Here is a 1153433-nt window from a genome sequence, read left to right as displayed (position 1 = left end):
TGAACTTTGGGCGCCTGAGTCATATAAGCACCTAGGATTTTCATGGCTTAACAGCAGATAATCAAAGCCCGTTAAGGTCTCTATCCTTCCCCACACATTCCTTTTTCTCTCTCCTACCACACATTCATCATATCGGCTTACACAGGTTTCCTTCAAATCTTTTGGACTTTTTCACCAATTCCAGTTAGCTTTCATCTCTTGCTGGATCAAAAACCATGAGCATAAAACCAAACATGGCTGTAATCTGTTTGCACTGCATTTGTTTCAACATGCATTCAAATGTGTAGTCCCATCCACATTCCAGTATACCTTTTCACAGGTAAATGGCATCTTTGGGTGCAATTGGGGCTGATTTGCAGCACCTGCAACATTCTTTATAGTGAATGGTTGCTTGTTATCAGGTGGCAAATGGGCTCAACAGTGCATTAGAGGAATTTTGTTGTACCAGATTGTTAACAGGGTAGCTCTGGATCTCTGGCTGATGAAGTCTAATGTACCTAATATGTGAGTAGGGTTGCCAGTCTCCAGGTGGGGCCTTGAGATTTACCAGAATTATAACTGATCTTCAGACTACAGTAGTCAGTTTCCTTGGAGAAAATGGCTGGTTTGGAGAGCAAATTCTATGGTATACCTTAGATTCTAAGTGAAATCCTTCCTTCTATTTCTCCCTCCGCAAGCACCACCCCCAAATCTCCAGGAATTTTTCATCCTGAAGCTGGCAACCCTATATGTGAAGTTGTATCTTTACTTTCTTTCTACATGTGTATGTGTTTCTTATTGTCTGTAACTGTCATGATGTCAGACATTAGCCTGAGCCAAAGAGAGAAGGAAAGAGGAGTCCTGAAACAAAGGAGATTAATTATGATCTGAGACCTCTGATTGGCAGGATTCTGGCAGCAATTTATTTCATTCATTGATTTCATTCAGTATAGACTGGCTTATCTAAGGCAGGGGCCTCAGATGAGCCATAATTGTATGGATGCTGCTGGAAAGTGAACAAAAAATGGAACTAGAAATACTTTCTTCAGCTACACCACAAGTAATATCCAACCTACCTAGGAAACTGAGGAAAGAGTATATATAGAGAGAGTTGTCCATATTAAATTTATTTTATGAGAAATTGTTTAAATTAAGTAGTTTCCCACAAAATACATTTTATTTTGTGTTGTTTCTTTTTCATTTGGCTAAGATAGATAGCCCTGCAAGTGACCACCACTTCATAACTGCAGAGATTTGTTGACAAGCTAACTATTTTCTTGATATAAGTGGAAATCTTTTATCCACTCAGTGTAGGATATGGTGCAAGGGAACATTGATGGAAAATGTCAATGAGCTGTAACTTTTCTTGTGATTATAGCATGTTTGAGCATCCAGCATCACTTTCAAAGAGTCTGCTGTGGTGGTGAAGAGGTTGGTATAAAGAAGGTTCCAGTCTATATACAAATAAAGAACAAATTCCAGTGGTGTTCTTGTACTTCTTTCTCTGCATGTATTCTGAACATTTAATTGAATAAAACTAAAATATTATCTAGCGTTGCTTTTTAAAATCTATATTACTTAATAAAAGCAATAAAATGGCCGTCAATATTCCATTAAAGTCAAGTTGCAAACTCCCCTTTTATTGTTGTAGATTCCACATATAGAAAGGGGGAGATTTTTTTTCAAAACTGGAAAAAATCATTGGAATATTGTTGCAAACAAATAGCCTGCCATTTGTATCCTGTCTCTAATGGCTGTTTCACACATCACTGCTTCAAGGAGTATCTGCCAGGTCAGTGCTCATATACAGACAACATTTGTGTAAACTAAAATGCCACCTTTCTAAGTCTACCAAAGTCTACTTAGGCAGGTGCTGTCAATGCCTCTAAATTTGGACCATGGGCATGACTACTAAAATTTAGATAATGATCATGCAAATGATAACAGCCATGAAAACAACTTCAGATGAAGACATCTTTTTGTACACTGTCTCTATGAGAATGCTTCTTGGCAGTGTAACTAGTTGTCTCATATGTAAGCAGGGTTGCCAGGGCCCCTGGGGCCAAACTTGGGGTGGGGGCTCAGGGGGCAGCAGGCACATAACTGCAAAGTGTACATGCACTTGCCTGCAGTGGTGGAAAATGACATAATTGCCAGTGGGACACAGAAGCAATGTGTTGCAATATTCTCTAAAAATTGGCACAAAATAGTACCAATTTACTAAATCCCCCCCACCCCCGGTGTGGCCTATCACTTCCATATCCTGTTGGAAATGACATTATAATAACATATAATAATAACACTCGATTTATATACCACCCTTCAGGACGACTTAATACTCACTCAGAGCATTTTACAAAGTATATTATTATTATCCCTGCAACAAAACACCCTGTGAGGTGGGTGGGACTGAGAGAGCTCCCAGAAGCTGTGACTGACCCAAGGTCACCCAGCTGGCTTCAAGTGGAGGAGTGGGGAATCAAACCTGGTTCTCCAGATTAGAGTCCTGCACTCTTAAACACTACACAAAAACTAGCTCCCCACCCCTATTATTTTCTGGTGCTGCAGGCGAGCACACAGAAACTTTGCACGCATGCCTGAAGCCTTCCTCCAACATTTCCTGGTTCCACCCACCCACCAGCCAGGCGAGCAGCAGCAGGGGACAAAGGCTGGAGGAGGCTGTGGGCAGGGGACCTGGCAAGCCTGCACGTTTCAAGGGTGCTTGAATGAATGCTTCCAGCTGATATTAAGTGGTCAGTTTCAGAGGAAGTTTCTAGAGAATGATATAGATCAAGAAGTTACAAAGAGTTGAACTTCCAAAGCTGTTGAAGAGGATGCCATCACAAATGATTTCATCTCTTACAAAGAGATACTTCAGAAATAAAGTTCATGTACCACCATATCAGGGTCTTATTCAATGTAGCTCTAAAAAAGGGCCCTGGGAGTCTTACAATAGACCCGTCTTTGTTTTCTTTGTCAGTTATGTAGCTTACATTCTTTTTGTGGTATGACCTTGGAGTGTTGGTGCTTTTGCACATCCCAGCCCACATCATTTCAATGAAAAACAGCCATCATATAGTCCACCTGTAAGAAGCCAGAACTAAACTAACTGCAGTGTTGTTATCATTGTGTTAAGACTTCTTCTCCCCCCCCCCCCCGCCCCCAAGATTCTGGCTTATATTTAGCATCATGCTGTAGTATCAGTAAATGTCATAGAGAGACATTTTGTTTGCACTTGACCACTTCACCTGGCATACAAGGTCAATGTTTAACTAGACACTCTTCTACCTTATTAAGCCCAAACATTCCCAGCTGCTACCAACCATGGTCTTAGCAAACTTCACCCCATCTTGCTGTACAAAGGGATTATTAGACCACAGTTTAATAACTGTTTACTTGGCCACTTAAAGCCCCCAAAGCACTCCATTTCTCTCCTTTTAAATCCTTCCAGCAGACAATGAAACCCAGGTCAAAACCAACGTTAAATGTGTACTTTAAAAATCATAAGGTACCAACTAGAAGTGGGCATGGACTGGGAAAACTCCATAGACTACCGGCCTGTGGTCCATCAAGTTTCACAGACCAGGGACCACGAACTTTTAACAGACCAGCCCGTTCATGGACCAGTTTGTTGGTCCATGGTCCATCATTTCCATGGGCCCTGGCACTGCCCACTTCACACCCAGAGAGCCCAAACTCACAGCAAATCTTCATAAGCCTCTCCTCCAGCCACCCTCCAAGTTTGGTCAATATTGTATTTTGGACGTCTGCATTACAGACCCCCAAATTGGCTGCCTCCAGGAAACTTCCAGTAGATACTAGGAGTCGCAAATGCCAAGTGACTTGCATTGGCGTGCAGCACCAAAAAGTTGCAATGAAGCAAAATCAAACAGAAAAGGGTGGGGGAAGAGCCCCCTCACCATCACCACAAAGACACCTTCCCAACTATTGTCGAGGGAGTTAATTCTTGCTTCTTGCTCACATAGAGAAGAATGAGAGCTCTGTTGTTGGCAGGCAGAGCTGCCTATCAAGGTTTTGAGGGCTAAGATTGGCTGCAGAACATCCACACCTCCCTTGCAGAAGGGGAGCTCTCTGCCAGGCAGGCAGAGCCGCCTATCATGGTTTTGAGGGCTAGGATTGGTGTTCCCATAGCTGTAGAACATTCATCCCCTCTGTTGCCTAGGGAATTAATTCTTGTTCCTTGCTCACATAGAGAAGAATGAAAGCTCTCTGATTGGCAGGCAGAGCTGCCTATCATAGTTTTGAGGGCTAGGATTGGTGTTCCCATGGCTGCAGAACGTCCATCCCCTCCGTTGCCTAGGGAATTAATTCTTGCTCCTTGCCTGTATAGAGAAGAATGGGAGCTCTCTACTTGGCAGCCAGAGCTGCCTATCAAGTTTTTAAGGACTGCAGAAGGTTTGCGGACGTCCCCTCTGTTGCCTAGGGAATTGATAGATCAGCACCAGGATGTCTGGACTCACGGACCAAAGTTCATGAAAAACAGGAGTCCCATGAACCACATGTTTGCGAATGACAAACCAGGCCTGTCTGTTAAATTTAGGTCTATTTTCCAGTCCATGCCCACCTCTACTACCAACCATTCCAACCTCAATCATGAAATCAATAGTAAGGACAAGCACTTTGAATACTTGACCTGGGTTAAAAATTCCTAATCTTCCATTAGACCCACCATTGCAGGTGGGGCCATGGATCAATGGTAGAGCATTTGCATTCAATTCAGAATGTCCCAAGTTCAGTCCCAGGCATCTTCAATTAAAATGATCCGGTAATAGGTGATGTGAAAGACACACTGTCCTAGTTGCTCTCCAAGCAAGTCATGGCTTTTTAAGCAAAGACAGGTCAGAGTCAAGGTCTAATGGAACTGTTGATCCTACAATTGTGCAGGAAGGGCAAGTGTGTAGCTGTCAGAAGGCCAGAATTATGTAGGCACTTACAGTTGGACTTAGTCCAGCGTCCTGCAAAACCTCACAATAGTTCTGGATCATGACAAACTTCATGGGTGGACACCTGGGCACTCCACCACCAGAGTTGAAACTCTCTCAGTCTCCTCCATTCCAGGGGTTCTAGGGGTGCCTGTGGGATCCCTGGTGAAGGGAGGGTTTCAATGACAGCTTCTTCAGTACCCCCCGTGTTTCACTCATGTTCATGAGCCCTTTAGCTTTCTCATCCTATGGTCTCAAAGGGCCAGGAATTGCAGGGTCTTCCAAGATCTTGGTCCCTACAGGGTTAGTCACCACAACCTCCTTGTCTTCCAAGGACTCATCAGGAACATCTCTAATTCTTAATCTTATGCAGAGTTACTCCATTAATTTCAATGGGTTTTGCCTGGGATAACTGTACAAGATTGTATTGCTAAGAAAATCCTGTGTGTTACTGTCAGGCTCTGCCAGTAAGATCCCCAGATACTTCACTGTAGACACTCCAAGAGTCCAGTTAAAGTTTCTTTATTAGAGATCCATCAGTATCAGTGCCCTCAGACTACAGCATTGGCAGAAGTGACGAAAAAGGGGAAAGCAATGTTAGTTATAGGGCAAGGTTCCCGCCCTGGGATAAGGACCATTAGAATTTAGACGTACAGGGCCTAGAAGGGGGGAGGGGGAGGGGAAGAGGAGGATGAGCTCATTCCATGTTTCAGAGAGATATGGCTCAGACCGGCACTTCAAGGACACTTTCCCATGCCACCCGAGAAAGTGAAAGTAGCCATCTGCAAGATTCACAGCTACACAGTTACCCAGCTACACAGATATTCCTCCACACATTCTCAGAGGCCCAGAATATAACACAGAGTGCAATAGACATACATGGCAGATAAGCAGGGCGCATCTGACAGCTAGGTTATATGACAGATGACATGGATTCAGATGTATGAGAGTGGTAAGCAGCATTAATTCCACTGGAAGTACCTGAAAGCCTGATCTCTAGATCCACCTGCTCAACCTCTCTGTATTGTTGAATACTTTCACTTAGTATGTCCTCTGTTAATGACAATTCTCGTGTCTTTTTACAGTTTTTGTACTATTTTTGCTTAATCCTCTGATTATTCCCAAGTAATAAGTAAGAAGATGTAATATGTAAGAAGATGAGATCAAATGTAGCCAGATGATAAACCTGAACAGATTGTTGGTGGCTCGTTTCATTTTTCCGGTACTTTACAAATCCAGTGAAATACGACATTAGTGCAGGTTATAAATGCAAAACTTTTTGCATACAGGATTTTGTCTCCATAAATGCACTTCAGCACTATTTCAGACATGTTACATACAAGAATGACTGTAAAGGGATATGTTTCAAATTGTTTTTATTACAATGTTCTTTGGCCGCTCTTGCATGTAGTTTATTAGTCATTCTGCTTACACTAGCTGCAAATTACACAGGAAACGTTTGTATTAAAGCACAAGGAACATCTTAATATGAATGAGGGTTGCTAAAGCCAACAGCAAAATGTAGATTTTGAAAATACATATAAAAACAGTTACAATATTGTAGAAAAATGAATGTTTGGAATACCACCAGTTACTAGTTACTACCATCAGTTCTTTTTTATGCCAACACTCTCATTTTCTTTCTAGATAATCATAAGATCCCTGTTGTCTGAACATCATAGTACAACTCTGAAAATAATATTGTTGGGTAGAAAGTGAACATTTCTGTTTAATTATTTGTCTGATTTAACAGCAGCGCAAATTGCCATGAAATCAATTCTATACACGTCTATATCAGCTCTATTCAGATCAATATATATGATTAAAGAATAGACATGGGCATGAATCAAAATACAAATCAAATTTCATGACGAATCGGGACGATTCGTGTATTGTGAAACTGCATTTTGTGGGGCCACATTTTTCACAAAATCCATGACTTTTTTGGGCCAATTTGTTTGATTCGTGAATGCTTCGTGATGCCAGACAGGCTGGCACCAATCCATTGATGCCCTAGGCAACATAGGCCCAGAATATCTGTAGACCTTTTGTTGCTATGGAAACCCCAATCTTAGCCCACATAACCTTGATAGGCTGCTCTCCCTGCTAATCTGAGAGCTGAGCAATGTGGGTCTGCACAAATTTACCTGGGAACTGTAGTTGGAGACTCCTTCCCCTTTCTGTTTCTCTTCTCCATTTTTAAGAATGGGATGGTGGAGTAGTGGTAGTAGCAGCAGCCTCAGCAGCTCCTTCTGCTGCTGCTCACTGCTTGCCAGCTTTAGGAACCATTCCCTGACTCTCTGCCTCCTGCCTTCCTGCTGCTCTGACATGTATTCTCACCCATCCTGCCCCCAAGCTCCCCGGAACAGATCCTGAGCAGATCTGCTCTGCTCGGCTTTTCCTGCGAGAACTTGGAGGTGGGGGGAAGGCATGTCAGAGCAGCAGGAGGACAGGAAGGAAAAGCCAGCAAAGAGAACCTGAAGAAAGGAAAACCAAAGCAGATCCACTCCACTTGACTTTTCTTCCAGTAGCTACAGAAAGCAGGAGGCCAGGAGGACGGGAGGGGAAAGTCAGCAAAGAGAGCCTAAAGAGAGCTACTTGGAGGGTGGCTGGAGGAGAGCCTGCTGAAGTCCCTTTGCAAGTTTGGCATCTCTGGGTATGAAAGGGGGCCATTGAAGTGCCCTGGGTTCTGATGAATCACAAAACTAATGAATCGTATCATGAAACAGGACAATTTCGTGGAAGTTTGTGATTCGTGGAACGTGATAAAATGTGAAACTCATTTCATTTTTTTCCCATGTCATGCCCATCTCTATTAAAGAAGAGACTCTTAGATGTCTGACACTAACTTTTTACTTTGGATTATATTACATCAACATAAACTTGAGCATGTTAATAAAGGAATCACATAATTGACTTTGAAAAGCCTCTTCTTGGTCTGCTGTAGGCCCACCTATGCAAAATATCTGAATGTATACTCTCCTCAACAAAGAATAGTACTGGAGGAGAATTCATGAAAATTGAGAACATCTGGATAGTATAGGAAGGTATATATGAGTCTGTTGTCAAGTCTGTAGGAAAAAATAGGGGGAACTAATTTAATTCTGAAAAAGATACAAAATTGTAATTTTTATGGTGTGGACTTCCTACTCTCCCCCCAGTTCCTAGATCCAAACTGGTCAAGCTAGTCACCATTTAAAAGCTCATTCTTTCATTAACAAAATGGTACTAAACTTTATTTATTTATTTACATTATTTATAGTCTACTTCCCTCACTGAGAATCAAGGTGGATAGCACAGTGTAAGTCAATATGATCAACAGCTGGGACATTTAATGAACAATGCAATTATTTGTAAAAAATTGAAAATAAAGTCTGGTATAAAGTTGAAACAACACTGAAAAAAAGCATAAGTAATTAAACATGACATATTAAACAGTGTAGAAATTACCCAATAGAAAGATACTTACAGCAACAAACAGTAAACAGTATTGTACTTACCTGTAACTGTTGTTCATTGAGTGTCTTCTGTACAGACACACATTGGGACTGCACACAAGCAGGCCTGTTTTAGAGAGTGATTTCTAGCTCTAAAAGTCTCAAGGGGGTGCTCCCAGCCATAGTGCACATCCACAGTGTCCTCCTGCCCAAATGTGCACCGTAGTCCGGAGTGCTCCCTCGTCCCTCAGTTCTTCTTTTGCTGCCAGTGAGAGAGATTCTTTTCACTCTTTTTCTTTGCTCTTTTCCTTCGGAATACATTGGACAATCTGTATACTTACCATTTATACCTACAGTGAATACTTACTGTGTCAGCTTACCATGCCACAAAAAGCACTATTCAAGAAGTGCTCTAGGTGTGACATGAAGATGCTGCATACAGACGAGTACAGCCTATGCCTGCTGTGTCTGGGTAAATCACACAACGTAGCTGCCTGCCACCACTGCTAACGATTTACCCCAAAGGCATCCAGTGACTGGGCATCTCATTTGAAGGCTGTCCTATGGGAGATAGTCTTGTTGGACCAGCAGCCAAACCATTCACTGAGTGAAACCCAACTGCCCATTCTGAGACCTCAGCTCTGAAAGTGAGGCAACGCGACCATCCACAGCACAAATCGGCACCATTGACTGTGTCAGAACCAGCTGCAATAGGGACCGATACTCACCTGGAATGGAAGGTGAGCTCCTCAAAACAACATTCCTCAGACTTGATGAGATTGGAATGTACTTCATCAGAACTGGTTGCCAAAAAGGCCAAGTCTAAATCGAAGCACTTGAAGAGGCCTGCATCCCCGCCCTTCCATAGGGGCAAGCATCATTTGGCCTCCTCCACTCCGTCTCTTATCATCAAGGAGGAGATACTCCAACCTCCACCAACTCCATCTCCACCACCCACTCCCACCCTACAGCAGAGAGATGAGGGAGAGAGCACAGCCGAGGACCTGGAATGGGCATACATTTCAGCCCCCATTCTGAGACCAACACACACGGATCCAACATCCCCGACACCATCAGCATCAGTTCCAGTGCCAGGATCTGAAATGCAATTGATGCTGCCAACACAACTATTCAACCCATATTCTTGGATGCCATAGATGGATCCGTTGACCTTGAATCTGTTAGCTCCAGTGCAGTGGCCAGGCACACCCATATATCAGCCTCCGGATCCCAACTGGCAGGAGTTCATGGCATGGCTACAGTCAGCTCAACTCATGCCTCAAACTGCAAACTCTTTGGTTCCATCTCCACACTCGCCATCTGAGACACTGGCTTCATCCTTACATCATTTCCATTGAAATCAGCATTGGAAATGGAGGACGAGATGGACACTGTATCCCAGTCTGATAGGATCTTTGATCTGGCCTCCGACCCCTCACCCGAGGAAGTCGTGGGGGGATCCAGCTTCGTCTTTTCCTACTAAGGACTTTGGCTTTTCTCTGAGCAAATGCTCAGGATGGCCAGAGCACTGGAACTCAATGTCTCCTCCTCCACACCAAAACTTTTAGAGCTAGAAATCTCTCTCTGAAGGAGGCCTGCGCATGCACAGTCCCAATGTGGGGCTGTACAGAAGAACAAAGACTAATATAATAGTATAGTTTATATTGCCTATTCCTTTACTAATGCAGCTCTCTTTGAAGGACCAAGTGCTTTGTATATGATAGCCAATACTTTGAATTAAGCCTGGTAACTGATGGTATGCCAATGGAATGACTGCAGGAGTAATATTCATGCTCCAACTAGCTCCTACAAATGTAGAAAATAGAATATTTTAAAATGCTTTTTAAAAATAATTGTACTACTTACACACAGAGATGGATCGTATTCTAGGTAAACATATGATTTTTATCAATAGGAGTATGTTATAACAGTTAACAGTGGAAATGATGGGGCTAAATTATATATCAAGTCTTGTTGTGCTGTATGTGAACTTACTTTTACAGCATTTACTAGGATCACATAGGTCTCAGACTAGGGTACATGTGCCCTTTGTAATTTTTACGAGATAACAGACAATTATCTAGTGAGGAACTTCAGTTTTGTTTAACAGAATTTTTTTTTAGCAGTATCTGCAGCCCGTCCTTCATTTTCCACTCTTCTCTAAGTCTGTCCATCTTTGGAGTGTGGGTCCACAAAACCATTTTTGAGTTTCATACACTATGAAATTATATTTAGCTGAGCATAATATAGAAATATAGACAATAATTGTTCTTGGAACAATACATAAAAATGTGATGATAGAAGCTACTTTACCAATTACATGTATAGCAACAATGAAGTCATCAAGCCAGACCTATATGATGTGTAAGTACTTGAGCTGTAATAAGATATAAATGCTCCTACAGAAATGAACTGGCTTTATTCAGAGCATGAGTCATTTTCTTGCTCTGCAGAATACAGAACATCAGTGTTATTTCATTTTCCAATTTATTACAAGTGTACTTATCATGTTTTTCAATCAAGATACAACATGGTGCTTGGGTGGCCCACCCTGCAGTCTTTTCTGGTTGTTATAGCTTAGTACAACCAAAAATCCCAACGAGTGTTACATGTGTGAAACTCCTCTAAGAAATTTTGCTAGTCTTATCCAAACTCTTTAAGGGCATGCTCAGAATTTGTCAGATGTTTCATTTAAAGAGAAAGATGCAAATCAGCTTCAGATTTGCTTTTGGTAAAATTACAGTGTCAACTCATGAAGTCCTTTTTTTAGGGCTAATTATTATTTAGAACTCTGTATTACTAATGCCACAAAGCATTATCTGAGATTTGCAAATCAATTTACTACTTTAATAACTTCCTTCTCACCTGGTAATGCAATTTCCATGCTCATGCATGAACCATACAATGTTCCAGGGCTTTGCAAACTGACATAAACTAGTGACTTCTCACCCAGTTTGTTTGTGCTATAATAACAGAAGTTTGTATTTCCCTCTAAGCGTTTACTCCCAGAAACAGATCCATTTTCCTCAGGGGACATAAAATGGTCACCATGTGCCATAGACAATCTGACTCCCCCCAGCCAGTGGTGATAACCACTTAGGCCGAGGGCTGCCTTTGCCTCCCCAGGAGAGGAAATGACAAGACACTTCTTCCTGGCTATCTTTGAGCAGGGGACAGAACCCTACAGTAGGGGACAGAACCCTACAGAATGGCGGCTCCACCCTTCCTGATTAACCATTTGCCTCACGGCTTCCAGCTATGAGGGCAGACTGCCTGCTGGGATGGGGAGGGGGAATCTGACATTTTTTTACTCCCAATTAGATAGGGTCCTTCAGGTGATGAGGATTTCCTCAACCATTCTGACCTTTCAGATCAGTCGTCCTGAAGAAGTTCTTAATAGTGAGGAAAGAAAGAAAAAGAAAAAAAAGGTGGGCAGGGGGATTTGGAGGGTTGTTAATAATTTTCATTATGTGTTGTGGAAAGAACAAGAAAAATTCAATGATAAATATGTTTTTAATGATATCATTATTGTCAAAGAAGGTATTCTTCAGAATAACATCACAGTTTATGGTTTACATAGCTTACAGAAAGTTGGAGCAAAATGATCTAATAGTTCTGTTGATAAAATCATTCTGCTGATGTTCTTTTATATGAGATTGTTAATATGTTGTATACATAATGATTCAAAATGTAAACTCTCAGCTATAAAATAATCTCTGTCAATTGCAGAGGCTTAAATAATACAATCAAAGTTAAAAGAATAATGACTGCCTTAAATAGTTTATGACCGTTGATTTTATTTTTATAGGAAACCCATTTTAAAAAGCCAACAATCCCAATTTTTAGTTCAAATTGGTATGAGCAACAATATCAGGCCCCTGGCTCATCTAAATCATGGGGTGTAGCAATTTTGATATCTTAACACACCCAATTTTCTTTGACAGCTTCTATAAGAGATGCCAGAAGCAGACATTTATTTTTAAAAGGTAAGCTAGATAATGAACCAGTTATCCTGGCTTCTCTGTATGCCGGAAGTCAGGGCCAATTACAGTTTATTGAAGAAACAATGATGCAATTAAGCAATTTTTCTGAGGGTGAATTAATCATTGGAGGAGATTTTAATTCTGTTATGAACTCTGAATTAGATAGATCTTCAAGATAACAGTGCCACCAGCAGAAAAAAGTACCCCTGAAGTAGCAACTCTGATAAATAAAATTTGCACAATATCTGATGACTACAGCATCCTGGGGTATGAGTCTACACATTTCATTCACCCACCCACAAAGCACACACATGAATAGATTATATATTTCCATCTTCTAGATTATTAAACAAGTCTTCCTCTTCCCATATTGGAGATAAATTCTGGACAGACCATGCTTTGACTGAATGCACTTTGGTAAATGCGCTAACAAATAGGAAACGCTCAAATTGGGAACTTAATAAATCACTTTTATTACACAAATCAGTTTATTCAGAAATCTCTTCAGAAATCCAAAATTATTTTGATTTAAATTCTCAATATGGAGTTTCCCAGATGATAACTTGGGATGCAATGAAAGCAGTCATAAGAGAAAAGTTGATCTCTATTGCTACCTATTATAAGAAACAGGGAAATAAAATTAGAGAAGAAACTGTAGCTAAGATAAGCAAATTAGAAGTGGAACACAAAAGCAACTGTAGTAGAAAAACTTACAAACAACTGTTAATTGAAAGGAAATTACTAGAAAATTTAGAAACATATCAAATATGAAAAGATCTCTCATACACCAAACAAAAATTTTGGCATAGATCACTCAAATTATTGAAATACTTAGCCTTGAAAGTTAAGAAAAAATGTCATCTAGCTGTGTTAAATCTATGAAGGATAGACAAGGCAATCTTCAGACTAGTTCTGAAAAGATAGCGGAAGTTTTTGCAGAGTTCTATAACAACTTATACAAATCAGATAATCCAGACAGGAATCAAATCCAACAGTTCATAACATCACATGACTTTATATCCAAACCCTCACCAGAACATAAGCTCTACTTATATCAATTTATTACAACTCAAGAAGATAAAGATATTATAAAATCACTTAAATTAAATAAATCACCAGGTATAGATGGCTTTACAGTTGAATTTTATTAAAAAATTCTTAGATTTACTTCTAATTGTGTTGACAGCCACATGTAATTCAATATTGTTTGAGGGTAAAATTCCTCCTTCATGGGCCAAAGCTGATATTATTGTAATTCCAAAAAAAGGGTAGGGACATTAATAATCTAGGTTCATATCGTCCGCTCACTCTCTTCAAACCAAGATCAAAAAAATTTTCTGCAGTATTGGCCAAAAGACCAGCTAATTTAATCATGAACTATATAAACCCAGATCAGACTGGCTTTATGCTTTCAAAGAATCTGACTGACAACACCAGAAAAACTTTAAACTTAATCAATTATTGCAATATGAAAAAAAAATATCAGCATTCTTATTGGGTTTAGACGTAGAAAAAGCCTTTGACATATTGGAAATAACCCACTTAATCCCACTACTGCAAAATATGAGCTTTGGACAATACTTTTTAAATGCAATCAAAGCTCTGTATGCATCTTCAAAAACAAGAATGAAAGTCAACAGCTTTTGTTCAACCATTTTCAGCCATCTAGAGGCACGAGACAGGGATGACCTCTCTCCCCAATTTTGTTTGCCATAGCACTAGAACCACTAGCCTCTTGGATTAGACACCACCCTCAAATTAAAGGCATAACCCTCAAAGAACATACTTATAAGAGCAGTTTATTTGCTGATGATTTTACTTTATATATTTCAGACCCTAAAAACTCATTACTGACTCTAGAGGCATTATTACCTGAATTCAGCAAGATCTCAGGATTATTGGTCAATAACTCAGAGACAGAGCTGTACCCTATAAATCTATCACATGAAGATACCAACTACATTGTGAAAATATTCTCTTATGAGTGGATCACAAGCTGCTGGAAATACCTGGGAATAAACATACCATTAAAGCTTAAGGACCTAATGAAATATAAGCATTCAAAACTTTACCACAGTGCTATTCAGTCTGTAGGTAGCTGGGAAAATTTAAACCAGTCCTGGTTAGACAAAATTAATTTGGTCAAATCCCTTATTTCCCCTAAACTCTTGTTTTATTTTGGGGCTATACCTATTTATACCTCACCAAAATCACTAAAAAAGTGGCAAAATCTTTTCAATAATTTTATATGGAATGGGTTCAAAAGGAGCTTCAAAAGGAGGCTTGGGTCTCCCTGACATCAAACTTTATTATGAAGCCTCTAGACTTTCCTACATATTAATCATGCTAAGCAACACACATCAAGCTGATTGGCTACCTATAGAAAGTATGTACACTCATCCCAGGCCTTTACAAGAATCCTTATGGAACAATAAGCTGGAGCTCCCTCCAATTATCCAAAGCAATTTATTTTTACTCAACGTGCTACAAATACAGGATAAAAGAAGGCACAAATTGGCACCGCATGTTTCCCCACTTTCTTCTTTTGTATGCCAAAACTGGTTCACACGTGCCATTCATTATAACTCTTTCAACCTCTGGAGAGAAAACAATCTTATTTGTTTAATTCAGGGGTCATTTCATAGAAAAAGAACTGCAGGAACTTATTAGCACAACTCATTAGCATATTTTATTAGCATATGCCACACCCCCTGACATCACTGGAAGTGTGTCAGAAGGCAACACCCACTCCTCAGGCCCCTTTCCCCAAAAATCTCCAGGTATTTCCTGAAAATAAAGCAGAATGAGCTCAAAGCTGCTTACCCTCCAGTTGTAGCTCACTGATGATACGTTGGATGGGTTTGAGCTGGGAACTATAGGTGACAACCAGTGGTGTTCTGTTGTTAGTTCCTTTAGGTTTGCCCTGGAGCAGGCTGTTTCTGGGTACTAGTCTGGCCCTGTTGATTTGTTTCCTCACTTCATTTGGTGGGTACTGTAGTCCCAAAAATGCTTGTTGTAAATCTCTTAAGTGGGAGTCCCAATCAAGAGCATTGGAGCACATACGATTGTAACGTAAGGCTTGGCTGTAGACAATTGACAGAGTGGTATGTTTAGGGTGGTAGCTGGAGGCATGTAGATATGAGTATCGGTCTGTGGGTTTCCGGTATAATGTGGTATTTATCTGTATGCAGCTCAGGAACCTCCTGTTTTATTAAAAGGTTGATTAATTGGCATCTCTCCTTCCTTATCTTTCTTCACACTGTTTGTAACCCTATTCTCCTGTATGTCCTGTAAAATCTGTTGAGAGAAGAATATCGATATACAACAAAGGACTCACAGTCCTAAATAGATCACTTTTACAGTTTTATTACTTTGTACTCACTATGACTACATAACTCTGCATTCCGGTTCTGATGCTAACACTTTTAAAGAGGCTAAAAATGTAAGAAATCATTTGTAAAAACATGAAATGAAGTTTCTAAAGAGGATGTACAATGGTTTACAGATTGAATAAAATCTAACTAGATGATATTCTCTAGTACAACATTCACCTCTGGCCCTGCCATCTTCCTTCTTTCCCTCCCCGCCATTAACTGAAACCTGAGGTCTTCTTGAATGGCTCAATTTGTGAAGGAAATCAGGATTAGAAAGTTCTATTTCTACATTAGGGCAATTCCTTTAACTGTTTAGAAGCCTCTCAGACTGCTAGATGGACCATTACTGCAGTTAATTAGGTTGTGGCTTTATGTTTGCAAGCGCAAATATTATTTAGTTAAATGAGGCTAAATTGAAACATAGAGACATAGAGCTGGGAGGACCCCAAGGGTCATCTAGTCCAATCCCATGCACAGTGCAGGAAATTCACAGCTACACCACCCCCATTCCCCCCAGTGACCCCTGCTCTATTCCCAGAGGAAGGCAAAAAACCTCTGGGATCCTCAGCCAATCTGGCCTGGAGGAAAATTCCTTCCTGACCCCAAAGTTGTGTTCAGCGTTAACCTGGGTATATAAAAAGAGCCACAAGAGCCTGGCACCAGCTAATCCCTTCATGCACTCCCTTTTCTCCCATTCATATTGAGGCATAGAATTATCATTGCTATCAGGTGCCCATGTAACTTCTTCTTAAATACCTCCAAGTAAGGAGAGCCCATTACCTCCTGATATTCCATTGAGGAATCATTCTAATTGTACTGAGGTTCTTCCTAATGTTTAGCTAAAAATTGTTTTGCTTTAATTTTAACCCATTGGTTCTGGTCCAACCCTCTGAGGCAACTCCACTCCACCCTCTACGTGAAAGCCCTTCAAATACTTGAAGTGGCCTATCACATCACATCTTGATTGGACTGCATTGCTAATAATGTATCAATCAGTGGTCACATTTGAAGCTCGACCTGAACACTTAGACCGTTCGGACTCAGGGTGAGCCAGAGTTGTGTAGTAGTTAGAGAGCTGGATAATGATGTGTGAGCCCCAGGTTTGAATCCCATTTGTGCCAAGGAAGCCCAGTGGATGATCTTGGGCCCGTCACTGTGTCTCAACCTACTCTACCTCACAGTGTAATTGTTGTGAGGATAAAATGGAAGAAGGGAGAAGTAAGACATTTTAGGTCCCCATTGGGGAGAAAAGTGGAATATACATATCGAAATAAAATCCACTTCAGTGTAAATTAAGAAATCTGTAAGTATATCAGAGTTACCCAGATTTTTGTTGTTTCAAATTGGTTTATGATACCTCCCTTTTAGGCATTGGCCCTGAAAATTGGGATTTGGAGCTCACTGTCAGGACAGCAGATTGAAATTTCAGGGCCAATAGGAGTTCAGGGCAATGTTCCTTGGTTTCTCTTCCTTATTTCATACTCACAACAACCATGTCAATAGTGACACAGGATTCTTTGGGGCCAAATGAAGCTGTGAACACCAGTCTCTCTGGTCTCTTAGTCCAACATTCTAACCACTTCACTGGCCCTTGTTCTCAAGAATACTCTTGTTTGACTGTTGCTTTATTTGAGACGTAGATGATCTCATTTGGGTGTGGAGGGTCATGCAAAATGTCCTTCTCATGAATGGACATTTTATGACCAGTATTTATCTATATCAAGCTGTACCTCTTTCAATGTCTCTTTTTATTGTCATGTTGGTACCACACGGTTCAGAAGCCTTGACCTTGACAAGCAAAGAGGCTAAAAGAGCTGTCAAGAGGTTGTTAAATCTGAAGCTTAGATGATTTAAAGATGATAGATAATCTCATCCCTGTCAGAACATGGCTATGAGAGTTTCGAAAAAGACAAAAACTCTCACTTGTCATTCATTCTCAGCTTAAGATGTCAGGGAGAGAGTGTTTTTTTTAACTTGCAATGTGTTTGCCATAGCCTTTAATGGCTTGGCTACAGGGTCCTGTTTGGTAAATCTTTAGTATCAGAGAACTGAAAACATGATTAAATTTCAATGTCCTAAAACATAGCTTGTAATGTGACTGTTCTGGAAACAACTATGCACACACAACTTCAAAGTGGCTATGCATCCTTATTTTTGGTGCTTTGGCAATGCTGTAGCCAAGTTGGGGCTAATAGATGAATGACCCCTCCAAGAGCATTCATTTGCCAGTCTTAAGCAGTTTTCAGGTATATGATCCTTTACATTTCTACTATAACAACTTTAATTAAATAAGCAAACTGTTATTTTTACAAGAAATCCACATCACACACACACACCCCGGCCAAAATCAGTCCTCACTGGTGCTTGGTAGTGCTCCAAACTCCATCCACCTGCTGCTTCCAACTTTGCCAACCCAAGATTCCTCCAGACTCAAGGTGGATTTTTTAAAAGAGTAGTATCACAGCAGTATTTTAAGTGTTCGGGGGGGGATCTTTGAATGATGTGGCAATATGTATGGCAAAGTGCAGAAAATGGATAAAGGTAATTTAATAAAGGGATATTGAGTAACTTAATAAAGTTATTTCTTTAAGACATGTGTTCTTTATAGGCAGACAAAAGTCCGACTCCGAGTCCTGAGCTTAAAAATTAATCTAATTTCTGGTGCTAAGAAGATAATTTCATATTAAAATGACATTAAAATAGAGAGAGATACTTGATCTTGGTGCACAGGTTTTTTTTCCCCTACCAGTACAATATTGATATTGCTGGCCTACTAAAGAAGCAGATTCCATCTCTTTATTTAACCTTAATATTCTTCAGAACATGGTCTTACATGGTCTTAGCAGCTATAGTGGCAGAATGACTGACTCTCACAGTCAAATAGAAGGCATGGCTACTTCCAACGTAACTGCAGAACATAAGATATAAAGAATCTCTTCCATTAATTTTCAGTTCTTCAGCATTTGTCCTGTACCTGGTTGGATGATCTCCTCAGGAGTTGGTTGCTTGACCAGTTGGCCTGCAAGGGCGCTTGGAAGTTAGAACAGAAGACTTGCACAAAGTAAATTAGTTGATCCAGTACTGAAGCGCTGCCAAGCTTCAGCCTAAATAGGCTTGGGGAGATCTGGTTCAGCTGCATCTGCCAGCAGGAGTGGGGGCTCAGAGGGCTCTGCTCTGCCATGGTTCTGCAAGGATGCACAGCTGTCAGAGTTCTTGCCTGAGTCTGCAGGGAAATGCCCAGTCTTGCACTTCACCTCCTCTGTGCTATTTCTGTCTGGATCCTTTGCTGCCATTGCCCCTCAGCGTGGGAGGAGATCTGGAGGACTATGGGCCCCTGTTGGTATCCTGCCTGGCTGTGCCCTAGTGGTGGTCTCTCAACTTAGGACACATTTGCAGGCTCTGGCAGTGTGGCTTCTGGAGCATGATCTGTCGGTGCCTTTGTAGCACCAGGCCCCTTCTGGCCCTGCTGATCCTCAGGCTCTTCCTTTGAGCCCTCCAGATCTTAGTGGCTGGCCTGGTCAGAGAGCTGGTCAGAGGGGGGCATGACAGCATTTCACAAATGGCCAGTAGTGACTTCAGTCTTTTACATGTGAACTTCTTGCTGTGGTTTGGATTCCTAATGGCATCATTATCTGATTTCTGGCTTTCTGCAGTTTCCTCAAGATTTCTCCCTGCTTTCTCAAACCTCCTTTGATCCAATGTTTCCTGCAAATACACAAACAAATTGCCTTGCTTATAATTTCCTGCCCTGTACTATGAAGATTACCTATTTCCCCTTCCAAAGTATGCTGAGACCTAATTTGTTTCCCAATATTCTGAATGGGGATTAGAAATGATTCTGAGATTGCTACCTCTACTATTGCAGATCAGAAAGGGCTGCTGATATAGATTAAGGGCGTTTTCATGTATGAAGTTTAAGCTATAATGTGAATATAAAATCTACATTAAAAAGCAGTCTTCTGCTTTTTATTCTGTAACAGTCACCCATACATGGTACAAAACAGGATGAGAAAGGCTCAGAGTGCTTTGCCCTAATTTAAAGCAGTTAAGGGCATTCTGACTCTTGCCTTTTCCTCATTTTTGCTGATTCTTCTGATCATAAAATCCATGGATTTGATTTTAGCCGTCTTGCAGTTAACAAGTCTTAAAATATTATTTCTCATGCATCTTCTTCTTAATTATTTCCTTCCATTACAGTGAACATTTGAACAAAATAGTTCCTCCTGCATTAAGGAAGCTAGTCGTCCTTCCAGCTGAAACACACATCCATCTTATCTTGTAATGTTGCCACAGACGCTGTAGCAATAACAACAACACTATAATTTCTTCTGAAGATTAGGCTGGGAATCCTGGTGTGTGTGTGTGTGTGTGTGTGTGTGTATATATATATACTTTAACAAACTTGGGTTCTGGTCACTGTGACTCAGTCTATCCTATGCAATAAAAGAAATGGCAATGCTCCTTAATTGTAGGAATCCCTCTCAGTCAGTTTTAATGGTTCTGGTCAAACAATATCAGGAATTGGAGGTGGTGACCCTTCTCTGAAGAGAGTGGGCAAGTGTGTTTGTATATAAAAAGAAAACACAGATTTAAACGCTGGAATACATAGATAGGGAGAAGCAGGCAAGTGGCTGTAGCCCCTTGGGAGACAGGACCTCTCTCTTTCAGGATCTGATTTGAAGCAGTAGATATGTTGCTCTGTAGGAGTCTTTCTGTGCTTGTATTCTGTAAAGAAAGCAAATAAAAATGTTTTATTTTAGAAATTGCATACATTAATGAACAATAATAACAGTAACTATAAAGTTAAACAAAGAGAGAACTTGAGACGTTTCATGGTGCACATTTAATTAACCATATTCAATTAACCATATTCCAGATCTGAAATAAGAAGACATTGACCAATAGTGAAGAGAGCAGCAAAATAAGTATTCACATAATGAATGGGTCATGTAAGTAAAGCTTGTCATTTTTAACATTAACTTAGTCATATATTTAATAACTGGAAACCATTCTTCAAAAAAAAGATTGAAAAGTAGCTGATTCTGTTGTCTTGAGTTGATCAGTGATTTTTTTCCATCAGATAATGGTCCCAGATTTTATTATGCCACATTTTTAATGTTGGGGGTTGGGGGCTCTTTCAAACATTAGCTATAGTTGTTTTGGATGCAGCTAGCAGAATAGCAATTATTTTACTAGATTTTTTCGTCAAATCAAAGTCTGACCATAAGTTTAGTAAGATTGTTTCTGGGTTCATAGAGATAGTGTACCCAGTGATCTGTTCTATTCGAGATACTATATTCGAGATATTATATCACCAGCAGTGTATGAAAGAGCCAGTTTCTCCACATAATTTCTAGCATTTAGGAGAGATTCCTTTGTTGATATGGTGAAGCTTAGAGGAAGTAAGATAGTGTAGATGACTGGGGAAGGCAATGGCAAACCACCCCGTAAAAAGTCTGCCAAGAAAATGTTATGATGCAATGTCGTTCCCCCCCCCCCCCCATTGGTCAGCAATGACTCAGCATTTGCTCACCTTTAACTTTAGAGAGAGTAAGGTACCATATATTTAATAATTTGATGGATTGAAGTCTGACATTTATGGACTTCGATTTAAAGGTTGGAGTATTCCAAATTTTAGACCATTGTAAACTTGATATATTCAGATTACAGTCTAGATTCCAAGCTTTCATATTAATAAAGGATTTCGGATTATCAATAGAAAATAGTATGTTATATAATTTTGAAATAGCTCATTTATTAATTTTAGTATTTTTTTTAGAATGTTTTCATATTCCGCCAATTTGCATAGAAAAGTACTTTAAACCTCAAATTGGTTTATTAAATGGCCAACTTGGAGGTATTATCTGGAGATAAAGTCAAATGAAAAGCCACTTGTTTAATTTCTGTATGGATATTTGCAATGTATAATCATTTTGCACTGCTTAGCTGTTTTTATATTCAACTGTATGTATAATGGCAGTGAAGTATCCACACACTGGTAGATATTAAACAATTGAAATTATACCCATCCTGAATTATTCCATCCATGCAGAGAGCTGTTCTGATCATGATTGTGTCCCCTCCCACTGTTTACTGATATCAGCGGAGATTTTCTATTTATGACCTTCCTTTTAAAAAATGTGAGAAAGATTGCAACATATCCCTGTTCCCTTGTCCCTATACTACCATTAAGCAGCAAACTCACAAATCCTGTATCCAGCTCCCATGAGGCAATTTGTGTAATCTCTTCCTGAAAAATCTATTAAAGACAAAGGAGCAAGGCCTCAAAAAAGATTGGCACCTCAATCTTTATCAATGTAATGGCACTATTTTAAAGACTAGGCATTATCTAGATACAGTTATGGGGGCAATGCCCCTTAGGCATATGGAATGTTGCCTCTGCATTCCTAGCTTTCATTTTTAAAAAAACACAAAATATGTAGCCTTTTTTTAGAAATAAAAAGGAAATTGGTGATTTTGTCAGGTTACTTGGGAAGGAACAGGGGAGGGGAAATTGTAAAATGGTTTGATCTAAGTCAGTTAACTCCTTCTTGTACAAATTAATTCTCATTGGCTCTGTTCTATAACCTTTTCTGGCTGGGCCTTTTTCCTTTCTCTTGTTTGCTTATCCTCTCTTTAATAGCCACAATGGCAAATGCACACACTGGCAGAAAGTTGGAGTGAGCTTTATAGTATTTTGGCCTTGTTTTTTCTGCTTGCAATGGGGAAATTGAGTCAGGAGGCAGGACCATGTAATTGGGGCAGGAGCAAAAAAACAAACAAAACTAATTTCTCACTTCTGCTCAGCTCATATACCAGGTGTGTTTGTTGGTTAGGCGTCGGGCCTAGTGTTCCCAGAGGAAAACCATCATTTTCAATGGGAAATATTTTCAAGGGTATGGGCAGTTGCTCTAGGGTGCTTTGCGTTCTTTGCTTTGTTTATTCTGAATAAAGTTGAACTTTGTTTACTTAAGAAGACCATCAAACATATTCCTGACTAGTTGTGGAATGTTACAGAAAGAACATGCAGAAGTGGACCTTTCTTGCTTATCTCTTCTTTAGCAGCCTGCTGGGAAGCTGCAACTGAGTAGTGGAAGTCCCTCCTGAACTTGTGGCACTAGAAATGCAGCAAGGAGGAAGAAGCAGGTGGAATTGCTTTTGCAAGCTTTTGTGCAAGCTTTTCAATCACAGTGCTTACTCTATTCGCTCAAGAACTAGGAGTGATTTTACCCAATTTTAGGTTTCCCAATGGAGGGGGCAAGAATTTACAGTTGTGGGGGCAATAGGCATCCCTACCAGAAGAATGTCATGCAACCCAGAAGTGATATCATCATCACTGCAGGGATGATGCTCTGGCATTCACCCCAAACTCTATGGTTTAACTATAGAGAATACTAGAGAGTCACGCAACATGATGATGCCACTTCCCAATTGCACCAGAAGTGGCAGCATTGCATTGGGCACTGCAGATCATGCCCAGTATTTTCCCTAGCAATTTCTTCCCATTGCCGAGCTGAGTGATGATGGGCAAAAGCAGTTGGGGCTGGTAGGTCTCCTGCTATATTGGGAGACTGGGTAGTCCTCGTTGCCAACTTCCACGTGGGGCCTGGAGAACATGGAATTACAACAGCTCCCCAGACTATGGAGATCAGTTCCCCTGGAAGAAATGACTGCTTTAGAGGGTGAAATCTATGATATCATATCTTGCTGAGGTCCCTCCCCAGGTTCCACTCCTGAATCTTCAGAAATTTCTGAACCCGGAGTTGGCAACCGCGCCAATTGCCCTTCTTTGCCACAGCCCCACCAAACTCACAGCAACTTTTCACAATGCATAGCTGCTGCTGAGAAAAGAATGTGGGTAAGATCCACTTGCACAAACTCCTTCTGTTCACATGAGCTGGAGACAGCCCAACCCATGCGTTTGCTTTTCTGGATTTCAAGTTTTTAAAGTTGTTTATTTCCCCCCCTATTTTTATTATCATTGTTAAAAATATTGGAAAATTTTCAGTAGGCTATTTACTCCAAAAAAATCTGTGAACCCCAATTTGTAATCCAAAGTGATACAAACAGATAGAGCAACGGTGAATGGGCCATGATGTGAGATCATAAGAGTGGGACTATAAATCAACACTATTTGTTCTAAAAGTTAAGTTCTGTTTGGTAGATTTTCCTTATAAAAATATAGCTGAAATGTTCTCTTATAGTAAAAGTAAAGTTGCAAAAATGTTCAAAGAAACTAATGCAAACAAACTTCACTTTCCTCATATTAAATAAACCTGCAAGGGAAAAGACTCTATGAAGATACTGGGGAATATACCCAAACTGGAAAGTTTGTGAATGATAACACTGCATAGCTCTTAGCTTGAATAAATTCTAGGTTTGTCGTCATGCTAAAAGCCAAAGGTCATACTCTTGGGATTGCCACATTTTCCCAAGTGGGAGGAAAGGCAAAGCAAGTTTTGAAAAGCTTCCTAATTACATCAAAGAAGAAGGCGATTAGAGCTGATGAAAGATCACAAAGAAAACACACAGATATATTGCGTTCTAAATTTCCCAACCTAGCAAAGAAACCCCATAAAAGCTGCAACGGTTTCCATTATAAGAGGTAAAGACGAATAAAACCTTATGATTAAGGTGTCCAGGCAACAGCAACAAATTTAATCAACGGTTTTGTATTTTTCACACTGGAACACAGGGTCATAATAATGAAAAGGGCTCCCAACTCAGAGTGGGAGGATGGCCCATCCTCCATATTGGCCTCTATTTGTTATTGATTCTTCACTTATTCCTAGCTCTCTTTCACCCACCTAATAATTATTACATAAGAGGGCAGGAGGTTTTCTCAGGATTTTTCTTATCTGGATATGAAATGGGAGAAGCTCAGGCTCAGCTGAAAGGGACAGTATAGTGGCATTGAGGTGATGGATCAAGATCTAATAGAAATAGACCCACGTGAAAGAAAAACCAAACTGCTGTTTTTCTTAGGAAATCACTGTGGCAAGAGAGAGATTGAGAATAGAAACGAGTCTGTGTCCACTTAACCTTTCCCAGTTACCCTTTCCCTGATCCAAACTGCCTCCCTCTCAAATTGCTTCCTCTGCCTGTGGGGCTTGGAGATTCGGTTTTGCTCCACCTTGGCTTCCTTGAAAACCATGCTGCTGAAAGAGCAGCTAAATGATATCATCTTCTGTTCATCCTATTTCTGTGATTTCTTCTGCTTTGCTTTCATCCTTCCCAAACTGGGATTGATACAATCTTTTTGGGAAGATCTCGGTCAAAGCACCTTTGCACATTATGAGGACAGGAGGAGAGTTGGGTTGCACAAGGCTGATGTCTCTGATAACCAAATGAAGAAAATATTGAACACCCGATGAAAATAACCCCGCTATGATAAGCTAACTGGCCATGGCTAAAGTACATATTTACTTCCGTTGCCAAGACTTCTGGAGCTAAGAAATGTGGGAATCTTATAGCCACCATCCATTTTATAACATTGATCTGTAACTGTTGCTACAACATAGTGCTTGACACAAATTGACAGGTGCTGTTAATGGCACACTGTCTTGTAGTTAAAACCATGTACGTGGCAGCCTGGTGCTTTATTTTCAGGTTGACAAATCTACTACACATTACCCAGGACTTTTCAGTTATGTTTTATATATTAAGCAGTTTCACAAAGAGTGATATAATAAGTTGTTCATCTAAATTTGGCACCCAACCTCTTAGATAAGCCTGTATATTTATTAATTAAGTCGTTTTGAGAAACAAAAGAATGGGTGATTTTATAGAAACAAGACACTGTTCAGATCTTATTAACTGATGTTCTGTACTATTTGCTAATTGCTCCATGTGTTGTGTGTCCGTTGAACTCTTTGAAATACAATGAACATGCAGACGCAGCTCTACTGAATTAAAAGTTGGGGAAACGGAAATGTTGAGTTGCCCATACTTGAAGAAAAATACATTTAAATACAGCTTGTGTTATAAAATCCATTGCAGGCAATCCAGCTATTGCTTTCAAAAGTCTGTCCTGTTTCTAGGGTGGAAAGGTATGGTGAGCACTTGTGGCCCTCTCACCTCTGTCAAGCTCTAAATGAATCAGAGTAATAACCCAAGCTGTGCTTTCCATTGGATATCTTTGTGCCTGCACAGCAGTGAGCTAATGATCCAGTAGGTAATCCTTCTGAAAATCCATTTAGTTTGGATAAAAGAAGACCACTCAATTCCTCATCCTCCCCCAACTGGTACCAGCATCATGCTTCAACATCATTGTTATGGCCATCATTACAAGAGGCGCATTTTTAAAATGTTGAATATTTATACAATATGCAGTAAGGGCTGAGTTACAACATGATTGAGGCCCTAACCTATGTCAGCTTGAGAAGCTCTCTTGGATAAAAATAAAACTTTATTATTCTTATTAAAAGGAAACTAAAAATGTAAATGAAAGCTTTATTTTTCCCTGTATACAAAGGCAAGGGCATAAACAAAGTATCAACTTGCTTTTCATTTCTACCACAAAAAAAAATCTACTGATTTATTTGTGAACTAGGTTGGCTTCGGAAGTAGAACAGTGACTAAATATTTTTCAATGCAAGTACCTCATAGCTTCCACAACAGATTATGAATATAAAATTTTATATAATTCAAGCAATATAAGCCAAGTAATCACAGGGCCAAGCTACACATGACGAATGACACTTGAATGGCAAGTGTATTTCTCCCTGTTCACTTGCCCTCCACTCAATCCACTTGCCGTTCAAGTGTCATTCGTCATGTGTAGCTTGGCCCACAGTTTCAAACTCAGAGGTACTCTTGTGCTATTTTAAATAACATACCAGCAAAGAGGACCAACTAGTCAGTTTTCCACTGGCACAATCAGTTGTTCTCCCTTCTGGCCAGTTGCCAGATGAGGGTTTTTGTCATATAACGAATGGAATGGGAGAGATGTCAATTTTTAACTGTTTAGACTCTTTTAACACAAAAGCATATGCTATATCATGCATTTCAGTACTAAGACTTGCAGCCAGTATTCAGCTCAGGCGTTTCAAAAGGAGCTTCTATAAACACTGCAGCTGTCTTTGAGTACTTATTCTGTTTCCATTACCATCCTGATATCTCTCCAATCAGAAAGAGAGAGAGCTGTTTGCCTTCCATATTAGTATTTTTGTACTGATTTGCCCAGTACCCCCCTTGGCTCCACCCTTTGTCCTCTCATCTCTAACCTTGAGCTCTATCCTTTGACCTCACTGGATCCAGGGTGGGTTCTGAGTCTGGTTCTATCCATGGGTGGGGTCCATCCTTTGCCAGATTTGCACTTTCCAAGAATTTTCAGCCTTACCAGAAGGGCAGGCTGCAGCAGTGATCCTGTGGGGTTGCCTTTGAAAACAGTTTGGAAACTTCAACTGTTTCAAAAAGTAGCTTCCAGGCTACTGCTAGAGGTTGGTTAAAAGAACTGTATCACCTCTGTGTTGAAAGATTTGCACTGCTTTCCCATCTGTTTCTGGATACACAATTCATAGTGCTGCTAGTTTTTACTTTTAAGGCCCTAAACAGTTTGGGGCCTAAGTACCTGAAGGACCACTTCCTCCCTTAATATCCTGTCATCCAGTTAAGATCTGTCACTCAAGCCCTTTTCTCTTTGTCCCCACCTTCAGAGGTGAGGCAGGTGGCAACTAGAGAGGGGACATTTTCTGTGGTGGCACTTTACCTCTCCCTTGAGGCTTGCCTGGCACCTACTTTATTGCATTTTAGGTGCTAGGCCAGTACACATCTTTTTTTACTAAGGCTTTTAATTAGGAGGTTTAATGCTGCTTATGCCCAATGGCTTGTTTTTAATGGTTTGTTTTTAATATTGTGACTTGGTTGAATTGTAAGCCATCTTGAACAACCCAAATGGGCTCAATCAGCCCCATGCAAGCATGGGGACAGTTGTGCAGCTGGCATGGTAACATCACTTCTGGAAGTGACGTCACAAAGGGCGTGCGCACAAAGTGTGCATGCAAAGAAGGACCTCATGACCAACACAAGGTAAGTTCCAGGTTCCTTACCCTTCTGGCAGAAGGGGAGAGGGACCTGTCAACCTTAGGAGAAGGGGAATGGAGGGGAGAGTGAGTGGCCAATCCTTCTCTGGCCAATGGGATTCTCTGGAAGGAGAGTGCCTTTTTCAAATTGTCTGCAAGGAGTTAAATTAAGCAGGCTTGCCTTAAAGCAGCCTCCATATTGCTCTGGCCTGAAGATACTTTTTGGGTATCCTGAGAGGGTTGTGAAGTGAAACTTGAGGGGCGGGGGTTAGAGGACAGTTAGGAGTAGGAGATACCCTGCAAATTTAGTGAAATTTGGTCAAAAAATGACCTCTCCCCAGGCCACCAGATATAGCTAAATTAAGTTTCCCATAGGAAACAATGGCCAATTTTTACTGAATTTGCTTTATATTGCCAAAAGGAATGGAGAATGAATTCAGTATTTGGAGAATACTGATTTTTTTTCAAGTTTGGTATTACTGAACCCGAATGTACCAATTTTTTTCCTGTGCACACCCCTATACACATGTACAATTTTCATGTGTGCTGGCTTCAGTGCTGGCATTCACATGAGTGTGCACAAGAGGAGGTGAAACCCATACATATAATTGTGAGAAAAAGTTGGGGTTAGTATGCTTCTACTGCCCCTTTTATGTATGTTGGCTTGGCACTGAAAAGTCACATGTGCAGGGCTATATGGAACAATGTGTTAATTGATTCATTAAAGCTTCCCAAGCTCTTCTCCACAGAGAAGTCTGCCTTGTGCAGCTGTATCATTGTACGATGTGATTGGATCTTGATATTCAGTCCCTCTTAATGCAGAGATGAAACAGAATTTTATGGCCACAGATGATGCCCAGAACAGTGACTTGCAGGATGAGCTCTTCTCAGAGCATATAATCCTTACTCTTATTCATACAAAGTGCATCCTGCTAGATACAACAATGAAGTGTGTCTTCATTATTAGTTCAGCTCTCAGAAATATGCTGAACTCTGGAGTAGAGACTCTGTAAACCCCTATGGAATAAGAGAAGTTTTGTAAACACGTTTATAAGCCAGAAGCTGGACTAGGGAAGCCCAGTGCATCACTGCATACTTATAGCTGTAGGGATGGTCGTAATTATGAACAACAAACATCCATTTCTTAAAAGGAAAGGAGTGAGCAATCCATGACAATATCTGAACCAGGATGGTGTAGTAGCTAGAACTTGCTATGGAAGACTATGGAAAACTTGAACATGTTCCTTGCAGATATGAATCACGATGTTGGCATTGGGCCTATATATGAGTTTAAGCTAGTTTACAGGGCTCTTGTGAAGCTTTTTGGAGGAAGAATAGGCTAAAGATGTAATAAAGTAACATGTAAACTCCATTAATATTTTTAAAAGTTGCCACTAAACAGCTACAATTTTAGCACCCTATCCATTTTGTACAGTAAATGGAAAACCTGTTCCAGTCATCTTCCATTGTCTGATGTATCAGGCAGTATAGACCTGTTTTAGCTCACAAACAATTATTGCACATTTCTACAAAAAAACAGCATCAATTTTAATGGCAACATTCCTATCCAATTTTGTTAATATAGTCAGTGTGGAGAATCCAAAAAAGAAACTTTAGCTTCCCAATCAAACCACTGTTGTTATGAGTGTCCTTACTTCAAGTACACACTCTTTTTCATTCAGTGCATAAGACATTAGACTGGTCTAAACATAGAAGGCAAGTCTAGATCTGCAGTAGCTTAAGCTGTCACTCTACATTCAAACTACTCATCTGACAGACAATAGGCAAAGAGAGATTTAATTTACATTCCATTGATGTTCAGAAGCTAGCCTAAAATACCTTCCCAGATAGGGCTAGAGATGGCATGGGCTCTGTGAAAATGTGCATGCAGATATCTCTGTTGTACAATTTACTGTAATTCAATTAAAAGGTTCAAACTGCTTGAAAACAGCAAGCTGATCAGTGGACAATCAGTTTCCTGTTAATGACTGGAGAACAGATGGTGAGCCCAACTGCCAGGTGTTCAAGCATCCCTAGTAGGGTTGCCAGGTACCCCTCACCTCCACCATTGGGAGGGTAGAATCCCTGGCACTTACTTTGTGCTGAGCACGAGGTCAAAGAGCACGCATGCCCCAGAGCCAGTGCAATGACATTACTTCTGGAAGTGACATGACCACACTGGCTGCACATGTGCTCCCGTGCTCTGCACGGGGATGATTCAGTCTGTTTGGGGCCCAAATCAGCCCCAAATGAAGTGTGACAATGCTCCCACAGGTGGTGTGACAACATCACTTCCAGAAGTGACGTTGCTGCACTGGTTGGGAGCATGCACACAGTGCACTTCTGAAGTGCCTGCTGGTGGCTGGTTGTTGGTGGATGAGCAGGCAAATCCCTGGGAGTTTGCCTGCCACTGGAAGACACTTGGGAACCCTAATCCCTAGTGAGGACAAAGTATGCAAAAACACCTTTTCTCAGAGTATTTTAAAGCAAATGGTGAGGAACCTGGAAGAAAATATATATATAATTATCAAGCACATTTGTATCCCACTTTTCCTCCAAGGAAGACTTGAGGTGAAGTCTTCCTCCAGTGAAGACTTGAAACGACTACTGATGAAGGTTAAAGGAGAAAGTGCCAAAGCAGGATTACATCTGAACATCAAGAAGACAAAAGTAATGACTACTCAGGAATAACACAATTTTAAAGCTGACAATGAGGAAATTGAAATTGTTCAACATTTTCTATTCCTTGGCTCAATCATCAACCAAAAGGGAGACTGCAATGAAGAAATCAGAAGATAATTGAGTCTTGGAAAAGCAGCTGTGAGAGAGCTAGAGAAGATCCTTAAAGATAAAGATGTCTCTCTGGGAACCAAGATCAAGATAACTCAAACTATGGTATTCCATTACTATGTATGGATATGGAAGTTGGACAGCGAAGAAAGCTGACAGGAAGAAAATTGATTCCTTTGAAATGTGGTGCTGGAGAAGAGTTTTGTGGATACTATGGACAGCCAGAAAGACAAATAAGTGGGTAATAGATCAAATCAAGCATGAATTCTTCCTCGAAACTGAAATGACAAAACTGAGGCTATCATACTTTAGTCACATTAAGAGAAGACACAATGCTCTTGAAAAGTCAATAATGCTAGGAAAAGTGGCAGTAGGAAGAGGAAGACAAAAACAAGATGGGTTGACTCAGTAAAAGAAGCCTCGTCCTCCAGTTTGCAAGATCTGAGCAAGTCTGTTAATGATAGAATGTTTTAGAGGTCTTTCATTCATAGGTTCTCTACAAGTTGGAAGTGACTACAGCACATCCACACAGGTCCAGAGACCCCTGGATCACTTCCAGCTGTTGAGGCACATATCCATAATAAACATGTTAATAAAATGATAATAAAAGTGAAAAATGACAACATATGTTCCTCCCCACCAGGAACACATGTCTAAATATGAAACCTATTTGAGCTTTAGGGACCAGGCCAAATGGCCTCCCTTCTGCCCTGGTCTGGCCCTGCTCCCACTCCAAGTCAAATAATGTAACAACCACATCACATTGGCCTGAAGTATCAAGAGTAGTCACATAGCCATTCCTTTCCATTTACAGAAGGAGAAAAGTGACATGTCTGGGAGCTGGAGTTCTCCCGGATTAAAACTGATCTCACAACTACAGAGATCAGTTCTGGAAAAAATGTCAGCTTCAGAGAGTGGATTAAACTATACCACAGATTCTAAGAGAACCCTCACAAAACTCCCATCCCAATTACTGACACACACAGCCGGCAGACAGAGGTAGTCCCTAGACATCTGAGTTTATCCGAGTACAGTTCCAAGGTTCAGTCATGGTTTAGGCAACACTCTCAGCTTCTTATCCAAAGAGGTATTCCAGGATCAGATTTCTCAGTTGCAGGCTGAGGCCAGAGACAAGGAAATCAATGTGAAGCACAAGCAGTAAGATCAGTCACTTCCACACAGTGACTTCCTTCTCTGTTACTTTTAAGCCCCATGCTGTTTAACCAGCTGTGCTGCATCATGCACCTGCCTGCTGTCTCAGTCCTACTCCTGTAAGCACTCAGCATCGCTGTTGATGCTGGGCCAGTGTTGTGCTGCTAGACAGGCACTGCATCTTCTGATTTGGTTTCTCCTTATCCTCCTCCAAAGGTGTTCCCAAGACTCTGGTGATGAGGGGGGAGAATTGGCCGGTACCTGGCTCTCTGTTGCCAGCCCAGGGCTAGGAAGCTGCAGGGCCAATGTACTGCGTCCTGGCTGCAGATTTATATCTGACCTCTCAGCAACCACCTCCTCCTGCAGTGCCTGCCACTGGCTGTGGGTTTGGCTCAGGTTTGCTGGCTGCCTCTTCCTCAGAAGAGTCCTCTGCATCTCTTTGTTCTGCTGAGTTTGGCTGGTCCATGAATTCTCTATTCCTCAGGCACTGCCCCCCAAATCTCCAGGAGTTTCTCAGAATGGAGTTGGCAATTGTAATGCAAACACCTGATAGTGGCAGCAGTTAAATTTCTTCTTTTAGTTGGAGTTGTTGGTGTGACATGACACCACCAGGGCTTCTAGTGGGGCCTGCTGCCACCTCAACCCCCACCCAAATCCCTCTTCTGATTCCCGCTCTTCATCTACCCACTCACAAATGCTCCAGTACCTGCACTCCCAGCTAAACATGCTGTTCAGCATCATGGTGGAAAAGCATTCTGGTGCACAGCAGCAATGCTCCTTGCAGTCCTGGCAGCAGCACTCTCAGGTAAAGGGCTTGTGGGAAGGGGGAAGGAAGGATGCACAGGCAGGTGGGGTGACATGACAGACTGCAACTTTGGTGGGTATTGGACATTGGGAAGATCAGTCTGTAACCCCTCGAAGTAGCTTCCACCAGAGAGTCCCATTTTTGCCACTGTGGACAGAAAATGACAAGAAAGGGATCATGCCTTTTCCAGGGTGCAATCTCTCTGAAACTTGTGGGGTCTTTAGACAACAGTGAGGACTATGTCCTCTGCAAATTTGGTGGGTGTTAGACATTGGGAAGGTCAGTTTGTAACCCCTAAAAGTAGCTGTCTTCCAACAGGCAGTCCCGTTTTTGCCACTGTGAAGAAAAAATGTCAGCAAAGGAGGGGGAACACATGTATCATGCCTTTCCCAGGGTGCAATCTCTCTGAAACTTGGAGGGTCTTTGGAGGGCAGTGAGGACTATGTCCCCTGCAAATTTGGTGGGTATTGGACTTTGGGAAGGTCAGTTTGTGGGGTGTTTAAAGGGCCCTGCCCCTTGCACGTGGCAGGAAAGGGCCCTTTAAACTATCAGCTGGCAGGCAGCAGGGGGGAATTCCCCCTGCCGCCTGCCAGCTGATAGTTTAAAGGGATCTTTAAGGGGCAACAAACAATGAACATGTTTGTGAACAGGGTCATTTCCGTTTCTGTGCCCATTTTTCCAGCTTGCCTTCTCCTGGTGATCAGCTGGAAATTGACAGGCAGAAACATTAATAGTTTGGAGTTGCCCATCATAAGCTGGCACTTGGCAAAGCTAACCACTACACTACTCCTGATCTCAACAATAAGCCAGTATTTTGGTCTTACCACTTCAGACTGCAACTGGGGATACACACATGACTCCTCCACAAAAGGAAATGCTCAGCAGTTACAAGCTAAATGTCAGTGAGAAGGCTTAGCCTTCATATTAGTTGGTGAGATTAAAAAGACAGAAGAAAAGTTGCAGAGTTTAATATTAGTACATTTCATAGAATCATAGAGTTGGAAGGGGCCATACAGACCATCTAGTCCAACCCCCTGCCAAGTGCAGGATCAGCCTAAAGCATCTCTGACAAGTATTTCATTTGAAATAAGTAGACAGACTTGTGTGGTTTTAGCTCTAGAAAAATACTTTTACTACATATCAGGGAAAAGGGTACTTTTGGTAAGAAAATAAAGAACATCTAACTAGCTACATCTTGATGGTTAGAGAGAAAGACTGAGATTTAGACTTAGACACAGAACACTGAACTGAATTGAACAAAGAACAATAAACCCTTAGTATATGTTTCTAGTTAATTGCCCCCCAATAAACTGATTCATCCAATAGACAATCCTGGATTCCTTCTTTAAGACTAAAGACTTCCCTTTCTATGGAGGGAACTTTTACTCAAGGCCTGAATGTATGACACTTGCAAAAATCCCAACACTTCATCATGATATGCTAGCTTTCTATTTATAGGAATGATTTTTCTTTCATGGGGAAGCACTTCATCCTATGAGGCTCCACCTGTAGGTTGAAGCAGTGCAGTCCAATCACAGGTTTACAACCTCAGTGTAAACATCTGTTTTGATTTTAAAAAATCCCTACAATTTTGTGCTCAGTCTTTAAATAGTTAAATGAGCATCAAGATCATAACTCAGAACATCCTAAAGAGTTGGCTGAAATCATATAAACATATGTTGACTTCAATATACACAAAAAGGTTTTTTGAAGGGGAAAGAATACCATCAGCATGGTAAAATGTGATATATATTCTACAGGTGCCAGCTGTCGTATTAGGCATTTGAAGGTTTGGTTACTCAGACTTTAAGGATGATTTAGAAGAAAACAATACTCTGTCAGCTTCAGTCTTCAGCTGGCTTTTCAAACTGGCAAGTGATTTATTTTTGAAGTTTCCGGTATGAATCTGAGTTCTGGGCTTTGTCCAGTTGATTATAATCTGTGGCTATTTGAGTAAGTCATGTCTCAAGAGGCCGCACATGCTGGCTTACAGAAGCTGAGCTTATCCAACAGAAAGGTCAGTGTGCTGTAGAAGTCAGTAAACCAAGCTAATTCGAGCTGGGAAGTTGCTTGGAAACAGGGAAGAGAGAATATGTAAATGAGAGTTCCGCTTCCTAAATTATGCTTTTGCCAGTTTTCTAGATAATTAATTTCAACGCGTTATGGACATATTTTTTGCCAGACCTTCAAAATTTTCATATCAACTGTTCTACCCCCATTCATTTCCACTGAAAGTTAACCACCACACATGTCACTGACTAACATTCTCCATTGTTCCACTAAACTTCCATTAAACCATTTCCTAATTGAAGAGGCTGGGATTTCTTTGATGTTCGACACTCTAGGGTTATGCCCTGAGCTTTAGAAACACCAATCAGTGTGATGACATTAAGAAAATGTCAGCCAGCTGACCTGGTGAAATGTGCTCTTCACACCCAAACTTGAGCTTTGTCATTAATAGCAAATGTTACTATTCATGAACATTTGTTTTCATAATGACATAGTGCACCAAATACTGCAGTTTAATCCAAGTTATGTTTACACAGAAGTAGTCCCCATGAATTTCAGTGCAATTTACTTCCAAGAGAATATGCTTTGCATTACAGCTAAAGGATGTGATCCTGTGCACCTTTACCAAGGAGTAAGCCCCACTGAACTCAATGGAATTTATACGTGAGTAAATGTGGGTAGGATGGATCAGGCTGCATGGTTTCTTTCGATTTAAGTTGGTAGTGGCTTGAACAATGTGTGCAAAGAAAATGGAAATATAGTTAGCTTAACCTGGGAAACCAGTTGACCAAACATATATCTAGACATTTATGGAGATGTTTCTGAAGTCTCACTACATTATGTTGCACATGAGTGCAACCCCAATGGCTAATTTCTTCCTTGAAAAGCAGCCTTGAGAGGCAGCAGTTCAAAGTGGAGAAATTTAACCTTTCTCCCACTCACCACTTTCCCTCTCTCCTCCCTCAACTACTTCTCCCACCCCATAGACTTCCAGATGTATATTTGCTAAATAAATAATTAGCCATCTGGAAACTCAAAAGTAAAATCCCTTGTTGTGGAAACAGAAAAACAACACGTGTGTGTGTGTGGGGGGGGGTGGCTCCCTTGTCTGTCATTTCTCTGCTGCAAATTTTCTCATTCCACTACCACACTGAGTAGGAAGTTGGGTTGTCAGTGTTTCATTGCATGTTCTTAGGCTGCTTACATTTGCACAGGCCAGTGTGTCATCAAATCTTCTTCTAAACCTATTAGATTTGCCTTTTCAATATTCTTCTGGTTTATGAAATAATTGTGCTTTGGTTGCAGCTTGCAGTTAAAGCAATAAAGTGCCTGTGAACATTACATTTTATGTATATAATATTGGTGTCAATGATGGTATTCCTAAAGCCTGCATGTGGTCTTAACCACATCTTGATGGGAGAAAAAAAAGTGTGCCAGATGTAATGTAGGCTGGAAACACAAGTACATGCCCTCTTATTTCAGATTATTTAATTCCCCAAAGCTACCACTTTTTGGTCTGCACTAAGGGCTAATTCCACAGAAGTTGTGTCACTTCATCAGACTGGCATTTTTGGCTCATGTAGCCAGGGCCGGTGCCAGGCTTTCTGGTGCCTGAGGCTGGGGGCAGCTTCAGGGCTGTTGCCACCCCCACGCACATGCGCAAAGCGTGCACATGTGCACCCGGACAACATGATGACATCACTGCATGCCAGCCCCATTGGCATGGCGGGCAGATGGGATGGCATGCAGGTGGCCTCCCAGCCCTTCTGTTCAGTTGTCCCACACCGCCCTGACTGTCTGCCGCACGTGGCCTGCAACTGTGTGCTGGTGGCAGTGGTGGCAGCATGGGGCAACTAAGCAGGAGGGCTGGGAGGCTGCCCACTCAGACTGCCCCATGCTGCTGCCGCCACCAGCACACACTCCCGGCCAGGTATAGCAGCTGCGGGCCAGGCACAGCAGACAGCTGGGGTGGCATGGGGGGCAGCTTCCTAGCCCTTCCACTCAGCCACCAGCAGTGCCGCCACCAGCTCCACAGCGTGCGCCCCCACCCCCAGCACCCCCTCCAGCACCTCAGCACTCGAGGCGGCTGCCGGACCTGCCTCAATGGACACATCGGCCCTGCGTGTAGCAAGAAAACTCTTTCTTCAATAAGTCTTTGATAGAGCCATTAACACTATCAAGTAAGCATGTGATAATTGAAGTTATGATGTGAGTGCCAGGGTATTATCCGTCAAAATCACACACAAACTGGAAGAACCACACTGGCATTAGAAAACTCTTTGCTGAGTGTTTACATTTCACATGAAAGTAAAAAAACTAGTTCTAGAGCCCAGGTCAAATGTATATCCACAGGCAAATCATGTGGCCAAGGCCAATGATGTCCAGCCATGCAGGCCCACACGTCCTTTTATTCAAATGCATTCTCTGAAGCATGAGTTTGCACCATATAGAAGTTTTTCCATGCTGCAGTTGCATAGTCCCATGATGGAAATATGTGTAAAGAGAGTCCTATCATTGTTAAAAAGTAAGATGTCAATGTTAATTAATATTGAGTATGCATGCACACTTATGCTTATACAAAGGTACAATTTATGAGAACCAGTAGCATGGATCCAACCTTCTCTAAGGAGCTTTCCTCCAACTTAAATGGCTGTTGCAGTGGAAGAATAGTCAATTAACTTCGAGAAAGTGTCCTCGTGCTGGAAGAAGGCTTCAGACTTTGCTGAGTGGTAAGATATAGGTAGGATCCACTCCACTGTTCATATACATGAGCGCTATTTATGCTACCACTTCTTTTTAAGTAATTGCAGTGTATGTTTTTCAAATTAATTACAGTGACTGTTCAGGATTAGAGACTCCTTAAGAAATGAAACAGCCCAGACTTGCAGCAGCCCCTGCCAGCCAAACAGAGATGGCACACCTCTTGATCAAGGTCCCACAGCATCTCACCCAGTGGCAGGCCAGGAAGGATGCACATTCGGGTGCTCCTCAGACTGCAGAGAGAAGACCTGGAAGAAGAGGAGGAGGAACAAGGTGCAGTGAACTCCTTCACTTCTCCAAATCTGAGATCCTGCAAATCCCAGAAGGGGCAGAATGGGAAGCAGTGGAGGACAACTCAGGTGAGGGGCAGGTAATGGGACCACTTTAGCCCCACGGTAGCCATGCAATGAAGTACTGATACCCCTACCAAAAATTGTCCCTTTTCACAAGAAAAAACTGTGTGAGCCATTTGGACTGCAAGTAAATTGATGGACGCTTTACATGTGCATTGTATGCATCTGGAGGCATATGTTGTATAAATCTGCACTAACACCAATTCTAGCAATGAAGTGCATTGGAAAAGGGCAAAACACAAGGTAGGAGTTCCTTTCACCCAAGGTTTGCCTCTGTCCTTCAGGGTCATAAAATAATGTTTACCATCTGATGATTTCCCAACACTAAACAAAACCAATGATATTTGCAGTGATAATAAAATGTCTTTATTGTCTGCATATTTCATTGGTTACATTCATTTTGAAAAAATAGTAAAGTGTCTCCAGTTCTACTTTTTTATATATACTAGGAATACTTTCATCAGTAAAGGTATACAGAGTTCAAAGTAGAATAATTCTAGCATCAATTATTTTAGCACATAAAACAAATTAAGGGATAGAATTAATCTTCTAATATGCTTTGCCAACCATGGATTAAACAAAGTCCCTGTGGTATTTCATTACATGGAAAAGATACATACATATCTGACTATAGCTTACTTGATAGATTATGAGTTCCAATTTTACAGTAAAAGGCTTTATGAAAAATCCATCCAATGCCATTCCCTTTTACTTTAGTTAATGTCTTTCATAAAAATTTATGTAACTTGTATGGAATTAGTTCCTATTAAATACACATATGAAGTGCTCTGAAAAGGGATTAACACATCGACTCTTCTGATGTGTCAGTGTTATTAAAATAAAACGGACAGTTGTGGGGCATACATGTTAAATCACACCCGATCAATAAATTGATTAACAGCGTCATCCTAAACAAAATTGCATCCTTCTAAACTCATTAACTTCAATTGACTTAGAAATGTATGACTGTTTAGGATGTGACATGTCACTGTAAAACTGTCATTATTGATTTGTTGTTCACTACATGTGTGTACAACCCCCTTATGAATTTTCAGTCTCAATGAAATTCTTTGAAGTTTTCAGAAAATTATTAAAGACGTTTTCCCTAAGCAAGGCCCTTCAAATCCACTGTGAATTTTGCTTTAGGAAACATTCAGCAGAAATGTATGAGAACCACCTGACAAATTTTGAAAATCTTATTTAATTTTTTTATGTAATCCCTAGAAATTTCTACAAATATTTTGTCTTAGAAGGATCCTTGAAATTCTTCTGGAATATCACTTCAGGCAAAATGTGGCTACAATTATGATATGTGTGTGTTGTGTGTCAAGTTACTTTTGACTTACAATGACCCTATGAATTAATAACCTCCAAAACATCCTATTATTAACATCCTTGCTCAGGTCTTGCATACTGAAGGGTGGGACTTCCTTTATTGTGTCAAGCAACCTCATGTGGAGACTTCTATTGCTTTCAACGTTTCCTAGGATTACAGTCTTTTCCAGTGAGTGCTGTCTTCTCATGATATGACTAAAGAACGCTAGCCTCAATTTAGTCATTTTAGCTTCTTGGGAAAATTCACTTGATTTGATCTAGAACCCACTTATTGGGGGGGGGGGTGCTGTCCATGGTCAAATAACACTGGTAATATTTAAAGTTTATTTGTATGTATATACTACAAGGATGAGAACTCAGTTTTTACTAACTCCTTTACTACCCAAATAGTGAGTTAAAATGGTGGTTTAAGTAAGGGACAGTTCCTTTTGCAGTCATTGATTTTGTGTAAGCAGACATAAGCTGCAATTTAATGCACTTCACTATTGTGTGTAGTGTTCACCTTTCTTTGAAATGCAGTTATCAAAATAACAGATTTACAGCATAAGAGATCACAAGATTTGTATGAGTTGAACTAGCATACATATGTACAGCTTTAGGTAGATCACTCTAAAGTAATATTTACAGTGTAAACATCCACTTTTATTAAATTAGAAACAAAAATATCACAAATTTCACTTCACAATATATCTGTGTTGGTTTAAATAATGAAATCATTTCTTTGAAATACTATGAGGAACTCAAAAATAGTTTGATCTTGTCTTTATTTTTGTGGAGAAATTTTGAACTGAAGTGTCTTCAGAGGTTCTGGGGAAAACCAAAAATATTTGTATTAGAGACATTAATTTTAAGAAGCAATGACAACATTACTTCAAATGTTATGCGAAGATTGAAAAGGAATAAAATATACTTAAATATATACTTAATAAAATATACTTTAAAAGGAATAAATATACTTGGTGGAAATGAGTTGTGGATTCTGAATCTGCCTGTTGTAAAGCAACTGTTAATATGAAATTGCTATAGAGAATTGTTGGCATGGCACTCCAGAGAATCAGAAATACGGACTAGGAAGAAATACTTCTATTGACCCAACTTCTGGAAGTCAACAAAAATGTAAGCATCTCCACCCAGTTGACTTTCTTGCAAGCAGAACTGACGCCAATTTAGACAACATTTCTTGACACTAGATGCTCATAGTATTTTCATAAGTCCCCCTTTGTGCGAGAGGTTCACGTGATGGACATCAAACTTAGATATTTATTTTATTTATTTGTTTAAATTTGTATTCTGCCCTCCCTGCACTGGCAGGCTCAGGGTGGATCACATTTGTATACATTAAAATTACAACCACAGTTTAAAACATAATAGATACAGTATGAATATTTTTTAGAAGCCACAAGCAGCACAAACAGTTCATTAATCCATTTCTGACCATCACTGAGAAATAGTTTAAGAAGAAGGAAACTTTTTTTTTTGGAGGTTGATGTTCTAATAGGGAGGGCCCCGTTCTACCCTATTTCAGCTGGCAGGGGCCCTACCCAGCATCAACCAAACGCCTGGTGGAACAGCTCTGTCTTACAGGTCCAGCAGAATGATAACAAATCCCGCCGGGCCCACCAGGTTGGGGCAAGGACTGAAAAGGCCCTAGCTCTGGTCGATGCTAGGCAGGCCTCCCTGGGGCCAGGGATCATTAGTAGCTGTTTATCACTAGATCGAAGCATCGTCTGAGGCACATATGGGGAGAGGCGGTCCCAAAGATACACAGGTCCCAATCCGCATAGGGCTTTATAGGTTAATACCAAACCCTTGAATCTGATTCAGTACTCTACATGTAACCAATGCAGCTGGCGCAATACCAGTGCACTTCTCGGCATTCTGGTGATGACACACGCCACTGCATTTTGGATCAGCTGCAACTGCCGGATCAGATTCAAGGGAAGCCCTGCATAGAGCACATTACAGCAGTCTAACCTAGAGGAGATTGTTGCCTGAATCACTGTAGTTAAGTCGCAGGTTGAGAGATAAGGGGCAAGTCTGCCAAAGATGAAAGAAAGAAGACCAGGCAACCACAGCTACCTGAGCCTCTGTATTCAAGGAGGCATCCAGGATCATTCCCAGGCTTCTGACTCTCGGGGCTGGTACAAGTACCACCCCATCTAGAACAGGAAGCTGGGGTCCCAGATCCACGCACCCGCAACTCAAGTACAGGATCTCCATCTTTGTGGGATTTAATTTCAGCCGACTCTGTTTTAACCATCCAGCCATGGCTTCAAAAGCATGCTCCAGGACATCTGGGGCTGAGCCAGGCCGGCCACCCATTAACAGATATAACTGGGTGTCATCAGTGTATTGGTGACATCCAAGACTGAAGCTTCACACCAGCTGGGCGAGAGGGCGCATATAGATGTTAAACAATAAGGGGGGGGAGTATTGCCCCCTGCAGCACACTGCATACCAGTGGGTGGCGGGAGGACAATTTCTTCCCCAGTGCCACTTTCTGTCCCCAACCAACGGAGAAAAGAGACTAGCCGCTGTAGTGCTCTCTCCTGTATCCCCACATCGGCAAGGTGGTGGGTCAAAAGCTCGTAGTTGACCGTATCGAACTCTGCTGAAAGGTCTAATAATATCAGCAGCGCCGATCCACCTCGATCCAGGTGTCTGCACACTGCATACCAGCGGGTGGCGGGAGGACAATTTCTTCCCCAGTGCCACTTTCTGTCCCCAACCAACGGAGAAAAGAGACTAGCCGCTGTAGTGCTCTCTCCTGTATCCCCACATCGGCAAGGTGGTGGGTCAAAAGCTCGTAGTTGACCGTATCGAACTCTGCTGAAAGGTCTAATAATATCAGCAGCGCCGATCCACCTCGATCCAGGTGTCTGCGAAGATCATCCATGTGGGCAACCAGAATGACTCCATCCCGTGTACCAGGTGAAACCCCAACTGGAAGGGATCTAGGGCCAATAATTAATCTACATGTGGGGCCCATATACACGTAAAGTTTCCATACTCCTTAGAAGTACCGAACATTGAAGAATGGACAAGGAAGCTGTTGTACATGGCCGGAATGGACAAATTAACTAGAAATCTGAAAGAGCAAGATCCAGGAATTTTTCTGGAAGACTGGAAGAAGTTTAAGAAATATTTGGAAAAGAAATGCGATGTTAAAGGACAATTGTGGTCTTTGGAGGGATTTTAAATCTTATTAAGATTTTAACGAAGGGAATATATATAAGATCTCTACCATGGGTAACATAATATAATTGTATTATAGTGAAATAATAATCTCTATGAATAAACGGGGGGTTCGAGTGTTGTTGGAAGTCAATAGAGAAAAGGGGGAGGGGAGGGGGTTATATATTTAGAAAGGTTTAATTTGGATCAGTTGTATGTATTAACCAACTACTTTATATCGCCTCGTCCAATAAAATCTATTAAAAAAAAAAGTTTCCATACTCCTTTTTATGGCCCAGTGACACTGTAACCACATTATCCAATGCGTGGATTAAAAAGCTTTGCAATTTGCAATGACATGTCTCTGTGAGTAGCCATAACTGAAAATAGATGTCTGGGTGTTCTCCCCAGCCTCAGGATTCAGTTGCTGGAAGGCAGGTTTAGGGCTATGATTAAAATAAATTCCAGGGGCCTCATACTATCACTTATGTTGTATTCATAAATAAATTCCAGGGGCCTCATACTATCACTTATGTTTTACATCTCCAGTACTTTCTGCATCTAAAGAAGGTTTTCAAAGCTCAGCACATATAGTCGTCCTGCCTGGTTTACAAGGCTAGTTTTCATCCTCAGACTATGATCTAGCTATTGCAAACCCAGGATCCTTTCAAGTTCATACACTGTTAAAAGATTTTTTTGGCTGTGTTGCATGTGGTCAGGATCCAATATAAGTATGAAGGGAAAACACAAATATGGCACAAATGATACTGATATGGCACAAATGATACTGATATGCTGTCTTGGCATCTGGTATGAATAACTAAAATTAAGACTCATTAGCTGTGTTCTCCCTGCTGCTAACTCCATTTACATTGTTCTTACTGCTTTATCTTGTAAGTTTGCTTTGAGTACATCAGAATAAAGAGCAACACAGAATCTCTGTACACAAGAATGCTCAAGTATAGAGAGATGCAATGTTAGCCAGGAAGCATATTTTTAAAAGACAGAGAGCCAATGGCTCTGTCATTTTCACCTCCCCTTCGGGAGATGTAAAGAGTTCCGACTCTTTTAGAGCCTCTTCTGGGATTTAAAAGGCAACAGCTAAATCACTATCACTATCACCATTGCTTGTGTTCTCTTTAATATATTTACATACTCTGGGAAAAAGCCTCCTTCCCCTTTGTGGAAGGGGAGCAGCCCGATTCTTCCTGAAAACACAGGGGATGGGAGTTTCAGTAACTGGAAAGAAATTTGTGGGTCAGATGAAGCCACCAGGCAAAGGAGATGCGGGAGAAACTAATGTTTATTGCAAGCGACCTTACTGGGAGATCTGCGAAAACAGAGGTGTTGATTCTGGCTGAACCTTTTATGCTCCTTTTTCAAAGCTCAACTTCAGGAAACTTCTTACAGAAGAGGGGATGGAGCGGGGACATTTCTTTACAAAAATGGTGGGCACCTGTGAAGGCAGTTCTTCCTTTCCTGTATTCGATGGCAATTTTCTCTTCTGCCCAACTTCTTGGTAAAGATTTTGGATTTTGGTAAAGAATCTCACCCTCCTCATCCCATGACTGCTGATGTATCAAGAACAATTAGGAGTCTCTCCACACCCGTCAGTCTCATTCCATTTGATGTTTACCTGATGCTCTCGTCCCATCCCACTCAAATTACAACCACTATAGCTGAGCTTTGTAAGAAGCTTTCAGCTCTGTCTTTTTAAACTATTCCCAGCTAACATGGCATCTCCCTACACTTGAGCATTCTCGTGTAAGATGTCTCATGTAGAGAGACTCACATGCTTCTGCTGCTAAAGTCCTCACTGGGTGATTCCACACTAGTGGTTTTCCGTGCTTCAGCTTCCAAATGACCTCGATTTTTCTTTGTGTTTCCACACGTGGGAAGGCAATCCTAGCAGCAGCTTCAAAGTCTCTGCAGGTTTTGTCCATTTTTTTTCCATCCTGCTTTTCCCCGACTTATTTGTCCATTCGCAGCAAATTAGGGATTTTAATCATGCAAAATTCTTTATCCGATGTTCTCCCCACCCTTGCCCTTTTCTCTCGCCCTTCGAATCAACTTAATTTGATTGGCTAATCACGTTTTCTAAGCCACACCCACTACCTTTCCCTTCCCCTCTCGTTTTTTTTTTTTAAAAATTATAAAAAACGTTGCAACGTTTCTACAAGTCTATGCAGAAACATATCCTGTGTCATGTAACGGCAGCTGACCAATAATGGGTCCGTTTTTCAACATGCCAAATTTGTTACTTGTTGCTCGCTGACAGCTGACAGCTTCTGAGGCAGAGGGAAAGTGGGGTCATCGGTAACAATTCACCCTCCAAATGTCAATAACCAATACTCATCCCACGATATTGGCGGGAAATGCTCTGACCTAACAGATGTGTTTGTTTGATGCAATGTTTATATGTAGCATCGTTTTTTGGTGGGGGGAATTTTTAAAAAATGAAGAAGATGCACGTCTGTCGTCCCTTCCCCTGGAAAAAGCAATGAAGAATCGATTTTTATACTGCCAAATTCCGCACGATGGACTTTGAGCATGATGAAATGAAATGTCAATGCAAAACAAAAGCCTTAATGTGGAATCGGGGAGCGGTGGATTTGTAGGACACCACTGCAGCACGACTGCTCAGAAAGTCCGATCAAAATTGATCATGCGGAATCCCTCAGTGTCTGCCAACTGGAGAGGAGCCAACTAGCTCCTCTTTACTTGCCATTCCAATTCTTCTTACAGTTAGAGTTCAATTTGGTCTCTGCAGCTTCTGTGGGTCAAGAAATCACACAAAATCCACATAAAGGAACTAAAATACCTTACTCCTATCAAGGTCTTTTCCTGCCAGTTCCACTTGTTCACATCTCCCTACAGCAGTGGCATGGAGAACGTACACACCATTCTGTCATCCAAGCAATGCCTGGGGTTAGATAACTTGCTCTTGTACTAGGTGTCCCTGTAATCCTGTTACAAATAATAATGCCACTTGGCTGCTTTATTTTTGTTCATATTTGACTATCTTAATTCTACTGCATTCAAACCCTGGCAGTTGTGAGAAGCATCAAATATTGGGGACCACTTGTTTGAATCTACCCATAGTCTTAAGACCTTTCTACAATGCCTTTTTGACCCACTGGATACATATCAAGTTACCATTACCAACCCAGGATCTGAGAGTCATTTATAGAAACCAAAGATGTGGGCCTGCTCTGTCAGATTCAGGAGCAGCTTAAATTTTGGTTAAACAGAAAGATGTGTAGCAAAAGTTGTGGCAGACATTCTTTAACTTAAAAATGCTATTGTTTTTATCCTCAGGGACACGGTATTCACCATAATTAAATGAGTCAGTTCTAGTTTCATGCTTTGGTACACACAATCTATGACCCAAGTGAGCTGTGTGAATTAATGGTATCTTATGCTAATTTTCCTTAGGAATTCTTCACATAGCATTGTACTGTTATGTTAATAAAGCAATAATCTACCTAAGGTATCAGTCCTATGGAAATATCATATACTGCTCATGCGTTTAGAACTGTCTCTGCAAAACCTCTTATTGGGTCCAAGTTAAAAATATACATGTTTAAGGGTAAAGCGATTCTTTACTGATTCAGAAGAAATGTTGACTTACCAATGGGAGGTGGTTCAGCAGATCATCTACAGTGACATCATCATAGGTTTCCGAGAAAGCAGGTTCAAGGAATTCTGTTTCATCCTGAAGGTTGGCAGAGTTTAGTCCTTCTTGACTATTGCAGAGCAGGAACATAAATGTTTAATTCAGAGAAGGGCATTCAACTCAGTAACTTTTTTTTTCCAATTTATATACTGCCCATCCCCAGGGGCTCTTTTATTTCATGAAATAGCCTTTATTAAAATGATATTGCTATATAAAATTATATATAATATATAGTGCTTTTATAGAAATCAGTTTTACTTAAAGCACAATGATGAACGTTTTATTTAATGATTATAAAATTAGTGCTTCAGAACAAGTGGGCTGGTTTTCATATTCTTACTGAATCATGCCTTGCATACAAAGCGTGCAAAAATATGCCTGGATCATGATCCCTATTCTTTCTGAACAAAATTCCTGTTCTTTCAAGTTATTTTTATTATAAACGGTCCTCAATAGAAAGCCACTGGTAGAAAAAGTTGCTAGCGCTTTTCTGTATGTTAAAAGGAAAATTGTGTTAATAGCTCATTACTGCTCCAGACAATCTGTTTCTTTTGTGCATTTGGATGAAGCTCTTTCTTCCTACCTTCTTTTCCCAGCTAAAACAGAGTTCAAATATTTCTTTGCAGCCATTTGCTTTCGAAAGCGGCTATAGTTGTCAGTGAAGACAGCATCTGAGTGGCGCTTGACGGGCATCTGTTCTTCAAGGGGAGTGTTATTTCTTGAACATAAAAGACAATTGAAATTAATGCATCACGATGCAAATCAATCATAAGTATCAGAATTTAAAAATCCAAAATCTATATTTATTTAACTAGCTGGTAACAAGTTTATTCTCTTTTTTTTCTTTTTACAAGTCAAATGCTCCTTCCTCATTTTTTAACCTCTCTCTCTAATTAAATGCCGCTTATATTCCCTTGGAAAGGTCTGAATTCAAATCACCATGCAGACAGGAAGTTTCTTGGGTAATTCTTGGTCATTCACTCCTTTTCATCCTAATCAATCCCTCAGGAATGTTGAGAGAATAAAATAGGACAAAAGAAAAGTGTATAGTAATTTGAGTTTGTGGGAGGAAGGGCAGAGTAAAAATCAAACAATTCAATAAAAATACTCTGAAAGAAACTCAGATTTTGAGTATAAAAGCACTTCTGCCTGGACACTAAGGACCATTTTTTCATTGTAGTATCATTGCAGTCACAGAATCAACTCAAGGAAGTTCACTATGTTTCATCATGAAAGTAGTGTGATTAAAGCAAACATTATAACAAAGGAATTTTTTAAAATATGCATACTACTCACCCAACTCTTTTTCCAATAAGTGATTCCAGGTATTTTCTTGCAGACAGTTGACCCAAAAGTTTGCTGTAGCCACTTGTGAACAGTCCATCGGCATGTCTTGTGTTTCTGTAATGCAGATTTCTACTGTAAAATAGTGATCTACAGTCTTTGGATTACTTTTTATTTATTATTTAATTTATACCTTGCCTTTCTCCCGGCGGGGACCTAAAGTAGCTTTCATTGTTCTCCTCTCCTGCATTTTATCCTCGCAAAAATGCTATGAAGTAGGTTAGGCTGAGTCTCTGTGACTGGCCCAAGCTCACTCAATGAGCTACAATGGTAGAGCTGCAGCACAAACCAGGGCCTCCCAGGCCCTAGTCTGACACTCCACCCACTCCACCAGGCAGCTTGATAGTTACAATTAATCCAGGCATATCCACCCAGTCATTTTAGTTACAAGGTATAACACAGCTACCACATAGTTTCTAATGGGTAATTTCTAGTAACACAAACAGGGCTTGAAGTAAGAAAGGAGGAATGGTCAGAAATCTTCAATTTACCATCAACTCTCTCTCCCTTAATTAAACATGACAGACTTGTGAATTTGCAGTGGTTATTAGATATAAAACAAACTTACCTGTCCATAGCTCTGGAGACATCAAAATAGAATTTGTCATTATCTGGTAGAGTAGTTTGCAAAATGTCAGCCTCCGGTTTTAATGAGCCCAGAGCTTGATCTGATTCACTTGCTCCATCAAATGGCATTCTGTTTCCTAATCTGATTGGTGGAGGGAGGATAAAACAATGTTTATAAATGCCAAAGAATTCTGAGATTTAAGTTAAAAGAGTCAAAGCAGAGAAAGATTATTAACAGCAACATGTTCTAAAATAAGATGCATGTATTATATGCATATCTTTATTAAGAAACATTTATTTTACAACAAGTTCATGAAGAATGAAGGTACAGGCAAAGTGAAGTATTGTGTGCTGACAAGATAATATAGAACATGATCCAGACAAAGTGAAGTTCTATGGATTTCAATGGGAGAGATATTTACATGTGACTGATAGTACCATTCAAATCAGTAAGACTTAGAATTAGCTAACTTCTGGATCACATCCATACAAATTGACCTAAAACAGTATCAATATGAAATTGACATGATTATAAATGTACAAGCAGGGAACACCCACAGACTTATGGAAGCGGGTCACTTCATTTCCCCCTGCATCCCCTTCCCCACACTATTTCCTCTTTCTGCCCCCCTTGCAGCCCCCTTATCCCTTTTCCCTGCTTCCTTCTCTTCTTCAACCAATCTTTTTTTAAATATATGCCCACAGGCTTCAGTTTTATTTATTATTTATTTACTTCATTTATACTCCAACTTTCTCCTCAATGAGGACCTGAAGCAGCTCACATAATTCTGCTCTCCATTTTATCCTCATAACAATCCTATGAGGTAAATGAGAGAGAGTGTGACTGGCTCAAGATCACTCAGCATGTTTTTATTGCAGAATAGGGGTTTGAGGCTGGGTCTCCCTGATTCTAATCTGACACACTAACCACTACACCACATTGGCTCTCACATTTCCCTCATTTTCCTCCTTCTCCAGTAGCTTCTCCCTTGGAAAAGTCTGGCCAAGTTGCCAAAGTCATTTGGTAGAAAGTCAGATGAGTTGTGTGGTAGCTACTGCCTCTGGGACCAACCAAATCACACAAGTTGTGTGAAGGCTATCACTGGGCCCAGCTGAATTGTATGGGATCAAGTCATCTGGTAACCACTTCCCCACCTGGATGAGTTGCATAAATTGCATGGTATTCGTTGTATGATTATTGCTGCCTGGCCTGGCCCCAATGAGTTCTCTCTCAAAGACCAAAACACACACACCCACTCCCGTTTTTTACTGACAGAAACAAAGATTTGAAGCCTGGCAATATTGTTGTGGTTGCCTAGCAACAACCACTGAAGACATTCATTTCTTAAAGCTACAGGCATTGCTTTTATTATTTGGGGGAGGGGGTTAACCACACTACTGTATTTTTTTTTTAGATTTCAGATTTTTCTGCAAACTTGAGGCTTTTCTCAGATTTGTGGAAACATCTGTCTTGTCTATTCACAGCCCTACTCCCCAGATTTAAATATCCACCAATGTGGCCATGTTTAGAATTAGATGTATTGATGAACATGTAACCTTTATATAACATTTTCTCTCAGAACATGTAATAAACATAATACTGTACACCAATATTGTAATACTACATAAATGTCATGTGAAATGGCCTTGCAACTACTATAGCAGGGATTATATTCAAGTATAAAATAATAACGAAACTTTCCTCAAGCAGCAATTCTTTTCCGCACTAAATAAGAGAGCCTGATCCTAAGTAAGATTTCATACTGCTTTGGATCTTAGTCTCAGATAAATGTGCATAGGGTTGTAGTCATAATGAGCTCATGAACAGGACATGTGCAAATAAATATTTCTTGATATGAACACATGATTTTTTTAAATTAACCTTTGTTTTTAAGATTGTATTGCCAGGTAAAATAGCAGTGCATCACCATTCTGACCCTGCACTTCAAAAATGTAACTCAGACAGGATTAGCATTTCAAAGTTTGCCTGCCACATGTTGGGCACTATCAGCCATCACTGAATTGTGCCTGTGGTGTCCAAATATTTGGCTTATTTTTTCATGTGACTTAATTATGCTATTAAATGACAAATTAAAACAACACTTTAATTGCTAGAATTAGATCAAAACAGGACTTTGGAGCAAATCAAAGCATTAAATTATTAAACACAATGGGGCTGCATCCTACCACATTGTTCAGCTACAAGTATGGAGCCTTCCTTTAGTGCAAGCAGCCTGCACAGGCCAGTTCTTTTCATGTGCCATCTACACCCATAATACAATCAGTGTTCATTACCCCTTTCAGAGCCAGAACAGGAAGATCTTTGTCATATATATTTTAATAAGCTATTCTGTGGATTGGGCAATCATCCTTGATTTGGGACACTCGTTCAATAGTGTCCTCTGCTTCTTTGTACAGAAGAGGTGATAAAAAGGCATACTCATACATGGACCTGTTGAGTCTCTTTAAACCTTTTGATTTTGTGACTCACATTCTGTCCTGAATTGTCCAGTACAATTATGGTGCACTTAATACTTTGGCATGATACAAAATACTTTGTCTAGCCATTGTAACTCTTGCAAGTAAGGTGTTGTATTAAATTGTCATTTGAGAATTTAATTATGTTATGTGACCTAAAACTGTCATTCTCCAGCCCAGTGACAGTAATGAGATAAAATGTATGATATGCAAAACAGCACACAATTTCCTTAACCCTGGAAAATGACCACTTGCCAATACTCTTACTATGGATAAATGTCATCTTTTGGACTACTCAGAGGCATGAAGGGCTCGGATACAGAGTACTTGTGCAGCTGGAATCCTACCAAGTCATTTTTCTCCTAAAGCAGCCAAGCTTGTACAATATTATTATTTTGGGAATTCCTAATAGGGTGTTTTCTTCAAAATAATAAGTGTCTGCTGATGAACACTGGAAGGGTTGCTTCAAGGAAACTTGCCTTGTAGTAATAAAAACCTGTTTTCTCTTTTTAAAAAAAATTATAAAGAGTTGCTCAGTCCAGTGCTGTGAAGAGACAAAATGCACTCTATCCACTGCAAACAGTTTTCCCTTCTTAAATCTTAAGGTGCTATGTTGTCAAGGCAAGAAGATAGCCTTATTCTGTGTGTATTCATAACAATGCATATACTTTTTCCCAAACATAAGTTCATCGTTCACTTCACCCCTGCAAAAGTATTCCCAGGATTGGACCATAGGAGTTATGTTGGTGATATATCAGATGTTTATCTTATTTGTTGGTAGATCACTTGAAAATAAACTTAGAATGTTTTTCTTCTCTCTCTCCCTCTTTCTCTCTCTCTCTCTCTTTTTCCGTCTTTATAAAAAGAAAAAAGTCATGCAGCATGAGATTTCTACGCTGAGAAAGAGAGACAGACAGCCACATTACTCCCTAATCATTACTAGGAAAACGTTGATAAAAGATTGTAATATGATTTAACAGAATCTCTATATGCCTACAGGTATATTTGTTAAAGAAGAAATCATAGTTTTACTCTTAGAGTAAATACTGCAAGAGTTGGCAAACACACTGACTCTCCCACAGTAACATATAATCATATAACATATGATAAGCGCTTGAGAAAGGTTTTTTTTTAATCATTCATGATTTGCAATGGGTAGTTATGATCAAAATAGTCATTGCAGAAAGTCTGGAGCTAACTTTGTGTACAGCACTTTAGTTAAATCTCGCCATCTCTTTGAATGGAATTCCATTCTATCAGTCCTCATCTAATGATTATCATAACAATAATGGGAAGCCCTTTTTGAATGATCAAATTGTTTCAGATAAGCCAATAACATCATCTAAAGAGCAGCTGTACAAGAGCTCCTTTCATCTTACCCTGCCACTTCAGCACATATTAACAAGCCATCAGATGTTTTACACTCAACACTGTTAATGGCTGGAGCAGAGTTGGCACCCAAACTGATTTTTTTCAGTGCTGGTTCATGTTGCCCATGCAACCAATAACTGTGGTGTGGATCTAGATTTTTCTCCTTCTGCAATATTTTCATGTTGTGTTTTATATTAAAGATTTATAGCCCCTGCTGACATAATTTAAGGTTGACTTGAAGCTGAATGCTTTACACTTTTCTAGTAAAAAAGGAATACAGAGTTGTTAGAGTTGAGTCTTTTCAAGTACACAAGATCTTATATTTTCAGTTATAAGTGAAAGTTTTATTTTAGCTTGTGCTTCCACAGAAGCTAATTAGGAGTTGAAAAGAATTACTGTTTTAAGAAAAGCGACCTACTTACTGAAAAAGGCCCTTGAACATAGACGCTTGCTGCTAAAATCAATCAAGATTAACAGACATTTGCTAGATTTGGCCTATGGTTCATCTACCCTAGCTTAACCCAAGTTAATCAGAATTTATAAATGAAGCAGGGCCAGCCACGGTTAGTACTTGTATGTGAGACCACCAAGGAAAACTGGGATTGCTGTGTGGAGGAAGGCAGTGACCAGCCACTTCTGCTTATCTCTTGCCTGGAATGCCTCATGGGTGGGGTTGCCTTGAGTCAGTTGCAGCTGGAAAGCACATACTTCTACTTTATCTAATCCAGCATTGTATTTCCAGCAGTGGCCAATCAGCTGCTACAGGAAAATCCACAAGCAGGGAGAGCTGGCTTTCAACAACTATCCTCTGTACTAATTTTCAGATAAAACAAAAGAATCCTCTTCATCTGCAAAGATGCCCCACAACAAGACTGGAATATGTCTATAGTATAGATTGATATTTTCCTATACATTTAAGGATACATTCCTGTATCAAAGGAAGTATTTCAGCCACCTGTTTTATTCCTGGGGTAGATCACTTTGAAAAATAATAACAATGCAATCCTAAACAGAGTTACACCAGTCTAAGCCCATTGAAATCAATGGGCTTAGACTGGAGTAACTCTGTTTAGGATTTCACTGTAATTATCCCACTGTAAACACATTTGCAGGTTTGTTTTTCAAATCCAGGTTTGTTTTTCAAATGCATCAAACTTAATACTTTGATTAACAGTTTGGCCCATTGTTCATTAAATCAATGGATCTTATCCATTTTTCTCTCCCCCCCCCCCATTCAATGATCTGCTCCACACATAAAGATAAGTGCCAGTGACACAGACTCAATGTATATATCTATTTAAAGCCATATTAGATAAAAATATGACTTTCGCACCATGGCCAGCCATGAAAAAAGATTTTTTCAGCTCCCAAAATGCTTAGAAATGCAGCTCCCAAAATGTAGAATATATAGCCATCTGCAAAGCTAGAGGCTTTCTTCTCTTACAGTGTGACAAATTCAGAAACTTGTTTTATTGGGACAGTGACTGGTTTAGCTAGAGGAGCGCAATGAGAAGAGAGAAGTGCAAGAGAGAAGCCCTTACCTCATAGCTGAGTATGATCCCAAAGGAGGTAAAGCAAGAACTTGCGAGCAGAGGACACAAAGAAGTATAAGGGAAAGGAGAATCTGGGAACCACTTCTGTGTTCCATCTCTGGACCTGAATTGTCAAGGATGATACAAAGTTTACTTCCCAGTGTCTTGTATAAACCACAGTTTTAACAACAACAATGATGATGATGGTAGTGGTAGTGTCTTAAAAACATTGAGCTACTCTTTCCTACCTTTCAATTGTTTTCTGTTGTGAAACACAGTGTATTCGTTTCAGAGTAGATTGAACTGGATTTTAAACAAACCATCAGAAGTCAGTGGCTGAGGCAGAGATATAGATCAGCAGACACAGATGGAAATAGATGGGTGCAGAGATTGGCTGACAGACACCATTGTGCTTAAAATCACTTTGATCTCCACAGCCTGGTTGCTAGAATAACATTACAAAGCTTCTACGCTTCTGCTAGACTAAGGCTGTAATCCTCAGCACACTTACCAGAGAGTAAGCCCGCTAAGCAAAGTGGGACTTACTTCTGGCTAAGTATATTTAGGATTGCACAGCACCAGAGCAATCCTATGCAGAGTCCTTCCTGTCTAAATCCATGGAAATCAATAGGCTTAAACTGGAGCTCCTCTGCATAGACTTGAGCTGTAAAGTTAAACATACACAGGCTTAAATTCCTCACAGTTCCATCCTAAGAAGAGTTGCACTTTTCTTAGATGCTGCTGTCCATTTGCTTTGGACCATGATTACAAATAAAGGCAATTTGCCATTAAGGACAGCAGCTTTTTAACTGCAGAAATCTGTAAGAATTAGTCCAGGTTTTTAATATTCTGTAGATTTGGACAAGCACCCAGGTAATATGAGCTGGAGTTCTGTGATGCCTTCAGCTGTCATTATTTCATGGTCAAGCAAACAACATTGTCTTACTACACTGATCATGCACACGAACAGGGGAGGGGGGCAGCACACACAATTGTGGTAGAATGTAAAGAGCGTGGTCTAAAGGACTGTTGAAGGTAAAAACTATTGAAGGTAAACTAGAAATCAACATTCAGAGGAGCATCTGTGAAATGCTGGTTAGGAGCAAGAGGATGGAAGTTTTGACTGAAGCCAAGGAAAGCTTCAAAGAATTGGAAGATGAATAGCTAAAGAGTGCAAAGAATTCATTTTCAATCTGTATATAATAAACTACACACACTTTTTACATTCTACTTTGGAAATAGCTTGTATTTTTTACAGGAATCCACCCCCACCTCCCCCCAAAATTCAGCAAGATGTTTTTCTGATCTGAAGTCAGATTTGATAGGAGAAAGGGAAACTCAAACTTACTTACAAAGCAAAAGAGGAAGGCTCTTCTCTCCTTGGGAACGGGCAGTCGCTGGAGCGCAAGCTGCACTGGGAGCTCTCCTAAGTCCTGAATTGCTCCGCAACTGGTAGGCGCTCTGCAAGATCCTTCTCCGGCTACTGAAGGGGAATGCACAAAGAAAGGGTCTGGCGTGCTCCCTGAGACCGCTCCTGCTGGTCTGAAGTTTACCAGCTATCCTTCTTAGACTGATGCCTTTCCTCCCCTTCAGTGCATGTGAACAGCCTTTCAAGCTGCCTCAGTTTTATAGGGTTTATACACAGGACTTTTCTGCTTCAGAAACAGCAATCACGTTATGTTGAAGACGTCACTATTCCCAAGGGAATGAATGGAAAATCCACAATTGCTTTGTTCAGGACATTATGAGACAGGGGAAGTTGATATTTAATTCATGGGAAGCACTGGATCCTCCTCCCATTTGAAACTGATTTATAGCTATATTAATGAATGATTTAATATGAGTAACTTTGGACTGGCCAAAGCATCCCGTTTTTACAATTCATGCATGATCAAATACTGCCTTCAGTAACATGGAAGCAGCTGTATAAAATGTATTATTTAATGATATCAGATCTCTTTTTTTCCCTCTCTGAATCAATTAAAATAATGGGCCAGGAAGCCAGAAGCCACTTTTGCGTTGTTTCAAGGAATTTGGATCAGCAATAACCTTAGAAGGACTTGCATATGCCCCTCATTTCTAACGCTGTCCTCAAGAACAGCTGAGTTGGAGTACATGCATTTAAGATAATTTTTGCCTACTAACTTTGAGGCTAAGCCTAAAGCACTCTGACTTAAAATATTTGCAGCACAGAAAGCTTGCAATTATGTTACATACCATTTTTATGTAGTTCAGGGAAGAAAACTTGAGTATCTTGCTCAGTAGAGCCTTCTGCTTTTCTCTGTTAACACGGACACTACTTAGGTAGTGTCTTGTTCTTCATTATACTCAACAAGATTGGGATATAATCTTACAACGAGGATACATCGCCCCACACATATCTATCTTGGATGCATCCCAGGGGCCCTGCTTCATGTGCCCCACCATCAGAAGTTCTGTGAGAGGGCTACTTGGTGTAGGGCTATGCCAAAGGTCGCCAAAATTGTGGGAAATTTGCTCTTTCTCTGATGGCATTTAAGTGGCACTCTAGGAGAGCTTCTGAGATTCTTGGATTTATCACTTGCAATTCTCTGTTGCTCAGTTAGTTTCTGTGGTATTTTTTTCATGACAGGGTTATTTGGGATGCCTTTGGCTGCAATGCTAAGAACACTTTCTTGGGAGTAAGCCCTGTCATGGACTCTGATTTTAGTGGTATAGAAATGGAACAAAGTAGGCCTGAAAATTTGTTTTCTAGTTTATTTACTTCTTCAGATTTGTTCTCATTATCTTAACCTTCAGAAAAAACATTTTATACTTCATACCCAAAATAAATCCAGAACAAGCAGAACACAGTTTGAAACAAGTAGTCCTTGGTAAAGTGTCATTCTATGGTCAGAGGTGTCATACTTCATTTGTTCCCTTAAGAGGGAACAAATTAGATGGTTTAATAAAGTAACATGAAGTTCATATAACTGGGCCTATATAAGGTAGCCACACCCTAATACCCCTCCCTGACATGCAATCCTAAACAGAGTTACTTCAATGGGCTTAGACTGGAGTAACTCTTCTTAGGATTGCACTATGTATCTCTCAAATTTGGGTTGCAGTGAGACTATCTTTCTGAAAATGCTTCAGTAAGAATCTTAGAACTAGTTTTCACATAATTTCTTTTAGCTTATTTTTGAAAGATTTAAAAAATAACCATAGGGTGCCTTGCTTGGGTGAGATACATCTTTCAAAATCTGTATCATTAGGTATACCTTCAGGATAGACAAGAATATTTACCATCTTCTGTTCTCTCATTTTAAGTATGTTTGCCCACTTCAGCATTAGTCAAGACTTGTACCATTAAACTAAACCAAATAATGGCTGACATTTGACTGTCTAGTTTGTTTGCATTATTGATTCCCTAGTATTAGCTGGTTAAACATAGTGTAATGTAAAGGGGAAAACACAGAGAAAATTAAGCCAATTCTTGGTGTTAATCTCAGAAATGAAAAATCTCAGAAAGTCAACAATTAGCCTCAGAAAGATGAAAAGGCCGGTCATTCAATTTCAATGAAATTTCCAGCTTTTCACTACAGATGTGTTTATTCTGAGGTTCATTGGAGCCAAGGCCCAGATTCCATCCTGTAGTTCCAGTGCTCAGGCCTACAATATATGATGCATATAAGCTGCAGCTGACTGACTTACTGGTGGGCTGGTTTTCGGGGCCACAGGCTGAGAGCGAGCTGCAGAGGCTTGTAGCAGTGGCTTTGCCCAAGCAACTCTTGTTGGCTCCAGCACAACCAGACAGGAGCCTACCCCAGGGGAGGGCCTAGCTGGCCAATCAGGAGCAGCTGGCCCAGCTGGGGAGGGCATGCCCTGTGCACACTCAGCATGCAGCTGCCTGGGCCCCCTCATCATTTGCCACATTCATGTCACGGAGTCAGTCATTAAAATAGAAGAGCCAGTTTTCAGTTTGGCTTTCCAGTATCCAATGTTAGGATTTATTTGTGACAAGTTCTATGTCCTTTTTGCTAGTGCACCTTAGTGAATTGGGTGGGGTTTTGCTTGAAGGTAAACTGGAGAACTCTACACAGAGGCCATGTGTAGAGTTCCTTTTCCTCAACATTCAGTAGCCATGCCACCCACAATGGCAACTGAACGAGTCTCTCAGATCAGAGGGTATGGTTTTTAAGCCAGCTAAAATCCCAGATATTGTGACATTACAGCCTCCATTTTATACAAGGTGCCAAGGTGTTTTTAAACTGAAGCCAGTCAAAGAGATGCCATAGAGAAGCTGATACCCCCAGGGGATAGCCTTGTCCACAATTCAGTCATAGGGTACAGCAAGTGTCATTCCCTGAACCAGTGGCTTGCATGTTTAGGGTTGGAGGACCCCCTCAAAATTGGACTACACATGTTCATGGAGGAACTCCGCACTCTAGAGGCAAACAGTGGCGAGTTTCTTTCTCTCTCTCTCTTACACACACACACAGACACAGAGTACATGCAGAGGGAAAAATGCTTTCAGGCTTGCCACCAAATGATGCTGCCATTTGCTTACTTCCTCCCCCTTTGTCATATATCTGTTCTTCCTGCTTCTGGGCACAGAGATTAATCCTTTAAAAATAGATAGTTAATATAGTTTTTTTTTACAAGACCTAATAATATCCATGGCAAACCTGTAAAAAGCCCTGTAGTTCCACCATGATTTAGAATAAATCATGGTTCTTTATATCTTGCTAATACATTAATAAGAGAGGACACCAATTGCTTTGAAGTCACAGGGAAAGGAAATGTCTCTGAATTCACAGATTTTGCTCTTACAGGCAAACCAAATGGAGAAGTGTCAGCGTCATCATGACCCCTTCTGACTAGCCCTCTGAACAGACCAGTGACTCTAATTTGGTGAACTTGAGGAACCAAGGCCAGAGAACCAGGAGGATCAGCAGGGTCAGGGAGGGCCAGGTGCTGCAGAAGTGACTGCTGACCATGCTCCAGAAGTGCCAGAGACCAGCCTGCCAGGAAAGTGAGCCCTTACCACTGGTCCCTGAGATAACCACTAGACTCCTGCCAGGCAGGACACAAACCCAGCCCCCAGGACCCTCTCCCACTTCACAGGAACAGTGTAAACCCAGAGCAGAGCACTGAGAGTGGTAATTCCTCACAGGATCCTGACCAGAGCACAGCATGGCTGCAAGAGCCTCAGAACCAGCCAGCAGGTACAGCTGAGCCAGATTGCCCCTCAGCCTGTTTAGACTGAGACTTGAGAAGGCCGCATTGCTGGATCAAGTGGTCCACTAGGAGTAAGTCCTATGCTCCCAGGTCCTCTGCTGGTGTCCCTGCTCCAGAGGAGTCCAGACCTGGCCTGCCTGTAGAGTGCAGGACAGTCAGTATAACCGCGATAAGGTCTCAGTTCCTGTTAATTTGTACCTACGTATACTGTATTGTTCTGATTCATCTTGTGCATCAAAGCTAACAGGATGTGGATTTCCATCTTTTGAGGACTCACCCAGGATATCACATACCTTCAGAGTCCTATTACTCACACTTAAGGTGTCACATTAAGGGGATCTTCTAACCTCAGGTATCCAGACCTCTGTCTCCACACAATTTTTATGGTTAATCCATTATGTATCCCTTGTTTTTCTGCAGCACACTCAAGCAGCCCAACTTCCAAATTAACCCAAGATGCCCAACTGGCACAGAGATACATGCCAAGTGTCTGTGCCAATTAGTATCATTTACATGGTTTATAGATTGCCTGGTATAAAGGTAACCCCCAAAGGAACAGATTTTGCCTTGCTCTAAAGCGGAACTCTACATTACTTGGAAACAAATATTTGTGTATCCATCCACCTTCCAGGTCATTTTGGAGGCTTGCCCCACAGGAGTTCCAGTGAAGAGAATACCATCCATTCCCACTTCAGGACAGGTCATATGATTTCTTTTGCACTCACATTTAAACATACAGTAGGAAACTCACAACACCTAACCCCAGCTAAACTTAATATCACTAGTGTGTGGCATAACTAAATCTCTGCTGCCTATGCAATATGTGCAAATCAACATTCCTTTGTTTGCCTATGTTTTCTTCATTGTAGTCTTTCTGTTTTGGTCTCTATTCCCATGTTACTGTATGTACTTTTGACAAAGCCTCATGTTGGTTGTTAGGGAGTTTCAAGGTTTGCTTCTGTAACTGTTCAGTGTTATGGGAAGTGGGAAGTCTAATGTTTCTTGCTATAGTTCTGTGATCTTTGCCATTCTTTTTTTGATTGTCACATTGTTTATCTTGCTATAATAAATCCTTACTTTAAGTATTAAGTAACTTGGCTAGTTAATTCCCCTTTGTAATTGCTAAGGTCTTGGTAATACCCCATTAAGACTGGTTAGACATGGGAATGTTATGAAATCTCCCTTCCCTTTCAAGTTGTTTTTCCCCTATTCAGGTCTTTTTTTCTGGGAAAAGAGATGGTGGAACTCAGTGGGTTGCCAGCACAGGAGGCAACTCTCGGTGGGAGGTGGTGCCCCTGGTACCACATGTGTGCGTGCAAAGTGCACGCATGCTCCCAGGGCCAATTATGTCACTTTGGGTCAGCTGGAACAAGGGGGGGGGGTTAAAATTTTAAATCACCCTCAGCAAAAATGATCACATGGCTGGTGGCCCCGCCCCCTGATCTCTAGACAGTGGAGAGTTTAGATTGCTCTCCACACCACTGAAGCTTCAGCTGCATGGAGGGCAATCTAAACTCCCCTCTGTCTGGAGATCAGGGGGTGGGGCCACCAGCCATGTGACCATTTTCAAGAGGATCCAGAACTCCATTCCATGCATTCCAGCTGAAAAAAAGCCCTGTCCCTAGTAGTGAGAAATAGCACCTCTAGAGGACACTGGTATATGAGTAAAGAGTCCTCCACAAATTTTAGCTCCAGTGGTGCTAGTCTGCACTCTGGAATTGCTCTCTTGAGGCCAGGGGACAAATACTGGTAGCATTCGTGTAACAACATTTCCATGTAGATCATACCTTAATTTCCTCAAACAATTCACCTCCCATTGCTGCTTTTCATTTTAAACTGCTCCCCTATCCTGTATGTATTTTATATAGTTGTAACTTTCATTCAGACTCTCTGGTGCATATGTAAAATGAAATAGAAAGTGATGGAAGCTCTTTTCTTCCAAAATTCAAGTCTAGTATCACCTCAATGACCAACAAAATTTCCAGGGTATAAGCTTTCGAGAGTCAAAGCTTCTTTCATCAGGTATGATGAAAAGGAGCTTTGACTCTTGAATGCTTATACCTTGGAAATTTTGTTGGTGTTTAAGGTACTACTGGACTCAAATCTTGCTTTTCTACTGCAGACCAATATGGCTACCCACCTAAAACTATCTTCTAGTCCAAAAGCATTTGGTGCCATAGAGTTTGTAGCCAGTCATCTTCTCTCTACCAAAATCTTTGACACTGGGAAACAGAACAGTAAACCTGAATTATGGTGGAATTGGTATCATGTTAGAGTTTATCTGAGGTTAACAAGGGAAACTAAAATGCAGTGAGATTAATAATACATTTCTAATTTTATATGAATCCCCCCCAAATTCTGTTGTCCCAATTGGGTGAGATGTAAATAAGTTGGTTCTGTTTATAGTTTCAATAATGATGAACAACGTACATGCATGTGTGAACCAATCAAATGTGTAATAATTGATTAAAAACTGGTAGTGGGAGAGGGAGGAACTAAAAAAAAATAGTATTTGCTATTAAATTACTTTTTAATAACCAGAATGTTCTGAAACAAATGAGGAAGAGTTGCAAAATACGGGCATACTGCAGAAGCTTCTCTACAGTGAAAATTACATAAAGGAAGGGAAGGGACTTCCTTCACTCCACACCTCCACAAATTTTATGGCATTGATTTGTTTTATATATTAAGCATGGCAACACACTTTTTAAAAAGGCAGGCATAAGATACAGAATTATTTCAATGTTTTTCCTCCAGCCATTTTTTTCATTTATGTTTTAAATATAGATCCAAAGAAAAACCTGTGAAAATACTGTAGTTAAACACTAAAATATTATTGTACTATAAGCTATAATGCAGCCACAATTAAACATTTTTAACAGTCTCACAGATTCTAATGGGAGACCTAAACATTAATGTAACTTAGCAAGACTTAAATTAGGGTCCAGTAGCAACTTAGAGACCAACTAGATTTCCAGGGTATGAGCTTTCAAGAGTCAAAGCTCCCTTTATCATCTATTTGACTTTCAAAAGCTCATACCCTGGAAATCTAGTTGGTCTCTAAGGTGTTACTGAATGCAAATCTTGCTCTTCCACTACAGGCCAACACTGCTATCCACCTGACACTTTGCAAGACCTGACTTTGAGATGATTTTCAGTCATAGAAGTTCAAACCAAAACACACGTGAATATAAATAGATATATAGTTATAGACACACCATTAACAAATTCTGTTAATATTTGGCCTTAAGAGAACGGGTTTAGGCTCACATCCCCAAAGCATGACAGAAGCAGAACATTTCCTCTTCCTCCTAATAAGCTCTCCAACTTTCCTGTGTTTCATTTATTTGTGAGTTTATATAAACTTGAGCTTATACAGTGAATATTCAGTGATCCTTAATTATATTTGCTAATTCGCTTATATAAAAATTAAACGAATTAAGCCCCCCAAAATTGTCTGGAAATTTGTTTTCAGGATGACAGTTATGACTTAAACCAGAGTTCCTGAAAAGGACTAATTCCAGGAAGTTTGCTCCTTTTGTTACTATACAACCGGTTGGGAAACAAGCACTTGGCTTCTAAAAGGGCAGGAGGGGCATCAATCTCTTGACACCACCTAGCTCCTTGTTAACTTTGCAAAAGTGCTGCTGCCTGACTTTGTAGTTCCCAAAGGCATGCACAGAAAGAGGGATACAGAGAACAAAGTTCAGAATCCACTGGAAATTTGTTCTGCAAAGCCTCACTGAGGTGAACAGAAACAGTACAGTACAAAATCAAAAGTCCTCTTCAGCAGGTATCATTCCAAAGGGTCCTTCTCAACCAAGGTTCCATCAATGTCCTGTTTCCAACATGGCCAACTAGATATCTCTGTCAGATTTTGCCAGGGGTGTATGAGGCACCGGCATGCCTGACCTTGATCTTGGGAGGCCATCAGGGACTGTGCAGGTTCCCACTCTGTGAAAGAAGGGGGGTATACATCACCCTCACTCCCTCTCAGTCCACTCGCAGGCCTGCTCAACCTGACAGAGCCCCGGCTGCCTCCCCTTACTCCTTGCCTCCCAAAGCCTTCAGACTCACTCTTCTGCCTCTGCTTCATCTTCCTTACTCTTCCTCCTCCCAGCTTCTCTCTCTCACTCACCTAAACTCCACCACACTCCTACACAACCCACCCTGCCCTGTGGGTGTACTTTCCTTATATCCCTTTACCCATTCCTGGCTCCACCTGGCTCCACCAAGCCCCCCCCCCCCGCACTCTAGCCATGGCCCTGGCTGTCTTAGGCAGCCACATCTGGGGTTGCTCTGCTGGCTACTTTGGGCAGCCACAACTGTGCCTTCTTTGCTGGACGCTGGGCTTTCTTTGCTTATTGTCTCAGGCAGCCCCACCTGTGTTTGCTTTGCTCTCAGCCTCACCTGGTCCTGGCTAACCCCTTCTAGCCTGCCTGCAGGTTGGGGCATGGCCCTGTGCTGCCTTTGCTGTTTTTTCTCCACTGCTGGTAAGGTTTCTGGCTGGCTTGCTGCTGGCTGACTGTCCCTGCTTCCTGTGCCTTCCCCCTCTGGTCTGGTTCCCTCCTGGTGGTCCTCACTCTCCCTGCCTGGTCCTCTGGTCTCCCACCAGAGGGTGGGGCTAGCTGGCTTCCACCTGCCCCATCTGACCCTCTATGGCTTGGGTGCTTCTTTCCCCCCCTCTGTTGTCGGTACATTCAGGCCCTAGGTGTCTGTCAGGGTGACTGGGTAGCTGTCCCCCAGCTGCCTCCCATCCCCTCCTCCTGGTAAGTCCGCGGGCTGAGTCTCAGACCCTGGACAACCTCTAGAAAAAGTATAAACAAGGCATGAAAATGGGCTCTCCCCATTTTATGTCTCCAAGTAGGGTAGCCAACCATGGCACAGGAAATTCCTGGAGACTAAGGCAGTGTCTGGGGTGGGACTGAGTTTGAAGAGAGGAGGGAGCTCCTGTGATATCATGGAGTCTGCCCTCTGAAGCTGACATTTCCTCCTGAGGAACTGCTCCCTGTCCTCTGGAGATAAATTGTAATTCTGGGAGAACTTCAGGAACTGTCTAGAGATTGGCAATCCTAGTTTTGAGGTATACAGCCTCTGAAAATGGAGATTCCATTAGCTAACATTGTGTGTTTGTGTGTGTTTATTGAATTGTTTTTATGCTTCTTAATTTTTAAAAAAAGTTTAATGTTTTAATGTTTGCTGCCTTGGGGACCCTATTTGGGTAGAAAGATGGCATACAGATATTTTAATATAAATAATAATATTTGTAGATATAGACGGGATCTTCTATGTTCAGAAACAGTACAATTGTAAACACAGAAGTTCAATTTATTAATAGCTACTAGTCATTTAACATGAAGATTCCATTGGCTGTCCTGATCTTCATTTTATTGGGGCTTGAGCAAGAAAACCACTTCAAGATCCCAGAATGGGCTAGTAAGCAAGTTATAAACTTTTGAATGAATGTAAGAAAAGCTTCCTGATTGACTGTGCCTTATCTGCTCAGATACTGAAACAGTAAAAAATAAGAAGTTGCATGAGAAAAGGACAAAAGGTTAAAGGTTGTGAGAATAAAATGGAGGAGAGGAGAATGATATAAGACACTTTAGGTCCCCATTGGAGGATAAAGGTGGGGTATAAATACAATAAATGTGTGGTGGAAAGTGCCCTCAAGACATAGATGACTTACAACGACCCCTGCTGGGGTTTTCAGTGCAATAGACTAGCTGAGGTTGCCATTGCCTGCCTCTGCAACCCTGGTCTTCTTTGGAGGTCTCCCATCCAATTACTAAACAAGGGTGACCCAGCTTTGCATCCAAGATTTGATGAGATCAGGCTTGCCTGGGCTATCCAAATCAGGGCAAATACAGCAAATAAGTAAATAAATAAAAACAGGAAACCATTATTTTGGGGATCATGTAAACTACTCTGGGTCTAAGGATTTAGAGATATTCAAATATTTTGAATTGTTTTCAGTAACATGAAATGAGAACATGAATGAGAACCCAGTTTCCTGGGGGTAAAGTGTAGATGACTGAGGAAGGCAATGGCAAACCACCCTATAACAAAAGTCTGCCAAGAAAAAGTCATGATACGACGTCCCCCCATGGGTCAGTAATGACTTGGTGCTTGCACATACCTTTTTAAAAGTAACCTTTTACCTTTTTAAAAGTAACATGAAAACCTGCATACTGTTCATATCTTTATTCTGATAGTTCCATAGCAATCACACAAGCACCCCAAATTTAGAACCATACTTGCTAATTCCTTGGCTCAGCATGTCCTGTGACTGCCACCTAGTGGTTTAAAAGATTTTTATATAGCTTTTGATTTCATACAGCATAATTCCCAATGTCCGCAAATAGTAAATGTATATAATATAGTACTGCAGAAAAAACTCAAACAGCACAATGCTGACATTGTGCTGTTTGAGTACAGTACTATATTATATAGTACTGAGAGTCACCGAGACAGAGGTGGCTAGCCACTGATGCAGTTGTAGTACTGCAAGCCTGTTCCCTAAAGGGTTCCGGCAGAGGCTGGGACAGGGCAAAGAAGCTGGTAGATGGGTTGTACACATCACAACCACACTTGCATTGCTACAAATCATGCCATTGCACCCACAAGACATCACAATAGGGGTGTAACAGCAAGGCTCTATTGGATGGGAAACCAACCAGTCATGGGCTGGCAACCACAGGGACCCAGCCCAGTAGAAACACAAAGTGAGAGGCAGGAAGTTAGAGGGCCGTGTTCTGCAGGACCATGCCTGTGGCACACACCCAACCACCTAAAGGCACAGGGCCCTGCCAAACAGAGCAGGGGAAGCAGAGAAAAATAGAGGGCAGCAACCCCCCCCCCAAATCCACAGAAGAGCACACCCCCATATAAGGCAAAGTTGGGAAGCACCCAGGGAAGTGGCATGGGGTGAGCAGAAGAAGATCATGCCTGGTCACAGGTGCCTGGTGGTGACCAGCAATGGCACCTCCCTGCACCATGGCTATGATGCTGAGGGCAGCCACTGGGCAAGTACCAAGCTACTCTTGCTGCCTTGGGAGGGTGACAAAAGAGATGGGGGCCAGTGCAAGGCCATGGATCACCATCAAAGGTCCCCATGCGGCTCTTCAATGTGCACCAGCCTGCCCCTATTGTCCCTACTGAAAGCCACACCCACAGCGTAGGGGCCACTGCACCATTGCTGATCTCCATCACTTCTTGGCCCTCCTCTGCAGGAAAGGGGAGCAGTCTGCTGGAGTCTTGGCAGAGTAGCCCACAGGGATTTATGAGGGCTCTGCTATGGAGCAATGGGCATCTCCAGATCTTTGCCTGGCCCCATAATCCCTGAGCTCTCAGCTCCCTTCCTGTCCTTGGCACCCAACAGCCTAGCAACAGCATCACCACCAAATGACTCACCTGCAGGGAAGAAATGCAGGTGTGAGCATGCACCTACCCACATCCCACTGATGACCCAAGACCAGATACCCACTGGATAAGACCTTGAACAAGATCTTGATGCTGCAGCTGTCCACCAAGATGGGCCTCAGCTCCAGGCACACTTTCCACCACTGCCCAATCATATGGGATATCCTGAGCCATGAGACCATGCATAGACTTCTGAGCCGGCTCGAAGGAGTTATTCCACTGCTTCAGGGCAGACATCTCCAGCCAGGTGGCATGGCCCAGGGCAAAGACCCACTCCATTGCCATGCGCCAGAAGACATGGTGGTGAGTGATAGCAGAGCTGCCTCTGGCAGTGCTGAGGGTCACACTGGCCTGCTCTACCACAAGCCCATACATGAGCAGTTTCTTGGTCTCAGTCCAGTTAGGTTGGCAGTGAGAATCACCACCACCAGGGGCCAGTGCAGCCAGGGTACCTGCACACCGGAGAATGCAGAGGCGGGGCCAGCCACCATGGGAACCTCCAGAGCCTAGAATCAAGTGGCCTTGCTACCCAATACGGGATGGATGTGGGGTATCAGGATGACATAGCCCCTGGGGAAGGGGGTAGGGGCCAGGGACACAGCATATGGGGGGCCCTGGATGTTGGGGCTGGATGCAGAGAGCCCCCCAGTGCAACCCATGCTGCTAACCACCTCTCCATCCCCCCAGGCTCCAGGCAACCCACCCCTAGATAGTGTCTTTTACTATTGCCACTCCCCAGAGGTACACCTCATCCATCTCCTGTCAACATTGTGCATTTGGGGTGGTACATTGACGTCAGAGGAGGCACTGTGCCAGGAGGTACCCAGCAGAAATCAGTGTGCAGCAGCTCTCTTCAGGCACCTGCCTGGACCTGTTCTGCCTGGACAGAGTGGCCATCCATGCCCTGTGTACCAAGCTCAGATATCCTCTGGACCATCCCCATCCCACAGAAGGTGCTGTCCATTCATTTCCTAGCCAGTAATTCCTTTTAAGGGGCCATGGCCGAGGTCCTTGAGGTGTCCCAGTCATCAGTGAGGCATTGTCTCTGCAGCCATGCCACCTGCAGCAGCATATGTCCTTCCCATGGAGGAAGACAAAGTGGCACCCATCTGGGCCAGCTATGCCTCATTCGTAAGCTTCCTGAATGGGGGCTGCGGACTACACCCATTCACCATCACCTCCCCAAGACTACCAGAACTGTCACCACCTCCACAGTTTGAATGTCCAGGCCATGTGAGAGCACCTTGGCATCTTCAACAGACCTCATGGCCAAATTTCTGGGCAGTGTGCACAATGCACAGGTCTTCACCACTTCTGGCCTTGCTGAGAGGGAACCAGTGGGTTGGGCACTGATGTCTGCCTCTATACCCACTGCAAGTGACCGGAACTACCCACTGCTCTCATACTTGTTCACACTATATCCTAGATATGAGTCAGTGAGTCAAGCAACCTACAGCTAGGCTAACCATTAGATACTCATGGTCATCAAACGGGCCTTCAGCCAACTGAAGATACATTTCCTTTGCCTGAACAACACAGGCAGCCGCAGGGTCATGTATCCTCTGGCCATTGCCAAGCTCTTCACTGTATGCGCCATAGTCTGCAACATGGCCATCCACAACAGCTGCCACTGCCCCAAGCAAGGGAGGCTCCCTGAACCAGGGGCCTGGATGACAGGCTGCTGGAGCCCATAGTGGCAGCTCAGAATGTCAGGGGCACTGCTGAATGCAAGTGAATCCAGGAACATTTATGGTTCCAGGACCACTGAGTCCTCATGCACAAGGTGGTTGGTGCCCATACAGCTGAGGACTGTCTGTTGCTGCTCCCCTTTCTTCTAGCCAAGGCCTTCCTAGAGCTGGATGAGAGAAAGCTTGGAGGCAAGCACTCCATCTTCTATTGACAGAAATGTACCGCAGTATTCAAACTACAGCTTGTCCTCTACTAGAAAAGTGAATTTGCATCATCCCCCCTTAAAATCTGCATCAATGCCTCTTTATTCTTCTTGCACAAATGAAAAGACTAAACATGTTGCTGTGAATGAGCAATCAATATATTCCATATTATTAACTTGGCAGAAACTTGGTCAGTTATGTTTTACAGTTTAGAAATAAACCATACTGGAAACCCTGACTCCCGCAAATGTTTAAAACAGAAGACACCCCAATGCATTAATAAAGCACGCATGCCAAAATCATTAAAAGGAGTCTCATCTTTGTTCTTTTCATAAGTGTCTTCATATCTTCCTTTGGATAAATGTAAAGTGGTTTTGTATATTAACTAGTTAAACAGCCTATGACATTTCATGGGTGGCTTTTTCCTCCCCACCCCCATCCTGGTTATCTTTTTCATTCCCTCTTCTTTGATTCAGCCACTCTGCATCTTTAATTTCAAAAACGAATCCTCCCAACATTCAGTATCCTCACTCCCTTGCATCTTCTCCACTCCACTGAGAATCCCTACTCCCACCTTTTCCCAATTCAGCGACACAACTTCTATCCTCACTCTAATAATTAGAATAGTTCCAGAATGCAGAGGCAGTCTCACACTGCCTCATAAGAGCAGTAGTTGCTGATGTACTGGCACGTGTGAGGCTGGTGTTGCAGGGAAATAATTTACTTTCATGCATCAAATTGGGAGGAAAATGGGCCACAACTTTATTGATTGCAGCCATTGGAGCTTTGGTATGGCGTAGGGCATGGATCCCTGGCACTGACCGACCCATCTGCTATTTGATGGCCCACCTGGCTTGCCATTGAATATGGGATGGGAGGATGTGTAACGCCTGTCCCCAGACACAGCCTTGATAATTCCCTGCCACCCAGAGGGAAGCCTGCCATCAGCCCTCTTTGGCTTCTCCACAGATTCCTCAAGGGGACCCCGAAAGGGATGAAAGACTCAGCAGGTGAAAACTTTCCACAGTGGATCCAGCTCAATGCCCTGCAATCACCCAAAAGTTGTGACAGGCAGATGCTGGCACCACATGGTAGGAGGGGGTGAACATCTCATCACTAGCACCATGCAGAATGGCAACAAGACCCAGGAAAACCTACGGGGCAACAAGAAGTCTATCTACCCCCCCAATATCCAATGCCCTGATAGGGCACCTGGCAGAATGCAGGAGCTGGGGGGCCATCCTGCCCCACATGATGGTGGCTAGCACACCTCACCATGCAGCTGCAGCCTGGCCCTCTGGTAAGTCAGATGAGCTCCTTTTATTTTTTCTGATAAAAACCTAACATCCCCTAGGCAAAGAATTACTATGACTAGTTGTTTTCAAGTATACATGAATCTGCAGCAGTAGACAACTTATACGGGGAAGCTTGTAGAAGCAGCTACTAGGCAGGAACAAAATTGTAGTCATTTTTCAATATGGTATTCAATTCAAACTGTAAGCAAAACTATCAAGGTGATGGGAGGGAAGGTGGCATCGTATAGCCCGATCTTGGAAGCTAAGCAGGGCTATCCCATCCTTCCTTGGATGGGAGACTACCAAGGAAGACTGTAGAGGAAGGCAACAGTGAACTACCTCTGCTTCTCACTTGCCTTTAAAGCCACAGCTAGCATCACAATAAGTCAGTTGTGACTTGACAGCACTTTACACACACATCAAGGTGATATGAAAGTGCTGTCAAGTCATGGCCAACTTATGGAAAGCCCTGCTGGGGGTTTCAAAGCAAGAGACTAATGTAGGTGATTTCTCATTGCTTGCCTCAGCATAGCAAACCTGGTCTTCCTTGGCGGTCTCCTATCCAACTACTAACCAAGGTTGACCCTACTTAATTCCTGAGATCTGACAAGATCAGGCTAGCCTGAGCCATTCAGGTCAGGGCAGACTTAGAATTATGTTATATGCTTTTGTTTAGATTCAACTTGTCAGTTAGAGCAAAGTAAAAAAGTTTTTATGTAATGTAATTTATAATACTATGCAGTGCTTTTTTGAGGGGGAACACCCTGGAACAGCATTCCAGCAGCTCTGGAATCTGCCCATGTGATTCCTTCTTCCTTCAGCCCGCGGTCTCTGCACAGGAGGTTAAGCTGCTTTGAGTTCATTCCGCTTTCTTTTCATTCCTCTGTGTGTGTGTGTGTGTGTAAGAGAGAGAGAGAGAGAGAGAGAAAGAGAGAGCAGATACTGCTCAGGCCTGGTGCGGGCTCTGCAGAGGAGGTTAAGCTGCTTTGAGTTCATTCTGCTTTCTTTTCAGGGGGGGCTGTGTGTGTGTGCGCGCTGCTTTGAGTATATTCTTCTTTCTTTTCAGGGGGTGGGAGCTGTGTGTGTGTGTGTATGCTGCTTTGAGTTCATTCTGCTTTCTTTTCATGGGGGTGGGGCTGTGTGTGTGCACGCTGCTTTGAGTACATTCTGCTTTCTTTTCATGGGGTGGGAGCTGTGTATGTATGTGTGTGTATGCTGCTTTGAGTTCATTCTGCTTTCTTTTCATGGGGGGTGGGGCTATGTGTGTGTGTGTGTTTATGTGTGCTGCTTTGAGTTCATTCGGCTTTCTTTTCAGGGGGTGGGGCTGTGTGTGTGTGTGTGTGTGCTGCTTTGAGTTCATTCTGCTTTCTTTTCATGGGGGTGGGGCTGTGTGTGTGTGTGTGTGTTGCTTTCATTCTTTTGTTGACTGAAGTTAACATTGTTATGGTTCCCATACCTTTTAAATGCAGATTGGTTCTGTGTTAGTTAAATATATCAATTATGGTTATTTGTATTAGTTAAAATATCAGTTATGGCTATTCCATTTTTATGCTAGGAATGGCTAGCTGTGTCCAAGTCACAGAAGGCTTTCATCAATATATTCATCAGCATATAGGTGTTCTTATGTCTTAATAGCTGTAACTCAAATGGTCTTCCTCACCCTCAGCTGATTAACATCATTGAAATTGCAGCGGACATATGGGTGTTAAGGAAGTTTTTATGAATATTGTTTGTCTGGGACATTGGAATATTTATGAGCATTTTACAATGTCACAACAGCTTAGCCATTGGTAAGGTAGAGTTGGCAGGCAACAAAAAAAGCCATTTTAAACTAAGTATAAATCTAATGCAGCTAAAGTTGAGTATCTTCTGTTGAATTGCTCCAGTACATCAAAACCCTCCCTGGAAATTTGAAAATTCAATATTCATTAGATTAGGAATTTCAGACTCTGTGGAATTTTGAGAAAGAATTTTGGATTTTTCCCCCTATGTTGGCAGAGGGAATCTGTTAGAATTTAGATTTGTGAGATGGGTTTTGGATTTTTAGAGGCCCCCACCTTCTTGCATATTTTAAAATATAATTCCAAAGAAATGAAATGTTTGGGAAAGGGAATGGAAGATTTCACTTTTTGTAGAGGATACAGAAAGGGAAAAACCCTTTCTCATAATACTGTAATTTTCGAAGCTTACTAATATTTATCTCATCATAATGCATTGTGCTGGGTTCTGGGAAGCAGCATCACTTCTGCGAGTTATGTCACTTCCGGAAGTGATGTCATCACGCATTTCTGGGAGCGCACACGCGCTTTGCATGCACAAACGTAATAATAAAGAGTTCCACCACCTCTTTTCCCAGAAAAAAAGCCCTGCTACTATGCATGTTCCAATATTATAATGGACAAAAAAATAAACAGTGTATTAGTCATTTAATTTGTTTATTTTATTTATTTAAACATTTGTGTGCCACCTTTCCACACAAATCCAACATTCAAACCATTATAGTACACTGGCTTTCTAACAGTTAATCACAAGAAATTTAAATATCAATAATCTTCATTTCTAAGTTTCAGCATCTCAGACAGAGACACTGGTTTAGGAAAGGTTATAAGTTGGTTCTCTTCTGATTCTGTAATCTATTACTCCCTAGTATCTGAAGTGTATTTTGCTGACAAGATGTAAGAGATCCACACAAATTGCTAACCTTGAAAAGTCTTACATCACTGATAAATGAGCCTCTGAATGTTCATCAAGCCACCCAAACCTTCCATAAAGCCTTACTGCTTGTTTCTAAATCTTTTTTGAACATGCTCTATAGAATATGCCATTAAATCAATCTACAGTGTCATTGCTGAGCTCTACAGGAAAAGAAAGCACTTTTGTGATCCTAGTAAATGCATTTAAATGTACTTTATGACGCCAAAGATTAAGAGATGAAAGATATACATTAGAGTATTTCTTATGGCTCATGTGCCCCTTGTGCACTAAACAAAGGGACATGTCTACACCTGGATTCTGATAGATCACATTTTCTTTCATAGAGGCTGCAACCAAATAACATCATGAGAGAAGCACACACAAATCAATACACTGGAAAATAATAATACAGTTTAATTTGTCACTTGCAGTAAAAGGATATAATTTTTGGTCATTTCCTTTCAGAAGTTCAACTTTGGGCATCTTATAGATCCCAACACTTGTAACAGAACAATCTATACTTTGATGAATTTTGGTCTCCATTTTATAGTCAGAGGGCAGAGAGTCTGACAAAGATTTTGAGATTTTGCCCAAGTCATTCAACAGGGTTGTTGTGAGGATTTATTTTTATTTATTTAATTTAATTTATAGTCCATTCTTCTTGCAAGTAGGCTTCAGGCTAAACTGAAGAAGAGAGAACTATGTTCTCTAATGTGCTAGATTTGGACAAATGCCTTTAAAACTCATTACCCACTGTAACACTTACTATACTATGAACAAATGCAACTCACGAATGTTTAACAAATTATCATATGGTTTGTATGGACATCTGTGTTTGAAAAATATGTCCTCAGGCTAACTTACTTTTTCAAATAAGGTCCAGACATTCTGACTAATAATGTAATAAATTCCAATAAAGGCAAGATCATTAATGGATTACCATATGCACAATAATTACAAATATTTCAGTGATGTATTGGGAATCACAAACCCAAATATATACAGAAGTTCACTTAAACAGCTAGCTATAAGTTGAAAAAATCATTATACCAAACATTTATTACATTTCTATGACACATCAGCTCTCGATTTTGTGTTATACTATACCAGAAATACATTTCGTATTCTTTTTTTTTTACAGTGTAGAAATTTTATTTAAAAAGAAAAGATGTAACAGTAGAAAGTGCATTAAAATTTATACAAACACTACATTTGAAACTAAATTGAGACATATATGAACTTATATAAACACTACATTTGAAATTGGATTGAAACTTATACAGGCACTGCATTTAAAATTTAATTAAACTAACAGAAAAATATATTCAGAATTTGTCATAATTTAATTTGTCATAAATGCGGCACTTACCTGGCGTGCAGCAACGCTGCTGAAGCTGGGTGCCAGTTATTGCCGTGCTGGAAGGAGGGAGGCAGCACCATTCCCTTCCCCCCTTCTTCCATATATGGCCTTGCTGGGTGGGGCGGAGCAGGAGCCTAGCAGGTTGCGCTGCCCCACCCAGTCACAGTTGCTTGTTGTGCTCGGAGGGGAAGGACGTTCCAGCTCCGAGCGAGCAGTGCGGTAGCGGGCGAGCGGAGCGTCACGGAGACAGAGCGGCGCAGGGGCCTGCGGCGTCGGACGGTGTTCCATTAGGCGGCTGGGCTGTGGTGGCTTTGGCGGCGGGTCCTTCCCCCATGCGGTTGTGAGGCAGAGGCGTTGGTGCTGCGCAGTTTGCGCAGCTCTGCTTGGGCTTGCCGCGGCAGCGTCGGGGGGAAGTTTCTTGCCGCCGGCCAGGCAGTGTGTGTTTGCGGCCTGCCTGTTGTTTCCCCGCCAGGCAACCATTAGCTGGGGGAGGCTCGGGAAAGCGGGCTCCTGCAGCGCAGCGCGCTGGTGGGCGACCTGGTGGGAGCGGGGGCGGCAGGCACTGGAGTAAACCCTCTGGCTTGGGTGTGTGAGTGGGTGCCTGTAGGTTGGGCATCACTGTGATCCCCCCCCAGGGGTTTGGGCCCTTATACGTTCCCCCCCATCCAGTATACATTGGTGGGTTTAGGAGCGGCAGCCCTCTTGGTTGGGGCTTTGGCTGTTCTTGGGCTGGAGCCTGTGGGCTGGGGGAGAAGCGTTTTGTGTGGCCTGCTTAGTCCTGGTGGCCATTTTGTAGGCTACTGGTAGGTGGGCTGGGTGGCAGCCATTTTGGGAGGCCTTGTGGTAGCTCTCGGCGGCCATCTTGTTGGTGAGAAGGTGGTGTTAGGAGGGGATTGTGCCTTTGTTTGGGGGCTTGGGAAGTAGGAGTATGCCACCCAAGAAAGGGAAGCAGCCTGCAAAGAAGGCTGCAGCCAAACGGCCTCATGCAGCTTTATCTTCATCAGATGAGGAGGGGACTCCTATTAGCCAGCAGGACATATTGAGGCGCTTGTCTGCATTGGAGCAGGCAAGGGGCACCCCCAGTAGTTCATCTCAAAGTGGGGGTAGGTCTAGGCCTGTGCGTAGTGCGTCCAGGAATGCCACCAACAGGGAAATTTTACGCCGGTTGTCTCTTTTGGAGGGCGCAGGTGGAACATCAATGGGTGGAAGCAGCAGCACTCAGGCAGCCCCGATGATGGAGCTCCAGGAGACAGCAGTGGATGTGGACCAGGAGTTCCTGGAGGATGCACCTCCTGTTGCAGTGGCGGTTGAGCCGGTGGATACAAGAAGTAAGGACCCCACATCACAGATGGGTGCTCCGTGGCCTTGGGGCCCTTGGGGCCAGGCTGCGGCCTCTGCTTCAACAGGGTTACCACAAGGGCCTGTCTCACCTTGCTCCGGGCCTGCTGATGGGGGGAGCCAGGCAACTTGGTTAGGACAAGGATGGGGGTCTGCTTCCCAGCAGCACTCGTCGGCCTCTGCACTTTTGGGGGTACCTGGACCGGCTGCTTATATGGGTGTTCCTATGGGCTGGTCAGGGTTCCCCGGATCTCCTTGGGGCTTTGGCCCTTATCCATCTGTGGCTTATGGGCAGGTCCTCTTCAATGCTATATCATTTGGAGATACGGCTTTGCCGTTGGGGGACCACTTCACCCAGGCTACTAGGGATAAGATCCTTAAGGGTGAATATATTGACATATTTTCTCTTCTCTTTCGGGAGCTGGAAAAAAAGATAAGGAGGAAATGGATGACAGGGACAAGGAGCGCCTGAAAAGGAGGCGGGTGGATAGGACCTGGAACAATTGGTTGCCAGGGTTTTTGATTTATGCAGGGGTGATCGCTAGGGCCCAACCTCATCGGGCCCCTCAATTGTTTCAGTACCTTGACATCATTCTGAAAGGGTACACGGGCTTCTCGGGTGCTGCATGGATGCAGTATGACGAGGAGTTCCGGATGACAGCAGCGATGAACCCTAACTTGCCGTGGGATCGCATCCATCAGCAGCTATGGCTGCAGGTGATGTCCCCGGCCAAACCCAATTTGGGGGACAGGTCAGACAGTGGGCATGTAGTCCATCGTTCTTCGCAGGCCACCAGCACCTGCGGCAGTGCGGGGCAGCAGGTTCAACCCCGGCTGCTATGCTGGGAGTTCGCCTATAAGGGAACCTGCCTCAGGAAGCCTTGTCGCTTCAGGCATGAATGCCCCTCCTGTGCTGGCCCCCACTCCTATAACGCTTGCTCCAAGTCCAAGCAAGTTTGGGGTGGCAAGAAGTCAGGGGGGGCTGGTGGGCAAGGTCCCCTTGGTAAAGGGACCCAGCCCAGTAAAACTGAGGGTCCTTGAGGGGCTGTTGTCAGATTACCCAAGGCGAGAAGACGCAATTTATTTGTTTCAGGGGTTTAGGGATGGTTTTAGGATTCCGGCTCAGGGACCAAGGTCCCCTTTTATGGCCGATAATTTTCGTTCTGTGTTGGGGAAAGAGGACATAGTTAGGCAGAAAATTAGGAAAGAATGCGTGGAAGGCCGCGTTCTGGGGCCGTTTTCGGCCCCGCCAACACCTAATTTTAGGGTCTCCCCTTTGGGAGTGGTGCCTAAGAAGGTGGCTGGGGAGTTTCGCCTGATACACCACTTGTCGTTCCCAAAGGGGGGATCAGTAAGTGATGCTATACCAGAGCAATTATGCTCTGTCCGGTACACCTCCTTTGACCAAGCGGTCCAGGTGGTGCGCAATTGTGGATTGGATGCGGAAATGGTGAAATGCGACATCAAGTCTGCATTCCGTCTTCTTCCAGTGCACCCAGATGATTTCGAGCTAGTCGGGTTTTCTTTTGAAGGAGCGTATTATATGGATAGGGCCCTGCCAATGGGTTGCTCCATTTCCTGTGCAGCCTTTGAGAAGTTCAGCTGTTTTCTTGAATGGGAGGTGCAGCGCAGAGCGGCTTCCCGCCATACGGCTCATTATTTGGATGACTTTCTTTTCGTGGGGCCGGCGGGGTCTGGTCAGTGTGCTGGTCTCATGGCTACCTTCGTAGCACTCGCCAAAGAACTGGGCGTCCCATTGGCACAGGAAAAAACGGAGGGGCCAACACCGATTCTTACGTTCCTGGGGATTGAATTGGACACCATCAAGCAGGCAATGAGGTTGCCAATGGATAAAGTGGACGAGCTTAAGGCTCGTTTGCGCGAATTTGAAGGAAAGCACAAGGTTTCCCTTGTGGAAATTCAGCAGTTAGTAGGCTTCCTTAATTTTGCCTGCAAGGCAATAGTGCCTGGGCGGGCCTTTTTGCGTCGCTTATGTGATGCTATGGCCCACTTGCGCACCCCCCATAACCGATTGCGGGTTACAAAGGGCATGCAGGATGATCTGGCTGTTTGGGGGACTTTTCTGGCAGACTTTAATGGGGTCTCCTTGTGGCGTGATGAGTTGTTGCTTGAAGCTGAGCTGCAAGTGACATCGGATGTGTCCGGCTCCACTGGTTTCGGAGTGTATTTCCGTAGGCATTGGTGTGCTGAACAGTGGCCGCCGGACTGAAAGTCTTCTGACATATCTAGGGATCTGACATTTTTGGAATATTTTCCTATCCTGGTGGCAGTCCACCTGTGGGGTCGGGAATTGGCAAACCGCACGGTCCACTTTTGGTGTGACAATCAAGCGGTAGTGCAGGTAGTTAATTCATTGACTTCCAAGTCACCCAGGGTGATGAGGTTGGTTAGGGCTTTCACGCTGCTGTGCCTCTGGTTAAACATTTTGTTTAGGGCCAAGCATGTTCTTGGTGTCAATAATGGCGTGGCGGATGCTTTGTCTCGCCTTCAGATGGAGCGTTTTTGGCGGCTTGCACCGGAGGCCGATCGGCAGCCGGCGCGGATGCCCGTGGAGCTGTGGCGGCTTGGGAGGCCGAGGCGTTTCGGGCCATCCAGTTAGCCATCGTGCCCAGCACGCAGAGAGCATATCAGTGAGCGGTAGGCCAGTTGGCAGAGTTCAGGAAAACTGCGGGGTTGGGGGATGGTTGGCCGATCCCAGTGGAGCACATTATGCACTTCTGTGTATGGCAGAAGGGCAGGGGTATGGCAGTCAGGTGAATTAGGGGGCAGTTAGCCGCACTGGCTTTTGTTAGCAAGGCCTGGGGATTGCCTGAGGCCACGGGTGATTTCCGGATTAGGAAGATGCTCGAGGGCTGGGCTAGAGAGTCCCCTGTTTGTAAGGACAGTAGGGAACCCATTTCCCCGGCAGTGCTTAGGGGTCTCAATGCTGCTTGGGGGGATATATGTAGTTCCCGGTATGAGGCTGCCCTCTTTCATGCAGCGGCTCTCACGGCCTTTTTCGGGGCCCTTTGAGCGAGTGAGCTGGTGGTGCAGTCTGCTAGGGACACTTCTGGTCGTGCACTTAGGGCTACAGACTTGAAATTTGAACGGAACTGCTTTTCCCTTACAGTGCGGTGGTCTAAGACGGACCAGGGACGTAGGGGGGCGGTGGTTCAGTTGGGTTCCTGTGCTGAGGTGGAGTTATGCCCAGTCCAGGCATTGCGGAAGTATTGGAAATTGCGGGGCCCAGAGCAAGGTTGCCTGTTTCGGCACCAGAGTGGGGCTCCATTGACCCGTTACCAATTTTGGGTGGTGACGAAGCGTGCCCTATCCAAGCTTGGCTTGGATGGGGTTAATTTTGGCACCCATTCGTGGTCAGCCATGATTCCACAGCTGGTTTGGAGGGAGGCTGGTGGCCGCCAGGCCATTGAGCGGGCCAGGATGAAGGCCAACAGGGCAGTGCAAAAAGCGTTGGAAGGAGGGTTAGGTGTTTATCTGCCTCACCCCAGGATCAGGGCCGAAGTCCCCGGCCTGTACAGAGGTGATGGGGTGCATTTGTCGGTGGAGGGCAACAACATCTTTTTGGACTATCTGCGGCAAGGGCTCAGGTTAGCTTTAGACTATCAGTGGGGCGCCAGAGCCTAAGCAGAGGCTTGGCACTGGCGTTGCCAGGTTTGGGTTGAGATAAGGTGAGGGCCGGTGAGCACCCTTGGCGCTTCCCCATTAGTGGGAAGAGGGGCCTGCCCGAAGGCCTGGTACTGCTTTGACGGCTGCCAGTGGCAGAGGGCAGGCTGCCTTCGGGAACCCCCACTGGAGAGGCCTTACCTCACTGCTATACGGCTGAGGTTTTAGGAGCTCGAAAGGGGGGTAACCAAATTTGCCTGGCCAGCCGGATCCATACCATCCAGCGGATGGGTTGCACCCGGGGCTTCAGGGCTCGCCCAGACAGGTCAGGGCAGAGGTCCAGGGGGATCCCGTGGCCTGACCTGTACCGCTTTAGGTCCTTGGCGCTGTGTTTTATTGTTGTTGAACAGTTAATAAAGTGGCCCTTAGATCCAACTTGGTGTCTGCCTCTTCATTCCGACTAGGGCAGCAATGCGGCACTTACCTGGCGTGCAGCAACGCTGCTGAAGCTGGGTGCCGGTTATTGCCGTGCTGGAAGGAGGGAGGCAGCACCATTCCCTTCCCCCCTTCTTCCATATATGGCCTTGCTGGGTGGGGCGGAGCAGGAGCCTAGCAGGCTGTGCTGCCCCACCTAGTCACAGTTGCTTGTTGTGCTCGGCCCACCCTCCTCACCCTATACTTAGTGTAGGAATAGCTGGCTGCTGTTTACAGGGCCGGGTAGGAATTTTTTCCCCTCGGTCCGAATTGGCACGGGGACGGAGGGGTTTTTCACCTACCTTGGACCAAGTAGGGGTTTGAGATTATTGGCTCAGGGTGTGGCTTTTAGTCAAGCCATGGCAGGTTTGGGTTGAGATAAGGTGCGGGCCGGTGAGCACCCTTGGCGCTTCCCCATTAGTGGGAAGAGGGGCCTGCCCGAAGGCCTGGTACTGCTTTGACGGCTGCCAGTGGCAGGGGGCAGGCTGCCTTCGGGAACCCCCGCTGGAGAGGCCTTACCTCACTGCTATATGGCTGAGGTTTTAGGAGCTCGAAAGGGGGGTAACCAAATTTGCCTGGCCGGCCGGGTCCGCACCATCCAGCGGATGGGTCGCACCTGGGGCTTCGGAGCTCGCCCAGACAGGTCAGGGCGGAGGTACAGGGGGATCCCGTGGCCTGACCTGTACCGCTTTAGGTCCTTGGCGCTGTGTTTTATTGTTGTTGAACAGTTAATAAAGTGGCCCTTAGATCCAACTTGGTGTCTGCCTCTTCATTCCGACTAGGGCAGCAATTAACTGTATAATAGCTCTCCTGTTACTTATACAAACTATAATATTAACTTTTTAGTTAATCCTTTGTGTTTTATTTTCTTATCTTCATACTAAGTTACTTTAATTAATGTTAATTTTGCCTAAGTAGTAAAAGAAATCCTTCCGTGTTTCCCAAAATTCAGCAATTGGTCTGTTATGTAGATATGTAGTTAATTTGGCCATTGATGCATATTCATAAATCTTATCTATCCACTCTGACACATTAGGGCAACATTTCATATTCTTCTCTTTTTTATTCCTCTACAGAAGGAACTGCATCATTGGCATCTTCTAATTTAATAAAGTATCTATAGGTCAGGGATCTGGTGTGTGTCACTGTGGGTCTGAGAAGTCATTTCCAGTAAACGCAGCATTTGCCAGTTTTACACCTAAGAACAGATACCGAGATGAGTCAAAACATGTGCTCAATTGCTGGTAAACTTTAAAAATTTGATTTCACAAAAGCCTGGCACATTCAATATGACAACAGCAGAAGTAGTATCTTTCTGAATGGGCAGCTATGAGATCTTCACCAATGATAGGTCAACACTCCAGTAGCTGGAGATAAAACCTTAAGTAACATTAAATGTATGTCATCATGGCAAGAAAAGTGGATTCCTTTGAAGATGGTAATTTCTACCTGAAGGTATAAAACAGATCAGAGAGGTTGAAATGGCAACTTATTTATTTATTTGAGAAAATCATATGACACCTTGAGGTGGCTTACAAGTAAAACAATACCACAAAATCATAAAAACATCATAAATTATTAATATAAAACAAACCATACAAACAACATAAAACAACCACTGAGCACACCAAAGAAAGACCCATTAAAAGACTTCAAGCCAGAAACAGACCATAAAATCTTTTTTTTAAACCCTTAGTAAGATCTGATAAAGGCCTTACATGACTTGGAGGAGACCTGTGCCTCCATCTATTGGCCAGTATGCAGCTGCACCCCGAACAGTTAACTTGCGTCTTCAAGAGGAGTGCAACATCCTCCAGGACAGGCTGACTTTGCAGTCCTCAAGCAGCTTTGCCATTGACCAGCAGCACCTCCATCTTCTGTGGACTAACCGCCAATCTATTGGCTTTCATTCACCCCACTACCTTCTCTATGTACCTGTTCAGGACTTCCACAGACCCACTTGACTCAGCTATTAAGGAGAAGTAATGCTGAGTGTCATCCATATATTGGTGGCACCTCAACAGTGGTTTCATGTCGATGGAACTCTGTGGGACCCGGATAGCATAAATGCCATGGAAATGAATAGCAGTTTCCCAGCACTGCGTCTTGTTCTTCCCCTTTCCGCACCCCCCTCCTCCTCCAGAGCTATTGTTTCATGCATGTTCCTTGATCCCAGGAATGATCTTTCCAGGGATCAGAAAAAGTTCAGTAGGTATAACATTCAGAATTCTGAATGCTATCCATTTTCATGCTACCTTGCAAGTAGAGGTTTAGCTGGGGTATGCACTTGTGTCCAACATACCACTGTAGCAAGAGAATTGGTGTCACTGGTTTCCTTTCAGCTGATCAATGCTGATGAATTATCACATTCCCAGTCATTAACTGATGAGCCTTGAACAACCTCTTTTAACTATCTTAAAGCAGCATGACAGCCGTACAATTATATCAAGGCAATGTGCACAGATTATGTTTCAAATTTCAGATGAACAATAGTTCACACTCCCTGGACTGGAGACTCAGAGGACATCAGTTGGGTTAAACTAGATTTACTAAAAGGGTGATCGGCAGCAGCAATTTGAAAGTTACCTTATCTCTGCTTGAATTTGTGTAGGTTAAACCTGAGCAGTAGCCCATTAAAGGCTGTTTACATAGCAGCTCAAAACTCGACACAAATATTTGTTGTCTTTCTTCAGCTAGGTCTCATATTATGCTGCCCACCATGAAGATCCCAAAGATCCCCTGGCCACAACATCTAACAAATAGTTGCTTGGTGAACTCTCTTCATACTTACATACTCAGGGTACTTCGCAAATTTCTGTCAAGGTTTGATTAGCCCACTTTTCTGCCAATTCAGTTAGGGCTTAATCAGTCTCAAGATTAGGCTTAGGTAATCTAATACCCACCCAAGACAGAAAGTATAAAGCAGGGGAAATTTCTAGTGGACCCCCCCCCCCCGCCTCCACTGAGGTTTTCAAGGTAAGAAACTAACAGAGATGTGGAGCTGCAATCAATTACAGTGCCAAACTCCCACCCAGTTGGCTATTAAATGTGTATCAATAGTCAGGACCCCCCAATGTCTCATCCTCTTTTCCTTCAAAAAGGGCATACCCAACACTGCTCCCCACCCCACTACCATATGAGTTAGGGAATGGGATTTGCATCAGAACAACCTCTTTTTTCCTTCAGAACAAAAAGGTATTCTCAGAAGTGAGCAGAGACTGTAACATGATCGCCATCTGCTGGAAACATCAATGGTGAATCTTAAACATTGCAAACATCCTTGCAAAGCAAATACAAAATACATCATAGAATCATAGGGTTGGAAGGAATCTCCAGGATCATCTAGTCCAACCCCCTGCACAATGCAGGAAATTCACAACTACCTCCTCTTCCTCCAAGCACACCCAATGACCCTTGCTCCATGCCCAGAAGATGGCAAATTACTGTCAAGATCCCTAGCTGAACTGGCCTGGAGGAAATTGCTTCCTGAACTCTAGAGTTTAGAGTTCAATCATTCTACACGTGAAGCAAATGAAGAATAACAACAGGACAAAATTGAAAATCATCTCCACAACACCAGGAGCTCTCAAAGTAGCTACTAGTTTCCACCATAAACGTAGTAATGCAGGCTCTGATTTCAGGATCATGGGTACGTGGTAGGATAACTTCAATATGAATAATAATATAGTAACAAATGGGGGTACATATAAAACCTATGCTAGTATAATTCAGATATGCACCACTGTGCCTCTGTCAATCTCTTGCCTTGAAAACCCCAGCAGGGGTCACCATAAGTCAGTTGCAACTTGACAGCACTTTACACACACATCCTGAAGATACAGCAGCATATCTTGAGATATGCCAGGTAAATGCCCTGTCACACTGATAACCCCTGTGCCAGCATAAAGTTGGGTGACATCAGGGGTATGCTTGGCTTCCAAAGCTTCTTCAGTCCCAGAGACCAGTACAATGTTCCATTACTGAAAACCCTGCCATATCTCTCAACCATCCCATGTAAGGGGGTAACTCCTAATTCACCAACAGCCATCCATCTCACCCATCCCAACCACAAGTACTAGAGCAGCTTAGAACAACGAATAAGTCTGCAATTCATCACAGCTCTCCAAAGCACTATGTAAACTCCAACAAGCATAGTTGAGATGATAAGGCACACAGCATGGGACTATATTAATCTGACATCTTGTTGCACATATTTAGCATACAGAAGAGAGGAGACTTGAGTGATGGGAGCCCCACAAAATGAGCTCTGAGCACAAACAGCGAAGGGAGGAGTCAAATGCTTTCGTAGCATATGTCTAATACTATTCTGTAAGAATCTTTACAAGTACTGTAGCTTAGGACTAGAGGTGGGCACGATCCCCCCAAAAATACCGATCAAGCCGTTCGTGGATCCGGGCTGCCGCTGAACCCAGGTCACCGATTCTAACCGATCAAGTCCCATTTCCGATCCTGAATCGGGAATCAGGGAGGCCAAAGCGGGAGGTGCCCTGCTATTCTCAGCAGCGGCCGCCAGGCCCAGTGGGCACGGGGAGGCGGCAATGAGCCGCCTCCCCTCAGGGAGGGAGGGGACATTCACACACACACACACACACACTTAGAGCAGAGGGGGGGAGTTTTTAACCCGGCAACAAGCTGCCTCCCCTCAGGGAGGGGACATTCACACCAGGGCTGGATCTACGGTTGCCAGCACCAAGGGCAACTGTAGTCAGGCTCTTGCGCGCACACGCTCCTGGGTCCCCCCCCACCCATGCAGCAAACCGGCTGTCTCGGTGCACTGCAGAGCTGGCGGCAGTGTGAGTGGCTCTGAGGCTGCCCATGCCATTCAACTGCCCTGCAAGACAAGGGGCGGCCAGCTTGCCCCCACGCCCCTTGTCCTGGGGAAAGGCGAATGGCGCAGGCAGCCTCCCACGCTGCCTTTTGCCTTTCCTCAGGACAAGGGGCAGCCGGCTTGCCCGCACGTCCCTTGTCCTGGGGAAAGGCAAATGGTGCGGGCGGCCTCCCAGCCACCCGCGCTGCCTTTTGCCTTTCCCCAGGACAAGGGGTGGCTGGCTTGCCCGCGCACCCCTTGTCCTGGGGAAAAACGAATGGCGCGGGCGGCCTCACAGCAACCTGCGCTGCCTTTTGCTTTTCCCGCAGCCAGCCACCCCTTGTCCTGCAGGAAAGGCAAAAGGCAGCACGGGTGGCTGGGAGGCCGCCCGCACCATTCAACTTTCCCCAGGCGCGCTCCTGGGGCTGGCAACTGCGCCCGGCACCCCCTCTTTGGCAGCGCTGGGGGCAGACTACCCCCCCTCGTTGATCCGGCCCTGATTCACACACACACACACACACACACACACACACACTTAGAGCAGAGGGGGGGAAATCTATCCCTGCCTCTCCAAATAGAGAGAGACACCCCATCAACATGTTTCAGCTAGCTTTTAAAAAAAAGCAGGGACAGAATCCTCCGTTCCTCCCCACCCAATTTTAAAAGCAAGCAGCCAGTCTTCCAAAAGCATATTTTAAACACACACACAGAGCCGTGATTGAGGTTTTCCCACAAACTACAGTGTTTTAAAAGCAGGTTAAAAACAGAGACTGACAGACAGAAAAACAGCCATTCCTCCTACAAAGCCCCATTTTTTTAAAAAGCAAAAAACATTTGGAGTGCCCATGGCTATAGAACACCCTCTTCCCCCTCCCTCCCCTGGGTTGCTGCTCCGTGGTTGGAAGGAAGCCTGCTAATCAAGGAAAGCTGGGCTTCCATTTGGTTTTCTAGGGTGACAGAAGGAGGGCAAACACAGCCCAGGCATTCCCCTGGCTCCGTTGCTAGGGGAATAGATTATTGGCACCTGAGTGTCTGGCTCTCCGATTAGATCACGATGCCCCCCCCAATCAAGCCCCCCCCCCAACGCTGGATCGGTCACCATGGACGGAACTGATTAGCTGAGTCACGATGGCGCAAACGCCATTATTGGGTTTTTTCCCACATCGTGAGTCCGATCGTGCCCATCTCTACTTAGGACACAGACACCCAAAAAAAGAGAACTGGCAAATCATCAGACATGCTTTTAGTATTTTGTTGCTGTTCATCAAATGTATAGATTGCTGTCCTAATGTGTTTGTGTGTGACTGGAGTTCAATTGATAAGATTCAGTTCCCACTCCCTGCTTGTTAGAACCTCAGTTGCCTTTAAGTAGCTCACGGTGGGAGGGAGTGGAGAAGGTGGTCCAATGTGTGAACAAATCCTCTAACAAAGTAACAACATGTTGCAAACATAAAAAACATCATAAATCAATCAACAAGATGCATGCAAGATATGCAGATACAAAAACACACAGATCTGCCAACACAGTTATCCTCAACTAAATGTCCTTTCAACTATAAGCATCTCACCTTCTGTATTCTCCATAAATGGAATTAAGTGGATAGCTAAGTGGGCATTGTATCTCCTAATAAAAGTGGATGGGGGAAAACAATAGGGGATGCAAAGGTGCAAGAACCTTCTGCTCCCGCTCCCAATGACTGGAGTTACCACAGAAAAATCCCATGGCTTGACTGTGTCCAGATAGACAATCATGAAAAGGCACCACAAGGAGAAGAGTGCATGAAGAGCACCACTGAAATCTGAAGTATGCTGGGAGTTGAGGTTGATAACGGCCCTAGGCCATAAAGGCTTCAAAAGTAACAATCCTAACTTTGAACTGGCTTTGGAAGCAAATACGTAATCAATGCAATCTGATGCAACACTGAAGTTAAATGATCTAAACAACATGTCCGGAGCAGGGCCCTCCTGCTCCGGACTGGGCTCAGCCCGGCCCCGCCCCACCCTCCCCTGCGGCCCCAGCGGAGCCCGTCCTCCCGTCGAGATCCCCCAACTCACCCCACAACCAGGGAAGGAGGAGGCTGGCAGGCAAGAAGCCTCGAGTGAAAATGAAAGTATTACAGGATGCTAAAGAGTGAGGTGGAATGCAGCTGCCCAATTTAAGACTATATTATGAAGCAATCTGCTTGACTTGGATAAAAGAGTGGATGACGTTGAAGGATTGCAAGCTATTGGCTCTGGAGGGATACAAAAAAATATTCGGATGGCATGCATACCTGTGGTATGATAAAGTAAAAGCTGACTCTATGTTCTTACACCATTACATTCGGAGAAGCCTTTTTACTGTCTAGAAGAAGTATAAAAATTACCTGAAGGACGGAATTCCCCTGTGGGTGGTTCCGTTCGAGGTAATAGATCCAAGAACTGTCGAAAACGAACAACAGTGTTTAACATACAAGGAGATAACGTTATTGGAATCCTCTAAATTGAGAATAAAGACGGAAGAGGAGCTGTCCTCAAGTTATGGATGGTTTCAATATAGACAGATAAGGGATCTTTATAATTCGGACTGTATGAAAGGAGGACTAAGAATGGAGAATTCAGAATTAGAAGAGGTAATCTTTCAAGAGGGTAAAAAAGAAATTTCCAAGATCTATAAAGTACTTTTAAAATGGTACACAGAAGATGAGACAGTTAAAGTTCAAATGGTGAAGTGGGCGATAAATTTTCATAAAGAAATAACAATGGAGGCGTGGGAATACCTGTGGAAAACGACTTTGAAGATCACGACATGTACAAATATTAAAGAGAACGTTTATAAAATGATATATCGTTGGTACCTGACACCAAAGAAAATTGCGCTAGGAAATACTAATATGTCAAATAAATGCTGGAAATGTAAAAAGCATGAAGGATCTTTGTATCATATGTGGTGGACTTGCGAGGTAGCTAAGCAATACTGGGGAGGAATAATAGAAGTGATTAACGAGATTTTACAGTTTCAAGTTAATAGAAACCCAGAATTGCTGCTACTGAACTTGGGAATGGAAGATATTCCAGCACAACACAGAACATTGTTATTCTATATGACAACAGCGGCTAGACTTTTATATGCGCAGAAGTGGAAATTGCAAGAAGTACCAACTATTGAAGATTGGATTTACAAATTGCTGTACATGGCTGAGATGGACAAAATGACAAGGAAGCTGAGAGACCTTGATCCAGGACAGTTTAATATGGATTGGGGGAAACTGAAGCAATACTTGGAGAAAAAATGGGATGTGGAAGGGAAACTGTGGCAGTTCGAGAATTACTGAGACTCTATAAAATAAGAGAGAAGCGGCTTTACCGGGAAAGGGGGATTTAATTACTAAATTCTAAGCTATTATTAGGGTTAAGATGAAAATTTTGTTTTATTATTCACAGTATTAAATAATAGATGTATTATTATGAATATATATTATGAGTATATATGAGCATGCTAGCCAGGTATTTTTAATGTAGTTAAGTTTTTAGTATAACAGATATTTCGTATAATTAAAACCGATTGAGAATAAGAAATGTTTAAAGAAATATATAGAATATAAGTTAAATTGATTAACTTATATGGGGGAGAATAAAGAGATTAAGTAAGGGAATAGAAAATGGAGTTCTGCCTGAACTCCTGCTATTTCCCTGGAAACCCCAATCTAAGCCCAACTTAGCTTGATAGGCACGTCTTCCTTTCAAGTGTGGAGCTCCAAATTTGTTACAAGGAAGCAAAGAGCAGGGGGGAGGGGGGCTCTCAGCTCTGGTTTTGCAGACAGTGAGACAGCTGCTGTTGGCATTTTGAGAGAGAGACAGGGAGAGTGCGTTGGAGCTTAAATTTTCTTTGTGTGTGGTAGGATAGGGATCTACCTCTTCAAGTTCCAGGACTGCTACCAGGCTCTGGGCCAACCTATTATTCATTACTGGTACCTTTCCTGCTGCCTGCTCAGGTAAGGTTTCTGGGAGTGGTGCGGTAGAGATCTACCCCTTCAGGTTCCAGGGCTGCTGCCAGGCTCTGGGGCCAAGCTATTATTTATTATTGGTACATTTCCTGCTGCCTGCTCAGGTGGGGTTTCTGGGAGTGGTGTGGTAGGGATCTTGATGACTGGAGGAGGGCCTGCTGGCACCAATGAACAACAAACAGTTCGTGACAGGATCATGTTCATCAGTGTTTGTTGTTCATTGTTCGTGGATGGCAACGAACAACGAACACTATGCTTGGGTTTTTTTCTGTTCATGCCCATGTCTAATCCTGTACCAGATATTATTGATAGACATAATCATAAACATCATCTGAAAGCGGGATCTGTGTGTCCTAATATTAGTAAAAATTTGAAATGGAAGTATGGAACAGTGACTAGTACATACAGTAAGAAAATAGTAATTACTCAATAGTTATAGCTGGGAAATAGAGTTTGTAAAATTGGCATTATTATAACTTCAGAGGGATCAATGGGAACAAAACTACAATTACAAAGCATTGTGATACACAATGGTCCATTTCCCATTTTTAAAAGGTCCATTTCCCATTTTTAAAATAAACTCAATGGTAACAGAGAACCTTTCTGAGTTCTCAATTAGGATACTGATGAGATCCAAGCTTGGGCTTAGGTAAATCTTAGCAGTGTGGAATCATAAGATTTTGTCCATTCACTATAGAATTCAACTTCTCCCTCATGTATTTATCTGTCTACTTCTCCTACAAATGAAAACTCTGAAGATCGGGTGGGGGGGATCTTAGAAAAAATGTACTATATATATATTACAAAATATACAATAAAATAAGCTGAATATGATCATATTGCATGTAAATTATATATATGGAGAAATAACTGGATTTCAGTAAGCAGTTCTGTTAAGTGTTAAAGCAATTATGCTTAATTTATGGTATAAGTTCTTTCTTTTTCTAGTGGGCCAGATTGGAAAGGGAGAGAATCTTGTATCTGTGGATACGTTAGAGAATACTGTACTGGATGGGAAAGTACCATTCATTCAATTTTTGTGTTACGAGGAGGATTCTTTTGTAGCCAAAAGCTGCAGATGATATAAATTGTGATTTTTTTTTGGTTGTGATGCCCAACCAAATCTAAAGAATTCAGAGAGCACCCAAGACACATGATCTTTGGTTTGGCCTATAGTATGTAGTGTGTCAGCCATGTGTTGATTTCTATCCTTCATTTTAAGAATCAAGATTAATCAAGCAAAGAAAATGGTTAAGAAAATGGATGCTAGCACAGTCATGTTTACCTGGAAAAACCAAATAACATCCTATATCAGGAAAAGAGTTCCTGAACTAAGGAAGAGCCATGAAGAATACCTGTCCACGTCTCATAGTTATTAAAATGTAGCACACAGATGGTAGAGTTAAGAAAAGAGATACTTCTTGATCACCCCACTGTTTGGCTTGAAATGCTGTTCTCAGCATCATCAGGTAGGGAAGCTGTCACCCACCCCTTGGATAAGGCCTCAGTGGGTGTCCCCAAGCACAGCTCCTGTGACCAGGGCCTACCCAGGGTGGTAGGGGGGGCCACCTGGAGGCTGCGAAAATACCCCCCTGCCCCCATTCTTAAACATTTCTATTGCTAAACAGCAATCAGAATGTCTAAGGGCCTTGTGAAAACCATATTTGCAAAGATTTAGACATCTGATGGCACCAAGCAGAATCATTATGAGCCCTCAAAAATACATTATTTTAGGTATAGACTGGAAAGGTTATTTAAATAAAAAAGCACTTAAGATTTTTATATTTTTATTTAACCTCCTGAAGTTTCTACAATGCTTACAAAATATATATTCCAGCTATTTTTCCACTGAACAAATCATTATCAATGAACAAAAAGGCAAAACAACTCAATTATATATATATGTATGTATGTATGTATGTATGTATGTATGTATGTATGTATGTATGTATGTATGTATGTATGTGATAAAATCTTGTTTACCATTCTCTCCAGAGTAGACTGAACTTTGCATACTACAGAAGCAAAGTAGAAGCTCTCACTTTCATATTACCAAATGTACTGATGGCAATCATGACCTCAGATACTTTCTAAGCATTAGATTACATTAAAGTCTGCAGGGAATCTGAAATTATATGATTTAATAGCAATATGATGCACAAGACTGCCGCTTCATGAACTACTTCTATTTCTCCCCACACTTCCTTGTCTTGTGCTGTGAGGAGGAGATTCATGTTCCAGAAATCTTTGGGGAGATGAATGTTCCTTTCCCACATCAGGTAAACATCCATCTCCTATGGCGAAGGGGTATGTACACGTTTTGCTGTTGTATCTGACCTTTAAGCAGAGGACAGGGTGCTCCTGTCACACACCTGTTTCACTGGAACATCTGTAGCTGTTCAACATTGGAAGGTGGTCATATGAACATATGAAACTGCCATGAACTTAGTTGGCCCATTTGCAGTCTAGGTCAGTATTGTCTACTCCGATGGGCAGTGGCTTTCCAAGGTCTCAGAAACAAAAAGCTCTTTATATAGACTTGCTCCTTGAGATCTTTTAACCAAAGGTATCAAGACAAGAATGTATTTTAAGCAGGCACCCGAAGTGAAAACTGCATCAACTTTACTCAAAAGTAAAAGTGTATACATGCTGAGAAGCATGTGTTCTTCCACTGAGCCATGGCCTTCCCTGCATTGTTTGTATGTTTGTCATGTCTATTGATCTTGGTTTTCTGCAATAAAAATTTTCACACAGGCATGGGGGAGGGGATAACTCCAGACAGTATAGGGTTAGAATTGCTATGATGCTTTTTCTAACTGCACTTACCTGGATGTTAGTTCTATTGAGCTCTGTGAAACACTTTTGAGTAAATATGCATAGCTCCTACATAAATCTCTTAAAAATTACTGACCAAGAGAAAAGGATGGCGAACCAGAACAAAAATGGCCTGGCATTTTTTTTTACTTCTGTTCTAATCAGAAATTTAATCTGCTTGACAGAATATATTATCTGACATCACGTTCTCTGAATTCCCAGCTTTTTTTTCTTTTAAAAAAGTCTCTAGCCCCTTTGTTGCAGGGATATGCCTTCCCCTTTATCCACAGCAAAGGGGACATGAGACCTACTTTTAAAAAATGGGTGATGGGAATTCAGGGACCCAGATACGCAGATTGTAATAATGTTATAACAATATAATAATATTCAATTGCAATAAAAAAAATCTAAAAAGCCCTCACCAGTGGCAGATGGGGGGAAATTGCCACTGTAAGGACAGGAGCAGGGAAAATATCTGCTACATAGGCAGGACCAGGAAAATCCAGATTTTCCTATTCACATGGTAGCTATTCAGGCTTTGCTGCAATCTTTCCCAAAATTTCACAAGAAAACAGGTTTGGGAAAGATATGAGAAAAGCCAGGATACCTGGGAGGTGTACAAATTCTCCTCAATGCTGTAGGTAAGCAGGAAACAGCCCCTCCCCCGCTTCCCAGCAGCATGGAACCAGGCGCAAATAATTCACATGGAAATGGTCAGATTTCATATCTGGGTTCAGGTACAACCACCCAGCTCTGGCTCCACTTCCACAGTGAGGATGGCTACGAGAAAAAGATGTATTTATTTATTTAGAAAATATCACCTCTTCAGAGAACCTGCTCAAGGCAAGTTACCAAAAAAAAAAAAAGCATAATACAATAAATGTTCACAATTAAAAAGCCAATATTAAAAACTCACCCAGGATATAAAAACAGCATAAATCATTGAGCATCTTAAAAAGAGTCTCATTTAGTTCTGAGGATAAATGTAAACTATAAAATGATGCTAAAAGATCAACCCTAAAATATGCATTAAAAAGAAACGTTTTGGCCTGGTGCCTGAAAGCAAGTAGTGAAGACGTGTTGTGCTAGGTAAGCTCAGGGGCAAGGGCATTGCACAGTTGAGGCACCACTGATGAAAAATCTCTGGTTGCTACTCCTCTCCCTCCAAGTTCTGAGGGGTACAGCGTGCAAGAAAATCTTAGCTGGCAGACTGGACAGTACAGGAAGAGGCATTCCTTCAAGAAACATGGCCCTAAGCCTAGCCTGAATTGTTCTTGGAAACAGACAGGCAGACAGTGGAAATATCAGTATTTCTGTAGATGGGTGGATATTGGCAATGGCATCTTCTCATACAGGAGTACTGAATGCTGCAACATTTCACTTGTCTTTGCAGGTGAGAGTACATAATGTGTGGACATGCGTGCTTCACAGGGATATGTGTGTGCTTCCTTCCCCCAAATGTTTGGCTGAGCTGAGAGAGGTCAGATGAATGATGGCAGGGCATCCTGACAGTTGTGTGTGTTGTTCTCACATCCACATTCCATGCTCCCTGGCCTGCACAAAGCTCAGCCTCTGTCCCAGCCCAGGTAGCTGCATATTTTAAATCACAGGGTGGCAGTCTTATAAGGGACAAATGATCTAAAGCTAGACAATGCAAAAGGCTATGGTAGCAGTGAACTTCTTCATGCAAGCAATAAGGAAGAGCACCCCCTTATTCCATATGGTTGCTCCACATTCTTAGGAGCACTTAGAAATTTGGAAATGCACATTTTAAAATAGTCAATGCAATGAGGACAAGGTGGAGGGAATGAGTGGTAGAATGAAACTGAGGTTTGCCATGAAGTAAAGATAGATAGGAATATGATTACTCCTGGGTGTCTCCAGGTAAAGGATCTCAGCACAAAGTGCCCAAGATGTTACAGAGCTACTGTTAAAGTCTTTGTTATCTGGCACTTGATTATCCAGCTTGCTCGGTTAACTGGCTTTGCCGGGAACTTGATGCCCTCAGGGGCCTTCTCCCCCACTCAGCCTGCCTCAGGCAGCTTCAGGTTGAGGGCTCCTGTGCAGCTGGACTGTTTTTCTGCCTGCTGTGTCCTATGGATCCATGGCTTGGAGGGAAAGGAAGAGTCCTGCCTAGTTTAGGCTGCTGCTAGGGTTGTTGCAGATTCCTCTGTATAGACAGAGGGGCATGGCAATAAGCTGCAGTATCCAGCACATTTGATTAATGGGGAAACCCCCATTCCCCATGAATGCCAGATTACAAAGCTTTCCCCATACTTAGCTAAATGACCAATGCTCCAACTCTGTCTAAGGCAATTTCTTATAATAGAGCTTCACTTATGATGAGTTCCAACATTGTAATTCAAACAATGGTCTCCCCATTCTCGTTTTTAATTTTGTTAAATAAATATTATTCCATGGACTGCATTGTTCAAAGTTTTGTCCTTTTCATGAATGTATGTTTACATTCTTGTTTGCAGCAGACTACTGTGGCAGTTAATGCTGATTTCTTTGACACAGAAGGATGGTTGGAAGTACAAGAGAGAATTTACCACCCATCCCATCCCATCCGGGGTGGCAACCAGGAAGAAGAAACTATAAAACAAACCAGAAAAGCGAACCAGGAAAATGGGGGGATGGGGGGGGGGAGGAATTCCTTGAACCATTTGCAGGAGTAATTCTGGTAATTTACAGTATCATCATAAGCAGAGTTATACTCTTCTAATTCTATTGAAGTCAATAGGCTAAAATGCTTAGGATCGCATTGTTAATTATCTCCAATTTGATGGAAAGTATACCATCCCTGTTAGCTAACCAAATAGGACTGATTTTTTTCCAATGAGTATTGATATTTGTTGGCTATACAGAAAAATCCCATGCAGGCAACATACTTAAATTTTTGGATGTTTCCAAAAAATAGTTTTGCTATATAATGAATAGATTACAGGTTATAAAATTCTTATGACCCATTATTAATATTGAATTATCTTTGAAAACTAGTAGAAAAGAATAATTGTAAAGTAATAATTGATCTGTTGAAAGCCGTTAACATGAAAATTGCTCTTAATAGGGCAATTTCCCTCACCTTCTTGATAATCATTCCAGAGGGGTAGCCCTGTTAGCCTCTTATAGCAAAATTACACAGCAATTGGGCAGCACCATCAAGACTAACAACATTTAATTCTGCATCAGCTTTTAGTGAGTCTTTAAAGTGCTACCTGATTCCTGTGTACTTTTTCTCACCTCCTATTTTTTATAGCTGTATTGAATATGGGACATCACTAGAATGCCAAATATTTCATATATTATATGAGTCTAGGTAGGATGAATTATGTGAAATACATTTTCTTGGTAATAGGTTGTGTTAATATTATGTCGAATGACAAATTTCTTGGTGACCTTGAGCCTTTTGCACTTTTTTCATTGCTCAGGTAAGTTTATATCTTCTTATTAAATGCTATAATAATGGCATAAGTCTTATACCTAACTCCATTCAAGATTTTTATTTTGCTTATTGTATCTTTATTAGATTTTTGTGTTTTAAATATTTGACATATTTTGTACAATTAATTTTTAAAAGACAGGCAAACCATTCAACTGTCCCAAGTAGTTGCCTGACCTCTTAAAATTATTCCTAGCCAAAAGTTTAGATTTTCTTTTTTTTTAAGTTTTGAAGCTGTAGAAAGTGTTGTCGTTCATATTACATTCCTTGCGAATAAGTATGAAATCCTTAAGGGAATTAACATGTCTACTTTGTTGTTATTGTTGTTTAAAGTGCATGGTCTAATTTTGCTAAATCAGTATTTGGCTTGTTATTGCTTTAATCTAAAAGTCCTGTCATTCCTAAATATGGATTTTTTTAAAACGGCTGTAGGTAAAATCTGGTTATGATATAATGTCTTTCATGGGCTTGCTCCAAAGGGCAAGTGAAGTTTCCATTTGCTTGGGCCCCACAACCAGCAAAAGGCTCATTGCCATGACTTTATCACCATTCTCACTTTACACAGAGCACCTAGGTATGTGAGAGGCCCTTGAGAGAATTTGCAGTTTGCATGCCTCATTTGTTTTAGGTTTGGGGCCCCACTGCGGATGCCTTGTTAAATGCCCCCTAAAATCTAGAGCCAGCACTGATACCCACACAGACATTTGGTTTTGGCTCTATAAGACACTTCCTAATCTAACGGCACTTTGGATTTCTAAACTGATTCCTAAAAATGTAAGTCAACTATCCTAATCCTTGTAATGATGATAGCAATGCTACAATTATTTTAAATCATATCTGCTGAAGAATTCCTGAAGATCTTAAAGACACACATGATTGTTGCCAACTGATGAAAAAGTGATGGGAAGAAAACATTTGGAAAGAAAACCTCTTATCAGAAGAAAAATCTTATGAAAGGAATGACAATATTGTGTTTGCAGTTCATAGAAGGATTGCTATAAATCTTATGTATTCTTTGGTTTGTTTTTCCAAAGGTATCAGTTGGTAAAATGGCAAGTGAAACAGTGCAGATTTAAAAAATAAATACATATTGATGCTGCAGACCATTGTGAGCAAAGTGAGTAATGTGCATCCCTCTATCAAATTATCGGTGCATCCTTCTATCAAATCAGTGTCATTCATGTCTCATGCGATATGTCCTTTTTGCTATGAGAACCTTCACAGGAATCTTCAGAAGCTCCAGGAAATCATAGAACTAAGATTTTTTCTCAGATACTTATGAAATCAAAAATCCAACTCAAGAATCTGGAAAAGCCTTTATGATACTGTCATAGGCAGGAGGTGGTGTTTGTGTTGAATGGCAGACACGAAGACTGTTATTGGACCAGTGAAATTCAGGACGACTTGGGCTGTTGGTGGTGCTTCCAGTAACAGTTGTAGTCGTACTGGTAGGAACCAGTGTAATCAGCTGGCTGTCAGTTTCTACAGGAAGTGGAGGGGACTGAAGGAAAGGATGAAATGTGGAGGCACGGAAGCTTGATTTTCTTGGAAAGGAGTTTGCCTGCTCTAAGGAAGCTTGCCTTTGGAAAGTAAGGCTGGCCAAACTGAGGTTGCTACGCCGTTCACAACTGCTGTTGCGATAAAATCCTGGTCTGCTAGCAGCACTTCCATGGGAACCTCTGGAACGCCGGCTAGAGGATGAGGTGCTCCACTGGGAAATAGGTGCACTAGCTCTGCGACTAGATAGGCAAGTCAACAAAGCCCAGATTGTGCCTCCGATTAAAAGTCCAACGATCACAGAAACTGTAAATGCTATTATTATTTGATCTAAAAATGAAAAAGAGCAGTGTGATTAGTTATTATGTACTTCATGATATCTTTACAAAAACACAAAGGATAAAAGTTTTACTACATATTTCAATGGAGATTATATTCCACAGTCATGCACTAAAGTAGAAATCTACATCTACAAATAGTTCTCAAAGCAATGTCTATCACAGTACAATTCTGCATATCTTTAATGATTCTCTTCCATAACATGTGCCATCCAATTGACCTTTCCTTAGTATTATGTTTGTACTTTCTTTACAGCAATGTGTATTTAACGTGCCCAAAGGGTATGGTGAATGGCTACTGTTTATAACTTACCTAGTTAAAAATTGGCAACTATGCCTTAGCATTAGGCCTAATGTCACCAAGCTTGAGTTACATATGTATGTACCATCAAATCGTAATCAATTTATGGTGACCCCAGCAAGGGGCCTTCAAGACAAGTGAGAAGCACAGGTGGTTTGCCAGTGCCTTCCACTGCAGCCTTCCTTGGTGGTGTCCCATCCACATACTGACCCTGCTTAGCTTGTGAGATCTGACAAAAAACCATGATGACTTCTCTCCCTTAGCATGAATTACCCATGTAATAATATGTGTTGAAATTCATCATATATTGTTGAACCATTTGTAGCCATCCTTACTTCTCTATTCCTCTGTTATTACTTATGTACTGGAAAAATTTTTTCATGAAATGAGAGGGATTTTCTTAAAGCTGAACCTGTTTCATTCTGACTACAGTAGTTACCATGGCTTCATTGACACGGTTCATTAGACATTACAGTATTACACTATTCTAGTCAATTGCAATTGGGTTTTCCTGTGTGGACAAGACAAGCTAGGAGACAAATACTTGTCAAAGTGCAATGATAGCACAATATCCTATGAAGTGTGGAGGCAGCCAAAGTTACATTATGGCCAATATAAAAAGGATACAGTAGTAAACATTCATGGGTTAAAATTCCTAGGAAGCTTTTAATGAATGGATAGATGGTGCTTTTCATTGGTGGGCTGCACCATGATTCAGGAGGATCCTCAGAGCAGCTGCAATGTGAAAGAGTTCTTCCAGTGACTATATGGCATTGGTGAATGACTTTTCTTGCACAGATCAACTTTGTAAAAATATAAATACTAATACACTGTGGGACACTAAACTGTTCTGCTGAGTAGACATTTGGAATGGGGAAATCAAAAGCTTCCTTTTTCCTAAAGTGACATTTGAAGCAAATTTGAGGAGGATGCTACCGTCCAAGTGAAACATCTAAAGGATTTCAAAGGAAGCCAAAGGAGTTTTGGTCAGAATTTGTTTTGGCAAAATTTCTCAGGGTGGAGAGCAAGACAGTGTGAGGGTGAGTTACACATCCTTAGACCAATGCAGCAATGACATAATAAGCTGGAAATGTACATGAATAGATAAATCAACTTACGTATCACAGCTTTTAACAAAAAAACCCCACTCCAAACAGCCACTGAAAAGAGATCAGGAAGGTTCCATAGACATTCTAAAATATTTAGGAGAATGCTGAACCCTTTTATATTATTTTCACAACATACATGCATATCACAATATTCAATACTGTTGCTAAAATAATGTTTACTTAATATCAGCTAGGATGCCAGCTTTTATTACCAATTTCAGTCAGCCCTTAACAGTAGCTAGATGTCCAGACATTAACAGGAGATAATGCTCATATCTCCAAGCCATGAAAATTTCACCGTTTCCAGCATTTCAAGGCTCAGAGCAGGCCAGGCAAGATGCTACATGCTACATTTATATCCTGATTTTCTTTCATCAAACAACCCTAAGTGTTGTGCATCTGATTCCCAGGAGGTCTCCAGTCCAGGTACTGACCAGACTCAGACCTGCTTATTTTCAGCTACATTGTGTGATTTTGTTATCCAGAGCCCAATAAAGGTATAGAAGAGGAACCTTGTGGAGGTATTTCCTGAAAATCAATTTTCTACATAAATATTTGGAGTAGGACACCAGTTTTAACGAAGGACACTTGTTGGCACCTTGCCAAAGCAAAGCAGGCCTAAATGTCAGTCAATATCTGAGTGAAAGGCGTCCTGGCAACCCTGTTTATGCTGCAAGATGGAAGAAAGGCAGAATAGGAATAGAACAAATAGATTATTTTCACACTGTAGTTCCAAGTGGTGATATACCCTTTCAATGTACTTTTCACGGAAGTACCTTTCACTGAAACTGTCTTGGATGGAATGATAATTTCTTAGAATTTCAATAGATTCTTAAGAGAGAAGATATGAAACCTTCAAGATTGTTTCAAAAGAGCCACTACAAAAACAGCACGATTAGGTATTCAGTACATCCATATATACCAAGAAGTGCTTTATGAGAAGTCCTTCTAGTATTAAAGTGTGATAGAGAAGTGTGTGTGGCTGTTTTCTTAAACAATAGGAGGATAACATGCAATATAGCATATAATAATCACACAGTACCAGAAGGCACTTGGACAGGAAAGAAAGCACAATAACATCATCAAGGGCTAATTATCTCTCCTAAGAAAATGGTGCCATATTTCAATGGGTTTTGATTTATGACCTATACTCCAAATCATAGTTAAATTAGGTGGATGTTCCAGTTTCCTGCCGTTGTTGGGCAGCCACCGCTTTACGCAGCCATTGCAAAGCTGGCAAGTAGAATGCCTGATGTGGAGCTAGTGGCTTCAGGTGTTTCTTTGTTAGAAGGAAATTCAACAGAAGCAGCAATTAACAAAGTATCAGGCAATAACATTTGCAAAATACATTAGAAATTTGATAAACAGAGTCTTTCCAAATCACCCCGCCTTATGCATGGCTTTGTGAGTGATGTAGACAGAGCATGGGGGAAATATGGCTAAGAAGACAAGCTGTGCATTGGGAGGGAAATTATATCATAATTTCCATTTCCTGACATATATGAATCATGGTCTCCAGCACGTTCATAACAATGCTGATTTCTGCCTCAGTATAAATTACTGTCAGTCCAGTATTATTTTATCAATGGTATAAGAATGAAGCTGTTTGCCAGTTCTACCGCCGTTCTTCCCATTCTGGTTTGAATTCTTACTACTACTTCTTGTACCATCAAAAAACCCAAAAAATCCTAAGCTTGAAATCCTACGTACGCTTATCAGAAAAGAAAACACTGGACATAATGGACATACCTCTTAAAAGTATGTACAGAATTGCCAGTTGTAAAATTCTAGCAAACTCTTAAGTCACCTCATGAATTTTGTTTATTTTATAAAATTTATATCCCACCTTTTTGTCCTTACAGGGGCCACCAAGTCAGCTAACAAATTAAAATATACTTAATAAAAACACATTTTAAAACCATTAAAATAAACCAAAAAGAACATCAACATATCACTAAAAGAATTAAAAATAAGACATAAAACAACAAGGGAAGGAGGGATCACTGAGGGAATGCCAAATGAAACCAAAAAAAAATTACCCACTGATGGAAGATGGCAATAGGAGAAGACAAACAAATCTCCCTGAGGGGATATTTCCAGAGTTTTGGTGCCATGACCAAGAAGCTGTACTCCCAGGTTGTCACCTGCCTAATCCCAGAAGGTGAAGGAACCCAAAGAAGGGCACCCAAAGATGACCTTGGTGGCTGGGTAAATTCATAAGGGAGTAGGCTGTCCTTCAGGTATGTTGGTCTCAAACCATATGTGGCTTTAAAGTCAACGCCAGCACTTTGAATTGTTCCCTGAAACAAATTGGGAACTAGCATAAATGGGCCAAGACTGGAGTGAGATGGTCTCTATGACTCGCTGCAGTCAACATCCTGGTAGCAGCATTCTGCAACAATTGAAGTTTCTAAACACCTCTCAAGGGCAGCCCCATGTTAAACACGTTGCAATAATCTAATGTAGATGTAACCTGAGCATGTACCTCAGTGGCCACATCTTTTTTGCCTGGTAAAGACTACAGCTGGGTAACCAGTAAAAGCTGGTAAAAGGCACTCCTGGCCATAGCTACCACCTGCTTATCCAGCATAGGCCTGGGTCCAAGAGCACCCCCAAACTACTGATCTGTTCCTTCAGGGGGAGTACAAGCCCCTCTAAAACAGGTGAAACCTTAAGTCCCATGTTAGACCTTCCACTTACCAGTAGCACTTCTTTCTCATTAGGATTCATTTTATTAGCCCCCATCCATTCTAAAACTATCTCCAGGTACCAATCCAGGGTTTCTACAGCCTCCCTCAGAAAGCAAGAGAGCTGATTGTCATCTGCATATTGGTGACAACCCAGTCCAAATCTCTGGATGACCTCATCTAGTGGTTTCATATATGTGTTAAATAGCATTGAAATTAAGAAGGAACATTGTAGTTACCCACAGGCCGAAGGCCAAGGAATTCAGCAGCTGTCCCTCAGCACAACCTTCTGAAATCTACTCTCCAGAAAGGACTAGAGCCACTGCAGAACAGTGCCCTTCCAATCCCTACCCAGAAAGGCAGTCCCAGAAGGATAATAGGTAACCCAACTGTATAACAGAGAGAGAATTCAGAAAGAATATAGTATAGAAATTTTTCCTCTTTTACTTATTTTTTAAAAAAGAACATTCTATAAATACTTACTCCAGAAATTAGGTGGCAATGAACCCTCATAGCTAGTGCCGTTGGTATCCATCACATTCAAAACCATAAAAGTTTTAAAACTGGGAATTCACAGCAGAGCACTTGGTTTCTGACTTGGTTAGAGATTGGACTTGGGGAAAAAATGCCCTTACATATTCCCTCACATTGGTTTGTTAACATGAAAGGAAATCAGCGTGTCACATTTCCTGCTTTTATACTCAAATTAGCAACTGTTTGCTTTATCTTGGCTTGCCACATGGTTCCTGAGTCAGGAGGAACAATTTCCTCCCCGTCATTTCCCTGGCTAGACAGTGAATTGACCAAGAACAATACTCCATCCCCTTGTGTTCTGCTTGTTGTTGGATCCAACTCATCACTAAGGGAAGGAGAAGGATTCCTTTCCCTTCCCCAGAGCATTTCTGTGCACGGAAGGCCTCACCCTGCATTCCTGAACAAGCAAAATCGCACATCTGACCTCCTACTAAGGACTGTTTTGAAACTCTGAGTAGTGTTGCACTCTTTATTTCATTTTGGTTTTCCTGTGGGGTTTGCTTTTAGGTTTGTTTCTAAGCCCACAACAAGATTAGCTCTCACAGTGCAGTGTTGATATGTATGCCTACCATAAATAAAGCCCACTATGTTCAGTGTGGCTTACTTCTAGGAAAATGAGCATAAGACTACAGCCTTAGTATTAGTTTTATGGTGCCATCATAAGTAGAGTTACACCTTTCTAAGCCCAGGGTGTAACTTTGCTTCAAGCTGGTATTGGCAATCATTCTTACATAGAACAAATCAGGAAAAAATAGGACAGAAACCAGAATGAGAATGGCAGGTAAATATTCTAACATAATAGCTTTACACAGAGCAGACCAGTTAACAGTCTCCACACTTGTTATGTGTCATCTGATGCAGTGCAGATGGTGACACCTTCTGGCTCTCTATCAGAACTGCAGTAACAATTACAATGTTGATGAACAAAAGGGCCCTTCAAATATCTAGTAGAAGTATATATCTGCTGGTACCTGAACATGGTCTATAAAGAAAATCGTATTTCAGAAACTTCAAAAAAAATCCCCATTGGAATGAGTTGAACTGATCTTAGTACAGAAAAGTAGAAGCCATAAAATGATGTGGAGCCAAGATATTTGTAACTTTTTCAGATACTTTCTATTTACATCTTAAAGAAACAATTATATAATGGCAACATTTATTTTGTGTGGACATCTAAACAGCACACAGTTAGCATAAAGAAGTAAAAAAAGAAGACTAGATTTATCTATATGTGTTATGCTGCAGCACAAATATCTATATATATAAAGACAAGTGTCCTGACTGACTCATAGAATCATAGAGTTGGAAGGGGCCATACAGACCATCTAGTTCAACTCCCTGCCCAGTGCAGGATCAGCCTAAAGCATCTCTGACAAGTATTCATCCAGCCTCTTCTTGAAAACTGCCAGTGAAGGGGAGCTCACCACCTCCCTAGGCAGCTGATTCCACTTTTGAACTACTCTGACCAAGTTTTTCCTAATATCCAGCCGGTACCTTTGTGCATGGAGTTTTAGCCCATTGCTTCGCGTCCTACCCTCTGCTGCCAACTGGAACAGCTCTTTGCCCTCCTCCAAATGACAGCCTTTCAAATATTTAGAGAGCAATCATGTCCCCCTTCAACCTCCTCTTCTCCAAACTAAACATTCCCAAGGCCCTCAGCCTTTCCTCGTAGGGCTCAGTCTCCAGACCCCTGATCATCCTCGTCGCTCTCCTCTGCACCCTCTCGATTTTGTCCACATCCTTTTTGAAGTGAGGCCTCCAGAACTGCACACAATACTCCAGGTGCAGCCTGACCAAGGCAGTATAGAGAGGGGCTATGACCTTCTGAGATTTCGACGCTATGGCCCCTTTGATACAACCCAAGATTGAATTAGCCTTTTTTGCCACCGCATCACACTAACTGCTCATATTTAGTTTACAGTCCACTCTTACCTCAAGATCCCTTTCACATATACTACTGCCCAGAAGTGTATCCCCCATCCAGTATTTGTGCTTCCCCTTTTTGTGGCCCAGATGTAATACTGTGCACTTGTCTTTGTTGAATTGCATCCTATTCACAGCTGATGAAACACCATTGATCACCACTCTTTGGGTGCGGTCCTCTAACCAGTTCCCTATCCACCAAACTGTCCTAGTGTTCAGTCCACAGTCTTCCAGTTTGCCCATCAGAATGTCATGGGGGACCTTATCAAAAGCTTTACTGAAATCCAGATAAATCACATCAACAGAGTTCCCCCAATCCAGTAAGCTGGTCACTCGATCAAAGAAGGAAACCAGGTTGGTCTGGCAAGATCTGTTAGGAACAAAACCATGCTGACTTCCCCGGATTGCTGAGCGGTCCTTCAGATGCTTACAGATTGATCCCTTTAAAATCTGTTCTAATATCTTTCCAGCAACAGAAGTCAGATTGACTGGCCTGTAGTTTCCCGGGTCATCCTTCTTCCCTTTCTTAAAGATTGGGATAAATTTGCTCTTCTCCAATCTTGTGGCACGTTCCCAGACCTCCAGGAGGCCTTGAAGATGATAGACAGGGGTTCTGCAAGTTCGCTAGAAAGTTCTTTCAGCACTCTTGGGTGCACCCCATCTGGCCCAGGGGATTTGTATTCATCCAGTGCAGCCAGATGCCTCTCCACAACCTCTCTGTCAATGTCAATTAGCCACTCAGATGTCCTGCCACATTTTCTACTATCTCTAGATGTGCCTGAGTTCTTCAGGATGAAAACAGAGGCAAAAAAGTCATTAAGCCTGTCTGCTTTTTCTCTGTCCTGCATCAGAGTTTCTCCATCTACTCCTAACAGCAGTCCAATTGCCTCTTTTACCTTGTGTTTGCTTCTCACATATCTGTAGAAGTTTTTCTTATTGTAGCGAGACTCCTGGCCAGACCTAGCTCGTACTGAGCTTTGGCCTCTCTGATGGCTGATCTGCAGTACCTAGTAACCCTCATATACTCCTCTTTAGAGGTCTGTCCTTCTCTCCATTTCCTGAACATTTCCTTTTTCTCCCTTAGCTTATTCTGGAGCTCTCTGTACATCCACATCAGTTTCTTGGAGCCCTTACCATGTTTCCATCTTGCTGGGATAGTGAGGGCTTGAGCTTGCAAAAGCTTGTGTTTGAGAAGGGCCCGCCCTTCACTCGCTCCTTTCCCTTCCAGCACACTCCCCCACGGAATGACTCTCATCAAGCCCCTGAGTTCATTGAAGTTGGCCCTACAAAAATCTAACCTACGAGTCTGGCTATTAACTTCCTTGGCCCCCCACAGCAACTGGAATTCAAGGAGGACATGGTCACTTTCCCCTAAGGTCCCCACCACCTTCATCTCATCTACTAATTTTTCCCTGTTGGTTAATAACAAGGCTAGTATGGCCGAGCCCCTTGTAGCTTCCTCCACCTTTTGAAAAAGGAAGTTATCGGCCAGGCAGGTCAGGAAGTTGCGTGATTCATGACGCTTTGCTGAGCCTGTCTCCCAGCACACATTGGGGAAGTTGAAGTCACCCATAATTACAAGGTTCTGATGTCTGGATACTCTACCAATCTGTTCAAAGAGGGCAGCATCCATTTCTTCTCGCTGGTCAGGTGGTCTGTAGCAGACTCCAGCAATAATACCCTTTGTCCTTCCTCCCCTTATTTCTACCCATATGCTTTCCTCTGGGCTTTCATTAATGCCCAGCCCAAACCCGTGGACCTAGAAACACGGAATTTGGGGAGAACATTCTTTTCATGATGTAAAAACCCACTACGAAGGGATTTTAAGAAATTCACCCCCTAAGGGGGTAAAAAAGGGATAAAACGTGTTTTCCCAAGGGGATACAGCTTCCCTGTGTGGTTGGCAGGCTACTGCCTGCTTGCGCCCCCACACACTGCCAGCTCGGCCACTCTTTTCTGATTGGGCCAGCCTTTCAAGATCATTTGCATATGGGGCCTGATTGGTCCTCACCCCAACATTCTAAACAGTATGCAGTTGCTATTGGGAGTCATTGAATGTGTCCTGAGGTAAAATGCATCTCCTAGTTTTCTCCTACAAGTTCACTAGGGTTGCCAATCTCCCTGTGGGGCCTGGCTCCTGCCTGCTTGCACCCCCCTCTCTCTGACTGGTCAACTGTGGAACTCTGTTCTGAGGTAAAAATCAGGTCAAGGAGAATGCAGACAGTTGAAGAAAGATGATACAAGGCTCCTGAATAGGGATTTTATATAAAAAGTCAGTATGGCAACTGAGTTTTTAACTGTTCATGGGGAAATGGTGCACGACCTTTCTAGGGGCCATTTCGATGCAAACCTTTCACATGAACCTGCCAAAGTGCTCACCACACCACCCCTCCCTCAGTCCAACTCCACCTCACACCTTTCGCAGCCATCACCTCTTACTGCCCCCAAGAAGCCTCCTGGCAGACATCATGCAAGATACACCGATGCTAAAAGAAGGAAGCGACTTAGAGATGTGGCAAAGAAATATGCACATTGTACAAACCAAAAAATGTTACACACCCATAAGTATTTTAGCTGGATTTAAAGTAATTAAATACCATAGCAAAGCATGGGTATCAAGCTAGTCTTTCCATAAAGGAAAGGGTTTGATTGTCTGGAAATAATGGCGGAGGAAAGTGACAACCCAGCTGAAAGTGTCTGGGTGATGATAAGGGCAGAAAGGACAAGCTGTATTGTGGTTGGGGTCTGTTACAGACCGCCTGACCAAGGAGACGAGGTGGATTCTGCCCTCCATGAGCAGCTTAACAGGGATCCAAGAATCATAACCTCGTACTTATGAGAGTCTTTAACTTCCATGATGTGTGATGGGTACCAGAGAAATTATGGAGAAGCACCTCACTGCACTGGATGTGTACAAATCCCCTGGGCCAGATGGGGTACACCTGAGAGTACTTGAAGAACTTTCAGAACAGTTTGCAGACCCTTTGTTGATCATCTTCCAGGTCTCTTAGAGGACAGATGATGTGTCGGAAGACTGATGGAGAACAAATGTGATCCCAGTCTTCAAGAAAGGGAATAAGGACGATCCTAGGACTATAGGCCAGTCAGGGACGTTACTGGAACAGATATGAAAGGTATCAATCTGCAAACATCTGATGCACAACATGGTGATATGGAGAAGTCAGCATGGATTTGTTTCCAACAGGTCCTGCCAAACAAACCTCATCTCCTTCTGTGATTGAGTAACAGGCTTACTGGATCATGGGAATGGTGTTGATGTAGTTTGTCTGGATTTCAGTAAAGATTTCAAAAAGGTTCCTTATGATATTCTGATGGGACTGTGGACTGGACTCTAGGATGGTTAGATAGATAGGGAACTGGCTAGGTAACCACACTCAAAGAGTAGTTGTCCATGGCATCACGTCTGTTTGGAGCGAGGTGTCCAGTGGAATGCCACAGGGCTCACTTCAGGGTTCAGTGCTTTTCAATATTTTATCAATTATCTGGACAAGGATGTGAAGGGATTCCTCATTAAATTTGCAGATGACACCAAACTGGGAGGAGTAGCAAACAGCCTTAAAAATAGGGATAGAATTCAGAGATCTGAACGCACTGGCGAAGTGGACACATTTGAATAAGATGTGATTTAACATGGATGAGTGCCAGTTGCTCCACATGAGTAGCAAAAATGCAGTGTGTGTGAATAGAATCTTGGGATATGGGTGGATGGGAAGCTGTATGATGCAGCAGCAAAATGGTGAATGCAATCTTGGGGGTATATCTACAAAGGCATAACATCTAAATCACAGAATGTCATTGTCCCACTATATACTGCACAGGTCAGGCCCCACCTGGAGTATTGTGTGCAGTTCTGGAGGTCTCAATTCAAAAAAGATGTGGACAAATTGGAACGGGTGCAGAGGAGAGCAACCAGGATGATCAGGGGCCTGGAGACCAAGCCCTACAAGGAAAGACTAAAGGATGTGGGGATGTTCAGTTTGGAGAAGAGGAGGCTGAGGGGAGACATGATTGCTCTAAGTATTTAAAAAGCTGTCACTTAGAGGTGACAGCCTTAGTAAGCTATTATTTGCAGCAAGGATATTGGTAACAGAATATCAGAGGCGAACTAAGCTTCCAAAGGCAGGGTTATGGCTTTGGAAAGTTTGGTGTGTCATGACCATGGACAAAATTACAGTTTTCAAATGGTTATGTTACAGAAAGAGAGTTGCTCAAGAGGAATTTATAGGCTGATGGAAGCCCTTCATAAACTACTTAAATAGAATAGACCTTGTAAGAAATAAGGTGAAAGAAACAATTTTAGAGTATATTTAAAGATCTTGTCAATTAATTATTCAATGCAAGGCAAATTTGTTTCTTGGTTTTCTTGACTTTTGATCATTTGTTAAGTTTTTTTTAATCTCATCACTTTTTAGTGTTGTACTTCTATATAGGTGATGACAATAAAAGAGAGGGAAAAATCCCAAACTGGCTACACTTAAAAAGACCAATATGTGAGAAATAGCGACTGACAACAATTTCTCTTTAATGTGCTTTTTTATTATTGACCATTTAACAAATATAATGAATTGCCCCCAAAGGAGCTGTTCCATTGGTTTATTGACGGTTATGCCAGTAGAATGGTATTGGTAGAAGAGAAATTTTTGCAGATTCCCTGTGCCCATTGCAGACTCATACTTTTTGTCCTCTTCCTGTCTGTGAGGGTTCCCTGACAGTAAAAGTATAATTTTGAAGGGCTCAGTGGGCTCCAGCAGGAGACAGGAAAGTCCCATTTTATAGACTTCAACCAATTCACAGTTACTTGGATCCAATCCAATGAAAAGGGGGGGGAGGGTTCCCAATATGGATTAAGACTAGCATTTGCAAGTTTTAAAATCTTTGTGGCACTGATTAGGATCTGGGATATCCTGGTTCAAAAGCTTGCTGGGCGACTTTGGGCTAGTCACACACTCTTGGCCTAAATCAAAAAGAGTCCAGTAGCACCTTTAAGACTAACCAATTTTATTGTAGCATAAGCTTTCAAGAATCACGTTCTCTTCGTCAGATGGATAAATGCCACCTTATACCGGAAACCAACAGACCGATACTCATATCTACATGCCTCCAGCTACCACCCTAAACATACCACTCGGTCTATTGTCTACAGCCAAGCCTTACGTTACAACCGTATCTGCTCCAATGCTCTTGATCGAGACTCCCACTTAAGAGATTTACAACAAGCATTTTTGGGACTACAGTACCCACCAAATGAAGTGAGGAAACAAATCAACAGGGCCAGACTAGTACCCAGAAACAGCCTGCTCCAGGACAAACCTAAAGGAACTAACAACAGAACACTGCTGGTTGTCACCTATAGCTCCCAGCTCAAACCCATCCAACGTATCATCACTGAGCTACAACCCATCCTGGAAAATGATACCTCTCTCTCAGAAGCCCTGGGTGGAAGACCTTTCCTTGCCTACAGACAGCCCCCCAACCTTAAACAACTTCTCACTTACAATCATGAATCGGCTAGCAGAGTCACCAGCACAGGTACCAGGCCCTGCAACAGACCCAGATGCCAGCTCTGCCCCTATATCTACCCAGGGAATACAATTACAGGACCCAATGGCATCAACTACACTGTCTCTGGCTCTTACAGCTGCTCATCCTCCAATCTGATATATGCCCTCATGTGCCAACAATGTCCTTCTGCTCTGTACATTGGACAAACCAGCCAACCTCTACGCAAAAGAATAAATGGACATAAATCTGACATTAGAAATGGAAACGTCCAGAAACCAGTGGGAGAACACTTCAATCTACCAGGACATTCCACCAAAGACTTAAAGGTCGCTGTAGTTCAACAGAAACCTTTCAAAACCAAAATCCAACGGGAAGCTGCTGAATTGGAATTCATATGCAAATTTGACTCTGTCAAGCTGGGACTGAATAGGGACTATGAATGGTTATCTCATTATCACAGGTAACTGATTTCCTTTACAGAGGCGGGGTCAGGGGGAGTCCAGTGGCACCTGGCATGGGCTTTCGAGGACCACAGTTCTCTTTGTCAGATGCATCTGGCGGGGAGGACTGTGGTTATCGAGGGCTTGTGCTGCAGTGCTGCTGAACTCTTTTTGATTTTGCTACTACAGACTAACACGGCAAACTCCTTTGAATCTTTACACAAGCAAACTGATCCCCACACCAAAAGGAGCTGTCTGCATCTCCATATCAAAGGAGTTGTTTACATCCCCCCTCTCCTCCTTCCCCCCTTCCCCCACCCTCTCCTCCTCTATATTTGGCCAGTTTCCTTCTGCCCTCCATGCATCTGATGAAGAGAACGTGATTCTCGAAAGCTTATGCTACAATAAAATTGGTTAGTCTTAAAGGTGCTACTGGACTCTTTTTGATTTTGCTACTACAGACTAACACGGCTAACTCCTCTGGATCTATGACTCTTGGCCTAATCTACCTCAGAGGTTTGTTGTAAGGATACAGTGGAGGAGAGGAGAATGATGATATAAACACCTACATAGATTCTGTAACAGACGTTCGTTTTAAGGAAAGTTCTCTTCTTCAGATGATTTATGTTAGCAGGAAAACTTCTAGTTGGTTCCTGAATGCATCTGGAGGAAAGCTTCCAATTATATGTCCAAAGCATGCTGAGCCACCTATTCCATTAATGACCAACTTCTTCAACATGGTATGTTCAGCTGCTGAATACATTCACCAGTCTGTGCTAAATCTGTTTATAGTTCTGCTTGCACATCACTGGAAACAAGCTAATATTGATGTTGCTGGGATATATTGATGGGAACAAAAGCATTTGATCTTAAGTAAAAAAAAAGATTCATCATATTAGCCTGTTTGTAGTAATTGCTTGTACAAATAGAGGCATTCCTACGGATAGCAGGTTTGTTACCCCATATTAGATCTCAAAAACAAAGATCTTGCATCCTCCATTGTTACCTAGATGGGCCTCTTTGCAAGTAGGGAGAATTAGCAAACAAGGAGAAAATTGCAAGAGGTGGTAACAAGTGAGATCCTCCACCAATGTATACCAAGTCCCTTCCCTGAGGAAACTGACTAGATGGGTGTTTTCCAAAACAAATAATATTTTATTTAAAGGAGAAATTCATACACAGCAAGAGATAAATATATAAAAATCACAAGCACACAAGAATCCTAGGGAAAGTAGTGAGATAATGGGGAATAGTTGTAGGATTTGGGTAATAGTATTTATCAGAGGAGTAGAGAGGTCCATGAAAGAAGAAGGCTTGAACAACCAGCATTCCTTGCAGGGAGGCTCAGAGGATTCTAAGGGCATGGCACTTGGATCCAAGTAAGTGTGCATACTTTGGCTGGGGCGACGCCCAAACAATTATAGGGCAAAGGGGGCCTTGGGCTGGAAGGTGACTTCAGCCTGACAGACAATGGTTCTCTCCTGCGAAGCCTTGATTAGCATTCAGGGTGTGACAGTGAGAGATGGGGAGGTTTAGATTTGTCATTCCCTATGCTGGACAATGATACTGTAGTTTTAGTGAAGTGTCTCCAGGGTTGGATAAAGAACTTGGAGTTTAGATTAAGTGTTCCCAGGAAGAACTTAAACTTGTCAGAGATGATTGATGGCCCTTGATTGCTGAATAGGATTTGATCATTTGGAATTCCAACCAACTCTGAATATGAGAGAGGAGGCAGGAATGTCTGAGTGTTTGCTTTTAGGAAAATCCCTCAAGCACCTTTCTTGTCAGGAATCTCGCACATCTGCAGCAGGGAGGGCAGGAACCAACTACACCTAATCACTCAGCATTCCATTCGCATTTCACTCACATTCTAGTCTCCTGGGTGGGAGCCAGCAACGTCTTGCCCAGCCGGGCAGCTTGCTACTGCAGCTTGCAGCGCATTAGTTATAGGCCTTATGATTTTGCCAATCATAAGAGCATATTAAATGGTGGAGAGCTAGGCGGACTGCTCACACCATGTGCTTCAGCGAACTGACAGCAGTATTTCTCAATTTCTGTTTTTTCTCTTCCAGAGAAATCTAGTTGCTTCTTCACAAACATCAACCATCCTCCTTTCAGCTGAAAAGAGAAAGGTCACATCTTCCAAATCCTGATAGGGTTTTGACCACAGATATTTCTTAATCCATCTGTAGTAACAGGTTCTAGCTTCACCCAGCCATACCATATTAGACAAAGCCTGTAGGATTAGGGATGTTGTGATTTTCACTGCAAACAAGTTTGACACTCAAGCTTTCCCTTCTTGATAGTTGTGAAATGTGGCAGACTGATTGTTTGATTCAATGGTTTGCACATATGCTTAACAAACATCTTGAACTACTTGCAAGTCAGTTTGCAGCCTGTGTAGTATGCTTGCTATCTGTATTGTGTCTTGTGCCTTATTTTGCATATGTGCTCTACACTACTGTTATGCTTCCTACACACATTGATATTTTATCTGCTTTTGCACTTGTGAAATCGAAAAGAGTCTAGTAGCACCTTTAAGACTAACCAACTTTATTGTAGCATAAGCTTTCGAGAATCACAGTTCTCTTCATCAGATGCATGGAGGGTAAGAAGAAACTGGTCAGATATATAGGTGGGGAGTAGATGCAATCAGTAGCTTCTGATAATGGGATCAGTTGGCTTCAGTTGGCTTCTGATAATGAAATCAGTTACTTCTGATAATGAGATAACCATTCATAGTCTCTATTCAATCCAAGCCTGACTTAACCAAATTTACATATGAATTGCAATTCAGCAGCTTCCCGTTGGATTCTGTTTTTGAAAGTATGTAAGTATAACAGGATTTAAAGTAGTAAATACCGTAGCGAAGCACGAGCATCAAGCTAATATTTTTATATTTTCACCTGTGAGACAAATAGTTTAAATTTGGAAAACAGTGCAGAGGCAAAGATTAACTCCATCTCCAGCATCATGATTCCAGTCTGCTTCCCCCCCCCCCAAGCAGCTTTAACCTTTAAAAAAATGTGGGATATGATCATGAATTTCCTGCATATCATTTATCATGGCCGTTCTTAATTGTCTAGCTTTCCTATTTATTTTTGAAGAAGACTGCACTGGAAGCTATGAACTCAATAATGCCTGTACCAGTTGCCCTGCCCGCTTTTCTCTCTCGGAATTTCCTCTGAGCATCATAGCCAATTCTTGATAGGGAGGTGCATGTAGAAAATCCAAGCCAAATCCCATCTATTCTTTAATATCCTTAACAAACTTGATAGAAATAACTTTTCCCCCTCTCCAAAATACTTGAACCTAAAGCAAAAAGTAAGTAAAACACAATGAAGTTAATAGGCAGCAGAGTCAGGACAGACAAAAAGAAAATATTTTCCTCAAATGCATAATTATGCAATTAAAAGCAGCCATATCATTACCCTAATACAGTCTCATTCCCTGTCCTCTCCACTGAAGCCTCCATAAGCACCAATGTGAGAAAATGATAGACAACATCCTGTTCATTCTTGATCCCAGATTATTTACCAAATGGTTACCCTGCTTTGCCCCCTGACCTCTAGAGGTGTCCCTCTTGGAATAGGCGACTCAGCCTGCCTTTGGACACTGGGGGTGCTGCATATCTCTTTGAATGTAATGTGTAAGTCTAGCAATCTGCCACTCTCTTGTCTAAGGTGGGAACGCCTACTGACTCCTCCTCTCTTGCCTCTGTGCCTCTTGGGAAATTTCACACTTTCCCTCATGGTCTTCCAAAGAGAAAAGATGTAAAGCTACCATGCTCCTTATGGAGCCCTTCTTTTTGTCCACAGACCCACTTCCAGCCTCACTGCCTAGTTTCAGGCCATGGCATTAGACTAGGGAATGTAACTCTTTAGATTAGGATCTTTCCCTTCTTATTACCAGACGATATTGCTGTGGAAGAAATCTGCTACAATAAACTGTAAGTTCTATCTTTCTCTGATTTGGTCTGAGGATTAATTAATGCACATTTGTAAGGGTTTAAACGCTTCTGACTAAATTGCTCTGCTATGTTACTCTGCTAAGTTACTAAACTAAACCAAACTAAATATATAAATATATAATCGCAACACCTCTGAGCATATTTGAAGAGCAAACACAATGCCACTGAACGCTAAATAGGACCCAGTGGGCAGAGACTATCCCTTGTTATTGGAGGAAACACCACAAAACTTAGAAAGCAATCTGATGACTCTTTTCAGTTACATTCGAGCCTAACTTCACCTAGTTAACTTCAAAGTAATCACACCTCTTGAGGCGTAATCAAAAAATGTTAATTAGCTCAAAATAGACATAAATAGGAATGATAATGGATTTAATGACTACAATCCACACTAGCACTAGCACTGAACAGCAACAACGAAAGACAAAAGTACAGCTTCCCATTTACTAAGGCAGAAATAATCACCTTTGCCAGTCTTTAAGCTCTTATACGAGGCTTGGTCAGCAATACATTCAACATCAGATTAGTGAAGTTACTGCAGTTACGGCAGTTACTGAAGCAAAAAAGAAGTAAAACAGGACGAAGAAAATATAAGCGAAGACTATAACATTAATTTGAAAGCATTCCATGTATCAAACACCAATAACATTTGATTTATACACCATCCTTCAGGACAACTTAATGCCCACTCAGAGCAGTTTACAATGTTATTATTACCCTCATAACAATCACTCTGTGAGATGGGTGGGGCTGAAAGAGCTCCTGTCAGCATCTACCAATCACACAGCAGCTGCCACTGACAGCTCCATAAGTGACTGCTGCAGGATGCAATCTCTAGCAGAGAATGTAGCTACTGCCTCTCAATGCCAATCCCCCCGCCCCCAGAGTCAGAGGACAGGGTGGAAAGAACCTGCGACTCTGGCATTCTGACAAAAGCACTTTGTTACCCTAATTGGTGGGGGGGAGTCTTCTTGTGAACTGCAGAAATTAGCACTAAAGGAGTTGAAGCAACAGGGGGTAACTTAGGGATCTCCACCAACATATACCAGGATTGTTCTCTTAGAGAACTCTCAAATATACAGTCAGATGTTTAACAGGAAAGGTTTCTTTATTAACAGAGGAATTTGAGGCAGGTGTACAGAAAACACACACAGCATACACATAACGCTAACTAAGAAAACAGCGAGGAAATGGGAAAGCAGTTTCAGGGAAGGCTATAGTTACCAGTCTTGAAGAAGGAGAAGAGGTCTGTGGAGGAAAAGCAAAATGACCTGCGCTTCACAAAGAGAAGGGAGGGCTCAGACATAATCTGAGGGTGCATGGATGGGTCCCAGAACACACACTGCACATGATTGGTGGCAGACCATTTATAGAGTGAAATGTGCCCTGGGGCAAGGCTGACATCTTGCAATCAAACAATAGCTTGATCTCTGTCTCCAGAGGTGGACAATGGAATTGGGAGAAGTTTCCTAAAGTGGACTACAGATGTGAAAAGTGCTTGATGACCCTGCTATTACTAGATAGGAAGAGCTATCAGAGTTAAATAGCTCTGATTAGGAAGATAGGTGAAGGAAATATGGAAGGGTAAGGATGAATTAACTCAAGAGCTTCTTGGAAGACCTCATTGTTTCATTTAAGTTCTTCTCTGGGGCATGGAAGGGCAGCTAGTTGATCTGGCAATTTTCCAACTCCAGCCAGGGTTGGCATTCGTTCTGCCTTGCTAGGCAGTGTTTTGTACTTTCCATATTTATAAACTGTCCTTTCAGTGCAGCTGCTAACAACTTGGCTTGATAGGCCCCCTCCCCAGCCTGGAAAGGACACCTCCCCTCCAGTAGCAGACTGGGTGCCCACTCCATTGCCGGCAAGGGCCAGAATGGCAGCAAAAGTGCCAACCACTGACACCCCTGCTCTGAGCCACATACACCCTTCCCCCAGAAAAGTAAAAACAGAAAGGCAAAGGGACCAAAAAGACCTAGACCAGCCTTGATTTCACAGCCCCCTGACACTCAAGACCAGCCCTGTAATCCCAGGTCCAGGAGAGGAGGTTCCTAATAGACATGAAAGCAGGCACTAGACACCCCACTGCAACTTTGATATCACCACCAGCCACATGGGGACATGCAGAGAATATTGCACAGATTAGCATGGTTCAGTGGAAAGGCACTGGGATTGCATGCCTGGGACTCCTGGTTCAAACTCCACATGGGCAGAAGGAAAAGGCAGGCTAAAGCCCTGGGTTTGAATCCCCCCACCCCCACAAACTGCAAAAGATGGATCAGTATATCACGAGCACACAAACAGACAAGGAGAAAGGTTTTGAACAACCCAAACTTACTGCAAATCATGAAGGGGATTCCAGGACCCAGTGTGACAGACTGCACATTTTAAAGAAGCCTGGAAGTGCTGTACATACAGCTGCAGGAATATTAGGGTTAATCCTTCACAGAATCAGATAGCTTTGACTGACAGACTACTCCAAGGAATCTGATTGGGTAGCATGAGCTGGAAAGAGGAGGGTCTGTTTTCAGTCTTAGCAGAGAGAGAGATCAAGTGTGAAGATTTGGGAGAGGGAGTCCTAATGGAGACCAGTTTTTAACACCAGCAGGAGAACTAGGGAAAGTCAACAAGGAGGTTTGGGAAGTAGGAGCAGACTCCTAAACAGGCCAAAGAAAAGGGATAGATCTTCTAAGGAGAGGAGATTTTCCCAACCTAGTCAAACAGGGAGGTAGCTCTAGAGAGTGAAGAGATCCTTGGACTAGACATGGGAACGAACAGCATTACGATCAGAAAAACCCACGAACAGCCTAATCTGCTGTTCTCAAACAAGCTGTTTGTGAGGCCCCATCCTAAAAGAACAGGTGGTTGTTGCAAGCCTCCTTCGTTGCCTTCAGCAGCCATTCGGCAAGCCAGACAGTCTGGAGCCTGCTGCAATCAATCCCCTTCGCAACCGGAGGCAGGGAGGGACTGAACTCTGTCTGAACTCCTTCTGCCTTTCCTTCTGGCTTTAACCCTTCAAAGTACTTCCAGCATAGAGTCCCATTTTTGCCACTGTGAAGGGAAAATGACAGCCAATGGGGAGACCCATGGATCATGCCTTTCCTGGGGTGCAATCTCTCTGAAACTTGGGGGGTCTTCAGGGGACAGTGAGGACTATGTCCCCTGCAAATTTAGTGGGTATTGGACATTGGGAAGGTCAATTTGTGGGGTGTTTAAAGGGCTCTGCTCCTTGCATGTGGCAGGAAAGGGCCCTTTAAACTATCAGCTGGCAGGCAGCGGGGGGAATCCCCCCTGCCGCCTGCCAGCTGATGGTTTAAAGGGATCTTTAAAGGGCCAGGTAAGTGGGTTTGAAGAGGGGGAGTTAAGTGGGGTGGGGGTGGGGTGGGGGTGGGTTCTGGCCCCCACAAACAATGAACATGTCCAGGAAAAGTTCATGTTCGTCCATGTTTGTTGTTTGTTGTTCATGGATGGCACCGAACAACAAACAGGGTGTTTGGGGTTTTTTTTCTGTTCGTGCCCATGTCTACCTTGGACAAGTGGTGTTGGAAACTGCCTATGGAGACCTTCAGATTCTTCCATTAACAACTGAACAAAAGCACAGGTGTGTGAAGAGAAGGGGACTGGGGTACTAGAAAGTAGATACCAGCATTCCGAACTCCAAAAGAGAAAGAGAATAGGAAAATAAAGTATTCTAGAGTAATTAGGGACAAACGAGCACAAAAGCCTCAGAACATAAGTTTTTAAGTATCTGGGAAGAGCATAAGAACTAAAGTCTGTGCATGTTCTGATTTTACCTTATATATTTGTTTGTTTATTATATTTTTAACTTGCCCTCCCCGCAAGCGGGCTCAGGGTGAGGTACAACATTGATTAAAATACAACATAAAAACAATAATCACAGCATAAAAATCAATAAAACCATTCCAAGACAGGGCAGTCCTGCACTCCTGCCTGTCAGCATACAAAAAGGGGAGGTAGTAGTGGACAGACTACTGTACCCCTTTTGGGGGCAGCTAGCAGTGGACCCTCCATAACTCCTCACAGAGGGAGACCGGTGGAAGGCTTGGCACTGATGGACTAAAATTAGCCTCCACCATATGCCCGGTGGAACATCTGTCTTATAGGCCTGCCTAAATGATACAAGATCCTGGTGGACCCGAGTGTCCTCAGACACTGTTGAATTCCCTCAGAAATGTTCAACCCTGAACTTTCCCCTCTAAAGTAAATAAACTAGTTAGTTATTTTTGGAATTTTAAAAATACCTCTGGTGCCATTTCTGTTTTTTAAAGTTGAGGGAATGTCAGACCCAGGTTGCTAACTTGTAAAGGCAGGCTAAGCCATCCCTAGTGCTGCATGCTAATGAGCAAGGCAGAATCTCAGGTCAAACTGCTGCTTCAGGAAGGATGCTCCAGAAACCAAGCTGGAAATACAGTCTGAGCAGAGTGATGGGAACTGCAATGGCCATGCACGCAAGTCTCCTGGTGTGATTGCCACCTGCATGAAGGAAAAAAGAGTCATGTTTTGCATTGGTAAAGAGCACCATCTCGGTGTCAGTCATAGAGATGGGCACAAACAGCGATACAAACTAAAAAAACCCACGAACAGCCCAATCTGCTGTTTGCGAACAAGCTGTTTGTGAGGCCCCATTTTAAACTAACAGGTGGTCATTGCAAGCCTCATTCATTGCCGTTTGTTGCTGTTCATCAAGCCAGATGATCCAGTTTATAAATGGATGGACTTTGAGATTTTGAAATTGTGACGATTTTGATGTTCTATCGGATGGATCTTGTATTTTGTAAATGTATTTATGATGCATGTTAAACTCATTCAGCACTTTTGCACCTTGCACTTTGAAAAAATATATACAATTAATTTCTAGAATTGTGGTTCCCCGGTTTGTTGGTTTTTTCATCAAGCCAGACAGTCTGGCACCTGCAATCAATTCCCATGGCAACTCAGGCAGGGATTGTCTGAACTCTGTCTGAACTCCTGCTGTTGCCTTGGAAACCCCAATCTAAGCCCAATTTAGCTTGATAGGCAGGTCTTCCTTCCAAATGTGGACTGGAGCTCCAAATTTGTTACAAGAGGAAAAGACCAGGAGGGAGGGGGGCTCCCAGCTCTGGCTTTCAGGGAAAGACAGCTGCTGTTAGAGAGACAGGGTGAGTGCATTGGAGCTTGAATTTTCTTTGTGTGTGGTGGGATAGGGATCTACCCCTTCAGGCTCCAGGGCTGCTGCCAGGCTCTGGGGCCAAGCTATTATTTATTATTGGTAACTTTCCTGCTGCCTGCTCAAGTAGGGTTTCTGGGAGTGGTATGGTAGGGATCTACCCTGGCTGCTGCCAGGCTGTGGAGCCAAGCTATTATTTATTATTGGTACATTTCCTGCTGCCTGCTCAGGTAGGGTTTCTGGGAGTGGTGCAGTAGGGATCTTGATGGCTGGAGGAGAGCCTGCTGCCCCCCACGAACAACGAACAATGAACATGTTCATGAACAGGATCATGTTCCTCAATGTTCGTTGTTCGTGGATGGCAACAAACAACGAACACCATGTTCAGGTTTTTTTCTGTTCAGTCACAGCTAAGTCTGCAGTTCCCTGGGAGAAACTATAGCCCCATGCTGGGGCTGCAGAGCCAGGATACCCCACTGAGGCAGATGCTGCTGCTGTCCCTATGACACTTACTTATCAAGCATCCTGGAGATGGCTTTTTTGCTGCTGCTGTTGTTGTGTGGAGCTCTAATCCTGCAAGGGAATGAATCCCAGGATTGTTTGGCCACCTTATCAAGGGGGCACAGATGAGAAGCTCCCAGCCACCCTGACCCACAGTTGTGCCATGTCCTCTGCCCAAAGGGAGGGGGGAGTCCAGTTGAGGGAGTCTGAGAACAGCCCTATTTTGGGCTGCATGTAACCCCTGCTCCCACATCCAAGGCAGCTCTGTTGAGTATGGTTCCTTGGAAGCCTGCTCCATTGTTAGACATGGGCCATGGTGTCTAGAGGGCTAGGCTCTGCTCCTCATGCCGCTGGCATTGGTTGTGGGGGCCACCGTTGTGAGGGAGGCAACCGGCCTTGTGTGAGGGGAACAGGGTTGTTGTGAGAGCAAAAAGGAGGAGAGAAGAACAATGTAAGCCACTTTGGGTCCCCATTGGGAAGAAAGACGAGGTATAAATGAAGTATAAATAAATACATAAATAAATTCTTGGTAGCTGAATGTCTACATAATATTGCAGTAGCAGCCCATGTGTACCCACTATTTGTAAGCTTTCAGGGAAGAGCATCAAGCTCCAGCTACAGATTACAAAGTGTTTATGTCTATCGGGGAACAATTTAAGGACTTTTCATCTCATGTGCAATGGGAATTTTGTGCCTCCCAGATGCATACCAGTTTTAGCCTCTACACCCAGCTGCTTTAGTATTGGCAGTCTGCTCCATGGAGCTTCTATTGGCTCTGTTGTAAAAAAAAAAATACTTACCTGGCCACACATAATTTTCACAATGGAGCCAATTGTGCAAAAAAGCAGGAGGGAGAGGCTACAGCTGCTTCTCCCTGCCTACTTCGGAAAGGAGCTGGTGTGTGCCTGAGAGGCACAGAAATCCAATTTTGCACGTGATACAAAGTCCTTGTATTGTTCCCCAACAAATACGAGGACTTTGTAAAGCATATGGAACTTGAAACTCCTCTCACCTAGACAAGCAGTCTTTTGTGGCAGAAGCAGATAGTTCTCCAACAAACCAACAACAAACCACCACACAATTCACAACTGTATTTGAGTGGTAAAATTAAGTTAGTTTGTAAAATATAATAATATCAGGCCTAAACTGCAACTTTGTTTTCAAGAATTCGTACTTTTTTCCACTGCGACATTTGGAAAACAAAGGCAGCAGTGTTGTTCCCTTGATGCCTTAAAATAGCTTAGATTAAAAGCATAGATATTTCTAGGGAAAGGAGAGTTCTGTTAACATCAAAAGGGAGAAAAACTAAGTGAAATGAGGTTCAAATGGTATTAGTGACAGATTTCTGGCATAAAGAGTTCTCAAAGAGTTAGATGTGACTAGGAAATGTATCATTTATTTTTTTTAACCCAGTAGAATGTTCATCATTATGACAGGTAGAGGAGCTTTGGAAGAGCTTATTTATTGCATGGATCTTTAGGGGTGCATAAAGCCTCTCTGTGTGAGAGAGTACTCTGAATACAAGAAACACACTGTGCCCCTTTCTTGCCCTTCCCCTGAGAAGAACCCCTTTTACCAACCCTCCCGCTCTACCCAGGATGCTTAGTGTTTCCGTGACCCCCTGCCCTGAAAAGTTATTGCATAATGGCATCTTCAGTTATCTCCATGTTCTTATAATGTTTAGTGAGTACCAGCCCTCCTGTGCAAGACAGGCATTAGAATGAAAACTCAAACGTGCCTTTCCCCCAGGTAACTGTGACCCAAGCTGGGTCACAAATAAAAAAAATGACATGCTACATCTATCAGGGGCACACATGGCTAAGATATATATCCTATGTCCTTGCTGTAGCAAGGTACTTGCATTTGGAAACTCATCCGATCATGGTTTGGGTTTCTTAATCCTCAATTTAGACATGGGGAGAAGATTAACCTGTTTCTATATGAATAGCATTGACAGTTTTCTGCCCAAATGTCCAAGTTTGTGAATTTACCTGTTTTCTTGTATTCCTTCATAATATCCCAGTATTGTCAATCCTTAATAAAACCATTGTAGCATTTCAGGTATAGACTCTGTATGCATTACAAGATCCATGAACGATAGACAAGCAATACCTTACACTATTTCTTTCTTACATCTCCCTCAGGCTGCCACCCCCAGTGTAAGGGTTACGCTAGTGGTTTAGCACCCACTGTGAGACTGTCTCCATGCACAGGGTTCTTCTACCTGTTTACCAGGGAATAAAATTTCATATTAAGAAGCAAAGAGACACTGTTGAGAAGAGAGGCTAAACTTGTTCCCTGCCTCAATATGTTCAATATCTGGAACAGGAAGACATATTCTCCACAGCAACTGTTGAAAATGGAACTGATAGCTATTTGCATAGCTGTGCTCTTTCATCTGTATAGCTCCATCATGGGTCCTATTTCCTAGTTACGCTACAATGACAAACTGCACAGGACTTAGCAGAGTTACAGGGCACTCTTCTAAGTCCATTGACTGTTTAGGGCTGCACTGAAAGAACCTGAACCTAGGAACAGACTTTTGTATAAATGAGGATGGTAAATGGATTACTATTCTACAAAAACTAGAAAGCAGAAAGTAGAGTGTATAATTTCTCAAACATTATCTTTTCCACAAATTGATGGTTTGTCATTTATTTTATTAAAAGTCACAATATGGTTACAAACAAACAAATGGTTTTGAAAACAGTCGTAAATCTCAAATCAGCAACTTAAAAGTGTAATTTCACTTCTAGGACATTGGCTGGGTGACAGGAGGTTGGTTTAGAGGCAGCAGGAACATGAACCTCACAGGGTAATTATGCCCACTTCCATCCTGAGATCATCACATATAAACCTAGGGTGGCTGGAAGAAGAAAACAAGGCACTGCTGAACCTGAGCAGCACCAGCAATGGCTCCTGGCCCAGAGTACACTGAAGGTGGTTCAGTGTCTCCAATGCCAAAGGAGAAAGTAAGAGAAGAACATGCTTGATACCAGAAGGACTGGAATGTTTATTTATTTTTATTTTTATTCTACTTCATTTAAACCATGCCTTTCTCCCCGTTGGGAACCCAATGCAGCTTACAACATTCTCCTCCCCTCCATTTTTTCCTCATAACAAACCCTGTGTGGTAGGTTAGACTGAGAATTTGTGACTGGCTCAAGGTCACTCAGCAAGTTTCTATGGCAGAGCAGAGAATCACATCTGGGCTCTCAGGTCCTAGTCTTTTAGCTACTACATCACACTGGTTCTGTTGGTTCCATCTTTTGTTTAGTTGTATGAGTTTTGGAATTGTTTTTAATCTTTCAGTTCTAGAGTATGCATGCATGAAGCTGATGAAATATTTACCTTTTTAATGAATTTGCCTCTGACTACCCCTCCTAAAATATACAGCAGAGTGCTTGCTGAAGAAGTTGGCCATGTTACCAGAAGGTGGTAGTATGCAACTACTTTTTATTTAAATTCTCCAAATGGTTTGGGTTTTTTAGCACAAGTTTATTAAGCATTATGCAATAGTGGCTATTTTTAGCTGCTGATTTTGCTTGCTGTTTGTTTAGCGATAGGTGACAAGAAGTGTGATCCTAAACATGCTTACTTAGAGAAAAACTAGAGGTTATTTTTTTCACAAGTTTTCTATGGGGACTTTCACTATACTGCAGCTGCAAGTCCCCATGAAACTCATGTGTAAAAAGCACCGATGGGCCTGATTCTGGTTGGAACAGTGGCATAGGGGGAGGAAGGGCTTCTGTCCTCCCCTGAGAAATTTCTGCGGCTGAAACTACCGGGGGGATACCAGGGCAGGCATTATTCACTCCATCACGAGGCTGCTCATGCTCTGAATGCTTGAAATGTTAGCATCACTTTGGGGCAAATAACAATCCCACGTTTGTTTCAGCTACTGAAAAGGGGAGGGGGAGAGACAGCAGCCTCTTATCCCCTGCACCACTGTCTCTGTCAGAAATGGACCCATCTGTGCATGGGGCATTTTGTAGAAAAAGAGCTGCAGGAACTCATTAGCATAAATAATTAGCATATGCCATGCCCCTTGATTGGCCCCAAATGGCCAGGATTCAGCTGCTGCCAGAAGGGGGAGTGTTCCGATCAGGGCCATTTCGGTCCCAATCCAGGCTGAAACAGGCCCCAAAAGGCTCAAAATGGCAATTCTGGGCATGTTTTGGCTTGGATCAGGCCCAGAACAGCCCATATTGGGTAGGTGCTGGGCAGGGGAGGGATCCCCTGCCAGAGAACGACCCAATCCCACCCAAAAAATACAACAGATGCTACGATCAGCAAAAGACAGTAGAGACCCCCTCACCTCTGCAGGAGTATACCGTATACCCTGCAACTGTGGACAAGTTTACATCGGGACCACAAAGCGTAGCATCCAGACAAGAATAAAAGAACATGAAAGACACTGCAGACTTGGACAACCTGAAAAATCAGCAGTGGATGAACATAGCCTAACTCAAACAGGGCACAGTATCTTATTCCAGGACACCAAAATACTGGACAACACTTTCAACTACTTTGTCAGACTGCACAGGGAAGCCATTGAAATTCACAAGCATAAGCAAAACTTCAACAGGAAAGAAGAAACCTTAAGAATGAACAGAGCATGGTTTCCAGTTCTGAAAAACACCAGGCTAACAAAACACTCTATACTCGACAATAGCCCTGCAGAGAAGATTAGCACATCAAGCACCAATCCATATGCAAAAGAACCTCCTCAGGATACAGTGAAGCCTCCCGCCATTAGCATTCCACACCCTGGGAAACTCTTACAGGATGACTCAGCTCAACCCCACCCCTCCTGAGTAGATACAAATGACCTGCCAACATCTTTTCCACACTGTGACACTGAGAGATCTCTGTCTTTTGGTGCTACACCTCTGAAGATGCCAGCCACAGCTGCTGGCGAAACGTCAGGAACTACAATGCCAAGACCATGGCAAGACAGCCCGGAAAACCCACAACAACTATTTAAAATTAACATTATCACTACTGTCAGTAACTGGAAATTCCCAAAATCTAAATCAGTATAATATCATTTTCAATTACATTTTATATAAATGGCCACTTATACAATTTATTTATTATTTCTTTAACCCACTTTTCAGTTAAAAATTACTTCATAATAAAGATATATGATACATATAATGGCCCCGTATAACTAATCTTAGAAGTTTAATAAGGAATTTTAGAAGCAGGTTAATATGCCTAAACCCAATCTCACTGTTAATGAGTAAAGTTACTTAACTTGACTGCAGTTTTACCTTGAAAAAGAACATAATAAATTATATTTGCTAGTAAACACCACCAATACTATTTGTTGTTCAGTTTGTTCATACTAACAGAGGGAGGTATGATGTTGATGCCTCTTTATTGATACAATTATAATATTATCATACATCTCTCAGGAAATATGTTCGTAATAGCAGGAAGAACTTGAAAATGGCTGTATATATAAGAATTACATACCATTTAGGTATTGGGTATTTCTGGCATATAAGATTTACTTCCAAGTAAGTATGCATAGGGCTGTAGCTTTAATCTCTGAAGTAAGAGAACAGATAACAATCTAATGCTGTGTATTGCATAATCATAATTATGGTAATATAGGATCTTTACACTGGTTTAATAGTATTACAATGCCATCCTAAAAACATTTTCCTGGGAGTAAGCATCATTGATTATATCTCAGTAAGATTTTGAGTAGACCAGTTTAGGATTGCTCTCTTGATGTCTTTGATGTAACTGTTACCAGAACTGCTATTTTATGGGGAAATTAGCACACAGTCTGGGTTAAATTAGTGCGAATCTTAACCAATGTATACCAGAGTCCGTCTTCCAGATTACTCATGCAATAAAGAGGCAGTAACTAATCAGTATAAAGCGTGTTTACTAGAAATGTTGCGTATGCCTACAATAGCACATACAAGCAAGGAACGTACAAGAGCTAGGAAATACAGAGTAGAAAAATAGAGCCGTTTGCCTGAGCAGGGAGCCCACTTGAGATCGAAGAAGCGGGGCAATACATTACCTGATCACGGTGAGAAGCAGCAGCGAAGTGGGGTGATGCCTGCACTAGATACGCAGAGTGACGGTCGGGGTTCAGGAGAGGAATGGCGCACGCCTCATGGCAGGGAGAGCCTGCTTAAGTACCCAAAAACGTACCCTGAGGCAAGGGCCTTCCATGTGGTTCTCAGGAGGGGAAACAAAAGCTTGATGGTCTTACAACTGTCGCTAATGGGACACTTTAGGATCTGAATGTATGATTGTGACACCTCGGGAAGAGGGAACAAAGGAGGGGAGGGGAGTGCCGGGCAGGTTGATTGAATCTGCCAGGAAGCTGGAGTTGTCTTGATGGCATCTGCTCTGGAATGCGGTGGTTGTATTGACATGCGTCCATTAAGTGTTCTGGACAGCCAGCACGTAGCTTCCATTCTGGGGCGGCTTCCAGCGATATGCATAACAGGGTAAGGCTGGGCTCAGTGGACGTGACAGGAGCTGGGTCTTGCTATGGCAGCCTCAGAGCAAACTGTTTTTGCCGTCTGGGAACATGGCTTCTTCCTTGGTACGTCTCATGGGCTGGCTAACAGGCTGCCTAGTGGTGAGGGCAGACCCAGTGACCATCCTGCAAGGGGCTCCCTGCAGGAACTGACCAGGGGGTGCCTGGCCAGGCTCGTGGAGGGTCCCTCCAGCTGGCACTGTGTTGCTAGAGGCATGGCTCTGGGCCCAGGCAAGGTAGGTGTCCAAAGTAGCAGGAAACAAAGTCTCAAGCAGCGAGGCAGGAAACTGGCACAGTTCAGAGTAGTCTCCATAAGGGGAGGGGGGTGCCCCTGGCAACATAACTCTGTTTAGGATTGCACTGTGGAAGAGGAAATTCCCTCTTGATTTTAAGGCTTCTTGCCCATATCATCCCTCTTGAACTCTGATGTCCAGACTGCGTACATAATTTCCAGGTTTTTCTTGAACCTGTATGTATTCTGGTTATTTTTATTTCCATAACATTATTTGCAGTTATCTCATCATGCTGTTATTATGACCTATGGTATGGTTTTGTTTTTGTTTTATTTATGTCATTTATTGCCTGCCTTTCTCACAGAGATTCAAGGAAGATTAGAAAAAAACAGTTCAATTAGGCAGTAGAAGACATCCAATAAACAATACAACAGTACTAGGATTATAAAATTAGAAAATAGTGAAAACAAAAAAAAATCTAAGACATGGCATACCATACTATGTTGGGGATCCAATTCTGAGTAAAATAAAATACAAAAAGTGGGTCACAAAGGTAGAAAATACTGAAGTAGCAGCAAGGTGAGAAATATAATAAATATTGCTATATGCTACAGTCCTATTCCCTTAGAAAAACATCCTCCTTAGTTATACTATAGTTGTAATTTCTTTATAACAGTGACCATTTCTGTTTTGTATAGTCAGGTGTACAACATAAGCGAGCAGCTCCTTTAGTATAGGAGTGAGAGTCAGCAGTATTCAGGCTTGAAGCAGAAAGTGGGTCGCATTCACTCTGGTCTAGGATACACAGTGTGTATCCTATGTTATATCCTATGTGTCTAGGATATAAAAGTGACCCTGTCTGTTTTGTATAGTCTGTGAAATGGCAGAAGTGTGGAGGCCTTCCTGGCTTCTTCAGGCAGGCCATTCTGTAAGGTGAATTCCTTATAGAATGCACGTGTACAGGCAGCTGTCAATCTTACCCATTTGCATGCTGTCCTCTTCAGAAGGTTTTGCTCAGATGAGTACAGTGGAGCCTAGCAGTAGAGGCAGTCCTGCAGGTATGTGGGTCCAAGGCCATGAAGGGCTTTGTAAAAGATGACCAGTACCACAAGCTGAATCTTGTAACCGCTTGGTAACCAATGGAATGATTGCAGAATGGGTGTGATGTGCATGCTCCTTATCACCTAGCTCTCAGGGGCAACCAAGCTGCAGTATTTGTTATATTACAGCAAAGGTCACATCTTTTTCAAATTAAGAATTAAAAGACCTGCACCACATTGCAATGCACTCTACAAATTTGGGAATGCACTTTACTTCAGAGAATACACTGCCGCTATTGGGATGCAATCCTGCTTGCTCTGGACACAGAAAGCAGGTGCAGAGAAGCGGGATTTATTATCATTGTAGCTCTCCCCTCCCCTGCCAGAATTTGATGCTAATCCTCTGCTGTTTTCTATCTGTACCACCCTACAGCCATTGTAGCATTTCAAGGGAAAGGTTCCCACACCTCATGTTGAACCATTCAATGACCAGCTGTTCCCAAATTATAGGTGGTGCATTGAGGCTTGGGGAGATCAGGTTGTTACCATGTGTGGTCAGAAAATATGTGTATCCTAGACACATATCAGAGTGAATGGGGCCCACTTTCTGCTTCAGGCCTGAATTCTGCTGACTCTCACTCCTATACTAAAGGTGCTGCTCACATGTTGTACACCTGGCTTAAAGGAATGCCCCCTAATCTGGACATACCCATACAAACAGTTATAACAGATCTTTGGCAAGTGCTGCCTTTTTAGTCTTGAAAGGAATAATGAGATGTATATAGAATGAAACCAGAAACAAAGGTTATCGAGAGGAATAATACAAATATTTAGACTGGAGAATTAGTGCATATAAGCTGTCAAAATACTATGAATATAATACTAATACTAAAAACTTAACTAAATGAAGTCCAGTGTTCCAAACATCCATACACTACAAAAGTTATCTTCTCAAGTAGGGGAAGCAAGAGGCCGGGTGGAAATGGAGACACCTCAAATATGTCTAGAATGGGTACTTCCACAGCTATTTAGACAGGGTAGTTTGGTGCTAGCCAGAAGTGTGCACTTCACTGTACAGGGCAAGGCAGGGCACAATTAGGGAAAAGAGTCTCACTTCAAATATAGGGCAAAGGGCTTGAGTAAAAGCTTAACGTTGGGGAAGAGGGAAAGGGGCAAGGGAGTGAGCCAAGTATATTCTCTTACTGGAAAAAAAAGGGAGGAGGATTGGTTTGTTGTGCTTATGTGTCATAATTTGCAAAGACAGGGAGTAGAAAAGATTTGTAAAAAAGGATTTGTGGTGGAGAGTGGTGAGAAAGAGAGACAGCCAAATGGCGGCTTTTTGGCATCCCTTGAAGTGAATGTGCTGGCTGAGATGCAGTGCACTCATAGAACAGTGGTGGGTGGCACAAATGTGAAAGAAGGGCTATATTAGTCCCCAAATGAAGCTGCTCTTCACCCCACTAGAGGAAGGTCAAACAAGATGAGCCATACCGAATGTGGGCTCCTGTACTAAAGCAGGAAGATCTGTTACTTTATAAATTAAGACAACCTTTGTTACATGTGTGGTGCTTTATAACAAAGCTTACGACTCTTTTCGGGTATTCAAGAAGATGCTGCCCAATAAAAGAAGCCAGTGTGGTATGGTGGTTAGAGTGTTGGACTAGGATATGGGAGACCCAGTTCTAATCCCCACTATGCCATGGAAAGTTGGTGGATGACTTTGGACCAGTCACACACTCTCAGCCTAACCTACTTCACAGGGTTGTTGGGAGGATAAAATGGAGGAGGGGAGAATGATGTAAGCTACTTTGGGTCCTTACTGGGGAGAAAGGGGGTATAAATGAAGTTAAGAAAGAAAGAAAATACATAACTAGAATATGTATAGAAACATGATCTGGAGAGAGTGAATTCTTGTTCCCTGTTATTCACATGGAGACTCATGTTTACATTTCTAGCAGCATCTTCTGTAAGATTCTGCCCTGTGCTGCTTAATGTAATTTGCTCACTTTGTCTGTTGTTTCATACTTGGCCATATTTTCTTTTAGTGTACCAGCTCCCATATAAGATATACACTGTCACCATCAAGTCAACCACCTATGTGACAATAACCTTACCTTTGTAACATAGAACCATAGGGGTTCAGCGCCTGAACTGGTTTTCAGTGCTTAGCCTGCCTCTGGACATTTTGAAGAGATACTAAGAAAAGATATGCCCCTGATTAACTACAATTAATAATGACAACTAGATCACACCATCCTGGGAACAGAATGAGAAAGGACTTTTGGGGCATGGAACATGATTTCTGACCATACTGTTCAAACATCTCATTTGGAAAAGAAATTAAAAGTGGTTACTTGAAGGGGATACCTCTTTGTGGAAAACTTAAAGCATGGCTGTTCAGCTTTAACATAGTGTTTTCCTATTCTCTAATTATTTACAGTATAATACTTTGAACTTTCTTTAAAAGTTTTAAGAAGTGTTAAAATAAAATATTTGTATATACAGTTGCAGATCAAGACCTGTATTCTTAAAAAGGAAAGCTAGGTGACAATGAAACCAACCACTTCCTTTGCAAACTTCCTTTAGTGCAATAAAGATGGAGAAAGGCACAAGAGCAAAACCTGGGTGAGTGTGCATGTTTTAAACATGATAGTATTTTACCAAGATCTTGTCCTGTGTAGAAGAAAAATATTGTCTCCAGGACTTAATCACTGCTGTGTTGAAACAGAGTAAATTTTCTATATTCAGTATCCCTGGGTAGCCTCATTAAATGGAACAGTTTTCAGTACTTCATAGTGCAATCCTAATTATTGACTTCAATTGACTTAGAAAGGTGTAATTCTGTTTAGGATTGCAATGTTAATCACCTGCTACTTGGTAGTACTCAAGTTTCCTCATCACCCCCCTTCCAGATCTCCAATAACTTGTTGTTTGCTTGGAAGTCTTACTACTATTTCAAACTCAGTAAATCCAAGACTGAACTTCTCATTTTTTCCTTTCAAATCTTCCTCTTCTTGATTACTCTCAATGTCTAAACACTGTTTCTGTCATGGAAACTCAATCTCTAAACCCTGTTAAGTGATATTATCACATCTAATGTGTCCCATTGTTTTCAACAATAAATCGATGTAACTAAGGAGCCAGTTGGGTGTAACTGAGAGCCAGTTGGGTGTAGTAGTTAAGAGTGCGGACTTTATCTGGAGAACTGGGTTTGATTCCCCACTCTTCCACTTGAAGCCAGCTGGGTGACCTTGGGTCAGTCACAGCTCTCTGGAGCTCTCTCAGTCCCACCGACCTCACAGGGTGTTTTGTTGTGGGGATAATAATGACTTACTTTGTAAACTGCTCTGAGTGGGTGTTGTCATCCTGAAGGGTGGTACATAAATTGAATGTTGTTGTTGCTGCTGCTATTATTATTATTATTATTACTAAGGGCCAAACCATATGAGAAACTGGTATTCGATATGTTGCCAGGACCCCAGGGGCCAAACCAGAGGAGGCAGGACCTGGGGGTGGGGGGGGCAGTGGGGTACTTCCTTGTCACACTGGAAAATGATGTCATTTTCTGGCATGACAACAGAGCTAAAAGTTGCACTGAAGCTAGATTAATTAGAAATTGCCCATTTGGAGGCAATTTTTAATGAACTGGGCTTCAGAGCAACCTGCAGCTCCTCCATTGCACTGGAAAATGATGTCATTTTCCAGAATGACAGAGGAGTGCAGGAGCGAACGCATCTCCCCTGTTCCCCCCAGCTGACAAGGTGATTAGGGCCAGGGGTCAGAAAGTGGGAGTGGAGCAGGACGGGGAGCGCGCGGCAAGCTGGCCGCCCTCTCAGCTGGGCAGGTGAATGGCACGGAGGACTGGGCGGCCGCCCGTGTCATTCGCCTGTCCCGCAGGACAGGGAGTGCGTGGCAAGCTGGCCGCCCCCTCAGCAGGGCAGGCGAGTGGCGCGGGCAGCCTCCCAGCCCTCCATGCCATTTGCTTGCCCAGCTGAGAGGACAGCCAGCTTGCTGCACGTTCCCTGTCTTGCTGGGCAGGCAAATCGTGCAGGTGGTGGCTCAGCTGCCCGCGCTGCCGCCGGTGCGCTCCCAGCGTCTGGCAGCTGCGCCCGGCGCCCCCTCTTTGGCGGCGCTGGGGGCAGACTACCCCCCTGCCCCCCCCTCAATCTGGCCCTGACCGTGGCTGAATGTTTGCCTGTTTCCTGTACAGGTACTTATGGCCTGAGTGCAGCTGAGTACTTGTGGCATGTATTATGTAGTGGGTACGACAGTTCAATTGATTTCCAATAATTCTTTTATTAACAGGAACATCACCACTGAAAAGCACAAAACATCAAACAGCAGTTATAGAACACTCAACTCCCCACCCAAGACATGCCCCCAAGACAGAATTAACCAATAGCAGACATTCGGTATTCAGAAAGCCCATTGGCTAGTCCTCAGTCCACAGGAGTGTTCTGATTGGCCAACTCCATGAATCCAGCCAATCTGATTGCAGCTTCCAGAAGCCTCTCTGCAAAGGCTTGTTCACTTGAAGCTCCCAGTACACAACAGCATGAACCCAAGAGAGAGAGAGAGAGAGAGAGAATAGCTCAGTGGGGATGTGATGCAATAGAGTCCAATCTCTGAAGCTGCCATTTCCTTCAGAGGAACTGATTTTAGTAGTCTGGAGACTACTTGTAATTCCAGGAGATTGCCATGTCCCACCTTGGCATCCCCGAAGCCCATTGACTTTGTTAAAGATCGCACTGCTCGAGTCTTAAAATTGATGCCGCCTATGTCCACAGTCTTATTTTCCCACTGCCCAGTCACTATATTACTATCTAATACTCATCTCACACAATCTGTCAGGGTGTCAGTTCTTTAGCCTGAGTTACGCCATTTTAACTTGTGTTATAATCAGTAGTTGTCTAGTTTTCCTCCCTCTAGGCCCAGGTGTCGTCCAGGCCGCTCATACCCATGTAAGCGAAGAGTCCTTATCTATCCAGTCCAGCCAACGGCCTTGATTTCCTCGTCTTCCCATGCCTTCGCAGACAGGACTAGGGGGGGAGGCTGGGAATGGGGGGAGGCTGGGAATGGGTGTTTGAAGTATTGTAACGTTTGCATTGCATGCCATTCTAAACAAAGCTTTCGTCCAGCCAAGGGCCTCTAAAGCCTTTGGATTATGGACACCTGTATCCTGAGCATAGTCTTTCAATAAACCTTTTGGAACCAAGGAACTTTGTGCTTCTTGCAGAAGGGGGGAGACAAACTCTAGATAACTGGGATTCCATAGTCTGACACAATCACTGTTTTTTACTCTGTATCAACTTTAATATGTGGCTTAGTTTAATATGTGACCTAACTATATGTTGCCTTGTCCTGCTCTTGAAGACTGTCTGGAAGCTACAGTTGGTATAGAATGCTTTGGCCAGAATGCTGACTGATGTGGGTCATAAGGACCATATCGCTCCAGTCTTGTTCCATCTCTCATTCCTAGTTTGCTTCTGAGCCCAATTCAAGGTGCTAGTCTTAACCTTTAAAGCCCTATACAACTTGGGGCCAGCATACCTTAAGGACCACTTTATCCTGTACGAGCCTACCTATCTACTCTGATCATCTTCAGAGGCCCTGTTTCAGGTCCCCATGCCATCTGAGGCCAGATGGTCATAGCACTAAAAGACAGGAGGCAATTCTCAGAATGAACACTTACAAATATCCCTCAGTAAGGCCATTTTCACACACCCTAACCTGCCAGAAAATCGTGCAAAACTCACGGCATGAAGCGTCTTCCTAGTGCGATTTCCCGGCACGATCCCATTTAATGGTGATGGACCTGAGTTTGGTTCTATGAAAACCATAAAGGTATCCTGGTATAAGAAATGTGTTGATCAGTCTGTGAGAGGTCCAGACTGACCTCCATATGGAACTTGTTTTTTAACCAGAACCATGTAATGAAACTTTGTAGTTGATATATTGACAGGGCTTTGAAAAGTGAAGCTTTGTAGTTGACCTGAACAGTGAAGTGAAGCTTTGTAGTTGACCAGGGTGATGAAGCGAAACCTTGTTGTTGATGTATTGACAGAGCTTTGTAAACTGTATAGTTACTGCTGCAAAACAATAAAACAAAACTCTGTAGTTAAACTATTAACCACTGAATAAGAGAATCATGGAGTTAATGTATTAATGTAATGTATTAATGATCCAAAGCAATAGAACAATACTCTATTGTTGAATATCAACCATTGAATTAGAATTGTGTAATCATTACCTTCTCTGATGCTCTCCAGCAGAACCTCAAAACGTATATAAGCCTCGTTTGTAACCCAGCTTCTTGGGAGAACTTGGGATGGTTTCCCCCAGCTTTAATGCATTAAAGCTTTGCTTTTCATTCCAGACTTGGTTCCCTCATGTGTATTATTGGTTTGTACTTGTGAGGGTCCCTATGGGGCTAACAATGGCATCTTTTCTGACATCATAGCGCCATTAAAGGGGATCACACCGGGAAATCACGCTAGGAAGACGCTTCATGCCATGAGGTTATCTGTGTGTGTGAAAACGGCATAAATTCAATTTGTCATTTGCAACCAGGTCTTAAAGACTAGATGTCTAGGACATGGTTAATCTATAAGTAATGTTGGCCCAATGCTGAACTGTCCAGGCCAGCCATAAAAATTATGTCCGGTTTTTAGCTCTCCATGTTTGGTCTCATCTCATTTTTGCAGTTTGATAATCAAGTCACATGTTGGAATATCCACAAGACCACCTCAATACACCAGGAAATCACCTTGGAATTGCTTCATCATTTTAAAAATGAATGCATGAAATCATTTGTGATGGTGGAAATTAATGGCATGAAGGTTATTATCTCAAGAGGACTACCAATAGTTTTGTTTCAAGTAAGCTCCCAGTAAGATAATTAAATCTGTATTGATTAGGATGTGCATTTCATTTTTGTTCTGAATTGTGTCCTGCATTCATATGCAACAGACATACAAGTACAAAAGGCTTAAAATGAGATTCTTACAGCTCAAATTGAAATCAAAATAAATTTACTCAAAGTAAACACTATTGATTTCAATGAAACTTTCTTCCAATTGAGTGTGCATAGGACTGATGTTTTGCAGTCCCATCCTAAATTTATTACTCTGAATAATTTCAGCAGGATTTGTACTTAAGTGGGCATATGATCAGCCACAACTGTGAATCCTACTCCAAGGCATATTTTCTCAAATGTCAAGTGTCACAATGGGATTTATTGCCAAATAAGTGTGCACAGGATTGCATTTCTATTGCTATGTATGAAATAAGAACGAACAAATTGGAATAATCTCTTTAGTTCTGTATGCATACATACATAATTGCCAAAGAGTTGCCAGAAAAGGAACACTGACCTCGACAGGGCATAGGATGGAACAAGAGTAGTGGGGCTCTGCCTAATTGTAATATTTTCATGTTATGATTCACTCGATCCCTGTTCCCGAGTATGGGGGAAAATTTAATCCGCCCGAAAATGTCAGTTCCAAAGGAAGGAAATGTTTCAGCGCTGGCAGAGATTTTTTAACAAGACAAGTCGGCGGGGTTGTTGAAGCGATGCTCTTCGCTTCTGTAGCATCACGTGAGAGAATTTGTCCTTGAAAAATGGAGGACCTCCTAAGCAGAAGCGCTTCCTCCCACCTCCCAACAGCCCCCCCCCCCCGCCTTTCTTTGGCCACCGGACCGTAACTGAGGCTTGTTGCAACCGCTGGATGGCAAAATCCCTAAGCGGGAAAAAGAGGAGAACGCAATGGAAAAGCAGGAGCATTTCTTCCACACAAACTACCCACAACGCTGCCAACAAACGGCCGCGCAGCTGCTGTTACTGCCTGGGAAACCCCGTGAAATGATAGGCCGGCGAGTGCGCGCCCGCCCGCCCGCGTGGGGGGCTCTCGAGATTACTCGAGAAGGGAGAGCCCTGCCTCGCCCCCGCAGAGCCATTGGCGCGTGCACCCTCAGTCGCGAACATTACGGAGCGCGCGAGTCACCGAGCGACCCTCTCCCTCGTAACTCCTCACCGCAGCCGCGCGCGCGCACCTGCCTTGTTTCCCTCCCGCACAAACAAAATAAGACGCCTGGAGCGCAGCGAGGGCGGAGTCTCCTGAGCCCAGGCGTCCGCTGCTAGGTGCAGCAGTGCGTGTGTACGACGGTCGCTGGGGTGGGATTGTTGCTTTCGGTAACCAGGGAGCTCGGTTGTGGCTTCCTGTCAGCGCCGAAGCTCTGCGAGTAGCTGCGAGCGGCGCGGCGGAGGCGTCTTCAGAGAGGAGCGCGGAGGGGCAGCCGGGCGCTCAGGCAGCAGCAGCTATAGCTGCGAAGGGTCCCAGGCGAGGAGCCTGAAGGAGGTACAAACGGTATTCGGCTAATTGCAAAGGAAACGAAGCAGCGATATTGGCGGGCTCTCGGGCTCCGGCCCCCCCGCTCCGAGGAGATGCTTCTGCTTTCTGCGCTGTCATTTCCGTCTGAATAAGATCAGCGAGACAGGCAGGTTGGCAGAGGTGGCATTTCTGCCGCCCTTTGGGCTTCCAGCATTTGTAGGGCTTTTCTTGAAAGAAACACGCTCCTTCATTAGGAATAGAAAAGTGTCTGTTTTCCAGATAGCCTCCTTGTGCTTGGGAGCCATAAACTGGCGTAGAGTTGCATCCGAAAAGGTTTTAGTCTGTTGCCTTCAAGGGAATGGGGCAAAATCATTTTCAATTTAGAGCCTGGATGTGTGGATCTCAGTTTGTGCAAGGAAGGGCCAGCCCAGCTCCTAAAGGAAAATTGGAATGGAAAGAGAGGGGCTGAATGACTGTGGAAGGTTGGCTATAGGCTTTGGCTAAGCATCTGCAAGTGTAGATGTGCATGCCAATGTCAGCACTTAAAATTCAACACATGCAGCTCAAGGGACAATAAGTTTTGTCTAAGAAGAGATGGCTCACAATTGTCTGTTCCATGTGTTTTTATAAATGAAGAGCAGGTATCTACAATATATAAGATAATTGCAAAAAGAAGAGCTCTGGAGTTTGAGTGGCCTATGTATATTGCATGTGTACAAATTTTAAAGAGGAGCAACATTAAGAGCCAAAATTAATTGCTGAAATGCTGACCGTGGGAAAAAATCTGCAATTTTGCCCATGGTTCATGCAGTGCCATCATCTGGAGATGCTGTTGCTATTGAGTCTTTTGAGTCTCTTCTTGAGTCTAGGTTTCTGAAGAAGTACTGCACTGGACTTAACAAGCCACCCTGTTGATGTGCTTGGTGGTCTGTAAAGTTCAGACTTCGCCATGAGGCTTTTTCTTGTAATACATTATTGTGCAGCAAATTGTAATTCTGGTACCTACCTCTGCATGGTTCTTTTTATCTCTAAAGAGGTGGCACCCTTTTTTTCATGTAGGATGAGGATGCAACTATATTTTAGTTGTACACATGTTGCCTAAGGCTGCAATCCTAAGAATGCTTTAGTTGGAGGAAACCCTCCCAAAATGGACCTTACTTCTGAGTACATCTGTTTAGGATTGCTCCCTAAAGCACCTAACATTGGTACCAGTGTAAAGCTAAATAAATTCATTTATTGTGATATCAACATTGGTCAGGATTTTTGAACTGTGAATTATGTATTTTTTTCTAGTAGAGAAACAGAAGTATTTTAACATTTGGACAGATCTTATATCTGCAAAATAAATTGTTTTCCTGTAGTTTGAAAAAAAACAGTTAAATCTTTTATGATGAAAAATGTCTGGACTTGATAATAAATTGAAGAAATAATTACTTTTTGTTTAAAACAATTAAACCCCACCCATCCTATTTTCAGAGCAGATTGGAAAAGTATACAAACAAAACAATCAAGTAGAGCAACAGAAGTTAATCAAGAAATTAACTTTACCTCATCCAGATTTTATTTCTAAGTAGTATGTATAGGGTGCTTTTAATACAAATGATAAACTTAAGAGTTGAATCCTATGACTCTTTTTATGCGGTTTTTTTCTTCAAGGGCAAAAGACTTCTTCCAATGGAGAAAAATTATCTCTGATGGAAGGAAGGCTTTCTGTCTTCAACAAAGTCTGTGTTGGAAGAAGACTTGGTGGATGGAAGAAGGATCCAATCCTTACAGTGCAATCCTAAGCAAAGTTACTCCAGTCTAAGCTCATTGATTTCAGTGGGCTTAGACTGGAGTAACACTGCTTAGGATTGCTCTGTTAGTTTGTAATGGTAGCCAAGAAGACATTTCAGAGGGTTAGGACTGGAGCTGCCCAACTTTTCTTTGATGAGAGCTACTTCTGAGTAGTGAAAAATATCTAGAGCATGAAAGAAAAAAAAACATGGATCAGAAAGAGCACTAAAACTGAAGATACCAGCTAAGCAGCATGGAAGAAAATCCTGCGGAATAAAAGCTTTTTTCAAAAACAACAGCCTAGAGCAGATTCCCCCTCCCACACAATCTTTTCCTAGCTCTTCTAGGGGATGCACAGGCTACCTAACATAGAATAAATCAGTCCAGCTTCCTGAAGCTAAGCTGGCCTGTGTCGGTTCAGTGCCTGTATGACAAGCATCCTAGGAACTTTCAGTGCCATCTTATGCAGAGTGACTCCACTCTAAGCCCATTGAAGTCAATGCCACCTTTACTTCCATGTAGTATGAAATTAGTAAATTGTAAATAAACAGTGGGCAATGACAAGAGCAATAGTGTCTTGTGACACCTTAGAGGAGTGGTATGTCTTCATGCCTCTGACTAAAAAGGTTCTAGCCCATAAATGTTTATGCTGCAATAAATTTCTAAGTTTTGGAGGTGCCTTATTTTTTTTGTTGGTTTTAATATAAATTTATCCTCTACTGATTGAACTTTTTTAAAATTTTACAATGGCCTAATCATGAAAAGATTCTTGCACACAGGGCTGGTTTTGTGTGGAAGGTTATGTGGATTGGGGTAGTAATCCCACCGAGATATCTAAAGAAAAGAAGCAAATGAGCAGTGCAGCAGTTCTTTGCAAACTGAATGTCTTTCTCCCTCAGATCATGTTGGGGGTGATGAGACAGTGAGGGTGCAGTCATCTCCTCAAATCCGGTGTGGATTAGTGAGAATCCACTGCCAGAGGGTGTTGAGTCTACCCAGATCTTGACTGACAGGAGGAGAAGAAACCACCTGTCATGGAATTTCACACACACATTCACACCCAGATGACCCCCATCCCCTCCTCAAGAGGAGTCCACTGTACCATTTGAGAATAAGTTAACCTGAAGTAGTATAGAGGATACATTTACAGTACTTATCTATGTTTTTCCTGAATTTCTTTTCATTTGTGGTAAAGCTGAGCAGGGTTTCTTCCTTTGCTGTAGATCTGTCTAGTGACTGGCTTCCCCCTCTCCCGTTTTGTTACTTATTATAAAGTCCAGCAGGATGTACATTAATCTTTGAACTGTTCATACCATATGTGATGTAGTAATTGGTAGGATATGTTTCAAATGGAATGTGTACTTAAAGGGGTCTAAATAAGTTTAAAAATTAGAATGTATATTTCTGGAATGTTAAAAGTATATTTGAAACTTGAAGAATGAAGAGATTTTTAACTTTATGGCTAGATTTCCTGTTTCAGTAAATTGACCTGGCTCCACTGACTGTGATGAAGAGTATGATTTACACTTAATGATAGGAGCTCTGGTGTCTAAGAGAACCTCTTCTTTAACCAATAGGAGTTCACCCATCTTGGTAACCCAATTTTGTATGACTCTTGAGACTCAAAACCCCAGCCGCACAAAGAAATAATGGGTTACTTTATAAACACTGCAACACCTGCTGGGTTTCCTATGTGATAACAACAGTAAATGTATGGACTGACCCATCTGACTAAAATATATCAAAATGCCTGTATTTTCAGTTAATAACTTGTGATTCTAAGCAGAGTTAACTCTTTTAAGCCAATTGACTTCAATGAACTTAGAAGGGTATACCATAGTTTAGGGTTGCACTGATACTTGATAGAAATCCTATTGAACTCTGTGGTTTACTTTTGAGTAAACTCACATAAGATCACATTGGATTCATCATTACAAGGAGGTATATCCTAATGAGATTTTTAATGCATAAATATGTTCATTAAAATTAGAGTGCACATCTGTTGAGACTGCAATAATTAAGGGTTTTACCAGTGAATAGCAATACTGAGTACATTAGGCAGTTGGCGTCCTTAAAGTAGGAATGTACAAATCTGTCAATTATTGGTTACTTTTAGATTCTTTAGTGTTCAAGGAACTAAACTTCTTCATTCTGCAAGTTTACCCCTCTACTCTTTAAAAAAAACCCTGAATCCAGCTATTTTGCTTCTTTTCCATCTGTTTTCCATCTTTCGTTATAGTGTTTTATACAGTTGGTTATAATGAGTAGGATTCAAAGGTTATTTTCTATGCATACAATGTGCCTATCAGAAGAGGAGGGTGCCTCCCCTGCATTTCCCCTGTCCTAGCATTTTGGAGCACTTGTAAGTTGCAGCAGCAGCAGCGGAGGCAGCAAAGTTCTGTTCTGTCAATGGAGCTCTGCTAATGATATTTTGAATCCAGCCCAATGTGCATCAACAGTTAAATAATTAATGATTCAATCCTTTGAAAAAATACATGTAAAAAGTACAGGATGACTTCATATTTTCTTTCCTTTAAACCCAGCATATCCAAACTGTGAAGTGAAGCCTGGAGCTCTTATTTCCTAAATTCCAACTGAATAAATGTTAGCTTTCCCCCTTTTTAACATTATTATACCATGTTAATGTTATGTACCATTTTATGCCATTTTAACATCACCTATATATTCCATGTTTATACCATTTGTACACAATAGCTTGAATCCGCCAGAAGATTTCCAGATGTGTTAGGATCCTAGTGTACACAGAAAGAAAAACCCTCATGCTGGACCCTTGTGCTAACATAACCCAAGCCATTTTCCTGACTCTGCAACATATTGTACAGGAACATTTCTGGGCACTATAAGATATAGGAAGGAAAATGCTAGGTGTTATGGATGTTACACAGTCCATTTACATTTTGGCTTGAGCGTCACTGGATCCAAGTCAGTGAACAGACACGTTTCAATTTTACTGACACTATTTCTTTTGAATTTTTGTTAATATGGTTGGGGGGGGGGAACCATAGTTTCATCCTATGAAGAAACCATAAAAAACTGAACTTTTGAACTGAAGCAGATAATTCAACAGTGAAATTCAATAACATCCCTAATTGCTGTGAGGCCCTGATCTAGTTTCCCAAACACAAAGGAATGTCCATTTCCTTTTGAGAAACAAGGGACAAGGGTACCAAAAGCATCAGGGTTCTTTGATAGCAAAAGGCACACATTGTACCTTCAGTTGTAAATAGTGTATGTATATTTGAATGCACAGGTAGGGACCTCGTGTTAAATAGATGCAGCTTTTTCTGGTCCTAACTGCATTGTGCTAAGAGCAGTGAATTTGGCAAATTAGTCTAGCCATTCACAATGTGGGATGGTGGGGACAATGTCAGACCCCTTCTTGATACCCCATGGCATCACAGCCAGCATACAACAGGTCTATTGAGGCTGTTAATGCAGCTTGTAAAGATATACATGATAACCAGCTGGTCAGTGACAGATGGACCTTTAACAGCCAGAGGCCTGACAATCAGCTGTCTGGCAGCTCCACTTGGGAAAGGGGGGTGGCAAGAGAGAGGTTGTTCCCAGGGTGCTGTTGGTCTCTAATACACTTGGCCATGCCCCAGGCCTGGTGTAGGCCTTTAAATGTCTTGAGAGAAGAGGCTGAGAAGGACTTATCAGCTCTGGCTCCTAGCTAAGAAGAGAGTACAGCTGGGGAGAGGAGATGGAATGGGAGGAGGGGTGCTCAACCCCCTGCCCTTTTCTGTCTGAGGACCAAACTACAAGTGACAGCAGCCATGGGTCAATCCCATGGCCACCAATGCCATTTTAGAAGCATTTGTAGTTCTTTTAGAATTGCTGTGAGGTTCCAATTAAGAGTGCTCATGCAGTTTGGTGGCCACAGGAGTTCGTGTTTCTCCCTCTGCACCTTTTAAGGTGCCAACGCAGCAATGGGGAGGGGCTGTTTTGGCATCTGAAAATGTATGTGGGGTGGTTGCAGATAGAAGAACTCCTGGGGCTGCTATATATATACTCTGGGGCAATTTTGAAAGAACTACAAATGCTTCTAAAATGGTGTTGGTGGCCATGGGATGGACCCATGGCTGGTGTTACTTGCAGTTTAGCCCTTAGGGAGGATATTTCAGCCAAATTATACCCTTGGAGTTTCAACCAAACTCCTGGCTCCGAATTTACGTAGAGCCTTTTCTCTTGCCAGATTTAATGTTCTTCCTTCAGCCATTTTTTCTGGCAGATTTCATGGAATTCCTTATTATAGCAGGTGTTGTCCTTGTTTGATGGACTGTGTTGAAACTGTTTCCCATGTTCTTCTTCAGTGCTCTTTTTATCTGGTGCCACGCTGGGATCTTCTACATCCTATATTAGCCCAACTTTCAGAGTTTTCTGATTATTTTAAGGTTCAGTTTCTGCTTGACAACCTAGATGGGGAAATAACTGAAATAGTAGCAAAGTTTCTCTACAGTGCCATGGCTATATGCCCTGACAAGTAATATTCTATACTGGTTTTGCTGCACTGTTGCCCTGTTCCTATCTAAAATTTTAATCTCATTTTGTATGGAGTGTCTGCATTTAACATTTTATATATGCCAATAAAGGCTTGCTTGCTTGCTAAATACACACACACACACACACACCACCCACCCACCCCTGAACACAGTGACCCAAGACCTGATACTTGGCAAATGGCTGGTGGTGGCTTTAAATCTCTTAGTCCAATTCCGTTAAAACTTGATCTTTAGGAGAGAGGGAGGACTTGACACCCTGAAATTATTGTGCCATTTTGTTCTACAAACATCTTCTCCTGACTCCCCAGAAAACCCCCTAATTCCTCATAGGGAATAATGGAGCCTGGCATGGCTTTCTGTGAAGTCAGACCCCTTTGTTTAATCCCCTTCAAACTTGGGGGGTCTTGAGAGGACACGGTGGACAGTTACCTGCAAGTTTGGAGCCATTTGCTCTAAAAATACCTGTTCTAGATTCCCTATTCCACTCATTTTTTAATGTTGATTTTTTTTTCATTCTGTGAATACACAGGACTATTTGAAAAGGCAAGTTTTACCAAATAGTTTCCAGTGATTCCTAGAGCTACCCGTTATCCTAGAGCTACCTACTGGTGCAGAGGCCAGTTACATTTTTTTCTTTATTGTTCTCTCACCGCCTCTTGAAGCAGTGGTGGGCAATGGAGGTCTGGTAGCCCTAATATGTAAATTTTGGTATCAGATCTATTCTTTCATGATACATAAGTTGTAAAGATCGCTTCTATAAGAAGCAAGTTATTTTGAATCCCATGGCACCTAGCTGATCATGATTGGTTATACTCTTATAAATGACTGGCTCAGATAATTTAAAATAATTAAATTGTTAAAGTTGCAGTGCTGCTGTGAATACTTGCTGATTTTTCTGTACAAGGAGCAAATGTTTTGTATGACAGATTTTTTAACTCCAAGATGTGTTTAATGTTTGCAACACTAAAAAGTAGGATGATGTAAAAAAGATAAAGAAAGCCAATGCCTCCAGGTATAAATGTTTGCCTGTGAGAGCTTGGAAAACATATTATTTGTGAAACCTTCCATTGCTTCTATTCAGTATTTGCACCCTTGTTAACCATGGCAAATGTGGCTGCACACTTACTAATGCAATGGAAGTTGCCAAACATGACTTCATATATAAATTGGAAGTATTTGTTGAAAATATGCAAGAGTCACAAGAAGTTGGAAAATATGTTAAGCCTGAACAGTGGCACGAGGATTAATCAAGCTCTGTGATCTGAATACATAGCATTATTTAAGTAATGTTTCCCGATGTACTAGTGCTGATATTTTAAAATTTTGAAGACTTGTTTAGTTAGGGTGAGTTGAACAATAGATATTTTCTCTTCAGTCTTTCTACTTTATGCTTTTTTCTTTTTTTGAGGGGTAGGAAAATATTACTATAATTCTCCTGATATAAAGATGGCAGAGATGCAGTGTGGTATAGTGGTTATAATGTCAGACTAGGCCTGGGAAGGCTAGTTTATATGACCTGGAAAAAAGTGTCCTATCCCTTTAACAGATGCTTAAGTGAGTGTTATCTTCTAAGTGATGTTCTTACTTCTCTTCATGAAAAGCTTCTTGAAGAGAGAGCTTCTTCAGAAGTATGCTGCCATAGTGCCTTCATTTAAGCATGGTAATGCTTAAGTCATACATTGTTGTCATGATCCTGAAAAAACATCTCAACATTTTAATGAAAAACAATGTTTTAAAAGTTTTGGTTACCAAGGTAAAACATTCACTGATCCAAATTCAAGTACCTAGCCATGCAATACACAGAAGCCTTGTTTCAATAAAGTAATTATAGCAAGTTCTGTTTTGAAATCTCAAATGCTAAATGGTTATTCTGGAATGTCAGGAATGTAGGTTTGCATGAACAAAATATTTTGGTTTTGAAATAGCTGTAAGGTGGTAGTGTGTGTAGTTCTTTCTCCATTCTGCCATTCTTCTAGTCACATAACCCCGTCTTTATTATGCAGTGCATCCTGCCACCAGCATAAATCTTCAAGATGCAGTGTGGCCCTGGTACAGCAGTCCTTGTGCCTTATAGTGCTATTCTTTCAATGCAGTGCCTCATAGAATTAGGTCATTAGTCACCTGGGACAGAACCAGGCAACTGAATTTCCACATGACTTACGTTAGTGACAGTGGGTTGAAGTATTTTTATAACAACGACTGTAGGTGTTTTCTAAAGGCACACTCTCTTTCTCTCTTTTCAGACTTGAAGTCTCTAGAAAGAGAACAGTATTGTCATTTCTGAGAGCTGTCCTTTGGTTGGCTGAAAAATGACTGTGACTGCAACTAATGATGCTTTGTAAAAGGAAGTGATCAAAATCTGGACTCTTAAAGTAGAATCTGATTAAAATTTTACATACAGAAAGGTTTTTGCTACACAGCAACCATGGCTTCCTCAAAGCTAGTCGCAAGAACATCCCGGGACATTGCTGGTGTCATGCAAAGACTCCAAGGTAAGTGACAACAACTAATAAAAATAATAACAACTACGCTTATATACCACTCTTCTAGACAGATTAGTGATGAACCCAGAGCGGTGAACAAGTTAGTGTTGTTATTATCCCCACAATACAGCTGGGGAGCTGGGGCTGAGAGGAGTGGCTTACCCAAGGCCACACACTGAGCTCATGGCAGTAGTGGGATCTGAACCAGTAGAGTGCCTGTTCATAGCCAAACCACTTAACCACTGTGCTACAGCAACTCTCATGCTGCATTCTCTTTTTCTTACGCTATTCAAGTTCAGTATAGAACACAGATATTATTGGATTGGTTTGTAACTGTCCAATCCATAGAAAATTCTGGGGGCAAGTCTTGTTGAAATGAATGGGACATGTGCTGTTGCATTCATTAAGTCCATAGGAAATTACCTGTGACTTTTTATCTCCTGTTCCTAACTCATTAATAGTAAGCTTTTAATTAAGGTCATTTGGAAGTATATGAGAATAAACACAATATCATTTTGATAGGTACAGAGATAGAGTCAGAATATTGATTGTTGTATAAAACCTTAATTCAGCAATTTTCCCAATTAAAGGGACAGTATCTTCCCTTGGTTGTTGTGGATTTTCCAGGCTGTATAGCCATGGTCTTGGCATTGTAGTTCCTGACGTTTCACCAGCAGCTGTGGCTGGCATCTTCAGAGGTGTAGCACCAAAAGACAGAGATCTCTCACTATCTTCCCTTGTCTATGATATCTACCAAAGAAGAATTATGTTTATATATAGCCTTAAACATTTGAAATTTCTTGAACTTCCAAATTAATAGCTAAAAAGCATATGTTTACTTGTAAGAGAGGAAAAAATTATTCTACTTTTACTGAAGACTAATAAGTATTGCATGAGACCTCCAGCGAGACTTGATGAATATATTTGGAGGCATTATGCAGCCTCCAGTCATTTGCACAGAAAAAAAAGTTGCAGCTGTGGAATGCAATTGTTCTTTAATGAATCAAATTCACAGGCACAAATGTTAAAACATTTTCAAAATTGTAAATTTATTTTGGTACTGCAATATACCTTCATTATGGTTAAGGAATTAAATATCTTGAAAATGTGCCTAAGCAAAGATTTTATATATTTATTTAGAATATCTCTCTGATACCTCTTCGAAGTCCTGCTGAAGGTGACTTACACAATAAGAAATGTGAGAGCTAAGAGATGACTTGCTAATGCAAGCTGGTGAATCTGTGATAGGCTCTCAAAGACAGCCAGCCCTGCCAATCAGGTCAGACTCACAGAGCAGGGTAAAGACAGAGGTAAATATAAAACAGGGAGGGCAAACAAAGAGACTTGCTGTCTCTCCTTCTTTCAATGATGTATGCTAGGCAGGACAGTGATTTGGTGAGCTCACAGCTGCCTGGCTGGTTAGACCGTGCTGGTTGTGCCTACTGTCACTGGGCCCATTCTGCCATCCCCTGTGCTGAGGGCACTGCTACATTGCTGTTGCTCTGATCTGATGAATGTGATGGAGGCAGAATCCAACTCCTTTCAGCAACTGCCTTCTGTAAAATGCTGCTACCATGATGAGCCCCTTGCACAAAACCAGCCAGTTGGCAGCCTTACCTTAGGGCCAGGATACCAGTCTGTTCAAATCCAAGTAAAGTATCTGGTGAGTGTGTCAGAACTGGAGCCTTAATTTCCTGAAAGGGCAAGTTATTCAGTATACAAAAAGCTTGCTTCTTTTTGGATGGTCACTGTCGCTGCTTCAAAGGAAATTTCAGCTGTACTTCATACTTTTTTCCTGCATTAATTATTGGGATTTATCCGGGGGGGGGGGGAATTATCATCCTTGAGCAAAAGTTGAATGCTCACTTCTGGGTGTTTAAAGGAAAAGTTGATGGTGTACTACTATCTGTTGCTTAGAATTTTGAAGAAAAAGCGGGGGGGGGGGGTGGATTCTCTACCACTTTTTTAACATTGTGAAAGTTGTATATAGTTTTTCTGACTGAATCTGATGATCATGGAGAGAGTTGAGTAATATGTTTACAAGCTGGCTATTCCAATCATTCTGGAACTATGTATTTTTGATGATTCAATCTACTTCTGATTCAGACTTTAAAATACACATGGACATTTGAGAGACATCTAGATAAAAGAGAATCACTTAGCAGAAGGAAGGGGAAGGTAGTAAATTGGTATGTAAAGTAGCTTATTGATGTATTCAAAGCCTTTTAACCTGTTTGCTCATTTCCTAGCTTCTAAAATAAAGATACAATATGTATTGTCAGCAACTGGCTTCCCCTGCAGGATCAAGCTGTAATTAAATAAATATTTCACCTCTGCTGATCTTGAGCACAATTCTTTTTTTAGGCTGTAGTCCTGCATTATGGATGAGCAGACAATCTGCAGTGCGCTCTTTCTGGCCTTCATGAATTAAGAGTTTTGCCTCTAGCAGATACCAGACATAAATGAAATAAGGATTGCAAAGGGCCCTGTAAATATGAAAACACTGTAACTGGCTTACATAACTTGTGGCTTACTAGGTCAAACACAGCCCTCTTTAGGATCTGTCAGAGTAGAGATTTGAACCTGGGTCTCCCAGATCCTAGTCTTGGTTCCCCCCTCCCCCTCAAGCAGCCTTCCCTGATAAAAGTCTGGCCAAGCTGTAAAAAGTTGAGTGGTAGCAAGTCACTGAAGTAAGTTATGTTGTGGCCACTGCTGAGACTGGCCAACTCATTCAAGTTGTATGGAGGCTGCCATTGGACCCAAGTGATTTGTGTGGCAAGAAGTCATCCAATAGCCACTGCTGCACTTGAGTTTCATAAATTGCATTCTAACAAGTTGCCTGGTGGTTGCTTCTGGGTCTGGCACTGAATCTTTCATTCAAGTCCAGGGAAGTGGAGGAGGGCAAGTTGGGAGGCCAAAATAGCTCTAGAAAGGGCCTTCCTCCTGCCTTTCACTGACAGAAATTAAGGTTTGAAGGCTGGCAATGTTGTGGTTTTTTAAAAAAATGCAGAACAGCCACTGAGACCTGAGGGCATTCATTTCATCAAGGTACTGATGCTGCTTCTATGAGGGGGTGGGGAGTGTGTTAACCTGCAGTTTTTTTTTATTATTTCGGATTTTTCTGAAAATGGGGGCTTTTCTCGGTTTTGTAGAATGCTCTGTCTTTTCTGCTCATGGCTCCAATCTCTGAATTTAAGCATCCACAGATGGAGCCATGTTAAGAATTAGATATGTTGATAAGCAAGGGACCCACAAAAATTGGCAGGGGGCATCTAATTTCCCCTTCTACACTGTTTCCTTATTTTATTTCCTATAGGCCTCCATACCCTCTCCCCCTTTTCTGCTTTCTTTTCTTCTTCCCACCCACCAACCTTTATCTCCTGCCCTGCCTCCAGTTTTCCTCTTTCCCTATTCCTGGCAGCCTCTCCTTGGAAAAACTCAGTCAGTCACTGGACAGGGCCCAGTTGTGGGGAACCTGCTGGGACTTGTGGAGGGCATGTTACTTTCTCTTGTATCATCCTTCCTATACTATTTCCTCTTTTCCTCCTGGCAATCTCTGTGACTTCACCTTTCCTTACTCTTTCTCTTCTTCCCATCCACCCACCAACCTGCCTTATATCTTCCCCATTTTCAGCTATATTTATTATTTATTTACTTCATTTACATCCTGCCTTTCTCCACAGTGGGGACCTGGAACAGCTTACACCATTCTTTTAGCCTCCATTTTTACCTCGCAAGAGCTATGTGAGATAGGTAAGTCTGAAAATTTGCAACTGGCTCAAAATCATCCAGTGAGCTTCCACAGCAGAGTGATGATTTGAATCTTGGTATACCAGTTCCTAGTGTGAAACTCTAACTGCTAAACCAAACTGCCTTTTGTGGAGTGGCTGCTGTTGCACAGTTGCAAACCTAATGCAAAAAGTAGTAAGCCCACAGCTGCAGGGATAGAAATATCGCTAAGTCTATAGACAATATATATTTATCAATAACAAATTTTCAGTGTACAAAATGACTACGTGCTTATATAAATACTGATAAATATTTATTAGTATCCTTGGCCAGAGACTGTGGTGTGCCGAGACTGGCACTTGTAAAATATTTGTCTTTGGATTTGACAGAGTGTTGGTGGACCGGGTACGTGGCCCCTGAAGAAGTATACATATGAAACAAGCTTGATAAATAGCCAGCCCCTTGCGGGCCAGGGGTTGTCTACCCACACCCTTTGTCTGTGGATCCACCTGAAAAAGAAAAAAACAACAGGATTAGACACTGATCTTTTGCGTTCAAAACTTGAAGTAACAGTGTTCCCACTGGAGCATCCATCGTCTGCGCACCTAGAGAAAAAGAGACTGCATGATTCCCAAAATATTGGGGATTGATATTGAATGTATAATCATGGCTTGACAATCAGGGGTCATTGTTATTGAATCCACAAATGTGTATCTTGACTGTATCTTGACTGTAATGTGATAGTCTATACTTGGAATGTTGATTGATTTTTGTAAGAGTTTTAAAATATTTATCACTATTTATATAAGCACGTAGTCACTTTGTACACTGAAAATTTGTTACTGATAAATATATATTTAATATAGACATAAGTGATATTTCTATCCCAGTGGGTGTGGGCTTACCACTTTTTGCATTAGATCTGTATACTGGGGGAGCCTCTTTGGTGTGTGTTGAACAGTTGCAAGCAGCTGGACCTGGATGAATCATACAAATTGCATGTTATCAAGTTGCCCAGTACTTGCTGCCAGACCAAAATAGCCCTGGAAAGGGCCCTGCCCCCTGCCTTTTAATGACAAAAACCAAATCTGGAAGGCTAGCAATACTGCGAAGTTGCCTAGAAACCCTCATAATGACACTTAGTGGGTATTTGCTTCTTAAAGCTACAGGTGTTGCTTCTATTATTAACCCCTCAGTGTATTTTTTTAATTTAAATTTCACATTTTTATGCAGTCCTTGGGCTTTTTTCAGGGCTTTTTTCAGGTCTTGTCTGTTCATGGCTCCAGTCTCTCAAGTATCCACAGATTAGGCCATGTTAAGAATTAAATGTATTGATAGGTACTATGATCTTTCTTTCTTGCAGACTGAATGACAACTTAGCATGGAAGGCTGTTTAAATTATTATGACCTATTCAGAAGTATTATTGCCCATTTTCAAATTCAACATTTATGTCATCTTTGGGATGTTGGGGAAATAAAATCTGTCATACTATCGTGGGGTGATCATTTAAGTTCACGAATTATGCCTGTTGCTGTCTTGTTCTCAAAACATGTTGGTGTAACTTCCCACAATGTTGCTCCATGGTTTGTGAAATTTACTGGCACTAAGATCCATATGGTCAATTGCAAGCATTCATTTTTTGATGCAGTAAGGTTTTGGATGTTCCAAAAAATTATAACACAATGATAACACTGAAACAAAATTTATAGCACAAAATATGTAATGTTATGATTCTTAGCAAGAAAGTCAATGTTTAAGTTCTCAGTAAATTTACTAAAATTGGACCTGAGTAAACATATGTTCCTCAGAGACTGCATTGTAAGTATTAATCAGTACATATATTTTGATTTATATCCTTGCTTCCTTGTGTCACTATGGGGTTTGTTATGGTACATAGGGTTTAGTTAGAATTAGAGGATTACTTTGAAATTTGTGCACATTGCTTTAACTGCATAGGCAGTATTTGGCCAAGCTGTTGAAAGTAACACTGTTGATGCAAAAGAAAAAGTTAAGACATTTCAAACTAAAAATCTGCATAAAATCTAGAGTTCAGTTGGGGTTTTTCCCCCAAAACTGATACCAGCTCACTTAAAGCAAAGCAGTTAAAATTTCAATTGAAAATGCCTCTGTATCATTCAGATCTAGTTAAAAATAGGGTAAGCATTAGGAAACAATGGAGGCATATTTCTTTTTCATTTATTAATGTATGTGTACACGTACATTATACAAATATTCATTCCTGAACAAAATAACCGCCTAACACTCCTCACTTTGAGTTCAGTTGACCTGTTACAAATTTCTCAGTTCTGGCAGACCCCTTTTCTAAGTCTCTTATGTTTTATCTGTAGATTACCTTTTCACGATAAAGGGTCACAGCAAACAAGGATAACCAGCAGCACCAAGGCAGCTTCATCCCTGTGTAGCCACATCTAACATGGCATTAGTGTTGCTGCTACCTTGACAAAGTATATGTGTTGCATGATAGTTTTTGATTTTTTTGTCAAGAAAATCAAATAGTGGTGAAAGTTCAGGGAGGATCCTGTGACTAGGCAATGTGTGAGGTGATTAGCCTGAATTTTGTCAGCATTTGGATCATTCTTACTTAGAGCCAAGCCACAAGTGACGCCTGACACAGGTTGGACGCTTGTCTGCTTCCCTCAAGTTTTGATGGGAAATGTAGGCGTCCTGGTTTTACAGCTTGGCTCTCCATTACAGCTGCAAGACCAGGATGCCTACATTTCCCATCAAAACTTGAGGGAAGCAGACAAGTGTCCAACCTGTGTCAGGCATCACTTGTAGCTTGGCTCTTAGTCTCCGAGGTGCTCACCAGCATAGTGCCCAAGTTTATATGAATAAAACAAACCATGAAAAAAAATCCAGTGAGAATTCTTTGAGGCTACTGCCTCAAATGTCACAAAGGGAATTAATAGAATGGATAGGCAAAGGAAAAAGGACTGGCAGGGTGTTTGGAAAATATTTTTAAACAAGAGCTCAGGTTGATTTGGGATTGGGGACCAAATAAAAGTACCCATGAATGTGACCCACAAATATTTTATACATCACAGTAGGGAAGCATGTTCTGAAAAAGAGACAACTTCTGCCTATCAGCTATGAGTCAAAGTTAACAATGACGACAACAACGATAATAACTGCACTTATATATCACTCTTCTAGACAAATTAGTGCTCCAGTCAGAGTGGTAAACAGTGTTGTTATTGCAGCTGGGGAGCTGGGGCTGAGAGGAGTGGCTTACCCAAGGCCACCTACTGATCTAATGGCAATAGTGGAATTGGAACCAGCAGAGTGCTGCTTTACAACCAAACCACGTGACTTCTATGCTGTAGTTCTACTACATCTGCTCAGTTCTTGAGAAACCTAGCAGCTAAATTTGTGTTGTAAGGGTCATTGGAAAGTTCTATGCAGATAATTTTTTTCTGTCCTCTAAGAGTCATTCTGATCGGAACAGCTAAAGATCACATGATCAGTCTTGTAAGATGGCATTGAATACAGCTTATAAAGGTAAAGGTAAAGTCCCCTGTGCAAGCACAAAGTCATTACTGACCCATGGGGGGATGTCGCATCATGACATTTTCTTGGCAGATTTTTGTTACGGGGTGGTTTGCCATTGCCTTCCCCAGTCATCTACACTTTACCCCCAGGAAACTGGGTACTCTTTTTACTGACCTCAGAAGGATGGAAGGCTGAGTCAAATGAGCCGGCTACCTGAACCTGGTTTCCCCAAAGATCGAACTCAGGTTGTGAGCAGAGCTTGGGCTGCAGTACTGCAGCTTACCACTCTGCGCCACGGGGCTATTATCTGGAAAATATTTCTGGCTTAGTACACAGAGTATGAGAATTCGTTTTAATCTGGAACAGTATTGCTTCAAATCTCACCTCATCTGTAAACTTGCTTTTGAGGGCTATGCTATAGATGGACTCATATAGCTAGAGTCCCGTTTGTCTTTGTCTCTTGGACTTATGGATGTAACATCTTAAAGCCCTGCAGAATTTCAAGAACTGCCTGGAAGGGGCATCTGGATTAGGTTTGTAAGTTTCAAGTGTATTTTAGTTTAGCTATTGAGTCGCTATTTTGCTTCTCCTGTTTTACATACCTATATAATAACTGTGCTTATATACTGCTCTTCTAGACAGATTAGTGCCTCACCCAGAGCAGTGAACAAGTTAGTGTTATTGTTATCCCCACAATGCAGCTGGGGAGCTGAGGCTGAGAGGAGTAGCTTACCCAAGGCCAACTACTGAGCTCATGGCAGTAGTGGGATTCAAACCAGTAGAATGCTGATTCACAGCCCAACCACTTAACCACTGTGCTACAGCAGCTCTCTTATAACCTCTTATAATTGGCATATTGCATTGTAGAGTTATTGAAGGTTACTCCTTCAATCTGAATCCAATTTGCAGTAAGCTATCCCAGTAATTTGTTGTTTGGACTCATCCTGCAGGGTGCCTGCCTTACAAAGTTGATTTCTGTTTGGATAGTGCCCAAAGGGCTTGGGGATTACCTCTCAGTCTCAAGCTATGGGGTTGTTTGAGAAGCTGGTGGTGGCGTGCTACTCTGGAAAGTGAGGACTCCTGTTTTTTTTGTACTTTACTTTGTGACACCACTGGGGCAGACTGCAGCTTTTCCAGAGGATCCTGGATAGAGCTGCCCCCCTTTTCCCTTATGTCTGTTTGTCCTCTCAAAGAATACTTTTCAGTTCAGTGGTTTTAAGTATGTACATTATATGTTCTCTTCAATGAATATCATAAATAGTTGGGTTTTGAACAGAATATTATTTGCCCCAGAGCTATGTTCTAAATACAGTCAGTGGACAGCTAAGAGGTTCATGTTCATCAGCTTTGCCAAGAAACCACAGTGTGTGTGTATATCTATAGCTACAGATATCTATCTGTAGATATAAATATGCTACCAATTTGCTGTTTACTCGAAGAAAAAACTGAATTAATTTTCCCTGTTATGTGCTGCAGATTATGAGTAGGAGAATTTTACTGATGACAATCTAGTTAAATGATGCAGAGGAGTTAGCCGTGTTAGTCTGTGGTAGCAAAATCAAAAAGAGTCCAGTAGCACCTTTAAGACTAACCAATTTTATTGTAGCATAAGCTTTCGAGAATCAAGTTCTCTTCGTCAGATGCATGATACAGAGACTGGTCAAATACAGAAGAGGAGGGAGGAGAAGAGGAGGAGAGAGAAGAGGCAATTAGGGGGGGAGGGGGAGGGAGAAACCAAAACATTCCTTTGCTAGTATATGTAAACATCTCCTTTTAGTGTGTGTATCAGTTGGCTTCAAAGGAGTTTGCCCTGTTAGTTTGTAGCGGCCAAACAGCTAGACCATCCAATTCCAATGCAGTATGAGCCTTCGATAACCACAGCTCTCCCTGCCAGATGCATCTGACAAAGAGATCTGTGGTCCCCGAAAGCCCACGCCAGGTGCCACTGAGCTCCCCCAGACCCCACCTCAGTGGCACCTGGCGTGGGCTTTCGGGGACCACAGATCTCTTTGTCAGATGCATCTGGCAGGGAGAGCTGTGGTTATCGAAGGCTCATACTGCATTGGAATTGGATGGTCTAGCTGTTTGGCCGCTACAAACTAACAGGGCAAACTCCTTTGAAGCCAACTGATACACACACTAAAAGGAGATGTTTACATATACTAGCAAAGGAATGTTTTGGTTGCTCCCTCCCCCTCCCCCCCCAATTGCCTCTTCTCTCTCCTCCTCTTCTCCCTCCTCTTCTGTATTTGACCAGTCTCTGTATCATGCATCTGACGAAGAGAACTTGATTCTCGAAAGCTTATGCTACAATAAAATTGGTTAGTCTTAAAGGTGCTACTGGACTGTTTTTGATTAATCTCGTTAAATAAAAGTATATTTTAGTTTCATTGAAATCAATGCTTACCTGGGCTCTGGATTAAAGAAAAAGATTATAATCTACTAGTAAAATGTGCACCATAGCTACTGTAGCATTGTGGCTAAGAAGTGTGGTCTGTGGCTCAGACTTTGCCTTTTCACGCATTTATTATGTGGATTTAAACAAGCTGCTCGCTCTCATCTCCCCATCTGCAAAATAGGGTTACAACCTAGTTTCGTTGGGCTGTTGGGAGATTTTGAACCATACACGAAAAGCTTTGAATCTTGAAAGCAGTATAGTGTAGAAGTGCTAAATATTTTAGGTTCTAAAGCTGCCAATGAATAATCTGGAAACCTCAGATTAATCTGAGAGATTAGCTTGGCATTCTCAGAAGATCCTGAACCTATTGAAATCGACAATTAGCTCTCTATGTTTGTAGATACCTATCATATGAAAGACAAATACCTGTGTTTTTATAGTTTCCTCTCAAAAAGAGGAGAAGGTAAGTAAATTTCAGCAATCCTGTAGTGTGGGTTTATTGAAATACAGGGTTTTTTTTCCAAGATGGGAAACACATATTGGAACAGGGATTTGAACCCTATTTAGGTTTGGGATTACTCTACTGCAGTTTCATCATTTTATTGGTCATTATTATTTCTCATCCTTAAAAATTACTGCCAGCAGGGCCAGTACAAGATAGTAGACTGCTTTTAATTTTCCATGGGAGCGCCACAAAAAGCTTCCCAAAACTGGCATCATCCTTTTTATACTATTAAAACAATGGAGGATGAAGCAAAGGACCCCTGATATTACTAGTAATAAGAGTCCCCATATAATTTAAAATCTAGAAAATTAGTTTCTGAAGTGAAATAGGAAGACATTGAGCTTGGACCACCATCCAGACTGGTATTGAAAATGAGATATGCTATATTTTGTAAACACTTCTACCAAAACAGAGTTTGAGATATTTTCTTAATTATAAGATATTTTAAGATGAAAGTCATATGAACTATCTGCTTTAATTCCTCTTTTAAACAATGCAACTGAAGAGCAATCCAGTAGAGTCTCTGATCTAGAAATCTCAGCAAACCACATAGTAGATTTTAAGATACGTATGGAATATACACTGAAGAAGCTAGGCTTTACTCAGCAAGGAACTACTTAATAAGTAGTACTGAAAACTGAGGTGCAGAGAATTTAAAATGGGCTCAGAAGTGACAGACACCATTTCTCATTGGACTGTTAGAAAATGACCCTTGGAGCGGAATATTGAGTTGAGATGGGTCAGTAACATTACAGATCTTACCTAAAGGAAAGCCAAATTTCATAGTAGTGAAATTCCTGAATTTCTAAGATAACAAAGAGATTTTGGTGAAAAGTTCCAGTTTCAGGGAAATTAGATACAGAAGTCAACAAATCAGGGGCAAGCAGAATCAGGAATTCTCTCCAACTGAGTGTCTAGCCAGAACTCTCAAGCACACTATCTCTAATATATAAAAGGTGAGCCGTGTTGCCGACAACTCACCTTTTATCCTGGTGCAGGTGCATTGAAGGGCATGCAGGTGTGCCTGTGTCAGGCCTCTGAGAGACCACAGAGGTGGCAGGGAGGCCTGGCGCAGTGGTGTGACCATTCCAAGGCCCCGCAGCTGCTGCAGAGGCAGTGGGAAGGCCCAGAGCGCTGGCAGGGAGGCCAATTGCACCGTCCTGGCTGCCGTGCCAGGACTCCCTGCCATCTGCACCAGGCCTCTGAGAGGCTGTGGAAGCATCAGAGAGGCCCAGTGTGGCGGCATGACTCTCCCAAGGCCCAGCAGCAGCCATCAAGATGGTGGGAAGGTCCAGCACATTGGTGCAGCCCTCACAAGGCCCTGCAGTGGCTGCAGAGGTGGTGGAAAGGCCCAGCATGGTGGCATTGCCCTCACGATGCCCTGCAGTGGCTGCAGAGATGGCAGGGAGGCCAGACCTGGCAGTGCAGCCTTCAGCAGACCCCATGATGGTTGCAGAGGCAACAGCAGGGCTTGGCCAAGAGGCATGGCCTGGGAGGCCAATTGCTGCTGGGAGGGGACCCACCAAATCCGTTTTCTAGAGCCCATTGTATTTGTTCACACAACCCGCTTGGTTGCTAGTTAATTAACTAAGAAAGGTAAGAAACAAGTAAATAGGCCCCATTAAATAAAGTGAGACATCTGTCTATGAAAAAGTATTATATTGAAAAAAATTTACTAATCCCAAACAAAAAGAAAACTCACGGCAACATGAAGATGCTTAAATAGGGATGCAGGAGGAAGGTACAGGAATGTGGTGGTGGAGGTGGTGCTCCAGAGTGCATGAGAGTGCAGCATTGCATTCCTACACCTTCCCCCCCACTGGCCGGGTAAGAGGTGGGGGAGCAGAGGCTGGGGGTGGGGAATCCCTCATCCCCACCAGGGGACTGGCAAGCCTGTGACATTGCTGTGTGGCCAGTATGACTGCTCTGCAGTATTTGTAATATGCCGTGCTTCACTTTTCCAGTTGTGTGTTTGTGCAGGAAGGGGGGGAGTTAAACCCCAATTTTTAAAAAAGTTTGGGATTTTTCTGAGAATCTAATAGTTTCTCTGGTTTTACAGTGGAAAAACCTTTTTTTCCTTGGGCAGAGCCATTGTACAGATAGATGATGATGGTATAGTAGTTTAGGACTGTGACAGTCATGTTTAACAAATATGACAAATAAGAATAATTGATGTGGTGCTGTGTCTGCTCTCATAATTGAACTTTACACCTGGAACTGTAGCTAAATAAGGGATAATCCATCCTGCTAGTTTTATGTGTTACCAGAACTGCTCTTTATTATAATGGGGAATTAGCTTTAGCAGTCTGTAACTTAAATTAGCGCGGATCTTAACCTATGTCTACGGAGGTCCCGATCCCAGACACTCAAGTGAAAAAGAGGCAGACTACAAATAAGTTCCAAACACGTGTATTTAGTGTGGCGTAAGCCTAAACTTGCACAAGCATACAAAGAACACACAAGATCTAAGAAATACAGAGTAGGAAATACAGAGACGTTCTCATTAGCTGGTTCCCAACGATGGTGGGGAATACTCACTTATCCTGAAGCGAAGCAGAGACACGACAGCGAGGGTGGCCCAATGCCAGCACTGGGACCACAGACGGACAGCGAGGGGTTCTGGATAGGATGGCACGCGCCACGAACAGCAAGGGGGGGGTCCTGGATAGGAATGGCCTAAGCCACAGACAGCGAGGGGTTCTGGATGGGAATGGCCTAAGCACCGAGTGGTCTGAGAGACCAGCTTAAATACCCCAAAATGTACCCTGGGGCTGGTGCTGTACTTGGTGGTTCTCACAGATTAAAACAAAGGTTCTAATGGGCTACTGAATGGCTTGGATGGGCCACTTTGGTAATCTGATTGCGATAAGTGACACCTCAGGAAGAGGGGACAAAAGAGGGAGGGGGAAATCCAAGTGGGCTGAAAGGATGTTCCAGCGGACAGGGCTTGTCCTGATGTCATCAGCTCTGGAATGCGGAGGTTTCTTTGAGATGCATTCTCTAAGTGCTTGGGATGGTCGGCACTTAGTTCCTTCTCCTGGGCGGCTCCTAAGATATGCAGAGCGGGGCGAGGTACTCTCGCTGCGGACGTGGTGTGCCCGCTTCGCCGAAATGGCTTCCCAAAGCAGTCTCTTCCTCTGGGTCTTCTGGCTGCCTAAGTACATGGATGCCGGCTGGGCATAGCTGGGGCTGGATAGCAGGCTGCCCAGTAGCGAGGGCAAGCTCGGCGACCAGCCCGCGGGAGTCTCCAGGCGGGAACTGACCAGGGAGCGCCTAGCCAGGCTCGCTGGAGGTTTCCCCGGCAGGCGCCCGGCTGCTAGCAGCGGCTTGGGCCCATATGAGGCAGGCTTCCATGGAGGCAGGGGGAACAGCACTTTAAAACACAGTCCAAAGCAGGGAACAGGCACGGTCCGTGGCAGATGGCAATGCAGGCACAGGGCACATTTGTAATAAAGTCCAGACACACACTGGGAAGTCCAGATACAGGTCAGGGCAGGGCTGCCCAGAAAGAGAGTCCTTTGTGCAGTTATCCAAACATGGAGTCAGGGAACTACACAGTCTATTGCAGCAGTAAGGCAATTGACACGCAGGCAGGAAACTGACACGTGCACTAACACACACACGTGCAAGGCAGTCTTTGGTGTAGCAGTAAAACAGCAATGCAGGAAACTTTAACACAGTCCATGGCAGGCTTTAAAGCAGGGGAGGGGGCCTACTTGGCAACATATGTAAGAAGTAGATTACCCACGAGTTGATTACGATTTTCATGTCCCTAATTTATTAAAATTCCAGGTGATCGTGTTGGTGATCTTTTTCTTGTGCGTTTGAGACACACATAGTAATAAAAATGTCCTCACAAGAAGAAATTCTAGTCTCAAGAAGAGAGGGACAAACACAACGTGAATTCTGGAGTGATTTATTTTATTAGACACTTGAGGTTTTCATTGGCTTATACCTCACTATATTTATTAGAGCATAAAATGAGGGGAATAATATATGTTTTCCACATCTTTCAAGTCATAATTATGCCTTCCATAAGTTTGAATGGAAATGTACAGTACTGGAAAATCCAAAATGGTTTCCACTCTGTACAAATATGTTTTATATATCTGTTGAAGAGAAAAGTATTAACCCTTTAAAAAGGACACTGATAATTTGACAAGATGACTCTATTTCTATAATAAAATTATGTTTAAACTAAATAGTAAAGAGTCTAGTAGCATCTTTAAGACTCATCAATTTTACTGTAGCATAAGCTCTCGAGAACCACAGTTCTCTTTGTCAGATCTGACGGCTAACTCCTCTGGATCTATGTTTAAACTAAGACACATATGTGCCAAAATGAAAATCCAATATGTGCGAAGTTCAAAACTGAAAAGTAATTTTTAGAAACATTTACCTTTACTTCTCTTATTCAGCTCCAAGTATCAGATGTGGAATTTGGAGGATTTTCTCAGTGTGCAGTCATGCCCTGCATATACAGCTGTAAATCATATTTGTGCTGGTTCTAATGAGAAATGTGTTTAGTTCTAAATCAGTAGTAAAATAAAAAGTAGACAACAGCAAAAGTGTTGCAGCACAAATGGCTCTAGCATCCACCCTCCCCCCTTTCTCTCAGTTCTTGGTTTCTTTAAGGTCAAGGAAATTACATGCCACATTTGGAGAGCAATCCTGTGCTGGTCTTTTTCTTGGACCATGGGTTTGGTTGTTCAGAATGATAAGAACTATACGTGCATAACATTTTCCTGCTTGGAAACTTCTGGAAAATGTTGCTGTAGTTAGTGATCTGGTAAACTGGGGAGGATGGCTGTGATCATTTGGAGGAGGAAGAGTGTGGCTGTGTGTGTGTGTATGTGTGCGCACACACAAAGACAAGGTAAATGCACAGGTGTGCTGTTATGATGCACACTACATATGCTCACATGTACCTAGAGTTGCCAGTCCCCCCTGGAGGTGGAGGATCCCTCGCTGCCACCCTCCACCCCTGCCCTGCTTACCTGGTCAGCAGGGAGGGGGATGTGCCTCCTGGGACATACTCTCAGGTGGTGCAGTGCATTCCTGGGCAGCATGGCACACTCCTGTGCACTGCAGTGGCCCAATTCAGGTGCTCCCTGGGTGGCACGTAGCCTGCACGATTGTGTCATTTCCCAGAAGTGACATCATCATGTAGGCCAGGAGAGTGCACTTGAGAAGGACTACCCAAAGGTAGGTGCCAGGCCTCCAACCTCCCATTGGGGGTTGGGGGACTTGGCAACTCTATGTGTACCACATGCTCCTGTGGGAGCAGAAAGGGAGGGTAGAAATAATACTAAATAAATGAGCAGCACATACTTAATCTGCATTCATTGGCAACGCAATTCTACCAACTCCAAAATTACTAACTTCCTCTGTGAGTTCTTAATTTTTCTTAGGAGTACATGAAACTGTATGCAACATTTGCAGTGCAATCCTATGCAGAGTTATTCCTGTCTACATTCACAGTGTATTTAGGATGGTCTAACTCTCCATAGAATCGCACTGTCAATCTGTAGGTCATTAAAATGTAACAAGACTCTTCAGAGGGGGGTTAACTGCATATGTGCCACAGGCTCACATGTTCCCTCTTCCATTTCCCCTTTGTGTGATTTTGCCTCTCCATTCTTGATCATATTTTGTTGTTATATGGGAACAAGTCAAACTGCACTTTATGCAAATAATGTTTTGCCTGGAAACTAAATCCATAAAGCATGCTTTGATAATACTTCGTAGTTCTTGTTTTGGAGCAAATTATGTTTTCTGTTAAATTGTAGCGAGTCTGGTTTATGTTTAATGGCAGTTTATGGTTTGCCAAGACAAAGGAAGGAAATGAGGGAATTACATAAAAAGGGGTAGAAGCCATTTTAATGCAATAGATTAACATACTGCCCAGAGAGAATTAAACCACAAATCTACTGTAAATAACCATTTATCTTTATATCCAATTCTGAACATGGTCTTGGAGTGCAGATAAAAAATTATGCATAATGGAGTCATGTATAGACATGGAGGATTTTTTTTTGTAGAAAAATGTGATTTTTAAAAAATGGTAAGGAGGAACCCTTTCCAAACTGCAACATGGGAATTATTCGCATTCTTGAGGCATTTAACTGCAGAGGAATGTATAGCACCAGCAGAGATTCAATAAGAGGTCCACCTATGCTTAAGCCTTCTTTTGCTGCCATTCCCCCTTCCACTCCCACCAGCAGACGGTTTTAAAAATAAGCCTTTAGCTGTTTTTGTTGAACTATGGGCTGAATCCACACTCACTCACCATCCGCTTATGTTGCGCAGTCGTGGCAATCGGGTTCATTCCGCTACCGTGCTGTGGATCATCACATTCACCCTTCCAGTGCGTCTTCATGGCACAATCATTTCTCCACACACCACTGAGTAAAGCGTTACAGTGGGCGGTTCCATCCTCCGCCATCAGAATTGACGGCGCACGTCACTTCCCTTTTTTTTTTTTTTAAAAAAAGGTCAATTTTCTGGTATACTGATATTCCGACTTTTAAGAAATGGCAATGTACCCTCCCCCTCATCTTTGATTGGCTCATTTTTTCTCGTCACAGACCACTTTCTAACAATTGGCTGGTTGGTATGGCGGGCAAATTTGAAATTAGATTGTCACATTAAAGGCATTGTCTGGAAATTCTGCTGCTCAGAGTGGTTTTCTGCTTTTAGTAGTTAACAACATGGATGCTCAGAGTGTGATATTTGTGATGATGGCTCAGATTGTGGTTGGCATGCTTCGCAGCACAGCCACGCGACACTACGAGATGATGCATTCTGTCTTTCGCATATGGTAGAATCTCCCACCTGCATCCTAAGCTTTCAGGAATATATTTGTTTTCTGCACTTGCCGTTTACTGGAGACGATCATTGTGGGAAATACAGGATTGCTCGGCTTGGCTCCTCGCACTCTTAAAAATGGTGGGACACAGTAGGGAAACAGTCCCTGTGTGACATGCGCATGCTCCGGTGACCGTTTCTTTTCCCGCGCAAACCGCTTCTCACTACAGTTGGTTTACTGGTATACCGACCTTTCTGCACTGTGCAAAAAAAAAAAAGGTGGGGAGAAAACGGATTTCCACCACTATCACGTGGTTTGGAAAGAAGGCACAATTGTGGCGTGGTGATGGCAGGGAACATGCGGAATGGGAAAGCGTGTGAGTATCTGCATGAACAGCGTACCACTTGTGAAAAAGGCTCGGAAACAAAGAGGAAGTGTGGATTCGGCCATAGTAACATAGCAATTGCTGATTTAAAGGCTGATAAAGCCTTCCAGTGATGCTAGGGAAATGGTGGCCACAAGGGGGGGCTGAGGCAAGAAAAATGGTGCCAACATGGGATAAATCATAAAAACCCTGCACCTTCCTGTCCACATGCCATGCAAAGGCGCTCTGATATTTTTAGAAAGATGTATGAACCACATTTGGGAAAGATCACATCAAAGCAGGGGAAACCTGGAATGTGGACAATTTGGAGACAATGTTGTGTGGATGCTACAAAAGAAACAAAAATGCCAGTTTGTATGCCAGACTGGAGCAAAATCTACATGTGGAAGCATCCTCACAGAAGAGACATCTCATCTCGTAGTGCTACATTTTGGCAGTTGTGTAGTAACCCCAGTAAGCAATGCCTCAGGGTCCAGAAGCAATTCAAGTAGCTATTGATGGGGAAGATACTGGTGAAGAGGATCTGGAAGGAAGAAAGCAAAAGGGGGCAGCAGGACCTGGACCTGGGGAGGAGGAGGAGAAATAGGAGGTCATAGCCAGTCACATATGAGAAAGCAGCAGGAAGGGGAGGGGAGGTGGTGTGTGTGGGAAAAGAATGTAGAAGATGGTGGAGGCAGCGGCTGAGGAGGAGGCTGGAGGCAAGAGAATTGAGGAGCATGAAAGAGGTGGCAGGAGGAAAACACATAGGTGGAAGCTGTGATGCAAGTGGGTCAGGAGCCTGTGGGATGATGGGATTTCCCCACTCCTATGAGTTAGTCACAGGTCCCTTGCACAGGACTGTATGTATATTTAATCTAAAGTAGTGGTTATCAAACAATGTACTTGGGAATCCTAGAATTTCTTGGAAGTTTGTCAGTGGTTCTTGAGCACAAAGATCATCAACGGTCCTCAAGTCTGCCTGAAAGACAGTTCTGTAATCTTCTGCTCCAAAGCAAAGCTTAGGTTATAGTATCACTGCATGGGATGAAAGTAAGGATCAAGATGAGTTCTCCCTGTGAACTGACTGTCAGTGTAAAAACATGTCCTGGCATCCTCTGCAAAGCACACTGGTTGCATGGCACTAAAGATGGCACTAAATATGATGAAGAGATGGTATAAAAGTTTTAAAAATTAAATAAGTAAATAGACCCCCCCTCCCAAATCTTCAAAATATAAATTAGAAACTGACATGAAAATCACCCATGGAAAGGAAAGGGAGGGAGTGGCATGGAGCACAGGAAGCCCTTCCACTGACTGCCGCTCACAGGCATGGCCCGCAGCACCTCTGCCTCTTTGCTCCCTATCGAAGGGCATTCCTGGGAGGGCTTGGCTGGCCAGGCGGGTTCCCCACCACCTGTCCCCAACTATGCACCCCTGCCACTGAGAAACTCAGGTTGAGGGCCTGCACAGCCTGGCATGATGATGTCACTTCTGGAGATAATGTCAGCAAGCTGGGGCCAGGAGCATGAGAGAGCGCCATCACCACCACCACGCAGGGTCCAGTAATTTTCCAGAACCCATCTGGAAACCCTACCTGAGAAGGGTCAAATCCACATTCATCCATTACCCGCATGTTTATCGGATATCTTCCGTTTGCCTCCAATCCGCGATTTTTTCCTCTTCGTTCACATTCCTGCTTCCAATCCATCTTTCTCGCGCGTCCCTCCGGGCACATGGCCGCTCAAAAACCGCTTTTTTGGGCGGGACCTTTTTTTCCCGCCCATTTTTAAAAATTTTTTGAGCGCACTTTTCCATTATTTCGATCTTGCCTTATAAAGAAACATCATTGAAGATAATGATGCCTCTCTTTCTCCCACTGACAGCACTGATGGCTCTCTCCCATTTCTTTTTTGGAAATTTGGAAGCATGTGGGAAGCTTTCGTGGGCATTTCTTATGCAGGACAGTTCAGTGCCTGAGTTTTACTGAAGTTTCACTTCCTTGGAGTGTCATTATTTCGATATTTCGTAATTTCGATATTACAGTAATATAAAATAAAAAAAATAAAAAACAGTTAAAAAGGAAGTTTCGCAAGTCCGTTCTGAGGATGGATTCACCCCAAAATGATTTTTCAAACTACCAGATTTTATTCAGAAACAGCATAATCAATAGATCCAATGCTATGAAGTCAAAAACAGTCTTTTGCAGACTACAGAGCACTTGCAAGTTGAATCAGCCAATAGGAACTCTCGGAACGGCTGGAGAGACAGGAAAGGGGGTGGTTTTTAAAAAAACCACGTAAATTGTGCATTGGCCCGTTCACGGCCACCGTGAAACTCCCGTTGAAAACCTGTGACCACATATTCGGGAGAAATGCGAATGAAATGCGTCTGTTTAATGAGGCAATGTGACTGGCACTCGGGATTGCGTGGGGAATGCGGGGAACATGCGACTTAGAATGAGTAATATGGATTTGCCCAAGGTCAGGAAGTCTCCCACACTTCTTCCTGCTAAAGTGGAAGCTAGACAGGTGGCTTGTGGTGACTCAGCCTTCTTGTCAAACAAGCTGATTTGGAAATGAATTTCAAGTCAGAAAACTTGAAACTATTGATGTGCCTCACACATTTGCCCTAATACAGTGTATATTTTCTTAGTGACAGTGCAGGAAAGTTATTTATAAATTTAATTTGTATTAACACTATTACAAAGGTGCCTTATAAAGCTAGCAAAACCAATAAGAAAGCAAACATTTTAACTGTAAAACAATAAAGGACAAACCAGTAAATCTAAAACTATATGTAAAACACCCTTAAATTAGATCAAAGTAATGTCTTCAACATTCAATTTGTTGAATTATTTTTCTGAATTCTAAGCTAAATAGATCTTTTATTGCTATTTGTTTGTTTTCTACTATTAAAAACTGTTCTTCTCTGTCTTCTAAATGTTAAATTTGGCTGAAAACCACACTATAAAAACATACTGACATTTTCCACACTTACACAGAAGGAGGCCCAGTTGTTTTGTTTTACGAGGAACAGAAGATGAGGTCATAGCCATTTTTCCAGTCTCTGTGTCTCTCCACCCATCTACAGTGTTCCAGAAATGAAATCTGGACAGTAAAGAAAATGTAACTTAGATGATAATTTTGTGTTTCAGACAGTATTCTAGATATTAAATGATCTATATACTTTGTAAGGAAGAAATAAAAAGAATTCTTTCTTAAATAATTATTACTTTTATTGTTAACCAAAAGAGCAGCCTATTATTAGCTTTAATAACTTCATCTTTAAGAAAAGGTTTTTTATAGTAGAATTATTACTGTTGTCATCTCATAAATCTAAATATTGCTTAGCCCCAAATTTTGATGCCGTACATGCCATATTAAATAAATGAGGTTTGTTTGTAATTTTATATTGTTAAATTAGGTTAGAATTTTTTTGCTCTCTCTGTAGCTTGTCCTAGATCCAAAACTGTGTGTGAACAATCCAAAGTTGTGTGTGAATAGTGTTTTCTTAGAAGTATTTTTCATGCAAAAGTTCCCATACTGTTCTTGTCATCATGTACCTGTGATTTTGTTGAGTCATGGCTTTAGGTCTGTGAACTAATTTTACTTGCAATAAATGAAATGTTGAGGCAAGAATTCATATAATTCTTTAATACATGCAAACATTTCTGCTATGGCTGCCAGGTCTCACAGTGGGGACGAGGGAATCCTCTGCTCCCAGCCTCTGCCCCCTGTTACCACTCACCTGGTGGTAGGGGAGAAAAGGCAAGGAACAGGTCTTCCAGGGGTGTTCCTGGCGGGGCATGACAACGTGGCTCTCAAGAGCGACGTCCTCACGCAGGCCCTGGGAGTGCTCCCGTGCTTTGTGCCAGGCTGATTTGAGCCCCAAATGAGAGTGCTCCTAGGGCCTCTGCAATGACATCATTCCTGGGAGGAGAGAAGGAAGATGAGTGCTGGGTCCCCCCCCCCCCACCACCAGGAGAGTAGAGGGATGTGGCAATCCTAATTTCTTCACACCAGAACTTCTTTTTCTCACCCTCTCCCAACTCATTTGCATAGTATCAGAGACCACTCGCAAGTGTTTCCTGAGTATGATGAGTAGTTTGTGGAATGGTGCAATGTGGCTGCAGTCTGGCTATAGTCCAGGGTAAACAGGTCCTTGCAAAGACCTTTCGATCTAGGACATAACAGAGAAATCCACCTCACTGAAGTATATTTTTGCGTGTGAAATTTGCAGTGTGATCCTAAACAGTTATTAACTTGATTGAATTAAGACGGGCATGTGACTCTGTGTAGGATCATACTGTTAGGATGAACATAAATGCTTTTGTTTCAGATCTTCTTTTCAACCTATACTGATTTTTTGGACTTTTGTTTTAATCCTCCCCTGCACAGTTCTCCATCTGCTGTCCTACTGTGAACATTTCTTGAAAGTAATTTCTAGCAGTAATTGAATCAAGTATCTCTGTACTTGGCAAAACCAGCCGCTGTTGCCCTACTTACATATTCATTCATTAGATCTTACATTTTAGATAATTCTTTCTCAAAAGTCACTTATGTCAGTAAAGAGAGAGGGGGGGGGACTGTTCTTTTGACAAGAAACACCAGGGAAAGGGTGTGGAGTTTAATCAGTCAGGTTGATCTTCTTCTTTTGGTGTTCTTGCATGGATGAAAATGGTAGAATGATTTTATGGTCCTCCTTATTCCCCTGGTTTACCAGAGTGTCTTTTTTTTTTCTTTTACAGTCTTAGACAGTTCTTTTGGCCTGTTATAAGAATGATGAGATTTGATTAAATGCAGTCTTGAAAACTGGTGATGTAAATTAATCCTGTAATTTTTTACACATTATGAATACATTTGATTGTCCTATATCTATAATTTGATTAAAGGCCATTGATTGGCTAAAACGTTTTCTTTTAAAACTGGTCATCTTCCACACGTATACCATATCAACAACATCCATGAGTGATGCAAAATGTGTTATTTGTGTCACTTTTGAAACACCCTTATGTCTGAATACTTTACTATACATATAACAGCCATTAAATACACTTCCATGATAAATATTTTATTTGTAAAAACAGTTTAAAGTATAACTAATGGAAAGAAAGCTTGCAAAAGTCTGAACCATTGCTAATGAGGTACAAAGCCAAAGTGGGGTGGGGGGTGGAGATGAAAGAAGGATTCATTCTTTTCTCTGTATTCTGACCTGGTACAGGCAGCTGATGTGGACATTACTTTAACTGGGAAACTGGATAGGTATATAATTATATTGTAAATAGTGCCATCAGATCAGACAACAGTTGTAATCCATCACATTTATTTATAAGGCAGGTATTACAATGTACTGTGTTGGATGCAGACTAAATTTCTAACTGGCAGAACATGGATTTTCTTCATCTCCCTTCCCACTGCAGCCCTCTGATCTCAACAAAATTCTTCTCCAGGGGGACAGTGTACCCTGTGGAATGGCATGTTAAAGAGTCTGCAGTGAGAAGGGGGACTTGGTGGGAACTGCCAATTTAGTCTGGATCCAATCCATTGTTTTAATGGTCTGTCAAAATTTCCCTGCACTCATTTACTAAAACATTATTTATCAGATTGAGATTTTCTCTCTTTCTATAACAGTCTGATATATATGATATGCCAACATATTGTAGAAATGACTTTAAATAACTTCTCATCCACTTCTTAAATTGTTTCTTAGGTCAATTCTGTTAGCTGTTCATGTATCTATGTTTTTTAAATCTGGTTATTCCTCCTTCATTCTAAGGTTTATGATACTGTTACTGGCAAGGGCTACAGTGCTTTACTGTAGTAGCCTTCTGTGTGCTGGGCTTTGCCATCAGGAATAATTGCTTGTGCTTCTTGCAGTTGGCTGTTCTTCCTCATCAGCTGTTTATAAAAAGAATCACACCTGACAACCCCAGACTAATGAGTTTTACTGTTGATGCTTTTATTGATCTGGCCGTAAATAAAAAGACAAGCTCAAAAATCAAGGACACCTTCATTTTGTTATCTGCTGCAGATGGAGCATGTTTGTCATCTAATTGCCTGAAAATTAATCATAGCTCATTCAGTCAGCATAACATATGTGGAATTTCAACAAGCTGATAAGCTTGTGAGGTTTTACTAGCAATACCAAAACGCTTCCTAAAAAGCAAGGGCTATTAAAATTGAGGTTTTACCTCCCATGGTCAGACTTACACAGATGCTTAGTTGCTAACACTCAGAATTTATTGTAACTTTCACGCTTCTGTTTCCTAACACTCCAGTAATTTTAAATGATAAAAAAATCAGGTGATCTTCTAGTACCAGCTGTTTTGGACAAAGTGATAAAGCGGAGAGCAATAAAGTATATAATGAAAACACATTCATTGAACAATGTGTTTTGTACATTTTGATCCTTCATTTCCTCTAGGGCTCTCAATGTGCATATAATTCTCCCTTCTTCCATTTTAACCTTACACCATCCCTAGGAGGTAGGGTAGACTGAGGTGGGTGGTTACTGGTCCAAGTTTATCCATTGGGGTTTATAACTAGGGTTACTACCACCCCCAGCCTCTGCCACCCCCCTCCCCCCTCTCACCTGGTCAGTGTGGAAGGGGAAGGCATGGGAATGAGACTGGAAATTCTGGAGCACAGTCCTGTGTTATACTGGGAATGATAACAGTAGAAAAGAGCAAGAGTCTAGTAGCACCTATAAGACTAACAAAATTTGATGATAATGTCATTCCCATTGCCAGGGGCCGATTCAGTAAAAATTGGCCCTAAACACTAAATTTGGGGCTGATTTTTACTGAAGTGGCTCCTGGCATGACCCATTTTTTCCACGTTATGCTAGGAATGATATCACTCCTAGCATGACACACAAGTGTTCTGGAACATGGATGCATCCCTCCTAACGACTTCCTACATCCCCCCCTTTTTCAGTCCCAAGTAACCTGGCAACTCTGTTCATGGCACAATGGAGGATTTAAACGTCCTGTAAAAAGAACTGGGCTTTCATAGTCCAAACAAGTGCTTATCATGGCTGAAAGCTGTATATGTATACATATGCATAAAATACATAATGCAGGAAAGAAACAGTAGCCGTGACCAACTAACTAAGGCAAAATGAAAAACAAATCCAAAGAACCTGGAGAAAAAAATGTCCTGTCCCTCTAATAGAGGCTTAATGTGTAGAAATGGGTAAATGACGCTTTTGATGGCATTGAAGTAAGTAATATCACCTGGTAAATAACATCCCATTAAACCTCTTTTAAAGGGACAGGATCGAACTCAGGTCGTGACTCGTGAGCAGAGCTTGGACTGCAGTACTGCAGCTTACCACTTTGCGCCACAAGGCTGTTTACCTTTTCTTGGGTGTAAATATAAAAATATTTATTATGATAGTTTTCATTCCAGATGCAGGGTGGACTTTATTAATATCCCCTGATGAATTTGGTCCAATGAAGCAAGAAACTTATTAGCCAGCTCCTCGTTGGGATTGTGGAACTTGGTCCCTCCGGTTCCGGCTCCACCTGCAGCAAAAAGAAAAAATAATTAATAAGCACGCTTACTTTGGACGCTTACCTGTAGAAGTTCTTATTCCCTTTGGGATCCATTTTTGCTGTTGCACATGTAGAGAGAAAAAAATAATCAACTATAACGCTCTCTGCTGGATATCAGCTTCATATTACAGTCTATGGATTTTGTTGGCCGTACTATTGTATTGATTGGATTGTGGATATTTTGTATGCTTTTTAGCTGTTTGTTGTGTATGCATTTATTCTGTATTTATATGAATTTAGCACGAAGCATTTTGCACTTATTTAATTAATATAAAAATAATTTTGATTATTGTGTCTTAGTATCCACTCCTAGTTGTGAGTTTCCAGTACTAATTTTTGGTGGAGTACAAGGAGTGGCTTGTGTTATAAGAGAGAGAGTTGCTGCAGAAAAGTGGTGGGTGAAGGAAGCAAAGATATGGCCATTCTATGCTTTCTTAGTGCATTAAATTACCTTCTTCAGAAGCTCCATTGTCCTAATTAGAAGTGCCTGTTGGGATTTTCTTACACACATTTTTGTGAAAGAGGGAATTCTGTTCTGAGTTCCCCCATTCATTTGGTTAATAGCGTTCAGCCATGCATTAAGTCAGATGATTTGAGCATTTGATTAGGAAGGAAGGATAGGGCCTTCTGAAAACTAGAAATGCATCTTTTTAACACAATTCAGTCAAATTAAAGTACTTTTAATTTAAGCTGTTTGATTTCAGTCAGATAATGTAAGCATGCACTTACCCCAGAAATAAATGCAACATATAGCTTTAACTATGGCTTGGTGTGCAGTGTTAGTAATGCACTCCTTTGTTGTCTGCTTGCTTTTTAGATATTGGATGTAGCACCATTTTATATGATTAATGACCCGACATGAGAAATGGGACAAGGGGGAAATGATGTTTTTCCTTGCCATTTAATACATTTAGTTATTGAACGTGTGCGCAAATATGTAGTTGAAAATAGCTAAATGGGGTTGTGAAGAGATTTAAAAGAACATGTAAACAAGTATCAAGGTAGACATTTCCTCATGAAAGATAACACTGAATTTGAACTAATTTTATTATGTTTATGAAACAGTTGTGTCTTGATTAACTTAATCATTGACTGGCATTTCTCCTATTAGTGGCTTCACATTGCTGCAGAGCAACTGTCTAGTATGTTACACAGCATCACTACTGCAAAATGATAATATATTTGGGATGTTAGAACTTGCCTGTTTCAATTCATGGTGAATTTTTAAAATGTGAAACTTTCCCCTTCCTTTACAAATTTAAAATTAATTATTTATTATAAATAAAAAGTACAAAAAGACATCATTATGAAGTTATTCCTCCCCAGGGGCTGGTTCAAGGTATTTGTTGCCCCATTCAAGATACTCATTGTCTTTCCTACACCACTCCTGGCTGTTGGCAAGCTCAGCTGTACTGAGCTGGCAGTGATGTTGGCCCAGCAAGTGATGCCTGTTGTCTCTGACATCTCTGGAGGCTGGGAGCAAGCTGAGACCTTTGGTGCTTCAGCACCGTCCTCTCTGTGATGTCCCAAGCAGTGAGTTTGGGTGATTTGGCCAGAAAACCAGCCCTGTCCCTTCTGTCCCCTCTTGCCAATAAAACTCAAGCTATTTATCAAACTAATAATTAAGGATCCCAGTCAAAATGTCCTTCTGTAGACAGCCATTTTACAGGTGCCAAAATGTTGCAAGGTGACCTGCAGTGCAAGCCAAAGCACAGTTATATCCTTCTAACTATCTGACTTCAGTGGATTTTGAACTGCAGTACCAATAACTGAATTAGAGGTAAATTATAAGAATTGTGCTGATTGTCTCTTGGGAAATCTTAAGAAGGTGGTTTCGGGAGACCTTCTAAAATGTTTTATTTTTTAATATAACCTAATTAATTTATATCCTTATTTAGGTATTAAAGTTGCTGCTGCTTTTAGTGCTGCTATTGTAGTTTTGTTTTTAACCATTTGTTTACTTCATTTATACTCTATCTTTCTCTCCAATGGGAACCCAAAGTAGCTTACATCATTCTCCTGTCCTCCATTTTATCTTTACAACATCCCTGTGAAGTAAGTTAGGCCGAGAGGGTGTGACTGGCCCAAGGTCACCCAGTGAACTTCCACTGTAGAATGAAGATTCAATGCCGGACCTCTCGGATCCTAGTCCAACACTCCTACCACTACACCCCACTGGCCCTCAAACCTAACAAAGCTGATTTTAAATTCAGTGCTGTGGTCTTGTTTCAAACATATATTATTATACCTTACTGATTCGTCATTGTTTTAACGTTTCCTGTTAACTATCTCAGAAATTTGATTGAAAGCAGTGTATATAAATATTAAAAACAAAATATGTAATTTTTCAACTGTCATGGTTTCTAAATATTAGTATCATGTAATGCCTCCAGTAGAGGTATAACTGTTAATGCCATACCTGTGTTACTTTTCTAGCCATGTTCACAAATAGTTTCTTGTGTTGGTGCAGTAGTTGGTATATAGTATTGTTACCAGAACTGCTATTTTGTGGGGAAATTAGCTTGCAGTCTGGGTTTTAATTATTGCAGATCTTAACCAGCTATACCGGAGTCCCTCTTCCAGATTACTCGTGCAATAAAGAGGCGAGACTAATAAAGATAAAACGTGTTTTACTAATAGCGTTGCATATGCCTATAATAACACACACAAACAAGGTACATACAAGATACTAGGAAATAAAGAGTAGGAAAAATAGAGCCGTTTGCATTAGCAGGAGAACCCACTTGAGATCGAAGGAACTGGGTATACTCACCTGGTCACGGCGTGGAATAAAGATGTAGCAGCGAAGCGTGGCAGTATCTAATGCCTGCAGTAGACACGCAGAGTGACAGTAGAGGTTCAGGATAGGAATGGCACACGCGCCTCATGGCAGGGGAAGCCTGCTTAAGTACCCCAAAACGTACCCTGAGGCTAGTGCCTTCCATGTGGTTCTCAAAAGGGGAACAAAGGCTTAATGGGTCTACAACTATTCGTAATGGGCCACTTTAGTATCTGATTGTATGATTGTGACACCTCGAGAAGAGGGGACAAAGGAGGGGAGGGGAGTGCCGGGCGGGTTGATTGGATCTGCCAGGAAGCTGGCGTTGTCTTGATGGCATCAGCTCTGGAATGCGGCAGTGGCATTGAGATGCATCCATTAAGTGTCCTGGACAGCCGGCACATAGCTTCCATTCTGGGGTGGCTTCCGAGATAAGCATAGCAGGGCGAGGCTGGCTGCTGCGGACATGACCGGCTTGCTTTCACGAAATGGCAGCCTTGAAGTAGACTGTCCAGGCTGGCTCTTTACTGCTCGGGAACATGGCTTCTTCCTTGGCACGGCTTGGGCTTGCTATCAGGCTGCCCAGTGGTGAGGGCAGACTCAGTGACCGTCCTGCAGGGGCCTCTCCGCGGGAACTGACCAGGGGGTGCCTGGCCAGGCTCGTGGAAATCCCCTCCATCTGGCACTGTGCTGCTGGCAGCATGGCTCTGGGCCCAGGTGAGATAGGTGCCCAAGGAGGCAGGAAACAGACATAGATTGCACAGTCCATTGCAGCAGGGAGAACAGGAAATAGGCATGGGCAATGCTGCCTTTCAACAGAGTCCTTGGTAGATCTTAAGGTAATAACACAAGAAACTGACATAGTTCATGGCAGGCCCCATAATCGGAGGAGGGGGGTCCCTGGCAACAGTATATTAAGCATTTATTTGCTAAGGTGGGTCAAAATATATAGTTGCTGTGTATGGTGGTTGGTTGGAAGTGGAGGGAGACTGCCACCATTCAGTAAGATTCACACAGTATGAGTTATATTGTGCAGAAACTGGAAGGAAAGTGCAAAAGTTGAGCAGAAACCATATTCTTCTACTTAGGGGCTGGGAAAGAAACAAGGGCCTTTCCTTTTGTGAAATAACTGTTTACTTTCTCACATTGAACGTTTACATTTCAAAATCCACCCCTCCCCCCATACACACACCAGTGGTTTAGATGTAATACCATACGATGATTTATACTGATTTTAGTTTAGAACCCAAACCAATATTTCAGCTTCAAAATGTACTGGCAAAAATGTTGGCTTCCCACTTGCTCAGCACTCTTATTTCTAGTTGCAGTAGCCTCTGGATGAGGTAGGGGTACTGTAAATTTCACAGTGAACCTGATCGGCAGTTGAGGTTACCATACTCAATGCAACCAGACTGTCAGCCAATGAAGGATGTGTTTGGCTGCCCAATTTGACAACTCAAGGTCGGGAGAAGTTACCTTTCTCTTCTTCCCTATCCAAAACTAAAAGCTTGGGCTGCAGAAAACAGGAGAAAAGGGGAAGAAGAAAAGGGGAACCAGGTGGGCTTCTGATTACCTGCCTCCAATTTGTTGCATCTCAGTAAGTCTGGGACACAGCAAAGTTTACAGGGTGGGATTTAAAAAGCTTGACTGCCCCAAATCCCCGTGTTCATCTGTGAGTTGACTCTTGATTCTCTCTTACTTTTAAAAAATGATGGGTACAGAGCTTCTGGTGGCTGCAAATAGCCTTTTTCTGTAAATAGTTGTGAACAGATTGTGAATAGCCAAACAGCTGCCTGATTGCCTCTGGTGAACAGGATGTGAACTGAACTGGCAGGTGCTTCAACATTCTCCAGTGGTCCGGAGTGGGGCAGTCAAGACCTCTGGGTAGCTCCTCCTCCGTCTCTTACGCAGGGCCGGACAGATCTGCGATCCTAGGGGGAGGGGCTCCCAGGCAGCTCAGTTTTTTCCGGCCCTGCTCTGCAGGCAGACATAGTTTTCTTTGCTCCGTGGGAGCAGCGATCCTAGGAAGAAGAAAAGAGACGCAGGCTCGCTGGGGAAAGGAAGGAAGTATTCCTCCAACCCCTCCCCCCCTCTCCTGTTCCGAGTGCAAGGCTTGAAGGCCTCGGGAGCGAGCAGCAGAGCCGACGATCCTAGGAAGCTAGGACCCGGCTTCTGCGGAGGCGCCACTTTGCAAACGGCTGGAAACGCCGTAGAAAAGCCGCGGGAAGAGAAGGACGCCCGGCGCGGTTCCTGAGCGGCGGCGGCCTCGTATTTAGCGTCTTGCTCGTGAGTATTCCTATGGACCCCGTGGAGAGGCCTCGGAACCTCGAGGAAGCGGGGGGGGGAGGGGGAATCTACTTGTAAGCCCCTAAATGGCACGGGGACAGAAACGGCTATTAAAAAAAAAAAACCAAAAAAGAGAAAACCAGAGGTTTCTTTCCCTCGAGTTCCCCTTTCTTGGGCCCAGTCCAGTTAGTGGCAGCCTGATTGCCTTTGGCCCGAATGGTGCAAACTGCTCATTTTGTAGCCTTTGGAAGCTGAGGAGGGTCAATGCTTGTTTATTTTTCCCCTAATTCCTGCGGATTGAGGGATGTGGGGTTATTAGGCTCTGGCTGCATTGTAATGCCCGCCTACGCTTCTCTTCCATTTAGGCGGGAAGATTTGGTGGGAATGACATCACAGGCCAGTACAGCAGAGCAACAAGTGGCTGAATCCGCTTTAAGCAGCATGGAGCCCCCAAAGTTAACAAGGCAGCTACACCCTTCTCAAGGGGAAAGCCTGGGGGGCAGTGACCCTGATCTTGCAGGCCCAGATGCAAAGGCAAATATCTTAGCCTGGCTGCAAGCTGAGATTAAGAAAGGAATAGACAATGCAGTCAAGAATCTGAAGCCAGTTTCCCATAAGAAAGGCAAACAGCCAAGTACCTCCAAAGGGAAAAGGCGTGCAGAACCCACTACCCTAGTTAAAACCAAAAAGAGAAAACTAAGGGAGTGGGAGGATGAAGACTCCAGTGACTCAGATGTCTCCCTGGAAGATTCAGAATCATCCCACAAGTCCTCAGGGAGTGAAGAAGGGGAGCTATCTGAGGAGGAGGAGGTGGATACTAGCCAAATGCAATCTAGGCTTTTCCCTCCTGATATGTATTCTAAGTTGCTTTCAAAGGTATTAAGAACTCTGGAGATATCACAGTCTATTGCAGGCAAAGAGGATACGGAATCCTCCTACCCCCAAGGTCTGGAGAGAGCCTTACCTAAGATGGGGCCTAAACACTCAGGGGTGCCCTTACCTGCTATTTTCCACGACGTCTTGAAAATGGAATGGGATAATCCAGCAAAACCTAAGCTGTATCAATCAGTTTTTCACAAATTCTACTCCTGGAACCCAGAGGATGCCAGAAAGATCAAGCTGCCGATCGTGGATGACCCTGTTACCAGTCTAGCTACCACCTCGGTTCTGCCCATGGATGCTGAGGGCATGCCTAAGGACCCATCAGACAAGAAGATCGAACAGGCCCTGCGCAGGGACTTCGAGGCATCAGCAGCGTCTCTAAGATCCTCAGCAACTGGGTCCTTGTTCGCTAGGGCGGCCTATACCTGGGCCTCGGATCTGGCAGCGGCAGGCAGAGAAGTCCTTAAGGAAATTAAAAATGAAGTGAAGAAAATAGCCCTGGCAGTAGCATTCGCAGCAGACGCCACCTTGGACTCATTCCAAATGTCTTCTAGAGCCATGGGCTTCAACGTGGCGGCCCGTAGGAACACGTGGCTGAGGAGCTGGGATGTGGACCAACAAGCTCGTAGCAGGGTGGCAGCGATTCCGTACGCGGGTTCCAAACTTTTCGGTGAAGCCTTGGACAAATATTTAGTGGAAAACGCTGAAAAGAAGAAGGTGCTGCCATCCAAGAGAAAGGACACGAGCTATAAAGGAAGACACTCCTTTCGAGACTTCAGAAGAACATCCAGACAGAACTCCGAAAGACCTTTCAGGAACAGGTGGCAAACCAAGCCGAGATCGGATGCCAGACCGTTTGCCTTCAGGAAGTCAGTCACCCAATCCAAAGGACAGAAAAAGAACAATCAAGCATGACTATCCGTGTCAGGGGAAGTCAAACCAGATTGGAGGTCGTCTTCAAGCCTTTGCACCCCAATGGAGACGAACGGTATCCGACAGGTGGGTACTGGAGACGGTATCCAAGGGCTATTCCTTGGAATTCGAGGAGGTGCCAACCAGACGCTTCATTCAAGTGTTTCGCAGTCAGTCGCAACACAAACATCAGAAAATGAAACAGGCTATCAAGCACCTGTTGCAGATCGAGGCGATAGAACCAGTACCCACACAATTCAAGAGACAAGGGGTGTATTCTATTTTCTTCATCGTCCCGAAGAAGAACGGGGAGATCAGGGCCATTCTGGACCTCAAGTGGTTGAACCTTCACATAAAAGACAGAAAGTTCAAAATGGAAACGATGAAGTCCACCACCAGAGCCATACAGCAGGGGGACTTCCTGGCATCCATCGATTTGTCAGAGGCCTACTTACACATCCCTATGCGACCATCTCACAGGAGGTACTTACGTTTCGCCTACGACGGGGAACATTTCCAATACAGGGCTCTCCCCTTCGGCCTGAAATCTGCACCAAGGGTGTTCACCAAGGTGCTGGTAACGCTGGTGGCCTTCCTCAGAGTCCAGGGCATTGCCCTGTCCCCGTACCTCGACGACATCCTGATAAAGGCGCCATCCCTACAAGCAGCACAGACAGCGGTCACAAGGACCTTGGCTTGCCTGGAGGATCACGACTTTATTGTGAACCGGCAAAAGAGCATCTTGCTCCCTACTCAGAGGATCGTCCACTTGGGAGTTACAGTGGACACAGTATTGGACAAAGCCTTTGTATCGCCGGAGAGACAACAAAAAATTCTGTCCTTAATCAAGGTAGTGCAAGCGGGCAAACCAGTGGAGATAATGCAACTGGCCAAGCTGCAAGGCATGTTGGTGTCCTGCCAGGACACACTGCAATGGGCCAGATTCCACACCAGGCCACTGCAACGGTTCCTACGTCCATACCAACGCGTGATTTGCCACAAATGGCACAGGCTGGTGCAGATCCCTCAGTTGTTGTCCAGGGCATTGGACTGGTGGCTGGATGCGAGCAGATTTGTGGAAGGATCGCCGCTCAGGGAACCGAGCAGGATACCCATGACTACGGATGCAAGTCTGTTAGGCTGGGGAGCCCACATAAAGGGCAGAGTGGCTCAAGGAGAGTGGCTTCCCGAGGAGAAAGAAGCAAGTATAAATCTTCTGGAGCTCAAAGCCATAAGGAACGGGCTACTGGAGTTCGAAAACACCCTACAGGACAGTCACGTGATGGTACTCACCGACAACATGACGGCAAAGGCCTACATAAACTGGCAGGGAGGCACCAAGTCCAAGCTTCTGAACCAGGAGGCGGAGAGGATCTTCTCCTGGGCGGAAAGCAGAGTGCAGTCGATAAGAGCCAGTCATATCGCAGGACAACAGAACACCACGGCGGACTGGCTGAGTCGGAACAGACTCGACCAGTCGGAATGGGCTCTGAACAAACAAGTATTTGCGCTGATTTGCCAGAGGTTCGGCACCCCGGGAGTGGACCTCTTCGCTTCTGTGGAGAACAGGCAGGTGCCTCAGTTCTTCTCGAGGTACAGCGAGCCAGAAGCAATGGGAGTCGATGCGCTGACTCAGGAGTGGCCGTAATGCCTTCTTTACGCCTTTCCCCCTCCGAAGATAATACACAGGGTGCTTCAGAAGATCCTCGATCAGAAGGCGGACGTTGTTCTGATTACGCCATTCTGGCCATGGAGGCCATGGTTCCAGGACCTCAAGAGGATGGCTCGGGGGCAACCGTGGTCTCTGCCATGCAGGGAAGATCTTCTGACACAAGGGAAGATCCGGCACCCAGATCCTACATCTCTAAGGCTGACGGCTTGGAGATTGAACATGGTCAACTTCGGGATTTAGGATATTCAGAAAGGGTGATTTCCACGATGTTAGCTTCAAGGAAAGTATCTACTAACAAGAGCTATAATAAAACATGGCAAATTTTCAATGAATGGTGCATTAAGAATGACAAAGACCCCATGTCAGCTACAGTGAAACAGGTCCTCCTGTTCCTGCAAGATGGTTTGGACAAAGGACTCAGTACAAGCACGCTGAAGCGACAGGTGGCAGCGATCTCGGCCATTAGGGGAACCAAGTCCGGGACATCTCTGACTACACACCCCCACGTCAAGAGGTTCCTGAGAGGGACCACGTTGCTGAATCCACCTCAAGTGCATCGTTTTCCTACATGGAACTTGAACTTAGTGTTGAACGCACTCACTAGAGAGCCCTTTGAACCAATGGCAACTTGTTCTCTGAAGAATCTGACTCTTAAGACAGTCTTTCTGGTGGGTCTGACCTCAGCTAGAAGGGTATAAGAGATAGGGGCGCTTTCTGTAAACAGGGATCTATGTATTTTCCACCAGGATAAGGTAGTGTTGAGAACGGATCTTGCCTTTATTCCTAAGGTAAACTCCTCCTTCCATAGAGGGGAGGACATCGTTTTGCCCTCCTTTTGTACTAATTCCAAGCATGATAAGGAAAAGGAGTGGCACAGGCTAGACGTGAGAAGGGCTCTGAGCTTCTATATAGATAGGACTAAGCAATTTCGTAAAGGGGAGAGCATGTTTGTTTCATATAGGCGGAACTCCATGGGCGGAAAAGTAACGACTTCGACACTCAGTAGGTGGATCAGGGAGTGCATAGGGTTAGCGTACAAAGCCAGGAACCTTTCGCCCACGGAAGGCATCACGGCTCATTCCCTTAGAGGGACGGCCGCCTCAGCAGCGTATAGATCTTTTCCATCCTTGGAGAAGATATGTAAAGCTGCAACCTGGAAGTCAGTTCACACTTTCACTAGGCACTATAGAATAGATCAGATTGCGTCTTCCGATGCAGCCTTCGGCAGGAGGGTGCTACAGCACATACTAGACTCCTAAGTTACCTGCCCAAATGGAACACTGCTAAGCATACATCCCAGAGGTCTTGACTGCCCCACTCCGGACCACTGGAGAATGGAAGATTTTTTCACTTACCGTGAAGCTTCCTTTCTCGGTGGTCCAGGAGTGGGGCAGTCACAATCCCACCCAATCAGGAAAGGGGTTAGTTGAAGCAGTCATATAGGACACATGAGCAGACGGAGCAAGTTGTCAACTTGGTCTAGGTTACTCGCTGTGAGTGTGTGGTTTACACTGTTACGTTATTGGATAGTTCATCGGTTGTTGTTATAGTTTTTTGAAGCAGGTTGGTGGCAGCCTGGGAACGAACTGTATGGGGAGTCAACAAGGGCTTGAAAAGGAACTGAGCTGCCTGGGAGCCCCTCCCCCTAGGATCGCAGATCTGTCCGGCCCTGTGTAAGAGACGGAGGAGGAGCTACCCAGAGGTCTTGACTGCCCCACTCCTGGACCACCGAGAAAGGAAGCTTCACGGTAAGTGAAAAAATCTTCCATTCCTAAGAGGAGAGAGCAATGCAAATAAATAGTTTGGTTTGTCAACTGAGGCTTCATGCTAAATGTTAGCATAAACAGTGGTTTGACAAATTTGTGAACTATGGTTTATGCTAACTATGGTCTGACATAATAGTTTGAATTGACAAACCACAATTATAGTTCTTGCTGTCTTCAGAGACCACGGCAGCTAGAGATGGGAGAGCTAAGCAGATGGAAAAAGCAAGTAAGTACCTCAGAACTGTTGCCAGCCACCCCCTTCTGAATCATGGACTGTGTCACCAATGCCTGTCCTCTGCCTCCCTGGATTATGGACTCTCTCTTTCTTACCCTAAGACCCTTTGCATGCCTTATGCTGGGCATGAACTTTCCTTGGGCCAAGGACCTGGCAGCTAGCAACAACGCACAAGCAGGAAGGGTTCTCTGTGAGACAGACTAGGTGCCCCCTGGCCCGCTCCCACAGGAAAGCCACTGCAGGACAGCCCTGGGTCTGCCATACTACCCAGAGCAGCATGCTAGCGAGCCCATGGATGCGGACTATCAGTGAACCAGAGGAGAGCCATGTTCCCAGACAGCAGGCAGTTACTACGGACGGTTTTTCCTAAGTCTGCCATCTCACCGCAAGGCTTCTGTCATGTTCCGAGGTCATGCCTCGCCTTGATATGCAGATCGCTTGTGACAGCGCAGAGATGAAAGCGACGTGCTGACTGTACAGGACGAATAATGGACGCTTATCAATATGCCCATCAAGCATCGACATTCCGAGCCGATCTCAACAAGAGTAATCTGGCTTCCTGACAAATCCAGTCAACCCACCCGGCACTTCTTCCTTTCCTTTTGTCCCATCCCCAAGGGTGTCACAGTCACACAATTAGACTCTCAAGCGACCCATCAAATTCCTAACATTAACCCATCATATCTTTTGTTAAAACATCCCGAGAACCATCCAAGGCAGCCCTGAAGGGCCCCCACCTCGGGACATATTTTCGGCTATTTAAGAAGGCTCTGCCTGACACGAGGCACGCCTACCCTTCCCCAATCCAGATAGACCCTCTGTGTGTATAGTGCGGGCATTATACAACGCTCCCCCCCTCCTTGCTGCTGGAATCTCTGCTTCTATCTACTTCTGTGGAATGCCTTGATGCAGCAGTGTTTGATCTCAGTGATTATGTCACATTTCAATGGAAAGAATAGTTCTACAATATTGATTTAACATTTCATTTCAAGAAAGCTAAAAATAAATGCTGCTCAGAGGAATTATAACGCGGATGAGTATCCTGGAAGCTCAACTTCTTCTAGTCAGTCTTACTGATAACTTAGAAGGCAGACATTCCATTTAAAATTATTAAGCTTGCTTTCTTCTATAAAGATGTCTTTCTTTCTGTATTATCTCTAATTCTCATCCTTTTTGCTCATTTTGCTATCACTTGAAGGTAAAAACATCATATTAAAATAGATGATAATTTTTCTCATCCAAACCTTTTAAGGAATGTTCATAATAGTTAAAATGTAGTAGATGGTTTAACTTAAAGAAAAGAGAGGTCTAAGAAAACTTTCAAACCACTAATACTCTAATACTTTTTTCTCTATTGTGGTTTGCATTGCACTTTTTAAGTCTGCCATATCTACCTAGTCAGGACAGAAAGCAAAGTTTAGCTTGGTTTGAATGGTATGCCAGTTCAGCCCTAGAACAACCATAGTGTAAGATTACATGTGAAAGAGAAGCAAGGAGACCAGCCAGAGTAGCAGATACAGGGTTGCCAGGTCCCCTTATCCTCCTGTTGGTGGTGGTGGTGGGGACCCAACACTTACTTCTTAGAAAATCATTTGTGTGTGCTCTCCCGGTGCCAACATGATGTCACTTCTGGAATAGTGACACTTAAAGAGTAGACTTTGCACTGGGCCTATTCTTTAAGAATCAACTCATTTGTGGCCTAAATCAGCCCCAGACAAAGCAGGGAAACATTACTGTGGCTGATGCAATGATGTCACTCCTGGAAGTGACATCATTGTGCCCTGCCGGAAGCATGCCTAGTGTAGGCTTGCCCAGTAGATATTTTGTCTCCTGGGCCCATTTCCTGTGCCTCCCCGCCCCCCCCCCCCCAGGCAGAGGGACTGGCAATCCTAAGCAGGTAATAAGAGTGTGTTTCTGGGGAGACAGAGAGCTTCTACTGTTACCTATTGCAAGATAGAACAGAAGGCACAGGATAGAAAAGAAGAGGAATTTTAATCCATTTCCTTATAAATGCTATGCACTAACCCCAAATGGTAATGGATTTCAAGATGGCCCTCTGAAGGCTGATACCAATCAGACAAATGTATCTAGCTATTTGAAAATTAAGCTTCTTAAATAAATACAAGTTCCACTATACCCCAGTCCTTACTTATTCAAACTTATTCAATATTACTTATATTCGAACTGAATTCTCATTCTGCTTCATGCATTTGCTGAAGTACGCTATTACTTGTCATAAACCATTTTTTGCTCAAGTGCCACTGCCTTTCCTTGACTTTTGGAGATGCTGTGACAAAATTTGAGGGACTTTGGTTTGACCTTTCTCATACATGAATTTAAACTTTAATTTTCAAGAAAGAAAACATTATTATGATACGTAAATAAATTATTTATTCTTAAGCAGTAAGTCTTGACAGGAAAACTATGTATGACTTGACTGGAAAATCTGTGAGGGATAGAGTTCATATACTATATGCATGAAATACTGAGAGCACTGCCTGCTGTGGCACCATGTCCAGAAAGACATGCCTGGGCATGTTTGTTTGTTTGATGTTCTACCCATTGACAATAAGAAAGGGTGCTTTCCCATGTCAGTTAAATAATACTGAAAGAACAGTTTGTCTAATAACTACTACTGTATTTGGAAATGCCAACAACCGTCAAAAGATGTAGAGTAGTTAGCCAATACTTACCTCCCCGTTTGTTTGCCCCACTTCCCATGGCATGTGCTCTGTGCTACAAGGTTTATTTTTATTTGGCTAAGACAGCCCTGACCACTTTTAATTGTCTTTATAACACTTGCTTCATTTAAAATATATAAACAGAGCATATTGGAAGCAAAACTGACATTCCTTCAATTGGTAGCAAACCTACTGATGTTGCAGCAGGCTTCCAGACAGCAGCTATACCCCAGTTTAGCTAGGTCCACCTAAAACCATTCTGTTTTTTCATATTCTGTAGTCTCTTGTCCATAGTACACATAGTAGCTCATACTTTAGGCCATGCAAATGTTAAACATTTATGAACCATAGACCCATTTGGGTATAAACATTCATTTGATAAATGCCACAAGCTCATTGATTACCGTAGCAATTTAGCCTTTTGTAGTATCCAAAGCAATAGAGAAAGGTCAAGGTGTTCATTTTTGCCATTATCTAAATGAGCCGATGAGCTGAAGCTGGTGCAGGGTGAGTGAAGCTGACAGCCCCTTTCTCCTGCCCCTTGGGGGGGGGAGAGGAGAACAGGGATGCTAGTTTCACAGACCCCGCACTGGGTTCAGCCTATGGGATGACACCATTGCAGGGTAAGTGAAGCTGACAGCCCCATTCCCCTGTCCCTCAGAGGGCAGGAGAACAGGGCTGTCATTTCACAGACCCAGCGCTGTGTTCAGCCCATTGGCTGAACACAACACGGGGTCTGTGAAGCTGACAGCTCCTTTTTCCTGCCGCCCGAGCGGCAGGGGAACAGGGCTGTAAGCTTCACTGACCCCACACAAGGGGGCAGGAGAATGAAGCTGTCAGTTTCACTCACCGTGTGTGGTAATTAATAGATCAGCAGCACCAGCCTGTCTGGCTGCCGACAACTCTTACGAACCGGGTAAAAAAAAGCCGTTGAGTTTGTAGAAAACACGGCCGCACGAACCACGTTTTCACAAACCACGAATCGCCCCGTTTCGTGGGGTTTTTTGCTTCATATTGCGATTCGTGCCCACCTCTACACCCAAGTCATGAATTCCAGACTCAGCTTAAGTAAAATTACATTTGTTAGCTTTAAAGAGTGTTGCAAAGCATAAAGCACTCATATACAGGCAACGGACATGAAACAAGAAAGCCTTACTATTGCTATCTAATAGTCTGCTTATCTTAAACTTAAGATGTTGCTATGTTAAGCATCACTGGTTGGCATTCATTTCTTGTTAATCTTACCCATCTGATAGAATGTGTGCCCTCTCCATCTTTTCTAGAAGCCATCTTTTCTAGAACTCAGTGCATCACCCAGCATTCAAGAGCCAATCAGGGCCAAGCTGTTAATTAGTGTTACAGCTGTCAGAACATTCAGGGAGAACAGATAGAGACAGTCTCCTAAGGTTGAATCAGTAGGGAACTCAGAGACTGCTTGCAGGTGTTAATTGATCAGCTTAGCCAGCACATTTTAGGTTAGGCCAGAGCCTGCAAACACTCCCAACACTGGACCAAAGTTCAGCCATTCTTACTAGAATCCTGGCTTTAGCTGGCAACTTCCATATAGAGTGATAATTTTTTCTGCCTTTTCTGCCAGTACTGAGGAGGGAAAGAAATATTAGCATCTGAATGGGAGACTGATAAAGATTCAGTTTTCCGGAGATCAGCAAGTTTGAGTGATGAAGTTATATTAATATTGTAAAGGAGAGTTTTTCCTTGTTTGCATAAAGCAATATGAGCAAAATGAAAAAGTAAAAGACAGACAGACTAATGAAGCAAAATAAAAATGTGTTGCCTTGAGGAGGTTAGGGAAGATAAAATCATGGCTGCATGATTGATAGGATTAGGAAAGGGCAAGAATGTTCCTTCTCAGTCATTAAGATGTGGGGATGGGGACTGGTTGGAATCAGTCCATTGCTTATTGTTTTGGAAAACTTGGGTTGTTCATTAAGGTCAAATTGCTTAGGAAGGAGGCTGCAAAATCCTTGAGAAGATAGCCCTCTGGTATAGTCTCTCTTAGGATGGGCTTTGATGCATGAGTTGCCTTGCATTCCTGCTGTTTGATATTGGTTTGATGCAGACTCCGTCTTTTATTTCTAAGCCTATACTGAGACAAGATGAGGATCAAAATAGGGGTCCTCTTGAGGTAAGGATCCTGGGGTGATCTCTCACAAAGCCCAAGGATGTAAGGCGTGGGCCAAGAACTAAGGGCCATGAGCTTTTTGGCTCATGCCTCTAGCAATATTCAGGGTTAAATATCAGCAAAAGGAAAGAAACAGAAGCCTAGCCTGAGTCTGAAGCAGCTAGCAGATATGTTCCTAAGAGTTCTCTTGGTTGCTGTAAGTCATTTTTGTTTCATGTTGTCCTTTTTCATTCATACCAGTCCCTGTTCCCCAGTGTCAAAAGACAAGTTTGAATGACTGTTTGAATCTTGCAGGAACCAATCTTGTCTGCTCTGATATATGATATATACCTCAGCTTGTATCTTACAGGCCAACTCCATGCTATTGGGTAAAACTTGGTTTTTGAAAAGAATGTGTTTTCTCCCTTAATTAGTTGTAATTGAGTTGGTATTAATAGCTTCAAAATAATAGGAGGGAGTTGTTTCAGTAGCCTCATAGAAGATGGTGAAGCTATAAAAATAGCATTTTGAAGAGACTGGAAACAAACCACTGATCAAATTGCATCAAGAATTCAACCACCTTGGAAACAGTTTCAGTGCATTTCTAAGATGGGGGCGGGGTTCATATTGTTTGCTTAATAAGAAGGTCATTATTGTAAAGATCATTGGCACTGTGAATTACCAGGGCGAAGTGGCTCAAACTACTTAACATTCAGTTGAGCGCAAGCAAAAAAAGCAAATAGTTACATTCTGCAATAAAAATGTAGCATGGGTTGCATTCAGTTTCTCCTGTCTCTACCAGTTTTTTCCTACAGCCTATGCCAATACTGGGAATAAAGGACATACATTAATGGACTTTATGAAGCAGGATAATGTATGCATCTTTAGAGAAGCAGTAATATATATAGACCTTTATCTTTAGAAATTCGTATAGAGGAATATCTTTAGAAAGCAGACCTTGACAAATCAGAATACAGTGAGTGGGTTTAGAGGGCCTAGCTTTATGTAATTTATAGTCTGCATTTCTCACTGAGAGTCAAGGCAGATGACACAGAGTGAGTCAATACAATCAATAGGATGGGTCATTCTATAAACAATTAAATAGGATTTGTGTTGTAGAAATCTGGAACCACCCCGAAATTAAAAAAAAAAAGAGCTTAAGCAAAGCATATGTACTGACATGACATGTTAAGTGATGCAGTAATGACATAGTAGCATCCTACTTAAAGCAACAGAAAGTACAAATTATGTAAATAAACCACAGTCCTGACTCCTGAACCCTTTACCCAAGTAGCTTTCTGGACCATTTTGTTAGAGTACGGCCCTATTACCTGTGTAAAAAAGCCATACTGAATAATTCAGATTTGTATAGTTTATGGAAATTCTGGAAAGTGGGAATCTTCCAGAGAGCCAGTTTGGTGTAGTGGTTAAGAGCACGGGACTCTAATCTGGAGAGCCGGGTTTGATTCCCCACTCCTCCACGAAGCCAGCTGGGTGACCTTGGGCGAGTCACAGTTCTCTGGAGCTCTCTCAGCCCCACCCACCTCACAGGGTGATTGATGTGGGGTAATAATAACACTTTGTAAACCGCTCTGAGTGGGCATTAAGTTGTCCTGAAGGGTGGTATATAAATCGAATATTATTATTATTATTATTCATGATCTCTCTAGGCAGGACATTCTATAAGGCAGGGACCAAAACAGGTTATGCGTGTGTATGGGCAGTTGTTGATTTTGCCCATTTGCAGGGAGGCACCAGCAAAAGACCCTATTTAGATGAGATCTTCAGTAGAATGAAGTTGAATCCTGCGAACGCAGAGGTCCTGTACTTGGGCCATGGGGCGTTGGATGTGGGGATCCCACTCCCGGCCTTTGATGGGACACCACTTGTGCTCATTTCATCAGTCAGGAATCTTGGTGTGGCGCTGAACTCCTCTCTGTCAATGGAGGCCCAGGTTGTGCAGTTGCCTGGTCTGCTTTTTTCCACCTTCGGCGGGCCAGGCAGCTTTCCCCCTGTCTTTTGACCCATGACCTAACAACATTGATCCATGCAATGGTCACCTCCAGATTGGACTACTGTAACTCCCTCTATGCAGGGTTTCCCTTGGGTCTGATTAGGAAATTACACGCCATACAGGGCACATGTAACCCCAGTCTTGCAGCAACTACACTGGCTCCCCATGGAGTTCCGGATCAGGTTCAAGGTTCTGGTTTTAACCTATAAAGCTCTAAACGGACTGGAACAAGTATACCTGAGGGTCTGCCTCTCGCTGTATGTACCCTGAAAAGCACGTAGCTCAGCAGGTAAACACCTACTGGTGGTCCCTGGCCCCAGGGAGGCTTGACTGGCCTCAACCAGGACCAAGACCAGGACATTTTCAGTTCTGGCTCCAACCTGGTGGAACTCTCTGTCAGAGGATACTTGGGTCTGCCAAGATCTTGTATCCTTTCGGTGGGCCTGCAAGACAAAGATTTTCTGCCAGGCATATGGTTGAGGCCGGCATTAGATCCATCAAATAAGCCTCCCTGACAGTCTTCCACTAGTGGGGGGGGGGGACATAGTCATCTGCTCTCCATGCACGTGTAGTTACAGAATACTAGCTGACAACTCCACCCTTTTTTGTGTGGTGGGCAGGGAAGAGTGAAGGGGGCCCCATCTTAGGATACTGGAATTTATATCTGTTGAGATTTTGATTTATTGAAATGTATGCCTTGAGATTAGTGATTTTACTGTTTTATTTGTTGTATTTTACCTATTGCTGAAACCCGCTCTGAGCCTGCTTGTGGGGAGAGCAGGCTATAAATCAAATAATAACAATAGCAATAACAATAGCAATAACAAGAAAGTGAAAATGCTGTAGTGGAGCATAGGTAGTTCTGCAGATAATGAGGGACCAAGGCCATGAAGGATTTTGTATATGATTGCCAGTACCTTGAATTGAACCAGGTAACTGATGGGTAGCCAGTGGAATGACTGCAGAATGGAATTAATATGCATGCTTCACCTAGCTTTTGATAATAGTTGAGCTTCAGCTTCTGCACAAACTGGAGCCTCTGAGCTGACCTTGAAGGGATACCATTGTAGAGTGCATTACAGTAATCTAGTTTCTATGTTACTGAGTTGGAAGAAAGCAGTTTTTGCAGCTGCATTAACTTGCTTCTCTAGCAGTATAAGCCCAAGGCTCTTAACTGTGGGCAAATCCACATTACTCATTCTAAGTCGCATGTTCCCCGCATTCCCCATGCAATCCCGAGTGCCGGTCACGTTGCCTCATTAAACAGACGCATTTCATTCGCATTTCTCCCGAATATGTGGTCACAGGTTTTCAACGGGAGTTTCACGGTGGCCGTGAACGGGCCAATGTGCAATTTACGCGTTTTTTTTTAAAACCACCCCCCTTCCTGTCTCTCCGGCCGTTCCGAGAGTTCCTATTGGCTGATTCAACTTGCAAGTGCTCCGTAGTCTGCAAAAGACTGTTTTTGACTTCATAGCATTGGATTTATTGATTATGCTGTTTCTGAATCAAATCTGGTAGTTTGAAAAATCATTTTGGGGTGAATCCATCCTCAGAACGGACTTGCGAAACTTCCTTTTTAACTGTTTTTTTTAAATTTTATATTACTGTAATATCGAAATTATGAAATATCGAAATAATGACACTCCAAGGAAGTGAAACCAGTAAAATTCAGGCACTGAACTGTCCTGCATAGGAAATGCCCACGAAAGCTTCCCACATGCTTCCAAATTTCCAAGAAAGAAACGGGGAGAGAGCCATCAGTGCTGTCAGTGGGGGAAAGAGAGGCATCATTATCTTCAATGATGTTTCTTTATGAGGCAAGATCGAAATAACAGAAAAGTGCGCTCAAAAAAATAAAAAAAATGGGCGCGGAAAAAGGGTCCCGCCCAAAAAAGCGGTTTTCGAGCGGCCGTGTGACCAGAGGGACGCGGAAGAAAGATGGATTGGAAGCAGGAATGTGAATGAAGAGGAAAAAATCGCGGATTGGAGGCAAACGGAAGATATCCGATAAACATGCGGGTAATGGGTGAATGTGGATTTGACCTGTGTCAGTAAAGGTCACCTGAACCTCATTGAAAGTGGAGAGCACAATGACCTTCAAGATCTCTGCCTTCCCAACTAGTATTACCTCTGTATTTCCAGGGTTTCGTTTCAATTCATTCAGTCTTAGCCAACTTACCACAGCAGCTAGGCAGTGATCCAAGACCATTACCGCATCACTAGGAGATATTGGCTGAATCCACACTTACCGGCACAGTGCTAAGCAGGTGGAGTGAGAGCGTCTTTCTGGAGCAATATATGACGTCATCGCACCATGATGCCGCTCTCGTGGTGCGATGATATCATAAAACATGCCAGAAAGAGACTTCCGGTTCGGGGTAATGGAGAGACCGACGTGATTTGGAGCTCCGGATCATCCGAGGTGCTGTTTTTTGGGCTGGTGGGGCCTTCAGATCGCCCACAGCCCCCGGGTTTTAGTCAGTAATCCGGCAAAAACGCTTTTAGCCCTGAGAGTGAAGGCTCTCGGAGGGTGGGAGGCTCTGAATTAAGGGCTTCTCCCCTGAGCCTTGAGATCCTCCTCGGAGAAGGGCGGCCAAAATCTCTTCAGCAGCTTCAGGAGTCATTAAATTGACATAGGCTCTTTGTTCCCCGAGCCTCGGGAACGGATTTGAACAGATTTGGACGTTTGAAGCAGTGAGTACATCCCAAGAAGTTTGTATTGAGTTAAGATTACTATCTCCCCTAACGGACCGTTTTACTGAATAAAGACTTAAATTTTAAAAGAACTGAAGACTGAGTTACCAAGCTGAAAAAGTATATTAAAAGAATGAGCAATTTAATGGGAGTTTTGAGAATGAGAAAAAGTTAAAAAGAGTTAAGAAGAATATTGTTTTGCATACCTGTGGTTGGGGAGATAGCGACGCGGTGGGCGGATTGTGGGAATTGGAAGGCGTGCCGCGAGACAGGAAGTGGAGAACAATAGACGGAGAGGAGATAGAGAGAAAGAGCGGCGAGGGAGGTCAGGAAGAGCAGGAGGACCCACAAAGCTGGAAGAGGAAGTGAAGTACCCACCATTGAAACTAAGGGAAAGGAAACGGAAGTAGAGGATTCACCATTGAAAGTAAGGGAAGATCATCAGTGTGACTGTATTACCATAGAGAAAGATCGCCCAACATTTTGAACCATAGAAAAACATCGTCCGACATTTTAAGGGTAAGGGAAGCCTCAATTGCCATTTTAACTGTGGGCAAACGTCAAAATTTTTTGATATATAAAAATAGAGACTTGAATTAAAAAGAAGACGGAGCTAAGAAAGAGAGCTGATTCGTGGGGACCTAAGGCAAGTCCGATGGCCTCCAAAAAAGAAAAGGACTGGCAGGCTGCCATTGAAAATTTGGATAAGAAAATAACAGATGGAAATAAAGAGATTCGGGAGATGATACAAAAATTACAGCAAAATTTAATGATGGAAATGAAAGAAGCAATCAAATCGGAAATTATGGAAGTTAAAAAGGAGATGAAGGCAACAAAAACAGATTTACAGAATACCCAACAAAAGGTGCAAGAAACGCAGCAGTTGGTGCAGGATGGGGAGAAAAAAACAGAGGATTTACAGAATGAGACTATGGGTATGGGCGAAAGAATAGTGATGATGGAATGCAAAGCAATGGACAGACAGATTTGCATGAGGGCAGTTCCGGAAACAATGGATGGATCTGCCCTTAAACAAGTAGCTGAAATATTGGCAAAATTTTGGGGGCAAACAGAGGAGGAAATGATGACCCATTTGGATATCGCGTATAGAGTCAACTCAAAATATGCGGAACAAAAGAACTTACCAAGAGATATTATTGTCCAATTGACCACAAGGAGAATGAAGGAGGAAATTATTAGAAGACATTTTGAAACTCCATTGGAGGTAGCCGGGACACGGATTCGAATTATGAAAGAAGTACCACCTAAAGTACTCCAGGATCGGAAAAAGTACAGAGATTTAACACAAAAGCTAAGAGCAGCGGAAATTAGATATAGATGGGAGCTACCGGAAGGAGTGACTTTTGAATTTCAATCAGGGAGACAAGTGATCAAATCGAAATATGCAATGGATGTCTTTCTGATGGAAAATGGAAAAGACTTTCCTAGCTCATCCAGATTATAACTATGGAGTACAAATTAATTTCATGGAATGTTAATGGACTTAATTCACCCTCTAAACGTAAAGCTGTGTTACATTGGTTAGCTAAACAAGTAATTTGATTTGCCTACAAGAATATAATTGTTAACTCGGATGTAACCAAAAAGTTGGAAATAAGAAAAGGAACAAGACAAGGGTGCCCGCTCTCCCCACTTCTGTTTGTAATGGTACTGGAGATTTTACTTAGGCAAATAAGAGAAGACAATTCAATAAGAGGATTGAGGACTAAAGGATTTGAATACAAAGTAAGAGCGCTGATGACATAATGGTGATAGTGGAAGATCCAATAGAGTGCATGCCAAAATTGATGAAGAAAATGAAGGATTTTGGATACGTAGCGGGTTTTGTAATTAATAAGGTGAAGTCCAAAATATTGTGTAAAAATATGACTAAACAACAACAAAAGGAGTTGATGGATAAGGTGGAATGTGAAGTAGTGAACAAGGTTAAGTATTTGGGAGTGGAAGTGACAGTGAAGAATATTGACTTATATAAGAATAACTATGACAAGTTATGGCAACAAATAGATAAAGATATGATTAGATGGAATAAAATGAACTTGTCATGGTTAGGATGTATTGCAGTAATTAAGATGAATGTTCTTCCAAGAATGATGTTTTTACTACAGACAATACCTATTGTTAAAGACAGTAAGCAATTTGAGAAGTGGCAGAGAACAATGTTAAACTTTGTTTGGGCTGGAAAGAAACCCAGAGTTAAAATGAAAGTACTTTACGATGCAAAAGATAGAGGAGGACTACAATTACTGAATTTTAAACTATACCATGAAGCGATATGTCTGGACTGGATAAAGGAATGGATGACATTGAAGAATTTGAAGTTGTTAGCACTGGAAGGATATAATAAACTTTTTGGATGGCATGCATATCTATGGTATGACAAAGTAAAAGCAGACTCTATGTTTTTACATCATTATGTAAGAAGAAGCTTGTTTGCTGTATGGACTAAATATAAGAAATATATAGAAGAGACTATACCAATGTGGATTATCCCTGCGGAAGTAGTAAATCCAAGAACAGAATATGCAGGGGAAGACTGGTTGACATATAAAGAAATTCTTGAGATACAACAGAATAACTATATGCTTAAAGGTAATGAAGAATTGCCATTCCAATATGGATGGTTTCAATATATGCAGATAAAAGATCTATATGAGAAAGATAAAAGGAAAAATGGTTTTAGACTACAAAACTCTGAGATGGAGAATTGTTTGCTTCAGGGGGGGAAGAAAATAATTTCTAAAATATATAAGATATTACTGAAATGGTTTACAGAGGAGGAAGTTGTTAAAGTTCAGATGGTCAAATGGGCAATAAACTGTAATAAGGAAATTTCAGTGGAAGCTTGGGAAAAGGTATGGAAAAATGTAGTTAAGATTTCAGCATGTACCACTGTGCGTGAAAATGTATATAAAATATTGTATAGATGGTATTTAACACCGAAGAAGTTGGCCAATGGTAATAGCCAGATGTCTGATAAATGTTGGAAATGTAAACAGCATGAAGGTTCATTCTATCATATGTGGTGGACTTGTGATAAGGCTAAGCTGTTCTGGGGGGATATAGTTAAAGTTATGTCAGATATTTTACAAAGGAATATAAATAAAACCCTGGAATTGCTGTTATTATGTATGAACCTAGAAGATTTTGATAAAATGGACAGAGTTATGGTGTTTTATATGATTACGGCGGCCAGAATGTGTTATGCACAGATGTGGAAGACTCAGGAGATACCATCTATGGAAGATTGGATCTTGAAAGTTCTGAACATGGCAGAAATGGACAAACTAACAAGGAAATTGAAAGAACAAGAAGAGTTGGACTATACATTAAGTTGGGAAAAATTTAAGAAATATGTGGAGAAAAAGTGGGACATGAAGGGGAAACTGTGGTCTTTGGAGAAGTAGGGGAGATAGAAACTTACTTAAGGCTAAAAAGGGGTATATTTTACTGTATTTTATTGGATTAGTATAGTATATTTACAGGGGAGTATAATTATAAGTAATAAGGTTATAGGGAGTATATGTGAAATATAGATAATATAGTTAATTGGTATGTAAGGAATAGTATGTTACATATACATATGTAGTTTGTTTGTTTTTTAGTTAGTATATGTACCTATTGTTACTTATATAATTTTTATATTTTTAACTAAGATAAGCAATATAGTAAGTGTAGATTGTTAAGATAATTAAAGAGATTTGATAGGTATAATATAGATATATATTACATTATTACATTATTATTATAGACCTTAAGAATTTATATGATATACTTTTTAGATTAAGTTGGGTATGGAAAACTGCTGGGAGTCACCAGAAAAGCAGGGGTGGGGGGTGGGGAAGGATGGGGAAAATGCAATGGGGTGAATAATGATAATGATTTTTATATGTGTGTTTGTAAACCCATCCAATAAAAAAAATAAAATAAAACACGCCAGAAAGAAGCTCTCACTCCGCCTGCTTAGCGCTGTGCCGGGTAAGTGTGCATTCAGCCTTGGATAAAGACATATAGAGATGGGTATCAGTAGCAGCATATTGATGACAACCGACCTCAAAATTACAAAATGTTTGTTGCAAGGGCTTTACATGGAGATTAAAAAGTATGAGGGATAGGACGGCGACTTGTGGAACCTCACATGATAAGTACCAGATTGATGATATCTTGTCTCCAACGGTAACCCTTTGAGCCCAGTCTGTGAGGAATGATTAGAATTAGGCTAATGCACATCCCCTGATAGATACCTGCTTCTGCCTCCAACTGTCTCAATAAGATGGCATGGACCATTGTATCAAATCTGCAGATAAATCCAGTAGAAACAACAAAGAGACATGGCCTTGTTTACATTGAAAGGGTGGTTGTTAGGTACCTGTGGGACCGCCACTCCCAATATGTCCCCTGGAGGGCTTTATGCTCTGTGGGTAAGCAGTTATTGGTGGTTCCCAGCCTGAGGAACATTTGCCTTTTGTCTCGACCAGGGCTAGAGCCTTTTTGGCTCGGGCTCCAGCCTGGTGGAATGTGCTCACAATAAAGATCTAGGCCCTGCCGGATCTGTTGCAGTTCCCCAGGGCCTCCAAGATGGCAACATTCTGCCAGGCCATTGGTTGAGATGTTGGCAATCATTCCTCCTGGATGCTACACCCTATATCCTGCCACTCTGGATGTTTATAATTTTGGCCTGCAATCGATAGCTTTTTTAGGTCCAGATAGCAGACGGCTTGTGTTACTGCTGATTTTATATGTACCGTGTTTTCTGAGTCTTAGTGTATTTTAATCTGTATGGTTTTTATTGTTGTCACCTTTCCCTTAGACTCGGGACTTGCTGGTACTTGGCCACTGCTGCTTAGTGCACTGTAGGAGTACAATGTGCATATTTCTTTGCCGAATCTCTAACTTGCTTCCTCCTCTTAGCTTCGGTATATCTTGCACAATGTCTGCCAGGAGGCTTCTTGGGGGCAATAAGAGGTGATGGTTGAAAGAGGTGTGAGGTGGAGTTGGACTGAGGGAGGGGAGGTGTGGTGGGCACTTTGGCAGGTTCATGTGAGTGGTTCACATTGAAATATCCCCTAGAAATGTTGTGCACCATCTTCCCATGAACATTTAAAAACTCAGTTGCCATACTGACTTTTATATAAAATCCCTTTTCAGGAGTCTTGTGCTGTCTTTCTTCAACTGTCTACAGTTTCCTTTGCTTGATTTTTACCTCAGAACACAGAATTCCACAGCTGACCCATCAGCCTGCCAGCCACACAGAAAAGCCAGGCGCCACAAGGAGATTGGCATCCCCAGAGGGACAGACAGGGAGGTGTATTTTTACCTCAGGACACATTAAATGACTGGGAGTTGAGGGTTGAACATGTTGAGGAACTCCACAGGGTAGTGAACTGCATCATCCATTTGCACCATTTGCATCATCCATTTGCACCACTGAGTCTACTGATCTGTACTCCATTTCTGCCCCTTCGAGGGAGTTAAGTTGTGTTTCATTAATGATGGCAGCCTTGTCATTCTTGAGGGTCAGAATGGCACGCTTGCACAGCCTGTCCATGGACTACTCCCTGATAGTGGCGATTCCAGGGTATATTGTGGCTGTTAGGTCTGCTGGGGTCGTCACTGCTGTGCCCAGGCCTGCGGGAATGGTCACCTTTCTCTTGAACTCGGGACTTGCTGGTATTTGGCCACTGCTGCTCAGTGTACCGCAGGAGTACAATGTGCATATTTCTTTGCCGCATATCTAAGTTGTTTCCTCCTTTTAGCATGGGCAGGGGTCATTTCATAGAAAAAGAGCTGTAGGAACTCATTACCATATGCCACACCCCTTGACATCATTGGAAGTGTGTCATTAGCATACCTGATCTGCATGTGCCACACCCCCTGGCATCACCTATCCTGGCTGTTTTGGACCCAATCCTGGCCATTCAGGGCCAAAATTAGGCCCAAAATGGAAAAAAGGGGCTGAAAATGGCTGAAAAGGGGCCCAAAATGGTCAGGATCGAGCTGCTGCTGAGCGTGAGAGTGATCCACCACCCGTCAGAGGCCCGATCCGGGCCGTTTCGGCCCCAATCCAGGCTGAAATGGGCCCAAAATGGCCGAGAGTCAGGTGGGTGGGGCCACCTGACATGTGACCTCTTTGGGGAACTGACGGAACTGTGTTCCTGCGCGTTCCCCCTCGAAATGAGCCCTGAGCATGGGTATATCTTGCACAATGTCTGCCAGGAGGCTTCTTGGGGGCAGTAAGAGATGATGGCTGCAAGAGGTGTTCGGTGGAGTTGGACTGAGGGAAGGATGGTGTGGTGGGCACTTCGGCAGGTTCATGTGAGAGGTTCGCATTGAAATGGCCCCTAGAAAGGTTGTGCACCATCTTCCCATGAACATTTAAAAACTCAGTTACCATACTGATTTTTATATAAAATCCCTTTTCAGGAGTCTTGTACTGTCTTTCTTCAACTGTGTGCAATTTCCTTTACCTAATTTTTACCTCAGAACACAGAATTCCACAGCTGACCCATTACCCTGCCAGCCACACAGGAAAGCCAGGCCCCACAAGGAGATTGGCAACCCTAGACTGGGAGGTGTATTTTTACCTCAGGACACATTCAGTGACTCCCAATAGCAAGTATATACTCTTTAGCATGTTGGAGAAATGACCAATCAAGGCTGCATATGCAAATGACCTCAGGGAAGAGTGGCAGTTGGTGGGGGGGGGGACCCTGCCAGCCACACAGGGAAGCTGTATCCCTATGGGAAAACACATTTTACTCCCTTTTACCCCCTTAGGGGGCAAATTTCTTAAAATCCTTTCTTAGTGAGCCCCTACATCACAAAAGGAATGTCCTGCCCAAATTTCATGTTTCTAGGTCCAGGGGTTTGGGTTGGGCGTTGATGAGTCAGTCAGGACACTTGTCTTTATGTATGTATATACATAAAATAAATAAATAAAACCATCAAGGCCGTTGCTGTCCCTTAGCCTTGCCAGAAGACAGACTGAAAAGGTCCAGAGCAGATGAATTATCCAAGATGACCTGTGAAAATAAACTCATTTATTTAATTAGTTTCTTGTTCAGTTCAAACACTCCAAGCTTTTGGTCAAGCTATACATTTATTAGTCCTCAGGAAATAGTCTTTTTCTTTTGGGAGACTCAGGCTGGTTGGCACTTTCAGTTTCCAGCCAGATAAGAGAGGCCTTGCTATTGCAGTTGCCAAAATCTTAACATCTCTCAAGGACAAAGCTTGAGGGACGCTGGCACCACCCTTCTAGATTGTTAACGCATAGCATTGTGGGAGTGGAGTAATTACTTCTTCCCCCATCTGTGAAGACAGTCAACTGCAGAGTCTGCTGTCATAGGTTTGGTCCTTTGTAATTGGCTAAGTCGTTCAGGCCTGCTGCAGGCAGCTGACCTTTTAAAAATTTATCTTTTAGTCTCTCCTCCTCCCCCAGGGAACACTTCTTCTCAGGAGAACCTTTTTGCTCCTGTTTGAAACAAAATCTTGCTTCTGAAGCTGTTGCTGAAAGGTAACATCTAGAATAGGTTTGCAAGTGTATGTATTAGTCTAGCTAATTAGCTGTTGTTATTTTTGCTTTTCCTGTTTATATATTTTGTTTCTTTATTTGAATTTTCCATTTTCTTTAATAAATTTCCTTTACCTATGTTGCTGTGGAGTTATTAAGTGTTGTAGCTTTAATATGAATCCAGTACCATAAGCTACCTAATTATTTGTTTTCTGAATCAAGCCTATGATATGGCTACCTTGCAGGGTTGGTTTTGCCTGTTAGCACCCAGAAGATTTAAGGCTTGCCTCTCAGTCTCAAGGTGAGGGTTAGAAAAAGGTAGATGGCAGGTCACTCTCCTGGCTAGTGAGGCATCACTTGCCAGGCTTCTGGAATTTTGCTCTTTGACACTCTCTTAGGTGATTGACACCTGGGGATCCAGGCAGGCTTGTTGGAATTCCTTTACAACCTGGAGTTGGTCTGCTACTGATCTCTCAATCACTTTGCCCAGAAAGGGCAGATTAGAGACTAAGTGATAATTAGCCACATCATTTTTCTCTGGGGATGTTTTCTTAAGTGATGGGTGAATAACCACCTCTTTCAGAGGCTAAGGGAAGGTGCCGTGAGTTATCCTTACATGTGATCCTTACATGATTTTAGCAGCCAAGATGGGCAAGGATTGAAGAGCACAAGTAGTGGCCTTCACAGACCTGAGAATCTTGTCAACATCCATCAAGAAACTGGGTCAAAATGGTCCATAAATAGACCAGTTGGTGTACTAGGCATTTCTTTTCACAGACCCATGTTAAAATTCTAAAACCAAATTTTAAAAAAATGTGATATGAATACATTATCAGAAGAAAACCAGAGAAAGATGTCTAAGTTGCAGAGCATAATAGTATTATACTTTCTGTGTAGGATTATATTATGTGTAAAGCTCATTATATTGGTGACTTGCAATTCCTTGTGGGTCTCCAGCTTGTATTCTGTAATAGGACATCGATTCATCCTTGTGCTGATAGAGAAGCAGCACAATATGGCCAGGCACAAAGAGTAGTAAGGTCAATACATATGAGAGGGATGCTCCAAGTCTGGAGGAAAAAAAATTCCCTTGGGCCCTGATATTGGAGGAGGGGAATCCCCACAAAGAGCTTTAAAAGGGCTGAACATATGTTAGCACACTGCAACAGAAACTGGCCATTGTGATGGACAAATGCAAGCATCAGCCTTTTTACTATATAACATCGTATTGAGGGGCTGGGTGAGTGCCAAAGCCAGGCTTAGATCATAGAAGGAGGAAGTAGTTTTGCTGATGGGGAATATGAAGCACTTATGAAATCTTGCTGCTGCAACTAAAGACATCTTTACCCAAGCCTTGGCATCACCAGGCCTTGCTGCCAGCTGAGGCCACGAGTAACATCATGTGGGGCTTCTGAAGCAGTCAGGTTCTACTCAGTCTCCTCTGCTACCTTCATAGACCCAGAAGGAGAAGATTGAGAGAAAGCTACAGCTTGGTTGACTGAGTCATACTAAACAGGCTGAAGAGAGGAGAAAAGAATATAAGAAAATAAGAGCGGCTCTGATGGACCAGACCAAATGTCCATCTAATCTAGCACCCTGTTTCACACTGTAGCCAACTAGATGTACCTACAACACTGACAAACAGGGCACAGAGACCAAGGCCTCCTTCTGGTGTTGAACCCTAACACTAGTATTTAGAGGATTACTGCCTCTGAAGGTGCTTATAAATTTTAAATACATTTTGGGGGTAGAGATAAGGCTGAGTTGTCTCAGCCTCCTGCTATACCGAAAACAATTTTACTCAATGAAAACTTCTGGTTTTCTGGTGTTTCAAAAGTCAAGGCAAGCTTACTGTGTTCAGTGCACCTAAGCCCTGGAAGAGATAAGCTTAAGAAGCAGCTATGGGCATGGTGTTAACTTTCCTCAGACAGCAAAACTCCCTGCCCTAGAAAATTGTATTCTTTATTTATTTAACAGAAATGATACTCTGCCTTTCTGCAGTCATCAGGGCCATACATAAAATATACATAATAAAATCACAAAAATTATCAAAACAAAAATGAAACACATTAAAACAATTAAAATCAGAGCTAAAATACACACAAAAACATAAAAACAACAATTAAAACATGGGGCAGGAAAGAGGGGTCACTGAAGGTACGCTAAACAGAACAAAAAAGTCTTTACCTGCTGGCAGAACATGGCAGTAGAAAGGGAGAGAGTTCCAGAGTTTGGTGCCATGACAAAGACGATCCTCTCCTGGGTTTCCACCTGCCTAATCTCAAAAGGCAGGGTATCTGAAGCAGGGCCTCCAAAGGTCACCAAAGTTGTGACCAATGTCACCAATGATGTCCAGCCACCACCCGTTCAATCACTTTGCTCAAGAATGGAACATTTGAGACTGGTTGATAGTTGTTAAGATCTCCTGGGTCTGGAGTTGGCTTCTCTAAAAGTGGACATACCACAACCCGTTTCAAGGCTGAGGCAACCACTTCTTCTCTCATCTTCTATTCTGTTTTCCCTTTTTTCCCACCTGTGTCTGTACAAAAGCTATAGAGAAGACAAGTACATAACATAGATGAAAGAATTTTAGATCTTGAAAAGCCAACAGAACACACCATTACAAAGAGATGCATTTATCTATTTAACATCATTTATATCTCAACTTCATCCGCATTGGGATCTCAAAGCAGCTTTCATCATTCTCCTACGTTCGTCATGACAGGTTGTGAGGTAGGATACACTTAGTGTATCAGTCACCTAGCAAGCTTCCCTGGCAAAGTGGGGATTTGAACCTGGAACTCTCAGATCATAATCCGATAATCTAACCCACACGTCACACTGGTTCTCATTTATTGGGTTGGATCCTATAACTCCTTTCTGTCAAGTCTCCTTCCTTTTGCAACTAAAAACAAAACAGCCCAGTGCCATTTGACTTGGTGCGATTTCCTTTCAAAAAATTTCTCTCAATTAAGAAATGAAAGAGTAAATGTAAGTGAAGTGTTCAATATGAAATTGCAAGGAAGAACATTTGCAGTGGTGAATGGCCCAAGGTACATTTTTCAGTTCTAAGTGACATCTTTTTAGGTGATTTTATGGCAAGAAGTAGCTTGTCTGGTACTTTCCCTTGCCTTAATTGCCTCTTGGCACAATTCCTAGCAGTGCTGAAGATCCAACTAAAAAATTAGCAGGGCAGAATAAGAAGACTCTATTTTATAGAAAAATGAGAGAAATTAGAGCAACAAATCAATAAGGTTTTATTTTTGTTTTGCCTCCTAATGAGGGACAACTTATGTACTGATAGCTCTTGATATTTACCAGCCTCCAGATCAGAACTCTGTTATAGCTGGACTGTTATACAACAGTACTTCAGATTTCTGATTAGGATCCAAAGAACCCTTCAGCTAATTTCTTATGCCCAAGAGAGCTTTAGACTTACAATTCCCAAACAGCATGCCATTCTTGGTGCAGCCTGACAAAATGTTTTTGGAACTGAAAAGACTCTTGAAAGCATTTTCTGATATAATGAGGAGCGTTAAAAAAGAATCCTTCGGGTATACATAAGCCTTGGGTTTGCTTAAAGTAGCTTTTTCAGATCTCTACCTCTGAATCTACTCTTAATAATTTTAGTTTCAAACAACATCATTATGGGATTTCAGAATTAAGTCTGCTTTAAAAAATGTTTTTGTAAAACCACCTCAGTCTCTTGCCATGAAAACCCCTCAAGTGGTCGCCATAAGACAGTTATGACTTGAAGGCACTCTCCACCACCAAAATTCCCATACCTCTGAACCATTTATGCAGCCTTTATGTTCTCCAACTTCCTGCCACTCTCAGTATTTTCCAGCACTCATGCAATATTTCTGTGGGAAACTGTATTCTCTAGATCAGGGTCCCCCAGTCTTGTTGAAACTTTGGTCACTTTTGAAATGTTGAGAATAGGTAGTGGGCACCATAACAAAACTGCTGCCATAGAGGCTGGGTCCAGTCACAAAACACTGGGAGATCTAACAAAATGATAGGAAGTTCCAAGCCAAGTATCCTCCTATGATGGAGAGAGCTGTTTCCAAATGGTTGCTACTTGCAGAGAGAAAAGATGATGCCTCCTGAGCTTTTCTGAAACACTTCCTACTCCAGTGAAGTGGAAGAAACCAGAATTGGCTGTTTGCTTTGGAGGAGAAGCTTTGGGGAAGAAGCAAGTAGTCACCAGAAAACATATTGGTGGACATAATGGCACCCATTAGCTCCACACTGGAAATCTTTGATTTAGACGTCAGGACTAACTCCCTATATATGGGCTGCACAGTTCTCATCATCCAGCATGACCAATGCCTTGAGTGAAGCTATGAAAGATTATTTGTTTTGTATCGTCTAGTTTTTGTTAAATCTATACCTCCCAGGTTCCTGTCCAAAGCAAGTAAATAGACTGAGTTTAATACAGCAGTACAAGAAAATCATGATAATAATTATCTTCTAGTTTTATTAAGATTGTTTCTGGTTTCTTTTTTCCATAATGAAGGCTTATAAAAAGCTACTTGCCTGCCTGCTTACCTACGCCAAGTAAGAATCACTTTTAAGAGACCAAACATAAAATCTCTTTTAAATAGTTGCTTTACTTTTCCACTACAAATTATGAATATATCTCATATTCGGTGTTGCAAGCACTCATGATCTGATAAGTGATATTGTAATTTATTATGTGCAATTATTATTGGATGGGAACTGTTTGTATTATTAACTCTTGCCTATTTATTACTATTTATTGGTAACTGAGCACCCTGTACTTTATATATGTGTAGAAATATAAACTTTTGAAAGCTGTAATATTTGTTGGATGGTGCGTTTTAAGGGTACGAGGTTAGGATCATGTAGTGATCAAGTGTTTTGTTTTATTTAACCTGTCAGATGTAAGCTGCATTGTAGAGTTACACAGAATGACATTGTACACCTGTATCCTAAAGATCTGGACTAGTTTAGATCTGCGTGTAGTGCCAGAGCCGTGTATCAGGAACACCACTGTGATATCATGTTTTTGCTGTTGTTTTTTCAGATGAGCAAGAGTCTGTGCAAAAGAGGACTTTCACTAAATGGATCAACACTCATCTGGCCAAGGTAATATATATAGCTATCCTAACTAGGTGTACTCTAGGTTTGTCAACATTGATCCGGTAAGAGCTAGGAGATTTTGAGGGCAGTGCCTGGGAAGGGTGAAGTCTGGAGAGGATGTGACATTAACTTCTGGGCAATGTTTTAGGACTTTCTTCTCACTTCTTTGCTAAAGAAAATTCAGACATAGAGAAATTCCTAGAGCAGCACTATGGAGACCATTTTCCAGCCATTATTTTCTTCCCTTCCTCAGTTTTTCTGTTTGGTTGGCAGGAGGCCCAGGGGTCAAAGCAGGAGTGTTTCCCTTTTGTGCCAGAAAATGACATCATTTTATAGTGCAATGAAGAAGCTATGGGGCATGCTGAAGCCCAGTTGAGTAAAAATCGCCTTCAAAAGGACTATTTTTACTGAATTGGGTTTCAGCGCAACTCACGGCTCCTCTGTCATGTTGGAAAATGATATCATTTTCTGGTGTGACAGTGAGCTGTGGGTTGTGCTGAAGCCCAATTCAGTAAAAATCACCTGTTTGGAGACAATTTTTACTCAACTGGGCTTCAACATGCCCTATGGCTCCTCCATCACCAATGTGATGGGGGAGCATGGCAGCATGTTACATGCTTCTTTCCCCCCCTCACTGTGTCTTTCTGCCCCACTGGCAGTTGAGTGGGGTTGGGGGGCTTTCAGGTGGGGGCGGGGGATGTCAAGCCTGTTTTGTGGATGTGGATGGGGGATTGGGGCCAAGGACAGCGGTTTACCTGCTGCAGGAAAGAAAATGACAGGCCTAGTCTACTCAGGTATGTTTTATTTATCTGATGGATCCACTCCCAGGATTGTAGCCATGTTATTTGATTTTTTTACATAGTGAATTGTAATTCTGTAATAGTAGTCATATGAGAAAAGAAATCAGATCTGAGATGCATAAGACAGAATGTTTAGTTCTTTATGGTATGGCTTAATTCAGCTTTTTAAAAATGTAAAATAGATAATATTTTCCATACTTCAATGATCTAATGACCAAAATCTCCTTCATGATGAAAATTTGTATGACAGCAGCAATTGTTAACTATTATCAGTAATAACTTGTGTTTCCTCTGTTATTCTGAACAGGAAGATAAAAAGGAAAGGGGGAAATTAGATATAGTTCTTTTAAGGACTTTTATTTCCATTTCCCAAAATAAAAGAAAAACCTTTTAAATGTACCTTGTTATATTAAGTTTGACTGCATTCCACAAACAATATGTGAGATGTATTTCGAATGCATTCTATATACTTGATTTACACCAAAGTTATGAAGACAAAAATGAAATGAAGTGTAAATGCTGCCAGACTGGTTAACTGCCATTGTTCTGGAAGGAAGTTTCTCTTTCTTTCTTTCTTTCTTTCTTTCTTTCTTTCTTTCTTTCTTTCTTTCTTTCTTTCTTTCTTTCTTTCTTTCTTTCTTTCTTTCTTTCTTTCTTTCTTTCTTTCTTTCTTTCTTTCTTTCTTTCTTGTCTGTCTGTCTGTCTGTCTGTCTGTCTGTCTGTCTGTCTGTCTGTCTGCCTGAATTTGTAAATAAGGGACTGTGTTATTTTCTCTAGATAACCATTTTAGCATTGATACCAGGGTTGCAGAGGCGGCAATGATAAACCACCTCTGTTAATCTCTTGCCATGAAAACCCCACCAGGAGTCACTGTAAGTCAACTTTGACTTGAGGGCACTCTACCACACCACGTTTTCTGAGGACTTCTTTTCATGAGATTGCATCCAATGGCACTTTTCTGCTCCAACCCATTATTAAAATCAGTTAAATAAACTTTTTTTTTCCAATTTTTTTTCTTTTATTTTTTTAAACCAAACAAACAAACAAACAAACAAAAACAATGTACAGAAGTAAAATAGAACAACAACAAAGTCTTAGAGTTAAATAAACTTTTAACTGATTTTAGCATTCTCATAGTTTACAAAGAATGACAAAAACGAAGGACCTAGAGTATGGTAGTGGCCTGAAGCACAAACTCTGAGACTGAAGCCCCTCATTCAAATCTCTGCTTAAACACAAAGGCACATGAAAGTTTTGAAAAATCTCAGCCCTTATCTAAAATATGGAGAATGAAATTGGTTAATCCTAAACAGCTGGTCTGCAAATTATTGAGGTGACAGATTTGTAGGTTTGCCATGTCCCCTGTGGGAATGGGGGCTTGGGGGGTACACACACACTCCGGAGCACTACCTTGTCATGCTCAGAATGATGTCATTCCTGGCATGACAAGAAAGTGAAGCCCCCCTTCACTAGACTGGGGACCAGTTTTTATTAAATCAGCCCTGCACAGGGGGCTTCACTTGCTTGTTGTGCCAGGAATTTTGTCATTCTCAGTGCAACAAGGAAGTGCTCTGAAGCATGTAGGAGCATGCTGCATGGCTCCTGGGCCCATTCCCCATACCTTCCCCCCCTGCTGGCCAGGTGAGAGGTGGTGGGGTGCAGAGGCTGGTAGCAGGGGAACCCCCACCCCCACTGGGGGAATGAGATCCCTATGATATGTGAAGTGCTTTAAGCAACCAAGAAAAAAAGGACTAGTTTTATGATGTAGAAGGCTGCTGAAAGAAAAGAATCACAGATAAAATGAGGACTTCTAGATAGTTCGCTGATATGTGATTTTATTGATTGTCTCTATCATGCAAACATTTGCAGTCTGTGAAGTTGTGACCAGCCAAGTCAGGATGAGGCTTGAGTCTTTTTTATCTGCCCTCAATGTATGAAGTCTAGAATGGTCAGGAAGGTCTATGAAGGAAATTAAAGTATATTTAATCTCTGTTCCATTTTCCCCTTCACTAAAAAAGACAGTTTTCCAAGTATTCTGATTTAGAATGAGAATCAGATTTCTAGGTTTGTAGCTTCAAAGCCACCTGTAAGTTTTCTCTTTGGCAAAGCAATTAATTACACGTATTTAACTTTCATTCTAAGATAATTGTGGGATCTGTACACTAAATACAGGAGTGGGAAAATTCTTGAAAACTGGAAGTTCATTCGTTTGATAATTTTCATTAAAGCTAAATATAGATACCCTGTACTGTGTATGTTGATGGCCCACAAATGAAAATTGCACACTGATGATGTACAATTTCATTGGAAGACTTAGTTAGGAGTCTTGTTGGAACTTGGTCTCCTGCTGGAGAAACAGGTGAATATCACAACAACAAATACGGCTTTGTTTTCTAGCTACGTTAGGAAGCTATCAAGGTTGCCAACCTCCAGGAGGGACCTGGAGATCTCCTGGAATTACAAGTGATATCAGAGATCAGTTCCTTTGGAGAAAACAGCTGCCTTGAAGGGTGGACTCCATGGCACTGTGCCTCACTAAGGTTCCTTAATTCCCTAAATACCACCCTCCCTAGGCTTCACCCTCAAATTCTCCAGGAATTTCACAGTCTGGAGCTGGCAACTCTAAATGGACTGCAGTACTTGGTATTAGCTGAGGTTTCTGTATTGTCTTCAAGGGCAGACCCATGTAGTCTGCTTTACCATAATCTAGCCTTGAGGTTAATGAAATACGGATCAGTGTGGCCAAACTGGGCATCTGCAAATAAGGAGTCAACTTACAGTTGACAGCTTTAAAGGAGATTTGACAGAGACTTTATAAGGGGATTAGACTCACAGGATAAGTCTAGCAGAGGCTTAGCCATGGTGACTAAAGGGAATCTTAACATTCAGAGGCAGAGAGCCTCTGAATACTAGTGCAAGGAGGCAACTTCAGCAGAAGGCCTCAGCCTCTAGGCCCTGTTGTTTGCCCTCCATAGCTAGGGTTCCCAGGTCCCCTTACTCTCCAGGTGGGAAGTTGGAGAACTGGCACTCAGCTTAATGGCTTTGCCACTTCCAGAGCTACACGATGATGTCACTTCTGGGAAGTGATATCATTGTGCAGGCCATGTGCTGCCCTGGGAGCTCTCCCATGCTCTACAGCAGGCCAATTTCAGCCTGTTTGGGGCCAAATTAGGCCAGTTTCAGGCTGAAATCGGCCCACTGAAGCATGTGGGAGCACGCTGTGTCACCTGGGAGCACGCCTCAGGAGATGAGTTCCCCCACCTTTTCCCCTGTTAGCCAGGTAAGCAGGAGAGTGGGATGGAGGGTGGGAATGGGCATTCCCCCCAGTAGGGGACTGGCAACCCTATCCATAGCACCTGATTGGTCATTGTGTGAGACAGGATGCTGGACTAGATGAATCACTGGTCTGATCCAGTTGGGCTCTTCTTATGTTCTAGTTCAAATATAAAAGTTGTGAAAAGAAAAAAGCTCTGCATGTTTATATCAGTAGAGAGACAAGACTAAAACATATTTAGAGTCTGTATCACAGGACTTTTTTTTTGGTAACTAGTGATTAATAAATCAGTCATCACTGTGTGAGATCGGATGCTGGGCTAGATGGACCAATGGTCTGATCTGGCACAGCTCTTCTTATGCGCTTATGTTCATATGTTTCATTAGTAATCGGTTCTGAACAATCATATTTTATTAAATGAGCAGAATGCAGAAAGATAACGGACCATTTTAAAAAAATCTTCCCCTTGATTTTATGCCTCCTACTGTGTTCTTACGACGGCTTCTCACCAACAGTGTTGAACACTGTCAAACACCCTCTTAAATATCATACCTGCTAAAAGTAAAACCGCAAACTATATGTGCTTATGGAAAGGTTAGCTGTGATAGATCCTTAGCTGTCACACTATTGTGTTCTGGCATTTAGAAAGAAATAAGTATGCAACTCAAATTACCCATTAGCATAGATTAATGAATGTATATTATTTCAGAGTAAAATTTTCAACATCCAGGTGACTGGAAATCTTTAAACTGTTCCATAAATATTTCCACATATGACACAGTAGACACAAACATTAGTTCTGGCATACTTGCCCATAGAGCCATCATGCTTTTGTTATAGTGTCTCTGTAAGCATCCAGCCAAGGACTTAACCCCTTTTCTGGGGGGAGGGAGGGAGCAAAACATATGGTGCCCTCATCTTCTCAGGTACCTAGCTGCTCCCTAGTGCCTCAGGTTCAAATCAGTGGCTGGTTGGTGGAGCAGGGCCCTGGCTAACATATGTTGAGGATTAAGTCTGCCATCTGGACTGCATGCTGGGGTTAAATAGTGGAGCTGGCTAGGCATCCAGATTCTGCTCTTCAACTGGCTTCCCACTCATCCTACCCTTGTGTCTCTTGGATGTAGAGAATTCTATGCTGATGGTTGCTTTTGGATTGGCAGCACCTGGGATGATTGTGTTTTATGTGTTAGGCCATACTTGGGGATCTGCTGCAGGTATCTTGTGGGTGAGGCATTGGAGGGACAAGCCCATTTGGGAGCTGTTGGGGCATGCTCACTCCCAAGTGGGAGGTTTGCGCCCATGTGAATTCCAGAGTCTGTTATCCTGCGGTGCCCCCCTTCAGCAGTCAACCTGAAGGGGTGAGGGGTCATCAGCTGGCAGGTAGGTTGTCCAGTGATTGGCTCTGTGCCCTGTGCTGCGTTAAGGCTCCATAAACTGTAAACCAATAAAGTTGTGGCTTTTTTTAATCCAACAAGTTGTACCTGTGTCTTTGTGCCACATGCCCTTGCCCCCTCACCCATCAACGGTGGACCCACAGTATTAGGTTCTGTGATATTTTTTAATGCAGTCTTTAAACCATTTTGGTTTCTGATTAGGGTTGTCAAGTCCTCATATTCTCTTGGTGGGAAGGGGGGACCTGCCAGCATGGAGCTCTTTGTGCATGCATGAAGTTCACGCATACTCCCGGTGCCAATACAAGGACATCTATTTTGTGTGGGAATGCTCCTGCACTTTGCACAGGGTTGATTTCTTTTAGTACTGCCCCATTTGGGGCCATAATCAGGAATTAACGTCATTACATCTTGCTAGGTGTGCACTCAGCCTCCAAGTATGTGAAATGATGCTAAATTAAGGAGGTTATTGATACGTGCAAAATTATCACCAGGCATATAATCCAGTTGGTAGGAGTGCCAAGAAAGAGAATATGACTCCAGACTAACAAACCTGACGGCTGTCATTTTCACCAACAAATGATGACTGTTAGAATATAAAGGCTTCGTTCAGATGGTATACAAAACCATGATTTAATTAGAGTATCATCCGCACAAAGGACACTCCACTCTGTGGTTAGGATACATCAAACAAGAATTCGAAACCATGATTTGAAACTGGTTTATTAATTCCAATTAGTCTTAACTATGATTTATTATTATTTATTAACTACTAGCAACAAGACCCACTGTGTTTAACAATACAATGAGCTCTAGTGGGGCCTTGTGAGGGCATGCACTACCCCAGCAGTATTCCTGCACTCCACACTGGCCCGATTCAACCTCAAACTGGCAGAAATCAGGCTGATGCAGAGCATAGAAGCGCTCCAGGGCCTGTCACGCCACCCAGGCAGTGTTCCTGAGCCCCGCACCTGTTTGATTTGCCCTCAAACAGGTGGAAATCGGGCTGGTGCATTCAAGGCTGGTGGGGCAGTGCAGGCAAGCCAGGCATGCCTCTCCCTACCGATTGAGGCTGGGGGGCAGCGCAGGCGAGCCAGGCTTGCCCACCCCGGCGCTGCCCTGATTGCCACTGGGAACGGCTGCGAAGGTGTGCTCATCCTTGCCACTGCCAGCCCTGGCCTGATCGAGGCTGGAGAAGGCAGAGCCACCTGCTGCAGGCCCTTCTGAGGCTGCAGAGGCTTGAGAGGACTGCATCTGCACCAGGATAAAAGGTGAGTTGTTGCCAATATGGCTCAACTTTTATCAGGTAGTAGATTATTATTTATTAACTGGTTTATTCCCCAACATTGCCCTTGCCATGTTGAGTGACATGCCATTCAGGGCCAGGTTCAGATCTCTAATCGAGTGTGAAGGTCACTGGATGTCCTTGGGCCAGTGACACACTCACACCCTAACCTACCTTAAAGGGTTGTTGTGAGAATAAAATGGAAGAAAGGAGAATGATGTAAGCTGATCTGAGCTTGTAGGAAGGGCAGAATAAAAATATGCCAAAAAATAAGCGCAAAGGTTATGAAAATACCATTTGTTAAGGTAAACTAGGTTTTGGCTGTGGATTGGATTCTGGTTTCAAAATCAATCCCTAGTTAGGATAAACCATGATTTGATCTTATGTCTGAACCATTTCCAAGAATGCAAATCGGGCCCGTTGTAAAGTGAGGCATCAAAGGGAATTGCCTGAAGGCCTACCTCTATAGCAGAAGGCCCGGCGTCCTTATCTGTGTGCTGGCCTACGGTGAAGCACTCTAAGCCTTCTTCCATCCACATTTTATACTAACTTAGCCTGCTTAGTCATGCTTGTTATGTAGGGTTGCCAGCCTTCAGGTGGTGGCTGGAGATCTCCCAGAATTACAACTGATCTCCAGGCCACAGAGATCAGTTCTCCTATAGAAAATGGTTGCTTTGGAGGGTGGACTCTATGGAATTATGCTCTGCTAATGTCCCTCCCCTCATAAACTCTGCCCTATTCATGCCCCCCCCCCCAAATCTCCCAATCTGGAGCTGGCAACCCTATTGTCAGGTCTAATGATCAGTGACACCTAGTGTCATACTCTCCCTCCTCAAGAGGCTAAGAATAACAAAAGATATCCCTACTTACAGCTATATGCAATAGGCTTCATCAGCCTGAGGCAATTAATAAATATATTCCAGGGCCAGAACAACAGCCACCTAGCAACACCATTCCTAGGCCTCCTTTGGATTCTTGTGCATTTGCACTATAGGGGGTTGCCCTACATTCAGGACCATTTTCCTTTTGAGTATATACAGTATATTTCATAAGCTCATGAAATAGCTGCCTATATACATTAATAGATGGAATGATTGGGTTACTCATAATTATTCATGAGTAAGAACATTATTTGTATTTTATTGTAATAATTGGCATGGATTCAGCACAAAACATAACACACAGCAGCTAGGGTTGTGTGTGTGTAGAATCTTCTTTAAAAAGTAGTTGCAGTAGTTGTGGTTAGTCTTATTTGTGGTTAACATTGGTGCCATCTTAATATTTAATTGCATTTAAAGGAAGCAGAGGAAAGAACGATGTGTTCTTAAGCACAGAGGTGGTGGGTCAATAAGTGCAAATGGATTAGAATACGTCTGTATTAAAAGTCATAATAAAAATAGTTTCTTATATGTTGGAGAGTCCCAGGGAGTGCCAGCTTATCCAGTTGAATTTGCCATTTCCCACTCCTTTGAGATGGAAATGATATGGGTTAGTGGCTGGGAATAGAATAGATATGAACAACCAATGGTAGGGAAACAAAATGTAACAAAATGTAACCCAATTTTCACACTTGAATTCTTCCCACTTTTTCCTCCCAGCGCAATCCTCCCATGATAGTCAATGATCTATTTGAAGATATCAAAGATGGAGTAGTATTGATTGCCCTTTTGGAGGTTCTCTCAGGACAAAAATTGGTAAGGATTTTCCATTGAAATGTCCATTGTTTATGTTTCATTATTTGTCTGTATTATTATTGTTGTTTTTAATATTATTTTTCCATTGTGCTGACCTATATGTTTATTTAAGGTATTTAAATTTTCTCTGAGTATTTGTGAGTCAGAAATCTATATAAAAGACCAATAAAATGATCAAGTTTATAATACTCTACAAAAGTAACAGATATAAAAGGCACCAAGAACATCATAAAACAAATTAACAATAATATATCACTAATAAACAAAACATAAATGTGTCAGATCATTTTTCAGGGACCAACAATGAAACGATTTCATAGTAAGCCAGTATCAACAGATAAAAACTGAAGGAAAAAGAAGACAACCAAAACACTGGGAGAAACGAATAGGGTTCTCTTTGAACCTAAAACTAATGTATAAGGAAATAGTTGCTGGGAGAGGGGAGTTCTGGGGCTGGAATGCCAGCCTAGGACCTGTCTCTGGTCCATTCTGGACAACTTAGGGCCTCCCCCAACTTCCCATGCACTCGCTTGCACAGTCACACTTTAATTTGTTCCATGTGGATACATTCACATGCTTGATATCAGTTCCTTCTCAGCTGGTAAAAGTATCCCAGTTTTCCTCACATCCATTCCTTGAAATGCAGATCTTGACACTGTCTCACACCTTAAAGAAATGCAAATTGTCAAGTCAAAGTTGCCTATAGTACTTGTTCTTGCAGCAAAGGACTCACTTGCAGATGCAGTCAGTCAAAGGGAGCTCCCATAAAAGCTGCATTCATGCACGCCTGCACATGAATTGAGGACCACACATAAAATCCTACAATTGAGTGTTCCCAGGTAATTTGCAGTGTGTATTTCCACTCTAGTGTGCAGTGGCTCATTGGGAAATTTCATCCAAATAAAATGACCAGTTTGCTCCTGAACTGAAACTTTCAAACAGCCTCTGGAGGTAGCCTCATGTAGTCAGGTCATGCTGCTCATGGAAAAGTCATAGTTTGGTCAACTTTTCTGACAAATCCAAAGAAAGAGTTTTTGTTGGGTTCCCAGACATGAAACATCTGATGCAGCTGCAAGAGGCATGATTCGGATCAAGGCACAGCGCTGAGGAACATCAGGTTTAACTCTCTTCTCTCACTGCTTCCCAGTTGGTAGTGCTCCCTCCACTCCACTGCTTTAAGCCTCAGCAGGGATAAGTGACAAGCACAGTACATGTGCCTAATTTTCCCCCTGTACCCTGGCTAAAAGCAGTCCAGAGGGATAATTTCTGGCAAGGGAACTGAAGTAGGTCCCCTGGAGCTGCGGCTTCCTCCTTGCTACTTTTGGAAACTCAGTTTCATGCCTGGGGATCTAGACACAGATCACCAATGTCACATAGCTGCTTTTTTGGTTACTAAATGGCCCTGCTTTGTTAAATTTAATTATTATTATTTTTGATATTTTGATATGAACATACTCCCTCTTGTGGTAGAATATTACTAAATAAAGTTTGGTAGTTCCTTTCATCATGTTCAAAAATACAAACCTGTAGTCCCTATATTTGTAGGATGTAAAGAATGAGAGATATTCAAGAGGTTGTTTAATAGAACTACTAAGTTTCAAGGATGTTCTGTCAGATCTGGAGCTTACATGGATAAGCATGTAATCAAAGCAAACAGAAATGAAATTGGTTTATGTTGTGCCGTATTAGGGGTAAGTGCAGGTCACTTACCTGTTCTGAGAATAAAGAAGATTTATGAATAACTTACAGTAATTGAGTTATAGTTGAATTGCATGCACTTAGCAGGGGCTTTAAAAGGTCAGTAAAAATCAGCTTATATACCTGGGAACAAGTCTGATCACAAGCCTCAGAAAACATATTGGTACTATGTTCTGTACTTTCTTAATTGTCATTGTGATTTGTACTTTTTAAAGCCTTGTGAACAGGGGCGTAAAATGAAGAGAATTCATGGAGTAGCCAACATTGGTGTAGCCCTTAAGTTCCTGGAAGGACGACGGGTAAGTTCCACCTTGTGACATCCTGATATTTTGCCCCCTCCATGTATATTTCCTTAGAAAATGTCACATGCATTGCATTGCAAAATGGATCTCCAATCTATGTGTGGGAGGAGTGGATTAAGGGGAAAGGGGGAACAAAAACAGTTAGTATGAAATCTCAAACAGGGGGCATTCATATACACAGCACACTGTCATAATCCCATATTTGCGTCCTGCTGAAAATATATCATATGGATAGACATTAACCTGTCTAACAATGCAATCCTAAATAGAGTTACTCCAGTCTAAGCCCATTGATTTCTGTGGGCTTAGACTGGAGTAACTCTTCTTAGGATTGCATTGTTAGAGGCATATTCTGAACTGCAGTGGTTGCATGGCTACAGTATTCTGTACAGAAAATCGGTGGATGTTGTGCAACAGTGATACATTCATTCTCAGACATCACTCTAAAAATCACCAAAAATGGGAGGCATACAAACATACACAAACTCCACTTTGGTTTTGTTCTGTTGTTGTTATTGTTGTTATGTGATGTTACCACAGTCTACCAGATGTTCAAGATGGAATTTTTTGGTCCACTGCTTCGGATTTTATTCAAGAATCTAGGAGCCAGTGAGCTGTTACTGCCTTAGTATGTGGTTTGCAACAGTCCAGTTATTATCCTGTGTATGCCAATATTGCATAGATTTTTTGTTAGTCCTTTTGGAATTATTATTTCTTAAAACATGAGATGTGTAATATAAAGAATGGAATAAAAGTCAGCAAAACCATATCCATGGGCTTATGATAAGACACACAGAGAAAAGGAAAAGAAATAAATAAGGGGAAGTAATGGAGGAGGACATATACTGAGTTGAAATACCTTGTTTAATTACAAAAAGATTTATGTATATGTATTTGAGTGTGTGTGTGTGTGTGTGTGTGTGTTGTGCTGGTTCTTGAAGAGTAAGGACTATAGTAATGTCTGGGGGCAGTAATTCCCAAAGGTAAGGTACTGCCAAAGAAAATGGATGTATGCGTAAGATAATATATGTGATTTTTTAGTTTAACCAGCAGTGTCAGAGGAGAATAGGACTTGAGGAGAAGGAACATAACAAATAGAACAACAAAGTGCAAGTATACAGAAAAAAGATTTTATAACAATTCTGATAAAGAAAGGAAAATCATGATGAGGAGCATAGTTGAATTTTATGGGCAATAAAAATGAGAACAAGGTATAGAGGGTATCAGTAATTTTAGATGACATAAAGGAAGGCTAACAATGACAGCCTTGCAGTAATAATCTTAGATAAAATGAAATAAATGAACTAGAATCTTACATTATCTTCAAAGAAGGAACATGGTTTAGGAGGTTATTGATAATGCTAAGATTTTGGAAAGGCCCAAACATACAGTATAAAAGACAAAGATGAACTGAAAATCATTCCTAGATTCCTGGTTATCATGCCGGGGCGGGTCCGTGGGTGTGGTCGGCGGGGTAGAGGCCATGCTGGCTGCCCCTTCGGCAGGTCCGTCTCCTCAGCCTACCCAGAGGTCGCCCAGCTGGCGCCACTTTAAAGTTTCTCCTCCCCGGCCCTGGAACTTGGGTGGTGGGGGGGAGGGAGAGCGAAGGTTCCTCCCACAGACCTCAGAATGGGCACCTTCCTTGGGCTAGGCACCAGCGTTGGCCCCTAGGTCTCCCTCAGGTCCCGGCTGAGCCTGCCCTTGGCTTCAGGCTCAGGTCTCAGCCTCACACACACACTCCTCCTTGGGCTGGATCCCAGGGTGATTCCCAACACCTGAGCCAGGTGTGGCCATAGCTGGTGGCTCCACCTCGTGGTCATCCCTGAGAGGTTCTGGCCTCTGTCTCTCTCCCAGGGCCCCGCCCCCCTGCCGGCCCGGCCCAGGCCAATACGGCCCTGGGCGAATTTCCTGTGGCCGTCAGGTATTGGAGGGCGGGCCTATACAGGCTGCACGCCACTCGGCTTCTGGGGCGGCTGCACGTCCCCCTGGCTGGGCGCGGTGGGCCGGCCCTTGGCTGCTGGGCCGGCAGGGCTGCCTTCCCGCGGCCGGCATCAGCCCGCCCAGCTCTCCTGGCTGCTGGCTTGCCCCTGGGCCTGAGGGCATCCTCCGCGACCGAGCTCCAGCTCCATTGGCACATCGGCCCGGGTGCTCTCGGGCTGCGCTGCCACCCCGTGGGCCACCCCGCCGCTGCCGCATGTCTCTGGCGGCCGGCTGGCCCGGGCGGCGAAGAGCCCCAGCCTCCAGGTGAGTGCCTGTGGCGGCGAACAGGGCGTATGGGGCGGACTCAGGGTGGCTGCTCATCCGGGGAGCGACTGCGGGAGCCGGGGCCATCCCAGGACACAGGTGTATTGTGAAAGAGAAATAGGAATATCATCAAGAGATTAAAAATACAAACAGGACAAACCAAAGAAGCTAACAGTGTAGTCCTTTGCAGAATTTTTGTAGTCTAGGCCACAGGAATTAGTAAATTTAGAATGGAATTACTCTGCATAGGATTGTACCACAAAGGAGGAAACATTTTCTATTTTTACTCCTTTTACTGATTTAAAAATATAAAATGCATAATTTATAATTTACTTAGCATATAAGATTGTACTATTTTCATATTTATGGAATATAAAATTATAAATATCTTCATCTTCATAAAATTGAAAATATAACCACTATTTAAAAAACAGATGTAAACTGCTGCACCATATGTTGTCATAGCACATGTATCTTTAATTTTTGCTGTCTGAGACATAGGAAAAATCAGTGCTCCTGCAAATTTCCTTTTTTCCACTGGCAATATTAAGAAAACCTCAGACTTTTTTGTGTTGTATATTTTGGAAGACTGAAACGCTTTATAAGACAAGATTTTTCTCAGTGCTCCCACCCAATTTTTCCAATATTCCTGTTGGGGATTTTTTTAAAAAAGAATTTTAATAAATGAAAAATAGCAAATAACAGAGAAATAACAAAGAAAACGGAGAAAAACTATATAAACTAAAAAGAGGCTTCCAATTTTCTCTGAGACAAATATATGTTTAGTTACAAAGTTTTCTCTTACTCTGTTTCCAAAGAAAAACTTTCTTTTTTCTATTATCCAAATTTCTTATTCATCAAACCCAAAAATCATCAAATCATTATCCGTTTCATGCAAGAAGTCTACAAGAAGTTTCCAGTTAGCAATAAACAAACCTATTGTCTGGTTTTCACCTGGACATGCTGGTATTTTCTTGGATTGTCCAAACAAAATCGAATGAAAATACCAGACATGCTTCGCCTCCCTTCCTCCTAGCAGCCAGCCTCAGTGGCTGCTACTACTAAAAACAGCAAGTGTGACTGCCCAGGCCATCGAGGAAAGTGGGAGCTGATGCTTCTCCTCCCTGTGTCTGCCCCCCCACCCCGCTTCTAGCAGCCTGCCACCAAAGAAAGCAAGCACAGCTGCCCTGATTATCAAGGAGAGCAGGAGCTCCCACTCCACCTCCCTGCCTCCTCCCTCTTGTAGCTATCCTCTACAGCTGCTGCTGCTTCAGAAACTGATGTCATAATGCTGGAGCCAGGAGTGCACATTTTGCTCTTGCTGAAAGATCCTATCTTGGGTGAGTAGGGGGGCTATGGGGAGGAAATATGTTCAGTATTTTTGAAGGGCCCATTTGGCAACCCAAAGTGGAACAGCATGCATGAAGAAGTCAGGAAGGCTTCCACACAACTGACATTCTACATTTTAATAAAGATGATAGGCTATAGCATGGCTCAGAAGATGCGTCAAGAAAGGGGATGGGTCTGGATTTTACTACTGCGTGTGTGTGTGCGTGCGTGCGTGTGTGTATGTAAGGTATGTGTTATCTGTTATCTGTATCCATTATCTTGTTCTCAGTACATTTTAACATACTGCTTGTTTACGATTTATTCAGATTTCTGCAATTCCAGTCCTATTACATTGCTTATTGGATATCTCATCCTATTGATAGCATTGAATTGTGTGATCTACTTTGAATCTCAGTGAGAAAGGCAGATGATAAATAACATCAATAAATAATAAATAAATGGGATTTACTCCTAAGCAGGGCTTTTTTTCAGCTGGAATGTGGTGGAACGGAGTTCTGGAACCTCTTGAAAATGGTCACATGGCTGGTAGCCCCACCCCCTGATCTCCAGACAGAGAGGAGTTTAGATTGCCAATCTAAACTCCCCTCTGTTTGGAGATCAAGGGGCGGGGCCATCAGCCATGTGACCATTTTCTCTGAGGGCGATTTAAACTTTAAAAAACTCCCCCCTTGTTCCAGCTGACCCAAAGTGATGTCATTGTGCGGTCCTGGGAGCGTATGTGCACTTTGCGCACACGCATGTGGTACCGGGGCACCACCTCCTGCCAAGAATTGCCCCCTCTGCTGGCAACCCACTGAGTTCCACCACCTCTTTTCCCAGAAAAAAAGCCCTGCTCCTAAGTATATATAGAAAATGGAGAAAAATACAGTGGGTTGAGAAAGTCATGTGTTCAAAGCTCTACTTTAGCAGATGCTTCAAGAGCAAAGTGGGATTGCCCTTTTTGGTCCTAGATTGTACCCACTCTTTTTATATGGTAGACTTGTGTTCTCCTAGTAATATACGTAAGCAGTTTGATTCTTTAGGATCTTTACTGATTGCTGAAAAATTCACAAAACTTGTGGAAATCTAAATATCATATCTGGTAATATAACCATTTTCGTCTTGTCTCTTATTTTACCATCCCTATCCTAGTAATTAATTGGTCACATTTTATTTTTTTTTCATGCTAGTCCGTGTACAGAGGATCACCGGTTGGTACAGTGTTTGTATGAAATAATCATATAATGTGTTAATAAAATTAATAGTGTAACTTTAGCATAATCCTTAAGTGGAAATTAAATAGTGTAACTTTTGCACCCTGTTTTACTAAATATTCTATGTAGGGAGCAAAAACTGTGGGAAACTGGTGTTAGGAGAAGGATATGAAGGATAATCTAGGGTTACCAGTCCCTCAGTCAGAGTTAGGGATCCCCCACTCCCAGTCTCTGCCATCCCTACCACTCACCTGGCCAGCGGGGTGAGAGAAGAAATGCAGGGAATGGACCTAGCAGCTCCAGAGCATGTGAGAGCATACTCCAGAGCCCTTCCTTGTCATGCTGGGAATGACATCTCCCCATGGGGTCCGATTTTCATGCCAGGAATGATGTTATTCCTGACGTGACAAGGAAAAGCTCCAGATTGCATGCGCATAAAAAGCGCATGCATGAGGTAAGTTCCCCCCTGCACACACTCTGTGCCCCTCCCTCATCCCCCAGGTTGGACTCCAGTGGACCTGGCAACCCTAGGACTGGAGACTCACAGTGAATTTTTCCGTCAGCCTGTCTTTTATAACATCAAATCAAACATCAGTTCATATAGTCTATCTTCCCCTTCCTACCACTCCCTCACTTCCATTAAGTTGTTTACAAAGGACTGAGGGCATTTCCACATGGAGTTATTTTTATTTATTTTATTTTATTTATGTTCAATTTATATTCCGCCCTCCCCATATCAGCAGGCTCAGGGTGGAGTACAACCAAGTTTAAAATCATATTTTATAGTATATACAATTTAAAACCATAAAACATCTTAAATACATAGATTAAAATACATACATACATATATATGTATTTATATAAACACAGCAGCACACAATCTAGGCGACCACCATTTTAGCTATCTCCGGAGTATTTTGGCAAGGAAATATGAGAGATGGAGGTGTCACTAGTAGGGAGGGCATATCTGTACTCCCCCAGCTAGGGGGCACTGTCAGGCATCAACCATATGCCTGGCAGAACAACTCTTGTCTTACAGGCCCGGTGAAAAACTAATAAATCTTGCCGGGCCCTGGTCTCATTGGACAGAGCGTTCCACCAGGCTGGGGCCAGGACTGAAAAAGCCCTGGCCCTGGTCGATGCCAGGCGGACCTCCCTAGGGCTAGGTATCTTTAATAGATGCTTATCACTAGAGCAAAGAGTCCTCTGGGGTTCATATGTGGAGAGGCGGTCCCGCAGATCCACCGGTCCCAGTCTGTATAGGGCTTTATGGGTTAGTACCAAAACCTTGAACCTGATTCTGTACTCCACCAGCAACCAGTGCAGCTAACGCAATACCGGCATTATATGCATACGCATCAGCATTCCGGTGATGACCCACGCTGCTGCATTCTGTACCAGCTGTAACCGCCGGATCAGGTTCAGGTGAAGCCCAGCATAGAGCGCATTACAATAGTCCAGCCTAGAGGTGACCATTGCTTGGACCACTGTAGTCAAGTCGCGGGACGAAAGATAAGGGGAAAGCTGCCTGGTCTGTCGAAGATAACAAAAAGAAGACCGGGCAGTCGCAGTGACCTGATCCTCCATTGTGAAGGAGGGATCCAGGATCACCCCCAGGCTCCTAACTCTCGGAGCTAGTGTAAGCACTTCCCCATCGATTATAGGAAGCCAGGGTCCCAAGTCCACGTTTCTGCGACTCAAGTACAGGATCTCCGTCTTTGCAGGGTTTAATTTCAGCCATCTTTGCCTCAACCATCCAGCCACAGCTTCAAAAGCACGCTCCAGGACAGCCGAGGCCAATCCAGGCCGTCCGTCCAACAGCAGATACAGCTGGGTGTTGTCCGCATACTGGTGACACCCAAGCCTGAAACTTCACGCCAACTGGGCGAGGGGGCACATATAGATATTAAATAATAATGGGGAGAGTATCGCTCCCTGCAGCACACCGCATGTTAGTGGCCTACGGGATGATACCTTCTCCCGCAGTGCTACCCTCTTTCTCCGATTGTGGAGAAAAGAGACTAGCCACTGTAATGCTGTCCCCTGAATTCCCACATCGGTGAGGTGGTGAGTCAGAAGGTCATAATCGACCGTATTGAATGCTGCCGAAAGATCTAATAGAATCAGCAGCGCCGATCCGCTTCGGTCCAGATGTCTGCGAAGATTGTCTGTGAGGGCGACCAGCAATGTCTCCACCCTGTGTCCTGGATGGAAGCCGGACTGGAAGGGATCTAGGGCTGAGGTCTCCTTCAGGAAATTCTGCAGTTGTTTTTCCGCCGCCCGCTCAATCACCTTACCCAGAAACGGACCGGGCGGTAGTTGAGCTGGTCGGTGGGAACTAGTGATCGTTTCTTCAGAAGGGGCCGCACCACAGCCTCCTTTAACGCTCTGGGAAACACTCCAGAGCTCAAGGACAGGTTTACAATCACCTCCAAGGAACCCCGTAGTCCATTGACACTGGCTTTTACCAGCCATGACATACACGGGTCCAGGAGGTATGTGGTAGGCCTCACCACCTGCATAATCCTGTCCACCTCCTCCTCAGAAAGAGGGCTGAAATGATGAAATATCCACCCTGAAGACGGCCAAGGGGCCTCTAGTTCACATACTGTATCAACTATGGCTGGTAGGTCGTGGCGGAGAGACAAGATTTTATCAGCCAAAAAGCTCACAAAAGCCTCACAGCTTATCACCGAATTCAAATTTTGGCAGTCGCCACCTGAGTGAGAGACCAATGAATGCACCACATTAAACAATTTAGCCTGGTGAGAGCTAGCTGATGCAATGGAAGCTGCATAATGTTTCTTCTTCAAAGCTTTCACTGCCATCTCATAGGATTTCATAAGCAACCTATAAGATGTTCTTGTTTCTTCATCACGAGATCACCGCCACATGCGCTCAAGTCGTCTTAGTTCCTGTTTCTATCGCCGTAGCTCCTCTGTATACCAAAGTGCTTGGCAATTACGGGAACGAAGAAGATGACAGGGAGCAATTTCATTGAGGGCTTTGGAGAGCTGGACCTGCCAGTCCTCCACCAGGTCATCCAATGAACCGCTGTGGAGCATTGGTTCCCACAGAGCATTCTGGAAACCAATTGGATCCATGAGTCTCCAGGGGCGAGAATAAATTTGCTCACATACCCAACCGAGCCTCCAGAACTGCGTGGTCTGACCATGGCACTAACTCTATTGTATCATTTCTGGTCCAAAAGTACTGCAGTTTATACTGTGGCTTTCACATGTTATCTTTAGCCATTAGTTTTCACCGCACATTATTCCTATCTTGATTTTTTTCTGGTTCTTTTGGGACCACTTTAAGCCCGATCTTTTTCAAACAACCAGTTTTGAGTAGCATTTGTTCCTGTGATTTATTGGTTCTTCCCACCTCTTCCCCCACTTTCCACTAACTGAACTGCGACTGTGGGACAATCCCACCTTATTCTGTCCCCTCCTCATCTTGGTAATAGGGAATTTTTATCCCTTGTGTCAGTAAATTTTCTAGTATCTCTATAAAAAGGCACAGGGGCAATCAAGTCCTAATAGTGATATATCTCTAGTAGACATGCCTGTGCCTTGATATCTCGCCCCCTCTTACTGTCTTCATTTTTTGTGGGAATTTGACATGCTATAGGGAGTTTGTTATAACTTTCAATTCTGGTGAGGATTGTTGCAGAATGGCCCACTGGCATACTTCATTGTTCTTGCTTTACATGACTAAACATTAAGTATTGGCTGCTTGAAAGCAAGTGACTGTTCTGAAGGATGACTCAATATATATTTCTACACATGTGTAATTCTTGATATTTGACAAAAGCATATAATTTTGACATAGTTGTGATTTAAATGCTCTGTTAAATGATCTATCACATTTGATTGGTTAACTTAGTAAGTTTTGACAATTGTTTTTCTCTATTGGTAAGCATTCTACTCATGATACTCTGTTTGATTACAACTGGGAGAGCTATTAGATCAACAGCTAAGAAAATACAGGGAAAAGCCCTCATGTGGGAAAGTCCTGAGGACAGAATGTCTTTCTCACCTCTCCCCTCCAGCTCATGGTGGTACTCAATAGACTGTTCCTGGGGATCTTGGAACTCTCAGGAACAGCAGCGGATGCAATGTGAGGATCTGTACAGGGAGAGGAAAGGGCAAAAATCACTCTCATTCTTGGGAAGACACCTTTGGATCCAAGCTACTGTCTCCTCCTATTGTTCTTGCTCTACCCAGAGAAAATTAACAAACCGCACTGTAGCTGAGAACCTGTGATAGGAATTGCTTTCAAGAAGTTTTGTTCATTTTGTTCATCTAGTCAGGAAGAGGTAGAGAAGACAGCAATGAATGAGCAAGGAAGTGATAGAGAGGATAGGGAATGTATGTTTGTGAACTGAAATTGCAAACTCTATGCGTAGATGTTGACTTTCTTTTTATCTTTCTTCAGATTGTGGGATAATGATAGATTTAACTTTCATATCAAAAATATAAGCTGTAAATATTTTCTCTCAAACATATTACTTAAAAAAACCCTTCATCCCTAGAAACACTAACTAGCTGTTGCGGAGTTCTGTTGCAAATTATAACAATATTTTTCCCCCAATACAGATTAAGCTTGTAAACATTAACTCAACTGACATTGCGGATGGTAGACCATCTATTGTGCTTGGATTGTTGTGGACTATCATTTTGTATTTTCAGGTACTTTTTCCCTTTATTATTTTTAAAAAAACTGTTTAAAGTAAACTTCCAACAGTTTTATCAGTAATTCAGAGAGTGTACACTGGTGCATATTAGTAGTCTATGAAAGTACAGCATAGTTTGCTATGAGAAGTAAATTAGTTACATAATCGAATCTCTTGTGAACCTCATTGCATCCCTGCATGAGTGCCTGTTCAGGCTTGCTTCCTTCCACTTTAGGATTATGTTTCTCAGATGGCAGGTAATTTTTTATTTTAAGTGCCTCATACTTTGGAAAACTGAATTATACCATCCTATATAACATAAATGAATTATATCATATTTATAACAACATTTTACAACAGAAAGAGATGCATACTGTGTTATATAGTGTTCCACTAAGGAACAAACAAAGTCCAATTCTCAATATATTTGTTTGATAATTTGCAACCTTCATTAATTTCTCTAATTTGTTAGTTTCATTTGTGCTATTTGGTAGTTTTCTTAACCAGTTATAAGTATCAGGTTTCTCTCTCAGTGGGGATTTTTTCCAATTGGCTTTTCTTTTTCAAATATTTAAGTTGCTGGAGGAATGATAAATAATTTTTATCAGTAAATGTAATTTTCATAAGTAACTGTAATCAACTGTATCACACTTCCCATGTCTGCCTGTTTAATTCAGAAGAATGTCATGAGGGAAAAGTTCCTCTCTGTTAGAGTATAAGAAAAATGGACTGGTTGTGCAGTGTGATCAGAAGTACCACATTAAAAAAAAACATACCTGTATGTTTGGATCAGAAGAAGAGCTCAAATTATTCCCCTGCCCCCCCACCCCCCACCTCCCGTTAGCCCAACTGTATTATTTGCAAGAAAAATCAGTTATTGAAATTCCACCGTTTAGGGATTAGTACAGTTAGCAAAACAACAATAAGAAAAAGCTTTACACCAGTTCCAAATTTACATTAGAATTCTGAAATTACTTGTGAACGTTTAACATTGAGCACTAAGATAAAATAGACAGTTATTAAATGCTAAATGTGAAATTCAGTGATAGTTGGTGAATGTTTAAAACTTGAAAACTAAGCACCTTATCCTTCAATCCTAAACACAAATAGTTGAAATAAAACTGCATTCAAAATAAAAACAATTCACTTCTAAGTTAGAGACCCCCAACCAAGCCAAGTAAATCATCAACCATAATGGTGCTTTCCTCTCCTTGACTAAGAAAGTACTCAAACAGAGCAATCCTATGCTGAGTTACACCAGTTTAAGCCCATTGATCTCAAGGCACTTATATGGGCCGTATTTATTAAATCTGACTCAAGAGAAATCAATGTAGTATATGTGCTTTTAACCTACGTTGACTGACTTGAATAACTCAGTGTTGAAAAAAAATGAAAAATGATTGTGTGAAGCAGTCCCGGGATGGTGGTTACAATGTACAAACCTCTTGTTTTATGAATGTTCTATGAAACTGTTTAGTTTACACTTGCAAGCTTCTCTCACAAGTGCCTTGGGAGTATAAAGGGTTGCTTGTGGCCACATGGCTGTGCCACACTTATCTGGGGGTGAATTTATGTTAATTCATGCCTCATGTCAGGTACTACATGCAATTTATAGGATTGTAGTGGCTGAAAGATGTAAGACCACAGTCACATAAATCAAAAAACAGCATGCACAGCTATGTGGAGATGGTAGTTCAAACAAATAACACCTGTACATGAGAACAATCTGTCCAATAACATTGCATGGGCAGTAACTGACTTGTCTTACATTCTTTGTAGGATGAATTCTAAAATGTAGATTACAAGTAAAAAAAATTTTTTAATCGGGGCACTTTTTCATGTAGTGTGTACAGTTCAGACTATTAATGCAATGTAATAACTAACAGGGAAATGGACAATTGCTAAATTGTTCACTGCAGTTAACAGACTTTGTTCCATATACAGATTGAGGAACTTACAAGCAACCTCCCACAGCTGCAGTCATTATCCAACAGTACCTCATCTGTGGACAGTGTTGTCAGTTCAGAGGCTACCAGTCCACCATCTAAGCGAAAGGTGGTATCCAAAGTCAAAGGGAATGCAAAGAAGGCATTGCTAAAATGGGTTCAATACACAGCAGCAAAGTAAGTAATCTATGGATTTACTTGATTGTGGGTTAAAATAGGGCAACGCTATTTTGCATAAGCAAAGTAAGATTTATGACAAAGAGCAATGAAAACAGTAGAGAATTGTAAAAACGTGTGTAGACTTCTCTAAAAGGAGCCTGCAATTCTGGCACTTGAGACTCTTAACTGGTCCACTCCTCCCACCTAAGGTTGCCAGGTCCCTGGGGTGTCAAATTGGGGGATGGAGTGGGTGCAGTGAGAGTCACATGGGGGCACTTAACTCTAGAGCATCCTTGCATTGCACCAGGAACGATATTACGGAAGTAATGGGTTGTACAGGGGCCGATTGAGTAAAAATTGGCCTCAAACGCTAAATTGGGGGCTAATTTTTATTCAGTCTGCCTCCAGTGCAACTCATTAATTCTGCATCGCAATAGGAATGATGTTATTCCTGGTGCAACACAGGAGTGCACTTTGCCTTCCTCACTGTTCCCGAATTTGTTTTTCCCCTTTCAGCCAGGTGAGGGGGGCAGAGGCTGGAGGCAGGGCTGGAGGCAAGTTATCGGCCAGGCAGGTCAGACTCAGAAGTCTTCCAAGTGCACGTCTCAGCAGCAGGAATCACTCACTCTAAGATCTAGGCAGTCACAGTCCAAAGCAGGCCAACCAGAGTCCCAGCCCCAGCCCCAGAGACAGAGAGCCAAGCCAGCAGCAGCAGCAGCAGCTCTCTCAGTCTTCAGACGGCAACAAAATGGAGGCTGCTCTGAGGCAAGCCTCTTAATTTAACTCCTTGCAGCAGTTTAAAAAAGGCACTCTCCTTCTTGAGAATCCCATTGGCCAAAGAGAGAGCTACTGGAAGGACTGGCCACTCACACTTCCCCCTCCCTTCCTGCCTCTGCCTCACTTCCCCTCCCTTATCCACCCCCCATCGGTTTAAAAAAGGTGGGGAGCACTGTTTCTTTACTGTTCCAGCAAAGGAACAACGAGGAATAGCAAGGAACATCCCTGCTGCGATGCCTAAATTTTACCGAATTTTACAAAATGAATTCAGTTAGATTAAATGTGGTATTTATTTTACCGAGTTACCAAATTTATTTGGTAATACAAATTTAAGTTTGATAATACCGAAATTTTACTGGATCAGGTAAAATTTGGTATTTTTCCAAATACTGAATATAAATCGCCCATCCCTATAACAGATAGGCCCTCCTGAACACCATCATGGAGAGTTGTCATGTTTAAGAGCAGAAGAGAAATGATAAGAACTTGAACAAAAATGCTTTGATTGATGGATGTTCTGTATATGACTCAAGATCCTCTGCACAACTATATGCATACCAGACTTTAAGGAAATACATCTATTTAGACAGAGTAATAAGAGAATGAAAAGAATATGAATATCAGTGTGTTATGCAGTCATTTCAGGCAGCTAAATCCTTTTCCAAAATGTGTGTTTGTTGCAGTTATGCCATATTACTGTTATATGATATGCCAATATCCTCCTTTGTGGGGAGGGGGGGATGATTGATTTTAATTTTTCGAACCTGCTTACTGCCCTGTTTTTTACTGTTCAGTTGTTGGTGAATATTGCCAGCGACTGTTGCCATCTTGGAAACCTTTACATTATTGTCATGAGTGTGAATTTTATAATGTGTTTCAATGAAAATTTGACGGATATTGTTAATTATATGTATTGTTTTTAAATGTTGTGATTGTAGGCTCTTTTTTTCTGTTTTTTCTGTTTGGGTTCTTTTGTCCCAAAGTCATTCATCAGTTGCAGCATCCACTTCAGTTGTCTGCATGTCTCTGCTTCTGATACATATTCAGCTTCAGTCAAGGACAGAGCCAGAGTTTCTTGTTTTCGGCTGCTCCGGCTCACTGCTCCATTGCCATAAAAGGACAAATGTTCACTGGTAGATTTTCTGCCCTTGGTTTCTCCTGCTCAATCTGCATCCATATATCCCACCAACCTGGGATTATCTCTTGTTGGCAACTTCAGTTTCAGATGCATAGTCCCATTCAGGTATTTGGCCAGTCTCTTGACTGCATTCCAATCTCTTTTGCTTGGTGACTGAACCTTCCTGCACAACATGCCAACTGCTGCTGCTATATCTGAATGCATCAGGGTACTTACATACAGCAATTTTCCAATTGCTTCCCTGTACTGTTTATTGTTGGGCAGAAGTTCATCATTTCCCTGTTGCTTTAGGTAATTTACTTCCACAGGAGTATCTTCTGGCCTACAATTTTTCATTTGCATGTGTTCTAGAAACTCTAGGACTTCCTGGTTTTGGCTGAGAAGACCTTCCATCTTCTCTTTCTACTTGGACTCCTAGGTAATAGGTGATAACTCGTAACTCTTTCACTTCAACTTCTTGACTCAGATGTTGGACTATTTCATCATAGTCCTTCTTCTCTTCATAACACAAGATCTGATCATCGGTGTAAACCAGAATGAAAGTCCATCTATTGTCTTGGTACCTTGAGTAAAGACATTGTTCAGCTTTGACATGCTTAAAACCTTCTTTGGTCAACGTTTGGTATAGTTTTTCATTCCAACACCTTGCAGCTTGTTTCAGCCCATATAAGCTCTTTTGCAGTTTACACATGAGATGCCTGTTCTGGGATTGATCGAATTCTCGTGGCTCTTCCATGTCAACTTCCTCTTTTATTTCACCATGCAGAAAAGCTGTTTTTATGTCTAGATGCTTCATGTGCATCTTTTGCGCTGCAGCTATACTCAGGAGCACCCTTATTGAAGTGTGCCGCACCACTGGTGCGAAGGTCTCTTTATAGTCTTCACTGTATTTCTGAGTGTAGCCTTTGACAACCAATCTTGCCTTGTATCTTTGCACTTCACCTTCTGTATCACATTTGGTCTTGAAAATCCACTTGCCTCCCACTGTTCTCTTCCCTGGAAGGAGTTCTTCAAGGTTCCGTGTCTGGCTTTTTATGAGAGATTCAGTCTCTTCCTCTGCTGCCCTTTGCTTCTTTGGCAAGCATTTTTGTTATGTCTTCCCATGTGGAGGGTTCAGGCACAATTTCTGTCCTTGCCAGAAATTGGTGGTATGTTCGTGTTTACTCTCTCTCACCACCTGATATATGACTTTTCATTTTCTCTGTTGGTGCACTTTCACCAATGTCTACTATCTTCCTTACATTAACATAGACAATGTGGCAGATTTTTATTGTTTCAGTCTTTGGGTTAAGGATTCAGTATCATCTGCGTCCTTGTGCATATCCCACAACAATTCCTTCTTCTGCTCGGAGATCCATGTTAGACCTTTTTTCTTTAGGAACATAACTGTAGGCTTTTGATCCAAAGATCATGAGGTGATTCAGACTGGGTTTGTGCCCATATCATAGTTCATATGGGGTATTGTTTGCACCTTTGGTGGACAGTCTATTTTGCAGGTAGGTAGCAGTGTTAATTGCTTCCCCCTGAATTTCTCAGGTAGCCTTGCTTCGAGGAGCATGCACCTACTAATTTCAGTGAGAGAGTGATTCTTTCTCTCTGCTACTCTGTTCTGCCCTGGCATATATGGCACTGTAACTTGATGCTGAATCCCTTGTGTGGTCATAATTTTTCATTTCATGTCCTACATATTCACCTCCAATGTCAGTGCAGAGTGCCAAAGGCCCTCTCTGGAACCTGTTACTGACCGTTGCTACATAAGCTTTAAATTTTTCCAGCACTTGATTTTTCTTCCCGATCAAGTATGTTACAGTAAACTTGGAGAATGCATCAGTGAAGGTGAGAATATATTTGTTACCACTTGGTGTCACTATTCTTATTGGACTCCATAGGTCACTATATATTAAATCTAATGGCTGCCTTGCGTCATTTTCCTCAGCTCCTTTTCCTCTAAAGCTGGGTCGGACTGCCTTGTTTTTAATGCCGCATACACATTTTTCTTCAAAAACACACTTTGTAAATTGCATGACTTTTGTCAGATTATTGTTTTGAAGTTGGCTGATTGAATTTACATCTTGGTGCCCAAAACGCCGGTGCCAGATTAAAGACAATTTATGTCATTTGCAAAGTCTTTTGCATTTGCAAAGTCAGCTGCTTGCTGGCATGTTTCCAGGGCACATAGATCATTCCACTTCTTAGCTACAGCTATTGTTTCTCTGTCTTCCTTAATGAGACATTGTTTCCCAAAAAATACTTGCATGTTTTTCTCTGCAAGCAAGCTTACAGGAAGCCGGCTAGTTTCCAAAGTTGGCACATAGAAGCACTTTTTTAGCAAAATTTCCCAGGCCTGTTCATTTGGAAGTTTGCATCTTAATGTTCCAGACCCTCTGCCTGCTATTTCTACAAATCTGCCATCTGCTACATGCAACACCTCCCTTTTTTCTTCCTTTAGCGTTTCAGAGAAAGCTTTATTCCCTGTCAAGTAAGCTGTACATGCAGAGTCAATATACCAAAATTGCTCTTTAGGTTCTCTTTCTGCTCACATAAAGTATTTCTTTGCAGGTTTTGGTTTGTCACGTTGGAAATTCCTCACTGCCCTTCCCTTTCCTCTCCGGGAGGAATTCTTTTATTTGAAGAGATGGTAGTCCCTTTTGAAGTGCCCACTTTCCCCACATACATGACAAAATGCATCAGCTTTCTTGCTTAACTTTACAGCACCCATAGAACCTTCACAGTCCCTCAGTCCAGACCCTTTGTCTGAGTTCTGGAATTCCTTATTTCTATTATACTCCTCCAGCATGCTTATGGCTTGACTCAGAGTCAAATCTTTCTTAAGATTTGACTCTGATTGATGAAACTTTCATACTCTGGTTGCAGGCTGATCAGCAACAGTACTATGCGATTTTCATCAAGGAGATCTTTTCCAGCTCATCAAAGCTGCTGGACTAAAGCCAGAAAATCATCCAGGTGCTCATGCAAGCTCTGATGCTCTCCCATTCTAATACAGAACAACTTCCTTTGTAAAAACATTCTACCCTTAAGCAAAATGTCTGCATAAAGTCTTTGAACTTCTTTCCAGATATTTTTACCTTTATCAATATGAATCACCTGCAAAATATCCCAGTCCTCCAAACCTTTAAACAGGATCCCGTTGGCTTTGTCACTGTGTTCGTCCCATTTTCTTTGCTTTTCAGGTTCCTTATTTGCCACTCTTGGATCTTTAATTGCGTCCCAAACTCCTTGTTCCATGAAATGAGTCTGAATGTGGGCTTTCCAGATTACATTTCTTTCATTCAGCCTTTCTATCACTGCAACTTGCTGAATGCTATAGGCAGCCATTTTGTCCCTTGGGTCTCTCTTTCACAGAGCTTGTGAAGGGGGCCTCTGGTGAGTCTTAGTCCTTTAACTAGCGAGCAATCCACAAACCATCTTCTGCTACCATGTAGGCTTTGGTATATATTAGGAATGACCTTGAGTCTGATTAAGGAGTGAATGAAGAGAGTTTATTCAGGAATTACAACTTTCATAGAAAGCAGAGAAACAGAATAGATATTAACTACCTTACTGAGCTGGAAGAGAGGGACTTCTGGGAAGAAACAGGAAGTAGCCTAAGAATACCAATCTAGAGACATGCAAAAAGGATAGAAGAGAGGCAGAAAGAAGGATCGTATTTTGCTGCCCCCTGTAGGTATTCTGTGTCTTCTGCCTTCTGTGTACACAAAACATTGTATTTCCAACAGTGATCCTCCCTGAGTCCACTTTCGGGGAGGACGGAATAGAAGTGTAATAAAATAAATAAAATAAAATAACTGTAAACCTGGTAGCTGCAAAATAAACAATGTATCCTATGCAGCATGAGTGGAACTGCACTTGCGGTATAGAATTTTCTAACACCATCCTTCTTGTTGCAGCCCGCTCTCCTCCCTGAAATTCAGTTTCTTAGGTGTGGTGTATACCCTTTAGAACAGAATGGGATGTAGTGTGGTGGTCTGCAATGCACTCAAATGGCTTAGGATCCTACCCAGTGTAAATAATACCTCGGCCGTTTTTTTTTTCTTGAATCACCTTTTTTAATATAAAAGTAAGAGTGCTTGTACAGAATATCTTAAAGTATCTTATGCATTTAACTGTTGATGTCTCCTAAATGCTTGTTTCCTGAATTTCAGGGTTTTTAATATTGCAAATATTTCCCACAACAGAGCTCATAATATCAGAATCTGAGATTCTTCTAAAGCTGTGCCTTGGAACATTGAAGCAACAAAAACAAACACTCCCTTCAAAACTAACTTCTTCTGTGCCAAAGCATTATTGATATCTATCTGAATACCTACATTTATGTTTCTTAAAGTCATACTTTTTTTTTTACATTACAAAGGATGCAACATAAAAACACAAACAGAAAGGAAACCCCATCCAATCCCCATCCAAATAAAACTTTTTGTTTCCAATAAAACATATTTTAAAATGTTTTTGGCATACAAGCTTTGAAGGGACGTATTGTTTTCTTGTTTGTATGTTGTAGTCCAATGCATTTGAGTCCTTGTGGAACATATAAACGAAAGAAAAGAAAGATCATCTAAACTAACCCCTTTGTGTTCATGTAATTGTGTGATTCTGTAATGTAAAAACACAAAATGTAAATTGGCTGGGGATAGTTTGAAAAGTTTCCTTTGCAGAGGGAGTTGCTGAAAAATATAATGGCATTTAGCCACATAAAAACAAAGTAGAATAATAAACTAAAAATATTTTTGGCACACCACATATAGTTTATGTTGGGGTTTTATTTACATTATGTAGAAAGAAAAATAGTTACATAGTTTCACACCATAAAGTTTTAAAATAAAACTTCTAAAATATGTTCACATAGGGAAAAAGTGATCTTTTAAAATAACATTGTATAGCGTCACACATCTAGAAGCAGTGAGTGAAGTGGATTTACTTAAAAATTAAACTGCATTTCTAAGCAGAGTTCCACCTTTCTAATTTCATTGACTTCAGTGAACCTAGAAGGGTGAAAATTTGTTTAGGATTGCACTGCAGTTAATCCAATGACCTTGCTAGAAAAGAATAAATTCTATTTTAGAGACCTTTCAAAAATGTAACGCACTCTGGATTGATGGCAGAAGCGAAGAATTGAGGTTCAATGTTAAGAGTCTGAACAGTCTGTTACAAAATTATTTATTATTAAGGCAAGCTGGCGTTGAAGTCAAGGATTTTGGACAAAGCTGGAGGAGTGGTGTCGCGTTTCATTCAGTTATTCATGCTATTCGTCCAGAATTAGTGGATTTGGAAAAGCTGAAAACAAGATCAAACAGGGAAAATCTGGAAGAAGCCTTTACAATTGCAGAGTCAGAACTGGGAATCCCAAGACTTCTTGATCCTGAAGGTAGCGTAATCTTTAAATCATATTGTGCTCTGAGAGTATTCCTAAGCAGGACTACTCAGAATCCTGAGCAGAACTTTAAGTGGGGTTGTACTTCCTACCATTGAAGAAAAATGCTTGAGATTCTTGCTAAATGTTGATCTCTTGTTGGAGCTTGGTCCCAATTTGCAGGTGTCATGCTGATCCATGCTTCAGTAGCCTCGAGGTTATATTACTGTCACACCACTCTACTTTCACAAGATTGCAGTGCAAATAAAAGGGTGGAGAGGAGAATAATGTAAACTTCCTTGGATTCCCATTGAGGGTATATGTTAAGTAAATAAACGAACACATATATGCCCTTGAAGACAATCTGGAAACTGCAGCAGGTACAAAATGTGGCCACCGTTTATTTTCTGAAGGTGGCCAGTGGAACCCTGTTATTCCTATTCTGAGGTTCCTTCACTGGTTGCCATTTAGGTTCTGGGTCCAGTTCAGGGAGTTGAAGTTTACTGTTGATTACCTCATGACCTGGAGCCCAACTGCATGAATACCCCCCTCTCCCTGCATGTTCCCTTATGGCAGCTTTGTTCTTATCAGGATCTACTATCAGTACCTCCACCCCTTTTCCCAAGGTACTTTTAGCAACAGTCCAGACTCAGGCCTTTCCAGTGATTTCCCCATCACTCTGGGACAGCTTCTCAGAGGTCAGGGGAGGGTGCTCTTACCCTTACCCTCCTGGCTTTCCTGTGAGGCTGCAAAACAGAGCTCTTCCAGGGAGCTTTTGGGGCAGCCTTAGCCTGGGTTAAGGGAGAATACCCTTGCGTGGTTGGTGTAAGGTGATTTTAGACTGGTTTTAATGTTTTTATGCCCTGACCTGGATGGCCCAAGCTAGCCCAATCTAGTCAGATCTTGGAAGTGAAGCATGTTTAGCCCTGGTTAGTACTTAGATAGGAAATGACCAAGGAAGAACATGGTTTCTGTGCAGAGGCAGGCAATGGCAAACTTCCTTTGTTCGTCTCTTGCTTCAAAAACCCTCTGGCGTTGTCATAAGTTGGCTGCAACTTGCAAGCACTTTGCACACGTGCTTTTATATCTGTCAACTCATTTTTAGTGTTTGTTTTATAAAATTGTTTTTATATTTTTGTTACCGCCTTGAGTCTTGAAGTGCTCTGAAGAAGGGAGCATGTAAACATTTTAAATAAATAAATCCTATTCAGAATTATTCATTAGGCTTACTTCCAGAAAGGTGTTCTTGGGTTGCACTGTGAAAGTCATATTTAGGATGGAGCTTGTTTGTACTTTTAGCAAGTTTAAGCAATGTTTGTTCCAACACTTTCTGCAAATCAATTATGTGTGAACTTACTATCATCCTCATTCTTTCAGATGTGGATGTGGATAAGCCAGATGAAAAATCTGTCATGACCTATGTGGCACAGTTCCTGAAACTCTACCCTGATCTTCATAATGCAGCTAGTGAATCACAAGAGACTGACGTACGTTTCTAATTATAATTTATACAAGCTGTGGGGACCTGTAAGACTAACAGGGATGGAAATCCCTTTCCTCCATATAGGTCCCTGCTCCTTTATCTACATCCCTCTACTTCTATCTTCTTAAATTTCTCTCCAACCCACTTTTTCCCCACTCTCCCTTCCTAGACCTTTCTCCCTCCCCAGTTAGTTTCCCAGTTCTTTCTTTACTTTTCCTCCCTCATCCATTTCTTGTCTTTCTGTCCCTGCTCAACACTCTCTCTGCTTCTCTCTACTGCAATTGTCCCCTAATCTGCAGATATGAGTTGCCTGAACCCAAGTTTCAGAGGCTCAGTAGCTAGGCAACCACACAGTGTCGATAGTGATCTCATGTGATTTCACAAGAAGCATTCTCCATTTGGAGGGATTAACCCCCTTCCATTTGTTTTTTGTTAAATTTTGAGATTTTTATGCAAACCTGGGAGTTCTCCCTGGAATTTCAGAACCCCAACAGTACATGGCCCCAATTTGCAAGTCTTTTTAGATCCACACTTTATGGCCAGCATTTAGAATTAGATATTGATAGTCACCAATCAACAACAGCTGTCCATACATGTGCATTCTCTGTGGTGGCCCCCACCATATGGGATGGCCTACCTGAAGAAGTTAGGAAAGCTCCCACTCTCCTTGCTTTCTGCAAACTATGCAGACCTGAATTATTCAAGTGGGCTTTACTCTGATAGCAGGGCTATACTGTTAGAAAGTGGTCTCAGATTGCTTCAGTAGAGGGACAGTGACCATAGACTTTACTACTGTTATGCTAATGTTTGCTATCTGCTGCTGTTTGTATGATCCTACCAGGTAGTTTTAAGTTGTTTTATGTTGTTTAATGTATCATTCTTAGACTTATTTAAGCTCTGTTTCAGTATTTCTCTGTGTGGGATTTCTGCTGGTTTTAAATCCTTGCAAATTTGTATTCATAGACTCTAATACATTGTTTATTGAAATGAAACTGACTGTACTAATTCACATTGTGTAATCCTCCTTGAGTCTTAGTGAGAAAGGCAGACTATAAATAATGTAAATAAATAAAATAATGTGTGTATTGCCCTGTAATCTTATGCAGTTACTGCAATCTAATTGCTGTAAAATCAATGCATTTAGGAGTAACTCTCTATAGGATTGCACTGTAAGTCAAGTTGTTACTCCTATTTTCAAAATAATTTGGAATCTTTTTTTAAAAAAAAAAACTAACAGTTTGAAATAATGATCTGTTAGTTGGCAGAGGATCATTCAGCCAATTTAAGGACAGTTTCATGGAGCACTCGCAATAGCAATAGAGGGGCCTTTAATTGTGGCCCCGCCTCAAGGGAGATTTGAAATAGTTTAAAGAAACATGAGCTTTTCTATGTAGCTTTAAGGAGTACTGATGTCAGTAAACTTTTACAAACTTTTACAAACTTTGTATTCATTGGATTTCTTTGAACCTTTTAAGGTGTTAAGCATATTTTAGTGTACAGTGGACTTGTGGTGCAAACGGTTGACACAAGGAAGTAATGATCTGTTCTTATTAATGAATTTCTTAATCTATTTGGATTAGTAATTCTAGAAAACCTTTTTTTGTCTTGAAGATAGTTTCAGGAGTGTAGCTATGCTGATCTGCAATAGAAGAGCAAGATTCAGGTTCAGTAGCATTTCAGAGACCAACTAGATTTCCAGGGTATGAGCGTTTGGAAGTCAAAGCTCATACTCTGGAAATCTAGTTGGTCTTTAAGGTTCTACTGGGCCTGAATCTTGTTTTTGTCTTGTGTGTTTTCCTGTTGGACTGGCCTATCAGTAGTATTTTTATCAGCAAATAATCTTCATTTGCCTTCTAATCCTGATCATACAATCTTTTAATTGGCAAGAATATGAATGCTACTGTGAGACAATCTGTTCAGCTTTTCAAAATCAACACGATGGAGAAGAAGCACCTGGTGCTTCCCAGCAATAACTTTCAATTTCTGCCGGAGAAGAATGGAGACCTTCTGTCCATTCTGGTCTGAAACAGCAACCATGACACACTAAGTATGAAGGGCAAAGTGTTTATCTCATAACTTCTACTTATATTTAAAATGTATATCTTCCTGTCATATTTTATCGGAACAGCACAATTATTAATGTATTTGTTGATGAATGCAATGGCTAGATAATCACTTCATAACATAACTCTCATATGGGTCCATTAGGTGCATTTTTCTGCAATATTCTTTTTAGAGATATTTGAACATGTACATCACAGTTGCATTAGAAATAGCACAGGATGGGTTCGGTTTCGTTTTCTCCGCCATGTCGGACGCTCCTCTTCGCTGGCTCGAGAGGAAGCGGCCGAGCACCCTGTCCGGGCGGCTGATCTGCGAAGATTAGCCCCCAAAACTCCCAGTGAGGGAGGCTGGGTCCGGGACGCTGCGGGAAGAGCCCCCCGGAATCGATGCGGGGGGTTAATTGCCCGTTTGTCCCTACGGAGGCCGGCGGACGTGCGCGGCGCCTCGAGTGCTGCCGGGCCATGAGAAACGGCAAAGAGCAGAACTAGGCGAGAGCCTACAAGTAAGCGAATTCCTTCTGTTATTACAAGCGTACGTGAAGGAGAGGTGAGATCTGAAGCTAAGAAGGCTCACTCTTCCCCTTTGCTGAGTCTCAAAATTTGGTTGGTGCCCCCCCCCCCCAAAATGGCAACAAAAAAACAAAGTCCTGCCCTTGGCAAGTCAGTTTCGGCTGCCTTAAAGGGAGAATCGCTGGAGGAAATTGTACGGAGGGCAGTTGGTGAAGCTATAAAACCCTTTGTTGACAAGCTGAATGAAACAGATCAAAGGGTGGGCTTAATTGAGAGCGAAGTGAAAACCATCAAGGAAGCAGCGGGGGGGGGCAGAGAAGTCTGCTCGGGAAAGTGCGTCACTCGTGAAGGCTACGAATAAAGAGCTTAAACTGGTGGAGAATCAGTTGATCGGGCTACAAGTGGAACGAACACAGACAATTTTGCGCCTCCAGAATGTGAAAGAGGAGGAAAACGAGGACTTACGGGGTCTTGTCTCGGAACTATTGGCGATACCCGCGAGGGCAACTAAAGAAGAAGTTAAAAGCGCCATTTTGGAAGCCCGTCGGGCTACTTCAAAGTATGCAATGAAGCGTCAGTTGCCGCGCGAGATCATCATCGATTTTTCATCTAAGAGGATCCGGGACACTATCCTATACAATTCATATAATGCGGATTTGGACTTTTTGGGCAATAAAATTAAGATATTGAAAGACGTCCCATTTCTAGTCCGGAAAAGACGTTTTAAGTATAAAAAGTTCGCAGCTCTTCTGAGAGAACGTGGAATAAAGTACAAATGGTTATTTCCAGAAGGAATCTGGTTCACCCATAAAGATCAAGCCTTTAAGATATTATCAGAAGATCAACTAAGGGATTTTGAGGACAGGAACCCAGAATTCCAGTGCACCAAGCTAGACGAAAAGGAGAAGCCTGAGGGGGAGGGGGAGGAAACGAGCACTGCGGCTGCAGTTGCGCAGAGAGAACTCCGTCCGGGACCCAGGAGGGGAAGAAAAATCTAACTTGAAATTAAATTGTAATTTGCATTTAGTAAGGTCAACCACTCCATCAATATAATATAAAGCTTTAACTTTTGAATAATGGCAGTATGAAGGGAAAACAGAAATGTAGTGTTTAGTGTTTAGTGTTTGTAGGGTACCTTCCCCTTTTCTCCACCCCTCCCTCCCTCTCTCTTTTTTCTCTCTTCTTTCCTACCCCTTGTGCTATTGTAGTCTTTTGTAGTTACTGTTTTGTAGGGTATGTATGTAAAATTAAAAAAAAAAAAAAAAAAAAAAAAGAAATAGCACAGGATGAAACCAGCGCTAGTGTTGCAGTTACTGATTGAATTATGAAAAGGCTGATGCCCTAGTGGCAGTATGGTGTTAGTATAAGATCCTGTCTTGCAGCCCTCTGTTCCAGTATTTGAGCCCTGGCATTTGTTTTTGGCAATAAAATGCCATTTCCTCTCTACAGAATAGATGAATAAGAAGCATGAAATCATAGAATGCAGAACATATTCTGCCTCCAAGTTTATGAATTGAAAATGAAGATGGCTTTACAGATAAATATGTATATAGTACTTATGGGATTGTCAATGCTTTTGAGCAGTATGCCTCAGTCTGAAGTATGAAACAGTCTCTTTATATGTGTTCTATATTCATTCGTTCGTTTGTTTGTTCGTTTATTCATTCATGTCATTTATAGTCTGCCTTTCTCACTGAGACTCATGGCGGATTGCACAGTGTGCAATTAGTACAATCGATATTAAGGACATTTCCATAAAAAATCCATAGGGTAAATAAATACAAGTTTACAAAAACATAGCATTAGCAAGAATCCAATACAGAATTGAAGAAATGCTGGAGCAGAGCATAAGCAATTCTAGGACTGACATTAGACAACATATAACTACCCAGTAAGATCACACTTGAAGCACAGGTAGCACATAGGAGCACATACTTAAAGCAACAGTATATAAGGCAATGCAGTGGTGAACTCTATGGTCCTTAACTCATTAGCGAAGCATCTGAGCCCCCCTCCCTACAATACAGCCCTCCTATATGAGTAAAAAGCCCTTTTGAATAATTCAGTTTTGCATCATTTGTGGAAAGTCAGGAGAATAGGGGCTCTCCTGACCTCCTCAGGCAGGCCATTCCACAGGTGGATCCCTCTTATGGTTTTGGGCTGTTTTTTGGTTTTTGTCCCCATTCACACTAGCTTCCCCCTCTCCATTATTAACACTGTTGCCCATTCAATTCTTACTAAGAATCTAGACGACGTTTTCCTGGAAAATTTGCATTGCCATTGCATTCCTCTTTTCCCTGTTGTCACTTCATGTGTTGATTTGCTGCAGTTGCACCACAATTTCATCACAGCCCATTCAGGTATGAAATGATTGTAGTGTTGCTTCACCTGGTGTAGAGGAGAGATCTATGATGTGGTGACTGTTGGTGTTTAATCCCCCCTCTCCAGTCACAGTGAAACAATTCTCTTTCCCCTGCGGTCATCATGATTTCTTTAAAAAATATCACTGGTGTCATTAAAAAGCCTGGTGAAACATACAAGGCTTGTCAGTTTTACTGGAGTCCTCTCAACTTCAGGTCCTGATTGAGAGAACTGTTGTCAATTTCACCAATGCTTTTTAAAAAATTACTGTGTGCTCCAGCATTTACTGATGTTCCCCACTCATTTTTAAAGAAAAAAGCTCCCATTCATGCAGCTGCATACACGTGTTATGTGCCATCAAGTTGTTTCCAACTTATTGCAACCCTATGAATTAACAAACCATCTCAGTTTGGGTCTTCCTCTTTTCCTGCTGCCTTCCACCTTTCCTAGCCTTTTTGTCTTTTCCAGTGAGTCTTGTCTTTTCACGATATGAGCAAAGTATGATCGCCTCAATTTCATCATTTTAGCTTATAGAGAGAATACTGGCTTGATTTAATCTAGAACTCTTTTATTTGTCCATGGTATCCGCAAAACTCTCCTCCAGTTTCACATTTCAAATGAATCAATTGTCTTCCTGTCAGCTTTCTTAATTGTCCACTTTCACATCTGTACATAGTAATGGGGAATACTATAGTCTGGATTGTCTTGATCTTGGTCCCCAGAGAGACATCTTTATCTTTAAGGATCTTTTCTAGTTCCCTTACAGCTGCTCTTCCAAGTCTCAGTCTTCTTTCTTGGTTGCAGTCTCCCTATTGGTTGATGATTGAGCCAATTTCAATTTCTTCATTGTCAACCCTAAAACTGTGTAATTCTTCAATAGTTCTTCAATACTTTTGTCATGCAACCATGGGGACTAGGTAATGCATAATTACTAGTGAGTTGAACTAGTGCCAGTCTAATGTTTGAGAGTTCTCTTACTCTTTGGTTGTTGTCTGAAAACACACCTAGTCTACTGAGCTTGAATGCAACAATTCCTGACTCTGTACTAAAGCCAGGATGCCAGTGGTGATGGTCTGTAAAATCACAGAGAAATCTAGAAGAACCAAGAGGGATGTACTCCACCTGTTAGTAGACTGGTGTAGATCATCAAAAAGGTAGACCAGGGTGGTTTCAGTGTCATGCCCAGGATGGGGGCTAGACCAAAAAAGGATCTAGGTAGAGAATTGCATTCTCTGATCTAGCAAAATCCATTCAGAATATGTTTTTGTAATTTTTTGTTTATAATTTATGTAAATATATATTGATAACACTGAAGTTGTATCACCTTTTCCAGTCAAATTAACTTTCATTATCAGTTTACCAAATAAATGTGCATGATTTACATCAACTTGAATATTAGTTTAATTAAATAGCATCATATTGCATTAGTTTAATTTCACAGAATACCAGTTTTACAAATAAATTCATCTTTGGTAGGTTCATCTTCCAGATGTCTGTGCCATTGCCACTGTACAACTGAAAATCTGGAGTAAAGGCTTTTTGTGGATCTTTCATACAGCAGGACACCTCTGATCCACTTGCCTGAGACAGGCTTTCACTTTAGCTGTTAAGATTTCTCAACAAATGCCTTGGTTTGTACTGTAGCTGCTGACATTGAAGATAGGATCAAATTTTCCAGATCACCTAAACACACACACGCACATGCACACACACACACACACACAGAGAGGTTCAGGCCCGCACAAATGCACTCACACAGTGTTTTGAACAATCAGGTTCCTAAACAATAATTTCATATATATTTAATGTTTTTGAGATGAACTGTTTTATTTTGACTGTTTTTACCTCTCATAGAAAGAGGACAGACTAATATTCCGAGACCTGAAAATCTGGGTAGAACAATTTGAAAGGGACTTGACAAGAGCTCAAATGATGGAAGTAAGCTTGCAAGAGAAATACCAGGTAATATTATTCTGTTTGTTTGATCATTTACTAAGAAACTTTTTAATGTAATTTGTAAAACTGTTTGAAGAAAGGTTTGCAAATAGGATTGTGTGTAGCTTATGACTGGGCTCCCCAACTTTTTTTGAGTCTGCAGCCACATTTGGAATTTTCAGAGAAGTTGGTGTGCACAACCACAAAATACTACTGTGGGAGGTGGAGCCAGTCAGAAAATGGCTGCTGCAGGAGGTGAAGCCAATCACAAAATGTCAGGGAGTAAGGTTATGCATAACTCTGATAGTGGCTCTTGAACAGTTCAGGCAGAAGCTTTTTAAAATTAACATATTGTTTACACATATTTTCTGGCATGCATACAAATCAATTATACATATTGAGCTAGCTAAGAAACCCTCACCTAGCAGTCTTCATTTTGCAGGCATTTAACACACAACAGGGAAAGAGGGAAAATGCTTTTTCTGGCCTTTTACCTGCTTTAGATGAGCCCACCTCTCATGGGCCCAGCCATTTTTAACCTGCAGTATCACTTGTGACAATTACAATTAATGCTGAAGAGCTGGTGAGGGTTCTTTGCATATGTGTACAGTAAGAGAGGGATTCTGGCCTGATTTTCATAGGAACAGAAATGGTTTTTGAAAAGTGATCAAAATTTGATGTAGTTATGTTATTATCAGCTTCCATATGAAATAGAAAATATATCTGGGATTTGGGAAATGAAGCCATATGTTTACCAATCCTGCTAACTCTGACTTTCCCAAATAAAGCTGGAGAATCCAGGATCCAGGTAAATCTGGGAAATGTAGCTTCAACCTCTGGCTGGCTCCTTCCTGGACTTCTCCTGCTTTTTTCCCAAATGGGGAGGGAGGGGAGAGTGAGGCAGAGGCAGGAGGGAGGGAGAATGAGCCAGAGAGGGGAGAATGAGTGGCTAATCCCAATGTGGTAGAGGCAGAGGCAGGAGGGAGGGAGACTGAGCCAGAGAGGGGAGAATGAGTGGCTAATCCCTGCAGGAGCTCTTTTTGTCTTCCTGGCTTCTGAGAGTGACTCTGGTTCAGTTGGGCTAAGTTGCAACAGTGTCCTTTGCGCCAGTTTGGTTTGGGTGGAATTCTCTGTTTTGACATGATTCTCTGATTTGATGTTGGTCCTCTTGATTCACTTTGGTTTTGAGGGGTGGCAGCTATCCCCTTGCCACCGGCAGCCTTGCTTCTATGTGTTTCTGTCTGAGAGCCTGCTTGGAAATGTATCTCTATAGGAAACAACGGAGAGTGGGGGCTCCTTGTTCAGGGGCCCATAGAATTTGATCCAGAGACTAACCTTCCTGAAACTAAACTTGGGGGGGAAGGGTCTTTGGAAGACAGTCAGGAGTAGGTTCCCTACAAATTTGGGTGTGTTGCTTGAAAAATGACCCCACCCCAATCCCCTTGATAGCCCCCGAATAGTACCCAGATAGTTTTCCCCATAGGAAATAATGACTGAATAAATCTGGGATTCTCTGATCTGTCTTAAACAGATCAGAGAATCTTTCCTGTGTTTTTAGGAATCCTGCAGTTTCTGGGGATTCCTGAAACCCAGATTTCCTGGATTTTTGGGGGGGGGGATGCACACCACTAGAGCTGATGACTTTAGTAGAAGTTTTAGCCCTGCTGACTTACCGAGTTTCGTCAGAAGGTTTTTAGATTCTCACTCCGCTATTTGCACAGGTAAAGTACTTTACATAATGCCACTGTCAGCATTATACTATAAACATCAGAAACTAAAAAAAAAAACCTCTTGACACCACTCACTTTCTACAATCTCTTGGCAGATGCCAAGAAAGGTCTTGGTGGCACCCACAGGCACCATGTTGGGCACCCCTAGTTTATGATCTTGCCTAAGAGTATGGACTCTAATCTGGAGAGCCGGGTTTGATTCCCCACTCCTCCACTTGAAGCCAGCTGGGTGACCTTGGGCCAGTCACAGCTCTCTGGAGCTCTCTCAGCCCCACCCACCTCACAGGGTGTTTTGTTGCGGGGATAATGGTAACATACTTTGTAAACCTCTCTGAGTGGGTGTTAAGTCGTCCTGAAGGGTGGTATATAAATCAAATGTTATTATTATTATTTTTACTTTTCTCCCAAGTATGGAAGGAAGGCCTGAGTCAAAATTATGGAAGGCCTGACTGCTGCACACATAGTTGTTTTACACTGTTTGTCAAATTATCCTTCAGAGAAAAATTACAGATGAAAAGATAAGCTTAGCTTCTGTTATGTAAATATTCCAGCTTGGTATTTTCTGTCCAGAATTCCTCCATTCCCTCTCTGCACTGCAGGGAAGTTTTCTTCCTGAAACAAGCCAGTTTTATCTATGTTTGGGTAGAGGAGGAAGTGTTTTACACATTCAACCACACAAATGGGATTAGTTAAAACTGAATAAAACAATTTATAGGACAGGTGAATGCACTCAATTTCTTCCAAGAAGAATCAGACTAATTATTTGGATGTCTAGATATTTATCTGAATCTGCCAGGTAGTGGATTTAGTTCTCATGGTGCAAAAGTCCAAGATTCTGGGGGAAAGTGCAATGATGTAATTGAGGGTATGCCAAGATGAGGCTTCCAAGTCTCTTGGGCCCCTTTTAGTGTCAATGTGGTCCTCTCTACCATCCCATTTTATCTGGGTGACACAAACAGCATTCCAGAAATAGCAGGAGAAAGAGATATAGTAATGTTTTATAGCCTGAAGGCCAGGCTTCACACAGGCCATGGACAATTGTACTTGGGGTGTGTGAGTTATATGCTGTCAAGCCACTTTCGACTTATGGCAACCCTATGAATTAACAACCTGGCCTGTTTAATCATAATGGGAAGTACATTGTCTGCCCCCTCCTTTCCTTCCAGTATTGAGTGTGAAGAGGATCCTCACCAGGGCTTTTTTTCTGAGAAAAGAGGAGGTGGAACTCAGTGGGTACCATATGCGCATATGCGAAGCGTGTGTGCACTCCCAGGACCATGTGATGTCGTCACTTCTGGGAAGTGACATCATCACACAGAGTGTGGCCATGCCAGGAGGGCTCCCATGATTCATGTCCGCTTGCATCCCCACCCCAGGCCGTTTCAGGCCTGATCCTGGCTGTTTTGGGCCTGTTTTGGCCATTTTGGGCCCCTTTTGGCCCAAAGCGTTCTGCCATCTTGTCAGATGTCTGATCCTGGCCGTTTTGGGCCCAATCCTAACCATTTCAGGCTGGTTTTGGCCATCTTGAGCTCAAAACAGCCAGGATTGGGTTGCTGCCGGGTGGCCGGATGAGGGAATGTTCTCCCACCTGGCAGAGGCCCAATCCTGGCCATTTTGGGCCCACTTTGGGCCCATTTCAGTCCAATTCAGGCCTGAAACGGTCAGGATCGGGCCACTGCCGGGCGGGGGAGTGTTTCCCCCGCCTGACAGCAGCCTGTTCCAGCCTGATTCGGGTCTAATCTTGTATGTAAGAAAGAACAAGCCCACGGGGAATACAATGAAACAATGCTTCACAAAGTGTTAAATTTTTAAAGTGCCAGTGCTATATGATTCATACATTCATACATATTTGTGCAACTCTTTCAGGAACAAGAATAAATCCATCATACAAAAAGTGCATTCATGAATATTGCAACATGTCCGGGTGTAATAAAGTCGGTACAAATTCAAATCCTTGCATTGGTCTCTTTCCTTCTTTCTAGTGACCTTTCCATGCACAGAGCAAACGCAGAGGTGGGATGGATGTAGAAATCCTCCTCAGGCCCGATCTGGGGCCGGCTCCTCAGGCCCGATCTGGGGCCGGCCCTGGAATAGACGGCCGCCCAATCCGGTTGATGTAATGTGAGAATCTCCAAGCATATGGAACCAGAGGCAGTGCTCCCATAGAAGAGGACACGAAATCTGTGGTTTACAAGCCGGCCCCAGGTCGGGCCTGAGGAGGATTTCTACATCCATCCCACCTCTGCGTTTGCTCTGTGCATGGTAAGGTCACTAGAAAGAAGGAAAGAGACCAGTGCAAGGATTTGAATTTGTACTGACTTTATTACACCCGGACATGTTGCAATATTCATGAATGCACTTTTTGTATGATGGATTTATTCTTGTTTCTGAAAGAGTTGCACAAATATGTATGAATGTATGAATCATATAGCACTGGCACTTTAAAAATTTAACACTTTGTGAAGCATTGTTTCATTGTATTCCCCGTGGGCTTGTCCTTTCTTACATACCAGATTATAACGGGGTTTGCCATCCCTCCCCTTTTCAGTCGGGTCTAATCTTGGCTGTTTTAGTCCCGTTTCAGGCCCGAAATGGCCAGGAAAGGGGAGCAGTTTTGAGAACTGCTGGAACGCCATTCCAGAACGTTCTGGCAGAAAAGAGCCCTGGTCCTTACGGTATCTCATGTCTTTTTCTTTTTTGCTAGAAAAGATTTAGAAGGATTTACTAGCAGATCTTTATAAATATATTAAAACTGGTATCATTCTAGCCCATTTTTTCCTCAAAACCTTGTTATTTCTCTCATTTATTTCTGGCAGTCATTTAAACATTTTAGAGTTCAATATGAAATGAAGAAGAAACACATTGAACCTGCGATCCAGTCTGTAAGGAAGGATGGCAAACTGTCACTTGATCAAGCATTGGTGAAGCAGGCATGGGACAGAGTTTCTTCCCGGGTAAGTTATAAAAATATTGTGTGAACATTTAAGGCAAAGCAAAACTTTATTATATTTATTCATTTATAATGCTTTAGTTCTTGCCCTTCTTCTTTAAATGGTTTATAAGATGGTTTACATGGTTTACAAGAGAATAAATAATGTAAAGCAATAAACATATTTTAAACAATAAACATTAATAACATAGGGCACAACAATCAAAACGACTCCCCTATCCCCAAGTGCTACAGCAGTCAGAATAATAGAACTCAGATTCAGAACACCCAATAATACTAAAGAGCTAAAGTCAAAGCAAACCACAGAATAATGGTTGGAATAAACCAAGCCAATTTGGGCTAGTAAGCAGTGTTGCCTGGCTACATCCAAAAACCCCCTGGAGAATTTTAAGGCTTGGAGCTTGGTGCACTGAGCTGACATCACTTCCAGTGAAAAATGGAAGTGATGGCAGGAGATGGTCAACAGAATTTTCCTGTTACGTCACTTCCAGTTTTCCCCATAAGTGTTTTCAGCTTGCTGGCACAACACTGGTGTACCTCCCATTTCTTGAAGCATTGGTAGGTAAAATACTTGGTTGCCAAGAGGCCTCCCACTATAGCAAGAGACATGGTAATGCTACTAAGATTTAGCCTACTGTGAAGGCCCTCTGGAAAAGAATAACTTTTTACAAAACTCTGGAAGTCTATCACTATCAAAGAGGAGGAAGACTGTCACAGAGGAGACCAATTGGCTTTCCAAGAGTAAGAAGTTTCAAAGCTTGGTGGGCAGCAACAGAGAAAGTCCTCATCCACATTTCCACCAGTCTCACAATAATTTTGGGGACATTTTTATCCCCAGGCCACATTAGAAATTTTGCTTGGGTTTTTTTCACAGATTTGTTAGAGGGCTGGGCTTCATGTGGCTGTCATAATGTATAAACTGGCTACAATGAAGGCTGGTTTATCACTCGTGATAAATGTTGTAACCACATTTTGAATTTTCATGTGTTGATTATGCAATTCCAATAACAGTTAAAGAAAATACATCTATGGATATTTCACAGCTTTTATGATATAAGAAAAAAGGGCCAAAAAGTGTGTTGGGTAGGCACATGCTATCACTGTCGTCTCTAACACTAAGGCTCCTAAATAGGAAATAAACCTCGCTAAGGGCTTGCTTGTTTAGTATTAGACTGCTAACCCTTTTTCATCTCCCACAAAAATCTTTGCTTCCTAATAATAAATGTGGGCATTATTGGAATAGTGTCATTTTTGTAGTCTTTGTCATGATATCATATAAGTACTGGAGTTTCATAAAGTTATTGATAATTCTAAAAGGAGGAAGACATTGCTGAATACTTTGGATAATTTTAAACTTTTTAAACATAATGTGATCCATGTGAGTTTTGTTGATTGAATTCTATTCCTACCAATAAACTTGCTAAACAAGGGATATTAAATTGTAGTAAAGTTATTCTTAGAATTACTATCAAAATCTTTTCAGCCAGTACACACCAACATTCCATTATACATACTCATATTACAGCAGTGAGCTCCCTCCTGTGCCCCTGAAATTACTAGCCAGATTCCTCTCAGCCAGATCCCCCCCCCCCCGATTCTCCTCATGTTTCCTCAAATATGTGGCACGTAGGGAAATAAGACTGAAATTCAGTCACTCATTGTTTCTCCCACTTGTATAGCCCACTCCACAGGACATAAAAGCCACAGAATATGGCCATATTATGTAGAGAAAAGGAGGTAAGACATTGGAGCTGGGTGTGATTGAGCTTTGAGACATTTGGTAATGATAAGAATAGAGGGAAAGGCTGAGAATGGATGGGCCTGGATATTTTGGTGGAGGTGATGTATGAACTGGGAATGGGCAAGATAGTGTATATTAGAGATGGGCATGAAACGAACCATGGAACAATATTCTGGATGGAACAGCTGGTTCATAGTCAAAGAAACACATGTTCTGTGGGGCCGCGTTTTTATGAAACAAACAACTTTTTCCTACTGTTCCGTTGCCGGTTCAGGAAGCCAGACACTTCGGCACCATTCAATCCATCGCCCAGGCAACGGTGGCAGTCTTTTGGTTGCCCCCAATCTGAGGCCTCCACGCTTGATTGGCAGCTGTCCCTGCCAACTAGAGAGCTCCCATTCTGGCCCATCCAGCCAGGAAAAGGGGAGGAGGGTTAGAATCTCTAAGGCAACTGGGGAGATGGAGCCTTCAGTAGCCATGATAACACCAATCTCTTCCTCCCAAACCATGTTAATCAGGTCTTCCTGCCAACCAGAGTGATCCTGTGTTGCCCTGATCCCAGAGACTCTTGGCAGTAGAAGAAGGGTTTTTCTGACAGAGCCGGCTTGATCACCTTTGTCAGAAATCCCTTTTGGGAACTACCCTCCATGCTCATTCTTCCACCTCCCTTGGATTTGAAGTGAACTGCAGCTGACAGCTAAGCATGTGGTGTATAAATATTGAAATAAACTATTGGGGGAGAGGGGGAAGGTGGGGTGATATATGGAAACTAGGGGATGAGAGAAGGGAGGTGATAAAGAGGGGGGCGCAGTGTGGGGTGCTGCTCTGCTGGAGTGAAGGGGAAGCAGCATTGAGATCAGAGAATAGCAAGAGGGAGGGAGAACGAAAGGGAGAAGGGAGGAGGAAAGTAATAGAATTTAAAACAACAACTTTAAGCCCAACAACAGTGATTTGCTCCTACCTGTCGCACAGGGATTGAAATGGAATTGTGTGTGTCTCACCTCACTTCCTCCTTCCTCTGTGGCGGTGCACATACAACCAGCCACTCTTTCCACCAAGAGCAGCCCCCCCCCCCAAAAGCCTGAGGAAAGGTGAGAAGTAGCCAGGGAGGGGGAAAGGGATGTACTAAAAGGAATGACAGGATTGCCCATTGGAAATAATGGGAGATGTTTGAAGGCCCATTGGAGAAAATGGGGGCCAGGAATGCCAATTTACTTGCATGGGATCCATTGAAATGCATTACAACACAAAAAGAGAGCAAGAGTCCAGTAGTGAAGAATTGAGCTGTGGTTCATGAGAGCTCATACCCTACCACAAATTTTGCTAATCTTATAGGTGCTACTGGACTCTTGCTTTTTTCTACTGCTACAGACAAACACAGCTACCCATCTTGATCTATCAACACAGGCCCCAGAGTGGAATGACAGTCCCTGGAAGAAGAATCAGTGGTCTGAAACTGGAATGGCAGTGGGTATGGAATGACAGGGGGTGTCATTCCAGTCTCAGAGCCCTGACCCTATTCCCAAGAGCAGTCGTTCCACTCTTCGACCTGTCATTCCAGTCCCTGAGCACATGTTCTGTTCCTAGGGGCTGTCATTCCACTCTGCTGTCATTACAGTCCATGAACACTTCTGCTACTCCCAGGGGCTGTCATTCCATTGAGGTGTCTGTAATTCCACTCCAAGAATGCTTCTACCACTACCAGGAGCTGTCATTCCACTGTGCAACCTGTTATTCCTTCCCTGAGCACAAATTCTGCTCCGAGGGGCTGTCATTGCACTCTGGGAGTTGTCATTCCAGTCCCAGAACACTTCTGCTCCTCCCACGGTCTGTCATTCTAGTCTGGTGCCTGTCATTCCAGTCCCAGAACACTTCTTCTACTCCCAGGGGCTGTCATTGCACTGCACTCTGGGGGCTGTCCTTCCAGTCCCAGAGCACTGAGCCTATTCCAAGAACTGTCATTCCACTCTGCAACCTGTCCTTCTGGTCCCAAAGCACAAGCTCTATAGCTAGGGACCATCCCTGCACTCTGGGGGGCTGTCATTCCACTCCTAAAGTATTCTATCTGAAATCCATTCCGCATTTTCTTTGCAACTTTTTTTGTGTTGTGATGCATTTCAGTGGAGCCCAGGCAAGTAAATTGGCATCCCTGTCTCCCATTATCTCCAATGGGCCTTCAAGCCTCTCCTATTATTTCCAATGGGCAATCCTCCTGTCATTCCTTTTAGTACATGGGGGAGGGGGAAGCAAGAAAGAAAGGAGGGAGCAAGGGGAACAAAAAGTCAGACGGGAGTTCGCTGCTCCCCAGCCAGCTAGAGTGTTTCTTGCTTACTCCAGTGCAGAAGCTTCACCCGAGGCTTAAATTGAGAGAAAGAGAGAGAGAGAGGAGGAGGGGGGAAAGGGCAGAGAGAGAAATGTCCCCGCTGATGGGGCTGAACTCGAAGCTCCACTTTGGGCAGTTCACTGCCCTTGTGTCTGGTGGGAGGGCTGGAGAGTCAGGCAGGCACCGCCTTCTATCGTCTTCCTCCTCTCCTCAGGCACTGGCTGAGCGGGAAGGCAGGGCTGCCCTTCTGCGCTCCAGAAGCAATGCTCTGTGCCAAAAAGGAATTCCTGCACGAGCGCAGGAGAGCACACAAGGAACGCTGATCGTTGGGGGGCCAGCAGGGCTCCTCCTTCAGATTTCAGCACTCGAGGTGGCTGCCAGCACCACCTCAATGGACGCACTGGACTTGTCTGCACACCCCTTCAGTGCCCTTTACTTTTATTTTGAGCGCTTCTACAGCCAGTGCTGGCAGAGATGGCTCCAATTCTATCAAATGGGAATTTCCTGGGAGCACCAGCTTTGGGGCTGTATAACTCGGAGATCCGTATTGCAATCTTCACCAAACTTGGAGGGTGGCTGGAGGAGAGCTTGCTGAAAACTTCCTGCGAGTTTGGGCTCTCTGAGCATGACAGGACCTGTTCTGGGCTCTCTTGAACCACGAGCCAGTTCGTGAACCGGCTCAAGTTCAGCAAAGTTCGTGGTTTGTGTTCCGTGAAACTGAACGAACCACAAAGCACGCGGTTCGTTTTTTTCCTGGTTTGTGACCATGTCTAGTGTATATGATCATGTATATACTTGAATTGTATCTCTAGCCATTTGATTTTGTCTTAATTAACTTATATCTGCCATCTATTAGTTACACAACTGTCAGCTTATTCATGAATAATTTTGGGACTGCAATCTCAATTTTGAGGGTAAAGGCTGAATTATTTTTTTAACTTGTATTTCTAATATTCATATATTTTATATGTGTATGGGTCAGGGATCCATGGATTCGTAATTTTCACTTTTTTCAGTAAGATCAAGTATCAGACCATGTGTACATAAAATATATATATATATACATTTGTCTTTTCCAGTTATTAGAATGGCACCTGCAACTTGATAAATCTCTTCCTGCTCCTTTGGGCTCTATTGGTGCCTGGCTTTATAGGGCAGAGACTGCTCTTCGAGAAGAAATCCTTGTCCAGCAAGCTCATGAGGAAACGGCCAATATGATACATAGGAAGCTTGAACAGCATAAGGTTTGTATGCAGTATAATTTTTTTCAATGAGAATATAAAATCTTCTGAACTTAGGCACTGTAGAGTTAGGAAGATATGTTTATTGCAATAGAAGTTGCAAATAAAGAAAGAAGAGTGGAATATGTTACAACTTGCTGTTCTTTTCAATGGATAAAAGCAATCATGACCTGAACAAACATATGATTCTTCTTGATTAATGTTTTCAGGACAAGAGTCATAAACAGCGAGCCACTACCTACTAAAAGGGGAATATGCTTCTTTACTGTTTTGAGGACCTTAGGGGTGTGCACCCTGAAAATATTCAGGTTTCCCGCTTCAGGTTTACCCGAAGTGGGAAAAACATTCGGAAATACCCAAAACCTGAAGCGGCAAGCCACTTTGGATTCGGGTATTTGAATCGCTTCAGAATGCTCTGTAAAGATTTGGAGCATTCCAAAGTGATTCAGGGGGCTAGGCTTTCTCTCAGCACCCACACCCACACACCCCTTACCCCCCCTTAGCCCCCTGTCCCCTCCAACCCACTTACCTGGCCAGGTGGGGAAGGCCAGAACCACCACTGCTGCCTCCTCCGGGTCTGCAGGGCTGCGGGGAGGACTGGAGCCTCCGCTTCCTCCTTTGGGTCCGTAGCAGCCTGCAGGGCAGCTGGGAAGGCCAGATCCTGGGAAGGCCAGTTTATTTATTTTTTTGTTAACAATTTTTATTGGATGGGTCAATACAATCAAATTAAAATTCATGTACAATTCATTTAATTTCCCACAGCTATATTTCCCGAACCCCTCCCCTCCCCCTTTTCCATGTTGACTTCCAACAGCACTCCAATCCCCCCATTATTATTATCACATTATTTCTATACTATAGTTGTTCTTGTCTCGTTATTGGTAAAGATCTTAACTATATCTTATCTTACTTAATATCTTTAAAACCCTTCAAAATACCATAATTGTCCCTTAACATCCCATCTCTTTTCCATATATTTTTTTAGTTTTTTCCAATCTTCTAAAAACCTTTTCGGATTTTGATCTTCCAAATTTCTTGTTAACTTGTCCATTTCAGCCATGTACAACAATTTCCTTGTCCATTCTTCAATTTCAGGTATTTCTTCTTTCTTCCAGTATTGAGCATATAACATTCTTGCTGCTGTTATCATATAATATATCAATGTCTTATCATTTCTATTAACATCTTCTAAATGCAGAGATAATAACAACATTTCTGGGTTTTTAACAACATTATACTGGAGTAAGACATCTCAACACAAATTTTAGTCCAAAAGTCTCTATCAAGTCCACCACATGTCTATCAAGTCCACCACGTATGAAATAGAGAGCCCTCATGCTCCTTACATTTCCAACACTTATTGGATAGCTGTTTATTGGCTATGGCTAATTTTTTCGGTGTTAAATACCATCTATATATCATTTTATAGCCATTCTCTCTTATACTGGTACATGTTGATATTTTTAACGTGTTTTTCCACAATTGTTCCCATGCTTCCATCGTTATTTCATTATTACAATTTATTGCCCACTTTACCATCTGTACCTTGACTGTTTCATCTTCTGTGAACCACTTCAATAACAATTTATACATTTTTGAAATTGCTTTAGTATTTTCCTAACAAAAGTTCTTCAAATTCTGAGTTTTTAATTCTAAAACCTGTTTTCCTTTGATCTGAGTCAAATAAATCTTTTATCTGTCTGTATTGTAACCACCCATACTTAAAAGGCAACTCCTCATTTGGTTTAAGCTTTAGCTCCTTATCTGCTACTTCTGTTAAGTCCTTGAGGGTAAGTCATTCTTTTCCCTTATACTCTAGATTTGGGTTGATCACCTCAGCTGGTATAATCCACAGTGGTTTCTTCTGATCTATATATTTTTTGTACTTTAGCCAAGTCAACAATAAATTCCTTCTCAAATAGTGGTGCTGGAACATTGCATGCATTTTATACTTATCGTACCACATATATGCATGTCATCCAAAAAGCTTATTATAGCCTTCCAAGGTTAACTAATTATGATTGGTTAAAGACACCCATTCTTTTAACCAGACTAGGCATATTGCTTCATGGTAAAGTCGAAGATCAGGTAACTGCATTCCACCTCTTTCCTTCGCATCACAAAGTACTTTCATCTTTACTCTGGGTTTCTTTCCTGCCCACACAAACTCTGATATTTTCTTCTGCCATTTTTCCAATTGCTTTCTGTCTTTAATGATTGGTATTGTTTGCATTAAGAACATAATTCTGGGCAGCACATTCATTTTAACTGTGGCAATCCGACCAAACCACGATAAGTTTAATTTATTCCATTTTATCATGTCTCTTTCAATTTGTGACCAGAGCTTTTCATCATTATTCTTAAATAAATCAATGTTTTTAGCTGTCAGCTCTATTCCCAAATATTTAGGTTTGTGTACCACTTCACAGTTTGTAAGTTCACACAATTCCTGTTGCTTCTTCTTGGTCATGTTCTTAGTTACTATTTTTGATTTCTTTTTATTTATAAAAAATCCTGCTAAGTCTCCAAATTCTTTAATTTTATCCAGTAATCTTGACAAGGTTTGTATTGGGTCTTCTACTATAAACATCACATCATCTGCAAAAGCTCTTAACTTATAAGAAGATCCCTTTATTTTTATCCCTTTTATGTTGTCATCTTCTCTAATCTGCCTTAGTAATATTTCTAAGACCATAATGAAGAGCAAAGGTGATAGTGGACATCCTTGTCTTGTACCTTTCCTTATTTCAAACTTCTCTGTCAGGTCGTCATTGACACAGATTGTCGCTCTTTGTTCTTTATATATTGTTCTCACTGCTTCTATAAATTCTTTACCTAAATCCATCTTTTCCATTAATGCAAATATAAAATCCCAGTTCAAATTGTCAAAGGCCTTCTCTGCATCTGCAAAGAAAAAGCCAACTTCTTTGTCCGGTCATTTAAACTGGAAGGCCAGTTTAAACTTCAGCTGTCAGGTGAGGGAATCCCCCTGTCTGCCAGCTGAAGTTTAAAGAGACCTGCTGCTTGCAAGAGGCAGGGGAAAGGCCCTTTAAACTTGGGCCCCGAAGCTTCCCGAAGCAACTCAAATGCTTCAGGAAAGCTTTGATTCGGGATTTGATTCAGCATGCTGGCCCTGATTTGGGAATCCCGAATCTTTACAGATCATGTCCAATTTGGGTATTTTACCCAAATTCGAAACCCGAAGCTCACACCTCTAGTCATGCTATGATATTTGTAAAACCTGGCCCCAAATATATATGCTAGTCATTATATACCTACATTTTAAAAATCCTATAATCCAAAGTAAAACATTGCAAGAAATTTTCTAATTTAAATGCATTATATGGCAGTTTTCAAAATCGAATGTGTTCAGTGTGCCTAAGTTAACCAGTTTCAATTCACCTTGATTACCACATGAAAATTAGTTAAGTACATGCTTCTCCTCAAGTGAAGTCTGTGTGATTAAAAGTACTTATCTTTAGATGGGCAAACCGTAAGAATTGTTTTTGGTTTTCAGATTTTTAAGCATTCCAATTGGTTAATATATATATATAAAAGTCATTTTATCAATCACATCTGTATCTTTCCTCCAAGGAGCTCAGAAAGGTATAATGGTACTAGTGTACTTTATACTTGAACGCTTCTGTGAAACAGTTTAGGCTAGGAAATAGTATGTTACCTGGTAAATTTTAGAGCTGAGTGAGAATTTGAATGAAATGTTTTATACTCTAATAATGCTTTGTAATACTCTGTGTAGAACAGAGGATGGAAACTAGCAGCTTGCAGGTAGGGTTCATTTCTTGGAAGCCTGACATCTGACCCTGCAAGCTGCCAGTGTCCAGTTTCTGTTCTACAAGGGAGTAAACAAGTTGGGGGTTAATGCTCTCTTTTCTGTCACTGGCAGTTTAAATTAAACACTGCTGCAGCAGCCACCTTGGTTTCAATGTTCATATCAGCAGGCTTGTTAAAGGTTAAGCTGAATAGGGAAGAGGAGAAAAAAATTAAGGGAAACCATGTGTGGTGGCTGGGCAATGAAATAAGAGTGTGCTGTTGCTTCTGAATTAATACGAAGCATCCAGAAAGGCTTATGTGGTTACCAAGCAACCAAAAATGTGATTCCTCCGGTTTTGCCCTCCTCTGCTTTTCCAGATTAATCCTTACTAGCCTGTTCAATACAAATATGGATAGTAAACGAAGCAGCTGCTACCTTACCTTACTGTAAAATGGCAGGACCAGAGTCATTATCTCCAACTTTTGTACTTGGGAAGGAGCTTTGGTAGTGTCGGTTATGGTCAGTGATGGTAGAAGAGATGAGGGTGTGGAAAGGGAGGGGGTCGTTTGGCTTCTAGATGTGGTGTGACACTGAATTTGGCCTAACTGCCAGTTTCGTTGCTAACCACTGATGTAGAAAATAATTGATAAGCAGAAACTCAAGAATTATATTTTAATTACGCATTTATGTATGTACTTTACCCAGAGTGGTATATATGCTGTAATTGTGTTGTGCAAATGTAAAATTTGGCACCATGAAAATCTCATTTTGTAAAAAGCCAGTATTCAACCCTGAGGAAAATTGTACCATCAATGATTGATGAATTCTCAGAAAATGGAGGAGAGAAAGAGAGAGAGGAGAAACAGCATTTCAATGGTACACTTGCTTCTCACAACCTGACTAGCATAAGCAGAATAAATTATGCAAAAATTGGGAAACATTAGCTTTTCTTGGTGCAGAATACAGGTTACTCCTGCATATCTGAACTTTCTTTTTTAAAAACACAGAATATACACCACTCTGTTTATACAATTTCTGCAAAATTTCATTCAATTTCTTCCAATAATAGGAAATATTTTTCTATTTTCATGGCTAGGAGTGTATAATAAATAAAATAATGGCTGTAGAATTTCCAGCATCATAACAAACTGTGGTGAAAAACAGCGTGTTTTACATATACATGTATTCCCCCCCTATATCTTTCCTTCCAATAATAAACTTGATAGATGCATGCATGTCAGCTACCTACAGACAAAATAGGGGTTTCTGCATACTCAGGATAGTAACCAATTTACAGTATCTTAGAATGAAGGTGAATCTAGTGTCAGGATGCATGCCACAAGATATACTTTTCATAATTCCAGTTTCCTGTCCCAACTGTTCAATTCTAACTGGAGAGAGAAAGAGAAAACACTCCTGTTGACTTTTTATGCTTTAGTGCAAGTAGCATTCTCTTCACAAAGCTCATATTTGGCTAATATCTCACACAAATGTGAGATTAGTGACTATCCAATAGGTACCAAAATCTGTTGGGTTCTATGTTGGCTTCTTCAGGAATAATCGTACCACTTCTTTCAAAATTGTGAGGGGTTACTACTTACTACCTCCCTCAAGAATGTGTTAGTCATTTCCACTATACAACAGGATGGCTCCTTCCTGGGAAGTTTAATAAGCCAGGACAGGCTAGATTCCTAGTAGTGGGTCTCACTTCTCTAAGGATCCCTCCCACATCTTCATCCTTTGCAAAGAGAAAAGTGGAACAAGACAAGCAGAGTCCTTGGTGCCATCCGGAACTTAATGTGCCATCCAAGTCAGAAAGCAGTTCTATCTGCAATTAATTTAACAAACTGACCACATCTTATCTCAACTTACCCTGTGGCCAAAGATGTAACAGCCTCCTAACCATTTGGAACTCCTTCTATGAACAGCATGCTACAAATGGAGTGGTGGTAGAAAAGATATGCTTTCTTCAGCACTCTAACCAGCACAGTAGAGCTCTATTATGAACTCTAACTTATGCATGCCTGGATTCATTACAGAACTTCTGCCATTCTCAGGCCATTTTTTTTTGTCTTCAGGAGGTGACTGGGAAATGGTGACTAAGAGAGATCATGTCAATAACTCAGGCTATTTCCATATCCTGAGACTGACTAGTGCTTGGCAGGCTTCCAGCTGCACAAGTAGGAAAATGCTTTCAGAAAACCAGTTAGTTCCATCAGTTTCTGAAAGTCAACCATCTTACTCATGCCCCTACTCTGTGGAGTTTCAGTATTGCCCTAATTCTCTTACCGGGTCATAGTTTGCCAATGATAAGTAAATTATGTAAGGCTCTTCTGTCTCCATGACCAGAGCAAAACACCAGATCAAGAGGGTGTGGGAACAGATATATGGCTCAAAAAAGGCTATATAATTTTAAAGTAGAGCATATAAGGCCTTTACAGGAGTGTCAAAATCCCCAATAACAAATGCTTTGGACTTGCAACATTTTCAGTTTCATCAGCTCAAACAATAAATCCCAACCTATGATAAACATACCTCAAATTACATTTTAGTTTGAAATCCAAGTAAAATCTAAGCTACTAGAAGGGTTCATTCATATTTGGCACTTACACCAAAAGAGAGAAATTACTGTTCTCACCAAAAGTGTCTCCGGACATTCCCAGTGAATAGATAGAATATGGGGGTGGTCCTTATCCTTCACTCCTCCCTTTAAAGGTGGTCCAGAAGGATGATTCTCCATTGTTTTCACCTCTTGAGAAGACAATTCTTCTTGGCAACCATGAGCTTGATAATATGACGTTCAAACTGAGACAGGGGTTTTCTTACTAGACAAAGCTGTTTGATATCCAATCAAGCAAGGATTGTATAACTGACTAAATCTTCAGACTCTGGCAGTCTTCTAAAGACTCAGCATGTTTTATTTATGAATATTTCTTAGGTGATGGTTGCTAGTCATTCATTTTAGTAAGTTATCTCCAGTAAACCTTGCAAAGTGCTGTTGCTTAGATACTAGAGAAAAGAGATCCTATTATGAAGATTATTCTGGTTTGTATCTTATCGTTGCTGTATGGTTTAGAAGCTGCACTCTCTAACACAGAATACATAACCATTGAGTATTTAAATGCTATGTGCTAGAGGTCACTATACACTGAACACACAATGACCTTGTGAGATCGGATCTTCGGTTTTTTTGTGGAGGGGTGATGAATCTAGGTGCAGAAAACATTGAAACAAGGCAGTTAGTTGGGGGAGGGATTGCCGTTATAAAATATTACCAGTTGCAGAGCTATCATTTTCTCTCGAGAAAAATATGGATAGATAGCTCAGGCAACATGTTCCTTTAAAGCTCTGGATGTTTTAGGCAGTGCCAGAGTTGCCTATTTTAAAATATAAGGCACAATAAGGCACAAATATAAGGCATTTTAAATTACAAGGCACAATTTTAGTACAATATCTCAAAAGGCACTTTCCTTCTCTTGAAGCTCATGCTGCTGTAAATGCTTTTCCTCACATATAAATGTGACAGCATGATCCAAATGCTTAATGCATTGAGTCATCAGTGCAGCTTTTAAAAATTGTACCTTTTTGATTGCTTACTGTGTGCCTTTCCCCCCCTCACAAATCCAAATTAGGATGTGCTTAAAAATGTAGATGGCTGCAAAAAAACGTTCCAGGAGATCCACAGAGCTCAATCTGTCAATGGAGTTCCTGTTCCACCAGAGCAGCTAGATGATATGGCAGAGAGGTAAGTCTGATTTCATTCTTCGCGGATGCAGTGGGTAAAGGACCAGTTTGTTTTATGTTCTTTTCAGTTAAAAGTCAGTGTCTGTTAGCTTTCCAGTGGGTATTTCTGTGTTGTGGAAATAAAAAATATGCCATGCAGTATAGTAATTAACGACAAAAAAACTCTCTTGAAATTAAATGAGCTACAGATTCTGAAAGAGGTTTTTTGTTCAGACTGATTTATAGTTGCTACTTAGATAGATATAGAAGGAACATTGTGTAACAATATTTTCATAATTCTTATGGGAGAAGAGAGAAAGCGATCTACTTAATATCATTTGATAATGAAAGTTTCTTAGTCTGCAAGCCTAAGCTTATTTAATGGAAACTAAACTCTGCTGAGTTAAATAAGATCTGAGTAAGAATGCTTAGGATCTTATCTATAAATCGTGTTTTTCTTTGCTTAATAAATATAGTGATTAGTTTGCTGTTAATGAGCAATCGGAAGAGTAATAACAACAATACAAAATCAGATTTACCTTCAGGTTTTGCATTAGCAGCTTGAAAAACAGGTTTTCTACTTATTGTTTCACTGTTTTGATATAGCGTGGTTCTTACCTAGGTTTAATTTTGTTGCCTCTTCATCTGAGCTTCATCTGCTGAAAATGGAGTTCTTGGAATTGAAGTACCGTCTGCTATCGCTCTTGGTTCTAGCAGAGTCAAAATTAAAATCATGGATTATTAAATATGGAAGAAGGGAATCTGTTGAACTTCTGCTTCAAAACTATATGGTAAGTTTAAATTTTTAAACATGTTCTATAGACATAAAGAAAATGTAACACCCAAGGATGCAAGAGAATTATCTCATAAATTGCTTATTCTGAATGATACCTTTTTCAAACAATATCTCTCTAGACTGTACATTATTTTATACAAAAGAGAATTATAAGGAGATAGCTGAGGATGGAAACCTCCCACGTCATGGTGAGTCAAGGCACACACTCCTATATTGAGCATGTTCTTATTATGTAGGCATTGCAGAACACACACACATACTGACTAACCAACTAAGGGATAATGAACAGCGCTCAATATAATATGCATTTTTCATGAACAGAGGCAGAAATGTACACAGAATCTGGAAATACTGAAAATGTTCCACGTGTTGAGGTTATTGAAATTTGTGCTTATATATGTGATGTTAATGCTTCCCCCCTAGACAATGTATCTATTATTTTCTCCCATCAGTCCCTAGAAATAGTGCTACATTAATATACTGCTCTCTTGTATCCCAGTCTACTGGTAATCTTAAAGCAGTAGGAGTTTAGAGTAGCTTGACTTGCTAGACAGTATATAACTATGAGCACTTCTTCAGACCTTCATACTCTTTCCATTCTGGAATGAAAATTAAAAAGATATTGTGAAATTTCAATAAGCAAAGGATTAGGAATGCAAAGACCAGGATAGGATTTTTCCCCATGGCTTTTATTGAGTAATAATTAGCACTGCAATTACAGCAAAAAAAAAGGAGGGAAAGTCTATATTTCAAAATTACACGATGAATGCATAGGAATCCTCATACATTCGTTACTTGACCTTGGTTTGAACAAATTTACAAGTTTCAGATTTTTTAAGATCTTTATGCTATGTAACTATAGCTTGATTTCCTAGAGGCTACAGGGCCCAGAAATTTCTGTGGTTGTGAAATCATAATCTGATTTTTTTTTCTACTGACAATAATAGTTGACTTTATAAAATTCTGAAATTTCAGCTTTAATTATTTTAGCTTTCATTTCATTATTAAAGGGAAACTCAAAAGCTCTCAGGCTTTTGAACTTGAAAAAGTATGAGCCGCTTCTTCTTTTGAAATCTTAGACCGAGAGAAGGCTATTCCTGCATATCTTTCCTTAACTGTGGTGAGATGGAAAGGGGTTGGGTTTACTATAGCCTGTGGAAAGGAGGAGCAGTCAGTGATGGGTAGGAGAAGGCAAATTAAGGGACTATTCCTTCTGAATTCTATTTGAAGAATTTAGGCTTCCTAATTTTGTACAAAATTCAAAAATCATATTTATGTTGATAGGTTGTTCAGTTCCCAGTAAAAATAAAAAATAACAGTGAGAATAGGTCTTTTGTGCTATTTTGACATTTCTGGTTTGGCCATAAAAGATTAAATGAAAGCTGTCAATTTTTTTCAGATATAATTGGGTAGGCATGTTTCAGTTAATGTTTTATATGTATTGTATACATTGTCTATTGTGGTTTTGGGAATCTGTCCACAAAGATATTGCATATCAGTTGACAGATGCCTTTTGCAATGCTGCCTTTGTCGATAACTTGTAATTTGAAAAAATGAGCAGAAAATTAAATTAAGACAATAGGAAATTGTGAATACCAAATATTTTAAAACGGATATTTTTCATACAGTATAGGGAATATGTTTATGAGCAATAAAATATATAGGAAACAATACTGATGAAATAATATTTTGCTCTTAATTAGATGAGCAGTAATCTATTTTTAACCTAAGAAACAATTTAAAGGGTTTATTCAGCAAGTTGGTGAATAAGAATGTGAATTATTCATGTGTCTTTACCGCTAAAGTTTATACTGTGAAATCATGAACTAAAATGACAAAACAAGAACAGCAATGACTATAACTAGTGTTGATTGATGTCAGGTTCATCCTTCAGTACTACATTACAGTTGCCCTTTACATATTTTGGGGTAGATCAGAAGTGGAACTGCATCTTCAGAAGGGATCTTTTCCACTGCTGCTTCCTTTCTGCAACCATCTATGTCACTCTAAACCCACTCCTGAGGGTTGATGGGGGACCATTGACAACATAATAGGATGTGGAGCAGGTGAATGCAATAGGAAGGTGAAATGGAAGGAATTTGCCCCCATCCTTCCCTTGTATTACGCATATTCCTGTGTGAATGGAGCAACAGTTCATGAAAGACTTTGGGGGTTATCATTCCTGCCAGTCTCCCCTTCTCACTATACCCACCCATGCTGCATTTCACACTGTTTCTAAGGATTCCTAGACTCTCAAAGCTAAAACACACAAGATGAATTACACAAGGATGCTCAAGTGAAGGGAGATGCACTGTTAGCTGGGAAGCCAAGTTTTAAAAGACAGAACGGAAGGCTTTGTCAATTTCCTCGCTCTACAGAGCCACCAAGATCTTTCCTCAGAGGGTTTGTTTATTTCATCTTCCCCTCCTAGAAGGGGATGTGAAACTGACTGAGCCTTCTGGGAGGTGAAGATGAAATAAACAAACCCTCTGAGGAGTGATCTTGGTGCTCTGTAGAGAGAGGAAATTGACAAAGCCTTCCTTTCTGTCTTTTAAAACTTGGCTTCCTGGCTAACATTGCATCTCCCTTCGCTTGAGCATCCTCGTGTAATTCGTCTTGCGTGTTTTAGCTCTCAGGAATGACTTTGGAGGGAGACACAGAGGACTACAGAAAGACTGGAAAGGCAGGAAATGGAAGGCAAGACTGGAAAGCACTGCTCACAATAGTCTGCATTAAAGCCATTGTGTGGACAGACTTACCCTGGCATAACTGGATAATAAGTATCCAAAACATTTTTGTGTAGTTGTAGGTGACTCATCCAACTTCCTGTTAATTTTTCTTTTCAAGTCTTTTGGTTCCACTTAAAGCTTTATGCATGGATTCTGGTTAGCATCAAATAGTAGAGGTTATTTCTGTTGTAATGGTACCAGCCCACCTTTCAGTGTAGGTTCACATGCTGTCTTCCTGGTTAAGCCCCTAATACTAATCCAACATATTTGTGAGGGTATGCTGTTTCTGTATTTGCTGATGCAACTCATTATCAACATAGAGATAAGATCAAAGGATCATACCTTGAGAAACAAAAGACAGATGTCATATGATCCAGGCAGCGATTACTTCTGCATTCCTTTCAGAACAAACCTAAACAATTGCCCAGCTCTTTGGGCGCTCAGAAGTTTGTCCTCTACTTCAACATTCCAGACAACAGATATTATCCAAGCAAAGAGAAGTCCCACAGATACCAAATGCATTTTAACCCCTATCTTCCATTGAAATAGATGTGCTTAAAGTTTGTTAGATTTTGTCTTTTCAAAAAGAGATTCCCATCTCTAATTATGGCATTATTTTTAGTAAATAATAGATCTGTCACCGTCCAAGCACTTCGTCAAAATCTTTAAAAGTTTATAGCAGGTTCTTTGATCTCCATTCACATTTTCTGGGAGAAAGGGCACTTTATGGATGATGTGAAGCTTGTTACTATTCAATGACATTTTCACATATAGATTTATTAGTGCATGGAGAAGAATAATGATAGTGGACAAAACTGCTTAACATAATGGGATGTATAGAACATTACTATTTCCCCATAAACTTTGTTAATATCTTAAAATATCTTTTTATTTTGTTTTCAGACTGTTATAGAAAATAACAAATTTTTTGAGCAGTATGAAGTTACATACCAAATCCTGAAGAAGGCAGCTGAGATGTATGCCAAAGCTAATGGCTCAGGTAAGTAGTGATGTATTTCTTTTATCACTGGCACCACTAGAAAGTACTAGTTAGGATTCCATTTTTATTATGCAGTCAAGCTGAACAGTAGATGGTTGTTGTGGATTTTCTGGGCTGTATAGCCATGGTCTTGGCACTGTAGTTCCTGACGTTTTGCCAGCAGCTGTGGCTGGCATCTTCAGAGGTGTAGCACCAAAAGACAGAGATCTCTCAGTGTCACAGAGAGATCTCTGTCTTTTGGTGCTACACCTCAGAAGATGCCAGCCACAGCTGCTGGCGAAACGTCAGGAACTACAGTGCCAAGACCACGGCTATACAGCCCGGAAAATCCACAACAACCATCGTTCTCCGGCCGTGAAGGCCTTCGACAATATATTGAACTGTAGATGTTGCTAAGTGATTTGAAAAATGACAACATTAGAGTTCAAGTGTGTGAGATCAGGGGCATGGGCAACAAGATGAATACATTTTAGAGATGTACTTTTGCTAAGATACTAAGCAATCTATGTTTTTGTGGTGTATTCTTCTTATTGCATTGAAACATATAGAAGGAAAGGAATCAGTTAGGAACAGCAGCATTAGTTTGCAGCAGTGTTAGTTTGGATAACAGATTGGATCATGAATCCAAGTGGCAGGCATATCAAATTGGAGATAGCAGATGCTAAAGAAGGTATCCACAATTATTTATGGAAAAATAAATTATGTAAATCCATTCATAAACAAGATGAGACCCATATTATAAGGGATGGATTGTTTAAAATATGGTTCCAATGCAGAAATAGATTGAGCCCACCAATTTTTCCACTGATGTCATCAGTTAACGCCTACTACGATGCAGCAGTGAGAAACAGAATTGATCAACTCAGTTATGAATTAATGATAGACAAAGAAAGAAACATAAAAACTTGGCAAGAAATCCAGGCTCAAGGCAAAAACGTTCCATAGCTGACTTATCACCAAATAGTATCAAGATTGAAGGACCAAATTCTCAAGAAGGTGGAGGCTAAGAGCAAAAACACAATATGAATGATTAATTTCTGGAGACTTGTTGCATCTTTTGGGGAAGATTTATAAAATACTACTGCAATACCATACAAAAATGGAGCAAGTCAAGACTTGTATGATAAAATGGATGCAAAATTTTGAGGAAACTATTCTGATGGACTTGTGGGAAAATTTATGGACTAAGGACATAAAATTTACAGACTGTCAGTTATTGAGAGAAAATTGGAATAAAATTTTCTTTAGATGGTACATTACTCCCAAAGACATTGCGAGAATCAGTAAGGGCTACAGTAGACATTGTTGGAAATGTCAGAATATGGATGCAACATTTTACCATATGGGGTAGACTTGTAAAAACATGGAAATTGATGTCATTATAGTATTTCCACACAGGAAATTATATTGGCCTAAATTTTTCTATTGACATTTATCATGTAGCCAAAAAACATATGCACAGAATTGTATATTTGATCACTGCCTGAGACTGAATTAGAATAATCATTATAAAAGATTTATTTTTAAAAAAATAAAATATATTAATCTAGACCAGTGGAAGGGGATAAATAAAAATAGCCTGTAAAGTAATACTCTTATATAAGTTTATAGTACCACCATCTTTGGACAGTATGGTGGACAGTTCTGGTTGTCCCCTCTCAAAAGGGGATTGTAGAACTTAGAACAGTTCAGAAAATGGCAACCACAATGATCAAGAAGTTGGGGAAGCATCGTTATGAAGAAAGGTTACAGTGTTTGAGGTGACACAGAGAAATTAACAGACTCGGGATAAGCAAAAAAACCCTATATGACTCCATTACCAGTTTATGGAATTCACTGCCACAAGATGACTTGATAGCTACAAGCTTAAATGGCTTTAAATACTGGTTAGATAATTTCATTGATAGGTCTGGCAGTAGTCTTTAGCCAAGTTAGCTAAACAGAATCCCTAAGTTCAGTGACAGTATGCCATTAAATACTTTTGCTCATGGGACCAAAGTAGGAGAGCTGTTGTGGGCTTCCTGGATGTTTATGGCTGGCCACTGAAAACCAATGATAGATCGTCAGTTTAATCAAGTAGTGCTCATATTATTGTCAATGACTGGGAAGCACGCCTTACATGCACAGACATCTGTGTATCAATCTGTTCTTGGCATGGGAACTGCACAGTGCATCACTTCCAATTTATTCCTGCTAGAAGTTCTGCTTTCCCCTAAACCCTGGGCATATCTGTGTTTTTAACAGACATGAGATCTTGAAAAAGAGCAGATAGTGCCATGGAAACACAACAAATTCAAAATTCAAAAAATGGTTTCAGATTTTGGCTTGCCAGACATCAATTTGACTAACTACACCTTGTGATTATGCAGCACACTAACCGTAGTCAATTAATTAATTAATTAAACCATGTGTTTGTGAGATGTCTGAATAGAGCCAGTGTTTTTACAATTTGCTTAATTTCTTACTTTTAAATTGTAATGGTTGTAGGAGTGTGTTTTGAGATATGTTTCTTAATAAAAAAAACTAGACTTTGAAGCAAGCCACTATCTCTCAGCCTCCATCCCACATCTGAAATAATATTATTGACATCTTGCAGAGTCATTATAAGGATTGCTGAGAAGGTTCTCCCTCTCCCTCTCCTTCTCTTCCTCATTTCATCATCATTATCATCATCATCATGTTGGAATAATAATTTGTTTCAAGATTTATATTAATTCCTAGTATTATATTTCAGTGGAAGAAATAGAGTCTGTGGTGAAGTTCATGAATGAGACAACCACACAGTGGAGGCACTTGTCAGTAGAGGTGAGAAGCGTGAGGAGCATGTTAGAGGAAGTCATCACCAACTGGGATCGCTACAGCAGCACAGTGGCTAGTCTGCAGGCTTGGCTGGAGGATGCTGAAAAAATGCTGAATCAACCTGAACATGCCAAAAAGGTAAGGAGTGTTCTTTTCCATAATCTTGCAGCAGCTGTTTGCCACTGTTGTTCAACAGAGATTGAGAGGAACCAGTACTGGACATCTGTTTTGTATACAGAAGGTCCCTGGTTCAACCCCAGCACCAGTTAAAACACTCTGGTAGCTGGTGTCATGAAAGAATTCTGAGTACTGGAGATCTGGTGCTAGTCAGGGTAGACACTTCTGATCTGGATACACCAATAGTCTGACTCAGTGGAAAGCAGCTTCATGTGATGCACATCATTGAGAATCTGGGTGCATCTGCCCATTTATTAAATTGTTAGCTCTGTTAGCTTTAGTGGCATTGATCTTCTTTTGGAGTGGAAAAGTGAAAGCTGTTTTCATTCTTTTTACCATCAGCACCACTGAGCTAACTCGATGGCCTTGACTGGGCAGAAAGGCAGCGTGTAACTTTGTAAATAAAATAAATGAATCAAACAGGTAATTGGTATTGTCAGAGCTGATTACTCCAGTTGTCAGTTGGACACTGTGTGCACAGGCCTAATTCAACAATGTCAAATGCTTGAGAAGCATACTTTTGTTCATATGGTTCCTATTCTCAGTGAGGATTTGGTTGTCGCATAGATGCTTTTGTATCCATATCATCTTTGCTGGAGCAGAGCAAAAGAGTACAATTGTATAACTGATGAGCAGGGATTTGACATTATTATAATACCACAGTTATATTATGAATACTCTGTCTAAGGGTCAGAGTTCAGGAAATGTCAACAACATCAACTCTAAACATCAAAATAGAAATTGAAAATTCTGAACGAATGTAGAAATATATCTGCAATTTAATTTTTATGATTTTTGCATTTTTCAGTTATGTTTAATAATATCTGCTCATACTCTGTGTTTTAGCTGTACTATATCTATCTATCTAGATCTAGATCAAGATCTAGATTCTAGATCTAGATTCAAATTTGATAATATTTTAAATATAAGCTGTTGTTCAAGGCCTAGGATCATATATGAATTCGTTATCTAGATCTAGATAAGGAATTCATATATGATCCTAGGCCTTGAACAACAGCTTATATTTAAAATATTATCAAATTTGAATGAATCCCAAAGTCAGATGGAAAAGAAACATAGTGGGTTATTCCAGATAATGGGTGAGATCCTGCTAAACAGGAGTTTTGTGGCACCTCAAAGCTAACAGATTTATACTGGACTAGAACATCTCTGCTTGAGTAGTATGGAACCTCTATCACCATGGCAGTGAATAATTCTATGACTATTTTACAGAGAACCCAAACTGAAAATAAAACAGGGCTGAAGGTCAATGTCTTAAATCTCCATTTCTGCAGTAAAATTAGCTCATATCAAATGAAACTGAGCATTAATGGGCCTTTCCCTTCAGAAATAAGTAACAAACTTTTTACAGTTTGTAGAGCATATACTGAGTATTACAGCCCAAACTGCTTCCTGTCTTTGGATATTAAGCATGAATGAAAATCAGGAGAAACCGTGGGCACTAGCAACATTTTTATCATATGGTGTGACATGATTATAACGTTTTCAGCAATGCTAGATGTTTTCTTCCTAGGATTTCTTCCGGCATTTACCTCATTGGATACAACAGCACACTGCTATGAATGATGCTGGGAATTTTCTGATTGAGACTTGTGATGAAACCATTTCCAGAGATTTAAAACAACAGCTTCTACTGCTCAATGGACGGTGGAGGGAATTATTTATGCAAGTTAAGCAAGTATGTCCTTAACATTTTTTCTTCCACAGTTATTAATCAATTGATATGAAGTAAGCATATAAAATTAACTCATCCTTAATCTAATAAAGTTTTATATTTTACTTAACATAGTGTAAGTAAACCAAAATATATACCTTAAGGCAGTGATCTTTAAGGTTTCCAAACCTGGGACCTTTCTCTGGTAGGATGGAAACTACTGAGTGCCATGCACATGACAGGAACTCATGTAACATAGCAGCCAAGTGACATCAAGTCATATATCAGGAAAAGAAATGGCCAGAGTTACTACCTCAGCAGTTTCAAGGCCAGAACTGTGGATGACACACTATGATCTCAGGGCATAGGAAGCAAAAGCTGAGAAGATAAACTGTAGTGAGGAGTAAGCTAGAACAGGCAGGTTCCGCGATATCTCTTCTCCCCACAAGGGCTTTTCCTTGCCTTCTCTGTTTCTCCCCCTCTTAGCCCAACCACCCCTACCCTGTCAGTTATCAGATGCTCCTAGCCTGTGCTTGCAGTGCAGAGCCTCTCCATGATAATAACAACAACAACAACAGCAACATTCGATTTATATACCACCCTTCAGGACAACTTAATGCCCACTCAGAGCGGTTTACAAAGTATGCCGTTATTATCCCCACAACAAAGCACCCTGTGAGATCATCTTAGCAAGAGGGGGCTCTGCAAGGAAATGCACAGAGCGTTGGAGGTCCTGCCAGTGGTGGAATGGCCAGAATCTGCTAGGTGGGGGATAAGAGAAAAGGCAATGGAAAGCTTTTATAGAGAGGGGCAGTCAACCTGTCTATGCAAAAATTGAATCCTCTCTGCTGCTTAGTGACCCTGTTTTGCTAACCCTTGTGTTTGTGACCCTTGTGTTTTTTCAGCATTTGTGCAAACAGAGGCATGAGAAGTGGTATCCTTGCTCTCCACACACAGTCCTTCCAAAAACAATGAAAAGGGTGACACTGTATGGGTTTGTGAGACCCAGCAGGTGGCACTCATAACCCAACTGGGGTTCCAGTTGATGGCATGAGAAGCTATAATGAAATGTAAACACTTATTCCTGGAACAGTCAGAAGATGACTTTTCTTTTACGTTGACATTATCTTCTCTTTTTTAGTATGCTCGAGCAGATGAATTAGACAGAATGCAGAAGGAATATTTGGATGGTGTTGCTGTCTTGTCTGCTTTTACTGACGAAGCAAATAGGAAACTCTGTTTCCCTTTAGAAGTGTCCTTTTTAAACATGAAGATGTTTATCCAAGAAATGGAGGCAAGTTGCTTTTCCTTCTTTAGAAATTTTATTTTAGAGGATGATGGAGATTAATAACAGTACACAACTAGCAAAGAGTCCAGTAACACCTTTAAGACTAATCAACTTTATAGTAGCATAAGCTTTCAAGAGCCACATCTCTCTTCATCAGATGCATGAAGGGTATGAAGAAACTGGCCTGAGATATATAGGTGGTGAGGGGAGGGGAGAGAGAGGGTGCAGGGAGTAAGGGTCATATAAATGTAAATAAGTTCACAAAAGAGGTGGAATGCACAATACAGGCTGGAAGTGACCCCTCTCCTCCATGGCAGAATCTAAATGGAATACCTGAGGGCAGTTACTTTTGGTAATGAGATAACCATTCATAGTCTCTATTCAATCCAAGTTTGACTGAGTCAAATTTACATATGAATTCCAATTCAGCAGCTTCCCATTGGATTTTGTTTTTGAAATGTTTCTGTCAAACTATGGTGACCTTTAAGTCCTTGATGGAATGTCTTGGTAGATTGAAGTGTTCTCCTACTGGTTTCTGGATGTTGCCATTTTTAATATCAGATTTGTGTCCATTTATTCTTTTGCGTAGAGGTTGGCTGGTTTGTCCAATGTACAGAGCAGATGGACATTGTTGGCACATGAGGGCATATATCACATTGGAGGAAGAGAAGCTGGAAGAGCCAGAGATAGTGTAGTTGATGCCTTTGGGTCCTGTAATCATATTTTCTGGGTAGGTATGAGGGCAGAGTTGGCATCTGGGTCTGTTGCAGGGTCTGGTACCTGTGTTGGTGACTCTGTTACCTGGTTCATGGTTGTAAGTGAGAAGTCGTTTAAGGTTGGGGGGCTGTCTGTAGGCAAGGAGAGGTCTTCCACCCAGGGCTTCTGAGAGAGAGGCATCATTTTCCAGGATGGGTTGTAGATCACTGATTATACGTTGGATGGGTTTGAGCTGGGAGCTATAGGTGACAACCAGTGGTGTTCTGTTGTTAGTTCCCTTTGGTTTGTCCTGGAGCAGACTGTTTCTGGGTGCTAGTCTGGCCCTGTCGATTTGTTTCCTCGCCTTATTTGGTGGGTACTTTAGCCCCCAAAATGCTTGTTGTAAATCTCTTAAGTGAGAGCCCCAATCAAGAGCATTGGATCAGATACGGTTGTAACGTAAGGCTTGGCTGTAGACAATTGACTGAGTAGTATGTTTAGGGTGGTAGCTGGAGGCATGTAGATAAGAGTATTGGTCAGTGGGTCAGTATTAATCTGCTAACTTTGAGATTTGCCTTGCACAGAAAATAAAAACATTTTTCTTAAACGTGCTTCTACGTTGTATCTGGTGGTTTTTTTTCTGTATTATTTTGAGGACTTAGGAGAATAGAAACCTCCATGGTGCTCTGTGGCTTGTGGCATGCATTTTGAAAAGGGGCTGTCCAGCATGTGGGGTATACCAATGAGGGAGAAAGGAAGAAATCGGGGGTCCATAAAATTTTAAAACCCAAATAAGAGTCCTTGCAGTTTGAAAGTTTGAAAAGCATTTCCTTAGGGGGCTGGAGGGGCATGTTCTGGGTCTTACCCTCCTTCGAGTGCTGTGCCAAATGGGATTTAGAGAGGCTTTTTTCCTTGCACAGTTTGAACTTCTCTTGCTCCCCCACTCCGTGTATGCCAACCACTAGTAATGTGAACTAGGCTAACAGGGACATCACCCATCCCTTGCTAAACTACACTGGATTTTGGGAGCCCGTTGTATGTAGAATGTGTAACAATAATCCAACCACAATATTACAAAAGCATGGATTAGCATGGCAGTTTGGCTGAGTCAAAGAAAGGAAAGAGTTGGTGAACTAGATTCAGGATGGAAAGATAATTGATAAAACAATTATCACTGTTTTTTTAAAGAAAGTTAAGGCTTAAAAATGTTCTTGTAGTTAATTTGAATACTTGACTCAAAAGTGTGATGCTTTCCTTGCTTCTTTTCCAAGTGTTTTGAAGCAATGCCAATGGATTTTTCCAATGAGAAATCTTCACAAAATAGTTGCATAAAAATTGTTGTACAGACCTTGAATTCATATATAATTAATGTAATATGAAATCATGTGTATTGATGTGACTGAAGAAAAATCAGCTTTGTTAGTTGTTGGATGGTTCCTAGAGCTGGCATATGAACAAGCTAATATGCAAAAATTACACATATTTACATATTTATTGCAGGATATTAAACAAAAAGTGCCTGTGATGGAAGCTCAGTACAAGATGGTTACAAGAACAGCACAACTTATAACTAAGGAAATTCCTCAAGAAGACATCAATGAAATGCTTTCAACCATGTCAGGAATTAAAGTACATCTCAGCAAGGTCACTTGGGGTTTTTTTTGCTCACGTGACTGTTCCGTTCTTAGAAAGAGTCCAAAACCTAAGGCTACTGATATGGTTGGGCCTGAAAAGGGGAAGTTCAGACTCTGGATTTAGTAGATCCCCTCCATCCTCAATTTAGTGTCAAGTTCAGAACTCTAAATTGATTTATTTCAGATGCCTGGAGCCCTCCTATGCATTGAAAGTAAGAAATGGTCATGGAGAGATCTCCAAATATGCTAGGGACCTTTATCAGACCCAAGACACTGCTGTGAGAATGTGCAATGCTGTTAAGGGCACTTGGAAACTATGGGAAACATGGTTCCCAGCACTCCTTGGTGCTGCAATGATATTAAAACATGGATGACATTAAAACAGAAACTACTTTCCCCCATGGTTTTCATCGTCCTTGGGATTATCACATTTATTCATGGCAGCCTCTAGGGTCTAATAGTGGTCTTACTACAGCATCCTGTTTGAGGCCTCCCAATGATTTCCTTACATTCTCTTCACAATTTACTCATAAAAGCAACATATGCCTGTGAAACTTAATTAAATAACATTCAAAAAGGAAGAAAAACATAATCTGACTTGGCAATGGGAAAAGAGCTGAAGGCTGAAACTTTTGTGCTGAATGGTTAGATCTGGAACTGACTTTGAATGATTGCATACAAAGCAGCCCAAATTATCCCATGTCAGTTTAGGCCTCTATGTTTGTGTGTATGTGTGTGTGTTTCAAATCTGAATTCTGAGCTTTTAAACAAAGGAACCAAATATGTTGGTAAGTGCTTTCCCATAATGTTGGGGAGAAGATGTAATATGGTTTGTTATTTTGATATTTCATTTGCAAAGCTTTTGCATTATTTACAGGATATTCATGTGAAAGGGAGCAGAGTCAGGGCAATAAATTTAGAAAAAAGAAAAAGGATACTTAATACCGGGGCACAGGGGGATATGAAAACTCCTGTTTTAAGACAAAGAATAGTATCAAAAGGACATTTTGCAAGAATGTTAGAATGCTGGGAGAGAGAAAAAAATGAGTAAAAGTGAGGAGGAAAAAGCTGGAGCTGAGTCTGCAGGCTGTAGGAAGGGTGGAATACAAATTGAATAAAATAAATAGTTCTCTACGCAGATGTCCTAATGATATTTAATGACTATGTATTAAACCAATATTAAATTAGTAATACTGTACAGACCATCCTACTCTTTTAAGCCTTTTATGTTAGTGATAGCTTTTATATGAATATTTTATTAGAGCCAGATAATACATAACATAAATAATACACACACACCTGTGTATATTTGTGTATTTTCCTGTTTTGACACTTTGATGCAAGAATTTTAATATCTTTTTATTACCCACAGATTAATGAGACCTGCCCTATTCTGCTGTATGAATCTCAAAAAATGGTTCCTTCCCTTGAAGAATTGGAGAAGCAAATCACAAACTTTTATGAATCTCTTGAAAAAGTCAATGAAATTATTTCCGTCTTAGATCCTCAAGTACAGCCTGCAGATGTTTTTAAACAGCAACATCAGGTATGCCTTGCATGCATATTCAGTTCGTAAGATAGTATTCTTTCAGCAAATACAGGATTATTATTTCACCAAATACAGCATTGGAGATGCTGATGAATAAGACCATAATCATAAATAAATTGCAGAGATTCATTTCTAAAAAGCTTTGAAATCTAGAATTTTAAACAGTTTATATGCTTTTACTCTAGGTAATTGTTTTCCATGGAATAAGACTCCTGGAGACCCACAGTCTTCACACAAATACAAAAGTGCAAGAAGTAGTAATCATGGTTTTAAATGAGATCGTATTAATAAATATTTTATATTTATAATTTTTTTTGCTTAATTCACAGCAATTGCTTGTTCCATGATAAAAATCATGGTAAAAGTCAGGCATGTTCCCCATAATGTGGGTATTAGAGATGGGCATGAAATAAAATACGAACCAAAGTTCGTGATAAACTGGGTTGGTTCATGGTTGTGAACCGGCAGTTCGTCAGAGCCCATTTTAGATGAACCTCCACAAACTCTAGGCTGGTTTGTTTGGTTTGTTTTTTGGTTCGTCACTGCAGACAGCCTGGTGCCAATTAATCAGTCTCCTACGCAACAGGGGATGGACTTCCTGCAGACCTTCTGCTGACCCAGAAGTGGCCTTCTGCTGGCCTGTAAGTGACCTTCTGTTGACCCGGAAGTGACTATTTGCTGACCTGGCTGTGATGTTTTCACGAACCAAATGAACCGGTTTGCAAACCAGGGCAGGTTCACTGTTCGTGGTTCATGAAATGTGACAAATCACGAACCACACGGTTCATTTTTTTCCCAGTTCATGCCCATCTCTAGTGGGTATGGGACAAAGAAATATATTTGCATAGTGTTCTTGTAAATTTCTGTGGAATCTGTATTAAATATGGGTTTTTTTATTACAACGTTGCATTTGAAGAATAACAGCAGTCAAGTTTCATTGCAAACACTCAGCGTCTTTTGCAAGCAATAGGACTTAAATGCTCATACCTAAATATAGGATTGCTGCTTTAAAAAAGAAGTTTGTGAGATGATATTAACATCAAAATCCATTAATTTGTTTATAAAATAAAATTGAAAATCTCACTTGTAATTAGAGTATAGGAACCACACGGTGATGTCATTCTGCTTTAATTTCTCTTTCATTTTCTTTTAGGATCTAGTAGCTTATCAAGAAAATTGCAAAAAGGCTTTGTCACTAATTGAGAGAAATAGTCAGAGCATTGTGAAGTTTGTGGCCTCAAGTAAGGCATTACAACACCTCAATTTGTCAGTGATTCGAAAAAAAGTCACAGAAATTCAAGCTGCTTTTCAGGTAATTTGTCGGGTGTAAGGTCAGTGTATTTTGAAGAATATCCAGTGTGGCTGAAAAGAAAGCCAAAGTTACCCAAATATGTCAAATGAGCAGGTTCACATTTGATACAAATTCATAAAATTATATGAGCCATTCTTGAAAAGTATTAAAAATAATGTAAACAAGAATGTATTTTGAGGAACCTTTGTGAGGTGCTAGCAGAATGTGATACAGAAATATGAGTAAACAGAACTACACCCTTCTTGACTTCAGTGGACTCAGAAGAGTGTAATTCTGCTTAGGACTGCACTGATATCCACCAAACCATTTTTAAATAGAAAGGCAACTTTAGGAGGTAGGAATTTGGAATAAAGAATAAGTGGAGTGAGAGGTTACAATATATGACGTGAAACTGAACATAGACCTAATGTCATCTTTTTAAAAAGAAAAACAGCTTCAAAAGGCAAGAACTTGGAGCAGAAAAGCTGTAGGGAGGGAGGCCTTAACCTTTCCCTACCTGCACTACCAATCCTCCAGTGGCATTCCAATATGTTTGTCCTGAAAATTCATGTTCTGAACTTCACTGGGAGAACGGCTGGATAAAAGGCTGCAGGAAACCACTCATAGTCAAGAAGACTGCCTATAGTTACTCTTTCCTATACAGTGAATTTCCAACTGTTAGAGATGTTATAGAAATATATCCCCCTGAACATAGCTGAGGTAAAAGAACCAGTTACAGTTTAAACAGCTTGACGGAAGATATGGATAGTTAGATAAACACAGCTGGTGAGTCATTGGCACTGCATTATTTGGTACTGATCACTTAAGGTATTGCTTTTGAATTCGAAATTAATCTTTTTCTGTATAACAACAGAGGTGATATGTGACCATATATAATTATAGGTATATACCTACCTGCTTGGGTAGGTAACTTCATTTTATTGCAGAAGTCCTACCGTTGGTACATATTAAGTTCTTTCTCTACCTTTTGCACATTTTACTTTTTGGTGATGCTTCTATGATTGGGGGGCGGGGGAGCCTAACCGCTACTTCTCACTCAATTAGGAAACCTGGGCTGTATCTATTCAGATTACAGGTGGGGTTCTTATGATCGATTTTTCTCCATACAAATAGTCTGTCCGCACCGAAAACTATACCAAGGAGAAGAACCTTTGTCCTGACCTGCCCCTTTTCCTTGTACAACTCTCACTGTCAGCGTGACATGGTACTAAACTAAGCCTAATTTACTATTAACTATTTTATTTTGAAGTGTTACAAAAAGTCATTTGTTCTCAGCCTGATATCAAATAAATGATAAATCCTGTCTATACTGAAACAAACAAAATGTTTGTTTCAATAGATTAATAGATTAAGAAACTGAGATTTAAGCACCAAAGCTCTTAAAGATCTAATTTTCAGGCTACATTCAAATTAAAATTATCGAAATCTAATCTGATTCCATACAAGACAGATTATTTCAAAATTTCACCTGAAGAAATGCTGGCAAGGAAAGGAAACAACACCAGTTGGGGTTGACGCCATGATTCTGCACTGACCGTTACCAATATCCCGGCTTTTCCCTCTCCCTGGGAGCCATTTCAAAACTCAGGAAAGTTTGGAGTAGTAACCATATGGGTTGGGAGGTTGCACGGGGGAGTGGGAAAGGGTGAAATTGCTTCCTCCTGTAGCACCTTCCATAAGAGGAGCTCCACTGGTAGGAGGAGAAAGGGAACAATTTCCTACCACAGCCTCGCTGCATGGCTGTTACTCCATGTAGGCTCCATCATCCTGGGAATAAACTTTCCCAGGATCAGAAATGGCTGTTGGAGGAAGCAGAAAGCTGGGAAGATTGGTGATCCTTACATGCGTCTTGCACAGGATCTAACATTTTGTCACATTTCTTTTTTAATACCAAAACATAAAATGTTTGGCTACAACATTATTTCTTTTTCACTTATATATTAAGAATATGGTCAAGAAGACAAATGACTGGAAGAAAAATGTTGAGGCAAATAGCCGTTTGCTGAAGAAATTTGAAGAATCTAGATCAGAATTAGAAAATGTGCTACAGATTGCATATTGTTGTCTGAAGGAAAGTGGTAATCCTGAAGAACTTCTCAGGAAACATACTGTAAGTATAACTGAGATCTTTGGACAGCTTTCTGTTTAATTGTTAGCAGTGTGTATTTAGCATTAATGAATTAAACAATGTGGAACTACAATAAACTTCACTGCATCACAGAGAATTTTGGAGCACTGCACAGATATCCAACCCCTTTGACCCTGTAAACCTGATGTAGTGGCAGTTTTAACACATGCATCTGAAAACAGTGATCTGTGAAAGATCTTTTATTTGAGAACAGGAGCAAGCTTAGAATAAAAAAAATTCACAAAGTGACAGAAATGCACAGAGATACATATACACACACAAAATTTCACAGCTGTGGACTCACTGCTCTTACCAGCCTAAGAAGCTGACGGGTTGTCAGTGCCATACATATTTTCAGCACACATTAAATACCTTTGCAGACAAAAAACCCTCTGTTGTAAGGACAGTGATGAATCACATGGTTTTTCTTTACCTCTTGAACTCAGTTCAAAACTGCAAGTTCACTTGTTTGTCTAACTACATTATCTATCTGATTAGAAACTCTATGCCTCTTGTTTTGGACAGAACATGAGCTTTACAATCTCTGGTGTCATACGTGTCAAGCATTTTACAGGACAAAGAGCATGTTACAAAGAAAGAGAAATGGATTATAATAAACCGGCCACATCAATCCCTCCTTTGGCTCTAAAAGAGCCACATTTACACTTAAAACTTTATATTGATGAAGGCTAATACCTTGCCTTGATATGCGTGGTCTTGCTTAGAGCATTGGACAAGCTTTTTTAAGTCCAACGACTGTGTATAACTGTGAGTGGATATTTGTTCTGCCAAACACTGATGCAGCAATTAATCAACATAAAACTAGCATATAATCCCACCTCCCCAAAACAGATTTAAAAGTATTAGAACACAATGAAATATCTGGGCTGTTAGAGATCCCAAAAGTTACCCATCCAATCCCAGAGAACTCCATTTAGCATTGTTCTTGTGAAGTACATTTGCCACAGACTTTATGCTTCCTGCTTGGTCTTAAAATATTATCAGATTCATCTGGGACATGCACACAACGTTCTGAGCCTACCAGGCACACTCTCCCACCTTGCGTGCTTGCTGGTATGAGGCCAACAGCCATTTGGTTCTGGAAAATCATTTGCCTGGGGGTGGGGAGTGGGGAGGTGGCAGCAGTGTAATTTCTAACTGTTTCAAGGGAGGTTCAACTGGCTTTTACTTCTCTAAGACCAAGAGTTACTCCAAATCAAGGTAGTAACATTCCAGTATTTTCTGGACCCTATTTGAAAGACGAGGGAATCAGAAAAATTAAATTATGTTATAGAACAGAATAAACAAAGAATCAGCATTTCCATCTATGCCGCTGTCAGAATATGATTTTTCAAAATGTTCATTTTAAATTGGAGAATTATCCAGTTCCAGAACTATATGAAAGGGTATGATCCATGCAGCCTATTTCCCCTACTGAATCAAGTTCTGCCTATGGGAGAGGATCAGCATATTTTTCAGTCAAGAACTCTCTGCTCCCTTCCCTTCCCTTAGTTGTGTGTAAGTTTCAGTGCTTCAACCATTATTCATAGACTATGCATGTTCCTCAGAAATAAACAAACTGCAGTCCTCCAATATGTGGAAGTACAACTCATAGAAATAAATTAGAATCTCTTACAAATGAACATTGATTGTGGCTTTTTAAAAATTATAAACTTAACAATCATTATGTGTTTATGTATTATCTTGCTCTTACTACACTTTTTTACTTTTATAATTTCATTATTTATGTGTTATGACATCTCATGTCTGATTTTTTTTGCATTGTTACTAATCCTAGTCCTATTGCGTTGTTTTTGGTTGTCTCATACTATGTGACTGTAATGTCTTTTTTTTTAAAAAAAACCTTTTATACTGTGTAATCTGCCTTGAGTTTTAGCGAGAAAGGTAAGCTATAAATGAATAAAAATATATACATATAATTTACTGTCAACAGAGATGTGAAGAAGGGAGAAACTTGATTTTTGCTGCTATTGGAATAGTAAAATTGGGACCATTGCTATTGCCCTTTTATACCAATAACTGACTTGGCCATTGGCTACAAAAGAACTCAAACTCAAAACTCAAAAGAATTCAAAACTCCAAAATGGCCTTAGACCCTGGTGACATAAATTGAGGCGATATGGGCTTGGGGTATTCTGATTTAGATACCATTAATAAAACTAGCCTTAAGAGCAGAAATCTAAGCCCCCTGCATGTACAGTATCTGAGATTTTGAAGCCAGCTTTGTGTTTTCTGTAGTAACAACATTATGATTATGAATGTGGAACATTCTCTTTCAATATCAGGAGTTTTTCAGCCAGTTGGACCAGAGGGTGCTAAATGCTTTCCTGAAAGCTTGTGATGAACTTACTGACATCCTTCCTGAGCAAGAACAACACAGTCTCCAGGAAGCTGTTAGGAAGCTACATAAACAATGGAAGGTTAGTTTTTTTTGGAGTTTACTTATACAGAGTATAAGTGATTTACTTCAGAATCCATTTTTTCCATAAAAGAGGTCTTGACTTCAAATTGTTCTTCCAGGTTGACTTGCAGAGGCAAAAAATATGTTCATGAATTAGACATTTTAAAATTGACATGCTTTGTATTGACCTAACATTATGCAATAAACTATATTGATAAGTGATTTTTCATTCTCAAACACCTGATTGTTTGATAATCAGTAGTTCACACATTACAAATGGTGTTTTCTTCAAGATATTAAAGTTGGATGAAGTTATTTTATTTAATGATAGTGTAAGTGATAGCATAACATAAATGTGAATGTTGTTTTCATTAGAGGACCTAGCTTCTGGATAGCCCTCTTTCTAGAGACCGGCAAGGCAGCTAAGTTTTTCAAATGATATTTCCAATACACTTATTAGCCAAATTATGTTCTTAATGATGTTTTATGAGGCCTTGCTATCACTGATGAGAGCAAAATAAGGACGTGATATAAAACTCTTATCAGACTATTTTGAAATGGTGTTAATTGCGAAACTTTGCAGTACCTATTCACATACATCCGCTATGACCAAAGTCACCCATAAAAAACAGGAACAGTGTAAATTAATCAGTTTTCCTGCCCAGTCATCAATTGAGAAACCTGATGATTTAGAAGCATCTTGAATTTATTGTGCTTGAAGCTGATGATCAGATGTTAGCTGATCACTCAGAGTCTCTCTACACGAGACCTCTTACACAAGGACTCTCAAGTGCAGGGAGACACAATGTTATCCAGGAAGAGTAGTTTAAAAAGACAGAGGTGACAGAGATCACTCCTCGGAGGATTTGTTAATTTCATCGTTGCCACCCCCAAGGCTCTATAAATTTCACCTCCTCTTTGAAGAGGCAAAGATGAAATTAACAAATCCTCTGAGGAGCGATCTCCAGCTCTGTCTTTTTAAAACTATGCTTCCCAGCTAACATTGTGTCTCCTTATACTTGAGCATCTTCATGTAAGAGGTCTTGTGTAGAAAGACTCTGAGTCTGTTCATGGCAAGTAGCTGCAAATGGCTGCCAAATGAACTGGTTTGCATTAGGTTTTCTCAGAATGTTGCATGCTAAGATGCTACCAGTTCAAGCTGATTGGTGGACATTAGCATCATTAAGGACTACTTAGATGAACAGCAAAGGGCAGGATTTTATTGAGACACAACATTTATTGATTAGAGATGTATTTGTGAGTTATCTACTTGTCTTTTTAAACAACTGCTAGCTCAGGAAAGCTGTTCATGTAGGAAGGATGGGGAGAATAGTAGAACTCCATTGGGCTGTGTGTGAATGCTTATGCACAAAAAAAACAATTGTGCTGTATTGCATGATTAATAAAGACTATAGTGAAACAACCTTCTGAACACCTATAACCAGACTGATGAATTGTTGGACTGATCATCGAAAAATCAGGTCTCTGTTTACAACCAGCAAACAGGACACAAGCCAAATCTGCAGATGTTTGAGCATTCTTAATTTAAAGCTAACTTTCTTTTACATGAGCACACTAAATGCTTTAAGTGACATTTGTGAATTATTTTTGTAGAACTGTAGTTTTTTAATGATGTTCATATATTTATGATGTAGCCCGTTACAGAAAGTATGCATGATTATGTAGTTTTATATTTGGATATGATTTCCTTTACAATGTTTCACAAAGGATATTGACTACTTTTGTCAACAGTGCCATAAAATTGCTAGGACATGAAGATGGCATGGCAGACTCCAAGATAAGGAGCATTTAATACTTCATGTACTTTATTATCCCCCCACCCAAAAGCAGAAGACTTAGGCTTGGCTTTTCAGCAGTATGAGCAGAATCACGCTAGAGGAAAGTGGCTTCCCTGCCCCCCCTCCCCCTTCACTGCAGGCTTCTTTGACTCCCAAAATCATGCTTCTTCAGTGTGTCAGTAAATTCTGGCATCTACAGCGGGAGAGGGATTGACAAAAATTGCCTTCCCCTCCTCTATAAACAAAAAAGCCTTTCTCTTGGAGGATCTGCTGCTGTGCTGATGGAATCACACTGTAAGATCCTTGGCTGCACTGAATAAAATGGAGCCTACTTCTGAGTAGAATTGCTTGGGATTGCTCCCCAAATCTCTGATTTTTTTTTAAAAAGAGTAAAAGATATTTATGTTGATCAATGATCAAATCATACATAATTCATACAAAATTACGAGTAAGAAATATTAAAATTTCGAAAGACTTGATAATGGAGGGGAGTGGTAAATATCTGGATTGTCTGAGGAAGACTGGTACATATGCTGGCCTATATTCCCCTTGCTGTAGTGACCTGGTGTTACCCATATTCTAAAAGGTTATTTGCTTTCTAAATTAGTATCATATTAGTTTCCCCCTTTTCAACCTCTTGTGGAGTGCAGGATCTCCAGTCAGAAGCACCATACCATTTACTTCGCTTAAAGATTGAAGTGGAAAAGAACAAATTCCTAGGAACAGTGCAAGAATGTTATGGTGAATTAGCTCGACAGCAAGAGCTGGTGGCCAAGGAGAGCAGTGAGAAGATAATTAGAGAGCACAAGGTATGCCCTATAATAATCAAGAGGATACTTCTAGAAATTCATCCTCATGAAGGCATGTGACATGTTGAAAATTACCTCCATATGGTAATTATTTCAATTGTGTCCCTAATACTGGTATTTGAAAGTAAATCCTCTGTGAATCCAAGTTAAAGCTAATTCATATGACAAAAGTGTTGAGAGTGTAGACGAAGGAATTAGCATGTGATAAATCAATTGTGTGATTGCTTTACCACATGCTCAGCTCTTCCTAGTTTGTTGCATCACCACTCAATCCAATTTGGGGATTTCTACAGGCAATGTTTGTTCTGAAGCAGTAGGATCATTTTTGCCAATTTTGTATCAATGAATTAATATAAACAATGTTTAAAGTAGATTTGCAGGAGTAATAGTCTTGCTACAGAGAAAAGCTATTGTTTTAGAGTCAGGAAAACAAAGGTGATGTGCACAATGGTCAACAACCTCCTCTCCTTTGGGAATTAACACTTTGTGGGATGCATTTATTGTGCATATAGTGTACCCATTTAGCCAATGTTTACTCATCCATTTTAAGGATCTGCATCACAACTATGCCTGCAGTTTCTGCTGGGGCAGTGCTCTGATATTGCAAGGCAAGAGTACTTGGCTAGCAGTAGCAAAGCTTAGAGTGGAATTACTGTTAGTCACTAAGGAATGTGGTAATGCTCACTGTGTCCACCACCTCTGTGTTATACTAGTATGCCATTGCACTGACAGCCTGCAATGAAAAGCCCCCTTTTTACATGTGCACACGCTAGCAGCTATTGATGGAGAAAGGGTTAAAGCAGCATATAGGTACATGGGGGCATAGGGAAACATTTGCAGCAGTCACAGGTTGAGTCAAGGGATCACCCTTCCTTTGCTTACCTGTGTGGGGTTCATTATTCTTATATACCCATTTGGAGGAGTGAGGCTTCAGATTGGTGTTTGTATCTTGAAATGTAAGGGTTCTGAGCAGAGCAGTGAAAGAAATGTACAACGTAAGTGTTTATGCTCCTTCTTATCTATTTGTGCAAACTTTCCTTTCTCTAAAGTTCCCATCACCAAAGTTTTTGGTATGTGTTCAAATGTACCTGACATGAGGCTAGAGTGAGCCCCATGTCATACACCTTATTATCTGAACTATGGATGTCCCATTTTGAATTTGTATGGTACTTTAGAGAGCTGTGATTGGCTGCAGGATTGGTTGGTATCATAAGCTGTGCTGTGGAACATGGCAAGAGGTTTAGATTAGGCATTTGTATTTTCATTCTCCATGAGGTCTATGGAGCCTTTTCCAATTATGGCAAGGTCTCCACTAGAATAGCATTATGCTGGCATCAAGGCAAGAGTTAGCTAGAAGAGGCTTAAGACTCCAGCTAACCCCTGGTGCTCTCCCACAACACTCCTGATGCTGCATAATATTGCACAGTGCTGGGGTATACTAGTATCAGCATGGTGCTGGAATACCTTGCGGCCTGCATATCTTGGCATTCACATGTTGAAATGAATAGACCTTCTGAGTCAGCAACGTTAGTATGCCAATTTAACATTTGCAATGGCCCATAAGTGTTCCTAAAATTACTGACTTTATTTCTTTGATTTTAAATAACCATTGACATGACCTGAAGTTTGGGTTTTATAAGTTCATTTATATTAGTGCATTCATCAAGATGTTCATGCTCGTAATGGAAGATGTATTAGTTTTTGATCAGCAACATCAGCAGAATTTGCAGTCATTTCTCTTTTGTGCCCTCAGTTGTCCTTTGGTGATAAAGGACCCTTACAGCTATGCGAGAAGAGACTACTCCTGATTGAAGAGTTTTGCTTGAAACTACCGGAATGGGATCCCCTTAAAGCAACCTTTGAAAGTTGCAAGAATTCCCTTGGTGAACTTAAATCCCAGGTTGCCAATGCCTATATGAAGCTAATAGACCACCCAGATAAATGGAAAGACTACAAAAATAGGTACAATTTATGTAGACATGTTAAAGGTATGAAAGGAGATAATTAAAATAGCAATGGCAATCCCCATTGACATGTGGCCCAAGAAATATGCAGCATTATGTGTAAAATTGGATTATCTGAAAAAGAGGAAATTTTAAAACATCACATATATACAGAAGTTAGAAAATAAAGTTTGTCCTGAAGAGCTGAAAGATTAGAGAAATGTAGATAATGTTTCTGAAGTATATTTATCAATTTTATAGCAGCCATTTTTAAAAGTGGCAAAAGTACTGCCCGCAGTCAATCACAAATCTGCATTTTATTTAGTAATTTCAGAAATTCATTTGTGGGACCAGTTTAAAGGCTGAGGATGTTTGGGCAGGCAATAAACACGCATGAGACATTGCATGGAGAAAAGAGGCCACAACTTTATTGGTTACAGTGACAGGAGTGTTTGCTCAGCGTAGAGTATGGATCCCAGCATCGGCTGACCCACCTGCCAGCCGATGACCCCTCAACCCTTCAGCCTACCTGCTGAAAGGGGAACTGTGGGATGACAGTTAGTGAGATCCACACTGGATGGTAGCCTCTACGTGGTTCCCTGTCACCTGGAAGCAGGCATGCTCCGGAAACCCCCAAGCTGGGCTTGCCACTGCCCATGCCTGATCCAAGATCCCTTATGGGGATCCTCATCTATGAGGAAACTATGCACGCAGACCCCATTTTCCCCCAACGGGGATCTGTGCCCAACACCCAAACCGCCAACCAAAAGTTGTGACAAGTTAACAATACAGTAAAAACCCAATCCCAATACAGGCCCCCATGTTCATGACAAGTTAAAAATCACAATCACCCCAAAGTTGTGACAATAATTATAAGATTACCATAAACAGAACCTTGCGATATTTTTGTACCAAATTTAAACTTTACAAAAAAAACTTGCAGTAAAACTGTAAAAGAAGCAGTGGGTGGGAGGGATCGCTATTCAGAGCCCAACTGCCAAATGCCCCAGGCAGCTTTCCTTTAACTAGAGGGAGGGTGGACCTGAGAGGAAACTTCTCCTCTCAGGTTGGAGACTGAGCCTGCCCTCCCTCAACCCAGCCAGCTTCTCTGGTTGGCCAATTGAGATTTTAAACCTAGCAGCTCCATGCACTGCCCAGAGCTGTGCTAAGGGATTTGGCTGGGGCACTGAGAAGCTGGCCAGCCCCCACCTTTGCCTGAGGCCTGCAAACTCCAGCCCCATTAAGTTCGGAGCCAGTTGGCTTCCTTTAACTTTGATAAAATTTATGGAATTAATTTTATGTTCAGTGACTTGCTTGGTTATGTTTCAGGTTTTCTGAATTAGAAAGTTGGATTTCATCAAGGGAAACCCAGCTTAGGAAGATTAAGTACAGTGCCACTGATGCTGCAAAATATAAGCACTATAAAACATCAGCACAGGTATGTTTGGGATAATATCAGAAAAGATTGGGATGTATTATTTAGCCATGGTGGCAGAAATGGACAATCAAGACAACGATTTGTGTGTTAGAGTTGGACAAGTAACCTATAAAAATATAATAGACGTTTTATACATACAGTGAAATGTAACAGAATTCATACTTCCTGGACAGACAAAACCAAGAAGTGTGGCTGCTGGCTGGAAGTGGTCTTCTTTAGAAGGGAATACTGCATGTTATTAAAATGGAATACAGATTAATACAGCAGAATCTTGTGAATATAAATGACAGATTGCTAAGCATGATTATGCAGAGAAAGTAATTAGAGTGACCGTGATTAATAGCCCAAACAGATGTTATAAGAGAATGACAGATGTGGACAGTCTGTCATTCACTTATAAAATATATGTTTACAGTTTTTATATATATATATATAGAGAGAGAGAGAGAGAGAGAGAGAGAGAGAGAGAGAGAGAGAGAGAGAGAGAGAGAGAGAGAGAGAGAGAGAGAGAGAGAGAGAGACTAGAGTTAGGATGTGAGATACGCTGATTAAAATCCTTGGTCAAACACAGTTTAAAGGGTGGTTTGGGACACAATCTGTCAGCCTATTTCAGCCTGCAAATGGTAAATGAGGTAGGAATTGTAAATAATGGATAGCAAATAAAAGGAATCATGATAAAAAACCAGAGTATGCATATGAACCAGGAAAATTAATTATATAAAGTTGTCACTTCCCTCTGCATAATGCTTTCTAAACTATATGTATCATTCACTTCTATGTGGAGTAATGATGTTAATCCAGCTGAACTGGACACTGGGTTAGATCCAATGCTACTTTCCATTCATGGCAGTAGTTTGTTGTTCATAGAAGGAGGCTTTCTCTGAATGAAGAGGTGCTGTTGACATAATCCACTATTTAGAAGGGTTCAGCAAAGTTTGCCCATTTTCATCATCCACTCAAAAGAGGGAGACAGGCTTCTCCCCTTATCTGAAAAAGCAAACAAACCTATGTTCTTCAGTGCATCCTACAGTCAAAAATGGCAGGCACAGAGAAACCAAATATAATGAATAGAAGACACCATATGTACAGGATTGTAGTAAGTGGCACCATTGGATTTAGAGCAAATGCTGCAATTCTTTTAATACTTATTTTTGTTTGTTTGTTTGCTTATGTTATTTATAGCCTGCCTTTCTCACTAAGACTCAAGGTGGTTTTCACAGTGTGTAACTGTATGATCATCTTCAGAGATACTTCAATAAACAATATAATAGGGCACATAAATGCAAATTTGCAAATATTTTAAACAAGCAGAAATCCAATACAGAGTTGAAGAAATGTTGAAACAGAGCATAAGCAATGCTAAGACTGGTTAAACAACATAGAAACTGCTCAGTAGGATCATATTTACAACAATAGTACATAGTAGTAAAGTCTATAGTCCCTAGCTCTTTATTGATGCATCTCTTTGAAATCACTTCCTTACAGTACAGCTCTCCTGTCTGAGTAAAAAAGCCCTCTTGAATAATTCAGGTTTGCATAGTTTACAGAAAGCCAGGAGATTGAGCTTTCATGACCTCTTCAAATAAGTGGTTCCACAGAGTGGGGGCCACTACAGAGAATGCATGTTCATTGGCAGCTGTTGATTTTTCCTGTGTGTAAGGTGGCTTCTGCAGAAGGCCCTGTACAGATGAGCAAAGCTGCCATGGTTGAACATAGGGAGAGAGGTGGTCCCATACGATGCCTTTATACCATTTGTCTCAAAGCTATATAATCTGTCCAACCTTGCCATTTTAATGTTCACAAGAATATTAAGGCAGTATAATTAGGCAAGGATGATTCCTAAGACAAATATGCTTACTTAGAGCCCAACATATACATAGCATTAACAACAACAACAACAACAACAATAATAATAAATAAATAAAATCTGAAAGTGTATCCTAGAATTTGCCTTAAAATCCTCTTCAGCATGTATATGTTTTGGGATTCCTCAGCAAACAAATCAATGTGAAATGGTTTCCTAAAAAGAGGAAGTTTTAAACTCTCTATTCTGTAGAGTTCTAAACACTACGTATGTACTGTTCCATCTGTTGTTTTAAACAATAGATTGCAGGGAAGTCAGTAAGTTATAACTTTTAAAAATGGCATGAATAAATTGCATAGCGACATACAAGCATAATCCTCTGTTGGTAATGCCAACATGTGGATGGGGGTGGTCAAAGCACAGTGTTTCCTTGTTCACAGTGCAACCAGCAGGAGTCTCTTCAGCAATCAGAGGTTAGTGTGTATCATTTTTTGAAGAATTAGATCTTAGTGCAATTTGAAAATAAGATTATTAAGCAGCAGCATCTGACATTCGTATTTGATTTTAAATGTACACAGTATTTCACAATTCTTATTTTGTTATGTCCTCAAAACATCTCTGCAATAGATTGCTATAACACAGTTTCTACAGATGGGGATCAGAAACTGGGATTAAGGATCACTTAATATGTTTCCAAATTCAACTTGTATAGTACTTTAGAGAGCTTAGGTATTAGAATAAAAATGCACATCCATGTGTTCTCAATGTGTCTGCATGGAAAGAACTCTTACTGAAAAGATGTAACCATATGTGTTTTTTTTTAAATCACATATACATACACCGAGAAGCCACCCTCACCATTTACAATCTATAGATGGCTTTTATTGTATATGAAAATGCTTTCTGTGTAGGACTTATGTAACTTTGTGAAACTTCCCTTACTGACTCATCCATCTGTACTAGTTAGTTCACTACTGCTGTTCAGAATTGCTTGACTTGTAATTCTAATTTATATATTGATTCTGTTTCAGGAAATCAGGCAAGAAGCTTGCAAGCAAGAAGAAATTATCACTTGGTTGAAATCTAGGCTTTCAGCTCTGTCTGAGATTTCTTCTGAGGATGCAGTAAAAAAACAAGGGGATGAACTTTCTAAACTTTCTAGTGATTTCAAGAGGCTCTTAAGTTTGTTGACAGAGGTATAGTATAAGATCCTTCACTATAAGACCCTTCACCATTACTTTTTTGCATTGAGCAGCCAGATTACTGAACATTACTTATGTTCTGTCCTTGCTGTTCAGATTGTTAGAATAGTAGGTGACTTTGAGGTGGTAGGAAAGAGATGCAGAGCAGCACAGTGTAGACAGATAACATCTTAGGGCTAGCGGTAACAACATTCGATGTTCAAAGATTAAAGCAGAAATAATAGATTAAGGCTATAAATGCAGTTCATGCAAAAATCTATTTACATTATTAACTGTATTGTTTACTTGGAACCTTTCCAGTTTCTGAAAGTTCTAATATTGTGTCTAAATATAGACTGAGAAGACATTGGTTGCTGTCAGTGATTGTGTCCAGTACACAGAAGAAGTGAAAGACAACTTGGAAGAACTAATCACAAACTCGAAAGAAGTTCAGGAAGAGGCTGAGAAAATCTTAGATACAGGAAGTTTGCTACAAACTCAGCAACTTCTTCAACATCATTTGGTAGGACATTTGTCCACACATAAACCTTCATCTTTTTTCTGTAGTAGGCTGCTTATGCCTTTTGCTGCTAGCACCGATAGCTTTTCCTACAGTAAACTGTATCAACAGTTCTTTTAAAGTAATTCGACAACCACATGTTTACATAATTGCAGATGCAGTTTATGTAAATCTTGAGATTAATGTTAGGTAGCACGAGCAGTGCTGCTATGTGGAAGACATAGTAATCTTCTGTCATGTCAATCCTGAAAGATGCTTGATTTCTGCAATTGTACTTTGTGTTGTGAGTGACTGTTTGGTTTACTTTTATTAGACAGAATGTAACACAATTTATTTATTTATTTGAGTATTTTTATTCGACTTTTCTCTTGCAAAGCAAGACTCAAAGTGGCTTACAAAAACAAAAAAGCAACAATATAAAAAATCATAGTACCACAGAAACAGCAGCCAGGAGGTGGGGCTGAACAGCTGAAGGAACCAGCCCCTGATGGAACTGTCTCCCTTGGCAAGCAGCACAATAGTGCTTATTTCCATAGTGAATCAAGTAGTATCTACATCTACTTTTTAAATATTTGTTCATAGCAAAAGACAAAGAGGCTCCAGACAAAGAGGCAAGATGTGCAGCAACAAATTGCCCGAGGTAAGCAGCTACAGATTGAAGGTGGTCTGTCTCCCACTGTGCAAGAAGATTTATGGATGCTGGAAAGCACATTAGAAAACATGCAGCAATCTATGGATAAACGTGGCAATCAACTGCAGGTCAGTGTTCTTTTACAACTATAGAGATGCAGAAAACCTCCAATCTCATGTTTAAAATGAGTTACTATATATTAAGTTTTACCCTGATATGAAGTCAGTACATCCTGATTATTCTTGTTTGTAGAGACACAATACAAGAACTATATGGTTGGGGACAGCTGCATAATTTCTTCCCACTTGATCATCACGTTCAGTGATCAGATGTGAAGAAACCACATAACTGGCCCTGCTCACATGGTTCCAGTATCCAAATGCTTACTGCAGCATCCTAGTAAGATGTCATAGTAAAATTGCTCCCAGTGTTTTAGTGGGGAATGTAAACCTGAATGAAAGAGATGTTGTATTAAAGAATGGTAAGGCAGAGATGGGGAATCCTTTGCACTTCGTTCATTTTGGGGGAATAAAAGATGTCACAAAGCAGTAGCTTTAAGAAATTAATGCCCTCAATGGCCATTGTTAGGCAACTGCAACAGTATTACCATCCCTGAAACCTTGGTTTCTGTCAGTAAAAGGCAGGGGGAGAGGCAAAGCTCTTTTCAGGACTGTTTTGGCCTTTGAGAGAGGGTTTATTGGGACCAAGGGCCAGCAGCAACCACTAATAACTTGCTACCACCTGAATTGTGTAACTCACCCAGCCCTGGCTGCTTGCTGCTTTTGAACAGCAGGCACCCCAGAAAAGCCAGAGTGATAGAGGTTAGAGTTTCAGACTAGGTTCTAGAAGACTGAAGTTTGAATTCCCACTCTGCTGTGGAATCTCACCTTGGACCAGTCACACAGTTTCAGCCTAGTCTGGCTCATAGGATTGTTATGAAGATAAAATGGAGAAGAGAATGATGTAAGCCATTTTGGGTCTCCTCTATGGAGAAGGTAGGGTATAAATTAATTAAATATATAATAAATGTAGTTGAAGATGGGGAGCAGATAAAGGTAGGGTGGCTGGTGGGTGGGAAGAAGGAAGCAGTAAAGGGGAGAGGGTATGGGAGATTTCAGGGAAGGAAAAGAAGAGGGGAAAGTGAAGTTCCGCCTTCTCTGCTTGTCAATATATCTAATTCTCAATCTGGTCCCATCTGGGGATAATTCAATCCAGAGACTGGTGCTATAGGCAGACAAAACAGATCTTTCTATAAATCTGAAAAAAACCCTCCAGATTCGCAGAAAAATCTGAAACCTAAAAATTGCAGTCAGGGTTTAAAAAACAAACAAACATTAGAGCAGGAGTTAGAAGCCCACAAGTGATAAGAGGAGAACCTGTAACTTTAAAAAACTGATGCCCTCAGTGGCTGTTGCTAAGCAACCACAACCATATTGCCAGAATTCAAACCTTGATTTCTGTCAGTAAAAGGCAAGGGAAGAAGGCAAGGTCCTTTCCAGGGTTGTTTGAACCTTTGAGGGAGAATTCATTGGTCCCAGCCTGGCAGCAATCACCAGGTTCTTGCATGGCACACCAGGGCTGGCTGCTTGTTACTGTACAACGCTAGTTGAAATCCATGGAAGCCAGTGTTGTGTAGCGGTTAAAGTTTAGGACTAAAGGTTTGAATCTGCACTCTGCTGTAGACATGTTGATGTTGGGCCAGTCGCAAACTCTCAGCCTAACCTTCCTCATAGGTTGTTGTGAGGATAAAATGGAGGAAAGGAGATTGATGTAAGTTCCTTTGAATCCTCGTGATTGAAAGAGGCAGAGTATAAATGAAATAAGAAGTGTAGTTGAAGATGGAAGGGCATATAAAAGGTAAATGGTTGGTGAGTGGGAAGGAGAGAAGGAATCAGACAATGGTGAGGATATGGAGGCTGCTGGGAGGAGGGAAAGAGGGAATAGTGTAGGGAGGAGGTACAGGGGAAAGTGAGGTACCCCCACAAGTGTTTGCATGTTCCCCACCATACAACTGGTCCCAACTCAGCCAGCACCACTCAATTTGACCTTTGTTTTCCCTGGAAGAATCTGCCAGGGGGAGGGAGGGAGGGAAAGTTGAAGTACAGATAAAAGTGCATTGACTGGTGGATGGGAAGGAGAGAAAAAAGCAGGGAAAGAGGTGACACTGTGGGCTTCTAGGGAAGGGAAATAGTGTTGGAGGTTTAAATGAGGTGCCCTCCATAAGTCCTTGAAGGTCCCTACTTGTTATATATAACTCTGAAGATGGCCCTAAATTCAGATCATTAAATCTCCAAATCAGGGCCATCTACAGAGAAGGGAGATCTTTCTGCAAACTTGGGGGAAGCCACAAGGTTTGGGGAAAAAAACAGTGAAGAAAAAAGGTGAGGGGACTTTTAAAAATCCTTAAAACCTCTGCCTTACAGAGAAAAACCAGCTGCCATGTTCAAGTTGCATGTACTTACTTAGCAACCCCATAACTGAGCCTGGCTGCAGTAAAGGAAGGGGGAAGGCGCTGCTTCTTGTGGTATGCTAGCAAAGGAGCACATAAGGGATAGAAGAAGGAAGGTAGGAAAGAAAGGTGGCATGGATGACTGAGGCAAGAATGAGAGTGGGAAGGAAGGAGGAGGCAGCTGGGGGGGGGGGAAGATGCACTGTCAGGTAGGCAAGCAAGGAAAGGGAAGAAGAAGGCACAGATGAGTGAGGCATCTGGGACAGAAGGAGCAAGCAGTGGCATGGGGGCAAAATAAACACACTGCCAGGCAGCTGAGTGAGCAAGCGAGGTGGGAGAGCAGCAGTAGAGGCTCGTTAGGCAGCAGCAGTAGACATGGAGGAGAAGGACAGAAACAGGAAGGAGAAGGTGCAGGAGAGTGAGAAAGCTGGGGGGCAGAAAGCTGCAAGAGGAAGTGAGGACCAATGGGAATGGGTGGGATTTCCCCTTCTGTATCTTCATTCATTCTGATTAACTCTTTGAATATTGCCAGGATCTCTAACATGAAGGTTCATAAGCCACAGTCCAGCAACAACAGCAATAACAGACACTGTTTTGTTGATTTTATCCCTAATCAGAGCTTTTCAGTAATTATTAGCCATTCTGTTTTTCTTTAACTTACCTTTTTTTCCCCCTTACAGACCACTGTAAACACGTGGGAGCAGTTTGAAAGAGATAAAGAAACTGTTGTAAAGTATCTTAGTCAAGCGAGTTCTGCACTTGAACGCATCTTACATTTTAGCAGCTTAGAGAGTTTGTCATCAGAATTGGAAAAAACAAAAGTATGTGTATTATATAACTGGAAATGTTTTACAACATGTTTGAACCATAATTAGTTCCTTTAATGTTCTATTTGGGATTTTTAAAAAGTGGTGTAGTGATTTTCAAAATAAATAAATAAAATAGCAATACAATACAGGCTCCCAGGAGCTTGGCATCCAAGCATGGAGGATTCCAGTGGGTTCAACAGAGCCATAATTTTCCTTCCTTTCCTATCGGTGTATGCAGGAACTGCATCAGCTCATTACAGATGGTGGGAAAGGCAATGGACCTTCACATCCTGCCCTTGTCTTCTTAGTATAAGTTGCTTATAAATGGTATGCACATGCATAGCACTCCCGTTTCCAGAAGTGGCTTCTCATTCTGCTTATGCATTTTTTGTGTCATGTGTATGCTCTGAGGAGAGGTAAAGGTAGAAAACAGGTCTATATTTATGCAATGGAAATCTTCTATATGTGGATGCTGCATTTGGTATAGTGGTTAAGAGCAATGGGACTCTAATCTGGAGAACCAGGTTTGATTTCCTACTGCTCCACTTGAAGCCAGCTGGGTGACCTTGTGTCAGTCACAGCTCTCTCAGAGCTCTCAGCCCCACCCACCTGACAGGGTGATTGTTATGGGGATAATAACAACATACTTTGTAAACTGCTCTGAGTGGGTGTTAAGTTGTCCTGAAGGGCAATATATAAATTGATGATGATGATGATGATGATGATGATGATTATACAATGACTAAATCATATTAAATATTTAAGAATATTAGAAACACACTCATCAATTTGTTTAATCAGTGTCTTGAAATGTATGGACAGAAATTGATTAGACATTCTTGAAGCATTAATTTTGTAAAGCTTTTTGAGATTTATTTTATGTATGTTTTAAGTAAATATAATTTTCAGTCAAATATTAAATATTTCTGGAAACTATGATCAAACATTTTTTTAAATAACTGCATACTTTTACAGGAACTTTCTAGGCAGACAGTGGCTATGGCAATGGAAGCTGAGAATCTTGTCAAGAAATCCTTTGCAATACAGCTTGGTGCAAAGAGCAAGCAAAGCCTTCAGCAACAAGCCAAGTCAATCCAGGAACAAGTTAAAAATGTGGAAGCTACCCTTGAAGAAGAGTATGTTCTTAAAAAGTCATAGTATTTTCTCCCTGATGGCTCCTTTTGTTTTCCTATCAAAATGCACTGTTTAGTCCAAAACTTTGTAAACTTTAGTTTGTTATGGGAAAGTAATTTATAAACCTGAAAATACCACATTATTCAGATAGTGTGGTGGCTGTGGTGGTAGCTATGGGTATCCAATAATCAAAGCTAACAAGTCTAGAAAATAATGACAATCATAAACTCTTTACGCTTGGAAGTAAATTCTCATTTATTTAAGTGAGGCTTACTTCCATATAAGTGTCCTTAGAATTACCATGTTGGGCTGCAATTCTGAATCCAATTATATGTATTTAAGCCCATTAACTTCAATGCAACTGAGCACTATTAACTGGACAGATAACTAAAGTCTTACTAATATACAGTAGACAATTCCACTCAGGCTCAGATAATACTGCCATGTCCCAAAGTGCCTAGAGCCTTTAGAAAAATATCTCAGTCTACTTGCTGAAGTATTGACACTTTTTTTTCTGCTCTGTGCCCAAGAACATCAAAATGTGCCTTCTCTCATTGGAATTACATCCCAGTTTGGTTTTCCTGTTACTGCTATTTAAAATTATAAAAGGCATAGTTACCCATACTTTAGTACAATGTAGCAAAAGAGAAATATTTCTCACATTTTGCAGACTAGAACGGAATATTTCCTGCTGAAAATTTCTTTTAGAACATCAGCTTAGATAATATGTGCTCCCAATGGCATGAATATAATAATACTCAGTAAATAATATTATTGGATCAAGGACAGCAGTACAAGTTTTAGAAGTTTTAGGGACAGTTTGTAAGTTATGGTTTCGATAACTTCATTTATGAATAAAATCCCTCGTGTGACAGTCTTATGTTGTGGACATACTATTTACAACAGGCAATAAAATAAGACAATTAAGAAGGTTTTAGAAGTAATAAGTAAATAAGATATTAGCTTCAGCAGAATTTTGATAGGAGATTTCTGAACAAATCAATAATATTTTCAAAAGGCCTGAATTAGTACACTCGTCTCACAGTTTGTCATTATTGCTAACAAAAATCTTCAGACATTACTTAATTTCATGCTACTTTGATGGGATCAGAACAAGAACTGGTAATAGTCATGTAGGGAATATCTTGTATGGTCTAGAATCTTGACCAGTGCAGCTATTGCTTCTTGGACCCAATCACATTGTAGTGAAAGTGTTGAAACCCTAGGAAACATCCAAAAGAATGGTGTCTGTTTCTAAAACACTTTCCCGATTCATACATTGTTGGGATCAGATGCAGACCAAACTAAACGTGCGAAACAGAATATAATGTATAAAATATTTTAAAGAAAGGTTTATCTTCTCAGCATTTCTATAAGGTATGTCATTAATATTTCCATTTTACAGATAAGAACCTAAGGCTGTAACTTTCTCAAGGCAATTTCCTATCTGTGCAGAGAGTTAAGCCAGGTTCTCCTTGGTCTCACCCCAGTTCTCTGTTCCCAGGATCACTCTTCCTCCTGTAATGAACTTCACATGGTGATTCAAAACATACTACTGTATAATGACTATCCTATACATTGCTTGGATTTTCATCATATATAAAGACTTTGTTTCTTGAGAAGATGCATAGCATTTCTTAATTTTGTTTACGCCATTCATGTTGAATTTTAACAATTTTGAAGAAGAGTACATTTTAATATGACCATTTTGTCCTCAATATTAATCCTGAAACATGTAATACTATTTTTTCCTTGTTGATGGCTTTATTCTTTGCCGGCTATCTGTCCTGGTAATCTGTCTTTGCTGGCTATCTGTCCTATAATATGATATATTATAGTTTTGTTGAATGGCTAGGATTTCCATTAAAGGTAAAGGTAAAGGTAGTCCCCTGTGCAAGCACCAAGTCATTACTGACCCATGGGGAGACGTAGCATCACGACATTCTCTTGGCAAACTTTTTGTTATGGGGTGGTTTGCTATTGCTTTCCCCAGTCATCTACACTTTACCCTCAGGAAACTGGGTACTCATTTTACCGACTTCAGAAGGATGGAAGGCTGAGTCACCCTTGAACTGGCTACTTTAACCCGGCTTCCGCCAGGATCGAACTCAGGTTGTGAGCAGAACTTGGGCTGCAGTACTGCAGCTTACCACTCTGCGCCATGGGGCAGGAAATCCTCAGGATTTCCATTATATAGATTATTTAACAGGCATTTTTCTTTACTATACATAGAAAAGTTCTCTTCAGCATCCGGTGTCTTCTGCCAGTGACTTTTTAATGTTAATTTAAAACCAGCTAAACTAGCCATGGTCTTTTTCCAGTGCAAATTTTGAATAGATTTTTATTTGGATGTAAAGTAGTTTATCTGATAACCAGGTACGATCTCAATGAAGTTGCAAAATATCCATACTTATTTAAGCAACTGATTGAATTTCTCAGATACATTCTTGCACACAGATAAGTGGTCTGTAGGTATAGTTATATAATTAATATTGCACATGCATTCTTTGTAGCCAACATTTGCATCCGAAAGACTGACAAATTGCTTTGGAACTGGATGAGGCTAACTTTGAAATGCAGCACAACTATGAGTTCAAACCAAAGGATGCTGTGTCATTGGATCTTATGCCATCTTCAATGCACCGTTTGCTGTACAGCATTGTACCCTCTTCAAACATACATGTGGCACAAGCACAATAATACAGGGTTGTTTTTAATAAAGTATTTAAAATATATAGTAGAAAAGAATTGCAAAATCATAAACAATGACAAGTATGATGAAGCAAATGCATGAAGGTTTGGGGAAGTAAGGGGTAGGAGGTGTGGGGATTGTAGGGGAAAGAAATGAAATAGTAATAAAGTGGAAAATACAAGGAGCTGTGCTGGGCATGAAAGGCATATCTCCTGCCTGTACTTAAGATAGCACTGTGTGCACTGCAGTTCTGTACATACATGAAATATGTGAAGTCCTACCTTGAGTTTCAGAGAATAGATTAAATCGGCTTTTAATTATTGTGCTTGGAGCTTCAGGCCATTGCCGTTAAAAGTATACCTCTAAATCCTTCTACATTTTGGCCTGGTTTCATGGCCAACTGTCACATACATATGGAGAACAATTCACTGAATTCATAGACAAAGCTTGAATTGAATTTAATGGCTCAGCACTGAATTTGCAATGTTAAATTTAAAATTGTTAACATAATTTGGAATTAAAATCAAGTTATTAAGAACCTGCTCTTATATTGTCTTAGCTGAGCAGAAGCTGCTGTATCCAGCTCCAATAATGGAAAAGCCCTGAGACCATATGTGGGGAATTGATGATACGGCTACTTCTTGCACCAGCATTACCCCTTCGGTAAATGGTGCAACAATATTAGCTGGTAATGTTACCAATCAGCCCCAGTAGTGCTGGAGTAATATAAGAACAGGTCCATAAAATGCTATAGCAAACTCTGGTAAACTTAGAAACAGACATTTCAATCAGTTTTTCAAATAACACAACTTTTAAGGGTAATTATACAAACATTCTCATTAAATTATGTGTGTAAGATGATGGGCACAGTTACTCAGTAACAGACTGTTTATTTTTTCTACTAAATATGGTTGATTTTAGTATTAAAACCATGGAAATGGTGAAAAACAAGTGGGATCATTTTGGCAAAAAATTTGAAGCTTTGTCCATCTGGATCACTGAAAAAGAAAAAGAGCTGGATACCTTGGAAACATCCTCATCTTCCTTGGATATGCAAATCAACCAAATTAAGGTGATTGGTTCCCATTATATTTAGCATTAAAGCAGTCTTTTTTCTTTTCTCCATTAGAAAGCCACAGAGGAGAGGAAAAGGCGTTTAACTCATTTTCACATCTCCAGCAATGTACAAATATATCACACTTTGAGGCAAAAATACCAAGATGGAAGGTTTTGCAGGAGTTGAAATAAAATGTATATGTTGATTTCTTTCCCTATTTTTAATGTGCAATTTTCACTTCTACGTCCTTGATATGCAAGATGAACACACATCACAATTTCAATGAATAAATGTCTTTTCAGTTAAAATTCCTGGCCTGCAAAATATCCTCATGGTATGTTTTCACAGAGTGTAAAATGTTTTATATTGTAACATGTATGGCAGCTAGTAGTATTTTATTTCAGTATGGTAGATAATTTACATAAGATTTGTGTATCTTATTTCTCAATAATGCTGAAATAATAAAGAAACTACAATGCTCGGTAACATCTATATCCTTAGCCCTTTGTTACATATTTTGAATTCTTTTACGCAATAGATTCCAGTTTTTCCTGGTCCAATACTAAACCTCAGATACACAAGAGTTTCTTTCACGAAAAGAATTGTTCCCCAATATTCTTTTTTCTATTGCCACCTCATATGTACACATATTTTCAAAGTCTTTGGCCTCAGTCTCAAGAAGTTTACGTAAGGCAGAAAGCTATGCTGTCATATGCCAGGAGATCCTGCACCAAATAGATGGCCTATACTGTTAGATCTTTCAACACTGATCATCTGTTTAGTTGAAGGGGTTACTATATCCAACTAGCCCTAGCCACCTGATCAGTGCTGTCAAAGTAACAGTCTTGCGTTGCAGGATCACAGTGTCTACACTTTTGGAAGCGGAATACAGAGGGGGGTTTTCCACCTCCCCTACAATGTGCTAGGACAAATATGAAATTGGGTCTAGAAGGGTGCTTCTGCTAGATTGGGGCACACATGTCCATGGATGAAAATGTTTGCAATCAATTTCAAACTTGCAATATTGGACCCAGTAAGTGCCTTTTAAATTTTGTTAAAATCAGTTGGTCATAAGTTTTCATAAAAGGCACAAGATTTCAGACAACAGAAGAATACTTGCTGTATTTTAGTTAAATTGTATTTTAAAAGATGCAGAGAGATTAAAAAATATTTTAAAAGATCCCAAATCCTTTATGGGAATGGAGGGAGGTATACTTTTGATAGAGTTTTTGAAAATCCTATAAAACTAATTTGAGTACTCTGAGTACTGGTATAGAAAAGTAGTATAAATTTTTATTCATTAAGCGTTAATCAGATCCCCCATGTCTTAATTGCAGTAGAGTAAAATACTCTCTGAAATTACATCTAAATCTGAAGCAATTTCTGTCACAATTTTTTCCTGTCCTCCCTTCAAGGACTTCAGGGCAGCATGCATAGTTCTCTGCTCCAGTTTCTCCTAATTACTGCACAAATGTATGTCTCTGTCATTTATATCATATCATATATTTTTATTTGTAAAGAATGATGGAATAGATTTCATGTAAAATAATTCTATTAAATGAAAGTATCTGGATCACACACAATATTAATTCTGAATCGTGCATGCGCTTCGCCTTCCCTAAGTAGTTTATTATGGAGGGGATCGCACATACTCATCCACTTGATAGTGCACCATGCATGATCTGATAGAGGATTGAAGAACATTGCAGATTATAAGAAATCAGCAGAGTAAAAACTAGCGGGGGGGGGGTCTGTCCAAAAAAATTATAAATACATGAAATAGAGAAAGGTATTATTCATAGAAATAATATAACCACTTGTAAATGGGAAGATAACCATCCGGATCCACCTGTCCTTCATTCACAAACTGGCAGCTGTTGTCCTATGTAAGATTCCTGGAGCGAGAAGAGACTTGGACTGGTTTCACATGCATTAGATAATGCACTCTCAATACACTTCAGCAATCATTTGTAACTAGATTTTCCTGCATGAAACAGGAAAATCCACTTGCAAACAGTCATTAAAATGCATTGAAAGTGCATTATCCAGTATGTGTGAAAACAGCCTTAGTTCAGTTGTTTTAATCATCCACAGTTTGTTTATCTTGTTTACTGCTTCTCTCTGTGGCACAGCATGGGTTTAGTAATGTATTGGACCCTGTCATTGTTGGAAGAATAATCTCAGTCCTTTCAGGTACTGTGGGTTTAAAGAGAACTATTGGTTGACACAGGGATGAAATAATCTCATTTGATTTCTATGTACTTTACCAATACAAGTCCCACAGTTGAATCTTACAGTTACTCCAGTATAAACCCACTGATTTCAATAGGCTTCATTGGAGTAACTTTGAATAGGATTAAATTTCCTTCAACTTTCAGTGTAGGAAAACTAATATTGTTTTTAAAATATATAGAGGGAGAAAGAAAAAGATGACAATTGTATTTCTTTGGATGTTAGATAGTTCAAGCAATGACCAAGTGTATAAGCTTCCTAAGCCTTGTGTCCTGAGATGTTAAAAAGAAGGGGGAGCATATAAATATTTTAAACTGAATGAGAATAAAATAAATAATCTGCAACCCCCTTACTACTAAGTGGCAGAATCTTGCTTATTAGACTCTATCATCTGTAAAAAAAAAAGTTTCATTGTACTACAAGAAATTACTTCTTGCCTTGGCCCACTATTTGAAGAGCACTGTGGCCTCCAAGAATACAGACCATCACTAGTGATGTTAAAGCATATACTTCCAAATGCTTATCCTCTTCACCCACTCCCTTTTTTCAGAAATGCCAAAGCCTAAAATATAAGCATATTGCATCCATTCTGCAGGATAAGTGCAGATTTCTAATATATTTTTTTCTCTTTAAAATAAATGGAACTCCCAAGTGGGAATAGAACAACTCTCTTGCTTCCAGATATTTTAAAAAACAACATATCTGTATTTTATGCTTAAGTATCCTTATCTGAAGTCAAAATATCTTACAGGGGCAGCCTCAAGATTGAGGCTTGTCATTATAGAATAAAGTGGAGCTTTTCCTCAACTTTAACATAAGGTATATGTACATACATTGGAACAAAGTTTTAAATTTTTGTATATCAGAATGAAGCACATCAATTGTCTCTACATGTTTTTAACTGATTATATTAGTTTTATCCATAAAAACTAAAAGAGGACAATACGAAGGAGGAAAAAGCAAAATAAAAGATAATAGGTATACAAGAAATGTGTATGTAAGAATGTCTTGTTCTGCTGTAAGTCCAAAATCAAATATATTAAATACTAGATTTAATGTAAAGCTGAAAACAATTTTATTTATGTCATTTATAGTCCACCTTTCTCACTGAGACTCAAGGCGGATTACACAGTATGAGATTAGTACAGTCAATTTCAATGTCATTTCCATAAACAATGCCATAGGGTAAACAAACACAATTTTACAAAGACATAGCATTAGTAAGACTCCAATACAAAGTTGAAGATATGCTGAAACAGAACATAAACAATTCTAGGGCTCACTATCCAGGTCCCCTCAGGATGTAATTAACTGTAAATAAACTGTTATGTATTTCACACAGTCCCATGATAAAGAGAATTGTACTTCAAAATGTACTAGAAATTGACTGTATTTCTCTTCTCAGCATGCTTTGTTATAGTTTAGACATAGTGCAACTTAAAAATTTACACACTTCTCATGTAACTCTTTCCTTTGTCTTTTGTTTTATATTGTTTTATATTGTTATATTATCAGTTTATGTCATGTCTTCCCCCCAAAGAATTGTGGGAAGTGTATGAGTGAATGAACAAGTAATTTATTATGATCTTAGATCAGCATACGAAAATGGAACACTGGTTTAACTCACCAGCACAGAGACACCCTTCCTTGCCTGACGATCTTGTTTCTTTCAATGCAGTGCTTATTGTAAGAGTGCTTAGAACACATCCTTGCATTAATCTCTTGATAAATTTGATGAATGCAAAGGTGTATACTATGTATGCCTATTGAGAAAACCATAACACAACTTTTATGTTTTTTCTAACTTCAACAAAGGGCTATTTAAATAGTTCTGGAGAACAAGAAATAGATTATTGTAGTTCACAAACCCAGAGCTTCTCTTATGTAAATATAGTCACAAGGCTACATGAGGAGTAATTTTACGTTAGTCTGAAGGTTCACATAAGTCAACACCAGACAATAGTATTTGTCACAATAACAGGTGGTAGACAGCAGCTCCAAAGGATTCTGATCTCAGTAATCCCCCTACACTCCTAGCTAATTGTAAGATGATTAATGTGGGTGTAAATTTACATAATCACTACTTGCTTTACAGTATTTTGGCTACAGTAGTGGAAATCAGTGCCTTTCCACATGCAATAGTATTGAAAGGCAACAATAGCATATTATAATTTTAATTATTTCCAAATGCATATTGCAAACAAATTTAGAATAGGTGGCCATTTAATCACCTTATAGTTTCTGCAATATAATAACTATTTTGTTGTTTTGTTCATCTACTATACAGTTTGAAAAACCCAGTATTTTCTAGTAGCAAAATTAGCTAAAGTATATTACAGTTTTATCATTAGTAACACATTAAACCTATTAAATAGTTAATTATAATTCAGTGCCGTGATAAATATATATACTTAAAAATACCGTTTTAGTGTACTGTAGCCTCATCTGCAAAGAGAGTCGCCATGTTGGTAGATGCCATTTGGAGTGCTCTACAGTTTCTTTCAGGTGGTGGCTATATTGTATGCAGTAGTTCTAAGGGGGGGGGGGGGGGAGAGAGGGAGACTGACTTCTGATAAAGTACTAGTTCACAGGCAAATAGTTAATGGATACTGTCAGTTTTTATATACGAATTACTTTACGTTTTAGGTTATTTTTAAGGAACTAGATGGCAAGAAAAATGAAATCCCAAGTCTTGAAGAGGATACTCCCTCATTTTCTCAATATCTTACCTCTGGAGAATCAGCTCATATAAAAGCCAAGCTGACACAGATCAGAAGGTACTGGGAAGAACTCAGAGATCGTGCACAGCATCTTGAAGAAACAATTGCAGGGAAAGCATTGATACAGCAAAAATATGAAGAAAAATTCACAAAGGTAGACTCCGTAAACTCTTTCTAGAGAATTCAGTAGGTGACAACTATCTCTAGAATATACAGCAATCAATATACAGTGTCATCATGTGTTCTACAACAACTTAAAAGAATTGTACTTTTTGTTTATTCAAAGAGCTTCAATTCAATTTCAAACATCCATCCGAATAAGATTTTTTTTTTTACAGAACGGCTGCAATATATACCTATTCCTGAGAGTGAAAGTATAAAACTATGGAGAGTTATTGCAGTCTAAGCTAATTGAAATCACTGGCCTGGAATAACTTTGCATAGAGTTTCACTACAAGTCCCATTGAATTCATTAGAACTTAAGATCCTGAAATACAATTAAAAGCATTGTTATCTTTAACTGGCGTTACCCAGAAGATCCAGAGGGCCACCTCAGCCACTATACCCCTGCATCTTCAGGCATGTATGCCCCATTCCCACCTCTCCAGCTACCCATTTTGATGTCTCTGGCCATTGTTCGTCTTCTGGCAGCCCATGCTTCCAGCTGATATAATCTTCAGATGGCTTCTTCCCCCTCAGCCTGCCTCAAGTGGTAGGCAGCCAGCTGTTCTGGAGGACTCCCAGGCAACTCTCCTGCTTCTCTGTCTACTGAGTAGGATGGCTTAATGGCATGGGAGGGGGGAATGGTCCTGATGGAATGGGGGCTGTTGCCAGAGCATTCCCAGTTGGGTGGGGTTTGGTTCCCTTTCTCCATGAACATGGGATAACAAAACTTTTACTGTAATTACAGTGGAGAGATAGACTGGTGGCCAAGTTTACAATGCAATTCTAAGCGGAGTTGCTACTTTCTAAGGGTCAAACTACACAAGACAAAATACACTTGAATTAACACTTGAATTACACTCAAATTCACTCAAATTACAAAATACATTCAAATTATCCATATAATTAGCCATTTGAATTACCCATTTGAATTACACTCAAATATACTCGAATTACAAAATACATTCAAATTACCCATGTAATTCAAGTGTATTTTGTCTTGTGTGGTGAGACCCTAAGTCAATTGAAATCAATGGGTTTCGAAGGGTGTAACTGCTTCAACTAGTGAATGTTTAACCATATTTCTTTAAGCAACACAGCTAATGTATTACCAGCTGTAACAGAAAAAAAGAACCCCAACTCCAAATTGCTTTTTTTCAATGTAACAATGCTGTTGGCTGTACTGGTTAAACTGAAGCCTTTGAAAGTTTCTTACATTCACAGGCTGTCAGTTTTGCTGCTATGTGTCCACTTTTTCAGTGTCATGTCTATTCAGTTTCTTCTGTTCCTCTCCTCACTTGGGTCTCTCTTCAGCTTCTCCACTTTCTCCCTTTCTCTCTCCCAATTTCTTTCCCCTATCTTTTTATCTTCCAGACTTTCTGTCTCTCTTCCTTCACTTTCATTGTCTTCTGTAATGTCACAGGAGTCAGTATTACACTTACATTCAAGTGAACAATAACATACATGGAATTAGACTGCTTATCAGCCCATGGACATAAATGCACACAAATCCATCACTGCCATCCTGCTAGAACTGTGGGGACATTCATGATTATATGTCATATGATTAAGATTAGGACCCTTTTCACACAGCCTTTGTAAACTGGTTGCCAGTTACTAATTTTTACCATTTCAGGAAAAAAAAAACCACTAGTATCCCTTTGTATTGGTGGGTTCAGCCAGTTTTTCTGAAAACCCTTTTCTTCCATTTTCATGTGTTCTATGAGCTTCTGATTCACTACAGTTCACTGTTTGAAATGTCAGCGGTGCTTTCACCAGTACAGCCTTTTTATTTTCCTGCCCATTTCCAATGTACTGTATTTTATTACCAGATAGTGATTAGTCTACAGGCCTTTCCTTTGTGGAGATATAAAGGAAAGGTCATATCTCCACACAAGAAGAGGCTGGAGACTTACTTTAAAAAAAAGAAGAAGAAGAAAGAAAGCTGGGAATTCAGAGAACCTGCTACATATATCACTGCAATGCTATGGCGACAAATTTGTGCCATTTTTTAAAAAAAAATTGCAAAAGACCTGGTGGTCCAAGGGACAGGCCTGGGAGCCACTTCCAGCTTTAGAGCCAGCATTAGAGCCAATTTAGTGTAGTGGTTAAGAGTGCAGGACTGTAATCTGGAGAACTGGGTTTGATTCCCCACTCCTCCACTTGAAGCCAGCTGGGTGACCTTGGGTCAGTCACAGCTTCTAGGAGCTCTCTCAACCCCACCCACCTCACAGACTGATGGTCATGAGGATAAGTTGTCTTGAAGGGTGGTATATAAATTGAATGTTATTAATTATTATTATTATTACTATTAGAAAAAGTGGCACTGTTTGAAATGGCCACAGGGATTCACATACAATTCATAAACAGATGTTAATTCTGTTTGAAACTGCTTTCCCTACATCGCTTTACACAAAGTTAAGGCAGCAGCAGATAGCAACTGTGTTAAAGCAGAAATATGAAACGGGCATAGAATCTTTTGAATTGCTTAAATATTTGGATTTAAGAGTGTTAGAACTAAAAACCAAAACAAATAAAGAATAACAGAGTCATATAAGACTATAGCAATGCTAACAAACTAATAATAACAATAACAACATGCGATCTATATATGCCCTTCAGGACAACTTAACATTATTATCCTCATGACAATCACCCTGTGAGATAGATGGGGCTGAGAGAGCTCTGGGAGAGCTGTCAGCTACCTGGCTTCACCCAGATGGCTTCAAGTAAGAACACAAACCCTGCTCTCCAGATTAGAGTCCTGCCACTCTTAACCACTACACCAAACTATAGAAATAGCTGCTCCCTCAGGTCATAAAGTCTACAAAATGTTGCATAAGATTAATTCCTGAAATGTAGAAAGAATACATGATTATGTCAAAACTACAGTGTAATTGTTAAGCATCTTTGTTTTTATTTATTTAATTGGTTTAGATTCAACAGGACCTGTGTATATATGAATCCAAACTGGCAGAGCCAGATATTATATGCTCTTCATCAGCAGAAACTCACAAAGCTCTTCAGCTTCATATGGTAAGAATAGATAAAGGTTTGCCATTTGATTATATGTTTAATGTCTATTTATTTAGAGAATTTTTATGTCACCTCTTCTGGGAACCTGCCTGGGGCAGCTTAAAAAATAAAACATAATAAAAACATAAAATATTAAAAATGCTTAATTAAAACCCTTCACAAAACTATTAAGCAGAGCATAAAAACATAGATAAAATGAATACCAGTTACCAGCTTAAAATTTATATCAATTCTCAGGCTAAAAGATACTGTTAAAATGCAGGTAAAACATCAACCCCTTAATTCAAAGCCTGGGTAAACAGAAATATTTTGGCTTGATACCTATTGCTTTAGTAGGTGGAGTGGTGACTAGCAATAAATGGGTGGGGAAATTTTAAAGTCAAAAATAATTCTTCAGGATACAACCTGGCAATCCTAAGCATGAATAAGCTTTAAGAGAAGGCTTTCTGACAGAGCCTTCAATAGGCAGTGTACAACAGTAGACTAGCCTTCCTGCCTCCAGGAAAAAGCACAGAGGTAGAAGCAGCCTGATTGCCTTAGGAAATATACACAAGCCCAGGAATCCTCAGATAAGGTGGACATTCTTCATCTTTAAAAAACTTTGGCCAGCGCCTGGAAGAATGTCTGAGGGGAATCTTAAAGGGATCTAGGTTTGGGGGGGGGGGGGGACTGAGTGGGAAACAGCATGAAGTGCAGATGGTGATTGAACCAATTTGTTTTCCTGTTGGAGTGCATCCTCACTTCCAAACTGGCACTCCCTTCAAATGTAGAACAACCTTTTTCACAGGCAAGGAACTAAGTCATCATCTGGTATATGAAACTCCTCAGCTTTGGAACACCCCAAGAGTGTTTTATTCTCACCGGCCATGAGGAATAATAGTCCTTAAACTCGTGGATCCAGTGTTGTTATCCAGGCCTGGCAAATCAGAAGGTTTTTTTATAATGAACTTGAGAGGGGTCTCATAGGCCCAAAATCTATCATACATGAAGTCTGAAGACAAATTTTGTACAGACTTTCCTTAAGCAGAGAAGGATAAATAACCAAAGTCCTGTGCAGGAGTGGCAGTAGGTGGCCTTTTGAGTGAAAAAACTCAATTTACTTTCCTAGAGGTCTGCATTGGATGATCCAGTGAATAATGCTGTAATGCAGGAATGCCCAATGTAGTGCCCATGATTGCCATGACAGTAAGGTTGCCAACTCCCCTTATATCAAAGCAGGGGATGGGGGGTTGCTGAGTAGGAGAGGGCCCCAATTCCTCTTCCTCATGTGCCTGCTCTAGAGTCCCTGGTAACATCACTTCTGGTTTTCAACAGCTACAGGGTCTTGGCAGCGCCAAAATCATCCCCGAAACATATGATTTGGCCCCACCGAGACCCTGTAGCATCTGGTTTTCAACTGGAAATGTGTCATTAGGGCCTCTGGAGTGCATGCACACCTTTTTTCTATATGCTCCGGTGTCTCCTGGCTCACCTCTCCCTCCTTTCTGCCCCATCAGCCAGGTGAGTGGGGCTGGGGGGGTGGAAGGTAAGGGTGGGGGATTCCTCACTACCACTGGGGGCTGGCATCCCTGCATGGGCCCCATCAATATCTTTTCTGGCACCACCAAGTGTTTCTGGAAAATGAGTCGGCCCAGATGGAGCTTTTGAACAGTAGGGCTTTTGATTAGCTGTTCAATTTTTTAAATATGTTATAATGATCAACATTACATCATTGGTACGCCGAGTTATGGCAAATAGCTATGGCAGAAAAATTGACACATCAACTTAGAGTTGTTAAAGGTAATGCCAGAATGTCAGATTTTTATGAAACATGCAAGATTTAATTTTATGTACTAATCAGAACAGTGTCCAATACCAATATTTATCTGAACCTTTCCTCAAGTGATGGAAAAGAGATTAGATTCATAGTATATATAGAAATGTTTCAGAAAAAAATGCCATTAAATACTCTCTTATGTTTTTTATTGTGCAAGATAAATTTGAAAAGTCCTCCATTAACAGTTGGAGTCAACAATTACTGTTTTCTTTTTTAATCTTTTTTCTTTCTCTTTCATTTTTATTCCCTTTCTTATTTAATCCTTTTTTGTTGCATTATATGTTCCTTTCTTTATTCTTATATGTAATTTTGTATGTTATATTTGTGGTTTAGATGGTGTGATTTTTTGTTGTGTTGGAAAAAATTAATAAAAGCTATTTTAATTTTTTAAAAAAATGTTACTTTGGTGGCAGGTGCCACCACAGCACAAGAATCTTCACTGTGTAATGGAAAGTACACTGTGTTTACTGTAAAATAATATGTTAATTTTAAAAGGCATCCTGTTAAACAGAGTTTCTGCCTGAAATCATAGAGGGTTGCCAGCCTCCAGATGGGTCTGGATAGTGCCTGAAATTACAGCTGATCTCCAGACTACAGAAATCATTCCCTGCAGAAAATGGCTACTTTGGAGGTTGGCTTTTATGGCACTGTACCCTGCTGAGGTCTTTCTTTTTCTCAAACCCTGCCCTCCCCAGACTCCACCCCCAAATCTCCAGGGATTTCACAAGCCAGAGTTGGCTACCCTAAGTGTTGAGCATTTCCTATTTGAGTTGTGTATATATCTCCCTGCCATTTTGTGGTTGGTTCCACCTAGGGTTCCCACTGACCCACCAGTGGTTGGCGGGAGGTGGCAAGCTCTGAGTGATCGCCCACCACTGAGTGACCTCAGGAACATGCCGCATGCGTGCTCCCAACAGGCGTGGAGCCGTCACTTCCGGAAGTGATGTCATCACACTGGCCGTGGGAGCATTCTTGCACATCATATGGTGCCAATTTGGGCCCCAAACAAGCCAAATTGGCCCTGCACCGAGCACAAGAGCACTCTCATGGCCATAGGTTGCCATCCTCCAGGTGATGGCCAGAGATCTCCCAGAATTACAACTGATCTCCAGGCCATAGAGATCAGTTCCCCTGGAGAAAATGGCTGCTTTAGAGGGTGGACTCTATGGCATTTTACCTTGAGGAGGTCCCTCCCTTCACCATCCCCTGCCCTCTCCAGGCTCCACCCCCCAAATCTCCAGGAATTTCCCAAACTGGAGCTGAGAACCCTATGTGGCCAGCACAATGACATCACTTCCGGCAGTGATGTCATCGCACAGGCACCAGAGTGCACACACGAGGGCCTCGCTGCTGGCTCAAGGTAAGTGCTGGGTTCCCCCCTCCCAGCGTGAGGGTGTAGGGTCCTGGCAATCCTAGTTCCACCTCTTGTGGCAGCCATTTTGAGGTTGTACCCACCACCCTGTGTCAACATTCCAAAGGCACCCACAGGCTCAAAAAGGAATTTCTGAGAAGTTATATCTCCAAACAGCCCCTGTCTCTGAAACAGTTGCCTTTTCTTGAGGGGAGAAGGGAGAGGAAGAAAAAGGGAAGAACAGGGAGAGAGGCAATGTGAGAGAGAATTACTGCCAGGAACAGGCCTGTGAGAACAGAAGGGACACTTGGAATAAAGAACTTCTTGGAACCTTACTATAAGACTGAAGATCCAGGTACAGACCTTGTTTACATATGATCGGGCAGGGGACCCCTGGGGAGAAGGGCCTGTAAGTAGTGAACTTATTGCTTTACTGGCATGCACATAATGCCTAGGGTTGCCAGGTGGCCAGTATTCACCCAGACAGTCTGGTATTTGGGGGAATGTCTGGGGAAAATGCTCCCGAAATACCGGACACCTCTCTCTCCCCTGCCAATTTCCCAAATGAGGGCCTCATGCACGATGCTGGCAGGAGGGGCAAGTCAGCCTAGGCAGCCTCTGTGGTGCTCCTGCTGTCTTCCTGTGGCTGTACAACACCTCCCAGGAGTGACCAGCCAGCCCGGGTGCTCAGTGGGTCTCCTACAGCTGCACAGTGACAGCCTGCACCCTTCCCCCATCTGACTGCATTTTGTTTACCTGCTTCCTGCTACTTTGCTGCTTCCTGCTGATTGCCTTGTACTAGGTCAGTTTCCCCAGACCTTTTATTTGTTTATATTTGAATATCCCTGTTATCTTTCTGCTTAAAAGCAACTTGCCAATGAAGTGCTAAAGACACTAAAAATAATACAATGTCAATAAAACCAAAAGAGTAAGTCTAAAACATGACCTTTTGCAGCAAATATCAACTCTGATGAAAATAGTGATGCCCTTTACCTAATTTGCGAGAAAATTATTTGAAATAAAAATGTTTTTGCCTGCCAGCAAAAAATTTCCAGAGTGGGAACATGGTGGGCCTTATTGCAGATGGTGTTCCATTGTGTGGGTGCCATGGCTGTGCACACCACAGGTTTTCAGAGGGTCTGGAACAATGCCTGCTCTGACTGTGTTTATATGCTGTCTGAAATCACTGCAGTTGCACATGCATCAAATAAACAGCTGTTCAAACTAACTTCCAACTCTTTCTGAAGGCCGTGGTTTTCTGAGATGATGGTGGTAATTGCATTTTATTTGCTGCTTCTAATTGAACAGGATCTCTCTCAGGCCCTGGAAAAAATGAAACAAACATTGGCTTCTCTGTCATCTAGTGGGCGCAAAATTACAAACAAGGAAAATGCAGTTCAGGATGTTTTAATACTACAGCAAAGACATGAAAACATTATGAGCCAAGTTAAAGATAAACAAGCCTCACTAGAGACTCACCTAGCGCAGTGGCAGAAGTGAGTAAGCAATTGTGTGTTTTACTTGGTTTGAGAAACAACTGCAAACTTCATCCAGGGGTTTTTTTAATGGCATTTGGGTTATATTCCACTAGACAGGAGAAGGATCTGTCTACCTTCCTGGCATGGTTAGAAAGGTGTGAGGCTGCAGCCAAACCTTCAGAACAATATGTTTCTGCTGACAGAGTCAAACTGGAAAGTGAACTGCAGCTACTCAGAGTAAGTTTTTGACTTGGCTAATAAAACACTTCTGTATTTTTATAGATTGTTTGTATTTGCAAAGAAGGAAACTAGCTTACAGTATGATGGCAAAATCTGCTCACTCAGGTGAGCTTAGTATTTTACAGAAACAAACGTTTGTAGAATAATTGAATCTAGGCTGCTGCACCACATTGAGTTCAGAGATAGTGTCAAGATCCATGAGATCAGTACATGTCACTTACAGCTAGAAGGCTAAATATATTGATTTAAGCAATCCCCCATGTCTTCTCTACATTGACAAAATAATGAAAACAGGCTTTCATAGATTTCTTGACTCCACATTTCACTGTGCGTGCACTGCCATTCCTAAGGATGAGTAGCAAATATATACAAACCAAGCCTCCACAACGTGCTGCCCAAGTGCTTGATGGCCTATTTCTGCAGTTCCAAGAAGCCTGCAATGCCAGAGTCTTAATACAGCTTATTTTAAACATCCATACTTGGATGGTGAGTTGGAGTTGGTTGGGGGGGGAGGGGGGTTCACATTTTGTGCAGATAGAATAGTTGGATTCATTATTTCCAAGCTGATAACCTGAAGTTATCTCTTTGACACTGGTGACTTGCCAGAGGTATTAATCATATACTGACAAAAAAGTACTTTCTACATATGCCTTTTTAACAGTTTGTAGAGGAATGAAGAAATTCATCCTTTTTTTGGCAGCTTCACAGGGTGCCTAGTTCAGATCCGTACAGCTTATAATCTAATGCAGTGCACTCAGCAATCAAGAAATATCCTATTTTTGCTGCATCTCTAAGACTGCCAAAAGAGTGAAAGTGTATTTGATATAGGTGCATCACAAGTTGTGCATAGACAGGCTTGTAGCCAGAAATTTTATGAGAGGGATGAGGACCCTGAGGGGAGGGGTTATAATTGCCAAGTCCCGATCACCCTAAACCTCAAGGATCATTGGGTAGGGCCTGGTGATGTCAACTATATTAATAGTAGTACTTCCACACACTATGTACAAGGTATTTGTATAGTCATAATAATATGACTTTGAACACGCTGGCTATTTACCAGACAAAATAATACAAACTTACATGGAAATTGACTATGTATTAAATATGAAAGCAAGCATGTGTAGAAGTTTTAGAATATGCATCAAATTATGGTTGCAGCCCTCAGCGCAGCACACTCAGTAGAGAAGTAGAAGTTTTGAGATCACAGTGGGTTTTCATCTAAGAAACCTGGGCTAGGCTTAGGGTTGCCAGTCCCCCACCTCCTGCCCCTGCTTACCTGGCTGGTGTGGGGGAAAGGTGGGGGAACAAGCCTCCAGGCATGCTCCCATGTGGAATGGTGCACTCCTACGTGCTGCAACTGCCTGGATTGGACCCAAATGGGATTGGGCCTGAATCGGGCCACTGCAGAGAGCAGCAGCACTCCTGCACTCCGCAGCAGCCCAATTCAAGCCTAATCAGCCTGAACAGGGCCCAGACTAGCCCTCCGTGGAGCGCAGGAGCGTTCCCAGAGCAGCCTGCAGCCGGCTTGATGATGTCACTTCCCAGAAGTGATGTCATCGTGCAGGCTGGGAGTGTGCACACACGCAAAGAGGAGAAGGCAAGTTAGGTGCCAGGCCTCAAGCCTCCCGCCTAGGGGCTGTGGGGTCCTGGCAATCCTAGCTAGGCTGGAGCTGCCACAGAAGCCCAAAATCACAGTGGAGGAATTTGCAGTGGAAGTAGCTCCTATGTAGCCTTTCTCTTCCACAGCATTGACACCTCCCCCAGCCTATTCCCTTGGAAGGCCTCTTTTTCTTTCCTTGCATTCTTTCTTCATAGGTATCTCTGCTTGCTGCCATGGCTGATGGCCTGCTTAGTTTTGCCACCTGTCCTCCAGGACGGAGGCCAACCAGGAATTGTCCTGGTGAGATTAATGGCCAGTCTGCCCCTGATAAAATAGGAGATTCCTAAATTATACCGTCCTGCAAATTACTTCTACCAACCTATAGGAGATATAGGAGGTTGCCATGCTGATTATAGGCCTCAAATAACACAGCTGTTTATTGTTCCTAGTGTGTAATATTCCCATCTAATATCATTTCAAACGTTTTAATAAAAATTCTTTCATGTCTAGTCCTAGAATAGAGCAGTAGTCCAGTAGCACTTATAAGACTAACAAAATTTGTGGTGGGGTATGAGCTTTATAGGTGCTACTGAACACTTGCTCTTTTCTGCTGCTACAGACAGACTAACATGGCTAACCACCATGTCTAGTTCTGTAAGAATATCTGCTAGGAGTCTCTGTATTATTTTTAGCAACCTTTCTAGGATTTTTCATACACACAACATACTTTTCCTAGATATAGTTGCTTGTAAATGTTCATTTTAAGGTCTGCTTTTTTGTTTCTCAGGATTTACAAACCGATATTGCATCCCATGTATCATTGTATAACAGCCTATTGCTGTTAAGTGAGTCACTGTTTAAGTCAAGTTCCAAAGAACGTGCAGAAATAATGAAAGAAGATTTGGGAAAGCTAGACAGAAGATGGAAAGTTCTACCTCAGGAAGTTGGCAAAAGGTTTGGATTGTTGTTGCTTTTAGCTATGGAATAGTATTTAACTGGTATAGGAATGCTGATCAGTGAAGAATGCAGAATGCCACAAATTGAAGAAACTTTTCATTATGTGTCCATAAAAGCTTGGTCATATTGTTTAGGGAAAACGGGGGGGGGGGGGGGTGTTCTGAAGTAGAGAGAGTACAGGGATCTGAGAATTCTGGACACGTGCAATGACTGGCATTGCCTTCTTCTTTCTAAATGGAAAGCTTTCAGCTACAGGGTTCAGGATTGTTCTGGTCTGATCAACAGACCTGTCTGTAGAAGCTGTCTTTCACAATACCACTGAAAGCATGCTTACCTGCTCTGCTGCGCATCTGCACTGCTTCCAGTGGTTTGTTTGGTTTGCTTGTAGCAAAATAATATTGTACAAAAAAGAAACTTAAAAATATCACGAGAACATAAAATCACTGAATCAAACGGTTCATTTATAACATCTGCATTAATATTCTAAGCAAAACAAGCCTGCTTAGGGTGTTAGGTTTTAACAATCTTTCTAAAACTCATTAAAGAGTGAGGTTTGCAGAGTTCCTTAGAAAGAAAGTTCTGTAACAAAGGAGCAGCAACTGAGAAGGTCTGTCTTGCTCTGCTCATTGCAGAAAGCATGGAGACTTTTAAGAAAGACCTGCTCAAATGAGCTAAAGGAGGGATGATTGTAAAATATAATTAGATTGGATTTCACAGTCAGTCAGGGTCTCCCGTCCCTCTGACTTGTTAATTGGACCAAATCTTATTCCATGGGATTTCTAATCAATAGTGACATAGGAGTGCACTTGTGAGATCCTAAGATTTAGAGACCTTTGCAACTGTATTCCCATGTCTTTCCTAACACTAGAAAACTTTAGGGAAGTTACAGGAGTGGATTTATCAAGGTCTCTAAATTGTGAGTTGCACAAGTATACTTCTAAAGTACGGTAATCTCCCTGTACCAGGTCAGCAATCTCTGCAGACACTGTGGAAAAAGAAAAGAGGTGAGGAAAGGGGAGGTATGCTCTTTGCACACCTTGGGGTTCTGTTCTGTTAATGTTCACAGGCTTCAATGGAAAATCTCTAGATCAAACTTAGAACAGGACAGAATTGCAAGAATCAGTTCTTTTCTCATCTAAAGGCATCTGAAATTATATATGGGTGAAAAGTCCTTAAGTTTGTTGTAAAGATTACTAAGATAGTGTACATAGACTCTTTGAACACTTCTAATGCTAAATATTATATATTTCTTTATAATTTAATGTAAAAAACTAATGATGGACTTATCAGAAGTCCCTATTTAAACTCTGCTTGCAACAACTGTTGTTTTCATGCCATTATACTACATACTCTTGGCTAGAGGTGAATACAATCCCTGCCTCATCTATTTTCATTTCTTTTTCTAGGTTTAAGGTACCACCCACTGAGAAATACTCTCTTATAAATCCTACTGAAATGAATGAGAGATTTGCATGAAACTTTCTCAGTGGATTTTGCTGTTAACTTGGACATATTTTTTATTGGCTCACCTGTTGGAGATTTTAGAAAACTTTAAAAAATTAACTTTGTTGTCTTATAGAATCAGTTTGCTCCAAGCTGCAGTTGCTGAACACAGGCAGTTTGATGATCTCCTCCTAAGTTTTTCTGACTGGATTAAGCAATTCCTTGGTAAACTCCATGCTACGTCTGAGATAAATACAGCTGATCAACAGCCAGCTATATGTCACAACAAGGTAAAGTATGCTTTTAAAATAAAATATCCAAATTAAAACATTACATGCACAGAACTTTTCCAAGTTTCTATTTGCAGTGTAACATGATACTACGATCCATGAACAGGAGCAAGTTGAAATATAGTGCCCTTATAGTAATCTTGCCCTAACCTGGATAGCCCAGGCTAGCATCATCTCGTCAGATCTCAGAAGCTAAGCAGGGACAGCTTGGGTAGTATTGGATGGGAGACCACCAAGGAAGACCAGCATTGTTATGGCAAACCACCTCTGTCAGTCTCTTGCCTTGAAAACCCCAGCAGCGGTCACCATAATGGCACTTTCCATCATCATGATGATCTAAAGTGATGGAGATGCAGGGAGGAAAATAAGAAAAGAGTCCTTCAGTTCCTCATCCACCATTTTACCGAGGCCATAGCTGTTGATGGAGCAAAGGCCAGAGTGAGCCTTTGACTGATGTCTTAATGTTACAAAATAACCTCTAGAAAGAAGAACACAGACTGCTGCTTTGGACTGCACAAATGTAAAGCTTGAATTCTGAATTTGTAAAAAAGCATTTGGAATTTGGAAAAAAACACTGATCAATGTTTGGTGGCACCTTAATAACAAATTCTGCTGGCTTTCTGAGCAAGGCTTGTGTTAACAAAATGTGCTATATTTCACTTTTTAATGCGTTAAATACATTTATTCCTTATTGTTCATATTACAGGATCATGAAGCGGAAGTGAAAAATAAGTATAAAGACCTAAAGAGACTGAGGAGTCATGTTGAAAAGCTGTGCTCTTTCAGTTGGCCGGAGGACCATAGTCTGTTCCAGAATAAGGCTGAAGACTGTCTCCAGCTTTACCAAGAGGCCAGTCAAGTAATTAGTCGAAGGCAAGAGCTTCTGCCCCATCTCAAGGTCTTCCTAGAGCTTCGTGCTGCTGCATCAAAGGTACTCTCCCGCTTGAGACAGATGGTAGAAACCACTAGAAATATAGACAAGTCTAAATCTAAAATGCTGAAGAAAGAGCTGAGTGAAGTTATTCAGGATGTCAGCAAACTGGAATCTACTGCAAGCACTTTGGATGCATCCCTTACTAAAGCCCAGTATCATCTGAAACATGATGGTTCTGAGCAAAGGACCTCTTGCAGGAATATTGCTGACAATCTCTCCATAGAACTGGAATCTGTCCAGTCATTGCTGGGAACCAAACAAAATGAAGCAGAAGCCCTTGCTGCACTGCATAAGTCTGTCATGGAGCATAAAGAGCAGCTTTTAAAAAGCATTGAGGGCATTGAAGAAAGGGCCGACAAGGAAGGACTGAAAGAACCAAGTCTTCAAGAAATTCAGCAAAGGTAAAGAAAAAGAATGAGTGAGGATGGCTTTTCCATCCAGATGAAATTCAGGAAAGGTGGAATCTCCTTAATTCTGATTTAGCAGCTCCAACATTCAGTAATCAACACATTAAACAGTTTCAAGTCTTAGATGAGATACAGACTCCATTCTCACAGGAACGTCAGTTTTGCAAAGTACTGCTACACTCTGTGCACCATAAGTGAATTTTTCCACACTTTAATAAAGCAAAACAAGGATGTATTCAAGAAGCTAAGGGGATGCCTGTGTCCTATCACTCAGATTTTGAGCTGTCACAGTAATTTTGTCTCATTTATTTTATAAAATGTATATGCCGCCTCTCCAGAGACCTGCTGAAGGAGATGGCTGATAAAGTAAAAATAAAGCAATAGCAATACAATCTTGCTTCCATGTTACTAGCTCAGTCATTTTACACACACACACACACAGAGTGAGAGAGAGAGAGAGAGAGAGAGAGAGAGAACACCAAGATATGTATACATCTGTTACTTCCCATGACAATTTTAATTATTACATGACAAATTCTTTGTAGAAAACAGCAAACTTTTATTGAGCCCATTCATCAGCTATCAGAAAGAAGTCACTAACCTTTTTAACCATAAACAGTTGTTCAACAACATGAGCCAAGCTGGGAGGCAATATTTTTTTTTTCAACTGAAAGTGTGAACTTAACTGTCTTTCAACATCTTCAACTGCAGGCCAGCAGCCTATTTAAATTAAGCAAAAATATGTGCTGTACACTCATTGGATATAAAACATCAAATGTGATGATATACTTTAGACAAAGGTTAGCCTATATTTTTATTAAATATTTACGAGTACATTGTGTGACTGGAGTGGGTGGGGAAGCAATATTTACATGAAGATAGGATTATATCATTTTTTGTCAATTACATCTATATAAATCTGCAGCAGCGCCATGAATTTCAGATTGTTCTTGTAATACTGAAGCAGTCATTGTGCTATATTTTTATCTGTTGCTCTTATGTTGCAATGTATATAAATTTAACAAGTGAATTATTAATACATAATACAGATTTGTTAATTTGCAGATTAAGGGTTTTTAATCAGTTGGACGATGAACTGAATTCTCACCAACATGAACTTAAATGGCTAATGAGCAAAGCAAAGCAAATAGTTCAAAAAGATATAAACCTTGCTCCAGAAGTTGACAAAGAGATAAATTGTTTGGAACTTACTTGGGAGGATACTAAGAAACTAATCCTGGAAAAGTAAGTACATAGTTAAATGCAATGTTTAGATGTTGTTAGGGATGCATAAAAATCCACAAATTTGGATCATCATGACTTGATTGCCAGTTACAAACAGGCCGTTTCCACACTGCCTTATTTTAGCGTCACATTAGCACAATTCTACCGTTTTATTCACATTTGTCCACACTGTTTTGCAATCATGCCATGCACATGCCATTAACGTCCTACTATTCTTCTGCTTTAACTGCTAAAGCTCTTGTTCTGTTTTTTTCCATGTTGTGACAGGAATTTACTGCTATTTCCCCCATGCGTGAGAACGCATGACAACGCTTTTTCCCAAGTACCGCCACAAATGATTATTTGGCCACTCCCACTGTCACTGACTCTCATGGTCAAAACACACAAGACACATGGGCAAGTGTCAGATCCTGCAATGATCCCTGGGAATTGTAGTTAAAAAAAACCATCAGCTCAATGCGATTCTCAGCTGGGGAGGGAGGGAGAGTTTCACACACACACACACACACACACTCTTTCAAAAATTCTCTGAGAATTTAGGGGTGGGAAACAATGTAACAAGAGACAGGAAAAAAGCCGAGGTGTTTTGCAAGAGAGAGAGAGTCAGTCCCACCCATTCTTTTTCTTGTGGCAGGAAATCGCAGCTCAGATTCCCCCCACCCCACCCCCATCTCTGAGCTGTAAACCAGCTGAGTGGATTTGATGTGTAAAATATTTTCCAATTATTTGGTGGCTTGATCAATCATTCACTTAACTGTCCTTTTTCACTTCTTTTTTAAAAAAAATATTTTTGTAGGGTGTTATTGCACAAAACAATTGAGAAGATCATTCAATTTGCTTTTCTTGCTTTGTTGCCTGTTGGTCCCGTGCCTCTCTCTCAACTTCTGCCTACGTTCCAGGGCAACTCGGAAGCGGACATGGGTGTTACGCTTTCGCATGATGTGTAAGATATGCCAGGTACAGATGCATCGAGGTCTGGATCATGTGTAGAACCAATTGGGCAACCACAAGCAGTACTGCAGCATGCGGTGCCATGGTTGAGACTCTTTGAAGCTATGGATCTCCTGACAGAAAAGCTCTTCCAAATAGAAAAAAACTTTTAAGCAGTTCAAACCAAATCACCACAGAAAAGCACCGATTTTTTTTGTGGAAAGTGGCAGGCAAAGAGGCAGCCTATCATGTGAGTGATGGGTGGAGGTCTGAACTACTTTAAGTTCAATGAAAGGTCGATATAGCGCTATCCTGCCTTTAAGAAAGCAAAAAAAAAGGGGAGGCGTAACTTTGATTTCATCAGCGCTGATGAAACGGAATCCTCCAGAGCGCTGTTTCCCAAAGTATGGGTCGGGACCCACTGGTGGGTCGCGAGCGGATATTGGGTGGGCCCTGAAACTGATAGGGCAACAGTCGCAACACGTTGGCTGGGCCACAACTTATGTTGTGGAAGAGATGTATCAAGGAAGGCAAGTATGATTGTTTTGAAACATTTGAAACTTTCATTATAGAAAACGAAGTGCAGCCAGATATCAATGTAGTGTCTGCAATTTCCACTCATTTAACAGAGTTGGAAAATAACTTTGACGCCTACTTTGGGGAAGAGATGAAAAAGTTCAACATGATGAGCTGTATTTGTAACCCGTTTCAAGACAACATACCAACTGTAATGTCAACAAAAGCAAATGAAGAACTTATTGATTTATCAGAAGATACATCGCTGAAAAACACTTTTAATCGCAAGCAATTAACGAAATTCTGGCTTTCAGTTGCTGACACCTATCCCTGCCTGTTTGATGAAGCCATGAAAGTCCTCCTCCCCTTCACTACCTCATACTTATGTGAAGTGGGATTTTCAGCCATGGTTCATATTAAAACTAAATACCAAAATAAATTGGATGTAACTAATTCATTGCGATTAAAGGTGACTAAAATCGAAGTCGACGCTAAAGCTGTAATGGCAAGAAATAGGAAACAAATACATCCTTCTCATTGAAATATCACATCTTATATTTAGTAAGTAAAAATTTCAATTATAACTGGGTGTTTTTCTTTTTTTCTTAATTGAACAGTCCTTCACATAGTTACGATATGTATTAACGAGAAAATGCTGCAGCAGCAATATAACGCTGCTTCTTTTTCTTCATGTTAGGCACGGGTGCGTTATATATGGTTATTGTATTAGGTGGGTCCCGCACTTTGAATTTTTTTTTAAATGGGTCGCGGTCCAGACAACTTTGGGAAACACTGCTCTATATAGTTCACTGGTAGAGATGAGCACAAAATGGGGAAAAAACGAAATGAACATTTCATGTTTTGTCGCATTCCAGGAATCACGAAATTTCACAAAATTGTCCTGTTTTACAAAACGATTTGTTAGTTTTGTGATTGTCAGAACCCAGGGCACTTCAATGGCCCCCTTCATACCAAAGATGCCAAACTCACAGGGAGACTCCAGCAGGCTCTCCTCCACCCACCCTCACCCAACAAGCCAGGAAGAACAAATGCTCTAAATAAGAATATAAGCAACGAAAGTTAGGGGACTTCCGGTTTGGGATCATGGTGGTCTGACGCAGCTCAGGAGCGGAGCTGTCTGAGCCGCTGTTTGTGAGGGCTAGTGGGGTGCTCGATCGCCCGCGGCCCCCTGTTCTCAGGCGGAGAACAGGCATGAACGCTCAGGATCCAGAGGGTGCGTTGATCTCGGCTGTGGGGGGAGATCTGCGCAACGATAGCCCACCCAGCCTTGAGGTCCCGCTCTATGAAGGATGGCAAAGATCTCTGCAGCAGCTTTGGAGTAATTGAATTGACATAAGATCATCGTACCCAAGCTTCAGCAATTAATTTGGACCAATTTGGAACATTTTAAGCACTGAAACAGCGATTACGACCTGCAAGTAGAACTTTTAAGGTAAAGATTGCTATCTCTCTTTTCGAGAAGAATTTTGATAAGAGGAACTGAATTAATTCGGAAGATAAAAATTGCTAAGTTTTAAAAACTTACTGGCTATGTTCCAGCAAAGTGACTGAGTTAAAAAGAATTTATTTAGAAGAATTAGAGCGGAAAAGTGATTATTGTTTACATACCTGTGGTCTAAGAGAGACAGTGAACTGTGGGAAACTTGAAGAAACGCGAGAACTGCTGTGTGGCCATGATGGAGCAGGAAGTGCGTCAAAGCAATAGAGTAACGGGTTGGAAGCGGCGGCTAAAGGAAACCCGGAAAAGGAAGTGCGCCGTTTTGGAAAAGAGAAAGGGCAAGACCTCAACCTTAGCGGAAGTGGGCCTTCTTGGAGAAGGATAAGGGCAGAAGCTTCGAGCCAAAACCATAGAGAAAAGACGCCCGCCATTTTGGACACCGGAATTTTTTAACTGGAGAAGAATTTGTTTAAGATAGAGGACTTAACTTTGAAAATAATAAATTATCTTCGCCACAGAGTTGCGGAAGAGAGCGGACTCATGGGAGCGAGGTAAAGCTAGCCCCACGATGTCAAAGAAGGAGTGGCAGTCGGCGTTGGAGAGCCTGGATAAGAAAGTGGCAGATGGAAAGAAAGAGATTAAGAATATGATAAGGGATATGGCGAAAGACTTTAAAGAGACACTTAAATCGGAGGTGGCAGAAGTAGCCAAGAGTATTGATGAGGTCAAGAAGGAATTACAAACGACGCAGCTGAAAGTTAAAGTAATGGAAGATGAAGTTGATAAATTGTCTGCTTCTTTTAAGATAGAAACCAAGGGTTTGCAAGGAAGAATGGCCGTGATGGAATGTAAACACATGGAAAGACAACTCAGATTTCGCGGAGTCCCAGAAGTAGAAGGGAAATCAGCCCAAGAGCAGATATCAAAAATACTTGCAGAATTTTTGGACAAGGAAGTGGAAGAAGTGGCGGCTCTTCTGGATGTGGCTTACAGAATTAATTCAAAATATGCAGCTCAAAAAAATCTACCAAGAGATATGATAGTGCAATTTACAACAAAAAGAACAAGAGAAGATATTGTGAGTAAGCAGTTTAAAAACCCTTTGGAAATTGCTGGAAAAAGAGTGTGAATAATGAAAGAGCTACCTAGGGGAGTCTTGTTGGAAAGGAAGAAATACAGAGAATTGGTTCAAATGTTGAAGGATTTGAATATTAGATATAGATGGGAGATACCAGAGGGTTTGAGTTTTGAATACCAAGCAGTCAAGAAAACGATCAGGTCCAGGCATGAGATGGAGAGGTTTTTTATGGACAATGAAAAAGACTTACCTAAAAGATCCAGAATTTGATTATGGAGTGCAAAATCATATCTTGGAATGTAAATGGACTGAACTCACCTTCTAAACGTAAAACTATTTTCCATTGGCTATCTAAACAGAATTGCAATATAATTTCCTTACAGGAGACCCATATTAAGAAACAAGATGTGAAATATTTAAAAAATGCTAAATTGAAAAGGGAATTTGCAGCTACATCGAAGCAAAAAAAAAGAGAAGTCGTTTTATATATTAAAGACGAATTGCAACCTAAAATGATATTTAACGATGTGGAAGGCAGATACATAGCCGTGGAAATTATTTGGAATACGGAAAAGATTTTGCTGATTGGGATTTATGCACCTAATGGTGCTAAGGACAATTTCTTTAAGGATCTACAGAATCAATTGGATGGACTAACTTACTCACAAATAATTTTGGCAGGTGACTTCAACGGAGTTACGGCTTTAGACGTTGACAAAAAAACAAAGGGTGCACAAAAGAAAAGAGGACTATTGCCAAAATCCTTCTTTGCAATTAAGGATCAGGAGAATTTGGAGGATGTTTGGAGAAGGAATAATCCTAAGGTAAAGCAGTATACGTATTTTTTGCCAAGACATTTGACATTATCAAGAATTGATATGATCTGGGCCTCTAAGGACTTGGTTGTATGGACAAAGGATGTGGAGATAATGCCAAAAGTAGGCTCAGACCATAATCCAATTATGTGGAAGTTTGGAAAATGCACCAAAAGACGAGGATGGAGAATAAATGAGGATTTGCTGCAGCAAAAGGGCAATTTAGAATTGTTACAAAAAGAGACCAAATTCTTTATACAGTATAATTTGAATAACACCGTTCCAACCTACAAAGTTTGGGATACTTATAAAGCAGTTATTAGAGGAGTATTAATGGACTTAAATGCACGGGATAAAAAGAGAAAAGAGGAAAAAAAGAAAGAAATTGTGGAGAATATAAGAACTAAGGAGGTACAACTGAAGAAAAGGCCAGGGAAAAAGAAACTATATCAAGAAATTAAAATCTTGCAAGAGCAATTGAAAGCAATGGAGAACAAAGAGTTGGAATGGGAACTGAAGATATTAAACCAAAAGTCATTCGAAGGGGCAAATAAACCTGGGAAATATTTAGCGTGGCAGTTGAAAAAGAAAAAAGAAAAAAAGGTGATAACTAAGATTCAAGAAAATGGAATGACATTGATGGATCAACCAGCGATTAGTAGAGCATTTTTTAAGTTTTATGCAAAACTGTATCAAAGGAAAGAAGTAAATTTGGAAGCTATTGAACAATACTTAGATAAAATTAAATTGCCATTGATATCAGAAAAATGGAAGGAAAAGCTGAATGCGGAAATTACAGAGACAGAGAAAAGGAAGCTATTCAGTCGACTAAATTAGGCAAAGCACCAGGTCCAGATGGAATTACGGCCAAATTCTATAAATCATTGGCAAATGAATTGGTACCCTTTTTGAAGGTGGTAATGAATGAAATTTTAAGAGGACAAAAAGTTCCAGAATCTTGGAATGAGGCCATTATATCATTGATACCAAAGGAAGAACAGGACTTATGTAATGTTAAAAATTATCGACCTATTTCGTTGCTGAATAATGATTATAAAATCTTTGCAAGAATTTTGGCAGAGAGATTAAAGGAGGGGCTCGTGGAATTTATTGCAGAAGAACAAGCAGGTTTCCTTCCAAATAGACAAATTAAAGATAATTTGAGAACTGTTTTAAATGCGATAGAATATTATGACAAACACTGTGAGAAAGAAATTGGTTTCTTTTTTGTAGACGCAGAGAAAGCTTTTGATAATCTAAATTGGAGTTTTATGTTCGCCACAATGGAAAAACTGCAAATGGGAAAAGAGTTTATTCAAGCGGTAAGAGCGATTTATAAAGACCAATGTGCAGCAATTATAGTTAATAAGGATTTAACAAAAAAATTGGAAATCAGAAAGGGTACAAGGCAAGGTTGCCCATTATATCTATTGTTGTTTATCTTGATTTTGGAAATGCTATTGATTCAGATTTGAGAGGATGATGCTATAAGAGGCATAAAAAATAAAGATTTTATCTACAAAGTTAGAGCTTTTGCAGATGATGTGATGGTTATTGTGGAAGATCCAATACAAAATATGCCAAAGTTGCTAGATAAAATAAAGGAATTCGGAGATTTGGCTGGATTTTATCTGAACAAGAGAAAGTCGAAGATATTATGTAAGAATATGACCAAACAAAAACAACAAGAATTGACGGAAATTACAAATTGTGAAGTAACGCATAAAGTAAAATATTTAGGAATTGAGCTTACAGCGAAGAATATTGACTTGTTTAAGAACAATTATGAAAAGCTATGGCAGCAGATTGATTGAGTCTTGATTAAATGGAATAAATTAAATCTGTCATGGCTGGGAAGAATAGCGGCAGTCAAAATGAATGTGTTACCATGGATCATGTTTTTATTACAGAGAATTCCAATTATTAGAGACAGTAAGCAATTTGAAAAGTGTCAGAGGAAGATTTCTGATTTTGTATGGGCAGCCAAGAAACCCCGAGTAAAAATGAAAGTTTTGTGTGATGCCAAAGAGAGAGGTGGACTGCAGTTGCCGAATATCAGATTATACTATGAGGCAGTTTGTTTGGTCTGGCTTAAAGATTGGATGTCATTGGAGAACTGTAAGCTACTAACTTTGGAAGGCTATAAAAAATTGTTTGGATGGCATGCCTACTTGTGGCATGATAAATTGAAAGCTGATTCTATGTTTCTGCATCATTATGTTAGAAGAAGTCTCTTCACAATCTGGAAAAAATATAAAAGACATTTGGGTGAAGGTATCCCCTCGTGGGTGGTACCATTTGAAACTATCGACCCGAGAGCTATTTATAATAGAGACCAATGTCTGTCCTATAAAAGGATTCTTATCCAGGAACAAAATATGATAAGAATTAAAACAGATGAAGAGTTAGCTTTTTGTTATGGATGGTTTCAATATAGGCAGATAAAGGATTTATATAACTTGGATCGCTCAAAAGATGGAATTAAATGGAAAGACTCAGAATTGGAAGAAGCTATACTACAAGAAAGTAAGAAGAAAATTTCAAAAATTTATAAAATACTTTTGAAGTGGTATACAGAGGATGAAACTGTTAAAGTCCAGATGGTGAAGTGGGCTATAAATTGCCAAAGAGACATAACAATGGAAGCATGGGAGTATTTGTGGAAAAATACATTGAAGACTTCAATCTGTACCAGTATTAAGGAAAATGTTTTCAAGATGGCGTCAAATAGGTAGTATTTGACGCCAAAAAAAATAGCCTATGGAAATGCTAAGATGTCTGACAAGTGTTGGAAATGTAAAAGTCATGAAGGATCATTGTATCACATGTGGTGGACTTGTGAGGTAGCTAGGCAGTACTGGGGAGATATTTTAGAAACGATAAATGAGATTTTGCAGATTTCAATAATAAAGAACCCAGAACTCCTGCTACTGAACTTAAACATGGAAGATGTTCCTGTGCAGCATAGAACATTGTTATTTTATATGACAACAGCGGCAAGAATATTATATGCGCAGAAATGGAAAGTGCAAGAAATACCATCTATTGGAGAGTGGATACAAAAGTTGCTGTACATGGCAGAAATGGACAAAATGACAAGAAGGCTGAGAGACCAGAATTCTGAAGAATTTTTCAAGGACTGGGGGAGATTGAAGGAATATTTGGAGAAAAAGTGGGACGTGAAGGGGAAATTATGGCAATTTTAAAGTTATTAACTGGGAGAATTATTAGAGATAGGGATCTTTACCATTTAAAGTGAAGTTTTAATTATTGTTAAGTTTAAGTTTTGAATAGATCTGAATTTAATTGATACTATTAGTTTATTAAGGAAATACGGGATAATATTATATAGAGGGAATAGATAAGTAAGTAATAAAATAAGATATGGGTTGGAGAGCTGTTGGAAGTCTGAGGAAAAGGGGGGAGGGAAAGGGTGGGGGAAAATTGATATTTAGGTTTTTAAATAAAAAATTTATTTGTAATTTGTACTCACCTACTAAAAAAAATTCAAAAAAAAAATAAGCAAAGAAAGTTAAAGGAAAAAAAGTTAGGCCTCAGTCAAGCTAGACCCCAGAGCCAGGCAATGCCCTGAGACTGGGGTTGAGTGAAGTGGAGGAAAGAAGGCACCCTCACCCAATGACTTTCCCAGCAAGGCCAAGAGCTGAAAATAAGAGGCTTTTCAGTCTTTTTTTAAAGCAGCAGCAAACCCAGCCAAATACTCCCAATTCCACTCTCTCACTCCAAATCTCAGCAACAAATCCTCCCTCCCTCTCTCTCTCTACTGGAACTGAAAAGCACAAGGCAGAGAGCTGTGCCTTATATAAGAAATGCTCACGTAGAGCAGAACAGGTCTCTGGTTGGCAGACAGACCTTCCTAATATGGTTTGGAGGGATGAGATTGCTGTTCCCATGGCTACAGAAGGCCCATATCCTCAGTTGCCTAGGGGATTAACCCCCTCCCCCCTGCTCCTTGCTGTATAGGGCAGAATGGAAGCTCACCTGTTGGCAGGGAAAGCTGCCTATCAAGGTTATGTGGGCTAAGTTTGGGGTTTCCAATGGCAACAAAATGTCTGCAGACATTCCGGGCCTATGTTGCCTAGGGAATCAATGGATCGGTGCCAGCCTGTCTGGCATCATGAATCATTCATGAATCAAACAAATCAGCCCCAAAAGTTGTGAATTTCATGAAAACCGCAGCTCCACAAAATGCTTTTTGCAAAACACGAATCGGCCCGATTCATCACGAAATTTGATTCATATTTCAATTTGTGCCCGTCTATTCACTGGTTGGCCTTGGGCCAGTCATTCTCTCTCAGCCTAACCCAGCTCATGCGTTGTTGTGAGGGTAAAAGGGAGGAAGGGAGAACCATATAAGTCATCCTGAACTCTTTGGAGGAACGACAGGATAAGTATCTGATAGACATTATACCATGGGCCATTATACCATGGAGGTTAATATCTTGCTCTGTGTATCTATACCATTAGAAGTAAAGTTTAGAGAAGCATATGACACAGCCTTTTTAAAGGTTATAGAGCGCTTTCCCAGTGAGACATCTGTATGGATGTTTTTCTGTTGCTGTTCAAGAAACAACTGCAGGTCATTTTATTTTGACAGGTCTATGAAACTAGCTAAGCTTGATAGCAGTGGAACAGATAGTGGTGTTTTTATTTGGTACCGTGGATTATGGCATTAATTGACTGGCTTTGATTCACTTTGTAATTTCTTGACATTTTATTTTATTGTATTATTTTATAAATGTATATATCTATTTGTTTTAAGAGGTATGATATAAATACTTTAATTAATAAACATATATCATCACATCTCTTGACAGGCAGGAGCAGTGTTGTATCCTCATTGACCTCATGAGAGAATATCAGAGTCTGAAATCCATAGTAACTAAAGCCATAGAGGTTTCTAGCAATGTGACAATGATCAAAACCATATTAAAAGATCAAGAAGATGTGAAATGGTCCTTATCAAAGGTAATTTACATGTTAAAATAATGACAGAATTATTTATATAGTTAAACATTTTGTGCTTTTAATGAGATCATAAATTAGTCTTTATACCATAGGATAGATTTCTTTTCGCAGAGACATTCTGCTTTGTTGTTTCAGTTGAGTTGTGTAAAGACCTTCATATGTGCAGAAGCCCAAACACACTCCAATTTTCTGTCCTCTTTTTACTTTCTATCAGACAAAACAAGCATCTATCTTCCTTCATTTTTGGCTGGACAACTGGTAGGGCACTAGTCAAACATAGTCCACCAGTCATCTGATTTGGCAAGTGCTTGATAACTACATTCATTTGCAGTCTTAAGCACACAGTTTAAAAAAAACTGTCTTAAGCAGACAATTTAAATTCATCAAGCCCTTGTCAGGCTGCAGTACATATAATACTGAACTGTGGTGTGATATGTCACAAGTTCTGCAGGCCTAAAGGTAAAGGTAGTTCCCTGTGCAAGCACCGAGTCATTACTGACCCATGGGGTGACGTCACATCATGATTTTTCTTGGCAGACTCTGTTACGGGGTGGTTCCCCATTGCCTTCCCCAGTCATCTACACTTTACCCCCAGGAACCTGGGTGCTCATTTTACCGACCTTGAAGGATGGAAGGCTGAGTCAACCTTGAGTAGGCTACCTGAACCTGGCTTCTGCCAGGATCGAACTCAGGTCATGAGCAGCTTGGACTGCAGTACTGCAGCTTACCACTCTGCACCACTGGGCTCTTTTTCTTTTTCTGCAAGCCTACTGTCATGTAAATATGCTTTTGCTAACACATTAATAATTGTATTAATTATTTTTGTATTTAAATAGATTTGTTTGTCATGAATGGTTTCTTGATTGATATGTCTTGGCCCTGGTTTATGAATTGCAGCAATTAAAAATTTACTCTACAGGAATTTTAAATGATGAGCAGAAGCCACTAGGAACTGTTCTCTGTGATACTAAACCTGCAGTACTGTGCACCCTTTTGCTAAGCAGAAATTTCAGTGCCAGAATAGGACCTGGCTTTTCTGGTTTCTCGTCCCACATTAATAGCCAGGCTGCTGAACAAGCCTATTTCCTTGACTGGTCATCACTAGATGTAGTTATAAACAAGCCAAGCCTAAGATTATTAAGACTGCTGTCACTCTATCAGTCGCATATTCTCCATGACACAAGGTTTGATATCTCTGGCAGTATGTTTCCATTCTTATCCACCTGAGGAGTCAGTACAATAGATTACATAGCAGTATCATCCTCACTACTGCTCCAGACCCTTTATTTGGAAATTGGCTGCAGAACCAATAGTGATAACTGCCCATTAAGGCTTTTGCTTCCGTTTTAAAGGAATGTCTTGCTTAGTCCTGCCCATGATCCCCTAGAGAGATCTCACTCTTGTGTAAGGAGAATCAAATGGTCCCCACACAGCTGCACTCCAGCTTTGCTCAATCTCTGGTGAAGGGCGACCTCTGGTATCTGCGCCAAGAACTAATGCAGGATGGCTCTGATGCCAGTTCCTCAAACCTCTGCTTTCTGTCTGCAGACCCCCTAAAATTTGAACTCATTTTGGCAGAGGGTGGTTTGATCAGGAATGTAGAACTACCAGGAAAGAGCTAGCACACTATATTTGACAGATTCTTCATCATAAGAAAGGAACATCTATCAGTCATCTCATCTCTTTAAGGTCAGCTTATAAGAAGCTCCTTAGGCAGAAGAAGTTTGACTTTTCTAAATTGCAATGGCAGGAACTAGGTCTGGCAGCCCAAGAAAAGAGGGAGTCCTGGTTCTGGAACTTGCTTCCTTTAGCATAGGCAGATTCCCCCCTCCTCCCTCTCTGCTGGAGGCTTAAATCTCAGCAAAAGACTGGCAAGCTCACTACAGCCAGGTATTCATCCCCCACCCCTGCATTTGGGAGAAGGAGGTAGTGGGGCAGATATCAGATCTGTCCACCTCACCACAATGGTCTCCTGTTTGAAATAAGAGGCCTCACCTCTCTCTACTTTAGTCAGTTCCTTGGCGAGGACCTGTCCTGACTTGTTTAAATTCTTTCCTGATTGGTAGGTACCCACCTTTACCAAGTTGTTTACCTAGTTCAATCTAACTGGTGTTTTTCCTTCAGGGTGGAAACTAAGTATTGTAGCCCCGGTATTTAAAAAGGGCTGCAAATTGGTTTCCCCAAAGTATTGACCAATTAGCCTCCTGGACATAGCCTCCAAGTTGTACAGCAAATTTTTGCTGTACAAACTATAGGAGTGGGAGACTTCCAATCAAGTTATCCAGACTGAGCAAGCAGAGTTCAGGAAGGGGGTAGGCACTATTGAACACTGCCTGATTCTTTACCAGGTAGCTCAACAGAGTATTAAGGCCCCACCAAGGCAATATTCTTAGCATTTGTGGATCTAACTGCTGTGTTCAACTCTGTAGATTGGAACTGACTGTAGGTGAAACTAGCAGGCACTAATATCAATAAATGCCTATGGTTCCTGATTTGGGAATTACATTCCAATCTATTTGCAGAGGTAGACCCCACAGGTTCTTCAACAGAGGAGATCCCGATTTCTCAGAGGGGTCAAACGAGTGCATTTTGGCCCATTTGCTCTTCAATCTGCATTTAGATGACTGGTTCCAGGTTTGTCAGGCCCTGTATTCTTTCCACTATCCTGGGGTGGGGGGTGGGGGGTGGTCAGAAAGTATTGATTCTCCTATATGCAGATGACATGGTGGTGGTGTCCTTAACTTGTATTGGTTTAAGGAGGATGCTGAACAAACTGGGCAGTTTCTGTAAGGGTGAGGTTTTAAACATCAACTTTGCCAAGACGAAAGTAATGGTCTTGGGGAAGAAACTTACATGGGAGTACCACTGAACAAAGTAGAATTTACATCTTAACAAACTCCAGATACAGAAGGCTCAAGGTGAAGTGGATGAGAACAATTCTACTAAGCATAATTTAGATTTGTATTGGAAAAGTTTTCAGCAACTTGGAGCATAGTTGGCATGATCGAGAGGCAGAATTCCATACTCAGATCTGTAGAGGTACCACTATATGGGACAGAAACCCATATCCAGTAATGTAATACTGCATACAAGGTACCTGAGTAAACAAAAGAACTGCTGTGCTTGCAGTCTGCCGGATCATGGTTAATATATGTAGCATTATATCTATGTGATCCTAATTACAGTGTTAATTATGGATGTGTAAGTTAATGCAGTGATCCTGAGACAGGTTGTTGCACTTAAGTAACACTGAAATCAGTGGATTTTAAGTTAATCACAACAATTTCAATGATACTCCCATCTTAAAATTAGGTCTCTAGGTATGATTAAGCAGTGTATGGTGGACCTCTTTAAAACTGTGTGTAATAAGAATATATTTCTGTTCACAGCATGAAGCAGCTAGGAATGAGCTGAATGACAGACAGAAAGAACTGGATACCTTCACAAGCAAAGGAAAACACTTGCTAGCTGAGCTGAAAAAGATTCCAAATTGTGAGCCCGGGCCATTGAAAACAGATATGGACAATACTGTGGACAAATGGCTAGATGTAAGAAAAAGTATTAAATAGTCATGAAATCTTAAAAGCATAATTGCAGTGTAATGTTGGGCACATTAATTCATTAATTTCTAAGCAAATGAAAGATGGGGGGGGGGAAAGAACGGAAAACTACCCATTGATTGTGAAAGAAAAACTAATGGAAATCAAAACAAAATAATCCCATTTCAGTTCATTTCAGTGTGAAATTCATTTCTACCCATAAGGGAATTCTTGTGCAAGCAGGCCACAATCAGTCATTGAAGTAAACAAGAAGCAAATATGCAATCATTAAAATAATTTAGAATGGCTTGACCATAATACCAGAGGAAGCAGAATATTGTTTCTTTAGAATGTTTCCCTTAAAAAAACATTTGCATTTCACTCTTGAAATTTTTATCCTGCCCTTTGAAGGAGCTTCCATTACTGTACACTGGCCAATGAAAACATCTTTCTGTGCATCTTTGTCACGACTAGAGGTGGGCACGAACAGGAAAAAAATGCACACAATGTTCATTGTTGCCATCCACGAACAGGGAATAATGAACAACCACAAACATGACCCTGTTCACGAACATGTTCATGGTTGGCTGTTTGTGGAAGGAAGGGGGAGACTTGGAAGGGAAGAAAGTTCACTGCACCATTTGCAAACAGCGTGGGGAATCTCCTTCCCTTCAAAGTCTCCCTCCTTCCAGCCAGCTGGAGGGAAGGAGGGGAGACTCTGAAGGGAAGAAGGTCCCCCGTACCGTTTGCAAACAGCATGGGGAACCTCCTTCCCTTCAAAGTCTCCCTCCTTCCAGCTGGCTAGAGGGTGAGGGGGAGACTCTGAAAGGAAGAAGGTTCCCCATGCCATTTGCAAACGGCATGGGGAACCACCTTCCCTTCTAAGTCTCCCTCCTTCCAGCTGCCTAGAGGGAGGGAGGGGAGACTCTGAAAGGAAGAAGGTTCCCCATGCCATTTGCAAATGCCATGGGGAACCTCCTTCCCTTCAAAGTCTCCCTCCTTCCAGTCAGCTGGAGGGAGGGGGGAGACTTTGTCAGGAAACCCCGGACAAGCGGCTGTGTCGGGGGTGAAGTGTCCCTCTCCCTTCTGCTGTGCAGCAGCAGGGAGAAAGGCATTTCACCCCGGCAGGCTGCACTCAGCCGCTTGTCAGGGGTTTCCCTGACAAACAAGTGAGTGTGGGATTTAAATGTCCCTCTTCCTGCGCTGTGCAGCAGCAGGGGGAGGGAAATTTAAACCCTGGCAGGCTGCAATCAGCCCTTGTCAGGGTTTTCCCTGACAAGCAGCTGAGTCGGGGGTGAAGTGCCCCTGGGCTTAGATTGGGGTTTCCAGGGCAACAGGAGTTCAGACAGAGTTAAGCAAGACCATGCCTACTGTTGCCAAGGGAATTGATTGAAAGGCGCCAGACTGTCCGGCTTGACGAATGGCTGATGAACACCATGAACAGGGCTTGGAACAAACACGTTTGTCAGAAACGGGGCCTCATGAACAGCTTGCTCGCAAACAGCTCTTTGGGCTGTTCGTGGCTTTTTTTTGTTGGTATTGCTGTTCGTGCCCACCTCTAGTCATGACACATACATAGTGTGGTTTTAGTTGGTCTTAGAAAATATTGTTTTGCATAAATAGCTTCTTTTTGGCATTGAAAATTATTTCACACACTGACTTGGATCCAGGTGCAGCAGAAGGCTCTGCTGGATATGAATTTCCTCTCTGTTCCCATCTCCTTGCAGTCCCTTTTGACTCCTGGAAAGATAATTCCTGGAGTTGTATGACCTATGTGGATAACATGAGCCAGGGGATTGCAGTGAGGAGGGAGAAGCCCATCCTCCCTCCTTCATTAGCAGAGCTGAGTTTGTGAAGAAGGGAAGTGATTTTGTTTCCTTTCACCTTCTAATTAGAGCCCTAACTTCTATGGCTGTTTGTACATGAGGGTGTCATAACCCCTGGAATCATCTTTCTGGGGGTCAAAATAGAAGGGGGGATATAATGAAAATCTGTGCTCCTTCTGCTGGCATCACTGGATTCAAGCCATTTCTCAGATTTCTTGTAATGTCAGTAATTTGGTTCTAGGAAATGTACTGTAGGTACTGTTTTCTTTCATTGCAACAGGTATCAGAGAAGCTTGATGACAACATAGATAAGCTGACTGTTAGTGTATCACTATGGGAAGACGTGCTGGCAATTGGTGATGATATTGATAGTTGGTGTAGTAATTCTGTCTCACAGCTGAATGACATCATAAACAACTTGACTAGCTGTGAGGGAACTGAGGCCTTCCTGGAAGAATTTCAGGTACCACAACAATATATATACAGTATTATCAGATGACAGATGTTTTTGGAAAGGAGCTTGGCTTATGTGTAAAGCAGCAGTGGCAGCGGCAGCACAAGGCTGCTGCGACGGCCTGGGGCCTCCAGGCCATCGCAGCCTCGTGCCGCTGCCACAGCAGCGGCAGCAGCCCGCAGCACAGCTGACCCACCAGGTAAGGTAAGTGGATGGGGGGTGGAGGGGTTCCGCAGGGCGGTGGGGGGTGGAAGGGTTGCCCCATGGGGGGTGGGGGGTAGTAGGGGAGTTGCCCCCCTCGCTTCAGTATGCTCCGAATATTTACAGAGTATACCGAAGTGAGTAAAGTACCTTAATTCCGAAGCGGCATGCCGAAATTTCCAAAAAAAATTCCCATTTCGGGTAAACCCGAAGCGGGAAACCCGAATCAACCCCCTCCTGCACACCCCTAATCCCAAGTACAAGCTTTACTTTACCAAAGGAATGGATGGCCATGCTGGGTAAATGGAACTTGCAAGCTTTCATGTCTACCCACATGTGAGTGAGAAAGTCACTTAGCCAGCCCAGACCTCTTGTCCAGCCAGGCTTCCCTCTCTGTCTTCTCCTGAAATGTACACATACTCTTTTACTCTGTCTAAATGCTGCTGCTGCCAGCTAGTAATTTATTAGGGTACTTTTCTTCTGAGGACTAACATTAGGAGTCTGTCTACACAAGACATTTTACACGGGGTGCTCAAATGACTTACTTTCTGTGTGGTCTTATATGTACTCTGTCTCCCTAGCAGTGCATGTGTATCAACAGTGGGAGAACAAGTGTAAGATCTTTCACCTAAGTGTCCCTGTGTAAGATCTCTTGTGTAGAGAAACTCAGAAAACCCTATGTCTTGTTGTCACTTAGAGGCTCTGCCTTGGCTCTGTGCCGCTTCACTCATTCTGCAGGGACTAGCAACACTTTCTTGCATACACTAGGGATGAAGGAATCAACCATTGCCCCTCTTCTTAATACTCTTTGATAAGTGTGACTGATTAGGGCTTAATGTCATCACAGAGATCTGACTTGCAATATTCAGTTTACAAAACATTCTATAAGAAAATAAAAAGTGCACACATCATTCAGAAACATGACAGAATGAGAAAAGACAAAGGAACAGGTGATAAAACTGTTATCCTCTGACCCAAATTCTTACATATCTTATTTGATGAAATATTAGGATAGGATTCTTAAATTTGCGAAGAAATACTCCAGTAACTTAGTTCAGTGGTTCGGGATCTTCCCCTATGGTCTCAACAACATATTTTCAACATATGCTTTGCAGCCCAGATGGCCCAGAGTGGCTTGTCTAACAAAGCATGTTCACTGATTCCAAATGTACAGCATTACAGCATGAAAATGGAAAAATTGTGAGTTTAGGGAAGTGCTAGAAAAAACCTCTTATACTATAGGCATATACAATACTTTCAGAATTTTTTGTTTAAATGTAATAATTTCAGTAACAATTAATAAGCTATAATATGTTTAATTGAGGAGTTCAGTTTTCATGAAGTTAATATCCTAACATGTTGGCAGCCCTATGAGAGTTTTTATCCAAATAATATACTTTCTTTTGTTTACTATAACATTTGTTTTCTATCTTCTGCTTTTTTCCCCTTACCTCTCAGATGGCAAAAAATAAAGATACACAGAGCATTGTAGTATAGAGTGCAACAGTTTTCAAACCTTTCTCAAGTATTGGATATACTTGCAATTTTTCTTATAGAAAATGAAAATATTTATACTTTTAATTGAATAAATATGCCCAATAGTACAGTTTTGTATGCTAAGGTATAAATGATGTGTTTTATGCTATTCAATAACTAAAATAAGTTTGTTTGAAAAGAAAATAAGTATTTCATATATTTCTATTTTCCCCCAGATTTGTTTTCCCCTCCCAAAATGGCTTCAAAATTTCCAAAAATGTTACATCTTTATATAATCTCCCCTTTGCTTACCCCTTGTAGGTCATCTTTCTTTTCCTGTCCCAAAAGAAAGGTCTGTCCTTTCCCTTTTGGGCTCCTAGGCCCTTCGGCGTGACCCTAGCCTGGGTGTAAATGAGTCACCTCTTATCCTTCCCTGGCTTGGTCCATTTGCATTTCTGCTTTGTTGTATTTTCTTTCAACATTGTTTTAGCTTTGTATCAGATTTCCACTTGTTTTCAAATTCCTGCAATCTGTACCCTATTGTATTGGTGACTGATTGCCCCAGCTGTTGATTGTATTGAATTACACTGAGTAATCCACCTGGAGTCTCAGTGAGAAAGGCGGCCTGTAAATAATGTAAATAAATAAGGTACTTGATCCCCAGAAGGGGAGTCAGTCCCACTGTCCTTTCTCTGCTCCCTCTCCCAGCCAGAAAAGTCACTTTGTACCCTCTGAGCCTTTACACAGTGTAGACCCAGTTATGAGAAACCTTGATACCCGTTTTGGGGTGTGCAAATTCTGGGCTGTGAGGCATTTCACCAGAATCATTGTTTACTTACATGAGAGAAAGTAAAGGAGTATACTTGGGTGTACTACTAAGATGGAGATTGAAGTGTCCTCTTTTTAGTGACCTCAGACATGGAGAGTCAAGCCAGCTTCTGTCTGCAAGGCATGGTCCCATTTGTACTGTCACATCCTAATTCTTTTTCTTGCTCACACTAGACAGTGATGGAAGATACCTTTCTACACACTTAGGGCCAAACTAGAAGTGACGAATGACACAGGTTAGACACTTGTCAGCTTCCCTCAAGTTTTAATGGGAAATGTAGGCATCCTGGTCTTGCAGCTTGGCTCTCCAACTGCTGTCCAATGGACTTTTCAACTGTCACTTGTCCAACATTCCGCCAAGCTGCCTACATTTCCCATCAAAACTTGAGGGAAGCTGACAAGTGACCAACCTTTATCATTCGTCACTTGTAGCTTTGCCCTTAGACATCATGGTCTGAGACTTTTTTTGCATAACTCTTTGCATCAAGGATAAACTCTGAGGGAAACCTCACAAATTTTGGATGCAACTGTATTTCTGTGGAATAATGTGGATTGGATTCACCCTTTGATACAAAGAGAATGCAGAATTTTATATAGATTCATTTTTGCTTAGCAAACAATTGAACTGTCTCCAAAGAACAGCAAGATTTGAGTCCAGTGACACCTTGGAGAGCAACAAGATTTTCAGGATATATATCAAGGCTCCCTTCTTCAGATACCTGAAACTGTCTCCAAAGAGTTGGCATTAATGTATGCCATCTGCTGCCATCATTGGGACATATCTACTGCTATGCAGTTTTCACTTTAAGATATTTGTTGCATTCCCCCCCCCCCCATTTTACTTTTTCACCTATCATTTCATACCTCATATCATACCTCATCATGCCATGGAAATCTTTGGAAATCTAAGTATTTAAATAACTGCCAAATCAGCACTCACCTCTGACCTGCTGAGAGGGTAAAAAGGGTGTACATTGCACTGAATGGAATTCCATTCGCCTAATAGCTTTAATACCTTTCTTAACCTCTGACATATAGTATAGTTACTGCTGTCACCAAGACTGAAGTCCAGTAGCACCTTAAAGACCAATACATTTTTCAGGATATAAGCTTTTGAGAGTCAAGCTCCCATTGTCAGATATCTGATGTAGGAAGCTCAACTCTTGAAAGCTTATACTCTGGAAATCTTGTTGGTCTTTAAGGTGCTGCTAGCCTCGAATCTTACTGTTCTTCTGCAGATGAACATGGCTTCCCACTTGTAACTTAGATTTATCCAGTATTTTATCCACTCCTTAAAGATTCAAAAATTATTCTTTTATTTCAGTTAAATTAATCTTTGACCAGAAAAGAAAAAATGGGACTAATCTGAGGAAATGAGAAATGTAATGCTTTGTTGTTGTTGTTGTTTCTTAAAATAAGACAATTATGAATTTGTTCATTCTAAATTACTGCTAACCTCATTCACACTTGATATTTATGAAATAAATTTGTCCACATGCTCTTTTACAGGCTCAAATTAAGCACAAAGAGCAGAACTTGGAGCAACTCAGTCCAAAAATATGTGAACTTAAAGAACTAGTAAATACAGTACAACTTCCCACAAATCTTCAGGTAAAGTATTATTTTTAACACTTTGTACTTGAATGATCACAGAATCACAGAGTTGGAAGGGGCCATACAGACTTTCTAGTCCAACCCCCTGCCAAATGCAGGATGAGCCTAAAGCATCCATGACAAATATTCATCCAGACTCTTCTTGAAAACTGCCAGTGAGGGGGAGCTCACCACCTCTCTAGGTAGCTGATTCCACCTTTGAACTACTCTGACCGTGAAAAAGTTTTTCCTCATATCCAGCCGGTACCTTTTGGCATATAATTTAAGCCCGTTGCTTTGAGTCCTGTGCTCTGCTGCCAACTGGAACAGCTCCTTGCCCTCCTCCAAATGACAGTCTTTCAAATATTTAGAGAGCAATCATGTCCCCCCCCCGCCAATCTCCTCTTCTCCAAACTAAACATTCTCAAGACCCTCAGCCTTTCCTCGTAGGGCTCAGTCTCCACACCCTTGATCATTCTCTTCTCTCTCTTCTGCACCCTTTCGATTTTGTCCACATCCTTTTTGAAGTGAAGTCTTCAAAACTGCACACAGTACTCCAGGTGCAGCCTGACCAAGGCAGTATAGAGAGGGACTATGACTTCCTGCAATTTCGATGCAATGGCCCTTTTGATACAAACCAAGACTGAGTTTGCCTTTTTTGCCACTTCGTCACACTGACTGCTCATATTTAGTTTACAGTCCACTCTTACCCCAAAATCTCTTTTGCATACACTACTACCCAGAAGTGTATCCCCCATCCTGTATTTGTGCTTCACATTTGTGTGGCCCAGATGTAATACTGTGCACTTGTCTTTGTTGAATTGCATCCTGTTCATAACCACCCACTTCTCCAGAGTATTCAGGTCTTGTTGAATTTTAACTCTATCGTCTTGGGTGTTTGCCACTCCTCCCAATTTGGTATCATCAGCCAATTTAATGAGTAGCCCGTTTACCCCTTCATCTAGATCATTGATAAAAATATTGAAAAGTGCCAAGCCTAAAACCGAGCCCTGCGGCAGCCCACTGGACACTTCCCTCCAATCTGATGAAACACCATTGACCACCACTCTTTGGATGCGGTGCTCTAACCAGTTCCCTATCCACCGAACTGTCCTATAGTCCAGTCCACAGTCTTCTAGTTTACCCATTAGAATCTCATGGGGAACCTTAGCAAAAACTTTACTGAAATCCAGGTAAATCACGTCAACAGAGTTCCCATTATCCAGTAAGCTTGTCACTCGATCAAAGCAGGAAACCAGGTTGGTCTGACAAGATCTGTTGGGGACAAAACCATTTTGACTTCCCTGGATCACTAAGCGGTCCTTCAGATGCTTACAGATCGATCCCTTTAAAATCTGCTCTAATATCTTCCCAGCAACAGAAGTCAGACTGACTGGCCTGTAGTTTCCCAGGTCATCCTTCTTCCCTTTCTTAAAGATTGGGATAACATTTGCTCTTCTCCAATCTTGCTCCAATCCTCATCCAGGAGGACTTGAAGATCATGGACAGAGGCTCTGCAAGTTCTCTAGAAAGTTCTTTGAGCACTCTTGGGTGTACACCATCGGGCCCAGGGGATTTGTATTCTTCCAGTGCAGCCAGGTGCCTCTGCACCACCTCTCTTTCAATGTCAATTAGCCCCCCAGGCATCCTGTCATGTCTACTACCATCTCTAGATGGGCTCAAGTTCTTCAGGGAGAAAACGGAGGCAAAAAAATCATTAAACCTGTCTGCTTTTTCTCTGTCCTCCATCAGAGTTTCGCCTTCCACTCCCAACAGCGGTCCAATTGCCTCTTTCACCTTATGTTTACTTCTCACATATCTGTAGAAGTTTTTCTTATTGTAGCCAGCCCCCCCCCCCCCCGCTAATCCCAGCTCATACTGAGCTTTGGCTTCTCTGATGGCTGATCTGCAGTACCTAGTAATCCTCATATATTCCTCTTTAGAGGTCTGTCCTTCTCTCCTTTTCCTGAACATTTCCTTTTTCTCCCTTAGCTTATTCTGGAGCCCTCTGTTCATCCACATCGTTTTTTGGAGCCCTTACTATGTTTCTGTCTTGCTGGAATAGTGAGGGCTTGAGCTTGCAAAAGCTCATGTTTGAGAAGAGCCCACCCTTCACTTGATCCTTTCCCTTCCAGCACACTCCCCCATGGAATGACTCTCATCAAGCCTCTGAGTTATTTGAAGTCAGCCCTACGGAAATCTAACCTACGAGTCTGGCTATGAACTTTCTTAGCCCCCCAAAGCAACTGGAATTCAAGGAGAACATGGTCACTTCCCCCTAAGGTCCCTACCACCCCATCTACCAATTCATCCCGGTTGGTTAATATTTAGTATGGCTGAGCCCCTTGTAGCTTCCTCCACTATTTGAAAAAGGAAGTTATTGGCCAGGCAGGTCAGGAAGTTGCATGAGGCTTGTCGCTTTGCTGAGCTGATAAATAATATTCTAGAGAATTTCATAGAAGGAACCAAAATACAATCACCTCATCTCCTTTTAACTTCAATTATGCAATTTGTTTAAGATCAACAATTCAAAATGTTATCAATGTGTTGGATGCAGAAGGAACCTATTGGTATGAAAAGCATGCAGGCAGCCATAAGTCTGTAGGATACTGGATCTAACTGTAAAACTTTTTATTAAAGAATCCTAGTCCAAAATACAGAATGTGATAGCAGTTATGATGTAATGCATATTGAGTTTGAAGGAAACTGGAAGTTCTATACTGTAATCCACTATTGTAAAGCAGGACAATCCGCACTGGCAATTGCACAAAGATGCCACTGAATATCCCTACATTCAGAGAGCAAGTATATCTCTTAATCTTGTTTTTTATTTATTTAGAACCTTTTTGTGCTACTTCTCCAGAACATAGCTGCTTGAGTCAGCTCATAAAACAATATCCAACCATACAATTATCATTAATAATAATTAGTAATAATTAAAATAGTCAAACATCAGATGATGAAAAATAGCCAAACAGCCCAAACCAGTAAAAACACGCCCCCCTACAAATCAACAATAAAATGTCAATAAAAACATAAGCAAAGCCAGAGGCCACATCCTCTTACAAGCCTATATCTCTGCTTAACACAAATATGTTGGCATCAGTTTTAGCCAAACATCTTAATATGGTTTTAGGCCTGGATTTTGAAAGGCATTAGGAGATTGGCAAATAGATGTCATGGCACATTAAGAGATCTGATAAATCTGTTAAAAAAGCAGATTTTATTTTATTTATTGTCTGCCTTTCCCACTGAGATCCAAGGCAGATTACACAGTGCAAGTAAAATACAATACAATCAATAGTTAGGACATTCACCGAGCAAATACAATAATGAGCAACAGCTGGGACATTCCATGAAACATATACAATAGGGTACAGTAGCAGAGAATTTGAAAATAGCATAAAGTTGAGCATAGAGATGAAATCTTTCTGAAATTACTCATAACTAATTTACATGATATGTTAAGCAACATGGAAACTCCCTAGTGACACATACCTGCATCAACATACAGTATCCAATATCATGGCATATAGGCCTTGTCCCTATCAAAGCATCCCTCTAAGCTATTTCTCATGACACAGTCCTATAATCCAGGCAGAAAGCCCTCTGAATAATTCAGTTTTCATAGTTTGTGGAAAGCCAGGAGAATGGGATCTTTCCTGACCTCCTCAGGCATACAATTCCATAAGGTGGGGGCCAACACAGAGAAAGCACATGTGCAAGCAGCTGTTAATTTTGCCCAACTGCAGGGTAGTATCTGCAGAAGGCCCTGTTCAGATGAGCATAGCTGCCGTGGCAGAATATAGGAGGAGAGACAGTTACACAAATATGAGGGCCTAAAGCTCTGAAGGGCTTTGAAAGTGATCATCATGACCTCGAAACTGAGCCTGGTAAATGACAGGAAGCCAATGGAGTGACTGCAAAATCGAGGTGATAAGATTTTATTATACTGTTGCAGAAAAGGCATTTAAGTGAAAATGTATGAAAGAAAATTTAAGATTGTTTGGATTCAGTCCATTTTTTTATTAACTGGATTGATATTCTTTACCGTAAACCACAGACTGCAGTGAAAATAATATCTATCTTCATGGTTTGAAGTGCTGTATGCTGTCCGGTACGACTGCTCATTATCTCCCCTATTATTTAATATAGGAATTAAACTGCCACAGTATGATGGCATACAAGGAATCCCATGCCCAGATGGCACCACAAAGATTCTTCTGTACACAGATGGTGTGTTTAGTATTTATAGTATGTCAGCCTCACACTTCTTTCCTGAGATTAGTAAGACTCTTATAGGAATTTATTTTCTGCTTATAGAATCAACTTAAGAAAAGCATGACTCATGTTTCTAGATATATCAGAAATGCAACAAACAGGTGTTATTTTACTAACAGGCTCAAATGTCTGTGGGACCTGTATTTCTATAAATATAAAGAAAATCTGCAGTGTATATTGCCGAAGATAGAATCCGGTCTCAAAAAATTGGCAAAGTTTAATACATTGTGTCTTGAAAAAATAGCCCTTGTAAAGATAACAATATTACCCAGGATTGTATTTGCATTTCTTGATACCCCTCTCAACTGCCCTCTGAAATTTTCTGATAAAATCCGGGCAGTGATTAATAAATGTATTTGGAATTATAAACATCTGAGGACAGAAAATAAGGTGCATCAACTACCATTTTTTAAAAGAGGAACAGTAATACCAATGTGAGAGGGCAGCAAACAGCATATCCCGATGAGAGCCCCAAGAGGTGGGAGAGCCCAGGGAGGCATGCCTCTGCCTTGACTCGTAAGGAGTCAGCAGCAGTGTCAGAATGCCAAGCACAGGAGGGAGAGTGTTAAAGGGGAAGCCGGTTGCTGGGAGAAAGAAGCGGGAGCAAAACTTACTGAAACTCTCCCCCTCTTGCTAGCACCGACTCCAAAGGAGCCTAGGGACAGCCTCCTGACTCTCCTTGCCAACTCGAAAATAAAAACAGGCCAGCAGAAAGAGACAGGCAGTCGTCAATGGCTAGGGCTGAGGCAGATGTCAGCAGAGAGAACAGAGGGGAGAGACAGCAAGCTTGGCAGGAGGGAGCACCACTCTCTAGAGGAGGATTGAACAAGCTTTCTGCTCTGCAGAATGATGAGGGAGGAGAAGCAGGTTCCCAGCTTGGATGACAATGGATGCGGATACTGAAAGAGAAGGAAAGCCCAGAGCCTTTAGAAGTAGGCAACTCTCTGAAAGACACTAGGGAAGCAGCTCCAGTGTCAGAATCCAAAGTGGAGGGAGAGCTCGATTTGTGGCAAGCTCCTAGAGAGTTAAGTCTGTAAATGACTGCAGGAGGGTTTATCTGTGAAGTAACAGGAATATTTCTAATTATTTTATTTTATTGTATTTGTATTCCGCCCTCCCTGCAAGCAGGCTCAGGGCGGATGTGAACTACTACTAGCCAAACGTAAGGATCAGAAGTCTCCTTTGGTTGAAAATTACCTGGACATCTGGGAGATGTCTCATGAAGCCATTTTCTTCCTAGTATAAATAATAAAAGTTATCTTTGGCTCCATTTGTAACTCCAGTGTATCCAAGAACCCTCACAACCAAATGGTCCTATTATTATGGTTAAGCGAGAATTGAAGGCCTTATCATTATGGTTAGGGGGAGATAACTTGTGTATATCTTAAAATACCAAACAGGTGGGTGTTGATACTGTACTTTCACTTGGATGTGGTAGGAGAAAGGGGATAGAGAAGAATCTACATCCAATTTGATATGGGCTGAACTGATGACATTTCAGGATAAACATATACCACTTCTAATGTCACCATGGAACCAATTATTGGCCATAATTTCCAGGGAATCTGGCAACTTTTGTATATGGGAAAGACATAGCTTGACTAACTTAATACATTTTAGAGGTACCCATCTGATAATACATTTTGATGCAGTGCAAGAAATAGTTATCTGTACATGTAGTTAAGGAACTGTGCGAGTTTTGGATAAGAAGTTTGGTACATATAGAGAGGACTCACAAAATCTGGACAATTTTTTCCTCAAATTTCTATCACAAAAGGGGCTAATGAAAAGATTCTGGGGGGTCTTTATGGATCAGACCATGCCAGTATTTTAGGGATCATACCTCCATAAATACTAAGTAAATGTAGAATACTGATGCTAAATGTATTAGCAGGAGCAAAAATCTCAGTTTCTTAATTTTCGAGAAAAAATCGCCCCTATATGCATAAATGGCTTGGGAAAGTATGGTACATAATGTATATGGGGAAAGGAGCAGCTGTTAAGTACTCAAGAGAAAAGAAAAACTAGGCAAAAAATAAATGTTTACAGAACAATGGCATCTGTCTATTAATTACTGGAATCCAACACATAAATTAAATAATATTCAGCAAGAGATTTTACTAAGTACTTAATTCAGGTTATACATTTTGCTAGAATTCCTTTTTTTCACCTTTACAGGAATATATTGATTGTATTTATTTATGTAGTTACACATGTGGAAATTTATATATCATTTTAGTAAAACGGGGGGAAAACAAAGTCAGCACAAGCCAAATAAAACAGTCCAAAATGCCATTGGCATATATGCTGTAATATAAGCAACATTAACATGATGATAAAAACAAAATGGGCAGTGTAATTCTAAGCCTTGCCTCTCTGCCATCATGTGGTTGTCAGTGTAGAACCCTGGTGCTGCTCGTTCCTTCCCAGAGGACTTTCGCAAGCACACAATGCTGACATGGCAGGCTCGGCCAGGCACGGCCAGGTGAGAATGCTCCCTAGTTGTTCTAGCAACACTGGCAGAATCCACCAATTGCAAGGCAGCTGCAGTTGACAGTGTTGTAATTGGCAGGGAAAGGCGTAGTCACTCTGTAGGCTGAGCCACATTTGCCATTGCTGCTGCCAATGCTACCCCCTGCCTGCAAAGAGCAAGTGCACAGGATAGAAAGACTGCCAGGATTGGGCTTGCCGTACCCCAACAGAGGCACCTGTCCCAAGAGCAGCCCTGCCCTGCGGGGGAGAGGGAGTTACACTGAAGGTGCAGACAGGACGCCCACCTTCCACCCGCTCGCCCAACTCCCATTTCTGATAAGGGCCAGATGGGCAGGTGAAGCACTGCTCGCTAGCAAACTCTCCCTTTGCCACTGCTCCAAGAAACATGCACTGCCATCCAGAACAGTAAGACCAGAAAGGCAGTAGGACTCAGTGAGGGTTGTACCTGCAGTCCCTGGCACTTAGGATCAGCCCCCCCAATCTCAGAGAGGCTGCTCCTTAGAGATAAGCGGGCAGGTGTTCTGAAATGAATGATGGGAATGCCCATTGGAAACAATGGGACAGGCTTGAAGACCCATTGAATATGATGGGAGAATGCCCATTGACTTGCAGTGGCTCCATTGAAATACATTACTGCATTGGAAAGATGCATGGAAAATTTGGGATGATCCTTGAGAGTCATGCTCTGGTGCTGGGATGATGGCCCCCCCAGAGTGGAATGACAGCCCTTGCGACCAGAAAAACTGCTCTGGGGGCTGTCATCCCAGCACCAGAGCAAGATTCCCGAAGTCCATAGCTGCCTCCAGAAAGAGCAAAAGGGAGAGTGGTCTGGCCTTGTGGGGGAGGAGCCCTAGAGATCCCAGGACATCACTCCACATCCCACCCTCACATCCTGGCATCAACCTCACACACACACACACCCCACATGTAGCAGTCTTCTGTCTGGCTTATCAGACGCGAGTAGCGCTGTCGAAGAATGAGAGTCCTCCATGGTGCCCCCTTTTGCCAGACACAGATAAGCAACACTCCAAGTTCCACCCCGCTGCCTGCAGTGAATTTGAAGGAGGAAAGGGGAGAGGGAAGCTAAGTGGGACTGGAGCCTCCAAGGTGCATGCTCTTTTTGGCAGCAAAGCCACACAAAGGTGCAGAGGCATCTGGAGCCTCCTTTCCAGCCCAGATCCAGAGACCATCCTCCAGGATGTGTGAAAGGGGAAGTGAGAGGGGAAGCTACTGCTATCCACAGGCAAGCAAACAAGACAGGGAGGGAGCTGTTGTTCAACACGGACTTGATTGAACTGCCCAAAGTGTTGCCAACTTCCCTTACCCAGGAAGGAAGCTGTGCCTGTTTGCGCAGCAGTTGGAGCCAGGAGAGCCATTCCTTGTGCTGCTTTCTCAGGAGCAAGTTTGAATCGCAGGCTGCCTGGGAAACTGCTCCTGGGGCTGGGCTGGAAAGGCAATCAAGAAGGATTACTGGGGGCTGAACAGCCATGCGCCTCGACTCCCCGATGGCTTGCAACCTGCCTGAAAGGGAAACAGAAAAATGTGTGGCAAGTGGCCTGGCATCGCACAAGCCACAGCCAGGTCTGCCATGTCCTCAGAGAGTATCTGTGGCCAGGGGCGGTGGCAGCCAGCAACCAGATGATGAATGCCCCTCTGGTGAGAAATTGCTCCTTGACTGCATCAGGATGTTTGCACTGCTATCATGGTGGCTTGGAGCTCTGATCCTGTGAGGGAACCAGTCGAAGGGTTGCATGAACTCCCTCACAGGGGATTACAAGAGTGAGCACCCAGTCACCTTGATCCACAGCTGTGCTCTCTCTTCTGCATGAGGGGGGAGTGCAGCCAAGAGAGGCTGCACCAGTCCCAACATGGGCTGCTAGCATCCCCACCACCCCATCCAAGGAAGCTCTGTTGAGTGTGGTTCCCTGGGCGACTGCCTCTTTGGCAGGCATGGGCCATGATGCCTTGAGAGCAGGGGCTGCCCTACTGGCTGCCAGCCAGCCTCAACCATAGAGCCCTGCATTTGGAGAGGGGTGCTGGCCTGTGTGAGGGGAATGAGGAGAGCGAGCTGGGGCAGCCTGCTCCACAGCTCTTTCTCATCTGTCACAGGTAACCTGTAAGTGAACCTGTACAGAAGTTGTTAGTCAGACATTCTGGACTTAGCTCTCCTTCTCTGTGTGAGTGCAAAGTGCTCCCAAAATTTCACAAAGTGCCCCGTGTGCTCTTGCCCTACCATCGTGTTCTCTCTCTCCCTCCTCATGCTCTAAGTCCCCACAGCAGAGGGCTCCCAGGCAGAGCTTCATGCTATGCCCACACTTAATTGAGTTAACGAGTGCCCTGGTCAGACTTTATGTAGGGGGGCTGTGCTTGGGTGCCAGGATGAGGGCTCAGCCCCCTTAGGGGCACATGGATTGGTTGTGGCTCTAGTCAGCATCCTATGCCCCTCCATGTTGTTTGAGCAGGGCCAGGCATGGGGGGAGCTACTTTTCCTGCATAATGGGTGCCTATGGGCTATGCCATCATTTTTTGTGGCGTAACTTCCTGTCGCTGCAGGGGACATTCCCAAGCCCAAATCGGCTTAGAACACTGACTAACTTGCATCCCTTGAGTTAACTGTGTGGCCAGGTGCAGGGGGGAAACCCAGGTGCAATGGTGCCTAAGAGAACCAACCTAAGTCAGGTTTATGATGGCATAGTAGGCAGATACTCCATTGTGGGGGCTCATTGGCTTCCTGAGCTCTTTTGCCCCCCTCCCCCACATAGGATTGCACTGATGGTCAGGAAAAATTACTAACTCAGCCAAAAGCTCAGGAAAATAACAACATCCAATATCTAAAAGTCCAAATGGTAGGCACCAGGTGAGCTTCTGGGAGGATGCATTCTACAGCTAGAGTACCACTTCTGAAAAAGCCATGTGTCTGGTTGTCATCTGCTTCAGCTCAATTTGGGGATGCATAGAGCAGAGTTTGGGATAAAGATGGGAGGAGTATAAGATAGGATGTAAATACCCTTCAAATACCCTGATTCTAATCAATGTAGATAAGAAATAGAGACATACAAACAGCTACCGGTTCAGCTCATGCACTGTTTTCTAGTTGCGAACAGAGACATGATTTTTCGGTATCACTTCAATAGTTCATCAATCTGTTTGTGGGTGTTCTACAGGTTGTTTCAATGTATTCCTAACCATGCAGTACAGTGCAATTGGTTTTTCATGCATGTGGGTTCTCAAGCAGCCTGATTGAGGTCTACTGCCTTTCCATCCTTGCCACATAACTGCTTTGCTCAGCAGGCAATTTATTAAAAAGACAATTGTTTAAATGGACAATCACTCACAAATCATATACATCAGTCATTAATAAATGTGTTTCAATAAAATCCTACTCCTCAGTGCTCATCTAAATAGTCTTTAGAGGAGCTAATGACTGCTGATCAGTTTGAATCAGCAGCATCTTCGCACAGCTGAAGTCTTAGGAAAACCCAGTACAAACTACTTCAGCAGGCATTCACGGCTGCTGAAGTGATTAACTCACATCTGATTGCTACCTTCAGACAAGATAAGATATCTCCCTTTCTTAAGATATCTGCCTTTCATGACCACAGAAGGATTAGCATTTAGTATGGCAAGGAAAAAAGCTCTTAAAAAGCATAGAGTTGATAAGTGTATGATGGGAAGGGTCTTGGGGGAGGAATACTAAAGAACTGGAATTAGCAGGCGTGATGCACTCAAAACACTGTGTTGGCATAATCTCTTTAATAGTTTTTTATTACTGTAAAATCTTTTGATTTCCTGAATTAATTAATCATATCTGATGATAAGTCAATCAATGATAATTGATTGACCAAGAGCTTTTTGCCAGAAGGACCTGTAAGAATCTTGCTTCAAATGAGCTAAATGTCCATCTGGACTGAAAAGGAGTTTAAGCCATATCTTAAAAGCAAACAACCATGCCCTAGCTTCAAGAGACATTTGACCGAACACAGCACAGATAACAGCACCAGCAACGCACTGTGGAACATTTAGCAGCCTTCACAAAAATTGTAGGTGAAGTCAATCTATGGTCTCCTCAACTGAATTTATTCAAATGGCAGTAACTCATGTACTGACAGGAGTTAGGCAGAAGATGCATATTACTCCCACTCTGCAGTCACTCCACTGGCCCCTCATCAATTGCCAGGCTCAATTCAAGGTTTCGACTATCGCATACAAAGCCCTTCATGGGCTTGGCCATATCTGGAGGACCCCTTTCCCTATTCTCCACCGGGGCAGCTTCGCTCATCTGAACAAGGCGTTCTGCAGATAACCAACCCTTCAGTTGGGTAAAATCAGCAACTGCATGCACATACATTTTCTTGGTGGTACCTTATGGAATAGCCTGCCAGAGCTGGTAAGGAAAGCGCCCCCTCTCCTGGCTCTCCACAAACTATGCAAAACTTAATTATTCAGGAGGGCTTTTTAAAAGTAATAAGTCTGTGCTGTAAGAACTGGTTTGGAGAGGATGCCTTGGATAGGGACAGGGTCTGTTGACTATTCTACTGGGTAATGTTTGTTGATGTAGATACATTCCTACTGGATAGTTTCCAAACTGGTAAACATGTCATATTTAATTACTTACACTTTGTTTCAGCAATGCTTCATCTCTGGGTTTCTGATTTATGACCATTTCAAATTTCTTCATCCCATACCATATTGTATTTGTTCATTGAATGTTCTAACTATTGATCATATTGTGCTTGTTCACGGAATGCCGTAGTTGTTGTTCTTATTGACTTGCACTGTGTAATCCACTTTGGGTTTCAGTGAGGAAGGCAGACTGTAAATAAATTAAAGTTAAGTTCATTTGCAACAATGTCAGATAGCAGGAGAAAACTCAGTCTGAAATCTTTAGGCATCACTGCTGGTCATAGTACTGGAATAGACAAAGCAATTCCCTTATATGCTTCCCTTATATAAGTCTGCTTCCCTTATATGCAGCTTGTGTTTGAACCAAAGTAATACATTACATGTTCATTATTTTTTTTTACTTATTCCAGAGTTTGTGAGTAACAACCTATTTTAAAGATAGCAGTATTTTACGGTTTTGCCTAACTAGAATAAATCATGCCTATTCTTTTAAAAGTTTGTGTAACCATAGAAAGATAATTTCTAAGAGAAGAATTCTCCCAGAATTACCAAATTTCAAACTGAGGAGGTGGAACTTACAGGTTAATGCTGTCTCAAGACAGAGGACAAATCCAGTCATATTAAAACCTTACACGTTGGAGGCAGGCACTCAACTAGAACTTTTATCCCAGATATGCTAGCTTTCTAAATGATGGGAGATTTTTACATAGGAGAGTATTCAAAAATGTAGATTGAAGTGGTACAATATAGAAACTATTCTACCACAGGGTTTTGCCTAATTTTTTTGCTCAATTTGAATTCTTTCCAAATTGGAGATTGATTCGATTTGATTTGGCCTTTTCCTTTCCTTGTAGGGATTTAAAAAAAAAGTTTTAATGCAAAACTTAAAACCAACAGTACCTCTTATATGCAAATTCATATTTAGGCATAAGATTTAAAGGATTATTTTTCAGTTGAGTATAATGACAAAACTGATGATTGTTTAAAATTCATCTATATTTTAAAAGTTTTTAGAAGCAGATTTAAGGAAAAAGCTGATGCATACTAAAGAAATGAGTGAAATAGCAAAAGAAACAGTGAAAGATTTCAGCACTCAGAAGATACAGTTACAGAACTTCATTAATCAGATGGAAGATTGGCTTGCCAAAATGGAAGAATCACTTTTTGGCTGTGCTCATAGCCAGGATCCCTTAGGTCTAAGTACAATCAAGGTGGGTAGCACAAAAAGTATATATTTTGAGCTTCATGTTCCTTTCACTGATTCTATGATACTTACTCACTGCTTTCCTCAGCTTAACTCCCATCAAGGAGTTATTACAAGGATAAAATAGGGGAAAACAAACATGTAAGCTGCCCTGAGCTCCTTATGGGGGGAAGGAATTAGATAATTGTATATCTGACTCAGCCAGGACATTTGTTACAATGGTCTGATGATCACATATATCTTCTGTTTGTATCTAAATGTACAATAGCTTTTGCATGATGCAGATTGGAGGGATTTTCTACTCTGTTCAACTCAGTGACAAAACATTGAAAGTACAAATTAGTACCAGGCTTAAGCCATTTGAAATGTATATGAGGCTGCATGTATATTTCCAGAATTTGCAGTTCTTGCTCATTAACCTGCAGTTGAGTCATGAAAAAGGCTAGAATTGTAAAACCTCAGTATGCCTTTTTAGTGCCAGTAGTGCAACAGTCAATGGGGGAGGGGATTTAGAATTAAAATTTAAGAAACTTACAGTGCAGTCCTTTGGTGAGTTACTCCAGTCTACATCTATTGAAGTCAAGGGGCTTAGACTGGAGTAACTTACCACAGGATTGCACTGTTAATATAAGTTGGCATATATGTGGACACAATAAAAGTAACATCATGTGATATACTTAATGCCACACATTTGTTCTTTAGAAAATACAAAAGGAGCTCCAGCAACAGCAGAGCAACTTTGATTCCACACAGGAGACCCTCAATAGCCTCTGTCGTAAATATCCATCCATGGAACTGGCAACTCTTGGGAGCGCTGTCACCTCCCTGATTAAGAAGTATGATGCTGTGAATCAAATAAGTTTGAAAGCACAAAATTCCATGCAGGAGTCCCTGGAAAAACATTTTCTCTGTGAGTCCTCAAGATTGTTAATATGTTAGCCATTTAGATCACAGGAATGTGTGTGACTGCTTAAGATGATCATGTTGGAAAGTTTCCATTGACTTCACAGAATTGTTTTTGAGCACAAGCGTTTGTAAATCTGTTAGTGCCAAAAGCATGTTTTATTGACCTTGCCACGTAACCATTTTGTATGTATCAGGGCTTGTCGCTGCCACCGCTGGGCAGGGCGCCGGCTGGGCCAGCCCTGACATCAGAGGGGCACCAGGGATGCTGCAGGACCCTGCTCTGTGGAAAGAGGGGCGGTATACATCACCCAGACTCCCTCTCAGTCCACTCGCTGGCCTGCTCAACCTGGCCTGCTCGCCCCCTGCGTCCTCCATCATCTCCTCCTCCCAGAACTCTCCTCCAAGCCTCCACTCTCGCACTGCTCTGCTCTCACTCCACGCCATCACTCCTTACTCACACCCACCACCTCAGAGCTCTTCCTAGCCACCCTTTATAGGGTTTCCTTTCTCCACCCCGCCCTCCTTCCAGGCTTGTTCCCTCTCCTGACTTGGCCCAGCTGTGCCTCCCCTCAGGTGTTTCCCTCCTATCACTAATCCCTTCTAGGCTTCCTTGCCTTGCTGGCAGGGTGGGGTTGAATGCGAGTCATCCCCAGCTGAGGTCTCCTTGGCCTTGCTTACAAGGAGCTGCCCCAGTAGGCATTTGAGCTGCTGAGCTTGCCTGGCCTTGCTCACGAGGAGCTGCCCCAGCCAGCTTCTGTGCTGCTGAGCTTCCCTGGCCTTGCTTGCGAGGAATTGCCCTGGCCAGCTTCTGGGCTGCCTGCTCATTGATGCTTGGCGGGGCTACCCATCTCCTCCCCCAGAATGCCTGTGGCTGCTCCACCTGGAGGGGCTTGGCTCCTAGCCACTCCTGAGCCAGGCTGCTGTCCTCTAGCCAGGGTGTGGCTCTGGGCTGTAGTGGCTGCTTCTCCTCCTTGGCTGGTAAGGGCTCCGTTTGGGCTGCTGCTGGGTCCCTATTCCCCCTGCCTTGGCCCTTTTCCTCTGGCCTGCTTAGCCCCCTCTCCTCCCCCTGGAGGGTGGGACTAGCTGGTCTCTCCCTGCTCCCTCCAGCCCTCTGAGGCTTTGGCCTTTCGCCCCTTCCCCCTGGAGTAGGCAGGTTCTGGACCTGGCTGCTGGCTGGGGTGGCAGGGCCGCTGCCTCCCGGTTGCCTCCCACTGTTCCCTCCTGGCAAGTCTGGGGGCTTGGACTCAGACCCCGGACAGTATGTACTATCTTAAGATATTTGCTAATCCACTGGTCAGAATTCACTCCAGCGCTCCTCCTGCTTTCTAATAACACTAGATTGCAATGAGGTGGCACTGTTTTTATAACACAAAGTGTTTTCTCTTTGAGTTTCTTAGGTAATGGTTCAATCTTCCATTAGTGAATTAAAATCAATGCCCTTACTTTAGTGGCAGTGAGTACGGTATATAATTCCATGGTGGCAGCTGTTAAACAGTTAAGACAGTATTCTAACTGAACTTTGAGAACAGAAGGTCTAATGCAGCATTTTAATTATTTTTCTCTCTCCATTTCAAGCGTCAATGGGGGAATTCCAAAACTGGTATTCTAATTTGAAGACTGCTGTAAAAGATTTACACATTACTTCTGGTGACAGTAAATCCATAGATATAAAGCTCCATGAATTGAAGGTATGATTAGAAAAAAACCACTCTTATACATCCCTACAATCTTAAGTATCTTACAGTCTCTATCTGGAAATGAAACAGGACTTAGAGAGCTCACTACAGTAGGATTCCACCATCACCTCTACTTGCATTTTCCTTTCATTAATTTAGCAAGGTACAGGAGGGTAAAGAGAGCTCCAGGGAAGAATAGCTTGCATTAATATTTTGAGCTACCTCGGTCTGGAGAGGGAGCATACATATTTACTAACTAAATAAGTAAAATAATAAGTTCCCCATTGTTCATAGCATCTGTGGATGTCCTATTCATGTTCACAGTAAAACTCTACTTATGAAGACCAGGGCCCAAATAGTACAGTTTCCTACTACAGAAACCATCCCTGTTTCCTCCCCTGTATGTATATTTGGAAAGGGTAGCAGTTTGGATTCTTTGGAAGCCAGGCTACCATCTGTTATCTTTAATGCCAGCTATGGGCTCCCTGCTCTCTCACAGGAAGCAAGAGCAGTAAGACAGGGGAGAGAGGGAGAGAGAGCAAACATGCCTCATCTGATCTGTAACAATCAAGGCAAACCATTGAAAAAAATGGTTTTAAAGGTTCAAGGGCTAATGTGCCACAAACCAGCTGGAGACGAGGGGTGCTTCCTCTCTCTCCCCCCCCTCTCTCCTTACTCCTGTAGCCTCTGTGGGGAGGTATTTCTATTATCACTTACATTTCATTTCATAAGTCCAGAAAGGCATGGTTATCGTTTTTATGAAATTGGGATTATTCCAATATTCATTAAAGTCGAAATTTTCCCCAACATGACTGGTATGATAACAATACTCATGATTAGGGGTGTGCAATGCCAGGGTGATTTGGGTTTCCCGATTAGGTTTACCAGAATCGGAGAAAAATTCGGAATGAAGTGAATTCCGGAAGTGGCAAGCCTGGAATTCAATGCTTCGTAATGATTCGGCTGTTATTTTCAATGGAGAACATTCTCCTGGCTTTCCGGGAGCCTGAGGGAGGCATTTTCTTTACAAATCATACCATATTTGGTGGGAAGCTTCTCATAACTCTCCTCTAATGACCCCTCAAGTTTCAGAACGATTGGACTTCGGGGGAGCCATGTTATGGCCCCCCAAAGAAGATACCCCCATCCTCCTCCACTCTCTATTATTCCCTGTGGGGAAAAACAAGGGGGCTTTTAGGTGGCTTGGGGTGGACCTGCTCCTACCTGTCCTACCATGCCCTCCCCAAGTTTCAGGGAGATAGGGGGGAATGTTATGGCCCCTCAAAAGTTGTTCTCCCACCACACCATTTATTTCTACTGTGGGGAAGACTCCCACAGAATAGAAACACATGGATTGTGGCTGCCAATGGCCGCACCCACAGTCCAGCTACTACACACCCCAAGCAGCCCCTCAGAACTACACCTTTCCCCCCCAAAAAACTAACCATCCCTGCAGAAACTGGCCAGCTACTGTCTGTTGGTTCCTATTGTAGGAAAATACAGACTCCCACAGCAGGAACACATGGAATGTGGCATCCATGGCCACAGGCATAATCTCCCTTTCAATCTACCCCCCCAGCAGGCCCACAGACCCAAAGACACCCCCCAAATTCCCCCCCCCCAGAGCAGGCTGGCCAGCCACTCTCCATTGTTCTCTATGATGAGAACTTTTAAACTGTCTTTCTCAGGGCAATTATGCGCAGGCTAGGAGTGCCACAGTGGAGGGCACACTCCCAAGTGCAAGCTCATCCCTGGGAAAGCACACCTGAGCCACAGACACGCATCCCCAAATCCACCCCCCCCCCCAGAGCAGGCTGGCCAGCCACTCTCATTGTTCTCAATGAGGACAAACCTTCACAACAGAGAGTCACATACACATTGAATTAAGTTAAAAAAAATTATTTTTTCGCTTTCAGTTACAGCATTAAAGGCAAATGAGATTAGTATCACATCACAACAGTCTCCTAGATAGGACCACAGCTACCCTCAAACCAGAGAATCATAGACACATACACTGAATTACTTGAATTCCAATATGAATTCCAATTCAGCAGCCTCCCGTTGGATTTTGTTTTTGATTTTGTTTTCTACGCAAAAGAATAAATGGACACAAATCTGACATTAGAAATGGAAACGTCCAAAAACCAGTGGGAGAACACTTCAATCTACCAGGACATTCCACCAAAGACTTAAAGGTCGCTGTGGTTCAACAGAAACCTTTCAAAAACAAAATCCAACGGGAGGCTGCTGAATTGGAATTCATATGCAAATTTGACGCTGTCAAGCTGGGACTGAATAGAGACTATGAATGGTTATCACATTATCACAGGTAACAGATTTCCTTTACAGCGGCGTGGTCTGGGGGAGCCCAGTGACGCCTGGTGTGGGCTTTTGGGGACCACAGTTCTCTTTGTCAGATGCATCTGGCAGGGAGAGCTGTGGTTATCGAGGGCTTATACTACATAGAAATTGGATGCTTTTACTGCTGCAAACTAACATGGCAAACTGACTACACACCAAAAGGAGATGTTTACATTTACTAGCAAAGGAATGTTTTGGTTGCCTCCCCCCTAATTGCATCTTGTCCCTCCTCTCCTTCTCCCCCCTCTCCCCCCTCCTCTTCTGTATTTGACCAGTTTGTATCATGCATCTGACGAAGAGAACTTGATTCTCGAAAGCTTATGCTGCAATAAAATTGGTTAGTCTTAAAGGTGCTACTGGACTCACCTACCCAGCCATCCAATTCCCTCCTCAAGGAATCAAGCTGGCCCTATACCTCAAGTTAAGGGAAAGCCTATTACAAAAAATGTGCCAAGGGTGCCAGAGGTGGGCAGGGAAACCCTAGTTAAGGGACTACTATTGGGCAGCCTATTTATATTTGAACAGAACCTTAACTAACTCTTACTAATTCTTCTCCTACAGAAGCCTATTTAATGGGGAAAACTAGCCTTCGTTCCCTAAAATTTATTTTAGAGGGCAAATATTAATTAATGACAAAAGCCTACTACTAGCCTACCTCGCAAGTCCACTATTTAAATCTATCAGAATTTGAAACCCAAAGTCAACTAACCAAACACTGCTATAACTGCAAACACCACAACCACCCAACAACAACAACAGCAGCAGCAAACAACAAACCCACCAACAAAACACCAACACCAATTATTCTAAGAAACACCAACTATAAAATTTGCCAACCACCAAACACCAACAGTAAAAAAAACACCGACACCCCAAGCAAGCCCCCTCTGAATCCCACCTACAACTCCCTAACACACACACACAGCAAAAAAACAAAACCCAAATTAAAATGAAATTAAAAACTCAGGACCACCCACTTAAGCACAGCAATTTAAACAAGGACCCCCAAGCAAGCCTTCTCTGAATCTCACTCACAACTCCCAACAGACATACACAGACACTTACACACTCACAACAAAGTAGCAAAACCCAAATTAAAATGAAATTAAAAACTCAGGCCCACCCACTTAAGCACAGCAGTTAACATCAGAACCCCCAAGCAAGCCCCCACCTGAACCTTACCTACATCTCCCCAACACTCATACACACACACTTAAAAACAATACCAGTTCCCCACCACCACCACCAGCAGGAAAAACATGTAAACCCCCAACAGTAAACTTTTAAACAGCACAACAAGACAGGAACAGTCCCCCTCGCCAACACACACACCAGCAACTGGAAAAAAAAATTAAACCCCTCAACAGTAAACTTTTAAACCAAACAATTCAACAGGAACAGTGTCCTCCCCACTAACAGCTGGAAAAAATTTATACCCCCAACAGTGAATTTTAAAACAACACACACAACAGGAACGGTCCCCCCCCCCAACTTCTGGAAAAAAGTTAAACTCCCCAAAATTTAAAACTGGAAATAAAGACCAGCCTCCCCCCCCAAAACAAATGCCCCAGCCAGAAGCCGCTCACACCAAAAAAGGCCCTCTCACACACATACACGCACACGCGCACGCACACGCGTGCACGCACACGCACACGCACACACACACACACACAGGCAAGAGTCCACCCCCCCAAATGAAAGATTATTTTAAATAATTTTTTAAAAAATCCCTCCCCTTACCCCCCACCCACCCAGACAAGCAAAAAAAAATCCCCCCTGAGAGAAAACCCAGTGAGTCACTGACTCTCTCACCAGTCCTGAAGTCCAGCGGTGAATCAGGCAGGCGTCCTCCAGTTGAAGTCAGTCCAGCCAAAATGGAGACAGAGAGTCGCTACCAGCAGCAGTGGGAGTCTCTCTAGGCCAGGAACAGAATGGAAGCTAGCCCAAAGGCCAGCCTGTAATCTAAATCTCCTGCTGCATCTCCTTCCACAGAATCCATTGGCTGGAAGGAGGATGCAGCTGTGGGACTGGACACTCCTAACTCCCCCCTCCCTTCCCCGATCCTCCTCCCTCCTCCTCCTTGTACTCCTAGTCTAGTCACTCACCCCTCCTCACCCCTCCTATCCTGTAAATTAGGCAGGAATCTCTACAAACTTTGCTGGCTGCTTGCATTGCATTGCATTGCATTGCACTGCACTCAGCCAACAAAGTTCTGAGGCAAATTCAAGCTTCCTGCCTGTTTTTACAAAATGGGCGGGGGAAGGAGGAGGCTCCTTCTCCCCTTTCCCTCGTTTAAGTAAGTGTGGGAAGCTTGATTTTGCTTCAGAACTTCGCTGGCTGTTTGCAAATGCGGAAATACCGAATCCGAATCGGACCTGATTCAGGTTAAAAACCTGAATCGGATACCTAAAGTGCACACCCCTACTCATGATATTTAATGAAAACAATAAACTATGCCCTTCCTGACTTTCCAATGCAAAATTAAAATGATAATTTTTGAAGTGTGCACTTCTTGTTTTCTCAAAATTTCTCCTTTGGAGTTTTCTTTCTCAGCCTTATCCAGGACATAATATTTCAGAGTAACATTGTGGGTTTCCATGGCACTGTGTACCCTTTTACCCCGGTTTCCATCACTTCCACTCCTCGCCTGACCTGATCTGTACCCCCCTGTCTGTACTGAGAGCTGTTCCAGCTTCAGTTCCAACACAGCCCTAGTGTCACATTGAGCCTGTGCTGAATAGATTTTAGCAAGCCTTTCCTTTTACTTCCATAGGATCTCTGTACCATGTAATTAATCTGCCAATCTAGATTCCACTTTCAAAGTATTTGACTGAAGGGATGAAAGACACAGCCTTCCCTTCAGTTTCCTTTTCCTGCCTCTTTACCTATGTAAAAAACATGTTTGTTTCTCTTAGAAAGTGCTGGATTCTGTTGATGACGGTAGGAAGAAACTGGAGGCAGCTTCCCAGAAAGGAGAACATTTGTATGCTTATCTGCCAAAATCATCTGTGAGTGGCATTCAGGAACAGATAGCCAAAGCTCATCAGGACTTTGAGGGATTCCTGAAACAATGCTTGAAAGACAAACAAGTTTTGGAAGAATGTGTTGCAGAGCTTGAAAGGTAGGTGCATTGTCAAAATAGTTATATGAGCTGCCTACTCATATCACAGGTCCATCTCGCCCAGTACCGTTTACTGATTAGCAGTGTTTCACAGAGGACTTTCCTAGCCTGCTTGCCCAAGTTCTTTTAATTGGAAATGGCAGGAACTGAACTTGGGTCCTTACACATATTTATGTCCCATTGAGCAGTAGCCCTAATTAAAAAAACAGCTTGAAAAAGTGACATATAATTAAAAATAGTGATGTATAATTCAGTACTGTGAAATCATGGGTGATCATTTCAAGATAATTCTCTTTCTAGAGAGAAATAGTCTTTTTCCATTCAAATACTAACAGCTGCAGAAAAAAAGATAAATACTTGTTCGTATATATCTGCCAAGCAGTTTTTACAGTTTCCATTATTCAACTGGAAGTGAGATAGACTTGCTACCTCTTATCCTGGATGCAGCCTCGTAAAACACAAGTTGAAGCCTTTTCTCTCCTGAAATTTCTCACTTGCTGATTTCCCTCAACTGTTTTGTAAGTGGGTATCCAGGGCACCTCACAAGAGGTAAGGATGGACAGGTATATCAGGAGTCTGTTAGAGATTTATGGTATTTTATATATTTAGTTTAGTAACTTAGCAGAGTATCATAGAGCAGAGCAATTTAGTCAGAAGCATTTAAACCCTCACAAACGTGTATTAATTAATCCTCAGACAAAATTCATAGAAAGATAGAACTTACAGTTTATTGTAGCAGATTTCTCCATAGCAATATCTTCTGGTAATAACAAGGGAAAGATCCTATCTAAAGAGTTACATTCTCTAGGCTAATACCACGGCCTGAAACTAGGCTGCGAGGTTGTAGGTGCAGGTTTGTGGACAAAGAGAAGGGCTCCATGAGGAGCATGGTGGCTTTACATCTTTTTTCTTGGAAGAGCATGAGGGAAGGTGTGAAATCTCCCAAGAGGCATAGAGGCAAGAGAGGAGGAGTCAGTAGGCGTTCCCACCTTAGACAAGAGAGTGGCAGATTGCTAGACTTATACATTACATTCAAAGAGACATGCAGCGCCCCCCAGTGTCCAAAGGCAGGCTGAGTCTCCTATTCCAACAGAGTCAAGACGGATATGGGACAGAAGAGCTAAATTACTCCCCAGTGTACCTGGAGATTTAAAGGACTATCTGGTGTCCATGGTAAGAGGTGGTAGCTCTGATTCTGTGTGTTTGTGTGTATGCTAGCAGTCAGAGAACAACCGTGCAAACATTTGATATCTTGAATTACCATACAGAGAACAATACCATTGTCATCCATTTCCTCATTGCTTGAGATAAAAAAGAAGCTGTGCCATTTTAAAATTTGGAAAATTCCATTTGCACTGTAGTTTCCATGGACTTATTCAACATATTTAGATTCTTGTTGAGTATTTTTAGATTACTTGTCAGTGCAGAAGATATTTTTGTTCAACTCTCATTCACTAGATAATGAAACTGATATCCAGACAAATCTCTTACTTAGAGCTAGGCTACAAGAGACAAATTACATGAGGAAGAGCATGTGAAGAGAGTTACAATGTTAGCCGGGAAGTTGAGTTTTAAAAGTGATTGGAAGGCTTTGTCAATTTCCCCTCTACAGAGCCAGGGAGATCACTGCTCAGATGGTTTGTTTATTTCCTCTTTGCTTCTTAGAAGGGGAGCCAAAACTGACAGAGCAGTTGGGAGGCAAGGAGGAAATCAACAAACCCTCTGAGCAGCGATCTCCCTGGCTCTGTAGAGGGGAAATTGACAAAGCCTTCCAATCACTTTTAAAACTCAACTTCCCAGCTAACATTGCGACTCTCTCCACATGCTCCTCCTCGTGTAATTCGTCTCTTGTAGCTTGGCTCTCAGTGATGCTAACTATGTAAAAATTAGTGGATTGATTCTGGGCTTATCTAGAAACAACTGTTATTTTATAGTTATATTTTTCTTTTGTTGATAGTTTTAAAAATCTGTGCAAGAATCAGAGCCTGTGGCTTCGTGAAATGGAGGAGAGGATAAGTACAGAAGCTTTGGGAAAGACCAAACAGCACATTCCTGATAAGAAAAATGAGGTGCGGAAAGTGGAAGCATTTCTGGAAGAACTACTGGCTGCAAGGTATAAAACCAACTTCACTAAATGTTCCTTTTTAACCAATGTCTGTGATGATATTATAGGCCATTTTTTACACAGTCTTTGTAAACCATTTTGGCTACTAGTTGCTAAAGGGTTTTTCCCCCTTTTCAGACAAAGCCACTTGTGTCCCATTTGCAATGAGGGCTTGAGTCTTTTTTTTTTAATCCTGTTATTCCTGTTCTCAGGCTTTCAATGTACTTCCCATTCACCATGGAGTACAGCTTGAAATGTCTGTCACACTTCTGACAGTGCTGCCTTTTTATTTTTCCAACCAATTCTACCATGTTTTTTGAATTTATATAGATTACCACTATAGCATTGTAGCAATAGGTGTAGTAGGTTCTCTGAGTTCCCAGCTTTCATTTTTTTAAAAAAGCAAGCCTCTAGTCCCTTCCTTTGCAGAGATATGTTTTTTTCCTTATACCTCCGCAAAGGAAAGGGCTAGAGACTTACTTTTTTAAAAATAAAAGCTGGAAATTCAGAGAACTTGTTACACCTATTGTTACAATGCTATAACACAATAGAGATATTTTTGTGCAGATTTTTTTAAAATGAAAAGGCCATGGTGGCTCAGGGAAGGAGGGTAGCCACTTCCGATCCGATCCAAGCCACACAGTTGCGCCCGACCCTCGGCTACTCCGTAGATCGTCCCCCTCCAGGCCTGTCTGTCCTATAGCGCGTCAAGGGAGATCCTCAGAGTCTCGCAGTGAAGTTTTTACAGGATAGTTCACCATTGCTTTCCCCAACCCAACACACTTAGCCGTACGACAGCCATGAATGGTAAGTCATACATTGCCACCCCCTTGGCACTTTGAGCCGGTGTGGGATAAGGGGGGTAGCCACTTCCAGTGTTGGAAAAAGTGGTGCCACCAAAAGTGGTAACAATTATATTTTCAATTACTGTAATTTTGCTTGTGTATCTTTAAAAGAAACTGCTAGCATTCACCTCTGAATCATATTTAATTAGTCTTGCCAATTATATTGGCTGCCCATAGCTTCATATCTATATTTGAGTCCATCATTAATTTTCATCTTTGTTTTAGAGAATCTTTTGATAAATTTTCTCAGAAGACACAGGTTTTAAATGAGAAAGGATGTAGTGCTGGAAGAGAGAGCCGTCTGGCGGCTCAATATTTTGCTGCATATCAGACACTGGTCAAAGCAGTCAAAGAAAAGCTGAGGGCCTCTCGGGTAGCCTTTCAGGAGCACCAAGCTTTTGAAGAAGCTCTGCTGAACATGTGGACCTGGGTGAAAGATGTGCAAGAAAAGCTGGTCTCTGCAGAGGGCACCAGTGGAAACAAAATTACCTTAGAAAAACGTCTTTTGCAAATTCAGGTACTGTAACAAGATGATGGGAACTGTAGCTGTCAAAACTATTGCTATACATCAGAGGTTTTCAAGGTTTTCTGATGGGGTAGCCATGCTAGTCTACTGTAGCAAAATAAATCCAGTCCAAAGAAGATCCAAACAATCCTTCTTATTCAAGAATCCAGCCACCCATTGTTCAATCATCTTGCTGAAGAATGGTATATTTGAAGCTGGGCAGCACTTACTCAACTCTCCTAGGTCCACAGTAGGTTTCTTTAGGAATGGATGGACTACTTCCCACTTCAAGACAGGAGTGACTCCCTCATTTCCCAGACCGGTCCTCCAGCCCCCTTCTTGCAGGTAGAAGAGTCAAGGGTCATACTAGAAGGTGGAAGGTCTCAGACATCCACCTCATACTTTGAAGAATCCTGCCCACACCCTCAGAGTGGACTAGCTGAAAGATATCTACACATCTGGGCAAGCAACCTGGGCTTGTCCACTCCTGTAACTGCTAATGTTGAGTCCAAGTTGGAACAGATGCAAGAGATTTTATCCACTGTGCTTAGCAAAATTATCACAGTAGACTGCAGAGCAATCCACGTTGTGCTGTAGCCCAGAGCCCAATAGGCTCCAGACCACTCGGATGAGTTCTACAGGTTTACAGCCAACTGTGAGCCAGTTTGGTGTAGTGGTTAAGAGCACGGGACTGTAATCTGGAGAACCGGGTTTGATTCCCCACTCCTCCATGAAGCCAGCTGGGTGACCTTGGGCGAGTCACAGTTCTCTGGAGCTCTCTCAGCCCCACCCACCTCACAGGGTGATTGTTGTGGGGTAATAATAACACTTTGTAAACCACTCTGAGTGGGCATTAAGTTGTCCTGAAGGGCGGTATATAAATCAAATGTTATTATTATTACTATATTATTACATTGTATGAATGCAGTGGTGGTGGATAAATATTGTTTTTTGCCACTATAACCGCCACAGAGAGGGTTTAAAATGAGCCTTTCATCCCAAGTCCTTCTCCACTGTCACTCTAGCTGACTCCCTTGTCTTTGCAACATCTGCAGTCTCTTAGTAAACCAAGGGGCTGCCTGGGCTCTTAGATCAGAGAGGGGGCATCTAGGTGCAATCATGTCAATTGCCCAGGTTCATTTCCTTAAAGACTAATACGTTTTGTCATTTGAATACCCATGCTAGAAGGCAACATCAGGGGAATGCCTTGGCCTCTATTCCCAGTTTTTTGACCCTCCAGGGCATTTGGATGTGTGAAGCAGGATGCTGGATTAGATGGACCACTGGTTTCATCCTGCAGGGCTCTTCTTACATTCTAATGTAATGTAATTTTAAGGTAATAATATGTAAGAAGTAACCCAGAGAAATCTAGAATCCATGTCACAGTGTTGCCTGTCAAAAAGGCTATATGCATAACTCCTTCTGTTGATGAAGAAGTCTTAAATTGTAGTCTGATGTAGTCTTAAATTGTTGCAAAGTTTGATATGGGGCTATCTGAAAACTACTGAAATGAAAAAATAGAATAATTTTGCTTTCTAGGACATCATTTTAATGAAAGGAGAGGGAGAAGTCAAGTTAAACATGGCCTTTGGCAAAGGTGAACAAGCCCTTAAAAGTAGTAATGAGGAAGGGCAAAAAATGATACGGAATCAGCTACAAACATTAAAAGATGAGTGGAGTAGCATTATCAGAACTTCACTGAGCTATCAAAGGTATGTATATTCATTCCTGTTTGTTCTAAAATACAATAATTATTTAGTAATTACTTTAATTGAGAGCAACTAAATATTTTGTTCAATTAACTCACTCAGGGCTGTTTTTGCACAATAACTGTCAATATAACAGCAATTCATTGGGTACGTATTTCAGTGCTGAAATGAAAGTGTGGATCAGGCGCTACATTTTCTGTTCAATATATACGTATATGCTGTTGCAACTGACTTATGGCGCCCCCAACAAGGAGCTTTCAAGGCAAGTGAGAAACGGACGTGGTTTCCCGTTGCCGTCCCCTGCAGAGACTTCCTGGGTGGTCCTCCTTTCTTAGCTTCCAAAATTTGACAAGATCAGGCTATACCAAGCTGCCTTTCCTCCCCCTATTCAATACACAAGCCTGTAAATTACAGAACTGAAAACAAAAAAAACTTATTAATATAAGTTTGATCTAATAATGTATTTATTTGTGTATTTATTTATTTATAATGTTTGTATGCTGCCTTTCTATCCAAAATAAGGACCTCCCAAGGCAGCAAACATTAAAACTCCAACAAACAATTTAAAGTTTTAAAACATTTAAAACAGTATTTAAAATAATTAAATAAAAACACACAAACGCACAACACAAAAAATGGGGACAGGAGCCAATAATAGTTATGGGGGTGTGGCAGACAAACCCAAAGTTCTTCACCCTCTAGCAAAATATTGCAATAAAGGGGGGAGAAGAACCTAGCTGGGGACAGAGTTCTAAAGTTTTGGTGCTACGACTGAGAAGGCCCTTTCTCAGGTTGCCACCCATCTAGCGTCAAATGGCAGAGGCATCTGAAGTAGGGTCTCTGAAGATGATTGGAGTGAACGAGTAGGTTCAAATGGAAGAAAGTGGTCCTTAGGATATGCCTGTCCCAAGCCAAATAGAGCTTTAAACCCTATATGTATTGGGTCTGGAAGCAAATTGGGAGCCAGAGTAGATGGAACAAGACTGGACTGACATGGTCCTTGTGACCTACTCCAATCAGCATTCTGACCAAAGCATTCTGTACCAACTGTAGCTTCCAGACAGTCTTCAAAGGCAGCCTCATGAAGAGTGCATTGCAGTAGCTTAATCTTGATGTTACCAGGGCATGTACTGCAGTAGCAAAATCTTTCCTGTCCAGGAAGGGCCACAGCTGGCTCACAGCCAAAGCTGATAAAATGCACCCCTGGCAACCATTGCCTTCTATTTATCCAGCAGGAGGTCCGGGTCCAGGAGTACCCCCAAGCTATGAATCTGCTCCTTTAGGGGGAGTGCAATCCCATCTAGAACAGGAGATCATTCATTTCTTGAGCCAAATCTTCCCCCTACCAACCACCTCCATCTTGTTGGGATTAAGTTTAATCTTATCAGCCCTCATCCACCCCAAAACTGCCTCCAGGAATCTGTTGGTAGCACAAGATAGAGCTGAGTGTCATCCACATATTAATTTAATTTAATTTATTATATTTATATTCCGCCCTCCCCGCTTTCGCAGGCTCAGGGCGGATAACAAATACAAACATGTTTAAAAACATTTAAAAACATTAAATAATACATTTAAAAACATTAAATATAACAATTCATTATTAGTGGCAACTCACCCCAGATCTCCAGATCACCTCTCCCAGCAGCTTTACAAAGATGTTGAAAAAGGGGGACAAGATGGAACCTTGAGGTCAAAGGGCACAGCAGCAGCTCCCCGGCCCCAATTCTGAAACCTACCCTCAAAGTAGGACTAGAACCAATGCAGAACAGTGCCTCCCAGCCCCAATCTCGAAAGGCAGCCCATAATCGATGGTACCAAAAGCTATTGAGAAATCCAGGAGAATTAAGAGGGTCGCACTCCCCTGTCCATCTCCTGGTGCATGTCATCCCCCAGGTCAACCAAGGCTGTTTCAGTCCCATAATCAGGCCTGAAACCAGACTGGAATGGATCCAAATAATCTGCTTCCTTTAGGAATCCCTGGAGCTGGCTAGCTACCACTCATTCAGTCACCTTGCTCAAGAATGGCACATTTGAGACTGGACATTAGTTACTCAAATCTCCTGGACCAGAGTAGGTTTTTTTAGGAGTGGACACATCACTGCTCCCCCTGCCTTCTTTAAGGTAGGTGCAACCACCCCCTCTCTGAGGGAGGCAATTACATAATATACACAATATAAACAAATTCACCCTTGTTAAGTATATTTCAGTATACAACTGAAATAAAACTTAACCTTCAGTGGGAAAATTTCAAATATAATGAAGTTTACAAATCAATCAACTTTACAATCTGAAAATCATTCAATTTTAGAAGTCAGTTTAGTCTAATAAAAAACTCTAGTCCTGCTGAACGTGTTTTGTCTCCTTTCTTCAACAGTATTTATTGTATAGCATAAAGAACTTCATAAATTTTAATCTAGATTCTATTAATCAGAGTTTTTTCACTTGCATAAAGTAACAAAAGTCTGCTGAAATGAGGCTGTAAGTTCACTTGCTGAGAATGTGGTCTCATAGCATTGAGCATATGGTTCTGAGTCTGACTTTGTTCAGTAGATAACTTATTGTTTTGCTAAAAGGTCTGACCGTTTTTACTGGATCAAACTGACACCCATTACTGAATAAATTGTATTTAGTTTCTACTAAATGGCTATTATATTAAATATGGCTGATTAGATTGAATTTGTGAATCCATTAGACCAAGCTGTATTGTGAAAATAATAACACTGACTTTAGTCACTGCTCTGAGTGGGCATTAATCTGTCCAGAATAACACAGTTGTTGTTGTTGTCGTCGTCATCATCGTCATTATATTGTGCAGGATTTCTGCTTACGATGTCTTTCTTTAATATAAGCTTGCTGGAGTCTGTAATTAATCAGTGGAATGACTATCTGGAGAGGAAAGATCAGCTAGACCAATGGTTGGAGTCAGTAGAGTACAAAGTGGAACAGCCTTTGGAACTTCAGAATGGACTGAAAGAAAAATTTTTACAACTGGACTATTTCCAAGCAATTCTTTCAGAAATAGAAGATCATTCTAAAGACCTGCACCAACTCATAGAGAAAACCAGAGAACTGCATGAGAAAACAGAGGATGATTCATTCAAAGAAGCTGCTGAAGAGGAGTTGAAAACACAGCTCAGTGACATGACAATGGTGGTCAAGGTAAGACATGGCCCCATAGAGAAATTTCATAGTAAGGTCTTGCAGTTGAAACAATATGGTGCTAATCTTAACCAATGAACATGGTTACATGAAAAAAGCTTATGTCAGGTCCCATGAAAAGTAAAGTTTCTAAGCTGGGACAGAAATAGGATTCTGGGAAAGGAAGGCAAGTGATATTTTCAGTGTCATTTTAGCTGTGCAATCATTTGTTTATGTATTTGTTTATTCAATACAAACCTATATTAGTAGCCCTGCTGAACAACTTGCTATAACCTAGCTAGTATCTGAAGTTGCTGTAGCATAGTTGGGTTGTGAATCAGCACTAATGGTTCAAGTCCTGCTACTGCCATGAACTCTGTAGGTGGTGTTTTTCTACCTAAATGCAGAACTTTTATCTCTGTTGAATTTTATTTTGTAAATTTTAGCCTGGTTTTCCGTCTTATCAAGATTACCTTGAATCTTGCCTTTGTCTTCTGCAGTATTTGCAACCCCTCCCAATTTAGTATCATCTGCAAATTTAATGAGCATCCTCCCAATCTCTTCACCCAAATCATTTATAAAGATTTTGAACAATGAAGCACCCAGCACAGATTCCCTGAGGCACTCCACTTGTCACTCCTCTCCAAGAGGATAGGGAACCATTTACAAGCACTTTTTGAGTCTGATCTGTCAGCCAGTTACATATCCAGTAGTAGGATCAAAACTACATTTTACCAACTTGTCAACAAGAATATCATGTGAAACCATATAAAAATCCTTACTAAAATCAAGATAAATTATGTCCACAGCATTCCCCTGATCCACCAATGTAGTAACTCTCTCAAAAAAGCAAATAAATCTGCAGGGCTTTTTTTCTGGGAAAAGAGGTTGTGGAACTCAGTGGGTTGCCAGCACAGGGGGCAACTCTTGGCAGGAGTTGATGCCCCTGGTACTACATGTGCACGCCCAAAGTGCGCGCAATATCCCAGGGCCAATGACATCACTTTGGGTCAGCTGGAACAAGGGGGGAGTTTTTAAAAGTTTAAATTGCCCTTGGCAAAAATGGTCACATGGTTGGTGTCCCTGCCCCCTGATCTCCAGACAGAGGGGAGTTTAGATTGCCCTCCGTGCTGCTCCAGCAACGCGGAGGGCAGTCTAAACTCCCCTCTGTCTGGAGATCAGGGAGTGGGGCCACCAGCCATGTGACCATTTTCAAGAGATTCCGGAACTCCGTTCCACCGCGTTCCAGCTGAAAAAAAGTCCAGTAAGTCTGACAAGACTTGTTCTTGAGGAACCCGTGCTGGCTCTTAGTAATATCAGCTGTCTTTTCTAAATGCTCAAGGACTGACTGCTGATTTGTTCCAAAATCTATCCAGGTATGGACATCAAGCTGACAGGTCAATAGTTACCCGGATCCTCCTGTTTCCCCTTCTTGAAGATGGGGACAACCTTTGCCCACCTCCAGTCTTCTGGCATCTCACCTGTTCTCCAAGAACTCTCAAAAATTATAGACAGAGGCTCCACAATTACATCAGCAAGTTCTTTTAGTACCCTAGGATGCAATTCATCTGGCCCTGAGGACTTGATTTCATTTAAAGCAGCTGTTTGCGTATCACGCCTATGTCTACCTTAATCTGCAATTCCCTTCCTTCCTCATGTGTTCTCTTTTTGCCAGATTGAGCACAGTCCCCCTTGCAAGAGAAGACAGAGGCAAAGTAGAGATTGAGCAGTTCTGCCCTCACTTTATCAATCTCACTTTCCTCTTGCCACAGTGGGCCTATCACTTCCTTATTCTTTTTCCTGCTCCTGACATACCCAAAGATCCCCTTTTTGATTGAGATTTAGCCTTTCTAACACTCTCTCTAGAAACACTGGCAATTTGCTTATATTCATCCTTGGTTATACGGCCATCCTTCCATTTCTTAAATGTGTCTTTTTAAATTTTCAGATCATTAGAAAACTGTTTATGGAGCCACCCTGGCTTGTTTAGGCTCCTCCCATTTTTCCTTCTCATTGGATTCATTTGTGATTATGCCTTCAATATCTCGCTTTTTATTTATTTGTTTATTTATTTATTTATAGTCTGCCGTTCTCACTGAGACTCAAGGAGGATTACACGGTATGAGATTAGTACAATCAGTATCAAGTACATTTCAATACAGTATCAAGGACATTTCCATAAACAATTCCATTGGGTAAATGATGCAAGTTTAAAAGACATAGTATTAGCAAGAATCCAGTACAGAGTAGAAAAAAATACATAAGCAGAACATAATCAATTCTAGGACTAACATTAGACAACATGGAGCACTAGTGGTACATAAGAGTACATATTTAAAGCAGCAGATAATATGTACAGCAACATAGTGGTGAAGTCTACAGTCCCTGGCTCATTAGCGAAACGTCTGAGACCCCATCCCTACAATATAGCCCTCCCATTTGAGTAAAAAGCCTTTTTGAATAGTTCAGTTTTGCATCGTTTATGAAAAGCCAGGAGAGCGGGGGCTCTTCTGACTTCCTCAGGCAGGTCATTCCACAGGATAGGGGCCACCACAGAGAAAGCCCATGTACGTGCTCCTGTTGATTTCAACCATGTGCAGCTTGGCACCTGCAGGAGACCCTGTTCAGATGAGTGAAACTTCCATGCCGGAACATCGAATGGGAAGTGGTCCCGTAGGTATCCTGGACCAAGGCCATTAAGAGCTTTGTATGTAATAACCAATACCTTGAATTGAGCTTGGTAACTGATAGGTAGCCAATGGAGTGACTGTAGGATGGGAGTGATGTTCATGCTCCTGCTCTCTCCTGATAACAGTCTAGCTGCATCATTTCACACCAATTGGAGCCTCCTAGTTAACTTAGTTGCGAGACCTATGCATAGAGTGTTACTGTCATGAGCTGGGCCAGCCCAAGCAGGGTGGTTCAAGTCCAAACCTCAACACCAAGTCCAATGGGGAGTTCCAGGAGCAAGAGCCAAGTCAGAATGATGGTCAGAGCACAAGATAACACCAGGAGTGAGTCCAGAGTCCAAGAGCTAGGTCAGGTACAGTCCAAGGTTGGTTACCGATAGCATCAGGTCCAAAAGCAGGCACGAGCAAGGTACACGGAACACAGCGTGGTTGCAGGTAGTCGACACGTTGCTTCCACACCTGGCAGTTCCTCCAGACTGGCTTTTATAGCCAGGCATGGTTTTCAGTCAGCTGCTGGGGCTCCATCCTGACGCTACTCATCATCGCTCTCCAGCAGCTGGCGTTGGCTCAGGAGGTGAGCGCTGCGCCGTCTCTCCTGCAGTTCCAGTCTCTGGCGCTGTCTGCGGCGTTCTTTGGGCGTGGGTGAACCGGGGGGGGGGGGGGGGAGTGGAGGTCCTTGGCTGCGCTGCACCCGTAGCCTGGGATGTCTCTGGCTGAGCTTCCCCTTTGGTATTGGGGCTAGAGGGTGCTGGTGTCTCAGCTGCTGGCTGTAAGCTCTGATCAGCCAGCAGCTGTTGCTCCTGATTGCCGGCTTCTGCTGAGTCAGGGCTAGGGCTGGCTACACAGAACTCCTCTTCTGAGGAGTCCTGGCTAGCTACACGAGGCTCCTCTCCTCCAGAGGAGACCTCGCTCTCAGACTGGGCCACGACAATTACAATAGTCAAGCCTTGATGTTACCATAGCATGTATCCAAGTGACCAGGTCAGCCATGTCAAGATAAGAAGCCATCTTCCAGGCTAGAGTGAGGTTGTAGAAAGCATTTTTTGCAGCTTGTTTTTCTAGTAATAACACTGGATCCAGTATAACCCCTATATACTGGATGCAATGGTCAAATGAACTCCATTGAAAATGGGGAGTACAGTGTCCTTCAAGATCTTTGGCTTTCCAACAAGCGTCACTTCTGTCTTGTCTGGGTTCAATTTCAATTTGTTGTTTTTCAGCCATTTCACCACGGATGTCAGGCAGTAATCTAAGATTTCTACTGCATTCTGTGGGGACATGGATAGCAAGATACAGAGTTGGGTGTCATCTGCATATTGATGGCATGCAACTCCATAGCTGTGAATGAATTCTCCTAAAGGCTTTATGTAGAGGCTGAATAACATAGGAGATAAGATTGCACCTTGTGGAACCCCACAAGATCGTTCCCATTCTAGAGATTGCAGATCTCCAACAGCAACCCTTTGCGTCCACTCCAAGAGAAATGATTTAAACCAGTCGAGGGCACATCCTTTGATGCCCACTTCTGTTTCTAAATGGCTCAACAGATGGCATGGTCTACTGTATCAGAAGCTGCAGATAGATCCAATAGAAGCAATAAGGAGGCATAGCCTTTGTCAATATTCAGACAGAGATCATCCACTAATGCTACTAATGCTGTCTCTGTCCCATGCCCTGGTCTGAAACCTGACTGGAAAAGGTCCAGAACGCTAGAGTTTTCCAAGAAGGTCTGGAGTTAGTCAGCTACTGCTCTCTCAATCAGTTTGCCCAGAAAGGGCAGATTAGAGACTGGGCAATAACTGGCCACATCATTTTTGTCTAGGGATGGTTTTTTAAATAGTGGATGGATAACCACCTGTTTGAGCTGCTGGGGAAAGCTGCCCTGAGTTAGTGATTGATTTATAATAGACCTCAGTGGTTCACTTATGTGGTCCTTACTTGATGTTAACAGCCAGGATGGGCAAGGATCGAGTGTACAAATAGTGACTTTCATAGACATCAAGATCCTATTAAGAGCTGTCATTGTGATTGGTTCAAAGCAGTCCAAATATAAGCCAAATATTAAGCATTTCTTCTATCTCATTTGCATTGCAGCTAGCAGCTAGATCAGAGCGTTCCACACTCCTACAGCAGCTACCATGGGGCATGTGTCCGGGATTCTAAAATCCCCCAAGGCATTTTGGAATCTAGAAGGGTCCATGAGCCTTTGTGGGCAAATCATTTTAACTGGACCCCCAATTTTGTGGAAGTTAGGGCTATATTTACTTTTGCCTTCAGTAGATGATGGTCTGACCATGGTTCAGGTCAAACTTCCAATATAGAAACAAGGTTTTCTCTTAAAGGCTCAGTGCAAAATATTAAGTCTTAGGTGTGGCCTCTTTCATATATAGGGCCTGTCACAATTTGCGAGAGGCCCAGGGTTGCCAGGGAAGCTATAAATTCCTGAGCTGGACCTGACTTTGAACACTCATCATGGATGTCAAAGTCTCCCAGAATAATAAGTCCAGGTATCTCTAACACCATGTCTGCTAGCAGCTCTGCCAACTCAGTAAGGGTGCTTATGGAGGAGCTAGGTGGTCTATACACAAGAAGGATACCCAATCTATCTTTAATTCCCAGAGACAGGTACATGCAGTCAATACCAGCTTTAGCTTGCACTGGAGATCTACGGAAGTTGAAAGACTCATGAAGAATAATAGCAACCCCTCCTCCTCGGCTACTATGGAGAAGTTGGTGTAGGACCACATAACCAGGGGGAGTTTAAGAAACTTCCACCCATCTTGAACTCCATTCTCCTTGAGTATTTCTGACCATGGGATTCTACTCAGCGTAACTTTGAGCTTGTTAAAATGAGCTTTTCTAAAATCCAATCTATGTCTGACTACGTCCAGGTTTTCCCTTACCCAGGATCTTAAACTCCAAAATTACATGGTCACTGCTACCCAGGGTGCCCACTACTTTCACCTCTTCAACCAGTTCTTCCCTGTTAGTGAGAATCAAATCCAAAATAGCAGACCTCCTTGCTTCCTTCTGTACTTTCTGGAAGCTGAAGTTGTCAGTAAGTCAATTCAGGAATTTATTAGACCTTATAAATTCCTGTCTTGTCTTTCTGACAATTTATTGAGACTTATGCTCCTCCCTTCCAGTTAACTAGTTTGATGGTGCCTGGGTCAGTAGACTCAATGTGTGGTGGTTTCTGCTGCTGGAAAGGAGACAGAACCTGACTTCCAGAATTTCCAACTTGAGAGTCAATGTACCCTTTTAAAATAACATTTTCTTTTATCTTAAAAATGCAGTTTTTCACTTGTATTTTATATCAAGTAAATTATTCAGAAATAAGAGAAAACTTTTCCAAGTTCTGAGATGATATGGAAGATAGTGTTGCTTAGACATAAGATCCTGTCTACAGCCAAGAGGAGGAGGTACCTGCAGTTGCCATCAGAGATTGTCCCACCCAAGAAACTGAGAATGAAAATTCACACTAAATTCATTTTTCTCTCATTCCTCTAACAAAATTTGATAACAGTACATAGTGAGTGTTTTTAATATTACTTCAGTAATTCAAGAATTTTTTCAACAAACTGAAGAAATGTTCCCATGTGTTTTTTTAAATAAAGTTTTATTGCAGAACCATATACAACTAATTAATTACAATACAGAACCAAACAAAAATACATTTCAAGTCCTTATAGAGATTCTACAATACACACCCAACCTAACATGAAGTTAACATTAGATAGTGATAGCACAGTGCCATTGCTGGTCCTATATTTAAGGTATGTTCTTCTTTTTCCCTTACTTAACTTTGCAGCATTATCATTTCTACATGCTATGATACAATCAACAATTTCTAACTTCTCAGGTTCTTCAAGATCTTCTGTCTTCTTGTATTAAACCATATAATACAACTAATTATCAGACAGGTATATATACAGAGACTCGAAAAAACTGAGCAGGTCTAGGGAAGCCCAACTGATGGGCTGAGAAAGAAGACCAAAAAAAGAAATTCTGTTATGCCCATAGACCAGTTATGTGGGAGCACATACCTAATTGCTACCCATATTCCCTAGCTCCTTGCGTACAGAAAATTCAAGATTGTTACATATTCAGCTTACTAATTGAAGCATCTCCAGACTTTTCAGAGTTTAGTATTTAGAGTCTCTCTATTTCTATTTCTCCATCTTCTGCTTCTTCAGTAACAACACATTTGTTGCTTTTAGCTGAAGTCAGTGGAGATCGAGTCTTTCCTTTTCCAGCTCTAGTTCCCACTTGCTCTAAAGTAGACAGTCCCAGTGCACGTAGTAGAGCTGCTCCAGAAGCATGGTCATATGCAATATATTGAGCTTCGCTATACTCCACAAACATTTTGCCAGAGCGTAGCCAACGATACTTAACCCCAGCTGCCTGCAGTTTAGAAATAGTGGGTTTTAAGTCTCTGCAAATCTTGAGCATTTCTGAAGGGAGGTCAGGAAATACAGATATCTTACTTCCTTGGAATTCCAAGCCGTTCTGCTGGCGTGCTTCCATCAAGATTTTCTTCCTGGTCCAGTAATCAGCAAACTCCACCACCATATCCCTACTGGGAGAGGCTGCCTCAGAAATATTTGTTGTTTTGCCAAATCAGTAGGCTCTCACAATTAAAGGCATCACCCCCTCCTCCAGTTTTAGCCAAGTAGCTAACCAGGACACCATAAAAATAGTGAGTTCCGTTGCTGCTTCAGCGTTTGATGAAAACCCATGAAATTTTAAATTTTTATCTCTTAAACAAGAATCCAGTATCATGATTTTTTCTCTGGACCAGCCATCTTGAGAAGTTATTCCAATCTTTTTTTTCAAGCCAGCAACTTTCTTTAAAGCTTCTTATTTTTGAGTAGTTTGCTTATGCTGAGTCTCCAGTTCATCCATACAGTGAACTAAAGGAGTTGTCATGTCCATCATATCTTGTTTTAATTCTTGACACTGTTTCTCCAAGGCTTCTAATAAGAATGTTGTCGTTAGGAGCGAGCCTGCATTGTTTATATATCCATGACTCAATGACGCTATGGAGGTGCTGGCTGCTTCTGCTTTAGTTTCTGTTTAGCCTTCAAAGCCTTGGGTGGCATTTTCCAAGACTAATTTGCTTTATATTAATAGTAGAAAAGTTTATTGTATTCAGCCATAGGCCATTACAAGTCACAAACAACAAACAAAACAGAAACACAAGCTTGAATAAAATTGATGTGACATGGTCAAAGCATTAAAATTTAAAACTAGATACAACCATCAAACCATTTCTGGTTGTCAAATTCATATAGGACAATAAAAGTATACACAGTTATAACAGTAAAAACAGTAAAAATCCCCAGTGTTCAATGTTAATGTTATCCCTTAAGCACAGCATTAGCCTGTATTTTTTTTTGCAGCCAGGGCATATAAAGCCATTTTGTGGGATATGTTAGCATCAGAGTCGGCGAATAAAACTGCAATCTTCTCAGGATCTGAGTGGATACAAAGGTTGGACAACATCTCAGAAAGAAATTTAGTCCTAGGTTGGGCATATAACGGGCTATATTAATAAGTTATATTAAAAAGTTAAAGTTATTTTAAGAGTGAGAGACATAGGAGCAACAGATAATGGCTTCTGCATGGCATACCGTCAAAGCCACGCCCCCATGTGGTTTTAGTCATACCTATTAACTGCATGAATATATGGATGATCATCAGTGGTGAGCACCTGAAAAATATTCAGGTTTCTCACTTCGGGAAAATAATTCGGAATAACCCGAATTATTGGTTGTTTGAATCGCTTTGGTATGCTCCATAAAGATTCAGAGCACATCGGAGCTCAAAGCCACAATTTTTGTGCTGTAAGCAAGAGGCACAGCAAGAGGCGCTTTCAAACGCCCTGCTGCTGGCTTTACTCGATGTGAGGGGGAGCCTCCTCCCCCTCTCATCTGGTGAAGCAAGCGGCGGGGAAGGGGAGCTTTCCGTTTCAAATGCCCGGCTGCTGGCTTCATCCAATGCAAGGGGGAGCCTCCTCCCCCTCCCAGCTAGTGCAGCAAGCAACGGAGCATTTGAAAAATAATAATATCTAAATGTAAGGAAACTTCAGAAAACAGGGAATACATATTTAATAAAAATTATCATTAGGAAGAGGGTAGGACCTGTGACGTATATTATTCAGGGAAAGAAAAGAGTTACAGAGGCATGTGTCTACAGTCTATTTTGAGTCTGTCCTGTGGCTACAAGTAAAACCCCAGCATAATGAGTTCCAGGAGTAAATGTGGTTCATTTACCAGGAATTACTTATGGCACAGGGCAGTTATGAGGTGGGGAATTCCCACTCCCTCAGAAATTCACTTTTTAAAGATAAAGCCATTGATTTCTCTTATTTTTTTTCCTTTTAAGGTCAGAATTTATCTTTCCTTTATCTTTGAGCAATTTCATCCCTTGCAGTTGTTTTATGTTACACACCACAGGGTGGTGCTCTAGCAGGGAGATGGAAAGACATTGCCTGCCTCTGAGCATTTACAAAGTGAAATTCTGAATTTTTGCATAACCTCCCTTCCTGCCATTTCTTTAAATTCCTCTTTGTTGAAAAAGGAATTGATTAGAAATTCACTCCATATTCCTAAAAGAAGAAATGAAAAGGACTGTTGGATTTAAAGGAAAAACTGGATAAAGATGAGCTAAGAGAATTTCTCATAATATCCCTATTTTGGGGAGACAGGGAAACTCTAGAAAAACTGAGCATTTTTACCACCTTGGAATGTAGAAGTAGTCAGTGGAAGGAAAGCTGCAGCCATAAGCTATATGTTCAAAATTATTAGCCATGAAATCCTCAATATGATCTAAAATATCACATCTAAATATATCTCATGTTGTCTACAACATCGCACAGCCTTTATATCAGCCTCCTCCTGTTTCAACAGGTTAAAGCCCCAGTTTAGCTGAATTAATGTTTAGCCTGATACAGAACTATAGTTGTACAGTATTTCTGTCACCACAAACACTGACTCATCTATATACAGCAATAGCTTAGTCATAAGAAAAACCTTTACATACTCCCAAAATAGCAATTTCCTCTCTGACCTATTAGGCTAAGACTTTACAATAATGGGGAAGATGAACATCTTGTCCACTCCACAGAGTAATTCAAATTGCAATGAAAGATCACCATTTCACCAATACCCTGGTTTTGGAAGCTTTATATATAAGATCTATTCCAAAACCAAACTTAATGAAGATTGCTTTCAGAAATACCCAGGACATTCTTTCAAATGCTTTTTATTTTACACTTTCTGTTAACAACATAAAATACTAAGGGAATACCTTGTAACTTGACCAGATTAATAAATCTTTTCTTACTTCAGGATTATTGAGCCTTTAAAAGGCCTATTTGATAAAGTTATCTAGAATACTCTTTAATTGCTTTTCTAATACTGATTTAAGAATTTTGTAATCAGTAGTCAGCAGTGAGACTGGTCGATAAAATGCAAGTTTTCATGGATCCTTCCCTGGTTTAAAAGCACTGTCAGGTTTTCATCTGCCTTAGAATTAGATGGCAATCCATTTAACTGGAAATGTGCATACAATTTATACAAATAAAGCATCGGTTCCTCCCTTCAAATCTGGAAAAAACGTATTAATTAGACCATCAGGTTTGGACCTTATTATTTTTTAAATTTTCTATTTTTGTTCTCTAAATTGTCGAGGACAGCCAAAGTACAGTTCAGTACCATATCTGGATCAAAAGCCAAGGTGCCAAGCATCCAGAAACTGAATAGTGTCCAAATAGCCTGAAGCTTCACAGCAACCCACCCATTCAACAAGCTAATTCAAAAAGTGAAAATTGAAAATAATAAGAGAGCTGCCTGGGTTTTGAAAATTTGAGAATTATTAGTTTGGGCAGAGGCCAAGGCAAAACATCCAATGAACTGAGATCCAACTCTTTAGATTGTTGTTGCTGACCTACCTTGTTGACCACATTTTCTATGGTTTGCAGGAAAAAATGAGAAAAGCAGAAGACATTGTCAAGGATCATTTACTGTATCTTGATGCAGTACATGAATTTACGGACTGGCTCCATTCAGCAAAAGAGGAGCTTCATCGCTGGTCAGATGCATCGGGGGATTCATCCGCTATACAGAAAAAAGTGACCAAAATAAAAGTGAGAAATTCTCCAGCAGTAGCTTTATTAGCAATTGACAATATGCATTAAGATAGAGCATACTGATTAAGAATAAGGAAACACTTTTTAATTTTTACAAATTTCATCTGCAAGCATATATATACTAATTAAAATTTTAATCACAGGTATCTGAAATACTACAATTCTTTGGCTCACAAAGATAATTTTGACCCATGTACCTCAAATCTAGTAGAACTGGGTTATACAGATACAGAAAGAAGAATCAGAAATGTGACTTACTAATGGGATCAACATGTGTTCCACTGGCAGTTAGCTACTTTGTAATTCCTTGTGACTGTATATATCATGTCACCTTTACATATGATACCCAAAACAACAGGCGTAAGGCTCTAGTAAAAAGTGCTTCTTCCCACAGAAGAGGTAATATTTAAATGTGAGACCATGTTGCAAAGTAATATTTCTACATTGCCCATTGCTGACTTTATATCAACAAATTGATAAATCTTATAAAAGTCCATATGCTCTTCTAAGTTTAGTCAAATTTAACTTGTTTGCATTTTTGGGGCTTTCTGCTTTCTGCATATTTATTCTAACATTGTATTTAGTATGGGGCCAGTGTTCAGATTATATTTTTCATGAAACTGCTTCCTAGTTGGTGATCACTCATTTGGCAATCACTGCAACTGCTCTGCTGTCCACAGTTTGTAGGAAGTGTGCCATTATCCAGCTGAAGCAAATCACAGCCATTTCAGTTACCATGGTGATATTCCATTGCAGGAGTTGATAGATTCCAGGCAGACTGGTGAGAGTCGCCTAAGCAGAGTTCAGACGCTGGCTCCTGTGGTGAAAAAGAGCACAACTGTTCAGGGGCGCAAACACATAGACACTGAAATGCAGGCCCTCCAATCTGACTGGAAGCAGTGGGAGGAGAGTGTATGCCAAACTCGAAATGGCTTGGAGGAGTTGGTCAGTCAAATGGCCTTGTCAGAGCAGGAATTTACTACTCAGGCTGCTCAGTTGGAAGAGGCCCTGCAGCGTTTCAGCACACTTCTTGCAACCTGGTCAGAAAGACTGACCCCGCTGGATAGTAAGCACACAGACAAAGAAATAGTGGAATGCTGGCACCAAGAAAAGGTAAGCTGGTTTTTGTTTTTACTTTGGTGTTTTCTGTTGTTTTCTTTCTTTTCTTTCTTTTTTAAATTGTAAAAGTCAGGAAGAGACATGCTGCTTGAAAACAAGAGAATGTAGCATACTGTCCTTGGTAAACTGGAAATTTCAGAATGTACTTTTAACTGGGTAGGAAAACATTGAAAGAAATGGCAGTACTTAATGTTTAAAAAGTTGGAAGCTAGTCTCTCTCTCTCTCTCTCTCTCTCTCTCTCTCTCTCTCTCTCTCTCTCTCTCTCTCTGTGTGTGTGTGTGTGTGTGTGTGTGTAATGGCTCCATGGCCGCCTGTGCGCCCACATGGTTACATTAAACTTTCCAGTCTTTATAACAGTAAATGGAGCCTTTGAGCAGATGCTGTGAAACTTTTGTTTAATAACTTTTGTTGTTTTCCAAGATACTTCAATATATAATCATAACAAAGACTGTCTTAAACTGAAAAAATTTACTCAGAAAGTGGTTGTTGTTTCATTTGAGGGAAACTGCTTGGTCTCAATGGATTTAAATAGCAAACAGCCCCTAAAGACCTTGGATTAAAAGTTTTTCACTAAATTGCCTGCCTTTGTCAGAATGAATTTAAAGGAACAAAACTAAAATTTTTAGTTAGCAACTTAGACACTTTCAGCACAATCCTATGGAGAGTTACTCCAGTCTAAGCCTATTGAAGTCAATGGGACTAGACTGGAGTGACTCTCCAAAGGATTGCACTGTTTGTCTAATTTTGGGCCAAGGGTGTTCAAAATAATTATAATGGATCTATACTCTGTTTAAATATGGGTTGGATCTTGCAATCTGTTAACAAATGCACTGATGGGCGCAGGCCTTCTCCACTTTCTTCTCCCTGCAGCTGCCATTTCTGACCCCAGGAAAGTATATTATTGGTGTCCTGGGACCTGTATGAAGAAATAGCCTCATGGTTCAGGAGGTGGAAGCAAGGAAGGGGAAAGGACAAAATTGCTCCTTATCCCCTCTTTTGTGAGTGGAACTTTCCTGTCAGAACAGGAAGGAGGGAGAAATTTTGTCCTCCTTTCCCTCCCCACTGTATCTCCCAATCTGCTATCATTCTACATTGATCCCATAACACTGAGAATAACGTTCCTTGGGATACTTGTGCTGATTCCAACCCAATGCAAACAGGCAAAGCAAAATGTGTATTACATGCATTAAACATTTTTCTCAGAATTTACTTACAGATTAAATTGAAATGTAGCACCAAAATGTTCCCTTTTTGTCTTCCATCCGGTATAATGCAATAATTACTAGCATCTCTTATGAAGTAATGCTTTCTGGGGCAAAAATCACACCTCACCAGTACTTGCAGGACTGCCTCCTCCATAGTGTCCAGCCCATCAGATAAGATCCTCCTCACAGGCCCAGCTGCCTGTACTCTTGTCTGCAGAAGTAAGAAGAGTGGTGACATCTTGTCTGTGGAAGGCATTCCCCTTTGAGGCTTGCCTAGGGTTGCCAGTCCTCTGCTGGGGGCGAGGGATTCCCCCGCTCCCTCTTTCTTCCACTGCCCCACTTACCTGGCTGGTGGGGGAGGCATGGGCCTCCTGGGGGTGCTCTCCCACTCAGTGTACCCATGGAAACACTCCCACACTTTGCAGCAGCCCGATTCAGGGCCCCTGGAAGTGACATCATCACATGGACCCAGGAGAGCGTGCATGAGAAACAGAAGATAAGATAGGTGCTGGGTTCCCTGTCTCTTACTGGGAAGACAGAGGGACTTGGCAACCCTAGGCTTGCCTGATACAGGATTTTTATTGGCTGCATTTTTAATTATGGTTAATTTTAATGATTTTATGTCTGTATGATTTTACCTTGTTTTATTTTATGAACCTCTGACAAAATAAAAATACTGCTTTCTCCATCCACTCATGCAAACTACAAGGGGAAGATGATCTAGCAGTCTTGGAGGAGGATTTCAGTAAGCACAGCAGGAAGTATAAGATTGAAAAGCTTTGTTTAAGATCCAAACCAAGAGAATGATAGAGAACAGAGTACCACTCATGTATTACTTATGAATAGTCAGGCGTATATTATACTATATTTCAAGGGTATTTTGTTTCAATTAGGAAATGCTGGATGCTCTCACAAAGGCTGAAGATATGAGTGATAATATCAAGATTCAGTTAAATGATCTCTGTAGATTCTCCAAAGACTTGAGTATCTATTCTGAAAAGGTATCACAGTTAATTAAGGAATACAACAGGTAAGTTTCCATTGTACAGAACCCTAGATGTATGTGTATGCGTGTTGTGTGATTCAACATGAAATTGTTCTTTGAATTTTACTGGACATAGTAATTTAAAGTGTTGTGAAAGTGCCAGGAACTAAACTCCCCAAGATTCAAAACTGATATTTTCCTTCTGTTTTGCTGCATTCTTTGACAAACCTGTACAATTTTGTTATGTGAACATAATTATGTTAATTTGTGTGTCATTCTGGGGAAAAAAATCTTTACCTAATTCTAACATAATTTCAATCCATGTTTTCATTCAATTGGCATGCCACTCCAAAGTCTTTGTCTACAAGCTTCAAAGGGTTGCCAGAGTAAAGAGCAGGCCTTACAGCAAAGATTCCGAACAGTTTTCAGGGACTTCCAGCAATGGCTGGTCAGTTCAAAAATCACTACTGCCAAATGTTTTGATGTGCCTCAAAGTGTCAACGAAGCTGCAGCCAACCTACAGAAAATACAGGTAACTCCAACCATGTAAACTAAGCATTTTCAAAACATAACTAAAATACAAATAACTAGCTTGTGCAACTTTTTGTGTTTTAGTTGTACTTATAAATTTGAAATTGAAATCATATCCAGGTGTGTGGTTCTCAGCAAAGAGTTAGTTTTCAATATGTAAAAGACAATGAAAGGTAATACTGTATGCCAGAACTCTTGAAATAATGAAGGGTTTGAAATTTGTTCTTTGTTTGCGAGAAACCTAAATCTGTGAATAGAAAGATAATGCGGTTTGCAGCCCCAGCTGGAAGAAAGAGACAGACACAGGCTTGGATAAAAGAGCCATTTATTAAATTGACCATAAAGATAAAGCACGGCAAGAGCTAACTAAGCGGTACAGGTCAAGCGCTGGGGTCAGCTCCCTGACCACCGCCTTGTCTGTCTGGGCGAGCCCCAAAGGCCCCGGGTGTAGGCCATCTCACAAATGGCTGCAACCCGGCCAGCTAGGCCATAGGATCCCCACTCAAGCACCTGTTGCGCCCCAGCCGTCTAGCATGAGGTTAGGCCTTGTGCCAGGGGATCCCCTCAGGCGTCTCCCCCCCCCCGCCACAGGCATACCGCCCTAATGGCAGACCCTGTTCCCCAGCCTTGGGGAATGCCACAGGGGCTCACCGACCCGCACCCTATTCCCATAATCTCCTGCCAACAACTTAACTAGACAGCACCACCACCACAAAACTCAGAACACTGCCATTAGTGCAAGGTAGGCGAAAAACTCCCCTTCCCAAAGCCAATCAGGGAAGGGAGGAAAAAATTCCTATCTGGCTCTGGTCACAGCAGCCGGCTATTCTTGCACTAAAACAGGGTGAGGTGGGTGGGCTGAGCGATCTTCACAACTAAAGCTGGGAGAGCGGAGCCAATGCACAACGGCTCCAGGCTCCGCCCCCAGCTGTCTCCCTCACCGGGCGGGGCTGAAAAGGGGCGGCTCCGAGTCTGAGCGGCGTTATGCCGCGGCTGGGAGAGCCGTCTTCTTCCTGTTATAAAAATCAAGGCTAAAGGAATATTAGTGAAAGGAATAGCTATTTTGATTGAAGCTAAATTCCCATAGAACTTAATTAATCTTTTAACCTCTTTTTAAATTTTGTTATTATTTATTTTTATTGAATGTGTAGCCCGCTCTCCCTGCAAGTATTTGTACTTATTTTGTGCTGGTTTATGATTATTGAAGTGTCTTCTCTTTTGGATTAGGAATTCTTAGGTGAAACTGAAAATGGCCAGCATAAATTAAACATGGTGGTGTCCAAAGGAGAGCTGTTAAGTTCTATTCTTCTAAAAGAAAAAGCTAAATCTATCCAAGCTAAAGTTGCTACAGCTAAAGAGGATTGGAAAAAATTTATCTCCACCCTGCACCAGAAGGAATCAGTTTTGGAGGTATGAAACAAACCATAAAAGAAGGGGATTGAATAGAAACATTTACCTTGTTATTTCAGTTTAGGCATGCTTAGATTGTATTTAGTATAATAATATCTGTCAAATTTTTATCCCACTCTTCTTCAGAGATGCTCAGGACAGAGCACATGGTTCTCTCTGTGTGCTGTCTCTTTAAGATGCTAATACAGAAAGTCTCAGTGTAAGTAGGTTTTGTGTAAGAATAGGAGGAAAATAGCTTCATTTTGATTGCTGATAACCTGCAGGGTTGATGGACCAACTTAGGTGTTCAAAACCAGGCAGTTCTGTGTCTTGGTGCACAAGAGTCAGAAAAGTACATGGTTTAGTATTGTTACATTTTTTCCTTTAAGCCAAATTGTCAGTCCTGGATTTCTTGTTGTCATTCAAAATAAACCATTAAGTTAAAGGAAGTTGTTTGTTTAATATTGCTCCACTACACAATATTATTCTCCTTTATTTTATTCCCACAACAGCCTTGTGAGGTAGATTAGGTTGAGAGTATGTGACTGGCTCAAAGTCACCCAATAAGCTTCATGACCAAGTGGGACTTAGAGCATAGGTCTTCTAGGTCCTACTCCGGCAGTTTAACCACAACACTATATTGGCTCTGTAAAGAGCACAAGAAAAATTGTGAGTTTTTTTTTCTTTTATGTTGTAAAAATGTTTTCGTGAAAACTAATTTACTTACAGGGGACATACAAGTTCTGATTATTTTTAGTGACAGATGTAAATATCAGCAGACTTGGGTTTTATATTTCAAAGGAGAATGGCTTTTGTTTTCTTGTTCCAATGTGGAATATACTTGTGGAACCTAATCTAAATATACCATAAAGAGCTTCCTGATTTTCTGTCATAAAACTTCAATATACTGCAGACTGGGTAGTTACCACACCCTCTACCAGCAACATCTTTCTCATCCTCATTTTCTTTTTAAAATTCAAATCTGAGAGAGAATTCTGTGAAACTTGAAAACTAGCTCACTTTCTGGGGTCAGCTGCCCCATCCCTGCATTCCTGACCCTATGGAACCCAAGAGGAGCAGTGGCAGCAGCAGCAATGCAGAGGAGGTGGCAGCTGAACATAGCTGATAGCAGCAATGGCTGCAATTCCACCACCTTGCAGGAACAAGAGGGCGAGGCTCGGAGCACTGGGTAGAGTGCTACCTCCCACAGTGATGGCGCGGCACCTGACCTGGTAGAGGCTAAAGAAGCTGCTGGAGCAGACAGCCCTTCTTAAGGGCATGCAGCTGGGAAACCTGGCAAGCAAGCCCCAACGGGGAGGGGCCTATAAGAGGCATGGCTAGGGGAGGAACCCTCCCTGGGCCAACAACCACTGTCAGAGGAGGAAGACAGGAACAGGTAGGCAGGGACAGGCCAACCCCCAAAGGAAAGGCCTCATAGAGGGAAGCAGGGCAGGGGAGAACCATTCCCCCCTCCTTTTCAAGCCTCAGGGCACTTCGGGGGTGGGGGGCTGGTTCTGTGAGCCTGGGGTTGTTCTTCCATTAAATAGTCTGGCAGACAATGGCCAGGGAGAAAGAATATGGCTATACTATAAAGTTGCATGGACTGGCAGATAGCTGGAGAGAAATAGGGAACAGGGCAGAGGCAAAAAAAAACCCTTTCTCTCCCTTTTCTGAGGCCTCTTCCCCCATATCCAGGCTGGACAAGGGTGGGGGCAACTCTGGACTCTGGTCTCAGGTGTAACAGAGCCTGACACCACATTTTTGTGATTTTGAGTTAGTCCTAAGATTTCATGTTACCTGGTTTTGGGCGGGGGGCATATTTAAAGGGCTGTCAAACATGGTTATAGCCTTTGAACCAAAAAAAAAATTAAAGTAATATCTATGTTTCAAAGGGTACATCTGAAACATAAGGGATATATCTTTATATTTTCATTTAGTAATATATAAATATAGTAACTGTTCTACAAGGTAGCTGTAGCATAAATTTTTAAAAAACAATCATAAGAATTCTTACAGGAATGATCAAACTTAACTGCAGTTCAAACTTCTTGTCAACAGCAGCTGAGAGCTTGTTCTGTATGAGCTTTGGCAGTAAGCCCTGGCTTGCATGGTTCCCCCAAACCAGGTAGATCATTTTTCAGGAACAATGGCTTACATCAGGGGTGGGCAAATTGCGGGCCACATGCGGCCCGCTACAGAGTTTTTTGTGGCCCGCCAAGACAGTCAGAAAATCCGCCTTGAACCGAGATTTCCTTCCCGTGCGCGATATGAAATTAGCACAATAAATAAATTGAATAAAACTACCACTATTTTATTTAATTTATATTTACTGATTTTTATGATACAATTTATACCTTTTCTGAAATGCAAAGTTAACTAATGAATGCAATCATTTTAAAAGGTGCAGCCCTCCGCTAACCTCCGCTCCCACAAAGTGGCCCCCGAGCCAAAACAATTGCCCACCCCTGGCTTACATGTATACATTTCTGGACAACTTATCTAGACAAGAGGATACTTAGAAATATATTATTAAATTCAACCCACCATCATCAGTTATGACAAAATGGTGCTTATACTCCATTTTAATTCCTCTATTTTGCTTTAAACATAGCTGCAGTAATGTAAATCAAATGTGTCTTTCTTTCTTTCTTTCTTTCTTTCTTTCTTTCTTTCTTTCTTTCTTTCTTTCTTTCTTTCTTTCTTTCTTTCTTTCTTTCTTTCTTTCTTTCTTTCTTTCTTTCTTTCTTTCTTTCTTTCTTTCTTCAGAACTTAAAGATTCAGATGAGAGACTTTGAAGCCAGTTCTGAACCTCTTCAGGACTGGCTAACTGAAACCAGGAAAATGGTGCAAGAAAGCAGTAATCGTTTACATGATCTCCCAGCCAAAAAAAGAGAACAGCAGAAACTACAGGTTATTATGATAGATATGCATGTTTATACAGCTACATCTTCCCCAATTAGATATTTCTTGGATTCAGTTATTTTAGTGATTTTATTTGTGATTTATGTTTTATGCTATCTGTATTTGTCATGGTCTTTGGCTATTCACAATAAATGCTATTGTATCATACTTCTGCAGCTTCAGTCCTCTTAGAAATTTGTGTCATAATACTTCATTTATTTATCTCACAAACTGGCTATTCAGATGATCAATTCAAAGCACAGCCAAGTAGCATTTTATTCTTTGTAGAGTAGTCTGGCAAGTCCCAATTGAAAGTCAACAACACTATGCCCAGTTCTGTCTTTGACTGGGAACAGAAGTGTGCTGGAGAGGATGCTATTCATCTCTCAACTAAAACCTTTGATAAATATGGAGGAAGAGGGTGACATGAATATTGTTTACCAGTTCAACAATAACAGCAACACAACTGCTTCCATGCTTGGGTTGTACACCTGGGACTTTCACAGGGAAGTCTTAAGGACACTTTCATGAGAATAAGCCTCTCACTGTATATAACTGAGAATTCTGAGTGAGTCTGCTCTCTTAGTCACTAAAGCATTCGTAATGAATGGAACAAAGTTTAACAAATGGGTAGGAAGGGGATATTTCTCATCAATAGTGATGTCATACACATGGGATGGATTCAGTGGTGCGTTTCCATAGGCACAAGGACTACTGCCTATGCAAAATGACTTTTGCACGTCCCTCTCCAATGGCAGCACAAAATGAGCCCCCCCCTCCAATGACATTTGGGGCTGCTCCGATGGAAGAAGATGCAAAAGTCACACTCTTCAAGCAGAACTCTGTACTCACATAAATGGCCCATTGAATTCAACCCACTATCTCATAGATGTCAGTAACACTCATTAATTACATTTCTTGCAACATTTATAACAACAGAGGTAATACTGAGAGGGTGGAAGAAGAATGTTTGGATTTTCCCACGAAGTGGGAAAAAGTGATACCCCTTGAACAAGAGCTGTCCGTGGAGGAAGGAGGGCTGAATCCCCTCTCTAAACAAATGAGTGGCAATTACACATTTATCACATTATGACCTGATCATCTGCACGGCCTGTTGTGTCTAAGTACATTAACTGAACTTTTCTGCTGGCTGTCCTTTTAATTTCCTTGCTTCTTGCCTTCTTTATCACTTGCATCTATGCTTAACAGAAACATGCTTATGCTTTACAGTCTGTCCTTGAGGAAATAAGGTGTCATGAGCCTCAGCTCAACAGGCTTAAAGAAAAAGCTCAGCAGCTTTGGGAAGAACAAGCTGCCAGCAAAACCTTCATACACAGAGTATCTCAGCTCTCTTCTCAGTATCTTGCTCTGAGCAATATAACGAAGGTAATGCATCCACCTCTATGTGCTTTTATGCTGCTAACAAGTAAAAAAGGTGAATGTGCACTTTATGGAATTCTGCAATTCTGTTTGTGTAAAGTCTCCTGTCTGCTTAGGTTAAAGCAGATAGTCTCCTATCTGCATTAACCTAAGCAGACAGGAGACTTTACACAAACTATCTGCTCTTGCCTATCTGCTTTACCTCTGTTAACCTCTGTTTGGTCTTTACCTCTGTTAACAGAAGTAAAGACCAAACCCCCCACCCCCACTCTTAGCGAGAATACTTGCAAAAATCTACATACCGGTAGCAGAATATTCAATCCAGCACCGGAATCCTAGGTCAGATGCATGGGATCACCAGGAAAACAACCATTTCTTGAGTAATGTCTTAGCTGGTGTAGAAGTGTACCATAAGATTGTGGAAGTAATGGTCAAGGGCAGAGATGTTCACACTTAATAGTCCCTAACCATATTAAGAGTTTTTAGAAGAAAGTGGGACTGTACTGTTCCCTGTTGAGTATAACATTGTAGAGAAGAATCACTGTAGCCTTTTGAATTCACTGATGAATCAAGAGCATCACCCAACAGAAGTATGTGGTGCTCATGTAACAGTATGGTGTCTCAAATGATGATATAAGATTTTATGGTTAATCATCAATTAGTTAATCATACGTGGTATTCTCCTTCAGTGGGGGAAAGCATCTAATCTGGTTAGGTTATACCTCGTCTCGCTCCAGGCAGGATTATGCAAATTTTTATGTATGCCTTCTAGGATTGTGCGTGTGCATCGCTCCAGTTTGAATAGCTCTGCTGCTCCAGGAGGACACTAGAGCTTAGCTATAACTGTCTTGAGAAAAAATGCGTGGAAACTCAACCTCACAGATGGACAACAATGGAAAGTAATCCCTCCCAAAAGACCCAGGGCTCTGGGTATATAGAGAAGAGAGATCATGTGAAGGAAAAACCCTCCCTGTCTGAGGGCTTGGGCAAAGGGGATGGGCAAATGAGAGAGACTGGCTCCACTGCCATACAAGCTGACTGATCAGGAGTTTCAGACACTTCTGATCTCTCCTTGGTCAAATCTACTTACCCTTGCCGACAGCATGGGAAAGACGAGGAGGGTCAGCTTCTCTGTGACACGGAGGTTGCCAGGCTGAGCTGAAATACCTTCACACCAAGCATTAACAGTCCCATGGGTGGTGAGTTGTTGCCTCAAATGATGGCTCAATCCCCCCTCAGTCCCCTCCTGGTGGGCCAAGACCCCAGGATTGGAAGTTCTTTGGCAAGTTTCTTCCCCTTCTGGCAAGCTCAGATGGCCATTCAGGGGACACCGGCTACATCAGGAGCTATGAATATGGTGAGTGTGCAATTTCCCCCCGCTCTTTTTGGATCACCCCTTATTGAGTGGATGATGCAGGCTTGGAGCCTGGATGAACCCATCACAAGTTGTGGGACCCAATATTAACCTCATTCCCTCTTGATCAAGCAGGGGTCAACAGATCCACAATCTCCACAGCCCTGGAGTCCTCAGACTCTTCTGTCTTATGAACTCCGGAGAGAGTGCAGCCCAGGCATAAACATTTTAAGGAGTCAAATAAAAACACTAAGAGGGGAAGATCAGACAGAACCAAATTCCCATCCATTCCTCAGCCCGCAAAACATCACAGATGCACTCAGGAGCTCTTTCTCCCTAAGACAGGACTCTGGCACGGAGGATTCTGTGTCAATTAACCCTTCAGCTATCATGACATCAGATAGAGAGGAGGGAGAGTGGTCATGCTCGGAGTCGGATACAAAGGACAATTCAGCCAGGGTGTTCCAGCCAGAGCTCTTTCAGAGGCTGCTTTAAAAGGTGGTTACCGCTTTAAATTTTCCCAGCCAAGAAAAGACTTCAGAAACCAACCCACCCAGCCTGGACACTAGAGGGTTTAAAAAGCCACCCCAAAAGATGTCCAGCTGTTCTTTTCCTGAGAACTTTGATAAAGTCATATATTCAGAATGGTCCATTCCTGGCTATGGGTCTACTCTGCAATCAATTGCAAAGAGATTTTATACATTGCCTGATGAGACCATGGAGAATTTCAAAGTTCCCCAGTGGACGCTCCTGTAGTGGTACTATGCTCAAGCGCAGTGCTGTCAAAGAATGGGGATAATGTATTGAAGGGCCGAGTGGATAAAAAGAATGAATCTGTCCTCAGAAAGTCATATGAGGCAGGTTTGTTAGCAATAAGAGCTTCAGCAATCCTGTCCAATTTCACCTGTGCAATTGTAATATGGATGGATGGAGCAGATCCACTGGCTCTAAAAAGGTTTCTGCTAAAAATAAAGAGAGCTGCTCTGTTTGCCTCATATGTATCACAGGGCAGCATCCAATTTTGTGCCAGAGTCCAAGCAGCAAAGGTTGTTGTAAGAAGGAACGACTGGCTGAAAAAGTGGAAGGTAGACACCCTATCTAAGTCTAATCTATCGACTGAAAAATATTCTGGTCATTTGCTCTTCAGAAAAAGAGCATTTGACAAGGTCCTGGTTGAAACCAAGGAAAAGAGGAAGGCTATGCCGTCTACCTCTTCTAATAAAGAGAAGGACTGCAAATCAAAATCCTTTCAGTCCTTTTGTTCCTACAGGACACCAATCAGATCCTGAGACAACGGGGAATCAAGACCTGGAAGGCAATTTACTTACCAGTCCAGATTCCACGGAAGGCACTTCCCAAATACAAAACACTGGGACTTGAGTACTCCAAACAAAAAACTTTCAGCATTACTCCAGTATCAAGGGACGACTTTCGCTTTTCACCAACAATTGGGAAAAGACTTCCACAGATCATTGGGTCTTATCCATGGTGAAGATCAGCTACAAGATTTGTGATGCTTCCCCCATGTCGCTTCATACAGTCACCAGTACCCCTGGATACAGCCAAAGCAAACTTGATGCAAGAGGCAGTATAGCACCTGCTGGAAATTGGGGCCACAGAGCCTGTCCCCTTTCAACAATGTTTCCAAGGGGTGTATTCTATCCTCTTTTTAGTGCCCAAGAAATTGGAGTACTGGAGAGGTATTTTAAATTTAAAGGACATCAATCTCTGGGTGTTACGGCAGAAATTCAGAATGGAATCCCTGCAGTCCAATTTGCAATCAATACAACAGGGAGACTTCCTAATGCCTGAACAGTCAGATCATAGTCACAACGGATGCCAGCCTAATAAGTTGGGGAACCCAATGCCTGGACAAGGTAGTAAAAGGGAAATGGTCCCAAATGGAGAGAATGAACAGCATCAATTGGCTGGAGCTCAGAGCAATAACACTGGCATTACTGGCCTTCTAGAAGCAGATCAGAGAAAAGTCTGTGCTGGTAAGGATGGACAATATAACTGCCAAAACATACATAAACCATCAAGGAGGAACAAGAGCCCTCCCTCTGCACCAGGAAGCCATACAGATCTTCTAGTGGCCAGAGAAACACCTAAAAAGTCTTTGGGCCGGCTCAACATATCTAGGGAGCATTAAGCACACAGGTTGATTAGTTGAGTCAACAAGATGTGGACCAGGCAGAGTGGTCTCTGAACAACCAAATGTTTCAGGACATCACCAAATGTTATGGAACACCAGTGATCGACCTGTTTGTGGCTGTCGAGAACAGGAAAGTATTAAGATTCCTGTGCAGATTCAACAAGAGAAAGGCCGAAGGGATAGATGCCCTGTATTGGAATTGGCCTAAAGTCCTACTTTATGCCTTTCCACCACTGCCAATCATCACCAGAGTACTAGCAAAAATAAGGCAGGAAAAAGTGAACATCATTCCACTGGCCCCATATTGGCCAAGGAGAATGGGGTTCTCCGAACTGATACAGATGTGCATCAGGAGATCATGGAGACTTCCGATCAGGCATGACCTGCTGTCCCAGGGACCAATATATCACCCAGATCCATCCTGGATAAAATTGACGGCATGGAAGCTGACTCTCTAGGATACCTAGAGAGATCACAGACATTATGTTCCAAGCCAGATGACCGGCCACCAGGAAAATATACAACTATACATGGGCAACCTTCTATTCCTGGTCTATTAGCCAAAATAAGGACCCGTGGAACCTGTCTAGACAGGAGGCTATCTCCTTTCTATGAATGGGTTGGAAAAACGGTCTATGGCCCAATACATTGAAAAGACAAGTAGCAGCCATTGCTGTTGTGTGTAGCAACAGGAAATTAGGTAACTGAGCCTCTGATAAGAAAATCAGGCATTACATAAAGGCGACGATGCAACTAGCACCCCCTGTGCAACACAGATTTCCAGCATGGAGTCTGTCCAAGGTTTTGCAGGCCCTCACAAAGGCTCATTCAAATCCTTGCTTTCTGCAGAACTTAACATTCTGTCATGGAAGGTTGCCTTCCTAGTTGCCATTACCTCAGCAAGGAGGGTGTCTGAGCTAGATGCCCTTTCTATATGGAAGGAACTTTGTACCTTTCATAAGGATTCAGTGGTACTTAGAACTGATCCTTTTTTCATTCCAAAGGTACTCTCCCCCATCACATAAACCAGCAATTGGTACTACTTTCATTCTGCCCTAAACCCAAGAATCCTAAATGAGGTGCTATGAGGTGCTATAGTATAAATTAGACGTCAGGAGGGCACTTCGTATTCATATCAAAAGAACAGCCACTCTCAGACAATCTGATTCTCTCTTTGTGTCCCATGGAACACAAAATTTAGACAAAAAGGTTTCAAAGTCAACCATAGCCTACTGCATAAGAATGATCATTTGTAAGGCCTATGAGGTTCAAGGCCTTGGGGCACCCATGGATGTGACAGCTCATTCCACCAGGGCAAAAAGGAGGGAGGTGAATCCCACAGGGAACAAAAGAATCAATTTCATGCCACTTATAATACAATGAGTCAATTTATAAGTGCAATTGAAAGTGCAAAGTGCTGACAATTCATAAATATTCCCACAATATAACAAATTCATAAATATCCATTCACAAATGTCCATACAAGTCCATACAAGGCAACATTTCATATATGAGCATTCTCCAAATAGTCCATAACTTCCGGGTAAATCCTTGATGAAACAGTTTTTTACTTTCTTTCCAGATCTTCTTTCTTATACATTCATAAATATAAAGTAGAAAGGCTTTCCTGCCATGAGGTGAGTTATAAAAACCGCAGTCAACCTCACCCCTGGCATGGCATGAAATTGATTCTTTTGTTCCCTGTGGGATTTACCTCCCTCCTTTTTGCATCATAGTTTATTACAGGGACGGCCTAATTCTCTGTTCATTCCACCAGGGCGGCAGCTGCCTCTGCTGCTTTTTCTACCAGGGCTCCTTTAAAGGACTTGGTTGTCCTTTAACACCTTTGTAAGGCACTATAGAATTGTTTGGCAAAATTCTGTAGAGGCTGCATTTGGGAGAAGGGTGCTCCAAAGGGTGCTGGAACAGTAAATTAAGTATTTCCCACCTGAGCTGTGCTTGATTACATAGCCAGTTTGGATGCCTTCCCCCACTGAAGGAGAACGAAACATTGGAAAGACCTTACCTGAAGGTTTCTTCTCTTCAGTGGGGCAAAGGCATCCAATTCTCCCACCCATTTTTCAGTGTTGCTACTGTTGCAGTTATATTATATTACAGTAAAGTTAAAACTAAGACACTATTTGTTTTTGCTGTTCTTGGTTTTTAAAAAAAAGAAATTATTATAATGAAAGTTTGAATTACCCATCCTGCACTGGGCTATTTTATATCTGGAAGGACACACACATACACACAATGTCATAAGGCATACACAAAAATTTTCATAGCCCTGCTTGGAGTGAGAGGAGGTGTGACCTAACCAGTTTGGATGCCTTCATCCCACTGAAGAGAAGAAACCTTCAGGTAATGTCTTTCCAATGTTTCGTTCTACAAGAATGGGAGATAATGCATAGAAATGTATTAAAATGGTCAACTGTTAAATCATAATCTAGATTTCAGTAAACCTTTTGACAAAGCTCCTCATAATGTTCTGATGGGTAAACTGTTAGACTGTAGACTGGGCTCTAGGATGGCTAGATGGATAGGGAACTGGCTGGATAACTGCACCCACAAGAGTATTTGTCAATGGCGTCACATCTGATTGGGGGGAGGTGTCCTGTGGAGTTTAGTAGAGCTCGGTTCTGGATCCAGTGCTTTTCAATATGTTTATATATGATCTGGGAAAGGGGTGTGAAGGGATTGTTCATTAAATTTTCAGATGACACCAATCTGGGAGGAGTAGCAAATGCCCTTGAAGATAGGGATCGAATTCAGTGAAATCTGAAACACTGGAAAAGTGAGCAGATTTGAATAAGATGCTGTTTAACATAGATAAGTGCCAGGTTCTTCACCTGGGTAACAAAAATGCAAAGCATGCATACCGGATGAGGGATACACTTCTGGATAGCAGTGCATGTGAACAAGATCTTGGGTAGATGTGAACCTAAATATGAGTGGTCAGTGTAATGCAGCAGCAAAAAAAGTGAACACAATCTTGGGGTGTATCAATGAAGGTATAAAATCCAAATCACAGGATGTCATTGTCCCCATATATACTGCATTGGTCAGGCCCCACTGGAGTATTGTGTGCAGTTCTGGAGGCCTCACTTCAGGAGCCTGAAGACCAAGCCCTATGACAAAAGACTGAGGGTCCTAGAAATGTTCAGTTTGAAGAAGAGGATGTTGAGGAGACACATGATTGCTTTCTTTGAGTATTTAAAAGACTGTCACTTAGGGGAGGGAAGGGAGCTGTTCTTGTTGGCAACAGAAGATAGGACTCGAAACAATGGGTTTAAACTACAAGAGGGAACGTACCAGCTGGACATTAGGGAAAACTTCACATTAAGCGTAATTCAGCAGAGGAACTGGCTGCCTATGAATATGATGGGTTCCTGCTCGTTGGCAATCTTCAAGGCGTGGCTGGATGAATAATTGTCTGGAGTGCTTTAGGCTGTTCCAGCAATGGGCAGAGGGTTGGACTAGATGGTCTGTAAGACCCCTTCCAACTCTATGATTCTATGATTCATTAGCACCTGCTTGCACATTCAATGTATTTTGTAATTCTTGCAAAGTATAGATACTAATTTTAAAAAAAATGTGTACACATGCTGTGGAGAAGTGCTGTAGCTTATCCAGAATATGTACTTGGAGAGCAGATGGAACAAGAAAGAAAAAAGGAGAAGAAGTACATTACTGTCATGAGTACAAATCATAAACTTCTGTTTCCCAAAGTTGCAACTGATAAGTGTATCCCAATCAAAGATGTTGAAGGAAAAATGGGTCCAGTTGATTTTTCTAAATTTCTGCCAGTTAACTAATTGGAAGTCTGTCTTCTGAGATGGCACTGTGTGATTTTTGTTCACCTGTAGTGGAATAGTAGATTATCTGAATGATTAGTAATGTTAATGTCTGTGTGAATTTAAGGAAAAGGTCTCCAGAATGGACAGGATTGTAGCAGAGCACCAACAGTTCTCTCACGGTCTGAAAGAGCTTCAGGATTGGATGACAGATGCAATTCAGATGCTAGAATCTTATTGCCACCCCACAGCAGACAAAAGTGTCCTTGACAGTAGAATGGCTAAGCTGGAGGTAGGTAAATGAGGACACAAGGCAGATATTGAATAGGAAATATATTAACTCTTGAGATGTCATTTGATAGTAATACTACAGATTTTTGCATATGCCCAAAGTCTGTTTTTCAGCTTATTTTAAATTATAATACAAACAGTAAGTGATAGAGTATACAGTCAGAAATAAATCAAGCCAGGTGAGACACTCCTTAAAGTCCTTGCAAGATACTGGGTATCACTCAGTTTCTAAAACTGTATACTAAGACAAAGAAAACTGTGTACCAAATGAATAAAATCATGTTATAATAAAAAAATTCCATGCAATGTATATAAAGATCAGACTTTTAAAAATGAGGTTCTTTTTATGAATGTAGAGCTTAGGGATTTTATTTTTTATTATTCTTTGTTTTCTTCTGATTTTGAAACATTATGATTAGCATTTCTGGATTTTTTTTCATATTCACAAAGGCTACAATTTCTGGTATACGAAACAAGAGATATTATGAGCAGATTGCTGACCATTGTTTTCTTATGTAATCCAAAATTATTTCATTATTGCTCAACCTTTTAAAGTAGTCAGAGATGGACCATCACAACAGATGTAGTATGAAATAAGCTAGGTTGTAAGAAAACTCTTCCTGCAAACCAAATCAAGGCTTTTTTGCCATAATGCAGTGAGAACGATCTTGAAATCTGTTTAGTTAGATGTACACAGTCTACCGGTACCTCGAAGTGCAAGTAACTGTAGGCCAATGACCCCTTTCCCTTTGAAAATCCAATTTGGGATGAAACAATTAAGAGCTGCAAAATGGTAAGGGAGACGTTTAACCCTTTTCCCGGACTGACAATTTCCTGCTTAAATTGTGACTCATATTTTCAGTGCACAAGGAAATAGCAGGCACATAAAGGGTTAAGTGTTCCCCTCTCTACTTGCATTTGTCTTTTCCTTGAAAACCTGCTTCAGGAGTAAGTTACACATATTTGTATGTTACATGTAATTTGGTCCTATGAGTAGGATTGCAAAAGTGTCTCCTCTGCCCATAAAAATCACTTCTCAAAGCAGCAGAGTTAGTCCAGGAATGACTAGAGTGACTTCCAGGGGATTAATTTCTTTTCTGTTATTTTCTCTTATAGCAAATACAAACTGTTACATCTAGACTTTTTGACTGACAGTTTTTCTGAATAAAACAGAAATCCAGTAGCACCTTAAAGATTAACATTTATTCCAGCATTGGCTTTCTTGAGTTCGTACTCACTTCTTCTGATGTTATTCTGAGTGTGGGTGGGATGAGGAATATAATTCCCATTTGGTAATTTCTTCCTCTATTTGTGGAAGAGTAGGTGCATAATAAGAATGGAAACAAGATCTGTTTATTTTACAGGGACTGTTTTCAGTAAAGCAGGAGAAAGAAATCCAAATGAAAATGGTGCTGACAAGAGGGGAATCTGTTTTGCAAAATACATCTCAAGAAGGAATGTCTGTTATTGAACAGCAATTAACAACACTTAAGGATATGTGGTCTTCCCTTTTATCTGCTTGTATACACTGTAAAAGGTAAAATAATATATGGCTGTTGGAGGAGAAGTCATAGAATGCACCTGGGCTTACTACAGTTCCATCCTTTGAATAGGGAACAACTCAAATAAAATAACAGACTGCTACTCCATTATTGGAATGTGTCCATTGAACACTGAGGTAAGTGGCTGGTGTTCAACTCATACTCTCTGTCTTCAGGTGTGTTAGGGCCCTAGTAGACACCAGCTGCTAGGAACTCATTTCCTGAGTGCTACAGGGACCCAATACAGACTTCAGACCTCCTCACCATGCTGTTTTCCTTACTCAAAATGGCCCCAGGGGATGTTATTTGCCTCATTGGGGGATTGTTGTTCCCACTGTGAGATGGTTAGGAGAAAGTTGGGATTTACAAACATTTTAAAGAGTTTGTTCGTTCGTTTGTTCATTCAGCTGTGTAAATATTTGTATAAATTGCAGCCAGCTGGAAGGAGCACTGTCCAAATGGACAAGTTACCAGGATGATGTTCGACAATTTACTAGCTGGATGGACAAAGTGGAAGCAGTCATGAATTCTTCTGAAAGGCAGAGTGCTGAACTGCGGGAAAAAAATGCTTCACTCAGCAGAGCTAAGGTTTGTGCAGAAATCAGCCTCTGATAACTTATCATAGCACGCTCACCCACAACACGGAATATTTTGTTATTTTCATAAACTATTTCTAAAATGGGAGCAGCTGAATCAAATAATTTCTCAGGACTTGCATTATATTTCTATGTAAGTTAGCTCATTTTATTTGTTAAACATGTTCATATTCTTTAACACTGTTGAGTCACATGGCTGGAGTAATTGTATTCAAATGACATTTACATTGGTTTCTGTTAGGGATGTTGCCAAATTTTGTGACAACTATAGTTCAGTTTAAAGCTTCAGGTGTTGGTTGTAATTTCTTCACATCCTGTTTCCTTGGCATATTAATAAAATTTGGGAGAAATATTGGGCCTAAAATTGGCACCTTTTCTTCCATTAACTACATATAAATGACACTATAATGGCAAATGACATAAAATATGGTGTAAATATGTTGTAAAATGCTATAAACAGACCTCTGATAAAAACAGCAAATTTGCTGAAGAAAATAGGATCAAAATGGAACAAAACATTTAAATGGGGAAAAAATACAGAATTGTACACCTTTAGTTTCAGTGGCAAGCATTCCAACTATAGCCTTTTGTGCTTTCTTCTGACTGAAATGGAACTTTCAGGGTTAGAACACTTTACTCAAGAAATCTTCCCACATTCACAACTCAATTTGTGAAGAAACCCTGTAATAAAATTAGAGAGACTACAATTCATAATTGTCAGTTTCATTTACTCTGCTGTATTAGTCAAACTGTCAACGTTTTGTTTTTGTTCTGTAGTTACTTAAAGAAGAAGTGTTTAGTCACAGTGTGCTGCTGGACAAAATTGAAGTTAAAGGCATGAGCATGACTGAACATTATGTAACTCAGCTTGAACTTCAGGACCTTCAAGAAAGATACCAATTTCTCAAAGACAGGATAATGGTACTGCTTCCCTTGACAACACTACCATCTTTCTCCTTGTGTAAAATCATTCAGGACCTAACCAGATATGACCTGAGAAATCTATGATTGTAATCTTTCATGGTTTTTAGAAAGCTAACTAGCAGCTTTGACAATTGACAAATGTAGGAAAGGAGGGAGTGTTAACCTTTTCCTCCCAAATCTCTTCAAGTCCTTTATGACACCACTCTAAAGCTGCAGCTAGATCCCTGGGAGGAAGTACAGTTGCCTCCTGGCCTGGGGGAAAATATTCCCTGTCATTTTAATAGCAGCTTAATGTGTGGAAATGGACCATTGAAGATTTTTATGACATGAAGGTAAATAGCATCACTTGATAAATAACATCCCATTAAGCCTCCATTAAAGTGACAGGTCATTTGTTTTTCCTAGCAGTTGGCAATCCTAGAAGGAAAAAGTGATACCTCTATTTTGTTTCTCCTGTGAGCAAACTGCAGCTTCAGAGGAGAGATTCTCAGTGCAATCCTAAGAAGAGTTACTTCAGTCAATCAATCAATGGGCTTAGACTGGAGTAACACTTCTTAGGATTGTACTGTTAATTCTTTGGAGACAATTGGAGAAATAAATTCATCAGCGCCCTTTCCCAGAAACCCTTTATGCACTTGCATACAGCTGCTAATTTACTTTAAAAAAAAAAGTAAGTGATTCTTTTCATGGATCTTTTATGTCACATCAAGTTTGATTCCCAGAGGAGGTTTGGAGATGTGCATTTCATGCTAAGGAATTTTGAAATATATGTTTATGAATGATTAATTTTATCTTAAACTCTTAATTTTAGAAGGCAAATTTACATGGCAGATTCTCTGTTTGGGTTCGGTATATTAATCTCTCGGCTATTTCTTTCATATACACCCCAAACAATCCTCCACTTAAACTTCCTTATATTAGAAAATGAGATTCAGACATTACAGACTCAATATATTTCAATATTTTTTTCTCCCTCTTAAATACTAATAATAATATTTCTAATAATAGGAGGCAATAACTAAAGCTGAGGAATTTGTTCACTTGCATCATGAATATCAAAGAAATCTGAAGGCTTTTGAAACATGGCTAGAAAAAGAACAGGAAAAACTCAGCAGCTTATCACACCTTGAAGGGGATGCAGAGAGACATGAAGCAACACTCAGGGAGCTTCAGGTAAAGTTTCTTACATATTGAATCAAAAATAGTCTTCCATATAAAGACTATCGGAAACATATTTGAGTTGGGAATATTTGCAAAAGTATATGATGCATTGTGCTGTGTACGTTTATAGTGGTATTTACTTCCAAATTACCTTAAATATGTCTCCAGAAACTGCAGTGATTTGCTGTGTGTGTATATTGACTTAAAGCACTCAATTCTGATTTTATTACTGCACAGTACCTAAGGTATTTCAGAAGAGAATGAATAAATGAGTAATGCTAATATTTTGCATTTTCAGGAATTACAAGTACATTGTGCTGAGGGGCAAGCATTGCTTAACACAGCACTGCATTTTAGAGATGAAGTGATACCATGTGGTATACCACAGCTAGACGACAGATTATTAGAGTCTGTTCGTCAAGACTGGACTATCTATCAACAGAAGCTTTCTGAAGTCAGGACACAACTAAATACTACCCTAAGCAAACTGAGGCTGATGGAAGACAAATTTCTGAAAGTGGATAACTGGCTCAGAACTCTAGAGGAGAAAGTTAATTTCAGGACCAGCCGGCAGTCTGACAGAGCTACAAAGGAGATGCAGCTGCAACAGATGAAGGTAATAAGGTGATATAATTATGGGCCTTTACAGTGAGCAAATGTACGTAGATTCGGTACTAAATTTGTTCCTGTGGAACACTAATGAACATTCAGAGTGCTAAGAAATTAAAATCCCAAGTCACAGGACCTAGGAACAGAAGTGGATGTGTGCCACTGATGACAAAACGTACAGATATATGTGAAGGCAGTGGAGATTAGGTGTTCCGCTGCATACAGAAATAAGTACACTAGTGTTGGTACGTGTGCAAATATGGCTTGGATTTAGTGGTATAATTTCTATTGACAGACTTCTCCAATGCCTCTCTGCTGTTTTAGTCCAGAACACTACCTGAAATGTTCTTGGGACACAGGAGAACCCCAAGAACAGCATGGGGGTGAGGGTGGAGAGGGGTATCAGGACATCAGTGAAAATCACACATCTACCATCTAGTCATAAAAATCTTCCTCTGAATCTGAGCCTGTGACTTATCCTTGAGAGGAGATTACTCTCTGAATACGTAAAAATGAGAGAGGTGGATATTATGAGTGAAGAAGTCAAATAAGTGATGTGGGTATTATTTATTTATTTATTTATTTATTTAATTTAATTTATAGCTCGTCCTCCCTGCAAGCAGACTCAGGGAGGGTTACAACAGTATAATAATACAAAAATGGAACATTTAGATTCATTAAAATACATTCAAATTAGAATAATTGATATATACAATCAAATCCTAGATGGCAGCCACCCCCACTCTTCTTATCGTAGCATAAACAAGGGGGAGAGGGGGTACAACTGGTGTTATCACTGTGACTTCTCATATGAGGGGGCAGATGGTTATGTAGACCCTTCCCAGTAGGAGACCGGTCAGTAGGTATTCCCAAAGAAACCTTAGGCTGGCCTCAGCCATACGCCTGGTAGAACAGCTCTGTCTTACAGGCCCACTGAAAAAATATTAGGTCTTGACGGGCCGGGTGTCCTCCAACAGAGAGTTCCACCAGGTTGGGGCCCGGATTGAAAAGGCTCTGGCCCTGGTTGTGGTCAACCAAGCCACTCTGGGGCCAGGGACCACCAGTAGATGTTTTTCTGCTGATCAAAGCATTCTTTGGGGTACTTATGGGGAGAGATGGTCCCTTAGGTATGCTAGTCCCAGTCCATTTAGGGCTTTAAAGGTTAAAACGAAAACCTTGAACCTGATCTGGAACTCTACGGGGAGCCAGTGCAGCTGCTGCAAGATCGGTGTAATGTGTGCCCTGCATGGTATACCCATCAGGACATGTGCAGCGGCATTCTGGACTTGCTGTAATTTCCGGGTCAGACCCAAGGGAAGCCCTGTGTTGACCGAGTTACAGTAATCTACTCTGGAGGTGACCGTTGCATGGATCACTGTAGCTAGGTTGCGGGTCGACAGATAGGGCTCAAGCTTCCAGGCCTGCCGAAGATTAAAAAATGCAGTCTGGGCAACTGCTGCAACCTGGACCTCCATTGACAGAGAAGAGTCCAATGTCACTCCAAGACTCCTGACCAATGGAATGGGCACAAGCAGTGCCCCATCAAAGGTCGGGAGGCGGATTCCCAAGTCCAACGGCCTGTGGCCCAAGTACCTCTGTCTTCACCAGATTCCACCTCAGCCTATTTTGCTTTACCCATCCAGATGAGAGTGAGCAGATAATGGATACAAGTTGTTGCAAGCGAACAAACAAAAATAAATCCACAACAGTTTGTATTAATTAGGATCACCTTCCCTGGAGTTGTACCTCATTTGTTCAGTTTTTTTCTCCTCATTGAATAAAAAACTATTTTTTATGAAAGCAACATAATTAAAACTTTTTATTGTATAAGAGACATTTTCAGTTCTCTGTTTTTAAACCACACTTTATGTCACTCTGCAATGTTACAAGCATTATATTTATTTGCCTCAGAAGTGGCATGAAGAAATCATAGTCTATAAAGATGAAGTTGAAGAAGTTGGACTGTTGGCCCAGCAGATCCTAGAGGAGAGTCGTACTTCCAGTAGGATGGGAAGACAAGCAACACACCTCACCTCTCGGTATCAGGCTCTTATCCTTCATGTATTGGTGAGAAGTGAAACATTTTTAAAGATATCATTTCAGAATGTTAATGAAAAAGAACATTTTTTTTCATTAGCATAAGTGCCTCACAGATAAACAAAATTAGGCAATTATCTTAAAACTGCCTTTGATTTAATAGTGTGCTCCCAAAGACAACTTCGTTTGTATGGAGCAATATTAAAACACACAAGCACACAAAAATTACAGACAGTAAAGCGGCATTGCTTTCAATTTGTTTAAGTCATAAACAAAGTTAATCTAGGATACTGAATCCTTTCATTTCTTTTACTGTGGTTTTCAAGATAACTATTTTTCCTACAAAATAGATGCAAGTTATTGTCATGGGAAATTCTGAAAATAAGCATCTGTAATGAGATAAGAATCTTATGTCCCTATTCAGGCCAGGGGAGGGGACTGGGTCCATTGTTCTGAACTGGTTAACAAATTCTAGTTCAGCAACCTTGTGTTGTAATTTCCCTTTGAAGCTTCTCTGTAGGAGAACTGTCACTCTTAGGTAAGCAATAGAATGCTTTGGAAGATTATTATGTTCTCTTACTGGTTTCTGTGTATTGTGATTTTTATTGCCAGATATCTATTCATTTAGTCCTTTGTGTAGGGACTGGCCTGTTTGTCCAGTGTACAGTGTAGAAGGGTACTGTTGGCATTTGATGACATGTATCAGCAAGTTAATCCACTTGAGATAGTATGGCTGATGTTGGTAGGCACAAGGATTGTGGTATTGGAGTGAATATGGGGACAGAGTTTATCTTGGTTTATTACAGGCCATGGTCTGGAGTCCACATCCAGTTCAAGTAGAGCATTATTGTAAGTGAGAAATTATTTAAAGCTAGCAGACTGTCTGTGAGCAAAGGTCTGTCTCCTAGTGCCTGTGAGAAAGGAATATCATTATCTAGCATAGGTTATAGGCTAAAACCAGTTCAATGATGCATTGAACTGGTTTTAGCTGTGAACAGTATGTGTCTGCCAGTAATGTTCTATTGTTTTATTGGCCCTAACTTGGACCAGGTTATCCCTGGGTAGTGTTCTTGCTTTTTCAGCCTGTTTCTTGACTACATCTGGTGTCTTTTGTAATTCCAAATTGTAATTCCAAAAATGTCTGTTACAGATCCTTCATGTGAGAATCTCTGACAGAGCAACTGGGGCTGATGTGGCTATAACAGAGGCTGTATACAATGGATTGTTTATTGTGTTTAGAATGATTACTTAAGGCAGGTAGATATGTTTGGTGATCAGTTGGGTTTTGGTATAAAGTAGTGTTCATGCGTCTGTCATGTATTTGTACAGTAATGTCTAGGAAGTATACTTCGTCTGTCGATTGATTCATTCACAGTTAGGTTGATAGTGGGGTGAAAGTTGCTGAAGGCCTCCTGAGATTTCTCAAATGTTTGTTTCTTATGTGTCCAGATTAAAAACATTTCATCAGTAAATCTCAATTATCCGCCCTGAGCCCGCTGATGTGGGGAGGGCGGAATATAAATGTAATAAATTAAATTAAGTACGGAGAGACATTAAAGGGTAGGAGCCATGATAATGTTGCCATATTGTGGTGCTATGTGGATGCTAATACCTACAGCTGTGCCAGTGATATGAAGGAATAAATCACTACCAGATTTGAAATAGTTGTGAATCAAAGCTTGGTAGCAGGGTTAGTTGTAGTGTTGTCAGTGATAGCACTCCTAATGGCTTGTGCTTCGTCTCTGTGAGGGATGTTGGTATATGGAGGCTCTGCATCCTGGCCAAAATAGTGTTTTCTGGAAGATTGTCAATAGATTGCATTTTCCTTAGAAAGTCGGTGCTTGTGCACATTCAACGGGGGTATTAATGATATAGGGCCTGAGAATGAAGTTCATAATATCCCTACATAGTAGCTCAGCCAGAGACGACAGTGTGTCCTGGGTTGCTAGGCTTGTGTGTTTTGGGCAAATGATAGAAAATGCCTGGTTGAGGTTCCTGTGGTGTGCCTATATTGTTTTTTTCCTATGCATGTGTGTTTAAATCCTTTATAATAAATTTGGATGGAATATAGGGTTAGAGAGTAGATAAGCCTCTGGAGTTTTGATGACTTGTTTCCCAGTGTCAATGCATGTCTTGAAATTTCCTGATTCTGGAGATATCAGAGCAGCTAGATTATTTTCCTCATATTGGATTCAGATTAGAAGTCTTCCTGCAGAATCTTTCTTTCCCCCATTTCAGTGTAATGTGTACAAAGATGCCACCAAAAACAACCCCCCTGATCTGATTCTGACCATACTATTAAATAGGACTCATCCTGGGCAACATTGACATGCCCTCCCACCAGGACCCCCAGGAGCAAGGCAAGGCATGGTAGTGCCTCCCCTCTCCTGCACCATGGCAAGAAGTCACCCCTGGCCTTCTCCACAAACACCCTGGTGGTGAGGTGGTGAGGCACACTGCCTATCCCCCAACAGAGGGAGGGAAGGAGGGAGCAAAGGAGCAGTATTCCCACTATCCACCCACTGGGCCAGGAGCACTTCCCAGAACAGGCCTTGATGTCCTAGCTAGGCAGAGGGTGAGGGGACAACAGGGCTGGTTGGAACCCCTCCTCCACCGGCACCCTAGGCAATTGCCCAGGACTGTCTAGTGGACAGGGTGTCTCCTGTCTGACACTCGCTTTACTCCCTCATTCTTCCCAATCCTTCCTGTATATATAAATCTTTTCCCAACTAAGAGCTTGGGTTTGCTTCAGAAGGAACACAGGCTCAAAATACAGTGTAACTTACCATGAACCATAAGTGGAGCAGTGTTTGTGGGACACGACTTTCCCCCCTCCCACTGAAGCCCACTGAGCACCCTGAAATTTTGCTCATAAGGGCCAAGTGGGTCTGCAGTGAGAGGGGGAAACCAATGAAAACAATCCTGCTCCTTCACTTTGGAAGAGCCCTTCTGCTACTGAAAAAAAGCAGTTGGATGCAACCCCCAAAGTGTAAATGTGATCCAGTGAATTGTCCACTCAAAATTCTGAGCTATATTAATATGTCTGATGTTGAAAAACTGGATGAGCAGTGTTTTCTCAGAGAATCCTATTAATTGCCACGGCACCTATCATTGTTTCAGCTGAATACAGAATATAATGGAAGTATAACTATTATAATCTACAGAAGCAAAACAAAAACAATCCTAATATAGGTATTAACAGGGCTTTTTTTCAGCAGGAACGCGGGGGAACAAGTTCCAGAACCTCTTGAAAATGGTCCCATGGCTGGTGGCCCCACCCCCTGATCTCCAGACAGAGGGCAATCTGAACTCCCCTCTGTCTGGAGATCAGGGGGCGGGGCCACCAGCCATGTGATGATTTTCTCGGAGGGCAACCCACTGAGTTCCACCACCTCTTTTCCCAGAAAAAAAGCCCTGGGTATTAACTGATTTTATCAGGATATGAGCTTCATCAGATGGTTACGAGGATATAGAGTATGTGCAGGGAAACTGTGATCTAGTGGTAATAAAAAGTAGGTGTATCTCCTATAGTTTTACTTATTAAAAAAGCATTTATTCATAAAGATGTGGTTGTCATGAAACCAACAATATATAAGACAATATACAATTATCAGTGTCATTTTACATTTTGTTTGCAGGAACAAATAAAATTGATTGAAGAAGAAATTCGAAGTATGGAGGAATCAGAACTGGCTTTTAGTGCTTACCAAAACTGGTTTGGAGCTACTCTCAGGAATTTCAGAAAAGTAGCAACAAAATCTGATGTAGTTGATAAAGCAGCAATGGAGAAAAAAATGCAGAAACTTGAGGTACAGCATGCTGGCAGTCTTTGTATGTTGCTATGTAATTAACTTTCTGACACCCCTGCAATTCATTGTTTAAAACAATGGAACAGTTCGTAGTATTTAGAACTCTATAAAATAGAGAGTTTAAAATTCCCTCTTTTTAGGAAACCTTGATTTGTTTGCTGAGGAATCCTGAAACATCTACATGCTGCAGAGGATCTTAAGGCAAATTCTAGGATACACTTTCAGATTTTGTGTGTGTGTGTGTGTGTGTGTGTGTGTGTGTGTGTGTGTGTGTGTGTGTGTGTGTGTGTGTGCGCGCGCTATTTATATGGGCTCGGAGTAAGCATATTTGTCTTAGGAGTCACCCTTGCCTACTGTCTTGATACTCTTGTGAACATTAAAATGGCAAGGTTGGAAAGATTATATAGCTTTGGGAGAGATAGTATAGGGCATTGTATCTATGGGACCACCTCTCCCTATGTTCAATGATGGCAGCTTTGCTCATCTGAACAGGGCTGTCTACAGGTGCCACCTTGCAAAGGGGCAAAATCAATAGCTGTGTTTACATGATGTGCATTCTCTGTGGTAGCTCCAACCTTAGGGAATAACAACAACAACAACAACTACAACATTCGATTTATATACTGCCCTTCCAGACAAGTTAATGCCCACTCAGAGTGGTTTACAAAGTATGTCATTATTATCCCCACAACAAACACCCTGTGAGGTAGGTGGGGCTGAGCGAGCTTCTAGAAGCTGTGACTGACCCAAGATCACTCAGCTGGCCAAGTGGAGGAGTGGGGAATCAAACCTGGTTCTACAGATTAGAGTCCCATGTTCTTAACCACTACACCAAACTGGCTTACCTGAAGAGTTCAGGAAAACTCAATCTTCTGGCTTTCTGTAAACTGCAAACCTGAATTATTCAAGAGGACTTTTTTACTCAGATAGGAGAGCTGTACTGTAAGGAAGTGGTTTCAAAGAGATGCATCAGGAGAGGGGTAGGAACTATAGACTTTACTGCTATATACTGTCTGTTACTGTAAGTATGATCCTACTAGGTAGTTTCTATGTTATTTAATATGTCAGTCTTAGAATTGCTTATCCTCTGTTTCAGCATTTCTTCAACTCTGTATTGGATTTCTAGTGGTTTTAAATATTTGCAAGTTTGCATTTTTATACTGTATTACACTGTTTATTGCAATGTCTCTGAAACTGATTGTACTGACACACTGTGTAATCCACCTTGAGTCTTAGTGAGAAAGGCAGACTATAAATAATGTAAATAAATAAATAAACAAATAATGAAGCAGAATTCCCAGACTTACCCAGGACAGAGACTGGGATACAAGGAGTGTGGGGGTACAACCCCTTTCCCCTTCTTTGCCATCACAGCAGCTTTCAGCAAACCTCCTGGATGGGCTTCTCTGATATGCTGGAGGCCTTCAGAGCAGATTACCATGGCTGCAGTCAGGGTGCCCAATTGTAGGCTACCCTGGTGAGCTGGGGGTGGGGTGGGGGGTGGGAAGAGCAGGGTTTCTTGGGTCAACCGGACCAGAGGGATGAAATTTCCCCTCTGCTCTGCCTGGCTTCTTTAAAGCTGAAGTTCAGTCTGCCTTGGCTTCCTCACCTTCCTTCTCCTTATCTGTGTGTCACATGGGTATGATGCATGGTTACTTATTCTATTGGTTATATATTCTAGTCACAACCTTCTGGTGGGGACAGTGGGGCATTGGACTGGATCTGTTTGGAGGAGAGACAATGTCTGCATGCCATCTCCCCCATATTTTGAGATCCTCCTAAGGGATATTGGGGTAGAGTTGTTCAGGGACATGTCCAGCTTGGAGCGGGGGCAGTTGTCCTGCTTCAGTCTCTGGTAGCAGGGGAATCATCTAGTGGCTTTCGTCCAGGTGGGATCCCAGTACCTGCCATCTCTCAGGCAAGTTGTCCAATTCCTGGATCCATGCTGTATGGTATGCCAATGCTCCAGTGGCTTTAATCAATAAGGCTGTATTTTACTCACTGTGTGATGGTTGCATTTGTTCTCCTTTGCCTCCCACCTCCTCATTTGCTCCTGGGATTGCAATAACAGTTCTGTTCATAATAGAATAAATATGGTGTATTCTCTCTGACATTTCACATGGACAGTCTACCTGGAGACAGTCTACTATTTTACATTGGGCCATGTTTTTGAAAAGCCCAATGTAAAATGCCTGTTATATTCTCTAATCCAGTCGTTCTCAAATTTTTAGAAGTGGCACCTTCTATGTTACATTCCCCCTCCCCAACATAAAATGCAGGAATGTCATATCAGTTAATAGTGAACAAGTTTATAATTTTTTTAATTATTCATTAATGTATGTTATTGCTGAGTAACAGGCTATAAACCCATGTCTATTGTACACATTATACAGAGGCAAATCCAAATTTGCCATCAACCTTTTCCTAGTCACTCTCCTTCTGAACTCTCAGGTGCTCACCTGCAAGAGAATCATAGCCCACAGGGTGAGGCTCAAGACATTACTGTACATAGTGGTTAAGTGGCTGGGTTGTGAATCAGCACTCTGCTGGTTCGAATCCCACTACTGCCATGAGCACAGTAGGTGGCCTTGGGTAAGCCACTCCTCTCATCCCTGGCTCCCCTGCTGTATTGTGAGGATAATAATAACACTGACTTCATTCACCACTCTGAGTGGAGCACTGATCTGTCTAAAAGTGCGGTTTATAAGCAAAGTAGTAATCGCAATAGTAGTAGTTGTTATTAGAATGTCCTGGCCACAGTTTGAGAAAACACTGCTCTGGTCAATTTCAGGTTGCTTTATAGTAGTTTGTTTTTGTGACATTTTGAGCAATTTCAGGCAGATTCATAACCATTTACTTTTTATCAATTTTGCTATTTTACCATTATGCTTTTAAGGGACCAGTGGTGCAATCCTTTACAGAGTTTCTCCCATCTAGGCCCGCTGATTTTACTGGGATAACTCTCTGTAGGATTGCACTCTAAAACTAATAAGCAACATAAAGGAAACCACTTCAAATTAAAATCTTGTGCGTGCTGGGAGTAAAATTAAACCCATTTCCATATTCATGGATTTTTGAGCAATATTTTGGGGCTAAAGCAATTCTACAAAGCTCAGTGTGAAATGCATTTTTGTAATGCAAATATAATTTGACATTGGACTTTGGGAGTAATTCTTTTGATCTGCAGAAATGTAAAAGGTCAAGAAAATAAAGTCTACTGGTAGGAGAGCAGAGAAAATAATGAAGTGTCTGTTGGCTCATTGGTTAGGGGTTGAGAAGATTTCCATATTAGATTAGAATCATGAACTGTGTGGCTTCTTTTCCTTCCAGGTTTTTGGATGTTCCTGGGCATGCCACCCTTACAATAGAACTCTAGAAACCTCCCTTTAAATAGCATTCGCTTACCTGTTTCTGAATTACAACCAGATCCTTTTATTCAGACTATACGTAAACTAAGAGCAAATTTTGTATATATGCAGAAGCTCATTTTATACCATGGTCTAAATTAGAACTTTTTGTGGTTTGATGTTTGAATTGTAATGTGTAGTACCTATTTACACATTTTGCTAGCATCGCTGGTTTTGACAGCATACTACCAACTGTACTATTAGGTAGAAAATGTGAAGGTACATTATTTACATCCCTTGCTTCTAAATGTCAGCAGGATTTTGTGGTAGATATTAAATGGCTGTAAACAAGCTGTGCTTATATATGACCTTGAAAATTCTTGAACATTATGAAAGTGGTTTCTTTCACAAGAACAAAATTAGCTTAGAAACAAACTGAATTTGAACAAATTGAAATTAAGATCTAGTTCAATAAAGTAATGTCTCTGACATGGGAACATATCTAAATCTGTCTGAATTATTCAGTATTGTCCTCATTCATATAAACAATCTATATTTTCTGTTCACAGGATCTCATGAATGACATGGATGTTGGTAAAAATTTGCTGAAATCTGCCCGTGAGAAAGGAGAGAGAGCTATTAAATACATTGATGGAGATGAAGCTGAACAGTTAAAGAAAGAGATCAGTGATTGTGTGGAGAAACTTGAAGAGATAACCAGCTCTATCAGAAAGGAGCACACAACCTTAGCAAAATGTCTTCACTTAACAAAGGAATTTTTAGATAAGTACAAAGCACAGACTCAGTGGCTGTCAGAGTGTCAGATTATGTTTCACACTCCAGTTGATTCCAAAATGGAATTATATGAGAAAAAGGCACAGTTATCAAAATACAAGGTAAGCAGAATACTGGCAGCTACAAAATGAATAAATGCTTCAGTCAGAAAATATTGATAGCTAAAATTGGCATGTATGTGTGTTCGCACTTGTTTGCTAAATATCCATTCCTAAGATTCCATGTAAGGACAGAAATATGAAATAGGGATGCAATTTGTAAGCAGGCCTGAACAGCTTGTGACATAAGCAAAATACAGCCCATTCACCATATGTCATAGCCAACCAGTTGTTTAACTTCCCTGTTTTTTTTGTCAACCCCAGGAAATATAGTGAATCCATGTGACTGATTAGTTCTCTTCACACAATGGGTCACATATTGCATAGGCCTCATTAAAAGCCAGTTCTCCTTTAAAATGTATTTCAGTGAGCTCTTTTCTCTTTGATTAATGTTCAGATTGCAAATGAATAGAATTTCCATATCCTGTTTTTTAAATTGTGGCAATTAGGGTTAAAACTATGAGACTCCCAAAGATTCCCTGTGTTTGTTTCGTGTAAGTTCAAAGCAGTCAGAGAAGAAGGCCTTGGGGTGTTCTTTCTCCTGTGCTGTTTTCCAAATTAAAATTCATATGCATGTGTGCACGCACATACATGCAAAATTGCTTTTTGCTCCTGGGAGAATATGAGCAGCATACCATACAGGCCTCCTGTCTAGTTTGGTCCTGAATCAAACATCCCCTGTTTTGCTATATTTGCTTTTTTAACTCTTTCTTTTATCAAATGTCACAGCACATGCACATACTGTTAGATCTCTTTAGAAACTGCAAGAAGAACAGTCCCTTCTCTAAGGAAAGATAACTTCCATGTGAATAACTTTCTTAGCTTGTAGAAATAACCTCCAACCTGAATATTGGTTTCTCTCTTCTTTTCTGAATATCTTGAGGCCAACTGAGCTGAGCTTCTATAACTCACATTGGCTTTTAACGTCTTTTGATAAATTCCTGGTACATAACACAACTTGGGTCCACATAAGGAATCCAGAGGAGGTTGTGGGACAAAACTTTGTAAATTTTTCCTTTCTAACAAATTTGCATATGACGACTGCTGAGGTCAAAGGCTAGATTGCCCTTCATGTAGCCCTGAACCCGTACAGTCTAAATCTGTAGCACAATTGCTCTGATGGGCTAAGTGCTTTTCTTCTGCATTCCAGGTTATGATCTCAATCAGATCAATTCCCCTTGTGTTTTTTTTAACTGTCACTCAATTTTCCTCAGTATTCATAGCTCCTAGAGTAATTGAGCAAGCTTGGTGTTCATTGGGTGAATGGAAGGATTAATTTACAAACTGATATTTTCTACCTTCTTTAGAATTATTCTGAATATGTGGAAATCTCTACCTTTTATTTGGGGGGGGGGCTGTTTTTTGCCTTACCAATGGGTGCAAAAACATTGAGTTCAGAATTACAAAGAGTGATGCTGTCAGAGATTCCACATCCAGTGTTTCGCTGCAAGGCATTCTAAGTGGGAGCACTGGTTAAGGATGACATCACACATTGCTGATCAGTTCTTTCCCTCCCAAAACACAATGAAGAAGCAATTGTTTATGCTTTAGATGTAAGATATTTAATTTTTTAAAATTCATGTGAAAACATGTTTGACTGAATTTTTCATTTTAGTCATTCCAGCAGATGGTGCTGTCCCATGAACCATCAATAAAATCCGTGACTGAAAAAGGTGAATGCCTTCTTGAACTGGTGCATGATGTTAATTTAGCAGAGAACATTCAGAAACTTCAGACTGAATACCAGGAGCTCTGCAATACAACAAAGGTAAAACGAATGGTTCTTTAGAAAGGAACCCCCCCTCCCAATTAGCCATACAGGTAATTTTAGGCCTGCAACATAGAAGTTGTAAGTCAATGCACATAGAATGAGATATAAATTTCCTTCTTAATACAGCAGTTAATTAAATATTTAGATGAGAATCTTTTCAAATGATTGCATAATTTCTTCTTGAACCTTCAGTTTTTAAGAGAATTAATTTAAAATAACAAGGTAATTTTCCTAACAACCTGTTGCTCCAACACTAAAAAAAAAATCATTAAATTCTGAGTGCTCTCATCTCCCCTCAACTCCATCCCCTCAAAAGAAACCCAAGGTATGGTATAGTTGATAAGGTTTGAATTTGGACTGTGAGGATACTAGAGTTCCGGGCTCAGCTCATCATATATTCAGCTGGGTCACTAACTGGGCAGGTTGTTTCTATCAATAAAATGGTAAGAAAAGTGGAGTACTTTGCAGAGTTTTTAGATGAACTTTAAGTCATTTCACATATTAAAAATGAATTAAAACCACATACTATAATATGTGAGCATTGCTTCAAAAGTGAGCATTTATTCAAAATGAAACATGTCTCCTCCTTTGTACACAAAAAGAATACAGTTAGGGTTGATCTGTAAAGTGTATGGTTTTACACAAGACCTTTAGCCCACTTTTAATGATCTTACATAAAACGGGGGGAAAATATTTAGATTTCTAAAAGATTAGCAAGAATTCCTCGGTCTGTTCCTTTATTATTCTGGAATTTCTCAGAACTCTTTCTACTCATTCTTAATTCAAATTTAATTATGAGAATTTATAAAATCAACTTTGAAATTAGATCATGTATGGTTTAATACATACTTCAGTGCCTTTAGGAACAATTGTAAGTATGTCTGTTTAGAAGCTCCAAGTTATTCAATTGGTCTTACTCCTAAGAAATTCATATGCAAACTGATAAAATAATATAAAAACAGCATTTGTATGCTGTACATTTAATTGCATCAAAATTCTTTTTGTGCGATATTTTACTGGTGCACACATGCAGCTAAACTAAGCATTAGTAAAACACTACATTGACATAATCATCACACTAGGAATGCTTTCTTGCAGTTTTGTGAATATTCATGTGAACGTTGGTAACACAGAAAGGGTAGAAGACATATGAAAACCTTCATATGTCCTGAAAGTTGTAGCAAAATCTATATATGTACGGCTCCCTGAACAAAAATTGGAAATAAAATAAGGAAGGATGGAGAATTTCTAATGGATCACTTTCACTTTGGGAAAAAAGCCTTTCTGATAATTTGCACTTTTGTTAAGAAGGGGGCAGAGTTTTGCTTCAGATCATTTCTTTTTAAAGTGATATTATGCAAACATTTTTATATTAAATGTGATAATCCATTTTGATGAGTTTCACAGTCATTTCTTGTCTGTTGGCCAAGATGGGGAGGGTTTATGGTGTGCAACAAACTGCATATTAGCTCTTTTTAAAGTGACGAAAGGTTTCCAAACTGCAATTTTAAAGCAGTAGAAAAGAGCAAAAGTCCAATAGCACCTATAAGACTAACAAATTTTGTGTTAGTCTTATAGGTGCTAGTCTTATAGGTGTAACTGGACTCTTGCTCTTTTCTACTGCTATAGATAAACTAGCATGGCTACCCATCTTGCAGTTTTAAAGGAGGTGACATGTTCTCTCCCCCTCTGTCCTCAGTTTCAATTTTCCTTGCCTGGAGAGGAAAGTGCATCCCAGAAACTGTCATGCCTGTGCCCCATCCATGCCATTATTTGATGCTGACCTGTTACTCTGAACCAGTGTTTCATGCTGAACTTTGATGCCATATTGCCAATGCCATAACTGCTTTGCTTTCACAGGCTTACTGAAGTTGCAGGTGTCTTATGTAACGGCTTTGAAGCTTTCAGTGCTTCTGACCTTGTACACTGCCCGCTCCCATGAATTATTGTGTGTCAGCTTTAATCTCCTGCTTTCTCAGTGTCTAGACGTGATAGTTAAAATATGTGAGAAGTTCCCAAGATGGGTTCACACCAAAAGTTATGTTTTGCTGATGGGAGGGGGAAAAGGAGTAATTGTGTTCTTTAAGAGGAATGGTTTTTCCACATGTCATTCCTGTCAACCTGTTTTTACTGCTTATTTGCTTACCTTGCTTCTGAGTAATCTTATGTACATATCTGTGGAAATGATCTGATTCCTGAATAAAACCTTTTAACCAAGAGCCTGGATTCTTGCTGTAACGGTACAGGGGTCTATCTGCCATAGCCTGTCATCCATAGCCTGACAGAAACTTTATGTCAAACTGGGCTGTTATCTATCTGGTCGGGCCACACTTGATTTTTGACATAATCATACTCACAATATGAGACCGTGAGTTGCCAGGTCCCTAGCATGGCAAACTGAGGAATGGGAGGAGGGGGGAGTAGCGGAAGTAATGGGTCATGGAAGCCAATTGAGTGAAAATCAGCCCCAAACGCTAAATAGCATGTGGGTGGAGAGCACGCTTTGCCCCCAGTACAGCATTCTCACACCTTTCATCCCCCCCCCACCAGACAGGTAAAAGGTGGTGGGAGTAAGAGGTTGGGGGTGGGGGAATCCCCCACCCCCACCAAGGTAATGGCAAGCATAAGATTAACTGTTATCATTCCAGTATTTATTAGATGAGTAAATGGTGTTGAGGCAGCAGCCTAGGGAAACAGTGCTTGTAAAGAACTGAAAGCAAAGGCAAAATAAGATTAAAAAATTTCATCTGCTTTGAAATGTTTGAAGGTGAATATTCAGTGCAGTTAACTATAGCCATTTTCTGAAAAAATTTCTTCTCAAAATAAGCCAATCTGTTATTTTTCAAAATAATATTTATTCTTAAATAAGATTGCACACCTTGGTTATTAGTGAGACAAATGCAATGTAAATAATGCTGAGGCATTTTATGAAGGAGACAGTCACATTTGCAAAAAAATGCACCAAGAGATTATTGCAAATTATACTTCAAGATTATTGTAATATTGAAACTTTTTAAAGAGTAACTGTGGTTTTCTTGTGAAAACTCAGGCACGTGTTGCAAGTTTGGAGGTGAAAGTAAAACAACATGAAGTGTACAATAGCAACTTACAAGATGTGGAAAAGTGGTTGTTACAGATGTCGACCAGGCTGGTTACCCCTGACCTGATGGAGAACAGTAATCTAGAAGTTATAACACAACAATTAGCCAACCACAAAGTAAGTCTATAAGAACTACAAATGGCAGTTTTCAATAGAAAAAAAATGTCTCCAATTACGCTATATCTCCTTTATAGAATTATAGTTATTGTGTTAATAGTAAATATTTTTCCCTTCTTTGAAGAAACTTTTGCCTCTTAAGTGGAATTTTTGAGTGGAAAGTATCTTCAACTTAGGGAAAATTAAAAAAAAAAAACCTCTTACAGCGTCCTATTTTGTGTTATTAAAAAACTGCACAAATTTTGGTGAAATTCCATTTTTAAAAATCACAGCTTTCCAACATTTGGGGGTCTTTAGCCTCCTTTTTTGGGGAAAATCCCATGTTCAGTACAAATCTGACAATCAGAAATGTTCTAATTTCTTCAAAACTACAACTCCTGGTTTTTTTAAAAAATTGTTTTTGTATGTGTGTGTGTAAAGTGCAATAAAGTTGCAGGCAACCTATGCTGTTCCCATAGGGGTTTCAAAGCAAGAGACCAACAATTCGGCTCACCCAGCTACAGCGTAGCTGCATAAGCTGGGAGCCGGCCTTTGCAGCCCCGCCTGGAGGGAGAGACAGGCTCCCTTCCCAGACATACAGGGCTTTGGCCGGGGGCGGAGCCAGGAGCCTTTTACAGGCAGCTTCTCTTTCCCCGGCCACAGTTGCTTCGCATGCTCAGCCCGCCCACTTCACCCTGTCATAGTGCAGGATTAGCTGGCTGCTGTTTCCAGAGCCAGGTAGGAATTTTTTACCCTTTTCCCTGATTGGCTGTTGGGAAAGGGTTTTTTTTCACCTACCTTGTACTGCTGGCAGAGGTTTGATGTATTGGCCTAGGTGGTGCTGTTTTGGTTAGGTTTCTGGCAGGAGAGTTTTGGGAATAGGGCGTGGACTGGTGAGCACCCAGAAGCGCTTCCCCATGGATGGGGAACAGGGTCTGCCAACAGTGCGGTATGCTTGTCGATGGCTACCATAACATGGGCAGACACCTGCGGGGATTCCCAGGGACAAGGCCTTCCCTCATGCTGTACAGCTGAGGCGTTAGGTGCTTGATGGGTGGATCCATTTGCCTGGCTAGCCGGGTTGCAGCCATTCCAGGGATGGCCTACACCTGGGGCTGTTGGACTCGCCCAGACAGGTCAAGGCGGAGGTCCAAGGGTGACCCTGTGGCTTGACCTGTACCGCTTAGTTAGCCCTTGCCGTGGTTTATGTTTATGGTCATGTTAATAAATGGTCCTTAAGTTCCAAGCCTGTGTCTGTCTCTTCATTCTGGCTGGGGTTGCAAAGGTGGTTTGCTGTTGCCTGCCTCTGGATAGCAACCCTGGACTTCCTTCATGGTCTCCTATCCAAGTACTATTCAGGGCAAACCCAGCTTAGCTTCTGAGATCTGGGGAGATTGGGGTAGCCTGGGCCATCTAGGTCATTTTTTTCACATTATTGCTCATTATTTTCATTATTTATCATTATATAGGCAAATTATAAATATGGAAAATGTTCTCTTAATTTTTTAAAAAGCAAAGTTGTTGGAAACATTTTTTTCTGAAGTGTTGTGGCCTTTAAAATGCTCTTTTCTTTAGGCTGTGATGGAAGAGATTGCTGGCTTTGAAGATCGTCTGAACGGCCTTAAAAGAAAAGGAGATCTCTTGATCAATGAATGTGCAGATCATCTCCAAGCAAAATTTAAGCAAAATATAGAAACCCAACAACAGGGAACAAGGGACAGCTATTCTGCTATTTGCAGTACAGCTCAAAGAGTAAGTCTTTGTAATTCACTCATGTTTAATAGATAACACAACAAAGCAAAATGAGATAGCAAATAGGATTCAAAAAAGCACACACCACCATCCTGTCATTCCACTATATTGGAATAGTTTTATACACATATCTTAAAACAAGATAATATTCAGTGGAAAAGATACAAAATCTAATGTGTCTTATCTTTGCATTTGAAAAGTATTTGTGAAACAGAATGTTGGAAAGACAAATAGAAACAGAAAATACTATGAATTTAAAGAATTTTTTAAAATATTGATATAAACTGTTATGTTCTGCAGTTGTTCCAGCTGTGGGACCTTCTTCAGAATGATTAGGCATGTCCTTTTAGTTGCAGAGGTATTACTCAGAGCAGCAACAAGAGGGGCTTCCTCTTAGTGGCTCTGTCTACCTAACAGGCAAAAGGTCACAATGTGGCTCCACTTCCACTGGAATATTTAGAGCAGCAGTTTTTTCTTTCCCTCTTTCGCCTTTTCCTTTATTTAAGGTAGGGTGGTATTCCAGGTGACTCTTGCCAGGCTTGATTCATATGTAAACAAAAGAAAATAGAGGCACTTCTTCGGAGTGGAACCTAACAAAGGAAAAGGCAAAAAGCCTACTGGAGGGACAAAACTACATCTAAATGTATTAATTTTTAATATTTTAAAGATTTAGTAAAGTGCAATGTACCAAAAGTGCTCAGTGAATACAATAAATATTATAAATATAATGAATACAATAAATATAGAAAATCCAATAAATAAAGACTGTAGTGCACTATATGAAATCCTAGGAAAGGGTAAGTATGTCTATAGTAACCATGTACAATGCAAACCATATATACACCACTGGATACAGATGAATACTGTTTCACCACTGGATACAGAGGAATGCTGTTCCATTTCAAGAGTCTACTTTTTCCACCTGTAGACCGGCCAATGTTGTATATTTAATACAGTGCCCCTGTTTGAAATTGTATGTAGGAAGCACGTCAAGATCTTTAAAAATTAGAGTACGGGAGCATAGATCAAAGATCAAGAATGAAATCTTGGATGCCCCTTTGGTCTCCCATTTTATAGACTGCCATTTGGGCAACAATGTCTTTAAATTTACTGTGTTAACTGTTATTAAACCCGCAGATGGTATTGATTCCCCATGGAAATTATTGCAAAAAGAATCAGAATGGATTTCTAATTAAACTCACTTACCCCCAATGGTTTGAACAATGATATTGACTATTCATGTTTTTTATGAATGATCTGTCTTTTAAATGGATGGTGTATCTCTTTAAGTGGTGAATAGCTGTTTGTCTTAGCATGGCATGGTAAAAACATTTCTTTTCTTGAAGAATCCTGGCATTTCATCTGTCTGAAAAAAAAGAAACACTACATTAACAAAAAATGGAGATAAGTTTCTCACCTGTGGAGTGTATTCTGGAACATTTTTCCATTTATTGGATTGGACACTACACGTATCATTGCATCTTTTCTGAATTTATACAGCATTCCTCTGTATTCAGTGGTGTATATATGGTTTGCATTGTACATGATTACTACAGACATACTTACCCTTTCCTAGGATTTCATATAGTGCACTACAGTCTTTATTTATTGGATTTTCTATATTTCTTTTATTCATTATATTTATAATATTTATTGTATTCACTGAGCACTTTGGGCACATTGCACTTTACTAAATCTTTAAAATATTTTTAAAAATAATACATTTAGATGTAGTTTTGTCCCTCCAGTAGGCTTTTTGCCTTTTCCTTTGCTTGCCTTTAAGAAGCCGTATACTTTTAATTAGTGTTACTAATTTCAACAACTTTTTACTTGCTACTTTTAATAATAACAATGAATATCAGAAATAATGATTACAACTTTCTTGCAGACATTGAACCCTAGCCCATCTTTGAACTGTATCTTTCTTCTGTCTTTGGGTGAGCCATTCTCACTATTCTCAGACCTGGGCCTAACATGTAACTAAATAAGTATTGAATCTGCTGATATGATTCAAACTGTCTAGTCTTTTCTTCTGCCAGCCCTTCATCAGGAGGAGACATTGCAAAAGAAGACAATTCTGGAATTTATTGGAAAATCTTAGGTAGTTCAAATCCCATTTAATCTTTCAGCTTGTCATCTTAAGAAAGGATTTACTTGCATCAGAGATATTAATTGCTTGATTCATGTTTGGTTTGGTGTGGTTTTTGGTAGGTGTACCAGAGTTTGGAGCATGAACTACAGAAGCATGTTAACCACCAAGATACTCTTCAACAGTGCCAGGCTTGGTTCTCTGCTGTTCAGCCAGAGTTAAAGCCAAGTCCTCGACCGCCTTTCAGCCTAGCAGATGCTATTAAACAGGTAAAAAAAAAAAGAACTTGGGAAGAAATTGGAAAAAAATTGCTTATTTGTTCAAGTCAATTCCTGTATCATTATTAAGCCGGAATAAGTATGTTCCTCAAGATCTTGAAATACCTTACTGGCTGTTCAAACTTCAGAAAGGAAATGGGGTGCAGTACACAAAATTGGATGCAATGTATTGTAATCCTGACAGGAAATCATATGTTCCCATCTAGAGCCTGCTGCTAGCTATTGTACTGTGTATTAAAATCAATTTCTTTGTTTAAAAAGTGCCAAAACTTTTCTGCATAGTTTTTTATACGTCCAGAGTGTGTTTGTATGTTACTTAATACTTCGGTTTGTTTAATCTCAAATTCATTACATATGCCATCTGAATGCTTGAATTATTTGGCCAGCACCATTCTGTATAGCTGTGGAAGGAGGATAAAGGAAAAGGTGGTATGGAGCAGAAGATCAGTTTTACCGTATGCAGTTTACTGAGAAGAGTACTTCATAGAAGAAACTGCTAGGTCCAAATGTTCGTTGTAGTAACCATTTTAATTGCATAGCATGTTTTCTGCCTGATTACATAGTGGGGCAATGCATTATGCTGTCCTTGATATGGTTTATCACACCCAATTGTTCTCTTTCTAAATGCAATGTTACTTCTGGCAATGGTAATATAATCCCTTTCATGAAGAGTGGACTCTGTTTTGAGCATTAGATCCTCAGAAAGCTGCTGCTTAAAGTTATAATGCCATTAAGAGAGGGCTGGATTAAGAAATTTGCAGAGACCAGATGGTGATGAATTTGTTCAAATATAAAATAATTATATTTTATATTTAGATGACCAGTCCTTGAGTATTATTTCCTCAGGATGAAGATGATTCCTAACATATGTATCCTTTCTTCTCTGAAGACAATATGTAGCTCAAGCTCTAACTGGACAAATCCCCAGTGGAAGTTGTGCATACATTTCTGTTTGCATAATGTCACTCTAAGAGGTGCTTTTGTTTCTTAAATGTTAAATGCAAAGTGAACTATTAGTATGTCTTAGTATACAAAACAAGGCAGAAGGATAAGTATTCTGTTGAGCATTCCTTCTTCCATTTCATAAACAAAGATTTATAATGGTACATATTTTATGAATATTTTATTTCCAGTAAGGAAAAAAGATAATTTCCTATTGATACTCTTCTATTTTTATTCCAGGTAAGAGGAGAAATTCTCAATTAAATATGATTAGTCTATGTTCTCATGAGAACATTTGCTTATTCTCTGTAGGTAAAGCATTTCAGAGGACTGCAAGAGCAAGCAAACACCTATTTGGATCTTTTATGCTCTATGTGTGATTTATCTGATAGCACAGTGAAGAATACAGTGACTGACATCCAGCTGACAAAGCAAACGGTATGGGATAAGCCATGACTGACCTTCAGTAATGCTTCTTAGAGATTTAACTGTCTTGCTTTGTCACATAGGTCATGTTGGGTAATACTCATTTGAAGAAACAGTATACAAAGGCTCCCCGCCCTCCTTCAAAGTGATGCATTAAAAACTGATCATATTTAAAAGACAATGTGCAGATTTAGTTTGGGCACCATTCTTTAGAACTACTCTGTGTAAAGAGAAGATTTAAATATGTTGACAGATTTCAGTGCTAAAAAAAGTAATTTTGAATATTTTCTGATGCCTAAGTCTGGAGCTAAAACTACTACAAAACTACAGGGAAATATCAGGAATCCTAACCAATATATATTGACTTACCCCATTTCATCATTAAAATTGTGTCTTATAATAGATTAGCTGTTTTGCTCAAAGTCAAAATTTTTAGAAAGTTTTTCATTTGTTTTGATAGAAAAGCATATTTATGCTTTTTTTTTCTCCATTGCACTTTACATCATTGTTACATTTGTTCTTCATTTTATCCTCACAGCAACAACTGTGTGAGGTAGGTGAGAGTGACTGGCCCAAGGTCACCCAGCAAGCTTCCATGGCAGAGTACAGATTCAGACTTGGGTATCACAGATCCTAATCCAGCCATAACACCACAGGGGCTCTCAGTGTTTTGCTGAATAGATGTCAGAATTTTCCATCAGAATGCTTCAAAATAAGAACACGTTCTAATAAGATTTTTTAGATTCTGTCATATCCATCAATACATTACAGAATTATGCATGAAACTATTAAAAATGGGTAAACAATAAAGCTACCATTTGTGAATAAAAACCATATTCCAAAAAACAATTTGTTAATAACAAAAGACAAATATTACAAATCCAGACAATCTGTAAACTGTAGTCTGAACAAGCATGTATACGCACAGACAGATTGTTTTCTAGATCTCTAGAAAGACATATAAAAGAGAAGGAAAGAAAAACCAAGCAAAATAGCATCTGCCTTTTCTAAACCTTAAAGGCAACCTGCTGTTTTCCTTAACGTAAGCTTATTGGACTATTCAGCAGAGGCATATACTCTTGTGTTTACATTATTTTGGTTGAATCACTAAACCAAAGATGTAATGCAGCTGTAGCTGAACAACAAAAGAAATACATCAGTCGAACTGGACTGAAATAAATGTTAAGTTTTTCACTGCATCTAGTAGAGGGAATATAGGTCACAATAGCTCTTGAAGTGCAGGCAGAAGAGGACAAGCTTTAAAATCCATTTATAACTTGCGTCTTTAAATCCATATACATCCTTATTTTCCCTAAGTTCTAGAAAATTTGGCAAGTTGTAGATAAAATTGTAATAAAATTATTAATGACTAATGAGGCCCTGTGCTATGGCAGTTTTTTTTGTCATATTTTGCAGTGTTAAGGCATTATAGACGCTAGAGATTTATGCAAGCTCTCTTTATCCTCCATCTCTATGGTCTGTCTCCACCCCCTACTGTAAATCTATTGCAAGTGGCTGTCCTGTATAAAGTGCTAGTGTACATTTAATACAGCTAGTAAATAATTGCCTTAAAATGTTTTTATTACCCTCCCCTATATTTTTCAGATTGAAGATCGGATAATGAATTCGCAGTACCTTGCTCAGGGCTGGGAGGAGGTAAAACAAATGAAGGCAGAGCTTTGGATATATTTACAGGATGCAGAGCAACAGCTACAGAATATGAAGAAACGAGGGGCAGAGTTGGAATTAAACATTGCTCAGAATATGGTTTTACAGGTGAAGGTAAGAAGCAACTCCCTTTTGTATGAAAGAAAAGTTTTTGTGCAGCAGTTCATTTTCTTACCTGCTTTTGGGAGCAATCCTAAGCAGGTACTCTTGAAAGAAATTCTCATGATATTATAATTGGGGCTTACTTCCAGGAAAGTGTCCTTGGAGCCTTAATCACTCTATATGCTATATATTCTCTTAATCAAGTGTGGTATGTACAAGGAATGTAGGGCCCTTTATTAGTTGTGCCTTAGTGTGTGTTAGCGCTAGAACAAATAATTTAGTGTTATTCTGTGTTTTACAGTTCACTTCATTTCCAGCAGATCAAGTCCTTCATTAAACAGAGAAATGCTCTAGGACTGATCTCATACTTGTTCCTTGGTAAACATGAAATAACTAATTCATTACTCTGGAAAAGTATACCCATATCTTTTTTTCTGAGTGACTTCCCAGCATAGATTGTATAAATCTTTTTTGTTTTTATAATGTAGTGTCTACTTTCAGATGCTAAAAGTAATAAATTCAGAACAAAGCAATCTCTGGATCAGCTCAAAATGCCAATATGGTGTCACATACAATCACACAAAATTTACTTTGGATTTCTGTGGAGCAATTTTTTTCACACTGTCTACCATCTTGTTAATAGCATGGCAAAATGTTTCTCTTCTGTATTGATCCAATCTCCCTAGAGCTGTCCTGAACTAAGCAAATCCAGGACAGATTTTGTCAAAGAGGAACTTGATCTGGCCATGTACATGCTGTCCTTGTTAGTCAGTCCTCTTGCTGCTGGATTTGGATAATGTCAAGCCAGATAAAACAAGCACATACCTAAGTATCTTTTCCCCAACTACACCAAGTTTTTATTAGGACTGCATAACTTAATGACTTCCTTTCTTATTCCTTTGTTCCTCATGAAGTTGTCCACACAGAAGTTATGGGACTGAAAGGGGAAAATGCTGCACTATGTTTTTGTGATGCAATCTGAGTAAAACATTTCAAGTTTTTATTTACTTCTCTGATTTTAATGGGAAATTCCTTGCTTTTTTCTTTTATGTGTCCCCTCATGTAGGAGTTCAGTCAGAAGCTTCAGTTTAAGCAGGCAGCTTTGACAGCTGTGACTGAAAAGGTGAGCAAATTGACCCAAGGACAGGAGTCACCAGAGCACAAGGAAGTAGGACACTTGAGCACTAATTGGTTGGAGCTTTGCCTTGAGACAAACAACGTGCTTCTGCAAAGGGAGGAGGATCTTCAGAGAACAAGGAGTTACCATGATCGCATAAATGTAGTAGAAGTCTTTTTAGAAAAGTTTACACAGGAATGGGACAACTTGGCAAGGTACGAAAAATCTTTTTATACGTGAAGTCAAAAAACCCTATAACTGTACTTACATGTACCTTACTAACAGTGCCATCCAGTCTAAGGCCATTGAAACCGGAGAAACCCTGCATAGGATTGCACTGCTGGGTTCTTTTCATTAGAGCAATACAGAATTGGACTCACATGAATGTAGGGAACTGACTCATACCCAGTCTGACTGTTGATCCCTTTAGCACACTATTTTTCTACAGTTGCAAGCAGTGACTCCCCCAGCTGGCTACATGAAATCTTTTCACTGGAGATGACAGAGTTTATACACGCAAAGCATATGCTGTACCACTGAGCTCTTATACAAGTGTCTCACCCACATGTCCATGACATGTTGTTTCTGCCACTGCAAATGCCCCTTGACATAAATCTTTGTGACTGGGAGAAAAAAAAGAAGCAAGGCGAGGGTGAGTAAAGCAAACTGTGGTTCCCCTGCAGAGTTTGTAAACAGTAGAGGCTATTTGTATTGTCGAAGGCTTTCACGGCTGGAGAACGATGGTTGTTGTGGGTTTTCCGGGCTGTATTGCCGTGGTCTTGGCATTGTAGTTCCTGACGTTTCGCCAGCAGCTGTGGCTGGCATCTTCAGAGGTGTAGCACCAAAAGACAGAGATCTCTCAGTGTGAGACAGATCTCTGTCTTTTGGTGCTACACCTCTGAAGATGCCAGCCACAGCTGCTGGCGAAACGTCAGGAACTACAATGCCAAGACCACGGCAATACAGCCCGGAAAACCCACAACAACCACAGTAGAGGCTATTTCATTTTCTTCTTTGACACTTGTGTGGGAGAAACAGTGCCTTTGTCATAGGGCACTTGATATCAGAGTTTCTTTTTAATTGACAACACTTTATAAGATTGCTGCAATTATAAATATCAGAATTGGACAGCATATTGCATGAGCACTTGCTTACTGGTGACTGTAATGCTTCAAGACTCTAAATATGGTTCAGATTTCCATTTTAAGAAACTGTTCTAATGTTTCTCTGCTGCTGCTGCCAAGGGAGCTGCTTCCATCAAGGGCTGGGCTTTCCATCTGCCCGGCCCCGCCCCTTGTTGCTCCAGCCTACAAAGGTTGTTGTAGCCTGCACTGCTGCTGCTGCCGCTGCTGCCAAGGGAGCTGCTTCCATCAAGGGCTGGGCTTTCCATCTGCCCGGCCCCGCCCCTTGTTGCTCCAGCCTACAAAGGTTGTTGTAGCCTGCACTGCTGCTGCTGCCGCTGCTGCCAAGGGAGCTGCTTCCATCAAGGGCTGGGCTTTCCATCTGCCCGGCCCCGCCCCTTGTTGCTCCAGCCTACAAAGGTTGTTGTAGCCTGCACTGCTGCTGCTGCTGCTGCCAAGGGAGCTGCTTCCATCAAGGGCTGGGCTTTCCATCTGCCTGGCCCCGCCCCTTGTTGCTCCAGCCTACAAAGGTTGTTGTAGCCTGCACTGCTGCTGCTGCTGCTGCCAAGGGAGCTGCTTCCATCAAGGGCTGGGCTTTCCATCTGCCCGGCCCCGCCCCTTGTTGCTCCAGCCTATAAGACTGCTGCTAGGGGACTGCTCGCCTTGTTACTGTTTATTGTTTTTATACTGTGTGTGTTAGTTACTGTAGTCTATGTTGTTAATTTGGTAGGGTATTGGGGTTTTGTGTATGTTTGATAGCTTAGTCTGTGATAGTTGGTGGGCTGTTGATTTTGTGAGGGTGGTGGGTTAGCACTATGTTCATTGGTGAGGAGGCCGGCTTGGGGTCGGGGATCCCAGTGATCCGGGGACGCGGGAGGTATGGTGGTGGGAGCAGATTATGGAAGGGAAGGGCATTGAGACATGGTAGGGCTCGGTGCCCTTCCAATCTGCGTCCCATCCCAAGATATACCTGTTGTGGGGCTAGGATATTAAACCACTCTCCGACACTGGCGCTGTGCAATGCCAGGTCCATAAATAATAAGACCAAAACGCTGCAAGATTATCTTGCAGCATTGAATGTGGACCTGGCTTGCATGACCGAGACATGGGTGAGGGAGGGCGAGACGGTCGCTTTGAAAGAACTAGCCCCCCCAGGTTATACGGTCCTCCACCAGTCCCGGACAAGTGGTCGGGGGGGAGGCGTGGCTTTGCTCATTCGGGAGTCTTTCTCCTTCAGACCACTCCCCACCCCAAAAATTACTGGCATTGATTGTGTGGGCCTAGTGTTGGACGCCAAGGAGAGGTTGGCAATATGCGTGGTGTACCGACCGCCTACTGCACCTGCATCTTCCCTGTCTGGTCTCTTGGAGGCGGTGGCCAGCTGGGCCTTGGAATTCCCGAAACTTTTGGTTCTCAAGGATTTCAACGTCCATGCTGACGACGATGCCTCCATGCAGGCCATTGACCTGGTGTCCTCCATGGCGGCCCTAGGACTCTCCCAGTTTGTTTCGGCTCCCACGCATCAAGCAGGTCACACGCTGGATTTGATTTTTGGGGCAGGGATGATGGTGGTCCTGGATGCCTATGATGCAGTGCCATGGTCAGATCACTTTGTTCTGAAGGCTCGTCTGAGCATGCCGCTCCTTTCCCGGGTGGGCGGTGAGCGGATTTACGCTCGCCCGCGGAGGCTTATGGATCCAATTGGTTTCCAGGCGGCTCTGCGGGATCCGATGCCCCCTGGCAGTACGTTAGATGAGCTGGTGGATGATTGGCATGGCCGTCTTTCCGAAGCCATCGACGCTATTGCCCCCTGCCGTCCTCTCCGAGCCCGCAAACGGGTAGCTCCTTGGTTTACCGAGGAGCTTCGCCAGATGAAGCGGTCTCTGAGACGACTAGAGCGAGTGTGGAGGCGGGGGCGCGACAAAGAGGCAAGAACATCTTATAGGACGTTTATGAAAGCCTATGAGGTGGCAGTGAAAGCAGCAAAGAGGGATTTCTTTGCTGCTTCCATTGCATCCGCTAGCTCACGCCCGGCTCAATTATTTCAAACAGTTCGGTCCTTGGTCTCCCTCTCTCAGGGAGACCACCAAATTCTTAATTCAACTATTGGCTGCGAGGCTTTTGCGAGCTATTTTGCGGGTAAAATCTTGTCCCTTCGCCGTGGCCTGCCACCCACTGTTGATACAGTAAGGGAACTGGAGACCCCTTGGCCGTCTTCTGGGTCCGTATTAGACCATTTCAGCCTGCTCTCTCAGGACGATGTTGACAGGATCCTGCAGGGGATGAGGCCAACCACCTGTCCTCTGGACCCCTGCCCATCCTGGCTGGTGAAGGCCAGCTCGGAGGGGCTACGGGACCATCTGGAGGCCATTGTTAACATCTCCCTGAGCTCTGGGGTTTTTCCAGGAGTGTTAAAGGAGGCGGTAGTGTGGCCCCTCCTGAAAAAACCATCTTTGGACCCCACCGACCCGTCCAGTTACCGCCCAGTGTCGAACCTCCCGTTCCTGGGCAGGGTGATTGAGCGGGCGGGTGGCGGTACAACTGCAGGAATTCCTGAATGATGCTCTAGTCCTGGACCCATTCCAGTCTGGCTTCCGTCCTGGCCATGGGACGGAGACAGCCTTGGTTGCCCTCACAGACGACCTTCGCAGGCATCTGGATCGAGGCGGGTCAGCGCTGCTTGTGTTACTTGATCTCACAGCAGCGTTTGACACGGTTGACTATGATTTGTTGGCCAGCCGCCTTGCCGACGTGGGGATTAGGGGGACAGTCTTACAGTGGCTGGTCTCCTTTCTCCAGGGTCGGGGACAGAGGGTGGCGCTCGGGGGAGATCTATCGGCCCGTCACCCTTTGGTGTGCGGGGTTCCCCAAGGGGCGATACTCTCCCCAATGTTATTTAACATCTACATGCGCCCCCTCGCCCAGTTGGTGCGGAGGTTTGGGCTGGGTTGTCATCAATACGCGGATGACACCCAACTTTTTCTGTTGATGGACGGCCGGCCAGACACGGCCCCAGACAATCTGGCCAGAGCTTTGGAGGCTGTGACGGCATGGTTGAAACAGAGCAGGCTGAAATTGAACCCAGTGAAGACGGAGGTCCTGCAGCTGGGACGGGGGCTGCCAGATGTTGGGATCCAGCTCCCTGCCCTGGATGGGACACCACTGGCAACTTTGCCAGTGGTAAAGAGTCTGGGTGTGTTCCTGGATGCCTCCCTATCGATGGAGGCCCAGGTCACGGCGGTTGCCAAGTCTGCATTTTTCCATCTTCGTCAGATCAGGCAACTTGCCCCCTACCTGACGCCCCAGGACCTGGCTACAGTGATCCATGCAACGGTCACCTCCAGGCTAGATTACTGTAACTCACTCTACGCTGGGCTACCCCTGGGCCTGATCCGGAAACTACAACTGGTCCAGAATGCGGCGGCACGGGTCCTGACTGGTATACCTTACCAGTCACACATCACACCTGTCCTGCGCCAGCTGCACTGGCTTCCAGTTGAATTCCGAATCAGGTTCAAAGTGTTGGTTATTACCTTTAAAGCCCTGAGTGGGTTGGGACCGGCATATCTTCGGGACCGCCTCTCCCTGTACGTTCCCCAGAGATCGCTCCGATCAGCGAATAAATATTTACTTGTGGTCCCTGGCCCTAAGGAAGCCCGCCTCGCTTCAACCAGGGCCAGGGCTTTTTCAGTCCTGGCCCCAGCCTGGTGGAACGCTCTGTCAATGGAAACCCGGGCCCAGCGGGACATATTATCGTTCCGCCGGGCCTGTAAGACAGAGCTGTTCCGCCAGGCGTTTGGTGATTGAAGGGGGCGGTGCCATGTCGGCCTCCCACCTTTGGGGTGGGGAAGGTTCTCCCCACCACTGCACCTTGTAAATTTGTTTTATTATTTGTATATTGATTTTAGTTTTTGTTTTTATCAATTTTAACTGTTCACCGCCCAGAGCCCCTGGGATGGGCAGTATATAAATTGAATAAATAAATAAATAAATAATAAATATTAACTTGTTTTATATTAACTTCTGCACTGATCTAATAATAAATATTTCTTTTAACAGATCAGATGCTGAAAGTACAGTTACACATCTTGAGGCATTGAAAAAGCTAGCACAGACTCTACAGGAGAGACAGTTTGCTCTTGAAGAGTTAAAAGATCACAAGCAGAAAGTAATGGAACACCTAAACCTCGATGACAGAGAATTAGTGAAAGAACAGTCAGGTCACTTTGAGATGCGTTGGGTCCAGCTAGAGGACCTCATCAAAAGAAAAATTCAGTTGTCTGTTACCACATTAGAAGAGTTGGGTGTGATGCAGGCCAAACTTCAAGAACTAATGGAGTGGGCAGAAGAACAGCAGCCTAGCATTTGTGAGGCCCTCAAACATAGCCCACCCCCTGACTTGGCTCAAAATTTCCTCATGGATCATCTCACCATTTGCAGTGAAGTAGAGGCCAAGCAGCTTGTTCTGAAAGCGCTTATAAAGGACGTTGATAGGTTGATGACTAATTTAGGACTTGATGAAAGACAGATGCTCAAGAAGTGCCTCTCAGATGCTCAAAGTCATGTGGATTGCCTTAGCAATCTGGTTGGGCAGAGGAGAAAACACCTAAATAAAGCATTATCTGAAAGGACTCAGTTCTTCCTTGCAACCTTTCAGGCCATTAATCATCTACAACAACATGAGAAGAAAGTAATGTTCCATGAATTTATCTGTCTGCTACCAGAAGATGTGAGCAAACAAATCAGGACTTGCAAGAGTATACAAGCCAGTCTAAAGTCTTTCCAGAGTGAATTCACTGGACTCTGGTCTCAAGGGAGGGATTTAATGAAGGATACAACAGAACAAGAGAAGAGTGAGGTGTTAAACAAACTTCAAGAGCTGCAGAACACGTATGAAGGTGTTTTACAAAAATGTAGCCAGAGACTTGTAGAGTTGGAGAAGCATATAGTTTCTAGAAAATATTTTAAAGAAGATTTAGATAAAGTTTGCCATTGGCTGAAACAAGCTGATATTGTCTCATTCCCAGAGATCAGTTTAATGAATAGTAATGCTGAACTTTATTCCCAGTTAGCAAAGTATCAGCAGATTCTTGACCAATTCCCTGAATATGAAAACCTCCTCCTGACACTACAAAAAGATGGCCAGGAGATCTTACCATCACTTAATGAAATGGACCGTTCCTATCTTGATGAAAAACTTAGCATTTTGCCTCAGCAATTTAATACTGTCATTATTATGGCTAAAGACAAATTTTGTAAAGTCCAGGAAGCAATTTTTGCCCGTAAAGAATATGTGTCATTAATTGAATTGACAACAAAAGCTCTCTCTGAATTGGAAGACCAGCTTATAAACATGCGCAAAACCCCTTCTACTCTTTTACCCCAGGAGGCTATATCACTCCAGCAGGATTACAGAGCTATCCTAAGTGAAGTCATGAATCTTGGAGCTGCAGTAGATGAATTAAACCATAAAAGGGAAGTTTTTCGGAGTACTGGTCAGCCATGGCAACCAGAAGAGATGCTGCTGCTCACAACTCTGCATCACAAATTAAAGAGGCAAATAGACCAGAAAGTGAACCAGTTAGAAGATATGATAGAGGCATATCAGGAACATGAAGTGATGTGTAACCAGTTTGAGATGCAGCTGAATTCTGTCAAGGAAGAACAAGCAAAAGTGAATGAAGAAACACTTCCGGTGGAGGAAAAGCTAAAAATATATCATGCTTTGGCTGGCAGTCTGCAAGATTCAGGAATCCTTTTAAAACGCATTGCTGAACATCTAGAGACACTTTGTTCCCAGCTTGATTCATCAGTACATGACAGAGCAAATCAACAGGTGCGAGATTGGCAGGAGATGCTGGAAACATTGCATACAGACATTGGCAATACTGTGGCAGAGTGTGAAAACAGGCTAGTGCAAAGCATAGATTTCCAAACTGAAATCTGCCGCTCCCTTGACTGGCTAAGACACATTAAGGTGGAATTAAGTGACCCATCAAGTTTTAATTTGAAATTGCATAATATCCAAGAAGAAATTCGTAAAGTTCAAATACAGCAGGAAGAAGTGCAGTCCCGCTTGAGGATAATGACAGCACTGAGCAATAATGAAAAGGAGAAGTATATTAAGGCTAAAGAGTTGATACCTGCTGATCTAGAGCACAGCCTTGCTGAGCTCTCTGAACTTGATGGTGAGGTCCAAGAAGCAATACACAAAAAACAGGTCAGTGCATCTTCCACGGTTTTAATTGTTTTTTTATGCAAACTAAAAAGAAATATAATTGAAAACTTTGGTTAAGCTGCTGAAACTCACTAAGATGTTACATTGGTAGCATGGATTTCATGGTCAGTACAGACATCATAGGAAACTTAAAGGCAAAGAAATCATAAAGTGAGCACCCTTGGTTTTAAGACTTAAACTCCACTCTGCAGATATGGTAGATCACTGATTGGAGTACTGTATTTTATAAAAAAGTCAGGGTTCTATGTAGAAAATGCTTGCATTTTCGCCAGGGAGGGTTATCAACTGGCCTGGAGAAAAAAAGTGTACTGTCCCTTTAATAAAGGCTTAATGGGATGTTATTTAACAGGTAATGTTATTTATCTGTATGCCATGAACACTTTCAGCCTCCCATTATGCCTCTATTAAGGAGACAGGAGCTTTTCCCCTCCAGGCCAGTTGGCAGCCATGGTAACAAGTCTAGCGCAATTGGTATGACAATCCAAATGCTGAATGTTTTTAGTATCTAGCAACGATATGGCCTTAGTCCATCCTTTACATCTGTTTAGTTTGCCTTTTGGTATGAATATGATGATTACAAAATACCATGCAAACAGTCTCACAATAAACATAAGTGCTTATGAGAATCTGGATAATTGACTGTTTCAGTAGCCAAATCAGAAATAAAACCTGTTTTATTACTGAATTCCTAATTTTAGATGCTACAAGGTTTTTTTTTAATTGTATGTCTTATTTTCATTATTTTATCAGGATAAATTGAATAAATTATATAGTCTATGCCAAAGATTTTACCAGGTTGCTCAGACCACTAGTGACTGGCTTGAAGATGCTCAGGAATTGCTACAGTTGGCAGAAAATGGCCTTGACATGGAGAACTCAGAGGAAAATCTAAGGAACCACATAGAATTTTTTGACACTGAAGAACAATTCCAAAGTCATCTGGAAGAATTACGGGTGCTCGTCTTTAAGATGGAGTCATTTGTTCAAGCCACAGGAATAGAAGAACTGATACAGAGCATAGAAGCTTTAGAAGAGAAGGGTATGGGAGCAAAAGAAGAAGGACAGTCACAGAAAGAATTGCTAGAAAGGTATCTTTATCTTACCTGAGTGGTGAGGCAAATAGTTGCTTTGATCTGCTCCCTAACATTTATTTATTCTTTTGCACATTTTGTCCTGCACTTCTGCAAAGGCGCTCTGAATGTTGTATATCCTTATATGGTAGGTTACACAGAAAATCACCCGGTAAGTTTATGGGTAGAGATCTGAGCCTCCCAGAACCTAGTGCAATACATTGTGACAAGGTAGAAGCGAAAAGAAAATTGATGTTCTGTTTCAGAAAGCAGTTGGAAAAGGGTAGAATGAGCACTTGAACTTTCTAGTCCAAATTGTTTATTTGAAGCTTGATTGCTTCAGAGTATTTGTGGATTTCATTGGCTGGTAAAAATATCTTATAGAAGAAATTTTTGTGTGGTAGTGTCTTGCATGTTACTTTTTACATGGTAGCATGAGCCAGTGATAGCAGGTCCTGGTTGCTAGAACAACTCCTAGAAATATATTACTGAGCTAGACAGACACCGACTTTCATTGTCAGATCTAGAGATGACAGGTAAACTATTGTGCTGTCCAGTTGCATTGAACTTTATTTGGGAGTTTACAGATAAGAACAGTAGCTGCTTTTATTTTCTGGTCTATTATAACTTCACTGAAAAAAATTAAAGCAAAAATATGTACCTTAAAGTACACATATAAGATCAGAACAATATTATTTTGAATTTGTGATCCTAATTTAATATTATAGTACCACTTAATTCAGTAAGAAAGTTAAGTATATAATTAAATGTCTCCAGGTGACCTAAGTGGAGCTCAAAAAGTGCATGTGAAAATATTTGCTCACAACAACATATTAATATTGTGGCTGTTTTCACACAGCTTACCGGCCACAGAACATCGTGCCAAACTCCCGGAACAACAGCATCTTCCTGGCGCAATTTCACACAAAAACTGCCATTCTCGCACGGAGTCACGCCAGGAAGACGCTGTTGTTTCAGGAGCTTGGCGCGATGTTCCGTGGCCAGTAAGCAGTGTGAAAACAGTCTTTATGTAAATTATATGTTGCTAACTGATTTCATAACATTTTGTTAATGATAATTTATTTGTTAAAGGTGTGCTTTCCAGTGGCAAGAATATCAGACAGTAAGACAGGAGGTAATTGAACTGATGAATGACGCTGAACAGAAATTATCAGGGTTTTCTACAGCTAAAGCTACATCTAGTCTTGAAGCAGAAGAAAAACTGGAATCACATAAGGTAAAGAGCCTGCAAATTTGTTTGTTTGTTTGTTTGTTTGTCATTTATAGTTCACCGAGACTCAAAACAGATTACATAGTGTGAGATTAGTACAGTCGATATCAAGGACATTTCAATAAAAAAAGTGATAAGAGTATATAAATAAAAATTTACAAAGACATAACATCAGTAAAAATCCAATATAAAGTTGAAGAAATGGTGAAACGGGGCATAAAGAATTCTAAGACTGACATTAAACAATATAGAACTGCCCAGTAGGGTTACACTTGAAGCAACAGATAGTACATAGTGTGAAGTCTGTGGTCCCTGTATTTTAGTGAAGCATCTCTTTTCAACTGCCTCCTTACAGTACAGCCCTCCTATCTGAGTAAAAAAGCCCTCTTGAATAATTCAGTTTTGCATTGTTTGTGGAAAGCCAAGAGAGTGGTGGCTCTCCTGACCACCTCAGGCAGGTTGTTCCATAGAGTGGGGGCCACCAAAGAGAATGTGCATGTATGGGCAGCAGTTTATTTTGCTCATGTGCAGGGTGGCACTTGCAGGAGACCCTGTTCAGATGTGGGAAGCTATCATGGAGGAACAAAGGGAGAGAGGCAGTTCCATAGGTGTGCTGAACCAAGGCTGCGAAGAGCTTTGTATGTGATAGCCAGTACCTTGAATTGAGACTGGTATCCAGTGGTATTCAGTGGAGTGACTGCAGAATGGGAGTAATATTCATGCTGCTGCTCACTACTGCTAACACCTGAGCTGCAGCATTCCGAACCAACTGGAGTCTCCTAGTTGACTTAGTTGGGAGACCTATGTATAGTGCATTACAATAACCAAGTCTTGAAGTTACCATAGCATTAATCCACATGGCCAGATCGGCCAGATCATGGTAGGAAGCCATCTTCCAGGCTAGAGCGAGGTTGTGGAAAGCATATTTTTACATCTCCTTTAACTTGCTTTTCTAGCAGTAGCGTTGGTTCCAGTATAACCCGTAGGGGTTTAACTAAGTCTGCAAGGGTCAGACAAACTCCATCAAAAGTCGGGAGTGCAATGGCCTTCAAGATCTCAGCCTTCCCAATGAGCATCACTTCTGTCTTGTCTGGGTTCAATTTCAGTTTGTTCATTTTCAGCCATTTGACCACAGCTGTCACGCAGCAACCCAAGATTTCTACTACATCCTGTGGGGACTTGGATAGTGAGATACAGAGTTGGGTGTCATCTGCCTATTGATGACATCTCACTCCATAGTTGCAAATGAGTTCTCCTAAAGGCTTTACATGGATGTTGAATAACATAGGAGATAGGATTGCTCCCTGCAGAACTCTGCAGGATAATTCTCATTCTGGAGATAGCTGATCTCTGATGCCAATCCTGCGATAAGAAACTATTTAAACCAGTCCAAGACACATCCTTTGATGCCTACTTCTGTCTCTAAAAGTCTCAACAGGATGGCATGGTCTACTGTGTCAAAGGCTGCAGATAAATCCAGGAGGAGCAATAAGGAGGCATGGCCTTTGTCTGAGATCATCCACTAGTGCTGTTGTTGAAATGCACAGGTCTGTCCCATGACCTGAACTGAATCCAGACTGAAAATAGAATTATCCAAGAAGTCTTGAAGTTGGTCAGCTACTACTTTCTCAATCAGTTTGTCCAGAAAGGGCTGCTTAGGGACTGGGCAATAATTGGCCGCATCTTTTTTGTCTAAGGATGATTTTTTAATTAGTAGGTGGATAACCGCCTGTTTGAGCAGCTAGGGGAAGGTGTTCTGGGTTAGCGATTAATTTACAATAGACCTCAGTGGTTCACTTATGTGGTCCTTACTTGATTTTAACAGCCAAGATGGGCAAGGATCCAGCACACTAGTGGTTTTCAAAGATGTCAGGATCCTGTTAAGATCTTTCATTGTAACTGGTTCAAGACAGATCATATGTGAGCCAGGGATTGTATTAAGCATTTCTCCCATCTCCTGTGTATTACAGCTAGCAACCAGATCAGAGTGTACCTGTGCTGTTTTATCAGCTAAAAACTTAGCAAAGGCCTCACAGCTACTGGTCTGTTCTTGAGAATGTAAAGGTTCAGAATTAGGGTTTAGAGAAGGTGTTGAGATACCTTAAACAATTGGAATGGTCTTGAACAAGCTGATGCAATGGTTGCTGAGAAATAACGTTTCTTTGCCGCTTTCATTTCCACTTCATAGGTCCTCCAATGGGTTATGCAGCATGTTCTGTCAGTTTCCACATGAGTTTCCCACCAGCATCTTTCTGGGTGTCTTCCAACCCTCTTTAGGTCATCCAGCCCTGTGGTAAACCACAGGGCTAGCTTTTGTCCCAAAGGCTGGAGGAGTTGACAAGGAGCAATGGTGTCAATAGCTTCAAGGAGCCTTGCATTCCATGCTCCTACAGGAGCTTCCATAGAACATGTGTCTGGAATTCTAAAATCCCCCAAGGCATTTTGGAATCTAGAAGAATTCATGAACCTTTGTGGGCAAATCATTTTAACTGGAACCCCGCCCCCCATTTTACAGGGTGTTGGGGCCATATTCACTTTTGTCTTCAGCAAATGATGGTCTGACCACAGTTCAGGCCAAATCTCCAACATTGAAACAAGCCTTTCCCTGAAAGGCTCAGTGCAAAATATTAAGTCCAAGGTTTTATGCTTAGAGCCTGTCACTATTTGGGAGAGGCCTAGGGTTTCCAAGGAAGCTATAAATCCCTGGGCTGGACCTAACTTGAAACACTCAGCATGGATATTGAAGTCCCCCAGAGCAGTAAGTCTACATGTTTCCAACACCATATCTGCTTGCAGCTCTGCCAACTCTGAAAGAGTACTTATTGGGGAGCTGTGTGGTCTGTAATGAAGCAGAATACCTAATCTATCTTTAGTTCCCAAATTCAGGAGCACACAGACAATACCAGCTATAGCTTGTACCGGAAGTCTGCAGAAGTTGAAGCATTCACAAAGAATAATAGCCACCTCCTACCATAATGAGGTTGGTAATTTAATCAGGTAATTTAGTTGAGAGAGACAGATACACCATGCCATTTTTCTGCAGCCACATCTCTGTTATGCAAACCACATCAATTTCCTCTTACTGCAACATCCCAGCAGTGCATGCAACCTTCTTCCTAACAGATCTGATATTGCATAGTATTAGTGTAGCATCGGGGATGGAAGTGGTCCCTGCATTATCAGCACTTCAGATGCTAGAGAGGACAGATAAATAGCAAGCATTTTTGCTTCACATAGGCCACCTTTGAAAAATCCCATCCCGATATCTACCAGCTCCCATCTGCACTGGAATAGTAAATTCACCGTACATTTTGTACCAAGTAAGAAAGCTCAAAAATGCACCCCAAAAACACATATTCAAATATCAAATGTACTGGTGCCTCAACTCAGACAGCAGTCCAGGGCTATAACCATGGTATATTTCTGTAAGCATTATCCAACAGGTGTTGCCTCCATCCCAGAAGCTATAGATAATTAGTGGTGCTCTTCCTCTCCTCTCGTGTCCTCCACTTTGTGTAGGTGATGTCTGTGCCCCAGCTGCGAGCCTCAGGCCAAGTTCCAAGAGCTCTTGTGCTCTTGCCCTTTGACTTGTGCCAAGAGGCTTGTGCCTCATGCACGAAGCCTCTGTTAAATAGCCATCCCAGCAAGCACTTGTAAAGGAGAAAGGGGTGGGACTTGCATCCAGCTGGCCCCTAGTTCTAGATCAAAGGCAAACTGTCCGTGCATCCAGCTGTCCGTTAAGGAGCTGTACTCGCACCCAAGCCTACCTGCACAAGGCCTTTGTTAAATAACTCTGATAACAACAACAACAACAATAATAATAACAACATTTGATTTATATACTGCCCTTCAGGACAACTTAATGCCCACTGAGAGCGGTTTACAAAGTATGTTATCATCATCCCCACAACAAAACACCCTGTGAAGTGGGTGGGGCTGAGAGAACTCAGAGAGCTGTGACTAGCCCAAGGTCACCCAGCTGGCTTCAAGTGGAGGAGTGGGAAATCAAACCCGGCTCTCCAGATTAGAGTCCTGTGCTCATAAGCACTACACCAAACTGGCTCTCATCATCTTATCGTCGTCGTCGTTCAATTTTTAGCCCTCCTTCCCCATGAACGGGCTCAGGGCGGGTTACATCAGACATAAATACAATGTAAAATCACAGTAAAATCACATAGTCATAATACACATAAAATATACAGCTTGCAATCCCCAAGATGGCAGTCCTCATCCTTAATATCCACCCCTGTTAATAAAGCACAGAGGAGGAAGGAAGGGAAGGAGGAGGCAACATTGGATTGATTTGTATGGGGGGGCAGGATGATAATACAGCCTCCTCCCAACAGGAGACTGGTAGGGAGACTCACCAGATAGCACAGACTGGCCACAAACATACGCTTGGTGGAACATCTCTGTCTTACAGTCCCACTGAAAAGATAGATCTTGGCAGACCCAAGTGTCCACAGACAGAGACTTCCACCAGGTTGGAGCCAGAACTGAAAAGGCCCTGGCTCTGGTCAAGGCCAATCGAGCCTCCCTGGGGCCAGGGACCAAGTGATCATATTTCACAGCTATGGAATTACTGACCAATCTTTATCTTTGTTGTCCAGCAAGACACAAAAACAACATATTTAAAATAAAGTAATTTTTTTTACAATGGGTGATAATGCCAAAATATGGCAGGATAACGCATTTGTAAGAATTATGTTTTAAGCTGCATAGAGCATAACTCAGTGGCCGAGTGTTTAATGGTAGATCAAATGCTTCCTGGTTCAAATCTGGGTATCCCCTCCATGTTTGTGTGACACAAAAAGTTTAAATAATCATGTTGATCCTCCTGTGAAAATTGAGCATTTTTCTGTAAAATACATGCAGATTCCTCTCTGCAAGGTCCATGTTTGCCTTTTCTTACAATAACGTCCTAGGAAGAGCATGTGTTAGAAGACATAGTTCAGTGGCAGCATATCTGTTCTGGATGACTCTGATCCGGCCTGATTCAGAGATAGGTGTGCACTTAAGAGGCCCTAAACATCTTGTTTACTTTCCTGCATCAAATCATTTAACTCCTGGCAAGAGGTACACCACAAATAATGTTTTAGGTTTGTTACTGGGTATTGTAGTGTACACAAGTAAATAGAATTACAGAACCTCATTCGAAGCTTTGTTAAAACATGATTATTCAGCATTCTTAATGTTAGCTCAATCAACAGAAAATCATAACATCCATTATAACCACATAGATCATTAAAGGAGAGCAACTACATGAGTCTAAGAAAGTATCTTACCCAAAGATAAGCAGGTTACAGGCAAGGAGCCCCTTCTAAGAAGAAGCTCCCAATCAATTTATAGGGTTTCAGAATGATCTCCTAACAGTAAGTCACTGTCCATCTTGAAAAGGACTCACAGTGTTGGCTAACAAATTTCCTTATAATTTCAAATATCATACAAGGTTATCTGTATTTGAAACATCTTAAAGTATATAAATATTTTTAGTTCATTCTTGCCACATTTTATCTTAACCAAGTATGTAAAATTGGTGATTATGAGTTTCTCGTATATCTTTTGACCCTCAAACAATACACCTATCTTTGAATACAACTTCTCTGAAGCTGGACATTGCTCTCATTTTCAGAAGCTCTCTGCACCTGGGCCCCAACAAATAGCATCTTTTAAATAAATTATTTAATCAAAACAGAAAATAGCATTGGACTGTAGAAAGAATATCAAAAGCAGACTATAAAACAGAAAATAACCTTTGACAGTAAACATAATATCAAAACAAAATATATAACAAAGTATTAAAGCTACATAATAATATAACAAAAAGTAACATTAAAGAATAAACATAATATCAAAAACAGAATGTATTGCAGATTATTAAAACTATATAACATTTCTCCTCTCCATCCTTTCATTTATTTATGTTAAAATACACTTACCATTTTATATTCAGCATATTAAAAAAATAACCCTTATCTTTCAGCTAGATAATAAAAAAGACTTTCTATTTTTCCTGAAATTCTGAAATTGGCCTGTGATGCATACAAGAAGTTAATTTAGCCATTGTCACATAAACATACAATTTATTCATCCATCAGTCATGTCTGGACAAGTTCCACCTTCCATGTTGTTGCATATACTACTCTCGCTGCTGTCACCATATATTTAAAGAGATCATATAGCATCTATTGATATGAGTTAGATGGTTCTTTGAATCTACACAAGGCCACACAACTGTGTTACTCCTCTATTTCATGCCTCTCTCCAAGGTTGTTCTTGTCAGTCCTAGGGTATTAGTCCCTGGCAATTAGAGGGACGTTCTCCTGCCCCTTTCATTTAGGCGCGAAAGCCTAAAAAGTTACATGGGATCAAAAAACAGTTTAGTCTGAGATAAAGGTACACAGTGGAATCTTCCCTCCTGTGAAACAGATACATGTTAGTACTCAGCTGCAAGCTCTTAGCCAAGGCCACACAAAAATGAAAGTGCATATTTCTTTGTGATAAGGGAGAGCTTGCCAACTCCTTTGGCAATTAATATTAGCAGTTTGGACACCTTCAGGAGTCTTCTCATAAAATGCATAAGATACAGTATTATAATATAAAATGCAGTGTAAAATGCAGGAGACCACAATGGTAGAATTGTCTACATCGTTCTTAGTATAAAAATCAGGATACAGTGATGGGATACAATACAACAGTGGCATGGATGCATGGCATGGCATACATGACACTTCTGTTCTAGGCCTCCAGACTCCCTTCTTGGCATGCCTTAGTTGAGGGGCCAGGTTAGCACTGTTTCTATGTGTAAAGTCATATTCTATGAACTTCTTGGTCAAATCCAGACCAGCAACAGTTCTCCTGTATTTCTGGCTATATCTATGACACATCACCCGTTCAAATATCATTTTCCCCTCTGTGTTTGTTTTTCACTCAAAGTGTTTAAATGAGGAGAAAATAACTCCAAAGTACCAAAGAGTTTATTGTCTATAGCCATAGGCCGTCACAAATTTTCCAAACATCAATTAATAAACAGTTAAATCCAGTATCACAGTTTGAAAAGGTTAATTAAAATTAATTAAAACAGTACAGTATACCACACTATCCCAGGAATCACGAAACAGCCTCATTCAATACCACCTTAGATCTTATCTTTTTGGCTGCAAGTGCAAACTGAGAGACTCTGTAGGACACATGGTTATCAGTGTCAGATAACAAAAACACAATCTTCTTGATTTCAGAATATGTGTTTGTGACTGATAGGATTCTGGCCAAGAATTTAGCTCTGGGTACACTATATAATGGACAATAAAGTAGGTAGTGGGAAAGGTTCTCCACTGTAGATAATCCACAAATGCAGCTGCTGTGTTTCATAGGGATGTGAGAATAACGCCCTGTCAAGAGAGCTGTTTGCATCATCTGAAAGCGCAGAGCAGTGAAAGAGACTCTGAAGTTGTAATGAGAAATACTGGCTAGGTAGGGAGATCTTAAGTGATCAAATTTGATTAGTTTATACCAAGGAGCTGCCTTAGATTTTAATATTGATAGTCGATCCATCACTGCATCTAACTTGTAAATCCACTCCTTAAGTGGGAGGTTGTTGGCTGAGACCCCTAACAGGTCATCCGGGATGGTTTACCTTTGGCAAATGGTGGATAGAAAGCCAGGGTGTGTGGGGTCTTTAGATAGTAAAAAATTAACTGATTGGCAACTTAGGGAGTCAGAACTGGAAAATTTGATCCTTTTCCAGTATTTTAAAACTGCAAGGTGTACCTGTACCCTAAGGGAGGGGAGTCCTGTTTTGGCCCTCATCAGGGCAGCAGGAGCGCCTTTGGGTAAATCCAAAATCCGTCTCAAAAATTGATTTTGGATTACCTCAAGACTAGTTAGAATATCTTCCTTCCAACCCCACACTTCAGCTCCATATAGGAGGTGAGGGACTACCTTGCTCTTAAATAATTCCAGTGCTGGATCTATCAGTCAACCCCCGTTTGTATAAAAGAAATGTATGATTGACCCTTCAATCCTTGAAGCTGAGAATTTAACCATTGCAAGGTGTATCTTCCAGTTCAGAGTCTCTTTAAAGGTTACCCCTAGATATTTAAAGGCGCTGCATTGTTGGATTGAGTTGCCAAGAATGCTCCAGCGGGAGATTTTTGGCTTTCTCCTGAAAGCCATTACTTTTGTCTTTGTGTAGTTGACATTGAGAGCTTCTTCATTACAATAATGGCCTAACTGATCTAAGAGTCTCCTCAAGCCGATCTTAGTCAGGGAGGTTAGGACCATGTCATCTGCACAAAGGAGAACTGAAATCTTCTGTTGTCCCAGAGAAGGCGGCATAAATTGGGGACCTGACAGAGTCTCATTGATATCATTAATATACAGGTTAAATAGTAGAGGGGCCTGCACACAACCCTGTTTCACGCCTCTGCTAATAGGAATTCTGTTAGTTAATGATCCAGAGGTTCCCACCCTAATTTGAGCAAACGTATCTTTGTGCAGCTACCGAAGCAGAAACAGCAGTCGTTTATCGTTTTTTTGTTTGGCAAGAGAAAATAACTTACTTTGCTACATGAATTTAGGTAGATAGTTATACACTCTATGTACTTTTGAAAGTAGTTTAACAGGAAATTATTTCAATACTTGTTGATGTCCTGTGAATCTTGAGCATTTATTTGTTGAATAGCAACAATGTTCTTCTCTGTAAGGTACATTTGTTTAATTGAGGGAGACAGTAGTATTCTTGATATTCCTGATATGATTCCTCAGTCCTGGATTCGTTTCAGTCCAGCTTCCCCCTGGCCAGAGGACAAAGACAGTGCTGGTTGCCCTCACAGACTATCTTCATCAGCATATGGATCAAGGCAGGTTGGCACTGCTGGTGTTATTGGATCTGATGGCAGTGTTCAATGCAGTCAATTATGACCTTCTGACCTACTGCCTCACCGATGTGGAGATACATGGGGTCGCCTTGCAATGGTTGGTCTCTTTTCTCCATGGTCAGGGACAGAGAATGGTGCTTGGGGAGCAGATATCGCCAAGGTATTGCTCCTCCTGGATCTGTCTGGAGCCTTTGGCACAGTAGACCATGCCATCTTGTTGAGGCATTTAGAAACAAGTGACTGGTTTCTCATGGAACCGACTCAAAGGGTTACCGTTGGAGATCAGCTAGTTTGGTGTGAAAGCCAGTTTGGTGTGAGCCAGTTTGGTGTAGTAGTTAAGAGCCCAAGACTGTAATCTGGAGGACCAGGTTTGATTTCCCACTCCCCCAGTTGAAGCCAGTTGGGTGACCTTGGGTCAGTCACAGCTTCTAGGAGCTCTCTCAGCCCCACCCACCTCACAGGGTGTTTGTTGTTGTGGTGATAATAATAACATACTTTGTAAACTGCTCTGAGTGGGTGTTAAGTTGTCCTGAAGGGTGGTATATAAATCGTATGTTGTTGTTGCTGTTATTATTGTTGTTACTATCTCCAGAATGAGAACTATCTTGTGGGGTTCCATAGGGCGCAATCTTATCTCCCATGTTATTCAACCTCTACGTAAAACCTTTAGGAGAACTCATTCGCAGCTATGGAGTAGGATGTCATCAATATGCAGATGACACCCAACTCTATATCTTGCTATCCAGGTCCCCACAGGATGCAGTAGAAATCTTAGAAGGCTGCCTGACAGCCATGGTGAAATGGCTGAAAAATAACAAATTGAAATTGAATAAAGACAAAACTGAAGTAATAATACCACTACTAGAAAAATAAGTTAAGGCAGCTGCAAAAAATGCTTACTACAATCTCACTCTAGCCTGGAAGATGGCTTCTTACCTTGACATGGCCGACCTGGCCACCTGGATCCATGCTATGGTGACATCAACATTTGACTACTGTAATGCACTATAGATTGGTCTCCCATCTAAGTTAACTAGGAGGCTCCAATTGGTGCAAAATGCTGCAGCTCAACTGTTAGCAGGAGCAAGCAGGAGCATGAACATCACTCCCATCCTACAGTCATTCCATTGGCTACCTATCAGTTAAATGTACTCAATTCAAGGTATTGGTTATTACATACAAAGCTCTTTACAAACTTGGCCCAGCATACCTACGTAACCACCTCCCTCCCTATGTTCCTCCACGGCAGCTTTGCTCATCTGAACAGGATCTCTTGCAGGTGCCAGCCTGCATATGGGCGAAATCAACAGCAACCTGCACACGGGCTTTCTCTGTGGTGGCCCCTACCCTGTGGAATGGCCTGACTGAGGAGGTCAGGGGAGCCCATACTCTCCTGGCTTTCTGCAAATGATGCAAAACCAAATGATTCAAAGAGGCTTTTTACTCAGATAGGAGGGAAGTATTGTAGGGAGGGGGTCTCAGCTGTTTCAGTAATAAGTTAGGGACCATACACTTCACCACTATGTTGCCTGGTCCAGAATGTGGTGATGTGTGTGCTCACGAGAACTCCATTTAGGACACATATTTGACCTGTACTGCACCAACTGCACTGACTCGCTGTTGAATTCCCAGTAAAGTTCAAGGTGCTGGAGTTAACCTTTGAGACTCTTAATGATCTGGGACCTGTATATCTTCGGGACCATCTCTCCCTGTATGTTCCCCAGAGGGCATCACACTCTGCAGATCAACATCTGCTGGTGGTCCCTGGCCCCAAGGATGTTCTCTTGGCCTCAGACAGGGCCAAGCTCTGGCTCTGGCTCTGGCCTGATGGAACGTTCTCCCAGTTGAAACCTGGGCCCTGCAGGACTTATGACAGTTCCACTGGACCTGTAAAATGGAGATGTTCCATGAGGCCTATAAGAGTGGTTGAAGAACTGGTGAATTATCCTGCTTGTCCCTTGCCTGTTTTGTTCCACTCTACTGTGTAATGGGATCTGTTGTGCCTACCCAGAGTGATATATATTGATTTTATTGCCTTATGATTTTAACTGTTATTTATTGTATATTTTTTTTAAATAACTATGGTTTTATTATGTTCTGATCCATCCTGAGCCTGCTTGCAGGGAGGGTGGGATATAAATCCAATAAATAAATAAAAGTAAATATGACTGTTAAAAGGAGTTTTGTCATGAAATTTCTTCAAATATCAATTGTGGACTTCTGAATGTAGATTTCTTTCTGAAATATCTTCAGAGCTGATTCTGTAATGAATGTTTGTGTATTTTCCCGTACTCATATTTACTGGGAAGCTTGTGTCATGTGTCAGAGGCACATATTTTAAAAATTAGTTTTCTAGTGTTATTTCTCTGCTGAGTAGTTGAGGAGATTAGTCAGAAAGGTTTTTCAGTATGAGACATTTTTATTTATTATTTATTTGTTTGTTTCAATTTCTGTTTTTTCTGAAGACTCCTTTGGGTTTTTTATCTAGGGGCATAGAATATATGTAGAGCTTTTGACTGCGGGTCAAGTGGTCCCCCATTCTAATAGGAAAGTTTTCTTAGAACTCAGAGTAGAGTAAAACTTTATAAGCACATTTATCTAGTTTTTGAAAATCTAGGAATCATTTATATCTACTCTGTAAAACTTCATAAAGTTAATATCTTGGTTTAATTTATGCTGAATATCATAATTTTGCTGTCATAGGAAACTTTATTTCCATTGTTTTTCTCAGTCACTAGTGTCCACAGTAAACTCATTCCATGAGACTATCACTTCATTAGAGGAAAAGGCATGCCAGTTGGAGAAAATCTGCAATGATGCCAGCAAGGCAACTATAAGTAGGTCTATGACCACAGTCTGGCAGCGGTGGACAAGGCTCCGTAGTGTTGCTCAAGAGCAAGAGAGGATTTTGGAAGAATCTATGCAAAAGTGGAATGTATTTAATGATAAGGTATGATGATCCAAGTTGTGTAATGCCTATAAATATTCCCTGTTTTCCATTTCTGCATATATAATCTGTATCTCTTTCAGATTCATGTATCATGTAGAAGTGTGTATAGGAAACAAAGACAACAATACTATGCACTCTTGGGGTAGATTTACACATTACATTTATCTTCAGGATTCTTCCTCCATTATATACTTTAACAGAAAGGAGCTACTGGGAAAGAAGTTTAGAGTGGGAGTCGAAAGTGGTGGGAAAGGAGTTTCTTCTCTTTATAATTTTTTCTCCTTGTGCTGTTCCCTCCCTCCTCCCCAATTTGCCTTTGCCAAGTTGGTTTATTCCCCACTGTGGAAAATATAAAGATGATCTCATTTCCTCCCCTCCCCCATGTGGGTTAAAGTATCTTGTTAGTATCAATTTTTGACAAGGAAATAGTTTTAGTGGAAAGATTTAATACCTCTTTTCCTACCATATTAATTTTCCCATTAAAAAGTCAGCCTCAGTAGCTGTGTTCTGTTAAAAAGAAATGTTACAGAGGAAGAAAAAACTATAGAATTAATGTTGATCTAATATACTTCAAAGAAAACTTTTCCTTTTGTCTTTTTCTATCAGTTTATGTTGCATTTTATTAATTTTCTAATTTTGGACATTTATGTTGTACTTTCATAACTTTTTTTCTTTTCAACATTAAGCTGTTTTGTTAAAAAAAATGATGGCTTAAATCTAAGCAGAACTGTACTGCATAAATGATAAGTCCTCTGCATCGCTTTCTCAATGCAGTGTTCTGTTAACCCTGAAGTTGTGTCTCCATGGGTAAGTACACCCCCAGGCAGATCACAAAGATCATAGTGGTCTGAAGTGGGAGAGGGGGAATCTGCAAAAATAACCCTTCTCTTGCTCTCTGGCCATTTCTACATGCCCTTGTAGGGACAGCCCACTCACAGAACATTGGCAACATCTCCGTCTGCAAAATGCTTGTGGACCATTTGGCTTCCTTTTTTCCGCACCTTTTCTAGGACTCTGGAAAGTGCATTCCCAGAAAAGCGCCAAAAAATGGAAGCCAAACAGACCACCAGCATTTTGCAAATGGAGACCTCTGGATTCCTGGGGGAAAAACACCAGTGTTCCCTCAGTGGACTGTCTCTATAAGGCCGTGTAGAAATGGCCTCTGTTAACATTAATAGAATATTAATTCTGAGTTGAGTTTCTTCATACTAATTATGTTATTTTACTAATTTTGTTATTTTACCAATTCCTAATTTTTATGTTTATTAAATACTGATCTACAGCAAAATTAAAAATTAATTTTAAAAGAAGTCTAGTGGAACTACATATACAGTGAAATCCTAAGCAGCATTACAGAGTTCTAGTAATCATTCATAAGATCAGCTGCATATCTTAACTACACTTTGACATATTTAGTTGTCAAATCTGGCAAAAAAGGATTGGAGAACCCCAGGTCCAGAAGAGCTTAGAAGACCTGTTTTTGCTAATAAAGATTCTGTTTACTATATCTTAATTTCTGTTATTCCAGAAGTAAATGCATGACAATTAATTGAAGGTTTACTTTATAGTCTGTACATTTTTCCTGTTTGACTAAAACATGATTATTTTACTGAGGGCACATATTTTCAGATATCATATTGCTGCCCCATCTGGGCCATCCTCCTCTGTTCTTTGGTGCTGTATTTCCTCTTCTTACATTGGACAATTCTGTCCTCCTGTTAGAATCAGCCATGTTGACTTTTACAACTCCTTCTAAAGCTGTACAGGTTTCACCTAACAAACAAGACACAGACAAAGAGTAGATATCATGATATCATAATTCAGAGTGGTGATCTCACAAAGAAGCAAAAATACAAAGCAAATAAAAAACCCAGCACTGCATTCTTTTATAATCTTGATCCTATACATCTTTATTTAAAAGCAAGTCCCACTGATTACTGTGACATTTATTGTACGTTTAAAAAGAGGTTAGACCTACAGAAGAATTAACACTGCGCAGGAGGGTACTTTTATAATGGAATAGGACTGTCTAAGACAATGATTATTGCAGGTATTACCTGATTTTACTGCATTGTTTTGACTTTGTAATCTCCTTGTATTCCCCTTTATAGGTATACCTTGCCTTAAATAATTTGTTGTGCATGTTGCTCTCTAATTCTGTAATACCAGTTCTATTGCATTGTTCATTGGTTGTCTTATACAATTTGATTGCCCTGTTTATATCCTATAATCTACCTTGATTTTCAGCTAGAAAGGTGGATTATATTTATAAGTAAAATAAATAAAAATGAAGTGAAGTGAAATTTTAAGACAGTGTGCTTTGGATTAGATACCCATAGCTTCTTTTTAACCTACGGAAAAATCTGAATGTAACAATCATGTGTATTGTTCAGGTAAAATCAAACCAGTAGCTAGGATTAGCTGTGGCACCTAGCCCAAGTACACCTGGTAGCAAGCCCAGATTTGTTTTCACAGAAAGTGTGGAATGGCCTAAAGAAAATTGTTATTCCTGTTATGACATGTTTAAAGAGACTAATTAAAAAATCCCTTACTTTTTAGATGCAAAAAGCAACCAACATTGTTGATCAGTTGCAAGATCGCTTACCAGAAAGCTCAATAGAAAAGGCCTCAAAGAGTGAGCTTGTGGACCTTCTGGATTATCACAGTAATTTCATTCAGGAACTGGAACAGCAGCTGTCATCACTTGGACTGCTCAAGCAATATGCTTGTAGCATGCTTCAGGACATAGAAATGGCATCTGGCTCTGAGGAGCAAATGTCCATCATGCAAGAAATCAAAGCAATGCAAGACAGATGCCATAAGTAAGAAAAATATCAATTTTAAAATAAAGATATTGCATGTGATCAGAGCCCAACATACTGAATTTGGTTCCCATTGCTGGATGCAAGAAATAAACAACAAAGAATAGGCTTCTACCCTTATAGCAGATAAATAATTTTGGCTGTTAATCAATTACTAACAGACTTGAAAATGTGTGACAGTATAAGATGAAATACATTATGTGCTTCTCGGATTGTAAAAAGATTATTTGTGTTTTGAAGCATGCAACAAAAGGTGAAAAGGAGTGGGAAAGTAGTTAAGGAAGAACTCAAGGAGCGTGAAGAAGTTGAAAGAGAGATTAATAAAGTGAAGTTTTGGATTCAAGATGCCAAAGAATATTTATTAAATCCTGCAACAGAAGTAGACGCTCAACTTAAAGACCTGCAGGTATATCAAGCTTATAGTTGTCTTAGGCTCCTTAGTGTTACCACAAGTCTTTCAGCTAATTAACACTGACAGTATGATCCTCTGTGCATGTCTCCAGGGGGCTTCTGCTGTGCTGTCAGTGCTTGCCTTAGAATGTGCCCCGGAATCCAAATTGTAACAAATGACAATGTAAATGAATGGTATCCAGTCAATTGCCTGTGAATTTAATATCTTATTATGACCAGAAACTACTTTCCATTTTAATCTGCCCAGCTGTCTAGCACATTTTTATCCTGCCTTTCCTCCAAGTTGCTCAGGATGCTGAGTATAGGTATACAATCTCCATTTAATCATCACAACCACCATGTATGGTTAGGCTGAAAAAGAATGACTGGCTCAAGTTCCCCCAGCAAGTTTCATGGCATAGTGAGCATTTGAACTCTGATTGCCCAAATCCTAGTCCAGCATGCTAACTACTGCCTTTCATCATAACAGTTTTAGTAGCTTATATCCATAATCACCATTAGTAGATTTCCTAGTCTTTTGTCTGAGATTGAAGCACATGGAGTGGCCTCCGTTCAGTGACAAATGAGATGCAAAGCTTGATCAGCAGGTAGGCATTAGTAGATCTGGAGGTAATGCAGCATCATGGCCAGTAGCAGCACACTAACTCTAAGCAGCAGAACAAAGCCCATAGTCTGAAGTGTTTATCCAGTAATGGTCTGTAGCTTACTGAGAACTAAAATGCTGCTGAAAGATCTGTGCCTCTTCCAAGGAGATCAGTTTTCAGTGCAAAAAATAATGCACAGTTTCTGAGGTGTGTACTCTAGCAAGAGTTCAAATCCTAGGTTCAAATCCTCATTCTTCAGTAAAGCTTGGTAGGTTACCTTGTGGCAGTCATTCTCTGTCAGACTTACGTAGCTCGCAGTATTATTGTTGAGAGGATAAAATGGAAGAAGGAGAGAATGCTGCCATAAGTTGGTTTGGGTCCTTATTGGGGAGAAAAGTGGGATTTGAATATCTAAATTAATGTCCAGAGTAGACACCAAGCTATGACATCTCCCTTGGATAATCATAGTGGTTTAGTGGTTGGGTTGCATATCAGCATTCTGCTGGTGCAAATCCCACTACTGCCATGAGTTCAGCACATAACATTGGTTAAGCCACCCGTCTCAGTGCCAGCTGTATTGCGGGGATGATGATAATGCTGGATTTGTTCACCATTCTGAGTTGGTACAAATCTGACCAGAAGAGCAGTATATAAGCACACTGTTATTATATATTAATATAAATTTAAAATATAACACACAGAAAAAAACAAAATCCTGCTTGTTAAAAACCGAAATAGATTCAGTTCAGGTAGAATCTCTGAATTTTCTTATAAGAGTCAATTGTAGCATTGGAGATGGGTTTTAGTTTGTAGAAGAAACAAAGGGTCACTCTGTCCCAGTAAGTGTTCCCTCATTTTCAAAGCAGCCACTTGAATCTGCAAATTAGCATTTAAAAGCTTTGGTATATTGGTGTTTTGTTTGTCAGATCTGGTTTGCTCCTGTTGGCTTAGTTGGAATGAGATTGTTTAAAAAAAACCCTTAGAATTATCTAGATTTACTCATTATTTTGATAAATTATCAAATGTTAAGGAAAAAATCTAATCTGTATTATGAATTTAATTTCAAACTTCAAACCTAAAACATACTTATTTTTCTTCTGCAATATAATTTCTTCTGCATTCTGTACTAGGGCCTCCTCACTGAAGCAACTGTTCACCGCCAGGCTGTTGAGAAAATGGCTGAACAGCAGCAAAATAAATATTTAGGACTTTACACCATTTTGCCTTCTGAACTTTCTCTCCAGTTAGCAGAAGCAGGATTGGCACTTGTAAATATACATGAGCAGGTAAGAACAACACTACATATTTCATGAGAATAGATGCAGGGAATTCATGGTGTTCAGTTAAACTTGCCCTGACCTGGATGGCCCAGGCTAGCCTGATCTCATCAGCTTTCAGAAGCTAAGCAGGTCAGCCCTGATTAGTGCTTGGATGAGAGACCACCAAGAAAGTCCAGGGTCACTGTTCAGAGGCAGGCAATGCCAAACCACCTCTATTTGTCTCTTGTCTTGAAAACTCTAGGGCAGGGGTGGCCAAATGGCAGCTTGTGAGCCACATGCGGCTTTTCAAGCCTTATTTGGCAACTCCCAGAGGCTTGCAAGTTCACTCCTTCCCCAGGCTCCTTTAAGGCGCAGAGCGGACCAGTCGCTCTCCTGATCTATGCACCCAGTGTGCTTCCCCTTTCTTTCTCAATGCTGGAGCAAGGAAGGGCTGGGCCAGGGCTGAGGACAGCCCACCCTCCCTCACCATGCCGGGCTTTCCTCTGCAGGCACCGAGCTTTGCCAGCCCCGCGCTTGCAGCGAGTGCCCAGGAAGGGCACGTGGGGGGAAGGGGAAAGGGAGGAGCAAAGAAGCAGCGAGGAAGCCCTGAGGTGGCCCAGGACTTCCTGCTTGCCGGCTTACTCCCGAGTAGGCAAGTGCACAGCTGCCGAGAGCCACTCATGGCATGAAGCGCAGCCTGCGCCGGGGTGCTTTTGCATGGGTGGAAGCCCCATTCATTGCACAGAGGACTGGCTCACCCACAAGTGTGTGCAGGACAGCTGAGATGGAGGGGTAGGGAGTGTGTTTGCTTCAGAGGACATGTGCTTGCTTTAAGATTGTGTGGCTCCGCTTTTGTGATCCTTCCTCGATTTCTTTCTTTTTCTTTCTTTCCATTCCTTCCTTCCTTTCTCTTTCCTTCTTTCCATTTCTTTCTTTCTTTCCTTCTTTCCATCTCTTTCTTTCATCCTTCCTTCTTTCCATTTCTTCCTTCCTTCCTTCCTTTCTCTTTCCTTCTTTCCATTTCTTTCTTTCTTCTTTCTCTTTCCTTCTTTCTATTTCTCTCTTTCCTTCTTTCAATCTCTTTCCTTCTTTCCATCCCTTCCTTCCTTCCTTACTACTTCTTTCCATATCTTTCCAAGCCTTCCTTCCTTCCTTTCTTCCTCCCTTCTCTTTCCATACCTTTCCATACCTTCCTTCTTTCCTTTTTACTTCTTTCCATGCCTGCCTGCCTGCCTTCCTTCCTTCATTCCTTCCTCTTTTCTTCTTTCCATATCTTTCCATACCTTTCCATATCCTCCTCCCTTCCTCCCATTTCTTCCTCCCTTCCTCCCTCCCTCCCTTTCTTTCCATGTCTTTCCATGTCTTCCTTCCTTCCTCTTTACTTCTTTCCATATCTTTTCATAGGGGGTTGCCATAAGTCAGCTGTGACTTGATGACGCATACATACACTGAAGCTTTCTTGCCTGGTTGGTCTTATCCACATGTGAACAGAGTAAAACAGAGGCCATCTTTTGCAGCAAAAGCCTTTCCATGCCTCCCATATATACATCCAACTGTCCTGCTTCTCTCCTTAGTACCTGTCTGCGACCTACCTACTTGGTCATAGACCAGCTGAGGAAGCACAGGAAGAGCTCCATTGAGTCCTGTGTAGTTTTCTTGCTTGCCTGCAGGAGTGCTTCTAAGAGAATAGATTGTGCACCCAATTCCTAGTAAAATAAGTGATTGTATGCAAAACTAAAACAGTCTGCACATTTCTTTATTGTCACAGTATTTTTTTTTAAAAAAAGTAAATTTAAGCCTCTATAAACACATTAAAAGAATCTATATTTCTTGATAGGACAAGCATAATCATTTTAAGTTGAATCCAGTGATTTGTCAGCGGAAGGCACTGACAATCATGGATCTTCCCTACTTTCCCCGCCTCAGCAGTCCCTCCTGATCCCAGGAACATTGTTTCTTGGGTTTGTGGGACCTGTATGGCATAATAGCTACACCGGTTGGTGGGCTGCAGTGAGGAAGAGCATGGACATGAAATTGCTTTCCCTCTCTTTTTTATCTGTGAAGATGCACTAGCAGAAAAGGAAGGAGGGAATTATTTTTGTCCCCTTCCCCTTCCTTGCTAGAGCCCACTGACCTACATGGTTGTTACTCCATGCTGGCCCCATAACTCTGGAAATTAACTTTCTGGGGTCCAAGGGGACTGTTATAGGGAACAGAACACAGGAAGATCCACAAACCTTGTGAAAATGATTCACTGGATCCAACCCATTGAATTTCTGTGAGTGATATTTTTACTCCCTTACGTTTACAGTGGATTCCTCCCTTGGCAACAACCAACATGCTTAATTATTGTTCTTTTTCATTTCAATTTTTTGACAGATTCAAGCCAAAGAAAAAGAATCTCAGCATAGCAAAAAGTTAAACCAAGAATTTGGTCGGAAAATTCAGGAGCTAGCAAAACAGCTTAATTCAATTCTGTTCAAATTGAAAGAGAAGACAGATAACATACCACAAGCTAAAACTGATCAAAGGGTAAAGAAAAAAATGTGTACCAAGTAGAAGTTTCCTTATTTAAGAACCTGTTGGAACCAGAGTTGTACTTAAAAATACTATATTATGACCTTTGCCTTCTGAAATCTTAATAAAGTATGGAGACAGAGCAAGGAGATCTCTCTCCATCTTCACAGTACAAGAGAGCTATATCTCTCTTAGTGAGCCTGATATGAAATACTTTGTTGAGATTGGTTTTTTTTACTAAAGTTTGTTTGTATATCTCAGTACTTCAGTTGATGTTTCATCATCTAGTATCTTTCAGCAGAACATCCAACTACAGCATTGTCTTGCGGTGGTAAGCTATGATAGGAAGTTCTATGGATAGTGTTGTATCTGTGGTGGTTCCTTCACAGAGGCAACTCATTACATGATGTTGCAGTCGCCATGAATGTGTGAAAGCCATGAACAGACTGAGGATGGCAATCTATATTATTCTTTAAGTCTTTTTTCTTATGCATGTTTCTTTCTTAAGAGTAAAAACCTGAACAGAATAAAATATTTGACTGTACCTAGTATGTATCGTTTTGCATATTTATAGGTGAACTATGTATGCAATTCAAATACTCATGCAAAATTCTTTATGCTTTTAGATTATTCTTTATGGCTTCATAGTATAATCATATACCATTTGTCACAGCCATGCCATGTTGACAGATATATAATTTAGAACTTAATCCTAATTTATTTGACTTTTTGGTATGGGAGGGAAATTATCTTATCACTCTAAAGAAACTGAAGTTCTGGAAGAGCAACACTCTTATCCTGTTCTGCTCCCTTGCTTAACAAAACCATTGCAGAGAGTATAATGCTACTCACAAGACTTTGAAAAGAAATGATACTTATATACTTTCTTTGGTAAATAAAGCACATTCTCTTCCCGTTCTAGGTGCTGGGAGAGGAGTTGGACAGATGTAACATAGAACTGGTAGAACTGGATGCAGCCATCCAAGACTTTTCAGAGCAAAATCTTCATTTAGCTAAACAGCTGGTTGGACAGATAAACAAACTGACAGGGCTCCATCAGCAAACTGTGAGGCAGGCTGAGTACAGGGCATCCAAACTCAGTCAGGTATAGTATCAAATTCTTTTGCTATGTTTGAAGGTCTGTAGCTATAGTGTGGTAATTGAAGCATGCTCCAGGCAGATAGGGCTGTATATTTTATGGTAGACCTCTGATTTCTCCCCAAGCTATTCCTGGGGACCCCTGTCTCTCATAAGCAGTATTGGGGGGGGGGGGTTGGGCTACTTTGGAAGGGAGGAATCAAGGGAGGAATCAGGGAAAATTGCTCCCCTCTGTGTGCCTGTGTAAATTCTCGGTGATATCCAAGCAAATATGTCCTAATTACTCCATATAGAAGTAAAAAAAATAGCTATATCTAACTTAAGAATATGCCTAATATACATATGCCACATGTTCTAATTTTATTATGTTATATAATAATAATTGATAAATGTAAACTTTAAGAGACTATAGGAGTTGAAGTAAGTAAAGTTGATAGAGTGAAAAGTTACCAATAGAAACAGTACCTTCCGCTACCAAATTATTATTGAAGTGCATTTTCCTTGCATTTGCAGGCCAGTTCACACTTAGACGAATATAACGAGATGCTAGAATTCATACTGAAATGGATAGAAAAGGCTAAAATCCTGGTTCATGGTAACATCACATGGAATACTGCCACTCAGCTTCATGATCAATTTGTGTCTCATCAGGTGATTATACTTTTCAGTTGTGTCCAGAGTGGGGACAAGCCTGACGAGAAGGGGGAGAGGAACAACACAGAGACACTGGGCTGGGAGAAAATTAGTCCATAACTATATTGATTACAGGTTATTCAGGCCTTGGCACAACATGCTCTGGGACAGCAGCAGTAGCTGACAGCGACCCCTCTCCCTGCCTGTTGCATGTATCTAAGGAAAGAGAGCAAGTTTGAGAGCAAGTTTTAGGGCTGGAAGCGGCAGAAGCTGCTGTTTCTGTCCACTACCAGTCTCTTAGGGCTGTACTCAGCTTGCCAGCCTCAAAGGTGGTTGCCATGCCCCTCACCCCCAAAGTTTCTTAAGGGGACTCCCCTCTTTTAGCATCATGCAGGGAGCCCACTCCTACATACCCTGTACTCTGTCCCAAGCCAATGCTTAAAAGCCACAGGAGCTGGATCTGTCCACTACAGTTAACTTTTTGCATGTGGTGAAATCAACTATACCCCTCTGCTTGTGCTGCACAGTGTGGGGCTGGCTGCCACAGTCCAACAATGTAGTTGGAAGCAAGCGCCATCGCACTGCTGCTCACACATATTGTGATGAGTTCCCGCTTTCCCACCCCCACCAAAGCAACTTTCACTACTGTGGAGCAAGAGATTCTACCTCCAAAACTTCATCCCTGGGCAGCAGCGGGCTTTTCTTTGCTAGTCAACACAACATAAATCCTTCCCTGCACACACACCTCAGCTGTATATACACCCCTGTATACTTAGCCTACTGTATCCCTGTTGACTTGGCCTCATCTCTTTGCTAGAATTGTGGGGGATGTTGTCAACAAGAAACAGCAGATGGCAGGGATGATGGCAGACTGCTCTGAATTCCCAGCCTGCCTCTAGCCCCCTTCTTTTAAATATGCAGCCTGGTCCAAATTAGAGCCTGGCCGTGAGATCTGTTGGCTCCACCCCCTCCATGAGGTATAGCTGGCCAACATGTAGTTGGCCAAATGGGGGTGACTGCAGAAAGCAGCGTGAGACCCTTCTGGCTGAGGTATAATTCTGAGACCCAAGTCTACTAAAATGTTCTTAATAAAATAATTTGAAATAGGAGAACAGCTAGGCAATATTCCTGTCATACCAATGCCAAAATAAAAAAAAAATTTGTTCATAATGCTAAGCACTGTCCAGCATCAGAAAGCCTTCTTCTTCCCACATTGTCAGGATGCTTTTTCCCAATTGCTTGGGACAGAATCACTGGACTGTTTATACCAAGTGCACTTGGCACACTTCAAATGCAATTCACAAAGCTAGACCTTTTCCCCACTGGGTATTGCATTGCTTCATCAGAGGATAAATGTATAAAGGTTATTTGTACAAGACCTGCCACTTCTCAGACAACCACAATTCAGATTGTCATGGTACCCTCTCCCTTTTAAGGTACATTATGAATTTTGAGCTGGTCAGCTCAGGATTTTTTCCTTCCCCAGTCTTTGAAAGCTCGAGGGAGGTAAAGCAAGTAAGTTTGGCCATTTCATATTTCCTTTCTCACGGAACGCAAGTAAGTGGCATGCCATGAGGTTATGCAAGGGATCAGTTGGTCTAATGTATAATTAATTAGGTAGGATTCAGTGCAGCAGTACAAATAAAGACCATAGTGACAGTAGAGTATATTAGCTGAAGAATTTTGTTGAAATTAAGATATATATGTCATATATATATAATGTCATATATATATAAACATTTCCTCTTGGATCAAACTTTGTTTGTAAATAAATAAATAAAATTGGAATTTTGTAGACTACAAACGTAGCTAGAGGTTTGTACAAGGAAACTTAGTTAAATAGAATTGATGTTTTGTGTTCTGAAGTCCAAAGGAAATATTCAACCACATGCTTTGAAAATTAATTAAAGTCATACATTTGGAATGCTTTGTTCATCATGATTGAACAATCCTAGCATTTTGCTGAATTGGGATCTGAAGGTTGACCCAAATTCTGTCTCTGGCCTAGGCCATGCTTGAAGAATCTGGTGAGATCCATGGAGATATTGAAGCCATGAATGAGAGGATAGAATATCTGGCAAGTGTATACACAACTGAAAAAATGTGTCAACAAGTGTCAGAGCTTGGGCGACAGACTGATGAGCTACAGCAAGTGATCAAAGCACGACTGCAAAATGTTCAGGATGCTGCCAAGGTACAGAGGAGTGCTCTTTATAGCTAAACTATAGCAAGGACTATGCAGTAGTAATAATGTTATATTTGGGGGGCGCAACCACTGGAATTTATTCATGGCCCATTTAGATCAGAGATGATGTTGTGCCAATCCATTTAATAGAGCATGAGGCTTTTTGAGGTATACTGGTTTGAGGTGCTAGGAGATACTTACAAGCAAACTTTGCCTGCCTTAACTAGATATTTGCAACGTATTGTGGTTGTGTGTCTTCATTTGGGAATGGAGTGCTTGGTCAAAATTCTTATGGGCAAAGGCCATTAAAATTTATGGAAGGCTCCCACGTTTCCCCAGTAAGACTTGCACAGGACAATTTTACAATAGATTGTGCTCCTATATTATATTATAACTGCCTGGAACTGGCCCCACAATGTGGCCTGGACTGCCTGCAGCTCCCCCCCCCACTGGCAGCACCCACCTGGAGGATCCCCAGGCCCATGGCCAGAATGATGATGACATCCACTGGCCCCTTCGCTGGCAGTGGGGCCACACTGAGGGAGACCACCAGCAAGAAGGCCCAGCCATCAACAGGACCACGAGGCTTGGCAGCCTCAAGAAAGGGTCCTCTGGGAGGCCCAGTAACAGTGGCAGCTGGCCTGCAGTGCAGGCCTGGCCTGGCCAATGCTGTCTCGACACAGCCGCGGCTGCACTGACCAACATCTTGGGATTCCACCCAGGGGCCCAGTTGGAGCATTCTGGCAGCCACACTCACTCCTTGCCTCCAGCAAGCCACGGCTAGCAAAGGTCTGGGCCCAGATAGAGCAGGGGGTGGGGCCAGATGTTGGCCCCCAACAGGTTGCACAGATGGGGCAGAGTCGTGTGGCTGTCTCTGGTCCAGGTGCTGGGACTCGCCTTCACGGTGGGCACCGGGGGAGCAGGGTGGGGACTACATTAGGCAGGCAGGATATAAGGAGGGCTCAGAACCCCAGCTGAGAAGGAGATTGGGAAGACAGACCCCATTGTCTAAAAGGCAGCCTCCCAGGTGAGGAGAAGAATCCAAGAGTTCGTAACCCTACTTTCTTACCCGCCATTTCTGAGGCCACAAGGGAGGGAGCCCTTGGAAGAACCCCACCAAGGTGGGACGGCCAACCACGTGGCCGGCAGCCTAGACCAAGACCACAGGAGCAAGGGAAAGGAAGACAAGACTGTGGTGGCACCATGGCAGACAAGCAACTGGTGGACTAGGCCAACAGCCAAGGAGCTCACAATATCTTTCTATGATTTATGCATAAGAATCATAGGAAAAGTGGGTTGAAAACTCCTCATTCTGAAAGTATCTATACCCAAATTCTGAAGTCTTCAGAGTCTTCTCATTCCCCCCAGTCCAGTAATCTCTTGCTTGTGCAGGAGATCCAAATGCACCTGGAACTTCTCAGCCTCTAAGGGGCATTCCATTTACTTTTTTAGAGGGAAACAATTCTGCAGGCACATAAGGATGTGAGTTAATAAAATGGGAATGCCATTGTAATGTAATGTCCATGCTCACTTTATATATCAGCAGTCATATGTGGAATTGACATAGAAAGTACGCTTGATTTCATTTGATAAAATGTTGGAAAATTCATATGATGCTGCCCTTTTCCATTTTATGAAATGCAGGTGATTACATTACAATATGATTTTCTCAGATGTGTTTTGCTTTTGTTTTTACCAGGATATGAAGAAATTTGAAACTGAGGTAAAAGCTCTTCAAATAGCTTTAGAGCAAGCCCAGATCTCCTTGACATCAACAGAGACAGGCCGTTTGAGTCTCAAGGAACAACTTTCTCACCGACAGGTAGACTGATTATATCATTAAGATTTGCATGAAGATTGACACATATACTTTATTCTAGTGGCACTTCATGTAAACATTCTCAATTGCTAGGCTTAAAACATGTCTGGAGTAATTTTTTCTGTATTGAGACTCTTTGGCATGATATTCAGCTTATAGGTGGGTTTGTAAGACAGTAATTGCAAGAATGGTTCCTTTTGGAACTAGTCATGTCGACCAATAGATGTACAAATTTAATTTCTTTTATTTACTAAATTTCTACTTCACCTTTGTTGCTGAGACTCATCAGATTACAGTTAGGAAAACAATGGAAGAGAAAACATTATACCATATACCATACAGACTGCAGCAACTTAAATCTAATAAAGCTATTAATACTTAAATCTAATAAATACTAATTTGAAAGATAATATGAAGCTTTTCAGTAATGAATGATAATTTTGTGTTTATAGCATGGATTTGCTACATCCATCATTAATGACTTTTTAAAATACGTGAAAACAAACTATAAAAATTCATTTGGAGCATATCCTGCCATTGCATAATTTAATGGTCAGTAATTCGCCTCATTTTTTTAACTGGGCACATTTTAGAGAGAGGCCTTTCTGGTTTATGACAGCAGGAGTTTATTATTTGCAAATCTTATTTCCAGCATCTGCTTTCTGAAATGGAGTCACTGAAGCCAAAAGTTCATGCAGTGCAAGTCTGTCAAAGTGCTTTACGGATTCCTGAGGAAGTGGTCACCAGCCTTCCAATATGCCACACTGCCCTGAGACTGCAGGAAAATACTAGTCATCTGCAGCACACGGCTATTCAACAATGCAACATAATGCAGGCAAGTGCTATTCACAGGTGGTAAACTCAGTACATGAAAAAAATGTTTCCTTTTCTTATGCCACTTAAGTATAAATATATTTTGAATTGATGTGTTTGTTAGTTTAAGAACATTTACATACAGATAGGGGTTATTCAATAGATAGTCATTATCAGCACACAGAAGTTATAAAATAGCATTCCTTCCCACTTTCCAATGGTGCATTTTTGTTGCTGTTTTATTTTTATTTTATTTTGACGGGCAAGCTGTAAATTTCCTCCTCCTATTTCTAGGAGTCTCTGATTCATTTTCTTACTCAGCCCTATGGCCATCTGTTCACATCTTTTACTTTATGTGGTTCTTTATGTAGTTCTTTTTTCCCTTACATTTAACACATTCTTTTAAAAATACATTAGTTGTTTGTTTTGGTTTATTTTTTGTTTGCTTGTTTTTTCAAATGATAATGTGTAATGACATTTAGGATCCCTGTATTGTCGAAGGCTTTCACGGCCGGAGAACAATGGTTGTTGTGGATTTTCCAGGCTGTATAGCTGTGGTCTTGGCATTGTAGTTCCTGACGTTTCGCCAGTCACAGCTGCTGGTGAAACATCAGGAACTACAATGCCAAGACCACGGCTGTACAGCCCGGAAAATCCACAACAACCATTTAGGATCCCCATTTCCTTCCTGGGTTTCTCCTGCAGCATCTGCCTTTAAAAAATCTCATGCAGTAACTGTAGGAAAAGACAACTTTTAAATAACTGAAATACTTGACATAATTTTTGTGCTGTGATATAGTTAAAAGAATGGTTTAAATTTGAACTGAATCTTTAGAATAAGGCAGATTTTTTCCATATGTGCAAGAGCCAAGCTACAAGTGACTAATTACACTTGCCTAGCAAGTGAACAGACTCACGTGTATTCCTCCCTGTTCACTTGCGATTCACTTGCTCTCCACTTGATTACAGAGTGATCAAGTGGAGGGCAAGTGAACAGGGAGGAATACACATAAGTCTGTTCACTTGCCAGGCAAGTGTAATTCATTACTTGTAGCTTGGCTCTTAGTCTAATTTAATGTATATAGGAAAAAAGATTTAGTACTATTATTATTACACCATTTTTAGTCCTTACTTACAGTGCTCCACTGCTGCCGCTTTCGTTCACTCACTCACTCACTCACTCACTCACTCACTCACTCACTCCTTCCCTGCTGTTCTGCCCAGCCTCCGCCTCCCCACCATTCTGCCAACTTACCTGACTCACTGCTGCTGCAGAGGAAGGTGGGTGGCAACAGGTTTGGCTGTTTTTCCCTGCCCTCCTTCTTGTCTGCCTGCTCACTCCTCCAGCAGCAGAGGGGGCACCACAGCAACTCCGATTTTCCCCCACCTGCCTGCAGTGGGAGGAACAGCTGCCACTGCTCCTTGTCCTTTCTTGGCCAGCCAGCTGGCTTTCTGGCACAGTGGTTTTGGTTCTTCTTCCCCTGCCTGCTCACCTGCCTTTCTTCATGGCTCATGTGGCTGTTCGTCTGTTTGAAAAAATGAAAGCAGAGATTTGTGACATAGCATTGCATGATCTTGGTCTTTTTGTTAAAACATTAATTTTTTTTAAAAAAATTGGTTTTGTATTGTTCTGTAAACCTGTAGAAAAATACCCTTTATCTGTATTTGGCCTTGTATTCCAAATCCATCAGTTCTCACAGGGGCAAGTTTCAGAGTTAGATATAGGATACAGTATATATGTAAGGTATTTTTCTTGCATGCCTTTACTGTAATTACCTCCCTTTCTCTCTAGGAAGCAGTAGTACAGTATGAACAATATGAAAAGGAGATGAAACATTTAGAGCAATTGATAGAGACAGCTCATAGGGAAATCCAAGACAAGCCTATTGCAACAAGTAACATTGAGGAGCTGCAAGCCCAGATTTCACGCCATGAGGTAAGTTACCTGAGATCAGTTTACAGTTGTGCAATGTTTATTTGTACTGCACAAAACTTGAAAATTATTTTCCTTTCCGATTGCCCAGCAAAAATACTGGATATTAGTCAGCCTGTTGGCTTTTCTGGGCTGTGCTGGAGGAAAAAATGAGTGCTGTCCTTTCTCTCCCCACCCCCTAGTATATACTTACAAGGGAAGGCAACACTTTGTGGAGGGGAAATACAAAAGATGCTACTGAGCCTCATGCTTCCTAACATTTTCTAGAGATGTGCTTCCACTTGCACAGCAATCCAAATTATGCCACTGCAATTGCATTGTCACAGCTTCATTAGGTGACTTAGATGTGACTGTTCAGCATGTGTGAGAAAATGTTCTGGTAGAGTTTCTTTTATATTTTGTGGTTGCAAGATACAATTTTCTTGAATCTATAGTAGCTAAATATATTTATATTAATCAAATGAATATTTCCCTTAAATTTAACAGAATACATAAATATCTTAAGGTAAACATGTGGGTCCCTACACTTTGTTTCAAAAATTTCCTCTAATTTTCTGAGTTTCTCTTCTCACATGCTAATAACCTAAACATGGGTCTGCTTTTGTTCAGTGTAATATCTTTCCCAAAGACTTCATAGTTTGAGAATAAAGTTGAACTAACAACTAATTACTGGAAAATATATGGAACATTAGTAGGGTCAGTTAATTCTGACAAAATTTGTTTTCCTCACACACTGTGGTGAGCTTTGGACTGATCTTTCTTAAAATCTTTCTTTACTTTAGTGAAAATGTTAAATAAATACCAGATTGCCCCTCCTAAAATAAAACCCAAATACAGTAATTTTTGTTAACATTAGGTGGTACCAAAATGTGAAGGTTTGTCCTTAGAGGGTAAATTAAGTGCCTGGGAGAATACCATCTTCATCTGGCATCTAAAAATCATTCCACAGAAAAGGTACCACCTCTGTACTGGTGAGAGCAGGCTACTGAACAGAGAGTAACAGGCTTTTTGGAGATTCTTCCATCCCTTTCATGTACTCTGGGTGCTGTTACGAAATCTGAACCACAATAATTCATATGTAAATAGCCCAGTCATTGCTTTGTATATAACAATTACCACTAGATGGCACCAGTGTTGCAAGAAAGTTTAATGTGGGGTTTCCCTACTGAATGCAATTTGATGCGTTTCATTTATTTATTTATTGTACAATCTGTCTTTCTCACTGAGACTTAAAGGCAGATTTACATAATCTAAGTCAATACCATCAATAGGATGAGGAGACATCTAATAAACAAATGTAATATGTTGTCGAAGGCTTTCACGGCTGGAGAACGATGGTTGTTGTGGGTTTTCCGGGCTGTATAGCCGTGGTTCTTGGCATTGTAGTTCCTGACGTTTCACCAACAGCTGTGGCTGGCATCTTCAGAGGTGTAGCACCAAAAGACAGAGATCTCTCAGTGTCACAGTGTGGAAAAGATGTTGGCAGGTCATTTATATCTACTCAGGAGGGGTGGGGTTGAGCTGAGTCAGCCTGTAAGAGTTTCCCAGGGTGTGGAATGCTAATGGAGGGAGGCTTCACTGTATCCTGAGGAGGTTCTTTTGCATATGGATTGGTGCTTGATGTACTAATCTTTTCTGCAGGGCTATTGTCGGGTATAGAGTGTTTTGTTAGCCTGGTGTTTTTCAGGACTGGAAACCATGCTCTATTCATTCTTAAAGTCTCTTCTTTCCTGTTGAAATTGTGCTTATGCTTATGAATTTCAATGGCTTTCCTGTGCAGTCTGACAAAGTATTTGGAAGTGTTGTCAAGTATTTTAGTGTCCTGGAATAGGATACTGTGTCATGTTTGAGTTAGGCTATGTTCAGCCACTGCTGATTTTTCTGGATGGCCAAGTCTGCAGTGTCTTTCATGTTCTTGTATTCTTGTCTGGATGCTACACTGTGTGGTCCCAATGTAAACTTGTCCACAACTGCAGGGTATACAGTATACTCCTGCAGAGGTGAGGAGGTCTCTACTGTCTTTTGCTGAATGTAGCATCTGTTGTATTTTTCTGGTGGGTCTGAATACTGTTTGTAAGCTGATTTTTTTCATAAGCTTTCCCATCTAATCAATGATTCCTTTGATATATGGCAAAAACACTTTTCCTGTGGGAGACTGTTTTTCCTTAGTTGTTTGATTTATCCTTGATTTACTCGCTCTTCTGATTTCATTTCATTGTGAAATGTGACACTGAGAGATCTCTGTCTTTTGGTGCTACACCTCTGAAGATGCCAGCCACAGCTGCTGGCGAAACGTCAGGAACTACAATGCCAAGACCACGGCTATACAGCCCGGAAAATCCACAACAACCAAATGTAATATGAACAGGATTTTAGAAATCTGAAACAAGGCGTAAGTATTAAACATGATACGTTAACGAATGTGAGAAATAGTATTGCATAAGTAGAAATATTAATGCAGTGAAAGCAAGATAAAAACATACCGCACCAACAGATAAAAATGTTAGTAGTGTACTTCACAGTCCAATTACCTGTAATGAAGCATCTTCTTGAATCATTCTAATGCAGCCCTATTTCCTTTATAAAAACACCTTCCTGAAGAGTTCTATTTTATATAGTTTGTGGAAACCCAAAAGTATGGGCGCTGACATGCTGACCTCCTCAAGCAGGCCATTCCGTAGGGTCCAGGCCACTACAGAGATTGCATGTTCAGGCAGTTGTTTATCTTCCCCATTTGCAGTGTGGCTCTTATAGAAAACCCTGTTAAGATTAGCAAAGTTGTGGCGAGGCATAGGAGAAGAGGTGGTTCTGCCGGTATGAGGCTCCAAGGCCATTCAGAGGCCTGTATGTAGTAGCCAGTACCTTGAATTGGACTAGATGACTAATAGGCAGTAGGGATGTTCAATTTGGGTTCAGTATGCAGTAAAAATTACCAAACTTTACCTGATTTGGTAAAATTTGGTGTTACTGAACATAAATCTATATTACCAAATAAATAAATAAATTGCCAAATACCAAATTTAAGTCTACCAAATTTATTCGGTAAAATTCAGGAATATCAACAACAACAACATTCTATTTATATACCACCCTTCAGGACAACTTAATACTCACTCAGAGCCGTTTATAAAGTATGTTATTATTATCCTCATGACAATCACTCTGTGAGGTGGCTGGGGCTGAGAGAGCTCTGAAAGAACTGTGACTGACCCAAGGTCACCCAGCTGACTTCAAGCAGAGGAGTGGGGAATCAAACCTGGCTCTCAAATTAGAGTCTTGCTGCTTTTAACCACTACACCAAACTGGTGACAGCACTGTACCTTGCTGTTCCTTTGCTAAGGAACAGCAAAGAAATACTGCTTCCTGCCTTTTTTATGAGATGGGAGGGAGGAGAAGGAAGGAGGAGCGAATCAGAGGCAGAAGGGGGAGGGGGAAGGGAGGGGGAGTGTGAGAGGCCTATCCTCGAAGCAGCTGTCCTTCTTGGGCCAATGGGATTTTCAAGAACGAGAATGCCTTTTTAAAACTGATGCAAGGAGGTAAATTAGTATGCTTGCCTCAGTCAGCCTCCATTTTGCTCTGGCTTGGAGACAGAAATATTGCCTGCTTGTTGTTGCTGTTGGCTTTCTCTCCTTGCCTGCTTTGGCCAGCAACTGGATTCTGCTGCCCAGTGAGTGGAGTAGATTCCTGGCTGCTGCCTGGTTTGAGACTGAGTCATAGACTCACTGGGTATTTTCTTTCTTTTGTGGGGAGGGAGTTGCCCTGGTGTCTGGGAGGGATAGAGGTTGAGGTAAGGTAAAAGATTGTCTTTTATTTTGCATTTTAAAAACTGATTTTTTTGCTCTGTATGCGTAGGGGGGCTTTGGTTGGGATTTTGTGGGGGTGGGGGCTCTGATTTCTAGCTTTTAAGCTTCATTATATTTACTGTTCATTTTGCTGCTTATTCTTCTGGGAGGGTTGTTTTATCCTGTTATGGGTAATTTGTTTGGAGTTTTATAGTTCCTATTAATTTGATTAAATTCACTTGCTCTTTGGGGGGCGGGGACTGTTTCCCCCTGTTGTTGGGCTTTCTTTACAGAAGTTTGGTTGGTGTTTTTTGGTGTTTTTTTGCTGGGTTCTGTTTTCTTTCAGCATAGAAGTTTGGTTTGGTCAGGTGTTTAATTGTTGTTAGTTGTTCTTCAGGAGGGGTGTTTGTGGGCGTAATTGGTTCAGTGTTTGGTTGTACTTTTTGGGTATCCTGAGAGAGTTGTGAAGAGTTAATTTTTAAAAAGATTTTTAAGTTTTTTAAGTTTTAAGTTTAAGTTAAGTTTTTAAGATAAGCTAATTGTAGGGTTTTCCCATATGGAATAACAGAGATTGGAGGTGGCTGGGGGCACCCATGGTCCAATCTTCATGAAACTTGGGGGGGGGGGTTGTTAGAGGACAGCTAGGAGTACGCTGCTGCAAATTTGGTGGAATTTGATAAAAAATGACACCCCCCCCCCCCTTAGGTCACTGGAAATTTCTAAATTGTTTCCCATATGAAACAATGGACAATTTTTTTGAATCTAATAATAATAACATTCGATTTATATACCGCCCTTCAGGACAACTTAATGCCCACTCAGAGAGGTTTACAAAGTATGCTATTATTACCCCCACAACAAAACACCCTGTGAGGGTGTGGGTGGGGCTGAGAGAGGGTGTGGGTGGGGCTGAGAGAGCCTCCAGAGAGCCGTGACTAGCCCAAGGTCACCCAGCTGGCTTCAAGTGGAGGAGTGGGGAATCAAACCTGGCTCTCCAGATTAGAGTCCCATGCTCTTAACCACTACACCAAACTTGCTTTGTATTACTGAACCAAACTGGAGAATGAATTCAGTATTCTCTGGATTCAGATTCCCCCCCCCCCCAGTTCGGTATTACTGAACCAAATCAACCAGTTTTTTCCCCTGTGCACACCCTTAAAGGCAAATCAATGCAGAATGCATGTAATCACCATGCTCCACCTTGTTCTTGATGATAACTAAGCTGTGGCATTCTGCACTAACTGGATTTTTTTTCCCAAGGGAGACCTATATACTGTATATTGCAGTAGCATAGTCTTGATGTTACCATGATTTGGATCCAGGTGACCAGGTCAGCCAAGTCAAGATAGGGAGCCATATTGGAAGAAAGTATTTTGTTGTTTGGTGACCATTTTTAATACATATTATTATTTATTTATTCAATGCATTTATATCATGTTCTGTATAAACTTATCTGTATTACATTTTTGTATTCCCCTCAGTGATTGACTGAATAGTCTTTCTCCTGCTTGTAATCCACCCAGCTCTACTGCATTATTCTGTTTTACTAGGATTATTTTCTATTAGATTCATACGTTTTTATCATACTTTGTAATTCACTTGCCAATTGACTGAATCGTTCTTATTCATATTCGTAATCTGCTTCAAGTCCCAATGAGAAAGGCAGACTATAAATGATGCTAATAATAATTTTAAAACTGGAGGACACAGTTGACCATCTCATCAGTACATGCAGTAAGATTACACAAACTGATTATAAAAAACGCCATATTAAGTAGGTGGAATACAGCATTGACATTTATGCAAAAAGTATAAGCTACCATCTGTGAAATATTGGTGGGAACATAAGCCTGAGAAAGTTGTTAAAATTAGGAAGTTAAGATCTTCTGAATTTTCAAAACCCAAACCCATCATAAGAAACATAAATCTTTGGATAGTACTGTGGTTGAAGGTAAAAAGGTCAAACTGGTCGATGTGGCAGTCCCGGGTTACTGTTGAATTGAAGAAAAAGAGATTGACAAGATAACAAAATATCAAGATCTAGGATTTGAAGATGAGCATCTCTGGGAGAAACATACAATGGTTATTCCAGTAGTGATAGGAATGATTGTTCCAAAAGGACTAATGAAGCAGCTAGATGATATCGGCATAGACAGGATAACAATTGGACAGTTGCAAACAGACACACTACTTGGACAAGTCACATACTATGCCAATACTTCATTGACTCCTAGATTCATAGATAAAATCCAAGTTGGTGAAGGACCCCAAAATTCCACCCAAACATCTGGTAGACTGTGATCATCATCATTATCATCATCGTCATCATCAAATTCAGAGCTGTCTAATAGGTCACTGAAATCCTTTCACAAGAAATGGCAAGTGATTATTTAGCACACAAGTATGTACTTAAGACAGTGTCTCACAACCTGTGGGTCAGGACCCAAAGTGGGTCACAAAGCCTCTGAAAACAGGTCCCAGGCCAGCCATTCCTAATGGCGGCTTCTACCCTTTGCACCCTTCTCTGTCTCTCCTCTTATTCCTTGCCAGCTTCTCATATTCTCACCTCACCCTTTGCAACAATAATGAGCAGGGAATAGCTGTCTGGCAACTAGTAACATTGCAATAGTGGCTGAAAGAAGGAAGGGGAGGCTGGAGAGTAGGTGGGAGCTGTTCAGCACATGGAAGAGTGAGAGGAGGAGAGAAAGAAGTGTATGAGTGTAGTCTGTCTTGGCACTACTTCATGCCAACCTCTTGCCCAGCTCCCTGCTATGCCTCACTGCCCCATACCTGCTGTTGGAGATGTATTGGGGATTCAATTACCACGTATACAGAGTCCCAATTTGGATCAGTAGCACAGTACAAGGGAGGGGGGGAGTTTAAGCCTTTGTCTTCCTACTGTTTTCTTATGTCATATCATATCTTAATAGATGATTGGATTTTTATTGAAGATTTTACTTCCTTTGTTATTGCTAAGGTATGCTGATCCCAAGTCCCATAGGTTTTTATAGACAGTTGGCTTGTAAATCCAGCAACCAGCTTTGCATACTTAAACTTCCTGGTTCTGGTGAATATGAACTTATGAAGCACTCTCAGTATTGAAAAGAACAGGTCAGTCCCTGCTCTCACAGAGACTTATGGGGACATTATGAATGTTACGTGTGCAGTGAGCTTTTGGGTTGGGGTGATTGGCTTGAGTGTAGCTAAGTGCAGATATCTAACTGCACAAATGCATTGCTCATCCATTGATTGTAGGTAGACATTGATTTTAGGTCATTCTTAAGTGCCATATGCATAATTGCAAGATGAGGAATTTATCAAAAAAACATTGTATTACAGTGTTCTTATTCGGCAATTGGTAGGCAAAATAAAGGGGATTTTTCAGCGTAGTCAAAGACATTATGATGGATGCTGTTATCCCTTCACACATCTTTTAGACATGTAAATTAGTAGCCTTAAAATATTAAGCTTTGCTATTATTTCCAGCACTTTTATTACCTTTTAAATGGAAAATTATGTCACCCATGACAATTGACAATACAGACTGAAGCCATTTTCTAGTGCACTTGCAAGGGAATTACTAAACACGTTCAATTCTTTTTTGTCTGATGATTACACTGTTTATACACGTGCAAATATTACTTAGCAGTATAAAGGTTAAGGAACTGAAAATGTCTGGGCTAAAATTAAATATACTTTCTGGCCCTTAATTTCTGGTATGATACGTCAACTGAGCTGTGGTATCCCATACTCAAGTTAACATATCAGATTAGTCACCTGCGTCCATTCCTGTCAGGGTCTTGTTTCTCTGAACAACCCCTTGACTTTATTAAATTGTTAATTTATTCACATCTCCAGTGTTTCCTTCTGAATCTGACTGAAATCCAAAGAAGCAAGTGTATAATTAGTAAGGTAAGGGGCAGGATTCCCAGCATACAGTTTGAAAAGGAAGGTGCTCACCCCCTAAGCACTCAGGGTGGTTCACAGAAGGAACTCCTTGTTTCACAGGTGCGGATAATTTCCATTGAAATGCTGAGCAACTGGTTTCCTCAGACTATTAGAATGTGAAATTACATCTGCCTTTAGGCTTCCATCCCAGTTAAACTTTTCAGCAACAGTTCTGTACTGTGTTCATTTGGCATCAAAAGTAGCACCACTTCATTATGATTTTTTAAAAATACCTAAAATGGGGGGGGAGGTAGATGTGAATTTCCTACATTGTGCAGGGAGTTGGACTAGATGACTCTTGGCATCCCTTCCAGCTCTGTGTTTCTATGAAGGGACAGAAATCTTTATATGGTCTTGGATCAGTGTAAAACCAGCTACATAACCAGGCAGGATAAGGTATGTATACTAGAGTTAGAAGAGAGAATGGCATCAGTTCTTCCCTACTGGTTTTTGCATGCAGGTGCAGAATAAGGACTGCCAGCACCTTCAAATGTGCAATAAAAAGGGACAGGTTTATTTATTTATTTTACAACAATCGATCAAAGGGGATCTGGCACCCACAGGCCAAACCCCTTGTAGATGGTCAAAAGAGAAGGGAGGTGGGCAGATACTAGCCCCTTATATGGTCTTCCTTCCCTACCCCCAACTTGCCACAGAGAGGCAGTGCCATACACTTCTGGCTATCCTTTCCTAATGTCTCTTGCAAGTCAAAGGTCAAGACCATCCTTGTATTGTTTTGTTTTGGAATGTTTTCCATGCTCCGCATTTTGCAGTGCAGCACTTAATCGGGTTCAGGAAAGCATTGCTACTTTGCAGTCTCCTTTAAGCTCAGTTGGTCTTATGCAGAGCTCCTATTGAAATAAAGTGTGTGTGTGTGTGTGTGTGTACGTGCAAGTGCAGTAGTTCTTGTGCCTCTCCATTCTATAGAAATAAGCCAGTAACAAAGTTCCCTACTTATCATTAATGCTGAGCCTGTATTTTTTTCAAAAAAACTATTACTCAAAATCCAAAATGAGGAAATTTAATGCTTAGATTAAACCTGGTGAGGTGGCAACCATTTCAAACTGCTATCACATCTGTGTAAGTGAATTAGAGCTAATTTTACCTTCAGTTTCTGTTCAGCTCTTGCAGTACAATGGTATTCCAACACAGTACACAGTTATTACAACCCTGACCAAATATTTGTGTTGCTGTATCTGTCTGTCATCATGTGGCATTCTTTTAAGGTAATATGATTTGTGATGCTGGCTCATGTAGCACCTAATAAGCCTAATCCTAAACATATATTTATATTTAATGTGGCAGCAAGACTTAGAAATGGAAGTTTAGTCCCAGATTAGTTTATATTTATGTCTTATCCAAGTTGTGAGTTCAGAGACATAATACAAAACATAAGGGGGGAATACCCTGTGAAATATTGTTAATAGGCCAGATGTGTTGTTGTATTTGATACTGATTTCATTGTTTTAGAATAAAGCAAGAGGAAATACACACGGCAACCTTGTGTATTGCAGTCTGTTCTGTCCTGTTCATTATATCCAACTTGTGAGAACTGAACATTGCTGTTTGGTTTTTGTACTTCAGGTCATCACATGACCTCATTTCCCTAGCATACGGAATTTTCAGCTTGTTTTAATATATGGAGCAATATGTATTTACTCTTTTTATGCCAGGCTGATTAACGATCACAACAAATAGACTGAATGAGTGAGTATATGGGGAGAAAGAGAGAGAGAATTATTTTCTCCTTTGTTTTAAATAGAAGGATTCCATGCAGAATATGCTTATCATGATAGATGATAGCCAGATGCTCCTCCCATCAGTCCCAGCTTTAGAAGTGCTTTTCTAGTTCCTCTGCATAGCTCTCTCTCTTCAATGTTTTAGCAGTGTAGTGAGATGCAGCCTGACTTGTTCTTTTTGCCACAGCAAACATCCTGTCATTCAGCTACTGCTGTTGCTGATGTAGGGTTTCTGAAACAGAGAGCTGTGATTTTATTGGCTGACCTTAAAGAAGCAAGCTGGCCTCTCTAACGGAAACAGAATTGTTACTAGCTCTTATGCTGCATCTGAGTCTCATGAGGAAACATGTTTCCTCAGGAGCTGGCACAGAAGATCAAAGGATACCAGGAACAAATAGCATCCCTGAATTCTAAATGCAAGATGTTAACAATGAAAGCCAAGCATGCCACTATGCTTCTGACAGTGACGGAAGTGGAAGGACTTTCAGAAGGAATGGAGGAGCTGGATTCAGAAGAACTCCTCCCAACACACTCAGCTCACCCCTCGGTCGTTATGGTAAGCAATGAACTTTTCCTTTGGCTGAGGCAGCTGTCATTTGCCATCATCCTTTCTACCATATTATGCAGACTGTTGCCTCAGCCCATGTTGCTTCTGTGCATTAATGAGCTGCCTGAGCATTACAGATTAGAAAATGCTGAAGCTCATATTTATGCATTTGTGTCACATCAGCTGTGCAAACCAGCAATTATTTATGAAGAGAATAGAAGTCAGACTGTTAAAAGAAAATACAAACCTGTTTCTTATCCTTGGAAATGCCTGGGCAAGGCTATTGCCAGTTCACCGGTAACTTGGAATAATAATTTGTCTCAGATATAAAGCCATATAAGCTTATATTAAATTGGGGTTTGTACTCTTTATCATTTAGTTTTTGCAGAATTCTAGTGTGTATGGGTTGGATGCCTAACTGCAAAACTGGGAGTTGGGGAAATTTAAAAAATTCTTTCAACACAGTGAAAGTATTGCTGAAATAAAGAATGATTTTGAAAGCCTTAGAAAAGAAGTATAGATTCTCTATTGCTATATTTTATTGCATTATTTGTGCATGTAGATTTGCAACATTCCTCAAATATCTATTATGTAGAGAATACATCTGTTTATATATCTCAGTCATTTCTGAATGCATGTCATTAGTTTTTTTCCTGTTATTTCCCGCCTCTGTCCATGTCTTGTGAATATTTAGAATTAGGCTAAATCCACACACCCGCAGAGCTTCCCAGTGTTGTGCTAAATGTTCGCTAAACTCCCGGAAGTGTAATGTCTTTCTAGCGCAATTCAGAAATCGCTACACTTCCGGGTGTTTAGCGAACATTTAGCACAACGCAGGGACACTCCACGGGTGTGTGGATTCAGCCTTATTTTGCTTTTTCATAAATACTTTAATTTAAATTTTCCAGTAGTACATAGAGTTAGAAAACTATCATATTATGTCTGTGCTATTAATATAATTTCACTATGTAGGCAGCACAGAAACAAAAGAAGACAAGATTGTGCCAACCCTTATATCTGTTCTGATATATAGAGAAAGACAAATTGCCCATATTGCGTGTGTCCTTTACACCCTACTGGAGTTAAAAGTAGCCTGGACATTTTTGAATCAGGAAAACAGCATGGAAGAAGAGCTTTAAAAAAAAAAAAAAACCTCCTCTGGTGTGTCATGGCCTTAATCCATAGCAGGTCTACCCACTGGCGGATATACATATTCAAGAAATGAAAGTGTAAAAGTATGATTAAAAACAGCTATACTCACCTGACAAAGAGAACTGTGGTTCTCAAAAGCTTATGCTACAATAAATTTGGTTAATCTTAAAGGTGCTACTGGACTCTTGCAACTATAGACTAACACGGCTAACTCCTCTGGAGCTATACTGTTGTTTTTAATTATACTTTTGCACTTTCATTTGTTGAATTAAGTTATTTACTGGTGTTTTATTCATTTGTATTATGTTTGTAGTTATATTTATATAACTTTTTTCTGTTCCATACTCTTTGGTTACAGTTCTTCTGCAGGGTTGTGTTTTTTCCTCCACTTTCTTTTGGTTGTCCCATACCTCTAGTAAAGCCTTTGTTTACCAATACCCAATATTCTTGAACTGAAGTTTTTTTCTCTGAAACTGGTTTTACAAATGATGCCTATAATCCAAAAATTTCAGCAAATTTATAATCATATCATTTGAGAAATAATGAAAAAAATTTTTTTGAAATGCACACATGCACCACCTTCTGTAGGTAGTATTTAATGCAAACACACATTTGGAGTTCTGGTCATGGAACTCCAGTAGCACAAGTATCTTCTTGACCCAAGGATGTTGTGGTGGTTTCCAAGTGAGGCAAGGACTCGTTTTTTTTAAGGATTGCATTAAATAAAATGCCTTCTTTATGGTGTCTGAATGACTTTCGTATCCTTTGGGATTGCATTTCCCATGGCAGATGACTGCCGGTCGCTGTCACACACTACTATCCCCTGTTACTGAGGAGTCTGGGGAAGAGGGAACCAACAGTGAGATTTCTTCTCCACCTGCCTGTCGCTCTCCTTCACCTGTGGCTAATACAGATGCTTCTGTTAACCAGGTATCTCTTTCTTGGTGTTCATTCTGCTGTGATGTCTGGAAATAAGTGTGATCCTCAGTGCACAATTTCTGATTTCTTCCATCTGAACACTTGCAAGTGTTTTCTCAAGATCACGTTTACAAGCTTATTCTTTATAGAACATGCAATAAGTATGGAGTTGGTGATTGTTGGCATGGGCGTGTACTTTTAATGCAGAAAGGATATTAATATCACACACAATTTTATTGTACATGAAATATGAATATATTATTCATCAGAGAAAGTGCACATGCTCAAGATTTAATAACTGTACAGAAGATCCTGAGAAAACATACACCTGTGCTAACTTGATACATTTCACTTTTTCTGTTCATCTTAGTTCTGCTATTAGATTGCTGGAAAGAGAGTTTAATGTCTTCCTTTGCGTTTGTAGTTTCAATATTGTCACTTTTTTATGTTGTTCAAAGCTTTTTTTTTCATTCCATCTCTTCTTTCAACGTGAGCTTTTGTCGCAGTAACTTCAATATGTTTAGCATCTAGCTCTATATAGCAGAAGTAGCTGTATATAATTGATGCTATATAATTGATGCTAACAACACTTTTGTCCACACAAGAATATCTTGGAATTGCTTAATACTTAAGGTTATAAGGCAGTGAGTCAAGAACAGAAACTGGGCAAGGGATGTTTATTACTTAACTATTAACCCCTTCACCCAGACCTGGTTGGCTTGGAAGCTAAGTAAGGATAGCTCTGGTTAGTACTTGGATGGGAGACCACCAAGGGAGTCCAGGGTCATTAGGCAAAGGCAGGCAATGGCAAACCATCTTTGATTGTTTCTTACATTGAAAACCCATATGGTTTCCATAAGTTAGCTTGGACTTGACAGCACATTAAACACATGTACCTCTTTTATCAGTAAATTACATGTTGTCCCAAACAAAGTTTCACCATGTATCTAGTGAGGTGAAATAAACTCAACAAGTAATATAAAAACAAAGAAATTACTGTGGGCAAAACAAGAAAATCAAATGGAGGAAGAAAAATAATCTTTCTGAAGTCTACTTAAATTACAACACAACAACAATTCCTATTTCATTTATCTTTCTCAAAATATTTATATGCTCTCAAAGTAGCTCCTAAGGAGTTTTACAAAAATCAATAACTGGACAGTTAAATCAGGACGTTCTAATTTATAGTAAAATCATTAGCATCCAAATATAAACCAAAACTCATATAACACTCATCACTCAAATATAAATGAAAACTCATCAACACAAGACCATCAGGTATGAAAAGGTGAAGATAAAAGAACAGGAGATAAGAGTAAAATATTCCAAAAGATTAAGAAAACTAAAAAAATGCCACTTCATGTGATTCCTAAATAAACTAGGTGCCACATAAACAGATGCAAGGGAGGAGATCCAGAGTCAAGGTGCTGCGGCAGAGGAACTCTTGCTTCTATCCCTCACAGTCTGCAGCACCTGCTGCATGCTAGATGCACAAACAAAACATTTCCCCTTGCACCTAGCAGGGGGTAGCACTAGAGAATAGAGCAGCTTCAGCAAATATATGAAACACTGTTTCTATGGAATCTAAGCCTTCTGTCAACCAGTGATCCAACAATGTGACTCTTTACAAAGATAAGCACATCAGAATAGTGACCAGATCCATGTAAATCAACTAACTGGAAATATCCCTGTCAGTTACATTATCTGCTGACTCATATTCTCCTCACTGTTCTTCTCCGATCTCTACATCAGAAAGTCAGGTGCCACACATCTGAAGGGTTTTTTTTTATTACCAACTATCAATAATTTTCAATTTGGATTAAGCATATGAGTGAATAAAACTTTATATTGAGTTTTAACTTGTAAATATCTACATGTACATTGCTAAGGCATGACAAAACGATCAGGCAAAGTTTTGCTTCTTTTCAGTCTTTCCCAACCATTTGTGATAGTTGCCAAGAGGAGACATACACACATCTTATGTCAGAACAGGCTCTCTGTCCTAGACTTGAACAGTCAGGCAAGTTCACATAGGAGCCAGGCCGGCCTTGAGATACCCTGTTCCCAAGATAAGAAACAGAACTTTGAAATGTACTCAGCAATTTGAAGCCAGTGATGCTCTTTAAGTACTGGAAAGGTATGATCACAGTGGGCAATCTTATCTAGTGTATAGGTTCCAATCATGGAGGCATATAAGGATCTTCATCGTGTACATAATGATAAGGCAAAATCCTCAACAGTTGCAATCATGGTTCTGGAGGATGGTATGGCTCCAGACCCTACAGTGAATCTTTCTGTGTAGTCTGATGACAAGTCTCATGTTGGTTCTGATTAGACATGGGCACAAACAAAAAAAAATTAATGAACCTGTGGTTCGTGGTTTGGTGCTGCCAACAAACCTGGACAAATGAACCGTAACAAGCATTTCCCATTACCGAACTGGTTCATGGTTCGTGGGTGTCAGAACGGCCCCCGTTGCACTTAGAGAGCCCATATTCACAGGGAGTGTTTAGCAGGCTCTCCTCCAGCCAGCTGCCAAGTTTGGTCAAGATTACAATAGGGATCTTGGAGTTATACCCTCTGCAATCCGAGGCCCCCAGGAAACTCCCACTCGATACAGTTAGAGCTACCAGTTGACATTGGCCCAGTGTACTAGGGGTTGGCCGTTAGAATTGCCTATCAGGGTTTGCAGGGATGAGATTGGAGTGCCCATGGCTACAGAACACGCCCCTTCCCCCTCCCTCTCCCCGGGTGTTTTCTCCCATGTAACCAATTGTAACCAATTTGCAGCTCCATGGTTGGAAGGAAGACCTGCCGATTAAGGTAAGCTAGGCTTCAATTCGGGTTTCCAGGGCGACAGGAGGAGTTCAGGCATTCCCCAAGCTCCGTTTCCAAGGGAATTGATTGATGGTGCCTGACTGTCTGGCTTCACGAACCGCGGGTGAACGCAACGAACCGGGCTTCCAACGAATGCTGGTTTGTTGGCCATGGACCCTCGCATACTGCTGGATCATGAACAGATGATCAGGCAGTTCGTAGGGTTTTTTTGGTTTGTAATGCGGTTTGTGTCCATGTCTAGTTCTGATTTTGTGTTGATACCATCACCTCCAGAATTCCTCATGGAGGATACTGCTGTTTCGCTGAGCGAGGACCTCCATTTATATACTGAACAGTTATTTCGAATGGTGAAGTCCTTCGAAATTGAACTGCTCTGCTCTGACATTTTCGGATCCAGTATTCAAAGTCCTTCACTGGGAAGCAATGGGCCCTGTGGCACTTCCATTAGGTAGGGCATGCTTGATGTGACCAAAGATGTATGGCCTAGACCTGCCTCAACTCTAGCAATGTCAGAGAAGTTGGGCAATATGTATAAAAACAAGCAGGAAGGATTAGGTTTCCTTTTCACTCAACTTCTGGCCAACTCAATTGTGACAGAAACCTTTCAAGGGAAAGGTCTGCAGAAAAGCTTGTGTAATTCAGTTACCATTGACAAAGAAGGGAGAAATCTTGACATATTGGGTAGAAAATTGTATGCCTCTGCAGCATTAGCCTTTCATATGGGTAATTACGAGGCCATTATGGCCTACTACCAACTTTTCCTGTGGGAAAAAATAAGTCTCTACCTAAATCTCATCCCAGATGACAGAGACTTGCTAAGATCCTCCAAGGAGAGGCTCTAAAGCTCTCTAAGCAACAAATCAACATGGTTAGACATAATAATAATAATAATAATAACATTCGATTTATAAACCGCCCTTCAGGACAACTTAATGCCCACTCAGAGTGGTTTACAAAGTATGTTATTATTACCCCACAACAATCACCCTGTGAGGTAGGTGGGGCTGAGAGAGCTCCAGAGAACTGTGACTCGCCCAAGGTCACCCAGCTGGCTTCAAGTGGAGGAGTGGGGAATCAAACCTGGCTCTCCAGATTAGAGTCCCGTGCTCTTAACCACTACGCCAAACTGGCTCTCATATTGGAGATTGCTCATCCAGAGCTATAGCCTCAGCCGTAGTTATTTGCAGATATGCTTGGCTCAGAACCACAAAACTAGCTACTCACCATAGGATGCAAGTAGAAGGTTGGGCGAGCATCTCACATCTTTAGGAGTTTTAGAACATCTGCAGCTGGCCTGTGCATGCACAGAAGACTACTCGATTAACAACATTTACCAGAAAGTGCAACTCTGTTTTGTCTCTGGCTGGACCACACAAGTTTAAGAGAAACAAGAACGCCTTTCAGTGCCAGAAGACAAACCTGTGTAAAGAACACCATGGGACACTCTTCATCCAGAGTGTCCAAAGACAAATCACAGCTCCCCATTCCACCTGGTCCTGGGGAGATGTTTCAGTTTGATTTTTACCTCTCTGACAGGGAGAAGCTTCCCCAAGGTTAGGAATGCCTTCCTACCCTATTCTTCTGTGAAAACGCATGAGTATTTTTGTACTGAAATAAAGAATGTACAACCAGAACCATAATTCTATATTTTCTTGAACTGTACTTTGTTGTCTTGTAAATTTCTGAAGCCTATGTCATCCTGCATTCTGACAAATAGTTTACATAAAATAATATTAGCATAGGGGCAGGGGGGTTAAAATCCACAGTGATAGAGTCCGATAAGTGCATGCAGCACTAAACTAAAATATACTGACATTTCAGGTATGTGCTGAGCCTTGTCTTTTGAAAGTGTCATGTTGTGCTTCACGCTCATAGGACATTGCTTATTACCAAGCCTTATCTGCTGAACAGTTGCAGACAGAAGCTTCCAAGATTCAGCCCAGCACTTCATCCACTCAAGAGTCCTATGAGCCGGGATTAGAGTCAGTCACCAGTGCCAAGCTGGATGATTTACAACGTTCTTGGGAAACACTGAAGAATGTGGTAAGTTCACTGATCTATAGTAGAAAAGGAGATTAATATACATGCCATTATTGTCTTTGCAAAGAAGTGACCTGAAAAACATGAACATTACTGGTTTGATGGCATTTGAATTCTATGAATCTTTAGAATTCAAATGCCATCAAACCAGGGCATGCATGTGCAATGCAACAACGTGCCAGAAGCAAATCCATATCTTTGGGCAGCCTTCCTGGAGCCCATGGGCCTCACTGGTGCTTTCCACACAGGAAAAGGTTTGCGTGGTTTCCTCATTGTTGGTGTGGCTGCTGATAAAATATCCACATGGCAGGTTTCCAGCAGTTTCCCTGCTCCATTTTCCTAGCAACAGCCATGCCCCTTTTTTGCAAAAAATAATAATAATAATTAAATTAGCACAAGAATATCATTATATCAATATAATGTTATACCAATATAATAATAATAATAATAATAATAATAATAATAATAGATTTATATACCGCCCTTCAGAACAACTGAAGGCCCTCTCAGAGTGGTTTACAAAGTATATTATCATCATCCCCACAACAAAACACCCTGTGAGTTGGGTGGGGTTGAGAGAGTTCAGGAAGAGCTGTGACTGACCCAAGGTCACCCAACTGGCTTCAAGCAAAGGAGTGGGGAATCGAACCAAGTTCTCCAGATTAGAGTCCTGCCGCTAAACTGGCTCTCAGTTTGTATGTTCCCAGTTTTCTGAATTCTCAGCTTCTTTTTTTTTAAAAGTAAGTCTCTGGTACCTTTCATTGTGGAGATATGCCTTTCCCATTATATCTCTGGAATGGAAGGGGCTAGAGACTTTAAAAAAAATGAACCCCCACTCCTAGCCAAGAGGCAAGGTGAGGAAATGTTTGCTGCGGAGACAGGGTTAGGGAAAACCGCTGCCACACAGGCCCGAAAATCTGGATTTTCTCACCCACACAGTAGCCATCCAGTCGTTACTGCAATCTTTTCCCAAACTCTGGAGCAATCCAGTTTTGAGAAAGATTGGAGAAAAGCCACAGAAATCACAGCAGGTACACAAATGTACCACAATGCCGTGGGGAAGTATGGGGGGAAACCCCATATTGCTCAGGGTAGATAACCTGTACAAAAATGGCCACTATTGGAGTGTTAGCCACATTCCTGTTACTCATGTGAACAGTTTTGTTTTTGTAACAGCAGCTTTGATGACTTAATTGTGGTTTGTTTTGGGTTTGTGGACAGTTCTCCTCCAGAAACCCATTTGTGTATTTATGCATTTAGCATCCATTCATCCCCGGCTTGGGATCTGGATCAGAAAAGTTTGGGTTTTGTTTGTTTTCAAGAAAGCAAATGGGGGAGATTGAAGAGGAAACACAGACCTATTTAAACTAGGTGAGGTGTAAGAAATAACAATATACTTTGGTCACTTTTGCTTGACTCAAGAAGGCAAAATTGATTAGGAACATGGCAGCCATGCTGCTTTCAGCTAAATGCCTGTGATACAGTGGCTTATAGAACTGTGTGAGAAATTTAAAAGGTGCAATGGGGCTACATATGTAATCCTCTACCCTACACAGAACATACTGAGGGTCTATAAAAAGATGCCAAACTAACACCATAGCAAGATTATGCCATGCTGAAAGGTTGCATTTTTTTATTTTGGATGGAAATAGAAAATTGAATAATAGGGGAATAAAAATCAAAGATGAATGTTTACTTCAAATTCCCTTAAACTATCACTGTTCTCAACAATATCATCATTTTTTTCTTTATTTTACAAAACTTATATTCCATCTTTCTGCCCTCACAAGGGCCACAAATTAAAACACAAAATAAAATTCCATTTTAATACCATTAAAATCAACCCTCCCGCAAAACTCATTATTCAAACAATTAAAACCAGAGCTAAAATATATACAAAGATAATTAAAATGGACAGGAAGGTGGGATCACAGAGGGAACTCCAAATAAAACAAATAAATCTTCACCTGCTGGTGGACAGACAAATCTTCCTGGGAAGATAGTTCCAGGGTTTTGGTACCACTACAGAAAACTCTCTCCCAGGTTACAGAAGGTGGCGTCACCTGGAGAAGAGACTCCAATGAATATAGTAGTCAGGTAGATTCATAAAGGAGTCCTTCAGGTATCTTGGTCCCATACCACATAGGGTGTTAAAGGTCAACACCAGCACCTTGAATTGTGCCTGGAAACAAATTGGGAGTCAGGTGTAGCTGGGCCAAAACTGGAATGATATGTTCCCTGCGACCTCTTCCAGTCAACACCCTGGCTGCACCATTCTGCCTTATTGAAGTTTCTGAACACTTCTCAAGGGCAACCCAGTGTAACTCATACTACAGTGATCTAATCTAGAGATGCAGCCAGGCTATGCACCACAGGGGCCAGATCTTTTCTGCCCAGGAAAGGCCACAGCTGGGTAACCGAATGAAGCTGGTAAAAGGCAGTCCTGGTCATAGCTGCCACCTGCTTATCCAGCAGTAGGCCTGGGTCCAAGAGCACCCCCAACTTACAGACCTGTTCCTTTAAGGGAAGTGCAACCCCATCCAGAATGTGGGTGACATCTTAAATCCCGGATAAGACCTTCTGCTTTTTTGTCAGGATTAAACTTCAGTTTATTAGTTCACATGCACTCCAGAATGACCTTCCATTAATGGTTCAGGGTTTATACAGCCTTCTTTGAATCAGCTTCAGGTGCAAGAGAGAGCTGTGTATCATCCACATATTGGCAACCTCGCCCAGCAGTTTCATGGTGGTGTTAAATTATGCTAATTCATACCTACTTATTCCATGTAGGAACTGTCTATGTCCAAATCTTTATAGGATCCTACATTTTTCAGATATTAATTCAGATGATTTTCACTATTAATTGTGTTGAAATGTTTCTAAATTAATTTGTGAACCACTGTCAAGTATAGGTGGGATGTGGAATCATTCACATGCAAACATGTACACCCATGACAGCAGGTCAAAAATATGTCGAAATTTGTCAGCATTAACATTCTGTTCCTCATTGTTCATTCTGTATGTAGTGATGAGGATGTTCACCAATGTATTGTCTGATTGGTTTGTGTTCTTTAAAAATCATAGTAAGTGGTGTAAACAAACCATTTGTTTTAAAATCCATGTTAGGCCCTCCTTAGCACAACCTCCTAATGAATAGTTGATTTAAAGCTGTAAAGTTGAATTACATGGTGCAGAAGTATTATAGCAATGTGAGAGTAACCATATACCCCAGTGTCCTTGACACTGACTGTACTAATCTCACACTGTGTAATTTGAATTTCATTGAGAAAGGTGAACTATAAATGACATAAATAAATAAATCTTGAAGTATACGTGGGGGGATTCTAGGGTCTAACCAGATCGATGTAGAAATGTAAGGTCCTAGAAAATAATTGAAAACATTTGAAGGGGCTTTGTTCCTAGAACTTCCCTTCAGTTTTTTCCATATAAAAAGTGGAAGTTTGCAGAAGAATTAAAAATAATTCTTGTGAAGTATTTTCACTTTTGGAATGACTGAAAAGTTTCTTAAAGCAATGATTGCCTCACTCATAATGTGTAGTGTGACTATTTCTGTTCAAGACAATCTGCTGCATTATGTGCTTTTATATTCTGGTTTTTTATGCACCTTTACAATTTGGAGTTTTACTGGTTGTTCATTAAAGCATGAAATCATAAACATGATTTATTCTTGCTTTATTTTGTGGGTCACTTAAAGCAGCTCCCTGAAAAGGCAGCACATATATTTTCTAAAGAAATGATGGCAAGCTGGGGACCTGGGAAGACTCATAGGAGAAGGGAAATCTCATTTTCTCCATCCCCTGCCAGGCTCTTTGGCCAGGTGGTGGAGGAGGGCTAGGAGTAGAAGCCTTGTGTACCCTGTGCATTGCCACAAGGCTGCTATTTCTGTTTTAAAACTGCTGGCAATATACAACCACTGATCTTCCAGTGTGCCATATTGTTATATCATTAGTCTGCAAATGGAAAAAAGACAAAAATCACTATAATACCTTAAAAATGGGCTGTGATGGGGCAAGCTTTCTTGTCAAATGGCATGGCTTGGCTTTCTATTTGTGTTTCGTTTCTAAATAATAGGATAACAACAGGAATAGAGAAGTACTAGGTAATGGTAAATCAAAAGGTTGAATATGTAGTCATAACCATATTTTACTTTAGATTAGTGAAAAGCAGCGCACCCTGTATGAGGCCCTTGAACGTCAGCAGAAGTACCAAGACTCCCTCCAGTCCATATCCACAAAAATGGAAACTACTGAGGTAAAATTGAATGAAAGTCTCGAAACTGGCAAGAGTCCTGAAAGTCAGATGGCTGAACATCAGGTAAAAAAAAAGTTCATTTTTCACTTTTCTTTCCATTGCATATCTCACATCTTCAAGTCTTTATCTGACATACTACATTTGAGTTCAAAAACAGACCCCCTCCCCCCCCCACACACACACACTACTTTTTTTACAAATGAATGGAGTTGTACATAAATACATGAGGTCTGGTCTGAACCTGTGCTCGAACTGGGCAGCCTGAAAATGGTTTTGAAATAATACATTTCTATTTAACTTTGTACTGTTTTCTACTCACTCTTGTTGCAGAGATAGACAAACATTCCAACCATTTCCTTCTTAAGATAATATGGATGAAAGGCATTGGATTTTAAGATGGTAGCAAAAATTCTCAGTGCACTTGTTTGTTTGTTACTTGCTTCTTGTAGTGAGGGGAAAGGGAGGGGAATATGCAGGATAGAACTGCTATTGATCCCATCTTGGGTAGATTTATGTGGGCTAGTAATAGCTGGAAAGTTCCATTGTAATAAATCAGCATATCAGAAAAATACATACATTGACGCACAATGTCAATAAATAAATAGAAGAAAGGTGCTAGAAAAGATTTACACTTTCACAAGAACCTCTATGTTCTACTTTATTATAGTAGGCTTGTGAATGCTGTTCAACTCCCAGTGTGGTGTAGTGGTTAAACATCAGACTATCAGGATCTGGGAAGCATAGGTTCAAATCCCCACTCTACCACAGAAGTTTGCATTGGAATCCTGGGCCATTCCACACACTGTTAACCTGACCTATCTCACAAGGCTGTTGTGATGATAAAACAGAGGAGAGGAGAACAACGTAAGCTGCTTTGAGCCCCTATTATAGTGAAAGACAATATATAATGTAGTAAATAAAACAAAATAAATAAGTGTAAGTTAGCGACACAAAGTCCCATAAGTGCACACAATTTTCACTTGCCGGGGGGTGTATTTGTGATTTCCTGCTTTTTTTGGCTTGTGGTGAGTGACTAATTTTAATCAAAGTCAGGCCGCATCCTGTTACTTCACTTAAGACACATCTTCATGATATCAGCTTTGGGATAAGTGATTTTGGGTCCAGTTTATAAGTAGCACTAGAACCTAATGCTGAAGTCAGCAGCAGGTAGGCCTGCTAGGTCATCCCCCCACCCCCGCCCCAGCTTGTTCTCACATTCTTTTTAGAAATGCTGCAACCAAATTTGTCCTGTTTGACTTCTGTTTTACTAGGCTTTGATGGATGAAATTCTGATGCTTCAGGATGAAATCAGTGAGCTGCAAACATCACTAGCAGAAGAGCTGGTATCTGAACCACTTGATACAAATGCTGCTGACCAGTTGGCTCTGCAGTCTACACTCACTGTCCTAGCAGAGAGGATGGCCACTATTAAGATGAAAGCTTCAGGGAAACGCCAGCTGCTAGAGGTACAAGGATGTCGGACAGATATTTTTATCCAACCCTGATATTTTGATGAATATTCACAGCACATTTAAATGAATAAAGCCTTTTTTAACCGTTCACTGTGTTGGATCTAAACTATCATGAACCTCCTATTGTAGCACACTGAACCCCTAAAGTTCTGTTTCTGAGAGATCAGTGTATGCTTACAAACATTATGGGAGGCATCTATTTCAATGACTTTAGATGACCCTATATTCCATTTGTAGATGTCCCAGGGACATTTCTCAAATACATATTTAATACTTGACCGTACTGTTATATCAAGTGATGTCTTACTTGTATATGAGTCATTGCAAACCAAAAGCAAAACTGGAACTTTCATTTTGTCTCACATGTCTTCAGACACAATGCTTTCAAATGGAGGCAATTCACATATTCTGCTATGTCATCATTTCTTTGGTAATTTTTAAAAAATTTACGTTCTTTATATAATCATGATGAAAAATCAGGAGATGTATGCACAGGTGTCAAGTCGCTCTTAGTGAATATAATCTTGTGAACATGAATTTTGATCATGATTTAAGCATTTCTTTTGCTTTTGTACTAGAGATGGGCACGATCTAGAAAAAAACCCGAACTGTACGGTTCCTGGTTCGTCGCATTTCACTAACCACGAACCACAAACTTTCACGAACCTGCTCCAGTTCGCAAACCAATTCGTTTGGTTTGTGCAAATGTCACTTGCGGGCCAGCAGAAGGCCACTTCCGGGTCAGCAGAAGGTCTGCAGGAAGTCCATCCCCTGTTGCCTAGGAAACTGATTGATCAGCACCAGGCTTTCTGCAGTGATGAACCAAATGAACCAGCCTAAAGTTCATGGTGGTTCATCAGAAATGGGCTCTGATGAACTGCTGGCCCGGTTCATCATGAACTTTGGTTCGTATTTCAGTTTGTGCCAATCTCTATTTTGTACTGTTCTCTAGATACGAGACCGCATTACTTTGACCATATTCTCTTACTAAACTGCTATCCACATTGCTCTTTTCTTTCCCCTGTCTTATTTCCATTTTTGTGTTAGTTTTTAGGAACATTTTACAACCACGTTTTATCCTATCACATCCTCAGTGAATTTCATCAGATTTATAAAGTAGAAAATCTACTGTATATAGCACAATATCTTAAAAAAATTATCAGCAACTTTAAAAGCCAGCAGACCCTAGAATATTAAAATGATCCAAAATACATTAAAAATGGTCAAAAAACATCAAAACATTTACCCAAATCAGATGATCTCAGGTCAGTAGGGGAAGATCTGAAAAATAGGATGGTACAGTGTGTGGGGATTCCAAAGATATTGAGAAGACTCTCAATCCTGTGGCCATTTACAGTATATCAGATAGGAGAGACAATGATAATCTAATTAGGTTTCTTGTCTCACATAATTTTGTTAGAAGGAATCCTGGTCAAATTCTTAAAGTCACCATAATCTTGAATGATTTTAATTTTATACATATGATAGTCTATCTAGTAGAGATGGGCATGAACTGCAAGACGAACTAAAGTTTGTCACGAACCGGGCTGGTTCGTGCTAACCGAACCAGCAGTTCGTGGAAGCTCGTTTTCCACAGACTTCCATGAACTGGTCTGCTGGTTCATTTGGTTCGTGTGAAATCCAATACCACTTTCCATGCCACTGCTAAGAGGCAGGGAAAGCGACATTTCAAACCTCAGATCAGCTGCTTGTCAGAGATCTCCCAGACAAGCAGCTGATTTAAGCCTGTGGGTATAAAAAGGGCATTTCAACCCCCAGATCATCTGCTTGTCGGAGATCTCCCAGACAAGCAGCTGATCCAAGCCTGCGGGAGTGAAATACTCCTTTCCTTGCTGCTTTGCAGCAGCACGAAATGAGGCATTTAAAACTCCATGAACCACAATCTGGTTTGTGAACTGGGGCAAGTTCATGAAAGTTCGTGATTCATGAAATGGAACGAACCATGAACTGCACAGTTCATTTTATTCCTGGTTCATGCCTCCTTCTACTCTCTGGTCTTACACTGTATTCTGATTTTCTCCTCAAGGAAATTTATTTTTTTCTCCCATCACTGACCTATTATGCCATATCTACACTATGATTAACAGATATCTGTTATCAGCCAAGGGTTAGATCTTATGTCTCTTTTCCATTTTCCAGAAGCCTGCTGACAACCATGCAGGAAGCTACTTTTGACTTCTTCTTTCTCACTGCAGCAGCCCATTTTGCCTGGTATTTAGTTCAGACAGGCACCCTTGTCATTTTCTTTTTGACACTCACAGGCAGCTGCTGGGGGAAAGGGAGATCAGAAAAGATGTGCCTCTGGCAGTACTTTCCAGTGATGCTATGTGGAATCCAACCCATTGATTACTTCCCCTTTCAAATTAAAGAACTGCAAATTAAAGAATTGCAAAATTGCACATCTTATTCCTAGGAGAAGCTAAATGAGCAATTAGAAGAACAGCGGCAAGTACAAGCTCTACAAAGATATCGTTGTGAAGCAGATGAGCTTGATGACTGGCTCCTCAATATAAGAGCCACACTAGACAGCACCTTGGCTACTGCTCAAGATCCTATGGACATGGATTCTCAGCTGATTGATTGCCAGGTAAAATAATTTGGTATTACTTCTGTTGTAGTTATGGAAATTTCTTATGTGTTAAAGATTAATGCTGGTTTAGACACTACTCATACAATGCCTGGGGTATGTGTATACTTGTACCAGCGATACACGCAAGGAGCAAAATATCCAAAAGCTCCCTGCTGCTCGTAGTGCCTGCCCAGCTATACCACATGTTCATGGAAAACTTTTCCACACCTTGTGCATAGACTGAACATATCTAAACAGGGCCTTGTAAGGAAGGGAGAGTTGGAACTAGATTTCATTAGTTGCAAATTAGACACAATATAAACATTATAACAGCAGGACTTGTTTTTATGATCACATTATCTTGATTATTTCTTCCAAACTCATGCTGAAATTTTAAACACATATGTAAGGATCAGGGAGAAGAAGGAACAACCCCCTTCTTGATCCAAACAAAATATGCTTTTCCATAGTTTTGGCAAGCCTAAAACTACATTCCATTACTATCCAGCAGGGCTTCTTTTGTGGCAGTATTAACCTGTACTGAGGCAGGGGGAATCATGAAGGGGGAAATGGTGGAAATCAGTGCAACTATATATATGAGTCCTGGTTCTTTTTTAAAAAACAAAAAAGCACTTCTATTCAGTAATATTATGAATTTTATTTGAGTTTCTATTTCAGTCTCAAATTTCATTAAATAAGCCTATGGTGTTAGATCACTTCGGACTTACTTTTTCTAATCATATATTTCAGTCTAGGGATTTCAGATTTTGATAGATGATTGTATAAAATTGATTATCCAAACTGTGTGGAAGAAAAAGAGCCCCGGAACTTGGTAGTGATACTGCCAAAGTTCATAATTCCTAGATATGGAATATCTGACTTCACAACAGATGTCTGTTTGCCATTCTTTGGTATGCAGCATCCCTTAGGGAGTGATTCATTCCCTGATGCTATTTAAAATCTATATGTGCCCCCTCGCCCAGTTAGCCCACAGCTTTGGGCTGGGCTGTCACCAGTATGCGGATGACACTCAGCTCTATCTGCAGATGGACGGCCAGTCTGATCTCACTCTGGATTCCTTGGGCAAGGGTCTTGAGGCTGTGATGGTATGGTTACATCAGAGTTGCCTGAAATTGAATCCCCTGAAGGTGAAGGTTTTGTGTCTTGGTCATGGGGCGATCGAGCTGGGGAGCCAGCTCCCAACCCTCGACGGGGTACAATTGAAACCTTCGCCGATGCGAAGGAAGAGCCTGGGTGTTACCTTGGATGCCACACTTTCAATGGAAGCCCAGGTCATGACCGTTGCCAGGTCTGCCTTTTTTCATCTTCGACAGGCCAGGCAACTGGCAACCTATCTTTCGCCCCGGGACCTGGCTACAATAATCCATGCAAAGGTCACCTCCAGGCTAGACTACTGCAACTCACTCTACGCTGGGCTGCCCTTGGGCCTGACCCAGAAGTTACAGCTGGTCCAGAATGCAGCGGCACGTGTCCTTACCGGAACGCCAATCCGAGCGCACATTCATCCTGTGCTATGCCAGCTGCACTGGCTCCCAGTGGAGTTCCGGATCCAGTTCAAGGTGTTAACCTTGGTGTTTAAAGCCCTTCACAGACTGGGACCTGCATACCTGCGGGACCGCATCTTCCATTACGTCCTCTACAGGGTGTTGCGCTCTGCAGACAAGCAACTCCTGGTGGTCCCCGGCCTGAAGGACATCCGTCTGGCCTCAACCAGGGCCAGGACTTTTTCTGCCCTGGCCCCAGCCTGGTGGAACACTCTCCTGCTGGAGATCCGGGACCTGTTACAGTTTTGCAGGGCCTGTAAAATGGAGATGTTCCGCTGGGCCTTTGGCTGAGTGCCAGCGGGTGTCCTCCTTCTTCCATCTAAGACCACCACTTCTTCTGGGACTGCCCTTGGCCATCTGCTATGCCCATATGTGGACTCCCAATATTTGTTTAAATAGCCTGCTCCTGGACTATTTTAATGATTTTTAAAAAATTGTTGATTTTATGTTTTTGTGATTTTAATGTATTTTTAATGTTGTTAGCCACCCTGAGCTCATCTGTGGAGAAGACGTGGTATAAATCGAATTAAATAAATAAATAATGCTTTCCATAAATATAAAGAGCCCTCAGTTTTTCTCTACCTCAGATTTTCCCTTTTCCTTCCCGCTTCCAATGTTTTCCTGCTCCAGCAGCTTTGATACTGGTAGCCATATTGAAAGGAGGAAGTCTGTTTCACTTCTCTTTCTCCTCACTGAGCCTTTTGTTGTTGTGGCAATAGAGAGGAAGGCCCCCCTCCACCCCCGCTTCCCTCTCCAGTGCCTGAATGCTACTGGCAGCATTCAAATTGGAGCATGGAATTTTTCCCCCAGGATACCTGGTGCCTTGAATACTTGTCATATCATTCAAGATGCAAGAGAGGAAAAGGGGACAAAGAAACTGGAACTAGTTTTATACTTTTGCTGTTGTATACTTTTTCTGTGATTTGCTCTGAGCTTGGTTCTCAGGGAGAGTAGAATACAAATGTAATAAAATAAATAAATAAATAGTTGCCTGTCTCCTTTCATTTCTACTACAATTGCCAGCAAACCCCAGGGAGGGAACAGAGAGTAAAGGGAGAGACTTTTCTCTCTCCATGTCATTGCTATCAGTAGAGCAGAGGCAGCAGCCACTATCACAAGAGGTAAGCATGTTTTTAAAAGCTTTTTATTTATAAAAGATTTTTTTGTTTTTACACCAGTATTAACCATAACATTACAAAACCAACTCTTCAGGCAGAGGAGTAAGCTACAACTATATACAAGGGTAGAGATACACATGATACAGTAAAATATCTGTCGATAGGCCAATGTTTTGTTAAGTATTTTATATCTTAATATTATTTATTTATTTAATTTATTTATTACATTTATAGTCTGCCCTCGCCATGGACGGGCTCAGGGTGTATTACAACAACTGTAAAAAACACAATAATACTTTGTGTCTTTTACAATAAAATCACGGATCATAAAATCAATTCAGTGACATAAAACTCTGCTCATAATTCCTATTATCCTGGGATGGGATTTCCTTCACCCTTCCCTACAATCCATCAGGAGAAGGGAGGGGTGGGTACATGAGTTGGCATACAATTTGTTACTATTCCTACAAGGGGGCAGCAAACCATATTGCCCCCCACTGATAGGAGACAGGGTGGGAGGCTAGATGGATCTTGGAACTGGCCTCAACCATATGCCTGGTGGAACATCTCTGTCTTGCAGGCCCACCGAAAAAACACAAGGTCTTGGCAGGCCTGGATGTCCTCTGACAGAGAGTTCCACCAAGTTGGGACCGGGACCGAGAATGATTTCAAATGCTAAAAGGGTCTATTGGGTATGGTTTACTTGGTTTGATGTTGTACCATTTAAGTCATATCAGGTATGACTACCATACCACCTGTGGTGCCTTTAGTAACCGATTTAGATAGGAAATTCAGAAAATACCATATGGCCCGTCTTATGCAGCTACTTCTAAAATTAAGTCTAACAGAAGGGTATATGATTTTGATAGTAGATAGGAAGCTCAAAGATTTCTTCACCTTATTAGTTAATAGTTGTATTGCCCTCCTAGCAACAGAGTTTTCTTAGACATAAAACATCTAGTCTGTAGGCAATTTAACATAAAAAAGGAGTTTAAATCAAATAATGCCCTCCCTCCATGTCTTATCCACCACACCTGCTCCCATAGTGGCCGTTCATCAAGTTAACATTTCTGCCCTTTCCCACATGAGCATTATGTGTACATAACTGGTTAGCAAGAAAGGTAAAAAAAGAATTCCTATCACTTTCCCATTCACAGCAAACCTTGCTTATGAATGTATTAGTAAAAAAGAAAAATTTGGGAAAAGTTCCATCTCTCCCCTATCCCTTTTCCATCCCTACCCTCAAACAGCTATTTACACTGTAGTTATTCTGCAAAAAAGAAAACGAATTAAAACAAGAACAGCAAACAACACCACAAACATTGGTCAGCACCTGGGACTGACCTTGCACAAAAGGTTGGGTTTGTAGAGCACTTCAGACTCTACTCCTGGTGTGTAGAACACTTAATGGGGGGAATGTTATACTGAGAGCTTCAGACTCCCTGCCCTTACCCTATTACCGATGGACAGATTATTCGGATTATGCTACATATACAGATTTAGTGTTAGACTACGAAAAGAATTAAAATTAGCAATTTTGCTGGGGTCTGGGGCAGTGTTCCCGTTAATGTGAGCATGTGAGCAATCGCTCACAGATTCTGACTCCTCTGCTCACAGCTTCTCAGATGTAGCTCACAGATACTAACCCTCAGGCGGCCCCACCCTCCCACTCAGCCAGCATCTGCAGGTGGGCCCTATAGGGATGGAGCAGGGATGGAGCCTCATCCCACTTCTCTCCTCCCTTCCTGGCTGTGGCTTTTTTCTCCCCCAGGGTGGTGCCAGAGAGCACCTCCAGCCACTGCTGGCTCTCTAGCTGGGGAACAGAGCAGAGCTGAGTGATCGGGTCTGGCCTGACCCGTGCAGCCTGAAATCGCTAGGATCCCCTCAGCCCCAGAGAGCGGAGGAGAGGAGGTAGCGCCTCAGCCACCACCATGGTGAAGGCGTCATTTAACTTGGCCTTGGAGCAGGAGGCTGAAGAAGTAAGCACTGACTCACAAAAGCTCATCTTGAAATAAATGTGCTAGTCTTTAAGGTGCCATTGCATGTCTGCTTTATTTTGTAGCAACAGACTAATACAACTACCCCTTTTTAATCAGCATGACCATATCCATTTTTATACAGAAGTATACTCTGATTTTTGTGGCCCTTTCACCTAATGGCTTTTATTGTTAAATTATTTTGATTGTAATAAAAATAATTTGATTGTAGTTTTTTTTAAAAAGGAGGTGCACTCAAGACTAATGAAAGTTGTTGTTTCGGCTCACAAAGTAGATTTTTAGCTCACAATGCAAAGCTTAGAGGGAACATTGGCGGGGTTGATCTTTCCTCCCTTTATCCGCCAACTTGGGTATTTTTGAGTCCCTTGGTGCCAATTCCTTGGATGAATCAGATGGGGAGTTCAGATTCAAAGTGTTCTGTAAAGTCTTCCAGATTTCGGGCATAGTACAGGGTTCCATTGTGAAGCACAGACAGCTTTGGAGAAGATCTGACCCATCTGTGTTTAATATTGGCCTTTGACAGGGTATTGGTTACTGGCTTTAAGATGCAGCACGTTTTTAATGTTTCAGGCAGGAGATCCTGATATACATGAAATTCTTTGTTTTGGTATAATAGGTAGCCAATGCTTACGAGCTTCTTGCAAAGTTTTTTCTTTAGATCTGTAGTCCCAAAAAGTCACCACCAGTATATCTCTTGGAGATTGAGATCTATTTAGTGTAAAGGGGCCCAGTCTATAAGCTTGTTCAATGCTAGGGGCAATGCCATCTTCTAACTGAAAAAGAGCCACCAGCCATAAAGAGATGAATATAGACAGATTGGAGTTCCCTTCCTCTTTCTCCAGGAGACCCCTAAATTTTAAATTTTTTGCTTTAAGTTTTGAGTCTAATTCAATAACGTGTCTTCCATTGTTTGAATTTATTTTATCTCTTCTTGCAACATAAGCCCTAATTCTAGGCTGTTTGCAATACTGCTAATATAGAGTCCTTGATATCTTTCAGTTATTTGACTATAGGTTCTAAGCAATTATTAATTTTATCAGCCAAATTATCGGAGATAGTATTTGTAATACTGCTCTCGGTTGCTTGGAAAGAGTCTGCCAAGTCCTGCTTCAACAACCAGTCAGTACAGGATCCCAGATCCGCCATTTTAGAATCCTTACCAGGAGAAGAGTCTTTGCTGGCTTTCAGATCTTCTGATATAAATAAATTCTCATGGTTGTAGCTTGTTTCTGGGGAACTTTTGCTTTACCTGCCCCCATTTTCCCCATCTTTTTCAAGTGTGATTTGGCATTTTCAGTTGGTTTGTGTGCAGGCGAGGTCCAGAGCCACCATCCACCATCTTCCATGCGGCACTCTGCCCCCTGTAAGCAAATTCAGAAGTTCATGGGGATAGAGTTTGGAGGCTCATGAGGAGATGTCATATGGAGTTCATGGACAAGCAAATAACTAATTTTAGAATTCCTTTATGGGTGGTGATTTGAGAGAGCTCTTCAGTGTCCTTCAAAATTTGTCAGGCCCTTTCTGAAGATTATCCATTACCAGGGAAGAGCATTCAGCACTGTGTAACTGCCAGCTATTAAATATACAATGATCAGATACAGGGAATTCAGGAGACGTATATGCATGTATGAAGCAGACCTTAACAGACAAATGTGCTTTCTTATGGTTGCTTTTATTGATTGTGAAATGGTTTATGCTTGCGTACATTGGGACCAAGTCTTCTATGAATGTAATTAGGGACCTCCTCACATGTTACACAAACTCGAGTTTGCTTTGGAGAAAACCCCAATCCACTCATGTTTAACATGAGACTGTAAGCTTACCTTTAAGACAGAGGAGCAGAAATCCTCTCCCATGCGGAGGCAGGAGAAAAATCTTCATCCCCTCCTTTCACCCTTCCCCCCCCCTCGTATTTTAACTAGCTGAGAAAGGCTGGGGTGGGGGAGAGATGTTTGTGTTAATGAAAATTCCACACATCTGCCAAGGCATGATTAGCAGATCCATGAAATCTTCATTAATGCAAACAGCCCTCACCTCATAAGCTTTTGCATTTGGGAGATAATTTGCACCCCCTCACACACTGTTTTAAAGGTAAGCTTGCAGTTACATGCTAAACACAAGGTACGTTGGGGTTTCATCAAAAGAAAACTCGAATTTGTGTAACATGTGAGACCTTAACTTTCCTTAAGACGTGGAACACTATGTGCTTCTAGACTTCAGCCTTCCATAAAACTGTGATTGACCTGTGTGTTCAATCCTAATCCTTCACTATACAATGAAGCTATTCTGAATCTCAAATCAATATTAACATTTAAGTTTTATTCAAAAACAAAAAAAAATTAAATGTAAATCATTTAAAATGGAAATCTTTATATAAAGGTGTATTTGTTGTTTCTAAATTATGTCCTTTTGATTTAATTGTTGAGGGAAAGGACACTGGCATATTTTTAAAATTATTACCACTTTTTCTATAAAATGTATCAGTAGTACTTAACAGCATTTCAAAATAAACATCCAAAGAGATTTGTCACTGTAAGTCATTCTCTGGAGGAAAGCAGATTATCTGGAGGATCTTAGGGCCATTCATTCACCAATCAGCAAGATCCACAGCAAAGAAAGAAGCTTATCAATACAACTGGTGCAATGAGAAAAGGAAAGGGAGAGGAGGGCAGAGAAAATAGCCTCCCTGAAAATAGTAGGCAGAAGTGACAAAAACGAAATATAATGGAATGGGGTCCTTTTGTATTTATTGTACATGGTTGTCTTAGATTCTAGTATATTACCTAAAATAATGGAATAATGTTTTAACTTCTGAGGATAATTGAAATAGAAACACCTGTGTTGCTCCAAAATCTTTGCTTTCAGACAAGGCACGTTCTTAGTGGATGTTTTTTGGAAGTCCAAATTAAAAACCTTTGGGAAATGCACACTATTGGAAGCACATTTTTGAGGACTCTGGAGAAAACCAGAAAGGGCCATCATGCAAACTTGGCGTACTCTTAATTTGAAACAGGATAAGATAGTCCCCTGATCTCCTTGCCAAAAAACATGGTGGATGCTGCAAGATGTATGAATTTGCCTCCTTGTTTTTGCTGCTTCAGAACATGCTTGTGGAAATTGAACAGAAGGTGGTGGCTTTGTCTGAACTGTCGGTTCACAACGAAAACCTTCTCATGGAAGGAAAAGCTCATACCAAGGATGAGGCTGAGCAGCTGGCAATAAAGCTGAGAACCCTAAAGGGAAGTCTTTTGGAGTTGCAGAGAGTCCTCCATGACAAGCAGAGCAACATCCAAGTAAGACGCTTTTGTAATTGGCTTTAAAGGGGGGTGTTTGAGGTTGCATGTATCTTTTTCCTTTCTAATAAGAACATTTGGGAAAGATAAAGTCTCATCTATTAAATTGTTGATGAATTTTAATTGTCCAGCTAGGTTATAATTTAAGTTGTTGATTGTTACCTTACTGTTTCTCCCAAAGTCCACAAAGCAATAATACATTTAATATTAGAGGGATTACTAGTTGGGAGACCTATATTTAGTTAACTTCTCTCCCTGGTTCTAATCATCTTTCCCACTTCAGATAGTAACCTGTCTAAGCTAGGGGCTGGATTCTTTGTGTTCATATTCTGGCATACTGTGACCTTACTAAAATATCTTTAAATTTATGAAATCATGTAAGTTATTACCTGGAATCACTTTGATTTAGCTGTCTGATAGTCTGTTAATCAAGGAATAGGGTTAATAGTTCCCCATTTTGTGTGATGTAAGAGAGGTCTGTAAGCAGAAATGTATTCACCTGCAGATCTCATTCACTTGGTTTAAGAAACATTGATTTAGTTACATGAAGGGAATAACATTAATGTTTAACAGATCTGATGTGAAATATTTCTATCTTTATCTCATGAATCAACATGACCACAGTCCTTGGGCCCATGCATGGAGTTCTGTGTATGCTGTATATATGCTGTTCTGACATCAGTTTCTAATACTGCTTTGGAGTATATTTCTGAAACTGCCCTGGTGCTGCTGATGACTTTATCCTGTGGTGGGACAGCTGTTTTTAAGAGGGGAATTGGAAACACCTCTACTTACAGAGCATTTCTCCCTTAGTTCTTTGGATCGTGTTTGTGGTACTGCATAAGTTTATTGTTAGGTTAAAGTAATGAACCAAAACCACACAGAAGTCCAATTCTATTATTATTTACTTCTGGAACTCAGTTTCCTTGCTGTAAATGCACACAAAGCGATCTGTGTGCTTGACCCAGGGCGTTGGGCAGTACTTTAGAGGCTGAGACTCCAACTAATTTTTATATCAAGCTTTAACTTTACTGTGCAAATTCAGGAAATAGCCAGTACATTTAAGATTTATAGAGTCTTTAGCTGGTAAGTGCAATGTGATAATGCAGTGTGACAGAACGTACCAATTTTTTAAATTTTTATTTTATTTTATTTATAACTCCCTTTCTCAGCAAGCAGGCTCAGAGCAGGTAACATCAAATCAACAAAATCACAGTAAAACATGTTAATACATAGCACATTTAAATACCTTAAAGCATGAAAAATTCAGTGCATAAAAATCAGCAATTCTTCACAACATCCCATAAGCTAAACCCAACCTAGCACATCCCATGGGATGGGTGATGGCATACACAATAGGTGGGTTGGCAGACAATCAAGAGGGTTACATTCCCTGCTCAGCAGGAGGCCAGCAAAAGAAAAAAAAAAAGAATGGATAAAGTAAAGGCTAATAAAATACCTGAGGCCATCACTTTTATTCATAAACATGAAACACTAGACTTTGTTAACATTATATTGCCAGAAAAGGCTAAAAAGAAAATAAATGTTCTTTACAAGGACCACTTCACAGCTTAATCTCATACTATTTTGCAAGTAGACAGAAAATAATCTTTATCAACATATCACACTGAAGGCAGTCTCAGATACCCTTATTTTATGTGTGCAAGTGTATATGAACTAGCATTTATAATTAGCCTATTTATCATTTTGGCAATGCATCTTTAAGTAGATTTATTTTCAGTAATAAATTATTGATTTATCTTGTTGTATTTGTTCCAAAGCACTGTATGAACATATCAAGAAACTTTTTAATACCACAGCCCTTGAAGCAGTAAGCATATTAAGTTGTACAGAGTTTCATCAGCAAGTTGTTTATCTTGGAAGTAGCAGAAAGAAACTATACATTTTTGAAAAACATTTGCATGTTCTTACCAGAGTGCAGGAAGTGGGTTTGCCACCTGAAGGACTCCAAAAGCAAAGAGTGAAACTAAAAGAAAACTATCTATTACATATACCGGTGCTTTCTTAGAATATGCCATCCTTGTAATGTATTTAATTGAAATTGTTTTCTGCATCTCTTTTGGAAAAGGAGCACAACATTTAAATATTAAACAATGCACAGTTTCTTGAAATTAGGAACAAGTAATAAGCCTAACAGGAATGAGCATGTTCAATTGTCTCTTATATTCCTTTTTAACTTCCTGTTTCAACAAGCTGGAGTTTTATTTAATTAAAGGTGTAAGATTCCTATCTTATACATCTTATTTTCATGATTGGTGGAAGGAACTCAGAGATCAGACACTTGATTCCCCTGAGGAAGAGTGAATTAACCTGCTCACTAATACTGAGGTGGCACTGTGTGCCAGCCATTATATCATAATGGCAAATGTAATTGCAAATTAAAATTCAGTGGTATGATTCTTACCTGAGTTCAAACCTTCTCTAAATTACTACATTGTAAAGTATGTGTTAGCTGGAGTACTATTGACCTTGAACAGGCCATTCAGTGACTTGTCCATAATCTGCAGCTATACATAGACAATAGTAAGAGGAATTTGTGCTGAACAGTGTGGTACAAATCAGGTCGAAACCTGAATGGTATAAACTAGTAAGTTAGTTTTGCAGTTTCCCATGCCCCAGCTGACCTTAAAATCTCTGTAGTTAGAGTTCAAAATGAGAATGAGTACCCAAAAGATAGAAATGCTACAAATCATATCTACCTGACAAGCTGTTCCCCTGACTCCTTTCTTTGGTTCCTGACAATTCTCAAAGTTCTTCCCATTGACCATTTTAGCTAATGGAATTTCCATATTCAGAGGCAATATGTCTTTATATACCAAATGCAGGAGATGAATAGTAACAGAACATGTCATGTGCTGCTTATAACCTTCCTTATAACCAAAATGGACTACTGCCTAGGGACCTTATAACCAAAGTGGAGTAGTGCCTAGGGACAAGTAATTATCCAAGGCTTCAAACTGAGTTCAAAAAGGAGATGAAGTATGAGCTAATACTACACCAAATCTTCTTGAGATTCAGTTTTCAAAAAAGTTAATGAAACAAACCGTGTGTGTGTGTGTGTGTGTGTGTTATGTGCCATCAAGTCGCTCCGACCGATGGTGACCCTTTGAATGAAAGACCTCCAAAACGTTCTATCTTTAACAGACTTGCTCAGATCCTGCAAACTGGAGGACGTGGCTTCTTTAATTGAGTCAAGCCATCTCCTTTTAGGTCTTCCTCTTTTCCTACTGCCTTCCACTTTTCCTAGCATTATTGGCTTTTCCAGAGAATCTTGTCTTCTCATGATGTGAACAGGTAAGATAGAAACTAAAATGACAAGACTAAAGCTAAGGAGAATTCAGGCTTGATTTGATCTAGTACCCACTTATTTGTCTTTTTGGCTGTCCATGGTATTCGCAAAACTCTCCTCCAGCACCACATTTCAAATGAATCCATTTTTTTCCTGTTAGCTTTCTTTACCATCCAACTTTCACAGCCATACATTGCAATGGGGAATACCATAATTTGGATTATCTTGATCTTGGTTCCCAGAAAGACATCTTTATCTTAAAGGATCTTATCTAGCTTCTTCACAGCTGCTCTTCCAAGTCTCAGTCTTCTTCTGATTTCTTCATTGCAGTCCCCCTGTTGGTTGATGATTGAGCCAAGGAATAGAAAATCTTGAACAACTTCAGTTTCCTCATTGTCAACTTTAAAATCGTGTAATTCCTCGGTAGTCTTCTTGATGTTCAGTTGTAATCCTGCTTTGGCGCTTTCTGCTTTAACCTTCATCAGTAGTTGTTTCAAGTCTTCACTATTTTCTGCTAGTAATGTGGTGTCATCTGCATATCTCAAATTGTTAATGTTCCTCCCACCAATTTTTACTCCACTTTCTTCCAGATCTAATTCAGCTTTCCTTGTGATATACTCTGCATAGAGTTGGGAGATAATATGCATCCTTGTCTGACACCCTTGCCATCTGGAAACCATTCTGTCTCCCCATATTCTGTTCTTACAGTAGCCTCTTGTCCAGAGTACAGGTTGCACATCAAAACAATCAAATGCTGTGGCACCCCCTCCCCCATTTCTTTTAAGACTCTCCGTAGCTTTTCATGATCCACACAGTCAAAAGCTTTGCTGTAATCTATAAATTACAGGCTGATTTTCTTCTGAAATTCCCTGGTATGTTCCATTCGCCATTGTAAATTTGCAATGTGATCTCTGGCGCCTCTTCCTTTTCTGAATCCACCTTGAACATCTGGCATTTCTCGTTCCATATATGGTAAGAGTCTTTGCTGTACAATTTTGAGCATCACTTTGCTTTCATGGGAAATTAACGTGATTGTCCAATAGTTGCAGCACTCCTTGGCATCCCCTTTTTGGGGGGATTGGAATGTAGACTGAGCATTTCCAGTCTGTGGGCCATCATTTTGTTTTCCATATTTGTTGACATATTCTTGTTAAGATTCTGATGGACTCCATTTCGATGGCTCGAAATAGCTCTATTGATATTCCATCTACTCCTGGTGCTTTGTTTCTCTCGATTGCTTTGAGTGCAGCTTTTACTTCACTTTCTAGGATTTCTGGTTCTTCATCAAAAGATTCTTCATCAAAAGTATCTGTCATCCTTCCATCTTTTTTGTATTGTTCTTCAGTGTATTGTTTCCATCTTTCCTTTATTTTGTCCTGATCAGATACTGTATTTCCATGTTGATCTTTCAGCATCCTAAGCCGTGGCTTGAATTTTCCTTTGATTTCTTGGATCTTTTGGAACAAGCCTCTTGTTCTTCTTTTCTTGTTTTCTTCTATTTCTTTGCACTGGTTATTATAATAGATTTTTTTGTCTCTGCGTGCAAGCCGCTGAAAGGCGGCATTTAGAGTTTTGATCCTATTTCTGTTGTCTTTTGCTTTTGCTTCTCGTCTATCTTTAGCAATTTTAAGAGTTTCCTCAGTCATCCATTTAGGCTTCTCCTTTCTTTTGGCTACAGGAATAGTCTTTACACATTCTTCCTTGATAATATATCTGGTTTCAGCCCACTGTTCTTCTGGCTCAAGATCAATTAAGCTTAGTATTGCAAATCTGTTCCTTACCTGGTCTTTAAATTCTTCAGGAATGTTATTTAGATTGTATTTTGGCACTATGCTTCTTTTAGTGTTTCTCTTCAGCTTTATTCTAATTTTTGATATTAGCAATTCATGATCTGTATCGCAATCAGTTCCTAGTCTTGTTTTAGCTGAGAGAATAGAGCTTCTCCATCTTCTTCTTCCAATTATGTAATCTATTTGGTTCTTGTATTGGTCACCCAGTGATTTCCACATATACAATCATCTTTTTGGTTGCCTGAAGCATGAATTAGCAATGAACAGGTTGTTGGCTTCACAAAATTCCATGAGCTGCTCTCCTGTGATCCTAATCCAAATTTTCCAACTATGTTTGATTCTGCATTCCAGTTGCCTATGATTATCAGCGTATCTTGTTTAGGTGTATAGTCAATTTCTTCTTGGACACTTGTGTAAAAGTTTTCTATTTCTTCCTCCTCAGCAACCGTAGTTGGAGCATCAACTTGAATGATGGTTATGTTAACAGGCTTTCCCTGAAGTCTGATTGATATTACTCGGTCAGACTTTGCATTGTAGCTCTTAACTGCTTGTGCTATGCCCCACCTCACTATTAAAGCAACACTGTTTCTTTTGAGTTCATATCCACAGTAAAACACTATGTGATTTTCTGAAAATATCTTGAGTCTGTCCACATTAGTTCACTCACACCCAGGACTGCAATGTTTAAATGTTCCATTTCTTGTTTTACAATTTCTAGCTTTTCATATTTCTCACATTCCATGTTCCTATTATGTGTGTCACACAGCTTTGGACGTTCCTTTTGCATCTATTCATGTCTGCAACTGGACATCCTTTCAGCTTTAATCCAGTCCTACCGTTAAGAATAGTGCTATTCGTACTTGTCCTCACCTCTTCCCCAGTAGCCAATTGAGTGCCATCCAACCTGGGGGTCCTGTCTTCCAGCACTATATCTTTTTTCATTTTGGATTGTCTCATCATAGGGTTTTCAAGGTAAGAGATTAGCAGAAGTGGTTTACCATTGCCTTCTTCCGCTTCGCAGTACTAACCAGGGTTAGTTGTAGTGACACTTCCATTGTCTGTGAAAGATCCTCCACCAGTGTCACCTTCCACTACTGTTGCTGCCCAGTAGCTAACCCTCAAGAATTCCTCCGCTCCCATCATCATTGAAACATTCAGTCCTCTTCTGCTGATGTGACAGTTGATTCCTGAAGGGGGTGGATACATCTTAGTCTGGTGTCTCAGCTTTGACTGTTCCACCTTGAGTGACTCTTCCAGAAGTTTAGACTCTTGACCAAGCCTGTGCTCCTGACGGTGTTGCTCTCAGCTTCACTGACACACTCAAACCCCCTCACTGTGTTAAGGTGTGTATCCAAGCAGGGGGGAACAAACCTTACTTTCCCACTATTTAATGCTTATTTTTCAAATGTGCTCTGCTGTTTCCCTCATCTCAATGCTACTTCAGCATCAGCACCATTTTTCAACCAAAGCTAGTCAGGGAATCACATAGTGGACAAAGTGGCATTGCTGTACCACACATCAGTCAGATTTGATTAAGTGACCATGTCACTAATGGCAGATAAAATTCTGAAGAGAAGAGTAAGTAGATTCTAATTGCTATGCAGTTGGGCCGGGAAGCTGTTCCTCAATTCACTGAGCTGACATTCTTCATTGCCTGTGTAGCAAGACTATTGCTCTGATCCAGCTGTAATAATGTACAGTTTTGTTTGTGGAGGTGTTGTGCGTTTACACCCAAAACACTTGTTTTTCACTCAGATAACACACTGAAAAGATCGCCTGTAGAGACTGACAGGTACTGAAACCTTCCTGTGCATTTGTTGAACACCCTTAGTGCCAGTACTTCCTGTCAGAGCAGTCAAACAACTCAGTTTAGTTATTTTTTCAGTTGGTCTGCATACTTGCATGTTAATTTTAAGGAAATTGTGCCTGTAATGTGGAGGCCATTCAATTGGTAAGGTGTGCATATGTTCTCTGAAAATGGCAGATACGCTGTGTGTGATTAGAAAGGAGCTGCGACTGAAAGGGAGATTACAGTGTACAGTTGCTTTGTTCACAGAACATGGCTCCAGCAGATCTCACTCGTGAGAATTTAACAAGGAGAGGGAATCATTTTCTCAGTTGTTCTTCTTGAGCCTTCTAGCAAGTATGGTTCATGCCAACTCAGATTACTACTTGAGTTCCCCTATGCTATGCAGAACTTTTGGATTCTTCTACTGCTGTCTGTTGCATTTTCTTTGCCTTTTGATTCAGTGGAAAAATAATTTGCAGCCAAGTTTACATACCTACTAACTTTCTAAACAACTTTATGCGCCAGGCAGATTGACACCATCAATAGTTTTCAGTGAGCCACAGGACCATTTCTTGCTCCTTGCTGAACTGGGTATTTATTACCAGGGATTGAGCAGAAAGATTTGGATGTTTCCTGAATTCCAGGGCTGTCATATACCTCTTTATTTTCTTTGCAGAGATTACACTAGCAAGGATCTGGCCTTTGTAGGACCATATGCCATCCTTACATAATGAGGATATTGCCTTTCTGTTGAAGGAGGATCATAGAAGTTATAGGAAATCACTTTACATTATAGTTTCTTAGAGCAGCCATCCTTGAAACTCATAGTAGTAATAATTTATAATAACCGGGGTTGATTTAAATATGGTCCTTGGCTCAGATGTGCACCCATGTAGGCAGCATCTCATTTAAATTGGGACACTGTTTTTGCAGGTAGTGTTAGCCTACCACAGTATGTGGCTCAAGCAGATGCTGTCATTCTAAAGTTGTATGTATTGCAACTGGGAGGTTTTTATTTTTATTTTATTTTACTTCATTTATACCCCTCCTTTCTCCCCAATGGGGACCAAAATCAGCTTAAGTAGTTCTCTCCTTCATTTTTTCCTCACAACAATCGTATGAGGTAGGTTAGGCTGAGAGTTAATGACTGGCCTAAGGTCACCCAGAAAGCTTCCATTGCAGAATGGGGAATTGAAACTGGTTTGCCCACATCCTAGTCCATCACATCACTACCTAGTCCATCATATTACTACCCTGGCTCTCACAAGGTTAAAAGAGGTGCTGGTGATGTGGAATGCCGTGTCATTTTTTTCACTTGTCTAAAATTTCATTTAAATCAGGTCTTAGTCTACATCTGATATGAATGTGAAAGGCTATAAACCTCAGACTGGCAGATCCAGCTCTCTAAGTTCATATTCCTCTTGTAATTTCCCTTTTTAAAATTCAAAGCAGGGAACTCTGCAGGAAAAGGAAGAGTGTGAATCCGATTCAATCACCTCCCAAAGTCCTAGTGTCCAAGAATGGTTGGCACAGGCACGGACAACCCGTTCACAGCAACAGCAAAACAGCCAGCAGAGACAGAAGGTGAGTATGCTATATCAGTGCACTTTCTGATCCAGTTTAAGTGTATTTTAGAGCAACTGGTTTAAATTAATTTTTATTTACGTGGGAGTATGTTCATGATTAGGTCATAGTCTGTAGTTTTAATTTTACTGTGTGCCTTGTTATGCTTTCTTGTTTTCCATGAAAGCAGACTTTTCCGTGGATGAATCCCAGGAACAATTAAAAGAAAACAGGCAAGATAAGCCCAATTTAGCATGCTTAATCCCCAAAGTAGATGAAAGAATGGATACAATAAATGAAAAGGTGGAATTAGACAGAGAACTTTAGAAGAAGTCATAATGAAACAAAATATAACTGGAAATAAAGAGGGAGTATTGAGGGACATACCGTTTGAGGTGACTGCACCAATATTGAATAGGGGAAATGGAGAACTTCCAAAAGAAACAGACATTCCCTATAGAGTGAACCCAAACTCTAAAAGGAAGATTAAACTGCCAAGAGGGGTACATGTGAGATTTACAAAGAGAAGGATAAGAGAAATAACATCAAGGGAAATGAGAGATAAAATTGCAAATACAAAAGGGAATGAGGTGAAGATATTCAAGGAGACACCCTGGAGTATGAGGCAGAAAAGAAGAGAATATTACTTCCTCTCCTCATTATTGAATGATGATGCAATTACTTAAAAAGAAAAAATAGGCACAATTGGAAATGAAGGTGGACCCCCCCACACACACCTGACAGATGGATTGAATGGAAATATAAAATAAGAAGTTAAATATATTTAAGTAAGATAGAAACCAAAATAACAAGAAAAGGAAAGAAGTACTAGAACTAAATAAAGTAGGCTTTATAGTAACAATAGGTTGATAGTAATTAAAGGTGATTGAATGGTAGAGATGGACTGAAATATACTGCATAAATATGTATTAATTATGTAAGAACTGATCGATCAGATGCTGGATTAAGCTGGAATTACAGCTAATAAATATGTATTAACTATGTAAGATTTGATCGACCAGGTACTAGATTAAGCTGGAATTAAAATTAATAAAATATATTGACAGAACTGGATACGCTAACAGAATAAATAAAAGGAAAAAATAAAAAAGACGTAACTGGAAATGAAGATGGACTCCGCTCTATAGATAGATGGAACAAAAATACAAAATAAGAACTTAAATATGATTTAGCAGGACACAAACTGATAGAATGAGAAAGGAAAATGAGTATTAGAACTAAACAAAGTAGACCTACAGCAATAATAGGAGGATAGCAGTGAAAGGAATATACAATTATGATGGAATAGAAGAGATGGACTGAAATGTATGGTATTTAATAATAATAATAACATTTGATTTATTTACATGTATTAAGTATGTAAAAGCTTGAGTAATCTGTTATTAGTTTAAGTTGTAATGAAAACTAATAAAATATATATTGGCGGGGGTGGGGGGAAGAAAGCAGACTTTTCCCATAAAGTTCCCTTTTTGAGGAAACAAAAAGGAATCACCCCATATTTCTGCTTCAAGTTCTAAAATTCCCTTGCTACAGAGGTACACAAAATCCTGTTACAGTCCTGTAGCCCAAATTCTACAGTGGAGCTGCTGTTATATGAAATGAGTATGCTGCATAGACTATACCCTATCCCTGCATCTGAAGCTCTGTTACTCTGCTGAGCATGGTATGAGTCAGCCACACAATTCATATCCACATGAGGCTGTCTGATGCCTTACCATCAAAAATCCCAGTCTCCTGTTTTCTTTACACGTTGCTCCTATGTCTGCTGGGAGTAGCCTGAGGATCAGAGTCCTAGGGGAGCAGCAGAACACTTGAACGTAAAGTACTGCAAAGAGTCAGCAGGTGTGATTGGTCTGGACAAATCACCATATTTTCAGAATAGCAATGGCATGTCAGATGCAAAAGGTGGCAAATAGAATGCAGCTTATACAATATACATTTCTTAGAGGTCTTATTGAGATTGTCTAAGGGACAAGAATGCTATGCTGAAGGCCAGTTTAGGGTTAACCCTTTGGGCTTCTAAGGTCACAAAGAAGGGGGTATTGGGAGAAATTGGCTGATCATTTTCAAGTAGAAAGGGCCTAACTCATGTTTGTGGTGGGTCCCATAAATTCTCAGTAGCCATATGTGAATGAAATTTACACATGTTTGCACAATTTACACATTCTAATTGCCATCATGTCTGCCTCAAATGCAGTGTAGAAATCATAATGGACTAGTAACAAAACCCGTTGTGGGGAAAAAATACAACAGGCTCTAGAAAGGGCAGGGTAGATGGGCCAGGCATTGCCCCCTCCCCAGCGCTGCGATGGGGGGCAGGCACCATGGCAGGCACCTGCAAATGGCAGTGGGCCTTTCTGGACCCATTGGCGCTGATCGGGCCACTGCAGGCAGGGAGTGCTGCTGGAGGGCGGCACACTGCTGGGCTCCTGTACTTGGCAGTGGCTCGTTCCAGCCCTAATAGTGGGGAGCGCCACCAGGGGGTGGCACCAGATGCCCTAGCAGGCTCCTGCACCCAGCAGAGGCCCATTCTGGCCCCACTGAAGTCAGGCATAAGGAGGCTGGCAGGCATGGGGCGCATGGCGGGGAGGTGGCGGGAGCAAGGGGAGTAGACAGCATGGTGCGCTCCTGCTCCGGCCTCCTCAGCAAGCCCTGTTGCCAAGACTTACCTCTCATCCCTGTTAAGGGTGCATGAGAGCTTGCCTGCACAGTGGAATCAAGGTGAGTCATCTCAAACACACCCTTTTATGTAGCAAGATACACCAAAGCAATTGTGTTTGATTCCTTTTAGGAGCTGGAGAAAGAGCTGGCAGAGCAAAAGAACCTACTTCGATCGGTGGCAAGTCATGGAGAAGAAATCCTTATCCAGCATTCTTCTCTTGATAACATTTGTCCCAGGTACTGCTTGATAATGCTTTTGTTCAACGAAGATAGCTAAATTCCCCATATTTTGTCATTCTTTTTTTCTTATAATTTTATTTTTTATTATATAAAAGTTTTATATAATTTATATAATTATAATTAAAAAATTATATAAATTATATAAAAAAGTTTTATATAATTAAAAACAAACCTAAAAAAACTACAATTACACATATACTAATAAAAAGCAAAAACAAATACCATATTTTGTCATTCTTCATCACACAATTGTTGATTCAGCTAGTTGACTCCTTTGTGTCTTTCTTTAAACAAAGTCTAAAAAGTAATTTACATTTGAAAAAGTGTGAAGAGAATATATTAAAATTTTTCTCACTTTGAGCTCACAGCCTATTTTGCATCTAAACAGATTTTTGTTAAAATTCTCATCCTCGATAACAGGAGAAGGCTAATTGCAAGGGATAGGCATAATCTGGCACACTCTCCCTCAGTATTTCCTTCTTGTACAGCATCTGCAAAAACTCCTTGGATTAAAAGGAATTCCTTGGATTAAAAGCAATGCTTTGTGGGTCTTCATAGTGCGATCAGAGTATCACTTTAGCAGAACAAAATCAAAGAGTCCAGTAGCACCTTTAAGACTAACCAATTTTATTGTAGCATAAGCTTTCGAGAATCAAGTTCTCTTCATCAGATGCATGATACAGAGACTGGTCAAATACAGAGAGGAGGGAAAGAAGGGGAGGAGAGAGAAGAGACAATTAGGGGGGGAAACCAAAACATTCCTTTGCTAGTATATGTAAACATCTCCTTTTTGTGAGTGTATCAGTTGGCTTCAAAGGAGTTTGCCCTGTTAGTTTGTAGCAACCAAACAGCTAGACCATCCAATTCCAATGCAGTATGAGCCCTCGATAACCACAGCTCTCCCTGCCAGATGCATCTGACAAAGAGATCTGTGGTCCCCGAAAGCCCACGCCAGGTGCCACTGAGCTCCCCCAGACCCCGCCTCTGTAAAGGAAATCTGTTACCTGTGATAATGTGATAACCATTCATAGTCCCTATTCAGTCCCAGCTTGACAGAGTCAAATTTGCATATGAATTCCAGTTCAGCAGTCTCCCGTTGAAGTGAAGAAACAAATCAACAGGGCCAGACTAGTACCCAGAAACAGTCTGCTCCAGGACAAACCTAAAGGAACTAACAACAGAACACCACTGGTTGTCACCTATAGCTCCCAGCTCAAACCCATCCAACGTATCATCACTGAGCTACAACCCATCCTGGAAAATGATACCTCTCTCTCAGAAGCCCTGGGTGGAAGACCTTTCCTTGCCTACAGACAGCCCCCCAACCTTAAACAACTTCTCACTCACAACCATGAATCGGCCAGCAGAGTCACCAGCACAGGTACCAGGCCCTGCAACAGACCCAGATGCCAGCTCTGCTCCTATATCTACCCAGGGAATACAATTACAGGACCCAATGGCATCAACTACACTGTCTCTGGCTCTTACAGCTGCTCATCCTCCAATCTGATATATGCCCTCATGTGCCAACAATGTCCTTCTGCTCTGTACATTGGACAAACCAGCCAACCTCTGCACAAAAGAATAAATGGACACAAATCTGACATTAGAAATGGAAACGTCCAGAAACCAGTGGGAGAACACTTCAATCTACCAGGACATTCCAGCAAAGACTTAAAGGTCGCTGTAGTTCAACAGAAACCTTTCAAAAACAAAATCCAACGGGAGACTGCTGAACTGGAATTCATATGCAAATTTGACTCTGTCAAGCTGGGACTGAATAGGGACTATGAATGGTTATCACATTATCACAGGTAACAGATTTCCTTTACAGAGGCGGGGTCTGGGGGAGCTCAGTGGCACCTGGCGTGGGCTTTCGGGGACCACAGATCTCTTTGTCAGATGCATCTGGCAGGGAGAGCTGTGGTTATTGAGGGCTCATACTGCATTGGAATTGGATGGTCTAGCTGTTTGGCTGCTACAAACTAACAGGGCAAACTCCTTTGAAGCCAACTGATACACACACAAAAAGGAGATGTTTACATATACTAGCAAAGGAATGTTTTGGTTTCCCCCCCTAATTGCCTCTTCTCTCTCCTCCCCTTCTTTCCCTCCTCTCTGTATTTGACCAGTCTCTGTATCATGCATCTGATGAAGAGAACTGGATTCTCGAAAGCTTATGCTACAATAAAATTGGTTAGTCTTAAAGGTGCTACTGGACTCTTTTTGATTTTGCTACCACAGACTAACACGGCTAACTCCTCTGCATCTTTAGCAGAACAGCTTCCCAATCTGAAAATCAAAAGAATTGCGTAACCACTGAGTAAACAGCCCTTTTGACGAGTGAATTCATATAGGCAGTGATCCATATTTGCCTAAATCTCATAGAATTAGACTTATTTATTTACTTTATTTAGCCCCCCTTTTCTCACACAGTGGTTGCTGCTGGCCCTGGCAAAAACAGCTTTGGAACGGAATCTGCCCCCTCTCCCTGCCTTTTACTGGCAGAAAACAAAGATTGAAGGCTAGCAATACTGCTGTGATTGCCTAGCAGCCCCCCAAAATAGTCATTGAGAGGGCATTCATTTCTTAAAGCTTCAGGTGCTGCTTCTGTTTGCAAGAAGGAGGGTAACCTCTAAGGCATTTTTCTCGTTGTGTTTTCAGATTTTTCTGCAAATCTAGACTTTTTCAGGTTGATAGAAAGATCTGCCTTGTCTGTTCATGGCTCCAGTCTCTGAATTTAAGTAACCACAGATTTAACCATGTTGAGAATTAGTTATGTTGACTGGGTGGAATAATGAATGTCCCATTACAGTTTTGTATTTTCCATGACAGCAAGAAGCCAGATATGTTAACACAAGAGCTGAGCTTAGAAGGAGAGAAACCATCAGCTGAAGATCAAATGAAAATGAAGTGGGAAAGTCTTTATCAAGAATTCAGTATTAAGCAAAAATTGCTGCAAAATGCTCTGGAACAAGAGCAGGAGCAGCCGGTAAGTATTGTAATGGGTGCTCTCTATGTGAAAATGAAATTGCCAGCAGTGCAATACAGTGATGTCTTTTACTCAGAATGTAATTAAGAATAAAAAAAAATGCAGAGTAAGCCACAACTGTACTAATTGCACAAAGAGAATAAACATATTTATTTCTGTTTACATTTTAGAATGTATAGCATACTCTAATATTTTTTCCCCTAACAGCTTTACAGTAGACCAAACAGACTTGTTTCTGGCATGATGCTGTTCAAAGGAGGAAAACAAGAGCAAGATAAGCCATCAGCTGTATCTTTATGGGTTGGTTTGAATGAAGCTTTTGAAGATGTATCATGCCAGGTAGAATATTTTGTTAAGCTTATTTGTGTTTAACTTCATGTGATGTATCTTTGCATAGTGAACACTTGAAGGCAGAGTCTTTACCATGGTGGATAGGTCTATCAATGACTACTAGCCATAGTGACTAGAGGGAGCCTCCTTGTTTAAAGGCAGTAAACCTCTGAATACCAGTGCCAGGAGGCAACATCAGGGGAAGGCCTTGACCTCTGTGCCCTGTTGTTGGCCCTCCACAATAACTGGTTGGCCACTGTGTGAGACAAGATGGACCACTGGTCTGATCCCACAGGGCTCCTTATATTTTTATTATCCTTATGGACCTTTACAAAGATAAGATATAAATCATCTGTCTACAAATATATAACTGCACTGACATCTTGCCTCTCTCATTTTGCATGCTTTTGTTTAGGCTGGAGGAGCAGCAAAAGAGAGCCTGCAGATTGAACAGAAGCTGTACAGTGGTGTTTCAGCTGCCTCTTCCTGGCTAGATAGTGTTGAAGAACATTTATTTGTTGCCACAGGTGCAGTTTCTGAAGTGACTGAAGCTTGCCTCTGTAATCAGGAGGTAAGTGGGTTCTTAAATTATTTAAAACATATGGATATCTATAATAATAAAACATTAAATATGTCTGTCCATGACAGGAGTAACTTATCAGAAAATAAAGCAAGGCATTTCAACATCGCTTCTACATTTTGGATGACAATCAGAGTTGCAATGACAAAAATAAAGTGAATCAAAATATCTTGGCCCTAGTTATCTCCAGAAAATCTCTGTGTGCATTTAATCCCTGAAAACATTCCATGTGTTACTCTTTACTTGTAGACTCTGTTTAGGAAGAAGTTAAGCCCTGGAATCTTCAAGCACAGCAACAAAAGGTGGAAGCAGCACAAACAGAGAGAGTGGAGAATATCCTCTCCTTTGCAAATCAAAGGCAGTTTAACAACTTCTCTGAGCTACATTTCAAAAATAACTCTTTATCTGTGACTGGATACTTCCTTAATTAACACTAGTCAACCACTGTAACTCTATGAGGGGGCTGTTTTAAAGTCTTCTGCTTGAGATCAAAGCCTTTCTGCAAGCTGAAGTGAAGCCTCAACTTACAGCTATGAAGATGGAGAACAAGGCTGGCTGTTTAAATTCTGGTGTTCTAATTAATTTCTTTTAAAGAACAATTATTTTGTCAAACAACATGTATCGAAAATACTTACCAATATGGGATGGGGGGCCCAAACGCCACAGAGTGCACAGGTGCAGGGTCCCCATAAAATAATATTGTAAGCACAGCAAGCAGGGGCTAGCCCCTAGTATAAAATATGATGGCAAATTCAGATGTGATATTAAAAGAAGATGCAAAATGTATTACCCCCTTTGTTCACTGAATTAAAAATTATGCAAAGTATAAATCACACCTAAAGAGACCTCACTTGTGATGACATCAGTGTTCCCGTTAATGTGAGCATGTGAGCAATCACTCACAGATTCTGACTCCTCTGCTCACAGCTTCTCAGATGTAGCTCACAGATACTAACCCTCAGGCGGCCCCACCCTCCCACTCAGCCAGCATCTGCAGGTGGGCCCTATAGGGATGGAGCAGGGATGGAGCCTCATCCCACTTCTCTCCTCCCTTCCTGGCTGTGGCTTGTTTCTCCCCCAGGGTGGTGCCAGAGAGCACCTCCAGCCACTGCTGGCTCTCTAGCTGGGGAACAGAGCAGAGCTGAGTGATCGGGTCTGGCCTGACCCATGCAGCCTGAAATCGCTAGGATCCCCTCAGCCCCAGAGAGCGGAGGAGAGGAGGTAGCGCCTCAGCCACCACCATGGTGAAGGCGTCATTTAACTTGGCCTTGGCGCAGGAGGCTGAAGAAGTAAGCACTGACTCACAAAAGCTCATCTTGAAATAAATGTGCTAGTCTTTAAGGTGCCATTGCATGTCTGCTTTATTTTGTAGCAACAGACTAATACAACTACCCCTTTTTAATCAGCATGACCATATCCATTTTTATACAGAAGTATACTCTGATTTTTGTGGCCCTTTCACCTAATGGCTTTTATTGTTAAATTATTTTGATTGTAATAAAAATAATTTGTAGTTTTTTTTAAAAAGGAGGTGCACTCAAGACTAATGAAAGTTGTTTCGGCTCACAAAGTAGATTTTTAGCTCACAACACTGCAAAGCTTAGAGGGAACATTGGATGACATCCAAATCTTGAAATAATTCTGGAATTCAGGAGCTGCCCCCTGCTGAAATCACTGTACGCCTGGGTTGTCTACCAATTATGGAGCTCCAGGAACAGTTCTGTAGTTTGAGGCATATTATATTTACAGCATTCTGCCATTACAAAATCTGAAAACAGTATTTCAGTGGTTTCTCTCTTGACAATTTAACATGGAGAATCAACTTGGAAGAATTATTTCAATATCCTAATGTCAAACCAAGAAATGAAAACTGTGCAGCTCAGGGCTTTTTTCTGGGGAAAGAGGTGGTGGAACTCTCAAGAGGGAAATGAGGGAGAAACATGGGATTCTTTGAAATAATATTATTTTCACGCACTGTGGACTTGCATCAACTTTAAAGCAGCTTCCAAACTTTAGACATGTCACGAACTTCCTCAGTTCTTTTTCAGGTCTTGCTTTTGGTGTCTACCACTGAATGATGACCTTGAAGCAACCATGCTTTAACATACTTTGTTGGATCAAACACTGTCAAGGGAAGTTCAACAATAACCTAACATAGGCTGGAAGAGCCTTCCTTCAGCGTAAGTGGCTCTTCCACTGGAGAAAGAACTGCTTAAATAGGAGGAAGGTTTCAAGCTCTACTTAATGGAATACAGGCTGTTATCTCGGTAATGCCTACAAAAGCTCTGCATTGCAGATTGGGGGCAGAGAGATCACCTAAGACCTTCTAGGGAGTCTGTGGCAGAAGTTAAATTTGAACTGAGGGCTTCCCAGCTCAGTTTATTCTCAGCTACTGCATTATGCAGCCCCATTAAAAAGAGTCTACCTAGTACACATACACTTCAAATCTCTCCCTTCCTCTCAAAAGCTCAGGACAGCATGCTCCCCTACCCTTTTTTACCCTAACAACTTTGTGAAGGAGGTTAATCAGAGTGTGACTGGCCCAGCATGCTTCATGGCAGAGTGGGGACTTGAACCCTTGTCTCTTAGATCCTATTATTCTGACACGTGGCATCATACCAGCTCTTATCTCTATCTTATTACCCTCATTTGGGGAGTAGCAATCAAGAATGTCTTTATACACACTTGCTGAGGACCATCCATTCTCATTACAAACAAGCCTGTCTAAGAGGAAATTTAGGGGGGAGGTTGAAAAGAAGAGAGAGAGAGAGAGCAAGCAGCAGGAAATAGGGAGTGGAGGGGTCCAGGGGCATGTCAGGAGAACAAAAGCATTCTGCCATATATGTTAAGGAAAAATTTCTTAAAGGTACTCTGCATTCAGATTATATTTCCCAATAGCCATCACCCATGTTTAATCAAGACACCAAAAACCTGTGATCCATAAAGAATTAATGAGCTTTATTTACAATAAAATCCAGATGCAGTGCCATGTTCCGACACATGCATAAAGATCAGCCATAGCAGAGAATCTTATATACTTTCCAAAGTTAATTGTTTACAAAAAAGAGATAAAATTGTTATACAAAACTAGATACAAACAATTCTTTGGGATCAAATTCAGGAGACATGGCACCAATACAGGCCTGATTGACAAGATAGTAAACTCTGTCTGTAATATAACCATGTTACATGTGTGGTGCCACACAGGAATCTTGGGTGTCTTCCTGAGAGAGTGTTTATCCAAGCTAAATCCTTCAGTACAAAGTCAAAACAAGAGAGATACTGCCCTTGCAATAGGGCTCTCTAACCCTTATTAACCAGAGTGGAAGAAGGATTCTACTGACAAGAAAACATTTTTGCCTTCTGTGCGACAGGTCAACTCCAATAAATGCTCAGCTGGAGATTGGCAACTCTACAGGAGGCAATGTTGCTTCTCTGTCTTCCCCCACAAGGTGCTCCTTTCCATGGGGGTGATTCCCGATGGGTAGCTTCTTTGGATGAGTCAGAGCTCACTCCATCAGATGCATGGGAATAAGCTCTGTTAGTTTTAAAGGTGTGGTTATATTCCTGTTTTTTTGTTGCTGCTGCTGCTGCAGATCCAACAAAGCTACCCTTCGGGAATCACCCCCATGGAGAAGAGGACCTTGTGGGGGAAGACAGAGAAGCGATGCTGCCACACCTCCCGTAGAGTTGCCTCCCATTGAGGTCCCTCTTCTCCCCAAACCCTGCCCTCCCCTGGCTTCACCCCTAAATTTCCAGGAATTTCCCCACCCAGAGCTGGCAACTCTACCTGAGGCAAAGACAGTCCAACCAGGCTTTTACAGCTATTATTTTTTATTGGGGGGGGAGGCTGAGTGGTGGGCATTTGAAGCTGGCTGCTTGCAAACTCCCCATGCTGTCTCTTTCCAGCCATAGGAGGGGGAGGAGGGACCCCCTCCTCCCGCTTGCATTGGCCAGAAATAGTGGCCAGCCACGTGGGGGGGGGGAGTTGACAGCAGCCAGCAATAGGTAGAACCCCCTCTTCCCCTTCCCATTGGCTGGAAAGAAGCAAGCCCAGGTGGGAAACACCCGTTTCCATGCCACTCACAAGCTAGCAGCACGGGAAGGGGGCTTTAAACTTGCTTCAGATGACAGACAGGGCTTCTCCGCCTGTCAGCTGAAGCAACGCCTGGTGGAAACCAAAGGGCACAGTCACATGAGTGTTTTTAGAGCTGCTGGAATGCCATTCCACTGCGTTCTAGGTGGGAAAAAAGCCCTGATGAAGAGGTGAAGGTTGTGGCTGTTTCAGTTCTCAGTGGGCCCCATTGACTAAATGAACTGCAGCTGGAAAAATCTATTGGGATAGAGAACAAAAGTGTTCCAAAAAACTGAGTACATGTCAGGCCTCCAGGCAATGCTGTCTGTGTACACACCTTTACTTGCTCCCATTTAAGCGATTAGCTGCATTCCCTTTTGTAGAAAGAAAAATATAATGGTGCTCTTTTCATTCCCAGAATGAATTAGGCAGTTTGCCCCAGTTTCAAAACCATGCATTAATCCATACCCAAATAGGGTTCCCTAGACAAATCAGGCCTGTGGAAAGGAAGGTCAGAACTGCCAGCATAGCATGATGTAAGTGAAGGTGCTTCTGCTTCCTATTTAAGATTGCCAATGACTAGTGGTAGGGTATGAGCTTTTGTGAGCCACAGCTCACTTCTTCAGATACCGTATCTGAAGAAATGACCTATGGATCACGAAACTCATACCCTACCACTAATTTTGTTAGTCTTATAGGTGCTACTGGATTCTTGCTCTTTTCCACTGCTACAGACAGACTAACACGAATACTCATCTGATCTAGTCTGTAACAGTTTTTCTGAATGACTATCTCCTTCCACATGTTCATGTGTGCCAGCTATGGTCTTCAGGCTGCACTTTCTGGCTGTTCCCACACTTGGTGCCTGTCATCAACCAAAGCCTGGGCCTTTTCCATCATAGCTCCCACTCTTTGGAATGGGCTTCCTTTGTTGGAGATTTTTAGGAGGCGTTTAAGCCTTGTTTGTTTGTCAGGGCTTTTGATGGGCTATGAGTAGCAAGCATCTTTTTGTTGGGGGGAGGGAGGTGTTTGGGGGTTATTTCATTTTTTATTTTAATTTGTAATATTTAATTATTATAGTAAGCTGCCTTGAGCCAAGAACAAAGCCACGGTAAAATGTTTTAATAAATAGAATAGTATGGAATTTTTACACTGAAGAATAGTTTGTTTTGTTATTTTACTCTCAGGTAAGTCTAGTGATCAGTAAGCTCCCCAGTTTTCCATGGATTGTAGCTTGGACAAACCCAAACCTAGCTATTTGTGAATACATTGAGAAATAGTCCTTTTAATCACAAGCTTGCTTCCAAACACTCAGACCGCTTAGAATACCATGGCACACCTTATGATGTTACCAGGAGTGTATATATTTTCATGCCTTTGTGTCTGTTTAGAAACTAAATTTTGGCTCAAAGTAAAAATACAATTATGTACCAAGAGCCACTGGTATCCCTGTCGATGTGTTTAGCATCATGGTATGATACCTGCTCTATAGGGCTAAGAACATTACATTTTGCTACCATGATTTCAATTCAAGTGTGAAATAAATTTTGTGAAACAAGATGACGCTGGACTATGGCTACTGCTAATTATTACTATTGCTATCATTGTTATTTGATTTACTGTTTTTTTTAGTATCTAATTTAAAGTTCTGTTTGCATATTTTTCAGAACCTTGCTAAAGATATCAAGGAAATGGCAGAAAAAATGGATGAAAACAAGCATTTATTTTCTCAAATGTTTCCTGAGAATGCTGATAACAAAAATGTTATAGAAGATATATTGGATTGCTTGCTACAGAGACTAATATTACTGGAGAATGTGATAAACCAAAGGTGCCAGCAGTTGAAAGGAAGATTCAAAAAAATACTTAATTTTCAGGTCAAAAATTTTATTTGTAATATTGTACATAACAGATAGATAAAATGCTATGGACATACTGGTCCATTATAAAAATAATCCAAACGTTTATAGTCAGTAACATAGTAACATACTCCAATCTGTTAGTCCATTGCTGTCAAAACAGAAAAGCTTTGTGGCACCTTAAAGACCAAAATATTTATTGTAGCTCAGCATTCCAAAACCAAGTTGTGCTACATTGCATATTGCAAAGTAGAGACAAAGTCAAGATCCAGTCAAATGATCCATCAGATTGAATGTGGACCACTCACATTCCACTGCCAATGGACTGGCAAAATAAACGGGAATAATTGCTTTCTGTAGTGAATGTTACTTTAAATAGATATCAATACTCAGTTACATTTATTTCATTTTAATTATTTAATGAAAATACTGAGGAATTATCTTGGCACTAGGATAATGAGCAGTTGGAGTAACAAAATTAAGAAAACAAATTTATGAATTTCGTAAAAATAAATACAACAATACAAAACACAAGGTTTAACAAGATAGGTTGGGAAATATCCAGTGTCATTCTGTTGGCATGATGGCACAATTTATTCTTCATTTCTAGGAGCTTCCAGTTAAAATCTTCATATTCTAGGGCAGACTAGATGAAGAATGCTAAGAGGCAAAAGTGCTGACAGATAGACTTCTTTTACCAGAATAATACTTGTTTGTGAACTGTACCTTGTGATTCATTAGGGAAAAGCTGATACCAGTTTCAAGTCACAAGTATGACTTTTGCCACACTTTCTGCCATAGCTAACTTCTATTCATATTATAGTATCTCTAATTACATACCTTTTCCAGACATGTTTGCATCATAAGAGCTGCTTATAATATCATGTGACATCACACAGGTTTAAAGTGCTGCTTGCACTGAAGTTTGACAGTGTATTACTAGTCTTCAGTGCAATATAGAGTAGCCTATAATGGTTGGAAAGTATTTGTTCATCATCTTTCAAAATCCATCAATGTTGGTCTTGGATCTGGCACTGCTCCTCAGGTGGTGGTGGTGGCCAAGTGCCTTTTACGAGCTCAAGCTGGTTTGCCAGTTACATCCATTCCTGGACCAAAAGGACCTAGCTATGGTAATTCTTGCTTTACTGACATTCAGTTTGGATGTCATGTCAGTAAAGGGGGCTGCCTTTGAAGAGTGCTCAAAAATTACATCTGGCTCAAAATGTGACTGTGGAGTGTTAACTTACGTGAGCCTCAGTGGAACATATAATTTCAGTTTTTGAAATATCTTCCCTGAAACCCAGTTCTTTTCTGGGTGCAAATCAAAGTGGTGGTGTTGACCTTTGCAGCTGTAAATATTTTGGGTCCAAGAAACATAAAGGACTCCTCATTCTTTAAGCTCTTCCTAGAAGTCTCTATTCCTTCATCATTTGAGGTATAATGGTGGTTGTTCAGGACACAGTCTCAGCCGTATCGCTCAAATTATGACACTCCCTCCACAGGAATGCCTGCTCCACCGCATCTTTGTTGGCCAGACAACTGTTTTATTTTAGGTGGCACTTTGCATTTGATGTGTAGTTCTGACACTGTTTTCTTATTAAGTATTTATTTCTGTTTATTTAATTTCATCTGTCCCCAGTGGGGACACATAGTGGCTTATATCAGTCTCCACTTTATCCTTACAAGAATCCTGTGAGGTAGATTTATGCTGAGGGTATGTAACTTGCCCAGCAAGCTTCCATGGCAGAGTAGGGACTCTAGCATGTGTATCCCAGGTCCTAGTTGGATACTCCAGCCACTGTTGTATATTTTTTATTACATTATTATTTTCATTTTATGTTGTTTAACTTATCTTACTGTGAAGATGTTGTTTTGACCTGTAGGTCTGATGGGGTCACCTGCGTGTGAACACACACAGAGACATACACAAAGCTTTCACATATATACACATGAGGTTTGAAGAATCTTTGAATCTGGTTCACTGCCCATGGAATTTATGCATCCGTTTCACCATTTTTCCCATATTGCTCTAGACAAATGAATAGTTAAAGAAATCAAAGGCAGTTCATGAGGCAGAGAAGCGTAGGCAAAAGCACTTGTACTACGGACTGCAAAGAGGGTCCAGTGCCCTTATGGGGAACCATTGCAGGGTGGGTGGGAGAGAGGAATCAGGGCTGCTAATTCAGTGTCCCACAGATGCATGTTTGACATACTGGCATACTGACAAGGCTGACATACTAGCAGTGTTAAGAGTAAACACTGGGCTGCAGTAACATTGCTGGATCCCTTTTCCTTCAATTGCTGCTTACTGGCAAAAGCCTTTTTTAACCTCCAGTGTACTGATACTCAAGTCACTGATAAAAGAAACCAACGTTTGGTTGTTGCAAATTATTTTATCATTTTAAAATCTCACCTGACATTTTTTCACTGACAGAATGACCTGAAGTTGATGTTTACATCCCTGATGGATAACAAGTATATTGTCCTGCAGAAGCTAGCTAAAGCCATTGAACAGCCTGAAACAGAACAAATGCAGGTACTACCATATTCTTTTTTTACTAAATATGAAAAAGAGTCCCAGTGTAATGCATAGCATTGAATTGCACACAGAACAGTCTTCAAAGAGCAGGCATTGTCCCACTCTTCCTTTGTAGAGATAAGCAATGCCTGACCTTCAAACACTGTCTCAATATTCTTATGTGGGAGTAAATGTGACATGACTTTCCTAGAACTGTGCTAGAATGTTTGGAGCCACATTTCATCCAGTAAATTGTTTTATCGTTGTCTGCTTTTCTGGTGTCAAACCGCAAGCAGAATTTGACATAAATTTTGTACTTTGTTTGCTGACCTACATAAGAGTTAAACAGACTAATTAGTCACAGGATTATAACCAGGAAAGTAGAGGTAAGGATGTTGGATTGAATTTTGGCATGTTGAATGTTATGTGACTTGATAAAAGGTAAAGGAAGCGAGCTTTTGATTGTAAATAAGAGTAATAATCTGGGGGTCTGTGAGTATTTTGCAGGAGAGAAGATCACTTTGAACCTCTGCCCCCCAAAATTCCTCATTCAGGATTCAACAAGCTCTCAAAGGATTGAGCAGATTAATTTCTGCACACACACTCTGTTTTTCTTTAACTGACGCCTAACTACTCTCAACATTTCATGCCTCTAAAGTATTATCAAGTTGTTTTTGGATTCCCCCTCCTTTTCTTCTTTTTATTAATTTTTTTTATATACTTGGCGAATTCTCTTAACATATCTGTGGGTATCTGCTTTCATAATAGGGGGAAGCCCTTTTACCATTAGAAACAATGATGACCGCATCCCTGAAGAGTTCCAGTGGTTTCCTAATAAAGATGCACTGGATTGGATCCAGTGATAGGTTTGCACTAATAGAAGTGGGGATTTTTTTTTTTTTGCTGGATCCTTCGTTCTCTGCATAGTTGCCTCTTATGCTGTTCCTGGGGGTTCCTGGTCTGCAGCGAGATCAGAGAGATGAGGAAGTTCCATTCTGCTAATGGAAATTCCTTCCACTTGGTCCAACATATCATGAAAAATGTAAAATATAGTAGTGAGGCAAAGGGAGGAATGCTTTGCATGAAAAAATTAACACCGTCATGAAGGGCTGCCTTTGCAGAGTAAAATTTTATCTATTCAGAAAATGGCAGGTGTGATACAGGAAGAATGTCTGAATGCATGCTGCCTAAAAACTGTGGTTTGTTAGTGCTAAACTGGGATTCTAAACCACTGTTTATACTGCTCCAGCTGCATCCAGCTATTGATGGAGCTTTCTAAGGACATTCTCTTTTCTTCTGCCTTCTTTCCATGCCCTCTCCCTGCTGCTGATGCTACATCCAGCATGAATGTGCTTTAGAGACTTTTTCTCCTTGTTAGTAGAAAATTAAAAGACAGGAAAAAACAAGAGAAAAAATGAAGCTGTAAACAATTTGTTTTGTTTCAGAATTTAGAAGTTCAGGAATTCAGTGTAATAACTAGTCAGAAAGGGAATGGACCATGGAGGGCTTTTCCTCATGATCGATTTATTCTTTGTTTTCTTAACAGTTGACCCACAAGCAATGGAATTGGTTTGGTTATGCTTCTTTGCCAGGAGCAAGGAGGAGGAAGCTTGGCTTGCCGTGAACTGCTTTGTTGTCTTTCCCCCGTTCCTCTGCCATTTATTGCAGCTGATTAATAGCAAGTGGAGTGCATATGTAGATAGACTTTTCTAGTAGCATAGCAATGCCTATAATCTTCAGATAGCATCTGGGGATTCAGTTTGGAGGTGGGAAAGGGGACCAGCAGTAGGTTAAGTGGGATTTAGGAACCATGGACTGTTACAAGGTATAATAAATTAACCATAGTTTTGATGGTTGTTGTGGGTTTTCCGGGCTGTATTGCCGTGGTCTTGGCATTGTAGTTCCTGACGTTTCGCCAGCAGCTGTGACTGGCATCTTCAGAGGTGTAGCACCAAAAGACCGAGATCTCCAGTGAAAGATCTGAGACTGAGAGATCTCAGTCTTTTGGTGCTACACCTCTGAAGATGCCAGCCACAGCTGCTGGCGAAACGTCAGGAACTACAATGCCAAGACCACGGCAATACAGCCCGGAAAACCCACAACAACCATCGTTCTCCGGCCGTGAAAGCCTTCGACAATACAACCATAGTTTTATTGCAATGTCTGAATGCAGCCCTGATCTAAATATCGAAGATGCTACTGAGACAACAGCCTATACATATATATTGTGTGACAACATCAAGGACCAGATAGTATAGGGTTTTTTAATGACAGTACACCTAATTATTGTAATCAATTCTTATATAGGCTATTCAGCAAGCAGAAGATGGACTAAAAGAGCTAGATGCAGCAATCAGTGAATTAAGGAAACGTGGAGATAAGCTACAGATAGATCAACTTTCCATGCAAGAGTTATCAAAACTACAGGTAAGAAATCCATTTAAAAGAACTTCTAAATGTTGCTTCAGCAAAACTTTTAGTTCTTTGTTTATATATTAATGTAACTCTTTTAATAGGACACAAGATCTATAAAAAAATAATTCTAGAACATTTCATTTTCAAACTACAATTTTTTCTTATTTAGCTTGTTAGTCAGTTCTCCAGAAAAAGGCGCAGGAAAGCTTGTGTGTGTTCAAAATAAAGCAATACAATTTAAATAGATCAAAGCATCAATAATAAAAATAATCACAAGAAGAATAAATATCTCAGTGGTATAAACAGCAAAGATTATAAAAACACATAGCAGCATCAGAAAGAATAAAAGAAACCAACATAAAATTCAAATAGGCTCAATGCCACAAAACAACTACAAATGATCTGGGCCAATAAAAACTAATAAAATCAGTAAGATACGATGTCCCATACAATGTAGGTTGTCTGTCACTGGAAGAAAGATTATTGTTGTTCCTTCTTTTTCCATGCCAGGATATGTATGATGAGTTGATAAAGATCATAGGATCCCGACGTAGTGGACTGAATCAGAATCTAGCCCTTAAGGGTCAGTATAAACAAGCGTTGCAGGACCTAGCTGACCTCATTGAGACTGGCAAAGAAAAGATGGCAGTTGACCAAAAAATGATTGTTTCCTCTAGAGAGGAAGTCCAAACACTTCTCGACAAGCATAAGGTAAAACCCACCTACATATATCTTATTAAAATAGTAGTATTTAAACTATTGCAGAGATCATGTCATCTTCATAGTTTCTGTGCTGTCCTACATGCTGGCTCTATGCTGTCCACAACTCACAGGCTGGTTGTGGAGATGAAGACTTGAAAGATTTTCTAGAGCTTTCTCCATGATGCAAACCAATATCTTCTTGCCCTAATCACTGTGTGATTGAGGAGGGGTAAGTGATCCTCCCTCAGTCCTTCTTTCACGGCCATGGAGGTAGGATGCATCAGAGATTTCTAGAGAAATTTACCTCAGAGCAGCTTCTCTGAGTTTTGTGTTTTATATTGCTTCCATGGTCCTCTACAAAAAATGTATTGAAACTGCACATTCTCAGAGATGCACCAGTTTCCCCAACAGCTGGTGCAAAGGAAAAGCCTGTTTAGTTGGGGTGGTGGTAGCACTACCAGGAGAGCCACAGGATCAAGAGAGAAGGAGAGGCCTCACCCTGATCCTAAGAGATGTTGGTGGGCACCATGGTGCCCGTGAGACCATGTTGGAGACCCTTGTGCTGAATGGTCATAGGATTTTTTCCCTAGAATGTGTACATTCTATTTCAGTCATTTATCTTATATTACATTATGAATGTAATCTCTTGCAGAGAGCATTACTCTGGAACTGGTAGCAATTAGTACATTTAAAATAAAGAATGCAAATATAAATGGCTACTCTCTAAAGTCCAGGTGGCTGTCTAGTACAATTAAGGAAAATGCATGTCAGGAATAGGTTATGCATTAATATCTGTCATAATGAAATCATTAATTACATAATATAAATGAAGATTAACAGTACCATCCTAAGCAGATCTACATGCACTTAGAAGGGTATGGAGAGTCAAATTCTGGACAGATGCGTGGCTTACATCTTGTCAGTATATGATCACATTTAAGGGTTTTTTAAGTAACTGAAGTTCCATTTGTAAAAATAATTTTTTAAATTGGTTTCTGAAATCAGGAATATTTCCAGGGACTGGAGTCACACATGATCGTGACAGAAACACTTTTTAGGAAGATAAGCAGTTTTGCTCTTGTAAAGGAAACTCAGTCCCATGTAGAACTGATGGCACAAGCCTCTGCGGTGTTAAAACAGGCTCATAAGAGGGGAGTGGAGATGGAATATATTTTAGAGGTAAGAACTTCTATGTTATTTTTCTTTTCTACTTTCCTGAAAAGGTCAACTGAATTTAACTTTATCTCTTGCTGACTGCAAAACTATACTATACAGCAGTGAAAATGTCTTAGAATCATAGAATTGTAAGGTTGGCAGGGATCTCCAGGGTCACCTACTCCAACCCCCTGCACAGTGCAGAAAATGCACAACTACCCCCCACACACATCCCAGTGACCCCTGCTCCATGCCCAGAACTAACTAAACGTAGCATGCAAATTGCATTTTTAATAGTATAAAAAGATTGCTTTGTGCAGACAGGAAGAGAGTACTTTACTGTTTCCTTACCCATGATTTTTCTTCAACCATTCCTTCTATCAATTGACTTTTCTCTCTCTCAAGCTCCACGAGGAGAAGCAACTGAAGGTGCAGTTGCAGTGGGAAAGTGGCAGGTGGAGGAAGGCTTGTGAATTCCCTTCTTCCTTTTTCTGAAAACATTTTTCTGTCATAAGTGGTCACTGGAATTTTATTGCATGCATTTGTATTTAGGGCTGTCAGTTCTGGGTTGGAAAATTCCTGGAGATTTGGGGGTGAAACCTGGGGGTGTGGTTTGGAAAGGGGAATGGCCTTAGTGGGATGCAATGCCATAGAGTCCACCCTCCAAAGCAGCGATTTTCTCCAAGAGAACTGCCCTATCATCTGAATATCAGCTGTAATTCTGGGAGATCTCCAGGTCCTACCTGGAGGTTGGCAACTTTGTATTTAATGTTTAAGTAGGCCTGATGGACCCATCTAATGATACCTTTGTGACATGAAATCCATAACAGCAGAACGACAAGGAAGTAAAGGAGTCAGAAAGTAACAGAGAACTAATGTGGTGTAGCAGTTAAAGTGTTGGACAAGGATCTGGGAGACCCATGTTCAAGTCTCCACTCTGCTATACATGCTTCCAGCCTAACCTACCTCACAGTGTACTTCTGAGGATAAAACGAAAAAGAGGAGGATGTTATAAGCCTCTTTCAATCCTCATTGGGGAGGAAGGCAGGGAATAAATTAAGCAAATAAATACCTCTATTGTTACTTTTTCCACACAGTATTTAGTCAAACATTTGCCTCTGTGCCACAGATGAATGTTTTATTTACTGGGTCATATTTTCAGAACTGCGTAGACTTCCCTGCAATGTCTATAAAGTTCAGTTTATCTCAAACAAAATGTTACCTTTATTTTAAGTAATATGAATGAAATAGAATGCCATGCCTTTGCTTGTATGATGCACTTGAGATGTCTTATCTCAGTCAGTTCAACTGTATGTAATTTTCATTTGAGAATGTATTTGGAAATCACTAAGAAACCAAGTCAGCTTTAAATGTGTGAATGTTTTACAGACCTGGATACATCTTGATAAGGACTTCCAAGAACTCACAAGACAGCTGGAGACTGTAGAAACTAGCATTCCTACTGTTGGATTGGTAGAGGAGTCTGAAGAAGGACTTGCTGATCGGATTGCACTTTATCAGGCAATTATGGTTGTTTTCAGGTCTTAATTACACACTTAAATTGCTGTTGTGTAGTCCCTTATCTGAGATAATGTATTGCCTAAGTTACTGGCTACTAGTGTACAATATAACAATAATTACACTTTATAATACAATTGAGACATTTTCTTAGATCCCCCAAGACTGTTTGCATGGGCAAAAGACTAAGCACTCATATGCAACTTTCTCACCTCCCTCCTCCCACAGCAGCCTGAAACACCTTTCAAATTCCTGCATTTCAGGCTGCTGAGGGAGAGGGAGAGGGGAGAGAAAAAAAGTTATGCACTGTGAGTGCATTTCCTTCAACCCATGGAAATACTCCAGGGCACCTGAGATTTTATCTTGTAGAATAGTCCTGTAAATTAGGTCAGTATTATCATCTTCAGATTACAGATGTGAGACTACATAGTTTGCAGAAGGGTATGACAGAAATAACATGTGAACCAGGGACCGCAGTGACCACAGCTCAGTCTCTTAGCTCCTATGCTATGCCAGCTCCACAGGTACATAGCGAAGATCTTGCTTTTCCCTCTCAGTAGCAATGTACGAAAAGTATCCGATTTATGGTTCACCTAGTCTCACATCCTGTTTTCAGAAGCAGTGTCTACCCAGTTTTTTCTTGGAAGGGACTATGATTTGATGCAAAAGCACATGCAGAAAGGTTCTCAGTTTTTCTTCTCCAATTAAAAGATAGCAAGTGTTAGGAAAGGCCCAACTCCCTGGTGGGGGAATTCCCTGACTCCACATTTTCCCCCTGGCCTTGCTCATCAGGCTACCAGGGAGGAAAGGCTAGGAGCCACTGGAGCATGTGGCTAAATGGTGCACACTCTCTGGAGGCCCTGATGATGTCACTTACAGTTGAAAGCTGGAAGCAACCAGGTCTCAACGGGGACAAATTGGTCGCAATCAAAGCTGATTTTCAACTGGAAGTGATGTTATCAGGGCCTCTGGAGCACGTGCATGTAAAATAGGGAGCCCCCTAGCTGTCCAGCAGCACCTCCCCATCCCCCACTTTGATGGTAAGGGGGGCTGGCAACCCTGGGGTGAAATCAAAGCTGCCTCTTACTGCCCTTTTTCATTACAGCATTTGAAATCTAGCCTTACAGAGTACCAGCCCAAACTTTACCAGGTATTGGATGATGGGAAAAGACTATTGGTTTCTGTCACCTGTTCAGAATTGGAAACTCAGCTAAACCAACTAGGGGAGCACTGGTTAAGTAAAACCAGCAAAGTCACCAAGGAACTACATAGATTGGAAACTATCCTTAAACACTGGACAAGGTAGTACCAAAGAATTTGAATAAAGGCATGCTTCACTTCTATACTAATTTATTTTCATCTATCTTTTTGCCTTTAAAATAAGGGTTTTTCCCATTCAAAAATCTTTAAAGGAATTCTCTAGATTCATTTTGATTTCTAACACATTTGCAAGACATGTATTTTTGCTTGCTCTGTTATCTGTTAACAGAATTTTGAATTAAATATTCAAATGCATATTTCTAGTACTAGCTTTTAGCCTTTGTGATTATTTACTTTTGTGTAGTATCACTGCAACTGTAGCAAAATAGCATGCTTTGTAACGTTTTGTCAGCATAACAGCTGGTTCTCCCCATTATAAGTTTGTGTATGTTACACTAATTGTAGTATCAGTTTATTAAGCTAAAGCCCATAATTCTCTTACTCTGAAGAAGCATTGTTTTGGGGTGGGCTAGTTTCAAGTAAGAGATTTTAGTAATTTGCATCCCAGTTGGAGATGTTCCATATCAAATAACAGAAAAGAGCAGACACCAAGATGCCTTTAATCAGATGTGTTTGTGCGCCAAGACATTCATATGTTGAAGCAGATCTGTATAAATCATTACAGAACTTTAGATAAAAGATACCATGGAGTCCACCTGCTCTGAAATTTGTACAAATTTTGGTGATAAAAAGATTTTATGTGAACCTCTGTAATGAAGTATCTCAACTTAACACACTGCTGAGTATTTAAGATAAGACATGATCTATTATTATCTTTTATCCTGCATACAGATACCAAAGTGAATCGGCTGAGCTAATTCATTGGCTGCAATCAGCCTTTAATCAGATGTGTTTGTGCGCCAAGACATTCATATGTTGAAGCAGATCTGTATAAATCATTACAGAACTTTAGATAAAAGATACCATGGAGTCCACCTGCTCTGAAATTTGTACAAATTTTGGTGATAAAAAGATTTTATGTGAACCTCTGTAATGAAGTATCTCAACTTAACACACTGCTGAGTATTTAAGTTAAGACATGATCTATTATTATCTTTTATCCTGCATACAGATACCAAAGTGAATCGGCTGAGCTAATTCATTGGCTGCAATCAGCAATGGATCGGCTAGATTTCTGGACCCAGCAATCAGTTACAGTCCCTCAAGAACTGGAAATGGTCCGAGATCATTTGAATGCTTTTTTGGTAAGTCTGAATGTTAATGTGAACCATCTTCATGTGTCAGCTTGCTAAGTGTGCACTTACTGTCATAACGGTATTTTGATTATATTTTGGGCAATGGAAATATTTTGCATACCCAGCTTTACAATATATTGTAATTAATTTGTTTTTCTAGAAATCATTGTGATCAAAAAAGAAACACAGGGTATGCGTATTTATTATCATGTCTCTTTTAGGCTTTAAAATGGTTTTTTTCCCACTGAAATTATCATATTTGTTTTACTAAAATACTGTGCTTTTAATTTTCATAGTATAATAATTTTAGGCATTTTCAGTCACAGTACACAATGGCAACATTTTTTCTTGCCAAACATATTTTTTATAATTTAGTTATAGCAAATGATAATTTGTTCAGGAATTTTCAAAAGAGGTTGATGCCAAGTCATCCCAGAAGTCTGCTGTTTTGAGCACGGGAAACCAACTCCTCCGTCTGAAGAAAGTGGATACTGCAGCTCTGCGTGCAGGACTGTCTCAGATTGACAACCAATGGACTGAGCTTCTGACACAGATTCCTATAGTGCAAGAAAAACTGCATCAGGTAAGGCAGATCCTGGGTGTATCATCTAAGTTATTAATCCGTGTCACAGAGTGTAACTCTAAAGAAGTTTGTGCAGATTTAAACTGAAATAAATGAGAGACTTCTAGATTTGGGGGCAGGGCTTCTGCAAACTAATTTACAGAGATTTTGTTTAAAAACATTCCCCCCCCCCCCGACAAAAATGGTTATTCATACAGATTGTTTCTTTCTCAGGACACCGTTCACAAATCCTGCTACACTGATGTTGCCTCCCTCTTTATTTCTGTGCCGTGCTCTTGGTTATTAGCATGTAAGGGCCGTGCATCTCTTTTTACTGTTGTCGCCACTGGTCCATGCATAGTCTTGGAAAGATGGGACCTCATCGAGTTTGAGGCTTCTGAGTTGGAAATTTTTTGTTTTCTTGGCCTAGTCCCAGTAGCCACAACAGCCTCAGTGGCTAATTCCCAGCACCTATAGGGTCAGTAAGCAGGGTTTTATAGTGCTCAACTGCCTGCACTAGCACCTAGGAACTGTGTTTTCCATTAATGTGCTGTCACTTGGAATGAGATCTGGCTAAGAAACAACAAATGCCAGAAGAGTGTAAGGTTATAGTGTATAACAAAAGTTCAGATATAACCAGATTCCTGTATTTCCAGCCCATAGGAAAGGAAGCGTAGGGAAGAACTATGCTATTCACTACATTTAGGTAGATCCCATTTACTGATGCCACCAGAGCAATGTTGGGCTGGGCAAAGTGGAAGCAGCTATCATGCTCCTCTGGTAACAAATGTATTGGTCCAAAAGAAGTGAACAATATGATGATGACAGCCTGGTCCTAGCCAGTTTGCTTGGAAGTAAGTTATGACGTTTCCGAATAGATATGCTTAAGATTCCAATCTGAGGAACAAAACCAATTGCACAGTTGTTTGTATGAATAGGAGCATCTCATCCAAAATCTATGCGCTTACAAAGCTTCATCTGGAACACTGCATCTGTTTTCATTGCCAGATTTCATAAAGGAATTTGCCCAATTTCAAAAAAAATTCTAACCTTTAAATAATCCACTCTTGTTGCTTTACTTGTCTTATATGAGGGCGGCAGGCTATGCAATTTGAAGCAAGATTAGAGAAGGTGAAAAACTCTAGGTGCCTGATAATCAGAGATGCCATCTTGCCACTTCTCAGCCTTTTTAATAATTTAGAGTACAAATCTGTCAACTAAGGACACCGGTTCTCTTTAATGTGATCAATATTCTCAGCCAGAAACTTACACATTATTGTTTTGTATGTGTTAAAGACTGGGCAAAATAAAATCAAGTTTTTCTGCATGGATGAAAGTTCATGTGAATTTTATTTGAATTTCATTAATCTAAATTCTTTGCAGCTCCAGATGGACAAACTTCCTTCTCGCCATGCAATCACAGAAGTCATGAGTTGGATTTCACTGATGGAAAACATCATTAGTGAAGATGAGGAAAATATTAAAAATGTAGTAGGGCATAAAGTTATTCATGATTATCTTCAGAAATATAAGGTACTTGATAATGATCAGAAAATATATGAAATATCAGTTTATAATGCAGAACTACATTTTCTGGTTACATTATATAAATGACTAAATTACATAGACTTGTTACTTTTACAAATAATATCATAGTTTTATTTTGCATTTGCTGTCAAGGTACCACTGAAGACATAGCTCACTATATCTTATAATGCAATATAATGTCCCTAGAATTAGATTTTTGAAAGAGATTATATATGGAGCTTGATCACTTTTTTGATCAATACTTTAAAGTTTTCCTTTGGAAAATTAATCGAGTTCCCCACTGCAATGTCTCTGTGGCCCTCTGATTAGAAGTGGGTGATGGAGCAAGGAAATGCCAAGCCCAGAAGCTGACTTTCCATCTCTTCGTAAAGGGAAGCTTCTGGTTTCATTTCCTTTCAATATTCTGATTATGTTTCACAATGGAGACAAAGTCTGGAATCTAAAATCTCTATTTTTGGTGCTGTTCACTGCATTTCTGTTATCAGTTGGCCCTTGTACTGCAAAGCTATGTCTGGATAGTGCATTGGAGGCCTTAGATCATCAGCCAGCCCTTGCTAGGGTTCGTAGAGTGTGCTTGTCTTTATTTTTTTGGTATTGTGCTTGCTTTTACATCTTATTTTTTATAGATTGACTGTCCCTAAATATTGGATGCCTTTCCTTTTGACTAGGTAAACTGCTTTTCCTTCTCTGTTTTGATGGGTAGATTCCAAGGAGTAGTTTAAACTGTGTCCTTGTGAATCATGTGCAGTTGAAATGTTGGCTCATATTTTCTTTGACTGCATGTTGGTGGTCACTTTGAGAGATGTTTGGATTCACCCTGTGTTTGCTTCTAATGCTTGTTCCGCTTCCTTGGCTTTCTTGCTAGTTGATTTTGGTATAATGCTGGCTGTGGCAAATTTTGTGGCTGCAGTACCTTCAATGAAATGATGGAATTAAGAAGGTGGTATTAGTGTGATGTTGTCCAAGGCCATTGGGTTATCAGATCATTTGAAATAAAAAGTAAAGAGATTTTAGATGGCTGGCCTGGAGATAGCGCAGGGGATAAGATCTGTTGCTGTGTTGCTCAGGCCAAACTCTATGTAGTGCCAAAAGATAAATGAACAGACATTCTGCAATTGTTAAAGTGTAAATAGTAGCCATGGAGGAGGGACTTAGGTCAGGGCCACAACACAAGGTTGTGAGTTTAACCTTTTTCTCTGTGCTGTTTCCCTGACCTCAACCTTGGCCTAATCCACACGTCTCAAGTTTTCCGCTTTTTTCCTGCCCATTATTCACTTCTCAGAGGGCTGTTCACATACTCTTACCTCAATCCCGCCATTCTCTCTAGTCTTTCACGTTGCGCCTCAGACGAATTTGTCATGCGTTCAAACGCTTCTCTTGCGCGGGTCTCACCGTGGATGTGGACAAATAGAAGCGTTTCACAAGGAGACCGCCCCCTTCAAACCACCCCACTTCCGTGTTTGCAGCCTTTCCGGAACACCATCCCTCTTTGCCATGCAATTATCAAGCTTTCCCACTCTCTCCGCAGCATGCCTGCCTGCCCACCCTTTCCCTTTTTTTTTAAAGGGGACTTTCCCAGCATTGTTGCACAATCCCGGCACATCCTGGTGCTCCAAAATCCCCACAGAGACATCAAGGGGCAGCGTCATTTCCATTTCCGTGTCATTTTTAGGATGCCGGACAGTCGGAAATATCGGTGGCTGTTAAAATTAATTTTTTTTTAACTGTTGAAATTACCGTTGTAGCGGAAATCCGTCATTCTAACATTACATTCAAGCGTCAAATAATTAGTCTACCCGTTTGGAGAGTTTGGATCACCCTCACCTTAAATATCAGTTCAAATTAGCCCACCAGAATAATGGTCCAATGGATTTCAAAGAAGAAGGCATGGAATAACATTAACCAATCACAGGCATCATAGGGGTGTGGCCTCCCCGTAGCAATTTAGCAAAAAAACGCTATAGCAGAAATCTGATGAAAAAATTTTAAAAAATGAACGTGATGTCATCAGCGACGTCAGATCTAAACCCACCCCGTATTGCGCGATTCTACCAGGGATGTGGACGAAGTATAGCGCGAGGCAGTGGAAGGTAGGGAAGTGTGGGTTTGGCCCTTCTGTCCCACAAGCTGCTTTTTTGCCCTGAGATGGAAGAAGACAGATAAGTATGTTAACTGTATATTTCTCCCACAAGGCACCTAGCAGCTCTGGAACAGTGATTTAAATTTGTAAATGGTATGTAAGGGAAGGCATAACTCCCTGCAGCCCCAGGGAAGTCAGGTTCTCTTCCTCCAGTTGGTATTTGCACCTAAAAAGCCCACAGAAGAGCCGTTCATGCATCTTCCAGTTGCATATCTGTTTTGGATCTCAGATAAATGTTATTTGCTTTAGCAGTTTAAAAACTTTTAGCAAATATATATATAGCAAATATGTAGAACAGATTTCAGGTCATGAAATTAGTTTAGGTGGATAGCTGTGTTGGTCTGCAGTAGAAGAGCAGGATTTTAGTCCATTGGCACCTTAGAGACCAACAAGATTTTCAGAGTGTAAGCTTCTGAGAGTCAGAGAGCTGCCTTCTTCAAACACTTGAATTGATCTACTTTTTTTTTTAGTGTCGCATGAAAAACATTAAGATGATTTGTCCTGTTGAGTTTATGCTCAGTTGGGATATTTGAATGTTTGTGTGAAACTTTTTTTTTTGTTTTCCTAACAAATAACAACTTTATGAACTTTAAGTGCTCCCAATAGATGTAAGACAAATTTTGTATGGATATTATTACTTTCAATGCACCAGTCAGTACAATTGTAAGCAGAATTATACCCTTCTAAGCCTTCTGACTCTGGTCACTGTTAATTATTGGTATACAAAGTATTTTTCAGGTGAAATTGAAATATGCAAAAGTTTGTACTGTCTGTAGGTCCTGGTACTAAGAGATTACTGTTAAAACAGATTTGTATACAACTTCATATTTTCAGTCTTTTCAACCACTCCCAGAATTTAGTACCTTAATATTTATAGATTGGATCTGGTGGGTGCTTTCTCCTTTTCAAGGAGCCTTCCTCTGATGCAAAAGATTGAACTTCTTTGTACTAAGGGCCCAATTTGTGGAATGGATCTTTGGTGTCCATCTCATTATCTCTAGTGGATTATAAAATAGTAAAGACTCCAGTAACACCTTTAAGACTAACCAACTTTATTGTCTTTGTCAGATGAGTGAGATGCAAGAGAGCTGTGGTTCTCAAAAGCTTATGCTACAATAAAGTTGGTTAGTCTTAAAGGTGCTACTGACTCTACTATTTTTCAACTACCGACTAGAGGTGGGCACGGTCCGCATAACCGACCTAATTTCGTCACGAACTTAACCAGTTCGTGCTTCATGAACACACGGGCCATGGGCTTGTGTTTTTCTCACGAAAGCGCCGAACATTGGGGCTTTCTGTCCGTGTGTCCGTTGGCCCGTCATGCCAGGATTCCCGCTCAAACAATTTCCTAGGCAACGGTGGAACCACCTTCCCCGTTTGGAACACACCAATCTTAGCCCAGGAAACCTTGATTGGCAGCTCTGTCAGCCAAACAGAGATCACCCTTTCTGTATAAAAGACAATGCGCGCAAAGCGTCGGCTCCATTCTCCTGGCGCGGGGACGCGAGTTAGTTCTAAGCTTAGCAACTGCTTGCTGTGGGGAATTTTTGTGTGTGTGTGTGAGAGAGAGAGAGAGCACGGCTTGTGCCTTGGGGATTTGGGGCTTCAGCTGCAAGAGAGCTTTCTCTTTTCTCCATTTCTCCTCCTTTCTATTCTAGAGCACTTTTTAAAAAACCCTTTTACCGCACTGATTTCTTTCTGCGTTGTGAGTCCTTGGGTTCTTCTTGGGCTTAATCCCCCCTTCCCCCCCCAAATCTCTTCCTTTTTTCTGGATTGCCGGTGGGTTCTATTGTGCTGTGACGCCGCCCCACTCATAGACCCACAGTGGGTGCAAGGCAGCTTTGGGCGTTGTCTGCTTGAGTTCTTGCCTTCATTTCCCCACATTCTTTTTTGGCTGCGCTTGTGCCTTAGCTGGGCTTTGGGGCTTCTGGTGCAAGAGAGCTTTCTCTTTTTTCCATTCCTGTTTAATTTTTTTCTCCTCGTTTCTATTCTAGAGCACTTTTTAAAAAATCCTTTTAATGCACTATTGGGTTACTCTGATTTCTTTCTGTGTTTTGAGTCCTTGGGTTCTTCTCGGGCTTAATCCCCCCTCCCCCCCAAATCTCTTCCTTTTTTATGGGTTGCCGGTGGGTTCTATTGTGCTGTGACGCCACCCCACTCATAGACCCACAGTGGGTGCAAGGCACCTTTGGGCGTTGTCTGCTTGAGTTCTTGCCTTCTTTCCCCCACGTTCTTTCTTGGCTGCAAGGGGAGGGAGAGTGCTATTAGGCTCTGTGAAACACCCACCCTAGGACCACTGGCAGCACGTTTTGGGGGGCTCTCTCTGCTTCACTCCTTTCAAAGCCTTTTTAGTGGGTGACTTGGGGGGACATTTCCAGCCTGGCTTTTGAGGTGCAGGGGGAAGACTGCTACTGGCCTCTGTGAAACACCCACCCTAGGACCACTGGCAGCAGGTTTGGGGGGGCTCTGTCTGCTTCACTTCTTTCTAAGCCTTTTTCACTCCCTAAATAGTGGATTTGTATTTGTATATTGACGAAACAGTGTAAGGCACATGATGACTGAGCTTTACAAACATATATTATCCTCCTCCCGACGACAAGCCCTGTCCCTGGCACCTTCTAAGTACCTCCTCTTTTTCTTGATACGATTTGTATGCTGACAAAACAGTCTAAGGCACATGATGAGCTTCCTTGATGGACTGCATCACGTTCGGTGAAGTGGGTTTTGTCGGCGACCGTCCTGCTCTTGCGAGCACAAGGGCCCCTCTGAGGGTCAATCCCCAAAGTCCAGTGAGAAATAGGACAGTGGCCCAGGTCAGCGTGCTTGAAAGCAAGCAAGCTGACACACCATGTCACTAAGGTGGGACTCGTTGTCCACTGCCCAAAGAGGCTTCCTCTGAACAGGGTAGCATAAGTTTCCTTCCCTCAAGGTGTGGAAGACATCCTTTCCATCGCTCCCATGCCTTCCATTCCAGCAAGGGGCCTTTGAATTGCTACATGATCCTGTTGCGGAGTTGGCTTTCACTCAAGTACATCCATTCATTTCCCATCATGGAGAGTTGGTCTCCCCACCCCTGGGGAGGGCATCTCTTGTTGATGCAGCCCCATGTAGGTGGGTTTTGTGGGCAGCGACCTCTCCTGGACAGGAGCACAAGTCTCTCTCCTTCCCCCAAGGGTGGGTAAGGGTCAGTCAGAATAGGGGAGGGGAAGTTGTTGTTTGTCTCTTTGGAAAAGTGATAATCAAGGAGCGTTACATGAGAACCTTTGGTGGGAAAAGTCAACTGAAGTGAAAATCTGTGGGAAAACCAAGGCCTTTTCTGACTCGAACCGGTTCTCGAACCGGGCCTGGTCCGTTAAAAGTTCATGGACCGTAGTCCATGGAAGCCCACGAACCCCGAACCAGCAGTCGTAGGCAAATGCCAGTCCGTGCTCATCTCTACTACCGACTAACACAGCTAACTCCCTTGTGAATTATAGGAATCATGCTTAATCCTAAGAGCATATAATGTTTACAAATTAATTGTTTAGACATTATGACAATGTTTTTGGCAAAGCATGGTATGATAGTACCTTAGAAGGCATGTTGATCTCCTGAAATAAATGCAAACACTTTCTTATAGCTTCTTTTCATTTTTCTTAGGGTTTCAAAATCGATATAAACTGTAAACAGTTAACTGTGGACTTTGTTAACCAGTCAGTACTACAAATTAGCAGTCAGGATGTGGAAAGTAAACGCAGTGACAAGACTGATTTTGCGGAACAACTTGGAGTGATGAATAGACGCTGGCAGGTTCTGCAGGCTCTGATAACAGAAAAAGTATGTAATCACGTACACATGTGTTTATCAGGCTAGTAACGTTGAGATTTAAGAAAACATAAATGAATATTGATGTACTTTTTAAATGAAATAATTAGATACCTTGACTATGCGAATTCTTCATTTTGAAAATTTGTGTTTTTCAGATCCAGCTCTTAGAAGGTTTTCTGGAATCCTGGACAGAATATGAAAATAATGTTCAATGTCTAAAAACTTGGTTTGAAACTCAGGAGAAGAGACTGAAGAAACAGCAAAGAATTGGAGATCAGGCTTCAGTCCAGAATGCCTTAAAAGACTGTCAGGTAGTGTTTTGTTACAAAAGCAACAAAAATTTCTCTCTCAAAAACAGAAAATCAGAGTTTGTACAGGATTTTATTATTCCTTTCTTTTGAACATTTGTCCACCCATCTGTAATTGCTGCAAAACACAATGCTTTATTGTTTCTGTACAGATTGCATTACATGTTTAGATTCAGATTCTAGAACAGGTTTGCTCAAAGAATATCTATAGGACAAATGATATGATGGGAATAATTTAAATATTTCCTGCTAATATATACTTTCAATGATGGATAGTAATGTTCCGGAGGCATATATTGCGCTTGCAAGTATCTGGTCAGTTTTTGATTGATCATCAGGTATTATCTTATCTATAAATGAAGGTATTCTTGAAAGTTTTTGCGTGAAATTAATTGAGATAACAATTTACTATCACCAGATGAAACTGACTAGGCAACACTTTGGGATATAGTTATCACATTAAAAAACAGGGCTTCTGGATTAACGCTATTTGGTGCTACTTCCACTGTCATCCACCACATTTATGAAAGATTTTTAATGTTTGCAAGGCATTTTCTACATGTAAAGATATATTTGGTAATCCTGGTAGCATTTGGAAAGACATATTTCATTCAGTATTATTTGCTGAACACGGGGGGGGGGGGGTTCTCCCTGAGGAATTTGAAGTGTGGAAATGCTTCCATATGGTAGAAGATGACCACACCAATTTGGTGAGGAAAAAAGAAAAAAGCCTATTTAATGATGGCATGTACACATGAAGACTGTAGAACTGATGCAGCATTTCACTGTTTTTATAATGGGGCCTCCCGAATAAGATGGACTGTAAACGCCTTGATTAGTTCAATTAGTGACAGAAATAAATTAAATTCCAAATTACATAAATATATGAGTGCTAAGTCGTCTTGAAGGGCGGTATATAAATCATATGTTGTTACTGTTATTAATACATTGAAACTTTTACCTTTCAATAATAATATCTGCACAGCCAATGTGGTTTTCTTCATTCCGTGGCCACTGGTTAGAAAGAGCTCAGTTCTCAATGAAACTTTCATCAGAGCTTTCCTCCGAGGCTTTGGTACTGTTTCTGACCCACCTCTTCAGAACTTGTTTCCTTCCAGAATGGTAGGGCAATAAGCTACTTGCTACCCAATTTGTGGGTATGTATGCCACAGTAGTTTAAAGGAGAAGTGAAAAGTCAACCACAAGGGAAGAGCTGGGTCAAAAGGATAACAGAAGGAATGCAAAAGCAGAAAAACAATGAAAGACCTGCATGCTTCCCCCATGAAGATTAAGGACCAAATAATTTCCCCCCAAACAGGATATTTTCAACTGGCTACTAATTGTTTAGATTTTTTCAGTCCTGGGAAGATTCTTAAGAAGGGGTATTACAACCTCCTCCTTCAACTCAATAAAGCAAGGATGTATGATGAAATCATTAGCAGGGCCGGCGCGCCCATTGAGGCCAGGTAGGTGGTTGCCTCAGGGCGCGGGGCACCGGAGGAGGCACTGGGGGTGGGAGCGCGCGCCATGGAGCTGCAGCCTCCCAGCTCTCCCGCCCAGCGCTGCCACCGCCGCCAACACACGCCCCCGGCTGGGCACAGCAGCCGTGGGCAGGCGTCTGGGGTGGTGCAGGGCAACCGAGCAGGAGAGCTGGGAGGCCACCCGCATGCCATCCCAGCTGCCCGACGCAGCAATCGGGCTGGCTCGCGTGCACGCCCATGATGACGTCACATGCGACGTCATCACGCAGGCTGGTGTGTGTGTGTGCGGGCGTCGCTCCTGATCATTAGTATAATTTGTTTGACCCTCCTAACATTTAGCATACCCAGAACTTAATATAAGTTGCTGTCCTTGCAGGTCATTTTAGGTCACACACCTCCACACATATACTCTTTAAGGATTTGATCATTAAAAAAGAAAAAAAAAAGAATGCTTTTACTAGGCTTTTAGACGTTATGTTGCATCCAGTTAAAATAATACTAAAGCTACAATTCTTGAGTCAACCTATGCTGATAGAGATCCAATACAATTTAAATAGTTAAAGGTGAAATCATTTTCCACAATAAATAAGAAACCAAAATGACACTTTAATGGAGTTAGGAGATTGGAAGGATAAAAATGTTTCTGTTGCAAATATTTTTGGCTCTTAGAGTATTTCTGCCCTTTGATCTGAAGACAGTTAATTATATATATATATTTATAAAATTATATATATATTTGAACACTTTGTTGTAGACTTCAGTGACTCAACCATTCCTATTACTATAAAAGCAGTTAAAACACATTTGATTTATAAATGTAAAAGAGAAATGTTAACCATCAAGTTATTTCAAAGATTATAATCTAGGCTTGAATGAAAGGTTGCTTTGCCAGAAATAAAAGAACATAGGTGATGATGACAAAATACAATTAAAATGGAGTCCAATACACAAAATATGAAATAATAGATTAGAGGTGTACTGAATTTTTACTCTTAAATATTTTCAAGGCAAAAAGAATGTTTTTCAGGCTCTTTCTTTTTTCATGTTCCCAGACATTGTTCACTTTATCTATATAGTTGTTTACATTTCTTTTTAAAAAGACATTTGAATAACATTATTGTGAAAAGGTGTATGAATATGTTATATCATCTAAGATGAATTACCAAGTTAACATTCACATTGTATCTTAACTTTATAAAATTAATAAAAGATTATTTTTTAAACAGGGTGTATACCTGTACTCAGAAAATTGACCCAAATTTTGATGAAAGTTGTAGTGTTTTCTGTTATTTCATAAAGCTCATGTAATTCTAGAAATGTTATACTATGAAAACAAATCCCATTGGAACATATTTCTTTCAGGAGCTGGAAGAGCTAATAAAGTCAAAGGAGAAAGAAGTTGAAAAAATAGAACAGAGCGGACTTTTGTTGATACAAAATAAAAAAGAAATTGTCTCAGCTGTGGTCATGAACACACTTCAAGAACTCAATCATTCCTGGGCAAATTTGGACCACATGGTAAGTAGGTGTGTCTGCATGAGGGAAAAAGGAATTTTTTACCTTTAAATGTGGGGAGACTCGGTATTGAGGTGATATACTTCTAAAAATGCTGATGAGTGGAAATGAGGGAAGAGATAAGCAATTTATTTATTTAAAATATTTGGTAGCTGCCATTCTACTAAGGAGGAACACAAGGCAGCTTACAAATAAAAAAGATCTACAGATAAAAACAATGTTTTAAAACAACCCAGTTTAGAACTGCCAGTAACATAAATACAAAGGTAATTAAAAGCAGTCTTAAATAAAAACATCTGCAGCTGCCTCCTGAAGATCGATAGTGAAGGGACCAAGTACACTTTCCTGGGGATGCTGTTCCATAATTGTGGGACTGCCATTGAAAAGGCCCTCTCTCATGTATCCACCAGATGATCTTCTTTGGTTGATGGAATAGCCAGGACGGCCTTTCCCTGAGATCACAATTCCCTGGGCAAGGACGTATGGGAGAAGACAGTCCTTCAGCTATACTGATCCCAAGTCATCTAGGGGTTTAAAGGCAAAAATGAACACCTTGAATTGTGCTCAGGAGCAGACTCGTAGGCCATGTAATTGCTGTCATATCAGGGTCACATGATCCCAACAGCTGGCCTCAACCAGCCAGCTACTCACAACGTTCTGACCTAGCTGCTGTTTCTGAACATTCTTCAAGAATTGCCCCAAATAGAGCTCATTGCAGTAGTCCAGTCTAGATGTAAATATGGCACAGAACACTGGCTAGATCTGACTGAACAAGGAATGGGTGCAGCTGACACACCAGCTGAAGCTGGGCAGAAGCACTTGAAACCACTTGCAGCCACCTCATTTTCCAATTTTCACTGCAACCGATTTGTTTGTAGCTAGTAATCCATCAAATGGAGAAATGGGCTGATTCCGCACACGTTGGATAATGCACTTTCAATGCACTTTATCAATCGTTTGAGGTGGATTTTTTTTTCCGCACATGGAAAAATCTGTTCCAAATTATCTATAAAGAGGATTGGAAGTGCATTATCCAACGTGTGCGGGATCACTCACGGTCTCTTGGAAGGAGACATAACTGAAATGGTGAAAAACAAAGGAATATACATGGCTGTTTGTTTTGTTTTTATGTTTCACTTTTCTTTCTAGTGGGGACCAAAAGAAGCTTACAGCATCATACTCTTTTCCTCCATTTTATAACAACTGTAAAATGGGTTAGGCTGAGAAAGAATAATTGGCTTAAGTTCACCCCATGAGCTTCCATGGCAGAGTGGTTGTTCCAGATCCTAGTTTGACACTCTAACCGCTACACCATGCTGGCTATGGGACAAGGGGTTATTTAGGAAAGGAGTTGCATGTAATTAAGAGATATGCCCTCTCTTCTCTTTCCAGTCCCAGGTATACGAAGTTTGATTTAAATGGTGCTTAAGATACTTTTGGCTATGTAAGATTGTAGCTAGAAGACTAGGTGTTGGTTAGATTCTTAAACATTACTGCAATGTAGTTGTAGCTTGTCTTGTATGGAATTTGACCTGCTCTTCTGTGGTCCAATGTATTTGAGAGTGTAGAACTGTTATGCAATTTTTAAATATGCCAGATATTAATGGCTGGATCACCTCTTAGAAATGTAGATATGAAAATCTGTACCAAATTAGATAGATGCCTGATTTGGTACAGATTCACATACATGTACACTTCTATACATATTGTTAGGGAATTTCTATGACCCCTATTCTAAAAGACCTATGAACAAGCATTTATTAGGGTTGATACGTTGCACAGAAGGCAAAAGTTATTATTTGTAAGCAGATTCCTTATGGTGCTGTGGTTCAGTAGGGTTAGAAAGTCCTATTGCAAGGACAGTATCTCTCTAGTTTTGACTTTGTACTCAAGGATTTAGCTTGGATAAACACTCTGTTAAGAAGACACCCAAGATTCCTTTGTGGCACCAGATATGTAACATGTTTATATTACAGAGAGAGTTTACTGTCTTGTCAATCAGACTTATTTTGTGTCATGTCTCCTGAAGAATTTGATCCCAAAGAATTGTTTGTATCTAGTTTTGTATAACAATTTTATCTCTTTTCTGTAAACAATTAACTTTGGAAAGTATATAAGATTCTCTGCTATGGCTGATCTTTATGCATGTGTCGGAACATGGCACAGCATCTGGATTTTATTGTAAATAAAGCTCATTAATTCTTTATGGATCACTTTTGGTGTCTTAGTTAATTGTGGGTGATGGCTGTGGGGAAATGTAATCTGAATGCAGAGTACCTTTAAAGACATTTTTCCTTAACACGTATAATATAATTTCAGCATCAATTGCACATGCACATTATCTATATAGCTTTGGTCCAGATTCTTACGATTCTTCCACCTTGATTTTGAGTTGTTGCATCACAGAATTTGGGTATTCTTGCATACATGGCTGAATTGGGATTTATTAAGAGGTTTAATTACCTCCAACCCTAGGAGGAGACTAAGATTTTTAGCTCATTATACCTCTAGGTAATCCACATGTTACAGTGTCCTCAAGATGTCTCCCATGTGGTCTCTATGAAAACTTTCAATTGGACGTACATTTAGAGTTCTGTGCTCAGAATGCATTCCCCCACACTGTTTTCTTAACCTGAAACAGGCTTATAGAATGAATACTTACCTCAATGAGGAAACTTATGTATAGACTACCTGTAAACATGTAGCCCCCTATGAGGCAAATAGCAACTCCCCAGAACAGTTTCAGGTCAGGAATAGAGCATTGGGGAAGGCTTAAGCCCCCTCTCCCCATACCTCATGGTTCTGATCTATATCTATATCTATGAGAGCTGCTGTAGCACAGTGGTTAAGTTGTTTGGCTGCAAATCATCACTCTACTGGTTCAAATCCCACTACTGCCATGAGCTCAGTAGGTGTCCTTGGATAAGCCACTCCTCTCAGCCCCATCTTCTCAGCTGTATTGTGGGGATAATAATAACACTAACTTGTTCACCGCTCTGGGTGAGGCACTAATCTGTCTAGAAGAGCGGCATATAAGCGCAGTTATTATTAAGTACCTTGTGAAATGAGTTCTGAGTACAGAGCTCCTAAACCACGTCTGTCAATAGTACCCATGTGGATTTTGTAATGTGTGAATTGGTCCTTTGTCTTAAGAAAAAGTGTCTCTCCACCCATTACATAATTAAATGAGCATAATTACATTTTACCCTGTACATCCTGCAACTCATAGCCCTTGACCCTGCTATTTGTTTTTCAGTCCTCCTATATAAAATGACTGCATAGTGAGGATTCACTCAGCATCTGAAAAAGCGGGCTCCTCTTAGGCTAGAATAAAAAATTGTTAGTCATTAAGGTGTCCTAAGACTCCTGTTTATTTTTGAGGTGCACATGGTTATTTATAGGGCATATGCTCACACATTACTGGGCTTTTGTTGCCCTTGGGTCTATGATATACAAACTCAGTTGAGATTTTATCTTATTTTAAGTTGAGTGACAGATTTAGCCTGTATAAGACTCTAGTGCCTTGCTTATTGAGATTTATAGTGATAAAAGATATAACTTCAAGTTATTCGTTGAAATCGGAACAAAATATGTTCATTGGGATAAAAGTTATATAAACATCATAATTAACATAATTTTACTGTGTAGAATACATGAAGTTTGTTTTGTTTTGTGTTTGTCTAACAGTAAAGAGCAATTACGTAACAAAGTTTAAATATTATACTTTACTGGAAAATAAAGTCTTTTATGGGTGTAGCAAAAAACCCCCCACCAATTGTTACATACATTGCTAATGAAATAATCTAATTTTTCTTTAAGCAAAATTGAGCTAAAGAGGAAATAAAGAGTCTGGCATATTTCTTTTGATTAAAGTGATTTGAACAAATGATATTCATATTTCTAATATTTATGGGCTTTTATATCTTCTTGATCAGGTTGGCCAACTGAAGATATTGTTGCAGTCGGTCCTTGATCTGTGGAGCATTCACAAAGCAGCTTATGAAGAACTGAATAGCTACTTGATGGAAGCCAGATATTCTCTGTCACGCTTCCATCTTCTTACAGGTTCTTTGGAAGCAGTGAAAGTCCAAGTATATAACCTTCAGGTAAAATAGGAACATCAACGTTTTTGTTATAGTAGGCAAAATCATGGAAATTATTATTGCTGGGAAGTAAAATGGCCAGTAGTACACAGGCTTGTGTGCTCCCACACTGGCTGTTTCTGTGAAGGCAGGTTTATGAAAATAAACCCCAAGCCCATCTCCTAATGATAGGAGATGTATCAGCTAGGCGTGCTGAGAAATATCAGAGGATTTTTGAGCCCTTTTAATTAGGGGCTTAACAATCTTCTGTTTCCTCCAACACAACAACATCAAGCAAAGAAACAGTTTCATGCCGGCAGATGCCCAAGTAAGCCTGCCTTGCAAATATCTTTTTATTTTTTATTTTCTGGGTCTTGGACTTGCTAGGACCTTATTTTTTTCCACCTTTTAAGTGATTTGTTCCTCCTTCCTCCCTTCAAGACACTGTGAAGTTTTGTTTTGTATCCTGTATCTGTGCTCAGGACAAAAGCTATTTCAACACTGGAAAACTCGAAAGATGTCTGCTAAGTAGCTTAGCATTGAAGAATTTACTGACTGAGATATAAAATAATTGGGATTTCCTCTCTGATCAGATTAACCTGCTGAATTAAAAATGATTGCAGTCAAGAATCAGCCTCAAGAAGAAATTATATAGAGGCTCTCTTCCTCCCTCACAAAGAAACTTGAAAGTTTGTTAAGCAAAGTAAAGCAAGATTATGGAAATATTTTGGCCAACATGTGTCAAGGGGAGAAAGATATGCTAAAACTAAATTCACAAGACAATGAACCAGCACTGTTATCTCAGCAAGCTGATCAGGCTATGGAAGGAGTTCCTGAAGATCATGATTATGGATTTGAACTATCTTCTGGGCTGTCCAAAACAAATCAAGCATCTCAAAGAACCAATCAAGCAATTCAAGAACTTAAGAAACAGTGGGAGAATACTACTGATGTGGGGAAAGGAACTGAATTTAGATATTCATTACAAGCGGACGTGGAATTCAGAAAAAACACTCAATACCCGGGTATTGTCGGGTATAGAGTGTTTTGTTAGCCTGGTGTTTTTCAGAACTGGAAACCATGCTCTGTTCATTCTTAAGGTTTCTTCTTTCCTGTTGAAGTTTTGCTTATGCTTGTGAATTTCAATGGCTTCCCTGTGCAGTCTGACAAAGTAGTTGGAAGTGTTGTCCAGTATTTTGGTGTCCTGGAATAAGATACTGTGCCCTGTTTGAGTTAGGCTATGTTCAGCCACTGCTGATTTTTCAGGTTGTCCAAGTCTGCAGTGTCTTTCATGTTCTTTTATTCTTGTCTGGATGCTACGCTTTGTGGTCCCGATGTAAACTTGTCCACAGCTGCAGGGTATACGGTATACTCCTGCAGAGGTAAGGGGGTCTCTACTGTCTTTTGCTGATCGTAGCATCTGTTGTATTTTTCGGGTGGGTCTGAATACTGCTTGAAGGTTATGCTTTTTCATAAGCTTTCCCATCTGATCAGTAATTCCTTTGATATATGGCAAAAACACTTTTCCTGTAGGAGACTGTTTTTCCTTGGTTGTTTGATTCATCCTGGGTTTGATTGCTCTTCGGATTTCATTTCTGGAGTAGCCATTTGCCTGAAGTGGGTGGTTTAGATGATTAATTTCCTCATTGAGAAAGTGCGGCTCACATATCCGTCTTGCACGATCCACTAATGTTTTCATTATGCCTCTTTTCTGTCAGGGGTGGTGATTGGAGTTTTTGTGTAAGTACCGATCAGTGTGAGTTGGTTTCCTGTAGACCTTGTGACCTAACTGAAAGTTTGCTTTGCGGATGACCAAGGTATCCAGGAATGGGAGTTTTCCCTTGATTTCATTCTCCATTGTGAATTGTATGTTCAGGTGGATGTTGTTGAGATGATTAAAAAAACCCATCAATTCTTCCTCCCCATGGCTCCAAATGATAAATGTATCATCCACAAACCAGAACCATACACTAGGTTTGTGGGGTGCTGATTCTAGAGCTGTTTTTTCAAAATGTTCCATGTAGAAGTTTGCTATAACTGGGCTGAGAGGGCTCCCCATGGCCACCCCATCCATCTGTTCATAGAATTCGTTATCCCATTGGAAGTAACCGGTTGTCAGACAATGATGGAATAAGGCTGTTACATCCTCTGGGAAAATCTGATTAATAAGTGCAATAGTGTCTTTTACTGGAACCTTGGTAAACAGGGATACAACATCAAAACTGACAAGTATGTCTTGTGGATTGAGTTTCAGAGAACTGATTTTGTTGATGAAATCTGCTGAATCTTTGATGTAAGATGAGGTTTTCCCGATGTGGTCCTGCAGGAGATTGGCCAGATGTCTAGCTAATTCATATGTCGGTGAACCAATGGCACTCACAATGGGTCGGAGTGGGACTGAATCCTTATGTATTTTAGGGAGTCCATATAGTCTAGGTGGCTGTGCTTAAACCTTGCATAGTTTTCTGTGCGTGTCGGGATGTAGTGAGGAATTCTTGATCAGCGCATTTGTTAGCCTGGTGATTTTGCAGGTGGGATCTCGTTTTAGTTTTTTGTAGGTGGAGGGGTCCAGGAGTTCCTTAATCTTCTTTTTGTATTCCTCTGTTTTCATGATCACTGTAGCATTGCCTTTATCAGCTGGTAGAATGATGATGCGCTGATCAAGAATTCCTCACTCAATTTATTTTTTTTAAAGAAAGAAATTATTGTTGGACTTTCAGGAAAGCAGTTCTATTCATGGCCTTTTGAATAAGAGTTAAAATGTGTTTACTCTTGTTTTGTGCTTCTCTCCTCCTATATATGTATATATAGAAGTTGCAGGATGAATTGGAAAAACAAGAGCATAGTCTACAGAAATTTGGATCTGTGACCAATCAGCTACTGAAAGAGTGTCATTCACCTGTTACAGAAACACTTAACAACACTTTAAAAGAAGTAAACATGAGGTATGAATCTACTTCCAAGTGGATTTTTTTAGTCAAATCTGTAACAAAATCTTTACATCATTCTAGTATTGTCCCAATGAAACAGATAGGAGTGGTCTTGTTTTTAATATACTATGAAGCTGTCAATATTTATATAAAAACTGTTTCAAACGAGGAGATTGCCACCCAAATCCAGTTGAATGATGTTCCTAAGCATACATACTAAAGCATTAGCACATACATGGGTATAAGATTCAGACAACAAGCTTCTTTAAAAGTATGAAACCACAAGGTTGTGTTGCGTAGGTTTGCTTGCTTTTTGTGTGAGGGGGAAAATATATGAAATATGCATGGGAGAACACTATAATGGTTGACATATTTGGCTCTTTTCCAGCCTCTGTAGGAATTAGCCAAATGGCATTGCTACTTTGCTACTACAGACTAACACAGCTAACCAAATGACAGCTAACCAAATGACATTGTTAGCTGATGCTGTGAAACTAAGCCTTGCCAGTGCTCAGAAGTCCATTTTTGTGTCAGTTCCTCTCCAGTTCATATGTTATTTGCAGGTGGAACAACCTTCTGGAAGAGATTGTAGAGCGGCTGCATTCTAGTAAAGCTCTGCTTCAGCTCTGGCAGAAGTATAAAACCTATTACATGCAGTGCTGTAGCACAGTCCAGCAGTATGAGGATCGAACAAATGAACTTTTGAAAGTTGCATCCAGCAAGGATATTGGTGATGATGAAGTCACTGCTTGGGTTCATGACTGCAATGTAAGTGCGGCAGACTTTGAGGCTGTGTTAATCTTAGCATGAAGGTGCAACAAAGTGAAATTAATAAAAGCTAGTTAAAGCTCTGTGAACTTTGGTGGTGGAGCGGTGAGAGAGCCCCTCCTGTTTACCTACTGCACTTATCACTCCCACTTCCCTCCTTCTCTAACTCTCACTACCCAGCATCTCATCCACCACTGAGGCAATTATTATATGTGGAGCATAGAAAAAGGCCAGCTCTGCTTTGCCAAACCCTTTCCCCTGCTCTCTCCCAACAAACATTACCCCATATCATGTTTCCCTGTTCTCTCACAATAAACATGATCTCTCTAAGGAGGGGCATCTCTTCTAAGCCAGAAACTGGGGTGAGAAAGGCAAGTCAGTTTCTGCATTGTTTATTCCTTCCTTCCAAATGTGGGTTGGGGTTTTGGGAGGGGGGCAGTATCAGAGGCATTGTCCTTTCTCTACAACCTTGGAACTACCTTAAAATCAGGGAAGAAGGATATTGCAGCCCTCTCATGGGATCTTCACTGGTGTAGATGCCCTTCAGTGTCAGTGGGCATATTTTGCCCTTTTCCTGTAGGAGTGAATGGAAGCAATTTACAAGTACTGGAGAAAGTATACTAGCTTACATAGTCCCCAGGATAGTTAACACCGTAAGTACAACATAGCACTGATCCCACTACCACCCATATGAATTCTTTCAAACATTATAGAGATTAGACAGATGCAAGTGTTCATGTTATACTAATTTGCATAATACCGTCTCATATGCAGTAGGGCCAATACACCACCACACTTTCAACATTAAAGTATTGTGGTCAATGTGAGCCAATCCTATGATTTTACATACCATAACATTCACCCATCCGAAACTATTTGCGGTGCGAGCCCTATCGGACTGGTTGCTGATTGCAGGAAATAACACGCTGATGCTTGTAGGTGGGAAAACAGGCCACAACTTTATTGATTGAATAACAAAAAGGAGCGATGGCTGCATAGGGCACGGATCCCAGCATCAGCTGACCCGCCTGCCAGCAGATGCCCTCACCCTTTAGCATGCCTGCTGAAAGGGGAAACCGCGGGATGATGGTTAAAGGACCCACACTGGGCGGTAGCCTCTGCGTAGCTCCCCATCACCTGGGCTCAGGCATGCTCTGTCAGCCCCCCAAGCTGGGCTTACCACTTCCATGCCTGACCCAAGATCCCATATGGGGATCCCCAACTATGTGGGAAAACAGTGCCACGCAGGCGCCGTTTTCCCCCAGGGATCGGTGCCCAATGCTCAAACCGCCACTGGAGCCACAAAATGGCTCCCCGCCATATGCTCCTAATGACCCAACCAACGAAGCAATCCATGTCTAATGTCTTGCAACCATATGTCCTGCCCCCAGCTGGACAGGTGCACTCCATACGGACGGTATAAGGCCTCCACACGAAATGAGATATCAGGATGACGTATTACTAGGCCACCGAAAGCCAAAACCACACGCCCCACCACCTTTGTCAGCCGCCACCGTGCCAAATCCACTCGATTGTTGTGCTGCGCTCCCTGCCAGACGCGGCGCTGCAACAGTTCTGACCAAAAGATGGTCATGTTTTCATAACTCTCATTCAAAACTCCCAAGTCCCTCAGTATGTCATGCAGAACATCCAACTTGGTCCTACGCGGTAGGTCGTTCTCGCCAAGGTGAATAATGACTGCATCTGGAGGACCTATCCGTCTGGTCATCCGTAGAAGACGAGGTAGCACGGCATCCCATGTCATTCCACTTGAACCAAACCAGGAAATGGATACGTTGTCCTCGAGCCCCAAGTTGCGTCCCCAGACAGAAACCTTCGCATAACAGGCAGCCCAAAAATGATACTGTGGCCCATAATCCACACCTGCTTGGGACAACCTGGCGGGACTTAAAGAGAAACAGGATTAATGACCAGCTCCGGCCGAACATAAGATCTGTAACAACTAGAAGACCAACGACCAATAGCCTGCACGCGGGCTGAAGGAAAGCCGAGGTCCGATGCCACGGTGGCGGCCCCTATCCAGAAGGAATGGGCACCGAACTTGGTGGCCGGGAAACCCTCAGCTGCCAATGCAGCCCGGAGCACGCTCACAAACTGAAACCACAAGAGGGGCGTGCCATCCTGATGAACCAATAAGAAGCCTCCAACCTTCAGGCGGACCACCATATAGGCGGACAATGATTGAAGAGGGCACGGGCCCGAATCTGCCCTATTGAGGGAAATTCGTGACCCTCGTCCACCTTGGTCAGTCTTAGACCTCCTAAGGACAATGACCACGCTTGTGCTGTGCAAGCTAACATCCCCCACTGATAAAGCCCGACCAGACACCTCTTGGCGAGAACCAGCGACTAACTCGCCCACTCTAAAGGGCCCAAAAAAGGCCAGGATGAAGGCCGTCTCAAACAGCTGGGCCTCAAACGCCAAGCGACAAATCAACGGTAAACAGCCGACCAGCCGCAACAAAATGGCATAAGTAATTGGGCAGCAAGCGTCTGGAGGGGGAAGGGCAGACCTCTTCCAGCCTTCAATGGCTCTTCTCGTGGCAAACATTGTGCACGGATCAGGAAAACTTCGGGCCTTACTAAAGAAAGAGATAGCCGCCAGATGGCACTTCATAGTGCGGGGGGCTGCACCTCTATCCTTGAGGTGAGCCAGGAAACGTAAAACTAGAGCCCCAGTGGTCGGCAACATGCCAGACCCACCCCAGTGTTGTGACAAAGACAGAAAGCTAGACAGGGACCTACGATAAGAACGAAGCGTGGACGAGGCAATGGAAGACAATACTCCCTGTATTATGTTGTGCTCCCAAGACTCCAAAGATCCTCCGGGAATGGCTCCAGGTCCCTCCGGGCTTCTGGCACCAAGGCAAAGAATCTCTCGGTCTGGAAGCAAGATAATGCGTCGGCGATGCTGTTATCAGTGCCTGCTACGTGTTTTTCAGAAAAAGATATGTTATTATCCAGGCACACCAGAACAGATCTCCGGACCAGCCGCATAACCCGCTCAGAGAGCGATGATTGCCTATTCAAAATCTTAACAACAGCCATGTTGTCACACCAAAAAACTATCCTCTTGTTTCTGAATAGCCCGGCCCAGATGACGACTGCTCCCAAAATGGGGAAAACTTCCAGGAAAGTGAGGTCCCTGATTAATCCCGAAGTCTGCCACTATGGTGGCCAGGGCCGCGCGCACCAACGACCCTTAAAGTAAACCCCGAATCCCCCGCTACCGGCAGCATCAGAATGTACCTGCAAATCTGTGGCTGAATCCAAGGTGTCCTGCCAAAAGGAGACCCCATTATATTTGGACAGAAATTCTAACCATACCCGGAGGTCTTCCTTCATGCCCTTGGTGACCCTGATGTGATGATGGTTAGCGGGAACCCCCGCCGTAGCCCTGGCCAACCTGGCACTGAAAGGACGGACGCCCAGGTGCAACAACCCTGCACGCAAAATTGAGATGACCAAGGAGAGACTGAATCTCCCTAAGGGTGATCTTGTGCCGGCTTAGTGCTGAGACGATAAGCTCCTGCAATGCCTGGAGCTTACAAGATGGAAGTCTAGAGCATCCTGCAATGGAATCTAGTTCTATGCCCAGATACGTGAGTCGCGAAGCCGGACCTTCTGTCTTATCCTCTGCCAAGGGGACCTCCAGCTCTGATGCTAGTGCCTGGAACTTGGCCAGCCTCTCTTTATTTTTATTTTTTTAAAATTTTTATTGGTGAGTTTAAATTTTTAAATTTAATACATACATTCCCTTCATATCTAATTAATCCTGTTCCCCACCCTTTTCCTCCCCCCTCCCTATTGACTTCCAACAGCTTTCCAACCCTTACCCCCTTTTATTGCTTAATACTATTTCACTTATATTTTTCTTCAACACATAGATCATAATATCTCTTACTCTAAGCATATTCTAATTCTTTTATACAAATACTCTGTCAACTATACTATCAATATAGTATTTGCTGTATACTGTACCATACAACATAGCATAGCATGCATTAAAATATAACATAACATGTATTTATCTATAACACTTAAATTATAATATCGCTTACTCTAAGCATGTTCTAATTCTTTTATGCGTGTTCTCTATCCAATATACTATCAATATAGTATTTGTTATATACTATTCCATGCAATATAACCTAGCATGCGTTGTAATATAGCATCCCAATATAGTATACAGTGCATATACTAACAGCATACATCATAATATATGTAATATATGATATAATTTTTCTAATGTATCTGTTTTACTTCAAATTTTCTTAATCATAATATTAGCTTAGATTGTCATAGTTAAATTTCCCCCTTAATGGTAAAGTCACTTCATTTACACCCACCACCCTTTAGAAATTCTCAAACTGCCACAGTTCTCCTTTCACATCCCATTTTTTCTCTAAATATTGTTTTAATTTCCCCCAATCAGCAGTATATTGTCCTAGGTCAAGATCTTTAAGCTTCCTTGTCATTTTGTCCATTTCTGCCATGTACAGCAATTTGTAAATCCAGTCTTCTATAGTTGGTATTTCTTGTACTTTCCACTTCTGCGCGTACAAAAGTCTTGCCGCTGTAGTCATGTAAAATAGCAATGTTCTATACTGCATTGGAACAGCTTCCATCCCCAAATTCAGTAGCAACAATTCAGGATTCTTGTTTATTTGGATTTGTAAAATCTCATTAATTACTTCAATTATATCTCCCCAATATTGCTTAGCTACTTCACAGGTCCACCACATATGATACAGTGATCCTTCATGCTTTTTACATTTCCAGCATTTGTCTGACATGTTTGTATTCCCTAGTGCAATTTTCTTTGGCGTTAAATACCACCTGTAGATCATTTTATATACATTCTCTTTAATATTCGTACAAGTTGAAATCTTCAATGTGTTTTTCCACAGGTGTTCCCACGCCTCCATTGTTATTTCTTTATGAAAGTTTAGTGCCCACTTCACCATCTGGGTTTTAACTATTTCATCCTCTGTATACAATTTCAGAAGTAATTTATAAATTTTGGATATTTCTTTCTTGCCTTCTTGTAACATCACTTCTTCTAGTTCAGAGTTTTCCATTCTTATACCTCCTTTTAAGCAGTCCGAGTTGTAAAGATCTCTGATCTGTCTATATTGGAACCATCCATAACAAGGAGACAACTCTTCTTCTGTTTTTATTCTTAGCATTGAATGTTGTACTTGTGTTATCTCCTTGTATGTTAGGCACTGCTTCTCGTTGTCAACAGTTCTCGGATCTATTACTTCATATGGAACCACCTATGAAGGAATTCCATCTTCCATGTAAACCTTATATTTTTTCCAGATTGTGAAGAGACTTCTCCGAATGTAATGGTGCAAAAACATCGAGTCTGCTTGTACTTTATCATACCACATGTATGTATGCCATCCAAATAATTTTTTATGTCTCTCCAAGGCCAGCAATTTACGATTTTTTAACATTATCCAATCCTTTAACCATACCAGACATATTGCTTCATAATATAGTCTTATATTGGGCAGTTGGAAGCCACCTCTTTCTTTTGCATCCTGCAGTACTTTCATTTTCACACGTGGTTTCTTGCCTGCCCACACAAAGTCTGAAATTTTCCTTTGCCATTTATCAAACTATTTTGAGTCTCTAATAATTGGGATTGTCTGCAACAAGAACATCACTCGTGGTAAGACATTCATCTTTACTGCTGCTATTCTTCCCAACCATGATAGATTCAATTTATTCCATTTTATCAAGTCTCTTTCTATTTGTATCCACAATTTCTCATAGTTGTTTTTAAATAAGTCTATATTTTCGCAGTCAGTTCGATACCCAAATACTTTACTTTATTAGTTACTTCACAGTCCGTTATCACCATTAGTTCTTGTTGCTTCTGCTTGGTCATATTCTTGCATAATATTTTAGACTTCTTTTTATTCACATAAAACCCAGCTAGATCTCCAAATTGTTTCATTTTCTCTATTACCTTTGGCATGTTTTCGATTGGATCTTCTACTATTAACATTATGTCATCCGCAAATGCTCTGACCTTGTAGGAAAATTCTTTTATTTTTATACCTCGGATTGTATCATCCTTTCGTATTTGAACCATCAATATTTCCAAAACCAGAATAAACAACAATGGAGACAAAGGGCAACCCTGTCTTGTTCCTTTACTTATTTTCAATTTTTTGGTTAAGTCCTCATTCACTACAATCGCTGCACTTTGGTCTCTGTAAATTTCTCTAACTGCTTGTATGAACCTTTCTCCCATTTGCAGCTTTACCATAGTGGCAAACATAAAGTCCCAGTTCAAGTTGTCAAAAGCTTTTTCTGCGTCCACGAAAAAGAAACCAACTTCCCTATCACAATGCTTATCATAGTATTCAATAGCATTTATTACTGTCCTTAAATTGTCTTTAATTTGTCTATCAGGTAAAAATCCTGCCTGTTCCTCTGTAATAAATTCCACCAGCCATCCTTTTATTCTTTCTGCCAAAACTTTTGCAAATATTTTGTAGTCATTGTTCAATAACGAAATTGGCCTATAATTTTTAACATTGGTCAAGTCCAGTCCATCTTTCGGAATCAATGATATGTTAGCTTCGTTCCATGAATCAGGAATTTTTTGGCCTTGCATAGTTTCATGCATTACCTCTTTCAAAAAAAGGTGCCAATTCGTTGCCATCACTTTATAGAACTTTGCTGTTAATCCATCCGGTCCCGGTGCTTTCCCCAATTTCGTTGATTGGATGGCCTCTTTTATTTTTTCCTCTGTTACTTCTCTAACCACCCCACCCCAATAGGGGAAATCCGCAGGTTGGGTAGAGGGGGCCTATCAAAGGGACCAGCTATCCTACCAGCTTTTATTTCCTTATCTAGCTTTTTGGCCACAACTTCTGGCATGTCTCGCACCGATTTTAGGTTACCTGACGATGTGGCCACCCTGGGGCCCGTAAACGGAATCCGGAATCCTGATGTAAAGCCAGCCAACAGATAAGCCGCTGCTGCCCTATTAGGATAGCCGTCCAAAAGGTGACGCAGGGCATCAATCCGAATGGGGGATGGGGCACGAATCAAACCCTCGGGTGCCTCATTGCTTCCCGGCGGTCGTGGGCTGATTTGTGCCGCTGGGGCCGCCGGAAGTTCCCTCCTTTCGAGCGCCTGTAGAGGAGGGCCGCCCCCCCCAAAAAGGGCTGCTGGTTGGACCCTTGGTGGGGGCACGAGGCACGGGGGTGGGGGCCATAGCAAAGCTCACAAAATGGTCAAATTTACACCGTGTCCGTTGGCATTTCCCTACGTTGTACTCCCAACAAACCATCTTCCTGTCCCATCTGGACCCCCACCGCCCTTGTCGAAGTGAATCACTCTTACCACGCATGTGTGGACCTACCAGCCACAACCAGAGCTTTTGATTAATAACATCCCAATGCCTCCATGCATTATGCGAGGCCCTCTTGCGGAACGGGTATTCTCACCCGCCAAGGCCCAAGCACGGAGGACATTAGCCAAGTGATTGGAGATATGCCACCCTCTTTCCAGGTATGCGAGCTGGACTACCCCCATAAATACCGTGAAACCTTCCAACCAGTTGGCAAAAGTCCTGTCAACCTTGTCCTTCTTGTCCTTCTCCTTCCTCCTCCTCAAGGGAGGGTGAGAAAGGCCCTCTTCAGCTTCCGGGCATATGAGGGAGAAAACATCAACGTAATACCCATCCAGTATGCGGTGACGCATCTTGCGGGATAGATGCCCCCCAGGGGCATCTTCATCTTCCCCCCGCCCGGCTATTCCAGGAGTCATACCCTCCGACTCATCCTCCAACCACACCGACCCAGGACCGGGATTCCTTCCTCTGGCCCTACTCCGCCTCCGAGCGGCCCTGGATGGGATTGGAGGCTCATATGCCGCAACCTGCCAAAAGTCGCCATCTGATTCCCTGTCCTCTCCCCCAGAGGATGACTCACTTGAGGACTCTGTAGTGTCTGAATCTTCCTTGCGCCGCGATGACCACTTCATCTTACAAGCCCACCGCCTCCGCTTTGGTGTCGGGCGCCAGTCCACCCCCTGGGCTGGAAGAGTCCTCACTGGATGGGGATCTTGCTCTTCTGCCCCGCCATGAAGGCCTCCCTCGTGCAATGTTCCTGCTCCTGCCCCTGGAAGGAGAGTCCCTACTCCCCAGGGTAGAAGAGCCTGTTCCCGTGAGCGTCCCAGGGCTCCCCAATTGATCAACCCTTTCGGACAATTGTTGTATGGCCCTGGAAAGGCCTTGCAAAGAAGGCCCTCATGTTGCAGCTGAATGTGTCCGATCAGAACCAGCAGGGTTGACCCCATCCCCAAGGCTGGGTGCAGGGGACAAACTTCTGGCACCTGAACTACGTCCAGGGCGGACTGTGACACCCTGCACCCGTTTGCGCTGTAAGGCCCCTGATGCCAACCTCGTGGCAGGCCTTCTACCCATGTCAGACAAGGCCACATTGCTAGTTGCATCCTGGCAGGACGAGTGGACAGTGGACTGTCGTGCCTGCCCCCTCGTGGCATCCCCACGCCCTGCTCGCTTAGACCTGCATACCCCAGAGCTGCCTGTACCCGCCCTGGGGCGACTGGCCCATTTTGGGGGCATGGCTTTGTGCACAATGCAGGAGGCCAAATGAACCGCGCCTCCCTTTATCCCCAGGGGGAAGCGCCGCTGCCGCGGGCCCTTCCGCTACCCTGCAGGCCCGGGATGCCCCTTCTAAATTTATTAACACTACTATTATATTTTGCACCCCCAATAAGGCCCTCAGACTCCAAAGAAGAAGGGGCCCCGAAAAGGCAGCCCACGCTGGGTAACCCCCCCCCCGGTGCACACTCACTGAAACGGCCAATGAGCCGTTAAACACTTGCCTTGCGCTGCCCACACGGTGCCACCGCCGCACTCTCCCCTAATGGAGCAAATCTGAAGACACGGCCTCTGCCACGCAGGAGACGAGGGTCAGGCAGCGGGCAGGCTGAGTGAGGCCTACAGCTGCCTAAAGCAGCAAGAGCCCTTCTGCCTCGATTGCTGTCCTGACGCTGTCTGCTGGGAACCCAGGGCCCGCTCTAATTAAATAGGAGGTGGGAGGACCTGAGGGAAGCCTTCTCCGCTCAGGTCCGGCAGCCAGGCTCCCACCTCCTACCGCCCCAGGCAGCTTCTGATTGGCTGCCTGTGGGTGTTTGAATCCAACAAGTGCACGGTGTTTTAGCCGTGCACTTCCTTAGAACCAGGCCCAGGAGGAGCCGTTCCTGCATCTCCTGTCCGAGCGCGCCCGCAAACACCGGCCCTGGTAAAATCGGGGCCGGGGGGCTTGGCAAACTAGTCAGTATGACAGACTTGATTTCTTGTTGTAGTTTTATTCCAAGATTTTAATTATTGCATTTTCCGCAGGACCTACTTAAAGGCATGAAGACAGTGAAAGACGCTCTCTTTGTCCTATATGAACTGGGAGAACAGCTGAACCAACAGGTGGACTCTTCTGCTGCAGCAGCTGTCCAGTCTAGTCAGCGCTCTTTGAGCCAGAACCTGTCTGCTTTAGAACAGGCTCTCAGCAGGCAGCAATCTATATTACAGGTAGGAAGGCCTTGCTTGGCTCCTGTCACACAATTTTATCTTTTCCCCTCCTATTTCCTTCCACTAGATGTAATATGTCTTTGGACAGTCATATCACAATGATTACAGTTAATATCACTTGTGCATAGCAAGTCAGTTCACACAGAAAGAGTACATTTGTTTGGGCTGCAGTGTTACTTGATAGCGACCATATTAGCTGTGTGTAAGGTTCCTTCAGCAACGCTGATTGACACGTTAGTAGTGACTATCTCTCCCAAATCAGTGTCTCTGGATTGCCTTTAGCAGGACAGCAGTGCAGACATCTATGAAGTAAGTGTGATGGAATCCTGGACTAGAAAGCCTTTAGGATTTTTTTGGTCTGTTTTTGTATACAGATTTGCAGTTCCCTGTATTGTTACCTCAAGCAGCATGTGCTGACATTTTGGTTATCTTTGTTTTGTTGAGCATGGATTTGATCCTAACATTCTACACTGCTAACACTGGGACATTCCCCTGGTGCAAAGAGCTTTCATTTGATGGAATATACCTCTCATTGGAGCAAGGCTTCTTCTGTCAAAGGTCCCTTATTTCAGAAGAAGACTCCACCCTGACCAGAATAGATCCCTTGGATCCAACCACATCTCCAGCAGAAGTGTTCAAGTTCTGGTTTCACTGCTAATAAGTAAATGTGCAATGTTTCTTTAAAATTCTGACCTGTGGAACAACAGGCATAGGCAGTGAAAGCATCAGGTAATGTTACTGCGAATAAAAAGAGAAACAAATACAAAAAATCACTCCAGTGTTATACAGTTATGTAGGAAGAAAGAAACCTTAAGTAAGAAACCAATATTGTATTTTATTAATCTTTTTTTCTAAAACCTGAGGCTGGAGCACAAGATTATCAGACATTTACTAAAAGTTTAAAAGGGCTGGAGGACTGGATAAAGCAAGCTGAAGAAATACTGAAAACAAAAGACCCAACTCATTCATCAGATCCATCCACAATCCAGAACAGGATGGAAGAACTTAAAGTGAGTAAATAATCCTGTCTTTTTACATTCAGAATGAGTCTTGTAACTCAAGCCGCACTGTAGCAAATAGGATCAGGATTATATTCTTACTAGCACATAATCTGACCCAAAAAAGGTGTAAAGATACTGTCAAGGAAATTCATTTACTCTGTGTGAAATGTTTGGAGGAAGAGTGAAAAACAAATATGTTATCAGTAGACCAACAATGTTTATTTTGATACTGGGTTTTGTAAGAGGCAGGTTAACAAATGAAGAATGTGTTTAAAAGAAGTACAGTGATACAAAGATATTAACTGTGACAACCCTAACCCCCGACCAAGTAGCAGTAGAATCACAACCAGAGGAATAAGGGTAACAAAAAACCCAATGAAAAGGAATCAAAGCCAGAATTTATAAGTGCTGACAATCAATTCTATAAAGTGACTCAGTGCTTCTATAAATATTCATAAATATTCTGGGGACTCATAGAAAAATACAATGAACATTCCAAAATGCGAAATCAGAAAAGAGCTATCAATAATACAAACATCTCAATTTTATGAATAACATCCAATGAGTAATGGCCGCATACAAGTGACCATAATGCAACACTAGTAAAATTTAAAGGTAATGTGATCTTTTTCTTCTCAAGGTGTGCTGAGAAAGAAAACTCCAGGAAAGATATCCGTGAAAAAGGCTTTTCAGGGGCAACAATGAGGTCCACCCAAATTGTGCATGGTCGCTGACTGAGGTGCGCCACTTGTGGATCTGTAAGAAATTGGTCTTCTGAATGTGAAACAGTTTGCCCCTGGAGAAGCCTTTTGATGAAACATGATATCTTAGCCGGTCCCTTGTTGGGCTAGGATATAGCGGCTTTCTCTGTGCCCCCAGTGTTCTTGGCTCCACCTACAAAGAAGAGGTATAGAATGATTCAATAGAGACTTACCTTTTTCACAATAAAGAGGCTGTCCCAGTTTTGATTCCAGGGGAGCCTCTTTTTGATTTGCTAGCTTTACAACCCTAACCCCCCAACAGATGATTCTCTGTTTCTTAAATTATTGAGACTTTTGTTAGTGGACCCACATGTTCTTTACTTCTAAGGCTAGCCTGAACTGAAGTGTATTTTTACCTTGAGGATAGGCAGCTAACAGCCATATTTTCTATGTCAGATGTCTGGTTTGGCTATGAGCCAATCAAAATTATACATATTTTTGTCCAAATGAGAGATTTAAACATGTGCATAATTATCCCATTGAAATCAGCTGGGTTCTTCCTTTTGAAATGTGAGAATTTGGATGCAACAATAGTGGACAGTCTTACTGTTCGTTGTCAGGAATTGTATCTTGAAAACGGAACACTGTCAAGATTCAGATATGCATTGGAGTCAGCTGAATATATTGCTTCCTAGACAATGTGACCTTTTTTCTTTCCTCCTGAACACTTGACAAAACAGCCTAAGTATGTTACCATTCCCCATTTCTCCTAATGATCCTGCCCTTCGTCACCCCATTTTTCAAAGTACAGGGTCATATTCCAACATAGCATGATTTCTAAGCACCTACTGGAAATTTTTGAATCTAGCAAAATATTTAACTTTTAATTATTTCTTCCAAATGCAAATAAATCGTCTTACAAACTTTGTTTAACTACTGTAATGTAAGAAAACAAAATCTAAAATTCTGCTTAAAAATGAGAGGCATCTCACACAGACGGAAATCCACAACATAATATGTATCTTGTATAACATAATTCTGTGGGCTATTCATCAAAATCATGCTTTTGTACTTACTAGTTGCTTATTCCCTACAGCGCCAAATGTTAAAGTTCAGCAGTATGGCATCAGACTTGGATCGTCTAAATGAGCTTGGATATCGGCTACCCTTGAATGATAAAGAAATTAAAAGAATGCAAAATTTGAATAGACATTGGTCCATGATCTCATCACAGTCCACAGAAAGATTCAGGTAAAACACTTATATACAACCACACTTAGGCAGACTGGTGCTTTACTTTTCACATTTAACATTTCTAGCCTTGGCTTTTGAATTAATGTTAGACTCGTATAAGGCTCAATGAGATGCAAACATTTATTGAATTCAGTCCCCTACAGTTCTCTGTACATTTGCCCGCTATAGATTAATTCAGGGACAAAAACCAAGCATCATGCCAAAGATCACTGCACAAACCGGGGGGAAAAATGAACCATGTGGTTCGTGGTTCATCACGTTTCACTAACCACAAACTTTCACAAACCTGCCCTGGTTCGCGAACCAGTTCATTTGGTTTGTCAAAACATCACATCCAGATCAGCAAATTGTCACTTCTGAGCCAGCAGAAGGTCATTTCCGGGCCAGCAGAAGGCCACTTCCAGGTCAGCAGAAGGTCTGCAGAAAGTCTGTCCCCTGTTGCTTAGGAAACTGATTGATCGATGCCAGGCTGTCTGCAGTGACGAACCCAAAAACAAAACAAACGAACCAGCCTAAAGTCCGTGGCGGTTTGTCAGAAATGGGCTCTGACGAACCACTGGTTCACGAACCACAAACCGGCCTGGTTCGTGCGGAGCTTTGGTTCATATTTTGGTTCATGTTCATCTCTACTGCCAAATTAAAACTTTAATGAAACCATGTCAGTGACTTGAAGCAAACAATGTAAACTACATGTAAGATGCCAAATCAGGAACATAAGCACTGGAAGCCAAGCATAGTACTCTCTGCAGCATCAGGATAATTTACTAGAGGATGGTACTGCTGGTCTGCTTTCTCCATGTTTCAGAGCCACCACTGAGAAAGAGCAGGATTGCCGTATTGTAGTGACTGGTTCATCAGATGTTAGGTAACCGTCAGGGACTACAGTGTCCTGCCTAGTCTTATAAAGCTTCTGACTCTGGCCTGCTTCCTCAGTAGCAGATGTTTGTTCCCACTTACCGTATTGTCTGCCCACCAGCATCCTAGCTCAGCTACCTGCTTGCCACTAGCCCTGATACTTCATATTACAGAAAGAGCAAACTAACACCAAACTCAAGGCAAACCTTTGGAGAGAAGCCGATCTCATGCAGGAGAATATTCCTTCACACTCTCATTTATTTAAATGAAACTCATTCAGGGAGCTTCCCAATAGAATTTGTCTTCATCTATTGGATAGAAGTCTGCACACATCCAACTAACATCCTCACCTGTGATGCCTAAGATGGAAAGTTTCTTACACACTTAGGCAGCTACTGAGTTTAAAATACAGACTTTACATTGCATAGTGGTTAAGTGGTTGGCATGTGAGACAGCACTCTGCTGATTTGAATCCCTCTAGTGCCATGAGCTCAGCAGGTGGCCTTGAGTAAGCTATTCCTCTCATCCCCAGTTCCTCAGCTGTATTGTGGGGATGATAACAACACTGACTATTTGGCCCCCACCCGGCCGGCAGCCAAGGGCTTGAGGCCGGAGGCCGCATTTGCCGCCGCAGAGGATAAGCGGCAGCGTTTCCCCGGCCTCTCAGGGTCACATGGGAAGGGGGCGGGGCTAAGTGCCTTAACAGGACAGCCCTGCCTCTGCATCAGCACTTGCTGCCTCATGCTCTCGTTCATTATCTGGATGCTTTTTTCCTTTTCAAGGGGCATTCTCTTGCTGCCTCGAGCATATATCAAGCTCTCTCAGCCGAGCTCCTCTGAGGCCAGTTTTACTGAAGGCTATAGCTGCCTTGGGGAAAGCTGTGATATTCCCCTGCTTGATACCTTCAAACAACAAGAGGAGAGCCAGGGCCCAGCACCAGGCTCAGTGGTTTGGCAGAGATTTTATCATCATCATCATCATCATCATCATCCCCATCGGGTCCCAGCTTGGGCTAAGTGAGTGGGTCATGGTTGAGAGGCAGGGCCGTGGCTGCTGCATTTCCTGTTTGAAGGGAGGAGTGGTCCTCCACCTGTCATATTGGTCATTCACCTGGGAGGTAATGACCTGGGTTTGTAATGGTATGGCCCTTGCTTTGCAGGCTCAGGCTGACTTGCTGTGAATTAGCAAGCAGTGGCCTAGCATCTTAACTATTTGGTTGGAGATATTTAGTTAGCTGGGGGGATGGGTTGGGCATTTATCTTCCCAATCTCAGGATTAAGGCCCGCTTGGCCACCTCTACTGAGGTGATGGGGGCCACCTTTTGGTGGTGGGCAACAACATATATATACATATATAGTTAGATGACCTGACACAAGGGCTATGGCTTACAGTAAGTCACCTGTGGGGCGTGAAGGCCTGAGCAGAGGCTTGGCCTTATCGTTGGCAGGATTTAGTTGGGGGAATGTTAGTGGGATGGTGAGTACCCTTGGCACATCCCCATTGGTGAGGATATTAGGGGCCTGTGAGGATCGGCTGGCATGCTTGGCGGCAGCCAGTTGAGAGGGCAGGCTGCCTGGTGGGATCTCCTGGGCAAGTCCTTCCCTCATGCTCTGCAGCGGAGGTGCTTGGAGCTTTAAGGGGGAAACCATCTGCCAGGCCAGCCGGATCCCAGCCATGCATGTGAATGGCTCGCATCCAGGGCAGCGGGTCTCACCCAGACAGGTTAAGGCGGGGTCCAGGGGAGTGACCCCAGGGCTTGAACTGTACCGCTGGTTAGGCCCTTGCCAGGGTTTTTTAGTTGCTGCAGTTCATGTTGTTGCGTAAATAAAAGTGGCCCTTTATTACTCAAGCCTTGTGTCTGCCTCTTATTCCGACTGGGGGGGGGCAATGTTCACTTCTCTGAGTGGGAACTTAATCTGTGTAGAAAAGCAGTATATAAGCACACTGTTACTAATATTATTACTGTAATTATTTAGAAAATTTTCTACAATTGCTGTATGAACAAATCCTGTCATACCAATTTTTAAAAAGGGCTCCAAAAGAGAATCTAGAAATTACAGGCCAGTTAGCCGAATGTCTGTATCAGGCAAATTAGTAGAGACTGTAAAAAAAGAATTATTTAGGCATATGTTGTTGTTGTTCCTAATCTGCCCTTCCTATGAATGGGCTCAAAGCAGAATACAACATATATAAGATAATATGAACATGTTAGTTTAAAAATAGATAAAAACATCAATAAATACAACAATACAATTCTAAAAGACTGCAGCACAGGTATTGTGCGACCCAACAATAACAGCAATCGATTGGGCCAGATGGCCAACTATTAGATGTTACCAGCACAGGGGATAATCCCCCCCCCCATGACAAGAGGCTGGTTTCATGGCCCACCCATCACAGCCACCATATACCTGACAGAATATCTCTGTCTTACAGGCCCAGCAGAAAGATGATAATTCCTGCTGGGCCTGGGTTTCTACAGACAGAAAGTTCCACCATGAGGGAGCCAGGGCTGAGAAGGCCCTGGTCCTGGTTGAGGCAAAGCAGACCTCTTTGGGGCCATGGACCACCAAGAAAAGTTTATCCATTGAACAGAATGTCCTCCAAGAAACATAGGGTGAGAGGTGGTCTCATAGATATGCTGATCCCAGTCCGCTAAGGGTTTTAAAGGTTAAGACCAAGACCTTGAACCTGATCCGGAATTCCACTGGGAGCCAGGACAGCTGGCACAATACTGGTGTTATATGTGCCCATAATGGAGTTCTGGTCAAAACATGTGCTGCCACATTCTGAACCAGCTGTAGCTTCCAGAGCAGGCCCAGAAGTAGCCTTGTGTAGAGCGAGTTACAAGAGTCCAACCTGGAGGTGACCATTTCATGGATCACCATTGCATGGTTGTAAGTCAAAAGGTAGGGGGAGAGTTGCCGAACCTGGCGAAGATGGAAAAACGCCAATGTGGCAACCACTGTGACCTGGGCCTCCATAGATAAAGAGGCATCCAGGATCAGACCCAAGCTTCTCACTGCTGGCACAGGTGCAAGCAGCATCCCATCAAGGGCTGGGAGCTGGATCCCAGACCCTAACAACCTGCTACCCAGGTGCAGGACTTTCGTCTTAGTAGGAATCATTTTCATTCGGCTCTGCTTTAACCATCCAGTAACAGCCTCCAAGGCCCTGGCCAAATTATCTGCGGTGGTACCTGGCCGGCCAGCCAGCCATCAACAGACAGTTGGGTGTCATCAGCGTACTGATGACAACCCAACCCAAAACTCTGCACCAACTGGGCAAAGGGGTGCCTGCTGAGAAAAAATTTGCTTGACTTCTACAAAGAGAAGTCTGCCTCACCAATCTTTTGAAGTTGTTTGAGAAAGTGAACAAGCATCTAGATTATAGTGACCCAGTAGAAATTATATACTTAGACTTTCAAAAGGCTTTTAACAAGGTATCTCACCAAAAACTTTGGAGTAAGCTTAACAGTCATAGGATAATAGAATGGGCCTCTTACAGATCAAAAATTGGTCAAATTACAGGAAGTAAAGAATAGGAATAAATGAAAAGTTGTTGCCATGGTAGGAAGTAAGCAGTGGGCTCGGTCTCAGAAGGATCAAATATTGGGGCTGTTGCTATTTAATTTGTTTGAAATGTTCTGGAACTGGGAGTGAGTAATGTAGTGGCCAAGTTTGCAGATGACATAAAGTTATTCAGGATGGTGAAAATGAAGGTTAACTGTGAAGAGGTACAGGAGGATTTCCACAAATTGGGTGAGTGGCAATGTGGCAAATGAAGTTCAGTTAGGTAAGTGTAAGGTGATACACAGTGGGGGGGAAAGACCCCAACTTTTAAATATATGTTAATATAATCTGAACTTGCTGAGACTGAGAGGGAAAGAGATCTTGGACTCATAGTGGATAGCAAATGCCAAACTCTATGCTGGGGTTTGAAAAGAAAAGGATTGAAAATAAAACTGCCAGTACATTTGTGTCTCTGGACATGAGAAGGATTCAGAACAGACTACCTTCTTTATACAATGAATAACTAATGTGGAATTTGCTGCCAGAGGATGTAGTGATGGCCTCAAGCATAGGGAGCTTTAAAAGGGGATTAGATTAAACAGATTCATGGCTACTAGCCGTAAGGACTAAAGCGACCCTCCACATCTAAAGGCAGTAAACCTGAATACCAGTGCCAGGAGACAACATCAAGGGAAGGCCTCAGCCTCTATGCCCTGTTGCTGGTCCTCCAGAGTAACTAGTTGGCCACTGTGCGAGACAGGATGTTGGACTAGATGGACCACTGGTCTTATCCAGCTGTGCTCTTCTTATGTTCTTAATCCCTTCATTTGTTGATACAGAGACTAACCTGCAAAATTAATGTTTCCAAAATGAAGGTAGCTGTGATTTTTTGTTTATGACATAAAGGCACGTTTTAAGTGAAGAAAACATACTTCACTAACGTACAGACTTAGGAAATAACCAGCCAGAAATTTATGTTTGTATTTTTGTGGGTCATTTTAAATTGATATTTATCTCTGTCTTCTCAAGATGGAGAAGTCAATAATGTTATTTAGGTCAGAATTGACATAAGTCCTTTAGGGAACACTGTACATTTGTTTTAGCAAACCTACTGGCATTACTGAATCATTCTTTTATACTTGCAGTAAGCTACAGTCCTTCATGCTGCAGCAACAGACCTTCCTAGAAAAATGTGAAACCTGGATGGAATTTTTGGTTCAGACTGAACAGAAATTGGCTACAGAGATTTCAGGAAGCTACCAGCTTCTTCTGGAACAGCAGAGGGCACATGAGGCAAGTCATAATGAAAGGCTGTGGCCTTGTAACTATACTGCTTGATCTATCAACCACTTGTTTTGCTTATTAACAGTGTATTGTGTGATTGGAAAACGTGCATAGATATTAGCCGAGGCAATTTCTGCACAGCCACAGTAAATATATTAATATAAAAAGGTCCATTTGTTATCAAAGGGATTGTTATGCTTGAAATCCATGAGTTTCCGGCTCACATGAAACACCACTCAAAGAAGTAGACTACACAGGAAAGAAAAGGTTGTAGTGGACAGTAATATGTGAACCGTAACATTTTTAAAGGAAAAAACTGGCACTTGCCTGCCCAACTTGGATAATAATATTATTAATGTTATAACTGTTCTCTATTTAAAAAGTAACTTTGCCAAATGGCAATTTCCACAGTATGTCTTGCTCAGACCCCTGGTCTCCTGTTAGTATAGCAAAGCTATATAGAAGTAATTCACAGATAGGGAATTTCCCTCCAACAATGATATTCACATTTGAATATAATGAGACTGCAACTGGACAGATGGACCTGTTCTGATGTAAATGTTATTTTTAATGTTTATTTACAAAATTTGTACCTGGTTTTCTGCCCTCATCAGGGCCCCCAAGGTAGCTAACAGATTAAAAACATACATAATGAAAATTTGTTTTATAAGCCTTTAAAACCAAACAAAAACACATCATTAAAAAACAAAGCTAAAATACAAAAACATAAAAACAAGTATTAAAACATATGGCAGGAAGGAAGGAATCACTGAAGGAGCACCAGACAAAACAACTGACAATTCTCCCTGTGGGGAGTTTTGGTGCCGCAACTGAGCATTTTCTCACCAGTATGTTTGGAGTAACCCTTGTTGTCACTAAAGAAAAAATTCCCTGTCAAAGCAGGATGTCCTGGCTGGGTCATACGCATTTAGGATCTCTTATGATACAGGAACATTTTCTTGTTAAAGAGAAATGTTTCTTGTTAAAGAGAAAGCCATTGTCTGTAGTAAGTGAGATTCATAACCTTTTTGAACAAACACATTTATCCTTCTGGCTAAAAATGTTAGATCCCATAGCATATTTCTTTGTGAGTGTTAAGTCTGTTCTAGTTTTTCAAGTAAGCTATTGCAGAAGGCTAACTACAAAGAATAAATTTTGTTGCCACTAGATGGCTCTTGGGAACAGACTGCAAACATCCCTATCAGTGTTCATCTGCAACACAGAGAGTTGCTGAATACTTTCAGACTTTTCCTAAAATTTCTTTTAGAAGTCTTTTATACTAATGTGTAAAAATTGCAAAACACGATTTATCATTTATAATACTTTGATGCTTTTGGCATCATGTAGTGGCTAGAGTGCTGAACTAGGTCCCAGAGGACCCATGTTCAAATTGCCACACTGCCTTGGAACCTTGTCAGGTGACCTTGGGACAGTCAGACACTCTCAGCCTAACTTACCTCATAGGATTGTTGTGAACATTAGTTGGATGAGAGTAGAATGAAGTAAGCTGCTTTGGATGCCCACTGAGGAGCAAGGTGGGGATATAAATGAACTAAAACAAAATAAATAAATAACTTCTGAAGCTATAGAATCAAGGTCAAAGGATCCACAAAAAGCAGCATATTTTGATCCTAAATTCTTAATTCATCATCTAGATTTTTATAGAACTGTATTTTGGGTTGGATGTATCTACAGCCTGTCACTTTTGAGATATTCCTACACAATCTTTAATTGTTTTGCAAGAGAGAGAGATTTTGTATCAAGAACACTTTGGAACAGAACTGTATTATGAATAAATATCAGATGCCATTTCTTTTGGAGTCCAGGCATTCAGTGCTTTTAAACTTACTTGATATTATTTGTTCATTTCTTATGCACTAGCTATTCCAGGCAGAGATGTTTAGTCGCCAGCAGATTTTACATTCCATCATTGTGGATGGTCAGCATCTTCTCGAGCAAGGACAGGTGGATGACAGGTGGGGTTATGCAGAACTTGATTTTTTATTTCTTATACCAGTTTCCATGGTTTTACTCTGTGGTTTCAGATATCTACAAAAACTCTGCAAAGCATCACAGACATCCTTGCTTTTCTGAGCAATTTCTACACATTTGTGTGTGTTCCACAAAAAAGTTGTAAAATAGATGCATATTGAGGTGATGGGAAGAGGGGTCGGCATATATGTTTTGTGATTTTACGTGCATCGCAATTTCCACTTCGATTTGCTGCTCAAGGTTTTCTGTCCCCACCCCTTTTATATGTGTGTATTGAATTGCTGTCAGGACCTATTTGTTTGGACAGAATATGACACAAGAAATATTCTGGGACTCTTTGGGATATTTGTCTGCAGGAGTATAATTTCACTATCCACACAAAAAATCAGATCTAGCAGATGATTTACTAGGCAATTTTTAGTGACTTGTCTCCGTTTTTATTACTACTTGACAGTTACCATTTTCAGTAGTTACACAAATTCCAGAATAAATAGTTCATTTTCAGTCTTCCGTGCATTCCCACATAGCCCTGCACATGCACAAGCTGGCCACCTGGGAGGATTTGTATAGCTGAAAGTATTTGAAGATGGTTCCCCCACCCCCAAGCACACATGCAACTATCTTTCCAACTAAAGAGCCCCATGCTCTAGGGAGGCCAAACCCCCTTTCCCTCAGTTCCTTCTTTGTTGCCATGAGGAAAGGAGCTTGTGTAGCTTTGTTCTTTATCCAGAGAGTTTTCTGAGGAAAATTCATATTTCATATTTCATCATTCTATTTTCCATGAAAGAAAATCATAAGGTTGTTCATATGGCTGATATGGCTTTATTTAAGAAGTGCACAGAATACCTTTCTAAAATGACCAAAATAGACAGCCATTCACTATGCCTTTTATGCCCTAGAGGGGCATAAAACTGGAGCTAGTAAACACTTCCATGTGTTTGCTCACAAAGATTGAGGGGAAAGAGTTACCCATTTGAAGGCAATGCTTTTGGACCAGGCATTGATTAGTGCCACTAGCCCAGCAGTAAAGACATCTGCCTCAACAGAGCACTCAGACTGTATGGACCCGATGCCTTTGGATCTGTTGTAATCAACAGCAGGTCCGTCAGTTCATCCTCTGTACCAATGCAAGCCTGAGTTGCCATACCTGAGTTTGGATTGGAATGGAAACTGCTTCCGACTGAGAGACTCATCAGAACCATCAACCCAAGCTCTGTTGGCCACACCAATGCAGATTGGATCTAGGTCAGATCTGCACCCAGGATGCTTTCAGTCACTCAGTGCTGGAAGTCTGAGTTGGAATGCTTTGGATCTGCCTGCTAAGAAGGTAAAGTCAAAGACTGAGCACGAACAGAAACAGAAGACTTCCACTGCAGAGTGGCCACCCAAGACTAGTGAATTCAGAGGTCCAGAGTAACAGCGTCTTAGTCGAGGTGCCGAAGGCACCTTCCATTAGGTCACAATCTCCCTCTACATTCCTGTCAGGGGATGAACTGGATCCAACCCGCAAGAAAGGCATCCCAGCCATTGGAGCCAACAGCACTCCACTCAGCATGGGGTATGGCCTAAATTGTGCCCACCCTGGTATCCATAATATATGCTGCCTCTATGTACACCAGACTGGGGTGAAATCTACTGCTCCATCCTGCACAGGGCTGCAATGTTTCTGACTACAAGGAAGACTAACATTGTATTGCTATTTGGATGCCTGCAGTCTTCATTCTCGGACCAGCAGTCAGATTCGGAGGAGGATGTGATAAGGTCCAAACATAGCACGAGTGTGCTGTCATATCCATCCCCGGATGACACAGTTGGGAATAAAAAAGTTATATTCTGAATGGAAGTTTTTAGACTCTATGCAGAGCAGATTATGAGGCTAGCTAAATTTCTGGATATCTATCTTTTATCCTCAGCAAAGCAATATAAATTCACACTAACAATGTTTACACTAACATGTTTTACATAAATATACAAGGTGGTACAGCTTCATTACTGCTCTGTGTGGAAATATTACAAATATGAAAAGAGGTAGTACAACATAGTGTTTCCCTGCATGTTATTCATACCACTGGCTGTATCAGTTTGAAAACAGATCTGCTAAGCAAACTTGGTTTCTCCAATCATGAGTGGTCTGTAAGGGGCACATGTCCAGCATATTTTCAACCAGTGGAGGTTTCCTGATGTGCTCCTCTTCACCACTAAGCACAAACCCAGCTCCCCCGCCCCTGTTTTTTTCTGGGCAGGGACCAACACTAAATCTTTCTCAAATACTGACAAGTCCCATGCATGAAAAGGGACACAATTTGGACTTAATTTTTACTCTGAGCCTTTGAGAGAGGCTCTTCTTTTGGAATTGGAGGTTTGGCCTCAACCATAGACTGACTGTTACCTGCTTCACTCAAGGGTGAATATGGCCCTCATATCCCACAAAATTGTGGGGGGGGGGGGCTCAACTAAAATGGTCTGCCCATGAAGGCTCATAGATCCTTCTGGATTTCAAGAAGCGCTGATCAAAAAGAGTCCAGTAGCACCTTTAAGACTAACCAATTTTATTTTAGCATAAGCTTTCAAGAATCAAGTTCTCTTCGTCAGATGCCTGATACAGGCATCTGACGAAGAGAACTTGATTCTCGAAAGCTTATGCTAAAATAAAATTGGTTAGTCTTAAAGGTGCTACTGGACTCTTTTTGATTTTGCCACCACAGACTAACACGGCTAACTTCTCTGCAAGAAGCGCTGAGAGATTTTAGAATTCCAAACTCAGGCTCTATTGAGTTGGTGGAAGCATGGAGTCTGAAGCTCCTAGAAGCAATTGACAAGATTGCTCCTTGCCAACCTCTCCCTCCCTTGCAGCGGAAATCAGCCCCATGGTTCACTGGAGAGCTGGGTGATCTAAAAAGTACTGGAAGACATCTGAAAAGATGCTGGCAGGAAACTCAAGCTGAATTTGATATAGCATGCTGCAGAGCCCATTGGAAGATTTATGAAACAGCGGTTACAGCAGCAAAGAAACGTTACTTTCTTTGGAATGCAACTGCCCAACCTGAGACTTTATTATGATGCAATCTGTCTGGTATGGTTGAAAGATTGGATGATGCTGAAAAATCGCAAATTGCTGGCCTTAGAGAGATACAAAAAATTGTTTGGATGGCATGCATATTTATGGTATGACAAAGTGAAAGCAGATTCTATGTTTTTGCACCATTATATTCGGAGAAGCCTCTTCACAATTTGGAAGAAGTACAAAGAATACCTACAAGAAGGAATTCCCTCCTGGGTGGTTCCATATGAAGTATTAGATCCAAGAACGGTCGATAATGAACAACAGTGTTTAACGTATAAGGAGATAACTCAAATAGAATCCTTTAAAATAAGAATAAGAACGCAACAAGAGATGTCTCCAAACTACGACTGGTTTCAATATAGACAAGTTAGAGATCTTTATTACTCAGACTGTGCGAAGGGAGGGATAAGGATGGAAGACTCAGAATTAGAGAAAGTAATTTTACAAGAAGACCAAAAGGAAATTTCTAAGGTCTACAAAGTGTTGTTAAAATGGTATACTGAAGATGAGACAGTCAAAGTGCAAATGGTGAAGTGGGCTATAAACTTTAACAAAGAAATAACAATGGAGGCGTGGGAATACTTGTGGAAACATACATTGAAAATCACGACATGTACCAATATTAAAGAGAATATTTACAAAATGATTTACCGTTGGTATCTGACGCCAAAGAAGATTGCGCTAGGGAACTCGAATATGTCTAATAAATGCTGGAAATGTAAAAAACATGAGGGATCAATGTATCATATGTGGTGGACTTGCGAGGTAGCTAGGCAGTACTGGGGGGAAATAATAAGAGTAATGAGTGAGATTTTACAATTTCAAGTTAACAAGAACCCAGAACTCCTGCTACTGAACTTGGGAATGGAAGACATCCCAGCACAACATAGGACATTGATATTCTATATGACGGCAGCAGCCAGACTTTTGTATGCGCAGAAGTGGAAAGTACAAGAAGTGCCAACTACTGAGGACTGGATTTACAAATTGCTGTACATGGCGGAGATGGACAAAATGACAAGAAAACTGAGAGACCTTGATCCAGGGCAGTTTAACACGGACTGGGGAAAGCTGAAACAATATTTGGTGAAAAAATGGGAGGTGGGAGGAGAACTGTGGCAGTTTGAAAATTATTGAGGTACACAGGAGGAGAGAAGTGACTATACCGAGGGGGTGGAGAGTTAATGGAAAAATTCTAAGCAACTTTATATGATTTTTAAGTATTATATTAAGTAGCAATAGCGTTGATACTATGTGAATTAATGGGATAGAAATTAACTAATCTATATTTTTGGAAAGATAACCGTATAACATAGAGTGAATATATACATACATACGTAAATTCAAAGATAGGTCTAATTGTTAGACTTATGGTATATGTATAGATAAAGAACAACATATAGAACAGAAGCCTAAGCAAATGACAATAAGTGTGTATAATAAGTATGTGTATAGAAGTATTGGAATTGATGTATAAAGGGGGGCAAATTGTTTGTCCCATATTGAAGAGAATAGAAGGAGTAAGATAAAACACAGGTTATCAAAATGAATATTATTAGTAGTTTTAATGAAGAAGATAGATTAAGAGGATTTTATTTATATGACAATTTATATGACAATTTATATGTGAAAGGAAGTGGAAATAGTGCTTAGAAGAATCTGAAAGTATATTATAATAAACAAATAAAATAAATATGAAGGAGTAGAGCGAAAGTGGATAGGGGGTTGGAAAACTGTTGGAAGTCAATAAAAAGGGGGGGGAGGGAGGGGGTTAGAATTAGAAAAAATTAAAGAATGTGATTATAATTGTTATTATATGTTTCTAATCCAATAAAAATTCTTTAAAAAAAAAAGAAGAAGAAACGTTACTTTTCTACAACAATTACATCAGCTAATTCATGTCCATCCCAATAGTTTAAGATATATCAACATCTTTTAACCCCTAAATCTGAACCATCACTGGTTCAAGAACTCAGTTAGCTGCAGCACCTTTGCAAATTTCTTTGCTAATAAAATAGCTCAAATACGCTCTGATCTGGATGCCTACTTGTAATGTAGGTGAGCCAGAAGAAATACTTAACACATTTGTCTGGTCCATTTCTGAATCATTTTAACCCAGTCACAGTTTATTTTATATTTTATATTTCAATTTATATACCACCCATCCCCCAGGGGAATCATTTTAACCCAGTCACAGTGACAGATACTGACAGAATTCTGGCATCTGTGAAGGCTGCTACTTGTAACCTGTAATCATTCTGGCTACTCAAATCTTCCAAAGACCACATAAAGGTGTCCTCAGTATCCATCATAAATCAGTCACTAAATCAAAGCACCTTCCCTCAGCCTCTCAACGAGGCAGTCCTCCACTCACTACTAAAAAAAAATCCGTCAAAAATGATGTAGCCAATGATTGCTTAATCTCTAATCTGCCCTTTCTGGGCAAAGTGGTTGAGAGAGCAGTAGCTAGCCACCTCCTGGCCTTCTTGGACAACTCTAGTGCCTTTGACCCTTTTCAGTCTGGTTTAAGGCCAGGCTATGGGACAGAAATGGCTCTAGTGGTTCTAGTTGATGACATCCTCCTAAATGTAGATAAAGGCCATGCTTCATTATTGCTCCTCCTAGATCTATTTGCAGCCTTTGACACACTAGACCATGCCATCATGTTGAGATGTTTGGAGGCAGAAGTAGGTATCAGGAGATGTGCCTTGGACTGGTTTAAATCATTCCTCATGGGACAAACTCAAAAGGGTTGCTGTTGCATACCAGCTGTTCTCAAAGTGGAATTATCTTGTGAGGTTCCACAAGGCACAATCTTATCTCCCATGTTATTCAACCTCTATGTAAAGCCTTTAGGAGAAATCATGCATAGCTATGGAACTGGATGCCACCAATATGCAGATGATATCCAGCTCTGTATCTCATTATCCAAATCTTCTGGTGATGCAATAGAGGTACTAAGTTGCTGCTTGATACTAAATAACATACTTTGTAAACCGCTTTAAATGGGTATGAAGTTGCCCTGAAGGGTGGTATATAAATCTGTTGTTGTTGTTACTGTTTTTCTCCTCAAATGGCTCAAGGCAAACAAATTTAAACTGAACCCAGACAAGACAGAGGTGATGCTGGCTGGGAAAGCAGAGATCTTGGAGGACATTGTGCTTCTGACCTTCAGTGGAATTCATTTGACCCTGGCTGACTCAGTTAAGAGCCTAGGAGTTATACTAGATCCAGCATTATTTATTTATTTATATCATATTTGTATTCCGCCCTCCCCGCAAGCAGGCTTAGGGTGGATAACAACCTTAAAATCATGTAAGCATGTAGATGCAACTGCAAACAAGTTCTTCTCCCAACTCAGACTAGCCAGGAAGATGGTCCCTTACCATGACATGGCCAATCTGGCCACAGGCATCCGTGGCAGAGTAACATCAAGATCAAGACTAGATTACTGTAATGCACTCTGCAGTAAGTAGCTTGCTAGACTCCTATGTGAGACTACACAGAAGACTGAAAATGAAAACAGGGTTGCACTTACCTGTAAATGTTGTTCATCCAGGTCTTCTGTGAAGGCACAGATACCCTCCCTTCTGCCCCACTGTGAGCTCTCTCTGGGAATATAATATGGAGGAGGCACTCACAGCAACACATAATTACTACAGAAAAGAGGGTGTAGCTTCCCCAGAGTTTGGGAGGATTTTGAGAGGAAAGCTGTCATGTATACAGTCAGGGGGAGAGGCACACCCTTTGAAGGCTTTCAGGTATACAAATCCAAGTGGCCAGTCTGTGCATGTGCAGTCCCATGTGTGCCACTATAGAAGACATCAGTGACCAACAATTACAGGTAAGTGCAATCCTGTTATACTTTTCTTTCTCGGGGGTTTCTTTCTGAAGGTAATAATGAAGGGTAAATTCTGAATTTCAGTAAGCAGACTAAGATGATGGTGTTAGGAAGATTTTAGACTTGTTGGGCACAAAGAATATTCCTTTGCAAGTAAAATTCTCTGATAGAACTGGACTAGTAGTATTTAAACCTCCAGTTGCTAATTTGAGGCTAGCAACTGGTATGAGACTTACTCTTGGGGAGACTCATCAGCAATGCACTGACTTCACCAGCAGAACTGTGATGACCCAAAAGTGATTTGACTGCACATCTGATGATGCTCTAGCATTTGCCCATATGAATGTTAGAGCATTGCCCAATGCAATAATAACACTTCTGGGACACGTCAGAAGTGACATCATAGCATCTGATGACAAGTGATGCCTCTTAGGTCGTGCCAGAAGTGACATCATGTCATTGGGTGATGCTGATAACACCCCCCCCCTTGTCCCCAGACTTTTTCTCCTTCTGTTCAAGTGAGTAGGGAAGTTTCCAGTTAAGCAGAAGACCTGGTTGCCACATTTTAAAATGAACACTGAATATGCAGGGAGAGTTTAGCCACAGCCTCAACAGAGTTCAAAGACGGATGATGATGAAAGAGCCTGCAAGCAGTTTATGACATGAAAAGTGGAACCAGCTGACTTCTTGCCTCTTTGCTTACCACATCCTCATATGGTTTACATTTTGTCTGGTAGGATACCTGCCTGATATGGCTTCTGATTTAGCAACCACAGGCAAAATGAACAAAAAGTCGGACTTATTTTCAAGGGTCCTCTTGCTGAAACATTGGAAGGGTCTATATGTTCATTAAAACCCTCAAAAATGAGGTGGGGTGGAGTTAAAAAGCCCCCAAAGACACCTCTGCTGCAGTAGAGGGGGAAAGACAACTGAGAGCCTTCTCTTCCTCTCCACCCACAGGGAAGCAACAGTTCTGGAGGTGAGTGGGTGGGTAAGCAGAAGCCTTCTCACCCACCTGCCCACCATCTCTCTCCTCTCTCTAGTCACCCAAGTTTCTTTAACATTTGGTTGCTTACACCTACTATTTCCAAATCCTACTTTAAGATCAGAACAGCTAAAATAATTGCAGAAAGCATGGTCTACAGCTCTGATTACGCAGTCGCATTGTGATATTACATCATTACACTCTCTCTCCCTCCCTCCCCCCCCCCCCAGTTCGGAGGAAAATCTGCCTTCTGCTGATGTGGCCCTGGTTGGTGGATTTAAGTATTCACAGATGGGGCTTGTAGGGAATACCAAAAACCTGGTGGAATCTTGTGGCTTTTCAGACATCTTTGTCATACTTCTCATTTTCCTGCCCTGCTTCTGTCAGTAAGATTCAACGATATGGATTTGAGAATAGTAGGGGTAAGCAACCAAGTGTTAAAGGGACTCTTAAGTGACTATAAAAATGGGACTCTTAGGTTCATAGGCAACCACATCATCAGTTTGTAGAAACCAGAACTTTTTGAATTCAGTTTGTTGATTCAGATTTATGGGAGGATTACATTACTCTTTCATCTTGTGTTCCATTTTCTTGCAGGGTTGAATTTAATCTGAAACTGGCCCTTCTCAGTAACCAATGGCAGGGAGTGATTCGCAGAGCTCAGCAGAGGAGGGGTATCATTGACAGTCAGATCCACCAATGGCAACGCTACAGAGACATGGCAGAGAAACTGCGCAAATGGCTAGTGGAAGTATCTAGTCAGACTGTGTGTGGGCTAGACAATTTTCCCATCCCACTGCAGCAAGCTAAAGTGCTGTTGGATGAAATGCAGGTAAATCTTGGCATACCCTCTGTTATGATTCCAAGTAAATGTGTGCATGTGTCTTTAAATGCTTGGTTTGAGCTAGGTGAAGAGTGGGGATGAAAGAGGAATGAGTGAGCGATATGATTGGTTGACTGAGATTGTGGGCGGAGAGAATGCAGTTTAGACTGACAGCGCATGGAGAAAGGTTTCAGTCAGAAGAAAGCAGGCTAGCTGTGTGCTGCCTGAATATGTTGAAGTGTTTATGACATAAATATAACCTGTGTGGAACCTGAACTGAGCATGTTTGTGAAAGGACACTCAGTCAGGGAAAGAGAGGCCAGCTGTGTGCTGCCTAAGCAGGTTTAATATTTCTGTGAATGAGAGTCAGAGAAAGAGAGGCTAGCTGTGTGCTGCCTATATTTGAAGTATTTGTGAGAGAACTATTGAGTCTAGTGAAGGAGGCTAACTGTGTGTGAAGCCTTAGAAGAGATCTGTGTGAATGAGTTTATAGGAAGTAACTTTAAGAACTGAGAACTACTTTTATGAAACCAATACGCTTCTTGAAAAATAAATATTTATTTTGTTTTGTTATATCCCAGTGTAGCTGTCATTGCTATATCCCATTCATATCCTCAGGGCCACATAGAACCACGAAGGAGCCTGACGCTTAAACATGTTACCAAAGGGGAAATTTGAATAAAATATTTTGGAATAATATATTCCTGGTGGCAGCAAACTACCCAGAGGGTGTAAGGGGAAGATTAAAAGAAAAATCTACCCCGAAGAAAGTACAGGTCATAACACCCTCCAAGTAACTGAATGTTTTATCCATTTCATTAAAGTAGTTTAATATTAATTCTATAGTGCTGTAATTGACTGCAGTTGTTGAGTTACGTAAAAGCCGCATACTAGAAAAAGTTGCTTTTATGCACCAGTAGTAGCTACTGTTGACATCTGCAGCATAACATCCGAATATGAGGATGTCTCGTGGTCTGTACTTAATTGCCATTTATTTCTAATATTTCCTGTAATTTTGCTGTTCTAGGTTTCAAGCATAGTTACAGGAGGCAGCTGTGTTGGTCTGCAGTAGAACAGCAGGATTTGAGTTCAGTAGCACCTTAGAGACTAGGGGTGTATAATTCGGTATTTATATATACTGAATATATACCTGGATAATGGCTTGATCAGCATTCTATGGGTATACCGAATCAAATTAGAGAATCCCAAATAAAATAAGGATACTGAATACCTTAATGCTGGATAAAACCAAACTTGTATTGGGATCCATAGAATTGGACCCCAGAGTCCTATCTTCCTGAAACTTGGGGGGTCTTTAGTGGACAGGAAAGACTAAGTTCACTGCAAGTTTGCTAGAGTTGGCTTGAAAAATGCCCTCCCAGTTTCCTGGATAGTTTCTCCCATAGGGAATAATGTCCAAAGACATCCGGGTTCTCTAATCAAACCAAGTCCAATTAGAGAATCTGACCCAGATATCAAGAATATCGAATATTTATGATATTTTTGATATCCAGATCCAAATGATAGTGTTGTTGTTGTTGTTGTTTTTGCACACCCCTATTAGAGACCAACCTTGTTGAAAATCTTGTTGGTCTCTAAGGTGCTACTGGACTCAAATCCAGGTTTCAAATATGTTTTGTTTTTAGAGAGTTTCACAGCTAAAACATTAAACAACCTTGAATTTTCATGCTGCTTATTATCAAATGTAATTTTCATATAAGCAAAATATGGCAGATACAAAATATACAGTGCCATCCTAAGAATACTTTCCTAGGAGTAGACTCCATTAAAAAGATGTCAGTACAGTTCTGAGGAGACCTGCATAAGATTGAGCTAACTGGAAAAAAGAACTCTACAGGAAGAGTGTCTTTCCTGCAGTTATAATAATAAACAGAAAGAGAAGGATAAAACTCCTAATTTGTTGGTGAGAAGGGGGAACTACAAAGCATTGTGTTCTTTTTTTAAGTTTCCAGGCTTCTAATGACTATAGGGTTTTTATGTAAAAATGGAAGCATTTGATGCTGAAACATTACCAAAGTCAAGTATTTTGTAGACCTGATCAATACTGAATGGGAGACAAGCTGGAGTCCTGTATAAGCATCTTTGACCTTTCTTCAGGGAGTTATTAATAAAAGAATAATAAACAAAAATACTTCTTATATGTTCTGTTCAACTCCGTAACCACAGTCATCATTAGGTGAGGAAGGACTCTCACTGAATGGTTGGCAGGAGACCCATAGGTAGAGGGAACAAAAGGGAAGATATTGGAAAATAATGTAATTAAGAACCGGGAAAGGACTTGCAAAGAGAAAAAAAAGCAATGATAAGAGAAAAAAGAAACCACTTACCCTGGAAAAGCAAATGAATGTCCAACGATATTTCTGCTAAGAAACCTCAGCACTGTAAATATTGCTTGGTTTTTCCTTAACTAATTTGGTAGATCTTTCCCTCAAAACTTAAGAAACCTTGTCCTATACTAAAAAGAAGAGTATTTCTTACTAGCCTGAGATTTAGGATAGTTCTGTTCCATCTAAGAAAATATTACAAAAGTAATGCTTGGGAAATGTCATTGATGATTTTCACAGTTTAAAGAAAAAGGTCTTCTTCGTCAACAAGGCAGCTACATTTTAACCGTAGAAGGAGGGAAACAGCTATTACTGTGTGCAGATGGTGAGACAGAAGCAGCCCTACAGACTGAACTTACAGAAATCCAGGAGCGCTGGAAATTGACCAACCTCCGACTTGAAGAACAGAAGAAACAGCTTACATTCTTGTTAAAAGTAAGTTTACATCATGAATTTAGAGCCTCAAATAATAATGTTATACCCCTTTGGGAATGGCATTACATTCTCCCCATGTGCTTGTTGTTTTTCATTCGTGTGTGTGTATGTGTGTGTTTGGCTTATGGTTACCTTATGAAAGACCTCCAAAAACGTCCTATAATTAACAGCCCTGGCCTGATCTTGCAAACTAGAGGTCATGGCTTCTTTACTGAACCAAGCCATCATATTTTGGGTCTTTGTCTTTTCTTACTTTCTTCCACTTTTCTTAGCATTATTGTGTTTTCCAGTGAGTCTTGCCTCCTCATGATGTGACCAAAATACTATAGTCTCAGTTTTGTCATTTTGTTTTGTTTACAATGGTACTATTATTATACTGCGTCATTTTTTTTCTTCTACGTATCTGATGTTTCAGTAATTCTGCCAATAAATGAGGAATTATGGAGAAATCTATCCTAGTGTTCTATCTTTTGATGGTCAGCTCTTTAAAGATATATTTAGCATTAGTCTGCATACCTTAAGTGTGTCTGACTGTTTGGGTTTTTTTTTTTTCACAATCTTAACCTTAAGCGTTTTCGGTTACAAAAAGGCAGATATGACTTGTGGATATTTTGAACATAAGGTTGCATCTTATGCTTCTGTCATGCTGATGGTAGAGTTTTGTGGTGGTATAAGATCCTCTTCTGCTGGCAGGAAGTTTCTTCAGCCAGAAAGCTCTTTGGCTTGGCTTGTTGCTGGATCACTTTAAACCTCCCCTCTGCCTTGATAAACTTTATTTAGGATTGCAAACAAATAGAACCTCTGTCAAAAATATTGACTATAAAGTAGACATTTAAAGAAATAATGTGCTTTCTTGAGTTTATAGAGTAGTTTATATAGCCTGAAGTGCAGAGGTTATGTCTGAAATCTTTTGAAAATAAGTTCAGTATGCACAAGATGGGCTATAAAAATTCTGCTTAGCATACACTTTGAATTAAAACTATTTTCCTGTTGAAGCTATGAATAGAGATGGACTAAGAGTATCATCTCTGTATTCTTAATCTATCCCTTAACAAGTTTTATATAATGTTTTTTTAAAAAAAACTTCTAGTTCAAATTCTGCCCTTTTTGCCATGTTGCAACTTACTATTTTAAACCACTTCTGCATAAAGCCACAAGTGGACTTATGTAACTTGCATACTGAAAGCCTTCACATTAAGAACTGAGTACTGCATTTTAGAAACAGCTTTTGCAGGACTGTTCTACAATTCTACAGCTCATTGTCAGCCAAATGAAAGATGTGGAAAAAGCTATGAAAGAAATATAACTGAATGGGTTATGTGGTCCAGCAGAAATTATTTTGTGGGGATAGAAAGCCTGAAGATTTTCATTATTCAAAACTCCATTCATAGAGGCACAAACATGATGCTGTAATGGTTCGTGCAACCTACATTGAGCCCAGAATGTGAGATAAAAGTGGTTGGACCAAAGACATCATGTCTGAGGCAGGAGTGGTGGGCAAAGGATATGATTAAAAAGGAATGTTAAAGCACAAAAAGATTGTCTTAAAGACATTTCAGATAAATTTAGATTCAGCATAGTGGGCAAAAGGGTTTTTTAAAATCAATTTTTCTTATGTTTATTGAACAGGAGGCTGGGTCAATGGATGCTAGAGTTGTAAATGGGTAGTAGATAGTCTTCAATACAGTCTGTGGAACCGAGCATGAAAGAAAAGCCCAGGTCATGTTCCTCCTTTCTTCCCATTATTCATCCAACCATTTATCCTTGCATAACATATCTTTATAAGTCTTCAAAAGAACCATATACATAGGTGTAGCTGTAAATATTAACAAATAAGCATTTGTTTTATTATTAACTGAATAAAATATTTCTGCTTGACGGCAAATAATTATAAGGGTATTTTACTATTTGGATTTTCCTTTATTCCCCTACCTAGCTTCCATTCAGAACAACTAAATGTTTGTTTTTCCATTTAGGATTGGGAAAAATGTGAAAAGGGCATTGCAGATTCCCAGGAAAAACTAAAAGCCTTCAAGAAGAAACTCTCTCAACCCTTGCCAGACCATCATGATGAACTTCATACAGAACAGATTCGTTGCAAGGTAAATGATCAGTCAGAATTCCCTCAGGTTCCAAAGGCATACATAGCTGCAATAACATAACAGCAGTCATGTGTGTTTTATGTTCCATCAAGTTACATCTCAATTAAGTTTAAAGCTCTCTGTTTCATCAGAGAGCTTTAGTGTTGTGAATTGATTCCTGCTCCTAATAAATAAAAGGAAAAAGAGTGGAATGTGGGTCAGCGGATAGGCATACCTACCCTGATCAAAGGTCACTCTGCTCCCCTCATACTCATAAATGCTTAACAATGCAAAAGTTTCTCTCTGCTACGTGCAGTTTCCCTGTGTCTGTCTGTAACTGATTAGCAAGGGATTAGCAAAGGACAAACATCTATTTACTCAGCCATTGTTTCTTGCTGTATACCTGCTATGTTAAATAAAGCACGACTGCCCAAATGGGGCAGAACGGTGTTCAGAATCTTCAACCCTGTGTCGTGTGATTCCTACACTTTAGAGTTATACAAGCCATGAAGTTTTGGTTCAGTTATGGAGATGCTTTGATTAGAACATTTCTTGTAATTGGCTACACTTTGAGAAAGACTTCTGTGAAAATGAGTTTTTTTTAAGCCAGTCACCCATAAGTGCAACCAAATGAAACCAGCAGTTTTGCCTGGTGTGAGCTGAGAGACTGCAGCCACCCAGAGACCAGCATAAGTGGATTGCACTTTATTTACATCCCAACAACTAAGTTTACATAACTTTGTATTTTTCATCTTTGGACCTGAATGACTTTGTTGGGAGTGATATTTTGTTTATTGTATGCTTTGAAATCAAGTGTTCTCATCATAAGTTGCAATGATGGTTTTCCAGTATTGTGATATGGATCTTTAAGTGTTGTATGGATTAATGTATGTTTGTAATACACAAATTATTTAACCTTTTGTACTTATTTCATAAACTGTGCATACTTTTTGATAGAATTTTTCATTGTTTATTTAGTTAGTTTTTCACAGTTTTTCACATATCCTTACATTAATATTAAGTCAGAGAATCATCATAGCTGTCAGGTGACCATCTAGCCTCGTCTTAAATACCCCCAAGGAAGGAGAGCCTTCCACCTCCCAAGGAAGCCTGTTCCACTGAGGAACAGCTCTAACTATCAGAGAGTTCTTAATGTTTAGCCAAAACCTCTTTTTTTAAATTAACTTTTATTCAAATAAAAACAGTACATAAGTAAACACATAAACAGTTTTGTAACCTAGGAAAACAGTCACTACATTAATTACCATGAACAGATTGAAATACATGCATAACATTGTTATTTTAGATTATCAAATTTTTTTAGTTACGAGTTAAGAGCAATTTAGTTTTGGCAGAGATATATGATCAATTCAGTTCAGAGACTCTATGATGTACTCAGAGGTCTATAATCAGGAATTTTAGGTAGGATATAGTTGCTAATTGTGGATCTTTAGTTGAGAGAGAGTCCAAAAAAGTTGCCACTTTACTGTGAAATTTGATGATTTAGAATAATTTGGTAAATGTATTCTTTCTGTAATTTTATCCATAGCCATATGTTCCCATATTTTGTTAAACCATATGCTTACCTGGGGTGGATGTGGAGATTTCCAGCATGATGCAATGGTTGTTTCGGCTGCAACTAAAAGTGAAGTAATCAGGTCCTGTCAAATTTGTGGTAGTGAAATATCTTGCCACATATCCAAAAAAATAAGTTCCGGTTTTAGAGGGATATTATAATTTATAATGAGCCAAAACCTTTTTTGACTTAATTTTAACCCATTGTTTCTGGTCCAACCCTCTGTGGCAACAGAAAACCACTCCATCCTTTGGGCTAGCCATTCAAATATTTGAAGAGAGCTACCATTTCACCTCTCAGTCGCCTGCTCTACAGGCTAAACATACCCAGCTCTTTCAACCTTTCCTCATATGACTTGGTCTCCAGTCCCCTCACCATCTTTCTTCCTCTCCTTCGGACATGTTCCAGCATGTCCACATCCTTCTTAAATTGTGATGCTCAAAACTGAATAAGTGAGGTCTAACCAGAGCAGAGTAAAGTGATACCATCACTTCATGTGATTTTGACACTATACTTCTGTTGATATAGCCCAAAATCACATTTGCCTTTTTAGCTACAGCATGTTCAGTGTATGATCTGCTGAGACCACAGGATTGTTCAAGTTTCACATCCATACATAGGTGTTTTCCGCATGGTCACTTTACAGCGTTTCAGAATCTATTCTGTTTTCCATGTTCTCCAGAGTTCCACACATGCAAGGGAGTCATGAGAAGCACAAACGTTTTTTGTCCATCTTTTCCCAGTTTTTTTTCTCCTGCACACATTCCACGATTTTTTAAGCTGTTACTCAGTCATTGTGGGCACGTGTTATGTCCATGCAGAATCAAAAACTCCCATTCTGCTTCTTGTGCCCCCCTCTTGCTTTCCCTCAGGAGCTGATTGGTCTGTTCATCGGCAGCCACTCCCACCCTCCTCAGCTCTCTGAACTCCTTTTCCGCCATTTTTATTAGTAAAGTGAGGTAAGGGTCATAAGGCTGCTTCTTCGTTCACTTCCTTCCTCCTGGATATGCATGCACTCTCATTTTTTTTTCAAAATCAGGAACTAGTCCTAACATTACTGCTTGTTCCCTGCTGATTTAAAAGCCAACAAAGTGTTAAATGGCTGCTTTTCCCTTCCTCCCTCAGTGGTATGAGCACACACTCATTTTTTTTTCAAAGTCGGGGATGAGTTGTAACGTTACTGATCATTTCTCCTGGCTTTAAAAGCCAGGAAAGAAATGGCTGCTTTTCTCTCCCTTCCAGTGTCTTCTCCTAATACCAAAGAGGAAAAAATAAGCATTTTGCACAGCCATTTGCAAAAGAAAACAGCAGGGAAGTTGCTGAGAGGGAATGAAACAGCAGCATTTTAACCTTTTCCTGGGTTGGCTTTAAAAAAAAATTAGACTGGAACAAGCATGAAAGGTACATGTTTTCCCCCAGAACTCCACCACCAGTTGCCTCTCCAGTGGGCATGGGACAGCCCAGTCAGCAAATACAGTGGGGTGATGGGTTCCAACATTGTAATGTTACCACACGTGAGATTTTTTTAAGAAAAATGACATAAGCTCCAGCCCCCACAAAATGCAGCTCCAAATAGACACATCTCAACTCATCAGTAGACACTAAATTGCCTCAAAGTCATGCTGTGCAGAATGATGGGATCCCAAGCCGTTTCAGCAGTTAAAGGTTCTTTAAACTCTTAAGAGAAGTCTTTGTGTCTTGGTGGAAAGAGTACTGCAAGAAGGACCTTATAAATTATTTTGTACTGGCAAAAGGAGTGAAAGCTGTTTTTAGGTCTCACTTCAAGGTCTGAACGCTGCTCAGAATATAAGATATTACCTTCCTTTGCACAGCAACCCTGGTCTTCCTTGGTGGTCTCCCATCCAAGTACTAAACCATGGCCAACCTAGCTTAGCTTCCAAGCTATAATGAGCTCATACTAGTCAGGGCTATTCAGGCTACAAGAAGAAGAACATGCCTTCAAGTTGCAACCAACTCATGGCAACCCTATCCATGGGGTGTGCAAGGCAAGAGGCGAGCAGAAGTGGTTTGTCATTGTCTTCCTCCACATAGTAACCCCAGTCTTCCTTAGTGGTCTCCCATCCAAGTACTATCCATAGCTGAACCTGCTTTGTTTCCAAATTCTGACAAGTTCAAACTAATTCATGCTGCTTCTTTGACTGTGCAAAATTATCAAAAGCAAAACGAAACCTAACAAAGTTCTCTATGCGTTATAAAAAAAAATGTCTTAAAATCTAGGAGCTGGAGAGTGCTGCCGAGGGATGGACAGATGATCTTGCCCACTTGTCTTTGTTAAAGGAGAACTTGTCTGCTTACATCAGCGCAGATGATATCTTGGTTCTCAACGAGCGCATTGAGCTTCTGCACAGACAGTGGGAAGAGCTGTGTCACCAGGTAAAGTAGCATTAAAAGCTAAAAAATAAGACCTTTGGGGGCCAGAATAGAGAAGAAGTGCAGAGTAATGGCTAATATGTTGGGTTTTGACATGGAATTGGGGAGGACACAAGTTCAGGATATACATGAGACAACTAAACTGTTAATTCTCAGAGCAGTTGATAGAAGAGATTTTGAGATTGTGTTGCTGGATACAAGCAGAGCTTGACCAGGATGCCGCTTTTGTTCTTCAAAATTCTTGATTGCATTAGAACTTCTAAAACTGATAACAGGTTTGGGCTGATATTAGTTTATAACACATCTAGCAGCTTGCAATACAATTTGTCAATCAGTAGGATATTCCAGAATTGTGCTGACTCAGAAAGCCAATCATTTTTATTCATTAGTTTAGAAATGTAACTGCCATGTTGACTCTGATCAGTTGTTTTATCAGCATTCTCCTTTCTGGTGGCGGCCCGCTTACATGGTAAAAACAAAGTTTTCAAGCAGGTTAGCTGGAGACCTACTTGATCCAATGCTCAGGCTCAGAGAACCACAAAAGGAAATGTAGTATCATTTCTATCTTTTAAGAAACAACAAACATGCAAATAAGAGTCCGTAGTCATTTTGTGAGTGTTCAGTTCCTCAGTGGAAATGCTCATGTAAAGTCAGAAGGAACTGAACTTAGAGAAAAGAAGAAACATTGCAGTAAGTAGGAATCTTTTGAATTGTTATGCAGTTGTCTTGAAAAGTAGCAGCACATATGAGTGTTATTTTCTTTCGAAGACCTGTTTGTATCTATCTAATCTTCTTTTAGTCCACAATTTAAGGTCAGAATAGAGTCATTATGATTCATATCCAGGGATCATTTGTCTGCCAGACATCCATTTCCTTTTTATTTTACTCTTCTATTGCCTCTGTGGGAATTTCCTTAATGCCTACTGCTTTTTGATGTAATTAGTTAGTTCTTTAGGTATGTTGTACAAAAAAAGGACAAATTTATCAAATTAATGGTCCAGGTACATGTGGGTGGGGGTGCAAACTACACTGACATAACTGGATACATCACACTAGTGTTTGCAAAGTTTATGAATTCAGTATGGTATTGCACTAGTGGGCCAAGTATTTTTAAAAATGCCATTAAGCAAAGATAGGGTATAAAACCTAACCATGTTAATGACAAAGAGTCAGGAAAGAATTTCAGGCTGGGGCTGACAGTGACCTGCAGGAAAATCCTTAAAATATTTCATTATAGGAGCCACTTAATATATGGCACTTCAGTGTACACTTAAAATATGAATTGTGAAGACAAGTATGCTTGTCAAAGAACTGGATATGATTCTGTGTAAACCCAGAGGAAAAACTCTACATTATGTGTGAAATGTTACTCAGGGTCAGTTTCATCTTCTAGGTGGTTGGGATAACACTATACAAAAGTCCTTTTCAGATGCAACCTGTGGTTCTGGACTTTTGCACCATATCTAGCATGGATGGAAGTTGAAATAAGCTCAGGCATCCCATGTGAGCTCCAGGTCATACTTTCATCAGTTTGTGTGGAGATGTTCTGAACCCTAACTTAAGCCTCCATCTAATACAGGATAGCAATGAACCTTTTCTGCAGTGCTGAAAGCTATCATAATTTCAAATGGCAGCTCAACCTTGTGAGCTCTCATCTTTGTCTGTGCCTTCCTGATTTAAGTAAGGTTTGATCCAGTAGTAACTGGAGATTCACAACGATCATGAAGCTGTTAAAGGGGTTCTGCACAGCTATAGATCAGGGTATCTTTTCCTTCAGAGACAACCGTGTTGCACTGTATTGAGATGGTACTTGGAGTTCTTTTATCATCATAATCTGACTGTGGTATTTCCTCTTGCATTACATATTAAGGTTTCCTTGAGACAGCAGCAAGTGAACGAGAGACTAAACGAGTGGGCAGTCTTCAATGAGAAGAACAAAGAGCTCTGTGAGTGGTTGACACAGATGGAGAGCAAAGTGTCCCAGAATGGAGATATCCTCATTGAGGAAATGATAGAAAAACTTAAAAAGGTACAATACTTCTGATAATGTTCTCAGGATTAGTTTCTTATCTTCTACAAGTATTCTCAGTTTATTGGAGCCTAACATGCTAGTGATACTAGGTATGATGAACACATGGACAGAATCTAATGTGACCATTTGAACTTTCATTTTAGTTCCTGCTGTACAGGTATTTATTTCAGGCCTGTATCTCTTATAAACAACTTTTAAATGATAAAAATATATTTAGGTAGCAATATTTGTATTTGTATTTAAGTATTAACTTTTCCCTTCAAGCATTGTTATAGTCCTGACCAGGAAGGTGTATTCAATAAGCCCTCTGATCTCTCTCTGTATCCCTGTGCCATCTAGGATTATCAAGATGAAATTGCAGTTGCCCAAGAGAATAAAATCCAGCTCCAGCAAATGGGAGAACGACTTGCTAAAGCAAGCCATGAAAGCAAAGCTTTGGAGATTGAGTATAAACTTGGCAAGGTCAATGACAGATGGCAGCATCTTCTAGATCTCATTGCAGCCAGGTAAAATAGTTCAACTGTTACAGAACCATGTGTTAAAAATCATATCAGACGAAAAATTTTTTTTGAAACTTTGCCTTAGCTAACTATAATTTTTCTTAATCTTCCTTTCTTGGTATTCTTCATGCAGCACTGTATCTGAAAAAAAAATGTCTATTTCGTTTTGAAGTCCACAAATTTGTGGTGTCACACAGATTGTGACTTCATGTCAGATAAGAGTATTTAATTCTAAAACACCATGTATCAGTTCCACCTCCAACAGTAGCATATTTCATTAGTCTTCCAGTGTGACTTCCAAGAAAGATTCATGTACTATGAATAGTATCAATGTCATTTAGGTATCTGATAGTTCCTCCTTTAGAAAGCTAGATAAAACTCATTTTGAAATAAAGGAGGTGAGGTAAAGCTTTGTCTCAAGTCACAGATATCTTTATGTGGCAGGAAGTCCAATTAATTTCAGAGGAACTCAAGGGCTGCATAGATTATACTTTCCCTGTTTGTATACATGTAACCACTCCAGAATACAATTCTAACCAAAGGACCCTCATAAATTGAATAATGGTCCAGAACCTTGTTGACTATGAAATAGATTTATGGCTGTTTAGATCTGGGGTAATATAGAAAGAAAACGATGAAGAATTTCAGTATTTGCTTTAGAATTTCTTCACCATTTTAAAGAAAATGTAGTGAACTTCCAGAACATCTTAGGCCCTGTTTACATAATACATTTTGATGGTATAGAGGGAATTTTTTTCTAGAAATATTTCCAACAGATATAGAGCATTTCCACACGCTTGACTCATTTCTGATTTTCTTAGCAGTTAATGCACAAGCATTGGAATTGGTTTGAGTATCGTTCTGTTTTCCTTCTGCATTTTTACAGTTGTGGAGTTGGTTTATTTTCTTCCTGACATGCCATAAATAAGCAGGATTTTCAAGTGAGGGTGTTGTTGTTATCAGTGATGTCATTGGTGGTGTCACAGAACCTCACTCTATTTTTGGTGCATGCTTATATCAGTATATCAATAGAAGGGCTAATTGTTTAAAAAAGATAAAAAATGAACTCACTGCCTGTCTTTTCATGGGGAAGCCTAATAAGGGAGTAGCTCCACTGCCCATTCCTAATTCCTTCCACACACAGTTCAAGCCAGAACGCCTGTCCCAAGCCAGCCAATCGACAATGAGGAGGCAGAGACTGGCACCAATAGGGCAAACCAGCCTCTGTGGGAACGGAGCCTGAAGCAGCAGGGGCTATGTCCCTTTAAACCCTTTTTCTGGTGTAGTCGCACCCTCCCCTTCCCTGGACCAGGACTTTTGCAGGTTTTTTTTTAAGTTACTTTCATATTGCTGTATCAATATACCATTATAATAATATGATATATTATAATAATAGTTGCAACCGGTTCTCTGAATGTCCAACTTTCATTTTTTAAAGTCTCTAGGCCCTTTCGGTGCAGAGATATGCCCTTTCCCTTGTATCTCTGCTAGGGAAGGGGTACGAGACTTTAAAAAAAAATGAAAGCTGGGAATTCAGAGAACCTGCTACCTCTTTATTACAATGGTGTACTGATACAGTGATAGGGAAGTGATGGTTCAAAAAGATAAAGATTGAAAATGAAAACAGGAGAGGGGATGTAAAGGGGAGAGGAGTGGTTTAACAATGACGAACGTCCAATCATAAAAAAGGGAGTTTGAAGTAGGTGGTTCAAACAAACCAAAATAAACATTTACATACTATCATACTAGGAACAAAAACTACTCAGAATCAGCTTCAAAAAAAGATCATGATAAAAGTGGTCTTAAAAAAATGGAAAAAACAAAAAATGAAGAAAAACTAAAGGCAAAAAATGTGTGCAGAAATCAGGGGATAAACTGAAGCATTACTGGGCCAGAATCAATTGGGGAGGGGGGGTACAGAAAATCCCATACTGTAGAATAGTCTATGTTCTATAAATTATAGGTGAGATGACTACAATGTTGCCATAATTCAAGAAAATCTTACTTAATGAATTCTGTGTGCAGTTCAAAATATCTTGAATAAAAAAGCTCATAAACATTGTGCAGCAGATAAAAGACAATTTTAGTAAGTTTTAATGACCTGAATCATTATATAGATTAACATAGTGCAGTGATACTATGGGTATATATTATATACAAGTGTATATTTTTTTGTCACAGCTTGATTTACTATATGTAGATGAAGGCTATAAAGGTCCCCCCCCCCCTTTCTGGTTTCAGGTAACAGTTCACAGATGTTAGAAGTGTTTAAACAGGAAGTGGTACTTGTTACAGAGATAGTTGGTTGTTAAGGATGTGGTGTGCCAAAAAGGTTTGCATGATATTTTTCTGTTTGCAGAACAAAATTTGAGTCCGGTAGCACCTTAAAGACAAACAACAGAGCATAAGCTTTTGTGAATCAAAGTTCACTTTGTCAGAGTATAAGTTATTGTGAGTCAAATCTCACTTTGTGTGTCTGTGCATGTGTGTGTGTGCACAAGTTGGGAACTTGCAAGGGACATTTCACTTCCCCTGTATCCCTCTACTCCATTTTTTCTGGTAGTACATTTGAATGATTTTGTCAAATAGAGGCAAGTCAGAAGCTATTGTGGAGATTTGGGAGAGTGCTCCCAGAACTATGTTATGCTCAGTGTCTGAAGTTTCAGCTTACATTTAACAAAAAGTCTCTAGCCCTTTTTGTTTCCGGCATAGGACAGAAAGTATGCAAACAGTTTTCGTCCCAGTTGTCTTAAAAGAAATGAGGGTGATACAACTGCAAGTCAGTGGGATCTCAGTCAGTTAACCCCTTCTTGACCAAATTCATTCTCTTCTGCTTTTTCCCTTCATCTTTTCCCCATCACCTTTTCTCTTATATATTTCTGCCCCATTTAATAGCCACAGTGATAAGGGAAACCCTGGGCAAGAAAATGGACTGAGATGAATACTGTTTGGGCATTGCCTCCACTGTTGGCAGTGAGATATTGTGTCAGGTGTAGATGGGACTGGGGGCTGCACAGGAAATGAACACCCAGTTACTAGCTTGGTATCTGATTGTAATCATTAATTGCAAAACACCTTGTTGTAACTTGCCTGTGTAAAGGAATGCATGCCTTTGAGCATACACCAAATGCCTTTTAATCACCAATGAACAACACTGTCTAGAGATGCTTGATACCAGTTCAGATCACATTCTGTTCTCTTGTCACAAAGAGTTGATTTTTCAGTGATCAGTTTGACAATTGACCTATTCATAGCTATTCAGCAGGTTGCTTCACTGTATTCCTTCCTAACCATACACTGCAGCATAGGTACTTGCTGCATAACTCCCCCCCCCCCACACACACATACATGCTTGTTGCATAACAGTTCCACTCAGCAGGCAATTGTGTAAATAGACAGTCACAGATCATATAAATCAGTCATAATTAAATGCTGGGTTTTAATAAAATCCTGCCCTTCAGTGTTTTTCAAAGGGCCAAGCTAGACGTGATGCCAGGCATATTTTCTTTAACCTGTCAGGTGATGCAGTTTTACCTGGGAACTGTAGTTTTAAAAGTCTGAACCACTCAGGATTGCTTGAGAGAGGAAGGATTCTCTCACTGCCTTTTGCCACCTCACCTGGCTACTCAGGCCTGTCCTCCTGTCCTGCTCTGGCTGCTATTATTGCTGAGACAAGGATGACCAGGTCTCTCCCTCGCCCTCCTGCCACTTGGGGTGGAATCTGCCAGGTCATAAAATTAGAAAGTTTTCAAAGACAGAGCTGCACAGGATTGCTGGCGGAGAGGAACTTTGCACTTGCTTTCTTGCAGTCTCAACAGTGCTGCCATCCCAGCCCTGGGGCTTAAGCCCCTTGGGGTGGTGGCAGCCGTTTGCCTTCCTGGCTGGAGGGAGACAGACGAGCTTGCCCTGCTCCGGGCATAGCTTCTGCGAGGGCGGAGCTAGAGGACTGTTTCCCAGCCGCTCCGCCCTCGGAGGCTCAGTCTCGCCTCGTGCTCGGACGAAGGAAGACTAATTTTCTTCGCCGGCACGAGGCCTCAGGACGGCCAGCCTGTGCGGCTGGGGGCGGTTTGTAGGGGATAGCCCCTGAAGTCCGTCTGGGTTGGGAAGGGGCGGTTGGGCCCCTGTGTTCATAGGCGGGTGGGTGTTTTCCTCCCCCCCCCGGTGGACGCGGAGGTTGCGTCCCACTGAGGCGGGCGGGTACTCTTGCCCCCGCATTCCCCGTGATCCGCGGCCCGGGAGGCGCGCTTCAGGGCATCCGGGGCATATTCGCGCCTATTCTCCCGTGCCGTTTCTCTCCGGCTGGGGTTGTAGGCGCGGCTGCGGCGGTTTTTTCCGCCGCTGCGAGGGGAAATAGCCACGCCACGGCGAGGGGAAATAGCCACGCGTCCCACCCCACCCGCGCTTTTGGCGGGCTTTTGAGGGCGGTTTGAGGGCGGTTTGCCCATTCCTCCGGCGGCGGCGGTTTACTGCAGCCGCGGCTGCGGCGAGGGGGAACAGCCGTGCAAAGCCGCGCGGCACGGGCGTCCCGCCCCACCCCACCCAAGCTTTTAGCAGGCTTTTAAGGGCGGTTTGCCATTCCTCCGGCGGCGGCGGGTTACTGCGCCGCGGCTGAGGCGAGGGGAAATAGCCGCGCACATCCGCGCGGCACGGGCGTCCCACCCCACCCGCGCTATTGGCGGGCTTTTGAGGGTGGTTTGAGGGCGGTTTGCCCATTCCCCCGGCGGCGGCGGTTTACTGCAGCCGCGGCTGCGGCGAGGGGGGTATAGCCGCGTAAAGCCGCGCGGCTCGGGCGACCCACCCCACCCCACCCACGCTTTTGGCGAGCTTTTGAGGGCGGTTTTCAAATACCTCCCCCGTCAATTCTTGCGGTGTGCTGCGGGGGTGGTCATAATTTTAGCCTTTGATTACTGCGGTGCAGTGTGGCCAGTGCGGATTCCTGTGCTTCGCAGCCATTTTGGGCCAGTCCTGTTCCTAGGTGGCCATTTTGATCCACGCTGGTTGAGTGGGGGCCATTTTGAGTCAGGTCTGGGCGCGGGGTTATTACATTGCTTCTGAACTCCTAGTCCATTAAGTGCACTGTTAAATATGGGCCCCAAAAAGGGTTCAGGCATTTCGAAGGGGAAACAGCCTGCCCCACGCCCTCCTAAGCGACAAGCTGTTGCATTGTCTTCTGACGAGGATGATGAGGGCACCTCTAGGCGTGAGGTATTAGCTCGTATAGCAGCACTGGAACAACTGAGGGCACCACTAGCGGCCGGCCAGTTGGCGAAGAGGCCCGTACGGGCGGCCGCTAAATCTGCCGCCTTATCTGACATTCTTTCTCGTTTATCCGCTCTTGAGGGAACTTCGAGAGGCCCTGGGGTTCCGGAGGCTGCTGGGAGTGGCCAGGCTGCCGAGGAACCTGCGGTGGAGGCAGCATCAGCGGATGTCGAGGAATGCTGGCCGGCAGAGGCGGGCCAGTTGGCACTGGTTGTGCAGCCGCCTGAGGCAGAGGGTAAGTGCTCGGGGTCGCAACAGGTCGCAACCTGGCCTTGGGCCTATGACTCTCACGCACTTCCGCATAACACCTATGCACAGGGATCACCCACCGAAGGCGTAGGTGTGGGGCCGAGGCTTCCAGATTGGGCCCTGTGGTCACATCAGACGGGGCCATATCAGGCACCAGCGGCCCCAGGATGGTTTTCCTCCCCTGCCCCGGCCGGGGGTAGCACTAGCACATGGAGCCCTTATTCGGGCGTACCTTGGGCTAATTATGGGGCGGTTCCTTACAGGGCCTTGCCGGTAGGGGACACGGCCATGCCCCTGGGAGATCACCTTACCCCGGCCACGCGGGAAAAAATCCTGCGGGGGGAGTATGTTGATGTTTTCACCCTTCTCTTCAGGGACCTGGAGAAGAAGGACAGGGAGGAACTGGAAGATAGGGACAAGGAGCGCATTAGGCGCCGCAAGATCGATAGGACCTGGGCCAATTGGTTACCAGGTTTCCTAATTTATGCGGGAGTGATTGCGAGGGTCCAGCCTTGGAGGGCCGCCCCGTTCTTCCAGTATGTAGACATAATAAACCGCGCTCATACTGATTTTGGCGGGGCTGCCTGGCTCCAATATGACGAGGAGTTCAGGATGCGGGCGGCCCTGAACCCCTCCCTGCCATGGGACCAGGTGCACCACCATCTATGGATTCAACTAATGACCCCGACTAAATTTGGGGCAGGAGATAGGTCGGACAGTGGCCACATCGTTCAGCGTTCGGGTGCCGGAGCGGCCGCTTCACCTGCTGCCTTTTATGGTCCCCGCGTGCCTGCGGGGCAGTCGGTTCAGCCCCGGCTGCTTTGTTTCGAATTTACCTCGCGGGGGACCTGCAGCAGAAAATTTTGCCGTTATGGCCACGAGTGCCCTATCTGCCGGGGGCCGCATGCTATTACGGCATGCAGGAGGCAGAAGCCCTTTGGAAAAAGGGGTGGTGGCCACGGGGGGCAGCCCGGTACTGGAAAAGGGCCCCAGCCCAATAAACCTGAGGGTACTTAGGGCCATGTTGGCTGATTACCCCAGGAGGGCGGACGCCCAATTTTTGTTAGATGGGTTTTCCTTAGGTTTTCGCATTCCCTTTCAAGGACCACGTTCTTCCTTCATGTCAAGTAACTTGCGTTCAGTGCAGGGCATGGAAAATATTGTTAGGTCCAAGATAGCTAAGGAATGCGTTGAGGGCCGAGTTTTAGGCCCTTTCCCAATCCCTCCTGTGCCCAAGTTGCGGGTTTCCCCCCTGGGGGTGGTCCCTAAAAAGGCTCCTGGTGAATTTCGGTTAATTCATCACCTGTCTTATCCAAGGGGTGGGTCTGTCAATGACGCAATTCCGGAGCACTTGTGCTCTGTGCGTTATACATCGTTCGACCAAGCCATTAAAGTCGTTAGACGCTGTGGCAGGGGAGCGGAGATGGCAAAATGCGACATTAAGTCGGCATTCCGTCTTCTTCCGGTGCACCCAGAGGACTTTGAGCTCCTCGGGTTTGCCTTCGAGGGTCAATATTATATGGACAGGGCCCTCCCCATGGGGTGCTCAATATCGTGTGCGGTTTTTGAGCGCTTCAGCACATTTCTGGAGTGGGCATTCCGTCGTAGGCAGCGCTGCCGTGACTCCGCCCACTATTTAGATGATTTTATCCTGGTTGGGCCACAGGCAACAGGGCAATGTGCGCGCCTTTTGGCTGGCTTTGTCAGCCTGGCGGAGGAGCTGGGTGTGCCTTTGGCACATGAAAAAACCGAGGGCCCAGCAACTGTCCTGACCTTCCTAGGCATTGAATTGGACACGGTGCAACAGACCTCCAGGCTCCCGTTGGAGAAGCTTGTAGATTTGGAGGCGCGGTTGCGCACACTACTGTGGAAGGGTAAGGTTACCTTGCTGGAGCTACAGCAGGTGGTGGGCCACCTTAATTTTGCCTGCAAGGCAGTGGCCCCAGGCAGGGCCTTCTTGCGGCGTCTTTGCGGCGCCATGGGGACCCTGCGGTTGCCCCATCACAAGATACGGCTCTCCAAAGACATGCGGGAGGATCTAGGGATCTGGCTGCAGTTCTTGAGAGGATTTAATGGGGTGTCTTTTTGGAGACAGGAGCTTTTACTAGAAGGGGAGCTCCAAGTTTCTTCAGACGCCTCGGGATCCGTGGGTTTAGGAATTTATTTCAGGGGGCACTGGTCTGCTGCCCCGTGGCCTGTAGATTGGGAGGGTGATTTCTGGCGCAGGGATCTTACATTCTTAGAGTTCTTCCCCATCTTGGTTGCGGTTTATCTTTGGGGGGATGAGCTTAGTAACCACTCAGTGCACTTTTGGTGCGATAACATGGCGGTGGTTCAGGTTGTGAATTCCCTGTCAGCAAAATCGCCCCGTGTTATGAATCTGGTCCGCGCTTTTACGCTAAGGTGCTTGCACCTTAACATTTTGTTTTCAGCCAGGCATGTGCCTGGCGTAAACAATGAAGTTGCAGACGCCTTGTCTCGTCTGCAGATGGACAGGTTCCGACAGCTTGCCCCCGAGGCCGATTTGGAGCCAGCCCGGGTTCCACCGGAGCTGTGGAAGATTGGGAGACCGAAGCCGCCAGGGCCATCCAGTTAGCCATTGCCCCTAGTACCGGGAGGGCATACGACAGGGCGGTAAGACAATTTGAGGCATTTAGGCAAGAGACAGGTCTCCGCCGGTTATGGCCCATCCCAGTGAAGCACGTGGCACACTTTTGCGTGGTGCAAAGGAATAAAGGGCTTAGGGTAAAATATCTCCGCAGCCAGTTGGCAGCGCTTGCCTTCGCAGCTAAGGTTAGGGGGCTGGCTGACACCTCGGGGGATTTCCGCATTAGAAAAATGCTGGAAGGATGGTCCCGGGAGTCTGTCGTCCCCAAGGACGACAGACAGCCTATTTCTCCGGCCATCCTAGAGGGCTTGCAAGCGGCATGGGGGGGCGTTTGCAGCTCGCGTTTTGAGGAGCTGTTGTTTCATGCCGCATCTTTGTTGGCATTCTTTGGGGCGCTTAGGGTAAGCGAGTTAGTGCCGCAGTCTGCTAGGGACTGCTCAGGCCGGGCACTTATGGCTGGGGACGTAAAGTTTGTGGGTGAGCAACTGACCATCAAGATTCGCAGGTCCAAGACGGACCAGCGGCAGAAAGGGGTGGATTTGGTCCTCGGCCCCTGTTCCATCCCTGGCTTGTGCCCAGTGTCAGCCTTAAGGAGCTACGTGGGGGCGCGAGGGGAGCAAACGGGTGTCCTCTTTTGTCACAGGGACGGGTCACCATTGACCAAATTTCAATTTTGGGCAGTCACAGGCAAGGCTCTGATCAAGTTGGGCTTGAAAGGGGTAAAATTTGGCACCCACTCATTCCGTATTGGGGCGGCGTCTACCGCCGCTGCATGGGATACTCGGGCAGGGAGATCCAGAGGGTAGGTCGCTGGCGTTCCAGGGCTTATGCGTCATACGTTAGGCCGCTGGGGAACGTTCATTCATGCTGATTTGTTTTGCAGGCGCTGTGGTTCGTCAGGAGAGGGTCCGGATCCTCATCTGCGGCCACAGTATGGTCTTCTGGGCGGCGCACCAAGCCCGAAGGTCCTGGATCGGGTCCCAGTTGGGGCTCAGCCGGTGGTCTACCGTCGAGTGGCAGGGCAGAAGAGGCCTTCGTTGGTCTGGGCTGCTGCCACTTTTATTTGAAGGGAGGACGACGCTTCCCCCGCATATCTTGGTGGTACACCTAGGTGGGAATGACCTGGGATTGATGAAAGGGGTAGCCCTTTCTTGGCAGGCGCGGGATGACTTCCTAGAGATCAGGAAGAGATGGCCCGGTGTTCTGATTTTCTGGTCAGCAATGCTTCCGCGTCGCGCGTGGCGCGAAGCATTGGACCATAAAGCAATTGAGAGGGCAAGGCGGATGGCCAATAGAGCCCTTTTTAAAATGATGACAGGAGGATTGGGGATTTATTTGCCCCATCCACAGATTCGGGCCGAGTCTGTTGCCCTCTACAGAGGGGATGGGGTGCACCTCTCTTATAGAGGCAACAGCATTTTCTTGGATGATTTGCGGCAGGGGCTGAGGTTGGCTTTATGCCATTTGTGGGGCGCCGAGGCCTAAGCAGAGGCTTGGCCTCTGCGGTGGCAGGATTTAGTTAGGGTTATATTGGTTGCGGGCCGGTGAGCACCCTTGGCACCTCCCCATTGGTGGGGAACAGGGGTCTTTCAGGAGCGGCAGGCTGCCGTTCGGCCCTGCTGCGAGGTCAGACGCCCTTGGGTGGGGAACCCCTGGACAAGCCGGTCTCCCCCCGCTGCCGTACGGCCGGGCGGGGGAGCTCTCCAGGGGCGATACACTCCGCCTGGCTAGGACGGGTTGCAGCCATTCAAGGGATGGATCGCACCCGGTGGCAGCGGGTGCTCGCCCAGACAGGTCAGGGCGGGGTCCCAGTGAATGACCCCAGGGCCTGACCTGTACCGCTAGTTAGGCCCCTTGCCGTATTTCTGATTTGCTGTTCAGTTTAATAAAGCGGCCCGTTTCTCCAAACACTTGTGTCTGTCTCTCATTCCGACTAGGGGGGCAATGCTGCCATCCCAGCCCTGGGGCTTAAGCCCCTTGGGGTGGTGGCAGCCGTTTGCCTTCCTGGCTGGAGGGAGACAGACGAGCTTGCCCTGCTCCGGGCATAGCTTCTGCGAGGGCGGAGCTAGAGGACTGTTTCCCAGCCGCTCCGCCCTCGGAGGCTCAGTCTCGCCTCGTGCTCGGCCCACCCTCCTCTCCCTAATTCAGTGCGGGATTAGCCGGTCGCCGTTCTCGGGGCCAGGTAGGAATTTTTTGCTGGCTGCCCTGATTGGCTTTGGGTGGTAAGTTTTTTCGCCTACCTCGTACTGGGTTAGAGGTGATGGTTAGAGTTTTGGGGGTCGACATTATTAGCTGCCATGGGTGCAGGATTTAGTTAGGGTTATATTGGTTGCGGGCCGGTGAGCACCCTTGGCACCTCCCCATTGGTGGGGAACAGGGGTCTTTCAGGAGCGGCAGGCTGCCGTTCGGCCCTGCTGCGAGGTCAGACGCCCTTGGGTGGGGAACCCCTGGACAAGCCGGTCTCCCCCCGCTGCCGTACGGCCGGGCGGGGGAGCTCTCCAGGGGCGATACACTCCGCCTGGCTAGGACGGGTTGCAGCCATTCAAGGGATGGATCGCACCCGGTGGCAGCGGGTGCTCGCCCAGACAGGTCAGGGCGGGGTCCCAGTGAATGACCCCAGGGCCTGACCTGTACCGCTAGTTAGGCCCCTTGCCGTATTTCTGATTTGCTGTTCAGTTTAATAAAGCGGCCCGTTTCTCCAAACACTTGTGTCTGTCTCTCATTCCGACTAGGGGGGCAAAGTGAGGAACTACCAGCTTTCCCCCTCCCCTACCTCCCTGTGCTAGGGACAACACTGAAGATTTGCTTAAGGCTCAAACAGGACAATAATGCAGGGGATCTGAGAGATCTTCTTTGTTTAAAAAAAACCTAACCACATGGGACTGCTAATTTGATTGCAGAAGTGGTGATAGAAAAACTTTAAATCTTTCCTCCTGTACAATTTTCATAAACTAAATTTCCCTCCCTATGCCCTGCTGTTAGTTCTGTAAAGGAAAATTCAACAGTATGAAAATTACTTCTTTTAAGTAACAACAAAAGTAAACTGTGATCATAGGACTCCTAATCTCATTTTGCTGTTTGTTGTGCAAGAGCTGGAACTTTTATTTTAAGAACTGGCATCTGGCTTGCTTACCTTCATAAGACATTTAAACAGCGGATCCCACAGGGCGGGGGAGGGGAGCTGATCATTCCTCTCCCCATTGAGATTGGTAAAGAGAACAATTGCAAATTTTCACCATTGTCTCAGCAATAATAGCAGCCAGAGGGGAGGGGGGTGAGTAGCCAGCAGAGGTGGCAGAGGACAGTGAGAGAATCCTTCCTTTTCCCAGAGATCCTGAGCAGCTCGGTCTTTTAAAACTACAGTTCCCAGGTAAAATTGCCACCACCCGGCACATTAAAGAACACATGCCTACATCATGTCTATTCTCCCTCTAAGTAGATCCTAGAGGCACGAATGTCTGCAAACTGGTCTGAATTGGTAACATTTTTGCACATAAACAGTTTTGTGAAAAACAAATACTAACCTGTTTAGAAAGTGTTGTGGCTGTCAGGGACTGCCAACTTAGATCTCAAAGAACTTCACTGCATGAATCCAAGGAAGCATGAGTTAAAGCTTTAATGATAACCTAAGAGTACAGTACAGAAGATATTTCTTGACTGGAATGCCTGTCCCCTCCCCCTGCTAAGCATTAAACCCTTCAAGCACAACCCACTCTACTTCCCTCCCCCCCATAGCTAAGCTCTAATTTCCCATCTACGCAGAGAAAGCAGGAAAAGTAAAAGTAAACGGAGTTGTCGTGTCTTTCTTCGACCAACTGGCCACATCTCTGTAGCAATGCTGATAACTGCATTCCTTCTCACAGCAACATGCAAGGTTTCTCGGGCAGGTTTGATACACAGGCTCCAATAGCACTTTTAAAGCATGGCATCAGAGATCAGGTCTACAGCCCAATGGTGAACCCCCAATCCCCCCAAAGTATGGCAGGGGCCACCCTAACAGTGCCTGTAGGAACAGACTGAGTGATCAGCTAACATCTGACCAACACCCTCAATCAATCAGTCATTTCTTTTATTTATTTGTGTGTGTATGTATGTATGTATGTATGTATGTATGTATGTATGTATGTATGTATGTATGTATATAAGCAGAAACATATTACCTTTTGCAACAACTCTGGAGTAGGGGTGTGCACCGGGAAAAAAATTGGTTGATTCAGTTCAGTAATACAGAACTGAAAAAAAAAATTGGCACCCCAAATACAATACAAGTGACAAGTCTCACTATCTTCTTTTGATTTTATTTTGACTTCACCTTGTGAAAATTCTAAGATCTTGATATGTTAACCAATTAGATATACTTGCCATTTCCCTTCTAAAATGAGCTTCTTGTCGCGATAGGCCAGGCCATTTCCTAACAAAATAGGAATGTCCAGTTCTCCCCATACTCCCATAATCCATTTTCCCTGGAATCCTCTATATCTAATAGGGAGTCCTGCCAAGTTCACCTCAAACTCTGGGCTACTGATTCCCTTGATCCTGTATGGTTTTCCTGGTAAATACTGTTCTTTCTTCACAAATTTAGGCTTTATTAAGGTGACTTCTGCCCCAGTATCCCTCCAGCCTGTTACTGCTTCATCATTTATGTCTACAAACTTCAAGTTTAAATCCTCCTGCACCTTCCAGACCTGTAAGACTCTAACTGGTCTCTCTCTTTTTGGGCTTTTACTTGGGCAGGGTCTGAGGTGAGTTCTGTGACTGCTTCCAGCTCATGCTACTCAACCAGATTCCTTGTAGTAGCCTGTTGCTCAAAGTTCTCTTTCTGTGAGGGATTAACCCTTAATAATAGTCCTGCAGCTGTGTGTATTCAGAACTTCCAGGCTTTTTCAAAAAAAGTGTAGTCTGTCACATTCACCCTAGCACAGTAATAATTCAGATCTTAGACCACTACAAAACACATAGGAATATTATCTAATATTTTTCTTTACCTAGCCCCATTGTTCAGTTTTTATCAACTATAGAAATCAGTATATAACATCTGGACATTACCATGATTTAGAGAGACATAGATGTTGAAACTAAAGACATTTATTAAGAATACAAGTGGGGACCTGCAAGGACTTGCAGAAGCTATCTCATTTCCCCCTTCCCCCACCGTGCCCTCTTTTTCTTTCCTGCCCCCGTATCATCTCCCCTTTTCCCTTCTTCTTTCTCTCCTGCCAGCTCACCTTTTTCACCCTTTTACCACCATCCTGGCAGACTTTCCCCTATGGCCCAAGTGTGTGATGCTGGCTGAGCCAGGCCCAGTTGCATGGTAGGGAATCTGCAAGGACTTGCAGCAAATACTTCACTTTCCCTTTATCCCTTTCCCCACATTATTTCTTCTTTCTCTACTCTTGGCCACCTCCATATTTATGTCATTTATAGTCACCTTTCTCACTGAGACTCAAGGCGGATTACACAGTGGCTGAATCCACACTTACTGGCACAGCGCTAAACAGGCAGAGTGAGAGCATCTTTCTGGCACATTTTATGATGACATCATGCCATGATGCCGCTCTCGTGGTGCGATGATGTCATAAAATGCGCCAGAATGCTGCTCTCACTCCGCCTGTTTAGTGCTGTGCTGGTAAGTGTGCATTTGCCCAGTGTGAAATTAGTACATTCAGTATCAAGGACATTTCCACAAACAATGCCATAAGGTAGATAAATACAAGTTTACAAAGACATAGCATTAGCAAGAATCTAATACAGAGGTGAAGAAATGCTAAAATAGAACATAAGCAATTCTAGAGCTGACATTAGACAACATGAAGCACAAGTAGCTCATAGGAGCACATATTTAAAACAGATAATACATAAGGCATAGTGGTGACATCTATGGTCCCTAACTCATTAGTGAAACATCTGAGACCCCCTCCGTACACTACAAAAGCTTTTTTGAATAATTCGGTTTTGCATAGTGGGTCAAAAGCTAGGAGAGTGAGGGCTCTCCTGACCTCCTCAGGCAGGCCGTTCCACAAAGAGAAAACCTGTGTATGGGCTACTGTTGATTTTGCCCATGTGCAGGGTAGCAGTTGCAGGAGACGCTGGTCAGATCAACGAAGTTGCCGTGGAGGAATATAGGGAGGAAAGCGGTCCCAGGGCTGGTGCCAGAGGTTCTGGCGCCCGAGGCGGCGCGTGCGCGCACTCTGTGCTCACGCACACAGCCAGCCAGCCAAACCCATGCTGCTGCCGCCACAAGCCCCAGCCGAGCGCAGAAGCTGCGAGCCACTGCTGTGGCAGCGCACGGAGGCTGCTCCGTGTGCCACCCCAGCAACAGCTCACGGATTCTGCGACTGGCTGGGGTGGAGGAGCACGCAGCGGAGCTGGCGTGGCTGGCTGCAGCTGCTACTGCAGCCAGCCAGCCAGCTCCGTGCCACCACCGCCATGCACCCCAGCTGGATGCACAAGCCGCGAGCCGCTGCTGGGGCAGCGCCCAGAGGCTGCGCCCGGCTGGGGTGTATTGTGGCAACGGCGGCAGCAGCAGCACGGAGCTGGCTGGCTGGCTGCAGCAGTAGCTGCATCGCAGTCATGCCAGCTTCGCTGCACGTGCCTCCGCCCCCGACACCCCCTCCGGCGCCCCTCCAAAGCCTGCGCGCCCGAGGCCACCACCTACCTGGCCTCCATGGGCGCGCCGGCCCTGAGCGGTCCCATAGTTATGCTGGACCAAGGCTGTGAAGAGCTTTGTATGTGATAATCAATACCTTGAACTGAGCACAGTAACTGATAGGTAGCCAGTGGAGTGACTGCAGGATGGGGGTGATGCTCATGATTCTGCTTGCTCCTGATAACAGCCGCACCACGTTTTGCACCAACTGGGGCCTCCTAGTTAATTTAGATGAGAGACCTATATATAGTGCAATACAATAGTCAGGTCTTGATGTTACCATAGCATGGATCCAGGTAGCGAAGTTAGCCATGTCGAGGTAAGAAGCCATCTTACAGGCCATAGTGAGGTTGTAGAAAGCGTTTTTTGCAGCTGCCTTAACTTGCTTTTCTAGTTGTAGCACTGGATCCAGTATAACACCTAGGCTCTTATCCAAGTCTGCAAGGGTCAGACGAACTCCATCGAAAGTGGGGAGTATAGTTTCCTTCAAGATCTCTCCAACAAGCATCATTTTCGTCTTGTCTGGGTTGAGTTTCAGTTTGTTCGTTTTCAACCATTTCACCACAGCTATCAGGCAGCAATCCAAGATTTCTACTGCATCCTGTGGGGACCTGGATAGCGAGATACAGATTTGGGAGTCATCTGCATATTGATGATATCCAACTCCATAACTGTGAATGAGTTCTCCTAAAGGCTTTACGTAGAGGTAGAATAACATGGGAGATAAGATTGCGCCCTGCAGAATCCTGCAGGATAGTGCCCATTCTGGAGATAGCTGATATGATCACCTTTCCCTACATCGTTCTCTCCTCCAAAACCACTAAATAACTTACCTTTTATTTGCTCCCCAGCTTCATCTAAATTTCTTAATTTAATTCATTTACATGCTGTATTTCTCCACAATGGGAATCCAAAGCAGTTTACATCATTCTCCTTGCCTCCATATTATTCTCACAACAATCCTGAGAGGTAGGTTAGGCTGAGGGGGTGTGACTGGTTCAAAGTCAGCCAGTAAGCTTCCACAGCAGAGTGGCAATTTGAACCTGGGGCTCCCATGTCCTCCTCTGAAACTCTAACCACTACATTGCACTGGCTGGGGGGGGGGCATGCTCTTGTTGAACAGTAGCATAGCTAGGCCTGCAATCATGAATGATGAATAATGCAAATAATGTGGGATCAAGTCACCCAGAGGTTGCTTCTGAGCTTGGCCCCCATGAGTCCAAAATAGCCCTGGAAAGGGCCCCACCCTCTCCCCCTGCCTTTTACTAACAGAAACCAAGCTTGGAATATTTGCTGAACTGTTTAGCTGAACTCTTATGGTAGCTTAGCAACAGCCACTGAGGGCATCTGGTTAAAGCTACAGGAGCTCCTTTTATCATTTTGGGTTTTTTTAACACACACACCCATGTGTCTTTTTTTAAAGGTTTTTTAGTTTTCAGATTTTCCTGCAAACCTGGAGCATTTTTCAGGTGTGTAGGAAGACCTGCCTTGTCTATTCATGGCTCCAATCTCCAGATTTCAGCATCCTCAGATTTTTGCCACTTGGCTATTAGCATATAAGATTCTGTTCAAGTCCCATTGATTTCAGTGTAGAGTAATTAGAAATGTATTTAATTTAATATCTGTGTTTTCTTTTGTAACTTCCTTAAAGTTTTATTCATCCCATGTATTGCCCAGCTGCATAGTTTCTTTTTCATTATTTTTATCACTATTTGATTCCATTTTGAATGTTTTGGCACTTGCACTAAAGATCTTTCTCCCTCAATATCCTCCCTTGTTACTATCTCTCCCTCTCGCCCATATCAAAACATTTTGCTGTGTTTATAACCAGACACACTTTTTCCAGGACCGCCCTCCTTTGGACAGTTGAGTCTACAACTGTTCACAATCTGCAGTCAAGGTTTTTTCCTCCTACCCTCCCCCCATTCATGGCCTACATTCCAGGAGATCATCCTGGCACATGTTGATGAATGTAAGTTTTATTTAGAAACATGACCACTTGTCACAGCCCGGTCTCATATTATCAGGCAGCCACTTACTAACATTTGTTTCGTGTGTGAGAATTTTTTGCTCAGTGTTGTATGGAACACAGTCTTTACTAGCTTTTGGACTGAATGCTCTTCTGTTTAATCCTGGAAAGTTTAATGCTGGTTTCAGCAGATTTATGTGCCGTGAGGATGGCAGATGACCATAGTACGGATTCAGACCTCCCTGACTGCAATTGCGATGTGACAAGGCAGGCAACTTTTTGATTCATTTTCTTTTATGTATTTCTTTTCTGTTCTGTATAATTTCATATCCTGTAGGGATAAAATGGGTGCTAATTACAAATGAACTGAGGCCTGCTCTTTAAAATGCTTGCGCTCTCAGAAATCTGAAATTAGCAAAACATTTTATTTAATGTTTCGATGAAATGATGTTCAATGAAACTGTATACCTGGTTTTGCTGCCAGTTAAATGTGTCCTACGTTACACATGAGACATAGTAGAAACACATTTGATTGTAGACTTTGGTGTGCTGCTAATGGGACATTGGCATAGCATGGTTTTCTCTCATTAAGCCAAGCTCTACAGGGTTTTTTGCTTTTAAACTTCAACTGGTTCATTTTTTTCCAAAAAGAAAAAAGAGGAACCATTAGGCCTGTATTAATTATTATGAGTGTTAGAACTGCAAGTAAGCTGGGAAATGTTTTTTCCTGAGGTCATCTTAGCATTTTTTTAAACATTCGTTTTAAATTATTATTAGTAACCAGCTGTCTGGCTGGATCATCATTTTGACTTCATGATACATCATAGTGGGTGTGAATCATAGTAAATTTCTGTTTAGAATTAAACACATTTTAAGGCATGTGTAATTCTGAAAAAAGTTTTCATGGAATTTATCCTTTCCAACAATATTCCCCACATATGCTTTCTTTTTAAAAAGAAATGTGATGTAAAAACATTTCTGTCTAACTAAGGAAAATGTGGACAAAGGCTATTTGAAAGTTATGGATATTTTTAATACCGTACAGTAAGTAGTATCTAATGCTAAGAAAACAAGTTCAAATGGCTATGATATGCTGTGGACTGTGAGAAGAGTACAGCAAGTTGCAAGCCGTTACTGTACATATATATCAAGCTTGCTAAATTTATACAGCCTTTCTTCAACCTGTCATGTGATGATTCCAAGCCACTATTTTGAATGTGGAATCTTTGTTAACATGAAAAGGAATTCAACCCAAGCTTCTTAAAGCAACATGCTTAAAGATGTTCACTTCAGACACACTGCAATTTTTCAAGAATGTATCTCAGAAAGTGTACAATTGCATTGTGTTCTGTGCAACTAGGCTATTTCTCACACACAACTATATTAATTATACTGTCTCTCAAATATTGACTCATAACAAATAGTATGCCAGGATTTTGCATACTGGTCTTTCCATGCAATGTACATTTCCTAGATAATAGACGCAAACAGAACTGTACGTTCAGCTCTTTTGTTCAAACTAAAGACCAAAACTAACTGAATAGGGTAGTAGACACTAGTTTATTTTCCATATAGTTAGAGGCACTCATTATTTTGCTGATCTTGGTCAAGACATTTATGCACTTGCTGAACAGACAGCTATTAAAAGTGGTAGTGTTGACTTTAATCTTCTAAAATCCACTTGGTTTAAATATTACCTATAGACTGAATCTAATTTTACCTATGGCAGGATTAAATTTCTGAGATTCTTGTTTTAAATTTGAAAATGCTTGTATTTGCCACAGTTACTATACTCTCCATTTCAAAATGGAGATGGCAAAATTCATAAGGAAGCATGTGCTTCCCCTGAACCAGCCTAGCTCCAACGACTACAGAAATTTGAAAAATGTCATGCGTCTTTGCTGAATCTTCACGGTGATTTTCTTGATGGAATAATTTTAACTGCAGTTGATCTGCAATGGGGATCAGTTGCTTGCAGCTGAATTTGGAAGAGGCAGATGTCAATCTAATAATTTTTAGTTATAAATTAGTAGAAATTCTCTGTAATCCTTCATTTCTGCTGTTGTCATATCATATGTTGGTCAGCCCACTGAAAAAAAATTGTCTCTGTTCATTCTCCTGGATATACAAGAGAGCTTTTCTCTCCATTTAGATATGGGTATACCTTCATTTTATTTTGGGTATGAGTTTTGCAAATAACTAATGCTTTCCATTATGACTTACTTGTTTTTTCTGGAAATATCTGTAATGGGAGTGGGGGGAAACATAGTCTACATGGAGGGTTCCTGGACTTACTCAGAGGGCAATTTTCGGCCAGGAGTAGAATCTGGAAGAAGCAGTGGGGAATGTGCCCATTTTCCTCCCCCCCCCCCCGCTTTGTCCTCCTGGACACCACTGTGCCATGGCGGTGCATGGGGAACCCTGGGAACAGGGCTTCTTCACCTGTATCTTGGGTGCTTCTGGGCTGGTTCCTGCAGCTGCAGCCATGTACCCACAGGCTGCCCGGAAGGGAGGGGGTGGAGCTGGCCAGGCAGGCCAGAAGGAGGTGCCTTCATAGCTAGGGCCTGCTGCAGATGATGAGGCCGGTCAGTCTGGCTTCTCCGCTCACCATCTCTGTATGTATGACAGAACATGAATGCAAAGCTGTCTGCTAGTTCCCTGGTTGCTTGTTTGTCACAACGTTTGGTGGGCAACTTGGGGCATTGGGCTGGATCCTTTTGGAGAGGAGACAGGGCTTTCTTATCATCTTACACCCATTTTGGAGGTCACAAGGGATCTTAGGGTGGCACCATTCGGGGAAGTGCCCAACTTGGGGGCCATCATATGGCATCATTCCCAAGTAGCAGGGAATTCACAGAGTGGATTGTGCTAAGGTGGGATCACATTGCCTGCTATCCTGTGGTGGTCATTGGATGGCAGCTAGGTCATCCAATGCTTGGATCCATGCCCTATGCTGCAATAGTGTTCCAAGGGCTGTAATCATTAAAGCTGTGGCCATGTTTCACTCCGACCTAGTGTGGTGGTGATTTTGTTCTCCTTCGCCTCCTGCCTCCCCCCATCCCCTTGCCCCTGGGACTGCAACTGCTCCTTGGCTTGGTGGTCTGCAGCAGATTACAACCACAACATTGTTTTTATCAGTGGCTCCATTTATTTTTACCCTTATGCTCTTCCCAGGACTATCATGAACACTTTCTCAGATATCTGTGCAAGTGTGCACATTATTGACATATGTAAGTACATGCACTCCTAAACAGAGTTACACCCTTCTAAGCCCATTTACTTCAATGATTGCACAGAATCATAGAGTTAGAAGGAGTCTTATAGATCAGCTAGTCCAACCTCGGCTCAATGGAAAAACTGCCTAAAGCATCCCCAACAAATATTTCAAAATGCAACAGTGTAGGGCTAGACGGATGAACAGATTAAGTGAAGTATCTGCTTTCATGGGAAAGATCTACGATGCACTTGTTCATTGTGGATGGTTCTTTGAAAAACAACTAAGTTCGGTTGTACTGTTTTCGCGTGTGGATAATTGGGCTGCATTCATCAGTCAGCGGCATTCCTCCGTCCCTTGCTTTCCTGAGCCAGGAAATTTTCCTTCCTTTTCTCTCCATTTTGTATTTCCCAAAGGTGCAGCGAAGAAAGCCCTACTCAATTTCATTTTATATTCCTAATCTCCCAGCTGCATCCCATCAAGTCTAACACACTGAATTCTCTCTCTTTTGAAAGCAAAATAACTAGCAGTGCCAACCTAGCAGAGTTATATCCTTCTCTGTCATTCGCTTCAGTAGACATAGTAAAGTCTCCCTAGGATTGCACTGTAAAATTTACAACTACTGAGAAAGCCTTGGCCAATTTAATTCCAATATATGAGACAACTGCAGATCCAGAGATTTTGGTAGCTCACTTTGCAGATAAAATTCAGAATTAACTAGTGTATATTAATTAGTTTCACAAGACATTTTCTTTCATGGGAGTATCTTCTGTCTCTTCAGATTTTAATTAGAGATGATAGCCCTGAACTAAGGTGCTCTACCAATTATAGACCACATTTATGATGTCAAATTACCATTTATATTTTGTGACTACAGCAGTCAGTTACATTTTTCAGTTGTTAAGCAGAATATCAAATCCATACTGCAGATTGCCAAGAAGAATATGTTGTTCAACAACTGCTTAATAAAATACATTGTATTACCTGTTATTCTGACAGGATGAAGAAACTAAAGGAAACCCTGGTTGCAGTCCAACAGTTGGATAAGAACATGAGCATCCTGAGAGCTTGGCTTGCCCACATTGAGTCAGAGCTGTCCAAACCCATTGTCTATGAAACCTGTGACTCCGAGGAGATTCAAAGGAAACTAAATGAACAGCAGGTAAAACAAAAATATGAGGTAGAAGAACAAAAATCATGAATCCCTACCACTCTCCATTGCATAATGGTGAGGGTGACCCAAGTGTGGTACAGGTTTGGGCCTGCTGTATCCAGCTCAGTTTTACAAGAGGGCAGTGAGAGGAAGATGCCCTTAAATTTCAAGGCAGAGGATGCTTATGGCATTACTCATAGAATCTTCTGCTGGCTTTGACATCCAGTCAAGATGGAACTGCTCACTGAGCCTACCAAACAAAGGTAAGGCACCGTGATGTTATCACCAGAATGTCAGCTAATTTAATAATTAGCTTTTTGTTGTATGAGAAGTTTGGAGTGGATTGTGAGGCACTGTTTATTGCCATAGAGGGAGCATTCTGCATTTGAACATTGCAAGCTTCATAGATGCTTGAGAATCTCCATATTTAGAAATGCTCAAAGTTTTGTTCTACTTGTCTGTTTTTAAACATGTCTGAATTCCATTGCATGTAAAATAGCATGAATTATAGAGAAGCAATATTTAATTTTCATGCTTGTGCCTAACCTGCAAGTCATGGATGCAATGCAAGAAGGAAGGAGAAAAACTGAAAATTAGCAAGAGAGAAAGAGGATACATCATTTATTGTGGGGGGTTTTAACTGTGTGGAACTCTGGGAGAGCTTTTAGGATGTTTTAACACCCATTTCTCTTTTGCAAATTATTCACATAGAAGGTTTTTTTAGTCTGAATTTCAGGATTGTTATAGGCACTGATTATAGTATTTTGCAGCAGAAACAGAAATTAAAATCAGAATAAAACATACAATTATTAAATCCTTGTTTTGAAGCATAGCCCCAATCTCCAAATGCCAGCCCAAAGGAAAATTGTTATAATTAGGGATGAGTAGATTCCTGCAGTTCCATCCTGTTTAAGGTTTAGTCTACTATTGAGTATTCAATCCAAGGCACTTCCATGAAAGTCTACAGTGACCCCAGATATTGGTGGGGGGCAGGGGGGGAGAAGAATTGTTACTTTGTGACTTTGGTAAATGTTCTCTCAAGACTTCCCAAAGGTTTGGAGTAGGGATGTGCACAACAGATTTCCCAAGCCAAAAAACATACATGGAAATCGCTGTTTCACAATAGGAGTTTGCAATCTGGATCTGGGATTCAGGGAAAAATCTGGATTTTTGCCAATTATTCAGAGAATCTGGGATCTGATCCAGGAACCTGGAGTAAATCCAGGTACTTCTGGGTAAAGCGGGCTTCTCCCTTTTTTTCCAAAAGGGATATGGGAGGGGGAAGGGGGGATTGAAGGCAGAGGCAGGAGGGAAAAGGAGTGAGGCAGGGAACAAAGAGTGAGTGACCAATCCATTCAGGAGCTCTCCTTGTCTTCCTGACTTCTGTGAGTGACACTGGTTAAGTTGGACTAGGTTGCAACATGTCTTTTGCTTCGGTTTGGTTTGGATGGAATTCTCTGTTTTGACATGATTCTCTGGTTTGATGTTGGTCCCCTTGATTCACTTTAGTTCTATGGGGATTCCATCCATTCCCTTGCTTCAGTTTGGTTCTTTTGGGCATTCTCTTGCAATTTGGAGGTTGCCTTTAGCGCTTGGGGTGGGGGTGGGGGTTCAGTTTATTTCTGTTTGGCTTTCTCTGGGTTGAGGTTGTATTTGGGAGTGTACCTTTGGCCACTGACAGTCTTAACCCTGTGTGTTTTTGCCTGAGAGCCTGTTTAGAAATCCCCTCCCCGTAGGAAACAATGGAAAGTGGCTGTGGGTGCCTTCTTCAGAGGCTCATAAAACTGAACCTTGGGATTCAGTCTTCCTGAAACTTGATGAGTCCTTAGAAGACAGACAAGAGTAGGTTCCCTGCAAATTTGGTGGATTTTCCTTGAAAAATAAACCGACCCAGGCCCCTGGATAGCCTTCTGATAGTTTTCCCCATAGGGCATAATGGCCAAAGAAATCTGGGATTCTCTGATCTGTCTTAACCTGATCAGAGAATCTTCTCTGGATTTCAAGAACCCTGGATTTTTTTTTTTAGATCTCTGAAACCCAGATCCAGATTTCTCAGGGTTTTGTGTATGTGTGTGTGTGCATACCCCTATTTTGAATCATTGCTTTGATTTTCCAGAATGGTAACAAATCCAAGATATCTGGGAATAACTAAACATCCTCCCTGAAAATATCCAAGTTCCCCCCCCCCCAAGTTTCAATGCAGATATTGGGCAAAAGTTGGCTCGCAATATACTTAGATTTCTCTGAACAAAGGGTGGACATTACATCCCTGCTTCCCCAAAAGTCTTTAAAGCCAAAACCTTGGCCCAACTCCTATATGGAACCATGATAGAAGCAACATCGTCTTTTAACCCTCTTGAGCATGTTCAATGGGAGTTTCTCAGAGCAGCATTGTAAGTCCCCAATTGCGTACCAAATGCATTACTAATCCGCTCTGAGCCTGCATTGTGGGGAGAGCGGAATATAAGACTAATAAAATAATAAGACTAATAAATAAATAAATAACTCCCTTCTGTCTGGAGATCAGGGGGCGGGGCCACCAGCCATGTGACCATTTTCTCCGAGGGCAACCCAGTGAGTTCCACCACCTCTTTTCCTAGAAAAAAAGCCTTGGTGGTATTTACATAAACCACAGTAATGAAAGCATCTGATGGATTTTATAGGCTATTTAAGAAAATTTTGTGACCGAGGCTGTACTTGTCGAATTTCCATCTTCTAGAAGAAGCCTAACGTATTCCAAGCTCATTCTTCCAGGTATTCTATTGATCAAAGGGGTGATGAGCTTGATACGAGCATCTTGATAGAATGAACAACATAGAAGAACGTGATCTACAGTCTCAATTTCTCCTGCATTGCAAGGGCAAAGCCTTTTCTCGTAGGGAATTCTGTTAAACTGCCTGTCTAAAACAGCGGAGGGGAGTGCAGCACACCTTGCAAGTGTAAAGGCCCTCCTGTGACTATGCCCCTCCAAGAGGGACAGATATGCAGCTGGCTTGACTATATATCTGGTGTTCATAGGGAACAAAAAAGTAGGGACCCTCCCTAAATCAAGCTGGTATTCAATGTCCAATATCTTTTGTTTTATGGTCTGTTTTGGTTAAAACTATGGAGGGTGAAAAGCCAAGGCTCACCAGTTTACAAAGGACTATCCTAAGCCATTCAGGTTGATATTCATCCAGGAGGAGCAATACGGTCAAGCCTTGCTGAAAATAGCTGATCTTAAGCCAGTAATTTAAAGGGGCAAGGCAAACCTTAGCTTCCACTCTGACAGTGCCAGTCTCCAGGCTTATTTATTTATTTATTTATTTATTTATTTATTTATTTATTTATTTATTTATTTATTTATTTATTTATTTATTTATTAGTCTTATAGTCTGCTCTCCCCACAATGCAGGCTCAGAGCGGATTAGTAATGCATTTGGTACGCAACTGGGGACTTGCAGTGCTGCTCTGAGAAACTCCCATTGAACATGCTCAAGAGGAGCAAAAGAAGATGTTGCTTCTATCATGGTTCCATATAGGAGTTGGGCCAAGGTTTTGGCTTTAAAGACTTTTGGGGCAGCAGGGATGTAATGTCCTCCCTTTGTTCGGAGAAATCTAAGTATATTGTGAGCCAACTTTTGCCCAATATCTGCTGTGTGGACAATATGCGCTTTTTCTGAACCAGAGGCGTGAAATACTGCACCAAGATATTTGAAGGTCTGTACCTGTTCAATCAAGTGGCCACCGATGGTCCAGGTTCTAGACTTCTGTTTCTTACCGAAGGCCATTATTTTTGTTTTTTGATAATTTATGGTAAGAGAGTCTTCCTTGCAGTGCTGTACTAGAGCCTTTAGGGCTCTTCTGAGCCCAACTAGGGTCCTTGACAAAATGGCTGCATCATCTGCATATAATAGAATTACGTTGCTGTAATTTCAGAGGATGAAAGGCCTGGTTACTTAGCAGTTTGACCAAGTCATCTATATAGAAGTTGAAGAGTGCTAAAATGTAGCCCTGTTTCACACCTCTCAAAGTGGGAACAGCATTTGAAAGATGTCCGAGCTTACTGAACCTGACCTTTAGAGAGGTATTTTCATGTAGGGCATGGATCAGGAAGAGTAGCCTGCAATCAATGTTAGTGGCTTCCAACTTACCCCAGAGCTTAGCTCTAGAAATAGAGTCAAATGTCGCCTTTAGGTCAATATAGGCAACATATAAAGATACTACTGTTGTTGATGAGTATTTCTCTATAAGGTGTTGGAGGATCATGGAGTGAACTGTAGTACATCTACCTTCTCTGAATCCTGCCTGTTTATCAGCAATCAGATTTTCCTGTTCAAGCCAAATTTCGAATTTATCAAGGAGATGGGATGCATGTAATTTGCTGATTACACTAAGCAGACTGATTGGCCTATAGTTCACTGGGTCATCCCTACTCCCTTTTTTGAAAAGGGGAGCTATAATTGCCAGTCCTCAATCCTTAGGGATATGACCAGTTTGGTTGATGTAAGTAAAAAGGGATGCCAGCAGGGAGACCCACCAATTGATGCTGCATTTTAGGAATTCAGGAGGAATAAAGTCAGCTCCAGGTGCTTTACCAGCCTTCAGTTGGCTGACCAAAGACTTAATTTCCTTAATAGTGACAGGAGGACATGAAGGAAAGATTTCTATGGGCAAAACAGGTGATAAGCTGCTATGATCCTCATACATCCTCTGAGAATACATTTCCCAGGCATCAGAGGTAATTGGAATGTCCAGAGATGATGTTGACTACAACAAAGAAGGCTGGCAAATGCAGAGTTTTCAACAAAGATTTTAAAAAAACTATTGTCAGTCACTGTAAAAGTAGGAAAATGAAATGAATGCAACAGGTTTTTTTAATGCTAGTAACTGGCTGAAGCTGTCCTGCTGGATGCTGTTTGATGGCTAGTTTAGAAACAAGTAGAGACAACTTAATGCAGCTGTGAAGAGAGAGACCTAATTTGGGGGTCTGTAAAACCAATCTCCTTTGTCCAATTTGCTTGAAACTTGGGAGTTCTTTGGTAGACAGAACAATTTTGGTCTCTGGCTGAGAAAAAAGTGATTACACACACACCACAAAAGTTCCACATGGGAAATCATGGCAGATTGACAGGGTGGGACAGGTTGAGGGGGTCTGCAATGGAAGCCTTCCTCACTTTCTGAAAGGAAACGAACAGCAAACTACAGCATGGAAGGATGGCAAATGCAGAGTTTTCAGTGGAAAGGTTAAAAAATTATCAGTCATTGTTAGAGTAGGGAAATGAAATGAATGCAAACAGGGTTTGGGGTTTTTTAAAATGGTGGTAGCTGTCTGGAGCTCTCCTGCTCGATGGCCATTTTAGAAATTAGTAGAGAACCTAATGTAGCTGCACAGAGAGAGACTTACTTTGTGGGTCTGTAAAATTCCCCCCCCCTTTTGTTAAATCTGTTTGAAAATTGGGGGCTTTAGATTAGAGGGAGGATTGTGTTCTGTGCAAATTTGGTGTCATTATCTTTATAAACAGCTGCCCTAGGTCCTCGAATAAATTCCCCATAGAAAATAATGGGCCGAATCCACACTTCCCTACCTTCTGCTTTTCATACGCAATAATTGCTCTGGATTCTATCCCGCAATGCCCCAGTCTGTGTTCACATCCCCTCTTTTACTGTGCCAGCATCGTGCTATACTCCGTTCACATCCCTGGGAGAATCGTGCGATACAGGGCAGGTTTAGATCCGTCGTTGCTGATGACAACATCACGTAGCCTTTTAAAAAAAATTTAATGCTAAATTTTCGCTATATCGATTTTCTGCTCAATTGCAATGGCAGGGCCACACCTCCATTGATGCCTGTGATTGGTTAATGTTACTGCTCAACTATAATTACAGAATAGCGATTTTTTTTGCTATATCGATAATTTTAATTTTTTTAAAAACCCTGGAAAGAGTCAGCCTTTGCAGGCACAGTCCACTTATCAGAAATTATCTAGGCTCTCCTTCGGCAGTGAAACATTATTTACTGTAAAAAAAAATGGCATCCCCACCCGATGCCTCCACAGACTTTTTACAATGCCACTTCCCAAACCGCTTGTGGGTGATCTTCATGAACGGGATTGTGCAATAGCGCTAGGAATGCCCCCTTTTAAAAAAATAATAAACAGGACAGGGGTGTGAGCGTACCTTGGACAGAGTTGGGAGAATTGCTTGGCAAAGAGGGATGGTGTTCCGGAAAGGCAAGAAACAAGGAAGGGGTGGTGGTTAAGAGGTCTCTTTGGGAACCGCTTCTATTTGTTCACATCCATGGTGAGAACTGTGCAAGAGAAGCATTTGAAAGTGTGACAACCTCGTCTGAGGCACAGTGCAACAGATACAATAGAATGGTGGGATTGAGGTAAGAGTATGTGAACAGCCCTCTGAGAAGCACATAAATGGCGGGAAAATAGCTGCAAACTTGAGCCATGTGGATTTGGCCATGGTGTCAGAACTCTGGAAGCCAAAAAAACACACAGATTTGAATCTGAACTAGTAATGTCCTATCCAGAAATAAGGAATCATGGTAAAAATTGCCCCCCTGAAGTCCAGATCTGAAGTTATAATGAACATTTTCTTGGTGCAGTAGCACCTTTAAGACTAACCAATTTTATTGTAGCATAAGCTTTCGAGAATCAAGTTCTCTTCGACAGATGCATGATACAGAGACTGGTCAAATATAGAAGAGGAGGGAGGAGAAGAGGAGGAGAGAGAAGAGGCAATTGGGGGGGAGGGGGAGGGAGCAACCAAAACATTCCTTTGCTAGTATATGTAAACATCTCCTTTTGGTGTGTGGATCAGTTGGCTTCAAAGGAGTTTGCCCTGTTAGTTTGTAGCAGCCAAACAGCTAGACCATCCAATTCCAATGCAGTATGAGCCTTCGTGATTTTTATCGAAGGCTCATACTGCATTGGAATTGGATGGTCTAGCTGTTTGGCTGCTACAAACTAACAGGGCAAACTCCTTTGAAGCCAACTGATCCACACACCAAAAGGAGATGTTTACATATACTAGCAAAGGAATGTTTTGGTTGCTCCCTCCCCCTCCCCTCCAATTGCCTCTTCTCTCTCCTCCTCCTCCCTCCTCTTCTATATTTGACCAGTCTCTGTATCATGCATCTGACGAAGAGAACTTGATTCTCGAAAGCTTATGCTACAATAAAATTGGTTAGTCTTAAAGGTGCTACTGGACTCTTTTTGATTTTGCTACCACAGACTAACACGGCTAACTCCTCTGCATCTATTTTCCTGGTGCACACCCCTAGTTTGGAGAACCTTAGGGCCATCATAAGAGTGCATTTGCCAAGTTACTATTGCAACATGAAATGTAGGCTACTAAGAAATTGTTCCTGGAGCCAAGTTGTGATTTCTGTTGAGAGCATAATTGTAAAGAAATTGATTCTGCTACTTAAGCGGCAAAAGTATTTTATCTAGCCCCCAAACTAGTTCTTGCTCAGTTTTGGCACTTGTAAAGCTTTCTGTGTCAGAAACTGAATCTTTTTTGTTTGTTGCAGGAGAGAGCAATTAGGGAAAACCAAGATTCATGTTACAAAATGCATCCTAATAGGAAGTCACAATTACAATGCAGTACTGTTGGAAGGGTTATTCAAGTGTGAATGGTTGTCAGTAGGCTTGAACATTGAGTAAAAAGGACAAACCAGATATGATACTGAGAGTTCCAGAGAGAGAACGTGCATGCATGGGAGCCTGGTTTGTATCCGGACCATGGTGTTATGGAAGATGAGTTTCAGCCTCCCCCCTCACCTGACACACACACACACCATTTTTACAACTTGAAAGAACCCCATTGCAGCAGCTATGTGCCCTGTTCAGTTCAGTGGGCAAATGGCAGCACTGTTGAGTCCATTTCAAATTGGAGAAAGTGTGGAAGGGAGTAACCCTCCCTTCCCTTCTTTGGACAATGATGCTGTAGCTAACTATATACCAGTCTTGAAGTTCATGTTTTTAGGGAAAGTGACTGAGGAACAACTCCAGAGCTTCATGGATTACACATCCATCCCTAACTTTTCACTTTGGCTAAAGTCCTGGCTTTGGAACAGACACTCTTGGTGACTTAAGTGTATAATCTCCATTTGAGTCTGTCAAAGGCTATTTTTATTTATTTATTTATTTATTTATTTATTTATTTATTTATTTATTTATTTATTTATTTAACTTATCATCTGCTCTCCCTGCAAGAGGGCTCAGAACAGATGATAACGTAGTTTGAATATACATTAAAATTACCATTTAAAACCATACAAACTTACAATTCAGCAGCCCATATTACTCATTTCTAAAACGTTTCTATGGGTGAGAAGTGAGGGACAGCAAAGGTCCAACTGATGGAAGAGAGGGGCTACATTCCCCCTCCCCAGGTGGCCAGCCATTGGCCTCTCTCTAACTTTCAAAGGGCAGCCTAAAGAGGGCATGGGTCTTTCTGGCTCTGGTGGCAAAGCAAGCTTTCTCCTGAAAGCTGATTGGTTGATAGATCCGGCCTCATACAACCCTATTTTGCCTCCTTCCTTGATTGCTTTAATGCCATATTTGCCTTACTAATTCCTGTTGCTGTTAGGCAATGTCTGTGTTGTTGACTGTCCACTGAGCAGCCCACAGAATTCCTGCTGTGACCAGAACATTGCCATCTAGAAGGCCAACAGGCTGGTCCCATAGTGGCTCTGCTCCACCCCAGTGAGAGTTCGGGGTGCCTCTAACTCCTATTGCACTCTGTTAATATCAGTGGATCTCCTGGCAGCATTTCACATAGTAAAATACTGCATTATTTTAGCACTTAGAAATTATAGTAGGGATTCGAGGATAAAATGTTTCAGTGATTTTTGTAGCTGATCAGGTTCTGAAAGTTGTGGTTGATGAGACTGAGTTTGCTTCATGGGATTAGATTTGCCAGCCAGTGAGGGACACGGGGAGGGGTGGTGCCGCTGGCAATGGAGTGACATGCTTCTAGTAATGATGTCATACCTCTCTAGGAATAGCTGGAAACACTAAGGTAAAATCTTAAGAGTTCCTAGGATTCCCTGGAAGTGACATCATGCCATCACTGACCTTTCCCCCCCTGCATTTTTCTCCTTCCGGTTTCTGGAGCAGTGGTGAGAAACAGGAAAGTGGCAGCCCAGCATGGGATTTATCCTGTGGAAATCTGCAGAATTCTGTGCATTCAACCATACTTTTAAAAATATTACATGAAATATTTCTTTGTAGCTTAGGAGCTGATTGTCATCAGTATGCTGATATATCACTCTATTTAAACCTCCAGAAATGGTGTCTCTTTTCTGTACTGGGCTTTATCTGCCTTGCTCATGTAATTGAGAACAAGCAGACTGAAGCCCAAGGCAGATGAAATGGAGGTGATGCAGTTGACAAGGCCAACACACATAAGGGTGCTAAAGTTCCCTAATTAATTTATTCCTATTGAGTTAATGCTTTGCCATCCTAAGCAGAGTTATGCCCTTCTAAGCCCACTGAAGTCAATGAGCTTAGAAGGTTATAACTCTGTTTAGGATGACACTGTTGGAACCTGCTTTTCTGTTAGAGAAACAGGTTGGTACTGTAGCAAAACACTACTGTTTTACAACTTAATTTCACACACAGAACTCAGCTGACCTGGCCATGCTGATCTACACCTCAGTAACCTAGAGAGTAGAGTATTTTAATACACTCTACATGGGACTGGCTTTGAAGACAAATCTGATACTTCAGTTGGTGCAAAATGTGGCAGCTTGTTTGCCATCTCGAGGAAGTCACTTTACACACATTGTTTTGATTTTAAGATTGTTAAATCGATTACACATTTGCTCCTGGATTCAGTTCAAGATAGAGTTGTCAGGTTCCTGGAATTCCACCTAGGGGATGGAGGGGCAGGGGGATTCATGTAGAGGAGGCAGTTACCTCCAGAGCAACCCTGTGTTGGGCCAGAATGATGTCCTTCCTGGTACAACACATAAGTAATGGGTTGTGTGGGGGCTGATTAAGTAATACTTGGCCCCAAACACAAAATGGGGGGCTGATTTTTACTCAGTCAGCCTGGTGTGATGTGGAAGTAATGGGTTGTACAGGGTTGATTGAGTAAAAATCGCCCCCTAATTTAGTGTCTGGGGCCAATTTTTACTCAATATTCCCCTGGCACAACCCTTTACTTCCACATCATGCCAGGAATGATGTCATTCCTGGCACAACACAGGGACACTCTGGAGCATGTGGGAGCATACTTCGCCCTTTCCACTGCATTCCCGCACCTTCCCCCCCCCCCTCTGGCTAAGTGAGAGGTGACAGGAGGAGGAGGTAGGGGACTGGCAAGCCTCATTAAAGGTATTGCTTATTTAAAGACCTATATAGCTTAGGATCCACATACTAGCAGGGCTGTCTCTCTTGGTGCATCCCAGTGTAACATCTCTGCTTCTTGTACTTTCTTGCAGATAAATGCAGCCTGCACTATTTTTTTGAAATGGTTCCAATCTTATTGTATTTTTATTTATTTTTTATTCAATTTGTATATTGCTCAATTTGTATACTGGTTTATATTGTTCATGTCAGGAGGGCACCACTCGGTTAAATTTTGGAAAGCTATGCAAGGCAGAATTGTTTAATTGATGGGTTTAACTGATGGCTAATACTGTCTTCCTAAGCGGAGTTACAACCTTCTAAGCACATTGACATCAATGGACATAGAAAGGTTAAAGTCTGCTTAGGAGTGAACTATAAGTTGGTGGTTGATAATGGTCATATGGAAGGTCTCTAGACCTTGCTGTTTAATGTTTCATACGTTTTTAATTAGTTTGTAAGCCATGTTGAGTCTGCTTGTAAAAAGATGTGGGACTGAAGCATTTTACATAAAAATAATTCCTTTGTGCCGTGATCCCAATCTGAATCATGCATCTATTATTTAAGGAAACAAAACTCTGGGAGCATCTTCAGCATCATGAAATCTAGTTTGAACCAAATTATCTGTCTTCTCTAAACAGAGCTTTTAAAAAGTACCTTTGGCAGGATTTAATTATAGCTTTTCCCATAACTGAAGTGAAAAGGCTAATAAATTTACTCATGATCTTTATAATAGGACAAAAAGACAATGCTTGTACCTACTTTGCCAGCCACAGCATCTTAAATGAAGGTCCAGTGCCTAGGCCATTCACATGATTGGTAATTGAATAGGATTTATTTTACTTTCTTTTTTAGTTGAGATTGTATCACAAGCCTTCTGATCTCTTCTTAGTCCATCTTTTACATAAGTGAGCACAGCCACAGATATCAAATACCCCTCATGATCAAACTTCGCTCTCCTAGGTAATCCATGACCTCTTCATCTATGCCCCCCCTTCCATTTCCACCTAATTCTTCTGTTTCACCCAAGAATCTCCTCCTCCCATTAGCCAGGCTTAAACATAGCTACCTCCTATTATGTGTGTGGAACTAGTATCTATTAAAATGACTGTAAAAAGCATTCCCTTTTTATCTGCCAAATGAATACTATTATAGGTGTCATCATCAATAATCTTAAGAAGGTCCAGCACATAAATGGTGCTGGCACATAATAGATGGACTGATGCTACCTCTTAGGGATGTTGCAGTTGAAAATTTACTAATCCAGATCAAACAAATAATACCTATTCATAAATATATTAAGTGATCTTAATACAAAAAGATTAACTTTCAACATTCAGGAGTGCTTGGAAGCCTTTCAGATTGACAGCTTTTCTGGGATTTCTAGTCTGATTTCCTTTTTCCTGGCAACAGGAGGCAGGAAGGACAACAAGGACAACAACTCAACAGATATGTGCCTGAAAGTAACAATGTCCAATCAACCAGAAAAGTTTGCCAATGGACTTGCTAAATAGGATTATCCAAGTTGACAGATGTGTGCACAGCATTTCCACTTTTTAACCACTCATTGAACTATCTACTCACTTTCAAATGGTTTTTTGATAATTAGGCCCCATCTGTGCATATTTTATTTCATTCTCTGCTGCTGTGCCCACTGCCTACATACACATACACCCATGATATGAGCACTCATTCATAATTAAGGCAGAAGGGGTCTATTATAAAATGAAATTAGAGTGTGCAGGTGAGAGATGTTAGACCTGATCTCCCTCCACCCTCACCCCCATCTCGCCTTACTATGCTCCTCTGTTTGAAGCATATTTTTTCCTAGCCATATTCAGATGGGGTCAGTCAACCAAGCTGAAAGGGTTGAAATAAATGGAATGCAGAGAGGGAAGGAATGGGAATGGAAAAGCTCACTTACATGCCAATTGTTGCCTCCTTGTGCCCATGTAAAAATTTTGCCTACAGAACAAGGATGCTCCCTCCCATATACCTCAGTTTTAGGAGGAAGGAGACCATGGACAACAGGTATCATTTCTAATAATTTTGTCCCAATTAGGTGTGGGAGAAAGTTCTACCAAATAATGTGTGTCTCACTGAAACCACTGGAAATTACTATAAGATTGCTTTCCTAATACAGCTAGCTTTTATTCTAGCTTTCAAAAAATCTATGTCAAATGTATAATATGGCCTAACAACCAAATAAAATGTTTGCATTTTTTTGGACACTCCTCCTGCCTATTTGAGCTGATCCTGCCTCTCAGGAAATTGGTAACACATATCACTTGTATTTTTTAAGAAGTTAGCACATGATGTATTAGTTTTTGACATTTTAGTCTTCTCACTTGGGAAGATATTTTTTTACTCTATTACATATTATATTCTGGTCAAGTACTTCTTCCAAATTGAAGATTTTGTTAAATTCGAGCAATTGGCTGTTAAAGAGCACAATTACATGCCTGTTGCATTCAATAAGATGGAGCCAAGCAATGTTTTTCTCAAGATGAACAAGGATATTACAGCAGTTCCAAGGTAATAAACATATGTTTTCCACCAAGGGGATCCTGAACAAGATATTTTTAATGTGCTTGTACTGACTGATTGTAGTTCATGCTCATGGGAAGACATGTAATCAGAGCTTTTTTTCCAGCTGGAACGCAGTGCAATGGAGTTCTGGAACCTCTTGAAAACGGTCACATGGTTGGTGGCCCCGCCCCCTGATCTCCAGACAGAGGGGGAGTTTAGATTGCCCTTCGCACCGCCAAGTGGTGCGGAGGGCAATCTAAACTCCCCTCTGTCTGGAGATCAGGGGGCAGGGCCACCAGCCATGTGACCATTTTCTCCGAAGGCAACCCACTGAGTTCCACTGCCTCTTTTCCCAGAAAAAAAGCCCTGCATGTAATTATGTTAAAGAGCTGGCTGAAATCCTATGTAAACTTACTTTGAGACGTATCTATTGAATTCTGTGTTGTTTGCTTCTGAGTAAGTAGTTACAAGATAAGGCCCCATTTGAGAGGCTGAGCCTGGTGTGCTTTGTAAGCTTCCTTGTGTGTGCAAACCTTTGGTTCTACATAGGAGGATAACAATCCAGTTCTGACATCGTGTGATATCTACATTAATGCTGTAAATGTTAGAGCCCAGGTAGCCCCTACATGTACCGAGGGGCTGTGAGCAATGAAAAGACAAGGGAGATAGCTAGAGTAACAGTGGAGGAAGACTCAGGATGAATCCTTTAAGACTCAGGTGAAAGCTCATTTTAAAGAGCCAGTTTGGTGTAGTGGTTAAGAGCACAGGACTCTAATCTGGAGAGCCGGGTTTGATTCCCCACTCCTCCACTTAAAGCCAGCTGGGTGACCTTGGGCTAGTCACAGCTCTCTGGAGCTCTCTCACCGCCACCCACCTCACAGGGTGTTTTGTTGTGGGGATAATAACGACATACTTAACTTAGACCATAACCGGTCTTAGTGGGGATTAAGTTGCCCTGAAGGGCAGAATATAAATCGAATGTTGTTGTTGTTATTAAAGCATACTCCATTTTGATGATGGCAGCAAAGAAATGATACTTTTTTGCCTCCATTGTGTCTGCACAATATAGGCCAGAGGAGCTGTTGTTCCAGGTGGCCAGAGGTCTGTTGGGTTTTGCTATTCAAGAGGAGGTAGGGTTACCAGATCCCCAAATCCTCCCTGTGAAAGTGAGAAACCCAGGGTTTCCTTCCTTGTGCTCCTAGGATGCATGTGCACAGTCCCATACTGGTGCAATGACATCACTTCCGGGAAGTGACATCATTGTGCAAGGCTGGGAGTATGCTCTCGCTTCGCAGCAGGCCAATTTCAGACCTAAATTGGCCTGCTATGAAGCACAGGAATGCTCTCAGTGTGCGCAACACCAGTGATGTCGTGCTAGCCCCAGGAGTGTACCCTGGAGGCCTATTCCCTGCCTTTCCCCCACATCAGCCAGGTAAAACAGTGGGTGGGAGTGGGGGTGGCCACCATTGGGGAATGGGGTCCCTAGACTGGTCAGTGGCCCACTGTGACCATTTTGTTCAGCACTTTGCAGATAAAATCTCTCACATCTGTTCTGACTTGCACACTACATTAGCAGTGAAATGGTTAGATGAGCCAACGTGTCTGATTGTTATCCTTTTCAGTGAGATTTTTTTCTGGAGGCACTTTAAAAAAATGCTTTTTAGTTTATGCAGTTTGAGGATATGGACAGGATTCTTGGAGGATTGAGGCAGACCGCCTGCTTGTATGATACTTGCCCTTCCTGGCTAATTAAATCTGCTGGGGGTGGGGTGACCAGCCAACTGGGTCCGAGAGATAGTTAAAGTCTTCTTGAGAGAAGGGGTGGTCATCCCAGCCTTGAAGCAGGCTGAGGTGCATTCACTTTTAAAGAAGTGAATGCACCCTGGACCCAGGAGATCTTGATAAGTATAAGGTCCCCTTTTGTTGCCATCTTTCATGAGTGAGTGAAGACTTTTTTATTTTGTTTTGCATTCCGTTCTTCCTGCCTAGGGTTTTAGTTGTTGTTTTTATGTCTTTTGACATAAAGTTTTTTAAATTGTTTTAATGAGCTGCTATTGTTCTTTCTGGTTTTATTAATTTTAAAATATGATTTTATTATGTATGTTTCAATTTATTAGGCACCTTGATGGCCCTTGTGAGGGCAGAAAGGCGAGATACAAATTTTGTAAAATATAAAAATAAACAATACATGGAATATGTGGATTTTTAACACACATTTGTAATAGAAAGTAGTATATATTATATGGTGATGTCATTTTCACGCCCCTACTTGTTTCAGCATCATCCAAAGTCCCAACTTGGGCCTTTGGAGAATGATCCTTCATCATGCATATTAATCACTTTCCAGTGAATGTAAGGGACCTTATGGGCCTGGTATATACCAGAAACCTGTTGGTTCATTATCGTCATATAACATAGTTCTTTGTATATTTTAAAAATTAACTCACATGCTGTATTGCTGTTGTAAGTAGCACAGTAGATTCTTTTTTCCCCTAAACGAAAAGGAGAATGGGCATTGGACAATAGGGAGAAGGCGCCTTTATTATTCTTCCCTCTTCAGAACCATGCTGGGTGCTATACATCGGTTTGTAAATGAAGTACCCTGTTATGATCTGAGAATATATAACAGCATGCATGGTCAGCTTCAAACTACCAGGAGATGATAGCAGCGATCAAGCTATAAAAAGCAAAATAATGGTAGGGTATACCCAGTGGATGAGTTCATATTTCACTCTCTCTAGTTCAGATGATCATATTTTTCATATGTATTCTTAACATGTGTTCAGGAATAGTACATGCACACATCCAAATGAGTACAGTCATCTCACTTAATCAAGTTCTTTTGTGTATCAGTTGTGATTTTAAGCTTGAATGCACATGTGTATTCTTACATGTGCATCCTCTTGAATGTGCATGTATAGAGGGTTTGTGTGTGCGCACAAGTGCATGCACGTGTACAATAACAGAGAATGTCTAAAATGTGGCAATTATTTCATATGAATGCTGATGATTCCAGAGTTGTCTTGTGAATGCCAGAAACTATATATATATTGCCCTTCATTTAAACATGGATGCTGGCAATTAATTTAAATAACTGTCAGCGCTAATCAATATGTCTAAATGTTTGGCCTATTTTGAGATTAGTGTGATTGTTAGCACTGAATGTCATCATTCACCAACTTTTGCTATTTACTTTGATAAACGTCTACTATTCTGCACATAATGCAGACACAGAAACTCTTAATTAGAAGCAGTGTTTCAGAATGTAGTTTTTAGATGAATTGTTATTTCAGCAATAAAGTCCACCCCCAAATATAACATTATCAACAATTCCAACTGCAGAAATAATGTATGAATGTGGAGTTGCCAGTTTGGTGTAATCGTTAAGAGCAGCAGGACTCTAATCTGGAGAACTGGGTTTGATTCCCCATTCCTCCACCTGAAGCCAGATCAATTCAGTCGCAGCTCTTTCAGAGCTCTCTCAGCCCCACCTACCTCACAGAGGATTGTCATAAAGATAATAATAAAACACTTTGTAAACTGCTCTGAGTGTGGCATTAAGTTGTCCTGAAGGGCAGTATATAAATCAAATATTATTATTATAACCTCCAGGTGGGGCCTGGAGAGCTTCTGAAATCACAGCTGATCTACAGACTACATCAGTCAGTTCCCCTGAAGAAAATGGCTGATTTAGAAGGTGGACTCTGTGGCATTCATTATACCCCACTGAGGTCCCTCCAATCCCCAAACCCTGCCATCCCCAGGCTTCAACCCAAAAATCTGTAGGAATTTCCCATCCTGGAGTTGGCAACCCTATAATGTCATTCAAGATATTTCACATGGAGATCTGCAATAATGTTACGGTTGATCATACTTTCTGATGGGGAGCGATGTCAGGGTCACATATTTTTTTGCGGTTGCAGTACAGTGGGATTAGATATCAACAGAACAAATGACTTTGCAATAATATGAATATTATATTTTTGTCTCAGAAATATAATCTTCCAGATATGAGAATCCGAAAAATGAGAATCCGAAAAAGCAGTTAAACCTGAGCAGGTCAAAACTATAATAGCCATGACTGAAATTTATGATGCAGAATTAAACTGAATACATATTGACACTCATTTAATTTGCAATACAGTATTAAATGTCCCATGAAAAATCTTTGGTATGTAGGTATTTTCCATTTTGAGAAGTTCAGGAGCAAATATTTTAGTTCAAAATAAATGAAGTTAGTTTATTGGAACAACATATTTAGTACGTTTCCCAAATTCTAGGATGTTAAATGGTTGATTTTTATGGTCATGAAACAGTTTCCCAAGTGTACGGAAGCTTCTCATTCTGTGTGACGGAACACTCTGCGTGTACACGAGCACTTCCCTTCCGGTATGTGTGCTCATGTATGTTTGCTGTCATAAAAGAAAACTAGTCGTATACACACAAAACAAATACATCGTATCTTGAGTTTGTTAGGCAAATCTTTGAATAAGAAGATTAGAGTAGTTACAAGTCTGACTCAGTGTTCTAGAACCTGTTTAAATTATTTCAGGTACACACAAGACCAGTTCTTAGTTGTAAATAGTTTGTAAATAGGTTATCTATAGTGCTTCTTCTGAAAATGCTCCTTTGATTTTTCCTGAGGTTTTAGGACATAGATTTCACAATCCTCAGGGAAATAAAATATGCAGCTTGATATGTGACACAGACATGGAGGGACAAGACAAAGGATGACAAAAATCAAGTATCTTTAATTTAGGCCAACTCTTAGGCACTATCTATGTTAGGGGTGCCTAACATAGATAGCCATCCTGGCCAGGAGGGGGGGGGGCACATACTGGCAGGTAGATCTTCTGGGAAGTGACATCATTCTACTGACAGCGAGTGTGCTGCTGTAATTTGTGTGGGGCCAATTCAATGGGGGCGGGGCAAAATTGGCCACTGTGAAGCACAGGAGCATGCCTGCCACCAGCGTGGTGATGTCACTTGAGGAAGTCTCGCCTTGCAGGGAGCGTGCATGCTGGTTCTTGCCTGGGTTGCTTGCCAGTGGCAGGCAATCACTGGGCAGTTTGCCTCATCAACTGCCAATCATCAGTGATCAGCAGTCGATGCGGCAAACCCCCAGAGGATTGCCTGCCACTGGCAGGTAACTGTGAACTCTAACCTATGCCTGAAAAGGTTCTGAGAAATCCCCACCAATATCTCTTCCCAAGGCTTGCCCCATTAGGCATACTTAGTGATTGAGGATTCTCAGTTATTAGAATCTGTGATCATAACATCAATCAGTAAAAAATGACTACCCTAGTTGCACTTTTGGCAGAATTCACAAAGAAATTGGTTTACGCAGCTTTGTCTTTTTTGGTTACTGCTGCCTGCATGTTAATAAACAAAGGCTTGGATCCTGCATAGAATTTCCTATAACAGAAGGATTTCTGATAGTAAAATAGAATTTCTTTTCATCCCCTTTTCTGGTGTAGCCCAAATTCCTTAAGAATGCTACTCCTGGATGACAAGACCTCCAGGAACAGCATAAAGGAGCAGTTGCAGGTCTGCAGCAAGAGGAGCAAATTGTTGATAATTGCTTTCCCTCCTGTCAGCAGACATCATTCATAGAATCCAACCCAAAGTACAGCCTCTTACAGTCTTCTTTCTGTAAACAGAAAATTGCCTTGGGCATAATATGATCCAAGAATTCTTTTGACTTTGGGGGCAAAAATTCCACACCAGCTACCTTTTTAGCAGAACACATAAAGTAGCTCTACAACTTTTTCTTTGTAGGACATTGTCACTTGCAGATTGGTACACACAGTGCCACCAAATATGGCCCTTTACCACTTATAATTTCCTTTCCATAAACAGAAAAGAATCTGGAGCAGAAGACAACCCTGCATCTAATTAGTTTTACTTTTTTTTCATTGAGTGATTGATCAAGCTCATCATATTCCAGAAAAAAATAGTATAGATGGCAAGTTAACAAAATGTATACATCTTCTACACAAAGGGTGGTCTTACTGCTCTATAATCCCTCTAATAGGTTACTCTACTAGTGTTTTGCATGCTGTGAATATTACAGTGTATGCACATGTACGCATACACAAACAGGTATTTTTTTTCTTTTTGAGCGGAACTACAAGTGACAAAAGGCACAGATTGGACACTTGTCAGCTTCCCTCAAGTTTTGATGGGAAATGTAGGCAACTTGGCGGAATGTTGGACAAGTGACAGTTGAAAAGTCCATTGGACAGCAGTCAGAGAGCCCAGCTGCAAGACTAGGATGCCTACATTTCCCATCAAAACTTGAGGGAAGCTGACAAGTGTCCAATCTGTGCCTTTTGTCACTTGTAGTTCTGCTCTTAGACAGAATCTAGCACAGGTTAGTACCTGAGAAGCACAGTGAATTCCTACCCCACCCTTCTATTCTTATACCTATTTGTTTAATTTTCTATTTCAAGATTTATTCAGACTTTACATGTGGTCCTGTCCTGCACCTCTGCTGTTGTTGACTACACATGCATTTTGCATGGAAGTTTAGGGAGTTAATGAAGTTCAGTGGCAATTAAATTATTTTACTAAGTCAAATACATTTCATATTCCAGTGTTGTGGCATTTGCTAGGTCCTCATCCATTCAGATTGAAAATATGTTTTGGAAAAAAATGCATTAAGAAAATTATCCATCATTTTGACCTGGATAGCCCATCCAATCACAGAAGTTAAACAGGGTCAGCCTTGGTTAGTAATTGGATGGGAGAGACCTCCAAAGAAGACAAGGGTTGTTATGCAGAGAAAGGGACTGGCAAACCACCTTTGTTAGTCTATTGCCTTGAGAGCCAGTTTGGTGTAGTGGTTATGAACATGGGACTCTAATCTGGAAGACTCCTCCACTTGAAGCCAGCTCAGTGACCTTGGGTGAGTCACAGCTTCTAGAAGCTCTCTCAGCCCTACCCACCTCACACAGTGTTTGTTGTGGAGATAACAATGGTATACTTTGTAAACCGCTCTGAGTGGGTATTATGTTGTCCTGAATGGTGGTATATAAATCGAATGTTGTTATTGTTGTTGTTAGCACCAACAGGGGTTGCCATAAGTCAGGTATAACTGGACGGTGCTCTCCACCACCAAATTACCCATCAATTCTCTGTTGGAGTTCTGATAATCATGTAATCGGTGTTTCCAGAAATAATCAAAGGCTGTGAATTATGTACATCTAGAAAGGATATGAAGGTCTGTCATCTCATATAAGCAGTAGCATTGAAGTAGGGTATCCCTGTGTTCTTATGTCCCTAAAACGTGGCCAAATTTTAAGGAATAGCCTTTATTCACCCATATCACATTTACCACAAACTAGGTCCATAAAAGACTAAAGAAAGAAACCAACATTTTATGTTAGATACTATAGTTACAGTCCCTCAGGCACTACCAAGATTCAATCTTCATACCATAGGTGTTTATGGGGAAGTCCTACACAATCCCCATTAAAGTAAACAGAAAATGCATAGGAATACAATTTTTAAAAATCACTAAATTTAATTAATTTATTTATTTAATCATATAAATAAATACTCACTGAAATTCAAGGCAGATTACATAGTGTGAGCTTAGTATAATCAGTATCAAGGACATTTCTATGCAGTGTCAAGGACATTTTCATAAACAATGTCATTGGATTTTACAAAGATACAGCGTTAGCAAGGATCCAATACAAAAGTTGAAGAATTGCTGAAACGGAACATAATCGATTCTAGGACTGACATTAGATAACATGAAACACAGGTGATATATAGGAGTACATATTCAAAGCAACAAATAATATGCAAGGCAACATAGTGGTGAAGTCTATGGTCCCTAACTCATTAGCGAAGCATCTGAGACCCCCTCCCTACAATACTTCCTTCCTGAGTAAAAAGCCGTTTTGAATAATTTGGTTTTGCATCATTTGTGGAAAGCCAGGAAAGTGGGCGCTCTCCTGACCTCCTCAGGCAGGCCATTCCACAGGGTAGGGGCCACCACAGAGAAAGCACATGTGCAGGCTGGCACCTGCAAGAGACCCTGTTCAGATGAGCAAAGCTGCCGTGGAGGGACATGGGGAGGGAGGCGGTCCCATAGGTATGCTGGGCCAAGGCCATGAAGAGCATTGTATATAATAACCAATACCTTGAATTGAGCATGGTAACTGATAGGTAGCCAATGGATTGACTGTAGGATGAGAGTGATGTTCATGCTCCTGCTCGCTCCTGCTAACAGTTGAGCTGCAGCATTTTGCACCAATTGCAGCCTCCTAGTTAACTTAGATGGGAGACCATTACAATAATTAAGTTTTGATTTTAACATAACATAGATCCAGGTAGCCAGGTTGGCCATGTCTAGGTAAGAAGCCATCTTCAGGTTTTGTAAACAAAAAAAAACAACCCCAGTTTTCATTACCAAAATTGCGTATTGTATTAGAGATTAAACTAACCTTTCCATATATTATAGCACTGGCATATTGAAAAAAACATCAGCAGGATGTCCCCAATTGTCACATTTTATGTTCCTGTAACCAGGCCAATTATATCCCTCAATATTCCCCCATTCCTCAAAAGCTTGGTTTATCTAAACTTTTTTAAATTATTACCCTCATTAGCTGTTTGATTTGTAGTTATGAGAAATAGTGGCTTTCAGAAATGTAGTAGAGTAATAAACTGGTAAGGAGTTCTATCAACCGAGTGGTAGAATTCCTTACCAGAGTGCCTTGCTTTCCCCTCCCACTGCAAACCAAAATGCCCCCCACCCCGGCTGCTCCTGTGTGGACAGGATACTGGGAACAGTATAAGGGGGAAGTTGGAGGTCCGCCATAGGAGGGAAGATTGGCAAAAATTGTATTCCCTTCTGTCAGTGGAAATCCTTGACTCCAACCCAGTATGTTCTGTTTTTTTTTTACTTTGTTAATATTCTGAAGATGAAAGCAGAAGAAACGGAATTCTGGTCTTCAGCACCAAATACTTAATTGCATCTAAAAAATCTAAGGTGCCTGTTATTCAGTGTTTACTTGGAAGAGCCATTCACTTGATTATTCTGGGTAGAGTATTTCAGATTTTAGTGGCAGAAATTTCAGTGTGGGGTGAGGAGGTGGATTCACAACAAAGGCACTTACATACATTCAAGATCAAATTGCAAAAAGCATTGGTTTTTTTGGAGTAGACAGTGGAGTTTTTAAATTACCCATAATGTTTGTAGCAGTATGATCACAAGGTCAGACAGTCACTTTAAAAAAAGTTTAGATCTTTGGTGTTCATATCTAATCCATAAGTTTAGAGAAATATTCACATGTGGTATAAAACTCTAGCAGGGTGCCTATGTGCCTCACCTCGTGACATCCCTACACTAAATCTTACTTTCAAGTATATGCACTTAGTTTCTCTACACCCTGAAAGGTTTGGCCTTTTTAAATCAGTTACTTTCATCCTCATTGATCTATAAGTGTTCTGAAATTGCATTGCTTGTTTATGCTGCACATTTCTACGTAATCACTGGTTTATCTAAAAGGGTTCACAATCACAAGTTCATCTATTAACTTGCAGGAACTACAAAGAGACATAGAGAAGCATAGCACTGGAGTTGCATCTGTCCTCAACCTTTGTGAAGTCCTCCTCCATGACTGCGATGCTTGTGCTACAGAAACAGAATGTGACTCCATCCAGCAGGCCACACGGAATCTGGACCGAAGGTGGCGAAATATCTGTGCTATGTCAATGGAAAGGCGACTCAAGTAAGGCGACTCAGACAAGAAATCCAGGATTTCCCAGATGGAAACAAAAATTTGTCAGCTGTTCTGTGTTTTTTAATTTATCTGTCAATGGGCCTAAACCCTAATCTCATTGCTGGATCTAATCAGATGGGCCAGTATATCTTTTGTTCAGGTCAAGAAGTCTGTCCAAATAATCTTTCAATAAGCTGAAGTTTTGCTAACAGCTGCACATTCAATTACAGCCAAATTATATTTTTTAATCTGTTGATGGTTGATTTGGAACTTTCTGACATTTTACACGTTTATTCTGTGAGCTCTCATCTAATTTGTAGTTTGCAGACATGCATGAAAGAGATAGTATTTAATGTGTTAGCAAAACCTTCCTTGATACTTTGCCTTTTAAATTTTTAAAATCCTTTTCCCTGTGTAACATAGGTTTTGCTGCAGAGTTCATTGCTGTAACGAAGTTATGTTTTGTATTAGTAAACCACACTAGAGCAGCTGTAGCTCATATAAAGAAGATTGCATTTCTGGACCTCTTCTGCTTAGGGCTCAGTTTACAGTATCCCTGCAAATGAGCTCATAATGATTCTTTATATGAATTCCAAATGAGAATTTGCAATACATAAAAAGTGGGGGAATCTGCAGCTGTCTTAATTTCAGTTTAGGCTGAATTCAGCCTAGCATTTATGTTAAACAAGCATACTATCATGTTTTGATTTCAAGCTAGTTTTTGTTTGCTGTAACTGTTGTTTGCTTAAGTGTGTATTCTCCATGCAGCTGGAGAGAAATTCAATGATAATCTGAGTAAATTTCATCTTATCCTTACTTTTTGTTTTTCCTTTCAGGATTGAAGAGACATGGCGACTGTGGCAGAAGTTCTTGGATGACTATTCTCGTTTTGAAGATTGGCTGAAAATTTCTGAAAGGACAGCTGCTTTCCCTAGTTCTTCTGGTGTCCTGTACACAGTTGCTAAGGAAGAACTAAAAAAATTTGAGGTGATTTATGCTAATTGAAATATATTCTCTTCTGATCCTGTTCTTGCCTTGTCAAAGCTCGCATTGTTCAAACAGGGAAATGTTTGGTAATTCTGCAGCCATCTTCCAACATAAAATTTTCTAAAGATGAAAAAGAAAGATAATGATAAATAGAAAGGATAAAAAGAAAAATATTATTTAGTGAATGCAGGACACTGCTTTACATTACATCATCTAAAGCAGTGGTCTTCTTTAACCCAGGGCTTGGGACCCTATAGAGAGCCCTATAGCGATAGCATTGTTTTGCTACTCTTGGAAGGACTTTCTGTTAGTAATGTCAGACCTGTGGCTAGATAATGTCTATACTCCAGACTACCTTCTGCAATCAGACAAGAGTCCGTTGTTTTCAAAAAGTTTACTGAAGAAAGTATTCATTATAGTCCACTGACCTAGATACAATATCCAGGCTGGTACACGTGTATTGTTACGAATGACAGGCAAAGCATGAGGTACAAAGTATCAGATCCCAGCAGACCCAACCTCCCCCCATAGTTCTCAAAACAATCCCTTTGAAGCTGAGAAAGCGAAAGTTTCCCAAGGCTGGAAAAGTGATAGCCAAAACAATCCTCTTCTGTGAGATAGCTGCTGGGAACATCTTGGCACCTGTGAACAAAGCACTTAGAATACTGAAAGAATTAATATGGAGTCTCTTTGGTTACATACATACACTCTAACCCTGACATTCTGCCCCCTCTAAGATGCCCCTCCCCCAGGTTTATGCGGATAACGATCATGAAATGCCTTGATTAATCTAGGAGCATGAACATGAACAGAATGCACCCATTCATCAAACCCAGAGTCAAAGTCCTTCCATCTAATAAGATAAAACAGTTGATTTCTTTTAAGCTTAGAGTCCAAAATTTGTTGTACTTCATAATGGGTTTGATCATCGATCAAGGTTGGGATAGGAGGGGCTCGAGTGTGCCACTGGTCTGCTGGTGGAGTCCTTTTTAAAAGGCTGACATGGAAGGTATCATGAACATGGCGCAAGTTTTTTGGCAAATCTAAGGCAACAGTCACTTTGTTGATTACTTTAAAAACAGGAAAGGGTCCCAGAAATTTCAACGCTAGTTTGCGGCTGGTTTGAGTTACTTTCAAGTTTTTTGTTGAGAGGTAAACAAGATCCCCTGGTTGTAATTCCCATTCGGCCACACGATGGCGGTCTGCGTATTTTTTGTAATCCTGTTTGGCTTTGTCGAGATGTTTTTTTATTTGAGTCCATTGTTGAGCAGCTTCCCCCCACCAGTCTGAAACGTCCTTGGTTGCTGAAGTAGGAGGGGGGAGCGCTTCAAACGGGAAGGGTTTGAAGTGGAAGCCATAAACAACTTTAAAGGGAGTTTCTCCGGTGGAGGCATGTACACTGTTATTATATGAGAATTCTGCTAGGGGAAGTAAATCAACCTAGTTGTCCTGTTGAAAATTAATATAACAGCGGAGGAATTTTTCCAATATTTGATTAGTTTTTTCGGACTGTCCATCGGTTTGAGGATGATGGCTTGAACTTAAACCTTGCTCAATTCCCATAATTTGTAGAAGCTCCTGCCAGAAGTTGGCAACGAATTGCCCGCCGCGATCCGAAATCACCTTTGATGGAAAAGAATGCAGTTTTACAATGTGTTTTAGAAAGATATCCGCTAGTTTTCGAGCCGAAGGTATAGTGGTGCAAGGTATAAAATGAGCTTGTTTGGAGAATAAATCCACTACGACCAAAATACAATTGTGACCCTTGGAGGGGGGTAGGTCGGTAATAAAATCCATGGATATTGTTTCCCATGGTCTGCTTGGCGTTTCTAAAGGTTGTAATAGTCCCGGCGGTTTGCCCTTGCGGGATTTGGCACTAAGACAAATGGGGCATGATGCTACATACTGAGAAATGTCCTTGCGCATGCCCGGCCACCAAAATTGCCGTTGTACTAAATGGAGTGTTTTTAAGTACCCATAGTGTCCAGCCGTAGGGGCGTCGTGACAGCGTTGTAATACTTCTTTCCGTAAACTGCTGGGCACATAAAAGCGGTCTCCCCAAAGCCATTCTCCTTGTTCAGATTGTTGCAATTTTTCTTTGGGTACGTTCCCCCCCTCCTTTTCCACTTCAGCTTTCAGTTTTAGTCTCCACCCTTGGTTGGGTTGGGGAGGTTGGGTTGTGCGACTGCACGTCGTCACCACTCCCCCTAATTGCGTAGGTGAAAAGACGGTGTCTATCATCTCCTCCCTCTTGCTCTTGTGTTGGGGCATGCGCGATAGAGCATCGGCAAGGAAGTTAGTTTTGCCAGGCAAAAAATTTAACGTGAAATTGAATTTAGAGAAATATTCCGCCCAACGCAGTTGTTTAGCATTTAGTCTTCTGGGACTGCGTAAGGCTTCTAAATTTTTGTGGTCTGTCCACACTTCAAAAGGATGACGGGCTCCTTCTAGCCAGTGCCTCCAGGCGGCGAGTGCTGCTTTTACAGCGAAAGCCTCCTTCTCCCAAACATTCCAATTTCTTTCAGCTTCAGAAAATTTCCGAGATAGAAAGGCACAGGGCTTAAGTTTACCATCCTCCCCCCTCTGCAAGAGGATGCCTCCAATCGCAGTGTCGCTGGCATCAACCTGTACTACGAAGGGGCGATTTTCATCGGGGTGTTGTAGGACGGGTTCAGAAACGAACTGAGTTTTGAGGTGATGGAACGCCGCTTCGCACTCCAGCGTCCAGGACAATTTGGCACTTGGTTTTTTGGCTTGGTCCCCCTTGTCTTTGGTTTTTAACAGTTCGGTTAGGGGGAGTGTTATTTGAGCAAAGTTCGCTATAAATTCTCTGTAGAAGTTGGCAAAGCCCAAGAAGGATTGTAATTCTTTGCGGGTAGTGGGTGTTTGCCAATTTTGTACGGCTCGTACTTTGCCCGGGTCCATTTTCAGACCATCTTTAGAGATACAGTATCCCAGATAGGTGAGTTCTGTTTTGTGAAACTCACATTTAGACAGTTCAATGGGTAATTTGTTACACATTAGAGTAGTCAGAACTCTCTTCACAAGCTCTACATGTTCTTCTTCTGATTCTGAATAAATTAAGACATCATCTAGGTACACTACTACTCCTTTGTATAAGAATTCATGCAATACTTCATTGATCATGGACATGAAAACCGAAGGGGCCCCAGCCAGGCCGAACGGCATAACCAAATACTCATACTGGCCAAGGGACGTATTAAAAGCGGTTTTCCATTCATCGCCTGCTCTGATACGGACGTGGAAGTAAGCATCTTTTAAATCCAATTTTGTAGAGATCTTACCTTGCGCCACGACGTTGAGTAAATCTCGGATGAGTGGGATGGGGTAGGCGTTGCTGGAGGATACTGCGTTTAGTCCCCTAAAGTCTGTGCAAAGTCTTAGTCCCCCATCCTTCTTCTTAACGAAAAGTACTGGAGCAGCGTGCGGGCTGTTAGCGGGTCGGATAAATCCCCTTTGAAGATTGGTGTCAATGAATTTACGGAGTTCTTCCCTTTCGTTAGGGCTCATGGGATATAGTCTGCCTTTGGGCAAAGACGCACCCGGTAATATCTCCACGGCACAGTCCGTCCTTCTGTGGGGAGGTAAAGAGTTGGCTTCTTCTTCAGTGAAAGCTTGGGTGTAAGCCCTGTACTGTTTGGGTATTTGATTGATTTCTTCTTGAGTTAGAAGGGCTTGCTCACTGAGGGTAGGGTTGTTACCCCAATTTTGATTCCAATGGTGATTTTTACAAGTATCATGGGAAAAAGTGATACTTCCAACTGCCCAGTCTATGTAGGGGTTATGATCCCACAACCATCTGCTTCCCAGAATCAACGGATATTTGGCGGTGGCACTAATGACGAACGATCTTGTCTCCCAATGTTGCCCCATGCCTGTGATGACTGGCGCGGTTTCAGTAGTGACAGGATTCATGTTAGTGCCATCCATTTGTTCAAAAATGACTGGAGTTTCCAGCTCTTTAATGGGGAGTACTAATCCATTCACTAGGGCCGGTGCAATAATGTCTCTAGAGCAGCCCGAGTCTATGAGAGCTTGAACGCGGACATGCGTTTTTCTATCTGGATTCACCAATGTTACTGGAATGAAGAGTATGGACCCATGAGGTCTGTTCAAAGTAGGAACTGACTGATATTTGATCTGCCGTTTGGGTCCTTTTACGACAGATCCATTTCGTTTCCTGAGGCAGGACTTTCTGGATTTTCCTCCCCGGTTAGAGCTGTTGAATCATAGTCCATAATTTCTTCTAACTCTAACCCTCTCTCGGGAGGATTTCTGCGAGAAGCCCCTCTGCCTCTTGTTGTTCTAGGAGCTGGCGTTGGGCGGGTTGGCGCAGGTAGAGCGGTGGGGACTGGACGTCTTAGTTGGAGCTGAGTTCTTTGCACAGGCCGGTACGGACATTGCGCCGCAAAGTGACCGCTTTGGCCACACTGCAGGCACAACCCTTGTTGCCATCTAGCATCTCTCGCTCCTCTGGTAGCATCTTCAGCACCCCTGCTTCCTCTCACTAGTACAGAAGAGCGCCTCTGTCCAGCGTGTTGCTGTTGCTCAACTAAGCGCACTTCTTGCATGCGGTTTTCTACTTCACAAGTTAACTGAATCCACCCCAATAGGGTGGGGGGATTATCTTGCATAAGGGCTCTATCCAACAACTTGGGATTCATGCCTTGTTTGAAAAGGATTATTTTGGTGGACTCCTCACACCTTGGGCATTTGGCGGCAAGCTGTCGGAATTTTGTAACATAGTCTCTAGCCGACATGTTGCCTTGCCTAATGGACTGCAATTCCGTCCTAGCTCTTGTCTCCTCTAAATGATCTTCGTATTGGGCTCGTAGTGCATCCACTAGCCCTTGAAGTGTATTTAACTCAGGGGCGCCTATATCATAAAGAGCTACATACCAATCTGCAGCTTTTCCTTGAAGACGGGATCCCAAGTGTTCGATTTGGCTGGCTTCATCTCCAAATAAATGTCCCCACCAATTAAAGAATTGTAAGGCTTGTACGAGAAAAAATCCTAACTTGGAAGGATCTCCATCAAACGTGGCTTCCAACTTCACCCAACTCATCGGTAATTCTTGTGGTCTGGCCGCTGGCGCTGGTACTGGCGCTGGTACCGGATAGTAATCGATAGGTACTGGTTGTGGCTGTGGTTGAAATGGAGGTCGTTGGGGCCTTGGTTGAGGAAGCCGCAGAGGAGGGCCCCCCGGAACTGGTTGTAGCGGTGGGGGGGTCCTCTTGGTGCAGGCAACATCGGTGCTGGTTGTAACGGTGCCGGTTGTATCGGTAGTGGTTGGACGGGGGGAGTGCCTCGTGGTGCGGGCAACAACGGCGCTGGTTGTAGCGGTGCTGGGGGCGTCCCTCGTGGTGCGGGCAAAAGTGGTACGGGTTGTAGCGGCATGGGCTGTAATGGGGGGGAGGGCCTCTTGGGATCGGTTGCCTTGGGGTGGGGGTTCCTCTTGGCCCAGGCATTTGTAGTGGCCGAGGAGTGGTTCCCCTTCCAATCGGTCCTGGCAGCGGAGTGAGACGCGGAGTGGTGCCTCTTTGCAACGGCGCCATTAGTCTCGGTAGGAAGGGTTGCCCCCCCAGGACGTTGTTGGCAGAATAATTGGCGGTGTGATGTCGGGAGCTTCTCCTGGAGGACATTCCGGTGTACCCCTCGGGGTTGTCGGAGGTTCCTCTAAAGGCACTTCCCCATCGTCTCCGTCCTCTTCCACTTTGTCTTCTACATCTGGTTCAGCACAGGTATCCTCACTTATCTCCAGAGTGGGATCCGGTGGTTCGTCGGGTTGCTGCGGTATATCCTCTACTGGGAGCGGCTGAACTGGTGCCCCAACCTCAGTCCTTGGGATATACTTTTGTAAGTTAGACAGGCTCTGACTGATGTTGTGCAGGCCTGCTGGCAATTCCCGGTTTTCTTCCGAACCCCCAAGCACGAGTACAGACAGAAGGTGGACTGCATGGGCCAGACTCTCTTCCATGCTCGTCAGCCTTTCCTCTAAGATTTGTACACGACCCGAATTCCTTTCGGTGGCTTCGGTGTTGGCATACTTATAAGGTGGTTCGTCGGTGGCTTGCGAGGTCTCCACATATTCAGCATATGATTCCGCACAGGCTGCCCCGGGCCAAGGTCTTATTTCCCCCATGCCTTGGGCCCCTGTACCTTGCTCTTCTTGTGATCTTCCTGCCAAGATCCCTTTCGCTAATCCTGTAACCGCTGAAATTCCAGCGTCAATCGCTACGGTTCGGCTTTGCAATTGTATACACGTGTGTTCACTCAGGTCTTGTTGCCCTGTCCACAGGGTAACTTCTGCATAGTCCCAACTTAATACATCGCGGCAGGACGCTTCCCACTCCGACTGGTCGGCTTCTCTGTTCCAGTAATACCATGGTTGGCTACTGGTATGCTCTGCAATTACTTCTAAACTCCATCGGCCGTCCATCGGGGGTTGCATGAACACTGTACTTGCCCTCCTTTCTCTCGCGTCCCTTGGCCTCGAACCCCACTGCATCGGAGTCGGCAAGGATATCAATGGATCAGCTGCGGCGATGGGCCGGGTATCCGTTCTACTGGGTGCGAGAGTATAAATTGTAGTAACGGAGGACCCTGTCCCCCTTGGAACGAGTCCTTGAGGTTCCAGTCCTTGGGAGCCAGGGGAGGCATATGGATCAAACAAAGGGTCCCTGTCGGGAACGGCTTTGGTATCCGTCTGCTCCGGCTTAGGCTTTGGAAAAATGTGATTCGTAACAAAATGTCAGACCTGTGGCTAGATAATGTCTATACTCCAGACTACCTTCTGCAATCAGACAAGAGTCCGTTGTTTTCAAAAAATTTACTGAAGAAAGTATTCATTATAGTCCACTGACCTAGATACAATATCCAGGCTGGTACACGTGTATTGTTACGAATGACAGGCAAAGCATGAGGTACAAAGTATCAGATCCCAGCAGACCCAACCTCCCCCCATAGTTCTCAAAACAATCCCTTTGAAGCTGAGAAAGCGAAAGTTTCCCAAGGCTGGAAAAGCGATAGCCAAAACAATCCTCTTCTGTGAGATAGCTGCTGGGAACATCTTGGCACCTGTGAACAAAGCACTTAGAATACTGAAAGAATTAATATGGAGTCTCTTTGGTTACATACATACACTCTAACCCTGACAAGTACCAGGGCTTTTTTTCTGGGAAAAGAGGTGGTAGAACTCAGTGGGTTGCCCTTGGAGAAAATGGTCACATGGCTGGTGGCCCCACCCCCTGATCTCCAGACAGAGGGTAGTTTAGATTGCCCTCCACTCGGCAGCGCAGAGGGCAATCTAAACTCCCTTCTGTCTGGAGATCAGGGGGCGGGGCCACCAGCCATGTGACCATTTTCAAGAGGTTCCGGAACTCCGTTCCACTGCGTTCCAGCTGAAAAAAAGCCCTGGTTAGTACACATATTTAGAGTACAGCGGCTGAGTGCATGAGGAGTGTAGGTCAGGGGAAGAGCCTCTGCTTTGCATACAGAAGATCTCTCATGCAGTCCCCAGCATCTCCAGTTCAAAAGGACCAGGCAGTAGGTGATATGAAATACCTTTAATTGAGACCCTAGGGAGCTGCTGTTGGTCTGAGTAGACAATACTTACTTTGATGGACTAATTGCCTGGTTCAGTATAAGGCAGCTTCATGTATGTTCAGTATTCTCAGTCTTTTGTACATACACTGAGAGGAGCAGCAGGCCACTCAGCAGTGGAGAAGAGTCTTACTTGGCTCTGCCATTGGCATCGGTCCTTTGTATGTTCCTCTCCATACATTTCCAGGTATTTGGCTTGTATTATCTGTCCCTAGATTGCTTTGCTTGATGTTCACAGTCCTGACACCTGTTAGTCACAACTCTGGTTCCCTTTCTTCTTGTCACATGATTAATGTCACATACTTGCAGCTCAGTGGTTCCCATGCTGCCACCTGGGCTTTCATGTTATGTCCTGAGTCTCAAAAGATATAAAATATCATCCTTTTTTATATTTCAAAACTGTCAATTTTCTATCATATTACAAAGAGAATGGCTCCAAAGATGAATAATCCCAATCCCAAATACTCATTTCTCCTTTGGTTTTTTAAACTTTAGAGGTTTCTTTTCTGTGCTTCTTTTCCCTTCCTATTTCAGGGCCAGGTAGGATTTGATCCTGCAAAAACTCATATGCATGTATGAGTAATATGCTTCCTTGAAACTGCTTGCAGCATTTTTTCTGCCCATTCATTCCATCTGTCTTTAAAGAATCATGATTCATATGTTTAATTAATTCCAGTAAATGAAATTTAACCAAGCATATCTAAGTTGTCTCTTATTTTCATAGCTGACTCATTTTCCCATAAAGCATGAGTCCCTCTGCCAGAGCTTTTTATAGCTTTTATCTCACCCTCTTTTCAAATTGCTTTCCTGTCATTCTGTACAGACACCTGAGAGCTGAATTATTTAATTACTGAAAACAAAGAGAATATGCTCAGTATCAGCACTTTTCAAGAACCATTTTTTTAAAAGAAATTGGAACTATTGTATTTCTACTTTCCTTTAAAAGATACTTTAGGGCAAGAATTTAGGGTGACTAGGCTGAAGGGACGATTGGGTGTAGAACAGAGACTGTAACAGAAGCAGAAGCAAGAAAAGCTGCTTTGGCTGAGTTTGATTCTACAGAACTTCAAAGACATAGGAATCCTATCCTTTTTTGCATCTGGTTAGATAATCCATAATTGTTGCTGAGATCACATGAGATAATATCTTAAAACAAACTATTGTACATTTATTTTCTCATCCCTCGGTATATTTTTAAAAAGTTTAAGGTGAAGGAGCCCTCAGGTTTGCAGAAGCATCTTCTTATTCCTTACCTGGTCCCATTGTGTGAATTTTTAATCTGCATGCTGTGGGCAGATTAAAATTATAGTGGTTTGAAAATTCCGCATTAGACCATTTGAAAGTTCTCACTCATGAATGCCATAGCATAGTATTATTGTCCAGAGACTCAATGAAGCTAGTGAAGTCAGTGAAGAAAGGCATATTGTAAGACTGAGCTGAGATCTGGAAAATATGTACAGCTGTCCTTCCTCTGGACAAAAGTTGCTAACAGGTGAAACAGCAGCTGTAGTTGACTGAGCATAATGACTGCCTGTTTTTAAGTTATTAGTGTTACTGACAAATAAGTTTTATTTCTTTTTCAAAGGAAACTGATTATCCTTTGAGCTATGTTTAATATTTCATACACATTAAAAAAGCTTCCCCACCCCTACCTACCTGCTTTACATTCTTAATTAACTTTTACATGAAGGGTGCTCTTGTAATAAGAACCTGAGGTTTTTTGTTGCTTCAAATTACATAGTCCACTTTGGCCTTGGCTATGGCTTTGCCGCACAACTACCAATTTTCAATTTAATTAGCAGGCATTACCAAAAAAAAAAAATCTGAGCAAAAGCAAAACACCACTGCTTGTCATAAATGTGTCCATGCCTGTAGCTTATTTTGTTTTAGAATGCAGCAATTCAAGGATAGAATTTAATACTCCAGCTAGATAGATGAATAATTTTATAATTTTTGTTTCTCATTAGTATTATATGTATTAATATTATTGTATTATTATGTATTATATTCATTAGTATTATTGTATGCTTAACTTTATTTTGTATGCTTGATTTGATTTTTGTATGCTTGGCTTTGGTTTTAGTCAGTCAATAAACTGGATTGGATTCAAAGCGGATTCTCAAGGAGATATCCACTCATGGAATAGATCTTTCCTATCTACACCTTCCCTTTTCATCCCGCTGTACTTCTTAAAACATTGATGATTGGTAGATGTTTGGAAATAGCTAGCTATATACACAAGTCTGCTTTGGCAGGGTGGGATTCAATGCTAATTATTCTCCATCTTGCATAAAAGGAGGTCCACTTCCATTTGTAGAAGAAATCTTTGGACTTTTGATTTTTCTTATTCATTGTTTTGTAAATTATTTTACAATATAAATACCCTGCTATACCTTACCTTTCCAACTCCTGAAGCTACCATACCAACACTTGCCCTTCTTTGAAAATATTTGTTTCTCTTGCCCCTGTCCCCCAGGAACAAGATTTCAGGCTGCCATTGTAGCAGGGTTCGGTGTTCCCAAGAATTGAGACTAGACAGAATTTTCAGGAAGGAATGATGTTTATTGCCGGCAGAGCTCAGCGTGACTAGTGCCACAAAGAACTGAGCTCCAGTATAAGGAAGCAACCTTTCTGATATAGCATAGCTTACAGTTACATCACAGAAGGTGGTTACCCACTAGCTAACGGTTACAATTGGCTGTGGCTGCAATCTTACAACATACTTACAACATACAGTTATACAGTTTACCATATTTTAGCCTCATCATCAAGATCATTGCCCCAGACATGACCTTTTCTTAGTGCAGCATAAATCTAGACAAATTCTCTTAAATCATCAGTTTTATCTTTCAGGCAGTCTATTCTGAGAGACACAATGCTTCTTCTTTTCTCGAGCTACAGGTTTCCTGTTCCAACAGTATCTAGCTGACTTGACAGCTATATTTTACTCTGAAGAAGGATTTTATTTAATCTTTCTAAATGTTAGTTAATCAGAACAATATTATAACACTTACTAGTTAATAATCAATATAATATAAAACATTTTCCTTGAGGCCTGCTACACCATAAGAGAGGGGAGCAAGAAAATTGAGCTTTGCAAGCAGAAATTCTTCTGCCTGTGGATAAACTGCAGGGAATCTAAGCCCATGAAAAACTTTTTTATTATATTTTTATAATTAAAAATTCACTTGAAACAAACAGAAGCACCAATGAAAAGCCACTTATTCTTGAATGATCCTTCTATATCCACATGTAATTGCCTTGGTAATAATTCACATCTTGTTCAGGAATGTTGACCAAAAAAAAATCCATGCTACAGATAGTCATGATTTCAAAGGCCAATATTCTGATAGGCTGTTTTGATGCTTCTCTTCTTGTAGGCTTTTCAGCGACAAGTACATGAAAGTCTGACTCAGCTAGAACTGATTAACAAACAGTATCGCCGTTTGGCTCGAGAGAACCGTACTGACTTTTCTTGTAGTCTCAAGCAGATGGTCCATGAAGGAAACCAGAGATGGGACAACTTACAAAAGCGAGTCACCTCGATCCTCCGCAGACTTAAAGTACTTCTCCATTTATAGCTTATAGTACTTCTCCATTTATAGCTCCATTTATTCCTTATTGTGATATGTGCATGGGGGGTACATTGTGATCAATGTTTTAACTCTGTTCAATGTATTAAAGTGATAAGGTCTAAGAATATAGCTCATTACCTTATCTTCTCCTTTTCAGCATTTCATTGGCCAGCGTGAAGAGTTTGAGACAGCACGTGACAACATTCTGGTCTGGCTAACAGAGATGGACCTACAGTTGACCAACATTGAACATTTCTCAGAGTGTGATGTTCAAGCAAAAATAAAGCAACTCAGGGTAAATAAATACAATTGATAGGGATGCAGCTAAACAAAATATTGAGATGCTCAACTAGCATTATGAAATATCAAGTAACTTTTTATATATAGTTCTGCAGGCAGTGCAAGTTTAATAAACAATGCAAGAGAAAATAGTATACAAAAAATTTGTTGTACACTACACATGAATTCACACCAATGATACCTGTCCTGACAAGCTACCACAAACCAGCATTCCTAACAAATAGCAGCAAGTGGTGTAAACTTTGAATTGCTTCAATGATTACCTTTCCTTACCAGTGATTAGAAAAGAAACAAATGTCCAACACAGTCATAAGTTTTCATGACGTCTGAAGGGTCAGATGCCTTTTGCAAATCTCCTGATTCTTGTTCAGACTGCTACAGATCTTGCAGATATTATTTGAAACTCCACCCCTCCATACCTAAGTCCCTGATATGTGAAGAAGAGAACTTACATCTGAAACAGCTATTGAAGACTTTAATATACTATTATGCATTTGAGTTTCTCTCTGGAAGCTGAGGAAGTCACACTGAAAATCTAGTTCTGATCTGTGGTACTAGTAATTATATCAGCAATGCATGTAGATTATATCTGTGCACATATTTTACATTAAATGTTGCCATTTTATGAGACTGTGGTCCCAAGATAAATATTTGCCCATGTCTGATGAGAAAAAGAAAGGTACTTTATGAAAATTAGCTAGTAAATGGGAGACCAAGTCAACATTGACTAAGGGTGTTTCCTTCTTAAAGTTACTCCTTTGTGTTGCTCCTGAGAGCATCATGCCCAAGCATCTGAACTTTAAGTGGCATGCTACAAAACTTTTTATATATGGGTTATGCACTTTGGGACTGAGCCAGTGTTTGTCTTCTTCTGTCAAAGGCACATTTCTCAAAGGGAGCCAGAATCACCCATTCACACTGCATTGTATCCAACTCCATGTAACCTAGAGTAACCATCTAAATTTTGCAGAACCCAGAGTGGAGTTCTGAAATCCTCATAAACTAATTAGGAAACCAGGGAGTGATGGGGTTTTTAAAAATCGGTTTCCTTAGTAGCTGAAGTTTTAAAGGCATGACATGAGAATTTCAGGTTGCGCCATCTTATTCTATGTTATTGTGCTTCTTCACAATATCCATAGTACAAATGCTTGCTATACACAAGATTTTTTCAGTATATTCACCTGTCTAGGAGTACAAGTACAGGAAACCATTTTTTTAAATGTGGCTTTGCTTTACAGGCTTTTCAACAGGAGATCTCACTGAACAGCAACAAAATTGAGCAGATCATTGCCCAGGGTGAGCAGCTGATAGAAAAAAGTGAACCCCTGGATGCAGCGGTCATCGAAGAAGAGCTTGATGAGCTTCGACGATACTGCCAGGAAGTCTTTGGCCGAGTGGAACGCTATCATAAAAAACTAATTCGTCTCCCTGTATGTATAATTTTTACATAATTATTTGCAGACTATAAATTGTAAATAAATTAAAAATCTGCATATGCAATTGCTCAAACCATACTAAGATTTATACATTTTGTTCTTTATAACCTTAATCTCCCCTGTCAGCTGTAGTGTTGCACCATGTGCAAAAGCTCTGCGGAGTTGGCCAATAAAATATAAGCTGAAGCTTCAGAAATGCATAAGCATAAAGTTGCAAGATCAAAACTCCAAAACCCATCATAAACTACATGGCAAATTCTGTTGAATCTATATTGTATTTCTATAAATAAAGATCTGTCTAGACAGACATTGTTCTTTTATGTATCCAAGACTAAAGTTACAGAAGGGAAGTGTGAATGATTTGAGAATCAAACCAAAACAACCTAATGGGGAAGGATACTGATTTTCCAAACTTGAAAGAAAGAGTCAATACTGATCCAGGTTAATGACTTTTTTATAGTTATTGTAGCTCAGTTCCAAAATGCTGCAATAATTTTGCTGTCTGCCTGGAGATAATATGTTTTGGATAGGAAAAAAATTGCCTGATAGCCAACTAAACACATGAGCTCTAAGAATTTAAACATGCTTATTTTTAGCTGATTTTATTAAATGTTATATGAATTTTTAAAAAACCATTTAAAAATTAAAAAAGCAAAATGAGTCTTGAATTTTACACAGTGACACTTTTGTTTTATTTGCCTAGCAAGAAGCACTGTGGTTCTGAGAAGGGTATAATTGTTTCTTTAATGTTTCCTTCTAGCTTACAGATGATGAACATGACCTCTCTGATCGTGAAGTGGATCTGGATGAATCCACAGATCTCTCTGACATCCACTGGCAGGACAAATCTGCAGATAGCATTCTCTCCCCACATCCCTCCTCCAACCTCTCCTTGTCCCTTCCCCAGCCCCTCCGAAGTGAAAGGTCAGGACGGGATACTCCTGCTAGTGTGGACTCCATCCCCTTGGAATGGGATCATGACTATGACCTGAGCCGTGATTTGGAGACTGCAGTGTCAAGGGCATTACAATCTGAAGAAGAAGAGGAGGGACAATCTTATCTTAGAGGAGCAGCAAGTGTCACAGGTATAATCAAGAACTCTTCTTTCATCTCTTTCTATGGACTGATAGGGATTTTTTAAGATGTAATTTTTCAGATGTCTAGGAGTAAAGTCACCAAACAACTAACAAGCTTTCTGGGGCTTGGAATAGGGTTGCAGATTAAAATGCAGATTTTCAATGAATGTAGCAAATTTATTTGGAATATTTCTGGCCCATTCTCTCAATTAAAGATTCTTAAGTCAGCTTACAGTTGGAGATAGTACAGTACAGTACAGTACAATAATCTACAACAATCATACTATAACAGTAAGAATATATTTAAAAATAAGCAGCCACACCTTAAAATAATCTTCTAAAACAAAAGTCAGTCTACTAAATATTCTCCAAGTCAATGTAGAAATAGTTGTAATAGCCAGTTAGTATCACAACCAAGCTGTATCATGAATTGATTTGGCTCAGGCCAAAAAGCGCTCAAAGAAAGGTATGGATAAAAAAGGAAGTTTTTACCTGGCATCAAAACTATATTGGAAAAATTTCATAAGGAAGGTATTCCAAACTCATGCTGCTTGCAACTTATCCCAACAGAAGGGATAAGCCAGGCAGAACCCAGGGCCATTGGGGGAACACCGCAGAACAGAACCAAGCAAGTACTCAGCCACAAGCACAAGGCAATGGCAAGCAAACACAGTTGTAGCTTAGTATAAGATGAATCCCACTTGGCCTCAGAATGAAAGTGAGAGGGAAGGGTAATTTGGGGAAACCAAAGTTCTCGTCTCTCTCTTTAGTCTGCTCTGTGCACTGCAGTCTACAATGCCCCTCTCATTGGCTCAAGGGTGCCTCAAGCTGCAGGCTGCAGCAGTCCTTCATCACTACCCATCTCTCCCATCCCTGCAATGAGAAAAGTTAACATTACATGCAAGAATAGCACATACACAACAGCATTCTCTAGCTTCATTTTGAGTGTTTCTGTGGTTTGTGGTACTTTTTGCACAATGTGTCACATTCCCTACTTTCCCTAGCATCTCTCTCTCTCTCTCTCTGAATCTTCCTGTTCCAGTGGCAAGAGACTGTTTCTGGTGCTGCTTTTCTTAATTTGTTGCACAGATTTATGCCAAGGTCCAAGAGTGTGCCAGCTAGGCTAGCATTTGGGGGGGGGGGGGGCGGGGGTTGGGATTCCAAATTGAAGTGTGCATTTTACATTGTGCCAACTAGATCAAATGTCCCTCCTGCTGGTTTTCTACCTAAAATTGACTTTGGGAAGAGTGTTTTTCCCCACCTCCCCAACACAGACTGACAGACGATGTAGGGCACAAGGTGGGCTCACCTCACTCACTGTGAAAGTCCAGAGCTGGGCAATTGAAGAGCAGTAAGTTGACCTTGAGGAAGACAAATTGCTCAACTCTCCAAGGGAAAAGAAAGAAAAAATGGTGGGACGTCCCAAAGTCAATGCAGAAACAAAGAAAACGCAGGGACCACAACAACCAAATCCAGCTTTTATGTTCCAAATTGTAGAACTGAAATATACAATGCACTGGAGCTTGATATATATAAATATTGAGTCAAAAAATACCACCAAACCTCCCAGCGGGAGATGGCAACCGGCTTGCAAGTTTCCCGTTTCGCAAGAGTTATGCTTCTTCCAAAACCACAACTTTTCTGAAATTAATATACAAATACAAATCAGGATGTAACCATCAAGCAAAACTTTCTGCAATAGATAATTTCATTTACAACTTCATTTGCAAACTTAATTGATTATGTACATGGTAAATATAATGTATAGCATCATGAAATGAATAAGAAAGCCCACTTCCAAAAAGATCCCCCAAATGCATTCAAAATATTCAAAAATATAATCCAATGCATTCAAAAATATACATTCAATATTTTCCCTTTATAAACTTAACTTTTTCAACATCCTCTTTGCACTTGGTAAAGAACATAACATTTAGAAAGGGGATCACATTAATCCATTGTTCCCCTTTATAGTCTCATATACAAACTTAATAATATATAAACTGGAAAATAGAATGAAGGTTGACAATGTTGCCCTCATGGGAACAGACACACTCACTTTACACACTCGTCAGAAGGTATGCGAGGAGCCTCTGAGCCTCAAGAGTAAGGTCTGGCCAGAACGCCTCTTTCTTGGCCCAGGAGCTCACAGGACATGTAGAAATCAACTTGCAGAGCTCTACAAGGCAGTCCCTGACCATTGCCTCTGCCAAATTCTGGCGAATGTGCCTCATATTCCCAGAGGGACTAAGTACACACTGGATTAACGTCATCTCCAGGGATGTCTCAGAGGTGGCCATGGGGGGAACCTCCGAGAAGGGGTTCCCACACACACTGCAACCCTTCAGCTGTAAGGGTGCACCTGCTGAGAGAGTTCTGAAGCTGGTGAGCTTCCTGGTCTGCTCAGTGAAGGGGCCCTTGATGCATGAGTCACACATAGTCTCCAACATGTATGGCTCCTTCTTAGTGAGAGGATGCAGCTGGAAGGTGATCCCTCGTTGCAGCCTTCGCACAAGCTCACACATGGCTGGAACAAGGTCTACGCATCCTGTGTCTGCGTCCAGGAAGGAGGCCATCATCGTCCGAAGCATCTGCACCAGAGGAATGGCCAGACCCAGGGTTGCTGTGTCAGATGAGACCACTACAGTGAATTTCTTAAATGGCCTAAGGACCTCCGCCGTCTGGAAGACGGTCAGCCAGTCCTCTTAGCTGAACTCTCTCTTCCCCCTCCAAGTGTTACCCTCTGAGAACCACAGCATGAAGGAGGCCTGCTTCTCCACCAAATACTCGAGCATGGCATGATTGGAGTTCCAGCAAGTGACAACATCATCAATCAGGTGATGCTCCAACACTCCTGTCCTAACCTGCTTCTGGCAGTCCTGGTCAGCATGGTGCAAGCAAGGTGTGTGTACCAAGGACAGACTTCTTAAGTAGCCTGCAGAAGCCGATATCCTCAACCATGAAAAAAAGGCCTTGGTGATTTTCCAAGTGTTGCCCTCTGGATCCCCTCTCTTAGCACATTAGTGCCACCCCAAACAGTCATTGCCATCAGAGATGCTTGATGTCGTGGTTGGGCCAGGGTGGTATGTGTTGCGTCCAGGGGTGGCGCCAGGGTTTCTGGCGCCCAAGGCTGCCCCTACACGCACGTGCACAGAGTGTGTGCATGCATGCCCCCCGGACTGCGTGATGACATCACTGTGTGCGATGTCATCAAGCAGCAAGCTGGCCCCATTGGCTGGCAGGCAGCTGGGATGGCGCACAGAGGCTGCGTGCACTCCCAGTCGGGCACGGCGGGTGTCTGGGGAGGTTCTGCATGCTGCCCCGGATGCCTGCCATGCCTGGCCTGCGGCTGCTGTGCCTAGCTGGGGGCATGTGTTAGCGATGGTGGCAGCAGCACCGGGCAGGAGGGCTGACAGGCTGCAGCAGCTGTGAGCCAGGCATGCCAGCTCTGTGGCACATGCCCCTGCCCCCGGCGCCCCCTTTGGCACCTCAGCACTTGAGGCAGGGGCCGGACCTGCCTCAATGGGCGTGCCAGCCCTGGTTGCGCCATCAGTACATAAGAGCACCAACATAAGCAGCATTTTCAAAGGTCCGGTTCTAGGTCAGAGCACCAACGTAAGCAACGTAGTCAAAGGTTCCATCCTTGGTCAAAGCACAGAGACTGAAAGCCGTCAATCATCTAGTTCAAGAGTCAGTCTGAATCGCAAGGTGTGGAGTTCCAAGAGTCATCCATGGGTGGGTTCCAGGGCTAGGGACTGATTCCGGAGAGTCTCAGGAACAAGGCAAAATCCAATGCAGCAGTCACCAAGTCAGAGATTGTGACTTGTTACTCCCACGTCTAAGAGATTTCCTTGGCTAGGTTTTATAGCTGCCTGCTACAAGGTCATGTCAGCAGCCAGCTGGTTGGGAGTTATCCTGTGGCTACTCATTGTCGCTATCATCAGGCCAAGAGGCATACACTTTGTCATTTCTCCTGTAGCTCAGTCCTTATTCTCCGTCTCTGGCTCTCCACCTTTCTACTAGGACCCCTCTCTACTCTCACTCATTCTGCCTCCCTGGTACTGTTTAACTTGGCTGTACTGTGCTATACTCACTCACACTGACACACTAACCCCCCCAAAATTTACTAGCCCCCTCAAAACACTTAGCCAAAAAGAGTTTTTTTTAAGCTACTCTCTAACTAGTACCTACTCTAAAAGCTTGCTAATGGTTTGGTCTCTAACTTGGAGTTGGAAAAATCACTTTTTTAAAAGCCTTATTTAGGTACACAGAATTAACTTACACTGACAAGAAGCTTAATTCCTCTCTAGGAATCAAGCACCTCTCCTTCACTTGTCCCAGACTACAGGCCAACCTATACAAACAATACTTCTAAAGTGCCTGGCCTGGCTTCAGCAGCGCCAAGTGAGCCAGAGCAAAGGTGGACAGCAGCCTAATTTAATATGTCTCTGTGGGCAGCCTTTATATCTATTTGACTGGAACATACCTGAACCCTTCTTAATACACAAGCCTGTCAATGGGGAAACTCTGTTGGTCCCTATAAGCTAATTTTAATTTTTTCTTGTTAACAAGACCTACAACTAGCCTATGTTAAGAAGCCTTTTTCTGGACTAGCCAACAGGAATGCACCAAAATTCCACTCGCGGCAAAAACAAAAAAGGAGCACAGAACAACACGCCTCTGGGTGAAAAGAAATCCCACCCCTAAAAAAACTAGAACAGAAATCACAGTAATAGCAAGCAGCACTTCTTGCCTTTAAATCAGAAGAGTATGGCAAACAAAACCAACTGCAAGAGACCCTATTTCCCCACACACAAAAAGAGCAATTCTCTCAAAAATGGCAAGCAGTAGGAACTACTCTCTCTTGCCTTTAATCCACCATGCAAGGCAGGAACAATAGGAGAAAACAGACACACACACACACACACCCAAGAAGAAGAATCAGCAAAAATGAACAGCAACTGTAGTGGAGCACTAGCACCAAAGTTCAAGCAAACAATTTGGTAAAAGCCAAAACACTCCACACACTAAAACAAAAGCCTTTTTAAAAAAGATAAACTTATCCTTTAGCCCCTCTCCTCTGTCCATCCCAGATACCAAGCTAACCCCTCTCCCACAAAAGACAAGAAAAACCAGTGAGACTACAACTCTCAAAGTCCTCCATCAAACTTGGGTCTCTTCCTCAAGGCAACAGTCCAGTGGGAAGCAAATCCACAGGTAAAACCAAAAGGCAAAGCAGGCCAGACCAGAGAAAGCCAGCAGCAGCAGAATCTGTCCAAGGCCAGACCCCACAGAATTGAGACTACTCTGAGGCAAGCCTGCTTTTTTAACTCTTGAAGGGCAATTTGAAAAAGGTTCTCTTCTTTGCTGAGAATTTTATTGGCCAGAGAAGGAGAGGCTCTGCACAGGTTGGCCACTCCCCCCCCTTCCCTTTCTCAGCAAAAATCCAGCTTTTTCATCTGGTTCCCAGACCCAGATCACACACCCTTAATAGCATAGGCTGCAATCAGTTTTCTTTCTTTCACAAGCACACGCATAGCCCTGTCTTTGGCTGTCCCCTCCTGATGTGCTGTTTACAGCAAATTTTTACCATTGGAAGCACAACCCAATGCAAGATGGAGCTTGGACATTTGACCTGACTCAAGTAGCCAGTGCTGGTCTTTTATTGCATTATTCAGTCATATTTTTATTTCATCCTTTAAGGAGCTCATGGTGGCATACATAGTTTTCCTTTCTTCCATTATATCCTCACAACAGATTTGTGAGATGATTGTGCTAAAACAGAGTGACTAAGTCAAGATCACTCAGTGAGCTTCATGAGCTGAACAAGGATTTATACTCTGGTCTAAGTCCACTCCTCTGACCACACTGTGGATCTCTCGTTGACCTTTTAGGTCCCTGTTTATTGTTTGAAAATCAGTTGGTGCACTTAGATTCTCAAACTCTTTTCAAAGGATAATTGTATGTTTAATTTCATGAATCTTTGTTTAAAAGGTCTGTGTCCATTAAAGTAATGCTTTTGGTTGATTCTCTTTCTGAGACATTTGGTGTCTGGCAAAGAAGACTGATAATAACATTACTAAGCAGTCAATTTCAATTGTATTTTTTACTTTTGCAGACATGGAGATTTCAAAGCAGTCTGACATCCATAGTCTCACTGCATTTTCTGACCCTTTTGCACAGTTTGAATTACTGCAATATTACACAGTTTATGGTTTCTTTAGTATGAAGACCAAGTGAAGAATCATCTCAAAAATATTTTTGAGGAGACAAGGAAGTTAAAAGTTGCTTTAATGGAGATAAACTTGTGATCTTACCGCCTTTGCTGTAGCAAAATATTTTTTCTTTGGTTTCTTTGCTGCCTTTAATCTCCTTCTCAAAGAATCTGAAACATTCCATTGCTTCTAAATAACCATAGATTCTGGCTCCATATCTTCCTTGTTTGCTAGAAACCTAGCAATACTCCTAGGGAAGACTGACACTTAGAGTGAGTGTAACTGTTGGTCTTGCAGTTTGAAAAAAAGGTAGTGATCACTGTAATTTATTTTTAAATTCTGAAACTACCAAATGCAGGAAACATGAAATAAAGCCTTTCATGAAGTTTTTCTGTAGAAGTATAGTAATAAACAGTATGATTTACCAAAAACATTGAAGAAGTATCTGAGGCTGCACAAATGTACAAAGTACTGAATTGGTCTTCCAGAATTATTTCTAGAGAATGAATTTCTTAGATTATCGTAAACCTCTTGATGGTCAGCACATATTCCCCTGAAAATCATCCAACCCCAAACAGTAGTTTACACACTTGAAAGTTAATTACAAATTTAATTTGTCATAGACATGTCACTGCAATCAACCTTTGTCATGCTTTCTAATTAGCACCTCTGTTTTTCTGTCTGCTCCATTTTCAGTATCTCAGTGTGTTGTTTTATTTGCTCTTGTATACATGCTGCAGGAGAACCAAGTTCCTTGGAAAAACATATCCGGCAGCTTGACAAGGCCTTAGACACCAGTCGTTTCCAAATACAGCAAACTGAAAACATTATACGCAGTAAAACACCAACAGGACCAGAGCTAGATTCCAGTTATAAAGGATACGTAAGTATATATGAGGGTTGTTACCTAATAGTTAAATGTAAAATAACAATGTGTATGTTACAGAAGTAACATTATAATAGCAAAAACAATCTGGAACCTAAAACTATATTAGGTGTGCCTAACAGTAGCTCTTTAGATCCTGGACCTGATGAATAACTTTTTGACTATAGACTTAGTGCTTGCTCAACAATCTACTTCTCACTAAAAGATGTAGTGTGAAGTGGCCCTGACATTTAACTGGTTCCTGCAGATCCTGGCAAAAGCAAAGTGTTGTCTCAATGTAAGTTACTTCATTCTCATATTTTTGTGAGTATCTCTGAAAACTCCACAATAGAAAATGTATATTGTTCACCTATAATCATTCCCTTTCTTGTGTTTAACTGCTATTAAAACAGTAGACATTAAGTTTGCCAATCATTAAGACATGGAAATGACTTGCTTTAGGAAATATTACAAAAATTGCTGTATGTTAGCATCTTTTATAGTTTTTCCAGCATTTGAGATGAATGAGGTATTGTTTTAAAAACAGATGAAACTTCTTGGTGAGTGCAGTGGGAGTATAGACTCAGTAAGAAGGCTTGAGCACAAATTGAAAGAAGAAGAGGAAAAACTGTCTGGATTTATTAACCTAAACAGCACAGAGACACAAACAGCAGGTAAGTAATATTCAAGCCTGCTTCTTGAAATGTAAGAAAAACAAGTGTTAATGATATGCAGCACTGGACCATGGAAGCACATAATATCACTCTCAAACTTGGATAGCAACACTTTCTTGAGTCCCACGTAAAAACATAACATTTCTGGAAACTTGCTTTCTTACATATCCGAAACTTATTTTACTGCTTTAACAACATTAAATACATCCTTTATAACTTAAAATTGAACCAATAGACTATTTGTGAATTTTCTACAAGCAAAGTTTCAAATACTTCTAATACCAGAAAGTTGCAAATAGCTTCACCCTATACTGCTTTACCCCATGTAAATTTTTTTTGTCATCCAAGAGATGCAGGGGGGAGTAGAAAACACAATATTTAGTATACAAAAACAAGTGTGTTACTTGGATACAAACAACCTGATAAAATCACTACAGGACTAGCTGCAGATTTGTATAGAATGTTAAGCTGTGTAACACTGAAAACACTGAACTACTTATATTGTATTGTTATCATACACATTATAACGTATTAATAAGGGACAAAATGTCACAAACAATAAACATATCACTGAAAATACTATCACTGCCTCCAGCAAGGAGGGTAATAAACTACTTGTTCCCCAGTCTGTGGGTGTTTTTGTCACAGTCCTTCCAGGACAGAGCTGCAAAGGTTGAGCACAGGAGGACAGCAGATTTAGGGTACTGCCTGCTAGCACCGGAGGAAGGCAAGCAGCAGCCCACAGTAATGAAGTTCATGTTTGCTCCTGACATGAAGATGGGAGTATCCTCTGAGTGCAGAATTTCATCTTGGATTTGAGTGCTGTGTATATGCAGTATGGGACTTATTCCTTAATGCTAGATGATGATGATGACGATGATGATGTGCTGTCAAGTCACAACCAATTTATGGTGACCCCTCATGGTGTTGGGGACCTGATACATATATTTCTTACCTGCATATTTTCCCTAACAGGACAAATAGCAGCTGTGGACAAGGAATCATTTTCATCTAGAAAATGTACAAAAGTAAAGGGTTAACCCCCATCTTATCCTAGCATAGCAACCCCACTCCAAAAAAGAATACACAAACATGCACACGTACAACTGCTTTTTTGCCTTTAAAAAAACACAGGAGATTATAATCATAAATCTCCCAAATCATGTGTAGCTTGGCCCTGGGAAGACTGCATCCTTTCCCATTACAGGAATGGTTCAAGTTAAAAAATTTAAAAGGCCTCTTTCACTAACATTGGAAATGATTAATGAGTGGTTTACTAGAAGCCTCCTTGGATCTTGGAACTTTTCTTTAATGATGGGGTCACAGTTCACTGAAGCCAGTGGAAAATTCTCAGACTAGTTTGCATTTATGAAACTTCACAGCAGTCCTTAATGAAAACAGCCTATTGTTAATCCCTTTCATTAGCTAGTTTATCATATGAGAACAACAACTGATGCATATTATTGGATTTTCTGGTAAACTTACCACAGTTCCACTTGTTCTTTGAGAGTTGGGACTGTCTTGCTAGGACTGTTACTCAACTAATTAGGTCAGTAAAAAGTGCATAAATCACAATACCTATATGTTAACTTTCATGTCTCTATAGCACTAGCAAAAAGCTGGTCCCCTATGGTTGTATGTTAGAAGGATACCAGGAGGTGCAGTATATCTCTTTCCAAAGATCCTGTTTAAAGGTGGCTAAATTCTTGCATATAGAAATAAGTTGTTCCCCTCATTGGTGTCCCTATCAGTGGTGGGATGTCTATTTGGTGTCAGCATTGAGGGCAGATTTTTGTCCCCATCACAACATGTAGCATAAATGGGGGAAAGTAAAGAGGAGCACTTACGAGCACCATGTGGTGGAACAAAACTTATGCCTGTCATTCCAGTCATTAAAAATCAATTTTATCTGCAAAGCCCTACACTGGATTCTGTAGTGCCATCCTAAGCAGACTTACATCATTCTCACTGAGCCCATTAAAGTCAACAGGCTTAGTACTGTGCAACTTCAAGATGGCAGTCATGCTAGAGTATAGCAGATCATTAGGAGAGTAAGAAAGAATGTTGAGAACTGGCTTTTTTATATATGGATCTCCCATTAGGTGTGATTGATCGATGGGAGTTAATCCAGGCCCAGGCCTTAAGTAAGGAACTAAGGATGAAGCAGAATCTTCAGCAGTGGCAGCAATTCAGTTCTGATCTAAACAACATCTGGATTTGGCTAGGAAAAACTGAAGAGGAGCTTGAACAGCTGAATTGCCTTGATCTCAGCACAGATATACAGACAATTGAGCTCCAGATTAAAAAACTAAAAGTAAGTTCTAATTCCTAACTCATGTTTGTGTTATCTTCCGAACTGGATTTATTGTTGTAAGGGGGTATGTTTCTCTATATCCTACATGTCTCAGAATGTAAGATAAAAACAAATAATTAAAAATTTTAACAGGTGTTTAAAAAGTAGGAAGCTAGTCTCTGTGTGTGTACTGTGAGCATTACAAGGAGGTGGCATCGCATCTCACGTCACCTAAATTCAAAGCATGAAAAAGCGAAAATAAGCACATTGCTTATATTATCCTAGGAGCAGCAATTCAGGGGAGCATTTTGGGCTGCCACCGTAGGGCAGAATCATCAAAAATCACCCACCCCCCTTTTACATGGATATGACTTCTCTGAAGAAAACCATTTGTGCACTGCAGTCTGTGGCCAACATACACATTCTATATCATTGCATGTACATGGAGTGTAAATTTGAAAACAGTTATGGTTTCCTCCCGTATACAAAGAGCAAAGTGTGCATTATGTATTTTTCGCACATTATAATATATATGTAGTTTTCCTACATGGAAGCAACACAGTTAAACAGTACCATGTTTTGATGTATAGGATTCTGAGGGACTCTAAAGAATGCTTAAAAAGGACCCCAGCCAATTCTGTTTCCATTAACAGGGGTTTTGAGAGGGAAGAAGTTGAGGATGTGGTCCTTATTTATAAACCAATTGCTAAAGTTAGAATTCTGATGCAAAAAACAAAACCCTTCTCGCTTAAACATAGGGAAGAACTAGTAATCTTAGAAAATGTCTTTAAATGTTAAGAGAGAGATAGTAGAACTAGTTTCTTCTTGAACTCCCTAACATGCTTCCTATATCAAACTTTCCCTTTATACCTTGCATTCCTCAGGAGCTACAAAAGGCTGTTGATAACCGCAAAGCCATCATTTTGTCAATCAACTTGTGCAGCTCGGAATTTATGCAGTCTGATAGTGAAGAAAATAAGAAGCTACAGGAACGGCTATCTCAGATGAACATGCGCTGGGATCATGTATGCACTATGTTAGAAGAGTGGCGCTGTTCACTACAGAATGCTCTGATGCAATGTCAGGTCTGTTTTGGTCCATGAGAAAATCATTCCCATGGGACACCTGGGAGACATTGTGGAGCCAATTGTATTCATTATCCTAAATGACTGACTTTAATGAATTATCACATCCTTCTTTGACTATATCAGACAGAAAGCACAGACAAGCATGCAACCATTTTTCATTCATAAAAGTTTTAACTTTTATACAGCTTCTGAGTCATGGGTGAAATCTGTTGTACATTTCCTAAATTTCTTACTGAAATCTGCATTTTGCATTTCCCCTCTTTATGCTGTCAGTATAGCATTGAGGAAAGATTTTCAGTAGTGGAAACTAGTTCAAAATGGCATACAAACATTTCTGGATCAGTTGTATGTCAATGGCTATATCTGGCTCACGTGTATCTGTTAAGGACATTAAAAAGATAATCAAGAGTTTGCCCTGTTGTTATAGAAAACTTAATCCCTTGCCTGTCTCCTCTAGGATTTCCATGAGATGAGCCATGGATTGCTGCTATGGCTGGAAAATATTGACAGGAGGAAAAATGAGATCCTGCCTATCAGTCCAAACTTGGATTCTGATACCCTGCAGGATCATCACAGACTGCTGATGGTACAGTAATTTTGTCTTAATAAACACCAGAACAGGCTTCCTGGAAGAGAAAAGTAGGACCATAAAAGGAAATTAGAATGTATATTGTGTGCCTAATCTTTCCTGTTTGTTTACTGGGGATTCTATTACAATCTGTCAGTTAAAAGCCAGCTGGCTTTTAAAGGGCCCTTTCCCTGCCTCTTGTGCAGCAAGGAAAAGGCTCTTTCTGGGGCCAGCTGAAGTCTAAAGGGCCAGGGAAAGGGCCCTTTAAACTCCAGCTGTCCCATGGCATTGGGAGTGGTGCTGGGAGCACTCTAACTCCCCCTGCTCCAGCTGATCGGCAGGCCACCAGTCAGCCAGAGCAAGGGGAGATTTAAATGTTAAAGCACTCCCAGCGCTACTTGCCAGTGGTGCCAGGAGACTTTAACGGATCACAGACCTATGGACCAATGAAAAGTCTGTGGGTCCATGGAAAACCAGCCTCCCATGATGCGCCAGTTCACAAATGTCGAACCGGCCAGGTCCATGCAAAATTTTGGTCCATTTTCCGGTCCATGCCCACCTCTACTACTGGTATGTTTTTTTTCTTTCTAACAGCAAATCCGACGTGAGCTGTTAGAATCCCAGCTGAAAGTGGCATCTCTTCAAGATATGTCCTGCCAACTCCTAGTCAATGCTGAAGGCAAGGATTGTCTGGAAGCCAAAGAGAAGGTCCATGTCATTGGAAACAAACTTAAACTTCTCCTGAAAGAGGTCACACATCACATTAAGGACTTAGAGAAAACCCTTGATATTTCAAGCAGTCAGCTGGTGAGTCATTCTCTTATGTCCCATGGTGGATATGTATTTTCCATCTCATATATTCATTCCTTTGAAACTTAAAAGTACATCTTGCTATTTAGCTACAATATAAATGTAAATATTTTTGGCAAAATGTTTTATGTTTGCACACATAGCTGTAGAATCCATAGTCATATCTGACATGTGAAGAAAATTAACATACATCTGCCTCAATTCTTGAACGTCTGGTTTAAAGCTGGCTGTTGCACACAGCCATTCTGCTTCAGTTCCTCCTAAAAATTGTACTGTACAAAAAATGTGATCACTTTTCAATTTGTCTGGTATACCTCTGTCTGCAGAAATAAAATCTGCAATTCAAGTGGGATATTTTTATTGAGTACATAACACCTCTTACCTTTAATATCAATAAAGAGAAACTGTTTACTTAATCTTGACTTGGCCAGAAATAATACTTCCTTTACCAAAGCAAGGTAGAGTTCTTGCTTGCATGTCTTCACAAGTTGCATTGTATAACCTGTAGTAACTGTGACCCCAGATTGCCTGCAGTTAAATTTCCCTTTTTGTCCTTTACCCCCCCCCGCCAATCCTTTTATCGACATTTTTTTCTTAAAAGATGGTTCATGCCCTTTCTAATCTTTGTTGATACTAAACCTTAGGACTTGTCCTCCTGGTCATCAGTGGATGAGCTGGACACTTCAGGATCTCTCAGTCCAGTATCTGGAAGGAGTACTCCAAGCAGACAGAGAACGGTAATGTCATACTAGACACATTCTGCCAGGTCTTGGGTTGTAGTACCAGGTAGCTGTAGCCAGGTGAAAGGTTTACACTGTATCATAGACCAGAAAAAGGCACAAACCCAGAAGAATTTTCCCTCCAAAATGCTGCTTCCCAAATCCTTCTGCATCTTTTTCCCTGCATGAAATCTGAATAATAAAATGCTACATATATATATATATATATTTAAAAAACAGGACTCAAAGTGTGGCAAGTGTATCATGATATGGTATGTTGTCTTTACTGTATTGTATTCTAGGGAAAGAAACATAACACATCTGGTTTTACTCCATAGCTGTTAGAACCTATTGCTCTGCTCTCTTTGTTGGGTGCTTCATCAAGAATCTCAATAACAAAACTTTATTTACCATAAGAGATAAACCTGGATGATAGTAGGACTTGATGGTGCAACTTCTTAGGCCTGATTCCTTCATGCACTCAGCTGCTTGGGTGGCTGTTTGAAACGGAGCCCTGTGAGAGTACCATTTCATATAGCAAGTATGGCATGGAAATTGCCAGCACTGCATTTAAAGCTGCTGGAGCACAAGCTGATTGCCACGTAGCACAGCACTAACACAAGTGACCTCTGACACAGCAAGGGCACAATACAAATCAGGCAAAAGAGGGCTGAAGGCAACGGGGTCACAGTATGGCAACATTGCCTAATCTGGAAACATGACAGAGTGCTGCTGCATATCAATGGGATATAGATGAGAAAGAAAAGGGAAGATGTCCTGGGTGAGAGAACAAAAACAATTTCATTTGTCTACAAGTTCAACATATGCATGCTTTGAGTTGCACTGCTCTTACTTATGATAAAATTTATCTGCTTTGCAACAATGAAAACAACTTGCTTTGCTACAAACTGAGAAAACAAATTGTTTTCATTTCCAAGACAACAATTTCTTGATATAAATATAACACACTGACTACTGAAGGAGGCAGGGTTTTTTTTTTCTGAAGAAGAACAAAATACCAAAACATTCATTGATATCAGTGCTGTAGTAGCTCTCCTGTACTCCTTCCCTTCTGATTTTTTTTTTGGCACTAATGCAGAGTGCCACCTTTGTCATACTACTAAAGAACCATGGTCTTCAACCCATGGTGCCAGGACCTCAAGTGGGTCAGAAGTCCCTAAAGAGCTGACTTTTTTATTGCTTTTGGAAACAAACTGCTGTTCAGGCACATACGTAGAGAGAGTGGTCAACATTCCTCCTGCGTCTCTTTGCACACGTGTTAAAGAGAACAACAGGATGGTAAGGTGAAGTCACCACAGTGGAAAGGATCCCTTTATAGTAGGGACAGATTCTTTTACTCTGGATCATCCTCTTCTTGTCATGTGATGTTGTCACAGCCTTACTGTTCAGAGAGTCCTAACTGCCACTTGTGGATTAAAAGGCATGTCCTGAGTCTGGAAAGGTGAAAGACTGCTGTACTAGAATATAATACAAGCCAGTCAGCATGCCATACAGTATGCTATTTCTCACTTTGAGCCCTGTATAGAACTGGGTTTTCATTCCTTTTTTATTTATTTTAATTTAATTATGGTTCAGCTTTCCTTAGCTTTTAGAAAACTGTCAATTTTCATTTGCACTCTTATAAAATGTCTGAGTTCTATCCTTAAGACCTTTACAACCTCTTGGAATTGATTTTACTACATTCACTCGTTTCTTTTAGATCCTAGTTTGAGAATGTAAAGGAACACTGGCTTTTCAAGAGAAGAGAGCAACATAAATTATTACAGTTTTGTTTTGTGGGTCATTATTTTCATTTTTAACAATAGACATACTTATATAACATGGTGTCATAAATATGGCTGATGAATTGGAGAAAAGAAAAGGTGATTTACTATAGGAAGCTTCGAACAGTCACTAAATCAGGAAGCTCCATCTTAATATTTAAGTCTGAGTTTTGTCATCCCTAACTCAACACTCTTTTGTTGGTATACATTATTGGTTTTTATCATCTACAGTCTTTGTATGAACTATGAGATGTATGGTTTCTTAAGGCCCAAACTCCTTTGTTCAGCAGATATTTCTTCCCAGCTAGTTTCTGAATTCCAACCATATAATTGAAAATAAACAAAAATTAGGTAATAACAAAAACAAATAGCTCTGTTACTCTTATGAAATGAACTAAGAACATATTTTGTCATGTAGTTAAGACTAAGGGAAGCTCTACACATTAATAATTCAAATGTTAAAGCCAAACCAGAGAGTGGCTGACCTGCTGCCTAAGAAATCCTCATGCTCTTGCACTCCCATCTTCTCCTTATATGCAGCCACTTATGACAGTCTTCTGGATGTGTGGCAAAGGATACTTTGTCATTACTTGATTTGGAATCCTGGTCTGAAAGGAAGAATGCGAATCAGATTTGGATGCAATGACAAACTATGGCACTCCATTAATCTGGAAGTCTTTCATTAAGTGACTTTGCATGGAGGTGCATGACACTGAGGATTCTAATGCTCATTCCCATAGTAATAAACCATGGTTTATCGTTATTTAGAACAGTGCCATAATGACAGTCATTGGTAAGTGAGCTGAAATTACATCAACATGGCAGTAGCCCCCTATTGTGGACTTTTACGCAGAATCCCTTTTTCATAAGCATCATTTCTGCAGCACTTCCAGTGGCCATCTGGAGGTTCTGCCTGTGATGCAGGCATTTTCTCATGTTGCTAACCTGTAGCACTGAGCAGCTTCCACACACAAGTTATTTTACCCATCTTCTGCATGTCTTCTGTGATCAGTAGACTATTCTAAGATACATTAATAATGAGAAGCATGACATTTGGCAGCATGATATTATTGTATTGTCGAAGGCTTTCACGGCCGGAGAACGATGGTTGTTGTGGGTTTTCCGGGCTGTATTGCCGTGGTCTTGGCATTGTAGTTCCTGACGTTTCGCCAGCAGCTGTGGCTGGCATCTTCAGAGGTGTAGCACCAAAAGACAGAGATCTCTCAGTGTCACAGTGTGGAAAAGATGTAGGTCATTTGTATCTACTCAGGAGGGGTGGGGTTGAGCTGAGTCATCCTGTAAGAGTTTCCCAGGGTGTGGAATGCTAATGGCGGGAGGCTTCACTGTATCCTGAGGAGGTTCTTTTGCATATGGATTGGTACTTGATGTGCTAATCTTCTCTGCAGGGCTATTGTCGGGGATAGAATGTTTTGTTAGCCTGGTGTTTTTCAGAACTGGCAACCATGCTCGGTTCATTCTTAAGGTTTCTTCTTTCCTGTTGAAGTTTTGCTTATGCTTGTGAATTTCAATGGCTTCCCTGTGCAGTCTGACAAAGTAGTTGGAAGTGTTGTCCAGTATTTTGGTGTCCTGGAATAAGATACTGTGCCCTGTTTGAGTTAGGCTATGTTCAGCCACTGCTGATTTTTCAGGTTGTCCAAGTCTGCAGTGACTATCATGTTCTTTTATTCTTGTCTGGATGCTACGCTTTGTGGTCCCGATGTAAACTTGTCCACAGCTGCAGGGTATACGGTATACTCCTGCAGAGGTGAGGGGGTCTCTACTGTCTTTTGCTGATCGTAGCATCTGTTGTATTTTTCGGGTGGGTCTGAATACTGCTTGAAGGTTATGCTTTTTCATAAGCTTTCCCATCTGATCAGTAATTCCTTTGATATATGGCAAAAACACTTTTCCTGTGGGAGACTGTTTTTCTTTGGTTGTTTGCTTCATCCTGGGTTTGATTGCTCTTCGGATTTCATTTCTGGAGTAGCCATTTGCCTGAAGTGCGTGGTTTAGATGATTAATTTCCTCATTTAGCAAGTGCGGCTCACATATCCGTCTTGCACGATCCACTAATGTTTTCATTATGCCTCTTTTCTGTCGGGGATGGTGATTGGAGTTTTTGTGTAGGTACCGATCAGTGTGAGTTGGTTTCCTGTAGACCTTGTGACCTAACTGAAAGTTTGCTTTGCGGATGACCCAGGTATCCAGGAATGGGAGTTTTCCCTCGATGGAGAAAAGAAATCGAGGGAAAACTCCCATTCCTGGATACCTGGGTCATCCGCAAAGCAAACTTTCAGTTAGGTCACAAGGTCTACAGGAAACCAACTCAAACTGATCGGTACCTACACAAAAACTCCAATCACCATCCCCGACAGAAAAGAGGCATAATGAAAACATTAGTGGATCGTGCAAGACGGATATGTGAGCCGCACTTGCTAAATGAGGAAATTAATCATCTAAACCACGCACTTCAGGCAAATGGCTACTCCAGAAATGAAATCCGAAGAGCAATCAAACCCAGGATGAAGCAAACAACCAAAGAAAAACAGTCTCCCACAGGAAAAGTGTTTTTGCCATATATCAAAGGAATTACTGATCAGATGGGAAAGCTTATGAAAAAGCATAACCTTCAAGCAGTATTCAGACCCACCCGAAAAATACAACAGATGCTACGATCAGCAAAAGACAGTAGAGACCCCCTCACCTCTGCAGGAGTATACCGTATACCCTGCAGCTGTGGACAAGTTTACATCGGGACCACAAAGCGTAGCATCCAGACAAGAATAAAAGAACATGATAGTCACTGCAGACTTGGACAACCTGAAAAATCAGCAGTGGCTGAACATAGCCTAACTCAAACAGGGCACAGTATCTTATTCCAGGACACCAAAATACTGGACAACACTTCCAACTACTTTGTCAGACTGCACAGGAAAGCCATTGAAATTCACAAGCATAAGCAAAACTTCAACAGGAAAGAAGAAACCTTAAGAATGAACCGAGCATGGTTGCCAGTTCTGAAAAACACCAGGCTAACAAAACATTCTATCCCCGACAATAGCCCTGCAGAGAAGATTAGCACATCAAGTACCAATCCATATGCAAAAGAACCTCCTCAGGATACAGTGAAGCCTCCCGCCATTAGCATTCCACACCCTGGGAAACTCTTACAGGATGACTCAGCTCAACCCCACCCCTCCTGAGTAGATACAAATGACCTACATCTTTTCCACACTGTGACACTGAGAGATCTCTGTCTTTTGGTGCTACACCTCTGAAGATGCCAGCCACAGCTGCTGGCGAAACGTCAGGAACTACAATGCCAAGACCACGGCAATACAGCCCGGAAAACCCACAACAACCATCATGATATTATTATTAACTTTATTTTCTACAGTCCACCAGTTGGAATTTTTGGTCCTTCCCTGACTTGGATTTTATCCAAGAATCTAGGAACCAGAGAGGTATTACCTTAGTATGTGGCATGTTCCAAGTATTGCAGCTGTTTGCAACTGGCCAGTTGTTATCCTGTCTTTGCCACTGTCACTTAGGTGTTTAGGTAGTCCTTTTGCACATAGCACTCCTGTCACTTATTATTATTCCCCACATTTTTATGCTGCCTTCAAGCTTCTTTTCATCTTACCTTCACAACAACCCTGTTAAATAGGTTTAGCTGAGAAATAATGACTGGATGAAGGTTAAGTAGATTAGGCTGAGAAATAGTGACTGGACGAAGGCTACCCATAAATCCACAGTTGCTGACTTTTAAAATTGTAGGTGTAAAACAAGAATAGATAAACATGAATTTATACTACAAGTTGCATAATATGTATTTCATAAGGTTTTGTTAAATGCATTGCACTTTCTGTGTTCCATTTTATTGACTAATGTGTCATTTTTAAATTCATGTTGAATGTTCAAATTAATTTCACATTTAGCTTGGATCAGAAAAGCCAGTTTCCTTGATTCATGGTAATTAATTCATTTGATTTTTTGTTTCCTTTGCTGCACTTTTTTAATTTATTTTCATCAGTAGCTTGTCTTTATTTGCCTGGACTGAACATTCTTCTTTCTTTACCCCTGTTCATTGCAAACAGCCACGAGGCAAATGTAGTGTATCACAGCCTGGACCCTCTGTCAGCAGTCCACATAGCAGGTACCTTATTCTCATGGTTTCTTCACTCTGTTCTAGAATTCCAAGAGGATGATGGAAACTGCCCAGCCAGTGGATGTGCCTGTCCACATTTAATCTGCCAGAGAGAGAGACATTAATCTGTTCATATAGACTTTCTCCTGCAAAAAATCAATTTATGCAAGTGAAAATATTTTTAGAAACAGAAGTATTGATAACTCTGTAGTATACAACTTTTGCTTCTGATTAAGAATTTACATTTAAATTAGTTAAAGGCATTTGATCATATGGATGTTAGCAATACATTCATGATATTTCCATAAAGAAACTGTTTTCAGCTGCTCTTCGATCTGTGGCAAAGGCTTTTATCATCCTCTTTGTTTCTAGATATTAAATTATAGCAGGAAGAGATGGGCACGAACCGAAATATGAACCAAAGTTCATGGCAAACCGGCAGTTCGTCAGAGCCCATTTCTGACAAACCGCCATGAACTTTAAGCTGGTTCATTTGGTTCATTTTTTGGTTCATCACTGCAGGCAGCCTGGCGCCGATCAATCAGTTTCCTTGGCAACAGGGGATGGACTTCCTGCAGACTTTCTGCTGACCCGGAAGTGGCCTTCTGCTGACTCGGAAGTGACAGTTTGCTGACCTGGATGTGACATTTTCACAAACCAAACGAACTGGTTCTTGAACCATGGCAGGTTCGTGAAAGTTCGTGGTTCGTGAAATGTGATGAACCATGAACCACATACTTTGTTTTTTTTCCAGTTCATGCCAATCTCTAATGGCAAGTATTACACCAATATAGTCTATCAGAATTCACAAAACCCACATATCTGGATCAAGCCAGTAACATCCTTGTTTCCTTTTAAAGTTTAATTTTGTCAAGCTTTATTCAGTTTGTGGGTTTTCAAATTTCCAGGGACTACCGAAAACCAGAAACATTTTGACTGGAGATTTACTAAAAATACACATTTTCTCTACTTGGTTAGCTCCATTCCAGGCACAACTTACTAACCATAGCCTTCACTCAGTCAGGTGCTTACATACACAAGTCGTTTGGAGTGCAGCACACCCTGCATTTGTGTAACTTCTCAACAGCAGACTACAGCTGTAGCTTTCAGCTTTCACCTTGTGTCCAGCAACCTGTCTTCCCTGCAGCTAACAATGTTTCTGCAGTCTGTTGTCAGTGTGATTTAATGTGTGTATGTGTGTCTCCTTTCACTCTTTTACCAATCAGTTCAATCTATCTCCTGGACCCTTTCCTTCCTGCCAGGCCCTATGCAGAAGTAACAGAGAGCCCCAGAATATAGACACACATTCATATTCTAGACCTTATTACAGGGTCAACATCTGATTTTTATAGCAGGAATCTAAAATATAGAGACAGTAACAGACAAACTCTGAAAAGAACAGCTTTCAAATTGTCAATATACTCTTTGCCAAAAACTAAGTAATGTCAGTGCAATCCAATAAATGTTAAGAAGGCCTTGATCTTGTGGGAATCAGAGCTAAAACGTGCAGTTAAGTGCTGAAGGCCAGTTCATTTCATCAGACTTATGCTTGCCTACAGTTTGCTGGATTGGGCTTTATTTTATTTTTGAGCCCAATATAATACATTTTGAGACCTTTTGAGCCCAATATAATACATTTTAAAGGTGGAAAGATTGACAGATATATTTTATACAGTAAATCAAGCATTCAAACAAGTGTACAATCAATCACACATTCTGCACTTAATGTCCATTCCTTCAGATTTTTTCTTGTGTGAAATGAAAGGGGGAGGGGAGGAACAAGTTCAGATACGTACTTCAGTGCCATGTGCTGTTTAGAATGGCTTAATATTTCACACCCTACACAGCATGTGCTCTTCAAATTGTACCACTTTTCTGTCAAGTAATAAGTGATTGGGATAGGAAATGTATTCAGTTTTTCCCCTCTTCCCTGAAAAACTTCCATCTACTTGGAAATGTCAAAATCAGTTTGTTGAAAGGCAAAAAAAAAGGTAGCAGATAAATGTACTCGGGGAAATTGCTTGGCTGTGATTGCATTGTGGAGCACAGAATGTGGTATCTAAGGCAAAATTAATTTCAGTTATATATAAAAAAGCAAATGTGTAGCCTACATAACCAAAGAATAAAGCAGAAAAAATGTGTTGGTAACTTTGATTAAAACACTCATAAATGGGTATTTGCACTTTTAGGCTATTCTTCCCCACCCTCGCCAGCACTTTTTGCCATTTCCTTCACACAAAAAGGCAATTGTATATCCTGAAAGACACTCTCTGAAAATCAATTGGACATCTACACCAATGGAGCACATTTATGCATTTTTATGGATTTTTATTCACCCAGTAATTTGATGGACCCTAAAATATTACTGGGAAGTGTTAAGAAAATGGAAGGTAGTAGGAAGATTTCTCAGTTGCGCTTTGTTTTGTTAAAAGATAAACCAAAAAAAATCGTGCTTCTGATCACTATTAGACTGGGCAGGCATTTTTTTAAAAAAAGACAGCAAGAAAGGTGAAAAATAACAAACAATGTCCTGTTTTCTTAAGTACCCAAGGAATGAAATGGGCATGGAAAGACTGATAAATTAGTTTAGAACATGGAGGTTTTCTGTGCTCACCACCTCTCCTCTTCCTTCTCTGTTTGCAAGTGCACATGCCCTCTTGGAAGATTTTGATACTGCAACTGTTATCTGATGAGCCAGCATGTGCTTTAGTAGGACTTTGGAGCTTTGGGGCCTGCCCATGTTTTTAACTATGGCATCTATGTGGCACCTTTCAAATCCACTTTGTCCAATACTGTTTATTAACACATCTCTTACTTGTATAACACAATAATCAATTTGTCATTCAGACAAGCATGGAAAACAAATGACTTTCTGCTGAATAGGGAAGTTAATCAAGCAAGCAAGCCAGACAGGTTGTAGCTGATATGTAATGTGGTTTTAACTGATAAAAGGAGAACAAACTGTCATGGTGTTCTTTACTATTCTGACATGCCTCTGATCAGAGTACTTTGTGTTTGATCTTGGACTGGATCAGCCAGCCTTGGTAATCTGGTAATATAACAGGAAACCAATCTGTTCATGCTACAAAATTTTGCTCTGGAAAGTTAAATGAACAGTAGGGTCTTTTTTAATGAACAAGACTAAAGTATCCTGTTCATCTATGAAGAAGCTGCATCTTTGGCAAGATACACTCTCAGAGCAAGGTACTCTCGAACAACAAGCAGCCTTCTGTTCAGCCCTTGATATAGACCCTGGCTTTCTATCATAGGGCTGCTGTTGGCAGCACAAAACAAGTATACTGAGAGGCTGCAGTGAAATTGTGTTGCTCAGTTCCCAGCATCATATGCTAAAGTAGCAAGTAAGGTTGCTTTTTGTACGTTTTAATGTGTTATTACCTCAAGCTGTTGGGTTTGGACAAAGTATATCTTTGCCTAGATGGATGCACTGTGACCTATGTCATGAGCAGTCAGCTCTGAAAATATATTAATGAACTGACAGATGGAGCCGTGCACATTACAGTACTTTTACTTGTCATAACCAGCTGCTGGAGAACTGTTCTTGTACAGTGTTACATGGGTTGCGCTCAGAGACTGAGTATAGATAGATATTTTAACTAGTGACTGTGTTTTTGCTCTGATGTGTTTACACTATAGGCTCCATTATACAGCTCTATTTTAGTCTAGGCACCAGTGATCCAATCTGCCAGAAACCATTCATCAAGTACCACGTTCTTTTATGTCACTTTTCATTTCAAATGATAACCCAGGTTTGAAAGATTGTGCTGGCTTCCACAAAGTAAAAAAAGTTGTGGATATGTGGTCATAACAAGGAGTTTGTGATTAAGAACCACTTTGTACAACTAAATGCTAGCTGTGACTTGATTATTGATTCTTTTGTTCAGCCATGTGCAAAAGGTGGATGTTAATATATGTCAGATCAGACAGCTCCAAAGTGAGATCAGTGATAGGTAAAATTAATTCAGCACTTACAGACTGGAAAAATGAAGTTCAAAGGGGAGAGAGGTACAAGCTAACTTGCATGTTTTTCTTGCTAAGCTGCCTGGTAGTTTTGCATCTCTATTACACAGCTGTTACTTTTTTCAAAAAAAGAAAGTTTGTTACAAGGAAAGTTTGTTACAGTGCACAAGATCACAAGAAACATACTAAAAATAACTGAAACCGCTAGCTACATTTAAAATTAGATCAGATTATCAAATCTATTAGTAAAGTATTTCTTCCATATTCTCATATCTGTGAAAAAAAAATATACAGGCCTGAATCCTATTCCTTTCTGCCTCTGTTGTGGAGATGGTATGTTATGGAGTGCATATCTCTAGCACTAGGCTCTTTATACTCAGCATCTTGCAATAAGCAGAACATGCTTAACATCAGAGGAACACATTCAGGAATAGAACACTGCCTCTGCTATATTTTTGCATAGCTCAGAATCCTCAAGCTACAGCCTTAGTATTATTTGACCCAATCAGAAATGTTCACTTGCACTCATGTGTAAATGGTTCTGACCTAATACAAAAACTTATAGAACCTATACATTAGTATTAGAGATTCTAAATTTTGTTTCCTAGAAACAGGACATAACGCAGCATAATTTGCTTCTCTTACATCATTAGAAACCACACTTGCACAACTGCACGCTATTCCAGTTATATCTAGACTAGACATGGGCACGAACAGAAAAACAAACAAACATGGTGTCCGTTGCCATCCACGAACAACAAACAACGAACATTGATGAACATGACCTGATCACAAACATGTTCATTGTTTGTGGGGGCCAGCAGGCTCTCCTCCAGCCATCAAGATCCCTACCACACCACTCCCAGAAAACTTAACTGAGCAGGCAGCAGGAAAGGTACCAGTAATAAATCATTGCTTGGCCCAGAGCCTGGCAGCAGCCCTGGAACTTGAAGAGGTAGATCCCTATCCCACCACACACAAAGAAAATTCAAGCTCCAATGCACTCTCCCTGTCTCTCTCTCAAAATGCCAACAGCAACTGTCTCTCCCTCACTGTCCAAAACCAGAGCTAGGAGCACCTCTCCCTCCTGCTCTTTGCTCCCTTGTAACAAATTTGGAGCTCCACACTTGAAAGGAAGACCTACCTATCAAGCTAAATTGGGCTTAGATGGGGGTTTCCAGGGCAACAGCAGGAGTTCAGACAGAGTTCAGGCAGTCCCTGCCTCCGGTTGCCAAGGGAATTGATTGCAGGTGCCAGATTGTCTGGCTTGATGAACAGCAACAAACAGCAATGAACGAGGCTTGCAACGACCACCTGTTCATTTAGAATGGGGCCTCATGAACAGCTTGTTCGCGAACAGCTGATTGGACTGTTCGTGGCTTTTTTTAGTTCATATTGCTGTTCATGCCCATCTCTAATCTAGACCTCTTTCCTCCTAATTACATTATTTACAGCAAATAATACCACTTCCTGTATATAATGGTACATAATGTGAATGGCCATAATGGACTTGGATAAAATCATCCAGAGCCACAAGGTGGATTTTCCTACATAATTTGGGTGTGGGTTGCCTTTTAATTGAAATACACACTGTTTTAACTATTTGTCCTACACACGTCATTTGTTCTTTGCTCCTTTCAATGATCTTTTTGTGGTTCCCTGTAATCTGGCTTGATCTAATATATGTAATTTGGGGGTCAGCTAAATGAAATTAAATTCTCTTGGAAATGTTAGCCTATGTGATCTATAGTTAATGTTAATTAGCTGCAGACAATTTACCAAGGACTTTGCAGTTCTAACATGAAATAATAATGTTTACTATTTGATGAGCACCTACAAGACTAGGTGCTATACAGAACACACAAGGCAAACAGAGACCTGCTCAAATAAGCCTACAATCTCATGTGGAAAACAAAACAATATTATAATAATTTAATACTGGCGGAAGAAAAGGATGCCACAGCAGCTTAGACATAAGCTAGTTTAAGCAGAAGAGTGTTGAAGCTTTCTTTACACAAAAGAAAAAAAATGATTGAGTATAAATTGGTCAGGAATTCTCAAAAATAAGAAGCAATAAGAGAAAAACATGAACATGTGTGACAGAAGTAAAGTACAAAATTAAATAAGCAACAGAGAACTAGTAGACCACAAAGGCTTAGATGGTGAATGTACAGAACATAAAAGATAAGCAAAAATTAGTAAAAATTATGCATTGAAAAATAAATAACAAGATATTAATTTGAATGTGAAACAAAAAAGGCAATCAGTGCAGTCAGAAGCAGAGAAAGGGCTGGAAGAAGGTGAACAAGCTAAAACTAAATCCTGACAGGACAGAGGCTCTTGGAGTTAGTAGAAAGGCGCACCAGGGACTTGAGCTCTCTCTGGTCTTGAGTGGGGTTACCCACCCCTTGAAAAGATAGGTTTGCAAATTGCAAGTGCTGCTTGACACAGCAGTCACCTTAGAAAGTCAGGTTCAGAGACCTTTTGCCAGGGCTGGCGCCACCATTGAGGCAGGTACCGCAGATGCTGGGGCGCCGGAAGTGGTGCCGGGGTGGAGGCGTGTGCCATGGAGCTGGCGTGCCTGGCCCGCAGCTGCTGCAGCCGGCCAGCCCCGTGCTGCCATCGCCGCTGCCACACACACCCCGCCGGGCGCAGCAGCCACAAGCCAGGCACAGCAGGCATCTGGGGCGGCGTGCAGAGCGCGGGCAGCCTCCACGCGCCATCCCAGCCACCCGCCAGCCAATGGGGCCAGCTTTGCTGTGTGATGATGTCATCACACGGTGACATCATCATGCAATCAGGGGGCGTGTGTGCACACTACATGCACGTGCACGTAGGGGCAGCCGCAGGCACCAGAAACCCTGGAGCCACCCCTGCCTTTTGCACCACTTTGGAATACAAATGGAAATAAGAAGTTTAAAATGTGAATAACATGGAAGTCCAACTAAAAGAGCATTCAAGAAAAAAATGCCAGCATGTGGGTGGAATCAACCCAAAACAAAGAATTCATTCTAGTGAGAAGCAACAGGATGTAGCCATTGATGCAGTGGGATAAGAAAAAAGAATGAGAGAGGAGGGTACAGTCAGCTCCGTAATGAGGCCATCTGAGGTGGTCACATCAAGCAGCATATTTGGGAGATGGCAGCTTCCGATCCCGTCTACCACCAGCCTCCTGTCACTTCCTGCCCACCTGCAAGAGAGGAATAAAAAACCAAGAGGAACAACTGAATATTTCCAGCAATACTCAATAGCAAACCTTATGATTCTTTACTTATCACTTTGTGGGTAACATAGGCCCACCCACAGGCAAGGTAAAGGCTTCTATATTTTTAGAGGATTCCCATTTATGCAGAAAAGTATTGGTTTGAGACGTGCTTCTGGGATGCCTGGATTGCTGAGGGCAGTTGACTGTTAGTAAAAAAGAAAAGAAACTGGGCAAGGGAAAATGACTCTGATTAAAATCTCACTGGCTTAAGTATCCTGGAGTAAGAGAATTATCATCAGTGGTGTGAGGCACTCATTCCCTGATCCTAATCCCTCTCCCCCTCCCAAAAAACATCCAGGATATTACAAGCTTTAAGAGCTCAGACTAATTTGAAATTACCTATCTGGGCGGTAGAATTAATTAGAACTGGAACAAAAGCACACAGTCTCCCCAAGACTCCAAGACTTAAGCAGCAAAGAAGGCATTACTATATATGTAGATGATTATAGTATCTTGAAATGGGGGAGGTGAAATTAGAGCGGGGGGGCGGTATGTGCTCAGCACCAGTTTTTCCTCCAAAGCTATCCAATACAAGTGGGAAATGAGGGGAAATATCCCTTCCATCCTTTACTACTCAGGTTTGGAGCTAAGTTAGCCACTTCTTGCTCAACAGTCAGTGCTACAAGATAATCATGTTGCAACTGAAGACTAATTCAAACCTAGGTGAGCAGGAACAAAAGTTCTGTAGTCATATGCTATTGTACTTTGGGGGAGGAAGAACTGCCAGTTTTCCCACTGTGCACACATGATATCTTGTGAGCTTCCAGCAAATAGATTCAATAATAGCCAAAGATTTAATAAGAAATCTTAAAAGAACTAAGATAAAAGAGCAAAGCAAAGAACTTAATAGAGAAACCTGAGGGCTTCCAATAAGCTGATGAAAAGAGAATAGTGAACAGAAATACTAAAAGTGAAGTTATAGAAAGTTAAGAATAAAGATGCACCAAGATAATAGAAAAAAGAGAGTGATTAAATAGTACTGAAATGTAGAGATAATTTAAGACAAAAAAAGCAGAATACTGGCACTTCCATGTTTGGACAGGAAATGAAAAGTACTTAAAACAGTGCAGTTTGATGAATGATAGCAATGGAAATGAAATTGATAAAAATCAAAAAGAGAAATAACTTTTTAAAATGCCAAACAGAGATTAAAAAGACATTCATGCAAATAAGAAACAGGACAGCAATGAGCCAAAACTGAACAATCAAGAAGATTTTAAAAAACGATTAGAGAAACCAAAGCAGCTTTAAAGCCAAAAATAAAAGCACCGGTAGCTAAGTAAAGGTTTAAAATATAAAATAACAGAAGTAAAAATGGTAACAATCTGTACAAGGATTCTTCCTTGTTAGAGAAAGATTTTTTAAAAAGAGAGAAACGAGATAATTAAAAAGAACTAGGATTGAAGTCAGGATGTGCACTAAAAAAAAGGTATTATTCAGATCCGTGTATCCAGAATGCCATATATATTTGGTATGCAGATATTAGAGTCTAAAAATACTGATTTAGTATTCAGATCTTGGTTTTATTTGGGCATCAGAATATATTCAGCTCCATTATTCCCTATGGGGAACGATCTAGGGTGATCGGGCCCAATTCTTGTGCAAACTCCACCAAAACTGCAGGGAACCTAGTTCTTCCTGTCCACTACCAACCCCCTAACTTTCAAGAAGGTTGGGCCAAGTGGTCCAATTCTATGGATCCCTGAACAAGTTACCCCTCGCCCCCTCCATTTAGGGGGGAGGATTCCAAGGCTTTCAAGGGCAAAGAAACTTTAACCAACCTCTAAACACACTGGAGCAATCTTTAGCCACCAGCCAGTCTGAATGCAAGCTGAACCAACAATGCCCAACACCAAACCAGAGAATCTCAGCAGAACCAACATTAAACCAGAGAATCTCAGCAGAACCAAAGTGAAGGAAGGGACACTGTTACAAGCCCAACAGAACCAATGTCATTTAAAGAATCCAGGAAGAAACCATGGCCAAAGTCATAACAGAATAGAACCAAGTACCAGGATCAAACACACAGAAGAACCATCAACCTGCCACAAGCACAGCCAGCCAGACCTGGCAATGGCAAGCAAGAACACACAACAACACTTAGTATAAGATCTGTCTCCCAAGGAATGCCTTAGAAAGTGAGCAGAAGGGGTAATTTTTGGTGACCCAAATTCTCCTCTCTCTGCAGTCTGCATCCTACACTGTCACTCACTAGCTCAGAGGAGCCTAGAGACAGAACTGCAGAAGCTGCGTTGCATCTCCAGTGCTCCTGTACCCTCCCACCCCTGTAAAGGAAACAGAACACAACAGTATGCTCTAGCTGCATTTTTGGTGCTTCTGTGGGTTTTGCTTTTGCTGGTTTTAAAATACTGGCTTATGGTGCCAATTCTCTAGTTTCTCTAACTTCTCTCTTCTTGTACCAATGGCAAGAGAACAACATTTTTGGTGCTGCTTTTCTTAATTTTCTTCAAGAATTGTGCTAAGGTTCAGTGAGGGCTCTGGCTGGGCTGATTGTGTGTGTGGGGGGGGATTCCAAGTTGAAAATGAGGGTTTTATATAGTGTGCCAACTGGCTAAATAGTTCTGCTGGTTTTCTACATTTTAACTTTGGGAAGAGCTCTTTTCCCCACCTCCTCAACACAGACTGAGAAAGGATGCAGGCACACAGATGTGCTCATTTCATTCACAAAGTCCAGAATTGGAAAATGGAAGAGCAGCATCTTGAACAAGACCAACTGCTCAGCTCTCCAGGGGAGCAGGCAAGTGTGATGAGGGCTGACTGTGTCACCCACATGGGAGAAGACATGCTTGCTCTGCCTACATGTGAGAGGAGCCTCTGAGCCACAAGAGAGAGGTCTGACCAGGCCTCCTCTTTCTTGGTCCAGCAGTCCAGAAGACAAGTGGCATACAACTTGCAGGACTCTGAGAGGTAGTCCTTATTGCCTCAGCCAAATTCTGGTTCATGTGCCTCATATTCCCAGAAGAGCTGAGTGCATCCATGGTGGCCTCAATCTCCTTGGAGGAACTGTGCTGAGAAATGGAGATGTGAAAAACAGCAGCGCTGCTCTCCCCCTCTGCTGTGCTCTTCTTGACTGCATTATGCTGCACCTGCCAAGGGAGCTCATTTCCCAAGCTAGTGACCTTCCCAACCTGTTTGGCAATGCTGCTCTTGATGCACGGGCCACACATAGTCACCAACATGTAAACCTTGTTCTTGGTGATAGGTTGCAGGCAAGACTTGATGCCCTGTTGCAGCCTTCTCATGAGTGTGTGCACTGCTGAAACAAAGTCTGTCCATCCTGTCCTTGGGTTCTGAAAGGCAGCCATCTTCCTCTGAAGCATTTGGATCAAAGGAGTGACCAGACCCAGGGATGCTGTGTCTGTCAAGATCATCATGGGGAAGTAATTAAAGGGCTTAAGGACCTCCACTGTCTTGGAGATGGTCAGCCAATCCTCTTGGCTGAACTAACTCTCCCTACTCCCAGTGTTGCTCTCTAAGAGCCAAATTGTGAGGCTGGCCTTCTGCTCCACCCACCCCTCAAGCATGACGTGGATTGATTTCCAGAGAGAGCCTATGTCACTGACCACATTACCTACTATCCTGCCCACTCTATGCAGAGCCAAGGAATAAATTCCTAGAAGAGTTTTTAATCGGTTTAAACTCCTCTTCAGACTCTGAGAAGTTGTTTTTTCTCTTGTCTGACACTGCTGCATTTGTTTCTTATAGAGTCTGTTCACCTTAGTAGCCAAGAAAATTTGGGTTAGAGCTGTTTCCAGAGGTAGCAATGATTTTAACTGACTGGTATTTTCTGCCTAGATCATTTTAGTCATTTAATATCTGTATATATGTTTATATGTTAGTGTTTTATGTGTTCTATGTGTATGGATTGTAACGGCCTTTGGCCACAAACAATAAACCTACCTATCTACCTGCCTGCCTGTGTCACTGATCAGGCATGCTCTGGCACTCCTGCAAGGATTTGCTTCTGGTGTATAGAATCATAGAGTTGGAAGGGACCCTCTACGGTCATCTAGTCCAACCCCCTGTACAATGCAGGAAATTCACAACTACCCCCACCCGACTGCCCCAGTGACCCCTCCTCCATGCCCTGAAGATGACAAAACACCTCCAGGATCCCTAGCCAAACTGGCCTGTGGAAAATTACTACCTCACCCCAAGGTGGCGATCAGCATTACCCTGTAAGGGTATGTAAGAAAGCCACGAAAACTAAGCACTGATGTAACCCATTCTGCCCTCCCTCTCATGATCTGCCCAAGTTCACAGAATCAGCATTGCTGTCAGATGGCCATCTAGCCTCTGCTTAAGAACCTCCAAAGAAGGAGAGCCCATCACTTCCCAAAGAAGCCTGTTCCACCGAGGAACTCCTCTGTTATGAAGTTCTTCCTAATGTTTAGCTGAAAGCTCTTTTGATTTAATTTCAAGCTGTTGGTTCTGGTCTGACCTTCTGGAGCAGCAGAAAACAACTCTGCGCCCTTCTCTATATGACAGCCCTTCAAGTACTTGAAGATGGTCCTCCTATCACCTCTGTCATCTCTCCAGGCTAAACATTCCAAGCTCTTTCAACTTTTCTTCATAGGATTTGGTCTCCAGAACCCTCACCATCTTTGTTGCCCTCCTCTGGACATGTTCCAACTTGTCTAGATCCTTCTTAAATTGTGGTGCCCAAAACTGAACACAATACTCTAGGTGAGGTCTAACCAGAGCAGAGTAGAACAATAGCATCACTTCTCATGATCTGGGCACTATGCTTCTGTTGATACAGCCCAAAACTGTATTTGCCTTTTTAACTACCATATCACGCAGCTGACATGTTCAAAGTATGGTCTACTAAGACCCCTAGATCCTTTTTGCACATACTACTGCCACACAAGTCTCCATCCTATAATTATGCATTTGATTTTTTCTTCCTAAATGCAGAACTTTGCATTTATCTCTGTTGAAATTAATTTTATTTGTTTTAGCCCAGTTTCCCAGCCTGTCAAGATCATTCTGTATCCTGACTGTCTTCAACCATATTTGCTACCCCTCCAAATTTAATATCATCTGCAAAATTAATAAGCATTCCCTCTATTCATCCAAATCATTTATAAAAATGTTGAACAGAACAGGTCCCAGGACTGATCCCTGAGGAATTCCACTTACCACTCTTCTCCAAGAGGATGAGGAACCATTAACTAGAACTCTTTGGGTGCCATCTGTCAACCAGTTACAGATCCACCTAATAGTAATAGGATCCAAACCACATTTTACCAACTTGTCAACAAGGATATAATGTGGAACCTTATCAAAAGCCTTACTGAAATCGAGATAAACTATGTCTACAGCATTCCCCTGATCCAGCAAGGTAGTAACTTTCTCCAAAAAAAGAGATAGGGTTAGTCTAACATGACTTGTTCTTGAGAAACCCATGCTGGCTCATAGTAATCACAGCCATCCTTTCTAAATGCTCAAGGACTGACTGTTTGTTCTAAGACTTTTCCCGGTATAGATGTCAAACTGACAGATCGGTAATTACCTGAATCCTCCTTTTTCCCCTTCTTGAAGATGGGGACAACATTTGCCCACCTCCAGTCTTCTAGCATCTCACCTGATCTCCAAAAACAGAGGCTCAGAAATTACATCTGAGAGTTCTTTTAGTACCCACGGGTGCAATTCATCTGGCCCTGACTTAGTTCCATTTAAAGAAACTAGGTGTTTACATACTACCTCTATGCTGATCCTAGGCTGTAACTCCCTTCCTCATTATATGTTCTGTTATTGCCATGTTAAGCACCATTTCCCTTATGTGTTCTGTTATTGCCATGTTGAGTACCATTTCCCTCCCTTGCAGGAGAAGACTAAGGAAAAGTAGGAATTGAGCAGTTCTGCCCTCTCTTCATCACCTGTTACAATTTCACTTCTCTGTCCCTTCAGTAGGTCTACTATGTCCTTGCTGTTTTTCTTACTTTGAACGTAAGCAAAGAACCCTTTTTTTGTTTTGTTTTGTTTTTTAGCATCTCTTGCTACCCTAAGCTCATACTGAGCTTTAGCTTTTCTAACACTCTCCCTACAAGCATTGATTATTCATTTATATTCATCCTTGGTTATAAGACCCTCCTTCCATTTCCTAAATGAGGTTTTTAAATTTCTGAATTCATTAAAAAGCTGTTTATGAAGCCACCATGGCTTCTTTAAGCTTCTCCTGTTCTTCCTTCTCATAGGAATTGTTTGTGATTGTGCTTTCAGTATTTCACTTTTAAGAAACTCCCATCCCTCTTGAACTCCCTTCTCCTTAAGTATTTCTGACTGTGATTCTACCCAGCATAGCTTTCAGTTTGTTAAAATTTTCTTTCCTGAAGTCCAACCTATATGTCTGACTACATACAGCTTTTCCCTTCCCCAAGACTGTAAATTCCAAAATTACATGGTCACTGCCACCCAGAATGCCCGCTACTTTCACTTCGTCAACCAGTTCTTCCCTGTTAATGAGTACCAAGTCCATGATAGCAGAACCCCTTGTTTCCCTCTCCACTTTCTTAAAAAATGAAGTTGTCAGCAAGACAAGTCAGTAATTTATTTGACCTTTCATTTTTAGCAGAGTTAGACTTCCTCTAGATACCCGGATAATTGAAATCTCCTGTGACCACTGTGTTCCGTCTCTTTGTGAACTTTGTAATTTGTTCTAGGAGTTTCTCATCCAAGTCTTTTGCTTGGCTTGGTGGTCTACAGCAGACCCCACCATAATATTACTGTTATTTCTTACTCCTTTTTATTTTTACCCAGAGACTCTCAACTGAATTTCCACGATCAGATACATCTATTTCCTCACAAGTATATATATCCTTTACATATAATGCTACTCCTCCCCCTTCCTTATTTTCCCATCCCTTTTGAACAAGTTGTATTCCTCAATCCTAGTATTCCAGTTGTGGGTGTCATTCCACCAAGTTTCAGTAATGCCTATTATGTCATAGTCTCCTTTCTGTATTAGGATGTCAAGTTCCTCCTGCTTGTTTCCCATACTCTGTGCATTAGTGTAGAGACATTAGAAGCCATGAGTTATATGCCCTGAGGTTTTTGTTTCTGTGCTTACCTGCAAGTTAAATCTTTCCTAGCATAGGTTCCACTCCCTGCAGGTCTTCAGTGTTCCCTTCTCCAGTTATAGGCACTGAATTTTTGTTTCTCTCCCCCATAGGATTTAGTTTAAAGTCCTCCTTATCAGGTTTGCCAGGCTCTTACCAAACACATTTTTCCTACCCTCATGAGGTGCAAACCATCTCTCGATAGAAGACCTTCATCTTGAAAGCATAAGCCATGGTCCAAAAACCAAACTGCTCTTGATGACACTATCTATGTAGCCAGTCATTTATTTGCAGCATTCTTCTTTCCCTTCCTAAACTGTGGCCTATGACAGGAAGAACTGACAAAAACACAACCTGTACTCCCAGGTCCTTAACCTTTTTGTCCAGAGTCACATAGTCTCTTTTAATGCATTCTGGACTGTGCCGAGCAATATCATTTGTTCCCACATGTATCAGGAGGAAGGAATAATAATATGTGAGTTTGATAAGTGTTCCTACCCTTTCTGCCACATCCTGGATGCATGCACCTGGTAGACAGCATACCCCTCAAGATGACAAGTCTGGTCGGCACAATTTACCCTCTACCCCTCTCAGTAGGGAGTCCCCAATTACCAGCGCACACCTTATCCTATATTGAGGAATGGAAGCTCGAGTCTTCTTATCTGCAGGGGCCTCGGAAATTTCTGATGGGTAGGCTTCATGCAATGTGAGAAGTGACCTGTCATGCATCTGCATCTCATGAAGGGACACTGGAATTCATGAGTCATAGCATCCAGTCTAGGATCCTCAGGATTCAGACCCTTACCCGATACATGAATTACCATGAGGTGAAGTTTGTGGGACATGCAATAAATGTTTGTAAGACCCACTTGCACAACCACTGCCCAGATGTTTGTACTGCTATTGGTCACCATGTATCCCATGGTGACATCCCTGCCTACCCACCCCAATAATTGCTTCTCAGTGGCAACAGAGATATTGTCCACTCTGTGTACCTCATTGAGAACCTCAGTGTGGAGCAAAGCCCAGCTGGCCTAGCTGCCCCTATATCACTCTGCCTGACACTGATTGTCCCACCCCCACTTGGTGGAAGGTCATCAGGGTGCTGCCAATGCACAATCAGCAAGTGGTATGCATTCTGCAACTGAGCACAGGTCCAGATGTTTGATGAGAAGTGCACACTTATCCCACTAGCATGGGACCACTATGCCTTCACATAGTTGTTGGCAGCCCTGTAAAAGGAGGGCACCATGGCCCTGCTCAGCATAGTGCAAGCAGGGAGCATGTATCAAGAACAATTATATGATATAATTCTGAACTGAAGAAGAAGAGAAAAGAGAAAACACAAGACATTTTGGAGGAGATAAAAAAGAGGATGAATTAAAAAAATTATTTGTGTAATGTTAACATTTCTCAAATGAAGAAATGTTTAAAATAGCTATCTATGTTATCAGCAAGACAAATGGAGATAAAATTGAGTTATGTTAAACAAAGAAATTTTGAATTTGCAAATAAACTGGGAAGATGGCTGGCTTATAAACTGAGAAAGGAAGGAGAAAAGAAAATGATATTGAAACTACAAGAAGGAGATGTTATTTTAACAGATAGTGGGACGATTAAAAAAACTTTTTATTAGTATTGTACAAATCTGTATAGACGACAAGATATCTCTTTGAGGAAAATAGAAGAATATATTAGAAAACAGAACCTACCAAAAATTACAGAAGAATAAAGATGAATTATGAATGGACCAATAACAATAAGAGAAGTAATTGAAGTGATAAAAAAGACAAAACTAGGAAAGGCTCCATGTCCAGATGGATTACTGGTTCGATATTACAAATACTTTGAGGATGAAATTTTACAATCTCTGCAGAGTACAATGAACTCAATTTTACAGGGAAGAAAAATGCCAGAGTCATGGAAGGACACTAATATAACGTTGATACCTAAAGAGGAGCAGGACTTGACTCTGACAAAGAATTACCGACCAATCTCATTATTGAATAATGATTATAAGTTGTTTACTACATTTTTAGCAGAAAGACTAACGTTAATTCTCCACGATAAACCTGAATTATTCTGGGTTATTCAGGACTCTAGTATTTGACATGCCCAAATATATTTGAATTTATCCAGGTATGCTGAACATAACCTAATAATACCAGGAATATGTTATCCAGTTATATATTCAGCTGAATCACATACCTCTAGATCAAAGGCATGTAAATTCCAAAAAACTGTAATTATTGACAAAGAATCAAATTGAAGAGTATAAGATGGGAAAGAGAGAGTCAACAAATTCAAGAGTTAAGCAAGCCAAAGTTATCCCTGTAGAGCAGGAGGAGTAGAAACTGAAAAAGTATATATCCAGGGGCATTAAAAAGAGTCAGAAGCCTCACCAAATATCACCTGACCCATCTTCATCACATACCATCGATGGCCAACTATTTTATAGAAGAGGGATGAAGATCAAGGCTCTTTCCATCAGACTGCCTAGCCAACTGTCAGCTGGCCTCTCCCTTGTTTAAAATACATCAGTGGCTTGCCACTCTAAAGCAAAGTGAAGTTGACAGCAAAGCCTGTTTTTAACCATTTTACCTTTGACATGTTTTACTCATTTTTATTTGTTACCTGCCTTGAGTTTCTTTTGAAAAACCAAGGGTGGGATATTAATAAAAATAAATGAACATCAGTGCCATCTAACTAATCATTATGAATATTAAAACTACAACATGTTTATTTAGAAGAAACTGCCACTGAATTCAATGGGGTTAATAAAATTGCTTCCTTAAAATAAGCTCAGAAAGAAAACCAGCTACTTGCACCACCCCAACCAGTAGTTTAAATGAGAGATGCACATCTATATAAAGGCCAGCAACACTAGTTTTAGTCAGTCAGATGGTGGAATCAGTCAAAACAAAACAAGAAAAATAAGAAGGAATCGTGAAGAACATTAACCATCTAGTAGCTGTTTTATAAAACACAAGGAAAGAAAACAGATAAACATCAAATGAAGGCAGATACCAGGTATGGCAGATAATGATAGCGGGGGAAAGGAATGAGAGAGGACTGTCCACTCCCACACTTTCCAGTCCCTCCTTTTATTGGCTTAAACCCCAGCCACCCATAATTAGTAAAGAAGTGGGGGGAAACAAACTTTCATTCAGATTGGTGGCATGTAAGCTTTGTTCTCCCTGAAGTGCTTTCATTTGGGAACCTGCTAGAATATTGTACTTTGTTGTGAGATAAGTATAAACCATTTTGACGGCAGACAAAACACAGATGGTGATGAACAGAAAATGAGTGTAACAAGATAAAGTTATTGTGTGGAATACTTCAGTATAGAACGTACAACTGGCTCTCAACTTCACTCCCCAGAGATTATAAATTTTCCTACTGGATGTTAACATGTTGAACTGATCCTCAGTTAACATACACAAATACTGATGGGAGATTGTTTTCCTTTTCTCCAGACTTTCAACTGGAACCTATTTCCACAATTGACAGGATTATTGTTCAGTTCCTACAGAACCCCTGTTCATACAACCTCTATACAAAAATTAAATTTGATGGGCCTTTAACGGGTGCTTGTTTGTATCACTAGAACAAGTTTTCTACCATAACATGACCTCAGATCCTAACTCAAAGCCAAATAAAAATCCTTTCCAAACTGATGATCTTATCCAGAACTGCCATTTCCTCTCTGGAGGGGGGAGATCGCTTTTCTCTTCTTAAGCTGAGGCTGACTCATCCCCTCCCATCCAGTGGAGTTCCATGGGCTGACAATCACTTGGATTTTCATGAGGCCAACATCACAAGGATTGGTTCAGCGCTCTGGACTTTGGGAGAGATTGCCACACTAGGTGTTAAACATAGCAAGGCCAAAGAGCAAAAGCAGTTTCCTTATGACTCATGCATAACAGCTACTCATAATGACAGAAGCGCCACTAAAGGTAAATATAGAGCTGATGGGGCCCTTCAGACCTTGATTATATGATAGCCTCACCCTGCAAAGTCTAGCAGACATAAATCATGCAAGCCATTTCTGGCATTGTGAAATTGTCTGTGGTTTTAGTAGAAGTAGCAGTAGTAGTAATAAACTGTATTTCCATTACGCATTCATGAAACTGCCTGATACAGAGTCAGACCATTGGTCCATTGAAGTCAGCAGTGTCTACTGTGACTGGCAATTGCTTTCCAGGGTCTCAGGTGGAGATCTTTCAGATCACCTTCTACCCATTCCTTTTAACAAGGTGCCAGGTATTGAACCTGGGACCTTTGACATGGAAAGCAGATGCTCTGCCACAAAGCCTCAGCATTCTTTCTACAAGAAGCTCAGGTGGCATACTCCTCACAACATCTCAGTAAGATAGACCAGGCTAAGAGTGTATGACTGGCCCAAAGTCACCCAGTGAGTGTCATGACTGGGGTCTGAACTTGGGTGTCCCTAGAGATTTATTTTTGAGCAAACATGGCACAGTGCTTGAAGTGTCAGAGTAAGATCGGGGGGCAGGTACAAATACCCTCTGTGCCATGGAAGCTTGGACCAATCACTTGCAGCCTACCTCACAGAATTGTTATTGGAAAGATAAAATGGAGGGGAGGGATTATGACATAAAAAAGTGACAGCCCAGTGGGAGAAAAGTAGTATATAAGAACCAGTTTGTATGAGAGTAGTATGAGAACCAGTTTGATGTAGTGGTTAAGAACAGCAGGACTCTAATCTAGAGAACCCAGTTTGATGCCCCACTCCTCCACTTGAAGCCAGCTGGGTGACCATGGGTCAGTCACAGCTCTTCCAGAGCTCTCTCATGTCCACCCACTTCACAAGGTGATTTTTGTGGGAATAATAATAATATACTTTGTAAACCACTCTTGAGTGCGTGTTAAGTTGTTCTGAAGGATGGTATATAAATCGAATGCTGTTATGTAAATCAAATGATGTTGTTACAGTTGTTGATCAATAAATAAATAAATCTAAATAAATAATATAGGACAACAGGAGAATTACTTTCCAAGATCCTTGAATATATTTTAGGAGTTTAAGAGCAAGAGAATACAAAGTTATTCTGAATAGCATATTTTATAAGAGTGCACTATTACTGCATTTTCAGGATGGTTTCCTCCCCACACTATGCTTTACTTACATTGATTGGAGGTGACATCTGCACAGGATGCCTATGTGCATACACACCAGTATGTGTAAACTATGGCTGTGTGCTCTATGTTCTCCGTTTTTTCATGGGTACAAATAATGGGTTCATAGCTTATGTACCTTTAGCTATATGCCCATTAGACCTTCTTGTGCAAACATCACCTCCAATATTTGAAGGACAGCAGTCATGATCCTTTCCTGATGTACACCTATCAGAGTGTGCAAGACCTCAAGCCCAAGGAGTAAGCAAGAGTCATGCGAGGAAATTTGCCATGGAAGTAATAGTTGTGGACTAAGTTGGCAAATAATGCAGCCTTTGTCTCTCTCTTTCAAACCATTAACCCCCCCCCCTTTGTTGGCATTGTCAGTGTTAGGCTGGGTCTAACTGAACTTTTATATAGAAGGCTCTGATGCTGTTAAATGTGCCTTAGTGTTTCAATGCATTGAATAATACCAGATAAAGCAGCTTTCCCTCATGCCTCCAGTGATGCATCTGTAAATAATCTGCAGCCTTTTGTTTTGAGTCTCTTGCTAGCCCTCTAATCTCAAATAATTAATCATTTATTAGCTTTGATCATACTAGTCCCCATTATTTAACTAAAAGTAGCAATAAGAACTTCCTGGGATTCTTGAGTTTTTTGAGGAATACATGTCCATAAATCATCCAGTAACAACAGACTGCTTGAAGATTAGCAATCAGAGACTCTGTTACTTCAGTTAATCACCAAGTATAACTTTGAATAATATTTCCTGACTGAAATCAAAAGTCCTTGTCAAGGCAAGTGACTCTGAATTGACTTTTTGATGAATTCACATTTTGTGGTTGTAAAAGAGTCTATGTGTAATTCAACAATGGATTTAAAATGCTGGTATAAAAGGAAGATATACCATCTGTACTATAGTATATAGATGTTAAAATACAGCTAATTAGTAGTGGCACATTAGGTTCACTAGATGATACGGAAATAACTGTGTTACTTCCCTAAAAGAAAAATAAACATTGAGAAACAGAATTAGGACTGCCCTTGCATCCTGTTTGTAAAACCATCTCCCTTAAAGTGACTACTATTGTTATTTAGGTATGTACTTTAGATACTGATATATATTAAAGTTATTTTTTAAAATCAGCATGGAACATGATGGAAGTATTTGGTGTGCTTAGAGTTGTGGAGGTAGCATTTAAAAAAAAAAAAGTCAAATCCAGTTTCAAAATAGTACCCAGAAAATGTCCTCTTTGACATGAAATATATTTAGAATCTTTAAAACATGGATGTTACATTTATATTTAAACCAGTTCTCCATTAAGCTTATCAACTCATATATTCCTTATGGTAAAACATTGATTTATTTCTATATTGAATTACTTCTCAGGTCAGCAAGAGGTGGCTCAGATTCCTCCCGTTCTGAGAGCCAGCCACCTCGGCAGCAGCACCCGTGCTTCCTTCTCAGAGTCCTCAGAGCAGCTCTCCCACTTCAGCTTCTCTTGCTATTCTTGATTGGTCTTGCCTGCCTTGTGCCAATGACAGAAGAAGACTACAGCTGTGCCATGGCCAATAACTTTGCACGTTCCTTTCACCCCATGCTAAGATATACTAATGGTCCACCACCTTTGTGAAGCAATGGAAAAGATGACAGGGATGTGGACATTTCAAATGCAGGTACATCCCATATAATAACCGACTGTTAGGTCAGCTCTGACCTTTACTTGACCAGACACTAGAAATGGCTTAAGTCCAATATGTATCAAGTATTATGTGAATAGCACCAGGTTGCATTTCTGCAACTGAAAAGCCTATGAAATAAGTGATGGGATCTTTTTTTTCCAGCCAGCACTCTGAATTAATCACCTGCTTTGTGCTGGTACCCTATACTATGCATAGCACAGGACATAAGACTGAAGGATGACCTCATTCATTACCCATTATCTCCATAATTGATTTTATAGTGTGCATAAATATAAAGATACACACCAAGACTGTGTTTATGAGCTTTTAGAAACTATTGTAACATAAAATTTTCAAGAGCTTGTAAGGCACTGTATTATTTCCCTCCCCTCTTTTTTGTGGGATTTGGGGCGGGGCTTGATGTTTCAACTTTTGCTTTGGATGTACAAGCTGTAAATCTGAATGGCGTTTTTATAGTTTTAAAAAAAGAGTAATGGATGTAATAAATGAAATTCCAGAATGCTTTATGAACAAATCATGAATTGTTAAGTATTAAAAAGATAAGTATTTATGTATGTACAGTTTGCAAAAATTTGTTTGTTCGTAATGATTTCTTACAGAATAATTTGTGCTAAATAATAGTATTATTTTAGGGCATCAAGGCCAGATCATTCATACACTTACAGACACTGCAATTCAGAAACCAACAGTAAAGGCCATAGCAATGATCTGCTTAGAAATATTTGAAAGAAACTACATTTTGAAGAATTGTTGCAATATCTTCTGGTATATGAGAAAAGTCTTCCATTAAAAGAAATGCCCTAATCCAGCAAAGGCAGTATGAATGGGGAAACAGACTCCCACAAATGGAGTGTCCTTTCTAATACAGCACTGAATACACGAACAAATTGTATGGGGATGGGGAGTCCCGCCTCCAGCACCTCAAGATACATGTGAGCTTCTCCTGCATCACGTGCCCAGGTGATCATTGCTGCAATGCCAGCTATTTTTTCAGCATTCTTCAGTCAAAACTGGATTTCAAATGATCATAACAGACACTTAAATCCCTGTTAAGATGTTGTGGGGAAGATAGAGCTTTGTTTAAGCACTACTTACAACACAGCAACATGTTAGATGTTTACTGTAACTTAACATTTTGCAGAGCCTCATTATTTGTGTTTAGCATAAGAAAAACAGAATGCACCATGGTTGCCAAAAATTTCCATTTGAATTACCACAATGAAAGTGTTTTTGTGGCATAGTCTTCTCTTAAAGTGTGAGCTCAAGAACTGAACCCTTTTCAGTCATTATGATTTTTGGCATTCCTACCTCATTTTCCGGGACTGTAGAACTACATATAGTTCTCTCAATTGCCAGTTTGTGTGAATAGGGCAATGGCATATTTTCCAGTTTTGGAATATGCAATCAGAATCCTAGATTTGTTATGAGTATGTTTGCGTGCACCAAAGTTTGAAAATATGTACCTTTTCCTAACAAAGGCAATCTCAAATGTCAGGAGGATTGTGGGTAGTGCATTTTCAGTACAGAATTTAGGTTTCACCTAAAAGATAACTACTGAAAAGTGATCTGGATATGATATGAACAAAGCAGGGGGAACTGTACATTCTCAGCCTAATTTACCTCTTGGGTAATGAGTCTAGTAGCACCTTTAAGATGCATCTGATGAAAGCTTATGCTACAATAAAGTTGGTTAGTCTTAAAGGTGCTGCTGGACTCTTTACTATTTTGCAACTACAGACTAACATAGCTAACTCCCCTGGATCTCTCAGGTAATATTATTCCTTCTCCCAGTTTGTCGTTCTACAACATACTGTGAGCAGTCAGCCCGGCCTCCGCCATTTTAATAGCAGTTTTCATTGATATTATGAAATGATATTAAAAGTGTACAAGCCTCTGGAGTTTAAAATGGCTGCAGCACTGCCAACCAGAGAGCCCCTGTCGTTGCCAGATCCTGCCGTGGAGAACCAGGCATGTACGGAATGCCGCACTGGAATGCAGAGGCATTGTGATGCAACTGGCCTCGCTGTCCACCCAAGCTCCTAAAGGTCCAGAGCAATAAAGGTCTTGCTGAGTCACCCCCACTTAGCATATTCCTGTTCCTCTTCCCATGATGAGATTTCCTATCCGTGATTGAGGAGTTAATCAGTTGGCATTCATAAGCATGCACAGTCGTTCCTGGCACATTGTATCCCCTCTCTAAAAACACTTAACCTGGCTCCAGTACTTCATCAGGAAAACTGTCCCTTTTGTGCAGTGCTGGAACTAGTTTTGCATCTGCTTGCACGCAGCCTGACAGCCATTAACCAAAGTACTCGAATCCTTTGTTACACCCAGGAACCAACCATTAGACTCTTTCTCCTAACTGCCAGGAGAACTCTCCTCTGCCTCAGGGCTAGGGGTCTGCAATTCGGGTATATGATACCCGAAAAAAACCCGAAACAGGTTGTTTTGGGTTTTCCCGAAACGTTTCAGAAAACCAGAAATGTTTCGGGTAATCCGAAACAGCGATTTCCGAAACGTTTCGGGTTGTTTCGGGTTTCTTTTCGATGGGAAAATGCCTCCGTCTTCCCGGACGCCTGGGGGAGGCATTTTCCCACCGAATCAAGCCAAAATTGATGGAGACCTTCCTCTAACTCCTCTCTAACAACCCCCCACGTTTCAGACTGATTGGACTTTGGGGGGCCATGTTATGGCCCCCCAAACCAGGTCCCCCTATCCTCGCCTAAAAGGGAAAGGTTTTTGCTTGCTGCTGATGATCTCTTATGTTGTGGATGCTGCTGCTGATCTCCATGTTTCCTATGGGGGGGGGAAATGAAGAGGCAGGCTTGTCTTTCTAGGGGGGGCATTTTGCATGCAAAATGCCCCCAACCCTCAGGGGCCCTTCTCCTACCTTTCCTCCCACTCCCCAACAAAGCTCAGCCTGCTCCCACTTGGGGGGCATTTAATGGCCTCCAAAAGTAGGTGCTCTCCCCCCCCCCTTTCTGCACTATTTCCAGCAGGGAAATAACAGAGGCTTGTATTGCTAGGGGTGGCATTTTGCATGCAAAATGCCCCCAACCCTCAGGGGCCCTTCTCCTACCTTTCCTCCCACCCCCCACCAAGGCTCAGCCTGCTCCCACTTGGGGGGCCTCCCAAAGTAGGTGCTCTTCCTCCCCTTTCTCCACTATTTCCAGCTGGGAAATAACAGAGGCTTGTCTTGCCAGGGGTGGCATTTTGCACGCAAAATGCCTCCAACCCTCAGGGGCCCTTCTCCTACCTTTCCTCCCACCCCCCACCAAGGCTCAGCCCCAAGGCTCAGCCTGCTCCCACTTGGGGGGGCATTTCATGGCCTCCCCAAGTAGGTGCTCTCAGCCCCCAAAGTCCACCCCCTACAGCCCCACACATACCCAATTCTCCCCCAGCTGCCACACACATATCCAAATCCCCACAGTAGCTCCTCACAGGCCCAAATCCAGCCCCAGCAGCCCCACACAATCCCAGGAACAGGCTGGCCAGCCTTCTCCCTTTGTTTCCTATGCTGTGAACTATAACACTCTGTTTTCCAGAGCAAATGTGCACAGCCCAGGGATGCCACAATGGTGGACACACTTCTGAGTGCCAGCTTGTCCCTGTGAAAGAGCACCTGAACCACAGACACCCTCCCTCAAATTCCCCCACCACCTACAGAAATGGCTGGCCAGCCAGCCCCATTGTTCTCTATGATGGGAACCAACTGGACAACAAAGAATAAAACACGAACAACACAAAGTTTTTTTTAAAAAACATTTCTCACTTTCAAAGTACAAGTAGGCAAAGCATTATGACACATTACACCAGCAGTCCCCCACACAGAAAAAAACATGACTCACTTAAGATCAGAGAATCACAAAAACACAATTCCTGTCAAAAACACTTTCTTGAACAGCTTTAGGTTACACAGCAGGGGGGCACACCAAAGGGCATGGCAGCAGTATCTTACACAAAAATAACACAACTCACTTCACATTAAAGAATCACCCCAAAAATTGCTGTCAAAAGCACTTTATTTCTTTAACTGCTTTAGGTTACACAGTAGGAAGGCACAACAGGGTGTAAAAGCAGTCTACTACACAAAAACAGCACAACTCACTTCACATCAGAGAATCACTCAAACACAATTGCTGTCAAAAAAAGTGAAGTGGGCTGTATTATTTTGTGTAGTACGCTGCTTTCCTGCCCTGTTGTGCCCTCCTACTGTGTAACCTAAAACAGTTAAAGAAATAAAGTGTTTTTGAAAGCAATTGTGTTTTCAGGTGATTCTTTAATGTGAAGTGAGTTGTGTTATTTTTGTGTAAGATACTTCTGGCATACTGTGTAACCTAAAGCTGTTCAAGAAATAAAGTGTTTTTGACAGGAATTGTGTTTTTGTGATTCTCTGATGTTAAGTGAATCATGTTATTTTTCTGTGGGGGGGGACTGCTGGTGTAATGTGTCATAATGCTTTGCCTACTTGTACTTTGAAAGTGAGAAAATAATTTTTAAAAAAATTATTTTGTGTTGTTCGTGTTTTATTCTTTGATGTGCAGTTGGTTCCCATCATAGGAAACAGTACGGCAGGCTGGCCAGGCTTCTCTGTAGGTGGTGGGGGTGTCGGGGTGGTTGTCTGTGTGTCAGGTCAGGTGCTCTTTCCCAGGGACAAGTTGGCACTCAGAAGTTTGCCCACCATTGTGGCACCCCTGGGCTGTGCGGAATTGCCCTGGGAAAGAGAGTTTAGAAGTTCTCAGCATAGGGAACAAAGGGGGAGGGCTGGCCTTTGCCAGCCTGTTCCTGGGGTTATGGGTGTGGGGCTGCTGGGGGTGGATTTGGGTCTGTGAGGGGCTAATGTGGGGAATCGGGATTTGAGTCTGTGTGTGGCTGCTGGGGGGGAATTGGGTTTGTGTGGGGCTGTGGGGGGTGGACTTTGGGGGCTGAGAGCACCTACTTGGGGAGGCCATGAAATGCCCCCCAAGTGGCAGCAGGCTGAGCCTTGGTGGGGAGTGGGAGTAGAGGTGGGAGAAGGGCCCCAGAGGGTTGGGTGGCATTTTGCATGCAAAATGCCACCCCTGGCAAGACAAGCCTCCCGCAGGTGGAATTGGTGGAGAAAAGAGCACCTACTTGGGGAGGCCATAAATTGCCCCCCCCCCAAGTGGGAGCAGGCTGAGCCTTGGTGGGGGGTGGGAGGAAAGGTGGGAGAAGAGCCCTTGAGGGTTGGGGGGCATTTTGCATGCAAAATGCCACCCCTGGCAAGACAAGCCTGCCTCTTCATTTTTTCCCCATAGGAAATAATGAAGAAGAATAGCAGCAGCAAGCTAAAAATACGTTCACGTTTCCCTTTTTTAGGTGAGGATAGGGGGACCTCGTTGGGGGGCCATAACATGGCCCCCCAAAGTCCAATCGGTCTGAAACTTGGGGGGTTGTTAGAGAGGAGTTAGAGGAAGGTCTCCACCAATTTTGGCTTGATTCGGTGGGAACATGCCTCCCCCAGGCATCCGGGAAGACGGAGGCTTTTTCCCATTGAAAAGAAACCCGAAACAACCTGAAACGATACCCGAACCACTAAACCCGAAACGGCTTGCCGTTTCGGATTTAGCTGCTGCCGAAACAGATTCTCGTTTCGGGTATACCCGAAACGAGAATCCCGAAACAGTGTGCCTTTGCACACCCCCTACTCAGGGCACATTTTACCTATAAAGGTAAGGTCCTGACCCCATTCAAATCGTGCAAGCTTCCCGGCTTCTCCCTTAGGGTCACCCTCCCCCAAGTCTCTCTTCATTCATACTTGCTCGCTTTTCTGGATCCACAAGCGCTGTTCCACATCTCTCTCTCTCTCTCTCTCTCTCTCTCTCTCTCTCTCTCTCTCTCTCTCTCTCTCTCTCTCTCTCTCTCTGTGTGTGTGTGTGTGTGTGTGTGTGGTTACTTTCCCGCAGTAATTGGCGTGTATGTGCATGAAGTTCTGTACTTTAAAATAAGTTATTGATTGATTTGAAGCACCAGACTTGCTTGGCTTATTGGGATTGGGACCTGGTATACAAAGGTGATAGATTCCAGTTACCGCCTCTCGTATAGCCGTCTTCCTTGCCAGCTAATTCCCCCCATAATTCATATTTATGCAAGGAGACCACTTCAGGTAACAATACAGCTGTGTCCAATTTTGAGCCTGTTAGAAGCACTGTGCATGACTCCAATTCACTACAATCAAAGTTACATTGTGGAGACAACCAGTAGAAAAGCTTTCATGGACACAAATTAAAAGGAAAGAAAGGGCTCAGCAGAATCTCTGTTTCTAAGATTGTATAAGCAGTAGAAGAATGAGGAAAACGCATAATCTATAAAATCCTTAACTAGGCAAAATCTGAGGTTACTTAAATCCAGAGACTAGAGCCATGAATGGACAAGACAGCTCTTTCTATAAAACTGAAGAATGCCCCAAGTTTGCAGGGAGAAATTTTTTTAAAAAACCAAAATGATAAAAGGAGCACCTGTAGCTTTAAGGAATGGATGCCCCCAGTAGCTGTTGCTAGATAACACTGTTTTGCCAGCATTCCTGACTTAGTTTTTGTCAGTAAAAGGCAGGGGTGGGCAGGGCCCTTTCCAGGACTGTTTTGGCCTCTGAAAGAGGCCTCATTGGGGCCAGGCCCAGCAGCAACCCCTGGGCAACTTGCTGCCAAGTGACATAACTCACCCAAGCCTGGCTGCTTGCAGCTGTTCAAAAGCTGCCACACCATGAAAGCCAGTGTAGGTAGAGTTTCAGACTAGGACCTCAAATCCCCATTCTGCTGTGGAAACCCAGTGGGTGACCTTGGGGCAGTTGTACATTCTCAGCCTAATTTACCTCACAGGCATGGAAAGACTGGCCATTAAGAGCACCAGCATACGGCCCAGCGGGTTGATGGTCTCAGGCCCCACCTAGGCCGGGCCAGCCCTGTGATAGGCTAAGTTTGGCCCACCCAAACTCCACAGGTGGGGTAGATGATGCCCAGTTCATGAGACACAAGATAGGGGTTGCAACACCCAGCCTGGTCCAGTTTTGCATGAGGCGAAGTGGGAGAGGCAGCACCAAGCCTGCCTAAACACACAAGACCAAGTGAGGGAGGTGGCACTTGGCCCATGCAAAGGGAGGCAGCATATGGCTAGGCCCATTCAAGCCCTGTGCAAGGAAAGGGAACTAGTATCTGGCTCAGCAAACCTGACCTCAACACTAAGTGCCCACCCCACCCAAGTCTCATTCAAAATGAGGGAGGTGGTGCCAGGCCTGGCTTGCTTGAGACCCACAGTGCCAGACCTGCCAAACCTAGCATGAGGCACCAGAGATGATGCCCAGCCTGCCCAAGGCAAGGAAAGAACCCTCCCCCCAGTCTCAGGCTCTCTCTCCCTCCTTCTCCCTCCACCCTTTTGGGAGACCAAGGTACAGTCAAACAGACAGTTTCTCACTTTCATTCCACTGCTGCTCTCAGATTTGTTCTGATGATAAAATGGAGGAGAAGAGAATGATGTAAGCTGTTTTGACTCCCCTTTTTGGAGAAATGTGGTATAAATGAAGTAAATAAATAATAACATGGGAAGCAAAGGATAGGTTAGTAGGCGAATGGGAAGGAAAGAAAGAAGCAGAGAAAAGCGAAGATGCAGGTTGCCAGGAGGGAATGAAATGGGAAATAGTGTGGGGAAATGGATACAGGGGAAAATGAGGTAAGTCCTTGCAAGTCCTTACAGGTTTCCTGCTGTGCAACAGGGTTTGGCCCAGCAGCTGGCACTGTGCAATTGGGTGATATTTTTCAGGGCAGAGTGTGCCGGGGAAGGGAAGGAGGCAACAATGAATATAAGAAGAAGGGGAGACAAGGGGAGGTTGACTGGTGAGTGTGAAAGAAAGGAGGCATGCAAACGAGAGAGGCAATGGGAGCTTTCAGGGATGGGAAATAGGGAATAAGATGCCCCCCAAGCCCTTGTGGGTTCCTATTTATTCATTTTTAATACAGAAGGGAAAAGTCCAAGACTGAAGCAACAAAGTCATCACTAATTGATATCACCATACATACGAGAATAAGTAAAAGCTGTATCAATTCCCCAAGAAACAAACCAGGATCTTTCCTCAAAGATGTTCTATCTAAATTTGGACCTGGATGGGGTGGGGTAATGGAAAAGACAAGGGATAAATATGCAGTTATACTTCTTTTGGCCCCAAGTACATGTGGCACAGAAGATCAATGACTGAATCTCCTAATTTTCAGATTATATTAGAACATTGCTAGTTAAGTAGCAACACAGATAAAAACAAACATCAGAAAAACGTGGTGGGGGGGGTTCCTTTCATTTTTTGCTGAGGACTTTCCCCCAATATTTCTAATGGAAAAATTAAGAATTTTGAGGACCAATGAAAAAGACTCCTATTAATAATTTAAAATGTGCTAAATACTTTCTAAGAAAAGGTTTTATTTAGAATGTGGTGGGGAGACTCCCATTAAATCATAGCAAACTTATGGCGATCCCTGGTGGAGTTTTCATGGCAAGAGACTAACAGAGGTGGTTTTCCATTATCTGCCTCTACAACCCTGGGCTTTGTTGGAGATCTCCCTACCAATTTCTAACTAAGGGAAACCCTGCTTAGTGGAAATACTGGGAGATCTGAGGAACGCTAAAAGAATTGTTTTCTTTTGGAATTAGTGAAATGCTTTCAAGTCAAACATTTTACTCAAATTGTTTAGTCTGAGGAAAATCATGACTTTCCACCACCCCCACCTCCCAACCTTTTCATTAGAAACTTTTTTAAATTTCAGGGAATGCTGAAATAGATTTTTTTTCTTTTGAAATAAAGGAAATGTTCTATGATAACATAGGATACCACTGTTTGCAACTCACTTTTGTATTGGGTATATCTGCAGCTTTGCTTGTAGAAAACAGAGGCAGTAATACTTTTAAATACCTGTGAGGTTCTTTCCTCAGTGATGTCCCTATCTGGCTATCACCTGGCCAGTCAGATGTCAAAGGCAGGTATCCTCAGGCAGGTAGGGAAGAAGATTGTACCACCAGTTTGGTGGAGTGGTTAAGAGCACGGGAATTTAATCTGGAGAGCCAGGTTTGATTCCCCACTCCTCCACGAAGCCAGCTGGGTGACCTTGGGCGAGTCACAGTTCTCTGGAGCTCTCTCAGCCCCACCCACCTCACAGGGTGTTTTGTTGTGGGGATAATAATAACATACTTTGTAAACTGCTCTGAGTGGGCATTAAGTTGTCCTGAAGGGCAGTATATAAATCGAATGTTGTTGTTGTTGTTGTTGTTGTTGTTCCTTCTCCTACCCTGAGAACAAAGGCACACTCCAACTACCTCTTCCCTTGCCTTCCTCCTCAGGCCTCAAGGAACGTGCTTTTAAGGATTCATCTTCCCTGGCTTTCCTCCCAATCCCCACCCAGCCTCCCTGATTAGCCCTTCTCTGAGGCTATCCAGAGGGAGAATGGGGAGTAGTCTCTGCAGTTGCCTAGCCCCACTCTTCCCTTCCCAGCCTAGGTTGGGGCATTTGCTTAGCATTGCTGCTACTGCTGAAGCTTCCTCAGTGGCTCCTCCGGAAATCTGGAGACTGTGCCTGCCCTCTCCTTGTTGCCAAAGCACTTCTATGGCCCTGGCTGAGGTTGGATTGCATGTGCTGCTGCAGGAGGCAGGTGAGTCAGCTACAGGGCTTGTGGTTGCTGCCCAGGGTTGGTCATGGGTGTCAGCTGCTGCTGTTCCACCGCAGAAGGTGGCCTGGACCTCTGTAGAGGTGCCTGCAGCTGTGAAGCTGACAAAGGGGCAGGGGCAGAGCTTGGGAATGCCCTTCTGCTGCAGTGCTGGTGGGAGTGGTGGAAAGGAGGATTGCATTGCCAGACAATACCATAAATATGCCATTTAATAAAATTATATATACTATATTACAAATAATGCATTTTATGCTGTTGAACTAACAAAACAGATTTTGATTTGACAGGAAAGGTTTTTTGGTATGATCAAGTTGTTTCACTAACTTTTGCAGAGTCATCTGAGGGCCCCTTAAATCATATTTCCTTCCATTAAAAGTTACGTAGCTAAACACAGATCTCTGTACAGCAGGTCAGATATTCCCAAATACAATAACATTTTTTTAAATCAGAAAAGTGGTCTATGCTGTGAGTGAGAAATATAGGCGGTTTGCCATTGCCATCCTCTGCAGTGTCTTCCTTAGTGGTCCCCTCACCCCCCTTAGCTCCAGAAATCTGACAACATTGGGCTACACCACATGGTGTTCCTTCCCAAAGTAGCAAAGTCAAAAAGAGTCCAGTAGCACCTTTAAGACTAACCAATTTTATTGTAGCATAAGCTTTCGAGAATCAAGTTCTCTTCGTCAGATGCCTGATCTGACGAAGAGAACTTGATTCTCGAAAGCTTATGCTACAATAAAATTGGTTAGTCTTAAAGGTGCTACTGGACTCTTTTTGATTTTGCTACTACAGACTAACACGGCTAACTCCTCTGGATTTACTTCCCAAAGTAGGTTAATCAAGGTCAGATGACTGTTTCTTAAGGGGAAGAGGCAAGGTATGTAAAGTTCAGTAAAGATTTTGTGAAACAAAGAACAAGAACTTAAGAGTATTCCAGTGTAGGGGTGTGCACAAGAAAAAAAATCGAACTGAACTGAGGAAAAAAATTGGCACACACACACACACCCCTTCAAATATCGAATTCATTCTCCAGTTCAGCAAATTTGGTAAAATTTGCCCATTGTTTCCTATGGGAAACTCAATTTGGGCTATCCAGTAGCTGGGGGGGCGGTCATTTTTTGACCAAATTTCACCAAATTTGCAGGTGTCCTACTTCTAACTGTCAACTAACTTTAAGTTTCATGAAGATTGGACTTGGGGGCGGGGTGCATTTTAATACATGAACCAAGCATCCCAACAAAAAAACCCTCCCTGAAGAACAACCAACAACTAAACACCAAACTGATTTCTATATCAACAGAAAACAGAATCCAGCATCATCAACCAAAATTCTGTACAGAAAGAGCAAGTCCCAACAACATGGAAAAGAGCCCCCCCCCCAGAACAACCAGCAAAATTTTACAGCAACAAAGAAAGCATAGACAACACAGGAAAACAGCCCCCTCCCAGAAGAAAAAGTGAATTTAAGGGGTGGTGCTAGGGGAGATTTTATCGTCCCATAGGCCACTAGTATGTGGTGTGCTGCAGGGAGTGATACTCGCCTCATTATTATTTAATATATATATGCGCCCCCTTGCCCAGTTGGTTCGGAGTTTTGGGCTTGGGTGTCACCAATATGTGGATGACACCCAGCTTTATCTGTCGCTGGACGGACGGCCTGGATCTGCCCTGGTTGTCCTGGAGCGTGCTTTTGAAGCCATGGCTGGATGGTTGAGGCAAAGTCGGCTGAACCCTACAAAGACGGAGACCATGTACTTGAGTCGTGGAAGTGTGGATTCGGGACCCCGGCTTCCTATATTCGATGGGGCAGTGCTTACACTGGCTCCGAGAGTTAGGAGCCTGGGAGTGATTTTTTATTCCTCCCTGATGATTGCTGCGGTTGCCAGGTCTTCTTTCTATTACCTTTGGGGCAACTTGCCCCGTATCTATCTTCCCGTGACTTGACTACAGTGGTCCAAGGCTGGACTACTGTAACGCACTCTACGCTGGGCTTCCCCTGAACCTGATCCAGAGGTTACAGCTGATACAGAATGCGGCAGCGCGGGTCATCGCCAGAACATCAATATGGGGGCATATAACACCAGCTGCACTCATTACTGCACCAGCTGCACTCATTACCAGTGGAGTACCTAATCAGGTTCAAGGTTTTGGTATTAACCTATAAAGCCCTATGCGGCCTGGGACCAGTGTATCTGTGGGACCGCCTCTCCCCATATGAACCCCAGAGGACTCTTCGCTTAAGCGATAAACATCTATTAAAAATCTCTGGCCCTAGGGAGGCCCACCTGGCATCTACCAGGGCCAGAGCTTTTTCAGTCCTGGCCCCAGACTGGTGGAATGCTCTGTCGTATGAAAGTAGGGCCCGACGAGATTTGTTAGCATTTCCCTGGGCCTGTAAGACAGAGCTGTTCCACCAGGCATATGGTTGATACTAGGCGGTGCCCCCCTCCAGCCGGGGGGAATAAAGTATATGCCCTTCCTTCCAGTGACACCTTCCATCTCCCACATATCTTCCTGGTAAAAATGCTTTGGAGATGGCGAAAAAGGTAGTCGTCCAGATTATGTGCTGCTATGTTTTTGTTTTTATATTTATATAGATATGATATTTTAAACTACGGTATGTATTTTATGCTTTTAATAGTCTTAATGGCCTTAACTGTGAAATGTGTTTTTAAGCTTTGTTGTGATCCACCCTGAGCCTGCTGGTGTGGGGAGGGTGGAGAATAAATAAATAAATAAATAAATAAATAAATAAATAAATAAATAAATAAATAAATAAATAAAATTGCAGCAACAAAGAAAGCATCCACAACATGAGAAAATAGCCCTCTCCCAGAAAAAAAGTGAATTTAATAAAATTAACAGGAACAATAAAACACTAAACAACAAATTACTCACAACAGGATAAAATGATCCCCCCCAGAAGAATAAGCAGCAAAATGAACAGTAAATATAACTTCAAACCCCCCAAATCAAAGCCCCCTCCTACACAAAAGTCCAATCAAAGCTCCCACACACAGAGCAAAAAGCAGTTTTAAAATCCAAAGTAAAAAAAAAAAAATCCCTCCCCCCGCCCCCGTCCACGAGAGAAAAAAAACAGTAAGTCTACGACTCTGAAACCAGGCACCCGCCGAAATCCTCAGTGCAGAGGGTCTCAGCACAGGCAGCAGCAGCCAAGAATCCACTCACTGGGCAGCAGGATCCAGTCACAATCCAAAGCAGTCTGGGATCGCAGGGGCTAGGCAGAGTCAGGTTCAGTGGTGATGGGTCAAGGATGTTTCGATTAGTTGCTTCCACAAGCAGTCACTCCCTCCCCCCTCCATCTTTTGTCACCAAGGTGCACGTTTCACTGCCAAGCTGCACCTGACCAGTGCGTGTGCTCCCTGCATCCTCAATTCATTTTGAGTTGCTAATCATGCATTTTGCCTCCTCTCCAGTAGTTCATGCTGAACCCACTTCCACCTGCAAAATTCCATGTGATCAGGACCTTCTTGCATCGAAAGTAGTTGTTTAGATCCTGATGCATATTTAACAGTAAACTGGAGATAGTTTCAGCTGTACTGAAACAGTCTCCCTGGCCTAGAGGGGATTGCATTCCTCCTGAAGAAGCAGGTTGGTAACTTAAGTGTCCTGCTGGATCCTAGCCTTGAAAATTGTCCCAAATGGTCCAACTGGTCCAAAGAGTAATGACCAAGTTATTGTCAGGGGTTGGTTACAGGGATTATATCACCCCTCTTTTGAAAGACCTGCAGTGCCACAATACAAAGTGCTGGTTCTTACCTTTAATGTCCTAAACATCTTGGGGGGGGGGGGTACCTGTAAGACCTTTTCCTCCCATACTACCCCATCCCTAGTTAAGTCTACCTCCTGTGACCTGCTTGCTATCTGTGCCCACAGCTTCAGAGGTGAAGTGGGTGTCAACTAGAGAGAGGGCATTTTTAGTGATGGCATCTCACCTTTGGAATGCTTTCCTCCTTGATGCTGATTATATGCTCTTTTAAGCCCTAGGTGGTTAATAATTAAAGGTTTTAAAAAAGATTTTAGCTGTTTTTATTGTCTGCTTCTGGTTATGAGATTGGTTTAATGGATTGAGGGAGCTCAGTATTTATTTTATGGTGTTCTTATGTCTCCAACTTGGTTTTAATGACTTATTTGGTTTTTATATTGATAATATATTGCCCTTTTATGATTTTATGATATTGTTTTTACTTGAGAGCTTGCATATAAATTTCCTAAATAAATAAATAGGAACACATTTATGTACTTAAATACCCCAACTATCTCCAAACCGATACTTACAGGGCTTTTTATTGTGAAAGTAAAAGGATAATTGTCACGTAGTGTCTTCTTACAAGAAGTAATTCATTTGTAATTATTTTTAACTAGGGGAAAGTGCTCTACTTTAGGAAATAACATGACACATAAGTAAAATGTAGACCTAGCCTGAATTATTTTGAAAGATAAAAAACATAGATACTCAAAGGGCCAATCTGAAATTCTGAGAGTACAAAGGCTGCCTTGGGGGGTCCAGGCAGATTACTTGTAATCTGCCTGATCATTTCACTGATCATTTCACCCGATGAGAGGGGAAGGAGGGGAACCCCCTCCTTCCCCTCCCATCAGGTGAAATAAGCAGCGGGGGAGTTCAAACCCCACCGGCGCAAATCAGCCACTTGGTGGGGTTTGTGGCGGGCCCTTTAAACTCCATCTAGGTAGCAGGCAGGGCTCATTTTGAGGGGGAACGCACAGGAACGCACTTACGGCAGTTCCCCCAAGCAGTCACATGTCAGGTGGCCCTGCTCACCTGACTCTCGGCCATTTTGGGCCTGTTTTGGCCTGGATTGGGGCCGAAACAGCCCGGATCAGGCCTCTGACAGGTGATGGATCACTCTCCCACTCATCAGCGGCCTGATCCTGACCATTTTGGGCCCCCTTTCAGCCATTTTCAGCCCCTTTTTGCCATTTTGGGCCCAATTTTGGCCCCGAATGGCCAGGATTTGGTCCAAAACAGCCAGAATAGGAGATGTCAGGGGGTGTGGCATATGCAAATCAGTTATACTAATGACACACTTCCAGTGATGGCAAGAGGCATGGCATATGCTAATGAGTTCCTCCAGCTCTTTTTCTATGAAATGACCCCTAGTCGCAGGGGACCCCCCCCCCCCATGATCCAGGTGGAGCATGGAAGGGCCCTTTCACCGCCACTTGCAATACAATGCAAGTGGTGGTGAAACGGCCCTTTAAACTCTCCCCACAATCCAGATGGAGCTTAAAGGGCCTTTTCTCTGCAGCTGTTGGTGCAGATAAGCTGCTTGGTGAGGATTTCCCCACCAAGCAGCTGATCTGCAGTTTAAATGTCCCTTTCCCTGCTGCTGCGCAGCGGCATGGAAAGAGACATTTAAAACCCCATGTCCTGAAGCTTCCCGAAGCGATACAAATCACTTCAGAAGCTTAGATGCAGGGTTTCAGCATCCTGGTCCCAATCTGGAAATTTCTTATCTTTACAAATCGGGTCCGATTTGGGTGTTTTACCCAAATCAGAAACCCGATTTGTACATCCCTAATAGGAACATTACTTCTTATGGCATTGGAGTATTTATCTCTATATTCCCCTTTCCTTTTGTTGATTATTGTTGTGTAATAATTACTGCAATTTGTGAAAACAATATAACAAAAGTTAACTTTTTAAAAAGAAAGTTATTGTGAAATTTTTATTTGTATAAATGGTAGAAATGTGAGCTGATAACAGGTTGGGGTTTTTTTAAATAGAAAATTGGAATTTTTTTTAAGCAAAAGCCAGCGACAGTCCTTTAATTTCGTGTGTAAGCATCTATATTCCCTTTCTCCAATTTCTTCAGTGGATGAAAAACTTTAAAATAATATTTTTCTGACTGTAGTTTCCTGATTCTAATATAGTTCAGAGCCAGACCTGTCTGGTTTGAGGGTGTTTAAATAGTCTAATTGACACGGTCTAGGGCACATAATTAAAGGTCTGTCTCTGATTAGCCTGAATCTTGGGAAACAGAGTTCATGGTGAGTCATGGAGTTGTGTTAAAGAATTTGCTGCCATATGCACAGACCTGCTCTTATCTGTTGGAATTCCAGCAACCTTGATGGCCCTGGCTGTTATAAAGAAAGGGAATGGTAATTGAAGTTAGCTTTGCATCCAGGTAGAAACTGAACAAAATCCAAACCAACTACTCTCTGTTCTTTTGCATAGTTTTTGTAACTCTACTTGAATTAGAACATTAGCTGCATCCAGTGTCAGTTATCAAGAGGGAAGATTTTTAAAATGGCTTTTTGCTGAAGCTCTTCAGTTCCAGGAGGCAGAACAGTGGGAGAGGGAAAGACTAATCAGCAGAAAGCAAAAGTGACAAACTGGTATACTGATCAATGATCATCCACAATCTGACCACCAAAGAGGTTTGCACTGATACATTTTTTTCCAGGGCAGAGTATCCCATTGCTTGATCGGGGAGTCTATCCAAAGATTCCCTAATCTTGGAACACCATCATTTCCCTGTCCTTGTTGAGTACCTCCTTCTCAAAGAAAGACTAAGTGTTAAAATGCTTCACTTGTGGCCCTTCTGAGCACTTTTCTTCAGTGCAGCACCTGCTTTCATGTTCCAGAAAAGCAAGCAAGGCTGTTGTCCTACCTATAGCGCTTGTGGATAGCAGATGGCTCCAATCTTGAAACAGCTCCCAGCACAGGGACTACAGGACAGGTAAGTTACAAGCCAACCTCAGATGTGGACCTTATGCTAGGGATTGAAGTAAATCATTTCCAACAATCCCCTACCCTTCTTAGTAGCCTCTGCATTCATTGCAGAACCCTGGTGGCAGCTGGGAGGAAAGTAAGCTGCCCACAGAGAAGAGAAAATACAGCCACCATTTCTACCACCACAGCATCCACTGCGGAATAAAGTAGAATGGTGGTGATTTTATTCCCCTTTCTCCACAACCAGCTTGCTCACCTCCAGGAACCTTGGCAATTTCATGCTCTTGCTTGAGCTGCTGTTCCTCATGCTGAGTAGAAAGTGAGGAGGCAAAGAGGAAAGCCCTTTCCCTCACTCCAGATACACAAGGGCTAGCTAGTGTTCAGCAGTGGTGAGGAGAGACAATCTTTCGTACTCAGAAATATGTTAATTAAAATGTTATTGTTACATATTTAATATTAATAGTCATGTCTTATATTGTTGTATGTGTGTATTTGTTGAGGTGGCCCAATGTGCATACATTAGTCATGTGGATCTTTTGGTTGATAGCAAATGTGGCTCTCCATTAGCCACAGACTGAGGGAGTACTACTGTTCCAGGCTGCTTGGACTTGCTGGGAAAAGGGAATTGCTGTTGAAAGGACAGTTCTGACACAGCTGGAATGAACAGAAACCTAGAAACTTTTTTGCTCCTACAAGCATGCTTGAAGTTCTCACAGTTGGTCAGAGGTATCCATAAGGGAAAGAAAGGCAGTTCAGAATAAGCACAAAATGACTTTGTCATACTACTACCACTTATACCTAGAGCATATACCTTACTTATTTCATTGTCTTTTGTTATAGTGCAAATGCTCCACCTCATTGCAACACAGTGCAATTATGTTTTCCTCAACTAACTGGCACCAATTGTGAGCAGTCGATCCTGGTGTCCACCATTTTAAGAGCTGCTTGTGATATAAAAATCACAAGCTCCTTGGATCTGATGTGCCTTAATTCACATTAGAGTCCCTGAGCAAAGCATTGCCGAATCCCGCCCAGGATTGTGAATCATGCAAGGAATATGAATGCAAATGCTGAGGACTGGACATGATCAGCTCCTCCCCCTCCAAGCTGCGGAATGTGCAATCTTGACAAAAAGGGTACTCATCATGAGTCACCACTCAAACATTCCAATCTCCCCTCTTTTCCATGATTGAATCCCATCCTTCGATCGAGGACCATCAATCAGCTCTGATAAGTTTGTACCTCCTGCCTGGGAACATTTAATCAAAGGTCTAAATTCATTAGCTGAGCTCTGGGAACATTAAGTAGCAACCATTTCTTTGTGAAGCACCTGGAGAACCCAGTCTAATTTCTTTCTCCCACCCTAGTAGCACCAGTCAAAGGTACTCAAACCTTTGTTATTCCCAGGAAGTGACCTTTAAGGTCTTTGTCCTAACAGCTGAGGGGGCTCTCCAGACTCATGACATAATTTGCCCTCTAAGAACCTGCACTTTGCTCCATTATTTTTTTCTTTTTAAAATTTTTTTAATTTAGAAATAGAAGTAAAAAAAGTGCATAGAACCTTATACTGAATACATTAAGCTATAATAGAAAAGATATGTAAAATAGAATTGAGTTACATAAGAGATATAAACATAGAATATAACAAATCTGAATATCATACTTTTACACATCTACTTAAGCATTTTATATTGAGCATTATATTCAACCTATGAAAAAAGATAATGATGTGTTATTAGTTTATTTAGTTTGTTAGTTTAACTATTTAAATTTTAACTATTAATCTATGTAACTATTATATATATGGAAAAATTTCACCCAAACATACAAAAGGAAAAGACATACAAAAGAGCAATAAAAAAGGAATAAGACTGAGAGAACCAACTGATATCAAATTAAATAAATCATAATGATTAAAAATACTAGACTATATATACTTCAAAGTAAAATTTCCCCTCCATCATCCCTATAATGCCTGTAAATAAAGTTACATCTTAGCTTGTTAATTTAACTATTTTGTTTAACTGTTAGAGTATTAAATCAAATAAACTGTTCGTCTATTTTAGTTTTGATTATACTATAACAAAATATATAGGCCTTAAAATGAATCACTTCCTCAATCTCCATTTGTGCTCATTATTTCATTATCAACATCCAAACAACCCTTATAATCATTTAAAGCAAAATAATAATCCAATTAGTATCTAATTGTAGAAATCACCATACTTAGAGATTTCAAAATATATAAAATTCAAGGTAAGTTTGCTTCTCCATCATCACTCTAATGCTTCTGAATAAGATAATTAATCATCATCATCATAGAAGAAGACCCCTGAACATTTTATTTCCAATGTTTTCCTCAGCCAGTTAATTTCCCTCTATTATTAATCTTGCCCTCAGTCTTGATTTGTGTTCCTTTTCTTCGTATTTCCTTCTAAATTAGATGCCTAATTTGATTGCAGAGTTTGGTCAGTTTGGTCAGTTCCACAGAGCCGTATAATCATTGGATCGTCTCATTAGAACAGACGTCCTGGATCAAAGTCCCCTTGAGCCTTCAGATAGTCTTGTGTTGACCAATGATATACACTCTTTAAATCCATGAAATCCAGACTTTTGCTTGTTCTGCAAAAGGCCAAATTATTTCTCCTGAATTCCATTTCCCAGGTCCCCTTTCTTCAGTCAGGTTTTGTTGGTAGACATACTTTTATCTTCTGGCAATCTTCTCTTGATCCAATAAAAAAATCCTTGCATGGTCTGGTCACTTAGTTGTAGATGAATTGATTTGATAATTTCTTCTGAAACTGGTTCTTGAATCTCCTCATCCACTTGTTGGATCTGAATTAAAAGTTTTATAATGTTGCTTTATTTCATTAAACAAAATTTCCATTTTACTCGAGAGAGAAAGGGTTTTTTTTTTTGAGATAATATGTCTATGACATCTTCTGGAGTTGGTTCAACTTTGGCCCTTATTGTTACATCCATATTGTGCACTTTAATTACTCTTCACCTGATACATCAAAAAATCTGCTCTTTACATAAAAGTCAGTTCTATCTTCAGGCCAGTGGATGATGACTGAGTAGTGAGACTATCATTTTCAGTCAGCTTGTGACATCTAAGTTTAGTCTACATGGATAACAAGATTGTAAAACATTCAGTATTCAGCCATATTTCCCCACCCCCTTCTCATAGAATCAGGGATTGGTTCAGTAATAAAAGAAAAGGATAAAAAGGCATGAAGCAACAGTTCTAATTCCACAATATATATTTAAAAGCAAGATAATCTGGTAGTTAAGCTCAGGTTGAATTCAAGATGAACTGGTAGTTAAATTCAAATTAGAAAATGATCTTTGTTATTATACCTTAAGTCCTTTAGGTTATTCCTTCTAGATATTTTATAATTCCAAATTAATCCAGTGATCCAATATTCCAAATAGTTTAGAAAGCAGCTCCATCTTTATTTCTCCTCAGAAAAGAGAACTGAGAATGAAACAAGTCATATATTAAACTCAAAAGAGGGAAGAAAACAGATAACTCCCGAAGCTGGCTAGTAGACATGGGCACAAACCAAAAAAATTTAACGAACCAGCGGTTCATGGTTCAGTGCTGATGACGATCCCGAGGTCGCGAACCTCAACATTTTCCGTTGCCGAACCGGTTCGTGGTTCGTGGGTGCGGAACGGCCCCCATGGCAGTTAGAGAGCCCATATTCCCGGGAAGTCTTTTGCAAGCTCCCCTACAGCCATCACCCAAGTTTGGACAAGATTGCAAAAGGGATCTTGGAGTTATACCCTCTCCAATCCAAGGCCCCCAGGAAACTCCCACAAAAATCCAAGCGCAATTATACTCTTAGTCTCTCTCCCCAAAGGCTAGCAAGTGGCAAGCAAGAGTTCTGTCCCACTCCACTGCTCACTGAAAGTGAAACCCAGCCTGGGAGCCCACAGCTATTTTTAAGCACAGGTCCCATTGAGCAATGCAGGAGGTCTGTGTTTGGCTGTCAGAGCTGCCTATCAGGGTTTGCAGGGATGAGATTGGAGTGCCCATGGCTACAGAACACCCCTTCCCCCTCCCTCCCCTGGGTGTCTTCTCCCAACTTGTAACTGCTTTGCAGCTCCGTAGTTGGAAGGAAGACCTGCCGATCAAGGTAAACTGGGCTTCCATTCAGGTTTTCAGGGCGACAGAAGGAGTGCAGACAGAGTTCAGGCATTCCCCCGGCTCCGTTGCCAGGGGAATTGATTGCTGGCGCCTGACTGTCTGCCTTCCCAAACCATGGCTGAACGCACTGAACCTGGCCTCTCCTGAATGCTGGTTCATTGGCTGTGGACAATCATGACCCGCTAGATCGCAATCACGCAATCACCAATTTCGTGGGCTTTTGAAGTTCGTAATGCAGTTCGTGCCCATCTCTACTGGCTAGTTTCCCAGATGTAATTAATGTCAGATCTGTGGCTAAATAATAGTTGTAATCCAGACTACCTTCTGCAATCAGACACGAGTCCGTTGTTTTCAAAAGATTTACTGAAAAAGGCAACCATTATAGTCCACTGGCCCAGATGCAATATCTAGGCTGGTACACGTGTATTGTTACGAATGATAGGCAAAGAACAAGGTACAGAGTATCAAACCCCAGCAAGCCCAACCTCCCCCCATAGTTCGCAAAACAAGCTGCTTGAGGCTGAGAAAGTGAAAGTTTCCCAAGGCTGGAAAGGCTGTAGTCAAAACATTCCTCTTTTGTGAGATAGCTGCTAGGGAACGTCTTGGCACCTGTAGAAGAAGCACTCAGAACACTAGAAGAATTAAAATGGAGTCTCTTTGGTTACAACATAGGAGAAAACATTCTGAACCTGACATTTCTGCCCCCTCTAAAACGCTCCTCCCCCCGGCTTATGTGGATAACGAGTATGGAATGCCTTAACTAGTCTAGGAGCATGAACATGTACAGAGTGCACCCATTCATCAAACCCAGAGTCAAAGTCCTTCCATCTGATAAGATAAAACAACTGATTTCTTTTAAGTTTAGAGTCCAAGATCTGCTGCACTTCATAATGGGTCTGATCATCAATCAACGTTGGAATAGGAGGGGCACGGGTGTGCCATTGGTTTGCTGGGGGGACTTTTTTCAAAAGGCTGACATGGAATGTATCATGCACATGGCGCAGTTTTGGGTAAATCCAGGGCTACAGTCACTTTATTGATTACTTTACGAACGGGAAAAGGTCCTAAAAATGTCAGGTTCAGAATGTTTTCTCCTATGTTGTAACCAAAGAGACTCCATTTTAATTCTCCTAGTGTTCTGAGTGCTTCTTCTACAGGTGCCAAGACGTTCCCTAGCAGCTATCTCACAGAAGAGGAACGTTTTGACTACAGCCTTTCCAGCCTTGGGAAACTTTCACTTTCTCAGCCTCAAGCAGCTTGTTTTGCGAACTATGGGGGGAGGTTGGGCTTGCTGGGGTTTGATACTCTGTACCTTGTTCTTTGCCTGTCATTCGTAACAATACACATGTACCAGCCCAGATATTGCATCTGGGCCAGTGGACTATAATGGTTGCCTTTTTCAGTAAATCTTTTGAAAACAACGGACTCTTGTCTGATTGCAGAAGGTAGTCTGGATTACAACTATTATTTAGCCACAGATCTGACATTTTGTTACAAATCACACCTGTTCCAATGCCTAAGCCGGGGCAGACGGATACCAAGGCCGCTCCTGACACGGACCCTTTGTTTGATCCTTATGCCTCCCCCGGTTCGGAAGGACTGGAATTTCAAGGACCCATTCAAAGGGGAACGGGGTCTTCCATCACTACAATTTATACCCTCGCTCCTAGTAGAACTGATACTCGACCCACAGCAGCAGCGGACCCGCTGATATCCTTGCCGACGCCGATGCAGTGGGGATCGAGGCCAAGGGACGCGAGGGAAAGGAGAGTGAGTACGACGTTCATGCAGCCCCCATTGGAAGGCCAATGGAGCTTGGGAGTGATCGCAGAGCACCCCAGTAGTCAACCTTGGTATCACTGGAACCGTAAGGCCAACCAGTTGGAATGGGATCGAAGAGGTTCGGAGAGCACCCAAACATGGGAAACGTCCCGCCACGATATAATGAGTTGGGACTATGCGGAAGTCGCTCCGTGGATGGGACAACACGATCCAAATGAGAACACGTGGATACAATTACAAAGCCGAACCATAGCTGTAGATGCCGGAATTTTGGTGGTCACAGGATTAGCGAAAGGAATCCTAGCGGGGAGATCGAATGAAGAGCAAGGTACTGGGACCCAGGGCATGGGAGAAATAAGGCCTTGGCCTGGGGCAGCCGCGTCCTATGCACAATATTTAGAGACTACGCAAGTCCCTAATGAACCTCCCCATAAATATGCAGAAGCTGAGGCCACCGAGGTGGCCCCAGGTCATGTACAGGTACTAGAAGAGAGACTGTCTAGTATGGAAGAGAGTTTGGCCCATGCAGTTCATTTGCTCTCCGTACTCGTGGTCAGAGGATCAGATGGGAACCAAGAGAGGGCTGCTGGCGTACAGAGCATCAGTCTGAGTTTGTCAAATTTACAGAGAATTATTCCAGGGACAGGCACCGCTCTGCAAGAACAGCAGCTCCTGTTAGCGGATGATCAGCAACAACCCGTACAGCCACCAAATCCACCACCGAGGCCCATGGAGGAGAAATCGGATGAAACAGAAGAAGAAGAAGAAGAAGAAGAAGAAGAGGAAGTAGAAGAAGGCGGAGGGGAACAAGCGCAAGATGAGCCTATAGAGACCCCGCCTCAGCCCGGGGGCACACCACAGTGACCGCAGGGGGAACCTCCGGCCCTTCCACCGACACCAGTTCAGCCGCAAGGGCAGCCAATCCCCCAACCGCCACCAACCCAGCCGCGAGGACAGCCGTTCCTGCCGAGACTTGTAGCACTGATTCTGCAGGGCACCACGCCTCGGCCAATACCGCAGCCGGGACCAATTCCAAGGGGTGCCACTCCTCGGCCAATACCGCAGCCGGGACCGAGAGGACCCCCTCCGCCAGTACCACCTGTGCCGAGAGGACCCCCTCCGCCAGTACAGCCTATACCGAGACCCCAAGGGGCCCCTCAACCGAGGCCCCAGCAACCTCCTGTGCAACCTCCTCCGCAGTACCCTGATGTGAGACCTCGGCAAGTCCCAGTTCCAATACAATATTACCCACTGCCTGCTCCGGTCGCCAGACCTCAAGAATTGCCAATGGGGTGGGTAAAACTGGAAGCCACTTTTGATGGGGACCCCTCCAAATTAGGATTTTTCCTAGTACAAGCTTTACAATTCTTTAATCATTGGGGACATTTGTTCAGAGATGAAGCCAGCCAGATCAAACATTTGGGATCTCGTTTACAAGGAAAAGCAGCTGAATGGTATGTAGCCCTTTACGAATTGGGGGCCCCCGAATTGAATTCATTGTAGGGTCTAGTAGATGCACTCCGAGCCCAATATGAAGACCCCCTAGAAGAAAGTAGAGCCAGAACAGAATTACAATCAATTAGACAAGGCAGCACGTCGGCTAGAGACTATGTCACAAAATTCCGACAGCTGGCCGCTAAATGTCCAAGGTGTGAGGAGTCCACCAAAATAATTCTGTTCAAACAGGGCATGAATCCCAGACTGTTGGACAGGGCCCTTATGCAAGATAATCCTCCCACACTTTTGGGGTGGATTCAATTAGCTTGTGAAGTTGAAAATCGTATGCAAGAAGTACGCTTGGTTGAACAGCAACAAACCGCTGGGCACCGGCGCTCATCCGTACTTGTGAGAGGAAGTAGGGGTACTGGATATGCAACTAGAGGAGCGAGAGATGCTAGATGGCAACAAGGATTGTGTCTACAGTGTGGCCAAGGCAGTCACTTTGCGGCACAATGTCCATTCCGGCCTGTGCAAAGAAATCCGTTCCCACCAAGGCGTCCACCCCCCACCTCTCTTCCCACGCCGGCCCGCCCAACACCCACTCCAAGAGCGACGAGAGGCAGAGGGACCTTCCGTAGAAATCCTCCTGAGAAAGGTTTAGAGCTAGACGAAATTATGGACTATGATTCAACAGCTCTAATCAGTGAGGAAAACCCCAAAAGTCCCGCCTCGAGAAACGAGATGGATCTGTCGTAAAAGGACCCAAGTGGCAGATCAAAAATCAGTCAGTTCCAATTCCGGAAAGACCTCATGGGTCCATACTATTTATACCAGTTACGTTAGTCAATCCAGAAAGAAAAACACATATCCGTCTATGACTCAGGGTGCTCCAGAGACATTATTGCACCAGCTTTAGTGAATGGATTAGTACTCCCCATAAAAGATCTGGAAACTCCAGTCATTTTTGAACAAATGGATGGCACCAATATGAATCCAGTCACTACCGAAACGATACCTGTCATCACAGGTATGGGACAACATTGTGAAACGAGATCGTTCGTAATTAGCACTACAGCCAAATACCCATTAATTTTGGGAAGCAGATGGTTGTGGGATCACAATCCATATATAGATTGGACGGTCGGAAGCATTACCTTCTCACATGGTAAATGTAAAAATCATCAGTGGGACCAGAATTGGGGTAACAACCCTACCCTCATTGAGCAAGCCCTGTTAACTCAGGAGGAAATTAACCAAATACCTAAACAGTACAGAGCCTATGTCCAAGCCTTCACTGAAGAAGAAGCCAACTCCTTATCTCCCCACCGGAGGACGGACTGCGCTGTGGAAATTTTACCGGGTTCATCTTTACCCAAGGGCAGATTGTATCCCATGAGCCCAAATGAGCGGGAGGAGCTCCGCAAGTTCATTGACACCAATTTACAAAGAGGGTTCATCCGACCCGCGAATAGCCCACATGCTGCTCCAGTGCTATTCGTCAAAAAAAAGGATGGGGGATTGAGACTGTGCACGGACTTTAGGGGACTTAATGCAGTCTCCTCCAGCAACGCCTATCCCATACCACTCATCAGAGATCTACTCAACGTCGTGGCTCAAGGTAAGATCTTTACAAAATTGGATTTAAAAGATGCTTACTTCCACGTTCGTATAAGGGAAGGCGATGAATGGAAAACCGCGTTCAATACGCCCCTCGGCCAGTATGAATACTTAGTTATGCCTTTTGGCCTGGCCGGGGCACCTTCGGTTTTCATGTCCATGATCAATGAAGTCTTGCATGAATTTCTATATAAGGGAGTAGTTGTGTATCTAGATGATGTCCTAATTTACTCAGAACACTAGAAGAATTAAAATGGAGTCTCTTTGGTTACAACATAGGAGAAAACATTCTGAACCTGACAATTAAAATAGTTCTGTAAATATTCTTACTTTTGTAGAAGAATGGAGAGGTTTTTCGCCGAATGTTATCTAAAGCACAAAAGTTAGATGCAGTTCACAATTCCATTACATAGAGAGGAGATATTTTTTAAACAATGACGATAATCCAGACAGAGAAAAAAAGTCATAGTTCAAAGCTTCCTTTTAAAGAAGGTTGAAGAAAAAGTAAAAAAGAAGAGAGGTCCTAGCACAATGAGAAAAATATTTACAAGTCTCAAGTCGGCTTCATTTTGGCATTCCAGCCATGTACAGTTCTGCCTCCATGAAGATGTTTGTGCGTCTGCAGGAGCCAGGGAGAATTCGACTCTAATTAAAGAGCCAAAAACTCCCCAGATCAGCCCGGTATCGCTCGCTTGGGAGTTTCTTATGAGATAAAGAGACCGGTTAGGGTTGATATTTTCAACCCACCTGGTTATAAATAACCCAGAAAGCAGAAAAGCAGAAGAGCCCACAAATGTGAGCCTCATTCAGCCACCATGTTGGGACATGGTCCTGCTTTGCTCTGTTCAAATAGTACATGCTTATTGGGACCCAAGCATAGTGGCCTTAGAGTCTCTCTCTCTCTCTCTCTCTCTCTCTCTGAACTCTCCTCCCTAGCAGAAGACACAGGACGTTAGAAGTCCTCTTCCTTCATGGACCACCCCTGCTTCCTGGATAGGTAATTATTGCCCAGAATCCCTCAAATCTATTCCAATTTCACCACTGCTTTCCCAAGGAATCTTGTATGCTTGTAAGTTACTTCTTGCATGTGTATGTGTTTATCCCTTTTAATAAAAAACACTCTTTATTTGAAGAACACCCATCTTGTTAGTATCCTTGGAGAGAGGACCACATAAAAATGGGTGGAGTATCCTGCTTCATTACCCGTCTTGCATAGCCTCCTCCTTGCTGCTAATTCTCCTTCTTACTCACAAGGAGTCACATCCAGGTAACACAACTCCTACATACTCTGATCTACTCTATTTGGCTTGGCTGCACACTTGCTGCACACTGTGATGGTTCATGGTCTGCCCTTTTGTTTGTTCTTTTGCTGCGAGGGACCCCATCATTGGGAAATACCCTTGCTAATGTATTAGCAGGTAATTTGTTTTTATTTTTATCCCCCTGGCCATTTTTGCTGCACAGATTGTTCTGGTAGCAGAACAGTGTTCATATATGGTGCATACTGTCTATCCTTTTTTTGATCCCTGAGACAGAATTCACTTCAAAGAAGATTTCTCAAGTGCAGCACTCAGAGAGATGGAAGGGAAGGAGATAACTGCCTGGAATAAGTGCTTAATTGACAGGCTGCTCCTTCCTCTCTCTAATTGGCCAACCAGAACCAAACCTCAAGATGACAGTTGGTGCTGACAGGATTTTGAGTTCAGAGGAATGCTGTTGGGTGTGTGAGAAAGTCTGACAAGGAGGGTCAGACTGGTTCCCCTCTGAAGTGAGGGAAAGGAAAATGTTTGCTCTAACTGTAAACATTGTCTTAAGGAAGACTTTTAGTTAAGGATTCCAAGTATAAAACCCTGCATAAGTTGAAACCCATTTACACAGCCAAGATAGAACTTGGTGTGTTTTTTGGCAGAGTGAGTGGGTAGTAAGCGGAGGCTCGCATTCAAGCCAAGTGAATAGAGTTATACCTTCTTAGATGAAGAATAATAATTCCTACCCAGTGTCTAGAAGGGAGTTTGGCTCTAAAGTGGACCCTGGATCTGTTGTAAAGGGAAAACAGTATTGATCTAACATCAGGACACCTGAGTTAAAAAGGAAAATCTGTAAAGAAACACTGTTATTTTAATCAAAGTGTGAAACAAACCATCTCTCACTCGTAAGGATTGTAAACATTGAAACTAAGCTGCGAAAAAGCTATTTTGCCTATTACTTTTAAAGTATTCCGTTCTACCAACAAATTTTACCTCAGCAATTCCATCCCCTGACTGACTATATCCCATCCCTGCCTGTTCAATAAAGTTGCTGTTTTTAGTTCTGCGATAGCCAATCTTAGGGACAGTTTCGCATCCCTTGATGCCTGAGACTAAGTGCCGATGTCTGCGGATCACCTGAACAATTGCTGGAGCTATTTGGGTATAATCTATTGCCCATCGTATATTATGGTCCGCTGATTCTTAGGGGTCAGTAATTGGCTCTGATGGTAAGATGCAGCCTTGGTTTTTGCCCTATTCAGTATCGCTTGTGGATATCCCCTCTGTCGAAAATAACGATCTAGAGCCTTGCTCCCTGTCCTATAATCACCCTGGTCAGTAGAGTTACGTTTCATCCTCAAGTACTGCCCTACAGGGATGTTGTTCTTAAGATGGACAGGGTGAAAAGAAGAATAATGGAGGTAAGAACAACGGTCCGTAGGTTTTCTAAATGGACGGACCCCCAAGGTGTTCTCTGTACGTTTATAAATGATAACGTTATCATTAAAACCTGAAGGACTATTTGGTGCAGTCAGAATTTCAGAGCGCTGCCACTTTAATTCCAGTTGTTACAGGCCACTTTCCTTGCGGAGACTGCAACGTCTGCCAATACATGGTCAAGCTATCGGAAATTAGAGTACCAAATTTGAGCCGCCCTCTAGTTTCAGAATCTTTTTCCACTTGCAAGACCTCGCATGTTATTTACATTGTACAATGCAGCTGTCCTTTATCTTATATAGGGAGCACAACTAGACCTTTAAAATTAAGAATTCAAGAACATCTCTCCCGCATAAGAAATAGGAACATGGAAGCACCACTGGTAGACCATTTTTTGAAGAAGAATCATCATCTTAAGGAGATTAAAATTTCTGTGGTGGGAATGGTAGATACGTCCAAATATATTGATTGTGCTAGACAACTTCTTCAATTGGAAGCATCCTGGATTTTTCAACTCAAGAGCCTTCATCCATACGGGTTAAATAATGAATTAGACTTATCCTGTTACTTGTGAGGTCCTGTAGAGAATGAGGGTTGCTCTTTAAGAAATACATATTTTGTCAATCTGACCAGGGGATTTTTCATTGGTTGTGTTTGCACCTTTTGAATTTTGTATAACATGTTGGCAATATTTCATTGGCTGTTACATTACGACCTGCAAAAACAACGGTTATGCTTTGTAATTACTTTTGGTATTTATAGAGTGTAATTGGTTTGTAGCCTATACCAGCACTGCTCCGTACTTACTGATTTGTTTGGGTCGTGGATGTGAGTTATTGATGTGGTGAACAGTAAGTACTGTGAATTTGTATAGCAAATATTTTATTGCACATATTACCTTTGTGGTTGTGATTTTATTGAATATATTTCTTACAGTCCAGATTGCACATTACTGCCTGATGAAGTTTTGACCACAAAACGGGTATTGGAAATATTGCTGGCTGCAACCCGTAGCTGAGGAATATGCCCAGCTATACATTGGAATAAGTGTTCTGGATTTAATATCACCCTTCTGGCCATTGTGCAATACGACTGAAGAAGAAAAAAGAGTCTATTGATCCACGCACTATATGTTTGAAGCAAAAGGAATCAATTGATTTATGAACTCTTTGCATGTATCAGAGGACTATATTACACCGCTATATTGTATCTGAGCGTATATATAGGTTCACTTTGATATCTATTCTATATATTTGTCTGTGCACTTTAGCTATTTAGCTAATATAACTAGTAAAAACTTTTGTATGCATTTGCAAAAATTGTTTTGAGTTGTTTCTCTACACCGGCTTTGCTTTGTGTTGTTGACAGTTCTGTATCCGGTGTGCCCTTTTGGTTGTTTTGACTTTTGTGAAGTGGCTGCTGTTGAACAGTAGAAAGAAACTAGACCTGTGTGAGTCATGCAAGTCAAGTAGCAGCAAGTCTCCTGGTGGTTGCTACCATGCCTGCCTCCATATGTTCTCCCTCAACAACCAAAACAGCCCTGGAAAGGGTACTGCTCCTTCTCTTTGCCCTTTGCTGACAGAAACCAAGGCTTGAAGGCTGGCAATGTTGAGGTCGCCTAGCAATGGCCATTGAGACTAATCATTTCTTAAAACCATAGGCTATACTTCTATAATTCGGGGTAGGGGTTAACCCCATGCTTTTTTCTTTTTTTTTAGATTTCAGATTTTTCTGCAAATCTCGGACATTTCTCAGGTAGAAAGATCTGTCTTGTCTTTCCATTGTTCCAATATCCAGATATTATACTGAGAATAGATATATTGATATTTACAGTCCTCATATCTATTCAAAATAGTTAATTTTGAATTACAATAACCAAGTTTATTTATCATTCATTAAAGTCTGTAATGAACTATGGATAGCAGGGCTGCGAAAAGCCACCACAGGCCCCAGACAAATTCCTCCAGAGGCACACCATCCAGACCCAAACCATGCATCCTGTAATAACAATACAGATCAAGAACATGCCTATGCAGATAAGATCAGATGCAAGTGCTGAAGGTGCTTGAGGACTGTCAACATCTACAATAGGTGTGGTAGGTTCCAACAGCTGCACTGACATGTAGTTAAAACAGCAAGAACACTCATGAAGTAAGTAAACAAGGAAGATTGCATCTAAGAAGTGATGAGAAATACTAATGGTTCCAGGACCTTCTTCCCATGGCTCTCCTGACATAGTAACTATTAAACAAAGTCTCTAACTTGAGCTTCAGACTGACAGTAGGGCTTCAAATTCTAGAATCCATGCTGGTAGGGTATCTATTCACCAGGTGAGGCATAGAGTTCTTCCAGGATTACAACTGATCTCCAGGTTACACAGATCAGTTCCCCTGGAGGAAGTGGCAGCTTTGGAGGGTGGACTTTGTGTGAAATCATACACTCACTGAACTCCCTTTCCAAACACTGCCTTCCCCAGGTTCTGACTCAAATCTCCAGGAATTTCCCAACCAGCTGGAGGGTTGGGGATTGGGACATAGGGTGGGACAATGTTGGCTATGCTGCTATGTTACTTCTCGGGACACCCCAGAATGACTCACTCATTGTCACTTCCGGTTTTTCCCTGGACGTGAAGTAGCTGTGTAGCCAACACTGCATCTTTTAAAAAAAATTACTACCAATGCTCCAAGCAGGAAATTTCCTGCTAATCTGGGAGGCCTGGCAGCCCTAATATAGTATAGGTGTTAACTATTTTAGTAAAACCTGGGACTTCCCATTCATTACAAGCATTAACTAATTTTGCATAATTGGTAAATGTCTATGTATTTTTCAGGATTAGATGTGAATTTTACATAATGCATTCTATCCTGTACTTCCTGAATTTCATGGCCCCTTGGCTGTGTTTGTTCGTATAATTCTTCCTGCTTACTTGTCTACACAGTGAAAGTTCACTCACTGCATCTGAATAAGTTGGCTTGAGTCCACAAAAATGTATGCAAGAATTAAAATTTTGCTAGTCTTAGTAGGCCAAATGTACTTGTTACAGAGTACACAGTTTGGGTCTGGGGTCCCTACCCTAATAGCGTAAGTAAGATGTGAGTTGTAGGTTCTCCTCCATTCCCATGTGGTGCCCTGTCTGAATTAGAATTCCAGCAAGTTGTGGGAAGAGGCATCACCCTTCCTCCCCCTGCTCTTGCAACATTTTCCTGATTTGAAATGGCCCTCGGGAGACAATATTTGGCCCAGTTGGGAAACCACGTATATCTCAGGAAAGTCTTTGAAATTGCAGGCTGGGGCTTTTCAATCATGATCAGCACCCAGGAAGTATCCCCCCCCCCCCGTTGTTTCTCTTTTGGTTTTTTGCTTGACATGAAGCCTGATGAGTTCTGATTAACTTGAAAACTCACTCCTTTGTGGTGTTTCTATTGGTCCCTATGTTATTAGGCTGCTGTTGTTTTGGCTTTTTGGGGCGGGGTGCATTAAGACTACTGCAAATGCTATACAATTATTATTCCTGATTTACTTAAGAAGGAAAAATGCAAAAAATAAGTGCAGTCTATCGAATGTAACAGATGTTAAAGAACTTGGGGAAAATGTCACAAAACCTACAATCTGAAAATACAGAGAAGGAAAGCATTTTCAATGGCATTTGAATTCAGCTTTGCGAAGTGATGTCACTTGAAAGCCAGGCAATCAGATATACTGAAAGGAGTGCAAATAAAAATTCCTTCCTAAAGATGAGAATAGTTCTAAAATGAAGAAGAGGGTTATTGAAGGGTGTTTGAAGTGGGAAAAAGCTTTCCATGAGACAAAATAATTAATAAAAGTCCCATCTGCTAATTCGTGACAGCTGCACTATCATCTGTAGATGTGTCAGCAGGGCATCACAGGAAATAATGGTGGCTAAAGTGTAAAACACATTGAGTAGGTTGCAATCAGGAAGTAATTCTACATTTTCAGCAAAGCTGCCTCTAGAACTCCAGACAAGCTGAAAGCTTTATGACTTTTGTTGTCAATAGGTTAATTTTTAAAGTCATGCATTTGTAAATGAGTGGAAAAGAAAGATGTGTTTGAGTCAACTAAAAACTGCTGAAGATCATTTCCAGAAGGATGTGATGCTGATACACATCTTGAAGATACAAATGAAGATGATGAAGAAAATGAAGATGAACTATGCTGGCAACTGAAATATATTTATGTGTTGCCTTTTGCCATGAAAACAACCTTTCAAGTTATTTTTCCATTTTTATGTTACTAATTCCTATTTACATCCTTTTGGAATCTGAGTATCAAGAGCTTATGGTTCCATCTCTTTTCATGAATGGAAGTGCCAGAGCACAATTTGCTGGTGGATGCAGACCACATGTCTGCCCTGAGCCTGCTTGTGGGGAGGGCGGAATATAAATACAATACAATAAAATAAAATAAATGTAAGCCAATGGTTTGTTTTCTAAAGTAGATCTTTATGAGCATAAAAATCTTAATCAGCCTTTGCAGATATCAGGAAAAATCCTGATACTCCCAAGTTTTTCCTCTAAAAGTGAAAGTGGCCTAGGGTCAGATATAGATTTAGGAGCAATTTTGTCTGACTTCCTAAAAGCTTAGCAAATTTTAATTGAGGTGGTAAAAACCTTGGCCTCATTTTTACTTATAAGGAATGCAAAACTGCTTTTTAAAGTTGGAAACACAGATGTATTCCATTTTAATTGTGCACTACTAATTGGCTATGGGTGGCATCTCCGCTTGACTCAGTGCTGTGTACTGGGAACCCTTGTAGGCTGTGCTTGAACATTGACTTCCCTGCTTGTGACTGAGGATGAGATGGTCATATGGCAAAATATCACACGACTTTCTACTGAAGTTATGTAATCATCTTCTAGTGCTTTTCCATTTCAACTGCACATTAACAACCTGTGAAATTTTGCATTTCTGGAGGCCCATGCCTATTACTCCATATTCCAAGTAAAATGCAATGTTTTGCTACATCTGAATAAGAAAAAAGGTGCCTGATTATACGTAAGAATTATATTTAAGATAATACATTTTACTGATATCTGAACATGGACCAATTGAGACGTACTGTAGTTCACTGATTTATTTTGACAACAAAGCAGAAAAACTCTTGCATGGATTGGGTACCCTACTGATTTTTTTTCTGAAGCTGTTTGTAACATACTTTCAAAGGTGCGAAAAAGAAAACAAGTTTTCTTTCATTAAACAAAGCAATACCTAACAAAACAGAGACATCAATTACACTATTATAAGCATGAGAAAAAGAGCAGAATAATTCACCAAATACGTTATGGCACATGAGTCTCATAATAAAGAAAACATTTTACAATGAAGGATAACATAGTGCACAAAAAAGCTTCATTTAAAAATATGTACAATGAGGTGGCATAAAGTGGCTTTTTAAGTTTATTCTCTGACTAGCATCCCTTTATAATTTTTAGATGGGCACTTCAAGATTGTTTGCGGAGTACATTGCATTTTTGGAGAGTGCACAGCAGGACAGCATTCCTATCAAAGACAGGCTTGCAGCATGGCAGCATATAAGTTTAGGAACATTTGAATGCAAGCAAAAGTTAGATTCTTGTTTTTTTAAAAAAAACTTTAGGACAGTGCAAAATTGAAATACCCCTCAAAAGGCAATGATTACATACAAAACAACATTTAGGACATAAATACATCCATTCTTGAATTAAAATGTAACTGTTTTTGGTACCCCACGTTTTTTGTCACAGCTCCACTTTGACTATGTTGTACATGGTAGGACTGGTAGCTTAAAAACACTGAGTTAAGATCAAGTCTTCACTTGGCACTCACTTCAGATCTGAAGACTCACTTCACAAAGTCACGGTACACTTGAAAAGAGCTTTCAGAATAGCTAGCTTGTAATGTAATTGATTAATCTGACATTTTCTGCAGAAGAGAGCTTGAGCCTCTGCATTTTCAAAACTTTGCTTGCTTTAAAAGTAGCTCCTACCTTGGCATTAAAAGCAGTAGCTTTGAAACTGTGTGTGTAAAATGAAGGCTTATGCTTACACCAAAAAGATAGGGCAAACACAAGGGAGAGATCAGAAGTGGTTTTCCATGTGTGTAACCAACAGAAAGGAAGATGTACATTATGATGCTTGTATTGGCCCCATTAAGCAGGCTAGATGCATCATTTGATGTGGATGGAAATGTGCATCCCATTCAGAGCTGCTTGTTCTGCACACATCTGATGAAGTGGCTTCTGTCTCACCAGGTTTGTTGTGCTGGCCACAGTAGTCTAACATGGCTCTACTGCTGGAACTATTTGAAGTGTTAGACTAGTTGTATATGATTATAGTTAGTACAGAACCAGCTGATTTTCAGGGAAGCAAGACTGGATCTATAATTACATACAGAATGAGAACTTTTTAAAAGGTTAGATGTTCATGGAAATTGTCTAGGAGAATCAGGCAAATTGCACTATTTCTTGGCCTGGAATGTTAGCAATATGTTACAAAGTATAACAACTTTAATGTGAGTCACCTTCCTTATACATAAATGGAGCTATTCTTGCTTCACATTTTTTGAGACTAAACTTTTAATCAGTTTTGCAACAGCAAAAGCTGTCATGCACAGAAGTGTCAGGGAGGTGCAGCTGTAATTGTTGCTCATCCACAACAGGCTCATCCCAGAGATGCCCACACACAGAAGAGTGCTGTGTGCAGTTAGTAATGCTCACCATAGATGAGCATTCACCCCTCTAATGCAAATGAACCTTTGCACTGAACTGTGGCTTGCCCATCTGGAAGAGCAGGTTGTTTGTCTGCTCTGCACTGAATGGTGCCTGTTCTGCTCCACTGGTCCACTCAGATCCCTGCACCTCACCCATTATCATGCAGAAGGCAGAGCAGCAGATCCGTGCTTGTTTTCTGTGAGTTGGGCATACAGAAAGCTATTTCCTTGGCACACAGAGGAGGAACTATTGGTGGTGATTGTCCACAAGGGGAGATTCATCTGAGTGAGGGTGCACAACATCACACTAACTACAAGAATGGCTTTGTTATTACCCAGCTAGGAACATAATAGTTATCCCCCCAAAAGGGGGAGAAATTACTTCTACTGCATCCTTGTTCTCTACAGTAAGTCTCTTAACAGACATTAGATAAGGCATGTTAATCAGATCTATTCTGATTTGGCACACAGTCATATTTAATTTTCTATACGTCTATGGTGTTTTAAATTTCTTCTTGTTTTAAATTTAAGTACAAACATTTTTTTAAAAAATAATCCTTGTCCCATTAGATACTATTTATGGACAATATGACTAATATTTTGGCAAAAAGCAGAATTAGCTGCCTCAAATGTCGTTCCTTTATTAAAAGATTTTTTCCCCTTGTATTCGGTAGATATTCAGTACTTGGCTTTTTATGTTAGTGCTGGCTTGACTACTGTCAATATAAAAATCTGTATGAAATAGGAATTCCTAACAATCACTAAGCCTTAGGCACAAATGATTGCATACAAAAGAAGATAGCTGAAAAGCACAAAGATGAAATGTGACTTTGTGTTTTTTTCAGTCTGTTGACTGGGTAAATAGAACAGATACATTCAGTAGTCTGACAGGTGAGCTTGGCATGTATGCATACAAGCACACACATTATTTAAGGTGCTTAATAATTATGCTTTTAGCAAATTAACAATATATTGACATCTAGCATTTTTCTTTAACTTCAACAAATTCAACAGAAGGCAGTACATTCTCTCTTAGACTCCCAAGCTGGTCTTGTCAAAGATACATATTTTAAGGATTAAAGCTAAAGATGGAGAAGTGCTATTTTTCTGTTAAAGCTGTTCCCCCCCGCCCCCAACATGCATTATTTTCCATGCCAAAATAATGATTTCAGTGGGTCTATTAAAATCAGTGCTTTGTAAATTACCAACATGATTTTAGCTCTACTTAAATAATTTGGGCTATTGTTTGGAATAACTAAGGCATTTGCTAGGTATGTTGATCAATGATAGCTTATTTCTGTTGTACTCACTGTCACCCAAACCAGAGCTCTGCGGGTACCCAAGGAACTCTTGCACCTGAAAATGGTTTTCCTATCCCTTTAATGGAAGAACTACTACGAGGTATATAACCCTCTGATTGCCTTCAGTGGGGTTACCAGTTCCATTAAAGAGAATGGGGAAACTCTTTCAGGACAGTTATGTTCATATGGGGGGATGTGGCACAATAGCTAAAAGTACCCCTTTGTAAAATAGGGGCAGTGACTTACATCTGTCTGGGATTATAAGCACTTTGATACAAATGGACAGTACTGGGGTCTTAACTGAGGGCCTCATATAAATGTTATCTCTTGCTTATGAAATGTAATACGCACAAGTGTATCAGTAATACAGAAATAAGCTATAACATGAGCACTTGAAAATAAACATCTCATTTTTAAACAAGGCACTTAGTAGCCCCCAATAGTTTTTGGGTAATATCAGAACATAATTTTTTTTACTATTGAATGCACAAAAAGACAAATACTTTGCTGCAGTAATAAAAAGCAAGGCCACTGGAAATGAAGCTTAAGATAGTTAAATTAAGACGAGATGAAAACTATCCACAACATTAGTGCTTTACTGCTTTTTGTAGGTTCTGGGCAAAAGGGAAGGCAAACGTATAAGGAAAGCAGCAAGAGGTTATCTGCGTATGTCAATCTTTTCTGCCCCTCCCCATAATGTGCACTTGCCACTTTGGTTAGGGACAGTTTGAGCATGGACAAATAGCAGACTGTGACCTCTGGTGCAACGCAACACAAAGCATCCTTTACTTTCTTTGCTTCTCCTGTCTGCAAGTGGTTTCTCAGCACTAAGTTCAGTTGCATTTTGTATACTGGGGAGTATACAATATGAAGAGGCATCACTTGTGTTACCTAAAGATCCAAACTCTTTTCCACCTGTGCAGTATTGATTGAATTAAACAGACCTACAATGGCTGAAACAGAACCATAGTTAGGATGTCATTTTTTTTAAAAAAAAAGCCCAAGTTATACCATCCCCAATTAGGAATGGTGCAATTGTCCTATGACTGTATTCCATGCTACTCTATTGCCAATCTAAAATGGCAACTTCAAATGGAGGGGTGAGTCACATGGGAAAATACCTCCCAGAGGGCCAGAAGCCCTGATGTGAAAACTTCTCACATGACCTCCCCCCCCCCCACGTTTATGCCACTGGTCTTGGGATGTAGCCACAGGAAAGCACCAAATATGTCTCTTGGGTAGTGTATGAGCCTGAGATGACATGTCTCTCAGGTAGTATATGAACTGGACTATATGTGTTTGTGTATATATGTTTATGTATATGATTTATTTTCACCCAAAGGCATCCAGGGTGATAAGCAATTGATTTATATTAAAATCCCAATTGGTGGCTATTAATTCCTTTAATTGTCAGTGCAGAGGAGATTCCCAGACAACTATAGGAAGGATAGTCTTATATCAAAATCCTTTAATTTAGACCAGACTGTGATAGTTAATAGAGGCATTTGTCTTGTTCAGGTGAAGTAAAGAGTTGGATCTGGTCCAACAGAGAGTTCTTCATATGAGCATAAAACTATCTCCTCCATCTTGACTGGGATAATCTCTGTAATGCTAAGACAAAGAATTATGGGTACTGCTGCAACCTAGTACCCATGGTTATTCCCCAAAGTTATTTGGTGGATTTCTTGCTTAAAACAGCAGTTCTAACTGTCCTAAACAGTTTTTCTGACAAGATAAAATTCATATAGCTGTATTTTGAGTCAATTTGTAAATGAAGAAAAACCCAGAAGGAAATGATAAATATTGAGTGAGGGAGGTTCCAGGAAAATGAATAAACTTTTTAGAATCACTGACTTTAGTGAATTTGGTGTAGCATTCTTGTGGTTACCCAACAGCCAATAAACATTACATGTAAACATCACCTACTCAAAATTCAGCTGCAATCTTTGCCTGCTGAAAGGAAAGGGTCAATGGCACCTGAATTCTCATTCTGATACCAGCAAAAATGCTATAGGAATCCTCTTGAGTGGGTTTACCAAGTGTCACCATACAACTGGCACTGAGGATTGCCTTTGAATCCTTGTAGTATGTCCAGAATGATGTTTTTCCACTAAGGAGCTCAGTAAGCAATGTTTTGGGAATCACTGGTGACTGGCGAGCATTGGAGTGCTTACACACATGGTACCAGTTCAGCTAAGCCTGAAGTAGGTAGCTTTCTGATGGGATTCTCAGAAACCTATAGGCTGTTTGAAATGGGGACTCTCATATTGCTTCTTGCTCATTCTCATCTTCCATTTTGTTCACATAGCAAGACTGCAAGGAATGCGCTGAAGTGGATGTGGTTGCCAGTTTGTTCATAGGCTCTTCTTCTCCTTGGGGTGTGTTCTGTGCGGCATGCAGACGATGAGCATCTAGCATTTCCAGCAATAAATCATACAGGGGGACCACATTCTTGCACTTCATGTTGTACAGGTGCTCCATTCCCTTATTGCTGTAGAATCATATTAAAAAAGCAAAATCAGATACCATTGCACAAAGAAATTCTACTCCTAGGATGGATGCTGCCACTAAGCACCATGAAGCTGTCTGCCTTAGCAGATGTCAGGGATTGAAACTGGGACCTTCTGCATGCCAAGCAGATGCTCTACAACTGAGCTGTGGTCTCATATAGTTTATAATTTACTGCTATCTATGTATGTGTGCCATTTTGCCATTTCAGCACAACTCAATACTTAGAACTTTGTAGAGTTCTAAGTATTGCTGCTACTAGAGATGTACTTTGTATTGAGCTTTTCCACCCATGAAAGCCATTTGTATTTGTGGTAGACAACCTAGTTTTGATTGCAAATTATCTTTGGTGGATATCCTGCAACTCTCACATTCAGTTGCCCTACTTTGTCTATCGATGCCAGTATAGATTAAAACTCCAGCATCTTATACTCCCATTCTACATTTTAAAGACATTTAAAATATTTCTGGGCACTGTACAGAAACATTCAATGAAAAGCAAAGTGAAACGGAGAGTGAGTAAACAAATAGATAACCATGTCAGAGTCTTATTTATTTATTTATTTATTTTATTTTATTTTAACCCGCCCTCCCCACAAGCGGGCTCAGGGCGAGGTACAACATTGTCTCATAAGAACCACAATGAAACATGAAATTTAAAAAAGCAAAAATGGGAAGAACAGAAATAGCAAAACCAGGCCAGATGACTCTGACTGTTAGTTAATCTCTGAATTTTCATAGCAATTTGCAAAAGAAGAAGATATGGAATAGATATGGCCCTCTGTACATTTCATACTGTATGTCAAAGATTTGGTGAATTCCCAGGTGACAATCCCAGGTGAATGTATTAAATGCCTCTCAAAATATATACATTCCCCACTCTCCAAACATGAAGCTGCCTTACACCTCAGATCACTAATCCACCTAACCCTATATTATCTACTTTGACGGGCAGCAGCTTTCTAGGGTCTCAAGCATGCAAGGTCTTTCCTAACACTACCAGAAATCCTCTTCTGCTTGGCCACAGTTCTTCCCCAGCACTGACATTCTGCAGTACATTTCAGATATTCACAAAACTCATCAGTGGTGGTTATACATAAAAATTGGTGAATGTCAAGATTTGGCATTTGTTGCAACATATTATGAAATCTTTGTCATGTGCACAGCAATTCCCAAACATTTACTGTGTGCTTCCTTACCTCATATGCCTGAAGTGGGAAAGGATGAGGAGAAGCTGGGCCAATCGTCTATGCTGTTGCTGCAGAGAGAGACCAGATTTGGCTATCAAATGTGTCAAGGTGTCTGTAATTTTATCTAGCACACAATGGATATGGTCTTTTTCTTCCAATGTTCTTAAACTGCTGGAAAGAAATGTATAGATACCTGTGGGAAAAGAGAAAATATTAGTGCAGAGGGGTTAGTGTGGTGTAATGGTTACAGTCCATTCCATTTATTCAGAGTCTGTACAGCACATTGGCTTTTAAACTATATAAGCAAGATTAGGTTAAGATTCTCATGAAAAAGAGATCCAGGAGGATCTAAAAATATCAAAGGAAAGAAGAATTTACAACTTTTTAAAAGTAGCCTAGATTCATAAGGATTCCAAGCCAGTCATCAGGCTTACTCCCTGGTTATTCCAAGCCTGAGGAAATATTGCACAAATTATAAGCGGCACCTTCACCCAATAAAAAAACCAAAAGAGTAGAACCCTACATGTGAAGGAATCAATGGGAACAATACTGAAAAAATCAACATATGTACTCAAAATTATCAAAATGCAACCAATTTGACCTTATTGCATATGAATCAGTACATATACATAAGTAACAATCAACATATAGCAATCAATGATTCACATACCATATTACATAATTCAGATTCCCATAACAATGGTCATGATCAGTACACATCAACTTCATATAACAATCAATAAATCACATACAGACAGTGTACACTCTCCCCACCAATAAATATTTGAAAAGTTAATATTCCATATAAGATGGGAGAACACTCCTCACTGTATAAAGTCAAATGGGAGAACGTCCACTGTTAAGTCTCCCAGGTAAGTATCCACATCTCCCAGGTAAGTATCACAGGTAAGTGTCCAAAGATGTTTAATGAATAAGTAATGTCAAAATAAACGATGTTTTATCTTGTAATTTCTTTAAAAAATATATTTTTTATTAAATGAGGTAATATAACATCATTGGTTAATACATAAACCTTGTTCAAATTGACCCTCTGAGTAAATATATAACCCCACCTCCCTCCCTTCCCCCTTTTCTCTGTTGACTTCCAACAACATTCAAACCCCTCGTTTATCCATAGATATTATTGTTACTTTATATTGCTATCACTTTTCCCATGGTAAAGATCTTAATATATTTTCTTTTCAATAAAGTCTTTCTATATAAAATTTGAAATTTAAAATCCCTCCAAAGACCACAATTGTCCTTTAACATCGCATTTCTTTTCCAAATATTTCTTAAACTTCTTCCATTCCTCCAAAACATTTCTGGATCTTGGTCATTCAGGTTTCTAGTTAGTTTGTCCATTTTGGCCATATACAACAGCTTCCTTATCCATTCTTCAATTTTCGGTATTTCTTCTTTTTTCCAATATTGAGCATATAGAGTTCTTGCTGCTACTAACATATAATATAGCAATGTTTTATCATTTCTATTAACCTCTTCTAAATGTAAAGATAATAATAACATTTCTGGATTTTTAGCAACATTGTATTGTAGTATCAAAGACATTTCCGCACATATCTTAGACCAGAAGTCTCTAGCCTTTTGGCAAGTCCACCACATATGAAACAAAAAACCTTCATGCTCCTTACATTTCCAACATTTGTTCGATAACTGTTTGTTAGCTATGGCTAATTTTTTCGGTGTTAAATACCATCTATACATCATTTTATATCCATTCTCTCTAATACTAATACAAGTTGATATTTTTAAGGTATTTTTCCATAGTTGTTCCCATGCTTCCATGGTTATTTCTTTATTACAATTTATAGCCCACTTTACCATTTGAACCTTTACTGTTTCATCTTCTGTAAACCACTTCAGTAACAACTTATACACTTTAGATATTGCTTTAGTATTATCTCCCAATAATAACTCTTCCAACCCCGAATTTTTAATTCTAAAACCCGTCTTCCTTTTTTCTGAGTCAAATAAGTCTTTGATTTGCCTGTACTGTAACCAACCATATTTGAATGGCAAATCCTCATTCCGCTTAAGTTTCAACTCATCCTTTTCTAATATAGTTAACTCTTTGAGGGTAAGCCATTCCTTTCCCTGGTATTCCAAATTTGGGTTGATTACTTCAGCTGGTATAATCCAAAGTGGTTTCTTTTCTTCTATATATTTCTTATATTTAAGCCAAGTTAGCAATAAATTTCTTCTTAGATAGTGGTGCTGAAACATTGCATCCATTTTATATTTTTCATACCACATGTAGGCATGCCATCCAAATAGTTTATTGTATCCTTCCAACGTTAGTAGTTTGTGATTGGTCAAAGACACCCATTCTTTTATCCACACCAAACATATCGCTTCATGATAAAGGTTTAGATCAGGTAACTGCATTCCTCCTCTTTCCTTAGCGTCGCACAAAACTTTCATTTTAACTCTTGGCTTCTTCCCTGCCCAAACAAACTCAGATATTTTCCTCTGCCATTTTTGAAGTGTTTTTTATCCTTCACAATTGGTATTGTTTGCATTAAAAACATCATTCTGGGCAACACACTCATTTTGATTGTAGCAATACGACCTAATCATGACAAATTTAATTTATTCCATTTTATTATATCTCTTTCTATTTGTATCCAGAGCTTTTCATAATTATTCTTAAATAAATCTATATTCTTAGCTGTAAGCTCTATCCCCAAAACTATTTAGTTTTGTGTACCACTTCGCAATTTGTTAATTCGCTTAGTTCTTGCTGCTTCTTCTTGGTCATATTTTTGTTATTATTTTTGATTTCTTTTTATTTATATAAAAACCCGCCAAATCTCCAAACTTCTTTATTTTATCCAACAATCTTGGCAGGGTTTGTACAGGATCTTCCACTATAAACATCACATCATCTGCAAAAGCTTTCAGTTTGTAGGTAGATCCTTTTATTTTTATTCCTTTTATAGTGTCATCTTCTCTAATCCTTCTCAATAATACCTCTAAAACCATCACAAATAAAAGAGGCGATAGTGGACATCCTTGTCTGGTTCCTTTTCTTATTTCGAAGTTTTCTGTCAGGTCATCATTAACACAAATTGTTGCTCTTTGTAGTTTGTAAATTGTTTTCACTGCTTCTATAAATTCATTCCCTAAATCCATCTTCTCCATAGTCGCAAACATGAAATTCCAGTTCAAATTGTCAAAGGCCTTCTCTGCATCCGCAAAGAAAAGGCCAACTTCTTTATCTGGTCATTTGTCATAATATTCAACGGCATTTATGACGGTTCTCAAATTGTCTTTTAATTGTCTATGTGGTAGGAATCCAGCTTGGTCTTCTTCTATAAACTCCATTAGCCATATTTTAAGTCTATCTGCCAGTATTCTTGCCATTATTTTATAATCGTTGTTTATAAGCGATATAGGTCTATAATTTTTCACATCTGTCAGGTCTTGATTTTCTTTTGGGATCAGAGCGATACTTGCTTCATTCCACGTATCTGGGAGGCCTTTTCCTTGAAGTATATCATTCATTATATTCTTTAAAATCGGTGCTAGGTCCTCCTTCATTACTTTATAAAATTTAGCTGTGATCCCATCCGGTCCTGGTGCTTTCCCAATCTTAGCCGCTTCAATTGCTTGTTTGACTTCTTCTTCTGTTATTGGAGCGTTCCGTTCTTGTTTCATCTTTTCTGATATCCTTGGTAGATGGGCATTCATCAAATACCCATCTATATCTTGTTGATTCACTGTTTTCTTTTGAAATAGCTTTGCATAATATTTAAAAAATGCACGCTTGATTGAATGATGCTCTTTCAGTTCCTTACCATCCTCTATTATTCTATTAATAATTTTCTTTTCCTTCTTTTTTTTTCAATTGCCAGGCTAGATACTTTCCTGGCTTATTTGCTCCTTCAAAAGTCTTCTGCCTTAATGTCTTTAGTTTCCATTCTAGCTCTTTATTGCTGATAGCTGTTGTTTGATCTTGTAGTATTTTAATTTCCTGTATAATCTTCTTTTTCCCTGGTCTTTTCTTTAATTGTTGTTCTTTCTTGTGAATTTTTTCTTGTATTTCTTGCCATTTCTCCTGTTTTCTTTTCTTGTCTTTAATATTAAGTAGTGTTAAATTTCCTCTTATTACAGCTTTGTATGCATCCCATACCATCTGTGTCGACACTTCATCATTATTATTTGTCAAAAAAAATTGCTTAGTTTCTTCTTTCAAATACTTCAGATTCTCCTGGTTTTGTAGTAAATCCTCATTTAATCTCCATTTAAATTTTCTCCACCCCATTGTCCATTTCCATAACATTGGATTATGGTCTGCACTCACCCTCAGTAAAATTTCCACTTTTTTAGTCAATAAAGTCAAATCCCTAGTCGCCCAAATCATATCAATGCGTGAAAATGATAAATGCCTTGTGGAGTAGTACGTAAATTCAGAGTTTTTTGGATTTTCTTTTCTCCATACATCCTCCAATTGTTCTTGCTGAACTAAATCAAAAAAGTCTTCGGCAACTTCCCTGATTTTTTTATAGTTGTTTTGGATTTTTTGTCTAGTTGCAAGTCCACTACACCAGTGAAGTCTCCAAACATTATCATCTGGTCAAATATATCCTGATCTAACTTGCTTAATAAGTCTTTAAAAATTGGTCTTTTGCCCCATTTGGTGCATAAAGGGCTATTACCAACAATTTTTTTTGCATTTACATTTACTTGTACAGCCACATATCTTCCCTCTTGATCCTGAAAAATTAGTTTTGGTTCTACAGTCTCATTTATGTAAATCACTACTCCTTTCTTCTTTTGTTTGGACGATGATACATATTCTTTCCCCAATTGTTTATTTTTTAAATACTTTATATCTTTATCTTTAATGTGTGTCTCTTGTAGGCATATTATATTACAGTTCTGCTTCTTTAGCCAATGAAAAACTGTTTTTCTCTTTTGGGGTGAGTTTAGTCCATTTACATTCCATGATATTAATTTGTACTCCATATTGTTAGATTTTTGATAATTCAGGAAAGTCCTCTGCATGTTCCTGTACAAACTTTTCCATCTGCTCCTTTGATTTAATAACAATTCTCAGGGCTTTATAGTGGAAACTTAGTCCTTCTGGAATTTCCCATCTATATCTAATATCTTTGTCTCTTAGTTTCTGAGTTAATTCTCTATATTTTTTTCTCTCTTGGAGAATCCGTTTTGGCACTTCTTTTATGATCTTGATTCTACTGCCCTCTTTTATTAAAGGATTTTCAAAATGCTTTTTAAGAATCTCCTCCTTCATTCTCTTTGTCACTAATCGGATGATTATATCTCTAGGTAACTTCCTCTGCCGTGCAAAAGCCGAGTTAATTCTGTATGCCAAGTCCATATTTGCTGTTATTTCTTCCTTTTCTTTCCCTAGAAATTCTGACAATATCACTGTCATCTGTTGTTGTGTAGATTGGGTCTCAGATTCCTGAATGCCACGAAATCTTAACTGTCTGTCCGTCGCCTTGCATTCCATCATTGCCACTCTTGTCTGAATCACTTGATTTTCGTGTTTCATTTCTGCTTTTATATCATTTGTCTTTTGTTCTACCTGTTCCACTTTCTTAGTTGTTGTTTGCAAGTCCTCTTTTACTCCCTCTATATTTTTTGTCAATACAGCTACATCAGCTTGAATGGCATCTCTCATCTTTTTAAAATCCTTTGTCAGCATTTCTTGCATTTTCTGTAGAAACTCTTTATGATTCTCTGCCACTTCCCCCCCCAATCCCTCAATCGTTGCTTCTACTGAGGCTTGCCATTCCTTGTCCGCTCCTTTTTTTCCTGCCATCATGGGACTCAATTTAGAGCCTCCCCATGTATCTGCCCTTCTTCTTAGATCCGTGGTGGATCGTTTAAAATCTTAAGTTCTCTTAATTTTTGTTATGAAAAATAAAATAAAAAAAGTTCTTTTAAAATACAAAATGCCGGGCGTTTTTTCTCTATGGTTTATTTATAACATCTCTATAGTTTCTGGCTTAACTTCATACCTTAATTAAAATGGCGTACTTCCTGTTCCTGTTGTCTTCGTAGCCCCTCCAATGAGTGTTTGTTTTGCTTCCAAGTGGCACCTTTCTCGCTGATCCTCTTCCCTTTCCCTTTGCTGTCCTTGCTAGGAATCCAATTGTCTGCTCTGCTGTTAACTTCCTGTCTCGTGATGTTTCTCTAGTCCCACTCTGCTTTCTCACGCTGGTTATCTGAATTCTAACCGCAGTAAGTGTAAACAATATTTCTTTTCCAAGTTTTTAGTCCTTATTTAGTTCCCAAAGTCTCCAATTTAGCAGTGCCTCTATTACTAATCGTTAGCTCTTTCAAAGTCTGTCCATTAATTTATTTTCTCTTGGTCTTTTTGTTGCCAATCCATTTTAAATAATCCAATAACGATCTTTAGCTTTGCCGATGCTGTGGGTTGTCTGTGTTGTTTCCTTTGCTTATTCTTTGGTAAAAGTTGTTGCTGAAGCTTGGTTATGATGATCTTATGCCAATTTAATGACTCCTGAGGCACTGCAGAGATAGTAGCTCTCCCTTCTTTGAGAGGACCTCAAGGTGATGGTGGGAGTCCTTTATTCAGTACTCCCCCTTCACCGAGATCTACTCTCTCTTGGGGATGCGTGGCATTCAAGTCCAAATTCTGCCTGAATTTGGGATGGAAACTGGTGTTGAGGCGCCCCGCTTTCCAACAAAAACAGTGTCTTGGACAGCCCCAGTTAGAGGCTGCTTCAGATCTCCATTAATCCAAACCAGAAGTCTGTTTTATCTTGTAATTTCTTACAGTGAAAGATGCAGAAGACACACTGGATGCCTCACGGCATCCTTCGCCCAACACTCAGGGCCAGCGTCTGTATCCTGTTGTTTTGTCCTATGACCTCTTCTGGGGCGAAATGATTTCAATTGAAATACTATATATTTTATACGCGAGTCTCAAAAAAGTTCATTCATGAAGTCAACAGCAACAGAAATCCCCCAACACATTGCCAGAATCAATGTCATCGTGCACCCCCATTTTGTTAGGCATTTCCTCCTGTCACCCAGCTCAGAGCGGAACTACAAGTGACAAAAGGCACAGGTTGGACATTTGTCAGCTTCCCTCAAGTTTTGATGGGAAATGTAGGCATCCTAGTTTTGCTCTCTGACTGCTGTCCAATGGACTTTTCAACTGTCACTTGTCCAACATTCCACCAAGCTGCCTACATTTCCCTCAAAACTTGAGGGAAGCTGACAAGTGTCCAACCTGTGCCATTTGTCACTTGTAGTTCTGCTCTGAGTAGCAGTGGGTAACAGGTGCTGTGGATGGCAGCTCTCTTGCCCCAGTGGGAAACTACCAAGTCTAGGCTGAATTCAGATGTCCAGTAGCTGAAGTGGTATAAGTTCTCACAGGTGACTGTACCATCTTCTGTGGAAAGGTGTGTGTTTGAAATAGCCCCATGTGAAATAGTGTCCCACTATTACGATCTCATAGAAAACTTATGGCTGAGGTTAACCTTCCCACTTAGCCTTCCCACTGAGGTTATAAATTTAGAAATAAACCTTTTACCTCAGCAACATACACACAGATAGAAAAGCAATTGGGGCCAATGCAAACTCTGATTTTTGTCTCACTTTGCCACATCAACTGTTTATCAAATCATCAACATTCTGGCAGCCTGTTTCAACTGTTACAGCTGTGGTACTTGGACTATAAGCCATAACACATTAACTCCTGAGAATTCCCATACAAGTCAATTGTGGTACTTCACAATATATGTATGACATAGTTTTATAGCCAAATACACAAGGAGTCCCCCCCTTCCAATGAACAAGATTAAACATATTTAAAACCAGAATCTTCAGTTTATTGAGTGGTATGTTGGTCTCAACAGCCAAAGAAAGTTAATTGCATTAAAGTTCCATGGAAATCAATGGGTTCATTTCATTTTTTGCAATATTAAACACATGCTGTTTTTCTTAACTGAACTGATGAAATATTGGTACTGTCCCTGCACGAAATGACAAACTGCTGCCCATATGTTTGGATTAAAAAAAATGCAAATGGGCTCAATGCCCTGTATTTTGCAAGTGCAAACATCTTACATTCTTTCCATCTGAAGAGTGGGAGAATGAAAAAGTTTTACTTTAGCCTAATATTAATTCTGCTAGTATCAGGATCAAAATGTATTAATACAAAGTCAATTCAAATTTGCAGGCACTTGTTATACTGTTTTATACAGTTCTATATCTCACCTGTATGTGGGTGAAAAAATAATAAAAGCTGATTAAATAAAGTTAAATTACGTTCAAGTAATCATATCTCATTGATCAATTTAAAAACTTTGGTACCTAAAAATGAATGGGTTGATTTCAAAAAGAAAGAATAGCAATGAGCAACATTCATTCTGGGCAGGGAAGGGAGATTCAATTTTCAGTAACATCAACTGGCACCTAGTTCTCTAATCTGAGGACAGATTGGATCCTTTTAAATGCCACTGATTTACAGTGGAGAGATTTACAATTCCTTCTAGGCTGTCATAGAGAGGGGAACCAAAACAGTACAGAATGATGACAGTCCATTCACTGCTCTCAGAAATAAAAAGGGGTTTTTTTTACACTTCACATCACAAACACATTTTAATCAATTTAAAAAACCCTTATACCAGCCACTTGAAACATTTTTAAAACATAAATGAAATGTCATACAAATATAAAAGAATCACCTTCATTCAGCTTTTTGGAAAAAGAACTTAGTATTAAAAGAACTCCAAAACAATGCAATATTTATAGGTTCAAGCATTCCTATTCCCACTTTAATGCTGTGTGACTCCCATAGTTCAGCAAGGGCCATAGCTCAGTAGTAGAACAAATGCTTAGCATGCAGCAGATTCTATGTTCAATTTCTGGTATCCCCAAATTAAAAAAAAGATAAGAGTAGACAGAATAGATAATTCCAGATAGAGCTGATAATTCTACACAATATTGGCCAATATTGTGAGCTATTATAAGGCTTCAGATGTTAACATAAATCCTCCAGATTGTGTGAAGATTCTTTATCAATACAAAGACTGTTAGATCTCTTACAATCATTAAATGAGGAGGAGTACTAGAGTGGTGTTTATTTATTAGGTATGTTCTTATTTCACCATTCCAGCTCAGGATGGTGTGCATTATTCTCTCCTCCTCCATCAAAACAATCTTATGAGGTAGATTAGGCTGAGGAAGGATTACTGGCTCCAAGTAACCTTGCAGTAAGACTATGATAAGTCACCAGGGAGAAGCAACTACTCCAAAAATATGGTAGAATTGAACCTGGTTCTCAGACACAAACTATTGATGCTTTTAAAGTTACCTTTATATGCATATTCCCTTCTTTCTCCTCTGATAGTTCTTGTTCTCAACGACCTCAATATTAGTTGTTGGGGGTTTTCCGGGCTGTATTGCCGTGGTCTTGGCATTGTAGTTCCTGACGTTTCGCCAGCAGCTGTGGCTGGCATCTTCAGAGGTGTAGCACCAAAAGACAGAGATCTCTCAGTGTCACAGTGTGGAAAAGATGTAGGTCATTTGTATCTACTCAGGAGGGGTGGGGTTGAGCTGAGTCATTCTGTAAGAGTTTCCCAGAGTGTGGAATGCTAATGGCGGGAGGCTTCACTGTATCCTGAGGAGGTTCTTTTGCATATGGATTGGTGCTTGATGTGCTAATCTTCTCTGCAGGGCTATTGTCGGGTGTGGAGTGTTTTGTTGGCCTGGTGTTTTTCAGAACTGGAGCCCATGCTCTGTTCATTCTTAAGGTTTCTTCTTTCCTGTTGAAGTTTTGCTTATGCTTGTGAATTTCAATGGCTTCCCTGTGCAGTCTGACAAAGTAGTTGGAAGTGTTGTCCAGTATTTTGGTGTCCTGGAATAAGATACTGTGCCCTGTTTGAGTTAGGCTATGTTCAGCCACTGCTGATTTTTCAGGCTGTCCAAGTCTGCAGTGTCTTTCATGTTCTTTTATTCTTGTCTGGATGCTACGCTTTGTGGTCCCGATGTAAACTTGTCCACAGCTGCAGGGTATACGGTATACTCCTGCAGAGGTGAGGGGGTCTCTGCTGTCTTTTGCTGATCGTAGCATCTGTTGTATTTTTCGGGTGTATTTTTCGGGAACATGAAAGACACTGCAGACTTGGACAGCCTGAAAAATCAGCAGTGGCTGAACATAGCCTAACTCAAACAGGGCACAGTATCTTATTCCAGGACACCAAAATACTGGACAACACTTCCAACTACTTTGTCAGACTGCACAGGGAAGCCATTGAAATTCACAAGCATAAGCAAAACTTCAACAGGAAAGAAGAAACCTTAAGAATGAACAGAGCATGGGCTCCAGTTCTGAAAAACACCAGGCCAACAAAACACTCCACACCCGACAATAGCCCTGCAGAGAAGATTAGCACATCAAGCACCAATCCATATGCAAAAGAACCTCCTCAGGATACAGTGAAGCCTCCCGCCATTAGCATTCCACACCCTGGGAAACTCTTACAGAATGACTCAGCTCAACCCCACCCCTCCTGAGTAGATACAAATGACCTACATCTTTTCCACACTGTGACACTGAGAGATCTCTGTCTTTTGGTGCTACACCTCTGAAGATGCCAGCCACAGCTGCTGGCGAAACGTCAGGAACTACAATGCCAAGACCACGGCAATACAGCCCGGAAAACCCCCAACAACCATCGTTCTCCGGCCGTGAAAGCCTTCGACAAGACCTCAATATTCATATGCCTACTTTGTTTTCCATGATTGTTCTTTGTTTAGCAAGGTTTTTCAAAATACAAGAGTCACAAATATCAATCTGTGTTTTCCTCAGCTAAAGTTACATGCATATTAATTGTGGTTTCTTTATGCAAAGATGGGCTTCCTGCAGATTCTGTACAGAATGCTGATGCCACAATAATTTGGGGGGTCTGTTTCTTTGACTACAGCAGCCTATTCTTTGATTTAATTCACAGAAAATAGGCTAGTTAGAATAGAAGGTTAATTCAACTAAACTATTTAACTTGTTATATATCAGAAAGGAGAATAAACTCACAAGAATAAAATGGACCAGTTAGCTGTCCTAGTCAAGAAGGACTTGGGGACAGGAGTTAAGAATGTGATGCTGGGGAGCAAGAGGCAAATGCCAAAGCTGTATTTACAGAAATGTATATTCAAGGCAAGTAAGGGCAAATGTTACAGGAAGCACTTCAAGGGCGTGTCTGAGGCATTCAAGCACCCTATTCTTATGCTTTTGGTATATTCCTGAAGCAGCAACTCACTAGTTTCACGACAGGAAATGCTTGCTGAGGATGCACATGTTGTATACATGTCACTATGGGAGATGTGTGTGAACTGCCACGAAAGGCAAATTTCAGGTTTCTGTGTTCTCCCAAGTATGAGATCGGTTTCCCCCTACCCTGCCAAGAGACCAGTTCCTCCTGCTCACCCACTTCTGTGATTTTTGATCCACTCCTGCGTGCTGGTCTTTTGAACACCGGGAGAGCACCAGGAAAGGGGCATTAGGAATCACACCATCTGGGCCAGTGGGCTCTTCAAACTTCCATGGTTCCAGGCAGCTGCCCAGCAGAGACTGCCATATACAAAGATGCCCCCAAGAAGGCAAATAAATGGGCATCCCATGAATCCACCTTTCAGGAGGAGGATGACATTCTAAACATTAAGAAAAATTACCTCACTATAAAAACTGTTCAACAGGGAACTATATATCAGTAGGTGGAGCTGCTGCTGAAATATTTCTGTCAGAAATTCTTCAGGTGTGACAAATTTTTCCCCATCTCTGTGACAAATTTTGGTGCTGGGTGACACTTTTTAAACTTCTGGCCCTTTCCCAAATAACTTCAGCTGGAATCATGGTTGGAGAGTTTCCAACAGTGGTGGGAGAGGAATGCTCACTGTCTCTTCACTGAGAAAAACATGCACATAGTACACACACATACATACATTTACATGTGCTTAAATTTACATACATGGGTGATGGATTTGGAGCAATGGTAGGAATACTCTCCTTTGACTCTCTACTTATATACTCACACAAACATGCTCAGTTCACATACATATGATCTATGGAAGAGATGTGGATTCTCCCTCAACTCTCCATGTGCATCTACTATTTCATCTCCATAGACACATAACACACCCAGGTGGTAGATGAGATGGGGCGGAAAAAGAACTAGTCTCTATCCCTTTGCCCTCTTCTTCCATCCTTTTCTCCCACACCAATGAATTCTCTTCCCCAAACCCCTCTCTTTTTACGCATTTCCCCTCATTTTTCCATTAATTTTACCCTCTGGCTCTATAAACGTCATCAAGAAGAGCCCTTAGGGTAGCACTGAATGAGTTCCCCCAAAAAACTAGCCTGCTCCCTCTTAAAGGTGCTATTTCATGTCTCTGCCAGAGGATCCCTGGTATGGCTTGGCCTGGCTAGAGGAGAAGAGACAGGAGGTTGTGTTCTCTGCACAAGCTGATCAGAGCCCCATGAGACTGCCCAGGCACCTGCTTTATAAATAGCATGGGAGCACTACTTGCTAGCCTTACATGTCAGAACATGTGGGAAGAGAGAGGCAGTTTGAGATGCAAGTGCACATACAGAAGGGTTTTTTTCTGGTCTCTAATTATTGGGTGCCCAGAAGGTTCTACATTGTCAACAGAAGCAGTAGCAAAGATACATTTTAAATTGGAACTTTTCAGTATATAATCAGGGATCACTTACCAGAATTGAGCAGAATGATGGATTTAAGGCACACAAATTCTTCCCCCTGAAGATTCATCATTCGGAATCGAGTAGCAGTGGCCAACAGCATGTCGAATATTTCCACCATGCCGTCAACACATTTCCCTTGATTCCTATAAGCAAAAAATCTATACATTACAAATCATATATATCTGTGTGCATTTGTTTGGAAAAAAGTTTCTGTAAGACCAGCAACACATTAGTGATGTAATTTTTGCTTTACAATCATATTTTACTTTTCTTCCAGTCAAACTCATCTGAGATATTTTGTAAATAACCTATACTTTATATGAGTGGAGATTGCACAACAAATTCTGAATTTTCAGTTTCAACATAGTTGTTTTTTAAAAATACTTTTGGTAAATCTTAAAGAGCAGAATTCTTTACTTGACTCAAAGATGTTTGCTAGCATGCTAAAACTGAAAGCAAAGCTCACCCACTGAGCCTTGTTCCTTTGATCACAACTAACAATGTATAAATATTCTTTGTGCTCCTGTCACCTGGTGATGAAATTTGGAATCTGTTTCTCACACAAGCATTGGGCCCTTGTTTGCTCTTGCCATGGAGAATACCCCACTACTGAGTAACCACAACTGCCATGCTCAAGCTTCCATACAGCTACAGAACAATACAAAGTGTGGTTGACTGTTGTTGAGTATAGTGCAATTTGTCTGTAGATGTGCAATCAAAAAAGGCATTCCAGTGATTTCATAACTGAAACCTACATCTATATAATCAACAGGAACTGCCATTTCAAGTTGAATTAGAGATTTTTCTGCACATCAGTATTATTGAGTGATGTATGAACAGAGAGCTACTAGGTACCTAAAAACAGCAGGCTATATATGATTAACTATTAAACTGTACATTTTTTTAAAAAAAGGTATACTTGAGCAATACGTCTGTCCAGTAAGTTCAGCATATTCCACTGGTGTTATTACCACCAGTTTGGTGTAGTAAAGAGTGTGGGACTCTAATCTGGAGAACTGAGTTTGATTCTTCACTCCTCCACTTGAAGCTACTTGTGACCCTGGGCTAGTCACAGTTCTCTGGAGCTCTCTCAGTTCCACCCACCTCACAGGGTGTTTGTTGTGGGGATAATGACATACTTTGTAAACCACTCTGATTGGGCATTAAGTTGTCCTGAAGGGCAGAATATAAATCGAATGTTATTATTATTATTATTATTACCTCTTCTCATTACCTGTTGCAGAATACAAATCACTGAAGATTTTCTTCTGCATCAATGTCATTTGGTCTCTTACATAAGGCCTTTAGTACAATTATGACCAATTACAAGAAATGTGCATTATCTATGTTTCTGAATATTTATATGCTTTAATACATACTCAGCCCACATCCAATCGTTGGACTCTGTGCTTCTAGGGTCTATAAGGGGTACATCCAGCTGCTAATGCTTCCTTATTCTAGCTGCAGGTGCCAGGATGGCTTCTAGGCCTGGTTGTCAGGAGCTATAGAGCTAGATGCAGATGGGGACTGTTGCCTGCTGGAACTGGAGGGCCTCCACACACAGGTTGCCCTGGCAAGTCCATACCCAGATGCCTAGAGTGTTACTGGCTGCCCCTAGTGAAGGCCAGGAAGGAATTTTTTCCCTGCAGGCCAGACTGGCTGCAGGTCCAGTGTGTGTGTGTGGTGGGGGGGGGTCACCTTTCTTTGGGCACTGGGTGAGGATTGCCTGGGTTGGCGGGGAAGGGGGAGGGCTGTGGCTCCAACTAGGCTACAGCCATCAGAACATTGATGAGAGTAGCATCCTGCCTCTTTCAGAGGTTTTAGGCCATTGGGCCAGATCCATTGGGATACGTCATGCTGGCTGGGCAGCTCATCTCCTTTTTCTGGGTCCCTTTAAGGGATATGGGGGAAGCCAAGGGGTACGTACCGGGTCTGGCCATTGCACACTTCACCCTGGGTCACAGGGACTGCCAGGGTCCTGCTTGGATAGATGCTACACCACCTGCCATCCTGTGGTACCCTGCTGGTGGCTAGCTGGGGAAGGTGTGCTATCAGATGGGAGGTGGGTTGTTCAATGCTGAGAATCCTACCCATTGCCGCGCTAATACTCCAATGGCTGCAAGCAATAAAGTTGTGGTGTATTTTCATCCAAAAATCTGTTTGTTGTGTATTTATTGCCCAGGGCCAGCCTCACACATAGCCTAAATGGCTACAAACAAAATATCAATTTCACTAACAAATGTAGGATTTTCATTCAGAGTCTTCATTCCTGTTTCAGGGAGCAATCATAAGGAGTTATATAAGCCTCATTTTATTAAATAAATCTTGTTTCCAGGAAAGTGTTCCTAGGACGGCACCTTTATTATCCAAAAGCAAACAGCAGTATTTTAAGTCTGTGTTTCAAGAACTATTGCAGTTAGTCTGTTTCTAAAAAGGTATGATTAAGAGCAATTATTTACAACTGTGGCTTATTCCTTTTAAGTGAATGTCCAAATATGCAGTCAGCACTTGAGCAAAGAACATTTTTCAACAAATGAAACCAGCCTGTACAGTAAATCATACTTTTGGAAGGTGAATTCCTGTGCTAAGACAGTGGCAAGGGTTTTTGGTTTTTTTTGAGGCCTCTGGCTATAGCCTCTCACTAAAAGAGCTAAAAGTTCAGTGGGGGAAAAAAATAAGAAAAATAAAGCGAATAGCTTGAGCAGTTTCCCTTCAGTAATAATGAAAATATTTACCATTTTCACAGGGTTGCTTATCAGATTGCACGGAGTAGGATTATCAAGTACTTTATTTTTTTGGTGTGATAGATGACCTATAACTATCAATGCTGCTCCTTTCAAAAAAGTACTAAGGCAGATTTTCATACTGACTTCCCAATGCAGGTATTAACTGAATTATACATAGTACAGTCATCCTTGTGTTATATACAAGTAGGGTTGCCAGGTCCCTAGATCCTCCTGGCAGGAGGGGAGGGGAACTGGCACTTACCTTGTGCCAGTGGTGTGGTCTCTCTTCGCATGGGTGAAGTGTGAGAGCATTCCAGTGCCTGTGTGATGATGTCACTCTCAGGAGTGATGTCATCATGCCAGCCACAGGATCAGTTCTGCACATTGTGCAGGGGCAATTTTGCCTGTTTGGGGCCAAAATCAGCCCCCAACAAAGCACAGGTCTGCTCCCACTGCCGGCAATGTCTGGGAGTGATGTTGCCATGCCCCCTGGGAGCACACGCACTGCACATGTTCCTGGGGTGCCTGCCAGTGGTGCATGACCTCTGAGGGCTTGCCACCTCCTGCTGATCACTGGTGGATCAGTGGGCAAGGCAGCAATCCCCTGGGACTTTGCCCGCCACCAGTGGACCCTGGGAACCCTATATTCAAGTCTAGTAACATAAAGGCTGGCTCTGTGTACTTTTGTATACATTCTGGAACTTCTGATGCCCGTAGCATCATTTCAAACAACTATGGTGGTTTGGACATGAAGAGAAATATGGAGTTTGTGTATTCAGAAGGTGGGGTATAAATCTTTAAGATGAATTACTAAAAAAACTGTATTTTCTACCCTTTGAACACTCAGTCCCCAAGGAATAATCAATTAAAACAATACTAGAAACAGAGCTTCAGTTGGAACATTACACTTTGCTTATCTCTTGGACTGCATTCTGATGTGATGAACAAATCACAGTCTCTGAGGTGAATGAGCCTCAAATCATGTAATTCCCTCCCCTCCTATTTTTTTCTCCCCTCATATGACAAGCAGCACTGGCTTTAAGTATCTTTACATTCCCAATAATATTTTGTATTAACACACACATCCTTCTTGTGATAAGATAGTAAAAGAGTACCCTTTTTCCTCTGTGAAAGTTGCAGCCAGTGTTCAAAAGAAATATACCTTTGGAGAGAATGAATGAATAAACAATCAAATAAATAAATAAATAAATAAATAAGACCCTGAACATGCTGGCTCTGGTTGTTGGGGGTTTTCCGGGCTGTATTGCCGTGGTCTTGGCATTGTAGTTCCTGACGTTTCGCCAGCAGCTGTGGCTGGCATCTTCAGAGGTGTAGCACCAAAAGACAGACTTCTACATGGAACATTTTGAAAAAACAGCTCTAGAATCAGCACCCCACAAACCCAGTGTATGGTTCCGGTTTGTGGATGATACATTCATCATTTGGAGCCATGGGGAGGAAGAATTGAGGGAGTTTTTGAATCATCTCAACAACATCCACCTGAACATACAATTCACAATGGAGAAAGAAAGTGAGGGAAAACTCTCATTCCTGGATACCTTGGTCATCCGCAAAGCAAACTTTCAGTTAGGTCACAAGGTCTACAGGAAACCAACTCACACTGATCGGTACTTACACAAAAACTCCAATCACCACCCCTGACAGAAAAGAGGCATAATGAAAACATTAGTGGATCGTGCAAGACAGATATGTGAGCCGCGCTTTCTCAATGAGGAAATTAATCATCTAAACCACGCACTTCAGGCAAATGGCTACTCCAGAAATGAAATCCGAAGAGCAATCAAACCCAGGATGAATCAAACAACCAAGGAAAAACAGTCACCTACAGGAAAAGTGTTTTTGCCATATATCAAAGGAATTACTGATCAGATGGGAAAGCTTATGGAAAAGCATAACCTTCAAGCAGTATTCAGACCCACCCGAAAAATACAACAGATGCTACGATCAGCAAAGACAGCAGAGACCCCCTCACCTCTGCAGGAGTATACCGTATACCCTGCAGCTGTGGACAAGTTTACATCGGGACCACAAAGCGTAGCATCCAGACAAGAATAAAAGAACATGAAAGACACTGCAGACTTGGACAGCCTGAAAAATCAGCAGTGGCTGAACATAGCCTAACTCAAACAGGGCACAGTATCTTATTCCAGGACACCAAAATACTGGACAACCCTTCCAACTACTTTGTCAGACTGCACAGGGAAGCCATTGAAATTCACAAGCATAAGCAAAACTTCAACAGGAAAGAAGAAACCTTAAGAATGAACAGAGCATGGGCTCCAGTTCTGAAAAACACCAGGCCAACAAAACACTCCACACCCGACAATAGCCCTGCAGACAAGATTAGCACATCAAGCACCGATCCATATGCAAAAGAACCTCCTCAGGTTACAGTGAAGCCTCCCGCCATTAGCATTCCACACCCTGGGAAACTCTTACAGGATGACTCAGCTCAACCCCACCCCTCCTGAGTAGATACAAATGACCTACATCTTTTCCACACTGTGACACTGAGAGATCTCTGTCTTTTGGTGCTACACCTCTGAAGATGCCAGCCACAGCTGCTGGCGAAACGTCAGGAACTACAATGCCAAGACCACGGCAATACAGCCCGGAAAACCCCCAACAACCATCGTTCTCCAGCCGTGAAAGCCTTCGACAATGCTGGCTCTGTTTAGTAAGCAAAAGAAACAAAAGCTTCAAAGAGATTTCTTTCGGCCTTGGCAGATTCTGTTATGTAGTTTATTTGATTTACAACTGAAGACCTAGAAACTCAAATTCTTGGTCTGTGAGGAGGAGTGCTTATATCAAATTGTAATACTTTCCATTGGGGTTGAGAAGAGAGAACTGTCACTACTGCAGGATTTCATTGCAAGCTCTGGGTAGATCATCTTAATTTCTGTGCTATGGTTTACAGGAATGGTTAAATGAACATATTTTTGAGTAAGTGAATATAGTTATATATTATGAAATTATTATGAACATCTACAAAATATTCTGCTATGTTTCAGGATAAGAACGTATCAAGGTAAATCAGTACTTATTCCTCGGTTCATTCATCTATCTGGGCTGCAAATTAAAAGAATACTAGTGAAGAACAGCTTTAAAATACTAGTAGGGTATAATGGAATGACATTTATTTATTTATTTATTTACATTATTTCTAGTCGACCTTCTCACTGATACTCAAGATTAGAGGTGGGCACAGACCAGAAAATGCACCAAAATTTTACATGGGCTGGGCTGGTTTGGCATTTGCGAGCTGGCAGGTTGTGGAATGCACCTTTTTTCATGGATGCAACCAACTTTTGCCGGTCTGTTGGTCCATTGGTCCATGAAACCAGACATCCCGGGACTTCCGGTTTGGGCTGATGGCAAACTGAAGTTGCCCGGGGGAGTTGGGCAAGCAAGAGCATCTGTTTTGGCAGGCCAGGTGCTTAGATTGCCTGCTGCCACCCCTCTCCAGGCAAGGGAGGGTCCAGAATGCTACGTGACCCTGAGAGTGTGTGATCTCGGTGGTGGTGGGGGGTTCTGAATAAAGGATTTTCCCCATTGCCTTGAGGTCCCCTCTGAGAAGGGCAAGCTAAGATCTCTCCAGAGCTCTTTGGAGTCGAATTACAGCATAAGATCACCAGAACCCAAGCTTCTGTACTGAGTCTGACCATCTATAAGCGGAAGAAACAGCACGAATAACCCAGGAGTAACGAGAAAAGGTAAAGATCACTATCATTTTTTCCGGATTTAATAGAGGAAGAAAAAGACAAAAGAAGGAAAACAAAAAGACAAGGCTGTTAGCTGAGTAAAGGAGTAAAGCAACCTTGAGAAAATTGGCAAATTTGGATGGAGCTATATAGTGCTAAAAGACAAAAATAAGTTTTGTTTATACATACCTGTGGTTTTGCAAGAGATAACGACAACGAGAAAGGGGAGGAAATGTGGGAAGAACCAGCTTGAGCATCGCGAGAATATAAAGGATACTGAGAGCAGAGAACTTTTTGCCTAGAGAGGAGTTAACTTGGAGGAAGTGGGAGGAGCGGAGAGTAGAAAAGACCGTGGAAGCAAAATAAAGAAAACAACGCGAGAAGCTGAAACTGAAAGACCAGCAGGAAGTAGAAGTTAGCCATTTTAAGAAGGGAAAAGGGAGTAAACAGGACATTATACCATAGAGAAATTGCGCCCGACATCTTGGTAAGGTCAAAAAGACGATTTTTAATTTAAAGTGTAAATTTTAAAACAAGACCATAAAATAAAGGAATTAGAAGCTGATATTAAAAATGGAGTTAAGAAAGAGAGCAGACACGTGGGGTGGCACAAAAGCTAGCCCAGGCACGATGAAGAAAGGTGAGAAAGAATGGTAAACTGCTATAGAAACATTAGGAAAAAAGTGCTGGATGGTAACAAAGAGCTGGGCCAAACTATGCAACGTATGGAGGAAAATTTGTTAAAAAATATAAAAAACTTAATAAAAGCAGAGGTGATAGAGCTGGCTAAGAGCATAGAAGATGTAAAAATGGAACTTCAGACAACAAATCAAACAGTGCAGGAGGTGGAGCAGAAGACCTCTAGTTTACAACTGGAAAACCCAGTACTACAGGAGCGTGTGGCGGTGATGGAATGTAAAATTACAGAAAATCAGTTAAGATTTCGAGGAGTGCAGGAGTCTATGACACAAAATGCACAAGAGTAAATGGTTGCAATATTGGCAGAATTCCTAGGAAAACAGCCAGAAGAAATTGAAGTTAATTTGGATTTGGTCTATAGAGTAAACTCCACTTATGCACAGCAGAAGAACCTACCTAGAGATATAATTGCACAACTGACAACTAAAAGAATGAAAGAGGAGATACTAAGAAGACACTTTCAAAACCCACTGGAATTGGAAGGGGGCAGAGTCAGAATTATGAAAGAGCTTGCAAATTTTTTTTTGCAAGAGCGGAAGAAATACCGAGACTTAACTGGAAAATTGAGAGAGAAAAATATCAGGTATAGGTGGGAAATACCTGAGGGTTTGAGTTTTAGTTTTCAATCAGAAAGAGTGACTATCAAGTCCAAACATGAGATGATGGTGTTTCTGATTAACAACGAAAAAGACTTTCCAGGAGTGTTTAAAAATTGTTAGCTTTAGAAGGGTATAATAACTTGTTTGGTTGGCATGCGTATCTATGGTATGAAAAACATAAAATGGATGGTATGTTCCAGCATCATTTTGTGAGGAGGAATGTCTTCATGATTTGGCAAAAATATAATAAATTTATGGGAGAAAAAAGACCTATGTGGATTGTACCGGCAGAAGTGGTGAACCCAAATATGTATTATAAGGGGGAAGATTGGTTGACCTACAAAGAGCTATTGTGGGATGATAGAGACAACCTCAAAATAAAAAGTAAAGAGGAATTACCATTTGATTATGGTTGGCTGCAATATAGACAAATTAAAGATGTATTTGAAGCTGATAAAAGTAATGTGGGTTTTAGATTAAAAAATACAGAAATAGAAGAAATTTTGTTTGGTGAAGAAGTAAAAATGATTTCTAAAATGTATAAAATTTTATTGAAATGGTACACACAGGATGAGGTTGTTAAAACTCAAATGGTGAAATGGGCAATAAACGTCAATAAAGAAATTACAATGCAAAGTTGGGAATATTTATGGAAAAACACTTTGAAGACTTCTACATGTAATAATTTGAAAGAAAATGGTTATAAGATGATGTATAGATGGTATTTAATGCCGAAAAAAATAGCAAATGCAAACAGTGAAATGTCAAACCAATGTTGGAAATGTAAAAAACACGAGGGCTCTTTTTACCATATGTGGTGGACTTGTGACAAGGCCAAAATATTTTGGTCTAAGATTTATGTGGAGATGCTGTCAATTTTGTAGTGTAAACTGTTGAAGAGCCCTGAAATGTTGTTGCTAGGATTAAACATGCAAGAAGTAAATATGGGGGACAGGACCTGTTATATTATATGACTGTTGCAGCAAGAATATTGTATACACAATACTGGAAGCAAGAAGACATACCAGAAGTGGAGGAATGGATTCAAAAGCTGTTATATATGGCGGAGATGGACAAAATGACAAGGAAACTAAGAGACCAGAATCCAAACGAATTTCTATGTGACTGGAGAAAATTTAAAAATTATTTGGAAAATAAATGGGACGTGAAAGGACAACTGTGGACTTAGAGAACTATTGAGAGTTGTGGAGAATGAATATGAACTTTATCTTTGGTAATAGGGATTTTAGTGTGAATAGAGGCAATGATAAGAAATAAAGGGGTTTTAGTGCTGTTGGAAGTCAAAAGGGGAAAAGGGGGAGGGGGAAGGGATGGGGGGCATATACATGAATTTAAAGGGTAATGAAATTGTAGATTTTAATGAGATGTATGTTTAACCCATTTAATAAAATTTTTATATATATAAAAAAAAGAAACCAGACATCCCGGAGCCAAGCAATCAATTCCTTAGGCAATGTAGGAGTTGCCCGCAGATCTTCTGCTGCCCTCGAAACACACCAATCTTAGCCCTGAAAACCTTGATAGACAGCTCTGGCTGCCAACCAGAGAGCTCCCATAATTCTCTATGTGAGTGTTTAGTATATAAAACACAGTGCGGAGCCATGGTTTCACTTTCCAGCCCACAGTTACTGAGCAAGGAACTGCTTGCTGTAGGAGGGTTTTTTTTGCATTGTGTGTTGTGAGAGGGAGGCTTGGGGATTGTACTGCAGCAAGGCTATGGTTGGGAGCAAGTTTATTGGGTTTCCTCGGCTGAGAGTTCATTCTTGTTTCTCCTTTTTCCCTTTCAATTCTTATTTGCTTGTGGGGTTGTGCCCCAACACAGTCTCAGAGCTGCAGTCAGGCTTTGGGTGAAAGCTTATTGGATTTCCTTGGCTTAGGGCTCACTTGTTTCTCCTTTTTTCCCTTTCAATTCTTATTTGCTTGTGGGGCAGTGGGATAGCCCAGGGTTGTGCCTCAACCCAATCTCAGAGCTGCAGTCAGGCTCTGGGTGCAAGCTTATTGGGCTCCTTGAGGGCTCACTCTTCTGTCTCCTTTTTTTCTTTCAGTTCTTACTGGATTGTGGGGTGGTGGGCAATGGAGACCTGCTGATGCCTGGCTGTCCACATCTTCCTCCTCCCAATTTTAGTCTGTCCCCCACAAAATCCTTCACGTGCGTCCCCTCAAGATGTTTACCCCCCCCCCACCCAAGAGTCCTCCTGTCTTTTAGTCTCCCCATGCCCAGGTCTGCCTCCTCATGATGACCGTTCTCCCTCCCAGAGTCTGCGCTTCCATCCTCCCCTCGAGCAGCCTGATGGGGAGATTTCTATTCCCCCATGGAGACTCTCCTTCCCCCCAGGATTGCCTCTGTCCTGTCCTGTACAGGGATATTCCTGTCTCCCCAAAGAAGTCCACTCCCTCCCCCCAAATGTAACCTCATCTCATAGACTGTCTCTTTCCTTGTGTCCTTTAAAAGAATATTCCTGCTGTCTATCCAAAAACATCTCCTTGACTATCCCCTCAAAGAGTACTTCTCTCCCTCCCCATTCCAGCCCCAGAGCAGGTGTTCTGCTCCCAGGAACTGTCATTCCACACTGGGGGCCATCATTCCATTTTCAGAAGAAGATTCTCCAACTCCATCCCATGATTTCATTACAACTTTTTGGTGCTGCAAGCCAATGCAAGTTGCAGCTCCTATTCTATGTACTGGAAGTTTCCTGGGAGTGGCTGCTTCGGGGGTCTGTAACTTGGATGTCCAAACTGCAATCTTGGCCAAACTTGGAGGGTGGCTGGAGTAGAGTCTGCTGAAGGCTTGCTGCAAGTTTGGCATATGTGAGTGTGAAGGGGGTGGTCCCACGGCCCCTGGAAGTAATGGACCACAGACTGATGAACCGGTCTGCAAACCGGGGCAGGTTGATCAGTGGTCCATGGTCCATGACAATCGACGGACCATGAACCCACAGTCTGTGTTTTTTCCCCGGTCCATGTCCACCTCTACTTAAAATAGATTGCACAATGTAAGTCAATATGCTCAATAACTGCGACATTCAATAAACAATACAATAGGAATTTGAAATAAGCAGAAATCTGTTTCAGAGCTGAAACAATGATGAAACAAAACATAAGCAAATTGACATGACCTATTCAATAATGCAGAGAAACTATACAGTAGGAACATGGTTACAGCAAAAAATACTACACAGTTGTATAGTCAACAGTTATTATTGCTTTACCAAATCATGTATCTGAACCATTTCTCTAGAGCACAGTCCTATTACCTCTGTAAAAAGCCCTTCTGAATAATTCAGTTTTGCATTGTTTGCAGAAAGCAAGGGAAGTGGGACCTTTCCTGACTTCTTCAGGCAGACCATATTCCATAAGACAGAGACCACCACAGAGAATGTGTGTGTGTATGGGCAGCTGTTGATTTTGCTGATTTTAGGAAACAAAGCAAATTATTCTGAGGACACTATAAGGTCTTCATAAGTAGACTTGTTGACATGATGCTTTAATTAAGCATACATCCTTCACTGGTAGTCTGCAAATGGAAGAATACCAGGGTCTTCCTCCAAGTGTTTTGAAACCCTTTTTGTTCAAATGGTGTTGCATGTTTGTTTCCTTGGCAATTCAGATAAGCAATTCATTACAGATTAAATGATTCAGATCAAAGACACATGCCGTTTTCATTTTCCTAATAAGCACTTGGTAAAATAGAACAGCATATTTGCTCTGTTCTTTGTCAAAGGTTTGCTTTGTTCTTTTCAACAAGAAACTGAATTATTACAAGTGTGATCTCCTGAAGCATTTTCAACAATTTATAAGGGAATAATAAATAAACATTCCATAATTGGATTTCCATTTAATAGACTGTAGGAATGTTCATATTTCATAGCAGTTACTATTCAATTTGAATGGCTGGAAAACAAATTCAAATCAGAATCACATAGTATTTGTGAAATTACTTCATTATCTATCTTGAATAAATTGAAGGGCTCATTTGTGACGTTCAGGGCCGGCGCGCGCATGGAGGCCAGGTAGGCGGTGGCCTCGGGCGCGCGGGCACTGGAGGGGCGCTGGAAGGGGTGTTGGGGGGTGGAGACGCGCGCAGCGAAGCTGGCATGACTTGGCTGCAGCTACTGCTGCAGCCAGTCAGCCAGCCCCTTGCTGCCACCACCGCTGCCACACACCCCAGCCGGGCGCAGCCTCTGTGCGCCGCTCGAGCCCCGCTGCCGCCGCCACACTTCCCAGCCGGGCGCAGCCCCCACGCACCGCCCCAGCAGCGGCTCACAGCTTCTGCTCCCAGCTGGGGCGTGTGGGGGCGGCGGCGGTGGAAGCACGGGGCTGGCTGGCTCCGCTGCGTGCTCCTCCGCCCCAGCCGGGCGCAGAAGCCGTGAGCTGCTGCTGGGGTGGCGCACGGAGCAGCCTCCGTGCGCCGCCCCAGCCCCGGCTCGCAGCTTTTGCGCTCGGCTGGGGCATGTGGCGGCGGCAGCACGGGGCTGGCTGCAGCTACTGCTGCAGCCAGCCACCCCAGCTCTGCTGTGCACTCCTCCGCCCCAGCTGGGCGTAGAAGCCGTGAGCTGCTGCTGGGGCGGCGCACGGAGCAGCCTCCGTGCGCCGCTCCAGCAGCAGCTCGCAGCTTCTGCGCTCGGCGGTCCTCCACACGCCACCCAGCCCCCCTGCGGCGCGTGATGACGTCTGCAATGACGTCATCACGCAGTCCGTGGCGCGCCCGCGCGCACACGCTGCCGCGGGCGCCAAAGCCTCTGGCACCGGCCCTGGTGACGCTTCAGATGTAACTATTCTCTTACACAGATATCTCGTCCATGTCAGAAAAAAAACTTCTACAACCCTTACAAAATACAATGAATTCTATTTTAGAGGAAGGAAGGATGGCAGAGACATGGAAAGAGGCTAACATAACATTAATTCTGAAAGAGGGACAAGACATTGACAAGGAATTATAGGCCAATATCACTATTACATAATCATTACAAGTTGTTTAGAATGATATTAGCTGGGAGACTTAAAATAGTTCTTTAGAATTGTATTCATGAACATCAAAGTGGTTTTTAACCTAAAAGACAGTTGAGGAGTGACAGTGTCAAAACAGTACTGGATATTTTGGAATATTTGGGAAAACGTAATGGAAAGCAAACCGCATTGATATTTTTAGATGCAGAGAGGCTTTTAAAAATTTAAACTGGAAATTTTTGTTTAAAGTCTTGGAGGATATGGATTTTGGAGAAAACTTTATAAAATAGGTTAGATCTATCTATACATCTCAGATAGCACAAATGATGGTTAATGGAGAGCTGACTTAAAAATATGGAACACAGAGAGATACTAGACAAGGTTGCCCACTGTCACCTCTTTTGTTTATTCCTGAAGAATTGAATACAGATATAAAACAAAATGAAAGAATTGGAGAGCTAAAGGTTAAAAAAGGTATTAGCTATCAAGTTCAAGGTATTAGCTATCACCTACAAGGCTCTTCATGCTCTTGGTCCAGCATACCTGTGGGACTGCCTCTCTCCCTATGTCCCTTCACGGCAGCTTCCCTTTTCTGCAGGTGCCGCCCTGCACATGGGTGAAATCAACGGCTTCCTGTGCATGTGCCTTCTCTGTGGTGTCCCCTGCCCTACGTAATGGCCTGCCTGAAGACGTTAGGAGAGCCCCCACTCTCCTGGCTTCCTGCAAATGATGCAAAATCGAATTATTCAAAAGGGCTTTTAAGTCACATAGGAGGACTATATTATAGGGAGGTGGTGTCAAAGAGATGCTTCACTAATGAGTTATGGACTATAGACCTCACCACTATGTTGCCTTATATACTATCAGTTGCTTTAAGTAAGTGTTTCTATGCACTACCTGTTGCTTTAAGTATGACCCCTCTGGGTAGTTCTGTGTTGTCTAATGAAAGCCCTAGAATTGCTTATGCTCTATTTCAGCATTTCTTTAACTTTGTATTGGATTTTTGCTTATCTTATGTCTTTGTAAACTTATTTATCCTATTGTTAGTGGTCAGATTTGCCCTCATGATATTAAAGCATATTTATTTCATTAGTTATTTTATTCAGCTTCTATTCTGCCCTCCCTGCAAGCGGGCTCAGGGTGGATCACACCATTTAAAACACAATACATATATTTTTTTTAACAAAAACAAAGTATACTTTTATTTTTTCAAGAAGCATATCGGTTTCATAACAGTAGTTCTCAATTCTTAAAGTTACTTCACTTAAACTCATTCACACAGATCTCTTCTAAGGCTTCACACACAGTTTGCCTGCTTTTCCCTGACTGAATGTTCTTTCACAAACATACTCAGATCAGGTTTCCACATAGGTTATATTTCTCTCAGTAATACTTAAACATGCTAAGGCAGCACACAGCTAGCCTCTCTTTTCCTCACTCAATATTTCTCTCAGAACTGCTTAAATTTACTCAGGCTGCACACAACTTGCCTGCTTTCTCTTGACTGAATATTTTTCACAGAAATGCTTAAACCTGCTCAGGCAACACACAGCTAGCCTCTCTTTCCATGACTGAGTTTTCTTTCACAAACATACTCAGGTCAGGTTTCCACACAATACATAATTAAATACGGTTCCATAAAAACATTATAACATCATATAGTTTGATATAAAAATTACAATAGATAGCCTCCCCTGGTGGCAGCAGTCACTGCTTAGTTAATTTTAAAAACACGTGCACAGGGTGGTGGACAGATCTGATAAGGAGGTTTAACTCATTCACCTCCTCCTCTTACACCTCCTACATGGCCGGCAGAGGCCTGGCCTAGCCTCAGCCATATGCCTCGCAGAACATCTCTGTCTTACTGGCCTGGCAGAAAAATAACAAATCCTGACAGGCCCTAGTTTCAACAGACAGAGAGTTCCTCTAGGTTGGAGCCAGGACCTGGCTCTGGTTGAGGCCAGGCAGGCCTCCCTGTGGTCAGGGACCACCAATAGTTGTTCCTCCGCTGATCAAAGCATCTTCTGGCATATACATAGGGAGAGGTGATCCCACAGATATGATGGTCCCAGTCCGCATAGGGCTTTATAGGATTGGTGTAGAGCCAGTTTTGTGTAGTGGTTAGAGCAATGGGACTCTAATCTGGAGAACAGGGTTTGATTCCCTGCTCCTCCACTTGAAGCCAGCTGGATGATCTTGGATCAGTCTCCAGAGCTCTCCAGAGCTCTCTCAGCCCCACCCACCTCACAGAGTGATTGTTGTGGGGATAATAATAACATACTTTGTAAACTGCTCAGAGTGGGTCTTAAGTTGTCCTGAAGGGTGGTATATAAATCAATTGTTGTTGTTGTTAATACCAAACCTTGAACCTGATCCAGTACTCCACTGCCAGTCAATGCAGCTGCCGCAGTGTAGGTGTTATATGTGCTCCATTCGGGACTCCCACAATAACACACACAGCTGCATTTTGAACCAGCTGTAACCTCCAGACCAGACTCAAGGGAAGCCCTGTGTAGACTGAGTTACAGTAATCCAATCTACAGGTGACCGTCACTTAGATCACTGTAGTTAAGTCACAGGTCAAAAGGTAAGGGACAAGCTGCCTTGTCTATTGTAGGCGAAAAAAACTAAGACCATGCAACTGCTGCGACCTGTGCCTCCATTGTCAGGGAAACATCCAGGATCACCTCCCAGTCTCCTAACCCTCAAAACTGGCACAAGTGTCACCCTATCAAGAGTTGGGAACCAGAGTCCCCAGCCCAAGGACCCACAACTTACATACAGGACCTCTATAGGATTCAATTTCATCTGACTTTGCTACAACCAACCAATCACAGCTTCAAAAGCACTCTCCAGGACATTCGGGGCTGAGTTGGGCCATCCATCCATCATCAGATGCATATTGATGGCACCCAAGTCCAAAACTTTATAAAAGCTAGGCAAGGGGGTGCATATAGATATTAAACAATAATGGGGACAGTATTGCCCCCTGAGGTACACAGCACACTAAAGGATGGCGGGATGACAGTTTCTCCACTAGTGCCACCCTCTGTCCCTGAATGTGGAGAAAAGAGATAAGCCACTGCAAGGCAGCCCCTCATATCCCCACATCAGTGAGACAGTGGGTCAACAGACCATGGTTGACTGTAACCAGTGCTGCTGAAAGATCCAATAATATCAGCAGCGCTGAACCACCTCAATCCAGCTGCCTGTGAAAATCATCTGTGAGGGCCACCAGCAACGTCTCTGTCCCATAAATCTGGGCAGAAACCAAACTGTAAGGGATCTAAGGCTGAGGAATCATTCAGGAAGCTCTGCAATTGTTCCACCACCATCTGCAAAATCACCTTACCCAGAAATGGGAAGTTTGAAACTGAATGGTAATTGGTTGGGTCAGTGGGATCCAAAGATAGTTTCTTTAGGAGAAGTCTCACCATGGCTTCCTTTAGTGCTCCAGGAAAAACTCCAGTGCCCAAGGACATGTTAACAATGGCCTACAGGGAGGTCTGTAGCCCATCAGTACTGGCTTTCATCGGCCATGATGGGCACAGGTCCAAGGGACACACTTTGGGCCTCACCACCCATGGAGTCCTGTCAATCTCATCTCAGGAGAGTGGGCTGAAATCATCTAATAGCTGCCCAGAAGATGGCCAAGGGGCCTCTAGTTCATCTACTGTATCAATCGTGGTCGGCAAGTTGCGGCAGAGAGACAAGATTTTATTAGCAAAAAAACTCACAAAAGCCTTACAGCTGATGTCCCAATTCAAAATTTGGTGGTCTCCCCCTGATAGGGAGACCAATAACTGAACTATAAACAATTTTGCTGGGCTTGAGCTAGCTGACGCGATGGAGGCTGCGTAAAATTCCTTCTTCACAGCCTTCACCGCCATCTCATAGGCTTTCATAAACATCCTATAAGATGATCTTGCCTCTTCATCTCGAGATTGTCACCACACTTGCTCTAGCCATCTTAGCTCCTGCTTATTCCATTGTAGCTCTCTGTATACCAAGAAGCCAGTCTGGCACGAGGGTGAAGAGGGCAATGGGGGAGCGATTTCATCAATGGCTTCAGAGAGACGGACACACCAGTCCTCCACCAGCTCATCTAATGAACTGCCAGGGGGCATCATATCCCACAGAGCATTCCCTAAACCGATTGGATCCATGAGTGTCCATGGGTGAGCATAATTAGCTTGCCACCCTTGCAGGGTGGTGGTGGTGGTATGTCCAACTGAGCCTTCAGAACTGAGTGGTTTGACGATGGCACCATTTCAACTGCTTCCAGATCCACTTTAATACTCATCCAAAAGATCAGATCCAGCATGTGGCCTGTTTGGTGTGTAGGGGTTGATACAATTGGGGAGAGTCCCAGTGCTGCATGGAAGACATCACATCCACAGCCTGGACAGAGGCAGCATTGTAGGCATGGACATTAAAATCCCCCAAGGTGACCATTTTGCCCTCTCTTACCCAGGTCTTGGCCATGCATACCAGGTCCATATCATTCACTGCAAAAAAGTCCTGCAGTGTTTTGGTTTTATTATTTATGGACCTGGCATTGCAGAACATCAGTGTCAAAGGGGGACTAGTTATACTAGCTCATCAGCCAGCATATCTCAGGACAGGATGCAGGTTAGAAGGACACTGAGCCATGTCATATCTCCGTGGCCTTCTCATCTTAGACCGGGTCCCACCACCATACCACCCCTGTCCCCAGAGGACTGGGATTCCTGGCTCCATACCAGTCACCTTCCTTATCCACCACCCTCTGGCTTGCTCCTCTTTCACCAACCAACACCGAGTATTCAATAATTTCTAGCTGTACTAACTAATTCTGAGCCATACAGTCTACAATTAATCCTAATGGGCAAAACCTATTTTCCTACAATCCAGTGGCCATACAAATCTACATTTAATCCTATGGGTCAAAAATTTACTAGCCTGTTACCCAGTGGTTCAGTTCCCCAGTCAATTAATTTAAGCTAACCAGTTTCACCCCTCCCCACTTAGGCTGATCAATTCAATTATGGTTCAATCCTTAATACTAACGATTCCAATTTGCAGCAGAACACTTTTTAAAAAATGTTAAATCATTTTAGGGGTTAAGGGCACAAACAAATGAAGGAAGTGGAATTTATAAATACTATCTAATGGAACAATAATTATTACTAAAGGAAAATAATTTAACTGACTCTATAAGTCTCCAGACCACTTGATATCTCTCAGACTTGCAAGGCACTTCAGGGCTGGTTGCATTATATTATGGAATATCATAAGACCCTCTCCACATGTGTTTAAAACACAGACAAGCTGCCTGGCTAGGCAGCATATGGAAGAGTACTGGAATGTGTGAGGTGAAGTAAGACTAACTCTCAGCCTCACACCCCCAAGGTGTGCAAAACCATAGAACAATGGTGGTCTCTAGAAGTACTTGAATGAATACCTTCACATACTCTTCCTATCCTACCCTTACCCACTCCTATTTTAGCTTCACCCATCCAGCCATCGTGGGTTATAAATAATCTTTTAACACCTACAGTTCCTCTCAGGAAGGTACAATCAAACCTTCCTAGCCTGAGTGTCTGCCTTAAACCCTAAATTTAGGGCTGATTTTCACGCAGTTGGCCCTTGGTGTGACCAATTACTCCCATGTCATGCCAGGAATGATGTCATTCCTGGTGTGACACAGGCATATGTGGGGGTGCTCCAGAGCATGTGGGAACTCGTTTCACCCCAGCACAGCATTCTTGCACCTTTCTTCCCCCTGCTGGCCAGATAAGAGGCAGCAGAGGGAAGAGGCTGGGGGAGGGGGATCCCCCATCAGGGGACTGGTAAGCCTATGGATGACCTGGATGTAGAAATAAAAGCAGATAAGAAACAAGTATTAGGATTGAAGGAGGGAAATCATCTGATCTGAGCAATGAAATAAATGAATAGTTTTGAAAGCAGAGTTCTGGATAAAGGTGAGAAGGCCATGGAGTGACAAGACAAGGCCAGAGAGGAAGTGATTGCAGCTTATGGATTACATAAAAATGGTAGAATAAACTGGTACTCAGGACCACCACTTAAGATTCCACAAACAGTGTTGAGTCTGGGAACACCCCTAACTGTTCCTAAAGAAATAGAAATACCCTGTTAATGACAGGCACTCCTGCCTTGAGATGCTTAAGTCCCTCAGTCATCACTATTTTAATTTTGATGGAATTAGGTGCAGTCTTTCAGTTCCCATCCATCCTATTGCAGCAGCCATGCAGTGACCAAAATCACCATTCCTGGATTGGCAGAGAAATAGTAAGAGCTGTATGCCATTAACATATTAATAATATGAGACTACAAACTTATGAATGTTCTTCCATTGGCTTCATATTGATGTTAAGTGGGAGTAATGCCATGCCCCACAGATTCTCATCTTCCAGCTGGAAGAGATCACTTTTTGAACCACTCTCTAACAGGCTACCCGACAGAAAGAGCTGAACCCATTCTATTCCATGGACCCTAGCATAGCCTCTCAGCTGGTTTGCCAACACGTGACAATCAACATTATCTCAAAGGCTATTTGGAATTCTAAAGTCCTGAGAGACAGTCTGCTAGTCTAATATTTTTCTGTTCATGCAATGTGAATATTATTAAAATTAAACCCATTAAATAACATTTTGCATGTGTTTTGAAGAACTCTGTAAACTGACAAAAGAAAAATTAAAAGTACCTCATCATAACAGCAGTAGAATCTAATGTGAAAGTTTGGAGGAAAAACAGAAATATTTATTCTTTCAGGAAAAACCCTATTCTGCCTAATTTTACACTGCAGCATACACTCTTCCTGTGAGCACTGATGCTGAAAGAAATGTGGAATATTTTCTGTGAAAGGATCAGGGTGTTATTTGTCCATTTAAAGTTCAGTTGTTTATGTTGCTCAGATTGAACAAAATAGTCATAAAGAAAATGGGAACTTTTTTTTTTTTGGCAATCTGTGAATGGCAATGTAAAAGTTCTTGCTTCAGGAATCAATATATAGGCCATCCACTTTCCAAGATGAGCTTCCAACTTTCAAGTTCCAAGGTAATTTCAGGTTCCAGGTAATTTTGCTGAGGGATGTTTATGAACTATCAAATGGCAAAGCCAAACCAATTTTAACTGTTATTTAATTAATGGGCAGGAGAGAGAAATAGTTCAGTAAAAAAAAAAGAGTGTCCTTTAACTAGCAGTGGTCTTTGCTGGATGAGGTGTTGTGATATTGACCAATCTCACAGCTACTGTCATCCAGAGCCACTTTCCTGGCTCATTTCTAAAGGAAATGCGTGCAGTAAGAACCACCACCCTTAGCCTCTAAATATGGAATAGCAATTCTCAGCCTACTTTAAAATTCAATAACAGGCTATTTCTACTATTGCCTCCATTCTACAGTTGACTTTTTAAAATGTACAAATATAAGAAAATATGTTCCATCTTTCACTCCCTCCCATTTTTTGTCTTTTACACATTGCTCTAGGCAATGAAAGTATTTATCAGATTTGCTTAGAAATCTCAAACCAAGACAAATGTTTCCTTAACTACACAATATACTATGTGTTTAATTTCAACTACAATCTTGATTTAGAATTTGTGATCTCATGTGTGTGTAAGTGTAAAATTTGGGGTTTTAAATGCCGTTTCAGCAGAGGGAGGGTGCTGTGCAGTTTGACCAGAACAGTCTCTACATCAACATTCTTTCTACAGCAATAGAAAAGAGCAAGGTCCAGTAGCTCCTATAAAACTAACAAAATTTGTGGTAGGGTATGAGCTTTTGTGAATCACAGCTCACTTCTTCAGGTACAGCTAGAATGTGAGTCCATCTGTCCTTATATCTTGGTGAGTGGAGGGACTGCAGAAGCCGAATAATAATAGCAGGTAAATGACAAATGATTGGATAGGGTGGGGTATGCAGAGGGGTGGTGGGTGTGGAGATGCTTTCTGAAGACTGAATTGTAGCCTTCTAAATACAGTTATTACATATAAGACATCAGGGAAACAGAATAAACATACACACAAAAAACCCTTATTCGCTAGCAGGCATAGGAGAAATAAGGAGGTTCAGTAATAAGGCTTAAAACTAATAACAGATAACACACAGCTTTTGCTGGCCACAGTAAGTTATAACATTTGAGAGGTTAAGATTTAGGTGAACAGAACAGTTAACAGCCAGACTTGTATTCTTGAGCTGAACATTGGCCTTCCTCATCAAGATTCTTCCAGTGTAAATGTGAGCTCCTCTCAGAAACCATAAATCTTTCACTATCCCTCAGAAACCGGGGCCTCTAGACAGCTACAGTCTCTTCCTTATTATGCTAGCTTCCTTTACCACAAAAGATAAATTCTGAGACTTACAAATCCAAAGTCTTCCAAGAGTAGATTATCAGCCTACTCTTCTCTAAAGATAAACCTTCTCCAAACAGGTTTTAGCCTGCTGAGACAGATTTGCTGGGTAACTATAGGCATTTCCAGAAACTCTTGTGATAAAACCATAGAGTTTCCAGGCATTCCTAGAACTAACCCCCCATATCACTTCCAGGTTTTCTTCAGAAGTGACATATTGGTGCAGATGCTGAAGCTATGATGGCAGGACTGGGAGGACTGGCAGCCCTAAGCTCTATCATCATCATCATCATCATCATCATCATCATCATCATCATCATCATCACCATCATCACCATCATCATAATCAATAATAATAATAATAATAATAATAATAATAATAATAATAATAATAATAATAATAGTCCGCCCTCCCCATGAATGGGCTCAGGGTGGATTACAACATACAGAAAAAACACATTGATAAATCAGTACATTAAACAATGGTAAAAGCCAGATTTAGCAGGATAAAAACAAACTCTGCACCATGTTCCTAATATCCCAGTATGGGATTGACTTCACCCTTCCCTGCCAACCATAAGAGGAAGAGAGGGGTGGAGACGTGAGTTGGTGCGAGATTAGCCACCATTCCTACATGGGGCAGATGACTCATATAGCCCCCCCACTAATAAAAGACAGGCAGGGAGCCCAATCGGTGGATCTGAATACTGGCCTCAACCAAATGCCTGGCGGAACATCTCTGTCTTATAGGCTCATGGGAAAGACACAAGGTCTTGGTGGGCCCAAGTATCCTCCAACAGAGAGTTCCACTAGGTTGGGGCCAGGACCAAAAATGCCCTGGCCCTGATCGAGGCTAGTTGAGCCTCCCTAGGGCCAGGGACCACTAGTAGATATTTTCCTGCTGATCTAAGTACTCTCCGGGGTACATATGGGGAGAGGCAGTCCCTCAGGTATGCCAGTCCCAGTCCATTTAGGGATTTATAGGTTAAGACCAAAACCTTGAACCTGATCCGGAACTCCAAAGGTTGGCGTACTAATAGCTTCCCCCCAAGCACCACCCTCTGTCCCCAACCATGGAAGAAAGAGACAAGCCACTGCAAGGCAGTCCCTCCAATCCCCACATCGGTGAGGCGGTGGGTCAACAATTCATAGTCGACTGTGTCAAACACTGATGAGAGATCTAGCAGCGCTAGACCCGCCCCGATCCAGCTGCCTATGGAGATCATCTGTGAGGGCGACCAACACTGTCTCAGTCCCGTGACCCAGACGGAAGCCAGACTGGAATGGATCCAGGGCCGATGTGTCTTCCAAGAAGACCTGCAGCTGCTCCACCACTGCCCGTTCAATCACCTTACCTAGAAATGGAAGGTTCAAGACTGGGCCGTAACTGGACGGATCAGTGGGGTCTAAAGCTGGTCTTTTCATCCTATAAGGTCAGAGCGTTTGCGGACGATATAATGCTAATTGTGGACGATCCAATTGAGAATATGCCAAAGGTGATGGAGAAAATTAAGGAATTTGGAGATTTGGCTGGATTTTATGTAAACAAAAAGAAGTCCAAGATACTATGCAAGAATATGACTAAACAGAAACAACAGGAACTAGAGGAGATAACAGACTGTGAAGTAACAAATAAGGTAAAATATTTGGGAATTGAACTGACTGCGAAGAATATAGACCTATTTAAGAATAATTATGAGAAATTGTGGACTCAAATAGAGCAAGATCTGATTAAATGGAATAGGCTGAATTTGTCATGGTTGGGAAGAATTGCAGCAGTAAAGATGAATGTATTGCCGAGAGTGATGTTCCTGCTACAAACAATTCCAATCATGCATGACACTAAACAATTTGAAAAATGGCAAAGGAAATTATCGGACTTTGTGTGGGCAGGCAAGAAACCTAGGGTGAAAATGAAAGTATTACAGGATGCTAAAGAAAGAGGTGGAATGCAGCTGCCCAATTTAAGAGTATATCATGAAGCAATTTGCCTGTCTTGGATAAAAGAGTGGATGACGTTGAAGGACTGCAAGCTACTGGCTTTGGAGGGATATAAAAAAACATTCGGATGGCATGCATACCTGTGGTATGATAAAGTTAAAGCTGACTCTATGTTTTTGCACCACTATATTCAGAGAAGCCTTTTTGCTGTTTGGAAGAAATACAAAAACTATATGAAGGACAGAATCCCCTTGTGGGTGGTTCCGTTCGAAGTAATAGACCCAAGAACTGTTGGAAATGAACAACAGTGTTTAACATATAAGGAGATAACACTATTGGAATTCTCTAAATTAAGAATAAAGACGCAAGAGGAACTGTCCTCAAGTTATGGATGGTTTCAATATAGACAGATAAAAGATCTCTATAATTCGGACTGTGTGAAAGGAGGACTGAGAATGGAGAATTCAGAATTAGAAGAGGTGATACTTCAAGAGGGCAAAAAGGAAATTTCAAGGATCTACAAAGTACTTTTAAAATGGTATACAGAAGATGAGACAGTTAAAGTTCAAATGGTGAAGTGGGCGATAAACTTTCATAAAGAGATAACAATGGAGGCATGGGAATACCTGTGGAAAACGACTTTGAAGATAACGACTTGCACAAATATTAAAGAGAACATTTATAAAATGATATATCGCTGGTATTTGACACCAAAGAAAATTGCGTTAGGGAATACTAACATGTCAAATAAATGCTGGAAATGTAAAAAACATGAAGGATCTTTGTATCACATGTGGTGGACCTGTGAGGTAGCTAAGCAATACTGGGGAGGAATAATAGAAGTGATTAATGAGATTTTACCATTTCAAGTTAATAGAAACCCAGAATTGCTGCTACTGAATTTGGGAATGGAAGATATTCCAGCACAACATAGAACATTGTTATTTTACATGACAACAGCGGCTAGACTTTTATATGCGCAGAAATGGAAATTGCAAGAAGTACCAACTATTGAAGACTGGATTTATAAATTGCTGTACATGGCTGAGATGGACAAAATGACAAGGAAGCTCAGAGACCTCGATCCAGGACAGTTTAATATGGATTGGGAGAAACTGAAGCAATATTTGGAGAAAAAATGGGATGTGGAAGGGAAACTGTGGCAGTTTGAAAATTACTGAGACTTTATAAAAGAAGAGAGAAGTGGCTATACCGGGAAAGGGGGATTTAAATATTAAATTCTAAGCTATTATCAGGGTTAAGATGAAAATTCTGTTTTATTACACACAGTATTAAATAGCAGATGTATTATTATGAATAGATATTATGAATATATATGAGCATGCTAGCTGGGTATTTTTTTTATTGTAGTTAAGTTCTTAGTATAACAGGTATTTTATATAACTAAAATAGATTGAGAATAAGAATAAGAAATGTTTAAAGAAATATATAGACTATAAGTTAAATTGATTAACTTATATGAGGGAGAGTAAAGAGATTAAGTAAGGGAATAGAAAATGGATAAAATGTTATACTAATAATATAAAGGTTATCAAAATGCTAGCAATGTGTTATTTAGAATATAAGATTTAGTAAAGGAGGGGTTAATGGTAGTTCTGTGTTTTTTTTTAAAAAAAAGAATAACAAGCTTAGAAGAGAGTTTAAGTGTATGTTTAATAGATTACATGAGGTATTATGTAAGTAAGTAATAAGATAGATAAAGGGTTGGAAAACTGTTGGAAGTCAAATAAAAGGGGGGAGGAAAGGGAGGGGGTTAGAAACAGATATTAATAAAGGGGGAATGTTTGTATTTTATGATTATATAATCTAATCCAATAAAAATTTCTATAAAGCTGGTCTTTTCAGAAGAGGCCTCACTACAGCTTCCTTCAATGTCCTGGGAAAACCCCCAGAGCTCAATGATGAGTTAATAATTATCTCCAATGGGGCCCTCAGCCTATCCACACTGGACTTAACCAGCAACAAGGGGCCGGGGTTCAAGGAGCACATAGTAGGCCTCACCAGCCACAGGATCCTGTCAACATCCTCCTGGGAAACCAGACTGAATTGATCTAAAGTCAGACCCAAAGACGGCCAAGGGGTCTCCAGTTCACTTACTGTGTCAACCATGGCCGGTAGGTCGTGGCGGAGAGACAGGACTTTATCTGCAATAAAGCTCCCCAAAGCCTCACAGCTAATAGCCGAATTTTCAATTTGGTAGTCTCCCTGTGACAGGGAGAAAAAAGACCAAATAATCTGAAACCATCTCGCCAGGCGTGAGCTAGCAGATGCTATGGAGGCAGCAAAGTAATCCTTCTTTGCTGCCTTCACAGCCACCTCATAGGCCTTCTATAAGATGATCTCACCTCTCCATCCTCCTGACACATAGCTCATATTTTCTTACATCCTGCACTTCCTTTACTCATCTTTGTTGCATTGCAAAGCTGATGCATGAAATATCTCTGATGTTTCCTGCTATAATGGCATCAACCATCCTGTCACATTAAACATTTAATGGTAGCTCATGAATACCTCTGCAACACACAGGATGATTGGTTGTATGTGTATAGTAATGTCTATATTGGACCTACATAATTATATACTAGTGCAGTTGGTTTTCAGATTGCATGGTTAGGCATCCATCACAGCTTCTGTATCGGTGGTTTTGCACAAGCATTTGCCATTATGATTCTTTCCTGATCAAATTAGGGCAATGAAATCAAGGCACTTGAGTAGGGTTTTTTTACTATTTACAAAAAAAGAGAGGGAGAGTTTATAACTCTGGTGGACTAGATTGTTATGCAGTAGCAAATAACAAAGACTGAAGGATAATGATTATTTTACATCTACTATACAGGAATGTTTACCTAAATGTCTCTGGAGCAATCAGGATCAGAAGTTTGAATACTCTGCTTCTTTTCATGGTGGAGAGTAGAATATGGTATATACAATTTCACAACAGAGTATTTATTTTTGTGGAGTTCAAATGGATATCAAGAATTTTAATAGTGTTGCAGAAAAAGATGGTTTACACAAACCAGAGAATGTGGCATTCATATCTGAAGGTGTATGTCCTAACCATTTGGCATAGAGTATTCTCTGCAGAAGTCAGGCAAAATCTCTACTGTAACTCTGAAAAATGAACTCATATAATCTTCCAGGAACTGAAGACAAAAGTTGTTGCCTTCAGAGCATTTGTATCATGAGGGAGCAACAGTTCAGCTAGTCAAATAACAGCCACAACTCTCTTTCATCTGTGGGTCAGTTAGTTACAGACAATCACTGCAGAAAATGCAAATATTCCAGGTTACTCACAAGAACATGCAGTGATCCTGTTTCATTTGTTGATGTATTTATTGTTCCGAGGTCCTTCCAGAATTCCTGTTATTCTAAATGTTCTCAGGAAGATATTGGCGTTTCCTCTAATACTGAATAATACATATTGGCTGCATTAGTCTTTTCTTCTAAGCTTCTAAGACTGCCTTGAGGTACATCATCAGAATATTTAGATATTACATCTGTAGGCATGGATTCATTCTTTCCCATATCAATAGACAGAATTGTGGAAATGTTTATCAGTGCTAGAAAAGCACTGAAAGGTTGGGGGCGGCCCCAGTGGCTTTAATGGCCAATCTCCGTGTGTGCACATTGCAACTATTTTCTTATACCCTTGTTGATGAGCACATGTTTTCTTATCACCTAATATATATTTTCTCAGAAGTGTGGGTAATAACTAGAGATGGGCACGAACAGCAATACAAACTAAAAAAATCCACGAACAGCCAGATCTGCTGTTTGCGAACAAGCTGTTCGTGAGGCCCCATTCTAAACGAACAGGTGGTCGTTGCAAGCCTCGTTCGTTGCTGTTCCTTGCTGTTCGTCAAGCCAGACAGTCTGACACCTGCAATCAATTCCCTTGGCAACTTAAGCCGGGATTGTCTGAACTCTGTCTGAACTCCTGCTGTTGCCCTGGAAACCCCAATCTAAGCCCAATGTAGCTTGATAGGTAGGTCTTCCTTTCAAGTGTGGAGCTCCAAATTTGTTACAAGGAAGCAAAGAGCAGGGGGGAGGGGGGCTTCCAGCTCTGGTTTTGGACAGTGAGGGAGAGACAGTTGCTGTTGGCATTTTGAGAGAGAGACAGGAAGAGTGCATTGGAGCTTGAATTTTCTTTGTGTGTGGTGGGATAGGGATCTACCCCTTCAGGTTCCAGGGCTGCTAACAGGCTCGGGGCCAAGCTATTATTTATTACTGGTACCTTTCCTGCTGCCTGCTCAGGTAAAGTTTCTGGGAGTGGTGTGGTAGAGATCTTGATGCCTGGGGGAGAGCTTGCTGGCCCCCACAAACAACGAACAACGAACATGTTCATAAACAGGTAATGTTCATCAGTGTTAGTTGTTCGTGGATGGCAACGAACAATTAACACTATGCTCATTTTTTTTCTGTTCATGCCCATGTCTAGTAATAACCATCCTTAATCCTTAATCCTTTATTGAGTGCCTCAATAAAACACCTCTCTCCCATAATGAATATCCATTTGAATCACTGGTAATTTATTGTCAGGTTGCTTTCCAATGATGTAGGTACAGTGGTGGTCTTAATTTCAACTATACATATGTGAGGCTCCTCCCTCACTAGTGCCTCTAGCTGGCCCTCTGCTGTCTTGCTGGTTGCCATCGGTGGGGGATCTCAGGCCTCAGACCAGCCAGGGAAGGGGGTTGCACCACCTTGTTCCTCCTCCCAACTGAGGAACACAGCCTCTCTAAAGCTGTATCTCAACCATGACCTAGAATTGCCAACTACCATGTGGGATATTCCTGGATATTTGGGGGTGGAGCCTGGGCATGGCAGGGGAGGGTATAATACAATACAGTCCACCCTCCAAAACAGCCATTTTCTTCAGGGGAACTGATCTCTGTATAAGCCTGTTATTGCCCCACCTCCACCTGCTGCTCCCCAACTCCACTTACATGGATGGCAAAGGGGAAGGCACAGGGGGAAGAAGAGTGTGGATGCACTCCTGTGCTTCTTTGTTGCATTGGCAATGGAGGAGCCATGGGTTGCACTGAAGCACGGTTCAGTAAAAATTGCCTCCAAATGGGCGATTTTTTACTGAACTGGGCTTCAGTATGACAGGGAAGCATGGGAGGTATGTATCCCACTGCCTGCCCTGCCCTTCAGTCCCCCACACTTCTGCTTTAGGCCCGGGGGCCCTTGGCAACCCTTTTTATAGCCTGGACATCAGTTGTAATTTCAGGAGGTCTCCAGGCCCCACTTAGAGGTTGGCAACCTTACCACCATTGTTAGACCTCACAGGAAATCATAGGGGTTTCCTTACCCCACCCTCAGGATTACTTCCAAGCCTGCCCTGGCCTCCCTGAATGGCCCTCTCCTCAGCCTATCACCTAGAAGGGCTGTGTAAGCCTTTTATTCCCCCGGCTCCTCCCCTTCCAGCTCATCTGGGGCTGGTTGGCATGGTTGGTTTGATATGAGTTTCTAACTGTGCAATCCTAAGATTACTCGAGTTACTCAAGTTACCCAAAGGATTGTACTTGGTCCATTGATTTTTATTTTATTTTTTCTCTTTGATCAGCAGACATCACCATAAAAGGGCAGGATTGTGCCTGATTTTTAAAGCTCCCACCCCCCGCTTTGGTTTACAATGGAATTGAAGGGCTGTTCTTTGAGAAACATGGGTCCAGTTTTTTTCAGGCTAACAGGAGAAATTGCATGGTTCTTTGGATCCTAACTAAAGTATGGAAGTAATTATAGGTGCTGTATTTTAAATTGGATTATACTGGTTTTGAAGTTGCTGTACAATGTTATGGTGAAATAATATTGCTTATGATCCATCTTGGACATTGTGATGGAAATGGTATATTGCACATCCAATATATAAATATCAAAGTGGGGAGAGTTCATATAGAATGCAAATGAAGCAGCACTGTACTGGTCATACATCCTATTTTAAGTTTACATGTGAACAATGAATATATTGAATTGAAAAGATAGTTTTGAATGTTTGAGTACTTCAGAGGTTGAGGACCATTTCTGCAGCTTTTAATTTCTAATTAAGGTCCTCGCAAATGAGTGATGATTATTTTCATGTAATCATGAAATCGTGGAACAGCAGCATGTGTAGCCATTTCTGCTGTACATTCTAGATCATCTAGAGAGCTGATAGAACTCACCTGCTACTTACATTGTAAAATGAACTTTTCTGATTGATTCCTGAAGTACAGGACATACAATTTTTGCTGTCATAAATGAAGAGAAGGGGAAGGGCTGATTTATCACTGGGTTAACTTTTTTTCTTTTTGAACCATAAAAAATTATATACCGGGAAAGCTCCAGAAGGGAGTAAACAATTTATCTATTCTTGTCTGCTCTTCTGAATCAATAAACTTACCCTGGCCTAGATGTCTAACTGGCACATACTACATAATACATTTTTCCATGGATCTTCTATCCCCCAAGAAATGTCATCTGTTGATTCACTAATACCTCTTCAAACATCAATATTTATCTTTTAAAGTTGCTATTAGTACAGCCCAAAACTAGTTTACTGCTTTCCTTGCAGTCATTACTAGAGGTGGGCATGAATCATAATATAAATTTTAAAAATGCATGAACTGGGCTGATTTGTGGTTCGTGAAAATGCAGTATGTGGGGCCACGTTTTTCACAAACTCCACGACTTTTTTGCCTGGTTCGTGAAGCCAGACAGGCTGGCGCCATTGATCCATTAATTCTCACAAGGGGTGCGTAAAACTGACAGCTCTGTTCTCCTGCTGCCTGCAAGTGGGTTTAGCCAATCAGCTGAAGGCGGCGCGGGGTGTGTGAAAGTGACAGCCCTGTTCTCCTGCTGCCTGCAAGCGGCAGGAGAAGGGGGCTGTCACTTTCACACACCCCGTGCTGGGTTCAGCCCCCGTGAGCATCAGGAGAAGGGGGCTGTCTGTTTCAAACACCCCACGCCGGCTTCACCCAATAGGATGAAGCCTGCATGGGGTGTTCTGAAAGTGACAGCCTTCCTTTGCCACTTGCAAGTGATAGGGGAATGCTGCAACTTTCAAACACTCCATGCTGGCTTCACTCGATCAGATGAAGCTAGCATGGGATGTTTTGAAACTGACAGCCTTCTCCTGCTGCTTCCAGGGCTGTCAGTTTCAAACCGGCTTCAGCAGCCGGCACTGGACATTTGAAATGCCACGAACCATGAACCGATTCGTGAACCAGGGAAAGTACATGGAAGTTCGTGGTTCATGGAATGAGATGAACTATGAATCACATGGTCCTTTTATTTGATTCGTGCCCATGTCTAGTCACTACCTTTGTCTTCCCAAACCCCAAGGTCACCAGAGGGCTAATTTTGGAGCATTTGTGTGCATTAAAGAAATACATATTAAGGCAGCGGTCAGGTGACTGGAGAAAAATAGTCTGGAAAAATTATCTTTCTGCTTTTCATCAACTTAGTATAACATTATTTTGTTAGCAATTACATGTATAGAAATTAATTCCTGGGAAGTGGGTGTTAGTGCTGATCTGGGATCAGTTTTTCTCAAGTACATAGAATCATAGAGTTGGAAGAGGCTTACAGACTATCTAGTCCAACCCTCTACCCGGTGCAGGAACAGCCTAAAGCATCCCCGACAAGTATTCTTCCTGCCGCTCCTTGAAGACTGCCAATGAGGGGGAACACGCTACATCCCTAGGCAGCCGATTCTACTGCTGAATTACTCTTAACTTGACGTTTTTCTTAATGTCGAGCTGGTACTTTGCCTCTATTAGTATATAAACCCATTGTTTCAAGTCCTATCTTCTGTTGCCATTTGCCAATAGGAACAGATCCTTTCCCTTTAAATACATAAAGAGAGTATAAAGTACATATAAAGTACTGTTTGTAATCCAGCATTAGTAAGGCTAGTTTTTCTCTGCTGCTGCAATATGGTCATTCATGAAAGGCATAGTGGTAATCTTGAATGATCCGCATAATGTTACATAGAAGTGAATTAATTTAAAATAACAGATACAAAAATATGTAGACTGACCTGTCCAATAATAGGTTAGGAGCAAACAACAGCTTTCCAGGGTGCTCCATGGAACGCCAGCATAAGCCAATCATCAGTACCTCTAGCCAAGCACATTCCAGTAGATGTACCTGATCATGGAGTGATAAATCCACAAAACCTGGGAGGGAAAAAGAACAAGAGTTAAGTGCCAGAGCCACACACACACAAAAAAAATCCATCCATTTTAGCTGAATTGAACATGATTGAATGTGTAACAGAGAGCTGGAGCCTGCATGTGGGAAACCTGCTCGGACATGAAAGAGAAAATCACTACCCTTCAGCCTAACTTCCTTCACAGAGGCCTTGTGTCACTAAAATGAGATGACACCATAAATACTGCCCTGACCTTCTTAAATGAAGAGTGAGGTAAAAATATAATCAATTAAAATAATTTATGCTGCAAGTATGGCTACTGGAGGTATTGGGGGGAAAGGAGGGTGGAACAGAGATTTAATCATATAAGCAACCCATAGAAATGATCTTTTCTAATAAAAATGATAAATCTTCTCTTGTCTGTTACAGAATATCAATCAAGATGTGTAAAGTATGTCAACTAATGGAAACTGGACAAGCTGAGGGTTTTTTAGGGAAGTGCTTTGTGATTTTGAAAGGAGAAAATGTAATTCAAATATTATGGTGTGAAATCCATTACAATACAATTCTTATGCTATGTATAGAATCACTATGCATTATAAATGAAATATTACCAATATTGGTTGTTGTGGGTTTTCCGGGCTGTATTGCCGTGGTCTTGGCATTGTAGTTCCTGACATTTCGCCAGCAGCTGTGGCTGGCATCTTCCGAGGTGTAGCACCAAAAGACAGAGATCTCTCAGTGTCACAGTGTGGAAAAGATGTTGGCAGGTCATTTGTATCTACTCAGGAGGGGTGGGGTTGAGCTGAGTCATCCTGTAAGAGTTTCCCAGGGTGTGGAATGCTAATGGCGGGAGGCTTCACTGTATCCTGAGGAGGTTCTTTTGCATATGGATTGGTGCTTGATGTGCTAATCTTCTCTGCAGGGCTATTGTTGAGTATAGAGTGTTGTTATTGTGTTCAGCTGTGGCTGAAGATGCCAGCCACAGCTGCTGGCGAAACGTCAGGAACTACAATGCCAAGACCACGGCAATACAGCCCGGAAAACCCACAACAACCATCATTCTCCGGCCGTGAAAGCCTTCGACAATACATTACCAATATTGTTTTTCCAACAGGTCTATAACTAGGGTAGGGCCAGTGGGTACATTGTCGCACATGGAATATATAGTCAATCTACTTAGGACTTTTAAAAATGTTTTATTTAGGACACAGGGGTTTCCATGAAAAGAATAAGAGCTTCTTTTTAGAATGGGGTAATATCAGTTTTTTAAAAGAAATCAGTGGTGGGTGGTGCCTACGAAGTGTGGTAGCCCTCTTTATTTTACCTGCTCAAAATTATCTTCTGGCAATCACCAGAGTATACTCTGAAGACTGCACTCAGCAGAGAGTACAAAACTTGTGTGCTTAATTGTAGCTGAGAATTGCAAAAACTTGATTATGATAGAACTTGCAGTTGATAGAACTGGGAGTTGTACGATTAACTGTGGATTGTAGAATTTTCTACAGGAGTTGGAAACTACAATTTTGTTTTTGGAAGAAAGGAACATTACAATCTATTTTTAGGGCTTTGAATGGCAAAACTGGGGTTAGAAACCATGCAATGCATTTTTTTTAATTTACAAAATTGGTTTGATAGATACCTTCATTTCTTCTTTCGGATTTATTAATGCAGTGTGTCTATGTGAATACTTGTGAGTAAATTATGAATAGTAGAATTACTGAGGGGAGGTTAGGAGACAGAGAAAATAGTAATAAAAGATATAAAACAAATTTTAGAAAGCAAGACAGTAAGTCAAAACAAGCAATCTTGGAGAAGAACAATTGTTTGTTGGTACTAATAGTGGTCTGACACTTTCCTGTTATTCATCACCCAGGTTTTTTGCTTACAAAACGTTTTTCCAGTGGATACAACAAATCCAGGATAGTATTTGGATTCTGGAGTCGGACACATCATGCCTTTTTATACGTATGCTAGCATAAAGATGCTGTTGTTGACAGTAGCTGATGCAGTAATAGCCATACAAACTCTCCCTGCAGTATCAGCACAGCATGTTGTCTTATCAGATTACACTGATTTGATTCTAGGCATTGGAAGAATATTGCAGAATAGAACTATTAGGCAGGAGAGAAAGCAGCAGCTGAATACCATTTGGGGTGAGTTTGTTTCTCTTCTGCTTGTAGGTACTTAGCCTAAGCATAGCCAGTGGCAATGACTCTTGGCTTTTATCTCATTGCTTGCAACCTGGAAATTGTATTAGGCAGCTCGATGGACTGCAGCTAGCATGGGATATGGTAGTGTTTTCCTTGCTTGTTTTATTTATTAAAATTGTATCATTTAAACCAGTTGCTGTATTTGTATTTTGGGATCATTGTAAGCTGCTTTGGGGAGAAAAGTGGCATAGAAATGCTCAAATAAATAAAATCTATTGGTTCAGCTCCTGGTTCCTAATTTAACCGACTGACATTATATATGGTATTCCACTATAGTTTGTAGTTTTATATATGGCACAACTACTATACCCCAATAAAGCAGATTAACAACATTCGATTTATATACCGCCCTTCAGGACATCTTAACACCCACTCAGAGTGTTTTACAGAGTATGTTATTATCCCCACAACAATCACGCTGTGAGGTGCGTGGGGCTGAGAGAGCTAGAAGCTGTGACTGACCCAAGGTCACTCAACTGGCTTCAAGCGGAGGAGTGGGGAATCAAACCTGGTTCTCCAGATTAGAGTCCTGCCACTCTTAATCACACTACACCAAATTGACTCTCATGGAGAAAGAGCTTTATAGTAGGGATGAAGCCAGATTTTGAAAATGTTCTGATATATTCAAATATCTCCATTTAGATTTTATTTCTCCTTTGTGAGGGAAAAAATGAATATTTTTGCATCATCTCTCTTCCTTCATGATAAATTTTCCTGTTAACATTAATGCACCCAGGTGAGGCCCAGGCATTTGTGGTCACTACAACAACTCAGAATCAGCAGACAGGTACCAATGTCTTCAAATGGCAGGGGCTGCCTCTCCTCCATGTCTGAGGCACTGTAATTGCCCCTGCAACCAAAATGCCTGTGTTTCATCTGGCCCCTTTCCCTAGCTTGATGGAGGATGGATACTGGTTGGGGCTATGGCCCACTGGAGGTTGCTGAAACACTGGTGGTATCTATGGCTAACCCATGCACTTCAAACTCTGCTGAAAATTGAGGGCCTAGTGACGTTCTCCTAGTGGAGAAGGGCCTAGTGTTGTTATGGTAGTGTCCTTGGGCTCTTGGTGGGAAATATCTAGGGGTATGGACATACCATTTTTGGTATTCCCGGTACCACCCACAAATCCCCAGGTATGTCTCATCCCAGAGTTGGTAACCCTAGAGCCTGTTGATCAGCAAGGATCAGCCTATATCGACAAATATGCCCCCCACCCCAACGTGGCTCTCTTAGCTCCAGTTGATCCACTATATCCATGTTCCTGTTTGAACTGTGCATTTCTACATTAGACAACAAAACAGAATCCATTTCTGAAGTAATATTTCCCAAGCAGACTCATATAGTATATAAAAATTATTCCCCGCCTACTCAAAACACAAGCTCTGCAGTTGTAAATTACAATAAACATCCAGCAGAACAGAAATATAAGAGCTTAGCAAAATCTCACAGATACTAAGCTTTTAGTATGATTCATGGTTTCCCCTTCCCTCTCTTGCTTCATTTTCTTAGCATTTCTAGTACATGCTTTCTTGTAGTGTGCTTTTTTGATTATTTTTCAGTGGTACAGCACAGCATCAACAGGGCTTCTGCATGGCACGTTTCCCTGCAGTTTCCCTGCCCCAACCCCTCAGTAGTGGTCACCCCCTTCCCCTGGGTCACTAGGCCTTTTGCAAGTTTTTAAAGGAAAACTAGCATTAGAATGTCATTATATCAAAATACCATTGTAACTACAGGTGTAGCAGGTTGTCTGAATTTCCAACTTTCACTTTTAAATAAGCAAGTCTCTAGACCCTGAGGTTGCAAAGATATGCCTTTTCCCTTATATCTCTGCTAAGGGAAGGGCTTAGAGACAGTTTTGTTAAAAAAAATGAAATCTGACAATTCAGACAACTTGCTATACCTATTGTTACAATTGTTTATCAATATAATGATATTCTAGTGCCAATTTTTTTAAAAAAGAAAAACACCTTGATTGTGGGAGGAGGTAGAGAAATGGATGCCATGGGGAGAGGGTCAGGGAAAAGGGGTGCCATGTATGCCACAAAATAGAAATTTTCCCACCCACTCAGCAGCCATCTAGGGTTTACTGCAATCTTTCCCAAAACTCTGAAGCAAAGCAGGTTTGAGAAAGATCGGAGAAAAGGCAGGAAAACTCCTGGAGGTGCACATGTCCACCATGATGCTGTGGGAAAGTAGGGGGAAACCTCACTTCCCAAAAGCTTTGAACTCAGGGCAGACAACTCTTGTGGAAGCAATCCTGGTGTCCATTTTTACACACACACAAATATCCCTGCCAGCACATTTTGGAGCAGTAATTTCTGAGCACAAACTCAAGAATTTTAGTTGCACAAAAGACCAAACTGAAGTAAGTAGACATGGGCACGAACAACATTGCGAACAGAAAAAAACAACGAACAGGCTGCTCGGCTGCTCACGAGCGGGCCATTTGTGAGGCACTATTCCAGCCAAACAGGTGGTTGTCGCAAGCCTTGTTTTTGCACTCAGCTGCCATTCAGGAAGCCAGACACTCAGGCGCCTTCAATCAATTGCCTCAGTAACAGAGGGAGGGACTGCCTGAACTCTGTCTGCACTCCTTCTGTCGTCCTGGACACCTCAATCAAAGCCCAACTTAGCTTGATGGGCAGGTCTTCCTTCCAAGTGTGGAGCTGCAAATTGGTTACAATTGGTAACGCGGGAGCAGACAGCAGGTGGGAGGGAGGGAGGAGGGCATGTTCTGTGGCCATCTCATCCCTGCAAACGCTGTTAGGCAGTTCTGACTGCCAACCACAGACCTCCTGCGTTTTTCTTTTTTTCTTTTTTTTGTAAATTATTTTTATTAGGTTTTTATCATGGGGAAAGGGATTACAAAGGAAAAAAAAACATTTCAGTAACAGATTCGTGTACAAGACCTTCATTGTGTAGTCAGTGCTTCAAAAAAAGAGAAATCCCCCCCCCAATATAGCCATCAATCCATAAATTAAGAAAGCCACTGCATAACCCAGCTATCACCCCTTATACCTTCAATCTTCCCTTTTAATCTCTCCAATCATTATTTAATTTCTTTGCTTTTTTTATCCACTTACTCTATTTCTTATTTCTTATTTTTTTTCTTTTATATATGTTATGTATACTTCATCTTAAATCACATTTCCAGTCCCTTGAATTCTAGCCAAGGGTGTTAATCCCTTAATCATTCCAGGAACTGAATATGAGAAAAGGACAGAGGATATGAGCAGAAAGATAAATGACCATTACTATATATCAATGTAAAAAGACTTTTTTGTACCAGTCTTCCCTCAATCTTTCATCTGTTTGATCCAAGCCATCTAAAATTATATATTTGGATTTTCATTGTAATGAGGCTGGAAAAACCAAATAAGTATATAAAAGACTGTGGCTTAAACACTAATTATGCTCTAGGGAAAGTAACTAAGAAATAGGAATAATCGAAGAAGACTCCAAAGACCCAGTTGTCACATTATCTCTAGTCCTTTAATAGTGAATATACAATATCTAACATGTTATAAAACATCTAAACTTCCAAAAAGTCTATGTTAAGCATCATTAAGCATAGAGAGGCAACAAGACCTGGATCATAATCTGAATTTCATTATGTTTCTCCTTCTTTCTCTCTTTCAAAAAATAATAGTGAAGACTAGACATGGGCACGATCCAAAAATTAATCCCGATTTAGCTGATCGTGATTCCATGGCGGCGCCGAACCCAGGTACCCGAACCTCACTGATCAAGTCCCATTTCCGATACAGAATCGGGAATCGGGAAGGCCGACGCGGTTTCCAGCGCTGAACGAATGGTGGGTGAGGAGGATGGCGGTCGCCAGGCCCGGCAGTCCCGTGGAGGTGGCGGTGAGCTGCCTCCCCTCAGGGGGTGGGGGGGTCTGTCCCCACGGGAGTGTGCCGGTACTGTCACGGGGGGGGAGTTGACATTTGCCCAGTGGGCGGCCTGATTCCCCCCGCTATCGGGGGACCGCACCTGAAGTGCCAACTTCTGACTTAGCGTGCTTACAGCGGCAGCTGACCTCACCCACCTTCCTGCCTCGCCAGAAAGGGGCAGGGCGTGTCACCATTGGGAGGATACAGGGAGGGACTGGATGTGTCATCGGGAGGAGGGGGAGGACCATGAAGTCCCACAGGTGCTGAGTGTCCCTAGCTATGGGATCCTCTTTACGTGGCACACGACGGCAGCTGACCTCACCCACCTTCCTGCCTCACCAGAGAAGGATGGAAGGGACAACAGTCATGCCTTGAGACTGTTTATCCAGCATACAAATTCTAATGGAAGTAATTCCTTGACTTTGTAAACAATAAGAGGAGGTACTTAGAAGGTTCGAGGGATGGGGCTTGTTGTCAGGAGGAGCATGCCAGGGACGGGACATGTCACCATGAGGGGGATACAAGGGACACTACGTGCCGTCATGAGGAGGGGGAGGAGAGGGGAAGTTCCACAGATCCTCCCTGAGTGTCCCCAGTTAAGGGATCCTCTTTGCGCAGCACACGACGGCAGCTGACCTCACCCACCTTCCTGCCTCGCCAGAGAAGGATGAAAGGGATGGGACATGTCATCATGAGGAGGATACGAGGGACACTATGTGTTGCCTGTGGGAGGGGGAGGAGGGGGGAAGTCCCACAGATCCTGAGTGTCCTCCTTTCCTTAGCCGGGGGTCCCACCAAGAGCCATCGTCATGGCCAACAGCACCCACCTTCCTGCCTCGCCCAAAAGGATTATTGGGACATGACGTGTCATCAAGAGGGGGGGGCAGGGGGAGGAGGAAGGTCCCCAAGCATCTGTGTGTCCTCAGCTGAGGCTCCCACCGAGAACCAGAGTCTGTGACGTTCGCCGGCAGCACCCACCTTCCTGCCTGGCCGGAAAAGGGATGTGATTGGCACACAACATGTCATCATGGGGGAGGGGCTGGGGGAAGGTCCCCTACAACCCTGAATGATGCACCCCTTCAGGGCATTGTCTGCTTGGTGCACAAGTTGCACCTGGTCATGAGGAATGCTGGTTAGGATCATCAAGGCCACCTGGGATCAGGGAACATCAGAAATGCATGCCTTGTTGGACCGCTGTCAGCGTCTGGCTGCCTACTTTCTCTGCAGCATTCATTCTTCCTGCTAGACACATGAGAGGCAGGGGGAGAAGAAGCATCCTGAGCACCAGCTTTTCGAAGACATACCCACCTATTGGAATTCCACCGAAGAAATGATAGCTTGTCTGTTGGAGCAAAGAAATGTGGTGCAGGATATCATGTCCTCTGTGCCCATTTTGCAGGAGGGCGAAGAACTCAACATCAGCTCCACGGACTGGCTAGCCCTCTCCCAAATGGTCCATGTCCAGCAGGGGCAGCAGGGGAACCATGCGAAGGGGGGGTTCCTTGCCATACACACACCAGCAACAGCTGCACGGCTGCTCCTCGTGGCCAGCAGCCGCATCAGCAGGCAGCACCGCACCAACCATCCTTCGTAGAAAGGACAGGTAGGGAAGGACATGAGTGGTTGCGGCTTGGGGGACCACTTTGGAGCCATTTAGACAGATCCAGAGAGAGAGAGAGGATGGAACGGGAACTAGTCTTGGAGAGGAGGACAAAGGGTCAGCACAACATCCGTGGAAGCCCCCTCGAGAACCGAGGCAGTCTTGAGCCCGCTGTGGACGAGCTGGGCCGGCCACTATGACCAGAAATCAGCCAGTGATGAATGCAGAAGGAATATTGAGCAGAAGGCTTATGCAAATGTATGTCTAGAAAATAATACCTGGAAACGGGTTACTTTGACAATTGGCAAAGGAAACACTGCATGAGATATTCTTATATCAGATTTTAAATTGCTGTTTTTTCCAGTCACATGACCCCAAAACAGGAAGAAGAAAGAGAAACCTGAAGACTACCGAGGTATCATTGTTGCTGTCCTAAAACAGCAACAGTGTCTCATAGCACCACAAGCCTAGGGTGGCTCAGAGTCAGAGGCGAGCACGGGAAGGTCCAGGTCGACAGGAGGGTGGCCCAGTAGGTTGAGGTTCACCTTGATGAACGTCAGCATGTCCACCAAGTCCGGGTCGAGACATGCACGGCGGGGATGGAGGAGGTCTCCCATGTGGGAGAACACCCGCTCGCTCTGCATGCTGGTGGGAGGGCAGGAAAGGATGTTGGTGGCGACGATGGACAGGTCCGGCCAGCGGTCTGATTTCCTTGCCCAATACTCCAACGGGTTGGCATGGGGGGCTCGGTGGGCTCCGAAAGGTACTCGTGCACCATGGCCCCCGCTGAGTCCTCCACTGGGAGGGACCCGCCCACCATGTTGCGGCCAACCACTCCGCCCACCGCCGAGGCCCACAGATCGAAGGTGTCCATCAGGGTGGCTGTTCCCTGGCCTGGCTGTCTTCCCACTGCCTGCCCCTTGCCATCACCCTCCTCCTCCTCCACTGCCTGCCCCTCACCGCTGCCCGGTTCCTTCCCTCCTGCCCTCTGTCTCTGGAAACGGAGCACCGCTCTGCGGAGCTCCTTCTTCCATTGCTGCAGCTGCCCCGCTTGTGAGGCGATGTTGCCCTTGATGCGGGGGTCACAGAGGGAGGCAAGTTGGTAGGGGGCCTCGTGGCGGAGAGGGTGCAGGCGTTCGGCGACTCAGGCCTTGATCCTGAAGACAAATTCCCAGACCCTGGGGAACAGCACCTCTTGCCCTTGCTGGAGCTCCTTGTCCACAAACTGGTCAAGGGCGTGGATCAGGGGGAGGACCTGACGCAGGCTTGCCTGGTAGGAGCAAAGGAGCTCTGTGGCATCCTTGAAGGGCTTTGGGACATCTGGTGAAGGGCTCTCCAGTCCATGGCGCTGAGGCCCAACTCCTCTCCCCTACTCAGCACATCCGAGGACGACAGGATGTCTTGCACCACGCGCCTTTGCCCCACCAGACGACAGATCATGTTGTAGGTGGAGTTCCAGCGTGTGGGCAGGTCCTGGAAGAGCTGGTGCTTGGGGTCCCCTCCCTCCCCCTGCCTGTGGAAGAGCTCTCAGGACGAGTTGATGCTGCGGGAGAAGTGGGAAGCGATGCGCTGGCAGCTGTCCAGCAGACTGCACGTCCGCAAGGTTCCCTCGTCCCAGCTGTCCCTCGGCTTGCTTCCCAGCCCGAGCACGTCCCATATGACAAGGTGCAGCTTGTGAGCCATGCACACCAGGCCCGGGAGGGATGCCTCTCTCAGGGCTGCCAACATGTTGGCTCCTGCGTCTGTGACCATGTAGCCATGGACAAACCCTTCCACCCCGGATATCCACTCCCTCAGAGCTGCCTTGACAGTGGTGGCGATGTTCTTGCCGGTGTGGACCTCGTCCATCCCCCGGGCCTGAAGGAGAACCGCCCTGTAGCCCAGGCTCAGTTTGGAGGACTTTTTCTGGCGACCGGATCTTGTCCTGGGGGGGTGGAGTTCCTGCGGTTGCCCCCAGTGGGCGGTGATGGCCAGGTACCCGTGATGGTAGCTGCTCCACAGGTCTGCCGTGAAGTGGACTGTTCTGCCCTCGACTGCTGCCAGGTCTCTGTGCACCATGTCTCGCACCGCCTCGTACAGGGTGGGCATGACATGATGCCCAATGGTGCGCCGTGATGGCATCTTGAACCATGGGGCAAACTGGTTGAGCAGGAATCGGAAGCCCACGCCCTCCATGACCAACAGGGAGAAGACTTGCAGGGCGATCGTCTGTGCCACCACATGAATGCCCGCCTCCTGAGCCCTTGACCTCACCCTTTTCAGCGGTACCACCCCCGACCCCGAGGGAACAACTTCCCCCAGGGAGGCCTGCCTGAGCCCTCTGCTCCCACCAACCGCACCCTCAGGACATGGCTTCTTGCTCTGGCTGCATTCCGGAGACCCTCCCACCGATCTAGGATCAGACTCGCTGACGGTATTCCGTTTCCCCCCCAAAGAAGTTTCGCTGTTCGAGGAGGGAGAACACAGGCTCGGGTGGTACCTCTTCAAGTGCCGAGTGAGGTTCGACGATGACAGGTGCTGCAGGTCATTGCCCCTGCGCATCATAGTCCCACACGCACAGCACCGCACTGCGCGGGGGTCATTACCAACAGCCCAGAAGTGCCTCCAAACATTGCTCTTGAACCGTGGCCCGTGTAAGCTTCCAGGCGAGGGAGGATGAAGGGTTGCTGCTGGCTGTGCCCCGGGGCTTGCAACGGAAGATGGAGTGGTGGGTGGAGTGCATGCAGGGACAGCATCACTGGTACTCTGGGATGGGGACATGCTGGAGGTCTCCTCGAACCCTAACCATTCCTCCAAAGATCCCTCGCCCTCCTCCTCCTCCTCCGCAAACATTTTTAGCAGTTCCTCTTCTGCCGCCAGCAAGGGTTCTTTGGGCTCCTCCTCCACAGCCTCAACTGGTAATTTGGGGGGAGCGGGAGTCCCTGCTGCTCCAGAGCCCTGCGCAGCACTGTTTTCCGTGTCGCAACCAAAACAATCCCTGCACTTTCCCCCCCCCACCACTCTTTTCCCCCACCCGGATCCTCATACTGCCAGCCAACAATGCAGGAGGAGATGACAGAGTGTGAGCCCTAAGCCAAGGAGGTGCAGCCCTGGAAGCAGAGAGAGAAAGAGAGAGGGAAGAGACTAGAGCCTTAGCCCACCCACCACCACCACCACCACTCCCCCAGACCAGAGTGACCAGGCACTAGAGTGTGTAAGACAAGGCAAAGGACAGGGGGAACGGTCCCAAACTCCAAAGCAAGGCACACTAAGGACACGCCAAAAGACCGCTGCTGCAATCCAAAGCTGTATTCATAAATGCCGAGGGTCAAATCAAAAGGATGGGAGAGCGCCCACTCTCTCCGGCTGCTCCCGGCAGGAGATTGAAACAAAGCAGGGAAACCCCGGATAGTCAAAAGCTACAAGAAACAATACCAGGAATATACAGTCAAAATTTTTGGATTTTTATAACAATATATTGGTGCAAAATGTGCAAAAGTGCAAAGTGTCAACAATAAATACAATCTATAATAAATACAATCTATAATAAATACAAGGTAACAATTATACAAGGTAACAGTTGTTTGGTTGTTGGGGGTTTTCCGGGCTGTATTGCCGTGGTCTTGGCATTGTAGTTCCTGACGTTTCGCCAGCAGCTGTGGCTGGCATCTTCAGAGGTGTAGCACCAAAAGACAGAGATCTCTCAGTGTCACAGTGTGGAAAAGATGTAGGTCATTTGTATCTACTCAGGAGGGGTGGGGTTGAGCTGAGTCATTCTGTAAGAGTTTCCCAGGGTGTGGAATGCTAATGGCGGGAGGCTTCACTGTATCCTGAGGAGGTTCTTTTGCATATGGATTGGTGCTTGATGTGCTAATCTTCTCTGCAGGGCTATTGTCGGGTGTGGAGTGTTTTGTTGGCCTGGTGTTTTTCAGAACTGGAGCCCATGCTCTGTTCATTCTTAAGGTTTCTTCTTTCCTGTTGAAGTTTTGCTTATGCTTGTGAATTTCAATGGCTTCCCTGTGCAGTCTGACAAAGTAGTTGGAAGGGTTGTCCAGTATTTTGGTGTCCTGGAATAAGATACTGTGCCCTGTTTGAGTTAGGCTATGTTCAGCCACTGCTGATTTTTCAGGCTGTCCAAGTCTGCAGTGTCTTTCATGTTCTTTTATTCTTGTCTGGATGCTACGCTTTGTGGTCCCGATGTAAACTTGTCCACAGCTGCAGGGTATACGGTATACTCCTGCAGAGGTGAGGGGGTCTCTGCTGTCTTTTGCTGATCGTAGCATCTGTTGTATTTTTCGGGTGGGTCTGAATACTGCTTGAAGGTTGTGCTTTTTCATAAGCTTTCCCATCTGATCAGTAATTCCTTTGATATATGGCAAAAACACTTTTCCTGTAGGTGACTGTTTTTCCTTGGTTGTTTGATTCATTCTGGGTTTGATTGCTCTTCGGATTTCATTTCTGGAGTAGCCATTTGCCTGAAGTGCGTGGTTTAGATTATTAATTTCCTCATTGAGAAAGCGCGGCTCACATATCCATCTTGCACGATCCACTAATGTTTTCATTATGCCTCTTTTCTGTCGGGGGTGGTGATTGGAGTTTTTGTGTAAGTACCGATCAGTATGAGTTGGTTTCCTGTAGACCTTGTGACCTAACTGAAAGTTTGCTTTGCGGATGACCAAGGTATCCAGGAATGAGAGTTTTCCCTCACTTTCTTTCTCCATTGTGAATTGAATGTTCAGGTGGATGTTGTTGAGATGATTCAAAAACTCCATCAATTCTTCCTCCCCATGGCTCCAAATGATGAATGTATCATCCACAAACCGGAACCATACACTGGGTTTGTGGGGTGCTGATTCTAGAGCTGTTTTTTCAAAATGTTCCATGTAGAAGTTTGCTATAACTGGGCTGAGTGGGCTCCCCATGGCCACCCCATCCATCTGTTCATAGAATTCGTTGACCCATTGGAAGTAACTGGTTGTCAGACAATGATGGAATAAGGCTGTTACATCCTCTGGGAAAATCTGATTAATCAGTGCAATAGTGTCTTTTACTGGAACCTTGGTAAACAGGGATACAACATCAAAACTGAATTCTATGAACAGATGTGCCGCACATCAAAGGGCACATCAATATTTTCATTTGATTGGATTGTGGTCACCCTCCTCTGTGGGACTGTCTACCTACATTCCTAAGAAGGCTCTACTGCAGCTCTCACCCAGACGTTTCTTTATGAACATTACAAAAACACGGACAAACAACTGTTACCTTGTATAATTGTTACCTTGTATTTATTATAGATTGTATTTATTATAGATTGTATTTATTGTTGACACTTTGCACTTTTGCACATTTTGCACCAATATATTGTTATAAAAATCCAAAAATTCTGACTGTATATTCCCGGTATTGTTTCTTGTACCCGGCAGGAGATTGGCAACAGATTTGCCTGGCTAAATTGTCCCGTTTCGCAAGGCTCACAGCTTCATCAAAAGCCACAAATAAATTCTTGGTGTAAAGCGTATTCCTTTAGTACAAAGTAACCAGCTGGACAAGAGTCAAGTTTCTTCTTAGTTTTAGTTCAACAATATTTCCTCCCTTGTTCCCCATCCTTTTGATTTGACCCTCGGCATTTATGAATAAAGCTTTGGATTGCAGCAGCGATCTTTTGGCGTGTCCTTAGTGTGCCTTGCACTAGAGTGTGTAATACTGTGTGAGCCCTCAGCCAAGGAGGTGCCCACTGAGCTTGGCCCCAGAGCTAGGCTTCAGCCCTGAAAGTAGAGAGAGAAAGAGAGAGGGAATAAACTAGAGCCTTAGCCCACCACCACCACCACTCCCCCAGACCAGAGTGACCAGGCACTAGAGTGTGTAATACTGTGTGAGCCCTCAGCCAAGGAGGTACCCACTGAGCTTGGCCCCAGAGCTAGACGGCAGCCCTGGAAGCAGAGAGACAGAATAGGAACAGAACCCAACCCCAGCTGCAACACTCGCCCCCAGACCTGAGCACTCAGCCGAGGTGCCCACCGAGCTTGGCCCCAGAGCTAGGCGGCAGCCCTGGAACCAGAGGAGATAGCTCCCTATTCCCTATCTCCCTCTCTCTTGCGCTTTCTCTCTCCAAAAACGGCAAGTGAGAGCTCGCCTCTGTCCCACTCCACCCACGAGCGGAAAGTGAAACTTTGTTGCGCAGCACATGGCTATTTATAAATCCTGGGTCTGCTACGCAGGAGGGCTGTGTTTGGCTGTAAGAGCTGCCTCTCATGCTTTGCAGGGATGAGATTCGAGTGCCCGTGGCTACAGAAGAACACCCCCTTCCCCTGCCCTCCCCTCTCTTCTCCCAAATGGACGAGACGGGTGCACGCTTTTCTGGCTGCTCCATGGTTGGAAGGAAGCCCTGCTGATCAAGGAAAGCTGGGCTTCCATTCGCGTTTCCAGGGTGACAGAAGGAGGGCAAACAGCTCCGGCATTCCCCAGGCTCCATTTCTACGGGGCTCCGTTCCCTCGGGAACAGATGGCTGGCGCAAGACTGTCTGCAGACTGCAATCCCGAACGTAAACCGATCCGATCGAGACCCGATAGAGCGCCCCACCCGAGTGCTGAACCGGGAGCCGTGGACGGAACCGATCAGTCCGGTCCCGATGGCGCAAACGCCAAAATTGTGCTCATGTCTAATGAAGACAGAAGGCTCTAAAGACCCATCAATCCCCCACTCTCTAATCCCTTCAGAGCGCATAAACAGTATAACAAGTTAGAAAGAAAAATACGCATAGGACATTGTATTAAGCTTGTACTAATGGATCATAATCTGAGTTTCATTCTCATTTTCTTCTTCTTAATTCCTTTAACATGATAGAACAAGTCCTCCTTTCCAGTGCTCAGCCAAAGGTGACTTTTCTTATCTTCTAGCCAATTCTGGAAGGGGTCAGTAAACATGCTGTGATCTCTTGTTTTATTTTCTTCTTTAATATACGTTGCATACTTTTTTCTTCATTCAGAAATGGTACGCTAGGTTTCTTCCCCACAGCTCTGCTTTGTTGCTCCTCCCCTTTCTCCTTTGTCCCTTGTATTTTCACAAAGAAGGACTGGTATATTCCTCCATTTTGTAGACTGAGCTTTTCATCATTCCGCTCTAATTTTCTTTCAGATAAGTCTGTCCCTTTGAAATTTTCTTCTGATTTAATATCTTTCACGATGTCTTTGTCCATTTCCAATCCAAGTATCTCATCTGCTTTACTTAATAACTCACTCATCAACTTGGCAATTTCTTGCAACTTAGGAAATATTTCTTCCAGAAAAGCCATTTTAAAGTTACTTGTAGATGTTCTGTCAAGACTCTCATCAAAGTGGTAGAAAGCTCCGCTCTTATTGTTTATAGTTCCAGAAATTTATTGCTTTCCAGCTCCCTGCTGGGAGAGTTTTTTTTGCAATCACTCTTCCGTGCCTGGCTCCCACCTCCCAGCATTCGTAAAAGCAGCCGCCTCGCCGGAGGTTAATAAATCCCCTCCTTATCAAGCTGGTTAGCCCTCATAAAGTCATAAACAATCTTCTTACTTGATGGGAAGTCTAATAGGTTCGCTTTTGTTTGGTCTTTCAGATGTCTTTGTTTTGTCTTGCCAGGAATCTGCTTTATTTTCGCTTGTCAGACTTTCGGATTCTGCAGCTTCGTAGCCATTTTGGCTTCTCCCTTGGTCCTTGCCTTCTGAGCCAGTGTGGGGGCTTCACAGGAGGTTGCCAGTCCCCTTGAGCTCCTCCACCTTGCTCTAGTCTGCCTCCCCTCTCCATGGGGGGGTCTTGGGGGCCCGAATTCTCGAGTCCCAAGGAGCCAGAAAGATCACAGAGAGCTCATAACTCAGCTGTGGTGCCCTCGCTGCTTCATTCTGGAAGTCGACCTCCTGCGTTTTTCAATGAGACCTCTGCTTATAAAAGGGCACTGTGCTCCCAGTTCTGGCTTTCACTTTCAGTAAGCACTGAAGTGGGACAGAGCTGTTGATAGCCTTTTGGGAGAGAGAGAGGGAGAGTGAATTGGAGCTGGGCTTTTTTCTGTGTGTGGTGGGTGGGATAGGGAGCTATCACTTCTGGTTCCAGGGCTGCTGCCTCCCTGAGAGGGGAGGCGGCCTGCCACCACCTCTCTGAGCCCACCAGGCCCAGTGGCTGCAGCCATCAACCACTTTGCTGCATAAGTGGATAATTTTCCTCCCTCCCGGAGGCTTGGCGGGTGGATACATGGGGGGTTCCTCTGGCCAGCGGCCAGACCCCCCACCCCAAGAGGGGAGGCAGCCCACCTTCAGGACCACTGCACAGGGACAAAGTGAACTGGGGAGGGTGGCTCTATTTGTGTTGAATGGGGGCATTGAATTTGGGAATGTATAACTCCGAGATCCATACTGCAATCTTGACCAAACTTGGTTGATGGCTGGAGAAGAGCCTGCTCCACATTCCCTGTGAATATGGGCTCTCTACGTGCTAAGGGGGCTGCTCTGGCACTGACGAACACTGGACACCAAACACGTTAGTTAACGGGACATGTTCGGTTCCATTTGTCTGTTTGTGTTTGTCGTCGGGAACGAACAACAAACAGCCTGTTTGCTTTTTTTCCCCTGTTCGTGCCCATGTCTAGAAGTAAGTGGCCCTCAAGTATTTAAGTGTGTAAGTTGTAATGCTTATTTGAGAATAAGTGCAACTGAACTATGTAGTAATTATTTCTAAATAAATTATTATTAAAATATTTATACCCAACCTTTCCCCTTGTCTCAGTGTGGTCATTACTGCAATTTGTACTCTTATTTTACTTCTGCCACTGGGAGATCTTGGCAACATCACAAGGAAACATGAATGACACGTACAGTCAGCATTTCATTTGTTGTTTCTGGAGCTGCAGTTCTGATGTGGCATGCCACTGTTCAGTCTGAAGGAGAACACTTTACTGTTCAGCAGCAGGAATCACCCTACCAAAACCAGAAAATGAAACTCCTTCTGTATGTGCAGTATCCAACCTTCCCTGCACCCCCATAAAAACATATATCACTTTTTCCGACGTCTCGGTGCTTGAATCGATATAAGGTTTCTGACACACTGACTTGGTTCAGAATTTTAGTGATCTGGCAAATTTTGTAACTAACGGATGGAAGAAAAAGACTTTGTCAATCAGAAAGACATCTTAAAGACAATGTCTTTGAAAAATACCGTATTTAGAGAGAAAACACAAATGACTGCCCTCACTAAATTTTCCTCATTCTGAGAAACATCACTGCAGGTTTACATATATCGAGCAGAAGCCAGCTGTTGGTTGTTTAAGAGATAAGGCTCTGTTGACAGTTTTAGTATGTGTATATTTTGTGAGTTGCACAAACAGAGAAAATGGGATAAATAGTTTGATTTTATCAGCATATACAAAGCTTTTCATCTCATGTTATTTTATGCTCCCTTTGTAGGAAGGGTAAGAGCATGCAGCTTTATGAGTTTGCTGTTTGTATCAAGTTAGAAAAGCAAACACTCCTGAGGCTCTGTGGTAACTGCCCAAATAGTAAGAAGGAGGAGCAAAGAAGTACTCTTGCTCATGTGGGAGGAAGAATAGACCACCCTTCATGGCTGCATGTGTTCTACTGAGCAAATTATCCATTTATATCCCATCTTTCCTCTACAAGGGAACTCAAGGTGGCATATATAACATTTGTAGGAGGTCTCTGACCAGACCCTTAGCTTCAGCAAGGTTACTGAATCATGTGGTACAATGTACAGTAGTGCCTTTTCTCATCCACTGAGGAAAACAACAGAACAAGTATGGGTATTAAATTAGAAAGTTCTATAGCCAGCAAAGAGCGGGATATTTTTATCCCAATAAAACTATATGATCATGCTTTCCCTGGGGTATAGTATTATATCTGCAAGGTCATAACACCCCTCAGTGTTATCAACATCATGTGTTTGAAGTTGATTAATCCACACAGCAACTTAAATGCAGTTACAAAATATTTCAAGGAGAAATGCAGTTTTCATTCCTTCCTGTGCCCTGTCTTTGACTGTACCTGGTCATTTCAGTTCTTCATTTTTGCAGTAAAATTGAGCCTCATTAAAGGGATAATAATCTTCTTGTATGCTTTCCCCCCACTTCTACACATGCAAAAGGCAAATCATGGCCATTGCTTACTTCTTTTCATGTTCTACTTGCCAAGTACTTCTATCTCTAGGTTCAGTGGTCTACAGAGCCAAAGCCATCGGTGCTTAAGTTGGTAGTGCACCAGAAAAATTTCTGCGACATTGTGGCTGAAAAATAGAAAAATGGGATGTTTAGGTGCCTGTGTCCATGCCTACTTAACTTGGCTTTCACCATGAAAGTTTAAAGTTTTGGATAACCTTTGAAGTTTTGGATAAAATTTGAGCATAGAGATGGAAATGTGGCAATAATGCATTAATGCATGCCCCTTGGTTTTCAGTTTGATTGGGAAATCCATCTATCTCCTGATCTGTCCACCAAGAAGCCCCCCCAAAGTATGATATGATGAGTGGCCACGATTGGTGGAGCACACTGTAAAATTGGCAGCTCAAGGGTCAAGCACTTTGTCAATTTAAACCTTATACCACATTATAGCCAGCACAAACCATGCTTGGCAAACCAAGATTTGTTGGCCTGTCCAAGTTATTTCAGGATTTCTTAACCATGGTATGCCTTGATGCTTACAAGGGGTTCACAGACATATTAGGCGGGCAACATTGTGGCCGGGAGGGGAGGATAGGGCAGAGGGCAGGGGTTATGCCCCCAAGACCATGTCCATCCACCTAGCAGCCATTTCCTTTTTCTATAGAATTCTGGGCTTGCCAGATCCATGAGCCCTTCAGGGTAAAGGAACTTGTGACTGTCTCTGCTGGGGATTGCCCTGGCAGGACACTAGGGCTGGTCAATGTGTCTATCTAGCGAAGGTGCTTTGGGCTTGGGTCTAGTGGTCTAAGATGGACCAGCGGGGTTGGGGGCCAGAGTACAGTTACATGAAGTGGCACAGGGAGTCCCCTGTACACTACATGTGCTGTCAGCCGTCCTAACCATCAGGCCTCATGACTTAGGTCCCTTGCTGGTGCATGCTACCAGATCTTTTCTTACCAAGTTCCAATTTATCGTTGTCTTGAGGGCCGAGTTAGCAGCTCTTGGGGGAACTTGGGTCTCACTCTCTCAGGACTGGGGCTATAACCACTGCAGTGGAAAGCAGGTTGCCCCAGCCTAAATCCAATTCATTGGGCACTGGGCCTCCAGGGCTTACAAAGGGTACATCAAGGTCAGTCGGGCCCTAATGTCTCTCTGTTCTAGTTCCAGGCACTGCATTGATGCCAAAGGCTGAGCAGACTGGCCAGGTGGCAAGATTCGAAGACAACAAACAACATTGAGGGGACTGACATGGGGTATACCAGTCATCTTTTGGGGGCCAGGAAGGAATTTTTACCTATGGAGCCAGATTACCTGTGGGCTCTGGGGGATTTTTCACCTTCCCCTGGACACAAGGCAGGGACCACCAGCGTGTGTGTGTGGGGGGGGGGCTGGAATTTCAACTGGGCTACAACCATAGGACCACTGGTGGGATTCAGGTGGCATGCCCACCTCTTGTGGCAGTTTTGAGACATTTGGCTGGATGCACGGGTTAGTTGTGCTAACTGGGCAGGTCAACTCCCTTTTGGGATCCCCACCAGGGCATGCCTGGATGGGTGATAAACCCTCTGCAATCCCACGGTGCCCAGCAGGCAAACTGGGGATTGTGTACCATTGAGCAGCAGGAGGTCATTTGTTGTAGTGGATTCATTGTCCTATGCCATGCCCATGCTTTGATGGTAGCAATCAATAAAGTTGTGGCTTGTTTTCATCCAAAGACGATGTGTAATGTGTTATTTGTTTAGGCACCAACCTCACTATTAGCCTATACAGATGCAATGGAGCTTATGTTAAATCAAACCACCTTCAGTGTCCCACTCTGTAGCCATTACCCTATCCTCTTTCCTTTATTATCTGAACTTTATCAAATTTTTAAAATTGAATCTGAGCATATTCACATTTTCTCAAATTTCTTTGTAAGAAAGAGGGATTGTTTCTGATCACTCACATCTCCAGATACTTTATAGTTCCAAAGAGATATCTCAAGCTCCCATCTTTTTTGGGGGGGAGGGATGTGTGTGTGTGTGTGTGTGTCTGTGTGTGTGTCAATCAGAATTATTTAAAAGAAAACAGGCCTACAGTCCAGAGAGGAAGGAAAGCTTAGGTGTAGCAAATGTGCAAAGATCAGAACCAGCAGCATGAGGAATAGGCTGAAATGAAATGTGACAAGAGGCAGTGATGGGGACACTAAGTCTTCACTGGAATAAACTAGGAATGGTGACAAATTGTAAATACAGAACTGTTTCCCTATGAGAAGCTAGGGAAACAAGCAATATCTGTAACTTTCTTAATTCCTCTCTAGCAGCAACAGTCTTATAGTCAAGCTTATACCCAATAAATATTAGGACAACTGAAGAATGTGGGGGGTTTGGAGTTTTATCAAACACAGTTATACTATAGAATCTGTAATGGTTTCCATTTTGCTGCACTGCTGGTGCACCCATATGAAAATAAATGTACCGCAGAACATTTACGACAGAAATCAATATGAACCACATGACAGCACTACAAGCTATAAAAGAACAACACCCTCGACTATTTTCTTAAATGTAGTGAAAGGGGGAAAAAAACTATTAATAGCCAACTCTGCACTGAAAATATTTTGTCACTGATCTTCCAGTTACAGCAAATAGAAAGTAATCAATATCCGTAAAAAAGTACATTAGAGGAGCTAAAAGGCAACAGCCACTGATCCGTGAGAGCATCCACTTCTTCCTCAACTCCTGAATGACTTTTTATAAGTTTCCTGCTCTTACAGTATTCATTACTACTGAAACATGTGAAGAAGTTGGTATCCTAGAGACAAACACAGAGCATCTTGCAAGTTGGTCACAAGGAATTATACTGCCCAAATGTATGGGCACAAGCCAGGCATAAATCCTGAGAAAGCTGACATTCATGTATCTCCCTTCAAAATCAATGGGACTTCTAAGTGTTCGACTTTGGCCTGATTGTACCTATGCATTCAATAGATTTGTTTGCTATTTTGAACAAAACCATGTTTCAAATGGCAAAACACCCTATTATTTTAACATAATTTTTAAGATTTTTATTTTAAGAAATAAAATAGATAACTAGTTTCTTCAGTAAAAATCTAGCAGAAAAATATGTTTCAAGTATACCTGTATACTTGCATTTTGAGGCACAGTCTATATGTTATATAATTAATAGAAGTAAAGGACTGCATCCTTTTAGCCATTCACTTCAAACTGCTCTTCTTTATGTACACATTGCCCCCATAAAACAGAGCCATCATTTGTAGATTTACTCCTTCAAGCCTAATTAGCTTGCAGCATGCATTAGAGAAGATGTAATCAGAGAAACCAGCATCTGGTGTTAATTATTGTAAAAGGTCATTTTGCATTTGCAGTTATGCACTCTACTGTATACAAGTCAGAATCAGAAGGAAAAAACCCTTTTAAAAGGAAATTGCAGTTAATATTTACAATCATAATTATAGAGATGGCCATAAAAACTGTCAACGTTGCATTATGCTTTCCATTTTAAAGGCTGTGTCTAGTATTTTATCTAAACTATTGAAAATTATGCCTTCATCTGAAACTTGCAATATGCCATCTACAGAATGTATTTTTGAAAAGAACCTCTTTTCAGTTATGGAATCACTTAAAATAATTAAATACTGGTTGTTTAATCAGTACATTTGAGGTCAAGGAACCAACGCAACATCATTTTCTACAAGGATATAAATGGAACAAAAGTATTCTCAAGTATTTTATTTAGACAATTTTAATTTTTACAACTTTATTTACTCTGTTTCTTAGTTTATTCATAAACAACAGCCTAGCTTGAAAGATGTAGAAACCAAAAGTTCTCTGGAACAAGGTGAGGGGTAAGTACGACAAACTTGGGTCTTAGACAAAGTGGCCAATTTTATGCTCTGCTGGTGTTGGAAGAAGAAGACTGAAGGAGGTAACAATTACCCAATCTAATGTGCTATGATGCTTGCACCGGCCCTATGAACTGTAGCATAAGTTTTCTGTTATTTTTAGAGCACTGAAGGCCAAGTTCTGTATACTTAAAAAAAAAACCGAAAAAACCCAAAGTTCTCTAGGTGTTATTTCAATCAGTTAGCATAACTAAACCAACTCATCAATTAAATATTGCAATCTTAATTAAAAGTAATAGTAATAGCCAAACATCATATAGTTTTCATGAATTTTTCATGTAAATATAGCTTATATGAAAAGAAAATGAAAAGTATATATTAAGCACACATGTATTTATTGAACAGGGAATGGAAAGATTCCATGTTTAGGGGATCTTAAACTCCCTGAAGCAAAACATGTTTTCTCTTGTGCCCTGTCTCTATATTGTTGTACTTAGACATGTCACAGTGCAATAACAAAAAGAGAAAGCGATATTGCCAGTAAATCTCAGAATCCTTAGAAAAATCAAAAAGAGTCCAGTAGCACCTTTAAGACTAACCAATTTTATTTTAGCATAAGCTTTCGAGAATCAAGTTCTCTTCGTCATTTTGCTACCACAGACTAACACGGCTAACTTCTCTGCATCTCAGAATCCTTAGAGGTACCTAATCTTAGGACTTCATAGCTGAACTTGCAATAAGACCTTCAATTCCATTCCTTCAAATGGAGGTACAAGGACAGCATACTCCACACTGGGAGGGGGTGGCATATGCCTAAAATTGTGACCTTGCAAGTTCCTCATCTCCCCCCACAACCAGAAAAAATTAGACATAAACATAAGGTAGTAAGAGAGGATTATGCACTGAGAAGTGAGGAGTAGAGATGGGCACGAATCGAAAGACGAACCAAAAAAACCCACGAACAAGCCTGGTTCGGGGTTCGCAAACTAGGGTTTGTGGAAGCTCGTTTCCACGAACTTCCACGAACGGGACTACTGGTTCATTTGGTTCATATTAAAGGGCCAGTTTAAATGGCCATTTCCCCGGGGGCTGGGGGCTGGGGTTTGGGGAGTTTAAAGGGCCCTGCTGCTTGCAAGCAGCAGGTCCCTTTAAACTATCAGCTGGCCAACGGCAGGAAAAGGCCCTTTAAAATGCCGGAAAGGGGCATTTAAACCCCACGAACCATGAACTGGTTCGTAACTGGGCCAGTTCCATGCCAGTTTGTGGTTCGTGGAAACCCCACGAACCCCATGGTTCAGTTTTTTTCTGGTTCATGCCCATGTCTAGTGAGGAGGTGCTTGTGAGCCATGAATTCCCACACCTAAGTAAGCTCCCCCAATGTGCTGGTGAAGGCAATGTAGAACATAGCCTCCTCTCTGGGGAACTCCAAGCACTCCATTTCCGCAGGCTTTGCAGTATCAATTCCACTGTTACTCCTTACATAGACTAGGTAAGTATAATTTTATTTTATTTTATCTTAACAGAGCGTAACCTGTCCAGGAAGGCACCTTTATAATGGAACAGGAGTGTACATTACTGCAATGATTACTGCAGGACATCCCCGTGCTTTACTGCATTGTCTCTTGACTTGTTATTCCTCTTTCTCCATTGTTTACAGGTTACTTCACTTTAGGCAGTTTCTTGCTTGCGTTATTCCTGATCCTGTAACCCTAGACCCATTACATAATTGTTCTATGCTGTCTGATTACGGTGTTTTAATTATACTGATTGTTTCCCATTTTGTAATTCGCCTTGTGTCTAAAGGAGAAAGGTAGGCTATAAGTAAATTAAAACATACAAATCTGGAAGAGTCATAGACCATTTCCCTACATCTTAAAAATAGTGCCCACTCACGGAATGCTGGTGGCTCTTTCGTGCAATTTCTGATGTCATCGTTTCCAAAACGAAGGCAGGCAGTTATGATTGTGTGAGTGGAGTGCTATTTTTAAGATATGGAAAAATGGCCATACTCTGGCAGTATCACTCCAATAAAAACTTCTGCTCCTTTGAAACACCAAAAACCAGGTAGAATTTTGGCAGGGGGTTGCAAAGAAAATTGCCTCTCTTAGTCAGTTTCTTGGCTTTTTCAAAACTTTGGTTCAGGTTTCTAGACCTGGTTGAGACAGAGAAGTTCTTTCTCTGGAAAAGTACGTAACTAGAACTATCCACCCTGAGCCTGATTGCAGGGAGGGCAGAATATAAATATGATAAAATAAAATAAATAAATAAATAGAAGCAAGCAAGAAATCAATTCACATGAGATTGTGGAGACCAGTTCTTCATAAGTAAACAGCATCAGTCCATGGCAGTCGCTAAGAGAAGGTGAGCTGGGAGAGGAGGGTGCTAATATTTCACCCAAGGATTTAAAATGCCAAGGACAACCACTTTGAATCTGGATGGAAATGAATCAATGCTTAGTATTAGGTAACATGGATTAAAGTGCTATTTTTTAAAACATTTTGTATCTACAGTTGTGTATCTCTGACATGTTTCTATCCAGTCAAGGTTATCCAAAACTTATTATTCATCCAGAAATGTAAGTCTTGCTTGCACATATAATAAGACAGAGGATAATATTAATCTCAATATCCCAACTGTATATGCTATAGGACAGGGATTCCCAATGTGGTGCCCACTGACAACTTCCCCGGTACTCACCAACTGTTTTAGAAACTAGGCAGGGCCAAATGAGGCTTTTGCTGTGGCAGCCATTTTTTAATTGGTTTTGCCTCCTGCAACAGCCACTATGTGATTGAAAATAATAACTGGTGCTAGTTAATATGGATTAATGCATTAACCTATTGTCATACACTTTGTAGCCACACTTTTACGTCTCTGACAAGTTCCTATTTTGTCCAAAACCTCCCATTTTTTCAAGCAACCTAGAGCAGAGGCCTTCAAAGTTTGATAGGATATAGGCATAATTTCCTACTCTGGTCCCTCTATATTCTGCATATATTTAGACTTCTTAATCACACCATTCCTTTCTGTGTTAATCTACTTGAACTCCAGGTTTCAGTCAGTCTCACTGTTTCCTTTCTTGAGTGGGTGCTCAGTACGAGTACAAGAATATTCAGGTGCTTCTTTAAAGAACATAATGTTTTTATCACATAATTAAGTGATACAATTACTAGAAGGCAAAGCTGAATGCAGTACACTGCCAGAGAAATGTTACAAGGGTGATGAACTGTTTACTCTTGCAGCTAGTAATAAAACAATTTTTGAACAATTTTTTCATTGTATTACCATTATCTTATTATTCTGTATACCAGCAATAAAAGACAGCAGCTACTGAACTCCTCCTCTGGCAGATGATATCCAAAGAATGGTGTCTGCTACTGCACACTTCTTGAAAATTAGAGATTTTATAACGGTCCTGTAAGCTTTCAAGCAGGTAATTTGAATCAAGAATATTTTGGAAGCCAAAACTAATCACAGAGTCAAACTGTCTGATCTATTCCCTAAACTTTTATTAAATGTTCCCTGAAATTATCTAATAAGAACATTATTACCAGTAATGGGAATACCACTACAAATTTAGCCCAGGCATTTTTTACTGCAGCAGCTTAAATATCAGATGGCCAAGGAATAATAGAATCATCATACCCCTAGCACAGACTGGGAACTCTTATTTATTCCCTCCATTCCCTCTGCCTGTTGTCTCCATGTCTGAGAGCAACACAGAGCACTACTTTCACCTTTCCAATGTCTCATGACTCAGAGTGAAAGGATAATGTTCTGCAACAGCTAGAAGGATACCCTGCAAATCTGTTCACTACTTGAAGTCCACATTGTATTTGCTATGTACTTCTGTACATAATCCCCAATACTCTGCTCACTATTATCTTGCAGTGATAAGGGTTGGATCTCAAGGAATAAGTGGAGCTGCACTCACAGAATGACTGCTTCTTCCTCAACCCTCATCTTCTGCAGTCCCTTGCAATATCAAAAAAACTACCTCTGAGAGTCTGGTGACACTTAGGAATAGTGTGCGCTGAGGTAACAGGGGGTACAGCTTCAGCAGGAAATCAGAGAAAATCACAGACCCCCCCTCCCCCCACCTTGGCTTGAACAGAAGTTCCTGCCACTTGTATAAGAGCATCTTAAGGCATAACAACATGATACACTCAACACATGCCTGGTCATGAATGCGCAACTGTCTGATTTATCTCAGGGAAACTCACCTTAAAAAGTATTCATTCACTAGATGTGATGATGGAGCACTGGGAAGCGGAAGGGGGAGATTCTAGTTTTTCTCCCACCCATTTTCACCAGCAAAAGGGGGTGGGTGGGGCTTTTTACCCCTTTTCTATGGCTCCATGTGCCCTAGGAAAGACATATGGAATCAGAGAAAAGAGGTGATGTGACCTACCTGCCTTCATTTCTGCTGGTTAAAACGGGGCTGGAATCCTCAGAGAACACAGAATGAAATCAGCTATGCAAGGAAATGATACTCTGGCACATGCTGAGAGGGAGCAGAATTCTCACCCTGTACTGGCAAATTACAAGTATGGACCCAAAATATCTGTGGAAGCTTGACTGAATTTCAAGAGTCTGAAGAGGTGAGCTGTGGTTCACGAAAGCTTATACCCTACCACTAGTTTTGTTAGTCTTATAGGTGCTACTGGACTTTTGCTCTTAACCACATCTGAGTAAGGATATGTTGGCTACAGGTATATAGTCTTGTTTTAACTGCAGAGGTGAAAGCCATTATTTGTATCACCATGACTAAAGCAGGAAAACAAACACAACTAAGTTAATACAACAAGAATTAGGAAGTACATAGAAAGAGTGAATGGTCACTAATCCCTAATACCCACAAATGTTTTTTTTTCCTGCCTTCAGAAAGAAATAAGAAAAAACTCATGGACTTCTTCACCTGGCAGATACAGCCTTACCCTCCTCGAGGATAGAAACTAGAGCACGCCCTCACTAAAAGACATTAAGGCTCTGCAGGGCTTGCAGGAGACAAAGTGCTTCTTGAGTTACTTGGAACAGAGGCAATCTTTCCAGATCCACACTCACCCATTACAGGCATATCTAGCAATGTGCACATTATGCAGACAAGTAGAAAGATTTTACTTTGAATTAAGTTGATAAATATCAAGAGTTACAGTTTCAGCACCTGTGTATTTGTAGAATACTTACGCTGTGGGATATATGTTCATTGTGTGTCTGTGATGGTTACAGGTCGTTCTTTAAACTGTATCGGTACATTAAAGATGAAGATTCATAGAAAATACAGGGGTTAAGGTTTATAACAAGAAAAATAACTGTGTAACCATGTTTAACATCATGCACAAAAGGTCACACTTCTTAAAGAATTACCCACTTAGTTTCATATTTACAATATGAATCCCTGCTTCTCCCATAAATGTACATGTGGAGGTAAATGTCACCCTTTAACCAGCCTAATTGTAAGTAGGACAGTTTGTCTAATAAAATTAATGAGTAACCGTTATTCAGGGACCTCAGCTTGTGTGCCTCAGGATGGGTATAGGGTTCTCCTCCACCCACCCAGTTTGCAATACGTTGATCAGGAAGGGAAGTGCTGCCAGAGTGCATGACTGAAACGGGGACCAGGAGTTGCTGGATCAGAGGAGGACGAAGGACCGGCCGTGGTGAAGCTGGGCTGGGAAGACAAAGTGAGGGGTGGGGTGGAGGAAAAAAGGCACCTTCACCCAAAGACCTTCCCACAGCAAGGCCAAGAGCCGAAAATAAGAGGCTTCTTTCAGTCTCTTTAAAGCAGCAGCAGCCAAAAGCACAATCCCAAATCCTTCCACACACTCTCCCACTCCAATCCCAGCAAAATGCTGACATAGATCAGAACAAGAGGTCTGTGGTTGGCTGACAGACCTGCCTAACAGGGTTTGGAGGGGTGAGATTGGTGTGCCCATGGCTACAGAAGGCCCACCTCCTTGGTTGTCTAGGGGATTGACCCCCAGTTCCTGGCTGTATAGGGCAGAATGGAAGCTCTCCAGGTGGCTAGGATAGCTGCCAATCAAGGGCAAGTAGGCTATGATTAGGGTTTCCAATGGCAACAAAAGGTCTGGGTCCATTGTTGCTTAGGGAATCAATGGATCAGCGACAGCCTGTCTGCAATTACAAATCATTCATGAAGCTAACGAAACAGGCCCAAAAGTCGTGTATTTTGTGATAATTTTGGGATAACCACAGCCCCACAAAATGCTGTTTTGCAACACATGAAACGGCCCATTTCGTGATAAAATTTGCTTTATATTTCAGTTCGTGCCCATGTCTACTCCTGATGTCTACCTGCTGTCCATATAAAACCATAGTGTTTTGGAGGGACCCTACAGTATCATTCCAATACAGTGATGTCATTTCTCCCAGCCCATCACTCTTCGGGTAGTTGTATGTCATATGCAGCTACGACTCTACACCAAGAGCTAAAAACACCCAAGTTAAGAGAAGGAGAGTAACCTGAAGAGTTGCTCTGAAGAGAGAAGGTGAGGAAAGTTGTTTCTGACTAGACTTTAAGATACTAATGAGAAGCCCCAGCTCTATAACAGAACCACTTGAGGTAGGCAGTTCTCTCAGGTGTTAGTTTCTAGGGGAGCAGCAACCTCCCATCTCATCTGCAACCATGCCAGCCAGCTGTCTGCCTGCCACCCACCAAACTCAACTACCACCTGGAAACTAGATGAGACCGTCCATCTTATCTCTTTACTCCTGTAGGCCTATTTAAGAGGAGACAAGACTTCTTATGAGACTTTACTCAACATTTCTGATTGCTGTTAGCAGGTCAACCAAAATGGAGACCAACCTCACATGAGAGTCCTCAGCAGAAATTGCCCCCCTCCTGAGAGGTGCTATTATGTGCCTCAGGTAAAATAAACAAATACAATGGATACCTGCTTTCCCCCCATATAGACTCTGAGGTTTTCCATATAGCCTCTCAGGTTCTGTACAGGGGAGGTCTGATCAGTCAGTGCCCCATTTCTCATTATATTAGAAGAAAATGAAGATGCATGAATCACTTTTAGAGTCATGATTTTTTGTTTGTTTGTTTCTCTTTGGGTATATGAGTTGACTTTACAAGACAAAATTAAAATGCTACAGAGCTTGGCAGTCTACCATCATAGAAAAATCACATCTGATTCAAATAATTTGCAATATTTGACCTAGATCTTCTGAGAAGTAACATTTCTGAATCATTTTATCCACAGGAAATAGTTGTGACATTTCATCTGGACAACTGTTACTTATGATAGAGAGCCTTTATTAACTATGCCAGTGAAACACTATAGCTAGGAGTTTGAAAATGGCATCACCAAATTCTGGTTATCATATTTGCTTGTTGTGATCATTCAAAAGAATAACAGGGCTTTTAAAAGCTGTCAGCAATATAAGAAAGAATGTAGTGCCTTTTCCAAAACGTGCTAACCTAAACCTTGTGCATCACGTATATCATGGTCAGAGTGGGACTGATGTACATTTGTACACACACCACTTGCTGTAAAACTTACTGGGCAGTTGGTACAAAAGGGGTGTCTTTAATTTTACTCTGCCTCTGTGGAATAGGAAGCAATAAGTTATGTCCTGATGGCTATGAGAATCTAATACACAACACATGAATTCTTAGATACACTTTTTAAAAAAAGCTTTCTCTGTTTTTTATAATAGATTTTAAGTTCATTTTGTTTTCAATTCTTAGCCATTTTTCTTTTTGCAGCTCTTGTCATCATGTGGTTTTAAATTAATTTAATTTAATTTAATTTATTATATTTATGGTTGTTGTGGGTTTTCCGGGCTGTATTGCCGTGGTCTTGGCATTGTAGTTCCTGACGTTTCGCCAGCAGCTGTGGCTGGCATCTTCAGAGGTGTAGCACCAAAAGACAGAGATCTCTCAGTGTCACAGTGTGGAAAAGATGTAGGTCATTTGTATCTACTCAGGAGGGGTGGGGTTGAGCTGAGTCATCCTGTAAGAGTTTCCCAGGGTGTGGAATGCTAATGGCGGGAGGCTTCACTGTATCCTGAGGAGGTTCTTTTGCATATGGATTGGTACTTGATGTGCTAATCTTCTCTGCAGGGCTATTGTCGGGGATAGAATGTTTTGTTAGCCTGGTGTTTTTCAGAACTGGAAACCATGCTCTGTTCATTCTTAAGGTTTCTTCTTTCCTTTTGAAGTTTTGCTTATGCTTGTGAATTTCAATGGCTTCCCTGTGCAGTCTGACAAAGTAGTTGGAAGGGTTGTCCAGTATTTTGGTGTCCTGGAATAAGATACTGTGCCCTGTTTGAGTTAGGCTATGTTCAGCCACTGCTGACTTTTCAGGTTGTCCAAGTCTGCAGTGTCTTTCATGTTCTTTTATTCTTGTCTGGATGCTACGCTTTGTGGTCCCGATGTAAACTTGTCCACAGCTGCAGGGTATACGGTATACTACTGCAGAGGTGAGGGGGGGTCTCTACTGTCTTTTGCTAATCATAGCATCTGTTGTATTTTTCGGGTGGGTCTGAATACTGCTTGAAGGTTACGCTTTTTCATAAGCTTTCCCATCTGATCAGTAATTCCTTTGATATATAGCACAAACACTTTTCCTGTAGGAGACTGTTTTTCCTTGGTTGTTTGATTCATCCTGGGTTTGATTGCTCTTCGGATTTCATTTCTGGAGTAGCCATTTGCCTGAAGTGCGTGGTTTAGATGATTAATTTCCTCATTGAGAAAGTGCGGCTCACATATCCGTCTTGCACTATCCACTAATGTTTTCATTATGCCTCTTTTCTGTCGGGGGTGGTGATTGGAGTTTTTGTATAAGTACCGATCAGTGTGAGTTGGTTTCCTGTAGACCTTGTGACCTAACTGAAAGTTTGCTTTGCGGATGACCAGGGTATCCAGGAATGGGAGTTTTCCCTCGATTTCTTTCTCCATTGTGAATTGTATGTTCAGGTGGATGTTGTTGAGATGATTCAAAAACCCCATCAATTCTTCCTCCCCATGGCTCCAAATGATAAATGTATCATCCACAAACCGGAACCATACACTAGGTTTGTGGGGTGCTGATTCTAGAGCTGTTTTTTTCAAAATGTTCCATGTAGAAGTTTGCTATAACTGGGCTGAGTGGGCTCCCCATGGCCACCCCATCCATCTGTTCATAGAATTCGTTGTCCCATTGGAAGTAACTGGTTGTCAGACATTGGTGGAATAAGGCTGTTACATCCTCTGGGAAAATCTGATTAATAAGTGCAATAGTGTCTTTTACTGGAACCTTGGTAAACAGGGATACAACTTCAAAACTGACAAGTATGTCTTGTGGACTGAGTTTCAGAGAACTGATTTTGTTGATGAAATCTGCTGAATCTTTGATGTAAGACGAGGTTTTCCCGATGTGGTCCTGCAGGAGATCTGCCAGATGTCTAGCTAATTCATATGTCGGTGAACCAATGGCACTCACAATGGGTCGGAGTGGGACTGAATCCTTATGTATTTTGGGGAGTCCATATAGTCTAGGTGGCTGTGCTTCGGTCTTGCATAGTTTTCTGTGCGTGTCGGGATGTAGTGAGGAATTCTTGATCAGCACATTTGTTAGCCTGGTGATTTTGCAAGTGGGATCTCGTTTTAGTTTTTTGTAGGTGGAGGGGTCCAGGAGTTCCTTAATCTTCTTTTTGTATTCCTCTGTTTTCATGATCACTGTAGTATTGCCTTTATCAGCTGGTAGAATGATGATGTCTGGATCTGCATTGAGGGTCTTGATGGCATTTCTCTCCTTGCGTGTTATATTGCTGGTGGGAAGCTTTGCCTTTCGTAGAATCCTGGCTGTCTCTCCTCTTATTTCCTCAGCTTCCTCTTCAGGTAGATGACGAATGGCAGCTTCTACATTTGCAATGATGTCTTCCACAGGAATTCTGGTGGGGGTGACTGCAAAGTTTCCTCCTTTTGCCAAGATGGAGGTTTCTTCTGTTGAGAGTTGACGGTCTGTCAGATTGATGACAATGCGTGCATTGTCGAGCATTGGGCTTGTCTGTCTTTTTTCCTGTAGTTTGTTAAACTTTTGCTTCTGTCTGGATGTGTGGTTGGTAAAAACTTGTTCCATCTTCCTGTAGGTGAGATTATCGACCTTGTCCCAATCCTGACTTCTCATTTTATGGCTGGTGTTGATATGCAAGCAAAATAGCTCCTTGTCTGTGGCAGCAAGTTCTCTGCGGGTAGTGTGGATTCTCTCACGTAAGAGGGCCTGTTCTAGGCAGTCATAAATGCGGTTCGCCTGTGTGGTTTTGAAGATTCTTTTAGTTGTGAGAAAAGATGGAATGGTTCTTGTGTCCCTGCAGCGTAGGAGAAAGGTTAAAGAACAGAGTAGATGTGCTTTCTTGTTCCGAAGTGTTTCCAATCTCCGGGTCTGTTGGAATGTTTCCTCCCCGTAGAGGTGTTCGATGTATTGTTGAGTGCCATTGGGAGATGTATTGTCGAGTGCCATTGTGAGTGCCATTGGTTCACCGACATATGAATTAGCTAGACATCTGGCAGATCTCCTGCAGGACCACATCGGGAAAACCTCGTGTTACATCAAAGATTCAGCAGATTTCATCAACAAAATCAGTTCTCTGAAACTCAATCCACAAGACATACTTGTCAGTTTTGATGTTGTATCCCTGTTTACCAAGGTTCCAGTAAAAAACACTATTGCACTTATTAATCAGATTTTCCCAGAGGATGTAACAGCCTTATTCCACCATTGTCTGACAACCAGTTACTTCCAATGGGACAACGAATTCTATGAACAGATGGATGGGGTGGCCATGGGGAGCCCACTCAGCCCAGTTATAGCAAACTTCTACATGGAACATTTTGAAAAAACAGCTCTAGAATCAGCACCCCACAAACCTAGTGTATGGTTCCGGTTTGTGGATGATACATTTATCATTTGGAGCCATGGGGAGGAAGAATTGATGGGGTTTTTGAATCATCTCAACAACATCCACCTGAACATACAATTCACAATGGAGAAAGAAATCGAGGGAAAACTCCCATTCCTGGATACCCTGGTCATCCGCAAAGCAAACTTTCAGTTAGGTCACAAGGTCTACAGGAAACCAACTCACACTGATCGGTACTTACACAAAAACTCCAATCACCACCCCCGACAGAAAAGAGGCATAATGAAAACATTAGTGGATCGTGCAAGACGGATATGTGAGCCGCACTTTCTCAATGAGGAAATTAATCATCTAAACCACGCACTTCAGGCAAATGGCTACTCCAGAAATGAAATCCGAAGAGCAATCAAACCCAGGATGAATCAAACAACCAAGGAAAAACAGTCTCCTACAGGAAAAGTGTTTGTGCCATATATCAAAGGAATTACTGATCAGATGGGAAAGCTTATGAAAAAGCGTAACCTTCAAGCAGTATTCAGACCCACCCGAAAAATACAAAAGATGCTACGATCAGCAAAAGACAGTAGAGACCCCCTCACCTCTGCAGTAGTATACCGTATACCCTGCAGCTGTGGACAAGTTTACATCGGGACCACAAAGCGTAGCATCCAGACAAGAATAAAAGAACATGAAAGACACTGCAGACTTGGACAACCTGAAAAGTCAGCAGTGGCTGAACATAGCCTAACTCAAACAGGGCACAGTATCTTATTCCAGGACACCAAAATACTGGACAACCCTTCCAACTACTTTGTCAGACTGCACAGGGAAGCCATTGAAATTCACAAGCATAAGCAAAACTTCAAAAGGAAAGAAGAAACCTTAAGAATGAACAGAGCATGGTTTCCAGTTCTGAAAAACACCAGGCTAACAAAACATTCTATCCCCGACAATAGCCCTGCAGAGAAGATTAGCACATCAAGTACCAATCCATATGCAAAAGAACCTCCTCAGGATACAGTGAAGCCTCCCGCCATTAGCATTCCACACCCTGGGAAACTCTTACAGGATGACTCAGCTCAACCCCACCCCTCCTGAGTAGATACAAATGACCTACATCTTTTCCACACTGTGACACTGAGAGATCTCTGTCTTTTGGTGCTACACCTCTGAAGATGCCAGCCACAGCTGCTGGCGAAACGTCAGGAACTACAATGCCAAGACCACGGCAATACAGCCCGGAAAACCCACAACAACCATCGTTCTCCGGCCGTGAAAGCCTTCGACAATATTATATTTATATTCCGCCCTCCCCGCTTTTGCAGGCTCAGGGCGGATAACAAATACAAACACCATTAAAAACATTTTAAAACATTAAATAATACACTTAAAAACATTTTAAAACATTAAATATTACAGTTCATGCTGCATAGTGGTTCATACATGCCTCTGTGTTCGCATAGGGGCGATGGTTTAACCCCCCCTTCACGGCGGAGGCACTGCCCGGCGTCAGCCATATGCTGGCGGAATAGCTCTGTCTTACAGGCCCCGTGAAATGCAAGCAAATCTTGCCGGGCCCTTGTCTCGCAAGACAGAGCATTCCACCAGGTCGGGGCCAGGACCAAAAAGGCCCTGGCCCTGGTCGATGCCAGGAGGGCCTCCCTAGGGCCAGGGACACTTAAAAGATGTTTTCCACCAGAGGGGCGAGTTCTCCGGGGCTCATATGGTGAGAGACGGTCCCTCAGATACGTCGGTCCCAGTCCGCGTAGGGCTTTGTAGGTTAACACCAAAACCTTGAACCTGATTCGGTACTCCACTGGCAGCCAATGCAGTTGGCGTAGCACCAGTGTAATATGCTCCCACACTGGTGCTCCAGCAATGACCCGCGCTGCTGCATTCTGTACCAGCTGAAACCGCTGGATCAGGCCCATGGGAAGCACAGCGTAGAGCGCGTTACAGTAATCCAACCTAGAGGTGACCATTGCTTGGACCACTGTAGTCAAGTCACGGGGAGACAAATAAGGGGCAAGCTGCCTGGCCTGCCGAAGATAATAAAGGAAGACCTGGCAACTGCAGTGATCTGGTCGTCCATCTTCAGGGAGGAATCCAGAATCACCCCCCAGGCTCCTAACTCTCGGGGCCAGTGTAAGTGCTTCCCCATCAAGTGTAGGAAGCCGGGGTCTCAAAGCCATCTCCCCACGACCCACATACAGTACCTCCGTCTTCGTGGGATTCAATTTCAGCCAACTTTGTCTCAACCAACCAGCCACAGCCTCAAAAGCACGCTCCAGGGCATCAGGAGCTGATCCAGGCCGCCCGTCCAACAACAGAAAAGCTGGGTGTCATCCGCGTATTGGTGACACCCAAGCCCGAAACTCCGCACCAGCCGGGCGAGGGGGCGCATATAGATATTAAATAATAATGGAGAGAGTATCGCTCCCTGTGGCACACCACATACCAGTGGCCTATGAGATGACACTCTCCCCAAGTGCCACCCTCTGTCCCCTATCATGGAGAAAGGAGACCAGCCACTGCAGTGCTGTCCCCTGAATCCCCACATCGGCAAGGCGGTGGGTCAAAAGCTCATGATTGACTGTATCAAACGCTGCTGACAGATCCAGCAAAATCAGCAGTGCTGATCCGCCCTGATCCAGATGTCTGCGGAGATCGTCTGTGAGGGCGACCAGGAATGTCTCGACCCCGTGTCCCGGGCGGAAACTGGACTGGAAGGGGTCTAGGGCCGAGGTCTCCTTCAGGAAATTCTGCAGTTGCTTCTCTGCCGCCCGCTCAATCACCTTCCCCAAAAACGGAAGGTTGGAAACCGGTCGGTAATTGAGCAGGGCAGCAGGATCTAATGATGATTTCTTCAGAAGAGGCCGTACCACAGCTTCCTTCAGCACCTTGGGAAAAACCCCAGAGTTCAAGGACACGTTTATAATTGCCTCCAAGGAATCCCGAAGCCCATCAACACTGGCTTTCACCAGCCATGACGGGCACGGGTCCAAGGGGCACGTGGTAGGCCATACCACCTGCAGAATCCTGTCCACCTCTTCCCCGAAAAGAGGGCTGAAATGATCTAATATGGGTCCCAAAGACGGCCAAGGGGCCTCTAGTTCATTTACTGTATCAACTGTGGCTGGTAAGTCGCGGCGGAGAAGCAAGATCTTATCAGTAAAAAAGCTTGAAAAAGCCTCACAGCTTATCTCCAAATTCAACTTTTGATGGTCTCCACCTGATTGGGAGACCAGTGAACAGACCACATTAAATAATTTAGCTGGGCATGACCTAGCTGATGCAATGGAAGCTGCATAATACTTTTTCTTCACAGCTTTCACCACCATCTCATAGGACTTCATAAACAGCCTATAAGATGTTCTTGCTTCCTCGTCACGAGATCGCCGCCACACGCGTTCAAGTCGTCTTAGCTCCTGTTTCTGTTGCCGCAGCTCCTCTGTATACCAAGGAGCCCGGTGATTCCGGGAGTGAAGAGGAAGACAGGGGGCAATTTCATCGATGGCCTCAGAGAGCCGGACTTGCCAGCCCTCCACTAGCTCATCTAATGAACCACCGTGGAGCATTGGTTCCCGCAGAGCATTCTGGAACCCAATTGGGTCCATAAATCTCCGTGGGTGAGCATAAATTTGCTCACCGCCCTTGCAGGGGGGGGGGTGGCATGCCCAGCTGGGCCTTCACAACCGCATGGTCTGACCATGGCACCAACTCTGCTTTATCCAGAACCACATCCAATCCCATCCCAAAGATCAGATCTAGCGTGTGGCCTGCTTCATGTGTGGGTGCCGATACAAACTGGGAGAGTCCCAGTGTTGCCATGGCTGACACCAGGTCCGTAGCCTGTATCAAGGTGGCATCATCTACATGGGCATTGAAATCCCCCAGCACCATCAACCTGGGGTACTCCAAGGCCCACCCAGCAACCACCTCTGGCAGGCGCGGTAAGGCGTCTGCTGGTGTGCTGGGCGGTCAGTACACCAAGCAGACGGCCAAACTCTCCTCGGCATTCCACACCAGGCCCACACAATCAATGCCAGAGATCTTCGGGGCGGGAAGTGGCTTGAAGGAGAAACCCTCCCGGACAAGGATTGCCACCCCTCCCCCCCGACCCTCAGTTCGTGAGTGATGAAGGACCGCATAACCCAGGGGGGTCAGCTCACCAAGAGCAACTGTTTCTCCTTCCCTCACCCAAGTCTTGGTCACGCATACCAGGTCCATATTAGTTGCCATAAAAGTATCATGCAGCATACTGGTCTTATTATTTATGGACCTGGCATTGCACATCATCAGTGTCGAAGGGGGATTTTTTCTAGCTCCAACACCGGCGTGCCTCGGGATGGGGCGTAGGTTAGAAGAGCACCGAGCCTTTCCACATCTCCGTGACCTTCTCGCTTTAAACCAGGCCCCACCACCATACTTCCCCCGTCCCCAGAGGACTGGTATCCCTGGCCCTATCTCAGATGCCTTCCTCATATCCATCCCCTTATCACAGCATACAAACATCCTAAGCAACAATAAACAGCACCAGTTCTTCAGCAGCAGCAGTCGCTGGCAGCAGCTCCTTTGAGGCCAGAGCACCCAGGGGGCGGGGCTGAGCAGGTGGAAAAGATCAGCCCTCGATGGAGTAGCCTCCCTGGTCAGCAGAGAGCAGGCAGCTTCAGCAGCAGCAGTTCCTGGCAGCAGCTCCTTTGAGGCCAGAGCACCCAGGGGGCGGGGCTGAGCCCCTGTTTCAATGGTCCCTTTTTCATCTATTTCCCCCCTGAAACAATGGTTTATGCCCCCATTTGTCCTTTATACTTATGGTGCTTCTTTGAAACCAAAGAGCCTAAATAGAACAATCTTAAGTAAGTGTATTCAGAAGTACCAGTTTATTCAACAAAGCATATTCCTAGGAAAATGTTCTTAGGATTGCAGTCTTAGAATGCTTTCGTATAGAGGTGGGCACAAACAGGGGAAAAAACCCAAACATGATGTTTGTTGTTCGTTGCCATCCATGAACAGGAAATCACGAACAACCACGTACATGACCCTTTTCACAAACTTGTTCATGGTTGGCTGTTTGTGGGAGGGAGGGGGGAGACTTGGAAGGGAAGAAAGTTCCCTGCACTATTTGCAAACAGTGTAGAGAACCTCCTTCCCTACAAAGTCTCCCTCCTTCCAGCTGGCTGGAGGGAGGGAGGGGAGACTCTGAAAGGAAGAAGGTTCCCCATGCCGTTTGCAAATGGTGTGGGGAACCTACTTCCCTTCCAAGTTTCCCTCCTTCCAGCCGGCTGGAGGGAGGAGGGGAGACTCTGAAGGGAAGAAGATCCCCCATGCTGTTTGCACTGAGACTGGGAGTTTAATAATAGCTTTCGTGTGAGATGGAGGGAGGATCTGAACCAGGAATTTAACAGAAAAGGCATGAGTTTATATTTACAAACAAGGTTGTAAGTTACAACTCTGGTTTCACTGAGAGATTATTAACCGGCTGGAAGGAGGGAGACTTTGAAGGGAAGGAGGTTCCCTACACCAAAATGGCATGGGGAACCTTCTTCCCTTCAGAGTCTCCCCCCTCCAGCCAGCTGGAAGGAGGGAGACTTTGAAGAGAAGGAGGTTCTCTATGCCATTTGCAAACGGCATGGAGAACCTTCTTCCCTTCCAAGTCTCCCCTCCCTCCCTCCAGCTGGCTGGAAGGAGGGAGACTTTGAAGAGAAGGAGGTTCTCTACACTGTTTGCAAACGGTGTGGGGAACCTTCTTCCCTTCAGAATTCCCCCCCTCCCTCCAGCTAGAAGGAAGGATACCTCATTTGGTCTGTTTGTGGACCATTTTGACCCAGTTACCGTGGAGGATCTGCAAAGGCAACAACTTGTACCATGGATCCTTGCTCATCCTGGCTGCTAAAATCTTGTAGTGACCAAATTAATGAGCCCTTGATGACTATTCACTAATTCAGGGCACATTTCCTCAGCCACTCAAAGGAACAGTTATCCATCTGCTACTTAAAACACAATCCCTACACAAAAATGATGTGGCCCATTATAGCCCCGTCTCTCATCTACCCTTCCCAGGGAAAGTGACTGAGAGAACAATACAGGACCAATTCCAGATTTTCTTGGATAATTCTTGGGCTCTGGACCTGTCTCAGTATGTTCTGGGCTATGGGACAGAGATGGCTCTGGTGGCTTGAGCTGATGACCTCTGTTCGAATGTAGACAAAGGTTATGCCTCTTTGTTGCTCCTCCTGGATCTATCTGCAGCCTTTAATACAGGATATTGTGCCATCCTGTTGAGGTGTTTGGAAGCAGAAGTAGGTATCAGTGGATGTGCCTTTGACTTGTTTAAATTGTTCCTCATGGATCAGACTCAAAAGGTTGCCATTGGAGACGAGCTACCTTCAATGTGAGCATTGTCTTGTGGGGTTCCACAGGGTGCAGTCTTATCACTCCATGTTATGTAAAGCCTTTAAGAGAAATCATTTATAGCTTTGGAATACACTGATGACACCCAGCTCTATATTATTCTATCCAAATGCCCAGGTGATGTGGTAAAGGTTTCGAGGCACTTGACTGCTGAGGTCAAATGAACACATTGGAATGAACCCAGACAAGATATAAGTGATACTGCTCGGAAAGGTGGGTATCTTGAAGGACATCATGTTTACAACTTTTGATAGGGTTCAACTGACACTTGCTGACTCAGTTGAGAGCCTAGGAGTATACTAGATCCAGCACTGATGATGGAGAAGCAAGTTAATGCAATGGCAAAAAACACTTCCAACTCAATGCAGTCCACAAAATGGCTCCTACCTTGGCACAGCAGATCTGGTTACTTGGATTCACACCATGGTCACACTGAGACTAGACTACTGTAATGTACTCTTCATATGTCTCCCTCAAAGTCAATGTGGAAACTCCAGTTGGTACAGAACACTGCAGCTCATTTGCTATCAGGAGCTAATCAGAGCATGCATGTTACTCCCATTTTGCAGTCATTCCAATGGCTGCCCATCAGTTAACTGGCTCAATTCAGTACCACATATAAAACCCTTCATGGCCTTGGTTCCTCATATCTGCAGAACTGCATCTCCCCCTATGGTCTGCCATGACAGCTTCATTTATCTGAGCAGGGTCTTCTGCAGGTGACACTGCAAATGAAAAAAATCAACAAATGCCTGTACACATGCCTTCTCTGTTATGACCTCCACCTTTTTGAATGGCCTGCTTGATTAACTTAGAAGGGCTCTCAGTCTCCTGACTTTCCGCAAACTATGCAAAACTGAATTATTCAGGAGGGTTTTTATTATACAATAATAGGGCTGTACTGTAACTAAATGGAGCAGAAAGATGCTTTGCTTTGGTAAAGGGATAGAGTCTGTGGACTACTACTGTATAGTATGTACTATCTGCGATATATATACTCCTACTGATACTTAAATGCTTATGCTTTGTTTCAGCTCTGTGTAAGTTTTCTGCTTGTTTTCAGATTTTTGCAATCCAAAGCCTATCACATCATTTATTGGCTGTCCCATCCTGTCAACCATATTGTCTTACACTATGTAATCCACCGCCATGAGTTTCAATGAAAAAGGCTGACTATAAATAACATAATAAACAAACTGTCATGTATGTCTGTACCCATTCATACATGCCAATTTTAATTCTGATTCTGAGGCTTAGTCCTGTTATTGTAAACATGATCCTGATGTAACTCAATTTCCTTTTGCTAGTGCTCTTTTTCTCAGGCTTTCACAGGTGGTTATCTGTTGGACTCCAATGTTTATGACCTTGTATTTCCTCTCAGACTATGATATGTCTTTTGTCCTAGCAACGCATTGTGATTGCACAAATATGTAAAATATTCTCACAAAGAATGAGCGGCAAAAGATTGTTTAGAATTGGGAGGGGGAGGAAAAGCGGAGTAGAAAATAGATGTATTTTTCCCATGTTGTCATTCCTGTCAATTTTCTACTCGAGCTGCTTAGATCCTTTTCTTGCTCCTAAGTAGACTCATGGACCTGAATATGGAAAAGATCTGATTTCTGAATAAAAGTCATTTAACCAAAGACCTGTGACTTGCTATAATGATCAGAGATCTGTCTGCCATATCCTGTCATCCAGAGCCTGACACAAACCTGCTGAGCTGAAAACAGTAGCAAAAAAAGGGGGAGATCATCCGTCTTTGAGCGAACGGCCATTGTGCTTTTGGAAATATGTGTGACTTACCTTGAAATCTTTATTTGTAACTGCCAGGAAGAAGGGGATACCAGAAACGGGCACTCCTCGCATGCAAACCCGTAGCGGTTACTGCTAGTGTTTTTTGCAAGCTGTTTAGCTGCTATGTTAATTACTTGGGTTGTCACCTTCTAATCTTTTGTTTGTACGCAAGCTTTCAGCTGCATTGAAACAGATTTATATGCTGATGGGATTGTGAGCCCTTGTATCTTTGTACCATTAAGAGTTCAGCATTTGCACTTTGTAATCAATTTTGAGTGTTTACATGGGACTCGTTACATCCCCAGTAATTTTGTACCTGCTGTACTATTCACTTTAATTATTTATTGATTGTATTAAATTTTGATATTGCTGTCTCTTTAATTGCTTTAGTTAGTCGGTTACGGTTTTGTTTATTTTTTGTATGAGCTGGAAACAGTGGCTGCAGTCACAGCTGTGTTGCTGCATGACCGGTGTGTGTGTGTTCGTGGATAAGGATTGGTTTCAGCCCCCCACCTTGCTATTAGCCTTAGCTGTCTTCAGAATGCAACTTATACTAGGGAGGGCACAGAGGGTGATCAAATGTTTGCACATGTATGCCCTTGCAAAGGAGAGGGGAAGGATCCTCAGTTTGTACACTTCTCCAGATCACTGTTGGCATCTAAGCCACACAGTGTGCATGGTGTGTGTGTGTGGGGGGGGGGAGGGGGATACAGAGGGAGTGGTTGATCAATTGGAACAGGAGATAGTAATAAGCTCCCTGGATGAAACAGACGAGTGCTAGCCAAAATGATGAAAGTGTGGGCCAGCTAATCAGCATGAACAGCCCATTCCAATAAACATATTCAATGAGACATAATAGAGCTCACATCAGCAGAGCTCCCTGGAGAATATTCACCCCAAGATTCCTCTTGGTCATGCCACAGTGCCCCTTCCAATGCAGGGCACTGTTTGCCCTTTGTCCCCTCCCTTGTTTTGTTCTGCACATAGGCAGCAGCAACCTGATGTCAGCAGAACATGGCCATATCAGCATGCGTTGGTTGACTGTTTCAGTCTGCCTGTCACAGAGGCATCCTTAGCATGCCACTCTGTGACTGGTGACCTGTGCACTCTATGTGCCATGGTGAGGCGTCTTTCTTTCACATAATATGGAGTTTCCTCAAAAACTATGATTATAGTCCTCTAATTTCTTAATTAACTTCTTCCTATGTTTTAATATATTTACTTTATTAACATGCACATTATATGTACCATATTGTTTTCAAACTTTAATTTAAAATGAGGTACAATTCTGTATATTAGTTTTTGTATATTTAAAAAGTAGCTTTAGCGGGAAAACATATGATAGAATAGGGTTTGGCTCCCCACTGTTACCGTGTCCAGTTTCAACTCATCCCCGCCTCAGCTCTGTATTTGGTTTGGGCAGCAGATCTTATTCTGAGCATAGATATGCACTGATATATTTAGTCTGCCCCTGAGCTGACCTTCAGAACCCATGTGACAGCAGGCTATTACTCCTACTGTATTTCTATTTGGGGTAAACACACACACCTCCTTGCTGAGAAGGTGAGCACAGATTACTCCCTCCATATACACCTGGCTGTTTCTGCTTTCAGTGCTGGATGGCTCAGAGATTAAAAGAAGGGCAACCCTGATGCAATTCACAACACCACACAATACTTCATTTAAAAATATGCAGCACTTAATATTTGGTTTGAGTGAAAATGGCTGCTCTTTTAAAAAAAGAAACAAAGGAAAGAGATTGTGGAGAAACTAAACTGAGGATAACACTCCACTGTTTTTTTCTTTTTTAAATAACTAATGCTTATCTCTGAAATTATCAGCAATCATATCAGGCATGGCAATGATTAAGAAAACATAGAAGTGGATTCCTTCAATAAAGGCTAAGAAAAAAAGACCTATCAAATATAACATGAACTTGAATATCAAACTGCTTGATCTACAAATAGAGGAACATGCCATGCTGTACTAAAGACATAAAGCATATCTTCGGAGTTCATGGTCTGGTCATTCTTCTATGTCATTAGAAAACAGAATTAGTGTTTGCAGGGACACCTGCAACCATTTTGACATCTTCATACTTCTCAAATTAGAAAAATTCCACTGTCATGTACTTAGGTACAGAAATAGCAAAATAAAACCCACCAACATGGATATAGATGTATTTCCTTCACTATGTACATTCTAGAGTATTTAATTTGTGTGCTTGTATCACTGAAAGCAATTTCAATTTTGGCTATAAAAACACTGGCTTATAAGCGTAAGATTTAAATATTCATTTAAAATTGCAGTCTCGAAGAGTTGTCACTGTAATCTTCATTAAAACACTGAACTCTTCAAACACTCTTCAAACACTGAACTCTTCACAGCACCAACCATTTGAGATTCAACCGTACCAGTGGAGGGATCTCCTTAGGGCTGAAGAAAGCCAACTGCAACAGGAAAGAGACTGGGGGAGGAGGGAAGATGCAACATTAATTGTAGCAATTTCTCTCAACAACCACAGTTGAATGAATTCTTTGACTGTTGCATGGAAGTGCCACAATCAGAGAACACAAAGTAATAAATATATTAATGGGAAATGTTACAGTTGGAACAAAGCTGGCAATTTATATTTATTTTTCTGTCTGAAGGATCATAGTGTTGATGGATAGGCGCATCACAGAAAACACGTTATTTGTCTTTAAAAAGCATAAGCTGTTTTAATTGAAAAATGCTTTTCTGTAAACACACACACACACACACACGCACACACACACTGAAAGAACATGGACCTGCCAAATCTCAAGCAGCCAGATTTTCAACAAATTTCAAAGTAAATGATTATTGAATTGTACACATGAAATAATTCCTCTGATTGAATTTAAAAATATACTGTATTGATTACAATTAATACTAACACAATTAAGCAGTATTTTAGTCCCAGACACCCAACTTGTTCACCAGGTTGTCAGACATGTTCGTAGGACATCTGGGATTATTAGAGTGGGTACTGCTATTACTACAAGGTTTGGGCCTTTAGAGTAAAACTGGATGAAGTGCTAGATCAGGTAGTTGAAGGAAAAACCCTGGTTGGCTCTTTCCTATTTCTATGAGTTGTTTTCATTCAGTCAGAGAACCAGCTGCATACAGAGTACAAATTCCATCTCAAATGGACTGCTGGTTATTACATGAGGCTTCCAAGTTCACTTACGGACAAATCCCAAAAGAAACAAAACAAACAACTGGTTTAATCTATTGCTGATATGTGAGGGCAGAAGGATGAATTCTGAGAAAAAAGTAATAGAACGTTCTGCCACAGAGTATGACAGATGTCACTAAGGGGGGGAAAGGGAGGGGGTCCAGTGAGTGGCCTTCAATTTAGATAATGTAAATGACTAAAGAGCAGAAAAAGAAGATTAATTTCCTAGGGAAAGTTTTACAGAACAAAGTAAAAACAATCTAAGAAGATGTTCTGAATTATCTGAGATTTGGGATGAAAGAGAATTTTGTAATTTGATGTATAAATGAAGAATAGGATGGGCACACAAGTCATGATAACTGGAAATAAATGTTTAAAATAGAAATCAATACCACATCTAAATATCAGGCTATATAGTGTGGCATAGTCACTTTGGACTATGGACATTCCATTACATGAGGCCTCATCAAATGTGGCACAACAATATCATAACAGATGTTGTGGGCACGGAAAGGAACCAATAGACTTTAAGAAGGAATGGGCTAGAAATGATTCTTCAGTGCACTATAAGATGCTGAGTTGTAAGTCAGCTTGGCAAAACCACTGGCACGTAGAAACATAAACAAGTTAATCAGCAAGAAAGCAATGTTCAGTGTTCAAAAGTCCACTCCAGGAGTATGTTCCAGGCAGCAGGAAACGGGTGGTGATGGTAGTGGTGTGCATACCACTTACCACAGCTGGATCAAGCACTCTAGAAAACGCAAAGCAGACTACCCTGCTGGAAGCACACAGAGTCTGAATTACAAGGTTAAAGGCAGCATAGGAACTGGCAAGGAGTCAGGCAGCACAAACAGAAGAGTCTTGTGCAGCTGCCATATTTTTATGCAGAAGACATCTTACTCCTCTTGTAGAACAGTTGCTATAACGCCTGAGTGTGGCCCTTAAGGAAAATTGGTAGGCTGAGCTTTAACAGGCCCAAGTTTGAGATGCTGATATGTTTTCCTAATGTCCTGCTGCCAAGCTCTGGTGGTACACATTTATGTGCCTAAGATATGGCAGAAAGCTATTTTAACAGGACAACAGCTATGGTTGTCAACTTTGAGTTGTGAGATTCCTGAAGATTTGGGGATGGAGCCTGAGGAGGGTGGGGTATGGGGAGGGGAGGGACCTCAGCAGGATTTAATGGCATATAGTCCACCCTCCAAAGCTTTCATTTGCTATAGGGAACTCATCTCCATAATCTGCAGAGCAGCTGTAATTCTGGGAGATCTCCAGGCCCCACCCCTATAACAGCTAACATACAGAATAGTAGATGATTCCTCTTCCCTTCCACCCCCCACATTGGACATCAGGACACCCTTCAAAGTAAACATGCATGCTCTGTAAACAATGAAATCTGCACAGCATAAAATTTTATACCCTCTTTGCCTGAGGATCTTTGGTTGATGTTTTTTAAAGATTTTGCCTCTCTGCAGTTACCGATTCAGAGAAATATTCTCTCATTCAGTCAGCACGCTCTGTCTTGAATTTGCAAGTTCCCCCACCTAAACAAATATATCAAATGATCTTAAAAGAAAGCAACTTAAGAGTCTGGGAAATGCCTGCTAAGAAATGTTTCTACAACTCCCCTGCTAACAATCCATGGTCTCTGTATTGAAACGTACTTGTATGTGCATGCTCCTCACACATTCTGTGGTTTAGTCTTCCTTGAGTTCCCAAACTATTCTAGGTTCAGCTCTCCACCATTTCTAATGCTTAGTTAGAGATTATAGATTACTAGAACCACCCAAAATGAGAATACTTCGAAAAAACTTTCACTGGAATCACATCAGTGGAGATCACTGGTGTTTTATATAAGAGGATGAAAACTTTCAAGTTACATGGAATTAATCATTAGGCAAAGAAATTCAGTGTATCAGACAAAATATTATACATTTGTGTGCCCACAAGCATTGGTCCAAGAAGGACTGTCTCCCCATCTAATTTGTATTTCCCAAAATAATAGCATATTAGAAAGAAATACTTAAAGGCAAGGCCCCCAATTTGTTTGTTTATTAAGTTTGTTAACCACCTTTCTATCATACAGCTTACGATATAAATAAAACAATCAACAGATAAAAATAAAGTTTAAAACCAATACAGTTTAGGACTGCCAGTAACATAGAAACGAAGTTAATGAAAAGCAGTCCTAAATAAAAACATCTTCAGCTGCCTCATGAAAATCGATAGTGAAGGCACACTTCCCTGGAGATGCTATTCCATAATTGTGGGGCTGCCACCAAAAAGGCCCTCTCTCATGTACTCAAGTGAGCTTCATTAGCTGGTGGAATAGTGAGGAGGGCCTCTCCATGTGATCTTAATTCCCAGGCAGGAACATATGGAAGAAGATAGTCCTTCAGATACACTAGTTCCAAGACATGTAGGGCTTTAAAGGCCAAAACCAATACCATGAATGGTGCTCCTGACTGAGCAGTTGGTAGCCATGTAATTGCTGTTATATTGTTATATTAAGGTCATATGTGAGGGCAGAAGTCTAGCCACAGTATCCTGCACTAATTGCAGCTTCCAAACGCTCTTCAAGAGTAGCCCCAAGTACAGCACATTGCAGTAGTCCAGTCTAGACATAACTAAAGTGTGGATTACTGAGGCTAGATCTGACTGAGCCAGGAATGGGCACAGCTGATACACCAGCCAAAACAGAGCAAAATCTCTCCCACCTACCATAGGTACCTGGTTTTCCAAGGTGACTGCTGTGTCAAGCAACATCACCAAGCTGTGAACATGACTTTTCAAGAGAAGTGAGAGGTCTCAAGTTTCTGCCTTTCTCCTAACCCAGAGAACCTCTGTCTTGTCAGAATTCAGTTTCAGTTGTTCATTCTCATTCAGCCCATTACTGACTCCTAGCACTGGTCCAGAATATCAACATCACCCTTGGAGTAAGGTGGAAAACAAAGGTAAAGATGGGTATCATCTGCATATTGGTGACACTACAGACCAAACCTCATGATGATCTCTCCCAGTGGCTGCATGTAGATATTAAATAGCATGAGGGATAAGATTGAACCACAGAACCCCATAGGCCAATGGTCAAGAGGCAGAAAAGGAATCCCCCAGCACAGTCTTCTGATACTGATCTCCCAGGTAGGACTCAGACCACTGTGCCTCTTAGTCCCAGAGACAAAAGGTGACTCAGAAGGATACCATGGTTGATGATATTGAAGACCACTGAGGGGTCCAACAGTATTAGCAGAGTCACACACCCCCTGCCTAGTCCTTGGTAAAGATCATCAGCCAAGGTGACCAGAGCAGTCTCTGATCCAAATCCAGGCCTGAAGTCAGATGGAAATGGGTCAAGAAAATCAGTCTCTTCCAAGAACCGTTGGAGCTGAGAAGCAACCATCCGCTCTAACACTTTGCTCAGTAATGGAAGACAAGACTGGCTGGAAGTTCTCCAACACAGTAAGGCTCAGGGAGAGTTTTTTCAACACAGGTCTAATTACTGCATCCTTGAGCACAGGCAGCACAACTTCCACTCTCAAGGAAGCATTTACCACTCTCCTTAACCATTCAGCCAGTTCCCATCTGACAGCTTTTAGCAGCCAGGAAGGGCAAGGCTTGAGAGCACAGGTGGTAGGCTTCACCTCTGCACAACTCTTGTCCACATCCTCAGGCTCCCCAAGCTGAAAGTTATCCATATAAATTGGACAAATAGATGCTAAAAGTATATCATCAGGACATGCATCCATACAAGCATTTAACTCAGAGCAAACCTGGGCAATTTTGTCTGCAAAGAAAGTAAACAAATTGATCTCAGCAAGCCAATGTGTGGTCAGAGTTCAGTTCCCTCTGGCTATGATACAAAAGACCACACATAACAACTCAGCTGGACGATTACAAAGCAGATGTAAGAATTGACTGTAACTTCCTAGACAGTGGGAAAGCTAGAGAATGCTACCTTAAGTTAAACAGATGGAAAATTTATGTTGCTGTGAGCAAAAATAATTTAGCAAGTTAGTTATTAACTCAAATGTTTTACAATCCCTCTCTGTAAAACTGGAGACTATTGACAGACAGCAGCAATTCTGCTTACACTCTCCTTATTTATTTCAGTCAGATATAAATTCTTTGTGTTTGTACTTCTCAGGTACATGGGCTCTTGCTGTTCTCAAACGTCCCACTCACTATGATCTCATTAACTGCATCAGCAGGCTTGACTTCTCTTATGTTTCATTGTGAACGGGCTCTGTCTACAACAGCATCTTATTTCTTGTTCACCTCATTTCCTCACCCTCTTGAATGGCTCTAACTCTCTGTCACTTCTAATACCAGACACAACCATCTGTGTTCAACCCCAGACCTTAAAATGACCTGCAGAAGTTTGCACTGTGCAATCTGCATAAGAGACCAGAAAGTAAATATTCACTGGGTTTAAAGGTCAATTACAAAATGTCTGAAACTAAAATGAAAGGTCATAAGGGAATCACTTGGAAAAAGAAAACAGCACACATGAAGAGGTTTTTGTTTGCTTTTTTTGCAACACCACCTAATGTTTAAGTTTACTATCCTCTTTTAGTATGAACTACAGGTGTTTAAAAGATCACAGAATCACTAAGGGTGCCATTGAGTATCCAACTACTCCAAGGAGCCAACTATGAAGAGACATGGAGGTCCATGATCAGATGTCCAAATGTCTTTAATGTTCTTTAAAAGCATATGGGGGAAAGGGACTGAAGGTCAAACCACGTGAGACAAAATATACTTGAATTACACTCGACTTACACTCAAATACACTTGAATTACAAAATATATTTGAATTACCCATGTAATTCAAGTGTATTTTGCCTCATGTGGTAAGACTCTGATTTAGATGAGGACTGCAGCACTGCGAGTTAATATTTTACCTTGCAGTATTTCTCAGATAAAAATCCCTGCCCTCTAAGATGCCACTGGACTCAAATCCTATCCCTCCCTGCCACAGCTGCTTTTACCCCAGTAGACAAAGAAGACAAGGGAGAAATATGAAACTTCTATCTTTAATGTAGCCCAAATATCCCTTTTCTTGATGGTCTGGGATGCCAAAATCATTTTTTCTTTGAGTAACAAAAGCATATATAGTTTTCAAAGACCACCCAGATGCTGGGAGGGAGAAACTGAATTAAGTCCTTGCTGGCAGGCCACAAAATGTCAACAGAATGGATGCCATTTCAGGACCAATCACATAAATGCTGGAGAATGCCTTCAAAGACACTGGGCCACCCCGCTCACAGGTGGGCTTGCTAACCTCCAGATGGGGCCTGGAGTTCTCCTGGAATTACAGCTTATTGTCGGACAACAGAGATCAGTTCCTGTGGAAGAAATGGCAGCTTCAGAGGGCAAACACTATAGGATGCCATAGATTTGAGGTGCAATCTCTCCCCAAATTTTCCCCTCTACTGACACTGCCCCCAAATTTTCCAGGCTGGAGTTCAGAACCCTACTCAAAGGCAAGGAGAACCCCATATCTAACAGTTAGGATAATGCCCCTTCTTTGTTTGAATGTCTTTTCTTTAACTCCTCTGCAACTGTGACTGAAAAATAGCCTCTACCAATTTCTGAAATCCAAGTAAGGTCCTATGTGACTCTTAGAGCAATCCTAAGCAGAGTTACTCCCTTCTAAGTCCTCCAAAGCTCATGCGTTTAGAAGAATGTAACTGCTTAGGACTACACTGCTAGCTCCTGCACAGCAATAGAAGGAGCTCACTTTTTCTGGATCTGTAGGATCGAGTCACAACTAGACATGCGCACGAACAGAAAAAAATGAACATGGTATTCGTTGTTCATTGCCATCCACGAACAATGAACAACGAACACTGAAGAACATGGTCCTGTCATGAATATGTTCGTTGTTCGTGGGGGCCAGCAGGCTCTCCTCCAGCCATCAAGATCCCCACTGCACCACTCCCAGAAACCCTACCTGAGCAGGCAGCAGGAAATGTACCAATAATAAATAGTAGCTTGGCCCCAGAGCCTGGCAGCAGCCCTGGAACCTGAAGGAGTAGATCCCTATCCCACCACACACAAAGAAAATTCAAGTTCCAATGCACTGGCCCTGTCTCTCTAACAGCAGCTGTCCCTCCCTGAAAGCCAGAGCTGGGAGCCGCCCTCCCCCTGGTCTTTTCCTCTGGTAACAAATTTGGAGCTCCAGTCCACACTTGGAAGGAAGACCTGCCTATCAAGCTAAATTGGGCTTAGATTGGGGTTTCCGGGGCAACAGCAGGAGTTCAGACAGAGTTCAGAAAATCCCTGCCTGACTTCCGGCTTGGGATCCATGAAGGTCTAATGCAGCTCTAAGAGCTGAGCTGTCCGTGCCGCTGTTTTGAAGGCTGGAGGGGCGCAAATTGCCCGCAGCCACCTGTTCTCAGGCGGAGAACAGGCGAGAACGCTCGAGAACCTGAGGGCGTGTTGATCTCAGGTGAGGGGGGGGGGTTCTACACAACGAACTCCCACCCACCCTTGAGGTCCCACCCGAAGAAAGGTTGCCAAGATCTCTGCAGTGGCTCTGGAGTCAAATTTTGGCATAAGACCTACATGCCCAAGCTTCAGCAAAACAGCAAAGGGGCTGGATTCGATCAGATAACAGAAGCAGTGACTACAACCCAAGAAAAACGCTAATGGAGGTAAAGATCACTATCTCTCAGTACGGGACAGATTTTAAAAAGAAATAAGAGGCAAAAGCGGATTTAAGAACTGCAACAGACTAGTTATATAAGGGGGAAGATTCCGGCAAGAAAAAAATTGAAAAAGTAAATTTGTAAGGAGAAGCTAACGCGGAAATTGGATTATTGTTTACATACCTGTGGCAGGGAAGAGATAGTAGACTGTGAGAAAGCTTAAAAATCGCGAGAACTGCTGTGCAACGGAGAGGAACAGGAAGTACGTCAGAACCATAAAGAGACAGAAGAGAAGGGCCCTTTTCTTAAACGCTGGAAGTAGGGCGATGCCATTTTGAAAGAGGGCAACTGGCGACTTCAATGAAAAAGGAAGTAGGCTATCTTTAAAGAAGGTAAGGGCGAGCGCTTCAGTACAAAACCATAGAGAAAAAACGCCCGACATTTTGGACAGTTTAAAACAGTGTTTGAGAAAAATAAACTGCAATCGGACTTTTAAAAATAAAAGAAAGTAAAAAAGTAGAGTCACGGATTTAAGGAAAAGGGCAGACTCGTGGGAGCGAAGCAGAGCTAGCCCCATGGTGTCGAAGAAAGAGTGGCAAACTACGATGGAAAATTTTCAGAGGGAAAGCTTAAGGATATGATGCTAGAGATGGCGAAAGAATTAAAAGACTTTAAAGAGACGCTTAAATTGGAGATGGCAGAACTGACAAAAGGTATGGATAAAATACAAAATGACCTACAAGCTACACAGCAGAGAGTCAATGCAGTAGAGGAAACGGTGGAAACTTTAACAGACGTGCAAAAGACTGAAATGAGAGGGATGAGAGACAGAATGGCCGTTGCAGAAAGTAAACAGATGGAAAAACAACTCAGATTTCGTTCGGTCCCAGAAGTAGAGGGAAAATCAGCCCAAGAGCAGATTACAGAAATTTTGGCAGAATACTTGGGGAAAGAAGAGGAAGAAATTGCAGCTTTCTTGGACATGGTGTACAGAATCAATTCCAGATTTGCAGCTCAGAGGAAGTTACCAAGGGACATGATTGTCCAATTTACGACTAGGAGCACAAGAGAATTAATTGTGAGCAAACAATTTCAAGATCCATTAGAAGTCGATGGAAAAGTGGTGAGAATCATGAAAGAGTTGCCCAGATCAGTGCTGTTCGAGCGGAAGAAGTATAGAGAACTGGTTCAGATGTTAAAGGAGCTGAAAATCAGATATAGATGGGAAATACCAGAAGGACTGACATTTGAGTTTGGTGGAGTTAGAAAGAGCATCCGATCTGGCCATGAGAAGGAGACTTTTATTAGGGAAAATGAAAAGGACTTACCAAAAACTATAAGAAAGTGATCATGGAATGTAAAGTTATATCTTGGAATGTTAATGGACTAAATTCACCTTGTAAACGCAAAGCTACTTTCCACTGGCTAGCAAAACAAAAATGCAATATAGTTTGTCTGCAAGAGACACATATTAGAAAGCAGGACGAAAAATATTTGAAATTTGTTAAATTGGGAAAAGAATTTGTTGCCGCCTCTAAAAAGAAAAAGAGGGGAGTTGTATTGTACATAAAAGAAGAATTGCAGCCCAGACTAGTTTTAAAAGATGCAGAAGCCAGATATTTAGCAGTGGAAATTATTTGGAATTCTAAGAAAATATTGATGATCGGGATCTATGCACCTAACGGTGCAAAAGAAAAAATTTTTAAGGACTTAGAGAAACAATTAGATGAATTGACCTATGATCACATAATTTTGGCGGGTGACTTCAATGGAGTTACAAACCTGGATGAGGACAAGCAGTCTAAAGCTGCTCACAAAAAAAGAGGACTATTACCAAAGGCGTTTTTTATGCTTAAGGAACAAGAAAGTTTAGAAGATGTGTGGAGGAGACAATACCCTAAGAATAGACAATATACATTTTACTCTGCAAGACATTTCACATTATCAAGAATAGATATGATCTGGGCCTCTAAAGAACTGACATTATGGACTAGAGAGGTGGAGATAATGCCAAAGGTAGGCTCAGATAATAACCCAATTATGTGGAGATTTGGGAAAAATAATAAAAGAAAAGGATGGATAATAAATGAGGACTTGTTACAAATAGAAGAAAATATTGCGTTGCTGCGAAGGGAGACCAAATTTTTCATACAATATAACCTGAACAAAGAAGTGCCGACCAATAAAGTATGGGACACATATAAAGCGGTGATAAGAGGCATACTAATAGACCTGAATGCAAGAACTAGGAGGAAAAAGGAGGAAAAGAGATCTGAAATTTTGGATAAAATAAAAGCCAAAGAGATACAACTTAAGAAATGACCGGGGGGAAAAAAGACATATCAGGATATTAAAATTCTGCAGGAACAATTGACAGCAATGGACAATAAAGAATTAGAGTGGAATTTAAAGAGGATGAATCAGAGGTCGTTTGAAGGTGCAAATAAACCTGGGAAATATTTGGCGTGGCAACTAAAAAAAAGGAAGGAGAAGAAAATCATAAGTAAAATTCTAGAAGATGATAAGGTGCTTATGGACCAAGCGGCTAATAGTAGAGCCTTTTTAAAGTTTTATGCAAAATTGTACCCAAAAAAAGAAGTGAGTAAAGATTTAATAGCGGAATACCTAGAGAAGATGAAAATTCCAACAATTCCTGAAAAATGGAAAGAGAAATTAAATAAGGAAGTGACGGAAGAAGAAATAAAAGAAGCTATACAATCAACGAAGATAGGAAAGGCGCCAGGACCAGATGGACTAACGGCAAAGTTTTATAAAGTGATAGCTAATGAACTGGCGCCATTCCTGAAAGAGGCAATGAATGGAGCGATGCAAGATCAAAGGATTCCTGACTCATGGAACGAAGCCAATATATCGCTGATACCAAAGGAGGGTCAGGACTTGACCAATGTTAAAAATTACAGACCAATTTCGTTGTTGAATAATGACTATAAAATATTTGCAAAGGTGTTGGCAGAGAGGTTGAAAGGATGGATGTCGGAATTCATTGCTGAAGAACAGGCGGGATTTTTACCCAACAGACAAATTAAAGACAATTTGAGGACAGTAATAAACGCTATTGAATACTATGACAAGCACTGTGACAGAGAGGTTGGTTTTTTCTTCGTAGACGCGGAAAAAGCATTTGACAATCTGAACTGGGATTTTATGTTTGCTACCATGGAAAAGCTGCAAATGGGAGAAAAGTTCATACAAGCGGTCAAGGAAATTTATAGAGACCAGAGTGCAGCAATCATAGTGAATGAGGATTTGACAAAAAAATTGAAAATCAGCAAAGGAACTAGACAGGGATGCCCGTTGTCTCCATTGTTGTTTATTTTGATTTTGGAAATATTGATGATTCAAATACGTGAAGATGACACAATCCGAGGTATGAAAATAAAAGAGTTTTCTTACAAGGTCAGAGCTTTTGCAGATGACATAACGTTAATAGTAGAGGATCCAATTGAAAATATGCCAAAGGTAATAGAGAAAATAAAAGAGTTTGGAGATTTGGCTGGATTTTATGTGAACAAAAAGAAGTCAAAGATTTTATGTAAGAATATGACTAAACAGAAGCAGCAAGAACTAACAGAGATAACAGACTGTGAGGTGACTAATAAAGTAAAATATCTTAGCATTGAGCTGACTGTGAAAAATATAGATTTGTTCAAAAATAATTATGAGAAACTGTGGATACAAATAGAGAGAGACTTAATAAAATGGAACAAACTGAATTTATCATGGCTGGGAAGAATTGCAGCAGTAAAAATGAACGTCTTACCACGTGTGATGTTCTTGTTGCAAACTATACCAATTATCCGAGACTCCAAACAATTTGATAAATGGCAAAGGAAAATCTCAGATTTTGTGTGGGCAGGCAAGAAATCACGAGTGAAAATGAAGGTTTTACAAGATGCGAAGGAAAGAGGTGGCTTGCAACTGCCCAACATAAGACTGTATCATGAGGCAGTATGTCTTGTATGGTTGAAAGACTGGATAATGTTAAAAAACCATAAGTTGCTGGCCCTGGAGGGACATAAAAAATATTTGGATGGCATGCATACATGTGGTATGACAAAGTAAAAGCGGACTCTATGTTTTTGCATCACTATATTCGGAGAAGCCTCTTCATGGTCTGGAAGAAATACAAGTTGTATATGGAAGATGGAATTCCTTCATGGGTGGTTCCGTATGAAGTAATAGATCCGAGAACTGTCGATAACGAACAGCAATGTCTAACCTACAAGGAGATTACACAAATACAACATTCAAAGCTGAGAATAAAGACAGAAGAAGAATTGTCTCCTTGTTATGAATGGTTCCAGTACAGACAGATCAGAGACCTTTATAATGCGGACTGCCAGAGAGGAGGAATAAGATTGGAAAATTCGGAGTTAGAGGAAGTGATACTACAAGAAGGCAAGAAAGAAATATCCAAGATTTAAAAATTACTTTTAAAATGGTTTACGGTGGACGAAACAGTAAAAGTCCAGATGGTGAAGTGGGCAATAAACTTTCATAAAGAAATAACAATGGAGGCATGGGAGTACCTATGGAAAAATACAGTGAAGATTTCAACTTGTATGAACATTAAAGAGAATGTGTACAAAATGATTTACAGATGGTATTTAACACCAAAGAAAATTGCACTAGGAAATACTAATATGTCAGACAAATGCTGGAAATGTAAAAAGCATGACGGATCATTTTATCATATGTGGTGGACATGTGAAGTAGCTAAACAGTACTGGGGAGAAATAATTGAAGCAATAAATGAGATTTTACAAATACAAATAAACAAGAACCCAGAATTGTTGCTATTGAACTTGGGAATGGAGGCAGTTCCAACGCAGTATAGAACATTGTTATTTTACATGACTGCAGCGGCAAGACTTTTGTATGCGCAGAAATGGAAGACACAAGAAATACCAACTGTAGAAGACTGGATTTATAAATTGCTGTACATGGCAGAAATGGATAAAATCACAAGGAAACTTAAAGATCCTGACCTAGGACAATATATTGTTGATTGGGGGAAATTGAAACAATTTTTGGAAAAAAAGTGGGATGTAAAAGGAGAACTGTGGCAGTTTGAAATTTAAAAAAAAAAACAATGTTGCAATGAGAAGAGAGAAGGGATCTTACCATTTAGGGGGAATGTAATTATAATCTAAGCTAATATAATATTTAAGGGAATTTTACATTGAATATATGAGATAATGAGAAGGGGTAAATAGATATCTCAATGAGATATACTATATATGATATATAACATAAAATAACGGGTTAGTGGATCAGACTTTACATTATAACATATTATGTGGTTATGCTATATGGTGTTGTGTGCTGTGCTACATCGGTGGCATAGCATACAATATATATATAATATATTACTATAATATATACTATATTGATAGTGTATTTGATGGAGTATATGCCTAAAAGAAAAGAAATAGAATAAGTTTAAAGTAAGAGATAGTGCGATCCCTGCTATATATTATACTATATTGTTATGTTATATTGATATGAGATATACTATATTGATAGTATGTTTGATAGAGTTTATATAAAAGAATAAGAATGTGCTTAGAGTAAGAGATATTATGATTCAAAGTTGGAAGGAAAATATAAATGAAATAGATTTAAGTAATAAGAAGGGTTAAGGGTTGGAAAGCTGTTGGAAGTCAATAGGGAGGGAGGAGGAAAAGGGTGGGGGGCAGAGTAAGGGGAAAAATGGGATTATATGTGTTAAATTTGGAAAATTGTCTTTTGTTTTTCCACTCACCAATAAAATTTTATTTAAAAAAGAAAAAGAAAATCCCTGCCTGAGTTGCCATGGGAATTGATTGCAGGTGCCAGACTGTCTGGCTTGACGAACAGCAACGGACGAACGAGGCTTGCAACGACCACCTGTTCATTTAGAATGGGGCCTCATAAACAGCTTGATCGTGAACAGCAGATTGTGCTGTTCGTGGGGTTTTTTTTTAGTTCATATTGCTGTTCATGCCCATCTCTAGTTACAACTACATGCTAACAAAATCTGTAAGTTTTATTTATTTATTTAAAACATTTCTATGCTGCCTTTCCACCCAGAAAGGGTCTCCAAGGAATAACTCCAAAGATCTGTCTAAATCTAATTCCAATTTATTAATGCAAGTGTCTGGAAAAACGGAGCTGATTCCAGAATTAACCTTTTACAATTCTAATTTGTGATTTAGATAGAAAATTCAAAAACCAGGAAGCCTTTAATCAAGCACCATGCAAGAGGAGAAGAAGAAGGTGGAAGGAAGGAGGGAGCACAGAAGCATAACAAGAAGCCAGGTTTGTGCCTGTCGAGAACAAAAGTCTGCTGGTTCAAATGGCTGAATGCAGCCTAACAATAATATTAAACTCACCAGACCAAGACTTGAACCAAGTAAGCACATCTTTCATCTTCTGTGCTAAATTGCTTGCCTGCACCTTAATAGATTTATATTGCCTTCACTTATCTTACTTTACTACTGATATTTTTTTTAATGAAAAGAAATTACCATGACAATTTTGGACTCTTAACTTCTGGCTGCATTCAAATACTTTCTCCCTCATAGCTTCCTGATCTAGGATGCATTACAGGAAACCCTATTTATTTGAACGGAGTAGCATTCAAGTAATATGTTAGAAAGCCGGCCAGTAATATTTTAGTGACAGAGGCTATGATTTCTGGGAATATGCATTTCAACAACTTGTGTAAACCCTAGCTTTCTGGGATGTGGTATCTTAATATAACACTGAAGAAGGCACAAGAGTCCCCTTGTCATGTCAGGGGAGAGGTAGCTAACAATATAATGGCAAAATATGCTGTGAGGTACGTGCTACCCCAACCTCACTGTATGCAAACTTACCTGGACACAGGACCTATGAACACATACACAGTTCTCCTATTTGCAAGGCTCCTATACCATTCTTAGGAATGAAAGGAGAGCCTGAGTGTAGAATCCTTTACAAGTTAAATCATATTTAACCACAATTGACAGAATTATCAGACATCACCAGTGCTCCAGTTTCTTGCTTGTGTTTTGAACACATGACACTTGCTTCATCACAAACATGAGGACAAATGAGCTCTGGGCTTCCACTCCTTTACACAGTCTTTGCCTTTCCTGACATCAAGCCAAAAGGAAGGAACTGACTGGGTCCAAGGAGCTAAAAATGCTTCTTTGAAAGATGTAGAGGTCCAAGCAACCTTAAAAGAGGCTGCTGTGCTCCTAAAGAATGCCTATTTATAACCCAAAGTTTGTTCCAACTATCAGCTAGTCACAAATTTCTCTTTCTGGACAAAATGCTATAGTATGTATAGCTGCTCAGCTCCAGCCTCTTCAGGAAGAGGCTGATTATTGTGACTAACCCCACTTCAGTCCTAGTGTTAGGAGATAAACCTCAGTTGTCATGACTGATGATACATACAAGGGGAGAGAGGGAGAGTGCCACTTTATTCTCCTGGATGTTTCTGCTAATGTCAACCACAGTATCCCTCTGGAACTCCTCTCCATATTGAGAGCCAGGAGCACCACATTTTGATGATTATGTTTTTATCTGCAGGTTACATTCCAGAAGGTAACAAGAACATGCACAATCAGCTCCTGTCCATTAACAATGCAGGGCCAAGCCTTGAATTAGCAACCCACTACCCTCAGGGATCCCCTCCATTTAGAGTTGCCAGGTCCCTTCACCCTCCTGGTGGGAAAGGGGACCTGGCATTCACCTTTTTGGATGACTTTGTGCATGTGTACCCAGAGTGGCACGATGACATCACTTCCAGGAACTGATGTCATCATGCAGGGGGCAGCTCCTGCCCTTCGCAGTGGCCCAAAATATTTGGGGCTGAAATCGTGCCACTGCAAAGCATGGGAGCACTTTCAGGGTGGCACAATTATGTCACTCCTGGGAGTGACGTCCTCGCACTACCCTGGGAGCACTCCTGGGAGGCCTTTTCCCTGCCATTCCCTCCTCATCAGCCAGGTGAGTGATGGCAGGGAGGCAGATAATGAGAGCAGGGGATCCCCCATCTCCACTAAGGGACCTGGGATCCCTTCCCCCCTTAGTCCATAATGCTGCAGTAACGGTGTTGACAGGGCACATTGCAATGAATAATTTTCAACGTATTCACATGCTAAAATCCTGTGTGGAAATTTATCAACGATATATAAAGACTGTAAACATTCTGTATAAAATAAGATAATGTTAAAATTCAGAAATTATAAAGATGCACAGTAAATATGAGATGACTTTACTTCTGTGACGAAAGTAAATCTTCAAAGCATGCAGGCCTTTAGGTAACCTGCAAACAGTAGAAATGATGCCTTAGTTATGAAAGGCTGGCTTCTCACTAACAACCATGAACTGGCTAACAGAGTCACCAACACAGGTACTAGACCCTGCAACAGACCCAGATGCCAACTCTGCCCACATATCTACCCAGAAAATACAATTACAGGATCCAATGGCGTCAACTACACAATCGCTGGTTCTTACAGCTGCTCATCTTCCAATGTGATATATGCCCTCATGTGCCAACAATGTTCATCTGCTCTGTACATTGGACAAACCAGCCAACCTCTGCGCAAAAGAATAAATGGACACAGATTTGACATTAAAAATGGCAGTATCCAGAAACCAGTAGGAGAACACTTCAATCTACCAGGACATTCCGTTGAGGACTTAAAGCTCACCATAGTTCAACAAAAACATTTCAAAAAGAAAATTCAATGGGATGCTGCTGAATTGGAATTCATATGTAAATCTGACTGTCAGATTTGGATTGAATAGAGACTATGAATGGTTATCTCATTACCAAACGTAACTGCCCTCAGGTATTCCATTCAGATTCTGCTATGGAGGGGAGGGGTCACACCCAGCCTGGATTGTGCATTCCATCACTTTCATGCCTTTTTGTAACTGATTTAGATTTACATGAACCTCACTCCCTGCACTCTCTCCCCCTTCCCCACACCACCTATATATTTCTGGCCAATTTCTTCATACCCTCCATGCATCTGACGAAGAGAGCTGTGGCTATCGAAAGCTTATAAAGTTGCTTAGTCTTAAAGATGCTACTGGACTTTTTTACTATAGGACAGAAGAATTCAAATGCATCACTACTGGTTGGTCAGTTTTATGACTGGTCTGCTATTCATTTATTTAATAATAATAATAATAATAACAACAACAACAACAACATTCGATTTATATACTGCCCTTCAGGACAACTTAATGCGCACTCAGAGCGGTTTACAAAGTATGTTATTATTATCCCCACAACAAAACACCCTGTGTAAAGGCCATTTTAATTGGCCTTTAGCTTAGAACCAACTAGATTCGGGCCTGAGAAATAATGCACTTTAATTTGTTGAAGGCAAGAGAGAATATAAAGGCAGCCTCAGCCTAATGGGGGCCTTTGAGACAACTTCTTTGCTGCAGGAGCCAGACTAATTTTTCAGTCTTTGGTGCTTTGTATTTTCATGAGAAAATGTTCTAATAATTGTTAATTTGAAACCTAATCTTAACATCTCAGTTTCTCATAATTATATTAAAACTATGACAAAAGAGTTCTAGTAAATAAATAGAGTGGTAATTCTGGTTGTCATCGAGGGTTGCCAGGTCCTCCAGGAGTCAAACTGGAGTGCAGAGGGGGTGGGGGGCAGTAGGTAATTACTCTCTCATGTGTGCAGAATGCGCATGCACTGCCACTCTACCCCATCATGACAAAAAAATGACATTATTTTCCAGCTTGGGGAGGGAATTAATTAAAAATCACCCTCAAACAACTCCCACAGGTGCCGTCCTCCCTGCTGGCAGATGAGCAGAGGTGAGGTGTCAGGGGGTAAGGAAGGATCCCCCAGCGGGAGATCACACCCCTATTGTCATCACCATAACAAAAAGTGAACCTCTGTCCCTAGCCTAAGTTCTCATAATCACTTTAATGCTTCAAAAAGCTTCATTTAATTGAAATTGGAGCCAGTCATCCACCACCTCTGAATCATATAAAGTTAAATTTACTTATAAACAAGCAATTACAAAATGTAATGCATTTTTTGTCATGCAACAAAACATTCTAATGTGAAATGATAAATAAGCTTTGGGTTGGATCCAGCCAGCTTTTTTTGCTTAATCATGGCAAATTCCTGATCTTATTACAACATTCATTCCACTTGGCTTTTGTCCATGTAGGTCCCATGATTACAACTGTAGCCTTTTTTAGTGCTCAAAGGTGACCCTTTTCCACCAGCAGAAAAAGTGGTTGGATCTAACCCTTTGCACCTTCACTGAGAATCATTACAATAAAATTTCTAGGTGCCATGGTGACCTGGTGCCTGATATTTCTTAAACCCTGGTCTAGTCAGAGTGAAGGTCATTCAATGTTGTGCAAACATGCAGCAGAAAAAGGAACTGGCTATTTTGAATTCCATTAGGAAGAAGTAGCATATGATTTCCACTTCCACTCATTACAGTAACACTAAAAAAAAATTAAGAAAGTACACCTACGTAGCAAATAGTAAAGAGTCCAGTAGCACCTTTAAGACTAACCAACTTTATTGTAGCATAAGCTTTTGAGAACCACAGCTGTCTTCATCAGATGCTCCATGCATCTGATGAAGAGAGCTCTGTCCTCCATGCATCTGACAAAGAGAGTTGTATTTCTCGAAAGCATTTGTTACAATAAAGTTGGTTAGAGTTAAAGATGCTAGTAGACTCTTTACTATTTTTCAACCACAGACAAACATGGCTACATAACAAAAGGTAGTTAAATAATCAAATCATTCTTGTAAATATTTAATTCTGTAACAAATGTTTTCATATTTGGTTCTAATCCTTTTGTCTCAGTGTCTATCCATCCAACACCAAGTAAAAATCAAGCTACTATAGTATAAACAAAAAGGTGTGTTTTACTTTGGTCCCTCCTGCCAAATGAAGTGGGGGGGGGGGGTAGTGCCACATTTTTTAAATGCCCTCCTATGGAAGATTTGCTTGCATGCTGCCCCTATTATTAGCATTTAGGATAGCACTTCAATATCTCAATATTTATTTAAAGAATGAAAAGTGTTTTTAATTAAAAAACACTTGTGTCTAGAAAACAAGAACCATAGCTACTGCTGGCTCTTCACACTGTGTTCCTAATTTAACTAACAGGTTGGTTTTGATTCAATGACAAAACAATGCCTTAAGAAAACCAGTGACCACAGCTGCATTAAAACAAAAATTTAGTGCCAAGTTTTTATCTTCTCGGTTCAGAAAACCATTAAATAACTGCAGCACTGTGAATCATCTTGAAACTTCAAAGCCTGCATGCCCAGTGTACCGTTTTTAGGATCATTAAACTACACAGCTACTGTACTGAAAGTAAATAATTAGCCAAGCCATTTAATAGCAATGCCAAACACTTTATTTCTTAATTTAAAACATTCTCAACACTGCCTTTCTTTATCCACATATTATTAGGTACTAGTTATACAACCTGAACATCTAACCGCAACTACCAACTAACAAATTATCACATTTAACATTCGTGCCTGCCTCCCATAATGACTGGAAGATGATGTAAGTGTACAGTTAACTTTTTAGTAATTCTGGGACTTTGGATTTATTCTTCAAGATCATTTCATTATAGTTTATAGATGGTTCAAGAAAGACTAAAAATCTTCAGCTATTATTAACTGAATCATAGTAAAGAGTCCAGTAGCACCTTTAAGACTAACCAACTTTATTGTAGCATAAGCTTTCGAGACCCACAGTGGTTCTCGAAAATTTATGCTACAATAAAGTTGGATAGTCTTAAAGGTACTACTGGACTCTTTACTATTTTGCAACTACAGACTAACATGGCTAACTCCTCTAGATCTATAACTGAATCGTTACATTCTTAAATGAAGTTTACAGTAAATATCTAGTATTTTCATTGTGTCTTTTTGTATCTAAGTATATTTTTCAAAACTTTTCTTGATTTAAGTACTCAGATACACCAAATGCATGTCAGAGCAACAAACATAACTACAATTTTAAAGAAGAAGGTTTCCCAGGTATGTAATTCCCGCCCCCCCCCGCCCCAACCAGTGGCAGACAGCAGATCTTTCTGAACTTGCTAATAGAAGTAAACTGAAAATTATTGCACATGAATTAGAAAAGTCATTTCCTATAAATACAAAACTGTAGATTTTCTAAAACAGTGATAGACAACTCCCTAGCATGCATGCTGAACAGTGGCACACAAAACTATTTTGCTTAGCACAGAGCATCTCTGCTTAAACAACTGAGGTGAGTCCCTAAGGCACTGTTAGCCCTACTGGGATGGAGAAGTTGACAGGCATGGCTTATACCCACCATTGTTTCCCAGAAGCTTGCAGCTGCCAGTAGAGTTGCCAGACTGAGCCTGGCAACTGGAGGAAAGGATGTGTCAGGAACATGGCAAGGCAGTATCATCCATATGGCAACATCACTTCTGAGGAAACTCAGAAATGATGACAGGGTTTTCCCAGGTTTTCCCAGAAGTGATGCTGTCATTTTGGCAACTTAAAAAAAAAATCCTCCAACATTGCTTGGAGCAGTGATGGCTAATAAGAGCTCGGGATGGAGGATTCCCCACCCCACAAGGGGCTTGGCACCACGAGCTGCCAACCAGGTTTGAGGTGAGCCCATGAGATGCTGCCAGAATCTAGCATGTCTGACCAAGAACAACGTTCATCTCTCCCACCTTTAATTTGGCTGTACACCAACATCTTTACAAGGGTTTTTGGCACTTGGTCTAAACTAAGGTAGTAAGCTGAAATTGCTAAATGTCAGTCCTGTGAGAAACATCTTGTGGGGAAATTCTGTAAAAAATATGTAACTTCATTAATGCCATTTATCTCACAAAAGTAGCCATGAGATACTTAAGAAAATTGTCTACTTGTAAAAATATTTCCATTTTTGCTTACATCAGCGTTATCTAGTGAAGTATCTATAAGAGTTGATCCCTTCCTATGAACTTTATTTTTAACTCCCTGTGATCTTATATGATAAGAACTTCAACTATGGAGCATTTTATGGCCCTTATATGGGTTTGTTAACATTTGAAAGCAGACAATGTAGGGGGGAAAATGAGCTGTCACAGAAAGCATGTTCACTCTTTACCTTATTTGCAGACAAGTGTGAAACAACCAGTATCAACAATCACCACAAATCATTGTCCCTTACTGACTTAATCCTGTATTCCAAAACAAGAACCAATAAGAGGTAATAATAGTGATGATCCTAATTTACAAACTTACATCAAGATTGAGAAACAGGAGGGGCTAGCATAAGCAAACTATGGATGCAAAATTGTTTTGACAAGCATTGCTAAGAACTTGATCGGCCTGTTTGGTGTATTGGTTAAAAGTGTGGGACTCTAACCTGGAGAACCAGGTTTGATTCCCCACTCCTCCACTTGAAGCCAGCTGGGTGACCTTGGGTCAGTCACAGCTTCTCAGAGCTCTTTCAGCCACACCTACCTCACAGGGTGATGAGGATAATAGTGGGGATGTAGTGAGGATAATAATAGCATACCTTGTAAACCGCTCTGAATGGGTGTTAAGTTGTCCTGAAGGGCAGTATATAAATCAAATGTTGTTGTTGTTATAAAATATCACTTACAAATATTTTTACATTTAGTATAAAGAAAGATTTTGTTTTTAAATCAGGCAGATATTCTAGCAATGTCAATTTTATATTTGAATGCATATGTATTTTATATTTGAATTAATGATGGGCAGACTCCTCCAACTAGTCTGCTCTTGAATAATTAAAGTACCTGGAGAATTTTGTTGATTTCCCCCAAAATTAACAAAATAATCTGGCCTGCAAATCTTGAGTATACCTGGTCCTTATTGTATTGTCCAAGATGACTCCTTCCTGCTATGGCAGTATCTCTAACTAATGTGTCAGAGAGCAGAGAGGGCTTCTGTTGAGCATTGCTGTAAGACCTCAGTTAAGGCATTGGGTAATCGAAAATATAGCTGTTGCTTCTTGTCCAGGAGGATCAAAGAAATCATGATCATGGCATGAACTAGACTGACATATGAAATGTGATAGAAAATGTACCTGTGACGATTAAAAAATGCAAGCAAATTTTTACTAGATTTAAGCAAGAGTTAACATTTCAAAGTTCTTGATTTGGTCATCCACTTTCCTGGAGTGGGCAAGATATTGATGGTATTCTCTGCAGTTAATTGACATATTTCAGAAAAAATATTTCACAAAATGTCATGCTGGAATAAATTTTAAGTGTTTAAGGTGCTACTGGACTCCTTCTCCTTTCAGGCTACTCTATCTCTACATTTTTACCTTACACCCTGGGGCAGGTAAAGAGGCCTGAATTATACCTACAGTAGTTGAATTGTGTGGGTACAGGGAGAGAAAAATGACTTCCCCCCCTCAAAAGTAATTTTCATTCAAATTTTGTGTAGATTTTAATCAATACAGTAGGCCTTGAGTTCTTGAACTCTGAGAACATCCATTCAAACATCCCTTGCTACTGTTCTTACCTGGTACCCTTTTGGCCCAGTTGATCATGTGTACCAGCTCTCTGTCAGCAAGGTTAGTCAACAGTGACATTATAGAAGCTTCACTGAAAGGCCTGCTGGAGTCGTATTCTGAGTAGACAACGGGTGGCTCGGCATCTAGCAAGGCACTGACCATCTGGTCTGCAGTCAGAGACAGGGTTGGAATATTTTTCTTAGTATGTTTAATAACCACGGGGCTTGTCCAGAGTGTGGGACTTCTGGCTTCAAATGTAATCCCTCCCGTCTTGCCATCATGCTCATCTCTTTGTCGTTTGTGTTTCATCATGCGGCCACCTCTGCGGTCTTTCCGAATCCCTGGAAGAAGAAAAGAGCATCTTAATTTCATCATCTTTTGCTTCTACAATGTTGTTGAAAAGTAAGTCTGGAAAGGATACCAAGTTTATTCTATCCAACACTCTGCCTTAAAGGAGTAGCAGCCATATATTTTATTATAAGCAACGGATGTTATAAACTTTTACAGAATAATCAACACCTTGATTACAATGTGCTACAAGCAGATAATAAAAATAAGAGTCATGGCTGGCCTGACTGTACAGGTGGCATGTGATCGGAGGGTTATTATGTAGCATCCATTGCAATATCACAAGGGATACATTGCTTGTGTTGTGCTGTTAACACAAGTGAAAATTTCATTCTTTCCATTTTTAAGAGACATTGATGAGTTTCCAAAGGATAACTCCTCAGTTGTAATCCTCAAGGCAATTTCAAATCCTGCTACAGAATGGAGACAAAGGGTGTCCTTGGGATTCCAAACCCATGCTCCAATTTCTGCAACTATGGCAAATGTCCAATATATCCCTGCACAATTCCTGCAGAAATCTTGCAATACAGCTCACTATTTGTACATTTGTGCATAAAGTAATCTCTTTCTTTTTGACAGAAGATATTGAGTGTATTAGTTTTCCTTTCTGTGCCCTCATAACCACAAAAAGACACTCATGTCCCTTCCACGTGACATCAGAAACCGGTTAATCAGTTACTGACAGGGGGATATATGGGTTACTTTTTACAAGTAGGTCTAACAAGAGCAAATTTGAGGCCAACCAACACAATCATACAATTCCCTGAATGATGCTTTCATTCAAGTTCACAAAAGATCCAGCTTCCATTCTGTAAGCTGAACATGGTCCAGCTTACAAGTAGCCAACCTCATCACATTAATCATCCAATCTCAGTCAACTGGTAAGATGGGGTGAAGCAAAAGTAATTTAATAAAGAAAAACTCTATTTAAATTACAGAGGGTCAAAGCAAATAACAGTAACTTTGTAAAGTAAGTGGCATATACTTTACAAAGGGACATAGGTGGTTCAATCAGACTAAGCCAAATACATCATCAGGATCACCTTTAGTGGACACTGCTGTATCACTAACAAAAGAGAATCTCATAGCCAGTAATAAAATTCATGCTACCACTCTTTGTTTCTCCACAAGGGAAAAAGCCCATAGCTTATAACAACACTGCAATTCTAAAGGCATTTAAGAAGCAGTTTCAAACTCTTTGCTCTGGAATGGTCCAAATTTAGTTAGTTGGGCTACTGAGGATTTACTGCTTTAAGAACTGCCATGACAATGGCTTGACGTGTCACTGAAGAAGATTAAGCCAAGAATTGATACCAAGCTTCTGAAATCTCATACAACCACCTGCTCTTCACAACAGTCTGTCAAAAATTGCTCAGAGGGTCATTATAGTCTGAAAGAGAATACTGGTTTTGAATCCAGGATACAGCTCAGTTAATTAGAGACAATGTAGTAAACTTAATGATGATGATTTGGATGAGACAAATGTTACAACTTTTAAAACGTGAGACCATCACTTACTCAGAATCAACTTCCACTTTGTTCAGTAAGGCTTACTCCCATGCAAATGTTCATCTGATGGCAACCTTATTTAGATTCTGCCCTTCTATCCATCAAAACTATTCATGGTAGTTTCTACAGAATATCTAGCATAATGCTGCCCTTAATTGTTGTAGAAACTAAAATAGCACTATTCTACCAAAATCTTCCAAAAAGGCACCAAAAAAGAAAGGAAGCATTTTGAAGTATCAGATTATTTCTTTCCGTAGCATATCAATTTGAGGAAATGGGACAGAAAGTAGGGGGAGGGTAATATAACTTTGCACCAAGCTGTCCTCCTAGTCTGATAGTACAATCCTATGAAGAGTTACCCCACTACAGAAACTTTGTAATAGGACTACCTGGTTAATCAGGATGGAGCCACAAGGTGGTGTAGTGGCTAGAGTGGCAGTCCAGAATTTAGGAAACTCAGGCTCGAATCACCATTCTGCCATGGAAACATCACTGGGTGATCTTGGGTCAGTCTCACACTCTCAGCCTAACTTACTTCATGAGCTTTATGTGAGGATAAAATGGAGGACAGAAGAATGATTTTGGGTCCCCATTGGGGAGAGAGAGCGAGGGAGGAAGGGAAGGATGATAGTTTAGTTCTGAATGTTTATTTAATTAAACCAGATTCCCTGCTCCTGATCCCTTAAGTGAAAACAATCATAGAAGAAAGCATATTACAGGTTTCATTTCAGGTGGAAGTGCTTTCTCTGAGAAGATTCTGGTGGTGGAGGAAAGTGCCATCAAGTCATAGCTGATTTACGCAAACCCCTGTTGGGGTTTTCAAGGCAAGAGACTAAGAGAGGTGGTTTGCCATTGCCTGACTATAACAACCCTTGTCTTTGGAAGTCTATCATCCAACGTGTAACCAAGGCCATCCCTGCTTAGCTTCTGAGATCTGACAGGGTTAGGGTTGTCTGGGCTATTCAGGTCAGCATGAAAATATTCTACCAGCTTCTTAAACTAAAAGTCTTCCCAAAAGCTATGTGTAGTAGTGTCTCTGTTCTTCAGGAAATCATGGGAATTACACTTGGATGGCATGCACTTCCCAATATATTTGGAGCCTTCATCTTGTTCCTTGTCTATGAAAACGAGCTACCTTCTAATGGTACAAATATTTTGCTCTGACTAGTTTATTCATTTTCTCTATAGAAAGTTGTTTCCTGTAGGAACCTCATTTCAACACAATATCTTTCACACATTTTCCAAAACAAGCTTCAAATACTTATAAATTTGGTAGAAATTTCTTACAAAGGTGGCTTTTTACATAGCAACATCAGACAACAGAACATTAAGATGAATTTATGAATTGTCTCTGACTTGCACCAACAGCTGGAAATGTTCTGACCCACTGAGATGAAGATTTTTAAAGTTGTAGATGCATCACGGCTCATATAAGATTTATAGGATTTTTAAAAAATGTTCCTAGCACTTCACTTCTCCCATAGAAGGAAAAGAAACAAGAAGAGATCATTATTAACTCTCTTGAACTAAAAGGGAGGGAGAGTGCTTTTCTCTGGAAAAAAGCAAATGCTTCTAATTTTTTTCTGTTTATCAAATTTTATCATGAGTTCCTCCTGATATCAAACAAGAAAAAAAAGAAATAGAACATGAGCAACAGACAAGACTCAAATTCCTGAAGGAGGACCCCCCCCCCCCACTAAACTGCCATTTGAATGAGTCACTAGATTCAAATGTAACCACATTTCTTAAGATGATGTTTTAATCTCACAGGCTGCAATGGGAAATATATAGGAAGATGCATGCTATTGCACCACCCAGTATCTCATGGGTGAAAACAGGACCTACTTGTCATAGCTCTTTTAAAAAGTAGACACCAAGGTGGCAAATAAAGTTTCACATGGGTAAGTGTAAGATGATTCATATTGAAACAAAAAATCCTGATTTTAAATATATTGCTTATGGGGTCTGAACAGAGACTGAATGAGATCTTTGGGAATTAGTGGAAAGTTTGATAAAAATGTCAAACCAGTCTGCAGCAGTGGTGGAAAAGGCAAACTCCATGCTAGGAATCATTAGGAAAAGGGTTGAAAATAAAATGGCCAATATTATAATGCTCCTGTATAGATCTGTGATGGTTCTGGCCACTATTTATTTATTTATTTCAAATTTCTATTCCGCCCTCCCCGTGAGCGGGCTCAGGGTGGATAACAACATATTAAAATACAAAATACAATAAAAACAACATATTCAGATCAGCAACCTTTTATTGGCATTCAATAAAACAATAAAACAATTTACAACAAGCAGGGCAGGAACCAAAAGGACAGCAAAATCAGTCAACAGAATTTACCGTATACTCCCTAATCCACATGGCAATTGAGAAATACAATGCAACTGTATATGTAGTGTGTGGACAATGATCTAATAGAAAGAAAGAAACTAATCCTCTTTCAGATTGACCCTGACGATTGATCAGCAGAGGGCTAATCAAGGAGTCCTGCATGTGAACATAAAAGTCGCAATAAAATAAAATATGAGTTATAGATTCGGGTTGTATCCTTCCACAAGGATACAACCCGTTAAAAGGGTAAAACGTTAAAACGTGCAAGCATAAAAGCTCAGCGTAAGCAAGGGGAAGACAGCGATGAGAAATAAGCGGCAGGGCTTTTGTACTTAGGGATGATTCCAAACTCCAATGGGGAGCAGGTCTTCTGTGCCAGAGAGCAGAGGGTTTGCCTATCAATATCTAGCAGTCTCTGTTTTAGGAATCTGAAAGCTTAGTTTTCCATTAACATTAAAAGGGAATCAAAAGAGATCCCTATAGACTGTAGTTTCCTCTGAATCAAGGAGGCCCATTTGGATGTGAAAACAGCATATTAAAATCCAATAAAAATCCATACACATTTAAAACAGGATGGTGGACAGCCTTCACAGGGAGGGTTAAGAATTTATATACCCCTTTCTTTTCTTTTCTTTTCTTTTCTTTTCTTTTCTTTTCTTTTCTTTTCTTTTCTTTTCTTTTCTTTTCTTTTCTTTTCTTTTCTTCTCAGGCTGGTGGAGGCCCAGCCTCAGCCATATGCCTGGTGGAACAACTCTGTCTTGCAGGCCCGGATAGTAGGCCCTGCTGGACCCTGGTTTCAGCAGACAGAGTGTTCCACCAGGTGGGAGCCAGGACCGAAAAGGCCCTGGCTCTAGTCGAGGCTAGGCGGGCCTCCTTGAGGCCAGGGACCACCAATAGTTGTTTGTCCCCTGATCGGAGTGTCCTCCGGGGAATATATGGGGGGAGACAGTCCCGTAGATACGCTGGTCCCAGTCCTCACAGGGCCTTATAGGTCAATACCAGAACCTTGAATCTAATCTGGTACTCTACTATATCTCAAAACAGACATTGTAAAACTGAAAAAAGTACAAAGGAGGACAACAAAGATGATTGTGGGGTGGAGCATCTTTCTTACGAGGAAAGACTGGAGAGCATGAGACTTTCCATGGCGGAGGTTTATAAAAGTATGATGGGGTGGAGAAGGTGGATAGAGGGAGTGTGTGTAAAAGCATATAGAAAGGGAGGGCTAGAGGTTGATTTTTCCTTCACAGGAAGGGAAGTAGACAGAGGATGGTCCTCATTTTCCCTATTTTTTATAGTAAAAGTGGGAGACTGGACAGGTTGCTCGCTGCTAGCCTCCTTTTCCAACTAAAACCATTAACCCAGAGTTGAAAAAGGAAAAGTCACAGGACAAGCAGAAAGAAAAAAATCTGACCAAACCAGTCCTTCCATGTGGAATACTGATCTGGAATGACTTGGGGCGCGTGTATGTATGCACACACCTGCTACCTTCCTGTAATATAACAGTGGGTTAACAGTTTTAATCAGAGAAGCCCCCAAAGCCTGGCAGACAGCTTTCTGAGCAAGATGAAATTCCTCCTGGTGCTCCTTGATCTGCTATCTTTGGAGGACTTCTTACTTCACAATGAGTGTCCCTAGCATCATAGCATTTAAGCAAAGAACAGCAGCAGCAGAAGGTCACTGAATGGGCATGAACTAGCTGCACGTGCCTGGGACCACCTGGCTCTCATTTAATAATTGCTTTTTCTTTTCAATTTTCACCGTAATCTGCATAATATGAGCCTTTGCGGCAGCCGGAGACTTAGAAAAAGGAGACTCCTCCTTCGTCAAACCCATACATGCATGTCCACATGGATATTGCCATCCTTTCCTTGCACTGTGCATAAAAATGCATAGAAAGAATTGGTGATACTGGCGCTGATAGCACCCAGGGGCTGTGTCCAGCCAGGGGTGTGTGTTGGTAGCAGCAGCGGCGGCGGCGGCGGTGCAGGGCTGGCCAGCTGGCGGCTGCAGCAGCTGCAGGCCAAGCCCGCCAGCTCCGTGGTGCGTGCCTCTGCCCCCAGCACCACCTTTGGTGCCTCAACACCCACAGCGCCCACCTCACTGCCTCAATGGTGGTGCCAGTCCTGATGGCACCATGCCATCTGCAGCTCCCCTCCCTGGTGCAAAGCAAACCTTTGATCTTACGAGCCACTCAGTGCCAATGCCATAACCCGACTGCCCAGGAAGTGCAGAAAAAAATGCACTCATACATGCCATGCACTCATCCCCTTCCCACCAATGGAGTTAACACTAGGGCTCAGTCTGTCCCTTTGGAGCCAGGGCTTTTTTTCAGCTGGAATGCGGTGGAACGGAGTTCCAGAACTTCTTGAAAATGGTCACATGGCTGGTGGCCCCAAGCGGCACAGAGGGCAATCTAATCTCCCCTCTGTCTGGAGATCAGGGGGCGGGGCCACCAGCCATGTGACCATTTTCTCCACAGGCAACCCACTGAGTTCCACCACCTCTTTTCCCAGAAAAAAGCCCTGTTTGGAGCCAATTGGTTTTATGTGCAGACAGACTTGCAGTTAAGGAAAATGAGATGCTACCAGACAGCTCCCAACTGCCTGGCCTCCCTGCGTGGCCTCTGCATGGTAAGTACCGAAACAAAACACACACATTTTTCGGTGGAGAAGGGAGTTGTTACAGCCTCATTTCCTGGATTTGGTTCAGCATTCTGGATACTGCTTTAATGAGCCAAACCATTGAGTTCTGTGTGTAATTTACGCTCATTTTTTAATGCACATCCTTAGTGTCTAGTCTTTGACCTGTTGTATGGTAGGAGCGTCTATGTACATTGCTCAAAATCTTTTGTCAGCATATAACACAAAGCTCCATGTTAAAAAGAGCTATAAGAGTTTTAAAAGATGATTGAACAATTTGATTAAATAATTGAAAAGGTATTTTAAAAGGTCTAACAGACAATGCAAGGTCAAGGTGCAAAATTTTGCAGAAAAATAATGATCAGAAGTGAGGGGAATTAATAATAATAACAACAACAACATTTGATTTATACACCGTCCTTCAGGACAACTTAATGTCTACTCCGAGCAGTTTACAAAGTATATTATTGTTAGCCCCACAACAAACACCCTGTGAGGTGGGTGGGGCTGAGAGAACTCTGAAAGAGCTGTGACTGACCCAAGGTCACCCAGCTGGCTTCAAGCAGAGGAGTGGGGAATCAAACCCGGTTCTCCAGATTAGAGTCTTGCTCACTTAACCACTACACCAAATTGACTCTCTTAAATCACAGAGAAAAGTGTTCAATAAAATATTCTCTAGTAAAGACAGATCCCGTGATGATAGATCATAAAAGAGAAAATTGCTTCACTGAAAAAAATTGTTTGGATGGCATTGGAGATGTATAAAAAAAGAAATGGCAGCTCTTACAGAGAAGAGAAGCGAATGGCTGGCAAAGATCATAGATTTTTGCAGCATTAGCATGGGCAAACCATATAGAATGAAAAATAAGTCTAGATTTGAATATGTGAAGAATGGCAAACTGATAAAAATACAAAGGTGGAGGAAGATGGTGGATTTGAATTTGAATCTTCAAATCATTTTATCATACAACTGATGTTGCCAAAAAGGGGGAAGTGTAAAAAGGTCACACCCCAAAACAGGGTTCAGTCCCACAGCCTAACTTTGGGGAAACAAATGTAAGGCTCACACAGGAAAAATCCTTTTTGGTGCTTGGCCTTCCAATGAAATTCTGATAATCACTATAAGATTTAGGCCGATTTCACACCACCTTAGATCTCGCGTCAGTTTTTCGCCTCTGCCACGCCATTCCCTGATCAGTTCACACGCGTCGTCTTTGAAGTCGCCATTAAATCATCATTGCGTCGCCCCAGCCTATTGCACTTTTGTCACCGTTTTTTTTTCTTTCGAGTAAGAACCTCCCCCCCATAGATTTCAAATCTTCTCCTGACCCGCCTCCAAATTAAGGATCAACTTTCCGCCCTGCCCTTGTCCAACCCTTTTTTTAAAAAAAAATGTACGGTGTCGATAGGTCGACATCTCATTATATTGCTTTCATTTTCAGGTACTGCCTAGAACTCTAATAGCACAGTAGTAACTTTGATCGTTAAACCATGAATATTTATTCATTCACGGGTCAGCGAAATCAATTCTCTGGTGATGGACAACACGGAATGTGCTGCCAATCTTTTCGTTGCTCCCAAGTTTGCAAAGAAATTATGAAGCTCAGCTCTGGCATCCTGCTGCAGGGCATCCTTACCGAACCCCCTTTCCCCTGGATATTTCACGCTTCTCGCTGGCCGTTAATTATCCTGTGGTAATAGGGACAATCTGACCAATGACCATCGAGGGAGGGAATGTGTCTTCATTAAATCAAGATAATTGCACGTCGATATATCATCCTTTCCCCCTTTAAAAAAAAAAGAAAAGAAAAACCCGGAACTGGTCGGGTTTTCCCCGCCCCTTATCCCGTCTTTTGAAATGGGGATGTGATCATTGTTTTGCGTGGTAGAGGTGCTGATTAGGGGGATGTGAACATGGTTTTGCGTGAGAGAGCCGCTTTTAGAAGGCTGATGTGGACAACCGAGTGAGAAACGCGCCATAAGGGACTGTGCAATCATTGCACAAGAAAAACGGGAGATAAGGTAATGTGGAATCGGCCTTAGTCACAATTATCAGGAAAGTAGCTAAACATCTTTCATACGGGGTGGGGGAGAGCACCATGCTACAAGTGTCTGCTGACTCTGTTGTTAATTGATTTGTAGTTTTTTAATACAGAGCCATGAAGCCCAACTCCAGAACAGGAGCATAGTGGTGCAGCCCTAGCTGAGTGTGCTTGCTGGCTGCCTGAGGAAGATGCAGGAGGAAGACAGCAACCCAACCCAGCTGCCCCTCTCCACGCCTCTGTAATCATAAGGCTGATAGGCACTGCCTGTCTGCCTCCCCTTCCCCAGTCTAGCATTAAATCTACATACAAAGAGGGGAAGGCCTGAACTCAGCTTAGGTGGCACTTCTTTGCGAAAGGGCCAGGGAGAAGGAGAGCAGGACAGGCCCACTGGACTTCTGTGACCGCAAGAAAAACTGTTGTTCATCAACGTCTTTTGAGCAGGCACATATTGGAACTACGCATGCGCAGGGCAGCATGGAGAGGACTTTCTAGTTTCCAGAAGACTCCTAGTATGTGCCTCCTCCTAGCATGGAGAGACTTGGTTTTCTGCCAAAATGGTCATGTGACTAGAGGGAGAGGTGCGTGCTTCCCTCAGTTCTCCTGAGCCACGTAAGCATATAGAATAGGTAAAAAGAACTCATTGTGGGGCAGGAGGGAGGGAATATGTACCTACACAGAAGACATCGATGAACAACAGTTACAAGTAGGTGCAACCCAGTTTTCATCATCCGTCTTATGTGCAGTCCCACATTGGGAGAATAGCAAGCTACCCATCCAGGAGGTGGGAGTGAGTCTCTAAGCAAATAGAGAGTTAAGAACTGCTCATCTTACTGCCACCTCTTGTCTTGCATTCATATCCAAAGAGTAATTCTGGATGAAGGTGTCAGTGGAGGACCAGGTGGTGGCTGCACAAAATGTCAGAAAACGAGACACCTCTAGAGAAGGCAGCTGAAGACACTTGTGCCCTCATAGAGTGGGCCTTCGAGGGAAAAGGACATCAAACTGCAGCATGTTGATAACACAGTTTAATTACATAAGTAACCCAAGGAGACAAAGTTTGGGGTGATGTCTTAAACCTCTTCTGAGAGCCAGCAAAACAGACAAATAAAGCTGAAGTTTTGTGAAATAAAACAGTAATGCCCTAAAGGACATGTAAGTTGTGGAGGGTGTGTTCAGCACCAGTAGTAGGGTTTTAAAAAATACAGACAAGGAAATAATCGGAGACAAATGAAACTGGGACACCACTTTAGGTAAGAAGGAGATACTAGACCTTAAAACCACTGCTGGGGGAAAACTGAGTGAAAGGAGAACCTGCTCTAAAGGTGGCAAGTTCTCTGACATATCTGGCAGATGTATTTTTTACTAGGAAACAGGTCTTGAATAACAACAAACGTAAGGGGCATGAATCCAGAGGCTCAAAGGGAGATAACATCAGATGGGGTAACACTGGGGACAGATCCCGCTGTGGACAAGGTGGATATAAGTTTAGGAGTTCTTTAAGGAAACTCTTGGAAAAAGCATGAGCAGGAACAGTGTTCCCGACAACAGGACCACAGAAGGCCACAATGGCCACGAAATGGGTCTGAATAGAAGTGGATGACAGGCCAGTGGCCCTAATGGCCAATATATACTTAAAAACAGCAGGTAAGGGACAAGAAAATGGGGACAGTCCCTTGTATAAAACCCATGTAGAAAAATGCTCCCATTTGTGAGTATAAGAAGCCCTTTTGGAGGGTTTCTGGGCATGTAAGATGACCTGTGTGATCTCCTCAGAAGAAGTCAATGGGGGTGGGGGCTGATGCACGAGGCTGTCAGTTTGATCCTATTGATGTTGTGGTGTAACACTGGACCCCAGTGCAGAAGGTCGGGACACTAGGAACATGTATGAACTGATTCCTTGATATTGGCTAATAACAGGGAGAACAACACTTGGCATGACCAAAAGGGGGTCTCCAAAATGCAGTGGATACCTTGTGACCTGATCCTGTCCAAGACATGACATATGAAGGGCATTGGGGGGAAGGCACAGAAACAGGCACCCATTCAAGAGATCTGGAATGCGTCCTCCAATGATTGTGAGTTGCTGCCCACCAAGGAGCAAACAAAAAGTGTTTTGGCATTCTTGGACATGGCAAAGAGGTTTACTGATGAGGATCCCCAAAGACAGAAAATTGGGCGGATGTATTTGTCGGTTATGGACCATTTGGGATGGTTATGGACCATCTTGCTGAGGACATCTGCCCATGCATTGTCATTTCCAGCTATGTGAATAGCATGCAACAACACCCTATTGATGATAGCCCATTCTCATATCACTGTCACAGAATTGTAGGGACACCATTCCAACCTGTTTGTTCATTGTTCTTGTGTTGTCCATGCATACCTGAACAGTCCTGCCTCATAAGAATCCTGAAAAAGGAGCAAGGGTGTTACGGATGGCCCTAAGCTCTGACACATTAATATGTAGTCTGGTCTCAGGAGACAACCAAGATCCCTGAACAGAAAAATGCTTCATAGCCACCCCACCCTCAGGGACATACTGGTGGTAATAGCCTCTGAATCCAAGAATCTGAAGGGGACTCCCAACATCTAATCAGGGGAGGATATCCACCATATCCAGGACTTTAGTACAGACCTGGGGATAGACAAGCAGAGACTCTGTGAGTGAATGGTAGAGTTAAATCTCCAGATAAACCAGTTTTGGAATGGCTGCATATGAAGTCAAGCATGTGGAACCACTGAAGTGGTGGAGGCATGAGGCCCAGGAGTTTTTTGAATCAAAAGGGCTGTCTGAACCCTATTCAAAAGAAAGTAGGAGGCCAAAGAGTGCAAAGTCACAGCTCTATCCTCCAGTTAAAAGGCCTTTGCAACTGTAAAGTTGAGACTATTGTTTAGTTTACTGTTCTGTAGCCATACATGCCACCATATATACCATATAACAATATTTATTTATTATTTATTTATTTATGTCATTTATAATCCACCTTTCTCACTGAGACTCAAGGCAGATTACACAGTATGAGATTAGTACAATCAGTATCACGTACATTTCAATACAGTATCAAGGACATTTCATAAACAATACCATAGGGTAAATAGATACAAGTTTAAAAGACACAGTATTAGCAAGAATCCAATACTGAAGCAGAACATAATCAATTCTAGGACTAAAATTAGACAACATGGAGCACTGGTGGTACATAAGAATACATATTTAAAGCAGCAGATAATATGTAAGACAATATAGTGATGAATTCTATGGTCCCTAGCTCATTAGCGAAGCATTAGCGAAGCATCTGAGACCCCGTCCCTACAATACAGCCCTCCCATTTGAGTAAAAAGCCTTTTGAATAGTTGTTTTGCATCATTTACAAAAAGCCAGGAGAGTGGGGGCTCTTCTGACTTCCTCAGGCAGGTCATTCCACAGGATAGGGGCCACCACAGAGAAAGCCTGTGTATGGGCTGCTGCTGACTTCATCTGTGTGCAACATCGCACCTGCAGGAGACCCTGTTCAGATGAGCAAAGCTGCCATGGAGGAACATAGAGAGGGAGGCAGTCCCGTAGGTATGCCGGACCAAAGCCATGAAGAACTTTGTATGTAATAACTAATTACATTAGTTTGGTGTAGTGGTTAAGAGCCAGTTTGGTGTAGTGGTTAAAAGCACGGGACTCTAATCTGGAGAGCCGGGTTTGATTCCCCACTCCTCCACAAAGCCAGCTGGGTGACCTTGGGTGAGTCACAGTTCTCTGGAACTCTCTCAGCCCCACCCACCTCACAGGGTGATTGTTGTGGGGTAACAATAACAATTTGTAAACCGCTCTGAGTGGGCATTAAGTTGTCCTGAAGGGTGGTATATAAATCGAATGTTATTATTATTATTAATACCATGGTAACTGATGGGTAGCCAATGGAGCGACTGTAGGATGGGAGTGATGTTCATACTCCTGCTCGCTCCTGATAACAGTTGAGCTGCAGCATTTTGCACTAACTGGAGCCTCCTAGTTAACTTAGATGGGAGACCTATGTATAGAGCATTACAATAGTCAAGCCTTGATGTTACCATTAGAGATGGGCATGAACAGGAAAAAACCCCAAACACTATGTTCATTGTTCATTGCCACCCATGAACAGGAACTCACAAACATTTATGAACATGACCTGTTCATGAACATGTTCATGGTTGGATGTTCGTGCAGGCTAGAATGGCCTCCTTTGGGACTTAGAGAGCCCATACTCGCAGGGAGTGTTCAGCAGGCTCTCCTCCAGCCATCATCCAAGTTTGGTCAAGATTGCAATACGAATATCGGAGTTATACATTCCCAACGCTGGCATCCCCAGGAAACTCCCATTCGATACAATAGGAGCAGGCACCAGGAAAGGTACCAAAATTAAATAATAGCTTGGTCCCAGCACCTGGCAGCAACCCTGGAACCTGAGGGTGGGGTGGGTAGATCCCTACCAACCACTCCCAGAAAAAATTCAAGCTCCCTCTCTCAAATGCCAGCAACAACTCTCTGCTGAAACTGAAAGCCAGAGCTGGGAGCACTGTGCCTTTTCCAGAGGTCCCATAGAGCAATACAGGAGGTCTGTGGTTGGTGGTCAGAACTGCCTAACAGGGTTTGGAGGGAAGAGATTGATGTTTCCAAGGCTACAGAACACCCCCTTCCCCCTGCTCTTTGCTCCCATGTAAAAATATGGGAGCCCCACACTTGGTAAATTGGGCTTAGATTGGGGTTTCCAGGGCAACAGTTCAGACAGAGTTCAGACAGTTCCTGCCTACGTTGCCAAGGGAATTGATTGAAGGTGCCAAACTGTCTGGCTTTACGAACGGCTGACAAACTCAACAAACAGGGCTTGGAATGAACACATGTTCATTTGGAACACAGCCTCACAAACAGCTTGCTCGCGAACAGCAGAACAGGGTGTTCATGGCTTTTTTTTGTTCGTATTGCTGTTTGTGCCCATCTCTAGTTAACATAGCATGGATCCAAGTGGCCAGGTCAGCTGTGTCAAGATAAGAAGTCATCTTCCAGGCTAGAGTGAGGTTGTAGTAAGCATTTTTTGCCGCTGCCGTAACTTGTTTTTCTAGTAATAACGCTGGATCCAGTATAACACCCAGGCTTTTAACTGAGTCTGCAAGGGTCAGACGAACTCCATCAAAAGTGAGGAGTACAATGTTCTTCAAGATCTCTGCTTTCCCAACAAGCATCACTTCGGTCTTATCTGGGTTCAATTTCAATATGCCACATCAAAAGAGTTAAAACATAAATACATATTTACATGGAAAGATAAAGCTTAAAATTTAAAACTGGGGTGATAAAAAGCAGCAGAAGGAAGCAGAAAACCCATAAAATTACACAAAATTACAGTTTGGCTAAAATTCTTTCAGAATTAGCAAAAATGAATTTCTTCCTTATGTTAGTTGAGAGAAAAGTAAAAATAGCAACTTTAAGAGTAACTAGAGGAGAAACAGCTAATAAAAATGTTATACATTCCTCATCAAAGTCAGAAAAGTTTACAAGAAATTGGTTCTGTAGTTTATTCCAGATGGACTCATAGAAGGAGCAGTGTAAAACATAGTGTGCAATGTCCTCCACCTAGTTAAGACCATATGGGCAGAGGCATTGTTCCACTGGTATTTTTTGAAATCTGCCCTGTAAATACACAGTTGGCATAGTTTGGAAATGAGCACTAGTAAAAGCCTTTCTCAAAGTTACATTAGAAAGGTCAGCTAAATAGAAAGAGAATAACTTATTTTTCTTAAACTGAGGATACCATAGGAAGAATTTAGATTGTCGAACCAGATCAATATCATGGAGGGCATCTTCTTCAAAGAGCCAGTTATGTAATTTGCTTGAGTCCCATATAACTACAAAATAGGGGACAGCAAATTAAACCACTGTTTCCCTTCCTTGTAGACCAGAAACAATATTTTACCAAATGGTCTTTGGAAATACTGTCAAGGGTGGGACTTTTGTGCACAGCCAAGATCTGAGGTGTGTTGATTTTGTCATTTGAGAGAATCTAGAATTTCCTTTTGGTGAGTTCTTTTTCAACCAAATCATGGAACAGTATGGTTTTTAATATATATATTTCATTAAGAACAATTGCCTATTACAGATTAACCTATGGTGGATCGAATATATGATCCCTGAAGAAGAACTTGTTTGAAACGAGTGTGAGACTAGCTGGTCCCTTGTTGGGTCTTTGCTGGAAAAAACAAAAAGCCGAATGCTAGAGGTATTCTCCTAATGGTGGCGAAAGGAGAACTGAGGGAAGCAGGTGCCTCTCCTTCACGACACATGACCATTTTGGCAAGAAACTGAATCTCTCCATGCCAGGGGGAGGGCACCGTAAAAGCCTTCTAGAAGCTAGAAAGTTCTCTCCACAGCTGGCCTGCACCTGCACAGTCCTAATGTAGGAATACACAGGAGACGGACAATGAACCAGAAGTGTCTACTTCCCCTGCATCCCAGCTCCTTACAGTTTGGAAAGTACCCTGAATCCATCATCATCATCATTTACAGGACACTGTGAAAAGTCTGTAAGCTGAGCAGAATCTGTGCTTTCTTTTGGGTGCTTTCAGAATGCAACCTCCTCCCACCTTCCACAAAAATTATGTGCTCGTGAACTTCACTGCACTACTCATAAGGAACATTTCAAACCTTCGTTTCAAAAGAAAGAAATACAAGGCAGCTCATAATACAAAATATGTTAATTTTTTTACACAATGAGGATTGTCAAGTGACGCCGCAGGCACAGCCAACAGACTTACAGTCTCTTGTACCTTAAACATGTTTGGTGGGTGTAGTTAACAGCAGGGAGACAATGGTGGGGTGCCAGCCAGGTCATCCGTTTTCCTCCTGTGAAAGGAGGAAAGAGCAGGAGGAAAGCAATCCGGCATGACTAGAGATTAGAGATGGGCACGAACCGAAATATGACCCAAAAACCCACATGAAACAGGCTGGTTCAGGGTTCCCGAACCAGGGTTTGTGGAAACTCCTTTTCCGGAACTTCCACGAACTTTATACTGGTTCGTTGGGTCGTATTTACAGGGGCAGTTTAAATGGCCATTTCCCAAGGGAAATGGCCATTTAAACTGTCCCTTTAAGGGACTTGCAAGGGCAAGTCCCTTTAAACTATCAGCTGACAGGTGGCAGGGGGGATCCCCCCCTACCGCCTGCCAGCTGATAGTTTAAAGGGACTTTACACAGCAGGTCACTTTAATCTGCCGTCTTTAAACTGTCACTTTAAAAACTCCATTTTTCACTCTTCTCCCAGAGGATGAGGAACTATTAACAAACATTTTGGGGAGCAATCTGTCAACCAATTACAGATCCACCTAACATCAGGGCCAGTGCCAGAGTTTCTGGCGCCTGAGCTGTGATATCTACTTGCACGCCCCCTCCCCACTAACCAATTTTAAAAAATAGAAGAAATGTAGGAAAAATGAAAAGCACAAAACTTGAAACTTTTACATTTTTAATTTAATTTTTATTTCTTAATTTAAATTTTTTAAATAAGTGCGAGAATAAATAACAACAGTCTTTGTTTTTCTTATTGTGACCCAGAAATCTATTTTGTGAGCAGAAACAGCAACTTGCATTAAAGTTTTGAGCACACTTCTGTGTGTGTGTGTGTAAAAAAGTTTCCCTCTCTCTTCCCACCTCTCTCTGAACCCAGAGACTCTTGGCAGTAGAAGGAGGACTTCCCTTACAGGGCCTGCTTGACCACCTTTGTCAGAGATCCCTTTTGGGAACTACCCTCCATGCTCATCCTCCCCCTCCCTTGGTTTTGAAGTGAGCAGCAACTGACAGCTAAGCATATGGTGTATAAATATTGAAATAAACTATTGAGGGAAAGGAGGAAGGTGGGGGTGATATTCAGAAACCAGGGGATGAGAGAAGGGAGGTGATAAAGAAGGGGCGCAGTGTGGGGTACTGCTCTGCTGGAATGAAGGGGGAGCAGCATTGAGATCAGCGAAGAGGAAGGGGGAGGGAGAACGAAAGGAAGAAGGGGGAAGGAAAGTAATAGAATTTAAAACAACAACTTTAAACCCAACAACAGTGATTTGCTCCTACCTGTCACACAGGGACTGAAAGGGAATTGTATGTGTCTCACCTCACTTCCTCCTTCCTCTGTGGTGGTGCACACACAACCAGCCACTCTTTCCACAAAAGCAGCAATTCCCCCCCTCCCCAAAAAAAAGCCTGAGGAAAGGTGAGAAGTAGAATTGATGCCAGCCAGGGAGGGGGAAAGGGATGTACTAAAAGGAATGCCAGGATTGCCCACTGGAAATAACGGGAGAGGCTTGAAGGCCCACTGGAGAAAATGGGAGCCAGGAATGCCAATTTACTTGCATGGGCTCCATTGAAATGCATTACAACACAAAAAAAGGGCAAGTGTCCAGTAGTGAAGAAGTGAGCTATGGCTCATGAAAGCTCATACCCTACCACAAATTATGTTAGACTTATAGGCGCTACTGGACTCTTGCTTTTTTCTACTGCTACAAACAAACATGGCTACCCATCTTGATCTATCAACACAGCCCCCTGAGTGGAATGACAGTCCCTGGGAGAAGAATCAGTGGTCTGGGACTGGAATGGCAGCAGGTCTGGAATGACAGGGGGTGTCATTCCAGTCCCAGAGCCCTGACCCTATTCCCAGAAACAGTTGTTCCACTCTTCGACCTGTCATTCCAGTCTCTGAGCACAGGTTCTGTTCCTAGAGGCTGTCATTCCACTCTGGGGCTGTCATTCCAGTCCAAGAACACTTCTGCTACTCCCAGGGGCTGTCATTCCATTGTGGTGCCAGTAATTCCATTTCAAGAATGTTTTTACTACTACCAGGGGCTGTCATTCCACTGTGCAACCTGTCATTCCTTCCCAGAGCACAGATTCTGCTCTGAGAGGCTGACATTGCTCTCTGGGAGTTGTCATTCCAGTCCCAGAATGCTTCTTCTACTCCCATTGCACTGCACTCTGGGGCTGTCCTTCCAGTCCCAGAGCACTGAACCTATTCCATGGACTGTTATTCCACTCTGAAATCTGTCCCTCTGGTCCCGGAGCACAAACTCTATAGCTAGGGACAGTCATTGCACTCTGGGGGCTGTCATTCCACTCCCAGAGTATTCCATCTGGTCCCAGAGACTTTCATGGAAAATCCATTCCACATTTTCTTTGCAACTTTTTTTTGCATTGTGATGCATTTCAATGGAGCCTAGGCAAGTAAATTGGCATCCCTGGCTCCCATTATCTCCAATGGGCCTTCAAGCCTCTCCTATTATTTCCAATGGGCAATCCTCTGTCATTCCTTTTAGTATATGGCGGGGGCGGGGGAGCAAAAAAGAAAGGAGGAAGCAAGGGGGAGAAAAGGTCAGATGGGAGCTCGCTGCTCCCCAGCCAGCTAGAGTCTCTCTTCCTTGTTCCACGTGGAAGCTTCAACCAAGGCTTAAACTGAGAGAGAGAGAGAGAGAGAGAGAGAGAGAGGAGGAGGGGGGAAATGGCAGAGAGAGAAATGTCTCTGCTGATTCTCTAGGTCCTTCCCGCTTTCTCTTTTCCCTTCTCCTTTGCTTTCTTCTGTCATTATTCTGTCTCATCCTCCCCCCCCCCGCCCAGTCCCCCAAAAGAAACTTATCACTTTTCCTCTGCTCCTTTCCAGTTTGTGAGGCGACAGGCAGGAGATAGGGGGGAATGCTTGGCGTGAGTGTGTCCTCCCAGCCCTCCCACTCAGTTGCTCCGCAGCACGTGCGCACTCACCCTGGTGCCCCCTCTGGCACCTCTGCTCCCGAGGCAGTTGCCCGACTTCCCTCCATTGATGCGCTGCCCCTGCCTAACAGTAATAGGATCCAAACCACATTTTACCAACTTGTTGACAAGGATATTACATGGAACCTTATCAAAAGCCTTATAAAGTTACTACCAGCAAGGTAGTAACTTTCTCAAAAAAAAAAAGAGGGACAAGTTTAGTCTGACATGACTTATTCTTGAGAAACACATGCTGGCTCTTAGTAATCACAGCCATCCTTTCTAAATGCTCAAGGACTGACTGGTGATTTGTTCTAAAACTTTTCCAGGTATAGACGTCAAGCTGATGGGTCGGTAGTTACCCAGAGCAGCCTTTTCCCCCTTCTTGAAGATGGGAATAACATTTGGCCACCTCTAATCTTCTGAAACCTCACCTATTCTCCAATAATTCTCAAAAATAATGGACAGGGGCTCAGAAATTACATTCATGAGTTCTTTTAGTACCCTTGGATGCAATTCATCTGGCCCTAAGCACTTAGTTCCATTTAAGAAAACTAGGTGTTTATGTACTACCCCTATGCTGATCCTAGGCTGTAACTCCCTTCCCTCATCATGTGTTTGTTATTGCCATGTTCAGCAACATTTCCCTCACAGAAGAAGATTGATGAAAAGTAGGAATTGAGCACTTCTGCCCTCTCTTCATTGCCAGTTACAATTTCACTTTCCTGTCCCTGCAATGGGCCTACCATGACCTTGCTCTTTCTCTTAACTTGAACGTAAGCAAAGAACTAGGTTTTTTTGTTTGTTTTTAGTATCTCTTGCTATCCTAAGCTCATACTGAGCTTTAGCTTTTCTAACATTCTCTCTACAAGCACTTCTAATTAGTTCTGAATATAGCATAACCCAAACAATTCTTTTGCTTTTTTTTCAAATTATGAATCACTTTTCTGTTTTTTGCAATTACCCATTGTGACATCCTGAACATAAAAAGTACAAGAAACCCAATTAAAAATGAAATATCACACTCTTAAAAGCTGACTTCCTCCAAGCTCTGTTTATGCATTTATCTATATGTTTCCATTGCTATTTTCTGTGTGCCTGTGTTTGAGGCACTATATTCCTGCTGGGGTATCATGGGATATTTCTTTCATTTTCCAGATAACTGCTTTTCAACATATTATATCTGCTATGCTGCTTAAATATTTACAATTACTTTCCCATTCCTATCTCCCAAGATTTATGCTACTGAAGAAACTCTGCTTTCTGCTTTGGCTAATAATCTGTTACATGTATTGGAGCATCTGAAATAGATCTTGGTTACATTCAGAAAGAAAGAACCCATCTGCCTTCTATGTATCCCATGAAGATGGTATCCAAAAGTATCCTATGCAGTTTGGCAGTTCAGACCCATGTTGCATGTGTTTGTGGATCAGACCTTTGGTCCATCAAGATCAGCATTATCTGCTCAGGCTGGCAATGGCTCTACAGGGTCTAGGGCACAGGTTTTTCACATCACCTACTGCCTGGTCCTTTTTTAGCTGGAGGGGGCCAGGGAATTGGACCTGGGACTTTCTGTGTGCAAAGCAGAGGCTCCTCCACTGAACCACACCCCTCCCCAGGATGGAGGGACAGTGGTGATGCTGTCTTTCCAGAGAAGGATTATATTAAAAGAAACGCAGGTTGACTTCTAAAAATGACAATTTTGAGTTAAATTATTACCCTATAGTAACACGTAAATCTTATCTCATGTGTTGACATCATGATGTTGAATGTTATCATGCTCCCACCAGAGACAGCAAATGATATAAAGCAGGGAACCTGTAAACACACATTTTGTTTACATTACAAGTTAATTGTTTTCCAGTACTGTTCCACAATGTATTGTACCTGAAAGTAATGTATATGGATTTGTCACAACAAATAAGAAATACTAGCATGAAATTATCTCACAAATTGTGTACATTTTGGCAAAATGATAGTGTTATGACCCTTACTTTCTCTAGGATAGATTTTGCCTCTAATCTTTCCCTTAACACCCTCTGGGTAGTTTGCTGCCATCAGGAATATTATATTCCAAGATATTTTATTTAAGTTTTCCCTTTTGTAACGTGCCTAAGCATCAGGCTCCTTCGTGGTTCTATGTGGCCCTGAGGATAGGAATGGGATATATCAACGACAGCTACTCTGGGTTATAAAAATAACAAAATAAACTTTAATTTTCTCAAGAAGCATATCGGTTTCATAAAGTAGTTCTCAGTTCTTAAAGTTACTTCATTTAAACTCATTCACACAGATCTCTTCTAAGGCTTCACACACAGTTAGCCTCTTTCTCTGACTCAATATTTCTCACAGACATGCTTAAATTTACTCAGGCTGCACACAGCTCGCCTGCTTTCCTCTGACTCTATATTCACAGAAATATTAAACCTGCTCAGGCAGGACACAGCTGGCCTCTCTTTCCCTGACTGAGTGTTCTTTCATAAACATGCTCAGTTCAGGTTCCACACAGGTTATATTTCTCTCATAAATACTTCAATATACTCAGGCAGCACACAGCTAGCCTGCTTTCTTCTGACTGAAACTCTTGTTCTTCACTCCCAGTCTCCAACTGCATTCAGTCCGCCCACACTCTTAGTCATCAACCAATCATATCGCTCACTCATCCCTCTCTTTCACTCCCTCTCTTCACTTATCTCACCAAGCATTTAAAGATACATGCACACATTTACTTGAAATCATTACAGATAGTCATACCGTTGTCAAAATAATTCCAGAGATCTTTTATCTTTTTTTCCAGAATGTAAACTAGATTGGCTTACAGACCATTCTATGATTATTTGTGTATTGAATTTCATTAGTATTAGTAGGTGATTAGTATTATTTATGATGTCTACAATATCTAAACTAGATGTTATATAAAATACACATACCCTTCCTTCAAACTTCCATTCTAAAAATTCAGTCACATAAAGGAATGGATGTCTTTGTTTTCCAATGCCAGAACAAAAGGAACAGGATGATCTCCCTTTCAGTGTTCCTGTTGGGATCGAAGTGGTTTAACTACCCTGCAGCTATTGATTCGTTGGTTAGAATTACAGCGATCCTCCCTGCAATTCTGTAAATCAAATCTTAAAAGGGCTTATTTTTTCACAACATGTTAGACACTCGAAACAAAAGGGCTTTTCTTACAAGAATGGGAAATTATAGCAGTTAAGGCTAAGTGAGCTAAAATGTACTTCTAACCTTCATCTCCTCCAGCTCCTTCCAGCTTCCACCCAAAAGCACCCCCCACACACACACTCCCCCCTCTGTAAGGCAGATTTTCCTGCCAAAATTCACTTTCTCTGCTTTGATTGAGTAGCCACAAGTAGCGTGTTAATTTTGAAAGTCTGTTTGTCCCACTCTGACACGCAGATATAATTTTGGCTTTTTAGCCCAGCCCAGAAACTTGATGGAGAAAAGCAGGAGCCCTCTTCCTTTTTGTTGGAAATGGCATTGGAGACTGTATAACATTCAAAAAGAAATAACATCTTTATTTAACAGGCAGGGACTGAATAAGTGTAGTCAGAGGATGAAAATGCAGAGGTAAAATTTTGTTGGTATTACAGAATATACTTTGTGTAACAGGCAAAACAGTATCTTGAAGCTTATTTTCATATATTCTTGGTTCTTAACAGTGACAGGGGTTTTACCTAGTAATTTAGGTACTGCAACAATGTTTCTTCAGGAAGTTTCCTATGACAGTTGAGGTTTTCTGGAGCTAGTGACTTTCTCTGTGTACCTTACTCGCTCCTCTTTTGAAACTAGAAGGTATTTCTATCTCCTAAGTAGATTAAAATTGTTTTCCCTTCACAACAAACCCAGATCCTCCTCAGAGCCAAACTTCCTTAGAAAACTAGTCTGGAATTAATCTTCTTCTCAGAAGATATAACCTTTTGGGCTTGAAAGAGAGTCTCAATCTACACACATCACTCTTGCCAAAACACACTCCCAGTTCTCTAGTGTCTGGGTAAAGCATACTTCAGCTTATACTGACACTTAGACTTTGAATTCTTAGAAGCCTTCCTCAAGACAGTAACACTACAGATAAGGCAAAGGAGTCTTCTCCCTTCAGAGCCAGATCGAGGGGGGGGGGCAGAGAGGGTAGTCTGCCCCTGGCGTTGCCAGGGAGGAGGCGCCGGGAGCAGCTGCCAGAGCGCGCAGGTGGCAGCATGGGCAGCCTCACAGCCTCCCACGCTGCCTTTTGCCTGCCCCATGGGATGGGGCTACCGGCTTGCCATGCACCCCCTATCCTGCAGGGCAGGCAAAGGGCAGCTCGGCCGCCCATGCCATTCGCCTGCCCCGCAGGAGAGGGGGCAGCTGGCCACCCCCTGTCCTGCGGGGCAGGCGCATACTGCGGGCAGCCTCGCGGCCCCCTGCACTGCCTTTCGCCTGCCCTGCAGGACAGGAGGCGGCCAGCTTGCCGTGCACACCCTGTCCTACAGGGCAGGCAAAGGGCAGCGCAGCCACCCATGCCATTCGCCTGCCCCGCAGGAGAGGGGGCAGCCGGCCGCCCCCTGTCCTGCGGGGCAGGCGCATGGCATGGGCGGCCTCCCCCAGCAAGCCACCCGCCCCCTGTCCCGCGGGGCAGGCGAAAGGCAGCGCGGGGGGTTGCGAGGCCGCCCGTGCCATTCGCCTGCGGAGAAGCGAATGGCGTGGGCGGCTTCCCAGCCCCGCACGCTGCCTCTGGCCCCACGTGATGACATCACCAAAATGATGTCATCATGCCGCTGCCGGGAGCACGTGCGCGCTGTGCACGCGCGTGAGGCTGGACTAGGGTTGCCCGGGCGCCGGCAACCCTAGATCTGGCCCTGTCTCCCTTCACTCTAAAGGTGAAACTATCTGAATGTTCTTGTCAGATTCCCTGCCTCCAAATCCTGTCAGAAAACCAATAGATAGCCTTCAGACTAGTTCCAAGTAACCAATCAGAGAAGAGGGATCAGCCTGTCACTCAAGTGCTCCATTCTAGGGAATAATTAATACTTCCCGTCCCAGTTCTCTGGTTTTGCTGCACTTCAGAAATTTACTGTAAAGTGCAGTCAATCACAGCAGCATTAATAATAATAAAGAGCCATCAAGTTGCAACCAACTCATGGTGATCCCTCATGAGATTTTTAGAGCAAGAGATGAACAGGGTTGCTTGCCATTGCCTTTCTCTGCAAAGCAACACTCATCTTCCTTGGTGGTCTCCCATCCAAGTACTAGAGTCAACCCTGCTTTGCTTCCAAAATCTGATGAGATCAGGCTAGCTTGGGCTATCCAAGTCAAAACTATTAAAATCATCTGGTTTTTATTTCTAAAAATTCTACTTTCAGGAAGGCAACATTAAAAAAAGATATAACACAAAGTAATAGACTCACTCCCCCCCACCAAAACACTGGAGGAAGAAGTTATCTGCTTATTTTTGTTTTGAATATATGCTAAATCCATTATCAACATTTCATAGTTCTTTCTTTCCAGAAGACAAATGGAGACACAACCATAGTATAACCTCAAAGTAGAACTGGGAAAAACTGCTCAGTTAGTAGACTAGAAATTGTGCACATTATACAATTGCTGGGGAGAATCTTGCACTGTAGTTATCTCTAGTCAACTGCTGTATAATGAACAGAAGATTACAGGGAACAGACCAGGAACAACTGCAGCACTGTACAGGGACACCGATTCAACCATTTTCATGTAATCTTCTCAGGAGAGAAAGCCATCAGTTGGAAAAACAATGATTACAGCTAGAAAATCTGCCTAATTAAATCCTTGTCTTTTGAGGTAGATTTTTGTACCCATTGTTCATTACTAATGTTGAATACCAGAACTAATTAGAGCTTACTGTGGCCATAGATTGAAGCATTTGGGGACAACTGTGTGAAACCCTGGGGATCCATGATAGCTGACCTAATGATAATAATAATAATATTTGATTTATATACCACCCTTCAGGACAACTTAATGCCCACTCAGAGCAGTTTACAAAATATGTTATTATTATCCCCATACCCTATGAGGTAGGTGGGGCTGTGAGAACTCCAGAGAACTGTGACTAGCCCATGGTCACCCAGCTGGCTTCAAGCGGAGGAGTGGGGAATCAAACCTGGCTCTCCAGATTAGAGTCCTGCACTCTTAACCACTACACTAAACTGGCTCTCATTTTCATTGATAGATACAGCCATGATGAACCCAAATCCAAATCAGGGTCATAGAAAAGGGGTGTTACTTAGAGCTGGTATTAACTGGGAAACACAAACATAATGTGTAATTCCCTCACCTGAAGTATCATTTCCAAGGGAAATGATTCATTTTGAATAGGAAAATGGTGTGAGGAGGGAAGTATAAATAGGGATCTCAGGGTGCCCACTGATGACATGCAATCTCCCAGCAGTTTGTCCCCTTGCTCGCCAGTCACCTGCTGACCAGTGGAAGGTTTACGGCCACCCACAGATTGCCCACCATCAGCAGGAACCCTGGGAACACACACAGTGCGATTTTGGCCCCAAATGGACTGTTTCTCAAAAAAGACACACAAGCAGAAGGCACAAAGTAAGGGCCAGCTCCCCCCCCCCACTCCCGCCAGTAGGGTGTACGGACCTGGCAACTCTAAGTATAAATTCCTCTCCTCCCTATTCTCAAGCCCAATCTGAAGAGGTCCCTTGCTGCTACTCTTGTCAACAAAAAATATTTAGTAGTCCATTCATGAATGACCTGTCCCCTGCATCTTGTCCAATCTGGCCCTTGGTTGTTTTCATTACAGCATGCAACTCAATCTACCCTACAGTCACCAATCTGTTGATTGGGGGTAGTGCCAGTTTAGAAGGGAATTAGGGGAGGGATTTCTCCTAGATTCCACGGTATCTGGTAGAGTTTGCCCTTCGAAACTGCATTTTTCTCCAAGGGCAAATGTAAATAGAGTAGAAGGATACAAATAAATGTGATACAAAATAAATAAGTGAAATGAAGATGTGATTTTACTGGCTGTGTAGCTAAATAGTCATACAAATTCTAACATTGTTATCTGTGTGAAGGAGCCTCTCTTATTTTTGTTTTTCTTTCCAGGGGAGCTGACCGTTGTTATCTGGAGATCGGTTGTAATTTCAGGATAACTCCAGGCCCCACTTGGAGGTTGGCAACCATAATCTGTGCTCATGTTTTTTAAAAAAAACCACTGAGATTAAATAGAACTGAATAGAACTAAAGTGAACTAATTCAGGGCCAAACTGCAAGTGACGAATGACACTTGAATGGCAAGTGTATTCCTCCCTGTTCACTTGCCCTCCACTTGTTCAGGGGAAGCCCAGCGTAGAGTGCATTACAGTAGTCCAATCTAGAGGTGACCATTGCTTGGACCACTGTAGTCAAGTTGCAGGATGATAGATAGGGGGCAAGTTGCCTGGCTTGTCGAAGATAGTAAAAAGAAGACCTGGCAACTGCAGTAATCTGATTCCTCCTTGTCAGGGAGGAATCAAGAATCACCCCCAGGCTCCTAACTCTAGGAGCCAGTGTAAGCACTGCCCCATTGAGTATAGGGAGCCGGGGTCCCGAATCCATGCTTCCACGACTCAAGTACATGATCTCCATCTTCATAGGGTTCAGTTTCAGTTTCTGATGAAGAGAGTTGTGGTCCTTGAAAGCTTATGCTACAATAAAGTTGGTTAGTCTTAAAGGTGCTACTGGACTCTTTACTATTTTGCAACTAGAGACTAACATGGCTAACTCCTCCGGATCTATAATAAATTAAAGTTTTCTAATAAATTAAAACAGCATCTTTTCTATATTTCTTTGAGGCACTTTCTAATAGACTGCTATCATTACCAGCATAACAGTATTTGAAATTTCTGGTGGAAAAACTGGTATTTTGCACTTTCCCTTCATGTTTTAGAGCATATTGTATGAGGCTAAGAGCAGCATCACTGAAAAAGTATTTGAAATATTTCTGAAAATGATGAAATCCGAGGGAACCAATAGGACATGAGGAACAATTTTTCTAATCACGATGCTCTGTTAAATATTGGGGCATAAATGCGCTATGGGTAGAAACATGAATATAAGAATTCCTGACCTTGGTTGGGTAGCTTCTAATATTAGATCATCTCAGTTTGAAGCAATTTAATTTTCTTTGCTAAGGAAATGAAAAGAGAACATATTGGTGGATAATTAAAAAATGGTGCCTGTATGCAAGGTTTCCTGCTCTTGTCAATACAAAAATAATTCCCCATGATCATGAAGGGTAATGGCCTTGTGGAGTATGGAGCACTTCTTCTAGAACAGGACATTTTGTGGAGAGTATGCATGAGTAGGAGAGGTAGTTGCTAGTTTTCATCACCCTGAACCTTAGGTCTCATTGGGCAGGGCCTGATACTGTCATTGGTGAAAGTCCAGCTGAATAGTTATATTAATAGCAGTACTTTCATATGCCGCTAGGTATGTACTTCAGGATACCTCTGTGTAGTCAGAACTCTGGGGCACCCAATGAAATTGATGGGCAATAGATACTGGGCAGATAGAAGGAAATGTATCTTTACTCAAAGAGTAATTAAATTATGGCATTCACTGCTAGTGGATTTAGTGATGGCCACAAGCAGAGATGGCTTAAAAAGGGGGTTAGGCAGATTTGTGGAGGGAAGGTCCATCAATGACTACTAGCCAGGGTGATTAAAATGAACATCCATTGTCAGGGGCAGCAAACCAGCACTATAAGGCAACACAAGGGAAGGCCTTGGCCTTTATGCCCTGTTTATTGGCCCTCCAGTGTAAGCAGCCAGCCAATGTGTGAAACAGGCTGCACTAGGTGAACCACTGATCTGATCCAGCAGGGCTCTTCTGATGTTTCTGTATCTGCATGCAAATCATTCTCTCCATCCTAGAAATATATCCCCTAATACAAGGGAGATATGTGGTTACTGTATAGTAAGGAAAACGTACTCTGCCCATATGAAGAATGTTTGAAATATCAGCATTCAGAAAACCGATTATTGTTGGCACAGATTTATTGACCCTGCCACCAGCACACCCAGCTATTTACGGAACACCACTGACTTCCTCAGGAAAATACAGTCCATTGACAACCTACCAGATGACACCATCCTAGCAACCATGGATGTGGAGGCCTTGTACACCAATATCCCACATGCAGATGGATTGCAAGCCATACGGAATATTATCCAGGACAAAACCACAGCAAACCTCGCCACTGAACTTTGTCACTTCGTACTCACTCACAATTACTTCAAATTTGGTGACAACTTATATCTACAGGTTAATGGCACAGTCATGGGCACACGCATGGCATCACAATATGCTAACATATTCATGGCGGACTTAGAGCAACGCTTCCTCAGCTCCCATCCACTGGAACCACTACTATACTTAAGATTCCTGGATGACATCTTCATCATTTGGACCCATGGGAAGGAAGCCCTTGAGAGATTTCATCAGGACTTCAATAACTTTCACCCTACTATCAACCTAAGCCTGGACCACTCTACACAACAGGTACACTTCCTGGACACCACTGTACAACTACATAATGGACGAATAAATACCACCTTATACCGGAAACCAACAGACCGATACTCATATCTACATGCCTCCAGCTTCCACCCTAAACATACCACTCGGTCTATTGTCTACAGCCAAGCCTTACGTTACAACCGTATCTGCTCCAATGCTCTCGACCGAGACTCACACTTAAGAGATTTACAACAAGCATTTTTGGGACTACAGTACCCACCAAATGAAGTGAAGGAACAAATTAACAGGGCCAGACTAGTACCCAGAAACAGTCTGCTCCAGGACAAACCTAAAGGAACTAACAACAGAACACCACTGGTTGTCACCTATAGCTCCCAGCTCAAACCCATCCAACGTATCATCAGTGAGCTACAACCCATCCTGGAAAATGATACCTCTCTCTCAGAAGCCCTGGGTGGAAGACCTTTCCTTGCCTACAGACAGCCCCCCAATCTTAAACGACTTCTCACTTACAATCATGAATCGGCCAGCAGAGTCACCAGCACAGGTACCAGGCCCTGCAACAGACCCAGATGCCAGCTCTGCCCCTATATCTACCCAGGGAATACAATTACAGGACCCAATGGCATCAACTACACTGTCTCTGGCTCTTACAGCTGCTCATCCTCCAATCTGATATATGCCCTCATGTGCCAACAATGTCCTTCTGCTCTGTACATTGGACAAACCAGCCAACCTCTACGCAAAAGAATAAATGGACACAAATCTGACATTAGAAATGGAAACGTCCAGAAACCAGTGGGAGAACACTTCAATCTACCAGGACATTCCACCAAAGACTTAAAGGTCGCTGTGGTTCAACAGAAACCTTTCAAAAACAAAATCCAACGGGAGGCTGCTGAATTGGAATTCATATGCAAATTTGACTCTGTCAAGCTGGGACTGAATAGAGACTACGAATGGTTATCACATTACCACAGGTAACAGATTCTCTTTACAGAGGCGTGATCTGGGGGAGCCCAGTGACGCCTGGTGTGGGCTTTCGGGGACCACAGTTCTCTTTGTCAGATGCAACTGGCAGGAAGAGCTGTGGTTACCGAAGGCTTATACTACATAGGAATTGGATACCTTCACTGCTACAAACTGACTGCACACCAAAAGGAGATGTTTACATTTCCAAGCAAAGGAATGTTTTGATTGCCTCTATGCTAATTGCATTCTGTCTTCTTGTGATTTATGCCCCCTTCCTTCTCTCTCTTTCCCCCTCCTCTTCTGTATCTGCCCAGTTTTGATCAGGCATCTGATGAAGAGAACTTGATTCTTGAAAGCTTATGCTATAATAAAATTGGTTAGTCTTAAAGGTGCTACTGGACTCTTTTTGATGTTGCTACTACAGACTAACACGGCTAACTCCTCTGGATCTATGCCAAAGAATAGATTTTCTTATAGTAACAGATTGCCTGAATATTATACATGCTCTGCTTTTTGTCCTGTCGTTGTCAATTACTTCTTTTTCTGTTGTAAAAAGTTCTGTAGTTTAAACCTGCCTGAGCATTACACCTCTTCAGTCCTTTAGCCCTAATTTCAGAGCGGTTTTTTTTAGCAGGGGGCTGGGGTGCTGCATATGCTCAGAGATAGGCAAGGTAAGATGGTTTGCAATGAATGATTAAAACTAGGTTCCAGGCTAAATGAAACTAGGGCTATTTCCAGACGGCTTACCTGCACCCGGGACGTCACGCCACGTTTTGGATCGTGCCAGGGAAAACGAGAAATATCACATTTTCTCGCACGAGTTTTGTACGACGTCGCGCAAAACTCGTGCGAGAAAACGCGATATTTCGTGTTTTCCCCGGCACGATCCAAAACGTGGCACGATGTCCCGGGTGCAGGTAAGCCATCTGGAAACGGCCTAGGTATTTATTTTTTTATCCTCTCCCACTCATGGCCCCACCTACTCCCGAGGCAAAGCTCCCACTGCAAGGAAAGAAGGAAAACCTAAAACAGTATAAATCTCACTTTAGATTTGTGCTCAGTATTGTAACTTATCACAATATTAAAAAGGACAAAAACCAAAAAGAAAGACATAAAGGACCCAGGGAGAAAAGGACCCTGGGATGGAGCAGAAGAGAATGAATTCGGCCAGGAAAGGGTTAGCCGATTCAGCTCCACAGTCCTGCAACTTTCCCTCTCATTCTTTCCCAAGCAACTGAGACAAAACAGCTTGTACCTCTGAAACAAAAATGACTCGAGATTTACCTTTTTTTCAAGGAAAGTTTGGAATTCAGAAGTGGAACATACTATATTGGAGGGGAGCTTCTACCACCACCCCCTATAGCTACAGTTAAATACATGGTTCTGTTCCTGCACAGATCAGAATTCCTTGTGGGACACATCAGCCCTTTCCCTCTGTGTTTTCAAGCATAATAGATTACTGAAGGAGCAGGACCATGAGCATCATATATAATTCATTTGCTCTCCAGACTGACTGAAGGGTCTTGAAATGCTTTCCTAAAGACTCTCAGAGTTAAGTCCTAATGGTTCATGACAGTATAGATGTGCCAGTTGTTTGCTTGTATAAGGTACTGGCTAAAACACAATTACAGATAAGCAATTTTGATTTCTTTTTCATGAACCACTCTGCAGGAAGATTAGTGAACAGTGATTCTAGGGCTGAATCCACACTTACCAGCAATAGCACTAAACAGTCAGAATGATAGCGCTTTCCTGGCGTGATTTCTGATGTCATCGTGCCATGAAGCCGCTCTCATGGAGCGATGATGTCAGAAACCGTACCAGGAAGGTGCTATCATTCCAACTGTTTAGCACTATGCTGGTAACTGTGGATTCAGCCCCAAAAGTGTTGTTAAAACACTTGCCATTGGAATAATGATTGAAGAATAGCCCATCCTGTGCCAGCACTGGCTCTTCTCTTGCTTAGCAATGGGCAGCATTGGATGAAGGTGGATGTGTCCAGGCCTCTGTTTTCTACATGTCAACAAGTAGACTTGCCTTCACAAACATCAAGGACTTGGCCCAGACTTGTATAGAGATGATTTTTTTCATATTGAACATAATTTTAACAGATGTGGATGCATGGGATAATAGCTAGACAACCTGAGACTGAACTGGGTTTGCTTTTGATTTGTTTGACATCTAATCAATTTAGATTAATATGAAATGCTGAAGCTTTCTAATATCTAGGGAATGTTAAGATTGTTCTCCCTTGTCTTCCCTTCTAGCTTTGTCCTTTATTTAGAAGAAATTGCAGATTACATGGTCAGGCAGAGCTGGCTGAGAGAGTCATTAGAGAGCAAGAACAGAAATGCCATCATTCAGTGGCTCATTTGGTCTATTTTTGGAGGTGGGGGAAACACAATTTACTACTTTCCTCAGGTAAGTGGCGCTTCTCTCACACTAATAAGTAACAGGCAGCATCGTGATGAATATTTGAGGTAGCAGCACATTCTGTTTATATGTACAAGAGATGAACAGGATTCTAAATGAAAATATTTTGGCAGTATATCCTTTCAATAAACTGGCTTTTTAAAAACACAAGTACTAATTGCTGTATCAGTGCTCAACACTTGTACTGTTTTGCATTAGAGAAAACAGCGTGTTTAGAAAATATTGTAGCGGTTTACTTCAGATGCAGTACAGTTCCCCAAAGCTAGACTATTTTTTCTTCCTTGTTCACTATGTACTATTTGTAGTATAAAATAATGTTGCATTACAAGGTAATTGCAAGACAAATTGGAATTCTTGGAGCAGTTCCAAATGATGCATTAAAACATTAGTTTATCTTTTCTTCAGAGTTTTCCCATAATAATGCTGTGTTTTCCCTGTCTAATTTGTTCATCATTTAACTAAATTCTCATCACAGTATGGTAAAAAATAAGAAAGTAAATCAAGATTTTTTTGGAGGTCCAACCCAAAGACCTAAGCCATAGTTTGAAATATTTGCTTTAATGAAGAACAGTAGTGGGAAATAAAATAGTTCATGTTAATAAAACTTTACAGACTTAAATCATGAAGCACCAGCTATTTAATTTTGACTAGCCAAACTCCCCACCTGGACAAATAAAAAATGAGTCTTGGAAACTCTTCACAGAGTTGAATATGGACTCAGAAGATGTCACTATAGAGAACTATCCAGGATGCTTTCCAAAGCTGTTTCACAGAAATGTGTTTCAAAGAGATTAGCAATAACCTAAATTATTGCTAAATTATCCTTGAAGCCTATTTGGTCTTTTTGTTACTCAAATTTAGCTCTGTGTAGTTGCTATCAGGCTTAGGCAAGTAGTGAAATACAAGGAAAGAAGATTAATATAGATCTGTATTGTGCTTGTCTGCTATCCAAAACTCATTTTGGATGAATACTGAAAAAATATAAGCAAGCGAGAAATATGAGGTTATGAAGTAGTTTCTTACTTAAGAGTAGACATGGGCACGAACTAAAAAAAATTAACGAACCAGCGGTTCGTGGTTCGGTGCTGCCGACGAACCCGAACTAATAAACCGCAATGAACATTTCCCGCTGATGAACCGGTTCGTCGGAATGGTCCCTGTTGGACTTAGAGAGCCCATATTCCTAGGGAGTGTTTAGCAGGCTCTCCTCCAGCCAGCACCCAAGTTTGGTCAAGATTGCAATAGGGATCTTGGAGTTACACCCTCTCCAATCCGAGGCCACCAGGAAACTCCCATTCGATACAATTAGAGCCACCAGTTGACGTTGGCCCAGTGTACAAGGGGTTGGCCATCAGAACTGCCTATCAGGGTTTGCATGGATGAGATTGGAGTGCCCATGGCTACAGAACACCCCCTTCCCCCTCCCTCCCCCCCGGGTGTCTTCTCCCATGTAACCAATTGTAACCAATTTGCAGCTCCATGGTTGGAAGGAAGACCTGCCGATCAAGGTAAGCCGGGCTGCCATTCGGGTTTCCAGGGTGACAGAAGGAGGGCAGACAGAGTTCAGGCATTCCCCCAGCTCTGTTTCCAAGGGAATTGATTGATGGTGCCTGACTGTCTGGCTTCATGAACCATGGGCAAACGCAAGGAATTGGGCTTCCAACAAATGCTGGTTCGTTGGCCATGGACCCTCACAAACTGCCGGTTCGCGAACAGACGATCAGGTGGTTCGTGGGGGGTTTTGGCTCGTAATGCGGTTCGTGCCCATGTCTACTTAAGAGTGTTTCTTGACCGGCCTCATAGTTTGTTTTTAGGACAAGCCAATTTTCAAATACCAAAGTATGGCTGAACAGAGGCATGTTGCAGCTTCATATACAACCAAATTTCCAGTTGAGACAAAAAAACAGTGTCAGTATATGGAAAGGATTGTATGTAATGGTCCTAAAGCATTCCCATTTCCTCATCATTAGTGAGCCCTTCTTAAAGCTGCCACTGCCAAATGCACTTGTCTATCTAAAAGTGGACTATAGAGATCAATTCACTTCACCTATGTTCTTGTCTACAATATTACAGACTGACACAAATTCTTGCTATACATTTGCATTCATAATAAAGCTTCAGCTGGAGCCAAACTCGTTGTTATGGCTAACCTGTGGCTTGCCATGGGGACTTGCAGTCAACCCAATGTGCTACAGGGCCAGATTTGGACTGGGACTTCAGCCTTCCTCACCACACCATTTTCCTCAGCTAAATACTGAATGCTAGCATGTGCAACCCCACAATGGGGGCAAATGTTGCTCCCCAGGGCTGTTTAGAGTGAGGAAAACAGCACTGGGGAAGACTGAAGCCTCTCCTCCCCTGTACCAACTTCTGATCCAAACTGGACCTTTGTGGCACATCAGGATTGAGTTTCCACAAGGAACTTCCAGCTGCAGGTCTCCAAGGTGGTCATGAGTTGGATGTGATGCATAGTTTGGCTTCTATGAGAAACTCGTGGTCTATAAATGTAAAGCAACATAAAAAGTTAGCTCCTCCCACTGCCCCCAAGTAATTTTCCTTTAGGGGTGCAATCCTAAAATCGTTTTCCTGGGACTAAGCCCCATTGAATAAGATCAAACTTACTTCTGCGTCAACCTGCTTAGGATTGTTCACTAAATCTTAAATCTCATAAAATTGCCATTGCCCTTAAAAATTAGGTGGATTATGCAATGAAGATAAAAGATAGTTGAATCACTTGTGTACCAAGGATGTCAATTGATGACTGGGTACATACCACCTTTCATCATGCCAACTTCATAGCATTTTCGTAGCCTACACGCCTGGCAGCTTTTCCTTCTGTTCTTGTCAATGGTGCACTGGTTGGTAGCAGGACACATGTAGTCATTGTGACCTGTAAAAAAACCAAAAGAATTCATATGAATATTTATGAAAATGCAAATGTTAGGCATCTATTTGCAAAAAAACATTTTAGGAAGGCTTAGCATATTTTATCTTAATTTTTTCTTAAACTGAGTTCCTAATGTGTTTGGTTATAGTGATATTAAGCTCATGTTCACAATCCTTTAAGCCTAACAAATGAAGGACTTTATGCTGCCCTTTGTCTCAGGTTACGGAGGGAGATATACTATAAAAACAGAGAGATGGTGAGGACAGCATATGTGCATCCCACCTTCCTAATCTTCTGGGGCTATCCCTTTGGTCTGTAGATCGCTACCCTCGTGGACTTTCTTCCTTCTACCTTCTCCCTCATTTGCATGCACACACTCTCTCTCCATCTTGCATGGAGGACACAGGACTTCTTTTCTGCATCCACCAGTATCCTAACTCAGATAGATTAGAGTAGACTCTGTCTCTTCTCTTTCCTATCCTAAGTGGAGTACCTAAATAAGGATTCTTCTTTTCTTTATGAAAGTAAACAGACTCTGTGTGAGCTTATTTTTTAAAAAATATATTTTATATTATTAAAACAAAAAGGGAATACAGAAAAAGAAAGGGAAAGAAAGGGGACAAGCAAAGCAAATATAAAGCTGTGTGCTACAAGGATTATTAAAATACAGAGTACAAAAATCATAACCTTTATAGATATTAGAATAATAATTAAGCCTATTTAGTGTATATTTTTCCAAATAAACAACACATGCAGAATTCAAACCTATTTCTATTCCTTATTTTAAAAAATAAAATAAAAAGCTCAGTATTTCATTATTACCCCATCTTATCATTACCTTTCCTTAATAATAATAATTATTAACAATAATAATGCTTATTAGTTACTTAATATAACTAATTGTCATAACATTTAAGAGTGATAAAGTAAAGTAATATTGGGAATTCCAACCTGTTTCTACTCCCTATCTTAAAAAATGAAAAAAATCCTTATTTCCCCTAGTTTTATCATTATATTTTACTTATGTATTTCTTAAAGATAACAATGTTGATTTTTGCCAATATTTTATTAGTATACCATACAGTCTATTCTACCAATTATATTTGTATAATTAATTATCTTACAGTCAAATTATAAAATATATCAATGTGCAATCATATTCAAATTTACAGGATTAAGACATCTTATAAATTTTATCCATTGTAAGCAAAATAATTTTCCCATTTCTATTCAAATTCTTAATTGGCCTTCTATTTATGTAACGTCAGTTTTGCCATCACTGCATATTCTGACATTTTGTCTTTCCTGATTTCCCTGGTTGGGCATTCTTCTTCTTTCCATTTGCTTGCCATTATCACTCTTGCTGCCATCAGCAAATACATAAATAGTTCATGTAGTATTCTGTCAACATTATCTGGTATTATTCCCAACAACATAGTCTGGAGTTTCATGGCAAAATCAGTTTTTAATAGCTTCTGAATCTCCGCATGTATATCTTTCCAGATTTTTAAATGTTTTTTACATATCCACCATATATGAAAAAAGGAACCGTCTGCTTTGTTACATTTCCAACTTGACCCTCTGTGTGAGTTTATGGACTCATCAGCAAGCAGTCCCAAGCCTACTTGCCCTGACTGAGCTACTCTGCTAACATTAAGAAGGAAAATGGTAGAGAGTTGCTGCTTCATGTTCACTTGTGTGGCAGCTCCCATTTCATGAAGCACTGTTAGGGGATTTCATGATATGTTATTAGGGCATACCAAATACCATACAACATATCCAAGTGTTCTATAAACCACTGAACACACAGCAAGTCCATACAACCATTTCCTTCACAGTGTACCATACATCCATCTCTTGCTTTATCACTTGGAAAAATAAACATGACCAAATTAAATGATATGAAGGCGCTTATACTGCAAATATGGTTCATAGTTAAAAAGGGAGGGGGAGAAAACTAAGTGGATAATTGCCTTATCTGGCACAATTTGGTCACAGATATTTGGTTTCCTTGAGGTGGAAGAAAACAAACAGGAAATACATGCTTAAGGAACTAAACCTGATTAACTGAGGAGTATATACTTAAAGAAAATCATTGGTAGCTAGGGTTACCAGATAGGGTCTGGAATAATACCAGACTTGGTGGATAGGGGGTGGCACAGTTTTTTTTTCTGTTTGCTCAAATGCACAGACAGCACCCTCACACTGGCACAATGACATCACTACCAGAAATGATGTCATCATGCTGCCCCCCATTTCTGGGAGGTGGGCTGGCTGGCCACTCCCAGGTGGCACAGCACAGCCACAAGTGGCCACACACCCAGGCTGGCTGGCCATTCCCAGGTATGCCACACAGTTATAGAAGGCTAGGATAGCAAGCCATTCCTTCCAGTGCTGCACAGGAGGCCAGGTGCTGGGCTGACTAGCCACTCCTGGGCAGTGCCATGCAGCCACAAGAGGCCGGGTAGGCAGGTAGGCCAGCCACTCCCATTGGCACCATGTAGGCAAGGTAAGCTGCTGGAAAGCAGGAGGAGGCAGAGGCAGTTCCAGGTGTCCGATATTCCATGGACAGTCCACAAAAATACCAGACTGTCTGGGTGAAAACCAGACTACCGACAACCCTACTGCTAGCCTCCAATCTTTTAATAAATCCACTGTCACATGCACCCTTTATTCTCAGGCACATGATATCCTCTTCACAATATCTCCTTGCTTCATCTTTAAGCCCAGAGCTCAATAGTTAAACACTTAAGTTTTTCTGGTGACCTATACTCTGCAAATTCATTTGAACCACAAGCTTCTTCTCTTGACTCCAAATCAGTAATTAGCCCTTTATTAAATCACAGAACAAACCTTATTTTGTGGTTTGGACATAATTACCAACTGTGGTTGTGGAACTATGTAGAAGTGTTAACTTATGTGGTGAGTCAAGATGAAGTATATGAGCTAAAGGATGCCCTAGGTTTATTCATGTAAGGGCAATCCATGGTTATGGGGGAACCATGCTTATGCTTGTCTTACTTCCTGAGACAGCAGTTCTGACAACAGGGATATCATTTTCATCATGTGTATCCTCAAGGTTTATATTAGCTTCCCCTTGAGAACTTTGTATTTCTATATTTTTTTAAAAACTCCTAGCATTGTGAAGATTTGGTGGCAACTGAAAACACAACACTGATCCTATCCAGTGCTCTTTCAACATACAACTAAACAGGAGAAGTTACAGCACACAATGGAACAATTTTACTGCAGAACTGTTTGTTCTTTCTTCAGGTCAATCTGAGGTAAAGTGGTTTGGAGCTCATCAAAAGTCTTGGTCCTCTATCTTTCACCACATATTAGAAAATGTAAAGTGAAAAAAATACAACTATCTGATTGCACCAAGAATATCTGCTGTCTCACACTAAACAGACTGGAAACTTCATAGTAAGCAGCAGAACTGTAAACTTGCTAATTCAGTGACTCAGACCACACACCACATACAAAAGAACCCCGAAACAAAGCAGGTACACCCTTGAAATAATAACTATTATTCATAAAGTACTGGAATGGTTAGAGAAGTTTGGAAACTAAGCTTTTCTTAATATTTTCATTTGTGTCGTTGTTCAGTTGCATTATTTACTAAATCTAAGTATGCTTAAGAGCCTGACAGGGAAAATGCTGTTCCAGTTAGGTAAAAGAAATAGGTATATAATTAATGAAAATTAAAACAATCACTCCAGCTTTTAAGGAAGTGAATTTTTACTGAGTATTCATAAATCACATGACATATCAAATGTGAAAAGTGTTAAATCCCAAAACTGTCATCTTTGGGAGCACTTAACAGCCAGAGTATGCTCCTACTGGCTTTAACAGAAGAGGGAATATAGTAAACAACCAAGGCTTCAAAAATGGGCCCAAACACTTAGCATCATGATTAATATTAGAAGGCAAAGATATCACACATGGAAGACCTAAATGTTTTCCTAATATGGTTACAGAAGTTGTATCTTCAGATCATAAATGTTTGCAGTCTAATATGGTTACAGAAGTTGTATCTTCAGATCATAAATGTTTGTAGTCCCAAACTAAAGGTAAAATTGCATGTGTTGCTGGCAGTCTTTGTTTAGGTTCCCAGAATCAGAATGTAGAATTCAGAATTAGAATTTAGAATTCAGCTGCTAAAAGCAGCTACAGGGGACTCCTGAATGATTCAAATCCAGGCTTTAGTGCTGGGGAATGGGAGGGGATAGAATTCACAACAGTGCCTTGACCAGAAATGCCCTTCGGGCTGTGTCTCATTCTGTACCTGGCCAGCCAGGGGTGAAGGCACAGAGTCTAACACAGGCTACCAAGATCAGCCTGAGTGGGAGCTATCCTTCAGTTCAGGAGCAAGATACTAGGGATCTTCAACAGAGGCAGCAAGGGCCAGGAGAGTTGGAATCCTTGTGGCAGGAAGCTGTCCAGCACAAAGCACAAGCCGATTTGTAGGAGATATTGAAGCTCAACTAAAGGGGTTATAAATGAAACCAATGGTCCCATCCTTTCCTGTAGCCAAAGTTAGGTCTCCAACCCTTCCATGATTTGGAGAGTTGTATCTTCCCCCTGAGTGCAAACGTAATATGGAAGGCCTTGGGTTGCCAGGCACATGCCTCTCTGCCTAGTCTAAGCTTTAGCTCTGGTTCTGTGTCTTATTTGTCCTGGCAGAAACTGTGGAGGGACTGGAGATGAAAGGGACCAGTTAGGGATTCGTGGTCCATCTCTGGTTCTTTATTGGAACCTAGCTGTGACAAAGAGGGTAGGGTATCTTCCCCCAGAGATCCTAGGGTGCAAGGAGCCTTGGGTGTAATGGGAGAGTCTTCCTCCTATGGTAAGGCTGAGTGTGCTTTAAAGCGTTTATGAAGCCATTCACATCCTAGTTGGTACATAGTTTCAGCACCTCACTCCTAGGGCTCTTTTGGCCTCAGCACAGACAGGAGGGGGGGATGGTAAACACCCTGGGTTCTCTTTCTCTACTTCTCAGAGCCAAGCTACAAGTGACGCCTGACACAGGTTGGACACTTGTCAGCTTCCCTCAAGTTTTGATGGGAAATGTAGGCATCCTGGTCTTGCAGCTGTAATGGAGAGCCAAGCTGTAAAACCAGGACGCCTACATTTCCCATCAAAACTTGAGGGAAGCTGACAAGTGTCCAACCTGTCGGGAGTCACTTGTAGCTTGGCTCTCAGAGAACAGATTCTCATACTGTGCCTGTCTGTTTTCCCTCAGCTCGGTTTTTGCAGGTAAGTGACATGTCTGGGGGATCTGATCACAAATCCTCAGCATCACATAAAGTTTGGCCATAAGACTGCTATAAAATGCATTAAATGCATACATGTTGTTATGGGAGCACTGCAATAACAATATTAGTGTCTCCATTACAACCTTAATGACCTTGGATCACAGAGTCTCTCTGTGATGCGGAGTATCTGATCTATTGTCTTGTAGGAGCACCTTATTGCCTCCACCTATGTTCTGTTGGTATATAAAGAAAAATGGATTTGTTATTTAAAGTGGCCTTCCCTTAAGTGGTATCTTGAACATTGCAGCCAATTCCAGATTCCTTTCCAGTAGACAAATTGCAAAATGATCATGATGTTCACACAAAAATATATCGGTGATTGTTCCTGGCAGTTCCCTGTTAAACCACCACATGTTTGGAGTTGTGATGTTTGAGTACCCACCAGTCTGGCTCATGTTCTGCTTGCCAATCATTAGCAGAAAGCTAGATTTCTGTTGGTTAGTTCAGTTGGTTCTCAGAGGGTTACTTTCCACATAGCCAAGAAGTACAATGCAGTTCTACTGGAAGCTTTTCATACCTGCATGTTCTTGCACAGCCCAACAGAAGTAAACATTTCCCTCCACCACAGATCTGACCTGGCTGCATGCTGCTCTGCAGCCACTTGTGAACAAAACAGTCATTTAGTGATTTATAAATTCACTGTGTGGTTTTTTACATTGGTTGGTGTTCATCTGAGCCTGTCTTATCAATGTTAATGGTGGCTGCTAGATTTGGATTAGCAACATTTAATGCCTGCACTAAAGAAGGCAAATTGAGTGATCTGTACACTTTAATAACATAACCCAACAGTGCCTTGAGGGAGACCAAAGCCCCCTACTGTGCAAATACCAAAGAAGGCCTCAAATTATAAGGAAATAAAACATTTGCAACCACAGCAACAAAGCAGCTTGGCGTTCTGTTCGAACTTTGTGTTTGCCCACTGATCATGTTTGATGTGAAGTTAGTTCAATATAAGCAATGACATGTCAGAATATGATCTGAACAACTGTAATTAATTCAGTTCATTTACAATATAGATTCGTCTCCTTATCTGAATATCACAAAGGTATCATGAAAAATAAGAGACCCACCCATTCTCCAAATACTAAAGCTTATACTTAACCTTATTTGGAAGGAAAATGTCCCTAAATGTAAGACAGCCTCGTTAAAAGTGTTATAGACACCCACCCACCCACAAATGTATTACTGGACATAACTGTAACTTGTATGTGTATGTAGGATGACCCCCTTTTTTATTTATGGCATACCTGGGCGGGGAGAATAGTCTTGGCATTTGAGTAAATAATGTATCGGCTGACTGCTCAAAGATGAAGATTTAACTTAGAACTTATCAGAAGCACTGGTCTAAAAAAAAGACATTGCTTTGACAATCATATATCAAACTTGGCCATCAAATTGAAACTGTTGGCTCACAGGTAGAGACTGCTTCCTTGCTTACAGGCTCTTTGGCAAGTTATCAAAGGGAAACTACATTTACAGCACAATCCTATGCCAAGTTACTCCCATCTAAACCCATTGATCTCAATGGGCTTAGACTGGAGTAACTGTGCACAGGATTGAAGTGTACATTTAGTTCATTGTGTAATTAATAAGCAGTTGCTTCAAATGCTGAAGCTTGATTTGTAACATCTAGAGCTAATGAATGTATAGACTAGGGACTATTAGGAATGGACATGATTTATTTTCTACAGTGTATCATAAATTTCTTCATTGTTCTTAGTATCTTCCTGCTCAAGTTACAAGTTATGAAGTGAGTATATTCTATACCACAAAACTTAAGTAAGATGTTCTTAATAACTGGTTGCTCCTATATAATTGGTTAAACACTGTAGACAGCATCATGAAGCAAAAGAACACAAGAGTCTCTTGTAGCTGGTAAAAATAGCAAGTATACCTTTTCCAGAACTTGTTTCAATGTTTATTCTGGTAGTCACTTAGGAAAACTCCTCTATTGCATAACAAGTCTGTGTCAGCATGGTAACTATGAAGTTAGGCTAAAAGATGTGTTAAAAACACAAAATGTGCCAAAGGAAGTCAAGAGTCCTCCCAACTCCTCTTCCTCGTGTGTCTGAAGCATTTTTGAAATTAACAAGCATATCATGAGTTTATGGGTTTGTTTCTTTTTTAAAAATATGCAGCAACCACCATAGGTGTCAAATATTATTTGAGGTATGGAGGAGGTACATTCTGTAGCCAAGATTACTAAAGGTAATATTTAGCAAAATCAAAAAGAGTCCAGTAGCACCTTTAAGACTAACCAATTTTATTGTAGCATAAGCTTTCGAGAATCACGTTCTCTTCGTCAGATGCATGGAGGGCAGAAGGAAACTGGCCAAATATAGAGGAGGAGAGGGGGGGAAGGGGGAAGGAGGAGAGGGGGGTTGTAAACAACTCCTTTGATATGGAGATGCAGACAACTCCTTTTGGTGTGGGGATCAGTTTGCTTGTGTAAAGATTCAAAGGAGTTTGCCGTGTTAGTCTGTAGTAGCAAAATCAAACAGAGTTCAGCAGCACTGCAGCACAAGCCCTCGATAACCACAGTCCTCCCCGCCAGATGCATCTGACAAAGAGCTCTGCCTGCAGCCAGCCCCTCCTGGCTGCCCTGGCCTTACTAATGCAGCCCTCTTGTCAAAGCTTTGGATGACACCAAAGGGTATGGTCCCTTTGACGTGTCCCTCTGGCAGGGAACTCTGGGAGTAGGTGGAACCCTGTGGTGGATGGTGTGGTGTCAGTCTCATCCCTCAATAGTTCTAGGGTGCTGGAGTAGGGATGTGGTACTGTCTGCCTGCCACCATGTGTGTTATTCCATACTAGCTTGTTGCACGTGCTTCGCTATGGTATTTAACTATTTTTAAGTTCAATTATAATACTTATGGGTATGTAACATTTTTTGGTTTGTGTGTGTGTGTGGGGGGGGGGGTTGAGTTGGTTTTGTAGTATAATAGCATAGTACCTGAGCTTCACAGAAGTGTTTGAATAATGTGAAGCGTGTTGATGCTGAAAACTGATGAAATGAATTTTGAAATGTAACATTTATTGAAAAGATTTTTAAAAGGAAAAGATTGTAGTGCAGTAAATAAAGTGAAAAATACGTACAGCCTTTTTTTTTCTACTGAAGGACCTCTTTCTAGACCTCATTGGTGGTTTTCCCCTCAGGTGCTAGGATCACCCAGCTGCTGGGTGAGCTCACTCTGAAGCAGGCCACGTAGACCTGTCAATGTGAGAAGCAGTCCTCCCTCAAGGCTATTCCTGCCATTTTCAGTATCTACCCCTGGGAATTGTTGATCATCATAGCAAAGCAGACCGTGAGGGGGAACTGCAGTCTCTTGAACTCGAAGCGGTTATCTGATAGTATGAATGGTATGCATGGAATGAACACCGATTCCAACCCCCCCCCCCACACACACACACTGCTGGTGAACAATGTAGCCTTATGATGTTCCTGTAGAGGGCTTTCATTCATAGTCTGGTGCCATTGAAGAGTTTGGGTGGGCTGAGGTTCTGAAGCAGCATCACTGGAGCCCCCACTTTGAGGAGAAGCTTGTGGGCTGAGAAGCCAGGAGAGTTGAGTGTGTTGAGGAACTCTACAGAGTAGTGGACCGCATCATCCATTTGCACCACTAAGTCCACAGATCTGTACTCCATTCCTGCCCCTTCGAGGGAGTTAAGTTTCATTAATGATGGCAGCCTTGTTGTTCTTGGGGGTCATAATGGCATGCTTGCAGTCTGTCCATGGACTACTCTCTGATAGTGGCAATATCAGGGTTTATTGTGGCTGTTAGGTCTGCTAGGGTTGTCTCTACTGTGGCCAGACCTGCAGGGATGGTCACCTTTCCCTTGGACTTGGGGCTTGCTGGTACTTGGCCACTGCTGCTCAGTGCACTGCAGGAGTATGATGTGCATATTTCTTTGCCGCATCTCTAAGTTGCTACCTCCTTTTAGCTTCGGTATATCTTACACAATGTCTGCCAGGAGGCTTCTTGGGGGCAGTAAAAGGTGATGGCTGCAATAGGTGTGAGATGAAGTTGGACTGCGGGAGGGGTGGTGTGGTGGGCACTTCAACAGGTTCATTTGAGAGGTTCACATTGAAATGGCCCCTAGAAAGGTCATGCACCATCTCCCCATGAACATTTAAAAACTCAGTTGCCATACTGACTTTTATATAAAATCCCTCAGGAGTCTTGTACTGTCTTTCTTCAACTGTCTGCAGTTTCTTGACCCGATGTTTACCTCAGAACACAGAGTTCCACAACTGACCCATCAGAGAGAGGGGGGGTGCAAGCAGGCAGGCATCACAGCAGGGTTGCCAGGTCCAAGTTGAGAAATTCCTAGAGATTTTGGGGGTGGAGCCTGGATAGAGTGGAGTTTGTGGAGGGGAGGGGGCCTCAGAATGCTATAATACCATAGAGCCCACTCTCCAAAGCAGCCATTTTCTCCAAAGGAACTGATCTCTGTCACCTGGAGATCAGTTGCAATTCTGGGAGATCTCCAGCCACCACCTGGAGGTTGGAAACTCTACACCATAGGGAGATTGACAACCCTAGTGAACTTTTAGGGGAAGGCTGTGAGGTGCTTTTTACCTCAGGACACATTCAATGACTCCCTTAGCAATGTTGGGCTGATCCACATATGCAAATGACCTTGAAAGCTAGCCCAATCAGGGAAGAGTGGCTGAGTTGGCAGTTGGCAGAACGGGGGAGGAGAAGCCTGCCAACCACACAGGGAAGCTGTATCCCTATGGGAAAACACATTTTACACCTTTTTACCCCCTTAGGGGGCAAATTTCTTAAAATCCCTTCTTAGTGAGCCCCTATATCACCAAAGGTATGTCCTGCCCAAATTTCACATTTCTAGGTCCAGGAGGTTGGGCTGGGCGTTGATGAGTCAGTCAGGGCACTTGTCTTTATATATAGATTTGATTGAGGTGGTACACAGGTTGGGAAGGTATGGCAGCGGGAGGAGTGTTGGTGCAGGAAGACATGCAGGCAGGCATGTTAGTATTCACTGCATGTCTACTGTTGGTCCCATCCAGGGAAATGTGGATGGTGAGGCTCTCTCAGGTGGCTCCTCTTTGACTTTGGTGTTGTGCAATGCCTGGCTGGTGGGAAAAAAGATACTATCTGACAGGTTCCATAAGGAACAGGTGGGCTTGGCTTGCTGGATTGATACCTGGATGAATGAATCTGATATGGTCAGTTTGACAACAACTGACAGTGGATAGTATAAAGTCCTTTACCAACCTCAAACTGGAGTCTGGGGTGGGGGGTAAGATAGCATTTATTTTTCAGGAGTTTTTCTCCACCACTAGATACTCAGCGCAGACAGAACCTGCTTTGGGAGACAGATTAGGGATCTGCTGGTGTCCTTGTCTACCTAGCGTACCAATGAGGTCCTGGCTGAACTGATGGAGATGGTGTTGGATTTAGTGCTGTGAACCCTGAGGATGATTGTTCTTGGGTATTTCAATATACATGCTAAGGTTGCCTTGTTAGGTCAATAACGGGACGTCATAACCACATTGACAACCATGAGTCTGTTTCAGTTTGTGACAGGTCCAACACATGAAAAAGGACGTACATTGGACCTTTTCTGTCCTGAGTGGCTTGCTGGTGATCTGATTAGGAGGTTCAAGGACCAACCTTTATACTGGTCAGATCACTATTTTCCACAGGCATGATTAAGTTTACTGCCCCCTCTCTGAAAGGGCAGTGGACCTATTTGTATGGTCTGCATCCAGAAATTAATGGATCCTCCTGGTTTCTAGATAGCTCTGGGGAATTTTGAAAGCCTCTCAGTGATTCTGTGGATGCCCTTACAACTGCATGGAATGATGGGCTGACTGGGGCCATAAACAGGGTTGCTGGTTGGTATCCTTTTCCATGCTGTGATAACCCCCTGGCTCTTTGATTTATCAGAGAATTGGTGGATATGAAGCAGATAGGAAGATGACTAGAACAATGCTGGCAGAGTAGTTGGAATGAATCAGGCAGAGCATGCCATAGCTCAAGCACAGGACTTCATAAGCACAATGACAACCATGAGCTGCCAAGGGAGCTTTTTCCATCAAGGGCTGGGCTTTCCATCTGCCCGGCCCTGCCCCTTGCTGCTCCAGCCTACAAAGGTTGTTGTAGCCAGAGGTCTGCCTGCACTGCTGCTGTTGCCACTGCCAAGGGAGCTTCTTCCATCAAGGGCTGGGCTTTCCATCTGCCCAGCCCCGCCCCTTGCTGCTCCAGCCTACAAAGGTTGTTATAGCCTGCACTGCTGCTGTTGCCGCTGCCAAGGGAGCTTTTTCCATCAAGGGCTGGGCTTTCCATCTGCCCGGCCCCGGCCCCGGCCCCTGCTGCTCCAGCCTACAAAGGTTGTTGTAGCCAGAGTTCTGCCTGCACTGCTGCTGTTGCCGCTGCCAAGGGAGCTTCTTCCATCAAGGGCTGGGCTTTCCATCTGCCCGCCCCCGCCCCTTGCTGCTCCAGCCTACAAAGGTTGTTGTAGCCTGCATTGCTGGTGTTGCCACTGCCAAGGAAGCTGCTTCCATCAAGGGCTGGGCTTTCCATCTGCCCGGCCCCGCCCCTTGTTGCTCCAGCCTACAAAGGTTGTTGTAGCCTGCACTGCTGCTGTTGCCACTACCAAGGGAGCTTTTTCCATCAAGGGCTGGGCTTTCCATCTGCCCGCCCCCGCCCCTTGCTGCTCCAGCCTACAAAGGTTGTTGTAGCCAGAGTTCTGCCTGCACTGCTGCTGTTGCCGCTGCCAAGGGAGCTTCTTCCATCAAGGGCTGGGCTTTCCATCTGCCCGGCCCCACCCCTTGCTGCTCCAGCCTACAAAGGTTGTTGTAGCCAGAGTTCTGCCTGCACTGCTGCTGTTGCCGCTGCCAAGGGAGCTTCTTCCATCAAGGGCTGGGCTTTCCATCTGCCCGGCCCCGCCCCTTGCTGCTCCTCGATGCCTACGATGCAGTTCCATGGTCAGATCACTTTGTTCTGAAGGCTCGTCTGAGCATGCCGCTCCTTTCCCGGGTGGGCGGTGAGTGGATTTACGCTCGCCCGTGGAGACTTATGGATCCAATTGGTTTCCAGGCGGCTCTGCAGGATCCGATGCCCCCTGGCAGTACGTTAGATGAGCTGGTGGATGATTGGCATGGCCGACTTTCCAAAGCCATCAACGTTATTACCCCCTGCTGTCCTCTCCGAGCCCACAAACGGGTAGCTCCTTGGTTCACTGAGGAGCTTCGCTAGATGAAGCAGTCTCTGAGACAACTAGAGCAAGTTTGGAGGCGGGGGTGCGACAAAGAGGCAAGAACATCTTATAGGACGTTTATGAAAGCCTATGAGGTGGCAGTGAAAGCAGCAAAGAGGGATTTCTTTGCTACTTCCATTGCGTCCGCTAGCTCACGCCCAGCTCAATTATTTCGAACAGTTTGGTCCTTGGTCTCCCTCTCTCAGGGAGACCACCAAATTCTTAATTCAACTATTGGCTGCGAGGCTTTTGCGAGCAATTTTGTGGGCAAAATCTTGTCCCTTCGCCGTGGCCTGCCATCCACTGTTGATACAGTAAGGGAACTGGAGACCCCTTGGCCATCTTCTGGGTCCGTATTAGATCATTTCAGCCTGCTCTCTCAGGACAATGTTGACAGGATCCTGCAGGGGATGAGGCCAACCACCTGTCCACTGGACTCCTGCCCATCCTGGCTGGTGAAGGCCAGCTCGGAGGGGCTATGGGACCATTTGGAGGCCATTGTTAACATCTCCCTGAGCTCTGGGGTTTTTCCAGGAGTGTTAAAGGAGGCGGTAGTGCGGCCCCTTCTGAAAAAACCATCTCTGGACCCCACCGACCCGTCCATTTACCGCCCAGTGTTGAACCTCCTGTTCCTGGGCAAGGTGATTGAGCGGGCGGTGGTGGTACAACGGCAGGAATTCCTGAATGATGCTGTAGTCCTGGACCCATTCCAGTCTGGCTTCCGTCCTGGCCATGGGACGGAGACGGCCTTGGTTGCCCTCACAGATGACCTTCGCAGGCATCTGGATCGAGGTGGGTCAGCGCTGCTTGTGTTACTCGAGCTCACAGCAGCATTTGACACAGTTGACTATGATTTGTTGGCCAGCCGCCTTGCTGACGTGGGGATTAGGGGGACAGCCTTACAGTGGCTGGTCTCCTTTCTCCAGGGTTGGGGACAGAGGGTGGCGCTCGGGGGAGATCTATCGCCCCGTCACCCTTTGGTGTGCGGGGTTCTTCAAGGGGCGATACTCTCCCCGATGTTATTTAACATCTACATGCGCCCCCTCACTCAGTTGGTGTGGAGGTTTGGGCTGGGCTGTCATCAATACACGGATGACACCCAGCTTTTTCTGTTGATGGACGGCCGTCCAGACACGGCCCCAGACAATTTGGCCAGAGCTTTGGAGGCTGTGATGGCATGGTTGAAACAGAGCAGGCTGAAATTGAACCCAGTGAAGATGGAGGTCCTGCAGCTGGGACGGGGGCTGCCAGACGTTGGGATCCAGCTCCCTGCCCTGGATGGGACACCACTGGCAACTTCGCCAGTGGTAAAGAGTCTGGGTGTGCTCCTGGATGCCTCCCTATCGATGGAGGCCCAGGTCACGGCAGTTGCCAAGTCTGCATTTTTCCATCTTCGTCAGATCAGGCAACTTGCCCCCTACTGACACCCCAGGACCTGGCTACAGTGATCCATGCAACGGTCACCTCCAGGCTAGATTACTGTAACTCATTCTACGCTGGGCTACCCCTGGGCCTGATCCGGAAACTACAACTGGTCCAGAATGCGGCGGCACGGGTCCCGACTGGTATATCTTACCAGTCACATATCACACCTGTCCTGTGCCAGCTGCACTGTCTTCCAGTTGAATTCCAAATCAGGTTCAAGGTGTTGGTTCTTACCTTTAAAGCCCTGAGCGGGTTGGGACCAGCATATCTTTGGGACCGCCTCTCCCTGTACGTTCCCCGGAGATCGCTTCGATAAGCGAATAAATGTTTACTTGTGGTCCCCGGCCCTAAGGAAGCCCGCCTCGCTTCAACCAGGGCCAGGGCCTTTTCAGTCCTGGCCCCAGCCTGGTGGAACACTCTGTCAATGGAGACCCGGGCCCAGAGAGACATATTATCGTTCCGCCGGGCCTGTAAGACAGAGCTGTTCTGCCAGGCATTCGGTGGTTGAAGGGGGCAGTGCCATGTCGGCCTCCCACCTTTGGGGTGGGGGAGGGTTCTCCCCACCACTGCACTTCATTAATTTGTTTCATTGTTTGTATATTGATTTTAGTTTTGTTGTTTTCTTGTTTTTATCGGTTTTAAACTGTTCACCGCTCAGAGCCCCTGGGGATGGGCAGTATATAAATTGAAATATAAATAAATAAATAAATAAATAAATAAATATAGAGCCCATTTGCAGCCTATCAAGTGGCGGTGATGGTGGAAAAAAAGGCTTTCTTCTCTGGCACCATTGCATCAGCAGAATCTCATCCAGCTCAATTGTTCCAAGGGGTGTGTGACTTGTTAACACCTAAGTCCATCCCTGTCAGTGAGGTTAATTGAGCCCCTAGCTGGTATGTTTTTGCAAAATTCTTTGCTGACAAAATCTCTCTCATTGGTTGTGACTTGGAGGCCAAGTTGAGTGTAGGCCAAGGACCTTAGATGTCAGATGCATCTACTTTGTCTAATATTATATATAATTTCAGACTGATCTTGACTGCATATGTTGACAGGGTGCTTGGGAGAATGAGAGCCAGCACTTGTGCTGAAAGTAGAAAGCCGAAAGAAGATTCTCTATTGTTAAAGCCGAAAGCCGAAACAAGAATCTCTTTCGGCTTTCGGGATTCTTTCGGCATTATTTCGGCATTCTTTCGGCTTTTTTCTATGGGAAAATGCCTCCGTCTTCCAGGACGCCTGGAGGAGGCATTTTCCCACCGAATAAGCCCAAAATTGGTGGGGACCTTCCGCTAACCCTTCTCTAACAACCACCCAAGTTTCAGACAGATTGGACTTTGGGGGGCCATGTTATGGCCCCCCAAAGCAGGTCCCCCCATCCTCCCATAAGAAAGCGAAGGAGCAGAATATTGTTAGCATGCTGCTGCTCATCTTTCTTCATTATTTCCTATGGGGAAAAAATGAAGAGGCAGGCTTCCTTTGCCAGGGGTGGCATTTTGCATGCAAAATGCCCCCTTACCCTCAGGGGCCCTTCTCCCACCCCTCCCCTCCCACCCCCCACCAAGGCTCAGCCTGCTCCCACTTGGGGGGCCATTTCATGGCCTCCCCAAGTAGGTGCTCTAATCTCTACCACTGACAGCTGGGGGAGGCTTGTGTTGCCAGGGGTGGCATTTTGCATGCAAAATGCCCCCCAACCCTCTGGGGCCCTTCTCCCACCCCTCCTCCCACCCCCCACCAAGGCTCAGCCTGCTCCCACTTGGGGGGGGCATTTCATGGCCTCCCCAAGTAGGTGCTCTGCTCTCATCTCTACCACTGACAGCTGGGGGAGGCTTGTCTTGCCAGGGGTGGCATTTTGCATGCAAAATGCCCCCCAGCCCTCTGGGGCCCTTCTCCCACCCTTACTCCCACCCCCCACCAAGGCTCAGACTGCTCCCACTTGGGGGGGGCATTTCATGGCCTCCCCAAGTAGGTCCTCTCAGCCCCTAAAGTCCACCCCTTACAGCCCCACACAAACCCAATTCCCCCCCAGCTGCCACACACAAACCCAAATCCCCACATTAGCCCCTCACAGACCCAAATCCACCCCCACCTGCCCCACACCCATAACCCCAGGAACAGGCTGGCAAAGGCCAGCCCTCTCCCTTTGTTCCCTATGCTGGGAACTTCTAAACTCTCTTTCCCTGGGCAATTCTGCACAGCCCAGGGGTGCCACAATGGTGGGCACACTTCTGAGTGCCAGCTGGTCCCTGTGAAAGAGCACCTGAACCACAGACACCCTCCCTCAAATTCCCCCACCACCTACAGAGATGGCTGGCCAGCCAGCCCCATTGTTCCCTATGATGGGAACCAACTGCACAACAAAGAATAAAACAAGAACAACACAAAATAAAGTTTTAAAAAAATTATTTTCTCCCTTCCAAAGTACAAGTAGGCAAAGCATTATGACACATTACACCAGCAGTCCCCCACACAGAAAAATTAAAACAAAACTCACTTAACATCAGAGAATCACAAAACACGATTCCTGTCAAAAACACTTTATTTCTTGAACAGCTTTAGGTTACACAGCAGGGGGGAACACCAAAGGGCATGGCAGCACTATCTTACACAAAAATAACACAACTCACTTAACATCAGAGAATCACAAAAGCACAATTCCTGTCAAAAACACTTTATTTCTTGAACAGCTTTAAGCTACACAGCAGGGGGGGAACACCAAAGGGCATGGAAGCAGTATCTTACACAAAAATAACACAACTCACTTCACATTAAAGAATCACCCCAAAAAAATTGCTGTCAAAAGCACTTTATTTCTGTAACTGCTTTAGGTTACACAGTAGGAAGGCACCACAGAGCAGGAAAGCAGTGTACTACACAAAAATAACACAACTCACTTCACATCAGAGAATCACACAAACACAATTGCTGTCAAAAACGGTGAAGTGGGTTGTATTATTTTTTGTAGTACATTGCTATCATGCCCTGTTGTGCCCTCCTACTGTGTAACCTAAAGCTGTTCAAGAAATAAAGTGTTTTTGCCTGGAATTGTGTTTTTGTGATTCTCTGATGTTAAGTGAGTTGTGTTATTTTTGTGTAAGATAGTGCTGCCATGCCCTTTGGTGTTCCCCCCTGCTGTGTAACCTAAAGCTGTTCAAGAAATAAAGTGTTTTTGACAGGAATCATGCTTTGTGATTCTCTGATGTTAAGTGAGTTGTGTTATTTTTCTGTGTGGGGGACTGCTGGTGTAATGTGTCATAATGCTTTGCCTACTTGTACTTTGGAAGGGAGAAAAAAAATTAAAACTTTATTTTGTGTTGTTCTTGTTTTATTCTTTGTTGTGCAGTTGGTTCCCATCATAGGGAACAATGGGGCTGGCTGGCCAGCCATCTCTGTAGGTGGTGGGGGAATTTGAGGGAGGGTGTCTGTGGTTCAGGTGCTCTTTCACAGGGACCAGCTGGCACTCAGAAGTGTGCCCACCATTGTGGCACCCCTGGGCTGTGCAGAATTGCCCAGGGAAAGAGAGTTTAGAAGTTCCCAGCATAGGGAACAAAGGGAGAGGGCTGGCCTTTGCCAGCCTGTTCCTGGGGTTATGGGTGTGGGGCAGGTGGGGGTGGATTTGGGTCTGTGAGGGGCTAATGTGGGGATTTGGGTCTGTGTGTGGCAGCTGGGGGGGAATTGGGTTTGTGTGGGGCTGTAAGGGGTGGACTTTAGGGGCTGAGAGGACCTACTTGGGGAGGCCATGAAATGCCCCCCCCCAAGTGGGAGCAGTCTGAGCCTTGGTGGGGGGTGGGAGGAAGGGTGGGAGAAGGGCCCCAGAGGGCTGGGGGGCATTTTGCATGCAAAATGCCACCCCTGGCAACACAAGCCTCCCCCAGCTGTCAGTGGTAGAGATTAGAGCACCTACTTGGGGAGGCCATGAAATGGCCCCCCCAAGTGGGAGCAGGCTGAGCCTTGGTGGGGGGTGGGAGGAGGGGTGGGAGAAGGGCCCCTGAGGGTGAGGGGGCATTTTGCATGCAAAATGCCACCCCTGGCAAAGGAAGCCTGCTTCTTCATTTTTTCCCCATAGGAAATAATGAAGAAGATGAGTAGCAGCATGCTAACAATATGCTGCTCCTTCGCTTTCTTATGGGAGGATGGGGGGACCTGCTTTGGGGGGCCATAACATGGCCCCCCAAAGTCCAATCTGTCTGAAACTTGGGTGGTTGTTAGAGAAGGGTTAGCGGAAGGTCCCCACCAATTTTGGGCTTATTCGGTGGGAAAATGCCTCCCCCAGACGTCCGGGACGACGGAGGCATTTTCCCATTGAAAAGCCAAAAGAAAGCCGAAAGAATCCCAAAACGTTTCGGCTTTTTTCTTTTGGCTACCCGAAACGTTTCGGCATTCCCCGAAACGTTTCGGCATTCCCCGAAGGAAGCCGAAACACTTTTGTTTTGGCATTCTTTCGGCATTCTGAATGCCGAAACGCACATCCCTACTCTCGACCTGTGTCTGTCCGGTCTTATAGTATCATGCTGGGAAAAGATATTAGAGCCATTGGTGAAAATCATTAATGCCTCATTGACAGGGAGAGCTCTCTTTCTATACCTCTGAAGGAAGGAGTTATTAGACCTCTTGTGTTAGAGAAAAAAAACCTTAACTGGGTTTTAACGAATTATATGCCAAGTAACCTTTTGGGGGGAAGGTGATAGAATGTGTGGTGGTGCAGCAGTTCCAGAAGTTCCTGAATGACACATCTGTCCATAGTCATACTTCTCTCTTCCATTCCCATTAATAAAGGGACCAACAGCGGTTCCAAATTCCTGGGTCCTCCTACTCAACCGGGTCAGAGGAAGGAGGAGAAACCAGAGGGGGCAGGAGATATATATTGACATGGAACCTTTCCAGTCATCCAAGTAAAACAGATTTACTACAGAAGAGAATTGTGTTGATAAGTTTTTCTTCTGACTTTGATTCCACCCATTTTTGCTGCTTTTTAGGTTGGAGAGGGAATTCTGCCTTCTCTCTGGTACTGTTGACTGTCTCTTTAGGGTGTGAAATATGAGCTACTGCCTGCTATGTAATTATCTGCCATCTTATGGCAGCCAAACATTTCCAATTGCCCACTTTGTAGCACTGCTGCCTTTCTGTGGGAGCAAATGCCTGTCTTCATCTACTTTCTTATGGAAGAATTTTAATTGCTTTTAAAACTGAGATCTTTTTCCTCTCTAAGTTTTGATAAGGAGAATCCCTTAAAAGTGGGTATAGATACATTTATCAAAATTAGATAAAAATCAAAACAAGTAAATCTAGAAATGTATCTGTTCAAATCAATGAAAGTGAAAATTAATGTAATACTGAAATAAATAATAACAAATATGATTGAAGCTTTTCAAAAGAATGTAAAAAATGCACAATTATCTTTATGAAATGCACTCTATTTATGGAATTACACCTCTGGGTGGTTAGCTTGAATTAATTTGTGAAATGTAGCCCTCCCCTCCTTAAGACCACAGCCCACAATCTCCCAAACTCAAAAATGTCATGCTCTCCGTCTTATTGTCTATAGCAAGCAACACCCTCTCCTTAGTTTCTGAGTGAGATATTCTATCAGTCACTTTTCTCTGGCTTTCAACTCACTGCCTCCATTCTCTTTTCTTTAGGATTCTTCCAAATACCTGCAATTTATCTGCAGCTATCAACGGAGCACAAATTGCCTTACCCTTTTGTATATGAAGAGTTCAGTAGCACCTTTAAGACTAACCAACTTTATTGTAGCATAAGCTTTCGAGAACTACAGCTCTCTTCATCAGATGCGTGGGAGATAGCTGTAGTTCTCGAAAGCTTATGCTGCAATGAAGTTGGTTAGTCTTAAAGGTGCTACTGGACTCTACTATTTTGCAACGACAGACTAACACGGCTAACTCTTCTGGATCTATGACCTTTTATACATGAGTCACCTTTCAAATGTAAACATTTCTAACCAAATATATATCTAGATCTAGATAGATATAATTATGTACAACTTGTGATATTTCATGATTATACATGAACAGCTCAAAGTTGATATTACCAAAGCCTTTCAAGCATGTAACTGGAAATCCAAGAGACATGCAGTAAATTGAGCTTATCTCCATTAACCTCAAACCCAAACTCCTTGTAGGATTTTCTTGCCAACTGAGATCCCTTTAGTTACCTTGCTGCATTTATGTATAAGGCTATTTGTTTTTTAAAGGATGAAGTAAGGCTTTTTAAAAATGGTGTGTAGTATTTCCTGAATTCCAAAGCAAAAGACATTAAACAAAAATGGAAATACTGCACCACTGGAAACAGTGGTGGAAAAAACTAATCAATCAATTCAAGCTATCGAATAATTAGTCAAACTGGAGCAAATAGTTGCTCAACAAATACAATACTCCCCATGTCGCAAAACTACTTTGGGTAGGGTTGCCAGGCCATGCATGTATGTATTCCATGCATTGGGGCTACATGCGTGCAGATAGATAGTCCCTAGTATTTTTGGAGTATATATATTGGAATACTTACCTTTCACTTTTTGCACTCATTGCATTGGCACTTTCATTAAGATTGTATTATTGTAATTATCTATCAGGTTTTTGTAGACCGTTTGGTCCTTGTTTGGCACACATGGCAACTGCCAGGAGCTTGGGGGGCAAGGACATGGCGGTTGCCAGTGTTACATGTGCCTCGATGTCACTTCCAGGAGAAACCAGAAGTGGTGTCATGTTGCTCTAGGAATTACCAGACACTCTATGATACAACCATAGAGTTTCTGGTGATTCCTAGAACAGTGTGACATCACTTCCAGGTTTTTCCTGGAAGTGAAGTCATGCTGCATGTGAAGTCAGTGAGTTTTTAATAAGTTTCCTTCTGCTGCTGCTCAGAGTGGTAGCAGGCAATGAACGATGTCAGTGAGAGGTCTCCCACTACAGCAGGAGACCTTGGGGGGGGGGTAACAATTGCTACCTCTCTACATACATGCATATTATAAGTGTTAAATCTTATTATACATTTATCTAGATCTATTCTGAATCTAAGGAAGTAGCTCTGAGGTAGGAAGCCTAACATATTTCATGTTTTTATGAATACTGTCATTTTGATAAAGTAAATACTGAGATGCTTTCCTGATTTTATATTTGATATATTTGTCATTCTCAGCTCCTCATTTTCTATATATTTTTTAAAAATGTTTCTGTAAAAAGAGATAAGTGATAGAGTCATAACCAGGGCTTTTTTTCTGGGAAAAGAGGTGGTAGAACTCAGTGGGTTGCCCTCAGAGAAAATGGTCACATGACTGGTGGCCCTGCCCCCTGATCTCCAAACAGAGGAGTGTTTAGATTGCCCTCCGTGCTGCTCAGCAGCGTGGAGGGCAATCTAAACTCCCCTCTATATGGAGATCAGGGGGTGGGGCCACCAGCCATGTGACCATTTTCAAGAGGTTCCGGAACTCCGTTCCACCGCGTTCCAGCTGAAAAAAAAGCCCTGGTCATAACAATAAAAAACAAAACACAAATTGGCTATTAGTCTTAGCTCAGGCCTGCCAGATAGTAAGATGCAAAGCACTTTAACTCATGTTTAAAAAAAAGCCAAAAGCACTTAGTGTCTACCAAAAAGAACAAAGAGCTTGTCTGTTATCAAAGAAAACAAGTAAGTGCATCTCTGATACTGACCAAAGATAGTTCTTAAAATATGTCTAAGTGACATGTCTCACCTAAATATTTATTTATTTATTATTTAAAACATTTTACATTAAACACAACAGAAAAGTCTTCACCCAGTTGTGGAAGAAAATGATAGATGGGCCAGAGGGATCTTCCTGGGGAGGAAATTCCAAAAATTTGGGACCATGATCAAGAAGGCCCTTTCTGGGGTTGCCACCCATCTAGCCTCTGATGGCAGAGTTACCGAAAGCAAGGCCCTTGACGGTAATCATAGAATTTGGATAGGTTCATATGAGTAGATGGTCCTTAAGGTATGTTTACTCCTAGCCATACAGAGATTTAAATTTCAATAACTTCAGCGATTTCAAAATGCATAAAAATGACTTAATCTCTGTGTATGTCTACAATGGAACGCAACCAAACTGTTGACAAATCCTTCTTATGATTCTTACAGTACATCAGGGAATAAAATTTACAATTTATCTGGATTAAGTCTTGTATTACATGAAAAATAACATACCAGTTGCCTTGGAATATCCATACAGTGCCTTGTTCAACATCATTCTGATTCCCACATATGCTATCCAGAAGCCAAACAATTCTTGAATCTCCCTATCAGTGTACTATGGTGATGGTTATTAGTGGTTTGTTCCGAAAGGTATATTGCTAGCTACTGTGGAAGTTCAAATTAGGTTATCATAGCTAATAGCCATAGATTTACCTATCCCTCATTCTCCCCCCCCCCCAATTTTATTTTTGATTCTAAAATTTACCACACATCATATGGACGTTTCATATGAGTTACAATATAACTGACAATGAATTACAGATAACAGGTTATACTATCAGAACCAATTAAACTTATTAAGTTTAAGCTAACACCACAAGCAGCAAAAGAGAGAGAGATGAGCAGTAACATTCTACTAATGATGTCAGTATGTACTCCATGGTTGAACATTGCACACAACAGAGAGTAACCTTAGATAGCTTATACTGTTAAGACAGTTAAATTTAATGGGTATAAGAGTTTCAGATAGACTGGGTTTTAGGGTAGAATAACACTCATTATCCATTTAAATGGTCATCAGCTCTACTGACAATCACAACTTCAAGAAGCAGTGAAATTCCTTAATTTGATTCTAGAAAGTAATTTATTTTGTCTGACTTGTACCCACTGTAAATTTCATAAGAAAAAGAATTGTGATAGTACTTCCTTTCCTTATCTGTGTTGTTTTACTTCATTAAATTTTTGAGCAAATAAATACATACCAGAAAATGCCTATTTGTATCAGAATGGAAATCTTGGAAACAAGCTTCTCCAGCAAATAACTGCCTTAAGCCCTGCCCTACAATGCTTTCTCAAAAGTACATAATGGTTACTTTGATGGGATCTGTATACTTACGTAGGAGGGTTGCCAGTCTGCCCCCAGCCACTATCCCTGCCACTGTTCACCTGGTGGGGGTGGGGGGGGAGGCTTGAGGAACAGAGAGGCTTGCAGACAAAATGGGTGTGCATATTTTCTGCGTCACCAGCCAGTGATGTAATTTCCAGTGCAATGCAGAAGTGCCAAGTCGCTCTGGGGGCTGATTCCCTAAACATGAATTTTCAGAGACTTGGCCCCCAGTACGGCCTGTCACTTCATCACACCAGAAATTATGTCATTGGCCAGTGACATGGGAATGCACAGGGTAAGAACCCATTGCCCGGCCGACCCCATTAACCTAGTCCTCAGGTTTAACACTCAAGGGACCTGACAAACATATTAGGTAGACCTATATAAGAACAACAAAAGCATAAGAACAGCCCCAGATAAGACCAAAGGTCTATCCAACATCTTGTTTCCATTACTCCTGAGAAGTACACATGCAACAGATCTCCCAGAAACTGACATCCAGAGGGACTGAAGGTTCCAGTTAGCTATTATGGGTAATACTGTTGGTAGGCCTGTCTCTATATCGAATCCCTATCCTAACATTCTCTAGCATTGAATTTTCTTTTTTCACCACTTCTGCATACTAGATGCAAATAATGCTGGTTGGTAAGGCTGAGATCTTGAAAGTCACTGTGCTTCCTGCTTTTGAGGGAGTCCAACTGATACTTGCTGATGCAGTTAAGAGTCTAGAGGTTATACTGGTCCCAGCATTATTATTGAAGAAGCAAGTTAATGAAGCAGTATAAAAAGCATTGTACTGGCTTCATTTAGCCTGGAAGATGACCCCTTATCGGGACTCATCTGATCTGGCTGCATGGATCTGTGCTGTTGTTGTAATGTACTTTACATGGTTCTGCCCTTAAAGACAACTCAAAAATTCCAGTTAGTGTAGAACACCACAGCTTGCTTACTATCAGGCGCTAGGCAGAATTCTGCAGACATTCTGCAGACATACCACTGGTTACCAATCATTTACTGGGTTCATTTGAAGGTTCTGGTTATCACCTATTAATCCCTTAATCATCTTGGACCCTCCTGCTCTGCTCTGCTATGACAGCATAGCTCATCTAAGCAAAGCCTTCTGAAGGAGCCACTCTGCAAACAAGATTCACGGCTGCCTGTTTATGAGCATTGTCAGTAGCAGCTTTCAGTTTGTGGTACAGCCTGCCTGATAAGCTGAGGAAGGCCCCTTCACTTTTATTATTCTGCACAATGTACAAAACAGAGGGGCATTTTTCATAAAGGGAACAAAACTGAAGTAGAATGGAACTGTCCATGAGAGCACCTTACAGTGGAATAGGACTATAGTCCACAGCAATGATTACTGTAGATAGTCACTGTTTTTCTTGCACTGACCTTATACCCTAATCCACTTTCTTTACTGTTTATAGTATACCTTGTCTTAGGTAATCAATTGTTTGCATTGTTCTCTAATTCTGTAATCCTAGGCCAATTGCATTCATGATTGGTCATTTTATGCTATCTCATTGCGTGGTTTCATATTTTGTAATCTACCTTGAGCCTCAATAAGAAAGGCAGACTATAAACAAAACAACTAAATAAGAATTACATTTATTCATGGAGCTATCACTCATGACTAGACATGGGCACGAACCAAAAAAAATTAACAAACCAGTGGTTCATAGTTCAGTGCCAATGATGATCCCGAGATCACGAACCGCAATGAACATTTTCTGTTGCCGAACTGGTTCACGGTTCATGGTTCATTGGGCGTGGTATGGCCCCTGTAGTACTTAGAGAGCCCATATTCCCGGGGAGTGTTTTGCAGGCTCTCCTACAGCCATCACCCAAGTTTGGACAAGATTGCAAAAGGGATCTTGGAGTTATACCCTTTCCAATCCAAGGCCCCCAGGAAACTCCCACAAAAATCCAAGCTCAATTATACTCTCAGTCTCTCTCCCCAAAGGCTAGCAAGTGGCAAGCAAGAGCTCTGTCCCACTCCACTGCTCACTGAAAGTGAAACCCAGCCTGGGAGCCCACGGCTATTTATAAGCACAGGTCCCATTGAGCAATGCAGGAGGTCTGTGTTTGGCTCTCAGAGCTGCCTATCAGGGTTTGCAGGGATGAGATTGGAGTGCCCATGGCTATAGAACACCCCCTTCCCCCTCCCTCCCCTGGGTGTCTTCTCCCAAATTGTAACCGCTTTGCAGCTCTGTGGTTGAAAGGAAGACCTGCTGATCAAGGTAAGCTAGGCTTCCATTCGGGTTTCCAGGGTGACAGAAGGAGCGCAGGCAGAGTTCAGGCATTCCCCTGGCTCTGTTGCCAGGGGAATTGCTTGCTGGCGCCTGACTGTCTGGCTTCCCGAACCGCAGCCTAACACATTGAACCAGGCGTCTCCCAAACACTGTTTCGTTGGCCGCGGACAATCACGAACCGCCGGATTGCGATTGCGTGATCGCACAATCACCAATTTCGTGAGTTTTTGAAGTTCATAATGCGGTTCGTGCCCATCTCTACTCATGACCTATAGATCTAGTTACTAGATCTTTCTATTCACAGTTCACATTCCATCTATTAATATATAATTTGACTCTTTGACCCATTGGGAGTTATACTCTTCCAATGAATCTCATTTGTCATTCTGTTAGCCATTCACTTAATTCAAAGAGGCCCTTTGAAGCTTTCACCAAGCAAGCAGGTTGGGTTCTTTAAAAAACCCACAGAGTGAGCAGAAAAAGGAATCAGCAGCCTTTTTCTCATACTGCATCTCTCTGTGCCCTCCAAAACCTACTTTTGAGAGTTGAAGGATCCTCAAGGAAGGCAAGAAAGGCTGTGGGAGGGGAACTGTAGCTATGATTCCCCATCTCTTGCTCAATTCACAGAAGAGCTCATGTAAGGGGAGAGGGGATTTCTCCTAATTCTCTCTGCTGTTACTGCCCTCTACATCACATCTCACATGTTTTCCACTTCTGTGAACTTTCCCTGCACTGAAGAATCTACCCATTACTTTAGGGCATGAAAAGGTGGGGAAAATATTAGGCATTTTTGTTCATCTGTAAAAAGGCAAACTGCATATGCATGCAACCCCAGTTTGGAACTGGGCTGTACAATCCCTCTTTGTTTTGCATATTGAAATTGGGCTCCCAATGCTGTTAGGAATGGCCACTTTTAAAAATGATAACAGTAAGAAGGGGATACTAATTTCAATTAGCAAAACTGAACAATTATTGAAGAGTTCAATCAACTCTCCACTTCCCACATAGTCCTGAATTGAAACTGAGCCACATGTCTACACAATGTGCATTGTACAGATGGATGCACATCCACGATCTTCTTCACATCCAACTTTGCCATGAGAAACATCTTCAATAAACCTCAATTCATTTTTAGAACTCTGTATAATTTATAAATACACATCATTATATAATTTTTCTGACAGATCCATTCAGGGACCTAAGATTTTGTTCCTTTAGAATGTGCCTTTTCCATTTCAGACAACCAAATAAACAGGGAAGATTCTTTTTCCAGATGACACTTACTTAAAAAAAAAAGATCTGATTCAATCTGATTCAATCAGCTGTGATTCCAAACTCTGGATAGTCTGGCAAAGAGCAGAGACATCTTGCCTTACTCTTCTCATCTGATAAGTCACATTCGTTTTAAGCATTTGGCATATGATCAAACCAACAGCTGTACAAGAGTAAGAAACATAATTAATCACTCATCACCATCTCCCTGTGATCCCCATGAGATGATAAACATTTTCAAGAACACATCTTAAGGCTCAGCAAATGTTACATAGTTTACATGGCCATGTGGAAATAGTATTGAACTGCATTTTCTAAAACCTGCAGATGATACATTTGACATCTTTATTCTCAAAAAACCTTTTTTCTTCTTCAAGTGCTCTGCATCCAAAATTGGTGAAACTGCCAAAAATGTAAGATCAGCTATAAAAGTTTCTCATAAGATGGCATCCCAAAAACCAAATCTGGAGCTAACTTTACAGCATATACATCAAAGCTTCTATTACCAAAATACCTCAGTCATGACTAAAGAGTTATATAGTTGAAGGGATTAGGGAGGGTACCTCCCTTCTCACACAGAACGCAATTTGTGCAATGAAACTCTCGGGATTAAGGTCAATGACTGGAGGAAATCTGTACCCCTAACTAAAAGCCGACATTTCAGTGGGCTTAGACTGGAGTACTCCGCTTACAATTTCGCTGTAAGCCCTGTTCTGAAAGTAAGAGGACTCAGGCCCTGCATTTCTTCATTAATGTGTGGTTGAAAATCCGCGTGGCATCACATCATCTTTTAAAATTCAAGATAGAGAATATGAAACCACAAACTTCACATGGACCAGCAAAAAAGCACATTGATCACACTGTAGAGATACAAACTGTGTGTTTCCCAAGCACCCCACTGTGGCAGGCAGCGCTATCCCAGCCCTTCTTTTGGAAACCGAAGCTTCTTTCCACCATAGGTAATTTACTTCATCATGGGTGAAGAGAGTCTCTAACATCTGTGACCAGACCCATAGATGATCCTTAGGCACCTACAGTACCTCTGTATTACCTCATAGCAACATGCCCAGCAGTGTTTTTTTTTCCTGGCTCCTTTGTAGGCCATTTCTTGGGTCCTCTTTTTTGTCCTCCCCCCTCCAGTGATTTGCTTTTTCTGTTCTTTCTTCATAGCTGTGGGTTGAGAACCTCCTGGCAGGGGCCTGCTCCAGGTTGTTCAAGCCAGAGCACTGTCAACAGTCAACTACCCTTATTGCAGCCAGGAGAGGGCTTCTCATAATCTCCTCTGTCTGGTTTTATAAAATATCACTCTTTTCCTTCTCCAATGTCAATTCCGGCTCTCTGAAATCCACCTCACTAGGCTCTCAGTCACACCAAACAAACCCCACTTTGGACATACATACATCAGGGAAAAGTCCACTGGAAAAGGATGGATTTGCAAATTAACAACAATGGTGATTCATGAGTCACCAGGAGTTCATTCCATAATACAAGAGCAGCAAAAAACAGATTGAGGCAGAACAAGGCCATACAGGGTGAATAATGGAAAGCAGGAACTGTTGTAAGGAATCCTGTCTACACATAGGTTAATCGTGTGAGCATTTCCCCCATCCCCCATTTAAGTGGTAGCCAGGAAAGCGTAGCAAGCAGGTGAGGAAATGCTAAGTTTTTTCAACTGCATGTTACCAAGAAAAAAAGGATGGAGATATATATCAGCAACACTCATAAGTCTCAGCTGAGGATGGTTTAAGTCAATAAATGACAGCAAATTATTTTACATATAACTCAGTCAACACTCATACTGACATCCTGTTAAAGAAATGTGTAATTGATTTAAATAACCATTAATCCTTATGGAGGTGCCAGAACATATTTTCATTTCACCCGACATCTGTGTGTATTGAGTGAAAACTTGTCACTGCATATTACTATAGAAATTTCAAAATATACAATCTGTCAGTTTGTTGTACAAGTTTGTTCTGTCATTATGGAAACCATAGCACTACATCAGTGCTGAAGCAGAAATGACTGGGTTCTGGGAGGTGTCACATTCACAAAATGGTGATAATTGCTGTAATACAATGCTGGTAAACAGATTAATTGCTGGAAGACTAAACTTATGTTATCTACACAAGTTTTTGTTTTATCCTAACACATTGCACAGACAACAGAGATCTTCAGTTGTATGCAATAGATCATGGATTATCTTAATCTGCCTCAGGATGTCATTGATAGATGGAAGTGTGTTTAATGGGAAGAGGAGGACTGCCTCTTCCAATTTGACAACCATTTTACTAGGAGTATTTAAAACCCACTTCCCAGGTTCCACTTTTTGGTAACACTTGTCCTCTTTGCCATGTTTCATTTGGGCCTCTTTACACTGGTCTGTAAATCCACTATAAGCACAGCTCAGTCAAAGAATACAGGAAGTCATCAGGAGACAGGCAGGTAGCCTTATCTGTCATCTGTTGTTTCATCTATTTGTCCCCCTTTGCTATCCACTCAAAAAGGAAAGAATCAGACTGTTACTTCAGAAAGCAAATATGCCTCTGAGCACAGATGTGGAGCTTCCATCCAAGGCAAGGTCTCAGCAGACTTGACATTATATTTCCAACTTCCCTTGTACTTACTTTGGCGTTGAAGCTCCAACAGAACAACCAGAAAGAACAGTTGCACTGGAGGATGGCTTCCCTCTCAGATGCAGCAGCCCAGCCCCCAATTGCTTTTATTGCTTTTACTGATGCACATGGCAACAGATACTGCTTTTACTGATGCACATGGCAACAGATACTGCTTTTACTGATGCACATGGCAACAGTCTGATGTTTTCCACTAGCATTGTGAATTAAAATGTGTCATTTGGTCAGCGTCAGTACCTCAGTGAAATTTTTGGCTTTTTTTTAAAGGCACAGCTGGTACAGCACTCTGAAGATGGAATAGGACATGAACAAGAAAAAAGGCCTAGAGATTATTCACAAACACACCATCCTAAGAGCATTTTACTCAGTTCTTGCAGCTGACAATAAATCTCTTAGACTTGTTGTGACAGTAGGCTTTATAATCAAGTACCAGGTGCATTCATGCATATATTCTGAAGAGAATTATTATTTGTTGTTGTTTTCTCCTTCAAAGTACTGGGGAAAACATAGATAAGAGCTTTTCACCCACTACTGAAAGGTCTATGAGATATAATTTGACAACATAGTTTGACAACATATGGCACTGTGACAAGCAGAGATCTGAAAATTATGTAATAACACAGTAGCCAATGACAGTGGTGCTCTAATCCAGGAAATAGGAGATGTGTACAAGGAATCAGGGTTAAGATCTGATACTTGTTTGAGACCTGAAAGCAGCAAGAGAGAAGAGTTTGGTGAAGGGCTGATTTTAACAGGAGAGTGGGTTAAGGGCAGCATAGGGGTAAGTGTCTTAGTACTGAAATAATTAATTACGGTTGACTGCTGTCAATTAATTATAACATTTTGACTAGGGTGTAATGTAATATATAAATCCTGGAAAATTTCTCGCAAATATGAAGGTCTCCATCTTCTTTAGTTTTGATAAACTAAACTTTATACTTTCAGATACAGACCCTTTTATTTCAAATAGGGTGGCCCTCTACACCCTGGCTGCTAGGAAAATAAGGGCAAATGTGGTAAACAGGAGAGTAAACACCTGATATAGATTGTTGTTTTATAAGCTGCTAGAAACTATTCGGTTTTAATGTTGTTTAATGTTTACATTTTAGGTAAAATGCATTTTATAGTAATTTTATTTATATGCATGTAATTATATTTGTATTCTTGTATTTTTATTTTTAATGAACAGTTTTGGATTGTGAAGGCCATATACAATAAATTCAATTCATTCATTCAATATATAAATCCTGACTCAAAAATATTCCCCCTCCTTTTGGGAATTCTGCCAGAATTCACGGACATTGCTGCCATCAAAGCCCGCCCAGGTACTTCCGGTATACAGGATACATTTCATATGAAAATTGTACAGCCCCTGAAAAAGCGATCATAGCAAAACAAAGAGTGCTAGTGTTTTGTCAGGCTATTGTTGGAAACTGCCTCTTGGAAACTACTTTGAGGGGTTACAAAACTGACCTTCCCAATGTCCAATATCCACCAAATTTGCAGAGGACATAGTCCTCACTGTCCTCTGAAGACCCCCAAGTTCCAGAGAGATTGCAGCCCGGGAAAGGTATGATCCATGGGTTCCCCCCCTTTGCTGTCTATTTCTCTTCTGAGTGGCAAAAACTGGATTGTCTGCTGGAAGCTGAAGGGTTAAAGCCAGAAAGAAAGCCAGGAGTTCAGACAGAGTTCAGTCCTTGCCATTGGCAGGGGAATTGATTGAAGGCGCCTAAGTGTCTGGCTTCCCGAACAGCAGTCAAACACAATGAATGAGGCTTGAGATGACCACCTATTCGTTTGGAATGGGGACTCATGAACAGCCCGTTCGCGAACAGACGAACAGGCTGTTCATGGGTTTTTTCGTTCGTATTGCTGTTCGTGCCCATGTCTAGTCTTTAGTTGCTTTTCCAGGTAAGCCTCTCTCTTTGATTATATCCTGTTTAAAATCTAACACCCCACATCCCGTGGTTGTCAGTTAAGATTTACCTAATTTGTCTTTTTTCCAAGCAATAAATCTTATTTCTTTGTAAAGTAAACCATCTTGTCCCTGTCACTTTAACTCATATCTCAGTTAGCAGCCACAGACTTGGGTGTGTTTTATACTCGGGCTCAGATTCTCTCTCTTCAACATTTATTTCCCTCCAGGATCCTGGTTTGGTGGTGAAGGCAGAGAAGAGAAAGGAAGGACTTAAAATGGCTGGCAAAGTGTATTCAATGTGATAAAGAACAATTCTTTGCTCTCTCTTTTGGGCTTGGTTGCACTCTTGGAGTTGTGCAAACCTTTATAATAAATGATATTGGTCCATTTCCAATAACAGAATAAATGAACCACTGGTCTCACTATGTCTGAATACTTTATTGTCCTTAAAATGTCTGGATAAAGGCTATGGTCCTAATCCAATTGTGTATGTATGCTGAACCAAAAGCTACATATGCAAGATCTTCTTCTTTTAAAAAAAGACCATAATCCAATTGATCAGCAGAGGCAGTGGAGGGATTAAATTCAGTCCCTCCATCCATTAAATAGGCACAATTCATATTTTTCTGTGGAGGCTCTGTGCACTCAATCCCAGCAGCTAGATTAGAGCATCAATTAAGCAATGCTTAGATAGAGTGAACTATTACTATTTTTTGTGCTATTTGATTTAGCCCATGCCAAAGTCTCTAGGCATTTAACCAAGTAAGTACTAAAAATAAGAGTAAACAAAAAAATCCCAGTTAACTGAGATCTAAACAAATTTTAACACATCTGTCACGATCCTAGTGTGGGCTGTGGGAGCCTGTGAGGGCAACCATCCAGCATGGTCTATGCACAGCAATGGCACAGGAATGACCTCAGAAATGGGGGGAGAGGGTTGATGGCATCCTTCCTCCCTCTTTCCCTCCATGGGTTTGGCTCAGTGCCTTGTCATGCTTCCCTGCTCTCTCGCTTTCTTTCTGTACCTCTGTCCACTCCCACCTACTCCTCACCAGCCATCCTAATGCCCCACCTTTACACAGCCTTTCTGGAGATAGCCCCCCGTTCCCCACAGGCTTCGCTCTGTCTGGTTGGGCCTTGCTCTCTCTTGTGCAACGACCAGGCCTGTCAGCCTCTCTCTCTGCCTCTGCTGGGGCGTTGTCTGGCCCCTGGTCCCTTCCCCTGCCTCTCCCATCATCCTTTAGAGCAGGGCTGGCTGCCCTTCACCAATGAGTGTGCCTCAGCCACAGGGCCTGTGTGCCCTCATCTGGGGCTGTCAGTGCTCCTGGGGCCCTGGAGTCCCTCCTGTGTTCTTGAGCTGGCTGAGGGGCTGTGCCTGTGGTGCAGGCTGTGCTCTCTGTCCTTGCTGGAGGGCTAACAAGCCCTGTCACCTTCTCAGCATCTTCAGAGGCTTCCACGATGCTTCCAGGCCATGTGATGGGCTGCATCACAGTGGCAGCTCACCCAGAAGCCTCCTTGCCACTTCGTGATGTCCTGCTGCCTAGCCTGTCAGCTGCCACACCATCCTTTGGCTCCTGGGCCCCCTCTCCTTTGGTTTGGTGGGGGTGGGGGCTCAAGTCTAGGGGGGCCAGGCCTCTCCTCCTGGACAATATCCATATAGGATGAGATTTACTTTTTATTACATAAGGGCCACACAAAAACCTTAATTAACCTTTGAAAATTACAGTAGAATCTGTTAATGAATTCCAGGTATCCTGTGAAACTGTATTACTGAAGTCTTATGTTAAATTTAATTAGTATTCCGTTAGTATGAAATGTTAAACAATGAGCATGGTAAGAAGCAACTAATTTTTTAGTGCTTTTTGGACAGAAGTGCATGGGTGTCTAGTTTACCTAAGATACAAGAGGGAAGCAAATGGGAGTGCAAACAAATTCTTATAAATTATATATAAACTTTCTTCTTTCATTTCTGTCTTTTTAAACAATCCAATGATCCAGGGGTCTTGGACAGAACCAGTCTTACAAATACCACCCTCTATTTCCAAATTATATATAAACAGGGTCAGAAGTTGTGAAGTGGAAATATATTTGTTGATTAAAATGTTTTGTGGAGCCTATCCTGAGAAAAAGGGCTGGAAATGTGTGTTGTACCTGGTTCCCTAAAGTTAAATTAACCATAAACAACGACTAGTTAATGATGGTGATGTGGGCTAGTACAGTGTCATTTTTTGTCACATTTCATCTTCAGAACTTGCAGTAGCATTTTTTGACATCAATCACACTTCTGTGCTACAGGCAGTTTTCAAGATGAAGAAGTGAATCCAATAAGGAAGTTGCTTTAAAGGGGTCATAAATTGAAAAAACTAAACACAACAATTCAAATTTAAAATAGTATTACAGTCAAAGCTAAAGAGTTCTGGGGGGAAATAGTAGACGTTATGTCAGATATATTACAGAAAAATGTTGTTAAAAGAATTGTTATTGTTATGTATGAACCTTGAAGAATTTGATAAAATGGACAGGATAATGGTGTTTTATATGATTATGGCGGCTAGGATACTATATGCTCAGTTGTGGAAGACAAAGGAGATACCATCAGTGGAAGATTGGATCTTGAAAACATTGAATCTGGCAGAAATGGACAAACTTACGAAGAAACTACGAGAAGAAGTTGTGGAAGAATATATAAGAAGCTGGGAGAAATTTAAGAATTATATGGGGAAAAAGTGGGACATTAAAGGGAAAGTGTGGTCTTTGGAACTTTTTAAGGGGAGGATAGTGCTCTGTTACTTTAACTGAATATAGAGATAGAAATTTTAACATTATATTGGAAAAGGATAATCTAGTTTGTGATAATATACCAGGCTATAGTGATGTATTTTGCTATAATACATTAGGTCATAATAAGACAAGATTTATAGGGTATACACCAGATTATGGTATATTGTAGGACACTATATTAAACGCCTAATTTAAGTTATAAGAGGAAAAAATGAGACAATATATCTTAAAGTAATACTGAAAATAACAATAAATTTGAATGTTATAGATATGGTATAGTAGATATATATTATTTTGGATATGGAATATTATAGGTTATACTATTATAGAGTATGTTATTATAGAGAGTGTATATGTTGAGTAATAGAATATATGATTTATTGCTAGAATATACTTGATATTATATAGTATTAAATATATGATACATATTGTTAGAATATATTATATGTTATTGGATAACTATGTTATATAGGGTTTAGGATGGTTAAGTATTATATATTAAGAGGTAGTAAAGTTAATTAGATGAAGGGAATGGAAAACTGTCAGAAGTCAACGGAAAAGTGGGGGAAAGGGTGGGGGATATTATTATATGGGGGAGATAAAATAATGTGTTGTATGTGTGAATTGATATAATGACCCATCCAATAAAAAAATTCGTATAAAAATAGTATTACAGTCCACTGAACAGTCTGCAGATGAAGCATTGCTTTTAAAATCGAACAGCAGCATTCACTAGCCCGAGGAATGTCTGTCTAGGTATATAAACCATATGTTTGAAAATATCAATGATATATATGTGCTCATTAGCATAGTATCATGTCAATTTTATGTTTATTGGAAAATTTAACAGAACCTTTCAGGGATCTTACAGTCATTTCATGATGGAAAGTGCTGTCAATTCATAGCTGACTTATGACAACGCCTGCTGGAGTTTTCAAGGCAAAAGACTAACAGAGGTGGTTGGCCATTGTCTGCCTCTGCAACCCTGATCTTCTTTGGAGGTCTCCAATTACTAATCAAGGCAAACTCTGCTTAGTTTCTGAGATCTGATGAGATCAGGCTTACCTGGACTATCCAGGTCAGGGCAATAGTCATTTACGTTTTGTTATATACATCCAGAAACTGAGCTTACTAATGATCAATGAGTTAATAAGGCCCTTAACACTACGTGAATTTGACTCCAAAGGATATTTTATATATTCAACGAATATTATTCAGTACTGAGGTACTCTTATCTGTTTTCGATAAGTAGTTATAAGATATTCCTTTAATTAATCAATTTAAGTAACTCCCGTGTACTGGAGAGCCATCTTTTCAACGAAGATGGTACTTCTTGTAACCAACAGCTATTAAGAATTGGACTGATGCTGGTAAACAAAATATCTTATTAAGCTGTTATTTAGATTTCATTCCCTTTGAGTAACAATAAGCAGGATTGTATCATAATACTGAGTACTTGGAACTCCTTCAGAAAATTCCATCACCTTTGGGCACTCCCACCAAACATACAAACCCTTCTAATTCCAAAATATTCTGAGTAGCAAAAACAAAAGCCAACAGAGAACCTAAAACAGTTGTAGCTGAAAATTCAGAAGAGTGTGTTTGTTATTTAAGCAGGCAGTAAGGTATAAAATGAAAAAAAATGCCTATGATGCAAACATCCAAATAACTATTATCCAAAGATCAGTATTTCACAAAAAATCATCACAATAGCATATCACAAAACCAGCACACTGCAACAGTAATTTGATTTAAAATATCAAACATATACAAGTCAGTTGAATCTTTATAATAGAAATGTATTGTGTTGATTCTTTCTTTGTAATCAAACTATAATCCAGATCTTTTTTTTTCTTTGTACAATTTAAGATTCAAAATATTTTAACAAACACCATATGTTGCAAAAGAAGATAAAGACGATTTTCCTGGAATTCTAAAGAAAAAATGACTATATTTATTTACTTATTTATTTCATGCCTTTCTCCCCATTGGGGATCCAAAGTGGTTTACATCATTCTCTTCTTCTTCATTTTTTCCTTACAACTTGTGAGGTAGGTTAGGCTGGGTCACCCTCTGTAGGATGGCTAAACAAATAGGGAAGCAGCAAGACATCACTGCAACCAAGAACCTACCACTCCACAAGTTCCTCACAAGTCTATGCTTGTTGGGCCAATTCCTGGAGATTTGGGGGTGAGGCGTATTATACCTTGCTGAGGTATATACCTTGCCTGAGGAGGGCAGGGTTTGGGGATAGGAGGACCTCGGCAAGGTATAATACCATAGACTCACCCTCAAGAGTAGCCATTTTCTCCAAAGGAACTTATTACTATTGTCTGGAGAACAATTGTAATTTATGGGGATCTCCTGGCCCTACCTGGAGGTTGACCAACACCATAATCCCTCACCCCTTACATACAATCTCATGAACAATGGAAAAAGTTTTTATTTTAGTTATAAAATTACTGTTACATATTCGATATGCCTTAACAGTGCTCACTATTGCTACTTCATTTAAAAATAACACCCAGCCTCAGAGTTCTATGTGTTTACTAACTATTTCCTAACTTTTTGTCACTAAAAAGTGATTTATATCTTTTTAAAAAAATTCTAATGGACCAATGTGGCTACAAAGATTAGGCCAATTAACATTTTATTTTCCTCTCCTTTTTCATTGCAAAATCATGAACTCAGTCTCTATATTGAAATCATTTTCATTTTGATGTTGTTCATCTGCTTCCTTAGTTACTGTTTTATTGCCTGATTGCCAAAAGGTCTTGCCTGATTTGATTTCCTTAGTTTCTTTTTGTTCCCTTTTTTACCTCCTCACATTTCTGACTGCTTGATTTGCATTTATAGCCACCACCAGACATCAGGGAGCATGTGTGTTTGTGACTGTGAGTGAATATACAAATTTTCATATATTTTGGACCTGCATATCCTATTGGAAGAAGCAGTAGCACTTGTTCTGGCTGTCTTATGGTACTTTGCTTTGCCCGTTCCACCAGGTGTCCCTCTCTCTTGCCTATGCAAAAGAAACTCTGGGACTAGTAGTTCTTGATAAAGTAGACCCAAGAGGCCCATCAGTTCAACATGTTGCATGAGATTGCTGCTGTAACAATGGTTCTGATTGGCTCCAGCAAACTATATAAGATCTGTACAACAGATGCACAGATACGAGGAAATACGTTTTTATAAATGTCCTCAGGCATAATCTGCAGTTTATTGAGGGTTGCCAGGTCTTCCCGCCAACCAGAGGGAGGGTTCCCAGTACTTACTAGGCTCAATCTTCATGCACCTGTTTTTGGGCAGAGCATGAGAGCACTCCCATGGCCAGCATGATGACATCACTTCCAGAAGTGCTCCAGCTGGGAGCATGTGTACTGCCTGTTTACCCAGGTTGGCTGCCAGGAGTTTGCTCGCCATTGGAGGGCACCTGGTAAGTCTAAGTTTATCTTCAATTTTTTTTCCTCGTGGTAATCAGGATTGTAACCTGGGTTGGGCCTCTTTGCACCTCTGGGCTCCTGTAAAGTGTACCCCCACCCCCCATATGGGAGCTCTGCGTGCTTGTAAAACATATATTGGCTAGAATCAATCTTAAGGGGCTTTCTTCTGATTTTTATCCTGCAGTAGCATAGATCCAAAGTGATTTCTTCGTTTAAGGTAGTGTAACTTTCTTAGGTGTTTTCTTCATGCACACTTATACCAGGGCCGATTCCAGACGGCCCCCTGCCTTGCGAAACGTCGCGCGTCGTCGCGCGTCGTTGCGCAGAAAACGCGAAATATCGCGTTTTCTCGCGTGAGTTTTGCGCGACGTCGCGTTTTCTGCGCAACGACGCGCGACGACGCGCGACGTTTCGCAAGGCAGGGGGCCGTCTGGAATCGGCCCAGATATTCTGGGGATTTGAACCACAAATATCCGATCCACTTTGGGTCTCTGTAATTCCATGCTTGAGGGAGTGAAACCGAAGTAGTGTCTGTTTATTTTTTCTGCACTAGAAAAATGTCCCATTTCTGTTAAGGGCTTTCTGGTTCATCAGTTGATCAGCTAATGACAGGTCAAGATGGGTAGCCATGTTAGTCTGTCTGTAGCAGTATAAAAGAGCAAACGTCCAGTAGTACCTATTAGATTAATAAAATATGTGGTAGGGTATGAGCTTTCGTGAGTTACAGCTCATTTCTCCAGATACAGCTAAAATGTGAGTCCAGGTCCATTTCCTCAGTTGATCAGCTGAGGACAGATCAGTTTCAGCAATTGATTGGCAGAGGATAGGTCAGTTTCCTCAGTTAATTGGCTGAGGAAACTTGCAAGATAGTTTGGGGTTTTTTTTAATGCACCAACATTGCAAGGTTGTAACACTGCTGTTTTTTTAAAAAGGGATTTACTTCATACTGCTGAAGCTTAGTGTGCACACAAAACACACTTTTTTGTCAATTCTTATAATTTCTCTTAGCCATATTACAGCTGATAGACTTAAGAAACTTGCAAGGTTTTTTTTTAAAATGCACCAATGTCACAACATTGCAATGTTGCAACATTGTACTTTTCTTTAAAAAAAAAAAGTTGGATTGGTTGCTGTTCCATCAATCAGGGTGTAAGAGGATAAAGGGAGGGGATGGGGCCAGGCCTCACATTGAAGAGAGCATGTAAATTTGACTCTGTCAGACTTGGATTAGTCTCTTGGATTAGAGACTATGAATGGTTATCTCATTATCAGAAGTAACTGATTCCATTATTACAAGCAAACTGATCCGTTTATCAGAAGCTACTGATTGCATCTACTTCCCCCTCCCCTCACCACTTATATATATCTGACCAGTTTCTTCATACCCTCCATGCATCTGACGAAGAGAACTGTGGTTCTCAAAAACTTATGCTACAGTAAAGTTGGTTAGTCTTAAAGGTGCTACTGGACTCTTTTCTATTTTCCTAAAATACAAGTGTTAATATATTTAAACAATATATTCCCCCTTACCTCAGAGAAAAAAATACTGAATTCCTACCTCACATTTTGTGGCAGTGCTATTTCTCAAAATTCCAAAACTGCCACACAGGATCAACAGGGTTAGGAGCAGGCCCCTGTTTTAAGCTGTTGCACCTCCTGCCCTACCAACGAAGAAATATGTTTCTCCTCAGGGATCATTATCAATGTGCTGGGGCATCTGTATACAAGTCAAGGGCAGTCAAAATATTTAGGTTAAGTTGCTATGGAATCTAATTTAAAAATGACAGAAACATGTGAACAGTCTGAATGAGTGACAAACTTTACATTATGACAAGAAAACCTGATCAGTAACTTAGCTCTAGAAAGTAGACACCAAGGTCTTCAGTAAAGATCTGGGCATGAATCTCCCCAACAGAAAATGTCATGTTAAGTGTGCCTGACTTTTTTCTGTTAACAGGGCATAAAGCAGTCTAGGAAATGGGGTAGTTTTGATCAGGGAAACAGTATGGGAGGTGGAGTAAAATCCATTCTTCCCTATTATCATGGCCACCTGATCAATGACTGCTTTATAGGGACAAAGTACGTACTGAGAGCTTTTATAACCGTATTTAAATTATTTCTTAGCCACTTCTCCAGAAAACTGCTCAAGGCAGCTTACAAAAAATGTGTAAAAATAATTTCAAAATCAAACAGCCCCAAAACAGGATGAAAAGATGAAAAAAGCCAAAAAAATCAAACCAAACCAAAATCAGCGTAACAACCAGAAAACAGGGACATCTAAAATAACAGATGGAGTACAGGGCAATAAACATAATTGTAAAATGGGGAGGTGACAACTAAATCTTGGTCTTGACCTGGCAACTAAGAAAAGCAGGACAGATACCACATGAATTTTCCAGGAGAACAGCGTTCTATAGACAAAGGTGCAAACACTAAAAAAAAACCCTGTTTCTCACCTCACTTTTGTGAGTGGAAGCACACACAGCAGGGCTTGAAATGAAAATTGTAACTGGTGGGCAGGTTAGTATAGAAGTAGGTGGTACCTGTCAAGAAGCTATTGCTAGTATTCCTTTTCAGCATCTGGGTCAGGTTCAGTCAACATGTCCTTTCAGAATATCAGAAATTCTTACTGTAATAAATATTCCAGTGCTAAATTTACAGAATCGGAAGCTAAGAAGAAAATATGGTCATCCTATATATTTTATGTTTCATTTTGCAAAACTCTTGGAGAATGTTGTTAGGTTATTAAAATATTTTCCTCTCTTTTCTGGGCAAACCCTCAAAACACTCCAACCACAGATGTGATTTTATTTTTCCATGTGGCTCAAAGTGAGAAAAACTAAAGCTAAATGACCATTTACACTCCAAATGTAAGAGGCAGTCATACAAGAGCAGTTGTTCAAGTGATATTTATGACAGTCCTTTTTCCCGAAGTAATTTTTATGGAAAGGAGATGTCAACAAAATTAATTGAGTATGTTTGTATTTCTGGCTGCTCCGTAAAGACAGCAACTGCAGCAACTATTAAAATGCCCCACAGATATACAATGAGAAATTGGAGAAAATATTGACATTTTGAACAGTATGCTCAAAACTTGATACTTAGCATGATGGAGGACAATTATTAATTAAAAGGAAAAGCCTACTAACAGGGGGCTCTGTCCCTAAATTCTGCAGTTATACCCGCAAAAGAAGACATAACTTGAAACTTTCCTATTAAAGTCAAACAAAAGCCCCAAATGATAAGCACCAATCTCCTCTCTTTCCATCTCCATAGCCACAATGGAGGACAGAATTCCAACATATACTGCAGCCAATCATTGTACAACACCAGGAGTATCAGATCTAGCTAAGAAACACAGATTTCAAATATTACAGCATGTTATCCAGCCACGTCACTCTGCCCCCATGACCCAGAACTAGGAACACATAAGTAGGGGCTTTAGTGATGGGAACATTGGTAATGGAGCTATTTGCACAAACAATAATCACTTAACAGCCAAGAATCCTACTATATAAAAGGCTAAGCGTATTCAAGACAACTCACTTCCTACCCTGGTGTACCTCCAGAGGGTGTGGAGGGAAGCCCAGATAAGGCAGCCAGACCTCCAGAGAATGAGCCATGGTGGGAAGCCCAAGCCGGGATCAGGTGTGGGGCAGGTGACAATGCCCACCCCCCCCCACCTTCACCCATCTGGGATAAGGAGCAGAGCAGGTGGCAATGCTCAACCCCAGTCTTAACCCAGCAGGGATCAGGAGCAAAGCAGGTGGCAATGCCAATCCTCTGTCTTTACCCAGATGAGATCAGGAGTAAAGAAGGCAGCAATGTCCACCTCCTGCCTTCACCCGGCTGGGATGAGGAGCAAAGCAGGTGGCATCCCCCCCCCCGCCTTCACACTGCTGGGATCAGGAGTGGAGCAGGTGGCAATGCCCATCCCCTCTTCACCCAGCTCAGATCAGGAGCAAAGCAGCTGGCAATGCCTGCTCCCCCCTTCACCCAGCCAAGATCAGCAGGTGGCAATGCCTACACCCTGCCTTCACCCAGCTGGGTGAAGGCACAGAGCAGGTGGCAATGCCTGCACCCTTTACCAAGCTCGGATCAGGAGCGGAGCAGTTGGCAATGCCTGACCCGGCCAGGATCAGACATGGGACACATGGCAATGCCCACACCCCAACTTCACCTGGCATGGATCAGGAGCGGGGCAGGTGGCAATTCCCACACCTCACCTTCACCCAGCCAGGATCAGGTACAGAGCAGGAGGCAATGCCTGCCCCTGTTTAACCTGCCAGAATCAGGCATGGTGCAGGAAGCAATGCCCCCCCCCCCAACTTCACCTGACTGGAATGAGGCAAAGAGCAGGAGGCAATGCCTGCCCCCCCCTTCACCCAGCTGCAATCAGGTGCAGAACAGGAGGCAACACCTGCCCCTTTTTCTCCCGGCTGGGATCAGGAGCAGAGGAGGTAGCCATGCCCGCCTCCCTGCCTTAATCTGGCCGGGATCAGTGACATATGAGGAGAGAATGCCTGCCTGCCCACCCTCCCCTTTCTAGAGCCCGTTGTATTTTTTCCCACTACGGACTTTGTTACTAGTAAGAAAATTAAATAACAGATTAACACTTGATTTCTTGAAACCATTACAGTTCTTTGACATGATACTCACCACCAGTAACTTCCACTTCACACCTGCGACTAGGGATACAAGGGCAGTTCACCCATATAAGGAAAAGAAGGGGAATCAACACAAAAGGATGCTTTAAAGCATGGTACTGTATGTACTTCACCCACTAAGACTTCGCTTAGAAAAGAGATTAGCATATAGACCACTTGAAGACCCACAGCCACTAAATTTTTCCCATTCCCCCTCCCCCCTCTGCAATACCAGGTTCCATCCTGGCCCCAGGAATGCCCACTTGACCTCAACCAGAGCCAGGGCCTTATCGGTCCTGGCACCTACCTGGTGGAACTCTCTGTCAGTGGAAACCAGGGCCCAGCAGGATTTGCTATCTTTCTGCCAGGCCTGCAAGACAGAGATGTTCTGCCAGGCATACAGTTGAGGACACGGTTGAGTGGGGGCTGCTTGTTTAGCCGTTTTAGCCCATTTCTTGTTGAGAGGAGAATCTAGCCCTGCTCCTCCCAATTGTCTGCCAACTCTCCTAACAAGCATACCATCACCCATTCCATGGGATTTACAGGATTTATCTGATTGGGCTTCAGCATATGGGCCACAGGAAAAGTTATTGCCTCTTGTACTGATTTGTATGATTTTTATGATTTTATGTAATGTAATGTATGTTTTAATGTAATTTTTATATAATGGATTTTAATGTGTCTGATTGTTGTCTGCTGCTCTGAACCTTCATGCTGGGAGAGTGGGTACAAATGCAAAAATAAATAAATAAATAAATAAATAAATAAATAAATAAATAAATAAATAAATAAATAAATAAATAAATAAATAAATAAATAAATAAGCTCAAAATCCTCCTGGCATGCTGATAATTACTGCACAGGAAATAGGATGGATAAAACGTACCCTGGAACAATAAACAGCTGACATTGATTGGTTGGAATCAGTGGGACTGAGGAAAAAAGCATTGATCTGGAGCACAAATTTGACCATGTTTCACTCTTATTGACCTGATACTATTTTCAGTCCTTTCCACTGGGAAATCATAACCAGGAATGAAACTTGGACCTCTTCTATGCTAATAAGAGCTTATTCATTAGGCTAAAGCTCCAAATAAGGGCACATTTTGGTATCACTGAATATGGATAAAAGCCCTCTAATACACAGGAGTCTAATGAGAAGGAAGACAGGGTGTATTATGAGCTTAACACACTGAAGAACACAAAGGGACCCTTAAGATATTTCTGTCTGTTGTCTGGTTTCCCCAAAGAGTAACAGCCCTGAGTTATAGAGCTGCGAACTGCAGATTGTGAAATTCCTGGAGATTTGGGGGGTAGAGCCTGGGAATGGTGGAGTTTGAGGATGGGGAGACTGTGATCTCTTTCTGACTGTTTGTATATTTTAAGTAGCAGTTGTGTATGTATTATGTAACATCACAGAGTAATTCTGCTATTGTCATGAGTTAATTTTGTATTTTAAATGTGCAGCTAATACAGGGGTATAGCTGCTGCTGGGAAGCTGTGTCTGCCCATGATGCTATGCTAGCTTTTATTGTTGTGCTTTTAACTCCACTACTGACTGTGTGCATGACTGCAACCACGTTATGCTTGTATTAGATATGGTGGTGTATTAGATATGGTGGTGGTAATCCACTATCTTCACGCCTAGAATTATTCATATTTTGGTTTTCCACAATGAAAGGATAAATACTTTAAAAGGAAACAACTAGCAAGTAATATTTCCTGTTTTTTGAACTAATCTTTACCCTAGCAAGTTCCTGTTCTCAACCAATAACTCAATCAACAACTGAAAAAAAGAACCACATGCAACAGCTGAAAGCTTCCTTCTTTCCCTATTTCTCGAATGCAGCAAAATGATGACAGGACTCTTACTTCATGATATTCTGGCAGCCCAGAAGACTGATACTCAGATGCTTTAGCTAAAGTGAATGATGCGTTCATCTTTCAGTGTATCTTCAGCATTTTTAGAGGCAGTGTCATGTCACCAACAGCAAATCTCAACAATTCTACTGAATTTGCTGGGATATGAAAGGTGAACAAAAGGATGTACTTTGTGATTTGGGACCTGGCTACTGTGCTTCTTTTCTTCCAGCTATGTTCTACCTGGGTTTCTGGCACCGGAGGCGAGATACCTACTTGCACCCCCACACACACTAACCAATTTTAAAAAACAGAAGAAATGTAGGAAAAATGAAAAGCACAAAACCTGAAACTTTTTACATTTTTAATTTAATTTTTATTTCTTAATTTTAATTTTTAAATAAGTGTGAGAATAACAACAATCTTTGTTTTTCTTATTATGCGCCAAAATCTATTTTGTGAGCAGAAACTGTGTGTGTGTGTGTGTGTAAAAGTTTCCTCTCTCTTTCTTCCCACCTCTCTCTGAACCCAGAGACTCTTGGCAGTAGAAGGAAGGCTTGGAGGACAGAGATGTTTGGAAGGGGGAGACTGAGCTGAAGCCTTCTCTTTTTGACCCTCTCCAAGCCTTTAAATATTGATCACCTTTGTCAGAGATCCCTTTTGGGAACCACCTTCCATGCTCATCCTTCTCCCCCCACCCTTGGGTATAAATATTGAAATAAACTATTGAGGGAGAGGGGGAAGGTGGGGTGATATATGTAAACTACAGAATGAGAGAAGGAAAGTGATAAAGAGGGGGCGCAGTGTGGGGTGCTGCTCTGCTGGAGTGAAGGGGAAGCAGCATTGAGATCAGAGAATAGCAAGAGGGAGGGAGAACGAAAGGGAGAAGGGAGGAGGAAAGTAATAGAATTTAAAACAACAACTTTAAGCCCAACAACAGTGATTTGCTCCTACCTGTCGCACAGGGACTGAAAGGGGATTGTGTGTGTGTCAACTCACTTCCTCCTTCCTCTGTGGTGGTGCACACACAACCAGCCACTCTTTCCACCAAAAGCAGCAACCCCCCCCCCCCCCAAAAAAAAGCCTGAGGAAAGGTGATAAGTAGAATTGATGCCAGCCAGGGAGGGGGAAAGGGGTGTACTAAAAGGAATGCCAGGATTGCCCATTGGAAATAATGGGAGAGGCTTGAAGGCCCATTGGAGAAAATGGGAGCCAGGAATGCCAATTTACTTGCATGGGCTCCATTGAAATGCATTACAACACAAAAAAAAGACCAAGAGTCCAGTAGTGAAGAAGTGAGCTGTGGCTCATGAAAGCTCATATTCTACCACAAATTTTGTTACTCTTATAGGTGCTACTGGACTCTTGCTTTTTTCTATTGCTACAGACAAACACAGCTACCCATCCTGATCTATCAACACCGGCCCCAGAGTGGAAGAAGAATCAGTGGTCTGGGACTGGAATGGCAGTGGGTGTGGAATGACAGGGGGTGTCAATCTAATCCCAGAGCCATGACCCTATTCCCAGAAGGAGTTGTTCCATTCTTTGACCTGTCATTCCAGTCCAAGAACACTTCTGCTACTCCCAGGGGCTGTCTTTCCAGTCTAGTGCCTGTCATTCCAGTCCCAGAATGCTTCTTCTACTGCCAGGGGCTATCATTGCACTGCACTGGGGGCTGTCCTTCCAGTCCCAGAGCATTGAGCCTATTCTAAGGACTGTCGTTCCAATCTGAAACCTGTCCTTCTGATCCTGGAGCACAAACTCTATAGCTAGGGACAGTCATTGCACTCTGGGGGCTGTCATTCCACTCCCAGAGTATTTCATCTGATCCCAGAGACCTTTATGGAAAATCCATTCCACATACACTTTGCAACTTTTTTTGTGTTGTGATGCATTTCAATGGAGCCCAGGCAAGTAAATGGGCATCCGTGGCTCCCATTATCTCCAATAGGCCTTCAAGCCTCTCCTACTATTTCCAACGGGCAATCCTCCTGTCATTCCTTTTAGTACATGGGGGGAGGGGGGAAGCAAGAAAGAAAGGAGGGAGCAAGGGGAACAAAAAGTCAGACTGGAGCTCGCTGCTCCCCAGCCAGCTAGAGTGTCTCTTGCTCGCAGAAGCTTCACCCAAGGCTTAAATTGAGAGAGAGTGAGAGGAGGAGGGGGGAAAGGGCAAAGAGAGAAATGTCCCACCTGAGTGGAAAGACAGGGCTGCCCTTCTGCACTCCAGAAAAAATGCCTTGCACCAAGAGAGGAGAGGAGTGTGCACACTGCAGGGAACGCTGGTTGTTGGAGAGCTGGCAAGGCACCTTCTTCAGAGTTCAGCGCCCAAGGTGGGGGCCAGCTCCACCTCAATTAAAGTGCAGGCCCTGCCTGTATGTTTGTTAAATAAAGCAAACACTGTAGTAAAAACACCCAATGTCTCTACTCTCCTTTAAAGGAAGGGTTGCTAAACCTGGGAAGTGCTGCCCAAGAAAATTCTCACTGATCAGAGAAGTAGGTAATACATACAAAGAAAAGAAGAGGACAGTGTTCCACATCAGTCTGGTAGACATAGAAATGTCCTCAAATATTGAAGCCACAAGAATGGGGGGATCTAGAGGGACAGGATAAAAAAAAAAGAACGTTGGGATAATTTGAAATAATAACTGTGCATATATACCATTGTTCTAAACAGATTACTGCCCCAATCAAGAGTGGTAAACAAAGTCAGTGTTATTATTATCTCCACAATACAGCTGGGGAGCTGAGGCTGAGAAGAGTGGCTTACCCAAGGCCACCAGCTGAGCTTATGGCAGTAGTGGGATTCAAATAAACAGAGTGTTGACTTGCAGCCCAATCTCTTATCCACTGTGGTACAGAAGCTCTAAATGCTCTAACTATCTTTCTGCCGGGCCTGTAAGACAGAGTTGTTCTGCCAGGCTTATGGCTGAGGCTGGGCCTCCAGTGGCTGGAGGATATAACATCTACTCCCCTCCCTATGAGAGCTGCCCACCACTGTTCTGAAGCTGCTGCCATGTTCAATTGCACTGTTGCACTTTCTGTAATCAACGATATTGCCGCCACCAAGAAAAGAGTGCTGCTATTTTTAATATCTTTATACAATGTTTTTAATGTTTTATGTTTAATGTTTAATGAAATGTTTTAAATGTTTTAATGTTGTTATCCGCCCTGAGCCTGCTTGCGGGGAGGGTGGAATATAAATACGATAAAATAAATAAAAACATATTTTGTTCTCAGGAGTGAGCATTCTTGTGCCCAGTACTGTTAAAGAGCTATAATATAAATACCCATGCTATACATCAGAGAACAACTTACACTGGAAGGAATTTTTTAACAAATTATACACCCATCACCCTAAATGAAACAGAATGCATATTGTCTCTTCCCATCACTGATATCTGCAACAATCACACAACCCTCTTACATGGATCTCTTAATAGCGAGTTGTGGGGGCAGGAATGGTAGTTAATCAACAACTTCTAATTGTGGTTTAAATATTGGAGTTGGGACCTAGAATAATGACATGGTTTTACCATAGAGCTTCCAATGATTCCTAGATTCCATTGCACCCTCATATAACTCCCCACCCACCCCGGTCTCCCACCAGTGCGGGCACAGCCTAGCAATCCTGGTTAGAGATGGGATATTAACTAGATTGATGAGATACAGCAACTCAGGATTTTTACTGCTAACTCCGGTCTATAAAGGACCCTGGTCCTTTTAGCCTGCCAGTATTTCTCATGCAGAAGAAAGGTCTTCAGCTGAATGCTAACAGGTGCATTTAACTAAACTAAAAGGTATAAACCTAACACAGTGACAAGAGTTATTGTGTGAGAGAGATTTTGTTCTAACACTCAGTTTAAAAATTATACAGAGAAAACAAGCAAAAGAAGGAAACGCTTTGTGCCCACAAGTTACTTGAGAGTCAATTAAAATAGATGTCACTGAAATTTCATGCTTGTTTAGTTTCCATTTTGAAAGAGGAAAAAAGATTTAAAGTTAAGGCACTTTCACTAGGAACTTGATTTTGATCACACAATAGAGATGAAAAGAAAAAGACACAGCAGGATGCCTTTTTAAAACCTTTGTTTCTGTTTTGGAAGAAAAATACAGTGTAGATTTTTGAAACAAAAATTATGTTTTCCTGAAAAACAAAATTTTCATTTAGCCAGCATTCTTCTATCTGAGAAAAAATTCCATAGAGGTATTAACTACAGTGAAACAAAAATGAGTCATATGTCACCTTAAAGAGACCCATGATGAAACCTCAAGTATTGACTTGTGAGCTAAGGCCCATTTAAATGCATCAAATGAAGTGAACTCGAGTTCACAAACACTTATCCCACAAAAATTGGTTGTTTATAAGACTCTTCTTTGCTCGGCTATTTGGAGACAACTATAAAGTATCATCTTAATCACAATAAATAAATAAAAAGAATGCATTCTGACCAGAAAATAAAAAAATATCTGAACTGGACAATGTTTAGAGATAATTGTGTGAGATAATTGGTTATGAAATGGGGTTGTTCAAAAGGTGCACTTTAAAAGGGAATTGGTCAGTAGCTACTAGCTACATTACATTTGAATTGTCAGTTTGAGAGGTTGATGGGATGGATTGCCATACAGAGAACACTCCTCTGGGGAATCACAAAAGGAGAGCCAGATAAAGCAATACAAATGTGATTTTTTCATTTTGAAAGTGTATGCAGTACTGTAGGGGGGAATGGAGTATAGAGAGAAGACACTTTAAAGAGTAGATGTGGACTCTGGGTCCCAGTCTGGGTCCTCTATAAAAGTTATATGAGAGCTGCAGGTGCTCCTCAATACTGGGACGTGTGGTGCCTGTTTTGGATTGCTATTGTTGTATGCACGTATGCCTTTTCCCTACACCATTTTCCTGACTACATACAGTCCAGGGGGTTTTGTGGTGTATTTGCTCTACGGCCAAATAGCTGGTTGAAAAAACAGTGCAGCTAAAACCCCTCCTTCATGCATGCCACAGTCACTATCCAAATCAGGCACCACACATGGGAAGGGAATGGAAGTGAACCTGCAACACATGTGGCACTGTTATATAGAACACAGGGTAGGACCAGAGACCCAGCTTATGTATTCTGAAATGTGAATGTCTGAGTAGGAGGAAAATCAAAAAGAGTCCAGTAGCACCTTTAAGACTAACCAATTTTATTTTAGCATAAGCTTTCGAGAATCAAGTTCTCTTCGTCAGATGCCTGATACAGAGACTCTGCATCTCTGCATCTATGAGTAAGAGGAGATGACTTCATTCTCTCAGTGCCTAATTAGGTGAAATGCCAGAAGTGCTTCTCTTGCACTGGGAATTCACTTGCACTGGGTCGGGCCACTAGACGATCAAAGCAGGCATTGTCTACTCTGGCAATGGCTCTCTAGGATCTCAGTGAGAGGTCTGTCACATCATTTACCATCTCATTCTTTTAAATGAAGGTGCTGGGGATTGACCTTGGGACTAGAGATGAGCACGAACAGCAATACAAACAAACAAAAATCAATTCAGGATAATCAGATACATAATAATAAAATTTTACAAATTTGAATCCAGTCTTTTTATAGTGATATGTCCCCTTAATTACTGGTTTGCCCAATCTGCTGTTCGTGAACAAGCTGTTTGTGAGGCCCTATTCTAAATGAACAGGTGGTTGTTTCAAGCCTTGTTCGCTGCTGTTTGTCAAGCCAGACAGTCTGGCACCTGTAATCAATTCCCTTGGCAACTTAGGCAGGGATTGTCTGAACTCTGTCTGAACTCCTGCTGTTGCCCTGGAAACCCCAATCTAAGCCTAATTAGCTTGATAGGCAGGTCTTCCTTTCAAGTGTGGAGCTTCAAATTTGTTACAAGGGAGCAAAGAGCAGGGGGCCTAAGCTCTGGCTTAGTTTGCAGACCGTGGAGAGGGAGAGACAGTTGCTGTTGGCATTTTGATAGAGAGAGTGCATTGGAGCTTGAATTTTCTTTGTGTGTGGTGGGCTAGGGATAGGGAAGCAGCCCTTCAAGTTCCAGGGCTGCTGCCAGGTTCTGGGCCAAGCTATTATTTATTATTGGTACCTTTCCTGGTGCCTGCTCAGGTCAGGTTTATGGGAGTGGTGCAGTAGGGTTCTTGACTTGGATGATAGGTGGAGGAGAGCCTGCTGGCCCCCACGAACAGCCAACCACAAACATGTTCATGAACAGGGCCATGTTCATGGTTGTCCGTGAGTCCCTGTTTGTGGATGGCAATGAACAACGAACATCATGTTCAGTTTTTTTTTCTGTTCGTGCCCATCTCTACTTTGGACCTTCTACATGCAAAGCACAGGCTCTACCTGTGAGCCACAAAGCAGAGGCTCTACTCCTGAGCCACAAACCCTCCTCCTGAACACTCCACCTTTAACAAACTTGAGGCTACCTACATGATGTACCCACTGCATAAACATCAAAAGTGTTTGAAATCATGGAAGATTTGACACTTTAAAAAATTCACAACCTTTTCATATTGTTCTTAAAGAGCAATTTAACTACCACAAAGTAATTTGAAATGTAATTCAGGATAATCAGATACATAATAATAAAATTTTACAAATTTGAATCCAGTCTTTTTATAATGATATGTCCCCTTAATTACTGGTTTGCAAATTAGACTGGCTAACTTGGACACTATTACCTTGGATACTTCTTTTGAAGAAAGCTTTGCAGCCCTCACAGGACCAAACGCCATAGTGGTAGCCTGAAGCATAGTCATTACACACAGCACAGAAGCGGGTCTCCTTGGCAGATTCCATAGACAAGCTTCCCTTTTCACTGGAGCAAGCCATTTGCTGTTTGCCACTGTGACGTCTGTTATCTGAGCCGGGCCTGAAAAATGAATATTGAGTGAACTCACTAACATTAAAAAGACTAGCACTTACTTGAAACATAAAATATCAAAACAGACAGTATCTAATCCAGTTGTTGTTTGCATGTTGAGAACATTCATATTCCAAAATAAGGCTCCAGTTGTGCTTTTTCCATAGGTTGAGAACAGGGCACAGACTAACTCTGTTGATATTAATTGTCTCTTATACAAGCTCTTCCTTGTAACATATAACACAGACTGTCAGTGACACTGTTCGTTCCCATGCTTCACAAATTGGGCTGCTGGTGGTGGGAGGAATGCAAAGCATGATGATGTCATGTCTCATGTTGTTTGTCTCAGACATTACAAGGAATAGACAGTAAGGAGATACAGAGCTCCATGTCTCTTATAACATCTAAGATTGGCCTACAGTTCCAGGGAGAGTGGTGTTAAGCACAAAGCTGAACTAAAAGCAAAATAGTAGAGTCCAGTAGCGCCTTTAAGGCTAACCAACTTTATTGTAGCATAAGCTTTCGAGAACCACAGCTCTCTTTGTCAGATCTGACAAAGAGAATTGGCCTCCATGGGCTTTCAGGAATTTTGCAACTCCTTGTTTTTTGTCTCCCAGATTATACTGTCATGTCCTGAAGCAATAGATTACAGGTTTTGAAGTCAGCTGGGTAGCCTTGGGCTAGTCACAGCTCTCTGGAGCTCTCTCAGCCCCACCCACCTCACAGGGTGTTTGCTGTGGGGATAATAATGACATACTTTGTAAACCGCTCTGAGTGGGCATTAAGTTGTCCTGAAGGGTGGTATATAAATCAAATGCTGTTGTAGTTGTTCTTGTTGTTTTAAAGACCTTATGTTTTTCCTGACAACACTGGGATTTAGCATTACAATACTTTATTACTTTGCTAAATTAGCATTTAATCATACCAATCAATGGATGACCCTAGACGGTTGGGTTAGAAATTCTACAAGTCCATTTCAAACCATTTCACTCCAGTGTGATTCAGAAAGCTGGAGAGAGCGATACCTTGACTCATTATTAACCAATTCCCAAATAAAAAATCAAGTGATTTACTGAACAATTAGCATTATGATAATTCCTGTGACCTTGACCAAAAATTCTGTTTTCATATTTTAAGAATCAAAATGTTATTCTCTACTTTCCCCTTTTCTTGTTCTTTATCTCTTTTGGAGGGAGACAGTGAAGAGAAGCTGCAACATATCCTACAGATGGATAATCCCATGCTCAAGGTCAAAATACCCAGAGACTGCTCTCCCACTCTCAGCTTTCTTCACCCAATGTTAGACTGAATCTGCCAGTACCTCCTGATCTTTAGACCTAAACATTTCTGGAAAGTTTCTCATTCCATTCATATGTTAACACCCTGTGTGTCAGTAGTCCTTTATGATTTCCTAAACTGCATTACATCTTTAAAGTAGAGTTGTTTAAAATAGAGTTCCACTACTATAGAACAACAGGACGAAACTGGCAGGGATAGAGAAGAATGGTACAAATGACTGTAAGACAAATTATATGCAGAAAACTGGAAAGTCATTGATATTTTTACTATTAAGCAACTGCTAGTATGTTTCTGGACAAAACAGTAAATGGTGCACTTGGAGACAGCACAGAGTTATGAGGAAGGGATGGGATTGTCCACAAATGAATTTTTTATGAACAAGGCTTGAATGCTAAACTGCTGTTTCATCTTTGTAACTGAAGTACTGCCAGTTGAACAGCGTTTCTGTCTGCAGAGGAGGGGAAGGCAATTTTTGTCAATTTGCCCTTGCGCTATAGACCCCTATATTCCCACCCATACTACTCACAGGAGCACAAGTTTCAGAGGCAAAGACAGCTCTTGAGCAAAGGGAAAGACAGGGACGTTACCTTTCTGCTGAAGCTGCTTATGATCCAAGCCTGTTTTATCATGATTTTATTGAGTGGCTAAAACCATTTGGTTGATCAATAAATCAAACTAGATCCTTTCCATCATGATGTTATTATAATCCACTTTGAGAGCCACTAAGGCCCAAAAAGTCCATAATTGGAAAATAATAGCAATAAAGGTGTCTTGGACTTGGACAATAATGGTTTCTTCTTTTATAAGGATACAATAATGCAAGTAATTATCTGTTTTTTGAAAAAAATGTTTAATTTTTTTTAAAAATCCAAAACTTTTAATTCTATCAGTATTATACTGAATTCTCTTTAGCTCATCTTATTAATTACATATGCTTCATTTTTCCTTCCTAAAGAAATATGCATATGTAAGAAATGATACCATTTAAACTTTGTAAGATTAGCTAACCATAATCATATCCTAATCCCCTATCCCTTATTTAATCTGAAATAGTACAGTCTAAGAGCAATTATGCCATACAATATACTGGTAGTCTAAAGAACCTCTATTCCCCTTTTTAAGGAGCTAGAACTCTTCCAATACATGCAGTGGAGCTAGCTTGACAGCTTATGATGAGCAAATAATCCAGAAGTGAACCCAAAACTAACTTGATCGTATACATAACTTTAAAACTCTCCTGTTAATTTACCACATCTATTCATTGCCTGTACTGATTTGCTTTTAACCTCAGCTCAGTTCTCAAATTATTGCATTTCATTCTTCCTCAACTGATTTTCACTCCTTTCTAATTTTGGTCTCTTTTGCCCTTTCCTTTTGGCCTTACGTACCATTTCTTTTTCTTTGTCCGCATAACCAATACTTCTCTTTGCAAAACGCTGTGCGAATGATTACAAAACTATAAATCTTAAGAACATAAACAATACACACTAATCCATCTCTTGAAATACTATCTTGAAATAAAAGCTTTTGCTTCCTTTAATTTGACGTTTTCTAGTAATCATCAGATACACAACCCCATCATTTAATAAGTAAGGTTTTGCCTCTGACTTGTTTTGGTATAGGAAGCTCACAGACTCAGTGTGGGCTGTGTTGCTACTAAGGGCAAGGCTGAGGTGGAAGTGAGGTCCAGACACAGAAGAGGAGGAATGGAGGGATGATGCACTTAGCACCATTCCAGAGGCGCACCAACAGGAGCAGGACGCTTTCCCACCCACCCACCACTCAATCTGGATGGCCAGTGGACCTGTCACAACTTTATGGATTTGGCAGTTTTGAGGCATTGGGCCAGATCCTTAAGGGGTGAGCAGGGCATTCGAGTGGCTTACCCCTGTGGGAAAGGGAGGCAAGGACCGACCAGCATGGCTGGGGGCGGCACAGCACTTATCATCCCGTGGAGCCAGGATGGGGCTGGGATGGTAAGCATCAAACAGCAAGGGGCCTTTTGATGTCAAAGGATCTTCTGCTCATATGCCTGGCCAATGCTCCAGTCCGGCTGTAATCAATAAAGTTGTGGTCATTCCAACCAAACAGAAGTATCAGTGTGTCATTTGCCAGAACCCAGCTGGAACACAGCACATAGGTAGCAAGATTCCAAACCTGTAAACATGTTTTATTGGAATGGGTCACTCATAAAACTTTCCAAAAGGGTGATATAGTAAAAGATGAATCTGGACTAAAAAGAAACACAGATTTGGCTCATGAGATTGTATTTGAGAAAAACATAATTTTCAATTGAACATTTTCATGTGCAGGCATAGATGGGAATCATTATAAAAGCCAGTCCATAAATGCAAAACATCCTTTTCTATGTCAAGCTTGCAGTTATATTTCAGCCTTCTATCACTGGAAAATGATGATCAATCACTTTAATAACCTGAGGACAACCTATAAACAATTTTATTTACCAAAACCACCATTTTCAGTTTCATCTATAGACTAGTTTCCAGCTGGTACAGACAATGAAGGATGCATACAATTTGATTCTGGTTTACACGAGAGACCACTTAATAAGGAACAAATCCATTTGTCATTGGAAGGATTCTTTTGTCAGGTTTCAAGACATAAATCATTGGTAGAGTATACTGCCATAATGTAACACTGGAGTGACAGTATCTAGCAAGATCAAGATATCTGAAAGTCTGAAGCACAGGTTTTTACTGGGAAGCATGAATATTTCCCATGCTCTTGACAAGTGATAAAACAAAACATTTCTACAAGAAATAAAACCACACCAAAACAGAAGTAAGAATGTGTGGCTCAGTAATGTTCAGTGCTCTAAAAAATCTTCTTTAGAATCAGACAGAAGTTATATCGTAGGAAATCTCATCACAGATTGTCTTCTAATACAAGCAACATGAGGATATGGGACACAGTAGAAGATGAGCAATGAACACAACCTGAGGCCTAGTGCCTATTGGCATTACTCAGCAGCAAAAAGAAAGAATTTCACCTATAACTGTACCAAGCTGTTGGCTAGAGGCTGAGGAATACAGTAGTATTTGGAAGATCTCAAGTAGTATGTGCTCCCTTTATGCATGGCTGATTAGCTACCCTTCCCTGATAAAGACCTTGCCTATAGATCCAATCTGGGCAGCTACACGCACTAACAGCAAAGAGGAAGAAGATCAAGCTCAAAAAGAAATTTAACTTCCCCTTAACATTATTCCAATATAACATATATAAAGGAGCTTATTGGGATGAGTCACAATTTGCAGATGAAAAATCCTTACATACTCCCACCACAAAATGTCAGAAACATAAGTCGCTTCCACACATCCTTAATGGGACGGCCTGCTAACAGAACATTGGCGGGTTATCTCACTCATTACATACATCGTCTCCCATGTGTGAGCAGGTCGTCATGATCCCGGGTTTTGAGCACTTTTTGTGAAACTTGTTTTGTTCCGTTTTCATTTTTGATTCCGCTTTTTTCACGCGATTATCTAATGTATCAATGCATCTGGAGGCTTTTTTGCGCTTTTGAAGTTCCCTCCCACAAATCTCCAACTCAACCCCTCCTCTTGCCATTACCCCTCCCACACAAGTGTCTGGCTCACATGCGCGATCGTATAAGTCCTCCTCCCTTTTTACGCACACACACACAACACTTGATCTTAGCCAAAAGACCGAGAAGTCCTCCTCCTTTTTTTTTTGTACTTTTTTAAACGGTCCTTGCGCTATTATGATGCAGTGCTTGCTACACTGGATCACTCAGCAATCAGGCTATCAGTTTAGGAACAACACTGGGAACAGAATGCCATTTCTGATTTTATTTCAAACTAGCATTAAAGCCTGTTGTTTTGGAAAATATAACAGCTCCTAGCAGCATTTTCCCCCACCTCCGCACCTCTCCCCCTAGACATCAGTCAAGAGGGGGATGGGGAAGAGATCAGGGGCTCCCTCCTCCTCTGACCCCCCAGACACCGCTTGGCTTGTGCCTGGCCATCCCAAGACCCCACAGAGGTGGCCGGGAGCACCACCCCAACAGCTGTGGGGTGTTGGGAGGGCCTCGCCACCACACTGAGCCTTCCCGCAGCCTGTGCTGAGCTATTGTTTTGCTCCTCACTCGCTTCTTATCTCTGCATACTGCGCCTCCACCGGGATAAGTAGTGAGTGCTAGGGAACATGGTTTGCCTTTTATATAGTAGGAGGATAAGAAATCGTGCAATTGCGCTACTCTACTGTATGCATATTTATTAAACACTTTTGCATTTAAAACTTTGGAAAATCAACGGTAGCGAACAGAGTACTACGCATTGCCCAGTTTCTACAGAAACTGAAAGACAGAACAACGATATAGCGCAAATCCTGCATGCGCTCAAAAAAAAGAGGAAAGTTGGGCAGGACTGCACCAACATCATTTGTGACAAGGTGCAGAAAGAACGCGCTTTCTGTTTCAGGACTTTTTTTCCTTCTGCTACAAACACACACAAGAAACACATGAGGACGCTGCGTATGGAAGGTGAGTTATGAAAGCAGGTTGGAAAGACTCGGCTTCAGGACAGAGAAAGCTCCCCCCAAAAAGGAACATGTGGAAGTTACCATAGCATCATATCCAATGACTGTGTAGCTACACCAGCAAATCTAGTTACTCAGACCAGTGAGCAAGTGTGACCCCAGGAGCTTTTTTAGGGATCAGGAAATATGAACGTTCTATCCCACTCTGGTACAAGGGGGTTTCCTTGGTTGTTGTGGTTGTTTCTCTCATTTTGTTAGAAGTTCTGAGAACTGGTGCCCAGTCCAAATCTCTGCTTAAGACGTATCAAGTCAGTCACAATTCAAGACTCATTTCAGGTTAGGTCCTGACTGAGTCCTGACACATAATAAGACAGTGCTCTCTTGTAAGGTGAAAAACAGATTATAATTTTGGTAAGCAAAATTTGAAAACCCATATCCTGGAAATCTAGTTAGTTTTTAAGGTTCTACTGGACCTAAATCTTGCTCTTCTATTACAGACTAACATAGCTACCCATCTGAAACTATAATTTTGGTGCACATTTAACTTACACAGCATTTTTATTTCTGTAGAAAGTAAAACTCTTTTCTCTTTCTCATCAGTGCAGGGGAACAAGCAGTTAATTGTCGGGAGAAAGTTAATTCTAAGCGTTATCCAACTACACACCCTAACAGAGTAGTTTTCAAAGCGAAAGTGTGGACTTTTGTACTTTGCAACACAGCCAGAATGTTGAGTTGCAGACTTGTAGCAAGAAAGCAGAGGCTTGTCAGAGAAAAAGGGATGAAAAATCATTGATCTCATAGTTACACAAGTAACCCCTGTCCATACTTGCCAAACTTTTTCGAGTCTGGACTGATGTTCACAAATACATCAAATCTTATCCCTTAGGACCAGTGGAAATATTTATAGAGCTGAATTAATCATTTACTGTGAGATATGCCTATCATCCAAAAGGAATTAATACGTTATTAGACGAGCGTTCCTTGATGACGCTGAAGTGTTTCTAATATGTAATCTGAACACAATTAAATATTTCATAAAACAAAAAAATCTTTATGAAGCAATATTGCAACAGAAGAAAGGCAATTTTACAAAAACTGAAACTGGCAACTAAGTTGTAATGCATAGACCAGGAGTCCCCAGTGTTTTTGAGCCTGCAGGCATTCTTTGGAATTCTGACACAGGGGTGGGTGCAACTACAAAATGGCTGCCATGGGAGGCAGAGCCAACCACAAAATGTCAGAGAGTGAAGTCATGTATATTTCTAATAGTAAATCTTCAACAATGTTTCAAGCAGAAGCTCTGTTTAACAGGATGCTGTTAAAAATGAACATAATATTTAAAAATATTTAAACTTGCATACACATAGCTTACCTTTAGCCATGCAGTGAAGATACTGGGCCTGTGGTGGAGCTGCTGCTGAAGCAACATTTTTAAAAAATCTGCACAGGCAATTAGATCGCCACTGGCCAATGAGAAGCTCTGCTGGGAAAAACCCTGCCCACTTGCTAAAAACACTTGATGGGTGCCAGAAAAAGTGTTGGTGAATGTCCTGGGGAACCCTGGCATAGACTGATACTGCACTTGGCCAAATACTACAATAAATTTTAACTATGATATATAAAAAAGGCTTTGAAAAGATAGACTCCAAATATTTGTGGCTCAAACATAATACTATAATTATAATTAAAAATTATATTTCTGACCTAATATACAAGGAGCTTTTTCTTTAGAAGGAGGCCTGAGACTCTCCAAAGTCTGTATACACATGTAAGCTTTGCCCACAGGGGACCCCTGTAGACCACAAGAAACACTATGACCATTTGAGATTCTCTTAAATGCCATATTGATTGTAATATTATTTTTCAATTCCACATTTATTGATTGCATGTCACTGTAATCTGCAGTTCATTTCCATTGGATGGTTATTTCTTTCAGAACTGATGCTAAATGCTAAAATGTGTTAATTTTAAGAAGAAACTGTAAATGTGAGGAGGATGCAAAACTAAAACTCTCACAGGGAAGAAATGGAATTGAAATGGTGGTATTTGAATCAAGCCAGATGGAGAGAACAACATCAAAGTACTTGGGTTAGAAATGAAGGTGCACAGTTAATACTCTGACTACATCCATGGCAAGATACGTTATTTTTGTATTATCCCCAAATTATTAATAGCACTAAACAAAGACAGGGAAAAGAGTCTTTTCACAGGACAGTCTCTGGGCCTGGTGACATCATCACACATACAATGACATCAAGACAAGATCTGGTAGAAATCACAGACTACACATATCTTTCTTAATCATCTCATTAGGTTTCCCTTGACCCACTGGGAATCAGAATTAGAGATGGGCGTGAACAGCAATACGAACAAAAAAAAGCCACGAACAGCCCAATCTTCTGTTTGCAAACTATCTGTTCATGAGGCCCCATGCTAAACAAACAGGTGGTCATTGCAAGCCTCATTCATTGCTGTTTGTTGCTGTTCGTCAAACCAGACAGTCTGGCACCTGCAATCAATTCCCTTGGCAATTTAGGCAGTGTCGTGAGTCAGCCTCAGCCTCGACTGGCCACCTTACCTCTTGCCCCTGAGTCCTCCTCAGAAGACGAGCAGGAAGAGCCAGCAGGGTCTACCCTGGAGCCAGAGCCAGAGCCAGAGCCAGCAGGGTCTACCCTGGAGCCAAAGCCAGCCATGGAAGAGCCAGCAGGGTCTACTCTGGAGCCAGAGCCAGCTGCTGCTCCAGAGGAAACTCAGCAGGAGCAGCCAGAAACCTCTGCACAGGCTGGTGGAAACAAAGACTCCCCCAGAGCAAAAGAGAAGCCTGAGCTCCCTGGGCCAGTAGAGAAGAGGAAGAATAAAGTGAAGGCAGCTCTGAGGGAGCGGAGAAGGAGTGCTTGTTTGCAGGCTCAACACCAGCTGGAGCTATCAGGCAAAGAGACAACACCTGCTCCTTGTTAGGACAGTATGAGAGAGAAGCTGAAGAAGCCAAGCGTGGAAGCAAGTTCGCTCATCACTTCCTGCAACCAGAGTCCTGTGCTTGGAAGCTCCTTGTACCTTGCCCTGCTGAATGACTTACCAGACTCTGACATTGGCCTTCCTCCTAGACTCTCCCTGCTGCTTGCTCCTCCATCTGATAGACTCCTTGATTCTGACCCCTGGCTTGTTTGTTGGACTCCTGCCTGTCTGCTACTCTGCTGGACTGACACCTTGGCTCTGACCCTCGGCTTGCTGTGACTACTTGCCTGCCTGTTTCTCAGTTGGATTGCTGCCTCTGGCTAGGTTGTGACAGGCAGGGATTGTCTGAACTCTGTCTAAACTCCTGCTGTTGCCCTGGAAACCCCAATCTAAGCCCAATTTAGCTTGATAGGCAGGTCTTCCTTTCAAGTGTGGAGCTCCAAATTGGTTACAAGGGAGCAAAGAGCAGGGGGGAGGGGGCTCCCAGCTCTGGCTTAGTTTGCAGACAGTGGAGAAGGAGAGACAGAGACAGTTGTTGTTGGCATTTTGATAGAGAGAGTGCATTGGAGCTTGAATTTTCTTTGTGTGTGGTGGGATAGGGATCTACCCTTTCAAGTTCCAGGGCTTCTGCTAGGCTCTGGAGCCAAGCTATTATTTATTATTGGTACATTTCCTGGTGCCTGCTCAGGTCAGGTTTCTGGGAGTGGTGCAGTAGGGATCTTGACCAAACTTGGATGGTGGCTGAAGGAGAGCCTGCTGACCCCCACGAACAGCTAACCACGAACATGTTCGTGAACAGGGCCATGTTTGTGGTTGTTCATGAGTCCCTGTTCGTGGATGGCAACAAACAACGAACATCATGTTCATTTTTTTTCTGTTTGAGCCCATCTCTAATCAGAATTCTAATTCAAGTTTTAGGATAATAAATTTCAGTTATTAGTACATAAATAGTTCTAGACAAACTATTGCAATACTGAAGGCTTCTGACAAAACAATTTTTTTACTAATTATATAACATTAGCTACAATTGTATTTTGTAATAAACAGAACCCTTCTCTGCTGCATCTTTTAAAGTTAAAATATGGCTTCAAGTTATCTGCCCTTCAAACTCAAAGGAAACTAGGATCACTAATTAATTTGCCGAATTGAGCCCTCAGAAGGTCAAAGAAGTGAAACTGTTGCTTGCACAATCTTCTTCCCTATATTATAATATTCCAAATTACATAAACTCAAATGTTTTTAATTAAATACTTTTTACAGTGATATATTTTCATACATTACCTTAAGGTTACCAGTCTCCCAGAGAAAGCAGGGGATCCCCCACTCCTACCCTCTTCCCCTACTCACTTGGCTGGCAGGGGAGAAAGTGCAGGAACATACTGCCCAGATGTGCTGGGGTGGCACGTTGATATCACTTCCTGAGAGTGACATCATTGCGCCACCCCGGGAGCACTTTCACACTTTTCAGCAGGCCAATTTTGGTCCCCAAAGGGCCAAATTGGGCCTGTTTAGGGCTCAAGTTGGTCTGTTGTGAACCATGGGCATGCTCTTGTGCCTGCATGATGATGTCACCTGGAAGTGCCTTTGCCGGCTGTGACATCATTATGCAACCATGGGAGTGCACATGCAAAGAGTACATATGAGGGACACAGAGGTGAATGCTGGGTATCTGTCCTCCTGCTGAGAGGATAAGGGGACCTGGTAACCCTACATTACCTTCATGGGTAGATGAAGAGATAACAGTTTTCCTTAACAGGCACTGGTATTAGGGGCAAATTTTTCTACTCTTTTTGAAGACATCTGAACGAATAGTCATCATGAAATCTTAAAGAAATGGAATTCCAGAAATTAATTGGGCACTGCTTGAAAAAAGTATTTGTTCCTGTTAGTTCAAGACCTACTGCTAATCAATTTAATTGGATGAGCCTGAGTACTGAGAGTTACAGAGGGGACACTTTTTTTCTGGGGTTGGGGAGAAGTTGCTTTGTTGTTAATAATATGTTGTTTGTATTTTAACTCTTGCTTATTTGTTGTGTTGGGAGGGTTACAACACAACATTAAAACGTTTTTTTTTAAATGTACACTCCTACCAGTGACCATTATGCATCTGGACCTAGCCTGATGCTCATGTCCGCTACACAACTGCGACTGGGCCAGCACTGGAGGCTACCATGCAACTGGGCCCAGCCCAGCAACTGGACAAGACTTTTCCTGGGGGAAGGCTTCCAGGGGTAGGAAAGGAGGGAGGGATGAGGGGGGGGAGATAAATGTAGGTTGGCTGGCAAGCGAGAAGGAGAAAAGCAGGAAAAAGGAGGTAATGGCAGTTTTGGAAAGTGGACTCTACAACATCACAATCCACATTGAGCCCCCTCACCTCCCTAAACTGCGCCCTCCCCTCCTCTACTTAGGATTACACTTGTTAATATATTCTATATATAAAGCTACTGCCTTTAATTTTTTAGTGGTTCTTTGAAACAAAGTTCTATATGCATGTTGAGGCCTTTGATCTTTTCTAAGAAGAAAAAAGCAGCTTTTAAAATAAATTAAATAAATTGATGCTGAAGTGTGTGAGTGGTCTTTGTCATAGAATTTTAGAGACTGATATTTCCACATATATAAAAAGTATTCTACCCATTCAAAACCCGTTGTGTTTATACTATTACATAATACTGTATGGAAAATATGAGTTTCCAAAGAATGATATGAATGATGATTTCTTTATTAAAGCCAAACTTACATGAATTCTAGTAAATGACAAGAAATAGATTATTGTTTTACTAAAACAAATCTATCATACAGTGACAGAAGATAACATATTTTATATTATGGCTTATATCTCTATATTATAGATTACATCAAGGTTTCAGCTAGCTCAGTATATCTATAACCTTATAATTCCTGAGGATTCTTCAAACACAGTTTATCACCTTCCATTCACACAAACAGTATTTCATTAGTCCAAGCTAATTAATCATTATGGAGGGTTATTAAATTCTTTTGTTGTTACAATGTCTGCAATCTATGCAAAATCCCTGCCCAAAGGACTGGAACTCCATCAGTAGTTTACAAATAATCAGCTCTTTTGACTCATTAACTCCTATCACATGAAGTAAAATAAGCCAGTAACAGAGGTGCCATTACTTTACATTAAAAAACTGTACACTGCCTTAGAGTTGCTTTGCATGCTGCATCTCATGACATAATAATCTCAAAAATGGTGGTGACATTTCACTAAGGATAGAACATTAGACTTTTGCCAGGTGATATTTCTTCACTGATCAATTCATTATCTAAACAACCAACATCTACCTCACATGATAAGGTATATAATATATAAACAATACTAAAATGAAGAAACAATTATAATAACAAGGAATTTATACAAATAACTCCATGTACATTTTTTTATGAGCCCTGTATCTTTTTACCCACAAAATCTTGAAGGGATTGGGTCTTAGTGGACAAATGGACCTTCTTGGACCACTCCCCCAGATGGATTACTGGTCTTGATAGCTGTCTGTAAAATTGCTTGTCATTAAAAAACAAACTTTTCAGTAAAAAAATTTGGGGGAGACATGTAACTGTTGGTTATGCTAGTTTGACACTAAAGATAAAACAACTGCTGAAAGGTCCATTGGTCCATCAATGGCTACTAACCATGGTGAATACAGGGAATCTCTATGTTCCTTGTCAATAAACCACGGAGACCCAGTGCTAGAAGGACATTATGGGACGGCCTTAGCCTCTGTGTCCTGTTTGTTGGCTTTCCAGGGCAAATGACTGACCACTGTGTGATGCTGGCCTAGATGGACCAGTGGTCTGAACCAGCAAGTCTCTTCTTACAACTGTCCCTAACACAAAAAAGGTGTGAGCTTTTCAAACACGAGCCCTTCACTTTTAGAGTCCCCCGCTCTAAGATCATTAGCATCACTAGAAGTCAATTAAATGCCACACAAACACTGGATGAATTCCAAATGGCTCCTGATGGCAGCTCCAATACTGGTCTATTTTGCTTTTCTGTTTTATGTACAATGTGAACAGACATTCCAGCATATGCCTTCCCATTCATTAGTCTGCTAGAACCTAATTCTTCATTCAGAATTTCACATAAGAAACCCACTGAACATTCCCTTTCCTCTGCAAGTGACATAATGGCTTAATCACATGCAAACACATAAAAACAAACACTGCAGAACTATCATGAAGACAAAGCCAATTGAATAATTTTTGTTGATATGCTGCTATCTCTGCTAGCAGTTTTCTCACATGAACAATCTAGATTTTTCTATTTGTCTCTCTTTTTCTCTATCCATAAAATACATTAAAAATTCTAAACCACACTGCCCTATAGCTGTTCTTGGTGGGAAGGCAGTGTAAAAAGATGTCCCTCTGATGCTTACTAGGTGTCTTGTCAGTGCATGGGCAATTATGCCTGGAAGACAAAGTGAGAAGGTCAAACTTCAAAAATGTTCACAGAAAATGAGGCGATAAGGAATTGATAGGTATTGTGAGAGGAATCTGCCCCATATACTCACTGCTTGGTCTTAGCAATAAAAGATTCATGTTGGTAAAGTAGGAGTAAGGGAAATGGTGAAGAGTTGTTTCCAAAAAGAGTGAATATTCCTAAACATAAATAGTTATCAGATCAAAGGCAAAAGCACTGGAACATCAAAGATTTAAATCTCTTCTCCCACTCCCATAGAGAACTCACATTAATCTACACTGACCCTCTTGCTTCCTCCCCATGAGTATCAGAACAAAGGCCTGTGTGCAATCAGCCATCATGAAATCAAATGGTTGGAAAGAAGAGGTCTGGGAAGAATAGATTTCACTCTCTATTTTGGAGAAATGTATCTAAATTCATCATATATTTAATTAACCAGCATTTTACCCCCACATTTCCTACTATCTCACAGCAGCTTATAATTGCAATAACATAAGGAAAAAAATGAAAAACCTATATTAAAATATTATAAAGTCAACAAGAACAGCACTGAAAAATCCAATTAAACCTCTCTTCTAGAGGTGAAGTCTTTCCCCTATTCCTACTATTTTTCCAAATAAAAAGTCAAAAACAGCTTCTATAAATCATAATTCCCTGCTTTAAAAAATCCTTTCTGCTTAAATTTTCCCAAGGAAGTATAGCAACAGACCTTGGGTGGCAGCACTGCAAAGGTTACAGCCTCAGGAGGACTCCGCTACAAAGCCCTCCTTCTCTGTTGCCATTGTTATTTCCTTCACAGCTGATCTAAGCATGTGGGATGTTCAAAAACAGAGATGCAGACCAAGATATGGAGAGCTCAGGCAGTAAAAAGCATTATTGCTGGCACCATCACCTTGAAGTGGTCCTGGAAACCAACAAAACAAACTTGTTCCAACTATCTGTATTCTCAATTTTAATTGGCACCAAAGAATCAAAACTTCTAATCTGTCCTCCTAGCGTTTCCATTGCCTCACTGAAGATTGTAAGCCCTCAGGCAAGTACTTGTAGTAATTTGTTTTAATTTTTTGTTAAGTGCTAAGTGAATTTTAAACCCAGTTTAAATTAAGAAACATTTTCATAAAGAAGAATGTTGTAATAGCTGCCTTCCTGCATAGAAAGGGAGATACCAGCTGAAGTTTCCAAACAGTTTTAAAAAGAACCACATTCCCTAGCTGTTTCCACTGGGACCGTAGAGTTGTCATGTCTCCCCTAGCAACAGGCGGGACATGCGGACGGCAGGAATTTACCGGGGGGGGGGGTGCATCTGGGGGTTAAAGTATGTTAAAAATCAAGTGTTAAAGACAAGTCTTAAACCATCAGTCCTGGCATAACACTTGCTTCTAGGTCATGCTAGAAGTAATGTCTTTGGCTTGGGACAATGGTTGTGTGTTCCCTATTTCATCACCCTCCTACTGATCAGCTAGGGTGTGGTAGGCACAGGCAGGGATTACCAGGAGATTGCCCACCATAAATGAACACCTGTCTTGGCGTCTAAACTGAAGCATGGCTTTTTTGGAGCATCCATCTGAAAATGAGCTCCAATTGTTGTTTTTCCAGCGTTTCTTCATCCTCAGTGTGCGCTTTTCCAAACCTGCTACATTTCAACCTTTTAAAAAAGAACATAGTCCAAGCAGGATGTTGTGCAGAATGAATGGTGTGCATTTCATGCTACAAAGGCATCCTTTCCTTACATTGGCATCATTGCTCTGCCATCAGTGCTTTTTGACTGCCATTTTCCAAACATTTTGTCATTGCTGTTTCACTACAGGGCTTTTAAAAAATTGTTATCGCTATTGAGCTATAGCACTATAACCATCTACCACCATTTATCTATTTTTATTTCAAATGTTAGCTCCTCTGAATTCCCTGTTTTCATTTTTTTAAATGAAGTCTCCAGCCCTTTTGTTGTGGAGATATAAGGAGAAAGGTATGGGCATTTTAACCCTAATTGTTTGGAAAGGAATGGGGAAGGGAAACTGCAAGGTGGCTGGAGTAATACTGTTTGCATGTTGATATTGTGCTAAAACACATGTGAAGAAAAACAAGGGTGGATAGTTGCCATGGCAGCCATGATGACTATGCTCCTAATGGAGAATCACTGTGGAGCAAACATAGAAGGGAAAATTTGGAAAAAAAGATGTGGGAAAGTATGTAGAAAATGCCCCTGAGGAAGCACCAATGTGCATGCATCCGCATTTTCAGTGGCAATGAAAGCTATGCAGAGAATCATCACTGTGAAGAAGTAGTAGTCATTGAGGTAATTCTCAGGGTTACAAATACAGAGGTTTGTTTTCCAGAAAAGGATGAAGTTGGCCTATCAGTTACAGAAGACAGAATGTAATTCTGGGTATTGCTTCTGCCTGTTTTTTTAGGAAGCATGGAAAGATCCAGGAACACTCCGAGGATTGCCAAGTATTCATTCTCCAAATACCAGACACTTGGCCCCTCCCTCCTGACAGCTCCTTTGTCCAACCAGGGTACCTGGCTTCCCTCCTGCACAGCAGCACTTGAGAGTGGCCAACAGCCCAGGTGCCTGGATGACTTCCTGTGGCTATGTGGTGCCAGCCAAGAGTGGCCAGCCAGCAGTAAGGCCTGGAGGTAGGTTAGCACAGTGACATCATTTCCTGTAGTAGTAACATCATCATGTTGGCTGGGAGTGTGCTGCACATGAGTATGTAACAGAAAAGGATAGCACTGCCCCCGCCCCCCAGCATCCGTTATTGTTCCATACCCTGTCTGGCAACTCTAAACATTCCCTGTAAACCTAATAAGACAAACAGCAGGATATCTGAAACTAATCAAAGACAGCAAAGGCTAGCTATATGTTACACGGTTGCCATGTTATGTTTTCCCCTACATCTTCTCTGAACCCATGCAATCAGATGCATTCTCTAAGTTCATACTGGGAACTCAGTTCCCAGGCACACATGGGCCTGGTTCTAATTTTTGTTGTTGTTATTAATGTTATTTATAGGCGGATTATACAGCGTAGGTCAATACAACCAATGGCTGAGAAATTCAATAAACAATACAATGGGGTATGGATTGCAGGAATTTGAAAACCAGCATAAACACAGTTCTTCACACAACTACTATTTTTTAAACTCAAAACTTGTACATAGTGGTATATTCATAGAACTGGTTGGCCAAAAGCAGGAGGCTGGCAGGTAGTAGCCTTGGAAGCTGTTTTAAACACCCTTGATGTTTCCTAATGATCATGTAAATAGGCTGTATAACCACAGGATTCAGAAATCAAATCATAGCATTCCATGACAACCTGTGCACCTACGTAAGATGTCTTTGATACTGCTAACTAAATATTATGAGATTTTTTTGTATCCTTTTTTTCAAAAAAGTATTACAAATAATTTGACCGGGTAGCCAGGCAAATATTTAAAGCTTTTTAAAATGTTTAATTATTTGAAAAAACCCTCAACCAAGTTTGTATCTTGCTGTGAAAAATTCAAAAGCAATTTACAGAAACCCATAAGCACGAGGTCCTCCTAGCCAGTTTTATGAATGTCAGTTAATGTTTTGCCTTTGTCTTTTGTGGAATGTAATTGCTGCCATATTTTTGAGTTTGTTACTCTATTTGACAGCTATCATGTAAGTATATAAAATATTCAAAATTAAGATGGGAGTATACAGAATACTTCAGATAAATCAAATGCGCACCTCATCTGAAGTAACTGTGACAAAACCTGAATGTTAATTTTTAGAATCAAGAATGATAGCCTCCATTCAAGTATTGAAGCAGCAACAAAAACTGGGTTTTTAAATGCATTTAATTTCTCTTTATAGCAGTTAACCAGTAAAATGTAATCCTTTTAATGAGAACAACAAGTTTCTGCTGACCGAAGAAACTTTAATTTTATGAATGGGCATATAATGTTTATATGTATGGTATAAAATAAGATCATAGAATTTTACAGGAAATTGAGCATTCCAGTCAGTCAGCTTTAATGAAACTATTTTTCCCCTTTTCTCATTTTGAAAAACCATCCTGAGTCCATCCCCTTTCCCCCCTTTCTCCCTTTTGAATCACATGAAGTAATGCTCTCATTCTACACTAATTAAATGCTGCCTGTCATACTATAATTTCATAGAGACTATAAAACATTCATAATATAATGCATAGAAAGACACAAATCAGTTACAGACAGAACCTGGCTTTGTCAGCAATAGGCAGATATGTGGCTGCCAACTAAGCTTACTAATCTCTAGGCGGGGCACAGAGATCTCCTGGAACTACATCTGACCTCTAGACTTCAGAGATCAGTTCCTCTGAAGCAAATGGCACCTTTGAGGGGTGGACTCAATGGCATTATGCCCTGCTGAGCACCCCTCCCCAAATGCTACCTTTCCCAAGCTTTACCCCCAAATCTCTAGGAATTTTCCAACCTGGACTTGGCAACCCTACAATTGCTAACAGAACAAGTGATATGGCATTGGTACACATGCTTATTGTTAAGCAGCAGAGCAGAACTCAAGGCTTGTGAAACCCTTAGGCCTTGGACAAACAGCAGTAGCTCCATCCAGATTTGCCATATCTTGCAAGTTTAACAGTGTAATCCTAAACACCTTTCTAAATCCATTGAAGTAAATGGGTTTAGAAGGGTGTAACTCTGTTATAAGTATTGTGCTGAATAACACCCATATACATTCTGGCTCGGGGACTTTTCAAATCACACTACAACAACTCCAATTCCCTGTAGGACTGACCAATAAATATTCCAAAATAAGGAGAAATTCTTTGATCCAGAGCATTCTGAAATAAGTGGCATCTGTAATATTAGGTTGTCTATAAATAAGAAGAAAGGGAAGCGGAGGCAGTTTCAAGAACTTGTCAGTGTCCAGACAACCCTTGACACATTTTGAGTACCCTTGAGTACACCTTTGCTGTATAATAGTGCTAAAAGTTCTTCAATACACAGTTGGTTATTCAGTACTAACCACAATGCTGATGTTCAATGGATTAGTTGCCCATTTTTCAAGTCTTTCATATCAGTCTTTAACATAACTGGATGGAAATTACCATTGATTTAAATCCCAGTGAAATACAAGGTACAAACTCATATCCATATTGGTTCTGAGATTCTTTTAAATCCCGCAGATCAATACAGAGGCCCCACTTAAATCACCTGTTGAGGCTGGAACACCCGTAAGTTTTGCTTTCTAGTCTGCTCTTTCAGCAACAGTTCTTTCAGCAGAGCAGCAGATGCTTCTATCCCTGTGGTTCTGTCAGGGATAAGTGGTGACTCGTCCCTGTTCCCTTTAGCTGTTTGTATTACATCCATTTGATGTACTAAAATGTGTTTGATATGCTCAGTTGCCAATTACTATACGTTTTCCATGGAATGAGGCTGAGATATTCTATTCACAGTAGGCAGCCATGACAAAGAGAAATGGCCTGTATCAGTGATACAGTAACTTCTCCGCATGACCAAGCAACAACACTCATTTTTTAACTGAACAATGGCAATGTCATTTTCCTGCTTTACCAACAACTCACTTTAGAAAAGGCCCACTTTTAAAGTACACAAAAATAAACACAAGTATTATTGTGAGGAAGCCACTATACTCAGGTGGACTTGAAAATTTGCCTTGAGGTGGAATGTAAGAATTTTGCATAGAGTATCAAATTATCTTTCCAACAGCCTTGCAAAATAGGTCAGTATTATAATTCCCATATTGCAGATGGAGCAAGCAAGCCTGAAGCTGAGAGGCAGCAGCCTTCAGAGTGGAAAATGATAGGTTCAAGGCAGAGGTCATAGCTCTTTGCACTATATGTAGAGAAATATCAAAAATGTTCAAACCAGTATATATAAGGTTGCTAGATCCCCTTAGCCTGCCGGTGGGAGGGGGGACCAAGCATTAACTTTTAGCATTCTCTTCACATGCACGCTTTGCACATGTGCACTCTTGGTGCCAATGTGATGACATCACTTCCAGAAGTGATGTCATCATACCAGCTGCAGGAGTACTCCTTGGAGAATCGGCCCATATGGGGCTAAGATGTGACTGGGAGAAGTGGCTCCCTAGTGGAGCTTTATGGAAGTGATAAACACTTTTCCAGTCAGCAGGCCTGTGCGTGCACAGAAGAACGAACATGAACCACAAATATCAAATAGTGGTAGGCCAGCAGGGAGAGGGAGGAGTCTTGTTATTCTTGACCACTCTGTAACAAAAATTTATAACTAAACAGGAACTCCTGGACAGGGGCAGCATAAGAATAACACGATCTCTGAATAATTGTTTTAAACTAAAACAAAGAAATAAGAAAATGGTGCAATCATGAAAGGATCTGTATAGTCATCACTATGAATATGGGATAGAAAGAAAGCATCGTGACTTTTTCACACATAAAAAACGTTCTTTGCTCAGAAAAGCCTTCCATTTCACAAGCTGCAGCTGGTGATATTCATACAGAGATGTTAAGTACAATAATCTATACCTATAAAAGGCAAGCCATGTTCCAGACGACTAACCTATTTCCCAGAGCGCAGGCACAGTAGCACGCCCCTAGCAGAGAAAGTGGTGAGTCCTCGGCAACAGGGCTTGCTAAGAAGACTGCTATGCCTCCCCTCTCTCCCTCATGCTAACCCAGCCATGCTCCTGCACCAGGCCAACATCCGATCTGGCCCCAATGTGCCAGAGTACTTGCTGCCTCATCCATGCAGCACTCCCTCACAGGGTTTCCAGGTCCCCCTAGCCTCCCAGTAGGAGGTGGGGACCTGGTACTCTCCTGTGCTTTGCTGTGTCCCAGGTGCAAGTTCTGCCCCTGGGAGCACTTCCATGCTCCACAGGGGGCCAAATTGGGCCCAAATCAGCCTAAATCCAGCCTGATTTGGCCCAATGGGATCAGATTAGGCAGCTACCTGGTGCAAGAGTGCACCAGAGTGCTTGCCCTCCAGGCAGCGCTCCCCGCCTCTGCAGCAGCCCAATTTCGCCCCAATGTGGCCCAATCTGGCAGCTGCCAAGCACAGGAGTATACCAGGGTGCTTGCCGCCGCCACAGCACTCCCAGCCTCCACAGCTGCCCAATTCAGGCTGAATTGGGTGGCTGCTGGGCGTAGGAGCACTCCAAGGTTCTTGCTACCCCAGCAATGCTCCCAGTCTCGGGAGCCACTGAATGTGGGCCATGGAGTTGGTGGAGAGGCCCGGCAAGGTGGCGCTGCCCTCCCAAGGCCTGCCATATCAGTTTTCTAGAGCCCATTGTATTTTCCCCCCACAATGGTCTTTGTTACTAGTATACCATAAGCAACTATATCAGTATCACTGCAACAGAAGTGAAACCTTGATGGGGAAAGATGCGGACTAGATACAACAGGGAGCCAGGAGGACCTCTGACCATAGCCATAGGTTGATTAAAGAATTAAAGGACAGACAAGCATTTTACTCCACTGTTCTATCTGTAAGGCCCTCAAAGTACTTTGTTAGCTTACAAGGCAAAAAAAAAAAAAAAACGCTGTCAAATTGCAGCTAATTTATGGCAACCCCAGAGGGTTTCATGACAAGAGACATTCAGAGATGGTTTACCATTGCTTGCCTCTGCATAGCAACCCAGACTTCCTTGTTGGTTTCCCATCCAAGTACTAACCACATTTGACCCTCCTGAGCTTTTGTGAGCTCATGAAATCAAGCTAGCCTGGCCTATCCAGGTCAGAGCTACAAGAAATAACTTCTGTTATTTAATAAAGCCAGTTAAACTAGATAGTGCCAACTACATCTTCCAGTCTCTGTGCATTTCTGTGTCATGCATAGTCTACCAACACTGCAGAACAAGCTTTTAATCTCAGTGTTGTGACTGAAGGGTACAAGCAGATTCATTACTGCATAATTTTAAAATATTTTAACACCAGCTATGTATCCAGATTTGCAACAAACAGCTGCCTAAAACCGTATCTAAGATATTTTCACAGCTAAAACAGATATAGCCTGCAATGACATGGCCTTTGTGCCCACCTCCCACAAAGAGGGGTCATTTTCCCAGCTCAATGTTTTATAGCTTCCTTGCAATCCTATCCTAGAATGGGTTTTCTGAAGGCATGCCAATTACTGCTCTACACAGCAGCATTCCATGCCCAGCATGTCTTGGAGTTAGTGCTAAGCTTACCTACACTTATGTCTCTGTGGGTTTTAATAAATATGTGAAAATGGAAGTGGCTATTTAGGGTTGGTTAAAGATTTCTGAGCCTCTATGACAACCAGGAGCTTATTTCCTAAAGTTAGCATGTACATTTGGAAACAGGGCTGCCAAGCCCTCACTGATGGTGGGAGAATAAAATATTTTTAAAGCCTGACAGTCCTCTCTAGGAATCCCAGGAAACTCTATGGTTTTACCATAGAGTTTATGACAATTCCTAAAGAAGTACAATGTCACTTCTGGGGTTTTGCCAGAAGTGACATCATACTATCATCAACAGTCCCCCCTATTCCCCCCCTCCCCAGCTTCTTGCAGGTTGCCATGCCATGCCAACATGGTTGAAAACATGCTGGATTTGAGACTTTGCACTGGCCACAAAATCAGGTTTACCATTATTGAGAGAGTTAAGAAGATACCATTGTCATAGCAGGGCCATTTTCTTCTCATGGTGTAGATCTTTTCTATGACCTCAATAGGCTTGCCATTTGCCCACTGTGGGCAGGAGATCTTGTACACACAGTTCATGTTGCTCGCCAGCATTCCAGTGACTAGCAGGAGGGGAAAAACTGAAATTGCCATTTAGCAATGTTATGTTACTTCCAACAAAAATCCAGGAGTAACATCTCGGGTTTTACCATAGAGTGTCTGGTGATTCCCAGAATGATGTGGTATCACTTCCAGGTTTCCCCCAGAAGTTATATAATGCAAACACCTGATGACACCTTCCCCCCATGTCTCCACTCCTAGATCCTCATGAGAGTGATGGGTCAATGCAAAGAACACTTGTGGAGCTCTCTGCTTTCCACATCTCTGAATGCCAGGCTACTGGCATTGGCATGTGACCTGTAAATGACCCAGAAGTTTTATCTGATTCCAAATCAGAGGAAATGCTCTCTGTGAAGTTCTTATTGGAGAAGGCACTCTGAATATGATTTTACAGAAGTAGCAGAAGTAGAAAAGACTCCACCATGTGCGCTATCTGAAGCATTCTCTTCTTGCCAGTTTTTTCATAGCATTGTACATATTTTGGAACTATTTTTGTACATTGTAATTTTTTCATTCTGTATGAAAGAAAGTTCTTTTTGATCAAAATTGATAGATGCAGCATAGTAGCAATAGTGGTTGTGAGGGGGGGGGAACGTGAAGAGCAGTGTGGGGAAATTGGGAAATGTTTTCTCCTATACTAGCTGCTAGTATTAATAGCAAGAAAAGTATAACCTGTGGAGAGTGGTTAATGTGTATTACCTGAAATAGGGGAAGATTCCTAAACAGTCATTAAGGCATTTAAAAATGCTAGTGTTAATTTTCTTTTTGATTAGTGGTATGATCAAATGGTAGTGCTAACAGCTCCCCTGAGGGATTTTAGGGACAGAGAACATGGGCACCATTAAGTAACTTTGGGATAACTCCTGGAGGAATAGAGAAAAAGATAGAATGGGCTGAGTTGTTAAGTAAGCAGGAGAGTTTTGAGCAGCTGAGGGAGATAAAGGCAGAGGAGTGAAGGTCATAGGCTGGGACATAATAAGAACAGAAAGATAGGAGGCAGGAATGCCACAGAAAGCTCTAAAGGACCAGGTAAGAACAAGGACTTTGTGCTCAATGCAGGAGGTGGAAAGGATCCAGTCAAAAGACGCAGCATCCTATGCTTTGAATGCCAAGATAAGTGAATTTTTTTTATGTTTGAGTTTTGTACTGAAGTATGATAAAAAGAGACCAGAGAGTAGAAAACTGTAGTAGTCAATACAAGACATTATCAGAGCATGAACTAGAGGGTTTTTTTCCCCAAAGTTGCAATAGGAAAAGTCAGGAAATCAGCTATTTCACATCTAAGGTTCTCCAGAACATTTAGACTATCATCTAATTCTGATAACTCTGGAACACCACATTTGACATATTTTCTGTATGGATTTAAATTCCCTGTAGTGAATTCCCGCTTTTGCTGGAAGTAGTTTGTACAACCAAGTGACAGGATGCCGAACGAGACCTTCCACAGCTACTGAACAGAGGGGATTTTCGAGCCCTATGGAAGCTTCTCTGCAGCCTGTGTTCCATAAAGCACACAGAACCAGATTGCACTCCTAATATTCCAGCTATTTCTGTGCCTTGTTAAAGTGTGTTCTGTGTAGCAGGAATTTTCATGAGCAAAGTAAACATATAATTGGACTCTGCACATATTAGCAAACTACTATGTCTGATATCTCAGTTGCAGGATCCCAGTTCAATGATAGAACAAACAAGTCAATCTATGCAACACAAACTGATTCACTATTTATGTTTTAAATATCAATGGGAGGAAATTCTTTCCTGGGTGTGCAATTTCTGCATAAATCATCTCAAATTTCAAAAATACGCCTATATTAAGATTTTAATAAAAGCCAACTTGTATAGAATTTAAAAATCAGCATTTATTGTGCTCAGTTCAGAATTTTCAGTATTATGGGAGAAATTTAACCACATGCTTAACCAATCCAACAAAATTTGTAGGATTTGAAAGTACTTCACTGTGGTTGAATCATGTCCACAATAATTAACTAAATGCATTTAACCATTCAAAATCTGCAGTCAAGTGACAGCCCTAAAACACTGGTACCTCTCCATAAACATGTGAATAAACACTAATGCTCAAGCAAGTATTCTTGCAGTATTTTAGCAACTAGTTGTTTATCCAATATAATGTACTTACACAATGTCCTCACTACACCTGTGAGAGCCACCAGAGAGAATGCAATGTACCCACTCACATCTCTGCTGACAAAACATTTCATCCAAATTGCCTTCCTCTGCTCCCAAACAATGATTCACTTCATTAATTAGGAACATTTTTCTAGATACTATTACTGGTTTGAGCTGGGGTGCTTGCTATGCACTGCAATGTACATGCATGAAGCTGCCTTATACTACCAGGCCATTGGATTATCAAGGCCAATATTGTGTATTCTGACTGGCAACAGCTCTCCAGCTTCATAGGTACAGGACCTTCACATCACCTGCTACTAGGCCTGCCAACAGCTATCCTTGTCTGGAGTAGTGGTGGGAGGGGGGAAAGTTGGTGTCCTGTGTGCCACTACATCGCTTCTCTATTGCAAAAAGTGAGCGGTGGCTCACAAAAGCTCATACCCTACCATTAAATTTGTTAGTCTCATAGGTGCTACTGGACTCTTGCTCTTTTCCACTGTTACAGACAAACTAACATGGCTACCCATTAGAGTTGCCAGCCTCCAGGTGGTGGCTGGAGATCTCCTGGAATTACAAGTGATCTCCAGGTGATAGAGATCAGTTCACCTGGAGAAAATGGCTGCTGTAGAGGGGTAGACTGCATGGCATTATACCATTCTGAGGCCTGTCCCCTCCCCAAACCCTGCCCTCTCCAGGCTCCACCCCCAAATCTCCAGGAATTTCCCAGCCTGGACCTGACAATCCTGCTACCCATCATGATCTACGTCACCACTTCAGTCCTAGAAGAGATGCAATGGTGCACAGGATGTGTCCCCTTGCAATTTCCACACTCCATGCCTCTCACTCTACCTCCTACCCAAATCTTTTAAATTTAGATGGAGATTTAAATCTGGGACCTCCTGCACACAAAACAAATTCTCTGTCATTCAGCCATGGCACATACACGTAGTTCTTAACCACTGGAAAAGACCCAAATAATGGGATGTTGGAGCCATTGCTCGCAGTAATAGTTGCAAGTATTACTATGGCACAACGGACTGAGAGGTGGGGGGGGGGGTTGGCAAAGAGGTGGAACTAAAAAATTGATCCAGGTGCAACAATTAACTGCAACCATGTTTAGCACAATGAAAGCACTCTGCCAAAGAAGCACTTTGGGTGTAGTAGCAAAAAGGAATTTTTCCTTCCTTAATACACAGGAAGGATCATGCTGCTCAGAAAGAGATGAAGGTGCAGGGAAACGAAAATAGTGAGTCCAGCAAGGAAACCAGCCACATAGACAACAGCCATGGCAAGGAAAAGCAAAGTAATTTGATCGTATGTACTGTGAGACATGGAAGGTGGACCCATCATTGCTCAGGGATCTGTGATATCAGAGGAGAGAGCTTCAGGCCCTTGTGGAGAATGGCTGTTTGGAGATTAATTTTATGGCTCTGGGCAGCATGGGAATTATGGGCAAGCTAAACAAGCCTCAGGGCCTTAGGTTATGAGAGTCCCCACCCCTACATTAAAAAAAACCTGTTAGAATAATATACTAGGGAACCTCTTGAACTTGATATAGTTTAGGGCCTCAGCTTGTCTTAATCTGGCCCTGCATATGGGTAACTGTCTGCCAGACAGGTTATCTTCTTTTACAGGTGTCATGTTCTAAGAAAAGGAGTAGCACCAGTGCCTAGTCCATACAGTAACAATTAGCTATAATGACACTGAGATACCAAGCAGGAATAAAAGGCAGCACATCATTAAATGAATCCGTTATCTGAACAAACTGAAAACAGCTACAGTACAAACTCCATTTGTACAACCAGGGAGAAAGACCATACACCCATAAAAGATGCACCTTTGTCCATTTCTCCAGCTAGGAGCAAAGCTGTTTCTAATTTTCTAAAAAGAGCAACCTTTAAAAGACATATTCATCTCAGACCTCAGTTGTCATGGCAAGACTGACTGTAGCTTTCAAAGAAGGGATTTATGGTAGCAGACTAAGGAAGTCTCAACTGGCAACGTATCAGGTGTTATCAGTGCACACACTTTAGACAAATGTAATCTCAAAAAGTTTTTAGCACAATTGATATGTAGACTACAGCGAATCAAGTTGTTTAAATATGAACAGCAGTCTCATTTTTTTCACAAGGATAGGTCACCTACTTTTTATCACTCATACCAGGAGGCAAGCCCATAATAAGAATTAAAATGTCCTTTATAGAAGCAGTACTAGAGGCAATTCAAGTTAATCTACTCGAAAATGCCACCTAACCTTCTACTGACATTAGTGTGCATTCAGTCTGCATGTGACACTTCTAGTGCTGGATCGCTGCTTAGTTAGGACTTAAGGTAAGGCAAATCCTATTTTCTACAAAAGGATACAGTGCTAAACTGGTCAGTTCATGAATCAGTATCTCGCTTGCAGAGTATGGGCAACTGGGTTCAAATTCCAGCGCATTCTTACTTGCTAGAAATTCATGAGCAAATCACAATCTCTTTGACAATTCAAAGATTTAACTCCCCTTACATAAAATAGAAATAAGAATAATTCATAATGTTAATAATAAAATAATGCATGTTCTTCCTCAAAGACCATAATTAGAATGAAGGAGATACTGCCTATGGTAATTTCTAAGTAAACCTGAATAAGGAAAGAATGTAAGACTGTTGCAGGAATTATTGGAAGTGAAAGCAGTTACAAAAAGTAATGAAAATAGAAGCATGGACAAAAAGTATCACAGCCAGTTTGCTAGCTTACAACTTTCCGAAATAACCTCAAATATATAAAAGTGTTTTTAAAATGTTTTTATAAAAATGCTGTTTATAATTTATGCTTAAAAACAGCACTCAGTATAGAAAGAGGTTTTAAGTAGCAGGTTGAAAGATACAAAGAGTCTTATTAAAAAGTATATATGCAGCTATTTACAATTTATAATAGTATTTTTATAATATCAAGTAGAGATTCTTTCCAATAATACAGTGTCTGTAAGCAGTGTGTGTAAAGAAATACAGACATTTTAGTAGAACTATACATGAAAATAGTATAGTAGAGCTATCCTGAAAACTTATTGGGACACTTTTAATTTAAAAGAAGAGAATGAAACGCTTGAAAAAGCATTTACAAGTGAAGAATGACATGGCAGTCAAACATACCACACATTCCGTTGCTCCTGAGACAAGTCAAATGAGAGACAGAAAAAAAGAGAAACACCTGCAAAGACATATTTCTGCCTCCAGCTTCTGAGAATGCTGTTCTCATCTCTGTTGCTCAAGCCTTGGAAAATCAAAATTTGCACCATAATATAATAACACTACTTGTATGCCACAATGCAATAGAATATTCCAACAGAAGCTGTCTAAGACAATGCTGCAAGAGTTAGATGTGAGGGGAAGCAGAATGACATGAAATGTCATTCTGCTTCCCCTCACATTTAACTCTTGTGAAATTGTCAAACCCTGAAAATCCTAGTGATCCATGGACTTGATTCTATTTCTGTATTAGTGCAATCATCATAACCAATTACTCCAGTCTAAGCCCAATGAAATAAATGGGCTTAGACTGGAGTAACTCTGCTTAGGATGGCACTATTAATTACCTGTCTGAAGACATAAGTACCCCTTATCATTGATTTTTAGCTTTATTAAAATAATTTCATCCAAGGTGATGATAGTTATTGGTCTTTCTCAAATCACACAAAAATCAAGTGCTAATGTTTGATGTCTTTCAGGATGTCAGTATAACTGTGCAGAAGAAAAGAACATATGCAATACAAAAACTGCTATCAATATATGGAAATCCATTCAAAGCTTTTTTGTTCTCATTGCTGCATGGCTAAACTGATCATTTCCATCTCAGGTGATAACTCAACTCCACACTTGAAAAACATGTCCTGCTTTAGTAAGTTTCCTTTTTATTTATTTTTGCATTTTGCATTTCCACCTGTCTTCTTTCATGGATTTCAAGGCGGCTTAAAGAAGATTCTCAGGAAATCTCTCACCTGGGCTCTGATCAGACTCAGACTTGCTTTATTTTAGCAAGGTTGCTGTGTCATAGGCCCTCCAATACCCCCGTATGACTGTGATTTTTTGATTTTGCAGTAAACCCATTAAAGGTTTTATTAACGTAGAAAACTACTGGATTTAAGCATATTACTCTGGCCAGAATGGTATTGTCCTGTTTCTTGCAGTGGTATAACTCAATAATGAGCACCTGAGAAAAAGAGCTGGCATTTTGAGCAAATTGGTGGACTAGAGACAACAGGCTTTGGTGCATACATAACATCTGACTTTTAAAAACAAAACAGCTAGTATTCTAATCAGAACGCAAAGTAAAAATGTTTAAAAATTGAAGTGTGATTAGGGCGGGAAACCACTATCCATGCATTGCCAGAATTATGCCTTCTACACTGCCACATTAGGGGAATAGGTAATTTATCGCAAACAGCTCAGGATTCCTAGAAACCAACAAGAATATGAGTAGCACAGAAAGCTCTCCAATTGATCTTTTTTTTCCTTTTTTTTTAGCTCTCCAATTGATCTTGGTGCACCCAACTCAATTAAGTTTTCTTCAAGGTTATATTCCCAGTTTTATTAGAACAAATCACCAAATGTAAATATGAACATTGAAGAGATGTATTTTAGACTGTTCCTTCGGTGATAAACAACACACTTTTATTTATCTGTGGTCATACTGTGTATGGTTGTTTGTTTTTAATTCTGTAAAATGAAAGCAAAAACCTATAAACTTAGTTGCATCACTAAAATATCCTGATATGCTTTTTATGGTCTCTGCCACTGTTGTACCAGCCACATTCCCCTGCTCAGTTCAAAGAACTCTAAAATCTCTTTACAGCTGCAGACATATAAAAATGCTCATGTATGCTATTCCCCCGTGCTCTCCCCAAGGATTTTTTAAAACATTAACAGCTCAGACTTCTCTGTGAGAAAACTACGAGTTGTACAGAAAATAAATGTAAAATCCATTCTCTTTTAAAATATCATGCTAGTATATGAGGAGAGAGTATCCTTTTTAGAACCACATTATTTCAGCTCTCTGAAGCCTTAAGATCACTTTTACAGGCTTCTTTATGACTGAAGTGCCATCATTAAATCACCCTAAACTATTTGGAAAGGCAGGCCACTGAGTATGTAAGGTCAATTAATGTAGTAAACATGCAGACACAGGGAAAAAGATTTGCAGCTTAAAAATTAAACCCCCAAACATCGAAGTGTACAGGATACTACACTGATACTAGCCAAAATAGTCACATTTAAGTCTTAGCAGTTCTCATTTTAATTTTGGTTTGTTTGTTTTTTGTTTTGCTTTATTGCTTCCTATTCCCTACATCCACTCCAGCATATTTTTGACCATCTGACTTGTTTTTCATGAGCTTTTATAACATACACAGCAACAATTACCCAATAATCACAAGAGACATTTTGATTTACACTTCACTATTGCCTACTGTCTCATTATTCTTTGGTGATAGTCCTAATGGCATAGCCTTACACACAGATCCCCATACCCACAACTCAAAATTCTCCACAACTGGTTTCTCCTTGCTTTAATATGAATTTCCTGTCTGTCTGCCTTACACAAATCAATTGCAAAATTTACCTGTAGAAGACTGAGGGAGCAGCATCTCTCACTGAAAAGTTTCCCGATTCATTTTCAAGGTAGTACGGTACCTGCTGGTTGTGATGAATAAAAGGTGAGAGTTGTGGTGCTGTCTGTAAAAACACAACAGGGCTAGGAGGAACATTATTCAGAGAGGGAAACCCTCCCAGGCTGTTGGACCCAAATGTTTCCGATGTAGGGGCATAACTAAGGCTGGTTGAGCTGTACACTGGTTGTGCAGTGGTGGAAAAATCATAAGTGGTGCCTTCTGGGTAGCTAAAAACGCCAGTTTTGCTGCTCTCCACATACATTTCGTTGAGCGGTTGATCCAGGGGAATCTTCAGCTGAGATCTGCTCAGAGTCTCTAGTTCAGTGCCTTGTATCCTGTGCAACAAGGCAACACCAGAGGTTTTTGTGTGAAGGGTCATGGTCATTGTTAGTGGCAGTGAACACGTAGCATATCGAGGTTGGGTGCCAGAAGAGGAATCAGCAGCTAGCAATCCACCTGAGAAAAGAGAAGCAAGCGAGGTGAAACACAGCAGAAATCATGTTTCAGGCACGTAATTCAACTGCACAGGTATCCAGCTAGTCCCAGCAAGGAGGAAGCTATAGCTGAGCAGAGGATAAGCACAGGGAAGCATACACACACTCCCTCTCTCTCCTTCTGACTCAAACTTTAAGCACTACTCATCTGAGCTAATATGCTTTACAAGGTACTGGCATTAAGCCAGAGACTCTAGCCTTGCACTGACATCGGTTTAAACATCGCTTCAGAAACAATTATTTCTGGATTAATACTATATAATTGTTCCACTCCGTTTTTTTTAATTATAGGTGTTTAATTTTTACTTTATGGGGCCCCAGTACTCATAGCTCAGGGAGAAAGAGAAAAGTAGAATATTCAAAACGTTCGTCCAGAGAGCCCAGTTCATTTACATTGTACACCCCCAGCAGGCTCCACTCTATCTCTGTTTATCTGAACTCCCTGTTTTGTTCATCTTCTTGTTTTCTATAAGTATGTAATGTGTATATTGGAATGACCCTGGGTAGGACTACACCGTAACTGAGATATGGCATAGCAAAGTTCATGTTTGTGCGGGCACACACACGAGTGTGCAGCCGGCCACAAACTGTTAAATTCCATTGAGCAGAAATCAAAGGGTGTCCTGTATCTATGTAGGAGAAAAGGCACATGAATGTGCCTGCTACAATTATCATGATTCCTGGTATTTAGCTGCAGCACAAAGCTTTTTTAAAAAAATTGAAGAAAAAGCAAGTTAAGCCTGCAGTTATCCTGCCCCTGTGCCTCTGGGCATACGCCTTTGCTTTGCATTTTAAAAATCAAAAGAAAACATGTAAAGTTAAATACAAGACTTGGTTTTTTTCAGACCTCTTGACATTCAGCCGCTTGTTAACTGCATGAAACAAGGACAAAGAACTAATAAATCTAGCAACAACAACAAAAAGTCTCCCTTCCTCGCCTGGCTTTTACCTCCTATTGCACTACAGTTTATTGAGAGCTGCCTGGAAAAATCAGAGCTTTAAAAAGACTAAGAGAGATTAATTTTAACTCACAGAAATAAAAAGAAACCTAAAACAAAGTAGAACAGTAATGTGATTAGCATATTTTGTTTTACAGTCTCATATAATTTAACTTTGGAGTAGCAATTGCACTGCACTAGTTCAACAAACTTTTCAAATCGTTTCTATAGATAGATCTATAGTTATCTACAGTTCAACTGGTAAAAAAGATTAGAGCCTATTCTTGACGTTAAAACATGCATGGCTTTAGATAACCATGTGTGAATATGACTGTAATCTCATGCCAGCATTAAACGTTTCTGTGTTAAATCAAACCATATACCCTGATAAAATTAGATCATTCACATATTATTTGTATTGCAATTACAGCTGAATCCTATGGAAGCTTACTCAGAAGTAAGTGTGCACTGACTTCCAATAATCTGAACTAGTTGTAGAACAACTTTGCTATGAGAAATATTGAACGTACAGCAGCAGTTTAGCATTGTTCAAAGACAGTATATATTCAATATAATACATTTGCAGTTAACAAAAACATGAACATGGAAACCTGCAATATATGCCTGAGCAATATCAAGTTTTGTATAAAAGTTCTATATTTATAGCAATATCTGTCACAAGGATTCTGAATCTCTTTTCATCAGTTCTAGATGTATTTGTGCAGATTTTCAACATATACTTTCATTCTTGCATCGTCTAATATAAATTACAAATGATAGAATTACAGCTGTTTAAATGGTGCTGAACTAAATAAGTAGAAAGACATACCTCTGAATAAAGAGAGTTAGACTCAAGAAAAATTCTACAGCCATGCATACCATACATGTATGCCGCAGAGAATGAGTGAGCAAAAATGTGTTTGTGTTTCTGTGTCAATGAGTGAATGCATGTACATTTACAATTTTCATGAGACAGATATCTACTCCTAAATCTCCCTGATTAAAAGAATCAATAGCATTGCTGCATTTAAGGCTGGCTAAAGCATACAAAAAGTTTATATGTATAGTCATACATTTAATTCAGCTTTACAATATTTTCTGTAGATAATTAAAGAAGACAAACTAAAGAAGAATATCACACAAACAATAACAAATGTGTTCAACTGGATTATACATATGATTTTGGAGACAGAAACAAAACGTTATAGCAGAGGGCAAGTTAAACATTGGACACAAATTTAATCCTATCAGACATTTTAAAAATACCTGTAAAATAGCTCTAACGTTTTGAACATAGTTACATAAAACTGATTGAATTTCCTAGGTATAAATGGAAAAGCCTAGAACAAAAACAAACAAATAAGCAAATGAGAAATAAAAACAAGGACAGATACATAGAACATAAGTTTATTTGGTCTGGATTCTGGGAAAGCCAAGCCTCCACCCCACACATCAGGTGCCCCCCCCATCAGTACTGCATAAATTAAAACATCATAATTCACAGTTCAGTGTATAGAGAGAGTTACAAACAAGATGGATCGTGTCAATGTGCCTGCGATTGCAAAACAAGTGTTCCAAATAAGAAAGTAACTCAAAGCATGTATAGCAGAAAAAGGATTCCAAAGCCAGGCTCCATTGCTAGTATCAAATCAAGTGAAACTATGTTCCTAAGACTAGCAAAATACTTGCTATAGTGGGAAATGCTGCTATTGTCACTTTCTGTGAAGTACAAAAGAAGACAACACAAATGCTTTCCTGTTCCTTCAGGCCTTCATATAATGGCATTCTCTGTGTGTGAAGAGGCCTTTCATGACTCCATGCTAAGTACTTTGCGGTGGCTTGGTTGGTCTCTCATGCCACATCTCCTCCCCTGAATTCTATACAAAATGTATTTTAAAATGTCTAACTTCACGTTCTAAACAGCAACTGAGGTGGGCAAGTATGAACTCTCATTTCATGCATGGCATGGAGAAGGGAAAGAATTCTAGATGGCTTTGTGCTGGAGTATGCTGGGTCCGCTTAATAAGTAGAGTGAGACTGCCAGAGCTGGATCTAGGGTTGCCGGCGCCCGGGGCAACCCTAGTCCGGCCCCGAGCATGCTGTGCTTGTGCGTGCTCCCGGCACAGCGTGATGATGTCATTTTGATGATGTCATCATGCAGGGTGGGGGAGGCAGCGTGCAGGGCTGGGAAGCCACCCGCGCCATTCGCCTCCCTGCAGGCACATGGCGCAGGTGGCCTCGCAGCCCTCCGCGCTGCCTTTCGCCTGCCCCGCGGGACAGGGGGTGACCGGCTTGCCACGCACCCCCTGTCCTGCAGGGCAGGCAAAAGGCAGTGCAGGGGGCTGCGAGGCCGCCCATGCCATGCGCCTGCCCCGCAGGACAGGGGGTGGCTGGCTGCCCCCTCTCCTGCGGGGCAGGCGAATGGCGTGGGTGGCCGCACTGCCCTTTGCCTGCCCTGCAGGACAGGGGGTGCGCGGCAAGCCGGCCGCCCCCTGTCCCACAGGGCAGGCAAAAGGCAGCACGGGGGGCTGCGAGGCTGCCCATGCAGCCGGCTGCACGCTCCGGCAGCTGGCAGCTGCTCCCGGCACCCCCTCCCTGGTGGCGCCGGGGGCAGACTACCCCCCCTGCCCCCCCTCGATCCAGCCCTGGAGACTGCCAAACCAATTCTGATAAGCTGTCAGTTAGAAATAGTACATAAGACTGGTCATCTCTCACAGCAACATAGCCTACAATGAGGAAAGCCAACAGCTCTGGGACCTGTGACACCACACTGGTATCCCAATCCTAAATTACAATGACTATAGGAACGGCGCACCTGGGACAGTCTCCTCTGATCAGATTCAGATATTCATACTGAAGACTCAAATCTCTCATCCTGATGATATCCAAAGAAGGGGAAGAGTATCCAAGGGGGGAAAAATACTTCCCAGTTCTAGTTTAAACTATATGCACATGTGATCATTTTTAAAAGTTTGTCATGTGAGAGTTATACATTGGAAATCTCCTCTCCCCCACAGAAATCTGGCTTTTTTGTTGTCTTCTACATATTTTGTTTGGTAAATCAAGATCCAAGACTGCTTGGCATTTCACCTTTCTTCCATGACACAGGTTAGTTAACTACTATAAGGCTTTAATTCATATTTTGAACATAAGTTGGTTAAAGAAACATTACAATTTTTTTTTTAGTATCCATGTATGAAGTGATGATCTCAAATACTACAGTGTGTTCATACAATTGGGGTTATCCAGGCTTTGTTCATTTAATTGAGCAGTAATGGAGAAAATATTTCCTCTATTAACACAATGGATTTATATGAATTGTTCCTTTATGAGCTACAATCAAGGCTACGATTTTTGCTGCCCTAGGGTGGTCAGGATCACTGAAGCTGTCCCACTTTGAACTGATAATTTGCCTGGAATCTCTTGCAATGTTTCCAATCAGGGCAGGATTAACTTTAGTTTTGTGAAGTCTGCTTTTTTTAAAAAAGGCTCATGGTCTAACAAAGATTTTCAAATTTACAAGTCAATAACGTATACTCAGGTTCTCTTAACAATCAAGTGTAACTAATCTATGCCAAGTAAACCTGTACCTGCAGCATTGCTTAAGAGTACAAAAAGTGCTTTGCTAGATCAAATGCAGGTCTACTCAGCCCAGTATTCTTTGTTAGAGTCTCTGTACTAGGTGTACTAGATCCACCAGAAATTACTGAGTTGTCTACTACAATCTTTTTCTACCCTTGCTTTAGAGGATTTGGAGGAACAGGAATACTCTCAGTTTATGGCAGGGTTGCCAAGCAATCAGTTGGAGACTGGGGCATGGAAATGGGGGGGGGGATCATCAGTGATGACATGAAGTCACTTCTGGGCTTACCTCAGAAGTGACATCACTTTTACCACAGAGTTTCCAGCAATTCCTAGAGAGGTGTGATGTCACTTCTGGATTTTCCCTGGAAGTGATATCATGCCACAGGCCTAACAACCAGGGTTTTTTTTCTGGGAAAAGAGGTGGCAGAACTCTCAAGAGGGAAATGAGGAAGAAACACATGGGATTCTTGGAAATCATATTATTTGCAAGCACTATTGCTGAGTATTTTCAAGAGGTGCCAGAACTCCGTTCCCTGGCATTACCTCTGAAAAAAAGCCCTGCTAAGAACCATTTTTATGGAGCAGCCATCCCGCCCCCCTGCAACCACCAGGAGGCTGGCAATCCTAGTTTATAGGTGAAATGAACATACTGGATATAGTGCCAAGATACCAAAGATAAGTATGGGACACACCACTTAAATAGGCAGTAATCTTTTACAGATGAGCTAGCTCTGGATATACTTGAATTGTGGGGACAGAAAACAGAAGTGAAAATTTTCATGAATACTGGTTACAGTTTTATATCTATGTCTTTAAAATACGTAAATAAAAGGGAAATAATCCAATATCTAGCAATGAAGGTAAATTTTCCTTGAATTTGACAACTACTGTGAGAATCAGACTTACACCTTTCAAAGTCCATTGACTTCAATAGCTTTAGAAGAGAGTTTGTTAGGATTGCACTGACAGTTACAGACTGTGAAAGCAGTTCCAGAAATAAGCAATGGAAGTCAGAAAAATCCAGCAACATATGCTATTAATCACAGAAGCAATCTCTGCCAAATCATTACCAAACTGCATTAAACTACCAAAAGAATAAATAGCTTTAAAAGACCAAGATAACCTGATACATAAATAGAATATACTATAATCAACCACCATTACATTCAAGTTTTTTAAAGTTTTTATAGTTTTCCATAAATAATTACAGTTATTGTGTAGGTATAGAAATAAATTTTTTAAAAGAAATCTCCAACTACAAATAATCTAATTAATTGGCAGTGGGAGAAAGTGCTGTTAAATCATATCCAAATTAAGATGACCTCTGCTGAGTTTTTAAGGCAAGACACTAATAGAGGTCATTTGCCATTGCCACTCTTTGCATAGAGGACCTGGTCATATTGGAGGTCTGCCATCCAATTACTAACAAACATGAAACCTGCTTACCTTTCTGAGGTCTGACAAGATTGAGTTTGCGAGGGCTAATCCAGCTCAGGGTGTTACCCAAATAGGTGGTCTCCTAATTAGGCCGTCGTCACACGGGCTTAAAATTAGCGCGAAAATTGTGCAATCTACCGCAAAATTCCCACCTTATTCTGGCACTGTTGCGAGTCTGAGATTTCTCCTCTGGTCTCAATTTTCGCGCTATAATCTGCTTCCGTGTGACCATCCGGCATCGATTTCTATCCCATAATGACGGAATTTTCCCTTTCTTATCTTGACCCGTTATCCCAGACGCCCTTTCGCGCTCTCCTGCAGCGAGCTCCTTTTTTTAAAAAAAAAAAACGTCCTTATATCGCTATAACGTCATAATATTATAAAAATACAAAGCAATGAAAGAGTGTTCTTTCTATGCTGCTCGAGCAGCATAGACCGAAAAAGTCTTTCCGCTGCCCTTTGCCTCCGACGGAGGGATCGCAGGTGTGCATGGCACAGAGTGAACGTGCTCTGAACCATCAAAACAACCAGTTGGGCCACCAGAACTACAAGTTCACTCGGTGAAGCCATGGTTGAGTCTTCGGTGATGGGGATCACGTCAGACAGGGGCTTTTCTCAGAACAAGAGTATATTTATGGATGTTCAAATTAAGAAGAAAAACAATCTTAGCCAATGTTCAAGCTGCTTCCAGGGCGGGAAAACTTGGCCAACCTATCCTGCTCTTTTGGGGTTGGGCTAACGTTTGGTTATAACGATGTAATGTCGTTATAATGCAATAAAGCGGAAAAAAAATTTAAAAAAGGGGGGAGGAGTATTTTCTGTGCCCGTTCAAAATGACGGCACAGAGCGCTACGGTGTGAACAACTCGAAGCGGGAGGAGACGGTATTTGACAAAAGATTGCATCATGGCGCCGATAGGAACAATAGCGCCACATAATGGAAATTTGACGGAATAAACGCCCGTGTGACGACGGCCTTAGTTGAGGAATTAGTTTAAAGGAGACAAATGAAGGAGTAACTGAAATACTCCACCTTATGTTTACATGGATTATTCTCTTAAGAGAACTCTCGAAATGAATCAGCCAAATGTTCAACCGGAAAATGTACAAACATTACACACAGCACATATATGATGCTAAGAGAAAATCAGGGAGGAAAGGGGAAGAACGCAATTTCAGGGAAGGTATCACTACCCGTCTCAAAGATAGAGGTCCGCAGAGGCAGCAGCAAAATGACCAGTGTTTCACAGAGAAGAAGAGAATACCCAAACGGATTTGGGGGTTTATGTATGGATCCAAATACACACATACACACTCATTATGGCTAGGGAGGTCCAGATATAGGGCAAAATGTTCCCTGGTGCAAGCTGATATCTTCACCCCTGTAATGAGCTTTTGTCCGTGTCTGAAACTAAGCTTCTACTAGCCCAAAGAAAGATGTACCTTTCTCTTGGAAAGCTTTCAGCAATTAGTTCTCAGACCTGTCAAACAGATAAGTTCTTTGAACCACCTGTTTATCAGTCCATTTATTTATATAGGGTTCAATATTGCTTTGCAACTCCTTATCAAACACAAAGACACCTGTCTAGAGTTTATTTCACTTTATTGAAAATACACCCTAGTTTTTTAATGAAGCAAGTAATTAAAATATAAATGGTTACTAATATAAATCCTATAAAAACAGAACACAGAAAGGCAATAAGAAATAAGTTTGCTAACATTTCCTAATAAATTCCAAGTTTAACATAATCAAAGTTTCTATGAAATGCATAGGTAAAGATAAGTTCTCACCTAAATTCTCTCAAGAGATTTCTTCCATCAGAACTCTGACATTCTATCTGAATTTGCATTTTTATAAGTCATCATATGCAAATATCTAAGCTCTATTCACATGATAGCACAAACAAACGATAATTGGTCTGAAGCTTAATTGAATATTCATACTTTCTATTGTATAACTTTCCAATTAGTAAAAAATGACGTTATACTCAAACTTGCAAAACAAAACCATAAATCTCTGAGAAGTGTCAGAAAAAGTTAAGTTGAGAGATCACTATTGGTTGAATCTCTGATAAACGAACTTTCATCTTGATAGAGTTCACTATTTTAATTAACTGTCAAAAGATTAAAGCACACCTGTTAGAATTACCTAACACAGAGAAAAAAACACATAGACGATTCATGCAAAGTTTGAAAGTTCATCTAGAATACAAGTGCTTGGCCTAGTATTGCTCAGTATTGTGGTCTTATCTATTTTGGTGCAACACCCCCAAAACAATAACAATGTGTTTTCCAGATAATGGAGCTGGGAGAGGCTTAATGGGCCTGCCTGAGGTAGACTATAGGTGTAAATGGTGCTTGATGGTCCTTTGAAACTGGATGGGAAAAGCTGCCTGGTTTGCTGAATACTGTTAGGAGGTGCTTAAGCAAGGTGAATGGGTAAGGGGTCAGGTGTGGATGAGATTAACCAGGAGCTTCATGGGAGCCTAAGTGTCCTAAATTACGCATATCTTTGGGACAAAAGAGGGTGTATTTAATCAACCAGCTGCTCTGATTCTCCTTTTAAAATGTTTTTCCAGGATCTTGCCCTGCTGGCATCCATTTTGTTTTATTTCAGGTCTGGCAGTACCTTGCACTTATGCTATATGAGGAAGGGTGTTTATGATTTTATATCTATAGATTGCCCCTCAGCGGGAGGTGAGGTCTGACTGCTAACAAGGGTATCTAATTAATTAGCTTAGAATAAACGACCAAAATATGATCACTGATGTAGCAGCGCTAGAATAACACAGTTGTCATGACTAGACATGGACACAAACAGCAATACGAATGAAAAAAACCCACGAACAACCCGTTTGTCTGTTCGCGAACAAGCCGTTCGTGAGGCACCATTGTAAATGAACAAGTGGTCGTCGCAAGCCTGGTTCGTTGCGTTCGTCTGCTGTTTGTGAAGCCAGACAGTCAGGCACCTTCTATCAATTCCCTTGGCAACAGAAGCAGGGACTGCCTGAACTCTGTCTGCACTCCTTCTGTCGCCCTGGAAACCCTAATCTAAGCCCAACTTAGTTTGATGGGCAGGTCTTCCTTCCAAGTGTGGAGCTCCAAATTGGTTACAATTGGTTACATGAGACCAGAGACCGGGGGGGAGGGGTGGTGTTCTGTAGCTATGGGCACCCCAATCTCATCCCTGCAAACCCTGTTCTGACTGCCAACCACAGACCTTCTGCTTTTCTCTATGAGACCTCTGGTTATAAAAGGGCACTGTGCTCCCAGTTCTGGCTTTCAGTTTCAGCAGGCAGTGGAGTGGGACAGTGCTGTTGCTAGCCTTTGGGGAGAGAGACAGGGAGAGTGCATTAGAGCTGGGATTTTTTTCTGTGTGTGGGGTGTGGGATAGGGAACTATCCCCTTTGGTTCCAGGGCTGCTGCCAGGCCTTGGGGCCAAGCTCAGTGGGCATGCCGGCTGAGGGCTCACACTGATTATTATTATTATCAGTGCCTGATCTGGTCAGGTTTCTGGAAGTGCTGGGCTAGGGCTCTACTCCCTCCCTCTGGTTCCAGGGATACATGGAGGAATGGTTTGAGTTCGACGAAACATCCATCCCATCCCCATCCCAAACTCCCAGTGCTGTCACTGCCTGAAGTCCATCCCTCACTCTGTCTTCCATTGCCAGCTCCATGGCACAGCCAGTAACCCTTCGTCCTCCCTCCCCTGGAACAGTTAGTGGGCCACAGTTCAAACTCTCTGTACGGAGGAACTTTCGGGCCCTTCTGAATGACCCCCGTGTGGTGTGGTGCTGTGTCTGTGATGGACTGGTGCACAGGGGCAATGACCCAAAGCACCTGTCATCGACAGTCCTGACTAGGCACCTGAAGATGTGCCACCTGAGCCTGTGGTCTCCGTCCTCAGCCAGCAAAACATCCAGCGGGGGGAGACAGAGGGCTACCAGCTCCTCTGAGCCGAGATCAGTGGGAGGGTCAACGGAATCTACCCCAAGTAAGAAGCTTTGCCCAAGAGTGCTGCTGGTGGGAACAGAGGGTGAAGGTGAGGTCAAGGGCTCAGGAGGCAGGTGTTTGTGTCATGGCAGAGATGATTGCCCTGCAAGGATTCCCCCTATCCGTCGTGGAGGGTGTGGGCTTCCAAAAGCTGCTTCAGCACTTTGCCCCATGGTTCTCTATGCCATCACGGTGCACAGTTGAGTGTCAACTCCTGCCTGCCCTCTACCAGTCTGTGCGAGACATGGTGCTCAGGGAGCTGTTGGCCGCCAAAAGCCATACAGCACACTTCATGGCTGACCTCTGGAGTGGCTGCCATCATGGCTACCTTGCCATCACCACCCACTGGTGGCAACCAGAGGACCTCCACCACCCCAGGCCAAGAATTGGTACCCAGAAAAAGGTGCCATGCTTAACACCGGGCTACAGGGCAGTTATTCTCCAGGCCTGGGGGATGGACGAGTTCCATACTGGGTAGAACATTGCCACCATCATAAAGGCGGCACTGAGGGAGTGGATGGCCAGGGCAGAAGGGTTTGTCCGTGGCTTCATGGTGACAGACACGGAAAGCAACATGTTGTCAGCCCTGAAAGAGGCATCCCTCCCGGGCTTCGTGTGCATGGCGCACAAGCTGCACCTGGTGATGAGGGACGTGCTTGGGCTGGGGAGCAAGCCAAGGGACAGCTGGGATGACAGAACTTTGTGGATGTGCAATCTGCTGGACAACCGCTGCCGCATCAGTTCCCACTTCTCCCTCAGCATCAACTCTTCCCACAAGCTGTTCCAGAGGCAGGGGGCCCCAAGCACCAACTCTTTCATTACCTGCCCACCCGCTGGAACTCCACCTATGATATGATATGTCATCTGTTGGAGCAGAAGGGCCCATTGCAGGACATCCTGTCATCTACAGACATTCTGAGGAGGGGAGAGGAGCTGAGCTTCAGCTCCATGGAATGGAGAGCCCTTGCCCAGATGTCCCGGATGCTGAAACCCTTTAAGGAGGCCACCGAGTTCTTGTGCTCATACGAGGCCAGCCTGGGTCAGGTCATCCCCCTTATCCATGGGCTCAACCAGTTCTTGGCCAAGGAGCTCAAGCACGAGAAAGAGCTGCTCCCCAGGGTCAGGGATTTTGTGAGGAAGATGCAGGCATACGTGGCCGAGCACTTGCATCCTCTGCGCCACGAGGTGCCATACCAAACGGCCTCCCTCTCTGACATCCGGATCAAGGGCAGCATCGCCATGTGGGCGGGTCAGATGCAGCGCTGTAAAAAGGAGCTCCGCACAGCAGTGCTCCGTTTCCAGAAAGAGAAAGGCAGAACGGAGGGAACTGGGCGGGGGCAAGGGGCAGGAGGTGGAGAAGGAGGAGAGGGGGAGGAGGCAGGAAGAGAGCCACGCCAGGAGAGACCCACCCAAACAGTATTGGTCGAGTAAATCTGCCGTGTGGCCTGACCTGTCCATTGTGGCAACCAATGTCCTGTCCTGCCCTCTCACCAGCATGCAGAGCTAGCGGGTGTTCTCCCACCATCCCCGCCACGCACATCTACACCCGGAACTGGTGGACATGTTGACCTTTGTCAAGGTCAACCTCAACCTCCTTGGACTTTGACCTGCCTGGGCTCTGAGCCACCCCAAGTCTACTGTGGTTCTAGGCCAAGCTACTCTGCAGCAGGCTCTAGCCCCCCTCAGTTCTCAGGGCTTCTTCCACAGCTGGTAACCCTTTGTCCTCCTCTCCCTGACAAGTTCCCCTTCCCTCTTTCAACCTCTCCCTCTCTGGATGGCACCAATACGACCCTTCCCCACGACTTGTCCTGCCCATCGCGTTCTCTCCCTGACAAGTTCCTGGACGGTCCCTCTTTCATTCTCGCCCTCTGTGGATGGAACCAATAAGACCCTTCCCAACAACTTTGCCTGTCCTGCCCCTCCCATCCTGTCTGCAAAGGCAGGAAGGTGGGTCGTGTCAGCTGCCACTGCCTTTGTGCATGAGGGACTACCACGGCACTGCCACCACCTTTGGACCTTCCAGGTCCCACTCTGGAATGCAGCTGTAACAACCTCTTGTCCTCCGCTCCCTGACAAAGTCCTGGACGTTCCCTCTTTCAACCTCTCCCCCTCTGGATGGAACCAATACGACCCTTCCCAATGACCTCTTCTGTCCTGCCCATCCTGTCCTTTCAGCGAAGGCAGGAAGGTGAGTGATGCTGGTGACAGCCTCCAGTTTGACACAGGAGGGGCAGACAAGCCTCTCCTGGAGCAGTCTGTGCAAACCAACACAGTGGATGTTGGGGTCCTCCATCCCAGTCCTGCTGCGCAATGCAGCCAGGAAGCCTCTGTCCTCCTCTCCCGTACAAGTACCCGGTCCCTCTTTCGACCTATCCCTCTCTGGAACTGCCCTGACCCCTCCCTGTGACCTCTCCTTTCCTGTCCATCCCATCCTTTCCACGAAGGCATGAACGTGGGTGATGTTCACTGCTGTGAAAGAGAAGCTCAGTGGGTTTCTTGGCTCATGGCTTGCAGATGTTGGGGTCCTCCATCCCGTTCCTGCTGCACAATGTGGCCAGGAAGCCTCTGTCCTCCTCTCCTGTACAAGTACCTAGTCCCTCTTTCGACCTCTCCATCTCTGGAACTGCCCCAACCCCTCCCTGAGACCTCTCCTGTCCTGTCCATCCCGTCCTTTCCACAGAGGCAGGAAGGTGGGTGATGCCAGCTGTGGCGGCTTCCGGGTGCAAGGAACAGCTCAGCTACTGTAGCACATGCAATTGTGCTGTACTGTGACCCCTGTCAATGCACCAGATGTCCCCTCTTGACAGGGGGGAATGGGTCCCGCCACTACCAGTCACGTCCTTTCCGTGAAGGCAGGAAAGTGGGTGATGTTTGCTGCCGCTGCTGATGAGATCAATGGGTTTTTCAGCTCATGGCTCACAATTGTTGTGGGCTTCCAGGTCCTGCGGCGCAGTGCAGACAGGAAGCCTTTGTCCTCATCTCCCTGACAAGTTCCCTAATGGTCCCTCTTTCAAGTTCCCTAATGGTTCCTCTCTGGAACCTCTCAGACCCCTCCCAACGACCTGTCCTGTCCGTCCCATCCTTTCTGCAAAGGCTGGAAGGTGGGTCATGTCAGCTGCAGCCACTTTTGGGCACAGGGGACTACCATGGCATTGCCGCCACCTTTGGGCCTTCCTGGTCCTGCTCCACAATTCGGCTGTGACAAACAACCCTTTGTCCTCCTCTCCCCAACAAAGTCCTGGACGTTCCCTCTTTCAACCTCTCCCCCTCTGGATGGAACCAGTACGACCCCTCCCAACGACCTGTCCTGTCCTGTCCTGCCCATCCCATCCCATCCTTTCTGCGAAGGCAGGAAGGTGGGTGATGTCAGCTGCCGCCGCTTTTGGCCACAAGAGACAGCTCTGCTGCTGTTGCTGATAGTGTTGTACTGCATGGTCCCCCCCTTTCCATGGCACCTGCTGTCCCCTCTGAGCAGGGGGAAATGGGTCCCTCCCGCTCTTTCCATGAAGGCAGGAAGGTGGGGGCTATCTGCTGCTGCTGCTTTTGGGCACGAGGGGCAGCTCAGGAGCTGTTGCACATATGGTTGTACAGCACGGGGGCCCCTATCTATGGGCACCTGCTGTCCCCTCTGAGCAGGGGGGAATGGGTCCCGGTCGCAACACCCATCCTTTCCGTGAAGGCAGGACAGTGGGTGATGCTGGTGGCTGCCTGCTTGTACTGCCTGGACAGGTAAGCTGTCTCTGAGTTGTGCAGATTCTGTGGAACATCCAGCTTTTGTAGGGTAACCCTTTGTCCTCCTCTCCCAGACAAGTTCCTCTTCCCTCTTTCAACCTCTCCCTCTCTGGATGGCGCCAAGATGACCCTTCCTCACAACTTGTCCTGCCCATCATGTCCTCTCCCAGACAAATTCCTGGTCCCTCTTTCAACCTCGCCCCCTCTTGATGGAACCAGTACGACCCTTTCCAATGACTTCTCCTGTCCTTCCCTTCCTGTCCTTTCTGCGAAGGCAGAAGGTGGGTGCTGTCAGATACCGCCGCTTTTGGGCATGAGGGGCACCTCAAAAGCTTTTGCTGATATGGTTGTGCAGCACGGTGCACCCCTATCCATGGGCACCTGCTTTTCCCCCTCTGCATGGGGGTAATGGGTCTCACGACTCACTTCCTTTCCGCGAAGGCAGGAAGGTGAGTGATGTTGGCGGCAGCCTCCAGTTTGACACCAAAGGGGCATACAAGCCTCTCCAGCAGCAGTCTGTGCACTCCTTCAAGGTGGATGTTAGGGTCCTCTGTCCCAGTCCTGCTGCGCAATGTGGCCAGGAAGCCTCTGTCCTCCTCTCCCATACAAGTATTTGGTCCCTCTTTCGACCTCTCCCTCTCTGGAACCACCCCAACCCCTCCATGTGACATCTCCTATCCTATACATTCCATCCTGTCCATGAAGGCAGGAAGGAAGGTAATGCTGGCAGCAGCCTACACTACTTACTGCCTGCACAGGTGAGGTGTCTCTGAGTGGTGTGCATTCTGTGGAACTGCCATCTTCCATAGGGTGCTGATGCTGAATAGACTGCCGTGTCTGTGAAGGAAGGTCAGTGGGTGATGCAGGGGGCAGCCCACAGCTCCCCATGAGGGCACCTACCTATCTGCCCACAATTCCCTTTCCTAGGGGAATGATGCTTCCCCCACAAAGTGGGGGCCGGAAATATCAAGTTCTCTGAGGCCTGGCAGGCAGGCACATGGGGGTGCCACTGGCGAGTGGCCACACACCCCGCCCCCTAGAGTGGAAGCAGCACACCACTGCCTTCCCCAGCCTGCCAGGCCCAGCAGCTGCAAACATCACCCACTTCTATACTTTGTTAGAAAGTAGCCTCTTGGAGGCCTGGCGGGCAGGCACATGGGGGGCGTCGCCAGTGAGCAGCAACACCACCCACCCCCTATAGGGGAGGCAGCCCACCTTCGAGTCCACCGCTTGTACACGGGGCCAAATCAACTGGTGGCTCCAATTATATTGAACGGGAGTTTCCTGGGGGCATCGGATTTGGGAATGTTTAAGTCCAAGATCCATATAGCAATCTTGACCAAACTTGGGTGATGGCTGGAGCAGAGCCTGCTGATCACTCCCTGTGAATATGGGCTCTCTAAGTCCAATGGGGGCCATTCTGGCCCCCACGAACAACAAACATGTTTGTTAACGGGACATGTTCGTTACTGTTCATCTGTTCGTGTTTGTCGATGGCAACAAACGATCAACAGCGTGTTCGGGTTTTTCCCCCCCGTTCGTGCCCATGTCTAGTCATGACATCACCTTACATAGGCTTGAGCTCACTTAATCAGATGCATTGACAATGCACTTTGTGGATCGAGGGCCAGATCCACAATTCCCAGTTTAAAACTAGCAGTGCTTGCTTAACCAACTACACACTGTAACGATATGGATTTGGATAGATATTCCTTTGCCGTAGATGATATTATAGGACAGTAAAAATCTGAGATCTCCAAAACTGGCTTTCCTGAGCTTGACCTAAAGTCTAAGGAAACTTCTACTTCCTCCTTGTTGAAAGTCTGCTAGGATGATGGAGATTTCTCTCAACACACAAGGTTTATAATTCTCATTCTTGCAAAAGCTATATCCTACCTAGATGTAGCAGAAATCTTTGAAGAACTGGGCTATTTCTAACAAAAGCACTAAATATGGCATGTATTTGTTGCTGATATAATTTAGTAGGAGGACTGTAGGAAACAAGTGACTCGCCGCTTTTGAATTGTGGTTTAATTTTAAAAGTTTTGGTTCCTATGGGATGTGCAAGTTTCTTGCTCAAAGATACGGTAACCAATCTAAAGCGTTGGCCAGTGATTGTTCTCTGAGTTGATTGTTCCCTGCAAATTCACGTATATAACCTGAATGCTGACTTGTATACCACTAAACCAGGATAAACGTTTATGCCAGAAACATGAACAGTGAACAGTTTCTTCAGCAATGTCACCTTCAAAATCCATGATAAAGAATATGATTGTGATAAAGATATAATAAAGAGGTTTTTAAAATATATCTGATTTCTTTACTTATAGCTGAGTTGTATGCAGTAATTAAGAGTTATAATTCTGAGATTTCTATATCTTTTTATTTATCATTTTTACACAGTACTTTTTAAAGAAGCTGACCACACTTTATCAGAAGTGTGTTTGTGCATTTTTTCTTGAGTTTGCTTTTGCACAAACCTACAGTATAAGTCTGACAGCAACTCAGGAGGACTATATACTGCAAGATAACTCACCCCTATTTGATTTTTCCAGTAGCCAGTATGTCCTCGGCCCTGGGCCCTGGAAAAAGACATCAGGACCTACAGTTTGTCACACTGAGGGAAGTGACTATCCTATCTGCTTTTTCAGTAGATGCTGCTCAAAAGCTGAGCTTTGCTGCTAATGAAAAGGCAGAACAGTCCCCAATCCCAGCTCCAAGAGCATTGCCTTCTAAGCATTCTCATGCCCCTTCAGAAGCCTCCTATGAATAGTAAGCTTTTGAGAAGACATGAGTATTATTACCTCAGTCAACTATCTTTATATGAGTAAGTATGACAGCTGTCATTAGCAGAACAGCTGCTGATGTGCTTAGGAAAGCATTTGTATGATGAAAGATCCCAAAATGTCAGCACACTGAAGATAAACATTTATACTGTCCAAAGGACTTCAAAATGTTACAGTTTGGGTGGGAGTTGGAGAAAAGGGAAATGGACACTTACCAAAATGGAAATCCTCAGTAGGTAAAATAACAAGAAAAGGTGAAGGTTCTTGAACAAAACAAGTGTAAAGGCTCCCTTTAAGCACCCCCTCAAGACTTCCATGGACAAATGGAACCATGGCAGTAGCCAGAGGACATGCCTTTAACCTGCAGCAATACTGCCTTATGGTGTGTCTCTGCACTTGAGAAGACTAATGGGACAGAAGAACGAAGGATGCTAGGGGTCTGGAAAGCTGGTGGAGAAGCATTTTGAGCTTAGAGCTCAAAGTATCAAAGATTTATTTATTTACTTCATTTATACCTCACCTTCTTCCCCAATGGGGACTGTAAGTGGCTTCCATCATTCCACTGTCTTCCATTTTATCCTTACAACAACCCTTTGAGATCGCTGGCAATCTGTGGGAGGCTGCAAGAATCAGCCCCTTGCAAAGCACAGGAGCATTTCCACACAAAGAGCAATAACATCAGTGCCGGGAGCACACATGTGAAGATCCTCATGCTGGTGAGTACCAGGTCCCCCCCTCCCACTAGGAGCGTATGGGGACCTGACAACCCAACGTGGATGACACTCAGCTGTATCTCGCATTACCAGCAGATCCCAGGTAGGCTGTGGAAACTGCAAAGAGCCTAGAGGCACTTTGGGGATGGATGAGGGCTAATAAGCTAAAACTTAATCCTGACAAGACAGAGGTGCTATTGGGCAGGAGGGGGAATCCGATACAGGAAATGGATTATCTCCTGTTCTAAGTGGGGTGCACTCCCCCTAAAGGAGCAGGTTCGTAGCTTAGGGGTGCTCCTGGACCCAGGCCTCTTGTTGAATAAACAGGGGCAACAGTTCCCAGGATGAATTTCAGAAGCTTCAGCTGTTGAGTCAGATGCAGCCCTTCCTGGGCAGGAAAAATCTTGCCACTGTAGTACATGCCCTAGATTAGACTACTACAGTGCATTGTACATGGGGCTGCCATTGAAGAATGTCTGAAATCTACAGTTGGTACAGAATGTTGTGGCCAGAATGCTGACTGGAGTAGGTTGCAGGAACCATATCAGTCCAGTCTTGTTTCTTCCGTACTGGTTCCCAATTTGCTTTCAAGCCCAATTAAAGGTGCTACTATTGAACTTTCAAGCTTTATACAGCATGGAACCAGTATACCTGAAGGACTGCCTACTCCCATACAAATTGTCATCTTCGGAGGCCCTGCTTTGGGTACCCTCTTCCAAGATTAGGTGAGTGCCAACTCAGGAAAAGGCCTTCTCAGTGGTGGCACCAAAACTTTGGAACTCCCTCCCTCTATCGGTATCTTCCACCAGTGGGTAAAGACTTTATTTAGGTATTTTGCTGTCATTAACTTTCACTGGCTCTCCCCTCTGTTTGTGTTATTATGTGTGTTTATGTGTTTTATTGAATCATTAAAATAGTTTATATCTACTTTATTTTAAATGTTGTTTTAATGTCTCAAATGCTTAATATTGAAATGTTTTAATGTTTTGATGACTGCCGCCTTGGGGACCCTATTTGGTTAGAAAGGTAGCACAGAAATGTTTAAATAAAAAGCCAAGGTAAAAATTTTGAGGTTTCAGGAACGAAATTGCTTTAGGGGACTCAGGGGGTTAAGGGAAAAAGGGAAGAGCACTGAGTGCGTTAGAGGCCACATATTGCCTTTTTTAAAGAAGATGTTCTACAGAGGGCTGGGGGATGCATGATCTTAGTACATTCAGAACATACACCAGGCAAAAAGTGCTGATTAATCAAGTGATATACATGCATATGTGAATTGGCCCATAATCTACCAAATATATGCTGCGTTTTATACAGGTGTAATTATTTGCACTGCTGGGACAAGAGGAAAAACAGTAAAGGTTGCCTACCATACATCCCAAATTAGTCAGGAATATCTCTGGCTACATCTAATAACAGTTTAGAGAGTATGACCATCAGTGCAATTTCTTTATCATCTGGCATTCACTGTTTTGGTATTTATCCAAGGCGTATCATCACCAGTAACATTGATATGGGGAAGGGAATATCTTTTCCCAAAATTCACTTTTTAGATATAGCCATTGATTCCTGAGAGGGGATATGATAGCCCTCTTCAAGTATTTGAAGGGCTATCACGTGGAGGATGGAGTGGAGTTGTTTTCTGTTGTCCCAGAAGGTTGGACCAGAAACAATGGGTTAAAAACTTTACACAGAGATTATACTGGTGCTTTTTATTTCTGTACTGTGTAATCATCCTATAGCAGATTATAGCAAATAGCAAATTTGAATATATTAATTTCATTACATTAAGTTAGTGAAGGCAATTGACTACATTTTTTCTACTGTGTTAAGCTTCTAAATGATGCATTAGCAACAAAAGAAAAATGAAATTGTCTATATGCAATTAAACAAAAGTTTATCTTTAACCCAGTGGTACAGTATATGAGGATTTCCCTTCCACTAAAATGACAAAGGAGCACACTTTGTTATGCAATGCATGCTGTACTCCCATTCTGGATTTCCACAAACAGGATGAAAGACATGTCATAATGGGCAATTGTTCTACTTCAGCATAACAATTAATGATATATGAGTCATAGAATATAAAGGCCCTGAGAGTTTATCAAGTCATCCCCTTGCTCAGTGCAAGAATAGACAACCACAGTATTGATGTATTGTTGAAGGCTTTCACGGCCAGAGAACGATGGTTGTTGTGGGTTTTCCGGGCTGTATTGCCGTGGTCTTGGCATTGTAGTTCCTGACGTTTCGCCAGCAGCTGTGGCTGGCATCTTCAGAGGTGTAGCACCAAAAGACAGAGATCTCTCAGTGTCATAGTGTGGAAAAGATGTTGGCAGATCATTTATATCTACTCAGGAGGGGTGGTGACTCAGCTCAACCCCACCCCTCCTGAGTAGATATAAATGACCTGCCAAAATCTTTTCCACACTGTGACACTGAGAGATCTCTGTCTTTTGGTGCTACACCTCTGAAGATGCCAGCCACAGCTGCTGGCGAAACGTCAGGAACTACAATGCCAAGACCACAGTAATACAGCCCGGAAAACCCACAACAACCAACCACAGTATTCTTTCTAGCCGGTCATCCAGCCTCTGAACAAAGACCTCCTGAGCACAGGAGTCTTGTCCTCCTTTGGGTTTGGCCACCCTAAAGTAAGGAAAATGACAAAGGACCCCAAATATAAATCATATGAGAAGGGCAGAAGGAACTGTGCCCATTCATTTCAGAGAAAAGATGTTAGCAATTCCAAAATATTTAAATGGCTGCAAGAGATTGCAAGACAAATAGAAGAGCCTGATTACATATCTGGAGTTCCAAACACAGAAATGCAGCATCATGTGTCTCCATCACACGCAGTTCATTCTGGTTTGCTATATATGAAGACACACCATACATTTATCAGGCAATGAGAGCATTGTTCTGTCATGACATTTATGCTTCTGATTATATCTTAACCACCTGCAGTTTTGAATGTTACCTTGTTTCTGCAGGTTTTAAAAGGGTTTGCTTTCCAATTGCATGTTTTGTCTATATACATAATGCTTTTATTCATCAATATAAATATGTACTCATGGATACATCATGGTAGTTAGTTAGTTGGCCCAGCAACCAAGTTCTTATTGTAGAGTAGTGTCATCTCATTGTTCTGCATTCTTTGCTGTGGTTTTCTGCCCACTGGTGATAGCCATGCTGTTTTTGAGATGCCACACTGTAATTTGCATGATGGGACAGTGCTCCAAACTACTCCCACAAATGACTGACACTGAAAAATAGAAAAGGACCATGCAATTCTTCCTGTGTTTGTAGACTGTTTTTTCCTGAGAGTTTTGCCAGTCACACCAGTTGGACCTACAGTAATCTCCAACAGCAGTGTTGGCATTATATTTTTTTAGGACTTCGCATCCCAAAATAACATGAAGATGTTTAATCTTTGTATTCAGTTGTAATTGTTTTAACAGTATTAAAACAATGATCAAACATTATGGGTCTCCAACACTCCTTCCAATTAAGTTTGGAAAATACAATACCAGCAATGGACCATTTGTCTGTGGAGATTACAGTGAGTCCTGAGAAGCAGCCATCCCTGGTTAAACCTCAAGATATTAATGATTATGGTGATGATTTTTTAAGTCTACCCAGAGGCACTAAAACAGAAAAAAATCGGTTGTGAAATATACATTTCTATAGGTACACAAATCACATACCAATAATGGAATGATAGTAACAAGATATTGTACAGTCACTAAATCTCTGTGATCAAACAGTATTTAGCAATATCATTCATAGGCAATTTGTTTCAGTACACTGGAGAATCATTATTTATTTGCTAGGTGGGTGCCCCTAACTTCAGCACTATATTTCTAAAGACATCTTTGTGCGTACACTATCCTCCCTGTTCCCTCCATATTTAAGTATATAAAGTTGAAACTCTGATTATTACTGGACCAATGTGGTAACTACAAAAAGTTGAAGTTATAATTTTACAGTGGGAAATTGTAGAGCTCAATCCACCACAAATAGATAGCCACCCTCGTAGCAATGACAAGGTCCTAAACCTGGGAAATTGCAAACTGGAGACTGGAGTTGTGATGAGAACAAAACTTCACCATAGTAATTAGAAATAAAAACTGGGAAGTTCAACAATTTGCATTCCTTGTTCAAAACATTGTCTTTAAAAGAAGAACAGGAGACCTCCGCCACACTATCATTGTAAAAAAAGCCCAGGAGGACAGAACAACATGATGCTAGAAACAAAACTATAACAGTTCAACATCAAAAAGAAGGTGGCAGCAAGGAGTGCCACTATAGAAGTATTTTCAGGAATTTGAGCAGGCAAATAGGGATGAAAGGCTCATCCCTACCATAAACAGACCTAGGCAACCTCATCCCGCCCTCACACACTATATGGGGTAATACCATTCTACTTTTATGGGCGATTGTAAGGATGATTGAAATAATTTAGATTCAAATAATGTATGGATGTATTTAATGCACTATATAAATGTTAAGCATTATTTTTAGTACAAAATTTTGTATTTGAGAAAAATGTGGTTCTTTCTCCTGTAATTGCTATTTCAACTGCCCAATAGGGTTGCCAACAGGCCTGGAGAAAAGTATCCTTCCCTTTAATAGAGGTCTAATGTGTAGAAATGGGCAAGTGATATGAAGCTTTCCATGGCATGAAGGTCAATAACATCACCTGGCACATTATATCCCATTAAGTCTCTAAAGAGATAGGACACTTTTTCTTCAGGTAGTTAGCAATCCTAGGCTCTATTGTATATTGGCTGCAACTGGGCTGGTGATGAGTGGCACTATTATCTTCCCCCTCACAGCCAAGGGGCTTCTTAAAGTTTTGTTTTTGCCTGCTTTGCTACTGATGTGGTGGTCTCCTGTTCTTCTTTTAAAGAAGAACAGAATGTCTTGAACAAGGAATGCATCTGCATCTTTGTCAGATGCATAACATGCATCTGAAGAAGAGAGCTGTGGCTCTCAAAAGCTTGTGCCACAATAAAGTTGGTTAGTCTTAAAGATGCTACTGGACTCTTTACTATTTTGCTACCATGCTATGAATATTTTGTGTCTATTTACTTTTTAAAATGTTCTTTTCTTGAAGACTTTGCATTCTCTCTCCATAGCACTGAAACTTCTATCTAGTATAGTTATCTTTAAAAGAAAATGACACTGTTGCCCCTGCCCTACCCATTGATTCTCTCACTACTGTTTTCTATGAAACCATTGGGTAAAGGCTAAATGGCATTTGGAGCCAGCATTGATAGATGACCTGAACAAACCTTAAATGCTGCTACAAGAACAGATGGCAATAGGCGCTTTGAGGACATGATGCTGGTCGCCAGTTTTAACGTGAAGATCCTGCATGACCCACCTCCAAAGGAAGGCATAAGCAGCTGTACTGAAAGATACTTCATTTTTCCCCCTAACCTCTCCCGAGCAATGTGATGATCAGTCTCACTTTCGCCAATTGTAATAAAGGATAATGGCTTCTCCTTTTGATTGAAGGCAATGTCACCAGTGGGGCTCCACCAAACTTTGTCTCCCAAAGCATGAGAGCTACGTGCAAAGGTATTGTACACTGGTAGAGAAGCTAGAAATGCTCCTTTAATAATGTGCACCTTTGCAAGGCAAAGGGGCTAGCTGCCAATTTATTGCAACAAGAAATGAGAACGTAACAGCCACAAATGAGGAAGAAGCAACAAATGCTGCTGAGTATATGCAAGAACTATGAAGCAAGTGCAATAGCAGCACCTGAAGCTCAGAGCCCAACTGTTGCCAGCAATTAGAATCAGAATTCACTACACTAGAGAAAACATGGCAAAAATGATTAGGGAAATGAAACTTAAAACCAATCCTGCTCTTCAAAAGTGGTCCAGAACTGGCAAGAAATAGATCTTATGCTGTAATAATTTTTGCTCATCTTTAATGTGCTACTGGACTCCTGATTAATAAAACACTATTTTTTAAAGGAAAAAAATAGTGAGGCAGAGTTTTAAGTTTAGACTGTTATAATTCTTTCTTCATTATGTTTTCTATAAAAATATTTTTGAAAAGAAAAAAGTTGATGTGCTCCACTGGTAGCAATAATTCTACAGCCCCACTCTGAGTTTCTGAAGAGTTATGAACTAAACACAGTCTCAAAGCATATTTTGTACTTGTGTAGGGAGGTATTTAGTGACTAGAGGCTCATTTCTTAAGAAGAGTGATTTCTTAGAAGAGTGATTTGCTTGTGTCTGTGTTTTGAAGAAACAAAATCAATAAGTTTTGTTCAAAGGACTTTTTAACCATAATATTAAAAAGACATAAAACAAATAGAAGAGAGAACAAAAGAGAACCAACAATTTATTACAGAATAACAGTGTCCTTCTGCTCAATAACAATGGTTAATATACAAGGGCTATAGCTTAACACATAGGTGCAGGTTTTATGTCTTGTCCATAGTGACTCTAAGGTTGGTCTGGTGAATTAGTGCCCTAAATTTTATCACAAGTCTAGTGTGATGCTTCAGCATTAGGCAGAGACTCAGACTTCCAAGAGGTAAATGAGAAAGGTCATCCATAATCTTTTAAGGTGTGTATATGTTGGGGGGAGTGTCTTAAAAAGCCCAAGGGTGATGCCCTGGTTGATCTCTGGAATGAGGAATTGGCCCAGGTGGTTGACATGATTCCTCCCAATCATCCTCATTCAGGTGTTAGAGCTCAAGTAACCCTTTGGTTTACTGAGGGGCTGCAGGTGATGAAAAGATGAGGGAGACAGAGCCACAGTGGAGGAAAACTCAGGACAAGTCTGATAAGACACAAGCAAAAGCTCATTTTAAAGAGTACTTCATGGTAGTGATGAAAGCAAAGAAACATTTTTCTGCTACCATTGTGTCTACCCAATGTAGGACAGTGGAACTGTTCCAGGTGGTCAGAGGACTTTTGAGATCTAGCCTGCAGGAGGAGGTAGATTACTTGGTAGCCCACTGTGATAGCTTTTTTCAGCACTTTGCAGATAAAACCTCTTGCATCTATTCTGACTTAGACTCTACATTAGCAGTGACAGGGTCACATGGTGACAGGGTGCCAACTTGTCTAGTTGTTTGGAATACTTTTCAGTGTGAGGATGTGGACAGGATCCTTGGAGATCTGAGGCCTGCCACCTGTTTTTATAACAGTAAAGAGTCTAGTAGCACTTTTAAGACTAACCAACTTTATTGTAGCATAAGCTTTTGCGAACCACCATTCTCTTCATCAGATGCACCTGTTTTTATGACATTTGTCCTTCCTGGCTAATTAAATCTGCAGGGGAGGGGGTGCGCTGGTTGACTGTGTAAAAGAGGTAGTTAATGTCTCCTTGAAAGAGAGAGCAGTTGCTCTACCTTTGAAATAAGCTAACCCTGGACCCAGGATCAGGGCTGGTGCCAGGGTTTCTGTTGCCTGAGGCACAATACTTACTTCTGCCCATCGCTCCATGTGCTTCGCGTGTGCACGCTCCAGCCCTGCAGCGCGCGGCAGCAGCAAAGGAGCAGGGAGGCAGTGATATCTGTAAACATCAGGCTTTCCTGGATCTGGCAAATTATTTAGATACTTTTCAATCTTGTTTTAAGCCTGGTAATGGGATTGGAACAGCATGGATTACCCTGGTGGATGAACTGCACTGGGAGATAGAGGGAGTGCTGCTGATTCTCCAGGAACTCTCAGCAGCTTTCATTGCCACCAGTCATGGGATCCTTCTAGATCGCCATTCAAGGCTAGTATTGAGAGGCATTATTTTGCGCTGCTACTGGGCCTGGAGGATAGATTTCAGAAGGTGGTGTTGAGGTATTCCTGTTTAGCCAATTGTCCTTTTGCTTGTGGGGTCCCACAAGGTTCCATCTTATCTCTTGTGCTGGAGTGAATAGAAGAGAATATATCATTCCAGTCCTAGCTTATCTACACTGGCTTCTAATTTGTTTCTAGGCACAATTCAAGATGCTAGTGTTGCTAACATTTAAAGACCTATATCTGAATGGCTGCCTACTCTCTGATAGAGATGGGCACGAACAGCAATACAAACAAATAAAAGCCACGAACAGCCCAATCTGCTGTTCGCGAACAAGCTGTACTTGAGGCCCTATTCTAAACGAACAGGTGGTCGTTGCAAGCCTCGTTTGTTGCTGTTCATTGCTGTTCATCAAAACAGACAGTCTGGCACCTGCAATCAATTCCCTTGGCAACTTAGGCAGGGATTGTCTGAACTCTGTTTGAATTCTTGCTGTTGCCCTGGAAACCCCAATCTAAGCCCAATTTAGCTTGATAGGCAGGTTTTTCTTTCAAGTGTGGAGCTCCAAATTTGTTACAACAAGGGAGCAAAGACCAGGTGGGAGGGGATCCCTGCTCTGACTTTGCAGACAGTGGAGAGACAGTTGCTGTTGGCATTTTGATAGAGAGCTTGAATTTTCAATTTTTGAATTGGAGCTTGAATTTTATTTGTGTGTAGTGGGATAGGGATCTACCCCTTCAAGTTCCAGGGCTGCTGCCAGGCTCTGGGGCCAAGCTATTATTTATTATTGGTACCTTTTTGTGGTGCCTGCTCAGGTCAGGCTTCTGGGAGTGGTGGAGTAGGGATCTTGACCAAACTTGGATGATGGCTGGAGGAGAGCCTGCTGACCCCCATGAACAGCCAACTACGAACATGTTCATGAACAGGGCCATGTTCGTGGTTGTTCATGAGTTTCTGTTCATGGATGGCAATGAACAACGAACATCATGTTCAGGGTTTTTTTTTCTGTTCGTGCCCATCTCTAGTGATAACTTCTGTTTCTATTAGTATTAAGCAAGTGTGGTATTTAATAACTTATGTAATAGTTTGGCTGTTGTCCATTTCTTAAATAAACAGAAGAAAAATTGGCAGGAAACCAGCCCACAGGATAGAAGAATATAGTTCTTTGATGGGAAAAAATAAAGTTAAAGTTTTGAATGAATTAAGTTCATTTAAAAACCTTAACTTGCACACATGCAATGGTTTACAACAAATCTAAATTACAACCTTTGTCATTATGGCTAACCTCATATTAACCTTTTTGATCTTCATTGTGGCAAAGTTAATTTCCAGAATATGCTCCCAAATGCAGCTGGCTCCCTAAACTGTCATTTTCACAATTGTGAATTGCAACAAGACCCTGTGGTATAAATGCCTCTTAGAATGTCCCACTTTTATATTCTGCATTTTTGTATCAGTGATATGTTAAATCCCTGAATTAACAAAAATAACCATTTTAAGTAAGTAGTTCAGTATTATTTTAGTAGTTCAGGGCATGAACTACTTCTCTGCCCCACTCAAGTGACTGACTCCTTTCCTAGATGAGCTAAGCTGAAGGAACCTTGCAGATGACATACATATCTGGAAGACAGATGCCACGAAGCCTACAGGTTTTCAAGAATCTTCTGGTGGTGTCCTACATCTGGCCAAGAGCTATTGTGACATCTTCATTCGGAACTAAGCCTTTAAAGTTAGTTTAAAATTTATTAGAAGTATTAATATGCAGTGGGAAGAAGATGTCAGCTTTAATTTTGAAGAATGGCCTTTTCCAGGATCATTAGGGAAATGGCTGAAATATTGATCCCACACTGATTACTGCCACACAATCAAATAAGGCCTATTATTTCTATGTCCCAGCAAAATAGTGTGGTCATCCAGGGATAATTTCTGGAGCGTGATGCAAAAAGTCCTAAAAAGTTTATTTCAGTGGGCTTAGACTGGAGTAACTCTGCATAGGATTGCACTAAAAGAGATACTTTAGAAAGAGAGATAATTTTATTTATTTCTTCAGTTTTGTCATCTTCTTTCAGTTTGGTGCAGTGGTTAAGAGTGCAGGACTCTAATATGGAGAACCAGGTTTTATCCCCCACTCCTCCACTTGAAGCCCACTGGGTGACTTTGGGTCAGTCACAGCTTCTAGGAGCTCTCTTAGTCCCACCTACCTCACAGGATGTTTGTTGTGGGGAACCTACCCAACCACTCAGTCATCTTCAGAGGCCCTGCTTTGGGTATCTCCGCCTTCTAAGATAAAGCAGGTGGCAGACTGGAAGAGGGCCTTCTAAGTAGTGGCACCAAAACTCCGGAACTCTCTCCTCAGGAGATTTGCATCTCCCCTTCTGTTGTCATCTTCTACCAGTGAGTGAACTTTTTGTTTTGCTTGGCATTCTCTCAATTATCCCTCCTCCTCCCACAATAATTTAAACTGTTGTTTTTCATTTTTTGTATTCATTTTAATCTCTGAGCCCTGAGCTCGTTCACAGGGAGGGCAGGGTATAAATTGAATAAATAAATAAATTTTAAATTGTTTTAATGATGTATTTTGTATGGTGATTTTAATGGTTTTTAAGATGAGGTTTTAATTTGTTTTCATAGTCATAATGGTGGCTCTATGGGGGTGGAAAGGTGGGGTAAAGATCTTGTAAATAAATAAATAAACTCTCAAATTAATCCTAGGAAGACAAACCCTTGCCCCCAGGAAATGGTGATGAGAAGCAGTGAGGTTCTATCATCTTCTTCCAAGTCATGCTTGCTTTGCAAAATAATCTACTGTATGGTGTAATATGTCAAACATGCCATTGCTCCATACAGCGTAATCTGCCTATCTTTCCAAATTCACCTAATCGACACTTGGCACAAATATGTAGTTTGCATGTGGTTATGCTGCATCTCTGTCCTGAACATCTGTCGAGCTCAACAATGTTTTCATCACTGCTCATTAAAATTATGGACTGCTAGCAAACATGCCTGCTGTTTGGGGCTACAAATTAGGTAAATCTATCTAGCTCTTGTTTTATCTGTTAGAGTTGGAAATCTCCTAGGACTACAACAGTTCCCCAGACTGCAGAGTTCAGTTCTCCTGGAGAAAATTGCTGCTTTGGAGTATAGACTCTACAGTATTATACCTGCTGAGTTTCCTCCCCTTCCCAAAACCCATCCTCAGGCTCCACCCCCAAATCTCCAGGAATTTCCTAAGCCAGAGTTGGCAACTGTACAATCTATGTAGGGTGTTTTTATCTCATCCTTCTTCCATGGAACCCAGAGCAGCATACATCATTCTCCCTTTTCCATTTTTTCCTTAGTTTATCCTGAGAGAGACTGGCCAGTCCAAGACGGGAATTACTGGAATTTAAGCACAGTTCTTCCCTGACCTGGATGGCTCAGGTGATCCCAGTCTCATCAGATCTCAGAAGCTAAGCAGGATCAGCCCTGATTAGTACTTGGATGGGAGACTGACAAGGAAATCCAGGGTTGCTATATAGACGTGGGCAATGGCAAACCATTTCTGTTTGCCTCTTGTCTTGAAAACCCTAAAGAGTTGCTGTAAATTGGCTACAGCTTAACAGCACTTTCTACCACCAAACACAGGTCCTAGTCTAACATAAACACCACATCACACTGGCTTGTCTACATGTATGAAAGGTTAAACCTTTTATTCAGCATCCTTCTTCCAGTCTCTTCAGAATTTCTTTAGATTTTTGTTCTTATTTTTGCTCTTTGCAGAGTTGTCCAAACTGTATTTCTAAAGCAACAAATACATGGAATAAAGTCCCTTTTAAACTTAAGGGGAAATTTTCCAATTTGCAGTGTTGATCTGCAGTTTAACAATAGATCTCTGCCAGAAGACAATGATTGCTTCTGGCTGCAATCCTATGCATACTTTCCTAGAAGTAAATGGCATTTGAGTGCTTTTGGACTTAAGGCTGAGAATACATGCATGGAACTGGGTTCTTAATTATCTCTTCAAAAAATGATGTGTTTCTGTTTACAGTCCATAACCTCCACACACATTTCTCCAAACATATTTTCTTATTATATTTGCAGTATTATTTTATACATGTTTAGTTGTGCTCAATGGATCTGAATCCCAGGCTGTAATCCTATGCACATTTACTTAGGAGTAAATTCAATTGAATTCAGAGGGGTTTACTTCCGGGAATATAAGCATAAAATTAGGCTGTCACTAAAGTGCTATTTTTCCACATCCACTTAGAGAAAATAAAAACTTTTTTTAAAAAAATCAGAGTTCTTTATCATTTGTATGTAAATAGATATGAACTAGCTTTCTTTATGTTAAAGAAGGAACAGATGAATTACTTGAATTGAACTACTGTGGAATTGAACTACTGTGATTGGTGATAACTTTTACAGTTTTGTGTGTTTTTTAGCCTATATTTATTGATGCTTTGTTGATGTTAGCCACCCTAAGCCTGTTCGTGGGAAGGGCGGGATATAAATCTAATAAAATAAAATATTTAAATTATATTAAATCCTATGGAGTACATTTTTCCCAAACACCATTGTTTTCATCCTATTACTTATTTTTATAACCTGTTCATCCACAATACTTCCCAAGAGTACGAGAAAGAAAAGTTCAACTGTTCTTTGACATGACATAAGTGATTTTTTTTTAAAGCGGAGGATACTACTAAACAGTGAATGGTTAGGTTTCATTTATTAAGATTAGGATAGATTTGTAAATTTAAAGGATTTGTAAATTAAAAAGAATCACAGGAAACACTGGAGTTTTATGGTAATAATGATTGATATATCATTTGCTTGTTATGATCTCTGTGATGTGCTGTTGCCTCTCACGCACATACAAGCATAAAACTGAAGACTGAACCAGCCCCTCTCAGAGGTCCAGAGAGGTATGAGCCTCTTCTACTTTTTGAGCCCCTCTCCTTCCAAAACATAACACTTTAAAAAAAGACACATAAGATACATATAAACAAGTTGTGAAACTTGCCAAATGTCAAAAAAATTAACTGGATTAATTTGGAAATTCACAAGATGGCACGAGATTCATAAATGATCTGGTGTTATTTTAAAAAGCTACATAGCAGCACTACTCCTGGTATAGATACTATGGGAAACATCCATTTTGAAACTATTTATTTTTACTGTCTGTTTTCTATTTTTAACCAGTTACCAATCCATGAGACAATCTATTCTCTTGCTCACTTTACTCAGCATCCTTTGCTGAAGGATTTTGTCAAAAGCTTTGTGGAAGACCAAGATGCCTGTTTCTGGTCTTCTGATATTAGAGGTGTATTTCTACAATTTAAGCCTAGCCTGCACCTTTGAAATCCTACTTACCCTGAAGTTAGCATTTCTGCAATGGGATGGGTTTATTTGTGTACCAAATAATGCTGGTGAATCTGAGAAGGATTTTAAAGGATTTATCCAACACAGTATTGGTTGCAGGAACAATCTGGGACCAGATTAGGAAAGGATTACACAACAATCCCAGAACATATGGAAGTAGATTTAGGATAGCCACACACTTCTATTGAACATGTTCATGCATCAAGTGATTGAAGAGCAATGAGAATTAAATATATGTTTCTTTGCCTTTGGCAGAAATCATTACAAGAAAGCTCAAGCTGATAAGAAAAAGAAATGAATTCTGTAGACATGGCTCAGTGCTTTCACCTGAGGCTTACCCTCACATCCTTCAGCAGCACCCTGTGGATTGAGTCCAAGTGAGAATTTTGTATTATTTTTTAGCATTGTAGAGTATCTTGTGAAGATGAAAATACTTCTTCAGACCATCAAGTAGGAAGTGGGCTGATCCTGAACACATTTCATTATTTAATTGGCAATAATTGCCAAGATGCTGTGATTGGATGTTACACTTACTGTTGTGAAACAACTAACCATTTGAATTCATTTTAATTATTAGATTTAGGTAAATATTAAGCTTTTTACCCAATCCTTTCATACCACCCAGTTGCTTTCAGTAAACAAAGAATGCTATCTGAAAGCTATTTACTTTCCAAAAAAATAAAATGCCATGCCTATAATATGCCTTTCTCCAAAGAAATGAGCAAATAAGATATCCCTCCCCCCAATTTTAAACCATTGCTTCTACTGTTCCATTAACAAGGCTGGAAATACTTTAGATATTAGCGCCACAGTCCCCAAGGAAGGTTTGTCTTCTGCCTAAGGACTGTGTTCATCTTCAATCAGATGTATTTATAGTCACTTTTTCTGTTCTGTTTCTCAAAACCAGGGAGCCTTACAAGTAATCTTCTACATCATGTGTACCATGGCACCTGCCAGTGTGTTTCTTGGTGACTACTTGCTTTTCCCCAAAAATATCTGTTCTCCAAAGCAAACAGCCAGTTCTTTTCTCCGTATCGCTGAAGTAGAAGATGGATCAGAAGAGTCCAGGAAGTATCATCATTATGTCTACATAGGGTTGCCAAGTACCCCTCACTTCCCATTGGGAGGATGGAGTACCTGGCACTTACCTTGTGCAGAGCACGAGGTCTTCATTCGTGTGCATGGGAAGTGCACGTGCACCCCAGAGCCAGTGTGATGACGTCACTTCTGGAAATGACATCACCATGCCACCTGCGCAAGCACTCCCGTGCTCCTCATGAGGCTGATTTGGCACGTTTGGGACCCAAATCAGCCCCAAACGAAGTTCAGAAACGCTCCAGCGGGCATCGCAACAACGTCACTTCTGTAAATGATGTTGCTGTGCCAGTTGGGAGCACACGCACAGTATGTGTTCCTGAGGTGCCTGCCGATGGTGGGCAACCTCCAGGAGAATGTCCCCTTCAGTGATCAGTGGACAAGGGGGCAAATCCCCTGGAGTTTTCCCATCACAGGTGGGCACCTGGTAAGCCTATGTCTGCAAGAAGCACCCATTTGGAAACTGCTGCCTCCATTATAAGAGGATGCTTGGCTTAGAACCTTCCCATGTTTTAGATCCAGAGGAGTTAGCCGTGTTAGTCTGTAGTAGCAAAATCAAAAAGAGTCCAGTAGCACCTTTAAGACTAACCAATTTTATTGTAGCATAAGCTTTCGAGAATCAAGTTCTCTTCGTCAGACATCTGACGAAGAGAACTTGATTCTCGAAAGCTTATGCTACAATAAAATTGTTTAGTCTTAAAGGTGCTACTGCACTCTTTTTGATTTTCCCATGTTTTGTGATTGAATGCAGTCTCTAAGACAATGGCTGCTTCCACACACATTGGATAATCCACTTTCAATACTCTTTAGTGAACATTTGAAACTGATTTTCCATGTGTGGAACAAAAAATCCACTTCTAAAGGATTACGAAAGTGCATTGAAAGTGCATTATTTAACGTGTGTGGAAATGGCCAATCATTCTTTGATTAGTCCTATCTGGCAGCCAATTTGTTATGGCATCTACTACCTGTTCTCAAAATTCCTAAACTACCCACTGGTTCAACAAGTTTGGAGAGCCCTGTTCTACAGCATACAGACCAATTTACATGTCCCCATCCTCATGTACATTTTTCACAGATGACAGAATTATACGGTGCATATCAAGATGCTCCATGTGAGCTGCCCTGATATCAAGGACTGTAAACATTTGGAATTAGTATTATGTTTAGAGAATGGCTTCTCCTACCACAAAGGGAAGCCAAATAAAACTCCATCCAAAATGTACACCAACAAAGGAGCTATTAAAAACTTGTCACTGGTTAGTTGAATCTTTCACATTTTAATGTTGCTGTTGTATAAAGACAAAAATGCATTTTCATCTCTCAAGTGGAACAAATAGGTCCTTGGTGTTTCAGCAACAGTTGTTCTTTCTTGGAAGATGTTTGCATACTCTAAACAGAAAAGATCAAAGAACATAACTAGATGCCAAGGGGTGTGTCTGTAGAAATCAGGGTTATTCATTATAGCAACGATTTTGGTTTCTTTGTTTTTCCTTTGTTTGCATTGTTTTCTGCTTGTACAAGATGGTGCCACTCCTATTCTGTAGTGCATTGGTATGGTCAATAAAGCAAGTGCAATCATTCTTTCACAGTCTAGATTATTCTTTAACAGCAAGCTCCCTCCTATAACGATAGATGCTATAAAATTTCTAATGATTTATAATCTCTGGTGAAATGTATTTGGCATGTAATTTCTGCTATAAGTCTTATTACTACTTTTAAAAAATAAACTAAGAAAGAAATAGTGCTGTCATAATTATTCAAAATACAACAATTTGTTTCAAAGACATTCTCTTTCATGATGTAACAGTGTATGTATTTTGAATAAGCGATACGTTTATCTGAGACAAAAAAAACCTGCAGCATATTATACAGAGAGAGATCCTACCTCTATCCTCCCACTTCACTGAACTAAGTTTGAAGCCTTCCTCCAGTGTAGTAAGGAGACTTCTTCCAACTTAAGAGTATCTTCCAGTGGAACAGCCACTTAAGTTGGAGGATGGTTGGATCCACCCCAGTGGGTTGAAATTAAATCTCATCAAGTTAAGGGAAGAAATAATTATTGTGAACACAGTCACTGAGAAACTTACCTTATGTTGGCCCAACTGTAATAAACAAAGTCACTTGGGAACACCATTGGAGCTTACACAGAAGATACTCCTAGCAAACTGTATTTTTTAAAAAAACAAACATGCTGTCATTAATCACTGGAACAACTTATTTATTTATTTATCATACATAATTATGCAAGAGTGCTTTCTACTCAGATTATAGTGCTGTGTCATAGGAAATAGCTCAGAGAGATGCCTTGGCAAGGGACGTGGATTATAGACTATGCTATTGTGTACTGTCTGCTGATTATAGATATACTCCTACTGGGGAGCTTCCACATTGCTAATATTAGTTAGTTAGTTAGGCTTTGATTCAGAAAGCTATCATCACAATAAGAATTTTACAACCATAAATAGAGAAACGCTACTTGAGACTGCTCAGCCACAGCGAGCAAATGGGTTTTGGTGGGAAAATCTGCCTCCCAGTGGGGGAGTGAAAGGAGATCCATCATACCTCCAAATTGTATACCAGAATGGTATGTCTCGTTGTGGAATAGTGTACAAAACAATCAGCATGAACAACACATATCACTCCATTGGCTACCCATCAGTTACTGGGCTCAATTAAAGATCATGACTACAATTCAAGATCATGACTAGACATGGGCACGAACAGCATTACGAACAGAAAAAACCCACGACGAGCCCAATCTGTTGTTCGCGAGCAAGCTGTTCAAGAGGCCCCATCCTAAACGAACAGGTGGTTGTTAAAAGCCTTGTTTGTTGCTGTTCGGCAAGCCAGACAGTCTGGAGCCTGCTGCAATCAATCCCCTTGGCAACTGGAGAGGGAGGGACTGAACACAGAGTGGTTCTAGTTAAGTTCTGTATGGGGCTGTTGGGGGCTGAGTGAATTGCTGTTGTTTGCTGCTGGTTGCTGTTGCTCTTGGTTACAAGCCCCGCCACCTACTGTCATGGGGCTCTGCTGGGCTAGGCAGGAAGTGACCTTTTGAAACAAAGGTCACTTTGGGGGGGGGGCAAGGAAGTTCGTAGCCTGACTCGTAGGTTAGGTTTTTGTAGGGCCAACTTCGATGAACTCAGAGGCTTGATGAGAGTCATTCCATGGGGGAGTGTGCTGGAAGGGAAAAGAACGAGTGAAGGGTGGGCCCTTCTCAAACACGAGCTTTTGCAAGCTCAAGCCCTCACTATCCCAGCAAGACGGAAACATGGTAAGGGCTCCAAGAAACCAATGTGGATGTACAGAGAGCTCCAGAGTAAGCTAAGGGAGAAAAAGGAAATGTTCAGGAAATGGAGAGAAGGACAGAACCCTAAAGAGGAGTATATGAGGGTTACTAGGTACTGCAGATCAGCCATCAGAGAGTCCAAAGCTCAGTACGAGCTGGATCTGGCCAGGAGGGCTTGCTACCATAAGAAAAACCTACAGATATGTGAGAAGCAAACGCAAGGTAAAAGAGGCAAGAGGAAACTTCTTTAATATGTTTCTCTGGCATACAAACAACTTTAAGAACTTTTAGCATGGATGGAAAGACTTCAAACCCCAATCTTTCCCTCTGCAATTTCATACTAATTTGTCAACTAATGCATTTCTTCCATATGGATGGCTATTATAAAACATCAAGATATTTCATGCAGAATATATAGTTTACAATGTATATGTGAGCTCACATGTGCATGCATATGATATTTTGCAGCTGATATGATCCCACACTATAAAACTACAACTATAGTTCATGTCCTGAAATATAAACTGGTGTTAAAAGCTCTCTTCTAATTCAGTGTGGCCTTGGCATAGAATATATAGTTAGAAGATGTGTGCAGCCAGAGTGGGTCTTACTGCTGTAAAATGCAACTCAACTCTATTGTCTTGGCAGTGAACAAAACTATAAAAATGAATAAAGGAAAAAGAATCAGTTCCATGGCTAAGTTCAAGACAGAATCTGATTAGAAATCATAGCTGGTAGTTTTGCCTTCAAGCATTGGAGGCCGCTTGTATGATCAACTGTTCTTTGTTATGGTTTGGAAGGTATTTTATAAGCTTAGTTATTTTGGAGAGGTATCTCAGAGATACTTGAACAGGTGGGTTTCTTAAGCTTGTCACATAAATCAATTTTATTAGTTTTGGAAAGCAGTAGGGACGCTTGCAAGATGAAGTTATGGCTAACGTTCTTCCACAGTGATTCTTTGCCTAATCATTTGCTTTGTGCTTAATTTAAATAATAAATTCATACAACATATTTGTGGCAAGCCTTGTGTTTTTTGAGAGTCTGGCAGCTTAAAATTGCAATATTTCAGCTGATTTACAGTTTGGTTGTTTCTTAATCCACTCTGTGTCTTAAAATTTAGAGGCATTGGCAGACTGAATTTCTAGTTCTCAGACCAGCAGGAGACAGCTGAGTGGTTTGTTCATGCCTCTGATACCACATCTGGGATTTGGACCCTTGCTCCAGATGTCTCTAACAGGAAGCATTTGGTACTTTAAACAGGATACCAGTGCCAAAGGATTATGTGTTTCAGCTTCAAAATATCTATTGAGAAAGCCAGTCTTCATTGGCTTATAAATTTACTTTCTGATCCATAGCCTTCACATATTACTTGGTGCCACACAAGGTAACTATTCCTCATCCCAGTTCTTTCCATTTATAGCACTCATAATACAATATAAGCAGAGTTTACCATTGTTCCTTCAGCTGCTATTACAAGTTTACGTAAGAACCATTTTGCCTTGACAGAGAGAGAAAACACCATCCAGTTAGATGATTCATCCAGCTTGATGAGATGGCCCTCATTTCCCACAAATGCCACCACAGGACTTCTTAAGAAATTGTTTGTCCTGAGGGGAAGAAAAAGAGGACAGAAGAGCCCACCAGATAACCTAATGAAATACAGCATCATGGAAATAGCAGGTGAGAACACGTATTTAAACATGGAAGGCAGCTATTGTAAACATGTTATTTGAATGCCAATGAATATGTATTCTTAAGGTCAAACTAGAGGTGATGAGTGGTAGATCCATGTTCATTTATTCACATGTCCACCTGCTAACGTCTAAAGTGAGATGGAATGTCTAACAAAACCAGAAAGCAAAGAAAGCTAAAGCTTGCCCCTTCTCTTGTCTTACCTCACTGCATTCTGATGCTTTAACCATTTTATTTCAGCCTTGTTTGTTTCCAGTATTGAAATCAATCTGAGAGAAAATTTTCAGTTGCAGAGGACTGTAGCTCTGCACACGTGACCCTTCCCCACATTCAGTCAATGCTCAGAGAAGGAAAGTAAGCACATCTAGGCCCTGCCACCTGTCTCCTCTCCTTCAGAGAGTGTTTTGAGCTGGTATCATGCTGATGAGCCAGCAGCCATACAAAGACAGGGCCAGGGCCAATGAACGTGTGTCTGTTTTCCCTTTTCACACACTGATTGAACACAAATGTGCTGAAGGCTAAAGAAATAAAGATGGAGAGGTTACCTGCCCTTGTTCACGCACAGTTTTTCCTGGGGAAAATAGAATTAACCACTCCCTGGTTTAAACTGTAAGAAACAGATCTGTGTTTAAATATATGTGGGTTTCCCCCAATCATGTCTAGCTTAGCCCTTAGCATTGTTTCATAATAATTCATAAATATAATAGATAAATTTTAGGAAGTGCAGTTTCATTAAAACACAGTCAATTTCATTAGTAGTAAAATGCCTAAAGCTTAATCTGCTACAAAATAGTGTATGGAATAAAATCCCATTCATCAGTTATGATAAAAAAAACAAAGAAGATACAAAGAGCTGTATTCTTGCCACAAAAACCAAACATTATAACAGAACATTTAATTCTGAACATGCCACAGTTATAAGCATGCACTCATGACAGTGAGATGCCTGTAATGGGTAGTTTGTGCATGGTGTGGAGGGAGGGGGTCGGAGGCTATATCAATAGTGAAAATAAACATATCCCTTTACAAAACAATCCAATGAGAATAGTTCTCCTAATACAACTGGAGAATTGTTACCTAAAACATTAAATTGCACATCTTTTACATGCAATGATTGTGCATACATAAACCTCAAATGAAATATGTATCCTGTGGGTTTTGAGGTTATAGAATGTGATCCTTTTCTCAAATGTTCTCTCTCACTTCAGCAGGTTTTTTTGAGGGTGGTGGTGGTGTATTTATTCATTCTAGAGTGTAGCAAGCATTGCAGCTCTTATCATCATGACTTTGAAGCAGATAACAAAGAAGGAATTTTTCACTCTGCTACATGATTGCTTCAGCCCAAATGTTCATGACTATCAATAAGCAGTCTTATAGGAATGAGATACAAGGATGAAAGATTTCATTATCTCTGAAGAACCTATTTTTTACTACCATGAAGCATGAACCTCAGATACATACTTTAATGGACATCCTACAGAAAATTGTATTAATTGGTTAGCATGCTTCTCAATCCAACAGTCTATTCTTATCCTGAATCTCATTATTTTATGCTCATGATCCAAACACACCTGCTCCTGTATTAGGAAAAACATAAAAGATCTGTATTAGGACAAAGATTTTATATAAGGGAAAAGAAAGTATCCGGCTTTCCTATGACCTGATCAGAAAAGCACAGACAAATGCTGTCTGCAATGCTTTAGATTTTATGAATGCATAAATGGGGGAGTCACAAGGACTTGCAATGATGTGGGGGGGGTCTCATTTTTCCCTCCCCTACTATTTCAACTTTTCCATCTCTGAAAGGCCCATAGCATCTTCCTTTTCCAGATTCCCTCTCTCCTTTCCACCCAGCAGCCAACCTACTTTTATCTGCTCTTCCAGCTTTCCCTCTTTCCGTCCCTGTGATAAGCCTCTACCCAGAAAAAGTATGGCCCAGTTATTTTTGGTGCCTGCTACAGGGCTGGACCCAGTTGCATGGTGGGGAACGCACAAGAATTTGCGTGGTGCAACTCACTTAGCCATGTATCCTATTCTCAACACTATTTCCTTTCCCCCTATATCCTCACCTTTCCCTACTTCCTTCTCTCCTATCCATCAACCTACTTACCTACCTATCTACCTACCTACCTACCTATCTTTTACCTTCCCCCCATCTTTAGTTATATTATTTCATTTCTACCCTGTCATTCTTCACAATGGGGACGTAAGTCTCCTGTCCTTTATTTTATCCTCACAACAATGTTAGGATGAGAATGTATAACTGGCCCAAAGTCACCCAGTGAGCTTCGATGGCAGACTGGTGATTTGAACCTTGATCTCCCATATCCTAGTCTGGGGCTAAGTGAGTCATGCAAGTCAAATGCTATCAAGTCACCTGGTGGCTGCTACTGGGCCTGACCTAAGGATACGAGGACCAGGTTGGGAAATTCCTGGAGATTTTGGGGGTGGAGTCTGGAGAGGATGGGGTTTGGGGAGGGAAGGGGCCTCAGAATGGTATAATGCCATAGAGTCCACCCTACACAACAGCTACTTTCTCCAGGGGAACTGATCTCTGTCACCTGGAGATCAGTTGTAATGCCGGGAGATCTCCAGCCACTACCTAGCCTGACCCCAATTAGTCTTCCCTCAAAGCCCAAAAAGAACCTGCTCCCTTTCCTGCCTTTTACTGACAGAAGCTAAGGCTAGAACTGGCCTGCAATACTGAGTGGTTGCCTTTCAATGGTCTGTGAGGGCGTTTATTTCTTAAAGCTACAGGTGTTACTTTTATTATTTTGAGGGGAGAATTAACTTCCAAATGCTTCCCCCCCCCACAGGTTTTTCTGCAAGGCTGTGCTATTTTTCAGGTTTGAAGAATGATGTGTCTTGTCTGTTCATGGTTCTAATCTCTAGATTTAAGTATCTTTTCAGGGATGAAAATGGGTATTGCTCTCAGCCTGCAGTTAGAGACAAGAGGCTCTTCTTTTGTATCTATACCTCTTGACTTCCAAACCATTCTGTGTTATCTTGTAGAAATAGTTTAATCTTCCTGCACTTTCAACATTTCTACTATTATCTGTCATTGGCAGCTGTCTTATCTTTTGTGCAGTGGATGTAACTTTTTAGTACCATAGAAATAATCTTTTTTTGAAGCAGAAATAATCATTTTTTGCAAGCAGAAATTGCAAATTAAATGTTGTTGTCACAGGTATCATTATACTGAATTCCCCAGGATGCAGAAAGGCTATGAAATGCTTGTTTGGTTTTCTCCCCATAATCAATAAAGTACCTCTAAAAAGTCAAACCAAGCAGTAAATGAGAATTGCAATGTATCTCTTTCACCTGATCGAGACGCTTCTCTTGAACCAAATCTTATATGCATGTCTTCAGTTCCTTTTTCCTTTGTGAGCCAATTAGTCCTTGCAGTTACTAGCTAAACTCCACCCATATATGATTACTGTCCTCTTTCACATTCCTGTTTCAGTTAATCAAATAAACGATTAATATTTCTATTCCCCCTAATCCTTTGTTTGAGGCATCTTACAGAGTCAGAACACAATTAAAACTACATCAATATAATACAACTGTCCTTAGAACATCACAGTTTAAACACCAAACAACAAATTGCTATTGCTCTGCCAAAGAATCATAGAATACTTTTGCAGATTCTATAAACAAATACTATTTTGCATGCTTTGCAGAAGCTACCAGCCCTCTTTTCACTGTTCATTTCCACAAACAGAGGGGGAATAAGCCCTGGCTGCAGATGTGTGCATCTGAAGAGCATTCCTAAAAGACACAGTTGTGATTATTGATTATATGTGCAAGCACATAGGTTAATACAGGCAATCCCACCAAGATATTTAATGTGTAACATGAGATTGTAAATATGTTTAACTATGTTTTAGTATTTTATTTCTGCTTGCTAATGTGGGGCTTTTAAAGTTGCTATGAGTTTAAATGTAGGCCTCTGACGAAAGGAGGAAAGGGGCTGGTGGTGTAGCAAACAGCAGTTTTTAGTCTCTGCTGAGAGAAAATATTCTTTTGGAGCAAAGCAGGCTAACTATGTGGAACCTGTGAGAGAGTGTATGTCTGTGTTTCTGAGGGAAAAAATATTCTAGTTAAGTCAGGCAATTGTGTGGGAGTCTGAAAGGGATCTCCTTCTGCCAATTTTAGAGCATCTGCCTGATGTTCTGAGAAATTCTGTCAAAATCAGGCAAACTGAGTGTGTGCCTGGGGCAGTCAGTGTGTACGCACAGCACGCTGTGTGGGAAAGCCTGAGTCTGTGTGGATTACATGAAAGTTTATTCTGTTAGTGAAGATCTTGATTGTCATGATTGATGTACAATATTTAATTATTATATTGAAGAATATATTTTAGGTTGATTGTTGATTGTGCTTTAATTGAGTACCACAGGGGGGGGGTGGAACCCTTGCACCAGGTTGACACTACCATCTAAAACAAAGCCTTCCTGTAGTACCACTTAAGCAGAAGAAATCTAAGGTAAAAGCCTTCGGTGGCAGTGAAAAACTTTTGGGGAGCAGCAAAATACACAAGAACACAAACACAAAAGAGAAGGTGTTCTCAAGATAAAAGTTTGGGTGAAGTGGAGATCACCTGAAGCTCTGTATGAGTGGAAATATAAGAAGTGTTGATTGGGACCAGGGCCATCCTGAGGTATAAATTTAAGGTAAAGTTAAAAGGAACTAAAGGCCAAAGGGGTTGTGAGGGTGATCTGGCTGCGACATCTGTCACCCATTGATCGTCAGGGTTGATTTGGCTGATCTGGCTGGCTAGGCGGGTGTCCCCTTCCTCCCTCAATGCTCCACATGCGTCCCTCCCAAAGCAGCGCGCTCAGTGGAAGAGGATGACCATCCCAGATACAAGGAGTGTACCATTCTTCAGTCAATGGCCAAAGGCAAAGGTTATAAATACAAAAGATTTTAAAATGCTATCAAACGAAACAAATCATGACAGCTATGCTTCAAGTTTTTCTGCTGCAGCCCCAGTTTATTGATTGCTGATTGCAAGGGGTGGGATGGGGATACGGTTGTCAATGCTGGCTTTGGAAATTCCTGGTGACTTTGGCACAGAGCCTGGGGAAGGCAGAATGTGGTGAAGGGAGGGAACTCAACAGAGATGTGATACCAGAGAGTCCACCCTCTGAAGCTGCCATTTTCTCCAGAGGAACTGACCCTTGTAGTTTGGAGATCAAGTTTAATTGTGGGAGAACTCTAGGCTCTACCTGGAGGTTGGCAAATCAAGATGGGGATAATGTCACAATTGTACATAGAATACAACTATACAATATGGGATGGGGAGAGAATGAGACAGAGGGCTGTTGTTTGGGGCATGTCTCATATCTTCTACAATGTCAAGCTCCAGCATGAAACAGGCAGGTCAGAAAAAATCTAGACTCAAGACTGCAACAATAAAAGGCTACATAGAAAGTATCCTGAAACATTTTATTCTAAGACCGTTACTGATTTTAAAAAACAAACTACATTGTTTCATTCTCAGGGTCCTCAAGAGATCTTACACCATCATTAAATGTTGGGATTAAATGCATAGTTGAAGCAAGATAGTATCTTTCTTGAGAAATGAGTCAGAGTAGCCATCCCAGGATAAAGTAATACCAATCACAGAAGTGTTTTTAAAGTTACAAATAAAAACATTCTGAATATGAAATTATATATTATGTACATGCCAAATGTACGTAATATATAATGAATGCCAAAGTATGCTATTATTATCACCACAACAAACACCCTGTGAGGTGGGTGGGGCTGAGAGAGCTCCTAGAAGCTGTGACTGACCCAAAGTCACCCAGTGGGCTTCAAGTGGAGGAGTGGGGAATCAAACCCGGCTCTCCATATTAGAGTCCTGCATTCTTAACCACTACACCAAACTGAAAGAAAATAACAAAACTGAAGGAATAAATAAAATTATCTCTCTTTCTAAAGTATCTCTTTTAGTGCAATCCTATGCAGAGTTACTCCAGTCTAAGCCCACTGAAATAAACTTTTTAGGACTTTTTGCATCACGCTCCAGAAATTATCCCTGGATGACCACACTATTTTGCTGGGACATAGCAATAATAGGCCTTATTTGTGTGGCAGTAATCAGTGTGGGATCAATATTTCAGCCATTTCCCTAATGATCCTGGAAAAGGCCATTCTTCAAAATTAAAGCTGACATCTTCTTCCCACTGCATATTAATACTTCTGATAAATTTTAAACTAACTTTAAAGGCTTAGTTCCTAATGAAGCTGTCACAATAGCTCTTGGCCAGATGTAGGACACCACCAGAAATTTCTTGAAAACCTGTAGGCTTCGTGGCATCTGTCTTCCAGATATGTATGTCATCTGCAAGGTTCCTTCAGCTTAGCTCATCTAGGAAAGGAGTCAGTCACTTCAGTGGGGCAGAGAAGTAGTTCATGCCCTGAACTACTAAAATAATACTGAACTACTTACTTAAAATGGTTATTTTTGTTAATTCAGGGATTTAACATATCACTGATACAAAAATGCAGAATATAAAAGTGGGACATTCTAAGAGGCATTTATTTATACCACAGGGTTTTGGTGCAATTCACAATTGTGAAAATGACAGTTTAGGGAGCCAGCTGCATTTGGGAGCATATTCTGGAAATTAACTTTGCCACAATGAAGATCAAAAAGGTTAATATGAGGTTAGCCATAATGACAAAGGTTGTAATTTAGATTTGTTTTAAACCATTGCATGTGTGCAAATTAAGGTTTTTAAATTAACTTAATTCATTCAAAACTTTAACCTTATTTTTCCCATCAAAGAACTATACTTTTCTATCCTGTGGGCTGGTTTCCTGCCAAATTTTCTTCTGTTTATTTAGGAAATGGACAACAGCCAAACTATTACATAAGTTACTAAATACCACACTTGCTTAATACTAATAGAAACAGAAGTTATCACTAGAGACGGGCACGAACAGAAAAAAACTGAACATGATGTTCATTGTTCATTGCCATCCACGAACAGGGACTCATGAACAACCACAAACATGGCCCTGTTCACAAACATGTTTGTGGTTGGCTGTTCATGGGGGCCAGCAGGCTCTCCTCCAGCCATCATCCAAGTTTGGTCAAGATCCCTACCGCACCACTCCCAGAAACCTTACCTGAGCAGGCAGCAGGAAAGCTACCAATAGTAAATAATAGCTTGGCCCAGAGCCTGGCGGCACCCCTGGAGCTTGAAGGGCTATCCCACCACACACAAAGAAAATTTAAGCTCCAATGCAGTCTCTCTATCAAAATGCCAACAGCAACTGTCTCTCCCTCTCCACTGTCTGCAAACTAAGCTAGAGCTGGGAGCCCCCCTCCCCCCTGGTCTTTGCTCCCTTGTTGTAACCAATTTGGAGCTCCACACTTGAAAGGAAGACCTGCCTATCAAGATAAATTGGGCTTAGATTGGGGTTTCCAGGGCAACAGCAGGAGCTCAGACAGGGTTCAGACAATCCCTGCCTAAGTTGCCAAGGGAATTGATTGCAGGTGCCAGACTGTCTGGCTTGATGAACAGCAATGAACAGCAATGAATGAGGCTTGCAACGACCACCTGTTCATTTAGAATGGGGCCTTACGAACAGCTTGTTTGTGAACAGCAGATTGGGTTGTTCGTGGCTTTTTTTTGTTCGTATTGCTGTTCATGCCCATCTCTAGCTATCACAAGAAACATAATTCTGTGTTTAAGAGCTGAATCATATTCCAGAAAATGATCATAAGAAACCTTATTTGCTAGTGAGGCTTATTTTTTGGTCTGTGTTTGTTCCAACATCCAGCAAGAATCACAATTACCTTAACAGATACTAACTAATCTGATTATGTGTTTCCCATGTAGACTCATATTTAAATATTACTGCTGATAATTTATATAATCCTTTGTGCTTTACGTTATTCATACACCTACTAGTCCCAATTTACAAATAAGGAACTGAGACGAAGAGTAATCTCGATACCCACTGAATTGTCCCAAATGACACATTACCCATAAAAATAATTTAAGAGTAGCTGAAGAATGAATCATAAGGACCATATTACTCCAGTTCTGGATCTATACTGCTGACCTTTAAAGCCCTATAATGGTTTGGGACCAGCAGACCTGAAGGATCACCCACTCCCTTACAAGCATGACATCATCCAAGGCCCTGCTTTGGGTACTCTGACTTCTGAGACTAGGTGGTTGGCAGCCTAGTGGCACCAAAACTCTCTCTACCCAGAGAGACTAGCCTGTCCCTTCTGTTGCCATCTTCTACCAGCAAGTGAAGCGATCTCTCCTTCCTGCCCTGTGTTTTAACTTTGCTTTTATGTTTTTGTATGTGTATTTTAGCTTAGTTTTAATTGTTTAATTATGTGTTTTCATTTGGTTTTAATGGTTTTTATATCATGTTTTTATCAAGTATGTTTTTAATCTGTTTGCTGCCTTGGTGACTTGATGAAGGCAAAAATGCAGGATATAAATTTTATAGATAAAGAAAGAAAGAAGAAAGAAAATGCTCCTTTCTCCAAATGTCTTTCAGTTTGGGTTACTAATGTAACCCCCATGAGGTAACTGGTTTAGCCCAGTAGGGCAGAGTCAGTAGCTAGAGCCAAGCAGCTGAGGAAGAAGCTAGTTGCTGGGGAGCTGAATAATAGTTAATATGCTCTTATCACCTTGAATAAGGTAATTAAATGTTGTATGTGAACAATATGACTTAAAGTGGTGTATGTGTATTGCGTTTGGTTGGTGTTACTGGGATTGCATTATTTTTGCAGGGCTGTAATTCCCCAAAAAGAGGACAGAAGCCTGGATTTCAGTTGCTTCAAATTGGAAGGGTTGTGAAATTGGAAGGACTCTATCTCTTGGTGGAATCAGACAACTTGAACTGTTGTTTACCTTTTCAAAGACATTGTTGGTTTAAAGTTTCTATATGGTTGCACTTATGAGTAGGGGTGTGCAAGCCAAAAATTTTCGGCTATAGCCGAAAGTAGAAAGCCGAAAGAAGATTCTCTATTGTTAAAGCCGAAAGCCGAAACAAGAATCTCTTTCGGCTTTCGGCTTTCGGGATTCTTTCGGCATTATTTCGGCATTCTTTCGGCTTTTTTCTATGGGAAAATGCCTCCGTCTTCCAGGACGCCTGGAGGAGGCATTTTCCCACCGAATAAGCCCAAAATTGGTGGGGACCTTCCTCTAACCCATCTCTAACAACCACCCAAGTTTCAGACAGATTGAACTTTGGGGGGCCATGTTATGGCCCCTCAAAGCAGGTCCCCCCATCCTCCCATAAGAAAGCGAAGGAGCAGCATATTGTTAGCATGCTGCTGCTCATCTTTCTTCATTATTTCCTATGGGGAAAAAAAGAAGAGGCAGGCTTCCTTTGCCAGGGGTGGCATTTTGCATGCAAAATCCCCCCTTACCCTCAGGGGCCCTTCTCCCACCCCTCCTCCCACCCCCCACCAAGGCTCAGCCTGCTCCCACTTGGGGGGGCCATTTCATGGCCTCCCCAAGTAGGTGCTCTAATCTCTACCACTGACAGCTGGGGGAGGCTTGTGTTGCCAGGGGTGGCATTTTGCATGCAAAATGCCCCCCAACCCTCTGGGGCCCTTCTCCCACCCCTCCTCCCACCCCCCACCAAGGCTCAGCCTGCTCCCACTTGGGGGGGCATTTCATGGCCTCCCCAAGTAGGTGCTCTGCTCTCATCTCTACCACTGACAGCTGGGGGAGGCTTGTCTTGCCAGGGGTGGCATTTTGCATGCAAAATGCCCCCCAGCCCTCTGGGGCCCTTCTCCCACCCTTCCTCCCACCCCCCACCAAGGCTCAGACGGCTCCCACTTGGGGGGGCCATTTCATGGCCTCCCCAAGTAGGTCCTCTCAGCCCCTAAAGTCCACCCCTTACAGCCCCACACAAACCCAATTCCCCCCCAGCTGCCACACACAGACCCAAATCCCCACATTAGCCCCTCACATCCACCCCCACCTGCCCCACACCCATAACCCCAGGAACAGGCTGGCAAAGGCCAGCCCTCTCCCTTTGTTCCCTATGCTGGGAACTTCTAAACTCTCTTTCCCTGGGCAATTCTGCACAGCCCAGGGGTGCCACAATGGTGGGCACACTTCTGAGTGCCAGCTGGTCCCTGTGAAAGAGCACCTGAACCACAGACACCCTCCCTCAAATTCCCCCACCACCTACAGAGATGGCTGGCCAGCCAGCCCCATTGTTCCCTATGATGGGAACCAACTGCACAACAAAGAATAAAACAAGAACAACACAAAATAAAGTTTTAAAAAAATTATTTTCTCCCTTCCAAAGTACAAGTAGGCAAAGCATTATGACACATTACACCAGCAGTCCCCCACACAGAAAAATTAAAACAAAACTCACTTAACATCAGAGAATCACAAAACACGATTCCTGTCAAAAACACTTTATTTCTTGAACAGCTTTAGGTTACACAGCAGGGGGGAACACCAAAGGGCATGGCAGCACTATCTTACACAAAAATAACACAACTCACTTAACATCAGAGAATCACAAAAGCACAATTCCTGTCAAAAACACTTTATTTCTTGAACAGCTTTAGGCTACACAGCAGGGGGGGAACGCCAAAGGGCATGGAAGCAGTATCTTACACAAAAATAACACAACTCACTTCACATTAAAGAATCACCCCCAAAAAATTGCTGTCAAAAGCACTTTATTTCTGTTACTGCTTTAGGTTACACAGTAGGAAGGCACCACAGAGCAGGAAAGCAGTGTACTACACAAAAATAACACAACTCACTTCACATCAGAGAATCACACAAACACAATTGCTGTCAAAAACGGTGAAGTGGGTTGTATTATTTTTTGTAGTACATTGCTATCATGCCCTGTTGTGCCCTCCTACTGTGTAACCTAAAGCTGTTCAAGAAATAAAGTGTTTTTGCCAGGAATTGTGTTTTTGTGATTCTCTGATGTTAAGTGAGTTGTGTTATTTTTGTGTAAGATAGTGCTGCCATGCCCTTTGGTGTTCCCCCCTGCTGTGTAACCTAAAGCTGTTCAAGAAATAAAGTGTTTTTGACAGGAATTGTGCTTTGTGATTCTCTGATGTTAAGTGAGTTGTGTTATCTTTGTGTAAGATAGTGCTGCCATGCCCTTTGGTGTTCCCCCCTGCTGTGTAACCTAAAGCTGTTCAAGAAATAAAGTGTTTTTGACAGGAATCATGCTTTGTGATTCTCCGATGTTAAGTGAGTTGTGTTATTTTTCTGTGTGGGGGACTGCTGGTGTAATGTGTCATAATGCTTTGCCTACTTGTACTTTGGAAGGGAGAAAAAAAATTTAAAACTTTATTTTGTGTTGTTCTTGTTTTATTCTTTGTTGTGCAGTTGGTTCCCATCATAGGGAACAATGGGGCTGGCTGGCCAGCCATCTCTGTAGGTGGTGGGGGAATTTGAGGGAGGGTGTCTGTGGTTCAGGTGCTCTTTCACAGGGACCAGCTGGCACTCAGAAGTGTGCCCACCATTGTGGCACCCCTGGGCTGTGCAGAATTGCCCAGGGAAAGAGAGTTTAGAAGTTCCCAGCATAGGGAACAAAGGGAGAGGGCTGGCCTTTGCCAGCCTGTTCCTGGGGTTATGGGTGTGGGGCAGGTGGGGGTGGATTTGGGTCTGTGAGGGGCTAATGTGGGGATTTGGGTCTGTGTGTGGCAGCTGGGGGGGGGGGAATTGGGTTTGTGTGGGGCTGTAAGGGGTGGACTTTAGGGGCTGAGAGGACCTACTTGGGGAGGCCATGAAATGCCCCCCAAGTGGGAGCAGTCTGAGCCTTGGTGGGGGGTGGGAGGAAGGGTGGGAGAAGGGCCCCAGAGGGCTGGCAAGACAAGCCTTCCCCAGCTGTCAGTGGTAGAGATTAGAGCACCTACTTGGGGAGGCCATGAAATGGCCCCCCCAAGTGGGAGCAGGCTGAGCCTTGGTGGGGGGTGGGAGGAGGGGTGGGAGAAGGGCCCCTGAGGGTGAGGGGGCATTTTGCATGCAAAATGCCACCCCTGGCAAAGGAAGCCTGCCTCTTCATTTTTTCCCCATAGGAAATAATGAAGAAGATGAGTAGCAGCATGCTAACAATATGCTGCTCCTTCGCTTTCTTATGGGAGGATGGGGGACCTGCTTTGGGGGGCCATAACATGGCCCCCCAAAGTCCAATATGTCTGAAACTTGGGTGGTTGTTAGAGAAGGGTTAGAGGAAGGTCCCCACCAATTTTGGGCTTATTCGGTGGGAAAATGCCTCCCCCAGACGTCCGGGAAGACGGAGGCATTTTCCCATTGAAAAGCCGAAAGAAAGCCGAAAGAATCCCGAAACGTTTCGGCTTTTTTCTTTCAGCTACCCGAAACGTTTCGGCATTCCCCGAAACGTTTCGGCATTCCCCGAAAGAAGCCGAAACACTTTTGTTTCGGCATTCTTTCGGCATTCTGAATGCCGAAACACACATCCCTACTTATGAGTTTAGTTAAAGAAAAAATAGTTGTATTGTATTAATTGTTAAAAGGTTTTAATTGTTTCCCCTTAACTTAAAATTGTGTGGAAGTTTGCTTCCTAAGCCCCATGGAACCCATACAAAGAGAAGTTACACCAACCCTGGCTGAAGCCTTGAGATCTCCTAGAATTACAAGTGATCTCCAGACAACACAGATCAATTCCCCTAGAGAAAATGGCTGCTTTGAGGGGAGGATTGTACAGAGTTATACAGGGCTTTTTTCTGGGAAATGAGGTGGTGGAACTCAGTGGGTTGCCCTTGTTGAAAATGGTCACATGGCTGGTGGCCCCACCCCCTGATCTCCAGACAGAGGGGAGTTTAGATTGCCCTCTGCACCGCACGGAGGGAAATCTAAACTCCCCTCTGTCTGGAGATCAGGGGGTGGGGCCACCAGCCATGTGATCATTTTCAAGAGGTTCCGGAACTCTGTTCCACCACGTTCCAGCTGGAAAAAAAGCCCTGGAGTTATACCTTGCAAAGTCCCGCCCCTGTCAAACCTTGCCATCCCCAGGCTTCACCGTCAGATCTCCAAGAATTCTCCAACCCAGAGTTGACAACCCTACTTTCAGTTACCTCCCTGGTAGGATTTTTGCTGTATTCGCCTCTGCATTTAACATCCCCTATACACTGAGGGGGAAACCGTTGATGGGGATTTAGAGCTAATGGTAGATGAGTGGGCTGCTTGAGCTGTGGCAAGGGATTTGAATCTCTCAAAGTCTGCCTTCTCTCTCAATCAACCCAACTTTCCTCTTTTCCCTCCCTGGGCTAATTTTCTCTACATCTGGCTGGGCCTCAGGGGAATCCTCTTTGGCCAAATGTTCCTGACACTAAATATGGCCTCACTGGTTGTTCATGGTCTCTCTTGTGAGACTGGTGGTGAGTGTGCCCTCATCATCAAAGAGGAATTGCTCCCCCCTGCTGCTGTAGCCAGGAAAAAGCATTAGACCACACCCTTCTTCTCTTGGCAAACTTCCCTGCTGCAATTATTAGTATCTTGCCCCCTTGAGATCCACCCCACCCCCAGTGGAAGCATATCTTCTGGTAATTTCAGTGACGGCTGGAAAATTGAACTAGAGAAAGAGAAGCAGGAACACGGTACATGACCTCTCCTCCCCCTGCTATTCCAATCCAATGTCCCCATGGGGAACAAATTTCCTCCTTTAAATGAGCACTTGAGCAACCATCACATTAGGGCTGCCAGCTCTGCATTGGGAAATTCCTGGAGATTTGGAGGGGTAGAGCCTGGGGGTGGCAAGGTGTGGGAGGGGAAAGAAGTTTGTGGGGTATAATGACATACAAATCAACTATTTTTTCCAGCAGAACTTATCATGTAGTCTGGAGATCAATTGTGATTCCAGGAGATCCCCAGGCCCCACCTGGAGTTTGGCAACCCAAACTGAAAGGCATTTAGAGAGGTGAAAATGACACATACCATTTTTTCCCTTTATTTATCTACAAAATGCATCACATGCATTGAAATTTAACATTCAGTTTGCGTCTAAGCAAGAGTTTCAATTCAGGTCTCCCAGTTCTAGCATCAACTTTTTATCCCCTAGTTCCTAAGGTTTAGGAGCAAAACTATACTGACTGTGAAACCAGTACAATCTATTCACAAACTTGTAACAGAGGATCAGAATGGAAACCAGTGAGAGCCTGGAGATGAGGACTTGGAAGGGTGGCCATCAGTCCTCTTGAGGAATCATCCAAAATTCTATGGTAAAACCAAAGAGTTTCCAGTGATTCCTAGAGAGGTGTGACGGCATGCCTGGGTTTTCCCCAGAAATAATGTTACGGCATTGACCTGATGGCCATTTTAAAACATTTTCTCCAGCTGCCACTCTTGAGGAGCTAGTGGCAGCAGATTCCCTGCCCCCCCCATGGGCTGGCAACTCTAGCATGATGTAGTTGTTAAAGTTTCATACTATGCTACAAGAGACACCGCCATTTTCTCAGTTTAACTTGCCTCATAGGTCAAATCCACATTCACCCATTACCCGCATGTTTATCAGATATCTTCCGTTTGCCTCCAATCCGCAATTTTTTCCTCTTCGTTCACATTCCTGCTTCCAATCCGTCTTTCTCGCGCGTCCCTCCGGTCACATGGCCACTTGAAAACTGCTTTTTTGGACGGGACCTTTTTTCCCCGCCCATTTTTAAAAAATTTTTTGTGCGCACTTTTCCGTTATTTCGATCTTGCCTTATAAAGAAACATCATTGAAGATAATGATGCCTCTCTTTCCCCCACTGACAGCACTGATGGCTCTCTCCTGTTTCTTTTTTGGAAATTTGGAAGCATGTGGGAAGCTTTCGTGGGCATTTCCTATGCAGGACAGTTCAGTGCCTGAATTTTACTGAAGTTTCACTTCCTTGGAGTGTCATTATTTCGATATTTCATAATTTCGATATTACAGTAATATAAAATAAAAAAAATAAAAAACAGTTAAAAAGGAAGTTTTGCGAGTCCGTTCTGAGGATGGATTCACCCCAAAATGATTTTTCAAACTACCAGATTTGATTCAGAAACAGCATAATCAATAAATCCAATGCTATGAAGTCAAAAACAGTCTTTTGCAGACTACGGAGCACTTGCAAGTTGAATCAGCCAATAGGAACTCTCAGAACGGCCGGAGAGACAGGAAGGGGGGTGGTTTTTAAAAAAAACCACGTAAATTGCGCATTGGCCCATTCACGGCCACCGTGAAACTCCCGTTGAAAACCTGTGACCACATATTCGGGAGAAATGCGAATGAAATGCGTCTGTTTAATGAGGTTATGTGACCGGCACTCGGGATTGCGTGGGGAATGCGGGGAACATGCGACTTAGAATGAGTAATGTGGATTTGCCCATAGTGTCAGGTGTTCAGCATCACCTGCCATACTCAGCAACACCCTGCTTTCTTAATTGTGGTCTAATGCTTCATGTTATGGTTATGCTATTCTTTTACTGGCCTGCAAATGTTACTTTTTGAACCAGTGATGTGAAAGTATGCAAGGGAGGCATTTGTTCCTGCTGTTATCTCTATGAACCTCTGAACTGTACCAGGGCCTCTCTCCTTAGCCTGGGATGAGGTGCCTGCCTAGATGCCGCAATTCTGAAAATCCCATACATCTGTTCTGCAAGAAAAGTTTCTATTCTACTTCTGAAATTACATTTTTTACACTTCTGAAATTATATCAAGAATCACTTTGGATACTATGGCCCCAAACACCATCCCCCTCTTTTGTAATTTTTGTTTCATGTAAGCCTGAAAAAAGTACTACGAAGTTTACTCACTATATGTGGTTGGTCCTAAAGTACTTGTCTGCTGATGTTTATTTTATTTTAATTTATTTTAGTGGACTACTGTTGCCGTAGACATTTTATAAATAGGCAAATACATTTTTAAAGCTAATTTTTTTACTCTTTTTCATTGCAAAATTAAGTTATTTCTCCAAAATTAATTCCTCTTGCTAGTTCAGACTTGACAGACAAATTAGCTAGGTAACATAAGCATTCTTCCTGCATAGTGGAACTGTTGCTGGTGACTGTTAGCTTGCTGAATGTTCTTTTAACTTCTATCACAGGTATTGGCAATGTGCTAACTATGCATTGAAAATTAGCTGTGTGGTTGTTGTTGTTTTTTAATTTCATTTAATAAAATAAGTGAGTGTAATTCATCCACTTTTCAAAAGCAGACAGTGAATTGTCTACCCAAATTGCATAAAGGCCTTATCTCCTTTGAAAAAGTGGAGGATTGACTGGTATCCTTTATCTTCTTTTAGTTTTCTTTGTTTGACCCCCTTTTTTCTCACTGCCTCATTTATATTTATAACCAGACATAGCAGTATGCTTGGTGTGTGTGAAGATGTACTCAAAAATATTTTCTACCTATAAATGCTACCTAGGGTTGCCAGGTCCCCTTACCGTGCTGGCAGGAGTGGGGGGGGTACCCGTAGGGTTGCCAGTCCCCCACTGGGGGTGGGGGATTCCCCACTCCCACCCTCCACCCCATCCCCATTTACCTGGCCAGTGGGGTGGAATACATCTCCTGGGGTGTGATGTTGCACTGTGCTGGGAGTGTGCCCCAGGAGGCCCGTTCGTGCACCTTTTACTCTACAGGCTGGGAAAGTGGGGGTGGAAGAGGCTGGGAGCAGGGAATCCCTTGCCCCCATTGGGGGATGGGCAACCCAATCCTACCAGCAGCCAGCACTGCCTCTTACTGTCCTAATGTACCTGATTATTATGGCGCTTTCTGTTTCCCACCAAACATATCTCCCTCCTGACTGTGCATAAAGAACTCTGAAACTGATAGATCTTAAAACAACATGCGTCTCAAACATATGGTTACCATTAGAGGTGTGGAAGAAAAAATATTTGGGTTTCCCGCTTTGGAATTTCCAAAGCGGGAAAAAAGTTGGAAATAAGCAATTTCCGAAGCAGCAAGCAGCTTCAAAAATTACTTATTGACTGGCTTCGTTATGCTCCCTAAAGATTCAGAGCATACTGGAAAGGCATTTAAACTTTCCACCCAGACGTGTATTTGACCCAATGGGAGGAGGAGGAGGGGGTTCCCTCCTTCCCCTCCCATTAGGTCAAATAAGTGGTGGGGAGGGAAGTTTAAACCTACATTTTTCTAGCCGTTTGCAAGCAGCTAGAAAAGTGTAGGTTTAAAACCTACCCCCACACACACTTGGCCAACTGCGGGAGGGGCCAAAGAATCCTCTGGCCCCTTCCACAGCAGGAAAAGGGAAGCGGCAGGCTGTAGGCTTAAGCCTGCAACTCCACTGCTGGGCACTCCATTCACCTGCTGCAGAAGAGGCCAAGGACCCCCTTGATTGCTTCCGCAGCGGGGAAGGGAAGCAGCGGGGCAAGGCTTAAGTTTGCAGCCCTGCCGCCAGGCGCTCTTTTTGCCCACTGCAGAAGGAGTCAGGGAATCCCCTGGCCCCTTCCACAGCAGGTGAAGGGAATGGCAGCGCTTCTTCACCAATCACAACTGGCAGAGAAAGGGCCCTTTAAATGCCAGCTGGCCTGCAAGGTGATCTCCCCCTGCAGGCCATCTTAGGTGAAAGGGCTCTTTCTCTTCCGCTTACGCGGCTGGGAAAGGAACCTTTAATGCTAGCTAGCCCATGGGGAGTCTCCCCCCATGGGCCATCTACAGTGCTGAAAGGGTTTTTTTCCTGCCACGGAAGTGGCAGAGAAAGGGCCCTTTAAATGCCAGCTAGCCCACAGGGATTCAGCATTTCCGAATCAGGGCCAGCATGCTGGGCCAGATTCGGAAATCCCAAATCTTTACAAATCAGGTCTGATTCAGGTATTTATCCCAAATCGGAAACCCAAATTGCACACCCCTAGTTACCATTATGATTGCCATCTTCCAGATGGGGCCTGGAGATCTCCCAGAATTACAACTGATCTCCTGACTACAATTCCCCAGAAGAAAATGGCAGCTTTTGAGAGCAGGTTTTATTTCATCATAGAAGATCCCTCCACTCCCCAATCTCATCTGTCCTCAGGATCCACCCCCAAATATCCAAGAATTTCCCCACCTAACAACCCTAGTTATCATCTTCTAGGTGGGGCATGGAGTTCTTCCAGAATTATAATTACAAACTACAAAGATCAGTTCCATTGGAGGAAATTATATCTTCAACAGGAGGATTCTATGCCATCATATCCACACAGAGCTCCCCTCCCCTCCCCAAACTCCACCTTCCCCAGGAACTGCCTGTTGGCAACCCTACTCATATGGATGTACACATATCTTGGCTTATAATCACTGCAAGTCCTTTTTTTAACTCCAGAAGTACACCCTTTTCTAGATTAAGACCCATGGTTATTACCCTAATGAGGGTGTTTCCTTGTAAATTGGAGGAATTAGCATTCAAGGAGATGCAGCAAGACAGGGTAACTGGGAAGTCTCCACCAATCTATACCAGGATTGTTCCCTTAGAAAACTCTCCAACAAACAGGCAGATGTTCTAAAGGAAATGTTTCATTAACAGAGCAGTAAAAGTCATACAGACAGAAAATCACACACAGCGTATACACAGAGGAATGGGAAAGCAGTTTCGGGGGTAGGATGATATTTACCATTCCTGAAGAAGGAGGAGTCTGTGAAAGCAGTAGCAAAACAACCAGCAGTTCACGGGGAGAAGAAGAAAGGATTCAGACGTATCTGAAGGTGCATGTATGGGTCCAGAACACACACACATAACACATGGCTGAGGAGTCTGTAATTATATGACAAAATGTATCCTGGGGCAAAACTGACGTCTTGTCTCAAAGACAATGGCTTGATGGCTTGTCCGGAGGTTTGGACAATAAGTTAGGAGCAGCTTAATGGCTCTACCTGAGGTAGACAAAAAGGTGTGAATGGGGCTTGATGATGTAGCAATTGCTGGATGGGGAGAGCATTCACGTTCGTTGAATAGCTCTGATTAGGGTAGGTGGGTTGAGGAAGAGAAGCAGGGTGTTGACGGGATTAGCCAGGAGTTCTTGGGAGACCACATTGTTCTTAGGTATGTGTTACTCTCCAGGGCATGGGGGGTGTCAGCTAGCCAGCCATCTGACTCAACTTCTGGTTGTTTTCCATGCTCCAACCAGGCTGGCAACCACCCTGGGCTAGGAAGTGCCATGTGCTTATGGCATGGAGGAAGGGGTTTATGATATTAGATTGATAAACTACCCTTTTAGTGTGGTAGGGGTCTGACTGCTAACAGGGTGGGCCAGCAACCTGCTTATCTATATTTGCCATCTGATTCACTATGGTGGGCAATCTCCTGCCACTGCTTCCTGGCCCCTATTACTGCTCAAATAAGCAGTGGGGGGGGGAAATGGAGGGTGGGGAAGAAACATAAACATGCCAGCATCATTACAGGCTAAAACTTAGAAATGATGGCCACTGATGTTCTAGGATTTTCCATCTGATCCTAGACCATCTGTGATGTCAATACCAAGTTTTAGCTGGAAGTGACATTGATGTCTTAATGCTATCTTTCTCCCTCATGCCCCCCCAAAGGCTTTTGGTGATTCTAGTATGCGCCTGGCAAGCTCATGCTGTCCAGAATGCTGCTTGTTCTACTCTCAGACTGCTTCTCATTGGCATCTGCAAATTTCACAAGAACTAGATATCCCATGTAGGTACATGTTATAAATACTGAAGTATTCTCAAGTATGTTCTGCAATTCAGTCCCAGGGTGTTTTTTAAAAAAATAACGCTTGATTTATATACCACCCTTCAGAACAACTTAATGCCCACTCAGAACAGTTTACAAAGTATGTTATTATTATCCTCACAACAATCACTCTTGTGAGGGGCTGAGAGAGCTCTGAGAGAGCTGTGACTGGCTATACCACCTCCTTCCCAGTTCTCCAGGGTCTGGCACAATAGACCTTTTCTATCTTCCCCATTCTTGGGACCTGCAAATTCATCACCAAGACATAAGTTCTCACAAGTATTCAAGGAAAGATTTGCTGCTTCATAGTTTGTAGAAGTATGTAAATAAGTGCTAGGTATTCAGAGCCCTATTCTTTTCAATCAGACGTCGCTGACAAAATGTTTTAGAAACTGGACTGATTTCTCCACCATTGTATAAGAATCAAATTTAGCTACAGCCAAGCATGTCATATTACAAATATGATACAAAACAGTTAATGACCATACTTGTTCTCAATACAACATGAACACAAACCTGTATAACTAATCTTTTCTTTCAAAGAAAACCCATAATTCCATTTGGATTTCTAGTCCTCCATTTTAGCAGGCTCATACTATCCCTCAAGCTATTTGAAATCTCCACCCAGTTTCCATTTAATAAATATTAATAAAAGTTTACACAGCCATAGCAGCTTTGTTCCCAAGGTAGATTCCAAGTTTTCTAAACAAGTCTAACAACATGTCTGTAATTACAGTATGGGAAGAAAATCTATGAAGTCCTTATGGGCTGTCATATATGACTTGTGAACTTTGTTGGGCTTGGTGTGGGCTGCTCCTGTTTCTAAATTTAATGTCCTGTATTTGGATACCGCAGGCACGCGAATGGAGGCAGGAAGAGGATGTAGGAAAGGGGTGCTGATAAGGGGACCTCCAAAGTGTGCAGCAAAATTTTTGTTGTTCTATTGTTTTGTTATATAAGACCCCCTTCCAAAACTTAGATCTGCTGCAACAAAGGGATGCACATGCATGCTGCCCTCATGCTGCTATGGATAGCAGTGCATAGGCACAAGTTCTCAGTTGTCAGGGTTTGCTACTAGGATGGCCCCTTCAGCCAGAATTAACCTCAGCATACATTCCTCTGAACACGATTCCCCAACCAATTTGATCTCTTAAGCTACATAGGGGGAATGTGAACTGGCTGCTTAAAGGGTTGGGAGGGAGGGATTAGAGTTTAAAGACACTAAACCCCCTCCCTGCCTCACAATATTCAGGTTTCCTGCACAGGCAAGAAATCTAACCATTTTCCAATAGCCATTCACTTCAGTGGAGTAGAGAGAGGAGGAACTAAGTTGGGCAAAATATTGAAACAAGGATAAGTATGCGGGGGAAAGGTGAACAGGGTCTTCTGCATAGGAGGGGGGCAAGAATGTAAACAAGGTTTTGGGTAAAGAGAGGAAAGTGGAGAAAGTGCACAGCGATTTGGGGTGAGAGAACTCTGAACAACACTATATCCCTGTTTTATTTATGAAAAGAATTACTTCACAATATGAGGGTTTTGAGGTACTTGCTGTACTTGAGACATTTTTAACTCAAGCACAGGAGCTATAATATTTGCATTGACAGTTGGTTTCATGAAGCTCGGATGGGGATGGAGAGGGAGGGTAAAAGGAGTAAATGTTTCCTGGCTTTGATTTGTGAAAGGGACTTCAGAAACAGGAAGCTGTCAAACACCTTGAAGGTCACAGTTCATGCCTGTTTGACTGTAGTGAGTTTTTTGCATTCCACAGTTTGCAAGCCTACGATCAGAAAGATGCTACCAAGGGCAATAACCAAGACTGAACATCAGACCTGGAGTCATCATAATCACAAATCTGTGCACCCAGTGTCCTTCTCTTAAGAATATACATGTTCATTTTCAAGAATGTCATTCAGTAGGAAATTGAATAGTATTCAGTGGGCAATGTGTGCTCCCTGCTCTGAAAAGGAAGATATGGCTGAATTTTGTAAGCGTGCATCTTCAATATAACTTAAATAGTTTTTGTTAACAGCCAGATTCTATAAGATTTGAGCAGATAACATTTGGTTACGAATGATACCCTTTTTTTGGCTTAGTTTTCCTTCTAATACATTATTGATATAACATAAGAAATCACTCCCTCTTACCATCATAACACAAAACCTTTTCCCCATTCTCTCAGGTTAAAGACAAAATACCTCCCACAACTAATGCTCCAGCAAAGGCACCTTAGCAACAGAAGCAAATACCAAACAGGAAACCACCATTCTTGGCCAAAAAGCAAAGAAGACAACATACATACAAATATATATTTTAAAAGGCTGCATGTATCCATCAGTACAAAAATAAATTTCTCGCTACTCTGGGCAGACCATTACCAGCAAGGAGAAAGGAAGGAAAATCCTAGACACAAACTAGCTATGGTTGGCCTATATGTTTCAACTACTTCATACTTCCACATAAATCAGCCGTCTGTCTCATTCTAGCGAGCACCTCCAGAACAAGAAAAAGTCACATGCTCTCAGCCTAACCTAAGTCCAGAGTTTGTTGTGGGGATAAATAGAAGAGAGGAGAACAATGTAGGCTGCTTTGGATCCCATTTGAGGAGAAAAGCTTGATATAAATGAAGTAAAATAAAAATAATAAATAAAAATAATTTCCAATTTCAGGCTATGTGTGTATGTGTATTTACAAGTACATACACAAACACCTTACTTATTATAATTTCTCAAATGAAGTTCCCACCATCTTTGGATGGGTCCACTCAGGTGCAAAGTAGGGAGGTGATAAAATAGAAAGCAAATATAAGGAGCAGGAAGAATTATGGACAATGGCTGTAGCAGAAGTAGGAATAGGGTTGCCAGGCTCGCTTACTCTCCCGGTGGGAGGGGGGACCTGGCACCTTGTGCCTCCAGTGTGTCTACTCTCGTGCACACACTCCCAGCATATGCATGATGACATCATTTCTGAAAGTGATGTTACTGTCCCAGCTGCACTAGTACTTCCATGCTCTGCGCGGGGCCAATTCACCCCGTTTGGGGCCAAAATCTGAACCAAACGAAGCATGGGAGCACTCTCATGACCAGCTCACAACATAACTCCCAGAAGTGACATCATCACACCCCCTGGGAGCATGCACAGCATGTTTATTCCCAGGTTGCCTGCTGGTAGTGGGTGACCTCAGGGGGTGGGGCTTGCTACCTTCAGCTGATCACTGGTGGATCAGTGGGCAAGGAGGCAAACCCCTGGGAGTCTGCCTACCACTGGCAGGCACCTAGGAACCCTAGGTAAGAAGAAGCAGGAAGGAAAAGAAAATCTGATGGTTGAACTTGGCCTCCAGGACACAGAAACAATAGAATACCAACCAATTGACTTAGACAGAAACATGGAAGGATCTGGAATTAAGAAAACAATTTCTGGGGCCTAAAGCTATTATATTGAGATCAAAAGATTATTCTCATAATTTTAACATTTTCTGGAAATGGTATCAAGCAATTAACTGGCTGAGTAAATGGAGTTTCTATTACAAGTGGAGGAAGTCCGTCTCCTGTTAGGAGATACTTTGGTCTTTAACTTGAAGTAGATTAAATCGTAAGGATGGTAAATGCTCCTTCACTGTGCACAAAGTATCATTTCCCCCAAACTTCTGCTATATGAGATGATAACTTTAAGGAAGATTAAAATCACAGGCTATCCCTTCATGGGGACTATCAAAGGATATACTTGCCAACAATCCCACAGGTAAAAAACCAAACAAAATTAAAAGGGGGAGGAATTTGCCATGACTATAAGCTTTTGAATGAAGTTGTGAAATTTTGATCGCCTGCTCTCCCCCTCTCCCCCTCACAACCACTCACCTGGCTGGTGGGAGAGGGAGACACAGGAACAAGCCTCCTGGGTGCATTCCTGAGGCAGCACAACATCACTCTTGGGTTGTTGCGCCACCCCAAGAGCACTCCCACACTTCACAGTGAGCCGATTTGGGCCCCGAATGGCCCACTGTGAAGTGCATGTGTGCTCCCAGGCTTGTGCAATGATGTCACTTTCCAGAAGTGACATCATCACATAGGCCCGGGAGCGCACATGCACAAAAAGCAAAAAAAGGTAAGTGTTGGGTTCCCCCCTTCCTGCTGAGAGGGTAAGAGGACCTGGCTACTATACCTTTCACCTTATTTGAAATAATCTATCTTCAATCAACTCTGTTGGAAATATCTTTGCCTTGTACATAGATAGCCCCAAAGCAAACATCTTTCTAACTTCTTCTGCAAGGTATAAGGTTGCCTCTCGTAACAGGGATGCATTATCAAAAGTAAGGCATTTATTGGAAGTAAGCCATCAGAAGAATCACACTACACTATTTGTTTATACAGAAAACCATATGAAGATTAAAATCTGTCAGAATTTACAGAACTTCTACATTCATAATTAAAGAGGCTTAATTGCATGTTATTTACTAGGTGATGTTATTTACTGTAACTGTTGTAGTATAGTGGTTAAGAGGTTGGACTACAAATCAGCACTTTGCTGGTTTGAATCCCACTACATCCATGAGCTCTGCCAGGGGCCTTAGGTAAATTAATCTGTCTAGAAGAGTGCACCACTATTATTATTTCCTGCTTTGCCATGAAAAACTTTAACTGCTCATTTCTACACATTAAGCCTCTGTTAAAGGAGCAAGACATTTTTCTGCAGGTTGTTGGTCTAATGTATATCTATTCAGAAGTAAAGTTCCATTCAGTTCAATCGAGCTTGCACTGGTGTGGTTCTGTTTAGGATTGAAGCTTTAATTATTTACAGTTGTGTGCTTAATTCAGTTTCAGATGCTAGAGTAGCTTCCTTTCGAGCCAGTTTATATTATCAGCAAAATCGAGTTGCAAAACTTTTCTTGGATTATATCACTTTAGACTGTATGTGGAGACTTACATACTTCAATATTCTACTGTAAAAATACTTCTTATCTATATAAATGCAGGGAATTTTTTTTGTGTGAAACTATATTTAGTCTGCATCCTACATAATGAAGTGGTCATTACCAGGAAAAGGTAAATATTACCCCCTTATTATATTAATGTATTAAGTGACCTTCTGAAAGTGTGAAATTCAGAATAGAATTTTCAAAAGCATTCCAGTAACTTTAATGTCATCTCTCAAATAAATTATATAGTACTTTGTCCAAAAAAACTCCAAAAATTTAGGATTACAATCCAAAGAAAACTAGTTCATGAATTACAATGGAACTAAAATATGACTACCTTTCTTGGGATGAGAGCTTAGATGTTTATTAATTTACAAGTAGTTTTCTGTAGCACTGGGTGAGCTTTAGGAAACCTACGTCAATTAAAATTTTAGAGTCTTAAAAGCTACCTGATGTGAGAATTCCATATATCTTTAAATGAAATACAGCAGGACAGAGTAATTGGCTAAAAAATAAGACTAATTCTTGTAAGACACATGCAAAATTTATAATACCACCTTGAATACATTTCTAGTAAAACAGCCAGTGTGACCAGTGTCACAATGACATTCTTGTGTCCACAAATACATAAGAAAAAACATGCTACATGTCTGCAAACATTACTGAACACGGTGGTTAAAACAAACCAATGGAAGGAGCCAAGGTAAGAATAGCAAAATCAGGCACAAAAACAATAGATGCCTTTGTTTCAAGCCATAACTTCAGTGTAACATCTACAGAAATTTAACTGGAACATCTACAAAGCTTTGAAGGGCATTCCAATGTCCTGTTCCTAACATTGATAGGTCAAGATATATCAGCAAAACTAAGAGGTGGATGCAGAGCTGAACTGAATGATCCCGGTGGACTGATTTGAGAAGCAACAGAGGTGGGGGAACCATTGGCTTGCTGGTTGCAGAGTAGCATGGGGTTATTCATGCTTAGCCTTGATCAGGATCAGCTCAACTTATTTTGCCACTCCCCTTTTCCCATGCCATCCTCATGGCCTCCAAGTCTTAGAGCCCAGCAATGACAACTGGAAGGGGAAGATGCAAGCAGTCTTCCATTGGCTCCAAGATGGTCACTTGGCTGCTGAACCAGCTCTGGCTTTGACCTGATCTCCTGGGTAGCACAACAGAAGGAAATGGCCACCTGATGCTTCCTCCTGGGGTGCCCAGGGTTGACTAGATCAAATCCAAGCAGCTTGCCCAACAGCAGGGGTAAAGTTAAGCACAACCTGAAGTACTAGCTTCCTCCCTGCCATCCCTGAAAAGACAAGAGATGTTGTTGGCTTATAAAGTGACCAACTGGCCACCCTGTAGCTTCAGGTTGGTACCTTTCATTACTGTGGGTGAGGTAATATGATGAGTTTTGTATGCTTTGATTGAATTATTTTCTGTTTGCTAGTGTAGCATGCTACACAGCACTTAATATACTGGCTTGATTCCTTGCTTTAATCTGGAGTGTGTGTGGTTGGTCTGGCTGTTCTAAGAGTTCTAAAAAAGAACCTACAGCACTGTGGACTACTCAACAGAGTTGGGCTCAGTGCAACAGAAGTTGGAGGCCCAGATCGGAATCTAAGGAAAAGCAAGGCACCAAATTGACTTTGAGAGCCATTTGAAGGTCATGGGCCCAATTTTGTTTAGCCCACGGGGGGACTTCAAGATCAAAGGACTACAAGAAATTGAATTAGAGCAAGAGGTTCTAGGAAAAAGCACATAGCGCAATGTGATTGTCTTGATATATGTTGAAACTGATGGTTTGTCATAAGATGGTTATAACCTGCCGTGGCAACACTCACTTCTGCCAAGGAACAGAAGGAAAAATTAAGTAGATTGGAACAGTGTAATAATAAAATAGGCATACTCAATGGGTGGAAGGAGCATTTTGTTCTTGATGAACTTTCAAAAGCATTTGAACTCATTGATGTAAAAAAAAGGTTTGGATGAGGAAAAAGGAAGTTGAAAGAATTGCAATTTACAGTGCAATCCTGAGACCTGCTGTGCTGCTGGCACCCGCGCACCTGCATACCTGCAGCACCACTAATCTGCTACCTAAAGATCTTTGCAGGAGAGCTACACTAGCAGCTGAGCCCGGCACAGCAAGGCCGCAGCAGGGAGTGCATGCCCTGCCGTTCCCCTGACAATCCTTCCAGCATCCCCCAAAGGCCATGCCACCCCTATAACAGGCCCCCGAGTGGCAAGCAAAGGTGCAGCCAATGCATGGGCCACGATTCTGGCTGCCTGTTGACACTTCCATCCCCCCCTGCCAGAGAGGATGAGGGGGTGTCCAGCTCTCGGTTGTGCCCTGCCTGGGAGGTGCTCACAGGAATTTCAGTCTAGCAGTTGCCATGGCCACTCCATGCCCTCCTCCTGCTGAAGGCTGGCTGGCTTCCCCACACTGGGGTGGAAAGGCCACTCGCCACTACCAGAAAGACTCTCTAGGGATGGTGGGAAGGGAGGATGGGAGTGGGAGGCTCATCCAGCTTGGGCGGCCTTCATGCTACTTGGGCTACCAATTGGGACTGTTAACACAATGAATACTGACAAAGAGCTGCCACATACTCACACGACTACATACACACTCTGATCTCCATGGACTGGTATTCCAAGATGAAGCACCAATCCAGGGAAGGCCTCGGCCCTCCTGCTATTTTTTCCTTTTCTTCAGTACTCTCTGGGTTAATGGTCTCAGTTGGAACGGGGGACTGGCAGGCAGCCACCTGTCCAGACCCCCACTTTCACTGGTGAAGAGAAGATCCCCACGGTAACCACCCCCCGAGGGTCCTCTGGGGATGGGGTGGGTCCCCACTGTGTGTGTGTGTGTATGCGCAGCAGAGGAACTGGCTGGACTCCCAGCAGATCATCCTCATCCCCCAGGCACAACAGCCATTTGCTTGGCAGCGCAGAAGGAGGAAGAAAAGGGACATGTGCATGGAGGTAGTGGCCTTGGCCCTGCTCCAGCCACGATGAGGCTGCCATGCCAATGGGGGGGGGGTCCATGTCCTGGGGACAGGTATGACTCCCACATCCCACCCAGTTTCCTGTGCCCTGTGTGGGGTGGGGGGAGCATAAAGCGGCAGCCTCCATGGGATCAGCACATCCCCGTTCTGTTTGGAATCTGAGCCAGCCTACAGAGCAGGGGCAACAAAAAAGGAGGGGCCACCCCCGTTGTAGCTAACAATATAAAGGGAAACCCACGGGGGTTGTTAAGACTACTATGCACAGAATGCAAAAGCTTACTTTATACTTTACTGTATACTTTATTCTTTACTGTATAAAGTAAGCTTTTGCATTCTGTGCATAGTAGTCTTAACAACCCCCGTGGGTTTCCCTTTATACAGAGCAGGGGCGTCTGGTGGATTTTTGTGGCTGTCACATCCCAAGCAGCCCAGAGCCAGGGACATCCCTGGGGATGTGCTGCAAGGCTGCCCCATGGGGGAGTGAAGGCTGACGGAGAGTTACTGTCAGCCACTGGCGAGCAAGCAGACAAGGAGAGAGTTCTTGTTCTACAGAGTGGGGTGGCTTTCCTGCGAGCTTACATGGGATGTGGACCGTGGCTGCTCACACAGCTGGGAGAGCCTTGCCTCATGTATGTGTCTGGGGTCCAAGGTGCAACCAAGAGCTGGCTGCAGGTCCACTACTGGTGCCGGGCTGGAAAGGCGTTCATGACAGAATGCCGAGGGGTGACTTGGTCATGCTCCTGGGCACCCCAGCCAGGCGGCAACTTACATGGAGGAAGAGAAGGGACATGAACAGTGGCCTTTGCCCCACTCCAGTCACAACGAGGCTGCCATGCCAATGGGCATGGAGTGTGTGTGTGTCCATCCCCTGGGAGGCAGGCAGTGGTGGCTCCACACCTGCAAGTGTTGCTGGCAGCCAGGTGGTGGATGGTCCTATCACAGGGAAACTGTTTCCCATCCACATCTGGACAACCTGATGCCACCATGGCTGCTTAAGGCATTGATCTTGTGAGGGAGGAAGCCAAGGGTGGTGCAGACACCCTTGCGGTGGGGTGCAGGAGCGAGCTCACAGCCACCCCAGCTTGCAGCTGTGCCCTTGCTTCTTCCTGAGCCTGGAGCATGTCTGCAGGTGAACCACATGGGGCTTTGACATGGGCTGCAGGGCCCTCGCCAATGGCGGTGGCAGGTGTAGCTCCCCAGGCAGCTGCCTCTTTGGCAGATGTGGGTCAAGTTGGCTCCCACCCAGGTGGCAAGCAGCCCCTGGGCCTCGACCATGGTGCTGGCATTTGGGGGGCGCCACCAGTAAGGGCAGAATGAGGTGACTGGCTCCTCAGCTCCTTCTTGCTCATTGGGGCATCCTTGGCTCTCCCTGGGCTGCAACTCAGGGTGGTATACCTGTATGGGAATGTCAGAGGGGGTTAGCAATCTGCCAAGCAGGACTTAGCTCTCTTCCCATGTACAGGTCCTGGCTGCTGTGCTGTCGTGGGGGAGGGGGTTGCAATGGCATAAGTCCTAGAAAGTCCCTTGTAACTCCTAGTCAGCTTCCAGGGTGCTTTTGCCCCTACCTCCCAAAGGTTTGTGCTCTTAGGGGCTATGGGAAGGTAGCAAATGTCCTAACTTCCCAGTTACAGATGAATTTTAAAAATTAGAAAAAAAGAAAAAAGAAAAATTGCAGACAGCAGAAGCAGTTTACTCACCTGTGTAAGCTACTAAGAATGCTCAACTATGCATGGAAAACCAGGTTTTAAAAGGTGTGCCAATTACAAGAATCAGTAACTGACCAGAAAATTAAGATGGAGAAAACAAAAAAAAGCTACCCAACTTGTCAACCTGAAATTGCTAGCCTAAAAGGAAAACTAGCAATAAAACAGATTGTGATGGAAGTCTCAGCCATGTTCAGTGCCCTTCCTGTACCAAATGATTATGATGAGTGGGAGGGAAATACTTTCAAATCAGGGCAAAAAGTAGAAATTGCCCTCAGTATGAGGAGAAAGGTCTTCCAACACAGAATGAGCAAAAGATTACCCCAGCTTCAACCTTCTGGAAGGATATTGTGCTAATGTAGAAGCCACTGCTAATCTAAACCAAAAAAGCCTGAAGGAAGGTCTAAAGGCACCCAAAAGGGAAGAATTCTTTAAAAAAAAGTTTTCTATTCAGAAGAGCCAAAGAGTTCATTGGAATCATGGGAAACATCTAGGATTCTCACTAAGAAAATATTTGCTGCATAGAAGGCTGAAGACCCATGCACACTTGCTTGAGAGTAAAGTTCTGTTGAGCCAAGGACTTAGTTCTAGTTAAATGGGTCACAAAAGGAATAACTATTTTATCATGCTGTCAAGGAAATAACTTATTTATACTATGCCCTGCAGATACACAACTTAATTCTTTTAGCAAAGCCTGCACAATGTTATGGCATTCTTCATCTATCAGAATGTCTGCTTGTGTGTCCCACAACACAGACAGAAGGCTGTCTCTTACAGAACCAGTGTTCGAACAGTCTGAGCCTCCCCTTTGCCACTAGGAACATCAGATGGGGACCTGCAGTTCCTCTTGCTCCTGTGTACCACATTATATGATCAGCTTTTATTTGCACATATATATGGTGAGTGCATGCCTGCCAAAGAAGGATATTGTCACAAAACTAATTAAACTGCTAAATCATGTAGGGAGGGGGTAAAGACAGTTTAAACTCAACAGATGGCCTACACAATTGCTTTCCAAAGAGAAATGGCAAATGAAGGAAATAAATACTTCAGTTCAGAAATCTTAGGTTGCTATTTAGGGCAGGGGGGATGTTCACTGTTTTACTATAACAAATATGTCTTAGGGGAATACTGCAGAAAATATTTTAAGGAAGAAATTCTATATCCATTTCCTATTATGTTGTTCACAAGTTAACATTTCAACACAGACCATATACTGCATTAAACATAACATGAGCAGAGTTTTCCCCCAATTGTCTATTCTTTATTGACTACTACAAATTACTGTTCAGCTTAAAATGCCGAGGGCCACATGGACAATAACCGAAAAGACTTCAGTTATACCACAATCATTCTGTGGCTGGAGAATATAGCAAAAACCTTTCTCTCGGCTACTAAAGGCAAAACAACAAAGTCTCATAATCTGGCTAGCAATAGAATATTGGCAGGTCACTTATGCCAGCTCTCTCAAACGGAAAAATAGTAAACAACATTACCTAAAAGACATAGAAAGTACTCAAGTAAATTGACAATGAGAAATAAAACTGAACAGCAGTTAAACTGACAATCAGTGGTATGTTCTGATGTAGTGTTTAAGGGCTTTAAATGGCTGCCTCTGTGAAGTACTTCAGACACAGACCTTAGTAAACAACTGTCTAATCAGTGATTCCTTAATTAAAAGCCTTGATCATATCTTCTTTGTACTCACTGTATAGAAAGATGTGGAATGAACAATATTAGCAGGCTTCTATCATTTGGGGGAGTTATTTCAAATGCACCAAAGTTCATATGCTGAAATCCTCACACAAAACTACCACATGAGAAAGTTTATTTGGAACCATCTCTATAGCAAAACTTTCCTTCATGTGGAAAGCTTACAACTTCAAGAAGTTTTGCACAAGATATGATAGGTTTCCATCATCTCAGAGAGTGTTCTATTCACACAGGATTTTCAGGAGTTACAAAGAGTGAATAACATTGTTATTCACTTTTTATCAACATTTTACCAACATTTCAGCAATTTATTTTGGGGCATAGTCTGTTACTTTTCCAGATGCTTCTCTGTAATCATGAGGTGCTTCACCTTTGGACTTCACTTATTTCAAATATTATGACAAAAAGTATACTTCAATTTTAAAATAAAGAAAAAATTAAATAAGGAAATTGCTTAGAGAGCAAAAGCCCAGATTGCGCTGTTCCTAGTATTGTCAGCACGGCTAAATTCAATTTCTCTCTGTTTTCCTACGCATGAAAAATGACAATTCTACTCTGTATTGTATCACTTATCAGGGAGCACAACAAAGATTTAATTTCTTTCCTACTTATTTATGTCCAATGGAAGGAAATGTGGGTATTGAAAACACAGTGTCTTGAAGGCCCATCCATATGACAAACCATTTAGATAAATAGTTGCTTGTGCAATAAGGAGATTTTTTAAAGCATGTTAAGACAAAACTTCCCAACTGGCTCCATCATGAGGTTAACTGATACAGTTACCTGATTTGGCATTTGGGGAGGGGCAGCAAACTCCCATCCCATCATCACCCCACTCCAACCTTCTGTTCCACCTGCCTATTGCTTCTGTCTCCACCACTTCTTCCTGGAACCTAAAACAGCAAATTGTCCTTGCCTACTTTCCCTTGGTGGTCTTTCAGAATGGGTAGCCAGCCACGAATGCTCTGTAGGGTTTCTACAGAGATTTATTCTTGCAACAGTTCATCCATCATTCTGGCTGCCTAAGCAACCACAGTAATCAGCAGGGTTGCCAGGGCAACCAAAATGTTGGCTGAATTCTCAATTCACAAAACTTTAGGAAGCCCTATAGGGTTCATTTTTAAAGACTGGGAGTGGCTCTGGCTTCTAGGCAGAGATAACTGTGGTGAGATTACATACAGAGGACGTGCCAGGTATGAGGTGACTGGCAGTGCTGGTTGGGGCAACTATTTTGAGCTTTACTCAGGCGGCAAAGTATCTTGAGTTGACTTGGCACTGCAAAAATTCATAGAAAGTGACCCTGTTCCATGTCCAGAAGATGGTAAAACACCATCAGGATCCCTAGCCAAACTGGCCTGAAGAAAATTTGTAAGAAAATTAGCAGAGTTTAAGGCAAAGATTGCACATTGGAATTAATGAAAACAGACACACACTCCAGTATAGCTCTGTAAGAATACTGTACTACATAAAGGATAAAAATAGGGTTACACTGGAAGAAAATAATACATTGCTAGACTGACTACATCTTGCTAGAAAAGGTATCTTGAGAGAGAGAGAGACAGACAGACAGACAGACAGACTCTGAATAACTGAGACAAAGAGCAATAAAACTTCAGTATATAGCATCACTTAATTGTCCCCTGCCAATAAACAGGTTACTCAGTAGAAAACCCTAATTCTACTTCATTAAGACTAGCAACTCCCGTTTCCTTGGCGGGAACTCTTATTACAGGCCTAAGTGGTTACATGCAAATAAGTTTACTAAGTAACACAAATAGTTTAACTCTTTTATGACTGAAACGTAAACACTTGCAAAATCCCAACAAAATTGCTACCTGACCCCAAGGTGGTGATCAGCATTACCCTGGGCATCAGCATTACCCCAATCTAAGAAGGGGCCTTGAGAACTAAGCACTGATGTCACTCTTCCTGCCCTCCCTCTCATGATCTGCCTAGGTTCACAGGATAAGCATTGCTGTCAGATGGCCATCTAGCCTCTGCTTAAAAACCTCCAAAGAAGGAGAGCCCACCACCTCCCAAGGAAACATGTTCCACTGAGGGACCACTCTGTCAGGAAGTTTTTCCTAATGTTTAGCTGAAAACTCTTTTAATTTCAACCCATTGGTTCTGGTCTGACCTTCTGGGGTAGCAGAAAACAACTCCCTGCCATCCTCTGTATGGCAGCCTGTCAAATACTTGAAGATGGTTATATCACCTCTCAAATGTCTCCTCTCCAGGCTAAATATACTGAGCTCCTTCAACCTTTCCTCATAGGACTTGGTCTCCAGACCCCTTACCATCTTTGTTGCCGTCCTCTGGACATGTTCCAGCTTGTCTATATCCTTCTTAAATTCTAGTGCCCAAAAATGAACACAATACTCTAGGTGAGATCTAACTAGATCGGAGTAGAGCAATACCATCCCTTCATGTGATCTTTTAGCTACCACATTACATTGCTGACTCATGTTCAGTCAGAGCCTTTGACATCCAGAGGCATGCTTGGCCAGCAGGCAACTCCCTCAGTGATCAGGCTGGTACTGCACTCTCAGCCTCTCCTCCATCACAAGGCTGTTGTGAGGAGGAAACAGAGGCACGGAGATGGTGAAAGATGCTTCGAGGAAAGCAGAAGCTGGACTGCTTTTGACCCATGGGTGTTTAAAAGGGACTTGTTTCACAAGGTGGAGAATCCTGAAGTGTAAGAATCTAATTGAAATCATGGAACATGAGCTTGTGGTGGTTCTTCAGGTCAATTCTATATAAATGCTTTAATAAAAAATAAAATAAAACCCTAGAGCTCAGCTAAGGATGGGAAGGGAAGCCACTTTATTAAAGTCCATAAGAAGTACAAGTACATTCTCATTCATCAAACTACACCTCCTAGAAGGCAACACCAATAGGGGTATACAAAGTGAAGCACACGAGCTGAAAATATACACAGCAATAGCTGTTTCAAATCATTTCCTTGGTTATCTTGCGATTCCTTTCTAGTAACAATTGTAGTCAGGGATGCCAGTAGCATTGAGCATGTTGCTTTGTAGTCTAAAGAATGCATACTTATTGAAGAGTCTCGCCTAAATTTGCTACTTCCAAGCAGACATTGGCAGGAAGGTATTATTTTTTTCAAGGTAAGTCCAGTCTGTAATAGGACTTGCAATTCCTGTCCTGAGTTGGAGGAAGCTATCCAGCTGTTTGCATGGAAGCAAGAGCCCCACTGAACTCAAAGGGAGTTTTAACCCTTGAAATCTCATACCCTGGAAATCTAGTTATTTTCTAAGGTGATACTGGATTGAAATCCTGACCTCAAAGGGTTGAAGTTCTTATTTCACCACCACTCCAAAAGTCTGTGTGCTATTTGTCATCTTCAACTGCTGAAGATTTCTCTCCCCTTTCTTCTCTCCCCCTCCCCTTCTCCCATTCTTTGGTTTGATGTGGCTTTTTTCCTTCTTCAGACACTATAAAAATTTATTTATTTATTTATATTATTTATTAATAGAGATGGGCACAAACAGCAATATGAACTAAAAAAAGCCACGAACAGCCCAAACTGCTGTTCGCGAACAAGCTGTTCGTGAGGACCCATTCTAAACTAACAGGTGGTCATTGCAAGCCTCATTCGTTGCTGTTCGTCAAGCCAGACAGTCTGGCACCTGCAATCAATTCCCTTGGCAACTTAGGCAGGGATTTTCTGAACTCTGTCTGAACTCCTGCTGTTGCCCTGGAAACCCCAATCTAAGCCCAATTTAGCTTGACAGGTAGGTCTTCCTTTCAAGTGTGGAGCTCCAAATTTGTTACAACAAGGGAGCAAAGACCAGGGGGGAGGGGGGCTCCCAGCTCTGACTTTGCAAACAGTGGAGAGGGAGAGAGACAGTTGCTGTTGGCATTTTGATAGAGAGAGTGCATTGAATTTTCTTTGTGTGTGGTGGGATAGGGATCTACCACTTCAAGCTCCAGGGCTGCTGCCAGGCTCTGTGCCAAGCTATTATTTATTATTGGTACCTTTCCTGCTGTCTGTTCATGTAAGGTTTCTGGGGGTGGTGCGGTAGGGATCTACCTCTTCAAGTTCCAGGGCTGCTGCCAGGCTCTGGGGCCAAGCTATTATTTATTATTGGTACCTTTCCTGGTGCCTGCTCAGAATAGGTTTCTGGGAGTGGTGCAGTAAGGATCTTGACTTGGATGATAGATAGCTGAAGGAGAGCCTGCTGGCCCCCACGAACAGCCAACCACGAACATGTTCGTGAACAGGGCCATGTTTGTGGTTGTTTGTGAGTCCCTGTTCGTGGATGGCAATGAACAATGAACATCATGTTCAGGGTTTTTTTCCTGTTCGTGCCCATCTCTATTTATGAATAGATAGGCCCTGGAATGTTGAGTTATGTGTGATTATTTGTAAGACTTTCTTCAATTGATATCACTAACAACAACAACAACAACATGCTTATATACTGCTGTTCTGTACAGACTAGTGTCACACTCAGAGTGGATAACAAAGTCAATGTTGTTATTATCCCCACAATACAGCTTGGGAGCTTGGGCTGAGAGGAGTGGCTTACCCAAGGCCACCTGCAGAGTTCATTGCAGTTGTGGGAGTTAAACCAGCAGAGTGCTGGCTCAGAGCCCAGCCACTTTACCACTATGTTACAGCAGCTCTCACTTAATCACTTAACACAGATCAGTCAAAATAAACAGTCTTGTGGTTCCTTAAAGACTTAAAGAGAGCCAGAGACTAGTCTTCTAGCTTTTACCCAGATACTGGGCTTGCTTCTCTCACTCAACAATATCAGGCACTGTTATCTGCACCTGTGGAGGGCCGACAGAGTCCATCTTGCAGATGAGGGCTATGACATCTTCTTAGGAGATTTACAATGGGGCACCGTGGAAGCCATAAAGGCCAGGTAGGGCAGCAGGGCAAACCAAGCAGAGAACTGATCTCCACTTGTGGCGGTAACGCAGGTAAAAAGTAACAACAACAACATTTTATTTATATACCACCCTTCAGGACAACTTAATGCCCATTCAGAGCAGTTTACAAAGTGTGTTATTATTATCCTCACAACAATCACCTTCTGAGGTGGGTAATTGCTTGAGTGATACACCTGCAGCTTATGTGAGCACACTAAGGCATCATTTTAGAGGATAAAGGACTAATATTCAGACCAGAAGCCTAGGCCACTGTGCCTTCAGGGACCTGGGACAGGACTTCTGTGGGGGATGGTGTTGTGTATTGCTGGAGCTTGAGTCTGAACGAAGGCTCCTAAGGCCTACATGACTATCGGGTGTTTTTGCACTGGTAACATCATAACTGTTGCCTTATAATCCAATCACTATGCTGTAAATAGTTACTTTGTCTATAGTTCATGCAAACGAAGGATTCTTCTAACTACTTGCTTTGTATTGGTTGTTGCTTAAAAGGGGTTCTGTTTTCTTAAGTATAAATAGGCTCCTGTTGAGCCACGTTTCAGTCTGTCTACTTCCAGTTTTCAATAAAGTTGTTGTTATGAGCTGTTAATCGTAATACTTAATAGATGCCATTAGCATTGACCCATAGACTTCGCAGCCAGAGGATAGGCTGTGGCACAGCTCCCTCAAGCATTAAAGAAGACTTGGCAAGTAGTAGGATGAGCTGTACCCACATGATGACTCAGGGCTCAGAGCCTAGGTGGCCTTGCCTATAAGATAAGGGCTGCACAAATAGAGGAGGCCTGACTCTTTTGAATCCCACCAATTGCATGTAATTGCAATTTTTGGCTTGGGGACAGCTTCTGGCTTCTGTGCACTGCAGATCCCCTTGAGCAACATAAATAGAGCTGGCCCTTTGTTTATCCCAGCCTATGTGTCATCTCTTCTTATTCCACATCCACATGCAAAGGCTTAGCCCCCTTATCCCATTGCTGAATTTCAGTCTCCACCCCATTCATTCTTTCAAAACAGAAGGATGTAATTTAAACCTTTAGGCTTGTTTATCATGTTTCAGTGGTTCTCAAACCAATACAGAGAAATGAAGACAAAACAGCACTCCAAGTATAGCTAAATAAAACAAAGAAATGCTATAGTCTGACAAATAAAGACAGGCCAGAAAAAAGTCAGGGATGGAGAAACACAGTGATTTTTTAAAGAAACCAAACGCAGTACATTGACATGTCCCTCATATCTATGGGAGTGCTTCTGTCCATATGCTCCACCATGGCAACTTTACTCATCGGAACAAGGCATTTTGCAGGTACCAACATGCAAATAGGCAAAATCAACAGCTGCCCATACACACACATTCTTTGTAGTGACTCCAACCTTATGGAATAGACTGCCTGAAGAGTTCAGGAAAGTTCCCACTCTCCTGGCTTTCCACAAACTGCAAACCAAATTATTAGGGATTTCTTATATAGGTAATAGGGCTGTCCTGTAAGGAAATGATGCAGAGAAATGCATTGGTATGGGGATAGGGACTGTAGACTATACTACTGTGCACTGTCTCTTACATCAGTTTATGTCATGTCAAATTGCTTATGCATTGTTTCAAAGTTGTTTCAGCTCTGTATCAGATTTTTGCTTGCTTTCAAATTTCTGCAATATATAATCTTTTGTATTGTTTATTGAATGTCCCAGATGTTGATCATAATAAATTACACCATGTAATCTTTGAGTCTAGGGCAGAAAGGTGGGCTATAAATAACATAAATAAATAAACCAGGTAAATTCCTCCCAATCAGTGCAAGAGTTAGGACACAAATATCTCTGTTGCACTACTGCGGAGGGAGGCGGGAAGCTTCCAACCTATTCAAGGATAGAGCTGCAATCAAAATTCAGTAATATTTCAGAATTCACATTTGACTTTCTGAATTTCAACAAGTTTCATGGTTTCAAGAGTTCGATTAATAAGAAGTGGTCACTTTATTTTGACTGGATCATGGAGGAAGAAGCCAAGAAGGATATTAACTGGAAACTTTGGACCTTGTGCCCGTGGCTGAAGCAATGACAGAAGAAGATTAGGGGAGGGAAGGGAGGGAGGGGAGGGTAAGGAAAAAGGAAACCTGTATAACAATACCAGGAAGTTTACTTTGTAAAAATTTGTGTTAAAATAAAAGGAACAGGAAAAAAAAAACAAGTTTCATGGTTTCCTTTTGAAATGTGAATTGAAGGAATGCTTTTAAAACACATGAAATAAAGGTTTTAGAGATGCTATGTATCAGTATAAAGGGTCATTACATTTGCATATTTACTTTACCTCTTCTTCCCCTCCTCCAACAACAGTATTCAGAATAGTTAGTGTTGAAAAGATATTCAAACTAGTAAAGTATAAACTGTGATTTTTGCAAGTGAATCCAAACAGAAAGAATTTGCTTGACAATTTCTGTCTGGATCTGTTTCAGTTCTACTTATATAAAAAGGTTAAGATGGAGGCAACACCACCTCCAGCACCTTGTAAGCATCTAGCAAGGGCTACCTCACATCAAAAACTGTTGAGGGAGCACCAATAATCAGTCAGATCTCAGTAGTCAGCTTTTGTAGGTGATAATTTCCAGTTCGGACAGCATAAAGAAGACACATGGTTAATCAGCTGTAAATTTCCCCAAGAGGTGAATTTAGAACTTTTTACATTGATGAGAAAATAACACCCAGAAAAACATAATGTGCAGATCCCAATATTTCTTTGTTCAAAAAAGAAAGAAAAAATAGACAGACAGCAAATCCTTAGAGGCACATTATAATTTATAGAAAGATAATTTACAATAAAGACTAATAACCCAGCATGATGGAATTCCTTAAATTATAACACCACCAGTCCTATAAATTAAGAATTATTTCAGATGGGTAAATGGCTAAGCAGAGTCTTTAGTGTGAGAAACACTATACATAAAGTTATTTCTAGCAGGTGGAAGAATTAATCTGTTAAATAGTTTTATATTAGCCATTTAACAATGCCCAAAATATATGTAAAGGAAAAACTAATTAAACCCACAGATTAGTTCACAGATCCTCCTACAGTGGAGAATTAAATTCTGTTTCTTTCCTTTTACTGGCTGGAAAGCTATAGAACAATGTTAAAGAAGCTAGAAAGACTGCACAGGAGTTTTTTAAAAAGTAAGAGAAAAAAAGAACATGTGAGATGTTATAAGGGTACGGATTATATTGCAGGAGGTTTGGTTTTACTGACTAGGGCCCTTTTCACACTGCTTACCTGCTCCCGGAATGTTGCGAAATATCGCGCAAAAAACGTGGAAGATAGCGTCTTCTCGCGAGAGTTTTGTGCAACATCGCACAAAACTCACACGAGAAGACGCTACCTTCCATGGTTTTTGCACAATATTTCACAACGTTCCAGGAGCAGGAAGTAGTGTGAAAAGGGCCTAGGTTTTAATTTCTGTTTTGATGACAGAAATATTAGAGGGGAAATGTTTTATTTTATCCATAGTAGGAAAAAAACTGAGATGAGAACAGGAGGAAAGTGAAGGGTTTAACTCCAGCGAAGAATTCACAGGAAGTCCTGTGGTTCTTTCCCGACTCCCTCTTCTCCCAGCAATCCCTGAGATCTCTAGAAAAAATGTATGCTGGAGGCTGCAGGACCTGCATGGACAAAAAGTCATGTGGCTTGGGGAGCAGGGGGCTGGCCAAAATCACCTTCACCTTGCTCTTGCACCACTAGAGCCTCTGGCACCGACAGACAGATAACCAGCAGATGAGGAAAATGGGTGCATTTTAATTCAGTTTCTCTCCGCATTATAGTCCTCTTTGTCTGTGTGAGTCCTGCAACATCCAGGATTAGCTTTTCAGAGGCTTGCTGCTGGTGAAAGAGAAAAGGTCCACATCTGCAAGCACCCTTACACGCTTCTTTTGCTGAATCCAACTCATTAGATTTAGTTTTTGCACAGTTTGCAATAAATCTCAGAGGTAGGAGCTGAAAAGCCACACAAAAATAACCAGGGAACTATTCAAAGTAAGCAGGAGGGCTTTTTTGGCTGTGGCTCCCAGGCCTTGGAATTTCCTGCCCTAGGAAGCCCAGTAAGCTCTTTCCTTGTTGGGCTTCCAGAAGCTGGTAAAGACATTTCTTTTCTAAAGGGCCCTTGATGGGGGCTAAACCCTGTGTCTGAGGTTTAACCCTGTGATTTGAGGTTTAGTTTGTATTGCTGCATTGGATTTTATTGATTTCTGCCATTTTAAGGTTTTTATCCTGTTCTTGGTTGGTTTTTATCTGCCCTGTTTTAGTGATGCTTTTTTGATTTTATATGGTCCTTAAATTCTATTTTTAATGCTGTTACATTGCTGTGATGCATTCTTTTATTTTGTATTTGTTAATTTTTATCTCTGTATAGATTTTGTAACCCACCCTAAGGATTATGGAAACAATAGAGTAAATCAACATGACAATACAATTTTGAAGTTAAGAAGAAAGGGAAGGAAGAAGATCCTGATTATAAAAATATAAAGGAAAGTGGATAGGATTGCCAAGTCCCCGGGGGTTCAACCCAGGGGACGGGGGAGGGGTCACGATGGGTGCATGAGTGGAGTACTTACCTTGTGCATGTCACTCCCAGTGTGACCCATCACACACACATGTGAAAGCATTCTGGAACATGTGGGAGTGCACTCCAGGGGGTTCCTGACCTGTTTCCGTGCCATTCCCCCCCCCACCCACATACACACACCAGCCAGGTAAGAGGTGGCAGGGGCAGAGGCTAGGAGTGGGGATCCACCACCCCCACCAGGGAAATGGGAACCCTAAATGTGTGGTGTAGATGAGAAAGTGCATGGAAGCAGCCCCACACTACTCAAGTCAGAAGGAGCCATAGGCTAAACTGTTTCTTTAGTAACAGGCAAGAAGTCCTGAATGGAAACAAGATCTACTTAGCCATGCCCATGACAGAAATGGCATTTAAACACCGGTGTTTAAAACAGTAGTAATTCAGTCACTGATAAAACAAAGATAAACTGTGGTGGGAAAGCTGGTGTGGGAAGGTAGTCTGTTTCTTTCCTTTAACCTTGCTATTCTGTGTTATAGTCTATGGACACATTTACCATTCATATGTATGGAACGAACTGAAATGTCTTTTCTCTGTGCTCCCAAGAGTTCTTCTTCCTACTTTTCCAGGATGTTGAATGGCCAGGAAACCACAGTGCTGGCTTGTGCCTGTACTTAATTTTTAAATTACATTCAGGATTCCTTGCCCAACAAAACACAGTGCATCACAATCTTTGCAAAAAGAAAATTATAGTTTTTATATCTCATTTGGATAAAGTATGAAATTTCTTCCCCAGTCTGTGCCAAACATACCATTTGCTTAAAAAAATTAGTCCAATGAAATCAAACAGAAAACAGAAATAAATTACTGGATTTTTAAACATAAAGGTTGCTGAATCCCAAATGCACAGGCACTAAGATAGAATTCATTATTACATGAGCCATCTGCAATGGCAGGGATACAAAGATATTCTTTAATGGCCTTTTCTTGCAAGCTGAAGGAAAATATTGGAAATACCTTGCAAAATGAACAGCGTGTCTTCCAGGACAGAACTGAAGGTCTTCAAGGATACTGAAGGATGAATACTTCCATGAAACAAACATTCTGCTCATATCAGTTATCCACAATTACATATAACTTCTCTTGAGGAAAACTATTAAAAACTTGGGCCTAAGCAAATTGCTAAAGTAAAGAACTGATTTCTGTATTATGGAGAGGAACTGAATCAAATATTTGTTTAATCAAATAGTTATTTACACTGTTAGCATTAAATCCAGAGGAGTTAGCTGTGTTAGTCTGTAGTAGCAAAATAGTAAAGAGTCCAGTAGCACCTTTAAGACTAACCAGCTTTACTGTAGCATAAGCTTTCGAGAACCACAGTTCTCTTCATCATATGCATCTGACAAAGAGAACTGTGGTTCTCAAAAGCTTTTGCTACAGTAAAGTTGGTTAGTCTTAAAGGTGCTACTAGACTCTTTACTATTTTACTGTTAGCATTATAGTTGTAATGGTGAATCAACAAACAAAAAAAGAGTTCAGCAAACTTGGATTACTGGAAAATGTACATTTGATGCTTCATCATCATAACTATGTAACATAAGTGTTTGTCCCTGAGATATACATTAGGAAACCCTCCATCTCCTCCTGGATGCATAAGTAGCCTAGGCACTGAAGCAAAAGGATAGGATGGACCTCTGCATACCTCTATGAAAAGCTCAAGAAAAAACCACAATCGCTGATGTGACAAGACATGTTGGAATGTGCCCAGCACAACACATGGTCAGGTAACAGCCATTAGGAGGATTGACTGATTTGATTTATTAATCTTGGGGGGTTAAGCCTAGGGAGGGAGTGGTTTGACGAGGGGAGGGATCTCAGCAGGGATTATTGCAATAGAGTCCACCTTCCATAGTGGCCATTTTCTCCAGGGAAACTGATCTCTGTCACCTGGAGATCAGTTGTAATTCCAAGAGATCTCCCACTATCACCCGGGGATGGGAACTTTAATACACATTATGTACTTGAGGATTAAGACCACCATGGAGTATACAATAAAAATGCAAAGTGATTTGCGTAAATTGAAACATGTAGAAGTTAATGCAGCTACCAAAAAAAGAGACATGTTTTCAATTTTTTTTTAGTGTCGTGGACCAGCCAAGCCCTGCAGAGCAGAGAGACACAGAGGACTCTTCTGCGGAAGAGGCAGCCAACAAACCTGACCCAGAACCATGGCCAGTGGCACAGGCACTGCAGGAGGAGGCAGTCTCTGAGGGATCAGACATGGCCCCACAGCTTCCCAGCCCAGGGCCAGCAACAAGAGAGCCAGGCATCAGCCAGCTCTTCCCCCTCTTCACCAGAGACTTGGGAATTCTGTCAGAGGAAGGCAAGGAGAGGTTGCCAAATCAGAAGGTGCAGTGCCTGGCTAGCAGCACAACACCAGCCCAGCATCAACAGTGGTGATGAGTGCTTGCAGGAATAGGACTGAGACAGCTGGGCAGGTGCATGATGCAGCACAGGTGTGAGGCATAAAAGCAGCAGAGAAGAGAGTGGCTGTGTGGAAGTAATGCATCTGCTAACTACTGACCTTGCTGCTTGCATTTGGAACTGATCTCCTCGTCTCTGACCTTGACCTGTACCTGAGAAACCTGATTCCAGAACACCTCTTTGACTTGATGCTGTGAGTATTGCCTGATCTGTGCCTGAACTTTGGAACTGTACTCAGACATCTTGAAACTACCTCTGTTTGCCTGCTGTGTATCAGTAATCAGGACACTTAGCTTGGATGATTCTCCCCTACTTTGACTTGGCTGATCTGGCCACACGGATACATGCTATGATAACCTCAAGGCTAGACTATTGAAATACACTCTGAATGGGTGCATGCTGTGCTTAAAGGTAGCAACTAGTACAGAACACTAAAGCCTGGCTACTGTTGAATGTGAAGCAGACGGTGTATGTCCTAACCATTCTGCTGACATTCCATAGGTTACCATCAACTACTTGGTTCAATTCAAGGTTCTGGTCATCACCTACAAAGCCCTTAATGATCTTGGTCCAAACCTGCAGGACTGCTTATCCAGCTATGCCTCATCTGAGCAAAGCCTTCTGAAGATGCCACCCTTCCAATACGTAAGATCAACAACTGCCCTTGCGTGTGCATTCTCTGTGGTGGCTCTCACTTTGTGGAATGGCTTACCTGAGCTTCTTAGGAAGCCCCCACACTTCTGGCATTTCACAGAATGTGCAAAATAGAAGTGTTCTTGAGGGCAATTTTACAAAGGGATTAGAATGATCATTATGTTTAATGGAACAGCATAGGAAGTAATTTCTATATGGGATAGCATTGTAGTCTAATGCCATTTTATTGCATGTATTGACTCCTTTTTACTGCGATGTCCTCTCCCTTTCTTCTTATGCTTTAGATATTTTTGTTGCATTGTTTTCCAGTTCGGTAATTCTAGTCCTAGTCCATTGTTTATTGGATGTCTTTGTTGTCTGACTGAATTGTCTCTCATATTTTATAAATTGCCTTGAGTCTCAGTGAGAAAAGTGGGATATAAATTATAAACCACAAAGATTGTTAGTCTTAGAGGTGCTACTGGACTCTTGCTCTTTTCTACTGCTGCAGACAGACTAACATGGCCATCTTGATAAATTATGATGATCATCATGATCATAAAAATCATGATAATAATAGGAAATCCGCAAGCACAAATAGGTTTTTATAGGATTATCCTATAAAATGGAGACAAAATGAATAATTACACAAAGAAAAAAGCTGGCTAGATCTGCACTCAGTATCAGAAAATCCTTCCTGTTTAAGACCAATCAAACAGCATAATCCATTGAATAATGCAGCATGTTTTCCCAGGGAAGTAGTAGATTTTTTTTTCCTTGAAGATTTTAAGAGACATCTGTTTGAGCCTTTATGTGATTCTACAATTTGCTGCTATTGTAGTTGAGCAGTCCAGTAAACCCCAATGTCCTATTTTCTACCTGTTATTCATTATATCACTAATTATAAGCATCTCAGTGTTTCTCAAGCTTCATCAGACTGTGGTCACAAAAAGATAAAGAGCTAGCACCATTGGCTTTACTCACTTCAGTAAGAATTCTTTGTCCCTTCATTCCCTTCAGTAATATAAGTTTTGATCGAGCTTTCCTTTAGTGCAGCTTGGATATTCACCTTGACATGGAGGCATGCAGTCTTCAGAAAGCAGCTGATATACATAAGAGGTTGCATCCAACCACTGTTTAACACAAGCAGAAAGAAAAGTCTGTGTGGTGAAAGGATGGTTTTCTTTTTTGGCCAATTTCTCTTTCCAAGGTAGACTTCTGGTTGACCCCAGGCCCCTTGTGAAGGTTCCCTGACCCTCCCCCAACAGAAATGGGAGGGGGGCTCAGTGGGATGCAGCAGGAATGGGGAAAGTCCTGTGCTGTAAACTTGACTGCTTGTGGTTTGTTTCCTTTAACCCAATAGTATTTGTGCTTGGGGGATTAGGAGGCAGATAGTAAATGCTGATGGGCCAAACAGAAGCAGAGGGCTGTGGTTGCATATTCGACCGTCATGCTGAAAACAGGGAGCTCACGCAAGAGTTGAAATTCATTCCTCTCAAGGTCAAATTATGAAGCTCCTTGTCAATTTCACATTTTTATTTATTTAATTTATTTATGTCATTTATAGCCTGCCTTTCTCACTGAGGCCCTTTTCGCACTTACGGTTTAAACCGCCATTTATGAGCATTCACCCCGATCGCAGTGGCTTCGGCATTGCACCTGTTCATTTCACACTGTCCACTGCAATTTCGATTTGGTGTCTGTGCTTCATTTCAAAACCTCAGTGCAATTTTGGGCTTTTGGGGCCTTGCAATTCACGTCACACTTTTTTAAAAAAAATTCAGCATGCGTAGTAACGTTGCAATGTTGGAACCCTTCCCCCCTTTTTGCTGATTGGGCTGTCCCCTGCCCACCGGAGAGGCAATTGGTGGCAGAGTTCTGGGGGAAAACATGTACCACTCTCATTTTTTTAAATCAAGCCAAGAAAGGGTTAAAATGCTGCCAATTAATCTCCTCCCAGGAAGCAGAGGCTTGTTTCCAAAGGGCTGTGCAAAATGCTTGGGGTTTTTCCCCCTCTTTGGCAAAGTCTGAAACATGCCTGGGAGGGAGGGAAAAGCAGCCATTTAATCCTTTCTTGGCGTTTAAAGCCAGGAAGAAGGTGCAGGAACATTACAACGTTGCAACCCATTCTTGTCTTTAAAAAAAAAAAGAATGTGTGTGCATACCCTAAGGGAGGAAGGAGGAAGGAGCTATTTAACACTTTCCTTGATTTTAAAGCTAGCAGGGAATTAGCAGCAAGCTTAGGAATCATTCCTGGCTTTTGAAAAAAAATAAAACAGCATGCATACTGGGAGGAAGGAAACCAACGAAGAAGCAGCCTTATGACCCTCAGCTCGCTTTACTAAAAAAAATGGTCGAGTTCAGAGAGCTGAGGAGGGTGGGAGTGGTTAATTCTGCACAAACCAATCAGCTCCCAGGGAAAAGGAGGGGGGGAGAGAAGCAAAAAGGGGGCAAAAGTGTTCACATTAGCAAAATGCGGGTCAGCTGCCAGTCAGCAGCGAACTTAAAAAAACATCGGGGTATGTCTGCAGGGGGGAAATCGGGGATACAGCGGACAAAAAGCGGGACTGTATCCCATGACTGCTTTTAAGTGTGAAAACCTTGCAAACATGGGATATGGAACAGGTACAAACGCGCTCTAAAAACCGAGTGCGAAATGTACCTGAGACTCAAGGCAGATTACACAGTGTGAGATTAGTACAGTCAGTATCAAGGACATTTCCATAAACAATGTCATGGGTAAATAAATACAAGTTTACAAAGATGTAGCATTAGCAAGAATCCAATACAGAGTTGACGAAATGCTGAAATAGAATATAAGCAATTTTAGGACTGATACTAGACAACATTAAGCACAGGTAGCTCATAGGAGAACATATTTAAAGCAACAGATAGTACGTAAGGCAGTAGTGAAATCTAAGGTCCCTAACTCAAGTCTAAAGTCCCTAATTCATTAGCAAAGCATCTGAGACCCCCTCCCTACAATACAGCCTTCCTATCTGAGAAAAAAGCCTTTTAGAATAATTCAGTTTTGCATTATTTGCAGAAAGCCAGGAGAGTGGGGGCTCTCCTGACCTCCTCAGGCAGGCCGTTCCACAGGGCAGGGGCCACCACAGAGAAAGCCCATCTATGGACTGCAGTTGATTTTGCCCACGTGCAGCCTGGCACATGCAGGAGACCCTGTTCAGATGAGTGAAGCTGCTGTGGAGGGACATAGGGAGGGAGGGAGGCGGTCCTGTAGGTATGCTGGACCAGAAACTTTGTATGTGATAACATTGAACTGAGCAAAGTAACTGATAGGTAGCCAATGAAATAACTGTAGGATGGGAGTGGTGTTCATGCTCCTGCATACATTGGTAGCAAATTGTGCTCAGCAGAAGTTTAAAATTGATAATTGGCTGCATTTCCAGCTCCCATGCAAATTCTCTTTTTGGAAACTGAGCTTTCTTTCATTCAGCCTCTTAAAAACCCTGCAATAGAAAGGCTCCCCATTCATTACATTTTGAATTGTCTTTAAATTAGGACTCCCAATACCATCCCACAAAGGCTATACTGCAGAAGTACACTTTTGGATTAGATCTCAGAACCTTTACCAGATACTGATTTTTTTAAAAAAGAAATCTTCACAAACATGAGAGCTATAAAAACTCTCCTTTTTGTAAAAGTAACTTGGGATGTATTAGATAGCCCTTTTGAAGCCAAATCTCTGATTTACAGCTGACTGGAATCAAACAATAAATTCATCCCCTTGACCATAGGGACTACTTTACATTTTGCTTGAGAAGAGGGGGAGGCATGCATCCTGCATGAAATAATGCTTTGGTCTGTATATGTCCAACCCTTACTGTGAGGTTGAGATCCACAATTTTGTCAATAAATTAAAGAAACAGTAGACAAGGAAACAATTTCATCACAACCTGAGCCATATGTTTAAATCATTGATTGTTCAGTTACAGATTTCTGACTTTTAAAAAAAAGTTTCACTTTTCATAGCTGACCAGCAAAGTGGTGCTCAAACCAGTTGCTGCTGCACACACTTACATAACTATTTTTTAACAGATGCTTCCTCTTGGAACAGAGCAATACTCTGTAATGTCAGCTCACAATTTATAGAAGTGGGTTTTGTTTTGGAAGTGAAGGATAACAGCTTTCCCAGGAAGAAGGGAACACTATTTCTTCTAGTAGATCACAAAAAGTCTTGAACAGACTGTTGAAGCTAGCTGTATTCTTAGGCAGGATCTGTCTTTGAAACAATATAGCAGGCACCAGATGCTTGTGGCTTTCACAAAATATGTTTTAGCATCAGTGATCTAGTGCTGAAGGAAAGAAAAGTTCATGGCTTCAAGTACATGAGACATTGGCAAATGCTAATGAAAACCTGGATAATGCAGAATACTTTTCTAACCATCCATCCTGAACTTTTTATTAATAGCACATGAAAGATTCTGCTATAAAAATATGTTAATATTTTTGTAATATTTTTAATCTGCTAAATGATTTTCAATTTGTATCAATTTAATGTGCACAAAAGAACATGGACATTTTATTAAGTGTACATTTTTTTAGTTCATTTCCATTTTCAAAACATTTCATCCGTTTTCATTACATTCATTATTGCTTCAATCAGCATTGATTTTATATTTGTTTTATTGCCCTACCCCCAACCTTGTGAAAGCCAGGGCTCTCTCGGGTGCTCAGACCACTGCTCACCTTACAGGCAGAGAATCTCTCCTCACTTCCCCAATGTTCAGATGCTCCGTCTGACATGACTGCAGCACAGCATCTCACAGAACCATAGGAAACATAGTCCAAGGATGTCTGATTTGTTTCATTTCAGGCACCCTGGGACTATATTTCTCAGCATTCTCCAAAGTATGATGTCTCACACATGTTGGAAAAGTTGTCCAAGATGTTAAGGGAGAAGAGAGAGGACAGATTCTGTGTTTACCTGCCCTCTGCCTGGCCTGTATCAGCAGTCCCAGCAGCAGTCTAGTCCTCTCAGAAAGAGGAGTGGTGAAGAAAAGCTTCTATAGCAATCGTATTATCTCCTCCTCCTGTCCACAGACAGGCCTGGTTAGTGCTGCACTAGTCTAGCTTCTTTCCTTTAACCTCCTTGAATTATAAGTCAAACAGTCACATGCCAGGACAATTATTTTAACTAATAATAATGGATGCTTTTAGTTTTTCTATTCATTTTCATCATAACAATTACAAAACTGACTTGTTTTGAATTTTGATTACTTAATAAATTACTATTAAGTATTACTTCATCTAATTATTTAAAATGGAGAAAATCAAATGTGTCCTTTCTGGTTCTCCTGGATCTCTCGGTAGCTTTTGATATCACCAACCATCATATCCTTCTGTACCGCCAGACACAAGTGGGCCTGGCTAGTCATACCAAAACCTGACCCATTTGTACCTAAGCATTTCCTGCCAGATGCTCAGTGATTCACCAAATTTTAAAAAACAAATTGATCTGTTCTTCAAATCTCTCATTGTCACTGCAAAAGAAGGTTGCCAAGCCGAGGTTGGGTTGGGGAATTCCTGGAGCTCTGAGGGTGGACTTTGGGGAGAGAAGGGACCTCAATGCTATAGAGTTCACCCTCTGAAGCTGCTGTTTCTTTCAGGGGAAGTGATTTCTGTCGTCAGGACTTGGAGATAAACTGTAATTCCAGGAGATCTCCAGATCTGTCACAAGAGGCATAATACCCTGCATCACTATGGAATTACATTTTCCTATAGAATACTACTTCTGAAGCAAACTTCCAAATTGGACCATTCTTCATATAGTGACATAAGAACTAATTAAAGAGAATTAAATTGAAAATTACTGGATTCTTCTTTTCTCTCAAAGAAGCCATGGCTGAGAGGGACAAACTCTTTTTGCAATCCATTACTGCAGTTATTTAAAAGTGTTCCCTGACAATTCCTAACAGGGCTATGATCTTGTACCTCTACACATTGGAGGGTACTGGAAGGACAAGACCAACAACTTGAGTAGCAGGAGCGAGGGAGCGCTCAAGTGAGATGGGATGCTATAATAAATCCTGCTGGGGTGGTCACAAGTGATTATGTTGCCTATCCATCTGATGATCTGTTTTGTGTTTCATGTCATGGCAGAAGGTCAGGAAATAAAAATCCCTAAAATTAATAGTGTAAATATCCAAGGAAAGCTTTATATGTATTCATTTATTAACAACATTTTTACTCCAGCTCTCTGCCCTCCTAAAGCCATCAAGACAGCTAACAAATTAAAACTTACTAATTAAAATCTCATCTTAAAACCATTAAAGCCAGCACACAAATACAGTATTAAAACAATTTAAAACCAGAGCTTAAAATAAATACAAGAGATAAAAAACAATAGTTAAAACATTGGGGAAGGAAGAGGGATCAATGAGGGAATGCTAAGAAAATGTTGAAGTCTTCACGTACTGGCAGAAGATGGCAACAGAAGGGGACAGGCAAATCCCCCTGGGGAGAGAGTTCCAGAGTTTTGGTGCTGCTATTGAGAAGTCCCTCTCCCCAGGTTGCAACCTGCCTAATCTTAGAAGGTGGGGTCACCCAAAGCACAATCTCTGAAGATGACTGCAGTGGTTGGGTGGGTTCATAAGGGAGTAGTTGTTCCTTTACACCCTAGAATATGGGTGTAAAGGGATATATATTTTTCAAGGAATTGAATTTTTCCACTTAAAAATTCTTCAGACACAATATTACATGGAAAGTAGTATCTCATGCCTCTTACATTTAATTAAGAATGCCCCTTGCATTTGGTTTTAAACTATATGTTCAGTCACATAAATCAGTCCTCTGTGGGGTTTTGTCTTGATTCAAAATCTTTTTCTGAATCTGATTTCAGAATCTTCAGAATCTGATTTGCCAGTCCACATGCTATTTGCAATGGCCTTTTCCCTTTAAAAACAATAAAAAATAAGTTGAATCCATCACAAGTAGGGCTGCCAGCTCTAAATTGGGGAAATACTGTAGAATTGGGGGGTGAAGCCTGTAGAAGGGGGTTGGGAAGAGGAGGGATATTGGTGGAGTATAGTACCATAGAATCCACCCTCCAAAACAGCCATTTTCCCCAGGAGAACTGATCCCTGTGGCCTAGAGATCAGCTGTAATTCCAGGGGATCTCCAGCTATCATGTGGAGATTGGCAACCCTGAAGTTGAATTTAAACCACAAATTTACCACCCTTGTTATTATAGAGAAAAATCTAAAAATGAAACTGCAGTGTAAGATATATTAGAGAAAACAAAATTTAAAGATAAGGACACAAGCAATCAATATCAAAAAAGTGGAAAATGTGCTCCAAATGGAAAGTGATATCATTTAATGTTAGAGGCCTAGGCAATCCTATAAAACGAAAGAGAGTGATTTCAAACTTGGCAAAAACCAAATCCCACATAATTTTCTTACAAGAAACTCATCTATGCCTTAGCAATACAAATACTCTAAAAGCTAATTGGTTACAAACCCAGTACCACGCAGTTGGAAACTCCAAGTTGAAGGGAGCAGCTATTTTTATTTCAAATGATTTAACATTTCAGCAGACAAAAACACTTAAAGATAAGAAGGTAGATATATTTTTGTTAAAGGAAAAGAGGTGAACAAATATTTACGCTAGCCTCCTTATATGCACCCAACATAAACCAGCTAAACTTCATAGAGGAAGCACTGGAGAAGTTAATTGCGTTTCAGGAAGGACACTTGATAATTGGAGGTGGCCTTAACTATATAATAAACCACCAAAAGGACAAATCGAACTTTAACAAAAAACATGTAACAAAAAAGAACAAAAAAACAAAACTAGCTGTTATATTACAGAGATACCAACTTATAGACACTTGGAGACATTATTACGAAGGAGAAAAAGATTATACATATTTCTCACAAAGGCATAACACATACACGAGAATTTATTATCTCCTAAGCTCTAATAGTATAATTGAAAAAGTAGACGAAACAGAAATAGGAAGTGACTCAATCTCAGACCATTCATGGGTCTCCATGACAATTAACCTGGACACAAAAAAAAAACCAATATTCAATGGTGCTTACCGAAACACTTATTACATAATCAGTACGCAATTAAAGAAATTGGAAAAATAATAGAAACAGTTATTAAAAATAATCTATCAAAAGAAACTGAGGTGCACATACTTTGGAATACAATAAAAACAGTGACTAGAGGTCATATCATAGCCCTTACTGCCAAAATAAATAAAGAGAAAATAAAACAAAAACAAGACTTGATAAGCAACATAAAATCACTAGAAAGCAAACATAAAAAAACAGGCAATAAAAAAATAGAGAGAGATCTATTAGCGCAACGTAAAATTCTAGAAACATTAGAGTCAAGTAGTTTATAAAAATCTGCTAGCACTTAAACAGAAACATTGGTCTAATACACACAAAACTTTACGTATTTTGTCAAATAAAATAAAACAAAAGAGATTACAAAACAACATAAACCGCCTATAAGATAATAATAATGAAATACAGTATAAATCAGAGTCAATCCTTAAGATCTTTAAAGACTTCTATATTCAGCTATACTCATCAAAAAACCCAGACCAAACTAAAATATCTCAATTTTTACATTCATTGAAAAATCTCAAAAAACTAGAGGAAGAACACTGAGTACTCTTAGAAAAAACCTATCACTATAAAGGAAACAACAGATGCAATAAAATCAGCTAAAAATAATAAAGCTACAGGACCGGATGGATATCCAGCAGAATTTTACAAAAAATATATAAACATATTGGCTACTCACTTAACAGAATTAGGTAATTTAATTTTAGACAAGGGAAAAATGCCACCCACATGGAAGAGGGCAGATATTATTGTAATACACAAACAGGGCAAGGACCCCCTAAAAGCAGCATCCTATCGTCCTATTTCTCTGCTCAATCACGATTATAAAATTTTTACCTCTATCATAGTAAACCGCTTAAACTCATTTATATCCAAGTATATTCATGTTGACCAGGCAGGATTTATACCAAAAAGAGATATCACTGATAACATATATAAATCATTAAATTTAATAGACCACTGCAATCAGAATCACATAGAATCCATTTTTTTATCACTGGATGTTGAAAAAGCTTTCAATTCTGTAGAAACATCATATCTAGTTAACACACTAACACACATGGAATTTGGGGGAAAATTCTTAAATACAATCAAAGCAATCTATTACCAATCCATAGCAAACATCAAACTAAACGGTATATGCTCAGAAAACATATACATAAAAAGAGGCACTAGACAAGGCTGTCCTCTTTCCCCACTTTTATTTGCAATAGCCTTGGAACCATTTGCAATCGCACTTAGAGAACATAGTCACATTAAGGGAATAAATATTGACTGTTTAGAATTCAAAATTAGTCAATTTGCTGATGACATGATGATATACTTGTCCAGTCCACTAAATTCATTAACCTATCTCTTTTTGTTACTTACAAAATTTGGCGCACTATCGGGATTAATAGTCAATCAATCAAAATCTCAATTTCTTTCTATTAACCTCCAAAGCAGTATAGTTAATCAAATTGGTAAATTATATAATTTTCAATGGTCCCCAACATACATAACATACCTAGGAATTAAAATCACCACTAATTTAAATGAGCTTACAAAATTTAACCACTTTAAAATAACAAACCAAACCAAATTAGATATAATTAATTGGAATAAATTAAAACTCACCTGGTATGACAGATTTCACTTAATAAAAACATTTGTATTACCAAAATTTCTTTTTTTGTTTAGAGCAATTCCTCTCACCATAAATAGATAACAAATAACTCAATGGCAAACTATGCTTAACAGATTCTTATGGCAAAACAAGCATCCAAGAATCGCATTTACCACTCTGAGAAGGAAAACAGTAAATGGGGGTTTCAACTACCCAGATCTCCATCTATACCAATCCGCAGCAAGACTGATACATCTTTTACAATTAATCTCGAATCTATCTCAACCAGAATGGGTCTCCATCATACACCCCCCCTCAAAACAAAGCAGCCTTAATGATATAGTTTGGAATAAACAGTGCAACAGACCACAGAGCATCAAAAACAGTTTATTTCTATCATCTATTCTAAAGATATGGGACCAAATCAAAGGCAAAATAGTGCCAAAAATATCCAGATTCTCTTCTTTTCTCAATCAAGAGTGGTTTATGCCAGGTTGTGATCGATCATTCAACCTAATATTAAAACAGGCTAAGGTAACCAGATTGGTAGACATAGCAACACAAACAGGTCTTATAGGGAAAGCAGATTTGGAGAACAGACTGAAACAGAAATTACACTGGTTCAGGTTATTTACAACTTTCACATATGGCAGATCAGATAAACTTAAAAACAATTATGAAAGAACCTTTAACAGAATTTGAATAAATAATAAACTCCCCCTTACAACAAAAAAGGGATGATAGCTAAATTATATAACATGCTTTTAAATACTACTGAGAAAAAACAATTAAGCTGTCAAACTAGCTGGGGTAAAGAGTGTAACATAGATCAATCATCAGACACTTGGGAAAAAATATGGTCAACTGGAATATTTACATCAAAAGTTATTGTAACTAAATTGCAAACGTTTAAAGTCATCCACAGATGGTATTTAACACCCAAAAATTATCATTAATATCGGCTAAATCATCCCTGAAATGTTGGAAAAATGTGGTGAGGAGGGAACCTTTGCCCACTGTTTCAATTGCAAATTAATTAGACAATTTTGCAAATTAATTAGACAATTTTGGAAGGAAATCTTAGGTGTAATTAAAGACATCACCAATCACAACCTCCCTTTCGAACCAAAAATAATTTTTTTAGACCTATGGGAAAATATACATATTCCTAAACTTGGAAAGGAACTTATTGCCTCACTCTTCATAGCTGCTAAGAGCCCAATAGCGACAGTATGGAAATCAGAAAGACTACCAACACTTGAGATTTGGTTTTCCAAAGTTTGGAATCATTTTATTTTGGAAAAAATAAGCAATGACTTACAAAATGTAGAGCAATTTACAGAAAATAATGGTTTTATCGAAAAATGGCTTCCCTTCCTGGAGTACATTGAAAAGAATAACCTACAACCTAAATCAAAAATTTTACTAACTGTAACAAACAATGGATACTTTGCTTTATATTAACCCAGTAGTTCAAATATGTAAACAAGCAGACATTCTCCTGGTAATTGAAGAGGATATGAGAATACCTTTGTGTTGTTTAATTGTTGATTTGTTATGTGCGTAATAGTTATTATTATTGTTTATTTGTTATTCGTTACCAATAAGAATAAAAAAACTTATTTTAAAAAAATGAAACTGCAGTGAATCATAAAAAACAAAAATTCCTCAACAGAACTCTAGGCTTTGGGAGAAAACAGGGTGCACCTACCTGTAATTGTTGTTCATTGAGTGTTTTTCTGTGCAGGCACACATGGGAACTGTGCATGTGCAGACCAGCCATGGATGTATCAAAGCTCCAAAAGGTGCGAGATGCTCACCTGGCCTTTTCATGCACTTTTTGAGTGGGTGCGGCTATAAAAGGCGGGGTGAGTGGATCCCTTCTCCACCGGTGAAGAAGGATAAATTAGCATATTAAAGAGCACACAGCAGGGAAAGGAGGGAGGGATGTGTACCTGCACAGAAGAACATTCGATGAACAGCAGTTACAGATAGGTGCAATCCTGTTTTCATCGTCATGTGTTCTGTGCAGTCCCACATGGGAGATTAGCAAACTAAACCTTTTATAGCTGCGCCCACTCAAAAAGCACGCAAAAAGGCCAGGCGAGCGTCTCATGCCTTTTCGAGCTTTGATATGTCTGCTGCTGGCCTGCACATGCGCAGTTCCTATGTGGGACTGCACAGAAGATACGATGATGAAACAGTCTTCACAATTTTATATTTATTCAATAGGCCATTTGGCAAGAAGTTATTATATAAACCCACTAAAGGTTCCTGGTCTACTAACTGTTTTGGGGCACTGCAGAGTGGACATTTTTTAAGATGTCTAGCTCTTGTCCTCTGTCTTGCTGGTATTCTTGAATCCCTGATTATTTTGTGAAAATTACCAGTTAAGACTGAAGGTGATCCGTGGACTGACTAGTTATAAACTGTAATTTGTATTCCAAAATGAAAAGCACAGTTTTGGACATTTGTTTTGTCTAGTTGTCTGACATTTGAGACATTAGTTGTGTCCAGGTCAACACTCTGACCACATTTCATTTCAGTTTTGACCCTCATGTCGCTGTAAAAATATTCAGGTTTCCCACATCAGTGGGAGGGGAAAAAATCAACATGGGGATATTCTCTTCAGCCTGTGCCCTGTGTCCTCCATGATGTATGGTTTTGCCCTTAGAAAGTCCTTGTTGGAGTGTTCTTTGATATCCCCTAGTTGCATACATTTTTTATGAGTTTGTAATTTATGTTGCTACTTTTAATGAGACTTTGCATATTTCATAAAAGAAACTAATTTGTAATCTACTTTCCCTCATCTTTTTTCATATATTTTAAAGGCCTTTTACATTAGCATGTCCTTGACATTACTAACAAAAAGTTCAAGAAATAATTATTATCATTTTTACTTCTGCCAACTTTCATTACAGAAAGATATGTATTAGAAGTAAAGGCTTTCCCTTAGAAGTGGTTTCTCTGAATTGTGGGTATGGTCATGGTATAATAAGGAATACACTGCTGACAGGAAAGCTGCTTAAGAAAATGAGGTGCTAATAAAATAATAAAAATATATTTGTATAGTGTTAGTACTCTCCTGGTGATTTAACAACTACATATAGAAGCATTACTGTATGCACAAACTCCTCTCTGACAACCAGCATGTCTAGCATTGTAGATGGTAGCAATGATGTTTTATAGTACACAGCAACATGACACAACAGTCAGGACAAGAAGCATATCCAGTTACAACTGTAGGGTGAATTAAGGACAGGACCCTGAATAAGTTTGATGTTGTCTAGGATGTTGCCTTTAACCCTGTTGAAACATTTATTTGTTTGGAATATTTATAATTGTTTGAAATATTTATATCCCAACTTTCCAACAGATCTTAAAATAAACAATCCCTGCAATTCAGAAAATCATTTTAAAAGCTATGAAAATTCACTTCATAATGGCACCATTAAAACATTAAAAGCAGATACCCCCATCAAGATCCACCTAACCATAAATGTTCTCCAAAGCCTTCAACAAACATCTGTCAGAAACAACCAAGCTTTACAAGCTTTGCTGAAAACTAAAAAGGTGGGGACATCATGTTGTATAGCCTCAGGAAGACTGTTCCAAGTTGGAAGGAAGTCACGGGAAAAGCCTGCCATCTGCTTGAAGCCTGACAGACTGCACATGATGATAGGATGGTTAAGAAGGGGTTGCTGAGTTGACCTCAGTGTACCAAGCAGGAGAGACTCCCCTTCAGGTATGTGGGCCCCAGAGTGTGATCTTTTCCACATGGGGCTTTTTCATTGGCCCTGGCCCCATACTGCATTGATTTCTCTCCACAGTTCTGCACACATGGTCAAAATACCCCAATTCAGTTTCCAAACTACTTCTGGTGAAAGGCCACATCAGCTGCAGAATCAATTCGCCACAGGCTTTCTGCATTTTTCTCCCTGTGCACATACCCTGACTTTTCCCCCCCAGCAGAGTCAAACCACAGCTTTTTTGAAGTGCAGAATGCTTTCTTTGGTCTGAAGCCTGGCCCTGGCCCTGCCTTTTGTTCCCTCTCCCCCCCCGCCCCGCCCACCCTTTAATTTAAACAGCAACACTGGAATCTTGGTACCCTAAAAACAAAACAAAATCATTGCAACTGACAGGGGGAATATGCTGCAATATGGCTAACACAAAAACTGCTTAGAGCCCTGAATCCCACATGATATTTTAAGGTTTCCCTCTGGAACACCTCAGCCGATCAACACACACAAATGTTGTTTATGTGTTGTGTGTGTACACTAACCTCAGCAGTATGAAGTAAGTAAATTTCTGACCAACACAAGTTATGTAGGATGCCATTTTGTACAGGAGTTTCTGCTTCTTTTTTTGGTACTTTTTAAACCATGTTTTGGTTTTTTAAAACATAAAACAACAATGTTGCAGTGTTGGTGCATTATAAAAACACAAACACAAACTTGAAAATTTCCTCAGCCTCATCTCTGGTTTTAATAGGCTGCTTCCACACACGTTGGATAATGCACTTTCAATGTTCTTTGGAACTGCGTTGTCATGAGTGAAACAAAAAAATCCACTTCCAAAGGATTGCTAAAGTGCATTGAAAATGCATTATCCAATGTGTGTGGAAACAGCCACACTTCTTGCAGACACATATCAGCTGAAGGGAACTGCTTCTTTTTTAAAAAGGAGAGCTCAGACAAGCTCAGAATGGCACTCTGAGAGGAGGGAGCATAGATTCTCCATGTGGAGCTGCAAGTCAGCGAAACAACTCCCCTCACATGCAATTTTCATGCAAGAAAACAGCATTGAAATGAGGACAGGAGACTATCCTCCCCCTGCAGCACTGTTCTGAGCTTGTCTGAGCTCTCCTTTTTAAAAAAGAAGCAGTACACCTCAGCTAACGTGGTCTGCAGGGAGCACATTAAAACCAGTGCATGTCCATTTAGAAACACATCATGTAGCAAGACCATATACTACCATGGTTAAAAGTTCAGAAGTCTAGTACAGAAGACAACTTTCTGACAAAATACAGGTAGGAAAATGTACTCTTTGCCATTATCTAAATTTGTTTTTCAAAGAGAAACTGAGAAGCTAAGACTTTACACGTCCAAAGATAATTTTAGTCCATCTAGAAAGGAAGGTCAGTCAGTTCTAGAACGGACCATTGGTTACTCACTGTGAAGGGTCCTTCTCCTCTGAGGACAGGAGGACATCTTGAGATGGGTGATTCCCACCCTCTGTTCAGGGAGGCAGGAACTAAAACTGAACTTCCTGTCTTCCTGTAGGTGTCACCCAGTTCCTCAGTTTGGAAACTCTGAGAGCAGTAGAAAGCTATATTATAACAACTATTGAGGAATTCCAAAAAATGGAAGAAAGTTAACAACAGGTTAGTAAGAACAGCTCACTCGGAATAACAGGAAGAACTGTGAGGATGTTTAAGAAGTGCAGTAAGTAAGCATATGAAAAGGTTTTAGGATAACAATGACGAAACAGGGAGGGGCAAGATGTCCTCCTGTCCTCAGAGGAGAAGGACCCTTCACAGTGAGTAACCAATGGTTTGTTCTCCCTCTGAGGCAGAGGATGTCTTAAGATGGGACCTCCCATAACAGTGTCCTATAATTTGGGTGGGTCATCGTCCTCTGGCTGTAGTATGTGTTGGAGGACTCATCTTCCAAATGCTGCATCTGCAGAGTCATAGCTATTTAGTCTGTAATGTGTAACGAAGGTAGAGATGGTCGACCAAGTAGCTGCTCTGCAGACCTCCTCAACCATGGAAAACGCTGCATTTGTTGTGGCACTGCAAACTGAGTGTGCCATGATCCTGACGGGGACCTTGAGTCCCTGTGACTTATATGCTTCTGCAATGCATGCTTTAGAGTCCAACTGATGGATATTCTGGATAACTATATAAACATGTAGGGCGTCCTTCTGATTTTCTCATTTCTGGATATAAAGACTTTTAAGGCGTGTCTAACATCCAGGGTTTGCCATGTCTTTTCTCTGGGGTGGGAGGGGTTGGGGCAGAAGGTGGATAAGAATATTTCCTGATGCCAATGAAAGGCAGTGTTTATCTTGGGTATGAATGTAGGATCTGGCCCCAAGACCACCTTATCTTTGTGGAAGGTACAGAGGTTGGGGTTAACTGACAGGGCTCCCAATTCTGATATTCTTCTTGCTGATGTGACTGTGGTAAGGAATAGGGTCTTCATCTGCAGCAACTTGAGTGGGATCTCATTAATAGGCTCGAAAGGAGGGTCAGTAAGGGCAGATAGGACGGTATGTAGTCTCCAGGTTGGAATCTTTTGAGTCTGTGGAAAATTCATGAATGCTGCTCCCTTAAGAAACCTGGACACATGAGGGTGTTTGGAGATGCTGAAACCTTGGTAAGATGGTAGTACCATTGCCAGGGCAGCTGTTTGGCATCGCAGGGTGGCCCCCAAAGCCCACTGGAGTGGCCATCCTGGAGAAAGAGGAGCATGGATTCCAGTACTTGGCCCTGATGGAAGCAAGATGACTTTCTGACCATGATAGGATCTGCAAGGCTTATTTGTGAAACGAAGTCGATTGGGGACACCCCCCACCCAATAATTGATGTATGACTTGGCCGACATGTCCATTCTGATGAGTACGTGATGGCCAGCCAATTGAGGAGTGGAGTGAATTAGAGCATGATAAATAGTCCTGAGTCCAAGCATGTTGATGGGAAACTTTTACTCTTTTGGTGCTACACCTCTGAAGATGCCAGCCACAGCTGCTGGCGAAACGTCAGGAACTGCAATGCCAAGACCACGGCAATACAGCCCGGAAAACCCACAACAACCAACTTTTACTCTGTTTCTGACCATAGGCCTTGGGCCAGCAATCCTTCCAAAATGGCTCCCCAGCCTAGAAGGCTGGTGTCTGTTGACAGCTGCATAGGTGTGGCAACATGAAATGTTTTCCTTGGAGTAGCTTTGGCATCTTGGTCCACACTTTAAGCTGGTCTTTACCGAGGGTGGTACCTGGATGTTTAAGTCCATTTTGGTCATGATGTAAGACTGCAAGGGACGAAGCAATTGCTGTAAATTTCTTGAATGTACCTGGGCCCAGTGAATAGCATCCAGGATGGAGATGAGAAGCTGCATAAGGTTGGCTAGGGTCATCAGGGAGGAAAATCCATACTTGATTATGGCCAAGGCCCTTTCTTTGATATTTGCCACCTTGGCCTTGGTGATGAATACGCATTGACATTTGGTGTCTATGATTACCCCAAGGTGCTCGAGTCTCTGATGGTTGTTTACTGATTCTTTTGAGCTTACAGCCATGAGCTGAAACGGAAAAGGAGATCATCCAGGTAAAGGTGTATGTGGATGCCTAGTTCTCATAGCTTGGCAATTGGATGGGTCAAAATCTCTAAGAACACCTTTGGGTTAGACAAACCGGAGGGCCAAGAACTGAAGATGATCCCCTTGCACACAGAACTGCAGAAACTTCCTGTGAGACGACAAAATGGGTACGTGAAGATAAGCCTTCTGAAGGTCCAGGGACATGAGGTACTCTCCTGGCAACAGTGCTTCCATTATGAATGGAAGAGACTCCATCCTGAACTGCCTCAGTATCATGAACCTTTTAAGGTACTTCAGATCCAGGATTACCCTCCAATCGCTGTTTCACTTGGGGACAGAGAAGAAGATGGAATACACTCCGGTCCTCTGCTCTGCCCTTGGGACAGGTTCTATGTCCTTTATTCACAAAGGTGTCGAATAACATCGTGTGTTCTCTGACATTTTTCTGATCCTGGGTGAAGGGGAAACAGGATAAAACGGTCTGGTGGGGTGTTTAAGAACTCCAGTAAATAGCCTGTGGGGACAATTTCTGAGGACCAATTGTCTGCTAGAGTCTTGAGCCACACGTCTTTGAATAGGATAAGACAGCCCCCTACAGGAATTTGCTGGCAGTAATGCCTTGATGGATTTGGCATGTCAGGATGCTCTGTCATTCCTCTGCTGATAGTGCTGGCCAAAGTGGTTGGAGGCAAAACCTCATCTTCTTGAAGACTGATGAAAGGAAGACCAGGTGGATTCCCTGTTGCTTCTGGAGAATCTGGGTAGTACTCTCTAGGAACGAAAGGAATGACTTGATGTGGACCTTCTGTCGTTTCTATACGTCTTGAGAAGTGCCTTCTTTTTGTCCTTCATCTCTATCAGGATCTGGTCCAATGACTCTCCAAACAGCTTATTGCCATGGAAGGGATAAGCAAGGACGATGGCCTTAGAGTGATAGTCGGCCTGCTATGCCCTCAGCCAGAGAGATCGCTCGGCTGTTACTGCCAAAGTCATAGCTCTGGAGGATACAGACACAATGTCCAGGATTGTGTCAGCGATGAAGGAAGTGACGTTGAGAACCCTGTTGGCCCCTTATGCAAGTTGGTTGTTGGGAGGAATGAGTTGCAACATCTTCCTTGACCACACAATGGATGCTCTGGCAGCAGTGGATGCAATGACAGATGCCTGTATGGCCATATCTGTTGCTTTGTGTGCCTTTTTCAAGACAAACTCTGTCTTTTTGTCCAAGTTATCATAAATCGAACCTTCCCCATCAGCGAAGAGTAGGCCAGAACATTGTAAGGCTGGCACTGAGGCATCAACATCGTCGATGTCGCCATCTGAAGAGAAGCTGTATTGTATTTATTGTATAAAGTTGTTTTAATGTTATTTGTATAATGTTTTATGTTTTTAACTGTTATTTATGTAAATTGAAATGTTGTACTCTGCCCTGAGCCCGCCTGGTGAGGAGAATGGACTAAAAATTGAATATAATAAATAAATACATGTAAAAACTGGTTTGTGAAAGATGGTAAGGAATACAACTTTCTGACCAGCCCTGGAGGAGATTTATTAGACATGGGTGTGGGTCATTCTGCCTTTAACTGCTTCTCAAAAAAATCAGGGAAAGGGGAGACTTTTTCAGAGGTGTGAGATCTGGGTGGAAAGTCTTTATTCCCTTTGGGCCTGGACCTGGGCTTAGAGGGGGAGGCAGTGGGCTCATCTTCAGCCAAGGCCTCCTGTAGGTCAAGGGTGGCCATGGTTTTACACAGTAAGTAATGGTAATCCACCATCTTGAAAAATCTCATAGATTGATCATTGACCCCCCGTTTCCTCCTGTTCCTCATCAGAGAGGAAATCCTTGTCTTCCCTGTCTATAGAGTCACAGAGCAGAACCACAAGTGACAAAAGGCACAGATTGGACACTTGTCAGCTTCCCTCAAGTTTTGATGGGAAATGTAGGCATCCTGGTCTCGCAGCTTCGCTCTCTGACTGCTGTCCAATGGACTTTTCAACTGTCACTTGTCCAACATTCCACCAAGCTGCCTACATTTCCCATCAAAACTTGAGGGAAGCTGACAAGTGTCCAATCTGTGCCTTTTGTCACTTGTGGTTCTGCTCACAGTCATCATAAGGGGGGAGCCCCAAACAGAGTGGTTATCCTCATAATAAATAGGCTCTAAGATCTGTGCAGCAGCCACTCATGGCAGTGGCCTCCCCTGTTCCCTCCTGATGGGGGAAGATTCAGGGGATAACTGGCTTACTGACCGTCCTTGCCCACCTTATGCAGGAAGCCAGCTATTTCCTCCCTTACCAGCTGCCTGAGGACTTCTATGATGTCACTGGGCAAGGCCAAGGAAGCTGGGTTAGATGCATTACTCACAATTCCTCAGTGAGGAGATGCCTGTCGTTCCTCTGAGTGGCCATCCTTATCGTTGGAAGTTCTGGGTCTCTTGGAGCGGGCAGTAGATCTGGCCTCACTTTTCCCTGTTTTCTGGCTGGATATTGGAGGAGCACTAGCTAGGCTTTGAGTGGCTGAAGTGCTAGTAGAGGCCAGGGGTGCGTCAGCTAGGCCATGAGTGGCTGCTGCGCAGATCTTAGAGGCTTTGGCACTGGAGGAGCCCTTGGTGGCCATTGCACCGCTCCTGCCCGTATGGTGCCCCTTTTGGGCACATTTTAGGGCTTTCTGGGTTTCCAGGTGGCAAGGAGAGCATGAGGTGGAGGCTCTGGACTCCTTGTGAGTAGGGCTAGAAGGTGCCTCGATCAGGCCAGATAAGGTGCTGGATTCAGAGGGACTGGCAGTGAGAGGAGCTGCTAACGCCCCCTCTGAAGGAAAGCCATCCTCCACTGTAGCTTCCACGCCCCTGCAATCTGCCGTTCAGGCTAAAGGGCTTCCGAAATGGCCACTGCCAGCACAGCAAGAAAAAGAGTGGGGAAGAACAAAGGTCTGCTGCAAAAACTGGGAAAAGGCGCTGCCTTTAGTAGGCAGAAGAAAGAGAAGAAAGGGCAGAGAAAAGGAAGGGAAAAGTTTTTTTTAACAGAGAAGCAGCGGGGGGAACGGCAGAAAGGCTAGCTGCAGCTTGCTGTGTTGGTGGTGGAGGGCAGCAAAAAGACTCGGAGAAGCTTTATATCTCTCAAAAAAGAATTAAAAGCTTTATACCTCTAAAAAAAGAAAAATGAATAATCAGAAAAGTAAAAGTGAAAGTAGACAATACTTAGAGAGGTGCCTGCATAGCTGCTCTTTCTATCGAGGCAGGAACAAAAACTGAGGAACTGGGTGACACCCACTGGAAGACAGGAAGTTCAGTTTTTAGTTCCTGCCTCTCTGAACAGAGGGTGGGAATCACTCATCTCAACATGTCTTCCGCCTCAGAGGGAGAACATCAGCTTTATGTACCAGCATTACCTGTATCTTCTCTGGTTTCAATTTCTTCTTGCTCACCTCCATATACTTGACCACTGACATTATTTTATGGCACATTTGGGGACTTAGGTAATGAAATATGTAGCTGGGTGCCATCACCATATATGGAAGATTTTTTTATAAATTCTCAAGCAGCAAACATCAATGGAAATACAATGGTTTCTTTGTTAACAGGACGGAAGCAGGGCTTAGTAAGGACTAAAGATAAACATACTGGAGACAGAGCTGTCAAGATTTATGACAGTTAAGGTGGAAATTTGCTACCAAAATATTACCTTAGTGAAATGCAATTAAATGAGGGGTTCCTATGCAAATGAAAAACCTAAACAGTTTTCAGGAAAACAAAAACAACAACAAAAAAAAGGTTTGACATTTTCCAGATCTGTTTTGTCTATCTCTGAAGTTTAGCTTATTGGCTCGTAACACATTATAGCTGAATTTTAAAATACATTTTTATTTACTGCCTATTTGGAACAAGTTTATAGGCAGGATGTTTATATTAATATATTAATATAATATTATGTTAATATAATGAACAATTCTTTCAAAAACATCGCATAGAGATTCATGCTAGTTCCCAAGCCATTTATCTCTTGCACATTAAAATAAAATAGGAAGTTGTATCCAAGTTCTAAGATTTTTCAGAAATAAAATCTCAGCTCCCAGTTTTACATTTTAAAATTTGAAATAACAATAATACTAAAAAGAGAACCATTTCATCTGTACTCTCAGGAAACCAATCTGTACTATTCTTAATTTCAGATTTTTATGATTAGATAGAAGTTGCTTGACAAAGCTAGAAAAGAGTTCTTTGTGTTGTGATAATTCAATGAAATTAATGATGTAGTATTCAGGGGGCATTTTATGCTAGGAAATAGTAGGAAAGAGCCTGAGAATAAAACTACCAGTATTGTAAAGTATGAACCCGCACATTTGGAACACTGTGTAGAATTATGGTTACCCCATTTCAAAACAGGTATCATAGAGCCTGAAAGGTTCAGGGAAAGGGGAAGCAAAATAAATCAGAGAATTGGAGAACTTTTCCTGGGCAAAGATTAAAATGGTTGGGAATGGGATTCCTCATTTAGGAAAAAAAGATGATTAAGGGGATGGGGACATGAAAGAGGTTTATAAAATCTCTACTATAGACAAAGTGAATAGAAAGAATTTCTTCCTCTTTTATAATTTTAAGACCTTGGGGGATACTAAAGGTGACAGGAAGTAATTCAAGGTAATGGTCCATTATCATCAAATAACCACAAAATGAATTTTTATATAATTTGCTTATACATTTACAAGCGGGGGCCTTCATTTGATCCTTTGTTTTATTCTAACATAATGAGTGTTCTTATACATTTTATGGATTTTGTGTAAATGTTATTTATTAAAATTTTTGTATCACTGCGTTTTAAGAATAGAGACACCCCTTTTTCTCGATGTTTTTTGCCTTTTCAGTTTCAATGCCCCCCCTCCTTTTTTCTTCCTTACCTGAGAAAATGAAAACTCTATCTCCAAAGTAGCTGGTGGACAACAGAAGGAAGCTTTGTCCTCTGTTCCTTGCTTACAGGCCTTTCAGCAAGATCTATTTTACCATTGGTATTGGACTCTTCTTATGTTCATTGTCTACTCTAGATTTAGAATAATTTAGTATATATGGGATGGATATTTACACAAACATTCGAATATGCATAAATCGACTTGATGGGCATTGTTTAAAAGAACACTACTGCTCAGGAAAAACTTCTTACAAGAAAATGGAGAATAGTTCAATGGAGGAGACAGATAAGACCTCAGTTTGCCCTGTAAAAAAATCCCATACAATTTGATGAAATGGAAATTAATTGCACTTCAGCTTTGGTACACATGGAATTGGAACCTGACAAAAAGCAGAGTGTTAGGTTGCTGTACATGCAGGGAAAATCCACGTGTCACCCCTCTCATACAACATGGTGTATGAGAGGGACATATCAGGACAAGTACATGTAGTGCACACTCCCAATATATGCATTGGGCAGGCTCCCAGTACGCACAATTGTAACTTCTGAAAAGAGCTCTAATTTCACCAAAATGCTGAATTACTATGGATAATTAACGTTTTAAAACAAGTTTAATCCACTGTAAATAGAAAAAAGTATAGAGATATTTTAAATTTGTCTTGCTATACCTTAAGAGAACATAAATGATATTTATTGAGGTTTTTAGAAGCTGCCAAAATAGAGAAACCCTAAAGCAGTTCAACAGAAATCAAATCACTTTTTTTCTTTCAATGATCCACTCTAGCAAATTTAGAAGTTTAGTGCAGAAGTTTGGAATGTATCTCCATTTGGAAAGAGTGTATCTTGCCCTATCATATTTGGCCAAGGATGTTGCCAGATTGCTAGAATGTACATATAAGTAAATGCTGTCCTAGCCTAACAGCACCTTTCTTTCTCTTTTGTATTAATGTCTGTTGCTCTAGTTGCTGAATCACTAATGTAGGAATCTGAAAATTAATATATGTTAGGCTCCTTGTTGTGTCAGTACTAAAGCTTGTGTTAGCAGAGCTCTGGAAATAAACCAGTCCCACTCAGCAGAGCTATTTTATCTAAAGTTACTGCAACAACAGGATTACAGGGAGCATTAACTCACTATAGGACAGTCTTTTAATAGTGGTAGGGCTGCCAGGTCTCCTGGAGGGGTGGGGGATCTTCCATTCCCAGCCTCTGGCCTCTAGGCAGGAAAGGGCTGGGGAACAGGCCCAGGAGGCAATAAACCTCCTGGGCCCATGTGCAGTAGGAATGCTCCCACCGGCCACAACATCACTTCTGGAAGTGATGTCATTGCATCCATTGGCAGGTATGCTCCCACTCCACAGGGGCTCCAACTGGCCCCTGTGAAGGGAGGGAGCATGCCTGATGACAGGTGTGATGACATCACTTCCAGAAGTGATGTCATTGCGGCTGTCAGGAGCGTGTGCACCACACATGCATGCAAGGAGTCACACACACACACACACCCAGTAAGAGCTAGGTTCCCCCTTCCCACCAGAAGGGAAAGAGGACCTGGCAACCCTTAGTAACAAAGTGACCTTCAGAGTATAAGAACTTGCAGAGAAAAACACAAGAAGCAGGGAAATCAACAGTCAATATACTTTGAACAGTAGAAAACATACATTCCAGCTCCCCCTAGAGTTAGAGAGGAATAAACACATCCTGTATCCATACTGTAACCTGGCTGCTCACAGGCTGTTGTTTCTCCAGCAGTTTGGAGGGAGAAAGAAAATCAATCTGTGAGCACTACAGCAGCACAGCCTATACAGGAACAGAAAGGTGACGCTCATATTGGGCCAGATGAGATCTTATGGACACCTTTCTGTAATCTTACTGAGTGGAAGCTACAATAAATCCCTCATGCATCTGCAATGGTGGTGTTATGGCAATGCAGAGATCAGCAGTGCCTTAAGCTTACGTGGTAGTGCATGGACCAGAGTTCTTTCTTGGGGAGTTTACACTAGGATTACTGATTTCTGGTTTGGGGATGGAGACGGTGGGGTTTGGGGAGCAGAGGGATCTCTGAAGGGTATAAAGCCATAGAATCCACCCTCCAAAGCAGCCATTTTCTCCAGTCAGTAGTCTGGAGATCAGTTGTAATTCCAAGAAATTTTCAGGCTGCACCTGGAGATTGGCAACCTTAATTTACACACAGGCTGTTCTGAGAATCCGAGTTATCACTATATTAATCAGTCAATTTATGTTTGCCTGGGCATATTTTGAAATAAAAAACAGAAAACATGCTAAATTAGTCCACAAAAGAGCAAGGCAGTTGCAGAGCCAGTTACTCAATCACAAGATAAACAAGTAAGGTAATATCCCACTCCATAGTCCAAGCCACACTTGAACATATGGCTGTTTGGGGGCCTGTTAGTTAGTGACATTACTGAAGCCCATCATCATACACATGGCCCCTCAGAGCAGTTCTGCAACTTTTTTTCTGGTAAAGTGAAGGGTGAATGAACACATACATATTATATGTATATTATATATGTATATTAGGCTCCTCTAAAGGGAAAGTAGCTCACTTCTTCCATAACAAAGCCCTGTAATTCAAGGATATTTTCTTCTTCCTTAGAAAAATATTTTTCACTGATACATGTTTCCTCAGATTATCATCTCCTGGCTGTTTACTTTTTTAAAAAAAATAGAGCATACAGGAAGTTCTTCTGCTCCCCCTTACGTTTTTTACATTATTATGTTTCAGTATCCACAGAGGACAAAAATAAGAGCAACTGTAGAGGTAAGGGGGAAACTATTCAATTTCGCAACAGAGATAATTGGCTTTAGATATCCTACACACACATACAAAGGCACAGGATTATACCATTTCTTCAGTATCCCTTGCTTATCAACAATGTCCTCCACAAATGGGAATTTATTTCCATTCTATTCTTAAACATTTAAACTGTCATATCTGCCTATGATATTGATGTGACATTTTGGCAAATGGTAGCAGAAGGTTTTTATTTGTTTGTTTGTTTATATTCCACCCTCCTCACACCAGCAGGCTCAGGGTAGATTACAACCATATACAATTAAAACACATTAAATAATTAATACTACTTCAAACCATAAAACAGTCAAAGTTACACAGTTAAAAATACATATATATACATAATCATAAAGGCACAGCAACCAACCAACAAATCTTCAACCATCTCTAGAGCATCATGGGGGGACTGTTTGCTAGATAGAGGTATTGCTAGTAGGGAGGGCATATTCTGTAATCTACCAGTCAGGGGGCTCCGCCTAGCACCGCCCATACGCCTGGTGGAACAGCTCCGTCTTGCAGGCCCAGCGGAAGGATAATAAATCCTGCCGGGCCCTGGTCTCGTTAGACAGAGCGTTCCACCAGGCAGAGGCCAGGACCGAGAAGGCCCTGGCCCTGGTCGATGCCAGGGACCCTTAGCAGATGTTTATCACTAGAATAAAGAGCCCTCTGGGGTTCATATGGGGAGAGGCAGTCCCGCAGATACACTAGTCCCAGTCCGCATAGGGCTTTATAGGTTAATATCAAAACCTTGAATCTGACTTGGTACTCCACAGGTAACCAGTGCAGCTGATGCAATACCGGCATGATATGCTCACGCATCAGTATTCCTGTGATGACCCGCACTGCCACATTCTGCGCCAGCTGTAAGGAGAAGACCTGCGTAGAGTGTGTTACAGTAGTCTAACCTAAAGGTGACCATTGCCTGGACCACTGTAGTTCAGTCATGGGATGAAAGATAGGGGGCAAGTTGCTTGGTCTGTTGAAGGTGGAAAAAAGAGGACCTAGCAACGACAGAGATCTGGGCCTCTATTGTCAAGGACAAATCCAAGATCACACCCAGACTCTTTACTTTCGGAGCCAGTGTAAGCACCACCCCATCGAGTGCAGGGAGCTGGGGTCCCAAATCCACGTTTTCCCTACTCAAGTACAGGATCTCCATCTTCGCAGGGTTTAACTTCAGCCGATTTTGCCTCAACCATCCAGCCACAGCTTCAAAAGCACACTCCAGGACATCCGGGGCCGATCCAGGCTGGCTATCCATCAACAGATATAGCTAGGTGTCATACGCATATTGGTGACACTTACGCCCGAAACTTCACACCAACTGGGCGAGGGGGTGCATGTAGATGTTAAACAATAATGGGGAGAGTATCGCCCCCTGCAGCACACCACATATTAGTAGGTGGTGGGATGATAGCCTCTCCCCTAGCGCCACCCTCTGTCCCCAATCATGAAGAAAAGAGACTAGCTACTGTAGTGCTGTCCCTTGAATCCCCAGATGGGCAAGGCCATAGGTCAAAAGATCATAATCAACTGTATCGAACGCTGCTGAAAGATCTGATAAAATCAGCAGTGCCGATCCACCTTGAATCTGACTTGATGCAGATGTCTGCGAAGATCATCCATGAGGGCAACCAGCAGTGTCTCCACCCCATGTCCCGGGCGAAAACCAGACTGAAAGGGATCTAGGGCTAAGGTCTCCTTCAGGAAATTCTGCAGTTGTTTTTCTGCCACCTGCTCAATCACCTTTCCCAGAAAGAGGAGCTTCAAGACTGGGTGGTAACTGAGCAGGTCGGCGGGATCTAACGATGGTTTCTTTTAAAGGGGCCTCACCACTGCCTCCTTTAGTGCTCTCAGAAAAACCCCAGAGCAGAGGGACGGATTGACAATGGCCTCCAGGGAATCCTGTAATCCATCAACACTGGCTTTTACCAGCCATGATGGACACGGGTCCAGGAGGCATGTCTTGGGCCTCACTCCCTGCAGAATCCTGTCCACGTCTTCCCTGGAAAGAGGGCTGAAGTGATCAAATATTACCCCCGAAGATGGCCAAAGGGCCTCTAGTTCACATACTGTCTCAACTGTGGCCGGTAAATCTCAGTGGAGAGACAGGATTTTATCAGCAAAAAAGCTCGCAAATGCCTCACAGCTTAAGACTGAATTCAAATTTTGATGGTCTCCACCTGAAAGGGAGACCAGTGAACGTACCACATTGAAGCATTTAGCCAGGCATGAGCTAGCTGATGCAATGGAAGCTGCATAAAATTCCTTCTTCGCTGTCTTCACTGCCATCTCATAGGAGTTCATAAGCAGCCTATAAAATGTTCTTGTTTCCTTGTCACGAGATCGCTGTCACACACGCTCAAGTCATCTTAGTTCCCGTTTTTGTTGCCATAGCTCCTCTGGATACCAAGGGGCTTGGCAACTACAGGAATGAAGAGGACGGGGAGCAATTTTATCGATGGCCTCGGATACCCGGCCCTGCCAGTCCTTCACCAGCTCATCCAATGAACCACCGTGGAGCATTGGTTCCCGCAGAGCATTCTGGAAACCAATTGGATCCATAAGTCTCCGTGGGCGAGCATAAATTTGCTCACTGCCCTTGCAGGGGGGCGGCATATCCAACCGAACCTCCAGAACTGTGACCCACACAACTGTCAGGTCTGTGACCCACACAACTGTCATATTGCTTTCTCACTACTGTTCTGCTGTAATTTTCCAGTCTGTCTATACTAACCGGGCATACGGGGGGTGGTGGGGGTGGAAAGGAGGGTTTGATATACTGTTGCAAGATACTAACACGTCATTCTCAACAAAGGCCTTATGTTCAGCCAGACGCTTCTGCAGCATCTGGACTATCTATGGACACTTGTACCTTGAATATATATTCTTCCAATAAAGAACCTTTGACTCAAGAGATTTGGATTTCTTGCTGCAAGGGGTGGGAGATGAAATCAAAGTAACTTGACCTCCATAGACTGACAACCGCATGGTCTGACCATGGCACTGACTCTACTTTGTCCAGAACTGCATTCAATCCCATCCCAAAGATCAAGTCTAGTGTGTGGCCTGCTTTATGTGTGGGAGCCAATACAAACTGGGAAAGCCCCAATGTTGCCATGGCCAACACCAGGTCTGCAGCCTGTACAGATGTGGCATCATCAGCATGGACACTGAAGTCCCCCAGTACTATCAGCCTGGGGTACTCCAAGGCCCACCCCACTACTACCTCCAGTAGGCACGACAGGGTGTCTGCTGGTGCGCTGGGCGGACAGTACACCAGACAGACAGCCAAACTTTCCTCTGCACTCCACACCAGTCCCACACAATCAATGCCAGAGAACTCCAGGATGGGAAGCAGTCTGAGGGAGAAACCCTCTTGGATAAGAATTGCCACCCCTCCCCCTCAACACCGATGAAGGACTGAGTATCCGGGGGGGGGGGTGTCAGCTCACCTAAGGTGACTGTCTCACCATCCCTCACCCAGGTCTTGGTCACGCATACCAGGTCCATATTAGCTGCTGCAAAAGTATCATGCAGAGTGTTGGTCTTATTGTTTATGGACCTGGTGTTGCACAACATCAGCATAGGAGGGGGATTTAACTTCTTAGCTCCAACACCTCCGTGTCTCGGGATGGGATGTAGGCTAGAAGGGCACCGAGCCTTTCCATATCTCCGTGGCATTCTCCACATTGACCGAGTCCCACCGCCATATCTTCCCCGTCCCCAGAGGACTGGGATCCCTGGCCCTATCCCGATTGCCCTCCCTACATCCACCATCATTACATCGCAATATCCTCCTAGCCGCAGAAGGTAGCACCAACTCTAATCTAATGAGCTTCTTATGGAGCACCCTAAGTGAATTCCACCATATGTAATAACATCTTATAGAATCAGGGTTTAATCCAATTTCCATGATCTAATTTAGCTCGTTTCCTGATTAATAGCCCCGCATAATAACCTCACATTTTGCTTTCATTTTAATATATTTATAATTTGACTCAGCTGCAAATTTATTTTTCCTTATTTAGCTGCTTTCCGGATAACTAATTAATGTCAGAATGTATATATTTCATTCTGGATGCTTAGGACACCTTTATACTTATTTGCCTATTTTTGATTTGACTCGTAATTTCCTACTGCTTCTCCCTGACCCCTGCAAGACCATTTTAAATTCAGCTAACAAAATTATCAGGGTTTCTAATTACTGACATAACATTACTTATTTTAAAGTGACCTAGTTCAGAACTGTTGAAATTAAATTCCATTCTTAAAGAGATTTTCAGCGCAACCCTGGGAGTGGGGGGAAGTGCACAGGTAGCCAACCAAGAGTTCTGCCGGCATATCCCACACTTATTTCAATGCAATCTCCCCTATGCTGGTGCCCAGCCATGGTGACACCTTGCTGTGGCTCTCCGCCAGCGCTCAGCCACAGCACAGGCGTAAGTGTGGTGTCTCTGTGCTGGCACCCAGGGGGGCATGGGTTAGTCAGCTCTCTAATCTGTTTCAGGCTGGGCACAGTGGTGGAAAGTTATGCCACACAAAATGGTGGTGTAGCCCATAGGCACCCATTGTAGAGGAAAACTTGGCCTCCACCACCCCATCTGGCCCCTCCCAGGCATCCCAGCAGAGCATAGGATGCTGACTACTGAGGGGGCCAATCTGCTCATGCCCCTACAGTGGCCAAACACCCACCCCGGCAACAAGTCAGTCCCCCCACCCTTCATAACCTCCAGCCATGGCAACCATAGCCCCAAGGAAGTTGGGGTGCAGCTGGAGGCCCTGCCTGAGAGCCCTCTGCTGTGGGGACTTAGAGCATGAGGCAAGAGAGGGTCACATGGTGGAAAAGCAAGAGTGCTCCAGGGGGACTTGGCAAAATTCCCAGTGCTCCAGGAGGACTTGGCAAAATTTGGGGAATTCTGTGCACTCACTCAGGGGACGAGAGCAGAGTCCAGAATGTCTGACTATCAACTTCCATCCAAGTTGCCTTACAGGTTTACTGCCACCTGAGTCTTGTCTTGGAAATTCAATTAAAATGATAAAACAATTATTTAATAATTTCCATAGCTCATCAAGGTACAACAAAATGAAAGTCTCAGGAAATAATAACATTATCACTTGGCACCTAAAACTCACAGAACTGGGCACTGGCTAAACCTCTATAGACAGGGCAATTTAGCAGCTGAAGTTTCACCACTGAAAAAAACCTATCTCCAGTGACCAGCCACTTCACTTCAGAAGGTAGAGGTACACATAACTAGGCCTTCAGTGTTGATCTTAAATGATGAACTGGTTCATATGGGAGAAAACACCTTTAAATTGCATTCATGATATTTTCTCTCTTTGTTTTGCTACAGATATTCCCCCTTTCTAACATAGTCCTAATTAGAGATGGGCATGATTGGCATTACGATTTGAAAAAAAACCTGATAATGGCGTTCGCGCCATCGGGACCCGGCTGATTGGTGCCGTCCACAGCAACCGATCCAGCGGTCGGGTGTTTGCTTGTTCGGGGCTTGATCGGATCGATCGGTTTCTATTCGGGATTGCAGACACTCATGCGCCAGGCAATCTATTCCCCTGGCAACGGAGCCAGGGGAATGCCTGAGCTGTGTTTGCCCTCCTTCTGGAAACGTGAATGGAAGCCCAGCTTTCCTTGATCAGCAGGGCTTCCTTCCAACCACGGAGCAGCCAGCAACGCATCACCATTTGGGAGAAGAGAGGGGAAGGAGGGGGAAGGGGGTGTTCTGTAACCATGGGCACTCCAAATGTTTTTTTGCTTTTTTTAAAAAAACGGGGCTTTGTAGGAGGAATGGCTGTTTTTCTGTCTGTTTTTAACCTGCTTTTAAAACACTGTATTTTGTGGGAAAACCTAATTCACAGCTCTGTGTGTGTGTTTAAAAGGGAGTGGGTAAAAGCTGGATCCAGATGCTTTTAAACGGATCCTCATGAATTCATATGATTTTTATATTGAAACAAAACAAAAAGGCTGTCATATTATAGATCATGTCCTAGTCTACAGACAGCAACAAAACAATCATGCATCCACTAATCCGTGGCACTGCCATGGCACAAAAACATGCTAAAAAAGCATGGATCTGCATGGATCCTCTGGATTTTTAAGTGGGTCCACCAAAAATCCACCACACAATCACAGACCATGTCTGTTGCCACAAATGGGACGAAAAAATTCAGCCATCCACTACTTCGTGGAACTGCCACGGCGCAAAAATATGGTTCAAAAGCATGGATCCGCATGAATCCTCTAGGTTTTTACATGGGACCACCCAAAATCCACCATACTATCCCAGATCATGTCCATTGCCACAAAAGGGGCAAAAAAAATCAGTTTTCCACTGCTTCGTGGCACTCCCACGGTGCAAAAACATGGTCTAAAAGCATGGATCCTCGTGAATTTTATGTAGGGCCACCCAAAATCCACCATACAAAACCAGATCATGTCCATATCCACAAATGGGACCAAAAAAATCATTCATCCACCACTTTGTGGCAGCGCCACAGCGCAAAAACATGGTTCAAAAGCACAGATCCTCATGGATCCTCTTGATTTTTACATGGGGCCACCCAAAATCCACCATACAAAACCAGATCATGTCCATATCCACAAATGGGACCAAAAAAATCATTCATCCACCACTTTGTGGCAGCGCCACAGCGCAAAAACATGGTTCAAAAGCACAGATCCTCATGGATCCTCTTGATTTTTACATGGGGCCACCCAAAATCCAGTATACTGTCCCAGATCATGTCCAATACCACAAACAGGACCAAAAGATCTAAAATATGACAGCCTTTTTGTTTTGTTTCAATGTAAAAATCATATGAATTCATGAGGATCCGTGTCTCAGATTCATGTTTTTTCACAGTGGCAGCACCAAATATTTTTGGATCTGTGTTTTTTATATTTCAGTCTGTGGACCTGGCTGTGATATGTGATTTGATGTTTCATTTGTGTTTTTCCTATTTAAAAAACCATAGGATCCGTGAGGATCTGTGTGGATCCTGGTTTTACTTTCTTCCTGTTTAAAATATGCTTTTGGAAGACTGGCTGCTTGCTTTTAAAATTGGGTGGGGAGGAATGGAGGATTCTATCCCTGCTTTTTTTAAAAAGCTGGCTGAAACATGTTGACGAGGTGTCTCTCTGAGTGGGACCACAAGTGACGCCTGACACAGGTTGGACACTTGCCAACTTCCCTCAAGTTTTGATGGGAAATGTAGGCAGCTTGGCGGAATGTTGGACAAGTGAGAGTTGAAAAGTCCATTGGACAGCAGTCAGAGAGTCAAGCTGCAAGACCAGGATGCCTACATTTCCCATCAAAACTTGAGGGAAGCTGACTAGTGTCCAACCTGTGTCAGGCGTCACTTGTGGTCCCACTCTCTCTCTCTATTTGGAGAGGCAGGGACGGGTTAAAAACTCCCCCCTCTGCTCTAAGAGAGAGAGAGAGAGTGTGTGTGTGTGAGAGAGAGAGAGAAAGAGAGAAAACGTCCCCTCTCTGAGGGGAGGCGGCTTGTCACCAGGTTAACAACTCCCCCCCTGCTCTGAGAGAGAGAGAGAGAGAGAGAGAGAGAGAGAGAGAGTGAGAGAGAGAGAGAGAGAGAGAGAGAGAGAGAAAATGTCCCCTCCCTGAGGGGAGGCAGCTCATCACCAGGTTAAAAACTCCCCCCCATGTGGGGGTGCGCGCCCCTCCGCTTTGGCCTCCCCAATCCCAGATCGGAAACGGGACTTGATCGGTGTGGATCGGTGATCTGGGGTCATCGCCGGTGCGGATCCACAATCAGCTTGATCGGTATTTTTTTTGGATCGTGCCCACCTCTAGTCCTAATCAGTCTCACATTTCTAAAGCCATTGACTCTGTTTAGGATTCTCCTGTAAACTGAATGAACTTTATTTCAGTGTTTTAATGATACCTGGAGCAAGGGACAAGCAGTTTGGAAATGTAAACAAGCAAGACTGTTTGGATTCCATGAGTCTTTTTCATTTAGAGGAACCTTGCTCCTTCAGATGGTAGTTAGGTGGGTAGCCATGTTGGTTTGCAGTCGAATAGCAGGATTTTAGCCCAGTAACATCTTACAGACCAACTGAGTGGAAGCTTTCAAGAGTCAGAGCTCCCTTCTTCAGACACGAGTAGGCATGGAACATTCTTAACAGAGACAGGTATGATTCTTATCTCACTACAGATGCTAATTTCTGCTTTATCAAACTGAATAATACCTTTTATACCCTGATGTTCTCCTTTATGACACCCCACTCACCTTTAGCTGGGATATAAAGGTTCAGAGATCTCCATTCCTACTCATGACTGAAGAAAGGAGCTCTGACTCTTGAAAGCTTACAATATGAACATCTTGTTGGTCTCTAAGATGCCACTGGACTAAAATCCTGCTGCTCCTTCAGAGGAAGCTTGTTCCACAGGAAGAAGGCTTCCTCAGATGAGTCATACGATCCAATCCATTCTTTGGCTGCTTCCACACATGTTGGATAATGCACTTTCAATGCTCTTCAGTGATCATTTGGAACTAGGTTTTTGTGTGTGAAACTAAAAATCCACTTCCAAAGGATTGCTGAAGTGCATTGAAAGTGCATTATCCAACGTGTGTGGAAACGGCCTTTGTCTAGAACATTAGAACATTAGCTTGACAGAGATTATACATTTTGCAAATATGTGATTGTTTGATGTATGAATGCATTCTACATTTTAGAAACTACACAAATGTGACACTACCACAAATAGCTTTCACTTGCAATTAAAAAAAGGCCCAAATCAAAATTTATTTAATACATTAATTTCACTCAGACTGAATGATGAAAATAATCACCTGTTTCAAAATGGATTCAGTTTCTGATTTTCATGTTATATGCCTACTGTGTTTGGATTACGAGCATTGCAGGGGTGAGTAGTTTAAAGCACTCTATTCTTAGAACAGATATCTGACTACATGGCTTCATTTCATCACCTCATCTGGAGTTGGAAAATAGATTAAAATATCAGTCCAGCACCTCCACTAATTGTTTCTTATGAAATTAACAATGTCTGAATTTTACAATACAAAGTGTATCTGTGTACATGGCCACTTCTTCTGCTACGTCTGGTTTTTCTCTCTCCAGAGTATTTGCAAATTACAGGTTTTAATCTTTTTGACCACAGGTCAAATATAGTTGCATAGAAAAGAAGTGCTCTTCCCCTCTGACAAGACTATTGCTTAATTTATTCTTTTATTATATGAGGGATAGCTGAACATTGCTTATGCTAAATAGAATGGAACTGGGTTTCAGTTAAGTGTTTTTCAGCCAACTCTTGAACATATATGTGAGGATTTGTTCTCGATTCTTAGTAGTCTCCCATTTGTACATGGGGCTGTCTTGGAAGCTGCATTTAGTGCCAACGCTGCAACTTTCTTTATGACTACAGTTGTGAAGGCCGGGGGGGGGGGGAGGAGAAAAATTGGGTATGTGTGTATATCAGTTTTTTTCTGTTTCCAGTTTAGGTAATTATAATTCCTCTGCATTGCAAGTTTATGCACTCCAAATCAAGAAACAAGTTAACATATGAAAGAACAGATAAACTTCTTTCTATCCTTATAAATCTTCAGTTCTTTCAAGTCCCTAAAGATAAAAATGAAACTTCAGAACCAGAAGCCAGAACCTACATATGGAGCTCCACATGTGGTCGTTTCTATCTAAAACTGCATTTTAGGTCCTTGGAGAAGGTAATGGGATAGATGAGGGCCTGATACGTTTGTTGGTTGGTTGGTTGGTTGATCTGTCTGTTGGTCTGTCTGTCTGTATGTTTACTAATAGTCTACCTTTGTCACTGAGACTCAAGACAAATTACACAATGGGAGTCTGAACAGTCAATTTCAAAGACATTTCAATAAACAATGTAAATGTGAGTTTGCAAAGTTTCAGACCAGCAGAAATCCAATGCAAAGTTGATTAAATGCTGAAACAAAGCAATTCAAAGACTATTAAACAATACAGAAACTATCAGTAGGATCATACATACAGCAACAGACAGTACTTAATAGTCTATAGTCTTTAGTAATGCATCTCTTTGAGACCACTTCCTTACAGTATAGATCTCTTATCTGAGTAAAAAAGCTCCCTTGAATAATTCAGTTTTGCATAGTTTGTGGAAAGCCCAGAAAAGGGGAGCTTTCCTGACCTCTTTAGATAGGCAGTTCCATAGGGTGGGGGCCACCACAGAGAAAGCATGAGTTTGGGAAGCTGTTGGTTTTGCCCATGTGCAAGGTGGCACCTGCAGAAGGTCCTGTTCAGATTTGCAAAGCTGCCATGGTGGGAGAGAGGCAGTCTGACAGATATAATGGACAACGGCCATGAAGAACTTTGTATTCGATAGCCAATAGCTTGAATTGAGCCCAGTAACTGATAGGTAACCAATGGAGTGATTGCAGAATGGGACTAATATTCATGCTCCTCTATGACTTCATCTAGTTATATTACTGTAACGAACTCTGTGTGGCAGTGCCTTTAAAAAAAAGTCCAGAATCTTCAGTTGGTCCAAAATGTAGTGGCCAGACTATTGTTGAGTTTGGAGCCAGATTGCTGTAGTGCTTAAGAGTAGACATGGGCACGAACAGGAAAAAAAATGAACATGATGTTCGTTGTTTGTTGCCATTCATGAACAATGAACAACGAACACTGACGAACATGATACTGTCACGAACATGTTCGTTGTTCATGGGGGGCCAGCAGGCTCTCCTCCAGCCATCAAGATCCCTACCACACCACTCCCAGAAACCCTACCTGAGCAGGCAGCAGGAAACATACCAATAATAAATAATAGCTTGGCCCCAGAGCCTGGCAGCAGCCCTGGAACCTGAAGGGGTAGATCCCTACCGCACCACTCCCAGAAACCTTACCTGAGCAGGCAGCAGGAAAGGTACCAATAATAAATAATAGCTTGGCCCCAGAGCCTGGCAGCAACCCTAGAACTTGAAGGGGTAGATCCCTATCCCACCACACACAAAGAAAATTCAAACTCCAATGCACTCTCCCTGTCTTTCTCTCAAAATGCCAACAGCAACTGTCTCTCCCTCACTGTCTGCAAATTCAGAGCTGGGAGCCCCCCTCCCCCCTGCTCTTTGCTTCCTTGTAACAAATTTGGAGCTCCACACTTGAAAGGACGACCTGCCTATCAAGCTAAATTGGGCTTAGATTGGGGTTTCCAGGGCAACAGCAGGAGTTCAGACAGAGTTCAGGCAGTCCTTACCTCTGGTTGCCAAGGGAATTGATTGCAGGTGCCAGATTGTCTGTCTTGACAAACAGCAACGAACAAGGCTTGCAATGACCACCTGTTTGTTTAGAATGGGGCCTCACAAACAGCTTGTTCGTGAACAGCTGATTGGGCTGTTCGTGGCTTTTTAAAGATCATATTGCTGTTCGTGCCCATCTCTAGTTAAGAGTAGTAAGATTCTAATCTGGAGAGCCAGATTTGATTCCCCACTCCTCCTCTTGAAGCCAGCTGGTTGACCTTGGGTCAGTCACAGCTCTTTAAGAGTTCTCTCAGCCCCATCCACCTCACAGGGTGATTGTCATGAGGATAATAATACACTTTGTAAACCACTCTGAGTGGGTGTTAAGTTGTCCTGAAGGGTGGTATATAAATTGAATGTTATTATTATTATGTTATTATTATATCACCCCATGTGCTAAAAGATACATACTGGCTGGCTGGCCATTTGTTTCCAAGCACAATTAGAAGGACTGGTTCTTACCTTTAAGAGCAAAATGAATTGTGGCTAGAGTACTTGATGGACTGCTTTCCCCGTATTGTCCAGCTCACCAGTTAAGGTATATTTCCTGAGACCTGTTCTCTGTGCCTTTACTTGCAGACTAGAGACAGGGCATTTTGACAGCGGCATTTTTCTATGGAATGCCCACTCCATCACCACCCCTTAAGACTCACCTGACAACCTACCTTAATATTTTTTAGGTGCCAGGCAACATATTTCTTTTTGCCTAGACTTTTAACGAAAGATTTTTAAGTTTTAAGCTGCTTCTATCCTGAGGACTGTTTTGGAAATACTTGTAGACTGATCAATAACCACTGAACAGCCAAAAAAAAAATCCCTAAAACATTTTTGTGCTGATTTTATGCCCTTTACTTGTTTTATTGGTTTTGTTTTCTTACAGACTTGTTTTAATTATTTACTATTTTGTTGTTTTATGGTATTATTTTCATTTGTCAAGCATGTTTTTCAAGAGACAGTATATGAATTTGCTAAATAAATAAATGTGTATCTTTAATAAAAAGTTGAGTGAATTAGAAAATAAGCATTGTCTAATTTTCAATTCCCCCCCCCATTTAATTTTCCTCTCAGAAAAAGCAAACACCCTCCCCCCTCCGGAAGTGCATAGTTTTCAAGAAACTACCAGAAATCGTACATTTCCCCTCCAGACAAGGACGAATTGCAGACAATGTGTCATTCCTGCCCTTACTCAGTGCTCTAAACAATCTCAGTTCTGTGTCTTAGGGAAAATTTGTTCTCATATGAATCTCCCTTTCCCTCTGATATGGTACATAAATAGGGATAGCCTATGAGACAAATCATTCCTCTTCAACTTTCCTACCTGAGCCTATGCACCTCTGATACAGGCCCTCTTAACTTTACCCCATCCAGTTCCTCATGAGGCTCCATCCTTGTGGATTGTGTTCTAGTTGTGGTTGGTTTTAATGCCTTTGTGCCATTGTGCTTTGGACTGAGGAAATCGCTTAGGCAAAATCACATGAGTACTGTAAAGTGTGGGACGGTTGAAATACAATCATAAATTATTTTTCCTGAATGGCAATTGATCAATCCAGAAAAATCATAAACATGCAATTAAAAACACCTCTCCTCTTTTACAGATACGTACCAGTGGGAGAGGAGGTGCTAAATGCTTTGAGTCAGTGATACTCACCCAATGGTTTGGGAGCCACAGGTGGCTCACTGACATGCGACCTGTGGCTCTTCTGAGCACTGTTCCCCAATGTGGCACCTGCCCCAGTGTTTCAGGAAGTTGGCAAGGTATTTGCCTAGTGTGGCTTGTGGGTGGCAGGTGGTTTCCACCTTGAAACATCTGCCACCAGAGAAATTGGTAAGCTGCACACCTCCCTGAGGTGCAAGCCTTCTGTCAGGGATGGAAGTAAATATGACTCTTTTGATGGATGATAATTGCAAATGTGGCTTTAAGTGTACGTGTGAATTCAGTCTTAGCAGAATTTTCAGCAGGTGGAGGGGAAAGCAAAAAAGAGGGGGGAGAGTAAAGTAAAAGTAACAGGAGAAGCTGATGATGAACAAAGCAGAATTTTGAGTTGTTTGTATATGAGAGAGAGAGATCATGAGCATAATGAGAATGCTCGTGTTTGGTGGCTTGCTATATATTATCCAGAGATGATATGATCCCCAAAGCATAACAGTTGCATCCAAACTCTAAAATGCATATAGTTGTCAGGTCCAGTATATATCTTAACTATACTGACTCCATTTTCTAATGCTTTTAGTGTTTAAGTATTTTCTCCTCAGGTGCACCAGTTCCCAGGCAGCATTCCCACCAGAGGAGACTGTTTTGTCTAACACCGTTCCACCAGGCATTGGCCTTGAAGGAGAGCAGCTTCCCAGGACTGAAAGATGTTGTTTTGAGAACTGTGGGGGGAGGCTGTTCCAGATGGGTATTGTTACTCTGTATCCTATGCTTGCTCTTCATTGGTAACAATGATCATGTACCATCCTGAGTCTCCTATTCAGGACAGTGGACTATAATGGATCTTTTCTGCAATAAAGCTTCCTTTGCCAGACATTGGACTTATTCTTGCTTCTAAAGGGAATCTTGCAGAGAGTACCTTATCTAGCCACAGTCTGACATTTTGTTACCAATCATGTCTGAGTCGGGCCCAGCGGAATCCAAGGTTGTCCCGGACAGGGATCCTTTGTTTGATCCGTATGCGTCTCCCGACAATCAACCGGTGCAAACCCAAGACTCCCAGGAGCTGGGAGCAACCGGGAACGGAACCGGAGCCTCCACTTCTACCCTGCCTCTCATCGACTTCAGTACTCGGAACGAGACCGAAAGCAACCTCGGGGCAAGGCCGAAAGCAACCGCTCTCCCCTTGATCTCGGTACCCACCCCGTCGGAGTGGGGAGCCAGACCCCGAGAAACCAGAGAGCGCCGGGCAGGTGGACTCCATCCACGAGTCTCGATGGACGGGCGCCGAAGCCTAGAAACCGTCCCGGAACTAGATAGCAGCCAACCATGGCGATATTGGAACAGGACGTTTGAGCAGATGGAGGGGGACACGTCTCGCCGTGGCGCCCTGAGTTGGGATTATTCCGAACTTGCTCCGTGGAAAGAGCCAACGGAAGTCCCTGAACAAAGTTGGGAGCAGATACAAGGTCGCACCTATGCGGTAGATACCAGCATCTCGGCCGTGACGGGTATGGCCAAGGGAATTCTAGCCGCGAGGTCGCGAATAGTCCAAGGGGACCCTCCTCCGTGGGGCCCTTTCTCCCCGGTGAGTACAGCGAATGAAGGTTCCCTGAGCAAACAACCAGGGCCAAGTCGTATACAACAATTAGAAGCTAAGCTGATGGATATGGAAGGAAGTTTGGCTCACGCCATTCATTTAATTTCCTCAATGGGGGCAGGAGAAAGACTGTCCCCTGAAGAGATGGCGATACAGATAGCTACCCTTCAAAGTGTCATCTCCTATCCGATGGAGGAAGTTCAGCAGCGGTCGTCAACTACCGGCGAGGGGGGCTCCTATCCTGGCGAATCGGGAGAACAACCCAAGGAACTTCCCACTCAGCGGGAAATTCCACCGAGAAGTGATCAACCGGTTGTGCCATCCGGTGAGACTCCCATCGAACCTCCTATCACGGGAGGGGATGTGTCGCCAGACGAGACCCCCGTTGAGAGGCCTACGGAAGGGGAGGAAAAGCCAAGTGATACACCGGTGATACCCCCCCATACTTCCCCTATAACGGTCCGGCCGGACCAAGCGGGAGCACCCGTGGCTCCATCCGGGGAGGGAGCCCCTGGTCAACCGCGCGAAACTGTTCCCGTCGGGCAACCTCCGGGAGATGGTCTACCAGCGCCAAAAGGCCAGCCGATGCTTCCCAGAACAACAACGCCTGGAGGGGCAAGCCCGCGCGGCCTTCCACCCATTCGGCCTTCGCCGCTGCGGCCCCTTCCGCTTCGACCACAACTAACCCCGCCGCTGCAGCCGATACGTTTGCCACTGGAACAGCCCGTAAGACCACCTCCGAACCAACCGATGGGGCCTACACCACTACGACCCCACCAACCCACCCCTCAGCGGCCGATCATTACTCCGCCGCACCGACCTCAACTGCAAGCACCTCAACCGCTACGGCCAGCACCTCCGGCATTGCCACCAGCCCAGCCGAGAGCACCACCACCAGCCCAGCCGAGAGCACCACCGCCAGCGCAACCAGCACCGCCAGCACAACCGGGTCCCCCCATACCTCAAGTGCCATTGATGCTTCCGGCGGACTTCTACCCAGCACCGGCTCCGAGGCAAGACCTCCCAATGGGTTGGGTGAAACTGGACGCCACTTTTGATGGGGATCCCTCCAAACTGGGCTTTTTTCTAGTGCAAGTCGTGCAATTCTTCAACCGGTGGGGACACCTCTTCGGCAGCGAGGCCAGCCAAATTGAACATCTCGGCTCCCGCTTACAAGGGAAAGCAGCGGACTGGTACGTAGGACTATATAATATCGGGGCCCCAGAACTCGATACTCTCCAGGGGTTGGTAGATGCTATTAGAGCACAATATGAAGACCCCTTAGAGGAAACCAGGGCCCGAACAGAATTGCAGGCCATTAAGCAGGGCAGCATGTCAGCGAGAGACTATATCACGAAATTCCGACAATTGGCTGCCAAGTGCCCCAGGTGTGAGGAGTCCACAAAAATTATTCTGTTCAAACAAGGACTTAATCCGAGACTTTTGGACAGAGCCCTCATGCAAGACAATCCCCCTACGCTGTTAGGTTGGATTCAACTTGTTTGCGAAGTGGAGAATCGCATTTTAGAAGTCCGTTTGGTTGAGCAACAACAACAAACGGGACAAAGAAGACCATTGACCTTACAGAAGGGAGCTCGGGGAGCTGGCTACGCCACCCGTGGAGCGAGAGATGCTAGATGGCAACAAGGGCTGTGTTTGCAATGCGGACAGGCTGGTCACTTTGCAGCACAATGCCCCTACCGGCCTGTGCAAAGACCTCCGCTTCAATTACGGCGTCCAACCCTTGCTCCGTTCCCTACGCTCCAACGCCCGACTCCAGCTCCACGAGCAAACAGAGGCCGCGGCGCTTCCCAAAGGCCAGCCTCAGAAAGAGGGCTGGAAGCGGAAGAAGTTATGGAATACGATCCCGCTTCCCCATCTGCAGAAGTCAATCCAGAAAGTCCCCAGTCGGGAAACGAGATGGATCTGTCGTAAAAGGGCCCAAACGACAGATCCGCCCCAAGCCCGTCCCTGCACGGAACCGGCCACCTGGGTCCATTTTATTCATGCCAGTGACTCTAATCAACCCAGAGAGAAAAATGCACATTCGGGTGCAAGCTCTTATTGACTCGGGTTGCTCAAGAGACATCATAGCCCCAGCTCTAGTCAATGGACTGGTCTTACCAACTCGGGAATTACAAAATCCAGTAATTTTTGAACAAATGGATGGTACCAACATGAATCCGGTCACGACGGAAACCATCCCGGTGATCACAGGCATGGGACAACATTGGGAAAAGAGGTCCTTTGTCATCAGCTCTACTGCCAAGTACCCGTTAATTCTAGGCAGCAAATGGCTATGTGATCACAATCCCTACATAGACTGGGCTCAAGGATGTATTACCTTCAATCATGCCAACTGTAAAATTCACCGTTGGAATCAAAACTGGGGCGAAGACCCAACTTACAAAGAAAAGGCCCTCCTCACCCAAGAAGAAGTCAACCAAATACCCGAACCGTACTGGCCTTTTCTAAATGCTTTCTCGGAGGAGGAAGCTGATACTCTACCCCCGCACCGACGAACGGACTGTGCGGTGGAAATTTTACCCGGAGCCTCATTGCCTAAAGGACGACTCTATCCCATGAGTCTCCATGAACGTGAAGAGCTCCGGAAATTCATCGACACCAACCTCCAACGAGGGTTCATCCGCCCAGCCTCTAGCTCCCACGCCGCTCCAGTTCTCTTCGTGAAAAAGAAGGATGGGGGACTCAGACTGTGCACGGATTTCCGAGGACTAAATGCAGTGTCCACCAACAACGCCTATCCTCTACCGCTCATCCGAGACCTTCTCAACGTCGTGGCCCAAGGTAAGATCTTTACGAAATTAGATCTAAAAGATGCCTACTTCCACGTTCGTATCAAGGCAGGGGATGAGTGGAAAACCGCGTTTAATACGCCCCTCGGACAATATGAATACTTAGTTATGCCTTTTGGATTGACGGGAGCCCCGTCTGTATTCATGTCCATGATAAACGAAGTTTTACATGAATTTCTGTACAAAGGGGTGGTGGTGTACCTTGATGATGTTTTAATTTATTCTGACACCGAGGAAGAACATGTTCAAATGGTACAAAAGGTCCTGGCCACCTTGATGAAGAATAAACTGCCCATCAAATTGTCCAAATGTGAATTCCATAAAACCGAACTCACTTACCTTGGGTATTGTATCTCACAAGAGGGGTTGAAAATGGATCCGGCCAAAATACAGGCGATCCAGGATTGGCAAACACCCACCACCCGCAAAGAACTGCAATCCTTCCTGGGTTTTGCCAACTTCTATAGAGACTTCATAGCAAATTTCGCCCAAATCACACTCCCCTTAACAGAATTGCTGAAAACCAAAGATAAAGGGGACCAAGCCAAAAAACCCTCTGCTAAACTACACTGGACCCCCGATTGCCAAACAGCCTTCGAATGCCTTAAAAAGCAATTTGTAACGGAACCCATCCTCTCCCACCCCAACGAACAGTCCCCCTTCATAGTACAGGTCGACGCCAGCGATACGGCGATAGGGGGGGTTTTGCTGCAGAAGGGGGAGGATGGGAAATTGCGGCCTTGTGCATTCTTGTCTAGAAAGTTCTCAGAGGCAGAAAGGAATTGGAATGTGTGGGAGAAGGAGGCCTTTGCAGTGAAAGCAGCTCTCACAAACTGGAGGCATTGGCTGGAGGGGGCGAGATACCCTTTTGAGGTCTGGACAGATCATAAAAATTTGGAGGCCCTCCGAAGCCCACGCAGACTGAATGCCAAGCAATTGCGGTGGGCGGAATTCTTTTCCAAGTTCAACTTCACCCTCAATTATCTCCCGGGCAAAACTAACTTTTTGGCGGACGCCCTGTCGCGCATGCCCCAACATAAGAGCAAACGGGCGGAGACTGTCGACACGGTCTTCTCGCCTAAGCAACTTGGGGGCGTGGTGACTACTCGCAGCCGTGCTAAGCAGCCCCTCCCGGCCGACCAAGAATGGAAATCGAAACTTAAAACTGAAGTGGAGAAGGAGGGGGATAAAGCTCCGCGAAACAAACTAACCCAATCCCCACAGGGGGATTGGCTAGCTGGGAGCAAGTTTTATGTCCCGGACAGCCTTAAGCTGGAAGTCTTGCAGCGCTGTCATGATGCTCCCACTGCTGGACATTATGGGTATCTGAAAACTTTACACCTAGTTCAAAGACAATTCTGGTGGCCGGGCATGCGCAAAGACATTTCCCAATACGTTAGTTCCTGCCCTGTTTGCCTCAGCGCAAAGACCAGGAAAGGGAAACCTCCGGGTCTCCTGCAACCATTAGAAACGCCGAACAGGCCCTGGGAAGTAATCTCCATGGACTTTATCACTGATCTACCTCTTTCAAAAGGACATAATTGTATTTTAGTTGTGGTAGATCTGTTCTCCAAACAAGCCCATTTTATCCCCTGTACTGCTATACCCTCCGCTCGAAAACTAGCGGATCTGTTTCTAAAACACATCGTAAAATTACATTCTTTTCCGTCCAAGGTGATTTCGGATCGCGGCGGACAGTTCGTTGCCAACTTCTGGCGGGAGCTTTTGAAAATGTTGAATATTGAACAAGGTATCAGTTCAAGCCACCACCCACAAACCGACGGGCAATCCGAAAAAACAAACCAAATATTAGAACAGTTCCTTCGTTGCTACATCAATTTCCAACAAGATAACTGGGTGGACCTCCTCCCTCTAGCCGAATTCTCCTATAACAACAGTGTACCCGCTTCAACGGGAGAAGCCCCCTTCAAAATTGTATATGGGACTCACTTCAATCCCTTCCCTTTGGACGCACCCCCTCTCCATTCCTCTAAATTGCCAGATGTATCCTCATGGTGGGGGGAGGCGGTGCAGCAATGGACTATCATTAAAAGACACCTTGAAAAAGCCAAACTGGATTACAAAAAGTACGCAGATCGCCATCGTGTGGCCGAATGGGAATTACAACCAGGAGACCATGTGTATATTTCCACAAAGAACCTAAAGCTAGCTCAGACAAGCCGCAAACTCGCTCTGAAATTCTTAGGACCTTTTCCTGTGCGCAAGGTAATAAATAAAGTGACTGTTGCTGTAACATTGCCCAAGAACCTTCGCCATGTGCATGATACGTTCCATGTCAGCCTTTTGAAGAAAGCTCCCACCGACAACAAATGGCATATCAAAGCTCCACCCATTCCAACTTTAATTGACGACCAAATACACTATGAGGTACAACAAATTTTGGACTCTAAAATCAAGAGAAATCAGCTTTTTTACCTCATTAGATGGAAGGACTTTGATTCTGGTTACGATGAATGGGTGAACTCTGCACATGTTCATGCTCCTAGATTAACCAAAGCTTTTCATACTCGCTACCCATATAAACCAGGGGGGGATCTATTTTAAGGGGGGCAGAAATGTCAGGTCCAGTATATATCTTAACTATACTGACTCCATTTTCTAATGCTTTTAGTGTTTAAGTATTTTCTCCTCAGGTGCACCAGTTCCCAGGCAGCATTCCCACCAGAGGAGACTGTTTTGTCTAACACCGTTCCACCAGGCATTGGCCTTGAAGGAGAGCAGCTTCCCAGGACTGAAAGATGTTGTTTTGAGAACTGTGGGGGGAGGCTGTTCCAGATGGGTATTGTTACTCTGTATCCTATGCTTGCTCTTCATTGGTAACAATGATCATGTACCATCCTGAGTCTCCTATTCAGGACAGTGGACTATAATGGATCTTTTCTGCAATAAAGCTTCCTTTGCCAGACATTGGACTTATTCTTGCTTCTAAAGGGAATCTTGCAGAGAGTACCTTATCTAGCCACAGTCTGACAATAGTGCTACATGATTTTCTGAGGGCCAATCCATACTTCTAAAATTTGAATTTTCATGCAATAAACGGGAATAAATTTATTGGCCAAACATCTTGTTTGGTATTTCCATGCTTGTTACAGAAGAATCTTGATAATTCCAGTCCATGCCCCATCACAAATAGCACCACAAGCATATTTAGCAGTTTAAATTAAGGTTTTCTACCCAGGTTATAGAAATGAATTATGAATTGGCTTTAAGGTATCAGAAGAACATTGTTCAGTTCTGTAAAGGAATGCATGATAACAAACAGCATGTGCAATGTATTATAATTGTATTTGAATATACCCTGTAAACGTATTTGGAGCAGACTACCATTAGTAGAGCCTTTTATAAAGTCTACGCTAAGCTGTATAATAAAAAAGAAGTAAATAAAGAATCAATAGCGTCATATTTGGAGAAAACCAAACTTCCAGAAATCTCGGAAGCTTGGAGAAATAAGTTGAACAGCGAAGTAACTGACGAGGAAATAAGTAAGGCAATACAATCTGCAAATCTAGGAAAGGCGCCAGGGCCAGATGGACTTACGGCTAAATTTTATAAGACAATGGCTAATGAACTGGCACCATTCCTAAAAGAGGTGATGAATGGGGTTTTAAGGGATCAAAGGATTCCAGACACTTGGAGTGAAGCGAACATATCATTGATCCCAAAAGAGGGCCAAGACCTGACTAACGTGAAAAATTATAGACCTATATCGCTACTCAATAATGACTATAAAATTTTTGCGAAGATATTGGCGGAGAGATTGAAGGGGTGGCTCTCGGAAGTTATAGAGGAGGAACAAGCAGGCTTTTTGCCAGACAGACAAATAAGAGACAATTTAAGGACAGTGATCAATGCTATTGAATATTATGACAAGCGTTGTGACAAAGAGGTTGGTTTCTTCTTTGTAGACGCTGAAAAAGCGTTTGACAATTTAAACTGGGACTTTATGTTTGCCACTATGGAAAAGCTACAATTGGGAGAAAGATTCATCAGAGCAATTAAGGAAATTTACAGAGACCAGACTGCAGCAATCATGGTGAATGATGAATTGACCAAGAAATTGACGATAAGTAAAGGAACAAGACAAGGTTGCCCGTTGTCTCCATTGTTGTTCATTCTAGTATTGGAGATTCTGATGATACAAATACGTCAAGATGAGGAAATTCATGGAATAAAAATAAAGGACTATTCATATAAGGTCAGAGCATTTGCGGATGACATAATGTTAATTGTAGAGGACCCATTGGAGAACATGCCAAGAGTGATAGATAAGATCAAGGAGTTTGGAGACTTGGCAGGTTTTTATATCAACAAAAAGACGTCAAAGATATTATGTAAAAATATGACTAAGCAGAAACAACAATTATTAACGGAAACAACGGACTGTGAAGTAACAAGCAAAGTGAAATATTTGGGAGTCGAATTAACTGCAAAGAACATAGATCTATTCAAAAACAATTATGAAAAACTATGGACTCAGATAGAGAGAGACTTGATTAAATGGAATAGACTGAATTTGTCATGGTTGGGCAGGATTGCAGCAGTTAAGATGAATGTGTTACCAAGAGTAATGTTTTTGCTACAGACAATACCAATCATCAGAGACTCTAAACAATTTGAAAAATGGCAGAGGAAAATATCAGATTTTGTTTGGGCAGGCAAGAAGCCTCGAGTGAAAGTGAAAGTTTTACAAGATGCAAAGGAAAGAGGCGGAATGCAACTGCCCAATCTGAGACTTTATCATGATGCAATCTGCCTAGTTTGGTTGAAAGAATGGATGACATTAAAGAACAAGAAACTACTAGCCCTAGAGGGATATAAAAAAATATTTGGATGGCACGCATATTTATGGCATGACAAAGTAAAGGTCAACTCGATGTTCCTGCATCACTTTGTACGGAGAAGTCTATACATAATCTGGAAGAAGTACAGAATTTATTTACAAGAAGGAACTCCCTTGTGGGTGGTTCCGTATGAGGTGATAGACCCGAGAGCTGTTGATAATGAGCAACAATGTTTAACGTACAAAGAAATAACTAAAACTGAAGCATTCAAACTCAGAATAAAGACGCAAGAGGAACTATCACCTAACTACGACTGGTTCCAGTATAGACAGATCAGAGACTTATATAATTCGGACTCTGTAAAGGGAGGTATACGAATAGAGAATTCGGAACTAGAGCAGACCCTTCTTAAAGAAGATAAGAAAAGAATATCCAAGGTATACCAAGTACTGTTGAAATGGTATACCGAGGATGAGACAGTTAAAACACAAATGGTGAAATGGGCTATAAATTTTAATAAAGAAATAACAATGGAGGCATGGGAATACTTGTGGAAAACTACAATGAAGACAACAACATGTACTAATATCAAAGAGAACATTTACAAAATGATCTATCGTTGGTACATGACACCAAAGAAGATTGCGCTAGGGAATTTGAATACTTCTAATAAATGCTGGAAATGTAAGAAGCATGAGGGCTCCCTCTATCATATGTGGTGGTCGTGTGAGGTAGCCAGGCAGTACTGGGGGGAAATAATAAGAGAAATGAGTGAAATTTTACAATTTCAAATTAATAAGAACCCAGAACTCCTGCTACTGAACTTGGGAATGGAGGGAATTCCAGCCCAACACAGGACGTTGATATTCTATATGACAGCAGCAGCTAGACTTTTGTATGCGCAAAAATGGAAAGTACAAGAAGTGCCAACTATTGAAGATTGGATTTACAAATTGCTGTATATGGCTGAAATGGACAAGATGACAAGAAAACTGAGAGATCTGGACTCAGGGCAGTTCAACACAGACTGGGAGAAGCTGAAACAATACCTGGAGAAGAAATGGGAGGTGGGAGGAAAACTGTGGCAGTTTGAGAACTACTGAAGTACTGAAGTAGAGGGGGGAGACTTTACCGGGGGGAGAAGAGATAAATGAGAATTAATAAGCAGTCAGATTAATAGATTGACATATATATAGATATATATAGGTTAACAAACAGAATATAGATAGAAAATAATTAACTATAAGGATTAAATATAAGGATCGATTAACTAACAATATTTTCTTTTTTTGGTAAGCTTTGTAAAATGTACCAAACTGAATGTCTGAAGATACAGATGAGTCAAATTGATTGACTACGTGATGAGAGATATATAGAATTATCACAAAAAGATAGAATGAGTAATATATAGAGAATAAGTTAAATTGTTTGATCCAAATGAATGTATGATTTACATGGTTTATGATATATAGAAATATTTGAAATTGAAAAATGGGATAAATTGTTTATCTAAGATGGAAACAAAGACTTACAGTTTGGGCATACAATGTTAAAAATAGTTAAGGATGTACTGCTTAGAATAATGGAGAATATATATTTGTTTTAGATAGAGGAATCTAATAGAAGTAAGGGAAAGGGGACAAAGGGTTGGAAAGCTGTTGGAAGTCAACAAAAAGGGGGGGAAAGGGAGGGGGTTAGAGATGAAAAAATTGGGGAAAATTGAATGTAAATGTAAAAATAATGGATTCTAACCCAATAAAAAAATTTTCAAAAAAAAAAAAAGAATATACCCTGTTCAAACTCAGTTTACACTCACCAGCTTTATGTTGCATTGTCAGACAGAGTAGGTATTTATTATAGATAGAGCTGTATATTCTGTAGTTTAAAAGAACTAAAAAGGTAATCCAAATGCTTCAACAAGGGGAAGCTCATTGATAGAGCTTCTGTGACTCATGCAGACATTTTTGTGTATTTGCATAATTTATTCTACATTTATTCTAAGCAGAACACTAAAGCTCTACACCAGGGACCTGTCCAGGGTCTGAGGCACAGCCCCTGGACTTGCCGAGAGGAAGCGACAGCAGGCAGCCGGGAGACAGTTGTCCAGCCACCCCAGCCGGCATCCAGGACCAGAACCTGCCTCCACAAGAGGGAAGAGACAAAGCTCCCAAGCCTCAGAGGGCTAGAAGGTGCAGGGGGAGGCCAGCTAGCTCCACCCTCCAGTGGGAAGATAGAGGGCTAAGCAGAGCAGAGGGAGAGGACAAAGGCAGGGGGAATAGGGACCCAGCAGCTGCCCAAGCAGAGCCCTTACCAGACAAGGAGGAGAAGCAGCCACAGCATCTCAGAGCCACGCCCCAGCCTATATACCAGCTAGAAGGCAATAACCTGGCTCAGGAGACGCCAGGAACCAAGCAACTTCAGGTGGAGCTGCCACAGGCGTTCTGTCGGAGAAACTGGGCAGCCAGCCAAGGGGCCACAGCTGGGCCTGCCTTCAGCAATCAGCTTAGCAAGAGAAGCTTGACAGCCAGCCAGCAAGACACAGCTGTTGCTGACCAACACAGCCAAATCAGCTACCCCAGCTGCAGCTGCTTGAGGCAGCCCAGGACAATGCTGGAAGGCAAAGGAGGGGTGTGGCCTGACAGGTGGAGCTTGGAAGGAGGGCAGGGTGGGGAGAGAATGCCCTATAAAGGATGGCTCAGAAGAGTACTGGGGTGGTGGGTTGAGTAGGAGTGATGTGTAGCAGAGCAAGAGTGGAGGTGAGTTGATGAAGGAGAAGAGGGCAGATATCAAAGGGGGTGAGTGGTGCAGGTTGAGAAGGCCAGTGAGTGGATTGAGAGGGAGTCTGGGTGAGGTATACTGCCCCTCCTTCCACAGAGCAGGGTCCTCCAGCATCCCTGGCACCCCTTTGATGTCAGGATCAGACATGCCAGTGTCCCGCCCTGCGGCAGCTGCTGCAAGTCCTGACAAGACCCTCCAAGGAAGTTTACAGTTTCATCAGATGTTGCCTTCACTTTCACATTAATCTTCAAAGCCCCCAATCTTGCTTTTAAAACGAAAACAAAATCTGTCTTTCTTGAGATTCTACTATTAAATTCTGCAGTTTTTTCTTTGCTTGTACAGATTCCAATAATGCATACAAACCTTTCACACTCATGTTTTAAAGTGTTTCTGTACCTGTATCGCATCCTATGTTTGCAGAGGTTTCACACATGTAAGCTAACCATGGGATGCAGTGCTGCTCTCAGTCCACAGTATCCCTGATTCCCCCCCCCCCCCTGCGGACATACTGCGATGTTACTTTGAACCCATTGCCATCTTGCGGCTGGCCTGATTAATGCCAGTGTGAACACTTTTATCCTCTTTTTGCTTCTCTCCCCCTCTTCCCCTTTTCTTCGGGAGCTGATTGGTCTGTGCAGATCTGACCACACCCCTCTCCTCAGCTCCCCAACTGCTTTGTCCACCCCTTTTTTAACATTTCAGCATTTGGTGGCAGTGCAGCAAAGTGTCCCAGGCCCGCCCCACTGGCTGGCAGCAGGGAGCTGGTGCCTGCCTGGCCTGGCCCAAGTGGGGAAAGCAGAGTCCAGAGTGGGAGGTAGGTAGGCAGGGCTGAGGTTCTGGGGTGCAAGTGCATGCGCTCACTCCGGCACCTCTGTCCAAGCAACGCCCCCAAAGAACTTGGGCTTGGTTTAGCAGGGAGCCCTAGTAGGGGGAAGGCTTCGGCTATACAGCGCACGAGGTGCTCAGTGCAAGGACTGGGGCTGAGCCAATTTTAATCTTCGCTCGGCTGCCTCTTGCCCTTGCCAAATTCAGGCAAGTTTGTGAACCAGGGATTATCTACAGCCTGAAGGAGGGCAGAAGGCTAGGAATGAGCAAGGGGCATGGGGGACTCTCCCTCCAGCAAGGCCTCCGCTCAGCCTCTCCTATGTTCTGGCTCCCATCCTTGTGCACCCCCTCTGCCCCTGCATCCTGCTGCCATTGCTTCCCCTTAAGCTTACTCAGCACATTTGAGCTGTTTGCTTCTCTACACTGCCCTCTCCTTTTCCTTGAGCTGATTGTGTGGATCTTATAAAACCCACCCTCCTTAGCACACCATCCACTTTTTCTGTATTTTTTTTTATTTCTAAAGGATAGTAACATTTCAGCATTGTGCATCTTTTTTTATCAGTGGATAGGAAGCAATGCTCTTACATTACCTTTTGGGGTAAAGGTGCCACGGGAAATCACCATCAGTAGATATGCTTTCTGGCTCCGCAAAGAACCAGTTTGGTAACTTCTGTTCATTTGAATGTTTGGACATGTTTCCCTTTTGATTTTTAATGCTCAATATAAATGATAATGATGGCCTTTAAAATGGCGTTCGAACAAGCATGGGGAGTTGACATTTTCTCCAAAAAGATCACCACACCCCACCCATTCAGGGTTCACATGATTGCGTAAGACCAATGGTTGCCGGAAAATTTGCTCAATGGGGACAATCAGCTCTCAACACCTCTCAGCGCTATTTTCAAATGTGAAAAGTTTGGTGTGAAAATGGCCGCAAATAGATACAGTATTGATGTGCATAGGTTTCAAGTGGTAACGATACAACGTTACAATGCATGCACAAACTTTTTTTTAAAAGGGTGACGTGAATTCCAAAGCCCGCAACAAAACCAAGGTTTCAAAGAGAGTGTGAAACAAAATGCAGGACACCAATTCAAAACTTTTTGGCCAGTGTGAAACGCATGGGTGCCACGCTGAATCTGTTGCGATCATGGTGACTCCTCGGAAATGGCACGTTAACCCATGAGTGTGAAAGATGTCATAGAGCTTGTTTCCATATTCTAAACACATTAAAATTTAGCAAACTGATATTGATTTTATTTATTTAACTGTATTTATAACCCTCCTAACCCACACACATATGGGGTGGGCAAAACCATGTTAATTATTCCACTTTACCTTTTGATAGCTGTAGCTGTCAAAAGCTACTTTGAATAAAAACATCTTACACTAGCAACAGAGCCCATTGTAAAAATAAATACAACGGGCTGTAGCAGTGTGGCCAAGGCCCCACCGCCACCATGGAGGCAGCAGGAAGGCTACCTGGTGGGCTCCCCCACACTGCCCCTCCCCCTCAGCTCTGCAAGCAGGCCTCTGAGGGGCGGCATAGCTAGCGGGGAATTGCAACACGGCCCTGAAGCTCCTGTGGAAAGGGAGTGCTACCCCACACCGCACCTCCCCACCGGTTCTACAGGCAGGCCTCTGAGGGGCTGTGGAGCCAATGGGGAAGCTCAACACGGCCACACATCTGCTGTGGAGATGGCAGGAAGACCATGCAGGGGGAGGTCCCCTGCACTTCGCCTCCCCACTGGCTCTGGCTCTGGCTCTGCAGGCAGGCCTCTCAGGCCGACTCACCCTACAGCACTCAGCATGTCTGCACCAGGATAAAAAGTGAGTTGTCAGGAACACGGCTCAGCTTTTATGTTTAAGGATTCTTTTGGAAGAAATCATGCTTTGAACAATAATCTGGGGAAGAGAATTTCAAAACTGAGGGGCAGTCACCAGCACTGACCCTGACTTTGTCCATGTACAGCACACCTATGAAAGTATTCTAAATATGTACCATGCTTTTTCCATAGAATCTTATGGTGTCTCTAGTGGAAATATTAATCTCCTACCTCCTTCACACAATTACAGTTCTCAGATAGCAGGGATCTCAGGCTGAATCAGGCTCGTTTGGGGCCCAAATCAGCCCACTGTGAAGTACAGGAGCACTCCTGGGCCCTGCACAATGATATCACTTCCCAGAAGTGACATCATTGCACCACCCCAGGCACATGTGAGCAGTTTCCATGTGCATAAACATTCCAACAGAGGTGAGTGCCAGGTCCCCCCTCCTACTGGGTGGGTAAGGGGACCTGGCAACCCTACCAGACACAAAAGGACAGCCACTGGTTATGTATGCTGTGTAATGTGTCCTATATTGACTCTGTACCACAGCTCTGTTTCCAGACCACAAAAAAATACCAAATTATATCTTCCTTAAATGCCTTCTAGTTGCATAAATTAATAACTGCTACACATTTTTTATAAAGTCAACTACATGAAATGATTTAAGTGTTGGGTTGTTTAAAATAACTTTGTAGAGCTAAAACCAGATCCAGGCAATGTCTGTAAAATGTGAAAAACTTTCTTACTGTCTCTCCTATAGATGTCAGTTCAACAAAAAATATCAAATTAACTTTTCTGTATTTGGTGGATTGAAGAACCATTTAGTTACATGGTGGATTGAAGAACCATTTAGTTACATAATAGTGTTGATGTGTAAGTACTCAAGAAAAAATATCCCAGCTCATTACTCTGGGGAAATCTGTTCATGGTAATACATTGAAAGATTTGGAGACATTTGTCACTAAAATAATCTATGAAAAGTATAGATCTCACTATGACAGCTAGTAAACTATCTCACAGGTTTCTGAAAGATTAAAATAAATGGGGAGACAGGGTACACTGTGCTGAGCTAAGGAAGGACAGGCTAAAACTGTATAAATATGAATAGTACATAAAATATAGTATATAAAATACTAATTTAAGAATGTAATAAAAAACAAAGAATCCTCTTTCTCAGGCTACCCAAACAATGTATTTTATATGTTAAGAGTTTGTTTAGCAGAAATGTCATAATATGTACCCCTCGACAGAAGATCTACCTCATATGTATAAGAGTTACGTCATAACCAAACACATTTTATTCCTTTTCATTTTACTTATTTAATGTCCCCTTGAGTTACATACTAACAATTTATGGCCATAGTCTTGAAATCTGTAGCAGTATTCATACTGCAGTCAGTGAGGATATTTAGTCTTAAATCTACAGCAGCAATTGGATAAGACTGGATCATGTCACTTTTGTTTTACTCATTTCCTTCCCTACTCCATGCTCCAAGATGGGGGGGGGGGGTGTCACACAATCCTCAGCAAATGGTAACTGTCAAGTAATTGGACTCGTTTCAGAAACATAAAGCCTGGAATTGGTATTCTGTGTAAATTATTCAGCATTTGAAATGAATTCCTTTGGTTTCTTGCTATTTCTTAAGGCTCAGCCACATCGAAGTATGCAGAAAAAATGCCATAACTAAAAATGACGTTACAATAACACAGTTTAAAAACACTTTTAAATTATTCCCCCGGGTACCATAAGCTGTGTTTAGCATGCTGGAACTAAAAACAAAAATGAAAAAAGAGAATATGAAGCATAGACCATGAAAATGTTGAGTTATTTTGACTTACTTTTATTCCAGAGAGGAGTTACCATTGCTTCTGTAGTTCTGCAATTGGCTAACAGGGTCATGTGATCTTAGGAACTAAAATAGAAAAGTGTCAGCAGAGGGCGACCAAAGCAGCAGAAGGTGGAAGAGGGAAATAGATTTTTTAAAATGCACTACACATAAGCTATATTGCCATGTACACTTTGCAAAACAGAATACAGGCTCTTTCATCTGAAAAAGGGGCATCTGCTATATAAAACTTCTCCCAGCCTTTCAATCAATTCATCTTTTGAACTTTCACTAAATCAGAGTTAAAGATTTAATTTTGCTGTCATATATACACTGTTTGTTGTTGATTAGGACTGGAGGAGTTCGTTTCACTGATCCTCCACTCCATGTAATCTTCCTCTAGGGCTGCTAGCTCTGGGTTGGGAAATTCCTGGAGATTTGGAGGTGGGGCCTGAAGAGAACAGGTTTGGGAGGGAGAGACCTCAGTGGGATACAATCCCATAGACTCCACCCTCCAAAGCAGCCATTTTCTTCAGGTGAACTAATTTTTGTAGTGTGGAGGTCAGTAGTAATTCCAGGAGATCTCCAGGTTCCACCTGGAGGTTGTCAACCCTATTTCCCTCCCAAATTATGGTCTGGAAGCATCATTATTTGCGTATTGTGTGTTGAGCAAACATCCTTTAATGTTCATCACAGTTCTCAAGTGTTATTCAAACAGGTAATTGTTCTAACACATTGATAATCACTCTGTGACTCTTCAGTCACAGAGTGTGTCACTTGTAGCACCCACCCACTCCATGTTCCAAGTAAATGGATAGGGCCATTACACTGCAGGGCTTGTGGCTAGTGAATGGTTTCCACCTTGAAACAGCGTCTGCCAAAGGGACCAGAGGTAAGGTAAGCTGCAAGCCTTCATCAGATGTGGGCAACATGCCAGGTATAGAACTAAATCTTCACCAGCAACTCCCTAACCTTTTTGGTAGCCTCTGCACTCTCATGCCAGGACCCAAGTGACAGCCAGGAGGAGAACAAAGAAAATTACCACTACAGCAGCCACCCAGGAAAAGAGGAAGCTGCCACAGTGAATGGTGGTGGTTTTATTTCCCTTTCCCCTCTCATTATGTCACCTGACCTGCTTCGCCTCCTGTGAAACATGAAGCACAGAGGAGCATTTTTTAAAAACATCAAGTCTAATAAAGAGTTCTAAAGACTTGAAAGCCTCTACTGCACACTGTTTTGTGTCATAATCATAACTCATAAGTCAGTCCAGCTCCAGGTGACACGCTCCTGAAGAAGGTGGCACGAAATCTGTGTTCGTAGCCGACCCCAGATTAAGCGTGGCGGTCCTTCTTTCCCCTTAACATTGAGAACGGTATCACCTACCTGGAAGAACCTGGGATTGAAATAACAACATGAGAAGAACGAACAAACTAACTAAAGGAAGTATTTGAAGGACTGGAGCTGGACTGAGTTTCTACCAAACCTAAGTCCATTTGTATACTGCGCCGTCTTTGGATTATTGTATGTTTAGGAATTGTAGTTATGAATGGATTTGTAACACTGTTTGAAGAAGTAAGAGGCACGTGCACTTTGTGAATCAAATATTTATTATTATAAGAGAGATTTTGCACATTGAGTGTCGTTGCTTCCTGCAGGGAATTTTCCCTTCTTCTTTCCAACCGGTATTGTTGCAGGAATAGCCATTTTTGGTTTGCATTATTTTAAGATGAGCTGTTACAATGAGCCATTGCTGTTACTGTGAACCATTATGAATGCTGTACCTTGATATCATATTGCAAATGCCATAAAGTGCCTTGCTTTCACAGACTTACTGAAGCCGCAGGTGTCTTATCTAACTGCTTTGAAGCTCCCAGGGCTTCTGACCTTGTAAACTGTTCGTTCTCATGAATCACTATGTTTCAACTTTAATCCTATTCCTTCCTAGTGTCTAGACGTTATATGTAAACTGTGCAAGGAGGACTCAAGACTGCTTCGTGCCAAAAGTTATGTTTTCTGTTGGGAGTGGGAATGAGTATTGCACTCTATAAGAAGGATGGTTTTCACACATTTAGATATTCCTGTCAACTTGCTTGTTTGCTTGCTTTTCTTCTGAGCAATCTTATGGACATATCTGTGGATTTGATTTGATTCCTGAATGAAGCCTTTCAACCAAGATCATGGATTTCTTGCTGTGAGGGTACAAAGCTCCATCTGCCACAGCCTGTTATCCATAGACTGACAGAAACCTGAGAATTTTTTTATTGGGAATGATGGACGTTCAGTTGGAAAAAAGTGTGGGTATTCTTTTCTTATATATGATTACAGAAGCAAGACTACTATGTGCACAGTATTGGAAGAATTCGACACTGCCCACAATGGAGGAATGGTTGATAAAAGTGCTGGAATTTGCAAAGACAGCAAAATTTACTTCAATGATTAGAAAATAGTCAATAAGTTTGTTAGTTGATGAGTGGAAACCCTTCATAGATTATTTACATTAAATAGATAATAATGATTTGATGATTTGTGGATTTATAGACTAAGGAATTTTGACATTAGAAAAAAGTGAGATTTTAATCATTATTAACAATGAAATCTTAAGCAGAGTTACTCCAGTCAAAGCCCACAATGGGCTTAGACTGAAGTAACTCTGCTTAGGATTTCACAGATAGAGTAAATGTAAATTTGAAAATGATACCAATATTTGTTGTGAAGAAAATCGGAAGTATTCTTATTTTAGACAATCTGATCTTTCTTTTTCTGTTGTTCTTTTGTACTATTTGTATGATTTGCTATTTCTGTATGTTGGTTAGTTGTTTTTGATTGTTTTATTAGTTTTTTGTGTAACTGTAGTTTTTTAGGCTTGTCTTTTGATTATATAAAACTCTTAATTTAAGAAATCTCAGTCAAAGTCTTTTACATTTCAGTCATTTTTGTTACTAATAGGGAAGGCATATAAAAGAGGTATACTTTTAATACAATTTACAAGCTAATGCACATTCCTTCTTGCATTCAGATTCAAAAAATTGTTACAGATCTATAAATTATGTAAATAGACAACCCCAAAGATCACATACCTTCAATTTTTTGACATGCAATCAAATAAACTCAAGTAGGTACACAATAGAAGCACTAAAATTACTTGTTTAGTAGAGTATTCAGAAAATCAACTTTGCCTAATTTCTTCTTCTAAAAGACTAACAGACTATATTAATACTCTTTTCCCAGGATAGATTTGCCAGGGAAAATAGTTTTTATTTGTTTTCTGATCATTTCAGTTCCTTGCTCAAATTGTTGCATTATCAAGTGTATGAAATGCAGATAATTCCAAAGTTTTCATAGGTTTGTCCTTTTGATGTAATCAAATGAAATTAGTACAGTACAAGAATTTTGAAAGGAGATGGCAACTAAGTATGATGTCATTGGGTTAGATCAAATTATTCCCTTATACTAAGTAAAGAATCTTCCATTGTTCCTTCTGCCACCAGAAGACTGCTCACTTACTGGGAAGGTGCTATCACCCAACCTAATTGCTATACCTCAACTATGAACTCTTATGGTTTATATGATACATATAGTATTTGAAGTAACATATTTGTACTGTCTTTGGAAGCCTTTGACTTTCCTAAATCAAATGCCAAGACAGTTTCACATATCTAAGCAAGGTCTTCTGCAGATGCCACCACCATACAAACGGTGAACTTCAACAACTGCCTGTATTCAGATTTGACTGAAGGGTTGCACAATCATCTGTGAGTGAAGAAAAGAACTTGAACTCAGTATAAAGACTATATAATTAGAGACAGCCTGCTTAATATTTGGGATTCTTTAAGAATGAGGATTAGTCCACCAACCTCACCAGTAATTTCACCAATTGATGCATTTTGTGATAAATGTGTGAAGAAGACAATTATTTTATAACTTATCAAGATATGATAAATCCACAAGGAAAAATAAAAACATGGCAAACAGTTAATGAAGATGAAAGAAAATACAATGACTGGTATGTCTCCAAGTAACCTCAGATTAAAAGAAGCTGCTCATGCTTATAGAGGTCGAATAAGAGACTTAACTAATTTTGAAAAAAATATTAATCACAAGAAAAACCATATGTTAGGACAAATTAAAATGTGTATGCTGAAATGGATTCAGAATTTTGGAGAAGAGAGAACATTTCAACAGTAGGAAAGTTTATGGACAAAAGACAATTTACAATGAGTCAACCATTAAGAGAAAACTGGTATAAGATGTTCTACCAATGGTACATTACAAAGCTCATCACGGTCTTGGTCCAGCATACCTATGGGACCACCTCCCTTCCTATGTTCCTCTACACTCATCTAAACAGGGTCTCCTGCAGGTGCTACCCTGCACATGGGCGAAATCTACAGCAGCCTGTACATGGGCTTTCTCTATTGTGACCCCTACCCTGTGAAATAGCCTGCCTGAGGTCAGGAGAGCCCCCACTCTCCTGGCTTTCCACAAACAATGCAAAACTGATTATTCAAAAAGGCATTTTACTCAGATAGGAGGGCTATATTGTAGGGAGAGGGTCTCAGATACTTCGTTAATCAGTTAGGGATCATAGACTTCACCACTATGTTGCCCTACATGCTACCCATTTCCTTTAAATATGTGCTCCTATGTGCTACCTGTGCTTCATGTTGTCCAATGTCAGTCTAGAATCGCTTATGTTCTGTTTCAGCATTTCTTCAACTCTGTATTGGATTCTTGCTAATGCTGTGTCTTTGTAAACTTGGATTAATTTACCCATGGCATTGTTTATAGAAATGTCCTTGATATTGACTGTACTAATCTCACATTGTGTAATCTGCCTTGAGTCTCAGTGAGAAAGGCAGACTATAAACAAACAAACAAATAAACAAGTGCAAAGAAGCAGAACATACCTTTTATCACATGTGGTGGACATGCAAAAAGGCAAAAAAAATCTAGAAAGATATACATGATGAGATTCAGAAGATATTAAAAACTGATTTTGCTATGAACCCTGAGATTATGCTGTTAGGAATTTTGCCTGATGTCATCGAAAGAACCTTACATGAACTGCTCAGATATATGCTGACAGCAGCCAGAGTTTTAATATCTACTGAGTGGAAAGTGGGAAAATGTCTAACTAGTGAAGACTGGAAAGATAAAATGGCAGAATATATGGTATTCGCTAACTAACAAACTATATAAACAAAAGACCGATTAAGGCATTTGAAAGGAAATGGGAGAAATTATATCTATTACAGATACAGATGGGAGACAAGGGATACAGATTTTCTCTATTGGTTTTGACCTGCTGAAGTTATTAAAATGCTGTTTTTTTAAGATTCTGATATAGTTTAATTAGGGTTAATATATATTAGTTAATTGGCTAATGTAATCAACATAATCAGTATTATAAATATTTAATGATATAATATTTTACCCATAATTAAGTTTGATGTAAACTAAGTTTTATTGTTATAACTTTTGAAAATAACTTTAAAATGACTTGTGAGCTTCTTTGAAGTGATAATTATAGTGTATAGATATGTTAGGGTTTTTAAACTATTTAAGAATTAATACATTTCTAAGTGCTTCAAATATTTAATAACTGATAGTTAATAATAAATATTTTCATTGTAAAGGAACTAGTAAATGTAGTTCATTAAACATCTATTGATCTAATGGTGAGGTTTATTAAGATGAAGAGAGAAAATATTGTTGAGTATTATTAGTATGCTGAATATCTGAAATTTATATTTAAATGTCATATGATTACCATATTATGACTATATTTTGATAGTCCTTGCAATGTGCATTTTAAACTGTTTTTAAACCCCCCTCTTTCCCCCTTTTTCTGTACCTCTATCTCTCTGAAAAATAAAAAATATTTTTTTAAAACCTTGCCTGTACACATGCGTTCTCTGTTGCGACTAGACATGGGCGTGAACGGGGGGGGGGGAAATGAATAAGTTGTTTGTTGTTCGTTGCCATCCACGAACAATGAACAACAAACAGTAACAAACATGACCCTGTTCACAAACATGTTCATTGCTCATTGTCCATGGCCCCTTAAAGATCCCTTTAAACTATCAGCTGGCAGGTGGCAGGGGGAATTCCCCCTGCCACCTGCCAGCTGATACTTTAAAGTGCCCTTTCCTGCCATGTGCAACAGGCAGGGCCCTTTAAACACCCCACAAACTGACCTTCCCAATGACCAATACCCACCAAAATTGCAGAGGACATAGTCCTCACTGTCCTCTGAAGTCCCCCCAAGTTTCAGAGAGATTGCACCTTGGGAAAGGCATGATCCATGTGTCCCCCCCTTTGCTGTCATTTTCTGTTCTCAGTGGCAAAAATCAACTGCCTGTTGGAAGCTACTTTGAGGGGTTACAAACTGACCTTCCCAGTGTCCAATACCCACCACATTTGCAGGGGACATAGTCCTTACTGTCCTCCGAAGATCCCCCAAGTTTCAGAGAGATTGCACCCCGGGAAAGGCATGATCCATGGGTCCTTCCCTTTGTTGTCATTTTCTCTTCACAGTGGCAAAAACGGGACTGTCTGCTGGAAGTACTTTGAAGGGTTAAAGCCAGAAAGAAAGCCAGGAGTTCAGACAGAGTTCAGTCCCTACCATTGCAAGGGGAATTGATTGAAAGGCCCCAGTCTGTCTGGCTTGACAAATGGCTGACAAAGGTAATGAACGAGGCTTGCAATGACCACTTGTTCGTTTTGAACGGAGCCTCACAAATGGCTTGTTCACGAACAGACGAACGGGCTGTTTTGTCAAAGGCTTTCACGGCTGGAGAACGATGGTTGTTGTGGGTTTTCCGGGCTGTATTGCCGTGGTCTTGGCATTGTAGTTCCTGACGTTGACACTGAGAGATCTCTGTCTTTTGGTGCTACACCTCTGAAGATGCCAGCCACAGCTGCTGGCGAAACGTCAGGAACTACAATGCCAAGACCACAGCAATACAGCCCGGAAAACCCACAACAACCATCGAATGGGCTGTTCATGGGGTTTTTTTGTTCGTAATGCTGTTCATGCCCATATCTAGTTGTGACTCCCCTCTTATGGACTGGCCTGCCTGATGTGGTCAGGAAAGCTCCAATGCTTGTAGTTCCACAAATTATGTAAACTAGAATTATATAACTGACTACACTAAAAGGATGTTCTTCTACTACAGTAAAAGGTGTGCTAATATTTTTATTCATGTTGAGATCAGAGAAAGTTTACAATCCCTCAGACTGTAGTTCAGTAGGCTGGCTTGCTGTTCTTTGTATATTTTTCCAGTTCCAGATGTACGAGTTCCTCTATCAATAGGGTATAATTAAGTATTTCCTCACTGCTGATAAGCCTTCATTGCCATGAAGAGTTCTTTTTAAACAAAACTTCTGAACACTGCAAGCAATTTCCTGCAGACTGTTCTTCAGTTTTTACAATACAACAGCAGCCAAAAACAATATCCTTGAACTATTAAATAGTTGCACAGAGAAGTGGTGTGAAACAGAAGTACCTAATACAGTGTTGGAGATTTTCTAATTATATCTATTTCAACTTTGTTCAGTAGTTATCTAAACAATAGATGTACCTAAACAGCATAGATGTAATGGGAACAATCCATCCAAAGATTTTATGTTGATTTCAACTGAGCAGTTAACTATGTGCTATTGATTTCAGTGAACTGATATCAGAGTAATGGTTGTTGTGGATTTTCGGGGCTGTATTGCCATGGTCTTGGCATTGTAGTTCCTGATGTTTCGCCAGCAGCTTCCGTCCAACTACTTTGTCAGATTGCACAGGGAAGCCATTGAAATTCACAAGCATAAGCAAAACTTCAACAGGAAAGAAGAGACTTTAAGAATGAATAGAGCATGGTTTCCAGTTCTGAAAAACACCAGGCTAACAAAAGACTCTACAACCCACAATAGCCCTGCAGAGAAGATTAGCATATCAAGCACCAATCCATATGCAAAAGAACCTCCTCAGGATACAGTGAAGCATTAGCACTCCATTAGCATTCCACACCCTGGGAAACCCTTACAGAATGACACAACCCACCCACCTTTCTGAGTAGATATAAATCACCTGCAAACATCTCCTCCACAGTTTGACACTGAGAGATCCCTGTCTTTCGGTGCTACACCTCTGAAGATGCCAGTCACAGCTGCTGGCGAAACGTCAGGAACTACAATGCCAAGACCACGGCAATACAGCCCGGAAAATCCACAACAACCATCGTTCTCCGGCCATGAAAGCCTCTGACAATATATTGATATCAGAGTAATTTAGCATAGGATTGTGCTTAGGAATCTTTGAAATCAATGGAATTTAATAGTATTTAGAATGCCTGTATATGTATTCTGTTAATGCCTTTATAAACGTGAAGATGAATCTATGTTGCAGGTGACTACCTTATTTGTTTAAATCTCCTACAATCTCCCTTCCCAGATTTATCAAATGAACTCAGATATGACCCTAAAAGTAACCTCACAAAGTCAAATTCTTGGAAATCTATTATCTTCAACAGAGTGGGGCTTTGAAACTTCATATTCTTGGCATAAATGTTTTCCCCAGTAGGTCTGAATGTCTTAATTGGAATATATTCATATACACTTTTAAAAGATCCAATCTGTTCTAGCAAAAAAAAAAAGACCTATCCTATCTTTTTTTCTGTTTAGAGAGCTGTGCATCTGCTTAAGTCATATATTCTACATGCAAATATTTTACTGCTGTATTTGGAACATTTCGTAAATATCTATAAAACAAGTAAAGATGTTGCACCTTGTCTGAACTTACCTACACTCACACTCACTCTTAACTTACCCTTGTAGTGATTTGAATATCAGATTAGGATGACTTGAATTAACAACAAAAACAACAACAACAATAATGTGTTTATGTACCACTCTTCTAGACAGATTAATGCCCCAATCAGAGCAGTGAACATAGTGTTGTTATTATCACCACAATACAGCTGGGGAGCTAGGACTGAGAGGAGTGGCTTACTCAAGGCTACCTGATGAGTAGTGGAGTTTGAACCAGCAGACTGCTGATTCTCCACCTGATGAGTAGTGGGGTTTGAACCAACAGACTGCTGATTCGCAGCCTGCTGATTCGCATTTAACCACTATGCTACCACACAATTCAAGTTCCCACTAAACCAGGAAGGTCATTGCATGACATTGGGAGGGTTTCTTTGTCTGTCTCTTTCTCTCTTTACCTAACTTATATCAAAGGGCTGTTGTGAGGATAAAATGAGAAAGAGATAACCATGTATACCATCCTGAGGGATACATCAAAAAGGGTCAAAGCTTTCATTTTCTGGTACATTGGGGTCATCATACTGAAGAAAACTGAAGGAGAAAGGATTAAGGCCAGAAATATTTCGGCTTTAGAAAAGCCATGGAAAATGGAAATGATCATAATTAGTTCTACTCTGAGGTGAGTTGACATAGTGGCTTCAGACAGTAGATTTTGAAGAGGATCAGGAACCAGAGAAGCTAATTATTCTCTCCTAGTTCTCCAACTACCTTTAAACTGCCAATGGGGCTTCCTGAAATCTCAAAGCATTTCTCCTTTCCTCCAGGTATTGTATCATCTTAGTGTTTGTTTTAGGTAAAGGTAAAGGTAGTCCCCTGTGCAAGCACCAAGTCATTATATATTGACCCATAGGGGGACACCACATCACGACGTTTTCTTGGCAGACTTCTTATGGGGTGGTTTGCCATTGCCTTCCCCAGTCATCTACACTTTACCACCAGGAACCTGGGCACTCATTTTACCAACCTCGGAAGGATGGAAGGCTGAGTCAGCCTTGAGCCGGCTACCTGAACCTGGCTTCCACCAGGATCGAACTCAGGTCGTGAGTAGAGATGGGCACGAACTGGAAAAAAATGAACCATGTGGTTTGTGGTTCATCAAATTTTATGAACCATGAACTTTCACAAACCTGCCCCTGGTTCGTGAACTGGTTCATTTGGTTTGTGAAAACGTCACATCCAGGTCAGAAAATCATCATTTCTGGGTCAGCAGAAGGTCACTTCCGGGTCAGCAGAAGGTCTGCATGAAGTCCATCCCCTGTTGCCTAGGAAACCGATTGATTGGCACCAGGCTGTCTGCAGTGATGAACCAAAAAATGAACCAAACGAACCAGCCTAAAGTTCGTGGCGGTTCATCAGAAATGGGATCTTTTATTCTATACAAGCTGTTTTCAATTATGGTCTGGAGCTGTACCATTTTTTTAATTTTTTTAAAAAAGTTTTTATTAGGTGAACACATATTACAAATAACATTTTTATTTAAAACCTAAATATCAATTTTCCCCCACCCTTTCCCTCCCCCCTTTTTCTCAGACTTCCAACAGCTTTCCAACCCTTATCTTATTCTATTCCTTACTTATCTATTCCATTTATATATTATTATCTCATATTTCCCTAATAAACTAAATTATATCCATTAAATTCATATCTATTCAAAACTTATACTTAATAATAATTAAAACTTCACTTTAAATGGTAAAAATCCCTATCTCCAATATTTTCCCCAATTAGTAACTATCAAATAGCCATAATTTCCCCTTCACATCCCATTTTTTCTCCAAATACTCCTTCAATCTCCCCCAGTCCTTAAAAAATTCTTCAGAGTTCTGGTCTCTCAGCCTTCTTGTCATCTTGTCCATTTCTGCCATGTACAGCAACTTTTGTATCCATTGTATTGTCGAAGGCTTTCACGGCCGGAGAACGATGGTTGTTGGGGGTTTTCCGGGCTGTATTGCCGTGGTCTTGGCATTGTAGTTCCTGACGTTTCGCCAGCAGCTGTGGCTGGCATCTTCAGAGGTGTAGCACCAAAAGACAGAGATCTCTCAGAGATCTCTCCCACACTGAGAGATCTCTGTCTTTTGGTGCTACACCTCTGAAGATGCCAGCCACAGCTGCTGGCGAAACGTCAGGAACTACAATGCCAAGACCACGGCAATACAGCCCGGAAAACCCCCAACAACCATTTTGTATCCATTCTTCAATAGATGGTATTTCTTGCATTTTCCATTTCTGCGCATATAGTATTCTTGCCGCTGTTGTCATATAAAATAGCAATGTCCTGTGTTGCATAGGAACATCTTCCATATTTAAATTCAGTAGCAGGAGTTCTGGGTTCTTTATTATTGAAATCTGCAAAATCTCATTTATCATTTCTAAAATATCTCCCCAGTACTGCCTAGCTACCTCACAAGTCCACCACATATGATACAATGATCCTTCATGCTTTTTACATTTCCAACATTTATCAGACATTTTAGCGTTTCCATAAGCTATTTTTTTGGCGTCAAATACCACCTATGTATCATCTTAAAAACGTTTTCTTTAATACTGGTACAAGTTGAGATCTTCATTGTATTTTTCCACAAATACTCCCATGACTCCATTGTTATGTCTCTTTGACAGTTTATGGCCCACTTCACCATCTGGACTTTAACAGTTTCATCCTCTGTATGCCACTTCAAAAGAATTTTATAAATTTTTGAAATTTTCTTCTTACTTTCTTGCAATATAGTTTCTTCTAGTTCCGAATCTTTCCATTTAATTCCACCTTTTGAGTGATCCGAGTTATATAAATCCTTTATCTGCCTATATTGAAACCATCCATAACATGAAACTAACTCTTCTTCTGTTATAATTCTTATCATATTTTGTTCCTGAATGAGAATCTTTTTAGAGGACAGACATTGATCTCTATTGTAAATAACTCTCGGGTCGATGGATTCATATCGTACCACCCACGAGGGGATACCTTCGCCCAAATAACTTTTATATTTTTTCCAGATTGTGAAGAGACTCCTTCTCACATAATGATGTAGAAACATAGAATCAGCTTTCAATTTATCGTTCCACAAGTAGGCATGCCATCCAAACAATTTTTATAGCCTTCCAAAGTTAGTAGCTTACAGTTCTCCAGTGACATCCAATCTTTAAGCCAAACCAAACAAACTGCTTCATAGTATAATCTGATATTCGGCAATTGCAGTCCACCTCTTTCCTTGGCATCACACAAAACTTTCATTTTTACTCGTGGTTTCTTGCCTGCCCATACAAAATCAGAAATCTTCCTCTGCCACTTTTCGAATTGCTTACTGTCTCTGATAATTGGAATTGTTTGTAATAAGAACATAATCCGTGGTAACACATTCATCTTGACTGCCGCTATTCTTCCCCAGCATGACAGATTTAATTTATTCCATTTAATCAAATATCTGTCAATTTGTTGCCATAGCTTTTCATAGTTATTCTTGAACAAGTCAATATTCTTCGCTGTAAGCTCAATTCCTAAATATTTTACTTTATGTGTTACTTCACAATTTGTAATTTCCATCAATTCTTGTTGCTTTTGTTTGGTCATATTCTTACACAATATCTTAGACTTTCTCTTGTTGACATAAAATCCAGTCAACTCTCCGAATTCCTTTATTTTGTCTAACAACTTTGGCATATTTTGTATTGGATCCTCCACAATAACCATCACATCATCCGCAAAAGCTCTAACTTTGTAGGTAAAATCTTTAATTTTTATGCCTCTTATAGCATCATCATCTCGAATCTGAATCAACAGCATTTCCAAAATCAAGATAAACAACAATGGAGATAATAGGCAGCCCTGCCTTGTACCTTTTCTAATTTCCAGTTTTTTGGTTAAGTCATTGTTGACTACAATTGCTGCACATTGGTTTTTGTAAATCGCTCTTACCGCTTGAATAAATTCTTTTCCCATTTGCAGTTTTTCCATTGTGGCGAACATAAAAGTCCAGTTTAAATTATCAAAAGCTTTCTCTGCGTCCACAAAAAAGAAACCAACTTCCTTCTCACAGTGTTTGTCATAATATTCTATCGCATTAAAACAGTCCTCAAATTGTCTTTAATTTGTCTATTTGGAAGGAAACCTGCTTGTTCTTCTGCAATAAATTCCACAAGCCCTTCCTTTAATCTTTCCGCCAAAATTTTTGCAAAAATTTTATAATCATTATTCAGCAACAAAATAGGTCGATAGTTTTTAACATTACATAAGTCCTGATCTTCCTTTGGTATCAATGATATGGTGGCCTCATTCCAAGACTCTGGAACCTTTTGTCCTCTTAAAATTTCATTCATTACCACCTTCAAAAAAGGTACCAATTCTGCCTTATAAGTAACCCAAACTTTATGAGTTGGAACGGTATTATTCAAATTATACTGCATAAAGAATTTGGTGTCCTTTTGTAACAGTTCTAAATTGCCCTTTTGCTGCAGCAAATCCTCATTTATTCTCCATCCTCGTCTCTTGGTGCATTTTCCAAACTTCCACATAATTGGATTATGATCTGAGCCTACTTTTGGCATTATCTCCACATCTTTTGTCCATACAGCCAAATCCTTAGAGGCCCAGATCATATCAATTCTTATCCAAATATCCTCCAAATTCTCCTGATCCTTCATTTCAAAGAAGGATTTTGGCAATAATCCTCTTTTCTTTTGTGCACCCTTTGTTTTTTTATCAACATCTAAAGCCGTAACTAGGGATGTGCGTTTCGGCATTCAGAATGCCGAAAGAATGCCGAAACAAAAGTGTTTCGGCTTCTTTCGGGGAATGCCGAAACGTTTCGGGGAATGCCGAAACGTTTCGGGTAGCCGAAAGAAAAAAGCCGAAACGTTTCGGGATTCTTTCGGCTTTCTTTCGGCTTTTCTATGGGAAAATGCCTCCGTCTTCCAGGACGCCTGGAGGAGGCATTTTCCCACCGAATAAGCCCAAAATTGGTGGGGACCTTCCTCTAACCCGTCTCTAACAACCACCCAAGTTTCAGACAGATTGGACTTTGGGGGGCCATGTTATGGCCCCCCAAAGCAGGTCCCCCCATCCTCCCATAAGAAAGCGAAGGAGCAGCATATTGTTAGCATGCTGCTGCTGATCTTTTTTCATTATTTCCTATGGGGAAAAAATGAAGAGGCAGGCTTCCTTTGCCAGGGGTGGCATTTTGCATGCAAAATGCCCCCCAGCCCTCAGGGGCCCTTCTCCCACCCCTCCTCCCACCCCCCACCAAGGCTCAGCCTGCTCCCACTTGGGGGGGGGCATTTCATGGCCTCCCCAAGTAGGTGCTCTGCTCTCATCTCTACCACTGACAGCTGGGGGAGGCTTGTGTTGCCAGGGGTGGCATTTTGCATGCAAAATGCCCCCCAGCCCTCTGGGGCCCTTCTCCCACCCTTCCTCCCACCCCCCACCAAGGCTCAGACTGCTCCCACTTGGGGGGACCATTTCATGGCCTCCCCAAGTAGGTCCTCTCAGCCCCTAAAGTCCACCCCTTACAGCCCCACACAAACCCAATTCCCCCCCAGCTGCCACACACAGACCCAAATCCCCACATTAGCCCCTCACAGACCCAAATCCACCCCCACCTGCCCCACACCCATAACCCCAGGAACAGGCTGGCAAAGGCCAGCCCTCTCCCTTTGTTCCCTATGCTGGGAACTTCTAAACTCTCTTTCCCTAGGCAATTCTGCACAGCCCAGGGGTGCCACAATGGTGGGCACACTTCTGAGTGCCAGCTGGTCCCTGTGAAAGAGCACCTGAACCACAGACACCCTCCCTCAAATTCCCCCACCACCTACAGAGATGGCTGGCCAGCCAGCCCCATTGTTCCCTATGATGGGAACCAACTGCACAACAAAGAATAAAACAAGAACAACACAAAATAAAGTTTTAAAAAAATTATATTCTCCCTTCCAAAGTACAAGTGGGCAAAGCATTATGACACATTACACCAGCAGTCCCCCACACAGAAAAATTAAAACAAAACTCACTTAACATCAGAGAATCACAAAGCATGATTCCTGTCAAAAACACTTTATTTCTTGAACAGCTTTAGGTTACACAGCAGGGGGGAACACCAAAGGGCATGGCAGCACTATCTTACACAAAAATAACACAACTCACTTCACATCAGAGAATCACAAAGCACAATTCCTGTTAAAAACACTTTATTTCTTGAACAGCTTTAGGTTACACAGCAGGGGGGAACACCAAAGGGCATGGCAGCACTATCTTACACAAAAATAACACAACTCACTTAACATCAGAGAATCACAAAAACACAATTCCTGTCAAAAACACTTTATTTCTTGAACAGCTTTAGGTTACACAGTAGGAGGGCACAACAGGGCATGATAGCAATGTACAAAAAATGATACAACCCACTTCACCGTTTTTGACAGCAATTGTGTTTGTGTGATTCTCTGATGTGAAGTGAGTTGTGTTATTTTTGTGTAGTACACCGCTTTCCTGCTCTGTGGTGCCTTCCTACTGTGTAACCTAAAGCAGTTACAGAAATAAAGTGCTTTTGACAGCAATTTTTTGGGGTGATTCTTTAATGTGAAGTGAGTTGTGTTATTTTTGTGTAAGATACTGCTTCCATGCCCTTTGGTGTTCCCCCCCTGCTGTGTAGCCTAAAGCTGTTCAAGAAATAAAGTGTTTTTGACAGGAATCGTGTTTTGTGATTCTCTGATGTTAAGTGAGTTTTGTTTTAATTTTTCTGTGTGGGGGACTGCTGGTGTAATGTGTCATAATGCTTTGCCTACTTGTACTTTGGAAGGGAGAAAATAATTTTTTTAAAACTTTATTTTGTGTTGTTCTTGTTTTATTCTTTGTTGTGCAGTTGGTTCCCATCATAGGGAACAATGGGGCTGGCTGGCCAGCCATCTCTGTAGGTGGTGGGGGAATTTGAGGGAGGGTGTCTGTGGTTCAGGTGCTCTTTCACAGGGACCAGCTGGCACTCAGAAGTGTGCCCACCATTGTGGCACCCCTGGGCTGTGCAGAATTGCCCAGGGAAAGAGAGTTTAGAAGTTCCCAGCATAGGGAACAAAGGGAGAGGGCTGGCCTTTGCCAGCCTGTTCCTGGGGTTATGGGTGTGGGGCAGGTGGGGGTGGATTTGGGTCTGTGAGGGGCTAATGTGGGGATTTGGGTCTGTGTGTGGCAGCTGGGGGGGGGAATTGGGTTTGTGTGGGGCTGTAAGGGGTGGACTTTAGGGGCTGAGAGGACCTACTTGGGGAGGCCATGAAATGGCCCCCCCAAGTGGGAGCAGTCTGAGCCTTGGTGGGGGGTGGGAGGAAGGGTGGGAGAAGGGCCCCAGAGGGCTGGGGGGCATTTTGCATGCAAAATGCCACCCCTGGCAAGACAAGCCTCTCCCAGCTGTCAGTGGTAGAGATGAGAGCAGAGCACCTACTTGGGGAGGCCATGAAATGCCCCCCCAAGTGGGAGCAGGCTGAGCCTTGGTGGGGGGTGGGAGGAGGGGTGGGAGAAGGGCCCCAGAGGGTTGGGGGGCATTTTGCATGCAAAATGCCACCCCTGGCAACACAAGCCTCCCCCAGCTGTCAGTGGTAGAGATTAGAGCACCTACTTGGGGAGGCCATGAAATGCCCCCCCAGTGGGAGCAGGCTGAGCCTTGGTGGGGGGTGGGAGGAGGGGTGGGAGAAGGGCCCCTGAGGGCTTGGGGGCATTTTGCATGCAAAATGCCACCCCTGGCAAAGGAAGCCTGCCTCTTCATTTTTTCCCCATAGGAAATAATGAAGAAAGATTAGCAGCAGCATGCTAACAATATGCTGCTCCTTTGCTTTCTTATGGGAGGATGGGGGGACCTGCTTTGGGGGGCCATAACATGGCCCCCCAAAGTTCAATCTGTCTGAAACTTGGGTGGTTGTTAGAGAAGGGTTAGAGGAAGGTCTCCACCAATTTTGGGCTTATTCGGTGGGAAAATGCCTCCTCCAGGCGTCCTGGAAGACGGAGGCATTTTCCCTTAGAAAAAAGCCGAAAGAATGCCGAAATAATGCCGAAAGAATCCCAAAAGCCGAAAGCCGAAAGAGATTCTTGTTTCGGCTTTCGGCTTTAACGATAGAGAATCTTCTTTCGGCTTTCTACTTTCGGCTATAGCCGAAAATTTTTGGCTTGCACACCCCTAGCCGTAACTCCATTAAAATCACCTGCCAAAATTATTTGTGAGTAATTTAATCCATCCAGTTGTTTCTGTAAATCCTTAAAAAAATTGTCCTTAGCTCCATTTGGTGCGTAAATCCCAATCAGCAAAATCTTTTCCGTATTCCAAATAATTTCCACAGCTATGTATCTTCCTTCCACATCGTTAAATATCATTTTAGGTTGCAATTCATCTTCAATATACAATACTACTCTTTTTTTTGCTTCGATGAAGCTGCAAGTTCCCTTCCCAATTTCGCATTTTTTAAATATTTCACATCTTGTTTCTTAATATGGGTCTCTTGTAAGCAAATTATATTACAATGCTGTTTGGATAGCCAATGGAAAATAGTTTTACGTTTTGAAGGTGAATTAAGTCCATTTACATTCCAAGATATGATTTTGCACTCCATGATCAAATTCTAGATCTTTTAGGTAAGTTTTTTTCATTGTCCATAAAGAATCTCTCCATCTCATGACTGGACATAATTGTCTTTTTAGCTGTTTGAAATTCAAAACTCAGACCCTCTGGTATTTCCCATCTGTATCTAATATTCAAATCCTTCAACATTTGAACAAATTCTCTGTATTTCTTCCTCTCCAACAAAACTCCCCTAGGTAACTCTTTCATTATTCGCACTCTTTTTCCAGCAATTTCCAGAGGGTTTTGAAACTGCTTACTCACAATATCTTCTCTTGTTCTTTTTGTTGTAAATTGCACTATCATATCTCTTGGTAGATTTCTTTGGGCTGCATATTTTGAATTAATTCTGTACGCCACATCCAGTAAAGCCGCAATTTCTTCCACTTCTTTATCCAAAAATTCTGCAAGTATTTCTGATATCTGCTCTTGGGCTGACTTTCCTTCTACTTCTGGGACTCCACGAAATCTAAGTTGTCTTTCCATGTATTTACATTCCATCACGGCCATTCTTCCTTGCAAACCCTTAGTTTCTGTCTTAAAAGAAACAGACAGTTTGTCAACTTCATCCTCCATTACCTTCACTTTCAACTGCGTCGTTTGTAACTCCTTCTTGACCTCCTCAATACTCTTGGTTACTTCAGCCACCTCCGATTTAAGTGTCTCTTTGAAATCTTTTGCCATATCCCTTATCATGTCCTTGATCTCTTTATTTCCATCTGCCACTTTCTTGTCCAAACTCTCCAACGCCGACTGCCACTCCTTCTTCAACATCGTGGGGCTGGCTTTACCTCGCTCCCATGAGTCCGCTCTCTTCCGCAACTCCGTGGCGAAAGTAATTTATTATTTTCAAAGTTAAGTCCTTTATTTAAAACAAATTCTTCTCAAATTAAACAGTTCCGATATCCAAAATGGCGGGCGTCTTTTCTCTATGGTTTTAACTCGAAGCTTCTGCCCTTACCCTTCTCCAAGATGTCCCACTTCCACTTAAGTTGAGGTCTTGCCCTTTCCCTTTTCCAAAATGGCGCTCTTCCTTTTCCGGGTTTCCTTTAGCCGCCGCTTCCAGCCTGTTACTCTATTGCTTTGACGCACTTCCTACTCCGTCGCAGTCACACAGCGGTTCTCGCGTTTTTTCAGGTTTCCCACAGTTCACTATCTCTCTTAGACCGCAGGTATGTAAACAATAATTACTTTTTCTGCTCTAATTCTTCTAAATAAATTCTTTTTAACTCAGTCACTTTACCGGAGCATAGCCAATCTGTCCTTATAACTTAGCAATCTTTATCTTCCAAATTAATTCAGTTCTTCTTACCAAATTTCTTCTCGGAAAGAGAGATAGCAATCTTTACCTTAATAGTTCTATTTGCGGGTTGTAATCACTGTTTCGGTACTCAAAATATTCCAAATTAGTCCAAATTGGTTACTGAAGCTTGGGTACGATGATCCTATGTCAATTCAATGACTCCAAAGCCGCTGCAGAGATCTTTGCCATCCTTCATCGAGTGGGACCTCAAGGCTGGGTGAGTGATCATTGCGCAGATCTCCCCCCACAGCCGAGATCAACGCACCCTCTGGATCCTGAGCGTTCACGCCTGTTCTCCGCCTGAGAACAGGGGGCCATGGGCGATCTGGCACCCAGCTAGCCCTCACAAACTGCGGCTCGGACAGCTCTGCTCTCAGAGCTGCGTCAGACCACCATGATCCCAAACCGGAAGTCCACCATTTTTTAAAATTTACTTCATTTATACCCCACCTTTTTCCACAATGGGGATCTAAGCTCGGTTACATAATTATCCTCTCCTCCACATTTAATTCCCATAACAGTAGTGTGAGGTAGCATGAGAGCGTGTGACTGGCCCAAGGTCACCCAGCAAGTTTCAACAGAGTGGGGATTTGAAACTGATTTTCCCAAATCTTATTCCAACACACTAACCACTACATCACACTGACTCTCAAGCTAGATAAAAGCAAAGAATCTCTGGTTCAAGAGCTGTGATCTCTCTTGATATTTTCGATTTCATGAAACAACAGCTATAGATTAAAATTCTCAATCCACTTCTGGGTGCTATCAACCTATGGTACAGAAAAACTGACAGGCAACTTGCAGTTCACATGTAAAGAAACCACTCAGTTCTAACCACTACACCACAGTGACCTCAGTGTTGGGAGGTTGCACGCTTTTCATCATCCTATGTTGGAGGCATCTGCTTCTTAATGAGTGCCCCTTCAAACACACAGCCTTCCTGGTTTCTTCTGAAGCACCTCCTGCAATGAGGAGGTGAACAAAAACACAGCTAAGCTCTTTGCGGGGGCAAGGGTTGATTTCAGTTCCCAAAACTGAGGGTTTGCTCCCTGTGCAGTCCAAGGAAGTGGTTGCCAAGCCCAAGGCATGGGAAAGTCTGTTCAATATCTTAAGTTGGGAGTACACAGTTATGACGTGCATGCCCTCGATGAGTTCAGCATTTCACTGCTCTGTTAGGTATTGACTTAGTGTGCTCAATCCCCCCTGTTAACAACAACAACAACATTTGATTTATATATAGCCCTTACAACTTAATACCCAAAGTATGTTATTATTATCCCCACAACAATCACCCTGTCAAGTGGGTAATGCTGAGAGCTCAAGACCTAAGGTCACTTAGCTGGCTTCAAGTGGAAGAGTGGGTAATCAAACCCAGTTCTCCAGATTAGAATCTCTCCACTCTTAACCGCTACACCAAATTGTCTCTGTTCAAATCCCTTTGAATTCGTGCCCAAGAAGCAAGGGGGCACAGGTAGCACAGAGGATTACTATTTGAACCTGTTTCATCCTCACACCATGATTCATTCATGCGCACGTGCACACACACACAGAGAGAGAGAGAGAGAGAGAGAGAGAGAGATTGGGTCATTACATGATTTTAAAAATTTAAAAAGTTGTTCTCACCTTACCACCACTGTGGATTTCCCAAGCATTATACTTGTATTTGTAAATGGATGCTTTAAAAAGAAGAAATTGGATCAGTCAAGTGCTGCCTGTCTGAGAGGGAAGAGGTATTTCCATTTGCCTCAGAAAACATAATTCATAATTATTTAAGTTGTGAAGTGTGAGCCAACTTGAATGCTCTCTTTTTCCCTACAATGAGTTATAAAGTTGCTAGATAAGATTTTGCCTCAATTTACCACAGACATTTATTATATAACACAAGACAGAACATTTAATTAAGTATAAAGTGCATATGTTTCTCTCTTGATTAAAGTTTTGCAAAGACCTGGTTTGAGCAAGAAACCATTATGCTCTGAAGAAAAAGCCTGGCCAGCAAAGTCTCCACGATGTTATCTCTCTTGCTGGCAACAAAATTATCTTTCTTTTCTTAAATGCTCTTTTAAAAGTTTTAAGATGTGAAGCTTAGGAGGCTATGTATACAAGGAAGCTTTATTGAGGAGGTATTCTAGCAGGGCAGGGCTAGCATCTGCTGAACATTGGAGCTTGGTCTATCAGGTGGTGAAAAGACAGCTCACTCTACAGGTAATTGAGGCAATATTTACAATGTCAGAAAAAATGTTTTATTTCCATTCTGCTATTGCTTAAAGGGTAGTTTAAATGTAGCCTTACTAGCTGGATGAAGGCTTCAGAACAGGATTCTCCAGTTACTTTTTAGCCTGCCTGGCTTAAATGACAGCAACTGATAAATTGATGGTGAATAGCCAGTGGAACAAAGGAGGTTTTCTTCCTGTGAGATCAAGACAGTCAGATCAAGAATGGACCCTCCCAGATGTTCTGAATCCAAGAAGCTAGATAAAAGAGGTCTGATTTGCATAAAAGGAGGGCATCCTTTGTTTCAGGCTCATGTGGAATGCCAGAAATCCCAGGAGGGTGTCCCCAGAGATTCTTGGGAGGGCCGCTTTGTCTGTCCCCCATCACCACCAAGCTGGTATTCAGAAGTATACTTAACATCGGATGTAGGGTTGCAAATATCCAGGTAGCACCTAGAAACCTGAAATTACAGCTGGTCTCCAGATCACAGATATCAGTTCCGATGATGAAAATGGTTGCTTTGGAGAGTAGACTGTATGACATTATATACCACTGAAGTCTCAATTCCACTCTTCCAGGCTCCACTCCCAAATCTCCAGGAATTTCCCAACAGCTTGATGCAGTGGTTAAGAGCAGCAGGAGTGTAATCTGGAGAACCAGGTTTGATTCCCCACTCCTCCACTTGAAGCCAGCTGGGTGACATTGGGTCAGTCACAGCTCTTTCAGAGTTCTTCCAGCCCCACCCACCTCACAGGGTGATTGTCATGAGGATAATAATAACATACTTTGTAAACTGCTCTGAATAGGCATTACGTTGTCCTGAAGGGTGGTATATAAATCAAATGTTATTATTATATTATTACAGAGCTGACTACCCTAACAGGATGACATACTCCCTTTCAACTTTGGAAGTCATGTTCCAAGGACACAGAAAATTAGAAATAGTGTACAAGATTCCATGAAAGATGGCCTCCCTGCACTTATCAATCTTTCCTGGCAATGTGCTGCTACAGAAGAATGTTGAGAATGTTGTAGGATGATGAATGAATCTGTACCAAGTTTGCTTCAGAACTAGGGAACCCAAAACTATGGTGGGTTCCATGGGCTGTGTGCAAGCTTTCTTTAGCAGATATATTTGTGTAGAAAGGATTCCCTGAAGATACAAAATCTGAAAACTACTTAAAGTAAAGGGATGAGCCTCACCTTATTGCTTGCCCTGGAGCTCAAAATGTTGTCTTAAGATATTATTTCATTTAAATACCATTTTAAAAAATGACACCCACCCCCAAAAGTAAGCAAATAACAGAAATAACAAAGTGAAAGAAATGATAGAATATTTCCTCAGGCCTTACCAGAACCTTTGAAGCACACGGTGCCTATCAACAGTAACATTTAGCTCTCTTATTTTTACTTCTTTCCAACATAAAACATTCCTGTTGATTCCAAGTCTTTCATAGATGTGCCCCTTCTACATAGAAGGAGACTGCTTAGCTTCACTACATTGCTCAGCATCTGAAAAGGTAATACATTTGCTTTCAAGCTGAAATTAGCCATGATCTAACATATGAACATCTTAATAAAATGTAAGGAGTGTGGAACATGCAGGAGTCTTCAAAATTAGTCAGTAAATACAAACGGACAGTTTTACAAGGACAGATGGACTGATATCTATATTTAGAGGCATTTGCTTCAGTCAATTGCTTCTTTAAATAATTGTGCAAACCAACATTTCTCTTGCTTTGATTTGTTTTCTCCTGGGTATGATTTGTTTCTGTTGGCATAGAGAAGCATAATGTGCAGTGTCAAAGATGCAGTGGTGGCAGGAAGGGGAAGGTTCTGCAGAACCACTCTGCTTGGCTCTTCATTACAGCTGCAAGACCAGGATACCTACATTTCTCATCAAAACTTGAGGGAAGCTGACAAGTGTCCAACCTGTGTCAGGTGTCACTTGTAGCTTGGCTCCTAGTCTCTGCACACTGTGAGGGCAGGATTGCACTCAAGGGAATCTCAACTTGTTTTCTTAAAATCCAGAGCCCAATTATACCAGGCTCCATTCCCTCTCTGCACAGGTAAGGCAAAAGAGCAAGGTTTGTTGGCAGCTTACAGAGTGGGAGCCCATATGGGCTTGTGCACCACATGGGAGCAGAAGCATATTTAATGCACATCTCTCCTCTTTAACAATTTCAGACACAGAGAGGAACTTGGAAGAAGCTGACCATGTGACTGGGCTATGGGGCAAATCCCAAAACTATTTTTATTGTCTGGCATGTGTGCATGAACTCAAACGTTCTTTTATTTATTTAAATTGCTTTCACCAAGCCTCTGCTATGCTTGATGTGGCTCACCAATCAGTAAAATACAAATCAGTAAAAAACATCAAATTTAAAATAAAGCTACAATTATCACATTCAAACAACAACAAATAAAACAGTGCAAGTTCAAGCCACCCAAGAAGAAAATCCACAGTATACTATCAACAGTATTAGTTTCTAAATGCCTTCTTTAAAAACAGTAGGATCATTTATCTTCTAAAGCTTAAAACTGAGGTCCATTGCCAAATGTCCTCAGAAATTTCATTGATAGAAAAGGCTCTGATCATCCCTGCTGATAAGTAAACCTTTTGAGCATTGGGTATTAGGAAACAACCAGTTAAGTTCATGTTCATGTTCTATTCATACAGAGTATCTTTGAATATGTTCACTTCCAAGAAAGTACAGCCAGCCCACACGTGTCTTAGATTTACAGAAATTTTGTTGAAATTCCACACTAGTCATAACTAGCACCAATGGCTGACCAACATTACTTGGCAATACAGCCCAATTAAACCCGTACAACGGCTGCTTGAAAGCTAAATGGTGTGGAGACTGTTACTTATATAGCAAATTGTGGGCTGCTTTACTTTCACCACAGAGATTAGTCAATTTCATCACAAAGCTTGAATTCTTTTGTTTTATGCAATGGCATCATTTTTATTTCATTCTCCCACAGTCTCAATTCAGATGAAGGCTCACCTTTGAAAAATTTCTGTGACAGCATCTCAGCACTGACATTTTATTGCTTTTCAGATGACACTTGACTGTAACAGAGCCAATACTGACTAGGCAGATCAGTGTAGGGAAAGTCTTGTCCAAAAGCTTATATGAAAACTTAGATCTCCCTTTTGTATGTTTTATATTCACCTTCCTTGCCTTCCCAAATCTGGATGGATCCTGAATGCAGATTAGTAGTCTGAATCCATTCCCAAATGCTTAAAAGTATTTTATGGAACTCAGTCTTAGACCCCACCAAAAGATTAATAACTTTTTGCTGGAATGATACTTGCCATGTTGAAAAAATAATACAAGTTCCAGAGAGATTACAGAACTGTGAGAAGCTTCAAAATATCAGTTGTTTTTCATTCCAAGAATCTGGTCAATTATTTTACGTTATACAATGCCTATATTATCATCAAAATGCAGCCCAGTCACAATTTTATACCAAGCTACATTCAGTTTGAAAATAGCACCATCTATCAGTTAATAATGCTTCTGTTATCCTTGAGAATGGAATTAAATTTACTACCATGCTGATTTTTTTTTAGCATGGATTTCGCTAATCCATATCTCTCTTGATACTAGTGTATTATACTTGTTCACCAGAATGCACATCAAACGCCACATGCACTCCTTTCTAGGAAGTAAGAAGATAGTTATTATAAAGGCTAAAAGTGTGAGCCATGGGGCAGGAAGTTCCTGATTTAAATCTCAGTTCACTCATTAACTTGGGAAAGCTACTAACTCACCCCTTGCCTCTTATCTACAATAGGCAGACAAAGCACTTATAAATGACAGGCCTCTCTTTGCTCAACTTCTCCTCTCCACTACCTGCAATTTTCTGGGTAAATATGAGGTAAGTTATTTTCTTTTTTTCCATTGCATCTAAATATGTGAACTCTGGCTCACAAAAGCTTGTGCTGGAATAAATGTTAGTCTTTAAGGTGCCACTGAACATCTTTGTTTTACTACAAACAGGCCTAGTTATAATAAATACCATGTAAACATGATGATAGAAAAACAGGAGTTCCTTTTCTGTGAGTCAGTCTTACAGAACGGCCTGTCCTTATAGTCAGCATGGAAACTCTAGTTGGCACAGAATACTGCAGCTCAGTTATTATCTGGTGCTAGGAGGAGCATGCATATCACACCCATTCTGTAGTCATTCCATTGATTAATACTTGGTTCAATTCAAGGTTCTCGTTATCAGCGACAAAGTCCTTGGTCCTAAATATCAGGAGGAATGCCTATTCCACTATACTCCACCATGATAGCTTTACTCAGCTGAGCAAAGCCTTCTGAGAATACTCTTGCACTTCTATAATTCTACAGAATGTGCAAAACATAAATGTTCAAGAGGGCATTTTATAAAGGCATCTGAATTGCAGTATAATGGAACAGTCCAGGAGGATGCTTTTAAAAGGGAATAAGACTGTTTACTGTATTATCACCTTGCTTTATTGCACTGCCTTGTACTTTTGCAACCCACTCTCAGCATTATTTATGGTATGTCATGCCTTCAACAGTTTTCTGTTTGCCCAGACTTTTTTCTGTTGGCATCATTAATATATCTAATTCTCAACATGGAAAATCTAGAGACTGGAAGTATGGATTGGCAAGACAAATCTTTCTACAAACCTGAAAAATATCCTAAGTTTGCAGAAAAGGCTAAAAAAGAAATGAGTAGTTAACCCCCCCCCCCACACACACACACACCATGAAAAAAGAGTATCTGAAGCTTTAAGATGTGAATGCCCTCAGTGGCTGTTGCTAGGCAACCACAATAACATTTCTAGTCTTCAAGTCTTGGTTTCTGTCAGTAAAAGGCAGGAGGAGGGGGCAGGACACTTTCCAGCATTGTTTGGCTTTTGAGGGAGGATTCTTCAGGGCCAAGCCCAGAAGCAATGACCGGGCAATTTTCTACTGGGCAACTTGTAGCCACCTCACAATAGACATGGTGGAATAGTGGTTAGAATTTCAGATTAGGATATGGGAGACTCAGGTTCAAATACCCATTTTACTGTGGAAGCTCACAAGTTGACCTTGGGCCAATCACTCACACTCAGCGTGACCTACCTCACAAGGTTTTTGTGAGAATAAAACATAGGAGAGGAGAATGATGTAAGTCACTTTGGATCCCATTGGGAAGAAACACAGGGTGTAGAGAAATGCTTTTTTATGTGGAGGTTTGCACTGTATCAAACTCTTCACCCCTAGTTTTTTAAAAAGGTTATCTTAGCTGGGAACAAGCAGGAGAAGGGATGGAAAGCCAAATTCTTCCCAACTTTCACCCAGCTTGGTGATTTAAATATGCAGATGTCCTGCCTGGTTGCAGACAAGGGAGTACTAGTTAAGGCCTTCCGGGTCTGTGGGGGACAGACAGATTTGGAGGACTAAAATGCCAGAAATGATTCTTATTGGCATCAGGAAAAGCCTCTTTGACCTGCCCAGTCTGTGGGCAAAAGAGGATAAAATCTCCTGGCACAGAAAGGAAGCTCTCTTTGGCTGATTTCATCTGGAAGTTGATGGGACACACCTGGTTTCCTTGCAGATGGTGGCTATTGGCCACATGGAGGCTGGAGGCCTGAGCCAGGACTGCAGGGTACGGGAACTTTTCAGTAGACTGTAACCTTCTAAGTTAAAGACCCTGCTTTAGGATTACATCAGCAGATGAATTGCAGTTTTACACATTTCTTTTGGGATCACTTGCTGAAATAGGTTGCTGTGCTTGAAAGTATAAGTGTGGATTTTTTCTTAACAAATGCTTTAAAAATCCCATGGCATAGTGCCATGGGACAAGGCTGATCTTTCGGCAAATTTGTTGAGCCCTCCAGTGGTGCACAAGTGCAGCAAACATCCCCTGCAGTAACCAAGCGCTAGGTAGTAGGAGAGTGGGCACAAGGAGGGGCCTTAGAGTAACAAGCCTACACAAGGGATTGGGGAACCTTGGCCCTCTCCATGAGCAATTTCTACAAAGGCCAAGTGTTTGCAGTGGGTACCAAGGAAGGAGGAGAAAAAAGCCCCATCAAGGTTGGGAGGAACTGGGTGAGTAGTATTTGCCAGACAGAAACTTGAGCTGATACTGCTTAATCCCCAGACACCTCAGAGAGCAAAAAGATGCAGTGCTCACAGATCACTGTGATCCATCACAGTCACAGATCCACCACACAGGCTATAATTGTAGTAAATAAATAATAAATGGAGGGGCAGATGAAGGGTGGGTGGGTTGATGGGAAGAGACAGGGAAAGGTGTGAGGAGAGCTCTGAAGAAGGGGGAAAGAGGAAATAGTATGGCAAAGGGGATACAGGGGGAGGTGAGGTGCCCCTGCAAGTCCTTGTGGGATCCCCACAGTGCAACTGGGCCCAGCCTAGCAGCTGTCACGGGCCATAATTTTCCCAGATAGATACTGCTGAAGGGGGGAGGGAAAGCTGAAGATAAACATAGGTTGGCTGGTGGGGGAAAGGCAATAAGGAAGTAGAGATGGGCACGAACCAGAAAAAAATGAACTGTGCAGTTCATGGTTCATCACATTTCATGAACCACAAACCAAGAACTTTCACGAACCTGCCCCGGTTCGCGAACCGATTTGTTTGGTTTGTGAAAATGTCACATCCAGGTCAGCAAATCGTCACTTCCAGGTCAGCAGAAGGTCACTTCCAGGCCAGTAGAAGGCCACTTGTGGGTCAGCAGAAGGTCTGCAGGAAGTCCATCCCCTATTGCCTATGAAAGTGATTGATCGGCGCCAGGATGTCTGTAGTGACGAACCAAAAAATGAACCAAATGAACCAGCCTAAAGTTCGTGGCGGTTCATCAGAAATGCGCTCTGATGAACCGGGCCGGTTCGTCACAAACTTTGGTTCGTATTTCGGTTTGTGCTCATCTCTATAAGGAAGCAGGAAAAGGGGAGAACCTATGGGGGCTTTCAGGGAAAGGAAAGAAGGAATATGATAACCCACCTCCACCCCAAATCCTTGTAGGTTTCCTACTTGTCATTTCCTAATGTCTGTTATTCTAGTCCTATTGCATTGTTATTTGATGTCTTGTGCTGTTTGATTGTATTATTTTCTGTATTATGTAATACAGGCTAAAATGAAGTTAAAAAACTTAAAAAAGTACAGCTGTGAAATCTTTTTTATCATTTAGAAAATTATATGCCACCTCTCCATATATTTGCTTGAGATTGCTTACAGCTAAAGTACTATAACAAAATCATAAAAGTTTACATTCACATGGGGTGGATCAATTTCATGGGTTCTTGCCACAGAATTGTCACCTGCTAAGATCAGGAAGAATGACTTTGTAGTAGGGATCAGCTATTACTGGCTGAACCTCATGGTTTTGGGCCTTTAAATATTGTAATAGTGCCATGGAATGAAGCCATAGAAAAGTAACTTCAGTTGTTACATTTAAAGGGCATGGTCTATCGAGGCAGTGTGATGTAGTGATTAAGGTGGCAGGCAAGACCCATAGAGACCCATACAAATTAGCATCTTCAAATCCAACCAAGTTCTCACTCTATCATGCAGTTAACTGCCACGAGCAACTCACTCTCTCTCTCATCCTGTAAAAGAGCTGCTGCAAATTTCTTGCTGATTTTGGATAGATCTTCTTTTCCCTCTGCGTCTGCTTTCTCAAATATATAATGCAGGGTAAGCGATATCAGCTGTTTCCCGAGGTTTACAGGGAGGAAGGAGACAGAAATCTTTCAATGTGCGTCCATACCTGAAGGCTCCGACGCTACACCCCCCCCTCTCTCATCCTAACATATATCCCAGGATTGTTGTGAGGGCAAATGGGGTAGAAGGAATCTTGTATACCACTTTAAACTCCTTGAAACAAGGGCAATATAAAAGTGCAATTAATTTAAAAATGAGCTATAGACCAACAGGAAATAATAAACTTTCTCCTAGTTTTCACTCCTCCAGGATCAAGCTCTTTAATTCATGACAAAGTGCTGCGGTCCATGTCTATTTCTTTCTTCCTTAAACATAGGTGTATTTCACACCTTTACCCAGTATCATTTGCCCTTGCAAAAATCTTTCCAATGTGTTTTATAAGAACATCCTGTTCCTAGATTAAAATCCTTCTTTTTTGTTACAAATCCAACATGTAACTAGACAATCAAATAACAATGTAATGGAAATAAAGATGATGGGAAGCAAGATTTGTATAAATCTGTATCCTTGTAGGTGCTCTTTGGAATACTGACTGGGAGTTTTTGCCGCTAGTACCATACCTAATAAGACAAGATAGGATAAAGGAAGGGTGCAGGAAGGTTCTAAGTGTACTGGCTATTGCTTCTGAACATGATGCATGCAGTGATGGAGTACAACAGTGCCAGACAGCAAGTGACAAAAATACAAAATTCAAACATGCAAAACACAAAAATAGTAGGTGGAAGGTCGGCCTTTGGACTAAGGATCTGCGTAAGTACAGTTTGAATAAGTGATAGTGACTAACACACAAACTACTACTATGTAGAGAGTTTCAGAAAGTAAAAGGAATTAATCAGTGTTATGTAGGCCTAGGGGCAATAGTAGGAAATGTTCAGGTCATGAAAGAAAGCTTGGGTGAGGTGGGGCTGTGTGTAAAAATTAACCTGGGAGAGCAATCCAACATTTACCTAGGGGTGAACTGTATAGCTGTTTCCCCTCTGATTCTATTTTCCATGTAGTATTGATTTTCCCTACACTCAATACAGAAGCCTTCAGGACTTTGTTTTGTGTTCTTAGCCAAAACTGAGTTAGGTCAATCAGCCTGAATCAGTAAGGCTTAAAAAAAATTGGATGAGCTCTGATTAAAGCCAAAGAAACTTATTCTGTTTGACCGTGATCAGTTTAACTAGGCTGTAAATCAGTCTGTCCACATCAACTCTCTTACCCACCCAAATATGTGTTCTGGGAATTGGTGCTCCTGCTTGTGCAATGCCCTATGTGTCACTGAGGGTCACTATAAACATTACTTCTTCCATGAGTTTGCCACAGAGCCAAACTGTGCTCTGCACGGTCACACAGCAGCTTTGGGGAATGGCTTCTATTAAAAAAGGAGAGCCTAAATGGGCTTGGAAAGCTGCTGCCAGGGGAGGGAGAGCTCTTGCTCTTCTTCCAAGATTTTTTCTCTCTGCAAATACAGTATGTGTGTGTGGGGGGGCATGTCCTGTTTTGTCTGCTCCACGTGGAGGTATTTTGTGCACATATTTTGTGCAAGTTGTCCTGAAGAGGGGTATATTTGTTGTTGTTATGTTGCCAACAGGTACAGTTCCCTTCCCTTCCTGACAGCCTTTTAAATATTAAAAGAGAGCAATCATGTCTTCTCCCCTCCACCTCCTCTTCTCCAAACTGGGCATTCTCAAGTCCCTCAGTTTTTCCTTGTAGGGCTTGGTCTCCAGGCTCTTGATCATCCTGGTTGCTTTCCTCTTTACCCTTTCCAATTTGTCTGCATTCTTCCTGAAGTAAGGTCTTCAGAACTGCACACAGTACTCCAGGTGGGGCCTGACAAACATGATATATAGTAGGACAATGACATCCTGTGATTTGGATCTTATATCTTTGTTGAAACATCCCAAGATTGTGTTTGTCTTATTTGCTGTTTCATCACATGAACTGTTCATATTCAGCTTCCCATCTACCCATATCCCAAGATCTTGTTCACATACACTGCTACCCAGAAGTGTATCCCTCATTCAGTATGCATGCTTTGCATTTTTGTTGCCTAAATGGAGAACCTGACACTTATCTCCTTGTTAAATTGCATCTTACTCAAATCTGCCCATTTTTCCAGGGTGTTCAGATCTTGTTGAATTCTATCTCTGTCTTCAAGGCTGATGGCTGTCAGTCTCCCATTTTGACTAAAACTGTTAACACAGAGTTAGCTGCAGAAGAAAAAGAAAAGCGGCAGGCAGCACTGAACAAGTCTCCCAGATTGGTCCTTCCACATAGAATGCTGATTGGGAAAGTCTTGGGGGTGTGTACGTATGAGGACAATTCACACACCAGCTACCTCCCCGTCATTTAATGCTGGATTAACAGTTTTAATCAGAGAAGCCATAAAAGGCTGTCAGCTTTCTGGGCCAGATGAAATTCCTCCTAGTGCTCCTCTACCTGCTATCCTTGGAGGACTTTTTATCAAATAAATTTTTATTTTAGTTAATAAACTCACAAACATAAAACATGAGCTACAATCGTACAATCATCTAAATCATACATCTAGAGTCATCCACTACTGCCATTGTCTGCAATCATCTAAGTCATACGTATTACATAAACACAGTCATCTAAATCATACAAAGAAAATATAAAAAGTAAACTACTATCATTTAATAGTCATCAATCAAATCTTCATTTGATGTTTTTAATATGTTCTTAATTTTTTCATTTCTGTTTAAATATCTTTATTCTATCTTTTCTGTCTATCTTCATATCTAATCATAATTTTATTACAAACATATATAACTAATCTCTTCTTCCCCCCATACTTTCCCCCTTAGAATAGTTTTTAAGTTTAAATTTATTCTTAATTATTCTTAATTTTCAGCTATATAATCAAAAATACTTTCTATTTTCCTTGTTCTGAGATCAGCCTATTGTGTATATAAGATGATAATTCTGCCATTGTCACATAATTTTTTCTTCCATTCCTTCATCTCTTTCTGCCTTCCATTTTGTTGCAAATATTACTCTTGCCGCCGTCACCATATACTTAAATAATTCACTGTGCATTTTTGTAATATTACTTGGTAAAATATTTCATAACATATTTTTGGGATTCATCACAAACTTAAATGTTAATATCTTTTGCATTTCTTCATGTACTTCAATCTAATATTTTCTTGCTTTCTTGCATGTCCACCACATGCATAAAATGTTGCATCCATATTCTGACATTGCCAACACTTTCCATTATACTCTATTCGATTTTGCAATGTTTTGGGGAGTAATACACCATCTTAAAAACATATTATACCAATTCTCCCTTAACTTTTGATATTCTGTAAATTTAATTTCTTTAGTCCATAGGTTTCCCATTGGCTCATACATATATTTTCTCCAAAGTTTTGCATCCATTTTATCATGCAATTTTTTAATTTGCCCTGTTTCTGAATCATATTGCAATAACATTTTATATATTTGACCTAACTGGTACTTTGACTCTCCCATGATTAATTATTCAAAAAACATTTTCTTTGTTAACTGGCCCCCTTCTTTACTATTTATTTTTTGAATTTACACTATTTGATAATACAGCAACCCAAGAATGTTTTTTTCTTCATCTTGAATTTCTTACCATGGTTTTATTTTCCTTTGTTTATCCATCATGTATTCATAATTTATATACTCAATTTTATTTCTTACACTTTTTATACATTTCTAAAATGTATAAACTTTTGTTGAGGTTTGAGATGGAAGAAGAGCAAGTAAAGAATGTATGATTAAATGGGCGAAAAATTGTGGACATGATATATTAATGGAGCAATGGGAAAATATGTGGACAAGAGGAATGAAATTTACATTAAGCTCCAGTATTAAAGAACATTTTTACAAAATGATGTATCATTGGTATATGACTCCTGAAAAATTGGCTAGAATGTACAAGGGGGCATCAAAAGTATGTTGGAAATGTGCTAAACAAGAAGGGACATATTTTCATATGTGGTGGACATGTAAGAAAGCAAAGAGTTTTTGGTTGCAGATACAATCATCGATGCAGAAGATTTTGAAGATTAAACTTCAGCTAAATCCAGTTACTTTTCTGTTGGGAATAATGGACAGCCAGTTGGAAAAAAGTTTTAGAACACTGTTTTTATACTTTATTACAGTAGCAAGAGTACTTTATGCACAAAAGTGGAAAACTACAACATTGCCTACAGTTGATAAAAGTTTTGGAGTTTGCATTAATGGCAAAACTTACTGCATTAATTAGAGAAAGGACATTAGTTAACTTCTTGACTCAATGGAAACCGTTAATAGACTTTTTGCATGAAATTGATAACAAGGATTTGTTGACATCTGGATTTATGGATTAAGAAACATGAACAATAGAAAAAAGAGGGGTTTTGTGACTAACTTAGAATAAGTGGGACTCTAGAAATGATATATACTTGTTGCGGAGAAAATCGGAACTCAACTTGTAGTGTAATTCAGGGATTTTTTTGTTTTCTTTTTTCATTTTTCTTTTCCTCTTAATTTTATAGATATATGTATTATTAGTGTGTCATGTTTAGAATTGTGTTTTTTCTTATTCACTATGTTTATTGTTTATTATGTTATGGTGTATAGTTTATAGTTTAAATAAAGAAAATTCAAACATGCAATTTTATTTCTTATACTAATGTCACTATAGGCCCTGGGGCACCATGGCACCTAAGCGAAGGACAGCAGCAGCAGAAGGCCATTGAATGGGCATGAACCAGCTCCACATGCCTGGGACCTCATGGCTCTCCTTTAATAATTACTTTTTCTTTCCAATTTTTACCCTAATCTGTATAACATGAGCCTTTGCAGTAGCTGGGGGTTCAGAGGCTGAAGGAGACCTCTTCATCCTCAAGCCCACGTGTGTGCATGCCCGCCTGAATGTTGCCAGGCTGGTCTTTCCTTGCATTGTGAGTAAAAGTGTACAGAAAGAGATGGTGACACTGGCACTGATGGCACCATGCCATCGGATTCTCCCCTCCCCAGTGCAAAGCAAACCTTTGATCCCTACAAGACACTCGATGTCAAGGCTATAATGCCATTGCTCAGGAAGCACTGAAAAAAATGCACTCATGCACGCCATGCACACCCCCTTCTTACCAACAGAGTTAGCACTAAGAGTTCAGTCTCTCTCCTTTAGAGCCAATTTGTTGCATGATGACTGCAGACAGACTTGCTGTTAAGGAAAACAAGATGCGGCCAGACAGCCCCTGACCCACGCAGTCTCTGTGTGGTAGATATTGAAATGAAACACACAAACATTTCAGCACTGGGGAGTCATTATAGCCTTGTTTCTCAGATTTGGTTCAGCGTTCTAGAAGTGGCTGTAATGAGCCAAACCACTGAGTTATGTGTGTACTTTCCACTTGTTTTTTCAGTTATGCACACCCCTACTACCCAATAGGAGCATACTTACAGCAACAGAAAATGCACATTAGTACACTCTACAGTCCCTATTCCTTTTCCAAAGCATCTCTCTGAGCCATTTCCTTATGGCACAGCCCTATTAGCTATTTAAATAATTTAGTTTTGCAGAAAGCCTAGAGAGTAGAAGCTTTCCTGACCTCTTCAGGAAGGTCATTCCATAAGGTGAGGGCCACCACAGAGAATGCAGTTGCTGATTTTCCCCATGTGCAGGGTGGTACCAGCAGAAGGCCCTCGTCAGATGAGTGAAGCTTCCATAGTGGAGCATAATCACCTAGCTGCTGATAATAATTGAGCTGCAGCATTCTGCACCAACTGGAGTATCCAAGTTGACTTTAAGGGGAGACCTAAGTAGAGTTCAATACAAAAGTCCAGTTTCAATCTTACATATGGCATGGATCCAAGTGGCCAGATTGACCATGTCAAGGTAGGGGCCATCTTCCGTACTAGACTGAGTTGGAAGAAGGCCTTTTTTGCAGCGGCATTAACTTACTCTTCTAGCAGCAATGCTAGATCCAGTGTACCCCTAGGGTCTTAACTTAGTCTGCAAAAGTCAATTAAACCCTGTCAAAAGTGGAGAGTGCAATGTCCTTCAACCCTTTGAGTCCATTCCATGAGGAATGGTTTAAACCACCAAATGGCCGTATCTGCACCAGTTGTTTCTTTGCATATGTGTACCTGACTGTGTCATGAATAATCAGTGCAGTACACAGACTACGTCCTACCCCAATTGATCCTGGAGTTCTTTTCCTTCCTTCCAATAATAAGAATATGTTCATTTCTGGGGATGTGTACTTGAACATTCAGATGTTAAGCAATCAAAACCTATACTGAGTATACTATATTCTATAATATGGTTTATTGTAACTTATCTAAATTGGAAAATGGTTAATGTTCAAAAATAATCAGGAAAGGTTGTTAGCCCTTTATTATTCTGGTAACTCACTGGTACTGGTTCAGTTCTAAGAGAGGAACATGATAATGAAAATTACAGCCCAGCACACTGACCAAACAATGTAGTGAGTAATATAACTCCAAATGTATTGTACAGATATATTTCTGCGTGCTGCATTTCTGCCATGGGAGGACTTTTTAGTTCCCATATAAGCAGGACCAGCACTGCCATTTTCTTGACAGGCTATGTCTACAAGTTCTCTAACTGCCTTGAGTCTAAGGCAGGATGTAACTGTTTTAAATAAATAAATAGTACTTGCTTTGCTACTGCAATTGCTGTTGTGTGTTTAAATAAAAAATAGCACTTGCACTTGCTATTGCAATTGTGTGTCTAAGTAGTTTGTGAGAGAGTGCCTGACTTAAGATTTCAAAATTCCTCTCTCTCCTATGCTGTAATGCTGTCTGCCTCATTGGCTTGCCAAATGCCTCCCATTGCATGCCTTCTAAATACCAACCTGTGCCCACTCTATAATGCTGGTTGTTTTCTTGAATTACCAACCGAATCCTCCATGCCTGTTCTGCCATACTACCTTCACCTATCGTGGACGGGGAGGGCTGAATACTCTCCCTGTACCCACTCTGGAATAATGCCTTCCTTCCTATAGTTTGAGATGGCCTGTGGTTTTTATGTTCTGTAATTGCATTTTGAGAATCTCTTGAACTTTTTTCCACTTCTGGATTTACTCAGATAATGAAAATGTATGTTCCAAATGAACTTCAGCTTTCCAAAGCTTAAATCACAGATTTCTCCTTCTGGAGACATATTGAATCTCATTGTTCTGAGTATTTGAGTTCATCAGCTGAATACACCACCCAAGAACACATTTGCCAAGACTTATTTGCTCATAGTTGGCTTGAGCATCTTTAAAATTTGCCCTTGTTAATACAATTGAGCTTCCATATGCTTCCAGAATAAGAATATATATATATATACACCATAAAATAGAATATTTGCCAAGTAATACAAGTATGATTTATATTATAATTTTCTGTTTGCTTTTTCTAGGGAGTTATTTGCTGTAATGTCACTTCACTTACTATTAGTAACTACGTATTAACATGTAATTGTTTAATTGCTTTCTGAAACCTCCACAGCTAACTCAGGCAATACATTTCAATAAGTATATGCAACCAAGAACAGGATTGCAGCTGAAACTGTATGCTTGCTTGGATATTATATTTCAGTAATCAGCCTCTAAACAAATTAATTCATTTAAGAATGAAGTGTTAGATAAGGAATTCATTATGACAAAGCTATTTACTATTACATGATCCTGAGCTCTGCTCAAAGGTATTGACAGGGGACACTGCCTGACCCATCACTAACTGAGAGGTGGAGCATGGCTCAGAGCAGAACATCTACTTTTCAGGAAAGTAGTTCTCTGTTCAGTCCCTGGAATCTCCAGTTTAAAAAAATCTTAGGTAAGATTTTGGGAAACATCTTTCTTTACTTAAGAGCCAGTTCCTGCCAGAATAGATAATACTGAGCTTGTTGGACTAATGGCATAAGGCATTTTTATATCAAAAGGCTGCAGTATCATAGAAGGGGAGGGTAAGTCTACTCACATTTTCTCTCATGAGCAAGGTGGCCTAATCTCTTCTTTGTTGACAGCTACATTCTTCTAGCCCTCCTTGCTAGATCTGTTATTTTGGTAGGACCATTTGGTACACTAAAAATGGTTAATACTATAGGCCATAATGCTTACTAAACCAGTCACCAGCAATAACTCCATCATATCTATTCTACTATTTGTAGTCACAGAAGGCAACAAGCTGATTAATTGATTGATTTGATTGATTTACTAAATTTATAATCTGCTCTCCCTGTGAACGGGCTTAGAGTGAATAACACCAGTATTAAACTTTACAATAAAATTTGCTTTAAAAACCATAAATAGACATAGAATTCAGTAATAAAACAGCTCTAGATAGTGGTCCATATTTCCAACTCCAACAAACATTCTATGGGGTGAGAGATGGAGGAATGGCAGTGGTCCAGCCAGTGGAAAAAAGTCAGGGTTGGGATTGCACTACCCCTGCCCCAACAGGAAACAGGTAGGAAGGCTCGCCCCATAGCCCAGACTCAGTTATTTGCCTGGTGGAACAGCTCTGTCTTACAAGCCCAGAAAAAAGATAATAGATCTTGTTGGGCCTGTGTTTCTGCAGACAGAGTTTCACCAGGCCGGTGCCAGGACCAAGAAGGCCCTGGCTCCGGTAAAAGCCAGGCGAGCCTCCCTGGGGCCAGGGACCACCCGCAATTTTTTATCATCTAATTGCAGCACCCTCCAGGACACATATGGTGAGGGGTGGACCCACAGATATGCTGGTCCCAGTCCACCAAGGGCTTTATAGGTTAAAACCAAGACCTTAAATCTGATCTGATAATGATGGTATGTCTGCCCATTTATGCTAAGCTGATATAGCCTTTGGAAAACTGGACCATTACCTTTAGTAGAGTCATGCAATGTCTTGTTCAATCTGGTAGATTACTGCAAGTCATGAACATTTTATTGTCATCACATAAACTGTGCAATCCTAAGCAGAGTTACACCACTCTAAGCCCATTGATTTCAATGGGCTTAGACTGGAGGTACTCTTCTCAGGTTTGCACTGAAAGTCATTTGGCAACCTCCATATGCATTGCTTGAGCAGGATTCTTATATCAACAGGGAAAAAAACAAAGTTCTTGAATGAATCAAGCTCCGTTATATGGGGAGGACAGTTGACCCAAATGTCATTCAATAGAACTCTTATAACAAACTTTTTCAGAAAGTTGATAATAGGCCAGCATGGAATTAGTGGTCAGCTGAAATACTAAATTCTCATCTTTAAACCTTATCTACAGCTAGTAAATTGTGGGGCGCATTGCCAGAAATATGCTACTCAGCCATAAAGAAGTTTGAGGTAAATTGTATCCAGTTTGTCAAAGAAAAGTTGAATATTCAGGATAAAGAACTTCTTTGGCTATTCATCTCCTATACTTTACATAATCAAAGTGCCAACACAAGATTATATCCTACGCTGCACTATTGGAGCCAACTGAGGATGTTGTCCTAGTGCAGCAGCAGAAGCCAAACTGTTGGGCTGAGTGGCAACTGCTGGTTTTTGAAGAGAGGCCATACTCCAGAGTAGAACATCTATTTTGCATGCAGAAGACTACAGCTTTAATCCCTGGTATCTCTGGTTAAAAAGCATCAAGTGATATGAAACCTAAGAACCTGGAGAGCTACTGTCAGTCAAGTAGGCAATCCTGACCTTGACAGACTAATGGACTGACTCAGTATAAGGCACTTTGTGTGTTTATTGGTTGTACTACAGCTTCATCATGCACAATCAAAGAACAATTTAGAATTAGTTGGAGTATATAGAAGGATTTGGGACAGGAGCAACTGTGCCTTAGCCTAAAGATATTTTGGTTACCATGATACCAACTATGGCCAATTCCAGATAGCCAGAAATTGCGGTTTTTCTGCGGAAATAATCGCTTACCAGCCACGCGTTCACTTTCGTCTCCATCCGCTTTGTCTCGCAGCGTGCCGTGCCATCCTGCTTCCGGATGTTCGCACGGCCAACTGAGGTACCCGGGATTGGTTGTTTCCTCCCCGTCACAGTTGACGTCGGGGGCCTTAATTGGTTCGCATTTCGGGTTTTTTTAAAAAATTTTTTTACGTGTTTTGCGCAAATGTGCAAACGTGCAGGTACGCGAATATGCAGCGTCGACTTTTGTGCACTTTTGTGCATTTGTGCATTTATGCGCATTTGCGCAGTTCGATGTGCGCAAACGTGCGACTGTGCAATTGGCGCCTGGTTTTTTAAAAAAAATTAAGGGAATATTGTTGCCAGATGGCCGGCAAAGGAAGGAGGGAAAGGGGAGGGCCTCTCCGCGGCGACGAAGCGTCCAGAAGTGTGCAAACCCGCAATACCGCGTTCACACCGTCCGCTTATAGAGCGCAACTGAGCGCCATGGACCGCAGGTAAGCCGGGATGGGAAATTGCGGGTTTTTACGAGTGAGGTCACTGAAAAAGCGAAAGCACTCGCTCTATTTGTGCCCATCTGGAATCGGCCTATGTCAGCACAAATCCTATATACCAGTTGTTTGATAGAAAACTTTTAATTGTACTGTATTGAAAAAGCAATGCATTTCTCACTCTCTTTTTAATATAATACAACCCTGATACAGAAATCCTAATTTTGAAGTGGTACCTCTGATGCTGTATGTTTTTATGAACCCAGGTTGGTTTCTACATGCTCCCCCAAGGCTAAAGGAGATAGCATATTTGGCCTGCAGCTGTTCTGGCTTGAGGGGATATGGCCACTTGGTGAGTGGCAATGCACTTGCCATGGCAAGGCAATATTCCTGGTGGTAATACACCCAACTAGGAAGTGGAGGCCCCTGAGTTGACTGCGAAAGGGCAGGGCCAAGCCAGACCTTTGTAATGGCAAAAAAGTGGATGGCAACAACCCCAGCAGTACAGTGAAAGAGCTGGAGCCAGACCAAGGAGGCTGGCTGACCTTTAAATCATGGAGTGGTGGAAGGAGCTGGGGATGACTCCCGTGTAGCTGGGGTCATAGAGTCACAGGGTGATAAAGAAGGAGAGGGATGATGAATGCTACTAATTCCATTACGCTGTCTGATGCATCAAGAGTCAGAATTTCCTACACCAATCTGATGCCCTGGACAATCCCATGCCAGGGACAGAGCCATAACACATTCTTGTAAATACCACTGAAATTAATTAATCATACATGTGCATAATTTCATTGGTATATAAGGGTATGCCACGTAGCAACTCATGAATTCCTGTGGCTTCATGGCAGTTTTATTGCTTCCCTATTCCTATTCCATATCCTCTATTATATTTCATTTAATAGCTAACCTGGATTATTTAAATATATGATTTATCTGCTTAGTCTGGGTTTGAAAGAAGTCTGACTGGGTGCTGTGTGTGGTAAAACTGGAGAAAAGCTTCCTCTGTGAGTGAACAAATAATCATGTACAGATTATAATATTAATAAACTACAGCAGGATTTCACCCAGCTGCATAAAAACTAGGTAGAATTAACATTTACGTGTTATTTCTAAGGCTCTGTGGAACCTTCTCACTCTGTACTCAAATTAGGTGTCAAAGAGAGCCTCTCTACACATGACATCTTTCACAGGGACGCTCAAGTGACTGACTTTCTGTGTGGTCTTATATTCAAGTGTACTCTGGCTCCCTCCCTAGCAGTACATGTGTATCCACAATGGGGGAACAAGTGTAAGATCTTTCACCTGATCCTTCTCGTGTAAGATGTCTTGTGTAGAGAGACTCTTAGATATTGAGCTTTTATAGCTAATAGTAACTCACTTGTATAGAAAATGCTGTATTACTTCTGCATATACCAAACCAGATTACCGCAGCCCATGGGGTCCTCCAGTGGGGGCTACAGAAGCCAGTCACAGAATTGATCCAGAGGAGTTAGCCGTGTTAGTCTGTAGTAGCAAAATCAAAAAGAGTCCAGTAGCACTTTTAAGAGGTGCTACTGGACTCTTTTTGATTTCACAGAATTGAGACTCTCTGCTCCCCACAAGTCTATAAGAAAGTTTTCAAACAAATGTTCCCAGGAAGTAATGATACTATGATATTAAGGGAGTGGGAAAATAATCACTCTGAAATCCTTGTTCTGAATATTTTTTTTTTTAAATGAAAAACAAAATTCGCACTCTGGAACAATCCTTGGAATTACACGTTTTGCTTTGATTTAAGGAACATTTACCCTTGATTCAACTTTATCTTGACTATCTGTCTTCAGAGTTACCATAAAGTAATACCATTCTTCATGATGCAATATCATGGTGTAGTTACCATGAAGCATTAGGAATCCTGATTCCTATTTGATCTGGAAAGCTTGTTTTCCAAACTGTGTTCTGGGGAGCTCAGATTTTCTTGGAAGCTCATCAATAAGATCACTAAGGGTGACCAACTGGTCAGAATAACAGCTTCCCTCTACTATCCACCGCTGCCTAAAATGTGTAGCTTCAGGAGAGTGTTGGTTGGATGTGTTCTATGGCTCTCAGCCCACATGATGAGGCAATGGTGGAGCCTAACGGGCTGGGCCAGTGCTCCACTTGAACACTCTCCAGAATCCTCTGCAAGGTCAATACAGAAAGTGTCACTAGATGATAGAAAAGTTTCAAACCCTGAGGTCTGCAATATCTATGCTGGAGAAGGGACCTTTTTTGATGAGTATCTACTTAGAAGCACTTCATTACATACTACAGTTTGACCAGGCTTCATTCATTTCAGTATTTTAATGAAACAAAAAACCTTTGGCATCTGATAGTGACAAAAATCATTTACAGGGTTCTCAATAGAAAAAGTGTTTGCTATGACAAGGGCTGCAGGCATGAGGATCCCATATATTGAATTTTAAACTGGCATCCCAGTAGATTTCAACATCAAAAACAAAGGCCACATACTCTGCCAAGGACACATACGCTCAGGACCAGCTCCTATTCTCATGGACCTCTCTCAGGTACACTGCTGATATCACACATAGGGATTTAGAATCTGAAAAATACTTACTTTGGAGAGCAATACTGTAAGTCACCTACTCTGTATTTCTTTAGTGGAAAGAGAAAGTACACAGAGTTTTCTTCTGTAACTATGAGTGACAAGATTTCCCAATGTACTGCAGCCATAGCATCAGAGCACCAACTGAGATCTGAACACCTGCTCATCCTCCCCTCCCTGCAGTCCTAAATTCCCACCTCTGAATGCAGCTATCACCTCTCCACCTGAATAACAGGGGCATATATTTGATGTTTCCTCTAAACTTTATAGCTGCAGCAATTATTCAACTAAACAAAAAAGACAATGTCTGAAACTCTTGGACTGTTTTCCTCTCCTTATTTTGGTCTTATTTTGTTAAGATAGGCTGTACCAGACATGCAGCCACTAACCACCTACTACTACTCCTTTTATTACTATTATATATAATGTTTAGTGAAATAGTAATTGGTTAATAATATGGTTACTCTTGGAATTGGCATTTCCCGTTTTGGTTTAGCGCTAACTGCCTACATGTCTGTTATGATGTGTTAAAAGATTTCTTATAATTTGAGTTAACCCTTAGAAATTGAGTTCTGAAGACAGTTTTTGGGCAATGCTCAGTGCCTTAAAGGCACATCTGAAAATCATGCTTTCAACAACTGAGGCTTTCGTTTCAGTGCAAGACACTTTTCAGCATATTATGTTTAGTTCCTAGAAGCATATATTTCACATGTGCCTTTGTCTGCCTGATAGGAGCATTACACACATAAAGAACTGCTGCCTCAGATGTAATATGTGCATGTTACAGACCACAGTAGAACCACAGTGATTTTTGGTACCTACAGGTCTCTCAAAACATCCAGCTATAGGCTATACCTTCCACTCCACAAAAAAACACAGTCTACAAGAGACACAGACAAGTAATATATAGACAAGTATTTCAGCTTGCACTGAGCTTTATTAAGGCATTATTAATGCCAGAGCATCTGCTCATTGTGTGACATTCTTTTCTTTCAGAATTTGGCAGAATCTTCTAACTAGAACCTAATAAACTTTTCACATTTTAATATTTTGGCACTAAGACCAAAAAATGAAAGATATGAAACAATTGGTTCACAGACAGAATTCAGAAGTACTGTAGAAGATCTCAAGTTTGGATATAACAACTTCTATTTTGCTATGAAGTATACAGAAAGACTATATGATCTTTATTCCTCTTTTAACGAGATTGGTTAGGATTTTCGGCCAGATTCCTCTAGCTGGTACAAATCATATACCTTTGAGATATCTATCTGGACTAGTTTCCCTGGACAGACAGCACATACATGGTATCCTTGCTATGAATTAGGCCTTTCTGGCCATCCCTTCATCCTACAATAAATAAAGTGGCAATAAGAGCCCAGTTTGCAGTGTGAAATCACTGAGTGTTAAGGCCTAGATTCATTTTGGACAGGTTATTCATATATTCAAAGTACTATTTTAGATGTCTGAAATTCCAGCTCAGACCTAGATAGTTTAGGCACCTGGGGCAATAATTCACAGACCATCTCCATATTAGATTTGGATCATTTTTTTCCATTTCAGTACTCAGAGTTTCACTACATGATCTAGAGGGTAATGTGGCAGACTTGTTGTGGGACTATATCATTTCCATCGTGGGGGACAGCAGATTTCTAGGAGCAGTACCAGTAGCATGTAAGCTTGTCCATCATTTCCCTTTCTGCTACATGCAAGGAACTGAATGTAGGGAGCATTTAAACATGTGGTCCACAACCTGCAGTTTGAAGTGGTATAATTTCAAAAGAGCTCCCCTGTTTAGTGATGCTGATATTACAGTTGGTCTGTCTCTATCAGACAACGGGCTTGGAAGAATGTTTGCCTGCTTAGGATAGCATTGTCAGCCACTGAAACACAGCACCTCTATTTTTCTAGCAGGAAGTTTAGAGTGTAAAGAGGTCTAGAAATTAATGAACAGATGTTCACCTCAAAAGCTCAACATGGGGGTGGGGGGGAAACAACCTGAAAATTGGAATCCTAAACAGAGTATCTGTTTTGAACAAATTAAGTATGACAGATCTTTGTCAGATAAAATAAAATATGTAATTAAATAGCATTTGAATATTAGATGGCATTTTAGCACCTAACTGTATTAGGCCTCTTTTAGATGTTTGTTTTATTTCTTTGGCAAGAACAAATGAACTATTTGTGCCATGCTAATGTTTTACTATTAAGTAAGAGACATTTAATTACAGAGTGAAATAATAACCAAAAAAATTGCAACCAAAATGCAAGAAGCTCAGATGAATATTACTTGTAATTCAAGCATATGAGCAGCACATCAGCAGACTCTTGGGAGAAAATATCAGAAGAAGCCATCCATGTGTGCTGCACAAGCTTGTGCTGATTCCACACCAGTCCCTCAGATATCTGGCCCAATGGCAAATTAATACAGGCTGAAACACTTGTACATCTAGACTGTAAGGGCTGCAAGTGCTGAAGCAGCACAGCACACCCACTTAGCTGTTTGGCTTTGGCAAGTATACAAAGTTAAAGCAAATCTGCATAATAAGATTATGATGAATGATCACTTCAGTGTCACTGGTATAGACCTGTCTGCTCCATTTAAAAGCCAAAACAAATCAGTACAAAAGTTTTGTTCCAAGAGGTGTGTATTTTCTCTATTGAAAGTCAGCCAATAAATACCTTTTTGTTCATTTCAGAGAATCACTGATCCCAAAGATGACCAGTTTCCCACATGCTGTCTCACATATTAGCAGATGACGTGTGGTAAATTTTTGTTTAACGTTTGGCAGAATAAATCTGAAGGCTATGATATCCGGGACGGGGAGGGGGTTGCCCCAGAGCAGTTGGATCCTCTGAATGGTCCCAATATGTGTAGTGAGGTAAGACATTAAATTCAGTACCAGAGAAAGGATGGATAAAGAGTAATTTTCTTACAAAAAGAATTATTTGGAACCACAAAATATCTCACTTCAGAAAACAAATATCAGCTCTTTTTTAAATAACAAATTACTGAAGCCACTGTCTGTTACGCAATTTTGATACTCTGTCAAATATCTGGATATCTCCCTTACATACAAGCTATGAAAAAAGACTTTTAAAATAAATGTACAGTTGACTTTTTTGCTTACAGATACTTCTCATTTCTACTTCTAAACAGCACTTTAAAAAGCATTCATTCTGATGGTTGTGCTGTATACAATTTTAAGATATTACAGCATTCTTTAACATGATGTTACACAAATAACCTCATTCCCAGCTTGCGCCTGTAGACCCAGTCTTACCCTTGAAGCCATTTGAATTTTGGCAGCCCAGTGACAAAGAGTCAGCCAATCCCACAGTGTCTCACTGATCATCGTCAAACTTCCAAACTTCACTGAGTACTTGAAAAAAGAACCTTGCATTGGCTTGCCTAAACTAAAGAATCTGTGGCCTGTTTGCCATTCTGCTACATTTATAATTCCAAACATTTGTTGAAAAGTATTCATGCCAACAAAATTGGAAATAATTTATGCTACAGCTGAAACATTATCTTGCACTACAGAGTGCAAGAGTGCTGAAACATTGTCTGAACTACAGAGTGGGTGATGTACTTAAAATATGTTTATATAATACAACAGAGAGAGAGAGAGAGAGAGAGAGAGAGAGAGAGAGAGAGAGACAAGATTCAGCGCCAGTAAGTGTCACAGTCCTAGATGCCCCCAGTAGTATATTTATTTCTGGTTACATTCATAAATAACTGAGCTGAAGGTCTGTGTGGTTCCATCAGATATCTCTATAACATGCCATTTCAGCCAAGTGAGTTTTGTATAATATATTTCAACCAGAAAACAGAAGACAGGCTGTTATTCCCCCTCTGTGGAAAAGGAAACACTTATTTTTACATCCCAGTGATTAGGGCTCCAGATGTTAATTTTCCACAGCAGGAGACTCACAGATTCCAGAGAGCAACACCATCATCAACTGTTAAAGGCGGGGGGGGGGGGGGGACCCAGTCTCTGGGTATGTTCAGCACTATGAGAAGATGGATAACTACGTACAGAACGTACAACTCCTAGATGTGCCCTAAAGTTATAGCTGGCTTTCTTTCATTCGTTCTTAATGTAAATACCACAAATATCTAAGAAGGAAAGATGGTTACCTACTTTGACAGGATCATCTGAGTTGTAGCCAATCTTCTCATTGTGAGACAAAAGCAGGAGGGTGGGTTATTAAAATGTCTTTCCCATTGAGTAGTTTCTGCTGCATGTGTGGTGCTTGTGTTTTCAGCTATGAGGAGATCTGCGTTCTGGCAGTAGCTAGAAGGCTGATACGATCGTAAAATGAAGAGACAGCAAGTGAAAAATAAAGTACTAGCACCACCATATGCTTGAGGCTGGAAAATCTATCAAATACCCAAACAACTCTGTGAAATCTGTAAATCCTCTCTTCACCCACTATCTCTAGCTGAGATTTTAAATTACAGCAATGATTAGCAGTGATATATAATGAGGAATTGATGACAGCATTATTAATTTGCCAAGAAAATCCAAATGCTGTCTGCAATTCCTATTCCCATGCTATAAGATGTGCAGAATGTCAAAATGGTCATTTCTCCTCTGATACTAAATTGGGCTTCTTAAAAATACATTAATTGGGGATCTGGAGGGAAATATAAACACTAAATATTCATTAGAAAGGGGGCATACAGCCCAGTGTTGATAAACACAGATTGAAACGGTATGCAGGGGCCACATATCCCTTGGAGGAAAATATATTATATGGCCCCTTCTTTGCCTCTGCTCTATTAATGCTTGCTGAGTAGTGAGATATTTGCCTGAAGTGGCCCTGAAACGGATTAGTTTCCTGCTGCTTCTTAAGTCCTTCCCCATCTGTCACATGATCTCATTTCTGACTAGATTTTAACACAGCAATTTAAATTTGCCTTAGGGGGGAATAGTCTATGAGGTATAAAATAAGATCATTGATTTGTCTAAGCAAATTTAAAAGGGAAAGAATGGTTTAAAACTAATTTGAAAAACCTGGAGTGTTTGGCTCATCTATGTATGATTTATGGGGTTGGTTATTTAATAATATATTTATTTTAAAGATTTATAACCTGCCTTTTGATCATATGACTTCCAAAGTGGCTGGCAACAGATTAGAACAATATGTGTGTAATGTGACTTCAGAAGAATATTTCTTTACAGCATTTAGAGCAACTATTTTTCTACATAGGACCATTTGTAAAAACAGGAAAATCTCACAATGTAAGAAATTCCTGTATTTTTCTCATAGAAACATGCCTTGTATAACTGTGTGACCTACCTAGGTCTGTTTGCACTTTAGTAATTGTCTCATTGTGGAAACCAGTGGTCAGATCAAAGGGTGGTAAGGAAAGGAGCCTCCCTCCTGCCGTCTTGATGTGTTCTCTGAGCTGGATGATAGGGATTTCCTCTTGTTCTTCATTCTATTATGTTTGCAGCATTTCTGCACACCTTTATACCAATCACTCCATTTATATACCCGTGCCACCTCTTTCCCTTTATATACACAGCAACACTCCCCCTTCTTTATGCACAAATATGCTCCCTTACACATACATTCAAAGAATGAACGCTTTTGTTCAATGGCATACAAATCTGCACACCACTCTTTGCTGGCAAATATGAATTTTTTCCTATAGAACTGCTATTCCTTCACAAATAGTTTATTATTTTCTAAACCTTTGGGACATAAGGTTAATTTCAACATTAACAACCTTTTTCCTAACAGTGTACTAGCAACCTGAGATCAGTATATAGACTATATTCATATTGGAACGTTTTAAAGTTTGTACCTTTGCTCAACCTCTTTTGCTAATCACCTCTTCAGTTCTTATAATCGGATCTCCTAATCAAATTTCTAAGCAGTCATAAATTAATGTTGTTTCTTATAATTTATATAACAACAGTGTTTCCTTCCTTCTTTCTTTGTCCATGTGTCCATGTTTTTTACTTTTAAAGCACAGAGTCCACTAATATTTTTCAGGGATGAATGTATTCTGCTATTTCATAATTGAACTATGCAGTCACAGACAATTATCTTGGTATTCCATCAAGCTCAGCTTCCTTTGGGTGGGGGGGGGGGAGTTTCTAGTCCTTAACAATGCAAGGCTAGGTTTGACAGACGGTATCTAATGCCTGGTCAGATTTCAAGAGCTAGAGACTATAACTTCATGAATTACATAGTTCTTTACCCATTCCACCCATATACCACCCTCTCTTCTGTTAATTTTAAAGCCATGGGGAGAAGGTTCAGAGCATACACAGCCCTTGCTATTTCTAATAATGGCTCCCTTCATGTGTTCTAGACAGCATGATTTATGGTTTCTCTTATAAATCTACTGCATCTCTGTCCACCAGTCTGACTGAAAGATGAAACCCAGGTTATTGCTGGCTTAGCTGTATCCTGTCCCTGACATTTCTTATGTTGATTCCACTTTTTATAGTTTCATAGAATTGCTTCATACAGTCCTCTTCCCTATCTTCCTGCAGAAAAAAAATTGATTTATTTTGTATGTATAGAAGTATGGTGGCCTCTATTAAAAAATCTAAGAACTCATAACATTGAGTCATTCTCTCAATATTTAGCCAGTATTTTATCTAATTTTTAAAAGAAATTAATCCTGTTGTACACCACAAAGAATTAATTTCCACTGGTGCCTATCTATTCATAATATTTCTGTTTCATGCTTTTTCTCTGCTTAGAACTCAAGGTAATATGTTCCAGGTGTAGTCATAACACAAATATATGTAAGAGTACTATTAAGCTGTAAGGGATCTGGATGAGCTGCCTGCAACTGAATTGTGCATTTTGTTCCCAGATTATATTCCTACCTATCACCATTCTCACCAATTCTAGGAGTTCAAAGCCATCAGCCTATCTCCTAGCAATCACCTGGAAATTCAGAGGTGACATTATATAACATTGCAACCTCCTGTAATATCAATACAAATCAGTAGCGTGCCAGGACAAGTGTGAAAAGAAGCTTTGAAGCAAGTGAGCAGGCCCTGTAGGGCTGGCACTTCTATTATTAATCCTGGTGGCTTCCAGCTACTATAGGGAACATGTAATTAATAGTAACAAGAACTTTAATGAAGTAAACAGGGAAATTTCAACTGAGAAGGGGTTTCAAAGGTAAATTTTTAACTAGGCCTTTGTGTTTGCCAGTAAACCTGCAGGAATGCTCTTTCAAGTTCTAGGCCCTTCTTTCAAGGTCTCTCTCTCTTGACACAGCCAATATCTGTACCTGGAGTTTCAGTCTGATAGCAGGAGTCCAAATCCTCTGCTTCAACTTCCATAAGCCCCACTGGTGTCTTTGCACATCTCACAAGCCTGCCTATTTTGCAGTTATTCTTTCAGACCTCTGCTTTTCCCTCTATTTTTCTCTGTCCTCTCCCTCCTCTCCTCAGGAAAAACTGTTACTTAGGTCAGAGTCAGGGCTGTTGGGGACTGTAGACTCTCAGTAGTTCCATTACACTGCTATAGGTCTGAGGGTGAAGTAATAGTTCAATAACAATGGATGTGATTTGACAGCATTGTAACTATCCTCCCTAAAAAGTACATTTCTGTCCTGAAGTAAACTCTGGCACCCTACTTCACCCCTTCTACAGATTTTCAGTGTGATTCGGTTTGAACTGAGAAAACTGAATTATGATACGTTGGTTAGCATTCATTCCATAATTAACAAACCTTTCACCCAGTGTGGTATAGTGGCTAGAGAAGGGTTGCAAGTCCCCCGCTGAGGATGGGGGATCCCCCACTGCCACCCTCCACCCCCAATTACCTGGCCCATGGGGGAGGCACGGGCCTCCTGGGGGCATGCTCCCTGGTGGCATGGCACGCTCCTGCATGCCCAAACGGGCCCGAATAGGGTTGGATTGTGCCCAAATCAGCTGGATCAGGCTGCTATGGAGTGGGGGAGCACTCCTGCACTCCACAGCAGCCCAAATCAGGCCCGATCCCCCCCCCCCGGAGTGCAGGAGCGCTCCCAGGGCAGCTGCAGCCTGCATGATGACATCACTTCCCGGAAGTGAAGTCATCGTGGGGGCCTGGGAGCACACATGCACTTTGCACACACACAAAAGACAACATAGCAGGTAGGTGTCGGGTCCCCCTCCTCCTGCTGGGAGGACAGAGGGACCCTGGCAACCCTAGGCTAGAGCAATAGACTAGGATCTGGGTAACCCAGGTTTGATTTCTACGCTGCCATGAAAGATTGCTGGGTGACCTTGAGCCAGTCACAAACCCTCAGCCAACCCTACATCACAGGGTTTGTTGTGAGGAAAAAATGGAGGAGAGGAGAATGATATAAGCCACTTTAGATCCCCATTGGGGGGATTGAGGAGATTTCTAAAAATCTCCAGTGTTAAGTTTTTAACACTATTTGTGATTCTTATTATTGATTTTATTAAAATATTATACCTCTCTTTTGATTAAACTCTTCATATACAAACTTGTTGACAACATGGAGAAATGTATACACAGAAAAACAAATGTATTGCTTTGTGGGGAGATCCTTCCTGCTGGAAGAGGGATGGGGCCAGAAGTTGGACTGAAATATGTTGGTATGAGAAACAGTTTTCTAAACCTGCATTTAGCTTCTTGGTATGTATATTTGTAATGCAACTTGCAAATCTGGGTTCATACAAAGGATGAAGAATCCAGTTTGATGACCCTTAGCATTCTACATCTAACTTCTCATTTCATAATAAGGTAGAATATAAATCTAAATCAATAAATCGTCAAAAACAAGGTGTACAATGCTGGGATGAGAGAGAGAAAGGGAGGGAGAGAATATGCTAGAATGTGGGAGTGCAATTCTGAGAACATTAATTGTACATACATATAACAAATGTCAAGGACACATCTCAATTGTAGGAACAAGGTGAAAAGAAGGAATGAAAACAATCTGCTTACAGTTCAAGAGACCAGCTAAGTTTGGTTGGAATTGTATGAAAGAGTTTGGCAGGATAGTAGGACATTTTTCAGACAAGGGAACTGGGAAGCAGCAAGGAAATATATTCTGTAGTTCAGACAGTCTGTGCTGAGTCACTAGTCTCCTAACTCAGCAGAACTATTAATGGAGTCACTTAATGCACACTCTAGTTGAGTTGTTGACAGCTGAAGTTGTGCTGTTCAGAGAATGATGCTGAGGGTAATGGAGTTTTCCCGCTCCAAAGCTTTGTGCCTAAGTTTAAGCCCCAGAGAGTGCTCAGTTCTATTGCAAACAAGTTCCTTATTTGAGGACATTGTGATAAACAATGCTGACCACAACATCAAAAACAGATTGCTTTCAAGTGACATTTCTTGAAGAATTCACAAATGCAGTAGATACAGTAGATGGAAACGATATTAGTTGTTGAGCAATCTAGAACTGAGTTGTACAACAATAGACCAACCACCCCCATAGGCTGTACCCCGTACCACAATTTTCATCCATCTCCTTGACACTTGTCACAGATTTTTCCAACCTCCCCAGTCACCCATTAGAATGTAAGTTTGGCTGGCTAATGACAATATGAAGCTTATTTCTGAAAAGTTATCGGTTAAGAATAAGGAAGATTATTTAAGAATGTGCCAGCATCGAAAGTGAAAGACACTGAATTCAATTCTGTATCTCTTCAGTCAATGAGCCTATAATATCCACCATTATAGTCTTATTCTCAAATGCACTATGCAAATTAAAAAGTGGACAGGATTGATCAAAAGATAGACCAATATGGCTTCATGAGTTATGTGATATTGTGCAAACACAGCAAAGCTTTGATTGCAGGAAGTTAAGATACTGTAATTCAGAATCAAATTAAACAAGATCCTGGTAGATACTAAAAAAGAAGCAATCTCCAGTTTGTTTCAGCATTCAGATGGGTAATTGAAGAAGTTGTATCAAAATAACAAATTAAAATATAACTGTGAAAGCGATACAAATCAATATAAGAGCAATATATAATTTTATCAAACAAACAGAATTGTCTGTAAAAGTCAGTATCATGGCTGCAATTTCGGCTTATTCCGCACACGTTGTATAATGCACTTTCAATGCACTTTATCAATCGTTTGAGGTGGATTTTTTGTTCCGCACACAAAAAAATCCGTTCCAAATGATCTATAAAGAGGATTGGAAGTGCATTATCCAATGTGTGCGGAATCACTCTTCTTCTAATTCTCAACATCTGAGGAGAAGTCAAGGGTGGTTTTTTCCCCAGGTGTTAAACATGGGAAGTTATCTCCAGCCAAAAAGGAATTCTCATCAGTGGGTTTTCTGAAAACATCCATATGTATCTCACGACCTTCCTCCATCAATACGTCCAAAATATTACCTTTGAACCCATCATAGATCATCTCAGTACTATTATGTATGGTATTAATGAACTGGCCAAACTGTGTAATCTATTTTTACAATGTTTTAAACAAATTTTATACCTTTAATAAGTTTTGTTCCCCATGAAAGAATACTTGTACAATAATTATATACATTTTTGCTTCCTCCTTTTAGGTTTATTTTGTGCATAGTCAGGCAATTTGTATTAATTTTTTATACTTATGGGGTGCTTTATATTAAAGCCCTTTAGCTGAAACATGTTTGGTTCTATACATATGGAGAAAAATGTACAATAACTATACACTTGAATATGTAATGGTAATGTACTAATATGTTGAACCACTGTTATTGTTTTAGCTATTTTTTTCACTTAGGTTTGTTTGGTTGTTATATACTGGTCTTATATTGATTTGTATTGCTTTCAGTTATATTTTAATTTGTTATTTTGGTGCAACTTCTTTGGTTTATCCTTCCTTTAAGGGGTTGTTTTTCTCTTATGTTTTCTTTATCCATATTCAGACTTCATAACAAACATAACTCTTCATAACACTGATTTTCTAAGCCAGGCACACTTTGTTGAGGTTCTGCATTCAGGGAAGGAGGGAAGAGAGGTGGGTGCATGAAAACCTGAGAGAAACTTCTGTTTGTTCGTGATGTCTAAATATACAGAAAACAGTGACAGAGCAAACGTCTCCATTTTACAATGCAATATATAACAGAGAGAATTTGTAACTCTCATTAAAAGTGAGGTTGCATAATACAGAGGTTTCTTCTTTTCATGCATTCATTCTATAATCATGAAATGGGCAGCTGTCCCATTTCTGGGCCAGGCGGTCCTCAACAGAAGTGCTGGAACATAACACTACAGCTGGAACATGTTTTTAAAAGAAGTTTTGTCATGGAAGACAATCACAATCTACATGTTTATATTACTGAGTGATAAACGTGTAGAAAGATACTCAGAAACAATAAAATATTTCTTCACCAAGAAAGACATTTTGCAAGTAGGTGTTATAATCCTCACTGCAGCAACTTTAATGTTTTTTATGAGAACTACAATACTGCAGTATCCATTTACTTCGATAAGATTTCTGTGGATTACATTCCTGCCCAAAACAAGAGATGAAATTAATGCAATCATACTTGATAGAATTCAGTTAATGCAATCATACTTGATAGAATTCTTTATTTTATTTTATTCTGAATCTGCAAGTCTCTTTGCCTTTAAGAGGAAGCTCTTAAATGTTTCTTGTTGTATTCAATAATCAGATGTTTTTGTATTCAATAATTCAAGATGTTGTTGTATTCGATAATCAGAAGTTTGATTACATATTGCCACCCTAGTTGGAATGAAGAGACAGACACCAAGTTTGGATATAAGGGCCACTTTATTTTATTTTATTTTTTTTTTTATGTGTATAGCCATGGAACATCTGGCAACATGTTTAATTAAGTCCAAACAGTAAAGTACATGACAGTAGAATTTGCAAAGTCTTCAAATACATTTCAGTACTGATGATTGCTGTTCATAGCAACTGTTTTATTTATTTTTTTTTTATAAACTTTTTATTAAACGAAAACAATTACAACATACAAACTTGAACATGTACAACAAACAAACAATCAATTCAATGCATGGAATTTTGTTACAGAAGGAGAGTCAGCACATGTCAACAAAGTTATATACATTGTGGAACTTTATAGTGTAAAACCCTTTGACATAGTTATTGTTTGAAGGATTTTTGATTTCGGCTGAATGTTATGTTTTTCAACATATTCAAAAAACGGGAACCATTTCTCCACAAAATTAGAGCTCACCGGAAACTTCTCTGCTACATAGAGATCGTTGTGTGTTTTTTCCACAATGAAATAATTCCACACTTTTTCCAACCATGCTTCAATTAAGGGAGCTGAGTTTTTCTTCCAAACCAAAGCTATCTCATTCTTTGCTACTACAAGAAAAGTTGCAATCAGATCTCTTCTAATTTTAGGTATAGGTAAATCACCCCACTGATTCAAGAAGATAATCTTGGGGTCTAACGGGATTATATACTCTGTTATTACTCTGATTTCTTCAAGCACTTTACCCCAATAATTTTTAATAAGTGCACATTCCCACCAACAGTGGGCGAACGTTCCTACCTCTCCACATTTCTTCCAGCACTGTGGGGAGGCCAATGGGTATATATGTGATATTCTCTTAGGGGTAAGATACCACCTGTGCACAATCTTGAAAGATTGTAACTTAGTTGAAATAACATTTGATTTGAAAATGTCTGATGTCCAAATTTTTTTCCAGGTTTCCAAGGATTGGTCTACCTTACTGTCTTTGGCCCAGCTGGATTGACATGAAATCTGTTTTTTATTCACCGTGTTTAGAAGGATAGAATAAAGTATCGATATCATACCCTTTTTTTGCGTTGTATAGGAGCGTAGCACCATTTCAAATTCTGTCAGTGGTTCTTTCATAATTGACTTCAGACCTATTTGTTCTGACATGCTTTTAACCTGTAGATATCTGAACCATAACAGTTTTTGTTTCAGTTTACGTTCTAGTTCTAGTCTTCCCAGCAGACCCGCGGGTGACGCTAAGTCAATTAATCTTGTCAAGTTGGCTTGTCGAAAAATGTTTTGGAAAACTGGATCTTTACCTGGAGAAAACCAGGTTTGATTTATGAAGGAAGAGAATCTGGATATGTCTGGAACCAGTTTATTTTTATGTTTATCCCATGAGTTCAGTATTGCAAATAAAAACCTATTTTTATGAATGCTATTGGGCCTGTTTGTTTGCTTATTCCACATTAGATCGTTGATAGTGTATGTGTCTATAAGCGTCTTGAAGAGAGTGACCCAGCCTGCTGTATTATTTTCGGAGATAAGTTGAAGTAAATTGAGAAGCCTGATTGCTGTTTGGTATAGGTTGAGGTCTGGGAAATTAAAACCACCATCTCTGGATTTCCGACGTAGTGTGGAGAATGGGATCCTGGGGTGTTTATTTTGCCATAGAAAGTTATTAATTAATGTCTGCCATTGAGTGATTAGAGTTATGGGAATTACCACTGGGATTGCCCTAAAAATGAAGAGAAATTTGGGTAAAATGAATGCTTTTATTAGTTGGTATCTGTCAAACCAGCTAAGTTGTAATTTGTTCCAATTAGAGATCTCAATCTTGATCTGTTTTTCTATCCTTTGGTGGTTTAATTTAATAAGGTCATTTAAATTGGAGGGAATATTAATGCCAAGATATGTTAGATATTTTGATGCCCATTGGAATTTGTACTGTGTGCCAATTTGAACTTCTAAATTTTTAGCTATATTTATGGGGAGAATTTGAGATTTTGATTGATTAACCCTCAGGCCAGAGATATTACCAAATTCCGATAATAAGGGATGGAGATGTTTCAAAGAATTTACTGGATGTGATAGATAAATAAGCATGTCATCCGCAAAGAGGGATAATTTAAGGGAGTCATTTTTAATGGGAATACCATGAATGTCCATGTTTTCCCTTAATGCTATTGCAAGTGGTTCTAAGGCAATTGCAAAAAGTATGGGCGATAGTGGGCAACCCTGTCTGGTACCTCTATTTATTACAATTTTCTCTGATCGTAACCCATTAATTTTGATGTTGGCCGAGGTGTGTGAGTATATAGCCCCTACAGCATTCAAAAATTTTTCCCCAAATCCAAAAAATTGGAGGGTACTACTCAAGTAATTTTTCTCCACAGAGTCAAAAGCTTTTTGAATGTCTAAAGACAAAAATAAGGCTTCAATTTTGTTGTTTTTGCAATGTTCTATCAAAGACAGAGTTTTGTAGATATTATCTGTGATTTCTCTTTTTGGGATAAAACCTGTCTGGTTGGGGTGGATATAATTGCTTATGAATGAGTTTAGACGCCGGACTAGAATGGATGTGAATACTTTATAATCATGGTTGAGCAGTGATATCGGTCTATATGATTCTGCATTTAATGGGTCTTTCCCTTGTTTATGTATTACGATAATGTCAGCCATGTTCCAAGTAGGGGGCATTTTACATTCATTCAAAACTACATTGCATGCATTGGTTAAGTGTTGAGCTAAAAGAACCGCATATTTTTTATAGAACTCTGATGGATAACCATCCGGTCCCGTAGCTTTGTTATTTTTTGCCAAGTTGATTGCTTCTAATGTTTCCTGCAAAGAGACAGGTTTGTCTAAGAGAGTCCTATGGCAACTTTCTATTTTTTTGACATTTTTGAGGGATTGTAAGAACTCCATGATTTTAGATTGATTAGGGTTCGTTGATGAGTACAAGTTCGTGTAAAATTCCCTAAAAATGTTTAGAATTGATTTGGAATCGTGAAATTTAACCTTGTTTACATCTTGAAGAAGATGGATATCATTCTGAGTGTTCCTCTGCTTTATTCTTTTCGATAGGGTCCTTAAAGCTTTTGGAGTATTAAACCAGTATCTTTGCTTGGTCTTAATTAAACTTCTATGTACTTTATTTGTTTCTAGCGTCTCCAAGATTTTACGTTGAGCCGTTAGAGCCATGTATGTCTTTTTATTTCCTGTTAGTTTATGTTTCTCCTCCAATATTTTAATGGACTCTTCTAATTCCTTCCTTTTCCTCATGTTTTCTTTATTTATTTTTGATGACAAAGCTATAATATGACCTCTAGCCACAGTCTTGATCGTGTCCCAAAGAGTGCTAGCCCCTATTTCTTCTGACATATTCTCATCTATGGTTCTTTTTAAAATTTTACCTATTTCTTCAGCTGACTGTTGGTTATAAATCAAATGCTTAGGCAGACACCATTGTTTAGAGCCTTGAATATGTGGTTCTACTGTTATTAACACATTGACCCAAGAATGATCAGAGCATGTGCTTGAACCAATATCTGAATCAGTCACTTGATCAATCACTGAATTAGAGATCAATATGAAATCAATTCTAGTGTATGTGTTGTGTCTTTGGGAATAGTACGTATAATCTCTTTCCCCTTCGTGTAGTTGTCTCCATATATCAGTAATTTTATGCTTCATTATTATGGGAAACAGTTTGGTTTTACTATGTTTCTGAGTGGAACTTTTCCCAAAATTTGATTTGTCCCACTTATAATCCATTATGTGGTTTAGGTCCCCCCCCAGTATGAGATGACCTTCCTGAAATGTTCCCAATTTATCTAAAGTTTCTTCTATGAAGTTCAGTTGTTGACTATTGGGGGCGTATATAGATGCCAAGGTATAAGGTTGATTCCCCAGTAAACCTTTCACAAAAATGTATCTTCCTTTAGGGTCTTTAAGAGTTTTTTTGTGTTGGAAAGGAAGACCTTTGGCCAGTATTATTGCCACCCCCCTTGACTTAGAGTTACCTGCTGCACAATATTGGGATTGAATCCAGCTTGCTTTTAGTAAGCATGGAACATCGTTTCTAGCATGAGTTTCTTGTAGAAAGATTATTTGAGAGTTAGTCTTAGCTAACATTGATATCACTCTTCGTCTTTTAATAGGGTTTCCCAAACCTCTTACATTCAGAGTAGTTGCTTTAAATTTGGAAGCCATATTATACTAATTAAATTTCTACTGTTGCACTAAAATATCGTTTCAGAATTCCTGTAATATTATCAGCAGCGATGAGCTTACAATATATTACTTTATATAATTTTACAAGTTTACATACTATCAATATACGTGCAGCCAAACCTTGAATCTTGTCCCTAGATAAATACCTTATTGATCAACCTTGCTTGCTTCTGTATTTTTTCCTTCTTTTTTATTTCCCACAGTTTCAAAAACGATGTTATCCTTGCTTGTGTTTTACGTTCCTTTGGGATTTTACTACCTCCTGCACTAAACTATCCTGTACAACACTCCCCCCCTCTTTCCCTTAGTATAAAACTTCCAATAAGAATGAATACAAGCCTCAAACGTCCCCCCTCCCCTCCCCACTCCCTTACCCCTAGAATATCAAGTAACTTTATGACTTTCCCAATCAACTTTAACACTTTTAACCACTTTTTAAACTAATATATATTTTCCTCAAAATTGTTTCAAACAAGCTTAATTTTCTATAACTTGTAAATAACAAATGACTTCTTATTAGTTTAACTTTTCTTTAAACATGCAAAATTCTGCACCTCTTCCCTTTCTTCTCCAAACACTTTGAACCTTGTTCCAACAATGAATTCCCCCCCTATAAACCAACACCCCCTCCCCCTCTTCCCAAACTATCTAACAGCCCTATAAACACTCTCTATCCCCCCCAACCTCCCAATTTGTCTAATAACTCTGTAAATATTCTTATATATAAGTATATTCTAACTAGTTATCACCTGATATCAACAATTCCAGCTCAATATAGAACTTTCAGACTAGAGCGATCAATACCCACTCTAGTCTTGGACAGCCCAGCTTCCAAATGAAAAGTTCTACAAATAAGGAGCTATGCCGAGGTCACCCTTCTCCCACCCCCCAAATCCCCATTTGGCATTTATTAAAGATATTTAGTACACAACAAAAACTACTTGTTACTGAGATATCAATCCTGTCTTCCAAGGCACCTTAAGCATGTCTTATGGGAATTTTACTTCCCTTCTGCGGAGAAAGTAAGTCCGTTGATTTCCTCTTCTGGTTCTGTTTGCTTGTCTCCATAGGGATCTCCACCCCGATGTTGTTGAGAAGTTCTGTTCCATTTTCCAAGTTAGTAGCAATATGATGCTTCCCATTCTGTATTACTAATATTTTCACGTAGTTTAGCCATTTATATCTAACGTTGGCTTTCCTCAGTGTCTCTGTGATAGGCTTTAGTTCTTTTCGTATCAGTAAGGCTTCTCTTGGCAAGTCATTGAATATTTGCACAGGGGATCCATTAAATAAAAATGATCCAGTTATTTTAACCTTTTCGATTATCTTCATCCTTATTCTTTGGTCAGGAATTTCTATAATTATGTCCCTTGGTACTGATTTATTTCTATATTGCTTGATTGTTCCAACTCGATATGCTTTGGTGATTAGGGGGGCTATACCCTCCTCTAATTCAATTTGCTTTACAAGCCAGCTTGTAATCACAGATGTTAAGTCCTCCTTTTGTGTAAAAAGCTCATCAATTCCTCTTAGTTTAAGGTGATTTTGTCTGACATTGATTTCAAGATTAATTAGTCTCTCTTGTTGGGTCTCGATGGTTTCTTGCAGCGTTTTTATTTCACTTTGTGCAGCAGAGCTCATATCCAAGGCTCTGTCTGCTTTCTGATTTGCTGACTGCAGATCGAATTTTATTTCAGCAAGTTGTGAAGTTAATGGGGCAATTAATTTAGACATTTGGTCTAGAATGTCAGTTTTCAGTTTTGCAAGCTGTGGAACCAGTATAATTTCAGAATTATTTACCTTTTCAGTCCCATTTGTAAAGCTTCCGTCGGCCATTTTGGCCTGCTCCGTTTTTCCTTCTTCGCTTAGTAGTGTCTCTTTTGATGCCGAAAAGAATGATTGTAAGTTTTTCACTGCTCTAGAATCGTTTTTCTTCTTTTTAGCACTTGAATTTCTCATACTCTATTGTTTAAAAGATCCGTTGTGTTGCTTTTAATGGGGATTCAGGGGATGGGAGGATCGGAGATCTCTCAGCATGCATCCATCCCGCAGGCAGCGATGCCACACCCCATAAGGGCCACTTTATTAACTTCATACAACTAGAACAAGTCAGAACAGCGGTAAGGGCCTTAAACGGTACAGGTCAAGCCACGGGGTCCACCCTGGACCGCCACCTTGACCTGTCTGGGCGAGTCCCAAAGCCCCGGGTGTGACCCATCCATGGATGGCGCAGACCCGGCCAGCCAGACAATTTGGTCACCCTCCTTTCAAGCTCCTGAACACCTCAGCTGTACAGCAGTGAGGGAAGGACTTGCACATGGGGGTTCCCGAAGGCAGCCTGCCCCTGCAGCTGGCAGCCATCAAAGCAGTACCAGCCCTTCAGGCAGGCCCCTCTTCCCACCAATAGGGAAATGCCAAGGGTGCTCACTGGCCCGCACCCTATCTCAAACTCAAACCTGCCAATGCCAGGGCCAAGCCTCTGCTTAGGCCCTAGCAAACCCACTGGTAGCCTAAGGCTAACCGAAGCCCTTGCCGCAAATCCTCCATAAAAATTTTATTGCCTGCTGAGGGTCCTTTGCCCTTAGTGGCCAGGTGAACCCCCATTACCTCGGTAGAGGTTGGCAAATTTAGCCTAGTATGTGGAGGTGTTGCAAATAAAGGCCCATACCATCCCCAAAAGCTTTTTCTATGGCTCCATTAGCCTTTCATCTAGCCCTCTCAAGGGCTAATGAGTCCCAAGCATCCCGCCGCACTGACTCAGAAGCATTATGGACCAATCATCAACACACAAGGCCACTACTTGCCTATGCATTGCAAGTCTGTGTGAGCCTGTAACGAAAGGGCCATGACCTGCAGCCAAGGTCATGCCCAGCAAACCAAGGTCATTACCACGTGGTGAATGACCAGAATGTGAGGTGGAAGACTGTACCTCCCCTCAAACCATCAGGCCACTACTTGCCTGGGCGCTGCAAGCCTGTGTGAGCCTGTAAGGAAAGGGCCATGCCCTATGAGACAAGATCAATACCACATGGCGAATGACCAGGTCATGAGGTGGAGGACTGCACCTCCCCTCAACCATCAGGCTACTACTTGCATGGGCGCTGAAAGCCCATGTGAGCCTGTAAAGAAAGGGCCATGCCCTGTGAGACAAGGTCAACACCATGCAGCGAATGACCAGGATGTGAGGCGGAGGTCCGTAAGGAAAGGGCCATGCCCTGTGAGCCAAGGTCATACCACCCAAGTGAATGACCCGAACATGAAACGGAGGCCGCTCCTCCTCTACAGCTCATGAGGCCACCATGCTTATGTGTGCAAATCTGCCTGAGCCTATACCAGAACGGTCATGCCCCACAGCCAAGGTCATTACAGCCCAAGTGAATGACCAGTATGTGAGGTGGAGGACTGCTCCTCCCCTTGAGTGTACTGGGCCACCTTGCCTATTCATGCACATCTGTGGGGCCTGTAATGGAAGGGCTGTGCCCTTGGGAAGCCCAGCTTATTACTCCCAGGTGAATGACCAGGAGTGAGGCAAAGGACCCCGCATCCCAACAAACAGAGTAGCAGCTCGGCCATCACTTCCCCCGTGGCTAATGGGGACTCAACCAGACCCTTCCTTAAGGGCTTGGGTCATCACTGCACTAATGCTCAGGATCTAACTCCCATGCCCACCATTAATGTCATGCGACCCCAAAAAAGTGCCTGGGCTTAGTTCAAACTTGGAAGTTTACCGGCGAACCAAAAGGCGTCTAAGCTGTCTGATGGCAGCCATTGGATGTGAGGCAAGCCCCTTAACTTTCCACTCACCCATAATAACAAGTTCGATCCCGGTGGAAGCCGGGTTCAGGCAGCAGACCCAAGGCCGACTCAGCCCTCCATCCCTCCAAGGTCGGCAAAATGAGCATCCAGCCCCCCGGTGTCAAAGCGCAGACAACTGGGGAAGGCAATGGCAAACCACCCCACACAAAGCCTGCCAAGAAAACGTCACGATGCGACATCCTCCCATGGGCCAGCAACGACTCGGTGCCTGCACAAGGGACCACCCTCACCCTTTAAATAATAATAATGATGATGGTTGTTGTGGGTTTTCCGGGCTGTATTGCCGTGGTCTTGGCATTGTAGTTCCTGACGTTTCGCCAGCAGCTATGGCTGGCATCTTCAGAGGTGTAGCACCAAAAGACAGAGATCTCTCAGTCCTTTGGTGCTACACCTCTGAAGATGCCAGCCATAGCTGCTGGCGAAACGTCAGGAACTACAATGCCAAGACCACGGCAATACAGCCCGGAAAACCCACAACAACCATCGTTCTCCGGCCGTGAAAGCCTTCGACAATACATCAATAATGATGATGATGATGATAACAATAACAATAATAACAATAACAACAACAATAATAAATTTATATACCGCTCTTCAGGATGACTTAACACCCACTCAGAGTGGTCTACAAAGCATGCCATTATTATCCCCACACAACAAACACCCTGTGAGGTGGAAGGGGTTCAGAGAGCTCCCAAAAGCTGTAACTGACCCAAGATCCCCCAGTTGGCTTCAAGTGGAGGAGTAGGGAATCAAACCTGGTTCTCCAGATTAGAGTCACACGCTCTTAACCACTACACCAAACTGGCTCACCAAAACTGTAGGAGAGATCTATCAGCTCAGGCAGAACTCCTACAGACCAATTGGTACCCCAGCCTAGAGACTGCTGGCCACTTGGTCATAGGTTCACTAGATGCTGGGGGTGATCCACCCAGTTGCCAAGCAACAATAGCCCTCCCTGGAGGTATAGCTCAGAGGAAATCCGAGGGACAAGCTGCACCATTCCATCTGCAGGCAATACTGGGCACTGCCTTAAAACCTAAACGCCAGGACCAGTCTCCAGAACCCTCCAGGACTCATCTCAAAATCCTATGCCATTAGGTAAGGGCACCACCACCTAATTGTCCACATGAAGTGGGCTGAGGGGTTATCTCATTCCCTCCCCCAAAATCCATCTGCCATGAGGACTGGAAAATTCCAATCATATATGATTTATAGTTAAGACTCCTGTACTGACTGGTAAATGGGCCACTTCTCAGCCTACCAGTCCCCTGAACTAAACCCAGAAGCCACTGGGCCCCAAGGCAGCAGAAACTCCAAGGAAACACCACTTCTAGGTACCAACCCATAAGCTATTGGGCCCCAAGGCAGCATAGACTCCAAGGAAACTCCTCTTCTAGGTGCCAACACCTTGGAGACAAGGCTCGGTGCCCTGCCAGCTGCTGGAGCTCCCATAAAGGCTAGCCAGCAGCCGACTGGCCCAGGTGCAGTAAACCTTCTTAAGTCTCATTTACTTGTCCCCTCCTCAGGTCCACCTCATCCTTCTTCTCCACTACCTGAAGAGGAAAGTTAACCCCCCACATGCTGCTGTCCCTTTATGGCTGTCCCTTTAGGACTGAGTCAAGTAACTACCCAATGGCTAAACTGCGAAACTCGAAGGCAAGACCCAAGATGATACAACTCAGGAGTCTGAACATGGGAGTCAGGAGACTGTTGCCTGACCCCCCCCCCACAGCCCCCACAGCCAAGCACTAGGGGCCAGTGGACTTACCTACCTTGACAATCATCCACTGTCACCTCAACCTGACTGGATTACAGCAGCCCAGGCCAGATCCGCTACCAGCCATCAATTGTGCTAATCTAGTAAAAAGAGCAGATCACATCTTAGACTTCAGTACCCTACGTGACAGCATTGCAGATTTCAGTAGATGCAATAACACAGCATGTCATTAGGTGGCCTGAGTGACAAAACCTAAAAAACAGCTCTTTAGGCCCACCAAGGCTGCAAAATTGAGCAGGGAGAAAAGGAGGAGGGGTTTAACCAGTCACCACTCTAGAACTGTATATCCTTGCTACACCAGTAGAAATAAAGTGTGTAGCAAACCACTCTTCAGATAATTGCAAGCCACCCCCCACCCCGGCCTCAGCCAGGCCTTCGCTGCTGCTGCTGCTGCTGCTGCAAGCACACTCTCCAAATAAAGTGAAAACTGTTAGGGAGGCCTAGATAGGCAGGAGGCCTACAGGGGCTGGGCCTAACCCTGCTTCAGCCCTCCTGACTGATAGACACTGACAGCCCAGTATTTCCCTCCTCCCCTTAGCCACTTCATCATCCTCAAAGGAAGAGTCTGCAGGACTGCTTTGCAGGAGGCCTATTTTCTGGCTGCTTGCCCTTAGCAGGGCTACTACCCTTTTGGGGTGGCATGATGGAAATGTACAGTAATGTAATGTAATGTAATGTAAAATAACTGCTTTTAGAGCTTCAAAGCCCAATAGGAACACAGCACCCCCAAAATGGCAGCCCAAACACTGTGTAGCCTGTAGAGGCCTCTATAAAATGGCCACCAGTGCAAGGAAGCTAAGCAGGCTGCCATGAGACACACTCAAAATGGTCACTGCCAGCACAAGATAAGCTGCAAAAAGTCCACAAAAATGGCCACTACTGCCAGTAAGCAAAAGACAAATCAGGCCACACAAAGCCCACAAACAAAATGGCCACCCCTGGTGCTATACATATTATACATGCCTTCACACCATGGCCACCATGGCCAGGAAGCTAAGCAGAGGTGTCACTCTCACATGATAAGCTGCAAAAGCACCACTAAAACGGCTGCTACTGCTAGTAAGCAGGAGGTAAATCAGGCAACACAAATGCCACACTCGAAATGGCTACTTCCCAGAGCTCTGCATATTGTAGATGCCTTCACAACATGGCTGTCACTGCCAGGAGGCTAAGCAGGCCACCTGGTGCCACTCTGAAATGGCTGCACCCAACTGAATAAACTACCAAGCCCTCCCACAAAATAGCCCCTGCTGCCTGAAGTCCTTAGGCCAAGCTATTGCCACTGGCAATACTCCCTCCCAAGTAAGTGTAATGGCAAGAGGAGGAAAAAAACCTAGACAGGGGAAGGGGCCAGTAGCAATAAAGTATGAATTAATCCACCCTTCAGATGTCTGCATCTCACCCCTGTGGCCTACAGCAAAGCCTATTGCTGATGCTAGAAGTACTCCCAACGAAGTAAAATGCGGGGGAGGAGAGAGGTGCCTAGGTAGGCCAGAGGCCTGCAAAGGCTGGTATAACCCTGCTTCAGCCCTCCTGACTGATAGACAACAGGTACCAAATGTAAATAAGAAAAAGTCTCTGCCAAACCAATGAGCCTGGCACCGGGCCCTGGCTTTTCTCCTGGAGTTTGAAGGTAGCAAGCTGGGGAATATCACCACTTCTCCAAGGCAGCTAGCACTGCATAACTGTGGGATTAGCAAATTTATATTAGTAAAGACTATGGATTAATCATATAGCCATAATATTAAGCTAGCAAGAAGCATAAGATGGATTCTTTATGTTTTAAAGTAACTGGTCTCTGCTTTTTAGCCACCCCCCCCCCGTCCTCTTCTCCCTAGCTGTACATGGAAAGAGAGAACGTCTATCCTTGAAGATAGATAACTGGACATTCCTGAGGGTATATGAAAAGGGCAACGCCAGAAACAAAGGGAGAATTATAAGTTCCACCCCCTTCCCCCTTTGGAGAAGAGAGTTTGTGTAGAAAAGTAACCAGTTGTGGAATGAAGGAAGAGGCTACTATGGAGACCAGGATAGGATGGCAAATGATGTTGTCGCGAGACTGAAAGGTGGACAATAGTCCAATCTAAAGGTGTAAAAGAGATCAGGTGCCTTATTTTGAATGTGACTTTCGTTTCTCCAAAATGATGTCACAAGCCCTTAAAAGTAACGTGTGCTCCTTTGTTCGGGGGTACATTCTGAGCTCATCTTGAAGTCTGTGCCCTATATTTGCAAATATACTTTTTTTTTCTCAGCCCTTGTCTGTCTCTTCTCTTTTGCTAAGCGAATTGGAGGGGCAAAGGGGAAGCACTTTTGTGCAACATAACCATTAGGGCCTTTGGTAAAACAGCCTCAGAGGAGCTTGGCTGAGAGAGCTTGAGATGTGCTCTGCTCAAGCCGAGAGACTCTTCTCAACTGCAACTGGGCAAGGCAGAGCAGCCGCCTAAGGCCCTTATCTCCGCCCTCCCAGCCAAACCCTGGATTGAAAGGAAGGGGTGATGCTGCCTCCCTCCTTCCAGGGCAGCAACTAATGGCCCCCAGCTTTAGAAGCGTAGCTGCATGCCGGGAAGGGGCCATATGACTTTAAAAGAAAATTAAAATGAGAAGTATGTGCCATTTATTGAAACTCAGGTATTGTACCCTACATTTATTTAGAGACCATCCTGAGCCTTGACTCTAAGCACCATGTCACCATATCCTAAACATACAGGCCAGTTTAGAATTCAGTGGCAGGAATCATGTGGGAGGGCATTCCTAAGGCAAGGTGCCACCACTGAAAAGGCTCTGCTGTTCCATTCATCTGCTCAGAATGTAGGGCTTGGGAAGAGGATCTAAACTGGAAGGCTGGACAGGAGGCAAGGAGGTGGTCCATCAAGTACTTTGGCCCCCAGATGTTTAGGGGGGGCTTAAAGGTAAGAATCAGCACTTTGAATTGTGCCTGGAAATGGTTGGACAGCCAATGAAGATCTTTCAGCACAGGGAGATACGATCTCTGTATCTATCCCCTGCCATTAGCCTAGCTGCTGCGTTTCAGACCAGTTAAAGTTCCTAAACAGGTCCATAAATAATAAGAGCAGTATGCTGCATGATACTTTTATGGCAGCTAATATGGACCTGGTATGCGTGACCGAGACTTGGGTGAGGGAAGGCGAAACAGTTGCTCTTGGTAAGCTGACCCCCCCCCCCGGGTTATGCGGTCCTTCATCAGTCACAAACTGAGGGTCGGGGGGGGAGGGGTGGCAATCCTTGTGCGGGAGGGTTTCTCCTTCAAGCCGCTTCCCGCCCCGAAGATCTCTGGCATTGATTATGTGGGCCTGGTGTGGAATGCCGAGGAGAGTTTGGCCGTCTGCTTGGTGTACCGACCGCCCAGAGCACCAGCAGACGCCTTACCGCACCTGATAGAGGTGGTTGCTGGGTGGGCCTCGGAGTACCCCAGGTTGATGGTGCTGGGGGATTTCAATGCCCATGTAGATGATGCCACCTCAATACAGGCTACGGACCTGGTGTCAGCCATGGCAACACTGGGACTCTCCCAGTTTGTATCGGCACCCACACATGAAGCAGGCCACACGCTAGATTTGATCTTTGGGATGGGATTGGATGTGGTTCTGGATAAAGTAGAGTTGGTGCCATGGTCAGACCACGCGGTTCTGAAGGCCCGGCTGGGCATGCCACCACCCCCCTGCAAGGGCGGTGAGCAAATTTATGCTCGCCCGCGGAGACTTATGGACCCAATTGGGTTCCAGAATGCTCTGCGGGAACCAATGCTCCACGGTGGTTCATTAGATGAGCTAGTGGAGGGCTGGCAAGTCCAGCTCTCTGAGGCCATCGATGAAATCGCCCTCCGTCGTCCTCTTCGCTTCCGGAATCGCCAGGCTCCTTGGTATACAGAGGAGCTGCGGCAACAGAAACGGGAGCTAAGACGACTTGAACACGTGTGGCGGCGATCTCGTGACGAGGAAGCAAGAACATCTTATAGGCTGTTTATGAAGTCCTATGAGATGGTGGTGAAAGCTGTGAAGAAAGAATATTGTGCAGCTTCCATCGCATCAGCTAGCTCACGCCCGGCTAAATTATTTAATGTGGTCCGTTTATTGGTCTCCCAATCAGGCCCCTTGGCTGTCTTCAGGACCCATATTACATCATTTCAGCCCTCTTTTCGGGGAAGAGGTGGACAGGATTCTGCAGGTGGTACGGCCTACCACGTGCCCCTTGGACCCATGCCCGTCATGGCTGGTGAAAGCCAGTGTTGACGGGCTTCGGGATTCCTTGGAGGCGATTATAAACCTTTCCTTGGGCTCTGGGGTTTTTCCCAAGGCGCTGAAGGAAGCTGTGGTACGGCCTCTTCTGAAGAAATCATCATTAGATCCTTCTGACCTGCTCAATTACCAACCGGTTTCCAACCTTCCATTTTTGGGGAAGGTGATTGAGCGGGCGGCAGAGAAGCAACTGCAGAATTTCCTGAAGGAGACCTCGGCCCTAGACCCCTTCCAGTCGGGTTTCCGCCCGGGACATGGGGTCGAGACATTGCTGGTCGCCCTCACAGACGATCTCCGCAGACATCTGGATCTGGGCGGATCAGCACTGCTGATTTTGCTGGATCTGTCAGCAGCATTTAATACGGTTGATCATGAGCTTTTGACCCACCGCCTTGCCGATGTGGGGATTCAGGGGACAGCACTGCAGTGGCTGGTCTCCTTTCTCCATGATCGGGGACAGAGGGTGGCACTTGGGGAGAGAGTGTCATCTCATAGGCCACTGGTATGTGGTGTGCCACAGGGAGCGATACTCTCTCCATTATTGTTTAATATCTATATGAGCCCCCTCGCCCGGCTGGTGCGGAGTTTTGGGCTTGGGTGTCACCAATACGCGGATGACACCCAGCTTTATCTGCTGTTGGACGGGCGGCCTGGATCGGCCCCTGATGCCCTGGAGCGTGCTTTTGAGGCTGTGGCTGGTTGGTTGAGACAAAGTCAGCTGAAATTGAATCCCACGAAGACGAAGGTCCTGTATGTGGGTCATGGGGAGATGGGTTTGGGACCCTGGCTTCCTACACTTGATGGGGCAGTACTTACACTGGCCTCGAGACTTAGGAGCCTGGGGGTGATTCTGGATTCCTCCCTGAAGATGGAGGACCAGATCACTGCAGTTGCCAGGTCTTCCTTTTATCATCTTCGGCAGGCCAGGCAGCTTGCCCCTTATTTGTCTCCCCGTGACTTGACTACAGTGGTCCAAGCAATGGTCACCTCTAGGTTGGATTACTGTAACGTGCTCTACGCTGGGCTTCCCATGGGCCTGATCCGGCAGTTACAGCTGGTACAGAATGCAGCAGCGCGGGTCATTGCTGGAGCACCGGTGTGGGAGCATATTACACTGGTGCTACGCCAGCAGCATTGGCTGCCAGTGGAGTACCGAATCAGGTTCAAGGTTTTGGTGTTAACCTACAAAGCCCTACGCGGATTGGGACTGACGTATCTGAGGGACCGTCTCTCACCTTATGAGCCCCAGAGGACTCTCCACTCTGGTGGAAAACATCTTTTAAGTGTCCCTGGCCCTAGGGAGGCCCGCCTGGTGTCGACCAAGGCCAGGGCCTTTTCAGTCCTGGCCCCGGCCTGGTGGAATGCTCTGTCTTGCGAGACAAGGGCCCGGCAAGATTTGCTTGCATTTCGCCGGGCCTGTAAGACAGAGCTATTCCGCCAGGCATATGGTTGATGCCGGGCGGTGCCCCCCCCATGGAGGGGGGGGGTTAAACCATCGCCCCTATGCAAACACAGAGGCATGTATGAACTACTATGCAGTATGAACTGTAATATTTAATGCTTTTAAATGTTTTTAATGTATTATTTAATGCTTTAAATGTTTTTAATGGTTGGGTGATGTTTGTATTTGTTATCCACCCTGAGCCTGTGAAAGCGGGGAGGGCAGAATATAAATATAATAAATTAAATTAAATTAAATTAAATTAAACAGTTTTCAAAGACAGCCCCATGTAAAGCACATTACAGTAGTAATCTAGCCTGGATGTGATCAGAGAATGGATCACCTTGGCCTGATCATACTTTTCAAGGAACAGCCATAGCAAAAGCTGAAAAAAGGTTCTACATGACACAGAGGAACCATAAGCCAGGATCCAGGTGTTAGAAAAGGGACTGGCGAGGTCTCTGGCTCAGACCTTCCAGACTACAAACAAAACAAAAGGAAGGCAAGAACCATAGAGTTAGACAGATAGATAGGCTAGTATCAGTCTCCTTCCTGGCTACTCTACTATCTCTCACTTTCTCTGATTGGTAGAACGTAGTCCAAGGGAACTTCCTTCCTTCCTCTCTCTTCTTTTTCCCTTTTCCCTGCATGCACCAGGAGAAGCAGTATGGTATCTACTCCTGGGACAATGGAAGAATATGGCCTATTATCAAACTGAAGCCATCCTAGTTAGCTAGATTAGTCACTTTTTTTCTCTTCACTATACTTAAGTTAATGTACTTCTCTAAATAAATAGACCACTATTGGTTCTTTAACTCAAAGGAGAGGCTTTCTGTGTGCAATTTGTAAAATAATGTGGTAAATATTAGTTTAGGCCACCTGCTGTGCTAAAGCTCAGGAGGAGCACTCTGTTAATAAAGAAAGGAAGGGCTGTCTGACTAGTCCAGCCATCCTTAACTAAACCCAACACCAGCAGCATCCCCAAGAGACAAATGTGCTAATTCAGGGGCAATGCAAGTCCCTCCAGGACAGGCCAATTCTGCTGTCCTTGAGTCATACGACACACCTAGGGGGACTTTAATTATACAAAATTTTCATAAACACCCAAGGGAGAGAACCAAAGTGGTTGTAGCATATGGCTAACACTGCTTCCTCAGGCTCTTATAGGTAATCTATTTGAGGGCACCAATACCTAGAAGCCTCCACTTCTCCAACTGGAGTTCAAGGACAAGGCCTTATAGGAGGGGTATCCCTTGCCTCAGGAGCCATTTACAATGGTTTACTGACCCACCACAGTTTCTACTCTGTACGTTGCTTGGAACCCCTCCCACCTCATCAATTGCTATCAGTAAATATAAACAGTGCAGGGGAGGAGACTTGCAGCTACGGTATCTACATCTCACCTAACGATGGCATAGCCTCATTTGACATAAGAACATAAAAGCAGAAGAAGAGGCCTGCTGGATCAAACCTAGTCTAACATGAACAACAGCTGCAATAATCAGTGCACATCTCACTGTGCTGGTATAGGGTTGCTGATGCTGACTCTCTTGTTCTAGCCTGAATCTTGCAGCTCTGCAAGCTGCTTCACAGTTGTTTCCTCTTATGGGCATGTAGTGACAGGGAAAGCTCCACATGTGACTCTGCTGAACTAGAGTTCATTCACAACTTCAGAACAATGGACTTTCCCCAGGGCTGAAAAGGGACATAAGATTCTTAACTCACTGCAGATGCCAATTTTCTGCATTTCCTCCTCTGCTGTAGACAGGCTCATTACATTTTGCATTGTAGCTTTGCATCCTGGCTCCCTTCTTAGCAACACCCCTCCAATCTTCTGTCTGTGTATAAGGGCTCTGCGATCTCCATTCCTACTTATATCTGACAAAGGGAGCTTGACTCTCAAACGTTTATGCTCTGGAAATCTAGTTGGTCTTTAAGGTGCTACTGGACTTGAATCTTGCTGTTCTACTGCAGAACAACACAGCTTCCTACCTGAAACTATGCAGTCTGACAGTGCAGCTTGCAAAGGCACAGGAGACTTGTTAGAACAAGAGTGCTGGCAACCCCGTTCATCTTGCTTGCTGCCTAGATGCCTGAGGCTGTTCAAAAATGTGTGGATTGTCTCATAACGCTTGTCTCTGTCTGACTGGGGTTTTGTAGATAAGGACCAGCCTTCAGCCCCAGCTTTTGATTGACTTCAGCTGTCTTCAGGAGGGGACTCACAAGGATGCTGAGAAGGCCATCCAATGCTTGCATAAGCATGCTCTTGCAAAGGAGAAGGAAAGAGTCCTCAAGTTCCCCACCACCACCACACGCACACACTTGCTCATCTTCCAATGTTATATATGCTATCAAGTGTCAGCAGTTCCCTTCTACTCTGCACTGGACAATCAGGTCAGTCCCTACACAAATGCATAAATGGACAAAAAATTGGCATTAAGAATCCAGCAGTTAAAAACCAGTGAGAAAACATTTTAATCTTCCAGGACATTCCATTGCTGACCTAAAAGTAACTGTCCTCAACTAAGGAAGCTTCAAGGGCAGATAACAACATGAGATTGCTGAGCTTGAGTTCATTTACAAGTTCAGAACAATGGACCCCCCCTGCCCCCCTGCCCCAGTTCTGATAAGAGATATACGATTCTTATCTCTCTACAGATGCTAATTTCTGCTCTAATCATTGTACCTTTACATCCTGACTCCCTTCTTTGCTTCACTACACTCACTTTGCTTCACTATACTCAGTGGGATATAGAGGCCCAGGGATCTCCACTGCTCCCTGTGTCTGAAAAAAGGAGCTTTGACTCTTATACCCTGAAAATCATGTTGGTCTCTAAGGTGCCACTGGACTCAATCCTGCTTCCTCCTCCCCTGCCAGTTCACTGTTGGCATCCAACAAGTTGTGTATTCTGCATAATACAGACAGGACCGGATCGATAGGGGGGGCAGGGGGGTAGTCTGCCCCCGGCGCCGCCAAAGAGGGGGCACCGGGTGTAGTTGCCAGCCCCAGGAGCGCGCCTGGGGAAAGGCGAACGGCGCGGGCGGCCTCCCAGCCACCCGCGCTGTCTTTTGCTTTTCCCCAGGACAAGGGGTGGCCGGCTTGCTGCATGCCCCTTGTCCTGGGGAAAGGCAAAAAGCAGTGCGGGTGGCTGGGAGACCACTCATGCTGTTCGCCTTTCCCCGGGACAAGGGGCGCGCGGCAAGCCAGCCGCCCCTTGTCCTGCGGGGCAGGTGAATGGCACGGGCAGCCTCCAAGCCACTCGCACTGCCACCAGCTCCACGGCACGCCGGCTGTGGGAGGGGCTGCGCCCCAGCGTGATGACCCCACAGGAGGGCTCTTGCTGTTGGTGGGTCATTCTGTTAAAGATAATCATAATTACTTTGAAGTGCTGTCCTGAACAAGGGAAGGGAAACAGCCAACATTAGTTATCAGAGCTGCCTCTGGGGAATAAGCTGCTGTGGCTGGAGTGGCCATGTTTCCTTCTCTGTGTGGGCATCTGGCAAAACACTACACAATTACAGGAAGGAAACCCACATCTATGGAGCGCTATGGAGCTCCTAATATTCTGCATGTGGGGGCAGGGAATGATATGGCTGCACCACCATATCCTGTGCCATGATTAGTGGGTAGCAATGTGATTCCTGTAGTCTCTGGAGCAATTGCTATGTTTTCTGCCCCTTAGCAGGAGGTCTTCTGTTTATTTTTCTCTCTGCTGCTGAGTATGCATAGGGTATTGACTAACGAAACCAGTGTCAGAGTCTTAGGATTGGTCTGTTAGATATTTTTTAAGAAGCAAATCTTCCTGATTGAAATATATTTAATAAAAACACTATATTGAGAAATTTCAATTCATATACGTGAAGCACTTTTCTTCTTAATTTTTAAAAGTCTAGTCTGTTCTAGTCACTCGTGCTTTATGTGCTGAGTCATTGGGTTTCAATAGCTGACCTTTATCAGATCAGCATCTGACAGAGTTGGTGGGTCATTCTGTTAAAGATAAATATATTTACTTTGATGCACTGCTCGAGGGGAGAGGGACATTTTTATTCATCACAAGCTGAGTCTTTACTGCTATTGAATATCCATGATTATTCATGAATTCTTTCAAAAATGGCATACAAATTGCAAAATCACTATTCTTTTAATGACAAGTAAAGCCAAATATGATTGTGCCTAGAAATGTGCCATTGATGGCCTCAGCTAGGCAAGTTCTTTCTACTGTGAGTCAGAAAAATAAAACACAAAAAAACGTAGTATACATCATTGTGGGGAGATATATTATCAGTTCTCGAGATTAAAAAAAAATACTGAAAGCAACCGCTGGGACCTCAAATTGGATCAGACAGAGGAGCCAAGAAGGAGGTTCCCTGTATTTTCCCTGTATTACTTCCTGGCAGTGTCATAGCAATGATTTTCTTTGCATGCATACAAAACAAATGCATTATTTCACAATCATGTTGATACTTAACTGCATACCCAGTCTTTCCTCACCTATCCTTATAACATTTCAATGAAAACACATTATTTCAAAATTGTGTCTGTATTTAATTTCACTATGTTATCCAGTAGAAAGGAAAGGTTACAGTTGACATAATACACTAACATAAAAATATTCCCACAGTATACTGAATACCATGTAACAGCAAACATTTCCTTTTTGGCATACAGCTATATCCAGCCAAGAGCCCTGCCTAGCTCTTAATATGTAGTTAACCTGTGTTTGTGGACCATAAGACCATCTGGTGCTTTGCCGGGAGCTGCCTGAGGCCATTTACCAAGCCTGGCTGACGCTGCTTTGAAGCAATCAGGGTGGGCCTCCTGCAGTCCCCAGTGTGGGAATGCAGACATTCTTACCGGACCAGACTGCTGCTACTCCAAGCAGTGAGGAGGGTATGCTAATAAATCCAACAGCTAATACAACAGCTGCAAACAGCAAAAGCCAGCAGCAGTTACCCTGCTGTAGTGAGCCCTTAAATGTCCCAGGACAACACCCTACCTTGCCCTAAGGGAAGTAAGCTATTTTCCCTTGCACTCTCTCTCTCTCTGTCTCTTTCTCTGTATGCACACAAGAGCACACATGCCAGAGTGTGGGGAAAGTAACCAAATAGTCGAGAGAGGCACGGAAAAAACTGTCTATCCGAATACCAAACCGTGACCAACTTACTAAAATTCAGTGAGATATACTATAACTCAAATGTATGAAACTTGAAATACACAACTTTATTAAATTTGTTATATTACTCTATATGCAGCAGCTTAGCTTATTCCAGCTCCAAACAAGGCTGTTCCTAGAGTCAGTAAAGTTATTTACATTACATGCAAGCAGCAATAAATTTAAACAATCTCAAACGGCGTGAGAAAAATTCAAAAAGAGACCACCAAGGGTCTAACATCAATATAATTCATTCAAGACTTGCAGAGACACAGTCAGCTTTACCAAACATCAGTTTTGACAATGAAATTTCTAAAGTACTCATGTAACCGCTGACGGGTTCGCCAGCAAGAGGTTCCCGTGTTCGGATACTCTAGGAGCAGCCTTGTTTGGAGCTGGAATAAGCTAAGCTGCTGCATATAGAGTAATATAACAAATTTAATAAAGTTGTGTATTTCAAGTTTCATACATTTGAGTTATAGTATATCTCACTGAATTTTAGTAAGTTGGTCATGGTTTGGTATTCGGATAGAGAGTGTGGGGAAAGGCAAGTCCCTATACTGTGCTTATGCCCCACTTTTTGCTACTGAGCTAATGGTAGCTTTGGAGGAAGAGATTTCTGCTGGAGAAATGATACAGAGGGAAATCCCCTCCCCCTCCCCAGCACCAAGGAGCTATTCCAATTTAGTCTCCTACAGCTGCTCTTTGTGTTAAAGAAAACAAGAGATCAAGTCATGGATCTCCTACATAATTTATAAGCCTCACTCTAACAAGTAGGTTAAATTAGTAAACAGCACTATTTGTTAGCATGGTGACTATTTCCTGGAAGAGAGAGTCATTTACGCTTAAATCTGCATCGATTGACAGCCAGACATCGATTTCTTTCCCACCTTCATGTTAAATTTCTAAAATAATTGGTGTGTCAAATTCTAGGACTATGCTCTCACAGGAGGTAAATTGCTTTTTGATCACATTTGAAATTGACTCTCAAGACTGTTCCATGTCTTAGCTGAGCCAGAGCAAATCTTCTACCTCGACTAGGTTGTGGATTAAGGAGCTAGGCAAGACTCAATGCAATAAAAGATAGCGTATTTACTAAGTTCTTAAGAGGAAATGTCCATATCATAAGCCACATTATATTTGCCTATCTGAATGAATAAAAGAAGTATTCTGTTATAATAAATGCAGACTTATAGAACAAAAATCTGAATGTTTGTTTGTATACAGTTCACATTCTTTCCACTGTGATATCCAGACTGTCCCTCTGAGCTAGCAGGAAACATTATTTATTTATTTATTCATTTATTTTATATCCTGCTGTCCCTGCAAACAGGCTCAGAGCAGCTCACAACAATAAAATACAGATTTAAAACACCATAAAAATACAAAAATCAATCGCAGCAATCCAAAATTCAGGCATCCTCAACAGATACAAAGACTACTATAAAAACTACAAGCACATTGCTCAAGGCAGTAGGGAATGGGGCGTGGACACCAGAAAGGGAACATATTGCTGGCACTTAACCAGAGGCTCAGTGGAACATCATCTTGCAGGCCCTTCAAAGCTGTAACAGATCCTGCAGGGCCTGGATTTCCATCAGGAGTGCATTCCACCAGCTGGAGCCAGAACCAAAAAGGCCTTGGCCCTGGTCAAGGCCAAATAAACATCTCTCAGAACGGGGATCACCAGTAACTGCTTGTCTGCAGAGTGCAAGGCTCTGTAGGGGACATAATGGGAGAGGCAGCCCCACAGGTATGCTGGTCCCAGTCCATGAAGGCTTTTAAAT

General features: G+C 41.9%; 4 protein-coding genes across 7 annotated transcripts; 1 reads left to right on the top strand and 3 right to left on the bottom strand.

Moving 5' to 3' along the window:
* Positions 1–37991: 37991 nt before the first annotated feature.
* VIP (vasoactive intestinal peptide) lies at positions 37992–54667 on the bottom strand. Of its 2 annotated transcripts, none has more exons than XM_054985621.1 (7): positions 54435–54667; positions 53096–53210; positions 47707–47847; positions 47091–47195; positions 46378–46512; positions 45750–45864; positions 37992–39751 (listed from the first exon to the last, which is right to left on the bottom strand). In XM_054985621.1, the coding sequence occupies exons 2-7, from the start codon at positions 53200–53202 to the stop codon at positions 39743–39745; spliced, it is 612 nt and encodes a 203-aa protein (XP_054841596.1). In that variant the 5' UTR covers positions 53203–53210; positions 54435–54667; the 3' UTR covers positions 37992–39742. The 2 variants fall into 2 exon arrangements, with proteins under 2 accessions (XP_054841596.1, XP_054841588.1); XM_054985613.1 differs by having other exon boundaries at positions 54439–54667.
* Positions 54668–93670: 39003 nt separating this feature from the next.
* MYCT1 (MYC target 1) lies at positions 93671–100010 on the bottom strand. The gene is made up of 2 exons (XM_054999665.1): positions 99870–100010; positions 93671–95281 (listed from the first exon to the last, which is right to left on the bottom strand). Exons 1-2 carry the CDS (start codon positions 99934–99936, stop codon positions 94752–94754), a joined length of 597 nt encoding a protein of 198 aa, XP_054855640.1. The 5' UTR covers positions 99937–100010; the 3' UTR covers positions 93671–94751.
* Positions 100011–208250: 108240 nt separating this feature from the next.
* Positions 208251–680071, top strand: SYNE1 (spectrin repeat containing nuclear envelope protein 1). Of its 2 annotated transcripts, XM_055002895.1 has the most exons (141): positions 208251–208334; positions 210248–210331; positions 219720–219812; positions 221741–221919; positions 229003–229199; positions 230562–230671; positions 237456–237563; positions 242083–242220; positions 247360–247524; positions 254926–255038; positions 255639–255807; positions 259445–259541; positions 262276–262478; positions 264052–264216; positions 265334–265486; positions 267677–267820; positions 269183–269356; positions 270513–270671; positions 272617–272781; positions 275106–275240; positions 277671–277829; positions 279583–279791; positions 281102–281210; positions 284046–284210; positions 284551–284718; positions 285298–285474; positions 288476–288616; positions 289580–289740; positions 293352–293502; positions 298366–298593; positions 301539–301637; positions 306113–306300; positions 306396–306519; positions 308910–309076; positions 310659–310812; positions 311519–312147; positions 313219–313398; positions 323032–323182; positions 326572–326730; positions 328828–329010; positions 333016–333117; positions 345504–345707; positions 346403–346610; positions 348182–348294; positions 353559–353764; positions 355722–355877; positions 356939–357230; positions 358758–358930; positions 361780–362089; positions 372743–372907; positions 373667–374023; positions 376129–376265; positions 376575–376752; positions 377979–378161; positions 380907–381050; positions 382272–382427; positions 389852–390016; positions 391380–391552; positions 391991–392144; positions 392930–393073; positions 394085–394249; positions 394536–394853; positions 396758–396913; positions 400522–400692; positions 404609–404935; positions 406548–406700; positions 409753–409920; positions 411475–411651; positions 413863–414009; positions 415273–415398; positions 416992–417168; positions 418223–418488; positions 423454–425614; positions 426383–426720; positions 427795–427939; positions 439544–439762; positions 442322–442584; positions 442825–442990; positions 444710–444865; positions 447218–447370; positions 448278–448460; positions 448967–449104; positions 451095–451280; positions 452971–453093; positions 453743–453925; positions 455696–455839; positions 465664–465861; positions 467794–467934; positions 472636–472803; positions 476974–477135; positions 478344–478538; positions 480979–481152; positions 488916–489107; positions 497446–497580; positions 500372–500478; positions 503317–503473; positions 503681–503812; positions 504219–504374; positions 510126–510335; positions 512752–512853; positions 515143–515262; positions 515761–515961; positions 516958–517131; positions 518497–518628; positions 519731–519927; positions 520958–521090; positions 521482–521664; positions 523027–523176; positions 528971–529147; positions 529294–529449; positions 532290–532445; positions 536378–536548; positions 539336–539469; positions 540018–540222; positions 549640–549822; positions 550686–550832; positions 552621–552775; positions 558291–558438; positions 560311–560405; positions 568909–569143; positions 571720–571914; positions 573891–574016; positions 577810–577965; positions 579833–579991; positions 580334–580500; positions 601439–601601; positions 624026–624213; positions 625041–625191; positions 636196–636378; positions 636548–636685; positions 637929–638120; positions 638887–639211; positions 646158–646300; positions 646830–646956; positions 649059–649270; positions 650134–650334; positions 650795–650923; positions 651500–651712; positions 652360–652452; positions 658316–658374; positions 679220–680071. In XM_055002895.1, exons 1-141 carry the CDS (start codon positions 208251–208253, stop codon positions 679461–679463), a joined length of 26211 nt encoding a protein of 8736 aa, XP_054858870.1. In that variant the 3' UTR covers positions 679464–680071. The 2 variants fall into 2 exon arrangements, with proteins under 2 accessions (XP_054858870.1, XP_054858936.1); XM_055002961.1 differs by lacking the exons at positions 208251–208334; positions 210248–210331; positions 219720–219812; ... (118 more) ...; positions 573891–574016; positions 577810–577965 and adding an exon at positions 578568–578652.
* A 32592-nt stretch (positions 680072–712663) lies between these two features.
* Positions 712664–1077744, bottom strand: ESR1 (estrogen receptor 1). Of its 2 annotated transcripts, none has more exons than XM_055003067.1 (9): positions 1077728–1077744; positions 943078–943582; positions 913221–913411; positions 862609–862725; positions 828305–828637; positions 763069–763207; positions 732027–732160; positions 719300–719483; positions 712664–718083 (listed from the first exon to the last, which is right to left on the bottom strand). In XM_055003067.1, exons 2-9 carry the CDS (start codon positions 943509–943511, stop codon positions 717855–717857), a joined length of 1761 nt encoding a protein of 586 aa, XP_054859042.1. In that variant the 5' UTR covers positions 943512–943582; positions 1077728–1077744; the 3' UTR covers positions 712664–717854. The 2 variants fall into 2 exon arrangements, with proteins under 2 accessions (XP_054859042.1, XP_054859097.1); XM_055003122.1 differs by lacking the exon at positions 1077728–1077744 and adding an exon at positions 977108–977182.
* Between the last annotated feature and the right edge of the window lie 75689 nt (positions 1077745–1153433).

Source organism: Eublepharis macularius, chromosome 1 (assembly GCF_028583425.1).
Source record: "Eublepharis macularius isolate TG4126 chromosome 1, MPM_Emac_v1.0, whole genome shotgun sequence".
In the NCBI taxonomy this organism is placed as follows: domain Eukaryota; kingdom Metazoa; phylum Chordata; class Lepidosauria; order Squamata; family Eublepharidae; genus Eublepharis; species Eublepharis macularius.
This window is presented reverse-complemented; position numbering and strand designations above follow the sequence as displayed.

Excerpts from the sequence above, each read along its gene's own strand:
- VIP (XM_054985621.1), bottom strand. The coding sequence starts at position 53,202 with ATGGAACACAGAAGTGGTTCCCAGATTCTCCTTTCCCTTATACTTCTT. Across the intron at positions 47,196-47,706 it reads GTCTCCAGAGCTATGGACAG|AAACACAAGACATGCCGATG; the intron begins GTAAGTTTGTTT and ends TCTGCATTACAG. Across the intron at positions 46,513-47,090 it reads CTTATTGGAAAAAGAGTTGG|AAATAACACTCCCCTTGAAG; the intron begins GTGAGTAGTATG and ends TTTATGTTCAAG.
- MYCT1 (XM_054999665.1), bottom strand. The coding sequence starts at position 99,936 with ATGGTTTTGAATGTGATGGATACCAACGGCACTAGCTATGAGGGTTCA. Across the intron at positions 95,282-99,869 it reads ATTGCCACCTAATTTCTGGA|ATCAAATAATAATAGCATTT; the intron begins GTAAGTATTTAT and ends TTTCATTTTTAG.
- SYNE1 (XM_055002895.1), top strand. The coding sequence starts at position 208,251 with ATGATAGTCAATGATCTATTTGAAGATATCAAAGATGGAGTAGTATTG. Across the intron at positions 221,920-229,002 it reads GTTCAATACACAGCAGCAAA|GCAAGCTGGCGTTGAAGTCA; the intron begins GTAAGTAATCTA and ends TTTATTATTAAG. Across the intron at positions 415,399-416,991 it reads TCCAGCTGACAAAGCAAACG|ATTGAAGATCGGATAATGAA; the intron begins GTATGGGATAAG and ends TATATTTTTCAG.
- ESR1 (XM_055003067.1), bottom strand. The coding sequence starts at position 943,511 with ATGACCATGACCCTTCACACAAAAACCTCTGGTGTTGCCTTGTTGCAC. Across the intron at positions 913,412-943,077 it reads GCTCCCTCAGTCTTCTACAG|GCCCGGCTCAGATAACAGAC; the intron begins GTAAATTTTGCA and ends TTCATTTTTCAG. Across the intron at positions 862,726-913,220 it reads CTTCAAAAGAAGTATCCAAG|GTCACAATGACTACATGTGT; the intron begins GTAATAGTGTCC and ends GTTTTTTTACAG.